The sequence below is a fragment of the Balearica regulorum genome, chromosome W (assembly GCF_011004875.1).
Source record: "Balearica regulorum gibbericeps isolate bBalReg1 chromosome W, bBalReg1.pri, whole genome shotgun sequence".
NCBI lineage: Eukaryota > Metazoa > Chordata > Aves > Gruiformes > Gruidae > Balearica > Balearica regulorum.
This window is the reverse complement of record NC_046219.1, coordinates 1-899,881: the sequence shown is the minus strand read 5'-3', so window position 1 is coordinate 899,881 and position 899,881 is coordinate 1. Positions and strand designations below refer to the sequence as shown.

Here is an 899,881-nt window from a genome sequence, read left to right as displayed (position 1 = left end):
ACAAGTCCTTCCCTGTCTGTGAGTATGAGATTCATCAATACAATGAACAATATAATGAACTGTTAAAGACTATCCTGAGAGCATTGTGCATCAGGGCATGGATGCACTGGGATATAAATTTAGCAGAAGCCACTTTGCTGGTTAACACCTGAGGATCAGATAACTGACCTGGCCCTGTCCCAAAAAATCCCCTAGGTACTGTGGAAGGAGATGAGGTCCCCATAGGGCATGTAGGGAACTGGCTGGGAAAGACAGCATGGGTTGCTCCTCCCTTGGGAAAAGGCAAACCCATTTGTGGGACTGCTTTTGTTCAAGGATCCAGGTGTACTTGGTGGGTAATGTGGAAGTATGGGGAAAACTGGTGTGTGCCTCAAGTAGATTTAACCATAGGGGAGAATAACCCATGATTTGAGTTAGATGTTATAGGAAGTACTACAGCAGGAATCACATGAACCAACAGATAACAACCCTTGCAAGAAGCTGGGCAAGTACAGCAGTGACTCAACCTGAGTTGGCTTTGGTGTGCAGTAGCTCAACACAACATACCATTTTTTTCTGTCCTGGGCAACCACCATAACAGATGGAACCCAAGTCATGGACTAAATGAGCTCGATGGAGATTTAGGGACATTTCATGGGAGTGACCCATAGACTAAGGGAATGATATCTGTGTATATAACAAAGGATGGGAAAGTGGCGGAGGTCTGGAGTGTGGGGTGGTGGTGGTTAATAAGGATGTATTGGATAGTGTAGGACCTGAGCATGATGTAAATGGTATGGAATAAGGGATGGAGATTGTACTGGGTTTGGTTAGGATGGAGTTAATTTTCTTCATAGCAGCTCATATGGTGTTGCATTTTGGATTTGTGACTAAAATAGTGTTGATAACACAGCAATGTTTTGACTGTTGTGTTTGCATAGTGTCAAGGCTTTTTCTGTTTCTCACTCTGCTCCCCCAGCAAGTATGTTGGGGGGTGTTCAAGAAGTTGGGAGGGGACACAACCAGGACAGCTGGCCTGAACTGACCAAAGGGATATTCCATGCCATATAACATCATGCTCAGCAATAAAAACTGAGGGAAAGGGGGTTTTGGTAGGTAGCCATTGCTCAGAGACTGACATTGGTCTTCTTGTGGAAGGTGGTAAGCGCATCAGTTGTTTTGTTGTTTCTTTCTTTCTTTCTTTCTTTCTTTCTTTGTCCTCTTTCCTTTGCTTATTAAATGATCTTTTTCTCGACCCATGAGTTTTCTTGCTTTTATTCTTCCTATTCTCTCCCCTGTCCCGCTGGTCAGGGGAGTGAGCAAGCAGCTGTGTGGTGCTTAGCTGCAGGCTGGGGATATGATGAAAAAAACATGCTCCATTTATGTTGGGGGATCAACTTTGCATGCAGGACTCTTTTGGATTGGAGACTGAGAGACTAACTTTGTGCTCAAGAAGAGGAGAGCTGAATAACCAGTCTAGAGGACTGTAATGGCTTACTTAAGGAGGCGCTGCTTTCAGCCCAGGCTGCTGGAGATACTGCCTACGAGGACACCAAAAAGTGGTGCAGCTGTCTGCCAAGAAACTGGCAGATTTCCAAGTGAGGCTCAAGGAGAGTGAAGAGCTGACATCAAAGTGGCTGAAGAAGATGCCCCTTTAACCCAAAGAAGATACCCCTTTAACCCAAACTAGGAAATGAAAAAGGAAAGCACTAGGATGATTAATGTGAATAGAAGGGTGGGCAGATGACAGTGATGGGGATCATACCAGTGTGTCCACCTCTGGGGGTCCACTGGAAGAAGATGAAGAAACTGAAATCATGCCATCTTTATATAGTGCTGAAATGTGAGACCTAAGGGTTTATCATAGATGGGGAGTTGAAGAAAACCTGCCAATCTGGCTATTACAGTTCTGGGATGCTGGCACCAACAGCTTGGAGCTAGATAACCAGGAGGTGTGGTGGATGGGATCTCCATCCAGTGACAGAGCCACTGACAGTGCAATCAGATCTTGTGGCGAAATGAATCTATAGCATAGACTCCTTGCCGGAGTGAGATGAATTCCTTCTGGATATATTTCCTTCTGGAAAATTAACTCTATCCCAACCAAAACCAGCACAACATACTGGAGAAAGTCCAGTGAAGGGCCATAGAGATGATTAAAGGACTAGAGTATCTCTCCTATGAGAAAAGGCTGAGAGCACTGGGAATGTTTAGCCTGGAGAAGAGAAGGCTCAGGGAGGATCTTATCAATGTATATTAATACCTGAAGGGAGAGTGTAAAGAAGATGGAGCCAGGCTCTTTTTCTGAGCACTGGAACAGGTTGCCCAGAGAGGCTGTGGAGTCTCCCTCCTTGGAGATATTCAAAAGCCATCTGGACGTGGTTCTGGGCAACCAGCTCTAGGTGGCGCTGCTTGAGCAGGGGAGTTGAACAAAACGACCTCCAGATGTCCCTTCCAACCTCAACCATTCTGTGATTCTGTGACAGTACAGATAATCTTAAATCCCTTCAAATGCTGGGAACCCTGAGCTGTGCAGCATTGAATGGGCATCCAATTAGGGTACAACATGCTGTGCAGATTCTGTCCATGGAAGGGTTATCCCATTTTGGTCATTTGAGCTGTTATATGATTTTATTACAATAAAACAACTTTATTCACTATTTCTACTGTCGAACAGAAGGGATGTCCACATGAGAACTTCTTGCTGCACATTCAGATAAAGACAAGGACACACAAGTGGAGCAACTAAGTGGGAGCTGCCTGTAGACTACTCTGTTAAAATGAGATGGCTGTGTTTGTCCTGTGGCCAAGGAATTTGTGCAGCAAAATACAGGCCTGAAGGCCATGCTGTATGCGCAGCATAGTGCAGCACAGCACAACACAGGCTTGGGTCTACTCAGGTTAACTGCTATGTGGATCACTCCTCAATGTTCAATGGTCTTCTGGTCAGGATCACTACATTGCACCCCTTGATCCACATATAGCTGAATTTTTTAAAAGATATTCTAAGCTGCAGTTTGTATCCGTAATCCTGGCTAAGGGCCAAACTCCCATGCAGCTGCTCTCACACTCTCCCTCCTCAATAGATCCAGAGGAGAAAATACAATTGAAAAAACTTGTGGGTTGAGATAAAGATAGGGAGATCACTTACCAATTACCATCATGGGCAAAACAGACTAGATTCGGTGAAAATTAATTTAATTTATTGCCAATTAAAATAGATTTGGGTAGTGAGAAACAAAGAAAAAAATTAAAACACCACCTTTCTCCCTCCTTCTTCCCCCTTCCCCCTTCTTGTTGCGCCTTCACTTGTTGGTGAAAACAAGGTCCAGCATGGCACCTCGTTGACTCCTCTATCACTTAGAGAAGGAAGTTATCATCAACGTATTCCAGAAACCTCCTGGATTGCTTATGCCCTGCTGTGTTGTCCCTCCAACAGATATCAGAATGATAGAAGTCCTCCATGAGGACTGGGACTTGTGAACGTGAGGCTACTCCTATCTGTCTATAGAGGGCTTCATCTGCTCGGTCTCCCTGGTTGGGTGGCCTGTATCAGAGTCCCACTATGATGTCCCCTGTCCCTGTGCTCCCTTTAATCCTGACCCATAAGCTCTCAGTCAGCTCCTCATCCATCCCCAGGTGGAGCTCCATGCACTCCAGCTGGTCACTGACATAGAGGGCGACACTCCCTCCTCATTTCCCCTGCCTGTCTTTCCTAAAGCGCCTGTATCCTTCCATTCCAACACTTCAGTCATAGAAGTCATCCCACCAGATCTCCATGATGTCGATGAGATCATAGCTCTGCAGGTGTGCGCATGTCTAACTCTTCTTGTTTACTTCTGTATTGGGTTTGCATGGTGACGTGATTTAGCCCCAGACGGCAGCTGAGCACCACGTGGCCGCTTGCTCACCCCTCCCCTGGCAGGCTGGGGAGGAGAATGGGAAAGACAAAGGCAAAACCTCATGGTGGGCTGGGATAAGGGCAGTTTACTGGGACAGCAAGGGAGAGGGAAACAACAACAGCAGTACTGATAATGGAATATTCACAATGGGTGATAACAAAAGGCAATTTACCAATCCTATGACCGACCAACTGGACGCCCAGCCCACACTCAGACTATCCCAGAGCCACACCAAACCCACACCTCCCCAGCTAGCCCCCTTTTATGGTGAGCATGACATCACATGGTATGGAATAGCCTCCTGGCCAGCTTAGCTCACCTGTCCTGGCTCCTTGTGAAAATTAACTCTATCCTAGCCAGAACCAGGACACATGGCAAGGTTTTTGTAGCAAGGGGGGGGCTATAGGGCTGGCTTCTGTGAGAAGCTGCTAGAAGCTTCCCCTGTGTCTGATAGAGCCAATGCCAGCTGGCTGCAAGACGGACCCGCTGCTGGCAAAGGCCAAGCCAATCAGCGACAGTGGTAGCGCCTCTGTGATTTATATTATTTATTTAAGAAGGGGAAAAAAAAAAAAAACCCTAGCAGGATCTTTTGCAGCCAGAGTGAGAAGATGTAAGAAACTTTGCAGACACCAAGGTCAGTGCAGAAGGAGGGGGAGGAGGTGCTCCAGGCGCCGGAGCAGAGATCCCCCTGCAGCCCGTGGTGAAGACCATGGTGAAGCAGGCTGTCCCCCTGCAGCCCATGGAGGAAGGATGAGGGGGTGTAGAGATTCCACCTGCAGCCCATGGAGGACCCCACGCCAGAGCAGGTGGAGACACCTGAAGGAGGCTGTGACCCCATGGGAAGCCCGTGCTGGAGCAAGCTCCTGGCAGGACCTGTGGACCCATGGAGAGAGGACCGCACACTGGAGCAGGTTTGCTGGCAGGACTTGTGACCCCATGGGGGATTCATGCTGGAGCAGTTTGCTCCTGAAGAGATGCACACTGGGGCAGTTCATGAAGAACTGTAGCCTGTGGGAAGGACTCACGTTGGAGAAGTTCATGGAGGACTGTCTCCCATGAGAGGGACCCCACACTGGAGCAGGGGAAGAGTGTGAGGAGTCCTCCCCCTGAAGAGGAAGGAGCAGCGGAAACAACATGTGATGAACTGACTGCAACCCCCACTCCCCATCCCCCTGTGCCGCTCAGGGGGAGGAGGTAGAAAATCGGGAGTAAAGTTAAGCCCAGGAAGAAGGGAGGGGTGGGGGAAGATGTTTTAAAATTTGGTTTTATTTCTCATGACTCTACTCTGTTTTGCTTGATAATAAATTGGAATCATTTTTCCTAAATCGAGTCTGTTTTGCCCATGACGGTAATTGGTGAACAATCTCTCCCTAGCCTTATCTCGACCCACGAGCCTCGTGTTATATTTTCTCTCCCCTGTCCAGTTGAGAAGGGGGAGTGATAGACTGGCTTTGGTGGGCACCTGGCCTCCAGCCAGGGTCAACCCACCACAATCCTTTTTGGCGCCCAACGTGGGGCACGACAATGGCAGTTCTGTATTAAGCGTGCTACAGCTAGAGTAGTTATTAAGTGGCAAGCTCCTGTGCAGGTCACATATTTTGTTAGCTGCACTGCTTGTCTCTATTTTGCTAAGCTTAGGAACATGCTAATACAAACAATGGTGTGGTGGGTTGACCCTGGCTGAGGGCCAGGTGCCCACCAGAGCCGCTCTATCACTCCCCTCTTTCATTAGACAGGGGAGAAAAGGTACAATGAAAAAAAGCTTGTGGGTCGAGATAAGGACAGGGAGAGATCATTCTCTAATTATCATCACGAGCAAAACAGACCGAACTTAGAGAGGGAATTCATCTTATTTATTACTAAGCAAAACAGAGTAGAGGAATGAGAAATAAAACCAAATCTTAAAAACACCTCCCCCCACCCCTCCCATCTTCCCGGGCTCAACTTCACTCCCGGGTTCAACCTCCGCCCCCCGCAGCGGCACAGGGGGACGGGGAGTGGGGGTTACGGTCAGTTCATCACGCGGTGTTTCTGCCGCTTCTTCATCCTCAGGGGGAGGACTCCTCTCATCATTCCCCTGCTCCAGCATGGAGTCCCTCTCACGGGAGACAGTCCTTCACAAACTTCTCCAACGTGAGTCTCCTCCATGGGGTGCAGACCTTCAGGAGCAAACTGCTCCAGCGTGGGTCCCCCACGGGGTCACAAGTCCTGTCAGCAAACCTGCCCTGGCGTGGGCTCCTCTCTCCACGGATCCACAGGTCCTGCCAGGAGCTTGCTCCAGCGCGGGCTTCCCAGGGGGTCACAGCCTCCTTCAGGTGCTTCCACCTGCTCCGGCGTGGGGTCCTCCACGGGCTGCAGGTGGAATCGCTACACCCCCTCATCCTCCCTCCATGGGCTGCAGGGGGACAGCCTGCTTCACCATGGTCTTCACCACGGGCTGCAGGGGAATCTCTGCTCCGGCGCCTGGAACACCTCCTCCCCCTCCTTCTGCACCGACCTTGGTGTCTGCAGAGTTTCTTACATCTTCTCACTCCTCTCTCTGGCTGCAAAAGCGCTCTCTAACTGTTTTTTCTCTTTCTTAACTATGTTATCCCAGAGGCGCTGATTGGCTTGGCCTTGGCCAGCGGCGGGTCCGTCTTGGAGCCGGCTGGCACTGGCTCTATCAGACACAGGGGAAGCTTCTAGCAGCTTCTCACAGAAGCCACCCCTGTAGCCCCCCCCCCCCCGCTACCAAAACCTTGCCATGCAAAACCAACACAAATGGTTATGTGCATGGCCCTGGCATTGATGTTATTGCTGTGCTGGGGGAGCTATCTTGTGGAGATGATGGGGGAATACATCTCCCTCTCCCTACCTAGGATTGCTGTGGATGGTTTCATTATGCAGGCTCCCAAGGTCCTTGTTCACCCTTATGTGAGCTCTTTAATATTACTAATTAATACTGCTGGCATATTACGGGTGTTGTGGAATTTGGTTTTGTCCTGGTTTAAAGGGAGGCAACTTTTGAGTGAGGCAATACTGAAACGTGCCCTGAGGAGGCCGGTCCCCGGGGTGGCAGGGTGTGTGGAAGGATTTGGGCAGGTTCCTAGGGCGATTATCACCTCCTATAGCCTGGGACTTCACACCTGAACAGGCAAGCAATCCCAGCAAACTGACACGCCACCTGATAGAAGGGTGCCTTGCCTACCCCAATGAAAACCAACAGCTTCTAGCACTGTCCTGGGGCCTGGCCTGTGCCTATCGAGCCACAGTGCAGAACTCTCAGAGGACTGTGGTTGAGGAAGGCACCCAAACTGCATTTGAAGACACTCTTGTTGAGATAGGGACCCAAACAACAACAACTACAGTAATTGCCCCAGTAGTAAAAAAGAAACAGTGGACCAGGAGGTCAACAGGTCCGTATCATCGATTAGTAAGGGAAGAGGAAGAAGAGGAGGAGAGGTTTGATCAGGAAGCCGGTCTTTCAGCAAAGAAGTGGGAGGAAGGAGTGAGAGAAATCAGACAGGAAGCAGAAACTACCCAGTCCCTGACCTCATCTGAACTTAGAGATATGAGGAAAGATTACAGCTGCCAGCCAGGTGAGCGGATGGCTGCCTGGCTGCTTTGATGCTGGGATAATGGGGCTGACAGTTGAGCAACTGGAAGGCAGGGAAGCCCAACAGCTGGGATCCCTTGCTAGAAACCGAGGAATTGAGAGGGGAATTGGAAAAGAGGCAGCAGTTTGCAGTCTCTGGAGACGGCTGCTCTCAAGTGTGAGGGCAGGATACCCATTCAAGGAAGATCTTGTGAACTCCCCAGAGGAAAGTGGACCACCACAGATGAAGGCATCCAGTACCTGAGAGAACTAGCAGTGCTGGAAGTCATCTATAGTGATCTAGATGATGAGGAGGTCTCCAAAGATCTAGAGGATGTCCTATGCATGCGGGCCATGTGGAGGAAGGTGATTCAAAGTGCCCCAGCGTCACATTCTAACAGCTTGGCAGCGATGTATTGCCCGGATACGGACACACCAACTGTGGAGGAGGTCTCTTCTTGGCTCCAAAACTTTGAAGAAAACCTCTGTACCTCCTCCTCCCTATGGGCCAGCACGTTGGCTGTCAGAGGTATCCCAAGAAATCAGTCATCTCCTGCTCTGGTCAGAGGGAAAGGGAGCCCCAGGCATATGCTGCGTGGTGCACTCTGGTTCTTCCTCTGTGACCAAGGGGAGGACATGAGGAAATGGGATGGTGAACCCACCTTTAAGTTGGAAGCCTGTGTACGTGAACTGAGAGGGAGGACAGCTGTTAAGAAGGGGTCACCCAAGAAGGCCGGAGACACAAGAAGGCAAACAGCAGTCTCCCAGATGTAAAACTAAAATCACCTCCCTTGATCCTGGTGAGGGGACTTCTGGTCTGTCACTCCGAGGGTCAGAGAGTGAATACTCTGACCAGGAACAGGAATAGAGGGTCCCTGCCTTCGGCCAGGAGGAGGAAAGGGATGACCGGGTATACTGGACTGTGTGGATTCGATGGCCTGGCACATCAGACCCACAGAAGTATAAGGCTTTGGTAGACACTGGTGCACAGTGTACACTGATACCATCAGGGTACAGGGGCACAGAACCCATCCGGATCTCTGGAGTGACAGGGGGATGCCAAGAACTGTCCGTATTGGAGGCTGAGGTGAGCTTAACAGGGGACAAGTGGGAGAAGCACCCCATTGTGACCGGCCCAGAGACCCCTTGTATCCTTGGCATAGACTACCTCAGGAGAGGGTACTTGAAGGACCCAAAGGGGTACTGATGGGCTTTTGGTGTAGCCACTGTGAATGCAGAGACGATCAAACAGTTATCTACCCTGTCTGGTCTCTCAGAAGATCCCTTTGTTGTGGGATTGCTGCAAGTTGAAGAACAACAGGTGCCAATTGCTACCGGGACAGTGCACCGGCGGCAATATCGCACAAATCAAGACTCCCTGGCTCCCACCCATGAGCTGATTCATCAACTAGAGAACCAGGGAGTCATCAGCAAGACTCACTTACCTTTTCATAGTCCCATATGGCCAGTGCAAAAGTCTGATGGAGGGTGGAGGTTAACGGTGGACTATCGTGGCCTGAACGAAGTGACACCACCACTGAGTGCTGCTGTACCAGACATGTTAGAGCTCCAATATGAACTGGAGTCAAAAGCAGCCAAGTGGTATGCTACAATTGACATTGTCAATGCATTCTTCTCAATTCCTTTGGCAGCTGAATGCAGGCCACAGTTTGCTTTCACTTGGAGAGGTGTCCAATACACCTGGAATCGACTGCCCCAGGGGTGGAAGCATAGTCCTACTATTTGTCATGGACTAATCCAAACTGCACTGGAAAAGGGTGGTGCACCTGGTGCTCCAGGTGAGGCATGCTATGTGCATTTGCACAGAGGCATTAAAGTTGGGCCCCCAATGAAGCTGACTTACTGACTGGAGCGGCTGGAATTCCTTTGAGGTACTTCCCCACTGTTTCCCTGTTGGCTCCTCAGGAGCCCCTGGCTCATCTCCGTTAGACTTCAAGTGTACTGCAGTGTATCCAGCATGTCTCTGAGCAACAGGCTGAGGGCCCTCACCAGCACCCCATCCCTCTAACCTTGGCCTGTCATCCCACAGCTTGTCACAGTCAAGCCTGATATTATTCCCCCTCCCTCTTCAAGTCTAATTTAAAGCTCTGTCAATGAGCCCCACTAGCTCCTGGGCAAAGACCCTTTTTCCCCTTTGAGAAAGGTGAATCCCATCTGACTCCAGGAAGCCTGGTGCTGTGTAGACCATCTCATTGTCGAAAAATCCAAAATTGTGATGGTGATACCAGCCACGGAGCCATGTATTCATAGACTGGGTCCATCTGTTTCTCCCAATGTCGCTGCCTGCAACTGGAAGGAGAGAGGAAAAAAACCTGTGCCCTAGATTCCCTCAGCAACCATCCCAAGGCCCTGCAGTCTCTTTTGATTGCCCTTGGACTATGCGTTGCAGCTTCATCGCCACCCACATGGAAGAGCAGTAGTGGGTAATAGTCTGAGGGCTGTACCAGGCTAGGAAGTTTCCTAGCAATGTCCTTAACACAGGACCCAAGGAGGCAGCAGACTTCCCTAAGAGGAGGGTCTTTCCAGCATATCAGACCCTCCGTACCCCTCAGAAGGGAGTTGCCTACAACTATAACCTCCCTTTTCTTCCTTGTGGAAGTGGTTGTAATATGGGGGGGGTGGGCCTTTCTGACCTTGGCAACACCTCTGGTTTTAGATGGACTGTCATCCATTGACTGGCCTTCTACAGCCAGAGCCTCATACCTGTTGTACAGAGGCACCTAGGAGGGCAAGGTGGGCAAGGAGTAGGTTCCCCTGCCACCCCTAGCATGGATTTGCTTCCATTCACTCCTTCCTTTTAAGCTACTGCCTTCATCCTGGCAGGGGAAGGATACAGGGTCCCCTTGATCTTGGGTTTTGCCTGGTGGCTGTCCCTGTTTCTGTCTCAGGGAGGGCAGAGCTTGACTCCACCAGTCTATCTCTTTCTCAGCCTCCCTGATGCACCTTAACCTTTCTACTTCCTCTCGTAGCTCTGCCACCAGGCTGAGCAGATCATCCATCTGGTCACACGTCACACAGCTGTTCTCACTACTGCCATTCGCTACCAGTGACAGGCTCTGGCACTCCCTGCAGCCTGAGACCTGGGTGGCTGCCTGTTTTTGTGGCAGCTCTGTCTGGTTTGCCACATCCATTCTGGTGAGCACAGAGGACAGAGCTTTCTGCTGGGTGGATACTATAGCTAAGCTCCTTCTGAGAGGATGATGACCACCAATGGAACTCACCTCCTGAGCTGGTAGGGTGACTAGGCCCTCCAGTAGTACTAGGTTGTATCATTGCGCAGGGTTTTACAGTATCTGTGAGGCTAAAGCCCCATTTGCTCTGAATGTCATGAGTCTATGTGTACTGAGCACATGCAGCAGATCACTGGAGAGACACCCTAGTGGGTGTATGATTCCTGAGCAACACAGGTGCTTTATGGATGCTGAACTACCTCCCACTGGTTTCCCAGGACCCAGGATTTCAGCCTCCACCTTGGTTAGCAGCCAGGAATGGGTTGTTACAGTCACTGCTGCTCTGAAGAAGAACAGGAAATCCAGCATATTATACTTTCCTGTAAGTTACCGATTCCCTCAGTGCCAGTCAGCATTAAACTCCGCTGGAGACTCAGTGAACATTCACATTCAGTCACAGCCAGCTCTCCTCTGCCTTTTCCTTTTGCAGGTGTCCTGGTTTCGGCTGAGATGATAGAATTAATTTTCTTTTTGGTAGCCAGTATACTGCTGTGTTTTGGATTTAGGATGAGAATAATGTTGATAACACACTGTAGTGTCTACACTAAGTCAAGGACTTTCTAGCTTCTCACACCCTGCCAGGTGCACAGGAAGCTGGGAGAGCACAGCCAGGACAGCTGACTGGCCAAAGGGATATTCCCTACCATATAACGTCATTCTCTGTACATAACTGGGGAGGCTACCCGGGAGGCAGAATTGCTGCTTGGAAACAGACTGGGCATTGGATTGTTTTTATTCCTTCCGCATGTGGTGAGCAATTGCATTTGTGTATCACTTTTTAAATAATAATAATAATATCATTATCATCATCTTCATTTTTTATCCTATTAAACTATTTTTATCTCAACCCACAGGGTTTTTTTTTTTTTCATTCTCCTCTCCATCCTCTTGGTGGGATGGGAGGGGTGAGCAAGCAGCTGTGTGGTGCTTAGTTATTGGCTGGGGTTAAACCACGACAGCAGGAATACCAAAAGTTTCAACTATCTCGGGATCTTGCTCTATCGGGCCTCTGGGTAGCTACTGTCCAGCTGCCTTGGATGCCTGTAAATTATGGCAGATATGAAACATTGACACCAGGGTCTTCTTCAACTACCTCAAACACCCAAGAGATCCCATTGCAAAGATGCAGCCCTCAAATGCACTGACAGGAGGACTTAAGACAGGAAGTTGTTGTGTCAGCTCAGAAATTCAATGATTGCCTTCCTGCCAGGACAGAGGTTGGCCAATGAGGGCTGAGACAAGGCTCATTCACCTGGGCTGACCCCTCATGCGATAATATCTGTCCATCCTTCCTAATCCAACAGTCCCAGTGCAGCAAAATTTGCTGCACAGAGCAGAGCCCAGAGCCAGTCATTGGGAAACTGCATTCATACTAACCTTCATGTCTAGGCGGAAACCATCCACAAATGATTTTTCTGCAGAATAACTGTTTAATTAATTACAATTTTAATTAATTACAATTCATAATTGTTGAATTTAGTTCTGTAGTGAGAAGCATTTCTGAGCCTCTCTTACCACTTTTGGAGTTGGGATCCCATATTCCTCAATGAATGATTAACTTTTGTTTGGTGAACTAAAGAAAAAATTCAGACTCTTGGATTACAAATATTTAGGAGGCTGTGTAAAACAATAAAAAAAAAGTTCTACCTATTCAGAAATATATTGACTTGGATTCACTCCTGTTTCTAAATAGGAGTTAATGTGGAAGTGGAAAACTGGATCCTGTGCTATGGCTTGTAGGGGGAAAGAAAGTATTATAACTGTGGATGTGCATCTGGGAAATGTCTCACTGGACTTGACAGTGGTGGCTACATAGCTGTTTGGAAGCCTTGTTCAGTGGAAATTGCTGGCACACTCCTGGAGGTTGCCTGAGTGAGGAAGTGTGGGGTGTGACCTTCTCTCCAGGGCTTGTTGCTGCTTTCTGTGCTTTGCTGTTTGTTTTTGGTTTTGTTTTTCTGTCTGATCAAACATTTCCTTTGTAAGCAGAGAAAGAGCTGGTTTAGTTCAGTAGATTTCTTAGAGGGAGGGGGTTACTAAGGTATTGTTTCTTGTTTTCAGCATCAAAATCAAAAACTTTAATCCAAATCCTGCAAGAAACAAAGACTGATTTCCCAGCTGATGATTTTAGACAGTTATCTGCCTATAATGCGCTCACATAAACATAAGTATAGATAGATAAGTCCCCTTCTTCTTGTTCAGTTGATAAGTATTGAAATTCACTAATGAAAGCACACATGCCCTCACTCTAGGTGCCCAAGCACATGCACATTCACAGATCCCTCAAGTATCAGAATGGCCCCTTTGTCCTTCTGATACCTCTGCCCAGATTCTGAGCCCTCTTACCCACTTCACCACGTGTCATGGTTTAACCTCAGCCAGCAACTAAGCACAACACAATCACTTGTTCACTCTCCCCAGTGGGATGGGGGAGAGAATCGGAAGGGTAAAAGTGAGAAAACTCATGGGTTGAGATAAAAACAGTTTAATAATTGAAATATTATATTATTAATATTAATATTAAAAATTGTAATGAAAAGGAAAAAAAAGACAGAGAGATAAATAAAACCCAAGAAAGACAAGTGATGCAAATGAAAACAATTGCTCACCACCAACTGACCGATGCCCAGCCAGTCCTGAGCAGTGGCCTCCCCACCAACCTCTCCCCTAGTTTTATTGCTTAGAAGATGTCATATGGTATAGAATATTCCTTTGGTGGAATATTCCTGAGGTGGGTTGACCCTGGCTGAAGGCCAGGTGCCCACCAGAGCTGCTCTATCACTCCCCTCCTTCTCTGGACAGGGGAGAAAAGGTATAACAAAAGCTCGTGGGTCGAGATAAGGACAGGGAGAGATCACTCACTAATTATCGTCACGAGCAAAACAAACTGAACCTAGAGAGGAAATTCATCTAATTTATTACTAAGCAAAACAGACTAGAGCAATGAGAAATAAAACCAAATCTTAAAACACCTCCCCCCCACCCCTCCCATCTTCCCGGGCTCAACTTCACTCCCGGCTTCAACCTCCGCCCCCCTCAGCGGCACAGGGGGACGGGGAGTGGGGGTTACGGTCAGTTCATCACACATTGTTTCTGCCGCTTCTTCCTTCTCAGGGGGAGGACTCCTCTCATCGTTCCCCTGCTCCAGCGTGGGGTCCCTCTCACAGGAGACAGTCCTTCACGACCTTCCCCAACGTGAGTCTCCTCCATGGGCTACAGTCCTTCAAGAACTGCTCCAGCGTGGGGTCCCCTATGGGGTCACAAGTCCTGTCGGCAAACCTGCTCTGGCGTGGGCTCCTCTCTCCACGGATCCACAGGTCCTGCCAGGAGCTTGCTCCAGCATGGGCTTCCCACGGGGTCACAGCCTCCTTCAGGTGCCTCCACCTGCTCCGGCGTGGGGTCCTCCACGGGCTGCAGGTGGAATCTCTACACCCCCTCATCCTTCCTCCATGGGCTGCAGGGGGACAGCCTGCTTCACCATGGTCTTCACCACAGGCTGCAGGGGGATCTCTGCTCCGGCGCCTGGAGCCCCTCCTCCCCCTCCTTCTGCACTGACCTTGGTGTCTGCAGATGTTCTTACATCTTCTCACTCCTCTCTCTGGCTGCAAAAGCACTCTCTGACTGTTTTTCTCTTAAATATGTTATCACAGAGGCGCTGATTGGCTTGGCCTTGGCCAGCGGCGGGTCCGTCTTGGAGCCTGCTGACATTGGCTCTATCAGACACAGGGGAAGCTTCTAGCAGCTTCTCACAGAAGCCACCCCTGTAGCCCCCCCCCCCCCCCCGCTACCAAAACCTTGCCACGCAAACCCAACACAGTCAGCTGGGGTCAGCTGTACTGGTTGTGTCCCCTACCAACTTGTTGTACACCCCCAGCCTACTCACTGGTGGGGCAGTATGAGGAGCAGAAAAGGCCTCATACTAGCTACTATGAAGAAAATTAAATCTATACCAGCCAAAGCCAGCACATTCTCCACCCCTTATTCCATATCATTTATGTCATGCTCAGGTCCCACACTGTCCAATACATCCTCATTAACCACCATCGCCCTACTCATCTCCATCCTTTGATATAATCCCTTCCTAGATGTCCTGATGTGTCATAGTCCCACTGAGCTATAAATAATTCACCCTTATGTTGCCAGTCCAGATCCACCTGAGCCACTTCAATCTTAGCAGCCTGATCCACCTGCTGATTGTTTTGATGTTCCTCAGTGGCCTGACTCTTGGGTACGTGGGCATCTATGCGACGTAACTTTACAAATAGCTTCTCTACTTGAGCAGCAATATCTTACCACAATGGGGCAGCCCAGATGGGTTTGCCTCTGCCCTGCCAGTTGCTCCACTTCCACTGCTGTAACCACCCGCACAGGGCATTGGTCACCATCCATGAGTCAGTATGGAGGCAGAGCACTGGCCATTTTTCTTCTTCAGTCATGTCTAAAGCCAGCTGGATAACTTTTCTGCAAACTGACTTGATTCACCTTGTCCTTCAGCAACTTCTGCAATTCGTCGTGTAGGACTCCATACAGAAGCTTTCCACTTGCGATGCTTTCCCCCAATGCAACAGGACCCATCAGTGAACAGGGCATACTGCTTCTCATCTTCTGTTTATTATACAGTGGGGCCTCTTCAGCATGTATCACATCCTCTGGTGACACTCTGAAGTTTTGGCCCTCTGGCCAGTCCATGATCACTTCCAGAATTCCTGGGCGGTCAGGGTTTCCCATACGAGCCCATGGTGTTATCAGTGCATCCCACTTCCTCCACATAGCATCAGTTGCATGATGTGTAGAGGGGACACTTCCTTTGAACATACAGCCCAGGACAGGCAATCAAGGTGCCAGGAGGAGCTGTGCTTCAGTACCAACTACTTCTGAAGCAGCTTGAATTCCTTCATATGTTGCTAGTATTTCTTTTTCAGTTGGAGTGTAACAGGCTTCAAATTGTCTAAATCCCCAGCTCCAAAACCCTAGAGGTCAACCTCGAGTCTCTCTGGGTGCTTTCTGCCAGAGGCTCCAGTTGGGGCCATTATCCCTGTCTGAGGTGTAAAGCATGTTTTTCACATTTTGTACTGTCTGGACTGGCCCAAGTGCTACTGAATGAACTATCTCCCATTTAATTTCTTCAAAGGATTCCTGCTGCTCAGGGTTCTCTTCAAAGTCATTCTTCTTCCAGGTCACTTGATAGAGAGGGCTTATGATGAGACTATAACCTGGAATATGCATTCTCCAGAAACTCATGATACCTAAGAAAGCTTGTGTTTCTTTTTTGTTAGTTGGTGGAGACATAGCTGTTCTTTTATTGATCACATCCATTGGGATATGATGATGCCCATCTTGCCATTTTATTCCTAAAATCTAGATCTCCTGTGCAGGTCCCTTGACCTTACTTCGTTTTATGGCAAAACTGGGTCTCAAAAGAATCTGGATTATTCTTCTCCCCTTCTCAAACACTTCCTCTGCTGTGTTGCCCCACACAATGATGTCATCAATATACTGCATGTGTTCGGGAGCTTCACCTTGTTTCAGTGCAGTCTATATCAATCCATGACAAATGATTGGGCTGTGTTACCACCCTTGGAGCAGTCCATTCCAGGTGTACTGGATGCCCCTCCACATGAAAGCAAACTGCAGTCTGCTGCCAAAGGGATTGAGAAAAATGCATTCACAGTATCAGTTGTGGCGTACCACTTGGCTGCCTTTGACTCCAGTTCATATTGAAGTTCTAGCATGTCTCATACAGCAGCACTCAGCAGTGGCGTGACTTCGTTCAGGCCTCGATAGTCTACCGTCAGCCTCCACTCGCCATTAGATTTTTGCACTGGCCATATGGGACTGTTAAAGGGTGAGTGGGTTCTGCTGATCACTCCTTGGCTCTCCAGTCGCTGGATCAGCTCATGGATGGGAACCAGGGAGTCTCAATTGGTGCGATATTGTTGCTGGTGCACTGTCATGGCAGCAATTGGAACCTGCTGTTCTTTAACTCACAGCAACCCCACCACGGATGGATCCTCTGAGACAGCAGGCAAGCTAGACAGCTGTTTAATCTTCTCCGTACTCAGGGCAGCTAAACCAAAAGCCCATCGGAACCCTTCTGGGTCCTTGAAGTACCCTCTCCCGAGGTAGTGTATGCCAAGGATACATGGACCAGTCACAATAGGATACCTTTGCCACTCATTCCCAGTAGGCTTACATTTGGCCTCTCTCATGGTTCTGGCTAGGATAGAGTTAATTTCCACAAGGAGCCAGGACAGGTGAGCCAAGCTGGCCAGGGGGCTATTCCATACCATGTGACGTCATGCTCACCATAAAAGGGGGCTAGTGGTGGGGGGGAGGGGGAAGTTCGGTTGGGCTCTGGGATGGTCTGAGCATGGGCCGGGCATCCAGTTGGTCGGTTGTAGGATCGGTAAATTGCCTTTTGTTATCACCCATTGTGAATATCTGTTATCAGTACTGCTGTTGTTGTTTCCCTCTCCCTTGCTGTCCCAGTAAACTGTCCTTATCCCAACCCACGAGGCTTTGCCTTTGTTTTTCCCATTCTCCTCCCCAGCCCACTAGTGGAGGTGTGAGCGAGCGGCTGCGTGATGCTCAGCTGCTGGCTGGGGCTAAACCACGTCAGTCCTTTTTGGCACCCACTGTGGGGCACGAAGGGTTGTGATAACGACAAGTCTGACCCGAGTGTGTTAAACCAAAAGTTGTTATAAGCATTTATAATGTTATTGAAACAGTCGCTGGTCATAATGATGTTCTGTTTGGTCACATGGCTCTGGTTTGTAAACCCGTGTTTACTCTATGTAATCCCTGCGGCGCTGTTTATCACCTCTGGGAGAGGGGTTTGTATTCTCATGTTGTTGTACTGTGTGATAACAACTTATGATATCATCAACAGTCATGAGTCTGAGCTGGTACTTGTATGTAGCATTTCTGTCATGCCCGTACCTTGGTCAACATCTCTCAGAATTGATTAATAACTGCACCCAATCTATGGGGAAGACAGGAGGGTATACCTTCTCCCACTCTTTCACCTCCCCTTTTCCCTTTTGGCTGGTTACAACAATTTTTGAGAATTTTGAATACCCTTGGAATGTTCAGGCCAGTATATTCCTATTGCTAGGTCTCCTGAATGTGTTTCAAGAATACCACCCAGGGATCTTCCCCGAGGCTGAATAGTCAGGGCTGACATAGCATGTGGGAGAATATGGGCGGGTATCTAGAGACCTTCTCACCCCCAATGGTTTGGAGCTTCACTCCCGAAAAACTGCAAGACCCTGATAAAGTGGTAGAATATTTGAAAGGAAAATGCTGTGGGTATTCCAAGGAGACACAACTTACTGCGCTGTGCTGGGCCCTGGCCATGATCTACCAAACACTGCTTGATAGTAGACAGCACCATCCGGGGGAAGAGAGGGAGAACAGACCCCCAGGCACTGCGGATACCCAAACTCCCACCAGAGGCACTGTAGCCAAGCCAAAAGACCAACCCGTAATGGTATCAGTCGCCCCTATACACAAAAAGAAATACACAAGGAAATCAGTTAGCTTAGTGAAAGATGATGATGAACAGGGACCATCACGAGAACAGGAGGAAGAGCGAGAATCAGAGATAATCACCCGATCCCTGTCCCTGAGTGACCTGCGAGATATGAAAAAAGATTCCAGCCACCATCCAGGAGAGCACATTTTTGCCTGGCTGCTCTGATGCTGGGATAACGGGGCCAGTAGCCTGGAATTAGAGGGTAGGGAGGCCAAGCAGCTGGGATCCCTGTCCAGGGAAGGGGGCACTGACAAGGCGATTGGGAAAAAGAAACAAGCTCTCAGCCTCTGGAGGCAAATTCTTTCAAGCATGAGGGGAAAGAGAGCCCTTCAAAGAAGATCTTTTATGTCATTCAGGCAAGTGGACCACCATGGAATGAGGTATCCAGTACCTGAGGGAATTAGCCATGCGGGAGATGGTTTATTATGACCTGGACAACACACAGTTATCCACAGATCTTGATGAAGTCAAATGTACCCAACCCACGTGGCAGACGTTTGTACAGAGCGCACCATCGTCGTACACCAACTCACTGGCAGTAATGGACTGGAAAAGCAAAGAGGCACCAACAGTGGATGAAGTGGCTGGCCGACTCCAGCAATATGAAGAGAGCCTTTCTTCCTCCCTCGTCTCGGCTGTGGAGAAACTGTCCCAGGACGTCCGGCAACTCAAAGAGGATATATCTTACTCCCCACCTGCACAGACCCGTATTTCAGCTGTTAGGAGTAAGGGTTCCTCTGCTCCAGAGAGAGGATATAGAGCATACACACCACGAGGTATCCTGTGGTTTTATCTGCGTGACCATGGAGAAGACAAGAGGAAATGGGATGGGAAGCCTACCTCGATCTTACAGGCATGAGTACATGAGCTGCAAGGCAAGACAGTCATAAAAAGGGATTCTTCAAGGAAAAATGACGCTCCAGTTTCCACCGGGCAGTCCCCCAGGCCAAGTGAGAAGCCTGGTCACACTTATGATCCCTTTGAAGGGACTTCTAAGTCATTTTTGCAAGAAGTGAGTAGCGAAAATGATGACCAGGATTAGAGGGACCCTGCCTCCAGCCAGGTGGAGGAAAGGGACAATCAGGTTTATTGGACTGTGTGGATCCGATGGCCTGGCACATGGGACCCACAGGAGTACAAGGCCCTAGTGGACACTGGTGCACAGTGTACCCTAATGCCATCGAACTATGAAGGGGTGGAACCGATATCTATTTCTGGTGTGACGGGGGGATCCCAACAGTTGACTCTGTTGGAGGCTGAAGTAAGTCTAACTGGGAATGAGTGGGAAAAGCACCCCATTGTGACTGGGCCGGAGGCTTCATGCATCCTGGGCATAGACTACGTCAGGAGAGGGTATTTCAAGGACCCAGAAAGGCTACCGGTGGGCTTTTGGAATAGCTATTTTGGAAGCAGAGGAAATTGAACCATTGTCTAGTCTGCCTGGTCTCTCGGAGGACCCTTCTGTTGTAGGGTTGCTGAAGGTTGAAGAGCAACAGGTGCCAATTGCTACCATAACCGTGCACCAGCAGCAATACGGCACTACCAGAGACTCCCTGGTTCCCATCCACAAGTTAATTCGTCAACCCCATTGTGACCAAGAGGATCTGTGTATCCTTGGCATAGACTACCTCTGGAGAGGGTATTTCAAAGACCCAAAAGAGTCCCGATGGGCTTTTGGAATAGCTGCCTTGGAGACAGAAGAAATTAAACAGCTGTCTACTTTGCCCGGTCTCTCAGAGATCCACTCTATTGAGTGGTTGCTGAGAGTTGAAGAACAACAGGTGCCAATTGCTACCACAATTGTGCACCGGCGGCAATACTGCACCAACCGAGATGCCCTAGTTCCCATCCATAAGCTGATTCGTCAACTGGAGGGTCAGGGAGTGATCGGCAGAACCCACTCACCCTTTAACAGTCCCATATGGCCAGTGCAGAAGTCCAATGGAGAGTGGAGGCTGACAGTAGACTATCGTGGCCTGAATGAAGTCACACCACCCATGAGTGCTGCCGTGCCAGACATGCTGGAACTTCAATATGAACTGGAGTCAAAGGCAGCCAAGTGGTACGCCACAAGTGATATAGCTAATGCCTTTTTCTCGGTCCCTTTGGCAGCAGAGTGCAGGCCACAGTTTGCCTTCACTTGGAGGGGCATCCACTATACCCGGAATCGACTGCCCCAGGGGTGGAAACAGAGCCCCACCATTTGCCATGGACTGATCCAGACTGCCCTGGAAAAGGGTGAAGCCCCAGAGCACCTGCAATACATTGATGACATCATCATATGGGGCAACTCAGCAGAGGAAGTTCCTGAAAAAGGGAAGAAAATAATCCAAATCCTGCTGAAAGCTGGTTTCACCATAAAACGAAGTAAGTTGAAGGGGCCTGCGCGGGAGATGCGGCTTTTAGGAATAAGGTGGCATGATGGGCGGTGTCAGATCCCTATGGATATTATCAACAAAATAGCACCCATGTCCCCACCAACCAAGAAAAAGGAGACACAGGCCTTACTAGGTGTTGTGGGTTTCTGGAGAATGCACATTCCGAATTACAGTTTGATAGTAAGCCCTCTCTACCATGTAACCCGGAAGAAGAATGATTTCAAATGGGGCCCTGAGCAACGACAAGCTTTTAAACAAATTAAACAAGAAATAGTTCATGCCGTAGCTCTTGGGCCAGTCCGGGCAGGACCAGATGTAAAAAATGTGCTGTACACCACAGCCGGGGAGAATGGCCCTACCTGGAGTCTCTGGCAGAAAGCACCAGGGGAGACTCGAGGTCGACCCCTGGGGTTTTGGAGTCGGGGATACAGAGGATCCGAGGCCCGCTACACTCTAACGGAAAAGGAGATATTGGCAGCCTACGAAGGGGTTCGAGCTGCTTCAGAGGTGATTGGCACTGACGCACAGCTCCTCTTGGCACCCCGACTGCCAGTGCTGGGCTGGATGTTCAAAGAGAGGGCTCCTTCTACACACCATGCAACCGATGCTACGTGGAGTAAGTGGGTTGCACTGATCACACAACGGGCTCGAACAGGAAGCCCCAGTCGTCCAGGAATTCTGGAAGTGATCACAGACTGGCCAGAAGGCAAAGATTTCGGAATGTCGCCAGAGGAGGAGGTGACACGTGCTGAAGAAGCCCCACCGTAGAATAAATTGCCAGAGAATGAGAAGCAATATACTCTGTTCACTGATGGGTCCTGTCGCATCGTGGGAAAGCATCGAAGGTGGAAGGCCACTGTATGGAGTCCTACACGGCGAGTTGCAGAAGCTGCTGAAGGAGAAGGCGAATTGAGCCAGTTTGCAGAGGTGAAAGCCATCCAGCTGGCTTTAGATATTGCTGAAAGAGAAAAGTGGCCAACGCTGTACCTCTGTACTGATTCATGGATGGTGGCCAATGCCCTGTGGGGGTGGTTACAGCAATGGAAGCAGAGCAACTGGCAGCGCAGAGGCAAACCCATCTGGGCTGCCCCATTGTGGCAAGACGTTGCTGCCCGGTGAGAAAAGCTGGTTGTAAAAGTGCGTCATGTAGGTGCCCATATACCCAAGAGTCGGGCTACTGAGGAACATCAAAAAAACCAGCAGGTGGATCAGGATGCTCAGATTCAAGTGGCTCAGGTGGATCTGGACTGGCAGCATAAGGGTGAATTATTTATAGCTCGGTGGACCCATGGCACCTCAGGTCATCAAGGAAGAGATGTGACATATAGATGGGCCCGTGATCGAGGGGTGGACTTGACCATGGATGCTATCTCACAGGTCATCCATCAATGTGAAACATGCGCCACAATCAAGCGAGCCAAGCGGGTAAAGCCTCTGTGGTATGGAGGCCGATGGTTGAAATATAAATATGGGGAAGCATGGCAAATCGACTACATCACGCTCCCACAAACCCGCCAAGGCAAGCGTTATGTTCTTACAATGGTGGAAGCAACCACTGGGTGGCTGGAAACATATTCTATGCCCCATGTCACTGCCCGGAACACTATCCTTGGCCTTGAAAAGCAAGTCCTGTGGCGACATGGCACCCCAGAGAGAATTGAGTCAGACAACGGGACTCATTTTTGGAACAACCTCACAGACAGCTGGGCCAAAGAGCATGGCATTGAGTGGGTGTATCACATCCCCTACCATGCACCAGCCTCTGGGAAAATCGAAAGGTACAATGGACCTGCTAAAAACTACACTGAGAGGAATGGGTGGTGGGACCCTGAAACACTGGGACACACATTTAGCAAAGGCCACCTGGTTAGTTAACGCTAGGGGATCTGCCAATCGAGCTGGCCCTGCCCAGTCAAAACTTCCACACCCAGCAGAAGGGGATAAAGTTCCTGTAGTGCACATGAAAAATATGTTGGGTAAAACAGTTTGGGTCACCCCTGCTTCAGGCAAAGGCAAGCCCATCTGCGGGATTGCTTTTGCTCAGGGACCAGGGTGCACTTGGTGGGTGATGAGAAAAGATGGGGAAGTCCGGTGTGTACCCCAAGGGGATTTGATTTTGGGTGAAAATAGCCAATAAATTAAATTGCATGATGTTAATAGCGATATACTGTATCAATGGTATGACCATAAGAATCATCCAAAACTAATGAAGGATGGACTTTGAAACTGAACAAAGTGCCACGTTGATGTAACTAGAACTGACTTCAACTGGTGCCCAGGAACTTTATTGAAAAATCACATCTTTGACATCCAGACTGTGAGCATGGACCATACCAGATACACTGGCTGTGAAAACTCCGGATGCAGCGTGCAACAATCCAGCAGCACGCACCATTGCTCCTGCTCTGAGAGGCTGTAATGGCAGATGGAACCCAAAGCCATGGACTAAATGAACTCGACAGACATTTTAGAGCAATAGCCCATAGAGTAAGGCAATGAGATCTGTAAAATAATCTGGGCATGACGTAGATGGTATGGAATAAGGGGTGGATAATGTCCTGGTTCTGGCAAGGATAGAGTTAATTTCCCAAGGAGCCAGGACAGGTGAGCCAAGCTGGCCGGGGGCTATTCCATACCATGTGACATCATGCTCACCATAAAAGGGGGGTAGTGGGGCAGGGGCGGGTTCGGCTGGCTCAGGTATGGGTAAATCATTCTCTGTTATCACCCATTGTGAATGTCTGTTATCAGCACTGTTGTTGATTGTTTTCCCTCTCCCTTGCTGTCCCAGTAAACTGCCCTTATCCCAACCCTCGAGGCTTTGCCGTTGTTTTTCCGTTCTCCTCCCCATCCCTCCGGGGGAGGGGTGAGCGAGCAGCGGGTGGCACTTAGCTACCGGCTGGGGCTAAACCACGTCAGAATATCAGCAGATTGCTCCAAAAGTAAGGATGTATGCCCTGGTCCTTGGCCCAGGATCTCAGCAGGGACCAGTGATCATTAATTTTCATCAGTCTATTTTTCAGTTATTGGGATATATCTCTGTTAATTAAAGTGACCTCAGCCCCTGTGTCCATTAAAGCCAACACCATTTATGATGGCTCAAAAATATTGTCAGGGGAATATAAGGTGTGTTATCTCCCCATGGGGCCTCAGCTATGCATTGCACCTTGGCAGGGGGGGATCCAAATCTAGTCAGCCCTTGTGGGTTTTGTATATTTTCCAGTGAGCCATCAAGGTGCCATCAGGGTAATTACTTGGTCCCAGCATACTCTCCCTTTCTTCACTGAAGGTGGGAGAGCAGAAGATGTAATAGGTCTATCCATCATTCTAATTTTGTTTTGTGATCTCTTTTTCCATTTCAATTGGTTATATTTTTCTGATAAATAGGGACTAGTTTTCCCATTGATTTTGTCTTTTGGGATTCCAGAATGGAGTAAAGATATGGACATTTCCTTTCAAGTAACTTTTTTCTTTTGCGGTTTATCCACAAAGCATAATCTGTGGTGGGTTGACTTTGGCTAGCTGCCAGATGCCCACAGAGACTCTTGCATTCCCCCTCCTCAACAGGACGGGGGAGAAAAGATGAAAAAGCCCATGGGTCAAGATAAAGACAGAGAGATCACTTACAAATTACTGTCATATGCAAAACAGACTCAGCTTGAGGAAAATTAATTTGATTTATTGCCAATTAAAAATAGAGTACAATGTTGAGAAAGACAGACAAAAACTAAACCAGCTTCCCTCCACCCCACCCCTTTTTCCTAGGCTCAGCTTCACTCCTTCATTCCTAACTCCTCTACCTTGTCCTTTCCCCCACCCAAGAGCGCAGAGGGGATGGGGAAATGGGGGGTCACAGTCACTTCATAACAGTTCATCTCTGCTGCTCCTTCATCCTCACACTTTGCCCCTGCTCCAGTGTGGATCCTTTCCACGGGCTGCAGTCCTTCAGGAAAAAAATCTGCTCCACTCTGGATCCTCCCCAGACTGCAGTTCCTGTCAGCACAAATACAGGCTGGGCAGAGAATGGATTGAGAGCAGCCCTGAGGAGAAGGACTTGAGGGTATTGATTGACAAAAAGCTCAACATGAGCCAGCAATGTGCTCTTGCAGCCCAGAAAGCCAACCGTGTCCTGGGCTGCATCAAGTGTCACCAGGAGATCAAGGGAGGTGATTCTCCCCCTCTACTCTGCTCTTGTGAGACCCCACCTGGAGTACTGCGTCCAGCTCTGGGGCCTCCAGCACGAGAAAGACATTGAGCTGTTGGAGTGAGTCCAGAGGAGGGCCACGAAGCTGATCAGACTGCTGGAGCAGCTCTCCTATGAAGACAGACTGAGAGAGTTGGGGTTGTTCAGCCTGGAGAAGAGAAGGCTCCGGGGAGACCTTATTGCAGCCTTCCAGTACCTGAAGGGGGCCTACAGGAAAGCTGGAGAGGGACTGTTTATCAGGGAGTGTAGTGACAGGACAAGGGGTAATGGGTTTAAGCTGAAAGAGGGTAGATTTAGATTAGATATTAGGAAGAAATTCTTCACTATGAGGGTGGTGAGATACCGGAACAGGCTTCCCAGAGAGGTTGTGGATGTCCCATCCCTGGAAGTGTTCAAGGTCAGGCTGGATGGGGCTTTGGGCAACCTGGTCTAGTGGAGGGGTGTCCCTGCGCATGGCAGGGGATTTGGAACTAGATCTTTAAGGTCCCTTCCAACCCAAACCATTCTATGATTCTATGAAAAATCTGCTCCTGGGTGGGCTTTCCATGGGCTGCAGGGGAATATGTACTCTGGCACCTAGAACGCCGCCTCCCTCTCCTTCTCTGACCTTGGATTTCAAAGGTTTTTTCTCACACTACTTTTTCTCACTCCTTGTACTGGGTCTGCCTAGGATGGAGTTAACTTTCTTCATAGCAGCTTCTATGGTGGTATGTTTTGTATTTGTGACCAAGATAGTGTTGATAACACCCTGATGTTTTAGTTATTCCTGAACAGTGTTTACACAGCATCAAGGTCGTCTGTTTCTCATGCTGCCCTGCCAGTAGGTAGGCTTGGGGTGCACAAGATAGTGTAGCCTCAGCTAACCTGCATTGATTTTAATACTAAAATGTACATCCCTTTGTGAATAATGAGCATGCTAATTAGGAGACCTCCTCAAATGTTTGAAACATTAAGTAAAATGCGTATGTATGATGAAGGCGGGTGAAAGGTGGATAAGTGGATAAGGTCGAAAAGTTTAAGAACACCAATCAGCTACATTTTATTACTATAAAAAAGGAATGTTTGATGCACTCGGTGTGCCAGCTGGTGTTAGATGCCCGGCACCTTACTCTGCAGACTAGAAATGAAAACAAATATCTTGACTTTGTGTGTTGATTGGCTCTTTGCACATCAAGTGAAGAACCCACATTTTGGGACAACACTGGCTGTGTCCCCTCCCAGCTTCTTGGGTGTCCCCCCCCTTCTCATTGGCAGGCCAGTATGAGAAGCTGAAAAGTCCTTGACTGCTTGGCAACAACTAAAACCATCAGTGTGTTATCAACATTATTCTCATTCTAAATGCAAAATCCATCACTATACCAGCTACTAGAAAGAATATTAAACTCTATCCCAGCTGAAACGAGGACAATTTAAAAAGTCCTTGACTGGATAACCTTAAAGAAGCAGATGCTCTCTCCTCCCACATACACTTTACAGTAAACACTTCAGGAAGTGACCATCTCTGAGATCTATGCTTGATGGTGTCTAGCACAGAGGGATCCTGGACAAGGACTGAAACACCCAGTATTAATGACTTCCTTTGCCGAAATGTATTCGGTCTGGCTGACATAGAGTTTAATTTAAGATGGAGTTTAATTATTTAATTAATACCTTGTCATATGGTATGGAATATACCTTTGGTCAGTTTGGGTCAGCTGTCCTTGGCTATGTCCCCTCCCAAGATCTTGCCCACCCCCAGCCTACTGGTGATGGAGGGGAAAGTGTTGGAGAGACAGCCTTGATGCTGTGCAAGCACTGCTCAGTAGTAGCCAAAACACTGGTGCGTTATCAACACCTTGCTAGCTCCTCAATCAACTAAGTGATGGCTGGGGTAAGGGGAGCCTTCACAGCTTGACGTTACTTCGGTAAAACTAAACAGACCACCGCTCCTCTGTACTGAACGCCTTTGTTCTCCACCGCTTCTCCCCCCCAGCCCCGATCAACTGCACAACAAGCCTTGTTAAGGGCCAATCGACACACAAGACCTGACTTAGTCCCACCTCACCAAAAGGATAAATCTGGCATTTAGAATCCTCTTTTTTGAGGATGAGAACTCCAACTATCCAGACGGGTCGACGAGCCTGGACCTCTCTCTCCCCCTCCTCCCCAAGCAGGGATGCCTCTCTGGTAAGACTTGCGCCTCCGATTATGTCGGATGTTACCCCGTGAAAAACTATCATTAACAAAAGCGCTGAACTATTAACTTGAGCTCAAAATTGTTGCAGTTAGTTAGTGCATTTATCAACGGCAATTCCGAACTTTTTATATGTCACCTCAATAAATTACCTATTTTTCTTTTCAACTTTGCGAAACTGTTTCAGTGAAAGTCCTTGGTGGGGCTCTGACAGGCAAACGTTGACTCTGATAAGTGGCTACACACATAATCCTTTAGACATGAACCGTTGACCAAGTCTGGGACTAAGGCTGGACCTAGCCGCACCTAGGCTCCTCTCTGAGAAGGAGTTTAGAAAGCAAGGGGGTCCTTTCTGAACCTCGTGACTCAACGGGAGGGCCTCCCTCAGCCACACATCAGACTTGTACCCTTTTACGCGACGGCATATACGACAAAAATAGGCATAAGAGTATTTTTTCCACTTGTACTATCGAGCGTTACCCTGTTTGTACAGAAATATTTATTTTGAACTAAAGAAATTTTAAACACTACTAACCATAATTAAATAGTACTATATTGATCTGAGAGTAAAGTATCGCCACTTTTCATGTATATATGAATATATATATAAAAAAATACACTAACCTAAAGTAGAAGTTTTGATTGCTTTAATGAATGATATTTACTTCTATTCTGTTTCAGATATAAAAGAGAACAGTTAAATAGAAAAATAAAAGTTGGGCCTGACATATTTAAGTAATTTGCATAATAAAGAGCTTTCTGAAGTAAAATTTAAATATCAAGTATATCTATCTAATACATTTCCATTTTCAAAATTTCAATCTGATAATTAAACTGAGAGTAAAAATTAACCTTCACATGAAAACATTGAGCAAGTGTAAAGTATCACCTTCATGTTAGAAACCTGGATTATTTGCATTTAAGTGCAAAATAGAAAATTAAGTTGTTAAACAGCAGCTAGGATGTGATTCAACTTGAATTTTTTTAATGTATACATTTTTTATTTCAAAACATTCTCTGAAAAGCACCACAAAAATTCAAATTGATTTTTTTTAAAACTACATTTCTAGTCATAACAATTATATTTTCTAAATAGTTTGTTTTGACAAAAGTTAGTTTTATACTAATAAAAAGGTAAACTCAAAATACATTCTACGAAATCACTAGCTAAAATTTTAGCTATATCTCTGATACTTCACAGTGATAGCCCAGAATTATTTTGAACTACATTTTTTTTTATTTTTTCATTTTTTTAACTGCCTTTTAAAATCAACTATTTTAATAGTATTGATTGAAACAGTTTTCCAGAGGAATTTCCAATGACCAAAGGCCAAAATTAAATTTATTTTAAGAACTCAGTAAAGAATATAATCCATCATATTAATGTACCTAGTATTATCTATGTGATTACTAAACTTCAAATATAAAATATTTAAGAAATCATTTTTGCACAGTCTTATGGATTATAATGAAATAATTTACCCTTTTCCCTGATGTATTTTTAAATAAGCAAAAAAAGTAGTGGTGAGTGAATGCATCTACTTTTCTCATCTTTTTACTAAGTCTTATCAACTCTGTTTCTTTAAGAGGAAAGTAACTGCTTAAATACAGTGGAGGGTTTCCAAAGTACACCTTTGTTTTGGAATTGTTAAATACAGGAGACAAAGGAGAAGTTTTCAACACCTGTTACCATTAAATTTAGCTGTAAAAACAGAAAATAAGAGTATTCCACTGTCTTGAAAAGGCAGAAGGAACAGATTGTAAAGTATATCCTACATTTCTTACTTAAAAGGAAAAATCCAGACCAAAGAACAAGAAAAAAAGTACTAGACAAACTTTTCTACTTTGTTTGCCATGCACAGGTGACATATTCTTAATACATAATAAACATATATAACCTTTATGTTGAATAGTAATGACAGAAAAATATCCAGATGACCAGCTAAAGAACTTAATCTTATAAACACTTTCATGTATAATATTTTACAAATAGATTTAAGCTTTGTGATACAAATCCAGTAAATGTTGTCTTGAAACAGTCAAATACTGTTGCTAGTTTCAATATTAGCTAAATTTATATGCAGTTTGTTTCAGTTTTGTCTGTATTATATGAGGGGAAAAAAGACTAATATATTGGTACACTGTGTTGGGGAATTTTTATTGTACCCCTTGAGGTGAATTAAACACAAATTTGTACTTAAATATTGAAAAAAAATTAAAATGAACAATGCATTAAGCAGAGTCCTACCGCCATAAACAGTTCTACAAGGAGTCTACAAATACGCGTCATGAGCAATTTCCCTATATACACTTGCACCAGCACCAATCCCATGAGCGGTTGCATGGGGCCCTTCAGCTGGCCTTGAGTCCATCCCCCAGCCCAGCTCTGCTGCCCAAAGTTAGCCCCTGAGCGCATGTATTCCAGGATGGCTGCAAGACACTGTTGCAGCTATTTCTTATCTCATCACCAAGGGAAACTTCACTCCCTTGCAAGGAGTCATTCTGTCTCTGGCATTCCTGCTTCCAGTCAGTTTAACCTTTTCTGCAGTTGGTCCTTCTTGCCCTCCATGCCAGATCGTTCCTCAGTCACAAATTACCACTGCTGAGCAGTTACAATTTGAATTTCCCCTTCATCAATCACAGCAGCAAGTTCCCTCTGCCCCATGATGGGGGTTCCTTCTCTAAGTGGAGCAGAGCTTTAACTTCAGCAGCAGAAGACATGCATACCCTTAAGCAAAGATTCAGATGGTCTGAGCCTCATTACTATTTAGTTGTTCTTAGTTAAGTTGTTAATATGCACAGTTTTTTCCATGCACAGCCTGCCTCAGCCTTCTGCCACAGGAGGATCAACTGAGAGACATGGTTAATGTTTTCCAGTTTTTCCTTTTTTAAAAACATTGTGACAGAAAAAGAACCAGGCAATACCTGCACATCTGCCCTTCCCATTTTTACCCAGTCACAATTCTACACTCTTTGGTGAATGTTTTTTACCTGGAAGACTGCTGAAAATAAAGCAGGTTTTGTAAGGCACAGAAACATGAAACAAGGAACATACCATGTCCAACTCCTTCATTCAAGACTGGGGAAATTGAGGTCTTTCAACATCATTACTACTCTCTTATTTTCATCTACTGTTTCTTTCAAACCATGTCCTGGTAATAAATGGCCGTGGGGCTGATTAGGACCTTTTGCAGGTTTCAGTTGATTTGGCAGAAGCCGGAGTTTGTTCGGACTGATAAGTTGCTAAGATGAAGGCTGAGAAGTAAGTAGTGAATGGATGTTGAGAGAAGGTGAAATACACTGAATCTTCATAGATTAAGCCTCTCTTCCTCTCACATTAAAAAATGAGATAATTTTCCCAACTTCATGCTGCTCTCAGCATTCTGAGCACAAGGAGGCTTAATTGATCCATATGCATTGCCTGGCACTGTGAGAATGCCAACTGCAAAAATTACTTTATTTTTGAGCTACATCTGTCTGGTTACACTCCTGAAAAAGCACTCCTACCTAGGAAAATACCTGCCATTTTACAAAAATGTAACATATTCAGTATCTCTAGCTCACTTTTGTATCACTTAGACCTTCAGAAGGGACAGTCAACACATTAGTAATGTGGCGGGTAGTTACTAACAGCACATATATGGTGGGAAGGTCATTTCTGAATGGTGGGTTGATTTAATGCCTAACCTTCCTGTGGGACTCCAAAATGCTGGGTATGTCTGCATATTTATTATCATTACTGTGATAGCATACTATCTATAGGAATTCTGGCATTTTTCAGCACTAATGTACGCATCAAAGCAAATGTTAAGCTATAAAATATATTTCGGTTTCAGATATATTCCTTATTTAAGTGCTGGTTGCTTCCTGTGAGGGACAGGGGTCAAGTTTGCTTCCTAAGATCAAAGTTAAGTAGATCACAGACATTCTTGCATTCCCCATACTTACAGATGACATATATCAGACTTTTATTTTGTTTTGAAGAAAAGGAAACGGGGCAATGACAAGAGGGGAAGATTTTCATCTAAACCATTTTCTGTCTGAAGAATTAAAATTCATTATGTCCTTTCATAAGGGATCCCCTCATCCCCTTAGAACCGGAGTGCAAATTAATCAACTGTTTTCAACCTCAATTTCTTTCAGGATGTGGATATACCATAAATATTCTATATCAAAGGTCTTAGAGGAACAGTGAACATGCTGATTTGTTGGTTCAGATGCAAAGGAAAGTTGGGCATATGCTAAGAGATAACTGCATAGAAACCTACGTAACAGAGTATTGGCATCTCTAGATACAGTTCTCTTTTATCTGACAGGGATATTGTGTGGATGTGGGTGTTCCTTTGAGGAGATGATGAGGACCCCTGAATTCCATTAATGACTGTAACACCACCACAGCACTTCTGTGGGAGGTGGGGATGGGCTAAAGGCATCTCTGAGCCAGGTGGATTGAACCTAAGGAGTCACCACCATGCATTGTGTGTTGAGTCTAGTCCAGAGCTTAGGAGGCTAATGGGCAGGAAGAGTACAGTGTGTAAAAGTCAGTTCTTTGCCAGCCAAGGAGGGAGACAAGAACATTTAGCATAGAATTACTAAGGGAATTTAGTCTCTCATATTAACAATGCACAAACCGATGCCCCAGCCTAATGCATGGAGGACCCTGATACTGAGGAAGGCAGGGTTTATATATGTTACAATACAGTTGTGTATACCAATCAGATTACTCACGTTGAGGAGTGGGCTACTCAGTTACTATTGCTCACATAATCGGTATGTAGTTGTACCATGCAGGATCAGTACAGGCTTGTTCTGTGCAGGTGGTGTGGACGTATGGTCGGTGGTGTGTTAATCTTCATTGTTCTAAACTGATGGCCCATGAAGGTGTGTATCTATGTGTGTGTCACTGCATGACTGGCCCCCATGACTGTACGCACCCATTCAGGTTTTTCTTGCTCTCTGCTATCCCTCTTCCAAAATGGCATTTCTTATCGAGATCCTGTCCATGATGCCAATTGTACTGCACCAGAGTGGGGAGCAGGGGGTGAGGTGAGAGAGAGTAATGGTGCAGGGTTCTTTCTGGATCTGAATAAGAAAGGCCCAACAAGAAATGGCTTAAAATAGCTGTTTTAATAAGACAGACTAAAGAGAGGAATATAGATAGAGAGTAAATCCCTTCAGATGCTGGGAACCTCGTGTTTGTGCAGCATCAGATGGACCCTGGATACATTTTTCTCCCATGGCATGCTGCACAGATCCTGTTTGTGGAGGGAAGCTCCTCCTTTTTGGTCATTTGAACTATTATGTAAGTTTCTTGCAAGATGACAACCCTATTTCTAAAGATGGTCACATGAGAACTTCCTGCTGCACTTTTAGTTAAAGACAAGTACACACAGGTGGCATAATTGCCGGTACCAAGTGGGAGCTGCCTGCAGGCTCCTCTGGTACAATGAGCTGACTGAGCTCGTCCTACGGCCAAGGGATTTGTGCGACACAAGACAGGCCTGATGGCCAAGCTGTATGTGCAGCACAGTACAGCACAGGCCTGGCCCTACTGAGGTTAACTGTTATGTGGATCACTAACTGATGGAGGCCTTCATGCTTCCCATGTGATACAGGGGATGCCTGCACCATGATGAAGGGGAAAGGGAGAGCATCCTCACCGTGTGCTAGAGTACTATGACACTGCCTCCATTGTTCATCTTCCTCTGAGGATTGACCAAGTGACTCTTTTACTTTTTAAAGTCAGAATCTAAATTATGATTACTGTATAGTGCACTGATTATTAAGAAATTGACCTGATTGGCAGTGGTCTAGGTGACTGAAAAGTCTAGGTAACTGAAATTTTAGCTAACAGGAAAGTATAACTTTACAGGAAAGTAACTCATTTAAGTTTTTCAAAAAAGGCAATCATCTGGTCCACATTCCATTGCAAGGGTTCACCTTGATCTTGATGCATACTGTTGAGGAGTGGCTTTGCTAATTCTCCAAAAGCAGCAATCCATGGTCTACAAAATCCTACAGTTCCTAAAAAGGCTTGCATCTGGGTTTTTTTTAGTTTGTGGCCGGGGTACAGTTTGGATTGCTTGGATGCCATCCAGAGATAAAAGTTGAGTTCCTTCTAAGATATATCCCAAATATTCCACTTTTGCTTTACAGAATTGGAGTTTATAAGGAGAAACTTTGTGACCTTTATCAGCCAATGCAGTCAATAGCACTAGAGTATCAATTTTGCCTGTGTGGGAGTCGGGACTAGTAAATCATCAACATATTGTATCAGTACAGATTGCCCTGGAAATTTTACATCCTGTAAATCTTTGACCAATATCCGAGAAAAAATAGTCAGCAATCCTGCGAATCCTTGAGGTAATCGGGTCCAAGGAAGTTTCCCCGACATCCATGTAAAGGCAAAAATATCTTGGGAATCCGGGTGAATGAGGGTGCTGAAAAATGCCCAGTCCTATGGCCATGCAGCACCATCTGAAGAAAATATTTCTTCACAAACTATGGAGAGTAGTTTCTAGTAGTGAAGCCTTTTGAATGATTTGTTTTGCATACTGTTGAATGTCAAGGCTGGCTGTGCCTTGATGGTGCAGTTCTTGATGGTACGCCTCCTGTTCCAGCCACAAGTTGCTTCCCATACTATCTGTTGTTCATGTAGTAGGTGGTCTCATGCAGCCCTTATAACATTGGGGGCATCCCAGACAATAGGATTTCACCTGATAACAGTGCTCTGCAATTTCTAGTTTTTGGTTTTATGTAGTCTCATTATTACAAAGGTTACATTTTACTTACACTCTGAATTTCCCACTCCAGAATTATTTACAGGAGTTTTAAAATTTTGTCTTCCGATTCTATCACAATCATAGATGCAATACACAAAGAACTGTTCTCATTGGTGATAACTACCATATGCTCCTGTAGTTTAGATAGATTTTAGGGTTTACTTCTTTATACACAAGGGAGTTTATATGTACAGTAGACCCATTACATACCCATTGGGTGGTATTCCTCTATTCACAACCTCGGTGACCAATAACCCTTCTATGATTGTTTACCTATTTACCCAGTTGATGTCTAGTTTACAAATTCCCTTTTATTCTTACAGGTGACATAGTGAAGGGGTAGATGAGATATTGCTTGAGCTTTTTATCAGATGGATAGGTTCCCACAGTGAGTTTAGTCTTCCACTGCTCTTGATGCAAAACCACAGAAAGCATCCACTCCCATGTTCTAGGACTGAGTCTCAACTAATCTGCAGACACTTCCTACCACTGATTTTAACCATTATGTTTTGGTTCTTATAGGACAGCAATATCCTTTGGGCTTTGCACTGTGATGCAAGACACAGGTGACTTTGTCCGCAAAAAAAGAAAATCAGAATAAAATGCCTACTTCAGAAGAACGTGTATTCTTCTGAAGGAAAAGCTCCAAATGGTTCCCTAAAAGACCCCGCAAACCACAAGAACCAGCCAATGGGCCCATGAATCAGAAATTATATTTTGATGTAAGTTTCACACAGAGAGGGCAGATAGTTGTGGGAACTCTCTTTGCCCATGGCTGTGGGGGAGCTCACAGCTACCTGTAGGACAATTAAGAGGTACAGGCTTATGCTATATATGTTTCCTTATCTTTAGATCAAACATTAAAAAAAACTATGTCTGACTGACCAAGGAGGGAGAAGACAGAAGTGTGCCACAATCTGCTCATGTTCCTGTGTGGGCCTGCAGCCTTCAAAGAAAGGAGAATGGACACAGAAGGGATAGCCACATTTGAGTAAAAAAGGTGACCAACAACCCTCATACCCTGCTAAAAGTTTCTCTGTGCATGAATTGAATTGATCGTTGATGTTTCATTTCTTACATGTATGTAGTAGTGGTGTGTTGGTAGACATGTCTACACCACGGCTTCTGTTAAAAGACATTTACTATGATCCTGGGGAGGTGGGAAGCTTTGGGGGTATAAATCCCCTCTTTGAAGCCACTAAAAGGTGAATTGCTAATCTGAACAGAAACCAAGTGGCAACCTGGCTTGCAAACCAAGACTCTTACAGCTTACACAAAGCAGCAAGAAAGCACTTTAAAAGCAACAAGGTGATTGTGGCAGAGGTGAATGCTCAATGCCAGGCAGACTTGCTGGAGCAACAGTTTTCCAAGCACAAGGATGGTGTTAAGTACATCTTAATGATGATAGATATATTATCCAAGCATGCCTGGATCATTCATCTAAAAGGAAAAATGGACTCTGAAATAGCCCAGGCTTTTAAAACCATTCTTAGTACAGGGCACATGCCTCAGACTGACTGGGGAAAAGAATTTATAAACCAGCCTTTAAACAAGCTTTTAAATCAGTATAGTGTTTACCATTTTGTTGCTAACAATGAAGTAAAAAACTCAGCTGTAGAGTGTTTTAACAGGATGCTCAAAACCAAGATGTGGACATACATTTGAATGTGCAATTGGTGTGTTATCAGAGTTTATATCAAGCTATAACCATAGCTTCCACAGAAATATCAGAGACAGATCTGTGGATGTGAATCGCTTAAACTCTGCAAGGGTTTGGAGAACTGTGTATGGGGATGTGTTTAAAATTAAAGAATCTGTGCGTGTGCTCAAAATGGGAGACCCCATCAGAATGTCTAGAACAAAAGAGAGATTTAAGAAAGGTGATGTTCATGGATGAGAATGCAGATGTTCATGGATGAGATTTTCATAGTAGCCTCCCAAGTCCAGAAGATCTAGCAACTAGGGTTGGAGTGGTAGGAAAGAGAAGGATGGCAGATGGAGGGTTCTACAGCACACTATCCAGCAATTCCAGTGGCAGAATTTTCCCATAAACCAGCAGCTTGAACTTTACCATACAGCTGGGAGGACCCTGGAGTGCTCAGGCAAGTGGGAGATGGGTCTGACAGAAATTCTCACATAGCTGGAATAATTTTAATGAAGACACCATCTTTGAAATAGCACTGATAGGTAAGGCACAGCAGTATACTTTGCAGAAAGGCTATTATCTGTCCTCCATGTTGATAGACCATATGAACCATCTTATTAACCCCCACAATAAAGCTTCACCTATTGACTATCCAGCAGTAGGCCTGGTCTACGATACTGTCATAATGAAAAGAAAGCTTAAAACAGAAGAAAATCCAAACGTTTTTTCTATAACTGGGCATGTAGAACATGTTTTGGGGGCTTCTATGGGGGTTGCTGCTAAGACATTTCCCTTTGAGGCATACATCACCAGAAGGTCAAACTTGCTCTACCTCTACACAGCAGAGGTATTTCCAGCCAGTGGAAATAATGAGCAGACCCCTACGCCAGAGAAACATTTGTAGGCATGTATCTAACTGAATGGCTCTCTAGGCCTCATGTTTCTCCAGGACCAGCAAACATGGTTGTGAATATGCATCCACATAACCAGCCTGGAGAGCATAGTCTAGCAATTGTCCTGGTGTATCAGAACTGCACAGTTTTTTGACTCATATGGCTACCCTGCTGCTGTGGTTTAAGCCCACCAGGCAGCAAAGCCTCACACAACTACTCACTCACTCCCTGCCAGTGGGATGGGGGAGAAAATCAGAAGGGTAAAGAAAGAGTGAGAAAACTCATGAGCTGAGATAAAGACAGTTTAATAGGTAAAGCAAAAGCTGCACGCACAAGCAAAGCAAGACAAGGAATTAATACACTGCTTCCTATCTGCAGGCAGTTATTCAGCCATTTCCAGGAAAGCAGGGTATCATGCGTAAAGGTTACTTGGAAAGACAGATGCCATAACTCTGAATGTCCTCACCTTCTTTCTCCTTCCCTCAGATTTTATTGCTGAGCGTGGCATCATATGGTATTGTATAGGGTTTACATGGCAAGGTTTTAGTAGCGGGGGGGGGGAGGGTGTGGGCTGCATGGATGGCTTCTGTGAGAAGATACCAGAAGCTGTCCCCATGTTGGACAGATCCAGTTCCAGCAAGCTCCAAGATGGACCCGCCACTGGCCAAAGCTGAGCCAATCAGTGACACTGGTGGTGCCTCTATGATAAAATATTTAAGAAAGTGTAAAAATCGCTGTGCAGCAGGTGTGGGAGACAGGAGTGAGAAAATGTGAAACAACTTTGCAGACACCAAGGTCAGTGAAAAAGGAGGAGGAGGTGCTCCAGGAACCAGAGCAGAGATTCCCCTGCAGCCCATGGTGAAGACCATGGTGATGCAGGTTGTCCCCTTGTAGCCCATGGAGAACCACGGTGGAGCAGATATCCACCCTGCATCCCATGAAGAACCCCACGTCAAAGCAGGTGGATGTGCCCTGAAGGAGACTGCGACCCTGTGGAAAGCCTGCGCTGGAGCAGGTTTTTTCTGGCAGGACCTGTGGCCCTGTGAGAGACCCACACTGGAGCAGTCTGCTCATGAAGGACTGTACCCCATGGAAAGGACTCATGTTGGAGCAGTTTGTGAAGAACTGCAACCTATGGGAAGGACTCATGTTGAAGTTGTTTGTGAAGGACTGTCTCCCATGGGTGGGACCCCATGCTGGGGCAGAGGAAGAGTGTGAGGAGGAAGGAGTAGCAGAGACAAAGCGTTATGAACTGAACTGCAACCCACATTCCCCATCCCTCCGCATTGCTCAGGGAGATGAGGTAGAAGTGTCAGGAGCGAAGCTGAACCTGTGAAGAAGGGAGAGGCAGGAGGAAGGTGGTTTTAGTTTTGTATTTATTTCTCATTATCCTACTCTGTTTAATTGGCAACAAATTAAATTAATCTTGCCCAAGTCAAGTCTGTTTTGCCGTAATCTCCCTGTCCCTATCTCGATTCACAAACTTTCTCACTGTATTTTTCTCCTCCTGTCCTGTTGAGGAGGGAGAGTGATAGAGCAGCTTGGTGGACACCTGGTGGCCAGCCAAGGTTAATCCACAAGAGGTATGAAATATCCCTTTGGCCAGTTGTGCTCAACTGTCCTGGCTGTGTTTCCTCCCAACTTCTTGTGCACCCCCAACCTACTCACTGGCAGGGCAGTATGAGAAACAGAACAGGCCTTGATGCTGTATAATTACTGTTCTGTAATTACTAATTAGGTGGTGGAGTTGCTCTTTATGTGAGAGACCAAATGGAATGCATCAAGCTCTGCCTAGGCATGGATGAAGAACGAGTAGAGAGCTTATGGGTAAGAATGAAGGGGCAAGCTAATATGGGTGACACTGTTGTGGGTGTTTACTACAGGCCACTTGATCAGGAAGAGGAAGTCGACGAGGCCTTCTACAGACAAGTGGAAGTAGCCTCACAATCACAGGCCCTGGTCCTCATGGGGGACTTGAACCACCCTGATATTTGCTGGAAAGGCAACACGGCCAGGCACGCGCAGTCCAGGAGGTTCCTGCAGAGCATTGATGATAACTTCTTGACACAGCTGGTGGAGGAGCCCACGAGGAGAGGGGTGCTGCTGGACCTTGTACTAACGAACAAAGAAGGACTGGTTGGGGATGTGAAGGTTGGGGACAGCCTTGGCTGCAGTGACCATGAGATGGTGGAGTTCAGGATCCTGCGTGGAAGGAACAGGGCAATGAGTAGGATTACAACCCTGGATTTCAGGAGTGCTAACTTTAGCCTTTTCAAAGAGAATCCCATGGGTTAGGGCACTAGAAGGTAAGGGGTTCCAAGAGAGCTGGTCAAGATTCAAGCACCACTTCCTCCAAGCTCAAGATCGGTGCATCCCGAAGAGCAAGAAATCAAGCAAAGGAGGCAGGAGACCTACATGGATGAGCAAAGAGCTTCTGGAAAAACTCAAAGGGAAATCATCTTTGAAAGGTCATGGAGAACAAGAGAGGTGCCTGAGGACTGGAGGAAAGCCAATTTCACTCCGGTCTTCAAAAAGGGCAAGAAGGAGCACCTGGGAAACTACAGGCCAGTCAGCCTCACCTCCATCCCTGGAAAGGTGATGGAACAGCTCATTCTGGGGGTTATCAATAAGCATGTGGAGGAGAAGGTGGTTATCGGGAGTGGTCAACATGGATTCACCAAGGGGAAATCATGCTTGACCAATCTGACAGCCTTCTATGATGGCATGACTGGCTGGGTAGATGAGGGGAGAGCAGTGGATGTTGTCTACCTTGACTTCAGCAAGGCTTTTGACACTGTCTCCCATAACATCCTCCTAGGCAAGCTTAGGAAGTGTGGGTTAGATGAGTGGACAGTCAGGTGGGTAGAGAACTGGCTGAATGGCAGGGCTCAGAGGGTTGTGATAAGCAGTGCAGAGTCTAGTTGGAGGTCTGTGGCTAGCAGTGGGGTCAGTACTGGGTCCAGTCTTGTTCAAAATATTCATCAGTGACCTGGATGAGGGGACAGAGTGTACCCTCAGCAAGTTTGCTGATGATACAAAACTGGGAGGAGTGGCTGATACACCAGAAGGCTGTGCTGCCATTCAGCAAGACCTGGACAGGCTAGAGAGTTGGGCGGAGAGGAACCTAATGAAGTTCAACAAAGGCAAGTATAGGGTCCTTCACCTAGGGAGGAATAACCCCATGCACCAGCACAGGTTAGGGGTTGACCTGCTGGGAAGCAGCTCTGCAGAGAAGGACCTGGGAGTCTTTTTTTTTTTTTTGCTTCACTAGCAGCTTCTTTCTTTTGAAGGACACACTTTTACTACTGAGGTTACTAATGACTGCAACCTCCTTTTTTAGCATGTGTATCTGGTGGGACATTAAAGGAATGGTCAACTTTAAGGTGTTCATGGCAGTTACAGAAATGGCCTTTACCAGATCATCGGAAGCAGAGTATTTCTTTCCTCTGCCAAAGATGGGGAAGGGATCAACAGTTCCAGTAGGGACAGGCTACTCTTCAGACTGTGGGGCATCATGCTCCCAAGTCTGCAATGATAGCAATACAGGCAATACAATACTCTCTATTGCCAAACACTGGTCGTCGTCTTTTTTTTCTCAATATGTAAATGGTCAGCCACTCTGGCTACTTCTTAGCCCAAAAACTTCTGGTGTAGAAGCATTTAAATTGACAGCCAGGGACCCATATAATGCCCTGACGTGATCTTCAAACACTTTGAAAAAGAACCAGGCTTTGCCAGCATGCATTTGTCTGTTAGGGATGTAACCTAGAGTTTACCTCAGAGGTTCTTAAATAACACCAGATATTTTATGTTGAGGGCAATGATGTGGCTCTTTTTACCCTGTGTTGGTTTTGCATGGCAAGGTTTTGGTAGCGGGGGGGCTACAGGGGTGGCTTCTGTGAGAAGCTGCTAGAAGCTACCCCTGTGTCTGATAGAGCCAATGCCAGCCGGCTCCAAGACGGACCTGCCGCTGGCCAAGGCCAAGCCAATCAGCGCCTCTGTGATAACATATTTAAGAAAGACAAAAACAGTTAGAGAGCGCTTTTGCAGCCAGAGAGAGGAGTGAGAAGATGTAAGAACATCTGCAGACACCAAGGTCAGTGAAGAAGGAGGGGGAGGAGGTGCTCCAGGCGCCGGAGCAAGATCCCCCTGCAGCCCGTGGTGAAGACCATGGTGAAGCAGGCTGTTCCCCTGCAGCCCATGGAGGGAGGATGAGGGGGTGTAGAGATTCCACCTGCAGCCCGTGGAGGACCCCACGCCGGAGCAGGTGGAGGCACCTGAAGGAGGCTGTGGCCCCGTGGGAAGCCCGCGCTGGAGCAAGCTCCTGGCAGGACCTGTGGATCCGTGGAGAGAGGAGCCCACGCCAGAGCAGGTTTGCTGACAGGACTTGTGACCCCGTGGGGGACCCACGCTGGAGCAGTTTGCTCCTGAAGGTCTGCACCCCGTGGAGGAGACTCACGTTGGAGAAGGCCGTGAAGGACTGTCTCCCGTGAGAGGGACTCCATGCTGGAGCGGGGGAACGATGAGAGGAGTCCTCCCCCTGAGGAAGACGAAGCGGCAGAAACACCGTGTGATGAACTGACCGTAACCCCCACTCCCCGTCCCCCTGTGCCGCTGGGGGGGGCGGAGGTTGAAGCCGGGAGTGAAGTTGAGCCCGGGAAGATGGGAGGGGTGGGGGGAGGTGTTTTTAAGATTTGGTTTTATTTCTCATTCCTCTACTCTGTTTTGCTTAGTAATAAATAAGATGAATTCCCTCTCTAAGTTCGGTCTGTTTTGCTCGTGATGATAATTAGAGAATGATCTCTCCCTGTCCTTATCTCGACCCACAAGCTTTTCGTTGTACCTTTTCTCCCCTGTCCAGAGAAGGAGGGGAGTGATAGAGCGGCTCTGGTGGGCACCTGGCCCTCAGCCAGGGTCAACCCACCACATACCCTGATAAAAAGATTCCGAACAATGCATAGGATGCAAAATTTCCTGTGATGCACATACTTAGTAATTTCTCAGTTCTATTTCTCTCACAAGCAGAATTCATGAAATCATCAATCACAACCATGTTTACTTCATTAGGAGGAAATAAATGGTTATCACAAAGACTTTGAGTTAAGTCCTCCACAAATTTGATAAAAGGATATTTACAGAGCAGTTCCCGATACAACGGTTGCCAACAACTGTAACATCATATGACATTATCAGGAATGATACAAAGCAAGCAGTTAGCTCTAATAAATAGGATTTTAAATTATGCTTTACAGAATCTGAGTACCTTTCTTACTGGAATCATTATGGACAAGCACCTCCTGGTGCAAAACAAATGCTCACCATTTTGTTACTAAAAATTATGTCATCATAGAGTGATCTTTATTAGAGCCAGCAGTATAAAGAAAGAGAATAGTATAGATAATCTTATGTCACTTTAGATGCTGGGAACTCTGAGCTGTGCAGCATCAAATGTGCCTCCAATCTACATGTAACACACTGTGCAGAATCCATCCATAGAAAGGTTTACTCCGTTTTGGTTATTCAAGTTCTTCTAGGATTTTCTTACAAGAAAACAACTCTATTCATCATTTCTACTGTCAAACAGAAAGGATGTTCTCATGAGAAATTCCTGCTGCACTTTTACTTAAAGACAAGGACACACATAGATGCCGGTACAGAGTGGGAGCTGCCTGTAGGCTCCTCTGGTACAATTAGCTGTCTGAGTTTATCCTGCATCCAAGTGATATGTGCAGCAGAAGACAGGCCTGAAGGCCAAGCTGTATGTGCAGCACAGTGCTTATTAGCTCTTATTAAAGAATGTTTTATTAATTTTATACCTATGTTTTTATGTGTATATATATTTAGTTTCTATAACTTTATAAATGTGTATATATATAAATATATACACATATATGCACATATAGCGGTATATATAAAAATAGCAAATATATAAATAAATAAAATACATATTTATACATATTTGTACACTCCTATTTACATATATGCATATATTGTATATAAAGGTATATATTTTTATATCTAGTCCAAAGGAATTGAGTATCCAATCACAGGGCTGCCTGAGAACACGTGAGTTTGACTGTGTCAAGAAATTACCATCAACCAATCACAGAGCAGTGTTACTTTTAACAAAATGGCAGCTCCCTGACAGTAAAATGTCGGCATCCTGTCATAAAATAGCAGCTGAAACAAAATGGCACCCCCCGTGTATGTAGGGGAAGGGCGTTCTGGGTCTGATGTAATTCCGGGTAAACTAGTAGAGGTGGCTGATCCTGCCAGTCATTCACAACAGACCACATGACTAGAAGAGGGGAGTGACTTCTGGGGCAAATGGCCCCTGAGGCTGCTGGGAGGGGAGCAGGATGGTCACCGGAAGCTTGGGGTGAGATATCTGTCACTTTTTATTTTGTATCTTAGTGGTACCAGCACTACAGGCATTGAGTACTTCTGCAGCTATTGGGACTGTTACATGAAGCACAGAGGAGGCAGAGTTTATGCCTCAGTAATCAATGGTCAGATGCTAAGACTCCTTGGGTTTACATACTGGCCAGACAGGGTTGTTAAAAGGGGACTGGGTGTGAACATCTACTCCTTGTTCTTCCAATTCTGTGATAAGGGAGATGATGGGTTTTTGGTCTTGTGGGTTCACAGGGAATTGTCATAAATTAACATGCATCATTGGAGGTAGGGAAGGTGCTTCTTGGAGTATTCGAACTAGCCATATGTTTGGTTCAGAAGTACCAAGAGATCATACCTTGAACATCATGGAAGGTTTGGCCTCTGAGTAGGTACATACCCAGGATGTTAGAATCTCCCAAAAATGCAGATCCTCAGGCTATTTGGGAAGTCACACTTGAATGTGACTACAAGGGAGAGTCCTGTATAAAGTGTATAAAAGTATAAACTATATACTCTAATGTATACACTAAATGCATACACCAAGTGCCAGAGCAGAGATTGCCCTGCAGTCCATGGAAGACACCATAGTGAAGCAGGTAGTCCCCTAGTAGCCTGTGAAGAGGACCATGCAGGAGCAGATATCCACACTGCAGTCTGGGGAGGACCCCATGCCAGAACAGTCTCTGGCAGGAACTTCAGCCCATGGAAAGGAGACCACGCAGGAGCAGATTTTTCCTGACAGGAACTGAAGCCTGTGGAGATGCCTACACAGGAGCAAGTTTATCCTGAAGGACTGCAGCCCATGGAGAAGACCCACACTGGAGGAGAAAAGTGTGAGGAGGAAGGAACAGCAGAGATGAACTGTTATGAACTGACTGCAGCCCCCCCATTCTCCATCCTCCCTGTGCCCCTGGGTGGGGGAGGAGGTAGAGGAATCACAGATTCACAGATTGGTAGGGGTTGGAAGGGACCTCTAGAGATCATGTAGTCCAACCTCCCTGCTAGAGCAGGATCATCTAGAGCATGTTGCACAGGATTGCATCCAGGTGGGTTTTAAATATCTCCAGGGAAGGAGGCTTCACAACCTCTCTGGGCAGCCTGTTCCAGTGCTCTGTCACCCTCACAGTAAAGAAATTTTTTCTCATGTTCAGATGGGACTTCCTGTGTTCCAGCTTGTGCCCATTGCCCCTTGTCCTGTCGCTGGGCACTACAGAGAAGAGTCTAGCCCCTTCCTCTAGACATCCACCCTTTAGATATTTATAAACATTGATAAAATCCCCTCTCAGTCTCCTCTTCTCCAGGCTAAACAGACCCAGCTCTCTCAGCCTTTCCTCGTAAGAGAGATGCTCCAGTCCCCTAATCATCTTTGTAGCCCTCCGCTGGACTCTCTCCAGTAGTTCCCTGTCCTTCTTGAACTGGGGATCCCAGAACTGGACACAATATTCCAGATGTGGCCTCACCAGGGCAGAGTAGAGGGGGAGGATAACCTCCTTAGACCTGCTGGCCACACTCTTCTTAATGCATCCTAGGATACCATTGGCCTTCTTGGCCACAAAGGCACACTGCTGGCTCATGCTTAACTTGTTGTCCACCAGGACTCCCAGGTCCTTCTCTGCAGAGCTGCTTCCCAGCAGGTCAACCCCTAACCTGTACTGGTGCCTGGGGTTGTCCTTCCCTAGGTGCAGGACCCTACACTTGCCCTTATTGAATTTCATATGGTTATGGTTCCTCTTTCCCCAATTCTCTAGTCTGTCAAGATCTCGCTGAATGGCAGTGCAGCCTTCTGGTGTGTCAGCCACTCCTCCCAGCTTAGTATCATCAGCAAATTTGCAGAGGGTACACTCTGTCCCTTCATCCAGGTCATTGATGAATATGTTGAACAAGACTGGACCCAGTACTGACCCCTGGGGCACACCACTAGATACAGGCCTCCAACTAGACTCTGCACCACAAATCACAACCCTCTGGGCCCTGCCATTCAGCCAGTTCTCTACCCACCTGACTGTCCACTCATCCAACCCACACTTCCTAAGCTTGCTAATGAAGATGTTATGGGAGACAGTGTCAAAAGCCTTGCTGAAGTCAAGGTAGACAACATCCACTGCTCTCCCTTCAGCCACCCAGCCAGTCATGCCATCATAGAAGGCTATCAGATTGGTCAAGCATGATTTCCCCTTGGTGAATCCATGTTGACCACTCCCGATAACCTCCTTCTCCTCCACATGCTTATTGATAACCCCCAGAATGAGCTGTTCCATCACCTTTCCAGGGATGGAGGTGAGGCTGACTGGCCTGTAGTTTCCCGGGTCCTCCTTTTTGCCCTTTTTGAAGACCGGAGTGACATTGGCTTTCCTCCAGTCCTCAGGCACCTCTCCTGTTCTCCATGAGCTTTCAAAGATGATGGAGAGCGGCCTAGCAATAACATCTGCCAGCTCCCTGAGCACTCGTGGGTGCATCCCATCGGGGCCCGTGGATTTGTGGATGTCGAGTTTGCCTAAATGTTCTCTAACCTGATCCTCCTCCACCAAGGGAAGGTCTTCCTTTCTCAAGACTTTCTCTCCTACCTCCAGGGCCTGGGTTTCCTGAGGGCCAGCCTTAGCAGTAAAGACTGAAGCAAAGGCAGCATTCAGTAACTTCTCTGTATCCTCCGTCACCAGGGCACCCACCTCATTCAGCAGCGGCCCCACATTTTCCCTAGTCTTCCTTTTGCTGCTGATGTACTTGAAGAAGCCCTCCTTCTTGTCCTTGACATCCCTTGCCAGATTTAATTCCAAGTGGGCCTCAGCCTCCCTTGTTTCCTCGCTGCATACACTGACAACATTCCTATATTCCTCCCAAGTGGCCAGTCCCTTTTTCCACATTCTGTAAACTTCCTTCTTCCCTTTGAGTTTTTCCAGAAGCTCTTTGCTCATCCATGTAGGTCTCCTGCCTCCTTTGCTTGATTTCTTGCTCTTCGGGATGCACCGATCTTGAGCTTGGAGGAAGTGGTGCTTGAATCTTGACCAGCTCTCTTGGAACCCCTTACCTTCTAGTGCCCTAACCCATGGGATTCTCTTTGAAAAGGCTAAAGTTAGCACTCCTGAAATCCAGGGTTGTAATCCTACTCATTGCCCTGTTCCTTCCACGCAGGATCCTGAACTCCACCATCTCATGGTCACTGCAGCCAAGGCTGTCCCCAACCTTCACATCCCCAACCAGTCCTTCTTTGTTCGTTAGTACAAGGTCCAGCAGCACCCCTCTCCTCGTGGGCTCCTCCACCAGCTGTGTCAAGAAGTTATCATCAATGCTCTGCAGGAACCTCCTGGACTGCGCGTGCCTGGCCGTGTTGCCTTTCCAGCAAATATCAGGGTGGTTCAAGTACCCATGAGGATCAGGGCCTGGGATCAGGAATGAAGGAGTGAAGTGGAGCCTGGGAAAAAGGGGTGGGGTGGAGGGAAGATGTTTTTAGGTTTTGTCTTTGCTTCTCACCATCATACTGTATTTTTAATTGGCAATACATTAAATTGGGCGACAAACAGGAGGACTTGAAAGCCATTGTGCAGCAGGAAAACTATCATATAGTTGCAATTATGGAAACATGGTGGGATGACTCACACAACTGGAGTGCTGCAAGGGATGGCTATAAACTCTTCAGAAGGGATAGGCTAGGAAGGAGAGGTGGTGGGGTGGCCCTGTATGTTAGGGAGTGTTTTGATTGTTTAGAGCTTAATGTTGGTGATGAAAGGGTTGAGTGTTTATGGGTAAGAATCAGGGGAAATGTCAACAAGGCAGATATCGTGGTGGGAGTCTGTTATAGACCACCCAACCAGGATGAAGAGGCAGATGAAATATTCTATAAGCAGCTGGGAGAAGTCTCACAATTGGTAACCTTTGTTCTCTTGGGGAATTCAACTTACCAAATGTCTGCTGGAAATACAATACAGTGGAGAGGAAACAGTCTCGGAGGTTTCTGGAGTGTGTGGAAGATAACTTCCTGACACAGTTGGTGAGGAAGCCAACTAGGGAAGGCACCCCGCTGGACCTGTTGTTTGCAAACAGAGAAGGACTTGTGGGTGATGTGATGATTGGAGGCCATCTTGGGCATAGCAATCATAAAATGATAGAGTTTTCAGTTCTTGGAGAAGTAAGGAGAGGGGTTAGCAGAACTGCTACCTTGGACATCCAGAAGGCAGACTTGGGTCTGTTTAGGGGCCTGGTTGACAGAGTGCCTTGGGAAGCAGTCCTGGAAGGCAAAGGATCCAGGAAGGCTGGACATTCTTCAAGAAGGAAATCTTAAAGGCACAGGAGCAGGGTCCCCATGTGCTGAACAACTAGCCAGCAGGGTAGAAGACTGGCCTGGCTGAACAGAGAGCTTTGGATGGAACTCAGGAAAAAAAAGACAGTTTATGACCTTTGGAAGAAGGGGCAGGCAACTCAGGAGGAGTACAAAGATGTCGTGAGCTTATGCAGGGAGAAAATTAGAAGGGCCAAAGCCCCACTAGAACTTAATTTGGCTACTGCCATAAAAGACAATAAGAAATGTTTCTATAAATACATTAACAACAGAAGGGGGGCTAAGGAGAATCCCCATCCTTTATTGGATGTGAGGGGAAACATAGAGACAAAGGTTGAGGAAAAGGCTGAGGTACTTAATGCTTTTGCCTCAGTCTTTAGCAGTAAGACCAGTTGTTCTCGGGGTACCCAGCCCCGAAACATCAGCATGGGTTTATGAAAGACAGGTCCTGCTTGACTAACCTGTCGCGTAAAGGATGAGAGTCTGATGTCTGGCTGAGGCCCTCCTGTTGAGTCACGAGGTTCAGAAAGGACCCTCTTGCTTTCTAAACGTCTTCTCAGAGTCTAGGTGCGACTAGGTCCAGTCTTAGTCTCAGACTCAGTCAACGATTTATGTATAAAGGATTACATATATAACCACATATCAGAGTCAACGTTTTCCTGTCAGAGCCCCCTAAAGGACTTCCACTGAGACAGTTTTGCAAAGTTGAAATTAATAGAAAGTTTATTACAGCGACAGATATAAAGAGTTCAGAATTGCCATTGATAAATGCACTTACTGCCATAGTGTCAATATATGACTATGATTATAATGCTAGCAAAATACTATCCTGGGTATTCTCACCAAAAAGGTGAAATTGCAATTGCTTTCCAAGAAGGTGTCCCTATGTTGGGTGGAGGAGAAGGAGTACAGCCCATCGACTGCCTCTTTGGGGTCTTCAATTTCTTCTCTCCCCCCTGAGGGTAACTTCCTCAATATCCTTTATACCCCAATCTTAGCTGTTCCCTCCCTGAGGTGACATTTAACATGATTTGGGTGGAGAGTCGAGTACTATAGTCATATATATTTAGCATGTACTCCTTTTAGCTCATGAGCATATTTAGGGGTGTCAACTTTAATATTCATTTCATGGATAATGAAGCAAAAGGTCTCACTCCAGGCACCATGGCCTTCAAGATTCTGTGTAAAAACCATCTATCTGTTTATTCCGAATTCTCTAGCCAAAACAGGGCTGTCTTGCCACCATAAGACTCCCTCCTTTGGCTGCTTCTCGTACCAACCTTGCAGATCTCCATCCACAATGTTTGCATAAGAGATAAGTGGACACCAGTGTTTTTAACCTCTTATGTGCAATTTTCACATTAAACACCTCATGACTATAGTCACTCGATTCGAGAGCCAGATCATGTTTGTATAAAGTCTCTCTTGGGGGTATCCCTTATGTTTGAAGTTTCTTTCTCTTTACTTGGGCATAGCTCCAATTTGGTCCACCCAGGCACCATGCATACTTGACAAATTAACACCCGGGTTAGCATGGATTTGACACAAGCTAATAATATACAAAACAGAATAACTACAATGATTACTATCAATATGAATTGCAGCAAAGCAGCAAGTCATCCTGATAGTGAGAATCCTAAACCATGTAAAAGTTTGTTCAACCATCCTACTTCCATGCTGCCTCTAAGGTCCCTACTTGCTATTGCTACACGCTTTATGTGGTCTAATTGTTCATTAAGGTTTTGTGTTACATGTGGTATGTGGATACAGCAAATGTTGTTGGCTAAGTTCAAGTATTCACACACTTCATTTTCATGCAATAACAACCAATCTAATGTCAGTCTGTTCTGTAATGCCATTTTCGATGTAGCCTGTAGTTGCATATTCAATTCTTCCAACCTGACGCGAGTTACATTAGCCAATGCTTCAATCTGTCCCGTGAGGTTATATGACATCATTTGATTCTGGAATGCCGTTATTTGAGGTGTGAAAATTGATTCCAGAACCCATCCAACCACAGTTCCTGTTGTCATGTGTTTCCAGGGGTCTTCCAATTGTCTTTTGATTCATCTCCACAGAGCTGGTACAAGTGGTTGCTTCCTCCAGAGGGGACAAAGTGTTAACAGTCCCAATGTGTGTTGGTGTCGCTGGCCCTCCACAGATAAGTCTGTGGTCCAAGTTCAATCTCTGGAAGGCCAAGCCCAGAGAGTAGTGGTGAATAGAGTTAAAACCTGTTGGCGGCCAGTCACAAGCAGTGTTCCCCAGGACTCAGTCTTGGGGCCGGTCTTGTTTAATATCTTCATCAATGATCTGGATGAGGGGATTGAGTACGCCCTCAGTAAGTTTGCGGATGATGCTAAGTTGGGGGTCGATCTGCTTGAGGGTAGGAATGCTCTGCAGAGGGATCTGGACAGGCTGGATCGATGGGCTGAGGTCAACTGTATGAGGTTTAACAAGGCCAAGTGCCGGGTCCTGTACTTCAGTCACAACAACCCCATGTAATGCTACAGGCTTGGGGCAGAGTGGCTGGAAAGCTGCCTGGAGGAAAAGGACCTGGGGGTGCTGGTTGACAGCTGGCTGAACATGAGCCAGCAGTGTGCTCAGGTGGCCAAGAAGGCCAACAGCATCCTGGCTTGCATCAGGAATAGTGTGGCCAGCAGGAGTAGGGAAGTGATCGTGCCCCTGTACTCGGCTCTGGTGAGGCCGCACCTCGAGCACTGTGTTGAGTTTTGGGCCCCTCAGTACAAGAAGGACATTGAGGTGCTGGAGCGTGTCCAGAGAAGGGCAACAAAGCTGGTGAAGGGTCTGGAGAACAAGTCTGATGAGGAGCAGCTGAGGGAACTGGGGTTGTTTAGCCTGGAGAAGAGGAGGCTGAGGGGAGACCTTAATACTCTCTCTACAACTCCCTGAAAGGAGGTTGTAGTGAGGTGGGTGTTGGTCTCTTCTCCCAAGCAACAAGCGATAGGACAAGAGGAAATGGCCTCAAATTGCTCCAGGGGAGGTTTAGGTTGGATATTAGGAAAAATTTCTTCACTGAAAGGGTGGTCAGACATTGGAACAGGCTCCCCAGAGAGGTGATAGAGTCACCATCCCTGGAGGTGTTCAAAAAGCATGTAGACATGCCACTTTGAGACATGGTCTAGTAGACATGGTGGTGTTAGGTTGATGGTTGGACTTGATGATCTTAGAGGTCTTTTCCAACCTTAAAGATTCTATGGTTCTATGATTATTCACCCACACAGTGTGTCCCATAGAGGGTATACTGAGTTTTGAACAAATTATATCAGAACGGGTATCATTGTTTGTCAAATAAGACCAAGTGTCATTGATTGAAGTGGTGTAATTACGACAAATACAACCTAATTGGAGGGATTGAGCTATCGGGCCCAATCTCTGAATTTCAACTTCTCAACTACTGCAATTATAACCTTTAGTACAATTCCAGTTATAGCGTTTTGGACTATCTAAGCGAAAAATATTAAGGTTTGCATATTGGACACCAACATGTATGGGATTGTCTGGTAATCCAGTGGCCCCATTCCAATCAATGCACCAGTCAGTAGTCTGCATATAATCCCAATCACCATGTTGGGATGCTCCCCACACCCTGGGTATATGCATTCCCCATGGTGTGTTGGTGCACTGGTCCCCAGAAGGATGATAGATTATCCCAGTTGTTTCACCACTAGTCTCAAAATGTAGTGGTGGTTTAGTAATATTGCAATTATCTGTGGTTCCATTTCCCTTAGGGGTCCATTGTAGGACATATTTCCCTTCTTCAGTGTGCCATGTTAGATTGGTATAGGGGAGTCCATGATCCCTGGTGCAATTTCCTGGCATTTGGAGTACCTGTGAACACAAAAGAAGTGCTCGATCTTGATTTGACCGGCAGATATTAGGTTAGAAGGTGAGTACTATCCATCTAGTACTGATTCGATGGAGTTTTCCGGAGCTATCTTTCACTTCCCAAGTTTGGGTTACTATTTCTGCAATGTTTGATACAGCTGCTGTTAAAGGTGCAGTATTGGTATTCAATTGCCTATAATCAAATGTGAGCTGCCACTGTCCGTTAGGCTTTTTTACCAGCCAGACAGGAGAATTACAGGGGGAGCGTGTGCAAGTGATAATACCTCTTTTTTCCAAATCTGTTATCACCCTGTCAATGCCCGAATGTGCGGCTGCTGGCAGGGAGTACTGCTTTACATTAGTAATTTTTGATGGGGGTAAAGGTATAGACATTTCTAATAAATATATAGCTTTAGGCTCATCCTCTTCAAGCCATGCTATTTCTCCATCACCTTGTCCAGCAAAACTCCAGATTGAACCATTGGGGAGTTTCTACACTCTGTCATGCAATACATCAAATCCCAATATGTTAGTACTAGCAGCACCGACCAATACTTCGGTTTGAACTCTAGTTTAAGCTTAGTGGTGTGGACCTGACAAACTCATCAAGGGGGTGGTTCTGGCGGTTTCCTGGAGGTCGGTTCGATCCAACCCATGCAGCACCCATAATTCACTATCTCTTGTACAAACTCATTCCAGGTGGGAATCGGCTGATCGCTATAGTTGGGTCTCCCTGCTTGGGGTGCACCATAAGGTCCAGCATTATTAGCCTCCTGAGTGGCTCTAATCCTGTCCTGGAAGTGTGATGTAGTCAATCTGCCAGGCCTCCCCATATTTATATTTCAGCCATCATCCTCCATACCACAGAGGCTTTAACTGCTTGGCTTGCTTGATTGCAGCGCACGTTTCACATTTATGGATAACCTGTGCAATAGTGTCCATGATCAAGTCCACCCCTCGGTCACGAGCCCATCTATATGTTGCATCCTTTCCTTGATGGCCTGAGGTGTCATGGGCCCAACAAGCTATAAACAATTCACCCTTACATTGCCAGTCCAGATCCACCTGAGCCACTTCAATCTTAGCAGCCTGATACATCTGCTCGTTGTTTTGATGTTTCTCAGTGGCCCAACTCTTGGATATGTGGACATCTACATGACGTACTTTTACAACCAGCTTCTCTAGCCGGGCAGCAATATCTTGCCACAATGCAGCAGCCCAGATGGGTTTGCCTCTACGCTGCCAGTTGCTCTGCTTCCACTGCTGTAACCATTTGCCACCATCCATGAATCAGTATAGAGGTAGAGCACTGGCCATTTTTCTCAATCAGCAATGTCTAAAGCCAGCTGGATGGCTTTCACTTCCGCAAACTGGCTCAATTCACCTTCTCCTTCAGCAGCTTCTGTGACTCATCATGTAGGACTCCATACAGCAGCCTTCCACCTTTGATGCTTTCCCACAATGCAACAGGACCCATCAGTGAACAGGGCATGCTGCTTCTCATTTTCTGGTAGTTTATTATACAGTGGGGCCTCTTCAGCATGCATCAGCTTGTCCTCCGGTGACATTCCAATACCTTTGCCTTCTGGCCAGTCCGTGATCACTTCCAGAATTTCTGAATGATTGGGGTTTCCTATTCGAGCCCGCTGTGTAATTAGTGTGACCCACTTCCTCCACGTAGCATCAGTTGCATGATGTGTAGAGAGGACCCTCTCTTTGAACATCCAGCCCAGCACTGGCAGTCGGGGTGCCAGGAGGAGCTGTGCTTCAGTACCAATCACCTCTGAAGCAGCTCGAACCCTTTCATATGCTGCCAATATCTCTTTTTCAGTTGGAGTACAGTGGGCTTCAGATCCTCTGTATCCCCGACTCTAAAACCCCAGGGGTTGACCTCGAGTCTCCCCTGGTGCTTTCTGCCAGAGACTCCAGGAAGGGCCATTCTCCTCAGCTGTGATGTAAAACACATTTTTATCATATGGACCTGCTCGGATTGGCCCTAGGGCTACTGCATGAACTATTTCCTGTTTGATTTGTTCAAAGGCTTGTCAATGCTCAAGGCCCCATTTGAAATCGTTCTTCTTCCAGGTCACCTGATAGAGAGGGCTTACAATCAGACTGTAATTTGGGATATGTGTTCTCCAGAAACCCATAATGCCTAAGAAAGCCTGTGTTTCCTTTTTGCTAGTTGGTGGAGATATAGCTGCTATTTTGTTGATCGCATCCATTGGGATCTGACGATGCCCATCTTGCCATTTTTTTCCTAAATACTGGTTCTCTTGTGCAGATCTCTCTACTTTTTTTTATGGCAAAACTGGCTCTCAGAAGGATTTTACTTATTTTCTTCCCTTTCTCATAGACTTCTCCTGCTCTGTTGCCCCACAGATGATATTGTCAATATACTACAGGTGCTCTGGAGCTTCACCCTGTTCCCATGCATTCTGGATCAGTCCATGGCAAATGGTGAGGCTGTGTTTCCACCCCTGGAGCAGTCAATTTCAGGTGTACTGGATGCTCCTCCAAGGGAAAGCAAACTGCGACCTGCACTCTGCTGCCAAAAGGACTGAAAAAAATGGATTCGCAATATCACTTGTGGCATACCACTTGGCTGCCTTTGACTCCAATTCGTATTGAATTTCTAGCATGGCCGGCATGGCAGCACTCAGCAGTGGCATGACTTCATTCAGGTCATGGTAGTCTACTGTCATTCTCCACTCTCCATTAGACTTTCCCACTTGACTGTTAAAGGGTGAGGCAGTTCAGCTGATCACTCCTTGGCTCTGCAGTCGACTAATCAGCTTATGGATGGGAATCAGGGAGTCTCGGTTGGTGCGATATTGCCACCAGTGCACCGTTGTGGTATCGATTGGCACCTGTTGTGCTTTGACCCTGAGCAACCACACAACAGAAGGGTCCTCCGTGAGACCAGGCAAAGTAGACAAGTCTTCAGTTTTCTCCATTTCCACATGTTGTGGTTATGCCCCAGCCGGCAACTAAGTACCACGCAGCCGCTTGCTCATTCCCCCCACAATGGGATGGGGGAGAGAATGGGAAGAGTGAAAGTGAGAACACTCATGAGTTGAGATAAAGACAGTTTAATAGGTAAAGGAAAAACTGCACATGCAAGCAAAGCAAAACAAGGAATTCATTCACCACTTCCCATTGGCAATCAGGTGTTCAGCCATCTCCAGGAAAGCAGGGCTCCATCATGCATAACAGTTACTTGGGAAGACAAACACCATAACTCCGAATGTCCCCCTCTTCCTTCTCCCCCCATCTTTATATGCTGAGCATGATGTCATATGGTACAGAATATCCCTTTGGTCAGTGTGGGTCAGCTGTCCTGTCTGTGTCTCCTCCCAACTTCTTGTGCACCCCCAGCCTACTCAGTGGTGGGGAGGTGTGAGAAGCAGAAAAGGCCTTGACTCTGTGTAAGCACTGCTCAGCAATAATGAAAACATCCACATATTATCAACACTGTTTCCAGCACAAATCCAAAACATAGCTTCATACTTGCTACTGTGAAGAAAATTAACTCTATCCCAGCCAAAACCAGCATACCGATGAAGGTATACAAAAGTTCATCAGTACCCTCTGGAGTCCTTGAAATATCCTCTCCAGAGACAGTCTATGCCAAGGATGCACGGAGCCTCTGGGCCAGTCACAATGAGGTGCTTTTCCCACTCATTCCCAGTTAGACTCACTTCGGCCTCCAGTACAGTCAACTGTTGGGATCCCCCTGTCACTCCAGAAATAGATATCGGTTCCACCCCTTCGTAGTTCGATGGCATTAAAGTACACTGTGCACCAGTGTCCACTAGGGCCTTGTACTCCTGTGGATCTGACGTGCCAGGCCATCGGATCCACACAGTCCAATAAACCCGATTGTCCCTTTCCTCCACCTGGCTGGAGGCAGGGCCTCTCTAATCCTGCTCATTGTATTCAATGTTCATGTACAAAAATGACTTAGAGGTCCCTTCAAGAGGATCATAAGTTCGAGTAGGCCTTCCACTCCGTCTAGAGGACTGCCCACTGGAAACTGGAGCAACATTTTTCCTGGAAGAATCCCCTTTTGTGATTGTTTTGCGTTGCAACTCATGTACTCGTGCCTCTAGGGTCAAGGTAGGTTTTCCATCCCCCTTCCTCATGTCCTCTCTGTGATCATGCAGGTAAAACCACAGGGTGTCTCATGATGTGTACCCTCTATATCCTCTCTCTTGAGCAGAGGAACACTTGCTCCTAATACTGGTCCGTACAGGTGGACAATAGGACATGTACTCCTTGAGTTGCTGGACCTCCTGGGACAGTTTCTCCATAGCCGAGACGAGGGAGGAAGAGAGACTTTCTTCATATTGCTGGAGTCGGCCAGCCACTTCATCCACTGTTGGTGCCTCTTTGCTTTTCCAGTCCATTACTGCCAGTGAGTTGGTGTACGACGATGGTGTACTCCGTACAAACGTCTGCCATGTGGGTTGGGTACATTGGACTTCATCAAGATCTGTGGATAACTGTGTGTTGTCCAGGTCATAATAAACCATCTCCCGCATGGCTGATTCCCTCAGGTACTGGATACCTCATTCCATGGTGGTCCACTTGCCTGGATGACATAAAAGATCTTCTTTGAAGGGCTCTCTTTCCCCTCATGCTTGAAAGAATTTGCCTCCAGAGGCTGAGAGCTTGTTTCTTTTTCCCAATCGCCTTGTCAGTGCCCCCTTCCCTGGACAGGGATCCCAGCTGCTTGGCTTCCCTACCCTCTAATTCCAGGCTACTGGCCCCGTTATCCCAGCATCAGAGCAGCCAGGCGACAATGTGCTCGCCTGGATGGTGGCTGAAATCTTTTTTCATATCTCGCAGCTCACTGAGGGACAGGGATCGAGTGATTACCTTTGGTTCTGCCTCTTCCTCCTGTTCTCATGATGGTCCCAGTTCATCATCATCCCTCACTAAGCTAACTGATTTTTTTTGTGTATTCCTTCCTGTGCGTAGGGGTGATTGACACCGGCATGTGTTGGGTTTTTTTGTTCAGCTGCACTGTCTATCACTGGGGTTTGAGTAGCCACAGTGCCTGTCGCTGTTTTCCCTCTCTTCCCCCGGATGGTGCTGTCTACTATCAAGCAGTGTTTGGTAGATAGTGGCCAGGGCCCAGCACAGGGCAGTAAGTTGTGCCTCTTTGGAATAGCCACAGCATTTTCCTCTTAAATATTCTACCACTTTATCAGGGTCCTGTAGTTGTTCAGGAGTGAAGCTCCAAACCATTGGAGTGTTTGACCAATAGTAGATGATGCGGTAATTAATAACCATTTAGCGTAAATTTAGGCGGGTTTTTCTAATCCTGTAACAAGATAAATATGTGGTAGATTCTGTGTGTGGTGTGCTAGCTTTGTGGAATTACCACCTAGCGCCCATCTCTGTGCAGATATGAAACAAATAAAATACCTCTGCTCTGTGTGTATATTGGCGTACTGCACACCGGGTAAATGATCCCACTTTTGGGACACACATGAAGGACTGTCTCCCGTGGGTGGGACCCCACGCTGTAGCAGAGGAAGAGTGTGAGGAGGAAAGAGCTGCAGAGATTAAGTGTTATGAACTGACTGCAACTCCCATTCCCCATCCCTCTGTGCCACTCAGGGAGAGGAGGAAGTAGGGAATGAAGCTGATCTTGGGAAGAAGGGAGGGGTGGGGGGGGAGATGGTTTTTTTAGATTTGTTCTAATTTCTCATTATCCTACTCTGATTTGATCTACAATAAATTAAATTAATTTCCCCAAGCTGAGTCTGTTTTGCCTGTGACCATAATTGCTGAATGATATCCCTGTCCGTATCTCAACCTATGAGCCTTTCATCATATTTTCTCCCCCTGTCCAGTTGAGAACAAGTAGTGACAGAATAGCTTGGTGGGAACCTGGCAGCAAGCCAAGGTCAACTCACCACAGTAGCCATTGCTTGAATATTGTCTGGGCATTGGTCTACTTGTGGGAGGGGGTGAGTGATTGCCTTTGTATCACTTAGTTTGCTTTTACTTTTATTTTTCCTTCACTTATTAAACTACTTTTATCTCGACCGATGAATTTTCTTGCTTTTTTTCTTCCTATTTTCTCATCTGTCCTGCTCAGCAGGGGCAAAGTGAGCAAGTGTCTTTGTGGTGCTTTGCTGCTGACTGAGGTTAACTCACAACACTGGGAGAGCTATGATAAAAGCACTGGCCTTGAGCCTAATCTGGTATTTGGCTTCTGCATTGCTGTGGTCCCAGTAATCTGGGAACCATCTAATGGAGACAAATAACAATTGCACCTTTCTTCTCTTCTCCAAAATCCACTTTTTGGGGAAAATGAAAAATGGCACCCCACCTTCTTCTCTTGTATGGTAGATGTTTCCAACCTTGTTTTAATGGCTCTTCAGTTTCTTGAACATCTCTGCATAGCCAGAATGCTCATATTGATGTGTGCCATGAGCCTGATTTTGGCTTTTCCTAAGGTTAACCAAACAGCTGGGAATGCCACACAGGGATGTTCCCTGAGGCAGTCGATTAATGGGTGGCAAGGCATGTGAGAGAACATGGACAAGTGCCTAGAGTAGTTTTCACCTCTGATGGTCTGGGACTTCATACCTATACAAGTGCAGAATCCTGTCCAAATGCCAGACTACTTGAAGAATGCCTTGCTTATACTGAAGAGAGAGAAATTCTAGCACTGTGTTGGGGTTTAGCCTACACCTACTGAGCCTGTGTCCAGCACCCTCAAGGAGCTTTGTTTCTTTACTCCTTTTGTTCCCTCTACAGACTTCACAGAACCTGTGGTGCTAGTGGAATAATCTATGCACTATACACAGTGAGACTTACTGTACAGGCCAGAATTTCAAATTGATCAAACTGGCATCTTTCAATATCACTGCAAGACATTCAAGTGATTTCAACACTTTTCAGCTATTGCTCATCATTTGTTTTACAAGGGTAGAGAAGCACTATCCCCCCTCTTTCATGGAGAGGAAAATGAGGTGCATAGTTTTGAGCAACAGAGCCTCAGTTCCTGGACATAGAGGTGGAAGTCTCTGCTAGCAGTCAGCTGTCAGCATACAATGCAGAACAGTTCCTCCTAGCAGCCCTGGTTCACCAAGACAGTAAAGTATGCCATAAGCACCCCAAGGAAATTAGTCCCTTAGCACAAGATGAAGGCTATGGACCAGTCACCATCTTGAAAGTAGCATTATTCTAACTTGTCCCATGCAACAGGTTGAACCAAGGAGGATATTCCATTTTCCTTTGTATTAATGAGATGTTACCAGAGTCTACAGGGCTTTGGGGATATGAATAACAATAAAATTAAAGACTGAAATGTTATAGTCTGGTGAACAAAAAACACTAAGTATCTGTGCTGGGTTGACCTTGGCTGGATGCCAGGTGTCCACCAAGCTGCTCTACCACTCCCATTCTCAGCAGGACAGGAAGGAGAGAAAAATAAGATGGAAAAAAACTTGTGGGTCAAGATAAAGGCAGTTTAATAAAGCAAAAGGCCGCGCGTGGAAGCAAAGGAAAACCAAATGATTTATTCTCTACTTCCCATCAGCAGGCGATGTCTGGCCACTTCCCGGGAAGCAGGGCTTCAGTACACATAGTGGTTGCTCCAGAAGACAAACGTCGTAAATAATGAATGCTCCCACTTCCTCTTCCTTTCTCTTAGCTTTTATTGCTGAGCAGATGTCATATGGTATGGAATCTCCCTGTGGTGGGTTGACCCTGGCTGGAGGCCAGGTGCCCACCAGAGCCACTCTATCACTCCCCCTCCTTCACTAGACAGGGGAGAAAAGGTATAACGAAATGCTTGTGGGTCAAGATAAGGACAGGGAGAGATCACTCACTAATTATCGTCACGAGCAAAACAGACTGAACCTAGAGAGGAAATTCATCTAATTTATTACCAAGCCAAACAGACTAGAGCAATGAGAAATAAAACCAAATCTTAAAACACCTCCCCCCACCCCTCCCATCTTCCCGGGCTCAACTTCATTACTGGTTTCAACCTCCGTCCCCCCTCAGCAGCACAGGGGACGGGGAATGGGGGTTACGGTCAGTTCATCATGCGGTGTTTCTGCCACTTCTTCATCCTCAGGGGGAGGACTCCTCTCATCGTTCCCCTGCTCCAGCATGGAGTCCCTCTCACGGGAGACAGTCCTTCACGGCCTTCTCCAACTTGAGTCTCTCCCACGGGGTGCAGACCTTCAGGAGCAAACTGCTCCAGCGTGGGTCCCCCACGGGGTCACAAGTCCTGTCAGCAAACCTGCTCTGGCGTGGGCTCCTCTCTCCATGGATCCACAGGTCCTGCCAGGAGCTTGCTCCAGCGCGGGCTTCCCACGGGGCCACAGCCTCCTTCAGGTGCCTCCACCTGCTCCGGCGTGGGGTCCTCCACGGGCTGCAGGTGGAATCTCTACACCCCCTCATCCTTCCTCCATGGGCTGCAGGGGGAACAGCCTGCCTCACCATGGTCTTCACCACGGGCTGCAGGGGGATCTCTGCTCCGGCGCCTGGAGCACCTCCTCCCCCTCCTTCTGCACTGACCTCGGTGTCTGCAGAGTTTCTTACATCTTCTCACTCCTCTCTCCAGCTGCAAAAGCTCTCCCTAAGTTGTTTTTTTTTCCCTTCTTAAATATGTTATCACAGAGGCGCTGATTGGCTTGGCCTTGGCCAGCGGCGGGTCCGTTTTGGAGCCGGCTGGCACTGGCTCTATCAGACACAGGGGAAGCTTCTAGCAGCTTCTCACAGAAGCCACCCCTATAGCCCCCCCCCAACCAAAACCTTGCCATGCAAACCCAATACACTCCCTTTGATCAGTTTGGGTCAGCTGTCCTGGCTATGTCCCCTCCCAAGATCTTGCCCACCCCCAGCCTACTGGTGAGGGAGGGGAAAATGTTGGAGAGACAGCCTTAATGCTGTGCCAGCACTGCTCAGTAATAGCCAAAACACTGGGGTTTTATCCACACCTTGCTAGCCACCAATACAAAGCACAGCACTATGAGGACTGCTATTGGGAAAATTAACTCCATCTCAGATCCAATACAGTAGCATTAGGGATTTAGGGATTAGGGATTTAGATGCTTATTTTGCAGTAAAATAAATGGGGAAGAAATATGTAATTCCAAGTGATCTGCTCTATATCTCAGCCACTCCCCACACATATCTATTATGATCCTTTAAACTCTGCCTTGTACCTCTGTTGAGCGTCAGTGTATTGTGCTTGTATATTCTGCACAATGCCATCACAAGACTATATCCTGATTTGCTGGCACTGCAGTGTCTCTTGGATAACACTTCACAGGTCATTTTTCTAGGAATGACAGCCAGTGATAGGAGCGCACTCAGTACAAGTGTGTAGGGCCAGTAACCTCCTGCAGAATGCTATTTATGGGAACTCCAAGTGTTATAAAATGTCATTTTGTAAATTTATGGATCATAGGATAATTCATGTTTGAAGTGATCTCAGGAGGTCTCTAGTCCAACCTCATGTTCAAAGCAGGGTCAACTATGAGGTCAGAGCAGGTTGCTCAGGGTTTTGAAGGGGAAAATCAAATTCTAACTAACTGCTCAACAATGGTATTTCATGATCAAGGAATGATCTAGCAAGGAGGGCAAGACAACCTAAATTGCTAGGGGGGAGGGGGGGAAGGGATATGAACCAAACACCAGATTAAGGCACCTGATGCCGAGGCTGCAATGATTGGTGCTGGTGCAAGTGTATAGAATGAATTGGCTTGTGCTGCATCTTTGCAGACTCCTTGTAGAACCACTTATGGTGGTAGGACTCTGTCCAATGCATTGTTCATTAAATCTTTCTATATTTAAGCACAAACATGTGTTCAATTTGCCTCAAGTGGTGCAATAAAAAATACCCAACAGTTTTATCTAGTCAGGGCTTGAAAACCTCTAAGAATAGAGATTGTACAATCTCTCTCGGCAACCTGTTCCACTATTCGACTGCCATCATGATGACAAAGGTTTTTTTATATCCAGTCTGAATGTCTCTTGTTATAATTTATGCCCATTGTCTCTCATCCTCCTTCCATGAACCACTGTGAAGAGCCTGGCTCCACCTTCTTGATGACCTCCTCATAGATATTCAAAGGCTGCTATTAGGTCTCCCCAAAGCCTTCTGTTCTCCAGGCTGAACAAGCCCAGTTTCCTCAGCCTCTCCTAATAGAGCATCTTTGGAGGACAAAATGATTGTCTTCTCTGAGAACTGCCTGACAGCTGAGCCCAGCGCAACAGGGAGAGGAATCTGCTCCCAAACAGGGACTCTCTTCAAGTTTCAATTCCAGTAGAGAACTTGTTGGGTCACTGTGACCGATCAATGTGCTGGTACAGTGGAAGAAGGTTCAGAGGAGATGAGCAAGAATGATGAGCTCAGGGAAGAATGTAAGGACTGACCACCAATTATCCTGAAGAAAGTTGAACTTACATCAACACAAGGAGGACTGGAGAGTAACCTTTGTTTTAGCTATACTGCTGTTATAGTGGGTCATCAGGTTGTGTAAACAGCTTTCCCTGAGATAATTAGTAGAAAGTAATGTCTTCCTGAGCTAGCCAGACAAGTATGGGGGTAGGAGGGAAGCATATATGTGGATCAGCCCAACATAAAGTGTAAAAATGGATGTACTGGTTTTGGCTGGGATAGAGTTCATTTTCTTCATCATAGCTCGTATGGGGCTATGTTTTGGATTTGTGAACAAACCAGTGTTGATAACACACCAATGTTTTAGCTATTGCTGAACAGTGCTTACACAGTGTCAAGGCTGCCTTCTGTTTCTCATGCTGCCCCTATCAGTGAGTAGGCTGGGGGGGTACAAGAAGTTGGGAGAGGACACAGTCGGGACAGCTGATCCAAACTGACCAAAGGGATATTCCGTACCATATGACATCATGCTCAGCAATAAAAGCTCATGGAAAGGAGGGGGAAGGGACACACACACATTCGGAGTCATGACATTTGTCTTCCCAAGTAACTGTTACATGTGCTGAAGCCCTGCTTTCCAGGAAAGTGGCTAAACATCTGCCTGCATCTGGGAAGTAGTGAATAAATTCCTTATTTTGCTTTGCTTGTGCATGCAGCTTTTGGTTTACCTATTAAACATTTTATCTCAACCCATGAGTTTACTTGCTTTTGCCCTTCCAATTGTCTTCCCACATCCCGCTAGGAGGAGTGAGCAAGCAACTGGGTAGAGGCTTACCTGCCAGCCAGGGTCAACCCACCACAGTCCTTTTTGGTACCCAATGTGGGGCACAAGCGGTGTGAGATAACAGATTTGATTGGAATGTGCCAGACTGAATTTATAGCTGTTATAGCTGTTTAGCTACTAATTGACAGGCTCCTGGGTTTGCCATGGGGCTTTCTTGCTTTGCTGTATATTAGAGTCTAGTACTTGTTAGTGGCTGCTTTTTGGTTTTGCTGTTTGCTGTACTGCTTATCATCTTACTGTGCTGTGCCTGGGAACATTTTGATAACAACAATGGCGATGTGCCTGGGCTGGCAGATGACCAGGGCATTGCTGCTCTTCATGTGCTGCTGTACTGGACAGGCTGGAACGCCAGTGTAAACTCAAGTTGAAGGGACTTTAGCCTGTGGATAAGCTAACACCAGAGCAGGTTGCTACAACACAAGAGATGATAGATGGATCAGCTCAATTGGCTGAGTTCCAAGCAGCAGTGTTAGCTGCTGAACAGGGCACCAACACAATATATACTGATTCCCATGAGGTATGGGTTGGGGTCGCTCAGTGGCTCCCATACTGGACAGCTGAAAGATGAAAAATTAAGGGAAGGTGCTTGATCATCTGGGTAATGAACATCTTGTTTCTGAGCTACCTAATATCCAAAAGGAAGGAAGCATTTTTTTTGTGTTTTCTTTCAGGTTAGCCTAACTGCAACATCAGTAACCAGAAACTCAGATTATCTTCCCTAGATTTTAGTCCTATCTTATTCAGCATGCTGATTGTTTGGCAATTTGACATGAAATGAAACAACGCTGTGAGCAATTTTCTTTTCTTCTTGTAATTGTTATTATATATACATAATCATTGGGTCATATGTAGTAATTACAATAATGCTTGTTCCCTTATCCCAGGGATGGAATAGCAATTACATTATTCAATTTATGAATGCAATTTCTCAAGTGAGTAATGAATTGAATTGTTGTTATTGCTTATACCACGCTAGATGCCAAGTTTTGATGGTTAGCAGAACCTATCCCAGAAGCATCTTGGTATCAACTTAATTTGGCATACTTACTTCCCAGCATCCCAGATTATTGACAACAACCTTTTGAAGCACATACATACAATAAGGTCCCATGGTGCATTATGATGACCCAAAGCACAAATTCAACTTGGGTGAGGAAGATAAGTAATTGTAATTACATTCTGCATTATAATCAAACCAAATCGTGGTTTCAATTTAACAGAATACAAGTTTGTATTGATTCTGACCTAAAAACCTCATGGACCTGTAATAATGAATCAGCAATTACAAACAAAGGTATTTTTATGGTTTGGAATGCTGGAATCTTATATGAAAAGTTAATAACATGAATTGCCAAAGATATTATAATTTCACCGGTCCTAATTCTACATGCTATAGTCTACAGAGTAATGGTTGGCTGAGTACTAACAATAATTGGGACACACACATCCCAAACAACATATCTGGCTGTATAGATTGCAACACCTTTCAAACAATTCAATTAAGCCAAACGTGCTTAATAAAATTCAATTGTCCTTCCAATCCATGGTATTCATTTTGCCAACATCACAATAACTCTGGTGGCCTACCATTTTAATACCTGAATGGTTCTGGCTTTGTGGCACTAATGCCTATAAGAGTCTACCACCACAATGGGCAGGCACTTGTACCATACCACATCTTGCTCCCTATGCATTTCCATCCAAAGATTTAATATTTAACTTTCTACACAACCATTATCCTGTACATAATAAGGATGGAGTGTCTAACCCCTTAGTAACAAGACTGACTATATTTCACAAGTTTTTATGAATGATGTGCACTGTTTCCAAACTTGGGTGTTGCTGAATTAGAACAAGCTATTGTTAACATTTCCGCTATACTTGAAATATTGCCCAAAATGCTACTATAGATGCTTTAAAGAATCTACAGTCTGAAATTAATTCGCTCTCACAATTAGCTATTCAAAATCGCTAGGCCTTAGACTATCTTTTAGCCTCACAAGGAGATGTTTGTTTGCTAAAAAATACTACCTTTTGTAGTATCTAAATCTAAAAAAAATCAAATACAATGTAAATATCGTTCAGCAACACGTCCATACCTTTCACCAAATAGCTTGAGAACAATCTCTGCTCGGAGGGGTCTGTCAGCTGACTGGTCATGGCTATGGTCTTGGCTACCAGACTTTGGAGCGTGGGCACAGCACATTTTAATTATATTAGCTCTAATTCTAGTTGTAGGATTTGGACTTTTCTGTATTGTGTCTTGTATCAAATCGCTGTGCATATCACTTTTATCTAAGCTGGTACTGTATACTCGTATCTCAAATGACAAACTCTCTCATGAGTTACAACAATGTTGGGCCTAATGCTAATATGTCTCCTCCACCTCACATATTAGGAGGCAAGAGAGATACATCAGATATGGTGTAGCCTGACTCCTAGTGATCCATAAGTGGTTGTAGGTGTAAGGGGTAGAGTGATGGGAGAAGCCATAAAGGCGACTTGGTTATAATGGGAAAAATACTGAACAGAAGAAGATGCCTGCTGAAATACTGACAGAGAAAATGTCTGCCAGCCTGGGAACTGCTAGCCTTAAAACCCAGTCTGGGAACCAGAAGCATCCCTGAGAAGCACAGATGACATCCTTGAGGTGCAGCTGGGTACCTAAAAATCGGTGACATCCTGACATAACCTTGATAAACACAAAACCAAGAAAGTGCAAGAACAAACTTATTGTCTGGAAAGGTGAAAAATAGTCAGGAAAGATGGAAAACATCCTGAGAAAGTAGGAATTAGTGACAGCTATTGGCTGTTTCAGCTGAAAGAACAGAAAAACCATTTGGAAAAGCAAAAATTGGTCTGAGTAAATAGAAAACTATCTATTGCCTATTCCAGGTGAAAAATAGAAGTTAGCAACATCTATTGGCTGCTCTGGGTGGTGGTGTCCTACATTCTCATATGTCTCTACCATATAAAAATGACTTGCTTTCTACCCAAAATGGAGCCTCTCTCCAAAAACTTCCCCTGTGTGAACTTCTCTCCACAATCTCTTGGACAGATTGGACCCTCACCAGGAACACCTGGCTGACTCCAAACTCTGTGATGCGGATCATCTTTGAAGTGAGACTTTGTCCATTGTCAAGTGGCCCCACTCTTGGGAGCAGTTTGATGAGCACTGTACTGGTAATACTTTGAATAATATATATATACATGCACATATAAGTAATTAATCATAAGTATATACTTGCTTTATTGTGGCAACTTGTAATATTTCGGTATTTCAATATATACTTGTTTTTCTGGTAGTAATTTTGTAGTAATTTGTAATATATACTTGCTTTACTACTCATAATTATACTTACTTTACTAATAATAATTTGTAGTAATTTGTAATAAAGACATTTAAGGAATAAACCCTCTGTGTACTTGTGTATTACAGAATCCTATGAGCCCACCATCACGATCTTTACCTGAGGGGTACGTACCCTTACAGATTGTGATACAGATGCACCCCAAAGGGATTAGTGGCCCATAAATAAGTTCATGTCAGAGCAGGTATGCCCCTGAAGTGACTGTGGCCCATGGATAAGCCCACAGTGGAGCAGGGGCAAGGGGTGGAGTTCATTGCAATGTTAAACTGCTCCAAAGGGACAAGGGGTGGAGACTGTAAATTATATACCTTAAAATTCTTGTAACTCATGATTTGAGTTGTATGTTATAGGAATTACTATAGCAGGAAATGCCTGAACCAATGGAGGACAAGCATTATAAGCAGCAGTGCAAGTGCAGCAGTGGACCTGACCTGAGCTGGCTTTGGTGCCCAGTAACTCCACGCAACACATTACCTCTCCTGTCCTGATTGACCACCATAAGAGATGGAGCCCAAAGTCATGGACTAAATGAACTCAATGGACATATTGCAGACATTTTATGGACATTTGTGGACATTTTACAAGGGTGGTCCATAGACTAAGGGAATGATATCTGCATATTATATCAAAGGACGGAAGGGGGGTGGTGGTTAATGAGGATGTATTGGATAGTGTGGGATCTGAGCATGAAATAAATGCTATGGAATAAGGGGTAGAGATTGTACTGGGTCTGGTTTTTTCACAGTAGCTCATATAGTGCTTTATTTTGGATTTGTGACCAAAACAGTGTTGATGATAACACACCAATGTTTTAAATACTGCCAAACAGTGTTTGCCCAAGTAACCAAAGGAATATTCCATACCATATGATATCATGCTCAACAATAAAAATTCAAGGAAAGGGATAGGAAGGGGGGCACATTTGTGATTATGGCGTTTGTCTTCCCAAGCAACCATTACATTACAATCCTGCTTTCCTGGAAAGTGGCTAAACATCTGTCTGCAGCTGGGAAGTAGTGAATGAAATCCTTATTTTGCTTTGCTTGCATGTGAACCTTTACTTCAGTTATTAAACTGTCTTTATCTCAACCCACAAGTTTTCTTGCTATTGCCCTTCTGATTCTCTCTCCAATCCCACTGTGGGGAGTAAGCAAGTGACTGGATGGGGCTTACCTGCCAGCACCCACCACAGGTACTCAGCATGTTCTGAACACCAGATTTTGCCAAAGTTGCTCCTTTGTTCCTGGGACAGATGGATTATTGGTCTATCTGGAATAATTATGCCTGGTGAAAGAAATGTCCCCATCCGCTCAACCATCAAGGTCAGACAAACAGGGAATTTTTACAAACCAAACATCCATGATTTCTCCTAACTTTGAGGACCCCAGGTCACCTAGTGCACCAGAGGTCCAGGTTCCTCTAAAACAAGTTGTAGTGGGACCCAGGCAGGTTCCCAGACATCTGACCTGAGGTTCTGTTCGTGTTCCTTTCAGCCCTAATGATTGAACTATTACAAGCAATTAGGACACTGGAAAAAGCTTACCCCTATAAACCCCGATTTTTTTCTTTGACACCACCAGCTATGCCCAGTTTAACCGTGACTCCTGGGTTCTAGCCCCGCACAAGGATATAATAATACCCAAGACTACTCAAGATTGACAGTTACTAGGAATCTATAATGCAGCAACCATGAGTAATGCCCACATGATTTAAAACACCGTAAAAACACAATGAGAACTCCAAGTGACCCTTAAAGTGTATGTGGGAGATTAGTTGTGCCTAGTAGATACAGGCGCTATGCATTCGACTCTAAACATACGACCATAAAACATTGACACAGTGGGACAAAAATATATCATGGGAATTGAAGGAAGTCCCCAACACATACCACTGTTAGAAGAGATGCCCCTTCAGGTAGGGCCCTTATCAGTTACACATTCCTTTATACTACTTGAAAACAGCCCAACAAATTTATTAGGGAGAGATTTACTCTGCAAATTGCAGGCAAATTTAAACTGCTCCCCCCAGGGCATGCGGCTCCAGACACCTATCAAGAATTTATCTAAATTAGTTGCTGCATTACAGGAAAAGCCCTAGAGACTTCACCCTACCAAAAGAACTGCAAAACCTCCCGCCCCATATCTGGGAGTGAGATCACACTGAAGTAGGGTCCCTAAAATCCACAAAACCTGTTATCCAATGAAATAAGAAGGGTCCTCCACCTTCACTCAAACAATACGCATTGCCTCATGAAGCCAGTGAAGGGGTATTACCCCTAATCCAAAGCTTTTTATGCCAAGGAATATTAAAAGAATGCCAATCACCATGTAACACCCCCATTCTACCCATTAAATAACCTAAACTAGGCCCAGAGGGGAAACCTCTCTACCAATTCGTACAGGATTAAAGAACCAGCAACAAGTGCGTAAAAATACGCCACCCAATAGTGCCCCATCCATCAACTATTATCACCTTAATCCCCTCAAATTCTAAATTTTATACTGGAATTGATTTATGCGCAGCATTTTCTAGCAACCCCATTCACCCGGATTCCCAAGATATTTTTGCCTTTACATGGATGTCGGGGAAACTTCCTTGGACCCGATTACCTCAAGGATTCGCAGGATTGCTGACTATTTTTTCTCGGATATTGGTCAAAGATTTACAGGATGTAAAACTTCCAGGGCAATCTGTACTGATACAGTATGTTGATGATTTACTAGTCCCGACTCCCACACAGGCAAAATTGATACTCTAGTGCTATTGACTGCATTGGCTGATAAAGGTCACAAAGTTTCTCCTTATAAACTCCAATTCTGTAAAGCAAAAGTGGAATATTTGGGATATATCTTAGAAGGAACTCAACTTTTATCTCTGGATGGCATCCAAGCAATCCAAACTGTACCCTGGCCACAAACTAAAAAAAACCCAGATGCAAGCCTTTTTAGGAACTGTAGGATTTTGTAGACCATGGATTGCTGCTTTTGGAGAATTAGCAAAGCCACTCCTCAACAGTATGCATCAAGATCAAGGTGAACCCTTGCAATGGAATGTGGACCAGATGATTGCCTTTTTTGAAAAACTTAAATGAGCCTTGTTTACGGCCCCCCCCACTTGGCCTTCCAAATGATGATAAACCTTTTACCTTATACGTACATGAAAGAGAAGGAACCGCCTCTGGGGTACTGACACAAGAATGGGGCAGGGGGTGTGTGCGTGCGCAACCAAGGCCTGTAGCATATTACTTTATGCAATCAGATCCAGTCATACAAGGATCTATCCCTTGCATGCGTGCCATGGCTGCCACCGCTACTTTAATAGACAAAGTGAAAAATATAGTCCTAGGACACCCCCTAGAAGTTCAAGTATGCCATGAAGTTGAAACAATCTTGACAAATCATGTGACTCAAGCCTTGTCCCCTCAACGCCTTCACAAATATGAAGCAACACCCTTAACAGTTGACAACATTACACTGAAGTGTTGCAACACTTTAAATCCAGCTTCCTTAATTCCACTACCCTATGAAGGACTTCCACATCATGACTGTACAGAAGTCATACATGAATCTGGAAAAATAAGAGAAGACCTCCAAGATACCCCTCTTTCAAATCCAGCTTTGATCCTATATGTTGATGGCTCTTCATGTTACCTAAATGGACATCGCATCACAGGCTTTGCAGTTACTACGGAAACCAAAGTGTTAAGAGGCGAGCCACTTTTAGCCCCAGACTAAGTGCACAAGCAGCTGAATTAATTGCCCTAACCTAAGCCTGTAAACTAAACAGAGATAAAACAGTTAACATCAACACAGACTCGCAATATGCCTTTGGAGTGTGCCACGCCACAGGAAAAATTTGGAAACAAAGTTGGTTTATAACCTCAGCGAGAACACATATTTCCAACAAAGATCAAATAAACGGACTCTTCAAGCCTATTATCTGGGGATGAAGAAGTAACACAATATATCCTAAATAGTCAACAAACTATAAACCAAAATCAGAATCAGGCCCAATTGGCACAGCCAGTACCGCTAGAGGAATCATTACATGCCTTTTCCCCAGAGGATAAATTATGGATAAAGGTACATAAACAGAAAAATGGATTGTCTCCAAAATGGGAAGAAACCTGTCTTGTATTACTGATCTCTTTTTCTGTTGTAAAGGTGGAGGGTAAAGGTTCCTGGATTCATCACTCCCATGTAAAAAGGGAACAGATGGCAAAAACTGATCCTACAACAGGAACATCCAGTTCGTAAAAATATACCTTCACAAATAGTTATTCAGAACCAATTGGCCTTAAATTACATTTTAGCAGCACAAGGCAGAGTATGTGCCCTAATTAATACTAGCTGCTGCTTTCCTGTCAATCAAAAATCAATGAATAAAGACAGATATTGAACAAATTAGAACTCATTTGCAAGTCCTACATGAAGTAGGATAAGAACAAACTTTTGATGCTTTGAATCGGCTAATGACATGGTTTCCTAACATTGCTCAAAGGGCACAAAAGCTTACAATGTTTTTAATAATAATATTCTTTGCTTTTTGTTGTCTTTTATGTGAGTATTAAATGTTGTCTTTCTCTTTGTAATACTATAACTCCCAAGTATTATATTAAGTAAATAGGTCCTGACGGACAAAAGAAGAGGAGGGACTGTGAAAGGCAAGGTGCTAACTGCAATACGACTTGCTTAGAAGAATGAACACGACGACGTGAGGCTATGAGCTTTTACCTCAGGGTTGACGTGACATGAAGACTCAACCTAAGCCAGCTCTAATTGGCTGAGAATGCCCCATACCAACGATAAAACAATAGATTTGCCTTTCAAAAAACCCAGGCATATAACCGCATCCAGAACAGCAATCAACTAGAATCCAGTATAACACTCCCACCCCCCACCCCCCCCCACACATATAAAGCCCGTTTTGCTCTGTATCGGGGTCCTCCATGCATTAGGCTGGGGCACCGCTATGCACAAAGAGCTAAAATAAGGGAATAAATTCCTTTGGTAATTCTATGATAAACGTCCTTGCCTGTCTCCTTGGCCTGTGAAGAACTTTTACATCCGCCAGGGCAGATCATTCCTTGGTCACAAATTACCATTGCTGAGAAGTTACAATTTGAATTTCCCCTTCAGTGTGTGTATATATACACACACACACACACACACACACACACTTATATATATATGTAGAGTATGTGTGCTTTGTGTGTGTACCTGCCTGGTGGGAATACATCTTCAGCCTCGCTACTGGTTGGACCTGGGGACATGGAGCGGAAGCTCCGTAATATGTTTTCCTCTAACATATTGGCTACTATGTTCCAGAATAAATTAATGCCATTGCTAGTTCTTTTCAATATTGTCACCCGACGCTACCTAATGCTACAGGGACAGGCAGGTTCTTTTAAGGATCCTTGGTAGAATGAGAACTGGCCACAGGGTTGTAGTTATACTTAAGATTTATTATATAAAGATTCTAGCAATCAGCATAGCTTATTGTTACACAGAATTTCTAGCAATTAGCATAGCTTTCCTGTTAGCTAAAATTTCAGTTACCTAGACTTTTCAGTCACCTAGACCACTGCCAATCAGGTCAATTTCTTAATAATCAGTGCACTATACAGTAATCATAATTTAGACTCTGACTTTAAAAAGTAAAAGAGTCACTTGGTCAATCCTCAGAGGAAGATGAACAATGGAGGCAGTGTCATAGTACTCTAGCACACGGTGAGGATGCTCTCCCTTTCCCCTTCATCATGGTGCAGGCATCCCCTGTATCACATGGGAAGCATGAAGGCCTCCATCAGTTAGTGATCCACATAACAGTTAACCTCAGTAGGGCCAGGCCTGTGCTGTACTGTGCTGCACATACAGCTTGGCCATCAGGCCTGTCTTGTGTCGCACAAATCCCTTGGCCGTAGGACGAGCTCAGTCAGCTCATTGTACCAGAGGAGCCTGCAGGCAGCTCCCACTTGGTACCGGCAATTATGCCACCTGTGTGTACTTGTCTTTAACTAAAAGTGCAGCAGGAAGTTCTCATGTGACCATCTTTAGAAATAGGGTTGTCATCTTGCAAGAAACTTACATAATAGTTCAAATGACCAAAAAGGAGGAGCTTCCCTCCACAAACAGGATCTGTGCAGCATGCCATGGGAGAAAAATGTATCCAGGGTCCATCTGATGCTGCACAAACACGAGGTTCCCAGCATCTGAAGGGATTTACTCTCTATCTATATTCCTCTCTTTAGTCTGTCTTATTAAAACAGCTATTTTAAGCCATTTCTTGTTGGGCCTTTCTTATTCAGATCCAGAAAGAACCCTGCACCATTACTCTCTCTCACCTCACCCCCTGCTCCCCACTCTGGTGCAGTACAATTGGCATCATGGACAGGATCTCGATAAGAAATGCCATTTTGGAAGAGGGATAGCAGAGAGCAAGAAAAACCTGAATGGGTGCGTACAGTCATGGGGGCCAGTCATGCAGTGACACACACATAGATACACACCTTCATGGGCCATCAGTTTAGAACAATGAAGATTAACACACCACCGACCATACGTCCACACCACCTGCACAGAACAAGCCTGTACTGATCCTGCATGGTACAACTACATACCGATTATGTGAGCAATAGTAACTGAGTAGCCCACTCCTCAACGTGAGTAATCTGATTGGTATACACAACTGTATTGTAACATATATAAACCCTGCCTTCCTCAGTATCAGGGTCCTCCATGCATTAGGCTGGGGCATCGGTTTGTGCATTGTTAATATGAGAGACTAAATTCCCTTAGTAATTCTATGCTAAATGTTCTTGTCTCCCTCCTTGGCTGGCAAAGAACTGACTTTTACACACTGTACTCTTCCTGCCCATTAGCCTCCTAAGCTCTGGACTAGACTCAACACACAATGCATGGTGGTGACTCCTTAGGTTCAATCCACCTGGCTCAGAGATGCCTTTAGCCCATCCCCACCTCCCACAGAAGTGCTGTGGTGGTGTTACAGTCATTAATGGAATTCAGGGGTCCTCATCATCTCCTCAAAGGAACACCCACATCCACACAATATCCCTGTCAGATAAAAGAGAACTGTATCTAGAGATGCCAATACTCTGTTACGTAGGTTTCTATGCAGTTATCTCTTAGCATATGCCCAACTTTCCTTTGCATCTGAACCAACAAATCAGCATGTTCACTGTTCCTCTAAGACCTTTGATATAGAATATTTATGGTATATCCACATCCTGAAAGAAATTGAGGTTGAAAACAGTTGATTAATTTGCACTCCGGTTCTAAGGGGATGAGGGGATCCCTTATGAAAGGACATAATGAATTTTAATTCTTCAGACAGAAAATGGTTTAGATGAAAATCTTCCCCTCTTGTCATTGCCCCGTTTCCTTTTCTTCAAAACAAAATAAAAGTCTGATATATGTCATCTGTAAGTATGGGGAATGCAAGAATGTCTGTGATCTACTTAACTTTGATCTTAGGAAGCAAACTTGACCCCTGTCCCTCACAGGAAGCAACCAGCACTTAAATAAGGAATATATCTGAAACCGAAATATATTTTATAGCTTAACATTTGCTTTGATGCGTACATTAGTGCTGAAAAATGCCAGAATTCCTATAGATAGTATGCTATCACAGTAATGATAATAAATATGCAGACATACCCAGCATTTTGGAGTCCCACAGGAAGGTTAGGCATTAAATCAACCCACCATTCAGAAATGACCTTCCCACCATATATGTGCTGTTAGTAACTACCCGCCACATTACTAATGTGTTGACTGTCCCTTCTGAAGGTCTAAGTGATACAAAAGTGAGCTAGAGATACTGAATATGTTACATTTTTGTAAAATGGCAGGTATTTTCCTAGGTAGGAGTGCTTTTTCAGGAGTGTAACCAGACAGATGTAGCTCAAAAATAAAGTAATTTTTGCAGTTGGCATTCTCACAGTGCCAGGCAATGCATATGGATCAATTAAGCCTCCTTGTGCTCAGAATGCTGAGAGCAGCATGAAGTTGGGAAAATTATCTCATTTTTTAATGTGAGAGGAAGAGAGGCTTAATCTATGAAGATTCAGTGTATTTCACCTTCTCTCAACATCCATTCACTACTTACTTCTCAGCCTTCATCTTAGCAACTTATCAGTCCGAACAAACTCCGGCTTCTGCCAAATCAACTGAAACCTGCAAAAGGTCCTAATCAGCCCCACGGCCATTTATTACCAGGACATGGTTTGAAAGAAACAGTAGATGAAAATAAGAGAGTAGTAATGATGTTGAAAGACCTCAATTTCCCCAGTCTTGAATGAAGGAGTTGGACATGGTATGTTCCTTGTTTCATGTTTCTGTGCCTTACAAAACCTGCTTTATTTTCAGCAGTCTTCCAGGTAAAAAACATTCACCAAAGAGTGTAGAATTGTGACTGGGTAAAAATGGGAAGGGCAGATGTGCAGGTATTGCCTGGTTCTTTTTCTGTCACAATGTTTTTAAAAAAGGAAAAACTGGAAAACATTAACCATGTCTCTCAGTTGATCCTCCTGTGGCAGAAGGCTGAGGCAGGCTGTGCATGGAAAAAACTGTGCATATTAACAACTTAACTAAGAACAACTAAATAGTAATGAGGCTCAGACCATCTGAATCTTTGCTTAAGGGTATGCATGTCTTCTGCTGCTGAAGTTAAAGCTCTGCTCCACTTAGAGAAGGAACCCCCATCATGGGGCAGAGGGAACTTGCTGCTGTGATTGATGAAGGGGAAATTCAAATTGTAACTGCTCAGCAGTGGTAATTTGTGACTGAGGAACGATCTGGCATGGAGGGCAAGAAGGACCAACTGCAGAAAAGGTTAAACTGACTGGAAGCAGGAATGCCAGAGACAGAATGACTCCTTGCAAGGGAGTGAAGTTTCCCTTGGTGATGAGATAAGAAATAGCTGCAACAGTGTCTTGCAGCCATCCTGGAATACATGCGCTCAGGGGCTAACTTTGGGCAGCAGAGCTGGGCTGGGGGATGGACTCAAGGCCAGCTGAAGGGCCCCATGCAACCGCTCATGGGATTGGTGCTGGTGCAAGTGTATATAGGGAAATTGCTCATGACGCGTATTTGTAGACTCCTTGTAGAACTGTTTATGGCGGTAGGACTCTGCTTAATGCATTGTTCATTTTAATTTTTTTTCAATATTTAAGTACAAATTTGTGTTTAATTCACCTCAAGGGGTACAATAAAAATTCCCCAACACAGTGTACCAATATATTAGTCTTTTTTCCCCTCATATAATACAGACAAAACTGAAACAAACTGCATATAAATTTAGCTAATATTGAAACTAGCAACAGTATTTGACTGTTTCAAGACAACATTTACTGGATTTGTATCACAAAGCTTAAATCTATTTGTAAAATATTATACATGAAAGTGTTTATAAGATTAAGTTCTTTAGCTGGTCATCTGGATATTTTTCTGTCATTACTATTCAACATAAAGGTTATATATGTTTATTATGTATTAAGAATATGTCACCTGTGCATGGCAAACAAAGTAGAAAAGTTTGTCTAGTACTTTTTTTCTTGTTCTTTGGTCTGGATTTTTCCTTTTAAGTAAGAAATGTAGGATATACTTTACAATCTGTTCCTTCTGCCTTTTCAAGACAGTGGAATACTCTTATTTTCTGTTTTTACAGCTAAATTTAATGGTAACAGGTGTTGAAAACTTCTCCTTTGTCTCCTGTATTTAACAATTCCAAAACAAAGGTGTACTTTGGAAACCCTCCACTGTATTTAAGCAGTTACTTTCCTCTTAAAGAAACAGAGTTGATAAGACTTAGTAAAAAGATGAGAAAAGTAGATGCATTCACTCACCACTACTTTTTTTGCTTATTTAAAAATACATCAGGGAAAAGGGTAAATTATTTCATTATAATCCATAAGACTGTGCAAAAATGATTTCTTAAATATTTTATATTTGAAGTTTAGTAATCACATAGATAATACTAGGTACATTAATATGATGGATTATATTCTTTACTGAGTTCTTAAAATAAATTTAATTTTGGCCTTTGGTCATTGGAAATTCCTCTGGAAAACTGTTTCAATCAATACTATTAAAATAGTTGATTTTAAAAGGCAGTTAAAAAAATGAAAAAATAAAAAAAAATGTAGTTCAAAATAATTCTGGGCTATCACTGTGAAGTATCAGAGATATAGCTAAAATTTTAGCTAGTGATTTCGTAGAATGTATTTTGAGTTTACCTTTTTATTAGTATAAAACTAACTTTTGTCAAAACAAACTATTTAGAAAATATAATTGTTATGACTAGAAATGTAGTTTTAAAAAAAATCAATTTGAATTTTTGTGGTGCTTTTCAGAGAATGTTTTGAAATAAAAAATGTATACATTAAAAAAATTCAAGTTGAATCACATCCTAGCTGCTGTTTAACAACTTAATTTTCTATTTTGCACTTAAATGCAAATAATCCAGGTTTCTAACATGAAGGTGATACTTTACACTTGCTCAATGTTTTCATGTGAAGGTTAATTTTTACTCTCAGTTTAATTATCAGATTGAAATTTTGAAAATGGAAATGTATTAGATAGATATACTTGATATTTAAATTTTACTTCAGAAAGCTCTTTATTATGCAAATTACTTAAATATGTCAGGCCCAACTTTTATTTTTCTATTTAACTGTTCTCTTTTATATCTGAAACAGAATAGAAGTAAATATCATTCATTAAAGCAATCAAAACTTCTACTTTAGGTTAGTGTATTTTTTTATATATATATTCATATATACATGAAAAGTGGCGATACTTTACTCTCAGATCAATATAGTACTATTTAATTATGGTTAGTAGTGTTTAAAATTTCTTTAGTTCAAAATAAATATTTCTGTACAAACAGGGTAACGCTCGATAGTACAAGTGGAAAAAATACTCTTATGCCTATTTTTGTCGTATATGCCGTCGCGTAAAAGGGTACAAGTCTGATGTGTGGCTGAGGGAGGCCCTCCCGTTGAGTCACGAGGTTCAGAAAGGACCCCCTTGCTTTCTAAACTCCTTCTCAGAGAGGAGCCTAGGTGCGGCTAGGTCCAGCCTTAGTCCCAGACTTGGTCAACGGTTCATGTCTAAAGGATTATGTGTGTAGCCACTTATCAGAGTCAACGTTTGCCTGTCAGAGCCCCACCAAGGACTTTCACTGAAACAGTTTCGCAAAGTTGAAAAGAAAAATAGGTAATTTATTGAGGTGACATATAAAAAGTTCGGAATTGCCGTTGATAAATGCACTAACTAACTGCAACAATTTTGAGCTCAAGTTAATAGTTCAGCGCTTTTGTTAATGATAGTTTTTCACGGGGTAACATCCGACATAATCGGAGGCGCAAGTCTTACCAGAGAGGCATCCCTGCTTGGGGAGGAGGGGGAGAGAGAGGTCCAGGCTCGTCGACCCGTCTGGATAGTTGGAGTTCTCATCCTCAAAAAAGAGGATTCTAAATGCCAGATTTATCCTTTTGGTGAGGTGGGACTAAGTCAGGTCTTGTGTGTCGATTGGCCCTTAACAAGGCTTGTTGTGCAGTTGATCGGGGCTGGGGGGGAGAAGCGGTGGAGAACAAAGGCGTTCAGTACAGAGGAGCGGTGGTCTGTTTAGTTTTACCGAAGTAACGTCAAGCTGTGAAGGCTCCCCTTACCCCAGCCATCACTTAGTTGATTGAGGAGCTAGCAAGGTGTTGATAACGCACCAGTGTTTTGGCTACTACTGAGCAGTGCTTGCACAGCATCAAGGCTGTCTCTCCAACACTTTCCCCTCCATCACCAGTAGGCTGGGGGTGGGCAAGATCTTGGGAGGGGACATAGCCAAGGACAGCTGACCCAAACTGACCAAAGGTATATTCCATACCATATGACAAGGTATTAATTAAATAATTAAACTCCATCTTAAATTAAACTCTATGTCAGCCAGACCGAATACATTTCGGCAAAGGAAGTCATTAATACTGGGTGTTTCAGTCCTTGTCCAGGATCCCTCTGTGCTAGACACCATCAAGCATAGATCTCAGAGATGGTCACTTCCTGAAGTGTTTACTGTAAAGTGTATGTGGGAGGAGAGAGCATCTGCTTCTTTAAGGTTATCCAGTCAAGGACTTTTTAAATTGTCCTCGTTTCAGCTGGGATAGAGTTTAATATTCTTTCTAGTAGCTGGTATAGTGATGGATTTTGCATTTAGAATGAGAATAATGTTGATAACACACTGATGGTTTTAGTTGTTGCCAAGCAGTCAAGGACTTTTCAGCTTCTCATACTGGCCTGCCAATGAGAAGGGGGGGGACACCCAAGAAGCTGGGAGGGGACACAGCCAGTGTTGTCCCAAAATGTGGGTTCTTCACTTGATGTGCAAAGAGCCAATCAACACACAAAGTCAAGATATTTGTTTTCATTTCTAGTCTGCAGAGTAAGGTGCCGGGCATCTAACACCAGCTGGCACACCGAGTGCATCAAACATTCCTTTTTTATAGTAATAAAATGTAGCTGATTGGTGTTCTTAAACTTTTCGACCTTATCCACTTATCCACCTTTCACCCGCCTTCATCATACATACGCATTTTACTTAATGTTTCAAACATTTGAGGAGGTCTCCTAATTAGCATGCTCATTATTCACAAAGGGATGTACATTTTAGTATTAAAATCAATGCAGGTTAGCTGAGGCTACACTATCTTGTGCACCCCAAGCCTACCTACTGGCAGGGCAGCATGAGAAACAGAGACGACCTTGATGCTGTGTAAACACTGTTCAGGAATAACTAAAACATCAGGGTGTTATCAACACTATCTTGGTCACAAATACAAAACATACCACCATAGAAGCTGCTATGAAGAAAGTTAACTCCATCCTAGGCAGACCCAGTACAAGGAGTGAGAAAAAGTAGTGTGAGAAAAAACCTTTGAAATCCAAGGTCAGAGAAGGAGAGGGAGGCGGCGTTCTAGGTGCCAGAGTACATATTCCCCTGCAGCCCATGGAAAGCCCACCCAGGAGCAGATTTTTCATAGAATCATAGAATGGTTTGGGTTGGAAGGGACCTTAAAGATCTAGTTCCAAATCCCCTGCCATGCGCAGGGACACCCCTCCACTAGACCAGGTTGCCCAAAGCCCCATCCAGCCTGACCTTGAACACTTCCAGGGATGGGACATCCACAACCTCTCTGGGAAGCCTGTTCCGGTATCTCACCACCCTCATAGTGAAGAATTTCTTCCTAATATCTAATCTAAATCTACCCTCTTTCAGTTTAAAGCCATTACCCCTCGTCCTATCACTACTTGCCCTTGTAAACAGTCCCTCTCCAGCTTTCCTGTAGGCCCCCTTCAGGTACTGGAAGGCTGCAATAAGGTCTCCCCGGAGCCTTCTCTTCTCCAGGCTGAACAACCCCAACTCTCTCAGTCTGTCTTCATAGGAGAGCTGCTCCAGCAGTCTGATCAGCTTCGTGGCCCTCCTCTGGACTCACTCCAACAGCTCAATGTCTTTCTCGTGCTGGAGGCCCCAGAGCTGGACGCAGTACTCCAGGTGGGGTCTCACAAGAGCAGAGTAGAGGGGGAGAATCACCTCCCTTGATCTCCTGGTGACACTTGATGCAGCCCAGGACACGGTTGGCTTTCTGGGCTGCAAGAGCACATTGCTGGCTCATGTTGAGCTTTTTGTCAATCAATACCCTCAAGTCCTTCTCCTCAGGGCTGCTCTCAATCCATTCTCTGCCCAGCCTGTATTTGTGCTGACAGGAACTGCAGTCTGGGGAGGATCCAGAGTGGAGCAGATTTTTTTCCTGAAGGACTGCAGCCCGTGGAAAGGATCCACACTGGAGCAGGGGCAAAGTGTGAGGATGAAGGAGCAGCAGAGATGAACTGTTATGAAGTGACTGTGACCCCCCATTTCCCCATCCCCTCTGCGCTCTTGGGTGGGGGAAAGGACAAGGTAGAGGAGTTAGGAATGAAGGAGTGAAGCTGAGCCTAGGAAAAAGGGGTGGGGTGGAGGGAAGCTGGTTTAGTTTTTGTCTGTCTTTCTCAACATTGTACTCTATTTTTAATTGGCAATAAATCAAATTAATTTTCCTCAAGCTGAGTCTGTTTTGCATATGACAGTAATTTGTAAGTGATCTCTCTGTCTTTATCTTGACCCATGGGCTTTTTCATCTTTTCTCCCCCGTCCTGTTGAGGAGGGGGAATGCAAGAGTCTCTGTGGGCATCTGGCAGCTAGCCAAAGTCAACCCACCACAGATTATGCTTTGTGGATAAACCGCAAAAGAAAAAAGTTACTTGAAAGGAAATGTCCATATCTTTACTCCATTCTGGAATCCCAAAAGACAAAATCAATGGGAAAACTAGTCCCTATTTATCAGAAAAATATAACCAATTGAAATGGAAAAAGAGATCACAAAACAAAATTAGAATGATGGATAGACCTATTACATCTTCTGCTCTCCCACCTTCAGTGAAGAAAGGGAGAGTATGCTGGGACCAAGTAATTACCCTGATGGCACCTTGATGGCTCACTGGAAAATATACAAAACCCACAAGGGCTGACTAGATTTGGATCCCCCCCTGCCAAGGTGCAATGCATAGCTGAGGCCCCATGGGGAGATAACACACCTTATATTCCCCTGACAATATTTTTGAGCCATCATAAATGGTGTTGGCTTTAATGGACACAGGGGCTGAGGTCACTTTAATTAACAGAGATATATCCCAATAACTGAAAAATAGACTGATGAAAATTAATGATCACTGGTCCCTGCTGAGATCCTGGGCCAAGGACCAGGGCATACATCCTTACTTTTGGAGCAATCTGCTGATATTCTGACGTGGTTTAGCCCCAGCCGGTAGCTAAGTGCCACCCGCTGCTCGCTCACCCCTCCCCCGGAGGGATGGGGAGGAGAACGGAAAAACAACGGCAAAGCCTCGAGGGTTGGGATAAGGGCAGTTTACTGGGACAGCAAGGGAGAGGGAAAACAATCAACAACAGTGCTGATAACAGACATTCACAATGGGTGATAACAGAGAATGATTTACCCATACCTGAGCCAGCCGAACCCGCCCCTGCCCCACTACCCCCCTTTTATGGTGAGCATGATGTCACATGGTATGGAATAGCCCCCGGCCAGCTTGGCTCACCTGTCCTGGCTCCTTGGGAAATTAACTCTATCCTTGCCAGAACCAGGACATTATCCACCCCTTATTCCATACCATCTACGTCATGCCCAGATTATTTTACAGATCTCATTGCCTTACTCTATGGGCTATTGCTCTAAAATGTCTGTCGAGTTCATTTAGTCCATGGCTTTGGGTTCCATCTGCCATTACAGCCTCTCAGAGCAGGAGCAATGGTGCGTGCTGCTGGATTGTTGCACGCTGCATCCGGAGTTTTCACAGCCAGTGTATCTGGTATGGTCCATGCTCACAGTCTGGATGTCAAAGATGTGATTTTTCAATAAAGTTCCTGGGCACCAGTTGAAGTCAGTTCTAGTTACATCAACGTGGCACTTTGTTCAGTTTCAAAGTCCATCCTTCATTAGTTTTGGATGATTCTTATGGTCATACCATTGATACAGTATATCGCTATTAACATCATGCAATTTAATTTATTGGCTATTTTCACCCAAAATCAAATCCCCTTGGGGTACACACCGGACTTCCCCATCTTTTCTCATCACCCACCAAGTGCACCCTGGTCCCTGAGCAAAAGCAATCCCGCAGATGGGCTTGCCTTTGCCTGAAGCAGGGATAAGCCAAACTGTTTTACCCAACATATTTTTCATGTGCACTACAGGAACTTTATCCCCTTCTGCTGGGTGTGGAAGTTTTGACTGGGCAGGGCCAGCTCGATTGGCAGATCCCCTAGCGTTAACTAACCAGGTGGCCTTTGCTAAATGTGTGTCCCAGTGTTTCAGGGTCCCACCACCCATTCCTCTCAGTGTAGTTTTTAGCAGGTCCATTGTACCTTTCGATTTTCCCAGAGGCTGGTGCATGGTAGGGGATGTGATACACCCACTCAATGCCATGCTCTTTGGCCCAGCTGTCTGTGAGGTTGTTCCAAAAATGAGTCCCATTGTCTGACTCAATTCTCTCTGGGGTGCCATGTCGCCACAGGACTTGCTTTTCAAGGCCAAGGATAGTGTTCCGGGCAGTGGCATGGGGCACAGGATATGTTTCCAGCCACCCAGTGGTTGCTTCCACCATTGTAAGAACATAACGCTTGCCTTGGCGGGTTTGTGGGAGCGTGATGTAGTCGATTTGCCATGCTTCCCCATATTTATATTTCAACCATCGGCCTCCATACCACAGAGGCTTTACCCGCTTGGCTTGCTTGATTGTGGCGCATGTTTCACATTGATGGATGACCTGTGAGATAGCATCCATGGTCAAGTCCACCCCTCGATCACGGGCCCATCTATATGTCACATCTCTTCCTTGATGACCTGAGGTGCCATGGGTCCACCGAGCTATAAATAATTCACCCTTATGCTGCCAGTCCAGATCCACCTGAGCCACTTGAATCTGAGCATCCTGATCCACCTGCTGGTTTTTTTGATGTTCCTCAGTAGCCCGACTCTTGGGTATATGGGCACCTACATGACGCACTTTTACAACCAGCTTTTCTCACCGGGCAGCAACGTCTTGCCACAATGGGGCAGCCCAGATGGGTTTGCCTCTGCGCTGCCAGTTGCTCTGCTTCCATTGCTGTAACCACCCCCACAGGGCATTGGCCACCATCCATGAGTCAGTGTAGAGGTACAGCGTTGGCCACTTTTCTCTTTCAGCAATATCTAAAGCCAGCTGGATGGCTTTCACCTCTGCAAACTGGCTCAATTCGCCTTCTCCTTCAGCAGCTTCTGCAACTCGCCATGTAGGACTCCATACAGCGGCCTTCCACCTTCGATGCTTTCCCACGATGCGACAGGACCCATCAGTGAACAGAGTATATTGCTTCTCATTCTCTGGCAATTTATTCTACGGTGGGGCTTCTTCAGCACGTGTCACCTCCTCCTCTGGCGACATTCCGAAATCTTTGCCTTCTGGCCAGTCTGTGATCACTTCCAGAATTCCTGGACGACTGGGGCTTCCTGTTCGAGCCCGTTGTGTGATCAGTGCAACCCACTTACTCCACGTAGCATCGGTTGCATGATGTGTAGAAGGAGCCCTCTCTTTGAACATCCAGCCCAGCACTGGCAGTCGGGGTGCCAAGAGGAGCTGTGCGTCAGTGCCAATCACCTCTGAAGCAGCTCGAACCCCTTCGTAGGCTGCCAATATCTCCTTTTCCGTTGGAGTGTAGTGGGCCTCGGATCCTCTGTATCCCCGACTCCAAAACCCCAGGGGTCGACCTCGAGTCTCCCCTGGTGCTTTCTGCCAGAGACTCCAGGTAGGGCCATTCTCCCCGGCTGTGGTGTACAGCACATTTTTTACATCTGGTCCTGCCCGGACTGGCCCAAGAGCTACGGCATGAACTATTTCTTGTTTAATTTGTTTAAAAGCTTGTCGTTGCTCAGGGCCCCATTTGAAATCATTCTTCTTCCGGGTTACATGGTAGAGAGGGCTTACTATCAAACTGTAATTCGGAATGTGCATTCTCCAGAAACCCACAACACCTAGTAAGGCCTGTGTCTCCTTTTTCTTGGTTGGTGGGGACATGGCTGCTATTTTGTTGATAATATCCATAGGGATCTGACGCCGCCCATCATGCCACCTTATTCCTAAAAATTGGATTTTCCTGCACAGGCCCATTCAACTTACTTCATTTTATGGCAAAGCCAGCCTGCAGCAGGATTTGGATTATTTTCTTCCCTTTCTCAGAAACTTCCTCTGCTGAGTTGCCCCATACAATGATGTCATCAATGTATTGCAGGTGCTCTGGGGCTTCACCCTGTTCCAGGGCAGTCTGGATGAGTCCATGGCAAATGGTGGGGCTCTGTTTCCACCCCTGGGGCAGTCGATTCCAGGTGTACTGGACGCCACTCCAAGTGAAGGCAAACTGTGGCCTGCACTCTGCTGCCAAAGGGATTGAGAAAAATGCATTAGCTATATCAGTTGTGGCATACCACTTGGCTGCCTTCTTTGACTCCAGTTCATATTGAAGTTCCAGCACGGCAGCACTCATGGGCAGTGTGACTTCATTCAGGCCACGACAGTCTACCGTCAGCCTCCGTTCTCCATTGGACTTCCGCACTGGCCATATGGGACTGTTAAAGGGTGAGTGGGTTCTGCCGATCACTCCCTGACCCTCCAGTTGACGAATTAGCTTGTGGATGGGAACCAGGGAGTCTCTGTTGGTGCGGTATTGCCGCCGGTGCACAGTTGTAGTAGCAATTGGCACCTGTTGCTCTTCAACCCTCAGCAACCTCACAACAGAAGGGTCCTCCGTGAGACCGGGCAAACTAGACAATGGTTCAATTTCCTCCGCTTCCAGGGCAGCTATTCCAAAAGCCCACCGGTAGCCTTTTGGATCTTTGAAATACCCTTTCCGGAGGTAGTCTATGCCCAGGATGCACGGAGCCTCCGGCCCAGTCACAATGGGGTGCTTTTCCCACTCATTCCCAGTTAGACTTACTTCAGCCTCCAACAGAGTCAACTGTTGGGATCCCCCCGTCACACCAGAAATAGATATCGGTTCCACCCCTTCATAGTTCGATGGCATTAGGGTACACTGTGCACCAGTGTCCACTAGGGCTTTGTACTCCTGTGGGTTCGATGTGCCAGGCCATCGGATCCACACAGTCTAATACACCCTATTGTCCCTCTATTCCACCTTTCTGGAGGCAGGGTCCCTCTAATCCTGCTCGTCATAGTCCCTACTCACCTCTTGCAAAAAGGACTGAGAAGTCCCTTCAAGAGGATCAGAAGTGCGATCAGGCCTTTCACTTGGTCTGGGGGGCTGCCCGGTGGAAACTGGAGCAGCATCCTTTCTGGAAGAGTCCCTTTTTACAGCTGTCTTGCCTTGTAGCTCATGTACGCGTGCCCGCAGGGTTGAGGTGGCCTTCCCATCCCATTTCCTCATGTCTTCTCCGTGGTCACGCAGGTAAAACCACAGGATACCTTGTGGTGTGTATGCTCTATATCCCCTCTCTGGAGCAGAAAAACACTTACGCCTAACAGCTGAAATGCAGGTCTGTACAGGTGGGGAGTAAGATATATCCTCTTTGAGTTGCCAGACATCCTAAGACAGTTTCTCCACAGCCGAGACGAGGGAGGAAGAAAGCCTCTCTTCATATTGCCGGAGTCGGCCAGCCACTTCGTCCACCATGGGTGCCTCTTCACTCTTCCAGTCAATTAGTGCCAGTGAGTTGGCGTACAATGATGGTGCACTTCGCACAAATTTTCGCCACATGGGTCGGGTACAGTGGACTTCATCGGGGTCTGTGGGCAACTGTGCGTTGTCCGGATCTTAATAAACCATCTCCCGCGCAGCTAATTCCCTCAGATATTGGATACCTCTCTCCATAGTGGTCCACTTGCCTGGCCGACATACGACATCTTCGCTGAAAGGATACCTCTCCCTCACACTTGACAGGAGTCGCCTCCAGAGGCTGAGGGCCTGCGCCTTCTTCCCAGTTGCCTTGTCAATGCCCCCTTCCCTAGAGAGGGATCCCAGCTGCTTGGCCTTCCTGCCCTCCAGTTCCAGGTTACTGGCCCCGTTATCCCAGCAGCGGAGCAGCCAGGTAATCATGTGCTCCCCTGGAAGGCAGCTGAAATCTTTCCGCATATCTCGCAGCTCACTCAGGGACAGGGATCAGGTGATCACTTCTGGTTCTGGCTCTTCTTCTTGTTTTCATGATGGCCCCGGTTCATCATCATCTTTCACTAAGTGAACCGATTTCCTTGTGTATTTCTTTTTGTGTATAGGGGTGACTGATACTGGTATGGGTTGATCTTTTACCTCGGCTACAGTGCCTGTTGCGGGGGCTTGGGCAGCTGCAGTGCCTGTTGCGGGGGCCTGGGCAGCTGCAGTGCCTGTGGGTCTGCTCTCTCCCTCTGGATGGTGCTGTCTACTATCAAGCAGTGTTTGATAGATTGTGGCCAGGGCCCAGCACAGCGCAGTAAGTTGTGTCTCCTTAGAATCCCCACAGCATTTTCCTTTCAAATATTCTACCATTTTATCAGGGTCTTGCAGTTGTTCGGGAGTGAAGCTCCAAACCATTGGGGGTGAGAAGGTCTCTAGATACCCGCCCATACTCTCCCACATGCCATGCCAGCCCTGACCATTCAGCCTTGGGGAAGATCCCTGGGTGGTACTCTTGAAACAATTTTTGCTAACCCTGAACAGGACTTGGAAAGCATGCAGGAGACCTAGCAATAGGAATATACTGGCCTGAACATTCCAAGGGTATTCAAAATTCTCAAAAATTGTTGTAACCAACCAAAAGGGAAAAGGGGAGGTGAAAGAGTGGGAGAAGGTATCCCCCCCTGTCTTCCCCATAGATTGGGTCCAATTATTAATCAATTCTGAAAGATATTGACTGATTTATGGGCCTGACCGAAATGCTACATACACGTACCAGCTCAGACTCATGACTGTCAATGATATCTTATCATAAGTCATTATCACACAATACAACAACATGAGAACACGAACCCCTCTCCCAGAGGTGATAAACAGCACCGCAGGGATTACATAGAGTAAACACGGGTTTACAAACCAGAGCCATGTGACCAAACAGAACATCATTATGACCAGCGACTGTTTCAATAACATTATAAATGCTTATCACAACTTTGTTTTAACACACTTGGGTCAGACTTATCGTTATCACAACCCCTCGAGCCCCACGTTGGGCGCCAAAAAGGACTGACGTGGTTTAACCCCAGCCGGTAGCTAAGTGCCACGCGCCGCTCACTCACTCCTTCCCCGGCGGGATGGGGAGGAGAATGGAAAAACAACGGCAAAGCCTCGTGGGTTGGGACAAGGACAGGTTACTGGGATAGCAAGGGAGAGGGAAACAACAGCAGTACTGATAACAGACATTCACAGACTGCTCAAGGGGTCGGAGCCACCCCGAACCCGCCCCTGCCCCACTAGCCCCCTTTTATGGTGAGCATGATGTCACATGGTATGGAATAGCCACAGGCCAGCTTGGCTCACCTGTCCTGGCTCCTTGGGAAATTAACTCTATCCTTGCCAGAACCAGGACATATTCCTAAATATGTTCTACAACATTTGATTTACAGAAAACAGTGATTTCAATTTGTTTTGCAGAATGTGGATATCCTACCTGATAAGCCTCACTGCTGCACTAGCCTGAAGCAACATCTGTCAACAACCCATAAGTCATACCAAAGTTCAAAGTCCCACCTGCCCAGAATACGATGGACTCTCTGGTAGGAACCGTAAGGCCAGTGTTTAAGTGGACATGGAATGGTGAATGGTGCCCAATGGCTGCTGGGGTCTGGAGGTCAAAGCTTACATTTGCATTGTGAAAGTGATGGACAACTGGGGACAAGGACCTTGCAGCAGGTAGAAGGTGATATCATTGCACTGGACAAATGATACCACAGCTATATCCGTGAACATGATAAAACTGAAATATCCATGCTCCATCAAAATAAACAAATTATACAAATGACCAAACATTTTGATAATGTTGCAAAAGCTGGATGGTGATATTTAAGGGAATAAGTCTAATGTTAATGCTGTTATTTGCTTGATCATGCATCCTATTACTGTACTGCTTGCAACTACTGTGTTGCTTACTACTGCTTAATATGCATAGCAAAATGGCTCTTCAATAGATAGCAGGCATGGCTGTGATCAAGACCAAAGGGTGGAGTGTATTGGGAGCCTTGCAGAAGACATTGTGTTCAAGGAGTTAGTGATCTTGAACAGGCCATGTCTGCTCTATTGGGCCTTGTACTTAGGGCTTGGGAAGCCCATATGTTATTCATATAATCTGTAACTTATAATATCTTTGGGAATGGTAAACTGTATGTGGATCAAGGGGTGGAATGTAGTGATCCTCACCGAGAGATCACTGTACAACGAGTTGCTGATCCACCTAATAGTTAACCTGGGTAGGCCCAGGACTGTGCTGAGCTGCAGAGATTCCTTGGCTGCAGGGTAAAGTTAACCAGCTCATTGTACCAGAGGAGCCTGCAGGCAGCTCCCACTCTGTAGAGCAATTATGCCACGGGCATGACCTGCCTTGCCTTTATCTAAAGGTGCAGCAAGAAGTTGTCATGTGAACATCCTTTAGGTACAGACTTGTTTTCTTGTAAGGCAATTATATAATAGCTCAAATGATCAAAAAGGACAGCTTCCCTCCACAGACATGACGTGCAGAAAGCAGACTCCACAACTTGTAAAGTAGGTATGTTTATTCAGCGCTGGGCAGCACCGGGAGTGACCCCACCACAATCGTGCGCCCGGTGCGGCAGCTCGCCCTGAATTTATACGTCATTGTAATTACATATTCACGAGGTTTCACAATACGCCTATACATATGCATGACTTATCCCCGCTGAACTCCTCCTTCCGGTGCTTGCGCAGTACTTCTTGGTGGTCGCGGGCTGGGGTCTCGAGGATGAAGTGAACTTCTGACCCTGCCTTCTGCGCAGGCTCAGTTACCTCTTGGCTCAGGTCCAAACTGCAGAGTTGGTTTCAGCCGGTTTCCTAAGGATGTTTCCTTTGTCTATCAAGGACTATCCTTAGCAAGCAATTTACCCTTGTTTACTTGCTCCCTTTTGTATTATACAATTGCAAGCTAGCCAGTAGAAACGAAATTCACAGTTCCCAGTTCCCCATCTCAGACAGGATCTGCACAGTGTACCGTGTGAAAAAAAGTCCATCTAAAGTCCATCTGATGCTGCATGAATGCGACGTACCCAACATTTGAAGGAACGTAAGATTTACTTGCTATCTATATTCCTCTTCTTATTCTGTCTTGTCAAAACAGCTATTTTATTAAGCCATTTGTTGTCGAGCCTTTCTTACTGAGATCCAGAAAGAATCCTACACCATTTCTCACCTCACCCCTTGCCCCCAGCTGTGGTACAGAACAACATCTTTATGACAGAATTTTAGTAGATATATTTAACCTGGAACATTACTTCACCAGTAGAGAGTAAACACTTTCACAGCAGAAATGCCACTGATCCTAGAGAAGCTCCCCCTTAAAACTATGTTTACATTTAGAAAACTAGGATCACAGAAATTACATCCATATTCAGCATATTTTTTTCACAATTTGTGTTCTAATGTGCAATACTGATAATTCCTAGAATTTCAATTTATATTTCAGAGCAGTTTTAGAAAGAGTAACCTGGATTGATTGGCATTCAATTGAATCAAGTGGATAAGAAAGTAGTATTGAAATATACAATTAAAAGCATACACAGAAGAGCATGTCTCATAGCCAGCTAATGATTAATTTTAGACTGAAGTTTACTGTTCAAGAGGGAATGGTTAATAATGGTGAGATACAGAGTGGACAGTGAACTATAAAGTGGGTGTAAAATTGGCTCGACTACCAGGCTCAAAGACCTGTGATCAGCAGTACAAAGCCCAAATGGTTGGTAGGTAATGGTGCTGTCCCTCAGGGTGAATGTAGGCGCTGATACTATTTAACATCTTTATTAATGATCTGGATTATGGGATGTGGTGTACACTCAGCAAATAAACTGATACCAAATGGGGAGGGGACAAGTGGCGAATTCAATAGAAGGCAGAAATAATATTAAGAGGGAACTCAACAGGCTGGGAAAATGGTCTGACAGGAACCTCGGAATCACAGGATAATTTAGGTTGGAAGGGAGTTTGAGAGGTCATCTAGTCAACCACCCTGCTCTAATTAGATCAGGTTGCTCAGGGTTATGTCAAGTCATTTGAATACCTCAAAGGATAGAAATCCCACAACCTCTCCAGGCAATCTGTTCCAATATTTCATAGAATCATAGAATGGTTTGGGTTGGAAGGGACCTCAAAGATAGGATAGGATAGGATAGGATAGGATAGAATAGAACAGAACAGAACAGAACAGAATAGAATAATTTCAGTCGGAAGGGACCTACAACAATCATATAGTCCAACTGCCTAGACCAATTCAGGGCTGACTAAAAGTTAGAGCATCTTATAAAGGGCATTGTTCCAATGCCTCTTAAACACTGAACGGCTTGGGACATCAACCACCGCCCTAGGAAGCCTGTTCCAGTGTTTGACCACCCTCTCAGTAAAGAAATGCTTCCTAATGTCCAGTCTTCCTAATATCTAATCTAAACATACCCTATTTTAGTTTAAAACTGTTACCCCTTATCCTATCTCTACACTCCCTGATAAAGAGTCCATCCCATCTTTCCTGTAGGCCCCTTTTAAGTACTGGAAGGTCACAATAAGGTCTCCCTGGAGCCTTCTTTTCTCTAGGCTAAACAATCCCACATCTCTCAGCCTTTCTTCATAGGGGAGGTGCTCCAGGCCCCCGATCATCTTCGTGACTGTATTGGGTTTGCGTGGCAAGGTTTTGGTAGTGGGGGGGGCTACAGGGGTGGCTTCTGCGAGAAGCTGCTAGAAGCTTCCCCTGTGTCTGATAGAGCCAATGCCAGCCAGCTCCAAGACGGACCCACTGCTGGCCAAGGCCAAGCCAATCAGCAACAGTGGTAGCGCCTCTGTGATAACATATTTAAAAAGGGGAAAAAAAACAACCTAGGGAGAGCTTTTGCAGCCAGAGCAAGGAGTGAGAAGATGTGAGAAACTCTGCAGACACCAAGGTCAGTGCAGAAGGAGGGGGAGGAGGTGCCAGAGCAGAGATCCCCCTGCAGCCTGTGGTGAAGACCATGGTGAAGCAGGCTGTCCCCCTGCAGCCCATGGAGGAAGGATGAGGGGGTGTAGAGATTCCACCTGCAGCCCCTGAAGGACCCAACACCAGAGCAGGTGGAGGCACCTGAAGGAGGCCGTGACCCCGTGGGAAGCCCGTGTTGGAGCAAGCTCCTGGCAAGACCTGTGGATCCGTGGAGAGAGGAGCCCACGTCAGAGCAGGTTTGCTGACAGGACTTGTGACCCCGTGGGGGACCCACGCTGGAGCAGACTGTTTCTGAAGGTCTGCACCCCATGGGAGAGACCCACACTGGAGCAGTTCATGAAGGACTGTCTCCCGTGAGAGGGACCCCACACTGGATCAGGGGAAGAGTATGAGGAGTCCTCCCCCTGAGGATGAAGAAGCAGCAGAAACACTGCGTGATGAACTGACCGTAACCCCCACTCCCTGTCCCCCTGTGCCGGTGAGGGGGGAGGAGGTTGAAGCCGGGAGTGAAGTTGAGCCCGGGAAGATGGGAGGGGTGGGGGGAGGTGTTTTAAGATTTGGTTTTATTTCTCATTCCTCTACTCTGTTTGGCTTGGTAATAAATTAGATGAATTTTTCTCTAAGTTCAGTCTGTTTTGCTCGTGACGATAATTAGTGAGTGATCTCTCCCTGTCCTTATCTAGAACCACAAGCCTTTTGTTATACTTTTTCTCCCCTGTCTAGTGAATGAGGGGGAGTGATAGAGCAGCTATGGTGGGCACCTGGCCTCCAGCCAGGGTCAACCCACCACAGTCCTTTTTGGTGGCTGAACAGGGACATGAGAAATTCAAGATACGGACAGTAATTGGAAGAGGTAATGAGCAAAACATGGACTGAACATACTTCGAGAGTGAAATAATTGTAGTGAAGGTGTCACCGAAATCCGGGAATAAACCTCGTAACACCAATGTAGTGTTAAAAGGCAGGCATTCTTTATTGCAGCGCTGGATGCACGGGGGATAGCTCCAGCCAACGTGCATGCCAGGTGATCACCAACACACAGGTTATATAGGATCAAAACATACATATTCATCATTTTTCTCAGAAAAGGCAGTCCTATGATAATCATTTCTTAGAATCCATTTCCATATTCTCCTCCCCGTCACGCATGCTCAGTGATTTGAGTCAGTGGTCCTCAAGGGTCTCTGGTGGTCGTCAGTGGTCTTGCACCCGTGTCCGCTGGGTGACCCTCTTCTTGCAGGCATGTGCAGTATCCTTGTTGTAGGTGCACCTGTCCATAGCAACTTACTTCATAAGATTAATATCTCCAAACCTATTGTTCAGTTTGGTAGGGACTGTACATGGAACAGAGCAGCATTGTACCTTGCCATGGTCAGTTAGCTTCATTACCTATTACCTTGGTTACAAACTAATTATCTCAACCTGATTCTATAGTTTCTGTTTCACGGCCCCTATCCCACGGTTACAAAGGGATGAGGGGTGGATTGTGTGTGTAAATTTTCCATTTTTGTTTAGTCTTGTGATGATGTTATTTTGATATTGGTGTGAGGAATTCTTTTTTTTTTCCATTTTCCTATTGATGCAATTTGGTGTTTGTGTGTGGTGAATGTGTATTTTAATGATAATTCTTAAATATGTGATTCACAGAGGCGAGGGGCGGAAGGGCTACATTTGAAGGCCCTCCTCTGGACTCGCTCCAACAGGTCCATGTCTTTCTTGTACTGGGGACCCCAGAATGGGATGCAGTACTCTGGGTGGGGGTCTCTCAAGAGCAAAATAGAGAGGGAGAATCACCTTCCTTGACCTGTTGGCCACACTTCTTTTGATGCAACCCAGGATGCCATTTGCTTTCTGGGCTGCAAGAGCACGTTGCATTCGATTTTTCATCCACCAATATCCCCAAGACCTTCCTTGGGTTGGAAGGAACCTCAAAGATCATCTAGTTCCAACCCCCCTGTCATGGGCAGGGACACCTTCCACTAGAACAGGTTGCCCAAAACCCCATCCAACCTGACTTTGAACACTTCCAGGGAGGGGGCCTCCAAAACTTCTCTGGGAAGCTGTCCTGGTTCTGGCAAGGATAGAGTTAATTCCACAAGGAGCCAGGACAGGTGAGCCAAGCTGGCCGGGGGCTATTCCATACCATGTGACATCATGCGGCTCATAAGGTAAATCGTTCTCTGTTATCACCCATTGTGAATATCTGTTATCAGTACTGTTGTTGATTGTTTTCCCTCTCCCTTGCTGTCCCAGTAAACTGCCCTTATCCCAACCCTCGAGGCTTTGCCGTTGTTTTACCTTTCTCCTCCCCATCCCGCCGGGGAAGGAGTGAGTGAGCGGCGCGTGGCACTTAGCTACCGGCTGGGGCTAAACCACGTCAGTCCTTTTTGGCGCCCAACGTGGGGCTCGAGGGGTTGTGATAACGATAAGTCTGACCCAAGTGTGTTAAAACAAAGTTGTGATAAGCATTTATAATGTTATTGAAACAGTCGCTGGTCATAATGATGTTCTGTTTGGTCACATGGCTCTGGTTTGTAAACCCGTGTTTACTCTATGTAATCCCTGCGGTGCTGTTTATCACCTCTGGGAGAGGGGTTCGTGTTCTCATGTTGTTGTATTGTGTGATAATGACTTATGATAAGATATCATTGACAGTCATGAGTCTGAGCTGGTACGTGTATGTAGCATTTCGGTCAGGCCCATAAATCAGTCAATATCTTTCAGAATTGATTAATAATTGGACCCAATCTATGGGGAAGACAGGGGGGGATACCTTCTCCCACTCTTTCACCTCCCCTTTTCCCTTTTGGTTGGTTACAACAATTTTTGAGAATTTTGAATACCCTTGGAATGTTCAGGCCAGTATATTCCTATTGCTAGGTCTCCTGCATGCTTTCCAAGTCCTGTTCAGGGTTAGCAAAAATTGTTTCAAGAGTACCACCCAGGGATCTTCCCCAAGGCTGAATGGTCAGGGCTGGCATGGCATGTGGGAGAGTATGGGCGGGTATCTAGAGACCTTCTCACCCCCAATGGTTTGGAGCTTCACTCCCGAACAACTGCAAGACCCTGATAAAATGGTAGAATATTTGAAAGGAAAATGCTGTGGGGATTCTAAGGAGACACAACTTACTGCGCTGTGCTGGGCCCTGGCCACAATCTATCAAACACTGCTTGATAGTAGACAGCACCATCCAGAGGGAGAGAGCAGACCCACAGGCACTGCAGCTGCCCAGGCCCCCGCAACAGGCACTGCAGCTGCCCAAGCCCCCGCAACAGGCACTGTAGCCGAGGTAAAAGATCAACCCATACCAGTATCAGTCACCCCTATACACAAAAAGAAATACACAAGGAAATCGGTTCGCTTAGTGAAAGATGATGATGAACCGGGGCCATCATGAAAACAAGAAGAAGAGCCAGAACCAGAAGTGATCACCTGATCCCTGTCCCTGAGTGAGCTGCGAGATATGCGGAAAGATTTCAGCTGCCTTCCAGGGGAGCACATGATTACCTGGCTGCTCCGCTGCTGGGATAACGGGGCCAGTAACCTGGAACTGGAGGGCAGGAAGGCCAAGCAGCTGGGATCCCTCTCTAGGGAAGGGGGCATTGACAAGGCAACTGGGAAGAAGGCGCAGGCCCTCAGCCTCTGGAGGCGACTCCTGTCAAGTGTGAGGGAGAGGTATCCTTTCAGCGAAGATGTCGTATGTCGGCCAGGCAAGTGGACCACTATGGAGAGAGGTATCCAATATCTGAGGGAATTAGCTGCGCGGGAGATGGTTTATTAAGATCCGGACAACGCACAGTTGCCCACAGACCCCGATGAAGTCCACTGTACCCGACCCATGTGGCGAAAATTTGTGCGAAGTGCACCATCATTGTACGCCAACTCACTGGCACTAATTGACTGGAAGAGTGAAGAGGCACCCATGGTGGACGAAGTGGCTGGCCGACTCCGGCAGTATGAAGAGAGGCTTTCTTCCTCCCTCGTCTCGGCTGTGGAGAAACTGTCTTAGGATGTCTGGCAACTCAAAGAGGATATATCTTACTCCCCACCTGTACAGACCTGCATTTCAGCTGTTAGGCGTAAGCGTTTTTCTGCTCCGGAGAGGGGATATAGAGCATACACACCACAAGGTATCCTGTAGTTTTACCTGCGTGACCACGGAGAAGACATGAGGAAATGGGATGGGAAGGCCACCTCAACCCTGCGGGCACGCGTACATGAGCTACAAGGCAAGACAGCTGTAAAAAGGGACTCTTCCAGAAAGGATGCTGCTCCAGTTTCCACCGGGCAGCCCCCCAGACCAAGTGAAAGGCCTGATCGCACTTCTGATCCTCTTGAAGGGACTTCTCAGTCCTTTTTGCAAGAGGTGAGTAGGGACTATGACGAGCAGGATTAGAGGGACCCTGCCTCCAGAAAGGTGGAATAGAGGGACAATAGGGTGTATTAGACTGTGTGGATCCGATGGCCTGGCACATCGAACCCACAGGAGTACAAAGCCCTAGTGGACACTGGTGCACAGTGTACCCTAATGCCATCGAACTATGAAGGGGTGGAACCGATATCTATTTCTGGTGTGACGGGGGGATCCCAACAGTTGACTCTGTTGGAGGCTGAAGTAAGTCTAACTGGGAATGAGTGGGAAAAGCACCCCATTGTGACTGGGCCGGAGGCTCCGTGCATCCTGGGCATAGACTACCTCCGGAAAGGGTATTTCAAAGATCCAAAAGGCTACCGGTGGGCTTTTGGAATAGCTGCCCTGGAAGCGGAGGAAATTGAACCATTGTCTAGTTTGCCCGGTCTCACGGAGGACCCTTCTGTTGTGAGGTTGCTGAGGGTTGAAGAGCAACAGGTGCCAATTGCTACTACAACTGTGCACCGGCGGCAATACCGCACCAACAGAGACTCCCTGGTTCCCATCCACAAGCTAATTCGTCAACTGGAGGGTCAGGGAGTGATCGGCAGAACCCACTCACCCTTTAACAGTCCCATATGGCCAGTGCGGAAGTCCAATGGAGAACGGAGGCTGACGGTAGACTGTCGTGGCCTGAATGAAGTCACACTGCCCATGAGTGCTGCCGTGCTGGAACTTCAATATGAACTGGAGTCAAAGAAGGCAGCCAAGTGGTATGCCACAACTGATATAGCTAATGCATTTTTCTCAATCCCTTTGGCAGCAGAGTGCAGGCCACAGTTTGCCTTCACTTGGAGGGGCGTCCAGTACACCTGGAATCGACTGCCCCAGGGGTGGAAACAGAGCCCCACCATTTGCCATGGACTCATCCAGACTGCACTGGAACAGGGTGAAGCCCCAGAGCACCTGCAATACATTGATGACATCATTGTATGGGGCAACTCAGCAGAGGAAGTTTCTGAGAAAGGGAAGAAAATAATCCAAATCCTGCTGCAGGCTGGCTTTGCCATAAAACCAGCTAAGGTGAAGGGGCCTGCGCGGGAAATCCGAATTTTAGGAATAAGGTGGCATGATGGGCGGCGTCAGATCCCTATGGATATTATCAACAAAATAGCAGCCATGTCCCCACCAACCAAGAAAAAGGAGACACAGGCCTTATTAGGTGTTGTGGGTTTCTGGAGAATGCACATTCCGAATTACAGTTTGATAGTAAGCCCTCTCTACCATGTAACCCGGAAGAAGAATGATTTCAAATGGGGCCCTGAGCAACGACAAGCTTTTAAACAAATTAAACAAGAAATAGTTCATGCCGTAGCTCTTGGGCCAGTCCGGGCAGGACCAGATGTAAAAAATGTGCTGTACACCGCAGCTGGGGAGAATGGCCCTACCTGGAGCCTCTGGCAGAAAGCACCAGGGGAGACTCGAGGTCGACCCCTGGGGTTTTGGAGTCGGGGATACAGAGGATCCGAGGCCCGCTACACTCCAACGGAAAAGGAGATATTGGCAGCCTACGAAGGGGTTCGAGCTGCTTCAGAGGTGATTGGCACTGAAGCACAGCTCCTCTTGGCACCCCGACTGCCAGTGCTGGGCTGGATGTTCAAAGAGAGGGCTCCTTCTACACATCATGCAACCGATGCTACGTGGAGTAAGTGGGTTGCACTGATCACACAACGGGCTCGAACAGGAAGCCCCAGTCGTCCAGGAATTCTGGAAGTGATCACAGACTGGCCAGAAGGCAAAGATTTCGGAATGTCGCCAGAGGAGGAGGTGACACGTGCTGAAGAAGCCCCACCGTAGAATAAATTGCCAGAGAATGAGAAGCAATATACTCTGTTCACTGATGGGTCCTGTCGCATCGTGGGAAAGCATCGAAGGTGGAAGGCCGCTGTATGGAGTCCTACACGGCGAGTCACAGAAGCTGCTGAAGGAGAAGGCGAATTGAGCCAGTTTGCAGAGGTGAAAGCCATCCAGCTGGCTTTAGATATTGCTGAAAGAGAAAAGTGGCCAACGCTGTACCTCTGTACTGATTCATGGATGGTGGCCAATGCCCTGTGGGGGTGGTTACAGCAATGGAAGCAGAGCAACTGGCAGCGCAGAGGCAAACCCATCTGGGCTGCCCCATTGTGGCAAGACGTTGCTGCCCGGTGAGAAAAGCTGGTTGTAAAAGTGCGTCATGTAGGTGCCCATATACCCAAGAGTCGGGCTACTGAGGAACATCATAACAACCAGCAGGTGGATCAGGCTGCTCAGATTCAAGTGGCTCAGGTGGGTTTGGACTGGCAGCATAAGGGTGAATTATTTATAGCTCGGTGGGCCCATGGCACCTCAGGTCATCAAGGAAGAGGTGCGACATATAGATGGGCCCGTGATCGAGGGGCGGAATTAACCATGGACACCATCTCACAGGTCATCCATCAATGTGAAACGTGCGCCACAATCAAGCAAGCCAAGCGGGTAAAGCCTCTGTGGTATGGAGGCCGATGGTTGAAATATAAATATGGGGAAGCATGGCAAATCGACTACATCACGCTCCCACAAACCCGCCAAGGCAAGCGTTATGTTCTTACAATGGTGGAAGCAACCACTGGGTGGCTGGAAACATATCCTGTGCCCCATGCCACTGCCCGGAACACTATCCTTGGCCTTGAAAAGCAAGTCCTGTGGCGACATGGCACCCCAGAGAGAATTGAGTCAGACAATGGGACTCATTTTTGGAACAACCTCATAGACACCTGGGCCAAAGAGCATGGCATTGAGTGGGTGTATCACATCCCCTACCATGCACCAGCCTCTGGGAAAATCGAAAGGTACAATGGACCTGCTAAAAACTACACTGAGAGGAATGGGTGGTGGGACCCTGAAACACTGGGACACACATTTAGCAAAGGCCACCTGGTTAGTTAACGCTAGGGGATCTGCCAATCGAGCTGGCCCTGCCCAGTCAAAACTTCCACACCCAGCAGAAGGGGATAAAGTTCCTGTAGTGCACATGAAAAATATGTTGGGTAAAACAGTTTGGCTTATCCCTGCTTCAGGCAAAGGCAAGCCCATCTGCGGGATTGCTTTTGCTCAGGGACCAGGGTGCACTTGGTGGGTGATGAGAAAAGATGGGGAAGTCCGGTGTGTACCCCAAGGGGATTTGATTTTGGGTGAAAATAGCCAATAAATTAAATTGCATGATGTTAATAGCGATATACTGTATCAATGGTATGACCATAAGAATCATCCAAAACTAATGAAGGATGGACTTTGAAACTGAACAAAGTGCCACGATGATGGAACTAGAACTGACTTCAACTGGTGCCCAGAAACTTTATCGAAAAATCACATCTTTGGCATCCAGACTGTGAGCATGGAACACACCAGATACACCGGCTGTGAAAACTCTGGATGCAGCGTGCAACAATCCAGCAGCACGCACCATTGCTCCTGCTCTGAGAGACTGTAATGGCAGATGGAACCCAAAGCCATGGACTAAATGAACTCGACAGACATTTTAGAGCGATAGCCCATAGAGTAAGGCAATGAGATCTGTAAAATAATCTGGGCATGACGTAGATGGTATGGAATAAGGGGTGGATAATGTCCTGGTTCTGGCAAGGATAGAGTTAATTTCCCAAGGAGCCAGGACAGGTGAGCCAAGCTGGCCGGGGGCTATTCCATACCATGTGACGTCATGCTCACCATAAAAGGGGGGCAGTGGGGCAGGGGCGGGCTCGGCGTGGCTCCAGGATGGGTCGAGCGTCCAGTCGGTATGTCGTCGGATCGGTAAATCATTCTCTGTTATCACCCATTGTGAATGTCTGTTATCAGCACTGTCGTTGATTGTTTTCCCTCTCCCTTGCTGTCCCAGTAAACTGCCCTTGTCCCAATCCACAAGGCTTTGCCCTTGTTTTTCCGTTCTCCTCGCCATCCCGCCGGGGGAGGGGTGAGCGAGCGGCGCGTGGCATTAGCTGCCGGCTGGGGCTAAACCACGTCAACCACCCAATGAAACCGTTGCATGGGTCCATCATTATTAATCACAGGAACCGAAAAGGCAAAATGAACACAATCTTCAGGATGTAAATGAATGGTAAAATGCAATCTTTTAATTCAATAACCTTCAAATGCCAATTGTCCGGAATCATAGTGGGATTAGTAGTTCCTGGTTGCAAGGCCCCCATAGGTGCCATCACTGCATTAATAGCTCGGAGGTCCTGCAACAATCTCCATTTGCCAGATTTTTTAGGAATAACAAATATAGGAGTATTCCGAGGGCTCGTGGAGGGAACAATATGGCCTAATTGTAGCTGCTCTTGCACCAATTCATGAGCCCTTTCTAGCTGCTCACCTTTCAAAGGCCACTGATCTACCCATACTGGCTTATCTGTTAACCAAGTCAGTTTGAATCGCGGCTAAATGTCAGTGGCCCGTGTTAAAAATGTGTCATTATTGTCATGTTCCATTGTTGCAAGAGATCGCGACCTCATAAAGTACATGGCACAGTTAAAACATATGGTTTTAAAACCGCTTGTTTGTTTTCAGGACCTTCCACGGACAAGGAATGCATACTCTGCCAAGGTATTTGTGTCCCTCCAGTTCCAGTAACAGCAGCAAATGCCTGTACTTCTTCTGTGTCCAAAAAATGCGAGGCAGACCTGTACTACCAAACCCAGAGGACCCCCTTTTGCCAACATGGGCGGAAATTTTAGTTTGAATTTGAGTGTTGGGCAGCAAAAGCAATTGTGCAATTCGCTCTCCAATAGGTATAGTACAAGGTGGCGCAGGGGTCCAAACCATAATTCTTATTTCCCCAGTATAATCGGAATCTATGACCCCAGGCAAAACAAATAAACCTGCTCTGGAAGTGGAGGAACGACCGAGCAATAAGGCACATAGACCCTTAAGCAAAGGTCCATACACTCCTGTCGGCACTAGATGTACTGACTGATCTCGAATTACTGTGGATTGACTGGTGGCCAGGTCCAACCCGGCGCTGCCTGCTGTGGCTGGTCTGAGAGACTCGACTGTAGTGGGTTGCCAGCGTTCATCTCGCTTATTTGTGCCGGCCATGTCAAGGACTGTGCTGGCAGGGGCGGGGGCTGGGTCCTGTTGTGTAGTCTCGGGGCACCAGAACTCGCGCCCCTCCTCCTGTTTCCCGAGGTATTCTCAGGGAGCTGATTGCCCTGTTTGTCAAACTTAGAATGACATTGATTACCCCAACGGTATCCCTTTTGACAACGAGGGCATAATTGAGCAAGTTCTCTTCCCTGCCCTCCTTGTCCTTGTCCTCCTCTTCTCGCTTTCGGACAATCTTTCTTCACATGCCCTTCCTGACCACAGGAGAAACATTTAGTAGCAGCTCGTGCAACTACCAACTGTTGAGCTAAGGCAGTGGCTAGCATATCTGCCTTATGTTGCTCAGAGCCCACGTTTTGGCATGCTCTAATAAGATCATTCAAAGTTTTTGCGTGATTACGAATAGGATCAATGGCTCGCCTGCAGTCTGTGTTTGCATTCTCAATAGCGAGCTGAAACAATAACAATTCTGCTGCTTCAGAAGACTCTGTCTGTCTTTGTATAGCAGTTTGTAAATGATCCAAAAATTGCACATATGGCTCCTGAGGTCCCTGAAGAATGGAAGCAAATGACGACTCTCGCTTGCCGAAATCCGGCACCCGTCGGAGTGCCCTCAAGGCTAACCCTGTGGCTTGGGCAAGAACATTCCGCGATAGTCCAGCTTGTGCTATCCCGGTAGCATAATGCCCTTCTCCCATTAATTTGTCAAGACCAATAGCAGTTCCTGCCGTTAAATTGTTCATCACCTGAACTTGCACCAGCTCACGGTATTCCGAAAACCACACAGAGTACTGTGCTGCAGACAACACAAGACGTAGGATGGATTTCCAATCTAAGGGTGTCAGTACGTAAGATTCTCTATAACCTGTAACAAGTTCATTGTGAATGATGCCTGCAAACCATATTCCTTTATCGATTTGCGCACCTCCTTTATCACATCATATGGTAAATGAACGTATTCAGGGGGTCTATTCGGTTGATACAGCACAGGCATGGCTTGAAGAAGCGATATGTCCCCTCTTTTTAGTGCCTCTGTCTGGCACTCGTCAAGTAGTCCACCCGAGATTTTAGACTGAACAGTTCCTTGTAATGGGTAACTCGGGAGGGGGGCGGGGGTGCAGAAGGGGGCGGGCGCGCGCCGAGTGGAGGGGGTGGGGGGTGGGCATCAGGGATATCTGTGAGAGAGTCTTTTGTCTCTGTTGTTGCAAAATCTCTTCTGCCATGGGGGCAGAAGCAGCCATCGCTTTTACAGGAGTAAGCGGAGGATATAAATCCGGCTCTCGTTCGGGATCAACGGGACCTGGATCAAAAGGATCCCCAGGGTGTGCTCCGCCCTCCGACAGCGGAGGTTCAGTCACCACCTCAGCATAGTCTGACTCCAACTCAGGATCCATTAATTCAAATGAACGAGATTCTTTTTTCGTATTTGTCTCAGCGGGTGGTAATACAGAGTCATTCACTTTCTGCAATACTGTTCAGCATGTAGCAGAGTCCTGAGAACAGCATAAACCACACGCCAAGTAATCAATATACCATCGGGGAGCTCCAACTGCAAAAGCTGCTTAGTTTGCAGCTCCTCTCCAACCTTCTGCCATTGAGTGAGATCATATGAGCCTTTAACAGGGAACCACGGACAATAGTCCCGAATCCATACAAGCAACCTCACCAAATGCAGCGGAGCGACCTTAAAGCCTAGTTCTCGTAAAATACGTTGTAAATTCTCTGTATGCAACTTCTGTTCTCGAGTTGCTGACTGGCCCATAATAAAAGAGAAAGAAAAGACAGTCTAAAAAACTTCCCCGCAGCTGCTCACCTGTTTCGTCCAGCGACCGGTGATGAATATGAGCGCTCGATGCAGTGCAATTTGCTCCGTCCAGCTACGCAGGGGTACACCACCGGTAATTTTCCGCACTGCTTTTCCTTCTTCTCTTTTCCAAGTCCTTCTTCTATTTTTCAAGTCCCAATTCGGGCGCCATTTGTGGTGTGTGATAGGCACAGACTCCGTAGGGTGCAAGTACAGAATCAACTTTATTACAGAATTTTCTGATTATATAGTATTTCTTGTTAAAAGGGGAGGCTCTTTTATTCCCCAATCATCACCCGATTCGTGTTCACCGCAAGATCTGTTATTCTGTTTTTCTCTTGCACCTGGCGGGCGCCTGGCTGTCTGTTCTCAGCTCCTTATCTCCTGGATTCGGCCAGTCACATGTTATTTACGAGCTACTGAAGAATGCAAGGTCTGTTTTGTGCATATCTTTTCTTTGAACCGCTGTTTTTCGCTGCTTTAGTGCACAGGTGGAAATCGCACATTTCCCACGCTGTCTTTATTCACTAAAGCGTTGTTCTCCACAAGCAACCTCACAACAGAAGGGTCCTCCGAGAGACGGGGCAGGCTAGACAATGGTTCAATTTCCTCCGCTTCCAAAACAGCTATTCCAAAAGCCCACCAGTACCCTTTTGGGTCCTTGAAATACCCTCTCCAGAGGTAGTCTATGCCCAGGATGCACGGAGCCTCTGGGCCAGTCACAATGGGGTGCTTTTCCCACTCATTCCCAGTTAGACTGACTTCAGCCTCCAGCAGAGTCAACTGTTGGGATCCCCCTGTCACTCCAGAAATACAGATGGGTTCCACCCCTTCATAGCTCGATGGCATTAGGGTACACTGTGCACCAGTGTCCACCAGGGCCTTGTACTCTTGTGGGTCCGATGTGCCAGGCCATCGGATCCACGCAGTCCAATAAACCCTATTGTCCCTCTCCTCCACCTGGCTGGAGGCAGGGCCCCTCTAATCCCGGTCATCATATTCGCTATTCACTTCTTGCAAAAATGACTTAGAGGTCCCTTCAAGAGGATCATAAGTGCGATCGGGCCTTTCACTTGGCCTGGGGGGCTGCCCGGTGGTAACTGGAGCGTCATTTTTCCTGGAAGAATCTCTTTTTACGACTGTCTTGTCTTGCAGCTCACGTACTCGTGCCCGTAGTGTTGAGGTAGGCTTCCTATCCCTTTTCCTCATGCCTTCCTGGACCTCCCAGGACAGTTTCTCCACAGCCGAGACAAGGGAGGAAGAAAGGCTCTCTTCATATTGCTGGAGTCGGCCAGCCACTTCATCCACTGTGGGTGCCTCTTCACTTTCCCAGTCCATTGCTGCTAATAAGTTGGCATACGATAATGGTGCGCTCTGTACAAATTTTCGCCACATGGGTCGGGTACATTGGACTTCATCGGGGTCTGTGGGCAACTGCGCATTGTCTGGATCAAAATAAACCATCTCCCGCACAGCTAATTCCTTCAGGTACTGGATACCTCGCTCCATGGTGGTCCACTTGCCTGGCCGACATGCGACATCTTCGCTGAAAGGATACCTCTCCCTCACACTTGACAGGAGTCGCCTCCAGAGGCTGAGGGCCTGCGCCTTTTTCCCGATCGCCTTGTCAATGCCCCCTTCCCTAGAGAGGGATCCCAGCTGCTTGGCCTCCCTGCCCTCCAGTTCCAGGCTACTGGCCCTGTTATCCCAGCAGCAGAGCAGCCGGGTAATGATGTGCTCCCCTGGAAGGCGGCTGAAATCTTTCCGCATATCTCGCAGGTCACTCAGGGACAGGGATCAGGTGATCACTTCTGGTTCTGGCTCTTCTTCCTGTTCTCGTGATGGTCCCGGTTCACCATCATCTCTCACTAAATGAACCGATTTCCTTGTGTATTTCTTTTTGTGTATAGGGGTGACTGATACTGGTACGAGTTGATCTTTTGGCTCGACTACAGTGCCTGTTGCGGGGGCTTGGGTATCCGCAGTGCCTGGGGGTCTGTTCTCTCTCTCTCCTCCCTGATGGTGCTGTCTACTATCAAGCAGTGTTTGATAGAGCGTGGCCAGGGCCCAGCACAGTGCGGTAAGTTGTGTCTCCTTGGAATACCCACAGCGTTTTTCTTTCAAATATTCTACCACTTTATCAGGGTCTTGCAGTTGTTCGGGAGTGAAGCTCCAAACCATTGGGGGTGAGAAGGTCTCTAGATACCCACCCATACTCTCCCACATGCCATGCCAGCCCTGACCATTCAGCCTTGGGGAAGATCCCTGGGTGGTACTCTTAAAACAATTTTTGCTAACCCTGAACAGGACTTGGAAAACATTCAGGAGACCTAGCAATAGGAATCTACTGGCCTGAACATTCCAAGGGTATTCAAAATTCTCAAACCAACCAAAAGGGAAAAGGGGAGGTGAAAGAGTGGGAGAAGGTATCCCCCCCCGTCTTCCCCATAGATTGGGTCCAATTATTAATCAATTCTGAGAGATGTTGACCAAGGTACGGGCATGACAGAAATGCTACGTACAAGTACCAGCTTAGACTCATGACCATCGATGATATCTTATCATAAGTAGTTATCACACAGTACAGCAATATGAGAGCAGGAACCCCTCTCCCAGAGGTGATAAAGAGCGCCACAGGGATTACATAGAGTAAACACGGGTTTACAAACCAGAGCCATGTGACCAAACAGAACATCATTATGACCAGCGACTGTTTCAATAACATTATAAATGCTTATAACAACTTTGTTTTAACACACTTGGGTCAGACTTGTCGTTATCACAACCCTTCGTGCCCCACGTTGGGCGCCAAAAAGGACTGACGTGGTTTAGCCCCAGCCGGCAGCTGAGCGCCACGCACTGCTCGCTCACCCCTCCCCCGGCGGGACGGGAAGGAGAATGGGAAAAACAAAGGCAAAGCCTCGTGGGTTGGGATAAGGACAGTTTACTGGGACAGCGAGGGAGAGGGAAACAACAACAACAGTACTGATAACAGACATTCACAATGGGTGACAACAGAAAGCAATTTACCAATCCCACCAACCAACCCAACGCTCAGACCATCCCAGAGCCACGCCGAGCCCGCCCCTCCCCGACTAGCCCCCTTTTATGGTGAGCATGACGTCACATGGTATGGAATAGCCTCCTGGGTAGCTTGGCTCACCTGTCCTGGCGCCTTGTGAAAATTAACTCTATCCTAGCCAGAACCACGACACTCACTTATCAGCTGTGTCAGGAAGTTATCTTCCACACACTCCAGGAACCGCCTAGACTGTTTCCTCTCTGCTGTGTTGTATTTCCAGCAGACATCTGGTAAGTTGAAGTCCCCCATGAGAACAAGGGCTAGTGATTGTGAGACTTCTGCCAGCCGCTTGCAGAATGCTTCATCTACCTCTTCATCCTCGTTGGGTGGTCTATAACAGACTCCCACCATGATATCTGCCTTGTTGGCCTTCCCCCTCATCCTTACCCATAAGCACTCGACCTTATGACAATCGTTAAGCTCTATACAATCAAAACACCCGCTGACATACAGAGCCACCCCACTGCCTCTCCTTCCTTGCCTATCCCTTCTGAAGAGCTTATAGCTGTCCATTGCAGCACTCCAGTAATGAGAGTTTCTATGTTGGTGACTATGTCATAGCTATCCTGCTGCACAATGGCTTCCAGTTCCTCCTGTTTGTTGCCCATGCTGCGCGCATTGGTGTAGTTTAAAGCCCTCTCAATGAGCCCCGTCAACTCATGAGCGAGAATCCTTTTCCCCCTTTGAGATAGCTGAACTCCATCAGTCGCCAGCAGGCCCGGTGCCGTGTAAACCTCCCCATGATTAAAAAACCCAAAATTCCACCAATGGCACCAGCCTCTGAGCCACATGTTAATCAGGTGAGTTTTCCTGTTCCTTTCAGTATTCTTCCCTGCCACTGATGGGATTGAGGAAAACACTACCTGTGCTCCTGATCCTTCAACCAATCACCCCAGTGCCCTGAAGTCCCTTTTGATCACTTTTGGACTTCTCTCCGCAACCTCATCACTGCCAACCTGCATAACCAATAGCGGGTAATAGTCCGAAGGCCGTACCAGACCAGGGAGTTGCCTGGTAACGTCTCTAACCCGGGTCTCAGGGAGGCAGCAGACTTCCCCATGGGATGGGTCTGGTTGGCATATTGGGCCCTCTGTTCCCCTCAGAAGGGAATTGCCTATGACAATTTTCCTCCTCTTTTTCATAGATGTGTTGCATCCACACATCGAGGTTTTCCAAATCCTGTGCAATGTTTTTCCACAAGTTAGCCATCCAAATAGACTTTCCCAGAAGATGTTGACTACTACTCAAGAATCAGTATACAGGTATAACTTCAGCCATTTCCTCTGTAATGCTACATCAATGGCTAGTCTTATGGCTTGGACTTACACAAATTGATTTGATTATCTTTCACCTTCATCTGGTTTTAATCACCTGTTAGATTTTCAAATGGCAGCTTTCTATCTTCTCCAATTACCAATACTCCGATAGGAACTGTCAGTGAACAGGGCATATTGTCAATCATCTTTGGATAGTTTGTCATGTTCCAGGGCTTCTTGAGCATATAGTAATACCTTGGGTGAGGCCTCCAAAAATCACAATTTTCAGGCCATTCCATCAACTCTTCTACCAGGCCTGGACATCCCTGTTTCCCCATTTGAGCCTGTTGGGTAATCAGAGCTGTCCATTTGCTCCAAGTACCCCTCGACTCATCACGTGAGAAGTGCATTTCTCCTTTCAGCATCCAGTGAAGTGCCAGGAGTTAGGGGTCAGCAGTTGTGATTCTGTTCCCACCACTTTAGATGCTTCCTGAATTCCCTCATAGGCAGCTAATATTTCCTTTTCTGTCAGGGTATAGTTCTCCTCAGATCCTCAGTAGCCTCAGCTCCAGAACCCAAGGGTTCTTCCTCTGGTCTCTCCTGGTGCTTTATGCCATAAACGTCTTTGGATTGATTGGTCCCCTGCTGATGCGTGTAGCATGTTTCAGACATTTGGACTAATTATGATGGGGCCCAGGGTAACTGCACATGCTACTTATTGTTTTACCTGGTCAAAGGCTTGTTGCTGCTCAGGTTCCCACTCATTTGAGTTCTTTTTCCTGTTAACTTGGTACAGGAGGTTCATGAGCTGACTGTATCTGGAAATGTGCATCTGCTAAAATCCCATCATTCCAAGAAAAACTTGTTTTTCCTTTTTATTGATCGGTGGTGCCATTGCCATGATCTTATCAGTCATCAGTAGGAACATGACAGTTCACATGATTCTATTTGACACTGAGAAACTGTGCAGATCCCTTCACCTTATTTCTCTTGGTTGCAAATCCAGCATTTAGTAAAAGTCTTATAATCTATTTGCTTTTCTTTTCCATCTCTTGAACAGTGTTTCCCCGTAAGTGATCTGTGGCATTGCCCTCCTCCAAAGCCCTTTGTAATCTCTTTGAGGTTTACCAAAGCCAGTTCTTCAAGGAGAGTGGCATAGTAGGAATTTTCTGCTGGTGGGGCTGATGGTGTTCCTCAGCCTACTGTGGCTTAAATGTCTGTCAGGGAGCAGCAGGGGCCAACTTCTCTGTAAGGGATGGGGAGCTGGGGGCCCAGCGTTATAACACAGCTGGCAGGGCAAGGGCCAGTTGGACTCGACGATCCTCATGGGTCCCTTCCAACTCAGGATATTCTATCATTCCATGTTCAGCTTAGGTGGGGGAGCCTGAATAATACCTTGCCCCGGACTAGTCCCGGGCCCATCACAGGAGAGCTATCAGCTCATCAGAGGCCTATCTCCACAAGCCCAGAGGAGTACAGAGGAACAATGGCAGGTGGGGAACCCAAATTACAGAATCAGAGGAAGTGACACCTTGTCTGAGTTCCTCCCAGGTCTGTCCCAGGACAGTGATCGGCCCCATTGTTCAGGCGTGAAACCCATCAAGCTGAGTCAACACTGGACCACCTTTTGGACTGAGGGGCGTTGCTGCCTAGGGGTATGGGACACATTATGGGATGGAGGGGAAGAGCATTTGGGGATTGCATGGGATTTACTATGGGATGTTTTGGGGAGAAACCAAAGGTGGGGAAAGGGAGGGATCGAAGTGGTTTGCAGAGGAACAAGTGTGGGAAAACAGAGGGAACAAAGGGATTAAAAAGGCCAGTCACACAAAAAGAGTTGCTGGTCAGTATACTTGTCTGGCCATGCCCCGTGCCTCATCAGCAGAGTCTGTCCAATCTTCTTACTTCATTTCATTTCTATCTATATTTCCCTAGGTAAGGGACTCTCTTCTGTGGCGTATGTGTGTATGGGGGCCTAAGTGTAAGCAACTGGAGTTAGACCATGGGTCACTGGGCCTCTATAGCTGATGCCATCAACTGGAGAGACTGCAGTGAATGGACTTAAGTGCCAGCAACTGGAGTGGGTTCCCTGTGACCATGGTGCCAGCAACTGGAGTGAGGGAGGATCTGAGTATCAGCAACTGGACTGGAACCGTGGGTCGGCAAGCCCATGTGTTCATGGTGGCAGCAATTGTAGGAAGTGCGAGAGAGTGTGTGATCACTAGCGAATATCAAGCCAGACTAGCCAGCAAGGAGGTGAAGTGGCCTGGGAGCCAGGTATGTATGTGCTTCTCTAAGGGTGAGACCACAGGAGGAGTTGGCTACTGGAGGGATGGGGGGGGGCAGGCAGGGCAGCCAGCTGCCAGAGGGACTATAGGGTCTGGGGGTCTCTGAGGGTGAGATCCGCTTATGTCCGTATGCCTCTAAGGGCAAGACTACAAGGCCTGGCTACCAGAGGGACACAGGAGATTGAGTGTCCACATTTTACATGGGTATATATTACTACTAATGGACCTTCATCCTGATCAGCCAGAGAGGGAAAAAGGATGAAGCCATTGGTGCTGCTTGCATTTGTGTGAGTTCTGAGCATGTTGATCTGTGTGGCCAACTGTGTGTGTGTGTGTGTGTATATATATATGTATATGTGGTGTATACATGTGCTCATGCATGTGCCTACTGGGAAGAAATGCTCAGCCTGGCTACTGCTTGGACATGGGAGTATGGAGCTGCAGCAGCTTCACCTCTGTCAGGCTACTGGATTCATCCTCCTCTAACATTCACCTCTGGGTGAACAGTATATAGTGAAGAGGTAGCTTTCCGGGATGCATCCATTCTCTTTCAAGTCACACACTGTCATGGCACGCTTGCTCTCAGAACCCTCTTAGATGGTGGTTTAAGCCAGCTCCATAAGTAATATCACATATAAGGGAGGCTCTGTATTCTGGATCTTCCAGAGGTTACAGTGAAGTTGATAAACAAGAGAAGAGTTAACCTCTAGTGAGTTGACCCTGACTGAGGGCCAGGTGCCCACCAGAGCCGCTCTATCACTCCCCTCTTTCATTAGACAGGGGAGAAAAGGTACAATGAAAGAAAACTTACGGGTCGAGATAAGGACAGGGAGAGATCGTTCTCTAATTATCATCACGAGCAAAACAGACCGAACTTAGAGAGGGAATTCATCTTATTTATTACTAAGCAAAACAGAGTAGAGGAATGAGAAATAAAACCAAATCTTAAAACACCTCCCCCCACCCCTCCTATCTTCCCGGGCTCAACTTCACTCCCGGCTTCAACCTCCGCGCCCCCCCCAGCGGCACAGGGGGACGGGGAGTGGGGGTTACGGTCAGTTCATCACACGGTGTTTCTGCCGCTTCTTCATCCTCAGGGGGAGGACTCCTCTCATCGTTCCCCTGCTCCAGCGTGGGGTCCCTCTCACGGGAGACAGTCCTTCACGACCTTCTCCAACGTGAGATTCCTCCACGGAGTGCAGACCTTCAGGAGCAAACTGCTCCAGCGTGGGTCCCCCACGGGGTCACAAGTCCTGTCAGCAAACCTGCTCTGGCGTGGGCTCCTCTCTCCACGGATCCACAGGTCCTGCCAGGAGCTTGCTCCAGCGCGGGCTTCCCACGGGGTCACAGCCTCCTTCAGGTGCCTCCACCTGCTCCGGCGTGGGGTCCTCCACGGGCTGCAGGTGGAATCGCTACACCCCCTCATCCTTCCTCCATGGGCTGCAGGGGGACAGCCTGCTTCACCATGGTCTTCACCACGGGCTGCAGGGGGATCTCTGCTCCAGCGCCTGGAGCACCTCCTCCCCCTCCTTCTGCACTGACCTTGGTGTCTGCAGATGTTCTTACATCTTCTCACTCCTCTCTCTGGCTGCAAAAGCGCTCTCTAACTGTTTTTTCTCTTTCTTAAATATGTTATCACAGAGGCGCTGATTGGCTTGGCCTTGGCCAGCGGCGGGTCCGTCTTGGAGCCGGCTGGCATTGGCTCTATCAGACACAGGGGAAGCTTCTAGCAGCTTCTCACAGAAGCCACCCCTGTAGCCCCCCCCGCTACCAAAACCTTGCCATGCAAAACCAACACAACAGGCAATAAGTACTGTGATGTGGACTTCATTTATGTCACAGATTAAGAAAATACATTCCTGGATCTCCAGTTCTTAGGTCTGGTTATTTCAGTATTTCAGTTTAATAGGCAAAGCAAAAGCTATGCACGCAAGCAAAGCAAAATAAGGAATTCATTCACTGCTTCCCATCAGCAGGCAGATGTTTAGCCATTTCCAGGAAAGCAGGGCTTCATCACACATAACCGTCACTTGGCAAGACAAATGCCATAACTCCAAATGTCTCCCCTCTCCCTCCTCCTTTCCCTTAGCTTTAATTGCCGAGCCTGACGTCATATGGTATAGAATATCCCTTTGGTCAGTTTGGGCCAGCTGTGCCCCCTCCCAACTTCCTGCACACCCCTAGACTACTCACTGTGGGGGCAGAGTGGGAAAAAGAAAAGGCCTTGATGCTGTGCAAAAACTTTTCAGCAATTGCTGTGTTATCAACAGTGTTTTGGTCACAAATCCAAAACATAGCACTATACTGGCTGCTATGAAGCATATTGACTGTGTCCAAGTCAGATCCAGTACAGAATGAAACACCTATTGAAGGAGTATGTAAGAGCTGTTTATTTTAGTCATATAAATCACCAGAGGTTTCTCTGGTGAGCATACTCGTTTTCACGTCAATAGCACCAGTCTGATCCATACATCTGGCATTTATTTCCAAAAGCCTGATTCTTAGGTCTGGTTATTTCAGTATCGTGGGTGCACTATTCCTAAGTTATCTCCTATGACCCCATAGGGGTAAGCTCTTTCCTTATCCCTAAATCTAGCTGGTTTTCTCCAGTAATGTCTTATCTTTGCTGAGCTGCAACCAGACAGCTTTAATTAATAATCTTCTAACAGAAGACAACAAAAAGCTCCCAACACTGGGGCATGACAACAGAAACAGACAGCCTTGGCAAAGCCTGATGGGGAGAGAGAAAGCCTCATGGGAGATGATAGTCAAGCCTCCTTACAGAGCAAAGGAAACAAGAATGGGCCTCTCCTTTTTGACCAGTAGCTACTGTAGCATCTGTTGGGGAATTTTATTGTACCTCTCAAGGTGAATTAAACACATGTTTGTGCTTAAATATAAAGAGATTTAACAGATAATGCATTGGACAGAGTCCTACCACCATAAGCAGTTCTACAAGGAGTCTGCAAATATGCAGCACAAGCCAATTCCTTATATACACTTACACCAGCACCAATCATAGGAGCATCGGCATCAGGAGCCTTAACTGGGCACTTGGTTCATCCTCCAGCACCAGTTCTGCTGACCAAAAGCATCCCCCTGAGCACTTGCTTTCCGTGATCCTTACAAGACAGCATTTCTTATCTTATCAGCAAGGGAATCTATGCTCCCTTGCAAAGAGTCCTTCTGTCTCTGGCATTCCCGTTTCTAGGCAATTTAACTAGTTCTGCAGTTAGGCCTTTTTACCCTCCACACCAGATCATTCCTCTGTCACAAATTACTGTTGCTGAGCAGTTACAATTTGAATTTCCCCTTCAGCTGAAATGGATCCTCTGGGCCCATGGGCAGAGGGTGTGGGTGGAGGCCCCAGGTGAGACTGGTCAGGGCTAGTAAGGCCTATTAGTGCACTCAGGGGTCTGACAAAGGCAGAAATGTCCTTCTTGTTCCTTGAGTTCATGTACTCAGGTGGCTAACTCCTTGGTGATTGCACTAGCTATGGCTCTGTCATTGGACAGAGACCCCAGCCACCGTGCCTCCTGGTCATCTAGCTCTAAGCTGCTGGTGCCCACACCCCAGCATCATAATAGGCTAGTAGGTTTTACTCTACTCATTTCAAATCAGTCTTTAGGTTGTGTGGTTTCGGTTTCTTAGATCATTAGGGGGTTTTTTTGTGACTGTTCTCAGCCCCTCTTCCGGGAAACGGCAGAAACCGTTGCAAGAAGCAACCTCTTCACATGGATGCCAGGAGAGGTCTTAAGATACGCTGCTCAGAGCACAGCTACACAACCTTGACTCCTGTTTCCTCCCGCTGCTCTTCAAGGAGTACACACTGTCTTGGCCCTTCTCCCTTCCAAGAAGTACAGTTTCATACCCAGGATGTTTTGGACAGTGCAGAAAGGATTTGCTGGACTATATACTGGGAGTTGCTGAGTGATTACAGAAGACACCAGGAAGGGGAAAGAGCTACATTTCATTTGTTACTGTTTTATGCTTAAACATGTTTCAAAATGTTAGTGCTATCTTATATACGCTATTAACATGCTATATAGAGTAGGAGGTAGTGGTATCTTATATACAGTATTGACACATTATATCAAGTAGAAGTTAGTGTTATCTTATATGTAAGGTAGTGTTATCCTATACGCACCATTAAAACACTACCTCGAGAAGGAGTACTAAGTGTGCTTCCCACCAGACTCCTACCCTGAGTGCCCATCCTCAGGTTCTGCAAAATTACACCTGGGCAAACTAATTCAGCAGCTGTAGGTCTCAGCCTTGTGGACATTCGTTGGACAGTACTACAGCTGTACAGTCCTCTTTTCACAGTCCAAAACCTCCTTCGGATCCCACTTATGACACCATTGATGTCGTGGTTTAGGTCAGCACAGACTAAATGTACATATTAATTACTATGCAATAATTCGATCTGTGTGACGGAGTTTAGATATTGCCTCTGTGAAAGAGTGATTAATAATGCAAAGAACACTACAAAGTTACAGAAAACTGGTTATCTCTACTTCCTTGTTCCTTGCTGACAGGAATGGCGGTTGTCAATAGTCAGGGTGCTGAGCATGATGGTTCCGGCCACACAAGCTTGGTCTCAGGCATCCCTGAAGGTTCTCCAGGGTCGGGCATCCCTAAAGGTATTGTGCCACTCCCCTTTGGGCTGAGGTGGATGAGTTTTATGAGGTGGAGAGACTCTTCCAGGTTGTTTTATTTTTACTGGTTGGTGGACCACTCTGAGCTGTTGCTTGTTGATTGATGTAGTGAGTTGCCAGGAAAACATTCTTCTATAAGTTTAGTTCTGCTATTTCTGCCAATTACACTTTTTTTTTTTTTCATAACACCTGTTTAATTCTGCTTTATTTAACAAAAGTTACATCCCTAACAACTACATAGCAACATAGTGAAGGTCAAACTGTGGGCCTCTGGCATCAGCCCAATTACTCCAGTGATGTTGCTGTCCCAAAACTTGGGGTTCGTTTAACTGGTGTGCAATACGCCAGTATACACACAGAGCAGAGGTATTTTATTTCTAATGTTGGGCACTGCTTGACTAATAAACAACACATTAAAAAGTTTAGAATTATTTCCGTCCTCGGTGTCCAGGTTAGTCCACTTCTGAGCCGCTTCACATAATCTTTCATAAAAGACAGATGGAAGTTCCTTATCTCCCTGTCATATTTCATACAATTTTGCCCAATTCTGCCATTTCTTGATTCTATACTGGATATCATACAGGATAAATTTTTGGTAGTCTCTTATTTTTTGTAACCCTCCACCAGTATTTGGATCCCACCTGGATCCCCTCTTGGGAGATAGATATCCATGTTAGGCCCTCCTCCATATTCCTGGGTTACTCCTTTAGCTTTTTCTACAACTGTTCTCTTTTCCTCTGTGCTAAACAAATATTCCAAAGGAGCTTGAATGTCACCCCAATTAGGATTATGAGTCATCATTACAGTTTTAATAGTGCTATACATCCCTTCCGGGTTGTCTTGATATGAGCCTACTGCTTTTTTCCAATTTAACAAATCCGAAGTGGTATACGGAAGATGCACATACACTGGACCTCCCTCTGGATCAACAGCTTGTCTAAGAGGGTCTTGTATGCTTGGTTTTTGACCCCTCATCCTTCCAGCTATTGGACTACCAATTTCATCTTCATCTGAACTTTCAGCTTCGGTTTTAAGAGGTGCAACTAACAACTGAACCTCTTCATAATTTTCCTCCGTACCATTCCTTTTTTACAGCTTGTATAACAAGAATTACTAACCTTTCTCTTGATCAAATAAATGCCATTTTGATCTTTAGAATCCACAAGTCCACATTTTTTTCTAACTTCCCAATCATTTCTTAGAGCAAAGAACAAATCCACATAAGGTATCTCATCCCATTTTTCAGTCCTTCGACAACATAACATTAATTGTAATATAGTATTGTACTTAACAGATCCATTTTCAGGCCATTTTTCACCATCATCTAATTTATACTGTGGCCACCGTTGATTACAATATTGTGTTAATTTATCTTTTCTCATGGGGTCCCCTCCAAACTTATTCCAATTTTTCAGGATGCATCCTAAGAGAGAACAAAGGGGAGTCTCCTGAGAAGTAGCATTGCCCATATTGATAAAGAATAACTTGAGTTTTCCTACACAATTCGCAAATTCAGAACAGAATGAGGGACGTCTCCCACCATTAATAACAGTGTGTACACAATTCACAGATTCAGAACAGAACGAGGGACATCTCCCATTGTTAAAAACAGTGTGTAGAAACAGTAGAATTATGAGCTCAGATGGGACAAAATGTCCCCAGATGTGTGCTACTTCCCCAAAAGACGTTTCCCTTTTCCCTTACTTTATCTATTAGAAAATACCTGTTTTTCCAATAGCATTGCACTGTTGTGTCGCTTAGTGCCCGACTGCAGGAGAGGAGCCAATGGAGTCCCTGATCAACAGGTGGGTGCACACTGGAGTCCAGTCCGGCCACTTCTCCCCATCAGGTACAGCAAGACAATCCAGGCAAGGCTGTCAGGGCGATCCTATCTGGTTTTCCAAAAACTGTTGTCCCAAAACTGGGGGTTTATTTCTCCGGTGTGCAATATGCCAATATACACACAGAGCAGAGGTATTCTATTGCATATTTGCACAGATATGGGTGTCTGTCCCAAGACAGTACACCAAAGCTCCAAATCAGTGGCTATTTATACATAAAACATTAACATATTCATCTCTCTAATGCACGTGCATTGTTATTCTAGTAAATGATTGGTTTAGATTTCTTCATCTAGCATGCAAACTAAAATGCATGCTCAGTTCTTTTCTCCACCTTTATCTTTTGAGTAGGTGGTTGTCCTGGTTCTGGCAAGGATAGAGTTAATTCCACAAGGAGCCAGGACAGGTGAGCCAAGCTGGCCGGGGGCTATTCCATACCATGTGACATCATGCGGCTCATAAGGTAAATCGTTCTCTGTTATCACCCATTGTGAATATCTGTTATCAGTACTGTTGTTGATTGTTTTCCCTCTCCCTTGCTGTCCCAGTAAACTGCCCTTATCCCAACCCTCGAGGCTTTGCCGTTGTTTTACCTTTCTCCTCCCCATCCCGCCGGGGAAGGAGTGAGTGAGCGGCGCGTGGCACTTAGCTACCGGCTGGGGCTAAACCACGTCAGTCCTTTTTGGCGCCCAACGTGGGGCTCGAGGGGTTGTGATAACGATAAGTCTGACCCAAGTGTGTTAAAACAAAGTTGTGATAAGCATTTATAATGTTATTGAAACAGTCGCTGGTCATAATGATGTTCTGTTTGGTCACATGGCTCTGGTTTGTAAACACGTGTTTACTCTATGTAATCCCTGCGGTGCTGTTTATCACCTCTGGGAGAGGGGTTCGTGTTCTCATGTTGTTGTATTGTGTGATAATGACTTATGATAAGATATCATTGACAGTCATGAGTCTGAGCTGGTACGTGTATGTAGCATTTCGGTCAGGCCCATAAATCAGTCAATATCTTTCAGAATTGATTAATAATTGGACCCAATCTATGGGGAAGACAGGGGGGGATACCTTCTCCCACTCTTTCACCTCCCCTTTTCCCTTTTGGTTGGTTACAACAATTTTTGAGAATTTTGAATACCCTTGGAATGTTCAGGCCAGTATATTCCTATTGCTAGGTCTCCTGCATGCTTTCCAAGTCCTGTTCAGGGTTAGCAAAAATTGTTTCAAGAGTACCACCCAGGGATCTTCCCCAAGGCTGAATGGTCAGGGCTGGCATGGCATGTGGGAGAGTATGGGCGGGTATCTAGAGACCTTCTCACCCCCAATGGTTTGGAGCTTCACTCTTGAACAATTGCAAGACCCTGATAAAATGGTAGAATATTTGAAAGGAAAATGCTGTCTCTAAGGAGACACAACTTACTGCGCTGTGCTGGGCCCTGGCCACAATCTATCAAACACTGCTTGATAGTAGACAGCACCATCCAGAGGGAGAGAGTGGACCCATAGGCACTGCAGCTGCCCAGGCCCCCGCAACAGGCACTGCAGCTGCCCAAACCCCCGCAACAGGCACTGTAGTCGAGCCAAAAGATCAACCCACACCAGTATCAGTCGCCCCTATACACAAAAAGAAATACACAAGGAAATCGGTTCACTTAGTGAAAGATGATGATGAACCGGGGCCATCACGAGAACAAGAAGAAGAGCCAGAACCAGAAGTGATTACTCGATCCCTGTCCCTGAGGGAGCTGCGAGGTATGCGGAAAGATTTCTGCCGGCTTCTAGGGGAGCATATTATTACCTGGCTGCTCCGCTGCTGGGATAACGGGGCCAGTAGCCTGGAACTGGAGAGCAGGGAGGCCAAGCAGCTAGGATCCTTGTCTAGGGAAGGGGGCATTGACAAAGAAATTGGGAAGAAGGCGCAGGCCCTCAGCCTCTGGAGGCGCCTCCTGTCAAGTGTGAGGGAGAGGTATCCTTTCAGCGAAGATGTCGTATGTCGGCCAGGCAAGTGGACCACTATGGAGAGAGGTATCCAATATCTGAGGGAATTAGCTGTGCGGGAGATGGTTTATTATGATCTGGACAACACACAGTTGCCCACAGACCCCAATGAAGTCCACTGTACCCGACCCATGTGGCGAAAATTTGTGCAAAGTGCACCATCATCGTACGCCAACTCACTGGCAGTAATCGACTGGAAGAGTGAAGAGGCACCCACGGTGGATGAAGTGGCTGGCCGACTCCGGCAGTATGAAGAGAGCCTTTCTTGCTCCCTAGTCTCGGCTGTGGAGAAACTGTCCCAGGACGTCTGGCAACTCAAAGAGGATATATCTTAGTCCCCACCTGTACAGACCCGCATTTCAGCTGTTAGGAGTAAGCGTTTTTCTGCTCCGGAGAGGGGATATAGAGCATACACACCACGAGGTATCCTGTGGTTTTACCTGTGTGACCATGGAGAAGACATGAGGAAATGGGATGGGAAGCCCACCTCAACCCTGCGGGCACGCATACATGAGCTACAAGGCAAGACAGCTGTAAAAAGGGACTCTTCCAGAAAGAATGCTGCTCCAGTTTCCACCGGGCAGCCCCCCAGACCAAGTGAAAGGCCCGATCGCACTTCTGATCCTCTTGAAGGGACTTCTCAGTCCTTTTTGCAAGAGGTGAGTAGGGACTATGACGAGCAGGATTAGAGGGACCCTGCCTCCAGCCAGGTGGAATAGAGGGACAATAGGGTTTATTGGACTGTGTGGATCCGATGGCCTGGCACATCGAACCCACAGGAGTACAAAGCCTTAGTGGACATTGCTGCACAGTGTACCCTAATGCCATCGAACTATGAAGGGGTGGAACCGATATCTATTTCTGGTGTGACGGGGGGATCCCAACAGTTGACTCTGTTGGAGGCTGAAGTAAGTCTAACTGGGAATGAGTGGGAAAAGCACCCCATTGTGACTGGGCCGGAGGCTCCGTGCATCCTGGGCATAGACTACCTCCGGAAAGGGTATTTCAAAGATCCAAAAGGCTACCGGTGGGCTTTTGGAATAGCTGCCCTGGAAGCGGAGGAAATTGAACCATTGTCTAGTTTGCCTGGTCTCTCGGAGGACCCTTCTGTTGTAGGGTTGCTGAGGGTTGAAGAGCAACAGGTGCCAATTGCTACTACAACTGTGCACCGGCGGCAATACCGCACCAACAGAGACTCCCTGGTTCCCATCCACAAGCTAATTCGTCAACTGGAGGGTCAGGGAGTGATCAGCAGAACCCACTCACCCTTTAACAGTCCCATATGGCCAGTGCGGAAGTCCAATGGTGAGTGGAGGCTGACGGTAGACTATCGTGGCCTGAATGAAGTCACACCGCCGATGAGTGCTGCTGTGCCGGATATGCTGGAACTTCAATATGAACTGGAGTCAAAGGCAGCCAAATGGTATGCCACAATTGATATCGCTAATGCATTTTTCTCGATCCCTTTGGCAGCAGAGTGCAGGCCACAGTTTGCCTTCACTTGGAGGGGCGTCCAGTACACCTGGAATCGACTGCCCCAGGGGTGGAAACACAGCCCCACCATCTGCCATGGACTGATCCAGACTGCACTGGAACAGGGTGAAGCCCCAGAGCACCTGCAATACATTGATGACATCATTGTATGGGGCAACTCAGCAGAGGAAGTTTCTGAGAAAGGGAAGAGAATAATCCAAATCCTGCTGCAGGCTGGCTTTGCCATAAAACGAAGTAAGGTGAAGGGGCCTGCGCAGGAAACCCAATTTTTAGGAATAAGGTGGCATGATGGGCAGCGTCAGATCCCTATGGATATTATCAACAAAATAGCAGCCATGTCCCCACCAACCAACAAAAAGGAGACACAGGCCTTCTTAGGTGTTGTGGGTTTCTGGAGAATGCACATTCCAAATTACAGTCTGATAGTAAGCCCTCTCTACCATGTAACCCGGAAGAAGAATGATTTCAAATGGGGCCCTGAGCAATGACAAGCCTTTTAACAAATTAAACAAGAAATAGTTCATGCCGTAGCTCTTGGGCCAGTCCGGGCAGGACCAGATGTAAAAAATGTGCTGTACACCACAGCCGGGGAGAATGGCCCTACCTGGAGCCTCTGGCAGAAAGCACCAGGGGAGACTCGAGGTCGACCCCTGGGGTTTTGGAGTCGGGGATACAGAGGATCCGAGGCCCACTACACTCCAACGGAAAAGGAGATATTGGCAGCCTACGAAGGGGTTCGAGCTGCTTCAGAGGTGATTGGCACTGAAGCACAGCTCCTCTTGGCACCCCGACTGCCAGTGCTGGGCTGGATGTTCAAAGAGAGGGCTCCTTCTACACATCATGCAACCGATGCTACGTGGAGTAAGTGGGTTGCACTGATCACACAACGGGCTAGAATAGGAAGCCCCAGTCGTCCAGGAATTCTGGAAGTGATCACAGACTGGCCAGAAGGGAAAGATTTTGGAATGTTGCCAGAGGAGGAGGTGACACGTGCTGAAGAAGCCCCACCGTAGAATAAACTAACAGAAGATGAGAAACCATATGCCCTCTTCACTGATGGGTCCTGTCGCATCGTGGGAAAGCATCGAAGGTGGAAGGCCACTGTATGGAGTCCTACATGGCGAGTTGCAGAAGCTGCTGAAGGAGAAGGTGAATTGAGCCAGTTTGCAGAGGTGAAAGCCATCCACCTGGCTTTAGATATTGCTGAAAGAGAAAAGTGGCCAACGCTGTACCTCTACACTGATTCATGGATGGTGGCCAATGCCCTGTGGGGGTGGTTACAGCAGTGGAAGCGGAGCAACTGGCAGCGTAGAGGCAAACCCATCTGGGCTGCCCCATTGTGGCAAGATATTGCTGCCCGGGTAGAGAAGGTGGTTGTAAAGGTACGTCATGTAGATGCCCATGTACCCAAGAGTCGGGCCACTGAGGAACATCAGAACAACCAGCAGGTAGATCAGGCTGCCAAGATTGAAGTGGCTCAGGTGAATCTGGACTGGCAGCGTAAGGGTGAATTCTTTGTAGCTCGGTGGGCCCATGGCACCTCAGGTCATCAAGGAAGAGATGCGACATATAGATGGGCCCGTGATCGAGGGGTGGACTTGAGCATGGATGCCATCTCACAGGTCATCCATCAATGTGAAACGTGTGCTGCAATCAAGCAAGCCAAGCGGGTAAAGCCTCTGTGGTATGGAGGCCGATGGTTGAAATATAAATATGGGGAAGCATGGCAAATTGACTACATCCCGCTCCCACAAACCCGCCAAGGCTGTAACCGATGTGGTTAACTTTTTAACCATGGTGATGGGATCAAGATGAGATTATTAGCAGTAATAAGGAATGAGAAAAACATTTTAGGAATGAGAACCTGAGAGGTTGGTATGTACCATGGAACTGATAAACTGCATGGTTGGTACATGAGCCAAATAATATTTCATTTTCTGTCAAAATCATGTCCTTTGAGTGAACTTTGTTCATTATAATCTCATTATAATACCAAAACACACCTCCATGCTAAAAACTACCCACCTCCAAGGTACGACCACCCCTCACTGGGCATGCTCTCTGAATTTCTTTAAGTATATAGCTTTAAAAGCAAAGCGAGAAAGTTTTACACCAATCATAATGAAGTAACTATGTAACTATGTGATGTAATTGTAACCATGTGTGTATTGAGAATATAAATATGTGCGTGTTCGTAGGCTAGGTATGCACGTTAGGTGGAACTATCCCCTGTGCATCCAGCGCTGCAATAAAGAATGCCTGCCTTTTAACACTACATTGGTGTTACGAGGTTTATTCCCGGATTTCGGTGACAGTTTCTGGCGACCCAGATGGGACCCTGCTTTTGAACCTCGACGGATCCGTGGGATCGCAGGATCTCCAGCCGGCACCGGGGAATTCTCGGGGAGAACCTCCGATCCCCGGACCGAAGAGCTCTGAGCAAGACCCCTGGGAGAGGTAAAGGCATTCTTATTTGATTTGAATATTGTTTTTTTGAATATTTGCTCTTACCATCGTGGCGGGACAGGCCCGCACCAAGAGCACAAGTTGAAGGCCTTATTCAAGGAGCCCCGTGGCTCACCGGGACAGGCCCACATTGGGACAGGCCCGCACCGGGACAGGCCCGCATTGGGACAGGCCCACACTAGGTTCAAGGAGCCCGTGGCTCTCCAGGACAGGCCCACATTGGGACAGGCCCGCACCGGGACAGGCCCGCATTGGGACAGGCCCACACTAGGAGCACGGGAGGCCCGCTCGTAAGGCGCGGTGAAAGCTGCGCAGAGTTGGGCTGAGGAGAAAGCTGCGCAGAGTTGGGCTGAGGAGACGTTTCAGGTAAAAGTCTCTGCTAGGCGAAAGCCTGTGGAGCAGGGCCCACTGGGGAGGGGAAGCCTCCAAGGTAGGGATTTCTGGTGGCAGCAGAAATCCCTGGGATTTCCGGTGGCAGGGGAAATCCCTGAGGGAGATCTAACATGGGTTGGAGTCCCTCTGACTAGTGCTTGTGATAGTGCACAATCACAACCACTGAGTCCTTGAGAGATGGGTACTTTTCCGAGTAAGAAATCAATCCCACGAAAAACACCACTGGGATGTATTTTGGAACATTGGAAAGATCTGGGAAACATTGATCCTTTGACTCGGAAACAGTTGATTGAATATTGTAATCACTGGTGGCCACTGTATATTTTAGAGAATGGGGAAAAGTGGCCGGAAAACGGGACGTTGCAGTATAACACAATTTTGCAACTAATGTTATTTTGTAAAGGGAAGGTAAATGAAATGAAATGGCATATGTGGATTTGTTTTTCACACTGCGAAATTATCCGGAATGGCAAAGGCAATGTGAATTGGTTCCATCTAGTTCTGCGATAATGGCATTAAAGGGGCAGGAACCCGGTAAAGATTTGAAAACAGGTTGCTCATCTTGTGATATTGGTAAACAATGTTTTAAATGTGAATTTGAAGATGATGATGTTGAATTATTGGTTGCACCTCGCAGGAGGTTAGGAAACGATCAAGGGGATCAAAATCTGGGGGCCAGTAATGCTTCCGCCCCTCCTGTGGAAGAGGAGGCGGAAGGATTTAGCCCAATTGCTGGGAGAACAAGAGGAAGAGGGGGAGGAAACGGATTAACTCCCCTCCAGGCCCCTCTTCGACAGGCTGTTGGCAACGAGGGTCCGGTAATGGTGAAAGTTCCCTTCTCCATAACCGATTTAAGAGCATGGAAAGAAACTGCAGGCACCTATCAGGATGACCCAGAAAGAGTTGCCAAAGTAATGGAAACAATAATTAGAACCCAAAATCCTGATTGGGAAGATTTGCAAGTAATATTGGATACATTATTGGAAGATACTGAAAAGAAAATGGTATTAAACACAGCCCGAAAACAAGTAGAAAGTGCCCATGCTAATGGAAATATACAAGGATCGGTGGACCAGAATTTTCCATCCACAAACCCTAAATGGGACCCTAATCAGCTGGGGCCCAGAAGAATGTTGACTAGGTACCAGAAGTGGATTTTGTTTGGCGTTAGACATGCAATGCCAAAAGCAATTAATTGGTCTAAATTATATGAAATAAGACAAGAATTAAATGAATCCCCTTCGGCCTTTATGGAAAGACTGAAGGTGACTGCTAGAAAATATACCAATCTGGACCCAGAGAAACCCGAGGAAGCTTTACAATTGGCCTCTATATTTATGGGACAATCAGCCCCAGACATAAGGAAAAACCCTCCAGAAACTGGAAGGGGCTGAGTTCAGAGACTTAGGTAAAATGCTTGAAGTAGCCTGGGCTGTGTATAACAACAGAGAAAAAGAAAAAGAAGTCAGACAAATGCAAAGGGATGGAAAATTCTGGCAATCTTGACCGAGAATAATAAACATGTAAAGCAAAACTCAGCTATAAATGAGCAGAGGATGTTGGTGCGACAGGGCGAAAAGAGAACTGGCCTTTCTTGAAACTGTTAAAATTTAAGCTGGGAAAACAGTGGGTAACACATCAATTTTTATATATGCCCGAATGTCCATTGCCTTTATTGGGATGAGATTTATTAAGCAAATTAGAGGCACAAATTATTTTTAAAGATGGAGAAATTAGATTACTAATACCAGAATCAAAAGCTATAGAGGCGAGAGTGTTTATGTTACAGGATTCCCCCAAGGAGGAACAGATTCCAGAAGTAGTGGACAATGCAGTCATCCCCCTGGTATGGGCAAGTGGAGTTCCGGGACGATGCAAACTGGCAGAACCGGTAAAGGTGACTTTAAAACCTGGAGCTAAGCCAGTAAGACAAAAACAGTACCCTCTCAAATGGGAAGCCCGAAAGGGGCTAGAGGAATTAATCACAGAATTTTTAGAATATGGGCTGTTAGTAGAATGTGAATCAGAATATAATACCCCTATATTACCAGTAAGGAAATCAGGAGGCAGGGAATATCGAATAGTTCAGGATTTAAGGGCCATAAATCAGATAGTTCAAGATACACACCCAGTAGTGGCCAATCCATATACCTTGCTGACATCTCTGAGGGAGGAACATAAATGGTTTACTGTGCTGGATTTAAAGGATGCCTTCTTTTGCATACCTCTGGATACGAAAAGTCAAGGCATATTTGCCTTTGAATGGGAGAGTCCCACTACAGGAAGGAAAACGCAATTAACATGGACTGTACTTCCACAAGGATTTAAAAATAGCCCTACAATATTTGGAAACCAATTGGCAAAGGAATTAGAAATGTGGAAGAAACAGAATCAAGGAGAAGGCATATTACTACAATATGTGGATGATATCCTGATAGCAGCAGAGAGTAAAGAAACATGTTTTGAAATGACTATCAGTTTATTGAATTTCCTGGGCCAGGGAGGATATAGAGTCTCCAGAAACAAGGCTCAGATAGGGAAAGAAGCAGTGATTTATTTGGGATTTGAGATATCGCAAGGACAAAGACAATTGGGAAACGAAAGGAAAGAAGCCATTTGTCAGATTCCCGAACCTAACAGCCCAAAGGAACTGAGAGCCTTTTTGGGAGTGATTGGATGGTGCCGACTCTGGATTTTAAATTATGGACTGTATGTGAAACCCCTATATGAAGCCCTGAAAGAATCTAAAGATCAATACCTGACTTGGACACCTGAATGCCATAAATCATTTAAAGAACTCAAAAAGGCATTAATGATGGCCCCTGCACTGGGTCTACCTGATCTAACCAAACCTTTTGAGCTGTTTGTACACGAAAGGCAACATCTGGCCCTTGGAGTGCTGGCGCAACGGCTGGGACCTTGGAAGCGACCGGTGGGGTACTTCTCCAAACAACTTGACACTGTGAGTAAAGGATGGCCGGGATGTTTGCGTGCCGTGGCAGCAACGGTGCTGCTGATTCAGGAAGCCCGAAAATTGACTATGGGCCAAAGAATAGTGGTATATGTACCGCATATGGTAATAACTGTCTTAGAACAAAAGGGGGGTCATTGGTTATCCCCTAGCAGAATGTTGAAATATCAGGTTGTCCTATTGGAACAAGATGATGTGGAATTAAAAACCACAGCAATTGTAAATCCAGCAATGTTCCTGTCAACAGAAAATCCTACCGAGAAATTGGAACATGACTGTCTGTTAACCATTGAACAAGTTTATTCCAGCAGACCGGACCTGAAGGACGAACCCTTGGAGAATCCTGATCTGGAACTGTTCACGGATGGAAGCAGTTTTGTGCAAGAAGGAAGGCAAATGGCCGGGTATGCTGTTGTTACCACCATCGACAAGATATTGGAGTCAGGGACACTACCTGCAAATACATCAGCACAGAAAGCAGAATTGGTGGCGCTGAAGCAGGCCTTACGAATGGCCGAAGGGAAAAGAGTAAACATATGGACTCATTCCAAATATGCATTTGGTGTGATCCATGCTCATGGAGCCATATGGAAAGAAAGAGGGCTGTTATCAGCCCAAGGATCACCGATAAGACATAAGGAGGAAATTCTTCAGCTCCTGCAAGATGTGCAAAAACCAAAGGAAGTGGCCGTAATGCATTGCAAAGCTCATCAATTTGGTCAGACGGCTGTCAATATAGGTAATCGGTTGGCGGATAAAGCTGCAAAAGAGGCTGCAGAACGAGGTATCCTTGCACTGGTACCAGTAAAACAGGTAAAAATTCCAAATGTAAAAGTAAGATATGGTAAATTAGACGAAAAATTGACAGAGCATTTAAAGGCATCCCAAAATGCAGAAGGATGGTGGGTAACACCAGAAAATCAGGTAATAGTGACCCCACAAATTATGTTGAAACTTACAAAAGAGCAACATGAGCAGACGCATTGGGGTGTAGATGCTATGGTTACAAATTTGAAAACATTTGTAGTGTGCGTAGGAATGACAGGAATAATTAAGTCAATAATAGCTAAGTGCCCGATCTGTCTTAAAAATAATCCTTTAAACCAGAGGAAAGCACCTTTAGGAGTAACAAAGCAGGGTAATTCCCCAGGAGATTATTGGCAAATCGATTTTTCTGAATTACCCAGACAAAATGGGTATAAATATTTGCTGGTACTGATTGATACGTTTTCTGGATGGCCGGAGGCTTTTCCTTGTCGCACCAACAAAGCGAGAGAAGTGGTTAAAATATTGTTAAAAGAGATAATACCAAGGTTTGGGGTACCATTGGGCATGTCTTCTGATAGAGGATCACATTTTGTAGCAGAAATAGTCCAACAAGTAAGTAAAATTCTGGGGATAAAATGGGACTTACACACTCCCTGGAGACCGCAATCAAGCGGGAAGATTGAAAGAATGAATCAGACCTTGAAAAGACAACTGAGTAAAATTTGCCAAGAAACATCTTTGAAATGGCCACAGGCTTTGCCATTAGCTCTGTTAAGAATAAGAATCCAACCAAGGTCTAAAGATGGTGTAAGTCCATATGAAATATTATATGGCAAACCCTACCAAACTCCTTTAATCCCAGGCGACATGAGGGTAACAGGGGAAACAGATTTGAAAACATATCTGATTTCTTTAGGAAAGACCCTCGAAGCGCTCAGAAGATATATTGTGCTGACCAGACTGCTTGCTCTTGATACGCCTGTACATCCATACCAGCCGGGTGACTTTGTGTATATAAGAACATGGAGTTCTGAACCACTCCAAGAAAAGTGGAAGGGACCCTTCCAGGTACTGTTGACAACTTATACCGCAGTTAAGGTAGAAGGAGTGGAGCCGTGGATTCATTATACTCGAGTAAAGAAGGCACCGTCAGAGCAGTGGACATCTATGCAAAAAGGACCTTTGATACTCAGACTGTGTAGAAAATTTGACAGGGAACTGGAAAGCTAAAAGAACTGGTTTTCAAAATGGAAAATTTATAAAGGGTTTGCATGTTATGTGTTGAACTATGAATATTATGAATTGTTTGATTGGGTTAATAACACTTTTTTGTGTTTTGTCGCTGATCTGTAGCCAAAGAAATACAGAATGGCCATGGTCCCAAGCTATGATGGGACCATATCTCAAAGACTGTTCCCCAAATTTAGCCACTGTGGTAATGCATGAATCTGAAGTTTACCACCCCCCTGAGTGGGAATGGGACAGAAAGGACTGGGTCTGTGTCTTAACAGGAACAATTGGAGAAAAAAATCCAAGTAGGATGCAGAAAGATGGAAGGATCTCTTCATGAGAAAGCTTCTTCAGTTACCATTACCGGAAATCTATTAGACCCTAGTTCTAATCTTACAACGAGACTCTGTCCCACCACAGAATGGAAATGTAACAAACAAGATTCTCTCATTACGTGTTGCCGCCAGCAGAATGTCGGTAATTACTCCTTAGACCCTAGTACCAATAATGTTGAAATCACCAAATTCTGTATTAAGGAACAAGGAGATTGTTGGCACAATTTTACTTTGACTAAGCCAGTTTATGTGATATGCAATTGGCGACCTAACCCATTGACAGGAGGATTACGAGGCCTTACATTCAAATTCAAGATAAATGTTGTAACTAAACCCCTAGTGATGCTTGTTGCAATAGTCACGCACGCTGGCACAGATACCCTTTTTACGTTAACTAGTAAAAGTGAAGTCACCCCCTCTTTTATGGTACCACAAGGGAATGACATCACAATAAGATGCAGATTAATCACTAAATCTCGCATTGAACCTATAAACAGTTATGAAAATGGATCACATGGCCCTATTTTGTGTAAAGATCAAAATTTAGACTGTTGGTTAAATTTGACTACTGTACAATACTCCCGTAAAGTGATATGTGGTAAAAATAACACCAAATACTGGGGAGAACTTAAAATAGACGTTATAATACCTACTACCCAACCAATTGTTGCGCTTAACCTGAAAATCTTTGAAATTGGACCATACGTGATCAGAAATACAGGCTTGCAACAAATGTTGTTTAACCCGGCATGGTCTCTCAAACAAGTTGAATTGTCAATGCAAAACAATGTTTCAGATATTCAACCAGCTTGTTCACCTTTCTTAAAAATCTCATATGAGGGGTGGACAACCTGGCTACAAAAACGAACTCTTACTACGAAAAGAACACAAAGAGACTTGACCGGTGTTTTGGGAACAGGATTGGGAGTTTTAAATAGCATTGATTCAGAAGTAATAATGAACAAATTGGCAGCCTCAATTAGTGATTTGGCTAGATTACAACAACCTTTACGATCCTCTTTACTGGCTTTAGGAACTAACCAGTGGCTATTGTCAAGTATATTACCCACATGGGAAAGAATAAATGTAAGGGACCACGAGTTAATTACGGACGCACTTGGGGTGATCCAAAATAACCTCTCCTTGGCTCTCAGTTGCATTCAGGCTCAATTATGGATGCAGTCGGTGGCTGCCTCAATTATAAGAGAAGGCGAAGAAGGCACTCTCCCTACTGAAATTAGGAAAATAATTTAGGACAGTGCTACTGATTTTGAGAAACAACTCCAGTCCTGGTGGAGCCTTGGTAAACTTTACTTATGACCCTGTTACAAACACAGCTACAACTTTTGTGCTCACTATATCTAATGCTACTAAATACTCAATTTATCCCATCATTGCATTAGGGATAAACCATAACGGAACTATACTCTATCCTTCCGAGCATAGAGTATGGGCCCGAAAGATGAATGAAAAATGGCAAACTGTTAATTTGGAATCTTGCATCGTATGAGAACAACAAGGATTTGTCTGTGAAGATAATGCAATTAAGGCACAAAATATTTGTTTGGACACTGAACAAAATATTTGCCATTTTGAGGTTCATCCTAACAAAAACCCTGAAACCATACTTATATATATTGGCAAGGGCTGTGTATGCTTGAGAACTGTTTGTGATTTTTTTATATGTAGATGAGGTAGTGGTAGAGATTAAAAATAATTCAAATTTTTGTATTTGTAATTTTACTAAGATTGATGGATGTGACTTTTCTTATTCGACCCCAGTCACATCGCACCAACTTTTGCGGTCTAACTACATGTTGATTCATAAATTATTACTTATCCCCATTGGAATGAATCTCACTTTAGTAAAACAGTTATTACGACACAAGGATTTGATTGAAATTCTGGAAAAAATTAAGGTAAACGGGCAGAAAACCCTAATAACTGTTCATCACAATGTGAAAGAAATACATCGAGTTTTTGAAAGAGTGCAGAGAGATGCAGAACTTAAATGGTGGGACACACTTTTTGGATGGTCGCCTACTGCTACAGGCATCCTAAACAAGTTGTGTCACCCCATCGTGATTCTTTTAACATTGGTTTTGATCAGTATGACCTTGTCAGTAATATTATATATCATAACTTGGAAAATGATGAATCGGTTAACACATCTGAAAAAAACAAATTATTCGTGAAACTTCTCTCACTCATATGATCATCCAAGCTGTTGTGAAACAGCAAAATAAACAAACAATCCCAGAGTTTCCTCCAACACATAGAAAATAATTAGTATAGTGGAAGTATTGAAAAGGTGATTATTTCAAAACTTCCAAAGGGGGGATTGTAACCGATGTGGTTAACTTTTTAACCATGGTGATGGGATCAAGATGAGATTATTAGCAGTAATAAGGAATGAGAAAAACATTTTAGGAATGAGAACCTGAGAGGTTGGTATGTACCATGGAACTGATAAACTGCCTTATTGGTACGTGAGCCAAATAATATTTCATTTTCTGTCAAAATCATGTCCTTTGAGTGAACTTTGTTCATTATAATCTCATTATAATACCAAAACACACCTCCATGCTAAAAAGTTACCCACCTCCAAGGTACGACCACCCCTCACTGGGCATGCTCTCTGAATTTCTTTAAGTATATAGCTTTAAAAGCAAAGCGAGAAAGTTTTACACCAATCATAATGAAGTACCTATGTAACTATGTGATGTAATTGTAACCATGTGTGTATTGAGAATATAAATATGTGCGTGTTCGTAGGCTAGGTATGCACGTTAGGTGGAACTATCCCCCGTGCATCCAGCGCTGCAATAAGGAATGCCTGCCTTTTAACACTACATTGGTGTTACGAGGTTTATTCCCGGATTTCGGTGACAAGGCAAGCGTTATGTTCTTACAATGGTGGAAGCAACCACTGGGTGGCTGGAAACATATCCTGTGCCCCATGCCACTGCCCGGAACACTATTCTGGGTCCTGAAAAGCGAGTCCTGTGGCGACATGGCACCCCAGAGAGAATTGAGTCAGACAACAGGACTCATTTTCGGAACAACCTCATAGACACCTGGGCCAAAGAGCATGGCATTGAGTAGGTGTATCACATGCCCTATCATGCACCAGCCTCTGGGAAAGTTGAAAGGTGCAATGGGCTGCTAAAAACCACCCTGAGGGCAATGGGTGGTGGGACCCTCAAACACTGGGACACACATTTAGCAAAGGCCACCTGGTTAGTTAACACTAGGGGATCTGCAATCGAGCTGGCCCTGCCCAGTCAAAATTTCCACGCCCAGTAGAAGGGGATAAAGTTCCTGTAGTGCACATGAAAAATATGTTGGGTAAAACAGTTTGGGTCACCCCTGCTTCAGGCAAAGGCAAGCCCATCTGCGGGATTGCTTTTGCTCAGGGACCAGGGTGCACTTGGTGGGTGATGAGAAAAGATGGGGAAGTCCGGTGTGTACCCCAAGGGGATTTGATTTTGGGTGAAAATAGCCAATAAATTAAATTGCATGATGTTAATAGCGATATACTGTATCAATGGTATGACCATAAGAATCAACCCAAATTAATGAAGGATGGACTTTGAAACTGAACAAAGTGCCACGATGATGGAACTAGAACTGACTTCAACTGGTGCCCAGAAACTTTATCGAAAAAAAATCACATCTTTGACATCCAGGCTGTGAGCATGGACCATACCAGATACACCAGCCCTGAAAACTCCGGATGCAGCGTGCAACAATCCAGCAGCACGCACCATTGCTCCTGCTCTGAGAGACTGTAATGGCAGATGGAACCCAAAGCCATGGACTAAATGAACTCGACAGACATTTTAGAGCGATAGCCCATAGAGTAAGGCAATGAGATCTGTAAAATAATCTGGGCATGACGTAGATGGTATGGAATAAGGGGTGGATAATGTCCTGGTTCTGGCAAGGATAGAGTTAATTTCCCAAGGAGCCAGGACAGGTGAGCCAAGCTGGCCGGGGGCTATTCCATACCATGTGACATCATGCTCACCATAAAAGGGGGCTAGTCGGGCAGGGGCGGGTTCGTTCGGCGTGCCTGCGTGGCTCCGGGACGGGTCGAGCGTCTGGTCGGTCGGTCGTCGGATCGGTAAAATCATTCTCTGTTATCACCCATTGTTACTATCTGTTATCAGCACTGTTGTTGATTGTTTCCCTCTCCCTTGCTGTCCCAGTAAACTGTCCTTATCCCAACCCTCGAGGCTTTGCCGTTGTTTTTCCGTTCTCCTCCCTGTCCCGCTGGGGAAGGAGTGAGTGAGCGGCGTGTGGCACTTAGCTACCGGCTGGGGCTAAACCACGTCAGTGGTATAATTGGGGTAGGTGGTCTGTGAGTCAGTGGTCGCAATTCCCCCTGCCAGAATTACCTTTCCCCTAGTTTCCCAGTACTTCTGGCAAGTCCAAATGGTTCTTCCTAGTTTACTGACTGAACTAGTAATATATCAGTTAAACTTCAGCTTTTAACAATCACAACCTACTTATCAGACAAAGGTACATTATTTAGATATTTCTTGTCTGGCCTTAGACCAGCAGGTGTAGGACTTTTGCAGCAGCATGACAACTTGATTCATATCACATTTTACATTTGATTTTTACTGTAACAATGTCAACTCTGTAGGCCAGGACACTTGCCCTTACCTCACTGTGGAGCTAAGCCATTTCGCAGCTTCACAAACCCCTCTGGACCACAAGTCTCAACTCCTGTTTGACTTTCAGATATCTCAGTAATAGACCCTTAGACTGGCTTTTGTCTAACACTTATTTCAGAGAAAGTCATCTGATCTGACATGGAAGACATAAAAAATTCCCACCATATCCTTTGAAAGCTTGTTTCAAAAGTGAACATGCTTTGTCTGCTAGAAATGAGATGCCTCACTCTTGTTTGTATCATTTGGTTTTGACATTTTTCTGGGTCTTTTTCAGCTTTTCTACCAAAGAGCTTCCTAGTATCTAGTATTTTCTCCAGTGCAGTGAAGGACTTACTTTGTACATTTATGAAATAACTTCTCAACCTCCTTTTTCTAAAGCTGAACAGATCAAGCTCTTGAAGTCTCTCACTGGGAAGAAATTTTCCTCAGATGTTTAGTTAGGAACAGAACTGAGATGTGATCAGAGGCAAAATTAATTCCTTGATAAATTCCATTGACTCCATTAATCTAATTTATTACCAAACAAAACAGAGTAGAGTAATGAGAAATAAAACCAAATCTTAAAATACCTTCCCCCCAACCCTCCCTTCTTCCCGGGCTTAACTTCACTCCTGGCTTATCTATCTCCTCCCCCCAAGTGGCACAGGGGGACAGGGAATGGGGGTTGCGGTCAATTCATCACACATTGTTTCTGCTGCTCCTTCCTCCTCAGGGGGAAGACTCCTCACACTCTTCCCCTGCTCCAGTGTGGGGTCCCTCTCATGGGAGATAGTCCTCCACAAACTTCTACAATGTAAGTCCTTCCCACGGGCTGCAGACCTTCAGGAACAGACTGCTCCAGCATGGGTCCCCCACAGGGTCACAAGTCCTGCCAGCAAACCTGCTCCGGCGTGGGCTCCTCTCTCCACGGGTCCACAGGTCCTGCCAGGAATTTGTTCCAGCACAGGCTTCCCACAGGGTCACAGCCTCCTTCAGGTGTCTCCACCTGCTCCAGCGTGGGGTCCTCCACGGGCTGCAGGTGGAATCTCTACTCCCCCTCATCCTTCCTCCATGGGCTGCAGGGGGACAGCCTGCTTCACCATGGTCTTCTCCACAGGCTGCAGGGGAATCTCTGCTCCGGCACCTGGAGCACCTCCTCCCCCTCCTTCTGCACTGACCTTGGTGTCTGCAAAGTTTCTTACATCTTCTCACTCCTCACTCTGGCTGCAAAAGCCACTGCTACTTGTTGTTTTTTTCCTTCTGAAATATGTTATCACAGAGGCGCTACTACCATTGCTGATTGGCTTGGCCTTGGCCAGCAGTGGGTCCGTCTCGGAGCTGGCTGGCATTGGCTCTGTCAGACACAGGGGAAGCTTCTAGCAATTTCTTGCAGAAGCCACCTCTGTATCCCCCTTGCTACCAAAACCTTGCCATGCAAACCCAAAACACTAGCCTTGGAATAGTATTAAGAAATAGTGTATCCTCAATGCACTTGTATTGATTTTAATACTAAAATGTACATCCATTTGTGAATAATGATGTGGTGGGTTTGACCTCCCCAAATGTTTGAAACATGAAGTAAAATGGATATGTATGTGAAGGCAGGTGAAAGGCGGTTAAGGAAGTTTAAGAACACCAATCAGCTACATCTTGTTATTATAAAAAAGGCACGCTTGATGTACTTGGTGTGCTGACTGGTGTTAGATACCTGGCATCCTATTCTGGCTAGAATTGAAATAAACAGATATCTCAACTCTGTGTGACTGGCTCTTTGCACACCGGGTAAAGAACCCAGATTTGGAACAACAATGGCGTTTGTCTTCCCAAGTAACCATTATGCATGACGGAGCCCTGCTTTCCTGGAGATGGCTGAACATCTGCCTGCCCATGGGAAGTAGTGAACGAATTCCTTATTCCTCAGCCTTTGTCACTATGTTTATTCCCTCATCAAATAAAGGATGGAGATTCTCCTTAGTCCTCCTTTTGTTGTTAATGTATTTATAAAATAATTTTTTTTTTTAATCTTTAACTGCAGTAGCCAAGTTAAGTTCAGGCTGGACTTTGGCTCTTCTAATTTTCTCCTTGCATAAGCTCATGACATCTTTGTACTCCTCCTGAGTTGCCTGCCTCTTCTTCCAAAGGCCATATACTCTCCTTTTTTTCCTGAGTTCCAGCCTGTGTTGGATTTGCGTGGCAAGGTTTTGGTAGCGGGGGGGCTACAGGGGTGGCTTCTGTGAGAAGCTGCTAGAAGCTTCCCCTGTGTCTGATAGAGGCAATGCCAGCCGGCTCCAAGACGGACCCGCCGCTGGCCAAGGCCAAGCCAGTCAGCGCCTCTGTGATAACATATTTAAGAAAGAGAAAAAACAGTTAGAGAGCGCTTTTGCAGCCAGAGAGAGGAGTGAGAAGATGTAAGAACATCTGCAGACACCAAGGTCAGTGCAGAAGGAGGGGGAGGAGGTGCTCCAGGCACCGGAGCAGAGATCCCCCTGCAGCCCGTGGTGAAGACCATGGTGAAGCAGGCTGTCCCCCTGCAGCCCATGGAGGAAGGATGAGGGGGTGTAGCGATTCCACCTGCAGCCCGTGGAGGACCCCACGCCGGAGCAGGTGGAGACACCTGAAGGAGGCTGTGACCCTGTGGGAAGCCTGTGCTGGAGCAAGCTCCTGGCAGGACCTGTGGACCCGTGGAGAGAGGATCCCATGCCAGAGCAGGTTTGCTGGCAGGACTTGTGACCCTGTGGGGGACCCACGCTGGAGCAGTCTGTTCCTGAAGGTCTGCACCCCATGGAGGAGACTCACGTTGGAGAAGGTCGTGAAGGACTGTCTCCCGTGAGAGGGACTCCATGCTGGAGCAGGGGAATGATGAGAGGAGTCCTCCCCCTGAGGATGAAGAAGCGGCAGAAACAACGTGTGATGAACTGACCGTAACCCCCATTCCCCATCCCCCTGTGCTGCTGAGGGGGGCGGAGGTTGAAACCAGTAATGAAGTTGAGCCCGGGAAGATGGGAGGGGTGGGGGGAGGTGTTTTAAGATTTGATTTTATTTCTCATTGCTCTGCTCTGTTTTGCTTGATAATAAATTAGATGAATTTCCTCTCTAAGTTCAGTCTGTTTTGCTCGTGATGATAATTAGTGAGTGATCTCTCCCTGTCCTTATCTTGACCCATAAGCTTCTCGTTATACTTTTTCTCCCCTGTCTAGTGAACAAGGGGAGTGATAGAGTGGCTCTGGTGGGTACCTGGCCCCCAGACAGGGTCAACCCGCCACACAGCCAAAACTCTCTGTTCAGCTAGGCCAGTCTTCTTCCCCACTGGCTTGTCTTTTGTCACATAGGGATGGCCTGCTCCTGCACCTTAAAGGTTTCCTTCTTGAGGAATGTCCAGTCTTCCTGGACTCCTTTGCCCTTCAGGACTGCCTCCCAAGGGACTCTGTCAGCCAGGCTCCTAAACAGGCCAAAGTCTGCCCTCCAGAAGTCCAAGGAAGCAGTTCTGCTGACCCCTCTCCTTACTTCTCTAAGAATCAAAAACTCTATCATTTCATGATCGCTATGCCCAAGACAGCCTCCAACCATCACATCACCAAGTCCTTCTCTGCAAGCAACAGGTTCAGCAGGGTGCCTTCCCTAGTTGGCTCACTCACCGGCTGTGTCAGGAAATTGTCTTTCACACATTCCAGGAAACTCCTGGACTGTTTCCTCTGCTGTACTGTATTTCCAGCAGACATCTGGCAAGTTGAAATCCCCCAGTATTCAATACCATATGATGTCATGCTCAGCATTAAAAGCTGGAGGAAAGCAGAAAGGGAGGACGTTCGGGGTTATGATGTTTGTCTTCCCAAGTAACCGTTATGCGTACTAAGGCCCTGCTTTCCAGGAAGTGGCTAAACATCTGTCTGCCAATAGGAAATAGTGAATTAATTCCTTATTTTGTTTTGCTTCCGTGTGCAGCTTCGCTTATTAAATTGTCTTTATCTTGACCCACGCCTTCTCTCACTTTTGCTCTTCTGATTGTCTCCCCAGTCCTGCTGGGGGAGAGTGAGCAAGCAACCGGGTGGGTGTTTAGTTGCTGGCCAGGGTCAACCCACCACACCTACACTGTTGGCAGTGATGGCTTCTGTCCTTTAAAACAGTTTTTAAAACATCTGATTTTATTTTTCCATGAAGCCTCAGCCTGTGAAAGGAACAATTGCTTATTTATGCAGCTGATATAGATGCACACACCTCGTATGTGAAGGATAAAGACAGACAATAAACTCTATTACTTGGAGAAAATATAGCAATAACATTCTGCCAATGCTATAGATGAAAATGTATCAATTTAGCTTGCCCTCTTCTCTCACTGTAACTATCTTTAGATCACTATGATTGATGGTCCCTCTGTTTCTAATCAAACGACCTTTTTTTTTTTTTTTACTAGCCTCCATCCTTTCCCTGTTAATTCCCTGTCCTTTGGGGAACATATATCAGTGTCTTCACCCAGATGAATATAAGTAAACAGTAGGAGGATTTAATTGCTGTGGTGAAACCTGTTGCAAGGAAAAAACGCTCAGTTCACATAGTTTAAATCAAATCAGTATAGAAGCAGTTTATTGATTTATTAACAGCACATAATTAACTGGCAATCAGTGAACTGTACATTCAGGATCAATATCAGTAATGCAACAGATAAAGCATAATACTATGCACAAAATGTTGATATACACCTACAAAGTTCTAAACACCTTTCTACAACTAGCCCCAAGAAGTTCTAATCCCCCAACACCCACACATATTCACAGTGTTACACGCACAGACCCCTCTCATGGGACATGCAGTTTATAAGTACTCCGCTTTCTGGGAGTGGGAGTTCTCCTATTTGCATACACCTGCTGTGGGAGATGTGGGTGCTCCAACTTTATGGTAACCCGTGTGTTTCCCTACAATTTTGTAAAGCACCCCTCAAGGTCACATATACACATGCAAGGTTTGGGTCCCTACTTGCTGCACCATATACTGTCAGCAGAAGTGTGGGGGAACTGTTTGCAGGGCAACATAGGTTGTACACTCTCCACCCTTGGAGGTTTTAAAGACTAAACTGGATAAACCCCAAATAACCTGGTTTAAACTCGTAGCTAACCCTGTTATGAGAAGGAGGTTTGACTAGAGACCTCCTAAGGTGCCTTATAACCTAAATTATCCTATGAACCTGTGATTTCTGGTAGTATCGAACCAGGTTTTGACTATTGCTGTTTCCTCTCCAAGTTCTCTCCCTAGTGTTATACATTTTCATGCTTCTTTTATACTTCTTCTCAGACTGACTCCTTTGTTTCAAAATTCTCCTTTAAATTGTCCAGTTACTTTTAATGTGGCTGATGGTTGTCTTCCTCTTTAACATGATCAGTTTTGGGCAAACACCTGTCACAACATATACAAGTTACCCAATCTGTGAGTCTGCAAAGATCACAATGGTGGGCTTATAGGATTCCATAATATACAAGGAAACAGAGGGCTTTGTTTCTTTTGAGATAATCTATTGGAAGTTCTTAAAAATTACTACTAGAAAACCAAGTATATACTTATGATTATTTACTTATATGCACATCTATAATATATATAAACTTTCTAAGTATTACCAGTATAGCACTTACAAAAGTGCTCCCAGGAGTGGGGCTAATTGACAACACTTCACAGAGTTCAGTCAGCCAGCCATCCCCAGAGAGGGTCCAGTCTGTCCAGGAGATCTTGCATAGAGCAGTTCTTCCAGGAGGACGTTTCAGAGAGAAGCTCCATTTTGGGTAGATAGTGAGTTATTTTTATGTTAGAGATATAAGGGGACATAGGTGGTGTGGTTTAACCCAGACCAGTAACTAAGCACCACACATCCCTCCACAGTGTGATGGGGGAGAGAATCAGAAGGGTAAAAGTGAGAAAACTCATGAATTGAGATAAAGACAGTTTAATAGCTAAGGCAAAAGCTGCACATGCAAGCAAAGCAAAATCAGGAATTCGTTCACTACTTCCCATGGGCAGGCAGGTGTTCAGCCATCTCCAGGAAAGCAGGGCTCCATCACGCATAACCGTTACTTGGGAAGACAAACACCATAACTCCGAATGTCCCCCTCTTCCTTCTTCCCCCAGCTTTATATGCTGAGCATGACATCATATGGTATGGAATATCCCTTTGGCTAGTTTGGGTCAGCTGTCCCAGCTGTGTCCCCTCCTAACTTCTTGTGCACCCCCAGCCATCCCGTTGGTGGGGCCATGCGAGAAGCAGAAAAGGCCTTGACTCCGTGTAAGCACTGCTCAACAACAACAGATCTATATAACAAAAACATCTCTATATTATCAACACTGTTTCCAGCACAAATCCAAAACATAGCCCCATACTAGCTACTATGAAGAAAAGTAAACCTCTCAGCTGAAACTAGGACACAGGCAAAGGAGACAGGGTGTTTTCCCTGAGTGTTCGACTCTTACTTGTTTCTCAGCACCCAAATCCATAATTATAAGTTAAACCAATCCACTGCATGCCAAAACTGGAATCAGAGGAACACATAGCACCTCTGCTAAAACATATGTTAGAAGGCAATAGCCGCTGGAGCAGAGAAGGAGGCACAAAAGGAGATACTGGAGGAGACATGAGGACACACAAAAGAAGACACAGGAGGAGGTATGCCTCTGAGGGGACTGCAGCCTGGCTCGTGGAGGAGCCCATGCCAGAGCAGTTGAAAAGAGTAAGAAACAAGGAGCAGCAAAAAAAGGAAACCACTATGCATTGACCTCAACCTCTTGCATCGCCTGTCATGTCACTGAAGGGACTGAATGTAACATGTGGCAAAAGGATTGGAGACTAGGAATGGGGGAAGGAGAAAATGTCTGGAGTGAAGTTGAGCCCAGCAAAGAGGAGGGAAAGATGTTTTACCTGAGTGTTTGCTTGACTGTTTGTCTTGTTTTTCAGTACCCAAATCCATAATTAAAAGTTGATGTAACTGGCAATCAATTAAATGCAATGAAATTCTCTGATTCAAGACTGGTTTGCCCACAGCAGTAATTGGTGGAGAATGAGGGCAACCCCCGGACCTGGCATAGCCTAGGATTGGAATAATGGTAGTGACTTTGAAACTCCAGAGGGAGCCTTGGTTCTGGTACTGGAAATTTGTGGTGTGTTGTGGTGGTAGTGGTGTATCCATTGCCTATGGAGTGGGTAGGTGCAAACAATGTGTAAACAGGGGAGAAACAAGGGAGAGTCAAGGAGGGGACCAGAGAGAGAGCTCCTGCCAGATGAGAAGGCAATTGGATGGGTCCCTCTCCAAGCCCATGTCCTGGTGGCCTGGAGCCTGGACCATCACCACGTGCAGGATCCAAAAGCATTAGCCTGAGAGCTGCAGAGGGACTGTGCTGAATGTGAGATGCCTGGAGAAAAGTGTGCTGCTCTGCTGTGGGGATGCGTCGGGGCTTGCCATGTGCTGTGAACTGGAAGCCCTTGGTCAGAAGTTAGTAACTACTAGCACTGAAATGGCCACGTGGAAAGCTGTGCACAGAACTGCCCAGGCTGCTGCAGGAGCAGCCAGAGAGCTTAAAGTGACTGCCCCAGAGTGGGACCCCAACACCTGGGATGGGGAAATTGAGGACTCTGATGGTGACTTAAAACCTGATCCCTTTCAGGCCACCCCAGTTACAGCAGACCTATGGAAATGGGAGCACTGCTCCCCGGAGTGGGACCATTCAGCAGTCCTTTACTCAGACCACCTACAGCTGCCACCCCAGGGAGGTGTTCCTGCAGTGGCTATGGTGTTGCTGGGAAACTGGAGACGCTGGGATACAGCTGATGGCTCAAGAGAGCATTGATTTGGGGAGTTTGGGGCCTATGCCACTTGTAAATGCTGCTCTGTGCAAGAGAGGAAGACTTTGGGATCAGCTGATGGAGGGATACATGGAGCAATAGCCGGCTCCTGCAAATGAGAGCCCTCCTGTGGAAGAACTGGGAAGGAGTTGCTTGGACTGCTGGAGTGTGTTTACAGGTAAGGGGGAAGGGACTCCCCAAAAAGGCAGTGACCACTAATGCCATGGCCCAGAAGCTCTGACAGCTAGGCAGTTACTAATACTCCTGTGGCATCACCTGGTGAGATGGTGGGACATCCTATTGATCAAGGAGGGACCTATATGTACTGTACCAGGGAAAACATGCTAGAAGGCAGGTGTAAGACTAGCAGCACATCCAAGGATATGCAGAGAGTCCAGTAGCATGGTGTGGGATGTCGGACTTGTCCGGGCTTGTTGGTGCAAATACAGGGTCACATACAGCAGAAAGTAGTGGGGTCCAACTTGAGCGAGAGCACAGATCGAGCAACGTGCTTATCTTGCACCGATAAGCACTGGACCTGAACAAAGGCAAAGGATGAGCAACTTGCTCATCTTGACAGATGTGGCGCCTGACAGTCTACCACTCAAATCAACTGAATGATGCCTGGGGTGAGGGGGAGGCTTCACAGACTGACGTTACTTCAGTAAAGCTAAACAGACCCCCACACATCTGTACCAAATACCTTTGTTCTCTGCTACTCCCCCCCACCTTGATCAACAACACAACAAGCCTTATTAAGAGCCAGTCAGCAGACGATAATTGACTTAGTCCCACCTCGCCAAAAGTATAAATCTGGCATTTAGAATCCTCTTTTCTGAGGACGAGAACTCCAACTATCCAGATGGGTCGACGGGCCTGGACCTCTCTCCTCCCCAAGCAGGGACAGCTCTTTGGTAAGACTTGCACCTCTGACTATGTCGGATGTTACCCCGAGAAAGTATCATTAACAAAAGCACTGAACTATTGACTCGAGCTCGATATCTGCAGTAAGTGTATTTATCAATGGCAATTCTGAACTTTTTATATCTGATGCCTAATAAATTACCTATCTTTTTCTACTTTGTGAAACCATCTCTGTGAAAGTCCTTGAGAGGGCTCTGACAGGCAAATGTTGACTCTGATAAGTGGCTACATACATAATCCCTTAAACATAAATCGTTGACCAATCTGGGACTAAGACTGGACCTAGCCACACCTAGACTCCTCTCTGAGAAGGCGTTTACAAAGCAAGAGGGTCCTTTCTGAACCTCGTGACTCAACGGGAGGGCCTCCCTCAACCACACGTCAGAGTCATACCTTTTTACGCAACACATGGGCAAACTCAAAAAAGGCACCAAGAAGGGTTGAAAATTTTCCATGTCCCCACTCTACATGCTGGGACTTACGGATGTTCCTGAAGGAAAAGGGGGAGGATATGATGAAGTGGGGCAGAAAGTCCTTCAGAGATCTCAAGTTGTGAGTTAGAAATTAGAGGTGCAGGGGAAAGGTCAGAGCTTAGTTAATGCTGTTAGAGGATGTGGAGCATGCTCTAGGAGATCAAAGCCATTTGGTGCATCATTTACTCCCCAAATAAGGAAATGCTCTCACTGTCATCAAGTGAAGACTCATCACTACCCATTTTGGGTCTGGATGGAGCTCTACAGCAATCAAAGTCATGAACCTATTGGCACCTCTAATGGTGGTGTTACCCATTGCTCATAGTATCTTAATCACTTGCTTGTAAGCTATAGTGAATATTCAAAGGGCTGTAATGTTCTTGGCTGTGTGTTTTGCAGGGACAAGGCCTGAAGTTTGTAATAAGAGTTCAGATTATTATGAAGTTAAACCCAGTAATCTAGTCTGTAGAGACAAGGGGTAGAGTTTACAATGGATATATGTTCAAAGTGTTGTAACCTTCTAGGTTTTTGTGTTTTGCAGGGGCAAGGGGTGGAGTTTTACTGAATGTACATACTGTGTTGGGTTAGCCTTGGCTAACAGCCAAACTCCCACCCAGCTGCATGCTCACTCCCCCTCCTCAGCAGAACAGGGGGAGAAAAAAGGAAAAAAACAGGAACAAGAAAGCTTGTGGGTTGAGATAAAGATAGGGAGATCTCTTACCAGTTACTATCACAGGCAAAACAAGCTCAACTTGGGGAAAATGAATTTAATTTACTGCCAATTAAAATAATTTGGATAATGAGAAATAAAGACAAAAAATTAAAACAACACTCCCCCCCGCCGCCTTTTTCCAATCTCAAACTTCACTCCTTCACTCCTGACTCCTCTACCCACCCTCAGAGTGGTTCAGGGGGGATGGGAAATGGGAGGGGTTACAATCAGTTCCTCTGTGCCTCTCCTTCCTCCTCACGCTTTTCCCCTGCTACAGCATTGGTCCTCTCCACGGCTGCAGTCCTTCAGGAAAAAATCTGCTCCAGGAGTGGATCCTCTCCATGGGCTGCAGTTCCTGTGAGGAACAATCTGCTTCAGTGTGGGTTCTCCATGGGCCACAATTCCTTCAGGAAACATCCAACTGCTCCAGCATGGGTCCTCAATGGGCTGCAGTGTGAATACCTGCTCCAGCATGATCTCTTCCACAGGCTGCAGGTCAACATCTGCTCTGATGCCTAGAGCACCTCCTCCTCCTCCTCCTCCTTCTCTGACCTTGGTGTTTGCACTGCTGTTTCTCACACTTTTTTTTTTTTCTTTCCTCCTCTGACTGTCTGGTGGTTTTACCCTTTCTTAAATATGTTCTCACAGAGGTGCCACCAGCTTTGACCATTGGCTCGGCATTGGCCTGTGGTGGGTCCACTGGCAAGCTGGATGGAACCAGCTGTGTCCGACACAGGGCAACCCCTGACCTCTTCTCACAGAGACCAGTCCTGCAGCCTCCCCGCCCGTGCTACAAAACACCTTGCCACCTACACCCAATACACTCCTTCACTGCAGACTCCTCTCCCATCACAGGGATGCGGGGGGTTGGTGGTCTATGATCAGTACATATCAATTTCTCTCTGCTGCTCCTTCCTTCTCACTCTTTTGTTCTGCTCTGGTGTATTGGTTTTGTGTGGCAAGGTTTTGGTAGTGGGGATGCTACAGGGGTGGCTTCTGTGAGATGCCAGAAGCTTCCCCCATGTTGGACACAGCCAGTTCCAGCCAGCTACAAGACAGATCCACCTCTGGCCAAAGCTGAGCCAATCAGTGACGGTGGTAGTGCCTCTGTGATAACATATTTAAGAAGGGGAAAAAACTGCTGCGCAACAGCAGCCGAGAGAGAGGAGTGAGAATATGTGAGAGAAACAACTCTGCAGACACCAAGGTCAGGGAAGAAGGAGGGGGAGGAGATGCTCCAGGCACCAGAGCACAGATTCCCCTGCAGCCCATAGAGGACTTCACACTGGAGCAGGTGGATGCACCTGAAGGAGGCTGTGACCTCATGGAGAGCCCACACTGGAGCAGGTTTTCTGGCAGGACCTCTGACCCCACAGGGGTCCCATGCTGGAGCAGTCTGGTCCTGAAGGATTGCATCCTGTGGAAAGGACCCATGCTGGAGTAGTTCATGAAGAACTGCAGCCTATGGGAAGGACCCACATTGGAGAAGTTCATGGAGGACTGTCTCCAGTGGGTGGGACCCCACGCTGGAGTAGGGGAAGAGTGTGAGGAGAAAGGAGCGGCAGAGACATGTGATAAACTGACCGTAAGCCCCATTCCCTGTCCCCCTTCGCTGCTCGGGAGGAGGAGGTAGAGAAGCCAGGAGTGAAGTTGAGCCCAAAAAGAAGGGAGTGGTGGGGCGAAGGTGTTTTAAGATTTGGTTTTATTTCTCATTATCCTACTCTGACTTTTGATTAGCAATAAATTAAATTAATTTCCCCCAGTCGAGTCTGTTTTGCCCATGATGGTTATTGCTGAGTGATCTCCCTGTCCTTATCTCGACCCACGAGACTTTCATTATACTTTCTCTCCCCTGTCCAGTTGAGGAGGTGGAGTGATAGAGTGGCTTGGTGGGCACCTGGCATCCAGCTAAGGTCAACCCACCACATCTGGCATGGGTTCTCCACAGGCTTCAGGCCTGTCAGGAAAATTTGCTCTTATGTGGGCTTTCCACTGGAAACAGTTCCTTTAGGAACATCCATCTGCTCTGGCATGGGTCCTCCAGTGGCTGCAGGGAATATCTGCTCAACCATGGAGCTCCTCCTCCTCCTCCTCCTCCTTCTCCTCCTCCTCCTCCTTTCTCTGACCTTGGTGTTCCCTCTATTGTTTCTCACTGGTTTTGTTCCCTCCTCCTCTCACCACCCAGCAGTTTTTTGCCCTTTCTTAAATGTTTTTGCAGACGCACCACCAACTTTGTTGATTGGCTCGGCTTTGGCCTGAGGTGGGTCCATTGCTGAGCTGGCTGAAACTGACTGTGTCCAGCACAGGGCAGTCCTTTACCTCTTCCCACAGAGGTCACCCCTGCAGCGCCCCCCTCTCCCCGCCCCCAGCTACCAAGCCTTGCCACATACACCCAATGCACATACACATTGTTACCATTGCAATCCTTATTGTCTAGGAAGAAGGGTAGAGTTTACAATGCATGCATATTAAGGTGTTTCGAAGAGGCAGAGTGGAGTGTATCGGGCATAACTCGCAAGGTATTGGGGGTGGGGGTTGCAAAGGAGATGTATGTGGGAGGAGGTCACGGACTGCCCTCTGCTGCCCACAGCTGGTTCCAGGCCAGCTCAGCAACAAATGACACCAACCCATTGATGCCAAAACTGGAACCAATAAGAGAAGCACATGGCATCTCTGCTAAAACTTATTTAAGAAAGGGTGATAGCCACTGGGAGCAGAGAAGGAGATACTGGAGGAGACACAGGCAGAGGCACAAAGAGGACTGCAGCCTGTGGAGGAATCCCCATTGGAACAGTTTAAAAGAGTAATAAACAAGGACTGACAAAAAAGGAAACCACTCCACACTGACCTCCAACCTCCTGTGCCTGCCCTCCACCTCACTGAAGGAACTGAGTTTAACATGCAGCAAAAGCAAGGGCATTGGAGACTGGGGGTGGAGAGGTGCCTGGAGCAAAGCTGAGACAGGCTGTTGTGGTTTAGCCCCAGCCGGCAGCTGAGCACCATGCAGCTGCTCGCTCACTCCCCACCCCCTTGGTGGGCTGGGGAGGAGAACAGGAAGGAAAAGGCAAGACCTCGTGGGTTGGTATAAGGACACTTTACTGGGATAGCAAAGGGAGAGGGGAAGAAAACAAAACAAAACAAAACAGTACTTAACAGAATATACAAAACTGGTGATACACAATGACCGTACAACTCAGACTGCATGCTCAGACCCATCCCGAAGCCGGATCGTCCCTGAGGCACGCGTCCTGGACCTGCTGTTGCCCCTCCCCGACTAGCCTCCCCTTTTCTACTGAGCATGATGTCATATGGTATGGAATACCCCCTTTGGCTAGTTTGGGTCAGCTGTCCTGGCTGTGTCCCCTCCCAACTTCTTGCGCACCCCCAGCCATCCTGCTGGCAGGGCGGTGCGAGAAGCAGAAAAGGCCTTGATTCTGTGTAAGCACTGCTCAACAACAACAGGTCCATATAACAAAAACATCTCTATATTATCAACACTGTTTCCAGCACAAGTCCAAAACATAGCCCCATACTAGCTACTATGAAGAAAATTAACCCTCTCAGCTGAAACTAGGACACAGGCAAAGGAGAAAGGGTGTTTTCCCAGAGTATTTGACTCTTACTTGTTTCTCAGTACCCAAATCATAGAATCATAGAATCATAGAATGGTTTGGGTTGGAAGGGACCTCGAAGATCATCTAGTTCCAACTCCCCCCCTGCCATGGGCAGGGACACCCTCCACTAGGCCACGTTGCCCAAAGCCTCATCCAACCTCCCTTGAACACTTCCAGGGATAGGCCCTCCACAACCTCTCTGGGCAACCTGTTCCAGTGCCTCACCACCCTCACAGGGAAGAATTTCTTTCTAACATCTCATCTAAATCGACCCTCCTTCAGCTTGAACCCATTACCCCTTGTCCTGTCACTACACTCCCTGATAAACAGTCCCTCTCCAGCTTTCCTGTAGGCCCCCTTCAGGTACTGCTAAGCCGCAATTAGATCTCCCCGGAGCCTTCTTTTCTCCAGGCTGAACAATCCCAACTCTCTCAGCCTGTCCTCAGAGGAGAGGTGCTCCAGCCCTCTGATCAGCTTCGTGGCCCTCCTCTGGACTCACTCCAACAGCTCCATGTCTCTCTCTCTTGTACTGGGGCCCCCAGAGCTAAGCGCAGTACTCCAGGTGGGGTCTCACCAGAGCAGAGTAGAGGGGCAGGATCACCTCCCTCGACCTGCTGGTCACACCTCTTTTGATGCAGCCCAGGACACGGTTGGCATTCTGGGCTGCAAGCGCACACTGCTGGCTCATGTTGAGCTTCTCATCAATCAATACCCCCAAGTCCTTCTCCTCAGGGCTGCTCTCAATCCATTCTCTGCCCAGCTTGTAGTTGTGCTTGGGATTGCGCCGACCCATGTGCAGGACCTTGCACTTGGCCTTGTTGGACTGCATGCAGTTCATACGGGCCCACCTCTCCAGCCTGTCAAGGCCCCTCTGGATGGCATCCCTTCCCTCCAGCGTGTCGACCACACCACACAGCTTGGTGTCATCGGCAAACTTGCTGAGGGTGCACTCGATCCCGCTGTCCATGTCGCCGACAAAGATGTTAAACACTGCCGGTCCCAGTACCGACCCCTGAGGAACGCCACTCGTCACCTTTCTCCACTTGGACATTGAGCTGTTGACCACAACTCTTTGAGTGTGACCATCCAGCCAATTCCTGATCCACGGAGTGGTCCATCCATCGAATCCATGTCTCTCCCATTTAGAGACAAGGATGTCGTGCGGGACAGTGTCAAATGCCTTGCACAAGGCCAGGTAGATGATGTCAGTTGCCCTTCCCTCATCCACCGACGCTGTCACCCCATCATAGAAGGCCACCAAATTCGTCAGGCAGGATTTGCCCTTAGTGAAGCCGTGTTGGCTGTCACCAATCACCTCTTTGTTTTCCATGTGCCTGAGCATAGTCTCCAGGAGGGTCTGCTCCATGACCTTGCCAGGCACAGAGGTGAGACTGACTGGCCTGTAGTTCCCTGGGTCTTCCTTTTTACCCTTCTTAAAAATGGGGGTTATGTACCCCCTTTTCCAGTCAGTGGGAACTTTGCCGGACTGCCAGGACTTCTCAAATACGATGGAGAGTGGCCTGGCCACTTCATCCGCCAGTTCCCTCAAGACCCGCAGATGCAACTCATCAGGTCCCATGGACTCCTGCACCTTCAGGTTCCTTAGATATTCTCGAACCTGATCTTCTCCTACAGTGGGCAGTTCTGCATTCTCCCAGTCCCTGCCTTCTGTGACCTGGGCAGTGTGGCTCAAGCACTTGCCAGTGAAGACTGAGGCAAAGAAGTCATTGAGTTCCTCAGCCTTCTCCATATTCTGGGTAACCATAATTATAAGTTGATGCAATCAGCAATAAATTCAGTTCAGTGAAATTCTTATCATTATTCCAACGCCCCTGTCATGAACAGGGACTCCCTCCACTAAACCAGGTTGCCCAAAGCCCCATCCAGCCTGACCTTGAACACTTCCAGGGAGGGGGCATCCTCAACCTCTATGGGCAACCTGTTCCAGTGTCTCACCACCCTCATAGTGAAGAATTTCTTAATATCTAATCTAAATCTACCCTCTTTCAGTTTAAAACCATTACCCCTCATCCTATCACTACATGCCCCTGTAAACAGTCCCTCTCCAGATTTCCTGTAGGCCCCCTTCAGGTACTGGAAGGTTGCAATATGGTCTCCCCAGAAAGTAGAGATGCCAGGAGGACCATCTACCTAGAGCACTCCATGCTCTGTTGAGAACACTTCCCAAGGCATGGCTTACCCTTCAAACCAAAACCTGAGAATAACACCCACTGCCATCACTGAAGCATTTCCCTCTTCCTGTTCTCTCCTATGCCTCAGAGCCAGCCATCCCCATGGACCATGCTCTGGCTTTTCTAATCACTTGACAAGTGTTGCCTTGGACATGGAGGCTGGATCTGCCGCCTCTTAAAGGATCAAGCAGTGTGATACAGTTATTATACATTTGACATACCACTCCCCACCTGCTGCAGCCTCAATATCCCACAGGACTGAAGAACTTGTAAGCCATGTTCAGACACAAATGACAAAAAAGGTGATTGGGAACAGTCAGCATGGATTTACCAAGGGCAAATCGTGCCTGACCAACCCAATTGCCTTCTACAATGAAAAGACTGACTCTGTGGGTGAGGGCACAGCAGTGGATGTGGTTTACCTTGACTTCAGCAAGACCTTTGTCACGGTCTCCCATAGAATCCTTATAGTCAAATTGGTGAAATATGGACTGGATAAGTGGACTACAAGATGGTGCAGCTGATTTTCTGTCTACTAGGCTCAAAGGGTTGCATTGCACAATACAAAATACAACTGTCAGCTGGTTACTACTGGCATTCCTTGGGGTCAACACTGTGAGGTAGCAGCAAGGGCCAGCTGTTCCCTAAGGGACAGTAGCCAGGAGCCAAGCATAATAACAAATCTGGCAAAGCAAGACCCTCGCCAGTCAGGGTCTAGTCCCACAGTACTGGGGCAAGGCAAGCAGGACAGACCTGGGTATGATAGCCAGGTTCAACCAAGAGTTCAAACCATCAGGCAAGTTAGTGGTGACGAGGCAAGTCCAAGGTTAAGCCAGGAAGTCAATCCTCAGGTCAGATCCAGCAACGGTAACCAGGGGCAGAAATAGACCAGGCAAATTCACAGCGACAAGACAGGTCCAAGATCAAACCGGGAAACCAGTCTGCAGATCAGGGTCCAGATCAACAAGGTCCATGTCCAAACACAGGCATAGTTGTGACAGCACCACAGACAAATGCACCTACAACATAGCTTAGAAACTGAAAGCCCAGGCCTGAGCTTAAACTGACCTCCTGGGCAGAAAGCAGAAGTGGAAGCTCCAGGGGAGGCTGGTCAGAGCAGTTCAGGCCTATTAATGCCTTCAGGGCACTGACAGCAGCCTCCCTCCCAGCAAGGTGTGTCCTCACACCTTACAGAGATCTGAGTTCAGAATGGACTTGCCGTAGAGTGATTTAATTGCTATGGGTTGTCATGGGACTGTTTCAGGGGACACAGAGCTAGGGCAGGGATAGGAAACTGGAAAAGGACATGGCATGGGAGATGCCCCTTGGGAGCCCTGGAGGCCAGGCAGGCTTGGGGGCCGGGGTGGTGAGGGGGTTGACCTTGGATTTAGTTTGTTCCCTTTATCTGATGCTCGCTGGGCTGCTAGTAGGACTGGTTGCTATCACCACCTTGCTCTACTCATCTGCCTCTGGTACTATGGGACTGCACCCTGTTGGTGAGGTTGTTGCCTGGTTGATATTGTGGCCACCCTTAACTTCCTGCTCACCTTCCCTTAGGAAACAGCCTCATTCTTGCTGCTCCCTTGCAATTAGCTCAGGCCATCTCAAGCCCTGAACTAAGTACTGGTAAAGCCTGGCCCTTAGGCTGTGCTGGAACTTGCCTTCACAGTCCCCATTTGACCTCCAAACCCTGTGGGAGGCTGTGGTCGCTATGCAGAGACAGATTACAGCCCTTGCAGGCTGCTTTAGCATCCTCTACACCCAGGGCACCCCCTGCCCCTCAGCTCCCTAAACTCTTCCGTGAAATTTGAGCAAGGGTATGGGAGTTTGTTAGTCAGATGCGGCCAATGGTGCTTATCCAGGGGCCTACCAAACAGGTATTAGCTGCTCAGCAGCAATTATCTCCCGACTTTCAGGAATGGCCCTAGACTGGATCACCCCCTATATAGAGCACAATGACCCCATGCTCCAGAACCCTGATGACCTAGTTGCTTTTCTGAAGTGTTGTTTTTTTTTTTTTTTTTCAGAGATAGCAATTGTGCAGCTGTGACTGAGGCTGCCTTACTGGAGCTCTGGCAGGGGAGCCAGCTGGCTGCTGACTACACAATTTGTGAAGTTGGCTGTGGAAACTGGGTAGAAAGAGTGAGTCCTTATGGCTTGCTATAGGTTAGGGCTGACTGAGGCCCTCAAAGATGAGATGGACCCACCCCAGAGGCTGGGGCAGCTCTCAGACCTGGGTATCACCCTGGAGAGGTGCCAGATGGCATGCCAGAGAGAGGATGCCTAGATCCTTGGGGGAGTTCAGACATGCTTTTCTCTGCCTCCCTTACCACTCTGTCATAGCTTAAGTTGTGAATGCTAACAGGCAGCAGATAATTGGGTGTATGTGTGGGTGAATGTCTGAAACTGAACTTTTGAACTCTCAAGTGGAAGCCTGCTACTTGCTAGCTGCAACTGGTATAGGCTGGTCAGAAACTTTGATAACACCTGGACTAAACAAAAGTGGCATAGCCTGCATTGTCCAATTAATAAAGAGACACAAGACAGAACCACTGATTAAGAGGCTGATATCACATTGTGCTTCTGCATATAGACTATTTAGATGGGGAAGAACAGGGCCTTGTGGTTCAGGAAAAACAAACTGGTGCCAAAAAGAAGGGTTCTTGAAAAGAAGTGGTCTCGAGGGGGAGGGAGAGGCATGGGGGGAAGGTGATTAAAGATCCTGGAAGTGGTGAAAGATCCTGGAGATTAGGGTGATGTGTGGAGACAAATGCTGGGAGGATCACAGAATGGTTGAGGTTGGAAGGGACCTCTGGAGGTCTTCTGGTCCAACCCCCCTGCTCAAGGAGGGCCACCGAGAGCCAGTTGCCCAGGACTATGTCCAGATGGCTTTTGCATTATCTCCAAGGAGGGAGACTCCACAACCTCTCTGGGCAACCTGTCCCAGTACTCAGTCACCCTCACAGTAAAGTGTTTCCTGATCAGGCAGAACCTCCTGTGTTTCACTTTGTGCCCATTGCCTCTTGTCCTGTCACTGGACACCACTGAAAAGAGCCTGGCTCTGTCATCTTTGCACCCTCCCTTCTGATATTTGTATACATTGATGAGATCCCCCCGAGCTTTCTCTTCTCTAGGCTGAACAGCCCCAGCTCTCTCAGCCTTTCCTCATATGTGAGATGCTCCAGTCCCTAAATGCCCAGGGACCTTGTCCAGTAATGCCTGAGACTGGTACCTGTGAGTAGCGGCACAGCAGGAACTGATCCAACTTTCCGCTCAATCTTCCTGGACCAATCTCCTTGATGGGAAGGGAAGTTAAGACCTGACCTAGTGAATGTAACACTGGGGGAGGAAGCAAGTGAATGTGCGAGTGTGTGAGATAATCAAGTAGGGAAAAAGCTCTAATCTTATTGGTTCTTAAATAACCCCCAGTATCCAGATCCACTATGGGCTGTCATTTACTCTGTCTCACCCGTGACACCCTGCCAGAGGATGAGCCTGTGGAAGCAGATGCCATCCAGCCACACCCCTCATCCCAAGAGTAAGAACACAGATGGAGGGAAGGGGTATGCTTTTACTGTGGTGAAAAAGGTCATAGAATCATAGAATCATTTTGCTTGGAAAAGACCTTTAAGATCATCAAGTCCAACCATTAACCTAACACTGCCAAGTCCAACCATTAAACCATGTCCCTAAGCACCACATCTACGCGTCTTTTAAATACCTCCAGGGATGGTGACTCAACCACTTCCCTGGGCAGCCTGTTCCAATGATTGATAACCCTTTCGGTGAAGAAATTTTTCCTAATATCCAATCTAAACCTCCCCTGGCGCAACTTGAGGCCATTTCCTCTTGTCCTATCGCTTGTTACATGGGAGAAGAGACCAACACCCACCTCACTACAACCTCCTTTCAGGGAGTTGTAGAGAGCAATAAGATCTCCCCTCAGCCTTCTTTTCTCCAGACTAAACAACTCCAGTTCCCTCGGCTGCTCCTCATAAGACTTGCTTTCTAGACCCTTCACGAGCTTCGTTGCCCTTCTTTGGACATGCTCCAGCACCTCAATGTCTTTCTAGTAGTGAGGGGCCCAAAACTGAACACAGTACTCGAGGTGCGGCCTCACCAGTGCTGAGTACAGGGGGACAATCACTTCCCTAGTCCTGTTGGCCACACTATCACATCCTGATACAAGCCAGGATGCTGTTGGCCTTCTTGGCCACCTGGGCACACTGCTGGCTTATATTCAGCTGGCTATTGACCAAACACTGTCGCCGTGTTGTCATTTACCCCAACAAACCTCCTACCCTGACCACCGCAAAAGCCTTTTATCCTTTTAGTTTTATTAGAATTGGTCAAAATTTTAGAGCTAAAGACAATCCCTGTAAAAAATATTCCATGGTTTCTTCTTTCCCCTCATATCCCACTACTGGCATCCAGGTTGCCACGAAACACAACAGAACAGGCAATTTTGGGGGAAGTTTCTTTTTTTCTCCCCTCACTCTCTTGCTTTTTTTTTTTTTTCGGGGTGGGGGGGGGGACAGGGACAATGACAAAAGTTTCTCAAGTGATATTTTTTCCTTTTTCCAATGTGGCACTCCTAAAAGTCTTCCTCAGTTCTGGAACCATCACTGAGTGACAAAAGAAGAATGGAAAATAAACCCAGATCTCACAAATGGTCAGAGGCTGAGAGAGCCCTTGAGAAAGTGTCATATAGGCTTGCTCTGTTCTTATCCCCTTCTTTTGACATCCACTTCTGGTTACTGTCAGTGAAAGGATACTACGTGGACCTTAGGTCTGACCCAGTATGGCTGTTGTTATGTTTTCAATCAGTGGAATAAATGGGGAAAGGGAAAAAGGAAGATGGGAATAGGGGAAAAATGTAAAAAGCAATTTTTGTAATTAATTTTGTATTCACTGTTATTTATAGAACAAAACTCCCTTCCATTTCAAAACCCATGGAACTCAAAAGCTTTGAGCATTTTCAAGGATTTTCTTTTTAATTCTGACTTGTTCTATCATAATTCTACTTGATTTATATAGTCACCAAAAATATGCTTAGCAGTCTGAAAATTTTCCTCTGTGGAAAAATAACTGACTTTGCATCAAAAAAGACAGAAAAAAAGCCTCTCTGATGAAAATGTGCTTGGTTGTTTCTTCTGTTTTGCTGTGCTTGGTGCTGTGCATGGAAAGAGTGAGCATGTCAATATCCTACAGTTAGTTATCTCCACATTACAGTTGGAGACCTGTTGAAATTCAGTGGGAGTACAGGGTAGGAATCACTTGTCCTATTTGCACAATAAAATGTAGGACATCTAGTCACCCCAAGCTCCTTTTCCAAGTCAATAGCACCCCCAGAGGGTGATGGATGACACAAGATGACTATCTAAGGTAGATTAGATGGCTCACCCTGTGGAGCAGCCCATTTCTCTCCAAGATGGCTAGCTCAGTGTTAGGGTTGCAGGCAAATGACTACACCTCCGACTAGTCCCTGGCCTGAGGTTAATCTAATTGAACAAGACGTGGAAAACTACTGGCCATGACATGAGAAATTGCTGGACTTGACAGAAAACTGTCAAACCGCTGAGTGCAATAACAGGCCTTCATTGCCCTGACCAACCTTACCTGGAACTCCCACTCACATACCCTCTGCTCACTGGTCCAGGAGCTCCATTTAAGCTCAGGCCCAGACTGCATGTCCTTGCCTGAGCTATGTTGTTGGTATATTTGTCTCCAGTCCTGTCCCTTGTCATTCCTGACATGTTGATTGGACTTCCCAGATTGACCTCAGACCTGACTTGTTACCTCACCTGTGTCTGATGATTGTTGGACTGTGGATGGAACCTGCTGCTATCACCACCCCTGCTCTGCTCACTCTGCTCAGATACTGTGGTGTTGTGTCCTTTTTGGTTAGGTGTCCTGGTTTCGGCAGGGATAGAGTTAATTTTCTTTCTGACAGCTGGTGTAGTGCTGTGTTTTGCATTTAGGATGAGAATAACGTTGATAACACACTGATGTTTTTAGTTGTTGCCAAGTAGTCAAGGACTTTTCAGCTTCTCATAGTGGCCTGCCAACGAGAAGGCGGGGGGCACCCAAGAAGCTGTGAGGGGACACAGCCAGGGCAGCTGACCCAAATTGACCAAAGGGATATTCCATACCATACAACGTCATGTCCTGTTTCTATCTGGTCAGCTGGGGACCTTGCGTGGTAGCTGGGGGTCTTGTGCAGCAGCCAGGGGTCTTGCGCAGCATCGACTTCGGTGTGATGGCATTTGTCTTCCCAAGTAACTGTTACATGTGATGGAACTCTGTTTTCCTGGAGATGGCTGAATACCTGCCTGCCCATGGGAAGTGGTGAATGAATTCCTTGTCTTGTTTTGCTTGTGCATATGGGCCGGGAGGCTGGGCAGCTGGGGGTCTTGCGTAGCATCAGCTTTGGGTGATAAGAAATTGTGCTGTTCATCACTTGTTTTGTATATATTATTATTATTATCTTCCCTTTTTTGTGTGTGTTCTATTAAACTGTTTTTATCTCAACCCATGAGTTCTCTCACTTTCACTCTTCTGATTCTCTTCCCCATCCTGCTGGGGGGGGGTGAGTGAGCAGCTGCGTGGTGCTTAGTTGCCAGCCGGGGCTAAACCACGACATTAGTTCAGTGCCCCTGACTGCACTGTGGTTGCCCTTGTGTCAGAGTCCAATACTCTCTGGACAGGTTCTTTTAGTTATTATATCTCCCCCACTGGGGTCCCCATATTTTTCAGCAAAAAGAATGATGGAGGTTTGTGCCCCTGCATAGAATACAAGGGTTGAATGATACAATGGTTAAAAACCATCACTCTTCCTCTCATCCTCAAGCTCTTGGTACGTCTGCAGTAGGCTTGTTGGTTCACAAAGCTGGAGCTGAGAGGGTCCTACAACTTGCTCGAAATCCAGCAGGGGGACAAGTGGAAAACTGCTTTCCACACCAGGTACAGCCACTATGAGTATCTTGTGATGCCATTTGGTCTCTGCGATGTTCCATCCACCTTCCAACATTTTATAAATTATGTCCTGAGGAACTTGCTTGATAACTCTGTCGTGGCATACCTGGATGACATCTTGACTTTTTCAACCACTCAAGAAGCTCACATAGACTACATGCAGGAAGTCTTGAGTGACTTGCAACAGAAGCATCTCTACGTCAAACTCAAGAAATGCTCCTTTAAGAAATTGAAATGGGCATTCACTACAGCTCCATTCCTAGACTACCCAGAATGGCCTTTCATTGTAGAAATCAATAATAATAACAACAACAATAATAATAATGATAAAAGAATATACAAAACAAGTGATTCACAGTACAATTGCTCGCCACCTGACGACCAATGCCCAGGCAGTTCCCAAGCTGCGGCCCTCCCTGGCCAACTCCCCCAAGCTTATATACTGAGCATGACGTCATATGGTATGGATTATCCTTTTTGTTACTTTGGGTCAGCTGTCCTGGCTATGTCTGCTCCCATCTTCTTCTGCATCCCCAGCCTCCTTGCTAGCAGGGCAGTATGAGAAGCTGAAAAGTCCTTGACTTAGTGTAAACACTGCTCAGCAACAACTAAAACATCAGTGTGTTATCAAGGTTATTCTCATCCTAAATCCAAAACACAGCACTATACCAGCTGCTAGGAAGAAACTTAACTCTATCCCAGCTGAAACCAGACAGAGCCATAGAGGTCATCCTCTCTCAGAAGGTCAGCCCTAAGTGGGAGCTCCACCCCTGTGCCTTTTTCTCTCACCAGCTTGCTCCCACTGAGATGAATTATAACACCTGGGACAAAGCAATCAAAGCTGCCTTTTGCCTCCTCAAGGGGGCAAAAGACCGAACAGTATTGCTGACTGACCATCATAGCCTGGAATACTACTGAGGGATGATGTGTCTCTCTCCCAGCCTTGCCCTCTAGGCCTCTTTCTTTTTCCACTTTCACTTCATTTTCACCTAATGTCCAGGGCAGTAGAATGGCAAAGCCGATGCCTTGTCATGGAAAGGGGACTCAGACACTTTGTCATCACCACAGCAGAGAATGCACTCAGTGCAGTGGTTAGAGAAACCACTGCAAATGGCGCACTTCTAGCAAAGCATTGTGCTGGCACAGCCTAACTTAGCCTGAAAAAAAGAACAGGACAGCTGCCTGTATTGGGGGAAGAAGCTGTATATCCTGGAGAGACTGCTACAAGCACAGATCCTCCATCAATGCCACCATGTACCTGCAAACAGATGCGTGGGCTGATGGAAGATACAACACCTGATTACCTGAACCTACTGGTGGCCCACAGTCCAGGCCCACAGTCCATGGACTTCATAGTAGACCTGCTGTCCTGAGTTTGGCTAGGACAGAGTTAATTTTTACCAGAAGCTGGGACAGGACACAGCCAGGACAGGTGACCCAAACCAGCCAAAGGGCTATTCCATACCATATGACGTCATCCTCAGTATAAAAGGGGGCTAGTCAGGGAGGGGTGGCGCGACACGTGGCTCAGGGACAGTCCAGTTTCGGAATGGGTCTGAGTGTGTGGTCTGAGTTATACGGTTGTTGGGTGAGAAACTGCACTGTGTATCACCCATTTTGGATATTCTAAGTACTGTTGTTGTTATCTTCCTCTCCCTTTGCTGTCCCAGTAAACTGTCCTCTGTCTTCCAATTCTCCAAACACTGCTCGATAGTAGGCAGCGCCATCAGGGGAAAGAGAGGGAAAACAGAGCAACAGGCATGGCAGCTACTCGAACTCCCGCAACAGGTGCTGTAGCCGAGCCAAAAAATCCAACCTGTATAAGTATCAGTCGCCCCTATACAAAAGAAATACACCAAGAAATCGGTTCGCTTAGTGAGGGATGAGGATGAACCGGGACCATCACAAGAACAGGAAGAAGAGCCAGAATCAGAGATAATCACCCCATCCCTGTCCCTGAGTGAGCTGCGAGATATGTGAAAAGATTTCAGATGCCTTCCAGGAGAGCACATTATTACCTGGAAGCTCCGATGCTGGGATAGCAGGGCCAGTAGCCTGGAATTAGAGGGTAGGGAGGCCAAGCAGCTGGGATCCCTGTCCAGGGAAGGGGCCATCTACAAGGTGATTGGGAAAAAGACACAAGCCCTCAGCCTCTGGAGGCAACTCCTGTCAAGTGTGGGGGAAAGGTATCCCTTCAGCGATGATGATGTATGTCGGCCAGGCAAGTGGACCACCATGGAGCGGGGTATCCAGTACCTGAGGGAATTAGCTGTGCGGGAGATGGTTTATTATGATCTGGACAATGCGCAGTTTCCCACAGATCCTGATGAAGTCCAATGTACCCGACTCATGTGGCAGAAGATCGTACAGAGTGCATCATCGTCATATGCCAATTCACTGGCAGTAATGGACTGGAAAGGCGAAGAGGCACCAACGGTAGATGAAGTGGCTGGCCGACTCTGCAATATGAAGAAAGTCTCTCTTCCTCCCTTGTCTCAGCTGTGGAGAAACTGTCCCGGGAGGTGCGGCAACTCAAAGTGGATATGTCTTACTCCCCACCTGTACGGACCAGTATCTAAGCTATTAGGAGTAAGTGTTCCTCTGCTCAAGAGAGAGGATATAGAAGGTACACACCACGAGGCACCCTGTGGTTTTACCTGCGTGAACACATGAGGAAGTGGGATGGAAAACCTACCTCGACCCTACGGGCACGAGTACGTGAGCTGCAAGGCAAAACAGTCATAAAAAGAGATTCTTCAAGGAAAAATGATGCTCCAGTTTCCAGCAGGCAGCGCCCTAGACCGAGTGAAAGGCCCGATCGCACTTATGATCCTCTTGAAGGGACCTCTAAGTCATTTTTGCAAGAAGTGAGTAGCGAATACAATGAGCAGGATTAGAGGGGCCCTGCCTCCAGCCAGGTGGAGGAGAGGGACAACCGGGTTTATTGGACTGCGTGGATCCGATGGCCTGGCACGTCAGATCCACAAGAGTACAAGGCTCTAGCGGACACTGGTGCACAGTGTACTTTAATGCCATCGAGCCATGAAGGGGCGGACCCCATCTCTATTTCTGGAGTGACAGGGGGATCCCAACAGTTGACTCTGCTGGAGGCTGAAGTCAGTCTAACTGGGAATGAGTGGGAAAAGCACCCCATTGTGACTGGCCCAGAGGCTCCGTGCATCCTGGGCATAGACTACCTCTGGAGAGGGTATTTCAAGGACCCAAAAGGGTACTGGTGGGCTTTTGGTATAGCTGCCTTGGAGACAGAGGAAATTGGAAAGTTGTCTACTTTGCCTGGTCTCTCGGGGCCTGTACACAGGGTACACACCTGTGGAGCTCCAGTAACAAGTGAATGTTCCAAACATCCATCTTAACACAAGCAAGAACAAACAAGCGGAGTCTGCGGAGGCAAGATAGCCACCGTGTGAACAGACAGGGACCATCTGTCTCTTGCGCATGCGTGCCCGTGAGGGGTCATCGCTTGGTTGGCCCCGAAGGGAGGGGGACTGTGGGACCCCCAGGATCCCCACAACCCACCAACTCATTTCTAGAACATTCCTGAGCACCTACTGTGCCTGCTCAGTGGTGACAAACCCCCGCCTATGGGGCAGGCACATTGGGTTATAAAAAGGGGAAGCATAAGTTGTCGGCACGCACACACCACTGGAGGATTACAACAACAAGCAGAAAACATCGCTGGATCCAAGGGTGGTGATATCTTTTTTTTCTTTTCTTCCCTTTCTTTCTTTCTCTCTCTCTCTTCCTCTCCGCCACTCTCTTTTTTTTCTAACTTCATTTTCGGCACATTAGGGTAACAATGTTACAATTATCATTACAAGTTTTGCTAAGCTCTTATCTTTCGTAGTTCCAATGAGTTTTAAGTTGTGATTTCTTTGAATCTCTCGAGTAATTGTTGTTACTCCTGACTACTGCACAGAGAATTAAAAAGTTAACCTCACCCTCACCCACCGAGCGGGACGGGACATTAAATCGGCGTCACGGACAGGATTCTCTGTGAAAAGCGGTAAAGAGGTTCCTTAAAAGGGGATATCAGCCAGAGTGCTGAAGAAAGGAGAAGTGATTTTCGGTTGAAGCCAAAATATCCGGCAGTAGGTCATGGTAACCCGGGTTAAGCCTGATCTTAACTGCTCACCGCTGTTGGATTTGTTGAAGAGCTATAAAGCTTGCCCGACCCCAAAAGGGCGTAACTGGGCTGAGGGACACTGGCATTCCCCGACAACTGTAGCGGAAGAGAGAAGAGACTTGGCAAAAGAAAATAAGTTTAGGCCTGGAAAGGGAAAGGTTGTTGTTTGCGGTGTCTTGGGAGAATGACAAATGTGTTGTCAAACAAGCTGAGCGGGAGGCAAATGAATCCCTTCAGAAACTGGTTAGAAAACTACAGGCAGAATTGGAAATGGAATGGGTGAAACAAAAATTAGTTGAGAAAGCATTAGCAGACGAGAAAAGAATCACAGAAAACTTGAAGGGTAGCCTGCGAGATGCTGTTGTGAGGGAAAGAGAGCTGAAGTTGCAACTCTCTGGCGACCTTGAGGGCGAACCAGGATTGTCTAGCTCATCAAAGGAAGCCGACCTCGTTGCGAGGGAGGTTGCCCCTCACTATCCATGGGAAGAGCTGGGGGCGGTGACGGAACCTGACCCTACTCCCAAGCTCCGGCCACTTATTAAAACTGAAGTCGTGTATGACAGCGAAGATGCGGAACCTGTCATTACCACTACAGAAATACCTTATACCATTACTGAATTGGCAAAACTGCAGGAAAAATATAGTAGGCAGGCTAAGGAAACTGAAATTGAATATGTGTGGAGGGTCTCCCTGACAGGCGGAGACAGAATAAGGCTTTCGGAGGAAGAGGGTCAGGGATATTGGGGTCCCGGTGTATTTTTGACCGTAGATGACGAGCGGGAACCTTGGTCCCTGACCCAGAGGGTGACGTATTGGGCCGGAGGGTTAGACCCCTTGGAGAGAGGAGATCCCATTGCCATCCCCACCCCTGGAGTAAGCCAGCTTACAGAGAGTGTACAGAAGGCGGCTTGCCTCCAATTGATGCACGATAGGCACCTAGTTCCCCGCCAACCTTCCACGATGTTGTTGTTTGCCAATCCGGATAGGATGACTCCCTTGATTAGAGGGTTACCCGACTCACTGAAGATTTATGCTGTGCAAATTCAAGACCAACTAAGAGCCACTGTAGCCATGGGACCCCAGGGCGGACCGGGTCTTACCTGGGGGGAAATTGCACGGGAATTGATTAATTATGGCCGGCGTGTGGGGGTGCGTCGGGAAGGAGGGGAAGGCACAAGCGGTGGTCCGTAGGGCCGAGACAGAGGAGAAAACGCTCCGCCCCCGAGGTAGGAGCCTTGGGGGGGTGGGGGGCCTCAAGAAATCAGTTGTGGAAGGAAGGTCTAGATAAGGGTATTCCCCGAGAATTCATGGATGGCCTACCCCACCCCAGTTTGCAGCTGCTGGTAAAAATGTGGAAACCGATAGATAGAGGCCGGCCCGGAAAGGAAAGCGTCCCCACGGCCCCTGTACCTCAGAGACTGGCGTCTCCCAAGGCTCCCGTGGGACAGCCCACCAACCCTCCAGGGTCAGAAAACTCCTTGCGCCGTCCCCAGTGAGCGAGCCGGGGGATGGTCAGTGGGTATATTTTAGAAGGCTCACTGAAAATGAGCAGGGGGACCTACTGGTAACCTTTCCCTTTGGTCCTTTTAAGACTCCGGTCACTTTTCTGGTAGACACAGGGGCCCAAATGTCTGCTTTAAATGCTGATACCGCAGGCCAGAGTGGGATCATCCCTGATAAAAAACAGATATGGGTTACCAATGTATTCGGATATTCCAAACCCCAACCCGCAGCCCGAGTAAAGTACTGGTTGCCAGGAGACACCACCCCCACCGAGACCACTATGGTATTGAGAATGCTCCCTACAATTATTCTGGGATTGGATTTATTGACAGGGAAGGCCTGGATGGACTCGGCAGGGAGGGAGTGGAAGTTCGGGTCTCCGGCAACCCTGATAAGGCTTTTGCAGACTGCCCCTACGCTCCCCCCCCATCCAAAATCGTGAATGTGAAACCCTATCCCTTACCGCTGGGACCGAGAGAGGGAATCCCTCCAGTGATAAGAGAGCTGCAGGAACAGGGGGTAATTATTCAAACTTACTCCCCTTATAACTCCCCAGTGTGGCCAGTTCACAACCAAATGGGAAGTGGTGGCTAACAATCGACTATCGGCGCTTAAACACAGGCACTAGTTCCCTGACAGCGGCCGTGCCTAATATAGCCGAACTTATTGCCACCATACAGGAACAGTCCCATAAAATTTAGCCACCATTGATGTAAAAGATATGGTTTTTATGGTTCCTCTACAGGAAGGCGACCGAGACAGATGTGCATTTACATGGGAAGGTATACAATATACCTTTACTCGTTTGCCCCAAGGATATCGGCATTCGCCTACCTTGGCGCATCACGCCCTGGCCCAAGCACTAGCAGAAATCACCCCCGAGGAGGGAGTTAAAACATACCAATATAGTGATGATATATTGGTGGGAGGGTCCAATGCCACTGCAGTGGGACAAACCCAAAAGAAAATAATTACTCACCTGGAAAGTTGAGAGCTTCAGGTTCCAGCAGAAAAGGTACAACTCCCCTCCCCTGAGGTAAAGTTCTTAGGTATATGGTGGAAAGGAGAAGCGGTGTGTATTCCCCCCGAAACCTTGGCTACCTTAGAACAGATAAAAATCCCAGAAAATAAAAAGGAGCTGCAACATATCCTAGGCCTGCTGGTATTCTGGAGGAAGCATATTCCAGATTTTTCTATCATAGCTCGTCCCCTGTACGATTTAACACGCAAAAAAGTTACCTGGGATTGGACCCCTATTCATGAGGAAGCCCTAAAATTACTAGGTTTTGAAGCAGGGGCATATCAAGCTTTGGGCCCAACACACCAAACAGATCCGCTCCAAATTGAATGGGGTTTTGCAATTCATGGGGCATCTATACACATGTGGCAGCGTGGACCGGAGAGTCCAACCCGCCCCATTGGGTTTTATTCACGCAGCTTTAAAGATGCAGAAAAGCGATACTCGGTCTAAGAGAACGGTCTTTTTTGTGGTCCGTCTAGCCTTGCAGGGGGCTGAAAGAATTATCGGGCAACAATCATTAATCCTATGAGGGCCCTTTAAGGTCCTGAAGCCTGTACTGGCAGGCACCCCACCCCCTGTGGGAATCGCACAATGGGAAATGGTTAGAAAGTGGTATGCCCAGCTAGAGCATTACAGTCACACATATCAAGTGGAGGAGGGAGCACCCAAGGTGCTCCAAATGCAGGAAAAAATCATCCACTCCCTCAGATGAGGAAACCCCTCCTTCCTACATAAAGGAAGCCCCTTCATTTGAATCCCACCTGAAAAATGTGTGGTTCACTGACGCCTCTTCGAGGAGGGAGGGGAAAATATGGAAGTACCGAGCAGTGGCTCTACACGTTGATTCCAGGGAGCAAATTATAACAGAAGGAGAAGGGAGCGCTCAGGTGGGGGGCAGTTTGGAGTGTGATAATGAGAGAGACAGAGAGTATTGAACCCGTGCACATCTACGCTGATTCTTATGCCATATTCAAGGGATGCACCGAGCGGCTCTCCTTTTGGGAACAAAATCAGTGGGAAGTAAACCGGGTGCCCGTATGGCAAAGGGAAAAGTGGGAGGAGATATTAAATGTGGCCAAGGAAAAATCCATACTGGTGGGGTGGGTAGCCGCCCACCAAGGGGGAGATCACCCAGCGCACTTTCTGAATAATCAGGTAGACTCACTCACCCGCTTGGCTATGCTGGCAGAAAAGAGAGAAGAGGAGAAATGGGAACACTTATTGGAGTGGCTACGCGTCAAACGTGGTCACTTGGGAGTCAAAGATCTTCTTAAGGAGACTGGGAGCAGAGGATGGCCCGTTACCCGAAAACTGTGTAGCACAGTAATTTCTGCCGTACTAGATTGGAAAAGCACCCCTTACAAGATCCCCCACTCCATCTGAGGGATGGAAAAGGACTATGGGAAACCTGGCAGGTGGATTACATAGGACCTTTCAAGAAATCAGAAGGAAAACTATATGTGCTTGTTGGGGTGGAAGTAATATTGGGACTCGTTCAGGCCAAAGCAGTAGCACGGGCAACCGGGGAAAATACAATAAAAGGGTTAAAGTTGTAGTTCAGCTTTTTACCTAAACCTAAATCGATTCAACCGGATAACGGCGGCCACTTTACTGCCTGGGTGGTCCAGGAGTGGGCAAAACCCGAGGGAATACAGTGGACATTCCATACCCCCTACTATCCCCAAGCTAACAGGATAGTAGAAAGAACCAATGGACTCCTAAAATGTATCCTGAGGCCTCACGACCCTGGGTGGTCCACAAGACTCCCAGATGCCATAGCCAGAGTAAATGGTCGGTGCGGGATAAATGGATGCCCTAAACTTACCGCTTTCTGTCCGACACTCCCCTCCTTGCTCTTTGGAAAGAGGGAGAAAAAGGACCCCGTAAAACCCTTACACTATCCAGGACGACCCGTTCTGGTGGACCTCCCAACAGTGGGGGAGGTGCCTCTGACCCTTAAAACCCCACTGAATGCCTATTCATGGGTGGCTGCTGATGCCCATGGAAAGGAACACAAGATTAATACCAGATGGATTGTCCCATCCTTTTAACTACCGATTTGAAAAGGATCGGGATCTTTTCCTTTGTTCTTTTTACAGGTCTAACTACTGGGAACATCCTCTACCTCAGAAAGCTGAAGCTGATGCTATTTTTGGGAATTTGTACTCCTAATCTGTCCGATACAGAGGGATACATAAACAAACCATGACTGTCGATTCTGCTCAACACCAGCAATTGTGGATCTGGTCCTATGTTCTTTGTCTCTCCCTATGCATTATAGGAACTACAAGCCACAATGCCTCAAATCTGGCTTCAGAATTAGTTCAAAGTTTTGTTAGAATGTGGGGTTACCAAAGTAAAGGTCTGTGTATTACCCTACCTAGATCAGTCGAAGAAGGCTTAAGGTTTTTTTATGTCACCTGTAAATCTGTCGTTTATCTTTAATATGACTAATGCCACCTCTGTAACATTCCTGTCACACAACTGGACCGTCAAGAATAACTGGGTGTATTTTCAGCAACAGCCAATGATAAGGTCTGATATATATGACATTTGGAGTAAACCTCCAAAACGAGCCAAAAATGCAAAGTCATATTCAACAGCGATGTGTAAAGCTACCAGCCCACCATTTAATGTCTCTATTCCTTCAAACCCCTTATTTACTAGCACCAAAGGGAACATACCTGCTGGGAATGTCACCTTTGACAAATACACCAGGACACACTCCTGTTATTATTATCCATGGGATCCTCTGTTTGATCCATTGGCAAAACCTGATTTCTATGAAGCAAACTATTCTATAGCATGGGACCCAGAATGGTGTATCCTACTCCCAAATAAGACCCATATAACCTCTCAAGATAGAGGTAACTTGATGTGAGCTTGATCAGGGAGCAAAGTGGGATGAGTTTTTATAGAGCCTAAGTTTGATCCACCTGTCAGGGAAGTTGAGAGCCCCCTTTTTAATTGTTCTAAAACCATCACTTGTGATTCAGGACCAGGAGATCCTCCCGAAACTTGGTTTATTGATAGTCTCAGAACCCTAATTCGAGATATGTGCACATGCTGGGGATATCCTTCAAAGGAATGGTGAAATAGCGACAAAACTTGTAACCTCACTCTTCCCAGAAGTCACAATCTTATTAGACAAAACCAGTGTGGAGTACCCTTCACTCATTATCCCCTACGAGGGACACCGTTAAACACCAAGCCTAATACCATGCTGGCCTGAGGTGTGGATTGGGTATCCCTTCTTTGTGTCCATCCCGTGTTTTTAATTTTACAGTACCTTCCTGGCGATCGCATAGAGAGGCGGGAAAGGATCCAAAGGCCTGCCCCGAATGGGCAATTAGTGGAGTCCAAACTCCCAACTATTATACTGCTGGACAACTAGCTGCGTTAATGTTTGAGAATATTTTTACCCCTTATGTAACCTTAAAACAGCACCAATTTGTCCTAGCAAATATTACCTGGCAGGTACATCTTTTAAGTAACTGGACACGATATGCCTTTGGACAATTAAATTTACAGGTCCAACAGGTATTGAAGATGACCCTTCAGAATTGTCTAGCCCTGGATATGATATTGCTTAAAGAACAAGGAGTGTGTGGGATGTTAAATCTCACCGACGGAGAACGTTGTATCACCATACACGACGCTACTACCTCAATAGAGTAGGCTTGAACAAAAATGAAGGAGATAACAGACCAGACGGTGGAACTTTTTCAATCCATGCAACAGAAAGACTGGTTTGATGACGAGACTCCGAGCTCTTGGTTACAACCCATCCTACGATCCATGGGACTCAAGGGATGGGGGACATGGTTAATGAAAATGGGAGTAACTAACATTAGTTGTCGGTTTCATATTTTTAATGATTGGCATAGCTGTTGTTCGCTGTATGATTACCCATGCCATCTCCTCCTTCTCTTCTCTCCTATCCCCCTCTGTTCACTATGTAAGAATCACCACCCTAGAAGATGACCTCCAGGAAGAAATCAAGACGCCTGAGCCACAGGGTGGTGTCGAGCACTGGTAACAAGTGAATGTTCCAAACATCCATCTTAACACAAGCAAGAACAAACAAGCGGAGTCTGCGGAGGCAAGATAGCCACCATGTGAACAGACAGGGACCATCTGTCTCCTGCGCATGCGCGTCCATGAGGGGTCATCGCTTGGTCGGCCCTGAAGGGAGGGGGACTGTGGGACCCCCAGGACCCCCACAACCCACCAACTCATTTCTAGAACATTCCTGAGAACCTACTGTGCCTGCTCAGTGGTGACAAACTCCCGCATAAGTTGTCGGCGCGCACCCACCACCGGAGGATTACAACAACAAGCAGAAAACATTGCTGGTTCCAAGGGTGGTGATATCTTTTTTCTTTTCTTCCCTTTCTTTCTTTCTTTCTTTCTCTCTCTCTCCCTTCCTCTCTGCCACTCTTTTTGTCTCTAAATTCATTTTCGGCACATTAGGGTAATATCGTTACAAGTTTTGCAAAGCTGTTATCTTTCATAGTTCTGCTGAGTTTTAAGTAAAGTTGTGATTTCTTTGAACTTCTCGAGTAATTGTCGTTACTCCTGAATACCATGCAGAGAATAAAAAATTAACCTCACCCACACCACCGAGTGGGACGGGACAACACCACGAGGCACCCTGTGGTTTTACCTGCATGAACACGTGAGGAAGTGGGATGGAAAACCTACCTCGACCCTATGGGCACGAGTACATGAGTTGCAAGGCAAAACAGTCATAAAAAGAGATTCTTCAAGGAAAAATGATGCTCCAGTTTCCAGCAGGCAGTGCCCTAGACCGAGTGAAAGGCCCGATCGCACTTATGATCCTCTTGAAGGGACCTCTAAGTCATTTTTGCAAGAAGTGAGTAGCGAATACAATGAGCAGGATTAGAGGGGCCCTGCCTCCAGCCAGGTGGAGGAGAGGGACAACTGGTTTTATTGGACTGCGTGGATCCGATGGCCTGGCACATCGGACCCACAGGAGTACAAGGCCCTGGTGGACACTGGTGCACAGTGTACCCTAATGCCATCGAGCTATGAAGGGGTGGAACCCATCTCTATTTCTGGAGTGACAGGGGGATCCCAACAGTTGACTCTGCTGGAGGCTGAAGTCAGTCTAACTGGGAATGAGTGGGAAAAGCACCCCATTGTGACTGGGCCAGAGGCTCCGTGCATCCTGGGCATAGACTACCTCTGGAGAGGGTATTTCAAGGACCCAAAAGGGTACTGGTGGGCTTTTGGTATAGCTGCCTTGGAGACAGAGGAAATTGGAAAGCTGTCTACTTTGTCCGGTCTCTCAGAGGACCCTCAGAGCACCAGGGGAGACTCGAGGCCGACCCCTGGCGTTTTGGAGTCGGGGATACAGAGGATCCGAGGCCCGCTACACTCCAACTGAAAAAGAGATATTGGCAGCCTATGAAGGGGTTCGAGCTGCTTCAGAAGTGATTGGTACTGAAGCACAGCTCCTCTTGGCACCCCGACTGCCGGTGCTGGGCTGGATGCTCAAAGAGAGGGCCCCTTCTACACACCATGCAACCGATGCTACGTGGAGTAAGTGGGTTGCACTGATTACACAGCAGGCTCAAATAGGAAGCCCCAGTCGTCCAGGAATTCTGGAAGTGATCACAGACTGGCCAGAAGGGAAAGATTTCAGAATGTTGCCAGAGGAGGAGGTGACACGTGCTGAAGAAGCCCCACCGTATAATAAACTAACAGAAGATGAGAAACCATGTGCCCTCTTCACTGATCGGTCCTGTCGCATCGTGGGAAAGCATCGGAGGTGGAAGGCCGCTGTATGGAGTCCTACACGGCGAGTTGCAGAAGATTCTGAAGGAGAAGGTGAATCGAGCCAGTTTGCAGAGGTGAAAGCCATCCAGCAAGCTCTAGACGTTTCTGAAAGAGAAAAGTGGCCAATGCTGTACCTCTATAGAGATTCATGGATGGTGGCCAATGCCCTGTGGGGGTGGTTACAGCAATGGAAGCAGAGCAACTGGCAGTGCAGAGGCAAACCCAGCTGGACTGCCCCATTGTGGCGAGATATTGCTGCCCGGTGAGAAAAGCTGGTTGTAAAAGTGATGTTCTGGACATCACGTAGATGCCCATGTACCCAAGAGTCGGGCTACTGAGGAACATCAGAACAACCAGCAGGTGGATCAGGCTGCTCAGATTGAAGTGGCTCAGGTGGGTTTGGACTGGCAGCGTAAAGGTGAATTCATTATAGCTTGCTGGGCCCATGACACCTCAGGCCATCAAGGAAGAGAAGCAACATATAGATGGGCCCGTGATCAAGGGGTGGACTTGACCATGGATGCTATCTCGCAGGTTATCCATGAATGTGAAACATACATTGCAATCGAGCAAGCCAAGCAGTTAAAGCCTCTGTGGTATGGAGGACGACGGCTGAAATATAAATACGGGGAGGCCTGGCAGATTGATTATATCACACTCCCACAAACCCGCCAAGGCAAGCGCTATGTACTTGCAATGGTGGAAGCAACCCCCGGATGGCTGGAAACATATCCCGTGCCCCATGCCGCCACCCAAAACACCATCCTGGGCCTTGAAAAGCAAGTAAGTCCTGTGGCGACATGGCACCACAGAGAGAATTGAGTCAGGCAACGGGACTCATTTCCAGAACAATCTCATAGACACCCGGGCCAAAGAGCATGGCATTGAGTTGTTGGTGTTGGTTTTGCATGGCAAGGTTTTGGTAGCGGGGGGGCTACAGGGGTGGCTTCTGTGAGAAGCTGCTAGAAGCTTCCCCTGTGTCTGACAGAGCCAAGGCCAGCCGGCTCCAAGACGGACCCGCCGCCGGCCAAGGCCAAGCCAATCAGCGCCTCTGTGATAACATATTTAAGAAAGAGAAAAACAGTTAGAGAGCGCTTTTGCAGCCAGAGAGAGGAGTGAGAAGATGTAAGAACATCTGCAGACACCAAGGTCAGTGAAGAAGGAGGGGGAGGAGGTGCTCCAGGCACCGGAGCAAGATTCCCCTGCAGCCCGTGGTGAAGACCATGGTGAAGCAGGCTGTCCCCCTGCAGCCCATGGAGGAAGGATGAGGGGGTGTAGCGATTCCACCTGCAGCCCGTGGAGGACCCCACGCCGGAGCAGGTGGAGGCACCTGAAGGAGGCTGTGGCCCCGTGGGAAGCCCGCGCTGGAGCAAGCTCCTGGCAGGACCTGTGGATCCGTGGAGAGAGGAGCCCACGCCAGGGCAGGTTTGCTGACAGGACTTGTGACCCCGTGGGGGACCCACGCTGGAGCAGTCTGCTCCTGAAGGTCTGCACCCCATGGAGGAGACTCACGTTGGAGAAGGTCGTGAAGGACTGTCTCCCGTGAGAGGGACCCCACGCTGGAGCGGGGGAACGATGAGTCCTCCCCCTGAGGATGAAGAAGCGGCAGAAACACCGCGTGAGGAACTGACCGTAACCCCCACTCCCCGTCCCCCTGTGCCGCTGAGGGGGGCGGAGGTTGAAGCCGGGAGTGAAGTTGAGCCCGGGAAGATGGGAGGGGTGGGAGGAGGTGTTTTAAAGATTTGGTTTTATTTCTCATTCCTCTACTCTGTTTTGCTTAGTAATAAATAAGATGAATTCCCTCTCTAAGTTCGGTCTGTTTTGCTCGTGATGATAATTAGAGAATGATCTCTCCCTGTCCTTATCTCGACCCGTAAGTTTTCTTTCATTGTACCTTTTCTCCCCTGTCTAATGAAAGAGGGGAGTGATAGAGCGGCTCTGGTGGGCACCTGGCCCTCAGCCAGGGTCAACCCACCACAGTGGGCGTATCACATCCCCTACCATGCACCAGCCTCTGGGAAAATTGAACGATACAATGGACCTGCTAAAGACTACCCTGAGAGCAATGGGTGGTGGGACCCTCAAACATTGGGGGACACATTTAGCAAAGGCCACCTGGTTAGTTAACTCTACCAATCATCTACCAATTGAGCTGGCCCTGCCCAATCAAAGCTTCCACGCCCAGTAGAAGGGGATAAAGTCCCCGTAGTGCGCATGAAGAATATGTCGGGGAAGTCAGTCTGGGTTATTCCTTCCTCTGGAAAAGGCAAACCCATCCGTGGGATTGCTGTTGCTCAGGGACCAGGGTGCACTTGGTGGGTGATGCAGAAGGATGGGGAAGTCTGATGTGTACCTCGAGGGGATTTGATTTTGGGTGAGAATAGCCAATAAACTAAACTGTATGATGTTAATTGCTAAATAACCCTGCCATTGTATGCCATCATTGCTACAATTGCTATATGCTGTATCTATGGTATTACCATAAGAATCACCCAAATTAATGAAGGATGGACTTTGATGAAACTGAGCCAAGTGCCGCGATGATGGAAATAGAACTGACTTCAGCAACCGGCGCCCAGCAACTTCCTTGAAATCAACATCTTCAACCCACAGACCGCAAGCATGGTCTACGCCAGATACACCAGCTGCGAGCTCCGGATGCAGCATGCAACAATCCAGCAGCACACACCATCTCTCCTGCCCTGAGGGACTGTTATGACAGATGGAGCCCAAAGTCATGGACTACATGAAGTCAAGGGACATTTTAGAGGGATGGCCTATAGACTAAGGGAATGATATCTCTATGTGTGTGTATGTGTATATCTCAAAGACAGGGAAAATTTTGGTGATTAATTGGGAAGTGTAGGATCTGGGCACGATGTAGACGGTATAGAATAAGGGGTGGATAATGTCCTGGTTTCAGCTAGGATAGAGTTAATCTTCACCAGAAGCTGGGATGGGACACAGCCAGGACAGGTGACCCAAACTAGCCAAAGGGGTACTCCATACCAGATGACGTCATCCTCAGCATAAAAGGGAGCTAGTCGGGGAGGAGCAGTGCGGCTCCAGGACTCACGGCTTGGGACGGTCCGGCTTCGGATGGGTCTGAGCGTGCGGTCTGAGTTGTACGGTCATTGGGTGAGAAACTGCATTGTGTGTCACCTGTTGTGTATATTCTAAGTACTGTTGCTGTTATTTCCCTCTGCTGTCCTAGTAAACTGTCTTTATCCCAACCCACGAGGTTTGCCTTTGTCTTCCCATTCTCCTCCCCATCCCGTGCGAGGGGGGGGGGAGCGAGCGGCCACGTGGTGCTCAGCTGCTGGCTGGGGCTAAACCACGACACCTGCCCACCCACCCCCCCCTCCTTGCAGAGCATACCTGTGTTCATACCAAAAGGCCTCAGTAAAAAACATCTCTCTCTTATCAACACTGTTTCCAACACAAATCCAAAACATAGCCCCGTACTAGCTACTATGAAGAAAATCAACTCTCTCTCAGCTGAAACCAGGACACAGGGCAACACAGCTGTCCTAGCAACCGTGGACCTAAGATGGCTCACATTGTCCCCCTCAGGAAATTGCCCACAGACTGCCTGACTTCCTACAGCACATTTTCTGATGCCATAGCCTTTCTCAGACAGCATCATTACTGGCCAGGGGAGGGGAGGGGAGCAGCAGTTTACAGCCAGATTTTGGAAGGAGCTTGTGGAGCTCTTCCCCATACAAACTTGCCTCTCGCCCTCTCACCACCCCCAGACCAATGAGCAGGCAGAGAGAGTGAATCAGATCCTGGAAGTATATCTCTGGCGTTACAATAATTTTCTCCAAGATGACTGGGTCACCCTCCTCCCATTGGTAGAGTTTGCTTACAACAATAACATCCTCTTTGCATCTGCAGAGCAGACCCCATTCTTTGCTAACCTTGATTTCCACCCCCAGAGTCATCCAACCACAGCAGCTGCTTCACACACACCTGCAACTGGTGACCTGCTTGTACAATTCCAGCAAATTCAGATCCTCCTCATAACCCAGCTGGACAAAGCCAAAAGTGCCTCCAAGAGGCAAGCAGGCAGATGGTGTTGCCTGGCCACAGCCTTTTCCATTGGTCACTGGGTTTGGCTTTCCAGCAAGCACATCCAGACTGCCTGACCATCTGCCAAGCTGGACCATCGTTATTTGGGACCTTTCACCATGGCTGACCAAATCAACTCAGTTACCTACTGCCTGGAGCTCCCATGATCCCGGAAGATTCACCCAGTTGTTCATGTCTCCCTCCTGAAGCCTCATCACACAGACCCCTGCCACTGCCAGCCTGTGATAGAACCTGTTGTTATCACCACTCCTGCTGCACTCACCCTCCTCATATACTGTGGGGATGTATCCTGGTTGGTTAGGTCATTGCCCCTGCCTTTTCTGTAATTGTCCTTTGTTTTTAACTCTTTTTTTCCCCTCATAGAGCAGTTCTGCTCTTGCTTCTCCTCATCAATAATAGTGTGAGAAGTTACAGGCAGTGCCACGAGGGATGGCTGGATTTCATATGGGGTTAAGGAGGAGACACCTATGGGGAGCATCGGGGGCCTTTTGGGGAGTGGAATCTTGCAAGGACAGCAGTGCTTGGGTAACTGTATCAGTAATAACATATATAGCCATGAATGCCTTGGAACTGGTATCAGAAATACCAAATTTGGGTACAGATGTAGTAAAACTGGGGCCAATGGGGAAAACATGATTGGGGTGGTTGTTTATATGGGAGGAGAGGGGCATTAAGTGGGGGAATCCACATGGCCATCTCTTGGCAAAATGGCTTGGACACCAACAGCTGATAAGAGAGGAATGTGAGTGCAAATAGTGTGCATGAATATAATACCCAAAACTGTTTGAGAGAGTGTTTGCCCAAAAGCTGATGAGGCTGAAGAGGAAGTTTGCTTAAGATGACCATGAGCCAATTAAGCAGTAACCAGTGAATTAGCAAGAGACTTTTGGGGAAAAAAAAGGCGTCCGTTCAAAAAGAAGTATAAAAGAAGCATGAAAATTTGTAACAGTGGGGAGAAAGAAGTGGGAACAAAGCAGGAATCAAAACCTGGTTTGGTACTGCCAGAAGTCACCCTGCAGACATCATGACCTCTGCCTAGTCCTGACAGAGCAGCGTCCCTGTGGGATGCTATGAGTAGCCTGCTAGCTAGTGCACTGATGGTACAGAGTGCATGCAGCAGGTAGGGACCCACACCTTCGGTGGGTGTGTATGTGACCTCATGGGGTGCTCTCTCACCAGGAATGTAGGGAGCAGCATGGCTTCACATAAAGCTGGATCACCCACATCTCCCACAGGAAGTGTATGCAAGTAGAGGTACCAGCATTCCCAGGAGAGGGTGTGCATATAACCGTGTGAAAGTGTGTGTGTAGGGGAGGGGATTAGAACTTCTTGGGGTTATAGAAGGGTGTTTAAAAATTTTTAAGTGTTTATTAATATTTTGTAAGTGTGTAGTATTGTGCTTTATCTGTCGAAGTCCTGATATTGATCCTGAATGTATAGCTCATTGATTGCTGGCTAATTATGTCATTAATAAATCAATAAACCAGTTGGATCCTGATTTGATTTAAACTACATGGGTTCACCAGATTTTTTCCTGCAACAGAAGTATGAGGGCAGCGAAAAGGAGGGTGAAGACGTGGGAAAAGGAGTAATTTATGCAAATCATGAGATCAGGGCTGTCTGGAGGGACCTGCTGGACAGCCCTGTGCTGGATCACTGCAGCTTAAACCAAGACGTTAAACAAAGCCTGTTGTTCTGACCATGCCATGCAAATCAAACCTCCTTCTGTGGTCAGGAGGACGGGAGGGAATGGGGGCTGCTTTCCCTAGCTAGCAGGAAAACACTCTGACAGGGATGGGTCAAGCATCCTGGTATCGCCATATCAGTGCCCGTTCTAGTCATGATGGCATTTTGCTAATCAGTGCCTAACATCTGACATAGTCTGCAGGATCCTGATCTGAAGTCAGCAGACTAAATGAGTATGTCTGGGAAGGAGGGTATGGTTATGTTTGGGGGAAGCAGATGGGTGCTTGGAATGGGTAGGGAAGTTGATGGAAAGGTACTTGCAGGAAGGGGGGGCGGCATGGAGAGATCCTGAGCCATGATCCTCCTGGATGAAATGAAGAAATTGGATGGGAAACATAGTCACTAACTACTCTAAGAATGAGAAATTATGTAAGGCCACCCCAGGATTTCTGCATCACTGCAGCCCCCCTAGTCCCACAGCCTGCAGCTCTGACTCCCTGGATTACTGATAGGACCTGTTGCTGTCACCACAATGCCTCTAGTGCTATGGGACTGTGCCCTGTTGGTGAGGCCTGTGTTGTAGCTGCCCTCAGCTTCTGGCTCGCCTTCCTTGAGGGGGCAGCCCTGCTCTTGCTGCTCCCTGATGGGTGTTTCAGTACCTAAGGCAGTCTCTTAAAGGTTAAAAAGTGACCCCACTTGACGAGAAGGTAGTCTAGATGATTGTTTTAAAGTAGGCAGGGCTTTAGCAATGATAAAGAATGCCCATTCATGTCATCATCACATACTAGCTTACATACATGACCAGTTCTGGTCCCTCTCATTTGTTAACTGAGAGAGGCTATGAAATTCTCAGGGAACAGTAAGAGTGACTGCTTTGTGAGGGAGGGCAAGCTGGGAGACAAGGGTGACAGCAAGGCAGGCCAGGGCAGTGACCTCACTTACAGAGCATGCAGTCCCACTCTCAGGGTACAGTGAGGGCTGGCTGCTCCCTAAGGGAAGAGGAGCCAGGAGCTGAGCATGATAACGAGGCCAGCAGAAGCAGTGATCTTGCCAGCAAGGGCCCAGTCCCATAGTACCCGAGTGACGCAAGCAGGGCAGGCTCGGGGATGGTAGCTGGATTCCACCAAGAGTCCCAATTGCCAGGCAAGTCTGTGTAGGTCCGAGGCCAGGCTGGGAAGTCTGTCCCCAGATCAGGGCCTGCATCAGTGGGGTTTATGGCCAAGTACAGGCATGGCTGTGGTGTAGTTGTAGCTTGGGTGGGGGATAACTGCTAGAGCCTCAGCTTAAAAGCAGCTTCCAAGGGAAGTAGGAGTGGGTCTGGCTGAGGCCTCCCAGCAGAGCTACCTGGGAGTGCTCTCCCCAAAGTCACCAGAGGGAAGGGCGGGAGGACTGCCCTCAGCTGTGCTATATCTAAGTTGGCCCTGAGCCCAGGCAGCCAAACCTCCAGGAGGAGGGGCTGCTCTCAGGGGCCCTTAAATCCACAGTACCTACCTGGGTGAGGAAAGTGGAGCAGGTCTGGTGACAGTAACCAGGGTCAGACAACAGTCCAGATGGCCAGGCAAGTTCATAGTGATGGACTGGCTCATTTTTGAAGTCTGAAATATTGCAGTGCTTTACTGAAGGCTGATTGTTAAGAAAAATTTCCAAACTATGAAAGCCAAATCATATCATCTCTCTATGTACAGAGGAAAGATCCCCAACAAAACCATACCAGGTGCTGGACAGTGCTGCAATGAACACAGGTTATCTATGTGAATGCAGAAGATTAGCCATTACAAGAGAAATTAGTGAAATGTCTTGGAATGCTTTATCACCTATAGACTGATGACAAAGGTTCCCTTTTCACACAAACCATGATTAGCAAGGGCTTGAATGAAAGCTGAGAGGCAGAGGCTCAACCCAAACAAGATGGCAGTGATTCTGGGAACAGCAACCTAGGTGGTAACAGGTATGATATCAATCCCTTCAACTGAGAAAGGCCTGGGGAAGACAGTGTTTTAAGAATGAACATTTGGGGCATGTGCGTGCATTTGAGAAGATGAGAAAACAAGAACACTATACATACTCAAAACCCTTCTTAAAATACCAAATTTCAAAACCACTTCCCGCTTCTTTCCCTAAATAGAACAAAGTACTCATTCTTCCTTCTACATTACATGTCAAGTAAAGTAACTTCTAAAAGAAAGCTATATCTTAGATTGCCAGAGCACGCCACCACCACCCAATAATTTTCCCCTCAACAGTGAGAAAATGTTTTCCACAGCCAGGGTGCTCTAACAACTAAATAGATATTTACTGCACTTTGCACACACTCACACAGAAAAAAAAAAAAAAAAAAAAAAAACCCAAACCAAAAGAAACAAACACTACTGTAGAACAAGCATAAGAGAGTTCAACCCAAAGCCATCAAAAGAAAAAAGCAATAGATAAACAAAAGCGGGAGGAAAGTAGCATCTCGACATCAGCATGTTCACATGAAGGGAGATTCACTAGAAAATTTTTAAGACGCTCCCTGACATTTTGCATTCTTGTTTGAAGAGGAGGGAGTGTAGTCAGAGCATCCTTCCATGGTTTTGCAGCATCATCCTTCTCTCCTCTCTTCCAGGTAAGACACTCCAAATCATCTCCTTAGAGTCACGCTGAAAACATTCCTAATCCTTCCCCAGTCAGGCTTCTGACCAGCATGTGGTTTGGGGCAGTTGCTCCCAGTAACTATTGCCAGATGACCACCTTGCTGAGGGATAGGGCAGGATGTCCAGACTCAGATCTGTGGCTCCCCTCTACATCTTGCATCTCATTCAGGTTTTCAGCTCTATGTTTAGCTGACATCATTCTATCTGAACTTCTGATATGAAGCAGATACCATATAAGAAGACCTGATGAGTGGTTTTCAAATGCAAGAATCTTGAGGGGGAAAAAAAAAACACCAAAACGACTTAAAACCTTTTTCTCAGAGAACATAGGTTAAAAAGATTATGTGTGCATGCAGGTTTCATTTTGCCAAGGTAATGCTGAGGGTGAAGAAAGGGGGGTATAAGCAGCATGAAAAGAAGAGCAAAAGATTTTTTTTAAAAAATAGCTCAGATTTTCCAAGGGTTTGTATGTTCAGTCATGCTTATTAGTACCCTGATAAAGCATTATTCTTCCCTTTCAGTGACAAAGCAATCATTCTTTTTAACACCATATAAATAAAACTTCTGACATAAAATTTTGGTCTCCCCAGCTGTCCCAAAGCACAACCCCCACATAAAGCAGGAAGAATACAAGAAAAGAAGCAGGCAATATGTTTTAAGTAATTTTATCCTGGAATGAAATAGCCCACAGCACAAACAACATATTTTTGAGTGTCTGTGATGCTACTTTAAGATAGGCATGAAAACATGTGTGTTGTAGCATCATTTCCAATATGGAAAAATAATGTAGACATAGTAGGGAAGTGTTAGGACATGGACTGAGCTAAAAAAATATAACTATCTATTCAACTACAAAGAGCAACTGAAGAGTTTTTAATATTGAATTCAAGTCACTTAGTTAACTATGTTTGCATTGTTGCTTTTAGACACAGGACAGCTACATTTTGCTGCATGTCATTGCATTTCACTGAATTGAGGCTGTACTGTACACCGAGTTGTCATTATCGTGTCTGTTATCAGTCATTTTAACTGAGACAGGATTACCAGACCTATCCTCACCATAAAAACTACAAGATGTTAGGCCTGAATTGCCTTTCAACTGCATACAGACAAATCCAGGGCATTTTCAGTAGTGTTTATACACTGATACCAACAGAAAAATCAGGACATGGGACGAGACGATGGTATATATGTGTGCATCTCCAGCTCTGTGTGTGCACATGTGTGAGTGTCTTCCTCTGTGCATCTGTGTATATGTATGCATCTGAGTGTCTCCTTCTGTGGGGGTGTACGCATGCATATCTCCCTGTGTGTGAACATGCATCAGTATCTGGGTATAGAATCATAGAATCATTAAGGTTGGAAAAGACCTCCAAGATCATCAAGTCCAACCGTCAACCCAACACCACCATGCCTACTAAACCATGTCCCGAAGCGCTATGTCAACATGTTTTTTGAACACCTCCAGGGATGGTGACTCCACCACCTCTCTGGGCAGCCTGTTCCAATGCTTGACCACTCTTTTGGTGAAGAAATTCTTCCTGATATCCAGCCTAAACCTCCCCTGATGCAACTTGAGGCCATTTCCTCTTGTCCTATCGCTAGTTACTTGGGAGAAGAGACCAACACCCACCTCACTACAACCTCCTTTCAGGTAGTTGTAGAGAGCGAGGAGGTCTCCCCTCAGCCTCCTCTTCTCCAGACTAAACAATCCCAGTTCCCTCAGCTGCTCCTCATAAGACTTGTTCTCCAGACCCTTCACCCGCTTTGTTGCCCTTCTCTGGACACGTTCCAGCAAAATCTACCACATCTACCAATGTGCATGTGTGTGCACGCACAAGTATCTCCATGTCCACGTGCATACACTCATGACTGTCGCCCTGTATGTTTATGTGCATGCCTCCCTCTGTGTGCACACATCTCCCTGTCTCCCTGTCTGTGTACATCTCCTTCTGCGTGTGCATCTCCCTGCGTATGTGTGCATCCGTGTCTCCCTCTGTGTGCATGCCCTGTGTGTGCGCATCTCCCCCTCTGAGTGTGTGCATCTCCCTTTGTGTCCATGTACGTCTGTGTCCTCTGTGTGCATGGGGGGGGGGGGGGGTGTGTGTGTCTCCCTCTATGTCTGTATGAATCTAAGCGTCTCTCTGTGTGTGCACACATCTGTCCCTCTGTGTGTGTGAGCATCTGTGTCTGTGCATGTGTCCGTGTGTGTCCCTCTGTGTGGGTGCATGCTAGTTTCTCCCGGTCACATGTGTGTCTCCCTTTGCGTGTCTCTGTACACGGGTGTCTCCCTGTGTCAGCCTCTGTGAGCGTGCATGCACAAGTGCCTCTGCATGTGTGAGGGCATGTTTCTCCCCTTGTATGTGCATGAGTGTCCTCCTCTCCTATTGCACGTGCATTTGCTCAGCGGATACGGGAAGAGCAGTGGATATCATCTACCTCAAATTTAGCAAGGCGTTTGACATGGTCTCCCACCCCATCCTTGTTGGCAAGTTGGTAAAATATGGACTGGATAGATGGACCACAAGATGGGTAGAAAACCAGCTAAACTGCTGAGCTGGAAATAGTCAAGACAGCTTGATGGGGTCCTGGATAACCTAATCTAAGACCCTGCTTTTAACAGAAGGTTGGACGAGATGATCTCCAGAGGTCCTTTCCAACCTAGCATTTTTTATGAGAGGGAGACACACATGCACATATGTGTGCAGAGAGAAACATTCATGCATACATGCTCGCTTGCTACAAACATACCTATAGAAGCCTTTCTTGTTATTCTTGACATCTCTTGCCAGTTTGAGCTCCAGCTGAGCTTTTGTCTTCCTAACTGCATCTCTGCATGCCCAAGCAATATTTCTATATCCTTTGGGAGTTTGTCCCCTTTTCCATCTCTCATATGCTTCCTTTTTTGCATTTGAGCTCTCTCAGTAACTCACTGTTTAACAAGGCTGGTTTCTTGTTATGTCTGCTCCTTTTCCTGCTTAGGAGGATGGACTGCTCTTGTGCTCTGAGGCGGCTGTCTCTGAAAATCTCCCAGGACTCCTGAGCTCCTTTGCCCTCCAAAGCAGACTTCCACGGGATCTCTCATAACAGTTCCCTAAACAAGTTGAAATCAGCTCTTCTGAAGTCCAAGGTCTTTATTCTGCTACTTGTCTTCCTCATGCCCCTTGGGATCTCAAACTCTGTGATGTTATGGTCACTGCAGCCAAGGCTGCCATTGACAGTCACATCTCCAAACAAATCTTCCTTATTTGTAAGCAGTAGGTCCAGAAGAGCACCACTCCTAGTCGGCACATCCAGCAATTGCATTAGGAAGTTGTCCTCAATGCATTCAAGAAATCTCTTAGAATGCTTGTTCACCACTGTGTTGCTTTCCCAACAAATACCAGGGTAGTTGAAGTCCCCCATAATAACCAGGGCCTGCAGACCTGAGGCTTAAGTTGTCCGAAGTTGTTATTCTGTTTGTGTGTATCTCCCTGTATGCACATACATCTCCTGTGTGCGTGAGCAACTCTCCCTGTGATTGTGTGCACAAGTGTCTCCCTGTGTGAGCACGCGAGCATTTCCCTCAGTGTGTACATGTGCACAAGTGTCCTCTGTGTGTGTGTACACGAGTGTCTGTGTGTGTGTCCACAGCTACCTGATTGGAGGATACAGAGAAGATGGAGTCATTCTCTTCTTGGAGGTGCGCAGCAATAGGAAGACAGGAAATGGACACAAGTTGGAACATGGGAAGTTCCAATTAGGAAAAAAAAATTTTACCATGAAGGTGGTCAAATACTGGAACAGGTTGCCCAAAGAGGTATCTCCATCCTTGGAGGTGTTCAAGGCCCTGAGCAACCTGATCTACTTAGACTTGTTCTGAGCAGGAGGTTGGACTAGATGACCTCTGGAGGTCCCTTTCAACCTACATTATTCTATGATTCTATGAGTGTGCATGTGTCTGTGCGTGTAAGTATGTCTCTGTGTCTATCTCTGTGGACACTGCTTGTAAAATATGTTTAGCTGTTACTGTTTAGTTACTCCCAAAATTTGAAGAGGGTTTAATAATATAGTCTTGATCTTGATATTTTACCTTTTGGCAAAAATGGAAAACTTGTTTTCAAGAATATGACTAACAGGATTTTCAGCAACATCAAAAAATTTCAACTTCCTGATTCCACAAATAGGTGTACAACTCATTCTCTGGTAGCAAATATTTAAATGCACTAAATAGATTTTCACGGATCCAAAAAAGGTCTTTTCCCAGGGTAGGGGGTGGGATAGGAATCATTTCTTCTCCCCCATCTACACACCACCTGATTTGGTCTGTAAAATATCTACCTTTTCTTAACACTAGAAGATTAATCGCAGATCATAATACGCATACACTTTATATAAGTTTGAAATTATAACAATGAATGTTCATCTGCTATGAGAATCCAAACACATTGTAAAACCTAACCATTTCATTTTGGTACCCAAAGGAGCTAAACTCTGAACAAACTGGTCCTCACTGTTTCAAGTGCCATAGTTGCAAACAAGCTTTTCTGACTGCAACATCATCTCTAACAGAGACTGCTCAAAAACTGAATATTTAGCACAGGATCTGCGTTAATGAAGACCAAAACTTTTGAACAACCCCCCAAAGCTCCATTGCTTTTCAGACAAAAGACAAGAAAGAAAGTGAACTCCCTCTAATCCAATGGGCAAGATATCTTGGTACACAGTTACCAGGACTGTGATGAACTGAACAAGCAATAAAGGTTCTATTTCTTTACTGTACCTAAGAGTTTCCAAGTCACAGGCAATGTAAAACCTTTTCTTTCACAGTAATACACTGAGTCAATTTTATTATGAGATTATCAGAAGTGTGGGAGAGCTAGGAGAGGATTTGGGATCAGACTTCAACCTGAGCTGTTCAACTACACCAAGAACGTCCAATTTCTAAACAGCAGAATTGAAATGAACTTTTGTGAAGTAAAACTTCCCTTCCTGAGATCACTTATATCTGGAGAAGATTTTTTTTCTCGGTTAAATATCATCTTTTGTGAAAGGCCCACATAACCACATAACTCGGGAGGAGCGATAGCTATATAAAAAGTGATCTCCAATACACATACACAGATATTTCTGCAATATATAAACCAATTCAAATGTAAAAATTAAAATTCTTTCTAAAATTTTAACATGGTATTCCTTTAAAACATTTCCAACCACAAATTCCAAGGGAAAGTAGTGAACCCTGTTGTGTATAAAATATATCTAATTTTAGAGTAAGATTTCTATTGGTGTAAACATCCATACTACAGACTTCCATAAATCATCTAAGTAACTCCCCAAGACATAAGCGCAGTTACAAATATATTCTAGGAAAGGACTAATTAGTCTATTTCTCCATGCTCCAATCCCAAAGAATGATCTCTCATTGTTTGCTGTGCTCCCTGCACCAATGCATAATTACTGACTTCATATATGGAGAACCTATGTTATAGATATGGTTATTATATGTAGTTATATAGTTATAGATAGAGATTTTTAATATATATATAAAATAGTGCTTATTGCCATGTGCAAACAATGGTGAAAAAAACATCTAAATCCCCAATCCTGAAAGTACGGTTGTGTTTAAAATTTAATCATGTGGGAAATCCCAATGCAGTCTAGAAGAGAACTCCCATGTTTAAAGATAAACACATAAACTTAAGTGTTAGGGTCTCAGTCTTGAAAACATCATCGCTCCAAAATAAAAGTGAATTGAGTGGTCAAAAGCTGTTCCTCAGAGGGATATCGTCATGTAACCATTTTTAACAGGAAATGAACCTGACACTTAAAAAGTCAGGAGTCAAATGGTCAATATACAGAGATTATTAGGAAGAAAGATAGGGTTTACATTAGATGATGTTTTCCCAGCATTTTGGAGTTACCAACATATACAAGAACTTAAGAAGCCATATCAGTCTTAATAATAGTTTCAAAAGACGCTGACGGTAAAGGAAAAAAAGTAGTCAACCAGCTAGGGGCTGCTTTGGATTTATATGCGCATGTAATTTTGGAACTGAATGCCACTCCTGAAGGACTGCAAGTTTCCCCACAAAATAAATATTCTAAAAATCAAACACTTGATGCTTACAAAAGTGTGTCAGTTCACTTTCCAATACCAATAAAGCCAAAGGACAGTAAGAAGGCAAGCAGCCAGCTACTCATTAAGGAAATTAAGTAAGAGTACATCACCCATACACTTATGCTATCTACTACATTTATCAACAGATTAGCTGTATTAGGGGGCTGTTTCTTTACCAGAGATCAGAGTTAACCATAGACAGTCACTGAATCTCACGTAATATTTTGTAGGATCAGCTAAACAGAGCAACTACAATCAAAGTTACACAGCCCTGGTATTATTCAGAATACAACAAAAGTTTATATGATAGTACAGACATATTTAAAGGCACAGTAAAAAAACCAGCAATCTCAAATTAGAAAAAAACATTATACCAACAGGCTCTAGGAAATACGAAGACAGCACGGATAGTGTATTAACAATGATTATACTAAGAACAAATGTGCCCTCTCATTTAATTACAGCATTTCTTCTCCAACAGCATAATTTATAATGCCACATCTGATGCTAAGAAAAAAAAATAAATATATATATATATATATATATATGAAAAGTCTCAAAGGATGGAGTAACTTTAAATGCTTCTATCCTAACACCCAACTCGGGCTCTGTGGCAAGACCCATGCACCCCTTTGAGCCACATGGAGCAAGAGAGTGCAGAAACTTTCTCCAGCAGTCCAGTCCACTCAACGATTCCAACACCAGAAATACAAGAAGAAAATACGCAGAGAAGGAAATGGCTTCTCAACACAGTCCTGAAGACTCCACAAACCCCCGGTCTTGGAGAGTCTGTTTCTCTTTCCCCCCGATACACTCCAAAGTTTCAGCTGTTCGCCAGGAGGGACAAAACTTGAACAAGAGCCCCAACAAGTTTATTTGTTTTGATATAACCCTAGCAGAGTTTTTGCTCAGTCCCTTTTCCGGGAGCCCCAACATCTCCCCAGTGTGCGCTACTGCTCTCATGTCACCCCCGGGAACTCAGCACCCTCCGGGCCGCGAGGCAACCACTCAAGAAGCTCACAAGCTCTGAGGGCAGAGACACCCCAAAGGAGATGGAGGGCGATACCACGACTCTGGTCTCTCCCCCATCCCCGCATGTTTTACCGCCTGGCGTCCAGACCCCCGTCGTGTCTCCCGTGGGGACACATACCCGGCGGGGCGGGCATAACTCCACTGAAGTGTTGCGGAGGGTGTCAACTTCTGAGACCTTTGGGGGAGAAGATGAACAAAGGGGTAGTGGGGGGGGGGGGGGAAGAGAATAGCCTTCCCCGCCCCAAAATACTTCCCCGCCTCACACACACCGCTTACCTGACACAGGGGCTCTGGTGCCCAGGGCGGCGATGCGTCTGCCTCTGCCCTGGCTTTGACTTCCTTGCTCCGGGAGGCTCGGCCTGTGTAGGGGTGGCGGCGGCTGCTGGCAGAGGGTGGGGGGAGGCGGCTGCTGGAAATGAGCGGCGCCCCCGTTCATGGTGAAGCTGAGGAAGCTGGAGTGGATTCGGAAGGGCTCCAAGAGGAGGAAGGGAGCTGGGGGGAAGGTGACGGCTGCGGCAGCGATGGGGGGGGAGGAGGAGGAGACGAAGACGAAGGCGGGGGGCGACAGCGCAGGAGGAGGGGGAAGGGAGACGGCGGAAGGAGCCACCAATCTACTGGAGAGCCCAACTCCCCTACCCGCTTCTCCCACCTGGCGAAGGGGATCCGATCGATATGCAACGCCGTCCTCCCCGGACTTTGCGGACTCCCGGTCGTGGTTCCGCAGGCAGGCGGAAGGAAAGAGGCGGGAGTCGGGCTGCACAGCGCAAGGTTGCGAGTTGGCGGCGATCGGCATCACTTCCCCCCGCCCGCCCCTAAGCAGTTGGCAACAGACGGGGTCCCAACTGTCCAGACAGCGCACGAAGGGTGGTGGGCACGGCAACAAACTTCCTTTCGGTCTCCCCTCCCCTGCAAAGTAGCAGCGGTGGGGCAAGGGGGCTGTCACCACTCGTTGTCCCCTGATACGGGCTCAGGGGCACTGGGCGGGGGTTGAGCCTACTAGCTCGGCAGGGGAGGCGATTGGCTGTGCCTCACGACTCAAAGGGCTAGGGCTCAGTGCAAGAGAGAAAACAAAGGCTGCGTAGAAGGCTATTATACCTCTCCCTCCCCCGCCTCCGCCCTGGAAACAATAACAGCACTGCGCCAGGGGAGCGAAAGAAAAGGGTATCCGAAACAGTGAAGTTCGTCCGTTCGTCCGTCCGTCCGTCCGTCCCCCTGCCCTTCCGTCTCGGGGACTTCCTCTGCCTTCTTGGCCCCCCTCGTACAAGACGGCAAGGTCCACATCTCAATCCAGCCCTGACCGGAAGAGGGGGGGTGATTCCCCGCGGGTGCCTGTTCATGTATTAGATCCGCCTTTGTGTGTGTGCTGGGCTCTGTTTTGGATTTGTGCTGGAAACAGTGTTGATAATGCAGAGATGTTTTCGTTATTGCTGAGCAGTGCTTACATAGACTCAAGGCCTTTTCTGCTTCTCACAACACCCCACCAGCGAGTAGGCTGGGGGTGCACAAGAAGTTGGGAGGGGACACAGCTGGGACAGCTGACCCCAACTGACCAAAGGGATATTCCATACCGTATGATGTCATGCTCAGCATATAAAGCTGGGGGAAGAAGAAGGAAGTGGGAGATGTTCCGAGTGATGGCATTTGTCTTCCCAAGTAACCGTTACGTGCGATGGAGCCCTGCTTTCCTGAAGATGGCTGAACATCTGCCTGCCCATGGGAAGTAGTGAATGAATTCCTTGGTTTGCTTTGCTTGTGCACGCGGCTTTTGCTTTACCTATTACAGTGTCTTTATCTTAACTGAATCAAAAAAATTCACTCCATAGCCAATGTGACTATTAAGCGGGTATCCTTTATTGCAGCGCTGGGAGTCGCACCGGGATATTTCCACGAACGTGCGTCTCCACGAGAAACAAATTGTACGTGATTTATATTACAAAAGACTTACATATTCATTAGGTTTCCAATAAATCTAATACATATTCATTATTATTCCGGGAACTCATGAATATATGCTAATGCCCTGATACGCCTGCGCAGTTTCTTTCTCAGGTGGTCGTCAGGGGTCGTCCTCCTCCTCAAATCTTCCTCTTTCTCCTCTTCTTCAGTGTACACAGCTGGGCGACCTCTTCTTCATGATCTCCGTTTTGCAAGCTCAGCAACCTTGTTATCCATCCTGCCCAGATGGTCCCAGGCTTGTTGGCATGTTGGGCCTCCCTTTATCAGGATGCCTCAAACTTTGTGTCTTTTTTCTAGTTCATACCCAAGGACTATTCCCTAATTTACGGCTTCTCTTATCCTGTTTCTACATTCCAACTATTTTACTAATTGTTTTCTTTCGTACTGGAGCATGAGACAGGCGAAGCCTGAGTTTGTGGGGCCTGACTCAAGTGTCGCCAAGTTATATATTCTGTTTTAAAATTATTCTACGCTAATTAGTTTCCTTTATTCATTCCCCCCCCCTTTTCATTAAAGTTGCAAATTCTTTCGCAAGAAGGCCTATAATACATTCTCTTTTTGCGGTGTTCTCTTAAAGTATTTCCCTGACTCTACTGCATGTCTTATCTTATTTCGTTTCCAGTTCTTATATTCTCCTGAAGTTCACCTGCTACACCAAAATGCACGTTGTATTAATATACAAGTCAGGATTATCATCAGTCCTATAAGCAGGACAAAAACAAATAGCTGCCAGAGCCAGGTCAAATTAGGTAGCCAGGAAGTTAATTTGTGCCAAATTTCTTCAAAACCCCATGAGGTAACGTCTTTAGTTATTTTATGCAATACTTTGCTTTGTTGTCTACGGATTTCGTCTAAATCTGTGGAGATTCTACCGCTTTGGTCTATGTACATACAACAGCTTATATTTATGGTTGCACAAACACCACCTTGTGAAGCTAGTAATAAATCAAGGGCCATTCGGTTTTGAATTACTTCTTTCGACAGACTAGTTATTTCAATTTGCAAGGCCCGTATTGCATCAATGGTTTTGTTCTCAGTGTTTTCTACTACAGCCGAAATGTTCACTATAGTTTTTTTCTAGTTCACTTACCCCTAGCCGTGGGAGAAGCCACCTCACAAAACTATGGAACCTAGTAAGCCTATCTGCTATAGCATTATGAGTTCTCTTTATCCTTTTGAGGGAAGTTGTTGTTCTTTCATCCTGTGGGTATAGTTTGTCAACGATAGTAATGGTAGGAACTAAAGCTCCAAGAGTACAAGCTCCTTTCCATCCTAGGGGTAATATCTTCAAAGCCAGCGTACCACATAGCCAATACCATCCCGTTCCTAATGGGACCGGGAGTCCAGTATAGTTCAATCTTTGACAAACAGGATCAATCGACGTCATATTTAAGGAAATGGACTTGTTACATTTTGAATATTCTCCTACAAAGGTGCCCTTTCCTGAACTTATCAAACAACTCTTACTTGAGGTATAATTTGCTATCACATTTACCTTCCATTCCTTGTTCCATTTGGATTGGGAATCTTTTCTAAGGGTGGTGTTGGCCTAATAAACCGGATTTGTCCAGGAGACATTAGATGGAAGCAGAACTCCTATCAAGGATATTCCGTGGCCGGAATATTTAGGCATCTGGGTGCAGAGCCAACAATCATTCTTAATATTTATCTGGCTCTAAATCAGAATTTGTAATTTGAAGTTTACCATCCGGAATTAAGGCTGCCATCACTTTACCTTTTTCTGCTGCTTTTCTAGTTTCTGAGTCTGCCAATTTATTGCCAATCTCTTGGTCGGTGTTATCTTTTTGGTGCCCTTTATAATGCATAATAGTTACTTTTTCTGGAAGATTTACGGCTTCTAGTAACTTTAGAATTTCTTTTGCATGTTTAATATATTTTCCTTGAGCAGTGAGAAGTCCTCTTTCCTTCCAGATAGCACCATGGGCATGTACAACCCCAAAGGCATACTTTGAATCTGTCCAGATATTAATCTTCTTCCCTCTTGCCAGCTCTAACACTCGGGTTAGGGCAATGATTTCAGCCTTTTGTGCTGGTGTCCCCGCAGGTAATGATTTTGCTTCGATTACCTTTTGGGTAGTGGTCACAGCATATCCCGCTTGACGTTCTCCTTGTTTCACAAAGCTGCTTCCGTCTGTATACCAGGAGTCCTCAGCATCGTGGAGCGGCTCCTCTTTTAGATCGGGGCGGCTGGAATATACTGCTTCCACCGTTTTTAAACAGTCGTGGACCACCGGCTCCAAGATTTCCCCGCTGAGGAAAGAAGCTGGGTTCACAATGTTAGTGGTGACTATAGTTATATCATCTTGTTCCACTAGTATCGCTTGGTATTTCAGAAATCTAGAGGGGGAAAGCCAGTGTCCTCCTTTTTGTTCTAACACGGCTGAAACTGTATGAGACACCATTAGTGTAATTTTCTGGCCCATTGTGAATTTGCATGCTTCCTGTACATTCAGGATAACTGCAGCTACTGCCCGTAGATATCCAGGCCATTCTTTGCTTACTTCATCCAATTGCTTGGAAAAGTAAGCTACTGCTCTTTTATAAGGGCCTAGTTGTTGGGCCAGCACCCCTAAGGCTATTCCTTGCCTCTCATGAGAAAATAGCCAGAAGGGTTTAGACACGTCAGGAAGACCTAGGGCCGGTGCTCTCATCAGTTCTGTTTTCAGTTGTTCAAAGGCTCTTTTTGCTTCTCCCATCCAGGTCAACTTTAACTGATTATCTTTTAGTAATTGATACAATGGTTTTATTAAGAGTCCATAATTGTATATCCATAATCTGCACCATCCTGTCATATCTAAAAAGGTCCTAAGTTCTTTCGCCGTTCTCGGCAATGGCGTGCGGCAAATAATAGCTTCTTTTTTAGCAACTATTTTACTAATTGTTTTCTTTCGTACTGGAGCATGAGACAGGCGAAGCCTGAGTTTGTGGGGCCTGACTCAAGTGTTGCCAAGTTATATATATTGTTTTTAAAATTATTCTACGCTAATTAGTTTCCCTTGTTCATAACCCACAATTTTTCTCACTTTCACTCTTCCAATTCTCTCCCCCATCCCACCGGGGGGGGGGAGGGGTGGTGAGCAAGCTGCTGTGTGGTGCTTAGTTGCCAGCTGGGGTTAAACCACAACTATGTGTGTGTGTGCTTTCCCCTCTCCCTGTGTAGGGAAGGGGCAAGTCCTCTATCCCCTAACGCTGGTCTGGCTGCTCTCAGGGAAAAAGTTGCTTCCTTCCTCCTCTGCCATCAGCCTCACCAGCCCAGCATAAATTATACATGGTGAGAAAGAAGAGTGCTCAGCTCACAGCCAGCCCTGCATCTTCCCACTTCCATACCAACTCTGTCCACTCGGATCCCAAGGCAGCAGAGGAGGCCAGTGCCTTTCTGGAACACCAGCTCCCACACAGGACAGAGCATGACAACCAGGGGAGGGCCTCATCCCCACCAGACACACAAACTTCTCTCTCCTTGTTTTCTTCTCCCCTCTCCTTCCTTTCGCCACTTCTTTTCCTTCCATCCCACTCCCGTTGCCAGCATTCAGCTGCACCAGCAGGTCTCAGCCCAAACACCTTGAGTATTCCTTGGCCATGCTTGAAGAGGAAAGCTGTTCTGCATCGTACAGCACTTGAGATGCTAGGGCACATCCCTCTCCCAGGCCTTGCTCCCTTCTTTCCCCAGACTCTACTTGCCCCCACTCCTAGTGTTACCGGAAAGCGGCAAAATAATTCACTCTCTCAGACTTATTTTGAAGTTTTAGAAAGCAGGCATTCTTTATTGCAGCGCTGGGTGCACGGGGGATAACTCCACCTAACGTGCACACCCAAAAGACAAAACCAGCAAGTATTTCTACTATGTTAATAGACACATTCAGTATATTTCCGAGTAGTGCTTATCACATTCATGGATTTTCCGGGAACTCGTTAGCATATGCTAATGTCTTTCGTGCATGTTTGTTGGCACCTCCGGGTGGTTGTCGGGGGTCTTCAGACTCAGTCCTGGTATCACCTATACCTTATCCCTCAAGGCTGGTTTTGGGATCACCTTGTAACTTTCTTATCTTTGCGCATCTGTTCTTCCAAGACCGAGCTGTTTAAAATGAGATTGTTCCAGAGCTTCTTATCTTACAACTCATTATTTTCTAAGTTACAATGGTTTCCCTTTTGTTTGATTACATCGATTGAGCAATGGCTCTAATTGCTTGAATTGATCTTAATATTTCAATATTCACAGGTATCACTAGCAGTGGCAGTGACAGTGACAGATGTCTCAGCACTGATCAGGAAACACTTCTTTACTGTGAGGACAGGTTGCCCAGAGAGGTTGTGGGGTCTCCCTCCTTGGAGATAATGCAAAAGCCATCTGGACATAGTCCTGGGCAACTGGCTCTCGGTGGCCCTCCTTGAGCAGGGGGGTTGGACCGGAAGACCTCCAGAGGTCCCTTCCAACCTCAACCATTCTGTGATTCTGTGTATGTGTGTGTGCGCACATGGCTATAAACTCAACAGGGAAGGCTTGAAAGGGTTTGGTAGAATTTTCCAGCCCTGGCTCCTTGCCATCCATGCACTTTCAATTAAATGAGCCTGGTTCCTGGGAGATCCAAATCCAAGGAGTCTCTGCCTGCAATAAATATGCAGCAATCGATCATGTTGGAAAGCCCTGAGCAGACCAGATGCACCGAACCTGCAATCGTCATTGTCCCCTTTGCGCTGCTTCATTGACTCAAGCATGTCCTTTATGCTCCAGCTACCACTAGCTTCTCCCATCACTCCAATTCAGAAGCACCTACAAGTGTCTCACCACATCTTCCCCCCCGCCCCCCTCCCCGCATGCAGTGAGTTAACAGGGAGCTGCAGGGAATGTCAGTAATTGCAAAGGCGTCTCCAGTAACAGGGCTGCCTTTGCAGCGATGTATTTCTCTCCCTTTCAGCCAAATGGTTTTCCGGGAGGGGCGAGGAGCGGGGTGGGGGTGGGAGAAGAGGGAACTGCTGCAATGGTTCGATTTGGCAGCCAGGTTATTGCACGGGGCTGTGCGCCAACTGCAGGCCCGGCTCCTCATCCATTACATGCAAGTGCTTGCTGCTGTTTGGGGAGAAGAGTTGAGCAGTTGGAAAGAGCAGGGCACGGTGGGGCGGGGACAGGAATCAATTATTTACAAAAACCAAAGGTAGCTTGGGCTCATGGCAAGGTTTCGGTAGCAAGGTTTTAGTAGCCGGGGGGGGGGAGGGGCGGTGCTGCAGAGGTGGCTCCTGTGAGAAGACACCAGAAGCTGCTCTCATGTCGGACAGAGCCAGTTTCGGCCAACTCCAAGACGGACACACCACTGGCCAAAGCTGAGACAATAAGCGATGTTGGGAGTGTCTCTGTGTCAGATGCCGGACTTGTCCAGGCTTGTTGGTGCCGAATACAGGGCCATTATGACCCAGCAGAAGGGGCCCTGGGGGAGTCCAGCTTGGGCGAGAGCAGGGATTGAGCAACTTGCTTATCTTGCACTGATAAGCACTGGACCTGAACAGGGGCAGGAGATGAGCAATTTGTTCATCTTCACAAGATGCAGCGCCTGACGGGTCTGCTCCTTAATCAACTAAGTGACGCCTGGGGTGAGGGGGAGCCTTCACAGCTTGACGTTACTTTGGTAAAACTAAACAGACCACCGCTCCTCTGTACTGAACGCCTTTGTTCTCTGCCACTTCCCCCCCCAGCCCCGATCAACTGCACAACAAGCCTTGTTAAGGGCCAATCGACACACAATACCTGACTTAGTCCCACCTCGCCAAAAGTATAAATCTGGCATTTAGAATCCTCTTTTTCTGAGGACGAGAACTCCAACTATCCGGACGGGTCGACGGGCCTGGACCTCTCTCCTCCCCAAGCAGGGACGCCTCTTTGGTAAGACTTGCGCCTCCGACTATGTCGGATGTTACCCCGGGAAAACTATCATTAACAAAAGCGCTGAACTATTAACTTGAGCTCAAAATTGTTGCAGTTAGTGCATTTATCAACGGCAATTCCAAACTTTTATATCTGTCGCTCCAATAAATTACCTATTTTTCTTTTCAACTTTGCAAAACTGTTTCAGTGAAAGTCCTTAGTGGGGCTCTGACAGGCAAACGTTGACTCTGATAAGTGGCTACACACACACTACTTTAGACATAAACCATTGACCAAGTCTGGGACTAAGACTGGACCTAGCCGCACCTAGGCTCCTCTCTGAGAAGGAGTTTAGAAAGCAAGGGGGTCCTTTCTGAACCTCGTGACTCAACGGGAGGGCCTCCCTCAGCCACACATCAGACTTGTACCCTTTCACGCGACACTCTGTGATAACACATTTAAGAAAGGATAAAAAATGCTGCGCAACAGCAGCTGGGAGAGAGGAGCGAGAATATGTGAGAGAAACAATTATGCAGACACCAAGGTCAGGGAAGAAGGAGGGAGAGGAGGTGCTCCAGGCACCGGAGCAGAGATATCCCTACAGCCCATGGTGAAAACCATGGTGACGACGCAGGTTGTCCCCCTGCAGCCTGTGGAGGACCACAGTGCAGCAGATATCCACTCTGCAGCCCGTGGAGGACCCCACGTCAGAGCAGGTGGAGATGCCTTGAAGGAAGCTGCAGCCCGTGGACAGGAGTCCATGCAGGAGCCAGTTTTCTGGCAGGACCTGTGGCACTTGGGGGACTCACATTGGAGCAGTCCATTCCTGAAGGACTGTACTCCGTGGAAAGGACCCATGCTGGAGCAGTTCGTGAAGAACTGCAGCCCATGGGAAGGACCCACGTTGGAGAAGTTCGTGAAGGACTGTATCCCATGGGAGGGACCCCATGCTGGAGCAGGGGAAGAGTGTGAAAAAGAAGGAATGGCAGAGATGAAGCATTATGAACTGCTCGCAACCCCCATTCCCCATCCCCCTGCACCGCTCAGTGGGAGGAGGTAGAAGAGTTGGGAGTGAAGTTGAGTCTAGAGAAGAAGGGAGGGGTGGGGGAAGGTGGTTTAATTTTTGCTTTATTTCTCACTATCCTGCTCTGTTACAATTAATGGACAATAAATTAAATTAATATCACCAAGTCAAGTCTGTTTTGCCCGTGGCAGTAATTGGTAAGTAATCTCCCTGTCCTTATCTCAACCCACGAGCTTTTCATCGCATTTTCTCCCCCTGCCCTGTTGATGGAGGAGGAGTGATAGAGCGGCTTGGTGGGCAGCTGGTGGCCAGCCAAGGTCAACCCACCACATCATCTTTTGTCAGGCATGTGCTTTTTCACCTCCTGCAGCTCCACCAGCCTCGCTCTCGTACACCCCTTGTGTGCACAGATTTCTTTCCCCAGTGCTCAATCCCCCCTTCACTTTCCTTCCACCCCTTTTCCCCAGGTCTCCCTGTATTTCACAGGCCCATCACAGGGAACAAATGCTGAAGTCTGTATCGTCAGCTTCCCCATTGCATGGAATGTGCAGAAAAGTCCCTGTCTTATTGATGGCATGGGGTTGGGAAGTAGGTATTACGGTGGCTATGGTGCAAGGCACATGTGTGCATTGCTCAGCCTGGCACCTTTAGAAACTTTTCCCTGGGCTTTATTTCCCCTCCTGACACTGTGAAGCAGGGATGCTATGGGCATAATTGGTTAGTAATTTGTGTCCATATTGCCTGACAGATAAATTACTTCCCTTCAAAGAAAGGGGAAAGCTCTCATACTTCGAGAATCCACTGAGACCTTCACGGCCTCCCAGGATTACATGCAACCAATGATGGCCCCTTGCATGAAGATTAATTATCATTTAAAAATTCTAGATATTTGATTAGTGTAGTGATGCCCAGTTCTACTGTCAAGATCAATCAGAAGAGGTGTCTGGCAAGATAAACATTTAATTTTAATTAGGAACAACAAATGTACAGATGTGGCAGGGTGACAGACTTTTCAGTTACTTCAATTTGCTTCAAAAATACTTCGGTTAGTATTTGAAGGGGTAAAATTTTCTAGACTGGTAGCTTGCAGTTTCTTGGTGCAAGAAATTGCACTGACCTTACCATTTTATATAGAGTTTGATATAGAAGTAAGATTAAATTTGGCACAACGACTACAGCATATTACTTTGGTAACATATCTGGTAAGCATTTTTAATTTCAACAATTTTACATTAAAAGATACTAAGAATGCAGCTAGGACATTTTCTCACAAGAATTAAAAATGTGTGTGTGTATTAAAATAAATACCTACATTTGTTAAAATAAATTGAGTTTTAGTTTTCCAGAAGAGTAGATAATGTGAAAATTGACATGTACATAACCAAAGAAAAAGTCTTTACTCTGCAAAATTTACTACCTAAAAGGTGACATGTGGTGTCACTTGTTGAAGAAGAATTATGTGAGCTTTAATGTATAGATGGAAAATTCATTTACTTCTAAATATCATAGCAGTGCCATGTTCTCCACACAACCCCAAATACAATTTAATTGATGGGAAAGGTTTCTTCTGTTTATTCTTTTACAACTGTAATAGTTAATGCCCATCCCCAAAGACAGTCCTTCACCACAGAAAGCTTTCCAGATTTCATGAGATTTTCAGTGTCACCTACCTGCATCACCCCTTTCCCTCATTCCTACATGCAGTTTGGCTTGGGTTTTCACCTAATGTAAGAAGAGGTCACCACGCCACCTCCAGAGAGGTGATAACCACTGGACCTTGCAGCCTTCTGCTGAAAATCATGGAATGTCTTCCAGTAATTATCTAAGGCTATTTCAGGCCTTTCTAGGTTAGTTTGCTACATTTCACAAACCTAAACACCCCACAGACTGCAAGTAATAACTTCTAGCTAGCCACCTTGTGGAATATAAGGATCAAAAGCACTTTTTCCTGCCATCCTGTGCTTTGCCTTTGTGAGGTACTCGCAACTTTTCACAGTCCCTATCGCCACTATATGGTAACCACACAGCTCTTTTCATACAGAAATTTCATACAGAAATGACAGAAACAGGATGATGTAGAAACCCACCATTGCTTTATGGTGATTCAGCCTTCATTCAGTTCCCGTGTGTAAGTTTCTTTAAAACTCTTCCTGTACTGACAATATTGTCCTCAGTACAGGAAAGACATGGACCTGTTGGAGCAGGTCCAGAGGAGGGCCACAAAAATGATCAGAGGGATAGAACACCTCTCCTATGAGGACAGGCTGAGACGTGGGGTTTTTCAGCCTGGAGAAGAGAAGGCTCTGGGTAGACCTTAGTGTGGCCTTTCACAGGGCTTATAAGAAAGATGGAGAGAGACTTTTTAACCAAGGCCTGTAGTGACAGGACAAGGGGCAACAATTTTAAACTGAAAGAGGGTAGATTTTGATTGGACATAGGGAAGAAAATTTTTTATGATGAGGGTGGTGAGACACTGGAACGGGTTGCCCAGAGAAGCTGTGGATGTCTGTCCTGGTTTCAGCTGAGATATAGAATTCATTTTTCTTCCTAGTAGCTGGTATAGTGCTGCGCTTTGGATTTAGTATGAGAATAATGTTGATAACACACTGATGGTTTTAGTTGTTGCCAGGTAGCGGTAGTGTCTACACTAAGTCAGGGACTTTTCAGCTTCTCACGCTCTGCCAGGTGCACAAGAAGCTGGGAGAGCACAGCCAGGACAGCTGACCCAGACTGGCCAAAGGGATATTCCCTACCACATAATGTCATGCTCCCTATACATATAACTGGGGAGGCTAGCCGGGAGGCAGATTGACTTCTCGGAAACAGACTGGGTGTCGGATTGCTTTATTTTCCTTTCACATATGGTGAGCAACTGTGTTTCTGCATCACTTGTATTATTAGTAGTAGTAGTGTTGTTGTTATCTTCCTTTGTTATCCTATTAAACTGTCTTTATCTCAACCCACGAGTTTGGGGTTTTTTTCCCCATTCTCCTCCCCATCCCCTTGGGGGGGGGGAGGGGAGGAGTGAGCAAGTGGCTGCGTGGTGTTCAGCTGCTGGCTGGGGCAAAACCACAACAATGTCCCATCATGGGAAGTGTTCAAGGCCAGGTTGGACAGGGCTTTGACCAACCTGATCTAGTGAAAGATGTCCCTGCCCATGGCAGGCAAGGGGCTTGGACTAGATGACCTTTAAAGGTCCCTATGAACCCAAACTATTCTATGATTCTATGATATTGCATAACATTGAGACATGGCACAGATTTACCTTTTCCCGAGTCCTTTGTACAGTTCAATTTTAGGGAATTTCTGGTTGAATGACAAGGTCTGAAAGCAAGATCATTGTCGTGGTTTTACCCCAGCCGGCAGCTGAGCACCACACAGCCACTCGCTCACTCCCCCCCCCCATCAGGATGGGGGAGAGAATTGGAAGAGTGAAAGTGAGAAAACTCATGGGTTGAGATAAAGACAGTTTAATAGGTAAAGCAAAAGCCATGTGCACAAGCGAAGCAAAACAAGGAATTCGTTCACTACTTCCCATTGGCAGGCAGATGTTCAGCCATCTCCAGGAAAGCAGGGCTCCATCACGCGTAACGGTTACTTGGGAAGACAAACGCCATCACTCCAAATGCCGCCGCCCCCCCCTCTTTCTCTTCCCCAAGCTCCTTATAAACAATGATGTCATCAATGTATTGCAGGTGCTCTGGGGCTTCACCCTTTTCCAGTGCAGTCTGAAACAGTCCATGGCAAATGGTGGGGCTGTGTTTCCACCCCTGGGGCAGTCGATTCCAGGTGTACTGGACGCCCCTCCAAGTGAAGGCAAACTGTGGCCTGCACTCTGCTGCCAAAGGCATTGAGAAAAATGCATTTGCAATATCACTTGTGGCATACCACTTGGCTGCCTTTCACTCCAATTCGTATTGAAGTTCCAGCATGCCTGGCACGGCAGCACTCATGGGTGGCGTGACTTCGCTCAGGCCACGATAGTCTACCGTCAGCCTCCACTCTCCATTGGAGTTCCACGCTGGCCATGTGGGACTGTTAAAGGGTGAGTGGGTTCTGCTGATCACTCCCTGACCCTCCAGTTGATGAATTAGCTTATGGATGGGAACCAGGGAGTCTCGGATGGTGCGATATTGTCACCGGTGCACGGTTGTGGTAGTGATTGGCACCTGTTCTTTAACCTTCAGAAACCTCACAACAGAAGGGTCCTCCGAGAGACCGGACAAAGTAGACAGCTTTCCAATTTCCTCTGTCTCCAAGGCAGCTATACCAAAAGCCCACCAGTACCCTTTTGGGTCCTTGAAATACCCTCTCCAGAGGTAGTCTATGCCCAGGATGCACGGAGCCTCTGGCCCAGTCACAATGGGGTGCTTTTCCCACTCATTCCCAGTTAGACTGACTTCAGCCTCCAGCAGAGTCAACTGTTGGGATCCCCCTGTCACTCCAGAAATAGAGATGGGTTCCACCCCTTCATAGCTCGATGGCATTAGGGTACACTGTGCACCAGTGTCCACCAGGGCCTTGTACTCCTGTGGGTCCGATGTGCCAGGCCATCGGATCCACGCAGTCCAATAAAACCAGTTGTCCCTCTCCTCCACCTGGCTGGAGGCAGGGCCCCTCTAATCCTGCTCATTGTATTCGCTACTCACTTCTTGCAAAAATGACTTAGAGGTCCCTTCAAGAGGATCATAAGTGCGATCGGGCCTTTCACTTGGCCTGGGGGACTGCCCGGTGGAAACTGGAGCGTCATTTTTCCTTGAAGAATCTCTTTTTATGACTGTTTTGCCTTGCAACTCATGTACTCGTGCCTGTAGGGTCGAGGTAGGCTTCCCATCCCATTTCCTCTTGTCTTCTCCGTGGTCGTGCAGATAAAACCACAGGATAACTCATGGTGTGTACGCTCTATATCCCTTCTCCGGAGCAGAGGAACCCTTACTCCTAACAGCTGAAATACGGGTCTGTGCAGGTGGGGAGTAAGATATATTCTCTTTGAGTTGCCGGACCTCCTGGGACAGTTTCTCCACAGCCGAGACGAGGGAGGAAGAAAGGCTCTCTTCATATTGCGGAGTCGGCCAGCCACTTCATCCACTGTGGGTGCCTCTTCACTTTTCCAGTCAATTACTGCCAGTGAGTTGGCAACAACTGTTGTTGTTATTTCCCTCTCCCTTTGCTGTCCCAGTAAACTGTCCTTGTCCCAACCCACGAGGTTTACCTTTGTCTTCCCAGTCTCCTCCCCATCCCGCCAGGGGAAGGGGTGAGCGAGGGGCCGCGTGGTGCTCAGCTGTCGGCTGGGGCTAAACCACGATAAGGGGAAAAAACTGCTGTGCCACAGCAGCCGGAAGAGAGAGGAGTGAGAATATGTGAGAGAAGCAATTGTGCAGACACGAAGGTCAGTGCAGAAGGAGGGGGAGGAGGTGCTTCAGGCGCTGGAGCAGATATTCCCCGGCAGCCCGTGGTGAAGACCATGGTGGAAGACCAGGTTGTCCCCATGCAGCCCATGGAGGGCCATGGTGGACCAGATATCCACCTGCAGCCCGTGGAGGACCCCACACCAGAGTAGGTGGATGTGCCCGAAGGAGGCTGTGACCTCGTGGAGAGCCCACGCTGGAGCAGGCTCCTGGCAGGACCTGTGGACCCGTGCAGAGAGAGGAGCCCACGCTGGAGCAGGTTTGCTGGCAGGACCGGTGACCCCGTGGGGGACCCACGCTGGAGCAGTCTGTTCCTGAAGGTCTGCACCCCGTGGAAAGGACCCATGCTGGAGCAGTTTGTAAAGAACTGTAGCCCGTGGGAAGGACCCACGTTGGATAAGTTCATGAAGGACTGTCGCCTGTGGGAGGGATCCCACACTGGAGCAGGGGAAGAGTGTGAGGAGTCCTCCCCCTGAGGAGAAACGAGCACCAGAGACAATGTGTGATGAACTGACCGCAACCCCCCATTCCCTGTCCCCCTGTGCCGCTGGGGGGGAGGAGGTAGATAAGCCAGGAATGAAGTTGAGCCCAGAAAGAGGGTAGGGGTGGGGGGAAGGTATTTTAAATTTGTTGTTTGGTGTTTTTTTTTTCTCATTACCCTACTCTGATTTGATTTGTAATAAATTAAATTAATTTCCCCAATTCGAGTCTGTTTTGCCCATGATGGTAATTGCTGAGTGATCTCCCTGTCCTTATCTCGACCCACAAGCTTTTAATTATATTTTCTCTCCTCTGTCTAGTTGATGAGGTGGAGTGATAGAGCGGCTTGGTGGTCATCTGGCATCCAGCCAAGGTTACTCCACCACAGGGGGACACCTGATATATGCTGGGCACGCAATATGACTGTGTGCAAGCAAGTTAGGAGATTGCTGGAGGGCGTTAATGACAATTTCTTGACACGGGTGATTGATGAACTGAGTAGGGTAGATGCTGAGCTGGACCTGTTACTTGAAAACAAAGAAGAATTAGCTGACAATGTAAAGGTCAAAAGCCTTGGTTGCAGTGATCATGAGATGGTGGAGTTTAATATCCTGAGAAAAGAGAGCAAAATGAATAGTAGAATTAAAACCCTGGACTTTGGGCAAGCAGATTTTTCAGGGATCTGCATCGCAGGATCCCATGGGAGGCTGCCCTGAAGTACAAAGAGGCCCAGGAGAACTGGGCGATCTTCAAGGACTACCTCTTCAAAGCACAAGAACAACCCATTCCACTGTGCGTAAAATTGAGCAACCTTGAAAGAAGAAGCAGGGCTCCATCATGCATAACGGTTACTTGGGAAGACAAATGCCATCACTGCGAATGCTGCCGCCACCATGCCCCTCCCCCCCCATTCTTTCCTCTTCCCCCAGTCCCTTATATGCTGAGCATGACATCATATGGTATGGAATATCCCTTTGGTTAGTTTGGGTCAGCTGTCCTGGCTGTGTCCCCTCCCAACCTCTTGTGCACCCCCAGCCATCCTGCTGGCGGGGTGGTGTGAGAAGCAGAAAAGGCCTTGACTCTATGTAAGCACTGCTCAGCAATAACAAAACACGTCTATATAACAAAAACATCTCTGCATTATCAACACTGTTTCCATCACAAATCCAAAGCATAGCCCCATGCTAGCTACTATGCAGAAAATTAACTCTCTCTCAGCTGAAACCAGGACATTATCCACTCAGTCCGTACCATTTATGTCATACTCAGGTTCCACACAATCCAACAGATCTTCATTAACTACCACCACTCTTCTCATCTTTTGATATGATATAATATAATATAATATGCTGATATCATTCCCTTATTCTATGAACCACCCTATCAAAATGTCAATAAAATGTCCACAAATGTCCACAAAATGTCTGTTGCATTCACTCAGCCCATAAGCTTGGGCTCCATCCGCCATGGTGGTCACTCAGGATAGGAGAGGTGGTGTGATGCATGGAGTTACTAGGCACCAAAGCCAGCTCAGGTTAGGTTCACTGCTGCACTTGTGCTGCTTCTTGTAAGGCTTGTCCTCCTTTGGTTCAGGTGGTTCCTGCTACAGTAATTCTTATAACATGTAACTCAAATCATGGGTTACATCAATTTAAAGGTATTTTCATTACACTATCCACCTGTCGTGGTTTTACCCCAGCGGGCAGCTGAGCACCACGCAGCCGCTCGCTCACTCCCCCCCATCAGGATGGGGAAGAGAATTAGAAAAGTTAAAGTGAGAAAACTCGTGGGTTGAGATAAAGACAGTTTAATAGGTAAAGCAAAAGCCACGCGCACAAGCAAAGCAAAGCAAGGAATTCATTCACCACTTCCCATGGGTAGGCAGGTGTTCAGCCATCTCCAGGAAAGCAGGGCTCCGTCACGCGTAACGGTTACTTGGGAAGACAAACGCCATCACTCCGAATGCCGCCGCCCCCCCCCCCCCCCCCCCTTCCCCCAAGCTCCTTATAAACTGAGCATGACGTCATATAGTATGGAATATCCCTTTGGTCAGTTTGGGTCACCTGTCCTGTCTGTGTCTCCTCCCAACTTCTTGTCCACCCCCAGCCATCCCGCTGGCAGGGCAGTGCAAGAAGCAGAAAAGGCCTTGGCCCCGTGTAAACACTGCTCAACAACAAGTCCATAGAACAAAAACATCTCTATATTATCAGTGCTGTCTCCAGCACAAATCCAAAACATATCCCCACACTAGCTACTATGAAGAAAATCAATCCTCTCAGCTGAAACCGGGACACCACCCCTTGTCCCTTTGGACCAGACAATCGGGTTTACCATTGCAATGAACACCTCCCCTTGCCTCTGCTCCAGCTTGGACTTATCCACAGACTGCAGTCCCTTAGGGGTATACCTGCTCCAAGTGGAGCCTTATCTATGAGCCACAGTCTCTCCAGGGGTACACCTGCTGCAGCATAGACTTATCCACAGCCACAGTCACTTCGAGGTGCACCTGTTCCAGTGTGGCCTTCTCCATGGGCCACAATGCCTTCATAGATATACCTGATCCAGCATGGCCTTAGCAGCAGCTACAGTCACTTCAGTCCCTTCAGAAATAAACCTGCCCTGTCGTGGGCTCATCCATCGCCACACACTTTGAGGTGCTCCAGCATGACCCATGCACAGCCACCGATGCTTCAAGGTGTACCTGCTGCAGCATGGACTTATCCTTGGCTCACAATCCCTCCAGAGGTATACCTGCTGCAGCACAGACATAACCATGGCCACAGATGCTTTGAGATATTCCTGCTCTGGGGTGGACTTATGCACAGCCACAGATGCTTTGGAGTATCCTGCTCCCACATGGACTCATCCACAGGTCACAGTCCCTTCGACTCGAGTGCACACAGGAGTTCCAGCCTGTCCAGTACAGCAGCACAGAAACAGCAGCGATGCCCTGGCGATCTGCCAGCCCAGGCGCATCGCCATTGCTGTTATCAAAATGTTCCCAGGCACAGCACAGTAAAATGATGAGCAGTACAGCACTACAGCGAGCAGCAAAAGCAAAAAGCAGCCACTAACGAGCACTAGACTACTATACAGTAAGGCAAGCAAGCCCCATGGCAAGCACAGGAGCCTGACAATTAATAGCTAAACAGTTTTTAATATTTTTTAATAATTACTTGAACATGGTACCAGTTAATGATGCTCACATATATGCTACTGGAAATGGATGTATATGTATTGTTTCCCTGTATCCAGTTTGGTAGGGATTGTATCAGAAAACTGAAACCCTTGTGGAAAAATCTATGTGCAATTTTTCTGATGTGTATAGATAAGAGGTGAAACATCTGCAATGTGCACACATGTCATGCATCAACTATAGTATAATCAGAGTAATATAACATACAAAAACACTATACTGGGATTAAGTCTGGGATCACTTGTAGTGTTCCTAACCCAGAGACTACTGTACATCGTGATCTACATAACAGTTAACCCGAGTAAACCCAGGCCCAGGCCTAAATTGTGCTGCACTTAAACAGCTTAGTGTGCTGTACTGTAAGTGTGCACTTATAGCTTAGTGTAGCCTGTGTTGTGCTGTACATATTCCTTGGCCACAGGATAAACTCAGCCAGCTAATTGTAATGGAGGAGCTTGTAGGCAGCTCCCGCTTGGCACCAGAGATTACAGCACCTGCATGTCCTTGTCTTTATCTTAAAGTATAGCAGCATGTTCTCATGTGAACATGTTTTTGCTTGACAGTAGAAATGATTAATAGAGTTGTTTTCTTGTAAGAAAATCCTATAAGAGCTCTAAAGACCAAAATTTTGGGGAACCTGTCCATGGACGGGATCTATGCAACATGCCATGCCCTGATTGGAGATCCATCTTATGCTCCACAACTCAGCATTCCCACCAACTGAAGGGACATATTCTCCTTATTCTCTTTGTCCTTCTAATGTTAGCTCCAATAAATGATATTTAATCAATACCTTACTGTGTTGGGTTTGGGTGGCAAGGTTTTGGTAGCGGGGTCGGGGGGGGCTACAGGGGTGGCTTCTGTGAGAAGCTGCTAGAAGCTTCCCCTGTGTCTGATAGAGCCAAGGCCAGCCGGCTCCAAGACGGACCCGCCGCCGGCCAAGGCCAAGCCAATCAGCGCCTCTGTGATAACATATTTAAGAAGGGAAAAAAACGGAGAGCGCTTTTGCAGCCAGAGAGAGGAGTGAGAAGATGTAAGAAGCTCTGCACACACCAAGGTCAGCGCAGAAGGAGGGGGAGGAGGTGCTCCAGGCGCCGGAGCAGAGATCCCCCTGCAGCCCGTGGTGAAGACCATGGTGAAGCAGGCTGTCCCCCTGCAGCCCATGGAGGGAGGATGAGGGGGTGCACAGATTCCACCTGCAGACCATGGAGGACCCCACGCCGGAGCAGGTGGAGGCACCTGAAGGAGGCTGTGACCCCGTGGGAAGCCCGCGCGGGAGCAAGCTCCTGGCAGGACCTGTGGATCCATGGAGAGAGGAGCCCACGCCAGGGCAGGTTTTCTGGCAGGACTTGTGACCCTGTGGGGGACCCACACTGGAGCAGTTTGCTCCTGAAGGTCTGCACCCCATGGAGAAGACTCACGTTGGAGAAGGTCGTGAAGGACTGTCTCCCGTGAGAGGGACCCCATGCTGGAGCAGGGGAATGATGAGAGGAGTCCTCCCCCTGAGGATGAAGAAGCGGCAGAAACAACGCGTGATGAACTGACCGTACCCCCCATTCCCCGTCCCCCTGTGCCGCTGGGGGGGGGCGGAGGTTGGTTTTATTTCTCATTCCTCTACTCTGTTTTGCTTGGTAATAAATTAGATGAATTTCCTCTCTAGGTTCAGTCTGTTTTGCTCGTGATGATAATTAGTGAGTGATCTCTCCCTGTCCTTATCTCGACCCATAAGCTTTTTGTTATACTTTTTCTCCCCTGTCTAGTGAACGAGGGGAGTGATAGAGCAGCTCTGGTGGGCACCTTGGATTTGTGCTGGAAACAGTGTTGATAATAGAGAGATGTGTTTGTTATATAGAGCTGCAGTGCTTACACAGAGTCAAGGCCTTTTCTGCTTCTCACATTGCCCTGCCAGCAAGTAGGCTGGGGGTATACAGGAAGTTGGGAGGGGACACAGCTGGGACAGCTGACCCCGAATGACTAAAGGGATATTCCATACCATATGATGTCATGCTCACTTTATAAGGAGCTTGGGGAAGAGGAAGAAGGGCCAGCGGCGGCATTCGGAGTGATGGCATTTGTCTTCCCAAGTAACCATTACACATGATGGAGCCCTGCTTTCCTGGAGATGGCTGAACACCTGCCTGCCCATGGGAAGTGGTGAATGAATTCCTTGTTTTGCTTCACTTGTGCACGTGGCTTTTGCTTTACCTATTAAACTGTCTTTATCTCAACCCAGGAGTTTTCTCTCTTTCACTCTTCCAATTCTCTCCCTCATCCCAACCGGGAGGAGTGAGCGAGCGGCTGCGTGGTGCTCAGCTACTGGCTGGGGTAAAACCACAACACAATGCCAGTAATATTGTGATATACTCTACACTGCTTTGCATGCCTTCATGCTATGAATAATTTGATTGAAGATCATAGATTGATTAAGAAAAAAAACCAAAAACACATTGGGATGTCCAGATGACCAATATACTGAGATGAATCACAATGAATCCATATACTAATATCATTCATTTCAATGTAGACATTCTCTGAACCAAGAGGGGGCTGTAGTTATTTGAAACAAAAATGTGAACATTGGTAGGAATGAAATATGAATGCAAATGTGTGTGAGTGTGAGAAAACACTGCAAGAAGCAGCAGAACAAGGGTTGAAAGAATAGCCTGTATGGATAATGAAGAACATGGTTCCCAGGGCACTGTTCTCAGACGTGAAACTCAAGAATGTGTTTCTGTCGCAACCAGAAGGCCTGCGCTCTGCTCAGATCACAGCACAGATGACTTGTCAGCAGAAGACCCTGCACTCTAAAAACAAGAAGATGACAACAAGCTTGAAGCATATCACATATTCCATTTCTTTTCCTGTTAGCCCAACAACAGACAATGAGCAGGTACCTTGCCTAAGACTGATGGAGACTGAAGTCCACACAATTCTGAAGTGAAAGACCACCCCATAACAACTGTTGACTCCTATAGGCTATAAAAGATCTGTCCAAAAATAGTACATTGTCACCAATCAAGAGGAACCCAAGATATGTAGTGAGGGCTTGATAGCCAGCATCCCTTGTCCTCAGTGTAGCACACAAGTGATCCTGGCCAGACCACTCAGATGTACATTTTGGTGGCTGTATGTGGGTGTGAGAGAGTGAGTGGGTAAAATAAACTTAGAGATTTAGTAAATAAATATCACCTTCCCCTTCCATAAGATCCTGCACTGAATTTTGTTACAGAAATTTCCCTACATGTATACTGTCCCATTAGGTAGTTGTAGGCAGCAATAAGATCTCCCCATAGCTTTCTGTTCTTAAGGCAGAAAAAAACCCACAACAAAAACATATGTCAGGTGTTCCAGCCCCCTAACCATCTTGGTGGCCTCTGCTGGACTCATTCCAGTATGTCAATGTCTGTCTTATACTGGGGAGCCCCAAACTGTACACAATACTCCAGATGTGGTCTCACCAGTGTTCTTGATCTTTCGCCATTAGGGTGGGTGGTCTCGAGGGGTCTTTTGGGTGGTCGTGAGCCCCTTCCTTAAATGAACTCTGTATGACCTTTGGCCATATATGGTGATCAGAATATGGAGCTGCACATCCTCCGACACGCCCTCCGCGCCCTGTGCTAACCAACTTTTCCTTTGTGGTTTATTATCCCAATGCAGACCGTAACTGTTTCCCGCCACAATGTTTGAGACATTAACACACATTAACCCTTTCAGTCTCTCACATGCAGGACTTTGCATTTGCCTTAGTTAATGTTTATGAGGTTCCTGTCAGCTCATATAGTCAGCTTATCAAGATCCTGTGAATAGCAGCCATGTCCTCCAGCATATCAGCCACTCCTCCCAATTTGGTGTCATCCACAAACTTGCCAAGGATACATTCTGTCCCATCGTCCAGGTCCTTAATAAAGATATTAAATAGTATTGGCCTCAGTATCAACAATTGAGGAACATCAGTAACTGGCTACCAGTAGGACTTTGTACACTCAGTCACAAACCTTTGAGCCCAACAGTTCAGGCAACTGTCCATCCACCTTATAGCCCACCTATCTAAACTATCTCTCTCCAGCTTGGCTATATGGATACTATGGGAGACAGTGTCAAAGGCTTTCCTTAAGTCAAGGGAAACTACATTCACTCTTCTCCCCATGTCCACAGAGCCAGTCATCCCATCATAGAAAGCTATCGAGTTCATCAGACACCATTTGCCCTTGTTAAAGCCATGCTGGTTGTTCCAAATCACATTTTCTTGTTGTTTATGTGCCTGGACATGGCCCTGAGGTAGTGAAACACTGGAACAGGTTGCCCAGAGAGGTGGCAGATGCCCCATCCCTGGAAACATTCAAGGTCAGGTTGAACAGGGCTCTGAGCAACCTGAGCTAGTTGAAGATGTCCCTGCTCATTGCAGGGGGGTTTAGACTAGATGACCTTTAAAGGTCCCTTCCAACCCAAACTGTTCTATGATTCTGTGATTCTATGATTTTCTCCATAACCCTCCTAGCAAAAGAGGTAAGGCTGACTGGGTTGCAGTTCCCCAGATCCTCCTTTGTGCTATCCTTGAAGATGGGTGTGACATTCGCCTTTCTCCAGTCATCCGGAACCTCTCCCAATTGCCATGACCTTTCAAAGATGATAGAGAGCTGCCTCACAATGACATTGGCCAGCTCCTTCAGCACTGTTGGATGCATCCCATCTGGTCCCATGGACTTGTGCATGTCTAAGTGGGTTAAGTGATCCCTAACTTGATATTCCTCTACTGTAGGTAATGCTTCTCTCTCACAGACTCTGACACTAGGCTCGGGCACCCGAAAGGCCTGAGGGCAGAGCTTACCAGTGAAATCAGAGATGGAAAAGACATTGAGTACCTCAGCCTTTTCCTTGTCCTTGGTCACTAGGTCCCCTGACCCATTGAACTGTGGGCCCGCATTTTCCTTAGCTTCCTTTTTGCTGCCCACATACCTGAAGAAGCCGTTCTTGTTGCCCTTCACGTCCCTCACTAGTTCCTATTCCAGCTGAGCTTTGGCTTTTCAAATTCTGTCCCTGCACACTTGGGTAATGTCTTTATATTCTGACTAGGTACTCCATTCCCATTTCCACCTTCTGCATACTTCCCATTTTATGCTTGACCTCAGTCAGTTCCCTGCTCATCCATGCTGTCCTTCTTCTTTCAAGGTTGCTCAATTTTACGCACAGTGGAATGGGTTGTTCTTGTGCTTTGAAGAGGTAGTCCTTGAAGATCGCCCAGTTCTCCTGGGCCTCTTTGTACTTCAGGGCAGCCTCCCATGGGATCCTGCGATGCAGATCCCTGAAAAATCTGCTTGCCCAAAGTCCAGGGTTTTAATTCTACTATTCATTTTGCTCTCTTTTCTCAGGATATTAAACTCCACCATCTCATGATCACTGCAACCAAGGCTTTTGACCTTTACATTGTCAGCTAATTCTTCTTTGTTTTCAAGTAACAGGTCCAGCTCAGCATCTACCCTACTCAGTTCATCAATCACCCGTGTCAAGAAATTGTCATTAACGCCCTCCAGCAATCTCCTAACTTGCTTGCACACAGTCATATTGCGTGCCCAGCATATATCAGGTGTCCCCCTGTGGTGGAGTAACCTTGGCTGGATGCCAGATGACCACCAAGCCGCTCTATCACTCCACCTCATCAACTAGACAGAGGAGAGAAAATATAATTAAAAGCTTGTGGGTCGAGATAAGGACAGGGAGATCACTCAGCAATTACCATCATGGGCAAAACAGACTCGAATTGGGGAAATTAATTTAATTTATTACAAATCAAATCAGAGTAGGGTAATGAGAAAAAAAAAACACCAAACAACAAATTTAAAATACCTTCCCCCCACCCCTACCCTCTTTCTGGGCTCAACTTCATTCCTGGCTTATCTACCTCCTCCCCCCCAGCGGCACAGGGGGACAGGGAATGGGGGGTTGCGGTCAGTTCATCACACATTGTCTCTGGTGCTCGTTTCTCCTCAGGGGGAGGACTCCTCACACTCTTCCCCTGCTCCAGTGTGGGATCCCTCCCACAGGCGACAGTCCTTCATGAACTTATCCAACGTGGGTCCTTCCCACGGGCTACAGTTCTTTACAAACTGCTCCAGCATGGGTCCTTTCCACGGGGTGCAGACCTTCAGGAACAGACTGCTCCAGCGTGGGTCCCCCACGGGGTCACCGGTCCTGCCAGCAAACCTGCTCCAGCGTGGGCTCCTCTCTCTGCACGGGTCCACAGGTCCTGCCAGGAGCCTGCTCCAGCGTGGGCTCTCCACGAGGTCACAGCCTCCTTCGGGCACATCCACCTACTCTGGTGTGGGGTCCTCCACGGGCTGCAGGTGGATATCTGGTCCACCATGGCCCTCCATGGGCTGCATGGGGACAACCTGGTCTTCCACCATGGTCTTCACCACGGGCTGCCGGGGAATATCTGCTCCAGCGCCTGAAGCACCTCCTCCCCCTCCTTCTGCACTGACCTTCGTGTCTGCACAATTGCTTCTCTCACATATTCTCACTCCTCTCTCTTCCGGCTGCTGTGGCACAGCAGTTTTTTCCCCTTATCGTGGTTTAGCCCCAGCCGACAGCTGAGCACCACGCGGCCCCTCGCTCACCCCTTCCCCTGGCGGGATGGGGAGGAGACTGGGAAGACAAAGGTAAACCTCGTGGGTTGGGACAAGGACAGTTTACTGGGACAGCAAAGGGAGAGGGAAATAACAACAACAGTTGTTGCCAACTCACTGGCAGTAATTGACTGGAAAAGTGAAGAGGCACCCACAGTGGATGAAGTGGCTGGCCGACTCCGCAATATGAAGAGAGCCTTTCTTCCTCCCTCGTCTCGGCTGTGGAGAAACTGTCCCAGGAGGTCCGGCAACTCAAAGAGAATATATCTTACTCCCCACCTGCACAGACCCGTATTTCAGCTGTTAGGAGTAAGGGTTCCTCTGCTCCGGAGAAGGGATATAGAGCGTACACACCATGAGTTATCCTGTGGTTTTATCTGCACGACCACGGAGAAGACAAGAGGAAATGGGATGGGAAGCCTACCTCGACCCTACAGGCACGAGTACATGAGTTGCAAGGCAAAACAGTCATAAAAAGAGATTCTTCAAGGAAAAATGACGCTCCAGTTTCCACCGGGCAGTCCCCCAGGCCAAGTGAAAGGCCCGATCGCACTTATGATCCTCTTGAAGGGACCTCTAAGTCATTTTTGCAAGAAGTGAGTAGCGAATACAATGAGCAGGATTAGAGGGGCCCTGCCTCCAGCCAGGTGGAGGAGAGGGACAACTGGTTTTATTGGACTGCGTGGATCCGATGGCCTGGCACATCGGACCCACAGGAGTACAAGGCCCTGGTGGACACTGGTGCACAGTGTACCCTAATGCCATCGAGCTATGAAGGGGTGGAACCCATCTCTATTTCTGGAGTGACAGGGGGATCCCAACAGTTGACTCTGCTGGAGGCTGAAGTCAGTCTAACTGGGAATGAGTGGGAAAAGCACCCCATTGTGACTGGGCCAGAGGCTCCGTGCATCCTGGGCATAGACTACCTCTGGAGAGGGTATTTCAAGGACCCAAAAGGGTACTGGTGGGCTTTTGGTATAGCTGCCTTGGAGACAGAGGAAATTGGAAAGCTGTCTACTTTGTCCGGTCTCTCGGAGGACCCTTCTGTTGTGAGGTTTCTGAAGGTTAAAGAACAGGTGCCAATCACTACCACAACCGTGCACCGGTGACAATATCGCACCATCCGAGACTCCCTGGTTCCCATCCATAAGCTAATTCATCAACTGGAGGGTCAGGGAGTGATCAGCAGAACCCACTCACCCTTTAACAGTCCCACATGGCCAGCGTGGAACTCCAATGGAGAGTGGAGGCTGACGGTAGACTATCGTGGCCTGAGCGAAGTCACGCCACCCATGAGTGCTGCCGTGCCAGGCATGCTGGAACTTCAATACGAATTGGAGTGAAAGGCAGCCAAGTGGTATGCCACAAGTGATATTGCAAATGCATTTTTCTCAATGCCTTTGGCAGCAGAGTGCAGGCCACAGTTTGCCTTCACTTGGAGGGGCGTCCAGTACACCTGGAATCGACTGCCCCAGGGGTGGAAACACAGCCCCACCATTTGCCATGGACTGTTTCAGACTGCACTGGAAAAGGGTGAAGCCCCAGAGCACCTGCAATACATTGATGACATCATTGTTTATAAGGAGCTTGGGGAAGAGAAAGAGGGGGGGGGCGGCGGCATTTGGAGTGATGGCGTTTGTCTTCCCAAGTAACCGTTACGCGTGATGGAGCCCTGCTTTCCTGGAGATGGCTGAACATCTGCCTGCCAATGGGAAGTAGTGAACGAATTCCTTGTTTTGCTTCGCTTGTGCACATGGCTTTTGCTTTACCTATTAAACTGTCTTTATCTCAACCCATGAGTTTTCTCACTTTCACTCTTCCAATTCTCTCCCCCATCCTGATGGGGGGGGGGAGTGAGCGAGTGGCTGTGTGGTGCTCAGCTGCCGGCTGGGGTAAAACCACGACAATGATCTTGCTTTCAGACCTTGTCATTCAACCAGAAATTCCCTAAAATTGAACTGTACAAAGGACTCGGGAAAAGGTAAATCTGTGCCATGTCTCAATGTTATGCAATATCATAGAATCATAGAATAGTTTGGGTTCATAGGGACCTTTAAAGGTCATCTAGTCCAAGCCCCTTGCCTGCCATGGGCAGGGACATCTTTCACTAGATCAGGTTGGTCAAAGCCCTGTCCAACCTGGCCTTGAACACTTCCCATGATGGGACATTGTTGTGGTTTTGCCCCAGCCAGCAGCTGAACACCACGCAGCCACTTGCTCACTCCTCCCCTCCCCCCCCCCAAGGGGATGGGGAGGAGAATGGGGAAAAAAACCCCAAACTCGTGGGTTGAGATAAAGACAGTTTAATAGGATAACAAAGGAAGATAACAACAACACTACTACTACTAATAATACAAGTGATGCAGAAACACAGTTGCTCACCATATGTGAAAGGAAAATAAAGCAATCCGACACCCAGTCTGTTTCCGAGAAGTCAATCTGCCTCCCGGCTAGCCTCCCCAGTTATATGTATAGGGAGCATGACATTATGTGGTAGGGAATATCCCTTTGGCCAGTCTGGGTCAGCTGTCCTGGCTGTGCTCTCCCAGCTTCTTGTGCACCTGGCAGAGCGTGAGAAGCTGAAAAGTCCCTGACTTAGTGTAGACACTACCGCTACCTGGCAACAACTAAAACCATCAGTGTGTTATCAACATTATTCTCATACTAAATCCAAAGCGCAGCACTATACCAGCTACTAGGAAGAAAAATGAATTCTATATCTCAGCTGAAACCAGGACAGACATCCACAGCTTCTCTGGGCAACCCGTTCCAGTGTCTCACCACCCTCATCATAAAAAATTTTCTTCCCTATGTCCAATCAAAATCTACCCTCTTTCAGTTTAAAATTGTTGCCCCTTGTCCTGTCACTACAGGCCTTGGTTAAAAAGTCTCTCTCCATCTTTCTTATAAGCCCTGTGAAAGGCCACACTAAGGTCTACCCAGAGCCTTCTCTTCTCCAGGCTGAAAAACCCCACGTCTCAGCCTGTCCTCATAGGAGAGGTGTTCTATCCCTCTGATCATTTTTGTGGCCCTCCTCTGGACCTGCTCCAACAGGTCCATGTCTTTCCTGTACTGAGGACAATATTGTCAGTACAGGAAGAGTTTTAAAGAAACTTACACACGGGAACTGAATGAAGGCTGAATCACCATAAAGCAATGGTGGGTTTCTACATCATCCTGTTTCTGTCATTTCTGTATGAAATTTCTGTATGAAAAGAGCTGTGTGGTTACCATATAGTGGCGATAGGGACTGTGAAAAGTTGCGAGTACCTCACAAAGGCAAAGCACAGGATGGCAGGAAAAAGTGCTTTTGATCCTTATATTCCACAAGGTGGCTAGCTAGAAGTTATTACTTGCAGTCTGTGGGGTGTTTAGGTTTGTGAAATGTAGCAAACTAACCTAGAAAGGCCTGAAATAGCCTTAGATAATTACTGGAAGACATTCCATGATTTTCAGCAGAAGGCTGCAAGGTCCAGTGGTTATCACCTCTCTGGAGGTGGCGTGGTGACCTCTTCTTACATTAGGTGAAAACCCAAGCCAAACTGCATGTAGGAATGAGGGAAAGGGGTGATGCAGGTAGGTGACACTGAAAATCTCATGAAATCTGGAAAGCTTTCTGTGGTGAAGGACTGTCTTTGGGGATGGGCATTAACTATTACAGTTGTAAAAGAATAAACAGAAGAAACCTTTCCCATCAATTAAATTGTATTTGGGGTTGTGTGGAGAACATGGCACTGCTATGATATTTAGAAGTAAATGAATTTTCCATCTATACATTAAAGCTCACATAATTCTTCTTCAACAAGTGACACCACATGTCACCTTTTAGGTAGTAAATTTTGCAGAGTAAAGACTTTTTCTTTGGTTATGTACATGTCAATTTTCACATTATCTACTCTTCTGGAAAACTAAAACTCAATTTATTTTAACAAATGTAGGTATTTATTTTAATACACACACACATTTTTAATTCTTGTGAGAAAATGTCCTAGCTGCATTCTTAGTATCTTTTAATGTAAAATTGTTGAAATTAAAAATGCTTACCAGATATGTTACCAAAGTAATATGCTGTAGTCGTTGTGCCAAATTTAATCTTACTTCTATATCAAACTCTATATAAAATGGTAAGGTCAGTGCAATTTCTTGCACCAAGAAACTGCAAGCTACCAGTCTAGAAAATTTTACCCCTTCAAATACTAACCGAAGTATTTTTGAAGCAAATTGAAGTAACTGAAAAGTCTGTCACCCTGCCACATCTGTACATTTGTTGTTCCTAATTAAAATTAAATGTTTATCTTGCCAGACACCTCTTCTGATTGATCTTGACAGTAGAACTGGGCATCACTACACTAATCAAATATCTAGAATTTTTAAATGATAATTAATCTTCATGCAAGGGGCCATCATTGGTTGCATGTAATCCTGGGAGGCCGTGAAGGTCTCAGTGGATTCTCGAAGTATGAGAGCTTTCCCCTTTCTTTGAAGGGAAGTAATTTATCTGTCAGGCAATATGGACACAAATTACTAACCAATTATGCCCATAGCATCCCTGCTTCACAGTGTCAGGAGGGGAAATAAAGCCCAGGGAAAAGTTTCTAAAGGTGCCAGGCTGAGCAATGCACACATGTGCCTTGCACCATAGCCACCGTAATACCTACTTCCCAACCCCATGCCATCAATAAGACAGGGACTTTTCTGCACATTCCATGCAATGGGGAAGCTGACGATACAGACTTCAGCATTTGTTCCCTGTGATGGGCCTGTGAAATACAGGGAGACCTGGGGAAAAGGGGTGGAAGGAAAGTGAAGGGGGGATTGAGCACTGGGGAAAGAAATCTGTGCACACAAGGGGTGTACGAGAGCGAGGCTGGTGGAGCTGCAGGAGGTGAAAAAGCACATGCCTGACAAAAGATGATGTGGTGGGTTGACCTTGGCTGGCCACCAGCTGCCCACCAAGCCGCTCTATCACTCCTCCTCCATCAACAGGGCAGGGGGAGAAAATGCGATGAAAAGCTCGTGGGTTGAGATAAGGACAGGGAGATTACTTACCAATTACTGCCACGGGCAAAACAGACTTGACTTGGTGATATTAATTTAATTTATTGTCCATTAATTGTAACAGAGCAGGATAGTGAGAAATAAAGCAAAAATTAAACCACCTTCCCCCACCCCTCCCTTCTTCTCTAGACTCAACTTCACTCCCAACTCTTCTACCTCCTCCCACTGAGCGGTGCAGGGGGATGGGGAATGGGGGTTGCGAGCAGTTCATAATGCTTCATCTCTGCCATTCCTTCTTTTTCACACTCTTCCCCTGCTCCAGCATGGGGTCCCTCCCATGGGATACAGTCCTTCACGAACTTCTCCAACGTGGGTCCTTCCCATGGGCTGCAGTTCTTCACGAACTGCTCCAGCATGGGTCCTTTCCACGGAGTACAGTCCTTCAGGAATGGACTGCTCCAATGTGAGTCCCCCAAGTGCCACAGGTCCTGCCAGAAAACTGGCTCCTGCATGGACTCCTGTCCACGGGCTGCAGCTTCCTTCAAGGCATCTCCACCTGCTCTGACGTGGGGTCCTCCACGGGCTGCAGAGTGGATATCTGCTGCACTGTGGTCCTCCACAGGCTGCAGGGGGACAACCTGCGTCGTCACCATGGTTTTCACCATGGGCTGTAGGGATATCTCTGCTCCGGTGCCTGGAGCACCTCCTCTCCCTCCTTCTTCCCTGACCTTGGTGTCTGCATAATTGTTTCTCTCACATATTCTCGCTCCTCTCTCCCAGCTGCTGTTGCGCAGCATTTTTTATCCTTTCTTAAATGTGTTATCACAGAGTGTCGCGTGAAAGGGTACAAGTCTGATGTGTGGCTGAGGGAGGCCCTCCCGTTGAGTCACGAGGTTCAGAAAGGACCCCCTTGCTTTCTAAACTCCTTCTCAGAGAGGAGCCTAGGTGCGGCTAGGTCCAGTCTTAGTCCCAGACTTGGTCAATGGTTTATGTCTAAAGTAGTGTGTGTGTAGCCACTTATCAGAGTCAACGTTTGCCTGTCAGAGCCCCACTAAGGACTTTCACTGAAACAGTTTTGCAAAGTTGAAAAGAAAAATAGGTAATTTATTGGAGCGACAGATATAAAAGTTTGGAATTGCCGTTGATAAATGCACTAACTGCAACAATTTTGAGCTCAAGTTAATAGTTCAGCGCTTTTGTTAATGATAGTTTTCCCGGGGTAACATCCGACATAGTCGGAGGCGCAAGTCTTACCAAAGAGGCGTCCCTGCTTGGGGAGGAGAGAGGTCCAGGCCCGTCGACCCGTCCGGATAGTTGGAGTTCTCGTCCTCAGAAAAAGAGGATTCTAAATGCCAGATTTATACTTTTGGCGAGGTGGGACTAAGTCAGGTATTGTGTGTCGATTGGCCCTTAACAAGGCTTGTTGTGCAGTTGATCGGGGCTGGGGGGGGAAGTGGCAGAGAACAAAGGCGTTCAGTACAGAGGAGCGGTGGTCTGTTTAGTTTTACCAAAGTAACGTCAAGCTGTGAAGGCTCCCCCTCACCCCAGGCGTCACTTAGTTGATTAAGGAGCAGACCCGTCAGGCGCTGCATCTTGTGAAGATGAACAAATTGCTCATCTCCTGCCCCTGTTCAGGTCCAGTGCTTATCAGTGCAAGATAAGCAAGTTGCTCAATCCCTGCTCTCGCCCAAGCTGGACTCCCCCAGGGCCCCTTCTGCTGGGTCATAATGGCCCTGTATTCGGCACCAACAAGCCTGGACAAGTCCGGCATCTGACACAGAGACACTCCCAACATCGCTTATTGTCTCAGCTTTGGCCAGTGGTGTGTCCGTCTTGGAGTTGGCCGAAACTGGCTCTGTCCGACATGAGAGCAGCTTCTGGTGTCTTCTCACAGGAGCCACCTCTGCAGCACCGCCCCTCCCCCCCCCCGGCTACTAAAACCTTGCTACCGAAACCTTGCCATGAGCCCAAGCTACCTTTGGTTTTTGTAAATAATTGATTCCTGTCCCCGCCCCACCGTGCCCTGCTCTTTCCAACTGCTCAACTCTTCTCCCCAAACAGCAGCAAGCACTTGCATGTAATGGATGAGGAGCCGGGCCTGCAGTTGGCGCACAGCCCCGTGCAATAACCTGGCTGCCAAATCGAACCATTGCAGCAGTTCCCTCTTCTCCCACCCCCACCCCGCTCCTCGCCCCTCCCGGAAAACCATTTGGCTGAAAGGGAGAGAAATACATCGCTGCAAAGGCAGCCCTGTTACTGGAGACGCCTTTGCAATTACTGACATTCCCTGCAGCTCCCTGTTAACTCACTGCATGCGGGGAGGGGGGCGGGGGGGAAGATGTGGTGAGACACTTGTAGGTGCTTCTGAATTGGAGTGATGGGAGAAGCTAGTGGTAGCTGGAGCATAAAGGACATGCTTGAGTCAATGAAGCAGCGCAAAGGGGACAATGACGATTGCAGGTTCGGTGCATCTGGTCTGCTCAGGGCTTTCCAACATGATCGATTGCTGCATATTTATTGCAGGCAGAGACTCCTTGGATTTGGATCTCCCAGGAACCAGGCTCATTTAATTGAAAGTGCATGGATGGCAAGGAGCCAGGGCTGGAAAATTCTACCAAACCCTTTCAAGCCTTCCCTGTTGAGTTTATAGCCATGTGCGCACACACACATACACAGAATCACAGAATGGTTGAGGTTGGAAGGGACCTCTGGAGGTCTTCCGGTCCAACCCCCCTGCTCAAGGAGGGCCACCGAGAGCCAGTTGCCCAGGACTATGTCCAGATGGCTTTTGCATTATCTCCAAGGAGGGAGACCCCACAACCTCTCTGGGCAACCTGTCCTCACAGTAAAGAAGTGTTTCCTGATCAGTGCTGAGACATCTGTCACTGTCACTGCCACTGCTAGTGATACCTGTGAATATTGAAATATTAAGATCAATTCAAGCAATTAGAGCCATTGCTCAATCGATGTAATCAAACAAAAGGGAAACCATTGTAACTTAGAAAATAATGAGTTGTAAGATAAGAAGCTCTGGAACAATCTCATTTTAAACAGCTCGGTCTTGGAAGAACAGATGCGCAAAGATAAGAAAGTTACAAGGTGATCCCAAAACCAGCCTTGAGGGATAAGGTATAGGTGATACCAGGACTGAGTCTGAAGACCCCCGACAACCACCCGGAGGTGCCAACAAACATGCACGAAAGACATTAGCATATGCTAACGAGTTCCCGGAAAATCCATGAATGTGATAAGCACTACTCGGAAATATACTGAATGTGTCTATTAACATAGTAGAAATACTTGCTGGTTTTGTCTTTTGGGTGTGCACGTTAGGTGGAGTTATCCCCCGTGCACCCAGCGCTGCAATAAAGAATGCCTGCTTTCTAAAACTTCAAAATAAGTCTGAGAGAGTGAATTATTTTGCCGCTTTCCGGTAACACTAGGAGTGGGGGCAAGTAGAGTCTGGGGAAAGAAGGGAGCAAGGCCTGGGAGAGGGATGTGCCCTAGCATCTCAAGTGCTGTACGATGCAGAACAGCTTTCCTCTTCAAGCATGGCCAAGGAATACTCAAGGTGTTTGGGCTGAGACCTGCTGGTGCAGCTGAATGCTGGCAACGGGAGTGGGATGGAAGGAAAAGAAGTGGCGAAAGGAAGGAGAGGGGAGAAGAAAACAAGGAGAGAGAAGTTTGTGTGTCTGGTGGGGATGAGGCCCTCCCCTGGTTGTCATGCTCTGTCCTGTGTGGGAGCTGGTGTTCCAGAAAGGCACTGGCCTCCTCTGCTGCCTTGGGATCCGAGTGGACAGAGTTGGTATGGAAGTGGGAAGATGCAGGGCTGGCTGTGAGCTGAGCACTCTTCTTTCTCACCATGTATAATTTATGCTGGGCTGGTGAGGCTGATGGCAGAGGAGGAAGGAAGCAACTTTTTCCCTGAGAGCAGCCAGACCAGCGTTAGGGGATAGAGGACTTGCCCCTTCCCTACACAGGGAGAGGGGAAAGCACACACACACATAGTTGTGGTTTAACCCCAGCTGGCAACTAAGCACCACACAGCAGCTTGCTCACCACCCCTCCCCCCCCCGGTGGGATGGGGGAGAGAATTGGAAGAGTGAAAGTGAGAAAAATTGTGGGTTATGAACAAGGGAAACTAATTAGCGTAGAATAATTTTAAAACAATATATATAACTTGGCAACACTTGAGTCAGGCCCCACAAACTCAGGCTTCGCCTGTCTCATGCTCCAGTACGAAAGAAAACAATTAGTAAAATAGTTGCTAAAAAAGAAGCTATTATTTGCCGCACGCCATTGCCGAGAACGGCGAAAGAACTTAGGACCTTTTTAGATATGACAGGATGGTGCAGATTATGGATATACAATTATGGACTCTTAATAAAACCATTGTATCAATTACTAAAAGATAATCAGTTAAAGTTGACCTGGATGGGAGAAGCAAAAAGAGCCTTTGAACAACTGAAAACAGAACTGATGAGAGCACCGGCCCTAGGTCTTCCTGACGTGTCTAAACCCTTCTGGCTATTTTCTCATGAGAGGCAAGGAATAGCCTTAGGGGTGCTGGCCCAACAACTAGGCCCTTATAAAAGAGCAGTAGCTTACTTTTCCAAGCAATTGGATGAAGTAAGCAAAGAATGGCCTGGATATCTACGGGCAGTAGCTGCAGTTATCCTGAATGTACAGGAAGCATGCAAATTCACAATGGGCCAGAAAATTACACTAATGGTGTCTCATACAGTTTCAGCCGTGTTAGAACAAAAAGGAGGACACTGGCTTTCCCCCTCTAGATTTCTGAAATACCAAGCGATACTAGTGGAACAAGATGATATAACTATAGTCACCACTAACATTGTGAACCCAGCTTCTTTCCTCAGCGGGGAAATCTTGGAGCCGGTGGTCCACGACTGTTTAAAAACGGTGGAAGCAGTATATTCCAGCCGCCCCGATCTAAAAGAGGAGCCGCTCCACGATGCTGAGGACTCCTGGTATACAGACGGAAGCAGCTTTGTGAAACAAGGAGAACGTCAAGCGGGATATGCTGTGACCACTACCCAAAAGGTAATCGAAGCAAAATCATTACCTGCGGGGACACCAGCACAAAAGGCTGAAATCATTGCCCTAACCCGAGTGTTAGAGCTGGCAAGAGGGAAGAAGATTAATATCTGGACAGATTCAAAGTATGCCTTTGGGGTTGTACATGCCCATGGTGCTATCTGGAAGGAAAGAGGACTTCTCACTGCTCAAGGAAAATATATTAAACATGCAAAAGAAATTCTAAAGTTACTAGAAGCCGTAAATCTTCCAGAAAAAGTAACTATTATGCATTATAAAGGGCACCAAAAAGATAACACCGACCAAGAGATTGGCAATAAATTGGCAGACTCAGAAACTAGAAAAGCAGCAGAAAAAGGTAAAGTGATGGCAGCCTTAATTCCGGATGGTAAACTTCAAATTACAAATTCTGATTTAGAGCCAGATAAATATTAAGAATGATTGTTGGCTCTGCACCCAGATGCCTAAATATTCCGGCCACGGAATATCCTTGATAGGAGTTCTGCTTCCATCTAATGTCTCCTGGACAAATCCGGTTTATTAGGCCAACACCACCCTTAGAAAAGATTCCCAATCCAAATGGAACAAGGAATGGAAGGTAAATGTGATAGCAAATTATACCTCAAGTAAGAGTTGTTTGATAAGTTCAGGAAAGGGCACCTTTGTAGGAGAATATTCAAAATGTAACAAGTCCATTTCCTTAAATATGACGTCGATTGATCCTGTTTGTCAAAGATTGAACTATACTGGACTCCCGGTCCCATTAGGAACGGGATGGTATTGGCTATGTGGTACGCTGGCTTTGAAGATATTACCCCTAGGATGGAAAGGAGCTTGTACTCTTGGAGCTTTAGTTCCTACCATTACTATCGTTGACAAACTATACCCACAGGATGAAAGAACAACAACTTCCCTCAAAAGGATAAAGAGAACTCATAATGCTATAGCAGATAGGCTTACTAGGTTCCATAGTTTTGTGAGGTGGCTTCTCCCACGGCTAGGGGTAAGTGAACTAGAAAAAAACTATAGTGAACATTTCGGCGGTAATAGAAAACATTGAGAACAAAACCATTGATACAATACAGGCCTTGCAAATTGAAATAACTAGTCTGTCGAAAGAAGTAATTCAAAACCGAATGGCCCTTGATTTATTACTAGCTTCACAAGGTGGTGTTTGTGCAACCATAAATATAAGCTGTTGTATGTACATAAACCAAAGCGGTAGAATCTCCACAGATTTAGACGAAATCCGTAGACAACAAAGCAAAGTATTGCATAAAATAACTAAAGACGTTACCTCATGGGGTTTTGAAGAAATTTGGCACAAATTAACTTCCTGGCTACCTAATTTGACCTGGCTCTGGCAGCTATTTGTTTTTGTCCTGCTTATAGGACTGATGATAATCCTGACTTGTATATTAATACAACGTGCATTTTGGTGTAGCAGGTGAACTTCAGGAGAATATAAGAACTGGAAACGAAATAAGATAAGACATGCAGTAGAGTCAGGGAAATACTTTAAGAGAACACCGCAAAAAGAGAATGTATTATAGGCCTTCTTGCGAAAGAATTTGCAACTTTAATGAAAAGGGGGGGGGAATGAATAAAGGAAACTAATTAGCGTAGAACAATTTTAAAACCAGAATATATAACTTGGCCACACTTGAGTCAGGCCCCACAAACTCAGGCTTCGCCTGTCTCAGGCTCCAGTACGAAAGAAAACAATTAGTAAAGTAGTTGGAATGTAGAAACAGGGTAAGAGAAGCCGTAAATTAGGGAACAGTCCTTGGGTATGAACTAGAAAAAAGACACAAAGTTTGAGGCATCCTGATAAAGGGAGGCCCAATATGCCAACAAGCCTGGGACCATCTGGGCAGGACGGATAACAAGGTTGCTGAGCTTGCAAAACGGAGATCATGAAGAAGAGGTCGCCCAGCTGTGTACACTGAAGAAGAGGAGAAAGAGGAAGATTTGAGGAGGACGACCCCTGACGACCACCTGAGAAAGAAACTGCGCAGGCGTATCAGGACATTAGCATATATTCATGAGTTCCCGGAATAATAATGAATATGTATTAGATTTATCGCAAACCTAATGAATATGTAACTCTTTTGTAATATAAATCACGTACAATTTGTTTCTCGTGGAGACGCACGTTCGTGGAAATATCCCGGTGCGACTCCCAGCGCTGCAATAAAGGATACCCGCTTCATAGTCACATTGGCTATTGAGTGAATTTTTTGATTCAGTTAAGATAAAGACACTGTAATAGGTAAAGCAAAAGCCGCGTGCACAAGCAAAGCAAACCAAGGAATTCATTCACTACTTCCCATGGGCAGGCAGATGTTCAGCCATCTTCAGGAAAGCAGGGCTCCATCGCACGTAACGGTTACTTGGGAAGACAAATGCCATCACTCGGAACATCTCCCACTTCCTTCTTCTTCCCCCAGCTTTATATGCTGAGCATGACATCATACGGTATGGAATATCCCTTTGGTCAGTTGGGGTCAGCTGTCCCAGCTGTGTCCCCTCCCAACTTCTTGTGCACCCCCAGCCTACTCGCTGGTGGGGTGTTGTGAGAAGCAGAAAAGGCCTTGAGTCTATGTAAGCACTGCTCAGCAATAACGAAAACATCTCTGCATTATCAACACTGTTTCCAGCACAAATCCAAAACAGAGCCCAGCACACACACAAAGGCGGATCTAATACATGAACAGGCACCCGCGGGGAATCACCCCCCTCTTCCGGTCAGGGCTGGATTGAGATGTGGACCTTGCCGTCTTGTACGAGGGGGGCCAAGAAGGCAGAGGAAGTCCCCGAGACGGAAGGGCAGGGGGACGGACGGACGGACGGACGAACGGACGAACTTCACTGTTTCGGATACCCTTTTCTTTCGCTCCCCTGGCGCAGTGCTGTTATTGTTTCCAGGGCGGAGGCGGGGGAGGGAGAGGTATAATAGCCTTCTACGCAGCCTTTGTTTTCTCTCTTGCACTGAGCCCTAGCCCTTTGAGTCGTGAGGCACAGCCAATCGCCTCCCCTGCCGAGCTAGTAGGCTCAACCCCCGCCCAGTGCCCCTGAGCCCGTATCAGGGGACAACGAGTGGTGACAGCCCCCTTGCCCCACCGCTGCTACTTTGCAGGGGAGGGGAGACCGAAAGGAAGTTTGTTGCCGTGCCCACCACCCTTCGTGCGCTGTCTGGACAGTTGGGACCCCGTCTGTTGCCAACTGCTTAGGGGCGGGCGGGGGGAAGTGATGCCGATCGCCGCCAACTCGCAACCTTGCGCTGTGCAGCCCGACTCCCGCCTCTTTCCTTCCGCCTGCCTGCGGAACCACGACCGGGAGTCCGCAAAGTCCGGGGAGGACGGCGTTGCATATCGATCGGATCCCCTTCGCCAGGTGGGAGAAGCGGGTAGGGGAGTTGGGCTCTCCAGTAGATTGGTGGCTCCTTCCGCCGTCTCCCTTCCCCCTCCTCCTGCGCTGTCGCCCCCCGCCTTCGTCTTCGTCTCCTCCTCCTCCCCCCCCATCGCTGCCGCAGCCGTCACCTTCCCCCCAGCTCCCTTCCTCCTCTTGGAGCCCTTCCGAATCCACTCCAGCTTCCTCAGCTTCACCATGAACGGGGGCGCCGCTCATTTCCAGCAGCCGCCTCCCCCCACCCTCTGCCAGCAGCCGCCGCCACCCCTACACAGGCCGAGCCTCCCGGAGCAAGGAAGTCAAAGCCAGGGCAGAGGCAGACGCATCGCCGCCCTGGGCACCAGAGCCCCTGTGTCAGGTAAGCGGTGTGTGTGAGGCGGGGAAGTATTTTGGGGCGGGGAAGGCTATTCTCTTCCCCCCCCCCCCGACTACCCCTTTGTTCATCTTCTCCCCCAAAGGTCTCAGAAGTTGACACCCTCCGCAACACTTCAGTGGAGTTATGCCCGCCCCGCCGGGTATGTGTCCCCACGGGAGACACGACGGGGGTCTGGACGCCAGGCGGTAAAACATGCGGGGATGGGGGAGAGACCAGAGTCGTGGTATCGCCCTCCATCTCCTTTGGGGTGTCTCTGCCCTCAGAGCTTGTGAGCTTCTTGAGTGGTTGCCTCGCGGCCCGGAGGGTGCTGAGTTCCCGGGGGTGACATGAGAGCAGTAGCGCACACTGGGGAGATGTTGGGGCTCCCGGAAAAGGGACTGAGCAAAAACTCTGCTAGGGTTATATCAAAACAAATAAACTTGTTGGGGCTCTTGTTCAAGTTTTGTCCCTCCTGGCGAACAGCTGAAACTTTGGAGTGTATCGGGGGGAAAGAGAAACAGACTCTCCAAGACCGGGGGTTTGTGGAGTCTTCAGGACTGTGTTGAGAAGCCATTTCCTTCTCTGCGTATTTTCTTCTTGTATTTCTGGTGTTGGAATCGTTGAGTGGACTGGACTGCTGGAGAAAGTTTCTGCACTCTCTTGCTCCATGTGGCTCAAAGGGGTGCATGGGTCTTGCCACAGAGCCCGAGTTGGGTGTTAGGATAGAAGCATTTAAAGTTACTCCATCCTTTGAGACTTTTCATATATATATATATATATATATATATTTATTTTTTTTCTTAGCATCAGATGTGGCATTATAAATTATGCTGTTGGAGAAGAAATGCTGTAATTAAATGAGAGGGCACATTTGTTCTTAGTATAATCATTGTTAATACACTATCCGTGCTGTCTTCGTATTTCCTAGAGCCTGTTGGTATAATGTTTTTTTCTAATTTGAGATTGCTGGTTTTTTTACTGTGCCTTTAAATATGTCTGTACTATCATATAAACTTTTGTTGTATTCTGAATAATACCAGGGCTGTGTAACTTTGATTGTAGTTGCTCTGTTTAGCTGATCCTACAAAATATTACGTGAGATTCAGTGACTGTCTATGGTTAACTCTGATCTCTGGTAAAGAAACAGCCCCCTAATACAGCTAATCTGTTGATAAATGTAGTAGATAGCATAAGTGTATGGGTGATGTACTCTTACTTAATTTCCTTAATGAGTAGCTGGCTGCTTGCCTTCTTACTGTCCTTTGGCTTTATTGGTATTGGAAAGTGAACTGACACACTTTTGTAAGCATCAAGTGTTTGATTTTTAGAATATTTATTTTGTGGGGAAACTTGCAGTCCTTCAGGAGTGGCATTCAGTTCCAAAATTACATGCGCATATAAATCCAAAGCAGCCCCTAGCTGGTTGACTACTTTTTTCCTTTACCGTCAGCGTCTTTTGAAACTATTATTAAGACTGATATGGCTTCTTAAGTTCTTGTATATGTTGGTAACTCCAAAATGCTGGGAAAACATCATCTAATGTAAACCCTATCTTTCTTCCTAATAATCTCTGTATATTGACCATTTGACTCCTGACTTTTTAAGTGTCAGGTTCATTTCCTGTTAAAAATGGTTACATGACGATATCCCTCTGAGGAACAGCTTTTGACCACTCAATTCACTTTTATTTTGGAGCGATGATGTTTTCAAGACTGAGACCCTAACACTTAAGTTTATGTGTTTATCTTTAAACATGGGAGTTCTCTTCTAGACTGCATTGGGATTTCCCACATGATTAAATTTTAAACACAACCGTACTTTCAGGATTGGGGATTTAGATGTTTTTTTCACCATTGTTTGCACATGGCAATAAGCACTATTTTATATATATATTAAAAATCTCTATCTATAACTATATAACTACATATAATAACCATATCTATAACATAGGTTCTCCATATATGAAGTCAGTAATTATGCATTGGTGCAGGGAGCACAGCAAACAATGAGAGATCATTCTTTGGGATTGGAGCATGGAGAAATAGACTAATTAGTCCTTTCCTAGAATATATTTGTAACTGCGCTTATGTCTTGGGGAGTTACTTAGATGATTTATGGAAGTCTGTAGTATGGATGTTTACACCAATAGAAATCTTACTCTAAAATTAGATATATTTTATACACAACAGGGTTCACTACTTTCCCTTGGAATTTGTGGTTGGAAATGTTTTAAAGGAATACCATGTTAAAATTTTAGAAAGAATTTTAATTTTTACATTTGAATTGGTTTATATATTGCAGAAATATCTGTGTATGTGTATTGGAGATCACTTTTTATATAGCTATCGCTCCTCCCGAGTTATGTGGTTATGTGGGCCTTTCACAAAAGATGATATTTAACCGAGAAAAAAAATCTTCTCCAGATATAAGTGATCTCAGGAAGGGAAGTTTTACTTCACAAAAGTTCATTTCAATTCTGCTGTTTAGAAATTGGACGTTCTTGGTGTAGTTGAACAGCTCAGGTTGAAGTCTGATCCCAAATCCTCTCCTAGCTCTCCCACACTTCTGATAATCTCATAATAAAATTGACTCAGTGTATTACTGTGAAAGAAAAGGTTTTACATTGCCTGTGACTTGGAAACTCTTAGGTACAGTAAAGAAATAGAACCTTTATTGCTTGTTCAGTTCATCACAGTCCTGGTAACTGTGTACCAAGATATCTTGCCCATTGGATTAGAGGGAGTTCACTTTCTTTCTTGTCTTTTGTCTGAAAAGCAATGGAGCTTTGGGGGGTTGTTCAAAAGTTTTGGTCTTCATTAACGCAGATCCTGTGCTAAATATTCAGTTTTTGAGCAGTCTCTGTTAGAGATGATGTTGCAGTCAGAAAAGCTTGTTTGCAACTATGGCACTTGAAACAGTGAGGACCAGTTTGTTCAGAGTTTAGCTCCTTTGGGTACCAAAATGAAATGGTTAGGTTTTACAATGTGTTTGGATTCTCATAGCAGATGAACATTCATTGTTATAATTTCAAACTTATATAAAGTGTATGCGTATTATGATCTGCGATTAATCTTCTAGTGTTAAGAAAAGGTAGATATTTTACAGACCAAATCAGGTGGTGTGTAGATGGGGGAGAAGAAATGATTCCTATCCCACCCCCTACCCTGGGAAAAGACCTTTTTTGGATCCGTGAAAATCTATTTAGTGCATTTAAATATTTGCTACCAGAGAATGAGTTGTACACCTATTTGTGGAATCAGGAAGTTGAAATTTTTTGATGTTGCTGAAAATCCTGTTAGTCATATTCTTGAAAACAAGTTTTCCATTTTTGCCAAAAGGTAAAATATCAAGATCAAGACTATATTATTAAACCCTCTTCAAATTTTGGGAGTAACTAAACAGTAACAGCTAAACATATTTTACAAGCAGTGTCCACAGAGATAGACACAGAGACATACTTACACGCACAGACACATGCACACTCATAGAATCATAGAATAATGTAGGTTGAAAGGGACCTCCAGAGGTCATCTAGTCCAACCTCCTGCTCAGAACAAGTCTAAGTAGATCAGGTTGCTCAGGGCCTTGAACACCTCCAAGGATGGAGATACCTCTTTGGGCAACCTGTTCCAGTATTTGACCACCTTCATGGTAAAATTTTTTTTTCCTAATTGGAACTTCCCATGTTCCAACTTGTGTCCATTTCCTGTCTTCCTATTGCTGCGCACCTCCAAGAAGAGAATGACTCCATCTTCTCTGTATCCTCCAATCAGGTAGCTGTGGACACACACACAGACACTCGTGTACACACACACAGAGGACACTTGTGCACATGTACACACTGAGGGAAATGCTCGCGTGCTCACACAGGGAGACACTTGTGCACACAATCACAGGGAGAGTTGCTCACGCACACAGGAGATGTATGTGCATACAGGGAGATACACACAAACAGAATAACAACTTCGGACAACTTAAGCCTCAGGTCTGCAGGCCCTGGTTATTATGGGGGACTTCAACTACCCTGGTATTTGTTGGGAAAGCAACACAGTGGTGAACAAGCATTCTAAGAGATTTCTTGAATGCATTGAGGACAACTTCCTAATGCAATTGCTGGATGTGCCGACTAGGAGTGGTGCTCTTCTGGACCTACTGCTTACAAATAAGGAAGATTTGTTTGGAGATGTGACTGTCAATGGCAGCCTTGGCTGCAGTGACCATAACATCACAGAGTTTGAGATCCCAAGGGGCATGAGGAAGACAAGTAGCAGAATAAAGACCTTGGACTTCAGAAGAGCTGATTTCAACTTGTTTAGGGAACTGTTATGAGAGATCCCGTGGAAGTCTGCTTTGGAGGGCAAAGGAGCTCAGGAGTCCTGGGAGATTTTCAGAGACAGCCGCCTCAGAGCACAAGAGCAGTCCATCCTCCTAAGCAGGAAAAGGAGCAGACATAACAAGAAACCAGCCTTGTTAAACAGTGAGTTACTGAGAGAGCTCAAATGCAAAAAAGGAAGCATATGAGAGATGGAAAAGGGGACAAACTCCCAAAGGATATAGAAATATTGCTTGGGCATGCAGAGATGCAGTTAGGAAGACAAAAGCTCAGCTGGAGCTCAAACTGGCAAGAGATGTCAAGAATAACAAGAAAGGCTTCTATAGGTATGTTTGTAGCAAGCGAGCATGTATGCATGAATGTTTCTCTCTGCACACATATGTGCATGTGTGTCTCCCTCTCATAAAAAATGCTAGGTTGGAAAGGACCTCTGGAGATCATCTCGTCCAACCTTCTGTTAAAAGCAGGGTCTTAGATTAGGTTATCCAGGACCCCATCAAGCTGTCTTGACTATTTCCAGCTCAGCAGTTTAGCTGGTTTTCTACCCATCTTGTGGTCCATCTATCCAGTCCATATTTTACCAACTTGCCAACAAGGATGGGGTGGGAGACCATGTCAAACGCCTTGCTAAATTTGAGGTAGATGATATCCACTGCTCTTCCCGTATCCGCTGAGCAAATGCACGTGCAATAGGAGAGGAGGACACTCATGCACATACAAGGGGAGAAACATGCCCTCACACATGCAGAGGCACTTGTGCATGCACGCTCACAGAGGCTGACACAGGGAGACACCCGTGTACAGAGACACGCAAAGGGAGACACACATGTGACCGGGAGAAACTAGCATGCACCCACACAGAGGGACACACACGGACACATGCACAGACACAGATGCTCACACACACAGAGGGACAGATGTGTGCACACACAGAGAGACGCTTAGATTCATACAGACATAGAGGGAGACACACACACCCCCCCCCCCCCCATGCACACAGAGGACACAGACGTACATGGACACAAAGGGAGATGCACACACTCAGAGGGGGAGATGCGCACACACAGGGCATGCACACAGAGGGAGACACGGATGCACACATACGCAGGGAGATGCACACGCAGAAGGAGATGTACACAGACAGGGAGACAGGGAGATGTGTGCACACAGAGGGAGGCATGCACATAAACATACAGGGCGACAGTCATGAGTGTATGCACGTGGACATGGAGATACTTGTGCGTGCACACACATGCACATTGGTAGATGTGGTAGATTTTGCTGGAACGTGTCCAGAGAAGGGCAACAAAGCGGGTGAAGGGTCTGGAGAACAAGTCTTATGAGGAGCAGCTGAGGGAACTGGGATTGTTTAGTCTGGAGAAGAGGAGGCTGAGGGGAGACCTCCTCGCTCTCTACAACTACCTGAAAGGAGGTTGTAGTGAGGTGGGTGTTGGTCTCTTCTCCCAAGTAACTAGCGATAGGACAAGAGGAAATGGCCTCAAGTTGCATCAGGGGAGGTTTAGGCTGGATATCAGGAAGAATTTCTTCACCAAAAGAGTGGTCAAGCATTGGAACAGGCTGCCCAGAGAGGTGGTGGAGTCACCATCCCTGGAGGTGTTCAAAAAACATGTTGACATAGCGCTTCGGGACATGGTTTAGTAGGCATGGTGGTGTTGGGTTGACGGTTGGACTTGATGATCTTGGAGGTCTTTTCCAACCTTAATGATTCTATGATTCTATACCCAGATACTGATGCATGTTCACACACAGGGAGATATGCATGCGTACACCCCCACAGAAGGAGACACTCAGATGCATACATATACACAGATGCACAGAGGAAGACACTCACACATGTGCACACACAGAGCTGGAGATGCACACATATATACCATCGTCTCGTCCCATGTCCTGATTTTTCTGTTGGTATCAGTGTATAAACACTACTGAAAATGCCCTGGATTTGTCTGTATGCAGTTGAAAGGCAATTCAGGCCTAACATCTTGTAGTTTTTATGGTGAGGATAGGTCTGGTAATCCTGTCTCAGTTAAAATGACTGATAACAGACACGATAATGACAACTCGGTGTACAGTACAGCCTCAATTCAGTGAAATGCAATGACATGCAGCAAAATGTAGCTGTCCTGTGTCTAAAAGCAACAATGCAAACATAGTTAACTAAGTGACTTGAATTCAATATTAAAAACTCTTCAGTTGCTCTTTGTAGTTGAATAGATAGTTATATTTTTTTTAGCTCAGTCCATGTCCTAACACTTCCCTACTATGTCTACATTATTTTTCCATATTGGAAATGATGCTACAACACACATGTTTTCATGCCTATCTTAAAGTAGCATCACAGACACTCAAAAATATGTTGTTTGTGCTGTGGGCTATTTCATTCCAGGATAAAATTACTTAAAACATATTGCCTGCTTCTTTTCTTGTATTCTTCCTGCTTTATGTGGGGGTTGTGCTTTGGGACAGCTGGGGAGACCAAAATTTTATGTCAGAAGTTTTATTTATATGGTGTTAAAAAGAATGATTGCTTTGTCACTGAAAGGGAAGAATAATGCTTTATCAGGGTACTAATAAGCATGACTGAACATACAAACCCTTGGAAAATCTGAGCTATTTTTTAAAAAAAATCTTTTGCTCTTCTTTTCATGCTGCTTATACCCCCCTTTCTTCACCCTCAGCATTACCTTGGCAAAATGAAACCTGCATGCACACATAATCTTTTTAACCTATGTTCTCTGAGAAAAAGGTTTTAAGTCGTTTTGGTGTTTTTTTTTTCCCCCTCAAGATTCTTGCATTTGAAAACCACTCATCAGGTCTTCTTATATGGTATCTGCTTCATATCAGAAGTTCAGATAGAATGATGTCAGCTAAACATAGAGCTGAAAACCTGAATGAGATGCAAGATGTAGAGGGGAGCCACAGATCTGAGTCTGGACATCCTGCCCTATCCCTCAGCAAGGTGGTCATCTGGCAATAGTTACTGGGAGCAACTGCCCCAAACCACATGCTGGTCAGAAGCCTGACTGGGGAAGGATTAGGAATGTTTTCAGCGTGACTCTAAGGAGATGATTTGGAGTGTCTTACCTGGAAGAGAGGAGAGAAGGATGATGCTGCAAAACCATGGAAGGATGCTCTGACTACACTCCCTCCTCTTCAAACAAGAATGCAAAATGTCAGGGAGCGTCTTAAAAATTTTCTAGTGAATCTCCCTTCATGTGAACATGCTGATGTCGAGATGCTACTTTCCTCCCGCTTTTGTTTATCTATTGCTTTTTTCTTTTGATGGCTTTGGGTTGAACTCTCTTATGCTTGTTCTACAGTAGTGTTTGTTTCTTTTGGTTTGGTTTTTTTTTTTTTTTTTTTTTTCTTCTGTGTGAGTGTGTGCAAAGTGCAGTAAATATCTATTTAGTTGTTAGAGCACCCTGGCTGTGGAAAACATTTTCTCACTGTTGAGGGGAAAATTATTGGGTGGTGGTGGCGTGCTCTGGCAATCTAAGATATAGCTTTCTTTTAGAAGTTACTTTACTTGACATGTAATGTAGAAGGAAGAATGAGTACTTTGTTCTATTTAGGGAAAGAAGCGGGAAGTGGTTTTGAAATTTGGTATTTTAAGAAGGGTTTTGAGTATGTATAGTGTTCTTGTTTTCTCATCTTCTCAAATGCACGCACATGCCCCAAATGTTCATTCTTAAAACACTGTCTTCCCCAGGCCTTTCTCAGTTGAAGGGATTGATATCATACCTGTTACCACCTAGGTTGCTGTTCCCAGAATCACTGCCATCTTGTTTGGGTTGAGCCTCTGCCTCTCAGCTTTCATTCAAGCCCTTGCTAATCATGGTTTGTGTGAAAAGGGAACCTTTGTCATCAGTCTATAGGTGATAAAGCATTCCAAGACATTTCACTAATTTCTCTTGTAATGGCTAATCTTCTGCATTCACATAGATAACCTGTGTTCATTGCAGCACTGTCCAGCACCTGGTATGGTTTTGTTGGGGATCTTTCCTCTGTACATAGAGAGATGATATGATTTGGCTTTCATAGTTTGGAAATTTTTCTTAACAATCAGCCTTCAGTAAAGCACTGCAATATTTCAGACTTCAAAAATGAGCCAGTCCATCACTATGAACTTGCCTGGCCATCTGGACTGTTGTCTGACCCTGGTTACTGTCACCAGACCTGCTCCACTTTCCTCACCCAGGTAGGTACTGTGGATTTAAGGGCCCCTGAGAGCAGCCCCTCCTCCTGGAGGTTTGGCTGCCTGGGCTCAGGGCCAACTTAGATATAGCACAGCTGAGGGCAGTCCTCCCGCCCTTCCCTCTGGTGACTTTGGGGAGAGCACTCCCAGGTAGCTCTGCTGGGAGGCCTCAGCCAGACCCACTCCTACTTCCCTTGGAAGCTGCTTTTAAGCTGAGGCTCTAGCAGTTATCCCCCACCCAAGCTACAACTACACCACAGCCATGCCTGTACTTGGCCATAAACCCCACTGATGCAGGCCCTGATCTGGGGACAGACTTCCCAGCCTGGCCTCGGACCTACACAGACTTGCCTGGCAATTGGGACTCTTGGTGGAATCCAGCTACCATCCCCGAGCCTGCCCTGCTTGCGTCACTCGGGTACTATGGGACTGGGCCCTTGCTGGCAAGATCACTGCTTCTGCTGGCCTCGTTATCATGCTCAGCTCCTGGCTCCTCTTCCCTTAGGGAGCAGCCAGCCCTCACTGTACCCTGAGAGTGGGACTGCATGCTCTGTAAGTGAGGTCACTGCCCTGGCCTGCCTTGCTGTCACCCTTGTCTCCCAGCTTGCCCTCCCTCACAAAGCAGTCACTCTTACTGTTCCCTGAGAATTTCATAGCCTCTCTCAGTTAACAAATGAGAGGGACCAGAACTGGTCATGTATGTAAGCTAGTATGTGATGATGACATGAATGGGCATTCTTTATCATTGCTAAAGCCCTGCCTACTTTAAAACAATCATCTAGACTACCTTCTCGTCAAGTGGGGTCACTTTTTAACCTTTAAGAGACTGCCTTAGGTACTGAAACACCCATCAGGGAGCAGCAAGAGCAGGGCTGCCCCCTCAAGGAAGGCGAGCCAGAAGCTGAGGGCAGCTACAACACAGGCCTCACCAACAGGGCACAGTCCCATAGCACTAGAGGCATTGTGGTGACAGCAACAGGTCCTATCAGTAATCCAGGGAGTCAGAGCTGCAGGCTGTGGGACTAGGGGGGCTGCAGTGATGCAGAAATCCTGGGGTGGCCTTACATAATTTCTCATTCTTAGAGTAGTTAGTGACTATGTTTCCCATCCAATTTCTTCATTTCATCCAGGAGGATCATGGCTCAGGATCTCTCCATGCCGCCCCCCCTTCCTGCAAGTACCTTTCCATCAACTTCCCTACCCATTCCAAGCACCCATCTGCTTCCCCCAAACATAACCATACCCTCCTTCCCAGACATACTCATTTAGTCTGCTGACTTCAGATCAGGATCCTGCAGACTATGTCAGATGTTAGGCACTGATTAGCAAAATGCCATCATGACTAGAACGGGCACTGATATGGCGATACCAGGATGCTTGACCCATCCCTGTCAGAGTGTTTTCCTGCTAGCTAGGGAAAGCAGCCCCCATTCCCTCCCGTCCTCCTGACCACAGAAGGAGGTTTGATTTGCATGGCATGGTCAGAACAACAGGCTTTGTTTAACGTCTTGGTTTAAGCTGCAGTGATCCAGCACAGGGCTGTCCAGCAGGTCCCTCCAGACAGCCCTGATCTCATGATTTGCATAAATTACTCCTTTTCCCACGTCTTCACCCTCCTTTTCGCTGCCCTCATACTTCTGTTGCAGGAAAAAATCTGGTGAACCCATGTAGTTTAAATCAAATCAGGATCCAACTGGTTTATTGATTTATTAATGACATAATTAGCCAGCAATCAATGAGCTATACATTCAGGATCAATATCAGGACTTCGACAGATAAAGCACAATACTACACACTTACAAAATATTAATAAACACTTAAAAATTTTTAAACACCCTTCTATAACCCCAAGAAGTTCTAATCCCCTCCCCTACACACACACTTTCACACGGTTATATGCACACCCTCTCCTGGGAATGCTGGTACCTCTACTTGCATACACTTCCTGTGGGAGATGTGGGTGATCCAGCTTTATGTGAAGCCATGCTGCTCCCTACATTCCTGGTGAGAGAGCACCCCATGAGGTCACATACACACCCACCGAAGGTGTGGGTCCCTACCTGCTGCATGCACTCTGTACCATCAGTGCACTAGCTAGCAGGCTACTCATAGCATCCCACAGGGACGCTGCTCTGTCAGGACTAGGCAGAGGTCATGATGTCTGCAGGGTGACTTCTGGCAGTACCAAACCAGGTTTTGATTCCTGCTTTGTTCCCACTTCTTTCTCCCCACTGTTACAAATTTTCATGCTTCTTTTATACTTCTTTTTGAACGGACGCCTTTTTTTCCCCAAAAGTCTCTTGCTAATTCACTGGTTACTGCTTAATTGGCTCATGGTCATCTTAAGCAAACTTCCTCTTCAGCCTCATCAGCTTTTGGGCAAACACTCTCTCAAACAGTTTTGGGTATTATATTCATGCACACTATTTGCACTCACATTCCTCTCTTATCAGCTGTTGGTGTCCAAGCCATTTTGCCAAGAGATGGCCATGTGGATTCCCCCACTTAATGCCCCTCTCCTCCCATATAAACAACCACCCCAATCATGTTTTCCCCATTGGCCCCAGTTTTACTACATCTGTACCCAAATTTGGTATTTCTGATACCAGTTCCAAGGCATTCATGGCTATATATGTTATTACTGATACAGTTACCCAAGCACTGCTGTCCTTGCAAGATTCCACTCCCCAAAAGGCCCCCGATGCTCCCCATAGGTGTCTCCTCCTTAACCCCATATGAAATCCAGCCATCCCTCGTGGCACTGCCTGTAACTTCTCACACTATTATTGATGAGGAGAAGCAAGAGCAGAACTGCTCTATGAGGGGAAAAAAAGAGTTAAAAACAAAGGACAATTACAGAAAAGGCAGGGGCAATGACCTAACCAACCAGGATACATCCCCACAGTATATGAGGAGGGTGAGTGCAGCAGGAGTGGTGATAACAACAGGTTCTATCACAGGCTGGCAGTGGCAGGGGTCTGTGTGATGAGGCTTCAGGAGGGAGACATGAACAACTGGGTGAATCTTCCGGGATCATGGGAGCTCCAGGCAGTAGGTAACTGAGTTGATTTGGTCAGCCATGGTGAAAGGTCCCAAATAACGATGGTCCAGCTTGGCAGATGGTCAGGCAGTCTGGATGTGCTTGCTGGAAAGCCAAACCCAGTGACCAATGGAAAAGGCTGTGGCCAGGCAACACCATCTGCCTGCTTGCCTCTTGGAGGCACTTTTGGCTTTGTCCAGCTGGGTTATGAGGAGGATCTGAATTTGCTGGAATTGTACAAGCAGGTCACCAGTTGCAGGTGTGTGTGAAGCAGCTGCTGTGGTTGGATGACTCTGGGGGTGGAAATCAAGGTTAGCAAAGAATGGGGTCTGCTCTGCAGATGCAAAGAGGATGTTATTGTTGTAAGCAAACTCTACCAATGGGAGGAGGGTGACCCAGTCATCTTGGAGAAAATTATTGTAACGCCAGAGATATACTTCCAGGATCTGATTCACTCTCTCTGCCTGCTCATTGGTCTGGGGGTGGTGAGAGGGCGAGAGGCAAGTTTGTATGGGGAAGAGCTCCACAAGCTCCTTCCAAAATCTGGCTGTAAACTGCTGCTCCCCTCCCCTCCCCTGGCCAGTAATGATGCTGTCTGAGAAAGGCTATGGCATCAGAAAATGTGCTGTAGGAAGTCAGGCAGTCTGTGGGCAATTTCCTGAGGGGGACAATGTGAGCCATCTTAGGTCCACGGTTGCTAGGACAGCTGTGTTGCCCTGTGTCCTGGTTTCAGCTGAGAGAGAGTTGATTTTCTTCATAGTAGCTAGTACGGGGCTATGTTTTGGATTTGTGTTGGAAACAGTGTTGATAAGAGAGAGATGTTTTTTACTGAGGCCTTTTGGTATGAACACAGGTATGCTCTGCAAGGAGGGGGGGGTGGGTGGGCAGGTGTCGTGGTTTAGCCCCAGCCAGCAGCTGAGCACCACGTGGCCGCTCGCTCCCCCCCCCTCGCACGGGATGGGGAGGAGAATGGGAAGACAAAGGCAAACCTCGTGGGTTGGGATAAAGACAGTTTACTAGGACAGCAGAGGGAAATAACAGCAACAGTACTTAGAATATACACAACAGGTGACACACAATGCAGTTTCTCACCCAATGACCGTACAACTCAGACCGCACGCTCAGACCCATCCGAAGCCGGACCGTCCCAAGCCGTGAGTCCTGGAGCCGCACTGCTCCTCCCCGACTAGCTCCCTTTTATGCTGAGGATGACGTCATCTGGTATGGAGTACCCCTTTGGCTAGTTTGGGTCACCTGTCCTGGCTGTGTCCCATCCCAGCTTCTGGTGAAGATTAACTCTATCCTAGCTGAAACCAGGACATTATCCACCCCTTATTCTATACCGTCTACATCGTGCCCAGATCCTACACTTCCCAATTAATCACCAAAATTTTCCCTGTCTTTGAGATATACACATACACACACATAGAGATATCATTCCCTTAGTCTATAGGCCATCCCTCTAAAATGTCCCTTGACTTCATGTAGTCCATGACTTTGGGCTCCATCTGTCATAACAGTCCCTCAGGGCAGGAGAGATGGTGTGTGCTGCTGGATTGTTGCATGCTGCATCCGGAGCTCGCAGCTGGTGTATCTGGCGTAGACCATGCTTGCGGTCTGTGGGTTGAAGATGTTGATTTCAAGGAAGTTGCTGGGCGCCGGTTGCTGAAGTCAGTTCTATTTCCATCATCGCGGCACTTGGCTCAGTTTCATCAAAGTCCATCCTTCATTAATTTGGGTGATTCTTATGGTAATACCATAGATACAGCATATAGCAATTGTAGCAATGATGGCATACAATGGCAGGGTTATTTAGCAATTAACATCATACAGTTTAGTTTATTGGCTATTCTCACCCAAAATCAAATCCCCTCGAGGTACACATCAGACTTCCCCATCCTTCTGCATCACCCACCAAGTGCACCCTGGTCCCTGAGCAACAGCAATCCCACGGATGGGTTTGCCTTTTCCAGAGGAAGGAATAACCCAGACTGACTTCCCCGACATATTCTTCATGCGCACTACGGGGACTTTATCCCCTTCTACTGGGCGTGGAAGCTTTGATTGGGCAGGGCCAGCTCAATTGGTAGATGATTGGTAGAGTTAACTAACCAGGTGGCCTTTGCTAAATGTGTCCCCCAATGTTTGAGGGTCCCACCACCCATTGCTCTCAGGGTAGTCTTTAGCAGGTCCATTGTATCGTTCAATTTTCCCAGAGGCTGGTGCATGGTAGGGGATGTGATACGCCCACTGTGGTGGGTTGACCCTGGCTGAGGGCCAGGTGCCCACCAGAGCCGCTCTATCACTCCCCTCTTTCATTAGACAGGGGAGAAAAGGTACAATGAAAGAAAACTTACGGGTCGAGATAAGGACAGGGAGAGATCATTCTCTAATTATCATCACGAGCAAAACAGACCGAACTTAGAGAGGGAATTCATCTTATTTATTACTAAGCAAAACAGAGTAGAGGAATGAGAAATAAAACCAAATCTTTAAAACACCTCCTCCCACCCCTCCCATCTTCCCGGGCTCAACTTCACTCCCGGCTTCAACCTCCGCCCCCCTCAGCGGCACAGGGGGACGGGGAGTGGGGGTTACGGTCAGTTCCTCACGCGGTGTTTCTGCCGCTTCTTCATCCTCAGGGGGAGGACTCATCGTTCCCCCGCTCCAGCGTGGGGTCCCTCTCACGGGAGACAGTCCTTCACGACCTTCTCCAACGTGAGTCTCCTCCATGGGGTGCAGACCTTCAGGAGCAGACTGCTCCAGCGTGGGTCCCCCACGGGGTCACAAGTCCTGTCAGCAAACCTGCCCTGGCGTGGGCTCCTCTCTCCACGGATCCACAGGTCCTGCCAGGAGCTTGCTCCAGCGCGGGCTTCCCACGGGGCCACAGCCTCCTTCAGGTGCCTCCACCTGCTCCGGCGTGGGGTCCTCCACGGGCTGCAGGTGGAATCGCTACACCCCCTCATCCTTCCTCCATGGGCTGCAGGGGGACAGCCTGCTTCACCATGGTCTTCACCACGGGCTGCAGGGGAATCTTGCTCCGGTGCCTGGAGCACCTCCTCCCCCTCCTTCTTCACTGACCTTGGTGTCTGCAGATGTTCTTACATCTTCTCACTCCTCTCTCTGGCTGCAAAAGCGCTCTCTAACTGTTTTTCTCTTTCTTAAATATGTTATCACAGAGGCGCTGATTGGCTTGGCCTTGGCCGGCGGCGGGTCCGTCTTGGAGCCGGCTGGCCTTGGCTCTGTCAGACACAGGGGAAGCTTCTAGCAGCTTCTCACAGAAGCCACCCCTGTAGCCCCCCCGCTACCAAAACCTTGCCATGCAAAACCAACACCAACAACTCAATGCCATGCTCTTTGGCCCGGGTGTCTATGAGATTGTTCTGGAAATGAGTCCCGTTGCCTGACTCAATTCTCTCTGGGGTGCCATGTCGCCACAGGACTTACTTGCTTTTCAAGGCCCAGGATGGTGTTTTGGGTGGCGGCATGGGGCACGGGATATGTTTCCAGCCATCCGGGGGTTGCTTCCACCATTGCAAGTACATAGCGCTTGCCTTGGCGGGTTTGTGGGAGTGTGATATAATCAATCTGCCAGGCCTCCCCGTATTTATATTTCAGCCGTCGTCCTCCATACCACAGAGGCTTTAACTGCTTGGCTTGCTCGATTGCAATGTATGTTTCACATTCATGGATAACCTGCGAGATAGCATCCATGGTCAAGTCCACCCCTTGATCACGGGCCCATCTATATGTTGCTTCTCTTCCTTGATGGCCTGAGGTGTCATGGGCCCAGCAAGCTATAATGAATTCACCTTTACGCTGCCAGTCCAAACCCACCTGAGCCACTTCAATCTGAGCAGCCTGATCCACCTGCTGGTTGTTCTGATGTTCCTCAGTAGCCCGACTCTTGGGTACATGGGCATCTACGTGATGTCCAGAACATCACTTTTACAACCAGCTTTTCTCACCGGGCAGCAATATCTCGCCACAATGGGGCAGTCCAGCTGGGTTTGCCTCTGCACTGCCAGTTGCTCTGCTTCCATTGCTGTAACCACCCCCACAGGGCATTGGCCACCATCCATGAATCAGTACAGAGGTAGAGCATTGGCCACTTTTCTCTTTCAGAAACGTCTAGAGCTTGCTGGATGGCTTTCACCTCTGCAAACTGGCTCGATTCACCTTCTCCTTCAGAATCTTCTGCAACTCGCCGTGTAGGACTCCATACAGCGGCCTTCCACCTCCGATGCTTTCCCACGATGCGACAGGACCGATCAGTGAAGAGGGCACATGGTTTCTCATCTTCTGTTAGTTTATTATACGGTGGGGCTTCTTCAGCACGTGTCACCTCCTCCTCTGGCAACATTCTGAAATCTTTCCCTTCTGGCCAGTCTGTGATCACTTCCAGAATTCCTGGACGACTGGGGCTTCCTATTTGAGCCTGCTGTGTAATCAGTGCAACCCACTTACTCCACGTAGCATCGGTTGCATGGTGTGTAGAAGGGGCCCTCTCTTTGAGCATCCAGCCCAGCACCGGCAGTCGGGGTGCCAAGAGGAGCTGTGCTTCAGTACCAATCACTTCTGAAGCAGCTCGAACCCCTTCATAGGCTGCCAATATCTCTTTTTCAGTTGGAGTGTAGCGGGCCTCGGATCCTCTGTATCCCCGACTCCAAAACCCCAGGGGTCGACCTCGAGTCTCCCCTGGTGCTTTCTGCCAGAGACTCCAGGTAGGGCCATTCTCCCCGGCTGTGGTGTACAGCACATTTTTCACATCTGGTCCTGCCCGGACTGGCCCAAGAGCTATGGGATGAACTATTTCTTGTTTAATTTGTTCAAAAGCTTGTCGTTGCTCAGGGCCTCATTTGAAATCGTTCTTCTTCCTAGTCATGTGGTAGAGAGGGCTTACTATCAGAATGTAATTCGGAATGTGCATTCTCCAGAAACCCACAACACCTAATAAGGCCTGTGTCTCCTTTTTCTTGGTTGGTGGGGACATGGCTGCTATTTTGTTGATAATATCCATAGGGATCTGACGCCGCCCATCATGCCATCTTATTCCTAAAAACTGAATCTCCTGCACAGGCCTGTGGTGTATGACAGGCACGGACTCCGTAGGGTGCAAGTACAGAATCAACTTTATTACAGAATTTCCCGATTATATAGTATTTCTTGTTAAAAGGGGAGGCTCTTTTATTCCCCAATCATCACCCGATTCGTGTTCCCCACAAGATCTGCTATTTGTTTTTCTCTTCCACCTGGCAGGCGCCTGGCTGTGTCTTCTCAGCTCCTTATCTCCTGGATTCGGCCACTCACATGTTATTTACGAGCTACTGAAGAATGCAAGGCCTGCTCTGTGCATATCTTTTCTTTGAACCACTGTTTTTTGCTGCTTCAGCGCACGGGTTGAAATCGCACGTTTCCCATACCGTCTTTATTAGCTAATGCATTGTTCTCCACATCTCCCCCTTTTTTGTTTATGACAACCCTGTTGAGCAACAGTGTGTCCCTAACATGTACCTCTATCTTCTGCACTCGTCGGATAGCTGACCATAGAATCTGTAAAAACACCAAGAACAAGGAAAACAATGCAGTGACTATGCCAATAAAAACCCACATTCGAAGATTTAAACCACTAAACCAAGTTTTCGGATTTAGCTGTGATAGGTTATTTTTTAATGTGTCGAATACACTTTGACTCGTTAGTTCCTGTAATTTTTTAATTTGGTCCCTCAATTGATCATGTAAAGATTGAATATTATGTTGAAGAGAGAAATCAAATGTCCCCTGTAAATGTTGTTTCACAAAATTCCAATCATGCTGAGTGTCATTCCATAGAAGAGGCGTGACACGCAAGGCCTTATGTTTATGTTCCCAGTCACGCTGCAAATTCACTCGTTGTTCTAAGATTCTAGCAAATCAGTCCAAACCATCTTCACCTTCCCACATAACTCAGCATGCCGCCAAAGAGGGAAAAGATAAGACTTATTTTGTAAATCGCTAAAAGTTTTACAGCTCCTAAAGTCTGGTGAAGACAGGGTAATACAAAAAGATCCATTACAGGATAGAATAGTAACATTGGAGGTTAGAGCAAAAGATAAGGATGGGTTGTGCAGACCATGGTTTCTGCTTCAGACAAAAGCATTACATTAGCCTTAGTTGCCTTCTCCGTCATTAGTACTTGATATAATTGTTGCCTAAAAAAGGGAAGGCCCATCCGCCAAATATTTGAATGAGCTGGGGAAAAAGATAAATCTGATGTGTTAAAACTATCATTATAATACATCTGCAATTCTATAGGCCACCATATCTTAATTTTGAGGTTGATCAATCCCAGATGCAACATCATCGTCCTGTTCATCTTCAGTATGCGTTTTCACTTGCACTGGCTTTACATTCCTTGCAGGGATCCAATAGGGACCTGAGGGAAGAGAAACACAAGCATATCCCTGTCCCCAGGTAAGCAAGGGGGGACCGGTCCTTCCCATTGACCAGATTCCACATTTTTATAAAACACCTGAGGCTTCACAGTAGAGGATTCCTCAGTTCTAAAATGTCTATCTACTGTGGAACTATATTGCTTAGATCCAGATAGATTAAGAAAATTTAAAACATAAGTAGCTTTGTCTAATATTTCCTGCGGTGTTGTCCCTACTGGATTCCCCCTTTTTTGTTTATCAATAATAGATTTCAAAGAGCAGTGGGCACATTCTATTATTGCTTGACCAGTAGGGGAACGTGGAATTCCAGTAATATGTTCAACTCCCCAGTCCTGTAAGAATAACAGAAAACGTCAAGAAACATAAGCTGGGCCATTGTCTGTTTTAACTTTCTGTGGGACCCCCATGGTCGCAAAGCATCTTAAAAAATGCTTCACAACGTCTCTGGCATGTTCTCCAGAATGGGCAGTGGCTACCAGAAAACCAGAGAAGGTGTCAATAGAAACATGAACATACTTAAGGCGTCCAGAAGAAGAAATATGTGTGACGTCTGATTGCCACAAATCATTAGCGTTTAAACCTCTGGGATTAGTCCCTGGCAAAACCGGCAAAGGGGACAGGCGCTGACAATCCGAGCATGCTCGAATTATATCTTGAGCTTGTGTGGTAGTTAAAGAGAAGTGCTTTCGTAATGAGTGTGCGTTTTGGTGGAAAAATTCATGAGCTAATTTTGCCTGATCAAAACGTCGAGGAAAAACTGCAGCCATTGTAAAATGGTCTGCTATTGTATTACCTTTGGCAAGGGGTCCTGGTAAGTTAGTGTGAGAGCGAATATGGACAATGAAATAAGAATGCTGTCTGATTTTTAAAAGCTGGGCTAGCTTTAACAATAAATCAAACAACTGTTTGTTGTCTACCTCTCGTATGAAAGCGGATTCTAAGCGCTGAACAATACCTGTAACATATGCAGAATCTGCAACGATATTAAGAGGTTCCTTAGAAAATAACTCAAAGGCACGGACCGCTGCAGCTAACTCTACAATCTGTGTCGATCCAGATAAGTGAGAAACATCTGAGGCCCACTCCTCGCAGTTTGCGTGACGCCATACAACTGCAGCCTTACCTGTTTTGCCAGAACCATCGACAAATACAGTACGAGCATTCTGTAGAGGAACAGAACTCAACAAAGACCGTGGTTGGAGAGGTAAACAGTGCAGAGAACCTAATAAACGATGGCGTGGCAAAGAATACATAGAAACATTAGTATAATCAGCCAGTGCAGCCTGAAAAGTCAAACTATTACACAATACAACATGAAATTCTTCTTTGGTTAATGGTAGATGAAGGAAGGTAGGATCTTGTCCTGTCAATTGTTGACATTTCAAACAACCCTGCGAAAGAAGTCTAGCAATCATTTCTAGGGCAGTGGGCAATGTTTTTGCAAAAGAATGTGGCAAAAATAACCACTCCAAAATGCGTAAAGCATGCTCTTCCTTCCGCACCTTCTCGTCCCACTGACCTAGGAGAGCATATGGTTGAAAGGAATGATAAATGATAAACAATCGAACTGGCAATTGCAGAGAAATTCGATGAGCAAACGTAAAATTAATTTTATCTATCACTGTCTGCAGTGCCGAATGGGCTGCTTCTGTCAATTGTCTAGGAGAAGTTAGTTCAGGATTCCCCTTCAACAACGAAAACAAGGGTGACAGTTCGTGTGTCGTTATTCCCAACAGTGGTCGAAGCCAGTTAATTGTCCCCAACAACTTCTGTAAGTCATTTAGAGTACTCACTGTAGTAGCAAGTCCTATAGACTGTGGATATAGATGCGAATCAAGGAGTTTCCAGCCGAGATACTTCCATGGAGGGAGTGACTGTACCTTTTCTGTCGCAATTTGGAGACCATATCGCTGAAGCTCAGCTACTAAACTGTCGAAAACTCGGGATAGAGGTGATTCAGTTTCCACAGCCAACAAAATATCGTCCACGTAATGATATAACATGATTGCATCATATGTTTTGCGAATATTTGACAAGGCCTCACTAACAACAATTTGACATATAGTCGGGCTATTTTTCATTCCTTGCGGTAAAACCACTGTCCTGGTTCTGGCAAGGATAGAGTTAATTTCACAAGGAGCCAGGACAGGTGAGCCAAGCTGGCCGGGGGCTATTCCATACCATGTGACGTCATGCTCACCATAAAAGGGGGGTAGTGGGGCAGGGGCAGGCTCGGCGTGGCTCCGGGACGGGTCGAGCGTCCGGTTGGTCGGTCATGGGATTGGTAAATTGCTTTCTGTTATCACCCATTGTTACTATCTGTTACTAGTACTGTCGCTGATTGTTTTCCCTCTCCCTTGCTGTCCCAGTAAACTGCCCTTGTCCCAACCCTCGAGGCTTTGCCCTTGTTTTTCCGTTCTCCTCGCCATCCTGTCGGGGGAGGGGTGAGCGAGCGGCGCGTGGCACTTAGCTACCGGCTGGGGCTAAACCACGTCAACCACCCAATGAAACCGTTGCGTGGGTCCATCATTATTAATCACAGGAACCGAAAAGGCAAAATGAACGCAATCTTCAGGATGTAAATGAATGGTAAAATGCAATCTTTTAATTCAATAACCTTCAAATGCCAATTGTCTGGAATCATAGTGAGATTAGGAGTTCCTGGTTGCAAGGCCCCCATAGGTGCCATCACTGCATTAATAGCTCGGAGGTCCTGCAACAATCTCCATTTGCCAGATTTTTTAGGAATAACAAATATAGGAGTATTCCGAGGGCTCGTGGAGGGAACAATATGGCCTAATTGTAGCTGCTCTTGCACCAATTCATGAGCCCTTTCTAGCCGCTCACCTTTCAAAGGCCACTGATCTACCCATACTGGCTTATCTGTTAACCAAGTCAGTTTGAATCGCGGCTGAACGTCAGTGGCCCGTGTTAAAAATGTGTCATTATTGTCATGTTCCATTGTTGCAAGAGATCGCGACCTCATAAAGTACATGGCACAGTTAAAACATATGGTTTTAAAACCGCTTGTTTGTTTTCAGGACCTTCCACGGACAAGGAATGCATACTCTGCCAAGGTATTTGTGTCCCTCCAATTCCAGTAACAGCAGCAAATGCCTGTACTTCTTCTGTGTCCAAAAAATGCGAGGCAGACCTGTACTACCAAACCCAGAGGACCCCCTTTCACCAACATGGGTGGAACTTTTAGTTTGAATTTGAGTGTTGGGCAGCAAAAGCAATTGTGCAATTCGCTCTCCAATAGGTATAGTACAAGGTGGCGCAGGGGTCCAAACCATAATTCTTATTTCCCCAGTATAATCGGAATCTATGACCCCAGGCAAAAAAAATAAACCTGCTCTGGAAGTGAAGGAACGACCGAGCAATAAGGCACATAACCCCTTGGGCAAAGGTCCACACACTCCTGTCGGCACTAGATGTACTGACTGATCTCGAATTACCGTGGATTGACTGGTGGCCAGGTCCAATCCGGCGCTGCCTGCTGTGGCTGGTCTGAGAGACTCGACTGTAGTGAGTTGCCAGCGTTCATCTCGCTTATTTGTGCCGGCCATGTCAAGGACTGTGCTGGCAGGGGCGGGGGCTGGGTCCTGTTGTGTAGTCTCGGGGCACCAGAACTCGCGCCCCTCCTCCCGTTTCCCGAGGTATTCTCAGGGAGCTGATTGCCCTGTTTGTCAAACTTAGAATGACATTGATTAACCCAACGGTATCCCTTTTGACAACGAGGGCATAATCGAGCAAGTTGTCTTCCCTGCCCTCCTTGTCCTCGTCCTCCTCTTCTCGCTTTCGGACAATCTTTCTTCACATGCCCTTCCTGACCACAGGAGAAACATTTAGTAGCAGCTCGTGCAACTGCCAACTGTTGAGCTAAGGCAGTGGCTAGCATATCTGCCTTATGTTGCTCAGAGCCCACATTTTGGCATGCTCTAATGAGATCATTCAAAGTTTTTGCGTGATTACGAATAGGATCAATGGCTCGCCTGCAGTCTGTGTTTGCATTCTCAATAGCGAGCTGAAACAATAACAATTCTGCTGCTTCAGAAGAGTCTATCTGTCTCTGTAGAGCAGTTTGTAAACGATCCAAAAATTGTATGTACGGCTCCTGGGGTCCCTGACGAATGGAAGCAAATGACGACTCTCGCTTGCCGAAATCCGGCACCCGTCGGAGTGCCCTCAAGGCTAACCCTGTGGCTTGGGCAAGAACATTCCGCGATAGTCCAGCCTGTGCTATCCCGGTAGCATAATGCCCTTCTCCCATTAATTCGTCAAGACTAATAGCAGTTCCTGCCGTTAAATTGTTCATCACCTGAACTTGCACCAGCTCACGGTATTCCGAAAACCACACAGAGTACTGTGCTGCAGACAACACAAGACGTAGGATGGATTTCCAATCTAAGGGTGTCAGTACGTAAGATTCTCTATAACCTGTAACAAGTTCATTGTGAATGATGCCTGCAAACCATACTCCTTTATCGATTTGCGCACCTCCTTTATCACATCATATGGTAAATGAACGTATTCAGGGGGTCTATTCGGTTGATACAGCACAGGCATGGCTTGAAGAAGCGATATGTCCCCTCTTTTTAGTGCCTCTGTCCGGCACTTGTCAAGTAGTCCACCCGAGATTTTAGACTGAACAGTTCCTTGTAATGGGTAACTCGGGAGGGGGGCGGGGGTGCAGAAGGGGGCGGGCGCACGCCGAGTGGAGGGGGTGGGGGGTGGGCGTCAGGGATATCTGTGAGAGAGTCTTTTGTCTCTGTTGTTGCAAAATCTCTTCTGCCATGGGGGCAGAAGCAGCCATCGCTTTTACAGGAGTAAGCGGAGGATATAAATCCGGCTCTCGTTCGGGATCAACGGGACCTGGATCAAAAGGATCCCCAGGGTGTGCTCCGCCCTCCGACAGCGGAGGTTCAGTCACCACCTCAGCATAGTCTGACTCCAACTCAGGATCTATTAATTCAAATGAACGAGATTCTTTTTTCACATTTGTCTCAGCGGGTGGTAATACGGAGTCATTCACTTTCTGCAATACTGTTCAGCAGGTAGCAGAGTCCTGAGAGCAGCATAAACCACACGCCAAGTAATCAATATATCATCGGGGAGCTCCAACTGCAAAAGCTGCTTAGCTCCTCTCCAACCTTCTGCCATTGAGTGAGATCATATGAGCCTTTAACAGGGAACCACGGACAATAGTCCCGAATCCATACAAGCAACCTCACCAAATGCAGCGGAGCGACCTTAAAGCCTAGTTCTCGTAAAATACGTTGTAAATTCTCTGTATGCAACTTCTGTTCTTGAGTTGCTGACTGTCCCATAATAAAAAAAAAGAAAAAAGACAGTCTAAAAAACTTCCCCGCAGCTGCTCACCTGTTTCGTCCAGCGACCGGTGATGAATATGAGCGCTCGATGCAGTGCAATTTCCTCCGTCCAGCTACGCAGGGGTACACCACCGGTAATTTTCCGCACTGCTTTTCCTTCTTCTCTTTTCCAAGTCCTTCTTCTATTTTTCAAGTCCCAATTCGGGCGCCATTTGTGGTGTGTGATAGGCACGGACTCCGTAGGGTGCAAGTACAGAATCAACTTTATTACAGAATTTTCTGATTATATAGTATTTCTTGTTAAAAGGGGAGGCTCTTTTATTCCCCAATCATCACCCGATTCGTGTTCGCCGCAAGATCTGTTATTCTGTTTTTCTCTTGCACCTGGCGGGCGCCTGGCTGTCTGTTCTCAGCTCCTTATCTCCTGGATTCGGCCAGTCACATGTTATTTACGAGCTACTGAAGAATGCAAGGTCTGTTTTGTGCATATCTTTTCTTTGAACCGCTGTTTTTCGCTGCTTTAGCGCACAGGTGGAAATCGCACATTTCCCACGCCGTCTTTATTCGCTAAAGCGTTGTTCTCCACAAGCAACCTCACAACAGAAGGGTCCTCCGAGAGACGGGGCAGGCTAGACAATGGTTCAATTTCCTCCGCTTCCAAAACAGCTATTCCAAAAGCCCACCAGTACCCTTTTGGGTCCTGGAAACACCCTCTCCAGAGTTAGTCTATGCTCAGGATGCACGGAGCCTCTGGGCCAGTCACAATGGGGTGCTTTTCCCACTCATTCCCAGTTAGACTGACTTCAGCCTCCAGCAGAGTCAACTGTTGGGATCCCCCTGTCACTCCAGAAATACAGATGGGTTCCACCCCTTCATAGCTCGATGGCATTAGGGTACACTGTGCACCAGTGTCCACCAGGGCCTTGTACTCTTGTGGGTCCGATGTGCCAGGCCATCGGATCCACGCAGTCCAATAAACCCTATTGTCCCTCTCCTCCACCTGGCTGGAGGCAGGGCCCCTCTAATCCCGGTCATCATATTCGCTATTCACTTCTTGCAAAAATGACTTAGAGGTCCCTTCAAGAGGATCATAAGTGCGATTGGGCCTTTCACTTGGCCTGGGGGGCTGCCCGGTGGTAACTGGAGCGTCATTTTTCCTGGAAGAATCTCTTTTTACGACTGTCTTGTCTTGCAGCTCACGTACTCGTGCCCGTAGTGTTGAGGTAGGCTTCCTATCCCTTTTCCTCATGCCTTCCTGGACCTCCCAGGACAGTTTCTCCACAGCCGAGACAAGGGAGGAAGAAAGGCTCTCTTCATATTGCTGGAGTCGGCCAGCCACTTCATCCACTGTGGGTGCCTCTTCACTTTCCCAGTCCATTGCTGCTAATAAGTTGGCATACGATAATGGTGCGCTCTGTACAAATTTTCGCCACATGGGTCGGGTACATTGGACTTCATCGGGGTCTGTGGGCAACTGCGCATTGTCTGGATCAAAATAAACCATCTCCCGCACAGCTAATTCCTTCAGGTACTGGATACCTCGCTCCATGGTGGTCCACTTGCCTGGCCGACATGCGACATCTTCGCTGAAAGGATACCTCTCCCTCACACTTGACAGGAGTCGCCTCCAGAGGCTGAGGGCCTGCGCCTTTTTCCCGATCGCCTTGTCAATGCCCCCTTCCCTGGACAGGGATCCCAGCTGCTTGGCCTCCCTGCCCTCCAGTTCCAGGCTACTGGCCCTGTTATCCCAGCAGCAGAGCAGCCGGGTAATGATGTGCTCCCCTGGAAGGCAGCTGAAATCTTTCCGCATATCTCGCAGGTCACTCAGGGACAGGGATCAGGTGATCACTTCTGGTTCTGGCTCTTCTTCCTGTTCTCGTGATGGTCCCGGTTCACCATCATCTCTCACTAAATGAACCGATTTCCTTGTGTATTTCTTTTTGTGTATAGGGGTGACTGATACTGGTACGAGTTGATCTTTTGGCTCGACTACAGTGCCTGTTGCGGGGGCTTGGGTATCCGCAGTGCCTGGGGGTCTGTTCTCTCTCTCTCCTCCCTGATGGTGCTGTCTACTATCAAGCAGTGTTTGATAGAGCGTGGCCAGGGCCCAGCACAGTGCGGTAAGTTGTGTCTCCTTGGAATACCCACAGCGTTTTTCTTTCAAATATTCTACCACTTTATCAGGGTCTTGCAGTTGTTCGGGAGTGAAGCTCCAAACCATTGGGGGTGAGAAGGTCTCTAGATACCCACCCATACTCTCCCACATGCCATGCCAGCCCTGACCATTCAGCCTTGGGGAAGATCCCTGGGTGGTACTCTTAAAACAATTTTTGCTAACCCTGAACAGGACTTGGAAAACATTCAGGAGACCTAGCAATAGGAATCTACTGGCCTGAACATTCCAAGGGTATTCAAAATTCTCAAACCAACCAAAAGGGAAAAGGGGAGGTGAAAGAGTGGGAGAAGGTATCCCCCCCCCGTCTTCCCCATAGATTGGGTCCAATTATTAATCAATTCTGAGAGATGTTGACCAAGGTACGGGCATGACAGAAATGCTACATACACGTACCAGCTTAGACTCATGACCATCGATGATATCTTATCATAAGTAGTTATCACACAGTACAGCAATATGAGAGCAGGAACCCCTCTCCCAGAGGTGATAAAGAGCGCCACAGGGATTACATAGAGTAAACACGGGTTTACAAACCAGAGCCATGTGACCAAACAGAACATCATTATGACCAGCGACTGTTTCAATAACATTATAAATGCTTATAACAACTTTGTTTTAACACACTTGGGTCAGACTTGTCGTTATCACAACCCTTCGTGCCCCACGTTGGGCGCCAAAAAGGACTGACGTGGTTTAGCCCCAGCCGGCAGCTGAGCGCCACGCACTGCTCGCTCACCCCTCCCCCGGCGGGACGGGAAGGAGAATGGGAAAAACAAAGGCAAAGCCTCGTGGGTTGGGATAAGGACAGTTTACTGGGACAGCGAGGGAGAGGGAAACAACAACAACAGTACTGATAACAGACATTCACAATGGGTGACAACAGAAAGCAATTTACCAATCCCACCAACCAACCCAACGCTCAGACCATCCCAGAGCCACGCCGAGCCCGCCCCTCCCCGACTAGCCCCCTTTTATGGTGAGCATGACGTCACATGGTATGGAATAGCCTCCTGGGTAGCTTGGCTCACCTGTCCTGGCGCCTTGTGAAAATTAACTCTATCCTAGCCAGAACCACGACACTCACTTATCAGCTGTGTCAGGAAGTTATCTTCCACACACTCCAGGAACCGCCTAGACTGTTTCCTCTCTGCTGTGTTGTATTTCCAGCAGACATCTGGTAAGTTGAAGTCCCCCATGAGAACAAGGGCTAGTGATTGTGAGACTTCTGCCAGCCGCTTGCAGAATGCTTCATCTACCTCTTCATCCTCGTTGGGTGGTCTATAACAGACTCCCACCATGATATCTGCCTTGTTGGCCTTCCCCCTCATCCTTACCCATAAGCACTCGACCTTATGACAATCGTTAAGCTCTATACAATCAAAACACCCGCTGACATACAGAGCCACCCCACTGCCTCTCCTTCCTTGCCTATCCCTTCTGAAGAGCTTATAGCTGTCCATTGCAGCACTCCAGTAATGAGAGTTTCTATGTTGGTGACTATGTCATAGCTATCCTGCTGCACAATGGCTTCCAGTTCCTCCTGTTTGTTGCCCATGCTGCGCGCATTGGTGTAGTTTAAAGCCCTCTCAATGAGCCCCGTCAACTCATGAGCGAGAATCCTTTTCCCCCTTTGAGATAGCTGAACTCCATCAGTCGCCAGCAGGCCCGGTGCCGTGTAAACCTCCCCATGATTAAAAAACCCAAAATTCCACCAATGGCACCAGCCTCTGAGCCACATGTTAATCAGGTGAGTTTTCCTGTTCCTTTCAGTATTCTTCCCTGCCACTGATGGGATTGAGGAAAACACTACCTGTGCTCCTGATCCTTCAACCAATCACCCCAGTGCCCTGAAGTCCCTTTTGATCACTTTTGGACTTCTCTCCGCAACCTCATCACTGCCAACCTGCATAACCAATAGCGGGTAATAGTCCGAAGGCCGTACCAGACCAGGGAGTTGCCTGGTAACGTCTCTAACCCGGGTCTCAGGGAGGCAGCAGACTTCCCCATGGGATGGGTCTGGTTGGCATATTGGGCCCTCTGTTCCCCTCAGAAGGGAATTGCCTATGACAATTTTCCTCCTCTTTTTCATAGATGTGTTGCATCCACACATCGAGGTTTTCCAAATCCTGTGCAATGTTTTTCCACAAGTTAGCCATCCAAATAGACTTTCCCAGAAGATGTTGACTACTACTCAAGAATCAGTATACAGGTATAACTTCAGCCATTTCCTCTGTAATGCTACATCAATGGCTAGTCTTATGGCTTGGACTTACACAAATTGATTTGATTATCTTTCACCTTCATCTGGTTTTAATCACCTGTTAGATTTTCAAATGGCAGCTTTCTATCTTCTCCAATTACCAATACTCCGATAGGAACTGTCAGTGAACAGGGCATATTGTCAATCATCTTTGGATAGTTTGTCATGTTCCAGGGCTTCTTGAGCATATAGTAATACCTTGGGTGAGGCCTCCAAAAATCACAATTTTCAGGCCATTCCATCAACTCTTCTACCAGGCCTGGACATCCCTGTTTCCCCATTTGAGCCTGTTGGGTAATCAGAGCTGTCCATTTGCTCCAAGTACCCCTCGACTCATCACGTGAGAAGTGCATTTCTCCTTTCAGCATCCAGTGAAGTGCCAGGAGTTAGGGGTCAGCAGTTGTGATTCTGTTCCCACCACTTTAGATGCTTCCTGAATTCCCTCATAGGCAGCTAATATTTCCTTTTCTGTCAGGGTATAGTTCTCCTCAGATCCTCAGTAGCCTCAGCTCCAGAACCCAAGGGTTCTTCCTCTGGTCTCTCCTGGTGCTTTATGCCATAAACGTCTTTGGATTGATTGGTCCCCTGCTGATGCGTGTAGCATGTTTCAGACATTTGGACTAATTATGATGGGGCCCAGGGTAACTGCACATGCTACTTATTGTTTTACCTGGTCAAAGGCTTGTTGCTGCTCAGGTTCCCACTCATTTGAGTTCTTTTTCCTGTTAACTTGGTACAGGAGGTTCATGAGCTGACTGTATCTGGAAATGTGCATCTGCTAAAATCCCATCATTCCAAGAAAAACTTGTTTTTCCTTTTTATTGATCGGTGGTGCCATTGCCATGATCTTATCAGTCATCAGTAGGAACATGACAGTTCACATGATTCTATTTGACACTGAGAAACTGTGCAGATCCCTTCACCTTATTTCTCTTGGTTGCAAATCCAGCATTTAGTAAAAGTCTTATAATCTATTTGCTTTTCTTTTCCATCTCTTGAACAGTGTTTCCCCGTAAGTGATCTGTGGCATTGCCCTCCTCCAAAGCCCTTTGTAATCTCTTTGAGGTTTACCAAAGCCAGTTCTTCAAGGAGAGTGGCATAGTAGGAATTTTCTGCTGGTGGGGCTGATGGTGTTCCTCAGCCTACTGTGGCTTAAATGTCTGTCAGGGAGCAGCAGGGGCCAACTTCTCTGTAAGGGATGGGGAGCTGGGGGCCCAGCGTTATAACACAGCTGGCAGGGCAAGGGCCAGTTGGACTCGACGATCCTCATGGGTCCCTTCCAACTCAGGATATTCTATCATTCCATGTTCAGCTTAGGTGGGGGAGCCTGAATAATACCTTGCCCCGGACTAGTCCCGGGCCCATCACAGGAGAGCTATCAGCTCATCAGAGGCCTATCTCCACAAGCCCAGAGGAGTACAGAGGAACAATGGCAGGTGGGGAACCCAAATTACAGAATCAGAGGAAGTGACACCTTGTCTGAGTTCCTCCCAGGTCTGTCCCAGGACAGTGATCGGCCCCATTGTTCAGGCGTGAAACCCATCAAGCTGAGTCAACACTGGACCACCTTTTGGACTGAGGGGCGTTGCTGCCTAGGGGTATGGGACACATTATGGGATGGAGGGGAAGAGCATTTGGGGATTGCATGGGATTTACTATGGGATGTTTTGGGGAGAAACCAAAGGTGGGGAAAGGGAGGGATCGAAGTGGTTTGCAGAGGAACAAGTGTGGGAAAACAGAGGGAACAAAGGGATTAAAAAGGCCAGTCACACAAAAAGAGTTGCTGGTCAGTATACTTGTCTGGCCATGCCCCGTGCCTCATCAGCAGAGTCTGTCCAATCTTCTTACTTCATTTCATTTCTATCTATATTTCCCTAGGTAAGGGACTCTCTTCTGTGGCGTATGTGTGTATGGGGGCCTAAGTGTAAGCAACTGGAGTTAGACCATGGGTCACTGGGCCTCTATAGCTGATGCCATCAACTGGAGAGACTGCAGTGAATGGACTTAAGTGCCAGCAACTGGAGTGGGTTCCCTGTGACCATGGTGCCAGCAACTGGAGTGAGGGAGGATCTGAGTATCAGCAACTGGACTGGAACCGTGGGTCGGCAAGCCCATGTGTTCATGGTGGCAGCAATTGTAGGAAGTGCGAGAGAGTGTGTGATCACTAGCGAATATCAAGCCAGACTAGCCAGCAAGGAGGTGAAGTGGCCTGGGAGCCAGGTATGTATGTGCTTCTCTAAGGGTGAGACCACAGGAGGAGTTGGCTACTGGAGGGATGGGGGGGGGCAGGCAGGGCAGCCAGCTGCCAGAGGGACTATAGGGTCTGGGGGTCTCTGAGGGTGAGATCCGCTTATGTCCGTATGCCTCTAAGGGCAAGACTACAAGGCCTGGCTACCAGAGGGACACAGGAGATTGAGTGTCCACATTTTACATGGGTATATATTACTACTAATGGACCTTCATCCTGATCAGCCAGAGAGGGAAAAAGGATGAAGCCATTGGTGCTGCTTGCATTTGTGTGAGTTCTGAGCATGTTGATCTGTGTGGCCAACTGTGTGTGTGTGTGTGTGTATATATATATGTATATGTGGTGTATACATGTGCTCATGCATGTGCCTACTGGGAAGAAATGCTCAGCCTGGCTACTGCTTGGACATGGGAGTATGGAGCTGCAGCAGCTTCACCTCTGTCAGGCTACTGGATTCATCCTCCTCTAACATTCACCTCTGGGTGAACAGTATATAGTGAAGAGGTAGCTTTCCGGGATGCATCCATTCTCTTTCAAGTCACACACTGTCATGGCACGCTTGCTCTCAGAACCCTCTTAGATGGTGGTTTAAGCCAGCTCCATAAGTAATATCACATATAAGGGAGGCTCTGTATTCTGGATCTTCCAGAGGTTACAGTGAAGTTGATAAACAAGAGAAGAGTTAACCTCTAGTGAGTTGACCCTGACTGAGGGCCAGGTGCCCACCAGAGCCGCTCTATCACTCCCCTCTTTCATTAGACAGGGGAGAAAAGGTACAATGAAAGAAAACTTACGGGTCGAGATAAGGACAGGGAGAGATCGTTCTCTAATTATCATCACGAGCAAAACAGACCGAACTTAGAGAGGGAATTCATCTTATTTATTACTAAGCAAAACAGAGTAGAGGAATGAGAAATAAAACCAAATCTTAAAACACCTCCCCCCACCCCTCCTATCTTCCCGGGCTCAACTTCACTCCCGGCTTCAACCTCCGCGCCCCCCCCAGCGGCACAGGGGGACGGGGAGTGGGGGTTACGGTCAGTTCATCACATGTTGTTTCTGCCGCTTCTTCATCCTCAGGGGGAGGACTCCTCTCATCGTTCCCCTGCTCCAGCGTGGGGTCCCTCTCACGGGAGACAGTCCTTCACGACCTTCTCCAACGTGAGATTCCTCCACGGAGTGCAGACCTTCAGGAGCAAACTGCTCCAGCGTGGGTCCCCCACGGGGTCACAAGTCCTGTCAGCAAACCTGCTCCAGCGTGGGCTCCTCTCTCCACGGATCCACAGGTCCTGCCAGGAGCTTGCTCCAGCGCGGGCTTCCCACGGGGTCACAGCCTCCTTCAGGTGCCTCCACCTGCTCCGGCGTGGGGTCCTCCACGGGCTGCAGGTGGAATCGCTACACCCCCTCATCCTTCCTCCATGGGCTGCAGGGGGACAGCCTGCTTCACCATGGTCTTCACCACGGGCTGCAGGGGGATCTCTGCTCCGGCGCCTGGAGCACCTCCTCCCCCTCCTTCTGCACTGACCTTGGTGTCTGCAGATGTTCTTACATCTTCTCACTCCTCTCTCTGGCTGCAAAAGCGCTCTCTAACTGTTTTTTCTCTTTCTTAAATATGTTATCACAGAGGCGCTGATTGGCTTGGCCTTGGCCAGCGGCGGGTCCGTCTTGGAGCCGGCTGGCCTTGGCTCTGTCAGACACAGGGGAAGCTTCTAGCAGCTTCTCACAGAAGCCACCCCTGTAGCCCCCCCCGCTACCAAAACCTTGCCATGCAAAACCAACACAACAGGCAATAAGTACTGTGATGTGGACTTCATTTATGTCACAGATTAAGAAAATACATTCCTGGATCTCCAGTTCTTAGGTCTGGTTATTTCAGTATTTCAGTTTAATAGGTAAAGCAAAAGCTATGCACGCAAGCAAAGCAAAATAAGGAATTCATTCACTGCTTCCCATCAGCAGGCAGATGTTTAGCCATTTCCAGGAAAGCAGGGCTTCATCACACATAACCGTCACTTGGCAAGACAAATGCCATAACTCCAAATGTCTCCCCTCTCCCTCCTCCTTTCCCTTAGCTTTAATTGCCGAGCCTGACGTCATATGGTATAGAATATCCCTTTGGTCAGTTTGGGCCAGCTGTGCCCCCTCCCAACTTCCTGCACACCCCTAGACTACTCACTGTGGGGGCAGAGTGGGAAAAAGAAAAGGCCTTGATGCTGTGCAAAAACTTTTCAGCAATTGCTGTGTTATCAACAGTGTTTTGGTCACAAATCCAAAACATAGCACTATACTGGCTGCTATGAAGCATATTGACTGTGTCCAAGTCAGATCCAGTACAGAATGAAACACCTATTGAAGGAGTATGTAAGAGCTGTTTATTTTAGTCATATAAATCACCAGAGGTTTCTCTGGTGAGCATACTCGTTTTCACGTCAATAGCACCAGTCTGATCCATACATCTGGCATTTATTTCCAAAAGCCTGATTCTTAGGTCTGGTTATTTCAGTATCGTGGGTGCACTATTCCTAAGTTATCTCCTATGACCCCATAGGGGTAAGCTCTTTCCTTATCCCTAAATCTAGCTGGTTTTCTCCAGTAATGTCTTATCTTTGCTGAGCTGCAACCAGACAGCTTTAATTAATAATCTTCTAACAGAAGACAACAAAAAGCTCCCAACACTGGGGCATGACAACAGAAACAGACAGCCTTGGCAAAGCCTGATGGGGAGAGAGAAAGCCTCATGGGAGATGATAGTCAAGCCTCCTTACAGAGCAAAGGAAACAAGAATGGGCCTCTCCTTTTTGACCAGTAGCTACTGTAGCATCTGTTGGGGAATTTTATTGTACCTCTCAAGGTGAATTAAACACATGTTTGTGCTTAAATATAAAGAGATTTAACAGATAATGCATTGGACAGAGTCCTACCACCATAAGCAGTTCTACAAGGAGTCTGCAAATATGCAGCACAAGCCAATTCCTTATATACACTTACACCAGCACCAATCATAGGAGCATCGGCATCAGGAGCCTTAACTGGGCACTTGGTTCATCCTCCAGCACCAGTTCTGCTGACCAAAAGCATCCCCCTGAGCACTTGCTTTCCGTGATCCTTACAAGACAGCATTTCTTATCTTATCAGCAAGGGAATCTATGCTCCCTTGCAAAGAGTCCTTCTGTCTCTGGCATTCCCGTTTCTAGGCAATTTAACTAGTTCTGCAGTTAGGCCTTTTTACCCTCCACACCAGATCATTCCTCTGTCACAAATTACTGTTGCTGAGCAGTTACAATTTGAATTTCCCCTTCAGCTGAAATGGATCCTCTGGGCCCATGGGCAGAGGGTGTGGGTGGAGGCCCCAGGTGAGACTGGTCAGGGCTAGTAAGGCCTATTAGTGCACTCAGGGGTCTGACAAAGGCAGAAATGTCCTTCTTGTTCCTTGAGTTCATGTACTCAGGTGGCTAACTCCTTGGTGATTGCACTAGCTATGGCTCTGTCATTGGACAGAGACCCCAGCCACCGTGCCTCCTGGTCATCTAGCTCTAAGCTGCTGGTGCCCACACCCCAGCATCATAATAGGCTAGTAGGTTTTACTCTACTCATTTCAAATCAGTCTTTAGGTTGTGTGGTTTCGGTTTCTTAGATCATTAGGGGGTTTTTTTGTGACTGTTCTCAGCCCCTCTTCCGGGAAACGGCAGAAACCGTTGCAAGAAGCAACCTCTTCACATGGATGCCAGGAGAGGTCTTAAGATACGCTGCTCAGAGCACAGCTACACAACCTTGACTCCTGTTTCCTCCCGCTGCTCTTCAAGGAGTACACACTGTCTTGGCCCTTCTCCCTTCCAAGAAGTACAGTTTCATACCCAGGATGTTTTGGACAGTGCAGAAAGGATTTGCTGGACTATATACTGGGAGTTGCTGAGTGATTACAGAAGACACCAGGAAGGGGAAAGAGCTACATTTCATTTGTTACTGTTTTATGCTTAAACATGTTTCAAAATGTTAGTGCTATCTTATATACGCTATTAACATGCTATATAGAGTAGGAGGTAGTGGTATCTTATATACAGTATTGACACATTATATCAAGTAGAAGTTAGTGTTATCTTATATGTAAGGTAGTGTTATCCTATACGCACCATTAAAACACTACCTCGAGAAGGAGTACTAAGTGTGCTTCCCACCAGACTCCTACCCTGAGTGCCCATCCTCAGGTTCTGCAAAATTACACCTGGGCAAACTAATTCAGCAGCTGTAGGTCTCAGCCTTGTGGACATTCGTTGGACAGTACTACAGCTGTACAGTCCTCTTTTCACAGTCCAAAACCTCCTTCGGATCCCACTTATGACACCATTGATGTCGTGGTTTAGGTCAGCACAGACTAAATGTACATATTAATTACTATGCAATAATTCGATCTGTGTGACGGAGTTTAGATATTGCCTCTGTGAAAGAGTGATTAATAATGCAAAGAACACTACAAAGTTACAGAAAACTGGTTATCTCTACTTCCTTGTTCCTTGCTGACAGGAATGGCGGTTGTCAATAGTCAGGGTGCTGAGCATGATGGTTCCGGCCACACAAGCTTGGTCTCAGGCATCCCTGAAGGTTCTCCAGGGTCGGGCATCCCTAAAGGTATTGTGCCACTCCCCTTTGGGCTGAGGTGGATGAGTTTTATGAGGTGGAGAGACTCTTCCAGGTTGTTTTATTTTTACTGGTTGGTGGACCACTCTGAGCTGTTGCTTGTTGATTGATGTAGTGAGTTGCCAGGAAAACATTCTTCTATAAGTTTAGTTCTGCTATTTCTGCCAATTACACTTTTTTTTTTTTTCATAACACCTGTTTAATTCTGCTTTATTTAACAAAAGTTACATCCCTAACAACTACATAGCAACATAGTGAAGGTCAAACTGTGGGCCTCTGGCATCAGCCCAATTACTCCAGTGATATCAGCTCTCTAGGCCAGGACAGGCATACTTCACACCACCACCACTCCAGTTGCTGGTACAGACTGCTTCACTCACAGGTGCACATGCGCACAGACACAGAAACACAGAAGCGCATTTAGAATAGAATAGAAAATAGCCCTACCATGTTTGGGGTGGGGAGAGTTTAAGCCAGTGGGATGTTCCTGAATGGGTGGGGAACATGAATAAGTTTGAATACATCTGTGGGACTAGGGACCAAACCTGGGAGGCTAACCAAGAAGCCCGCACATAACCCCCACCCTATGCGGAGACCAGTCCTGTGAGTCCAACCAAGAGGCCCTCTGTGGTGGGTTGACCTCATTTGGCAGCTAAGCACCACACAGCTGCTTGCTCACTCCCCCCTGCAGTGGGATGGAGGAGAGAACAGGAAAAGCAAAAACAAGAAAACTCATGGAACAAAATAAAGATAGTTTAATAAGCAAAAGAAAGAGGAAGAAGAAAGTGAAATAAAAAAGAAGTGATGCAAAGGCAGTCACTCAACATCTCCCACAAGTAGGCCAATGACGAGGCAGCCTCTGAGCAATGGCTACCTATCCAAGATCCTCCTCTCCATTTTTATTGCTGAGCATGATGTTATATGGCATGGAATATCCCTTTGGTCAATTCGGGTCAGCTGTCCCATAGTGGTGGGGGAGCTAGCAGCTACCTGCAAGACCATTATCCTTAGGTCAATTATGGTTTTCTAGCATGTTTTCAAAATCTCCGTCTGATTGACTGAACAGGTTGCTAATTTGGGGAGATGTCGCATAAAGGGTGTGAGTCTGATGTGTGGCTGAGGGAGGTCCTCCCATTGAGTCACGAGGTTCAGAAAGGACCCCCTTGCTTTCTAAACTTCTTAGAGAGGAGCGTAGGTGCAGCCAGGTCCAGTCTTAGTCCCAGACTTGGTCAACGGTTCATGTCTAAAGGATTATGTATAGCCACATATCAGAGTCAACGTTTTCCTGTCAGAGCCCCCTAAAGGACTTCCACTGGGACAGTTTCGCAAAGTTGAAACACATGGAAAGTTTATTACAGCGACAGATATAAAGAGTTCAGAATTGCCATTGATAAATGCACTTACTGCAATAGCGCTAATATATGATTAGAATGCCAGCAAAATGCTATCCTGGGTATTCTTTCCCAAAAGGTGAAGTCGCAATGCTTACCAAGAAGGTGTCCCTATGTTGGGTGGAGGAGAAGGAGTACAGCCCATCGACTGCCTCTTTGGGGTATTCAATTTCTTCTCTACCCCCATGGGGGTAACTTCCTCAATATGCGTTATACCCTAACCTTAGCTGTCCCCTCCCTGGGGTGACATTTAACATGATTTGGGTGGAGAGTTGAGTACTATAGTCATATATGTTTAGCATCTACTCCTTTTAGCTCATGAGCATATTTAGGGGTGTCAACTGTAATATTCATTTCATGGATCCTCCATCCACAATGTTTGTATAAGAGATAAGTGGACACTGGTGTTTTTAACCTCTTATGTGCAATTCCCACATCATCCACCCCATGACTATAGTCACTCAATTCAAGATCAAAATCATGTTTGTATAAAGTCAATGTTGGGGGTATCCATTATGTTTCGGGGTATCTCTTACATTTAAAGTTTCTCCCTCTTTACTCAGGTGTAGCTCCAATTCAATCCAGCCAGACACCATGTGTACTTGACGAATTATTACCCTGGTTAGCATGGATTTGCTGCAAGCTAATAATACAGAAAACAAAACAATTACAATGATTATTCACAGATTCACAGATTGGTAGGAGTTGGAAGGGACCTCTAGAGATCATCTAGTCCAACCCCCTTGCTAAAGCAGGATCACCTAGAGCAGATTGCACAGGATTGCATCCAGATCGGTTTTGAATCTCTCCAGAGAAGGAGACTCTACAACCTCACTGGGAAACCTGTTCCAGTGCTCGGTCACCCTCCAAGTGAAGAAGTTTTTCTTCATATTCAGATGGAACTTTCTGTTTTCCAGTTTGTGCCCATTGTCCCTTGCCCTGTCGCTGGGCACCACAGAGAAGAGTCTGGCCACTTCCTCTAGACATCCACCCTTTAGATATTTATAAGCATTAATAAGAATCAGTCTTCTCTTCTCCAGGCTAAACAGACGCAGCTCTCAGCCTTTCCTCTTACAAGAGATGCTCCAGTTCCCTAATCATCTTTGTTGCCCTCTGCTGGACTCTCTCCAGTAGTTCCCTGTCTTTCTTGAACTGGGGAGCCCAGAACTGGACACAATATTCCAGATGTGGCCTCACTAGGGCAGAGTAGAGGGGGAGGATAACCTCCTTAGACCTGCTGGCCACATTCTTCTTAATGGATCCCAGGCTACCATTGGCCATCTTGGCCACGAGGGCGCATTGCTGGCTCATGGTTAACTTGTCGACTAGGACTCCCAGGTTCTTCTCCGCAGAGCTGCTTCCCAGCAGGTCAACCCCTAACCTGTACTGGTGCATGGGGTTGTTCTTCCCTAGGTGCAGGACCCTACACTTGCCCTTATTGAATTTCATATGGTTCCTCTTTCCCCAATTCTCTAGTCTGTCAAGATCTCGCTGAATGGCAGTGCAGCCTTCTGGTGTGTCAGCCACTCCTCCCAGCTTAGTATTGTCAGCAAATTTGCTGAGGGTACACTCTGTACCCTCATCCGGGTCACTGATGAATATGTTGAATAAGACAAGGCCAAGCACTGACCCTTGGGGCACACCACTAGATACAGGCCTCCAACTAGACTCTGTGCTGCTTATCACAGCCCTCTGGGCTCTGCCATTCAGTCAGCTCTCAACCCACCTGACTGTCCACTCATCCAACCCACACTTCCTAAGCTTGCTAATGAAGATGTTATGGGAGATGGTATCAAAAGCCTTGCTGAAGTCAAGGTAGACAACATCCACTGCTCTCCCTTCAGCCACCCAGCCAGTCATGCCATCATAGAAGGCTATCAGATTGGTCAGGCATGATTTCCCCTTGGTGACTCCATGTTGACTACTCCCAATAACCTCCTTCTCCTCCACGTGCTTATTGATAACCCCCAGAATTATTATCAGTATGAATTGAAATAAAAAAGCAAGTCATCCTGATAGTGAGAATCCTAAACCATGTAAAAGTTTGTTCAACCATCCTACTTCCATGCTGCCTCTAAGGTCCCTACTTGCTATTGCTACACGCTTTATGTGAACGCTGAGGGGGGAGTAGGTTGAAGCCGGGAGTGAAGTTGAGCCCGGGAAGATGGGAGGGGTGGGGGGAGGTGTTTTAAGATTTGATTTTATTTCTCATTGCTCTACTCTGTTTTGCTTGATAATAAATTAGATGAATTCCCTCTCTAAGTTCGGTCTGTTTTGCTCGTGACGATAATTAGAGAATGATCTCTCCCTGTCCTTATCTCGACCCATGAGCTTTTCGTTGTACTTTTTCTCCCCTGTCTAATGAATGAGGGGAGTGATAGAGTGGCTCTGGTGGGTACCTGGCCCCCAGCCAGGGTCAACCCACCACACCAAGGCAGCCACCTACCATCACATCTCCCACGAGTCCTTCTCTATTCACAAACAACAAGTCTAGGAGGGTATCTTTCCTAGTTGGCTCACTGAGTACTTGTGACAAGAAATTATCTATCTTCCACAAACTTCAGGAATTTCCCAGACTTGCTTGTCACAGCAGTATGATATTCCCAGTTGATGTCTGGGAAGTTGAAATCTCCCATAAGGACAAGGTCTACCCATCTAGAGATTTCTCCTAATTGCCTGTAGAAGAACTCATCAGTGCTATCATCCTGACTGGGCAATCGGTAGTAGACACCCACTGCAACATCTCCTTTGTTTTCCATCCCCCTAATCCTCACCCAGAGGCTCTCAACCACATCACTGCTAACTGTAAGGGCTGTACAATCAAATCTCTCCCTTACATACAGAGTGCGACACCTACACCTCGCCTGCTCTGCCTATCCCTCCTGAACAGCCTGTAGCCCTCCATCCCAGCACTCCAGTCATGGGACTCATTCCACCAAGTCTCACTAATACCAATGATATCATAGTTCCGGGAACTAACCAATGCTTCCAGTTCATCCTATTTGTTTCTCATATTGCGTGCGTTGGTGTAGAAGCATTTCAGAGCCCTCTGTGTTTTCACTAGCATTGCCACCCTCAGGCAATGCCATGCCAACCCTTGGTTTGCCTTCAGCTCTCCTGATGGTATCCCCTCCCCCCATTGAGTCTAGTTTAAAGCCCTCTCAATCAGTTCTGCCAGCTTACATCCAAAGACACGTTTTCCCCATTGGGACAGGGAGCATTTACTATGCTCTTGGGGAGGTGGGAAGCTTTGGAGGGTATAAAACCTCTTTTTGAAGCCACTAAAAGGTGAATTGCTGATCGGAACAAAAGCCAAGTAGTAACCTGGCTTGCAAACCAGGATGCTTACAGCTTATACAAGGTGCCAAGACAGCATTTTAAAAGACACAAGGTGATTGTGGCAGAGGTGGATGCACAATGGCAGGCAGATTTGGTGAATACGCAACAGTTTTCCAAGCACAAGGATGGTGTTAATTACATCTAATACTGATAGACATATTACCAAAATATACCTGGGCTTTTGGTCTAAAAGGTAAAACAGGTTATGAAATAGCTTGGGCTTTTAAAAGCACTTTTACCAGGGGGCACATGCTTTGTAAATTACAGACTGACTGGGGAAAAGGATTTTTAAACCAACCTTTAAACAAATCGCTAAAGCAGTATAACATTCACCACTTTGTTACTAATAATAAAGTAAAAGTTTCCATCATACAGTATTTTAACAGGATTGTTGAAACCAAAATGTGGAGATATTTTACAGCATGCAACAACTTTTGTAGCTTCAATGTGTTATTGCAGTTTATGAAGAGTAATAACTACAGCTTCCACAGAACTATCAGAGCCAGGCCTGTGCACATGAACACTTTAAACTCTGTGAAGGTTTGCAAAACCATATATGGGGATTGGTTTTTAGTTAAAGAATCTGTGCCTCTGCTCGAATCATCAGGGTGTACAGAACAAAAGAGAAAATTCAGAAAGGTTATGAACAGATGTTCATGGATGAAATTTTCATAGTACCCGAAGTTGTGGGAAGGGGACAGATACCCATGTACCACTTAATAGACCATGGTCATGAAGCAATCAAGGGGATATTTTATCCTGAAAATCTTCAAAAAGTGAATCCTGATGAGGACAGAATCTACAAAACTGAGATCATCACTGCAAGAGGGAAAGAAAGAAAGAAACAGCTGCTCATGAAGAGGCATGGCTTGCCCCAGAAATTTAACAGCTGGATAGAAGCCTCCCAAGTCCAGGATGTCTAGTGACTGGGATAGGAGTGAGGGGAAAAGAAGGATTGCAGACAATTGTTTTTACATCATACTGCCCAGCAATGTCAGTGCCAGAAATTTCCCACAAAACACCAACTCGAACTTTACCTCACAGCTGGTGAGACCCCCGGAGCTCTCAGGCAAGTGGGAGGTGGGGCTTGCAGAAATACAGTACCCACCCATCTGGAATAGCATTGACAAAGACACCATCTTTAAAATAGCACTGCAAGACGTGGCAGTATACTTTGCGGAAAGGCTATTATCCAGCCCTCTCCATGTTGATGGAGATCAGTCTTATTATGAACAATCTTATTAACCTCCACAACAAAGCTTCAGCCATTGACTCTCCAGCCATAGACCTGGTTGTTGTGGTTTAACCCTGGTAAGCAGCTAAGCACCACACAGCCACTCACTCACTCCCCCCACAGTGGGATGGGATAAGAATTGGAAGGGTAAAAGTGCAAAAACTTGTGAATTGAGATAAAGACCATTTAATAAGTAAAAAAAACCCAAAAAACCAAAATGAAATACAACAAAGAAAAACAAACCCAACAAAAACAAGTGATGCAAAAAAAACCCCAACAATTGCTCACCACCAGCCAACTGATGCCCAGCCAGTCCCCAAGCAATGGCAAACTTCCCCCCTCCCAGTTTTTATTGCTGAGCATGACGTCATATAGTATGGAATATCCCTTTGGTCAGTTTGGGTCAGCTGTCCTGGCTGTGTCCCCTCCCAACTTCTTGCACGCCACCAGCCTACTCGCTGGCAGGGCAGTATGTAAAGCAGAAAATTCCTTGATGCTGTGTAAGCATTGTTCAGCAATAGCTAAAACATGGGTGTGTTATCAACACTGTTTTCATCACAAATCCAAAACATAGCACCATATGAGCTACAATGAAAAAAAATAACTCCATCCCAGCCAGACCCAGGACACTGGTCTACCATCCTGTCATAAGGAAAACAAAGCTTAGAATGAATGAAAATCCTTGACATTTTCCTTCAACTGCAGGAGAGCAGGGCTACAAAGATGATTAGGGAACTGGAGCATCTCTCATATGAGGAAAGGCTCAGAGATCTGGGTCTGGAGAAGACTGAGAGGGGATCTTATCAACGCTTATAAATATCTAAAGGGTGGATGCCTAGAGGAAGGGGCTAGACTCTTCTCTGTAGTGCCCAGCGACAGGACAAGGGGCAATGGGCACAAAGTGGAACACAGGAAGATCCATCTGAACATGAGAAAAAACTTCTTTACTCTGAGGGTGACTGAGCACTGGAACAGATTGCCCAGAGAGGTTGTGGAGCCTCCTTCTCTGGAGATATTAAAAAACCCGCCTGGATGCAATCCTGTGCAACCTGCTCTAGGTGATCATGCAGGGGGGTTGGACTAGATGATCTCCAGAGGTCCCTTCCAACCCCTACCATTCTGTGATTCTGTGATTACTGACACTATCCAATGTGCCTGCTTCCTGGTGCCTGGCTGTGTCTTTGTAGAAAAGCCTCATGGAGAAATGCATGGACAATGTGTCATGTCTGTAATGGAGAAGCAAGACAATTAAGGCAGGATAGGGATAGCAGTTGTTGCTCTGGCTTATTATTTGGTCCTGTGGCATAATGTCCAGCTGGCTGAAAATAGAGGCCAATGGGTAATTTGCCAATCCCATGATCTCTCCTCACCAGCACCAAAGTTGGACCCAACATCTTTTAAGAATTTGCAGCAAAGTATAGCAGAGTATTGTTCATATCTGTGTTATCTTTTCCATTCCTAGCTATGAAAAAGTCCAGAGGTGTAGGCTCCATGATAGCTAGAAGCGGGGACACTTCAAACCGAATTCAGATCTGATACGTTCTTCTGAGGAGCTGTGAATGAAAGGTATCCCTGTCAAAATATAGCTCCTTTTCTAGTAGTAGAATGGGCCCCCATTCTTTGGGTTTTCCATTTCTTTTGCACCGTTCAGCCTGTCTTGTTCTTTTTCTTCTTCCTGTCTTAGTCAGACTGATTCCTGGCACCACTCATCCTTTTTCTTTTAAGGGGCTGGGGTCAGCCTTCCCTCTGGGGACATGAAGCAGCTCATCAAGCCTCAAGACCTCCTGCTTTGCCAGTGTTTCTGGCTTGTCCAGGAGGTTCTTGTAAATGCATCCAAACGCATTTGTTGCAAGGTCTTGAATGATGCTTTTAACATGTGGATTAACAATTTCCAAGCCCCTTTTCCAAAGCAGAATGGCCTTTCTAAACATGACACTTAAAACATGAGACTTGCAAAAAACCTTAGGTGAAGAGAGTAGCATAAGGACAGCAATACTTTAGGTAATTAGTTATTTAATTTTAGTCTCATTCTAAGTATGAGAAACTGCTGTTTTTTCTTTTATACTGTGGTATAAACATAACAAATCTTATAAGGAGCAGTTGAGGGAACTGGGGTTGTTTAGTCTGGAGAAAAGGAGGCTCAGGGGAGACCTTATTGCTCTCTACAACTACCTGAAAGGAGGTGCCAAATAGGCAGTGGTAAAGAACTATGAGGAACTGGCTTTGTACATGAATTAATATGGAGCCCAGGTCAACAATGATCTCCCTGGTTTTCAAGGTGTTCATCTGATGTATGAGGTGGACACTGGAGGTATATTCCATAGCTTGTTTAGAAAGGCCGTTCTGTTTTGGAAAAGGGGCTTGGAAATTGTTAATCTGTTCCCTAATCATCTTTGTAGCCCTCTGCTGGACTCTCTCCAGTAGTTCCCTGTCCTTCTTGAACTGGGGAGCCCAGAACTGGACACAATATTCCAGATGTGGTCTCACCAGGGCAGAGTAGAGGGGGAGGATAACCTCCCTCGACCTGCTGGCCACACTCTTCTTGATGCACCCCAGGATACCATTGGCCTTCTTGGCCACAAGGGCACACTGCTGGCTCATGGTTAACTTGCTGTCCACCAGGACTCCCAGGTCCTTCTCTGCAGAGCTGCTTCCCAGCAGGTCAACCCCTAACCTGTACTGGTGCATGGGGTTGCTCTTCCCTAGGTGAAGGACCCTACACTTGCCCTTATTGAATTTCATATGGTTCCTCTTTCCCCAATTCTCTAGTCTGTCAAGATCTCGCTGAATGGCAGTGCAGCCTTCTGGTGTGTCAGCCACTCCTCCCAGTTTTGTATCATCAGCAAATTTGTTGAGGGTACACTCTGTCCCCTCGTCCAGGTCATTGATGAATATGTTGAACAAGACTGGACCCAGTACTGACCCCTGGGGCACACTGCTAGCCACAGGCCTCCAACTAGACTCTGCACCACAAATCACAACCCTCTGGGCCCTGCCATTCAGCCAGTTCTCTACCCACCTCACAGTCCACACTCATCTAACCCACACTTCCTAAGCTTGCCTATGAGGATATTATGGGAGACAGTGTCAAAAGCCTTGCTGAAGTCAAGGTAGACAACATCCACTGCTCTCCCTTCAGCCACCCAGCCAGTCATGCCATCATAGAAGGCTATCAGATTGGTCAGGCATGATTTCCCCTTGGTGACTCCATGTTGACTACTCCCAATAACCTCCTTCTCCTCCACGTGCTTATTGATAACCCCCAGAATTATTATCAGTATGAATTGAAATAAAAAAGCAAGTCATCCTGATAGTGAGAATCCTAAACCATGTAAAAATTTGTTCAACCATCCTACTTCCATGCTGCCTCTAAGGTCCCTACTTGCTATTGCTACACGCTTTATGTGGTCTAATTGTTCATTAAGGTTTTGTGTTACATGTGGTATGTGGATACAGCAAATGTTGTTGGCTAAGTTCAAGTATTCACACACTCCATTTTCATGCAATAACAACCAATCTAACGTCAGTCTGTTCTGTAATGCCATTTTCGATGTAGCCTGTAGTTGCATATTCAATTCTTCCAACCTGACGCGAGTTACATTAGCCAATGCTTCAATCTGTCCCGTGAGGTTATATGACATCATTTGATTCTGGAATGCCGTTATTTGAGGTGTGAAAATTGATTCCAGAACCCATCCAACCACAGTTCCTGTTGTCATGTGTTTCCAGGGGTCTTCCAATTGTCTTTTGATTCATCTCCACAGAGCTGGTACAAGTGGTTGCTTCCTCCAGAGGGGACAAAGTGTTAACAGTCTCGACTACTGCAATTATAGCCTTTAGTACAATTCCAGTTATAGCGTTTTGGACTATCTAAGCGAGACATATTAAGGTTTGCATATTGGACACCAACATGTATGGGATTGTCTGGTAATCCAGTGGCCCCATTCCAATCAATGCACCAGTCAGTAGTCTGCATATAATCCCAATCACCATGTTGGGATGCTCCCCACACCCTGGGTATATGCATTCCCCATGGTGTGTTGGTGCACTGGTCCCCAGAAGGATGATAGATTATCCCAGTTGTTTCACCACTAGTCTCAAAATGTAGTGGTGGTTTAGTAATATTGCAATTATCTGTGGTTCCATTTCCCTTAGGGGTCCATTGTAGGACATATTTCCCTTCTTCAGTGTGCCATGTTAGACTGGTATGATTTTGTGTTTCCCACATAGTCTTCCAAGTGTGGGTCAGACCCATGGTCAGTGCTCCCCAGGTTACTGGTGAAGAGGCAGACTGAGGAAAGAGTAGGCATGCTGTGATTCGACTAACATTATGCATGTGTCCAAAAGCTTGAATTAGTTGCAATATGAGATTCGGTGTTTCTGGTTCTCCACGTGAAGCTCTTGTTAACATGATCACAAGAATCCATGTGGCTGTCCTCATGTTAGAATTTTGGTTTCCAAATTATTATCAATATCAATAACACAATAATTCCAACCATAAAGATTAATAATCCTTGAGGACAGTCCAGCTCAGTGTAGGATAGCCCATCATCCCATGTACAATTTCTTGGTGTCAGCATTCCTGTAAGATATGAAGGAGAGGAAAAATGCTTGGCCATAAATATGACTGACAGATGTTAAGTTAAAAGGTGGGTACTATCCATCTAGTACTGATTTGATGGAGTTTTCCAGAACTATCTTTTACTTCCCAAGCATAAAGATTCTTTGGGGTTTTTAGTACCATTGCCACTGTCCCAATCTGGAGCATTTTAACCAGTACGGGTTGGCCTGCATAAAAGCCCATAGGGTCTTTTCCCAGTTTTACATTTGCTTTTGACATCAAAGTTGCGTTAGGAGTACAAAAAGCTTTCATCTTTGGACAATCGTCTCCACTCAATCTATTGTTTAATTGATAGATGGCATGGGGTAGTCCCAGATGCCACCCAGATTCATGGGTTTTAGCAAATCGCTTGACCAATCAATCCATTTGTTCGCTCAACAATACCATTAGCTTGGGGGTAGTAAGGAGTATGGAATACCCACCGGATCCCTTCTTCCTTTGCCCAGTTTTGTACTACTGTAGCTGAAAAATGTGATCCATTATTGCTTTGAATCTCTTCAGGAAGGGGAAGTGTACTAAACCACTCCTTCAGACTATGAACTGTATTTTCCCCAGTGTCACCTGTGACGACTGTAGCCATGGTAACTCCTGAAACAACTTCCACTCCCACCAGTATGTATTTTTTACCCCCTGAGGGTTGTAGTGGGCCTATATAGTCGATCTGCCAGGTGTACCACAGTGTTTTCTTGTCCCGGATATGTAGGGGAGGTGCCTTACTTGGATGGTCTTTGTTAAGTTGCAAATTGTGAGCAGGCAGTTACCACTTGCTCACACAGCTTTACTGATATGGGCCATCCTTGGGCTATACCTTCCTGATACAAATCAGCTCACCTGGTGTGGTCTTTATGTGCAACCATTCAAGTAAGCGTTCCCATTCATGGTCACTATTTACAACATCAATTTTCTCTAGTCAGGTGAGGCTATCGACTTGTTGATTGAACTGGGCAGCAATAGAAGCTGATCGATCATGTCCTTTCACCCATCCAATATGCAACACACTTTGTTCTCTTATTTCTAGCAATTGTTTCCAGCTGTCAGTTTGCCAGACTGGGACTTTATTTACTTGCCGGTCGTTGGCTGCCCAGTGACTCACCCACTCTGTGGCTCCTTTAAAAACAGCATATGAGTCGGTATAGATATGGCTGGCACCATGTCGGGCGGCTAGTAGGACTGCCCTAAACTCCCCTACTTGTGCACTTCCTTTACCTGTTTCACTGAACTTTTCCCCCGTGGCCGCTTCCAGTGCCACAGCCTTACAATTCCACTCATTGTTTTGCCTGTAAGATGATGCATCAGTGAACCATACCCCTTTAAGGTCACTGCCTTCCTTCAGAGGAGGTGCCTCCTGAATTGGAGATTGTTTGCTTGATGGAGTTTGGAATAACAATGTGCTGTCTATATCTTTCTGCAATTTAGATACTTTAATGCTGCCTTCCGTAATAGGCATGATGTCATTGATACTTTCCAGGTAGGCGTACCATTTACGGACTGTAGGCTTCTGGGCAATGCCTGCAGGTGGTGCCATACCCTTCCGAACTATATCCAGAAGACGGAAAGGTCCCCGAATGATCACACTCTGTCCTTTTCTTATCTGTTCCACTTTTTTCACTGCTCGCACTAAGGATAGCAAGCCTTTTTCAAGGTCTGAATATCTCATTTCGGTGTCATTAAAAGAATGGGAGCTAAACTCTAGCGGTCTCTCTGGCCCTTCTGGTCCCTTTTGCCATAGGTTACAATGGGAACCATGTTCACTGAATCCCCACTCTACGTGGATAGGGTCAGTCGGGTGTAAGGGGCCTAGCTGTTGAAATAGCCTCAGTTCTCTTATTAACAATTCTGACGCAGTCTCGTGCTGTTTAGTCCATTCCCATGATTTACCTTTCCTGAGCAGATTGTATAAGGGATGGGCAATAATAGAAAAACCAGGGATATGTTTGCGCCAATAGCCTAAGGTTCCCAGAACTTGCTGTAACTCCTTTATGCTAGATGGATTCTGCCCATGCTCTATTTTTTCCAGGGTGGCAGGGGGAATAGAGGCGGCTCCTTTGATCCACCAAACTCCCAGGAACTTAACTTCCTGGGCAGGTCCCTGACACTTGGATGGGGGAATGTCTAGTCCCAAAGTCATCAATTTTTCTTGTATACCTTCCATGGTATGCCCGACTTCCTCTGAGTTTCCTCTTCCTATCAGTATGTCATCAATATATGGATATATCATGACAACCAGTGGGCTGGAAATTTCCATTAAAACCTTTGCTAAGGCATTATGAGCAATGATGGGGGAGTGTTTATATCCCTGTGGTAGTCTGTTAAAAGTGTACTGTATCCCTTTCCAAGTAAAAGCGAATTGGGCTTTATCATGTTCCTGGAGTGGGATCATAAAGAACATATCTTTGACATCTAAAGTTGCCATCCATGGGTGTGATGCACCCTGAATTTGAGTTACTAATTCTACAATGTTTGGTACAGCTGCCGTTAAAGGTGCAGTATTGGCATTCAATCGCCTATAATCAATTGTAAGCCGCCACCGTCCATTTGGCTTTTTTTACTGGCCAGACAGCAGAATTATAGGGGGAGTGTGTGCGAATAACAATATCTTTTTTTTTTCGAAATCTGTTACCACTCTGTCAATGCCCAAATGCGCGGCTGCTGGCAGGAGGTACTGCTTTACATTAGTAATTTTTGATGGGGGTGTTTTGGGTTTGCATGGCAAGGTTTTGGTAGTGGAGGGGGCTACAGGGTGGGCTTCTGTGAGAAGCTGCTAGAAGCTTCCCCTGTGTCTGACAGAGCCAATGCCAGCTGGCTCCAAGATGGACCCACCCCTGGCCAAGGCCAAGCCAATCAGCAACAGTGGTAGCACCTCCGTGATAACACATTTAAGAAGGGGGGGAAAAACCAAACCAGGAACAATTTTGCAGCTGGAGAGAGGAGTGAGAATATGTGAGATAAACAACTCTGCAGACACCAAGGTCAGTGAAGAAGGAGGGGGAGGAGGTGCTCCAGGTGCCAAAGCAAAGATTCCCCCTGCAGCCTATGGAGAAGACCATGGTGAGGCAGGCTGTCCCCCTGCAGCCCATGGAGGATGATGGTGGAGCAGATATCCACCTGCAGCCCGTGGAGGACCCCACGCCGGAGCAGGTGGATGAGCCCGAAGGAGGCTGTGACCCCATGGGAAGCCCACACTGGAGCAAGCTCCTGGCAGGACCTGTGGACCTGTGGAGAGAGGAGCCCACGCCAGAGCAGGTTTGCTGGCAGGACTTGTGACCCCGTGGGGGACCCACGCTGGAGCAGTCTGTTCCTGAAGGTCTGCACCCCGTGGAAGAGACCCACGCTGGAGCAGTTCGTGAAGGACTGTAGCTCGTGGGAAGGACTCATGTTGGAGAAGTTTGTGGAGAACTGTCTCCCATGAGAGGGACCCCATGCTGGAGCAGAGGAGGAGTGTGAGGAGTCCTCCCCCTGAGGAGGGAAGAGCGGCAGAGATGTGTGATGAACTGACTGCAACCCCCATTCCCCATCCCCCTGTGCCGCTCGGGGGCAGGAGGTAGAAAGTCGGGAGTGAAGTTAAGCCTGGGAAGAAGGGAGGGGTGGTGGGAAGGTTTTTTTTAAGATTTGGGTTTATTTCTCATTGCTCTACTCTGTTTTGCTTGATAATAAATTAGATGAATTTTTTCTAAGTGGAGTCTGTTTTGCCCGTGATGGTAATTGGTGAACAATTTCTCCCTGTCCTTATCTCGACTCATGAGCCTCTCGTTATATTTTCTCTCCCCTGTCCATTTGAGAAGGGGGAGTGATAGAGTGGCTTTGGTGGGCACCTGGCCTCCAGCCAGGGTCACCCCACCACAGGGGGTAAAGGTATAGACATTTCTAATAAATTTATAGCTTTAGGCTCATCCTGTTCAAGCCATGCTATTTCTCCATCACCTCGTCTGGCAAAACTCCAGACTGACCCATCGGGGAGTTTCCACACTCTGCCATACAACACATCAAATCCCAATATGTTAGTACTAGCAGCACTGACCAATACTTCAGTTCTGGTCAATTTCTTTTTGCCTGGGAGCCACAGGACAATTTTTGCTGTGGGGCATTCCTTTATGATCTCATCAATCCCTGTATATTTTACCTTATGGCGACTGGGGTTTATGTTTAGGCATTCCACAGTCTCCTTGGTGATTACTGACATTTGAGTACCCATATCAATGAGGAAATTTGTAAAAATTCTCCTTGGTCCTACTGGAATAGCAGTGACAGGTTCATGATGATTATTAGAGAGCCATTGCATAGCTAGCACTCGCCAGGCAGGGTGGCTCACTGCCCTCCCTGGGGATGCAAGTTTTTTGTCGGAGTGGCAGGGGTATCTGTTAAATCAATTAAGTCCTGCTGTGGGGCTGAGGGCACAGATCTAGCAGGAACAGATTTCTTTCCTGTGGTCTGGCTACTCCCTGCTGAATCAATTCTTTGGCTTAGTGATTATACCAGAGTTCGGAGGTTGGCGGTGGATGTGCCATATAGTACCTGTTGTGGCACTCCCATCACCAGGGCTCTATGCCACAGATCGTTACGTATCTTATCAAACTTAGGTTTGCACTCTGGTTTAAGCTTAGTGCTATGAACCTGACAAACTCACCAAGGGAGTGGTTCTGGAAGTTTCCCGGTGGTCAGTTTGATCCAACCCATGCAGCACCCATAATTCACTCTCTTGTACAAACTCGCTCCAGGTGAGAATCGGCTGATCCCTATAGTTGTGTCTCCCTGCTCAGGGTGCACGGTAAGGTCCAGCATTATTAGCCTCCTGAGCAGCTCCAATCCTGTCCTGGACACTGGCTACATATGTCTTTAGACTATCCAGGAGGCCACAGATAAATGGAGTTAATTGTGCCGGATCAATAGGGGCTAGCATTGGGGATCTCCTTAACACATCCCTCTCATACATTGCTTGTATGCAGGCTGCCTTTTGTACAGACACAGCCAAGTCAGAGAATCCTGATGTTTTGATAACAAAGCGTTCTCCTCTGTCTTGCAGGTCTATGCCGCCGGCCCAATTAGCAGCCCATGTTGTTAATGAATAATTATGATTGCCCAGTGTAGTGGTTAAAAACACTCCAAGACTCCAATAGCCTCCTGCTTCTTCCTCGCTCAGTAAGATTTGATCCCCCTCCATAAGGGACACTCACCACACATATTCTGTCTCAGACTCCTCTGGATGCCTGGAATACTTTTCCTGCAACTTGGCCAATTCAGCAGGAGATCAGGGAATGGTACATACGGTAGTATGAACATCATCATCCCCCTCGTCTGTAGTTTCGGTTTTAATTAATGGCCGTATAGGCATGGATTCTGGGGTAAGATCGGAATCTGCCACCAATTCATCATCGTCATTATCATTCCAGATGTCTCCATCCCACGTCTCGGGGTCTGCACAGTGTATTAATTTGCAAACTTGTTTAGCCAAGACTGAGGATGGCATTTGATTTAGTAACCTTTCCTGCAACTGTTTTTCTCACCTTTCAAATGATGCTACTAGCAATTTAAGTTCTCTAATTTCTCTGTTTAAGTTTTGGTTGTCTGACATGAGAGAATCTACTTGTGTTCCCAATTTCTCACTGTTTTCTTTTTCCAAAGACAGTGATGTTTTCAATTTCTCATTTTCTTCCCTTTCTAAAGACAGTGATGTTTTCAATACTTCATTTTCTGACTTTAAAGAGCCATATTCTACATCTGCAATTGGTTCAGGGGAAAGGAACATTTTGATCTCTTTTTGCATGCAAGATAAGCCCTCGACACCGTACAAACAATTCCTTTGCCTTTACCTTCTTTGATCTTTTGCTCAATTCTGCACAGTTCTATCCACTCTACCACTTTGTCCTCATCTTTCCAATATTTTTGGGCTCGTTCTATTCCCACTTGGGATGGGGCATACATTTTCGCAGCATTATATCCATGGCAATTCAGCTGATTACGCCAATTTTCTGTCATATAAAAGGTAAAGTCTGATGCGTGGCTGAGGGAGGCCCTCCCGTTGAGTCATGAGGTTCAGAAAGGACCCCCTTGCTTTCTAAACTCCTTCTCAGAGAGGAGCCTAGGTGCAGCTAGGTCCAGTCTTAGTCCCAGACTTGGTCAACGGTTCATGTCTAAAGGAATATATATATATAGCTACTTATCAGAGTCAACATTTGCCTGTCAGAGCCCCCTAAAGGACTTCCACTGGGACAGTTTCGCAAAGTTGAAACTAATAGAAAGTTTATTAAAGTGACAGATATAAAGAGTTCAGAATTGCCATTGATAAATGCACTTACTGCAATAGCGCTAATATATGACTACAATTATAATTATAATGCCGGCAAAATACTATCCCAGGTATTCTCACCAAAAGGTGAAATTGCAATTGCTTTCCAAGAAGGTGTCCCTATGTTGGGTGGAGGAGAAGGAGTACAGTCCATCGACTGCCTCTTTGGGGTCTTCAATTTCTTCTCTCCCCCCTGAGGGTAACTTCCTCAATATGCGTTATACCCTAACCTTAGCTTTCCCCTCCCTGGGGTGATGTTTAACATGATTTGGGTGGAGAGTCGAGTACTATAGTCATATATGTTTAGCATGTACTCCTTTTAGCTCATGAGCATATTTAGGGGTGTCAACTTTAATATTCATTTCATGGATAATGAAGCAAAAGGTCTCACTCCGGGCACCCAGGCCTTCAAGATACTGTGTAGAAACCGTCTATCTGTTTATTCCACATTCTCTAGCCAAAACAGGGCTGTCTTGCCGCCATAAGACTCCCTCCTTTGGCTGCTTCTCATACCAACCTTGCAGATCTCCATCCACAATGTTTGCATAAGAGATAAGTGGACACCAGTGTTTTTAACCTCTTATGTGTAATTCCCATACCTTATCCTTCACCTTAATGGACAGCAGCAGGCACTCTCAAGTTTCTCTGAGGGTTCTCAGGAGCTTCCAGATCCCAGACAAAGTACCCAGAAATTCAAGATCTCAAGAAGACCTCAGAGAAGCAGAGCCCAGAAACTGATGCACAAACTGCTGCATCTGTTGGCTGCCTCTTTCTGCTGTGATCCACTCTAATCTTTTTTGACAATAAGGATGTGTTGCACAAACACTCATGGAGGGTGTTCATTTAAAAAAAAAACCAGCTAATTTATTGGGTTATTTTGCATAGGAAAATGTTATTGACGAATTGTATTGGGTGTACGTGGCAGGGGTGGGGTGAGGTGGGGGGCTGCAGGGGTGGCCTCTGTGAGAAGAGGTCAAAGGGTACCCTGTGCGAGACACAGCCAATTCCAGCCAGCTCCACAATGGACCAACTGCAGGGCAAAGCTGAGACAATCAGCAAAGTTGGTGGCACCTCTGTGAAAACATATTTAAGAAAGGGCAATACCACCAGACAGGCAGAGGAGGAGAGAAAAAAGAGTGAGAAACAGCAGAGGGAACACCAAGGTCAGAGACAAAGGAGGAGGGGAGGTGTTCCAGGTGCTAGAGCAGATATTCCCCTGCAGGCCACGGAAGAGACCATGCTGGAGCAGATATTCACTGCAGTCCATGGAGTACCCCGCACCAGAGCAGCTGGATATTTCCTGAAGGAGCTGCAGCCTGTGGAAAAGCCCACACTGGAACAGATTCTCCTGATAGGAATTATGGCCTTTGGAGAACCCACACTGGAGCAATTTTTTTTCCTGAAGGACTGCAGCCCATGGAGAGGACCCACGCTGGAACAGGGGAAAAGTGTAAGGATGAAGGAGCAGCAGAGAGGAACTGTTATGTACTGACTGTAACCTCCCCACCTCCCCAGTGCTGTTTGGGGTGTGGGGGTGGGGTGGGTGGGTAGAAGAGCCTGGAATGAAGGAATGAAGTTGAGCCTGGGAAAAGAGAGGGGAGAGGTGCTATTTTATTTTTTGTCTTTGTTTCTCAGTGCCCAAATCTCTTTTAACTGGCAATAAACTAAATTAATTTTCCCCAAGTTGAGTCTTTTTTGCCCATGACAGTAACTGGTAAGCAATCTCCCTGTCTTTACCTTGACCCATGAGGTTTTTCATCCCCTGTCTTGTTGCAGAGGAGTGAGTAGCTGGATGGGAACCTGGCTGCTGGCCAAGGTTAACCCACCACATGAATTAAATCTCTCTAACAGGCTGATTGATTGCTGTCTGGAGGGCAACAGAATTCTCCATTGTAAGGCTCCTTGTAACGATGTCTTCAGCTGGATAAGTTGAGACTCCCTGAACTATTTTTCTAGTGAATTCTTATAATCCAGATGGCTCCTCCTATGTGACCACTCCAATGCATGCATGAGCTGTTGTTATTGATTATCTCCTCTTAACTATGTACAAAAGACTGTCCTACGTGACCATTTCTGCATCTGCAGGAGCAGTTTCTACTATTTTCAAGTATCTTATCTATGTACAGTTAGAATCATAGAATCACAGAATCATAGAATGGTTAGGGTTGGAAGGGACCTCAAAAGATCATCTAGTTCCAACCCCCCCTGCCATGGGCAGGGACACCCTCCACTAGACCACGTTGCCCAAAGCCTCATCCAACCTGGTCTTAAACACTTCCAGGGATAGGGCCTCCACAGCCTCTCTGGGCAACCTGTTCCAGTGCCTCACCATCCTCACAGGGAAGAATTTCTTTCTAACATCTAATCTAAATCGACCCTCCTTCAGCTTGAACCCATTACCCCTTGTCCTGTCACTACACTCCCTGATAAACAGTCCCTCTCCAGCTTTCCTGTAGGCCCCCTTCAGGTACTGCTAAGCCGCAATTAGATCTCCCCGGAGCCTTCTCCTCTCCAGGCTGAACAATCCCAACTCTCTCAGCCTGTCCTCAGAGGAGAGGTGCTCCAGCCCTCTGATCAGCTTTGTGGCCCTCCTCTGGACTCGCTCCAACAGCTCCTTGTCTCTCCTGTCCTGGGGCCCCCAGAGCTGGACACAGTACTCCAGGTGGGGTCTCACCAGAGCAGAGTAGAGGGGCAGGATCACCTCCCTCGACCTGCTGGTCATGCCTCTTTTGATGCAGCCCAGGACACGGTTGGCTTTCTGGGCTGCAAGTGCACACTGCCGGCTCATGTTGAGCTTCCCATCAATCAATACCCCCAAGTCCTATTCCTCAGGGCTGCTCTCAATCCATTCCTCTCCCAGCCTACAGTTGTGCTTGGGATTGTGCCGACCCACGTGCAGGACCTTACACTTGGCCTTGTTGAACTTCATGCGGTTTGCACGGGCCCACCTCTCCAGCCTGTCCAGGTCCCTCTGGACGGCATCCCTTCCCTCCAGCGTGTCGACCAGCGTGTTAGGTCAATTCTACAGCAGGAACTGCTTTGAAGAGTCACTTGGACTGCCAGATTTTCCACCAAGGATCTTAATCAACATATTGAAGCATATAAGTAGTGCCTATCAATTGACCTTTGCACAGCAGGGGCAGCCTGTGGGAATCTCCCACTGGGAGAGGTCCTGTAACAATTAGTCAAATGCTTTGCTGTGAAGGGGCCAGGAGTTGTCAATCGCCTTGTCTCAAATCAGTCCATTGTCTCATGTAGCAGAGACTAAATGGGGAGCTCCTGGACTACCCAGGGAAATGATGGCTAGGCCCACTGGGTATATACACAAGCACAGCCCTGATATCCAGCTACATCACAATTATAACTATAATTTCCTCCTTATATAACAATAATAAATTAAATTCCATAGAATTTACCATAGGTGGCAGTAGGTTGTTTTAGTGGATTTTGCAATGTGCATGCATCTCCTCTAAGAGTTAAATGGAGGCTACTGCTTTTATTTTGTACTGGCCACACATGAATGATAATTATTTGAGTGTCTGTCAACCTAGTCTTGACAGAAATTACTGTACCCGAAGGTGAAAACTCTTCTGCCATTTCTAGTACCCTGAGCACATGATCCCATGTAAATAATGCCAGAAAGAATATTATGATAAATAATGACTGATGTTTGACTTAACAGTGAAACTTTCAAGATTTAAACCCAGATTTACATTAAAAAATGTGTTGTCCTAAATAAAACTATTCTTATTTCATCCTTACCACATAGACCAAAATAACAGCAATAAAAAACTCTGTGAAATTGTTTTTGGTTTATGTGGCAAGGTTTTGATAGTGGAAGGGGGAGGGGCTTCAAGGGGGGCTTCTGTGAGAAAAAATCGGGAGCTGCCCCCATGTTGGACAGAGCCAGTTCCAGCCAGCTCCAAGATGGACCCGTCACTGGCCAAAGCTGAACCGATGAATGATACTGATGGTGCCTCTGTGATAACATATTTAAGAAAGGGTAAAAAAAATGTGGCGCAGTAGCAGCTGGGAGAGAGGAATGGGAAAAATCTGAGAGAAACAACTTTGCAGACACTAAGGTCAGTGAAGAAGGAGGGGGAGGAGATGCTCCAGGTGCCAGAGCAGATTCCCCTGCAGTCCATGGTGAAGACCATGGTGAGGCAGGTTGTCCCCCTGAAGCCCATAGAGGTCTATGGTGGGGCACATATATGCACCCTGCAGCCTGTGGAAGACCCCATGCTGCAGCAGGTGGGTATGTCCTGAAGGAAGGTGCAGCCCATGGAGAGCTCACACCAGAGCAGGTTTTCTGGCAGGACCTGTGTGGTGGGTTGACCCTGGATGCAGGCCAGGTGCCCACCAGAGCCTCTCTATCACTCCCCCTCCTTAACTAGACAAGGGAGAAAAAGTATAATGAAAGGCTTGTGGGTCGAGATAAGGACAGGGAGAGATCACTCACCAATTATTGTCACGGGCAAAACAGACTGAACTTAGAGAAAAATTCATCTAATTTATTATCAAGCCAAACAGACTAGAGCAATGAGAAATAAACCCAAATCTTAAAAACACCCCTCCCTTCTTCCCCTTATCTTCACTCCCAATTTCTAACTACTCCCATGTCCTGGTTTCAGCTGAGAGGATTGATTTTTCTTCGTAGTAGCTAGTGTGGGGCTATGTTTTGGATTTGTGCTGGAGACAGCACTGATAATATAGAGATGTTTTTGTTCTATGGACCTGTTGTTGAGCAGTGTTTACGCGGGGCCAAGGCCTTTTCTGCTCCTCGCACTGCCCTGCCAGCGGGACGGCTGGGGGTGCACAAGGAGTTGGGAGGGGACATAGACAGTACAGGTGACCCAAACTAGCCAAAGGGGGTATTCCATACTATGTGACATCATGCTCAGCATAAAAGGGGGCTAGCCGGGGAGGGGCAGCAGCAGCTTCAGGACGCGTGGCTCGGGGACAGTCCGGTTTCGGGGCAGATCTGAGCGTGCGGTCTGAGTTGTACGGTCCTCGGGTGAGAAACTGCATTCTGTATCACCAGTTTCGTATACTCTGTTAAGTACTGTTTTGTTTTGTTTTGTCTTGTCTTCCCCTCTCCCTTTGCAATCCTAGTAAACTGTCCTTATACCAACCCACCAGGTCTTGTCTTTTTCCTTCCCATTCTCCTCCCCATCCCACTGAGTGGGGGGGGGGGGAAGTGAACAAGCGGCTGCGTGGTGCTCAGCTGCCGGCTGGGGTAAAACCACGACATCCCCCTGAGCGGCACAGGGGGACGGGAATTGGGGGTTGCAGTCAGTTCATCACAGGTTGTTTCTTCCGCTCCTTCCTCCTCAGGGGGAGGACTCCTCACACTCTTCCCCTGCTCCAGTGTGGGGTCCCTCTCATGGGAGACAGTCCTCCATGAATTTCTCCAACTTGAGTCCTTCCCACAGGCTACAGTTCTTCACGAACTGCTCCAGCGTGGGTCTCTCCCATGGAGTGCAGACCTTCAGGAAGAGACTGCTCCAGCATAGGTCCCCCACGGGGTCACAAATCCTGCCAGCAAACCTGCTCCGGCATGGGCGCCTCTCTCCACGGGTCCACAGGTCCTGCCAGGAGCTCGCTCTAGCACAGACTTCCAACAGGGTCACAGCCTCCTTCGGGTGTCTCCACCTGCTCCAGCGTGGGGTCCTCCACAGGCTGCAGGTGGAATCTCTACTCCCCCTCATCCGTCCTCCATGGGCTGCAGGGGGACAGCCTGCCTCACCATGGTCTTCACCACGGGCTGCAGGGGAATCTCTGCTCTGGTGCCTGGAGCACCTCCTCCCCCTCCTTCTTCACTGACCTTGGTGTCTGCAAAGTTTCTCACATCTTCTCATTCCTCTTTCTGGCTGCAAAACCTCCTACTAGGTTGTTTTTTTTCCTTCTTAAATATGTTATCACAGAGGCGCTACCACTGTCACTGATTGGCTCAGCCTTGGCCAGCAGTGGGTCCATCTTGGAGCTGGCTGGCATTGGCTCTGTCAGACACAGGAGAAGCTTCTAGCAGCTTCTTGCAGAAGCCACGTCTGTATCCCCCTTGCTACCAAAACCTTGCCATGCAAACCCAATACAACCTGTGACCCCATGGGGGAACCCACACTGGAGCATTTCTTAAAGAACTGCAGTGTATGGGAAGGACTGACATTGGAGAAGGTTGTGAAGAACTATCTCCTGTGGGAGGGACCCCACAGTGGAGCACAGAATGTGTGAAGAGGAAGGAGTGGCAGAGATTAATTGTAATGAACTGATTGCAACCCCCATTCCCTGTCCTCCTATGCTACTCAGGGTGGGGAGAGTAGATAGAAGTGTCAGGAGTGAAGTTGAGGCTGGGAAGAAGGGGGGTGGGAGGAAGGTGCTTTTATGTTTGGGGTTTTTTTTCCACTATCCTACTCTATTTTTATTTGGCAATGAATTAAATTAATTTCCCCAAGCTGAGTCTATTTTGCCCATGACGGGAATTGGTGAGCAATCTCCCTGTTCTCATCTTGACTCACGAGCTTCCCCTGTCTTGCTGAGGAGATGGAGTGAGAGAGCTGCTTGGTGGGCACCTGGCAGGCAGCCAATGTTAAACCACAACAGAAATCTAGATTCACTTCAAAGCCTGCTTGTGAGAAAAAATGCTAACAGCGTTAAATAAGCTGTGACATCCGGATTTTTGTAGTTTGCAATTGGTATCAATTTTTTAGGTTCAAGCCAAAAATCTATCTAAGTTTAATGGTCATTTATTACATTTATGTACTACTTTAGTCTGTAACAATTTAACAATTTCAGTGTAGTGTAAACATCTGTGAGGGGTGTTCAGACTAACAGGGAGATTCTACCAATTTTTTTGACTATTTTTTTCTTTCCTAAAATACAATTATGGGATTACTTGAGGAGGGAGTGCATAACCAAAATACATGCTCTTAAGTATGGAGGGATTAAAACTTTTCTAAAAAATTAACTTTGAACATCATGTCCTTGAACAAAATAAGTTTACAGCAAAGTGAATGTACTCACCAATTAATTGAAGCTCACATATGATTCTTGACTTTATACTTTAAAAGCAAGAAAAAAATATTGAAAGTAATTTTAAAGTCTGATAAATTTTTGTTTAACTAAAGTAATGATGGCAATAAGCAATGACACATTACATTTTTTTTTTCTCCAAATAACTGTGTTGGGAGAGGTGTCTAAGGAGACCTTGCACTAGTAATGATTTCTGCCTGTGCCTGGTCTGTATTTTGTCAAGCATTCTTACAAGATCTTTGATCAGTCCTCTTATGGTCCAAAGCAATGTGGACCACAAAGATGTATAAAAATGCTGTATGTGAAATTACAAAATAAAACTATCCACATTTCGAAATTTAAAAAACAGTGAGAAATTGTTAGGGAAAAGCTTTAGGTACATCTTCCACAAGAAAACCATGTAATAATGCAGCTTTACAAATGAGATTGTTTTTTCTACTTTTTTTTTTTTTAAGTGTCTTTGCTCAGTGGGAAGAGGGATACTTTTTTCCCACAGCATATAGGCTCTGTACATGTATTCATTTGCATATTAGTCAAAAGCTGTTCACAGTTTCTAATTATTTTGATTTAGTACAGCTTACTCCTTACTTAAGTTTACGCATATGTATTTTACTGCATATGTTTGTTTTGGATTGATGAACCAGTGCTAATTTTGTTATCTTTAAGCATTTAAAAAAATAATCTGTGTGAAGTTATTGCTGGCACACTGAAAAATGTCTCTCTGCTGCTTATTGTCTTGAATATAAGAGCTGTCTGATACAGATATTTGGCAAGTAAATATCTCTGCCGTGTAAAAATAGTTTCTGGCTGGTACAATTGTCTATGTTTTTTAGTGTTCATAGGAACTGGGTTTTCATTTTAATGAATTTTTTTCCTTCCCCTCCCTCATTTCTCTTATAGGTAGCATTGGCACTTCGTTTCAATGCCAGTCAATCCATCAAGATCACATTTGCAGCAATGACAGTGACAAGGTGAGGTTTGGATAAATGTTCCATTTACAAGGTGCATTTTTTTTTTATGAATCACATTGATTTTACTGTACTAATAGTGTTTGTTTTCCAAGCCCACTAGCTAACTTTCAGTGTTACACTTTGAAATCTCTCTGGCTTTTTAAGAAGTATATGTACTTACTTCACTGAAGACAATCTTTTTAGTTGATTAAAGAGATATATGTCCTGTAGCATATTTTTCTTCTTGATTGCATTCCTCTGCTATTCTAAATATTTGTGTTACTGACTCTCACAGGTAATAAAGGATGGTAATGTCATAGAATCATAGAATCATAGAATAGTTTGGTTTGGAAGGGACCTTTAAAGTTCATCTAGTCCAACTCCCCCTGCAGTGAGCAAGGAATGTCATTGTTAATACATTAGGCACAGTAACGCGTCTTTCTGCTATCACTTGTGTCTTCTGAGGTTTGAGCTAGTTAACAATGCTGAGAGGTTTTTTTTGCAATGGCTTGCTTTTCTATATTTGGAGATGGCAGCTCTAGGTTTTACAGACAGGAACCTATTGTTCATTACTGTAGCTTTAAAATATCATCCTATCTAGCACCATCCAAGTGTTTTCCTAATCTTTTAGCAAGGGATCATTCTTGCACACTGGATTCCTTTCAGTCTGTAGAGATATGCATTGGAATTTTGTTCAGTGACATATCAGTAATGTATATGTGGGCTATATGATATATCAGTAATATATGTGTGGAATACAGGAGGGAAGTTTTCAGGTTGAATTACTGTCAAGACCTGCTTTCATGTTTCTGTCCTTGTTTGTGGTTTTTTTTTTTTCCTTAACAGTTCCTCTCTTTAATAACACAAATTAATTAACATTAGTCCAATATGTAACGTGTTACATTATTTTCAAGTTTGACACTGTATAATAAGCTTTCTTGCTGCCTTGAGAAGCCTGGGAAAGGGCATGTATTAGTCAAATTTAATTAATTTTTCTCGGAAGTTGCAATGCTAGCTGCCTGTCCGTGCTCTGATAACCACACAAATCCTTGTGTTTTGAATTGGTGGAATAACTTAAGACTCAGTTTGTTTATAGCATTTTCAGCTCATTCCAAAACCAAGTTTCTTTTCAGAATGACTGCATTTTTTCATAATTTGGAAGTATGTCCAGATTTGGAGTCTGGTTATCTTTCAAATATTGGACAAACATGCTAGTTAAAACTTGGTAAAAAAGAATATTTAAAGTTTCCAGTTGATTTGGTGGTCATTGTCAGGGAGCAGCAAGAGTGGCTGCTCCACAAGAGCAGCAGAGCTGGGAGCTGAGGGTGACAGCAAGGCAGACAGAGACAATGGCCTCAACAACAAAGGGTGCAGTCTCGTAGCACCTGAACAAGGAGAGCAGAGCAGGTCTGATGTCAGTGACCATGGTCAGTTATGGTCCAGTGATAAGCAAGGCCATAGTGATAAGGCAGGTCCAAGGTCAAGCCAGGAAATCAAGTCAGCAAGGCAAGGACAGGATCAACAAGGTACATGGCCAGGTACAAGTGTACATAGCATACCTACAGTGTAGCTCAGTCAAGGACCAAGGTCCAATGGCCTGAACTTAAATGCAGCTCCTGAGTGAAAGGGAGCATTTATGCAGCTCCTGCATTGAGGCTTTTCCCAGCTCTTTCTCAGCAGTCTGATCCCAGGTTATACAACTGTGCTATGTCAGAGCTGGCCTTGAGTGCAGGCAGACAAACCCTTGGTGGGGAGGGGGAGAAGAAATTGCAGAGTCTGTTGGTGCACTCTGGACCCTGGCAGTCATACACTGTGGTAAAGACAGTTACTTTACCTTATGGTGTTTCCAAGGTCTGAAAAGCTTCTTTCTAACTATAAATGGAGGGGAAAAAAAAGTCCAATTACTTTAAACTATTTTCTTTTTCTATGATGTTGAATCTATTTTCAAGGAAAGTTAGGGATTATGTTGTAGCTTTGCCTTATGTAATGAACTTCTTCAATAGGAAACCTTTGCTGTTCATCTTGGAAACTTGACGGGGTTGAAGGTCACTTCTAGGTGATATATCAGAAGTGTGGAACAGATGGTGGAAATGTGGAAGAGAGAAAAGTATTAGAGCTGAAGATTCTGTGGTCAGGATTCAGTTGTACAGTCACTCTGTGCTGTTGCATATTCACACACTGAGTGTTATTTAAAGAAACTGATTTATTGCAGTCTTCTGCATAGGGTAATGCTCATTTGGGGAATCACTCAAACAGGATGGCCAGTTGTTGTCTGGATGTTGACAAGTATCTCAATTGCAAGAGTCCTTGTAATGTCATCTTCAGATGGATCAGATGAGATCCCTAAACCGTTGTTCTGTAAATTCTCATAATCTAGCTGGCTCCCGGTCCTACAATACCACTCTAGCATATGCATGATCAGTTTCTATTGAGTGGTTAAACTATCTTAACTATGTACATATTAATGATTGTCCTATCCAATAATATACATATCTAAACATACAAATAGCATCTATCAATTGGTCAGTTACTTTATCTGTGCAAAGCAGGAATTGCCTCTGGAGTTCTTGTCAATCTATTGATTATTTTATCAACATGAAGACAGGACTGCCTGGGAAGGGAGGTCCTTTATCAATTGGTCAATTATCTCATCTAGTGTCTGGGGGTTTCCTGTGAGTGTTCTATTGATGACTTATTGGGTAGAGTATGAACATAGCACAGGCTTTATACCCAGCTGCATTAATTACAATTGTAGTGTAAGTTTAAATTCCACAGGTTTTGCCACATCGCCAACACATCTGTTGGTAGTAAAGTTTGTAGAAAGCAGCAAAATGAAGATTCTTTAGATCCTTTTACATGTTGCATATTCATAAATTTCTTTTGTTCCTTGTGAGCTCTATTCCACTTGGATTCTTGGGGGAGAGGAGCAAGCAGTGGTAAATTCCTTTCAGAGCTACACTAATGTATCAACTTCCATATTGGAACTTCCTTCCTTTTTAACACTCCTCTCTTTCTGCCATTATGGTGAAGATCATCTTTTTATTAGTGGTTGGGTTAAGAAAAAATTCAGGGAAGATAATAATGTATGTTCAATTAAAAAAAACCTGTTTTAATTTCAGTTGAGAACTCCATTTTTGGCATGTCACAAAATTCTGGGATGGTGGGGGAAAACACAGCAGGTTTAAATTTCAGAAGACTACATAACTTTTTTTGAGTTGCATGGCATATAATCTGTTTCCATATTGATGGAACAAAGGGACTAAAACTTTTTTGGTTTTCATGTTTGTTGGAAGACAGGAGGGGGGAATCCACCTTTCTTATCGGTATTGATTCTGTATCAAATTAGAACACCAACTTGTAAAAGATGATAAAAGTAAAACTAGTCCAAAACACAGGAAGAATGCATCTTGGAAGCATTGCAGAGATATATGTGCTTTTGTCCCCAAATGTCAGTTTTATCTTTGATTTTTCTATGAGAAAATGTGAAACTGTCTTGCACTTTATAGGAGAATCTGATGATTCCCCAGTAAAATGACTGTTTCCTCTCAAGAATGTTCACAGTTCTACCAAACTTGAGCTATAATACTGTTTTCTAAAAGCAGTAGGTTGCAATAGTAGGGTATAATAGCAATCTTCTACCCTTCTCCCAATACTTCATGTGTGTCTATGCGAGTAAATTCTAGGGCCTTGGTTCACAGGCTAGCAAAACTGAAAACACTGTTACAAGAAATGAAGAATACTAATTAGGAAAACTAAATGAATTTTGCATCACTTCAAATGTCTTGTTGGCAAGGGGTTTACAGGGACCTCAAGGACCATAAAATGTAAACTGTTTTCCTGAACCTGATGGACCAGTGAATGTGTCCTACTAGGGCAGAAGATGAGGCCCTGGAAGTGACTTCCTGGTTACTGCAGCCCCCTGCAAAGCAAGAGGCTATGCCCCCACAAGTTCACAATGAGGACTGACTGGAGAGACCACCAGCAACACTCCCAAGCCCCTCAGGGGGCATCTGAAAGCCCAGCTTTACCCCTGCCCTCAAATGTAGCAGAGGAGGTGGAGGCAGTCCAACTTGTGGCTTCCATAGAGCATGTGAGGCAGTGGAAATGGCTGATCTAGAGGTTTGGGGCTAGGTGATGTGTAGAAAAATACAGTATTGTTAATTTATATCAGGTATCACTACATGAAGCTTATGAAACATTTGTTCAGGGGATAGAGCAAATTTTTGCTCCAGCTGTTTGAAACTGGCAATTATGCTCAGCTCTGTCTTGAAGCTGTCAGAGTGCACAACTTTATATTCTCCCTCTATTAATTTAAGAAATATGAATGCACACATTTTTTCAGATTCAGTCTGCACTCTCATACAAAGTAAGAGCGCTGTGTTTTGGTCAGACTGTCTGCCTGGCTATGATTATTGTAAAAGATGTTGGGGATGTGATGCACAGAACCCTACAGTCTATCCCCCATTCTAAAATAGATAAAAAGCGCTGCTATTTAATTGATCTAAATAACAACAACAATAATTTCTTTTTTGCTGGGAGTCTTGCAGTGCTTACAGCAGTGAGGGATCTAACAGATGCAGAACTGTTAATAGGTGCAAAATAGCTATAGGATAAACTGAGTATAAGAGTATGTGGAAGGAGAGTCCATCTGCTTCATTAAGGTTATCTGATCAAGGGCCTTTTCGATGCAAAAGTAGATAATAAGTAAAGGGGGAAGTGATTAACAAGAACACACAGAGACACAAAACTGGTAGACAAGGGATAACAGAGACAAGGCCAAGGACCAAAAGTCTCTGGTCACTAATTGATGGGCCATCAAGAAACTACAGGCATAGCTTTGGAGACGGCCACCTGGACATTGTAACTGATAAGAAGAGGGAAACAAGATGCATATGAGGAGTTGGGAAATTCAAGGGGCTCCTGTTCCAAAAATCTATCAGGGAATCATAGAATCATAGAATCATAGAATCACAGAATGGTTTGGGTTGGAAGGGACCTCAAAGATCATCTAGATCCAACACCCCTGCTGTGGGCAGGGACACCCTCCACTAGACCAGGTTGCCCAAAGCCTCATCCAACCTGGCCTTGAACACTTCCAGGGATGGGGCCTCCACAACCTCTCTGGGCAACCTGTTCCAGTGCCTCACCACCCTCACAGGGAAGAATTTCTTCCTAACATCTAATCTAAATCGACCCTCCTTCAGCTTAAACCCATTACCCCTTGTCCTGTCACTACACTCCCTGATAAACAGTCCCTCTCCAGCTTTCCTGTAGGCCCCCTTCAGGTACTGCTAAGCCGCAATTAGATCTCCCCGGAGCCTTCTCCTCTCCAGGCTGAACAATCCCAACTCTCTCAGCCTGTCCTCAGAGGAGAGGTGCTCCAGCCCTCTGATCAGCTTTGTGGCCCTCCTCTGGACTCCCTCCAACAGCTCCATGTCTCTCTTGTACTGGGTCCCCCAGAGCTGGACACAGTACTCCAGGTGGGGTCTCACCAGAGCAGAGTAGAGGGGCAGGATCACCTCCCTCGACCTGCTGGTCACGCCTCTTTTGATGCAGCCCAGGACACGGTTGGCATTCTGGGCTGCAAGCGCACACTGCTGGCTCATGTTGAGCTTCCCATCAATCAACACCCTCAAGTCTTTGCCTTTGGCCTTGTTGAACTTCATGCAGTTCATACGAGCCCACCTCTCCAGCCTGTCAAGGCCCCTCTGGATGGCATCCCTTCCCTCCAGCGTGTCGACCCCACCACACAGCTTGGTGTCGTCGGCAAACTTGCTGAGGGTGCACTCGATCCCGCTGTCCATGTCTCCGACAAAGATGTTGATGTCCCAGTACCGACCCCTGAGGAACGCCACTCGTCACCGTTCTCCACTTGGACATTGAGCCGTTGACCACAACTCTTTGAGTGTGACCCTCCAGCCAATTCCTTCTCCACCAAGTGGTCCATCCATCAAATCCATGTCTCTCCAACTTAGAGACAAGGATGTCATGCGGGACAGTGTCAAATGCCTTGCACAAGGCCAGGTAGATGATGTCAGTTGCCCTTCCCTCATCCACCAATGCTGTAACCCCATCATAGAAGGCCACCAAATGTCAGGCACAATTTGCCCCTAGTGAAGCCGTGTTGGCTGTCACCAATCACCTCCTTGTTTTCCATGTGCCTGAGCATAGTCTCCAGGAGGGTCTGCTCCATAATCTTGCTAGGCACGGAGGTGAGACTGCCATCAAGAGGGTAAGTTCACCTTGCAGCTTGAATACAGATGATAGTGAGTGGAAGAATTTTTTTTGGGCATTAAAAGAGGTGCGTTAGCGATGGGAGGAGGACTCAATATAGTGAAGGGATTGACCTTAGAAGAAAAGGATTGGCTGAAAACAGATGGAACTCATGGCCTCTTGAGAAAAAGGGCAGTACAATTATACCAATTAAACTGGCCTGAGATGACTGCTGTTGGAAATATAGACCAGCAGTGGCCCAAGATGGGCAGTCTGGATGGGGATAGACAGCAGTTTTTGCTTTACAATTAGAGGACCAATTCCCAGGACAGATGGATTATTGATGTATTTGGAATAATTACGCCTGGCGAAAATAATGCCCCTCTACACTCAACTGTCAAGGTCATGAGAATGGGGAGTTTTTACAAACTAAACCCCCTTGATTTTCCCTCAGCCCTAAGGACCCTGAATGTCCTAGTGCACCAGAGATTCAGGCTCCTCTAAAACATGTTGTAGTAGGGCCCAGATAGGTTCCCGGACATCTGATTTTAGGTACTGTTGACATTCCTTTCAGCCCTAATGATTTAGTCTTATGGCAACAACAGATGCCCAGGTTCAGAGACGACCCAAAAAAGGTAGTCCAGATCATTAGGGGTATCCTCAGAGCATATGATCCAACTTGGGCAGACAACCAACAATTATTTGAATCAATGTTTACCCCAGGTGAATGCATACAAATCCGGGAGCATAATCAGATATAGGCTGAAAAAGCCACTGGGAGGACACCATGGCCGATGGCTGACCCAGGGTGGGATCATAATACAGAAGCAGGGAGGACCACCTTAAGACAATGTAGAGACGGACTTTTAGAATCCCTGGAACGAGCAGGATGAAAAAAAACCAAACTGGAGTAAAGTGAGGGAGTGTTAGCAAAGGTCAACAGAGCACCCATCCCATTTCTATGCTCAGTTAGCTAAAAAAAAATGAGACTGTATGGAAGGATCAACACTGAAAATCCTGAAGATCGATCACTACTCGTTTCCCTTTTTGTTGACCAATCCACTTCTGACATCCGCAAATATTTTTCCAGACATGCTCCAGGATGGCAAGGGAAATGAATAGATGAAATTGTTAGTATAGCAACTTTTGTCTTTAATGGCAGGGAAGATAAACAGGAGAAATTGAGAGAAAAAAAACAACAAGAGGAAAAAATTTCCTTGCTCACCACAATCCTTAGGAGTCCAGGACCCTTTTTCCCTAGAGGGAGGGGCCAAGGACTGGGACATGGTAAACCACGAAGACTTTTTCCCCCTGAAATTGCCCGAGACAATTGCTGCAACTCTTGTGGGGGATTAGGACACTGGAAAAAAGATTGCCCCTATAAACCCCATTTTTCTCTGACACCACAAGCTATGTCCAGTTTAACCATGACTTCTAAATTCAATTCCCTTGCCCCCACACAAGAACATAATTGTAACCAAGATTGACAATTACTGGGAACCTATTATGCAGCAGCCATGAGTAATGCCCACATGATTTTAAATACTGTAAACCCACAACAAGAATTCAAACTGATCCTTAAATTGTCTGGGGGAAGGAGGGGAGAGGGGACTACTTGTGCCTAGTAAATACAGGCGCTATGCATTCGACTCTAAACAATTGACCACATTAACACAGTGGGACAAAAATATATCATGGGAATTGAAGGAAGCCGCCATGCAACACATACCCTTATTAGAAAAGACACCCCTCCAGGTAGGGGCTTTATCCATTCTTTTATACTACTTGAAAACAGCCCAACAAATTTATTAGGGAGAGATTTACTCTGCAAATTGCAGGCAAATTTAAACTGCTCCCCCCAGGGCATGCGGCTCCAGACACCTATCAAGAATTTATCTAAATTAGTTGCTGCATTACAGGAAAAGCCCTAGAGACTTCACCCTACCAAAAGAACTGCAAAACCTCCCGCCCCATATCTGGGAGTGAGATCACACTGAAGTAGGGTCCCTAAAATCCACAAAACCTGTTATCCAATGAAATAAGAAGGGTCCTCCACCTTCACTCAAACAATACGCATTGCCTCATGAAGCCAGTGAAGGGGTATTACCCCTAATCCAAAGCTTTTTATGCCAAGGAATATTAAAAGAATGCCAATCACCATGTAACACCCCCATTCTACCCATTAAATAACCTAAACTAGGCCCAGAGGGGAAACCTCTCTACCAATTCGTACAGGATTAAAGAACCAGCAACAAGTGCGTAAAAATACGCCACCCAATAGTGCCCCATCCATCAACTATTATCACCTTAATCCCCTCAAATTCTAAATTTTATACTGGAATTGATTTATGCGCAGCATTTTCTAGCAACCCCATTCACCCGGATTCCCAAGATATTTTTGCCTTTACATGGATGTCGGGGAAACTTCCTTGGACCCGATTACCTCAAGGATTCGCAGGATTGCTGACTATTTTTTCTCGGATATTGGTCAAAGATTTACAGGATGTAAAACTTCCAGGGCAATCTGTACTGATACAATATGTTGATGATTTACTAGTCCTGACTCCCACACAGGCAAAATTGATACTCTAGTGCTATTGACTGCATTGGCTGATAAAGGTCACAAAGTTTCTCCTTATAAACTCCAATTCTGTAAAGCAAAAGTGGAATATTTGGGATATATCTTAGAAGGAACTCAACTTTTATCTCTGGATGGCATCCAAGCAATCCAAACTGTACCCTGGCCACAAACTAAAAAAAACCCAGATGCAAGCCTTTTTAGGAACTGTAGGATTTTGTAGACCATGGATTGCTGCTTTTGGAGAATTAGCAAAGCCACTCCTCAACAGTATGCATCAAGATCAAGGTGAACCCTTGCAATGGAATGTGGACCAGATGATTGCCTTTTTTGAAAAACTTAAATGAGCCTTGTTTACGGCCCCCCCCACTTGGCCTTCCAAATGATGATAAACCTTTTACCTTATACGTACATGAAAGAGAAGGAACCGCCTCTGGGGTACTGACACAAGAATGGGGCAGGGGGTGTGTGCGTGCGCAACCAAGGCCTGTAGCATATTACTTTATGCAATCAGATCCAGTCATACAAGGATCTATCCCTTGCATGCGTGCCATGGCTGCCACCGCTACTTTAATAGACAAAGTGAAAAATATAGTCCTAGGACACCCCCTAGAAGTTCAAGTATGCCATGAAGTTGAAACAATCTTGACAAATCATGTGACTCAAGCCTTGTCCCCTCAACGCCTTCACAAATATGAAGCAACACCCTTAACAGTTGACAACATTACACTGAAGTGTTGCAACACTTTAAATCCAGCTTCCTTAATTCCACTACCCTATGAAGGACTTCCACATCATGACTGTACAGAAGTCATACATGAATCTGGAAAAATAAGAGAAGACCTCCAAGATACCCCTCTTTCAAATCCAGCTTTGATCCTATATGTTGATGGCTCTTCATGTTACCTAAATGGACATCGCATCACAGGCTTTGCAGTTACTACGGAAACCAAAGTGTTAAGAGGCGAGCCACTTTTAGCCCCAGACTAAGTGCACAAGCAGCTGAATTAATTGCCCTAACCTAAGCCTGTAAACTAAACAGAGATAAAACAGTTAACATCAACACAGACTCGCAATATGCCTTTGGAGTGTGCCACGCCACAGGAAAAATTTGGAAACAAAGTTGGTTTATAACCTCAGCGAGAACACATATTTCCAACAAAGATCAAATAAACGGACTCTTCAAGCCTATTATCTGGGGATGAAGAAGTAACACAATATATCCTAAATAGTCAACAAACTATAAACCAAAATCAGAATCAGGCCCAATTGGCACAGCCAGTACCGCTAGAGGAATCATTACATGCCTTTTCCCCAGAGGATAAATTATGGATAAAGGTACATAAACAGAAAAATGGATTGTCTCCAAAATGGGAAGAAACCTGTCTTGTATTACTGATCTCTTTTTCTGTTGTAAAGGTGGAGGGTAAAGGTTCCTGGATTCATCACTCCCATGTAAAAAGGGAACAGATGGCAAAAACTGATCCTACAACAGGAACATCCAGTTCGTAAAAATATACCTTCACAAATAGTTATTCAGAACCAATTGGCCTTAAATTACATTTTAGCAGCACAAGGCAGAGTATGTGCCCTAATTAATACTAGCTGCTGCTTTCCTGTCAATCAAAAATCAATGAATAAAGACAGATATTGAACAAATTAGAACTCATTTGCAAGTCCTACATGAAGTAGGATAAGAACAAACTTTTGATGCTTTGAATCGGCTAATGACATGGTTTCCTAACATTGCTCAAAGGGCACAAAAGCTTACAATGTTTTTAATAATAATATTCTTTGCTTTTTGTTGTCTTTTATGTGAGTATTAAATGTTGTCTTTCTCTTTGTAATACTATAACTCCCAAGTATTATATTAAGTAAATAGGTCCTGACGGACAAAAGAAGAGGAGGGACTGTGAAAGGCAAGGTGCTAACTGCAATACGACTTGCTTAGAAGAATGAACACGACGACGTGAGGCTATGAGCTTTTACCTCAGGGTTGACGTGACATGAAGACTCAACCTAAGCCAGCTCTAATTGGCTGAGAATGCCCCATACCAACGATAAAACAATAGATTTGCCTTTCAAAAAACCCAGGCATATAACCGCATCCAGAACAGCAATCAACTAGAATCCAGTATAACACTCCCACCCCCCACCCCCCCCCACACATATAAAGCCCGTTTTGCTCTGTATCGGGGTCCTCCATGCATTAGGCTGGGGCACCGCTATGCACAAAGAGCTAAAATAAGGGAATAAATTCCTTTGGTAATTCTATGATAAACGTCCTTGCCTGTCTCCTTGGCCTGTGAAGAACTTTTACATCCGCCAGGGCAGATCATTCCTTGGTCACAAATTACCATTGCTGAGAAGTTACAATTTGAATTTCCCCTTCAGTGTGTGTATATATACACACACACACACACACACACACACACTTATATATATATATGTAGAGTATGTGTGCTTTGTGTGTGTACCTGCCTGGTGGGAATACATCTTCAGCCTCGCTACTGGTTGGACCTGGGGACATGGAGCGGAAGCTCCGTAATATGTTTTCCTCTAACATATTGGCTACTATGTTCCAGAATAAATTAATGCCATTGCTAGTTCTTTTCAATATTGTCACCCGACGCTACCTAATGCTACAGGGACAGGCAGGTTCTTTTAAGGATCCTTGGTAGAATGAGAACTGGCCACAGGGTTGTAGTTATACTTAAGATTTATTATATAAAGATTCTAGCAATCAGCATAGCTTATTGTTACACAGAATTTCTAGCAATTAGCATAGCTTTCCTGTTAGCTAAAATTTCAGTTACCTAGACTTTTCAGTCACCTAGACCACTGCCAATCAGGTCAATTTCTTAATAATCAGTGCACTATACAGTAATCATAATTTAGATTCTGACTTTAAAAAGTAAAAGAGTCACTTGGTCAATCCTCAGAGGAAGATGAACAATGGAGGCAGTGTCATAGTACTCTAGCACACGGTGAGGATGCTCTCCCTTTCCCCTTCATCATGGTGCAGGCATCCCCTGTATCACATGGGAAGCATGAAGGCCTCCATCAGTTAGTGATCCACATAACAGTTAACCTCAGTAGGGCCAGGCCTGTGCTGTACTGTGCTGCACATACAGCTTGGCCATCAGGCCTGTCTTGTGTCGCACAAATCCCTTGGCCGTAGGACGAGCTCAGTCAGCTCATTGTACCAGAGGAGCCTGCAGGCAGCTCCCACTTGGTACCGGCAATTATGCCACCTGTGTGTACTTGTCTTTAACTAAAAGTGCAGCAGGAAGTTCTCATGTGACCATCTTTAGAAATAGGGTTGTCATCTTGCAAGAAACTTACATAATAGTTCAAATGACCAAAAAGGAGGAGCTTCCCTCCACAAACAGGATCTGTGCAGCATGCCATGGGAGAAAAATGTATCCAGGGTCCATCTGATGCTGCACAAACACGAGGTTCCCAGCATCTGAAGGGATTTACTCTCTATCTATATTCCTCTCTTTAGTCTGTCTTATTAAAACAGCTATTTTAAGCCATTTCTTGTTGGGCCTTTCTTATTCAGATCCAGAAAGAACCCTGCACCATTACTCTCTCTCACCTCACCCCCTGCTCCCCACTCTGGTGCAGTACAATTGGCATCATGGACAGGATCTCGATAAGAAATGCCATTTTGGAAGAGGGATAGCAGAGAGCAAGAAAAACCTGAATGGGTGCGTACAGTCATGGGGGCCAGTCATGCAGTGACACACACATAGATACACACCTTCATGGGCCATCAGTTTAGAACAATGAAGATTAACACACCACCGACCATACGTCCACACCACCTGCACAGAACAAGCCTGTACTGATCCTGCATGGTACAACTACATACCGATTATGTGAGCAATAGTAACTGAGTAGCCCACTCCTCAACGTGAGTAATCTGATTGGTATACACAACTGTATTGTAACATATATAAACCCTGCCTTCCTCAGTATCAGGGTCCTCCATGCATTAGGCTGGGGCATCGGTTTGTGCATTGTTAATATGAGAGACTAAATTCCCTTAGTAATTCTATGCTAAATGTTCTTGTCTCCCTCCTTGGCTGGCAAAGAACTGACTTTTACACACTGTACTCTTCCTGCCCATTAGCCTCCTAAGCTCTGGACTAGACTCAACACACAATGCATGGTGGTGACTCCTTAGGTTCAATCCACCTGGCTCAGAGATGCCTTTAGCCCATCCCCACCTCCCACAGAAGTGCTGTGGTGGTGTTACAGTCATTAATGGAATTCAGGGGTCCTCATCATCTCCTCAAAGGAACACCCACATCCACACAATATCCCTGTCAGATAAAAGAGAACTGTATCTAGAGATGCCAATACTCTGTTACGTAGGTTTCTATGCAGTTATCTCTTAGCATATGCCCAACTTTCCTTTGCATCTGAACCAACAAATCAGCATGTTCACTGTTCCTCTAAGACCTTTGATATAGAATATTTATGGTATATCCACATCCTGAAAGAAATTGAGGTTGAAAACAGTTGATTAATTTGCACTCCGGTTCTAAGGGGATGAGGGGATCCCTTATGAAAGGACATAATGAATTTTAATTCTTCAGACAGAAAATGGTTTAGATGAAAATCTTCCCCTCTTGTCATTGCCCCGTTTCCTTTTCTTCAAAACAAAATAAAAGTCTGATATATGTCATCTGTAAGTATGGGGAATGCAAGAATGTCTGTGATCTACTTAACTTTGATCTTAGGAAGCAAACTTGACCCCTGTCCCTCACAGGAAGCAACCAGCACTTAAATAAGGAATATATCTGAAACCGAAATATATTTTATAGCTTAACATTTGCTTTGATGCGTACATTAGTGCTGAAAAATGCCAGAATTCCTATAGATAGTATGCTATCACAGTAATGATAATAAATATGCAGACATACCCAGCATTTTGGAGTCCCACAGGAAGGTTAGGCATTAAATCAACCCACCATTCAGAAATGACCTTCCCACCATATATGTGCTGTTAGTAACTACCCGCCACATTACTAATGTGTTGACTGTCCCTTCTGAAGGTCTAAGTGATACAAAAGTGAGCTAGAGATACTGAATATGTTACATTTTTGTAAAATGGCAGGTATTTTCCTAGGTAGGAGTGCTTTTTCAGGAGTGTAACCAGACAGATGTAGCTCAAAAATAAAGTAATTTTTGCAGTTGGCATTCTCACAGTGCCAGGCAATGCATATGGATCAATTAAGCCTCCTTGTGCTCAGAATGCTGAGAGCAGCATGAAGTTGGGAAAATTATCTCATTTTTTAATGTGAGAGGAAGAGAGGCTTAATCTATGAAGATTCAGTGTATTTCACCTTCTCTCAACATCCATTCACTACTTACTTCTCAGCCTTCATCTTAGCAACTTATCAGTCCGAACAAACTCCGGCTTCTGCCAAATCAACTGAAACCTGCAAAAGGTCCTAATCAGCCCCACGGCCATTTATTACCAGGACATGGTTTGAAAGAAACAGTAGATGAAAATAAGAGAGTAGTAATGATGTTGAAAGACCTCAATTTCCCCAGTCTTGAATGAAGGAGTTGGACATGGTATGTTCCTTGTTTCATGTTTCTGTGCCTTACAAAACCTGCTTTATTTTCAGCAGTCTTCCAGGTAAAAAACATTCACCAAAGAGTGTAGAATTGTGACTGGGTAAAAATGGGAAGGGCAGATGTGCAGGTATTGCCTGGTTCTTTTTCTGTCACAATGTTTTTAAAAAAGGAAAAACTGGAAAACATTAACCATGTCTCTCAGTTGATCCTCCTGTGGCAGAAGGCTGAGGCAGGCTGTGCATGGAAAAAACTGTGCATATTAACAACTTAACTAAGAACAACTAAATAGTAATGAGGCTCAGACCATCTGAATCTTTGCTTAAGGGTATGCATGTCTTCTGCTGCTGAAGTTAAAGCTCTGCTCCACTTAGAGAAGGAACCCCCATCATGGGGCAGAGGGAACTTGCTGCTGTGATTGATGAAGGGGAAATTCAAATTGTAACTGCTCAGCAGTGGTAATTTGTGACTGAGGAACGATCTGGCATGGAGGGCAAGAAGGACCAACTGCAGAAAAGGTTAAACTGACTGGAAGCAGGAATGCCAGAGACAGAATGACTCCTTGCAAGGGAGTGAAGTTTCCCTTGGTGATGAGATAAGAAATAGCTGCAACAGTGTCTTGCAGCCATCCTGGAATACATGCGCTCAGGGGCTAACTTTGGGCAGCAGAGCTGGGCTGGGGGATGGACTCAAGGCCAGCTGAAGGGCCCCATGCAACCGCTCATGGGATTGGTGCTGGTGCAAGTGTATATAGGGAAATTGCTCATGACGCGTATTTGTAGACTCCTTGTAGAACTGTTTATGGCGGTAGGACTCTGCTTAATGCATTGTTCATTTTAATTTTTTTTCAATATTTAAGTACAAATTTGTGTTTAATTCACCTCAAGGGGTACAATAAAAATTCCCCAACACAGTGTACCAATATATTAGTCTTTTTTCCCCTCATATAATACAGACAAAACTGAAACAAACTGCATATAAATTTAGCTAATATTGAAACTAGCAACAGTATTTGACTGTTTCAAGACAACATTTACTGGATTTGTATCACAAAGCTTAAATCTATTTGTAAAATATTATACATGAAAGTGTTTATAAGATTAAGTTCTTTAGCTGGTCATCTGGATATTTTTCTGTCATTACTATTCAACATAAAGGTTATATATGTTTATTATGTATTAAGAATATGTCACCTGTGCATGGCAAACAAAGTAGAAAAGTTTGTCTAGTACTTTTTTTCTTGTTCTTTGGTCTGGATTTTTCCTTTTAAGTAAGAAATGTAGGATATACTTTACAATCTGTTCCTTCTGCCTTTTCAAGACAGTGGAATACTCTTATTTTCTGTTTTTACAGCTAAATTTAATGGTAACAGGTGTTGAAAACTTCTCCTTTGTCTCCTGTATTTAACAATTCCAAAACAAAGGTGTACTTTGGAAACCCTCCACTGTATTTAAGCAGTTACTTTCCTCTTAAAGAAACAGAGTTGATAAGACTTAGTAAAAAGATGAGAAAAGTAGATGCATTCACTCACCACTACTTTTTTTGCTTATTTAAAAATACATCAGGGAAAAGGGTAAATTATTTCATTATAATCCATAAGACTGTGCAAAAATGATTTCTTAAATATTTTATATTTGAAGTTTAGTAATCACATAGATAATACTAGGTACATTAATATGATGGATTATATTCTTTACTGAGTTCTTAAAATAAATTTAATTTTGGCCTTTGGTCATTGGAAATTCCTCTGGAAAACTGTTTCAATCAATACTATTAAAATAGTTGATTTTAAAAGGCAGTTAAAAAAATGAAAAAATAAAAAAAAATGTAGTTCAAAATAATTCTGGGCTATCACTGTGAAGTATCAGAGATATAGCTAAAATTTTAGCTAGTGATTTCGTAGAATGTATTTTGAGTTTACCTTTTTATTAGTATAAAACTAACTTTTGTCAAAACAAACTATTTAGAAAATATAATTGTTATGACTAGAAATGTAGTTTTAAAAAAAATCAATTTGAATTTTTGTGGTGCTTTTCAGAGAATGTTTTGAAATAAAAAATGTATACATTAAAAAAATTCAAGTTGAATCACATCCTAGCTGCTGTTTAACAACTTAATTTTCTATTTTGCACTTAAATGCAAATAATCCAGGTTTCTAACATGAAGGTGATACTTTACACTTGCTCAATGTTTTCATGTGAAGGTTAATTTTTACTCTCAGTTTAATTATCAGATTGAAATTTTGAAAATGGAAATGTATTAGATAGATATACTTGATATTTAAATTTTACTTCAGAAAGCTCTTTATTATGCAAATTACTTAAATATGTCAGGCCCAACTTTTATTTTTCTATTTAACTGTTCTCTTTTATATCTGAAACAGAATAGAAGTAAATATCATTCATTAAAGCAATCAAAACTTCTACTTTAGGTTAGTGTATTTTTTTATATATATATTCATATATACATGAAAAGTGGCGATACTTTACTCTCAGATCAATATAGTACTATTTAATTATGGTTAGTAGTGTTTAAAATTTCTTTAGTTCAAAATAAATATTTCTGTACAAACAGGGTAACGCTCGATAGTACAAGTGGAAAAAATACTCTTATGCCTATTTTTGTCGTATATGCCGTCGCGTAAAAGGGTACAAGTCTGATGTGTGGCTGAGGGAGGCCCTCCCGTTGAGTCACGAGGTTCAGAAAGGACCCCCTTGCTTTCTAAACTCCTTCTCAGAGAGGAGCCTAGGTGCGGCTAGGTCCAGCCTTAGTCCCAGACTTGGTCAACGGTTCATGTCTAAAGGATTATGTGTGTAGCCACTTATCAGAGTCAACGTTTGCCTGTCAGAGCCCCACCAAGGACTTTCACTGAAACAGTTTCGCAAAGTTGAAAAGAAAAATAGGTAATTTATTGAGGTGACATATAAAAAGTTCGGAATTGCCGTTGATAAATGCACTAACTAACTGCAACAATTTTGAGCTCAAGTTAATAGTTCAGCGCTTTTGTTAATGATAGTTTTTCACGGGGTAACATCCGACATAATCGGAGGCGCAAGTCTTACCAGAGAGGCATCCCTGCTTGGGGAGGAGGGGGAGAGAGAGGTCCAGGCTCGTCGACCCGTCTGGATAGTTGGAGTTCTCATCCTCAAAAAAGAGGATTCTAAATGCCAGATTTATCCTTTTGGTGAGGTGGGACTAAGTCAGGTCTTGTGTGTCGATTGGCCCTTAACAAGGCTTGTTGTGCAGTTGATCGGGGCTGGGGGGGAGAAGCGGTGGAGAACAAAGGCGTTCAGTACAGAGGAGCGGTGGTCTGTTTAGTTTTACCGAAGTAACGTCAAGCTGTGAAGGCTCCCCTTACCCCAGCCATCACTTAGTTGATTGAGGAGCTAGCAAGGTGTTGATAACGCACCAGTGTTTTGGCTACTACTGAGCAGTGCTTGCACAGCATCAAGGCTGTCTCTCCAACACTTTCCCCTCCATCACCAGTAGGCTGGGGGTGGGCAAGATCTTGGGAGGGGACATAGCCAAGGACAGCTGACCCAAACTGACCAAAGGTATATTCCATACCATATGACAAGGTATTAATTAAATAATTAAACTCCATCTTAAATTAAACTCTATGTCAGCCAGACCGAATACATTTTACTATTGAAGGCAAAGGAAGTCATTAATACTGGGTGTTTCAGTCCTTGTCCAGGATCCCTCTGTGCTAGACACCATCAAGCATAGATCTCAGAGATGGTCACTTCCTGAAGTGTTTACTGTAAAGTGTATGTGGGAGGAGAGAGCATCTGCTTCTTTAAGGTTATCCAGTCAAGGACTTTTTAAATTGTCCTCGTTTCAGCTGGGATAGAGTTTAATATTCTTTCTAGTAGCTGGTATAGTGATGGATTTTGCATTTAGAATGAGAATAATGTTGATAACACACTGATGGTTTTAGTTGTTGCCAAGCAGTCAAGGACTTTTCAGCTTCTCATACTGGCCTGCCAATGAGAAGGGGGGGGACACCCAAGAAGCTGGGAGGGGACACAGCCAGTGTTGTCCCAAAATGTGGGTTCTTCACTTGATGTGCAAAGAGCCAATCAACGCACAAAGTCAAGATATTTGTTTTCATTTCTAGTCTGCAGAGTAAGGTGCCGGGCATCTAACACCAGCTGGCACACCGAGTGCATCAAACATTCCTTTTTTATAGTAATAAAATGTAGCTGATTGGTGTTCTTAAACTTTTCGACCTTATCCACTTATCCACCTTTCACCCGCCTTCATCATACATACGCATTTTACTTAATGTTTCAAACATTTGAGGAGGTCTCCTAATTAGCATGCTCATTATTCACAAAGGGATGTACATTTTAGTATTAAAATCAATGCAGGTTAGCTGAGGCTACACTATTTCTCGACACTATTCCAAGGCTAGATATATTTTATATACACTTACAATAGGGAAAGAATACTTTGAAGGGTCCAATTATTCTGAATCCTTGGTCCATGGAGAACTCCTATCTTGGTTACTATAGTTTCAGAACATAGTGTCAAGGATACTTGAGGTGGCATATACTTTGTTCAGTCTTAACCCTTATTTTTCCTACATCAAATCCCCCCTTTGAGACTTATGAACATATTTTACATGCCCCATATATCTCACCCTGTACTTTCCAAAAAGTTTGTTCTCCAATTCGTTTTGTTCAATTTGCTTGGAGAATGGGTTGTCTTCCAATTTTTTCAGAATAATTTCTGACATGGGGTTTTATAGGTCTTAGTATAGTCTTATCTAAATCCGTACATATTGACAGGCATTGGATCATACAACTTAGCAGTAATGTGATCAGTCTGAGCATAGTGTGGTGGGTTGACCCTTGCTGGAGGCCAGGTGCCCACCAGAGCCGCTCTATCACTCCCCCTCCTCAACTAGACAGGGGAGAGAAATTATAATGAAAGGCTCATGGGTCGAGATAAGGACTGGGAGAGATCACTCACCAATTACCATCACGGGCAAAACAGACTCAACTTAGAAAAAAAATCATCTAATTTATTACCAAACAAAACAGAGTAATGAGAAATAAAACCAAATCTTAAAATACCTTCCCCAACCCTCCCTTCTTCCCGGGCTTAACTTCACTCCTGGCTTCAACCTCCGCGCCCCCCCAGCAGCACAGGGGGATAGGGAATGGGGGTTACGATCAGTTCATCACACGGTGTTTCTGCCGCTTCTTCCTCCTCAGGGGGAGGACTCCTCTCATCATTCCCCTGCTCCAGCATGGAGTCCCTCTCACGGGAGACAGTCCTTCACGACCTTCTCCAACGTGAGTCCTTCCCACAGGCTACAGTCCTTCATGAACTGCTCCTGTGTGGGTCTCTCCCACGGGGTGCAGACCTTCAGGAGCAAACTGCTCCAGCGTGGGTCCCCCACGGGGTCACAGGTCCTGCCAGCAAACCTGCTCCAACGTGGGCTCCTCTTTCCATGGGACCACAGGTCCTGCCAGGAGCTTGCTCCAGCACGGGCTTCCCACAGGGCCACAGCCTCCTTCAGGTGCCTCCACCTGCTCCAGCATGGGGTCCTCCATGGGCTGCAGGTGGATATCTGCTCCCCCATCATCCTCCATGGGCTGCAGGGGGACAGCTTGCCTCACCATGGTCTTCACCACGGGCTGCAGGGGAATCTCTGCTCTGGTGCCTGGAGCATCTCCTCCCCCTCCTTCTGCACTGACGTTGGAGTCTGCAGAGTTGTTTCACATCTTCTCACTCCTGTCTCCAGCTGCAAAAACTGCTCCTAGGGTTTTGTTTGTTTTTTTTTTTTTCCTTCTGAAATATGTTATCACAGAGGTGCTACCACCATCGCTGATTGACTTAGCCTTGGCCAGCAGTGGGTCCATCTTGGAGCCAGCTGGCATTGGCTCTGTTGGACATAGAGGAAGTTTCTAGCAGCTTCTTGCAGAAACCAGCTCTGTAGTCCCCCCTGCTACCAAAACCTTGCCATACAAACCCAGTACAACCCCTCCACATCTGCATGGGACATTGGTTTATAATAATGAAGATTAACACAACACTGACCATACATCCACACTGCCTGCATGGGACAAGCATGTACTGATCCTGCATAGGACAAATAGCATACCAATTACACGTGCAATAGTAACTGATTAGTCCACCCCTCAATGTGAGTAATTTATTGGTCTACACAACTGTATTGTAACATATATAAACCCTGCTTTCCTCTGTATCAGGGTCCTCCATGCATTAGGCTGGGGCACTGCTATGCACAAATAACTAAAATAAAAGAATGAATTCCCTAAGTAATTCTATGCTAAGCGTCCTTGCCTCCCTCCTTGGCCCATGAAGAACTGACTTTTACAAAATTTGGCTGGTAAATTTTCATCTTCCCTGATGATGTCAATCAGTTGTTTTTGCAAACTAGTTGGAAAGTGTTGCATTTTTATATTTTCAAGAAATGGGTTCAAAGCCCAATGAAACTCTTCATTGGGAAGATTTTTAAACTGGCTACAAAATTCTGTTTCCAAGTTTTGTAAGTGTACAGACATGACAGTTTTTATACGTGAAATGTGTCATTTTCAGCATTAAAGTAACATAATTTCCAAACAGCTGTTTTCCAAATGCTCTCTCCATAGCATGAGTTTCTTTTGAAAAGCATTTACTTACTTACTCTTTGTTAAAGTGTCACCTTCACCTTGAAGGGACACATAAAGTATGTTTATTTTTTCAAAAATATCTGGTAGGTAGCATACTAATGGCAGCCACTTATCATCACAGAAAAGGTCATCAAACTTGTAACACATGTTTTTTTGAAAAAGAAAAATGCGTAACATTTTTAAATTCAACAAGTCTTTTAAACACTTTGCTATGAGATAACCAGTGAACATCTGTGTGGTACAAAAGATTTCCATTGTCACTCCCCATCTCATTACAAAGTATTGTAAAGGTTCTACTATTTACAGATTTTTTTTTAATAAAATTAATTAACCATACTGATGACATTGTGTAGCACTTTGTGCTACATGCCTCTAAGCATGTGGAGGAAAAGAGGGTTATCAGGAGTGGTCAACATGGATTCGCCAAGGGGAAATCATGCTTGACCAATCTGATACCCTTCTGGCTGGGTGGATGAGGGGAGAGCAGTGGATGTTGTCTACCTTGACTTCAGCAAGGCTTTTGACACTGTCTCCCATAATATCCTCATAGGCAAGCTTAGGAAGTGTGGGTTAGATGAGTGTGGACTGTGAGGTGGGTAGAGAACTGGCTGAATGGCAGGGCCCAGAGGGTTGTGATTTGTGGTGCAGAGTCTAGTTGGAGGCCTGTGGCTAGCAGTGTGCCCCAGGGGTCAGTACTGGGTCCAGTCTTGTTCAACATATTCATCAATGACCTGGACGAGGGGACAGAGTGTACCCTCAACAAATTTGCTGATGATACAAAACTGGGAGGAGTGGCTGACACACCAGAAGGCTGCACTGCCATTCAGCGAGATCTTGACAGACTAGAGAATTGGGGAAAGAGGAACCATATGAAATTCAATAAGGGCAAGTGTAGGGTCCTTCACCTAGGGAAGAGCAACCCCATGCACCAGTACAGGTTAGGGGTTGACCTGCTGGGAAGCAGCTCTGCAGAGAAGGACCTGGGAGTCCTGGTGGACAGCAAGTTAACCATGAGCCAGCAGTGTGCCCTTGTGGCCAAGAAGGCCAATGGTATCCTGGGGTGCATCAAGAAGAGTGTGGCCAGCAGGTCGAGGGAGGTTATCCTCCCCCTCTACTCTGCCCTGGTGAGACCACATCTGGAATATTGTGTCCAGTTCTGGGCTCCCCAGTTCAAGAAGGACAGGGAACTACTGGAGAGAGTCCAGCAGAGGGCTACAAAGATGATTAGGGAACAGATTAACAATTTCCAAGCCCCTTTTCCAAAACAGAACGGCCTTTCTAAACAAGCTATGGAATATACCTCCAGTGTCCACCTCATACATCAGATGAACACCTTGAAAACCAGGGAGATCATTGTTGACCTGGGCTCCATATTAATTCATGTACAAAGCCAGTTCCTCATAGTTCTTTACCACTGCCTATTTGGCACCTCCTTTCAGGTAGTTGTAGAGAGCAATAAGGTCTCCCCTGAGCCTCCTTTTCTCCAGACTAAACAACCCCAGTTCCCTCAACTGCTCCTTATAAGATTTGTTATGTTTATACCACAGTATAAAAGAAAAAACAGCAGTTTCTCATACTTAGAATGAGACTAAAATTAAATAACTAATTACCTAAAGTATTGCTGTCCTTATGCTACTCTCTTCACCTAAGGTTTTTTGCAAGTCTCATGTTTTAAGTGTCATGTTTAGAAAGGCCATTCTGCTTTGGAAAAGGGGCTTGGAAATTGTTAATCCACATGTTAAAAGCATCATTCAAGACCTTGCAACAAATGCGTTTGGATGCATTTACAAGAACCTCCTGGACAAGCCAGAAACACTGGCAAAGCAGGAGGTCTTGAGGCTTGATGAGCTGCTTCATGTCCCCAGAGGGAAGGCTGACCCCAGCCCCTTAAAAGAAAAAGGATGAGTGGTGCCAGGAATCAGTCTGACTAAGACAGGAAGAAGAAAAAGAACAAGACAGGCTGAACGGTGCAAAAGAAATGGAAAACCCAAAGAATGGGGGCCCATTCTACTACTAGAAAAGGAGCTATATTTTGACAGGGATACCTTTCATTCACAGCTCCTCAGAAGAACGTATCAGATCTGAATTCGGTTTGAAGTGTCCCCGCTTCTAGCTATCATGGAGCCTACACCTCTGGACTTTTTCATAGCTAGGAATGGAAAAGATAACACAGATATGAACAATACTCTGCTATACTTTGCTGCAAATTCTTAAAAGATGTTGGGTCCAACTTTGGTGCTGGTGAGGAGAGATCATGGGATTGGCAAATTACCCATTGGCCTCTATTTTCAGCCAGCTGGACATTATGCCACAGGACCAAATAATAAGCCAGAGCAACAACTGCTATCCCTATCCTGCCTTAATTGTCTTGCTTCTCCATTACAGACATGACACATTGTCCATGCATTTCTCCATGAGGCTTTTCTACAAAGACACAGCCAGGCACCAGGAAGCAGGCACATTGGATAGTGTCAGTAATCACAGAATCACAGAATGGTAGGGGTTGGAAGGGACCTCTGGAGATCATCTAGTCCAACCCCCCTGCATGATCACCTAGAGCAGGTTGCACAGGATTGCATCCAGGCGGGTTTTTTAATATCTCCAGAGAAGGAGGCTCCACAACCTCTCTGGGCAATCTGTTCCAGTGCTCAGTCACCCTCAGAGTAAAGAAGTTTTTTCTCATGTTCAGATGGATCTTCCTGTGTTCCACTTTGTGCCCATTGCCCCTTGTCCTGTCGCTGGGCACTACAGAGAAGAGTCTAGCCCCTTCCTCTAGGCATCCACCCTTTAGATATTTATAAGCGTTGATAAGATCCCCTCTCAGTCTTCTCCAGACCCAGATCTCTGAGCCTTTCCTCATATGAGAGATGCTCCAGTTCCCTAATCATCTTTGTAGCCCTGCTCTCCTGCAGTTGAAGGAAAATGTCAAGGATTTTCATTCATTCTAAGCTTTGTTTTCCTTATGACAGGATGGTAGACCAGTGTCCTGGGTCTGGCTGGGATGGAGTTATTTTTTTTCATTGTAGCTCATATGGTGCTATGTTTTGGATTTGTGATGAAAACAGTGTTGATAACACACCCATGTTTTAGCTATTGCTGAACAATGCTTACACAGCATCAAGGAATTTTCTGCTTTACATACTGCCCTGCCAGCGAGTAGGCTGGTGGCGTGCAAGAAGTTGGGAGGGGACACAGCCAGGACAGCTGACCCAAACTGACCAAAGGGATATTCCATACTATATGACGTCATGCTCAGCAATAAAAACTGGGAGGGGGGAAGTTTGCCATTGCTTGGGGACTGGCTGGGCATCAGTTGGCTGGTGGTGAGCAATTGTTGGGGTTTTTTTTGCATCACTTGTTTTTGTTGGGTTTGTTTTTCTTTGTTGTATTTCATTTTGGTTTTTTGGGTTTTTTTTACTTATTAAATGGTCTTTATCTCAATTCACAAGTTTTTGCACTTTTACCCTTCCAATTCTTATCCCATCCCACTGTGGGGGGAGTGAGTGAGTGGCTGTGTGGTGCTTAGCTGCTTACCAGGGTTAAACCACAACAACCAGGTCTATGGCTGGAGAGTCAATGGCTGAAGCTTTGTTGTGGAGGTTAATAAGATTGTTCATAATAAGACTGATCTCCATCAACATGGAGAGGGCTGGATAATAGCCTTTCCGCAAAGTATACTGCCACGTCTTGCAGTGCTATTTTAAAGATGGTGTCTTTGTCAATGCTATTCCAGATGGGTGGGTACTGTATTTCTGCAAGCCCCACCTCCCACTTGCCTGAGAGCTCCGGGGGTCTCACCAGCTGTGAGGTAAAGTTCGAGTTGGTGTTTTGTGGGAAATTTCTGGCACTGACATTGCTGGGCAGTATGATGTAAAAACAATTGTCTGCAATCCTTCTTTTCCCCTCACTCCTATCCCAGTCACTAGACATCCTGGACTTGGGAGGCTTCTATCCAGCTGTTAAATTTCTGGGGCAAGCCATGCCTCTTCATGAGCAGCTGTTTCTTTCTTTCTTTCCCTCTTGCAGTGATGATCTCAGTTTTGTAGATTCTGTCCTCATCAGGATTCACTTTTTGAAGATTTTCAGGATAAAATATCCCCTTGATTGCTTCATGACCATGGTCTATTAAGTGGTACATGGGTATCTGTCCCCTTCCCACAACTTCGGGTACTATGAAAATTTCATCCGTGAACATCTGTTCATAACCTTTCTGAATTTTCTCTTTTGTTCTGTACACCCTGATGATTCGAGCAGAGGCACAGATTCTTTAACTAAAAACCAATCCCCATATATGGTTTTGCAAACCTTCACAGAGTTTAAAGTGTTCATGTGCACAGGCCTGGCTCTGATAGTTCTGTGGAAGCTGTAGTTATTACTCTTCATAAACTGCAATAACACATTGAAGCTACAAAAGTTGTTGCATGCTGTAAAATATCTCCACATTTTGGTTTCAACAATCCTGTTAAAATACTGTATGATGGAAACTTTTACTTTATTATTAGTAACAAAGTGGTGAATGTTATACTGCTTTAGCGATTTGTTTAAAGGTTGGTTTAAAAATCCTTTTCCCCAGTCAGTCTGTAATTTACAAAGCATGTGCCCCCTGGTAAAAGTGCTTTTAAAAGCCCAAGCTATTTCATAACCTGTTTTACCTTTTAGACCAAAAGCCCAGGTATATTTTGGTAATATGTCTATCAGTATTAGATGTAATTAACACCATCCTTGTGCTTGGAAAACTGTTGCGTATTCACCAAATCTGCCTGCCATTGTGCATCCACCTCTGCCACAATCACCTTGTGTCTTTTAAAATGCTGTCTTGGCACCTTGTATAAGCTGTAAGCATCCTGGTTTGCAAGCCAGGTTACTACTTGGCTTTTGTTCCGATCAGCAATTCACCTTTTAGTGGCTTCAAAAAGAGGTTTTATACCCTCCAAAGCTTCCCACCTCCCCAAGAGCATAGTAAATGCTCCCTGTCCCAATGGGGAAAACGTGTCTTTGGATGTAAGCTGGCAGAACTGATTGAGAGGGCTTTAAACTAGACTCAATGGGGGGAGGGGATACCATCAGGAGAGCTGAAGGCAAACCAAGGGTTGGCATGGCATTGCCTGAGGGTGGCAATGCTAGTGAAAACACAGAGGGCTCTGAAATGCTTCTACACCAACGCACGCAATATGAGAAACAAATAGGATGAACTGGAAGCATTGGTTAGTTCCCGGAACTATGATATCATTGGTATTAGTGAGACTTGGTGGAATGAGTCCCATGACTGGAGTGCTGGGATGGAGGGCTACAGGCTGTTCAGGAGGGATAGGCAGAGCAGGCGAGGTGTAGGTGTCGCACTCTGTATGTAAGGGAGAGATTTGATTGTACAGCCCTTACAGTTAGCAGTGATGTGGTTGAGAGCCTCTGGGTGAGGATTAGGGGGATGGAAAACAAAGGAGATGTTGCAGTGGGTGTCTACTACCGATTGCCCAGTCAGGATGATAGCACTGATGAGTTCTTCTACAGGCAATTAGGAGAAATCTCTAGATGGGTAGACCTTGTCCTTATGGGAGATTTCAACTTCCCAGACATCAACTGGGAATATCATACTGCTGTGACAAGCAAGTCTGGGAAATTCCTGAAGTTTGTGGAAGATAGATAATTTCTTGTCACAAGTACTCAGTGAGCCAACTAGGAAAGATACCCTCCTAGACTTGTTGTTTGTGAATAGAGAAGGACTCGTGGGAGATGTGATGGTAGGTGGCTGCCTTGGTGTGGTGGGTTGACCCTGGCTGGGGGCCAGGTACCCACCAGAGCCACTCTATCACTCCCCTCATTCATTAGACAGGGGAGAAAAAGTACAACGAAAAGCTCATGGGTCGAGATAAGGACAGGGAGAGATCACTCACTAATTATCGTCACGAGCAAAACAGACTGAACTTAGAGAGGGAATTCATCTAATTTATTATCAAGCAAAACAGAGTAGAGCAATGAGAAATAAAATCAAATCTTAAAACACCTCCCCCCACCCCTCCCATCTTCCCGGGCTCAACTTCACTCCCGGCTTCAACCTCCTCCCCCCTCAGCGGCACAGGGGTACGGGAAGTGGGAGTTACGGTCAGTTCATCACACGGTGTTTCTGCCGCTTCTTCATCCTCAGGGGGAGAACTCCTCTCATCGTTCCCCCGCTCCAGCATGGAGTCCCTCTCACGGGAGACAGTTCTTCACGACCTTCTCCAACGTGAGTCTCTCCCACGGGGTGCAGACCTTCAGGAGCAGACTGCTCCAGCGTGGGTCCCCCACGGGGTCACAAGTCCTGCCAGAAAACCTGCTCCAGCGTGGGCTCCTCTCTCCACGGATCCACAGGTCCTGCCAGGAGCTTGCTCCAGCATGGGCTTCCTGTGGGGCCACAGCCTCCTTCAGGTGTCTCAACCTGCTGCAGCGTGGGGTTCTCCACGGGCTGCAGGTGGAATCTCTACACCCCCTCATCCTCCCTCCATGGGCTGCAGGGGGACAGCCTGCCTCATCATGGTCTTCTCCACGGGCTGCAGGGGAATCTCTGCTCTGGTGCCTGGAGCCCCTCCTCCCCCTCCTTCTGCACTGACCTTGGTGTCTGCAGAGTTTCTTACATCTTCTCACTCCTCTCTCTGGCTGCAAAAGCGCTCTCCCTAACTGTTTTTTTCCCTTCTGAAATATGTTATCACAGAGGCGCTGATTGGCTTGGCCTTGGCCAGCGGCGGGTCCGTCTTGGAGCTGGCTGGCCTTGGCTCTATCAGACACAGGGGTAGCTTCTAGCAGCTTCTCACAGAAGCCACCCCTGTAGCCTCCCCCCGCTACCAAAACCTTGCCATACAAACCCAACACACTTGGCCACAGTGATCATGAAATGGTTGAGCTTAAAATTTTCAGTGTAATGAGAAAAAAGGTCAGCAGAGTTGCTACCCTGCATTTCAAGAGAGCAAACTTTAAGCTACTCAGGGAGCTACTTAGTAGTGTCCCCTGGGAATCTGCTTTTGAGGGCTTAGGGGTCCGTGAATGCTAGTCAGTTTTCAAGAACCACCTTTTAAAAGCACAGGAGCAGGCAATCCCATGATGTCACAATTCAAGCAAGCAGGGCAGAAGATGAGCTTGGCTGAACAGTGAACTCCTTGTGGAATTCAGGCAGAAAAAGAAATTGTATGATCTCTGGAAGCAAGGTCAGGCTTTGCAGGAAGATTACAGAGCCAAGGAAAAGACACGAAAGGCCAAAGCTCCATTAGAGTTGAAACCAGCCAGTGTTGTTTCAGACAACAAGAAAGGATTTTTTAAATATGCTAATAGCAAGAAGAGGTCTAAAGAAAACATTGGACCTATACTTGATGAAGATGGTCACCTGACTAATAGGGATGAAGAAAAAGTGGAGGCATTCAATACTTTTTTTGCCTCAGTCTTTAATAATACTGATAGACCTTGGGCTGCCCAGTCCCTTGAGTCAGAGGATGATGAGTGCAGGAACAGTGATTTTCCATTTGTGGACACTAAAATTGTAAGGGACCAGCTGTATCAGCTCAATGTTCACAAGTCCATGAGGCCTGAAGGGATTCATCCCAGAATACTGAAGGAGCTAGCAGATGTTACAGCAGGACCCCTCTCAATCATCTACCAAAGGTCTTGGGAGTCTGGGGAGGTCCCTGATGACTGGAAGCTAGCCAATATTATTCCAACTTACAAGAAGGGTGTGAGGGAAGACCCAGGAAACTACAGACCTTTTAGTCTAACCTCAGTACCTGGAAAAATTATGGAGAAGATCATGCTGGGTGCTACTGAAAAGCATTTAAAGAACAATGCAATCATCAGGCACAGCCAACATGGGTTCACAAAGGAAAAGTCCTGCTTAACCAATTCGATATCCTTCTATGATAAGGTGACCAACCTAGTGGATGAAAGGAAGGCGCCAGATGTAGTTTTTCTGGATATTAGTAAGGTATTTGATGCTGTCCCTGGCAGCATCCTTCTGGATAAGTTGTCCAACTGTGAGATGAGCAGGTACACGGTGCACTGGGTGAAGAACTGGATGAAGGGCAGGGCTCTAGGGGTTGCAGTGAATGGGGCTATATCTGGCTGGCAGTCAGTCACCAGCGGTGTTCCTCAGGGCTCACTTCTAGGGCCAGTTCAATATTTTTATCAATGATCTGGATGCACCCTTAGCAAGTTTGCTAATGATACCAAACTGGGAGGTGCTGTTGACTCTCTCGAGGGACAAGAGGCCTTGCAGGGGGATCTAGATAGATTGGCATGAAATTTAACAAGAACAAATGCTGGATTCTGCACCTGGGACAGAGTAACACCAGACACAAGTATGAATTGGGAGAAGACTGTCTGGAGAGCAGCCCTGCAGAAAAAGATCTGGGGATGCTGGTTGACTGTAGGCTCAATATGAGTCAGCAGTGTGCCCTGGCAGCCAAGAGGGTGAATCGCATCCTGGGGTGCATTAAACACAGCATAACCAGCCAGTCAAAAGAGGTGTTTATCCCGCTGTATTTAGCATTGGTTAGGCCTCACCTTGAGTATTGTGTGCAGTTCTGGGCCCCGCAATTTAAGAAGGATGTTAAAGTACTTGAATGCATCCAGAGGAGGGCAACAAAGCTGGTGAAAGGGCTGGCAGGCATGTCCTATGAGGAGCGGCTGAAGACACCGGGCTTGTCTAGTTTGGAGAGAAGGAGGCTGAGGGGCGGCCTCATTGCTCTCTCCAGCTTCCTGAGGAGGGGAAGTGGAGAGGGAGGTGCTGATCTCTTCTCCCTGGTATCCAGTGACAGGACACGTGGGAATGGCTCAAAGCTGCATCAGGGAAGGTTTAGACTGGACTTTAGGAAGCATTTCTTTACCGAGAGGGTGGTCAAACATGGGAATGGGCTTCCTAGAGAGGTGGTCAATGCCCCATGCCTGTCAGTGTTTAAGAGGCATTTGGACAATGCCCTTAATAAGATGCTTTAAGTTTTGGTCAGCCCTGAAGTGGTCAGTCAGTGGGACTACATGATCATTGTAGGTCACTTCCAACTGAAAATCTTCTCTTGTCTTGTCTTGTCTTCTGCTGGTCTGTACCAGCAACTGGAGTGGTGCTGCGGGCCTCAGGAGCTCACATGTCCAGGTGCCAAAAACTGGGGAGAGAGGGATCCAGGGGCTAGCTCCTGGGCAGACCAAGTGTCTGAGCCCATCTACTGGAGGGAGCCACATTGTACATGTGTGTGTGTATTTGCTATTAATGAACCTTAACCCTGATCAGCCAGAGAGGGGACCAGGATAAGGCCATTGGTGCTGTCTGTGTTTTTGTGAGCGCTGAGTGTGTCCATCTGTGTTGATCTGCATGGCTGGCCATGCATATATGTATATATTTCTGAGTATATGTGTATTTGTGTGTGTGCCTATTGGGAATACATTCTTAGCTTTGCTACTGGTTAGACCTGTGGGGCATGGAGCTGCAGTAGCCTTGTCTCTCTCAATGATGTCTGCCAATCACAGGGGAGTCTGAGAACACATGGGGTACGGTGGAATCAAAAATGTTGTCTCCCTGCAATAAAATGGTGGCTGAAACAAAATGGCAGCCCCTCTGCATGTAGTGGGAGAGATTGCTGGTTCTGACATTTTTCCAGGGGTGACTTGCTCTGCTGTCCAATCACAGAGCAGTCTGAGAACACATGGGTTATGACATTTTAAAAAATGCGAGCCTCTAGGGCAAAAAGAGGTGGGGTAAACTGACCTTGTGACTGGAACAGAGAAAAGACTAGGGCAAGTGGGACATGTGACTGTAAGTAGGGGCAGGGCTTCTACAGGTATTGGTAGGTGTGGCACCTGTTGCTTCTTGACTTTTATCAAAGTTGTACTTACATTACAGTAATGGAAATCTCTTGGCCTTGACCCAGCAACACGAGTGGTGGAACTCCAGGCACCCTTCAGGAAAACTGGGGCCATCTCCAGATATGACTATCATCTCTGCTCTACTGGGCAGCAGTTGGAGGTAGGAGGCTGCCTGGAGAAGTTGAAGTCTGTGGATAGATTTGCTAGTTCAGTCATGAGCACTCAGTAATGCTGAGGTAGTACAAAGGAACTGTAATCCAATTGTGACGTGGTAAGGAAGCAGGTTCCCAAATATTGGAGAATGCTTTCTTGGTCTATAAGGATGATTGTTGCACTAGTCAACTCTGGCCTTCCCTCCCTGTGTGTGAGGTATATCTAGAGGGTCTAATCATTTTATCAGAGGCACAGGGATCTGTAGGCTTGAGGTGGGGACCTGGGCTCAAGTCCTAGAGATACTGTCTGTAGAATATGCACTTATGGATCCTTTGAGGTTGAAGCAATAATTACAGGATATCACTCCTTGAGTCCTACATTACTGTAGAATAGTAAAATAATTCAGGTTGGAAGGAAGAACAGGAAGCCATCTAGTCTAACTCTCCACTCAGTGAAGGATGATCACAGAATCGTAGAATAATTTAGGTCAGAAGGAACATCTGTAAGTCATCTAGTCAAACCCCATGCTCAAAGCAGGATCAATTAGATCAGGTTGCTCGGGGACTTGTCCAGCTGAGTTCTGAATATCTCCAATATTATCCTGTGGTAGAGCGCAAACATAAAAAACCACTGAGGTGATCAACTAGCTTACAGAGTTATTTAGTAGTCTACGAGTACAATGTGCTTTGGACTTACAGCACATATGGTAATAGGCTGGGATGGTACGAGCGTGGTGGTATTGGTTGCTGTGATTGGTATCTACTGCGTCCTGTGAGTCTTCGAGGCATAAAAGGTGGGTAAGGCTGTAAAAAGGAAGAAAAACTTCAATATTTTCTTGTCTTATTTAATAATGAAATTAAATGAAAAGTGAATGTTGAAATACATTTTAAATAAGGCATTATCCAAAAAAATCCAGCCCTGTCCAAGCCAAAAAATACCAGCCTTTTCAAACAATTGTTTTGACCAACAAATCTCATCAGTAATATACAATTATACTATCCTGCAGGAAAAAAAGTAACAATGCTAACCAGAAGCCCTTGCAAGCTAGCTAATAAGCATTTTGTAAGGCTTAGCCTATATACAGGCTGGTTTGGACAGGCAGGACTTGAATTGGTGAACATGCTGCAAACCAAAAGCTGAGGGCTTTTGACCTGGCGCAATGCGCTGGCTGGTGCAGCTGATTGGGTAGGAATGAGAGTTTTAAACAACATATATACAGGAGTTCTTTCGCTGGTATAAGCCAAATATCCATTAGGGGGCACTGCCAGGATGCTCCACAGCAAAAGCACTTTAAATAAAGATCAAGGTTTAAAATTAATAAATAAAGAAATCACATTCAGAGTTGGGCTCAATTACATTCACTTTTGGGAGGAGGGGCTGAAGCCTTTCAACTCCATACAGATGTTCTGGTTTAGCCCCAGCCGGCAGCTAAGCACCACACGGCCGCTCACTCACTCCTCCTCCCCCTCCCCGCCTCCCCCCGCTCCCCGGGTACTTATAAAAGAATATACAAAGCGGGTGATACACAATGCAATTTGCTCACCGCCAGAACCTGATGCCTAGCTCGCCCTGAGCATGACATCATGATATTGAATATCCCTTTGGCTAGTATGGATCAGCTATCCTGGCTGTGTCCCCTCCCAGCTTCTTGTGAAAATTAACTCTATCCTAGCCGAAAACCAGGACAACAGATATAGTGCCTAAAGAGACATTCGAGTTTACAGCTTCAACACATTCTTTCCATAGGAGAAAAAGACTATTTTCCTGTTTCAATTTGCATGCAAAGCTCTTTAGTTCACTTACATAAGTCCTCAGTATGACTGTTTAAAACATCTTGCACTGTCCACTAAAATGGGAGCAGGTGAAGAATTGTAACTTAGACATAAATTGTATTTTTCTAAAAATACTCAATAGTGAAAAAAAAAGTTAGCAGATTTTTAGAACCAAAATTCACACACCACTACTGAAATGATATTCAGAGGCCTTGAGACATTTACTTTTCTGAAAAAAGATTGCTCAAAGATTTTGTTAGCATGTTTTCATTCTCCAAGTTTGAGCCCTCAGACTATATGAAGTAAGTCTAACCGTAAAAACCAACCACCCTGACTTTCCACAGCTGCAGCCACTAATGAAATTCAATTGCAAAAATGCCATTTTTCAATAATAATTTCAATAAAATGGTTATAACTTAGAGCAAAGACCAAGAACTTGAACTCAGCGTGCATGAGAATGTAGTACAAAAAGCAATACTTACAACTCCAAATGAAACCTCTTGGTGTAAAGGATCATGGGTTAAGAATTGGATAGGAGCTGAGGAAGTCAGTGTTGGTGGATGAGTTGATGGAGGGTAGGTAAAGTTTCCTATAGGAAGATGTTCTCCAAGCAGTTCTACTTCATTCTCTATCCTTTGAAGTGGCTAAAAGAAACACAGGGTTTGTTGTATAAATAGAAAACCAGTTATTTTAATTTATTTTTAATACCAAAAAAGCACAACTCCAATTATATGTTCTGAGGGGTTGTGGAAATTTTATGGAGTTGTACTGGGTATATGCGGCAAGGTTTGGCGGGGGAGTGCAGGGGTAGCCTCTCTGGGAAGAGGTAAGGGGCTGCTGCCTTATGCCAGACACAGCTGGTTCCAGCTGGCTCGGCAGTGGACCCACTGCAGGCCAAAGATGAGCCAATCAATCAGCAGTGTTTGTGGTGCCTCTGTGAAAAACTATTTAGGAAAGGGCAAAAAAAAAAGCTGGATGGAGAGTAGGAGGGAACAAAAAAGAGTGAGAAACAGCAGAGGGAACACCGAGGTCAGAGGAGGAGAAGGAGGAGGAGGAGGTGCTCCAGAGCAGATATTCCTTGCAGCCCGTGGAGGACCCACTCTGGAACAGATTGATATTTCCCAAAGGAACTGTGACCCACTGAGAACCCATGCCCGAGCAGATTTTCCTGATAGGACTGCAGCCCATGAAGAACCCACGCCAGAGCAGAGCAAAGGTGTGAAAAGGAAGGTGCAGCAGAGAATGACTGCTATATACTGACCACAACCCCCCACCCCTCCTCTGTCTTGTGCCGCTTGGGCAGGGAGAGGAATCTGGAGGAGAAGAACTACTAGCAGTGGATGAGGACTGAGTCAGGGATTGATTACTTGAGAGAACTTGACCCATACAAGTCCATGGGATCAGGTGGCCTACATCCAAGGGTGCTGAGAGAACTGGCCGATGTCCTTGCAAGGATGCTCTCTATCATCTTTAAAAGGTTGTGGAGATCAGGGGGAGATACCTGACAACTGGAGAATGGCAAACATTGCATTCATCAACAAAAAAAGGCCAAAAGCACAATCTGGGAAACTATAGGCCAGTCGACCTTACTTCAGTCCCTGGGAAGATCATGGAGTGAGTCCTCTTGGAACATATTTCTGGGCACATGGAAGAGGGAACAGTCAGCATGGCTATACCAAGGGAAAATCATGCCGGATCAAGCAGATCGTCTAGTATGATAAGGTGACTGGACTTGTGGATGAGGGGAGAGCAGTGGATGTCATTTACCTCAACTTTAGCAAGGCTTTTGACACTATCTCCCACAATATTCTTGTAACCAAGTTCGGATGTTACAATCTGGATGGGTGGACAACCAGATGGATAAACAAATTTTTGGATGATCATAGTGGTTAAAGGGTCATACTCTACCAAGATGTTGGTAACAAGTGGTATACCACAGGGACCTATCCTATTTACCAACATTACCAGTCACCTGGAAGAGACAGAGTACTTGCTCATGAAGTCTACAGCTGATATCAAATTGCAGAGAACAGTCCATACACTGGAAGGTAGGGCTGCCATACAGCAGGATGTGGACAGGCTGGAGAAATGGGCCAATAGGAACCTTATGATATTCAACAAGGACAAATGCCAAGTCCTGCACCTGGGAAGGAAGAACCCCTGGCAACAATACAGGCTGGGGAACGACTGGCTGTGAAGCAGCTCTGCTGAAAAGGCCCTGGGGCCCTTGGTAGGCAGCAAGCTGAACGTGAGACAACAGTGTGCCTTGGCAGCAAAGAAGGCTAGCAATATCTTGGGCTGTATTAACAAATGGAAGCATAGCCAGTAGATTGAGCGAAGTGATTATCCACCTTCTACTCAACACTTGTTAGACCTCATGTAGAATACTACATCCAGTTTTGGGCACCCAAATAGAAAAAAAAGGACATTGTTAAAGTAGAACAAGCTCAAAGGAGGGCCACCAAGATGGTCAGGGGACTGGAGCATTTGTCCTATTAGAAGAGCTTGAGGGAACCAGGCTTTTTCTGCCAGGAGAAGAAAAGGCTTGGGGGAGGGGAGAAGGACACCTAACAGTGGCCTTCCAATACCTGCAGAGATTTGATCAAGAAGATAGAGCCAGGCTCTTTACGGTGGTGCATGGTGGAAGGACAAGAGACAGTGGGCATAAGTCAAAACAAAAGAGGTTCCAGCTAAATACAAAGAGAAGCTTTTTCACCATGAGGACAGTCAAGCAGTGGAACAGGAGCCTAGAGAGTTTGTGTAGTCTCCATCCTTGGAGGTTTTCAAGACTCAACTGAAAAAAGCCCTGAGCACCCTCACCTGACCTCATAGCCGATCATGTTTTGAACAGAAGGTTGAACTAGAGACCTCCTGAGATGTCTTCCAACCTGATCCTGAGATCCCTTTCATCAGGCTGCATATATAAGGCAGCAACTGACTTCCTTAATAGAGACATGTTCTCAAACTGAAGAAAATAGTTCTACTTCACTACCATAAGGAATAATTGAATGAAATGAAATTAAGAAATGAAGAATTAAGAAGTTTCTTACAAAAACAACTCAGCATTTCCCTATGAAGCAAAGGAAAGATCAATTCAAATCTCAGCTCACTTTGGTCTCATTTTTCAGGAAAACCTTAACTCTACTAACTCTACTATTTTAGTAATTCACCCTTCTTTTCCCAGTACTGAATTCCACATGCTTCAAAACAGTCAGATATGAAAGTCATCTTGTGGAAGCAAAGGAAAAGGAAAATTGTTTCCCCATTCTGCTGAACAAACTTTAAATAGTCAGCATTTTTAAGGCAATAATTCTAGTAAGACTTGACAGCAAAAAATCAAGCTATCAAACAGAGCTAAAAGTTAACAAGGGAGCCTATTCCTGAAGCTAAATTAGCAATCTAAGTTAAGAAAGAAGCCCCAACATTTTCTGAGGGAAGACATCCTGATTACCAGAGAAAACTATGCAGAACCGTTCCCCCATGACTATAATGCAATTATTACAGTAGTGCCAACACCTGACATTTAACACAGCAGTATTTGTTACTGCTCAAAACAGTCTGAGCAGTATTTGTTAGTAAAGCTGAAATTATTTTGTATTTCTGTATTAATGAAATATTGGTAGAGCTCCAAAGAAACAGGCACAAAGGTGCCTGGCAGAAGATTAGTAAGTAGAAATTACAAAATGTAATTTTTTCTCTCATGTCCAAAATAGCATCTTCTCTCATGTTTGCATAAGCTCTATTATGAAGAAATTAACTTTTCAGTCAAGTTTGTTTAAGTGAAAAGAGTTGATAATTTCCATAAGCAGGGGAGAAAAAAGGTTCCAGTAGGCCGTAGAAAGTTAAAGTAATACTTTTCACACTAGTGTTTGGGGGAGGATACAGTGGTCACTTTAAATAAACTGTGAATTAATGTGGTAGAAGCATGCAATAGGAATAATGCTTTGTGCTTTCTGGTGTCGCTACAAAATTTTTTCTCTGAGACCACTGCTGCACTACACTTAGGTGTCTATATTCTCTTTTACTTTCTGGAAGACCACCACCTGCAGAAGCAGTACATGAAGCAAACTTATGTCAGACTGACAGGAGTACAGGCCTCCAGGAAAGTGGAGTGGGCAACAGCTGAGGAAATCTTAAGACAATCAAAATGAATTTCAAAACAATATTTATTTTTTTTTCCTTCAGACTAAGTCTTGCTCAGGTAGCACTACTGCAAAACCCTATTAATTACTCTAAATCAGATCCATTTGTTCTCTCAACCAGAGAAGGACAAGAAGCATTGTTTGTCCTTATTAGAAGGACAAGACCATTATTTCCTGATCAACCCCCAAATATTTTAGGAGAGGAGATAAGAAGCATTACTTACTGAACGTGATTGCTGTGCTTGGAAGGGAACAAATTGCCCTGGAGGTGGCAGGTGAGACGGGTGATGTGGAGAGAGGTGAGGAGGATGCAAAAGGAATGGGTCGTTAGAAATCAGAGGTGGGAACGCTGCATATGGTACTGGTAGATGTTGGACTGAGCATGCCTGAAGCATCTGAAAGAAAAATGAACATTTTTACATCTAGAGTGAAAGGAGATTATTAAAAGAAAGCAGTCCACTTACCCTTAGCTTACAAACACAACACACACAATAATTCATTCAGAAGCTCACTGAACAGTGATTCTAGTACAGAACAGGGTCTAAAAGCGTGATGCTACCAACTACACTTGCAAGGTGCAAAGGGCCTTTTACTTCAAATGAAGTCAATAGGAGTTGAGGGTGTTCACTTTGCATTATCAGCCACAGACTCCCAAGGGGGGGAGTAGGTTTACTTACCATAGTAGCTTCTATTCTTCCCATATATTACATGTACAGACACATGCCAAGAAAGCAAGCACTAGTTGGAACTGAAGGACTCCTAAATGCCAGATTGTGTCCTAAACAACTCTGTTGCCTGAATTTAGGCCCCTTCTCTTCCTTCCCCTCTTGCTGGTACCTGCTGTCCCTTTCTCCTCTGTCCTGGGACTTCAAGGTGATCTGCTGAAAGAAAATGGTGTCCATCTGCTGCAACTGCAAGGCTGTGGCTGTAACCCAAAGAGAAGCACTACAGCCTACCTATGCTGACATCTCCCCCCAGACAGACCTCCCAAGGATCGATATAGCTGTCCAGACCTCAGGCTGCACGGAGCTCCAGTATCTGGAAGTCCCCCTAGCATCTGAAGGCAGCAGTGGATGTTATAGCTGCACAAGTGTGCCCAGCTGGAAGAACTCTTCAGACAAGTAGCTCTGTAACAAGAGGAGCTCAACAGGCAGCGCAGTATCTGGGAATGCGAGCAGGAGATTGATGTGTGGTACTGTGCACTGTCCCGGTTGAGCGACAGCCCTGCCTTAAGGCTGTGCAAGGGGAAGATAAGCGGAGTGACTACATCAGTGGACAAGGGAAGAACTACAAATGTCATCTATCTGGACTTCGGTAAGGCCTTTGACACGGTCCCCCACAACATCCTTCTCTCTAAATTGGAGAGATATGGATTTGACAGATGGATAAGGAATTGTCTGGATGGTCACATCCAGAGAGTAGTGGTCAAGGGCTCAATGTCCGGATGGCGATCAGTGACGAGTGATGTCCCTCAGGGGTCCGTATTGGGACCAGTACTGTTGAATATCTTCATCAAAGACATAGACAGTGGGATCGAGTGTACCCTCAGCAAGTTTGCAGACGACACTGTGTTGGGTTTGCGTGGCAAGGTTTTGGTAGCGGGTGGGGGCTACAGGGGTGGCTTCTGTGAGAAGCTGCTAGAAGCTTCCCCTGTGTCTGATAGAGCCAATGCCAGCCAGCTCCAAGATGGGCCCGCCCCTGGCCAAGGCCAAGCCAATCAGCACCTCTGTGATAACATATTTAAGAAGGGGAAAAAAAAAACAACAGTTGGGGGAAGTTTTTGCAGCTGGAGAGAGAAGTGCAAAGATGTAAGAACATCTGCAGACACCAAGGTCAGTGAAGAAGGAGGGGGGAGGAGGTGCTCCAGGTGCCGGAGCAGAGATCCCCCTGCAGCCTGTGGAGAAGACCATGGTGAGGCAGGCTGTCCCCCTGCAGCCCATGGAGGAAGGATGAGGGGGTGTAGAGATTCCACCTGCAGCCCGTGGAGGACCCCACGCCAGAGCAGGTGGAGGCACCCAAAGGAGGCTGTGGCCTGTGGGAAGCCCAGGCTGGAGCAAGTCCCTGGCCGGACTGGTAGACCCGTGGAGAGGGGAGCTCATGCCAGGGCGGGTTTGCTGGCAGAACTTGTGACCCTGTGGGGGACCCAGGCTGGAGCAGTCTGCTCCTGAAGGTCTGCACCCCATGGAAGAGACCACGCTGGAGCAGTTCGTGAAGGACTGTAGCCTGTGGGAGAGACTCCATGTTGGAGCAGGGGAACGATGAGAGGAGTCCTCCCCCTGAGGACAAAGAAGCGGCAGAAACAACGTGCGCTGCACTGACCGCAACCCCCATTCCCCGTCCCCCCCCCGCCCCCCCCTGTGCCGCTGAGGGGGGAGGAGGTTGAAGCCGGGAGTGAAGTTGAGCCCGGGAAGATGGGAGGAGTGGGGGGAGGTGTTTTAAGACTTGATGTTATTTTCTCATTGCTCTACTTTGTTTTGTTTAGTAATAAATTAGATGAATCTCCTTTCTAAGTTCAGTCTGCTTTGCTCGTGACGATAATTAGTGAGTGAGCTCTCCCTGTCCTTATCTCGACCCAAGCCTTTTGTTATACTTCTCCTCCCCATCGTGCTGGGGGAGGGGTGAGCGAGCGGCCGCGTGGTACCTTGCCGCCGGCTGGGCCTAAACCACGACAGACACCAAGCTGAGCGGTGCAGTTGACACGACTGAGGGACGGGATGCCATTCAGAGGGACCTGGACAAGCTTGAAAAGTGGGCCCACATGAACGTCTTGAGGTTCAACAAGGCCAAGTGCAAGGTCCCTGCACCTGGGTCGGGGCGACCCCCGGTATCAATACAGGCTGAGGGATGAAGGGATTGAGAGCAGCCCTGAGGAGAACAACTTGGGGGTACTGGTGGATTAAAAGCTGGACATGAGCTGGCAACGTGCACTCGCAGCCCAGAAAGCCAACTGGATCCTGGGCTGCATAAAAAGCAGTGTGGCCAGCAGATCGAGGGAGGTGATTCTGCCCCTCTACTATGCTCTCATAAAACCCCACCTGGAGTACTGCATGCAGCTCTGGAGTCCCCAGTACAAGGCAGACATGGACCTGTTGGAGTGGGTCCAGAGGAGGGCCACAAAAGCGATCAGAGGTCTGGAACATGTCTCCTATGAGGAAAGGCTGAGAGAGTTGGGGTTGATCAGCCTGGAGAAGAGAAGGCTCCGGGGAGACCTTATTGCGGTCTTTCAATACTTAAAGGGGGCTTATAAGAAAGATGGTGTCCTGGTTTCGGCTGAGGGAGAGTTACTTTTCTTCATAGTAGCTAGTATGGGGCTATGTTTTGGATTTGTGCTGGAAACAGTGTTGATAATAGAGAGATGTTTTTGTTATAAAGATTTGTTGTTGTTGAGCAGTGCTTACACAGAGTCAAGGCCTTTTCTGCTTCTTGCACCGCCCCGCCAGCGGGATGGCTGGGGGTGCACAAGAAGTCGGGAGGGGACACAGCCAGGACAGGTGACCCAAACTGACCAAAGGGATATTCCATACCATATGATGTCATGCTCAGTTTATAAGAGCCTTGGGGAAGAGGAGGGACTGGGGCGGGGGGGGGGGGGGGCGGCGGCGGCGGCATTCGGAGTGATGGTGTTTGTCTTCCCAAGTAACCGTTATGCATGATGGAGCCCTGCTTTCCTGGAGATGGCTGAACACCTGCCTGCCCATGGGAAGTGGTGAATGAATTCCTTGTTTTGCTTTGCTTGTGCGCACGGCTTTTGCTTTACCTATTAAACTGTCTTTATCTCAACCCAGGAGTTTTCTCACTTCTTTAACTCTTCCAATTCTCTTCCCCATCCCGATGCGGGGGGAGTGAGCGAGCGGCTGCGTGGTGCTCAGCTGCCGGCTGGGGTAAAACCACAACAGATGGGGACAGGCTTTTTAGTAGGGCCTGTAGCGATAGGACAAGGGGTAATGGTTTTAAACTAAAAGAGGGTAGATTCAGATGAGATATAAGGAAGAAATTTTTTTACAATGAGGGTGGTGAGACACTGGAACAGGTTGCCCAGAGAGGTGGTAGATGCCCCATCCCTGGAAACATTCAAGGTAAGGTTGGAAGGGGCTCAGAGCAACCTGATCTAGTGGAGGGTGTCCCTGCTCATTGCAGGGGGGTTTAGACTAGATGACTTTTAAAGGTCCCTTCCAACACAAACTATTCTATGAAGATAAGCCTGAATTCAACCTCGAGCTGACTGACACAAGGAACTCACAAGATGAAGGAGACTGGACATTTGTCTCTGCTCGGGCTAGAAAGAAGAACCTTCCCCGATCCCCTGAAGTGCCTCTGTGTAACAGACACGATACTCTGGGGTTGAAGATTGAAGAGCACATAAGTAAATGGACAGGATCCAGGAGAAGCTGACCATGCAAAGTTGATCCAACCACCCACCCGCATTAGAACCAGTGCCACCAGAAAAGCACGTAAGTATTAGCAATTGGAGATTCCTTACTGCGAGGCGCTGAAGCACCCATTTGCCACCCAGACAATTTCTCTAAAGAAGTCTGCTGCCTACCAGGAGCTCGCATTCGTGACGTCCCTGAGAGGCTCCTGAGCCTGGTGAACCCTACAGATTATCATCCGCTCCTACTATTCCACATAGGGTCTAATGATACTGCGACAAGGCAACTTAGAACCATCAAAAGAGACTATATGACCCTCGGAACAATGTTAAAAGGAACTGGAGCACAAGTGCTGTTCTTCTCTATCCTTCCAGTCAGAGGAAGGGGTTCAGGAAGGAGGAGACAAATTGAAGAGGTGAATGCCTGGCTGTGTGGCTGGTGTCATACTCGAGGTTTTGGCTTCTATGATCATGGATCTACCTTTGAGAAGCCAGGTCTGCTGGGAGCTGATGGGATTCACCTGACCAAGTGGGGCAAGAGGGTCTTTGCCAACAAGCTGACTAGACTATAAGGAGAGCTTTCAACTAGATTTATCGGGGGAAGGGGATGGAGTTTTGAGAACAGAGAAGAGCCAGGGGCTGCTGATGCATTAGGAACCAACAGGGAAACACCTGAGAGATGCCGCGAAGGAATTAGAGCTTGTTCCTCTAAAAAGGTGACACGGTCAACAGCCCAACTGAAGTGCCTCTAAACCAGTGCATGCAGCATAGGTAACAAACAGGAGGAGTTGGAAGCTATTGTGCAACAAAGGAAACCTCGTGGCTGGTGTTTACTACAGGCTGCTCGATCAAGGGGAGCCTGTTGAAGAAGCATTCTTACTTCAACTATAGGAAGCATCAAGCTCGCAGGCTCTGATCCTGCTGGGGGACTTCAATCACCCTGACACCTCCTGGAAAAGCAGCACAGCAAGCTATTGGAGTGCACTGAGGAGAATTTCTTAATCCAGGTAATAGACAGCCCAACCAGTGGAGAAGTGTTACTAGACCTGTTGCTCACCAACACAGATGAACTAATTGGAGAGGTCAAGATCAGTGGCAGCCTGGGCTGCAGTGATGATGCCCTGGTGGAATTCATATTCTTGAGGGATATGGGCCAGGTGAAGAGTAAAATCAAGATCCTGAATTTTAAGAGAGTGAACTTTCAGTTGTTTAAGCAATTAGTGGATGAGACCCTCTGGGAAACTACCCTCAGGGATAAAGGCACTGAACAGAGCTGGCAGCTCTTTAAGGACATTTTTCTTAGAGCACAAGAGCTCTCAGTTCCCATGTGTAAGAAATCAGGCAAGGAAGGCAGGAGACCAGCATGGCTGAGTAAGGACCTCCTGATCAAACTAGACTGTAAGAAGGAAATGCACAGGCAGTGGAACCAGGGACATGTATCCTGGGAAGAATATAGGGATGCTGCCAGGGTATGTAGGGATGGTATCAGGAAAGCTAAGGCACAGCTGGAGCTGAATTTGGCAAGGGATGTGAAGAATAATAATAGGAAGGGCTTTTACAGATACGTTGGCCAGAAAAGGAAGAAAATGTACCCATTTTTAAAAAGGGTAATAAGGAGGACCCTGGGAACTACCGTCCAGTCAGCCTCACCTCTGTGCCCGCTAGATCATGGAACAGATCCTCCTGGAAGATATGTCGAAACATGTGGAAGACAGGGAGGTGATTAGAGACAGCCAACATGGCTTCACCAAGGGCAAGTCATGCCTGAATAATCTAGTGGCCTTCTACGATGGAGCGACTGCATTGGTGGACAAGGGAAGAGCTACAGATGTCATCTACCTGGATTTCTGTAAGGACTTTGATATGGTCCCCCACAACATTCTGGACTATAAATTGGAGAGAGATGGGTTTGACGGATGGACTGTTAGATGGATAAGGAATTGGCTGGATGGCAGCGTCCAAAGACTTCTAGTCAGTGGTTCAATGTCCAAGTGGAAACCAGTAACGAGTAGTGTCCCTCAAGTGTCCCCGAGTAGTGTCCGTACTTGAACCAGTACTATTTACTATCTTCATCACTGACATAGACAGCGGGATTGAGTGCACCCTCGGCAAGTTTGCAGATGACTCTAAGCCGAGTGGTGCAGTTGATTCGCTAGAGGGAAGGGATGCCATCCAGAGGGACTTTGACAGGCTTGGATATGAGCCGGCAATGTGCACTTGTAGCCCAGAAAGCCAATCGTATCCTGGACTACTTAAAAAGAAGTGTGGCAAGCAGGTTGAGGGAGGTGATTCTCCCCCTCTACTATGCTCTCATAAGACCCCACCTGGAGTACTGCATGCAGCTCTGGAGTCCCCAGTACAAGGCAGACATGGACCTGTTGGAGTGGGTCCAGAGGAGGGCCACAAAAGCGATCAGAGGTCTGGAACATGTCTCCTATGAGGAAAGGCTGAGAGAGTTGGGGTTGATCAGCCTGGAGAAGAGAAGGCTCTGGGGGACACCTGATTGCGGTCTTTCAATACTTAAAGGGGGCTTATAAGAAAGACAGAGAGACTTTTTGCCAGGGCCTGTAGTTACAGGACAAGGGGCAATGGTTTTAAACTGAAAGATGGTAGATTTAAATTGGACATAAGGAAGAAATTCTTTATGATGAGGGTGGTGAGACACTGGAACAGTTTGCCCAGAGAAGCTGTGGATGCCCCATCTTTGGAAGTGTTCAAAGTTAGGTTGGATGGGGCTTTGAGCAACCTGGTCTAGTAAAAAATGTCCCTGACCATGGCAGGGGGCTTGGACTAAATGGTCTTTGAAGGTCCTTTCCAGCTCAAACCATTCTATGACTCTATGATTCTAAAACAATGTTTTAGATTATTTATACATACACTTTTTTTGATATATATATTTATTTATATACACATATAAAGTTTATCTATGTATAAATTAACATATCTTTATACATATTAGTACACCCCTTTACATATATAATTATTTCTCACCCTCTTTTGAAATATATATATATATTTAAAAGTATATATATGTGTATACGAGATCTTCTTGGTTTAGAGGAAATGGGCAACCAAATAGGGAGCATACTGAGATCACATTGGGTATGATATTTTCAAAATGGTGCCCCTGTGCCATGAACAAAGTTGCAACTGCAACAAAATGTCAGATGCCCCATTGGGGTAGTGGGAGGAAGGTTCCTGGACTTAATATCCTTCCAGGGTAAGCAGGAAGGGGTAACTTGACTTGCCAGCCGATCATAGGGCAGTCTGAACATATAGGATATTATGGTGTCAAAAATGGCAGTCAGCCAATCACAAGGCAGTATGTAAATATGCAGAGAGTGTTGAGATTGTAAGAAAAGGCTGCTCTCAGCCATAAAATGGTGGCTGAAAGAAAATGGTAATGTCCCTGTATGTAGTGGGAGGGCTTGTTTCTGGATAAACAGGAAGGGGTGGCATGCCCTGCTATCCAATCATATGGCACTCTGAGAATATGAGTGGGTTTGTTCTTTAAAAAATAGCAGCCCTCAGGGGCAAAAAGACATGGGGAAACTGACTGTGTGACTGGAACTGGGGTGGGATTTCTGAGGCAAGTGGGACATGTGGCTGTATGCAGGGGCAGGGTTTCCATGGAAGTGGGGTGTATCGATTCTGCTACTTCTTGGATAAAGGTTGTATACTTATACTACTGATAGTCGCCTACGATGCTGATAGCAAAAGGCTAGCAATGTTTCTCTGATAACTGGTCATTAGCATGTAATTGTGGAAAATGTAGGTTTGGGTTTTGTTGACTTTTTTTTTATTTGCTCTTCTCGCTGCCTCTTACATATTAGGGGAATGAATGTGATTCTAGAGAGACCAGAGGTGTGAGCTGAACAGATATCAAAGGGAAGGTAATCATGGGGAACGGGGAAAAGAGTTTGTCTGGCTTTTGTGGTGGTTTGGTTTTGAGCTTTTCCTTAGTGAAAACTAATCCCAAAATTTTGTAATGTTATGGTGGGCAAAGGGATAATGTTGTACAACTCTTCCTAACTTGTGCAGACGTATTCATTAATGTTATGAAAATTGTTTCAGCGTGTGTATTTCACCTATAAAATCCTGTAGCAGCAAAAATGAGTTGCTGGAGGTTCCCAGCTCATATAGATTCAGTTGTCCGGGGCTTTCATTTTTGTTATTTTTAGGCTGACTTAGGACTTGCCAGTGAGTTTTTGAAGGTTTACCTCAGTTCACCTAGAGGTTTTTATCTTTTATTTAAAGAAAATAGAGCAATAACAGAAAATGTGTTTTTAAGCTCAAATTCTGTGACTCAGTTCTACCTATCTTAATACCACAAACTGATTAGATGAGTATGTAGAATGCAGGTTCAGTCCTTAGCTAGAACATCTAAATAGAGTATCTTACAGTTGTGTTTGGTTGGCTTTTTTTTAAAAAAAAAAAAAAACAGCTTGGGAATGATTTAGGAAAAACCCTGCAAAACACCTTTACTCCTACTAACTATGTAGGATATTTATTTTCCTCTCTACCATATCTAAACTGATTTTTCATGGAACTGCATGGATAAGAATGTGATGATTGAGGAGTAACATTTATCAATGTTTAAAGAACCTTGAGGGAAGAAAACATGACTGCCTTGAAAGAAATGATGGAAGATTTGTAGGCTCTGTCTGTAATAGTTAAGACATAAGGTGCCAGAAGCAACTGTCTTATTAAGTGTTCTGACACTTCAATACAATGTAGAGCTTAACTATTATTGTACCATAAAAAACCTTAGGGCTGTAAATGATAAGGCTGATTTGTGTATCGTTCTAAATTAAATAATTTACCTATGTCAAAGAGCCAGATTTCATTGACTTGTGCTTTGAAACTTGATGAAGTTGTAAAAGTATTGTTTAGCAGTGCTTCCCTAAAGTGGGAGGCATAGGAAATGATTTTATAGAGCTAGTGAAAATTGTAGGCTTTTCCATCAGACAGAAATATACTCAATATATTTGTTATCAGTAGATGTGCTGGGTATCTCCAGCAGCTCCTACTGAGATCCTACAGTTCCAAATTGGCTCCCAATGAAGATCAAGTCTGTAATGACTGACACTTGGGCTAAAAAAGAAGTGCTTACATTACAGATCTTCTGGTCCCACCTGGAGTAGAACTATTCTAATTGATGTTAGACCAGTTCCTCTTGCAATATTTAGATGGTAGGCAATGGACAAAATATTCCCTAGGATGCAGAGGCAGATCTAGAAGGGAATTGCAACTCTTTCCTACACTCGAGCATCAGATCAACTTGGTTCATTACTTGAGACTGACTGTTGCAGAAGCCTGAATCCTGACTGTTTTCATTTTCTCACAGCACTCAAGGACATATGGAGATAAGGCATCCCTCCTATGGAGTAAGTGCCTGAGGTTTAGTGTGGCTTTGCAACCAGCCCTTCTTGTTTAAGGGCAGTTGCTGGTACTGACTCAAAAACAAAAAGGAAAACCTCACATAAAGTGGCAGGGTAGGGCACATTTCCTGAGAGCATAACCACCTTTGAGGTGGGTCTTCCTCCAACAAGTTGGTTTTTTTACCACTCAGATCTACCTCAATATCAGGACTGGGTGCCCATGTGTTTCAAACTACAAGGGTGCTCGCCTTTCTGTAGTTGCCCTAGGGGGCTGTTACCCCTACACCTGTGTGCTGTGTCCTGGGAGGAAGACACCATGTTGCCGGTGCTTTTTCCCCCTTGAAACAGTCCCCGTGGAGCCAGTCCCCACCATCCTGCAGCAGCAGTTACACTGTTCCTGTGGCAGAGGAGGCTGGGGGTTCCCCCCCTCCCAGCTGCCCTTGTTGGGAGGAGTAAACTCTCATTGCCTGTAAAATCTGAGATGCGTAAATCTTGTCTGTGATATCCTTCTGCCACGAGGGCAAAGTTGGTTTTGATCACATCTTCATGGAGAAGTGGGCCCATGTGAACCTCATGAAGTTCAACAAGACCAAGTGCAAGGTCCTGCACCTGAGTCCAGGCAATCCTCAAAATCAGTACAGACTGAGGGATGAATGGATTGAGAGCAGCCCTGCAGAGAAGGACTTGGGGGCACTGGTGGATGAAAAATCCTGGGCTGTATAAAAAGGAGCATGGCCATCAGGCTGATTCTCCCCCTCTGCTCCACTCTCATGAGACCCCACCTGAGGTCCTGTGTTCAGTTCTGGGGCCTCAGTACAAGAAAGACATGGACCTGTTAGAGTGGGTCCAGAGGAGGGCCTCAAAAATGATCAGAGGGCTGGAGCACCTCTCCTGTGAAGAAAGGCTGAGAGAGTTGCGGTTGTCCAGCCTGGAGAAGAGAAGGCTACAGGGAGACCTTATTGCAGCTTTTCAATATATAAAGGGGGGCTCATAAGAAAGTCAAAGAGAGAGTTTTTGCCAGGGCCTGTAGTGACAGGACAAAGGGCAATGGTTTTAAACTGAAAGAGGGTAGATTTAGGTTGGATAAAAGGAAGAAATTATTTTACGATGATGGTGGTGAGTCACTGGAATGGGTTGCCCAGAGAAGTTGTGGATGCCCCATCATTGGAAGTGTTCAAGGTCAGGTCGGATGGGGCTTTGAGCAACCTGGTCTAGTGAAAGATGTCCCTGCCCATGGAGGGGGAGTTGGACCTTTGAAGGTCCTTTCCAACCCAAACCATTCTATGAGTCTATGATTCTAAATTATAACTAGCCTTAAAAGTTCTGCTCATTTCCATGTTTTGAGGGGAGCCTTATGCTCTGGAGTGAAAACTCTTCCTCTCACCCATGAAGGCATCACCCAGAGACAGAGTTTCCAATAAATGCAGACCTCTCCTCTGTGAAGTTACATGTCCAAAATATACTGTGAGTCACTAAAGTATGAACTCTCAGGAATCAAGGTGGTGGTAGGGAGAATAAAATCTCACTTCATGGAAGTGCTCAGTTTCACTTCACACATCCAGGAAGAAGACCCCAAATTTGCATTCTTTCAACTTGCTTTTTTAATGAGTCACTAGAATATCGGGCATTCCTTTTATGTTTCTCACCATTAAAAGTGCAACTCAAAATGAGCTTTTAAAAAATAAGCATCAGTTCTCTTATATAAACAAGGGTGTTTATTAGAGACAGTTTTCAAACATTAAACTTCACTGCTCCACTTCCGAAGTGAATCAAGCTTTTTCAAGAAATGCAGAAGAGTAGAGGACCCAGCTGTACTCTTTCTTACACAAAACACATTATGGTCAAAATGCATAATGACTGTAAAGATGGTAAGGAGATATAGTTTATGATCAGATTCCAGTAGCAAAAGTGCAGTCACAACCTCATTGACTGTGGTCATGACCCCAAATTGATCCTTACACCAAGCTGACACAGTTCAAGATTAATCTGATCTAAATACTGATTTTCCTCAAACAATCCTCTGAAATAAATAATAAATGTGGAGGTACAACACAACATCGTATTCTATAACACGCATAGGAGGTACTTTTGGAAATATTAAAACACAGTTCATCAGTTTATATAATAGCCAAGAATAAATAAAGGTTATTATAACTTTAACGTATTCCTCACACAGTATTACAATAAGAGGACATGTCAACCGAGTCTCCATTTTACAGTGTTATATTCTGAAACAGTTTTCAATTTCATTATTTTTAAGTAGAGCTAGAATGTGCAATGATCTCTGGTACTAAAAATAAGCAACCATTACAATTCTAGAAAGTCTTTTCAGAAGTTTATTGAAAAGTTTTCATTTTACAGGCTGACTTTTCCAGACCATGTCACGAAGAGAGACAGAGCGAGCGAGCGAGAGACAGACAGAAAGCAAGAGAAGGGCGGGGGGAGTGGAGCAAGGGAGAAAGCAAAAGAAAGATAGTTAGAATGAGAGAGAGGGGCAGAGAGAAAAAGAAAGCACAAGAGAGAGATAAAGAGAACAAGAGAGCAGGAAGAGACAGGAAGAAAGAGATAAAAAGAAAGGGTGGGGGAGAGAGAAGAGCGCTAACATGAGAGTGAGAGAGCGAGAGAGAAAGAAGAGAGGAAGAAAGAGAAATAGAATGATAAAGGAAGAAAAAGACAGAGAGAGCAGAAAGGAAGAGAAAGAGTGAGGGAGAAACAGCAAGAGAGAATGAGAGCAAGAAAGAGTGCAATCAAGAGAGAATGACACAGACAGTGTGAGAGAAAGTGAGTGTGCACAAAAGTGCAAGAGAGCAGAAGACAGGGGAGAAGAGAGAGCGAGAAAGAGACCAAAAGGCAGAATGAGAGAGCGAGCGAGCATCGGAGAGAGACAAGAGACAAAGAGAGAGACAGGAAATAGACAGGGGGAGGCACTGTGTGCAAATGCAGAGAGAGAGGAGTGTGCAGACAGAGGAAGAGACAAATACTTAAGCACACGCATAGATGTAGTGGAAGAGAGGCAGAGACACGCACACAGATGCACAGAGAGATAGACGCATGTACACACAGATGCAGAGAGATGTGCCTGCACACAGAGAAGGAGGAAAAGAGATGCGCACACAAACACTCTGTCTCTGTGCAGAGACAGAGGAAGAGAGATAGAGAGCCACATGCACACAAAGACACACGGCGGGGGAGTGGGGGGGAGAGACATGCATGCGCACACAGATGCAGAAGAAGAGAGACCGACAGATGCTTGCGCAGACAAATGCAGAGGAAGAGACAGATAAAGAGGGACAGAGAAGTGCGTGCACAGACACGGAGGAAGAGACAGAGACGCGTGCACACAGACACAGAGACAGACAGAAATCCGCATGCACACAGATGCAGAGAGAGAGAGAGAAAAATGGACAGATAGATGCGTGCATGCACAGATGCAGAGGAAGAGAAACATGTGAGAGAGAGGAGGAGAGACAGAGAGATGTGCGCACACATACACAGACTGGAACACACAGACGCAAAGAGAAACAGGGAGGCACACATGCAGAGGAATAGAGACAGATGTGCATGCACACAGATGTGAAGAGACATGCGCTCGTTCAAATGCGGAGAGACATGCACACACAGATGTCGAGGAAGAGATGTGGGTGTGCACAGACACAGAGACAGACAGGCAGAGAGAGAGACAGAGATGCACACAGACACAGAGGAAGAGAAACAAAGATGAAGGCATGCACAGACAGAAGAATAGAGACAGACATGCATGCACACACACAGATGCAGAAGAATAGAGACAGAGAGACAGGCGCATGCACAGACGCAGAGATAGGCAAAAAGAGAGAAAGATGCGCATGCACGGACAAATGCAGAGGAAGTGAGACAGAGTCACAGGCATGCACAGATACAGAGGCAGAGACAGGCAGAGAGGGAGAGAGAGAGACGAGCACAGACAGAGGCAGAGGAAGAGGAACAGAGATGTGCGTGCGTACAGATACAGAGGAAGAGATTGACAGAGAGTGAGACAGACATGCATGCACATAGACATAGACGGGTGCGCACAGATGTGGAGAGAAACAGAGACACATGCACACAGACGCAGAGGAAAATAGACGGGTGTACACACACAAAGATGTGGAGACGTATGCACGTTCAAATGCAGAGACTTGTGCACACAAAAATGCTGAGGAAGAGAGATGCCTGTGCACAGAGATGCGTACACACAGATGCAAAGGAGGAGAAACAGAAAGCACACACAGATGCAGAGAGAAACAGGGAGGTGTGCATACAGATGCGGAAAAAGAGAGACAGAAGTGCATGCACACAGACACAGAGAGAAGTGCGCATGTTCAGACACGGAGAGAAACAGAGAGGCGTACACATGCACAGACGTAGCAGAAGAGACACAGACACCTGCATATACATAGGTACAGAGAGGGGGGAGGGACAGAGAGAGAGAGAGAGAGAGAGAGTTAATTTTCACAAGAGGCTGGGAGGGGATACAACCAGGAGAGGTGACCCAAACAAGCCAAAGGGATATTCGATACCATGACGTCATGCTCAGTATATAAAGGGGGCTGGCTGGAGAGGACGAGCCACTGCTCAGGGACTGTCTGGGCATCAGGCTCTGGGTGGTGAGCAAATTGCATTGAGTATCACCTGCTTTGTATATTCTTTCATAAGTATTGCTGTTGTTATTTTCCTCTTCCTTTGCTGTCCTAGTAAACTGTCCTTATCCCAACCCACATGTTTTAACTTTTTGGCGCCCAGTGTGGGGCTCAAAGGGTTGAGATAACAACAGATTTGACCAGCGCATGTTAAAACAAAGTTGTTATATGCATTTATTATATTAGGTAAATAGTTACTGGTTACAATGGAGTTTTGTTTGTTCACACTGTCCTTACTTGCTGTTTGTATTCCCTGCAGTGCTGTTTATCACCTCTGGGAAAGGGATCGGGATTCTCATTTTGCTGTACTGTGCAATATCGACTTAATACCAGTGATGTCATATCACGAGGTTAAGCTGGTATTTGTATGTGCCATTCCTGTCATGCCCGTACCTCGGATGACATCTCTCGGAATTTATTATTAAACACACCGAATCTATGGGGAAGACGGGGGGATACTTTCTCCTGCTCTTTCACCTCCTCTTTCTCCTTCAGGCTAGTTACAACAGCTTTTGAGAAGTTTGAATACCCGTGGGATATTCAAGCCAGCATGCTCCTATTCCTATGTCTCCTGAATGTGTTCCAGGTCTTGTTTAGGGTTGCAAAAAATTGTTTTAAGAATACCACCCAGAGATCTGCCCCAAGGCTGGATAGTCATGGGTGGCATGGCATGTGGGAGAATATGGGCAGGTATCTGGAGAATGTCTCACCTCCAATGGTTTGGAACTTCATTCCTGAATCACTACAGGACCCTGATAAAGTGATAGAATATTTGAAAGGAAAACGCATCATACGCCAACTCATTAGCAGTAATGGACTGGAAAGGCGAAGCGGTACCAATGGTGGATGAAGTGGCTGTCCGCCTCCAGCAATACAAAGAAAGTCTCTCTTCCTCCCTCGGCTCAGCTGTGGAGAAACTGTCCCAGAAAGTCCAGCAACTCCAAGAGAATTATGTCCTATTCTCCACCTGTATGGATCAATATCTCAGCTGTTAGGAGTAAGTATTCCTCTGCTCAAGAGAGAGGATATAGAGGGTACACACCATGAGGCACCCTGTGGCTTTACCTACGTGACCATGGAGAAGACATGAGGAAATGTAATGGAAAACCTACCTCGACGCTAGAGGCACGAGTACGTGAGTTGCAAGGAAAAGCAATCACAAAAGGGGATTCTTCCAGGAAAAATGCTGCTATAACTTCCAGCGGGCAGTTCCCCAGACCAAGTGGAAGGCCTGATCATAATTCTGATCCTCTTGAAGGGACTTCTACGTCATTTTTACAAGAAGTGAGTAACGAATACTATGACCAGGATTAGAGAGGCCCTGCCTCCAGCCAGGTGAAGGAGAGGGGCAACCGGGTTTAATGGACTGTATGAATTCGATGGCCTGGCACGTCAGATCCACAAGAGTATAAGGCTCTAGTAGACATCGGTGCACAGTGTACCCTAATGCCATCAAGCTATGAAGAGGTGGAACCCATCTGTATTTCTGGAGCGACAGGGGGATCCTGACTGCTAACTGTACTGGAGGCCGAAGAAAGTGTAACGGGGAACGAACAGCAAAAACACTCCATTGTGACCGGCCCAGTGGCTCCGTGCATCCTTGGCACAGACTACCTCTGGAGAGGGTATTTCAAGGACCCAAAAGGGTACCGGTGGGCTTTTGGTATAGCTGCCTTGGAGACGGGGGAAATTGGAAAGCTGTCTACTTTTCCCGGTCTCTCGGAGGACCCTTTTGTTGTGGGGTTTCTGAGGGTCGAAGAACAACAGGTGCCAATCGATACCACAGCGGTGCACCAGTGGCAATATCACACCAACCGAGACTCCTTGATTCCTATCCATAAGCTGATTTGTCAACTGGAGAGCCAAGGAGTGATCAACAAGACTCGATCACCCTTTAACAGCCCCATATGGCCAGTGCGAAAGTCTAATGGAGAGTGGAGACTGACAACAGACTATCGTGGGCTGAATGAAGTCATGGTGCCACTGAGTGCTGCCATGCTAGACATGCTAGAACTTCAATGTGAACTGGAATCTAAGGCAGCCAAGTGGTATGCCACAACTGATATTGCTAATGCATTTTTCTCAATCCCTTTGTTGGTAGAGTGCAGGCCATCATTTGCTTTCTCTTGGAGAGTCGTCCAGTACATCTGGAATTGACTGCCCCAGGGGTGGAAACACAACCCCACCATTTGCTATGGACTGATCCAGACTGCACTGGAAAAGGGTGAAGCCCTAGAGCACCTGCAATACACTGATGACATCATCATATGGGGCAACACAGCAGAAGAAGCCTCTGAGAAAGGGAAGAACATAGTCCAAATCCTTCTGAAATCTGGTTTCGCCGTAAACCAAAGTAAGGTCAAGGGATCTGCACAGGAGATCCAGTTTTTAGGAATAAAACAGCAAGATGGATGCCATCAGATCCCAATGGATATGATCAACAAAATAGCAGCTATGTCTCAACCAACTAGCAAAAGGAAACACAATCTTTCTTAGATGTTGTGGGTTTCTGGTGAATGCATATCCCAAATTACAGTCTGATTATAATCCTTGTTTGTCAAGTGATGCGGAAGAAGAACAATTTCCAATGAGGCCCTGAGCAATCACAAGTCTTTGAACAAATCAAACAGGAAATAGTTCATGCAGTAGCCCTTGGGCCAGTCCGGGCAGGACCAGATGTAAAAAAATGTGCTCTACACCGCAGCCGGGGAGAATGGCCCTACCTGGAGCCTCTGGCAGAAAGCACCAGGGGAGACTCGAGGCCGACCCCTGGGGTTTTGGAGTCGGGGATACAGAGGATCTGAGGCCCGCTATACTCTAACTGAAAAAGAGATATTGGCAGCCTATGAAGGGGTTCAAGCTACTTCTGAGGTGGTTGGTACTGAAGCACAGCTCCTCCTGGCACCCCGACTGCCGGTGCTAGGCTAGATGTTCAGAGAGGGCCCCTTCTACACACCATGCAACCGATGCTACGTGGAGTAAGTGGGTTGCACTGATTACACAGCGGGCTCAAATAGGAAACCCCCGTTTCCCAGGAATTCTGGAAGTGATCATGGACTGGCCAGAAGGCAAAGATTTTGGAACGTCACGAGAGGAGGAGGTGACGCATGCTGAAAAGGCCTCACTATATAATAAACTACCAGAAAATGAGAAGCAATATGCCCTGTTTACTGATGGTTCCAGTCACATTGTGGGAAAGCAATGGAGGGGAAAGAATGTTATGACCGATGGAGCCCAAAGTCATGGATTAAATGGACTCAACGGACATTTTAGAGGGGTGGCCCATAGACTAAAGGAATGATACCTGTGCGCGCGCGCGCGTGTGTGTGTGTGTGTATCTCTCTCTCTCTCTTTCTCTCTCAAAGGCAGGAAGACTGGTGGTGATTAATTGGAAAGTGTAGTATCTGGGCATGACGTAGATGGTATAGAATAAGGGGTGGATAATGTCCTGTCCTGGTTTTCGACTGGCATAGAGTTATTTTTTACAAGAAGCTGGGAGGGGACACAGCCAGTATAGCTGACCTAAACTAGCCAAAGGGATATTTGAGACCATGACATCATACTCCGTATATAAAGGGGGCTGGCTAAGAAGGAGGAGCCTCTGCTTGAGGACGGGCTGGGCATCAGGCTCCAGGGCTGAGCAAATTGCATTGTGTATCACCCGCTTTGTATATTCTTGTGTTGGTTTTGCGTGGCAAGGTTTTGGTAGCGGGGGGGCTACAGGGGTGGCTTCTGTGAGAAGCTGCTAGAAGCTACCCCTGTGTCTGATAGAGTCAATGCCAGCCGGCTCCAAGACGGACCCGCCGCTGGCCAAGGCCAAGCCAATCAGCGCCTCTGTGATAACATATTTAAGAAAGAGAAAAACAGTTAGAGAGAGCTTTTGCAGCCAGAGAGAGGAGTGAGAAGATGTAAGAACATCTGCAGACACCAAGGTCAGTGCAGAAGGAGGGGGAGGAGGTGCTCCAGGCACCGGAGCAAGATTCCCCTGCAGCCCGTGGTGAAGACCATGGTGAAGCAGGCTGTCCCCCTGCAGCCCATGGAGGGAGGATGAGGGGGTGTAGCGATTCCACCTGCAGCCCGTGGAGGACCCCACGCCGGAGCAGGTGGAGACACCTGAAGGAGGCTGTGACCCCGTGGGAAGCCCGTGCTGGAGCAAGCTCCTGGCAGGACCTGTGGATCCGTGGAGAGAGGAGCCCACGCTGGAGCAGGTTTGCTGACAGGACTTGTGACCCTGTGGGGGACCCACGCTGGAGCAGTTTGCTCCTGAAGGTCTGCACCCCGTGGAGGAGACTCACGTTGGAGAAGGTCGTGAAGGACTGTCTCCCGTGAGAGGGACCCCACGCTGGAGCGGGGGAACGATGAGTCCTCCCCCTGAGGATGAAGAAGCAGCAGAAACAACGTGTGATGAACTGACCGTAACCCCCATTCCCCATCCCCCTGTGCCGCTGAGGGGGGCGGAGGTTGAAGCCGGGAGTGAAGTTGAGCCCGGGAAGATAGGAGGGGTGGGGGGAGGTGTTTTAAGATTTGGTTTTATTTCTCATTCCTCTGCTCTGTTTTGCTTAGTAATAAATAAGATGAATTCCCTCTCTAAGTTCGGTCTGTTTTGCTCATGATGATAATTAGGGAATGATCTCTCCCTGTTCTTATCTCGACCCGTAAGTTTTTTTTTCCATTGTACCTTTTCTCCCCTGTCTAATGAAAGAGGGGAGTGATAGAGCGGCTCTGGTGGGCACCTGGCCCCCAGCCAGGGTCAACTCATCACAATTCTTTTATAATATTGTTGTTCTTATTTTCCTCTTCCTTTGCTATCCTATTAAACTGTCCTTATCCCAACCCATGAGTTTTACCTTTTTCTTCCAATTCTCCTACCCATCCCACCAGGGATGAGGAGGAGTGAGCGACCAGCCACATGGTGCTTAGCTACTGGCTGAGGCTAAACCAGGACACTGGGTGATGCCCCTGAACATCTACAATACATCGATGACATCATCGTGTGGGACAGCAAAGCAGAAGAAGTGTTTGAGAAGGGAAAAAGAGTAATTCAGATTTTTCTGAAAGCTGGTTTTGCCATATAAAGAAGCAAGGTCAAGGGACCTGCACAGGAGATCCAGCTCTTGGGAGTAAAATGGCAGGATGGACATCATCATGTGCTTATGGATGTGGTGAACAAGACAGCAACTATGTCTCCAACAAGAAAGAAACTCAAGCTTTCCTGGGCCTTGTGGGATTCTGGAGAATTCATATTCCAGGTTATAGTCAGCTCGTGAGCCCTCTCTATCGACTAACCCAAAAGAAGAACTATTTTGAGTGGGGCCTTGAGCAACAACAAGCCTTTGAGCACATTGATGCACAGTGTACCTTAATGCCATCAAGCCATGAAGGGGCAGAACCCATATATATTTCTGGAGTGACGGGGATCCAGACAACTAACTGTACTGGAGGCCGAAGTGAGTCTAACTGGGAATGATTGGGAAAAGCACCCCATTGTGACTGGCCCAGAGGCTCTGTGTATCATGGGCATAGACTGCCTCAGGAGAGAGTGTTTCAAGGACCGAAAAGGGTACCAGTGGGCTTTTGGAATAGCTGCTTTGGAGACGGAAGAAACTGAACCGTTGTTTACCTTCCCTGGTCTCTTGGAGGACCCTTCTGTTGTGAGGTTGCTCAGGGTCTGTCACAGAACCTCACAAACTAGGCCAGTCCAGTTAACAAACTAAAAAAATGAGATTTATTTTACAAGATGGAAGGGAAAAAACTAAGTTTTGTTCTAACTGAAACCACTCTGGCTCCAACACACATTAACAATCCACAGGTTCAGGATGTCGGTTGGGATATTAATACTACACCACTGACTTAAGAGCTCCTAAGGTTTATGGTTGATGAGCCAAAATGCACAAAATCACTCACCCATGTAAGATGAGGTCTCTCGATCTGTACAGAAGATGAAGCATAGGTGGTGTCCCAACCCACAGGGAGAGCCTCTGACTGCATACCCGCTGCTCTGAGGGAGACTGACAAGATGGTCCTCTCGCGGGACTCCATTTATACCCAATTGAAATCTGACCTGTGGTCATATATGGTCACGTAGGTCCCTATTGGCTGAAGACCTCGACTTTGTCTCCCATCAACTGAAACTGCCACTGCCCTGTGGGCATAATTCAAACTGTGGTGGGAAGATTTTCCTGTGGGCTTTGTCGGGGCAGGTGCATCTGCCACACAATCCACCCTGTGACACCACGGTCATGATTTGATTGGTTTCCGTGGAGTGGTGGTAAAGTCACCTCTTCCCTCCAAAGTTAAAGGGGAGCGCAGTCTTGGTGAGTCTTAATGCTCATTGTGGATCATCGTTTCTCGATTGTTCTATGGCTATATTGGGATATCATTTGCATGAACAGGTTGTAAGGGAGTATATTTTACAACTAACACAGATCTTACTATCATGCACTTAATACAACTTATTATAATACAAATTACAACGATTATAACTACAATCGTTATCAAAGACTGAAGGAGACCGGTTAGCCATCCAGCAAGAGAAAATTCAAACATGTCAAAAACTTTCCCTAGCCAGTTCATTCCTAGTCCAGCAACAATTGCTTCTGAATCTTTGGCTACTTTCTTCATCTTGTTGATTTGGTCCTGAAGTGGTATTGATACATTTGGGATGTGGACACAACAGTCATCCATTGACATGTTCAGAACTCTGCATACGCCTTTCTTCTTTAACAGCATCAGGTCTAAACCAGCTCAGTTTTGAATGGTCATTTTACTGGCATGTTGTAGTTGATCATTTAAAAGCTTCAGACTGTCAGATGTGGCATTGGCTAAAGCTGATAGTTGTAGGCCTAGTTCCAAAATAGCTTGTCGGTTTTGTACTGGGGCAGTTCCTACTCCAAATAATGATTCCATCCACCACCCAATTCATGTTGGGGCTTCTTGCCATCCCTTCTGTACATCCCTTGGTCTACGGTCCCACCACTGGTGTGGGATTGGCCCTTCCCAATAAATGAGACAGAGGGAGAGCGCAGCCAGTGTACAGGCTAGCCCAAGAATAGTTGAATGTAGTCAGGAATATAGGTGACCGTCAGAGCATGCCTATATTAAGTTAGAGGGTGGAAGGATGGTGGATGTTTGGCATGAACCTGGTATGGTAGCAATAGGGGGACAATAGCCTTCCTTACTACAATCTAAGACAGAGGGTCGTGAGTAACTGGTATTACTGCACAAGCAGCCCTGTGTTAGAGCTCTCTAATTGGGAGAGTATAGCCATAGTAATGACATCTTATTGATATCTTTGCATCCAATTTCAACTCGGCAGTTCCAGAGAGGAGATTTCCTCGCTGGGGGTATCTTATCCTTGTTCCCATCCCAACTGGGCATATAGGTATGTCTAGCCCACGTGCAGTTGAGAGGACAGTCAAATGAGTTTTGATTACATGTGCTGGGACACTCATTGCTATCCCTTTCAGGGTGTTTAATGCACCATAGGGTGTTTAATGCACCATGAGGTGTTTAATGGTTTTGTATATTGTAAAGACTGATTGTCAGCACTTCATCGAATATTATATTCAGTAGCTCCCCATGAAATATAGGGACATGGTACAGTGCCATTCACACTCCACCCCGTGGCATCAATAGAGGGTTCGAGAATATAATTGCATTTTGCATCCCATACTGAGCTTGCATTTAACACACCTGGTGACCAGCTATAGACAACGTAAGTGTAACCTTTGCCTTCAGGCCTTTTGAAATACCAGCTATAATTGTTATATTGCTTCCATGTGAGCTCAAGAGCAAGTGATATGTTAATGTCTTGCACAAGAATCAGTAAGGGGTCTTCTGCTGATGTGGGGGTAGGTAGACAAAGCTGAATGATGAATCTGAGGTTAGATTCATCATTTGGGCAAACCCTATCATCATTTTCACTACCATGTTGTCATCTAGGTCTTCACTGTCCACATCAGCCAGTATCACTGTTGCTAATAGGAGCAGCAGGACAGCCCTCTTCTTCATTGTCCTGTAAGAAAGCACAAAAAAATCAAGCCTCGGTCCTTTGAACCAGGTTTCAGGGTTAAAAATCAGCGATTATCCATGGAATACTAATACGGTGGGTCTTTCCGCTCCCATCTAGGGCTTCCCAGGCATATAAGCCTCTTGGTTTTGCCAGGGTCATGGGTACAATGCCAATAGAAGGTAGTTTCACCATGACAGGTTGGCCTACGCATGTCCTCAGTGGGAACTGGTCCTTTTGATCATCAGGTATGGGAGCGTCACTCATCAATGGTTCCGTGGGACAAAATGCTCGAATCTTTGGGCTTCCATAATTTCCTCATCGGTTATTAACAGTGAAGACTGCTTGTGGCAATCGTATGTCCCAGTTATGGCATGAGACATCAGCATGTCTTTTAACCAAACCATTGGTTCGCTCAACTATCCCATTGGCCTGGGGATAATATGGTGTGTGAAACACCCATTTGATACCTTCTCTCCACATCCAGTCTTGTACCACTGTGGCTGTGAAATGTGACCCGTTGTCGCTCTGAATACATTCAGGAATGGGCAAAATACCACACCATTCTTGCAGCACTTGAACTGTCTGATCTCCTGTGGCTGTGCCAACAGCTGTGGCCATGGTTAATCCTGATACCACCTCTACTCCTATCAAAATATATCTCTTTCCATGTGAAGGTCTCAAGGGCCCAACATAATCAATTTGCCAGGTGCTCCAAAGAGCTTTGCCTAGTTTGATATGCTGGGCAGGGGCTTGATTTGGGTGGCTGGACTTGTGCTTTATTTGGCATTGTGGGTAGGCCGTAAGAATTGCTTCACATATTTTCATAGACACTGGCCACCCCCGAGACCGACATTCATAATAGAGATCTGTCTTTCCTGAATGGCCTCGCTTAATGTGTAGCCATTCAGCTAACTGTTTCCAATCCTTTTTGTTATCAATTACTCTGATTTGGGCTAGATGATCTACCTGTTGGTTCCATTTCGCAGCAGGGGTTCCATTCCTTGCATGGCCTTTCACCCATCCCACCTTTAGGGGTCATGATCTGCCTATTTCTAACAATCGTTGCCAGTCCCTAGTTATTTGTACGGCCCACTTCCCACCTATTGGATTCCCATTGGCATATCCACTCTGTGGCACCCTTATAGGTTGCATAAGAATCAGTATAGATGGTGGTGGCACCATTGTCCGCTGCCAGCAGGAGAATATGCAATTCTCCCACCTGTGCACTACCTTCTCCCTCCTCTGTAACTGTTTTCCCGGTACCAATTTCCAATGCTGCTGCTTTATATTGCCACTTTGATCCTGTTCGGCAGGCAGATGCATCAGTGAACCACACTCCCTGTGTATCCGAATTTGCAGATAGTTCAGGTGCCTCTTTGATCGGGGAAGGTTTATAAGGTTAGCCTAACAAGGCTGGATCTGGATTAACAGGTTGTTGGAACTTAGAGACTTTAACCGGGCCCTCTCTCAATTGCAGTAACTGACTAACTCCTTCTAGGTATGTTGTCCAAAAAGCGAATTCGTTATCTGGTACGCAGTAAGTCAATTCTCACACACACAAGAGACATACTGCTTTTTATTCAGGCCTGGGTGCTCAGTGGATTTCCACAAATCAAGCACACCTAATGCCAGTTTCTTCATTACATTTATACACAAATGTTACAAGATAGTACACTCCCAGTTACGATGACTGGTTTAGATTTCTTCGTCTAGCATGCAAACTAGAACGCATGCTCAGTTCTTTTCTCTGCCTTTATCTTTTGAGTAGGTGGTATAATTTGGGTAGGTGGTCCATGGGTCGGTGGTCGCGATTCCCCCTGCCGGAATTACCTTTCCCCTAGTTTCCTGGTACTTTTGGCAAGTCCAAATGGTTGTTCAAGGCTTGCTGGTCAAACTAGCAATTTATCACTTATGCTTCTACTTCTTCACAATCACATCTTAATTAGTACATTGTTTAGATAAACATTAACTAATACAGGGGTAGGACTACACAATGATTGCCCTTAGCAGCAATAGTCTTGGTTATATTTGATTTTACTGTAACAATTCCCCCCCTTTGAGACTTATAAAGCTTAAAGCACTTTTCAGTCTCACACTAGTCCGTACACCATTGTGTTGGGTTTGCATGGCAAGGTTTTGGTAGCGGGGGGGGGGCTACAGGGGTGGCTTCTGTGAGAAGCTGCTAGAAGCTTCCACTGTGTCTGACAGAGCCAAGGCCAGCCAGCTCCAAGACGGACCCGCCGCTGGCCAAGGCCAAGCCAATCAGCGCCTCTGTGATAACATTTAAGAAGGAAAAAAAAACATTTAGAGAGAGCGTTTTCAGCTGGAGAGAGGAGTGAGAAGATGTAAGAACATCTGCAGACACCAAGGTCAGTGCAGAAGGAGGGGGAGGAGGTGCTCCAGGCGCCGGAGCAGAGATCCCCCTGCAGCCCGTGGTGAAGACCATGATGAGGCAGGCTGTCCCCCTGCAGCCCATGGAGGGACGATGAGGGGGTGTAGCGATTCCACCTGCAGCCCGTGGAGGACCCCACGCCGGAGCAGGTAGAGACACCTGAAGGAGGCTGTGACCCCGTGGGAAGCCCGCGCTGGAGCAAGCTCCTGGCAGGACCTGTGGATCCGTGGAGAGAGGATCCCACGCCAGAGCAGGTTTGCTGACAGGACTTGTGACCCCGTGGGGGACCCACGCTGGAGCAGTTTGCTCCTGAAGGTCTGCACCCCGTGGGAGAGACTCACGTTGGAGAAAGTCGTGAAGGACTGTCTCCCGTGAGAGGGACCCCACGCTGGAGCAGGGGAATGATGAGAGGAGTCCTCCCCCTGAGGATGAAGAAGCGGCAGAAACAACGTGTGATGAACTGACCGTAACCCCCACTCCCCGTCCCCCTGTGCTGCTGAGGGGGGCGGAGGTTGAAGCCGGGAGTGAAGTTGAGCCTGGGAAGATGGGAGGGGTGGGGGGAGGTGTTTTAAGATTTGATTTTATTTCTCATTGCTCTACTCTGTTTTGCTTGATAATAAATTAGATGAATTCCCTCTCTAAGTTTGGTCTCTTTTGCTCGTGATGATAATTAGAGAATGATCTCTCCCTGTCCTTATCTCGACCCATGAGCTTTTCGTTGTACTTTTTCTCCCCTGCCTATTGAATGAGGGGAGTGATAGAGCGGCTTTGGTGGGTACCTGGCCCCCAGCCAGGGTCAACCCACCACAACCAGCAATACAAAAATATTATTCCTAGCAAAATTATAAGACAATACAAAAATATTTCTCCCTGGATACAGTCTAATTGGATAAATGATTCAGCACTACTCCAAGTACAATTCATCAAATGTGACTTAGACTTAGTTTCAAAGGTCCCTTTTGTACGGATGTCCACAGATGAGAAGGTATCTTTTTTATTCTACTATAATGGATCCATGATTCGATGCCCTTGAGCTTCACTGCAATATTTGTGGTTAGCAGCACCTGGTAGGGTCCTCTCCACCTTTCTACGAGTGATTCGTTTTTCCACGTCTGGAGGTATAGTGAGCCTCTGACCTGACATTATGTACTGGTGAATCCAAAGGCACAGGAGCTTTAACCTGGATGTGTCTGTGGAGAGAGTTAAGGACCTTGCCCAAAGATATCAAATAATCACTCAAAATTTGTTTTCCTTTCAGGTGCATCTGACTATCTTTTCCTGTCAAATTTGCAACATAAGGCTTTCCATATAATGTTTCAAATGGACTAACTTTCTCTTTTGTTCTAGGTGTTATTCTAATTCTAAGTCATGCCAGTGGTAAAACTTCAGTCCATTTCATCTGTGTGTCCTGACATAATTTCCTAATTTGCTGTTTGATTGTTTGATTCATTCTCTCTACTTTTCCACTAGACTGTGGTCTCCATGACATATGCAAACCCCATTTAATTTGTAAAAATATAGCAACTCCTGAATGATTTCTGCTGTAAAATGGGGTCCTCTATCTGATGAAAATCCTTCGGGGAGTCCAAATCTAGGTATTATTTTTTTTAAGAAGCATTTTTACTACTTCCCTGGCTTTGTTGGTGCGACACGGGAAAGCTTCTGGCCAGCCTGAAAAGGTATCAACAATTACTAATAAATATTTATACTCCTTACATTTTTGGTAACTCCGAAAAATCAATTTGCCAGTGATTTCCAGGCGTAGAGCCTCTCTTTACCTCTCCTGGTAAGGGTCTTTCCTGAACTTTGGGATTATTTCTCAAACAAATTTCACATCCTTGTGTAATACCTTTGGCGATCTTCAAAATATTGATGCCTATTGCATATGTTCTCACCATTTCCACTAAGGCTTCAGCTCCCATATGAGTAGTACCATGAGTTCGTTTCACGAGTTCCCTCATTATTGGAGGAGGGGTAACTATACATTGTCCACCTGGAGTTTTCCACCATCCTTCGGGGGTCTTTATACATTTTAGAAAGTCAGCCAGTTTATCTTCTTTCCCCGTATATTCAGGAACATTAATGTTAAAAGTTCTTTCAGGGACTAAGGCTGCTATGTTTGTGAATTTTGCTGTAACAGGTAGGCATACCCCTTCCATACTGTGGCCTTTTGGGCTACACCCTCAGGAGGAGGTGTTCCCTTAAGGATTGAATTTAGAAGAGGGAAAGGGCCTTGCACCATGATATCTTGTGAAGTACGCAATTTCTCTGCTTCCTTGACTGCCCTAGTGAGTGAAAGGAGTCCCTTCTCCCACTCGGAATACCGTTCATCAGTTTCTTTGAATGAGGTGGAAGAGAATAATAAAGATGTAGTTGGCCCTTGTGTTCCCTTTTGAAACACGTCGCAATAGGAAGCATGTTCTGCAAATCCCCACTCCACCTTTAGCGGATCTTGTGGGTGCAATGGACCTAGTCTCTGATAGGCTTTTAGTTCATCCTTCAACATGTTAATGGCTTCTGTATCCTGTGAAGTCCAATCCCATTCCCTATTTTTCCGGAGCAGGTCATACAAAGGGTGGGCAATCACTGAGCACCCAGATGTATGCTTCTTCCAATAGCCCAATGTACCTAGTAGTTGCTGTAATTCTGTCTTATTGCCTGGAGTTTGCCCCTTCTCAATAGCTGACAGTGTATCATCAGGTACTGCAACTGCACCAGCTATCCACCAAGCTCCTAGGAATTTAATCTCATGCCCAGGACCTTGGCATTTGGAAGGCGGGCATTTGTCTAGCCCATTCTTAGTTAGAAAATCCCAGATGACCTTAGCCACTCGCCCTACTTGTTCTTTGTTATCTCCACCAACTAGAATATCATCTATATATAGATATATGTGGATGTCTGATGGCACTTCTACAGTATCAAGAAGTTTGGCTAAGGCATTGTGAGCAATGGCAGGAGAGTGTTTATATCCTTAAGGCAGTCGGTTAAAGGTGTACTGTACTCCTTCCCAAGTGAAAGCAAACTGGGGTTTATCCTCTTCCCTCAGGGGTATTGTAAAGAACATGTCTTTAACATCTAAAGTGGCCATCCATGCGTGAGCGGCTGCCTGGATTGCCATCACCACTGTTGTTATGGTTGGGACAGCAGCAGTTAAGGGTAGAGTATTCCTATTCAATTTTCTGTAATCAATTGTTAGGTGACACCGTCCGCCAGGCTTATGGACTGGCCAAACTGGAGAATTGTATGGTGAGTGGGTGTGACTTCTGATTTGCCTTTTTTTGAGATCGTTAATTACATCTGTAATGCCCTGTTTTGCTGCAGTTGGCAAAGAGTATTGAGAAACACAGGTTAGTTTAGATTGTGGTAGTGCAGGTGCAAGTTGCAGGGTTCTAACATGGGCGGCTTTTGCCCATCGACTTCCAAAACTCCATATCTTGCCAGTAGGTAGGCACCACCGCCTCCCTGCTAGTACATCAAATTCCAATATATTTTCCTTATGAGGGCTTAGGGTCACTTCCACAGCTGTCATTCTTTTCTCCCCAGGTAGCCAAAGTTGAATCCGAGCCAAAGGACTTTTTTCTGCTGTACCTGTTGCACCTATTATATTTATAGATTTTCTTGAGGGTTTAATTCCCAATTTCTTAGCCTGTTGCTTATTCAAAATGCTAATTTGGGCTCCTGTATCAATTAAAAATTGTAAACTTAGCTGTCTTGGACCCACAGGAATATGGATGTAAGGTTCCCTGTCAGCAGACCATTGGCAGGAATTCACCATGCGGAGTGGGCGGCCCAAACTCAAAACCACGGCTTCTAGTTTTTTAACTCTTGCAACTCCTCTCGCAGAGGCGCGAAAGGGTTAAGGTTCCTTAACCTTAAGTGTTTGTGTTCTGAGGGTATTGCCGATTTTGCTCAATGGCTCTCTGAATCCTTTCTCTCAGGGATAGAACATGTATTTTCAAAGCGTCCAGCAGTCCCCTAATAAGAGGTCTAAGGTGGCTAGGGTCTACTGGTGCAGCCATCGGTATCCCTTGCTGCCCTCTTTCATACATTGCCTGAATACAAGCAGCTTTTTGTACTCCTTCAGCTAGCTCCGACAATCTCTTTATTATAATGGTTATAGGTTCTCCCCGCTCTTTGGTGTCCACACCCCCAGCCCAATAAGCCACTTGGGATGTTAATGGCTGGTTGCCCTGTGGTCCGTCACTCAGAAACACTCTCAGACCCCAAAACCCTCTTGCTTCATCACCGCTCAACAGTATCCGATCACCTCCCATTAGAGACTCTCCACAAATACTCCATTTCCATCTCTCCAGGTTTTCTCGAGAACTTTGCTTGCAATTCACTGAGCTCAGGTCCTGACCAGGGAATCATGTGGACTGTGGTTTGGGGGTTCCTGCCTCTGTTTTAATAAGAGGTCACACGTCCCTTTCCTCCAATTCCTTCATTTCATTGGAGCTATTTTCATCAGGGTCTCCCGAGATATCCCCATCCCAATCCTTGGGGTCTGCGCCCACAATTAATTTTTGGATTTGGAAAATACTGGGGGGGGTGTTTCCTTGTGCTAGCATTAGTTCAATTTTTCATTGCAACAGATATGTCTGCTCTCCTTCTCTTTGCAATTCTCCTTTCAAACAATCTATTTCTACTTGTTTCTTCAGATTGCCCGTGGCTAATCTTTTGCAATCATTATTTTGTTTCTGTGCTTGAATCAAGCAGGTGCCTAGGATGGCACACATAGTTCCTTCACTTTTGCCATTTCCAATATTTCCATGGCATTGTTCTATCCTCTCCACAACTGCTACTGGGTCAGACCACTTCTCCTTTGCCCAATCTAAACCTGTGGGAGAAGGATTGCAGCCCTGCTTCCGTAATAAGTCCTCTAGAGACATCCTGATGATTACGTCAATTTAAAATGTCACGGAATCTCCCAAACTAGGCCAGTCCAGTTAACAAACTAAACAAATGAGATTTATTTTACAAGATGGAAGGGAAAAAATGCTAAGTTTTGTTCTAACTGAAGCCACTCTGGCTCCAACAGACATTAACAATCCACAGGTTCAGGATGTCGGTTGGGATATTAATACTACACCACTGACTTAAGAGCTCCTAAGGTTTATGGTTGATGAGCCAAAATGCACAAAATCACTCACCCATGTAAGATGAGGTCTCTCGATCTGTACAGAAGATGAACCATAGGTGGCGTCCCAACCCACGGGGAGAGTCTCTGACTGCAGACTCACTGCTCTGAGGGAGACCGACTCAAAATGGCTCTCGTGGGACTCCATTTATACCCAATTCAAATCTGACCTGTGGTCATATATGGTCACGTAGGCCTCCTATTAGCCGAAGACCTCGACTTTGTCTCCCATCAACTGAAATGGCCACTGCCCTGTGGGCATAATTCAAACTGTGGCGGGAAGGTTTTCCTGCAGGCTTTGTCGGGGTGGGTGCATTGGCCACAGGGTCAAAGAACAACAGGTGCCAATCGCTACCACAACAGTGCACCGACGGCAATATCGCACCAACTGAGACTCCCTGATTCCTATCCATAACCTGATTCGTCAACTGGAGAAGGTGAATCAAGCCAGTTTGCGGAAGTCAAAGCCATCCAGGTAGCTTCAGACATTGCTGAATGAGAAAAATGGCCAGTGCTCTAATCTCTGTACTGACCTATGGATGGTGGCCAATGCCCTGTGTGGGCGGTTACAGCAATGGAAGCAGAGCAATTGGCAGTGCAGAGGCAAACCCATCTGGGCTGCCCCATTGTGGCAAGATAATGCTGCCCGGCTAGAGAAGCTAGTTGTGAAAGTACATCACGTAGATGCCCACGTACCCAAGAGTCAGGCCACTGCTGAGGAACATCAGAACAACCAGCAGGTGGATCAGGCTGCTAAGAGTGAAGTGGCTCAGATAGATCTGGACTGCCAACATAAGGGTGAATTATTTATAGTTCGTTGGGCTCATGATACCTCAGGCCATCAAGGAAGAGATGCAACATACAGATGGGCTCTTGACCATGGACGCCATCTCACAGGTCATCCATGAATGTGAAACATGCGCTGCAATCAAGCAAGCCAAGTGGCTAAAACCTGTCTGGTGTGGAGGACAATGGCTAAAATATAGATATGGGGAGGCCTGGCAGATTGATTACATCACACTCCCACAAACCCACCAAGGCAAGGGCTATATAGTTACAATGGTGGAAGCAACCCCCGGATGGCTGGAAACATATCCCGTGCCCCATGCCACTGCCCAGAACACTATCCTGGGCCTTAGTCTTATGGTGACATCGTACCTCAGAAAGAATTGAGTCAGACAACAGGACTCATTTTTGGAACAACCTCATAGACACCTGGGCCAAAGAGCATGGCATTGAGTGGGTGTATCACATCCCCTTTCACGTACCAGCCTCTGGGAAAATCAAACGATACAATGGACTGCTAAAGACTACCCTGAGAGCAATGGGTGGGGGGACCCTCAAACACTGGGGGACACATTTAGCAAAGGCCACCTGGTTAGTTAACACTTGGGGGTCTACCAATCAAGTTGGCCCTGCCCAATCAAATCTTCCATGTACTATAGAAGGGAATACAGTCCCTGTAGTGTGCGTGAAGAGTATGTCAGGGAAGACAGTCTGGATTACCCTTGCTTCAAGCAAAGGCAAACCCATCCATGGGATTGCTGTTGCTCAGGGACCTGGGTGCACTTGGTGGGTGATGCGGAAGGATGGGACAGTCCAATGTGTCCCTCAAGGGGATTTCATTTTGGGTGAGAATAACCAATAAATTAAACTGTATGATGTTAATTGCTAAATAACCCTGCCATTGTATGTCATCATTGCTACAATTGCTATATGCTGTATCTATGGTATTACCATAAGAATCACTCAACTTAATGAAGGCTGAACTTTGATGAAACGAAGCAAAGTGCCATGATGATGGAACTAGAACTGACTTCAGCAATCGGCGCCCAGCAACTTCCTTGAAATTGACACCTTCAACCTGCAGACTTTGGGCATGGACTGTGTCAGATACACCAGCCACTAACTCCGGATGCAGCATGCAACAATCTAGCAGCACACACCATCTCTCCTGCCCTGAGGGACTGTTATGACAGATGGAGCCCAAAGTCATGGACTACATGAAGTCAAGGGACATTTTAGAGGGATGGCCTATAGACTAAGGGAATGATATCTCTGTGTGTGTATATATATCTCAAAGGCAGGAAAGGTGGTGGTGATTAATTGGAAAGTGTAGTATCTGGGCATGACATAGATGGTATAGAATAAGGGGTGGATGATATCCTGTTTTTCGGCTGGGATAGAGTTAATTTTCACCAGAAGCTGGGAGGGGATACAGCCAGGATAGCTGACCCAAACTAACAAAAGGGGTATTCCATACCATATGACATCATGCTCCGTATATAAGGGGGGATCCAGCCCAGAGGGGGAAGAGGAGTCATCGCTGCTAGGGGACGGAGATGCATTGGGCTCCGAGGGTGAGCAAATTGCATTGTGTATCACTCGTTTTGTATATTGTTTTATAAGTATTGGGTTTTTTTATTTTCCTCTTCCTTTGCTATCCTAGTAAACTGTCCTTATCCCAACCCATGAGTTTTAACCTTTTTCTTCTGATTCTCCTCCCCATCTGTGCTGGTTTTGGCTGGGAAAGGGTTAATTTTCTTCATAGTAGCTAGTATAGGGGTAAGTTTTGAATTTGTGCAGAAAATAGCATTGATAATATAGAGATGCAAAAGTGTTGATAATATAGAGATGTTTTTTGTTATTGTTGTGCAGTGCTTATACAGAGTCAAGGCCTTTTATGGTTCTCACACCACCCCCCAGCAAGTAGGCTAGGGCTGCACAAGAAGCTGGGAGGGGACACAGCTGGGACAGCTGACCCCAACTGACCAAAGGGATATTCCGTACCATATGACATCATGCTCAGCATAAAAAGCTGGGGGAAAAAGAAGGAAGGGGAGGATATTCGAAGTGATGTCATTTCTGAGAAGATGCCAGGCTTGTCCCCATGTCAGACAGAGACAGTTCCAGTTGGCTCCAAAATGGCCCCACCACTGGCCAAAGCTGAGCCAATCAGTGAAGCTGGTGGCATGTCAGTGAAAACATATTTAATAAAGGGCAAAAAATGCTGCACAGCAAGGAGAGAAGAAAAAATGTGAGACAGACTTAGCAGTATGAATGCCAAGGTCAGTGAAAAAGGATGGGGAAGAGGTGCTCCAGGTGCTGGAGCAGAGATTCCCCTGCAGCCCATGAAAGAAACCATGGTGAAGCAGATATCTCCACTGTAGCCCATGGAGCCCATGCTGGAGCTGTTCATGAAGGACTGTGTCCCGTGGGAGGGTCCCGTGCTGGAGCAAGGATGTGAAGAGGGATGAGTGGCAGAGAGGAACTGTTATGAACTGAGTGCAAGCTCTCATTCCCCATCCTTTCCCTGTGCCACTCAGGATGCGGAGGAGAGAGAGAGCGCAGTCTGGAATGGAGGAGTGAAGTTGAGCTTAGGAAGAGGGGCAGGGGGAAGATGTTTTGATTTTGTCTTTATTTCTCACTATCCAAATCTATTTTAATTGGCAATAAATTAAATTAATCTTCCCCAAGTCGAGTCTGTTTTGCTTGTGATAGTAATTGATAAGTGATCTCCCTGTCTTTGTCTTGACCCGTAAGGTTTTTCATCTTAATTATACCCATGTCCTGTTGAGGAGGGGGAGTGAGAGAGCAGCTGGGTGGGTATCTGGCAGCCAGCCAAGATTAACCCACCACATCAGGATTTCATCTGAAATAGTATTTTCACAAAAGTAGTAGAAAATGGCAGTGCCACTAGGATTTGTCTGTCTCCCTGAAATATACATCCTAGTTGGAAGGTACGTGTTGCTTTCAGTAATACTTGGCAGTTTCAGGAGTAGTAACTGTTCTTCTGTACTGTGTCTTCTAAGACATGCCTAGCATTCGGTGGGGACAAACATCTGCTCCGGGGGGTACTCACCATCTTAAGAGTAACTACTAGAATTCTATGCAAAAATACTCAAAGTTGCTCTCTGCTCCAGACTTTTAAGTTCTTTCACAGGAAAATGCTCCTTGAAACTTTTTACTTTACATGCAGAGAAGACTTATTTACAAGCTTCCTTTGTGCTGTCTCACAATCCTTTTTTACCCACACTAATGACTGGCTTGTTTTGGCCTTCCTTACAGGTATCCAGAGTTTAAGGCAGCTCTCAGAGTTGGAGAGGTTAATTTTTTTCTATGTCAAATTTTCAGTAGCCCAAGTTCAAACTGTCTTCATGTTCCTTCATTGAGAAATACTGTTTCTATGCCTAGACAGCTAGATTTCCAAGACTTATCTGTCAAATATGAAATCAAGGCTTGACTCTAGGAGAGATGGTATGGTGTAATTCTGAATATCAATAGTATTGTTCTTAACAACCTGCCAGTTCTCTAGAGTTCCTTTGCCCTTTGGAGCTGCCTTCCATGGGATCCCACCAGGCCAGGATCTGTATTTTGTGACTTGGCTTCCTCACTCCCCTCAGGATCTTGAACTCTGCTATTTCATGGTCACTGCAGCCAAGGTTACCATTGATTATCATGTTCCCAACCAGTTCTTCCTTGCTGGTGAATAGCAGATTGAGCTGTGCATCACTTCATTCATCATCTACTTTATTCTCATTTGATGGTCTGTAGCAAGCTCCCAAACTCCCACCACAACGTCACCCTTCCTGATGTGTCCTCTGATCCTGACTCATAAGCTCTCACAGGGACTGTCATCAGTCCTATAGAAGAGCTCCATACATTAAAGATGTTCGTTCAGATACAGGGCATCCCCCCTTGCCCCCAAACACATGTGTATGCATGCACACGTGCGCACACGCACACACGCTTGTCTGCCCTGCCTGCGGTGTGTTTTTTGTTCTGTTTTTTGGGTGCTTTTTTTTTTTTTTGAAGAATTTATATCCACCATTGCAGCACTCCAGTTGTACAAACTGTACCACCATGTCTTCCATTCCAATGAGCTCCTGGCAAGCAATAAACATCCACAGACAATAATTCAGTTTGGCAGATGGAAGCCTCCATCTCTTGAAGGAGGGAGTCTCCCACCACTATCACCTGTTGCTTCTTCTTGGTGTTGATTTGTGGTTCAGGCTTGACTGGATCTGATGCCTCCTCAGACATGGCTTTCTCTTCCTTGTCTTCTACCAGGGCACTGAAATTCCACTGCTGCAGATGTGCAGGTAGAGAAGGAGCGGTCTTCCTGTTGCCAGAAGTCACAAGCCTGCAGCCTTCCCCATGATGGGAGTCTTCATATGTCCCACAACTGACTACAGTCTCTGGTTGCTCCTTCTGTGCAGTTGAGGATTCAGGCTCTCATCTCTGCAGGGTCTCTGTGAAAATTGCACCACTCTTCATCTTTCCTGATGCTGAAAAGTCTGCTTACAAATAATGCTTAATAGTTATATTTTTGTCATAAATGTTTCTTGATAAGATGTTTTGTTGTGGGCTCCAATTCTGAAAGTTGGAAAACTTTGTCTAATGAGATGTGTTAATTTTCAGAAAAGTAAATGTTTAACCCATGTAATATTTAGTATCAGTGTGTTAGTACTGCTCTTTCTCAGATTTTTCCACATCATGAGGTATCTTTCCTCCAGGTTATTTTCACAAGTCTTTGCTACTTTGCATCCTCCAAATTGAGTTTTATTCTTGAAGCTTATCTCCCTGTTTTTTCCACCTTCGATCATTCACAGCTCTTGGTAAAATAGAAATATCTGTGGGCATCATGACACATTTGATATTCTTAGATATGTCTTCTCCTCCAGATTCCTCTCCCTGCCCAAGCGGCACAAGACAGAGGAGGGGTGGGGGGTTGTGGTCAGTATATAGCAGTCATTCTCTGCTGCACCTTCCTTTTCACACCTTTGCTCTGCTCTGGCGTGGGTTCTTCATGGGCTGCAGTCCTATCAGGAAAATCTGCTCGGGCAGGGGTTCTCAGTGGGTCACAGTTCCTTTGGGAAATATCAATCTGTTCCAGAGTGGGTCCTCCACGGGCTGCAAGGAATATCTGCTCTGGAGCACCTCCTCCTCCTCCTTCTCCTCCTCTGACCTCGGTGTTCCCTCTGCTGTTTCTCACTCTTTTTTGTTCCCTCCTACTCTCCATCCAGATTTTTTTTTTTGCCCTTTCCTAAATAGTTTTTCACAGAGGCACCACAAACACTGCTGATTGATTGGCTCATCTTTGGCCTGCAGTGGGTCCACTGCCGAGCCAGCTGGAACCAGCTGTGTCTGGCATAAGGCAGCAGCCCCTTACCTCTTCCCACAGAGGCCACCCCTGCAGCCACTTCACTACCAAAACCTTGCCATGTACACCCAATACAGTAACAAACCATCATTTCAGTAGTAAGTTTCAATTAAACTATAATCCATATGAAATATACTTAAAAAAGGTGTGTTATGTTGGTTGGATGTACTTTTCTCTCCCCTTTGATATCCTGATGTGTTGAGATTTCATAGGACATAACATGAAGTAAGACTTTACGTCACGATATAAGTTTCTTTTACTAGTAAAAATCTTATGCCTTAATTTTAAAGCTATTGCCTTTAAGCGGGAAATATTTTGGTTTTGTTTAGTCTTGAATTAATATTTCAACTGATCTTTTTTTTCTCTTAAAAGCAAAAAAAGTGTAAAGGTCAGGTAGCTGCACCCCACAGAATGGTTGTTAGGAGTAGCACTAGTCCCAGAGAACTTGCTGAATGTTAGTATGATGTGGCTTAAGTGTTCTTTATATTTTGGGAGCAGTCACTGTTGTAACAGTTATATTCTATTGCACTTCTTACCTTATAAGAGCATAGGTCATAAAAATATACAGACTGTTGTTTATGTGATAAAACTAATCAGCACACCCACAAAGAAGTGCAGAGACACAATGGCGGGTGGAAGAACTTGAATAATACCTTGCCAAGCCCGTTACAGGAGATCCATCAGCCCATCAAAGGCCAACCTCCACAAGCCCAGAGGAGCGCAGGAGCACAATGGCAGGTAGGGAACCCAAATTCCAGATTCAAAGAAATGGGCCTGTCCAGGCCAATCTCAGGGCTGTCCCAGTTGAGTCATGATCTCGGTTGTCCAGGCATGAAACTCATCAAGATTGTCAACACCAGAGCACCCTTTGGACTGGTGTATGTGTGCGTGTTACTGCCTAGAGGTATTGGACACATTATGGGATGCAGGGGAAGAGCATTTTGGGATTGCACAGGATTTATTATGGGATGTTTAGGGGAGGAACCAAAGGCAGGGAAAGAAATGGATTTAGGTGATTTGGGGAGGAACAAGCATGGGAAAATAGTGGGATAAAGGGAATAAAAAGGGCCAGTTGCATGTAAAAAGCTCCTGTTCAGTATACTTGCCTGTCCATGCCCTGCACCTGATCATCTCTGTTTGTCCTGTCTCTTTATTAAGCTCTGCCTTCAACTATTTTCTGGTAAGTGGTTCTTTATTCCATGTGCATGTGTGTGTATGGGGGGTCTGTGGTGCTAGCAAGTGTAGGTGTGCAAGTGTGTGATTGTTAGTGAAGATCAAGCTGGACTCGCTGTTGAGTAGGTGAAGTGACCTGGGGGCCAGAGGTGTGTGTGGGTCTCTAAGGGCCAGATCTGGGTGTGAGAGCACCTGTGTGTTTCTAAGGCAAAGAGCATGCGGGACAGGGGGTTGGCTATAGGGGACCAGGGGTTTCCTGGCCAATACCGTGCATGTGTGTGTGCACATGTATGTGTGTGAGGCAGTCTATACCAGCGTCTGGAGTGGGGTTGTGCCTTTGGAGGCTCGTATGTTCAGGTGCCAGCAACTGGGGAGACTGGGATCCAGGGGCTAGCTACTGGGCAGACTGAATGTCTGAGGTTAACTGCTGGGGGGGCTCCACTTTGTACATATGTATATTTTCCCAGGTAGTACCTGAGGGAATTAGCTGTGCAGGAGATGGTTTATTATGACCTGGACAACACGCAGTTACCCACAGATCCAGATGAAATCCAAAGCACACGACCCATGTGGCAGAAGTTTGTACAGAACGCACCATCATCGTATGCCAACTCATTGGCAGTGATGAACTGGAAAGGCGAAGAGGTACACACAGTGAATAACTTGGCTAGCTGACTATTATCCACTGTTACTCTTTCATGTGGGCATGAATGACACTGCAAGCCAGAACCTGGGCAGAATCAAGGAAGACTATAAAGCCCTGGGGGTGCAAGTGAAAAACATTGGTGCCCAAGTTACCTTTTCCTCCATTCTACCAGTTGGAGGAAAGGGGGCAGCCAGAAATAGACGTATAATGCATATCAACGTGGCTGGTGCTGTCGTGAGGGTTTTGGCTTTTATGCTTTTATGAAAATGGGACATTCTTTGATGACTATAACCTGCTAGGGAGGGATGGGATCCGCCTGTCTAGAAGAGGCAAGGGAATCTTTGGCAGCAGGCTGGCCAACTTGGTGAAGCAGGCTTTAAACTGAAGGACTCAGGGGGTGGGGTCCAAAGTGGCAATGCTCATGCCATCGCATCCAACTGGGGAATAAGCCAGGCCAACCAGAGCAGCGACAAATGTTTCTTAGCTGCCTCCCAAGACAAGAACCAGAAAGCCAACCACCTCAAGGGTGTGTATGGCTACGGTGGACCTTCTTGCACCCCTCCAGGGAAACCTGCAGGCTCGATTACCTCTCTGAAATGCCTGTACACCAACACACGCAGCAGGGGGAATAAACAGGAAGAACTAGAGGCCTGTGTGCGGTCGCAGGGCCACGATCTCATTGCAATTACAGAGGCATGGTGGGATAGCTCGCATGACTGGAATGCTGTCATGGATGGCTACGTACTTTTTAGGAGAGACAGGCCAGCAAAGCAAGGTGGTGGAGTTGCTCTTTCTGTGAGAGAGCAACTGGAATGTATCGAGCTCTGCCTAGGCATGGATGAAGAACGAGTAGAGAGCTTATGGGTAAGAATGAAGGGGCAGGCTAATATGGGTGACACTGTTGTGGGTGTTTACTACAGGCCACCTGATCAGGAAGAGGAAGTCGACGAGGCCTTCTACAGACAAGTGGAAGTAGCCTCACGATCACAGGCCCTGGTCCTCATGGGGGACTTGAACCACCCTGATATTTGCTGGAAAGGCAACACGGCCAGGCATGCACAGTCCAGGAGGTTCCTGCAGAGCATTGATGATAACTTCTTGACACAGCTGGTGGAGGAGCCCACGAGGAGAGGGGTGCTGCTGGACCTTGTACTAACGAACAAAGAAGGACTGGTTGGGGATGTGAAGGTTGGGGGCAGCCTTGGCTGCAGTGACCATGAGATGGTGGAGTTCAGGATCCTGCATGGAAGGAGCAGGACAATGAGTAGGATTACAACCCTGGACTTCAGGAGAGCTAACTTTGGCCTCTTCAAAGACCTGCTTGGGAGAATCCCATGGGTTAGGGCTCTAGAAGGTAGGGAGGGTCCAAGAGAGTTGGTCGATATTCAAGCACCACTTCCTCCAAGCTCAATATTGATGCATCCCAAAGAGTAAGAAATGAAGCAAAGGAGGCAGGAGACCTGCATGGATGAGCAAGGAGCTTCTGGAAAAACTCAAAGGGAAGAAGGAAGTTTACAGAATGTGGAAAAAGGGACTGGCCACTTGGGAGGAATATAGGAATGTAGTCAGCGTGTGCAGCAATGCAACGAGGAAGGCTAAGGCCCACTTGCAATTAAATCTGGCAAGGGATGTCAAGGACAAGAAGGAGGGCTTCTTCAAGTACATCAGCAGAAAAAGGAAGATTAGGGAAAATGTGGGGCCGCTGCTGAATGAAGTGGGTGCCCTGGTGACGGAGGATACAGAGAAAGCAGAGTTATTGAATGCCTTCTTTCCTTCAGTCTTTACTGCTAAGGTCGGCCCTCAGGAATCCTAGACCCCGGAGGTAAAAGAGAAAGTCTGGAGAAAGGAAGACCTTCCCTTGGTGGAGGAGGATCGGGTTAGAGAACATTTAGGCAAACTCGACATCCACAAATCCATGGGCCCCGGTGGGATGCACCCACAAGTGCTCAGGGAGCTGGCAGATGTTATTGCTATGCCACTCTCCATCATCTTTGAAAGGTCACGGAGAACAGGAGAGGTGCCTGAGGACTGGAGGAAAGCCAATGTCACTCCGGTCTCCAAAAAGGGCAAGAAGGAGGACCCGGGAAACTACAGGCCAGTCAGCCTCACCTCCATCCCTGGAAAGGTGATGGAACAGCTCATTCTGGGGGTCATTGATAAGCACGTGGAGGAGAAGAAGGTTATTGGGAGTGGTCAGCATGGATTCACCAAGGGGAAATCATGCCTGACCAATCTGACAGCCTTCTATGATGGCATAACTGGCTGGGTGGATGAGGGGAGAGCAGTGGATGTTGTGCTGCCATCCTGAGGGACCTGGACAGGTTGGAGAAATGGGTTGACAGGAACTTCATGCAGTTCAACAAGTGCAAAATCCCGCACCTGGGGAGGAATAATCCCATCCACCAGTACATGCTGGGGGCTGCCCAACTGGAAAGCAGCTTGGCAGAAAAGGACCTGGGGATCCTGGTCGACACCAAGTTTAATATGAGCCAGCAATGTGCCTTTGTGGTAAAAAAGGCTAGTGGTATCCTGGGCTGCATGAGGAGTGTTGCCAGCAGGTCAAGGAAGGTGATCCTTCCCCTTTATTCAGCACTGGTGAGGCCAAACCTGGAGTCCTGTGTCCAGTTCTGGGCTCCCCAGTATAAGAGAGACATGGATATACTGGAGAGAGTCCAGTGAAGGGCCATTAAGATGATTATGGGACTGAAGCATCTCTCCTATGAGGAAGGGCTGAGAGATCTGTGGCTGTTCAGCCTAGAGAAGACAAGGCTCAGGGGTGATCTCATTATTAATGTATATAAATATCTGAAGGGAGACTGCAAAGAAGATGGAGACAGATTTTCTTCAGTGTTGCTCAGTAACAGGACGAGAGGCAATGAGCACAAAGTGAAACACAAGAGGTTCCGTCTGAACATTAGGAAGCACTTTTTTACTGTGAGGGTGACTGAGCACTCTAGTTGCCCAGAGACATTTTGGAGTATCTCTCCTTGGAGATATTAAAAAACTGTCTGGACATGGTTCTGGGCAACTGGTTCTAGTTGCTTGAGCAGAGGGGGTGGACTAGATGACCTCCAGAGGTCCCTTCCAACCTCAAGCATTCTGTGAAAAACAAACAAGATATTAAAATTTGGCATCCCCCAGGTATTGCATGGTTCTTTTCTTTTGATATCTCACCTTTTTCTCCTGCCTAATCATTACTAGGATTAGTAATGATAACTGCTTGAGTAAGGGTTTAGTAGGGGAAAAAACTCCAGCTTGTGGCATGTAACTTTAAAATAAGGGTCTGAAAAGAGGTGAAATATAGTCAGAAAGACTAAAATCAAGAGGGGAAAATACTTTTTTCTTCTCATATGTTGATATAGCTTAAGGATTAGAAAAAGAGTCTGCTTATACAGGTGTGAGCTGAAAAGAAAGCAAGAAAACAAGTTACCCAGCAAGCAGCAAGAGAAATAGGGCTTCTGTCTATAATCACTGAAAAGTCATGGAGATCAGGGGATGTCCCTGACAACTGGAAGAGGGCAAATGTCACACCCATTTACAAGAAGGGCCCAAAAGAGAACCCAGGAAACTACAGGACAATTAGCCTTACTTCAGGTCTGTGAGATGGGTAGGAAATTGGCAAAGGGTGGTTATCAATGGGTTTTACTCAGGCTGGCAGCTTGTCACAAGTGAGGTCCCCCAGGGATTGATACTGGGCCTCACGCTGTTCAACATCTTCATAAATGATCTGGATGATGGGACTGAAAGCACTCTCTCACCAAGTTTGGTGATGACACCAAACTGGGTGGTGAGGTGGACATGTCAGAAGGGAGAGACATCTTACAGAGAGACTTGGACAGGCTGGAAGAGTAAACTAGCAAGAACAATATGAAGTTTAGCAAAGACAAGTGCAAGGTCCTGCACCTGGGATGACATAATCAAAGAGCTCAGTACAGGCTAGGATCTGTGTGACTGGGGAGCAGCCTTGCTGAAAGGGGCCTGGTGGGCAAGAAGCTGAACATGAGTCAGCAGTGTGCTCCTGCAGCAACAAAGGAAAATCAGATCCTGGGTGTTGTGGTTTTACCCCCGCCGGCAGCTGAGCACCACGCAGCCGCTCGCTCACTCCTCCCGGTTGGGATGGGGGAGAGAATCGGAAAAGTGAAAGTGAGAAAACTCATGGGTTGAGATAAAGACAGTTTAATAAGCAAAGCAAAAGCCACATGTGCAAGCAAAGCAAGACAAGCAATTCATTAACCACTTCCCATGGGCAGGCAGGTGTTCAGCCATCTCCAGGAAAGCAGGGCTCCATCACGTGTAACAGTTACTTGGGAAGATAAACACCATCACTCCGAATGGTGCCGCCACCCCCCAGTCCCTCCTCTTCCCCAAGGCTCTTATAAACTGAGCATGACATCATATGGTATGGAATATCCCTTTGGTCAGTCGGGGTCAGCTGCCCTGGCTGTGTCCCCGCCCAGCTTCTTGTGCACCCCCAGCCATCCCACTGGCATGGCCATGTGAGAAGCAGAAAAGGCCTTGACTCTGTGTAAGCACTGCTCAACAATAACAAAAAACCACCTCTATATAACAAAAACATCTCTCTCTTATCAACACTGTTTCCAGCACAAATCCAAAACATATCCCCACACTAGCTACTATGAAGAAAAATCAATCCTCTCACCTGAAACCAGGACACTGGGCTGCATCTGCAGGGGCATTACAAGCAGAGATAGAAATGTGATCATCCTACTCTACTCAGTGCTTGTCAGGCCACACCTGGAGTACTGTGTCCAGTTCTGGTTCTCACAATTCAAGAAAGACATGGAGAGACTGGAGTAGGCCCAAAGGAGGGTCACGAAGATGATCAAAGGGCTAGAGAACCTGCCCTATGAGGAGAGACTGAAGGAGTTGGGTCTTTTCTCTCTGGAGAAGAGAAGGCTCAGGGGGGACATCATCACAGTATTGTAGTACTTAAAGGGCAGCTACAAAGAGGACAGAGGCCCTCTATTCACAAGGATCCACATGGAGAAGACAAGGGACAACAGGTCCAAGTTGTACTGGGAGGGGCTTCATCTTGATTTAGGAAAGAAATTTTTTACAGTGAGAACAATCATTCACTGAAACAACTTTCCCAGGGATGTAGTAGAGTCCCCCATCACTGAAGGTTTTCGAGATGTGATTGGACAGGGTGCTAGATAATCACATCTAGGCTCCCTTTCCCATGAAAGGTTGGACCAGATGATCTTTCAAAGTCCCTTCCAACCTTGGCTGTTAGATGATTCTATGAAATATTCCACTCAACAGATAGTGTTCACAAAGTGGAAATCAATCTCCTTTAAAGCTAAAAACTATAAGAGGGCCAATAAAATAGGAAGAAAATGAATATTTGGTAGACTGAGGAAAATTGTGAGGAATGAATAAGTGTAGAAAGGCTTTAAAACATGATAGTCTTTAAACATATGTGAAACAAAAGGCTTCTAACAGGGTTAGAGTGGGCAGTTCAAGATGACAGTTATTGTAGAGAAGCTCAGTTTTCTCTGCAAATGACTGCAAATATTTGGTTTCTTAAACTCATCACATCATATCTCTTAACTGAAATTACTATGGTGAAGAAGAGAGGTCTAGGTAACCATTTTAAGCAGGGACAAGCAGTGAAAAGGAGAGGTAACAATTCCTGTTCAGTTGTGGTGGGTTGACCCTGGATGGATGCCAGGTACCCATCAAAGCTGCTCTATCACTCCCTCTCCTCAGCTGCACAGGGGAGAGAAAATATAACAAAAGGCTTGTGGGTTGAGATAAAGACAGGGAGAGCTCATTCACCAATTACCGCCACGGGTAAAACAGACTCAACTTAGGAAAAGTTAATTTAATTTATTACCAATCAAATCAGAGTTGAATGAGAAGTAAAACGAAATCTTAAAAAAACTTCCCCCCACCCCTCCCTTCTTCCTGGGCTCAACTTTACTCCTGAATTCTCTACCTACTCCCCCTGAGTGGCATAGGGGGATGGGGAATGGGGGTTGCGGTCAGGTCATCACACATTGTCTCTACCACTCCTTCCTCCTCAAGGGAAGGACTCCTCACACTCTTTCCCTGATATTCCCATGGGTCCCTGCCACAGGAGACAGTCCTCTAGAACTTCTCCAATGTGAAGCCTTCCCATGGGCTATAGTTCTTCATGAACTGCTCCAGCGTGGGTCCTTTCCACGGGATGCAGTCCTTCAGGAACAGACTGCTACAGCATGGGTCCCCCACAGGGTCACAAGTCCTGCCAGAAGACCTGTTCCAGTGTGGGCTCCTCTCTCCACAGGTTCTGCCAGGAGCCTGCTCCAGCACGGGTTTCTCACGGGGTCACAGCCTCCTTCAGGTGTCTCCACCTGCTCCAGGATGGGGTCCTCCATGGGCTGCAGGTGGATATCTGCTCCACCTACAACCTCCATGGGCTGCAGGGGGACAGCCTGCTTCACCATGGCCTTCTCCACAGGCTACAGGGGGATCTCTGCTCTGGCACCTGGAGCACCTCCTCCCCCTCCTTCTGCACTGACCTTGGTGTCTGCAGAGTTGTTTCTCTCACATATTGTCACTCCTCTCTCTGGATACAATTGCCCTTGTTGGTTTTTTCCCTCTTAAATATGTTATCACAGAGGCACTACCACTGTCACTGATTGGCTCAGCCTTGGCCAGCAACGGTTCTGTCTTGGAGCCAGCTAGCATTGGCTCTATCGGACATGGGGGAAGCTTCTAGCAGCTTCTCGCAGAAGTCGCCTCTGTAGCCCCCCCCTCCACCAAAACCTCGCCACACAAACCCAACACAAGGACAAAATGTAAACTTGGAGGTGAATGATTTTCATATCACTAACACTGACAACTCTAGGAGCTACCTAGTCCAAGTAGAACTTCAGTAAAATACACAAACTTAAACCTAGTGTTTGCAATATGAAGGCAGTAGGTTCTACAGCTAATTATAGTTGTTTACCTTTATGGTGTTTTCATCTAGTCTGTTGACCTGGTTTAGCTCCAGCCGGCAGCTGAGCACCATGCAGCCGCTCGCTCACCCCTCCCCCGGCGGGATGGGGAGGAGAATGGAAAAACAAAGGCAAAGCCTCATGGGTTGGGATAAGGACAGTTTACTGGGACAGCAAGGGAGAGGGAAACAATCAACAACAGTGCTGATAACAGATAGTAACAATGGGTGATAACAGAAAGCAATTTACTGATCCCAAGACTGACCCACCGGACGCTCAGCCCCTCCCAGAGCCAAGCTGAACCTGCCCCTCCCCAACTAGCCCCCTTTTATGGTGAGCATGACATCACATGGTATGGAATAGCTCCCAGCCAGCTTGGCTCACCTGTCCTGGCTCCTTGTGTAATTAACTCTATCCTAGCCAGAACCAGGACATGTGTTAAGTCTCCCTCTCTAATGCTAGCTGGAGTAAATAATATTGGAGTTTCAATATGGGAAACAAATCACTCAGCTGAGGGTTTTTTTGTCTACATTGGCACAGAGTGAAGATAGTTCAAGTCCCAAGAGACAACGCCTTTCTCATTCAGTCTTTGACTATACAGCGGCATCACCAACTGCATCACCACCAATGCAACCATGGGAGATGGCATCAAATAGGCAACCTCCTTTGGCTCGATCCAACCAACATCACTATTCCGGGGAACGCTGCAGCACACCTGTGCGAAGTAGAAGGAGGTAAGTAAGCTATTTAGGTTAGGGACCAGTTTCTTATTCTCTCTATTGTTAACTCAGGGGAAGCCTATTTCAGGCAACACTGAATAGTATTTATTATATGATAAATATTCTAATGCTTCTTTTGATTTTTTTTTGGACTAAATTATAATAAGTGCAACAGAAAACTCTGTATTGAAAGTAATTTAAGTTCTTGCATCTTTCAATAATTTGTAAGAGTAGAGAGAAATTGGAGAAGAGAATGCTTATTAACATTTTCTGTTGTGAGCTGGATTCTTTCTCTCATTCTCTACTGGAGAAATAAGTATTTAAAAAAATGGGAAGAGGGGAATTGTCGTGGGTTGACCTTGGTTAGCTGCTAGTTGCCCACCAAGCCGCTCTATCACTCCACCTCCTCAATAGGACAGGGGGAGAAAAATATGACTAAAAGCTTGTGGGTCGAGATGAGGACAGGGAGATCATTCAGCAATTACAGTCACAGGCAAAACAAACTCAGCTTGCAGAAATTAATTTAATTTGTTGCCAATTAAACAGAGTAGGATAATGAGAAATAAGAACAAATCTGAAAATACCATCCCCCCACCTCTCCCATCTTCCCAGACTCAACTTCACTTATGACTCTTCTACCTCCTATTCCTGAGTGGCACAGGGTTATGGGGGATGGGGGTTGTGGTCAGTGTCTGCCGCTCCTTCCTCCTCATGCTCTTCCCCTGCTCTAGTCATGGAGTCTCTCCCATGAGAGACAGTCCTTCGTGAACTTCTCTAATATGGGTCCTTTCCACGGGCTGCAGTTCTTCAAGAACTGCTCCATCATGGCTTCTTTCCATGGGGTCACAGGTCCTGTCAAGAGTCTGCTCCTGTGTGGACTCTCTACGGGCTGCAGCTTCCTTCAGGACAAATCCACCTGCTGTGGCGTGAGGTCCTCCACAGGCTGCAGAGTGGATGTCTGCTCCACCATTATCCTCCACAGGCTGCAAGGGGGACAGCCTGCTTCACCATGGTCTTCACCACAGGCTGCAGGGGAATCTCTGCTCCAGCGCCTGGAGCACCTCCTCCCCCTCCTTCTGCACTGACCTTCGTGTTTGCAGGGTTGTTTCTCTCACATTCTCACTCCTGTCTCCCAGCTGCTGTTGTGCAGCATTTTTTACCCTTTCTTAAATATGTTTTCACAGAGGTGCTCCATTGCTGATTGGCTCAGCTTCGGCCAGCCTTGGAGCTGGCTAGAACTGGCTCTGTCCAGTATGGGGGTAACTTCTGGCATCTGCTCACAGAAGCCACCCCTGCAGCCACCCTGCTACTAAAACCTTGCCACATAAACCCAATACAAGAATAAAACCCTATTTATTGTCAGGGTGGAGTGAGCAAGTGGCTGTGTGGTGCTTAATTGCCAGCTGGGGTTAAACCACAAGTGTCCTTTGTTCCACTGCCTATGCATTTCCTGCTTACATTTTATTTTGACCAGGAGGTCCTTACTCAACCATGCTAGTCTCCTGCCGCCTTTGCCTGATTTCTTACACATGGAAATTGAGAGCTCTTGCGCTCTAAGAAAAATGTCCTTAAAGAGCTGCCAGCTCTGTTCAGCCCCTTTATCTCTGAGGGTAGTTTCCCAGGGGGTCCCATTCACTTAATTCCTTAAACAACTGAAAGTTTGCTCTCTTAAAATTCGGGGTCCTGATTCTACTCTTTGCCTGGCCTGTATCCCTCTGGATCATGAATTCCACCAGGGCATGATCACTGCAGCCCAGACTGCCACCAATCTTATTAATGTTTTAGTTTGAATCATTCAAAGCAAATTTCCTTATTGTTGCTGCTTATCATGAAATTGTTCCTATTGTGGAGTGATCTTGGACCTCACAAACTGGATTCTTTTCAGTTAAAGCTAAACTGGAAGATGTACTCCAGCTGTAAATGGGTATTCAGTGTTTGGGCTAGTTCTAGTTTCCTGAAATGCATATAGGGTGGATATTTGATACTCATTGCCAACTGGTTTGCTCTATAGATTCACTAAGATTGGTCCACACTTCTTGCTAATATAGACACAGCCTGCATCTTTGCCATGTTTTGCAGTGGATTTCTGTAGGATCTTTATTATCTGGAATTTTTTTTTTCTTATTATTTGGATTGCTGTTTATACTATAAGCTCTTTTGATCAGAGATTTCTGTACCATGCCTAGTAAAATGAGGCCCTATTTTCAATTGGGATTTTCAGATTCATGATAAGCAAATGCATATTGCATTAAGAAGATAGCCTTAATAGAGTTTTACATAATGCTTATGAGTGATGTCAAGTTGCCTTTCTTTTTGAGAATGTACATTCCAAGTCAGTTGTACATTCCAATGTCCAAGTTCGTTATCCATCACCACATCCATTCCTTGCCATAGGAAAAATTCTTTCGTTGCTCTGACTGGAGACTGTTCTGAATCCCTTTTGCTTTGGACAGCTGGCAAGTAAGTCTTATACTAAACACTAAACCCCAAAAACTTAAAGAGATTCTCTTTTGTTCTGCTTTTTATTTTGAATCTGTAGAAGATGCTTTCCCAATTTTATTGTCCTTTGATTCAGAAGTTTTTTGTATTGTAAGCACAACAGGTGCATGTGTGGAACTTTAAAGTACAACTCCACTATCTTTCTACCAATCACTGGAAAGTGGGGACTTCTGTCCCTTTGCTATGCTATGCTGCATTTTCTACTTGTTCTTCCTTTCTTCTTTGCCATAATAGTAATTTCAGTTCAAAAGAGTAAGGGCATTAAAAAAGTTGCTGCTTCAAAGAAATTACCTTAGAGGACATTGACATCGAGGCTCTTCAGTTCTGGACAGCTTGTGATGGCTGTTCCTGCCTAAAGATCATACTCACTATGTGTTCTTCTGTCTGCTTCCATCTGACCCACTTTAACTCAGCTGGACACATCATCTTTTTTAGACTGTAAATGATTTTGGGTTCCAGGGACTGTTTTTTTTACATCTAGCACAGTGTTTGGAAGAAAAAAGTTGAAGTGCAACTTCAATATAGGTATTTAATAATTTAGATGCAATTCTGACTACTCTTCCTGAATCATTCACAATAAATTAGAAATTTAGAAAGCTTTTAGAGCTGTGTATCTGGATACTCTGAGTTTTGATAAATGATTTTTTTTATAGCTCTACATAGTAAAATAATCTTTTGTTTCCAATTTTGCTGCTTTCAGAGAATTTTGTTCTGCCCAACTGGAGGAAAAAACCCACCCCAGAAGCAATGCCAAAACCCAACCCTACACCCTTCTACTTCTACCTCTCTCTTTCTAGAAGTAGTCTTAAAAGAAGCTGCTCTGAGGATCAGTGCTGATCATAATTAGGGAATTTGCTTATTTGTTCTTCGAAGCAATTAGGACTTTCGTTGGTAACTCTCCTTCCCTCCTACAATTCTTTTAAACATAAGTCCCTGCATATATGTTTTATATTAAAAGCATTTGGAGCATGTGTATGCATCGGAAGTTTTTGTTTGTTTGTTTAAGTAGGAAATAGCAGCTTTAAAGCCATAATTAGAATATTCCAAGGAAAAATGGATGTCTACTGCCTTAAGTATTATCTGCTCTAGGATTAGAATCACACAGAGGAAAGAAAATTGTCCTAATGCAAACCACCAAACAGGTAGATCATACTAATAATGCAGAGAGGGACAATGATACAGTCTATGACTATGAGTAATCTAAGGCAGACTATGATACAATCGCAATAGCATCTGAACAACTGTGGTAGTATCCTTCTCCTTCTCTTCCATCCCTTCAGTAGCGAAATTGGGTGCAGCTTGAAAAAATGTCAGGGTTATGTAGTGAGTTGCCAATATGTTTCAGGGTTGTTTGATGATAGCAAAAGGAATGATGAAAGCTGAGAATCTTGCATTCTGTTCCAGGCTGCATCGGAAAGGATGTGCTCTAGTGTTCACAGACCCCTTCTGTTTCTTTCCTGCAGTTTGACTCACTGAGCCTGTACCCAGGGTAGCACTAAATCCCATATAACTTGAATGATTCTACATGCAATGGATAATTTATTTATTTGTGGAGATTGGAAGGTATGTTGTGGAATCAAGCGGGGCCCTGTGGGATGGTCTCTACTTAGTTTGTTCTACTGCAAAATTTATGAGAAATACCATGTGAGTGACTTCATCCAAACTTTTTTTATGAATAAGTTATTAGTTGTGTGCCTCATGAGTACATTGTCAAATCCCAAGTCTCTAAATTGCTTACTCAAAATAAGCAGATGTGCTAGCTTCAGCTGGTTTAAATGTCAGTTACTCATTGTAAAATAGAAAATTATCACAGTTGCAACTCGTTAGGAGCCTCTAAAGATAATTTTTGTGAAGCACACAAGTCATGTAAATATGTGGAAGTCTACTGAAATTTGCATTCTTGGTTTTAGGGTTGCTGAACCCTAAACCAAGAGGTTTTAGGGTTACTGAACCTTTAGTACAACAATGGGAAGGGCAAAGTCCTGCACCTGGGGAGGAATAACCCCATGTCTGAATATATGCTGGGGGGCTGAATGGCTGGAAAGCAGCTCATCAGAAAAGGACCTGGGGGTCCTGATGGACACCAAGTTGAACATGAGCCAGCAATGCACCCTTGTGGTAAAGAAGACCAATAGTAACCTGGGTTGCATTAGGAGGAGTGTTGCTAGCAGGTTGTAGTCTGAACAGTAATGGAGTCTGACAACACATTATAAAAAAAAACTTTATTGAGGCAGTAGGAACCACTGTGGTGAATCAACCTTGACTGGCTGCCAGGTGCTCACCAAGCTGCTCTATCACTCACCTCCTCAGCGGGACAGGGACACAAGAAAATCAGATGAAAAACTTGTGAGTCAAGGTAAAGGCAGTTTAATAAAGAAATGCAAAGGCCATGCATGGAAGCAAAGGAAACAAACAAGCAAATTATTCTCTACTTCCTATCAGCAGGCAATGTCCAGCCACTTCCTGGGAAGTAGGGCCTCAGTACACATAGCAGTTGCTTTGGAAGACAAATGTCTTAATAACAAATGCTGCTCCCCCTCCTCCTCCTTTCTCTTAGTTTTTATTGCTGAGCACAATGTCATATGGTATGGAGTATCTCTTTGGTCAGTTTGGGTCAGCTGTCCTGCCTACCTCCAGCCTACTGACCTTTGGGGGGGACTAGGGTTGGAGACATGGCCTTGGTGCTGTGTGAGCACTGCTCAGCAGTAGCCAAAACACTGATATGTTATCAACACCTTTCTCACTACAAGTGAGGGCTGATGAAAGTTAACTCCATCCCAGCCAGACCCAATACAATGATGCACCCATATGGTGACCACCAGATCACCGATAGCAAACACACAATTATAAGTAATGCCATGGCTCTGGTGGACTGCCAGGAACATGTGATGTCCAGGTCATCTGGGAGCAACAGCCAACCATGCAAATGCCTTTTGAATGGGAGTGAGAGTCGCACCACCCCTTGGCTCCACCAATGGTAGTGTGATTTGAAAGATTCAAACTTTATATGGAATGTGGGTGGGACCCTGCCTATGCTATCAAAGTCAAGGGGCAGAGTGTCAGAATGCAGGATGTCGGCAGTCTGCCTAAGCCTACGATAACAGTCAAGTGGCAGAGTCTCACATGTTGATGGAGGTATCCTTCCCCTCTGCTCAGCACTGGTAAGGCCACACCTGGAGTCCTGTGTCCATTTCTGGGATCCCCAGTACAAGAGAGACATGGATATACTGGAGAGAGTTCAAAGAAGGGCCACAAGGATGGTTTTAAGGGAGTGGAGCATCCCTCCTATGAGGGAAGGCTGAGAGAGATGGAACTTTTTAGCCTGGAGAAGAGAAGGTTCAGGGGGCATCTTATCACTGTATATAAATATCTGAAGGGAGGCTGCAAAGAGGACAGAGCCAGGCTCTTTTCACTGGTGCCCAGTGGGAAGACAAGAGGCAATGAGCACAAAGTGAAACACAGGAAGGTCTGTCTGAACATCAGGAAACACTTTTTTACTGTGAGGGTGACCAAACATGGGAACAGGTTGCCCAGAGAGACTGTGGAGTCTCCCTCCCTGGAAATATTCAAAAGCCATCCTGACATGGTCCTGGGCAATCAACTTTTGGTGGCCCTGCTTGAGCAGGGGGGTTTGACTAGCTGACCTCCAGAGGACCTTTTCAACCTCAAACATTCTGTGATTCTGTGAATCTAGTGCTCAAAGGTCTTTTTAACAAGTTTTGTGAAGGTAATATTTCTATAAAAATGCTTCTTCTAGTTTCCTTTCTTGTATTAAGCTATGCTTAAGCACTCATGCTGAAATAAGCATCTATGCTAGGGCTTTCAGAAATTTTCTCAATGAGAGATTGTATGACAAGCTAACATACTTGGTCTAGCAAAACTTTCCGGTGTAAAAATATCCTTACTACTGAGTTCTTTGCGATTCTAGTTATAAGTGCACAAACCTTTCTTAATGTGATCTTTCATCTTTTTCTTTATGTGTTTTTAGTCCTCCTGTTCGCCGTCAGAGAGCAAGAAGGGATCGTCTGTCTCGACACAATTCTGTTAGCCAAGATGAAAACTATCACCATCTCTCCTATGGACAGCAGCAAGTAATAGAAGAGAGCCAAGCCTTTAACCCTTCAAATATATCCCATCGTATGTTGCACCCAGCTGCTCACCCGCCACAGCAGAACACGGTGATGGTTGACATTCATGATCAGGTAAGAGTGTGTTGAGAACATGGATGCAAATGTCTTAAACTCTGTGTATTCCTTTCCAAAGAGAAAAAATGAGTGAGCTCTCTTTGACAAATCAGTTGGCAATGGAGGTCACATAACATTAACTACTATTAGTCCTCCTGTAGAGTGGTTTTTTTCTTTTTTTCTTCTGAGTAGTATCAGTGTATAGAGAGCTGCAGCATTCAGTGAAAACATTGATACATTTTTTAATTAAGAAAAAAACAAAAATCTAGGCTCTATTAGAGAAGAGTGAAAGCCAGTCAGTGTGTGTTGGCACAGTTCTGAAGATCTCTGCATCCCACCTTTGAAATGTGACTCTTCTGCTTATGAAGTTGTGGTGGGTTGACCCTGGCTGAGGGCCAGGTGCCCACCAGAGCCGCTCTATCACTCCCCTCCTTCATTACACAGGGGAGAAAAGGCACAACGAAAAGCTTGTGGGTCGAGATAAGGACAGGGAGAGATCATTCTCTAATTATCGTCACGAGCAAAACAGACCGAACTTAGAGAGGGAATTCATCCAATTTATTACCAAGCAAAACAGAGTAGAGGAATGAGAAATAAAATCAAATCTTAAAACACCTCCCCCCACCCCTCCCATCTTCCCGGGCTCAACTTCACTCCCGGCTTCAACCTCCACCCCCCTCAGCAGCACAGGGGGACGGGGAGTGGGGGTTACAGTCAGTTCATCACACAATGTTTCTGCCGCTTCTTCATCCTCAGGGGGAGGACTCCTCTCATCATTCCCCTGCTCCAGCATGGAGTCCCTCTCACGGGAGACAGTCCTTCACGAACTTCTCCAACGTGAGTCCTTCCCACAGGCTACAGTCCTTCATGAACTGCTCCTGTGTGGGTCTCTCCCACGGGGTGCAGACCTTCAGGAGCAAACTGCTCCAGCATGGGTCCCCCACGGGGTCACAAGTCCTGCCAGCAAACCTGCTCCAACGTGGGCTCCTCTCTCCACGGGGCCACAGGTCCTGCCAGGAGCTTGCTCCAGCGCGGGCTTCCCACGGGGCCACAGCCTCCTTCAGGTGCCTCCACCTGCTCCAGCATGGGGTCCTCCACGGGCTGCAGGTGGAATCGCTACACCCCCTCATCCTTCCTCCATGGGCTGCAGGGGGACAGCCTGCCTCACCATGGTCTTCACCATGGGCTGCAGGGGAATCTTGCTCCGGCGCCTGGAGCACCTCCTCCCCCTCCTTCTTCACTGACCTTGGTGTCTGCAGATGTTCTTACATCTTCTCACTCCTCTCTCCAGCTGCAAAAGCCCTCTCTAACTGTTTTTCTCTTTCTTAAATATGTTATCACAGAGGTGCTGATTGGCTTGGCCTTGGCCAGTGGTGGGTCTGTCTTAGAGCCGGCTGGCATTGGCTCTATCAGACACAGGGGAAGCTTCTAGCAGCTCCTCACAGAAGCCACCCCTGTAGCCCCCCCGCTACCAAAACCTTGCCACGCAAACCCAACACAGAAGTTAATTTAGTTTAAGATAGGCTATGGTAATAATGTATTTTACTTCATTGCATATGAAGTACCTCTCCTTAGCTTAAAGTGCTTTACATAGTTTAAATATATTCTTTAAAAATAGAATTCACAATGCATGCAATTGCCTACATAACAGCAAAACTCATGATAATATCATCTCATCGCTAAATTACTCATTCTAGCCTCAACCAGCTCCTTAAATGGCATGAGAAAATGAGATTTGCAGTTAGTCCAGAAAAATAAGTTAGGTCTTCCCTCAGACAGAAGAGTAGGATTCCATAATAGAGGCTCTTTAAAGGAAATTGTCCTCTTGATATAGCCTTTTCGTGTTCAAATCAGCAGACTCCAGTCCAAGCGTGTTCATTGCTATGCAGTTACATTCATTAACTGGGGACTGAACTGGTCATTCTAGTGCAGTGTACAGTGGGGTTTCCTGAAACAGGGAAACCTCAGGGGCAGCCGAGAGATGTGACAGGAGCCCACTGCTCATGCGACAATGGCTGATGAGACCTGAGCAGGGCCAGGAGCAATGGCAGGAGATTTAAACACAGTGTAACCAAAATTAGCACTCAGTCGCCAGACGAGCAGCTCCAGTGCTGGCACGATCTGCAACAGAGCACTCTAGTGAGGTGTACAGTGGGGTTTACTGAACCAAGGAAACCTCAGGGGGAGCCAAGAGACCCACCAGGAGCCCACAGCTCATGCAACAGTGGCTGACAAGACCTGGGCAAGACCAGGAGCAATGGCGACAAAGCCCCGCCCCCCATGTATAAAAGAAGCCCCTACTGAGCACTAGTGATCAGGATGGGAAACAGGGCGTGGCACATCAGCAAGGGCGTCACGCAGCAGTTTGCACAGCAGTTTGGATGGAAGGGTGCAAATGGAAGGGCGCTGTAGCTCTGCCAGCTCGACCAGGGAGAAATGGTACCTACCTGGCAGAAGGCCATGGCCTTTCTAAACTCTCCACCTGCCATGGCTCTTACAGGCTCTTTAGGAAGGACAGGCAGGGCAGACAAGGAGGGGGTGTCACCCTCTATGTCAATGACCAGCTGGAGTGCATGGAACTCCACCTGGGGATGGATGAGGAGCCAACTGAGAGCTTATGGGTCAGGATTAAAGGGAGTGCTGGGGCAGGGGACATCATAGCAGGGGTCTGCTACAGGCCACCTGACCAGGGAGACCGAGCAGATGAAGCCCTCTATAGGCAGATAGGAGTAGCCTCACGTTCACAACCCCTGGTCCTTATGGGGGACTTCAACCACCCTGACATCTGCTGGAGGGACAACGCAGCAGAGCACAAGCAATCCAGGAAGTTCTTGGAATGCGTTGATGACAACTTTCTCCTCCAAGTGATAGAGGAGCCCACGAGGAGAGGTGCCATGCTGGACCTTATTCTCACCAATAAGGAGGGCCTGGTAGGGGATGTGAAGCTCAAGGGCAGCCTTGGATGCAGTGACCATGAAATGGTGGAGTTCAAGATCCTCAGGGCAGCGTGGAGGGCACGCAGCAAGCTCACTACCCTGGACTTCAGCAGAGCAGACTTTGGCCTCTTCAGGGACCTGCTTGGTAGAATGCCATGGAACAGAGCCCTGGAGGGAAGAGGGGCCCAAGACAGCTGGCTAATATTCAAGGGTCACCTCCTCCAAGCTCAGGAGCGATGCATCCCAGCAAAGAGGAAGTCAGGTAAATCCACCAAGAGGCCCCCATGGATGAACAAGGAGCTCCTGGGCAAAGTCAACCAAAACCAGGAAGCCTACAGAGGGTGGAAGCAAGGGCAGGTAGCCAGGGAGGAGTATAGAGAAACTGTCTGAGCAGCCAGGGATCAGGATAGGAAAGCCAAAGCCCTGATAGAATTAAATCTGGCCAGGGATGTTAAGAACAACAAGAAAAGTTTCTGTAGGTGTGTCAGTGATAAAAGGAGGACGAGGGAAAATGTGGGTCCCCTCCGGAATGAAACAGGCGACCTGGTTACCCAGGATATGGAGAAGGCAGAGGTACTCAATGACTTCTTTGCCTCAGTCTTCACTGGCAATAGCTTGAGCTACACTGCCCAGGTCGCAGAAGGCAAAGGCAGGGACTGGGAGAATGAAGAACTGCCCACTGTAGGAGAAGATCAGGTTCGAGAATATCTAAGGAACCTGAAGGTGCAGGAGTCCATGGGACCTGATGAGATGCATCTGCGGGTCTTGAGGGAACTGGCGGATGAAGTGGCCAGGCCACTCGCCATCATATCTGAGAAGTCCTGGCAGTCCGGCAAAGTTCCCACCGACTGGAAGAGGGGAAACATAACCCCCATTTTTAAGAAGGGAAAAAAGGAAGACCCCAGGGAACTACAGGCCAGTCAGTCTCACCTCTGTGCCTGGCAAGATCATGGAGCAGATCCTCCTGGATCACAGCATATGTTTCTGGCCACCCAGCCTGTCTCTGCCTCTCTCAGCGTCTGTGTACACACACAGCTCTCTGTGTGTGCACGTCTCTCTTCCTCTGCATCTGTGTGCAGAAGCATCTCTGCATCTGTGTGCACATGCGGCTCTGCTGCTCTTCCTCTGCATCTCTTTGCACATGTCCCCCTGTCTCTCCACCTGTGCATCTCTGTGCATGTGCGTCTCTCGGTCTCTCTTCCTCGGCAGCTGTGTGCGCGCGTGTCTCTCCATGTCTGTTTGTACATGCATCTGTCTGTGTCTCTTCTTATGCAGCTGTGTGCATGTGTGGTGGGTTGACACTGTCTGGCTGCCAGGTGCCCACCAAGCCACTCTCACTCCCCTCTCCTCAGCAGGACAACAGGAGAAAATAAGATGAAAGATGAAAAACTCATGGGTTGAGATAAAGGCAGTTGAATGAAAGAAAGCAAAGGCCATGCATGGAAGCAAAGCAAAAAAAAAAAAATTATTAAAATTATTCTATACTTCCCACCAGCAGGTGCTGTCCAGCCACTTGCTGGGAAGTAGGGCCTCAGTATGCATAGTGGTTGCTTTGGAAGACAAATGCCTTAATAACAAATGTCCCCTCTTCCTCCTTTCTATTAGCTTTTATTGCTTAGCATGACATAATAGCGTATGGAATATCCCTGTCCCAGCTATGTCCCCTCCCAATCTCTTGCCCACCCCCAGCCTTTGGGGGGGGGTGTGTGTGTGGAGAGACAGCCTTGATGTTGTGTGAGTGCTGCTCAGCAGTAGCCAAAACATTGGTATGTTATCAACATCATTCTACAAAGCACAGCATTATGAGGGCTACTATGGAGAAAGCTAACTCCATCCCAGCCAGACCCAGTACAATCTCCATCACTTATTCCATCCCATTTGCATCAGGCTCATTCCACATAATTTGAAACATTAACATATCTTCTGATCATCTCATTGTATCTATTTCACATTCCTGAAATCCCCTCCTGCCAACACTTGTAACTTATATGACAATTAAACCATTTTTACATCCAATATACAGATTTATACATTCTCATTAACTATTATCCCTTCTCCCTTAGATAGTTAGATATTATTTCCCCATTTCATTGGCCTCCACCACTTACCAAAATGTTCATAACAGGTTATTTGAGCCCCATCTGTCAAGGTGGTTGCTCAGGACAGGAAAAACAGCATAATCAATTGTTGGGCACCGACACCAGTTTGGTTTGGGTCATTGCTGCACTTGTTGGGTTACTTGCAAAGCTCACTCTTCGTCAGTTGAGGTAGTTCCTGCTACATTACTTCCTACAACATACAACTCACATCAAAGATTATCTTTCCCCAAAGGTTTAATCTCCTTGAGGCACACACTGGGTCTCCCCATATTTCTGCATTACCCGCCAAGTACACCCTGGTCCTGGAGCAAAGATAATCCCATAAACGGGTTTGCCCTTTCCCAAGGGAGGAGCAACCCACATTGTCTTCCCCAGTTAATTCCCTATGTACACTTTGGGGACCTTATCTCCTTCAACAGTATGTAGGGGCTTTGTTTGGGCAGGACCAGGATGGTAGCAGATCTTCTGTGGCTTCTGCTAAATTTATATCCCAGTGCTTCCATGCCCAATGCTCTCAGCATAGTCTTTAACAGTCCATTATATTGTTCTATCTTTACAGAGGCTTGTGGGTGACAGGGGATGTGATACACCCACTCAATGTCATGTTTCTTGGCCCAAGAGTTTATGAGGTTATTTCAGAAATTAGTCCCGTTGTCCGACTTTTAATTCTTTCTGGGGTACTGTGTCACCACAAAATTTGCCCTTCAAAGCCTAAGATGGTGTTTCAGGCAGTGGCATGGTTTACAGCATATGTTTCTAGCCACCCAGTAGTTGGTTCCACCATGGTGAGTATGTAGCACTTGCCTTGGCGTGTTCATGACAGTGGTCCAATAAAGTCAATTTCCCAGGCCTCGCCATATCAAAAACCCAGCCACTGCTCTCTATTCCAGGGAGATTTTACTCGTGGGGCTTGCTTGACTGCGGCACATGTTTCACGTTCATGGGTGACCTGTGTGATGGCCTCCATGATCAGGTCCACCCCTCCACCATGAGCCCATCTGTATGTTGCTTAGAATCATAGAATCATTTAGGTTGGAAAAGACCTTTAAGATCATGGAGTGCAACCGTAAACCTAACACTGCCAAGTCCACCACTAAATCATGTCCCTAAGTGTCACATCTGCACATTTTTTTTAAATACCTCCAGCGATGGTGACTCAACCACTTCCCTGGGCAGTCTGCTCCAATACTTGACAAACCTTTCAGTGAAGAAACTATTACTAATATCCAGTCTAAATCTCCCCTGGCATAACTTGAGGCCATTTCCTCTTGCCCTATCGCTCGTTACTTGGGAGAAGCGACCAACACCCACCTCTCTACAACCTCCTTCCAGGTAGCTGTAGAGCGCGATAAAGTCTTCCCTGAGCCTCCTTTTCTCCAGACTAAACAACCCCAGTTCTCTCAGCCACTCCTCATAAGACTTGTTCTCTAGACCCTTCACCAGCTTTGTTGCCCTTCTTTGAACATGCTCCAGCACCTCAATGTCTTTCTTGCATCTCTCCCTAGAAGTCCTGATGTTTCGTGGGCCCATTGAACTACAAATAGCTCACCCTTACCCTCCCAGTCCAGGTCCACCTGAGCCACTTCAATTTTGACAGCATTGTCTACCTGTTCTTTGTTTAGATGTTCTTCAGTGGCACAGTTCTTGGGCATGTGAGCATTGACGTGCTTAACCTTAGAGCAATGTTTTCTAACCAGGCAGCGATGCCTTCCAACAGTGCAGCAGCCAAAATGGGTTTACCTCCGCGCTGCCAGTTGATCTTCTTCCGCTGCTGTAGCCATCCACATAGGGCATTTGCTATCATCCAGGAGTCAGTATAGAGGTAGAGTACTGGCCACTTTTTTCATTCAGCAATCTCTAAGGTCAGCTGGATGTTTTTCACTTCTGCAAATTCGCCTTCACCTTTGACACCTTCAACAACTGTGTGTGAGACTCCACACAGCAGCTTTCCACTTCCAATGATTTCCTACAACACGACAGGATCCATCAGTAAACAGAGCATAATGCCTTTGATCTTCTGGTAACTCATTATGTAGTGGTGCCTCTTGGGCACGAGCTACCTCCTCAGGCAATGTTCCAAAATCTCTGCCTTCTGGCCAGTCCAGGATTCCTGGGTGGTTGGGTTTCCCCAGTCGAGCTCGTTGCATGATCAATGCTACTCATTTACTCCATGTAGCACTGCTTGTGTGATGTGTAGAGGGGATGTTTCCTTTGATTATCCAGTGTAGCACAGGTAATCATGGTGCCAAGAGGAGAGATGCTTCTGTACCAACAACTTCTGAAGTGACTCGATGACCTGTCCCACTCGGTGGGTGAGGGTGAGGTTAACTTTTTAATTCTCTGCACAGTAATCAGGAGTAACGACAATTACTCGAGAGGTTCAAACAAATCACAAATTTACTTAAAACTCAGCGGAACTACAAAAGATAGAGGCTTGGCAAAAGTTATTACAATATTTAAAACTTAGTGGAACTACGAATGATAATGGCTTAGCAAAACTTGTGACGATATTACCCTAATGTGCGGAAAATGAAGTTAGAGACAAAGAGAGTGGTGGAGAGAAAGAGAAAGAGAGAAAGAAAAGAAAAAGAAAAAAGATATCACCACCCTTGGATCCAGCGATGTTCTCTGCTCGTAGATGTAATCCTTCAGGTGGCAGATGTGGGCTGAAAATTTGTGGCCAGGCCACTCGCCATCATATTTGAGAAGTCCTGGCAGTCCGGCGAAGTTCCCACCGACTGGAAAAGGGGAAACATAACCCCCATTTTTGAGAAGGGAAAAAAGAAAGACCCAGGGAACTACAGGCCGGTCAGTCTCACCTCCGTGCCTGGCAAGATCATGGAGCAGACCCTCCTAGAGACTATGCTCAGGCACATGGAAAACAAGGAGGTGATTGGTGACAGCCAACACAGCTTCACTAGGGGCAAATCGTGCCTGACAAACTTGGTGGCCTTCTATGACGGGGTGACAGCGTCGGTGGATAAGGGAAGGGCAACTGACATCATCTACCTGGCCTTGTGCAAGGCATTTGACACTGTCCCGCACGACATCCTTGTCTCTAAATGGGAGAGACGTGTATTCGATGGATGGACCACTCGGTGGAGAAGGAATTGGCTGGATGGTCGCACTCAAAGAGTTGTGGTCAACGGCTCAATGTCCAAGTGGAGAACAGTGACGAGTGGCGTTCCTCAGGGGTCGGTACTGGGACCGGCACTGTTCAACATCTTTGTCGGCGACATGGACAGCGGGATCGAGGGCACCCTCAGCAAGTTTGCGGACGATACCAAGCTGCGTGGTGGGGTCGACACGCTGGAGGGAAGGGATGCCATCCAGAGGGACCTGGACAGGCTGGAGAGGTGGGCCCGTGCGAACTGCATGAAGTTCAACAAGGCCGAGTGTAAGGTCCTGTACGTGGGTCGGCGCAATCCCAAGCACGACTGTAGGCTGGGCGAGGAATGGATTGAGAGCAGCCCCGAGGAGAAGGACTTGGGTGTATTGATTGATGAGAAGCTCAACATGAGCCGGCAGTGTGCGCTTGCAGCCCAGAAAGCCAACCGTGTCCTGGGCTGCATCAAAAGAGGCGTGACCAGCAGGTCGAGGGAGGTGATCCTGCCCCTCTACTCCGCTCTTGTGAGACCCCACCTGGAGTAGTGCATCCAGCTCTGGGGGACCCAGTACAAGAGAGACATGGAGCTGTTGGAGTGAGTCCAGAGGAGGGCCACGAAGCTGATCAGAGGGCTGGAGCACCTCTCCTCTGAGGACAGGCTGAGAGAGTTGGGATTGTTCAGCCTGGAGAAAAGGTGGCTCCGGGGAGATCTAATTGCGGCTTAGCAGTACCTGAAGGGGGCCTACAGGAAAGCTGGAGAGGGACTGTTTATCAGGGAGTGTAGTGACAGGACAAGGGGTAATGGGTTTAAGCTGAAGGAGTGTCAATTTAGATTACATGTTAGAAAGAAATCCTTTACTGTGAGGGTGGTGAGGCACTGGAACAGGTTGCCCAGAGAGGTTGTGGAGGCCCCATCCCTGGAAGTGTTCCAGACCAGGTTGGATGGGGCTTTGGGCAACATGGTCTAGTGGAGGGTGTCCCTGCCCGTAGCAGGGGGGTTGGAACTAGATGATCTTTGAGGTCCCTTCCAACCCAATCCATTCTATGATTCTATGACTGATGCAGCTTTCTAGACAGAGCTCTGATGGGAACATGCTGACATCCAGGTGTCAGGCTGCAGGGTGTGCCCTACTCTTATACCAGTACTGGACGGCAGTAGTGAGCACACCTGTGGGAGGTGTGCCCAGCTAGAGGAACTCCTCCGCTTAGTGGCAGAGCTCTGGAAGGAGGTGAGTAGGTTGAGGAGTATCAGGGAGTCTGAGAGAGATATATAGATTACTGGAATTGCACCCTACCTTCATTGGCACAGGCCCAACAGACAGACAGGACGCACAGTATGGAGGATTCTCTATCCTCTCTCCACCTGGCTTAATGTGGTGACTTAAGGGATAGGGGGCAATGGTGAGAAGTTCCTGCCCAGCGCAGCAGGCACGCCTCCTCTGTGACTGCTCCACCTTCCCAGATGTCCTTGCATAATAAGTACGTGGCTCTGCAAGTGGAACCAAACAATGACAAGGACGATGGTTTATCTAGGTTGGTAGTATCGCCAAGGTTAAGTCAGCCTACGCTCTGCATCAAAACCACTTCCATTAAGAAAAAAGACAGGTCATTGTCATAGGATACTGTCTTCTGTGGGGAACAGAAGGCTCAGTTTGCCAACTGGACCCACTTCTTAGGGAAGTCTGCTGCCTCCCTGGGGCCCAGGTTAAAGATGTTACCAGAAAACTTTCCACCCTGGTACGGCCCTCAGATTATTATCCATTATTGATTTTTCAGGTAGGCAGCAATGAAGTTGAAGTCCAAGAGCAATCAAGAGACACATTAGGGTCTCGGGATGACTGGTTAAGGGATCAGGAGCACAAGTAGTGTTCTCCTCTATCCTTCCAGTTGCAGGGAATGATGAAGGAAGAAACAGGAAGACCCAGCAGATCAATACCTGGCTCCGAGCCTGGTGTCACTGGTAGAATTTGGGGGTTTTTAATCGTGGGTTGGTCTATGTGACACCAGGCCTGCTGCAGACAGATGGGGTAAACCTGTATCAAAGGGGGAAAAGGATCTTTGTGCAAGAGTTAGCAGGGCTCATTGAAAGAGCTTTAAACTAGATTTGAAGGGGGGAAGGGATAAAACCAGGCTCGCTAGAGATAAGCCCGAGGGTGGCACACCAGTGTTTGAGGGACAGTGTGCTAGCAAGGTCCTTCGGTCTGCCGTCTCGGTGGAGGTAGGAGATGGAGATCCACGTGGCAGCAAATATGAAAGGGTTATTGATGTGTTAGAAACCATGGAAGCACCTGAGAACAGTCACACAGGAATTAGGGCTTCTTCTCGAAAAAAGGTGGCAGGATCAATGGCCCAACCGAAGTGCATCTACACCAATGTACACAGCATGGGCAACAAACAGGAAGAGTTGGAAGCCATTGTGCAGCAGGAAAACTATGATAAAGTTGCCATCACGGAAACATGGTGGGATGACTCACACAACTGGAGTGCTGCAATGGATGGCTATAAACTCTTCAGAAGGGATAGGCAAGGAAGGAGAGGTGGTGGGGTAGCCCTGTATGTTAGGGAGTGTTTTGATTGTTTAGAGCTTGGCGATGGTGATGAAAGGGTTGAGTGTTTATGGGTAAGAATCAGGGGAAAGACCAACAAGGCAGATATCATGGTGGGAGTCTGTTATAGACCACCCAACCAGGATGAAGAGGCAAATGAAATATTCTATAAGCAGCTGGAAGAAGTCTCACAATCACTAGCCCTTGTTCTCATGGGGGATTTCAACTTACCAGATGTCTGCTGGAAATACAGTAGAGCAGAGAGGAAACAGTCTAGGAGGTTCCTGGAGTGTGTGGAAGGTAACTTCCTGACACAGCTGGTGTGGGAGCCAACTAGGGAAGGCACCCCACTGGGGCTATTGTTTGTAAACAGAGAAGGACTTGTGGGTGATATGGTGTTTGGAGGCTGTCTTGGGCATAGAGATCATGTAATGATAGAGTTTTCGATTCCCGGAGAAATAAGGAGGGGGGTTAGCAGAAGTGCTACCTTGGACTTCCAGAGGGCAGACTTGGGTCTGTTTAGGGGCCTGGTTGACAGAGTCCCTTGGGAGGCAGTCCTGAAGGGCAAAGGAGTCCAGGAAGGCTGGACATTCTTCAGGAAGGAAACCTTAAAGGCGCAGGATCAGGCTGTCCCCACGTGCCGAAAGACTAGCCAGCAGGGTAGAAGACTGGCCTGGCTGAAGAGAGTGCTTTGGCTGGAACTCAGGAAAAAAAGGAGAGTTTATGGCCTTTGGAAGAAGGGGCAGGCAACTCAGGAGGATCAAAAAGATGTCATGAGGTTATGCAGGGAGAAAATTAAAAGGGCCAAAGGTACCCAGCCCCGTGAGCTGGAAGACACGGACGGGGAGCAGAATGAAGCCCCCATAATTGAAGGGGAAATGGTTAGCACTGCTCAACAAAAAGGAAAACATCTCTATATTATCAACACTGTTTTCATCACAAATACAAAACATCGCCTCATACTAGCTACTATGTAGAAAATTAATTCTATCCCAGCCATGGGTACCTAATATGGGATTATGTATGGATTTGTGCTGAAAACAGTGTTGATAATGCAGAGGTGTTTTCATTATTGCTGATCAGTGCTTACACAAAGTCAAGGCCTTTTCTGCTTCTCACACTACCCTGCCAGTGACTAGGCTGGGGGTGCACAAGAATTTGGGAGGGGACACAGCTGGGACAGCTGACCCCAACTAACCAAAGGGATATTCCATACCATATGATGTCATGCTCAGCATATAAAGGTGGGGGAAGAAGAAAGAAGAGGGGGATATTCAGAGTGATGGCGTTTGTCTTCCCAAGTAACCATTACACATGATGGAGCCCTGTTTTCCTGGAGATGGCTGAACATCTGCCTGCAGATGGGAAGTAGTGAATGAATTCCTTGTTTTGCTTTGCTTGTGTATGCTGCTTTTGCTTTACCTATTAAACTGTCTTTATCTAAACCCATGAGTTTTCTCACTTTTCTGATTTTCTCCCTCATCCCACCAGGGGAGAGTGAGCGAGCAGCTGTGTGGTGTTTAGCTGCCGGCTGGGGTTAAACCACAACATGGGTTTAACATTGCAATGACCTCCTCCCCTTGCTCCTAGCCTGGCTAGCAACAAGGGGTTCCTGCTATAGTAATTCCTATAACATGCAACTCAAATCCCAGGTTCAAACAATTTGAAGGTATTATTTCCATTACAATCGCTACCCCTGGTCCCTTTGGACCAGACCATAGGGTTTAACATTGCAATGAACTCCTCCCCTTGCCCCTGTTCCGGCTTGGACTTATCCACAGATTGCCATCCCTCTGGGATGTACCTGCTCGAAGTGGAGCCTTATCTATGAGTCACAGTCTCTCCAGGGGTATACCTGCTGCGGCATAGACATCCACAGCCACAGTCGCTTTGAGATTGTCCCGTCCCACTCAATGGGTCAAGGTGAGGTTAGCTTTTTAATTCTCTGCACGGTAGTCAAGAGTAATGGCAATTACTTGAGAGGTTCAAACAAATCACAAATTTACTTAAAACTCAGCGGAAGTACAAAAGATAGAGGCTTGGCAAAAGTTATTACAATATTTAAAACTTACTGGAACGGCGAACGATAATGGCTTAGCAAAACTTGTAACGATATTACCCTAATGTGCCGAAAATGAAGTTAGAGACAAAGAGAGTGGCGGAGAGAAAGAGAAAGAGAGAAGAAGAGAAAGAAAGAGAAAGGAAGAGAAAGAAAGAAAGAAAGAGAGAAAGAGAGAGAGAAAGAGAGAGAGAAAGAAAAAAGATCCACCACCCTTGGATCCAGCGATGTTCTCTTTTTGTAGTTGTAATCCTTTAGGTGGCAGGTGCCCATAGGTGGGGTTTTGTCACCACCGAGCAGGCACAGTATGTGTTCAGGAATGTTCAGGAATGCTGAGGAATGTTCTGGAATGTTCAGGAATGTGTCGGTGGGTTGTGGGGGTCTTAGGGGTCTCACTGTTCCCCTCCCTTCGGTTGAAAAAGTTCCGACGTCTGGTCTGTTATCTCCTTCATTTTTGTTCAAGCCTACTCTATTGAGGTAGTAGCGTCGTGTATGGTGATACAACGTTCTCCATCGGTGAGATTTAACATCCCACACACTCCTTGTTCTTTAAGCAATATCATATCCAGGGCTAGACAATTCTGAAGGGTCATCTTCGATACCTGTTGGACCTGTAAATTTAATTGTCCAAAGGCATATCGTGTCCAGTTACTTAAAAGATGTACCTGCCAGGTAATATTTGCTAGGACAAATTGGTGCTGTTTTAAGGTTACATAAGGGGTAAAAATATTCTCAAACATTAACGCAGCTAGTTGTCCAGCAGTATAATAGTTGGGAGTTTGGACTCCACTAATTGCCCATTCGGGGCAGGCCTTTGGATCCTTTCCCGCCTCTCTATGCGATCGCCAGGAAGGTACTGTAAAATTAAAAACACGGGATGGACACAAAGAAGGGATACCCAATCCACACCTCAGGCCAGCATGGTATTAGGCTTGGTGTTTAACGGTGTCCCTCGTAGGGGATAATGAGTGAAGGGTACTCCACACTGGTTTTGTCTAATAAGATTGTGACTTCTGGGAAGAGTGAGGTTACAAGTTTTGTCGCTATTTCACCATTCCTTTGAAGGATATCCCCAGCATGTGCACATATCTCGAATTAGGGTTCTGAGACTATCAATAAACCAAGTTTCGGGAGGATCTCCTGGTCCTGAATCACAAGTGATGGTTTTAGAACAATTAAAAAGGGGGCTCTCAACTTCCCTGACAGGTGGATCAAACTTAGGCTCTATAAAAACTCATCCCACTTTGTTCCCTGATCAAGCTCACATCAAGTTACCTCTATCTTGAGAGGTTATATGGGTCTTATTTGGGAGTAGGATACACCATTCTGGGTCCCATGCTATAGAATAGTTTGCTTCATAGAAATCAGGTTTTGCCAATGGATCAAACAGAGGATCCCATGGATAATAACAACAGGAGTGTGTCCTGGTGTATTTGTCAAAGGTGACATTCCCAGCAGGTATGTTCCCTTTGGTGCTAGTAAATAAGGGGTTTGAAGGAACAGAGACATTAAATGGTGGGCTGGTAGCTTTACACATCGCTGTTGAATATGACTTTGCATTTTTGGCTCGTTTTGGAGGTTTACTCCAAATGTCATATATATCAGACCTTATCATTGGCTGTTGCTGAAAATACACCCAGTTATTCTTGACGGTCCAGTTGTGTGACAGGAATGTTACAGAGGTGGCATTAGTCATATTAAAGATAAACGACAGATTTACAGGTGACATAAAAAAACCTTAAGCCTTCTTCGACTGATCTAGGTAGGGTAATACACAGACCTTTACTTTGGTAACCCCACATTCTAACAAAACTTTGAACTAATTCTGAAGCCAGATTTGAGGCATTGTGGCTTGTAGTTCCTATAATGCATAGGGAGAGACAAAGAACATAGGACCAGATCCACAATTGCTGGTGTTGAGCAGAATCGACAATCATGGTTTGTTTATGTATCCCTCTGTATCGGACAGATTAGGAGTACAAATTCCCAAAAATAGCATCAGCTTCAGCTTTCTGAGGTAGAGGATGTTCCCAGTAGTTAGACCTGTAAAAAGAACAAAGGAAAAGATCCCGATCCTTTTCAAATCGGTAGTTAAAAGGATGGGACAATCCATCTGGTATTAATCTTGTGTTCCTTTCCATGGGCATCAGCAGCCACCCATGAATAGGCATTCAGTGGGGTTTTAAGGGTCAGAGGCACCTCCCCCACTGTTGGGAGGTCCACCAGAACGGGTTGTCCTGGATAGTGTAAGGGTTTTACGGGGTCCTTTTTCTCCCTCTTTCCAAAGAGCAAGGAGGGGAGTGTCGGACAGAAAGCGGTAAGTTTAGGGCATCCATTTATCCCGCACCGACCATTTACTCTGGCTATGGCATCTGGGAGTCTTGTGGACCACCCAGGGTCGTGAGGCCTCAGGATACATTTTAGGAGTCCATTGGTTCTTTCTACTATCCTGTTAGCTTGGGGATAGTAGGGGGTATGGAATGTCCACTGTATTCCCTCGGGTTTTGCCCACTCCTGGACCACCCAGGCAGTAAAGTGGCCGCCGTTATCCGGTTGAATCGATTTAGGTTTAGGTAAAAAGCTGAACTACAACTTTAACCCTTTTATTGTATTTTCCCCAGTTGCCCGTGCTACTGCTTTGGCCTGAACGAGTCCCAATATTACTTCCACCCCAACAAGCACATATAGTTTTCCTTCTGATTTCTTGAAAGGTCCTATGTAATCCACCTGCCAGGTTTCCCATAGTCCTTTTCCATCCCTCAGATGGAGTGGGGGATCTTGTAAGGGGTGCTTTTCCAATCTAGTACGGCAGAAATTACTGTGCTACACAGTTTTCGGGTAACGGGCCATCCTCTGCTCCCAGTCTCCTTAAGAAGATCTTTGACTCCCAAGTGACCACGTTTGACGCGTAGCCACTCCAATAAGTGTTCCCATTTCTCCTCTTCTCTCTTTTCTGCCAGCATAGCCAAGCGGGTGAGTGAGTCTACCTGATTATTCAGAAAGTGCGCTGGGTGATCTCCCCCTTGGTGGGCGGCTACCCACCCCACCAGTATGGATTTTTCCTTGGCCACATTTAATATCTCCTCCCACTTTTCCCTTTGCCATACGGGCACCCGGTTTACTTCCCACTGATTTTGTTCCCAAAAGGAGAGCCGCTCGGTGCATCCCTTGAATATGGCATAAGAATCAGCATAGATGTGCACGGGTTCAATACTCTCTGTCTCTCTCATTATCACACTCCAAACTGCCCCCCACCTGAGCGCTCCCTTCTCCTTCTGTTATAATTTGCTCCCTGGAATCAACGTGTAGAGCCACTGCTCGGTACTTCCATATTTTCCCCTCCCTCCTCGAAGAGGCGTCAGTGAACCACACATTTTTCAGGTGGGATTCAAATGAAGGGGCTTCCTTTATGTAGGAAGGAGGGGTTTCCTCATCTGAGGGAGTGGATGATTTTTTCCTGCATTTGGAGCACCTTGGGTGCTCCCTCCTCCACTTGATATGTGTGACTGTAATGCTCTAGCTGGGCATACCACTTTCTAACCATTTCCCATTGTGCGATTCCCACAGGGGGTGGGGTGCCTGCCAGTACAGGCTTCAGGACCTTAAAGGGCCCTCATAGGATTAATGATTGTTGCCCGATAATTCTTTCAGCCCCCTGCAAGGCTAGACGGACCACAAAAAAGACCGTTCTCTTAGACCGAGTATCGCTTTTCTGCATCTTTAAAGCTGCGTGAATAAAACCCAATGGGGCGGGTTGGACTCTCCGGTCCACGCTGCCACATGTGTATAGATGCCCCATGAATTGCAAAACCCCATTCAATTTGGAGCGGATCTGTTTGGTGTGTTGGGCCCAAAGCTTGATATGCCCCTGCTTCAAAACCTAGTAATTTTAGGGCTTCCTCATGAATAGGGGTCCAATCCCAGGTAACTTTTTTGCGTGTTAAATCGTACAGGGGACGAGCTATGATAGAAAAATCTGGAATATGCTTCCTCCAGAATACCAGCAGGCCTAGGGTATGTTGCAGCTCCTTTTTATTTTCTGGGATTTTTATCTGTTCTAAGGTAGCCAAGGTTTCGGGGGGAATACACACCGCTTCTCCTTTCCACCATATACCTAAGAACTTTACCTCAGGGGAGGGGAGTTGTACCTTTTCTGCTGGAACCTGAAGCTCTCAACTTTCCAGGTGAGTAATTATTTTCTTTTGGGTTTGTCCCACTGCAGTGGCATTGGACCCTCCCACCAATATATCATCACTATATTGGTATGTTTTAACTCCCTCCTCGGGGGTGATTTCTGCTAGTGCTTGGGCCAGGGCGTGATGCGCCAAGGTAGGCGAATGCCGATATCCTTGGGGCAAACGAGTAAAGGTATATTGTATACCTTCCCATGTAAATGCACATCTGTCTCGGTCGCCTTCCTGTAGAGGAACCATAAAAACCATATCTTTTACATCAATGGTGGCTAAATTTTATGGGACTGTTCCTGTATGGTGGCAATAAGTTCGGCTATATTAGGCACGGCCGCTGTCAGGGAACTAGTGCCTGTGTTTAAGCGCCGATAGTCGATTGTTAGCCACCACTTCCCATTTGGTTGTGAACTGGCCACACTGGGGAGTTATAAGGGGAGTAAGTTTGAATAATTACCCCCTGTTCCTGCAGCTCTCTTATCACTGGAGGGATTCCCTCTCTCGGTCCCAGCGGTAAGGGATAGGGTTTCACATTCACGATTTTGGATGGGGGGGGAGCGTAGGGGCAGTCTGCAAAAGCCTTATCAGGGTTGCCGGAGACCCGAACTTCCACTCCCTCCCTGCCGAGTCCATCCAGGCCTTCCCTGTCAATAAATCCAATCCCAGAATAATTGTAGGGAGCATTCTCAATACCATAGTGGTCTCGGTGGGGGTGGTGTCTCCTGGCAACCAGTACTTTACTCGGGCTGCGGGTTGGGGTTTGGAATATCCGAATACATTGGTAACCCATATCTGTTTTTTATCAGGGATGATCCCACTCTGGCCTGCGGTATCAGCATTTAAAGCAGACATTTGGGCCCCTGTGTCTACCAGAAAAGTGACCGGAGTCTTAAAAGGACCAAAGGGAAAGGTTACCAGTAGGTCCCCCTGCTCATTTTCAGTGAGCCTTCTAAAATATACCCACTGACCATCCCCCGGCTCGCTCACTGGGGACGGCGCAAGGAGTTTTCTGACCCTGGAGGGTTGGTGGGCTGTCCCACGGGAGCCTTGGGAGACGCCAGTCTCTGAGGTACAGGGGCCGTGGGGACGCTTTCCTTTCCGGGCCGGCCTCTATCTATCGGTTTCCACATTTTTACCAGCAGCTGCAAACTGGGGTGGGGTAGGCCATCCATGAATTCTCGGGGAATACCCTTATCTAGACCTTCCTTCCACAACTGATTTCTTGAGGCCCCCCACCCCCCCAAGGCTCCTACCTCGGGGGCGGAGCGTTTTCTCCTCTGTCTCGGCCCTACGGACCACCGCTTGTGCCTTCCCCTCCTTCCCGACGCACCCCCACACGCCGGCCATAATTAATCAATTCCCGTGCAATTTCCCCCCAGGTAAGACCCGGTCCGCCCTGGGGTCCCATGGCTACAGTGGCTCTTAGTTGGTCTTGAATTTGCACAGCATAAATCTTCAGTGAGTCGGGTAACCCTCTAATCAAGGGAGTCATCCTATCCGGATTGGCAAACAACAACATCGTGGAAGGTTGGCGGGGAACTAGGTGCCTATCGTGCATCAATTGGAGGCAAGCCGCCTTCTGTACACTCTCTGTAAGCTGGCTTACTCCAGGGGTGGGGATGGCAACGGGATCTCCTCTCTCCAAGGGGTCTAACCCTCCGGCCCAATACGTCACCCTCTGGGTCAGGGACCAAGGTTCCCGCTCGTCATCTACGGTCAAAAATACACCGGGACCCCAATATCCCTGACCCTCTTCCTCCGAAAGCCTTATTCTGTCTCCGCCTGTCAGGGAGACCCTCCACACATATTCAATTTCAGTTTCCTTAGCCTGCCTACTATATTTTTCCTGCAGTTTTGCCAATTCAGTAATGGTATAAGGTATTTCTGTAGTGGTAATGACAGGTTCCGCATCTTCGCTGTCATACACGACTTCAGTTTTAATAAGTGGCCGGAGCTTGGGAGTAGGGTCAGGTTCCGTCACCGCCCCCAGCTCTTCCCATGGATAGTGAGGGGCAACCTCCCTCGCAACGAGGTCGGCTTCCTTTGATGAGCTAGACAATCCTGGTTCGCCCTCAAGGTCGCCAGAGAGTTGCAACTTCAGCTCTCTTTCCCTCACAACAGCATCTCGCAGGCTACCCTTCAAGTTTTCTGTGATTCTTTTCTCGTCTGCTAATGCTTTCTCAACTAATTTTTGTTTCACCCATTCCATTTCCAATTCTGCCTGTAGTTTTCTAACCAGTTTCTGAAGGGATTCATTTGCCTCCCGCTCAGCTTGTTTGACAACACATTTGTCATTCTCCCAAGACACCGCAAACAACAACCTTTCCCTTTCCAGGCCTAAACTTATTTTCTTTTGCCAAGTCTCTTCTCTCTTCCGCTACAGTTGTCGGGGAATGCCAGTGTCCCTCAGCCCAGTTACGCCCTTTTGGGGTCGGGCAAGCTTTATAGCTCTTCAACAAATCCAACAGCGGTGAGCAGTTAAGATCAGGCTTAACCCGGGTTACCATGACCTACTGCCGGATATTTTGGCTTCAACCGAAAATCACTTCTCCTTTCTTCAGCACTCTGGCTGATATCCCCTTTTAAGGAACCTCTTTACCGCTTTTCACAGAGAATCCTGTCCGTGACGCCGATTTAATGTCCCGTCCCGCTCGGTGGGTGAGGGTGAGGTTAACTTTTTAATTCTCTGTGCAGTAGTCAGGAGTAACAACAATTACTCGAGAGATTCAAAGAAATCACAACTTAAAACTCATTGGAACTACGAAAGATAAGAGCTTAGCAAAACTTGTAATGATAATTGTAACATTGTTACCCTAATGTGCCGAAAATGAAGTTAGAAAAAAAAGAGAGTGGCGGAGAGGAAGAGAGAGAGAGAAAGAAAGAAAGGGAAGAAAAGAAAAAAAAGATATCACCACCCTTGGATCCAGCGATGTTTTCTGCTTGTTGTTGTAATCCTCCAGTGGTGTGTGCGTGCCGACAACTTATGCTTCCCCTTTTTATAACCCAATGTGCCTGCCCCATAGGCGGGGGTTTGTCACCACTGAGCAGGCACAGTAGGTGCTCAGGAATGTTCTAGAAATGAGTTGGTGGGTTGTGGGGATCCTGGGGGTCCCACAGTCCCCCTCCCTTCGGGGCCAACCAAGCGATGACCCCTCACGGGCACGCATGCGCAAGAGACAGATGGTCCCTGTCTGTTCACACGGTGGCTATCTTGCCTCCGCAGACTCCGCTTGTTTGTTCTTGCTTGTGTTAAGATGGATGTTTGGAACATTCACTTGTTACTGGAGCTCCACAGGTGTGTACCCTGTGTACAGGCCCCGAGAGACCAGGCAAAGTAGACAACTTTCCAATTTCCTCTGTCTCCAAGGCAGCTATACCAAAAGCCCACCAGTACCCTTTTGGGTCCTTGAAATACCCTCTCCAGAGGTAGTCTATGCCCAGGATGCACGGAGCCTCTGGGCCAGTCACAATGGGGTGCTTTTCCCACTCATTCCCAGTTAGACTGACTTCAGCCTCCAGCAGAGTCAACTGTTGGGATCCCCCTGTCACTCCAGAAATACAGATGGGGTCCGCCCCTTTATGGCTCGATGGCATTAAAGTACACTGTGCACCAGTGTCCGCTAGAGCCTTGTACTCTTGTGGATCTGACGTGCCAGGCCATCGGATCCACGCAGTCCAATAAAACCAGTTGTCCCTCTCCTCCACCTGGCTGGAGGCAGGGCCCCTCTAATCCTGCTCATTGTATTCGCTACTCACTTCTTGCAAAAATGACTTAGAGGTCCCTTCAAGAGGATCATAAGTGCGATCGGGCCTTTCACTCGGTCTAGGGCGCTGCCTGCTGGAAACTGGAGCATCATTTTTCCTTGAAGAATCTCTTTTTATGACTGTTTTGCCTTGCAACTCATGTACTCGTGCCCGTAGGGTCGAGGTAGGTTTTCCACCCCACTTCCTCATGTGTTCACGCAGGTAAAACCACAGGGTGCCTCGTGGTGTGTACCTTCTATATCCTCTCTCTTGAGCAGAGGAACACTTACTCCTAATAGCTTAGATACTGGTCCGTACAGGTGGGGAGTAAGACATATCCACTTTGAGTTGCCGCACCTCCCGGGACAGTTTCTCCACAGCTGAGACAAGGGAGGAAGAGAGACTTTCTTCATATTGCAGAGTCGGCCAGCCACTTCATCTACCGTTGGTGCCTCTTCGCCTTTCCAGTCCATTACTGCCAGTGAATTGGCATATGACGATGATGCACTCTGTACGATCTTCTGCCACATGAGTCGGGTACATTGGACTTCATCAGGATCTGTGGGAAACTGCGCATTGTCCAGATCATAATAAACCATCTCCCGCACAGCTAATTCCCTCAGGTACTGGATACCCCGCTCCATGGTGGTCCACTTGCCTGGCCGACATACATCATCATCGCTGAAGGGATACCTTTCCCCCACACTTGACAGGAGTTGCCTCCAGAGGCTGAGGGCTTGTGTCTTTTTCCCAATCACCTTGTAGATGGCCCCTTCCCTGGACAGGGATCCCAGCTGCTTGGCCTCCCTACCCTCTAATTCCAGGCTACTGGCCCTGCTATCCCAGCATCGGAGCTTCCAGGTAATAATGTGCTCTCCTGGAAGGCATCTGAAATCTTTTCACATATCTCGCAGCTCACTCAGGGACAGGGATGGGGTGATTATCTCTGATTCTGGCTCTTCTTCCTGTTCTTGTGATGGTCCCGGTTCATCCTCATCCCTCACTAAGCGAACCGATTTCTTGGTGTATTTCTTTTGTATAGGGGCGACTGATACTTATACAGGTTGGATTTTTTGGCTCGGCTACAGCACCTGTTGCGGGAGTTCGAGTAGCTGCCATGCCTGTTGCTCTGTTTTCCCTCTCTTTCCCCTGATGGCGCTGCCTACTATCGAGCAGTGTTTGGAGAATTGGAAGACAGAGGACAGTTTACTGGGACAGCAAAGGGAGAGGAAGATAACAACAACAGTACTTAGAATATCCAAAATGGGTGATACACAGTGCAGTTTCTCACCCGACAACCGTATAACTCAGACCACACACTCAGACCCATTCCGAAACTGGACTGTCCCTGAGCCACATGTCGTGCCACCCCTCCCTGACTAGCCCCCTTTTATACTGAGGATGACGTCATATGGTATGGAATAGCCCTTTGGCTGGTTTGGGTCACCTGTCCTGGCTGTGTCCTGTCCCAGCTTCTGGTAAAAATTAACTCTGTCCTAGCCAAACTCAGGACAGCAGGTCTACTATGAAGTCCATGGACTGTGGGCCTGGACTGTGGGCCACCAGTAGGTTCAGGTAATCAGGTGTTGTATCTTCCATCAGCCCACGCATCTGTTTGCAGGTACATGGTGGCATTGATGGAGGATCTGTGCTTGTAGCAGTCTCTCCAGGATATACAGCTTCTTCCCCCAATACAGGCAGCTGTCCTGTTCTTTTTTTCAGGCTAAGTTAGGCTGTGCCAGCACAATGCTTTGCTAGAAGTGCGCCATTTGCAGTGGTTTCTCTAACCACTGCACTGAGTGCATTCTCTGCTGTGGTGATGACAAAGTGTCTGAGTCCCCTTTCCATGACAAGGCATCGGCTTTGCCATTCTACTGCCCTGGACATTAGGTGAAAATGAAGTGAAAGTGGAAAAAGAAAGAGGCCTAGAGGGCAAGGCTGGGAGAGAGACACATCATCCCTCAGTAGTATTCCAGGCTATGATGGTCAGTCAGCAATACTGTTCGGTCTTTTGCCCCCTTGAGGAGGCAAAAGGCAGCTTTGATTGCTTTGTCCCAGGTGTTATAATTCATCTCAGTGGGAGCAAGCTGGTGAGAGAAAAAGGCACAGGGGTGGAGCTCCCACTTAGGGCTGACCTTCTGAGAGAGGATGACCTCTATGGCTCTGTCTGGTTTCAGCTGGGATAGAGTTAAGTTTCTTCCTAGCAGCTGGTATAGTGCTGTGTTTTGGATTTAGGATGAGAATAACCTTGATAACACACTGATGTTTTAGTTGTTGCTGAGCAGTGTTTACACTAAGTCAAGGACTTTTCAGCTTCTCATACTGCCCTGCTAGCAAGGAGGCTGGGGATGCAGAAGAAGATGGGAGCAGACATAGCCAGGACAGCTGACCCAAAGTAACAAAAAGGATAATCCATACCATATGACGTCATGCTCAGTATATAAGCTTGGGGGAGTTGGCCAGGGAGGGCCGCAGCTTGGGAACTGCCTGGGCATTGGTCGTCAGGTGGCGAGCAATTGTACTGTGAATCACTTGTTTTGTATATTCTTTTATCATTATTATTATTGTTGTTGTTATTATTATTGATTTCTACAATGAAAGGCCATTCTGGGTAGTCTAGGAATGGAGCTGTAGTGAATGCCCATTTCAATTTCTTAAAGGAGCATTTCTTGAGTTTGACGTAGAGATGCTTCTGTTGCAAGTCACTCAAGACTTCCTGCATGTAGTCTATGTGAGCTTCTTGAGTGGTTGAAAAAGTCAAGATGTCATCCAGGTATGCCACGACAGAGTTATCAAGCAAGTTCCTCAGGACATAATTTATAAAATGTTGGAAGGTGGATGGAACATCGCAGAGACCAAATGGCATCACAAGATACTCGTAGTGGCTGTACCTGGTGTGGAAAGCAGTTTTCCACTTGTCCCCCTGCTGGATTTCGAGCAAGTTGTAGGACCCTCTCAGCTCCAGCTTTGTGAACCAACAAGCCTACTGCAGACGTACCAAGAGCTTGAGGATGAGAGGAAGAGTGATGGTTTTTAACCATTGTATCATTCAACCCTTGTATTCTATGCAGGGGCACAAACCTCCATCATTCTTTTTGCTGAAAAATATGGGGACCCCAGTGGGGGAGATATAATAACTAAAAGAACCTGTCCAGAGAGTATTGGACTCTGACACAAGGGCAACCACAGTGCAGTCAGGGGCACTGAACTAATGTCGTGGTTTAGCCCCGGCTGGCAACTAAGCACCACGCAGCTGCTCACTCACCCCCCCCCAGCAGGATGGGGAAGAGAATCAGAAGAGTGAAAGTGAGAGAACTCATGGGTTGAGATAAAAACAGTTTAATAGAACACACACAAAAAAGGGAAGATAATAATAATAATATATACAAAACAAGTGATGAACAGCACAATTTCTTATCACCCAAAGCTGATGCTACGCAAGACCCCCAGCTGCCCAGCCTCCCGGCCCATATGCACAAGCAAAACAAGACAAGGAATTCATTCACCACTTCCCATGGGCAGGCAGGTATTCAGCCATCTCCAGGAAAACAGAGTTCCATCACATGTAACAGTTACTTGGGAAGACAAATGCCATCACACCGAAGTCGATGCTGCGCAAGACCCCTGGCTGCTGCACAAGACCCCCAGCTACCACGCAAGGTCCCCAGCTGACCAGATAGAAACAGGACATGACGTTGTATGGTATGGAATATCCCTTTGGTCAATTTGGGTCAGCTGCCCTGGCTGTGTCCCCTCGCAGCTTCTTGGGTGCCCCCCGCCTTCTCGTTGGCAGGCCACTATGAGAAGCTGAAAAGTCCTTGACTACTTGGCAACAACTAAAAACATCAGTGTGTTATCAACGTTATTCTCATCCTAAATGCAAAACACAGCACTACACCAGCTGTCAGAAAGAAAATTAACTCTATCCCTGCCGAAACCAGGACACCTAACCAAAAAGGACACAACACCACAGTATCTGAGCAGAGTGAGCAGAGCAGGGGTGGTGATAGCAGCAGGTTCCATCCACAGTCCAACAATCATCAGACACAGGTGAGGTAACAAGTCAGGTCTGAGGTCAATCTGGGAAGTCCAATCAACATGTCAGGAATGACAAGGGACAGGACTGGAGACAAATATACCAACAACATAGCTCAGGCAAGGACATGCAGTCTGGGCCTGAGCTTAAATGGAGCTCCTGGACCAGTGAGCAGAGGGTATGTGAGTGGGAGTTCCAGGTAAGGTTGGTCAGGGCAATGAAGGCCTGTTATTGCACTCAGCGGTTTGACAGTTTTCTGTCAAGTCCAGCAATTTCTCATGTCATGGCCAGTAGTTTTCCACGTCTTGTTCAATTAGATTAACCTCAGGCCAGGGACTAGTCGGAGGTGTAGTCATTTGCCTGCAACCCTAACACTGAGCTAGCCATCTTGGAGAGAAATGGGCTGCTCCACAGGGTGAGCCATCTAATCTACCTTAGATAGTCATCTTGTGTCATCCATCACCCTCTGGGGGTGCTATTGACTTGGAAAAGGAGCTTGGGGTGACTAGATGTCCTACATTTTATTGTGCAAATAGGACAAGTGATTCCTACCCTGTACTCCCACTGAATTTCAACAGGTCTCCAACTGTAATGTGGAGATAACTAACTGTAGGATATTGACATGCTCACTCTTTCCATGCACAGCACCAAGCACAGCAAAACAGAAGAAACAACCAAGCACATTTTCATCAGAGAGGCTTTTTTTCTGTCTTTTTTGATGCAAAGTCAGTTATTTTTCCACAGAGGAAAATTTTCAGACTGCTAAGCATATTTTTGGTGACTATATAAATCAAGTAGAATTATGATAGAACAAGTCAGAATTAAAAAGAAAATCCTTGAAAATGCTCAAAGCTTTTGAGTTCCATGGGTTTTGAAATGGAAGGGAGTTTTGTTCTATAAATAACAGTGAATACAAAATTAATTACAAAAATTGCTTTTTACATTTTTCCCCTATTCCCATCTTCCTTTTTCCCTTTCCCCATTTATTCCACTGATTGAAAACATAACAACAGCCATACTGGGTCAGACCTAAGGTCCACGTAGTATCCTTTCACTGACAGTAACCAGAAGTGGATGTCAAAAGAAGGGGATAAGAACAGAGCAAGCCTATATGACACTTTCTCAAGGGCTCTCTCAGCCTCTGACCATTTGTGAGATCTGGGTTTATTTTCCATTCTTCTTTTGTCACTCAGTGATGGTTCCAGAACTGAGGAAGACTTTTAGGAGTGCCACATTGGAAAAAGGAAAAAATATCACTTGAGAAACTTTTGTCATTGTCCCTGTCCCCCCCCCCCACCCCGAAAAAAAAAAAAAAGCAAGAGAGTGAGGGGAGAAAAAAAGAAACTTCCCCCAAAATTGCCTGTTCTGTTGTGTTTCGTGGCAACCTGGATGCCAGTAGTGGGATATGAGGGGAAAGAAGAAACCATGGAATATTTTTTACAGGGATTGTCTTTAGCTCTAAAATTTTGACCAATTCTAATAAAACTAAAAGGATAAAAGGCTTTTGCGGTGGTCAGGGTAGGAGGTTTGTTGGGGTAAATGACAACACGGCGACAGTGTTTGGTCAATAGCCAGCTGAATATAAGCCAGCAGTGTGCCCAGGTGGCCAAGAAGGCCAACAGCATCCTGGCTTGTATCAGGATGTGATAGTGTGGCCAACAGGACTAGGGAAGTGATTGTCCCCCTGTACTCAGCACTGGTGAGGCCGCACCTCGAGTACTGTGTTCAGTTTTGGGCCCCTCACTACTAGAAAGACATTGAGGTGCTGGAGCATGTCCAAAGAAGGGCAACGAAGCTCGTGAAGGGTCTAGAAAGCAAGTCTTATGAGGAGCAGCCGAGGGAACTGGAGTTGTTTAGTCTGGAGAAAAGAAGGCTGAGGGGAGATCTTATTGCTCTCTACAACTCCCTGAAAGGAGGTTGTAGTGAGGTGGGTGTTGGTCTCTTCTCCCATGTAACAAGCGATAGGACAAGAGGAAATGGCCTCAAGTTGCGCCAGGGGAGGTTTAGATTGGATATTAGGAAAAATTTCTTCACCGAAAGGGTTATCAATCATTGGAACAGGCTGCCCAGGGAAGTGGTTGAGTCACCATCCCTGGAGGTATTTAAAAGACGCGTAGATGTGGTGCTTAGGGACATGGTTTAATGGTTGGACTTGGCAGTGTTAGGTTAATGGTTGGACTTGATGATCTTAAAGGTCTTTTCCAAGCAAAATGATTCTATGATTCTATGACCTTTTTCACCACAGTAAAAGCATACCCCTTCCCTCCATCTGTGTTCTTACTCTTGGGATGAGGGGTGTGGCTGGATGGCATCTGCTTCCACAGGCTCATCCTCTGGCAGGGTGTCACGGGTGAGACAGAGTAAATGACAGCCCATAGTGGATCTGGATACTGGGGGTTATTTAAGAACCAATAAGATTAGAGCTTTTTCCCTACTTGATTATCTCACACACTCGCACATTCACTTGCTTCCTCCCCCAGTGTTACATTCACTAGGTCAGGTCTTAACTTCCCTTCCCATCAAGGAGATTGGTCCAGGAAGATTGAGCGGAAAGTTGGATCAGTTCCTGCTGTGCCGCTACTCACAGGTACCAGTCTCAGGCATTACTGGACAAGGTCCCTGGGCATTTAGGGACTGGAGCATCTCACATATGAGGAAAGGCTGAGAGAGCTGGGGCTGTTCAGCCTAGAGAAGAGAAAGCTCGGGGGGATCTCATCAATGTATACAAATATCAGAAGGGAGGGTGCAAAGATGACAGAGCCAGGCTCTTTTCAGTGGTGTCCAGTGACAGGACAAGAGGCAATGGGCACAAAGTGAAACACAGGAGGTTCTGCCTGATCAGGAAACACTTTACTGTGAGGGTGACTGAGTACTGGGACAGGTTGCCCAGAGAGGTTGTGGAGTCTCCCTCCTTGGAGATAATGCAAAAGCCATCTGGACATAGTCCTGGGCAACTGGCTCTCGGTGGCCCTCCTTGAGCAGGGGGGTTGGACCAGAAGACCTCCAGAGGTCCCTTCCAACCTCAACCATTCTGTGATCCTCCCAGCATTTGTCTCCACACATCACCCTAATCTCCAGGATCTTTCACCACTTCCAGGATCTTTAATCACCTTCCCCCCATGCCTCTCCCTCCCCCTCGAGACCACTTCTTTTCAAGAACCCTTCTTTTTGGCACCAGTTTGTTTTTCCTGAACCACAAGGCCCTGTTCTTCCCCATCTAAATAGTCTATATGCAGAAGCACAATGTGATATCAGCCTCTTAATCAGTGGTTCTGTCTTGTGTCTCTTTATTAATTGGACAATGCAGGCTATGCCACTTTTGTTTAGTCCAGGTGTTATCAAAGTTTCTGACCAGCCTATACCAGTTGCAGCTAGCAAGTAGCAGGCTTCCACTTGAGAGTTCAAAAGTTCAGTTTCAGACATTCACCCACACATACACCCAATTATCTGCTGCCTGTTAGCATTCACAACTTAAGCTATGACAGAGTGGTAAGGGAGGCAGAGAAAAGCATGTCTGAACTCCCCCAAGGATCTAGGCATCCTCTCTCTGGCATGCCATCTGGCACCTCTCCAGGGTGATACCCAGGTCTGAGAGCTGCCCCAGCCTCTGGGGTGGGTCCATCTCATCTTTGAGGGCCTCAGTCAGCCCTAACCTATAGCAAGCCATAAGGACTCACTCTTTCTACCCAGTTTCCACAGCCAACTTCACAAATTGTGTAGTCAGCAGCCAGCTGGCTCCCCTGCCAGAGCTCCAGTAAGGCAGCCTCAGTCACAGCTGCACAATTGCTATCTCTGAAAAAAAAAAAAAAAAACAACACTTCAGAAAAGCAACTAGGTCATCAGGGTTCTGGAGCATGGGGTCATTGTGCTCTATATAGGGGGTGATCCAGTCTAGGGCCATTCCTGAAAGTCGGGAGATAATTGCTGCTGAGCAGCTAATACCTGTTTGGTAGGCCCCTGGATAAGCACCATTGGCCGCATCTGACTAACAAACTCCCATACCCTTGCTCAAATTTCACGGAAGAGTTTAGGGAGCTGAGGGGCAGGGGGTGCCCTGGGTGTAGAGGATGCTAAAGCAGCCTGCAAGGGCTGTAATCTGTCTCTGCATAGCGACCACAGCCTCCCACAGGGTTTGGAGGTCAAATGGGGACTGTGAAGGCAAGTTCCAGCACAGCCTAAGGGCCAGGCTTTACCAGTACTTAGTTCAGGGCTTGAGATGGCCTGAGCTAATTGCAAGGGAGCAGCAAGAATGAGGCTGTTTCCTAAGGGAAGGTGAGCAGGAAGTTAAGGGTGGCCACAATATCAACCAGGCAACAACCTCACCAACAGGGTGCAGTCCCATAGTACCAGAGGCAGATGAGTAGAGCAAGGTGGTGATAGCAACCAGTCCTACTAGCAGCCCAGCGAGCATCAGATAAAGGGAACAAACTAAATCCAAGGTCAACCCCCTCACCACCCCGGCCCCCAAGCCTGCCTGGCCTCCAGGGCTCCCAAGGGGCATCTCCCATGCCATGTCCTTTTCCAGTTTCCTATCCCTGCCCTAGCTCTGTGTCCCCTGAAACAGTCCCATGACAACCCATAGCAATTAAATCACTCTACGGCAAGTCCATTCTGAACTCAGATCTCTGTAAGGTGTGAGGACACACCTTGCTGGGAGGGAGGCTGCTGTCAGTGCCCTGAAGGCATTAATAGGCCTGAACTGCTCTGACCAGCCTCCCCTGGAGCTTCCACTTCTGCTTTCTGCCCAGGAGGTCAGTTTAAGCTCAGGCCTGGGCTTTCAGTTTCTAAGCTATGTTGTAGGTGCATTTGTCTGTGGTGCTGTCACAACTATGCCTGTGTTTGGACATGGACCTTGTTGATCTGGACCCTGATCTGCAGACTGGTTTCCCGGTTTGATCTTGGACCTGTCTTGTCGCTGTGAATTTGCCTGGTCTATTTCTGCCCCTGGTTACCGTTGCTGGATCTGACCTGAGGATTGACTTCCTGGCTTAACCTTGGACTTGCCTCGTCACCACTAACTTGCCTGATGGTTTGAACTCTTGGTTGAACCTGGCTATCATACCCAGGTCTGTCCTGCTTGCCTTGCCCCAGTACTGTGGGACTAGACCCTGACTGGCGAGGGTCTTGCTTTGCCAGATTTGTTATTATGCTTGGCTCCTGGCTACTGTCCCTTAGGGAACAGCTGGCCCTTGCTGCTACCTCACAGTGTTGACCCCAAGGAATGCCAGTAGTAACCAGCTGACAGTTGTATTTTGTATTGTGCAATGCAACCCTTTGAGCCTAGTAGACAGAAAATCAGCTGCACCATCTTGTAGTCCACTTATCCAGTCCATATTTCACCAATTTGACTATAAGGATTCTATGGGAGACCGTGACAAAGGTCTTGCTGAAGTCAAGGTAAACCACATCCACTGCTGTGCCCTCACCCACAGAGTCAGTCTTTTCATTGTAGAAGGCAATTGGGTTGGTCAGGCACGATTTGCCCTTGGTAAATCCATGCTGACTGTTCCCAATCACCTTTTTTGTCATTTGTGTCTGAACATGGCTTACAAGTTCTTCAGTCCTGTGGGATATTGAGGCTGCAGCAGGTGGGGAGTGGTATGTCAAATGTATAATAACTGTATCACACTGCTTGATCCTTTAAGAGGCAGCAGATCCAGCCTCCATGTCCAAGGCAACACTTGTCAAGTGATTAGAAAAGCCAGAGCATGGTCCATGGGGATGGCTGGCTCTGAGGCATAGGAGAGAACAGGAAGAGGGAAATGCTTCAGTGATGGCAGTGGGTGTTATTCTCAGGTTTTGGTTTGAAGGGTAAGCCATGCCTTGGGAAGTGTTCTCAACAGAGCATGGAGTGCTCTAGGTAGATGGTCCTCCTGGCATCTCTACTTTCTGGGGAGACCATATTGCAACCTTCCAGTACCTGAAGGGGGCCTACAGGAAATCTGGAGAGGGACTGTTTACAGGGGCATGTAGTGATAGGATGAGGGGTAATGGTTTTAAACTGAAAGAGGGTAGATTTAGATTAGATATTAAGAAATTCTTCACTATGAGGGTGGTGAGACACTGGAACAGGTTGCCCATAGAGGTTGAGGATGCCCCCTCCCTGGAAGTGTTCAAGGCCAGGCTGGATGGGGCTTTGGGCAACCTGGTTTAGTGGAGGGAGTCCCTGTTCATGACAGGGGCGTTGGAATAATGATAAGAATTTCACTGAACTGAATTTATTGCTGATTGCATCAACTTATAATTATGGTTACCCAGAATATGGAGAAGGCTGAGGAACTCAATGACTTCTTTGCCTCAGTCTTCACTGGCAAGTGCTTGAGCCACACTGCCCAGGTCACAGAAGGCAGGGACTGGGAGAATGCAGAACTGCCCACTGTAGGAGAAGATCAGGTTCGAGAATATCTAAGGAACCTGAAGGTGCAGGAGTCCATGGGACCTGATGAGTTGCATCTGCGGGTCTTGAGGGAACTGGCGGATGAAGTGGCCAGGCCGCTCTCCATCATATTTGAGAAGTCCTGGCAGTCCGGCAAAGTTCCCACTGACTGGAAAAGGGGGTACATAACCCCCATTTTTAAGAAGGGTAAAAAGGAAGACCCAGGGAACTACAGGCCAGTCAGTCTCACCTCTGTGCCTGGCAAGATTATGGAGCAGACCCTCCCGGAGACTATGCTCAGGCACATGGAAAATAAGGAGGTGATTGGTGACAGCCAACAGGGCTTCACTAAGGGCAAATCCTGCCTGACGAATTTGGTGGCCTTCTATGATGGGGTGACAGCGTTGGTGGATGAGGGAAGGGCAACTGACATCATCTACCTGGCCTTGTGCAAGGCATTTGACACTGTCCCGCATGACATCCTTGTCTCTAAATGGGAGAGACATGGATTCGATGGATGGACCACTCAGTGGATCAGGAATTGGCTGGATGGTCACACTCAAAGAGTTGTGGTCAACAGCTCAATGTCCAAGTGGAGAACGGTGACGAGTGGCGTTCCTCAGGGGTCGGTACTGGGACCGGCACTGTTCAACATCTTTGTCGGTGACATGGACAGCGGGATCGAGTGCACCCTCAGCAAGTTTGCCGACGACACCAAGCTGTGTGGTGGGGTCGACACGCTGGAGGGAAGGGATGCCATCCAGAGGGGCCTTGACAGGCTGGAGAGGTGGGCCCATATGAACTGCATGAAGTCCAACAAGGCCAAGTGCAAGGTCCTGCACATGGGTCGGCGCAATCCCAAGCACAACTACAGGCTGGGCAGAGAATGGATTGAGAGCAGCCCTGAGGAGAAGGACTTGGGGGTATTGATTGATGAGAAGCTCAACATGAGCCAGCAGTGTGCGCTTGCAGCCCAGAATGCCAACCGTGTCCTGGGCTGCATCAAAAGAGGCGTGACCAGCAGGTCGAGGGAGGTGATCCTGCCCTTCTACTCTGCTCTGGTGAGACCCCACCTGGAGTACTGCGCTTAGCTCTGGGGGCCCCAGTACAAGAGAGAGAGACATGGAGCTGTTGGAGTGAGTCCAGAGGAGGGCCACGAAGCTGATCAGAGGGCTGGAGCACCTCTCCTCTGAGGACAGGCTGAGAGAGTTGGGATTGTTCAGCCTGGAGAAGAGAAGGCTCCGGGGAGATCTAATTGCGGCTTAGCAGTACCTGAAGGGAGCCTACAGGAAAGCTGGAGAGGGACTGTTTATCAGGGAGTGTAGTGACAGGACAAGGGGTAATGGGTTCAAGCTGAAGGAGGGTCGATTTAGATGAGATGTTAGAAAGAAATTCTTCCCTGTGAGGGTGGTGAGGCACTGGAACAGGTTGCCCAGAGAGGTTGTGGAGGGCCTATCCCTGGAAGTGTTCAAGGGAGGTTGGATGAGGCTTTGGGCAACGTGGCCTAGTGGAGGGTGTCCCTGCCCATGGCAGGGGGGGAGTTGGAACTAGATGATCTTCGAGGTCCCTTCCAACCCAAACCATTCTATGATTCTATGATTCTATGATTTGGGTACTGAGAAACAAGTAAGAGTCAAATACTCTGGGAAAACACCCTTTCTCCTTTGCCTGTGTCCTAGTTTCAGCTGAGAGGGTTAATTTTCTTCATAGTAGCTAGTATGGGGCTATGTTTTGGACTTGTGCTGGAAACAGTGTTGATAATATAGAGATGTTTTTGTTATATGGACCTGTTGTTGTTGAGCAGTGCTTACACAGAATCAAGGCCTTTTCTGCTTCTCGCACCGCCCTGCCAGCAGGATGGCTGGGGGTGCGCAAGAAGTTGGGAGGGGACACAGCCAGGACAGCTGACCCAAACTAGCTAAAGGGGGTATTCCATACCATATGACATCATGCTCAGTAGAAAAGGGGAGGCTAGTCGGGGAGGGGCAACAGCAGGTCCAGGACGCGTGCCTCAGGGACGATCCGGCTTCGGGGTGGGTCTGAGCATACAGTCTGAGTTGTACGGTCATTGTGTATCACCAGTTTTGTATATTCTGTTAAGTACTGGTTTTGTTTTGTTTTGTTTTCTTCCCCTCTCCCTTTGCTATCCCAGTAAAGTGTCCTTATACCAACCCACGAGGTCTTGCCTTTTCCTTCCTGTTCTCCTCCCCAGCCCACCAAGGGGGTGGGGAGTGAGCGAGCAGCTGCATGGTGCTCAGCTGCCGGCTGGGGCTAAACCACAACAGCCTGTCTCAGCTTTGCCCATGGACACCGCCCCCAGCTCCTCCCATGGACAGTGAGGGGCAACCTCCCTTGCAATGAGGTTAGCTTCTTTTGATAAGCTAGACCATCCTGGTTCGCCCTCAAGGTCCCCAGGGAGCTGCAACTTCAGCTCTCTTTCCCTCACAACAGCATCTCACAGGCTACCCTTCAAGTTTTCCGTGATTCTTTTCTCATCCGCTAATGTTTTCTCAGCTAGTTGCCATTTCACCCATTCTGTTTCCAGTTCTGCCTGTAGTTTTCTCATCAGCTCCTGGAGGGATTCATTTGCCTCCCACTCAGCTTGTTTAACAATGTATTTTTTCCTTCTGGTCAGCTATCAGTGAGGCTCAGCGGAAGTACAAAAGATAGAGGCTTGGCAAAAGTTATTACAATATTTAAAACTTACTGGAACCGCGAACGATAATGGCTTAGCAAAACTTGTAACGATATTACCCTAATGTGCCGAAAATGAAGTTAGAGACAAAGAGAGTGGCGGAGAGAAAGAGAGAAAGAGAGAAAGAAAAGAGAGAAAGAGAAGAAAAGAAAAAGAAAGAAAGAAAGAGAGAAAGAAAGAAGGAAAGAAAGAAAGAAAAGAAATGGAAGAAAGATATCACCATATCACCGCCTTTGGATCCAGTGATGTTCTCTGCTCGTAGCTGCAGTCCTCAGGTGCTGGGCGCACGCTGAAAATCTACATCTCCTCTTTTTATAACCCAATGTGCCCGTCCCATAGGAGGGAGTCTGTCATCACTGAGCAGGCGCAGTATGTGCTCAGAAATGGTCCAGAAATGAGTCGGTGGGTTGTGGGGGTCTTGGGGGTCTCACCATCCTCCCCCCTCCACTTTGGGGTTGACAGAGTGGTGGCCTTTCACAGACACGCATGCGCAGGAGACAGATGGTCTTTTGTCTACATGTTTCAGGAATAGGGGAATGGGCTCACAGGATGGTATCCTGCGTCTGCAGGTTCTGTCCTTGGTTGACACTCCCTCATTCAAGACGGTTGTTTGCAACATTGACTTGTTATCAGAATCTTACACTCGAACCCCCTCGTATGCTGCTGTGATGGGTTGACCCTGGCTGGGGGCCAGGTGCCCACCAGAGCCGCTCTATCACTCGCCTCCTCAGCAAGGCAGGGAGGGGAGAAAGGAAGATGGAGAAAAACAACCCCAAACTCGTGGGTCGAGATAAAGGCAGTTTAATGTAGCTAAAGCAAAAAAAGCCGTGCGCGGAAGCAAAGCAAAAAGCAAAGATTATTCTCTACTTCCCATCAGCAGGCGATGTCCGGCCACTTCCTGGGAAGCAGGGCTTCAGTATATGTGCCCCTTACTCCGGAAGACAAACATTGTAAAAAAAAAACCAACGAATGCCCCCGCCCTGTTCCTCCCCCTATTCTCAGTTTCTTACTGCTGAGCATGACGTCATATGGTATGGAATATCCCTTTGGTCAGTTTGGGTCAGCTGTCCTGGCTGTGTCCCCTCCCAAGATCTTGCCCACCCCCAGCCTGCTGCTGGGGAAAAGGAAATGTTGGAAAGACAGCCTTGATGTGTGCTGGCACTGCTCAGGAGTAGCCAAAACACTGGTGTGTTATCAACAGTTTGCTAGCTACCAATACACAGCACAGCACCATGAGGGCTGCTATGGGGAGAATTAACTCCATCTCAGCCAGACCCAATACAATCTCCACCCCTTATTCCATACCATTTGTGTCGTGCTCACGCTCCACACACTTTAATACATATATATATATATTTTATAACCGTTTCATTGTATTTACTTCTTATTAACTACTATCTCCAGTCCTTTAACAGACAGATGTTATTCTCCCATTCCATGAGCTTCCTCTGCTCCTCCAGATGTTCATGAACCGGCTATGACTTGGGCCCAATCTGTCAGGATGGGTGTTCAGGTTCAGTTGTTGGGCACCAACATCGGCTTGCTTTGGGCTGTTGTTGCATTCATCTGGCTCCTTGCGAAACTTGCTCTTTGTTGGTTTGGGTCATTCCTTCTACATTACTTCCTAGAAGGTACAACTCACATTACAGATTATTTTACCCCAAGGTTAAATCTCCTTGAAGCACACACCGGGTCTCCCCATCTTTCCGCATTACCCACCAAGTACACCCAGGTCCTTGAGCGAAGACAATCCCAGGAATGGGCTTGCCTTTTCCCAAGGGAGGAGCAATCCACACCGCCTTCCCCAGCCACTTTCCCATGTGTACTACAGGGACCTTGTCTCCTCCCACAGTATGCAGGGGTTTTGTTTGGGCAGGACCAGGACGGTTAGCAGATCCTCTGGTATTAATCAGCCAAGTGGCTTCTGCTAAATTTGTATCCCAGTGCTTCCATGCCCCATTACCTAATGCCCTCAACATAGTCTTTAACAGTCCATTATATCTCTCAGTCTTTCCAGAGGCTTGTGGGTGACAGGGGATGTGATACACCCATTCAATGCCGTGTTTCTTTGCCCAAGAGCTTATGACGTTATTTCGAAAATGAGTCCCATTTGATTCAATCCTTTCTGGGGTACCATGTCGCCATAAAATTTGCCTTTCAAGGCCTAGGATGGTGTTTCGGGCAGTGGCATGGTTTACAGGAAATGTCTCTAGCCAGCCAGTAGTTGCTTACACCATGGTGAGTATGTAGCGCTTGCCTTGGCGTGTTCGTGGCAGTGGCCCAATATAGTCAATCTGCCAGGCCTCGCCATATCGAAAACCCAGCCACCGCCCTCTATTCCAGGGAGATTTTACTCGTGTCGCTCGCTTGATTGCAGCACATATTTCACATTCATGAGTAACTTGTGTGATGGCCTCCATGGTCAGGTCCACCCCTCGATCACGAGCCCATCTGTATGTTGCATCTCTCCCTAGATGTCCTGATGTTTCATGGGCCCATCGAGCTACAGATAGCTCACCCTTATGCTCCCAGTCCTGGTCCACTTGAGCTACTTCAGTTTTGGCAGCCTTGTCTACCTGTTCATTGTTTTGATGTTCTTCAGTGGCACGGCTTTTGGGTATGCGAGCATCCACATGACGTACCTTCACAGCCATGTTTTCTACCCGGGCAGCGATGTCCTGCCACAATGCAGCAGCCCAGATGGGTTTACTCCTGCGCTGCCAATTGGTCTTCTTCCACTGCTGTAGCCACCCCCATAGGGCATTTGCCACCATCCAGGAGTCAGTATAGAGGTAGAGTACTGGCCACTTTTCTCGTTCAGCAATCTTTAGGGCTAACTGAATGGCTTTCACTTCTGCGAACTGACTTGACTCACCTTTTCCTTCAGTGGCCTCAACGACTTGTCGTGTGGGACTCCATACAGCAGCTTTCCACTTCCAATGATTTCCTACAACACGACAGGATCCATCAGTAAACAGAGCATAACGCCTTTCGTCTTCTGGTAACTCATTATATGGTGGTGCCTCTTGGGCACGAGCTACCTCCTCAGGCAGTGCTCCAAAATCTCTGCCTTCTGGCCAGTCCATAATCTCTTCCAGAATTCCTGGGTGGTTGGGTTTCCCCAGTCGAGCTCGCTGTGTGATTAGTGCTACCCACTTACTCCATGTAGTGCTAGTTGCGTGATGTGTAGAGGGAATGTTTCCTTTGAACATCCAGTGTAGCACAGGCAATCGCGGTGCCAAGAGAAGAGACGCTTCTGTACCAACAACTTCTGAAGCAGCTCGAATCCCTTCATATGCTGCTAGGATCTCTTTTTCAGTTGGGGTGTAGTGGGCTTCTGATCCTCGATACCCCCGGCTCCAAAACCCTAATGGTCGACCTCGGGTTTCTCCTGCTGTTTTCTGCCAGAGGCTCCAGGTGAGGCCATGCTCCCCAGCTGCAGAGTAGAGTACATTTTGTACAGCTGGTCCTGTCCGAACAGGTCCAAGAGCTACTGCACGAGCTATTTCCTGTTTGATATGCTCAAAGGCTTGTTGTTGCTCAAGGCCCCATTCAAAATAGTTCTTTTTCCAGGTTACTCGATAGAGAGGGCTCACAAGCTGACTATAACCTGGAATATGCATTCTCCAGAACCCTACAAGGCTCAGGAAGGCTTGTGTCTCCTTCTTGTTAGCTGGTGGAGACATAGCTGCTATCTTGTTAACCACATCCATAGGCACATGACGGCGTCCATCCTGCCATTTTATTCCCAAAAACTGGATCTCTTGTGCAGGTCCCTTGACCTTGCTTTTCTTTATGGCGAAACCAGCTTTCAGAAGAATCTGAATTACTCTTTTTCCCTTCTCGAATACTTCTTCTGCCTTATTGCCCCACACAATGATGTCATGGATGTATTGTAGATGTTCAGGGGCACCACCCTCTTCCAGTGCAGTTTGGATTAGTCCATGACAAATAGTAGGACTATGCTTCCACCCCTGGGGCAGTCGATTCCAGCTGTATTGAACACCTCTCCAAGTGAAAGCAAACTGTGGCCTGCATTCGGCTGCCAAAGGAATTGAGAAGAATGCATTAGCGATGTCATTTGTAGCATACCACTTGGCTGCTTTTGACTCCAATTCATATTGGAGCTCTAACATGTCTGGTACAGCAGCACTCAGTGGTGGCGTCACTTCGTTTAGGCCACGATAGTCCACCGTTAACCTCCACCCTCCATCAGACTTTTGCACTGGCCATATGGGACTATGAAAAGGTGAATGAGTCTTGCTGATGACTCCCTGGTTCTCCAGTTGATGAATCAGCTCATGGATGGGAGCCAGGGAGTCTCGATTTGTGCGATATTGCCGCTGGTGCACTGTCCTGGTAGCAATTGGCACCTGCTGTTCTTCAACTTGCAGCAATCCCATAACAAAGGGATCTTCCGAGAGACCAGACAGGGTAGATGATAACTGTTTGATCATCTCTGTGTTCACAGTGGCTACACTGAAAGCCCATCGGTACCCCTTTGGGTCCTTGAAGTACCCTCTCCTGAGGTAATCTATGCCAAGGATACAAGGGGCCTCTGGGCCGGTCACAATGGGGTGCTTCTCCCACTTGTCCCCTGTTAAGCTCACCTCAGCCTCCAATACGGACAGTTCTTGGCATCCCCCTGTCACTCCAGAGATCCGGATGGGTTCTGTGCCCCTGTACCCTGATGGTATCAGTGTACACTGTGCACCAGTGTCTACCAAAGCCTTATACTTCTGTGGGTCTGATGTGCCAGGCCATCGAATCCACACAGTCCAGTATACCCGGTCATCCCTTTCCTCCTCCTGGCCGAAGGCAGGGACCCTCTATTCCTGTTCCTGGTCAGAGTATTCACTCTCTGACCCTCGGAGTGACAGACCAGAAGTCCCCTCACCAGGATCAAGGGAGGTGATTTTAGTTTTACATCTGGGAGATTGCTGTTTGCCTTCTCGTGTCTCTGTAGCAACTACACTGACGGCCTTCTTGGGTGTCCCCTTCTTAACAGCTGTCTTCCCTCTTAGTTCACGAACATGGGCTTCCAACTTAAAGGTAGGTTCACCGTCCCACTTCCTCATGTCCTCCCCTTGGTCACGCAGGAAAAACCAGAGTGTACCACGTGGCATATGCCTGGGGCTCCCTTTCCCTCTGACTGGAGCAGGACATGACTGATTTCTTGGGGTACCTCTGACAGCCAATGTGCTGGCCCGTAGGGAGGAGGAGGTACAGAGGTTTTCTTCAAAGTTCTGAAGCCAAGCGGACACCTTCTCCACAGTTGGTGTGTCCATATCTGGGAAATACATTGCTGCCAAGCTGTTAGAATACGATGCTGGAGCACTTTGAATCACCTTCCTCCACATGGCCCGTGTGCACAGGACATCCTCTGGATCTTTGGAGACCTCCTCATCATCTAGATCACTATAGATGACTTCCAACACCGCTAGTTCTCTCAGGTACTGGATGCCTTCATCTGCGGTGGTCCACTTTCCCGGGGAGTTCACAAGATCTTCCTTGAATGGGTATCTTGCCCTCACACTTGAAAGCAGCTGTCTCCAGAGACTGCAAATTGCTGTCTCTTTTCCAATTCCCCTCTCAATTCCTCGGTTTCTAGCTAGGGATCCCAGCTGTTGGGCTTCCCTGCCTTCCAGTTGCTGACTGTCGGCCCCATTATCCCAACATCGAAGCAGCCAGGCAGCCATCCGCTCACCAGGCTGGCGGCTGTAATCTTTCCGCATATCTCGAAGTTCGGATGAGGTCAGAGACCGGGTAGTTTCTGCTTCTTGTCTTATTTCTCTCACTCCTTCCTCCCACTTCTTTGCTGAAGGACCAGCTTCCTGATCAAACCTCTCCTCCTCTTCTTCCTCTTCCCTTACTAATCGATGATACGGACCCGTTGACCTCCTGGTCCACTGTTTCTTTTTTACTACTGGGGCAATTACTGTAGTTGTTGTTGTTTGGGTCCCTATCTCAACAAGAGTGTCTTCAAATGCAGTTTGGGTGCCTTCCTCAACCACAGTCCTCTGAGAGTTCTGCACTGTGGCTCGATAGGCACAGGCCAGGCCCCAGGACAGTGCTAGAAGCTGTTGGTTTTCATTGGGGTAGGCAAGGCACCCTTCTATCAGGTGGCATGTCAGTTTGCTGGGATTGCTTGCCTGTTCAGGTGTGAAGTCCCAGGCTATAGGAGGTGATAATCGCCCTAGGAACCTGCCCAAATCCTTCCACACACCCTGCCACCCGGGGACTGGCTGCCTCAGGGCACGTTTCAGTATTGCCTCACTTAAAAGTTGTCTCCCCTTAAACGAGGACAAAACCAAACTCCACAACACCCGTAATATGCCAGCAGTATTAATTAGTAATATTAATGAGCTTACATAAGGGTGAACAAGGACCTTGGGAGCCTGCATAATGAAACCATCCACGTCAAAACCAGGTAGAGAGAGAGAGAGATGTATTCCCCCATCATCTCCACAAGATAGCTCCCCCAGCACAGCAATAACATCGATGCCAGGGCCATGCACATAACCATTGTTTGTACCAGCATGCTCCCAAGTTCCTTCATCCTCCCCACAAAATAGCTCCCCCAGCACAGCAAGATAGTCAACAACAGGCCAAAGCACAGAGCAGCCATTGTTTGTATCAGCATGTTCCTAAGTTTAGCGAAATAGAGATAAGCAGCACAGCTAACAAACCCCGTGACCTGCACAGGAGCTTGCAACTTAATAATTACTATAGCTGTAGCACCCTTAATACTAAACTGCCGTTGTCGAGCCCCACGTTGGGCACCAAAAAGGACTGTGATGGGTTGACCCTGGCTGGGGGCCAGGTGCCCACCAGAGCCGCTCTATCACTCCCCTCCTCAGCAAGGCAGGGAGGGGAGAAAGGAAGATGGAGAAAAACAACCCCAAACTCGTGGGTCGAGATAAAGGCAGTTTAATGTAGCTAAAGCAAAAAAAAGCCGCGCGCGGAAGCAAAGCAAAAAGCAAAGATTATTCTCTACTTCCCATCAGCAGGCGATGTCCGGCCACTTCCTGGGAAGCAGGGCTTCAGTATATGTGCCCCTTACTCCGGAAGACAAACATTGTAAAAAAAAACCAACGAATGCCCCCGCCCTGTTCCTCCCCCTATTCTCAGTTTCTTACTGCTGAGCATGATGTCATATGGTATGGAATATCCCTTTGGTCAGTTTGGGTCAGCTGTCCTGGCTGTGTCTCCTCCCAAGACCTTGCCCACCCCCAGCCTGCTTCTGGGGAAAAAGAAATGTTGGAAAGACAGCCTTGATGTGTGCTGGCACTGCTCAGCAGTAGCCAAAACACTGGTGTGTTATCAACACCTTGCTGGCTACCAATACACAGCACAGCACCATGAGGGCTGCTGTGGGGAGAATTAACTTTTTCCCCTCTCAAACACTTCTTCTGCTTTGCTGTCCCACACGATGATGTCATCGATGTATTGTAGATGTTCAGGGGCATCACCCAGTGTCCTGGTTTAGCCTCAGCCAGTAGCTAAGCACCATGTGGCTGGTCGCTCACTCCTCCTAATCCCTGGTGGGATGGGTAGGAGAATTGGAAGAAAAAGGTAAAACTCATGGGTTGGGATAAGGACAGTTTAATAGGATAGCAAAGGAAGAGGAAAATAAGAACAACAATATTATAAAAGAATTGTGATGGGTTGACCCTGGCTGGGGGCCAGGTGCCCACCATAGCCGCTCTATCACTCCCCTCTTTCATTAGACAGGGGAGAAAAGGTACAATGGAAAAAAAAAACTTACGGGTCGAGATAAGAACAGGGAGAGATCATTCCCTAATTATCATCACGAGAAAAACAGACCGAACTTAGAGAGGGAATTCATCTTATTTATTACTAAGCAAAACAGAGCAGAGGAATGAGAAATAAAACCAAATCTTAAAAACACCTCCCCCCACCCCTCCCATCTTCCCGGGCTCAACTTCACTCCCGGCTTCAACCTCCGCCCCCCCCAGCAGCACAGGGGGACAGGGAGTGGGGGTTACGGTCAGTTCATCACACGTTGTTTCTGCTGCTTCTTCATCCTCAGGGGGAGGACTCATCGTTCCCCCGCTCCAGCGTGGGGTCCCTCTCACGGGAGACAGTCCTTCACGACCTTCTCCAACGTGAGTCTCCTCCACGGGGTGCAGACCTTTAGGAGCAAACTGCTCCAGCGTGGGTCCCCCACAGGGTCACAAGTCCTGTCAGCAAACCTGCTCTGGCGTGGGCTCCTCTCTCCACGGATCCACAGGTCCTGCCAGGAGCTTGCTCCAGCGCGGGCTTCCCACGGGGTCACAGCCTCCTTCAGGTGCCTCCACCTGCTCCAGAGTGGGGTCCTCCACGGGCTGCAGGTGGAATCGCTACACCCCCTCATCCTCCCTCCATGGGCTGCAGGGGGACAGCCTGCTTCACCATGGTCTTCACCACGGGCTGCAGGGGAATCTTGCTCCGGCACCTGGAGCACCTCCTCCCCCTCCTTCTGCACTGACCTTGGTGTCTGCAGAGTTTCTTACATCTTCTCACTCCTCTCTCTGGCTGCAAAAGCTCTCTCTAACTGTTTTTCTCTTTCTTAAATATGTTATCACAGAGGCGCTGATTGGCTTGGCCTTGGCCAGCGGCGGGTCCGTCTTGGAGCCGGCTGGCATTGGCTCTATCAGACACAGGGGAAGCTTCTAGCAGCTTCTCACAGAAGCCACCCCTGTAGCCCCCCCGCTACCAAAACCTTGCCACGCAAAACCAACACAAGAATATACAAAGCGGGTGATACACAATGCAATTTGCTCAGCCCTGGAGCCTGATGCCCAGCCCGTCCTCAAGCAGAGGCTCCTCCTTCTTAGCCAGCCCCCTTTATATACGGAGTATGATGTCATGGTCTCAAATATCCCTTTGGCTAGTTTAGGTCAGCTATACTGGCTGTGTCCCCTCCCAGCTTCTTGTAAAAAATAACTCTATGCCAGTCGAAAACCAGGACAGGACATTATCCACCCCTTATTCTATACCATCTACGTCATGCCCAGATACTACACTTTCCAATTAATCACCACCAGTCTTCCTGCCTTTGAGAGAGAAAGAGAGAGAGAGATATACACACACACACACGCGCGCGCGCGCACAGGTATCATTCCTTTAGTCTATGGGCCACCCCTCTAAAATGTCCGTTGAGTCCATTTAATCCATGACTTTGGGCTCCATCGGTCATAACATTCTTTCCCCTCCATTGCTTTCCCACAATGTGACTGGAACCATCAGTAAACAGGGCATATTGCTTCTCATTTTCTGGTAGTTTATTATATAGTGAGGCCTTTTCAGCATGCGTCACCTCCTCCTCTCGTGACGTTCCAAAATCTTTGCCTTCTGGCCAGTCCATGATCACTTCCAGAATTCCTGGGAAACGGGGGTTTCCTATTTGAGCCCGCTGTGTAATCAGTGCAACCCACTTACTCCACGTAGCATCGGTTGCATGGTGTGTAGAAGGGGCCCTCTCTGAACATCTAGCCTAGCACCGGCAGTCGGGGTGCCAGGAGGAGCTGTGCTTCAGTACCAACCACCTCAGAAGTAGCTTGAACCCCTTCATAGGCTGCCAATATCTCTTTTTCAGTTAGAGTATAGCGGGCCTCAGATCCTCTGTATCCCCGACTCCAAAACCCCAGGGGTCGGCCTCGAGTCTCCCCTGGTGCTTTCTGCCAGAGGCTCCAGGTAGGGCCATTCTCCCCGGCTGCGGTGTAGAGCACATTTTTTTACATCTGGTCCTGCCCGGACTGGCCCAAGGGCTACTGCATGAACTATTTCCTGTTTGATTTGTTCAAAGACTTGTGATTGCTCAGGGCCTCATTGGAAATTGTTCTTCTTCCGCATCACTTGACAAACAAGGATTATAATCAGACTGTAATTTGGGATATGCATTCACCAGAAACCCACAACATCTAAGAAAGATTGTGTTTCCTTTTGCTAGTTGGTTGAGACATAGCTGCTATTTTGTTGATCATATCCATTGGGATCTGATGGCATCCATCTTGCTGTTTTATTCCTAAAAACTGGATCTCCTGTGCAGATCCCTTGACCTTACTTTGGTTTACGGCGAAACCAGATTTCAGAAGGATTTGGACTATGTTCTTCCCTTTCTCAGAGGCTTCTTCTGCTGTGTTGCCCCATATGATGATGTCATCAGTGTATTGCAGGTGCTCTAGGGCTTCACCCTTTTCCAGTGCAGTCTGGATCAGTCCATAGCAAATGGTGGGGTTGTGTTTCCACCCCTGGGGCAGTCAATTCCAGATGTACTGGACGACTCTCCAAGAGAAAGCAAATGATGGCCTGCACTCTACCAACAAAGGGATTGAGAAAAATGCATTAGCAATATCAGTTGTGGCATACCACTTGGCTGCCTTAGATTCCAGTTCACATTGAAGTTCTAGCATGTCTAGCATGGCAGCACTCAGTGGCACCATGACTTCATTCAGCCCACGATAGTCTGTTGTCAGTCTCCACTCTCCATTAGACTTTCGCACTGGCCATATGGGGCTGTTAAAGGGTGATCGAGTCTTGTTGATCACTCCTTGGCTCTCCAGTTGACAAATCAGCTTATGGATAGGAATCAAGGAGTCTCGGTTGGTGTGATATTGCCACTGGTGCACCGCTGTGGTATCGATTGGCACCTGTTGTTCTTCGACCCTCAGAAACCCCACAACAAAAGGGTCCTCCGAGAGACCGGGAAAAGTAGACAGCTTTCCAATTTCCCCCGTCTCCAAGGCAGCTATACCAAAAGCCCACCGGTACCCTTTTGGGTCCTTGAAATACCCTCTCCAGAGGTAGTCTGTGCCAAGGATGCACGGAGCCACTGGGCCGGTCACAATGGAGTGTTTTTGCTGTTCGTTCCCCGTTACACTTTCTTCGGCCTCCAGTACAGTTAGCAGTCAGGATCCCCCTGTCGCTCCAGAAATACAGATGGGTTCCACCTCTTCATAGCTTGATGGCATTAGGGTACACTGTGCACCGATGTCTACTAGAGCCTTATACTCTTGTGGATCTGACGTGCCAGGCCATCGAATTCATACAGTCCATTAAACCCGGTTGCCCCTCTCCTTCACCTGGCTGGAGGCAGGGCCTCTCTAATCCTGGTCATAGTATTCGTTACTCACTTCTTGTAAAAATGACGTAGAAGTCCCTTCAAGAGGATCAGAATTATGATCAGGCCTTCCACTTGGTCTGGGGAACTGCCCGCTGGAAGTTATAGCAGCATTTTTCCTGGAAGAATCCCCTTTTGTGATTGCTTTTCCTTGCAACTCACGTACTCGTGCCTCTAGCGTCGAGGTAGGTTTTCCATTACATTTCCTCATGTCTTCTCCATGGTCACGTAGGTAAAGCCACAGGGTGCCTCATGGTGTGTACCCTCTATATCCTCTCTCTTGAGCAGAGGAATACTTACTCCTAACAGCTGAGATATTGATCCATACAGGTGGAGAATAGGACATAATTCTCTTGGAGTTGCTGGACTTTCTGGGACAGTTTCTCCACAGCTGAGCCGAGGGAGGAAGAGAGACTTTCTTTGTATTGCTGGAGGCGGACAGCCACTTCATCCACCATTGGTACCGCTTCGCCTTTCCAGTCCATTACTGCTAATGAGTTGGCGTATGATGCGTTTTCCTTTCAAATATTCTATCACTTTATCAGGGTCCTGTAGTGATTCAGGAATGAAGTTCCAAACCATTGGAGGTGAGACATTCTCCAGATACCTGCCCATATTCTCCCACATGCCATGCCACCCATGACTATCCAGCCTTGGGGCAGATCTCTGGGTGGTATTCTTAAAACAATTTTTTGCAACCCTAAACAAGACCTGGAACACATTCAGGAGACATAGGAATAGGAGCATGCTGGCTTGAATATCCCACGGGTATTCAAACTTCTCAAAAGCTGTTGTAACTAGCCTGAAGGAGAAAGAGGAGGTGAAAGAGCAGGAGAAAGTATCCCCCCGTCTTCCCCATAGATTCGGTGTGTTTAATAATAAATTCCGAGAGATGTCATCCGAGGTACGGGCATGACAGGAATGGCACATACAAATACCAGCTTAACCTCGTGATATGACATCACTGGTATTAAGTCGATATTGCACAGTACAGCAAAATGAGAATCCCGATCCCTTTCCCAGAGGTGATAAACAGCACTGCAGGGAATACAAACAGCAAGTAAGGACAGTGTGAACAAACAAAACTCCATTGTAACCAGTAACTATTTACCTAATATAATAAATGCATATAACAACTTTGTTTTAACATGCGCTGGTCAAATCTGTTGTTATCTCAACCCTTTGAGCCCCACACTGGGCGCCAAAAAGTTAAAACATGTGGGTTGGGATAAGGACAGTTTACTAGGACAGCAAAGGAAGAGGAAAATAACAACAGCAATACTTATGAAAGAATATACAAAGCAGGTGATACTCAATGCAATTTGCTCACCACCCAGAGCCTGATGCCCAGACAGTCCCTGAGCAGTGGCTCGTCCTCTCCAGCCAGCCCCCTTTATATACTGAGCATGACGTCATGGTATCGAATATCCCTTTGGCTTGTTTGGGTCACCTCTCCTGGTTGTATCCCCTCCCAGCCTCTTGTGAAAATTAACTCTCTCTCTCTCTCTCTCTCTGTCCCTCCCCCCTCTCTGTACCTATGTATATGCAGGTGTCTGTGTCTCTTCTGCTACGTCTGTGCATGTGTACGCCTCTCTGTTTCTCTCTGTGTCTGAACATGCGCACTTCTCTCTGTGTCTGTGTGCATGCACTTCTGTCTCTCTTTTTCCGCATCTGTATGCACACCTCCCTGTTTCTCTCTGCATCTGTGTGTGCTTTCTGTTTCTCCTCCTTTGCATCTGTGTGTACGCATCTCTGTGCACAGGCATCTCTCTTCCTCAGCATTTTTGTGTGCACAAGTCTCTGCATTTGAACGTGCATACGTCTCCACATCTTTGTGTGTGTACACCCGTCTATTTTCCTCTGCGTCTGTGTGCATGTGTCTCTGTTTCTCTCCACATCTGTGCGCACCCGTCTATGTCTATGTGCATGCATGTCTGTCTCACTCTCTGTCAATCTCTTCCTCTGTATCTGTACGCACGCACATCTCTGTTCCTCTTCCTCTGCCTCTGTCTGTGCTCGTCTCTCTCTCTCCCTCTCTGCCTGTCTCTGCCTCTGTATCTGTGCATGCCTGTGACTCTGTCTCACTTCCTCTGCATTTGTCCGTGCATGCGCATCTTTCTCTCTTTTTGCCTATCTCTGCGTCTGTGCATGCGCCTGTCTCTCTGTCTCTATTCTTCTGCATCTGTGTGTGTGCATGCATGTCTGTCTCTATTCTTCTGTCTGTGCATGCCTTCATCTTTGTTTCTCTTCCTCTGTGTCTGTGTGCATCTCTGTCTCTCTCTCTGCCTGTCTGTCTCTGTGTCTGTGCACACCCACATCTCTTCCTCGACATCTGTGTGTGCATGTCTCTCCGCATTTGAACGAGCGCATGTCTCTTCACATCTGTGTGCATGCACATCTGTCTCTATTCCTCTGCATGTGTGCCTCCCTGTTTCTCTTTGCGTCTGTGTGTTCCAGTCTGTGTATGTGTGCGCACATCTCTCTGTCTCTCCTCCTCTCTCTCACATGTTTCTCTTCCTCTGCATCTGTGCATGCACGCATCTATCTGTCCATTTTTCTCTCTCTCTCTCTGCATCTGTGTGCATGCGGATTTCTGTCTGTCTCTGTGTCTGTGTGCACGCGTCTCTGTCTCTTCCTCCGTGTCTGTGCACGCACTTCTCTGTCCCTCTTTATCTGTCTCTTCCTCTGCATTTGTCTGCGCAAGCATCTGTCGGTCTCTCTTCTTCTGCATCTGTGTGCGCATGCATGTCTCTCCCCCCCACTCCCCCGCCGTGTGTCTTTGTGTGCATGTGGCTCTCTATCTCTCTTCCTCTGTCTCTGCACAGAGACAGAGTGTTTGTGTGCGCATCTCTTTTCCTCCTTCTCTGTGTGCAGGCACATCTCTCTGCATCTGTGTGTACATGCGTCTATCTCTCTGTGCATCTGTGTGCGTGTCTCTGCCTCTCTTCCACTACATCTATGCGTGTGCTTAAGTATTTGTCTCTTCCTCTGTCTGCACACTCCTCTCTCTCTGCATTTGCACACAGTGCCTCCCCCTGTCTATTTCCTGTCTCTCTCTTTGTCTCTTGTCTCTCTCCGATGCTCGCTCGCTCTCTCATTCTGCCTTTTGGTCTCTTTCTCGCTCTCTCTTCTCCCCTGTCTTCTGCTCTCTTGCACTTTTGTGCACACTCACTTTCTCTCACACTGTCTGTGTCATTCTCTCTTGATTGCACTCTTTCTTGCTCTCATTCTCTCTTGCTGTTTCTCCCTCACTCTTTCTCTTCCTTTCTGCTCTCTCTGTCTTTTTCTTCCTTTATCATTCTATTTCTCTTTCTTCCTCTCTTCTTTCTCTCTCGCTCTCTCACTCTCATGTTAGCGCTCTTCTCTCTCCCCCACCCTTTCTTTTTATCTCTTTCTTCCTGTCTCTTCCTGCTCTCTTGTTCTCTTTATCTCTCTCTTGTGCTTTCTTTTTCTCTCTGCCCCTCTCTCTCATTCTAACTATCTTTCTTTTGCTTTCTCCCTTGCTCCACTCCCCCCGCCCTTCTCTTGCTTTCTGTCTGTCTCTCGCTCGCTCGCTCTGTCTCTCTTCGTGACATGGTCTGGAAAAGTCAGCCTGTAAAATGAAAACTTTTCAATAAACTTCTGAAAAGACTTTCTAGAATTGTAATGGTTGCTTATTTTTAGTACCAGAGATCATTGCACATTCTAGCTCTACTTAAAAATAATGAAATTGAAAACTGTTTCAGAATATAACACTGTAAAATGGAGACTCGGTTGACATGTCCTCTTATTGTAATACTGTGTGAGGAATACGTTAAAGTTATAATAACCTTTATTTATTCTTGGCTATTATATAAACTGATGAACTGTGTTTTAATATTTCCAAAAGTACCTCCTATGCGTGTTATAGAATACGATGTTGTGTTGTACCTCCACATTTATTATTTATTTCAGAGGATTGTTTGAGGAAAATCAGTATTTAGATCAGATTAATCTTGAACTGTGTCAGCTTGGTGTAAGGATCAATTTGGGGTCATGACCACAGTCAATGAGGTTGTGACTGCACTTTTGCTACTGGAATCTGATCATAAACTATATCTCCTTACCATCTTTACAGTCATTATGCATTTTGACCATAATGTGTTTTGTGTAAGAAAGAGTACAGCTGGGTCCTCTACTCTTCTGCATTTCTTGAAAAAGCTTGATTCACTTCGGAAGTGGAGCAGTGAAGTTTAATGTTTGAAAACTGTCTCTAATAAACACCCTTGTTTATATAAGAGAACTGATGCTTATTTTTTAAAAGCTCATTTTGAGTTGCACTTTTAATGGTGAGAAACATAAAAGGAATGCCCGATATTCTAGTGACTCATTAAAAAAGCAAGTTGAAAGAATGCAAATTTGGGGTCTTCTTCCTGGATGTGTGAAGTGAAACTGAGCACTTCCATGAAGTGAGATTTTATTCTCCCTACCACCACCTTGATTCCTGAGAGTTCATACTTTAGTGACTCACAGTATATTTTGGACATGTAACTTCACAGAGGAGAGGTCTGCATTTATTGGAAACTCTGTCTCTGGGTGATGCCTTCATGGGTGAGAGGAAGAGTTTTCACTCCAGAGCATAAGGCTCCCCTCAAAACATGGAAATGAGCAGAACTTTTAAGGCTAGTTATAATTTAGAATCATAGACTCATAGAATGGTTTGGGTTGGAAAGGACCTTCAAAGGTCCAACTCCCCCTCCATGGGCAGGGACATCTTTCACTAGACCAGGTTGCTCAAAGCCCCATCCGACCTGACCTTGAACACTTCCAATGATGGGGCATCCACAACTTCTCTGGGCAACCCATTCCAGTGACTCACCACCATCATCGTAAAATAATTTCTTCCTTTTATCCAACCTAAATCTACCCTCTTTCAGTTTAAAACCATTGCCCTTTGTCCTGTCACTACAGGCCCTGGCAAAAACTCTCTCTTTGACTTTCTTATGAGCCCCCCTTTATATATTGAAAAGCTGCAATAAGGTCTCCCTGTAGCCTTCTCTTCTCCAGGCTGGACAACCGCAACTCTCTCAGCCTTTCTTCACAGGAGAGGTGCTCCAGCCCTCTGATCATTTTTGAGGCCCTCCTCTGGACCCACTCTAACAGGTCCATGTCTTTCTTGTACTGAGGCCCCAGAACTGAACACAGGACCTCAGGTGGGGTCTCATGAGAGTGGAGCAGAGGGGGAGAATCAGCCTGATGGCCATGCTCCTTTTTATACAGCCCAGGATTTTTCATCCACCAGTGCCCCCAAGTCCTTCTCTGCAGGGCTGCTCTCAATCCATTCATCCCTCAGTCTGTACTGATTTTGAGGATTGCCTGGACTCAGGTGCAGGACCTTGCACTTGGTCTTGTTGAACTTCATGAGGTTCACATGGGCCCACTTCTCCATGAAGATGTGATCAAAACCAACTTTGCCCTCGTGGCAGAAGGATATCACAGACAAGATTTACGCATCTCAGATTTTACAGGCAATGAGAGTTTACTCCTCCCAACAAGGGCAGCTGGGAGGGGGGGAACCCCCAGCCTCCTCTGCCACAGGAACAGTGTAACTGCTGCTGCAGGATGGTGGGGACTGGCTCCACGGGGACTGTTTCAAGGGGGAAAAAGCACCGGCAACATGGTGTCTTCCTCCCAGGACACAGCACACAGGTGTAGGGGTAACAGCCCCCTAGGGCAACTACAGAAAGGCGAGCACCCTTGTAGTTTGAAACACATGGGCACCCAGTCCTGATATTGAGGTAGATCTGAGTGGTAAAAAAACCAACTTGTTGGAGGAAGACCCACCTCAAAGGTGGTTATGCTCTCAGGAAATGTGCCCTACCCTGCCACTTTATGTGAGGTTTTCCTTTTTGTTTTTGAGTCAGTACCAGCAACTGCCCTTAAACAAGAAGGGCTGGTTGCAAAGCCACACTAAACCTCAGGCACTTACTCCATAGGAGGGATGCCTTATCTCCATATGTCCTTGAGTGCTGTGAGAAAATGAAAAAAGTCAGGATTCAGGCTTCTGCAACAGTCAGTCTCAAGTAATGAACCAAGTTGATCTGATGCTCGAGTGTAGGAAAGAGTTGCAATTCCCTTCTAGATCTGCCTCTGCATCCTAGGGAATATTTTGTCCATTGCCTACCATCTAAATATTGCAAGAGGAACTGGTCTAACATCAATTAGAATAGTTCTACTCCAGGTGGGACCAGAAGATCTGTAATGTAAGCACTTCTTTTTTAGCCCAAGTGTCAGTCATTACAGACTTGATCTTCATTGGGAGCCAATTTGGAACTGTAGGATCTCAGTAGGAGCTGCTGGAGATACCCAGCACATCTACTGATAACAAATATATTGAGTATATTTCTGTCTGATGGAAAAGCCTACAATTTTCACTAGCTCTATAAAATCATTTCCTATGCCTCCCACTTTAGGGAAGCACTGCTAAACAATACTTTTACAACTTCATCAAGTTTCAAAGCACAAGTCAATGAAATCTGGCTCTTTGACATAGGTAAATTATTTAATTTAGAACGATACACAAATCAGCCTTATCATTTACAGCCCTAAGGTTTTTTATGGTACAATAATAGTTAAGCTCTACATTGTATTGAAGTGTCAGAACACTTAATAAGACAGTTGCTTCTGGCACCTTATGTCTTAACTATTACAGACAGAGCCTACAAATCTTCCATCATTTCTTTCAAGGCAGTCATGTTTTCTTCCCTCAAGGTTCTTTAAACATTGATAAATGTTACTCCTCAATCATCACATTCTTATCCATGCAGTTCCATGAAAAATCAGTTTAGATATGGTAGAGAGGAAAATAAATATCCTACATAGTTAGTAGGAGTAAAGGTGTTTTGCAGGGTTTTTCCTAAATCATTCCCAAGCTGTTTTTTTTTTTTTTTTAAAAAAAAGCCAACCAAACACAACTGTAAGATACTCTATTTAGATGTTCTAGCTAAGGACTGAACCTGCATTCTACATACTCATCTAATCAGTTTGTGGTATTAAGATAGGTAGAACTGAGTCACAGAATTTGAGCTTAAAAACACATTTTCTGTTATTGCTCTATTTTCTTTAAATAAAAGATAAAAACCTCTAGGTGAACTGAGGTAAACCTTCAAAAACTCACTGGCAAGTCCTAAGTCAGCCTAAAAATAACAAAAATGAAAGCCCCGGACAACTGAATCTATATGAGCTGGGAACCTCCAGCAACTCATTTTTGCTGCTACAGGATTTTATAGGTGAAATACACACGCTGAAACAATTTTCATAACATTAATGAATACGTCTGCACAAGTTAGGAAGAGTTGTACAACATTATCCCTTTGCCCACCATAACATTACAAAATTTTGGGATTAGTTTTCACTAAGGAAAAGCTCAAAACCAAACCACCACAAAAGCCAGACAAACTCTTTTCCCCGTTCCCCATGATTACCTTCCCTTTGATATCTGTTCAGCTCACACCTCTGGTCTCTCTAGAATCACATTCATTCCCCTAATATGTAAGAGGCAGCGAGAAGAGCAAATAAAAAAAAAGTCAACAAAACCCAAACCTACATTTTCCACAATTACATGCTAATGACCAGTTATCAGAGAAACATTGCTAGCCTTTTGCTATCAGCATCGTAGGCGACTATCAGTAGTATAAGTATACAACCTTTATCCAAGAAGTAGCAGAATCGATACACCCCACTTCCATGGAAACCCTGCCCCTGCATACAGCCACATGTCCCACTTGCCTCAGAAATCCCACCCCAGTTCCAGTCACACAGTCAGTTTCCCCATGTCTTTTTGCCCCTGAGGGCTGCTATTTTTTAAAGAACAAACCCACTCATATTCTCAGAGTGCCATATGATTGGATAGCAGGGCATGCCACCCCTTCCTGTTTATCCAGAAACAAGCCCTCCCACTACATACAGGGACATTACCATTTTCTTTCAGCCACCATTTTATGGCTGAGAGCAGCCTTTTCTTACAATCTCAACACTCTCTGCATATTTACATACTGCCTTGTGATTGGCTGACTGCCATTTTTGACACCATAATATCCTATATGTTCAGACTGCCCTATGATCGGCTGGCAAGTCAAGTTACCCCTTCCTGCTTACCCTGGAAGGATATTAAGTCCAGGAACCTTCCTCCCACTACCCCAATGGGGCATCTGACATTTTGTTGCAGTTGCAACTTTGTTCATGGCACAGGGGCACCATTTTGAAAATATCATACCCAATGTGATCTCAGTATGCTCCCTATTTGGTTGCCCATTTCCTCTAAACCAAGAAGATCTCGTATACACATATATATACTTTTAAATATATATATATATTTCAAAAGAGGGTGAGAAATAATTATATATGTAAAGGGGTGTACTAATATGTATAAAGATATGTTAATTTATACATAGATAAACTTTATATGTGTATATAAATAAATATATATATCAAAAAAAGTGTATGTATAAATAATCTAAAACATTGTTTTAGAATCATAGAGTCATAGAATGGTTTGAGCTGGAAAGGACCTTCAAAGACCATTTAGTCCAAGCCCCCTGCCATGGTCAGGGACATTTTTTACTAGACCAGGTTGCTCAAAGCCCCATCCAACCTAACTTTGAACACTTCCAAAGATGGGGCATCCACAGCTTCTCTGGGCAAACTGTTCCAGTGTCTCACCACCCTCATCATAAAGAATTTCTTCCTTATGTCCAATTTAAATCTACCATCTTTCAGTTTAAAACCATTGCCCCTTGTCCTGTAACTACAGGCCCTGGCAAAAAGTCTCTCTGTCTTTCTTATAAGCCCCCTTTAAGTATTGAAAGACCGCAATCAGGTGTCCCCCAGAGCCTTCTCTTCTCCAGGCTGATCAACCCCAACTCTCTCAGCCTTTCCTCATAGGAGACATGTTCCAGACCTCTGATCGCTTTTGTGGCCCTCCTCTGGACCCACTCCAACAGGTCCATGTCTGCCTTGTACTGGGGACTCCAGAGCTGCATGCAGTACTCCAGGTGGGGTCTTATGAGAGCATAGTAGAGGGGGAGAATCACCTCCCTCAACCTGCTTGCCACACTTCTTTTTAAGTAGTCCAGGATACGATTGGCTTTCTGGGCTACAAGTGCACATTGCCGGCTCATATCCAAGCCTGTCAAAGTCCCTCTGGATGGCATCCCTTCCCTCTAGCGAATCAACTGCACCACTCGGCTTAGAGTCATCTGCAAACTTGCCGAGGGTGCACTCAATCCCGCTGTCTATGTCAGTGATGAAGATAGTAAATAGTACTGGTTCAAGTACGGACACTACTCGGGGACACTTGAGGGACACTACTCGTTACTGGTTTCCACTTGGACATTGAACCACTGACTAGAAGTCTTTGGACGCTGCCATCCAGCCAATTCCTTATCCATCTAACAGTCCATCCGTCAAACCCATCTCTCTCCAATTTATAGTCCAGAATGTTGTGGGGGACCATATCAAAGTCCTTACAGAAATCCAGGTAGATGACATCTGTAGCTCTTCCCTTGTCCACCAATGCAGTCGCTCCATCGTAGAAGGCCACTAGATTATTCAGGCATGACTTGCCCTTGGTGAAGCCATGTTGGCTGTCTCTAATCACCTCCCTGTCTTCCACATGTTTCGACATATCTTCCAGGAGGATCTGTTCCATGATCTAGCGGGCACAGAGGTGAGGCTGACTGGACGGTAGTTCCCAGGGTCCTCCTTATTACCCTTTTTAAAAATGGGTACATTTTCTTCCTTTTCTGGCCAACGTATCTGTAAAAGCCCTTCCTATTATTATTCTTCACATCCCTTGCCAAATTCAGCTCCAGCTGTGCCTTAGCTTTCCTGATACCATCCCTACATACCCTGGCAGCATCCCTATATTCTTCCCAGGATACATGTCCCTGGTTCCACTGCCTGTGCATTTCCTTCTTACAGTCTAGTTTGATCAGGAGGTCCTTACTCAGCCATGCTGGTCTCCTGCCTTCCTTGCCTGATTTCTTACACATGGGAACTGAGAGCTCTTGTGCTCTAAGAAAAATGTCCTTAAAGAGCTGCCAGCTCTGTTCAGTGCCTTTATCCCTGAGGGTAGTTTCCCAGAGGGTCTCATCCACTAATTGCTTAAACAACTGAAAGTTCACTCTCTTAAAATTCAGGATCTTGATTTTACTCTTCACCTGGCCCATATCCCTCAAGAATATGAATTCCACCAGGGCATCATCACTGCAGCCCAGGCTGCCACTGATCTTGACCTCTCCAATTAGTTCATCTGTGTTGGTGAGCAACAGGTCTAGTAACACTTCTCCACTGGTTGGGCTGTCTATTACCTGGATTAAGAAATTCTCCTCAGTGCACTCCAATAGCTTGCTGTGCTGCTTTTCCAGGAGGTGTCAGGGTGATTGAAGTCCCCCAGCAGGATCAGAGCCTGCGAGCTTGATGCTTCCTATAGTTGAAGTAAGAATGCTTCTTCAACAGGCTCCCCTTGATCGAGCAGCCTGTAGTAAACACCAGCCACGAGGTTTCCTTTGTTGCACAATAGCTTCCAACTCCTCCTGTTTGTTACCTATGCTGCATGCACTGGTTTAGAGGCACTTCAGTTGGGCTGTTGACCGTGTCACCTTTTTAGAGGAACAAGCTCTAATTCCTTCGCGGCATCTCTCAGGTGTTTCCCTGTTGGTTCCTAATGCATCAGCAGCCCCTGGCTCTTCTCTGTTCTCAAAACTCCATCCCCTTCCCCCGATAAATCTAGTTGAAAGCTCTCCTTATAGTCTAGTCAGCTTGTTGGCAAAGACCCTCTTGCCCCACTTGGTCAGGTGAATCCCATCAGCTCCCAGCAGACCTGGCTTCTCAAAGGTAGATCCATGATCATAGAAGCCAAAACCTCGAGTATGACACCAGCCACACAGCCAGGCATTCACCTCTTCAATTTGTCTCCTCCTTCCTGAACCCCTTCCTCTGACTGGAAGGATAGAGAAGAACAGCACTTGTGCTCCAGTTCCTTTTAACATTGTTCCGAGGGTCATATAGTCTCTTTTGATGGTTCTAAGTTGCCTTGTCGCAGTATCATTAGACCCTATGTGGAATAGTAGGAGCGGATGATAATCTGTAGGGTTCACCAGGCTCAGGAGCCTCTCAGGGACGTCACGAATGCGAGCTCCTGGTAGGCAGCAGACTTCTTTAGAGAAATTGTCTGGGTGGCAAATGGGTGCTTCAGTGCCTCGCAGTAAGGAATCTCCAATTGCTAATACTTACGTGCTTTTCTGGTGGCACTGGTTCTAATGCGGGTGGGTGGTTGGATCAACTTTGCATGGTCAGCTTCTCCTGGATCCTGTCCATTTACTTATGTGCTCTTCAATCTTCAACCCCAGAGTATCGTGTCTGTTACACAGAGGCACTTCAGGGGATCGGGGAAGGTTCTTCTTTCTAGCCCGAGCAGAGACAAATGTCCAGTCTCCTTCATCTTGTGAGTTCCTTGTGTCAGTCAGCTCGAGGTTGAATTCAGGCTTATCTTCATAGAATAGTTTGTGTTGGAAGGGACCTTTAAAAGTCATCTAGTCTAAACCCCCCTGCAATGAGCAGGGACACCCTCCACTAGATCAGGTTGCTCTGAGCCCCTTCCAACCTTACCTTGAATGTTTCCAGGGATGGGGCATCTACCACCTCTCTGGGCAACCTGTTCCAGTGTCTCACCACCCTCATTGTAAAAAAATTTCTTCCTTATATCTCATCTGAATCTACCCTCTTTTAGTTTAAAACCATTACCCCTTGTCCTATCGCTACAGGCCCTACTAAAAAGCCTGTCCCCATCTGTTGTGGTTTTACCCCAGCCGGCAGCTGAGCACCACGCAGCCGCTCGCTCACTCCCCCCGCATCGGGATGGGGAAGAGAATTGGAAGAGTTAAAGAAGTGAGAAAACTCCTGGGTTGAGATAAAGACAGTTTAATAGGTAAAGCAAAAGCCGTGCGCACAAGCAAAGCAAAACAAGGAATTCATTCACCACTTCCCATGGGCAGGCAGGTGTTCAGCCATCTCCAGGAAAGCAGGGCTCCATCATGCATAACGGTTACTTGGGAAGACAAACACCATCACTCCGAATGCCGCCGCCGCCGCCCCCCCCCCCCCCCGCCCCAGTCCCTCCTCTTCCCCAAGGCTCTTATAAACTGAGCATGACATCATATGGTATGGAATATCCCTTTGGTCAGTTTGGGTCACCTGTCCTGGCTGTGTCCCCTCCCGACTTCTTGTGCACCCCCAGCCATCCCGCTGGCGGGGCGGTGCAAGAAGCAGAAAAGGCCTTGACTCTGTGTAAGCACTGCTCAACAACAACAAATCTTTATAACAAAAACATCTCTCTATTATCAACACTGTTTCCAGCACAAATCCAAAACATAGCCCCATACTAGCTACTATGAAGAAAAGTAACTCTCCCTCAGCCGAAACCAGGACACCATCTTTCTTATAAGCCCCCTTTAAGTATTGAAAGACCGCAATAAGGTCTCCCCGGAGCCTTCTCTTCTCCAGGCTGATCAACCCCAACTCTCTCAGCCTTTCCTCATAGGAGACATGTTCCAGACCTCTGATCGCTTTTGTGGCCCTCCTCTGGACCCACTCCAACAGGTCCATGTCTGCCTTGTACTGGGGACTCCAGAGCTGCATGCAGTACTCCAGGTGGGGTTTTATGAGAGCATAGTAGAGGGGCAGAATCACCTCCCTCGATCTGCTGGCCACACTGCTTTTTATGCAGCCCAGGATCCAGTTGGCTTTCTGGGCTGCGAGTGCACGTTGCCAGCTCATGTCCAGCTTTTAATCCACCAGTACCCCCAAGTTGTTCTCCTCAGGGCTGCTCTCAATCCCTTCATCCCTCAGCCTGTATTGATACCGGGGGTCGCCCCGACCCAGGTGCAGGGACCTTGCACTTGGCCTTGTTGAACCTCAAGACGTTCATGTGGGCCCACTTTTCAAGCTTGTCCAGGTCCCTCTGAATGGCATCCCGTCCCTCAGTCGTGTCAACTGCACCGCTCAGCTTGGTGTCTGTCGTGGTTTAGGCCCAGCCGGCGGCAAGGTACCACGCGGCCGCTCGCTCACCCCTCCCCCAGCACGATGGGGAGGAGAAGTATAACAAAAGGCTTGGGTCGAGATAAGGACAGGGAGAGCTCACTCACTAATTATCGTCACGAGCAAAGCAGACTGAACTTAGAAAGGAGATTCATCTAATTTATTACTAAACAAAACAAAGTAGAGCAATGAGAAAATAACATCAAGTCTTAAAACACCTCCCCCCACTCCTCCCATCTTCCCGGGCTCAACTTCACTCCTGGCTTCAACCTCCTCCCCCCTCAGCGGCACAGGGGGGGGCGGGGGGGGGACGGGGAATGGGGGTTGCGGTCAGTGCAGCGCACGTTGTTTCTGCCGCTTCTTTGTCCTCAGGGGGAGGACTCCTCTCATCGTTCCCCTGCTCCAGCATGGAGTCTCTCCCACAGGCTACAGTCCTTCACGAACTGCTCCAGCGTGGTCTCTTCCATGGGGTGCAGACCTTCAGGAGCAGACTGCTCCAGCCTGGGTCCCCCACAGGGTCACAAGTTCTGCCAGCAAACCCGCCCTGGCATGGGCTCCCCTCTCCACGGGTCTACCAGTCCGGCCAGGGACTTGCTCCAGCCTGGGCTTCCCACAGGCCACAGCCTCCTTTGGGTGCCTCCACCTGCTCTGGCGTGGGGTCCTCCACGGGCTGCAGGTGGAATCTCTACACCCCCTCATCCTTCCTCCATGGGCTGCAGGGGGACAGCCTGCCTCACCATGGTCTTCTCCACAGGCTGCAGGGGGATCTCTGCTCCGGCACCTGGAGCACCTCCTCCCCCCTCCTTCTTCACTGACCTTGGTGTCTGCAGATGTTCTTACATCTTTGCACTTCTCTCTCCAGCTGCAAAAACTTCCCCCAACTGTTGTTTTTTTTTTCCCCTTCTTAAATATGTTATCACAGAGGTGCTGATTGGCTTGGCCTTGGCCAGGGGCGGGCCCATCTTGGAGCTGGCTGGCATTGGCTCTATCAGACACAGGGGAAGCTTCTAGCAGCTTCTCACAGAAGCCACCCCTGTAGCCCCCACCCGCTACCAAAACCTTGCCACGCAAACCCAACACAGTGTCGTCTGCAAACTTGCTGAGGGTACACTCGATCCCACTGTCTATGTCTTTGATGAAGATATTCAACAGTACTGGTCCCAATACGGACCCCTGAGGGACATCACTCGTCACTGATCGCCATCCGGACATTGAGCCCTTGACCACTACTCTCTGGATGTGACCATCCAGACAATTCCTTATCCATCTGTCAAATCCATATCTCTCCAATTTAGAGAGAAGGATGTTGTGGGGGACCGTGTCAAAGGCCTTACCGAAGTCCAGATAGATGACATTTGTAGTTCTTCCCTTGTCCACTGATGTAGTCACTCCGCTTATCTTCCCCTTGCACAGCCTTAAGGCAGGGCTGTCGCTCAACCGGGACAGTGCACAGTACCACACATCAATCTCCTGCTCGCATTCCCAGATACTGCGCTGCCTGTTGAGCTCCTCTTGTTACAGAGCTACTTGTCTGAAGAGTTCTTCCAGCTGGGCACACTTGTGCAGCTATAACATCCACTGCTGCCTTCAGATGCTAGGGGGACTTCCAGATACTGGAGCTCCGTGCAGCCTGAGGTCTGGACAGCTATATCGATCCTTGGGAGGTCTGTCTGGGGGGAGATGTCAGCATAGGTAGGCTGTAGTGCTTCTCTTTGGGTTACAGCCACAGCCTTGCAGTTGCAGCAGATGGACACCATTTTCTTTCAGCAGATCACCTTGAAGTCCCAGGACAGAGGAGAAAGGGACAGCAGGTACCAGCAAGAGGGGAAGGAAGAGAAGGGGCCTAAATTCAGGCAACAGAGTTGTTTAGGACACAATCTGGCATTTAGGAGTCCTTCAGTTCCAACTAGTGCTTGCTTTCTTGGCATGTGTCTGTACATGGGAAGAATAGAAGCTACTATGGTAAGTAAACCTACTCCCCCCCTTGGGAGTCTGTGGCTGATAATGCAAAGTGAACACCCTCAACTCCTATTGACTTCATTTGAAGTAAAAGGCCCTTTGCACCTTGCAAGTGTAGTTGGTAGCATCACGCTTTTAGACCCTGTTCTGTACTAGAATCACTGTTCAGTGAGCTTCTGAATGAATTATTGTGTGTGTTGTGTTTGTAAGCTAAGGGTAAGTGGACTGCTTTCTTTTAATAATCTCCTTTCACTCTAGATGTAAAAATGTTCATTTTTCTTTCAGATGCTTCAGGCATGCTCAGTCCAACATCTACCAGTACCATATGCAGCGTTCCCACCTCTGATTTCTAACGACCCATTCCTTTTGCATCCTCCTCACCTCTCTCCACATCACCCGTCTCACCTGCCACCTCCAGGGCAATTTGTTCCCTTCCAAGCACAGCAATCACGTTCAGTAAGTAATGCTTCTTATCTCCTCTCCTAAAATATTTGGGGGTTGATCAGGAAATAATGGTCTTGTCCTTCTAATAAGGACAAACAATGCTTCTTGTCCTTCTCTGGTTGAGAGAACAAATGGATCTGATTTAGAGTAATTAATAGGGTTTTGCAGTAGTGCTACCTGAGCAAGACTTAGTCTGAAGGAAAAAAAAATAAATATTGTTTTGAAATTCATTTTGATTGTCTTAAGATTTCCTCAGCTGTTGCCCACTCCACTTTCCTGGAGGCCTGTACTCCTGTCAGTCTGACATAAGTTTGCTTCATGTACTGCTTCTGCAGGTGGTGGTCTTCCAGAAAGTAAAAGAGAATATAGACACCTAAGTGTAGTGCAGCAGTGGTCTCAGAGAAAAAATTTTGTAGCGACACCAGAAAGCACAAAGCATTATTCCTATTGCATGCTTCTACCACATTAATTCACAGTTTATTTAAAGTGACCACTGTATCCTCCCCCAAACACTAGTGTGAAAAGTATTACTTTAACTTTCTACGGCCTACTGGAACCTTTTTTCTCCCCTGCTTATGGAAATTATCAACTCTTTTCACTTAAACAAACTTGACTGAAAAGTTAATTTCTTCATAATAGAGCTTATGCAAACATGAGAGAAGATGCTATTTTGGACATGAGAGAAAAAATTACATTTTGTAATTTCTACTTACTAATCTTCTGCCAGGCACCTTTGTGCCTGTTTCTTTGGAGCTCTACCAATATTTCATTAATACAGAAATACAAAATAATTTCAGCTTTACTAACAAATACTGCTCAGACTGTTTTGAGCAGTAACAAATACTGCTGTGTTAAATGTCAGGTGTTGGCACTACTGTAATAATTGCATTATAGTCATGGGGGAACGGTTCTGCATAGTTTTCTCTGGTAATCAGGATGTCTTCCCTCAGAAAATGTTGGGGCTTCTTTCTTAACTTAGATTGCTAATTTAGCTTCAGGAATAGGCTCCCTTGTTAACTTTTAGCTCTGTTTGATAGCTTGATTTTTTGCTGTCAAGTCTTACTAGAATTATTGCCTTAAAAATGCTGACTATTTAAAGTTTGTTCAGCAGAATGGGGAAACAATTTTCCTTTTCCTTTGCTTCCACAAGATGACTTTCATATCTGACTGTTTTGAAGCATGTGGAATTCAGTACTGGGAAAAGAAGGGTGAATTACTAAAATAGTAGAGTTAGTAGAGTTAAGGTTTTCCTGAAAAATGAGACCAAAGTGAGCTGAGATTTGAATTGATCTTTCCTTTGCTTCATAGGGAAATGCTGAGTTGTTTTTGTAAGAAACTTCTTAATTCTTCATTTCTTAATTTCATTTCATTCAATTATTCCTTATGGTAGTGAAGTAGAACTATTTTCTTCAGTTTGAGAACATGTCTCTATTAAGGAAGTCAGTTGCTGCCTTATATATGCAGCCTGATGAAAGGGATCTCAGGATCAGGTTGGAAGACATCTCAGGAGGTCTCTAGTTCAACCTTCTGTTCAAAACATGATCGGCTATGAGGTCAGGTGAGGGTGCTCAGGGCTTTTTTCAGTTGAGTCTTGAAAACCTCCAAGGATGGAGACTACACAAACTCTCTAGGCTCCTGTTCCACTGCTTGACTGTCCTCATGGTGAAAAAGCTTCTCTTTGTATTTAGCTGGAACCTCTTTTGTTTTGACTTATGCCCACTGTCTCTTGTCCTTCCACCATGCACCACCGTAAAGAGCCTGGCTCTATCTTCTTGATCAAATCTCTGCAGGTATTGGAAGGCCACTGTTAGGTGTCCTTCTCCCCTCCCCCAAGCCTTTTCTTCTCCTGGCAGAAAAAGCCTGGTTCCCTCAAGCTCTTCTAATAGGACAAATGCTCCAGTCCCCTGACCATCTTGGTGGCCCTCCTTTGAGCTTGTTCTACTTTAACAATGTCCTTTTTTTTCTATTTGGGTGCCCAAAACTGGATGTAGTATTCTACATGAGGTCTAACAAGTGTTGAGTAGAAGGTGGATAATCACTTCGCTCAATCTACTGGCTATGCTTCCATTTGTTAATACAGCCCAAGATATTGCTAGCCTTCTTTGCTGCCAAGGCACACTGTTGTCTCACGTTCAGCTTGCTGCCTACCAAGGGCCCCAGGGCCTTTTCAGCAGAGCTGCTTCACAGCCAGTCGTTCCCCAGCCTGTATTGTTGCCAGGGGTTCTTCCTTCCCAGGTGCAGGACTTGGCATTTGTCCTTGTTGAATATCATAAGGTTCCTATTGGCCCATTTCTCCAGCCTGTCCACATCCTGCTGTATGGCAGCCCTACCTTCCAGTGTATGGACTGTTCTCTGCAATTTGATATCAGCTGTAGACTTCATGAGCAAGTACTCTGTCTCTTCCAGGTGACTGGTAATGTTGGTAAATAGGATAGGTCCCTGTGGTATACCACTTGTTACCAACATCTTGGTAGAGTATGACCCTTTAACCACTATGATCATCCAAAAATTTGTTTATCCATCTGGTTGTCCACCCATCCAGATTGTAACATCCGAACTTGGTTACAAGAATATTGTGGGAGATAGTGTCAAAAGCCTTGCTAAAGTTGAGGTAAATGACATCCACTGCTCTCCCCTCATCCACAAGTCCAGTCACCTTATCATACTAGACGATCTGCTTGATCCGGCATGATTTTCCCTTGGTATAGCCATGCTGACTGTTCCCTCTTCCATGTGCCCAGAAATATGTTCCAAGAGGACTCACTCCATGATCTTCCCAGGGACTGAAGTAAGGTCGACTGGCCTATAGTTTCCCAGATTGTGCTTTTGGCCTTTTTTTGTTGATGAATGCAATGTTTGCCATTCTCCAGTTGTCAGGTATCTCCCCCTGATCTCCACAACCTTTTAAAGATGATAGAGAGCATCCTTGCAAGGACATCGGCCAGTTCTCTCAGCACCCTTGGATGTAGGCCACCTGATCCCATGGACTTGTATGGGTCAAGTTCTCTCAAGTAATCAATCCCTGACTCAGTCCTCATCCACTGCTAGTAGTTCTTCTCCTCCAGATTCCTCTCCCTGCCCAAGCGGCACAAGACAGAGGAGGGGTGGGGGGTTGTGGTCAGTATATAGCAGTCATTCTCTGCTGCACCTTCCTTTTCACACCTTTGCTCTGCTCTGGCGTGGGTTCTTCATGGGCTGCAGTCCTATCAGGAAAATCTGCTCGGGCAGGGGTTCTCAGTGGGTCACAGTTCCTTTGGGAAATATCAATCTGTTCCAGAGTGGGTCCTCCACGGGCTGCAAGGAATATCTGCTCTGGAGCACCTCCTCCTCCTCCTTCTCCTCCTCTGACCTCGGTGTTCCCTCTGCTGTTTCTCACTCTTTTTTGTTCCCTCTTACTCTCCATCCAGCTTTTTTTTTGCCCTTTCCTAAATAGTTTTTCACAGAGGCACCACAAACACTGCTGATTGATTGGCTCATCTTTGGCCTGCAGTGGGTCCACTGCCGAGCCAGCTGGAACCAGCTGTGTCTGGCATAAGGCAGCAGCCCCTTACCTCTTCCCACAGAGGCTACCCCTGCACTCCCCCGCCAAACCTTGCCGCATATACCCAGTACAACTCCATAAAATTTCCACAACCCCTCAGAACATATAATTGGAGTTGTGCTTTTTTGGTATTAAAAATAAATTAAAATAACTGGTTTTCTATTTATACAACAAACCCTGTGTTTCTTTTAGCCACTTCAAAGGATAGAGAATGAAGTAGAACTGCTTGGAGAACATCTTCCTATAGGAAACTTTACCTACCCTCCATCAACTCATCCACCAACACTGACTTCCTCAGCTCCTATCCAATTCTTAACCCATGATCCTTTACACCAAGAGGTTTCATTTGGAGTTGTAAGTATTGCTTTTTGTACTACATTCTCATGCACACTGAGTTCAAGTTCTTGGTCTTTGCTCTAAGTTATAACCATTTTATTGAAATTATTATTGAAAAATGGCATTTTTGCAATTGAATTTCATTAGTGGCTGCAGCTGTGGAAAGTCAGGGTGGTTGGTTTTTACGGTTAGACTTACTTCATATAGTCTGAGGGCTCAAACTTGGAGAATGAAAACATGCTAACAAAATCTTTGAGCAATCTTTTTTCAGAAAAGTAAATGTCTCAAGGCCTCTGAATATCATTTCAGTAGTGGTGTGTGAATTTTGGTTCTAAAAATCTGCTAACTTTTTTTTTCACTATTGAGTATTTTTAGAAAAATACAATTTATGTCTAAGTTACAATTCTTCACCTGCTCCCATTTTAGTGGACAGTGCAAGATGTTTTAAACAGTCATACTGAGGACTTATGTAAGTGAATGTGGTGGGTTGACCCTGGCTGGGGGCCAGGTGCCCACCAGAGCCGCTCTATCACTCCCCTCTTTCATTAGACAGGGGAGAAAAGGTACAATGAAAAAAAAACTTACGGGTCGAGATAAGGACAGGGAGAGATCATTCTCTAATTACCATCACGAGAAAAACAGACCGAACTTAGAGAGGGAATTCATCTTATTTATTACTAAGCAAAACAGAGTAGAGGAATGAGAAATAAAACCAAATCTTAAAAAACACCTCCCCCCACCCCTCCCATCTTCCCGGGCTCAACTTCACTCCCGGCTTCAACCTCCGCCCCCCTCAGCGGCACAGGGGGACGGGGAGTGGGGGTTACGGTCAGTTCATCACGCGGTGTTTCTGCCGCTTCTTCATCCTCAGGGGGAGGACTCATCGTTCCCCCGCTCCAGCGTGGGGTCCCTCTCACGGGAGACAGTCCTTCACGGCCTTCTCCAACGTGAGTCTCCTCCACGAGGTGCAGACCTTCAGGAGCAAACTGCTCCAGCGTGGGTCCCCCACGGGGTCACAAGTCCTGTCAGCAAACCTGCTCTGGCGTGGGCTCCTCTCTCCACGGATCCACAGGTCCTGCCAGGAGCTTGCTCCAGCGCGGGCTTCCCACGGGGCCACAGCCTCCTTCAGGTGTCTCCACCTGCTCCGGCGTGGGGTCCTCCACGGGCTGCAGGTGGAATCGCTACACCCCCTCATCCTCCCTCCATGGGCTGCAGGGGGACAGCCTGCTTCACCATGGTCTTCACCACAGGCTGCAGGGGAATCTTGCTCCGGCGCCTGGAGCACCTCCTCCCCCTCCTTCTTCACTGACCTTGGTGTCTGCAGATGTTCTTACATCTTCTCCCTCCTCTCTCTGGCTGCAAAAGCCCTCTCTAACTGTTTTTGTCTTTCTTAAATATGTTATCACAGAGGCGCTGATTGGCTTGGCCTTGGCCAGCGACGGGTCCGTCTAGGAGCTGGCTGGCATTGGCTCTATCATCAGACACAGGGGAAGCTTCTAGCAGCTTCTCACAGAAGCCACCCCTGTAGCCCCCCCCGCTACCAAAACCTTGCCACGCAAAACCAACACATTCCACCCCTCGCCTCTGTGAATCACATATTTAAGAATTATCATTAAAATATACATTCAACACAAAACTTCACAAACACTAATCACATCAACAAAGGAAAAGAAAAAAGAATTCCCCACACCAACATCAAAACAACACTATCACAACACCAAACAGGAGTGGACAATCTACACACAAAATCTACCTCTAGTCCCTTCACCACTATATCACTCTCAAGTTACGTTCAGTCAATGTTTTGCCCGTTACCTCTTCCAATTACTATCCTTATCTCGATTTTCTCGAGCCCCACGTTGGGCGCCAAAAAGGACTGTGGTGGGTTGACCCTGGCTGGGGGCCAGGTGCCCACCAGAGCTGCTCTATCACTCCCCTCTTTCATTAGACAGGGGAGAAAAGGTACAATGAAAAAAAAACTTACGGGTCGAGATAAGGACAGGGAGAGATCATTCTCTAATTATCATCACGAGCAAAACAGACCGAACTTAGAGAGGGAATTCATCTTATTTATTACTAAGCAAAACAGAGTAGAGGAATGAGAAATAAAACCAAATCTTAAAAACACCTCCCCCCACCCCTCCCATCTTCCTGGGCTCAACTTCACTCCTGGCTTCAACCTCCGCCCCCCCCAGTGGCACAGGGGGATGGGAAGTGGGGGTTACGGTCAGTTCCTCACGCGGTGTTTCTGCCGCTTCTTCATCCTCAGGGGGAGGACTCATCGTTCCCCCGCTCCAGCGTGGGGTCCCTCTCACGGGAGACAGTCCTTCACGGCCTTCTCCAACGTGAGTCTCCTCCACGGGGTGCAGACCTTCGGGAGCAAACTGCTCCAGCATGGGTCCCCCACGGGGTCACAAGTCCTGTCAGCAAACCTGCTCTGGCGTGGGCTCCTCTCTCCACGGATCCACAGGTCCTGCCAGGAGCTTGCTCCAGCGCGGGCTTCCCACGGGGCCACAGCCTCCTTCAGGTGTCTCCACCTGCTCCGGCGTGGGGTCCTCCACGGGCTGCAGGTGGAATCGCTACACCCCCTCATCCTCCCTCCATGGGCTGCAGGGGGACAGCCTGCTTCACCATGGTCTTCACCACGGTCTTCACCACGGGCTGCAGGGGAATCTTGCTCCGGCGCCTGGAGCACCTCCTCCCCCTCCTTCTTCACTGACCTTGGTGTCTGCAGATGTTCTTACATCTTCTCCCTCCTCTCTCTGGCTGCAAAAGCTCTCTCTAACTGTTTTTGTCTTTCTTAAATATGTTATCACAGAGGCGCTGATTGGCTTGGCCTTGGCCAGCGACGGGTCCGTCTAGGAGCCGGCTGGCATTGGCTCTGTCAGACACAGGGGAAGCTTCTAGCAGCTTCTCACAGAAGCCACCCCTGTAGCCCCCCCCCGCTACCAAAACCTTGCCACGCAAAACCAACACAGTGAACTAAAGAGCTTTGCATGCAAATTGAAACAGGAAAATAGTCTTTTTCTCCTATGGAAAGAATGTGTTGAAGCTGTAAACTCGAATGTCTCTTTAGGCACTATATCTGTTGTCCTGGTTTTCGGCTAGGATAGAGTTAATTTTCACAAGAAGCTGGGAGGGGACACAGCCAGGATAGCTGATCCATACTAGCCAAAGGGATATTCAATATCATGATGTCATGCTCAGGGCGAGCTAGGCATCAGGTTCTGGCGGTGAGCAAATTGCATTGTGTATCACCCGCTTTGTATATTCTTTTATAAGTACCCGGGGAGCGGGGGGAGGCGGGGAGGGGGAGGAGGAGTGAGTGAGCGGCCGTGTGGTGCTTAGCTGCCGGCTGGGGCTAAACCAGAACATCTGTATGGAGTTGAAAGGCTTCAGCCCCTCCTCCCAAAAGTGAATGTAATTGAGCCCAACTCTGAATGTGATTTCTTTATTTATTAATTTTAAACCTTGATCTTTATTTAAAGTGCTTTTGCTGTGGAGCATCCTGGCAGTGCCCCCTAATGGATATTTGGCTTATACCAGCGAAAGAACTCCTGTATATATGTTGTTTAAAACTCTCATTCCTACCCAATCAGCTGCACCAGCCAGCGCATTGCGCCAGGTCAAAAGCCCTCAGCTTTTGGTTTGCAGCATGTTCACCAATTCAAGTCCTGCCTGTCCAAACCAGCCTGTATATAGGCTAAGCCTTACAAAATGCTTATTAGCTAGCTTGCAAGGGCTTCTGGTTAGCATTGTTACTTTTTTTCCTGCAGGATAGTATAATTGTATATTACTGATGAGATTTGTTGGTCAAAACAATTGTTTGAAAAGGCTGGTATTTTTTGGCTTGGACAGGGCTGAATTTTTTTGGATAATGCCTTATTTAAAATGTATTTCAACATTCACTTTTCATTTAATTTCATTATTAAATAAGACAAGAAAATATTGAAGTTTTTCTTCCTTTTTACAGCCTTACCCACCTTTTATGCCTCGAAGACTCACAGGACGCAGTAGATACCAATCACAGCAACCAATACCACCACGCTCGTACCATCCCAGCCTATTACCATATGTGCTGTAAGTCCAAAGCACATTGTACTCGTAGACTACTAAATAACTCTGTAAGCTAGTTGATCACCTCAGTGGTTTTTTATGTTTGCGCTCTACCACAGGATACAGACAGTTCAGACAATACCAAGGAATAAGAAAACTTGTAGTTATATTTAACGTTTCCAGTGTATTTGAACAGCATACATACCTGAGCAAGGAAAAAACAAGTACAAGTGAACAGTTTGATGATAATGTAGTTTTGGGATCTGCTATGCCTCTTCTTTCTGTTGAAATCGCCTTAAAGATGTTCAGTGTTACACTTGATTCTTGGATAATAGTTATGAGTTATACCCATGTGTATTGAGTCTGGCTGAGATGGAGTTAATTTTCTGCACAGCAGCCATCATAGTGCTGTGCTGTGTATCGGTAGCAGCAAGGTGTTGATAACACACCAGTGTTTTGGCTACTACTGAGCAGTGCTGGCACAGCACCAAGGCTGTCTCTCCAACATTCCCCCCCCCCCCCGCCCCAGCAGTAGGCTGGGGGTGGGCAAGATCTTGGGAGGAGACACAGCCAGGACAGCTGACCCAAAGTGACCAAAGGGATATTCCATACCATATGATGTCTGTTCAGCAATAAGAAGCTGAGAGACAGGGGGAGGAACAGGGTGGGGGCATTCATTTTTTTTCCCAACATTTGTCTTCTGGAGTAACTGGTACGCGTTCTGAAGCCCTGCTTCCCAGGAAGTGGCCGGACATTGCCTGCTGATGGGAAGTAGAAAATAATCTTTTGCTTTTTGCTTTGCTTCCACATGCGGTCTTTTGCTTTTTCTGTATTAAACTGCCTTTTTCTTGACCCACAAGTTTGGGGTTGTTTTTTCCATCTTATTTTTCTCCCCTCCCTGCCTTGCTGAGGAGGGGAGTGATAGAGTGGCTTGGTGGACACCTGGCATCCAGCCAAGGATAAACCACCACACCATGGTTACATCCTAAAGTCTACTTATGTAGGATAAAGATCTAACAGTCCTTAAAAAAAAAACCAACAAAAAACCAGCAGGCAAATCAATTTACTCATAATTAATTACTGAAAGATAATGAGGGGAGCCTTCTGGGTGTGGGTGGTTTTTTTTTTGTTTGGGGGGCTTGCTTTCTTCTGAATTGATAATCTGTTACAGCTTTTGGAGTTCTGCATCTGATTAACCATTTCTGGAAGAGAAAGGATGAGAGAAGTAACATTAAGAGATTATCAGTAACCTTTTAAAGTAGATCCCATCTGCTGTAGTTTAGATGTATGACATGGAATTTATTGTTCTTTGTAGGTTCCGTTTTTGAAATTAATATAAAATGCTTAGAAAATGAGGATTTATTTTAAAGGTGTAATTGACAGGGAGACAATCCAACTTTGTCATTTGTTGTTTTGCCACAACATCTATAGTTTCTGACTGCAGTTTGACTTGCATCAAAATAGTACCAGGATATATGATTCAATGAAGTTGTTAAATTTTTCATTGTGCATTCTGACAAAGTCTGCTCTAATGTTATAGCTGCTTGCCTGTCTACTCAGGGACATTGTGTCACAATCATTCCTGATTAATTAGATAACATCTGGATTTTTTATTTCTATGGTTGTGCATTGAACTTTGACCCATATTACTATCTTGGGATGGAGATGCTTCTTTAACGTAAAAGAAAAACAGAAAAATGGCACGCTCTTGCCTTTATATCTGAAGAGGTTCTTCTCTGGCCAAATCCATGTTATATGGGAATGTATAGTTGAGTCTGCTGTCAATGTGGAAGTTGGCCCAGTACTATATTGTAATTATCTTTGTTATTTGTATTATCAAAAAGGAGGCTGAAGGGTGACCTCATTGCTCTCTGCAGCTTCCTGAGGAAGAGAAGTGGAGAGGGAGGTGCTGAGCTCTTCTCCCTGGTATCCAGTGACAGGACACGTGGGAATGCTGCATCAGGGGAGGTTCAGACTTGACATTAGGAAACATTTCTTTACCGAGAGGGTGGTCAAACATGGGAATGGGCTTCCTAGAGCGGTGGTTGATGCCCCATGCCTGTCAATGTTTAAGAGACATTTGGACAATGCCCTTAATAACATGCTTTAACCTTTGGTCAGCCCCGAAGTGGTCAGGCAGTTGGACTAGATGATTGTTGTAGGTCCCTTCCAACTGAACTATTCTATTCTATTCTATTCTATTCTATTCTATTCTATTCTAGTACTTGAATGCTTTTGTATTGGGGAGCTAAGTGAACTTGGGTTATTTATCTTTCTTGATATTCTATCTATGTAAATAAGTCAAATTTTAAACCAGAAACTCTGTTCAATATTAATATTAACTCTGTGATGCAAGCTATCAAGAGATTAATTTCTGTATTAACAATGAGCCTTACTGTAAGTATGAGTTGTCATAGCAATATACATGCAATTTAAAAATGCAATACAGTGAGTATCAAAAAGCATCACAATTAGCTTTCCTTTTACTCCTTTACTTTGAATTTCAATTCTTAATTTAAAATTTAACCTTTTTACTGATTTTTAGAATTTATTGATTTAAGAAGGATCAATAACATAACTCTACCTATACCATATGTTTGCATGCTTTCCTTCAGGAAGATGATGAGTCTTACTGCTGTTTGTTCTTCTGGCAGATCAGTGCTTCCAGTGCCACCTGCAGTTGGACCAGCTTTCAGTTTTGAGTTGGACGTGGAAGATGGAGAGGTGGAAAACTACGAGGTTGGTGTGTGAAGTACAAATTCACAAGGAGCAGAGGTTAACTCAATACATGAACTTAAATTGCTTTTCAAAGACAAAAATGGGATTAAATAAATGTAATGTTTATGAAGGCAGAATCTGGAAACATTTTTTCATAGTAGTTTCTAACACTCGATGTTAGAAACACTCTTATTTTGTATCTATTGCCTTTCCCTAGAATCTATCCTTTCAGATTAGCAATGGTTAAATTCCTCAACTTTCCATTCTAGGTGTAACTCTTCTTTTTGCATTTTGCTTGATTTTTAAATATCAAGCATAAATATCCTATTCTTTTGAATATGCTATAACTTAGTGCTTTTTATGTGCCTTGCTAACTTCACAGATTAGTGTTAACATTATAGGATGAATTCAGGTAAATGTGATGTTTGCAAGAATCTCTTAATACATATTTTCTCTTGACAATAAAAAGAGTACAGCGTCTTAGATAATTGAGAGCTGATCCCAACTCTTGTCCTTGCTGCTTCTCAGACTGTTGAATTCTCATCAGATTCTGTTCAGAAAACCTCAGCTGCTGCCTACCCCTCCTCATGTATCTATTTCTCCTTGCTTCTGCTCAGAGCTGTGTATTTACACAGTTACATAGCATTTTCAGTGTAATGACAAGCTCTCCTATAATGCTTCTTGTGCTAGTTAAAAGAAGTATCATATTGCAGCTGACATTTTGGGCTCCAGGTTTTGGGCTATTTGAGTATCTGTACTCTTTGCATCTTTCATCAGATCTCTTTTAACTTCTGTGCTTCGGTTCTCTATCAAGTTGATACTGCTGCTTTTCTGGAGCTCCTCATGAGGGAGCAGAAATTTACATGAGGAGCACTTAGGTACAGTGTTCTACCTGTATGAATGAGTACAAAATTTAATCAGAAAGTATCTCTGTTCAGTTTGATGTCATGGCTTTGTTTCCAAAGGTTCAGCATAAAATCTCCATGTCTCAATTCAGCTAGCCCAAGGAGTGGAATGGGAGTCAAAAGTTGCCCCTTTAAACTCTTGGCCACATAGAGCTAGGTTCATTGCATATTCCTAGAAAGCAAGTTTGTCAGCATTTTCTTCTGGTTACTCACACTACTGTGTGAGGGATGGGGAAAGGGGGTTCACTTCCAAAGCAAAACATGTATCAAGCTGTGAATACAGCTGCAGGAGTGATTAACATGGGTAAGTGAGGTCATGGGTATTTGGAAATCCCAAAGATACTATCTTATGCAGTTCAGAAGGATTCATCAATGATCAAACTTTGAAAGACATCTTTCCATAGTGCTTGCAGTTGGAGAGAGAGAGAAGCAAGACCAAACATGTCTTGATGGAGAGGTGGGTTGTGCTTCCTGGTGGGATAGTGACATGGCAGAAGAAATCACTTCTGGTAGAGCTGGAGCTTGTTTGAGCAATGAACGTTAAAAAGTCCAAATTCCTTGTTTCATAGGCACTGCTGAATTTGGCAGAACGTCTGGGAGAAGCCAAACCTCGAGGACTGACAAAAGCAGACATTGAACAGCTTCCATCTTACAGGTTCAATCCAAGCAATCATCAATCGGAACAGACATTGTAAGTACATCTAGCTCAAATTTACATACTTTACATGACTGTATTTCCATTCCTTTAGGCTGCAGCTTCAACTAGACAAATACTGTAACACAAGTGCTCTAAAAGCACTCAAATAAAAAAGATAAATTATCTTAAATGATTTTTCAAATCAGATATCATTTATCTTGGCTTTAAAATTCTGCATAGTCTCACTTCAGTTAAATGTTCAAATTTAGTTATTCAGTATTTTTAAAAAGTTTTCCAAATTTTTGTTTGGCATATTAGATATTAAATGGCCATTATCAACTTGGAATTCAGCCTATATTGAAATATTTTCCAATTACTAAAATTTCTAGTGCTCCTGGAAGAGCTTTTGACAGTCTTTGAGGTTTACAGTCATATTTTCTTATTTTTAAGACTAATTATGTTTGAAAGATTTACATAACAGAGAAATGACCTATAGGTGAGAGGCAGTGAAAGTGATATACAGTGCTGTCAAATGTTTGAAATTGAACAGAAGAGTTTTTTCCTCTGATCTTCCACTCAGAGCAATCTTCAATGTTATTTTTAACATAGTAGGGAATAAGAAAAACTAAAAGTACCAGAGAACTGAAGTTGATAATGTCCCTGGAGAAGAAATGTGTTTATAGAACATGTACAACAGAATATAGATGTAATTTAAGGAGAAATTTTGCATAGTAAAAATGTGTGTGAGATCTTTAATCAGTTATGGATTTGAGAAATACTCAAAGCAAGTTTTCTGATTTTTATTTTAATACAGATACAATTAAAGTTAAAACTGAAAAAAATATTCTATGGAGTTTGCACTACCTGCTTATATCAACAGGCATGAACTCCAGTATTGTGAATTATGGTAATACAATCTATTTACTGCTTGAGCCAGTGAACTCCCATGGGTATGAGTTCGAGCCCTTGTCTGCTTTGGGATTTGAAACCATGGTGAACAAAACAAAAGCAATTCTCATTTTGCACTGGTCCACTAGAGATCTGTACCCACTTATCACTGTAGATACTCCAGTGGTTTTAAAAAAAAAAATTTGCAGACACACCTTATAAGTTGCCTATAGAATATAAATTATTGTTTTTAAATAGGAAAATTTATAGATATTTTTTGTCTATTTTTTTAGGTGTGTAGTGTGTATGTGTGACTTTGAGGCAAGGCAGCTACTTAGAGTCCTACCCTGTAACCACGAGTTTCATGCCAAGTGTGTTGATAAATGGCTTAAGGTAAATAAAATCTGTGTTGGATGCAATTTATAATGTCATCAACTGTAGTTTCATTTTTTCTTTAGTTTTCTACTGCATTTCATCTCTTGTTTCTCATTTTTAATATTTAAGCTCTGAAGTAACAAAAAATGGCACAAGCTGAATTCATCATTTGTTGTCTCCTTACACTATAGAAATATTCTTTTTAAGTGATTAAAAAAAGATATGATAGGATTTTAAAAAAAAAAAGGAATCTGAATACAAATTTGTGTTAGAGTAACCAACATATTCTAAAGCTTTTATAGAATCTAGGACTGGTGTAAATGTTTCCACAACACTGCTTTGTTTTTTTCCAGTAGAACTTATTTGAATGAAATATGTGCTTGGGTTCAGAATACTGTAGGAGAACATGTCTGACAATCAACAAGATGACTGTAAACATCTAGTTGTTCTAGCTTGAAATATATTTTTTAAAGCATGTTAACAGAATCACAGAATCACAGAATGGTAGGGATTGGAAGGGACCTCTGGAGATCATCTCGTCCAATCTCCCTGCTAAAGCAGGATCACCTAGAGCAGGTTGCACAGGATCACATCCAGGTGGGTTTTGAATATCTCCAGAGAAGGAGACTCCACAAACTCTCTGGGCAATCTGTTCCAGTGCTCTGTTACCCTCAAAGTGAAGAAGTTTTTTCTCATATTCAAATGGAACTTCCTGTTTTCCAGTTTGTACCCATTGCCCTTTGTCCTGTTGCTGGGCACCACTGAAAAGAGGCTGGCCTCATCCTCTTGACATTCACCCTTTAGATATTTATAAGTGTTGATGAGATCCCCTCTCAGTCTTCTCTTCTCCGGGCTAAACAGACCCAGCTCTCTCAGCCTTTCCTCATTAGAGAGATGCTCCAGTCCCCTAATGTACTGGGTTTGCGTGGCAAGGTTTTGGTAGCGGGGGGGCTACAGAGGTGGCTTCTGTGAGAAGCTGCTAGAAGCTTCCCCTATGTCTGATAGAGCCAATGCCAGCCAGCTCCAAGATGGACCCGCTGCTGGCCAAGGCCAAGCCAATCAGTGATGGTGGTAGCGTCTCTGTGATAACATATTTCAGAAGGAAAAAAAACAAACCAAAAAACAACTAGGAGCAGTTTTTGCAGCCAGAGAGAGGAGTGAGAATATGTGAGAGAAACAACTCTGCAGACACCAAGGTCAATGAAGAATGAGGGGGGAGGAGGTGCTCCAGGCGCCGGATCAGAGATTGCCCTGCAGCCTGTGGAGAAGACCATGGTGAGGCAGACTATCCTCTTGCACCCAAAGGAGGCTGTGAGCCCCTGGGAAGCCTGCGCTGGAGCAGGCTCCTGGCAGAACCTGTGGACCCATGGAGAGAGGAACCCATGCTGGAGCAGGTTTGCTGGCAGGACTTGTGACCCCATGGGGGACCCACACTGGAGCAGTCTATTCCTGAAGGACTGCACCCCATGGGAGAGACTCATGTTGGAGCAGTTTGTGAAGAACTGCAGTCCGTGGGAAGGACTCACGTTGGAGAAGTTTGTGGAGGACTGTCTCCCGTGGGAGGGACCCCACGCTGGAGCAGGGAAAGAGTGTGAGGAGTCCTCCCCCTGAGGAGGAAGGAGCAGCAGAGACAACGTGTGTTGAACTGACTGCAACTCCCATTCCCCGTCCCCCTGTGCTGCTTGGGGGGAGGAGGTAGAAAAAACTGGGAGTAAAGTTAAGCCCAGGAAGAAGGGAGGGATGGTGGGAAGGTGTTTTAAGATTTAGCTTTTATTTCTCATTTCTCTGATTTGATTGGTTATGAATTAAATTAATTTTTCCTAAGTTCAGTCTGTTTTGCCTGTGATGATAATTGGTGAGTGATCTCTCCCTGTCCTTATCTCGACCCACGAGCCTTTTGTTATATTTTCTCTCCCCTGTTCTAGTTGAGGAGGGGGAGTGATAGAGCAGGTTTGGTGGGTTCCTGGCCTCCAGCCGGAGTCAACCCACCTGATGTGGTTTAGACCCAGGCGGCAGCTGAGCACCACTCGCCACTCACTCACCCCTCCCCTGGCGGGATGGGGAGGAGAATGGGGAAAAACAAAGGCAAAGCCTAGTGGGTTGGGATAAAGACAGTTTACTGGGATGGTGAGGGAGAGGGAAACAATCAACGACAGTACTGATAACAGACATTCACAATGGGTGAATAGAACAGAAAGCAATTTACAGATCCTACGACCCACCCACCTGACCGACCAACTGGCCGACTGGCCGCTCAGCCTGTCCGGGAGCCACGCCAAGCCTGCCCCTCCCTGACTAGCCCCCTTTTATGGTGAGCATGACATGGTATGGAATAGCCCCCTGGCCAGCTTGGCTCACCTGTCTTGGCTCCTTGTGAAATTAACTCTATCCTAGCCAGAACCAGGACACCACCACAGTCCTTTGTAGTCATCTTTGTAGCCCTCCACTGGAATCTCTCGACTAGTTGTCTGTCTGTCTTGAACTGCAGAGCCCAGAACTGGACACAGTACTCCAGATGTGGCCTCACCAGGGCAGAGTAGAGAGGGAGGATAACCTCCCTCGACCTGCTGGCCACATTCTTCTTAATGCACCCTAGGATATCATTGGCCTTCTTGGCCACGAGGGCACGTTACTGGCTCATGGAGAGCTTGTCCACAATGACTCCCATGTCCTTCTCTGCAGAGCTGCTTCCCAGCAGGTCAACCCCTAACTTGTACTGGTGCATGGGGTTATTCCTCCCTAGGTGCATGACCCTACACTTGCCCTTGTTGAATTTCATTAGGTTCCTCTCCACCCAACTCTCTAGTCTGTCCAGGTCTCACTGAATGGCAGCACAGCCTTCTGGTGTATCAGCGACTCTTCTCAGCTTTGTATCGTCAGCAAACTTGCTGAGGGTACACTCTGTCCCCTCGTCCAGGTCATTGATGAAAATGTTGAATAAGACTGGACCCAGTACTGATCCCTGGGGCACACCTCTAGCTACAGGCATCCAACTAGACTCTGCGCTGCTTATCACAACCCTTTGGGCTCTGCCATTCAGCCATTTCTCAACCCACCTCACTGTCCACTCATCTAACCCACACTTCCTAAGCTTACCTATGAGGATGTTATGGGAGACAGTGTCAAAAGCCTTGCTGAAGTCAAGGTAGACAACATCTACTGCTCTCCTCTCATGTATCCAGCCAGTCATGCCATCATAGAAAGCTCTCAAATTGGTCAGGCATGATTTCCCCTTGGAAATATAGATAAATAGATATTTATTTAGACTGTTTTATACAGTGATTGTATAACTCTAACATATATGCAAGTGTCAGTACAGAATATTTTCCAGTCCCCTGGTATTCATGTCTGTGGTCTAGGTCAAAGCTGAAGCATGTTTCCACACTGGACTTGTTAAACCATATAATTGCATAAAGCTTATTCATGTCAAGAGCAGTCAAGAGCAAGTGCAAGATTCTGCACCTGGGATGGGGTAATCCTGGTTATATGTACAAATTGGGGGATGAGAGGCTGGAAAGCAGCACCGCCGAAAGATATCTGGGGATTTGGGTGGATGACAAGTTGAACATGAGTCAACAGTGTGCCCTGGCAGCCAAAAGGGATAACCAGGTCCTGGGGTGCATCAAGCACAGCACAGCTAGCCAGTTGAGGGAAGTGATTGTCTCCCTCTGCACTGCACTGGTGTGGCCCCACCTTGAGTACTGTGTGCAGTTTTGGGCACCTCAATATAAGAAGGACATCAAACTACTAGAGTGTGTCCAGAGGAGGGTGACCAAGATGGTGAAAGGTCTCGAGGGCAAGACTTATGAATAGTGGCTGAGGTCACTTGGTTTGTTCAGCTTAGAGAAGAGAAGGCTGAGGGGGTGACCTCATCACAGTCTACAACTTCCTCAAGGGGGGCAGCAGAGGGGGGAGGTGCTGATCTCCTCTCTCTGGTGACCAGCGATAGGACACAAGGAAATGGAATGAATCTGCATCAGGGGCAGTTCAGATTGGACCTTAGGAAAAGGTTCTTCACTGAGAGGGCAATTGGTCACTGGAACAGGCCCCCCCAGGGCAGTGGTCATGGCACCAAGCCTGTCCAAGTTCAAGGAGCATCTGGATGACGCTCTTAGTCATATGGTTTTGTTTTAGGTAGTCCTGCGAGGAGTAGGGAGTTGGACTTAATGATCCTTACGGGTCCCTTCCAACTCAAGATATTCTATGATTCTATTGATTCTATGTGTAGCATGGAGAGAAGGTAAACAAGGAACAATAGCTGGCTCCCTCTTCTGAAATGAAAACTAGGACCATTGGGTGTCATACATCCCATGACATGGTGGATACTGAAATTCTGTGAAGGCTGATAAGGTTTTGAAAAAAGAATTCCTCCCAGGGTTGTTGATGCAAAGACATTGCATCTGGCTCAAAAAGCACTTGACCCACAGACTGCTGGAAGGTAGGGGAATGTATCAGGGGAATATCATGTATGCTCTTTCTTATGCACCTGCTGTTGGTCACTTCAATTCAGAGTATTTGGTTAAATGAAGCTTTGGTTGGACTCAGTATGGCAGTTCTTATGTTACATTAAGCACTTTCAATTGGCAATCAAAGGGTAGGGAAGATAGCCCTTAGAGATCAGTAAAATGGGGAAAAACCCAGTTTTGGGGCATTCTTTTTTTTAGTAATCTGAAATGAACTGTAGTATTTGTGAGGCAATTTTGTGCTGATGCTTCTAGCCAAGCTTAGAAATTGCTGACTTATAACACTAGTATTGGCTAAGGGATGACTGACTTTAGAAACAACACATCAGCATAACAGTGTCAACTTGGCAGGTTTCTCTTTAATTGAAAGATTTGGGTAATCTGATCCAAAAGGGAGTACAGTTACACTGTGTCAACACAAAGTTTTAGACTGTGTTTAGAGAGTGGGGTAAAAGAACTTTAAATTCACATCCCATGTTGATAAAATGTGCAAGGGAACATATTATCGTTGGTAAATTTTAGTAAAAATTGCTATTCCATTACAAGCTGATGATGCAACAATAGAAGACACCAAAGCAAACTTTGACTTGTCTACATATGAAATTTGGATTTTTGCCTGTCCTATAGTTCTAAAACCCTACATAGAAACACTTTTTCAGGCAATATGAGATATCCAGGGGGAAAACTATTTTATACTGAATTATGTGACTGTATATTAGACTACAGTGAGAAAATAATCCATGTTAAAAAAGGCTGAAGACTCATGAAAGAGAGGTTAAACAGTGAATGGGACAAGATTAACAAGAGAGAGATTATCCTTTTTGCTTGTCAGTCTTTTCAACTCTCAATTTTATCATGTTTCACAATGTCTGATTGTTTATTGATATCCTAACTCCTTGAGTCAAAGGAATACATGAGAAATCTTTTTTTTTTAAAGCAGGATTTAGTCATAGTTCCAAAGAAAAACTTTAAAACATGACCTATATTCACCCTGAATACAGCTCAGGCTGTAAATACTTTTCTTCTAAATGCAGTTCACTTCAGCTAGAAAATTTCTATTTAATGTTTCTTATGATAATTTCAGTTCATTGTGCAGCTCTTATGTTACAGAAAGTTAGCTCGCTTGAAGGAATAGCAAGTTAAGAGAGGATACACATTGCAGCCTATGATGCATTATGTGCACCTAATACATCTTTACACCAGTTATGTTAAGATGTGAAGGGGAATTAATTTCATGAAATACACAAGAACAAATAGTCAAACAGGGGTCCAGAGATGCTGTGCAGCCTCCATCCTGGATATTTTTGGGACCTAATGGGAGACACCCCTGAGTAACCTGGTCTGACCTTACAGCTGACCCTGCTTTGAGCAAGAGGCTGGACTAGACATCTCCTGAGGATCATTCCAACATGAATTGTTTTATGAATTGGTGTATTCTCAACAAGTTTTTCACTGAATGGCTAAACTTAAAATTTTTACACATGTTCAACTTTAGAGCTGTTTAGTCAGATTGTGTGTTGTGTCTGTTACTAAAAACCCTTCTCTTCCCCCCCCCCCGCCGCTCAGCTTTCAAGCTTTGGCCAAGCCTGCATGATAGACTTCTGCTCTTCAACTGGGATAAGTGGGTAGTGAGAGCCTAAAAAGCTGTGATTCATGACAAAGAGCTAGTAAGACTAGGATGCCCTAACATAGGGCACTTTTTTCCATCTCTGTCTGGCTTCTCTAGTGATGGTGGGTTTCTCTGCCCACTCTATTTTTCTTTTGAATTTAAAAAACTTTTAGGTCATTTTCACATATTCTAAAGTAACAGAAAATAGATGCATGCTGGGGTTTTTTTGTCCCTTTTGGGTACTCTTGATCACTGCGAGTGGCAATTTCATTTTGTTTCTGGATTGCAGAAACTGTTACCTTAATGAGCATATTTGTCAGTGCATTAATCTTTCTTTTATTTCTGGTTTTACAGGCAAATCGTACCTGCCCAATTTGCAGAGCTGATGCTTCAGAAGTGCATCGTGATTCAGAATGACTAATCTAAGAGCACAAATCTGGTTTGGGTTTTCCTGGTCACGTGTATATATGAACTATCCATTGAACTTGTCCATGTGGCTTCCAGCATTCCCTTTAAACAAAAGGGTCAATGGACATTTCTTTGCACTGTTCGACTTAATCAATTATAAAGCTTATAATTAGTCTTCACAGTTGTGGGATTGCTATACTGTGTGATTGGAACTCCAAATATGTTTTTTTAGCTTAATTTTGTGTGTGCACTAACTTTTGTGTGATCATTCTGAGTGTTGCTGCGAGATTACAGTGGACATGATCTTTTAGCATGTGCTTTTATAAAAAATGGTAGCTCCAAACAACATAGCAATCTACCTGCAGATACTGTGAGTGGACATGAATTGGGGGGGTTTGAGAGGATGTGTGAAGTGCACTTGTGACTGGGTGTGTGTATATGTGTTTGAGAACATATATACCAGCATGTACTAAGAATGTATATACGTAGTATTAATTATGCTGCAATGTATAATCTTATGTTATTTAAACAGTACTAGTACTAGTACTATACACTGTTTTCTTTCCTTGTGTTTGGAGGCATACACTGAATGCAGAGGGTGCTGCAATTACAGACATTTAATATTTCCTCCCCAATATACTTAATGATATAAAAAGACTTTTTTACTTGCTATTCAAACAGATGTTATGCTTCCCCTTTATTAGAGGCTTTTAAGTGTACCTCTAAAGAGTGTGTTCATTACTCAGTATGTGAGTAACCTTGTTTTTTTACACACAATAGGAAATCCAAATTCCAGTATGACAGGTTTACTGCTTATTTTATCAATATAAAGTTGCAATATTGAAAAACCCAGTTAAAAATATTAACACTTCCAATTAGTGACTTTAAAGTTGAAGCTTTTCTGTTCTCCTTCTCAGTTCTAGCTGAATTTTATTTACGTACAGTTCATTTCAAATTAGACTTGAGTTTTGAAGATACTGCACTTTGTGCTCCTCCTCCAAAAGGAAGGTGAAAAGGTGCTGAGGGTCTTGTGCAAAGTTTCTTCACTTTGACCATTATACTTGCTAAGTATGTACTCCTTTAATATCATAGAATCATAGAATGGCCTGGTTTGGAAGGGACCTTAAAGATCATCTAGTTCCAACCCCCCCTGCCATGGGCAGTGACACCTTCCACTAGACCAGGTTGCTCAAAGCCCCATCCAACCTGGCCTTGAACACTTCCAGGGATGGGGCATCCACAACCTCTCTGGGCAATCTGTTCCAGTGCCTCACCACCTTCATAGTAAAGAATTTTTTTCTTATATCTAATCAAAATCTACCCTCTCTCAGTTTAAAACCATTATCCCTCATCCTATCACTACATGCCCTTGTAAACAGTCCTTCTCCAGCTTTCTTTTTACTCCCTTTACATAGTGGAAGGCTACAACAAAGTCTCCCTGGAGCCGCCTTTTCTCCAGGCTGAACAATCCCAACTCTCTCAGCCTGTCCTCATAGGAGAGGTGCTCCAGCCCTCTGATCAGCTTCGTGGCCCTCCTCTGGACTCTCTCCAACAGCTCCATGTCTTTCCTGTACTGGGGCCCTCAGAGCTGGACGTAGTACTCCAGGTGGGGTCTCACCAGAGCAGAGTAGAGGGGCAGGATCACCTCCCTCCACCTGCTGGTCACACTTCTTTTGATGCAGCCCAGGACACGGTTGGCTTTCTGGGCTGCAAGCACACACTGCGGGCTCATGTTGAGCTTCTCATCAATCAATACCCGCAAGTCCTTCTCCTCAGGGCTGCTCTCAATCCATTCTCTGCCCAGCCTATAGTCGTGCTTGGGATTGCACCAACCCATGTGCAGGACCTTGCACTCCGCCTTGTTGAACTTCATGCAGTTCATACGGGCCCACCTCTCCAGCCTGTCAAGGTCCCTCTGGATGGCATCCCTTCCCTCCAGCATGTCGACCCCACCACGCAGCTTGGTGTCGTCGGCAAACTTGCTGAGGGTGCACTTGATCCCGCTGTCCATGTCGCCGACAAAGATGTTGAACATTGCTGGTCCCAGTACCGACCCCTGAGGAACGCCACTCGTCACCGTTCTCCACTTGGACATTGAGCCGTTGACCACAAGTCTTTGAGTGCGACCATCCAGCCAATTCCTTCTCCACCGAGTGGTCCATCCATCAAATTCATGTCTCCCCAATTTAGAGACAAGGATGTCGTGCGGGACAGTGTCAGATGCCTTGCACAAGTCCAGGTAGATGATGTCAGTTGCCCTTCCCTTGTCCACCAATGCTGTAACCCCATCATAGAAGGCCACCAAGTTTGTCAGGCACGATTTGCCCTTAGTGAAGCCGTGTTGGCTGTCACCAATCACCTCCTTATTTTCCATGTGCCTGAGCATAGTCTCCGGGAGGGTCTGCTCCATAATCTTGCCAGGCACAGAGGTGAGACTGACTGGCCTGTAGTTCCCTGGGTTTTCCTTTTTTCCCCTTCTTAAAAATGGGGGTTATGTTTCCCCTCTTCCAGTCAGTGGGAACTTCACCAGACTGCCAGGACTTCTCAGATATGATGGCGAGTGGCCTGGCCACTTCATCCGCCAGCTCCCTCAAGACCCACGGATGCAACTCATCAGGTCCCATGGACTTGTGCACCTTCAGGTTCCTTAGATATTCTCGAACCTGGTCTTCTCCTACAGTATGTTGTGTAAAAGGATACGAGTCTGATGTGTGGCTGAGGGAGGCCCTCCTGTTGAGTCACGAGGTTCAGAAAGGACCACCTTGCTTTCTGAACTCCTTCTCAGAGAGGAGCCCAGCTGCAGCTAGGTCCAGTCTAAGTCCCAGACTTGGTCAACGGTTTATGTCTAAAGGATTATGTGTGTAGCCACTTATCAGAGTCAACGTTTGCCTGTCAGAGCCCCACCAAGGACTTTCACTGAAACAGTTTTGCAAAGTTGAAAAGAGAAGCAATTTATTGAGGCGACAGATATAAAAAGTTCGGAATTGCCATTGATAAATACACTTACTGCAAAAATTTTGAGCTCAAGTTAATAGTTCAGCGCTTTTGTTAATGATAGCTTTCCCGGGGTAACATCCGACATAATCGGAGGCGCAAGTCTTACCAAAGAGGCGTCCCTGCTTGGGGAGGAGAGAGAGGTCCAGGCCCGTCAACTCGTCCGGATAGTTGGAGTTCTCGTCCTCAGAAAAGAGGATTCTAAATGCCAGATTTATCCTTTTGGCAAGGTGGGACTAAAAGTCAGGTATTGTGTGCCGATTGGCCCTTGACAAGGCTTGTTGCACAGTTGATCAGGGTGAGGGGAGTATCAGAGAACAAAAGTGTTCAGTACAGAGGTGTGGTGGTCTGTTCAGCTTTACCGAAGTAACGTCGGGCTGTGAAGGCTCCCCTCACCCCAGGTGTCGCTCAGTTGATTGAGGAGCAGACCATCAGGCACCTACATCTGTTAAGATAAGCAAGTTGCTCATCCGTTGCCTGTGTTCAGGTCAGGTGCTTATCAGCGCAAGATAAGCAAGCTGCTCAATCTGCACTCTCGCTCAAATCGGACACCCCACCCCATGACTTTAGTCACAGCTCGCCAAGAGGAACATCATATAATTTGGATTTACGCAAATTCTCCATATCCCAGGTAACCAGGTCTCTTGTATCATTCCAGAGGGGACCAACATTTCCCCTCATCTTCCTTTTATCATTGATGTACCTATAGAAGCTTTTCTTGTTGTCCTTGATGTCCCTGGCCAGATTTAATTCTATCAGGGTTTTAGCTTTCCGAACCTGATCCCTGGCTGCTCAGACAGTTTCTCTGTATTCTTCCCAGGCTACCTGCCCTTGCTTCCACCCTCTGTAGGCTTCCTGGTTTTGGTTTACTTTGCCCAGGAGCTCCTTGTTCATCCATGGGGGCCTCCTGGTGTTTTTGCCTGACTTCCTCTTTGCTGGGATGTATCGCTCCTGAGCTTGGAGGAGGTGACTCTTGAATACTAACGAGCTGTCTTGCGCCCCTCTTCCCTCCAGGGCTTTGTCCCATGGCATTCTACCAAGCAGGTCCCTGAAGAGGCCAAAGTCTGCTCTCCTGAAGTCCAGGGTAGTGAGCTTGCTGAGTGCTCTCCTCGCTGCCCTGAGGATCTTGAACTCCACCATTTCATGGTCACTGCATCCAAGGCTGCCCTTGAGCTTCACATCCCCTACCAGGCCCTCCTTGTTGGTGAGAATAAGGTCCAGCATGGCACCTCTCCTCATTGGCTCCTCTGTCACTTAGAGAAGCAAGTTATCATCAACACATTCCAGGAACTTCCTGGATTGCTTGTGCCCTGCTGTGTTGCCCCTCCAACAGGTATCAGGGTGGTTGAAGTCCCCCATAAGGACCAGGGGTTGTGAGCGTGAGGCTGCTCCTATCTGCCTATAGAGGGCTTCATCTGCTCGGTCCCCCTGGTCAGGTGGCCTGTAGCAGACCCCCACTATGATGTCCCCTGCCCCAGCACTCCCTTTAATCCTGACCCATAAGCTCTCAGTTGGCTCCTCATCCATCCCCAGGTGGAGTTCCATGCACTCCAGCTGGTCATTGACATAGAGGGTGACACTCCCTCCTCATTTTCCCTGCCTGTCCTTCCTAAAGAGCCTGTATCCTTCGATTCCAGCACTCTATGCATAGGAGCCATCCCACCACGTCTCGGTGAAGCAAATAAGAAAGCTCATAGCCCTGCAGGCATGCGCACGTCTTCAATGCCTCTTGTTTATTCCCCATGCTATGTGCATTTGCACAGAGGCATTTCAGTTGGGGCCCCTGATGAAGCTGACTTACTGACTGCAGTGGCTGGGATTCTTTTGAGGTACTTTACCAGTGTTTCCCTGTTGGTTCCTATTACCTCAGGAGCCCCTGGCTCATCTCCTCTAGACTTCAAATGTGCTCCAGTGTATCCAGCATGTCTCCAAGCAACAGGCTAAGGGCCCTCATTGGCACCCCATCCTAGAGGGATGTCATCTCACAGCTTGTCGCGGGCAAGCCTGATATTATGCCCCTCCCTCTTCAAGCTTAGTTTAAAGCTCTGACAATGAGCCCCACAAGCTCCTGGGCAAAGATCCTTTTTCCCCTTTAGGAAAGGTGAATCCCATCTGACACCAGCAAGCCTGGCGCTGTGTAGGCTATCCCATTATCAAAAAAAACAAAATTGTGGTGGTGATACCAGCCGCGGAGCCATGTATTGATAGACTGGGTCTGTCTGTTTCTCCCAGTGTCACTGCCCGCAACTGGAAGGAGAGAGGAAAAAATAACCTGTGCACCAGATTCCCTCAGCAACCATCCCAAGGCCCTGCAGTCTCTTTTGATTGCCCTTGGACTATGCGTTGCAGCTTCATCACCACTTACATGGAAGAGTAGTAGTGGGTAATAGTCAGAGGGCCGTACCAGGCTGGGAAGTTTCCTAGTGATGTCCTTAACCTTAACCTTCCTTAGTGATAGCCTTAACAGGCTCTGGCAATCCATGCAGCCGGAGATCTGGGTGGCTGCATGTTTTCGTGGGAGCTCTGTCTGGCTTGCCACATCCATTCTGGCGAGTGGAGAGGACAGAGCTTTCTGCCAAGTGTATACCATAGCTAAGCTCCTTCCGAGAGAGTGATGACCACCAATGGAACTCACCTCTTGAGCTGGTAGGGTGACTACATCCTTCCTGCATGCCCTTCATGCAACAATTGCCATGCAAACTTCCACATCATGCTCTGTTAGCAGCACTCTGGGTTGCTAGTGCTCCCTAAGCTGCTTTTTATAGGTGTGGGGGTGGCCACCATTACTCTGGCAATGCTCAGGCCTTGTCAGCATCTCTCCCAAGAGCTGACGGCTCCTGGTGGGTCTGTCCGCTCCCCTGGCATTTCCCTTCTTCAGGAACACTCCCCGTGTGCTAAGATCTGCTGCTCCACTGCAGGTTGTGCTGGCAGCAGAGCAACTCCCCTTGGCAACTGACTCCTGTTAGCTGATGGAGACATAGTTGCTATCGTGTTGACCACATCCATAGGCATATGACGGCGTCTATTCTGCCATTTATTTCCAAGAGCTGAATCTCCTGTGCAGGTCCCTTGACCTTGCTTTTTTTTATGGCGAAACCAGCTTTCAGAAGAATCTGAATTACTCTTTTTTCCCTTCTCGAATACTTCTTCTGCCTTATTGCCCCACACAATGATGTCATGGATGTATTGTAGATGTTCAGGGGCACCACCCTCTTCCAGTGCAGTTTGGATTAGTCCATGACAAATAGTAGGACTATGCTTCCACCCCTGGGGCAGTCAGTTCCAGGTGTATTGAACACCTCTCCAAGTGAAAGCAAACTGTGGCCTGCATTCGGCTGCCAAAGGAATTGAGAAGAATGCATTAGCGATGTCATTTGTAGCATACCACTTGGCTGCTTTTGACTCCAATTCATATTGGAGCTCTAACATGTCTGGTACAGCAGCACTCAGTGGTGGCGTCACTTCGTTTAGGCCACGATAGTCCACCGTTAACCTCCACCCTCCATCAGACTTTTGCACTGGCCATATGGGACTATGAAAAGGTGAATGAGTCTTGCTGATGACTCCCTGGTTCTCCAGTTGATGAATCAGCTCATGGATGGGAGCCAGGGAGTCTCGATTTGTGCGATATTGCCGCTGGTGCACTGTCCTGGTAGCAATTGGCACCTGCTGTTCTTCAACTTGCAGCAATCCCATAACAAAGGGATCTTCCGAGAGACCAGACAGGGTAGATGATAACTGTTTGATCGTCTCTGTGTTCACAGTGGCTACACTGAAAGCCCATCGGTACCCCTTTGGGTCCTTGAAGTACCCTCTCCTGAGGTAATCTATGCCAAGGATACAAGGGGCCTCTGGGCCGGTCACAATGGGGTGCTTCTCCCACTTGTCCCCTGTTAAGCTCACCTCAGCCTCCAATACGGACAGTTCTTGGCATCCCCCTGTCACTCCAGAGATCCGGATGGGTTCTGTGCCCCTGTACCCTGATGGTATCAGTGTACACTGTGCACCAGTGTCTACCAAAGCCTTATACTTCTGTGGGTCTGATGTGCCAGGCCATCGAATCCACACAGTCCAGTATACCCGGTCATCCCTTTCCTCCTCCTGGCCGAAGGCAGGGACCCTCTATTCCTGTTCCTGGTCAGAGTATTCACTCTCTGACCCTCGGAGTGACAGACCAGAAGTCCTCTCACCAGGATCAAGGGAGGTGATTTCAGTTCTTCTATGTCTGGGAGATCACTGGTTGCCGCCTTGTGTCTCCGTCACAACTATGCTTAACAGCTGTCTTTCTTACCTCTCAGTTCACGAACACGGGCTTCCAACTTAAAGGTGGGTTCACCATCCCATTTCCTCATGTCCTCCCCTTGGTCACACAGGAAGAACCAGAGTGCGCGACAAAGTATGTGCCTGGGGCTCCCTTTCCCTCTGACCGGAGCAGGACATGACTGATTCCTTGGGATGCCCCTGACAGCCAAGGCACTGGCCCGTAGGGATGAGGAGGTACAGAGATTTTCTTCAAAGTTCTGGAACCAAGAAGAGACCTTCTCCACAGTTGGTGTGTCCATATCTGGGCAATACATTGCTGCCAAGCTGTTAGAATATGACATTGGGGCACTTTGAATCACCTTCGTCCACATGGCCCATGTACATAGGACATCCTCTGGATCTTTGGAGACCTCCTCATCATCTAGATCACTGTAGATGACTTCCAGCACTGCTAGTTCTCTCAGGTACTGGATGCCTTCATCTGTGGTGGTCCACTTTCCCTGGGGAGTTCACAAGATCTTCCTTGAATGGATATCTTGCCCTCACACTGTAACCTGCTGTCACGTGAAAGGGTACAAGTCTGTTATGTGGCTGAGGGAGGCCCTCCCGTTGAGTCACGAGGTTCAGAAAGGACCCCCTTGCTTTCTAAACTCCTTCTCAGAGACGAGCCTAGGTGCGGCTAGGTCCAGTCTTAGTCCCAGACTTGGTCAACGGTTCATGTCTAAAGTATTGTGTGTGTAGCCACTTATCAGAGTCAACGTTTGCCTGTCAGAGCCCCACTAAGGACTTTCACTGAAACAGTTTCGCAAAGTTGAAAAGAAAAATAGGTAATTTATTGGAGCGACAGATATAAAAGTTCGGAATTGCTGTTGATAAATGCACTAACTGCAACAATTTTGAGCTCAAGTTAATAGTTCAGCGCTTTTGTTAATGATAGTTTTCCCGGGGTAACATCCGACATAGTTGGAGGCGCAAGTCTTACCAAAGAGGCGTCCCTGCTTGGGGAGGAGAGAGGTCCAGGCCCATCGACCCGTCCGGATAGTTGGAGTTCTCGTCCTCAGAAAAGAGGATTCTAAATGCCAGATTTATCCTTTTGGCGAGGTGGGACTAAGTCAGGTATTGTGCGCTGATTGGCCCTTAACAAGGCTTGTTGTGCAGTTGATCGGGGCTGGGGGGGGGGAAGTGGCGGAGAACAAAGGCGTTCAGTACAGAGGAGCGGTGGTCTGTTTAGTTTTACCAAAGTAACGTCAAGCTGTGAAGGCTCCCCCTCACCCCAGGCATCACTTAGTTGATTAAGGAGCAGACCCGTCAGGCGCTGCATCTTGTTAAGATGAACAAATTGTTCATCTCCTGCCCCTGTTCAGGTCCAGTGCTTATCAGTACAAGATAAGCAAGTTGCTCAATCCCTGCTCTCGCCCAAGCTGGACTCCCCCAGGGCCCCTTCTGCTGGGTCATAATGGCCCTGTATTCGGCACCAACAAGCCTGGACAAGTCCAGCATCCCACACCTGCACAGCAGCTTGCCACTTGATAACTATGTTTTGTATATTTTATTATTATAATCTTCCTTTCCTGTCCTATTAAACTATCTTTATCTCAACCCACAAGGGTTGTTTTTTTGTTTTTCATTTTCAATTCTCTCCTCCACCCCACTGGGGCTTGAAGGGTTGAGATAACAACAGATCTGACCAGAGCATGTTAAAACAAATTGGTTTTAAGCATTCATTATATTAGTTTATTAGTTGTTGAACACAGTGTTGTATTATTTGTTCACATGATCGTGTCATGTAGTCCTTACTTGTATTATGAATTCCCTATGGTGCTGTTTATCACCTCTGGGAGCTGGATGAGAATGTTACTTTTGCTGCACTATGTACTACTCGTTTATGATAACATTATTGGCCATGAGAATTGTTTGGTCTGTGTATTCAGCATTGCTGTCACTTCCGTACCTTGGGCGCTATCTCCTGGGAATTATTAGGAATCACACTCTCTACCTTTTTTCCACTGAGAACCAACCTATGGGGAAAACAGGAGGGAACACCTTCATCTTCCCTTTCTCCTTCAGGATAGTTATAACAGCTATTGAGAATTTTGAATATGCTTGGAATGTTCAGACCAGCATGCTTCTATTGCTAGGTCTCCTGAATGTGTTTCAGGTCTTGTTTAGGGCTAAACAACTATTTAAAAATATCACCCAGAGATCTGCTCCAAGGCTGGATAGGTATGAGTGGCAGGGTGGTGGGCATCTCCAGTGTTTTGGAACTTCACCTCTGAACAAGTGCAGAATCCTGAAAAGCTAGTAGAATATTTGGAAAAAGTATGCTGTAACCCTGGTAATTCCAGAGAGACACAAATCACTGCAACATGCTGGGGCCTGGCCCATGCCTACTGAGCTCTGTTCAATACTGTTCAGTACCCTCAAAGGGAAGAGAAGGTCTCTGGACTTGACAACAAAACAACAGGCACTGTGGCTACACTAACCGTCACAACAAGCACTGCAGCCACTCCAACCCCAGCAGCAGGCACCAGAGCCACTCCAACCTCAATGACAGGCACTGTGGCTGAACCAAAAAAACCAACCTGTGCCGATATCAGTCACCCCTATAAAGTAGTAATACAAAAAAAAATTCAGTTCACTTAGTAAGGGATGACTGTCTTCGGTTCAGCTAGGATAGAGTTAATTTTTACAAGAAGCTGGGAGGGGACACAGCTGGGACAGGTGATCCAAACTAGACAAAGGGATATTCCATACCATATGATGTCATGCTCAGCATAAAAGGGAGCTAGTCGAGGAGGGGCAGTGCAGCTCCAGGGTGCATGGCTCAGGAGGGTCCAGTTTTGGGATGGGTCTGAGTGTGCCATCTGAGTTGTTACACTGTCATTGGGTGAGAAACTGCACTGTGTATCACCCATTTTGCATATTCTATTTGCTTTTGTTATTTTCCTCTCCCTTTGCTGTCTCAGTAAAACTGTCCCAAACCACAAGCTTTACCTTTGTCTTCCTATTCTGCTCCCCATTCCGCCAGGGGGAAGGGGTGAGCGAGCGGCTGGTAAACAACAATGACAATGAACCCGGGTCATCACAAGAACAGGAGGAAGAGACAGAACCAGAGATAATCACCCAATCCCTGGCACATCAGATCCACAAGAGTATAAGTCTCTAGTGGACACCAGCGCAGAATGTACCCTAAGGCCATCAAGCTATGAAGGGGCTGAACCCATCTGTATTTCTGGACTGACAGGGGGATGCCGACAGCTAACTGTACTGGAGGCTGAAGTCAGTCTAACTGGGAATGAGTGGGAAAAGCACCCCATTGTGACTGGCCCAGAGGCTCTGTGCATCCTTGGCATAGACTATCTCCAGAGAGGGTATTTCAAGAACCCAAAAGGGTACACATGACCTTTTGGCATAGCTACCTTGGAGATGAAGGAAATATTGTAAAGTTGTCTACTTTGCCCAGTGTCACGTAAAGGGTGTGAGTTTGATGCGTGATTGAGGGAGGCCCTCCTGTTGAGTCATGAGGTTCAGAAAGGACCCCCTTGCTTTCTAAACTCCTTCTCAGAGAGGAGCCTAGGTGCAGCTACATCCATCCTTAGTCCCAGACTTGGTTAACAGTTTATGTCTAAAGGATTATATATAGCCACATATCAGAGTCAATGTCTGCCAGTTAGAGCCCACTAAAAGACTTTCACTGAGACAGTTTTGCAAAGTTGAAATTAACAGAAAGTTTATTAAAGTGACAGCAAAATGCTATCCCGGGTATTCTTCACCAAAAAGGTGAAGTCGCAATGCTTACCAAGAAGGCCTCTCTATCTTGGGTGGAGGAGAAGGAGCATAGCCCGTCGACTGCCTCTTTGGGGTCTTCAATTTCTTCTCTCCCATCATGGGAGTAACTTCCTCAATATCCTTTATACCCCAGTCTTAGCTGTCCCCTCCCTGGGGTGACATTTAACATGATTTGGGTGGAGAGTCGAGTACTATAGTCATATATGTTTAGCATCTACTCCTTATAGCTCATTATCATACTTAGGGGTGTCAACTTTAATATTCGTTTCATGGATAATGAAGCAAAAGTTCTCACTCCAGGCAAGTCAAGGCCTTTTCTCCTTCTCACACAGCCACGCCAGTGGGATGGCTGGGGGTGCACAAGAAGTTGGGAGGGGACGCAGACAGGACAGCTGACCCAAACTGACCAAAGGGATATTCCATACCATATGACATCATGCTCAGCATATAAGGGGCTGAAGAGGAAGGAGAGGGACAGTGTTCAGTGTGATGGCGTTTTACTTCCCAAGTAACCATTATGTGTGATGAAGGCCTACTTTCCTGGAGATGGCTGAACATCTGCCTGCCAATGGGAAGTGGTGAATGAATTCCTTGTTTTGCTTTGCTTGCGCAAGCGGCTTTTGTGTTACCTATTAAACTGTCTTTATGTTAACCCACGAGTTTTCTCACTTTTACCCTTCTGATTCTCTCCCTCATCCTGCTGGGCAGGGAGTGAGTGAGCCACTCCGTGGTGCTTAGGTGCCGGCTAGGGTAAAACCACGACAATATTGCACCAACAGAGACTCCCTGATTCCCATCCATAAGCTGATTCATCAACTGCAGAGATAAGGAGTGATCAGCAGAACCCGCTCACCCTTAAACAGTCCCATATGGCTAGTGCAAAAGTCTAATGGAGAGAGGAGACTGACAGTAGACAATTGTGGCCTGAGTGCTGCCGAGCCAGACATGCTAGAACTTCATAATGAACTGGAGTCAAAGGTAGCCAAGTGGTACGCCACAACTGATATTGTTAATACATTTTTCTCAATCTCTTTGGCAGCAGAGTGCAGGCTGCAGTTTGCTTTCACTTGGAGAGATGTCTGATAAACCTGGAATCGACTACCCCAGGGGTGGAAACAGAGCCCCACCATTTGCCATGGGCTGATCCAGAGTGCATTGGAAAAGGGTGAAGCTCCAGAACACCTGCAATACATTGATGACATCATCATATGGGGCAACACAGAAGCAGAAAGCTCTGAGAAAGGGAAGAAAATAATCCAAATTCTTCTGAAAGTCAGTTACACAATAAACCAAGGGTCAAGGGATCTGCTCAGGAGATCCAGTTTTTAGGAATAAAATGGCAAGATGGACGTCATCAGATCCCAATGGATGTGATTAACAAAATAGCAGCTATATCTCCACCAACCAGCAAAAAGGAAACACAAGCTTTCTTAGGCGTTGTGGGTTTCTGGAGAATGCATATCCCTGTATTGGATTTGCGTGGCAAGGTTTTGGTAGCAGGAGGTGGCTACAGGGGTAGCTTCTGTGAGAAGCTGATAGAAGCTTCCCCTGTGTTTGATAGAGCCAATGCCAGCCAGCTCCAAGATGGACCTGCTGCTGGCCAAGGCAGACCCAATCAGCGACAGTGGTAGCGCCTCTGTGATAACATATTTAAGAAGGAAAATAAAACAACTAGTGGGAGCTTTTTTGCAGCCAGAGAGAGGAATGAGAAGATGTGAGACTCTGCAGACACCAAGGTCAGTGAAGAAGGAGGGTGTATTGGGTTTGTGTGGCGAGTGTTTGGATGGGGAGGAGATGCTCCAGGCACTGGAGGAGAGATTCCCCTGCAGCCCATGGAAAAGACCATGGTGAGCCAAGCTGTCGCCCTGCAGCCCATGGAGGATGATGGAGAGCAGAGATTCTACCTGCAGCCCATGGAGGACCCCATGTCAGAGCAGGTGGAGGCACCTAAAGGAGACTGTGACCCTGTGGGAAGCCCGTGCTGGAGCAGGCTCCCGGCAGGACCTGTGGACCCGTGGAGAGAGGAGCCCACGCTGGAGCAGGTTTTCTGGCAGGACTTGTGACCCTGTGGGGGACCTACACTGCAGCAGTCTCTTCCTGAAGGTCTGTACCACATGGAAGAGACCCACGCTGGAGCAGTTCATGAACTGTAGCCCATGGGAAGGACTCATGTGGGAGAAGTTTGTGGAGGACTGTCTCCCGTGAGAGGGACCCCACGCTGGAGCAGGGGAAGAGTGTGAGGAGTCTTCCTCCTGAGGAGGAAGGAGCAGCAGAAACACCGCGTGATGAACTGACCGCAACCCACATTGCCCATCCCCCTGTGCCGCTCAGGGGGAGTAGGTAGAGAATTTGGGAGTAAAGGTGAGCCCAGGAAGAAGGAAACGGGTGAGGAGAGTTGTTTTAAGATTTCAGGTTTTTTTTAATTGCTCTACCCTGTTTTTTAGATTGATTTTTTCCTATGTTAAGTCTGTTTTGCCCGTGACGGTAGTTGGTGAACAATCTCTCCCTATCCTTATCTCGACCCATGAGCCTTTTGTTATATTTTCTCTCCCCTGTGCAGCTGAGGAGGGGGAGTGATAGACTGGCTTTGGTGAGCACCTGGCCTCCATCTATGATCAACCCACCACAATCCCAAATTACAGTTTGATTGTAAGCCCTCTCTATCAGGTGACCCGGAAGAAGAATGATTTCAAATGAGGCCCTGAGCATCGACAAGCCTTTGAACAAATTAAACAGGAAATAGTTCATGCAGTAGCCCGTGGGCCAGTCTGGGCAGGACAGGATTTTAAAAATGTGCTCTACACTGCAGCCAGGGAGAATGGTCCTGTGTGGAGTCTCTGGCAGAAAGCACCAGGGGAGACTCGAAGTCAACCCCTAGGGTTTTGGAGTCAGGGATCCAAGGCCTGCTATACCCCAACTGAAAAAGAGATATTGGCAGTTGTCTTGGTTTAACCCAGCAGGGAGATAAAACAACCACACAGCCATTCGCTCACTCCCACCTCCCAGTGGCATGGGGAGAGACTCAAAACTAGAAAGGGAAAAAACCATAAACTAGTAGGTTGAGAGAAAGACAGTTTAATAGGACAGAAAAGGAAAATACCAATACCAATACCGATACCGATACTGATAACAATAATAAAATATACAAAACAAGTAACGAACAGCACAATTTCTCACCACCCAAATTTGATGCTCTGCAAGACCTGGAGCTGCCTCTCCTCCAGGCAAACCCCCCAGTTATATAGGGAATATGACATCATATGGTATGGAATATCCCATTGGTCAGTTTGAGTTAGCCTGTCCTGCCTGTGTCACCTCCCAGCTTCTTGGGCTCCCCCGCCTTCTTGTTCACAGGCTAGTATGAGAAGCTGAAAAGTCCTTGACTGCTTGGCAACAACTAAAAACATCAGTGTGTTATCAATGTTATTCTCATCCTATATCCACACAGCACTATACCAGCTGCTAGGAAGAAAATTAACTCTATCCCTGCCGAAACCAGGACAGCAGCATATGAAGGATTTTGAGCTGCTTCAGAAGTGATTGCTCGTCCTGGCACCCTAACTGCCGGTGCTGGGCTGGATGTTCAAATGGAGGGTCCCCTCTACACATCATGAAATGCTATGTGGAGGAAGTGGGTCACATTAATCACACAGTGGGCTCGAATAGGAAACCCCAGTTGTTCAGGAATTCTGGAAGTGATCACAGACTGGCCAGAAGGGAAAGATTTCAGAATATTGCCAGAAGAAAAGATGACGTGTGCTGAAGAGGACACACCGTATAATAAACTACCAGAAAATGAGAAGCCATATGCCCTGTTCACTGATGGGTCCTGTTGCATTGTGGGAAAGCATCGAAGGTGGAAGGCCGCTGTATGGATTCCTACACCATGAGTCGCAGAAGCTGCTGAAGGAGAAGGTAATCAAGTCAGTTTGCAGAGATGAAAGCCATCCAGCTAGCTCTATACATTGCTGAAAGAGAAAAGTGGCTGATGCTCTACCTCTATACTGATTCATGGATGGTGGCCAATGCCCTGTGGGGGTGGTTACAGCAATGGAAGCAGAGCAACTGGCAGCGCTGAGGCCAACCCATCTTGGCTGCCCCATTGTGGCAAGATAATGCTGCCCAGCTAGAGAAGCTAGTTGTGAAAGTACATCATGTAGATGCCCACGTACCCAAGAGTTGGGCCACTGAAGAACATCAGAACAACCAGCAGGTAGATCAGGCTGCCAAGATTGAAGTGGCTCAGGTAGATCTGGACTGGCAACCTAAGGGTGAATTATTTACAGCTCAGTGGGCCCGTGACACCTCAGGCCATCAAGGAAGAGATGCGACATATAGATGGGCCCGTGATCAAGGGGTGGACTTGACCATGGACGCCATCTCACAGGTCATCCATGAATGTGAAACGTGTGCTGCAATCAAGCAAGCCAAGCGGATAAAGCCTCTGTGGTATGGAGGATGATGGCTGAAATATAAATATGGGGAGGCCTGGCAGATTGATTATATCACGCTCCCACAAACCTGCCAAGGCAAGTGCCATGTGCTTACAATGATGGGATACACATTTAGCAAAGGCCACCTGGTTAGTTAACACTAGGGGATCTACCAATTGCACTGGCCGTGCCCAATCAAAACTTTTACATACTGTAGAAGGAGATAAAGTCCCCATAGTGCACATGAAGAATATGTTGGGGAAGACATTCTGGGTTACTCCTGCTTTGGGCAAAGGCAAACCCATCCGTGGGTTTGCTTTTGCTCAAGGACCTGGGTGGACTTGGTGGGTAATGCAGAAAGATGGGACAGTCCAATGTGTCCCTCAAGGGGATTTCATTTGGGGTGAGAATAGCCAATTATTTAAATTGTATGATGTTGATTGCTACATAATATTGCATGTCATCATTATTATGATTGCTATATCCCATAGTAACAGTATTACAGTAAGAATTATCCACATTAATGAAGAATGAACTTTGATGAAACCAAGTAAGGTGCAGAGGTGATGAAACCAGAATTGGCTTCAGAAATGAGCACCCAGCAACTTCTTCGAGATTGACATCTTCAGCCTGCAGACCATGAGTATGAACCACGTCACATGCATCAGCTACGAGCTCTGGATGCAGCATGCATCAATCCACCATCACACACTATCTCCCCTGACCTGAGAGACTGTTATGACAAATGGAACCCAAAGTCATGGACTAAAGGAACTCAGTGGAGATTTTCTGAACATTTATGAACATTTTGCAGACATTTCACAGTGGTGGTCCATTGACTAAAGGACTGTGTGTATATATCAAAAGACTGGAAGAGTGGTGATAATTAATTGCAATGTATTGGAAAGTGTAGGACCTGGACATGATGTAGATGGTATAGAATAAGGGGTGGATACTGTCCTGGTTTCAGCAGGGATAGAGTTAATTTTCTTCCTAGCAGCTGGTATAGTGCTGGATTTTGGATTTAGAATGAGAATAATGTTGATAACACACTGATGGTTTTAGTTGTTGACAAGCAGTCAAGGACTTTTCAGCTTCTCATACTAGTCTGTGAACAAGAAGGTGGGGGGAGCCCAAGAAGTTGGGAGGGGACATAGGCAGGACATTTGATCCAAACTGACCAATGGGATATTCCATACCATATGACGTCATGCTCCATATATACCTGGGGAGTGGGCCGGGAGGCGGGGCAGCTCGGGATCTTGCGGAGCATCAACTTCGGGTGGTGAGAAATTGTGCTGTTCATCCCTTTGGGTTTTTTTATATTATTATTATTATTATTATTATCATCATCATCTTCTTTTTCTGTCCTATTAAACTGTCTTTATCTCAATCCACGAGTTTTACTTTTTTTTTTCATTTTCGATTCTTTCCTCATGCCACTGGGAGGGGAGGTGTGAGCGAATGGTTGTGTGGTTGTTTTAGTTGCCTGCCAGGTTAAACCATGACACAGACAGACTCAATACACTCAGAGTGGATTATGAAGTTTTACAGTTTGTATTGTAGCAGGGGAACGTTTTGTGTTCTCTTCTGGTATTTGTGCAACAGGAAGATCTTTGACAAAAATAGAAAACCAATCCCTAGGCAGCTTCCCTCTGCACCTTTCAGTGCAAATAAATGTAATATTCAACTTGACATCTGCAAGAGAGGTAAATAAGGTATATGTGGCAAGATTTTCATAGTGAGGGGAGGGGACTGGGACCTGCAGGGATGACCTTTGTAAGAAGAAACCAGGGGCTGCCCCATGCTGGACACAGCCAGCTCTAGTTGGCTTGGCAATGGGCCCACCAGAGTTTAAAGATGAGCAAATCAGCAAAGCTGGTGGCACCTCTGAAAACATATTTAGAAAGGGAAAAACACTGCATGGCCATGAGGAGCGAGGGGGAAAAAGTGTGAGAAACAATCCTGCAAACACCAAGGTCAGACAAGGAAAGGGAGTAGATGCTCCAGGAGCTGGAGCAGATATTCACCTGCAGCCTGTGGAAGTTTTGGAAGAGACCACAGTGGAGCAAGTATTTCCCTGTAGCCTGTGGAGAGGACCACATTGAAGCAGGTATTTCCTGCAGCCCATGGAGAAGACCATGCCAGAGCAAATATCTGCACTGTAGCCTGTGGAACACTCCATGTTGGAGCAGGTGGATATTTCCTGAAGGAACTCTGGCCCTTGGAGGGCCCACGCTGCAGAAAGTTCTCCTGTCAGGAGCTGCAGTCTGTGTCCACACCAGAGCAGGTTTAGCCTGAAGGACTGCAGCCCATGGAGATGACCCACAGTGGAGCAAGGGAAAAGTGTGAGGAGGAAGGAGAAGCAGAGAGGACCTGTTATGAACTGACCTTAACCCCTCCATTCCCCATCCTCTCTGTGCTGCTTGGGGCAGGGGGAGGAGGTAGAAGAGTTGGGAATGGAGTGAAGTTGAGCCTTGGAAGAAGGGGGTATAGGGCTTTAATTTTTTGTCTTTGTTTTTCAGTATCCAAATCTCTTTTAATTGTCAATAATTTAAATTAATTTTCCTTAAGTTGAGTGTGTGTTGCCCATGACAGTAATTGGTCAGCTTGTGTTGGCTTCAAGCCATGTATTCTTTCCTGGCAACTGGAGATGCACAGCATCAGGATGGTGAACATATAGATATCGGTGATGGGAATCATATTTGTATTGTGATTCAATGGTATATTGCAATTGCTATATTATGCTTGTATTAGGATTTCGGTATATTGTTGTATCACTCTGCTAAATAAAAATCCTGTGTAACATCAAATATCTTCAAATAAGCAAATTTGGTATTAAAATATTACAACCTCCTTGTGTGAAATATCTAAGAGAATCTGGTCAGAGAGTATTGGACTCTGGCACATGGGCCGCAGTTCCTGTCAGGAGAATCTGCTCCGGCATGGATTCTCCATGGACCACAGGGAAATACCTGCTTCATTGTGGTCTCTTCCACAAGATTCAGGGGAATATCTGCTTTGGTGCCTGGAGCATCTCCTCCACTTCCTTCTTCTCTGACTTTGGCGTTCACACTGTTGTTTTTCACACTTCCCCCCCCCCCCCGACTCCTCTCTGCTCTCTGGCATTTTTGCTCTCTGAGCCCTGTAGTCACTGTTGGTATGTTCAAGGTCTCCCTTTGGAGTTTAATTGATATTCACATGGATGAGTGACCACTTGGTGTTATTCCAACCACTAACACAGAATCACAGAATCACAGAATCATAGCGGTTGGAAGAGGCTGGTCTTGAGATCATCTAGTCCAGCACCCCTGCTCAAGCAGGAGCAGCTAGAGCAGGTTTCCTAGGCCTGCGTCCAGTTGGGTTTTGAAAATCTCCAGATTAAGATTTCACAACCTCTCTGGGCAACCTGTGCCAGTGTTTGACCACCCTCACAGTAAAAGTGTTTTCTTACGTTCAGATGGAATTTAATCTGTTTTAATTTGTGACCATTGCATCTTGTCCTGTCACTTGGCACTACTGAGAAGACTCTGGTTCCCTCTTCTTTATTCCTTCTCTTCAGTTTCGTAGCCAGCAGGATCTGGTTGAGTTGTGAGTACTCCCGAGATTACACATATATAACTCTTATGTGAGGGGGGGAACTGATCCTTTGCTAATGTGCCTACAGTGTTAAATTTGTAACCAACCTTCTAGAGCTTTATGTGGGCACCTAAACAGGCTCAAACTGCAGACTTAGTGATGGGGATTTGTAGTTTGGGGATGAAAAAAGAGGCTTACCAAAGTATGTACAAGACCTCCTGTAAGTAACAGATCACTTCCACCTATCAAATAATTAATGATATTTGCTAAAAAGCAGGAGGAAACCTGAAAGAATCAGGCTAAGGCTGAGCTCTCTACAAATTGAATTTCCAAATTTGTGAAGAATCAGGTAGAAAAGGGAAATGCACAGTTGCAATGGAAGAGCCTCATCTTACAGAGGTTTAAACCTGATGGAGCCAAGTATTAGACCTGAGTAGTGCAGAGGAAATTGATGACTTACAGAGGAACAAACATCACTCGACTCTGCAAATAATATACCTAGTGGAAACATAAATCCCTCATTAGACAAATGCATACCATCCTGCTTGTAAACAAGAGGTCACTGGACAGGACAACCCAGGGTCAGCCAGTCCGATTATCAGTGGCACAAGAGGTCCTTCTCTCCAAGGATGCTCAGATAAGTCCCTGATCCAAGGGGTGTCATGGTCCATTTGGATCTATCAGATTTACAGGACAATGTGCTCTGTGATTTAAACTTTATTTCATGAGTTCATTGAGAAATACGATAGACAAACAGGGCTCAGTCCCTTTTTGTCCAGACTAGTCTAGCATGTGGATTCACTTATTCACCATTCAAGTCATAAGGTTTCGTAACTTATAACCCATAACTCTTAATATTGTGCACCTATGAGAAAAAAAAAAAAAAGAATTAGTTACCTAGCCAACAGTGAGAGTGCTCATACTTCCTCCTTCATCACCGTGCAGGCGTCCCCTGTATCACACCAGGAAGCATGAAAGACTCAGCAGTCAAGCTGCTGTTGGATCCGCTTCAAAAGTTTTTTGAGTAAGCTGATGTTTTATACCCTCCAGCTTGGAGATTTGGTCTATACCATTTCCATAAGTTAGTGGATTCTGATGAAACTGCCAGACAAAAGATAATGATTGTCGGAGACAGCAATTTGCAGGTTGTCCTGGTTTTGGCTGAGATAGAGTTAATTTTCTTTCTGGCAGCTGGTATAGTGCTGTGTTTTAGATTTAGTATGAGAATAATGCTGATAACACACTGGTGTTTTTAGTTGTTGCCAAGCAGTCAAGGACTTTTCAGCTTCTCATGCTGGCCTGCCAAGTATTGGGGGTCTGGCAGGGGGCACCTAAGAAGCAGGGAGGGGGACACAGCCAGGACAGCTGACCCAAACTGGCTAAAGGGATATTCCATACCATATGATGTCATGCTCAGTATATAACTGGGGGGTGGGCCGGGAGGCAGTTCGGCTAGAGAACTAGCTGAGTATCGGCTTCGTTTGGTGAACAATTGTGCTGTGCATCACTTGTTTTGTATATTCTATTATTATTATTGGTGTTGTTATTGTTGCTATTATTATTGTTATTATTATTATCTTCCTTTTCTATCCTATTAAACTGTCTTTACCTCAACCCACAAGTTTTACGTTTTATTGCTTTTTGATTCTCTCCCCCATCCCCCTGTGAGGGCAGGTGAGCAAACAGCTGTGTGGTTGTTTTAGCTGCCTGCTGGGTTAAACCACAACACAGATGACAATGGCTGCATAATGGCCCTTTAGGTCTTTCTGGCCACCTGTCCTGCCTATGTGGTGCTCTCACTTTGACCTAATGTCACTGCTCCCAGCATACATCAGGCCTTAGCATGAGCTGTGTTAGCCAAAATCTAAGCAGGAGTTGAGTGAAATCACAAAGGGGTTATATGAATTTTTTCCTCCCCTAAGGAGCTAGAACCCTTCTAGGGGTCCTTAAAAGCATGTATTGGGTCTTGCTGGGATGGAGTTAACTTTCCCCATAGCAGCCCTCCTAGTGCTATTCTTTGTACTGGTAGACAAAGGGTGTTGATAACACGCCAATGTTTTGACTACTGCTGAGCAGCGCTCACACAGCATCAAGGCTCTCTCTCCAACCACCCAAAGGCCAGTAGGCCAGAGGTGGGCAAGAAATTGGGAGAACACATAGCCAGGACAGCTGACCCAAACTGACCAAAGAAATATTCCATACCATATGATGTGCTCAGCAATAAAAGCTAAGAGAAAGGTGGAGGAAGGGGGGGCATTTGTTATTAAGGCATTTGTCTTCCAAAGCAACCACTACATGTACTAAGGCCCTACTTCCCAGGAAGTGGCTGGAAATCACCTGTTGATGGGAAGTAGAGAATAAATCTTTTGTTTTTCCTTTGTGCGGTGGGTTGACCCTGGCTGGGGGCCAGGTACCCACCAGAGCCGCTCTATCACTCCCCTTGTTCACTAGACAGGGGAGAAAAAGTATAACAAAAAGCTTATGGGTTGAGATAAGGACAGGGAAAGATCACTCACTAATTATTGTCACAAGCAAAACAGACTGAACCTAGAGAGGGAATTCATCTAAGTTATTACTAAGCAAAGCAGAGTAGAGGAATGAGAAATAACATCAAGTCTTAAAACACCTCCCCCCACCCCTCCCATCTTCCCGGGCTCAACTTCACTCCTGGCTTCAACCTCCGCACCCCCACGGGAGACGGGGAATGGGGGTTATGGTCAGTTCATCACACGTTGTTTCTGCCGCTTCTTCCTCCTCTGGGGGAGGACTCCTCTCATCATTCCCCTGCTCCAGCATGGAGTCCCTCTCACGGGAGACAGTCCTTCACGAACTTCTCCAGCGTGAGTCCTTCCCACAGGCTACAGTCCTTCATGAACTGCTCCTGTGTGGGTCTCTTCCATGGGTTGCAGACCTTCAGGAGCAGACTGCTCCAGCGTGGGTCCCCCACGGGGTCACAAGTCCTGCCAGAAAACCTGCTCTGGCGTGGGCTCCTCTCTCCACGGATCCACAGGTCCTGCCAGGAGCTTGCTCCAGCGCAGGCTTCCCACAGGCCACAGCCTCCTTCAGGTGCCTCCACCTGCTCTGGAGTGGGGTCCTCCACGGGCTACAGGTGGAATCTCTACACCCCCTCATCCTTCCTCCATGGGCTGCAGGGGGACAGCCTGCTTCACCATGGTCTTCACCACGGGCTGCAGGGGGATCTTGCTCCGGCGCCTGGAGCACCTCCTCCCCCTCCTTCTGCACTGACCTTGGTGTCTGCAGAGTTTCTTACATCTTCTCACTCCTCTCTCCAGCTGCAAAAGCTCTCCCTCTAACAGTTTTTTTTCCTTCTTAAATATGTTATCACAGAGGCGTTGATTGGCTCGGCCTTGGCCAGCGGCAGGTCCATCTTAGAGCCGGCTGGCATTGGCTCTATCAGACACAGGGGAAGCTTCTGGCAGCTTCTCACAGAAACCACCCCTGTAGCCCCCCCGCTACCAAAACCTTGCCATGCAAACCCAACACACTTTGCTTCCATGCATGGCCTTTGCTTTTCTTTATTAAACTGCCTTTACCTCGATCCACAAGATTTTAATTTGATTTTCTCCCCCCGTCCTGCTGAGGAGGTGAGTGATAGAGTGGCTTGGTGGGCACCTGGCAGCCAGTCAAGGTTAACCCACCACAGAGCGACAATTCAGGCACAGGGACAGGTCAGGTGAGAGTTTCGTTGCTGTCCTTCAGGACACCCCCCCCACACACACCTTGAATGTAAGCGCTGAAGGAGGCTGCAGCGGCAGCACTCAGTGATGAAGGGGGTTCAGTGCAGGGGAAGGGGCTGAAATAACATTCAGATCCTCCTGATATCGGGCATTGAAGTTAAAAGCTAATCATGATTCTGTAGATAAGAAGTTACAGATAGTTTTTCATAGTTCCATAGTTAAGGATGTCACAGATTGTTTTGTAAATAGTTGCTAGGTACTGCTAAGGATGGCTGTTGTACAGTCCTACCATTATGTTAGTTAATATCTACCCAAACAATGTATCAATTAAGACGTGATTGTTAAGAGGTAGAAGCATAACCGATAAATCGTCAGTCTGATCAACAGACCCTGAAGAACCATTTGGGAGCGCCAGAAGTATTGAGAAACTAGGGGAAAGGTAATTTGGGCCAGGGTCTCCGCGATCACTGGCCCATGAGCCCCCTACCCAAATTGTACCACCTACTCAAAAGATAAAGGCGGAGAAAAGAACTGAGCATGCGTTCTAGTTTGCATACTAGGGGAAGAAATATGAACCAATCATTGTAACTGGGAGTGTACTATCTTGTAACATTTGTGTATAAATATAACAAAGAAACTGGCATTGGGTGTGCTTGATTTGTGGAAATCCACTGAGCACCCAGGCCTGAATAAAAAGCAGCATCTCTCCTGTGTGTGTGAGAATTGACTTATTGCACACCAGGCAACGAATCCACTTTTCGGACAACACTTCCACTGGGGAGTCAGAGCTCATTCAGCAAAGCAGCAGAAACTTTGCTTTTAATATTTCAGTTCATACTGAATATGCTCTAAATTAACTACTCAACCACCACCGGTGTTTAATATTTTATACCTTATTTGGTATTTAAGGATGAAGAAGGTGGGGCTAATCAACTGAAACAGAGACACCCCCTAACCCCATGCAGCTGCTGGGAAGGTGAGGTAACTCAAACTCCTGTGATGTGCCCAGGGATTTGTCCCTAGGAGATATTCCTGAGAAGATAGTAAAGGAGAGATAGGGAGACTCTCCTATTGCTTGAAAACATTCTCTCCCACCCTGGTTTCTCAGACTATAGTTCACTTAATCACTTCACATTAATTGTACTACAACTACCCAAGAGGTAGGAAATACCCTGCAGTGACCTCAGCTAGAGTTATTTACTCAGCTCCCTGCCAATTGCAGGCAAAATGGCTTTTGGAGTACAGCAAGAGTAAAAGATTTATATACCCTTGCTCATGTGGCCCATTCAGTGTCCCACACCAGCAAAGGAGGGATGATTCCAGCTATATAACAGGATTAATTTGCTCCAAATTTTTCTCATGCATGTATTTTTCAGTTATTTGTCTATTCTCAACATTATTTTGGAATGGGATGAGAGCAATGGAATGCTTTAGTGAAGTTACTGAGCTAATGACTACATCATTAAAATGTTAGTATATCTGAAGATAAATCTAATACTGAGAAAGAAAAATTAAAGAACTTTAAATGTGTTAATGAAATGTTTAAGGACTTTCCACACACAGATGAAAGAAGCTTTGCCAAATCCTCCACTGAAGTCTGTCACCCCTTGAAACCAGGAGACTGGGTCTGCATTAAGGTATACCAGTGAAAATATACACTTCAGCTGTGCTGGAAGGGACATTATCAGGTACTGGTAATTACTAATACTGCAGTAAAGTGTAAAGGCCTGCTCAACTGGATCCGTGCTTCCGAGTGTGAAAGGGTCACACCTCCTTCGGACGCAATGCAGAGTTTATTACCTGTCATAGCAGAGCTGAATGATCTGGATGAACTTCCCTTGATCAAATGTCAACAGAAGAACACCCTACAATCCTGCAAATAGTCTTTGATGACCCTACTGATATCACCAGAAACTGTCAATTGTTTTTGGAAATTATAGCTTTATTTGCTCTGGGATTTTGCATTTGGGTTTATATTATTACTGGTCATATACTAACCTATAAGAATTGTTATATGATAAGACCTTAGGGAATGAAGGATTACGAGGGGTATGTGGCTCTAAGGCCCAGAAGATAACACCTGTTAATTGGACTGGCACTTGTACATTAGGATGGGGTTTTTCCTCACATCAGACTGGGAATATGGGCACAACTTATCCCAATATACCAAACAAAGTACAAAATGCTCTGTGTGAAATCCACTTGTTATTCGATAAACTGGATTCCACCAGTTTGCACAAACATTCTTGTCCTGACTAGGAGTATCAGAATTAGAAAGGGTTATTGCAAATATATCTGCTGTAATAGAAGAGATGTTTAACAATATTTCAGCCTTACAGTTAGAGGTAAAACAAGCATCTCAGGTAGCCCTGCAAAACATAATGACATTAGATTATGTGCTTGTCATGCAAGGAAGATACATGTGTCTAAGTTAACACCACTTGCTGTACATATGCAGACCAAGATCAGAGAATAGAAATGGACATACATAAAATTCGAGTTAAACTTCAGATATTGCATGCAATACCTGGAGAACTCCCCACAAACACTTTTTGACTGGTGGGGATGACTCCCAGACATGGAAGGATGGTTAGAAAAAATTGCTTAAGACAGCACTGAAGTATATTTTGTTGGGATTATTAACTTCGGTGGTTGTGTATACATTGGTACAGTTGATCTTCAGTTGTAGCAAATTGATATGTAAAAGGATAGAACTGTAACCGATGTGTTTAACTTTTTTTTAACCATGGTGATGGGATAGGTTGTGTATAGTCTTTGTAACCAGGGTGATGGGATCAAGGTGATGAGATTATTAGCAATAGTAAGGTAATGGTCAAATGGTTGTGGTGTTAGTAACCAGTCTTGCTGCTATGGCCCCTGTACAGCCCCAACCTAACAGGTAACCAATAAGAAATTAGAAAAACATTTTAAGAATGAGAACCTGAGAGCTTGGTGGTCTCATGGAGCTGATAAATTGCATGGTTGGTACATGAGCCAAGTAATATTTCATTTTCTGTTAAAATCATGTCCTTTGAGTGAACTTTGTTCATTATAATCTAATTATAATACCAAAACACACCTCCATTCTAAAAGCTACCCACCTCCAAGGTATGACCAACCCCCACTGGGCATGCTCTCTGAATTTCTTTAAGTCTATAGCTTTGAAAGCAAAGCGAGAAAGTTTTACACCAATCATAACGAAGTAACTATGTGATGTAATTGTAACTATGTGTGTTTTGAGACTATAAATATGTGTATGTTTGTAGGCTAGGTGTGCATGTTAGGAGGAGAGATCCCCCATGCACCCCAGCGCTGAATAAACCAATGTTGGCTTTCTAAACTGTATTTCTGTTTGGAAAGTTTTTATTGCCATTTGAGTGGTAACAGTTTTGGTGACCTAGATGGGACCTGCTCTCTGAAGGCTCGGCAGAGTGGAGGAATCATCAGGGTTCCCAGTGCGCACACCGAAGTGATTTTCGGAGGGAGGCACGACCATTCCTCTTCTCGGGTGAGTCCCAGACAGCTTTCTGAGAACAACATTGGTTTCCAAAATCAATTGGTAACTGCTGGCTGCATTATGAGTATTGTACTTGCTTTGCTTGGTTTTGGTAATGCGCACTTTGGCAATCCGCACGCTACTACAGGGATACCCGGAGTTCGGATTTAGGTTGTGGGTTGGAGTCCTATCAGGAGGGTGAGAGTCCTGCCTGAATTACTGGTAATTTGGATGCTTGTACGGGGATGCCCAGAGTCCAAAATTTGGTTTTGGTTTATATTGGTAACTCGAATTAAAAAGGTATAGTAATAATGGGAATACAACAATCACTGGAGGGTGGGATCCCAAAATGTTCACCTCGAGGCTGTATTCTGAAACACTGGAATAAGTTTGGGGGAGATCCTCTAATTAGAAGAAAGTTTGTTGAATATTGTAGTCATTGGTAGCCATTGTATACTTTGGACGATCAGGAGAAATGGCTGAAAAAATGGTAGTTTAAATTATAATACTATATTGCAGCTAATGTTGTTTTGTAGAAGGGAAGGAAAGTGTGATGAAATACTGTATGACGATTTGCTTTTTGCTCTGAGAAATGATTGGCCAATCTGGCAAACATGCAGATTAAATAAGGATCAAGTCATGATGGTGGTACCAGGATCTGCTTGGTAGAATACCATGGGACAAAGCCCTGGAAGGAAGAGGGGCCCAAGACAGCTGGCTAATATTCAAGCATCACCTCCTCCAAGCTCAGGAGCGATGCATCCAACAAAGAGGAAGTCAAGCAAAAACACCAAAAGATCTGCATGCATGAACAAGAAATAAGAGACTTGGCAAAAGAAAATAAGTTTAAGCCTGGTTTGTGGTGTCTTGGGAGCCTCATTGGTAGCTGCCCAGAAGGACAAATATATTGTCACACAAGCTGAGCACAAGGCAAATGAATCCCTCCAGGAGCTGGTTAGAAAACTGCCATCTGTACACACTCTCTGTAAGCTGGCTTACTCCAGGGGTGGGGATGGCAACGGGATCTCCTCTCTCCAAGGGGTCTAACCCTCCAGCCCAATACGTCACCCTCTGGGTCAGGGACCAAGGTTCCCGCTCGTCATCTACGGTCAAAAATACACCGGGACCCCAATATCCCTGACCCTCTTCCTCCGAAAGCCTTATTCTGTCTCCGCCTGTCAGGGAGACCCTCCACACATATTCAATTTCAGTTTCCTTAGCCTGCCTACTATATTTTTCCTGCAGTTTTGCCAATTCAGTAATGGTATAAGGTATTTCTGTAGTGGTAATGACAGGTTCCGCATCTTTGCCATCATACACGACTTCAGTTTTAATAAGTGGCTGGAGCTTGGGGGTAGGGTCAGGTTCCATCACTGCCCCCAGCTCCTCCCATGGACAGTGAGGGGCAACCTCCCTTGCAATGAGGTTAGCTTCTTTTGATAAGCTAGACCATCCTGGTTCGCCCTCAAGGTCCCCAGGGAGCTGCAACTTCAGCTCTCTTTCCCTCACAACAGCATCTCACAGGCTACCCTTCAAGTTTTCCGTGATTCTTTTCTCATCCGCTAATGTTTTCTCAGCTAGTTGCCATTTCACCCATTCTGTTTCCAGTTCTGCCTGTAGTTTTCTCATCAGCTCCTGGAGGGATTCATTTGCCTCCCACTCAGCTTGTTTAACAATGTATTTTTTCCTTCTGGTCAGCTATCAGTGAGGCTCCCAAGACACCACGAGCCACAGCCTTTCCCTTTCCAGGCCTAAACTTATTTTCTTTTGCCAAGTCTCTTCTCTCTTCCGCTACAGTTGCTGGGGACTGTCAACGTCCCTCAGCCCAGCTACGCCCTTTCGGGGTCAGGTAGGCTTCATAGCTCTTTAACAAATCCAACAGTGGGGAGCAGTCAAAATCAGGCTTATCCCGGGTTGCCATGACCTACTGCCAGAGGTTTCAGCTTCAACCGAAAATCAGTTCTCCTTTCTTCAGCACTCTGGCTGATATCCCTTTTAAGGAACCTCTTTACCACTTTTCACAGAGTATCCTGTCCGTGACGCCAGTTTAATGTCCCGTCCCACTCAGGGGGTGAGGGTGAGGTTAACTTTTTAATTCTCTGCACGGTAATCAGGAGTAACGACAATTACTCTAGAGTTTCAAACAAATCACAAATTTACTTAAAACTCAGTGGAACCACAAAAGATAGAGTCTTGGCAAAAGTCATAACAATATTTAAAACTTAGCAGAACTACAAAAGGTAATGGCTTAGCAAAACTTGTAACGATATTACCTTAATGTGCCAAAAATGAAGTTAGAGACAAAGAGAGTGATAGAGAGGAAAAGAAAGAGAGAAAGAAAGAAAGAGAGAGAGAGAAAAAAGAGAAAAGATATCACCACCCTTGTATCCAGTGATGTTCCCTGCTTGTAGTTGTAGTCTTCAGGTGCTGGGCGCACGCCGAAAATTTATGTTTCCCCTTTTTATAACCCGATGTGCCCGCCCCATAGGCGGGGGTCTGTCATCACTGAGCAGGCACAGTAGGTGCTCAGGAATGTTCAGAAATGTTCTAGAAATGAGTCGGTGGGTTGTGGGGGTCTTGGGGGTCTCACTGTCCCCCCCGCCTTGAGGTTGACCAAGTGAGTGGTGAACTTTCACAGGCACATGGCGCACAGGAGACAGATGGTCTTTGTCTGCATGTTTCAGGAATAAAAGAGTAGGCTCACAAGACGTTATCCTGCATCAGCAGGTTCTGTTCTTGTTCAACACTCCCTGGTCATCATCAGCCCATCCCTGCCCATGTCAAGATGGGTGTTTGTGACATTCACTTGTTATCAGGGCCTTACAAAGGCCTGATGATACTTATGATCCTCTTGAAGGGACTTCTAAAGTCCTTTTTTCAAGAAGTGAGCAGTGAATACTTTGAGCAGGATTAGAGGAGCCTTGTGTCCAGTCAGGTGAAGGAAAGGGACAACTGGGTTTATTGGACTATGTGGATGCAATGGCCTGGCATATCAGGTCCACAAGAGTATAAGCCTCTAGTGGACACAGGTGCACAGTGTACCCTCGTGGTGGTTTAACCTTGGCTGGATGCCAGGTGTCCACCAAGCTGCTCTATCACTCCTCTCCTCAGCAGGACAGGGAGGGGAGAAAAATAAGATGGAAAAAACCAGCCCCAAAGTCGTGGGTCAAGATAAAGGCAGTTTAATACAGCAAAAACAAAAGGCTGCACACAGAAGAAAAGCAAAACCAAAAGATTTATTCTCTACTTCCCATATGCAGGCAATGTCCGGCCACTTCCTGGGAAGCAGGGCTTCAATAAGCATAGCGGTTGCTCCGGAAGACAAACGTAGAAAAATGAATGCCCCCAGTTCCTCCTCCTATCTCTCAGCTTCTTATTGCTGAGCAGACGTCATATGGTATGGAATGTCCCTTTCGTCAGTTTGGGTCAGCTGTCCTGGCTGTGTCCCCTCCCAAGATCTTGCCCATCCCCAGCCTACTGGACAGGGCAGGGAGAAATGTTGGAGAGACAGCCTCGATGTGTGCCAGCACTCCTCATTAATAGCCAAAATACTGGTGTGTTATCAACACCTTGCTGGCTACCAATACACAGCACAGCACTATGAGGGCTGCTGTGGGGAAAATTAACTCCATCTCAGCCAGACCCAATACAAGCTTAATGCCATCAAACCATGAAGGGGTCGAACCAATCTGTATTTCAGGAGTGACAGGGGCATCCCAACTGCTGACTATTGGAAACTGAAGTGTTAATTTTCACAAGAAGGTAGGAGGGGACACAGTCAGGAAAGATGCCCCAAATTAGCCAAAGGGGTATTCCATAACATATGATGTGATGCTCAGAATATAAAGGGGGCTGGTCAGAGAAGAGCAGTGGCTCAGGGACAGGCTTGTTTTCCAGTGAGCAAATTGCATTGTGTATCACGCACTTTGTATATTCTTAGTATTGCTGTTGTTATTTTACTCTTCCTTTGCAGTCCTAGTAAACTGTCTTTATCCCAATTCATGCGTTTTACCTTTTCTTCCTGTCGTGGTTTAGCCCAAGCCGGCAGCTCAGCACCACGCAGCTGCTTGCTCACACACCACCCCTCCGGTGGGACAGGGAGGAGTATGGGAAGAGAAAGGCAATAGCCTCCTGGGATGAGATAAGGACAGTTTTACTGGGACAGCAAAGGGAGAGGGAAATAACAACAATAGTACTTAACAGAATATACAAAACTGGTGATACACAATGCAGTTTCTCACCCAACAACTGTACAACTCAGACCGCACGCTCAGACCCGTCCCAAAGCCCGACTTTCCCTGAGCCACGTGTCCTGGAGCTGCGTCACCCCTCCCTGACTAGCCTCCCTTTTATGCTGAGCATGACATCACATAGTATGGGATACCCCCTTTGGCTAGTTTGGGTCACCTGTCCTGGCTGAGTCCCATCCCAGCTTCTGGTGAAAATTAACTCTATCCTAGCTGAACTCAGGACATTATGTACCCCTTATTCCATACCATCTACGTCATGCCCAGATCCTACACTTCCCAATTAATCACCACCATTTTCCCTGTGTTTGATATATATATATATGACGTGGTTTAGCCCCCGCTAGCTCAACCCTTCCCCAGCGGGATGGGGAGGAGAACGGAAAAACAATGGCAAAGCCTCGAGGGTTGGGATAAGGACAGTTTACTGGGACAGCAAGGGAGAGGGAAAATAATCAACAACAGTGCTGATAACAGATAGTAACAATGGGTGATAACAGAGAACGATTTACTGATCCCAGGACCGACCGACCGACCGGACGCTCGACCCGTCCTGGAGCCGCGCCAACACGCCGAACCCGCCTCTGCCCGACCAGCCCCCTTTTATGGTGAGCATGATGTCACATGGTATGGAATAGCCCCCGGCCAGCTTGGCTCACCTGTCCTGGCTCCTTGTGAAATTAACTCTATCCTTGCCAGAACCAGGACAATATATATATACACACACACAGATATCATTCCCTTAGTCTCTAGGCTATCCCTCTATGGTGTCCATTGAGTTCATTTAGGCTGTGACTTTGGGCTCCACCTGTCATAACAGTCTCTCAGGGCAGGAGTGATGACATGTGCTCTTGGATTCTTCCATGCTGCATCTGGAACTCGTGGCTGTATATCCGTCGTAGTCCATGCTCACGGTCTGCGGGTTGAAGAGGTTGATTTTCAAGGAAGTTGGTGGGTGCCAATTGCTAAGGCTAGTTCTAGTTCCATCATCATGGCATTCATCCCTCATTAATTTGGGTGATTCTTACTGTAATATTGTTGATACAGCAAAGAGTAATTGTGGCAATGATAATGTACAATCACAGGTTTATTTGGCAATTAACAACAGACAATTTAATTTATTGGCTATTCTCAGCCAAAATCAGATCCCCTTGAAGTACACCTCAGAATTCCCTATCCTTCCACATCACCCACCAAGTGCACTCAGGTCCTTGAGCAAAAGCAATCCAATTGATGGGTTTGTTTTTCTCTGAAGCAGGGATAACCCAGACTGTCTTCCCTAGCATATTCTTCATACATACTAAGGGGACTTTATCTCCTTCTACAGTGTATGAAAGTTTTGATTGGGCAGGGCCAGCTCGATTGGTAGACCCCCTAGTGTTAACTAACCAGGTGGCTTTTGCTAAATGTGTGTCCCAGTGTTTGAGGGTCCCACCACCCATTGCCCTCAGGGTAGTTTTTAGCAGCCCATTGCACCTTTCAACTTTCCCAGAGGCTGGTGCATGATAGGGGATGTGATACACCCACTCAATGCCATGCTCTTTGGCCCAGGTGTCTGTGAGGTTGTTCCGAAAATGAGTCTCGTTGTCTGACTCAATTCTCTCTGGGGTGCCATGTCGCCAGAGGACTTGCTTTTCAAGACCCAGGATTGTGTTCCGGGCAGTGGCATGGGGTACGGGATATGTGTCCAGCCACCCAGTGGTGGCTTCCACCATTGTAAGTACATAGCACTTGCCTTGGCCGGTTTGTGGGAGTGTGATGTAGTCAATCTGCCAGGCCTCCCCATATTTATATTCCAGCCATCGTCCTCCACACCAGACAGGCTTTAGCCACTTGGCTCGTTTGATTGCAGCGCATGTTTCACATTTATGGATGACCTGTGAGATAGTGTCTATGCTCAAGTCCACCCCTCGATCATGAGCCCATCTATATGTTGCTTCTCTTCCTTGATGACCTGAGGTATCACGAGCTCAATGAGCTATAAACATTTCACCCTTATGTTGCCAGTCCAGATCTACCTGAGTGTCGTGGTTTTACCCCAGCCGGCAGCTGAGCACCACACAGCTGCTCGCTCACTCCCCCCGCATCGGGATGGGGGAGAGGATTGGAAGAGTGAAAGTGAGAAAACTCGTGGGTTGAGATAAAGACAGTTTAATAGGTAAAGCAAAAGCCACGTGCACAAGCAAAGCAAAGCAAGGAATTCATTCACCACTTCCCATGGGCAGGCAGGTGTTCAGCCATCTCCAGGAGAGCAGGGCTCTGTCATGTGTAACGGTTACTTGGGAAGACAAACGCCATCACTCCGAATGCCACCGACGCCGCCCACCCCCACTTCCCCCAAGCTCCTTATAAACTGAGCATGACATATGGTATGGAATATCCCTTTGGTCAGTTTGGGTCACCTGTCCTGTCTGTGCCTCCTCCCAACTTCTTGTCCACCCCCAGCCATCCCGCTGGCAGGGCAGTGCAAGAAGCAGAAAAAGGCCTTGGCCCCGTGTAAACACTGCTCAACAATAAGTCCATAGAACAAAAACATCTCTCTATTATCAACACTGTTTCCAGCACAAATCCAAAACATATCCCCACACTAGCTACTATGAAGAAAATCAATTCTCTCAGCTGAAACCAGGACACTGAGCCACTTCACTCTTAGGAGCCTGATCCACCTGCTGGTTGTTTTGGTGTTCCTCAGTGGCCCGACTCTTGGGTATGTGGGCATATACATGTCATTCTTTTCAACCAGCTTGTCCAGCCAGGCAGCAATATCTTGCCACAGTGGGGCAGCCAAGATGGGTTTGCCTCTGCGCTGCCAGTTGCTCTGCTTCCACTGCTGTAACCACCCCCACAGGGCATTGGCCACCATCCATGAGTCAGTGCAGAGGTACAGCATTGGCCACTTCTCTCTTTCAGCAATATCTAAAGCCAACTGGATGGCTTTCACCTCTGCAAACTGGCTCGATTCACCTTCTCCTTCAGCAGCTTCTGCGACTCGTCATGTAGGACTCCATACAGCAGCCTCCAATGCTTTCCCACAAAACGACAGGACCCATCAGTGAAGAGGGCATATGGCTTCTCATTTTCTGGCAGTTTATTACATGGTGGGGCTTCTTCAGTATTTGTCACCTCCTCCTCTGGCAACATTCAAAAATTTTGCCTTCTGGCCAGTCTGTGATCACATTCAGAATTCTTGGATGATTTGGGTTTCCTATTCAAGCCCGCTGTGTGATAAGTGCAACCCACTTACTCCACGTAACATCAGTTGCATGATGTGTAGAGGGGGTTCTCTCTTTGAACATCCAGCCCAGCACCAGCAGCTGGACTGACGAGAGTTGTGCTTCAGTACCAATCACATCTGAAGCTGATCGAAACCCTTCATAGGCTGCCAATATCTCTTTTTCAGCCAGAGTGTAGTGGGCCTCAGATCCTCTGTATCCCTGACTCTAAAACCCCAGGGGTCGGCCTCGAGTCTCCCCTGGTGCTTTCTGCCAGAGACTCCAGGTTGGGCCATTCTCCCCGGCTGCGGTGTAGAGCACATTTTTCACATCTGGTCCTGCTTAGACTGGCCCAAGAGCTATGGCGTGAACTATTTCTTGTTTAATTTGTTCAAAAGCTTGTCGTTGCTCAGGGTCCCATTTGAAATCGTTCTTCTTCCAGGTCACCTGATAGAGAGGGCTTACAATGAGACTGTAATTTGAAATGTGCATTCTCCAGAAACCCACAACACCTAAGAAGGCCTGTGTCTCCTTTTTGTTGGTTGGTGGGGACATGGCTGCTATTTTGTTGATCACATCCATTGGGATCTGATGATGCCTGTCTTGCCATTTTATTCCTAGAAACTGGATCTCCTGTGCAGGTCCCTTGATCTTACTTTGTTTTATAGCGAAACCAGCTTTCAGCAGGATTTGGACTATGTTCTTCCCTTTCTCAGAGACTTCATCTGCTGAGTTGCCCCATACGATGATGTCATCAATGTATTGCAGGTGCTCTGGGGCTTCACCCTTTTCCAGGGCAGTCTGGATCAGTCCATGGCAGATGGTGGGGCTGTGTTTCCACCCCTGGGGCAGTCGATTCCAGGTGTACTGGACGTCCCTCCAAGTGAAGGCAAACTGTGGCCTGCATTCTGCTGCCAAAGGGATTGAGAAAAATGCATTTGCAATATCAATTGTGGCGTACCACTTGGCTGCCTTTGATTCCAGTTCATATTGAAGTTCCAGCATGTCCGGCACGGCAGCGCTCATTGGCAGCATGACTTCATTCAGGCCACGATAGTCTACTGTCAGCCTCCACTCTCCATTTGACTTCCGCACTGGCTATATGGGACTGTTAAAGGGTGAGCGGGTACTGCTGATCACTCCCTGGCTCTCCAGTTCATGAATCAGCTTATGGATGGGAACCAGGGAGTCTCGGTTGGTGCGATATAGCCACCGGGGCACCGTTGTGGTAGCAATTGGCACCTATTGTTCTTTGACCCTGAGTAAACCCACAACAGAAGGGTCCTCCAAGAGACCGGGCAAAGTAGACAATGGTACAATTTCCTCTGCTTCCAAGGCAGCTATACTAAAAGCCCACCGGTAGCCTTTTGGGTCCTTGAAATATACCCTCTCCTGACGTAGTCTATGCCCAGGATGCACGGAGCCTCTGGGCCAGTCACCATGGGGTGCTTTTCCCACTCATTCCCAGTTAGATTCACTTCAGCCTCCAACAGAGTTAACCATTGGGATCCCCCTGTCACTCCAGAAATAGACATGGTTTCCACCCTTTCATGGCTCGATGGCATTAGGGTACACTGTGCACCAGTGTCCAATAGAGCCTTATACTCTTGTGGATCTGACGTGCCAGGCCATCGGATCCATGCAGTCCAATAAACCCAGTTGTCCCTTTCCTCCACCTGGCTGGAGGCAGGGCCCCTCTAATCCTGCTCATTGTATTCACTACTCACTTCTTGCAAAAAGGCCTTAGAAGTCCCTTCAAGAGGATCATAAGTATGAGTAGGTCTTCCACTGTGTCTGGGGGACTGCCCACTGGAAACAGGAGCATCATTTTTCCTGGAAGAATCCCCTTCTGTTATTGTTTTTTCTTGCAACTCATATACTCGTGCCTGTAAGATCAAGGTAGGCTTTCCATCCCACTTCCTCATGTCCTCTCCATGTTCACGCAGGTAAAACCACAGGGTGCCTCGTGGTGTGTACCCTCTATATCCTCTCTCCTGAGCAGAGGAACGCTTATTCTGAATAGCTGAGATACTGCTCTGCACAGGTGGGGAGTAGGATATATCCTCTCTGCATTGCTGGAACTCCCGGGACAGTTTCTCCACAGCTGAGATGAGGGAGGAAGAGAGACTCTCTTCATATTGCCAGAGTCGGCCAGCCACTTCATCCACTGTTGGTGCCTCTTTGCCTTTCCAGTCCATTACTGCTAATAAGTTGGCATACAACAACGGTGCACTCCGTGGGTCATGTGCACTGGACTTCATCAGGATCTGTGGGTAACTGCACATTGTCTGGGTCATAATAAACCATCTCCCGCATGGGTAATTCACCCAGGTACTGGATACCTCCCTCCATGGTGGTCCACTTGCCTGGCCGACATACAACATCTTCGCTGAAAGGATACCTTTCCCTCACACTTGACAGGAGTCGCCTCCAGAGGCTGAGGGCCTGCGCCTTCTTCCCAATCACCTTGTCGATGCTCCCTTCCCTAGACAAGGATCCTAGCTGCTTGGCCTCCCTGCCCTCTAATTCCAGGCTACTGGCCCTGTTATCCCAGCATCGGAGCAGCCAGGTAATGTTATGCTCCCCTGGAAGGCAGCTGAAATCTTTTCTCATATCTCGCAGCTCACTCAGGGACAGGGATGGGGTGATTACCTCTGGTTCTGGCTCTTCTTCCTGTTCTTGTGATGGTCCCGGTTCATCATCATCCCTCACTAAGCAAACTGATTTCTTGGTGTATTTCTTCTTGTGTATAGGGGCAACTGATACTGGTATGGGTTGGTTTTTTGATTCACCTGCAGTCCCTGTCATGGGGGTTTGAGTGGCCACAGTGCCTATTGTGGGAGTTGGGCTAGCCGCCTTGCCTGCTGTGGGGGTTTGGGTAGCTGCCGTGCCTGTCGTGCCAGTGGGTCTGTTCTCCCTCCCTTCCCCCTCATGGAGCTGCCTACTACCGAGCAGTATATGGTAGATAGTGGCCAGGGCCCAGCACAGTGTGGTGAGTTGTGCCTCCTTGGAAGAGCCACAGTGTTTTCCTTTCAAATATTCTATCATTTCATCAGGGTCCTGTAGTTGTTCGGGGGTGAATTTCCAAAGCATTGGGGGTGAGAAGTTCTCTAGATACCTGCCCATACTGTCCTACATGCCATGCCAGCCCTGACTATTTGTCCTCGGGGAAGATCTCTGGGTGATATTCTTAAAACACTTTTTTGTAACCCTGAACAAGATTTGAAACATTCAGAAGACATAATAATAGGAACATGCTGGCTTGAACATCCCAAAGGTATTCAAAATTCTTTAAAGCTGCTGTGACTAGCCTGAACAGAAAAGGGGAGGTGAAAGAGTGTGGAGAAAGTATCTCCCCCCATCTTTTCCCTAGATTGGGTGTAATTACTAATCAATTCAAAAAGATGTTGGCCGAGGTACAGGCATGACAGCTGACGTGGTTTAGCCCCAGCCGGTAGCTAAGTGCCACGCACTGCTCGCTCACTCCTCCCACAGCGGGACGGGGAGGAGAACGGAAAAACAACGGCAAAGCCTCGAGGGTTGGGATAAGGACAGTTTACTGGGACAGCAAGGGAGAGGGAAAATAATCAACAACAGTGCTGATAACAGATAGTAACAATGGGTGATAACAGAGAACAATTTACCGATCCCATGACCGACCGACCGGCCGCTTGACCCGTCCCGGAGCCATGCCGACACGCCGAACCTGCCCCTGCCCGACTAGCCCCCTTTTATGGTGAGCATGATGTCACATGGTATGGAATAGCCCCCGGCCAGCTTGGCTCACCTGTCCTGGCTCCTTGTGAAATTAACTCTATCCTTGCCAGAACCAGGACATTATCCACCCCTTATTCCATACCATCTACGTCATGCCCAGATTATTTTACAGATCTCATTGCCTTACTCTATGGGCTATCGCTCTAAAATGTCTTGTCGAGTTCATTTAGTCCATGGTTTTGGGTTCCATCTGCCATTACAGTCTCTCAGAGCAGGAGCAATGGTGCGTGCTGCTGGATTGTTGCACGCTGCATCCGGAGTCTTCACAGCCGGTGTATCTGGTATGGTCCATGCTCACAGTCTGGATGCCAAAGATGTGATTTTTCAATAAAGTTTCTGGGCACCAGTTGAAGGCAGTTCTAGTTCCATCATCGTGGCACTTTGTTCAGTTTCAAAGTCCATCCTTCATTAGTTTTGGATGATTCTTATGGTCATACCATTGATACAGTGCATCGCTATTAACATCATGCAATTTAATTTATTGGCTATTTTCACCCAAAATCAAATCCCCTTGGGGTACACACCGGACTTCCCCATCTTTTCTCATCACCCACCAAGTGCACCCTGGTCCCTGAGCAAAAGCAATCCCACAGATGGGCTTGCCTTTGCCTGAAGCAGGGATAAGCCAAACTGTTTTACCCAACATATTTTTCATGTGCACTACAGGAACTTTATCCCCTTCTGCTGGGTGTGGAAGTTTTGACTGGGCAGGGCCAGCTCGATTGGCAGATCCCCTAGTGTTAAGTAACCAGGTGGCCTTTGCTAAATGTGTGTCCCAGTGTTTGAGGGTCCCACCACCCATTGCCCTCAGGGTAGTTTTTAGCAGCCCATTGCACCTTTCAACTTTCCCAGAGGCTGGTGCATGGTAGGGGATGTGATACACCCACTCAATACCATGCTCTTTGGCCCAGCTGTCTGTGAGGTTGTTCCGAAAATGAGTCCCGTTGTCTGACTCAATTCTCTCTGGGGTACCATGTCACCACAGGACTTGCTTTTCAAGACCCAAAATAGTGTTCCGGGCAGTGGCATGGGGCACAGGATATGTTTCCAGCCACCCAGTGGTTGCTTCCACCATTGTAAGAACATAACGCTTGCCTTGGCGGGTTTGTGGGAGCGTGATGTAGTCGATTTGCCATGCTTCCCCATATTTATATTTCAACCATCGGCCTCCATACCACAGAGGCTTTAACCATTTGGCTTGCTTGATTGCAGCGCCCGTTTCACATTCATGGATGACCTGTGAGATGGCATCCATGCTCAAGTCCACCCCTCGATCACGGGCCCATCTATATGTCGCGTCTCTTCCTTGATGACCTGAGGTGTCATGGGCCCACCGAGCTACAAAGAATTCACCCTTACGCTGCCAGTCCAAATCCACCTGAGCCACTTCAATCTTGGCAGCCTGATCTACCTGCTGGTTGTTCTGATGTTCCTCAGTGGCCCGACTCTTGGGCACGTGGCCATCTACATGACGTACCTTTACAACCAGCTTCTCTAGCCGGGCAGCAATATCTTGCCACAGTGGGGCAGCCCAGATGGGTTTACCTCTACGCTGCCAGTTGCTCTGCTTCCACTGCTGTAACCACCCCCACAGGGCATTGGCCACCATCCATGAGTCAGTGTAGAGGTACAGCGTTGGCCACTTTTCTCTTTCTGCAATATCTAAAGCCAGCTGGATGGCTTTCACCTCTGCAAACTGGCTCGATTCACTTTCTCCTTCAGCAGCTTCTGCAACTCGCCATGTAGGACTCCATACAGCATCCTTCCACCTTCAATGCTTTCCCACGATGCGACAGGACCCATCAGTGAAGAGGGCATATGGCTTCTCATCTTCTGGTAGTTTATTCTACGGTGGGGCTTCTTCAGCACGTGTCACCTCCTCCTCTGGCGACATTCCGAAATCTTTCCCTTCTGGCCAGTCTGTGATCACTTCCAGAATTCCTGGATGACTGGGGCTTCCTATTCGAGCCCGTTGTGTGATCAGTGCAACCCACTTACTCCACGTAGCATCGGTTGCATGATGTGTAGAAGGAGCCCTCTCTTTGAACATCCAACCCAGCACTGGCAGTCGGGGTGCCAGGAGGAGCTATGCTTCAGTGCCAGTCACCTCTGAAGCAGCTCGAACCCCTTCGTAGGCTGCCAATATCTCCTTTTCCGTTGGAGTGTAGCGGGCCTCGGATCCTCTCTATCCCTGACTCCAAAACCCCAGGGGTCGACCTCGAGTCTCCCCTGGTGCTTTCTGCCAGAGACTCCAGGTAGGGCCATTCTTCCCGGCTGCGGTGTACAGCACATTTTTTACATCTGGTCCTGCCCGGACTGGCCCAAGAGCTACGGCATGAACTATTTCTTGTTTAATTTGTTCAAAAGCTTGTCGTTGCTCAGGGTCCCATTTGAAATCGTTCTTCTTCCAGGTCACCTGATAGAGAGGGCTTACAATGAGACTGTAATTTGAAATGTGCATTCTCCAGAAACCCACAACACCTAAGAAGGCCTGTGTCTCCTTTTTGTTGGTTGGTGGGGACATGGCTGCTATTTTGTTGATAATATCCATAGGGATCTGACGCCGCCCATCATGCCACCTTATTCCTAAAAATTGGATTTCCTGCGCAGGCCCCTTCACCTTACTTCATTTTATGGCAAAGCCAGCCTGCAGCAGGATTTGGATTATTTTCTTCCCTTTTTCAGGAACTTCCTCTGCTGAGTTGCCCCATACAATGATGTCATCAATGTATTGCAGGTGCTCTGGGGCTTCACCCTTTTCCAGTGCAGTCTGGATCAGTCCATGGCAAATGGTGGGGCTGTGTTTCCACCTCTGAGGCAGTCGATTCCAGGTGTACTGGACGCCCCTCCAAGTGAAGGCAAACTGTGGCCTGCATTCTGCTGCCAAAGGGATGGAGAAAAATGCATTAGCGATATCAATTGTGGCGTACCACTTGGCTGCCTTTGACTCCAGTTCACATTGAAGTTCCAGCATATCCGGCACAGCAGCACTCATTGGCGGTGTGACTTCATTCAGGCCACGGTAGTCTACCGTCAGCCTCCACTCTCCATTGGACTTTCGCACTGGCCATATGGGACTGTTAAAGGGTGAGTGGGTTCTGCTGATCACTCCCTGACCCTCCAGTTGATGAATTAGCTTGTGGATGGGAACCAGGGAGTCTCTGTTGGTGCGGTATTGCCGCCGGTGCACAGTTGTAGTAGCAATCGGCACCTGTTGCTCTTCAACCCTCAGCAACCCTACAACAGAAGGGTCCTCCGAGAGACCAGGCAAACTAGACAATGGTTCAATTTCCTCCGCTTCTAAGGCAGCTATTCCAAAAGCCCACCGGTAGCCTTTTGGATCTTTGAAATACCCTTTCCGGAGGTAGTCTATGCCCAGGATGCATGGAGCCTCCGGCCCAGTCACAATGGGGTGCTTTTCCCAGTCATTCCCAGTTAGACTCACTTCAGCCTCCAGCAGAGTCAACTGTGGGGATCCCCCCGTCACACCAGAAATAGATATTGGTTCCACCCCTTCATAGTTCAATGGCATTAGGGTACACTGTGCACCCGTGTCCACTAGGGCCTTGTACTCTTGTGGGTTCGATGTGCCAGGCCATCGGATCCACACAGTCTAATACACCCTATTGTCCCTCTCCTCCACCTGGCTGGAGGCAGGGTCCCTCTAATCCTGCTCGTCATAGTCACTACTCACCTCTTGCAAAAAGGACTTAGAAGTCCCTTCAAGAGGATCAGAAGTGCGATCAGGCCTTTAACTTGGTCTGGGGGGCTGCCCGGTGGAAACTGGAGCAGCATTCTTTCTGGAAGTGTCCTTTTTCACAGCTGTCTTGCCTTGTAGCTCATGTATGCGTGCCCGCAGGGTTGAGGTGGGCTTCCCATCCCATTTCCTCATGTCTTCTCCGTGGTCACGCAGGAAAAACCACAGGATACCTTGTGGTGTGTATGCTCTATATCCCCTCTCTGGAGCAGAAAAACGCTTGCTCCTAACAGCTGAAATGCGGGTCTGTACAGGTGGGGACTAAGATATATCCTCTTTGAGTTGCCGGACGTCCTGGGACAGCTTCTCCACAGCCGAGATGAGGGAGGAAGAAAGGCTCTCTTCATATTGCCGGAGTCGGCCAGCCACTTCATCCACTGTGGGTGCCTCTTCACTTTTCCAGTCAATTACTGCCAGTGAGTTGGCGTACAATGATGGTGCACTTCGCACAAATTTTTGCCACATGGGTCAGGTACAGTGGACTTCATCGGGGTCTGTGGGCAACTGTGCGTTTTCCGGATCATAATAAACCATCTCCCGCGCAGCTAATTCCCTCAGATATTGGATACCTCTCTCCATAGTGGTCCACTTGCCTGGCCGACATACGACATCTTCGCTGAAAGGATACCTTTCCCTCACACTTGACAAGAGTCGACTCCAAAGACTAAGGGCCTGTGCCTTTTTCCCGATCGCCTTGTCAATGCCCCCTTCCCTAGACAAGGATCCCAGCTGCTTGGCCTCCCTGCCCTCCAGTTCCAGGCTACTGGCCCCATTATCCCAGCAGCGGAGCAGCCAGGTAATGATGTGCTCCCCTGGAAGGCGGCTGAAATCTTTCCGCATATCTCGCAGCTCACTCAGGGACAGGGATCAGGTGATCACTTCTGGTTCTGGCTCTTCTTCTTGTTCTCGTGATGGCCCCGGTTCATCATCATCTTTCACTAAGCGAACCGATTTCCTTGTGTATTTCTTTTTGTGTATAGGGGTGACTGATACTGGTGTGGGTTGATCTTTTGGCTCGACTACAGTGCCTGTTGCGGGGGTTTGGGTAGCTGCAGTGCCTGTTGCGGGGGCCTGGGCAGCTGCAGTGCCTGTGGGTCTGCTCTCTCCCTCTGGATGGTGCTGTCTACTATCAAGCAGTGTTTGATAGATTGTGGCGAGGGCCCAGCACAGCGCAGTAAGTTGTGTCTCCTTAGAGACAGCATTTTCCTTTCAAATATTCCACCATTTTATCAGGGTCTTGCAATTGTTCAGGAGTGAAGCTCCAAACCATTGGGGGTGAAAAGGTCTCTAGATACCCGCCCATACTCTCCCACATGCCATGCCAGCCCTGACCATTCAGCCTTGGGGAAGATCCCTGGGTGGTACTCTTGAAAAGATTTTTGCTAACCCTGAACAGGAGTGGGAAATCATTCAGGAGACCTAGCAATAGGAATATACTGGCCTGAACATTCCAAGGGTATTCAAAATTCTCAAAAATTGTTGTAACCAACCAAAAGGGAAAAGGGGAGGTGAAAGAGTGGGAGAAGGTATCCCCCCCTGTCTTCCCCATAGATTGGGTCCAATTATTAATCAATTCTGAAAGATATTGACCGAGGTACAGGCCTGACCGAAATGCTACATACACATACCAGCTCAGACCCATGACTGTCAATGATATCTTATCATCAGTCATTATCACACAATACAACAACATGAGAACACGAACCCCTCTCCCAGAGGTGATAAAGAGCGCCGCAGGGATTACATAGAGTAAACACGGGTTTACAAACCAGAGCCATGTGACCAAACAGAACATCATTATGACCAGCGACTGTTTCAGTAACATTATAAATGCTTATCACAACTTTGTTTTAACACACTTGGGTCAGACTTGTCGTTATCACAACCCCTCGAGCCCCACGTTGGGCGCCAAAAAGGACTGACGTGGTTTAACCCCAGCCGGTAGCTAAGTGCCACGCGCCGCTCGCTCACTCCTTCCCCAGCGGGATGGGGAGGAGAATGGAAAAACAACGGCAAAGCCTCGAGGGTTGGGATAAGGGCAGTTTACTGGGACAGCAAGGGAGAGGGAAAACAATCAACAACAGTACTGATAACAGATAGTCACAATGGGTGATAACAGAGAACAATTTACCGATCCCACGACCGACTGGACCGACTGACCACTGGACCGACTGACCGGACGCTCGACCCGTCCCGGAGCCACGCCGACACGCCGAACCTGCCTCTGCCTGACCAGCCCCCTTTTATGGTGAGCATGATGTCACATGGTATGGAATAGCCCCCGGCCAGCTTGGCTCACCTGTCCTGGCTCCTTGTGAAATTAACTCTATCCTTGCCAGAACCAGGACAACAGCAAAGCCCCATACAAATACCAACTTAAGCCCATAATCATTGATGTTATCTGAGCATGATGTCACATGGTATGGGATACCCCCTTTGGCTAGTTTGGGTCACCTGTCCTGGCTGTGTCCCATCCCAGCTTCTGGTGAAAATCAACTCTATCCTAGCCGAACCCAGGACAGTTTACAATCCTCCTCGCCATTCTTCTGTTATTTTCCCACACAGGCAGAGAGTCTGTGCTGAAATCCAAGGGATCAATAGGTGTGGGGGTGCTTGCAAGAGAAGTGCACGAGTGTATGCATCTGTTTGCTAGTGAGCATAAGCTATCCAGCGAGTGAGACCTGCATAATGGGTAAAGAGGGCCCAGGATCCAGGCATGGATATTATATGGGCTGAGGGCTCATCCTGATATTCGAGGGACCCATGAGTATGTGTATGCTTCTGAACTTAGAGAGTGAGGGCATGTGTGCTTTCATTCCTTCATCAATTTGCATAGTCCCACTGACACCCATCCCCACTCTGGAATATCCATGACCCTCAGGTCTATAAAGATATAGAAATTAACTCTAGGCTTGCCAGAACCAGGACAGGTGGGCAGGGTCTTCCTTTTCTGATGTCCTTCTGGGAAAACAGGAAGAGGTGGTTGGTCCTGCCAGCCAATTAGAGAGCAGTCTGTGAACGTGTGGGCGTATGCTATTTTACAAAATGGTGACTCCCAGGGGCAAAAGGAGGTGGAATAAGCAGACCACGTGATTGGAAGAAGGGAAGGACTTCTGGGGCGAGACATGTGTCTGCTGGTAGGGTCGGAGCTTCTGCCAGAAGTTGGGGAGTGTGGCAACTGTCACTTCTTATCTTGGATAAAAGATTTTCTTATTTTACTTGTACTTGTCTCTGGTCCTGTTTCCCGAACAGCCCTCAGACTTACATTGTAGGTAGCTTCTCACCTCAGTGGATCCCCTTGTATGTATGTTGTCGCTTGTCTCCAGTCTTGTCTCCTGTTCCTCACTGGACTCCTTGGATAGACCCTGGACCTGGTTCGTTGCTTTACCTTGTCCAGACTATAAATTGACCCAGCAACCAGCTCTGCATGCAATGTTCAGATATGTCCTGGTTCTAGCAAGGATAGAGTTAATTTCACAAGGAGCCAGGACAGGTGAGCCAAGCTGGCCGGGGGCTATTTCATACCACGTGACATCATGCTCACCATAAAAGGGGGCTAGTCGGGCAGGGGCGGGTCTGGCGTGGCTCCGGGACGGCCTGAGCGTCCGGTCGGCCATCGGATCGGTAAATTGTTTTCTATTATCACCCATTGTGAATATCTGTTATCAGCACTGTTGTTGATTGTTTCCCTCTCCCTTGCTGTCCCAGTAAACTGTCCTTATCCCAACCCTCGAGGCTTTGCCGTTGTTTTTCCATTCTCCTCCCCATCCCGCCGGGGAAGGGGTGAGCGAGCGGCACGTGGTGCTTGGCTGCCGGCTGCGGCTAAACCACGTCAAGATACTATGGGACTGTGCAACATCAGTGAGGGTGCTGCCTGCACTGGGGTCACCCTTGGTTCCTGGCTTGCCTTCCCGTAGGGAGTAGCTGGCTCTTGCTTCTTCTTGACATTGTCTTACTGCTTCCACAGTAATCATGACCCGAGAAGACAGTCTTGATTAAAAGTCTTCTGCTTCTTATTTGCAGTATTTACCAAAGGATGAAGAACCACATATAGTACAAGCCTTCGCCCCATAAGGGTCTTATAAGTATGCATTGGGTCTGACTGAGATGGAGTTAATTTTCCCCACAGCAGCCCTCATAGTGCTGTGCTGTGTATTGGTAGCCAGCAAGGTGTTGATAACACACCAGTATTTTGGCTATTAATGAGGAGTGCTGGCACACATCGAGGCTGTCTCTCCAACATTTCTCCCTGCCCTGTCCAGTAGGCTGGGGATGGGCAAGAACTTGGGAGGGGACACAGCCAGGACAGCTGACCCAAACTGACGAAAGGGACATTCCATACCATATGACGTCTGCTCAGCAATAAAAGCTAAAAGAAAGAGGGGAGAAAGGGGGAGCATTTGTTATTTATGAGGCTTGTCTTCTGGAGCAACCACTATGCGTACTGAAGCGCTGCTTCCTGGGAAGTGGCCGGACATTGCCTGCATATGGGAAGTAGAGAATAAATCTTTTGTTTTTCCCTTTGCTTCTGTGTTGGTTTTGCGTGGCAAGGTTTTGGTAGCGGGGGGGCTACAGGGGTGGCTTCTGTGAGAAGCTGCTAGAAGCTTCCCCTGTGTCTGATAGAGCCAATGCCAGCCGGCTCCAAGACGGACCCGCCGCTGGCCAAGGCCAAGCCAATCAGCGCCTCTGTGATAACATATTTAAGAAAGAGAAAAAACAGTTAGAGAGAGCTTTTGCAGCCAGAGAGAGGAGTGAGAAGATGTAAGAATATCTGCAAACACCAAGGTCAGTGAAGAAGGAGGGGGAGGAGGTGCTCCAGGCACCGGAGCAAGATTCCCCTGCAGCCCGTGGTGAAGACCATGGTGAAGCAGGCTGTCCCCCTGCAGCCCATGGAGGGAGGATGAGGGGGTGTAGAGATTCCACCTGCAGCCCGTGGAGGACCCCACGCCGGAGCAGGTGGAGACACCTGAAGGAGGCTGTGACCCCGTGGGAAGCCCACGCTGGAGCAAGCTCCTGGCAGGACCTGTGGATCCGTGGAGAGAGGAGCCCACGCCAGAGCAGGTTTGCTGGCAGGATTTCTGACCCCGTGGGGGACCCATGCTGGAGCAGTTTGCTCCTGAAGGTCTGCACCCCGTGGAGGAGACTCACGTTGGAGAAGGTCGTGAGGGACTGTCTCCCGTGAGAGGGACCCCACGCTGGAGCGGGGGAACGATGAGTCCTCCCCCTGAGGATGAAGAAGCGGCAGAAACACCGCGTGATGAACTGACCGTAACCCCCACTCCCCGTCCCCCTGTGCTGCTGGGGGGGGCGGAGGTTGAAGCCGGGAGTGAAGTTGAGCCCGGGAAGATGGGAGGGGTGGGGGGAGGTGTTTTTAAGATTTGGTTTTATTTCTCATTCCTCTACTCTGTTTTGCTTAGTAATAAATAAGATGAATTCCCTCTCTAAGTTCGGTCTGTTTTGCTCGTGACGATAATTAGAGAATGATCTCTCCCTGTCCTTATCTCGACCCATAAGCTTTTCGTTGTGCCTTTTCTCCCCTGTCTAGTGAATGAGGGGAGTGATAGAGCGGCTATGGTGGGCACCTGGCCCCCAGCCAGGGTCAACCCATCACAATTCTTTTATAATATTGTTGTTCTTATTTTCCTCTTCCTTTGCTATCCTATTAAACTGTCCTTATCCCAACCCATGAGTTTTACCTTTTTCTTCCAATTCTCCTACCCATCCCACCAGGGATGAGGAGGAGTGAGCGACCAGCCACATGGTGCTTAGCTACTGGCTGAGGCTAAACCAGGACACTGGGTGATGCCCCTGAACATCTACAATACATCGATGACATCATCGTGTGGGACAGCAAAGCAGAAGAAGTGTTTGAGAGGGGAAAAAGTTAATTCTCCCCACAGCAGCCCTCATGGTGCTGTGCTGTGTATTGGTAGCCAGCAAGGTGTTGATAACACACCAGTGTTTTGGCTACTGCTGAGCAGTGCCAGCACCTGGCCCTCAGCCAGGGTCAACCCACCACAGCTTCCGCATGCAACTTTGCTTTTGCTGTATTAAACTGCCTTTGTCTTGACCCATGAGGTTTTTTCCATGCTATTTTCTCCCCCCCCCCATCCTGCTAAGGACGGGAGTGCTAGAGTGGCTCGGTGGACACCTGGCATCCAGCCAAGGTTAAACCACCACAGTCCTTTTTGGCACCCAACGTGGGGCTCGACAATGGCAGTTTTGTATTAAGCATGCTACAGCTATAGTAGTTATTAAGTGGCAAGCTGCTGTGCAGGTCAAGGAGTTTGTTGGCTTCACTGCTTATCTCTATTTTGCTGAGCTTGGGAACATGCTAGTACAAACAATGGTTACGTGCATGGCCCTGGCATTGATGGCCTTTCTGTGCTGTGGGAGCTATCTTGTGGAGAAGATGAGGGAATACATCTCCCTCTCCCTACCTGGGATTGATGTGGATGGTTTCATTATGCAGGCTCCCAAGGTCCTTGTTCAATCTTATGTGAGCTGTTTAATACTACTAATTATTACTGTTGGCATATTACGGGTGTTGTGGAATCTGGTCTCGTCCTGGTTTAAGGGGAGACAACTTTTGAGTGAGGCAGTACTGAAACATGCCCTGAGGTGGCCGGTCCCTGGGTGGCAGGGTGTGTGGAAGGATTTGGGCAGGTTCCTAGGGCGATTATCACCTCCTATAGCCTGGGACTTCACACCTGAACAGGCAAGCAATCCCAGCAAACTGACATGCCACCTGATAGAAGGGTGCCTTGCCTACCCCAATGAAAACAAGCAGCTTCTAGCACTGTCCTGGGGCCTGGCCTGTGCCTATTGAGCCACAGTCCAGTATTCTCAGAGGACTGTGGTTGAGGAAGGCACCCAAACCCCATCTGAAGATACTCTGGTTGAGATAGGGACCCAAACAACAACAACTACAGTAATTTCCCCAGTAGTGAAAAAGAAACAGTGGACAAGGAGGTTAATGGGTCCATATAATCGATTAGTAAGGGAGGAAGAAGAGGAGGAGAGGTTTGATCAGGAAGCCGGTCCTTAGACAAAGAAATGGGAGGAAAGAGTGAGAGAATTCAGACAGGAAGTGGAAACTGACCCTCATCAGAACTTTGAGATATGCGGAAAGATTACAGCCGCCAGACAGGTGAGCGAATTGCTGCCTGGCTGCTCTGATGCTGGAATAACGGAGTCAACAGTCAGCAATTGGAAGGTAGGGAAGCCCAACAGCTGGGATCCCTTGCTAGAAACCAGGGAATTAGAGGAAATGGAAAAAAGGCAGCAATTTTCAGTCTCCATTGAAAAAATGGAGATGGTCCAGCAGAGGGCCACCAAGATGATCAGAGGGTTGGAGAAATTGGCATATGAATAAAGGTTGAAGGCACTGGGTTTCTTTATCCTAGAGAAGGCCTGAGAGGGCAGGGGTCTGGTATTGGGTTTACTGGTGGATATACTCTCTTCACAAGAAAGTACAGTTTCAGGACAAGAGGCACAAGTTGCTTCAGGGGAAATTCTGTCTGGGTATAAAAGAAAAATTCTCCACTGTGAGAACAATTAAACACTGGAATAGAATGCTCAATGAAGTGGTGGACACTCCCTCACTGAAAATATTCAAGACTCAGCTTGATGGGGCCCTAGATAAACCAATCTAAAGCCTTGCTTTCAACAGAAGGTTGGACCAGATGATCTCCAGAGGTCCCTTCCAGCCTAGACTTTTCCATGATTCTATGTGACAAAAGGGAAGCTGTAATAGGGTGGTCCCCATGGCCAGTGAGAGGAGCTACCTGTCTTGACACACTTCCAGGGTAAACAAGAAGGCATGTCTTCAGCTGCCATCCAATCATAGGGCATTCTGAGATCACATTCTAATCTCTCAGCTGTCAGCTGAAATCAGTCAGGTCTGACATTCTTGTCCGTAACTCAGAAATGGGAAGTGGATGACAGTGCTAATGAATTGTCATGTTACTGCCCTCCCACAGGAATTAGGAGTGAGTTTTTCACTTATGCATTCCTGTGACTGGGTAGATGTTATAGCATAAAAAATAAGATCTAGCACAACACCATCAAAAGCAGAGGTATTCCCCACACACATATTCTGAAAATGTGCATTGAACGAGAATGAAAAACTCCCCTCCACAACACTCAACTTCCAGTGACAACTGTTTTACTTCTCTCCCCACCCCCACTTCACCAACCATTTTCCGGTGGGAATGGGGAGGAGAATGGGAAGACAAAGGCAATAGCCTTGTGGGTTGGGATAAGAACAGTTTACTGGGACAGCAAAGGGAGAGGGAAATAACAACAACAGTACTTTACTTAACAGAATATACAAAACTGGTGATACACAATGCAGTTTCTCACCCAACAACCGTACAACTCAACCACATGCTCAGACCCATCCTGAAGCCGGACCGTCCCTGAGCCACGCGTCCTGGAGCTGTGCCACCCCTCCCCGACTAGCCCCCTTTTTATACTGAGCATGATGATGTCACATAGTATGGGATACCCCCTTTGGCTAGTTTAGGTCACCTGTCCTGGCTGTGTCCCATCCCAGCTTCTGGTGAAAATCAACTCTATCCTAGCCGAACCCAGGACACTTCCGATTCTCCTCCCCATCCCACCAGGGGTGAGGAGTGAGTGAGTGGCCTTGTGGTGCTTAGTTGTAAGCTAGGGCAAAACCATCACAGGAGCGGCTGAGGGAATTGGGATTGTTTAGTCTGGTGAAAAGGAGGGTCAGGGGAGACCTTATCGCTCTCTACAACTACTTGGAAGGAGGTTGTAGAGAGGTCGGTGTTGATCGCTTTTCCCAATAACAAGTGATAGGATGAGAGGAAAGAGCCTCAACTTGTGCCAAGGGTGGTTTAGATTGGATATTAGGAAAATTTCTTCACTGAAAGGGTTATCAAGCATTGGAACAAGCTGCCCAGGGAAGTGGTTCAGTCACCATTCTTGGAGGTATTTAAAAGATGTGTATACATGGTGCTTAGGGACACGGTTTAGTGGTGGACTTGGCTGTGTTAGGTTTATGGTTGGACTCATTGATCTTAAGGGTCTTTTCCAACCTAAATGATTCTATGATTCTAATTAATATAACAGCAACAATCAAATAGGTATATACTGCTACAGATTACTACAAACTTATAATTAGTGAAGCAAACTTATCAACAATATAACAGCAGATATTCTTATGATAGATTTCTTATATGGATATATTATACTGGTATCAAGTGAATTAGACAGATTTCAGAAGAGGCCAAGCCATCCCAAAGGGGAGGACAAACCGAACTGACCTCAAAGTGTGTCCAGAGGGGAACAATGAGATAACAGACAGAGTCTCACTTCAAAGATGATCTTTTTCATGCAGTCTGGAGTCAGCCAAGTATCCCAGATGAGAGTTCAAGATCTTGTAGAAAGTTCATGGGGAATTCAACCTGTTTAGGAAAGGAAAAGTACATGCAGCATGGGAAATTCTCAGACAGAGAAAAAGGCTCTATTTTGAATAAAAATTAAGTCCTTTTTTATATCATAGAGACATAAGACAGCAAAGGACACTGCCACTTCAAGCAGCCAATAGCTGCTGTTAATTTTTATTTTTTTACCTGTAACAGCCAATAGATGACAGTGCTTCCTGTTCTTTCAGATCAATTTTATTTTTCCACTTTTTCAGATGATAAGTGCTGTTACAATTTCTTGTATTTGTGCTTATTGATGGTATCTCAGGATGTCTCTGGTTTCTATGTACCCCAGCTGTACTTCAAAGAGGCCAGCTGCACTTTTCAAGGACGTTTCTGGTTCCCAGGCTGGCAGGAATTTTCTCCGTCAGTATTTTTCAGCAGACATTTTCTTCTGTTCAGTAATTTTCCCTTTCTAACCAGGCCACCTTTATGGCTGCTCACATCAACAGCTGACCCCAACTGACCAAAGGGATATTCCATACCATATGATGTTGTGCTCAGCAATAAAAGCTCAAGGAAAGGAGAAGGAAGGAGGGACATTAGTGATTCTGGCATTTGTCTTCCCAAGTAACCGTTATGCATGCTGAGCTTTCCAGGAACTGACTGGACATCTACCTGCCAATGGGAAGTAGTGAATGATCTCCTTGCTTCACTTTGCTTGCGCATGCAGCTTTGCTTTCCCTATTAGCCTGTCATTTTCTCGCTTTTGCTCTTCCAGTTTTCTCCCCATCCTGCTGGGGTTGGGGAGTGAGCAAGCAATTGGGTGGGTGCTTACTTGCTGACCAGGTGTATTGGGTGTACATTGCAAGGTTTTAGCAGTGGAGTGGGGCTGTAGGGGTAGCCTCTGTGAGAAGAGGTCAGAAGCTGCCCTGTGCCAGACACAGCTAGTTCCATCCAGCTCAGCAATAGACCCACCGCTGGCCAAAGCTGACCCAGCAAAGCTGGTGGCACCTCTCTGAAAACACGTTTAAGAAAGGGTAGAAAACACTGGACAGAAAGAGGCGGAGGGAACAAAAAGTGAGAAACAACAGAGGGAACACCAAGGTCAGGGGAGTTGCTCTAGGTGCCAGAGCAGGTATTTCCCTGCAGCCTGTGGAAGAGACCATGCTGGAGCAGATATCCACACTGCAGCCCATGGAGGACCCCACACCAGAGCAGGTAGATATTTCCTGAAGGAACGGTGGCTCATGGAGGAGCTCACGCATGAGCAGGTTCTCATGAGAGGAACCACATCCCATGGAGAACCTATGATGGAGCGGGGGAAATGTGTGAAGAGGAAGAAGTGGCAGAGAGGCATCTGGGCTTCACTGAATGACCTGCCAAGTCAGCTGGGCCTCACAGAAAAGGCTGTCAAGGTTTCTTGGCCATGCTGAATGGTGTGTGAAGAATTTTGAACATGTTGAAAGGCCTTCCAAGGGAGCTGAGCCTCACAGAAAGGCCTGCTGAGGAAGGTGGGCCACACCAAAAGGTCCACCAAGGCAGCTCAACCATGTTAAAAGGCCTGCCGAGGTAGCTGGGCCTCTCTGAAGAGTGCAGAGGCAGCTAGACTGCACTGAAAAGCATGCAAAAGCAGCTAAGCCATGACAAAAAGCCTGCTGAGACACTTTGACTGAAATTAACACCACACTGGGCCATCTGGGCCTCACCAAAATGCTTGCTGTGGCAGTTGGGCAACAACATCTGCATATAGAGGCAGCTGAGCATAGGCACAATGCTTGCTGAGGCACCCAGGCTGTGCTGAAAGGCCCGCCGAAGAAGCTGGGCTGCACTGAAAGGCCCACAATTGCAGCTGGACCTCACAGAAAAGCCTTCTGAGGCGCATGGTCCATGATGAAAAGCCTGTGTGGTGGGTTAATCCTGGCTGGCTGCCAGATGCCCACCACATAGCTCTCTCACTTCCCCTCCTCAGCAAGACAGAGAGAGAGTAAAATGCAAAAGCTCATGGGTCGAGATCATAGAATTGTAGAATAGTTTGGTTGGAAGGGATCTTTTAAAGATCATCTAGTCCAACCCTCCTGCCACGGACAGGGACATCTTTCACTAGATCAGATTGCTCAAAGCCTCCTCCAACTTGACCTTGAACAATTCGAGTGATGGGACATCCACAAAATCTCTGGGAAACCTGTTCCAGTGTTTCACCACACTCACAGTAAAGAATTTCTTCCTTATATCCAATCTAAATCTGCCCTCTTTCAGTTAAAAAATCATTGCCCCTTTTCCTGTTACTACAAGTCCTGGAAAAATGTCTCTCCAGATTTCTCATAAGTCCCCTTTAAGTATTGAAAGGCTGCTATAAGGTCTCCCCAGAGCCTTCTCTTCTCCAGGCTGAACAATCCCAACTCTCTCAGCCTGTCCTCAGAGGAGAGGTGCTCCAGCCCTCTGATCAGCTTCGTGGCCCTCCTCTGGACTCACTCCAACAGCTCCATGTCTCTCTCTTGTACTGGGGCCCCCAGAGCTGGATGCAGTACTGGAAGTGGGATCTCGCAAGAACGGAGTAGAGGGGGAGAGAAATCTAATAACAGGAACGATTTCACATGACACCCAGTGGGTCACATTCAAATATCATGTTCCATCCTGCTCTATGAAAACAAAATGTTTATTCATTATATATGAGTGTTACATCATTAATACAAAATAAATGGGTGATATGAATCATTCAGATTGTGACACACAAAGTGGCTCATAATCAACTCTATGTCAATGACCAGCTGGAGTGCATGGAGCTCCACCTGGGGATGGATGAGGAGCCCACCAAGAGCCTATGGGTCAGGATTAAAGGGAGGGCTGGGGCAGGGGACATCATAGTGGGGGTCTGCTACAGGCCACCTGACCAGGGGGACCGAGCAGATGAAGCCCTCTATAGGCAGATAGGAGCAGCCTCACGTTCACAAGCCCTGGTCTCAGCCTTTCCTCATAGGAGATGTGTTCCAGCCCTCTGATTGCTTTTGTGGCCCTCCTCTGGACCCACTCCAAGTCCATGTCTTGTATTGAGGACTCCAGAGCTGGATGCAGTACTCCAGGCCTGGTCTCATAAGAGCGGAACAGAGGGGCAGAATCACCTCCCTCGACCTGCTGGCCATGCTTCTTTTTATGCAGCCCAAGATATGATTTGCTTTCTGGGCTGCAAGTGCACATTGCTGGCTCATGTCCAGTTTTTCATCCACTATTATCCTCAATTCCTTCTCCACAGGGCAGCTCTCAATCCATTCATCCTCCAGTTCATACTGATATTTGGGATTGCCCTGACCCACTGAGGCAGCTAGGCTGTACTCAAATGTCCACTGATGGCACTGTGCAGAAAGGAACAATAAGGTACCAGGGCAGCACCAAAACACACAGAGGTACATGGGTTTCACAGAAAGGCATGTTAAGGCCTCTGAGCCGTGCCAAAAGGCATGCCAAGGCATATGGGAAGGGCCAATGCCCACTCTGAGCCACCTAGGGAGCACTGAAAGGCCCATCAAGGCAATCTGGCCTGAATGAAAGGAGCACCAAGGCAGCTATGCCTCACAGAAAGGCCCATTGAGGACACTCCACCAAAAAAACCCACTGAGGCACATGGAACACACTGAAAGACCCATTGAGGCACCAGTGCCACAACAAAAGGCACACCAAGGCAGCTAGACCTCACAGAAATGCTCACCAAGGAAGCTTGGCCATGCTGAAAGGCTGGCTGAGGTACCTGGCCTGTGCTGAAAGGTCTGCCAAGTGTCAGAGTTTAATACTCTGACCAGGTTCTTTTAGATATTGCACACAAGAAGAGTTTAATGTTTAATATAAAATTTATTTATTTGTAGATATTTGACATTACACAAGATTTTGATTTAGCAGAGTGATACAGCAATATACTGAAATCACAATACAAGCACAATATAGCAGTTCCAATGTACAGTTGGATCACAATATAAACATGATTCTCATCATCAGTTTCTTTATACTTACGGTCACAACACTGGCCATACCCATTCACCAAGAAGGAATATATTGGTTGAAGCCAGCTCAAGCCTATTGCTCTTTTCAAAGTTGTGTTGATTGTTCAGCTTTTATACTTTATATTGGGCTGACCCACGTATATACTTCCGCTCCCCGCCCCATGTTAGTCTGGCTAGCTCAGGAAGACATTACTCTCTACTGATGATCTCAGAGAAGGCTATTTACACAACCCCATGATCCAGTGGATACAGCTATATATCTAAAGCAAAGGTCACCCTCGAGTCCCTTGTGCTAAGTTCAGCTTTCTTCACAATAATTAGTGGCCATTCCTTACATTCTTCCCTGAGTTCATCATTCTTGTCCATCTCCTCTGAGCATTCCATTGTAGGGGTTTGTTGATTGGTCACACTGAGGAAGCTGAGTCTCACAGAAAGGCCAACTGAGGCATCCGGACTGCACCGAAAGGCCCACCAAGGCATCTGTGCCACAACAGAAGTCACACCAAGGAAGCTGGGCCTCACAGAAAGGCACCTGGGCCTTGTTGACAGACCTGCTGAGACTGCTGAGCCTCACCAAATAGCATTCCAAGGAAGCTGTGTCTCGTGTAAAGGCCCACCAAGGCAGCTCAGCCATGGAGAAAGGCCTGCTGAGGGAACTGGGCCCAAAGAAAGGCCTGACAAGGCATCTGGGCTGTACTGAAAGACCCACTGAGGCAGCTGGGCTGTACTAAAAGGTCTGTTGAGGCAGCAGGGCTGAAATGAATGGTACACTGAGGCATCTGGGCCTCACAGAAAGACCTGCTGAGACAGCTGGGCCATGCAGAAAGGCACACGGAACCACTTGGGCCATGCAGAAAAGAACAGTAAGGTGTCTGGGTGGCATGAAAAGGCACACCAAGGCACCTGCACTGCACTGAAAGGCACACAAAGGCCTCTGAGCCATACTGGAAGTCACACTGAGGCACCTGGGCCACATCAAAAAGTACATTGAAGAAATAGCCAAAATGCACACTGAGAGCCCTGGGAAGTTATAAAAGGAACGCAGAAGCACATAGGATACACAGAAAAGCATACTGAGGGAGCTGGGCCTCACAGAAAGTTCCACCAAGGCAGTTGGAGTGCACAGAAAGGAACACCAATGTACCTGAGTGGCACCAGAAGTCATACCAAGGCCTCTGAGTTGTGCCAAAAGGCACGCTGAGGAAACTGAGAAGGGCCAACGCACACCAAGCCACCTGGGCTGAACCAAAAGGCACACTAAAGCACCTAGAGAAGCCCAAGAGGAGCAATGTGGCATTGGACTGCACCGAAAGGTCTTGCTGAGGAACCTTGACCACACTGAAAGCCATATAGGTTCAGCGGAGTGGTGTCAAAAGGCCTACTGAGGCATCTGGACCATGCCAAAAGGCCCACTGAGACAGCTGGGTCTCACAGAAAGGCCCACTGAGGTTGCTCAGCTGCGCAGAAAGGAACACTGAGGTACCTGGGTTGCACCAAAAGGCACACCAAGGACCATGGGCAGCACCAAAAGGCCTGCCAAAGCTGTTGGGCCATGCTAAAAATGCCACCAAGGCAGCTGGGCTGCACATAAAGGAATGCTAAAGTACCTGGACTGCACCGAAGGGCCCACTGAGGCAGCTGGGGAAGCCAGAGAGACACACTGAGGCATTGGACCAAACTGAAAGGACTGCTGAGGCACCTGAGCCATGCCGATAGCCCTGTAGATGCAGCTGGGCCACACTGATAGGCCCACCAATTCAGCTGGACCATATGAAAAGACACACGGAGGCATGTCAGCTATACCAAAAGACACAAGGCATTTGGCCCACATTGAAAGCCACAATGCAAAACAGAGGCAGCTGGGCTGTGCTGAAAGGCCTGCCAAGGCAGCTGGGCCATGCTGAAAGCCCTCTAAATGTATCTGGGCAGGGCTGATAAGCCCACTGAAGCAGCTGAGCTTTGATAAAAGGTGCCCTGAGAGCCCTGGGGTGTTCCAAAAGGTATACTGAGGCACCTGGATTGCACCAAAAAGCAGGCCAAAATGCTAACCTGTGCCACACTGAAAGGCCTGCCATGGCAGCTAGGCAATGCTGAAAGCCCTTCTAAGGCAGCTGGTCTGCACATAATGGCCTGCCAAGGCATGTGGGCCATATCAATAGCCCGGGCAAGAGCTCTGTGCCATCCCAAAATGCAAACCCAGAGTCCTGGAGGATGTGAAAATGCACACATAAATATCTAGGTCATGTCAAAAGGCCCACCGAGGCAGCTGGGCTGCACTAAAAGGCACACTGAAAAAGAAACTAAAAGAAACCGAGGTACTGGACTGTGTCCAAGATGCACTGAGGGCAAAAATGGCACACGGAGGCTCCTGGGGCATCCTGAGATGCACACTGAGGAAGTTGGATAGTACAGAAATGAACACCAAGGAAACAGTGTGGCAATAAATATGCATGCTGTGAGTCCTTGGCAGTGATAAAAAGCATGCAGAGGCACAAAGGATATGCAGAAAAGCACACAGAGTCATCTGGACTGCACCAAAAGGCCGTCTGAGGTACCTCGGTGTAGTGATTCTGATTGTGAGACCACTGTACATCAATGAGTTAGCGATCCACATAACAGTTAACCTGAGTAGGCCCAGGCCTGTGCCACACTGCTCTATGCTGTACGTACAGCTTTGCCTTTAGACCTGTGTTGCACTGGACAGATTCTTCGGCCACAGGATAAACTTATCCAGCTCATTTTAACAGAAGAACATGCAGGCAGTTCCCACTTTGTATAGGTGATTATGCCACCTGCATGGCCTTGCCTTTATTATAAGTGCAGCAAGAAGTTTTCATGTGAACATCCTTTCTGTTTAACAGTAGAAATGATGAATAGAGTTGTTTCTTGTAAGAAAAAACTATAAGAGCTCAAATGACCAAAAAGAAGGAACCTTTCTCCATGGACAGGATCTGCACAGTGTGCCATGGGAAAATCCATCTGGGGTCTGTCCAATGCTGCATGAACACAGGGTTCCCAGCATCTGAATGGACATAAGATTTACTAGCAATCTATATTCTTCTTTTAATTCTATCTTATAAAAACAGCTATTTTACAAAGGCATTTGTTGTCGTGCCTTTCTTACTGAGATCCAGAAAGAACCCTGTACCATCTGTCTCTCCCTTCCCCCTCCTTCCCAATGCAGAATACTGAGCCACACCAAAAGGCCTGCCAAGACACTCGGGCCACACTGAAATGGACACTGAGGCATTGGGGCAACAAAGGAAGGTATGCCAAGGGCCCTGGGCCACACTGAAAGTGAGGTCCATGGTGCAGAGAGGTACTGAAAGACACACCAAGGCACATGGGGCTGTCCTGGTTCTGGCAAGGATAGAGTTAATTTCACAAGGAGCCAGGACAGATGAGCCAAGCTGGCCGGGGGCTATTCCATACCATGTGACATCATGCTCACCATAAAAGGGGGCTAGTGGGGCAGGGGCGGATCTGGCGTGGCTCCGGGACAGGGGTTGAGCATCAGGTCAGTTGGTCTTGGGATCAGTAAATCGTTCTCTGTTATCACCCATTGTTACTATCTGTTATCAGTACTGTTGTTGATTGTTTCCCTCTCCCTTGCTGTCCCAGTAAACTGCCCTTATCCCAACCCTCGAGGCTTTGCCGTTGTTTTTCCATTCTCCTCCCCATCCCGCCGGGGGAGGGGTGAGCGAGCGGAGTGGCACTTAGCTGCCGGCTGGGGCTAAATCACATCAGGGCATATTGAAATGCCCACTGAGGCAACTGAAACACACCGAAAGGCCTGCCAAGGCACCTGGGCTGCACTGAAATGCCTGCCAAGGGAGCTGGGCTGCAACAAACAGCACACCAAGGCATCTGAGCTGTGCCAAAAGGCCTGCCAAGGCATCCAGGCCACTCTGAATGGCCTGCTGAGGCAGTTGGGCCACACAGAAAGGAAAATTAAGGTACCTGAGCAGAATCAAAAGGCCCATAGATGCAGCTGGACCATGTGCTGATAGGCTTCCTGAGGCAGCTGGCCTCACTGAAAGGCACACAAAGCCATCTGGGTCACACAGAAAGGAACACTGATGTACCTGTGTTGCACCAAAAGACTCATTGAGGCACTTGAGCTGCACTGAAAAGCTTACCAAGGCACCTGAGGCAGCCCTAGAGGCATACTGAGGCACTTAGGCTGCACTGAAAATAATACCAAGGAAACAGCACAGCACCAAAATGTGCACTGAGAGCCCTGGACAGTGATAAAAGGCACGCAGAAGCACATAGGATACACAGAATCACAGAATCAAAGAATGGTTCAGGTTGGAAGAGACCTCTGGAGGTCATCTACTCCAACCCCTCTCTTCAAGCAGGGCCACCTACAGATGGTTGCCCAGGACCATGTTCAGATGGCTTTTCAATATCTCCAAGGAGGGAGACCCCACAACCCCTCTGGGCAACCTGTTCCAGTGCTTAGTCACCCTCACAGAAAAAAAGTCTTTCCTGATGTTCAGACAGAACCTCTTGTGTTTCAGCTTCTGCCCATTGCCTCTTGTCCTGTCACTGGGCACCATTGAAAAGAGCCTGGCTCCATCCTCTTTGCACACTCCCTTCAGATATTTATATGCATTGATGAGATCCCCTCCGAGCCTTCTCTTCTCTTCTCTTCTCTTCTCTTCTCTTCTCTTCTCTTCTCTTCTCTTCTCTTCTCTTCTCTTCTCTTCTCTTCTCTTCTCTTCTCTTCTCTAACAGTCTCAGCTGTCTCATTCTTTCCTCATAGGAGAGATGCTCCAGTCCCCTAATCATCTTAGTGGCCCTTTGCTGGATTGTCTGCAATTCCCCTTGTTGAACTGCATGAGGTTCCTGTCAGACCACTTCTCCAGCCTGTCCAGGTCACTCTGGATGGTAGCATGATCCTCTGTTGTATCAGCCACTCCTCCCAGTTTGTTGTTGTCTTCAAACTTACTGAGGGTATATCCTTCCCCATCATCCAGGCCATTAATGAAGATGTTGAACAGGACTGGACCCAGTATTGATCCCTAGGGTACACTACTAGTGACTGGCCTCCAAGTAGACTTTGTGCCACTGATCACCACCTCTGGGCCCAGCTGTTCAGCCAGGAAAAGCACACCAAGGCAGCTGGGTCATGTTGAAAGGCCCACTGAGGCAACCGGACCACCCAGAAAAGCCTGTTGAGGCACCTGGTTTGTGCCTAAAGGACTGCCAAGTCAGCTCAGCTGCAATGAATGGCTCACCAAGGCAACTAGGCCTTAAAGAAAGGCCTTCTGAGGCATGTGGACTCCACTGAAAGTCATGCCGATGAAGCTTAGACCTGCTGAAACCTCCACCGAGGCGAGGAAACAGGGAAGGGCCAAAAGGCACAGCGAGTAATCTGAGCTGCGCAGAAAAGCCTGCCAAGGCAGTTGAGCCATGCCAAAACTTACAGGAAAGCAGCTGGGCTGTGCATAAAGGAAAACTAAGGCATCTGGGTGACACAGAAAGGCACACCAAGACCTCTGAGCCACACTGAAAGTCACACCACGGAAATGGGGAAAGGCCAAAAGGCACACCGAGCCACCTGGATGGCACACTGAGGCATCTGGGCCATGTAGAAAAGCATGCCAAAGGCCTTGAGCAATGCTGAGATACACTTAGGGCCCTGGGGCACACCAAAAGGTACCTTCAGGGCCATGGGGGGAGCTGACAGATAGGCTGAGGTACCTGGGATGCACCCAAAGGTCCACCAAGGCACCTGAGCTGTGCTGAAAGGCCCACCAAGATACCTTGTCCCAGTGATGCAGCTGGGCTTTCTGAAGGCTGTTCAGGTGGACCACATAGAAAGGCCTGCCAAAACAGCTAGGCTGTGCTGAAAGGAGCAATGAAAACAAAAACTGAGGCATCTGGGCCACACCCAAGGCACATCCAGGCACCTGATCCTCACTAAAAGGCCTGCCAAGAGCACTGGCCTCTGCCAAAAGGCTCACAAAAGGCAAACTCAGAGCCCTGGAGGACATCAAAATGGACACGGAAATATCTGGCTGTCCTGGGTTTGGCTAGGATAGAGTTAATTTTTACCAGAAGCTGGGACAGGACAGCCAGGACAGGTGACCCAAACTAGCCAAAGGGGGTATTCCATACCATATGACATCATGCTCACTATAAAAGGGGGCTAGTCGGGGAGGGGCGGCACGGCTCCAGGATGCATGGCTCGGGGACAGTCTGGCTTTGGATGGGTGTGAGTGTGCGGTCTGTTATATGGTCATTGGGTGAGAAACTGCACTGTGTATCACCCATTTTGTATATTCTAAGTATTGTTGTTATTTCTCTCTCCCTTGCTGTCCCAGTAAACTGTCTTTATCCCAACCCACGAGGTTTTGCCTTTGTCTTCCCATTCTCCTCCCCATCCCATCTGGGGGGAGGGGTGAGTGAGCAGCTGCGTGGTGCTCAGCTGCCAGCTGAGGCTAAACCATGACACTGGCTTATGCTGAAAGGCCACTGAGATACCTAGGCTTCTCCATAAGGTTGACCAAGGCATCTGGGCCATTGTGAAGGTCCAAGGTAGCTGGGACACACACAATGGACCACCAAGGCAGCTTGGTCGTTCTGAAAGGCCCACTTAGGCAGCTGGGTAGCGCAGAAAGGCCCACTGATGCAGATGGGCCATGCCAAAAGGCACACTGAAACTTCTGGGCCACATAGCCATGCAAAGGACCCTGGGTAACAGTGAAAGGTACCTTCAGGGCCATGGGGGAAACCAACAGACTTGCCGATGTACATGGTTATAAGGCCCTGATAACAAGTTATTGTCGCAAACATCCGTCTTGACCCAAGTAGGGATAAACTGTTAACGTGGAAATCATAGAATCATAGAATCATAGAATGGTTTGGGTTGGAAGGGACCTTAAAGATCATCCAGTTCCAACCCCCCTGCCATGGGCAGGGACACCCTCCACTAGACCACATTGCCCAAAGCCTCATCCAACCTGGCCTTAAACACTTCCAGGGAGGGGGCCTCCACAACCTCTCTGGGCAACTTGGTCCAGTGCCTCACCACCCTCACAGGGAAGAATTTCTTTCTAACATCTAATCTAAATCGACCCTCCTTCAGCTTGAACCCATTACCCCTTGTCCTGTCACTACACTCCCTGATAAACAGTCCCTCTCCATCTTTCCTGTAGGCCCCCTTCAGGTACTGGAAGGCCACAATTAGATCTCCCCGGAGCCTTCTTTTCTCCAGGCTGAACAATCCCAACTCTCTCAGCCTGTCCTCAGAGGAGAGGTGCTCCAGCCCTCTGATCAGCTTCGTGGCCCTCCTCTGGACTCGCTCCAACAGCTCCTTGTCTCTCCTGTACTGGGGCCCCCAGAGCTGGATGCAGTACTCCAGGTGGGGTCTCACCAGAGCGGAGTAGAGGGGCAGGATCACCTCCCTCGACCTGCTGGTCACGCCTCTTTTGATGCAGCCCAGGACACGGTTGGCTTTCTGGGCTGCAAGCGCACACTGCCGGCTCATGTTGAGCTTCTCATCAATCAATACCCCCAAGTCCTTCTCCTCGGGGCTGCTCTCAATCCATTCCTCTCCCAGCCTACAGTCGTGCTTGGGATTGCGCCGACCCACGTACAGGACCTTGCACTTGGCCTTGTTGAACTTCATGCGGTTCATACAGGCCCACCTCTCCAGCCTGTCCAGGTCCCTCTGGATGACATCCCTTCCCTCCAGCGTGTCGACCACACCACACAGCTTGGTGTCATCGGCAAACTTGCTGAGGGTGCACTCGATCCCGCTGTCTATGTCGCTGACAAAGATGTTGAACAGTGTTGGTCCCAGTACCGACCCCTGAGGAATGCCACTCGTCACCGTTCTCCACTTGGACATTGAGCCGTTGACCACAAGTCTTTAAGTGCGACCATCCAGCCAATTCCTTATCCACCGAGTTGTCCATCTGTCAAATTCACGTCTCTCCCATTTAGAGACAAGGATGTCATGTGGGACAGTGTCAAATGCCTTGCACAAGTCCAGGTAGATGACATCTGTTGCTCTTCCCTTATCCACCAACGCTGTAACCCCATCATAGAAGGCCACCAAGTTTATCAAGCATGATTCACCCTTAGTGAAGCCACTTTAGAGACAAGGACATCATGTGGGACAGTGTCAAATGCTTTGTACTTCTCCGGACTGCCAGGACTTCTCAAATATGATGGCTAGTGGCTTAGCAACTTCATCTGCCAGTTCCCTCAGGACCCATGGATGCATCTCATCAGGTCCCATGGACTTGTGCACCTTCAGGTTCCTTAGATATTTTTGAACCTGATTTTCTCTTAAATTTGGTGGTTCTTCATTCTCTGAGTCCCTGCCTTTGCCTTCTGCAACTTGGTCGTGTGGCTAGAGCACTTGCCAGGGAAGACTGAGGCAAAAAATTGTCGTTGAGTACCTCAGCCTTCTCCATATCCCAGGTAACCAGGAGTCCCATATCATTCTCGACGGGGCCCACATTTTCCCTCGTCTTCCTTTTATCACTAATGTACCTATAGAAGCTTTTCTCTATCAGCCCACCTGCCTCAAGAGGCCTTTATGTGTAGCCCAGCTGCCATAGCTGGACCTTCAGAACAGCCTAGTTGCCTCAGCAGGCCTTTCGATGTGGCCCAGGTTCATCAGTGGGCCTTGTGGTTTGTCCCCGATGCTTTGATGTACATTTGTATTGAGTTTGGCTGAGATGGAGTTAATTTTCCCCACAGCAGCCCTCATAGTGCTGAGCTGTGTATTTGTAGCCGGCAAACTGTTGATAACACACCAGTGTTGTGGCTATTACTGAGCAGTGCTGGCACACATCAAGGCTGTCTCTCCAACATTTCTCCCTCCCTCAGCAGTAGGCTGGGGGTGGGCAAGAGGTTGGGAGAGGACATAGCCAGGACAGCTGATCCAAACTGACCAAAGGGATATTCCATACCATATGATGTCTGTTCAGCAATAAGAAGCTGAGAGATAGGGGGAGGAATGGGGCAGGGGCATTCGTTTTCACAATGTTTGTCTTCTGGAGCAACCACTACACGTACTGAAGCCCTGCTTCCCGGGAAGTGGCCGGACATTGCCTGCTGATGGGAAGTAGATAATAATCTTTTGCTTTTTGTTTGCTTCCACATGCGGTCTTTTGCTTTTTCTGTATTAAACTGCCTTTATCTTGATCCACGAGTTTGGGGTTGTTTTTTCCATCTTATTTTCTCCCCTCCCTGCCTTGTTGAGGAGGGGAGTGATAGAGTGGCTTGGTGGACACCTGGCATCCAGCCAAGGTTAAACCACAACATTTTAATGTCGTCCAGGGCCCTGCATTTCTCTTTTGGTGTCAGTGCTCTCCATGTGCTTTTCTGCACAGCCTAGCTGCCTCATCGGTCCTTTTGGCCTGACCAAGTGCCTCAGTGGGCCTTTGGCTGTGCCCCCAATGCCTCAATGTGCCTTTAAGCACAGCTGAGTTCACTTGCCATGACTTTTGGCATGGCCCAGCTGCTTCAGTGGACCTTTTGGCATGAACCAGATACTTCTGTTTGCATTTTGACATCCCCCCCCAGGCCCTGGATTTGACTTATGAGGTGGCAAAGTTTTGTTTGCAGGCTTTTCGGCATGGCCCAGCTGCCTTGGCGGGCCTCTTGGCTTGCCCCAGGTGCCTCAATAGGTCTTTGGGTGCATACCTGGTGCCTGAGCATGTCTTTCACTGCCTCCCAGGGCATTGGACCTGTCTTTCCATGTGGCCCAGAGTCCTGGGTGTACATTTCAGTGTCACCCAGGACCCTTGATGTGCTTTTCTATGTGTCCCTGACACCTCATGGTGCCTCTAAGCATGGCCCAGCTGCCTTGACAGGCCTTTCAGAACAATCAAGGTGTTTCAGCTGGCTTTTAAGTGGAGCCTAGCTGCCTTGGCAGGCCTTTCAGTGCAAGCTAGATACTTCTGTGTGCATCTTGATACCCTGGAATTGCCTATTGGGGCCGTCCAGTGCTCTTGGCCATTTAGCGTGGCCCAGCTACCTAAGCGGGCTTTTCAGTGTGGTCAGGGTGCCTTGACAGGTTTTTGGAGTGGCCTAGATACATTTGTGGTCCCTTCAGCATGGCCCAGATGCCTCTGTGGGTCTTTCTGCACTTCCCAGCTGCCCTTGATGGGCCTTTGGGTGCGCTGCTTGTATCCTGGCTTGTCTGTTGGTGCCTCTCCAGGGCCTTGGACATGTCTGTCACTGTGGTTCAGGACCCTAAGCGTACCTCTCAGTGTCACTCAGTGCCCTTAGCGTGCCTTCCTACATGTCCCAGAAGCCTCAGTGTGCCTTTCAGCACAGCCCAGTGGCTTCAGTGGGCCTTTCAGCATAAGCCAGATACTTCTGTGTCCATTTTGATATCCTCCATGGCCCTGGGTTTGCCTTTCGGTGTGGCCCAGCTTTCTTTGCAAGCCAGTGCTCTTGGTGGGCCTTTTGGTGTAGCCCAGCTTCCTTGGTGGGCATTTCTGTGTGTCCCAGCTGACTCGGCTTGACTTTCAGAACAGCCCAGCTGCCTTGGTGTGCCTTTCAGGATGCCCCAGGCCCAGGACCTGCATTTAAATTTTGCCCAGGGCCCTGAGTGTGCCTTTCTACATGGCCTCGAGGATTTGGTGTGCCCAGGTGTATTGGTGGGACTTTTAGTGTGACCCAGATGCTTTGCTGTGCATTTTGACTACCTTCAGGTCCCTGTGTTTGCTTTTGGTGTTTCCCATTGTTGTTGGTGTCCCTTTCTGTACAACCCAGTTGCCTCTGCAGGCCTTTTGGCACTGCTGAGGTGCCTCAGTGTCCCTTTCGTTGTAGCCCTGGTACCTTGGTGTGCATTTTGACACATCACAGGGCCCTTGGTGCTCCTTGGGTGCAGCCCAGATGCCTCTGTTTTTCAGTGTGCCCGGTGCTCTTGGTATGCCTTTCTGCCCAGCCTAGCTGTCTCAGCAGGCCTTTTGGTGTGCCCTGGCTGCCTTGGCAGGCCTTTCAGCACAGCCCAGGTGCCTCAGTGGGTGTTTTGGTGTGGCCCAGCTTCCACAGTGGGCCCTTGGGTGCACCCCAGGTACCTCAGTGTGTCTGTCAATGAAGTCCAGTTGCCTCAGCAGGCCTTTTTCCATGGCCCAGCTATCTTGGCAGGCCTTTCAACCTGGCCCAGGTGCCTCAGCATGTCTTTCTGCATGACCCAGCTGACTCAGTGAGCCTTTGGGTGAGCATCATTGTCCCATCCCACTCAGCGGGTTAGGATGAGGTTAAATTTTAAATTCTCTGTGCGGTTATCAGGAGTAACGACAATTACTCTAGAGGTTCAAACAAATCACAAATTTACTTAATACTCAGCAGAACTACAAAAGATCGTGGCTTGGCAAAAGTTATAACAATACTTAAAACTTAGCAGAACTACAAAAGGTAATGGCTTAGCAAAACTTGTGATGATATTATCTTAATATGCCGAAAATGAAGTTACAGATGGAGAGTGATAGAGAGGAAAAGAAAGAGAGAAAGAAAGAGAGAGAGAGAAAAGATATCACCACCCTTGGATCCAGCGATGTTCTCTGCTTGTAGTTGTAGTCCTCAGGTGGCGGGCACGCGCCAAGAGCTTGTGTTTCCCCTTTTTATAACCCAAAATGCTCTGCATAGGCGGGGGTCTGTCATCACTGAGCAGGCGCAGTATGTACTCAGGAATGTTCTAGAAATGAGTCGGTTGGTTGTGGGGGTCTTGGGGGTCAAGTAATTTTGCCATATTCCTGTTATAATATGCAGGATCATATCTTAACCAGGAAATTTTTTCTGACTTATTAAAAAGAAATTATCTTATATAATTAACTTTAGAGATGTATACATATCATGAATATTTAAAGTTACATTAGAATAATCATTAAACTTAAATGCATGTGTTTGTATATTTCCAGGGTGATGCTTTATGTTTTTCAAAACTCAGTTATGCGGTAGCTTGGTTCATCAGAGAATAAATGACAATATATATTTTTCTATCTGCCTTGAGGGCCCCACTATTAGCTGGAGAACAGGATGCTACAGATTACATTGTGAAGGGACTGCAGAAGAAATCCTTGATGTATAGCCACAGCTTTGTGACTGTGAAAGTGAAAATCTTCACAGAGAAGAATAAAAATATTTAAAATTAATTTTTATATCAACACTTCTGGAAGAAAAAAAAATCTACCTTCATTAGTTTTTTGCATGGCTCTTCCATCTGTGAAATATATATCTGTAGTGTTGGCCAAGCAGTACCTTGGTGTTCTGTAGAAAAGGAAATTAAGATCCATTGTCTTTATGAGTTCTCTGCAGTAAACTCTAAAAAGACAGTATCAGCCAGGATAGGAACAGCTTCTTACTATATGGTATGTTTAGTCTAGTCAATCCTGGTGTCAAATGGCCAGCTGGACTGCATGAGGCTAGTAAAATCAAAGTAAAAGTACAACTGATTTCTGTAATATCTTAAAAGACTAAACTAGTAACCGGACATGGGGAGAGGGGGGACCTCTTCAATGCCTTATGCTGACCTCTTGTAGTTGCTGCAGAGCAAAATGAATGGGTAGGTAACTAGGCCTGGAAAAATAAAAAAACCTAAAGCTGGACTCTTGCATTTATATGTGTATATATGAAATATTTTTGTCTACTTTCATTGAACCAAAAATGAACTGAGTTTAACTGGTTCAGTTGGAGGGAGTTATTAGCTAGCCATGTGTTGAGGGCGCCTTTTGGCCAACTCTAGTGTGGTTCTGTCTTGAACGTTATTAATCACTGTACTGTAATGAACCTAGTTGATCCCCTTCACTATTCCCATACTTTTTCTAAGGAGGTGGTTTTGGGTTTGTGTGTGAGTGAATCCTTTGAGGGAGGGGAACAGGAACACATTTCAGAAATATTTCACACAAGATATTTTCTTATGCAATATCTTAAAGTTAATAAGAATGTAATTTGACAATGCAGGCATTTAATAGCTTTTTAAAGTGAGCATACATACATATATTAATCATCAATGAATATTAAATTGCGGTAGATACGGTAAATATATTAAAGGGCTAGATGAGTTTACTCATAGCAATTAAAGTTGTAATCTTAATTTAAATATCAAAGAAGTCCACTCTTAGCTTTTTTGCTTCTACTGTCGTGGTTTTACCCCAGCCAACAACTAAGTGCCATGCAGCCGCTCGCTCACTCCCCCCACCCAGTGGAATGGGGGAGAGAATCAGAAGAGTGAAAGTGAGAAAACTCATGGGTTGAGATAAAGACAGTTTAATAGGTAAAGCAAAAGCCACATGTGCAAGCAAAGCAAGACAAGGAATTCATTAATCACTTTCCATGGGCAGGCAGGTGTTCAGCCATCTCCAGGAAAGCAGGGCTCCACCACACGTAACGATTACTTGGGGAAGACAAACGCCATCACTCTGAACGCCACCACCCCCTCCGTCTTTCCTCTTCCCCAAGTCCCTTATAAGATGAACATGATGTCATATGGTATGGAATATCCCTTTGGTCAGTTGGGTCAACTGTCCTGTCTGTGTCCCCTCCCAACTTCTTGTGCACCCCCAGCCTACTTGCCGGTGGGGTGATGTGAGAAGCAGAAAAGGCCTTGACTCTGTGTAAGCACTGCTCAGCAATAACAAAACACACCTCTATATAACAAAAACATCTCTGTGTTATCAACACTGTTTTCATTACAAATCCATAACAGAGCCCCATACTAGCTACTATGAAGAAAATTAACTCTCTCAGCTGAAACCAGGACAGTTAGTCTAGACTTTGAATTGGATTTTTGTAAATCAACAGTATGACTAAAAGGATGAGACTATAACTAAGTTGTCAATGCAAGATGTGTTCTTTCCCTCTCTGCTCCTTGTAGCTTGCTTTGCTACCTCGCTGAACTGGTTCTATGTGGGCTTTTATTTTATTTAAACTTTTTTTAAAAAAAAAAGCAAAACAACATGGAAAGCAAAGTTAAGGGAGAATCATAGAATCATAGAATCATAGAATCATAGAATGGTTTGGGTTGGAAGGGACCTTAAAGATCATCCAGTTCCAACCCCCCTGCCATGGGCAGGGACACCCTCCACTAGACCACGTCGCCCAAAGCCTCATCCAGCCTGGTGTTAAAAACTTCCAGGGAGGGGGCCTCCACAACCTCTCTGGGCAACCTGTTCCAGTGCCTCACCACTCTCATCATAAAGAATTTCTTCCTAACATCTAATCTAAATTGACCCTCCTTCAGCTTGAACCCATTACCCCTTGTCCTGTCACTACACTCCCTGATAAACAGTCCCTCTCCAGCTTTCCTGTAGGCCCCCTTCAGGTACTGGAAGGCCACAATTAGAACTCCCCGGAGCCTTCTCTTCTCCAGGCTGAACAATCCCAGCTCTCTCAGCCTGTCCTCATAGGAGAGGTGCTCCAGCCCTCTGATCAGCTTCGTGGCCCTCCTCTGGACTCACTCCAACAGCTCCATGTCTCTCTCTCCTGTACTGGGGCCCCCAGAGCTGGACACAGTACTCCAGGTGGGGTCTCACCAGAGCAGAGTAGAGGGGCAGGATCACCTCCCTCGAACTGCTGGTCACGCCTCTTTTGATGCAGCCCAGGACACGGTTGGCTTTCTGGGCTGCAAACGCACACTGCCAGCTCATGTTGAGCTTCTCATCAATCAATACCCCCAAGTCCTTCTCCTCAGGGCTGCTTTCAATCCATTCCTCGCCCAGCCTACAGTCGTGCTTGGGATTGCGCTGACCCACGTACAGGACCTTGCACTTGGCCTTGTTGGACTTCATGCAGTTCATACGGGCCCACCTCTCCAGCCTGTCAAGGTCCCTCTGGATGGCATCCCTTCCCTCCAGCGTGTTGACCCCACCACACAGCTTGGTGTCGTCGGCAAACTTGCTGAGGGTGCACTCGATCCCGCTGTCCATGTCACCGACAAAGATGTTGAACAGTGCTGGTCCCAGTACCGACCCCTGAGGAATGCCACTCGTCACTGTTCTCCACTTGGACATTGAGCCGTTGACCACAAGTCTTTGAGTGCGACCATCCAGCCAATTCCTTATCCACTGAGTGGTCCATCTGTCGAATCCATGCCTCTCCAATTTAGAGACAAGGATGTCATGCGGGACAGTGTCAAATGCCTTGCACAAGGCCAGGTAGATGATGTCAGTCACTCTTCCCTTGTCCACCAACTCTGTAACCCTGTCATAGAAGGCCACCAAGTTTGTCAGGCATGATTTGCCCCTAGTGAAGCCGTGTTGGCTGTCACCAATCACCTCCTTATTTTCCATGTGCCTGACCATAGTCTCCAGGAGGGTCTGCTCCATGATCTAGCCAGGCACGGAGGTGAGACTGACTGGCCTGTAGTTCCCTGGGGTCTTCCTTTTTCCCCTTCTTAAAAATGGGGGTTATGTTCCCCCTCTTCCAGTCGGCAGGAACTTCGCCAGACTGCCAGGACTTCTGAAATATGATGGCGAGTGGCCTGGCCACTTCATCCGCCAGTTCCCTCAACACCCGCGGATGCATCTCATCAGGTCCCATGGACTTGTGCACCTTCAGGTTCCTTAGATATTCTCGAACCTGATCTTCTCCTACAGTGGGCGGTTCTGCATTCTCCCGGTCCCTGCCTTCTGTGACCTGGGCAGTGTGGCTCGAGCACTTGCCAGTGAAGACTGAGGCAAAGAAGTCCTTGAGTACCTCAGCCTTCTCCATATCCGGGGTAACCAGGTCACCCATTTCATTCCGGAGGGGACCCACGTTTTCCCTTGTCCTCCTCTTATCACTAACATACCTATAGAAGCTTTTCTTGTTGTCCTTGACATCCCTGGCCAGATTTAATTCTATCAGGGCTTTGGCTTTCCTAACCTGATCCCTGGCTGCTCAGACAGTTTCTCTGTATTCTTCCCAGGCTACCTGCCCTTGCTTCCACCCTCTGTAGGCTTCCTGTTTTTGGTTGACTTTGCCCAGGAGCTCCTTGTTCATCCATGGGGGCCTCTTGGTGTTTTTGCCTGACTTCCTCTTTGCTGGGATGCATCGCTCCTGAGCTTGGAGGAGGTGACCCTTGAATATTAGCCAGCTGTCTTGGGCCCCTCTTCCCTCCAGGGCTCTGTCCCATGGTATTCTACCAAGCAGGTCCCTGAAGAGGCCAAAGTCTGCTCTGCTGAAGTCCAGGGTAGTGAGCTTGCTGTGTGCTCTCCTCGCTGCCTTGAGGCTCCTGAATTCCACCATTTCGTGGTCACTGCAGCCAAGGGTGCCCTTGAGCTTCACATCCCCTACCAGGCCCTCCTTGTTGGTGAGAATGAGAATGTCCAATAAGCCTTTTGTTCTTGCAATTATATGTATGTTGCACTTTTTTTTCCCTTTAGAATGGTTTGTTACCATGAATGAGTTTCTAATTGCAGGGCTAACTGTGTTGATATGGCATCTTTTAAAAGTTGGACAGTAATGTAAAAGCATAATCTGTAGCCTATTAGCAATAATGGTATGCATTTATAAAATCTATTCTTTTTCATCTTATTGAACAAAGCAATTAACTGACATTTGATACACACATGTGTAGTGTGTGTACATACCCTGGACCAAAATGCTTCACATTCCTAAATAGTTTTTGCCTTATGACACCACTGAACTTTGTTTTTGATGGGCATTTTCTATATGACCAAAGGCTTTTGGTGCATGTTCCATTCTTTTCCCGGGAATCAGGAGGAAACTTTCTTTTGAGGAAAGTTGCATACTTAAAGCCAGTCTAGTTATGGCCCAATAAAAAATAGCTGTAACCTACTATATGGAAACCAGAGTTAGTTCTGGATTTTTATTTAATCTCCTTCCTCCTCCATTTTATTGCAGGAAGCAAAACTCTGCTGAAGTAGAAGGACAGCAGAGATGTTCTTGGGTTATAGCTGAGAGGCATATGCTATGTCTTGTGAGGGGTGGACTGCACAACTTATCACCGCTGACCCTCATCACAGATGACCCCATTCCCAAAACACTTGCAAAAAGCAAAGAATCAGAGACCAAATTCCTGTATACTTTGCTCTGCTCTCTCTCCCCTCATCTTCGTCTCTTTCTCTCACTATTTTTCTCTCTCCTCTCCCTTTTTGTCTTTCACTATCTCTTCTTCAAGAGAGTTCAAACCATGGGAAGCTGCATATAACTGACCCCTAGGCATGCAAAGAGGGAGTGGTGTCTGTTGGGAGCAGCGTCTGCAGTTTGTGTGGCAGGGCATGCGAGAGGGCAGCTCACTCTTCTAGTTATCGGGCTGCTGCCTGCTCTGCTCACCTGAGGGCTTAGGCTGCAGTCACAACAGTCACCTCAAAAAACTAGTGGCTATGCAAGCCTACCCAGCAGCTTGAGGTCTCCAGGGAATTAGAAGGGTTTATTAGGCAGTGCTTTGAGGTTATTGGAAGCATGGTGGTAGAGATGAGGCAAGGGCTGTGCTCTGCAGCAGACAGAAATCAGCTACCTAGCCAGGCTAGCTTGGAATGAGTGGAGGCAGCCACCCAGACAGAGCTTCCTATCAGGGAAGCTGCTGTTCAGGTGGAGGGCTGCAAAGTCTGAACCCCACACTCCTGGGTGGATAAGGGTGCAAGCTCCACCTGTGCAAGGGATGCTCTGGTGGAGTCACTCAGGCAACAGGTGGAGGAGCAGAAGTCAGCAGGCTATGCTGTATTAAGGAGAGTGAACAAGAAATTGAGTATTATTTGAGACTTTGCAAGAAGAAATATTAGGGCCCTGTGGCACTGACCTCCAAGGACTACCAAAGAGCCTCAACAGTGAACAGACAGCACCTTGAAGAAGGAGGTGCCATGGTCTCTGGTCACCTGTAGGAACAGGATATCACTTCACTCCCCTTCCTCGTATGTACCAACCAGAAACAGATACAAAGTCTTGGCAGCAAAGCCAATGAGCAAGATTCACAGAGAGAAATCACACCAGCAGCACATACTAAAAGCTGCAAAAGAAAGCGGCGAGTGCTAGTAGTGGGTGACTCCCTGCTGAGAAGTGCTGAGGCACCCATGTGCTGGCCTGATATACAGTCAAGGGACGTTTGATGCTTGCCAGGACCCAAGATCCAGGAGGTCAGAGACTGCCACAACTGGTAATAACAGACTACTATCCCCTACTTCTTTTCCATGTGGGTACCAATGACATGGTAAAGCAAAACCTGATCAAGATCTAGCAGAACTTCAGAGCCCGGCGGACACAGGTGCCCAAATGATCTTCTCTGTTCTGCCAGTCAGAGATAGGAGTGCAGGCAGCAGTCAACGCATCATGCAGATCAACACCTGACTTCATGGCTGGTGTCATCGCCAGGGCTTTGGTTTCTGTGATCATGGGATGTTCTTTGACAAATACAGCCTACTGGGGAGAGATGGGATCCACCTATCTAGAAGAGGCAGCAGAATCTTTGCTAGCAGATTGGCTTAGTGAATCGTGCTTTAAACTAACAAACTTGGGGGGTAGTGTCCAAAGCTGTGACACTTGTATATTCAAAAGCAACACAGTAGATGAGCGCACCTACCAGAGTAGTGAGGAATGCTCACCAACTCTCTCCAAAGGCAAGAACCCTAACACCAGTCATCTCAAGTGCATGTATACCAACACGTCTAGTCTGGGCAATCCGAGAGTTATGATGTCATAGGAATCACAGAAACTTGGTGGGAAAACTCACATGACTGGAAGACCACAATGGATGGCTACAAGCTCTTTCGGAAAGATAGGAAGGGAAGAAGAGGAGGTAGAGTTGCACTTTATGTAAAAAAGGAATTTGAGTGTATGGAGATGAGCTATGGAGACCACAAAAGTTCTATCAAATACCTTTGGATCAAGATTAGAGGGATCATCACCAAGACAGATCTTACATTATGTTTCTGTTACCGACCTCCCAATCTGGATGATGAGGCTGGATAAACCTTACTTTGGCTCCTCAATGAAGTCTCAGGCCAACAAAACCTGGTCCTCATGAGCGACTTCAATTACCCAGACATTTGTTGGGAAAACAACACAGCAGTGCACAAGTCATTCATCAGGTTTCTGGAATGTATTGAGGACTGCTTACTGCTACAGATGCTGGACTAGGAACAGTACATTGCTAGATTTACTGCTCACTAACTGACAAGACTAACTTGACAGCATAACTAACAATGGTAGCCTTGGATACAGTGATTGTAACATTGTGCAGTTTATGATCCTGCTGAGCACACTGAAGATCAGTAGTAGGAAAAAGACCCTGGATTTTAGAAGAGCCAACTTCAAGATGCTTGGAGCCCAGCTGCGAGGGATTCCATGGGAAGCATCTGTGAAGGGCAAAGGAGCTTGTGAGTGCTGGGAGTTATTCAAGAACAGCCTCCTGGAAGCACAAGAACAGTCCCATCCCCTACAAAGGGAAAGGAAGAAGGCGAAACGAGTGAGCACCCTGGCTTAACAATAAGTGTTTGGGTGTGCTTAAAAGCAAAAAAAAAAAAAGCATACCAGCTATGGAAAGGCAGCCAAATACCCATCGATGACTACAAGAACCTTGTTAGGGCATGAAGAGATGCAGTCAGGAAGGCTAAGGCTCAGATGGAACTGATATAGACCAAAGATGTCAAGAACAAGAAAGGGTTATTCAGATATGTGAGCAGTAAGCAGAAGCACAGGGAAGACCTAAGTCCATTACTAAACAGGGCAGGGAAACTAGTCACTAATAATGCTGACAAGATGGATGTTCTCAATACCTTCTTTGTCTTTACCGGTTTAGCTGGACCCCAGATCATATGATCAAGTATCTATGACAACGCATGTGTTGACTCACCAGTAGTGGAGGAAGGGCTGGTCTGTGGCCCCTTGCAAGGGTTCAATCTATATAAATCTATAGGCCCAGGCAGAATCCATCGCAGGATGTTAAGAGAAGTGGCTGACATTGTTTCAAGGCCACTGCCTATAATCTTTGAAAAGTCATGGAGATCAGGGGATGTCCCTGATGACTGGAAGAGGGCAAATGTCACATCCATATACAAGAAGAGCCCAAAAGAGGACCCAGGAAACTACAGACCCATAAGCCATTAGCTTACTTCAGTCCCTGGGAAAGTAATGGAACGAGTCCTCCTAGAAACTATTACAAGCCAAATGAAGCAGGTGATTGGGAAAAGCCCGCACGGATTTACCAGGGGCAAATCATGCCAGACTAACCTGATCACCTTCTGCAACAAAATAGCATCTTCTGTCAACATGGGGAGAGCAGTGGATATTGTTTACCTGGATTTCAGCAAAGCGTTCGATACTGTTTCCCACAGCCTTCTACTGGACAAACTAGCGAGATATTAATTGGATGGGTGGTCAGTGAGATGGGTATAAAATTGGTACCAGGCTGCACTCAGAGGGTGATTATCAATGGTTTTTACTCACGCTGGCAACCTTTTAAAGTGAGAAGAATCATTCACTGGAACAATCTCCCCAGGGACATGGTAGAGATCTCATCACTGGAGGTTTTCAGGATGTGCCTGGACAGGGTGTGAGATAATCTCATCTAGGTTCCCTTTCCCATGAATAGAATAGAATAGAATATTTTTAGCTGGAAGGGACCTACAATGACCATCTAGTCCAACTGCTCAACTACTTCAGGGTGGACCAAAACATAAAGCATATTATTAAGGGGATTGTCCAAATGCTTCTCAAACACTGACAGGCATGCAGCATCGATCACCTCTCAAGGAAGCCTGTTCCAGTGTTTGACCAACCTCTTGGTAAAGAAATGTTTCCTAATGTCAAGTCTTAACCTCCTCTGGTGCAGCTTTGAACCATTGCCACACATCCTGTCACTAAATACCAGACAGAAGAGATCAACACCTCCCTGTCCACTTGCCCTCCTCAGGAAGCTGCAGAGAGCAATGAGATCGCCCCTCGACCTCCTTCTCTCCAAACGAGACAAATCCAGAGTCTTTAGCTGCACCTCATAGGACATGCCTTCCGGCTCTTTCACAGAATCACAGAATGGTAGGGATTGGAAGGGACCTCTGGAGATCATCTAGTCCAACCCCCCTGCTAAAGCAGGATCACCCAGAGCAGGTTGCACAGGATTGCATCCAGGAAGGTTGTGAATATCTCCAGAGAAGGAGACTCCACAAGCTCTCTGGGAAACCTGTTCCAATGCTCGGTCACCCTCAAAGTGAAGAAGTTTTTCTTCATATTCAGATGGAACTTCCTGTGTTCCAGTTTGTGCCTATCACCCCTTATCCTGTCACTGGGCACCACTGAAAAGAGTCTGGCCTCATCCTCTTGAACATCCACCCTTTAGATATTTATAAGCATTGATGGGATCCCCTCTCAGTCTCCTCTTCTCCAGGCTCAACAGACCCAGCTCTCTCACCCTTTTCTCATAGGAGAGATGCTCCAGTCCCCTAATCATTCTTGTAGCCCTCTGCTGGACTCTCTCCAGTAGTTCCCTGTCTTTCTTGAACTGGGGAGCCCAGAACTGGACACAATATTCCAGATGTGGCCTCACCAGGGCAGAGTAGAGGGGGAGGATGACCTCCCCTGACCTGCTGGCCACATTCTTCTAAATGGATCCCAGGCTACCATTGGCCATCTTGGCCACAAGGGCACATTGCTGGCTCATGGTTAACTTGTTGTCCACCAGGACTCCCAGGTCCTTCTCCACAGAGCTGCTTCCCAGCAGGTCAACCCCTAACCTGTGCTGGTGTCTGGGGTTATTCCTCCAAGGTGCAGGACCCTATACTTGCCTTTGTTGAACTTCATTAGGTTCCTCTCCGCCCAACTCTCCAGCCTGTCCAGGTCTTGCTGAATGACAGCATAGCCTTCTGGTGTGTTGGCCACTCCTCCCAGTTTTGTATTGTCAGCAAACTTGCTGAGGGTACACTCTGTCCCCTCATCCAGGTCATTGATGAATATGTTGAAATAGACCCCTGGGGAACACTGCAAGCTACAGGCCTCCAATTAGACTCTGTGCCACTTATCACAACACTCTGGGCTCTGCCATTCAGCCAATTCTCAACCCACCTCACTGTCCACTCATCTAACCCACACTTCCTAAGCTTGCCTAGGAGGATGTTATGGGAGACCATGTCAAAAGCCTTGCTGAAGTCAAGGTAGACAACATCCACTGCTCTCCCCTCATCCACCCAGCCAGAAGGGTATCAGATTGGTCAGGCATGATTTCCCCTTGGTGAATCCATGTTGACCACTCCCGATAACCTTCTTCTCCTCCACATGCTTAGAGATGACCCCCAGAATGAGCTGTTCTATCACCTTTCCAGGGATGGAGATGAGGCTGACTGGCCTGTAGTTTTCCAGGTCCTCCTTCTTGCCCTTTTTGGAGACCGGAGTGACATTGGCTTTCCTCCAGTCCTCAGGCACCTCTCCTGTTCTCCATGACCTTTCAAAGATGATGGAGAGTGGCATAGCAATAACATCTGCCAGCTCCCTGAGCACTCGTGGGTGCATCCCATCGGGGCCCATGGATTTGTGGATGTCGAGTTTGCCTAGATGTTCTCTAACCTGATCCTCCTCCACCAAGGGAAGGTCTTCCTTTCTCCAGACTTACTCTTTTACCTCCAGGGTCTGGGATTCCTGAGGGCCGACCTTAGCAGTAAAGACTGAAGGAAAGAAGGCATTCAATAACTCTGCTTTCTCTGTATCCTCCGTCACCAGGGCACCCACTTCATTCAGCAGCGGCCCCACATTTTCCCTAGTCTTCCTTTTTCTGCTGATGTACTTGAAGAAGCCCTCCTTCTTGTCCTTGACATCCCTTGCCAGATTTAATTCCAAGTGGGCCTTAACCTCCCTTGTTTCCTCGCTGCATACGCTGACAACATTCCTATATTCCTCCCAAGTGGCCAGTCCCTTTTTCCACATTCTGTAAACTTCCTTCTTCCCTTTGAGTTTTTCCAGAAGCTCCTTGCTCATCCATGCAGGTCTCCTGCCTCCTTTGCTTCATTTCCTATTCTTTGGGATGCATCAATATTGAGCTTGGAGGAAGTGGTGCTTGAATACTGACCAGCTCTCCTGGACCCCCCTACCTTCTAGAGTCCTAACCCATGGGATTGTCCCAAGCAGGTCTTTGAAGAGGCCAAAGTTAGCTCTCCTGAAGTCCAGGGTTGTAATCCTACCCATTGTCCTGCTCCTTCCACGCAGGATCCTGAACTCCACATTCTCATGGTCACTGCAGCCAAGCCTGCCCCCCAACCTTCACATCTCCAACCAGTCCTTCTTTGTTTGGTAGTACAAGGTCCAGCAGCACCCTTCTCCTCGTGGGCTCCTCCACCACCTGTGTCAAAAAGTTATCATCAGTGTTCTGCAGGAACCTCCTGGACTGTGTGTGCCTGGCCGTGTTGCCTTTTCAGCAAATATCAGGGTGGTTCAAGTCCCTCATGAGGACCAGGGCCTGTGATCATGAGGCTAATTCCAGCTGTCTGTAGGAGGCCTCATTGACTTCCTCTTCCTGATCAGGTGGCCTGTAGTAAACACCCACAACAGTGTCACCCATATTAGCTTGCCCCTTAATTCTTACCCATAAGCTTTTGACTTGTTCTTCATCCATGCATAGATGGATGTTTTGGTTCTGTGTGGCAAGGTTTTGGTAGTGGGAAGGTTACAGGGGTGGCTTCTGTGAGAAGTTGCTAGAAGCTTCCCCTGTGTCCAATAAAGCCAATGCCAGCCGACTCCAAGATGGACCTGTCATTGGCCAAGGCCAAGTCAATTAGCGATGGTAGTAGTGCCTCTGTGATAACATTGCAGCCTAATCCAGCCTTTAGGTGTTCTCAGGCTAGAAAGGACATGACTCTGAAGGACTCCTCAGACTAAATCAAGTAGGTTGGCCCCCTTGATATCTCCTTTGTATACAAAACTTCCCTGGTTGTCTCAAGAAGAAATATGCTTGTGTTGCCCTAGTTTACCTAGAAGCACTTATGCATTCTGCTGATATCGTGGATGCACATTATCCAGCACTTGCTGGACAATAGAGTCAGGGTCCTCAGGAGTCTTGAGGGGCTTTTCCACTTCTGTCTTGTTTTCTTCTGGAAAAACAAGAGTTATTTTCCCCCTTTCCTTATCTTTCTACTTCATAATTGCCAAGTACTTTTGAAGAGCAGCTGTATACACCTTTGCTTTCTCACAGGCCATCAAGTCTGGTTTCTGGAGAATGTCCCTCATTTCAGCATCAAAAGAGCAGACTGGTAGTGGCAGCACCCTTAGCTACTGCAGCTTATTTGCTGGCACCAGATGATACATTTTTTTCACATATTCCATCATGGCTTTACCAAAAGCCCCATATTGAGCAGAAGAGCAAAACTTAGAAGAGGACCAATAAATCCACTTGCTTGCTTCACCACTATCTTCTTTCTTTTGAAGGACACACTTTTACTGCTCAGGTTTTTAATGAATTTGTGGACCTTTTTCAATATCCGTGTCTGGTGGGGTGTAAATGGAATATTCCCCTTCAAGGTTTTCAGGGCAATTTCAGAAACGGCCTTTATCAGGTCATCAGAAGCAGTGCAGAGTATTGCTTTCCTCTGCTGGGGGGATGACTGGATGAACAGCTCCAGGAGGGACAGGTTACATTTCAGACACTGGGACATCATGTTCCAAAGTCTGCACTAGTATAAATCCAGTTCCTTTCCTTTTAATGTGTGGTGGGTTGACCCTGGCTGAGGGCCAGGTGCCCACCAAAGCCGCTCTATCACTCCCCTCTTTCATTAGACAGGGGAGAAAAGGTACAATGAAAAAAAAACTTATGGGTCGAGATAAGGACAGGGAGAGATCATTCTCTAATTATCATCATGAGCAAAACAGACCGAACTTAGAGAGGGAATTCATCTTATTTATTACTAAGCAAAACAGAGTAGAGGAATGAGAAATAAAACCAAATCTTAAAAACACCTCCCCCCACCCCTCCCATCTTCCCGGGCTCAACTTCACTCCCGGCTTCAACCTCCGCCTCCCTCAGCGGCACAGGGGGACGGGGAATGGGGGTTATGGTCAGTTCATCACACGGTGTTTCTGCCGCTTCTTCATCCTCAGGGGGAGGACTCCTCTCATCGTTCCCCTGCTCCAGCGTGGGGTCCCTCTCACGGGAGACAGTCCTTCACGACCTTCTCCAACGTGAGTCTCCTCCACGGGGTGCAGACCTTCAGGAGCAAACTGCTCCAGCGTGGGTCCCCCACAGGGTCACAAGTCCTGCCAGCAAACCTGCTCTGGCATGGGCTCCTCTCTCCACGGATCCACAGGTGCTGCCAGGAGCTTGCTCCAGCGCGGGCTTCCCAGGGGGTCACAGCCTCCTTCAGGTGCCTCCACCTGCTCCGGCGTGGGGTCCTCCACGGGCTGCAGGTGGAATCGCTACACCCCCTCATCCTTCCTCCATGGTCTGGAGGGGGACAACCTGCTTCACCATGGTCTTCACCACGGGCTGCAGGGGAATCTTGCTCCGGCGCCTGGAGCACCTCCTCCCCCTCCTTCTTCACTGACCTTGGTGTCTGCAGATGTTCTTACATCTTCTCACTCCTCTCTCTGGCTGCAAAAAAGTGCTCTCTAAGTGTTTTTCTCTTTCTTAAATATGTTATCACAGAGGCACTGATTGGCTTGGCCTTGGCCAGCGGCGGGTCCGTCTTGGAGCCGGCTGGCATTGGCTCTGTCAGACACAGGGGAAGCTTCTAGCAGCTTCTCACAGAAGCCACCCCTGTAGCCTCCCCCCGCTAACAAAACCTTGCCACGTAAAACCAACACATAATGTCAAACAGCAGTCTTTTTTTTTCTTTTTTTCTGGTATATAACTGGCTGGCCAGTCTGGTGGGAAAAGCAAAGCTCTTAGCCTAAAAGCCTCTGGGATAGAAATGTTTAAATCAACAAGCAGGTACCTACAGGGTACCTTCATAGCATATTCAAATGCTTCTAAAAAGAACCAGGCCTTGCCAGGATACATCTTCCTGGCTAGGAATGCAACCTGGAGCTTATCTATCTCAAGGGTTCTTAAATAGCACTATCTATTTTGTGTTGAGAGTGATGGTATGGCTCTTTTTACCCTGGCAAAGACATTCTGGACAATATATGAGATGCTAAGATTCCTGTGATGCTCTAAGTTAGTGAAAGTTTTCTCAGTTTCATCACTCTCACAAGAAGAGTTCATCAAATCACTGATCACAGCCATATTTACTTTATGAGGGGGAAATCAATGGTTATCACTGTAAGGGTATGTGGAAGGAGAGTGTCTGCTGCTTTAAGGATATCTAGTCAAGGACCTTTTTCAATGCAAGAAGGGATACTAAGAAATATGGTATGGAATATCCCTTTGGTCAGTTGGGGTGAGCTGTCCCAGCTGTGTCCCCTCCCAACTTCTTATACACCCCCAGCCTACTCACTGGCAGGGCAGCGTGAGAAGCAGAAAAGGCCTTGACTCTGTGTAAGCACTGCTCAGCAATAACTAAAACATCCTTGTATTATCAACACTGTTTCCAGCACAAATCCAAAACATAGCTTCATACTTGCTACTGTGAAGAAAATTAGCTCTACTCCAGGTAAAATCAGTACAGCTATAGAGAAGCTAGAGTTGCACTTCCAGGAAGATCAACTTAGACTTTGTAACTGATAAGACTGTAAACGAGGGGGGGAGACCTTGGACACTAGACTGGGAGGGAGTGAGGGAATCAATAGAAATATACAAATCCATGAAGGGACTTGCAAGGGGGAAGGGGGAACCAGGAGGAACAAAGACGAGACTAGACAGAAAGGAATATAAAATGCCTGTTGCAGATAAAATGGGACCAGTCAGTACGCTTGCCTGAAAGAATTGTACTTGATCACCACAGTCTGTCCGATCTTACAATCATAAAATCATAGAACGGTTTGGGTTGGAAGGGACCTCAAAGATCATCTAGTTCCAACCCCCCCGCTATGGGCAGGGACACCCTCCACTAGACCACATTGCCCAAAGCCTCATCCAACCTGGCCTTAAACACTTCCAGGGAGGGGGCCTCCACAACCTCTCTGGGCAACTTGGTCCAGTGTCTCACCATGCTCACAGGGAAGAATTTCTTTCTAACATCTAATCTAAATCGACCCTCCTTCAGCTTGAACCCATTACCCCTTGTCCTGTCACTACACTCCCTGATAAACAGTCCCTCACCAGCTTTCCTGTAGGCCCCTTTCAGGTACTGGAAGGCCACAACAAGGTCTCCCCAGAGCCTTCTCTTCTCCAGGCTGAACAATCCCAACTCTCTCAGCCTGTCCTCATAGGAGAGGTGCTCCAGCCCTCTGATCAGCTTCGTGGCCCTCCTCTGGACTCGCTCCAACAGCTCCTTGTCTCTCCTGTCCTGGGGCCCCCAGAGCTGGACACAGTACTCCAGGTGGGGTCTCACCAGAGCAGAGTAGAGGGGCAGGATCACCTCCCTCGACCTGCTGGTCACGCCTCTTTTGATGCAGCCCAGGACACGGTTGGCTTTCTGGGCTGCAAGCACACACTGCCGGCTCATGTTGAGCTTCTCATCAATCAATACCCCCAAGTCCTTCTCCTCAGGGCTGCTTTCAATCCATTCCTCGCCCAGCCTGTAGTCGTGCTTGGGATTGCGCCGACCCACGTACAGGACCTTGCACTTGGCCTTGTTGAACTTCATGCGGTTCATACGGGCCCACCTCTCCAGCCTGTCAAGGTCCCTCTGGATGGCATCCCTTCCCTCCAGTGTGTCGACCCCACCACACAGCTTGGTGTCATCGGCAAACTTGCTGAGGGTGCACTCGATCCCACTGTCCATGTCGCCGACAAAGATGTTGAACAGTGCCGGTCCCAGTACCGACCCCTGAGGAATGCCACTCGTCACCGTTCTCCACTTGGACATTGAGCCGTTGACCACTGTGGTGTATGATAGGCACGGACTCCGTAGGGTGCAAGTACAGAATCAACTTTATTACAGAATTTTCTGATTATATAGTATTTCTTGTTAAAAGGGGAGGCTCTTTTATTCCCCAGTCATCACCCAATTCGTGTTCCCCACATGATCTGCTATTCTGTTTTTCTCTTGCACCTGGCAGGTGCCTGTCTGTCTGTTCTCAGCTCCTTATCTCCTGGATTCGGCCACTCACATGTTATTTACGAGCTACTGAAGAATGCAAGGCCTGCTCTGTGCATATCTTTTCTTTGAACCGCTGTTTTTTGCTGCTTTAGCGCACAGGTGGAAATCGCACATTTCCCACGCCATCTTTATTCGCTAAAGCGTTGTTCTCCACGTCTCCCCCTTTTTTGTTCATGACAATCCTGTTGAGCAACAGTGTGTCCATAACACATGCCTCTATCTTCTGCACTCGTCAGATAGTCGACCATAGAATCTGTAAAAAAAACACCAAGAACAAGAAAAACAACACAGTGCCTATGCCAATAAAAACCCACATTTGAAGATTTAAACCCCTAAACCAAGTTTTCGTATTTAGCCATGATAGGTCATTTTTTAATGTGTCGAATATAGTTTGACTCATTAGTTCCTGTAATTTTTTAATTTGGTCCCTCAATTGATCATGTAAAGACTGAATATTATGTTGAAGAGATAAATCAAATATCCTTGTAAATGTTATTTCACTATTTTATAAATCGCTAAAAGTTATACAACTCCTAAAGTCTGGTGAAGACAGGGTAATACAAAAAGATCCATTACATGATAGAATAGTAGCATTGGAGGTTAGAGCAAAAGATAAGGATGGGTTGTGCAGACCATGATTTCTGCTTCAGACAAAAGCATTACATTAGCCTTTAGTTGTGTTCTCCGTCATTAGTACTTGATATAATTGTCGCTTAAAAATGGAAAGGCCCATCTGCCAAATATTTGAATGAGCCGGGAAAAAAGATAAATCTGATGTGTTAAAACTATCATTATAATACATCTGCAATTCTATAGGCCACCATATCTTAATTTTGAGGTTGATCAATCCCAGATGCAACATCATCTTGGTGTTTCTTATCGTCCTGTTCATCTTCAGTATGCGTTTTCACTTGTGCTGGCTTTACATTCCTTGCAGGGATCCAATAGGGACCTGAGGGAAGAGAAACACAAGCATATCCCCGTCCCCAGGTAAGCAAGGGGACCGGTCCTTCCCATTGACCAGATTCCAAATTTTTATAAAACACCTGAGGCTTCACGGTAGAGGATTCCTCAGTTCTAAAATGTCTATCATCTACTGCGGAACTATATTGCTTAGATCCAGATAGATTAAGAAAATTTAAAACATAAGTAGCTTTGTCTAGTATTTCCTGCGGTGTTGTCCCTACTGGATTCCCCCTTTTTTGTTTATCAATAATAGATTTCAAAGAGCGGTGGTCACGTTCTATTATTGCTTGACCAGTAGGGGAACGTGGAATTCCAGTAATATGTTCAACTCCCCAATCCTGTAAGAATAACAGAAAACGTCGAGAAACATAAGCTGGGCCATTGTCTGTTTTAACTTTCCGTGGGACCCCCATGGTCTCAAAACATCTTAAAAAAATGCTTCACAACGTCTCTGGCACGTTCTCCGGAATGGGCAGTGGCTACCAGAAAACCAGAGAAGGTGTCAATAGAAACATGAACATACTTAAGGCGTCCAAAAGAAGAAATATGTGTGACGTCTGATTGCCACAAATCATTAGCGTTTAAACCTCTGGGATTAGTCCCTGGCAAAACCGGCAAAGGGGACAGGCGCTGAAAATCCGAGCATGCTCGAATTATATCTTGAGCTTGTGCGGTAGTTAAAGAGACGTGCTTTCGTGATGAGCGTGCGTTTTGGTGGAAAAATTCATGAGCTAATTTTGCCTGATCAAAACCTCAAGGAAAAACCGCAGCCATTGTAAAATGGTCTGCTATTGTATTACCTTTGGCAAGGGGTCCTGGTAAGTTAGTGTGAGAGCGAATATGGACAATGAAATAAGAATGCTGTCTGATTTTTAAAAGCTGGGCTAGCTTTAACAATAAATCAAACAACTGTTTGTTGTCTACCTCTCGTATGAAAGCGGATTCTAAGCGCTGAACAATACCTGTAACATATGCAGAATCTGCAACGATATTAAGAAATATCCTTAGAAAATAACTCAAAGGCACGGACCGCTGCAGCTAACTCTACAATCTGTGTCGATCCAGATAAGTGAGAAACATCTGAGGCCCACTCCTCGCAGTTTGCGTGACGCCATACAACTGCAGCCTTACCTGTTTTGCCAGAACCATCGACAAATACAGTACGAGCATTCTGTAGAGGAACAGAACTCAACAAAGACCGTGGTTGAAGAGGTAAACAGTGCAAAGAACCTAATAAACGATGGCGTGGCAAAGAATACAAAATAACATTAGTATAATCAGCCAGTGCAGCCTGAAAAGTCAAACTATTACACAATACAACATGAAATTCTTCTTTGGTTAATGGTAGATGAAGGAAGGTAGGATCTTGTCCTGTCAATAGTTGACATTTCAAACAACCCTGCGAAAGAAGTCTAGGAATCATTTCTAGGGCAGTGGGCAATGTTTTTGCAAAAGAATGTGGCAAAAATAACCATTCCAAAATGCGTAAAGCATGCTCTTCCTTCTGCACCTTCTCATCCCACTGACCTAGGAGAGCATATGGTTGAAAGGAATGATAAATGATAAACAATCGAACTGGCAATTGCAGAGAAATTCGATGAGCAAACGTAAAATTAATTTTATCTATCACTCTCTGCAGCGCCGACTGGGCTGCTTCTGTCAATTGTCTAGGAGAAGTGAGTTCAGGATTCCCCTTCAACAACGAAAACAAGGGCGACAGTTCGTGTGTCGTTATTCCCAACAGTGGTCGAAGCCAGTTAATTGTCCCCAACAACTTCTGTAAGTCATTTAGAGTACTCACTGTAGTAGCAAGTCCTATAGACTGTGGATATACATGCGAATCAAGAAGTTTCCAGCCGAGATGATACCTCCATGGAGGGAGTGACTGTACCTTTTTCGTCACAATTTGGAGACCGTATCGCCGAAGCTCAGCTACGAAACTGTCAAAAACTTGGGAAAGAGATGATTCAGTTTCCACAGCCAACAAAATATCGTTCATATAATGATATAACATGATTGCATCATATGTTTTGCGAATATTTGACAAGGCCTCACTAACAACAATTTGACATATAGTCGGGCTATTTTTCATTCCTTGCGGTAAAACCACCCAATGAAAACATTGCATGGGTCCATCATTATTAATCACAGGAACCGAAAAGGCAAAATGAACACAATCTTCAGGATGTAAATGAATGGTAAAAAAGCAATCTTTTAATTCAATAACCTTCAAATGCCAATTGTCCGGAATCATAGTGGGATTAGGAGTTCCTAGTTGCAAGGCCCCCATAGGTGCCATCACTGCATTAATAGCTCGGAGGTCCTGCAACAATCTCTATTTACCAGACTTTTAAGGAATAACAAATATAGGAGTATTCCGAGGGCTCGTGGAGGGAACAATATGGCCTAATTGTAGCTGCTCTTGCACCAATTCATGAGCCCTTTCTAGCTGCTCACCTTTCAAAGGCCACTGATCTACCCATACTGGCTTATCTGTTAACCAAGTCAGTTTGGGTCGCGGCTGAACGTCAGTGGCCCGTGTTAAAAATGTGTCGTTATTGTCATGTTCCATTGTTGCAAGAGATCGCGACCCCATAAAGTACATGGCACAGTTAAAACATATGGTTTTAAAAACCACTTGTTTGTTTTCAGGACCTTCCACGGACAAGGAATGCATACTCTGCCAAGGTATTTGTGTCCCTCCAATTCCAGTAATAGCAGCAAACGCCTGTACTAATGGCCATTCCTGTGGCCAGTCCGATCGTTGAATAATAGAAACATCCGCTCCGGTGTCCACTAGGCCAGTGAACACCTGACCGTTTATTCTACAAGTCAACATCGGTTGTCCCATGGTAATCTTCTGTGTCCAAAAGATGTGAGGCAGACCTGTACTACCAAACCCAGAGGACCCCCTTTCACCAACATGGGCGGAAATTTTAGTTTGAATTTGAGTGTTGGGCAGCAAAAGCAATTGTGCAATTCGCTCTCCAATAGGTATAGTACAAGGTGGCGCAGGGGTCCAAACCATAATTCTTATTTCCCCAGTATAATCGGAATCTATGACCCCAGGCAAAACAAATAAACCTGCTCTGGAAGTGGAGGAACGACCGAGCAATAAGGCACATAGACCCTTAAGCAAAGGTCCATACACTCCTGTCGGCACTAGATGTACTGACTGATCTCGAATTACCGTGGATTGACTGGTGGCCAGGTCCAACCCGGCGCTGCCTGCTGTGGCTGGTCTGAGAGACTCGACTGTAGTGAGTTGCCAGCGTTCATCTCGCTTATTTGTGCCGGCCATGTCAAGGACTGTGCTGGCAGGGGCGGGGGCTGGGTCCTGTTGTGTAGTCTCAGGGCACCGGACCTCGCGCCCCTCCTCCCGTTTCCCGAGGTATTCTCAGGGAGCTGATTGCCCTGTTTGTCAAACTTAGAACAACATTGATTAACCCAACGGTATCCCTTTTCACAACGAGGGCATAATTGAGCAAGTTCTCTTCCCTGCCCTCCTTGTCCTCGTCCTCCTCTTCTCGCTTTCAGACAATCTTTCTTCACATGCCCTTCCTGACCACAGGAGAAACATTTAGTAGCAGCTTGTGCAACTGCCAACTGTTGAGCTAAGGCAGCAGCTAGCATATCTGCCTTATGTTGCTCAGAGCCCACGTTTTGGCATGCTCTAATAAGATCATTCAAAGTTTTTGCGTGATTACGAATAGGATCAATGGCTCGCCTGCAGTCTGTGTTTGCATTCTCAATAGCGAGCTGAAACAATAACAATTCTGCTGCTTCAGAAGAGTCTATCTGTCTCTGTAGAGCAGTTTGTAAACGATCCAAAAATTGTATGTACGGCTCCTGAGGTCCCTGACGAATGGAAGCAAATGACGACTCTCGCTTGCCGAAATCCGGCACCCGTCGGAGTGCCCTCAAGGCTAACCCTGTGGCTTGGGCAAGAACATTCCGCGATAGTCCAGCCTGTGCTATCCCGGTAGCATAATGCCCTTCTCCCATTAATTCGTCGAGACCAATAGCAGTTTTTGCCGTTAAATTGTTCATCACCTGAACTTGCACCAGCTCACGGTATTCCGAAAACCACACAGAGTACTGTGCTGCAGACAACACAAGACGTAGGATGGATTTCCAGTCTAAGGGTGTCAGTACGTAAGATTCTCCTATAACCTGTAACAAGTTCATTGTGAATGATGCCTGCAAACCATACTCCTTTATCGATTTGCGGACCTCCTTTATCACATCATATGGTAAATGAACGTATTCAGGGGGTCTATTCGGTTGATACAGCACAGGCATGGCTTGAAGAAGCGATATGTCCCCTCTTTTTAGTGCCTCTGTCCGGCACTCGTCAAGTAGTCCACCCGAGATTTTAGACTGAACAGTTCCTTGTAATGGGTAACTCGGGAGGGGGGCGGGGGTGCAGAAGGGGGCAGGCGCACGCTGAGTGGAGGGGGTGGGGGGGTGGGCATCAGGGATATCCGTTAGAGAGTCGTTTGTCTCTGTTGTTGCAAAATCTCTTCTGCCGTGGGGGCAGAAGCAGCCATCGCTTTTACAGGAGTAAGCGGAGGATATAAATCCAGCTCTCGTTCGGGATCAACAGGACCTGGATCAAAAGGATCCCCAGGGTCTGCTCCGCCCTCCGACAGCGGAGGTTCAGTCACCACCTCAGCACAGTCTGACTCCAACTCAGGATCTATTAATTCAAACGAACGAGATTCTTTTTTCGTATTTGTCTCAGCGGGTGGTAATACGGAGTCATTCACTTTCTGCAATACTGTTCAGCAGGTAGCAGAGTCCTGAGAGCAGTATAAACCACACGCCAGGTAATCAATATACCATCGGGGAGCTCCAACTGCAAAAGCTGCTTAGCTTGCAGCTCCTCTCCAACCTTCTGCCATTGAGTGAGATCATATGAGCCTTTAACAGGGAACCGCGGACAATAGTCCCGAATCCATACAAGCAACCTCACCAAATGCAGCGGAGCGACCTTAAAGCCTAGTTCTCGTAAAATACATTGTAAATTCTCTATATGCAATTTCTGTTCTCGAGTCGCTGACTGTCCCATAATAAAAAAAAACGACAGTCTAAAAAACTTCCCCGCGGCTGCTCACCTGTTTCGTCCAGCAACCGGTGATGAATATGAGTGCAGCGCAGTTTCCTCCGTCCAGCTATGCAGGGGTACACCACTGGTAATTATCCGCGCTGCTTTTCCTTCTTCTCTTTTCCAAGTCCTTCTTCTATTTTTCAAGTCCCGATTCGGGCACCATATGTCATGTATGACAGGCACAGACTCCGTAGGGTGCAAGTACAGAATCAACTTTATTACAGAATTTTCTGATTATATAGTATTTCTTGTTAAAAGGGGAGGCTCTTTTATTCCCCAAGCATCACCCGATTCGTGTTCGCCGCAAGATCTGTTATTCTGTTTTTCTCTTGCACCTGGCAGGCACCTGGCTGTCTGTTCTCAGCTCCTTATCTCCTGGATTCGGCCAGTCACATGTTTATTTACGAGCTACCGAAGAATGCAAGGCCTGCTCTGTGCATATCTTTTCTTTGAACCACTGTTTTTCGCTGCTTTAGCGCACAGGTCGAAATCGCACGTTTCCCACGCCGTCTTTATTTGCTAAAGCATTGTTCTCCACAGACCACAACTCTTTGAGTGCGACCATCCAGCTAATTCCTTATCCACCGAGTGGTCCATCCATCGAATCCATGCCTCTCCAATTTAGAGACAAGGATGTCATGCGAGACAGTGTCAAATGCCTTGCACAAGTCCAGGTAGATGATGTCAGTTGCCCTTCCCTTATCCACCAATGCTGTAACACCATCATAGAAGGCCACCAAGTTTGTCAGGCACGATTTTCCCTTAGTGAAGCTGTGTTGGCTGTCACCAATCACCTCCTTGTTTTCCATGTGCCTGAGCATAGTCTCCAGGAGGGTCTGCTCCATGATCTTGCCAGGCACGGAGATGAGACTGACTGGCCTGTAGTTCCCTGGGGTCTTCCTTTTTTCCCCTTCTTAAAAATGGGGGTTATGTTCCCCCTCTTCCAGTCGGCAGGAACTTCGCCAGACTGCCAGGACTTCTCAAATATGATGGCGAGTGGCCTGGCCACTTCATCCGCCAGTTCCCTCAACACCCGCGGATGCATCTCATCAGGTCTCATGGACTTGTGCACCTTCATGTTCCTTAGATATTCTCGAACCTGATCTCCTACAGTGGGCGGTTCTTCATTCTCCCAGTCCCTGCCTTCTGTGACCTGGGCAGTGTGGCTCGAGCACTTGCCAGTGAAGACTGAGGCAAAGAAGTCCTTGAGTACCTCAGCCTTCTCCATATCCTGGGTAACCAGATCACCTGTTTCATTCCGGAGGGGACCCACGTTTTCCCTTGTCCTCCTCTTATCACTAACATACCTATAGAAGCTTTTCTTGTTGTCCTTGACATCCCTGGCCAGATTTAATTCTATCAGGGCTTTGGCTTTCCTATCCTGATCCCTGGCTGCTCGGACAGTTTCTCTGTATTCTTCCCAGGCTACCTGCCCTTGCTTCCACCCTCTGTAGGCTTCCTGTTTTTGGTTGACTTTGCCCAGGAGCTCCTTGTTCATCCATGGGGGCCTCTTGGTGTTTTTGCCTGACTTCCTCTTTGCTGGGATGCATCGCTCCTGAGCTTGGAGGAAGTGATCCTTGAATATTAGCCAGCTGTCTTGGGCCCCTCTTCCCTCCAGGGCTTTGTCCCATGGTATTCTACCAAGCAGGTCCCTGAAGAGGCCAAAGTCTGCTCTCCTGAAGTCCAGGGTAGTGAGCTTGCTGCGTGCCCTCCTCGCTGCCCTGAGGCTCCTGAACTCCACCATTTCGTGGTCACTGCAGCCAAGGGTGCCCTTGAGCTTCACATCCCCTACCAGGCCCTCCTTATTGGTGAGAACAATGTCCAGCATGGCCCCTCTCCTTGTGGGCTCCTCTATCACTTGGAGGAGAAAGTTATCATCGACACATTCCAGGAACTTCCTGGATTGCTTGCGCTCAGCTGTGTTGTCCCTCCAGCAGATGTCAGGGTGGTTGAAGTCCCCCATAAGGACCAGGGCTTGTGAACGTGAGGCTGCTCCTATCTGCTTCATCTGCTCGGTCTCCCTGGTCAGGTGGCCTGTAGCAGACCTCCACTATGATGTCCCCTGCCCCAGCGCTCCCTTTAATCCTGACCCATAGGCTCTCAGTCAGCTCCTCGTCCATCCCCAGGTGGAGTTCCATGCACTCCAGCTGGTCATCGATGTAGAGGGCGACGCCCCCTCCTCGTCTGCCCTGCCTGTCCTTCCTAAAGAGCCTGTACCCTTCCATCCCAACACTCCAGTCATAGGAGCTATCCCACCACGTCTCTGTAATGCCAATAAGGTCATAGCCTTGCAGGTGCGCACACGTCTCCAACTCCTCTTGTTTATTCCCCATGCTCCGTGCATTCGCGTAGAGGCATTTCAGTTGTGCCCCCCCGATGAGGCTGACATTGGCTGGAGTGGCTGGGATTCTTTTGATGTATCTTCCCATTGCTACCCTGTTGGTTTCTGTTGCATCCGGATCCCCCGGCTCGTCTCCTCTAGGCTTCGAGCGTGCTGTAGTGCATCCAGCACGTCTCTGAGCAGTAGGCCGAGGGCCCTCGCCAGCGCACCGTCCCTCCAACCTGGGCACATCATCCCACAGCATGTTGCAGGCAAGCCTGATGTTATCCCCCTCCCCCTTTAAGCCTAGTTTAAAGCTCTGTCGATGAGCCCCGCTAGTTCCTGGGCAAAGATCCTCTTCCCCCTTTGAGAGAGGTGAATCCCATCAGAGTTCATCAGGCCCGGTGCCGTGTAGGCCATCCCATTGTCAAAGAACCCAAAGTTGTGGCGTTGACACCAGCCACGGAGCCATGTGTTTATGGACTGCATCCGCCTGTTCCACCCAACGTTGCTGCCCTCAACTGGAAGGAGGGAGGAGAATATTACCTGCGCTCCCGAATCCTTCAGTGACTGTCCTAAGAGCCTGAAGTCCCTTTTGATCGCTTTCATGGTGCATGTCTCTGCTTCATCCCCACCCACATGGAGGAGCAGCAGTGGGTAATAGTCAGAGGGCTGTACCAGGCTGGGGAGTTTCCTAGTGATGTCCTTGACATGGGCCCCAGGGAGGCAGCAGACTTCTCTGAGAGGAGGGTCTGCCCTGCATATCGGGCCCTCTGTACCCTTCAGAAGGGAGTCCCCTACAACTATAACTCTCCTTTTCTTCTTTGCTGGGGTGGTCACGACCTGAGGCATGGTCCTTTTGGGCCTAGGTGCTACCTCTGGAGTAGCTTGACTGTCATCCATATCCTCGCTCGAGTGGCATTCCACAGCCAGACCCTTGTACCTATTGCACAGGGGTACGTGGGATGGCGAGGTGGGTGTGGAGGAGAAGGTTCGCCGCCTGCCGCGCCATGCATGAACTTGTTTCCATTCGCTCCCGTCTTTGAGGCTGCTGCCTTCTGCCTGGCGAGGGGAGGTTACAGGGTCCCTTTCACTTTGGCTTTGGTCCATTGGCTGTCCCTGTTTCTGCGTCAGGGAGGGCAGAGCTTGGCTCCACCGGTCTATCTCTCTCTCAGCCTCTCTGATGCTCCTTAACCTCTCTACTTCCTCACGGAGTTCTGCCATCAGGCTGAGCAGGTCATCCACCTGGTCACACCTCAGGCAGCCAATCTTACTAGTGCCTTCCCCTGCCAGTGCCAAGCTCAGGCACTCCCAGCAGCCTGAGATCTGGGTGGCTGCATGCTTCTGCAGCAACTCTGCCTGTGTTGCCACATGCCTCCTGGCGAGCACAGAGCTTAGGGCTTTCTGCCTGCTGGGTGCCATGGCTGAGCTCCTTCTATGAGAGAGTGATGACCACCAGTGGACTCTCCTCTTGAGCAGGTAGACTGACTGGGCCTGAACTGCCACGCAAACTGCCGTGCCACACTCTTTGCCCTCTCTGTTTGCTGCGCTTCAGGTTGCTAGCGCTCCCTAGGCTGCTTCTTATAGGCGTCGGGGGGGTGGGCGCTGTCGCTTTGGCAACACCCAGGTCTCGTCAGCGGTTCCCACGAGAGCAGCCGGCTTGTGGCGGGTCTCTTCCATGTCCCTGGCGTTTCCCTGCCTCTGGAAAGTCAGGAAAAAAACCCTGTGCGCCTAGATCTGCCGCTCCGCTGCGGGTCGGGCCGGCACTGGAGCTGCACTCTTCGGTGACTGACTGCACATATATATATAAACTGGCAATAAATTAATTTAATTTCCCCAAGTTAAGTCTGTTTTGCCCACAATGGTAACTGGTCAGTTACTTCCCTGTCTTTATCACGAACCAAGAGCATTCTCACTCCTGTTCTTTCTATACTTTTGTTGGGGAATTTTTATTGTACTCCTTCAGGCGAATTAAACACATGTTTCTGCCTAAATATAAAAATATTTAATGAACAATGCATTGGACAGAGTCCTACCACCATAAGCAGTTCTACAAAGAGTCTGCAAAGATGCGCCATGAGCTGATTTGTTATATACACTTACACCTGCATCAATCATGTGACCATAAGAATCGGGTTCTTTAGCCCAGTGTTCGGCTCATCTCCCAGCACCAGTTCTGCTGACCAAAAGTGGCCCCTGAGTGCTTGCATTCCACAATTTCTACAAGGCAATACTGAGGCATTTCCTATCTCGTGACCAAGGGAAACTTCACTCCCTTACATGGAGTACTTCTATCTCTAGTATTCCTGCTTCCAGCCAGTTCAACTCCTTCCACAGTTAGTCCTTCTTGCACTCCATGCCAGTTCATTCCTTGGCCATGAATTAACATTGCTGAGCAGTTACAATTTGAATTTCCACTACATTCCCCTCTTTTGTGAGTAGTTATTACCCACACACATTTCTCAGGACAACCAGGTGATCAGGCCCAGTCAGCATGGGTTTATGAAAGGCAGGTCCTACTTTACTAACCTGATCTCCTTCTATGGTAGGGTGACCTGCTTAGTGGATGAGGAAAAGACTGTGCATGTTGTCTACCTGCTGAGTGGAGTTAAATCCAGTTGGCGGCCGGTCACAAGTGATGTTCCCTAGGGCTCAGTATTGGGGCCAGTTCTGTTTAATATCTTTATCTGGATGAGACGATCGAGTGCATCCTCAGTAAGTTTGCAGACGGCATCAAGTTGTGCGGGAGTGTTGATCTGCTTGAAGGTAGAAAGGCTCTACAGAAGGATCTGGACAGGCTGGATTGATGGGCTGAGGCCAATTGTATGAAGCTAAGTGCTGGACCCTCCACTTGGGTCACAACAACCCCATGCAATGCTACAGGCTTGGGGATGAGTGGCTGGAAAGCTGCCCAGCAGAAAAGCACTTGGGACTACTGGTTGACAGCCAGCTGAATATGAGCCAGCAGTGTGCCCAGGTGGCCAAGAAGGCCAACAGCATCCTGGCTTGTATCAGAAATAGTGTGTCCAGCAGGACTAGGGCAGTGATCGTCCACCCTGTACTCGGCACTGGAGAGATCGCACCTCGAATACTGTGTTTTGGGCCTCTCACTACAAGAAAGATATTAGAGCTGCTGGAGCATGTTGAAAGAAGACCAAGGAAGCTGATGAAGGGTCTAGAGAGCAAGTCTTATGAGGAGTGGCTGGGAGAACTGTTATTTTTAGTCTGGAAAAAAGGAGGCTGAAGGGAGACCTTATCACCTTCTACAACTACCTGAAATGAGGTTTGTGGTGGGTTGACCCTGGCTGGATGCCAGGTGTATTGTCCCAAAAGTGGGATCGTTTACTCGGTGTGCAGTACACCAATATACACACAGAGCAGAGGTATTTTATTTATTTCATGTCTGCGCAGAGATGGGTGCTAGGTGGTAATTCCACAAAGATAGCACACTACACACAGAATCTACAACATATTTATCTTGTTACAGGATTAGAAAAACCTGCCTAAATTTACACTAATTGGTTATTAATTACTGCATCATCTACTATTGGTCAAGCATATTTAAATTATCACGCATGCTCCTTGAGGGTGTGTGGGGGTAATTTGCATAGTCCTTTAATTGGGTGGAAAATTCTACTTTATAGATATCAGGTGCACACCAAGCTGCTCTATCGCTCTTCCTCCTCAACTGCAAATGGGAGAAATATACGACAAAAGGCTTGTGGATCAAGATAAGGACAGGGAGAGATCACTCAGCAATTACTGTCAAAGGCAAAACAGACTCAACTTGGGGAAAATTAATTTAATTCATTGCCAATCGAATCAGAGTAGGATAATGAGAAATAAAAGTAAATCTTAAAACACCTTCCCCCCAGCCTCTCCCTTCTTTCCGGGCTCAACTTTACTCCCGAATTCTCTACCGCGTCTGCCTGAGCAGGGCAGGGGTACAGGGAACGGGGGTTGTATTCAGTCCATAATCACACATTGTCTCTCTTCCTCCTCACACTCTTCCCCTGCTCCATCATAGGGGCCCTTCCATGGGAGACAGTCCTCCATGAACTTCTCCAACCTAAGTCCTTCCCACAGTCCGCAGTACTTCATTAAGCATGACACCATCCCTGCAGTGCCCCACACTACCAAAACCTTCCACATAAAACCAATACAGTGTTTGTCTTTGTCATGGTTTAACCCCAGCTGGCAACTAAGGAACACACAGCCGCTCGCTCACTCCCCCCCACAATGGGATGGGGGAGACATTCAGAAGGATAAAAGTGAGAAAACTCACGGGTTCAGATAGATAGTTTAATAGGTAAAGCAAAAGCCATGCATGCAAGCAAAGCAAAATAAGGAATTAATTCAGTACTTCCCATTGGCAGGCAGGCAGGTGTTCAGCCATCTCCAGGAATGCAGGGCTCCATCACGTGTAACAGTTACTTGGGAAGACAAAACGCTATAAAGTCCCCCTCTTCCTTCTTCTTCCCCCAGCTTTTTATTGCTGAGCATGACACCATATGGTATGGAATATCATAGAACCATAGAATCATAGAATCATAGAATGGTTTGGGTTGGAAGGGACCTTTAAAGGCCATCTAGTTTGTCCTGGTTCTGGCTAGGATAGAGTTAATTTTCACAAGGAGCCAGGAGAGGTGAGCCAAGCCAGCCAGGGGCTATTCCATACCATGTGACATCATGCTCACCATAAAAGGGGGCTAGTCGGGGAAGAGCGGGTTCAGCTCAGCGGGGCTCCAGGAAGGTCTGAGCATCCGGTCAGTGGTCGGTCGGTCCTCAGATCGGTAAATTGTTCTCTGTTATCACCCATTGTGAATATCTGTTATCAGCACTGTTGTTGATTGTTTCCCTCTCCCTTGCTGTCCCAGTAAACTGTCCTTATCCCAACCCTCGAGGCTTGGCCTTTGTTTTCCCATTCTCCTCCCCATCCCGCCGGGGGAGAGGTGAGCGAGTGGCGGCATGGTGCTCTGCTGCCGGCTGGGGCTAAACCACGTCAGTCCTTTTTTGGCGCCCAATGTGGGGCATGAAGGGTTGTGATAACGGCAAGTCTGACCCAAGTGTGTTAAAATAAAGTTGTTATAAGCATTTATAATGTTATTGAAACAGTCGCTGGTCATAATGATGTTCTGTTTGGTTACACGGCTCTGGTTTGTAAACCCGTTTTTACTCTATGTAATCCCTGCAGCGCTGTTTAACACCTCTGGGAGAGGGGTTCATGTTCTCATGTTGTTGTATTGTGTGATAACGACTTATGATATCATCGATGGTCATGAGTCTAAGCTGGTACTTGTACGTAGCATTTCTGTCATGCCCATACCTTGGTCAACGTCTCTCAGAATTGATTAATAACTGCACCCAATCTATGGGGAAGACAGGGGGGGACACCTTCTCCCACTCTTTCACCTCCCCTTTTCCCTTTTGGTTGGTTACAACAATTTTTGAGAATTTTGAATACCCTTGGAATGTTCAGGCCAGTATATTCCTATTGCTAGGTCTCCTGAATGTTTTCCAAGTCCTGTTCAGGATTAGCAAAAATTGTTTTAAGAATACGACCCAGGGATCTTCCCCGAGGTTGAATAGTCAGGGCTGGCATGGGATGTGGGAGAATGTCCAGAGGAGGGCCACGAAGCTGATCGGAGGGTTGGAACACCTCTCCTATGAGGACAGGCTGAGAGAGTTGGGATTGTTCAGCCTGGAGAAAAGAAGGCTCCGGGGAGATCTAATTGTGGCTTACCAGTACCTGAAGGGAGTCTACAGGGAAGCTGGAGACGGACTGTAGTGACAGGACAAGGGGTAATGGGTTCAAGCTGAAGCAAGGTCAATTTAGATGAGATGTTATAAAGAAATTCTTTATGATGAGAGTGGTGAGGCACTGGAACAGGTTGCCCAGAGAGGTTGTGGAGGCCCCATCCCTGGAAGTGTTTAAGGCCAGGTTGGATGAGGCTTTGGGCAATGTGGTCTAGTGGAGGGTGTCCCTGCCCATGGCAGGGGGGTTGGAACTAGATGATCTTTGAGGTCCCTTCCAACACAAATCATTCTATGATTCTATGATTCTATAATATGGGCAGGTATCTAGAGACCTTCTCACCCCCAATGGTTTGGAGCTTCACCCCCGAACAACTGCAAGACCCTGATAAAGTGGTAGAATATTTGAAAGGAAAATGCTGTGGGTATTGTAAGTAGAGGCAACTTACTGCACTGTGCTGGGCCCTGGCCACGATCTATCAAACACTGCTTGATAGTAGACAGCACCATCAGGGAGGAGAGAGAGAGAACAGACCCCCAGGCACTGCGGATACCCAAGCCCCTGCAACAGGCACTGTAGCCGAGCCAAAAGATCAACCCATACCAGTATCAGTCACCCCTACACACAAAAAGAAATACACAAGGAAATCAGTTCGCTTAGTGAAAGATGATGATGAACCGGGACCATCATGAGAACAGGAAGAAGAGCCAGAACCAGAGATAATCACCCAATCCCTGTCCCTGAGTGAGCTGCGAGGTATGTGGAAAGATTTCAGCTGCCTTCCAGGGGAGCACATGATTACCTGGCTGCTCCGATGCTGGGATAATGGGGCCGGTAGCCTGGAACTGGAGGGCAGGGAGGCCAAGCAGCTAGGATCCTTGTCTAGGGAAGGGGGCATTGACAAGGCAATTGGGAAGAAGGCGCAGGCCCTCAGCCTCTGGAGGCGACTCCTGTCAAGTGTGAGGGAGAGGTATCCCTTCAGTGAAGATGTCGTATGTCGGCCAGGCAAGTGGACCACTATGGAGAGAGGTATCCAATATCTGAGGGAATTAGCTGTGCGGGAGATGGTTTATTATGACCTGGACAATGCGCAGTTGCCCACAGACCCCGATGAAGTCCACTGTACCTGACCCATGTGGCAAAAATTTGTGCGAAGTGCACCATCATCGTATGCCAACTCGCTGGCAGTAATGGACTGGAAAAGCGAAGAGGCACCAACAGTGGACGAAGTGGCTGGCCGACTCCGGCAATATGAAGAGAGTTTCTCTTCCTCCCTCATCTCGGCTGTGGAGAAACTGTCCCAGGACGTCTGGCAACTCAAAGAGGATATATCTTACTCCCCACCTGTACAGACCCGCATTTCAGCTGTTAGGAATAAGTGTTCCTCTGCTCCGGAGAGGGGATATAGAGCATATAGAGGTATCCTGCAGTTTTATCTGTGTGACCACGGAGAAGACATGAGGAAACCTCAACCCTATGGGCACAAGTACGTGAGCTGCAAGACAAGACAGTCATAAAAAGGGATTCCTCCAGGAAAAATGCTGCTCCAGTTTCCAGCGGGCAAACCCCCAGACCAAGTGGAAGGCCAGATCACACTTATGATCCTCTTGAAGGGATCTCTAAGTCCTTTTTGCAAGAAGTGAATAGCAAATATGATGACCAGGATTAGAGGGGCCCTGCCTCCAGCCAGGTGGAGGAGAGGGACAATAGGGTTTATTGGACTGTGTGGATCCGATGGCCTGGCACATCAGATCCACAGGAGTACAAGGCCCTAGTGGACACTGGTGCACAGTGTACCCTAATGCCATCGAGCTATGAAGGGGTGGAACCCATCTCTATTTCTGGTGTGACGGGGCATCCCAACAGTTGACTCTGTTGGAGGCTGAAGTGAGTCTAACTGGGAATGACTGGGAAAAGCACCCCATTGTGACTGGGCCGGAGGCTCCATGCATCCTGGGCATAGACTACCTCTGGAGACAATATTTCAAGGACCCAAAAGGGTACTGGTGGGCTTTTGGAATAGCTGCCTTAGAAGCGGAGGAAATTGAACCATTGTCTAGTTTGCCTGGTCTCTCGGAGGACCCTTCTGTTGTAGGGTTGCTGAGGGTTGAAGAGCAACAGGTGCCGATTGCTACTACAACTGTGCACCGGCAGCAATACCGCACCAACAGAGACTCCCTGGTTCCCAACCACAAGCTAATTCATCAACTGGAGGGTCAGGAAGTGATCAGCAGAACCCACTCACCCTTTACCAGTCCCATATGGCCAGTGCGGAAGTCCAATGGAGAGTGGAGGCTGACAGTAGACTATCGTGGCCTGAATGAAGTCACACCGCCCATGAGTGCTGCTGTGCCGGATATGCTGGAACTTCAATATGAACTGGAGTCAAAGGCAGCCAAGTGGTACGCCACAAGTGATATCACTAATGCATTTTTCTCAATGCCTTTGGCAGCAGAGTGCAGGCCACAGTTTGCTTTCACTTGGAGGGGCATCCAGTACACCTGGAATCGACTGCCCCAGGGGTGGAAACACAGCCCTACCATTTGCCATGGACTGATCCAGACTGCCCTGGAAAAGGGTGAAGCCCCAGAGCACCCCAGAGATTGATGACATCATTGTATGGGGCAACTCAGCAGCAGAGGAAGTTTCTGAGAAAGGGAAGAAAATAATCCAAATCCTGCTGCAGGCTGGCTTTGCCATAAAATGAAGTAAGGTGAAGGGGCCTGCACAGGAAATCCAGTTTTTAGGAATAAGGTGGCATGATGGGCGGCATCAGATCCCTATGGATATTATCAACAAAATAGCAGCCATGTCCCCACCAACCAAGAAAAAGGAGACACAGGCCTTCTTAGGTGTTGTGGGTTTCTGGAGAATGCACATTCCAAATTACAGTCTGATAGTAAGCCCTCTCTATCAGGTGACCTGGAAGAAGAACGATTTCAAATGGGACCCTGAGCAACGACAAGCTTTTGAACAAATTAAACAAGAAATAGTTCATGCCGTAGCTCTTGGGCCAGTCCGGGCAGGACCAGATGTAAAAAATGTGCTGTACACCGCAGCCGGGAAGAATGGCCCTACCTGGAGTCTCTGGCAGAAAGCACCAGGGGAGACTCGAGGTCGACCCCTGGGGTTTTAGAGTTGGGGATACAGAGGATCCAAGGCCCGCTACACTCCAACGGAAAAGGAGATATTGGCAGCTTATGAAGGGGTTCGAGCTGCTTCAGAGGTGACTGGCACTGAAGCACAGCTCCTCTTGGCACCCCGACTGCCAGTGCTGGGCTGGATGTTCAAAGAGAGGGCTCCTTCTACACATCATGCAACCGATGCTACGTGGAGTAAGTGGGTTGCACTGATCACACAACGGGCTCGAACAGGAAGCCCCAGTCATCCAGGAATTCTGGAAGTGATCACAGACTGGCCAGAAGGGAAAGATTTCGGAATGTCGCCAGAGGAGGAGGTGACACATGCTGAAGAAGCCCCACTGTATAAAAAACTACCAGAAAATGAGAAGCCATATGCCCTGTTCACTCATGGGTCCTGTCGGATTGTGGGAAAACCTCAGAGGTGGAAGGCCGCTGTATGGAGTCCTACACAATGAGTCGCAGAAGCTGCTGAAAGAGAAGGTGAATCGTGCCAATTTGCAGAGGTGAAAGCCATCCACCTGGCTCTAGACATGGTTGAACGAGAAAAGTGGCCAATGCTGTACCTCTATACTGATTCATGGATGGTGGCCAATGCCCTGTGGGGGTGGTTACAGCAGTGGAAGCGGAGCAACTGGCAGCGCTTGAGGCAAACCCATCTTGGCTGCCCCATTGTGGCAAGGTATTGCTGCCCGACTAGAGAAGCTAGTTGTAAAGGTATGTCATGTAGATGCCCACATACCCAAGAGTCGGGCCACTGAGGAACATCAGAACAACCAGCAGGTAGATCAGGCTGCCAAGATTGAAGTGGCTCAGGTGGATCTGGACTGGCAGCGTAAGGGTGAATTCTTTGTAGCTCGGTGGGCCCATGACACCTCAGGTCATCAAGGAAGAGATGCAACATATAGATGGGCCCGTGATCAAGGGGTGGACTTGAGCATGGACGCTATCTCACAGGTCATCCATCAAGCAAGCCAAGCAGTTAAAGCCTCTGTGGTATGGAGGCCGATGGTTGAAATATAAATATGGGGAAGCACGGCAAATCGACTACATCACGCTCCCACAAACCCACCAAGGCAAGCGTTATGTTCTTACAATGGTGGAAGCAACCACTGGGTGGCTGGAAACATATTCTATGCCCCATGCCACTGCCCGGAACACTCTTCTGGGTCCTGAAAAGCAAGTCCTGTGGCCACATGGCACCCCAGAGAGAATTGAGTCAGACAACAGGACTCATTTTCGGAACAACCTCACAGACAGCTGGGCCAAAGAGCATGGGCATTGAGTGGGTGTATCACATCCCCTACCATGCACCAGCCTCTGGGAAAATGAAAAGGTACAATGGACTGCTAAATATTACCCTTAGAGCAATGGGTGGTGGGACCCTCAAACACTGGGACACACATTTAGCAAAGGCCACCTGGTTAGTTAACACTAGGGGATCTGGCAATCGAGCTGGCCCTGCCCAATCAAAATTTCCACGCCCAGTAGAAGGGGATAAAGTTCCTGTAGTGCACATGAAAAATATGTTGGGTAAAACAGTTTCGGTTTTCCCTGCTTCAGGCAAAGGCAAGCCCATCTGCGGGATTGCTTTTGCTCAGGGACCAGGGTGCACTTGGTGGGTGATGAGAAAAGATGGGGAAGTCCGGTGTGTACCCCAAGGGGATTTGATTTTGGGTGAAAATAGCCAATAAATTAAATTGCATGATGTTAATAGCGATGCACTGTATCAATGGTATGACCATAAGAATCACCCCAAACTAATGAAGGATGGACTTTGAAACTGAACAAAGTGCCACGATGATGGAACTAGAACTGACTTCAACTGGTGCCCAGAAACTTTATCGAAAAAAAATCACATCTTTGACATCCAGGCTGTGAGCATGGACCATACCAGATACACTGGCTGTGAAAACTCCGGATGCAACGTGCAACAATCCAGCAGCACGCACCATTGCTCCTGCTCTGAGAGACTGTAATGGCAGATGGAACCCAAAACCATGGACTAAATGAACTCGACAGACATTTTAGAGCGATGGCCCATAGAGTAAGGCAATGAGATCTGTAAAATAATCTGGGCATGACGTAGATGGTATGGAATAAGGGGTGGATAATGTCCTGGTTCTGGCAAGGATAGAGTTAATTTCCCAAGGAGCCAGGACAGGTGACCCAAGCTGGCTGGGGGCTATTCCATACCATGTGATGTCATGCTCACCATAAAAGGGGGCTAGTCGGGCAGGGGCAGGTTCGGCGTGTGGCTCCGGGACGGGCTGAGCATCCGGTCGGTCCCAGTCGGTCTGTCGTCGGATCGGTAAATCGTTCTCTGTTATCACCACGTCAGGAAAGCACAGGAGTCTTCTGATTAATAGCAGCTACTGCACCAGTCCTACCTCCTTGTGGCCAGGATGGCCAATGTTGTCCTGGGGTGCATTAAGAAGAGCATGGCCAGCAAGTCGAGGCAGGTTGTCATCCCCCTGTACTCTGCCCTGGTGAGGCCACATCTGGAGTACTATGTCCAGTTCTGGGCTCCCCAGTTCAAGAAAGACAGGGAACTACTGGAGAGAGTCCAGCAGGGGGCTACAAAGATGATTAGGGGACTGGAGCATCTCTCCTATGAGAAAAGGGTGAGAGAGCTGGGTCTGTTGAGCCTGGAGAAGAGGAGACTGAGAGGGGATCCCATCAATGCTTATAAATATCTAAAGGGTGGATGTTCAAGAGGATGAGGCCAGACTCTTTTCAGTGGTGCCCAGTGACAGGATAAGGGGCAATAGGCACAAACTGGAACACAGGAAGTTCCATTTGAATATGAGAAAAAACTTCTTCACTTTGAGGGTGACCGAGCATTGGAACAGGCTGCCCAGAGAGCTTGTGGAGTCTCCTTCTCTGGAGATATTCAAAACCTGCCTGGATGTGATCCTGTGCAACATGCTCTAGGTCATCCTGCTATGGCAGGGAGGTTGGACTAGATGATCTCCAGAGGTCCCTTCCAGAATTCTGTCCTTGATAAGTGAAAGCAAACAAAAACTGTGAATTGGGGCATATGGGAATAACTCTTGGCCTCCCAGTTCCCTTCACTATTTCTTTCTTATGTAGTTTATATTGTCCAGTTTTCTTATGATTCCTTCAAGGTCTTCAGATTATAATCCTCCAAGTCTGTATCTACTTGTAACCCTGCACCACATGGGGTATTAAGGTGTGGTGTCTGACATCATCACAGGACTGGGCTACAGGGGTAGGACTGGTGTAGTAGCACCAGGTGCTAAGCTTGGGTACAGTAATTTAGGTACTCCAGCTGAAATTTTAGATGGATTCTTATTTTCGTTTTCACCTAATCTTTTAAATTTGTCCTTTCATTTTTGCATTATTATCCTGTAAGCTGGATATAATACAATACAATATAATATAATATATTTCTGCTGGCACTGGTTTGCCTCCTTGTCCCATGAAAATCAAGCACTCATATGTTTCAGTTTATTATCCTTGAGTTAAATTAATTTATCCAGGTCAAAGGTTCTCTCGCCTGGAAACTGTAGTTCTGTTTTGGCACAGGTACAACCATTCCATTAGTGAGCAAGTTGGACCCATCTCTTGCCCCCATTTTTTCCCAATCATGCACCATAATTGTGGCACATGTAGCCTATTAGGATCCAGACAGGAGGAACTTTGACTCATTTACCCAATTTTTTCCTAGATTTCTCAGTGAGGGAGTACAAAGCTAAGGCCTATTCACAGTAAAGGGACAGAAAGAGAGTTTTGAGTGTCCCTGGAAGACAGAGCTTTGACTTTATCCCCTTAAAATCTGGACCCATACAAAAGGTGATGCACCGTCACCCAAGGAGATGACTCCAGAGCACGATTGGAGCTTTCAGCAATCTCAGACATTCTCAGAAATCAGAACACAAAACTTATCAGAATTCATTTTCAAACATTCATCCCCTTAATTTTGCTCCTTTATAGAATCATAGAATGGCTAGGGTTGGAAGGGACCTCAAAGATCATCTAGTTCCAACACCCCCCGCTACGGGCAGGGACAGCCTCCACTAGACCACGTTGCCTAAAGCCTCATCCAACCTGGCCTTGAACACTTCCAGGGAGGGGGCCTCCACAACCTCTCTGGGCAACTTGGTCCAGTGCCTCACCATGCTCACAGGGAAGAATTTCTTTCTAACATCTAATCTAAATCGACCCTCCTTCAGCTTGAACCCATTACCCCTTGTCCTGTCACTACACTCCCTGATAAACAGTCCCTCACCAGCTTTCCTGTAGGCCCCCTTCAGGTACTGGAAGGCCACAATTAGAACTCCCCGGAGCCTTCTCTTCTCCAGGCTGAACAATCCCAACTCTCTCAGCCTGTCCTCAGAGGAGAGGTGCTCCAGCCCTCTGATCAGCTTCGTGGCGCTCCTCTGGACTCCCTCCAACAGTTCCATGTCTCTCCTGTACTGGGGCCCCCAGAGCTGGACGCAGTACTCCAGGTGGGGTCTCACCAGAGCCGAGTAGAGGGGCAGGATCACCTGCCTCGAACTGCTGGTCACGCCTCTTTTGATGCAGCCCAGGACACGGTTGGCTTTCTGGGCTGCAAGCGCACACTGCCGGCTCATGTTGAGCTTCTCATCAATCAATACCCCCAAGTCCTTCTCCTCGGGGCTGCTCTCAATCCATTCCTCGCCCAGCCTATAGTCGTGCTTGGGATTGCCCCGACCCACGTGCAGGACCTTGCACTCCGCCTTGTTGAACTTCATGCAGTTCATACGGGCCCACCTCTCCAGCCTGTCAAGGTCCCTCTGGATGGCATCCCTTCCCTCCAGCGTGTCGACCCCACCACACAGCTTGGTGTCATCGGCAAACTTGCTGAGGGTGCACTCGATCCCGCTGTCCATGTCGCCGACAAAGATGTTGAACAGTGCCGGTCCCAGTACCGACCCCTGAGGAACGCCACTCATCACCGTTCTCCACTTGGACATTGAGCCGTTGACCACAAGTCTTTGAGTGCGACCATCCAGCCAATTCCTTATCCACCGAGTGGTCCATCCATCAAATACACGTCTCTCCAATTTAGAGACAAGGATGTCATGTGGGACAGTGTCAAATGCCTTGCACAAGGCCAGGTAGATGACGTATGTCACTCTTCCCTTATCCACCAACTCTGTAACCCTGTCATAGAAGGCCACCAAGTTTGTCAGGCACGATTTGCCCTTAGTGAAGCTGTGTTGGCTGTCACCAATCACCTCCTTGTTTTCCATGTGCCTGAGCATAGTCTCCAGGAGGGTCTGCTCCATGATCTTGCCAGGCACGGAGATGAGACTGACTGGCCTGTAGTTCCCTGGGGTCTTCCTTTTTCCCCTTCTTAAAAATGGGGGTTATGTTCCCCCTCTTCCAGTCGGTGGGAACTTCACCGGACTGCCAGGACTTCTCAGATATGATGGCGAGTGGCCTGGCCACTTCATCCGCCAGTTCCCTCAAGACATATTATAAGCACAAACTAAAATAACATTGACTTTGCTGACCACTGACATGATGGCCAGCCAGGAGAGACACAGTAGGGTAGAAGACCACATGCAAGTGGGATTTTGAAATTAGGATCTCTTGCCTCTTGTGGTGGTGCCACTTTGGGTATCCCCTATGATTCCAGTCTGATCGCTTCTGCCAGCGTGCAGCAATTCCATTCCTGATACAATTCCATTGCTCTCATTCCATTCCTAGTCTTCCTTTTGTCACCTAAATACTTGTAGAATTCTTTCTTGTTGCCTTTACCATCTCTTGCTAGATTCACTCCATGTAGGCCTTGGCTTTTCTAATCCCATCTCTGCATGATTGGGCAGCAACTCTATACTCCTCCTGAGTCACCTTCCCCTGCTTCCACCCCTTGTACACTTCCTTTTTATGTCAGAGTTCAGTTAGGAGATCCTTGCTCACCCATGCAGGCCTCCTGCCACGTTTGCTTGATTTCCTACTTGTCAGGATGGACCTTTCTTAAATTTGGAGGAGATGGTTCTTGAATATCAGACAGCTCTCCTGGACCCCTCTTCTCTCCAGGGTCGTGTCCCCTGGGATTCTCGCAAGCAGATCTCTGAAGAGGTTGAAGCCTGCTCTCCTGAAGTCCAGGTCCTGGGTCATGCTTTTTTCCCTGCTCCTTCCTCTTAGGATCCTGAACTCCACCATCTCATGGTCACTGCAGCCAAGGCTGACTCTAGCTTTCTCATCCCCAACCAGTTCTTCCTTGTTTGTAAGTGTCAGGTCCAGCAAAGCACCTTTCCTTGTTGGCCCCTCAATTACCTGTGTCAGGAAGTTGTCATCAGTGCACTCCAGAAATCTCCTAGATTGCTCAAGCCCTGCTGTATTGTCCTTCCAGTAGATATCAGGGTGGTTAAAGTTCCCCATGAGGGCCAGGGCTTGTAAATGTGAGGCTTCTTCCAGTTGTTTGAAGAAGGCCTCATCTACTACTTCTTTCTGATCAGGAAGTCTATAGCAGATACCCAGTACAACAGCACCCATGTTGGTCTGCCTGCTAATCTTTACCCATGAGCTCTCAACTGGCTCCTGACCCATTCCAAGACAGAGCTCCATGCATTCCATCTACTCTTTCACATAAAGGGCAACTCCCTTCTCCTTACCTTCCCAGCCTGTCCTTCCTGAAAAGTCTGTATCTCTTTATTGCAGCACTCCAGCCATGTGAACCATCCCATCACTTCTCTGTGATCCCAATGAGATCATAGCCCTGTAACTGCACAAAGACTTCTAACTCCTCCTATTTGTTCCCCATGCTTTATGTGTTAGTGTAGAGGTACTTCAGAGGGGCATCCTGGCAAGCTGATTTCCCACAACAGGCTTGAAAGTTCTCCCCTTAAAGTTGTTCTGCAGGCACTTCCTTTTTTACATTCCTATGCTCAAAGGGAGTCCACTTCAGTTCTGTTGTTTTGTTGATTTGTTATGTCCCTTCTCTTCCCATCACCCTGGGCCCTTTCCTTGTCTACCCTATCCCAAACTTCCTTGCTTGTTTGTTGAGGTAACCCTCTGTCCCCAACTGGAAAGGCCAGAAGATAATTAACTTCCTTCCTAAGAAAGTATGATATTTAAAATCTCATCCAGTTGGAGCTTCTGGGAACAGCCTTGCAGGGAAGATGATATAGATATCAATTACACATTAGTGATGGGCATTAGATGTTCTGAGCCACACTGTCCTAGAAAACGTCAAAATATCAAGATTATCATGACTGTCTTAATAATCTCCAAGGCAACATCAGTATCTTCTGTGTCTCCCAGATGAATCAGAGTCAGAAATGTATTAATCTTCACCAGTCTTCCCCCAAACCCACCTACAAGAGAACAGTACGATAAATAGCACTGGACAGCCTAGGGTAGAATCATAGATATTCTACTTGGTGGAGTAAAAGTTGTATTTTATTTTTATGATCTGCATAGGGCTAAAATGCATTTCATGTCTCACACAGTAAGTTAAAAATGTTTGTAATCAAGTATAGATTAGGGCCAGTCTATTCATGGTTTTTTAACACCTTGATGATGCACCAGACACAATTATTACTCATTAAAAAATGTTAGAGAATTAAAGACCATATCTAATTTTCTAAGAGGATGAGAGTGTTTTCCTTCTGTTACTATAACCCACTTTCACTCTGGATATTTTGGATTGGGTAATAACTGCATCATAATTTATATAGCTTCTATCTATATAAAATGAAGACATATATTATAGCAGTATGCAAATTAATACATAGCAATTGATTTACTCCATTAAGTTTTAGTTCACAGCTTACATGAAAAAACTCTGAACAAATAAAAATCAACCTCAACAAACAATATTAACTAAGGTAACAACAGTATGACATACAGAGAGACAAGTGCAAAGAATGGAAATATGAGATATACCTTTAGCTGTCAGAGAAGACAAAAAATGAGGGAAGGTGAAGTAGATCTAAGAAAACAATTCTGTTTCATCAAAGTAAAAAGCTTTTTTTACCTAAAGGTTTCTTAATAGTTTCAATTTGAGAGACAGTTATTGATGAATTAGAGTTTTGAAGTATTCAGAAAGACACTCTCCTTTTAACCTAATCCAAATATTTGTTGCTCACTTTGTTTTTTAGTTTACTGATTCATCAACATTTCTGACAGTTTAGTTTTTCTTTTCCTAGAAGATATAAATATTCTTTAAATTTCCAAAATTCATTAGATTTTCTATGATCGTGTTCAGTTAAGGTTTATCCATTTCTGTTGATCATATAATTACTGTAACAGATATATTCTATTTGTAGTAGAATAAAACATCTTAAATTATTTGCCCAATTTTGGTGTTTAATGTTAGCTGAACATATTCAGCTTCCAAAATGTATATATGAAAGCAGTTAATCTAATTAAGCAGCTTAAACGGCTCTGTGATAAAGACCTTAAAAGCTACCTTCATTAGTTCCAATATAGAAAGTCAATGATGTGATGGAAATATGTTGAAAAATATAGCTGAATAAATGACCCCATCTTTTAAAAACAAATGGGGTACACTTCATGTAAAGACCACTTTTTGAGAGGCCATGCAATAGTCCCTTCAAGCATCCCAGGGGAAGAGCCACATACTTTTTTCTATTCTAGTTCTGTATTCCATGCCCATCTATGTTAATACTTTCCTGAAATCCCAATCCGTCAAATTGATAATTCTCAGAAGATACCCATTGATTTTAATTGCAAATGTCAGCAAGAAGAATATAATTGAAAAGCATTTTCCAATCAAGTTCACCTCATTAAAGTCTATTTTATGCTATGCTATATTAGGCAGCTTTCTTGTGAAATGTCAAGAAACAACAAAAATGAGACAAATGATTTATAGTATACAGGAAAACTTTCATTGCTAATGTTCTACCAATAATCTTAAAAATCAATATTCTCTGCCTGCTTTTCTGTAACCAAATTCCTTCCATTTGCAGTGTCCATACACCCAGATGGTGCTTTGGAGAAACCAGTCTACCCTTGCAGATGGACACATTGAAATATATAGAATCATAGAATGGTTTGAGTTGAAAGGGACCTTTAAAGGCCATCTAGTTCCAACCCCCCTGCCATGGGCAGGGAAGGGACACCCTCCACTAGACCACATTGCTCAAAGTCCCATCCAACCTGGCCTTAAACACTTCCAGGGAGGGGGCCTCCACAACCTCTCTGGGCAACCTATTCCAGTGTCTCACCACTCTGATCATAAAGAATTTCTTTCTAACATCTCATCTAAATCGACCCTCCTTCAGATTAAACCCATTACCCCTTGTCCTATCACGACATGTCCTTGTAAACACTCCCTCTCCAGATTTCATATAGGCCCCTTTCAGATACTGGAAGGCCGCAATTACATCTCCCCGGAGCCTTCTCTTCTCCAGGCTGAACAATCCCAACTCTCTCAGCCTGTCCTCAGAGGAGAGGTGCTCCAGCCCTCTGATCAGCTTCGTGGCCCTCCTCTGGACTCACTCCAACAGCTCCATGTCTCTCTCTTGTACTGGGGCCCCCAGAGCTGGATGCAGTACTGGAAGTGGGATCTCGCAAGAACGGAGTAGAGGGGGAGAGAAATCTAATAACAGGAACGATTTCACATGACACCCAGTGGGTCACATTCAAATATCATGTTCCATCCTGCTCTATGAAAACAAAATGTTTATTCATTATATATGAGTGTTACATCATTAATACAAAATAAATGGGTGATATGAATCATTCAGATTGTGACACACAAAGTGGCTCATAATCAACTCTATGTCAATGACCAGCTGGAGTGCATGGAGCTCCATGGATGAGGAGCCCACCAAGAGCCTATGGGTCAGGATTAAAGGAAGGGCTGGGGCAGGGGACATCATAGTGGGGGTCTGCTACAGGCCACCTGACCAGGGGGACCGAGCAGATGAAGCCCTCTATAGGCAGATAGGAGCAGCCTCACGCTCACAAGCCCTGGTCCTTATGGGGGACTTCAACTACCCCGACATCTGCTGGAGGGACAACGCAGCAGGGCACAAGCAATCCAGGAAGTTCCTGAAATGCGTTGATGACAACTTTCTCCTCCAAGTGCTAGAGGAGCCCACAAGGAGAGGGGCCATGCTGGACCTTGTTCTCACCAACAAGGAGGGCCTGGTAGGGGATGTGAAGCTCAAGGGCACCCTTGGCTGCAGTGACCACAAAATGGTGGAATTCAGGAGCCTCAGGGCAGCGTGGAGGGCGCACAGCAAGCTCACTACCCTGGACTTCAGGAGAGCAGACTTTGGCCTCTTCAGGGACCTGCTTGGTAGAATACCATGGGACAAAGCCCTGGAGGGAAGAGGGGCCCAAGACAGCTGGCTAATATTCAAGCATCACCTCCTCCAAGCTCAGGAGCGATGCATCCCAGCAAAGATGAAGTCAGGCAAAAACACCAAGAGGCCCCCGTGGATGAACAAGGAGCTCCTGGGCAAAGTCAACCAAAAATAGGAAGCCTACAGAGGGTGGAAGCAAGGGCAGGTAGCCTGGGAGGAATACAGAGAAACTGTCTGAGCAGCCAGGGATCAGGTTGGGAAAGCCAAAGCCCTGATAGATATTAGTCTGGCCAGGGACGTCAAGGGCAACAAGAAAAGCTTCTATAGCTATGTTAGTGATAAAAGGAGGACGAGGGAAAACGTGGGTCCCCTCCGGAATGAAACAGGTGATCTGGTTACCCAGGATATGGAGAAGGCTGAGGTACTCAAGGACTTCTTTGCCTCAGTCTTCACTGGCAAGTGCTCGAGCCACACTGCCCAGGTCACAGAAGGCAGGGACCGGGAGAATGCAGAACCGCCCACTGTAGGAGAAGATCAGGTTCGAGAATATCTAAGGAACCTGAAGGTGCACAAGTCCATGAGACCTGATGAGATGCATCCGCGGGTGTTGAGGGAACTGGCGGATGAAGTGGCCAGGCCACTCGCCATCATATTTGAGAAGTCCTGGCAGTCTGGCAAAGTTCCCACTGACTGGAAGAGGGGGAACATAACCCCTATTTTTAAGAAGGGGAAAAAGGAAGACCCCAGGGAACTACAGGCCAGTCAGTCTCATCTCCGTGCCTGGCAAGATCATGGAGCAGACCCTCCTGGAGACTATGCTCAGGCACATGGAAAACAAGGAGGTGATTGGTGACAGCCAACACAGCTTCACTAAGGGCAAATCGTGCCTGACAAACTTGGTGGCCTTCTATGACAGGGTTACAGAGTTGGTGGACAAGGGAAGAGTGACTGACATCATCTACCTGGCCTTGTGCAAGGCATTTGACACTGTCCCGCATGACATCCTTGTCTCTAAATTGGAGAGACGTGTATTCAATGGATGGACCACTCGGTGGATAAGGAATTGGCTGGATGGTCGCACTCAAAGACTTGTGGTCAACAGCTCAATGTCCAAGTGGAGAACGGTGACGAGTGGCGTTCCTCAGGGGTCGGTACTGGGACCGGCACTGTTCAACATCTTTGTCGGCGACATGGACAGCGGGATCGAGTGCACCCTCAGCAAGTTTGCCGATGACACCAAGCTGTGTGGTGGGGTCGACACGCTGGAGGGAAGGGATGCCATCCAGAGGGACCTTGACAGGCTGGAGAGGTGGGCCCGTATGAACTGCATGAAGTTCAACAAGGCCAAGTGCAAGGTCCTGTACATGGGTTGGGGCAATCCCAAGCATGACTATAGGCTGGGCGAGGAATGGATTGAGAGCAGCCCCGAGGAGAAGGACTTGGGGGTATTGATTGATGAGAAGCTCAACATGAGCCGGCAGTGTGCGCTTGCAGCCCAGAAAGCCAACCGTGTCCTGCAACCGCTGCTATGTGGAGTAAATGAGTTGCACTGATTACACAGCGGGCCCAAATAGGAAGCCCCAGTCACCCAGGAATTCTGGAAGTGATCATGGACTGGCCAGAAGGGAAAGATTTCGGAATGTCACCAGAGGAGGAGGTGACACGTGCTGAAGAAGCCATACCGTATAATAAACTGCCAGAAAATGAGAAGCCATATGCCCTCTTCACTGATGGGTCCTGTCGCATTGTGGGAAAGCATCGGAGGTGGAAGGCCGCTGTATGGAGTCCTACATGGTGAATTCCAGAAGCTGCTGAAGGAGAAGGTGAATCGAGCCAGTTTGCAGAGGTGAAAGCCATCCACCTGGCTGTAGATATTGCTGAAAGAGAAAAGTGGCCAATGCTGTACCTCTATAGAGATTCATGGATGGTGGCCAATGCCCTGTGGGGGTGGTTACAGCAGTGGAAGCGGAGCAACTGGCAGTGCTTGAGGCAAACCCATCTTGGCTGCCCCATTGTGGCAAGATATTGCTGCCCGGCTAGAGAAGCTAGTTGTAAAGGTAAGTCATGTAGATGCCCACGTACCCAAGAGTTGGGCCACTGAGGAACATCAAAACAACCAGCAGGTGGATCAGGCTGCTAACGTCAAAGTGGCTCAGGTGGACTTGGATTTGATGGATGGACCAGTCAGTGGATAAGGAATTGGCTGGATGGTCACACTCAAAGAGTTGTGGTCAATGGCTCAATGTCCAAGTGGAGAACGGTGGCGTTCCTCAGGGGTCGGTACTGGGACCAGCACTGTTCAACATCTTTGTCGGCGACATGGACAGTGGGATCCAGTGCACCCTCAGCAAGTTTGCCAACGACACCAAGCTGTGTGGTGTGGTTGACACGCTGGAGGGAAGGGATGCCATCCAGAGGGACCTTGACAGGCTGGAGAGGTGGGCCCGTGCGAACCGCATGAAGTTCAACAAGGCGGAGTGCAAGGTCCTGCACGTGGGTCGGGGCAATCCCAAGCACGACTATAGGCTGGGCAGAGAATGGATTGAAAGCAGCCCCAAGGAGAAGGACTTGGGGGTATTGATTGATGAGAAGCTCAACATGGGACAGCAGTGTGCGCTTGCAGCCCAGAAAGCCAACCGTGTCCTGGGCTGCATCAAAAGAGGCGTGACCAGCAGGTCGAGGCAGGTGATCCTGCCCCTCTACTCGGCTCTGGTGAGACCCCACCTGGAGTACTGCGTCCAGCTCTGGGGGCCCCAGTACAGGAGAGACATGGAGCTGTTGGAGGGAGTCCAGAGGAGGGCCACGAAGCTGATCAGAGGGCTGGAGCACCTCTCCTCTGAGGACAGGCTGAGAGAGCTGGGATTGTTCAGCCTGGAGAAGAGAAGGCTCCGGGGAGTTCTAATTGTGGCCTTCCAGTACCTGAAGGGGGCCTACAGGACAGATGGTGAGGGACTGTTTATCAGGGAGTGTAGTGACAGGACAAGGGGTAATGGGTTTAATCTGAAGGAGGGTCGATTTAGATTACATGTTAGAAAGAAATTCTTTATGATCAGAGTGGTGAGACACTAGAACAGGTTGCCCAGAGAGGTTGTGGAGGCCCCCTCCCTGGAAGTGTTCAAGGCCAGGTTGGATGAGGCTTTAGGCAATGTGGTCTAGTGGAGGCTGTCCCTGCCCGTAGCGGGGGGGTTGGAACTAGATGGTCTTTGAGGTCCCTTCCAACCCTAGCCATTCTATGATTCTATGATTCTATGAACTTTAAATAATATTTCACAAGTAATGTATGCTTTGAAATCTGTTGTCCACTGCTATCATGCAACATGAACCAATGGGAAAACATACATAATTGCTATGCAGTTGGACTACTATACATTATGTTATTATTAGTTTTTCTTTCAAGTTTTTGACATGGAAACAATTAAAGTTAATAGAATACGTAGTAGTGCTTCCAGCAAAGAAAATGCATCAGTTGTTAGTTAATTAACTGTACTTTGTGACCTGAATATGTTTGAGGAAAGACACAGAGTGGGTAGAAAAACATATACCCACAGACCTCATTGTTCCTTTGCAGTTATGCCAAATTTTCTATATTGGGTTTGTGTGGCAAGTTTTTGTTAACAGGGAGGCTTCTGTGGGAAGCTGCTAGAAGCTTCCCCTATGTCCCATAAAGCCAATGCCAGTTGGCTCCAAGATGGACCTGCCGCTGGCCAAGGCCATGTCAATCAGAGATGGTGGTAGTGCCTCTGTGATAACATTTTTAAGAAGTGGTAAAATTGCTGTGCACATCAGCTGGAGGAGAAAAGTGAGTATATTCGAGAAAAACAACTATGCAGACACCAAGGTCAGTGAAGAAGGAGAGGGAGAAGGTGCTCCAGGTGCTGGAGAAAAGATTCCCCTGCAGCCTGTGGTGAAGAACGTGGTGATGCAGGTTGTCCCCCTGCGGCCCATGGAGGTCCACGGTGGAGCAGATATCCACCTGCAGCCCATGAAGGACCCCACACTGGAATAGATGGATATGCCCAAAGGAGACTGTGATCCTGTGGGAACATCTTCCTGGACCAGGCTCCTGGCAGGACCTGTGGAGCAGTGGGGGACCCACACTGGAGCAGTTTGTTTCTGAAGGACTGCATCCCATGGAAAAGGATACATGGAAAGCATCCATGCTGGAGTAGTTTGTGAAGAACTGCAGCCCGTGGGACAGACGCACTTTGGAGAAGTTCGTGGAGGACTGTGTACCATCGGTTGGACTCCACAATGCAGCAGGGAAAAAGAGTGAGGAGGAAGGAGCAGAACAGAAAATGTGTGATGAACTGAAAGCAACCCCCATTCCCCATCCCCCTGCACTGCTCAGGGGGAGGAGGGAGAGAAATCAGGAATGAAGTTGAGCCCAGGAAAAAGGAAGGGGTAAGGGGAAAATGTTTTAAAATTAGCTTTTATTTCTCATTTTCCTAATCTGATTTGACCGATAATAAATTAAATTAATCTCCCCAAGTTGAGTCTGTTTTGCCTGTGACAGTAATTGCTGAGTGATGTCCCTGTCCTTATCTCGGTCCATGAGCCTTTTGTTGTATTTTTTCTCCCCTGTCCAGATGAGGAGGGGGTGTGATAGAGCAGCTTAGTGGGAACCTGCCATCCAGCCAAGGTCAAGCCATGACATCTTCTATTGTGGTTTAGCCCCAGCCAGCAACTAGGCACCACACAGCCAATTGCACACCCCTCCCCATCCCAAGGGAAAAAAGAGAATGGAAAAAAAGGTCACAGGTTGAGATAAAGACAGTTTAATAGGATAACAAAGTCAGATGATGATGATAATGATAATAACAACAACAAATTATGCACAAATGCAATTGCTCACCACATGCAAAAGGAAAAAAAAAACAACCCGATGCACAGTCTGTTTCTGAGCAGTGATTCTTCCTTCTGACTAGGTGTGACAATTGCACATAAGAGATTAAAAACACTGGTGTCTTATGCAAACATTGTGGATGGAGATCTGCAAGGTTGGTATGAGAAGCAGCCGAAGGAGAGAGTCTTATGGTGGCAGGACAACCCTGTTTTGGCTACAGAATGTGGAATAAAGATAGACGGTTTCTACACAGAATCTGGAAGGCCATGGTGCCTGGAGTGAGACCTTTTGCTTCATTATCCATAAAATGAATATTAAAGTTGACATCCCTCTGTCCTGGTTTCAGCTGAGATAAAGTTAATTTTCTTCATAGTAGCTAGTATGGGGCTATGTTTTGGATTTGTGTTGGAAACAGTGTTGATAATATAGAGATGTTTTTGTTATAAAGATCTGTTGTTGTTGAGCAGTGCTTACACAGAGTCAGGGCCTTTTCTGCTTCTTGCACCGCCCTGCCAGCAGGATGGCTGGGGGTGCACAAGAAGTTGGGAGGGGACACAGCTGGGACAGGTGACCCAAACTGACCAAAGGGATATTCCATACCATATGATGTCATGCTCACTTTATAAGAGCCTTGGGGAAGAGGAAGAAGAGGGGGTGGAAGTGCTTGGAGTGATGGCGTTTGTCTTCCCAAGTAACCGTTACACGTGACGGAGCCCTGCTTTCCTGGAGATGGCTGAACACCTGCCTGCCCATGGGAAGTGGTGAATGAATTCCTTGTTTTACTTTGTTTGCGTGTGTGGCTTTTGCTTTACCTATTAAACTGTCTTTATCTCAACCCACGAGTTTTCTCACTTTTACTCTTCCAATTCTCTCCCCCATCCCGATGCGGGTGGAGTGAGCAAGCGGCTGCGTGGCGCTCAGCTGCCAGCTGGAGTGAAACCACGACGCAGTTATATATGGAGCATGATGTTATGTGGTATGGCATATCCCTTTGGTCAGTTTTGGTAAGCAATCCTGGCTGTGTCCCCTCCCAGCTTCCTGGGCACCCACTGCCTTCTTGTTGGCAGGCTAGCCTGAGAAGCTGAAAAGTCCTTGACTACTTGGAAACAACTAAAACCATCAGTGTGTTATTGACATTATTCTCATCCTAAATCCAAAACATAGCACTAACCAGCTGATAGGAAGAAAAATTAATTCTATCCCAACCAAAACAAGGACAATCCTGATGACAGGCATTGCAGCTGAACCAAAAAACCATCCCATGCGGGTATCAGTCGCCCCTATACACAAGAAGAAATACACAAAAAAATGAATTTGCTTTGTAAGGGATGATGATGAACCAGGACAATCACGAGAACAGCAAGAAGCACCAGAACCAGAGATAATCACCCAATCCCTGTCCCTGAGTGAGCTGCGAGATATGAGAAAAGATTTCAGCTGCCATCCAGGCAAGCATATCATTACCTGGCTGCTCCGATGCTGAGATAACAGGGCTGGTAGCTTGGAATTAGAGGGTAGGGAAGCCAAGCAGGTGGGATCCCTGCCTAGGTAAGGGGGCATTGACAATGCGATTGGAAAAAAGACACAAGCTCTCAGCCTCTGGAGGTGACTTGTCAGGTGTGAGGGAAAGGTATCCCTTCAGTGAAGATGTCGTATGTCAGCCAGGCAAGTGGACCACCATGGAGTGAGGTATCCAGTACCTGAGGAATTAGCCGTGTGAAAGGTGGTTTATTATGACCCAGACAATACGCAGTTACCCACAGACCCTGATGAAGTCTAGTGCACACAACCCATGTGGCGGAGGTTTGTACAGAGCACACCACCAGCATATGCCAAATCATTGGCAGTATAGGCATGGAAAGATGAAGAGGCACCAACAGTAGATGAAGTGGCTGCCCAACTCCAGCAATATGAAGAAAATCTCTCTTCCTCCCTACGGGCCTGTGTCAGTCGTGGAAAGACTGTCTGAAAAATCTGAAAACCTGTTTGAGAAACTGTCCTGGGAGGTCTGACAACTCAAAGAGAATATGTCCAATTCCCCACTTGTATGGACCAGTATCTCAGCTATTAGGAGTAACTGTTCCTCTGCTCAAGAGAGAGGACCCATCATGAGGCACCCTGTGTTTTTACCTGTGTGATCACGGAAAGGACATGAGGAAGTGGGATGGAAAACTTACCTCAACCTCAGAGGCACAAGTATGTGAATTGCAAAAAAAATCTCAAATGGGGATCCTTTCAGGAAAATTGCTCCTTCAGATCCAGTGGGCAGTTCCCCGGACAGAGCAGGAGGACTGATGTTAATTCCAATCTTATGGAAGAAGCTTCTGATTCGTATTGAGTATTCGTATTGAGTATTGAGAAGTGAGTAACAAGGATGAGCTTCAAATCCACATGAACCACATGAACCCATTCATTGGTAACTAATACTATGGCTAGGACTAGAGGGGCCCTGCCTTCAGCCAGGTGGAGGAAAGGGACAGCCAGGTTTACTGGACTGTGTGGATTTGATGGCCTGGCACATCAGATCCACAAGAGTATAAGGCTCTAGTGCACACAGGTGCACAGTGTACCCTAATGCCATCAAACTGTGAAGGGGCAGAACTCATCTGTATTTCTGGAGTGACAGGAGAATCCCAACACTTAACTGTACTGGAGGTCGAAGTAAGCCTAACTGGAATGAGTGGCAAAAGCACCCCATTGTGACTGGACCAGAGGCTCCGTGCATCCTGGGCATAGACTACCTCCGGAGAGGATATTTCAAGGATCCAAAAGGGTACCAATGGGATTTTTGGCAGAGCTTCCTTGGAGTCAGAGGAAGTTAAACAACTGTCTACTTTTCCCAGTCTCTCAGAGGACCCTTCTGTTGTGGGCTGTTGAGGGTCAAAGAACAACAGGTGTCAATCACTACCACAACAGTGCACTGATGGCAATATCACACCAACCGAGACTCTTTGATTCCCATCCATAAGCTGATTCATCAACTGGAGAGCCAAGGAGTGGCCTGAATGAAGTCACACCACCCATGAGTGCTGCCATGCCGGACATGCTAGAACTTCAATACAAACTGGAGTCAAAGGTAGCAAAGGGGCATGCCAAAAATGACATCGCTAATGCGTTTTTCTCAATCCCTTTGGTGGCAGAGTGCAGGCCACAGTTTGCATTCACTTGGAGGAGCATCCAGTACACCTGGAATCCACTACCCCAGTGGTGGAAACACAGCCCTACCATTTGCCATGGACAGATTCAGACTGCATTGTAACAGGGTGAAGCTCTGGAGCACCTGCAATACATTGATGACATCATCATATGGGGCAACTCAGCAGCAGAAGTCTCTGAGAAAGGGAAGAACATAGTCCAAATCCTTGTGAAAGACAGTTTTGCCATAAGACAAATAATGTCAAGGAACTTGCACAGGAAATACAATTTTTAGTTATAAAATGACAAGATGGATGCCATCATATCCCAATGAATGTGATCAATTAAATAACAGCAATGTCTCCACCAACTAGCAAAAAGAAGAACGATTTCAAATGGGGCCCTGAGCAACAAAAAGCCTTTGAACAAATTAAAAAAGAAATAGTTCATGCAGTAGCTCTTGGGCCAGTCTGGGCATGATCAGATGTAAAAAATGTATTCTACACTGCAGCTGGGGAGAATGGCCCTACCTGGAGTGACCTGCTTAGTGGATGAGGGAAAGGCTGTGGATGTTGTCTTCCTGGACTTTAGTAAAGCCTTTGACACAGTTTCCCACAGCATTCTCTTGGAGAAACTGGCTGCTCATGGCTTGGATAGGTCTACACTTCACTGTCTAAAAAACTGGCTGGATGGCCAGGCCCAAAGTTTTGTGGTGAATGCAGTTAAATCTAGTCGGTCACAAGTGGTGTTCCCCAGGGCTCAGTATTGGGGCCAGTTCTGTTTAATATCTTTATCTGGATGAGACGATCAAGTGCACCCTCAGTAAGTTTGCAGATCACACCAAGTGTTGTGAGAGTGTTGATCTGCTTGAGGGTAGAAAGGCTCTGCAGAGGGATCTGGACAGGCTGGATCGAGGGATCGAGGCCAATTGTGTGAGGTTCAACAAGGCTAAGTGTCAGGCCCTCTGCTTGGGTCATGGTGCTCCAGATACACCAGCATGAGGTCCGGATGCAGCATGCAACAATCCAACATCACACACCATCTCTCCTGCCCTGAGAGACTGTTATGACAGATGGAGCCCAAAATTCATGTACTAAATGAACTCAACGAACATTTTAGAGGGATGGTCCATAGACTAAGGGAATGATATCTGTGTGTACATATCAAAAGACAGGAAAAATCATGGTGATTAACTGGAATTTATTAGGAAGTATAGGATCTGGGCACAACATAGATGATATGGAATAAGAGGTGAATACTTTCCTGGTTTTGACTGAGATAGAGTTAATTTTCTTTCTAGTAACTGGCAAAGTGCTGTGTTTTTGATTTAGTATGAGAATAATGTTGATAACACATTGATTTTTTTTTAGTTGTTTCTAGGTAGTTGTAGTGTCCACACTAAGTCAAAGAGTTTTCATCTTCTCGTGCCCTGCCAGGTGCACAGAAATCTGAGAGAGCATAGCCAGGACAGCTGACCCAGACTGCCCAAAGGGATATCCCCTACCATATAACGTCATGCTCCATATATAACTGGGGAACCTACTGTCGCATAAAGGGTGTGAGTCTGATGTGTGGCTGAGGGAGGCCTTCCCACTGAGTCACGAGGTTTAGAAGGGACCTCCTTGCTTTCTAAACTCCTTCTCAGAGAGGACCATAGGTGCAGCTGGGTCTACTCTTAGTCCCAGACTTTAGACAGTTTATGTCTAAAGGATTATGTATAGCCACATATCAGAGTTAATTTTGCCTGTCAGAGCTCACTAAAGGACTTTCATTGAGACAGTTTAGCAAAGTTGAAATTAATAGAAAGTTTATTAAAGCAGCAGATATAAAGAGTTAAGAATTGCCATTGATAAATGCACTTAATGCAATAGCACTAATATATGATTATAATGCTAGCAAAATGCTATCCCAGGTATTCTTCACCAAAAAAGTGAAATCACAATGCTTACCAAGAAGGCGTCCCTATCTTGGGTGGAGGAGAAAGAGCACAGCCCATCAACTGCCTCTTCGGGGATATATCCTTTATACCCTAACCTTAGCTATCCCCTCCCTGGGGTGACATTTAACATGATTTGGGTGGAGAGTCGAGTACTAAAGTCATATATGTTTAGCACGTACTTCTTTCAGCTCATTATTATTGTCGTGGTTTTACCCCAGCTGGCAGCTGAGCACCACGCAGCCGCTTGCTCACTCCACCCGCATCGGGATGGGGGAGAGAATTGGAAGAGTAAAAGTGAGAAAACTCGTGGGTTGAGATAAAGACAGTTTAATAGGTAAAGCAAAAGCCACACACGCAAACAAAGTAAAACAAGGAATTCATTCACCACTTCCCATGGGCAGGCAGGTGTTCAGCCATCTCCAGGAAAGCAGGGCTCCGTCACGTGTAACGGTTACTTGGGAAGACAAACGCCATCACTCCAAGCACTTCCACCCCCTCTTCTTCCTCTTCCCCAAGGCTCTTATAAAGTGAGCATGACATCATATGGTATGGAATATCCCTTTGGTCAGTTTGGGTCACCTGTCCCAGCTGTGTCCCCTCCCAACTTCTTGTGCACCCCCAGCCATCCTGCTGGCAGGGCGGTGCAAGAAGCAGAAAAGGCCCTGACTCTGTGTAAGCACTGCTCAACAACAACAGATCTTTATAACAAAAACATCTCTATATTATCAACACTGTTTCCAACACAAATCCAAAACATAGCCCCATACTAGCTACTATGAAGAAAATTAACTTTATCTCAGCTGAAACCAGGTCAAACTGGGGGTTGGCCAGGAGGCAGGGCAGCTCAGGAACTGAGCATCAGCTTCAGGTGGTGAGAAATTGAACTGTTCATCACTTGTTTTGTATATTCATTATTATTATCTTCATTTTTTGTCCTATTAAATATTTTCAGTTCTCTCCTCCATCCCACTGGGAGGCGGGGGGAGTGAGCAAATAGCTGCATGGTTGTTTCAGCTGCTGAACCGGTTAAACCACGACAGGGTTTTGAGTAGCCTCAGTGCATGTGGCCAGGGTTGGAGTAGCTGCAGTGCCTGTCGCTCTGTTTTCCCTCTCTTCTCCCTGAGAGTGTTGCTTAATATCGAGCTGTGTTAAGTAGATACAGGCCAGGGCCCAGCACAGTGTGGTAAGTTGTGACTCTTTAGAATAGCCACAGCATTTCCCTTTCATATACTCTATCACTTCACAGGGTCCTGTAGTTGTTTGGGAGTGAAGTTCCAAACCATTGGAGGTGAGAAGTTCTTGAGATACCTGCTCATATTCTCCCACATGCCATGCCACCCATGACTATCCAGCCTAGGGGCAGATCTCTGGGTGGTATTCTTAAAACAATTTTTTGTAACCCTAAACAAGACCTGAAACACATTCAGGAGACATAGCAATAAGAGCATGCTGGCTTGAACATCACAAGGATATTCAAAATTCTCAAAAGCTGCTGTAACTAGCCTGAAGTAAAAAGATAGATTGAGTGTGATTATTAATAAATTCTGAGAGATGTCGTCAGAGGTACAGGCATGACAGCAATAACACATACAAATACCAGCTTAACCCCATGACCAGTGATGTTATCATATCATAAATTGTTATTACACAGGACAGCAAAATGAGAATCCAAATCCCTCTCCCAGAGGTGATAAACAGCACTGCAGGGAATACATACAGCAAGTAAGGATTTACATAACCCAACCATGTGAACAAACAAAACATCATTGTGACCAGCAACTATTTAACTAATATAATAAATGTGTATAACACATTTATTTTAACACGCTCTGATAGGATTTGTCATTATCATAACCCTTTGGGCCCCACATTGGGTGCCAAAAAAGGACTGTCGTGGTTTAGCCCCAGCCAACAGCTCAGCACCATGCAGCTGCTTGCTCACTCCTCCCTTCCCCAGTGGGATGGGGAGGAAAATCAGAAGAAGAAGGTAAAACTAGCGGGTTGGGATAAGGACAGTCTACTAGGACAGCAAAGAAAGATGAAAATAACAACAGCAATACTAATAAAAGAATATACAAAGCAGGTGATACACAATGCAATTTGCTCACTGCCCAGGAGTTGATGCTCAGCTCATCCTCCAGCTGGCCACTTACCCCCTTGTATACTGAGCATGATGTCATGGTATGGAATATCCCTTTGGATAGTTTGGGTCAGCTGTCCTGGCTCTGTCCCCTCTCAGCTTCTTGTGAAAATTAACTCTATCCCAGCCAAAAACCAAGAGAGTCCTTTATTGGAAGTTGTCTTACATAGCATCAGAAACAAAGTTTGCATATAGTTAGTTGGTAAAGCTCCTCTTTCTAGTCCTTTGTGTGGAAGGGTGATATATGTGCCTTTTTTTTTTTTTTTAAAGATACTTCAGTAACTTTTTACCATAATGCAGGCATTGTATTTTCCCAAAGAGGTGGTGAGAAGATCTCAGACTAACATCCAAAAAGTATGGGCAACTTTTTTACCCTAACAGTTGAAGTTCAGTGCCTTAAGGAAATTCCAGTTCAGCATGCTGAGTTTTCTGGATGGATATACCACTTCCTCAGCTAAGATTTTCTCCTATGATTAATTCTAATTAGTAATAGAGTGCTAGTATCTAGAAAGACACCTAATGCCCTAAAGTAGTCCTAAGATCATGATGTGAAGACTAACACTGTCCCAAAACGGGGTTCTTCACCCAGTGTGCAAAGAGCCAATTAACACACAGAGTCGATATATTTGTTTATTTCATGTCTGCGCAGAGATGGGTGCTAGGTGGTCACTCCACAAAGCTAACACCCCTTGGTTATCATACGGTAAGCATTTATACATTTCAAGCAACCATTATCAGCATTTTCACAACTACTTTTACATCTATGCTTAGTTCCCCTTGTTTTTATTGGTCGTTGCTGTGTCCCATCTCTGCTTAAAGCTACAGCATCCTATCTTTTTACTACGCATGCTCAGTGAAGGGTGGGTTTATGTTAGTAGGGGGCTTTTTCTCCTCTAGAGGTGTGGTTTTACTATGCTAATGGGGTTAGCTCATCTAAAGTTCGCTTTTGGGTAATTTGTAACCGCTATCCATGGTCAGCAGATGTTTCTCTTATTTCCTTACAGTGTTGTTTCTTCAAGGTTGTTGTGTTAGCTTTTAACCAGTCCTTTATCAGTTTCTGACATTCTTTCACAATCCTTCAGACATTTGTGATCACTGCGGCATCAGAAGTCAGGATTTCCTGATATTTTTTTTACTAATACTAGGCTTTCTAGACAGCTGCAACTAGAAGAGTATCAGGCAATGGAAGTCCCTGGTGTCAAAGGTACTAATCTGAACCTTGGCAAAAAGAAGTAGGAGAAACCAAACAACCCACCCCACCCCCCAAAAAAATCCCTCAACCCCACAACAAAATACACCATGCAAAAAACCCCACCAAACCCAAAATACCAAACAATGCAGTCAGGGCTTAAGTTATCTAAACTCTCTGCTGCATAACCCTTTCCTTAGGCTTTTAGATATTTTTATACAGGACAAAAGGATATGAGAAAACATTAAACTACCATTCCCCTGACATTGCTATTTACTGCTAAATGTTGTTGTGCATGTGTCTACAAATTTTCTCAAAAGTTACATGGTCAGAAATAAGGTAAGAATCATCATCTAGCAGAAAAAATTGAGCATGAACAAATAAGCAAACAAGTAAAGTTTTACAGCACTGGAATTAAGGTGAAGTCTATCTTACTGGAACCAGCTGCAAAATGGCCACCTAAGACCACAGCAGATGGACTCTCCTGGCTTTAAAGGACCAGGTACTTGAAGCTGGGAGTGTTTGAGAGGATTAATGAATACTAGAAAATCTTGTGGCAACCAGGCTATTGAAGGAAAATGATTCTGGGAGATGGGGTTGAATTATTTGAAGGCTAAGTTTTTCCATTTTCAGAGACCAAGTTTGGTGTGCAGGTTCTCCAGGACTGAGATCTTCACTTCCAACTGTTCTTTTAGAGAATTGAGTAAGGCTACTCTTCTTTTGGGTTGATGCAAGACAACAAATAGTACTTTCTTTTACTGCAACACATATTCAAGACAAAATTTGTCCAGAAAACCTCATTTCATATAGTTCTTTAGACACATGGGGTTCAAGTCTTCACATCTACTCTTAGATCACTCTGCCTACCACCAAGCTCCCAAGACACTACTGAAGATGAGCCAACATGCAAAGAAACAGAAGGCTAAAAATCGTGATCATAATATTTAAAAAATTGGACATTCTCCCTTGCTCCTAAACATTTTCAAATCAACTAGGAAGTGTGAGGTTAGCCACTTAACCTTGGCAGAACCCCATCAAAAGGAGAGTCTGAGTGTGAGATTTTGTGAACGAGTTTTCAAGCTAAATTCTGTTTTTTTTAAAAGACAATTATGATGCTGATATGTATATCAGAATGGTTAACACTTTTAAAAACAATCTAAATCATACCTCAATGTTTTCCTTAATTCTGCAGTATGTTTGTCTAAATATAGTAGCATCATGTGACAAATGCATATACACAGCAATGCAAAATCTCTGCACACTTCTTTAAAAATCAAAGTGAAGAGAAAGGGGAGATGGAAACAAAGTACCCAAAGCACAGTTTTCCAGGTCTCTTTCCCCGGCCTTCTCCCTCCTCCTCCCTCACTTTTTTCTTGGGTAAGCCTATGGTTGATTTCTCCTGAGAAAAGTAGAAGACATACATTGCACCAGAACAGTTAGAACTTTGTTTCTCTGGATCAGCGAAGCATAACTCAACATGGAAAAACCCAGCAGCTGTCTTAAAGGAACACAACCCATTACCTCTCTGAGGAAGTGATACACTGTCTTAATGTTATTGTACATTTGTAGATTCTAACAAAACATGCTCTAGAAGACTACAGCATCTGAAGAATGAATCTGCATTGGCCAGACAATCTGTTCAGACCTGTTTCATATCAACAGTAAGTTGGACTGTAAAAATTCTAAATTGATCCATTTCTGGACTATTATTAATAGTAATAAATTTGATACCTGCTACTTTTAATACTAAAATACAGTGTGATCTCTGAAGTTTCACATCAAGTTTAAGACATCGCAGACTTGGACCATCCAAAACTCAAATTATGAGAAAGCATCATACCACTCACCTTGGAAACTCACAAGTATTCTACAATCATTTTTGAAACAGGAACTTGACTGCAGTCTAGCCTGCATAAAAAATAACCAGCATAGAAACACAGGATGTATTTCCAAACAAGGGAAAAGAGCATTCAAAATAAAAAGGAACAACTAAGCTCCATCAGAAAAAGCATCTGAAACCTGTACTACAGTTCATATCAGTAATGTGTTTAAAAAAAAAAAAGCAAGCTCTAGAAGACCACAGCATCTGAAGAATGAATCTGACCAAAAAAAAAAAAATCACCCCCCAAAAAAAATCCACAAACCACAGACACAAAAACAACATAAGGAAACAACCTCAAATAAAAACATAATAAAAAGACCCAAAGCCCCCCCCCCAAAAAAAAACCCAAAACAGACACAAACACACAAAAAACGAAACAAAACCCACAAACAACCCCAAATCACTCACTCCCCTTCTTCTACTCTTCCTACTTCTCTGCTTCAGCGGACATCATGTCAAATTCACCATGTGGACTGAACAAAACACATATTTCATCATGCTCCATGACACACAGACCACAGGACAGTGGAAATTCAGGCATTGTAATACAGTACTAGGATTAAATGACACTTGTTCTTAAGCAAGGAAAGCACAACAGTGAACTTGGAAGAACATGTGCTTGCACACGAAACCGAGAAAGTTTAAGATACAGATTTATTATGCATTTGGAAGCTTATTAACTTAGAAACCAAAACACATAGTAAAAAGATTTGTTCTCTCTGCTCAATGTGGAACAAGTTTCAAAAATTTATTTTTAAAGTTTGTTCAACCAGTGCATGATCCTTTTTTAAAAAGCTGTATAGCTGTCAGTACCCTCATTACATTTATGAATATACACAACATCTCATCTGGAAAAATTAAAACTTCTTAGAAATATCTACATATACGGCTAACATATAAAACATTCAGAGGTATACTTCATTAAAGTCAGGTTTAACGGTCCATTTGCACTGCAGCAAAATACATATAAATCTGTATATTTTTCATAAAATGTCTTTAAAAAATAGCACATTTGCAGCCATGTGTAGCTTCTTTAAAGCATCTTTTAGAAAGTAAATTTGATATGAACATATCTATGAGATTAAGCAACTGAGAGTAATATGACAGTTAAATATGATTAATAACTGAACATTGAGTAGCAGTTAAGGCAGAGGTGAAAAGAACTAATATGAAAGATTTCATATGGCAGATAAAGTGACAAAATGCAATAAATATACATATTTCTTGATGTAAACTACTCCAGAATCCACTGTCTTTCCTACCACAGAAGTTGGGAGTGTTTATTTATGACTCTGTACATTATATCACTTAAATTCTATTTTCTATCAGCAAAACATTAATGTGACCAGTGCTCTCAGATGCCATCTGGATTTGCTTCAATTGCTCAGAACAGACTATTCTGGAATGTGAGTTTAAGACTTTGATATGGCCTTCATTTATGGGTAGAGATTGTGATGTGTTACCATTCACCTGAAATCATCTCAGTTTTATCAATGCCTTTTGGTAACTACTGGGCTTCATGACAGTAGTATTTGAGAATGTGTCTTCAGGAAATTTATTATGACCTTTATTGATAAACAGTATTTCAGATACCAGAACCATATAGATCAGTCCCTTTCATACCTATGAGGAAGGACTACGTGCAGGAGGACAAAAGGCACAAGAAATGCAAAACAGTGGTGGCAGAAACTATGTTCAGTCTCAAAGCTGATTATTTTGCATATGACTTTCAGAATTGAACATTAAAACTTAAAATTTTTCATTATGTCTGTACAGTCAGGATTTTACCCATTAATCAGGATTTGAAATAGCATTTGCATTTTCATATTGTGTACTGGAAATGGAATCACATCTAGTTGTGACCTACTATGGTAAACAGATGCTCCTGCAAGTGTGGTATCAGCCTCGAGTATGGATTTGCATATTCATCTAGCATGTGATCTTCCCTTGCACATGGCTACCTTCCTTTTGGAGGCCAGATACTCAACACATCCTACCCAACTTCCAGATCTGAAATTTAGCACACGAATTTGTTCCACAGTTTCTTCAGTAGTTAGCCTTCATATACTTCTATCTTGCAGCAGTGGTTCAATGTCCTCTTCACTACTTTTGTCTAAATGTTGCTCAGAGTACTGCTGATTTTACTGTACCCAGGAATAAATAAGGTTACTAGAAGAGCCAGATGAAGAATACATGCCCCAACCAGGAAGGGTGGGCCAGGAATGATTGCTGTCTGCAGTGAAATATGCATACCAGAAAAAAATAATGAAATTTAAGATACTGACTTCTGCATTAAGAACTATACTGTTAAGGCAACAGATAGTGGAAGACATATTGACATGGTCTACAAATTGCATACAGACAAGTTCACATGTTCACTGCAACAAGAATTTTGTGCATCTACAATTCCGAAGAATTCCTCACCTGATATGCATGCTGACCTGAAAAACACAGAAACATACACAAAACTATTAATTTATCCACATTTCATAACCATGATTAAAAACAAGAACTAGAAAGGTTTTAAGACTAATTTTAAACCAGATAAATTTGACTGCAAAGCTCTACAGAAGAAGTATCAGCAAATCTGCTATTTGATTAAAATCTTAAAATTTTAGAACTCTTTCCATCAGTGAACACAGAAGACTTGATATCCAAAATGTACAATACCACATTATGACAATTTTTACCTTTTACTAGTCAATTTAAACTTAACTGCTTTTTTAAAAAAGGAAGAGACAGGTTTTTCTCATCAGGGTAAAATGTATCAGAAGTTACACAAATTTACTCTTTTTATTAATAAAGTTTAACAATAGCTATATAAATAACCTACTTATGGTAATAACTAACTTAACCCATATCCTGTAGTTACAGTAACACCTAGTACTGCAGTAATGGAAACAAAGGAGGAAGGGCTGTTTAATTCACCTTCACAGCACACTGGGTTTAATCAACATTAAGGCCAGTGACTGTGCAGTTTCACTTGAGTTCTTGTAGATTTAGCTTTTGACAAGCAGGGGTAGAACATAGAATCATAGACTCATAGAACGGTTAGGGTTGGAAGGGACCTCAAAGATCATCTAGTTCCAACCCCCCCTGCTGTGGGCAGGGACACCCTCCACTAGACCACATTGCCTAAAGCCTCATCCAACATGGCCTTAAACACTTCCAGGGAGGGGGCCTCCACAACCTCTCTGGGCAACCTGTTCCAGTACCTCACCACCATTGCTGCCCTTAACTGGAAGGAGGGAGGAGAATATTACCTGCGCACCCGAATCCTTCAGTGACTGCCCTAAGAGCCTGAAGTCCCTTTTGATCACTTTTGTGCTACGTGTCTCTGCTTCATCCCCACCCACATGGAGGAGCAGCGGTGGATAATAGTCAGAGGGCCATACCAGGTTGGGTAGTTTCCTAGTGATGTCCTTGACATGGGCCCCAGGGAGGCAGCAGACTTCTCTGAGAGGAGGGTCTGCCCTGCATATCGGGCCCTCTGTACCCTTCAGAAGGGAGTCCCCTACAACTACAACTCTCCTTTTCTTCTTTGCTGGGGTGGTCACGACACGAGGCATGGGCCTTTTGGGCCTAGGTGCTACCTCTGGAGTAGCTTGACTGTCATCCATATCCTCACTCGAGTGGCCTTCCACAGCCAGAGCCTTGTACCTCGTACCTATTGCAACATGACTCAATTGTCAACAAAACACATTTAACAATGGTTTTTTTCAGTTTCTCACAGACTAACACATATTGGAGTGGCAGCAGCTGACATAAAGACATTCAATAATTTGTTAAAACAAGGTAACCAGACTATCTAAGCCTGTTATTAAAAACCTTCTTGGTGAAAAAAAAAAAGAGCATTTAATGAAATTGAGAGAACAGGTGCCCACCAGAGCCACTGTATCACTCCCCTCATTCACTAGACGGGAGGAAAAGTATAACGAAAAGCTTATGGGTTGAGATAAGGACAGGGAGAGATCATTCACTAATTATCATCACAAGCAAAACAGACTGAACTTAGAGAGGGAATTCATCTTATTTATTACTAAGCAAAACAGAGCAGAGGAATGAGAAATAAAATCAAATCTTAAAACACTTCCCCCCACCCCTCCCATCTTCCCGGGCTCAACTTCACTCCCGGCTTCAACCTCCTCCCTGCCACAGCGGCACAGGGGGACGGGGAATGGGGGTTATGGTCAGTTCATCACATGTTGTTTCTGCTGCTGCTTCATCCTCAGGGGGAGGACTCCTCTCATTGTTCCCCTGCTCCACCGTGGGGTACCTCTCACGGGAGACAGTCCTTCATGACCTTCTCCAACGTGAGTCTCTCCCACGGGGTGCAGACCTTCAGGAGCAAACTGCTCCAGTGTGGATCCCCCACGGGGTCACAAGTCCTGTCAGCAAACCTGCTCTGGCGTGGGCTCCTCTCTCCACGGATCCACAGGTCCTGCCAGGAGCTTGCTCCAGTGCGGGCTTCCCGTGGGGCCACAGCCTCCTTCAGGTGCCTCCACCCGCTCCGGCGTGGGGTCCTCCACGGGCTGCAGGTGGAATCTGTACACCCCCTCATCCTTCCTCCATGGGCTGCAGGGCACAGCCTGCCTCACCACGGGCTGCAGGGGGATCTCTGCTCCGGCGCCTGGAGCACCTCCTCCCCCCTCCTTCTGCACTGACCTTGGTGTCTGCAGAGTTTCTTACATCTTCTCCTCTGGCTGCAAAAGCTCGCTCTCTCTATCTGGGTTTTTTTCCTTCTTAAATATGTTATCCCAGAGGCGCTGATTGGCTTGGCCTTGGCCAGCGGCGGGTCCGTCTTGGAGCCGGCTGGCATTGGCTCTATCAGACACAGGGGAAGCTTCTAGCAGCTTCTCACAGAAGCCACCCCTGTAGCCCCCCCTGCTACCAAAACCTTGCCATGCAAACCCAACACATATATGTAAAGCAACTTCTAGTTATCAATTTTTAAAAAATAAATATCAAAAGACAGTTGGCTTGCATTCAGGTCTTGCAAATCCAAGGAACTACTACTGATGTTGTAAGCTATGCTTGTACACATTTGCTAGTTTTCTTATCTCATCTTGTTGCATTCCCTGACTTTCACTTTCACTCATCTTACTTGGAAGAATTTTTAAAGTGAACATATTATTTAAATGCTAGATTTCTTTCCCATACTGAAGCATAAGAATTAGTAGGAAAAAGTGTATCATTATTTTACTGAATGATAGTATAATGTTTTAGGTGCCTAGTAACTAATAACAGGGAGAGATGTAATTACAGATATTTAGTAAAGCTTATCAGTACATACATAGTTAAACATAAGAACTGTCCCAGTGAATTTAGAACATGAGCAATTTGAGTTATGCAAATAAGGTCTCCCTGGAGCACTCTCTTCTCTGGGCTGAACAATCCCAACTCTCTCAGCCTTTCTTCATAGGAGAGGTGCTCCAGCCCTCTGACCATTTTCACGGCCCTCCACTGGACCCGCTCTAACAGGTCCATGTCTTTCTTGTGCTGGGGACCCCAGAGCTGCACACAGTACTCCAGGTGGGGTCTCACAAGAGCAGAGTAAAATCACCTCCCTCAACCTGCTGGCCATGCTTCCTTTTATGTGGCCCAGGATATGGTTAGCTTTCTGGGTTGCAAGTGCACATTGGTGGCTCATGTCCAGTTTTTAATCCACCACTTGAGCTTTCAAGCTTAGTGACAAAGTCAGAGATTTAGCATTTCATTTATGGGCAAGTCTGCATAACAGTTCCTCAACCTTCACTCAAAGACTACAATAATCAAAGTAGAGGTTACATATGGTACTTGTCCATTTTATTTTCAAGTGAAAGTTAGACTAAAATATCTATGTATTAAGAAATATTACTGGCAAAATATGTCCAGACTGTAACAGTTGGCCTCCGTTCTCCAATCTAAAGCCTGGATTTGTTTAACTATCTGTCCTGGTTCTGGCTAGGATAGAGTTAATTTTCACAAGGAGCCAGGACAGGTGACCCAAACTGGCCAAGGGGATATTCTATACCATGTGACATCATGCTCACTATAAAAGGGGGCTAGTCGGGGAGGGGCGGGTCGGCGGGGCTCCGGGAAAGTCTGAGTGTGGGCTGAGTGTCTGGTGGGTTATTGGGTCGGTAAATTGCCTTGTGTTATCACCCGTTGTGTATATTCTTGTGGTGGTTTACCCTCGGCTGGACGCGAGGTGTCCACCAAGCCGTTCTATCGCACGGCAGGGAGGGGAGAAAATAAGATGGAAAAAACAACCCCAAACTCGTGGATCAAGATAAAGGCAGTTTAATGTAGCTAAAGCAAAAGGCCACGTGCGGAAGCAAAGCAAAAAGCAAAAGATTATTCTCTACTTCCCATCAGCAGGCAATGTCTGGCCACTTCCTGGGAAGCAGGGCTTCAGTATGTGTACTCCTTACTCCAGAAGACAAACATTGTAAAAAACAACGAATGCCCCCGCCCTGTTCCTCCCCCTATCTCTCAGTTTCTTATTGCTGAGCAGCTGTCATATGGTATGGAATATCCCTTTGGTCAGTTTGGGTCAGCTGTCCTGGCTGTGTCCCCTCCCAAAATCTTGCCCACCCCCAGCCTGCTGCTGACAGGGGGAAGAAATGTTGGAGAGACAGCCTTGATGTGTGCTGGCACTGCTCAGCAGTAGCCAAAACACCGGTGTGTTAACACCTTGCTAGCTACCAAGACACAGCACAGCACTATGAGGGCTGCTATGGGGAAAATTAACTCCATCTCAGCCAGACCCAATACAATCTCCACCCCTTATTCCATACCATTTGTGTCATGCTCACGCTCCACACACTTTAATACATATATGTATTTTATAACCATTTCATTGTATTTACTTCTTATTAACTACTATCTCCAGTCATTTAACAGAGAGATGTTACTTTCCCATTCCATGAGCAGAGCTTCCTCTGCTCCTCCAGATGTTCATGAACTGGCTATGACTTGGGCCCAATCTGTCAGGATGGGTGTTCTGGACAGGAGAAGCAGTATGTTCAGTTGTTGGGCACCAACACCGGCTTGCTTTGGGCTGCTGTTGCATTCATCTGGCTCCTTGCAAAACTCACTCTTCATTGGTTCAGGCCATTCCTTCTACATTACTTCCTAGAAGGTACAACTCACATTACAGATTATTTTACCCCCCAATGTTAAATCACTTTGAGGCACACACCGGGTGTCTCCATCCTTATGCATTACCCACCAAGTACACCCAGGTCCTTGAGCGAAGACAATCCCAGGAATGGGTTTGCCTTTTCCCATGGGAGGAGCAATCCACACCGCCTTCCCCAGCCACTTTCCCATGTGTACTACAGGGACCTTGTCTCCTCCCACAGTATGCAGGGGTTTTGTTTGGGCAGGACCAGGACGGTTAGCAGATCCTCTGGTATTAATCAGCCAAGTGGCTTCTGCTAAATTTGTGTCCCAGTGCTTCCATGCCCGATTACCTAATGCCCTCAACATAGTCTTTAACAGTCCATTATATCTCTAAGTCTTTCCAGAGGCTTGTGGGTGATAGGGGATGTGATACTGCCCTGTTTCTTTGCCCAGGAGATTATGACGTTATTTCGAAAATGAGTCCCATTGTCTGATTCAATCCTTTCTGGGGTACCATGTCGCCATAAAATTTGCCTTTCAAGGCCTAGGATGGTGTTTCGGGCAGTGCTGTTGTTATTTCCCTCTTCCTTTACTGTCCCAGTAAAGTCTCCCTATCCCAAACTACGAGTTTTGCGTTTGTCTTCCCGTTCTCCTCCCCCATCCCACTGGGAGAGGGGTGAGTGAGCGGCTGCTGAGCACCACTGCTGCCTGCGGCTAAACCAAGAAAGTATCAGACAACTTTTATTTGGAAGTGGTAATTACTGCAGTACTGCAGTAAATTTATACTACTAGACTGGCTGCAGTTTTAGATTAAAATATTAGAAAAGCTTGATTAATCAAAGGTTTCTGGTCGCATTTTTGCTTCAAGCTAATTAAGTGATTGTGATGACCATGTAAAAGGTACAGTATTTTGACTATCCTAACGATCAAGATCATAGAATCATAGAATGGTTTGGGTTGGAAGGGACCTTGAAGATCATCGAATTCCAACCCCCCTGATGCGGGCAGGGACAGCCTCCACAAGACCACATTGCCCAAAGCACCATCCAACCTGGCCTTAAACACTTCCAGGGAGGGGGCCTCCACAACCTCTCTGGGCAACCTGTTCCAGTGCCTCACCACCCTCACAGGGAAGGATTTCTTTTTAACATCTAATGTAAAAGGACAGGCAGGGCAGGCGAGGAGGGCGCATCGCCCTCTATGTCAATGACCAGCTGGAGTGCATGGAGCTCCACCTGGGGAAGGAGGGGGAGCCCACCGAGAGCCTATGGGTCAGGATTAAAGGGAGGGCTGGGGCAGGGGACATCATAGTGGAGGTCTGCTACAGGGCACCTGACCAGGGAGACCGAGCAGATGAAGCCCTCTATAGGCAGATAGGAGCAGCCTCACGTTCACAAGTGTGCTGGGTTTGTGTGGCAAGGTTTTGGTAGCGGGGGGGCTACAGGGGTGGCTTCTGTGAGAAGCTGCTAGAAGCTTCCCCTGTGTCTGATAGAGCCAATGCCAGCCGGCTCCAAGACAGACCCGCCGCTGGCCAAGGCCAAGCCAATCAGTGCCTCTGGGATAACATATTTAAGAAAGAGAAAAACAGTTAGAGAGCGCTTTTGCAGCCAGAGAGAGGAGTGAGAAGATGTAAGAACATCTGCAGACACCAAGGTCAGTGCAGAAGGAGAGGGAGGAGGTGCTCCAGGCGCCGGAGCAAGATTCCCCTGCAGCCCGTGGTGAAGACCATGGTGAAGCAGGCTGTCCCCCTGCAGCCCATGGAGGGAGGATGAGGGGGTGTAGCGATTCCACCCGCAGCCTGTGGAGGACCCCACGCCGGAACAGGTGGAGACACCTGAAGGAGGCTGTGGCCCCATGGGAAGCCCGTGCTGGAGCAAGCTCCTGGCAGGACCTGTGGATCCGTGGAGAGAGGAGCCCATGCCAGAGCAGGTTTGCTGACAGGACTTGTGACCCCGTGGGGGACCCACGCTGGAGCAGTTTGCTCCTGAAGGTCTGCACCCCATGGAGGAGACTCACGTTGGAGAAGGTCATGAAGGACTGTCTCCTGTGAGAGGGACCCCACGCTGGAGCAGGGGAACGATGAGAGGAGTCCTCCCCCTGAGGATGAAGCAGCAGCAGAAACAACATGTGATGAACTGACTGTAACCCCCATTCCCCGTCCCCCTGTGCTGCTGGGGGGGGCGGAGGTTGAAGCCGGGAGTGAAGTTGAGCCCGGAAAGATGGGAGGGGTGGGGGGAGGTGTTTTTAAGACTTGGTTTTATTTCTCATTCCTCTACTCTGTTTTGCTTAGTAATAACTTAGATGAATTCCCTCTCTAAGTTCAGTCTGTTTTGCTCGTGATGATAATTAGAGAATGATCTCTCCCTGTCCTTATCTCGACCCGTAAGTTTTTTTTTCATTGTACCTTTTCTCCCCTGTCTAATGAAAGAGGGGAGTGATAGAGCGGCTCTGGTGGGCACCTGGCCCTCAGCCAGGGTCAACCCACCACAACAAGCCCTGGTCCTTATGGGGGACTTAAACCACCCCGACATCTGCTGGAGGGACAACGCAGCAGAGCACAAGCAATCCAGGAAGTTCCTGGAATGTGTTGGTGACAACTTTCTCCTCCAAGTGCTAGAGGAGCCCACAAGGAGAGGGGCCATGCTGGACCTTATTCTCACCAACAAGGAGGGCCTGGTAGGGGATGTGAAGCTCAAGGGCACCCTTGGCTGCAGTGACCACAAAATGGTGGAATTCAGGAGCCTCAGGGCAGCGTGGAGGGCGCACAGCAAGCTCACTACCCTGGACTTCAGGAGAGCAGACTTTGGCCTCTTCAGGGACCTGCTTGGTAGAATGCCATGGGACAGAGCCCTGGAGGGAAGAGTGGCCCAAGACAGCTGGCTAATATTCAAGCATCACCTCCTCCAAGCTCAGGAGCGATGCATCCCAGCAAAGAGGAAGTCAAGCAAAAACACCAAGAGGCCCCCGTGGATGAACAAGGAGCTCCTGGGCAAAGTCAACCAAAAAAAGGAAGCCTACAGAGGGTGGAAGCAAGGGCAGGTAGCCTGGGAGGAATACAGAGAAACTGTCTGAGCAGCCAGGGATCAGGTTAGGAAAGCCAAAGCCCTGATAGATATTAGTCTGGCCAGGGATGTTCAGGACAACAAGAAAAGCTTCTATAGGTATGTCAGTGATAAAAGGAGGACGAGGGAAAATGTGGGTCCCCTCTGGAATGAAATGGGTGACCTGGTTACCCAGGATATGGAGAAGGCTAATTGTGGCTTACCAGTACCTGATTTAGATTAGATGTTAGAAAGAAATTTTTTACTGTTAGAGTGGTGAGACACTGGAATGGATTGCCCAGAGAGGTTGTGGAGGCCCCCTCCCTGGAAGTGTTTAAGGCCAGGTTGGATGAGGCTTTGGGCAATGTGGTCTTGTGAAGGGTGTCCCTGCCCGCATCAGGGGGGTTGGAACTCGATGATCTTCGAGGTCCCTTCCAACCCAAACCATTCTATGATTCTATGATAAATCGACCCTCCTTTAGCTTGAACCCATTACCCCTTGTCCTGTCACTACACTCCCTGATAAACAGTCCCTCTCCATCTTTCCTGTAGGCCCCCTTCAGGTACTGGCAATTAGATCTCCCCGGAGCCTTCTTTTCTCCAGGCTGAACAATCCCAGCTCTCTCAGCCTGTCCTCAGAGGAGAGGTGCTCCAGCCCTCTGATCATTTTCGTGGCCCTCCTCTGGACTCTCTCCAACAGCTCCATGTCTCTCTCTTGTACTGGGGCCCCCAGAGCTGGACATAGTACTCCAGGTGGGGTCTCACCAGAGTGGAGTAGAGGGGCAGGATCACCTCCCTCGACCTGCTGGTCACACTGTTTTTGATGCAGCCCAGGACACGGTTGGCTTTCTGGGCTGCAAGCGCACACTGCCGGCTCATGTTGAGCTTCTCATCAATCAATACCCCCAAGTCCTTCTCCTCAGGGCTGTGATGCAAGAGGACACTATCTTTATGATATTAGTAGTAACTCTTTTTTTTTTGTTGCAATAACTTGTAATAAAGAAGGAAAGCAAATAAGCCAAGGAAGCTGTCCACATTTTTTTCATGATAGGTTGACCTATAAACCTAAAACTTTTCCTGCCACTAGGTGGCAAAACTTCACTCTAGAAACTCCTGTATACTGGAGCTAACTGTAGTTTTTATCTCAGTGAAAGATCAACGACTTCTGTAAATTTGCTCTTAAGCTTTTCGTTTCATGACATGAGTACAAGATTGGTCTTTATTGTAAACAAAAAAAAGTTTCGGGGGGGACTGACAACGGACCAATCCATGTAAAATATTCCTTTGTATCTTTCAAACTGAACTCAGTCTGCCTCCTAGAAGTGAACTGCCTTTGTTTCTCCCATATAAACTTCAATTATCTATACTTCAAATTGTACAAAATTAAATCAAGACTGATATGTGTACAGGAATTTTAAGGGGAGCATTGCGGATTCAGTTATTACCTGCCAGTGTTAAGACTTAGTACTTTATGATTACTCCTTCCCTCACATACTTTTAAAGCAAGACAATATTTTTATATGTTTATTTCTCCTTCATATCAAGAACAATTACACATCATTTCTTCTCTTTTGTTTTTTGTTGGTGGTTTTTTTTGCTCATATCAGCTTTTTACTTAAGCTTCCTTTTCTGCTCCTTGGAATTTTCAAGTATTATAGCAAATAAGGCCATTGTTGTAACCTGAAAAAGGACCAAAAGACCACCCTCATTTAGGGTTCACTTTCAGAACTCCTCTTAACTAAAATAACTAAAGACAATAGAAATTATCTGATCAGGAGCACCTTCCTCCTCCCTTCTCAAAATTTACCCTGAGCTTGTTAAAACTAAAGTTTTTGATTCTATACTAGCTATTAAAATAGAGGAAAAGAAGGGAGTGCAAGTTAAATCCTGTACTGGCTTGCTCTCTACAAAGACTGTACAAAGGAAGTTTCAGAGGGTCTCCTAGTGTAGTTCTTCTCTAACTTATATAATGCACTAAGGAGCACTCTGACAAACATATATTCATCACTGTAGGACATAAAACTTTTTGTAAGGAAAAAGTTGTTCCAGCTTACTATTCTAGTTGAATTTATTTACAGATAATATACAGATTTTCCAATAAAGAAGCTCTATATAGTTTCCAAGACTAAACATAGTTACAGTAAGAGAATAATGACATGGTAGAAATAAAAAGTGGAGGTCCAGTAACTGATTGATAGAATGAATGGAATGGAATTACTGGAGAGAACATACTACTCACTAGTTTGTGAATTTGCAAAATAAAGTTTTAATGAAGACCTAAACCAAAACAATGTACTAAAATGGTGCAGAGTCCTTTTTCAAAAGGGCTATTACTCTACAATTTATGCTATATACCTGGAAAATTCTATTATTCCTACATTGGTAAGATACAGGCCAAGCTTTCACAGTATAATGTGGAGAACAATGTTTAATTCACAGAACACTTAAATACTCATGATAACAGAACGAAATGGTAGGAATTACATTTTCAGTTCCATAAGAGGTATGCATTGCACACTTACCAAGACTGAGATGCAAAACCATACCAAGCCAACAGAAGGATTTAAAAGCCAAGGCCAAGGAGAATTGCATTTTTGTTCCCTATTGATCCCATAAAGATATTGAGAAACACTGTCTGCAAGATAAATTATTTCATCCAGAAGTGGGTTTTTGTTGTTAAAAAAAAAAATTCATTAAAATAATTTCACCTTTTATGACCTTCCAACTGCTGAGGAAATTCACAACATTCATGCTGTTACTTTTCATGCATTAAATTCAAAATGTAGACAACATGTCAACATTTGATGTACGAACATCGTTAACTATTAATGGGTTTCCAGTTCTGCTTAAGGACTCCAGAAGTGTATGCATTGCCTTTTCTAGGCACATTATATCTAAGTGTCCATTTCTAATGTAAACAGGCTTCTGCTACCATCCCTACAATTCTATTTCCTCACAGAATTTGAAGTTCCACAATAAAAGGCTACATCATCTTAAGATAATATGGGTTGGACACAGGTTGAATTTAGCAGTATCTACAAATACTAGAGGAAAAGATTATCCAAATTTAAAATTAAAGTCAATGAGCAAACCCTGCTGCTTCCATTACTTCACCACATGCATCAAAGTTCAGCAAAAAACCCTTTTCTATGCATCTTTTAATGTATATTATACTTACTATTCACATAATTCATTTGCCCTTTGTATTTGCACATTGAAACAAATTCTGAAGAACAAACACTGTTAATCATCTCTTAGAAGGAGTGTTGCTACTAAGGGAGACGGAAGCCCAGATTCAGATACAAGAGCAATAGCCCCATGGAAAAAGGTAGACAGCTCCCAATAAGAAAAAGTCCACACAGACAGCCTCCCTCGGATAATAGCACACAGATTTTTCTTTAACATAATGTACTGGGTTTGGCTGGGATAAAGTTGATTTTCTTCATAGTAGCTTGTATGGGGCTATGCTTTGGAACTGTGATGAAAACAGTGCTGATAACTTAGGGATGTTTAGGTTATTGCTTGTCCTGGTTTTGGCTGTAATAGAGTTAAGTTTCTTTCTAGTAGCTGGTATAGTGCTGTGTTTTGGATTTAGTATGAGAATAATGTTGATAACACACTGATGGTTTTTATTTGTTGCTAGGTAGTTGTTTCTACACTAAGTCAAGGACTTTTCAGCTTCTCACGCTCTGCCAGATGCACAAGAAACTGGGAGACCATAGCCAGGACAGCTGACCCAGACTGGCCAAAGGGATATTCCCTACCACATAATGTCATGCTCCATATATAACTGGGGAAGCTGGCCAGGAGGCAGATTTGCTGCTTGGAAACAGACTGGATGCATGTGATGAGTAATTGCACTTGTGCATCAGTTTTATTATTGTTATTAGTGCTGTTATTATTATTCTTTTCCTTTGTTACCCTATTAAACTGTCTTTATCTCAACCCATGAGTTTTTTTTCATTCTCTTCCCCATCCCCTTTGGGGGGGGAGGGGGTGAGCGAATGGCTGCGTGGTGCTTAGTTACCTGCTGGGGTTAAACCACAACAGTCCTTTTTGGTGCCTAACAAGAGACACGAAGGGTTCAGATAATGACAGATCTGACCACAGCGTGTTAAAAAAATTTGTTATAAGCATTCAGTATATTAGTTTAATCATCACTGGTCTGCTGGTCACAATGTTGTTTTATTTGTTCTCAGAGTTGTGTTATGTAACACCTTACTTGATGTATATACTGGTTATCAGTGTTATGCATGGTTTGTCACCTCTGGGTGTTGGATTAAGGTTATCGCTCTGCTGTACGGTGTACGACTAGCTTATGATCTGATAAAATCATTGATAGTCAGACCAGTTTGGTATCTATTCAGTGGCAGTGGGTGGCATGCAGAGCGGAGTGACAGTGACGGTTTCACCTCCGTACTTCGGGAGCCATCTGTCAGAAGCTATTAATAATTACACTTTTTACTTTTTCTCCTCAGAGAGCAAATATGTGGGGGAGACACCTTCCTTCACCTTCCCCCTCTCCTCCAGGCTAATTACAGTAGCTCTTGAGAATGCTGAATATCCTTGGGATGTTCAGACGAGCATGCTTCCATTGCGAGGTTTCCAGAATGTGTTTCAGGTCTTGTTTAGTGTTAAACAACTATTTAAGAATACCATCCAGAGATCAATCCCTGCAACAGACACTGCAGCTACTCCAACCCATGCAAAAAGCACTGTGGCTACTCAAACCCCAACAATAGGCACTGCGGCTACTCAAACCCTGGCAATAAGCATTGCGACTGAACCAGAGAACCAACGCATACCAGTATCAGTCAGTAATGGAAAAGAAATGGACACAAAAGTCAACTTGTTTAGTAAAGGATGACGAAGCAGGGCCATCACGAGAACAGGAGGAAGAGGCAGAACCAGAGATAAACACCCAATCCCTATCCCTTAGTGAGCTGTGAGATATGCGAAAAGATTTCAGTCATTGATTAGATGAGCAACTGGTCACTTGACTGAAGGATAGTGGGGCCAGTAGCCTGGAATTAGAGGGTAGGGAAGTCAAGCAGCTGGGATCCCCGTCCAGGGAAGGGGTCAATGACATGGCAATTGCAAAAGGGACACAAGCCCTCAGCTTCTGGAGGCAACTCGTCAGGCATGAGGGAAGATGTTTTATGTCATCTAGGCAAGTGGACCACCATGGACACAGTTATCCAGTACCTGAGGGAATTAGCCGTGTGGGAGACGGTTTATTATCACCCGGACAAAGTACAATTACCCACAGATCCAGATGAAGTCCAATGTACCCGACCCATGTAGGTTTCAAGGAAGTTTCAGGGTGCTCATTGCTGAAGCCACTTCTGGGTTCATCACATCTTCACCTTCCACGGTTCCATCAAAGTTCATTCTTCAATAGCCTCAGTGATTCTTATTGTAATACCATTGTTAAGGCATATAGCAATCATAGCAGTGAATGGCATGCAATGTTATGTAACAATTAACATCAGAAAATTTAAATCATTGGCTATTATGACCCAAAATCAAATCCCCTTGAGGTACACATCAGACTACTGCATCCTTCCGCATCACCCATCAAGTGCACCCAGGTCCCTGAGCAAAAGCAATCCCACAGACAGTGTTACCTTTCCCAAGGCAGGAGTAATCTAGACTGTGTTCCCTAACATATTCTTCATGAGTACTAAAGGGACTTTATCCCCTTCTACAGTACATGGAATTTTATTGGGTAGGGCCAGCTCAATTGGTAGATTCCCCTAGTGTTAACTAACCAGGTGGCCTTTGCTAAATGTGTATCCCAGTGTTTGAGGGTCCCACCACCCATTGCCCTCAGGGTAGTCTTTAGCAGGTCCATTGTATCGTTCAATTTTCCCAGAGGCTGGTGCATGGTAGGGGATGCGATACACCCATGGTCTTTGGTCCAGGTGTCTATGAGGTTGTTGCGAAAATGAGTCCCATTGTCTGACTCAATTCTTTCTGGGGTGCCATGTCACCACAGGACTTGCTTTTCAAGACCCAAAATAGTGTTCTGGTCAGTGGCATGAAGCACGGGATATGTTTCCAGCCATCCGGTGGTTGCTTCCACTATTGTAAGTACATAGCACTTGCCTTGGCCGGTTTGTGGGAGTGTGATGTAGTCAATCTGACAGGCCTCCCCATATTTATATTTCAGCCATCGTCCTCCACACCAGAGAGCCTTTAACTGCTTGGCTTGCTCGATTGCAGCGCATATTTCACATTCATGGATAACCTGTGAGATAGCGTCCCTGGTCAAGTCCACTCCTTGATCATGAGCCCATCTATATGTTGCATCTCTTCCTTGATGGCCTGAGGTGTCATGGGCCCACCGAGCTATAAATAATTCACCCTTATGTTGCCAGTCCAGATCTACCTGAGCCACTTCAATCTTAGCAGCCCTATCCACCTGCTGGTTTTTTTGATGTTCCTCAGTAGCCCAACTCTTGGGTATATGGACATCTATGTGATGTACTTTTACAACCAGCTTCTCTAGCTGGGCAGAAATATCTTGCCACAATGGGGCAGCCCAGATGGGTTTGCCTCTGCACTGCCAGTTGCTCTGCTTCCATTGCTGTAACCACCCCCACAGGGAATTTGCCACCATCCATGAGTCAGTGTAGAGGTACAGCGTTGGCCACTTTTCTCTTTCTGCAATATCTAAAGCCAGCTGGATGGCTTTCACCTCTGCAAACTGGCTCGATTCACCTTTTCCTTCAGCAGCTTCTGCAACTCACTGTGTAGGACTCCATACAGCGGCCTTCCACCTCCGATGCTTTCCCACAATGAAACAGGATCCATCAGAGAATCAGCTTCTCATTTTCTGGTAGTTTATCATATGGTGGGGCTTCTTCAGAGCGTGTCACCTCCGCCTCTGGTGACATTCTGAAATCTTTGCGTTCTGGCCATTCCATGATCACTTCCAGAATTCCTGGGCGATTGGGGTTTCTTATTCCAGCCCGCTGTGTGATCAGTGCTACCCACTTACTCCACGGAGCATCAGCTGCATGGTGTGTAGAGTGGGCCCTCCTTTTGAACAGCACCAGTAGTCGGGGTGCCGGGAGGAGCTGTGCTTCAGTACCAATCACTTCTGAAGCAGCTCGAACCCCTTCATATGCTGCCAGTATCTCTTTTTCAGTCGGAGTATAGTGGGCCTCAGATCCTCTGTATCCCCAACTCCAAAACCCTAGGAGTATCCCCTGGTGGTTTCTGCCAGAGGCTCCAGGTAGGGCAATTACCTCTGGCTGGAGTGTAGAGCACATTTTTAACATCTGGTTCTGCCTGGACTGACCCAAGGGCTACTGCATGAACTATTTCCTTTTCAATTTGATCAATGGCTTTTTGTCACTCAGGGCCCCATGTGAATTTTTTCTTCTTTGTTTCTGATAGAGAGGGATTACAATCAGACTATTTTTTGGCTTATGCATTCTCCAGAAACCCATGATTCCTAAAAACCCTGTATTTCCTTTTTGTTGATTGGTGGAGACATAGCTGCTATTCTGTTGATCACATCCATTGGGATCTGATGGCATCCATCTTGCCATTTTATTCCTAAAAACTGGATCTCCTGTGCAGATCCCTTGACCTTACTTTGTTTTATGGCGAAACCGATGTTCAGGAGGATTTGGACTATTTCCTTCCCTTTATCAGAAACTTCTTCTGCTGTGTTGCCCCATACAATGATGTCATCAATGCATTGCAGGTGCTCTGGGGCTTCACCCTTTTCCAGTGCAGTCTGGATCAGTCCATGGCAAATGGTGGGGCTGTGTTTCCACCCCTGGGGCAGTCGATTCCAGGTGTACTGTTTGTTCCTCCAAGTGAAGGCAAACTGTGGCCTGCACTCTGCTGCCAAAGGGATCGAGAAAAATGCATTAGCTATATCAATCGTGGTGTACCACTTGGCTGCCTTTGACTCCAGTTCATATTGAAGTTCCAGCATATCTGGCACAGCAGCACTCATCGGCGGTGTGACTTCATTCAGGCCATGATAATCTACTATCAGTTTCCACTCTCCATTAAACTTTCGCACTGGCCTGAGTGAGTTCTGTTGATCACTCCTTGGCTCTCCAGTCAACAAATCAGTTTATGAATGGGAATCAGGGAGTTTCAGTTGGTGTGATATTGCCGCCGGTGCACCATTGTGGTAGCGATTAGTAGCTGTTGTTCTTTGACTCTGAGCAACCCCATAACAGAGGGGTCCTCTGAGAGACCAAGCAAGGTAGATAGCTGTTTAATTTCCTCTGACTCCAAGGCAGCTATGCCCGAAGCCCATTGATACCCTTTTGGGTCCTTAAAATACCCTCTCCTGACATAGTCTATGCCAAGAATGCATGGAGTCTCTGGCCCAGTCACAATGGGATGCTTTTGCCACTCATTCCCAGTTAGACTCACTTTGGCCTCCTGTAGAGTCAACTGTTAGGATCCCCCTGTCATTCCAGAAAAACATATGGGTTCTGCCCCTTCATAGCTTGATGGCATTAGGGTACACTGTGTCCACTAGAGCCTTATACTCTTGTGGATCTGACGTGCCAGGTCATCAGAACCACTTAGGCCAGTAAACTCAGTTGTCCCTCTCCTCCAACTAGCTGGAGGCAGGGCCCCTCTAATCCTGCTCATCGTATTTGTTACTCGCTGCTTGTAAAAATTATTTGGAAGTCCCTTGAAGAGGATCATAAGTACAATCAGGCCTTGGTCTGGGAAACTGCCTGTTCTAAACTGGAGTGGCATTTTTCCTGGAAGAATCCCCTTTTGTGATTTTTGGTTTTCCTTGCACCTCACGTACTCATGCCTGTAGGGTTAAGGTAGGTTTTTCATCCCACTTCTTCATGTCCTCTCCATGGTCACACAGGTAAAACCACAGGTTGCCTCATGGTATGTATCCTCTATATCCTCTCTCTTTAGCAGAGGAATGCTTACTCCTAATAGCTGAGATACTGATCTGTATAAGCAGGGACTAGGACATATTCTCTTTGAGTTGCTGGACCTTCTGGGACAGTTTCTTCACAGCTGAGATGAGGGAGGAAGAGAGTTGCCAGAGTCAGCCAGCCACTTCATCTACCATTGGTACTTCTTCACCTTTCCAGTCCATTAATGCAAATGAGTTGGTTTACGACGATAGTGAGCTTTATACAGACTTCCGTCACATGGGCCGTGTGCACTGGATTTCATCTGAATGTATGGGTACCTGCACATTGCCTGAGTCATATTAAACCATCTCCAACACGGCTAATTCCCTCAAGTACTGGATACTGCTCTCCATGGCGGTCCACTTGCTTGGATGACATACAACATCTTTAATGAAGTGATACCTTTCCATCACACCTGACAGAAGTCACCTCCAGAGGCTGAGGGCTTGTGTCTATTTTCCCAATTGCCTTATCGATGCCCTCTTCCCTAGACAGGAATCCCAGCTTCCTGGCTTCCCTACCCTCTATTTCCAAGCTCTCAGCCCAGTTAACCCAGCATTGGAGCAGCTCTGGTGCCGACCCAACCCACAGCGGAGTGGCAGATCTAGGCAAACAGAGGATTTTCCTGACTTTCCAGAGGCAGGGAAATAACAGGGAGGCGGAAGAGACCCACCACGATCCGGCTGCTCTCGTGGGAACCACTGATGACACCTGGGCATTGCCAAAGAAAAGGTGCCCACCCCAACACCTATAAAAAGAAACATAGGGAGCACTAGTGACCCGGAGCACGGCAGAGTGGGCAAACAGAGCATGGCACATCAGCCAGGGAATGACGCAGCAGTTCGTATGGCACTTTGCGCAGGCAGGGTGTGCGGGTAGGGCCTACTGAATCTACCTGCTCAAGAGGGGAGTACATTGGAGGTCATGTGCTGGACAAACTGCAGCACGCTCGAAGCCTAGAGGAGATGAGCCGGGGGCTCCAGACGCAACGGGAACCAACAGGGAAACACTGGGAGAATACATCAAAAGAATTCCAGCCACTCCAGCCAGTAAGTCAGCCTCATCGGGGGCACAACTGAAATGCCTCTACGCGAATGCACGTAGCATGGGGAATAAACAAGAGGAGTTGGAGACGTGTGCGCACCTGCACGGCTATGACCTTATTGGCATTACAGAGACGTGGTGGGATAGCTCCGATGACTGGAGTGTTGGGATGGAAGGGTACAGGCTCTTTAGGAAGGACAGGCAGGGCAGACGAGGAGGGGGCGTCGCCCTCTACATCGATGACCAGCTGGAGTGCATGGAACTCCACCTGGGGATGGACGAGGAGCTGACTGAGAGCTTATGTGTCAGGATTAAAGGGAGGGCTGGGGCAGGGGACATCATAGTGGAGGTCTGCTACAGGCCACCTGACCAGGGAGACCGAGCAGATGAAGCCCTCTATAGGCAGATAGGAGCAGCCTCACGCTCACAAGCCCTGGTCCTTATGGGGGACTTAAACCACCCCAACATCTGCTGGAGGGACAACGCAGCAGAGCACAAGCAATCCAGGAAGTTCCTGGAATGCGTTAATGACAACTTTCTCCTCCAAGTGCTAGAGGAGCCCACAAGGAGAGGGGCCATGCTGGACCTTGTTCTCACCAACAAGGAGGGCCTGGTAGGGGATGTGAAGCTCAAGGGCACCCTTGGCTGCAGTGACCACAAAATGGTGGAGTTCAAGATCCTCAGGACAGTGTGGAGGGCGCACAGCAAGCTCACTACCCTGGACTTCAGGAGAGCAGACTTTGGCCTCTTCAGGGACCTGCTTGGTAGAATGCCATGGGACAGAGCCCTGGAGGGAAGAGTGGCCCAAGACAGCTGGCTAATATTCAAGCATCACCTCCTCCAAGCTCAGGAGCGATGCATCCCAGCAAAGATGAAGTCAGGCAAAAACACCAAGAGGCCCCCGTGGATGAACAAGGAGCTCCTGGGCAAAGTCAACCAAAACCAGGAAGCCTACAGAGGGTGGAAGCAAGGGCAGGTAGCCTGGGAGGAATACAGAGAAACTGTCTGAGCAGCCAGGGATCAGGTTGGGAAAGCCAAAGCCCTGATAGATATTAGTCTGGCCAGGGACGTCAAGGGCAACAAGAAAAGCTTCTATAGGCATGTCAGTGATAAAAGGAGGACGAGGGAAAATGTGGGTCCCCTCTGGAATGAAATGGGTGACCTGGTTACCCAGGATATGGAGAAGGCTGAGGTACTCAAGGACTTCTTTGCCTCAGTCTTCACTGGCAAGTGCTTGAGCCACACTGCCCAGGTCACAGAAGGCAAAGACAGGGACCGGGAGAATGCAGAACCGCCCACTGTAGGAGAAGATCAGGTTCGAGAATATCTAAGGAACATGAAGGTGCACAAGTCCATGAGACCTGATGAGATGCATCCGCGGGTGTTGAGGGAACTGGCGGATGAAGTGGCCAGGCCACTCGCCATCATATTTGAGAAGTCCTGGCAGTCTGGCGAAGTTCCTGCCGACTGGAAGAGGGGGAACATAACCCCCATTTTTAAGAAGGGGAAAAAAGGAAGACCCCAGGGAACTACAGGCCAGTCAGTCTCACCTCCGTGCCTGGCAAGATCATGGAGCAGACCCTCCTGGAGACTATGCTCAGGCACATGGAAAACAAGGAGGTGATTGGTGACAGCCAACATGGCTTCACTAGGGGCAAATCGTGCCTGACAAACTTGGTGGCCTTCTATGATGGGGTTACAGCGTTGGTGGACAAGGGAAGGGCACCTGACATCATCTACCTGGCCTTGTGCAAGGCATCTGACACTGTCCCGCACGACATCCTTGTCTCTAAATGGGAGAGACATGAATTTGATGGATGGACCACTCGGTGGAGAAGGAATTGGCTGGATGGTCGCACTCAAAGACTTGTGGTCAACGGCTCAATGTCCAAGTGGAGAACGGTGACGAGTGCCGTTCCTCAGGGGTCGGTACTGGGACCGGCACTGTTCAACATCTTTGTCAGCGACATGGACAGCGGGATCGAGTGCACCCTCAGCAAGTTTGCCAACGACACCAAGCTGTCTGGTGTGGTCGACACGCTGGAGGGAAGGGATGCCACCCAGAGGGACCTTGACAGGCTGGAGAGGTGGCCCCCTGCAAACCACATGAAGTTCAACAAGGCCAAGTGGAAGATGCTGCACGTGGGTCGGCACAATCCCAAGCATGACTATAGGCTGGGCGAGGAATGGATTGAGAGCAGCCCCGAGGAGAAGGACTTGGGGGTATTGATTGATGAGAAGCTCAACATGAGCCGGCAGTGTGCGTTTGCAGCCCAGAAAGCCAACCGTGTCCTGGGCTGCATCAAAAGAGGCGTGACCAGCAGGTCGAGGGAGGTGATCCTGCCCCTCTACTCTGCTCTGGTGAGACCCCACCTGGAGTACTGCGTCCAGCTCTGGGGTCCCCAGTACAAGAGAGAGACATGGAGCTGTTGGAGGGAGTCCAGAGGAGGGCCACGAAGCTGATCAGAGGGCTGGAGCACCTCTCCTCTGAGGACAGGCTGAGAGAGCTGGGATTGTTCAGCCTGGAGAAGAGAAGGCTCCGGGGAGACCTAATTGCGGCTTACCAGTACCTGAAGGGAGCCTACAGGAAAGATGGTGAGGGACTGTTTATGAGGGAGTGTAGTGACAGGACAAGGGGTAATGGGTTTAAGCTGAAGCAGTGTCGATTTAGATGAGATGTTAGAAAGAAATTCTTTATGATGAGAGTGGTGAGGCACTGGAACAGGTTGCCCAGAGAGGTTGTGGAGGCCCCCTCCCTGGAAGTGTTTAAGGCCAGGTTGGATGAGGCTTTAGGCAATGTGGTCTAGTGGAGGGTGTCCCTGCCCGTAGCGGGGGGGTTGGAACTAGATGGTCTTTGAGGTCCCTTCCAACCCTAGCCATTCTATGATTCTATGATAGGCTCACCTGGACTGTGGCTGAAATATTTTTGTATAACTCAGCTCACTCTGGGACAAGGATTGGAACTCTGGTTCTGCCTCTTCCTCCTTTTCTTGACATGGTCCCGATTCATTTTCATCCCTTAGTAAGCAAACTGATTTTTTTTTTTGTGTGTATATCTTCTTCTGTATAGGGGCAAATGATACCATCATGGGCTGTTTTTTTGGTTCAGCTGCAGTGTCCATCGCTGGGGTTTGAGTAGCCACCATGCCTGTCACTGAGGTTTGAGTAGCCTCAGTGCATGTGGCCAGGGTTGGAGTAGCTGCAGTGCCTGTCACTCTGTTTTCCCTCTCTTCTCCCTGAGAGTGTTACTTAATATCGAGCTGTGTTAAGCAGATACAGGCCAGGGCCCAGCACAGTGTGGTAAGTTGTGACTCTTTAGAATAGCCACAGCATTTCCCTTTCATATACTCTATCACTTCACAGGGTCCTGTAGTTGTTTGGGAGTGAAGTTCCAAACCATTGGAGGTGAGAAGTTCTTGAGATACCTGCTCATATTCTCCCACATGCCATGCCACCCATGACTATCCAGCCTAGGGGCAGATCTCTGGGTGGTATTCTTAAAACAATTTTTTGTAACCCTAAACAAGACCTGAAACACATTCAGGAGACATAGCAATAAGTGCATAGTCTTGAACATCCTAATGATGTTGGAATGAAAGGATACAGGCTCTTTAGGAAGGACAGGCAGGGCAGGTGAGGAGGGAGTGTGGCTCTCTATGTCAATGACCAGCTGGAGTGCATGGAGCTCCACCTGGGGATGGATGAGGAGCTGACCAAGAACTTATGGGTCAGGATTAAAGGTAGCGCAGGGACAGGGCACATTATAGCAGGCATCTGCTACAAGCCGCCTGACCAGGGAGACCAAGCAGATGAGGCCCTCTATAGGCAGATAGGAGCAGCCTCACGCTCACAAGCCCTGGTCCTCATGGGAGACTTCAATCACCCCAATATCTGTTGGAGGGACAACACAGCAGAGCACAAGCAATCCAGGAAGTTCCTGGAATGCGTTGATGACAACTTTCTCCTCCAAGTGCTAGAGGAGCCCACGAGGAGAGGGGCCATGCTGGACCTTGTTCTCACCAACAAGGAGGGGCTAGTGGGGAATGTGAAGCTCAAGGGCTTCATTGGCTGCAGTGACCACAAAATGGTGGAGTTCAAGTTCTGTGATATTCAAAATTCTCAAAAGCTATTGTAACTACCCTGAAGGAAAAAGGAGAGGTGAAAGAGTGGGAGAAAGTATCCCCCCCATCTTCCCCATAGATTGGGTGCAATTATTAATAAATTCCGAGAGATGTCATCTGAGTTACGGACATTACAACAATACCACATACAAATACCAGCTGAACCTCAAGACCAGAGATGTTATCATCGGATATTATCGGATTGCGCCAACCCATGTGCAGGAACTTGCACTTGGCCTTGTTGAACTTCATGCGGTTCGCACGGGCCCACCTCTCCAGCCTGTCCAAGACCCTCTGGATGGCATCCCTTCCCTCCAGCGTGTCGACCACACCACGCAGCTTGGTGTCGTCGGCAAACTTGCTGAGGGTGCACTCGATCCCGCTGTCCATGTCACTGACAAAGATGTTGAACAGTGCCGGTCCCAGTACCGACCCCTTATCATATCATAAGTCAATATTACACAGGACAGCAAAATGAGAATCCTGACCCCTCCCCAAGAGGTGATAAACAGCACCGCAGGAAATACAAGCAGCAAGTAAGGATTTACATAACCCAACCATGTGAACAAATAAAACATCGTGACCAGCGACTCTTTAACTAATATAATAAATGTGTATAACAACTTTGTTTTAACATGCTTGGGTCAGATCTGTCATTATCATAACCCTTTGGACCCCACATTGGGTGCCAAAAAAGGACTGTCATGGGTTAGCCCCAGCCAACAGCTAAGCACCACATGGCCACTCACTCACTCCTCCCTTCCGCAGTGGTAGGGGGCAAAGAATCAGAAGAAAATGGTAAACCTCGTGGGTTGGGATAAGGACAGTTTACTAAGACAGAAAAGGAAGAGTAAAATAACAACAGTGCTTAGTATATACAAAGCGAATGATACACAATGAAATTTCTCACCAACCCGGAGCCACCACTCCTCCCTGACAAGCCCCCTTTATGTGCTGAGTATGTCATATGGTATGGAATACCCCTTTGGCTTGTTTGTGTCAGCTGAAAACCAGGATAGCATGACATAGATGGTATGGAATAATGGAATAATGCTCTCCTGGTTTTGGCTGAGATGACAGAATTCTTCCTAGTAGCTGGTATAGTGCTATGTTTTGGATTTAGTATGAGAATAATGTTGATAACACACTGATGATATTTGTTGTTGCTAGGCAGTTGTTGTGTCTACACTAAGTCAAGGACTTTTCAGCTTGTCAGGCCTTGCCAGGTACACAAGAAGCTGGGAGAGCATAGCCAGGACAGCTGACCCAGACTCGACAAAGCGATATTCCCTACCATATAACATCATGCTCCATATATAACTAGGGAAGCTAGTGGAGAGGAGGAACCCCTGGTCGGAAACAGACTGGGCATTGGAGGGGATTTCCACGTGTGGTAAGCAATTGCATTTATGCATCACTTGTTTTATATATTACAACAACGACGACAATAATAATAATAATAATTTTATTATTCCTTTGTTATCCTATTAATCTGTCTTTATCTCAACCCACAAGGCTTTTTTCCATTCTCCTCCCCATCCCCTTGAGGGGGAAGGGTGAGCGAGCAGCTGCATGTTGCTTAGTTACTGGCTGGGGTTAATCCATGACACTGCTGAGCAGTCCTTACACAGCATCAAGGCCTTATCTGCTTCTTACACTGCCCAACCAGCGAGTAGCCTGCGGGTACACAAGAAGTTGGGAGGGGACACAGACAAGACAGCTGACCCCAATCAACTAAAGGGATATTCCATACCATATGACGTCATGCTCAGCAAAAAAAGCTCAGAGGAAGAAGGAGGAAGGGGGGAAATTTGGAGTTAGAGCATTTGTCTTCCCAAGTAACAGTTACACATGATGAAGCCCTGCTTTCCTTTCTTTCTTGTTTGTTCCCATTCTTAAGTTTTAGACACAGCTAGTTTAAAAGCTAAATAGCAAAAAATAAAATAATTCTTTCTACATATTAGCAGTCCTTTCTGGAGACAGCCAACAAGCCCAGTTTTAAATCAACATTTATGAAGCAAAGCTTATTTTAATAATTTGCATACTTCAAAAAAATATACAGTTAAAAAACAAACAAACAATGCGGTTTCCTCCTTTTAATATTGAAAATTATGTAGCAGAACAGCATCCATTTTAGAGATTTTTAGCAACACTATTAAGATTGGTCTGAATAAGGTAGGACTGGAAAAATGCATATAAAAGCATCAGAACAAACAATAAAGCATGGTTTAAAAGAATTGCTTGTTAGATAATCAAGGACTCCTGACACCAGTAAAACAGTTAAACACTGAGGAATGTGTTGTTTACATCACAATAGTCAGACTTCCACTTGTAACCTTTGCAACAAGGTTACAGCACATTGCATGTGCCATGCCTCTTCCTGTTATCACAACAGGAAGAAAAACAGTAGCCATAAAGATACCCAAATGAGGAAATAGACACAACAGACAGCAAGATTTATGAGGATGAAGCAAATAAGGATAGAGAGAGGGAGAAAAAAAAAAAGTCACACTATAAAAACCATTGAACTTCTAAAAGGCATAGAAGACCTGTCCAACTGTTGTCAGTTAAGAGGAAAAATAGCAATATACCAAGGCCTTAAAGTTCTTCAGCCTCCATGTTGAGCCTAAGTAACCCTGGCCAGACCACATGGACAGGTGTCTTTGTTCACATGTAAGTTTTATGGCATGAGCCAATTAAATCTATGAGCGTAGATGCAAGTAGGATGAGTTTTATTTAAAATATCACGTCCTCCTTCCAGAAGGCCTTGCATTGAGCATGGTTAAAATAATTTCCTACACCACTTCAATCATTTGAAGGCAGAGTTTTCAGTAAATTTACTGATGCAAGTTTAGTGAATTTTAGTTTACTTCTTTTAATGCCTAGTTCCAGTATTTCTAAAGAAAATCTCTACCTAAAGGGAGAGGAATTTACTCAGAGAATCTGCATGAATATAATCTTTAGTGAATGGAAGATCTACTGGAATTTCAAAGTATGTAAGAAGTTTATACACAAGTGTGGTGGGTTGACCCTGGCTGGGGGCCAGGTGCCCACCAGAGCCGCTGTATCACTCCCCTCATTCACTAGACAGGGGAGAAAAATTATAACAAAAAGCTTGTGGGTCGAGATAAGGACAGGGAGAGATCACTCACTAATTATCGTCACGAGCAAAACAGACTGAACTTAGAGAGGGAATTCATGTAATTTATTACTAAGCAAAACAGAGTAGAGGAATGAGAAATAAAACCAAATCTTAAAACACTTCCCCCCCACCCCTCCCATCTTCCCGGGCTCAACTTCACTCCCGGCTTCAACCTCCACCCCCCTCAGCAGCACAGGGGGACGGGGAGTGGGGGTTACGGTCAGTTCATCACATGTTTCTGCCGCTTCTTCATCCTCAGGGGGAGGACTCCTCTCATCATTCCCCTGCTCCAGCATGGAGTCCCTCTCATGGGAGACAGTCCTTCACAAACTTCTCCAATGTGACTCTCTCCCACAGGCTACAGTCCTTCACGAACTGCTCCTGTGTGGGTCTCTTCCATGGGGTGCAGACCTTCAGGAGCAAACTGCTCCAGCGTGGATCCCCCACGGGGTCACAAGTCCTGTCAGCAAACCTGCTCTGGCGTGGGCTCCTCTCTCCACGGATCCACAGGTCCTGCCAGGAGCTTGCTCCAGCACGGGCTTCCCGTGGGGCCACAGCCTCCTTCAGGTGCCTCCACCTGCTCCAGCGTGGGGTCCTCCATGGTCTGCAGGTGGAATCTGTACACCCCCTCATCCTTCCTCCATGGGCTGCAGGGGGACAGCCTGCTTCACCATGGTCTTCACCACGGGCTGCAGGGGGATCTCTGCTCCAGCGCCTGGAGCACCTCCTCCCCCTCCTTCTGCACTGACCTTGGTGTCTGCAGAGTTTCTTACATCTTCTCACTCCTCTCTCCAGCTGCAAAAGCTCTCTCTCTAACTTTTTTTTTTTCCTTTCCTTCTTAAATATGTTATCACAGAGGCGCTGATTGGCTCGGCCTTGGCCAGCAGCGGGTCTGTCTTGGAGCCAGCTGGCATTGGCTCTATCAGACACAGGGGAAGCTTCTGGCAGCTTCTCACAGAAGCCACCCCTGTAGCCTCCCCCTCCCCCCGCCCCCCGCTACCAAAACCTTGCCACACAAATCCCACACAACAAGTTTTATACTCAGAAAAGAGTGTCTCAGCATCCAATTTTGTACTGATTAATAAAATGCTAAAAACAAAAAAATAAACTTACCTGAGCTTTTATAGACATAATTCCTACCACAGCTATAAATGCTGCAATTCTAACAGACCCAAAACCTATAATCTGAACAGAAAATGCATAAAACAAATGCCCAGTAGTCCAGAAGCATCACTAGCAAAAAAAAAAAAAATAGTAAAAGAAAATATCTCCTCTTAAAAGAAAATACTGATCCCTGCTTATAACCTGAATTCATGAAGAGAAATATTCATATGTTTGAGAATAACCCTTAACTTTATTATTTGCCAAGAAATCCACACAAGAGAAACAATCCTAAAAAAAGAGCCAGAGAAAGCCACATATCTGGAAATTGAAATTCTCTATCCCCTCCCACAGACAACACTAAATGGGACCAACAGATGCTTAAGATACAGAGCTACAGCAGGGTTCACACTTCCAAGTTTCCAGTTTCATTCAGTTCTTAGCTTAGCAAAGTATCTCAGCCTTTATTTTTTAAAGCTATGCTTTCCCAAAAAGCAGTTTTCTAAGCAGTCTTCATCAAGTCTTAGGGAATCCCTATTTAAACATTCTTATCAAGATATGAAATGACCAACAGTTATATGTTGCAAATATAGAAAAAAGCTAGAGTATTGGCCAGCCTCAAGCAGATAGCAGAAAAACACTGTAATACATCTCAGGAGAACCGTAGAATCTTTTTTAACCTTCCTAAGAGACTGTAAGACAAAGAAGTGAAACAAGAATTAAAACATGAATACAAAGCCTAATGAAACTATAAAGCAAGCAGAAGTTAGAAGGTTTTTTTAAATCTACTTTTACCCATGCATAATAGTAAAAAAAACTGAGGGGGAGGAAATCTTACAAGGAAATAGTTAAGACAAACATTAAGTTAAAACCAGCCATTTTTTCCATAAGATTCCTGATATTTCAGTCTTCTGTAGAGGCTCTCACTTTATTTTTGAAGCTGTAGTTCAGTGTCAAATTTTGAGTGTTCACTGAAAACAGTATCATATATTTAGGGAAATACATACTGTATTGGGTTTGCATGGCAAAGTTTTGGTAGCAGGAGGTGCTCCAGGCACCGGAGCAGAGATTTCCCTGCAGCCTGTGGAGAAGACCATGGTGAGGCAGGCTGTCCCCCTGCAGTCCATGGAGGTTGATGGTGGAGCAGATATCCACCTGCAGCCCTGGAGGACTCCACGTCAGAGCAGATGGAGACACCTGAAGGAGACTGTGACCCTGTGGGAAGCCCACACTGGAGCAGGCTCCTGGCAGGATCTGTGTACCCATGGAGAGAGAGAGAAGCCAATGCTGGAGTTGGTTTGCTGGCAGGACTTGTGACCCCATGGGAGGCACCACACTGTAGCACTCCGTTCCTGAAAGACTGCACCCAGTGGAAAGGACCCATGCTGGAGTAGTTTGTGAAGAACTGCAACCCATGGGAAGGACCGACATTGGAGAAGTTTGTGGAGGACTGTCTCCCGTGAGAGGGACCCCATGCTGGAGCAGAGAAAGAGAGCAAGGAGGAAGGAGCAGCAGAGACAACATGTGATGAGCTGACCACAACCCCCAATAAAGCTGAGCATGGGAAGAAGGGAGGTATGGGAGGAAGATGTTTTAAGATTTGCTTTTATTTCTCATTAACCTACTCTGATTTGATTTTAAATTTAATTTGAAATTAAATTAATTTCCCCATGTTTAGTCTGTTTTGCCTGTGATGGTAATTGGTGAGTGATCTCTTCTTGTCCTTATCTCAACCCATGAGCCTTTTGCCATATTTTTCTCCCCCTGTCCAGTTGAGGAGGGAGAGTGATAGAGTGGCTTGCTGTGCACCTGGCATCCAGCTTGGATCAACTCACCACAAGTATCTTCTAACTTATTTCCATAATAATCTGCCCTGAAAGATGCTATAAAATATTATAGCCTCATTGCTACTCTATATGTTCCTACTGTCAAATTGTGAGAGCATTTCTTAGTGTATATTTCTTATTCTTGTTCACTTTTAATACATACCATTTTGAGTAACAAATAAAATGTGGAAATCAAATTCTTTAGCTGCAATATTTCAAGCATGTCACTCATCTCAATGTTCACAACTAATTCCCAGTGGGTTGAGCTCATTAAGAGCAATTCATTCTCTCCTCTCAAGATATAAACGTATAACACATAAACACAAATAAGTTTCCGAAAGTAAAAGGAATGAAATTAGTATGGAAAAACCTTACATCAGGTTTTGGGGTCTGCAGCAACATAAGAATTCAGCATTTTTTTCTTACCATAAAAAACAAAGTAGGTTAGAAAAATAAAACATTTTCCCTTTGGATTTCTCACCAAAACTTGTTTTCATAGAATCATAGAATGGTTTGGGTTGGAAGTGACCTCAAAGATCATCTAGTTCCAACCCCCCTGCCATGGGCAGGGACACCCTCCACTAGACTAGGTTGCCCAAAGCCCGATCCAACCTGGCCTTGTACACTTCCAGGGAGGAGGCATCCACACCTTCTCTGGGCAACCTTTTCCAGTGTTTCACCACCCTCACAGTAAAGAATTTCTTTCTAACATCTAATCTAAATCGACCCTCTTTTAGTTTAAAACCATTACCCCTTCAAAACCATTACTTTCTTCAAAAACAGCAAGGCATAGGTAATAGCTTGCAGGATCCTGCTGCTGGGGAGCTCATGAAACAAAAGTTGTCTTTACTGCACATAAGCTTAATTTTTACATCCAGATCATTCAACAAAAGTCTGTCCTGAAAGAACAGATCGCTGTGGAGAGGGTCCAATAACTTGATCCTCCTACACTGGGCCATCAGAGCCAAATGTTGCCTAAACTCCTGATTGCCAGTGCCATCCAGCGTGAATGCTTCCTGCTGCCCAGTTGTGTCTTTTTAGAACAGCCCTGTGGAGAAGTGCATGGATAGCATATCACATCTGTAATTGTAAACTAAGTCAATGAAGGAACGGTAGTTGTAGCAGTTGTTATTCAGGCCCATAAGTCTATCTGCCAGTATAACATCCAGCTGACTGAAAAGAGAGGCCAATGGGTAATTCACGAGGCCCATGGCCTGACCATATTTGAGGTTCGACCCATCAACTTTTAAAATCTTGCAGCAAAGACACAGCAGCGTGTTGTTCAGATCTATGTCATCTTTCCCATTCCCAGGAAAGAAAAAGTCCAGAGGTGCAGACTATGCAAAAGCAGAAAGTGGAGGCATCTCAATAAACAGACTTTTATCAATGCTGGTTTGTGTTAGGGACACTTCAAAAAAAATCCAGTTATGATTTGTTACAGTCTTCTGAGCAGCAATAAACAAAAGTCATACCTTTGAAAATATTTTTCTTTTCTAGCTGTAGAATGGGTCCTCTTTCTCTGGTTTTCTGTTTCTTTTGCACCATTCAGCCTGGCTGCTGCTGCTGCTGCTTCTTCTGCTTCTTCTTCTTATTGTTGTTATTATTATTATTATTATTTTACTACTATTATTATTCTAAATCTTCTAAATCTTCTAAATCTTCTTGTTCTTTTTTTTTCTTCTTCTTCTTCCTATTATTATTCTCCCTCTTATTCATCTTAATCTTACTCTTTTTTTCTTCAAAATCTTTTTCTTCCTCTCAATTATTATCCCTTCTTCTCCTTCTTTTTCTTCTTAATTATTTTCTTTCTTCTTTGTCATCACATTATTATCGTTGTTGTTGTTATTATTCTAAATCTTCTAAATCTTTTAACTATTCTAGATCTTCTAAATCTTGTTCTTATTTCTTCTTCTTCTTCATTTTATTCTTCTTAATCTTCTTTTTTTCTTCATTATCTTAATCTTAATCTTCTGGTTTTTCTTCTTAATCTTTTTCTTAATATTATTATTAGTTTTATTATTATTCTGCTTCTGCTTCTTTTTCTTCTTCTCCTTTATTGTTGTTCTAATATTCTAAATATTCTTGTTCTTATTTCTTCCTGTTCTTCTTCTTCTTCTGCTTCTGCTTCTATTAATTCTTATTTTTATTTTCTTTTTATTCCTCTTCATCTCAGTCTTCTCTTTCTTCTTAATTATTATCATTATCATTATCATTATTATTATCTTATTATGATTCTTATTCCTATTCTTATTATGTCTATTCTTATTATTATTATTGTTATTGCTATTATGCTTCTTTTTCTTCTAATTCATATTCATATTCGTATTCTAATTTTTATTTTTATTCTTATTCTTAATATTATTATTCCTATTATTATTATTACTATTATTATGCTGTTGCTTTTTCCTCTCCTTCGTCTTCATCTTATTATTTTTTCATATTATAATTCTCCTTCTTAATTATTTTCTTTCTTTGTTGTTGTATTATTATTGTTATTATTTTTTATTATTATTATAAATATTCTAAATCTTTTAAATATTTCAAATCATATAAATCTTCTTGTTCTTATTATTTCTTCTTCTTCTTCATTATCTTTTTTCTTCTTCTTCTTTGTTGTGTTACTATTATTCTAAATATTCTAAATATTCTTGTTTATTTCTTCTTCTTCATTTTATTCTTCTTTTTAATCTTCTTAATCTTCTTCATCTCCTTTTTCTTCTTCTTTATATTCTTCTTCTTCTTTGTATTCTTCTTTTTCTCCTAATACACTCCACCCCTTGATCTTAATCATGACCATGCCTGCTATCTATTGAAGGATCATTTAATTGTGCATATTAACAAGCTGCTTAGCAATACAAATAATATGTATATACAGGGTAATTCCAATACCAAGCAATGCAGTAGTTGAAAGCAGAGCGATAGGGTGCATGATCAAATGTTAATCAATGCTATCATTAACAATCACTGCTATCATTAATCAGTGTTATCATCATAACAACATTAGCATTGGGACTTATTCCTTTAAAGATATTCCACCACCTAACCTTTGCAACATTATCTAAATTTTTGGGCATCTGTGTAATTTTTTTTACTTTGATGGAACATGGATATTTCAATTTTATCATGTTCATAATTTCCCTGCAATAGGAATTTTAAATTTAATTCTAAATTGTGTGTGGATTGGAAACACCCTTGTCTGGGTTTAGTACACAAAATACAAATTTAACTCAGGGAATTACAAGTATTGCAGGACTAGTTTAATGCTATCATAACTGACTGTGCCTAAGGGGGTACCGATATAGCTGTGGTATCATTTGTCCAGTGCAATATTATAACCATCTTCTACTTGCTATAAGGTCCATATCCTCAGTTCTCCATCACCTTCACAATGCAGGCATAAGCTTTGACCTGGAGCTCCTACCAGCCATTGGGCATGACTCACCATTCCATATCCACTGAAACAATTGCCTTTCAGTTCCTATGAGAGAGTACATCATTTGCCAGGCAAGTGGGGCTTTAAATTTCCATTGTAATTTACAGGTTATTGACAGACATTGCTTTGGGCTAGTGCTATGAGACTTATCAGGTAGGGTATCATTTTTTATTCTGAAAAAAAAGAAAAGTGAAAAAAAAGAAAAGTAAAAAAAAAAAGAATTCGCTATTTAGAATTCACTATTTTCTGTAAATCAAATGCTGTGGAACGTATTTAGGGATATCAGCAGTGTTCCAAGAATTTAAGAATGTAGCACCTGCCCCTTGGGTCAGGATCTCAGCAGGGACCAGTGATCAGAGCATCATCCACACAGTGAAACAATTTATAATGCAGTTGTCCAAATGCTGGGCTACCAGTCCATGGCAAACTGTGGGGCAGTGTAGATACCCTTGGGGAAGAACAGTGAAGTTATACTATTGACCCTCCCATGAGAATGCAAATTATCCTGTGATTCAATAGTAATCAGAATGCTAAAGGAAGCATTAGCTCAATCTAACAGAGTGTCATAGCCCAGCCTCAGATTTGATTTGCTCAAGGAGAGTGACAGCATCAGGCACTATGGCTGCAAGTGGAGGGTCAGCCTTATTTAACAATCAATAGTCAGTTGTTATTCTCCAGGAGAATAACTTTTTTTTTTTTTTCCAATTTTTTTTCTTTTTTTTTCCCCCCCTTCCTGGCCAAATGGGGCTATTGGAGGGGGGAATGAGCTCTCAAAATAATCCCAACCTCCAATAGCTGTTTAATTGTCTGGGTGATCTCTGCATAGATTTTGGGGAGCCTATACTATTTGGATGTACCTGCTTTGGAGGTAGGATCCAATACAACAGTAGCCATAACCACTTTTCCTACAATAATAGTATCAACTGCTCTTATGGTTTAGTGCCAGTAATCAGCTGAGCACCACACGGCCACTTGCTCAACGTCCTCATTCCCCTGGTGAGATGGGGAGGAGAATGGGAAAGACAAAGGGAAAAACTCCTGGGCTGGGATAAAGACAGTTTACTGGGACAGAAAAGGGAGAGGGAAATAACAACAACAGAACTTAACAGAATATACAAAACTGGTGATACACAATGCAGTTTCTCACCCAACGACCCTAAAACTCAGACCGAAAGCTCAGACCCATCCCAAGCATCCTGGACCACGCTGCCCCTCCCTGACTGCCCACTTTTACACTGAGCATAATGTCACATGGTATGGAATATCCCCTTTGGGTAGTTTGGGCCTCCACAACCTCTCTGGGCAACCTGTTCCAGTGGGTTGGAAGGGACCTCAAAGATCATCTAGTTCTAACCCCCCCTGCCATGGGCAGGGACACCCTCCACTAGACCACATTGCCTAAAGCCTCATCCAACCTGGCCTTAAACACTTCCAGGGAGGGGGCCTCCACAACCTCTCTGGGCAACCTGTTCCAGTGCCTCACCACTCTCATCATAAAGAATTTCTTTCTAACATCTCATCTAAATCAACCCTCCTTCAGCTTGAACCCATTACCCCTTGTCCTGTCACTACACTCCCTGATAAACAGTCCCTCACCATCTGTCCTGTAGGCCCCCTTCAGGTACTGGAAGGCCACAATTAGATCTCCCCGGAGCCTTCTTTTCTCCAGGCTGAACAATCCCAACTCTCTGAGCCTGTCCTCAGAGGAGAGGTGCTCCAGCCCTCTGATCAGCTTCGTGGCCCTCCTCTGGACTCCCTCCAACAGCTCCATGTCTCTCTCTTGTACTGGGGACCCCAGAGCTGGACGCAGTACTCCAGGTGGGGTCTCACCAGAGCAGAGTAGAGGGGCAGGATCACCTCCCTCGAACTGCTGGTCACGCCTCTTTTGATGCAGCCCAGGACACGGTTGGCTTTCTGGGCTGCAAACGCACACTGCCGGCTCATGTTGAGCTTCTCATCAATCAATACCCCCAAGTCCTTCTCCTCAGGGCTGCTCTCAATCCATTCCTCGCCCAGCCTACAGTTGTGCTTGGGATTGCGCCAACCCACATGCAGCATCTTCCACTTGGCCTTGTTGAACTTCATGTGGTTCATACGGGCCCACCTCTCCAGCCTGTCAAGGTCCTTCTGGATGGCATCCCTTCCCTCCAGCATGTCGACCACACCACACAGCTTGGTGTCGTCGTCAAACTTGCTGAGGGTGCACTCGATCCCGCTGTCCATGTCGCCGACAAAGATTTTGAACAGTGCCGACCCCTGAGGAACGCCACTCGTCACCGTTCTCCACTTGGACATTGAGATGTTGACCACAACCCTTTGAGTGCGACCATCCAGCCAATTCCTGATCCACCGCGTGGTCCATCCATCGAATACACGTCTCTCCAATTTAGAGACAAGGATGTCATGCGGGACAGCGTCAAATACCTTGCAGAGAAGTAAAACCTCTCACAGTTGCATCTGGTGTTTGCATCATGAGAGAAACCACTTTCACATTATTTCCTTCTCTTGGGTCATCTAAAGCATCATCGTGAAGAGGACTGGGAGAATTGGGATCAAGCAGATACCTCCTCACCATTCGTCATCCTCAGAATACATAGCAGTCATTACTTTAATGAAGTCTATTTGAGTAGACCATAATAGGTGATCGCTACGTATGTGGGCATTGGCTATGATATGGGGCTGCAATTTTGATTCTAAGAACCTATTCTAATTTTCTAGCTGTGTACATCATGTTTTATACATCATGTTACCTTTCTTAAATTGTTTTGTTCTCTGTCTCTAGCATGTTATTCTAACATGTCTCCTAACATCTCCACTACTGATCACAAGCAACTTCCTAACAGCCAGCACAACTCTGCTTTTTCCTTTCCTTTCTTCAAAATTTTAGAACCTTACAATTTCTCAAATTCATCCCAAATATTTATAGGATCAATGCAATGTTGTACTACCCATGAAAAAATCCCATGATGAGATTTGCACAAGGCCAGGTAGATGATGTCAGTTGCTCTTCCCTTGTCCACCAACGCTGTAACCCTGTCATAGAAAGACACCAAATTTGTCAGGCACGATTTGCCCTTAGTGAAGCCATGTTGGCTGTCACCAATCACCTCCTTGTTTTCCATGTGCCTGAGCATAGTCTCCGGGAGGGTCTGCTCCATGATCTTGCCAGGCACGGAGGTGAGACTGACTGGCCTGTAGTTCCCTGGGTCTTCCTTTTTCCCCTTCTTAAAAATGGGGGTTATGTTTACACTTTTCCAGTCAGTGGGAACTTTGCCAGACTGCCAGGACTTCTCAAAAATGATGGAGAATGGCCTGGCCACTTCCTCCGCCAGTTCCCTCAAGACCCACGGATGCAACTCATCAGGTCTCATGGACTTGTGCACCTTCATGTTCCTTAGATATTCTCGAACCTGATCTTCTCCTACAGTGGGCAGTTCTTCATTCTCCCAGTCCCTGCCTTTGCCTTCTGTGACCTGGGCAGTGTGGCTCAAGCACTTGCCAGTGAAGACTGAGGCAAAGAAGTCCTTGAGTACCTCAGCCTTCTCCATATCCTGGGTAACCAGGTCACCCGTTTCATTCTGGAGGGGACCCACTTTTTCCCTTGCCTTCCTTTTATCACTAACATACCTTTGGAAACTTTTCTTGTTGCCCTTGACATCCCTGGCCAGATTTAATTCTATCAGGGCTTTGGCTTTCCCAACCTCATCCCTGGCTGCTCAGACAATTTCTCTGTATTCCTCCCAGGCTACCTGCCCTTGCTTCCACCCTCTGTAGGCTTCCTTTTTTTGGTTGACTTTGCCCAGGAGCTCCTTGTTCATCCATGGGGGCCTCTTGGTGTTTTTGCCTGACTTCCTCTTTGCTGGGATGCATCGCTCCTGAGCTTGGAGGAGGTGACCTTGAATATTAGCCAGCTGTCTTGGGCCCCTCTTCCCTCCAGGGCTCTGTCCCATGGCATTCTACCAAGCAGGTCCCTGAAGAGGCCAAAGTCTGCTCTCCTGAAGTCCAGGGTAATGAGCTTGCTGTGCGCCCTCCACACTGCCCTGAGGCTCCTGAATTCCACCATTTCGTGGTCACTGCAGCCAAGGGTGCCCTTGAGCTTCACATCCCCTACCAGGCCCCTCCTTGTTGGTGAGAACAAGGTCCAGCATGGCCCCTCTCCTTGTGGGCTCCTCTAGCACTTGGAGGAGAAAGTTGTCATCAACGCATTCCAGGAACTTCCTGGATTGCTTGTGCTCTGCTGCGTTGTCCCTCCAGCAGATGTCGGGGTGGTTTAAGTCCCCCATAAGGACCAGGGCTTGTGAACGTGAGGCTGCTCCTATCTGCCTATAGAGGGCTTCATCTGCTCGGTCTCCCTGGTCAGGTGGCCTGTAGCAGACCCCTACTATGATGTCCCCTGCCCCAGCGCTCCCTTTAATCCTGACCCATAGGCTCTCAGTCAGCTCCTCGTCCATCCCCAGGTGGAGTTCCATGCACTCCAGCTGGTCATCGATGTAGAGGGCGACGCCCCCTCCTCGTCTGCCCTGCCTGTCCTTCCTAAAGAGCCTGTACCCTTCCATCCCAACACTCCAGTCATAGGAGCTATCCCACCACGTCTCTGTAATGCCAATAAGGTCATAGCCGTGCAGGTGCGCACACGTCTCCAACTCCTCTTGTTTATTCCCCATGCTACGTGCATTCGCGTAGAGGCATTTCAGTTGTGCCCCCGATGAGGCTGACTTATTGGCTGGGGTGGCTGGGATTCTTTTGATGTATTCTCCCAGTGTTTCCCTGTTGGTTCCCGTTGCGTCTGGAGCCCCCGGCTCATCTCCTCTAGGCTTTGAGCGTGCTGCAGTGCTTCCAGCGTGTCTCTGAGCAATAGGTTGAGGGCCCTCACCAGCACCCCATCCCTCCAACCTGGGCATGTTATCCCACAACATGTCGCAGGCAAGCCTGATGTTATCCCCCTCCCCCTTTAAGCCTAGTTTAAAGCTCTCTCGATGAGCTCCGCTAGTTCCTGGGCAAAGATCCTCTTCCCCCTTTGAGAGAGGTGAATCCCATCAGAGTTCATCAAGCCTGGTGCTGTGTAGGCCATCCCATTGTCAAAGAACCCAAAGTTGTGGCGTTGACACCAGCCACGGAGCCATGTGTTTATGGACTGCATCCGCCTGTTCCACCCAACGTTGCTGCCCTCAACTGGAAGGAGGGAGGAGAATATTACCTGCGCTCCCGAATCCTTCAGTGACTGCCCTAAGAGCCTGAAGTCCCTTTTGATCACTTCTGTGCTACATGTCTCTGCTTCATCCCCACCCACATGGAGGAGCAGTGGTGGATAATAGTCAGAGGGCCATACCAGGTTGGGTAGTTTCCTAGTGATGTCCTTGACATGGGCCCCAGGGAGGCAGCAGACTTCTCTGAGAGGAGGGTCTGCCCTGCATATCGGGCCCTCTGTACCCTTCAGAAGGGAGTCCCCTACAACTATAACTCTCCTTTTCTTCTTTGTTGGGATGGTCACGACACGAGCCATGGGCCTTTTGGGCCTAGGTGCTACCTCTGGAGTAGCTTGACTGTCATCCATATCCTTGCTCGAGTGGCCTTCCACAGCCAGAGCCTTGTACCTGTTGTACAGGGGTACATGGGAAGGCGAGGTGGGCACCTCCCCCAATATCATGCCCAGTAATATATTCAGGTACTCTAGTTACCCACACTTATGCCATAACAGGTGGGTAGGAATCCAATTGTAGTATCAGAGAGATTTCTTCGGCCTTGCCCAAAGGCATTAATTTTCATCCATCTGTTTTTATGATGGCTCCAATGCACTGTCAGGGGAATATAAGGTCTGTTATCTCCCCATGGGGCCTCAACCACCCGTCACACCCTGGGTGGGGGAGATTCAAATCTAGTCAGTCCATACGGGTTTTGTATGTTTTCCAGTGATCCATGATTGGGATTACTTGGTCCAGGCATACTCTCCCTTTCTTCACTAAGGAGGTAGGAGCAGAGGGTGTAATTGGTCTAACCATTGTCCTAATTTAATTTTGTGATCTATTTTTCCATTTCAATTGCTTATAGTTTCCCCATAAATAGGAGGTAGGTTTCCCATCAATTTTGCCTTTTGGGACTCCAGACTGGAGTAAAGTTACGAACATCTCCTTTCGGATAACTTTTTTCTTTTGTAGTGTATCCACAAAGAGTAGTCTCCTCTCTTCCCTTTGCACTTGATATTCTCCTAACTGCCCAAGAGCTAGAATTGCATCACTGACTGCTTTCCCCTGGACAGCTCCCAGGAGTGATATGATGGCCCCTTTAAGATAAAAAGGTGCTCCAGGTAACAGTCTGGATTGCATTCCTGAGGTGAATACCTCTTGAGTTGGGGCTAGTAAAAGTAGGGTTGTAAGTACCCTGTTGAATAGCCAATTGTCTCTAATACTGCCCCCCCCCCCCCCATCTATATACTTCTATGTCGGAGTTCTATCATTCCAATCAAATGGGAGAAACTGTAGCTTTACTGTGCCCTTCAACCATTCTCAAATAGCATACCATGCTTTTTAATCATTGCATCACCATTGGATTTTGGGAAACTGCTCCCAAATGTGTTACTTTTGGGGGGCTCAGTTGTACACTATCCCCTCCTGGGTCTCACGCACACAGTAACCACTGTCCTAATCTCTCCCCGGGCTTCTGCTGATACAAGTCTACCACATTCTGCAGCTCATTCTGAGTATAGTCTCACACCGATATTGTATGGTGTGTCACCCTGGGGGGGGTCCTTTAGCTTTTTTAATAACAAAAGGGTGCACAGAAATTGCCCTACCATTTTTGTCCTTGGACACTTCGGTCCACTCTTTGGCAGGGGAATCCCAGCCATCACCATCCCAATAATCACTGGGGTAAGTGACTGCTTGACCCCTATGCCTCTGTTGCCCAGTGTGGGCACTCTGCCCTTTCCGAACTGTGTGTACTTGGATTTCTGGCATGTCCCCCTGTACCTTGGGCTTCCAGTTTATCCATGTGCAAACAGGTCTCCAGACTTTCCAGTTGTGCTTGCAATTCCCTGGTTTTCTTTCACTCACTTTCTAGGGTCTCCCACAGTTGCCAAAGGCAAGTTAATGATAACCAGCTACTACTTAGATCTCATTGCCATCTGCCTTGTCCTACCCCTTGCTTCTCTAAACAGCTCTTAATATCCTCAGAGGTGGGGCACTGGGGTAATTCCTTGTCAGTTTCCCAGCTCACCAGGAGGGTCACAAGAGCTAAATGCTGTGCAACTGGCCCCCATACCTGTGTGTGGGGCCATCCTAGCACCCATTAGAGCTTTCCCTGTTTTCTGCTAATGGCATTCTTCCAAAATGGCATTTCTTATCAAGAACCTGTCTGTGATGCCAAGTATTCTGCACTGACGAGGGCGGGTGGTGGGGTGAGGTGAGGTGAGATGAGAGAGGTAGTGCATTTGTTTTCCTTATGACAGGGTCATAGACCTCATTAGTACATCAGCAGTGTCATTTAGCCCGTTGTCCATGAGTCGCAAGTTGCTCTTAAGGCAGCAGAAGATAGTCCATAAACTTTGCAATCCAAGAAATAGCAAGTACCACGAGGGAAAGTTAGGAGCCAGTTCATGATTGCTGCCAGTATCTTCTTGCATCCCAGCCTCTCTTGTGTTCTTTTATTGATATTCTATACTTAGTTGTTGCTAATTTGAAATAAAACACAATTTTATATAGCAATAACTTTTTATTTACATACATGACACGCAGCTGTGCTTGTCTCCCTTGCCTGCTGCTTAACAGTAGAGGCATGCAGCTGTGTGTATTCTAAAGAGGTTAGGTGGTCTATTGATTAAAACCATTGAAGAACACTGCTTTAAGGGAAGAAAATTAATATGATGTAGTTTGAGGTTCCCAGCTGTGCTTAATTAGATATTTGACCTTGTATAATTATGTTGATGTATTATTGTGCAACTCTCTAGTGCAACATGCTGCACTGAGTTGAAGCAGAGCATTTGCTGGTGCAAATTTCTCTAATCTAGACAAAGGTCTACTCTTCATGTCAGGCTTCTCAGGAAATGCATGTCAACAGAACTGCATATGCTTAAGTGAAGTAAACAATATGATTGTAAAGTGGAAACACACCATAGAAAACATCACACAGCAAAAGTTCACATTTTTTAATGATTTTGAAATAATTTGTAAGGTTCCTTAATGTTACCCCTGAATGATGCCATTGTCTTTACAGCCTCTTGCACAGGCTTTGCCCATATGGAGCCAATTAGTGCACTGGAGAAAAATACATTCTTAAAGAAAAATTGAATTTCTAATCTTAAAAAAAAAAAAAATCAGAACATTTTGCTGGTTCTAAGAAACCTAAAGCTATTTAGAGTATTAGGTAACCAAAATTTGCAGTGTTCCTATAAAGTCACTTAGTATTACTTCCTTTTTTAGAGATGAGGAGAGTGAGAAACAGAGCTATATTAGTGTTTTTACAAGTTTGTGGTTAGATAAGGCCTAGAAGCTTGGAGCCTTGATTCTAAGTACTCCCTCTGAGAAAAAAATTATTTGTCATCATAATATGTATTCTTGTAGAAAGAAGCATTGTAGTAAGTACATAAAGCTTGTGATTGTTTTAGCCTTTAAAAAATATTTTATTTTGTTGCTTGGAATTGGTTTCATGTGGTGCAGCCAGCAAACAAACAAAAAAAAAAACCATAAGAGCCAAACAGTTGCATGGCAGGGAGTCCTTAACCATGAGAGACATGTAGAAGGACTTTCCAGACAAGAGTTGACATAACTGTATTTTAAAATCATCCATCTTTGAGGCACATACTTATAAACTTTGTAACTTGCATATCAGTGTCCCATTTGGTCTATAGGAGTGATGTGGTTTAGCCCCAGCCAGCAGCTGAGCACCACACAGCTGCTCACTCCCCCCTCCCCCCGGCGGGATGGGGAGGAGAATGGGAAGACAAAGGCAAAACCTCGTGGGTTGGGATAAGGACAGTTTACTGGGACAGCAAAGGGAGAGGGAAACAACAACAACACTACTTAGAATATACACAAAGGTTGATAACACAAGGCAATTTACTGACCCAACAATCCACCGGAAGCTCAGCCCACACTCAGACTTTCCCAGAGCCGCAGGACCCACCCCCTCCCTGGCTAGCCCCCTTTTATGGCAAGCGTGATATCTCATGGTATGGAATAGCCCCCTGGCCAGTTTGGGTCACCTCGCCTGGCTCCTTGTGAAAATTAACTCTATCCTAGCCAAAACCAGGATATTATCCACTCCTTATTCTATATCATCTATGCCATGCCCAGATCATACACAGATATTATTCCCTTAGTCTATGGGTCATCACTCTAAAATGTCCATTGAGTTCATGTAGTCCATGACTTTGGGCTCCATCTGTCAGAATGGTCTCTCAGGGTAGGAGCGATGGTGTGTGCTCTTGGATTGTTGCATGCTGCATCTGGAGTTCACGACTGGTGTATCTGGTGTGGTCCATGCTCGCAGCCTGCACATTGAAGATGTCAATTTTCAAGGAAGTTGCTGGGCGCCAGTTGCTGAAGTCTGTTCTAGTTCCATAATCGCGGCACTTTGCTCAATTATTTCATCAAAGTCCATCCTTCAGTAATTTGGGTGATTCTTACTGTAATACTGTTGATACAGCATATAGCAATGGTAGCAATGATAATACAAAATGATGGGGTTATTAAGCAATTAACATCATACAATTTAGCTTATTGGCTAGTCTCACCCAAAATCGAATCCCCTTGAGGGACACATCAGACTTCCCCCATCCTTTCTCATTACCCACCAAGTGCACCCTGGTCCATCAGCAAAAGCAGTCCCACAGATGGGTTTGCGTTTGCTTGAAGCAAGGTTAACCCAGACTGTCTTCTCCAACATATTCTTCATGCACACTATGGGAACTTTATCCCTTTCTACAGAGCGTGGAAGTTTTAATTGTGCAGGGCCATCTCGACTGGTACACCCCCTAGAGTTAACTAACCAAGTGGTCGTTGCTAAATGTCTATCCCAGTGTTTGAAGGTCCCACTACTCATTGCTCTCAGGGTAGTCTTTAGCAGGTCCATTGTATCATTCGATTTTCCCAGAGGCTGGTGCATGACAGGGGATGCGATACACCCACTCAATGCCATACTCTTTGGCCCAGCTGTCTATGAGGTTGTTCTAGAAATGAGTCTCGTTGTCTGACTCAATTCTTTTGGGGTGCCATGTTGCCAGAGGACTTGCTTTTCGAGGCCCAGGATAGTGTTCCGGCCAGTGGCACAGGGCATGGGATATGTTTCCAGCCATTCGGTGGTTGTTTCCACCATTGTAAGTCCATAGCATTTGCCTTGGTGGGTTTGTGGGAGTGTGATGTAATAAATCCGCCAGGTCTTCTCATATTTATATTTCAGCCATCATCCTCCATACCAGAGAGGCTTTAACTGCTTGGCTTGCTTGATTGCAATAATTCACCCTTATGTTACCAGTCCAAATCCACCTGAGCCACTTCACTCTTAGCAGCCTGATCCACCTGACGGTTCTTTTGGTGTTCCTCAGTGGCCCGACTCTTGGGTACATGGGCATCTACATGATGTACTTTTACAACCAGCTTCTCTAGCCGAGCAGTAATATCTTGCCATAATTCGGCAGCCTAGATGGGTTTGCCTCTGCGCTGCCAGTTGCTCTGCTTCCATTGCTGTAACCACCCCCACGGGGCATTGGCCACCATCCATGAGGCACTACAGAGGCAGAGCACTGGTCACATTTCTCTTTCAGCAATGTCTAGAGCTAGCTGGATGGCTTTCACCCCTGCAAACTGGCTTGATTCACCTTCTCCTTCAGAATCTTCTGCATCTCATCGTGTAGGACTCCATACAGCAGCTTTCCACCTCCGACGCTTTCCACCAATGCGACAGGACCCATCAGTGAACAGGGCATATGGCTTCTCATTTTCTGGTAGTTTATTATAGGCTGGGACCTCTTCCGAAATCTTTGTCTTCTGGCCAGTCCCTGATCACTTCCAAAATTCCTGGGTGACTGGGGTTTCTTATTCGAGCCCGCTGTGTGATCGGTGTGACCGACTTACTCTACGTAGCATCAGTTGCATGGTGTGCAGAGGGAGCCCTCTTTAACATCCAGCCCAGCACCAGCAGTTTGGTTCCAGGAGGAGCTGTGCTTCAGTACCAATCACCCCTGAAACAGATCGAACCCTTTCATATGCTGCCAATATCTCTTTTTCCGTTGGAGTGTAGCGGGCCTCGGATCCTCTGTATCCCCGACTCCAAAACCCCAGGGGTTGACCGCAAGTCTCCCCTGGTGCTTCCTGTCAGAGACTCCAGGTAGGGCCATTCTCCCTGGCTGCAGGGTAGAGCACATTTTTAAGATCTGGTCCTGCCTAGACTGACCCAAGGGCTACCACATGAACTATTTCCTGTTTAATTTGTTCAAAAGCTTGTTGTTGTTCAGGGTCCAATTTGAAATCAGTCTTCTTCTGAGTTATGTGGCAGAGAGGGCTTACAATGAGACTATAATTTGGAATGTGCATTCGCCAGTGTGTTGAGTTTGCATAGCAAGGTTTTGATACCTGGGAGGGGCTACAGGGGTGGCTTCTGTGAGAAGCTGCTAGAAGCTTCCCCTGTGTCTGACAGAGCCAATGCCAGCCGGCTCCAAGACGGACCCGCCGCTGGCCAAGGCCGAGCCAATCAGCGCCTCTGTGATAACATATTTAAGAAAGAGAAAAACAGTTAGAGAGCGCTTTTGCAGCCGGAGAGAGGAGTGAGAAGATGTAAGAACATCTGCAGACACCAAGGTCAGTGAAGAAGGAGGGGGAGGAGGTGCTCCAGGCGCCGGAGCAAGATTCCCCTGCAGCCCGTGGTGAAGACCATGGTGAAGGAGGCTGTCCCACTGCAGCCCATGGAGGGGGGATGAGGGGGTGTAGCGATTCCACCTGCAGCCCGTGGAGAACCCCACGCTGGAGCAGGTGGAGGCACCTGAAGGAGGCTGTGGCCCCACAGGAAGCCTGCGCTGGAGCAAGCTCCTGGCAGGACCTGTGGATCCGTGGAGAGATGAGCCCATGCCAGAGCAGGTTTTCTGGCAGGACTTGTGACCCCATGGGGGACCCACGCTGGAGCAGTTTGCTCCCGAAGGTCTGCACCCCGTGGGAGAGACTCACATTGGAGAAGTTCTTGAAGGACTGTCTCCCGTGAGAGGGACTCCATGTTGGAGCAGGGGAATGATGAGAGGAGTCCTCCCCCTGAGGATGAAGAAGCAGCAGAAACAACGTGTGGTGAACTGACCGTAACCCCCATTCCCTGTCCCCCTGTGCCGCTGAGGGAGGGCGGAGGTTGAAGCCGGGAGTGAAGTTGAGCCCGGGAAGATGGGAGGGGTGGGGGGAGGTGTTTTAAGATTTGGTTTTATTTCTCATTCCTCTACTCTGTTTTGCTTAGTAATAAATTAGATTAATTTCCTCATCTGACGGTAATTAGTGAATGATCTCTCCCTGTCCTTATCTTGACCCATAAGCTTTTCGTTATACCTTTTCTCCCCTGTCTAGTGAATGAGGGGAGTGATAGAGTGGCTCTGGTGGGCACCCGGCCCCTAGCCAGGGTCAACCCACCACAGCCAGAAACCCACAATGTATAAAAAGCATGTATTTCCTTTTTGTTAGTCTGATGTGTGGCTGAGGGAGGCCCTCCCGTTGAGTCACGAGGTTCAGAAAGGACCCCCTTGCTTTCTAAACTCCTTCTCAGAGAGGAGCCTAGGTGCGGCTAGGTCCAGTCTTAGTCCCAGACTTGGTCAACGGTTCATGTCTAAAGGATTATGTGTGTAGCCACTTATCAGAGTCAACGTTTGCCTGTCAGAGCCCCACTAAGGACTTTCACTGAAACAGTTTTGCAAAGTTGAAAAGAGGTAATTTATTGAGGCGACAGATTTAAAAAGTTCGGAATTGTCGTTGATAAATACACTTACTGCATCAATTTTGAGCTCAAGTTAATAGTTCAGCGCTTTTGTTAATGATAGTTTTCCCGGGGTAACATCCGACATAATCGGAGGCGCAAGTCTTACCAAAGAGGCGTCCCTGCTTGGGGAGGAGAGAGGTCCAGGACCATTGACCCATCCGGATAGTTGGAGTTCTCGTCCTCAAAAAAGAGGATTCTAAATGCCAGATTTATCCTTTTGGCGAGGTGGGACTAAGTCAGGTATTGTGCGCTGATTGGCCCTTAACAAGGCTTGTTGTGCAGTTGATCGGGGCTGGGGGGGGGGAAGTGGCGGAGAACAAAGGCGTTCAGTACAGAGGAGCGGTGGTCTGTTTAGTTTTACCAAAGTAACGTCAAGCTGTGAAGGCTCCCCTCACCCCAGGCATCACTTAGTTGATTGAGGAGTAGACCCGTCAGGCGCTGCATCTTGTTAAGATGGATAAATTGTTCATCTCCTGCCCCTGTTCAGGTCCAGTGCTTATCAGTACAAGATAAGCAAGTTGCTCAATCCCTGCTCTCACCCAAGCCGGACTCCCCCAGGGCCCCTTCTGCTGGGTCATAATGGCCCTGTATTCGGCACCAACAAGCCTGGACAAGTCCGGCATCCCACACCACCCATTGGGGCAGTCGGTTCCAGGTGTACTGGACGCCCCTCCAAGTGAAGGCAAACAGTGACCTGCACTCTTCTGCCAAAGGGATTGAGAAAAATGCATTAGCAATATCACTTGTGGTGTACCACTTCGGTGCCTTTGACTCCAGTTCATATTGAAGTTCCAGCATATCCGACACAGCAGCACTCATTGGCGATGTGATTTCATTGAGGCCACGATAGTCTACTGTCAGCCTCCACTCTCCATTGGACTTCCACACTGGCCATATGGGACTGTTAAAGGGTGAGCGGGTACTGCTGATCACTCTCTGACTCTCCACTTGATGAATCAGCTTATGGATGGGTATCTGGTCATCTCGGTTGGTGCAGTATTGCCGCCAGGGCAGCACTGTGGTAGCGATTGGCACCTGTTGTTCTTCAACCCTCAGCAAGCCCATAACAGAGGGGTCCTCTGAGAGACTGGGCAAACTAGACAATGGTTCAATTTCCTCCGTCTCCAAGGCAGCTATACCAAAAGCCCACCAGTACCCTTTTGGGTCCTTGAAATACCCTCTCCGGAGGTAGTCTATGCCCAGGATGCACGGAGATTCACTTCAGCCTCCAACAGAGTCAATTGTTGGGATCCCCCTGTTACTCCAGAAATCTAGATGGTTTCCACCCCTTCATGGCTTGATGGCATTAGAATACACTGGTGTCCACTAGATCCTTATGCTCTTGTGGATCTGATGTGCCAGGCCATCGGATCCACACAGTCCAATAAACCCAGTTGTCCCTTTCCTCCACCTGGCTGGAGGCAGGGCCCATCTAATCCTGGTCATCATATTTGCTACTCACTTCTTGCAAAAATGACTTAGAGGTCCCTTCAAGAGGATCATAAGTATGAGTAGGCCTTCCACCGTGTCTAGGGGACTGCCCACTGGAAACTGGAGTGGCTTTTTTCCTGGAAGAATCCCCTTTTCTGAATGTCATGTCTTGCAACTCATGTACTCATGACCGTAGGATCGAGGTAGGCTTTCCATCCCACTTCCTCATGTCTTCTCCATGGTCATGCAGGTAAAACCACAAGGTGCCTCTTGGTATGTACCCTCTATATCCTCTCTCTTGAACGGAGGAATGTCTACGGGTCTGTACAGGTGGGGAGTAGGACAAATTCTCCTCAAGTTGCTGGAGTTTCCGGGACAGTTTCTCCACAGCCAAGATGAGGGAGGAAGAGAAATGTTTTTCATATTGCCAGAGTTGGCCAGCTACTTCATCCACTGTTGATGCCTCTTCGCTTTTCCAGTCCATTACTGCCAGTGAGTTGGCGTACAATGATGGTGCGCTCCCTACTAACTTCCGCCACATGAGTCGGGTACATTGGACTTCATCTGGATCTGTGGGAAACTGCACATTGTCTGGATCATAATAAACCATCTCCCGCACAGCTAATTCCCTCAGGTACTAGATACTTATTTCTGTGGTGGTTCACTTGCCTGGCCGACATACATCATCTTCACTGAAGGGATTCCTCTCCCTCACGCTTGAAAGAAGTCGCCTCCAGAGGCTGAGGGCTTGTGTCTTTTTCCCAATTGCCTTGTCAATGTCCCCTTCCTTAGACAGGGATCCCAGCTGCTTGGCCTCTTTGGAATAGCCACAGCATTTTCCTTTCAAATATTCTATCACTTCATCAGAGTCCTGTCATTCTTTGGGAGTGAAGTTCCAAACCATTGGGGGTGAGAAGGTCTCTAGATACCTGCCCATATTCTCCCACATGCCATGCCAGCCCTGACTGTTCAGGCTCGGGGCAGATCTCTGTGTGATATTCTTAAAACACTTTTTTGTAACCGTGAACAAGACTTGAAATACATTCAGGAAACATAACAATAGGAACATGCTGGCTTGAACATTCCAAGGATATTCAGACTTCTCAAAAGCTGTTGTAACCATTCAAGAGGGAAAAGGGGAGGTGAAAGAGTGGGAGGAGGTATCCCCATCATCTTCCCCATAGATTGGGTTCAATTATTAATCAATTCAAAAAGATGTCATCCAAGGTACAGGCATGACAGCAAGGCTCATTACAAATACCAACTTAAGCTCATGATCATTGATGTTATCATATCATAAGTCGATATCCGACAGTACAGCAAAATGAGAATCCGGACTCCTCTCCCAGAGGTGATAAACAGCATCGCAAGGAATACGTACAGCAAGTAAGGGTTTAGATACCACAGCCATGTGACCAAACAAAACATCATTGTGACCAGCAGCTGCTTAAAATAATGCAATAAATACTTATATAAACTTTATTTTAACACACTCGGGTCAGATCTGTTGTTATCTCAACCCTTCGTGCCTCACATTGGGCACCAAAAAGGACTACCGTGTTTTAGCCCCAGCTGGCAGCTGAGCATCACGTGGCCACTGTCTCACCCATCCCCCTCTGGCAGGATGAGGAGGAGAATGGGAAGGAAAAGGCAATAGCCTCGTGGGTTGGGATAAGGACAGTTTACTGAGACAGCAAAGGGAGAGGGAAATAACAACAACAGTACTTTACTTAACAGAATATACAAAACTGGTGATACACAATGCAGTTTCTCACCCAATGACCATACAACTCAGACTGCATGCTCAGACCCCTCCCGAAGTCGGACCGTCCCCGAGCCACATGTCCTGGTGCTGCGCTGCCCCTCCCCAACTAGCCCCCCTTTTATACTGAGCATGATGTCACATGGTATGAAATATCCCCTTTGGCTAGTTTGGGTCACCTGTCCTGGCTGTGTCCCATCCCAGCATCTGGTGAAAATTAACTCTACTATACAGTAAGGCAAGCAAGCCCCATGGCAAGCACAGAAGCCTGCTGATTAATAGTTAAACAGTAATAACAGCTATAAATTCAATCTAGCACATTCCAATCAAATCTATCATTATCTTGAACCCTTCAGGTCCCATGTTGGGTGCCAAAAAAGACTGTCGTGGTTTAACCCCAGCCGGCAACTAAGCACCACACAGCTGCTCATTCAGTCCCCTCGCAGTGGGATGGGGGAGAGAATCAGAAGATTGAAAGTGAGAAAACTTGTGGGTTGAGATAAAGACAGTTTAATAGGTAAAGCAAAAGCCACACACACAAGCAAAGCAAAACAAGGAATGCATTCACCACTTCCCAGAGGCAGGCAGGTGTTCAGCCATCTCCAGGAAAGCAGGGCTCCATCACATGTAGCAGTTACTTGGGAAGACAAACGCCATCACTCCAAACATTCCCCTCTTCCTTCTTCTTCCCCCAGCTTTACATGCTGAGCATGATATCATATGGTATGGAATAGCCCTTTGGTCAGTTTGGGTCACCTGTCCCAGCTGTGTCCCCTCCCAACTTCTTGTGCACCCCCAGCCTACAGCTGGCAGGGCGGTGCAAGAAGCAGAAAAGGCCTTGACTCTGTGTAAGCACTGCTCAACAACAACAGATCTATATAACAAAAACATCTCTATATTATCAGCACTGTTTTCAGCACAAATCCAAAACATAGCCCCATACTAGCTACTATGAAGAAAATTAACTCTATCCTAGCCAAAACAAGCAAAATGTTCAATCTATGCCTGCTTTTAATGATCTTGTGGCTGCATTGTCTCTCATTTGTCAATGCATGATGGACACCTGGGGGCAGCAGTAGTTTGGTTGTATATGGTAACAAATACATATTCTTCTTTTCTTAAGCATTACACTGGTATTAATTACACACCCCACCCTACCCTTTTCCGCCAGCTTAAATATACACATACATGACTATAATTTACATTATTTAACCAAAGGGCTTTAGAAGAGACTTGGACATATATTAATAGGATGAGATTGTGTCAGTCTCTATTTCTACGCATATCTTGACTCCTGCACTAAGACTGTTAAGATAAGCCTATTTTGAGGATAATTTTCTACTGTGAACAGAAGATAAACAATCGAGTATGTTTCATATAATGGTTTGCATTATAAAACTAAAAACTTGTGATCACTGCTAACGCAGGCAATTTAGACATAATGCAGGAAAGCAGGAGCAGACGTCTGTGTATTCTATTACAGCTCCCCTGATCTAGCTAGTTTCCAATAAGTTAGCATTCTGTTTTAAAAAAAAAAAAGTAAGTTTTTTTTGGATGGAGGTAACTCATGGTTTACGCGATTGATTGGTTTTGAATGTTTGAAGAAACTGCATGAAGGGAGGATATTCTAGCAAAATTGCTAAATTCCCACCTCCAGATCCTCAAATCATTTAAAATCTTATTACTGCCTTCAGAAATTCAGCTGCAGGTAAATTAATTTTTTCCCTGGAAAAATTGTGAAGTCATAAAATAAGCAAAATAATCTCTTGTGTGTTTGTATTTTGATATTGTCTATAATTTCATGGTTGCCTACTGTTTTTTTGGTTTGTTTTTTTCTTTTCTTTGCTTGTTTCAGTGCACAGTATAGACACTGTTCATCTCATGGAAAAAATGATAAATACCATTGCACAAGATTGTAATGACAACCATTCAGGTTATCAGTATACTTGGAATCTCAGCATTCTCTGCACAGACCTCTGTAATTGAATAAGTGTCTGACATTTTGCCAGCTTCTATTTGGATAAGCCCTAAACAAAGATGAGATGCTCCTGTATTTTTTGGCACCAAATAAATACCAAAGTTTGGGAACCTTGAGTTACACTGAGGTGTATTCTTCCTCTTCACAGCTGGGCTAGAAACTCAAAAGGTGAGGAAAGGGGAGATTAAGAGCACAGAAGAGATGTAACCGGGACAAGAATTTCTCTGGTTCCAATCTGTTCTCTGGAAATCCACAAAGGAACAGATTGACATGGTGAACATTGATGCATATGAGCTTGGAACACCAATCATGCGAATAACACATGAATAGCAGATGACTTTTCCAAGACTCATTTATCAAGGAACAAAGTTGTGGGTACAAGGAGTCTCATGCATACCTTTTCCATCTCATAATTTGACTACAAGCCAATCACTTTATTCCATAAGACAGCCTAAGTGAGCCGCCTTTGAGCTCTCCCTGCTAAGCAGCTGGCTGCATGGCAGTGATCTCAATTTGAGCTGGGACACCTCTCAAGGTTGCTCCCCGAGGCAGAGACACCTCTTACCAACTGCAGATCTTTGGTAAGTGACCGATATCACACATAACCTTGTATTATAGTGCACTAAGATTCTGCATTGGTAACTTTGATTTTTGTCTTGGTAATTTTGATTCTGTCTTAGTAGTTTTGAATAATTGTTATATCCTTTGTGCAGTAAGTAATAGAGTGAACCTTGCCATTGAACTTTGTTAAGTTGCACTTTTACTACATCATATTTCAATAAAACCACTTTTGCTGATACCTTTGACAGTGGTTCTTTAAGCAGTCTAAATCGCCCACTCACAACAAATTGGCTTAGTCAGCAGGATCCTAAATCAGGATTTGTGACAAATTGGCGTAGTCGGCAGGATGGCAAGTAGTATCAATGATTACTTATGGAAGCATGGAATAAGTCCGAGTCCCAAATTCTCAGAAGAATGGGCTCATGACCACTGGCATGACTGGGGTGCTATCAAAGAACAATTAAAATTATCAAGAGGAAATACTAAAGATGGTAAAGGAAAAGGAACTATTTGTAAGATGTTAGGTAGGCACCTGCCTAGAAGCCGCCTGTCAGGATAGGAAAAACCATAATAGAGAGAGTCAAGATCTGAGAGAAGAAATAGAAAGCAGGAAGGCAGATGAGTTATTAATGTCCCTGCAAATCAAACAGCTACAGAAGTAGCTACAGGAAGAAAAGGAGAAAAAAAAAAGTTGGAAGAAAAGATCGAGATGATGCTCATGCAGGCCCCACATCCCCCCTAACCCTGTGCAAATTAGGAAACTAATAGCGTCCCCAGAGGACCGGGATGGTGATATTTGGGTGATCCTGATGACAGTGATGAGGGAAGTGATGACTCCCTGTTCCCCTCAAATTCCTCTGAATATGAGGCTAGACTCATCATTAAAACTGAATACTCTGAAGGACCTTGGGGTGGTACTCCGCCAGGTGAAACTGAAACTGAATATTTGCGGCGTGTCTGCCTCAGTGGTGCCAACTGAATAATATTGAGTGGAGATGAAGCAAACGGTTATTGGTGTCCAGGAGTTTTCTTAAACCAAGGACTTGACCCGGTGAATGAAGCCCATTCTATCACCCGTATGGTAGCTTATTGGGCTAGGGGAATAGATGCCTTGGAATGAGGTGAACCTTGCATAATTCCCAGCCATTCCCTAAGCGAGCTCTCCACTGCTGTCATGAAAGCCACCTGCATACAAGTTATGCACACACAGGGAGAATCCTGTGATACCTCAATATCCGCCATGGTAGATTATACAATATTAAAGCCACTAAATGAAAGAAGCATTTACATCCTGATTCCAGTTGGTCCTCAATGACAACTGTTGAATTTCTAATAGATACAGGAGAACAAATTTCAGTAGTAACACAACAGGATGCCGAGTAGCTGGGTGTGCGACCCGGATGGCAAAGAGTTAAAGTCACCAGTATAAACAGAGCAAGTGTCATTTGTCAAACCATGAAAATTAATTTATGGCTCCCGGACAAGAAGCACATGTCATCTACTCACGTTACAGTTAAAAAGCACAATGAAAATATTTTGGGGTTCGATGTTTTGACTGGATGAAACTGGTGCTTGCCAGATGGCAGCATGTGGTCCTTCAGTTCAAGTACCAACCCTAACCCCAGTAGAAATTGAGAGGCTACAGTATGTGCATTCCGTGCAGCCTCTGCACTCCCTGATTCAAAATTACTAATGTACTACAGTAAATGATTTCTGCTGCTGCACGAAATAAAATTTCTGATGTAATAATAGACTTGGAAAAATGGCACATTATTTCCTGAACCCACTCCCCATACAATTCACCTGTCTGGTCAGTCGAAAAGCTGGATGGGAGATGGCACCTGATTATTGATTATTGGCACCTAAATGCCAACACAACTCCACTAATGGCTGCAGTACCTAATATTGCAACTATAACAGCCATGCTACAAGAAGCCACTCATCCATGGATGGCAGTGCTAGATGTCAGAGAGATGTTCTTTATGGTCCTCTTGCAGGAGGAGGATAAAGAGAAATTTGCTTTTACTTGGGAAGGTATTCAATATACCTTTAACAGACTCCCACAGGGGTATAAACATTCGCCTATGATTGCTCATGCTGCACTTGCTGAAATTTTACAGTTTCACTTCCTCAGGATGTGAAACTGTACCAATATATAGATGATATTCTGACTGGAGGGAAGCGGCAGCAGCTCACATTGTGTTTTCAGCACAAATCCAAAACATAGCCCCATACTAGCTACAATGAAGACATTAACTCTATCCCAGCCAAAACCAACATACACCTGGGCCAAAGAGCATGACATTGAGTGGGTATATCAAATCCCCTATCATGCACCAGTGTAAGGCTCTGATAACAAGTGAATGTCACAAACACCCATCTTGAATGAGGGAATGTTGACCAAGGACAGAACCTGCGAGACAGAGTGCCGTCTTGGGACCCCATCCCCCTATTCCTGAAACATGTGGACAAATACCATCTGTCTTCTGCGCGTGCGTGCCTGTGAGGGGTCATCGCTCAGTCGGCCCCAAAGGGAGGGGGACAGTGAGACCCCCAAGACCCCCACAACCCACCGACTCATTTCTAGAATATTCCTGAACATTCCTGAACACATATTGTGCCTGCTCAGTGGTGACAAAACCCCACCTATGGGAGGGGGGCACATTGGGTTATAAAAAGGGGAAGCATAATTTTTCGGTGCACACCCACCAACTAAAGGATTACAACTATGAGCAGAGAACACCGCTGGCTCCAAGGGTGGTGATATCTTTTTCTTTTCTTCTCTTTCTTTCTTTCTTTCTTTTTCTTTCTCTCTTTCTCTCTTTCTCTTCTTCTCTCTTTCTCTTTCTCTCCACCACTCTCTTTGACTTCATTTTTGGCACATTAGGGTAATATCGTTATAAGTGTTGCTAAGACGTTATCTTTCGCGGTTCCACTGAGTTTTAAGTATTGTTATAACTTTTGCCAAGCCATTATCTTTTGTAGTTCCGATGAGTTTACTTAAAACTTGTGATTTGTTTGAACCTCTCGAGCAATTGTCATTACTCCTGCCTACTGCGCAGAGAATTAAAAAGTTAACCTCACCCTCACCCACCAAGTGGGACAAGCAGCCTCTGGGAAAATCTAACAATACAATGGACTGTTAAAGACTACACTGAGAGCAATGGGTGGTGGGACCTTCAAACATTGGGATGCACATTTAGCAAAGACCATCGGGTTAGTCAACATTAGAGGATCTACCAATCGAGATGGCCCTGCCTGATCAAAACTTTTACACACTATAGAAGGGGATAAAGTCCCTGTAGTGCATGTAAAGAATATGTCAGGGTAAGACAGTCTGGGTTTCTCCTGCCTTGGGCAAAGGCAAAACTAACCGTGGGATTGCTTTGCTCAAGGACCTGGGTGCACTTGGTGGGTAATGCAGAAGGACGGGGAAGTCTGATGTGTACCTCAAGGGGATTTGATTTTGGGTGAGAATAGCCAATAAATTAAATTGTATGATGTCAATTGCTACATAATACTGCATGCCATTCACTCCTATGATTGCTATATGCCATAACAATGGTATTATAATAAGAATCAGTCAGACTAATGGTGAATGAACTTTGAGAAACCCAGCAAGGTGCAGAGGTGATAAAAACAGAACTGGCTTCAGTAACCAGCACCCAGCAACTTCCTTGAGATTGACATCTTCAACTTGCAGACTGTGAGCATGGACCGTGCCAGGTACATCAGCTACAAGCTCCAGATGCAGCATGCAACAATCCAATATCACACACTATCTCCCCTGCCCAGAGAAACTGTAATGACAGATGGAGCCCAAAGTCATGTACGCAATAAAGGAACTCAGTGGACATTTTGTGGACATTATAAAGACATTTCACAGGGATGGTCCATAGACAAAGGGAAGAGGGGGGCGGACATTCAGAGTGATGGTGTTTGTCTTCCAAAGTAACCTTTATGCATGATGGAGCCATGCTTTCCTGAGATGGCTGAACACCTGCCTGCAATGGGAAGTAGTGAATGAATTCCTTGTTTGGCTTTGTGACATGGTTTAGGCCCAGCCGGCAGCTGAGTGCCACGCGCCGTTCGCTCACTCCTCCCCCGGCGGGATGGGGAGGAGAACGGAAAAACAACGGCAAAGCCTCGAGGGTTGGGATAAGGGCAGTTTACTGGGACAACAAGGGAGAGGGAAAAACAATCAACAACAGTACTGATAACAGATATTCACAATGGATGATAACAGAGAACGATTTACCAATCCCACGACCTGACACTCAGCCCGTCCAGTCCCTGAGCCACACCGAGCCTGCCCCTGCCTGACTAGCCCCCTTTTATGGTGAGCATGACGTCACACTGTATGGAATAGCTGCCGGCCAGCTTGGCTCACCTGTCCTGGCTCCTTGTGAAAATAACTCTATCCTTGCCAGAACCAGGACACTTTGCTTGCATGCGTGGCTTTTGCTTTACTTCTTAAACTGTCTTTGTCTCAACCTGCAACTTTTCTCACTTTTACTTTTCCTATTCTGTCCCGCATCCCAACAGGGGGGAAGTGAATGAGCAGCTGCATGGTGTTTAGATGCAGGCTGGGGCAAAACCACCACAAGGTGTCTATGAGGTTGTTCTGGAAATGAGTCCCATTGTCTGACTTGGTTCTTTCTGGGGTGCCATGTTGCCATGGCACTTGTTTTTCAAGTCCCAGGATAGTGTTCTGGGTGGTGACATGGGGCACGGGATATGTTTTCAGTCATCCGGTAGTTGCTTCCACCATTGTATGTACATAGCACTTGCCTTGGTGGGTTTGTGGGAGTGTGATGTAATCAATGTCAGGTGTCCCCATATCTGTATTTTAGCCATCGTGCTCCATATCAGAGAGACTTTAAATGCTTGACTTGATTGCAGCTCATGATTCACATTCATGGATAACCTGTGCAACAGTGTCCAGGGTTAAGTCTACCCCTCGATCATGAGCCCATCTATATGTTGCATCTCTTCCTTGATGGCCTGAAGGTGTCATGGGCCCAACAAGCTATAGATAGTTCACCCTTATGTTGCCAGTCCAGATCCAGCTGAGTCACTTCAGTCTCAGCAGCCTGATCCACCTGCTGGTTGTTTTGATGTTCTTCAGTGGCCCAACTCTTGGGTACATGGGCATCTACGTGATGTACTTTCACAACTAGCTTCTCTAGCTGGGCAGCAATATCTTTCCAGAATGCAACAGCCCAGATGGGTTTGCCTCTGCGCTGCCAGTTGCTCTGCTTCCACTGCTGTAACCACCCCCACAGGGCATTTCTCATCATCCATGAATCAGTATAGAGGTAGAGTGTTGGCCACTTTTCTCATTCAGCAAGATCTAAAGCCAGCTGGATGGCTTTCACCTCTGCAAACTGGCTCGATTCACCTTCTCCTTTAGCAGCTCCTGTGACTTGTCATGTAGGACTCCATACAGCAGCCATCCATCTCCGATGCTTTCCCCCGATGCGACAGGACCCATCAGTGAACAGGGCATACTGCTTCTCATCTTCGGTTAGTTTATTATATGGTGGGGCCTCTTCAGTGCACGTCACCTCCTCCTCTGGCGACATTCCGAAATCTTCTGGACTTCTGGCCAGTCCGTGATCACTTCCAGAATTCCTGGACGATTGGAGTTTCCTATTTGAGCCCACTGTGTGATCAGTGCGACCCCCTTACTCCACGTAGCATCAGTTGCATGGTGTGCAGAGGGAGTCCTCTCTTTGAACATCCAACCCAGCACTGGCAGTCGGGGTGCCAAGAGGAGCTGTGCTTCAGTACCAATCACTTCCAAAGCAGCTCCAACCCCTTCATATGCTGTCACTATCTCTTTTTCCGTTGGAGTGTAGTGGGCCTCGGATCCTCTGTATCCCCGACTCCAAAACCCCAGGGGTCGACCTCGAGTCTCCCCTGGTGCTTTCTGCCAGAGGCTCCAGATAGGGCCTTTCTCACTGGCTGCGGTGTACAGCACATTCTTTACATCTGGTCTTGCCTGGATTGGCCCAAGGGCTACTGCATGAACTATTTCTTGTTTAATTTGTTCAATGGCTTGTCATTGCTCAGGGCCCCATTTGAAATCATTCTTCTTCCGGGTCACTTGATAGAGAGGGCTTACAATCAGACTGTAATTCGGGATATGCATTCTCCGAAAGCCCACAATGTCTAAGAACACCTGTGTTTCCTTTTTGTTGGTTGGTGGAGACATAGCTGCTATTTTGTTGATCACATCCATTGGGATCTGACAATTCCTGTCTTGCCATTTTATTCCTACAAACCGGATCTCCTGTGCAGGTCCCTTGACCTTACTTCGTTTTATGGAATAAATGGCTTTCAGAAGGATTTGGATAGATTTTTTTTGTGTGTGTATTTCTTCTTCTTTACAGGGGCAACTGATACTGGCACAGGTTGGTTCTCTGGTTCAACTGCAGTGCCTGTCATCGTGGTTGGAGTAGCCACAGTGCCTGTTGTCAGGGTTGGAATAGCTGCAGTGCCTGTTGATTTGTTTTCCCTTTCTTCTCCCTGAGGGTACTGCCCAATATCAAGGAGTGTTTGGTAGATACTGGCCAGGGTCTAGCACAGTGCAGTAAACCGTGCATCTTTGGAATAGCTACAGGATTTTCCTTTCAAATAATTTATCACTTTATCAGGGTCCTGTAGTTGTTCGGGAGTAAAGTTCCAAACCACTGAAGGTGCGGATCTGCCCATACTCTCCCACATGCCATGCCACCCATGACTATCCAGCTTCAGGGCAGATCTCTGGGTGGTATTCTTAAATAGTTGTTTAACTCTAAACAAGACCTGAAAAAACATTCAGGAGGCATAACAATAAGAGCATGCTGGTTTGAACACCACAAGGATATTCAAAATTCTCAAGAGCTGTTGTAACTAGCCTTAAGGAGAAAGGGAAGGCAATATGAAAGTATTCCCTCCTTTCTCCCCCATAGACTGGTTCTCCAAGTAAAAAAGATAGAGAGTGTGATTATTAATAATTACCAGGAGATAGCGCCCGAGATACAGAAATTACAGCAATGCTGAATACACAGACCAAATCATTCTCATGGTCAATAATGTTATCTTATCATAAGCAAGTAGTACACAGTGCAGCAAAAGGAACATTCTCATCCAGCTCCCAGAGAAGATAAACAGCACTGTAGGGAATACATAATGCAAGTAAGGAATTACTTTATGCAACCATGCGAACAAATCATACAACATTGTGAGCAGCAGCTATTAAACGAATATAATGAATGCTTACAATGAATTTATTTTAATACGCTCTGGTCAGATCTGTCATTATCTGAACCCTTCGTGCCCTATGTTGGGTGTCAAAAAGGACTGTCGTGGTTTAACCCCAGCAGGCAGCTAAAACAACCACAGAGCCATTCGCTCACCCCTCCAGTGGGATGGGAGAGAGAATTGAAAAAAAACAAAAAAAAGGTAAAACTTGTGAGTTGAGATAATAAGACAGAAAAGGAAGATAATAATAATAACAACAACAACAATAATACAAGTGATGCACAAATGCAATTGAGAAAGGAAAAGAAAACAATCTGATGCCCAGTCTGTTTCTGAGCAGCAAATCTGCCTCCTGGCTAGCTTCCTCTGTTATATATGGAGCATGACTTTATATGGTAGGGAATATCCCTTTAGCCAGTCTGGGTCAGCTGTCCTGGCTATGCTCTCTTAGCTTCTTGTGTACCTGGCAGGGCGTGAGAAGCTGAAAAGTCCTTGACTCAGTGTAAGCCTACAACTACCTAGCAACAACTAAAAACTTCAGTGTGTTATCAACATTATTCTCATACTAAATCCAAAACACAGCACTATACCAGCTACTAGAAAGAAAAATTAACTCTATCTCAGCCAAAACCAGGACAGCTATTCAGTTATTTCCCCTTTATAAAATGTCACCTGCAACACTGGATTGTGCTAACAGGCAGAGGAAAAAACTGCAGTCTTGTTAGCTACTGGTAAATCCACTATGGGTCCTGGTATCCCTCTGAGAGAAAATTTTTCTGCCTTCCAGAAGCCTCATATAAGAAAAGACTGTTCCCTACAAATCCAGAATTGAATTTTCCTTTTCCTTATGTTTCTTTACAGAAGGGCATGACCAAAATTACAGCTTTTCCACTTGATCATGAGCAGTAGTTCTCTAGTACTTGCAGAGTTTGGATGGAGGATGTCTGGATAGCAATGTATTATAATGTAACTCATTCTCCATGCTAATTGTTGTATCCAGATGTTTCACCTAAAAATTGATCTCCAGTTTGTCTGTAAGAGGTGATTCTCCACGATGAGGAAAGGCTAAAAGAACAGCAAAACATTCAGCAGCATGCTCAGCGATTGCTTTCTATTATGCAACAGTTTAAAGGAATGTCTAAGTCTTCTGAAAGCCTAAGTCGTGTGACCAAGATCATAGAAAAGAAACCAAACCTAAGAAAACAAGATTGGTCTTTACAGACAGTTTTTCTGTTCACAGTTGCAAGCTGTGAGAGCAAAGCTGTTGCCTACAATGCAGAGACTGCAGAGAAGCTAAGAATAGAATTTTAGCTTCATATAGAAAGGCCCAGATATGTATCACACTGAAATAACTTGGTAGCAGGTCAAAATTTTGTTTCTTTTGTGGATAGCAGTTGTCGCATGTTATTTTTTCACACTTGACTTGAGGAGTACAGTCATTTCAGTGATCTGCTTTTCTGTATTAAGGCATGTCTCCTTTTCACATTTAAATAGTCTACTTTATATCATCAGTTGTCAAGCTAGCCAACTCCCCATTGTTTTAAATCTGTCCTTAAAAATTTAATGGTGTGGTGTACCCCTATACTGTAAAAATATATTTTAGCAGGCAATTGTCAATTTTTGTAAAGGGGAAGTTATGTCATGTTTATTAATTAAATATTTTTATTGTTGTAATTTTTTTATATGTGTATTTTACAGTAGCATTTAAAAGAGATATGGACCAGGACCTGACTGTGGTAGAGGTTGTACAAAAATAGAACAAAAAGAGAGTGGCAGAAAGACAGTGAGGAACTTTCCTGGGCAGTGACAGATTAGGAACTAGGAACATGGAGATCAAATCTCCAAAAGATTGTGTCTTCTTGCTTCAGGCTGTGTTGTGTGAAAGGCAAGATGCTAACTGCAATATGACTTGCTTAGAAGAATGAACACTACGTGAGGGTATGAGCTTTTACCTTAGGATCTATATGACCCGAAGACCCAACCTAAGCCAGCTCTCACTGGCTGAGAACCTCCCATATCGACAATAAAACAATAGATTTCTCTTTCAAAAAACCCAGGCATATAACCACAGCCAGAACAGCAATTGACCAAAATCCAGTATAACCCCACCACCACCTGCACAGGACATCAGTTTAGAACAATGAAGATTAACACACCATTGACCATACGTCCATGCCATCTCCATGGGACAATCACATACTGATTACATGAGCAATAGTAACTGATTAGCCCACCCCTTAACATGAGTAATTTGATTGGTCTACACAACTGTATTGTAATATATATAAACCCTGCTTTCCTTTGCATTGGGGTCCTCTATGCAGTAGACTGGGGCACTGCTATGCATATAGCTAAAATAAGAGAATAAATTTCTTATGCTAAGCGTCCTTACCTCCCTCCTCTGCCAATGAAGAACTGACTTTTACAGTTGGCACCCCAGATGGGACACTGCTGACTTGCCTGATTCACCATGTTGCTATGTTCCCCTTTGATTCAATGTCCCGCTGCCAACAAGAAGGTGAGTTCACCTGGGAACTTGAATATAGGGGCTAGCGAGTGGAAGAATCCTTTTTGGGCATTAAAAGAGATGCATTAATGATGGGAAGAGGACTTAGTATGGTGAAAGGGTCAACCTTAGAAGTTCTAAAGGATTGGCTGAAAACAGATGGAACTCATGGCCTCGAGAGAAACAAAGGGCATTATGGTAATGCCAATTAAACTGCCCTGAGGTGACTTTTGTTGGAACTGCAGACCAACAGTGGCCCAAGATGGGCAATCTGGATGAGGATAGACAGCAGTTTTTGCATCTACAGTTAGAGAATCAATTCTCGGGACAAATGGATTATTGGTATATTTGGAATAATTACAAGTGGCAAAAGAAGCATCCCCCTCTGCTCAACTGTAAAGGTCAGGCAAATGGGGAGTTTTTCCAAACTAAACCCTCTTGATTTCCCCCCAGTCCTAAGGACTCTGAATTTCCTAGTGCACCTTTAAAACGCCTTTAAAAACAAGTTGAAATAGGACTGTTGTGGTTTAGCCCCAGCTGGCAGCTGAGCACCACGCTTGCTCACCCCTCCCCTGGTGGGATGGGGAGGAGAATGGGAAAGACAAAGGCAAAAACTGGTGGTTTGGGATAAGGACAGTTTACTGGGACAGCAAGGGAGAGGGAAATAACAACAACAGTACTGATAACGGAATATACACAACGGGTGATAACAGAAAGCAATTTACCGATCCCACTACTGGCCCACACTCAGACCTTCCTGGAGCCATGCTGAGCCACCCATCCCCAACTAGCCCCTTTTTATGGTGAGCATGATGTCACATGGTATGGAATAGCCCCCTGGCCAGCTTGGCTCACTTGTTCTGGCTCTTTGTGAAAATTAACTCTATCCTCGCCAAAACCAGGACAAGGACCCAGGCAGGTTACCGAACATTTGACTTTTGGAACTGTTCATGTTCCTTGTAGTGCTAATGATTTAGTCTTATGGCAACAGCAGATGCCCAGGCTCAGAGATGACCCAGAAAAAGTAGTCCAGACCATTCGGAGTATCCTCAGAGCATATGATCCAACTTGGACAGACACCCAACAGTTATTTGAATCAGTGTTTACCTCAGATGAGTGTATACGAATCTGGGAGCATAATCAGAGATAGGGTGAAGAAGCCACTGGGAGAACACCATGGCCTATGGCCAACCCAGGATGGGATCTGTGGTGAGTTGACCCTGGCTGGAGGCCAGGTGCCTGCCAAAGTCACTCTATCACTCCCCCTCCTCAGCTGGACAGGGAGGAGAAAATATAACAAAAGGCTCATGGGTCAAGATAAGGACAGGGAGAGGTGTTTGACCATCCTCTCAGTAAAGAAATGCTTACTAATGTCTAGTCTAAACCTCCTCTGATGCAGCTTTGGATCATTCCCACATATCCTGTCACTGGATACCAGGGAGAAGAGATCAGCAGCACCTCCCTCTCCACTTCCCCTCCTCAGGAAGCTGTAGAGAGCAATGAGGTCACCCCTCAGCCTCCTTCTCTCCAAACTAGACAAACGCAGAGTCCTTAGCCACTCCTCACAGGACATGCCTTCCATGCCTCTCACTAGCTTTGTTGCCCTCCTCTGGACACATTCAAGGACCTTAACATCCTTCTGTGGTGGGTTGACCCTGGCTGAGGGCCAGGTGCCCACCAAAGCCGCTCTATCACTCCCCTCTTTCATTAGACAGGGGAGAAAAGGTACAATGGAAAAAAAACTTACGGGTCGAGATAAGGACAGGGAGAGATCATTCTCTAATTATCATCACGAGCAAAACAGACTGAACTTAGAGAGGGAATTCATCTTATTTATTACTAAGCAAAACAGAGTAGAGGAATGAGAAATAAAACCAAATCTTAAAAAACACCTCCCCCCACCCCTCCCATCTTCCCGGGCTCAACTTCACTCCCGGCTTCAACCTCCGCCCCCCCCAGCAGCACAGGGGGACAGGGAGTGGGGGTTACGGTCAGTTCCTCACGCGGTGTTTCTGCCGCTTCTTCATCCTCAGGGGGAGGACTCATTGTTCCCCCGCTCCAGCGTGGGGTCCCTCTCACGGGAGACAGTCCTTCACGGCCTTCTCCAACGTGAGTCTCCTCCACGGGGTGCAGACCTTCAGGAGCAAACTGCTCCAGCGTGGGTCCCCCATGGGGTCACAAGTCCTGTCAGCAAACCTGCTCTGGCGTGGGCTCCTCTCTCCACGGATCCACAGGTCCTGCCAGGAGCTTGCTCCAGCGCGGGCTTCCCACGGGGTCACAGCCTCCTTCAGGTGTCTCCACCTGCTCCGGCGTGGGGTCCTCCACGGGCTGCAGGTGGAATCGCTACACCCCCTCATCCTCCCTCCATGGGCTGCAGGGGGACAGCCTGCCTCACCATGGTCTTCACCACGGGCTGCAGGGGAATCTTGCTCCGGCGCCTGGAGCACCTCCTCCCCCTCCTTCTTCACTGACCTTGGTGTCTGCAGATGTTCTTACATCTTCCCACTCCTCTCTCCGGCTGCAAAAGCGCTCTCTAACTGTTTTTGTCTTTCTTAAATATGTTATCACAGAGGCGCTGATTGGCTTGGCCTTGGCCAGCGGCGGGTCCGTCTTGGAGCCGGCTGGCATTGGCTCTGTCAGACACAGGGGAAGCTTCTAGCAGCTTCTCACAGAAGCCACCCCTGTAGCCCCCCCACTACCAAAACCTTGCCACGCAAAACCAACACACCTTCTTAAATTGTGGGGCCCAGAGCTGCACACAGCACTCAAGGTGAAGCCTCACCAATGAAAGATACAGAGGGATAATCACTTCTTTTGACTGGCTGGTTATGGTGTGTTTGATGCACTCCAGGATGCGTTTTTCCCTCTTGGCTGCCAGGGCACACTGCTGACTCATATTGAGCTTGCTGTCAACCAGCACTGCCAGATCCCTTTCTACAGGGCTGCTCTCCAGCTGCTCCTCTCCCAATTTATACTTGTGCCCAGTGTTACTCTGTCCCAGGTGCAGAATTCAGCATTTTTCTTGCTAAATTCCATGTCACTACTGATTGCCAAATGCTCCAATCCATCTAGATCCCTCTGCAAGTCCTCTCATCCCTTGAGAGAGTCAACAGCACCTCCCAGTTTAGTATCCTCAGCAAATTTGTTAATGGTGCATTCAACTTCTGCATCCATTTCATCATAGCCCCATTCACTACAACCCTTTGAGCCCTGCCGTTCATCCAGTTCTTCACCCAGCACACCATGTACCTGCTCATCTCACAGTTGGACAACTTTTCTAGAAGGATGCTATGAGGGACAGTATCAAAAGCCTTACTAAAATCCAGAAAAACTACATCTACCGCCTTCCCTTCATCCACTAGGCAGGTGACCTTATCATAGAAGGATATCAAATTAGCTAAACAGGACTTTCCCTTTGTGAACCTGTGCTGACTGTGTCTGACAATAAACCTTTCACCTTATACATACATGAAAGAGAAGGAAGCACCTCCGGGGTACTAACACAAGAATGGCAGGGGGCAACCAAGGCCTGTGGCGTATTAATCTATGCAATTAGTTCCAGTCATATGAGGATTTATCCCTTGCATGCATGCTGTGGCTGCTGCCACTAATTTAACAGACAAAGTGAAAAATATAGTCCTAGTACACCCCCTAGAAGTTCAAGTATGCCACGAAGTTGAAACAATCTTGACAAATCAGGACTCAAGCCTTGTCCCCTCAACACCTTCATAAATATGAAGCAACACTCTTAACAGCTGACAACATTACACTGAAACATTACAACACTTTAAATATAGCTCCCTTTTACTTCATTATATACCTTTTCCCCAAAGGATAAAGGTATATAAACAAAAAAATGCTTTGTCTCCAAAATGGAAAGAACTCTATCTTGTATTACTAACCTCTTTTTCTGTAATAAAAGTAGAGGATAGAGATTTCTGTATTCATCACTCCCATGTAAAAAAGAGATTCATTCACTACTTCCCATCAGCAGGCAGATGTTGAGCCATTTCCAGGAAAGCAGGGCCTCACCACACGTAACTGCTACTTGGGAAGACAAACTCCATAACTACAAATGCCTCTCCTTCCTCCTTCTTTCCCCCAGCTTTTATTGGGGGCTGGGATGGAGTTAATTTTCTTCATGGAGCCTTACTTTCCTGGAAATGGCTGAAAACCTGCCTACTAATTGAATTATTATGCTTTGCTTGCGCATACAGCTTTTGCTTTACCTATTAAACTGTCTTTATCTCAACCCAAGAGTTTTCTCATTTTTACCCTTCTGATTCTCTCCCCCATCCCACTGTGGGGGGGAGTGAGCGAGCAGCTGTGTGGTGCTTACCTGCTGGCCAGGGTTAAACTACAACAATAGCTAAGGATTTAACCTAACATATTACATATAAATTACTACTGTGTTTCTTAATTTCTCTGATGATGATGATATGTATCTGAAATATCAGCCACCAGATGGATGGTCAAGACTCCTTAAGTCAACGTCATTAGAATCAAAATAACCATGTAGCAAGGAATTTTGGTTTATATTTAAACCCAAAATCTCTTACTGGCTATTCCACATTCCTTTGGCTTTCAGATTTCTTTTATGTTGCTCCAACAACATTGTTTTCACATCAATTCATTGTATTAGAGCCACGTGACAGCATTCTCAGCCCAGGAGAGGAGGTTTTCAGGTAGTGATTTATCACTAGGCTGTTTCACAGCTTTCCTATGGACTTGGCTGATCACTGGCATCATTGTTAAAGTGCCCATGTGGGCCATATAAATCTGTGCCAGTTTGTCCCTACTTATCTAGGGAAGGCAGCATTACCCAGCGTTCCCACAAAGTCACTTATTTCTGATGCCCTTTCAAATTTCCCTGTCTGTATTAACCATATACAGCATTCCCCCAAAAAGCTAGGACACAATAATCATTCGCATAACTCACACCATGGGAAATCAGCTGTAGCAGGATTTATGAAGCTCATTACATGACTCCAAGCTTCATATTCACAAAAAAAAGGCATGGTAATGTAGACCCCGTTCTCAAACCAAACTGGAACTTAGGGTTTTTTTCCAAACCCAGATCCAACATGTTAAGAACTTCAATAATTTGGATATAATAAAAAATAAGAGATAAGGACAATTAGGTCTATTAGAGCTAATTTGAGAAAATAAAAATCTATGTTAACATTCTTCCTCAACGGACTATGTGTATATAGCAAGGAATTAGAAATCGCTGTGATGGGAGTGCATAGAAGATTGATACATCAGACCAGTTTTAAACTTCAAAAAAAATCTATACTAGACTGACATTCACTAACAATACACATTGCCAATGTGTATTGTAATTGTCCTAAATTAGCTATAAGTAAGGAGTTGATGCCATGTTATTAGTATTGATGGCTTGAATTTCTGATCAGCCACTTGGGTCAAAAGGTCACTGTGGTTAGAATTGCCATACATTTTCAGTTCTTGAGCAAGTAACATTTTCCTTTTACAGTCACACATTTTGTCTGAGATTACATTCTACATATCATAGAATCATAGAATGGTTTGGGTTGGAAGGGACCTCAAAGATCATCTAGTTCCAACACCCCTCCCATGGGCAGGGACCCCCTCCACTAGACCACATTGCCCAAAGCCTCATCCAACCTGGCCTTGAACACTTCCAGGGAGGGGGCCTCCACAACCTCTCTGGGCAACTTGGTCCAGTGCCTCACCACCCTCACAGTAAAGAATTTCTTTCTAACATCTCATCTAAATCGACCCTCCTTCAGCTTAAACCCATTACCCCTTGTCCTGTCACTACACTCCCTGATAAACAGTCCCTCACCATCTTTCCTGTAGGCTCCCTTCAGGTACTGGAAGGCTGCAATTAGATGTCCCCAGAGCCTTCTTTTCTCCAGGCTGAACAATCCCAACTCTCTCAGCCTGTCCTCAGAGGAGAGGTGCTCCAGCCCTCTGATCAGCTTCGTGGCCCTCCTCTGGACTCGCTCCAACAGCTCCATGTCTCTCCTGTACTGGGGCCCCCAGAGCTGGATGCAGTACTCCAGGTGGGGTCTCACCAGAGCGGAGTAGAGGGGCAGGATCTCCTCCCTCGACCTGCTGGTCACGCCTCTTTTGATGCAGCCCAGGACACGGTTGGCTTTCTGGGCTGCAAGTGCGCATTGCTGGCTCATGTTGAGCTTCTCATCAATCAACATCCCCAAGTCCTTCTCCTCGGGGCTGCTTTCAATCCATTCCTCGCCCAGCCTGTAGTCATGCTTGGGATTGTGCCGACCCATGTGCAGGACCTTGCACTTGGCCTTGTTGAATTTTATGAGTTTCACATGGGCCCACCTCTCCAGCCTGTCAAGGTCCCTCTGGATGACATCCCTTCCCTCCAGTGTGTTGACCCCACCACACAGCTTGGTGTTGTCAGCAAACTTGCTGAGGGAGCACTCAATCCCACTGTCCATGTCACCGACAAAGATGTTGAACAGTGCCGGTCCCAGTACCGACCCCTGAGGAACGCCACTTGTCACTGTTCTCCACTTGGACATTGAGCTGCTGACCACAACTCTTTGAGTGCGACCATCCAGCCAATTCCTGATCCACCGAGTGGTCCATCCATCGAATCCATGCCTCTCCAATTTAGAGACAAGGATGTCATGCGGGACAGTGTCAAATGCCTTGCACAAGGCCAGGTAGATGACGTCAGTTGCCCTTCCCTTATCCACAGACGCTGTAACCCTGTCATAGAAGGCCACCAAGTTTGTCAGGTCAGAAGAGTCTGACCCCTTCCTCTAGACATCCACCCTCTAGATATTTATAAGCATTGATGAGATCCCCTCTCAGTCTTCTCTTCTCCAGGCTCAACAGACCCAGCTCTCTCAGCCTTTCCTCATAAGGGGGATGCTCCAGTCCCCTAATCATCTTTGTAGCCCTCTGCTGGACTCTCTCCAGTAGTTCCCTGTCCTTCTTGAACTGCAGAGCCCAGAACTGGACACAGTACTCCAGATGTGGCCTCACCAGGGCAGAGTAGAGGGGGAGGATGACCTCCCTCGACTTGCTGGCCACGATCATCTTAATGCGCCCCAGGCTACCATTGGCCTTCTTGGTCACCAGGGCACATTGCTGGCTCATGGTTAACTTGTTGTCCACCAGGACTTCCAGGTCCTTCTCCGCAGAGCTGCTTCCCAGCAGGTCAACCCCTAACCTGTACTGGTGCTTGGGGTTATTCTTCCCTAGGTGCAGGACCCTACACTTGCCCTCGTTGAATTTCATATGGTTCCTCTTTGCCTAGTTCTCTAACCTGTCCAGGTCTCGCTGAATGGCAGCGCAGCCTTCTGGTGTGTCAGCCACTCCTCCCAGCTTAATATCATCAGCAAATTTGCAGAGGGTACACTCTGTCCCCTCGTCCACGTCATTGCTGAATATGTTGAATAAGACAAGGCCAAGCACTGTCCCTTGGGGAACACCACTAGCTACAGGCCTCCAACTAGACTCTGCACTGCTTATCACAATCCTCTGGGCTCTGCCATTCAGTCAGTTCTCAACCCACCTGACTGTCCATTCATCCAACCCACACTTCCTAAGCTTGCTAACGAGGATGTTATGAGAGACGGTGTCAAAAGACTTGCTGAAGTCAAGGTAGACAACATCCACTGCTCTCCCCTCATCCACACAGTATGTCATGTCATAGAAGGCTATCAGATTGGTCAGGCATGATTTCCCCTTGGTGAATCCATGTTGAACACTCCCAATAACCACCTTCTCCTCCTCGTGCTTATTCATAGCCCCCAGAATAAGTTGTTCCATCATCTTTCTAGGGATGGAGATGAGGCTGACTAGCCTGTAGTTTCCTGGGTCCTCCTTCTTGCCCTTTTTGAAGACCGGAGTGACATTGGCTTTCCTGCAGTCCTCAGGCACCTCTCCTGTTCTCCATGACCTTTCAAAGATGATTGAGAGTGGCCTAGCAATAATATCTGCCAGCTCCCTGAGCACTTCGTACTTTCATGTTTAATTTTTAAGACTTAAATTCTGACACTGAAGAAGCATAGGGGTAGGAAAAAACCTGTTGTGTGGAAGTAACTTTGACTCCACTTAACCACATCATTTTGGAAGCAAATATACTCTTGGGTGCCTGTTGGCAATTATATTAATTTATATTTTTTCCTTTAAAAATTGATATTTTTCATACTTTTACTGTAATGAGACACAGTCTTTACTGTCACAGGATTGATAGCTGTTATATATAAAGAAGCTGTTCCACTGAGCCATGCTGATTGCTCACACTGCACACTTGTTTTTCCCTGCCATATTCTCCTGGTCTTCTTTTATAAACCTGGATTGTTTCTATGTCCAGGAAGTGAGAATGGCATATTTATGATATAGCTTTGTCTGTATCCCTCATTTTTTTCAACTTTTCTTCCTTTCATTCTCCAGCATCCTCTTCCAAAATTTGTGGTTTATCAGTGTGATAATCTCATACCACACAAAAAGCATATAATTTTTGATAGGGCATAGTGGTCTCCGGCTTACTTTCTAAGCACCACAGATCTTATAAAAGTCACACACACTTACTAAGTGCAAATAGTGAAAGAGATGAGAAAAATATAAAAATGGAAATGAAAAAATAACAAATCCATCCATCTATTCAAGACACTATTAACCTCTGTGAGTTAGGAACCAGGCTTGTTTAATAAGCATTTTTTACTTCTGTTTAGGTTTTTCCTTATAACTAATAGATGCAACTTGTGAAATAATTTTTCAGCTAAGAAATGACTACTACTAACACGATCTTCTTGTTTAAAGAAAATCTACCAGATGTGAGTTACCCTAGGTTTGCTTTATTGCAGCGCTGGATGCACGGGGGAAACAGCTCCACCAAACGTGCATACCAGGTGATCACCAACACACAGGTTATATAGAATCAAAATATACATATTCATTATTTTTCCAAGAAAAGGCAGTCCTATGATAATAATTTCTTGGAATCCATTTCCATATTCTCCTCCCCGTCACGCATGCTCAGTGATTTGAGTTGGTGGTCTTCAAGGGGTCTCTGGTGGTCGTCAGTGGTCTCGCACCCGTGTTCGCCGGATGACCCTCTTCATCCAGGCATGAGCAGTATCCTTGCTGTGGATACACTTGTCCATAACAACTTGCTTCATAAGATTAATATTCCTGGGCCTATTGTCCGGTTGGGTAGGGACTGTACAAGGAATGTAGCAGCATTGTACATTGCCATGGTCAGTTAGCTTCATTACCTGTTACCTTGATTAGAAACCCCTTTCCCACGATTATAGGCTTTAAAACAGTTCTAGGCCTTAAGCAGCTTTCTAGTAAATGTAAGTTTTGTTCTAGCTAAGCTTCTATATTCTTTAATTCTTCTATATTCTTCTATATTCTTCTATATTCTTTATATTCTAAGCTTCTATATTTTTTACAATTCCCTCCTTTTGTTTTCATTGCATTCCTGCAATTATTTATATCTCCAAGCTCCTTGCAATTTTGCTATTATACTAGAAAAACAGGTTATGCAACATTGAAAATCACTATTATACATACAATCCCTATGATCACTAAGGCTGCTACAGCAAGCGCCTTTTTGAGCCACACAGATAAATCAGGAGCCCAGGAAGTCAACCACGACACAGTACCAGTAAAACCCCAAGATGTATCGTCTTTTTGTACTTGTCGCATTTGAGAACTATTCTCCCAGATTTTATGTACATCAGTCAATAATTCCCCTGAATGATCTACATACATGCAACAACTCATATTTAGCATTGTACAAACTCCGCCTTGTGATGCTAACATCATATCTAAGGCCATATGATTTTGTAGGGTAATTTTTGAAAGTTCTGCAATTTCAATTTGCAAAGTTGTTAACCCATGAGTGGTATAATTTGCCAATTTTTCAATTTCTCCTGATATGTTTAAAATCGCTTTTTCCAGTTCACTCACCCCTAAAGATGGCATGAACCATCAGAGAAAAGAGTGAAATCCTGAGGGTTTGTCTGTTAGTGGGTTATTGGTCCTTTTAACACGAGTTAAAAAGGTGAAATGCCAGATTGGAACATTTATAGTTTTAGGGAGAATTTGTAACTCCACAGTTACCAATCCTAGAGTGCAAATTCCTCCCCAGCGTGGTGGGAGTACTTTATAAGCTTTGTCACCACATAACCAAAATACTCCTAGTGCCTTTGGTGCCCTCCAAGCCCAGCTTAAGCGAGATTTAATATGATTAGTTGTGCTACATTTAGTCCAATTTCCCACAAAAGTGTGGTTAAGACAAAACTGCTGAGTCCAGTTCTCTGGGGGATAACATCTCTCTACACAGAGGATGTTATGATATTCGTCTAAAGGAGGAATTCTGATGGTTAATATTTGCTCCTCATATTTAGTCGTTATAGAGGTATTTCTCCAAAACTTTTCCCAAACTGAATCCTTTGGAACTGGAATACCAATTAAATCAAACCCTCGACCTACAGATTTTGGTAAAGATGCACAAAGTCAACATTCAGTATAATTCAGATTCTTCGCAAAGGACTTCATTAAGGAAACGTGAGTGTTATTTAACCAAAAAGTTTCCTCTTCATTTCCAACTAAACTTCATTTACTTAATCTAGATTTGGTCATTATTTTGTCAGTATTAAAAATGCCAGTTTGAAAACCCCATGGAAATTCATAATCATGTGCTACCGGAAAATTCCTAAACCCATCTTTGATAATGTAATACATTACAGAAAAGAATGGACTTGTCAGATTCAAATTGATACAACACCAATCATTGTGTTTACCCTCTGTCATTACCCATACGTGATGGTTGACACACCAGGTTCCTGTTTGCGGCTCATATATATATATGTGTGATATGGATACATATTCCATGTATAACTTCTTGATGATTCCGTTCCATTCTCAGGATCTCCCATCACAAATCTAACACAAAATTCTAGAAAAATGTTAGGATTAAAAAAAGGATTCCATACAATCTCAGTATTTCTACCCGCTACAATATTTTCCCCTTTTGCATTCTTAGTTCCCCAAACTTTACAAAAGGTTTGCTCCCAGAGACTAGTATTACTATATTGTATTATGGTTCCTTTTGTAATTGCATCTCGGTATCGTAGGATGAACTTTGTCCAAAAGGTATCAGTCTTACTCAAGAGAAAACAAATCAGCAAATACAGCAGTGCGCTGATTTTCATTCTGTCGCGGAATCTTTAAGCACATGTGAGTGATGGATCCATGTCTCTTTTCCTTGTACCTTTACAGCATAAAAGGAGGTTAATAACACCATGTAAGGTCCTTCCCATTTGGGCTCAAATCTATTTTTCCGTTTAAAATTCTTTATATACACTTTATCCCCTGGTTGAATATTGTGTACCTGAATTTCAGGTGTTATCCCTTGATACCAATAAGCATGATTTCGTAATTGCATAAAAGAATTTTGCAAGTACAATAAATATTGAGTTACCTGTTCATCTCCATCCAAAAGGCTTGTTTTTGCTGGAATATAAGTTCCAGATACTGCTAAAATTCTCCCAAATAAAACTTCTGCTGGGGATACACCTACTGGTTGCCTTGGTGTATTTCTAATGTCCCAAAGTACTAAATTTAATGGTTCTGGCCACTTCAAGCCAGTTTGTTTACAGATTTTAACTAATTTGTCTTTGATCGTCCTATTCATCCTTTCTACTTGTCCTGACGATTGTGGATGATAAGGTGTGTGCAATTGCATCTTGATATTTAATGAATGAGAAATTTGCACTAAAATAGCGGCAGAGAAATGTGCTCCCCTGTCCGAGTCAATTATTTCAGGAACTCCGTACCTAGGTATTACCTCTTTCAGCAGAGCTTTAACCACTGCTTTTGAGTCGTTCTTTCGAGTTGGGAAAGCCTCCACCCAGCCCGAAAGCTGATCAATGATCACAAGTAAATAAGCATATCCCATAGCCCTAGGCATCTCCGCGTAGTCAATTTGTAGTTTTTGAAAAGGATATGTTGCTGGAGGTCGCTTTCCTGCTGGTGCCTTGATTTTTAAAGAGGCATACTGTTTGCACAGTCGACACCCTTCGCAAACTCTCTTAATAGCAGCGTAAATCCCTGGTGCCGCCTATAGTCTCTGTACTCTCAAAGCTATATTCTCAGGTCCACCATGGGTTTTCTCATGGTGCCATCGCACGATCGGTATTAAATACCTTTTTGGGAGTAATGGTTTCCCCCCTAGAGTCCATTGTCCATTCTGCTGTTCAGCTCCCAGCTTCTCCCAGAGCTGTCTTTCTTCCTCAGGAAGTTCCTCATACAGCTTCTGCATGTCTCGCAATTCCCGGTCGAGCTCTCCTTGATGGGTCAGTGTCATTGCAAAGATGACTTGTTGGGCTGCCGCTTTTGCAGCCTGGTCCGCGAGCTCATTCCCTTTTGCCAATTGATTCTCTTGGTTGGTGTGTGCTTTAATATATATCACTGCTAGTTCAGATGGTAATTGGATCGCCTCCAAAAGTTCTTTAATCTGTTGTCCATGGGTGATGTGAGAAATCCCCTTTCTTTCCACAGCATTCCTGTAGCATGACAAACTCCGAACGCATACTTAGAGTCAGTATACAAATTAACCCGTATTCCGATCGCATATTGTGCAGCTTTCGTGAGGGCGACGATCTCTGCGCCTTGAGCACCTAGAGTGGGAGGCAAAGGTCCTGCTAACAATACCTTAGTTTCCGTGGTAACAGCAAACCCAGTACATTTCCATCCTTCTTCATAATAGGAGGAGCCATCGGTAAACAAGTTCCTATCTGGGTTATCCAAAGGTTGATCTCGCAAGTCGTCTCGTGGTTTGCTCGTCATTTTGATCACCTGTTCACAATCATGTTCATCCTTTTCTCCATCCGTGGGCAGTGGCATTAAGGTGGCAGGATTCAAAGTGTTACATCTTTCCAATCTTAAATTGTCAGCAAGCAAAAGTATTAGTTGATATTTATGTGCTCTTTGTGGAGAAAGTGCTTTCTCGGCATATTGTTTCAATAATATTTCAACTTCATGTGGCACACAGACTACTAGGGGATGTCCCAAGACTATGTTCCGGCTTTTTTCTACTAACTCAGCAGCAGTAGCCACAGCTCTTATGCAAAACGGAGTTCCTCTTGCTACTGAATCTAATGTGCAAGAATAATAGGCTATAGGTCTTTCATGTGGCCCTAAAGTTTGAACTAAAACTCCATTTGCTGTTCCTTTGTTTTCTGTGCAATAAAGTTTAAAGGGTTTAGAATAGTCTGGAAGCCCCAAAGCTGGAGCTTGCATTAATGCTCCCTTTAATGCACAAAAAGCTTTTTCTCGTTCAGGACCCCAAGCTATTGGTTCCACTTCCTCATTTTTCGTTGCCTCATTAAGAGGTTTCGCTATTTCACTGAATCCAGGAATCCATGGCCTACAATATCCTACTTGTCCTAAAAATCCCCTTAATTGTTTCTTTGTTACTGGTCTGGGAATTTCTTGTATAGCTCTTACCCGTTCTGGATCTACTTCTCTCCTCCCTGGTTTAAGAATAAACCCCAGATCCTTTACCTGTTGTTGACAGAGTTGCAGTTTGGATAGAGATGCACGGTGACCCTTTTTTGCAAGTTGGATGCACAAATATTCAGTATCCCGCATACAATCTTCAGCCGTATGGCTCGCTAGTAACAAATCATCAACATATTGAATCAAAACAGAACCCCCAGGAAATTTTAAGTCTCTTAGATTGTTTCTGAGAATTTGAGAAAAGATGGTTGGTGAACTAGTAAACCCTTGTGGCAAGCGTGTCCAAGTCAACTGTTTCCCTTGCCAAGTGAAGGCAAAAATCAATTGACTTTCTTCAGCAATAGGTATACTGAAAAATGCTCCTGTGAAATCCAAAACAGTAAAATATTGTGCCCATACAGGTATTTGGGTAAGAATTAATTTTGGGTCAGGGACAACAGGGTGTGGGGAAATTACATGCTCATTTACTGCACGGAGATCTTGAACAAATCTATATTCTGGATCCCCATCCTTATCTAATCGATGTTTACTTACTGGCAAGATTGGAGTATTATATGGACTTTGACATTCCTTGAGTATTCCTTTTTCTAAGAAAACTGCAATCTGTTTTTGAATACTTGGGATAGCCTCATCTGCAATCGGGTACTGTTTAATTGATGGAGGTGACCCTCCTTTTGTTTTAATTATTACCGGTTCTGCAGATAACAATAATCCTATATCATCACCAGAGCTGCTCCATAGTTCCCGGGGAACTGCTTCAAGTCCTTTTGGAATTTTAAAAGCCGATTCTTCTTCTTGTGGAATTTGCACAATTTCTGATCCCATGATTATTAACTTGATTCCAGCCGGAGCAAGGAGTATTTGAGTACCAAATTCCTGCAAAAGATCACGTCCTAGCAAAGACACAGGTGAATTTGGAGATATCACAAATCTTCCCCATACCATTTTCTCTGCAATGATAATTGGAAGTGGGGTTGAACTATATTTTATTTCTTGTCCAACAACCCCTCTTATAAGTACCTTCTCTTTAGAAATCAATGTTTGTGGGAGTGCATAATTCAAAAGGGACAAAGTTGCTCCTGTGTCTACTAAAAATTCAACAAAAAGTCCGTTTACCTTTGCAGTAATTTGTCCATACTCATTTACCTTCACTCCTTCATTCGACATTTTCGCAGTCCTTCGGTAAGCATGGAATTCAGCTCATTAATTTTCTATTGTGAATGAGGGCACGGTGGATATGGTGGATTTGATCCTTGTCCAGCACTTACTGGGCGGAGTGGGCGCTCCCGCTGGATATGTCCTATATTCCCACAATAAAAACACTCTAAAGTATTAGGATTAGATTGGTTAAGAGAAGAAAGAAAGGGAGCCCTTCCCCCACGTCCCCTTCCTCTTGGCGTTCCCCTTGAAATTCCTCTGCCCCTTCCTCTTGATTGATAATTCTGTGTAATTGCTGCAGCCAACAAACTAATTTCTCTCTCTTTTTCCTGTCGCTCTCATTTTCTTTCCTGTTTATTTCTCTCGTTCTCTCTCTTTTGTTTTTCTTCATCTCTACCATCAAAAACAAACGCAGCAATACTCAGTATTTTAGTCAGGGTTTCCCCTTGCCACCCAGGCATGTGCTTTTTAAAATACTTATTTATATCAGGAGAAGACTGCTCCACAAATACACTAATAGCCAATGGTTCTTGAAAATTTTCTCTAGTCGTTCCCCCGTATTTCAACAAGGTAGTTTTCAATCTTATCCAATAATCGCTGGGGTGTTCATCAGGTTTTTGTCTGCATTCAAGGACCTTTGTCCAATTTGTAACTCTTTCGCCACATTGCCGTATGGCCTCCAATAATTGTCCGATGGCTGCCCGATAAGCTTGCATTCCATCGGTTGTGGCTAAATTCCAATTAGGGTCCTCAGTGGGCCAGGGATTTAATCCTTGACCTCTCTGAGCAATTTCTCGGTCCTTTTGAAAAATTTTATCTTGCTCATCCATCTGGAATAGTTCTCTTAACAAAGTTTTCATGTCACTCCAATTAGGTGTATAATCAGTGACTATTCCAGATAGCATTTGCACACATTTTTCTGCATCATCTCTTAATCTTGGCATTTTGCTTTGCCACATAATCAAATCACCTTGTTTCCAAGGTTCGTGGCGCATCACAGCAGTCACTGCAGGAACTTCAGGAGGAGCTCCTGGTCCTGCTCTGGGATTTGGGATGTAATCCAATTTCATGGGAAACATCCCTGCTTGGGGAAGGTCACTTTCCTCGGCCTCAGGGGCAGAGGGAAGTGGGCTTACCCGTGGTTTAGATGGCTTACGTCTTTGACAAGACCAATCATACCAAATATACCAATAATCAATATTTTGACTTGCAGTATCTTCTAAAATAGTCCTTAAAAACTTTAACTTATGGGGCTTAAAAGTTCCTTTGGGAGGCCAAATATCCATAGGTCCTCCCCCTCGAGATCGAGTTAGGAATGGCCATTCCTCCTGACACAACACAATCAGTCTTTTCTTTTGCAAAGTCTGTGCCCCATAAACCTTATTCCAACTTTCCAAAACCTCAGCAAGGGGCGTCCCCCTTTCAATGCTGGGTGTATTTCCCATTTCTTACTTCTCTTCCTCTTACCAAATCTTTTAGCAAGTTTAAACACAAGAGTACTCCCAGTATCGTCTGGAAAGACCCGTGTCCAAGTCTCTTAGGTGAACTCACCTATTTTGCCGGCAATGAGCGTTGGTCACGGGTTTGTCCAGAGAATTAACTGGTGCTTCTTCCTCTTGCATCCTAGGGTCCCATCTGGGTCGCCATCTGTTAAAGAAAATCTACCAAACGTGAGTTACCCTAGGTATGCTTTATTGCAGCGCTGGATGCATGGGGGAAACAACTCCACCAAACATGCATGCCAGGTGATCACCAACACACAGGTTATATAGAATCAAAATATACATATTCATTATTTTTCCAAGAAAAGGCAGTCCTATGATAATAATTTCTTGGAATCCATTTCCATATTCTCCTCCCCGTCACGCATGCTCAGTGATTTGAGTTGGTGGTCTTCAAGGGTCTCTGGTGGTCGTCAGTGGTCTCGCACCTGTGTTCGCCGGATGACCCTCTTCTTCCAGGCATGCGCAGTATCCTCACTGTGGATACACTTGTCCATAACAACTTGCTTCATAAGATTAATATTCCTGGGCCTATTGTCCGGTTGGGTAGGGACTGTACAAGGAATGTAGCAGCATTGTACATTGCCATGGTCAGTTAGCTTCATTACCTGTTACCTTGATTAGAAACCCCTTTCCCACGATTATAGGCTTTAAAACAGTTCTAGGCCTTAAGCAGCTTTCTAGTAAATGTAAGTTTTCTTATAGCTAAGCTTCTATATTTTTTACACTTCTCATAGATGTAAACAAAAGAGAAACTTTTAGACTACTCTTGAATTTGGACAGTTCCTTGCATACTAATAATCAATTAGCCAAATTTAGTTTAACAACTTCTAGAATATGTTATACTTTTTAATGAATGCTTATTAATTCTGTATGAGATCATGAACCTGTTGTGTGCGTATGCTCATCATTGTTGTATGCACTACTTGGGAAATGCATCTGATTTTCCGTTCTTCCTTTCTTTTATGTTTCCAGGTTGTGCTGGTACTCAAGGGAGTAAAGACCCAGGGTAACAATAAAGAATCATTAAATAAGATGATTCTCTACTGCAAGAAGGATACTCTTAAGTGTCAGCTATCCTCTAGCTGGGACAACTGGTTTATCAGTGAAAGATCACCTAGCAACCAAGACACCAGGCAAGCAGTGATGCCAATCAAGTCATCCAAGCGCACTGTGGGGAGCTGTTACAGATGTCAGATAAAATGAGGGCAGTATGGAGTTCTCAGGTGTCTCTTCACTACACACTCAAGAAGGAATGTGAGCCAAAGTGAGGAACTCTTCAGATTACCGTCTGTTTTATAAGTAATCTATATTTAATTGTAATCTTGTAAGTAAAAGGCAATTGTCTTTGTAAAGCTTTGTAAAGCCTATTCCTGTTTTGGGATCTATGACTGTGATATGCTCCTGAAAAGATCAGAGTAGAAATCACAAGGTTTATACTTACAGAAAAATACTAAGATGGGAGAAAAATGCTATGGGAGAGAGCACTACCATCAAACAAATGGGTTAACTGTTGTTTCATACTAATTCTGCACTTGAAGTGTCTACTAAGTGGTCTAAACAAAGCCAAGACTTGATATGAGAATGCTGTCTAGCTCTACCAAGGTGAAAGCATACTGTATTTGACTTGAGAGTATCTAACAAGGAAAAAAAAAAAATCAAACAAAATGTTCCTGTTCTAGCATTTCTATGCTGGTGCCTGTATTCCCATTGTATTACTTAGGAAGTTTGCCACAGTGGAATTGAAATTTCATTTTTCCTGGTTTATGTGCCTTATATATGGATATTCATGCTTCCATCTCATTAGTCTCCTATCTTACTGCTTGACAAGACAGTGGATCTGGTCACCTTTTCTTCCTAATATTTCCTGGATCATTAGGAATTCTTGGGATTGAAGGAATCTGGAATCATTCCAGGAACTTAAATTCTCCTCTTAACCAAAGACTAAAGAACTTATTTTAAGGAATAGTAAATAATCTTAAATACAAATCACAGTATCACAGAATGGATGACGTTGGAAGGGGTGTCTGGAGGTCATCTGGTTCAATACATCTGCTCATGCAGGGCCAGCTTGAGCTGGTGGCCCAGGACCATGTCAATACACGGTCTGAATATCTCCTGGGAGGGAGACTCCACCACCTCTCTGGGCAACCTGTTCCAGTGCTCAGTCACCCTCACAGTAAAAAAAGTGTTTCCTGATGTTCAGATGGAACGTCCTGTGTTTCACTGTGTGCCCATTGCCTCTTGTCCTGTCACTGGGCATGACTGAAAAGAGCCTGGTTCCATCCTCTTTGCACCTACTCTTTAGGTATTAATATACATTAATAAGATTCCCCCGAGCCTTCTCTACGCTAAACATTCCCAGCTCTCTCAGCCTTTCCTCAGATGTGAGATGCTCTAGTCCCTTATATCAACTTCATGGCCCTTCACTTGGACTCTCTCCAGTATGTCCATGTCCTTGTATTGTGGAGCCCAGAACTGGACATGGTAGTCCAGGTGTGACCTCACCAGTGCTGAATATAAGGGAAGGATCACCTCCCTCAACCTGCTAACAACGCCTTGCCTAATACAGCCTGGGATACCGTTAGCCGCCTTTTCACAAGACCACATTACTGGCTCACGTTTGACTTGGTGTCCGCCAGGACCCCGGGTCCTTTTCTGCAAAGCTCCTTTCCAGATGGGTGTCCCCCAGAATGCACTGGTGCAAGGGGTTATTCCTCCCTATGTGTGGGAATTGCCATTTCCCCTTGTTGAACTGCATGAGGTTCCTGTCAGCCCTTTTCTCCAGCCCGTCCAGGTTCATAGAATCATAGAATGATTTGTGTTGGAAGTGACCTCAAAGATCATCTAGTTCCAAGACCCCTCCCATGGGCAGGGACCCCCTCCACTAGATCACGTTGCTCAAAGCCTCATCCAACCTGGCCTTAAACACTTCCAGGGAGGGGGCATCCACAACCTCTCTGGGCAACTTGGTCCAGTGTCTCATCACCCTCACAGTAAAGAATTTCTTCCTAATATCTAATCTAAATCTACTCTCTTTCAGTTTAAAGCCATTACCCCTTGACCTGTCACTACACTCCCTGATAAACAATCCCTCACCAGCTTTCCTGAAGGCCCCCTTCAGGTACTGGAAGGCCACAATTAGGTCTCCCCGGAGCCTTCTCCTCTCCAGGCTGAACAATCCCAGCTCTCTCAGCCTGTCCTCAGAGGAGAGGTGCTCCAGCCCTCTGATCAGCTTCGTGGCCCTCCTCTGGACTTGCTTCAACTGCTTCATGTCCTTCTTATGCTGGAGGCTCCAGAGCTGGATGCAGTACTCCAGGTGGGGTCTCATGAGAGCAGAGGGGCAGAATCACCTCCCTGGTCATGCTTCTTTTGATGCAGCCCAGGACACGGTTGGCTTTCTGGGCTGCAAGTGCGCATTGCTGGCTCATGTTGAGCTTCTCATCAGTCAACATCCCCAAGTCCTTCTCCTGAGGACTGCTCTCAATCCATTCCTTGCCCAGCCTGTAGTCATGCTTGGGATTGGCCTGACCCACATGGAGGACCTTGCACTTGGCCTTGTTGAATTGTATGAGTTTCACACGGGCCCACCTCTCCAGCCTGTCAAGGTCCCTCTGGATGGCATCCCTTCCCTCCAGGGTGTCGACCACACCACGCAGCTTGGTGTCGTCAGCAAACTTGCTGAGGGAGCACTCAATCCCACTGTCCATGTCACCGACAAAGATGTTGAACATTGCTGGTCCCAATACTGACCCCTGAGGAATGTCACTCGTCACCGTTCTCCACTTGGACATCAAGATGTTGACCACAACTCTTTGAGTGCGACCATCCAGCCAAGTCCTGATCCACCAAGTGGTCTCTCCATCGAATCCATGACTCCCCAATTTAGAGACAAGGATGTCATGTGGGACAGTGTCAAATGCTTTGCACAAGTCCAGGTAGATGACGTCAGTTGCCCTTCCCTTATCCACAGACGCTGTAACCCCATCATAGAAGGCCACCAAGTTTGTCGGGCACGGTTCGCCCTTAGTGAAGCCATATTGGCTGTCACCAATCACCTCCTTGTTTTCCATGTGCCTGAGCATAGTCTTCAGGAGGAAAAAATTGTTTGGAAAAAAACCCACATTGTTCTGTCTGCTTTCCTGATTCAGCTCTGATTATTCTGTCTGTTACCCTGCTCCCAGTATCAGGAAACTAACAGATGAGCTTCCAGCTTCTGGCCCAGGGATTTTCAATTACTTGTCCCAAGTGGCTGAAATTTCTTGGAATTAATATTAGTGAAAGCCCTAGTATATCATTAATAGTAAATGAGAAATATTCTTTCTTTTCTCATTGACATGGGAGCCTCAATATCAATGATTAAAGCTGAGGATGCCCCTGGATTAGTAAAGAAAACTTGAGAAAGGATCTGTATAAGAGGGATTGTGGGGAAAAGACAAGAGCTTCCTGTGGCCAGGATAAAATTGATTTTGCTCAATGGAAGAATACTGACACTTATAGTGGCAGTAGGACCCTTAAGTATATTAGGTATGAATATAGTAAAATCCCAGACTATTAAGATTCCTTTAGGCACTTTGGTGCCAAAACATCAAACTCAGAATTCTGTAATCTCTATGGATGGAATACCAGTTGAAGGGTCCAGCACTTCTCTATTACATGCTGTGCTCAAATTAGTTAAAAGTGCCTTAACTCATGTATGACAATATCGTATTAGCCCTGAAGCTTCGCAACTGCTCTTATTCAGGATTTAGAATAAAGGTGTATTCAGAAAACTCATTCCCCATGTAACTCCCCCATGTAAGCCTAATGGTACCTGGTGTTTAACAGTAGATTATTGTAAATAGAATGAAAATACTGGACACTTACATGCTGCTGTCCTTTCCATTACAAATCTTTTTGGTTTGCTTTAGAACAAACCAAAGATGGCTGTTTTGGATATAAAGGATATGTTTTTCATTGCCCCATTGCAACCTGAATATCAAGAGAGCTTTGCCTTTACCTGGGGTGGAATACAGTGCACTTTTACATGTTTACTTCAAGGATTCAAACATAGCCCTACATTGCCAGTTCAGGCTTTAGCTAAGGGATTAGAACAAGTCCCACAGGAACCAGGGATATCAATATATAGATGACATTCTAGTTGGAGGGGATTCCCCCAATAATGTCCAAATAATGAGTGATTACATTCTAGACCATCTGGAAAACAAGGAGATTATTATTCCTGAAGCAAAATGACAAGCACCTAGCCAAAAAGTTCAATTTTTAGGCATAACCTGGTAAGGTGGCAGACAGTGTATTCCCTCTGATACCTTACAGCAAATATCTGAAGAAGGAGCTCTGACAAGTCTTAGGAACTTTAGGATTCTGGCGAGCACATATTCCAGAATTTAGTATAATTGCTCAACCCTTATATAATTTGTTTAAAAAATGTGCTACCTGGGAATGGACAGTTATTCATGAAGAAGCATTTTGTTTATTAATATGCAACGTTTCAGAACATCATGCTATGGGCCCAGTAATACTGGGAGTCCCTTTTAGTCTACATATAGAACTCTCAGAAAAAGAATATCAATGAGGATTGTGTCAACGAGTTCCTGATAAAGCCCAATTAACTCCTATATGATTTGAATCAAAGGGGTAGCAAGGTTCCCAAGTGCAATATTCACCTTGGGAAAAATCATTACTGGCTACTTACACAGCCCTGTTAGATACTGAATCCATTACATTAGACACACCCTTAGAAATTCAAACCCCGTTCCCTATTCTTAAAGAAATTAGAGAATCTACTCCTGTTCCACAGGGAATTACACACTCCAGTACAATTCAGAAAATGGTAATGTACATAGCACATCATGACTGGGTTGAGTGGAAACCTGGTCTTACAGGGAAATTAACAATGGCAAGGGGATGCTGAACAACCCCTTGATATGCCACCCTCAGATATCCATTCAAGATATACCACCCCTACCTGATTTACACAAAGATCTGAGGGTTGATCTGATGTTTGGTTCACAGATGAATCAGCACAAAGCTTTAAAGGGAAATGGAATGGCAGAGCTGCCCTCTTGCCACATTCCGAGAGACCATCTGAAATACAGGAAACAGAGGGGTCAGCTCAGTTGGCTGAGCTCCAGGCAGCAGTGCTACCTGCCGAGCAGGGTGCCGGCACAATATATACTGGTTTCTATGTCATATGGGCTGGGGCCGTTCAGTGGCTCCTATACTGGGAAGCTGAAGGATGGAAAGCTAAAGAAAAAGAAGTTTGAGGAAAGGAACCATGGGGAACAAACTATATCTAATAGCTCAAGCAAAACCAGATAATGGGAATCCATTTAAACTAGGGCATGTATCAGCACTAGGGTACAGATTTAGGATCCAGACGGAATTCTGAAGCAGATATTTTATCTGAAGATCCTAAGAAAGGCAATTATATTGATCTTTTAAAAATATTTTTTTTTCTCTCCACTTCTGTATTGGGTTTACATGGCAAGATTTTGGTAGCGGGGTGGGGGGGGAGGGCTGCAGGGGTGGCTTCTGTGAGAAGATGCCAGAAGCTGCTCCCATGTCGTACGGAGCCAGTTGCAGCTGGCTCCAAGATGGACCCACCACTGGCCAAAGCTGAGCCAATCATCAGCAATGTTCGTAGTGCCTCTGTGTTTATTTAAGAAAGGGCAAAAAACAATGTGCAACAGCAGCTGCAAGAGAGGAGTAAGAATATGTGAGAGAACCAACTATGCAGATACCAAGGTCAGTGAAGGAGGAGCCGGAGCAAAAATTCCTGTGCAGCCCGTAGTGAAGACCATGGTGAGGCAGATTGTCCCCCTGCAGCCCATGGAGGGCCACAGGGGAGCAGATATCCACCCTGCAGCCCATGGAGGGCCCCACAATGGAGCAAGTGGATGTGCACTGAAGGAAGCTGTGACACCATGGCAAGTCTGCCCTGGAGCAGTCTCCTGGCAGGATCTATGGCCCATGAAGAGGAGCCCACACAGGACCAGGATTTCTGGCAGGACTTGTGACTCTGTTGGGGAGCCATGCTAGAGCAGTCCATTCCTGAAGGACTGCACCCTGTGGAAAGGACCCATGCTGGAGTAGTTCTTAAAGAACTGCAGCTTGTGGGAAGGACTGTATCTCATGAGAGGGACCCCATGCTGGAGCAGGGGAAGAGCATGAGGAGGAAGGAGCAGCAGAGAGAAAGTTTTATGTACTGTCACTGGACACCACTGAAAAGAGTCTGGCTCCATCTTTGTTCAGCAATTTTCCTCTTTTAACTAGTTGTGGTGGGTTGACCCTGGCTGAGGGCCAGGTGCCCACCAAAGCCACTCTATCACTCCCCTCTTTCATTAGACAGGGGAGAAAAGGTACAATGAAAAAAAAAACTTACGGGTCGAGATAAGGACAGGGAGAGATCATTCTCTAATTATCATCACGAGCAAAACAGACCGAACTTAGAGAGGGAATTCATCTTATTTATTACTAAGCAAAACAGAGTAGAGGAATGAGAAATAAAACCAAGTCTTAAAAACACCTCCCCCCACCCCTCCCATCTTCCCGGGCTCAACTTCACTCCCGGCTTCAACCTCCGCCCCCCTCAGCGGCACAGGGGGATGGGGAGTGGGGGTTACGGTCAGTTCATCACACGGTGTTTCTGCCGCTTCGTCATCCTCAGGGGGAGGACTCCTCTCATCATTCCCCTGCTCCAGCATGGAGTCCCTCTCACGGGAGACAGTCCTTCACGGCCTTCTCCAACGTGAGTCTCCTCCACGGGGTGCAGACCTTCAGGAGCAAACTGCTCCAGCGTGGGTCCCCCACGGGGTCACAAGTCCTGTCAGCAAACCTGCTCTGGCGTGGGCTCCTCTCTCCACAGGTCCACAGGTCCTGCCAGGAGCTTGCTCCAGCGCGGGCTTCCCACGGGGTCACAGCCTCCTTCAGGTGTCTCCACCTGCTCCGGCGTGGGGTCCTCCACGGGCTGCAGGTGGAATCGCTACACCCCCTCATCCTCCCTCCATGGGCTGCAGGGGAACAGCCTGCTTCACCATGGTCTTCACCACGGGCTGCAGGGGGATCTTGCTCCGGCGCCTGGAGCACCTCCTCCCCCTCCTTCTGCACCGACCTTGGTGTCTGCAGATGTTCTTACATCTTCTCACTCCTCTCTCTGGCTGCAAAAGCACTCTCTAACTGTTTTTCTCTTTCTTAAATATGTTATCACAGAGGCGCTGATTGGCTTGGCCTTGGCCAGCGGCGGGTCCGTCTTGGAGCCGGCTGGCATTGGCTCTGTCAGACACAGGGGAAGCTTCTAGCAGCTTCTCACAGAAGCCACCCCTGTAGCCCCCCCGCTGCCAAAACCTTGCCACACAAAACCAACACACTAGTCCACCTTTATGGTCCTCAAATCAACTGCTAAGCAAAGTGGACCACCACTGATGAAGGTGTCCAGTATCTGAGGGAATTAGCAGTGGTGGAGGTGGTCTACAGTGACCTGGACAACAACCAGGACTCCAATGATCCAGAAGACATCCAGTGCATGTGGTCTATGTGGTGGAAGTCTGTATGGAGCTCACTGTCATACCCCAACACCCTGGCGATAGCGGACTGGGCAGATATCAAGGCACCAACCATGAATAGACTGGCCTGACAGCTCTGACAATTCAAGGACAATCTCTCCCCTCTGCTCCTGCTATGGGCCTCTCAGCTGTGGAGAGACTGTCCCGCCAGTTACAGCAACTTAAAGAGAATGTGGAGAATATCTCTTCATCCATGCCCCTACAGGCCAGCATCTCAGCTATCAAGAGTGCCATATAGAGTTGGCCTTTCCCTGATCAAAGGAAAGGGAACTGTGGGCACATGCCACATACCACCATGTGGTTCTATCTGTGCAACCCTGAGGAGGACATGAGGAGGTGGGATGGTGCACCTACCTCGGACCTGGAAGACAATATATGTGAATTGTGAAGAAAAACAGATTAAAAATGGTCCATCCAGAAAGATTACTGCTCCAATTGCTATTGAGCTGGAACTCCAATATGAACTGGAGTCAAAGACAACCAAGTGGTATGCTACAATTGACATTGCCAATGCATTTTTCTCAATTCTTTTGCCAGTAGAGTGCAGGCCACAGTTTGCTTTCATGTGGAAGGCTGTCCAATACACCTGGAAACAACTGCCCCAGGGGTGGAAGCACAGTCCTACCATTTTCTATGGACTGATACAGACTGCACTGGAACAAGGCGAAGCCCCTGAATACCGGCAATACATTAATGACATCATTGTGTGTGGCAACACAGCATAGGAAGTCTTTGAGAAGGGAAAAAGGATAACTCAGATCCTTCTGAAAGCTGGTTTTGCCATTAAAACAAAAGCAAGGTCAAAGGACCTGCACAAAAGATCCAGTTCTTGGGAATAAAATGGCAAGGTGGGTGTCATCACACCCCTATGGATGTGATCAATAAGATAACAGCCATGTCCCCATGAGCTAACAAAAACAAAACACAAGCTTTTCTAGGCATTGTGGGATTCTGGAGAATGCATATTCCAGGTTACAGTTAGCTTGTGAGCCCTCTCTATTGAGTGACCCAAAAGAAGAACTATTTCAAGTTGGGTCCTGACCAGTGACAAGTCTTTGAACAGATCAAACAGGAGAGAGTTTGCGTGGTAGCCCTTGGGCCCATCTGTACAGGACCATCTGTGCAAAATGTGCTCTACGTTGCAGCCAGGGAGCATGGTCTCACCTGGAGCCTCTGGCAGAAAACATCTGGAGAGACTCAAAATCAACCTCTAGGGCTTTGGAGCTGGGAGTATAGAGGATCTGAGGCCTGCTACACTCTGACTGAAAAAAGAGTAGCAGCATATGAGGCGGTTCAAGCCACTTCAGAAGTTGTTGGTAGAGAAGCACAGCTCCTCTTGGCACCTTGATTGCCTGTGCTGCACTGGATGTTCAAAGGAAGGATCCTCTCTATTCATCATGCAACCAGAACTACATGGAGTAAGAGGGTAGTGTTGATCACACAACAGGCTCAAATGGGGAACCCCAATCGCCCAGGAGTCCTAGAAAAGATTATAGACTGGCCAGAAGGTAGAGATTTCAGAGTATCACCCGAGGAGATGACTCATGCCTGTCCCGATCCAATGTCAGGGAGGTTTCGATACGATCCCAAGAGCGAGATTAAGACACAAACAAGGTCAAATGCCGTATACCAGAAACAATTTTCTTATGAAAAGAGTAAAAAAAGAAAAGATAAAGGTAACCGATAAGAGCAATAGGACAGGGCAGAAAAGAAAGGCAGAAAACAAAGCAAGACTCCAGGATAGAACCGCAAGAATAGTCACCGCCACAGATCCATGGTGTCTCGGGGGGGGGGGGCAAATCTCTTGTTCTGTGACGGTGGACAAAGACGTGGGTCCACAGCATCTCGTGGACGAAGGCACCGGTCCACAGTGTCCCGTGGGCAAAGGTGTGGGTCGACAGCGTCTCGGGGGCCCATCTTGGGAGAGTCCAAATCTCTTGTTCTGCGGCAGTGGGCGAAGGTGCACCACCCTCATCTTGGCAGTCCCCTTTTATACTGGTGGCCATCTTCACAATGGCACGTATGACACGGCTCCACGTTCCTGCACATGCGTACACACTTCTTGCAGTTCCAGCCCCGTTCTTCACGTGACTGTTATCTGACTCGGTGGCTCATGACCCCGCAAGGTTGAAAGTCTCTACGACCCGACCCGGCAATAGTCCTTATGACCTGGCAATTGTCCTTACCACCTGCAATCACCCTTATCGTCCTTATCGCACTCAGTAGCTGGAGGGGTTTCCTGCTTGAGCAAAGCAATCTTTGAGACAAAAGTTCTTACAGACCCATTTCTCACAATGCCCAAGAGGCCCCACTGTATAAGAAGTTACCAGTAAATGAGAAAAAATATGCTCTGTTTACTGATGGGCCCTGTCATATTGTGGGAAACTGTTGGAGGTGGAAAACTGCTGTGTGGAGTCCCACAAGACAAATCGCAGAAACTGTTGGAGGAAAAGGCAAATTGAATTAGTTTGCAGAACTGAAAGCCATCCATCTCACCCAAGATATCGCAGTATGAGAAAAGTGGCCAGTTCTCTATCTCTATACTGACTCATGGATGGTGGTGAATACCTTGTGGGGGTGGGTACAGCAATGGAAAAAGGACCAATTGGCAACACAGAGGTAAACCCATCTGGGCTGCTGCACTGTGGCAAGGCATTGCTGCCCAAGTAGGAAACCATTTTTGTAAAGGTCCGCCATGCAGATGCTCACATGTCTAAGAGTCGTGCCACTGAAGAACATCAAAACAATTAGCAAGTAGACCAGGCTGCCAGAAATTAAGTGGCTCAGGTGGACCTGGACTGGGAATGTAAGGATTCATAGCTTGGTGAGCCCAAGAAATATTGGGACATCTAGAGATAGATACAACATACTGATGAGCTCATGATTGAGGGATGGACTTGACTATCCACATCATCACACAGATTATTCATGAATGCAAAACATGCCATAAGCAAGCCAAGTGGATAAAGCCTCTCTGGCATGGAAGATGGTGGCTGCGATATCAATATGAGAAGGATTGGCAGATCAATTATATCACACTGCTGCAAACCCACCAAGGCAAGTGTCATGTGCTTACCAGGGTGAAGGTGACCACTGGATGATTGGAAACATAACCTGGAAGTAATACCAACACCCAAAACAATATCCTGGGCATTGAAAACCAAGTTTGGTGGTGGGACAGTACCCCAGAAAGAACTGAGTCAGACAATGGGACTAATTTCCAAAACAACCTATAGACACATGGGCCAAGGAGCATGGAATTGACTGGGTGTACCACACGCCCTATAATTTACCAGCATCTAGGAAGATTGAACGATGTATTGGACTGTTAAAAAACATACTGAGAGAAATGTGCTGGGACATTCAAGCACTGGGAAGCAAATTTAGCAGAAGCTGCTTGGCTGGTTAATACTAGAGGCTCTGCTAACCCACCTGGCCTTGTCCAAACAGAACCCCTACATGCTGTAGAAGGAGATAAGGTCCGCATATTACACATAAAGAACTGTCTGGGAAAGACAGTCTCGATTATTCCTTCCTCGGGAAAAGGCAAACTCATTTGTGGGATTGCTTTCACTCAAGGACCTGGGTGTACTTGGTGGGTAATGCAGGAGGATGGGGAAATCCCATGTGTACCTCAGGGAGATTTAACCTTGAGGGAAAATAACCCATGATTTGAGTTATGTATTCTAGGAATTACTACAGCGGGAATCACCTGAACAAATGGAGGATTAGCCTCTCAAGAAGCTGGAAAAGTGCAGCAGTGATCTAACCTGAGCTGGCTTTGGCATTGGCACCCAGTAACTCAGCACAACATGCTGCCTCTCCTGTCCTGAGCGACCACCATAACAGATGGACTAAATGAACTCAATGGACATTTGATGGACATTTTATGGATGTTTTACAGGGGTGCCCATAGACTAAGGGAATGATATCTGTGTATAAGTCAAAGGACTGCAAGGAGGATGGCAGTTAATGAAGATGTATTAGATAGTGTAGGACCTGGGCATGACGCAAATGGTATGGAATAAGGGGCGGAGGCTATACTACGTCTGGCTGGGATGGAGTTAATTTTCTTCATCGCCTATATGGTACTGTGCTTCGTATTTGTGACTAAAACACCGGTGCTATTTTATTCTTGTCTTCAAAGGAAAGAGTAATCTTATCCCAAAATTTGGTCAACAATTCAAAAGAGGGAGTATTTGAATTTAAGTCTCTCTCTTCTTCATATTCCAGAATGCTGGAAAAGATGAGATGCAATTTACAAGTTGAAGATCCTAAAGTACATAGACAGCCTTCTATCTGTGCCCAGTAGGACCTCTTCCACTATTTTGCGCAAAGTAATTTTCCAGAAGACTCTTAACTCTGAAAACAGGCTGCTCCAGGGATGGATCTGGGACAAAGCCACAGGAACAGATTAATGCAAATGGGACACAGTGAAGAGACAGAAAGTCAGGCTCAGGATGCAAGGACCCGAAAGCTCTATAGGGCAGATTTGCTGTCAGCATATATAGGGAGTTAAGCTTTAAAGAAGCCTCAAACCCTAAGTTTTCAATACTCACAGTGAAACCACATCACAATCTGCATCTCAGATTAGCTGTGGCACAAATTCTTCTTCTAAAATGGATTTTTACCTGCTTGAAAACAAATAATAGACTTTGAATGGGATAGGACTCCCCAAGTACCACTGAGCGTTGAGATGAAGCCTTCCTTACATGTTGTTAATCACCTTGCAAAAAGGAAGCTACACATGGGACAGGACCAACCATAATCTGGCCCAGGGATTAAAGGATTATTGCTTCACAACTGAGCATTAATCTCTCCTTATAGCTATGGCAGAGAGCCTAGTAAAAAGCCATCAGTTAATTCATTTGCCATTATACCTTACTGGAGGCTGCTTTCTCACTGCTATCCCAATAGTGAGAAAGATCAAATAGTTTTTTGACATTTATTTCTGCTCATTTATCCTGTCAAGTAGCCATTCAAGATTAATGGCTAATCTCAGTCACCAAAAAACACAAATAAGATAGTTAAAAAAAATAAACTTGAAATCACATTGATTATTTCTAAAATGTTTATCAGAGATATAATCAGATAGCTTATGGAAAAGTGGAAATATATTTGAAAGCAGAATCCATGGGATTCAAATTTCTTTCTTTGTCAGCACTGTGCAGACTTTCCCTTGTTCATTATTGATCTCAGTGGAAAAAAGTCATCAGCACCATTTTGCTTTGCAGTTTGGATCCAGTACTGAATGCAGAGGTTTTTACTCTATAGAGCAACATCTCAACATAAAGTGGGAAGTGAAAGATATTTGAGGGAGATGACTGAATGCATCACAAATTTCCTACAGTGCATTTTTTAGCACTTATCATGAATTTTCCTTCCTTCCTTCCACACTACTATATTCTATAAATCTCAGGCAATTCAGATGTCCCTTTTCACACTCTTTCAGATTATCTGTAAGAGTGTAACTAACATTATTTTTGAACTGTAAAAATTCTGAAATTGGAGCACATGAGGTTAATTTAGGCCATTTGCCTACATAATTAGATTATTTTTTAAATATGAGACGTTCCATGTGTCAAACTAATTCTATGGAAGCCAAAATACTATGCATCTTCCTCCATATACACTCCTGTTTTTTTTAATATGAAATTAAGGACCAGCAGAATGTTGTTTGGATTTATAGCAGTAGAGATCATTGTTCATCCCAGGCAATAATTTGTTAAGGGCAGCCACAGCCTCCAGTAACTCCAGCCCAGGACTTCCTCCTTCCCAGTCACTGGGGCCCAGCCTGGTTCACCTGGGTTCTCTGCCCAAGCTGAGGGACATGACTGCTGCTTTCCCATTTGCAGGTTCAATCAGTAGCAAAGATGAACGCATATCCCAGAGGACACTGACACAGCCGGTTACACAGACTGCCACAGCCAAGGCACTGTCTTCAACAGCACCTACATACAGGACCCACATAAACCAAACATAGATAGCCAAGTCCCTTTCCTCCTCTTCGGCTGGTAGAGGTAGAAGGTCACTAGTGAAGGCACACACACAACACTCTATAGATTCACAAACGCATGCACATTCACAGATCCCTTGAGTATGGCACAACCCTCTCTGTCCATCCACTATCCTTGCCCAGATCCCAGGCCCTCTTCTGTTACCTACCTCACAGGTTCCTATTAAATGGCTAGTCCACCTTGAAGTTTGCTAGGGAATTACACACACCCACACACATCAGGTTTGGGGAAGATACACTCGACTCACACAGGCTCTGACTCACAGTCCTGCTCCAGCTGCTGGTGCTGAGCCCCTCATTCACCTCACTCATGCTGATCCTTCATAATGGCTGGTTTTTGGGGGACATCCCCCCCCCATTCCCACCCCAGTGACTGGAGATTAAAGACCCTCACTCACTCCAGTAGCTGGCCTTGAGACATTCACTCACTCCAGTAACTGGCACCACAGGCCAGGGGTGTCTACACCATGGCCTGACTCCAGTAGCTGGCATCCAGTCCACTTACACCAGTTGCCAAAGTAGTTGGCACCCCAGGTGCAAAGTCTGCAAGACCCTCCCAAGATCCAGAAAGCTATGGCCCATCAACTACTGATGCTAGGACCCTCACTTACTCCAGTAGCTGACACCACAGGTTGCAGGGGGCCTACATGCCCAGTCTGACTCCAGTAGCTGGCACAAAATTCCACTCACACACACAGAGGTCTCACCAGTAGCCGGCACTTAGTCCTTGCAGCACACATACACACAAGATAGAGAGTGAGATTGCACAGAGGGATAGTTAAGAAAAGATTTAATAAGATATAAGAAGATAGGACAGACTGCGGAGATCAGGCGCAGGGCTCAGCCAGATAAGCATGCTGACAGGCCCCACTTTACATGAGACCAGCCCCTTTTATACTCCTTTCTGTCTAGTCCCCCTTTGTTCCTGCTTGCTCCCCCTTTCCCCTGCATATTGCTTCATGGGTTTGTAGATTCCTGCACCCCTTCCCACCTGGATGTCCGGGATCCCCCCGATTTACAATATTATCAGTTGCAAAGTCCAGGTTGATCTTCTTGGAAATGGTACCTGTGGTTTCTTGGTAGGCCATCAATTAGTGTGACTGGTGAGGTTTGTTTCTTGTCATTGTCTCCATATTTGTTTTGTCAGGTCTGTGTCTCTGCATATTTTGTTTCTGATTTCCCCCTTTTTCTCTTAGGTTCCCAACTGAGAAGGTCCCCAATAAGATAACCTTAATGGAATAAACATTCTTACACTCTCACATGCCCTCATCAATTTTTGTGCCTGACCAGGTTTGGTTCTCATCACTGCCTCCCTTATCATTTGTCCTCAGGTTTCCATCCCTGGTATGTTCTTGTTTATGGCTTTCTCCTTTTCTTATTATTCCTTTTTGCATTGAAAAAGGTCACTGACCAGATACCCTTAAAGCAGACATTCCCTTCCACATAACCTTATATTATTAATCTTAGATTTTATTCTCTTTGGTAAAGTCTAAAGGCCTGTTTCTATTATGTAGTTAGCATTTCTTTCATTCTCTTGGAATTAGCTCTCATTCTCAGTTCCCAATTCAGTTGTTATTGGATCTATATATGTTTGTTTTCCTACCATCAGAAATTCTGAATCAACCAAGTTAGCTTTTCCATCTCAGTTTCTCAAAAAACTACATGATAATTCTCACTTTCTGTTTTATTCTTTCAACATGTCAGTAGACAATAAACTGAGCCTCTCTAACAAGAGAACTTTGAATGAGGCAGAGTGAATATTTTTTGAAAGCAGCAAATTTAGAATGGGTGTACAAAACCTGAGATTTGTGAGGATCCCCAGGAAGACAGTTTCATCTTTCTCCAATGAAATGTGTGGTAACGTAGCAAAAATAGTCACTTGCATAACTTGCTGTTGCCATCCTTCTTAACACTTTTGAGAATGATCTCTGAATCATATCATAGATTTGTTTTGTACTGCTTCTGCTATTAACATTGTTTGCTGTTATAGCTTAAAAGGTTGCTTTGTTTTCTAATTCATTAAATTCATAAGAATTTGTTAGATACCTGCTTTTCTAAGTTCAAAATGGCTAGAAGTCAGTACTGTAAACCCCAATTAATTAGAACTTCTATGGAAAACACAGCAAATCATTCCCAGCACATGATTCCATTTGTAGATCAAAATGTTCATAAGGATAATTTAAGAAGACATCCCACAGTCCAGTTCAAAGATGAGTATATACCACACGTAGATAGTTCCGCAGAACTAAAAATCAGCAGTCCAAACTCTTCTTGTGCAAAATGCATAAGGATCTTCTATTTCCTTTTATATATTTAAAGGATTAGATGCCCTTTCAGAGCTGTCTTCCACACAAATGTTATTAGACATTGTAAAAAATAAAACAGTCCTCTCCCCTCCCAAAATAGTGGCTGTCTATGTAAACTTCCATTGATTTAACTTGAATGTGCATTTAAAGTAGCGTAAAGTGTGCTTTAAGTTGTGGTGATTATCTTAATTTATTAACAAAAATATGCCTCTCAAATGTCAGGTCTAGGTGGAGCACAATAAAGAAAAAAACAAAAGAAGGTTGCTCAAATTGAAGTGCATAGATGTCAGTATTCATTACCAGAGTCGGCTTTGAACAGGGTAGTCTGGTGTAGAGACCTGAGTAACAGTGTGGCACCAGAAAGCATGGAGATGTTCAAAAAAGGACTTGTATTCAACAGAGTTGGACTTTCACAAGTAAATTTAAGGATTAATTGGAGAAAAAAAAAGCCAAAATATATAGGTATTTTAACTGGCAGACTACAAAAGCCGTTTACATTTTTTGTACAACTGAAGTTATGTAAATCATGACAATGATTTAAGAAAAGGGACATGCAGCAGTAATTAACATCCAAATAGAATAATAAAGTGTTACATATATACCAGCTTATTGATACTGGTGGGACCTCAGCTACATTATGTTGTACATATATTGCTGCTGTACTCCAAATTTGGAAGAAGAATTGAGGAATTCAGAGCAGTAAAATAGTAAAATGGGAAGAGTAAAGCCTGAAAGCTTAGAAGCCTGATAATTTTTTCCAGGTTGCCCTTCCTTAAAAACCACAGAATGGTTGAGGTTGGAAGGAACCATTTGGAAGTCATCTAGTCCACACACTCACCACCCCCCCACGCAGGGTCATCTGGAGCTGGTTGCCCAGGACCATGTCCAGACAGCTTTCCAAGGAGGGAGACTCCACAACCTCTCTGGGCAACCTGTTCCAGTGCTCAAGTCACCCTCACAGTAAAAAAAGGGTTTCTTGATGTTGAGCCAGAAACTCCTGTGTTTCACTTAGTGCTCATTGGCTTTTGACCTGTCACTGGACACTACTGAGAAGAGCCTGGCTCCCTCTTCTTCATTCTCTCCCATGAAGTATTTGTACATATTGATGAGAAACCCCTTCAAGTCTTCTCTTCCTCAGGCTAAACAGTCCCAACTCTTCTCAGTGTGACCAGTACCCCTTGCTCCTGACCCCTGGTAACATGGTTAGCACAACTAATGACATTTTATAAGGTAAACAGCCATTCTCTGTGACTGAGCTGGTCATGTATCAGTCCCCTTTCCCCTCCTCATCAGGCCTTGAAGGTCCTGCACACCAGGCTGATTTCTTCTCCCCTTCCCTATTGGCCTCCAGGTTTCTGGGCACCAGGCAGACTTCTTCCCTCCTTACTGGCCTTGAAGGTCCCAGGCACCTGGCCAACCAGGTTGTGATGATCCTAACACAGAACAGTATACCAGCACACAGAGCACTATCTATAAAATCAAGCAGTTACAAGTTAAGTCCCAAGTGGGACTTGGACTGGAACTGCTGATGGACAGCAAAACCTGTGATCCTCTGGTGATCAGGGATGCCTCCACTGTCATCTGCTTCTTCCGAGGATTGAGTGACTCATATTCTTTTACATATTTCAAGTCTAGATTATGATTGTTATATTGATATGGCAAGTCATGTATTAAGATTTGACCTGAACTGCAGAGAGTGCAGGTAATTAGAAACCATAAGCTAAGTTGTGCAATAAAATTCTATGCTATGCTACTTATAAAATTGTGCTACACTGATTCTGCTTATTAAAAATCCTGTGCTACTCTGATCATAAGATCCTATGCTAATCATAAAATTCTGCTAAAAAAATAAAGCTTTAATTGTAACTACAACTTAGTGTCATCATCATTCTGCCAAGGATCCCCAAAAGAACCTATCTGTCCCCATAGAGCCAGGTGACAGCCTCTCCTCATAGGAGAGAAGCTCCAGTCCTTTAATCATCTTCTTGGCCCTTCACTAGACTGTCTCCAGTATGTCCATGTCTCTCTTGTACTGGAGAGCCTAGAACTGGACATGGTACTTCAGATGCAGCCTCATCAATGCTGAATAAAGGGGAAGGATCACCTCTCTTGTCCTTCTGGCAACAATATCCTAATGCAGCCCAGGATACTGTTAGTCGCCTTTGCCACAAGGGCACATTTCTGGCTCATGTTCAGCCTGACATCCACCAGGACACCCTCCATTCCATCAGTCCTTTTCTGCAGAGCTACTTTCCAGCCAGTCAGCCCCCATCATGTACTGGTGCATGGGGTTGTTCCTTTGAACTTCCCCTTGTTGAACTTCATGAAGTTCCTATCAGTCCATTTCTCCAGCCTGTTGAGGTCCTTCTGGATTGCAGCAAAACCTTCTGGTGTATCAGCCACTCCTCCCAGTTTTGCATCATTTGTGAACTTGCTGAGGGTGCAGTCCTTTCCACTGTCCAGGGATGTTGGTAACTTGGTGCCAAAAATATATTTTGGGGTACCCATATAAGGTTTTCCCCTCTATAATCAGGGAAAAGGGAAGAATAAGGAAAATCTCATCATTTCAATATTCAAAGTCAGGCTTGGTAATTTACCTTTAACGACATAAAATAATTAAGTATTCATGCATTAGTATGAAGAACTTATGTGTCTTAAGGAAATTCACAGCATTGTGGTATTATTCTCTTCACTGCTCATCACCTCTAGGTTTAGATAAATTCTACTTATCTTTTTTTTTAATTTAGTAAGTAAAATAACATTCAAATTTTAGTTAAGCACATTAATTCAAAGCAGACAAATGTATCAACTAAACACTGACAAACACTTCTACTTTTCCCCTCTGCTGAACTACTGCTAACAGTGTGAGCTATAGCGTGTTCTGGAAATAAGAGGCTCCCTCATAGCATTGCATAAACCCCTGAGGAGGAATTTTTCTGCTTTTGGTGAAATACAATTTAAGCATTATGCTTTACCTCAGTCAAATTCCATCTTATTGACATTCTTTCTTACTTGGCAAGAAAAAGAAAAAAAGTTTTAACTTCACAAGCAAACTTATTTCATAGGGGAAAGTATTATACCAGCATACATGGCTCAACTTTAAAATACTAAGTCCTTTTTAATTAAAATACTGAAGAAACTGCTTCTTCACAGTCTGAAGTCACATCACTACATTTTGCTCATGAGAATAAAATTTACAGTCATGAATTGCACATAAAGGATTTATTTTAAATGTTTTAAGGATAGAGTTACATCATAATTATAAAAATTACTTACAGAATTAAGTAACAGATTTAAAGTGTTCATACTTCTAAATGCAGAGAAATAAAATAAAAATAATGAAATCGAGCTCTAAAGATGAAGTCATTACCTAATTTTAAAATGTGATCACGAAGACCTTTGAACTATACACATACCAAGAACCATCCAAATTGCACTAATGATGTAAAATACAAAAACCACAACATTTTCAAGGAACCAGAAACTGCTTTTACCATAATTCTTTTTCCCTGAAGCAACTGTAATCCATTTTATCTGAAGATAAGCCTCCATTTTTAAATAATTCATTTAAAGAAGGCTTATACCTATTGCAATAAATAGGTATAATAAATTTTCCCCAAAGTATTTCAGTCGTTATGTAGTCCAACTTAGTTTAAAGTTTGGCACTCAAAAGAAAAAAAAATGTAGTGTTTTACTTATCGATTCTGATTTTATTTATTCTTGAACAGAATACGTGGTCCCTTCAAATGCTGTATGACACATACAACTGGAAAATTACCTTCCGTTGGCACTATGTTCGCCTCACCAGTGCATTTAATCCTACTACCAACCATTCAAACAGCACAATAAGCAAATTCACAAAAAACTGAACACAAAATAAAAACAGAATGAAACCCAAACCTAAACATTATATCATGCAACTTCATTTTGTTACATTGAACATTCTAACCTTCTAAGCATGCAAAAAAGGATGGTCTGCATTTAAGTTTGTTTTTTTTTCTTTTTTTCCTTTTTAAAGGTTTTACATGGCAGCCTGACATCATGCACACACACAATATACAACAATACTACAGCAGGTAAATGAGAGAGGCCAATAACTTTTATACAAAGATCCATGGCTTGTGCCATCACACGCCCAATGATAAATTTGGAAAGCAATGTTGAACCCCTAGAACAAGGGACCAACATGTAGTTACTAGGGTAATGCAAGCACTGCATGCAGATCTGAAACATGAGCCTAAAACAAAGCCCAAAGCAGATGACAGGGAGTGGAATTAGTCTCAAGTCTCAAAAAGGTGGTTTAAGCTATTAAAAAAAACAATCACAAAACCACCCCTCCCCAATCTTAAGAAAAAAGATGAAAAGAAAAAACCCATGCAACAGACAACGGGGACATCTAAAAACAACCATCAATTTGACAATGTAGAGATTATATTCTAATTAGCAAAATATGTGGTGTTTTGAGTGGCTTGCATAAAACCCACAAATGCAAACCTAATGCTAAAAATGTTCCAGTAGACCTAAACCTCAAATATTTCAAAACAAATCTTGAATTCCTTAGATGTAAAGCCGCAAATTCATGTATTTTGTGTGTAATCAATACACTCATTCTTGTGCCACAAATATCAACTTGGGCTCATGGAGCCAGGCTCAGCTTTGAGATTTACATGCAGGACTCTTAAGAGTCAGTAGAAAGCACATAACAGATCTGCAGGATGAAAGCACTGTGTTGCAAATCTGCTCACTTTGTTCAAAACACAATGAAAATTTATTGACTCAGGTACTTAGTGCTTAAAGACTGGATTGAGAAACTGTGAACTGAAAGACAATAGCCTGCCTTTGGTTGCCAATGATGAAATACAGGACATAATGCAATATAGTAGCAAGGGACAAAGAATTAAGATACCATATTTATACAGTATTACCATTTAACAACATAATGAGGCACAAGCCTTAAGGCTAAAATATGAAATCAGGTCAAAACAAATGGACAGAAAGGGGCTTAAACCACTGAGTCTTTGATATCAAGAATACTCACAATAGAGGTCAGACCTCTGATCTCTGATTAACAGTACCTCTCCTGCATCCTTCCACTAACAGCATAAGGTTGGATATCTATGTATTCCTTCTTTCTATCTATCAATAGTGTTGACTATATTCACATTCTTCACATACTGTATTTCTGTGAAGCAGTGCTTTGAAGCTTGTAGCTCTGCTTTAACATGACAATTTTGTTGCTGTGCTGATCCTTGTTACAATTCTGATGCTTTTAAAAGTTGCTACACTTAAAAAACAACAAATACCCTAACCTTGATTTACAACTATCTTGCAAGATTAAAACTGTGAAAGGATTCTGCTGTTGTGGGCTGCTATTTACATCCACAATCTAATGCAGATGACTGAACCACTGAGACTGTCTATAGCTCCCATTAGATAGTACACCACTGGCATGCAGAACTCTAGTGTTCATAGAATGAAATTCATGTTAACAGCATACCTCAAAGCAAGAACACCACAAAAGGCAACAACAGGTTTAAACTGTAGATTTGTCTGGACACTCCTTACGTGGAAAAGCCAGAAAAAGAATACATTGAGAAGATGCCTTCTTGAACCAAAATGGTTAAAAACAATAGCAAAAACCAAAACAAAGCAAAGGAATACAGCAGACTGAGCAGAAGGCAACAAATGCTTCTCCTTGTCTAAAGGAGGTCTTCAGTGTAAAAGGACCCCCCACCTCCTTAAGATTGTATTTACCGTGTAAAAGATTAACTACTATTAGGTTTCTAAGTCCACACACAAACATCCAGGTTGCTAGGTTCTGATATTAAATGAGAGACTACTGATTGCCAATGTGTAGTCTAAAGTCTTCTTAAGTAGCATATATACTGTTAAACTTGTGGCACCAAGCACTTAGGTTCTGCTAAGAAATGTGTATAACAAAACAGAGTACAACATTTAGGATTAAAGGCAGCTTTGTTGTGTGTATTTTACTGGTTCCTACAACTTGCAAACACAGGTCCTTAACCTGCATTTTCTAATTAATTGGTTATACAGATTAAATATATTTTTATAGTTTAAAGCCTTTTCACTGAAAGGTGCATAAGTCAAACACTTGATATCCTACTGCCCTGTGACTAGTAAAAATGCAGAAGTGTTTCCATATACTGCAAGTTCTTAAAAAGCTTAATTTGAAATAAAGTGTAGAAACAGTAGATTGATGTTACTTGCATTAGGCACTCCTTACTGCTGCACAAACTGTTTAAACTTTTCAGAAGAGTCACCTCTGTCCCAACCCAGAAAACAAGGACTGTCAGTAGCCAAGAAATTAAATTTAATGTTACAAAAGAAGGCATATCTAAAATAGCAAACAATACTTGCATGTAGCAATTGAACAGGTGAGTGCAAGGTTGAAGAAAAAGTTAAAATCTATGAAAAAATCTAGATTACAATACTAGATTGACTTCACACAGCTTGAATTTGTAGCTGTTCTTTGCTTTTAACTCCCTCCCGCCCAAATATAACAACTTCCTTCAAGAAAAGGAGTTGTCTTATGCAAAATGTGTCACATTCACATAAATTTGTATTATTCAGAACAAAACAGTTTTGCTGGCAGAGATTGTGGGTTCGCAGGGACATTTAAGCTTTCATTTAACTGAAAAACAGTCAAGTCTTTGTGTCTACAAATTTTACATTTAATAGTTCCACAAATTTGGCAGAAGTTCATGATGACGTCTAGGATGTCTTCACCAAATCATAGACATAAATATGGAAATCATCATCAAACTTGATGAAATAGACAGATGGTTTGGCTTCAACTTGATGAATGACCATGCCAGTCCGTTTTGAGCCATCTTCTTTGGCATATTCCACTTGTTTGCCTACCAGGCTGTCCACAACTTCACCTGGTTCCCGTTCTGCAGGAGGTGAATCATCTGTAATATGAAAATACAATGTACTTTGGTCAGTATTTATGGATTTTTTTTCCAATATAAAAAACTGCAGAGCCTTCTTTAAAAGTTAAGAAACAATCACAAGTTTAAAATGCAGAATATGTCTAAAACAAATGGAGTTGTTCAGACAAGCACCTAACTATTGCCATGCTTCTAGAAAGTACAGTCAGAGAATTATTTTTTTTTTTTTTTGGTAATACTATCTTCAATTTTATGAAGTAAAAAATAGCACTTCAATTGGTTAGAAAAGTAAATCTTTTGACATGAAGGTTTATACACCAGTTACAGAACATGTTTGTAGACAATTCAAATTAAGCCCCCAGCAGAACAAGGCACTGAGTCTCTTTAACAGAAAGGCATGTGTGCTAGAACTCCCTCTCCCCATGTGCTTTATCCAAAATGTCAATGCAAACATGTCATTGCATCAAAACCACATCTTCCAAGCTAAGTGTAACCTCCTTAATCAATAATGCTGTTAAAAAGGGCTTTTGATTTCACACTAGAATGGATATTGTTGGGAAGTCTAACTATATTCTTTGCTTTTCTAGCAAAATCTACCCAGAAGTATCCTTAAGGACACAATTCACATTGTCTGTAAAAGAACCAGATTCAGGAAAGGTAGCTCATAGTTCAGAGTGTCTTAGAAACAGAGGTAAGTAGTAGATGGTCTCAGGAAAAAAAGAATGCATTAAAAACTTAATTCTTAAATATGGAAAGCATAAGCCTTTTAGCTTATTTTTCTAAGATGGAAGAAAGCAAAGCAGAATTTAAAAAGGAATTACAAGGTATTTGGAGGTGTCAACTCTGAAAGAACTTATTTTGTTTCTTTAGAAATAGGAAGGTCACTTTTTCCATGAACATTTGTGGCTCATTCTCTTCAAGCCACAGATATGTTGCTTTTTGTTAAGCTGGAAAAAATCTAAAAACATAGGATTACTACAGAGGTTATGCAAATAAGTGCCACTTGTTTACTCAGCCATCAGACTATTTGTTATCAGTGCTAGATCTGAAGAAAGACAGTCTCAGAAATTCAATGAATGAATTTTAAATAATATTTATGTAGTGCATTGCATAGCCAAACACTAGTTATCTAATTAATAATTTACTTTAAAGCCAAAATTGCCTCTCTGTCAGAGAAGGGCTTTTGAGGTGCAGGAGAGAAATGAGAGTACAATATTCTTGACAAATGTTTTTCTTTTTTTGTACTGGCTATCCAAATCTCTTGAACAATACTGATTCTGTGAAAATCCTTCTATATTTATAGGAAAAAACCCAATAACTTTCACTTCAAGAAAGGAAGAAAAAATATCCCTCCTAACCTATTGAAATTTTTTTCCTGCTTATGTGTTTAAACATGAGAGAAAATGAGTTTTCAAAAGATTAGTGCTTCTTTCCTCCAAGAAACTAATCAAAAGCTTTCCAAGCTGAAGATGCCTACCCAAACTAAATTAACCTATTTTAGTTAGCCCCAAAACATTATTCTTATAAGAACTGCTTCAGAAATACAGCTCCTTGAGATAGCTATTGATTTGTGACACTTCTTTAAGAAAATAACAGTGGAAGGCTTCTAGTTTGTCAGTTTCTGTTAAAAAAGTCTAAGTGTAATCTCTTCCACAATAGTATGTATATCTTTATCAGAATTAGGAATTATTGCAGAAAAGGATTTTCCCATATTTATTGCATATTTCACCACTGATTCAAGTAAAATATTTCAGAAGCTGTTTAATATAGATGTATTTTCTGTTGTACTGTAACTTTTGTTAGTTTTGATACTTAAAAAGATTGTTGTTTGTCAGCTCTCTTTTCCATACATAAACCATAAGCCGAACAATAAAACAAAGAGAGATTCCGCTTTCCAGAAGAAAAATGTAACTGGCCTACTTACTGGAATCAGGCATAATGCGAAGATCACCTTCTTTATAGTCATCTAAGAGTTGGTACATGTACAAGACAGGATCTTTCTCGTAGGTAATATAAAACCATGTGTTCATAATAGGAGCTCGAGCCAATATCATCCCCCTCCATTCATCTTTTGAGCCATCCTCTGTCTCAAACATGTGTTCCACAGCTTTGCCAATCATTGTATCTGCCAGGTGGGCATCGCTAATTCGAGATGAAGCTGAAATGGTAGCAGTTCATAAGTATGTCCATTCAAAAGTACAGAAATAAGTCTTTGTAAAAAATAATCTTTATCCAGATTCATGAATAAATTTGTTTGAAAGTTAGTCATTCACATACAAAACAAATACTATCCATTCCAGAGAGTTGAAGATCAAAGAACTGCAGAACTTGAAGAATTATTTTAACATGTTAACACTCTTATTGACATTTTCCATCATTGTACACCCCCCCCCAATTAATGAAACTATCATAATGCAAGGTAAAGGGAGACCAATATAGGCCACAGCAAAGAATAGTGTCTGTATTTTAAATATCTGTATTGTGGGGGGAGGGGAGGAAGAGAGGTTAAATCACAGAGCAGCTGTACAAAGTTATTAATGAAGGTGTTTGGTTTGGTTGCTCCTAACCCTGTTCTAGAGACTGCTACTGATCTCTTTGCAGTCAGGAAAACCAAGAACTTATTCCATTCAGAAATAAGTAATTACTAGGGTAAACTTTGAACTTTACAGTTTGGAAAAACCTGCAGTTTAACAATTCAGTGCTAATTATGAAAACCAATAAAGTCTTGTTACTAGTCAAGTTATTTCACTTAGAAAATGCTTTTTTTCCCCTCCATTTGTATTAATACCTAGGGAAAGTACATGAAAAAAACTCCAACTAAACAATTACTGTCAAACACACACAAGACAACATAGCCAGGACGTTTCTCAGCTGGCTCAGAGATTAAATTTTAATAGAAATATCAATGTTACATGTACATAAGCTTGTTAGGGATAAAACTCTAAACAAGAAAAAATACAGAATTTACTGCATACCATTTAAAGACAAAAAACAGCACTATGCTCTCTGGTATCATCAAATCTTTGTGAAATCAAGAAAAATTAAACAGAGCATTTAGATTATCTACCATATGATGAAAAGTAATTTAATAAAATTTAAATGTTTTGACAATACATGCGCATATAGGAAAAAACTTCTTACCAACTCTGTCTGGAAGGACTTCAAGTGCTGAAACTCTTTCATCTTTGTGCAGTTCTAGTCCATACACACAATCAAATCCATCATACTTTATAAGATAGAGGGAGGGATTTACAGGAACTTGATCAAGAACTGTGCCCTTCCACTGTGTTACAGGTCCGCTCCCTTCTTTCCAGCCATGCTGTATTCTGCAGCCTACAATGTTTCTTCGTGGCTGAGAAATAGGTTTGCTTGGTCCAACATTGTTTCTATGCTTTCTGTACACAGATACAAACATAACATTAAACAAGTACATACTCAAAATTCTACTTCAGACAAGAGTTGTATGCTTTAAGAAGGCAATATATTATTATATATTAATAAAGATACATTAAATTCTAACATGTACAGCTTAGTGCACCTTATTCAAATTAGAGTGTAAAGCATATTACATAGCACTGGAAAAAGAAAAAAAAAACACACTGAAAAGTAGTGGAACACTTTCAACATTTTGTATAAGGTTGCTTTCAGTTTCTAAAACTAGTTTGCTTAAGCCAAAATAACTATTTTAGCCATTGCTACATTGAACATCAAAAGTAAAACGCTTGTTAAAACCCTAAATCGGGTCTCAAAGAGCAATGTTACCTAACAGTATTATACTTTTGCTACTTTGTTGCTCTCTGCAGAACAGTAAACATAATTGGAAACATTAGTAGTGGTTAATTAAAATTCTTCAAAGCATTTGTTTTCCCTAACCTGTGTTGTCACCTGAAGGAAATTTCGCTTCCCTCAGCACTTACAGGTATCTTTGATTTCAAATGTTTTTAATGACACATGGTAGCGACAATATTCTTCTAACATTCCTTTTTAGTACAACACAAGAAAAATTATATGCAAAGGTCACAGCAATAGAAGAGAGACTCTTTAAAGCAAATAGATTAAATATACTTTTTACCCTTCCTCAGTTTTTTAATCCAACTTGCACTGTGAATATCAGTCATGTAGGCTATTTGACAGTTTCAACCCACTAAAACAGTTACACAACTTGTGAATACAGGTGAAGAAACATATGAACATTACAACAGTACGTTGATAATAAATGTATATTATCTTTATTTTAGCATGTTACAATATACATGTTCATTCCTAAAATGATATTTAGAAAGTTGTCTGATTAAAATTCTCATGAATGTTAGCTAATTTAAAAATAAATTTCTAGATTAGCTACCAGTTATAGTACACTTCATTTAAATGGCAATAAAATATACATATCACTAGCATGCTTAAAAACAACATGTAAAAAAAAAAAAAAAGAAAAATCAATTGCAGAAAACAACATCCATCCTTAGATTAGTGACACTGACCAAAGAGAAATGTCTCCAGGAACGATGAAAGCTCACAGAGCAACCCATGTATTTTAAAAAATATGATGGAAAACCCCTACATAATGAAGTTCAAATTGGTAACTACCTTTTAAAATGCAAAAAGCATTATAAATGCTGTTACACATCAAGCAGAAGCTAGGTATACTTGCAGTTCAAGTATTTCTTTGTCTGAAGGCTGTACTACTGGACTGCCACTCATTCTCATTTGTAGTGGTTCATATAGCAAGAAATATGATTTGCAAAAAAATAAATTGTGAAATAAAAACTATTTTTGCTTGCATCTGAACATGTAATAAGAAAAAACCCATAGGTTTCTAACTGACTACAAATAATAGTATCATAGAATGGTCAGCCTTTAAAGATCATCTAGTTCCAACCCTTCTACTGTGGGCAGGGACATCTTTCCTTAGACCAGATTGCTCAAAGCCCCATCCAACCTAACCTTGAACACTTCTCAATAATGGGGCATCCACAACTTCTCTGGGCAACCTGTTCCAGTGTTTCACCACCCTCATCATAAAAAATTTCTTCCTTATGTCCACTTTAAATCTACTCTCTTTCAGTTTAAAACCATTGCCCCATGTCCTATCACTACAGGCCCTGGTAAAAAGACTCTCTGTCTTTCTTATAAGCCCCCTTTATATATTAAAAAGCCGCAATAAGGTCTCCCCAGAGCCTTCTTTTCTCCAGGCTGAATAACCCCAAGTCTGTCAGCCTTTCTTCATAGGAGAGGTGCTCCAGCCCTCTGATCATTTTTGTGGCTTTCCTCTGGACCCACTCCAACAGGTCCATGTCTCTCCTGTACTGGGGGCCCCAAAAATGGACATAGGACTCCAGGTGGGGTCTCGCGAGAGCAGAGCAGAGGGGGAAAAATCACCTCCCTTGACCTGCTGGCCACACTTCCTTTTATGCAACCCAGGATACAATTTGCTTTCTGGGATACTAGCGCACATTGCTGGCTCATGTCCAATTTTTCATCAACCAGTATGCCCAAGTCCTTCTCTTCAGGGCTGCTCTCAATCCATTCATCCCCCAGTCTGTATTGATACCAGTGATTGCCCTGACGCAGGTGCAGGACCTTGTACTTGGCCTTGTTGAACTTCACGAGGCTCACATGCGCCCACTCCTCAAGCCTGTCAAGGTCCCTCTGAATGGCATCCCATCCCTCAGACGTGTCAGTCATACCACTCAGCTTGGTGTTGTCTGCAAAATTGCTGAGGGTGCACTCAATCCCACTATGTTGTTGATGAAGATATTGAACAGTAATGGTCCCAGTACAGACCCTTGAGGGACACCACTCATTACTGGTTTCCATTTGGAAATTGAGCCGTTGACTGAATGCAGCCATTAGCCAACTCTTTATTCATCTAACAGTTCATCTATGAAACCAGTCTCCAATTTAGAGGTAAGAATGTTGTGGGGGACCATATCAAAGGCCTTACAGAAGTCCAGGTAGATGACATTAGTAGCTCTTCCCTTATCCACTGATGCAGTCACTCCATCGTAGAAGGCTACTAAATTAGTCAGGCACAATTTACCCTTGGTGAAGCCATGTGGGCTGTGTCTAATTACCTCCCTGCCTTCCATATGTTTCGACATGTCTTCCCGGAGGATCTGCTCCATGATCTTACTGGGCACGGAGGTGAGGTTGACTGGTTGGTAGTTATGAGGTCCTCCTTATTACCCTTTATCAAAATGGATGTGATAATATAAAAATGGGTGTGTAATAATAGCTACCAGTATACTTTCATATAAGATAATTTCTTAAACCTCTTTTTATCTCAATAGTATGTTGTTTCTGTGATAAGCAGAGTAACACATAGGTACATAACCTTATGAGATGCTATAATGAGAAAGACCAAAATGTTTTGCTTCTGTTTTATTAGAATTATCTTTAAAAATCCACAAAATTTTGTTCTTAAAGGCTGGGATAACATTTCAATCCCCTAGACATTCAATATTTCAATTTCACTACATATATAAAACACACAGAGCCAGGAAAACCAGATAACACCAAGACCTAAAAATAGCTCCTGATACATCGGTATGCCCTTATTGTAAATAGCCCTTCAACTGCAGTAAGTTTCAGATCCTCTCATTTCACAGAAATAATAGAATCATTTAGGTTGGAAAAGACCTTTAAGACCATTGAGTCCAACCATAAACCTAACACTGCCAAGTCCACCACTAAACCATGTTCCTAAGCGCCACATCTACACGTCTTTTAAATATCTCCAGGGATGGTGACTCAACCACTTCCCTGGACAGCCTGTTCCAATGATTGATAATCCTTTTGGTAAAGAAATTTTTCCTAACATCCAATCTAAACCTTGGCGCAACTTGAGGCCGTTTCCTCTCGTCCTATCACTTCTTACCTGGGAAAAGAGACTGACACCCAAGTTGCAACAACCTCCTTTCAGGTAGTTGTAGAGAGCGATCAGCTCTCCCCTCAGTCTCCTTTTCCCCAAACTAAGCAACCGCAGTTCCCTCAGCCACTCCTCATAAGACTTGTTCTCTAGACCCTTCACCAGCTTTGTTGCCCTTCTTTGGACATACTCCAGCACCTCAATGTCTGTCTTGTAGTGAGGGGCCCAAAACAGAACACAGTATTTGAGGTGCAGCCTCACCAGCGCCGAGTACAGGAGGACAATCACTTCCCTAGTCCTGCTGGCCACACTATTCCTGATACAAGCCAGGATGCCATTGGCCTTCTTGGCCACCTGGGCACACTGCTGGCTCATATTCACCTGGATGTCAACCAACATCCCCTGGTCCTTTTCTGCCAGGCAGCCTTCCAGCTACTCTTCCCCAAGCCAGCATTTAGACTTGTCGAATCTCATACAGTTGGCCTCGGCCCATCGATCCAGCCTGTCCAGATCCCTCTGCAGAGCCTTTCTACCCTCAAGCAGATCAACACTCTCACAACACTTGGTGTGATCTGCAAACTTACTGAGGGCGTACTCAATCCCCTCTTCCAGATCATTGATAAAGATATTAAACAGAACTGGCCCCAATACTGAGCCCTGGGGAACACTGCTTGTGACTGGTCGCCAGCTGGATTTAACTGCATTCACCACAACTCTTTGGACCCGGCCATCCAGACAGTTTTTTACCCAGCAAAGAGTACACCCATCCAAGCCATGAGCAGCCAGTTTCTCCAGGAGAATGATGTGGGAAATGGTGTCAAAGGCTTTACCGAAGTCTAGGTAGGCAACATCCACAGCCTTTCCCTCATCCACTAAGCGGGTCACCTTGTCACAGAAGGAGATCAGGTTAGTCAAGCAGGACCTACTGTCCATAAACCCATGCTGACTGGGCCTGATCACCTGAGTGTCCTGTACGTGTTGCGTTATGGCACTCAAGATGATCTGCTCCATAACCTTCCCCGGCACCGAGGTCAGACTGACAGGCCTGTAGTTCCCCAGATCCTCCTTCCGGTCCTTCTTGTAGATGGGTGTTCCATTTGCTAACCTCCAGTCAACTGTACCCTCAGTACCCTTGGGTGGATCCCATCTGGCTCCATAGACCTGTGCGTGTCTCAGTTGTGTAGCAGGTTGCTAACCATTTCCCCTTGGATTATGGGGGCTTCATTCTGCTCCCTGTCTCTGTCTTCCAGCTCAGGGGGCTTGGCTCAGGGGGCATCCAATAAAGGATGGGGATTCTCCTTAGCCCTCCTTCTGTTGTTAATGTATTTATAGAAACATTTCTTATTGTCTTTTATGGCAGTAGCCAGGTTAAGTTCTAGTTGGGCTTTGGCCCTTCTAATTTTCTCCCTGCATAAGCTCACAACATCTTTGTAGTCCTCCTGAGTTGCCTGCCCCTTCTTCCAAAGACCATAAACTCTTTTTTTTCCTGAGTTCCAGCCAAAGCACTCTCTTCAGCCAGGCCAGTCGTCTTCCCCGCCGGCTCGTCTTTCAGCACATAGGGATGGCCTGCTCCTGAACCTTTAAGATTTCCTTCTTGAACAATGTCCAGCCTTCCTGGACTCCTTTGCCCTTCAGGACTGCCTCCCAAGGGACTCTGTCAACCAGGCCCCCAAACAGACCCAAGTCTGCCCTCCGGAAGTCCAAGGTAGCACTTCTGCTGACCACCCTCCTTACTTCCTTGAGAATCGAAAACTATCATTTTGTGATCGCTATGCCCAAGACAGCCTCCAATCATCACATCACCCACAAGTCCTTCTCTGTTTGCAAACAACAAGTCCAGCGGGGTGCCTTCCCTAGTTGGCTCACTCACCAGCTGTCTCAGGAAGTTATCTTCCACACACTCCAGGAATCGCCTAGACTGTTTCCTCTCCGCTGTATTGTATTTCCAGCAGATATCTGGTAAGTTGAAGTCCCCCATGAGAACAAGGGGGAGTTAGCGATCGTGAGATTTCTCCCAGCTGCTTATAGAATATTTCATCTGCCTCTTCATCCTGGTTGGGTGGTCTATAACAGACTCCCGCCACGATATCTGCCTTGTTGGTCTTTCCCCTGATTCTTACCCATAAACACTCAACCCTTTCATCACCATCATCAAGCTCTAAACAGTCAAAACACTCCCTAACATACAGGGCTACCCCACCGCCTCTCCTTCCTTGTCTATCCCTTCTGAAGAGTTTATAGCCGTCCATTGCAGCACTCCAGTTGTGTGAGTTGTCCCACCACGTTTCTGTGATGGCAACTATATCATAGTTTTCCAGCTGCACAATGGCTTCCAACTCCTCCTGTTTGTTGCCCATGTTGTGTACATTGGTGTAGATGCACTTCAGTTGGGCCATTGATCCTTCCACCTTTTTGGGTGGAGAAGCCCTAATTCCTATGTGACTGTTCTCAGGCGCTTCTGTGGTTTCTAACACATCAACAACCCTTGCGTCTTTGCTGCTGCATGGATCTCCATCCCTACCTCTACTGAGATCGCTAGGGTGCTGCGTGCATTAGTACAGGGAGATTTCAAATGTGCTCCAGTGAACTCAGCACATTGTGGAGTGGACCGAAGGACCTCGATAGCACACCGTCCCTCAAACATCGGCGTGCTGTCCTCAGGCTTATCTCTAGCGAGCCTGGTTTTATCCCTTTCCCCCTTCAAATCTAGTTTAAAGATCTTTCAATGAGCCCTGCTAACTCCTGTGCAAAGATCCTTTTCCCCCTTTGAGACAGGTGTACCCCATCTGTCGCCAGCAGGCCTGGTGTCATGTAGATTGACCCATGATCAAAAAAGCCAAAATTCTACCAGTGACACCAGGCTCGGAGCCAGGTATTGATCAGCTGGGTCTGCCTGTTTCTTCCCTCATCATTCTCTGCAACTGGAAGGATAGAGGAAAACACTACTTGTGCTCCTGATCTCTTAACCAGTCATCCCAAGGCCCTGAAGTCTCTCGATTGCCCTCGGACTTCTTGTTACAACTTCATTGCTGCCTACCTGAAAAATCAATAATGGATAATAATCCAAGGACCGTACCAGGGTAGGAAACTTTCTCTTCATATATTTTACCCAGGCCCCAGGGAGGCAGAAGACTTCCCTAAGAAGTGGGTCTGGTCTGCATATTGGGCCTTCTGTTCTCTTCAGAAGGGAGTCTCCTGTGACAATAACTCATCTTTTTTTCTTCATGGAGGTGGTTTTGACACAGTATATCAGCCAACTTAACCTTAGCGACACCTCCAACCTGGATGAACCGTCGTCCTCGTCATTGTTCAGTTCAACTTGCAGAGCCTCATAACTATTGTGCAAGGGCACCTGGGAAGGTGAGGTAGTCACAGAGGAGATGTGCCTGCTGCGCCAGGCAGGAACTTGTTGCCATTGCCCCCTATCCCTTAAGTCACCATGTTCAGCCAGGTGGAGAGAGGATAGGGAATCCTCCATATCGTGTCCTGTCTGCCTGAGAGGTCTCTCCCAGGGAAGGTAGGGCGCGGTTCCAGTAGTCTATCTCTCTCGCACTCCCTGATACTCCTCAACCTACTCATCTTTTCCCAGAGCTCTGTCACTAAACAGAGGAGTTCCTCTACCTGGGTGCACCTCCCACAGGTGTGCTCACTACTGCCATCCTGTACTGGCATAAGAGTAGAGCACACCCTGCAGCCTGATACCTGGATGTCAGCATGTTCCCATCAGAGCTCTGTCTGAGAAGTTGTGTCAGTCATCGTGGGTGCAGAGTTTAGAGTGCACATAGACTTCTGACGGGTGTATACCACTGTGTCCTGGTTGGGTCGGCAGTTACAGTGCCCTTCCTGCACATCCTTCTTGCGCTACGCCCTTGCTGATGCGCCATGCCATGTTTGCCCACCCTGGTCTCTAGCGCTCCCTAGGGGCTTCTTTTATAGGGGGGGTGGGGGCTTGGCCGGCATTGCTTCTGGCCCTGCCCAGGTCCTGTCAGTTGCTGTCCTGCAAGCTGCAGGCTCCTGGCGGCTCCCCCTGACGTTCCCCTGCTTCAGGAAACCCCGGCTGCGGATCATGCCGGCACCAGAGCCACTCGCCTTGGCAGCTGAGTGCTAGTTTCGGTTACACCATGTTTAAATCTCCTGCCATTGCTTCTGGCCCTGCCCAGGTCTCATCAGCTGCTGTCGTGGGAGCTGCAGGCTCCTGGCGGCTCTCGCGGCTCCCCAAGGCTCCCCTGGTTCAGGAACACCCCCTGTACACCTCAGCTGAGAGCTCTGCTGTGGATCGTGCCAGCACTGGAGCTGCTCGCCTCGGCGACTGAGTATTTATCTGGAAGGCATTAAGCTGATAAGTAAAATCTTGTTACATGAAAAAGTTTTATTAGCAGAACCAGATCATGGAAAGTTCAAGGAAATTTAAAAAATAGTACAAATGAAGCTGAGTAGCAATGGTCAGTACAATTTCTATATTTCATGGTGCCATGTAGAAAAGTTATTAAAAATAGAGCCCAAATTAGAATTTTGATCTTACTACAGACTGCCACTAGCAGGGGATCATATGATCACAGAATTGTTATAAACTATTTTTCCACAATATTCAGACTATATGAGGCACATTACTAGAGAGAAGTTTTGAAGTACTTTCTGTACTCCTTCAAAAGCCATCATTCAATTGTTAAATTTTCTTAGGATTACAAGTGCATTGGGTATATGTGGCAAGGTTTTGGTAGCGGACACACACAATCAGCGAGGCTAGTGGCACTTTTGTGAAAACAGAAAGGGCAAAAAAACACTGGACAGGCGGAGAAGGAGGGGGAAAAAAGTGGGGGAAAAAACAAAGTGTGAGAAACGGCAGAGGGAACGCCAAGTTCAGAAAAGGAGCTATTCCATGGTGCTAGAGCAGATATCCACACTGCAGCTTGTGTAGGATCCATGCTGGAGCAGTTAGATATTTCCTGAAGGAACTGTGGCCCATGGAGAACCCACAGAGAACACATGCCAGAGCATAGTTTTCCTAACAGGACTGTGTCCCCTGGAAGAGCCCATGCTGGAGCAGATTTTCCCGACAGGAACTGTAGCCTGTAGAGAACCCATGCCAGAGCAGGGGGAAAGTAAGTACAAGAGGGAAGGAGTGGTAGAGAGCAACCATTATGTACGGACTGTAAACTCCCTTCCCTGATTTCCCCTGCACCACCCTGGGGGGTGGGGGGTGGTAGAGGAGTCTGGAGTGAAGGAGTGAAGTTGAGCATAGGAAAGGGAGGAGGAAAGGTGTTGTTTTAATGTTTGTCTTCCTGTTTCTTACTACCTGAATCTATTTTAATTAATTGGCAATAAATTAATTTTTCCCAAGTTAAGTCTGTTTTGCCTGTGACAGTAACTGGTAAGCAATCTCCCTGTCTTTATCTTGACCCATGAGCTTTCTCATCCTATTTTCTCCCCCTGCCTCACAGAGGAGGAGGAGTGAGCAAGTGGATGGGAGCTTGGCCCATAGCCAAGTATAACCCACTGCAACAAGTTAGTTTAAAGTGTGATCAGAAATTCACAAGGGATAAGTACAGTGGATACAACCTCCACCTCGAAGTCCCTGAACTGCCAACTATGAGAAACCTGGAGAGCATAACTGTTTTGTGCACTCTTTCCTTACACACCAAGGGTAGAAAGGATGAGAGCCAAGAGACTACCAACTGATCTAACACAAATAGGGTCAGCTTCATATTCACAGAGATCATCACTACCCATTGACACTGACAGAGCACTCAGAACTGCCCTTTTGCAGCCGACCTATAACCGTGGGACCTCCTTCCAAAAGGGTCAGTGGTTAACTACCATTTTAGTTAAGAAGAGTTCAGAAGACTAATCCACACAGCTCATTTTATCACTTCCTGTTACTGGATCATGCCCTGTTCCATCCTATTGGCTCCTTCCTCCCCCATGAACTTCTCAACATAGTTTAGAATCTCCCCTATGGCCTTCAAGTGCCAGTAGACTTGTTCCTCTTTTTCTTTAAATGAGGAATGTAAAAGTCATCATAACTGAATCAATGACAAAGTATGCATTATTAATTCATGGTCTGCTGTAACAGCTCATAGTAGTAGCAGCATACATTTTTAAATAGTGATTCATTTCCCACTTGTTTGCTATAAACATGTCTACAGCACTACTTACTGTTCATTTCAAAAATGTAAGCAATGAATATCAAATAAAACCAACTCTATACTAGTCTCTGTCATTCTCAAAGAAGTCAGTGAGCAGCACACAAAGTCATCTTTGTTTGGTACAAAATAAAACCTTTACCAAACAATTCTTAAACGTTTAAACTAGGCTAAATTAACATAAAACTCAGTTGGGCACTTAAGTTAAATGCCTCAAAATCATGTGACTTAGGATCATGACTTATTATGCCCCATAAAAGTCTTTATGCTAAAAAATATAAACCTATTTAGTTATTTAAATAAGTGTATATCAACACAACAATAAAGACAAATCTAGCCACCCTCAAGTACAAAATGCAACCCACCTCTGATAGTCTTCCCATCATACACTCCTTTCTCTGAGCGGTTGAAAAAGAACAAGAGAAATTAAATTTTAACTCTACCTGTCTCTAGACAAATAAATGTTTATCTTTGCCTTGTAAGGAGATAGACAAGATTGAATAGTGAAGAGTTGGTGGAAGAAATTAGAGTAGTTTTACATCAGGTGTTGTGTCTGGGAAACAGTTAATACTAATTCAAATGTTAATCACAGAAGATATTTCTGACAAATTACTTTGGATTGATGCATGTTGTATATCACCACTATAGGATTTCATACCCAAAATATAACTAGCAGCATTTTAATAAATTTCACCTTTCCCCAGCTTATTTTAGAGTTCACCCACCAGAGATGCAGCCAGATGCAACATCTAGCTGTTAGACACTAAGGTCAACCATGTCTAAGCTATTACCTCTATCTTCTCACATTTACTCATAGCAGCATTTAGCTGCTACTATTTCAAAATGTAGTAGAGAGAATAATACATGCCATGAATGTATAGGATAAGCAAGTGTCCTTCACAGAAATAGCAGCTGCCTTATAGAAGTACTTCAGTATGTTCTTTATTTAAAGCAAAAAGGTGAAAAATCCTTTTCAAAAACTAAAGCTGTAATGAATTCTAGAGTACATATGCCCAATTTCTGGTTTGCATCCTCTTGTCTCTGAATTATAAATTACAGAATTGTCTTGACAGGATAATTTCTCTCAGAGTAACTTTCAAAATGATGTTTAGAACTCTGTCAATGATGCATTCTTTCCTGCTGTCCTCCCAAAAGAATTAAAGTCTGACTCTACACACATACACTGTCTGAATACTACTCCACATGATTTTCAAGAGCAAAATGACTGGAACAATACAGATACATTTCTAGAATGGTACTTCCTGTTATTGAGAACTATACTTTAGGAAAGATATTAGCAACTTACTTGTGGGAAGTTCTTTTCTTCATCATGTTCGCAGAGACTCCTGCATGACCTACAATATAAATGATGGAATTATTGAACAATAAAAGCATGTTTATATACAATGTCAAAAAGGTATCTTATAGAAAAGTTCTCTTTTTCAAGTAAAAAAAATTAAACACTTCATGTTGTGATTGATCATAGAGCTCCTACAATGGAAGGAGGCTCTGAGGAGACAGGCAAAGACTATGTACTCACGAAGCTAAAAGTGAAGTAGGGAGTGACTGATGACAGCTGTTACAAAAAGCCGAACTTATCTCAACACAAAGCAGATGGGAGGTAATCTTTGTTTTAGATAAATGGCTACAACAGTTGAGGGAATCAAATGGCTGTGTAACTGCCCTTGAGTTAATAATAATCATCGTCATCATCAAATACATACTTTTCTGAGTTAGCAAGGCCAGAATGGGAGGGTGTATATGTGGCTCAGACAAACTGAGTATAAAAACTCGGTATAGAGCCAAAATTGAGTATAAAGATTCAGTATAGCATATACAGTATAAAAACTGTACAACTAACAGAAAGAACTTTGACCAGAGCAACAGGCTTGAGCCTGTTTCAACCCACATATTCCTTCCCATTGACTAGGGATGCCCAGCACTGTGATGGAGATGGGTAATAAGACTCATATCTGAACTGTGATTTGACTGTATGTTGCAACTGCTATACTCTACTAAATGTAACTTGTACTTGTACTGTGATTTAAGTAAATTGCTGTATCATTCTGCTAAATCAAAGTCCCAAGTAATGTCAAATACCTTAAAAAGCCCTAAAAGTTGGTATTAAACATTAAACCCTCTACATATGGAATATCTAAAAGAACCCAGTCAGAGAGTGTTGGACACACATATGTTATCAATAAAAAAACCCCTCATGTATGTGTAGAAACATGTTCAGAATTTCATCTATGGATGTTTAAATTCACACCTACAGAGAAATACTTAACTGAGGTTTCTTTACAGATTGAAACAAATTCTTTAACTTTAAAATTATGTGCGTGTTCCCAGCATAGCTTTGGAATATGTATTTTGAAAATTAATTTTCATAATAGCAGTAGTGTCACACAAGCGTTACGTGCTGAAAGTGTGTGTTGGGTTTGCGTGGCAAGGTTTTGGTAGCGGGGGGGGGGGGGTCCTACAGGGATGGCTTCTGCAAGAAGTTGCTAGAAGCTTCCCCTATGTTCAATAGAGCCAATGACAGTCTGCTCTAAGATGGACTTGCAGCTGGCCAAGGCTGAGCCAATCAGCAACAGTGGTAGTGCCTTTGTGATAACATATTTAAGAAGGAAAAAAAATGATGCAGAACAAACAGCAGCCAGAGAGGAGTGAGAATATGTGAGAGAAACAACACTGCAGACACCAAGGTCAGTGCAGAAGGAGGGGCGGGAGGTGATCCAGGCACCGGAGCAGAGATCCCCCTGCAGCCCGTGGTGAAGACCATGGTGAGGCTGTACCCCCGCAGCCCATAGAGGATGATGGTGGAGCAGATATCCACCTGCAGGCCATGGAGGACCCCACACCGGAAGAGGTGGAGACACCTAAAGGAAGCTGTGACCCCGTGGGAAGCCTGCGCTGGAGAAAGCTCCTGGCATGACTTGTGGAGAGAGGAGCCCATGCCAGAGCAGGTTTGCTGGCAGGACTTGTGACCCAGTGGGGGACACACACTGGAACAGTCTGGTCCTGAAGGACTGCACCCTGTGGAAGGGACCCACGCTGGAGCAGTTTGTGAAGAAATGTACCCTGTGGGAAGGACTCACATTGGAGAAGTTTGTGGAGGCCTGTCTCCCATGGGAGGGACCTCATGCTGGAGCAGGGGAAGAGTGTGAGGAGTCCTCCCCCTGAGGAGGAAGGAGCAGCAGGGACAACGTGTGATGAACTGATTGCAACCCCCATTCCCCATCCCCCTGTGCCGCTGAGGGGGAGGAGGTAGAGAAACTGGGAGCAAAGTTAAGCCTGGGAAGAAAGGGGGGGGGAGGCATTTTAAGATTGGGTTTTATTTCTCATTACTCTGTTTTGCTTGGAAATAAATTAGACTAATTTTTTTCTAAGTTGAGTCTGTTTTGCCCATGATAATTGGTGAATGAGCTCTCCTTGTCCTTATCTTGACCCACGAGTCTTTTGTTATATTTTCTCTCCCCTGTCCAGTTGAGAAGGGGGAGTGATAGAGCAGCTTTGGTGATACCTGGCCTCTAGTCAGAGTCAACCCACCACAAACTGCAATTAACCTTAAAAGTTTTCATAAATATTTTAATCTTGGGATTTTCAGATGGAGAAATAAAGAGGACATATATCAAGTGACAGAAATAGCAGAATTAAAGTAAGACTACTGTGTTGGTTTTGCATCGCAAGGTTTTGGTAGCGGGGGGGCTACAGGGGTGGCTTCTGTGAGAAGCTGCTAGAAGCTTCCCCTGTGTCTGATAGAGCCAATGCCAGCCGGCTCCAAGGCCAAGCCAATCAGCACCTCTGTGATAACATATTTAAGAAAGAGAAAAACACTTAGAGAGCGCTTTTGCAGCCAGAGAGAGGAGTGAGAAGATGTAAGAACATCTGCAGACACCAAGGTCGGTGCAGAAGGAGGGGGAGGAGGTGCTCCAGGCGCCGGAGCAAGATTCCCCTGCAGCCCGTGGTGAAGACCATGGTGAAGCAGGCTGTCCCCCTGCAGCCCATGGAGGGAGGATGAGGGGGTGTAGCGATTCCACCTGCAGCCCGTGGAGGACCCCACGCCGGAGCAGGTGGAGACACCTGAAGGAGGCTGTGACCCCGTGGGAAGCCCACGCTGGAGCAAGCTCCTGGCAGGACCTGTGGATCCGTGGAGAGAGGAGCCCACGCCAGAGCAGGTTTGCTGACAGGACTTGTGACCCCGTGGGGGACCCACGCTGGAGCAGTCTGCTCCTGAAGGTCTGCACCCCGTGGAGGAGACTCACGTTGGAGAAGGTCGTGAAGGACTGTCTCCCGTGAGAGGGACCCCACGCTGGAACGGGGGAACGATGAGTCCTCCCCCTGAGGATGAAGAAGCGGCAGAAACACCGTGTGATGAACTGACCGTAACCCCCACTCCCCGTCCCCCTGTGCCGCTGGAGGGGGGGCGGAGGTTGAAGCCGGGAGTGAAGTTGAGCCCGGGAAGATGGGAGGGGTGGGGGGAGGTGTTTTTAAGATTTGGCTTTATTTCTCATTCCTCTACTCTGTTTTGCTTAGTAATAAATAAGATGAATTCCCTCTCTAAGTTCGGTCTGTTTTGCTCGTGATGATAATTAGAGAATGATCTCTCCCTGTCCTTATCTCGACCTGTAAGTTTTCTTTCATTGTACCTTTTCTCCCCTGTCTAATGAAAGAGGGGAGTGATAGAGCGGCTCTGGTGGGCACCTGGCCCTCAGCCAGGGTCAACCCACCACAACTACATACATCTTGTTTCCAATACTCAAACTTGTACTGAATCCATGGAAAGATGCATCTACAGTTTTAATAATAGCTGAAATTTTAAATTTTCAAAAATGAGGCCCTTCATGCAAATAGCTACAGTAAAGATCCTATTTGCAATTTTTGACTATTAAAAGACCAAGTAAATAGAACTACCCTTTGAACATGTTTATAAGAACTATCAGCTAGAAATTAAAATAGAATATATCACAAACAGTCTGAATAGAAACCCAAAATTTTGGGACTTGACTGCAACCACTAAATAAGCATTCTCATCATATAATTAGCCACCCCCCTAGTTATACAAGGAAAAAAGTTTAAAAACATACTTCTTCAAAAAAAAGAAGAAATCCGTTCTCACAAAGTAAAAGAACATGAACACACAGATGTCATGTTTTCAATTACTGGTTGATAAGACAAAGTCAGATTTAACTAAATCAGCTCAAGTAGTTAAAACACTATAGAAAAAACAAACATATATTCAGCAAGGTGTTTCAGCACAAAACTTGTTTTTTGTCCTCTGCTCAGAGACTCTGAATTTTATTATACAGTGCAATGCATTTAGCCTTCAAAAACAAAAGGAACTCTATAGGTACAGAGAAGGAAGATCTATTACAGAAACTGCAAAAACCACAAAGGAGAAGCTATGCACAGTACTGAGAATGAGAATCAGTAACTGCTCACCTTAGGCACCTCTTATTTTTGATAGGATTGAAGCTCTTCAGCCAGATATGTTTTCTCTCAAATTCACTTACATCCAAAATTTCTCAGCTATCCATACACAATTTCCATACATGAAATGACTAACAAATATTTACAACATTGAACTAAGAGTTTGAGAGATGTCCTGGTTTTCAGCTGGGATAGAGTTAATTTTCACCAGAAGCTGGGAAGGGACACAGCCAGGACAGGTGACCCAAACTAGCCAAAGGCGGTATTCTATACCATATAATGTCATGCTCAGCATATAAAGTAGACTAGCCGGGGAGGAGCAGTGGCTCCTGGTGGTTGGTGACCAAACTGAACTGTGTATCACCCACTTTGTATATTCTAAGTACTGTTGTTGTTCACTGTTGTGAACAGCACAATTTCTCACCACTCAAAGGTGATGCTCTGCAAGAACCCGAGCTGCCCCGCCTCCTGGCCAGCCCCCCAGTTATATATGGAACATGACGTCATATGGTATGGAATATCCCTTTGGTCAGTTTGGGTCAGCTGTCCTGGCTGTGTCCCCTCCCAGCTTCTTGGGCTCCCCCTGCCAAGCACCCAATACTTGGCAGGCCAGCATGAGAAGCTGAAAAGTCTTTGACTGCTTGGCAACAACTAAAACCACCACTGTGTTATCAGCATTATTCTCATCCTAAATCCAAAACACAGCACTATACCAGCTGCTAGGAAGAAAATTAACTCTGTCCCTGTTGAAACCAGGACACTAAAGTAGTTAAACATACAATATACCAAATGTCTCCATCTGATCCCCTTTCAGTCACAGGAAAACTGTCAGAGAATATCGGGACTCCAGGTACGTAATAATGCAAGTACAATTTAACACAGGTCAGACAGAAGCTTTATTAACTATTATCATAGTGAGAACATTCAGGCAGCATTTCCCCCTCTGCTCCCATGTTCTCTGCAGAGATGTCACTTATATACAGTTTCAAAGAAAGGAAGGATGTGAGGAAAATTGTTCTAATGTTAACAAAGTCAGGTGTGCATTCTTGGGAAGAATGGACTCCAGACAAACTTTTATATGTTAATAAGGCCTGGGAGGGAGGGACTCCTTAAGTAGCTTGTTAACTGCCACAATTGACACTATGGAGAGATGGCTCTTGGTGGAGCCTCTAGGAGTGGCACATCCAGTATTATCTTAGCTCAGAAATAGGGGTTGAAAACAATCACAGACTGCTAGCTTTTAGACGAAAGGAATTTCTCTTTTGTTAGGATATCTTAGCCAGACCTCTCAAATATTAAATATTAATAATTTTCCACCACACTAAGATGATGTCCGGGTAAAATGACCGTAGCATACCAGAGATGTCTCAAACTGCTTTTCCTCCTGTAAACATGGGATAGGGGCCGTGAAACAGAAACTATAGTATCAGGTTGAGATAATTAATTTGTAACCAAGGTATATAGGTAGTGAAGCTAATTGACCATGGCAATGTACAAGGCTGCTATGTTCCATGTACAGTCCCTACCAAACTGAACAATAGGCCCGGGAATATTAATCTTATGAAGTCGTTATGGACAGGTGCATCCACAACAATGATATTGCACATGTCTGTAAGAAGACGGTCATCCAGCGGACACGGGTGCGAGACCACTGATGACCACCAGAGACCCCTTGAAGACCACCGACTCAAATCACTGAGCATGTGTGACGGGGAGGAGAATATGGAAATGGATTCTAAGAAATGATTATCATAGGACTGCCTTTTCTGAGAAAGATGATGAATATGTATGTTTTGATCCTACATAACCTGTGTGTTGGTGATCACCTGGCATGCACTTTGGGTGGAGCTATCCCCCGTGCATCCAGCGCTGCAATAAAGAATGCCTGCCTTTTTTAACACTACATTGGTGTTATGAGGTTTATTCCTGGGTTTCAGTGATACTCCCATTCATTATTGTGGTGGGTTGACCTTGGCTGGAGGGCAGGTGCCCACCAAAGCCCCTCTATCACTCTCTCTCCTCAACTGGACAGGGGAGAGAAAATATAACAAAAGGCTCTTGGGTTGAGATAAGGACAGGGAGAGATCACTCAGCACTTAACATCAAGGGCAAAAGACTCAACTTGGGAAAATTAATTTAATTCATAACCAATCAAATCAGAGTAGAGTAATGAGAAATAAAACCTAAATCTTAAATCATCTTTCTCCTACTCCTCCTTTCTTCCCAGGCTTAACTTTACTCCCAGTTTTCTCTCCCTCGTCCCCCCAAGTGGCACAGGGGGATGGGGAATGGGGGTTGTGGTCAGTTCATCACACGTTGTTTCTGCCGCTCCTTCCTCCTCAGGGGGAGGACTCCTCACACTCTTCTCCTGCTCCAGCATGGGGTCCCTCCCACGGGAGACAGTCCCCCACGAACTTCTCCAATGTGATTCCTTCCCACAGGGTACAGTTTGTCACAAAATGCTCCAGTGTGGGTGTACTGGTTTCAGCTGAGAGAGAGCTAATTTTCTTTATAGTAGCTAGTATGGGGCTCTGTTTTAATTTGTGTTGGAAACAGTGTTGATAATATAGAGATGTTTTTGTTATATAGAGGTGCGTTTTGTTGTTGTTGAGCAGTGTTTACACAGAGTCAAGGCCTTTTCTGCTTCTCACACCGCCCTGCTAGTGGGATGACTGGGGGTGCACAAGAAGTTGGGAGGAGACACAGCCAGGACAGCTGACCCAAACTGACCAAAGGGATATTCCATACCATATGATGTCATGCTCAGCTTATAAGGGACTGGGGGAAGAGGAAGGACGGGGGGCAGCGGCATTCAGAGTGTCTTCCCACATTACGCGTGACAGAGCCCTGCTTTCCTGGAGATGGCTGAACACCTGCCTGCTGACAGGAAGTAGTGAATGAATTCCTTGTTTTGTTTTGCTTGTGTGCACGGCTTTTGCTTTACTTATTAAACTGTCTTCATCTCAACCAATGAGTTTTCTCACTTTCACTCTTCCGAGTAATGACAAGTGCTACTGTTCTAACTAGCACATTCCATGAAATTCCATGGTTTAGACATCATTCAAAATAAACTTTGTACAACTAAGTTGCCATGAATATAAAAACATTAGTTAATACTGAACAGAAAGAAAAAAACCCAAACAGATACACCAAGTGATTGGATTTGGTTTATGTTTCTTCGTAATAAGCAGCAAAGAGTTAAACTTTGATAGATCTGAGGAAGGATAAAATATTTATGGCTCAATGTCTTTTGACTACAAAATTAAATATTTTCCATAATAAACAGTCAACACAAACTCCCAAGTCCCATTCAAGAATGAAAGAATTAAGTATTTAATTGTCAGTTGGCCTGTGTTTTATGAGCCTGAATTAATTCTGCCTCATGTGTCCTTAAAATAGACTGTTAAATTCAACAGCAAAACTAGGAGCCATGTTTCTGAATTCTCACTTACTCTCACAGAGAAAGAAAAAGGGTAAGACAACACAGAAATAAAATAAACTTTCTTTGAGGGTTGTCCTGGTTTCGGCTGAGATACAGAGTTAATTTTCTTTCTAGTAGCTGGTATAGTGCTGTGTTTTGGATTTAGGATGAGAATAATGTTGATAACACACTGATGGTTTTAGTTGTTGCTAGGTAGTTGTTGTGTCTACACTAAGTTAAGGACTTTTCAGCTTCTCACGCCCTGCCAGGTACACAAGAAGCTGGGAGAGCATAGCCAGGACAGCTGACCCAGACTGGCCAAAGGGATATTCCCTACCATATAATGTCATGCTCCATATATAACAGAGGAAGCTAGCTGGGAGGCAGAATTGCTGCTCAGAAACAGACTGAGCATCGGATTTATTTTTTTTTCCTTCTGCATGTAGTAAGCAACTGCATTTGTGCATTACTTTTATTATTATTGTTGTTGTTATTCATTTCCTTTGTTATCCTATCAAACTGTCTTTATTTCAACCCACAAGGTTTTTTTTCAATTCTCTTCTTAATTCACAAGGGCAGTACATGTAACAGCTAGGAAGGACTGTAAAGGACCATGTCTTACACTTCTACAGCATAAAACAAGTGATCACTAGACTCAAAAAGACAAAATAATAAATGTAAACACAAGGGTAGTCACAACTTCTCTTACAGATAATTATATTAATGAAAAAAATTGGGCTTCACCTATATCGGGGAGAACTATGCACTAATTAGAAACACAGGCACAATGTCAAGCACAAAGCAGCTGGCTGATCTACTGAAACTATATCCTGGAAAGCTGTTCTAGAATTTAACAAAATCATTGAGGCTGCAGACACACACTCTACTGTTGTGAAAAAATAAGAAACAGATTTGGCTTCCATTTGTTTCTCAATCTCTGCGGTTATCCTTTATTTCTCAAGATAGAACTATTAAGTCTGTTTCCCAGTAGAGGTATAAAATCTGGATATAGTCAAATGTATTTTTCTCCTCTTTTAAATCTACTTTACAGCAAATCAAAGCCTTTCCTTTGTAGGCAGGCAGACAGGACTGAGGAAAAATAGCTTGTTCAAAGAAGCCACCACATCTAAGTCTTTACTACTGTTACAGCAAAATCAAATGTAACAAAGACTATTGCTGCTAAGGATGACCATTGTATAGTCCTACCCCTGTGTCAGTTAATGTATATCTAAACAATGTACTAATGAAGATGTGATTGTCAAGAGGTAGAAGCATAACTGATAAGTTGTTAGTTTGACCAGCAAGCCTTGAAGAATCATTAAGGATTGCCAAAAAAGAAAGAAACTAGGGGAAAGGTAATTCCAACAGGGGGAGATCACGACCACCGACCCATGGACCACCCACCCTAATTACACCACCTACTCAAAAGATAAAGGCGCAGAAAAGAACTGAGCATGCATTCTAATTTGCATGCTAGATGAAGAAATCTACACCAATCGTTTAATAGAATAACAATGCATATGTATTAGATTAATATGTTAATGTTTTATGTATAAATAACCACTGATTTGGAGCTTTGGGGTGCTGTCTTGGGACAGACACCCATATCTGCACACATATATAATAAAATACGAGGGGCAAATTGTGCCTGACAAACTTGGTGGCCTTCTATGACAGGGTGACAGCATTGGTGGATAAGGGAAGGGCAACTGATGTCATCTACCTGGCCTTGTGCAAGGCATTTGACACTGTCCCGCATGACATCCTTGTCTCTAAATGGGAGAGACATGGATTCGATGGATGGACAACTCGGTGGATCAGGAATTGGCTGGATGGTCGCACTCAAAGACTTGTGGTCAACGGCTCAATGTCCAAGTGGAGAACCGTGACGAGTGGTGTTCCTCAGGGGTCGGTACTGGGACCGGCACTGTTCAACATCTTTGTCGGCGACATGGACAGTGGGATTGAGTGCTCCCTCAGCAAGTTTGCCAACAACACCAAGCTGTGTGGTGCGGTCGACATGCTGGAAGGAAGGGATGCCACCCAGAGGGACCTTGACAGGCTGGAGAGGTGGCCCCCTGCAAACCACATGAAGTTCAACAAGGCCAAGTGGAAGATGCTGCACGTGGGTCGGCACAATCCCAAGCATGACTATAGGCTGGGCGAGGAATGGATTGAAAGCAGCCCTGAGGAGAAGGACTTGGGGGTATTGATTGATGAGAAGCTCAACATGAGCCGGCAGTGTGCGCTTGCAGCCCAGAAAGCCAACCGTGTCCTGGGCTGCATCAAAAGAGGCGTGACCAGCAGGTCGAGGGAGGTGATCCTGCCCCTCTACTCCGCTCTGGTGAGACCCCACCTGGAGTACTGCATCCAGCTCTGGGGGCCCCAGTACAAGAGAGACATGGAGCCGTTGGAGCGAGTCCAGAGGAGGGCCACGAAGCTGATCAGAGGGCTGGAGCACCTCTCCTCTGAGGACAGGCTGAGAGAGCTGGGATTGTTCAGCCTGGAGAAAAGAAGGCTCCAGGGAGATCTAATTGCAGCTTACCGGTACCTGAAGGGGCCTACAGGAAAGCTGGTGAGGGACTGTTTGTCAGGGAGTGTAGTGACAGGACAAGGGGTAATGGGTTCAAGCTGAAGCAGGGTCGATTTAGATTAGATGTTAGAAAGAAATTCTTTACTGTGAGAGTGGTGAGGCACTGGACCAAGTTGCCCAGAGAGGTTGTGGAAGCCCCATCCATGGAAGTGTTTAAGGCCAGGTTGGATGAGGCTTTGGGCAACGTGGCCTAGTGGAGGGTGTCCCTGCCCACAGCAGGGAGGTTGGAACTAGATGATCTTTGAGGTCCCTTCCAACCCAAACCGTTCTATGATTCTACGATTCTATAAAATACCTCTGCTCTGTGTGTATATTGACGTGTTGCACACTGGGTAAACAAACCCCCCAGGTTTGGGACAACAGTTTTTGGTGACCCAAATGGGACAGCGCCGACAGCCTTGCCCGGATTGTCTTGCTGTAGAGAAGTGGACCGACTGGACTCCAGCATGCATCGACCTGTTGATCGGGGACTCCATCGGCTCCTCTCCTGCGGTTGGGCGGTAAGTGACACAGTGGTGAAACACCACTCAAAAAGAGGTATTTCTTTAATAAGGGAAAAGTTCTAACCTCTGGGAAGTAGTTTGCATATGGGGGACGTAGGGTCCCATTTGAGCTCTGTATAAGACGCATCAATGGAAGATATGCAGCCGTAGCATAGTATCGTTTCCACACTTTGTTTTGGATAATGGAGACATCCCTCATTTTGGTATTTCTTTGTTAATGAAGGGAGACGTCCCTCATTTTGGTTAGTGTGTGAAACGTTGGATTAGGAAATTCTTTTTCGGTACCGAAATGGCCATTGCTACTTCCCAGGAGGCACTCCTTTGTTCTCCTTTAGGATGCATCCTGAAAAATTGGAATAAGTTTGAAGGGGACCTCATGACGAAAGAAAAATTTATACGGTATTGTAATCAATGCTGGCCACAGTATAAATTAGATGATGGTGAAAAATGGTCTGAAAATGGATCCATTAGGTATAATATCATATTATGATTAATGTTATTTTTTCAAAGGACTGAAAAATGGGATGAGATACTTTATGTGGATTTGTTCTTTGCTTTACAAAATGATTTGGAAGTTAGAAAAAATTGTGGACTTGTGGATTCTAAATATCAAAATGGCATTTGATTAAGAAAAAGGATAGTGATTCTTGTTGTACAAGTTGTAAAACAAAAAGAAAGGGATGTATAGCACTATTAAAACTGTAATGATTACTCATAATCCTAATTGGGGTGACATTCAAGCTCTTTTGGAATATTTGTTTAGTATAGAGGAAAGGAGAACAGCTGAAGAAAAAGCTAAAGGAGTAACCCAGGAAGATGGGGAAGTGTCTAACATGGATATCTATCTCCCAAGGGGGATCCCAGGTGGGATCCAAATATTGGTGGAGGGTTACAAAAAAAAAATAAGAGTACCAAAAATTTATCCTGTATGGTATCCAACATGGAATCCAGAAACTGCAGAATTGGGCAAGATTGTATGAAATACGACAGGGAGATAAGGAACCTCCATTTGTCTTTTATGAAAGATTATGTGAAGTAGCTCGGAAGTGGACTAACCTGGACCCTGAGGATGGAAATATTTCTAAACTTTTTAATGTATTGTTTATTGGTCAAGCAACATCCAACATTAGAAAGAAGTTACAGAAAATAGACAGTGTGGATGACATGACAATATCTCAATTGTTATCGATTGCTTATCGGGATTTAGAGGTAGAGGAGGAGGTCGTGGAAATACCGGAGAAAGCCTGTAGGAGTAAATTGGTGTGCCTATTTTAGACAAGAAGCGCACTGGAAAAAAGATTGTCCACAGAAAAAAGGAATGGAAACAGCTACCAGGGTATTGACAGAAAGAGGGCTAGATTGAAGGGGACCAGAGGAATCTATTAAAGTCTCCCCAGCCAATCCTCTGGTTCCAGTAAAGCTGGGGAATGAAATAATAGATTTTTTAATAGATAGTGGAGCAACTCACTCAGTACTTACTGATTGCAAGGGACCTTTAAGTAAAATTAAAACTAGTGTAATTGGTGCCACCGGGAAAAGATAATTTTTTACAACCGAGTGTACTATCGGAAACATTACGGTAACTCATTCATTTCTCTATATGCCTGAGTGCCACTTGCCACTGTTGGGATGAGATTTGTTATGTAAGTTAAATGCACAAATAACCTTTTCTGAAAATTTGGTACAGTTACAAATTCCCCCAGAAAACGCCTGGAAAGCACAGATGTGCCTGCTGACTCAAGGTGAAAAAGACAAAAATGCAGACATTCCTGAAGAAGTATTGGATGCTGCAATACCACTGCTATGGGCATCAGGGAAACCAGGAACTCCAATCAGAAATGAACTGAAATCTGGAGCCCAGCCGGTAAGAAGGAAACAATACCCTATCAAACTAGAGGCATGGAAGGGATTAGAATCACTCATTAATTCTTTTTTAGAATATGGACTATTAAAGGAGTGCCAATCAGAATTTAATACCCCCATTTTGCCAGTAAGAAAGCCTAACTCTCAAGAATATATATTGGTACAAGACTTGTGGGAAATGAATACTTGGACAATCGATGTCCACCCTGTGGTGCCAAACCCGTATATGTTACTTGCTTCCATCCCTGAAAGTAACATGTGTTTTACAGTTTTAGATTTAAAGGAAGCTTTCTTTTGCATTCTGTTGGATGAAATGAGTCAACTCATCTTTGCTTTTGAATGGGAAATCCCGACTACTGGTTGGACTGTATTCAAAAATAGCCTGATGTTATTTGGTAACGTATTGGCAAAAGAATTGGAACACTGGCAAAATAATAATGGGCATATAACTTTGTTGCAGTATGTTGATGACTTATTAATCGGCTCAAGTAATTACAGTGAATGTTTAGAAGCTACAATTAGTCTACTGATTTTTTTGGGACTTGCAGGATATCATGCTTCTAAGAAGAAAGCACAAATAGCAAAAGATAGAGTCTGATATCTGGGATTTGAAATTATGCAGGGACAGAGGAGACTGAGTGCAGAGGAAAAGGAAGCAGTTTGCAGAATTGCTGTACCAACATCAAAGAAACAACTAAGAGGATTCCTGGGTATGGCTGGATGGTATCGCTTGTGGATTCCTAATTTTGGATTGATTGCTAAGCCACTATATGCTGCCACCAAGGGTCCAGAAGGGCTATTGGAATGGACTACTGAATGCCAAAAAGGGTTTGATGAAATCAAGAAAAGGCTTATGGAAACTCCTGCATTAGGACTCCCAAATTTAGAAAAACCCTTTCAGTTATATGCACATGAAAGACAGCAAGTGGCCTTAGGAGTCCTAACTCAATTGCTGGGAACTTGGAAGAGGCCTGTGGGGTATTTCTCCAAACAGTTAGATGATGTCAGTAAAGGATGGCTTGCTTGCTTGAGAGCTGTTGCTGCAGCGGTGATTTTACTTGAAGAGGCCAGGAAACTGACTTTGGGACAACCTATGACTGTGTTCATACCCCATGCTGTGATCTCTTCCCTAGAAAACAAAGGACATCACTGGATTTCTCCTACTAGATTGGCCAAGTACCAGTCTGTGTTGCTTTAAATCCTGCAACTTTGTTGCCAATCTCAGAATAAAATGAATTACAACATGATTGCTTAACAACAATTGAGCAAGTTTATTCCAACCAACTGGATTTACAGGACACTCCTCTTACTGATTTTGACCTAGAATTATATAACGACATGTCTGGAGGAAGACGATGTGCTGGATATGCAGTAGTGAGCAGACACCACGTTCTGGAAGCTGAACCTTTCTCAAAATATGCATTTGGGGTTGCACATGCTCATGGAGCAATGTGGAAAGAAAGAGGAATTTGAATTCACAAGGAACTCCTGTTAAATATGGAACAGAGATCATGAAATTGCTACAAGCTGTGTTACAGCTGAAGAAATTGGCAATAATTCATTGTCAAGCACACCAAAAAGGGAGTAGCGATATAATCAAAGAAAATCTGAGAGCTGATACAGCTGCAAAGGAAGTAGCCCTGAAAAGACTGGATATGGAAGGAGCATTAATTCTGGAATGTCATCTGGATTTAACCCCCCCACAATATACGGAGAAGGAAGATCAATTAGCTGAACAATTAGATTGTACCAAAATTGAACAAGGATGGTGGGTGACACCTTTAAAGCAACTCCTAATTCCTGAAAGAACAATGGAATATGTGTTAAAGAAATTACACCAAGAAACACATATGGGCTCTGACGCATTAGTCCTGGCTGCTAAAAAAAAACATGTTACAGGGCCGAAAATGCAAAGTATTGCTGCTAATAATCCAAAGGTGGAGAAGAAAACAATAGGGGGAAATGTAAAACAAGGAATAACACCGGGGAATACTGGCAAATAGATTATTCAGAGTTACCTAGATGTAACTTGTTTGTTAATTTTAATAGATACCTTTTCTGGTTGGCCTGAAGCTTTCCCCTGTCACACCAATAAGGCAAGAGAAGTAATTAAGGTAAGGTTAAAAGAAATAATTCCTAGATTTGGTGTCCCAGAAGGAATATCTTCTGACAATGGCCAATTCATAGCAAGGAATATCAAAAACTTTGAAAATAAAACAAGATCTCCATGTTCCATGGAGACCTCAATCTAGTGGGAAAGTAGAAAGAATGAGTCAGATCAAATGCACCTTAAAGGACAGGAAATGATTAAAGAATACGTAATTTCTCTTTTGCAGATTTTATCTTCTTTACATAGGTATTTAAATCAGAGACCACCATTGCCGTTGGACACCCCTGTTCATCCCTTTCAGCCAGAAGACCTTATTTATATTTGGACTTGGAAGGAAAGAGTCTAATTACTAGTCAAATGACTCAATCTTATGTATTAGTTGTGCAAAATAGAAGTGAGACTTGTCAAAAAATTGGATTTTGGTAAGTCTCAAAGGGGGGAAATTGTTACAGCAAAATCAAATGTAACCAAGGCTATTGCTGCTAAGGATGACCATTGTATAGTCCTACACCTGTGTTAGTTAATGTATATCTAAACAATGTACTAATTAAGACGTGATTGTCAAGAAGTAGAAGTATAACTGATAAATTGTTCATTTGACCAACAAGTCTTGAAGAATCATTAAGGATTGCCAAAGAAGAAGGAAATTAGGGGAAAGGTAATTCCAACAGGGGGAGATGGCAAATTCTGACTCATGGACTACCCACCCTAATTACACCACCTACTCAAAAGATAAAGGCAGAGAAAAGAACTGAGCATGCATTCAAGCTCCTCAGGGCAGTGAGGAGGGCACACAGCAAGCTCACTACCCTGGACTTCAGGAGAGCAGACTTTGGCCTCTTCAGGGACCTGCTTGGTAGAATACCATGGGACAGAGCCCTGGAAGGAAAAGGGGCCCAAGATGGCTGGCTAATATTCAAGCATCACCTCCTCCAAGCTCAGGAGCAATGCATCCCAACAAAGAGGAAGTCAGGCAAAAACACCAAGAGGCCCCCATGGATGAACAAGGAGCTCCTGGGCAAAGTCAACCAAAAAAAGGAAGCCTACAGAGGGTGGAAGCAAGGGCAGGTAGCCTGGGAGGAATACAGAGAAACTGTCCGAGCAGCCAGGGATCAGGTTAGGAAAGCCAAAGCCCTGATAGAATTAAATCTGGCCAGGGATGTCAAGGACAACAAGAAAAGTTTCTATAGGTATTTTAGTGAGAAAAGGAGGACGAGGGAAAATGTGGGTCCCCTCCAGAATGAAACGGGTGACCTGGTTACCCAGGATATGGAGAAGGCTGAGGTACTCAAGGACTTCTTTGCCTCATTCTTCACTGGCAAATGCTCGAGCCACACTGCCCAGGTCACAGAAGGCAGGGACTGGGAGAATGCAGAACTGCCCACTGTAGGAGAAGATCAGGTTCGAGAATATCTAAGGAACCTGAAGGTGCACAAGTCCATGGGACCTGATGAGATGCATCCGCAGGTCTTGAGGGAACTGGTGGATGAAGCGGCCAGGCCACTGTCCATCATATTTGAGAAGTCCTGGCAGTCTGGCGAAGTTCCCACTGACTGGAAAAGGGAAAAAAGGAAGACCCAGGGACGTATATGTATTAGAAAGATGAATATGTTAATTGTTTATGTATAAATAACCACTGATTTGTAGCTTTCGGGTGCTGCCTTGGGACAGACACCCATATCTGTGCAAATATGCAATAAAATACCCCTGCTCTGTGTGTATATTGGCGTGTTGCACACCGGGTAAACAAACCCCCAGTTTTGGGACAACACTACTGATTTGGATTTCTAATTTCAGCTCCCTGTCACTTGACCTAATTATGTTTTTGATAGGTTTTTCTCTCCCAGATTTTCTTATTTTTTATTTTAATGAAATACAAGGAATTCACTATAATTTTAATTTATATCACTTTGCAAGGTCTTTCTTTGAGCCTTCAAAACCCTCACTATAAACTGATGAAATAAATTACTACTTTTGCTGTTCTTTTCAAAGAATTTGACCACAATCTGTGACACTACGATGATAAACAAGTGTTCTGTCTTTCCTGCTGTGTAGTTGTATGTTTAAAAAAAAAAACAAAACCAACAGACACACACACACACACAAACATTATAGAGTTGATTATGCAGTGGTTTAGCCCCAGCCAGCAGCTGAGCACCACGTGGCCGCTCGCTCACCCCTCCCCCGGCGGGATGGGAAGGAGAATGGAAAGACAAAGGTACAACTCGTGGTTTGGGATAAGGACAGTTTACCGGGACAGCAAAGGGAGAGGAAAATAACAACAACAGTACTTAAAATATACACAATGGGTGATAACACAAAGCAATTTACCCACCCAGAGGACCAAGCTCAGCCCACACTAAGACCGTCCCCTTTTATGGTGAGCAGGATGTCACATGGTATGGAATAGCCCCCTGGCCAGCTTGGCTCACCTGTCCTGGCTCCTTGGGAAATTAACTCTATCCTTGCCAGAACCAGGACATTATCCACCCCTTATTCTATACCATCTACATCATGCCCAGATCATACACAGATATCATTCCCTTAGTCTATGGACCATCCCTCTAAAATGTCCATTGAGTTCATGTAGTCCATGACTTTGGGCTCCATCTGTCATGACGGTCTCTCAGGGCAGGAGCAATGGTGCCTGCTGCTGCATTGTTGCGTGCTGCATCCGGAGTTCGCGACTGGTGTATCTCGCATGGTCCATTCTCGCAGTCTACGCGTTGAAGATGTGATTTTCAAGGAAGTTGCTCGGCACCAGTTGCTGAAGTCAGTTCTAGTTCCATCACTGCGGCACTTTGCTCAGTTTCATCAAAGTCCATCCTTCATTAATTTGGGTGATTCTTATGGTAATAGCATTGATACAGCATATAGCAATTGTAGCAATGATGACATACAATGGCAGGGTTATTTAGCAATTAACATCATACAGTTTAGTTTATTGGCTCTTCTCACCCAAAAAAACCAAATCCCCTTGAGGTACGCATCGGACTTCCCCATCCTTTCTCATCACCCACCAAGTGCACCCTGGTCCCTCAGCAAAAGTAATCCCACGGATGGGTTTGCCTTTGCCTGAAGCAGGGATAACCCAGACTGTCTTCCCCAACATATTTTTCATGCGCACTACGGGGACTTTATCCCCTCCTACAGGGCGTGGAAGTTTTGATTGGGCAGGGCCAGCACGACTGGCAGATCCCCTAGTGTTAACTAACCAGGTGGCCTTTGCTAAATGTGTCCCCCAATGTTTGAGGGTCCCACCATCCATTGCTCTCAGGGTAGTCTTTAGCAGTCCATTGTATCATTTGATTTTCCCAGAGGCTGGTGCATGGTAGGGGATGTGATACACCCACTCAATGCCATGCTCTTTGGCCCAGGTGTCTATAAGGTTGTTTTGGAAATGAGTCCCATTGTCTGACTCAATTCTCTCTGGGGTGTCATGTCGCTACAGGACTTGCTTTTCAAGGCCCAGGACAGTGTTCCGGGCAGTGGCATGGGGCGCAGGATATGTTTCCAGCCATCCAGTGGTTGCTTCCACCATTGTAAGTCCACATCACTTGCCTTGGCGGGTTTGTGGGAGTGTGATGTAGTCAATCTGACAGACCTCCCCATATTTATATTTCAACCATCGTCCTCCATACCACAGAGGCTTCAACCGCTCGGCTTGCTTGATTGCAGCGCATGTTTCACATTGATGGATGACCCGTGAGATAGCGTCCATGCTCAAGTCCACCCCTCGATCATGAGCCCATCTATATGTTGCATCTCTTACTTGATGGCCTGAGGTTTCATGGGCCCATGGAGCTATAAATAATTCACCCTTATGTTGCAAATCCAAGTCCACCTGAGCCACTTCAGTCTCAGCAGCCTGATCCACCTGCTGTTTGTTTTGATGCTCTTCAGTGGCCCGACTTGGGTATGTGGGCATCTACGTGACTCACTTTTACAATCAGATTCTCTAGCTGGGCAATAATATATTTCCAGAACGAGTCAGCCCAGATGGGTTTGCCTCTGCGCTGCCAGCAACTCTGCTTCTGTTGCTGGAACCCACCATGAGTCAGGTGCCAGGAGGAGCTGTGCTTCAGTACCAATCACTTCTGAAGCAGCTTGAACCCCTTCATATGCTGCCAATATCTCTTTTTCTGTTGGAGTGTAGTGGGCCTCAGATCCTCTGTATCCCTGACTCCAAAACCCCAGGGGTCGACCTTGAGTCTCCCCTGGTGCTTTCTGCCAGAGACTCCAGGTAGGGCCGTTCTCACCGGCTGCGGTGTACAGCACATTTTTCACATCTGTTCCTGCCCAGACTGGCCTAAGAGCTACTCCATGAACTATTTCCTGTTTAATTTGTTCAAAGGCTTGTCATTGCTCAGGGACCCACTTGAAATCATTCTTCTGGGTTATGTGATAGAGAGGACTTACAATCAGACTATAATTTGGAATATGCATTTGCCAGAAAACCACAACGCCTAAGAAAGCTTGTGTTTCTTTTTGTTGGTTGGTGGAGACATGGCTGCTATTTTGTTGATCACATCCATTGGGATCTGATGACATCCATCGTGCCATTTTATTCTTAAAAGTAAATCTCCTGTGCAGGTCCCTTGACCTTACTTTCACATTTTATGGTGAAACCAGTTTTCCACAGGATTTGGATTATTTTCTTCCCTTTCTCAGAAACTGCTTCTACTATGTTGCCCCATACCATAATGTCATCAATGTATTGCAGGTGCTCCAGGTCTTCACCCTTTTCCAGTGCAGTCTGGATCAGCCCATGGCAAATGGTGGGGTAGTTGATATCAGGTGTACTGCACGCTGAGGGAGGAAGAGAGATTTTCTTCATATTGCCAGAGTCGGCCAGCCACTTCATCCACTGTTGGCACCTCTTGGCTTTTCCAGTCCATTACTGCCAGCGAGTTGGCGTACTATGATGGTGCACTACGTACAAACTTCCACCACATGGGTCATGTGCACTGGACTCTATCAGGGTCTGTGGGTAACTCTGCATTTTCCGGGTCATAATCAACCATCTCCCGCACAGCTAATTCCCTCAGGTACTGGATCCCTCCCTCCATGGTGGTCCACTTGCCTGGCTGACATACAACATCTTCACTGAAGGGATACCTTTCCCTCTAGTTTGAATGAAGTCACCTCCAAAGGCTGAGGGCTTGTGTCTTTTTCCCAATTGCCTTGTCAATGCCCCCTTCCCTAGACAAGGATCCTAGCTGCTTGGCCTCCCTACCCTCTAATTCCAGGCTACTGGCCCCATTACCCCAGCATCAGAGCAGCCAGGTAGTAATGTGGTCCCCTGGAAGGCGGCTGAAATCTTTTCTCATATCTCACAGCTCACTCAGGGACAGGGATGGGGTGATTACCTCTGGTTCTGCCTCTTCTTCCTGTTCTTGTGATGGTCCCAGTACATCATCATCCTTCACTAAGCAAACTGATTTTTTTGTGTATTTCTTTTTGTGTATATGGGCAACTGATACTGGCACAAGTTGTTTTTTTGGTTCAGCTGCAGTGCCTGTCACCAGGGTTTGAGTAGCCGCAGTGCCTGTTGTGGGGGTTGGGGTAGCCCTAGCGCCTGTCAGTCTGTTTTCCCTCTCTTCCCCCTGTGGGCACTGCCTACTGTCGAGCAGTGGTAGATAGTGGCCAGGGCCAAGCACAGTGCAGAAAGTTGTGTCTCCTGGAATAGCTACAACATTTTCCTTTCAAATATTCTACCACTTTATCAGGGTCCTGTAGTTGTTCTGGAGTGAAGTTCCATACCACTGGGGGTGAGAATGTCTCTTAGATACCTGCTCATATTCTCCCACATGCCATGCCAGCCCTGACTGTTCAGCCTCGGAGCAGATCTCTGGGTGGTATTCTTAAACCAATTTTTTATTACCCTGAACAGGACTTGAAACACATTCATAGAATCATAGAATGGTTTGGGTTGGAAGGGACCTCAAAGATCATCTAGTTCCAACACCCCTCCCATGGGCAGGGACACCCTCCACTAGACCACATTGCCCAAAGCCTCATCCAACCTGGCCTTAAACACTTTCAGGGAGGGGGCCTCCACAACCTCTCTGGGCAACCTGGTCCAGTGCCTCACCACTCTCACAGTAAAGAATTTCTTTCTAACATCTAATCTAAATCGACCCTCCTTCAGCTTAAACCCATTACCCCTTGTCCTGTCACTACACTCCCTGATAAACAGTCCCTCACCAGCTTTCCTGTAGGCCCCCTTCAGGTACTGGAAGGCCGCAATTAGGTCTCCCCGGAGCTGCCTTTTCTCCAGGCTGAACAATCCCAGCTCTCTCAGCCTGTCCTCAGAGGAGAGGTGCTCCAGCCCTCTGATCAGCTTTGTGGACCTCCTCTGGACTTGCTCCAACAGCTCGATGTCTCTCTTGTACTGGGTCCCTCAGAGCTGGATGCAGTACTCCAGATGGGGTCTCACCAGAGCGGAGTAGAGGGGCAGGATCACCTCCCTCGACCTGCTGGTCACAAATTCAGGGACATAGCAACAGGAACATGCTGGCTTGAAAATCCCAAGGGTATTCAAAATTCTCAAAAGCTATTGTAACCAGCCAAAAGGGAAAAGGGGAGGTGAAAGAGTGGGAGAAAGTATCCCCCCCCCCGTCTTCCCCATCAGTTGAGTGCGATTATTAATCAGTTCTGAGAGATGTTGTCCAAGGTACGGACATGACAGAAATACTACATACAAATACCAGCTTATGCTCATGACCATGGATGTTATCTTATCATAAGTCAATATCACACAGTACAACAAAATGAGAATCCCGACCTCTCTCCCAGAGGTGATAAAAAGCACAGCAGGGATTACATACCACAGCCACGTAACCAAACAAAACATCATTGTGACCAGCGACTGTTTAAATAACATTATAAGTACTTATCACAACTTTGTTTTTAACATGCTCCTGTCAGATTTGTCATTATGGCAACCCTTCGTGCCCCACGTTGGGCACCAAAAAGGACTGTTGTGGTTTAGCCCCAGCCAGCAGCTGAGCACCACATAGCTGCTCACTCACCCCTCCCCTGGCGGGATGGGGAGGAGAATGGGAAAGACAAAGGCAAAACCTCGTGGGTTGGGATAAGGACAGTTTACTGGGATAGCAAAGGGAGAGGGAAATAACAACAGTACTTAGAATATACATAATGGGTGATAACACAAGGTAATACACCAACCCCACGACAGCCCAGACACTCAGTCCACACTCAGACCTTCCCAGAGCTATTCCAAGCTGCCTCTCCCCGACTTAGCCCCCTTTTATGCTGAGCATGATGTCACATGGTATGGAATACACCCTTGGCCAGTTGGGGTCACCTCTCCTGGCTCCTTGAGAAAATTAACTCTAGCCTAGCAGAAAACAGGACATGCAGTCTCCTAATAATGGCTACCTGGTACACTCCTTCCTAATATACATCTATAATTAGGAAACATACAGCAGACAATTCCATCACCACATAAGTTTTTTTTTTTCAAAAAGCAATAAAGGCCAATTAATCGCAGCCCATGAAATATGATCAGTAGAAGCAACAACAGTAATTTCAGAATATATATATTCAAGAATATATATCCAGATGTTGGAAGCTAAAAACACCCAAACCTAGACAATGACTATGTCAAGTGTTGAGACTGACCAAACATATACGACTTGGAGACGTGTATCAAAAAGACAGTGATACTACATTAATCAGAAATGAGGATTAATTAAGGACTCCTCAGTTAAGATTAAACAAACTTCATACAGAAAAATGTAAAGACCTAAGTATTAACTGATATGTAGGGATATTAAAAGGCCAAAATGGCATCTAAAGAAATCTGAGTGTGAATTATAATGATTTTGCATGGTGCAAAATGAAGGTGCCAATTACAGTATAAAATATAATAAAATAACAATGGAAAGTGTGACTATATAAAATAAGGGTTTTTTTAAATTAAGAATTAATATCTTTGATCTTGATATCACTAGATGTTTCAAATCAGAGACAGTAAACTAACATTAATGCAACCTAGTCACAAGTAAAAATGTTTTTGAAAGTCTGGTTTTAAAACCGAAAGGTTTCAAAGAAAACTTCCAGTATTAGTTGATTTGCTTCTGAATGAATTGGGTAAGTATTTAAAAGCACCATAATGGACGATCACTTAGGTATTTTAAAAATTAATTGAGTTTTCTCAAAACTGATTTGGTTTCATGAGTTTTTCTGGAAAGCACCAATAAACAATGGTCAGGGTTAGATGATATGCTGCACAATTTGTCTACAGTTTTTCACTGTGCAGGTCACTAGTGAGTTTTGCAGTACAAAATAGGAAGGGCATAATTTCTCCCTACCAAAGAACATGACGTAGTTCCAGAAGAGAGAAAACAACTACAAAGAAAGTTACATTACTCAGCTAAGTTCAACTAAAAAGCAAATAATTAAACAGAAGAATGAATGAACGGCAATCACTTTCAACATTGTGGTGGGTTGACCCTGGCTGGACACCAAGTGCCCACCAAAGCTACTCTATTACTCCCTCTCCTCAGCTGGACAGGAGAGGGAAAATATAACCAAAGGCTCATGGGTTAAGGACAGGGATATCACTCACCAATTACAGTCATGGGCAAAACAGACTCAACTTGGGAAAATTAATTTAGTTTATTACCAATCAAATCCAAGTAGGAGAATGAGAAATAAAAACTAAATCTTAAACCACCTTCTCCAAACCCCTCCCTTCTTCCTGGGCTTAACTTCATGCCCAATTTCTCTACCTCCTCCCCCTGCCAGCGGTGCAGGGGGACAGGGAATGGGGCTTGCGATCAGTTCATCACATGTTGTCTGTGGCGCTCCTTCCTCCTCAGAGGGAGTACTACTCACACTCTTTCCCTGCTCCAGCATGGTGTCTCTCCCATAGGAGATAGTCCTCCATGAACTTCTCCAATGTGAGTCCTTCCCACGAGCTACAGTCCTTCACGAACTGCTCCAGCATGGGCCCCTTCCATGAGGTGCAGTCCTTCAGGAACAGACTGCTCCAGCATGGGTTCCCAACGGGGTCACAAGTCCTGCCTGTAAACCTGCTCCAGCACGGGCTCCTCTCTCTCCACGGGTCCACAGGTCCTGCCAGGAGCTTGCTCCAGCGCAGGCTTCCCACGGAGTCACAGCCTCCTTCGGGCATCTACCTGCTCTGGTGTGGGGTCCTCCACAGGCTGCAGGTGGATATCTGCTTCACCATTAACCTCCATGGACTGCAGGGGGACAACCTGCATCACCATGGTCTTCTCCACTGGCTGCAGGGGAATCTCTGCTCCAGCACCTGAAGCACCGCCTCCTCCCTTCTTCATTGACCTGGGTGTCTGCAAAGTTGTTTCTCTCACATCTTCTCACTCCTCTCTGCTGCTATTGTTTCGTGCAGTTTTGTTTTTTTCTCCCCTCTTAAATATGTTATCACAGAGGTGCTACCATCGTTGCTGATTGGCTTGGCCTTGCCCAGTGGTGGGTCCATCTTGGAGCCGGCTGGCATTGGCTCTATTGGACATAGGGGAAGCTTCTAGAAACTTCTTGCAGAAGCCACCCCTGTAACCCCTCCCCGCTACCAAAACCTTGCCACGCAAACCCAATACAAACATTTTCATCCTCAATATGCTGGACTGTAGAATTTTTAACTTGTAATTAATAATTTCTAGTCCCTGTCCTGCACACTAGTCCAAACAGAAAACACAGCTAAAGCAGTCTGGCTTAGTTTATACAAGACCAAATACTAGCATACAGAACAATTCTTGACTGGCAACTTTATTTTTTGCTGTGTCATTGCTGATAATCCTTACTACAGAGTCCATGAGATTTACTGAGATTCATTAGTCTATTGGACTGCAAAACTTTGAATTAGCCTAACCAGTCATAAAAGGCTAAGTGGTTACTCATATTTTTAGTTTCTTCAAATAAAGAATTCTTTACAATACTTTGACTAATTATTTCAATTTACGAAACACACAATATAGCAATAATCTCTCTGTACATTTAGAAAAATCTTTCTGAAGTGTTTTTGAGACATTCTCTTTCACAATTACTGTCTGATCAATTTCTATAAAATCATTAAAAAATTTACAGGAAGTTATAAATATATGGTGAATACATTACTGTTTATTTTCCAGCACTTCTGTGATGAGTAAAAGAGAAATTTTCCCCTTAAAGTGCTAGTCTATGGTATGGAATATCCCTTTGGTCATTTAGGGTAAGGTGTCCTCAACTTCTTGTGTACCCCCAGCCTACTTGCTGGTGGGGGGGGGCAGCATAAGAAAGAGAGAAGACCTTGACACTGTGTAAGCACTGTTCAGCAACAACTAAAACATCAGTGTGTTATCATCAACACTGTTTTCAGCACAAATAAAAAACATAGTACCATGCAAGCTACTATGAATAAATTTAACTTCAGGCCAGCCAAAACCAGTACAACTTCTTATATGTAAGTCTGTACAGCTTAATTAAATTTATGTATATCCTTTCAATTCCAAAGTTTCTATAATGAAGCAATAATTCTTATCTTAAAAAAAAACCAACAAACAGAAAACAAAAAACCCCCACAACCACAAACAGTAATAGCTTCATATAGCCATGAGTAGATAAGAAAATATATAAAATAAGGACACTTTTTTACCCACTAAAACAACAAACCACCCCCCCAAATTCAGTAACACCTCACCTGCATCAGCTCTGGACCGCTGACCTGGTGATTTTCCAAATGGGGTCTTCATTCATCTGTGTTTAAGTGAGCAGCAAAGCTGCTAGACTAGGGTGAAAATCTGGTTCTTCCCAATTCCCCAAATATCTTCTTACTCTCGTAATATAACAGCTACTTATTAATCCACCATCCAATCACCAGTTTGTTCTTCCTCAAATATAGGAGAAGCACTTTCAATTATATCACTCTGAAAAACAAACCAGAAAACATAGTCTGATTTGAGACCTGGTTAAAATAAACATTGAAGTGAAACATAATATTTTTTTCTTTCATGCTCAATGAGAAGCCTCTTCATATTCTGTTATTTTGGATGCATTCAGTAAACAGAGGGCAGGTAGGTGAGACAGCCAAATATTAAGGCTTGTACTTTTCCTCGTATTCTCAATGCAAGTTCTGTATCAGATCAAAGTCATCCACAGACAGATACACATAGAAAAACCTAATTAAAAAACCCCACTGCTTAGTTTGGGAAGAATGACTACTACTTTAAAAACCCTGCCTGAAAGCAGAAGAAACTGCACTACCTTCACCAAAGGTAAAGCACAAACCAACTACTTCCATTTGTTAGAAAACAAACCAAAATGCTTCACATCCACATATCAGAATTCCTTCTCTACAGATACGTTAAAAAAACTGTAGAAAAAATCTTAACACTTAAAAGGCAAAACCCCCACTGATTCTATTGCAACACTCAAACTACTAATTTAAGTCATTAGTTTATAGAAGATCTGCAAAAATCATTGGTGATTCGCTACACCTAAATTCGGATTCCTGAAACATTTAATAATCACATTCCTCTAGATTAGGGAGATATGGGAGGACAATGCTTTAAAGTCTTTTCCCTTAAGATTTAAGTTACAGACACTTGTTATCACCTAAAATTTTGAAGAATTACAGATCAACTCTTTCAGACTAATGTTTCTGGACTGCAAATATTTCTCCTAATGAATCCATTCATTTCAATGCTGCACACGGCTAAAACAACAGGTTAGGTCAGATCACCCTTTTAGTGTACTTTCCTTAAGAAATGTGATTGTTATAATCATGTCTTCTGTAATCTGTCAATCATTGGTGGCCTTCTCCCTTTTACTTTTTTTCTTCCCAACAGCAGCTTTGGAATCTGCTGTTAATTTTGACAAAAGGGTAAAAAACAGAGGAATGCCCCTAACTAGTGACCCAGCTGTGGGAAAAGGTGTACCTTATGTTCGTGCCTTACTGAACAACTGAATATACAAGGATATGCCTTGAGGTATGGTACAAGTGCTATGCTGAAACTTGCATTTACATCTACTAACACTTTGCCAATTCTTCCATGAATCACGTCCACTTACTCCTAGGAATATTAGATCAATGCAGATGAATATTCCTAGGAATAAAGAGCAATAGAGACACAAACAAAATTAAATACTAGTTTCGGGTGTTTCTAGTTTAAGCAAGTATTTGGCAATTTGTAGTTTTTGGAAAGATCTGTGCTATATTTGGAAGAATTAACTTTTTAGACATTCAGTCAGGAAGCAATAAGAATTTGTGAAATTAAACTTAAATATCCATTTAAAGGAATTTATCAGTTTTTCCACATTTCATCTCTTCCTGAAATCTACCCATTATATACACAGTAATGCTGAACAGTACCAGAGGAACGATATTCAAGGTTTAAAACACATTTGAAGAAACAATAGGAAGCAATTAGCTTGCCTAGCTATTTTAGTAGAACACAAGAAATTTTTTCATACCAAAGACATAAAAAATATTTCACTATAGTTTAAAATATGCTTCCATATTCAGTCTTACAAGGACTGTGTACACATGCAAGAGAAATTAACTTTTTTCCTCCAGATGAGAGATTATGGTTTAGAGAGAATCAACTGTAATCTAGCATTATACTTTTATACTAAACAAACAACCCCCCCCAACCACACACACACGAAAAACATCAGCACTTACTTAAAATACCCTTTTCCAGTAAGCTGTTGATTTGTCATCCAGGAAGTTGCAAATATTTCATAACATCTGTATGCATTATATGTTTGGTTTTTTTTTTCCAGATTTCCAATCCATAGCTGCCAGAGTCCAATGTTTTCTGACCAGGCTCTTTTAGATATTCCACACACTATGGGTGTGATGTTTAATATCAAATTTACTTTTTTGAAGACAGTTGATGTTACATGGGATTTCTGATTTAGCAGAGTGATCCAACAATATACCCAAATCACAGTACAAGTGTAAGTTACGCTTAGCAAAATATATTGCAATACACAGTTCAATCACAATACCAATGTGATACTGTCTCTATACTATGCTCAACATCACGATGCTGGGCATCCCCAATCACCAGGAAGGAATATATGGGTTGAAGCCAGCTCAAACCTGTTGCTCTCTTCAAAATTCTTTTGTTAGATGTCTAGTTTATATACTCTATGTTGGACTGAGCCACCTATTCACTCCCCCATGCTGCTCTGGCTAACTCAGGGAGATATTCACACTCTTTTAATGAAATCTGGGAGAAACATTTATACTACCAGTTGATCCACTCAACTGTTATCTAAAAGTCAGCTTTCTTTGCAACAGCTGTGGTCAGTCGCACCCTGCATTATTCTCTGAGCTTCATGGGCACATCACTCTTGCCCTTGCCCATCTCCACTGAGCCTTCTTCCATTGTAGGTGTTTTTTGGTCAGTCACAATGGCAAACTGAAATTGTAAAATACTGTATAGACATTTTAATTTCATTTTTTTGTTAAATAGTTATATTTACAAAGAAAAATGAAACAATACACAAGTTTTGGCTTTCTACCAGTTAGTAAGCATTTTATTGGAATGATCTGTCCCTAATCACTACTATGCCAACAAAGACAAACCTCTTAGAAGGAAAAGGGTTTCCTAATCCTTTTAAAGTCACAGTGCATTTACTAACACTTAAAGCAGTGTTTCACTGTGCTCTCTGAACCTAAGGACATGACTGCTGAAGTGAAAAGCTGATTAAGCAATTCAAACATTTTCTATAAACTAAGCCAAGTAACTTCCATGAATTCAACACTTAATATTTTCACAGAAAGGAAATTAAACTTAAATTTTCCTAAAATTAGTATTCTGAATTCTTTACATGTCAGTTTCACACTGACAGTTCTAAAGGCATTAATAAGGAGGGATAAAATGAGATTTTTCTGAAGATAAATTTGTATACTTTGAGAACATCTTGAACTTTAAAGCATATGTAACAATTTTTGAAGTCTTGTCTTATTGAAATAAACCAGAAAAAGATATAACCTCTATATTTTTTGTAATAAAGTTTTGTAATAAAAGGTTTTGAATTTTGTGGGTTGATTTTTTTTTTCTTGATAATTTTCCATATTAAATGTAACTGTGGGATAGAGGCCGTGAAACAGAAACTATAGAATCAGTTTGAGATAATTAGTTTGTAACCAAGGTAATAGGTAATGAAGCTAACTGACCATGGCAAGGTACAATGCTGTTCTGTTACATGTACAGTCCCTACCAAACTGAACAATAGGCCCAGGAATATTAATCTTATGAAGTAAGTTGTTATGGACAGGTGCATCCACAGCAAGGATACTGGGCATGCCTGCAAGAAGAGGGTCATCCAGCTAACACGGGTGCGAGACCACTGACGACCACCAGAGACCCCTTGAAGACCACCAACTCAAATCACTGAGCATGCGTGACGGGGAGGAGAATATGGAAATGGATTCTAAGAAATGATTATCATAGGACTGCCTTTTCTGAGAAAAACGATGAATATGTATGTTTTGATCCTAAATAACCTGTGTGTTGGTGATCACCTGGCATGCACGTTAGGTGGAGCTATCCCCCGTGCATCCAGCGCTGCAATAAAGAATGCCTGCCTTTTAACACTACATTGGTGTTACGAGGTTTATTCCCGGGTTTCGGTGACATTAGAATTTGTAATATTTACATGATAGCATTGAATGTGCTGTTGTCATTCATACTATTTATAAGTCTAAGAATGCCATGTTCCACACAAAAGAAATTTGTAATGTGTTTCTGACATAATAAGTAACAATAAGCCATACTGTTAAGGAAGAATGGAAATTCCTTGTTAGAAGGATATACATAAGATGACTTACAAAACAATCAACTTTTGAGGGTAATTCTGTTGACAGCACTAGAGTTTAGTATTTGAGCTATTTAAAATGAGAAACTGCCAAGTCACTTCAAAATATTTCAGTATGACTTCTGAAAGTCAGTCTTTTTAATAAGTTTAGTGAACCAATTCTAAAACCACTACTTTGTTGTTATAGCAAATAAAACACAAATAGCTTTTTTGATCCAAACTGACACATCCAGAACACACTATAATAGCCTTTACAGACTACCAGTATCTTCTAGAAAAGCATCACAGCCTACCAGTTAGGCACTGATTGCCCCCACACCTGACTGCACAGGTCACCAATAGCTCAGTTGCAGGTTTCATTTAAAGAACATTCTTCTGTTTAGCCATCAGCAACAACTACTCACCAGCCCAAGTGTTTTGCTTAGGAAAAAAAAATACTCAGTGTGTTTTCTTTCTTAGGTCAGAACACAGTTATGCAAAACAATGTGCAAGTTAGATGAATACTTTGTATGATTCGGTTCTAATTATTTTGGAGTGTTTCACACAAGAAAGATTAAATGATGGATTAAAACCAGCAAGGCCTACAAATTGTCAGTCATCATACTAGTTTTAATGATAATAGTACAATCATGCTATCAGGGTAAGGAGGAAGACACACTATCAAGACAAGAAAATAGAGCTATATTTAATATTTTTTTTCAGCATAAAGGCAAAAGAAGGGAAAAAACAGCATGTACACTCAGAGCACAGATTATGCAGTTTTTCTCATGAACCAGTTTAATCCCCTCTGTAAACCCTTAATTGTAAACCACATGAGACTATTCCGTGAACAAAGTAATTCTGAAAGGAAATATGTCAGTTGAAGAGATTTCTTGGTATGTGTGATGGGTTGACCCTGGCTGGGGGCCAGGTGCCCACCAGAGCCGCTCTATCACTCGCCTCCTCAGCAAGGCAGGGAGGGGAGAAAGGAAGATGGAGAAAAACAACCCCAAACTCGTGGGTCGAGATAAAGGCAGTTTAATGTAGCTAAAGCAAAAAGCCGCGCGCGGAAGCAAAGCAAAAAGCAAAGATTATTCTCTACTTCCCATCAGCAGGCGATGTCCGGCCACTTCCTGGGAAGTAGGGCTTCAGTAAGCGTGCCCCTTACTCCGGAAGACAAACATTGTAAAAAAAAAAACCAACGAATGCCCCCACCCTGTTCCTCCCCCTATTCTCAGTTTCTTACTGCTGAGCATGACGTCATATGGTATGGAATATCCCTTTGGTCAGTTTGGGTCAGCTGTCCTGGCTGTGTCCCCTCCCAAGATCTTGCCCACCCCCAGCCTGCTGCTGGGGAAAAGGAAATGTTGGAAAGACAGCCTTGATGTGTGCTGGCACTGCTCAGGAGTAGCCAAAACACTGGTGTGTTATCAACACCTTGCTGGCTACCAATACACAGCACAGCACCATGAGGGCTGCTGTGGGGAGAATTAACTCCATCTCAGCCAGACCCAATACAATCTCCACCCCTTATTCCATACCATTTGTGTCGTGCTCACGCTCCACACACTTTAATACATATATATATATATTTTATAACCGTTTCATTGTATTTACTTCTTATTAACTACTATCTCCAGTCCTTTAACAGACAGATGTTATTCTCCCATTCCATGAGCTTCCTCTGCTCCTCCAGATGTTCATGAACCGGCTATGACTTGGGCCCAATCTGTCAGGATGGGTGTTCAGGTTCAGTTGTTGGGCACCAACATCGGCTTGCTTTGGGCTGTTGTTGCATTCATCTGGCTCCTTGCGAAACTTGCTCTTTGTTGGTTTGGGTCATTCCTTCTACATTACTTCCTAGAACGTACAACTCACATTACAGATTATTTTACCCCAAGGTTAAATCTCCTTGAGGCACACACCGGGTCTCCCCATCTTTCCGCATTACCCACCAAGTACACCCAGGTCCTTGAGCGAAGACAATCCCAGGAATGGGCTTGCCTTTTCCCAAGGGAGGAGCAATCCACACCGCCTTCCCCAGCCACTTTCCCATGTGTACTACAGGGACCTTGTCTCCTCCCACAGTATGCAGGGGTTTTGTTTGGGCAGGACCAGGACGGTTAGCAGATCCTCTGGTATTAATCAGCCAAGTGGCTTCTGCTAAATTTGTATCCCAGTGCTTCCATGCCCCATTACCTAATGCCCTCAACATAGTCTTTAACAGTCCATTATATCTCTCAGTCTTTCCAGAGGCTTGTGGGTGACAGGGGATGTGATACACCCATTCAATGCCGTGTTTCTTTGCCCAAGAGCTTATGACATTATTTCGAAAATGAGTCCCATTTGATTCAATCCTTTCTGGGGTACCATGTCGCCATAAAATTTGCCTTTCAAGGCCTAGGATGGTGTTTCGGGCAGTGGCATGGTTTACAGGAAATGTCTCTAGCCAGCCAGTAGTTGCTTTCACCATGGTGAGTACGTAGCGCTTGCCTTGGTGTGTTCGTGGCAGTGGCCCAATATAGTCAATCTGCCAGGCCTCGCCATATCGAAAACCCAGCCACCGCCCTCTATTCCAGGGAGATTTTACTCGTGTCGCTCGCTTGATTGCAGCACATATTTCACATTCATGAGTAACTTGTGTGATGGCCTCCATGGTCAGGTCCACCCCTCGATCATGAGCCCATCTGTATGTTGCATCTCTCCCTAGATGTCCTGATGTTTCATGGGCCCATCGAGCTACAGATAGCTCACCCTTACGCTCCCAGTCCAGGTCCACTTGAGCTACTTCAATTTTGGCAGCCTTGTCTACCTGTTCATTGTTTTGATGTTCTTCAGTGGCACGGCTTTTGGGTATGCGAGCATCCACATGACATACCTTCACAGCCATGTTTTCTACGCGGGCAGCGATGTCCTGCCACAATGCAGCAGCCCAGATGGGTTTACCCCTGCGCTGCCAATTGGTCTTCTTCCACTGCTGTAGCCACCCCCATAGGGCATTTGCCACCATCCAGGAGTCAGTATAGAGGTAGAGTACTGGCCACTTTTCTCATTCAGCAATCTTTAGGGCTAACTGAATGGCTTTCACTTCTGCGAACTGACTTGACTCACCTTCTCCTTCAGTGGCCTCAACGACTTGTCGAGTGGGACTCCATACAGCAGCTTTCCACTTCCGATGGTTTCCTACAACACGACAGGATCCATCAGTAAACAGAGCATAACGCCTTTCGTCTTCTGGTAACTCATTATATGGTGGTGCCTCTTGGGCACGAGCTACCTCCTCAGGCAGTGCTCCAAAATCTCTACCTTCTGGCCAGTCCATAATCTCTTCCAGAATTCCTGGGTGGTTGGGTTTCCCCAGTCGAGCTCGCTGCGTGATTAGTGCTACCCACTTACTTCATGTAGTGCTAGTTGTGTGATGTGTAGAGGGAATGTTTCCTTTGAACATCCAGTGTAGCACAGGCAATCGTGGTGCCAAGAGAAGAGACGCTTCTGTACCAACAACTTCTGAAGCAGCTCGAATCCCTTCATATGCTGCTAGGATCTCTTTTTCAGTTGGGGTGTAGTGGGCTTCTGATCCTCGATACCCCCGGCTCCAAAACCCTAATGGTCAACCTCGGGTTTCTCCTGCTGTTTTCTGCCAGAGGCTCCAGGTGAGGCCATGCTCCCCAGCTGCAGTGTAGAGTACATTTTGTACAGCTGGTCCTGTCCGGACAGGTCCAAGAGCTACTGCACGAGCTATTTCCTGTTTGATATGCTCAAAGGCTTGTTGTTGCTCAAGGCCCCATTCAAAATAGTTCTTTTTCCGGGTTACTCGATAGAGAGGGCTCACAAGCTGACTATAACCTGGAATATGCATTCTCCAGAACCCTACAAGGCCCAGGAAGGCTTGTGTCTCCTTCTTGTTAGCTGGTGGAGACATAGCTGCTATCTTGTTAACCACATCCATAGGCACAAGACGGCGTCCATCCTGCCATTTTATTCCCAAGAATTGGATCTCTTGTGCAGGTCCCTTGACCTTGCTTTTCTTTATGGCGAAACCAGCTTTCAGAAGAATCTGAATTACTCTTTTTCCCTTCTCGAATACTTCTTCTACTTTGTTGCCCCACACAATGATGTCATGGATGTATTGTAGATGTTCAGGGGCACCACCCTCTTCCAGTGCAGTTTGGATTAGTCCATGACAAATAGTAGGACTATGCTTCCACCCCTGGGGCAGTCGATTCCAGCTGTATTGAACACCTCTCCAAGTGAAAGCAAACTGTGGCCTGCATTCGGCTGCCAAAGGAATTGAGAAGAATGCATTAGCGATGTCATTTGTAGTGTACCACTTGGCTGCTTTTGACTCCAATTCATATTGGAGCTCTAACATGTCTGGTACAGCAGCACTCAGTGGTGGCGTCACTTCGTTTAGGCCACGATAGTCCACCGTTAACCTCCACCCTCCATCAGACTTTTGCACTGGCCATATGGGACTATGAAAAGGTGAATGAGTCTTGCTGATGACTCCCTGGTTCTCCAGTTGATGAATCAGCTCATGGATGGGAGCCAGGGAGTCTCGATTTGTGCGATATTGCTGCCAGTGCACTGTCCTGGTAGCAATTGGCACCTGCTGTTCTTCAACTTGCAGCAATCCCACAACAAAGGGATCTTCTGAGAGACCAGACAGGGTAGATAATAACTGTTTGATCGTCTCTGTGTTCACAGTGGCTACACCGAAAGCCCATCGGTACCCCTTTGGGTCCTTGAAGTACCCTCTCCTGAGGTAATCTATGCCAAGGATACAAGGGGCCTCTGGGCCGGTCACAATGGGGTGCTTCTCCCACTTGTCCCCTGTTAAGCTCACCTCAGCCTCCAATACGGACAGTTCTTGGCATCCCCCTGTCACTCCAGAGATCCGGATGGGTTCTGTGCCCCTGTACCCTGATGGTATCAGCATACACTCTGCACCAGTGTCTACCAAAGCCTTATACTTCTGTGGGTCTGATGTGCCAGGCCATCGAATCCACACAGTCCAGTATACCCGGTCATCCCTTTCCTCCTCCTGGCCGAAGGCAGGGACCCTCTATTCCTGTTCCTGGTCAGAGTATTCACTCTCTGACCCTCGGAGTGACAGACCAGAAGTCCCCTCACCAGGATCAAGGGAGGTGATTTTAGTTTTACATCTGGGAGACTGCTGTTTGCCTTCTCGTGTCTCTGTAGCAACTACGCTGACGGCCTTCTTGGGTGTCCCCTTCTTAACAGCTGTCTTCCCTCTTAGTTCACGAACACGGGCTTCCAACTTAAAGGTGGGTTCACCGTCCCACTTCCTCATGTCCTCCCCTTGGTCACGCAGGAAAAACCAGAGTGTACCATGTGGCATATGCCTGGGGCTCCCTTTCCCTCTGACCGGAGCAGGACATGACTGATTTCTTGGGGTACCTCTGACAGCCGACGTACTGGCCCGTAGGGAGGAGGAGGTACAGAGGTTTTCTTCAAAGTTCTGAAGCCAAGCGGACACCTTCTCCACAGTTGGTGTGTCCATATCTGGGAAATACATTGCTGCCAAGCTGTTAGAATACGATGCTGGGGCACTTTGAATCACCTTCCTCCACATGGCCCGTGTGCACAGGACATCCTCTGGATCTTTGGAGACCTCCTCATCATCTAGATCACTATAGATGACTTCCAACACCGCTAGTTCTCTCAGGTACTGGATGCCTTCATCTGCGGTGGTCCACTTTGCCGGGGAGTTCACAAGATCTTCCTTGAATGGGTATCTTGCCCTCACACTTGAAAGCAGCCGTCTCCAGAGACTGCAAATTGCTGTCTCTTTTCCAATTCCCGTCTCAATTCCTCGGTTTCTAGCTAGGGATCCCAGCTGTTGGGCTTCCCTGCCTTCCAATTGCTGACTGTCGGCCCCATTATCCCAACATCGAAGCAGCCAGGCAGCCATCCGCTCACCAGGCTGGCGGCTGTAATCTTTCCGCATATCTCGAAGTTCGGATGAGGTCAGAGACCGGGTAGTTTCTGCTTCTTGTCTTATTTCTCTCACTCCTTCCTCCCACTTCTTTGCTGAAGGACCAGCTTCCTGCTCAAACCTCTCCTCCTCTTCTTCCTCTTCCCTTACTAATCGATGATAGGGACCTGTTGACCTCCTGGTCCACTGTTTCTTTTTTACTACTGGGGCAATTACTGTAGTTGTTGTTGTTTGGGTCCCTATCTCAACAAGAGTGTCTTCAAATGCAGTTTGGGTGCCTTCCTCAACCACAGTCCTCTGAGAGTTCTGCACTGTGGCTCGATAGGCACAGGCCAGGCCCCAGGACAGTGCTAGAAGCTGTTGGTTTTCATTGGGGTAGGCAAGGCACCCTTCTATCAGGTGGCATGTCAGTTTGCTGGGATTGCTTGCCTGTTCAGGTGTGAAGTCCCAGGCTATAGGAGGTGATAATCGCCCTAGGAACCTGCCCAAATCCTTCCACGCACCCTGCCACCCGGGGACTGGCTGCCTCAGGGCACGTTTCAGTATTGCCTCACTCAAAAGTTGTCTCCCCTTAAACCAGGACAAAACCAAACTCCACAACACCCGTAATATGCCAGCAGTATTAATTAGTAATATTAATGAGCTTACATAAGGGTGAACAAGGACCTTGGGAGCCTGCATAATGAAACCATCCACGTCAAAACCAGGTAGAGAGAGAGAGAGATGTATTCCCCCATCATCTCCACAAGATAGCTCCCCCAGCACAGCAATAACATCGATGCCAGGGCCATGCACATAACCATTGTTTGTACCAGCATGCTCCCAAGTTCCTTCATCCTCCCCACAAAATAGCTCCCCCAGCACAGCAAGATAGTCAACAACAGGCCAAAGCACAGAGCAGCCATTGTTTGTATCAGCATGTTCCTAAGTTTAGCGAAATAGAGATAAGCAGCACAGCTAACAAACCCCGTGACCTGCACAGGAGCTTGCAACTTAATAACTACTATAGCTGTAGCACTCTTAATACTAAACTGCCGTTGTCAAGCCCCACGTTGGGCACCAAAAAGGACTGTGATGGGTTGACCCTGGCTGGGGGCCAGGTGCCCATCAGAGCCGCTCTATCACTCGCCTCCTCAGCAAGGCAGGGAGGGGAGAAAGGAAGATGGAGAAAAACAACCCCAAACTCGTGGGTCGAGATAAAGGCAGTTTAATGTAGCTAAAGCAAAAAGCCGCGCGCGGAAGCAAAGCAAAAAGCAAAGATTATTCTCTACTTCCCATCAGCAGGCGATGTCCGGCCACTTCCTGGGAAGTAGGGCTTCAGTAAGCGTGCCCCTTACTCCGGAAGACAAACATTGTAAAAAAAAAAACCAACGAATGCCCCCGCCCTGTTCCTCCCCCTATTCTCAGTTTCTTACTGCTGAGCAGACGTCATATGGTATGGAATATCCCTTTGGTCAGTTTGGGTCAGCTGTCCTGGCTGTGTCTCCTCCCAAGATCTTGCCCACCCCCAGCCTGCTGCTGGGGAAAAAGAAATGTTGGAAAGCCTTGATGTGTGCTGGCACTGCTCAGTAGTAGCCAAAACACTGGTGTGTTATCAACAGTTTGCTAGCTACCAATACGCAGCACAGCACCATGAGGGCTGCTGTGGGGACAATTAACTCCATCTCAGCCAGACCCAATACAGTACGTAATATTTTTATTTCCATAACTAAATTCAGAATTGCTGATATACATTTCAGCTGAAGTAGTATAATGGTTTTGGCACTAAGAAGTTGGATGAGGCAGGTCTGTTATTTAGATTCCCTAATTCTTATCGTATGAATAGAATGCGTGACCATATGCAAGTATTCTGTACACCCCCCTCCCCCCAAGAAAATCAGTGTTAAAATATCTCCTAAATAACAGAGGGGAATATAAAAAGATACACCTGCTTTTAGTTTGTGTTGGACATTTTCACTTTCCTGAGGTATGAAAATTCAGCCACTCAAATTCCAAATCTGCATGAAAGTATCCTACAGACTCATCTGGCACATCAATTATTAAGAACTTTTTTCCATAACACTAGGATTTAGCAGGAGTAGTAACATCTGACATCTGGGAAGAGAGATTATAGTAAACTAGGTCTGCAAACACAAAAATTCTTTACAGCTGACAACCACAAAGACCAATATATTTCAGTGATGGATTTATCAGTTGACATACCCCGAATCAAGCACTATTTTCCCTCCCCTCTGATATCCTCTACAGTTTTTCCTCTATCCATAGATTTATTGTTATTTGCCTAGAAGTGTACAGAAATATGCAGTACTGGTATACAATGTGCATGGGTGTGTGTGTATATATTTATATATAGAATAAAATTGCAAATTACATTTACTCTAAGATGCTATACTGATGTAACTGTAGCTTATTAAACAGAAGGTTGAAATAATCTGAAATTTGTATAAAACATCCCTTGTTGACAGGATGTCTATACAAGTGACTCTTGTTGACAATGGGACTATAAATGCTGTACCATTACTGCTAAAAGGAAAAAAAAAGTGTTACCTAAAGTTCATCTGATTTTCTTTCCCTTTTTAATATGAAAATATCTAGAAAAAAATGCACTGTATACAGATGTTTTCAGTAAAAGCCAGCATAATGAAATACATTCTACCACCACCACCACAGTTAAAACATTTTAAAAAGTGAAGCCAGAAGATAAACAGACCAGATTATATTCAGATAAATACATGCATATGCAGCACATGCATACACTCGATGAATTCTAGAAATCAGATTATATTTTATAATGATCCTGGAACTGAATGAAAAGGTTTTTAATCTTTTTGTAAACTTTTATCTTTCAACTTTGTTTCAACAACATTGAATGCAAGAGAAAGTACATTGCAGTTTAATTTTAATAACAATTTTAGCATAAGCAAATGGATAAATTAAATGAGGATTTTACCATATTGTAGAGCAAAAAATGTTTTTCTGAGAAGATCTAGAGAAAAAAACTCCCTATTATAGCATAAAACTATGGAAATTGATATAATCAAGGAGTTCTAAAAAATCAAAAAACATTGGAAGAGCAATTAACAGTAATATTCAATTGAGCAATTATCCCAACATTCCCCCCCCAGGCAATAATCCAAATGTTTTGGAACTAGGTAGGTAGCTTTACAAAGTATATTAACCTTTCAGAAGCCTTCTAAATGAGTCAATAGTTTGAACAAGTTTTGTCTTAACCACCTTTCAGCACATGTCCTTAGCTTAGCTCTGCTGAAGTTAGACATAGTATTTCAGGTGAAACGTGAGGTTCATGATCTTGAAGCATTAGTGTAGTTTTATGAGAATACATGTAAATGATAACCCTCAAAGACTGCATTTAAAGTTCATTTAAAAAAAAAAAAAGGACAGAGACAGAAATCCTGAAAGCACCATTTCCGATGTTTCCTGCCATACTTGTTCTTCCCCTTGAATTAGCAAGATATAGTTGTTACTGAGACAAGCAGTTTGTTCTCTGTTTCCACTGGATTTTCCTCATGACATACATTATTAAAGCACTCAGGCAGTCTCTCTTACTTCATTCAATTTAGCGTTTTAGAGGTCTTATTTCTGCAATAGATCTATTTTGAAATAATCACAGATGGAATGTATACTTAACTCAGGTAGCGGGAAAGGCAGCAGTAAGAACTTCATTAGAGTCAGCATTATAAAATAGTATTTTAATGAACTTGCTTAGTATTTTAAGTTTCAGGGGCTCAATGACCACACTCCTAACTTCTGAAGAGTATCATCTCACAAGACTAATTTTCAGAACTCACGTACATTTGAAAATTGTAATGGAAACACCAGTAGAGAGAGCATGAAAGCATAGGATTTTCACTCCCCAAGTCACAAAGATCCTATTTCTGTTTCAAAAATTTTATTGTAGTTAAATTACAAAACCCAAATTATTTCCTCAGAAAGATTATAAAATAGTTTTTAGCCTAGTCTGTAGCACCCTTATGCTTGCATAGATGGTTACTGTGGGAGATACAAGGCATGGAAGTTAAGCGTGTTCTTGTCTGCATTATAGCACCCATCTGTCAATAGACTTGAACAAAAAAGCCAAGTAGGATTTTTCCACCTTCTATAGAAGAAAAAACCGCAAACAAAAAACCCAAATGCAGTTATTACATTTGACACTGTGATCCTGGACAACTGCTCTAAATTATAGGAACGCCACACTATATCTAATTCAAGGACCAAGAGTTTGGAGATATTTCAATAATATCTGTACCTTCAAAAGCTTTTATTACTGGAAGAGAGATCAATTTTGAAGTTAATTCTAAGCACCCTACAATGAAGGGTAGAGTGTTTATCTCAAACATTCACAGAAGTATACATGGTGTTCTTAAAATAAATAAAATCCACATACAAAAATAACCATAAAATGTGAGATTTCCCAAATGTTTTCCAGCTCAAGAACACTAGTGTGACATCACTGAAATTGACTACCAAAGTTTAGCTCTAGAAATTAAGCACTGAAGGAGGTAATCTTTTCCCAGATATCAAGAACTACTTTTTTGAAAGTTTAGGTATCTAGAACTGAACTTCTACTTCTTAGAAGCATACCAAGAAGTAACTTTTTCATGCACTTCTAAAACCTACTGCAATCAAAGGATTATTTCAGACATTCTACAAATCTACAAATTAAGGCAATATGTCACCTAATCTACATCTGACTGGCTTGATATTTTGTTAGCCTTAAGAATACAGTGCAAATTCCATACCCAACACGAATGTGGGATTTTGTCCTTAAAAAATGGCAGCCTCCATAAGTGGAATACAATATATGCAATTCCAAGGGATTCCTAAGAACAGCACTGCATTTATACAAGTATCAAAGATTTCACTCAGTGGGCCACCAGTGGAAACAGAGAATAAACAATAAACTGTTGTATTGGGTTTAAGTGGCAAGGTTTTGGTAGTAGAGGAGCTGCAGGGGTAGCTTCTGTGAGAAGATGCCAGAAGCTGCCCCCATGTCAGACAGAGCCAGTTCCAGTTGACTCCAGGACAGACCCGCCACTGGCCAAAGCTGAGCCAATCAGCGATGTGGGTAGCACCTCTGTGACAACATATTTAAGAAAGGATAAAAGCCAGTGCACGACAGCAACTGGAAAAGTGAGACAATGTGAGAGAAACAGCCCTGCAGACACCAAGGTCAGTGAAGAAGGAGGGGGAGGAGGTGCTCCAGGCACCAAAGCAGAGATTCCCCTGCAGCCTGTGGTGAAGACCACGGTGCCTCACCTGCCACGGTGAGGCAGGCTGTCCCCCTGCAGTCCATGGAGGTCCACAGTGGAGCAGATATCCACCCTGCAGCCTGTGGAGGATCCAACACCAGAGCAGATAGATGTCACCAAGGTGAGCTGCTCTGGAGTGGGCCTGATCCACAGCGGCGTGGCAGATCTTGGCACACAGGGGGGTTCCTGAGGCAGGGAAATGCCAGGGCAGCGAGGAGACCCGCCAGAAGCCGGCAGCTCTGGTGGGAGACGCTGACGAGGCCTGGGTGCTGCCAGAGATCCGCGACCGCACTCACACGTATAAAAAGGAGGGAGCTAGGGATCGCTACCAACTAGGAGCACTGCGAACAGGGCAGGCAAACAGAGTGTGGCACATTGTGAGTGAATGGAGGCAAGTCCACACTCGGGGTGGCAGGCAAACCCCCTTCTTGCCCACCTCGCCTTCCCAGGTGCCTCTGTACAACAGGTATGAGGCTCTGGATGTGGAAGGCCAGTCAATGGATGATGTGGATGATGGTCCATATACACCAGAGGTGTTGTCAAGGTGAGAAAGGCCTACCCTCTTGACGAGGTTTAGCCGCAGCCAGCAGCTGAGCACCATGCAGCCGTTTGATCACCCCTCCCCCGGTGGGATGGGGAGGAGAATGGGAAAGAGAAAGGCAAAACCTCGTGGGTTGGGATAAGCACAGTTTACTGGGACAGCAAGGGAGAGGGAAACAACAACAGCAATGATAACTGATTATTCACAATGGGTGATAACAGAAAGCAATTTACCAATCCAACGACCTGAGGACCAGACTCTCAGCCCACACTCAGACCGTCCCGGAGCTGCGCCCGAACCCACCCCTCTCCGACTAGCCCCCTTTTATAGTGAGCATGATGTCACATGCCCAGCACAGTGCAGTAAGTTGTGTCTCCTTGGAATACCCACAGCATTTTCCTTTCGAATACTCTACCACTTTATCAGGGTCCTGCTGTTGTTCGGGAGTGAAGTTCTAAACCATTGGAGGTGAGAAGGTCTCTAGATACCCGCCTATATTCTCCCACATGCCATGCCAGCCCTGACTATTCAACCTCAGAGAAAATCCCTGGGTGGTATTCTTAAAACAATTTTTTGTAACCCTGAACAGGACTTAACCACATTCAGGAGACCTAGCAATAGGAACATGCTGGCCTGAACATTCCAAGGGTATTCAAAATTCTCAAAAGCTGCTGTAACCATCCAAAAGGGAAAAGGGGAGGTGAAAGGGTGGGAGAAGGTATCCCCCCCGTCTTCCCCATAGATTGGGTGCAATTATTAATCAATTCTGAGAGATGTTGTCCAAGGTACGGACATGACAGAAATGCTACATACAAATACCAGCTTAGGCTCATGACCATTGATGTTATCTTATCATAAGTCGATATCACACAGTACAACCATATGAGAACACGAACCCCTCTCCCAGAGGTGATAAACAGCGCTGCAGGGATTACATAGAGTCAATACATGTTTACATACCACAGCCATGTGACCAAACAAAACATCATTGTGACCAGCAACTGTTTAAATAACATTATAAGTACTTATCACAACTTTGTTTTCACATGCTCTGGTCAGATCTCTCGTTATCACAACCCTTCAAGCCCCACGTTGGGTGCCAAAATGGACTGATGTTTTAGCCCCTGGCCAGCTTGGCTCACCTGTCCTGGCTCTTTGTGAAAATTAACTCTAGCCTAGCCAAAATCAGGACACCTCTCTATCTCAGTCACCTCCACGAGGAAGAGAAGCCAGTTTATAGTTGTAGATGACTCCCTTCTGAGGGGAACAGAGGGTCCAATATGCCGGACAGACCCTCCTCTTAGGGAAATCTGCTGCCTCCCTGCGGCCCAGGTTAAGGACATCACTAGGAAACTTCCCAGCCTGGTATGGCACTTGGACTGTCACCAATTACTGCTCTTCCATATGGGTGGTGATGAAGCCGCAACACTTAGTCCAAGGGCAATCAAAAGAGACTTCAGGGCCTTGGGATGGTTGGTAAGGGAATCTAGAACATAGGTTATTTTTTCCTCTATCCTTCCAGTTGCGGGCAGTGACACTGGAAGAAACAGATGGACCCAGTCTATTAATACATGGCTCTGTGGCTGGTGTCACCACTACAATTTTGGGGTTTTTGATAATGGGATGGTCTACATGGCACCAGGCCTGCTGGTGTCAGATGGGATTCACCTTTCTCAAAGGGGGAAGAGGGTCTTTGCTCACAAGCTAGTGGGGCTCATTGACAGTGCTTTAAACTAGACTTGAAGGGGGGAGTGGGATAATATCAGGTTCTCCCGTGACAAGCTGTGGGATGACACGCCAAGGTTAGAGGGATGGGGTGCCAGTGAGGGCCCTCAGCCTGTTGCTCGGAGATGTGCTGGATACACCGCAGCACACTTGAAGTCTTACAGAGATGAGCCAGGGGGTCCTGAGGTAATAGGAGCCAACAGGGAAACACCAGTAAAATACCTCCAAGGAACTAAGGTATGTTCCTCTAAAAAGGTGACATGGCTGACAGCCCAGCTGAAGTGCCTCTACACCAGTGCACGCAGCATGGGCAACAAACAGGAGGAGTTGGAAGCCACTGTGCTGCTAGAAACTATGACCTAGTTGCCATTACTGAAACTTGGTGGGACGAATTCTATGACTGGAGTGTGGCTATCGATGGCTACAGGTTGTTCAGAAGGGACAGGCAAGGAAGGAGAGGCAGAGGGATTGCCCTCTACATCAAGAAATGGATTGATTGTGAAGAGCTGTCTCTGAAGAATAGCCACAAGCAGGTTGAAAGCTTATGGGGAAGAATTAGAGACCGAACCTACAAAGGGAACCTTGTGGTTGGTATCTACTACAGGCCGCCCAATCAAGGGGAACCTATTGACCAAGCCTTCTTACTCCAGCTACGGGAGGCATGCTTGCAAGCTCTCATCCTGCTGAGGGACTTCAACCACCATGACATCTGTTGGAAAAGTAGCATGATGAGCTGTAGGCAGTCCAAGAGACTCCTGGAGTGCATCAAGGATAACTTCTTAGGCCAGGTAATAGACAGCCCTACCAGAGGGGATGCATTATTGGACCTCTTGGGTCACCAACGCAAGTGAGCTAATGGGCGACGTCAAGATTGGAGGCAGCCTGGGATATAGTGATCATGCACTGGTGGAGTTTGCAGTCCTGAGGGATATGGGTCAGGTGAAGAGTAAAGTCAGGACCCTGAATTATAGGAAAGCAAACTTCCAGCTGTTCAAGGAGTTAGTCAATAGGACTCCCTGGGAAACTGCCCTCAGGGACAATGGAGCAGAACAGAGCTGGCAGATCTTTAAGGACACTTTCCATAGAGTGCAAGAGCTCTCAATCCCCAGGTGTAAGAAATCAGGAAAGGAAGGCAAGAGACCGGCATGGCTGAGTCGAGAACTGCTGGTCAAAATAAAGGGCAAGAAGGAAATGCACAGGCAGCGGAAGCAGGGACAGGGATGCTGAGAAGATGTGGTGGGTTGATCCTGGCTAGACGTCAAGTGTGCACCAAAGCCACTCTTTCTATCCCCCTCCTCAAATGGGCAGGGAGGAGAAAATATAACAAAAGGCTCATAGGTCAAGATAAGAACAGGGAGACATCATTCAGCAATTACCGTCACAGGCAAAATAGACTGAACTCGGGAAAATTAATTTAATTTATTACCAATCAAATCAGAGTAGGAGAATGAGAAATAAAACCAAATCTTAAAAATACATTCCCCCCACCCCTCCCTTCTTCCCAGGCTTAACTTTACTCCAAATTTTCTCTACCTCCTCCTCCCTAGCAGTGCAGGGGGCAGGGAATGGGGGTTGCAGTCGGTTCATCACATGTTGTCTCTGGCACTCCTTCCTCCTCAGAGGGAGTACTACTCACACTCTTCCCCTGCTCCAGCATGGTGTCTCTCCCATAGGAGATCGTCCTCCATGAACTTCTCCAACGTTGGTCCTTCCTACAGCCTGCAGTTCTTCACAAACTGCTCCAGCATGGGCCCCTTCCATGGGGTGCAGTCCTTCAGGAACAGACTGCTCCAGCATGGGTCCCCCATGGGGTCACAAGCCCTGCCAGCAAACCTGCTCTGGCGTGGGCTCCTCTCTCCATGGGTCCACAGGTCCTGCCAGGAGCCTGCTCCAGCGTGGGCTTCCCATGGGGTCACAGCCTCCTTCGGGCATCCACCTGCTCCAGTGTGGGGTCCTCCACAGGCTGCAGGTCTATATCTGCTGCACTGTGGACTTCCATGGGCTACAGGGGGACAGCCTGCCTCACCATGGTCTCCACAGGCTGCAGGGGAATCTCTGCTCTGGTGCCTGGAGCACTTCCTCCCCCTTCTTCTTCACTGACCTTGGTGTCTGCAGAGTTGTTTCACATATTCTCACTCCTCTCTCTGGTTGCAACTGCTGCTGTGGGGGTTGGTTTTTTTTTCCCCTTCTTAAGTAATTATCACGGAGGCACTACCACCATCACTGATTGGCTCGGCCTTGGCCAGTGGCAGGTCTGTCTTGGAGCCAGCTGGCATTGGCTCTATTGGACATAGGGGAAGCTTCTAGCAGCTTCTCGCAGAAGCAACCCCTGTAGCCCCCTCTACCAAAACCTTGCCATGCAAACCCAATACAGAAGAGTATAGGGATGCTCCCTGGTTGTGTAGGGATGGGGTCAGGAAGGACAAGGACCAGCTGGAGCTGACCTTGTCAAGAGATGCAAAGAATAATAAGAAGGGCTTCTACAGGTATGTCAGCCAGAAAAGGAAGATCAAAGAAAGCGTACCCCCCTGATGAACACAACTGGCAAACTGGTAACAACGGATGAGGAGAAGGCTGAGGTACTCAAAAAATTTTGCCTCAGTCTTTACTGGCAACCTCTCTTCCCACACCTCTCAAGTGGATGGACTGCAAGGTGGGAACTGGGGGATTAATGACCCTCCCACTGTAAGAGAAGATCAGGTTCGAGACCACCTGAGGAACCTAAACATACATAAGTCTATGGGACCTGACGACACACATCCCAGAGTCCTAAGGGAATAGGCTGATGTAGCTGCCAAGCCACTCTCCATGATATTTGAAAAGTCATGGCAGTCAGGTGAAGTCCCTGGTGACTGGAAAAAGAGAAACATTGCACCCATTTTTAAATAGGGTAGAAAGGAGGACCCTGGGAACTACTGACCTGTCAACCTCACCTCTGTGCCTGGGAAGATCATGGAACAGATCCTCCTAGAAGCTATGTTAAGGCACATAGAGGACAGGGAGGTGATTCGAGACAGCCAGCATGGCTTCACCAAGGGCAAGTCTTGCTTAACCAACCTAGTGGCCTTCTATAATGGAGTGACTACATCAGTGGACAAGGGAAGAACTACAAATGTCATCTATCTGGACTTATGTAAGGCATTTGACACAGTCCCCCACAACATCCTTCTCTCTAAATTAGAGAGATATGGATTTGATGGGTGGACTGTTCAGTGAATGAGGAATTGGATGGATGGTCGCATCCAGAGGGTAGTGGTCAAGGGCTCAATGTCCAGATGGAGACCGGTGATGAGTGGTGTCCCTCAGGGGTCCTTATTGGGACCAGTACTGTTTAATATCTTCATCAATGACATAGTGGGATTGAGTGCACCCTCAGCAAGTTTGCAGACGACAGCAAGCTGAGTGGTGCAGTTGACATGCCTGAGGGACGGGATGCCATCCAGAGGGACCTGGACAAGCTTGAGAAGTAGGCCCCTGTGAACCTCATGAGGTTCAACAAGGTCAAGTGCAAGGTCTTGCAACTGGGTCAGGGCAATCCCCAGTATCAATACCGGCTGAGGGATGAATGGATTGAAAGCAGCCCTGTGGAGAAGGACTTGGGGGTACTGGTGGACATGAGCTAGCAATGTACGCTCACAGCCCAGAAAGCCAACTGTATCCTGGGCTACATAAAAAGAAGCATGGCCAGCAAGTTGAGGGAGGTGATTCTCTTCCTCTACTCTGCTCTGGTGGGACCCCCACCTGGAGTACTGGATCCAGCTCTGGAGTCCTCAGCACAGGAAAGACATGGGTCTGTTAGAGCAGGTCCAGAGGAGGGCCACAAAAATGATCAGAGGGCTGGAACTCCTCTCCTATGAGGAAAGGCTGAGAGAGTTGGGGTTGATCAGCCTGGAGAAGAGAAGGCCCAGGGGATGACATCATTGCAGCCTTTCAATACCTGAAGGGGGCTTATAAGAAAGATGAGGACAGGCTATTTAATAGGGTCTGTAGCGATAGGACAAGGGGCAATGGTTTTAAACTAAAAGAGAGTAGATTCAGACTAGATGTAAGGAAGAATTTTTTTATGAGGGTGGTAAAACACTGGAACAGGTTGCCCAAAGAGGTTGCAGATGCCCCATCCCTGGAAAAATTAAAGGTCAGGTTGGATGGGGCGCTGAGCAATCTGATTTAGTTGAAGATGTCCCTGCTCATTACAGGGGAGGTTGGACTAGATGACCTTTAAAGGTCCCTTCAAACCAAACTATTCTATGATTCTATGATGTGCACTGAAGGAAGCTGTGACCCCATGGAGAGCTCATGCAGGAGCAAGCTCCTGGCAGGAACTGTGGCCTGTGGAGAGGAGCCCATGCTGGAGCAGGTTTTCTGGCAGGACCTGTGGCCCCGTATGGGACCCAGGCTGGAGCAGTCCATTCCTACACAACTACACTACGTAGAAAAGGACCGGTGCTGGAGCAATTCTTGAAGAACTGCAGCCCGTGGGAAGGACCCACGTTGGAGAAGTTATTGAAGGACTGTCTCCCATGGGAGGGACCCACATTGGAGCAGGGAAAGAGCATGAGGAGGAAGGAGTGGCAGAGACAACGTGTTATGAACTGATCACAACCCTCATTCCCTGTCCCCCTGGGCTGCTCGAGGGGAGGAGGTAGAGAAGTCAGGAGTGAAGTTGAGCCTGGGAAGAATGGAGGGGTGGGGAGAAGTTGTTTTTTAGATTTGTTCTTTTCATTATCCTACTCTGATTTGATTGGTAATAAATTAAATTAATTTCCCTGAGTTGAGTCTGTTTTGCCCATGACGCTGTGGTGAGTTGACCTTGGCTAGCCACCAGGTGTCCACCAAGCCGCTCTCCTCCTCCATCCACAACAGAGGGAGAAAAATATGACGGAAAGTTCGTGGGTTGAGATAAGGACAGGGAGATCACTCAACAATTACCATCTCTCTTCTGCTGGACTATCCAGGACGGGTCTCCCACGAAGTACAGGTCCAGCCAGAAAACCTGCTCCTGCATGGGCTCCTCTCCACGGGTCCACAGGTCCTGCCAGGAGCCTGCTCCAGCACAGTCTTACCACAGGGTCACAGCTTCCTTCAGGGCACATCCACTTGCTCCAGCGTGGGGTCCTCCAGAGCTGCAGGGTGGATATCTGTTCCACTGTGGACTTCCATGGGCTGCAGGGAGACAGACTGCCTCACCATGGTCTTCTCCACTGGCTGCAGGGGAATCTCTGCTCTGGTGCCCGGAGCTCCTCCTCCCCCTCCTTCTTCACTGACCTTGGTGTCTGCATAGCTGTTTCTCTCACATATTCTCACTCCTCTCTTCCAGTTGCTGTTGCGCAGCAGTTTTTACCCCTTAAATATGTTGTCACAGAGGCGCTACCAATGTCGGGTGCTTTGCTCAGCAATGGGTCTGTACTCGAGATGGCTGGAATTGGCTCTGTCAGACATGGGGGCAGCTTCTGGCATTGTCATGGTTTAGTCCCAGATGGCAGCTAAGCACCATGCAGTGGCTCACTCACTCCTCTCCCCCCCGGTTGGATGGGGAGGAGAATCAGAAGAAAAAGGTAAAACTTGTAGATTGGGATAAGGACAGTTTACTAGGACAGCAAAGAAAGAGGAAAATAACAAAATCACAAAATTTTTCTTCCAATAGGATCCTTGATGCTTTGCATGCACAATACATTATTATTTAATAAGAGTTAAACAAATATTAAAGGCAGTCTTGCACACGTTACATTTGCTTCACTCTAGTCATATACTGCTTTGAACTAATTATCTCCAATTTCTTTAGAGCTCTGCTCTTCTGAAAGTCCACAACATTTAAAATATCTGGATTTTAACTGTTTTAGAGGAGAGATAAGCCTTAATGAGTGCACAAAAATGTCCATTAATACTGCATACATAGTTTACATTCTAAATCTGTAAGAGTAATTAGCCTTCTGCAAATGTTCATCCCACAACACATCCAAGTGCTTCCATTGAGGATATCAGGTTAAGAAGTCCTTGCCACTGACTATCTAGTTTGCCTGGCTCTGCCCACATCTATTACACGTCAGTTTTCCTTTCAGATTGGCTAGGTCTCTTGAGCTACCAAAACCATTTGTCTTTAAACCATAGTTGTTAAAGCTACCTGCCACTTGAGAATACTGAGTTCAAACAAAACAAGAAATCTTTCATTTCTTCCTAAACTTGTTTTAAAGACCTTACTTTCCAAGCATTGCTTTACACAAATGTTCTTTCTGCATTATCCTTCTCCCCAGCTTCAGCTTCCATCCTTCCATCCAAGTCATTTTACCATCGCTTTATAGAAAAATTATTTCAGTCATCTGACAACAAGCAGTCCAATCACTTGCCTAACTTTTCTGCATGTCAGTTCCTCATAACAATACTCTTTCTGAGGATCACTGCAGCATTTCTTCCTGACCTAGCCTCTTTGCACAGCTAGCTGCAATACATGGCCTCTCTGTGGTTTCTGGTTTCTCACTGAGGGCTGCTTGTCACAAAGAACTTGTAGCTTTCACCTCTGAAAAACTGCATTTCAGTCAATACCCAAACCACATAAAGAGTGTAAAGCAGAACACAAGACAAACACAAAAAGTCTCTCTGGTCTTTAGGAGCACAACAAATGCCACACTTCCCAATTATGGTTGCAATTCTACCCACCCCACATAATGCTGGATAGAAAGAAAACAGACGTGTGGACTTCAGATAGCTTTGCTGCCAAACCCCAGTGAGACTTTGCTTAGCATGCGTGAACAGCAATTGTTCAGTGCTTATTTGTCCAGAGTTTATTTTTTTATTAGGAGTTCACTAGTTTTTCCATTAGGACAAGCTAAGTCCTTATCAAAAGTATATGTGCTCTAAAATTTCATCTCTCTGCTTTAAAAGTTAAGATATTAGATCCAGAAAGGCTACAGTTTCTTTCTTTGGCTGAAGTTTTTTTAGAATTTCACTCCAAGTAGCTTAAAGCATACATCTATAATGAGAAATACAAGTCTTAATGGATGATCTTGGGCATTTGAAAGCAATTGCAAACAAGGACTTCCAAATTTAAAAATTAAGTAGCTTCCAGCATAAACAGAGCCATGGACAGACTCACAGCACTATTTTTATTTTCTCCCAGTAGCAAAGGATTCTTCTATACCTTCTTTAGAATCATTTCCCACTTGCTATGTCATCTACCCTAGCATGCTGTATTAACTCTGAAATAAGAAGACATCATTTTTAATCCTTAACCATGGAGCACGCCAAATTTTTACCATCTCCTAGACACTGGTGTTTCCATTCTGTTAGAGGAAGCATATTTCTTCAAAGTTTTAGAATCAGCAGTCCCTTCCCTCCTTCCACCTGGTGATCTCTCATTTACAATTACATTTCCGAACTATTGCCAAACTATTTCATTTGTACTTTAAACCAGAGCAATTTTTTTCATTATGGTACATAAAACCCAACAGATCGTATTTGTTTGGGGTTTTTTTGTTGTTGTTGTTGTTTTTTAATCTTATATTACTAACCAGTTTTAAGAAAAAAAGAAAAGTCACTCAATATGAGAAATTTTTTTTTGTTTGGTTTAATTTTTAATTTGATTCCATTTTGAAATGAATAATTTTACCAACAAGTTCTGCAAATGGACTAAAATTAGTTAATACTGTTGAGAAGCTAAGTCCTGCCCAGTAACCTCAAAATCACTTTATAAGCCCTAACCCTGCCAGCCTTTCTCCCCTTGATAAGTGAATGTGCATCAGAAAACAGTTTTACTCACTGTTCAGCAGCCAACACTTATGAAGAGAATCAATGAAAACAAATACTGATCAGAATGAATTTTAAGCACATGTATCCTCCATGCATACACAACTGTTTACAGCACAAGAGAAAGAACTATACCAGTAATTCAGGTGAGCATTTTACCTTATGAATCTGAAAGGTGAAACACACTCTACAATCACAAAGAACTTTATCTAGTACAGCTGAAAACAAGTTAAAATATTAGTAACAAATATGACAGATAAGCACTTTATATACATTAAGCAATTGAGTTTCAAGGTATACAGAATGAATAGAATCACCAATATTTCTAGAGAAAGAGCAAAAAAGTTTTCCTATTTTATAGTTAAAGCCAGTAAATTAATTAAAACTGTCAGTTGTAGATTGCCAGAAAGGAAATCCATTCCTGTTCCAAGTACACAGTGATTTTTGAGTGAGGAGGAAAGGAACATAGACACTGTTTCCCTTCTACAGGGAGGCAATCATATAATATCCTTCTTTCAGACCTGCTTATCACTCGTTGCTTTGTTGAAACAGCATATATGTAAGCATATGACTACTAACTACACATTAGTTTCTTCCCTGTTCTCTGCAGCTGAAGTTTTCAGAGGAGAAATGGTTCCTTTAGTGTTTTCTCATTTCCAGTAGTATCTTTCTTCAAGTTTGAGACATGACTTTTTTTCCTCTACATAGCAGGCAACCTGCGACAACAAGAGCTACTGGTATTAAAAATGCTTCAGACATTGTCAATATCCTTCTAGAGGCAGAATATTCCAGTTGCAAACAATACACTGAACATCTGGCCAGATTTTCCAGAAACTCAATGTCTGCCTCTCATGCTGTTTTTTATAGGATCTAAGCATTTCAAAATTAATATCTCCAATTTCTCTACAAGCATAGCTATTTCTAGAAGATCTTCAGAAGCAGCACAAGTAGCTAGCTCCACTAACAATGCATTGTTTTTTTCTTTTTGAAAAAATGAAAAATTATTGTAATTCAGCCTTGGGCATGTGAGCTGCACCTCCTTGTAAAATAGTCAGACATAAGGTTGAATCTTGCCTGTCCTCTAAAACAGAAGCTAACTTTTCCACCTATTAATGTAAAAGCTGAAAAGTCCTCTGGAACATCTGTTTTAATACCTTGTGCAATCATATCTTTTAAGAACTAAAACTCCTAGTTTTTATCACATGTAAGATCTGTCCATCTGAAGAGCTTGAATCGAGTTCCATAACCAATGCAAATACTGGCTGAGTTTTCCTACTAATCTAGTATAATTGTTAAGCAGGAAAAGATAACACTGGGATTTAATGTAATCTTGTTTCTGTAAGAAGTGTTAAAGGGATGTTTGGGGGTTTTTATTTGTAAAGTTATAGATGAACTCAGCAAATGTCTCTCCTGTAGTGACATAAAAAAAGATTAACAAGATTTGGTAGAAAAGAAACCTCTCACTTCTATTCCCTTAATTTCCCAGGATATCGGCAATTAAGTTACGACTTCATTGACAAGTTGGTGAATTTTATTTCTTCCATTGGGAGCCTTAACACTTAATTCTGCTACTATGTAGACAGTCCAATCCCCTAATGAAGTATACTGATCCTGGCCCTCAGAAGCAAGAAGAATTTATCACACTATTCAATTATCTTCATACAGCTTAAGAAAAATGCTATCTAAGCTTTTTTTGAAGAATAGCGGAAGGAGAAAACTTTCCTCAGCAGTAAACAACATGATCCATACAACCCCAAATAATTTTTAAAAATTGGTTATGCAAAACAATATGTTTTAACTAAACTCTCAAGTATATTTGAGTTTTATCAGCGTTTTCTTTTACTAATATTTCTGGGAAAAAAGGTTACTAACTCATACAAAAAAGAAAGCAACAGTTTTCATAAAAATGTCTATATTATCAGTCTACAGCTTTTCCAATTATTCATGAATTATTCTGTATGCTGAAGGCTTCAGAGACAGATGCTAAGTGCATTCCCACTCTCTGTAATATGTATAATGAAATAGCATCATAGATAAGTAGGCCTGGAAGAGTCCTCAAAATTATCATCCACTTTAAGTGGTTTTCTTCACAGGTTAAGTTGATTATAGTTAAGCCACATTTTCCAAATCTTGTGTTTTCTGTTTACTATCTTTCTGTACTTTCCAATTATTTTTGAAGAAGTATGCAGCCCTGTCCTGGTTTTGGCAGAGATAGAGTTAAGTTTCTTATTAAAAGCTGGTATAGTGCTGTGTTTTGGATTTAGGATGAGAATAATGTTGATTATACACTGATGTTTTTGGTTGTTGCCAAGCAGTCAAGGACTTTTCAGCTTCTCATGCTGCCCTGCCAATGAGAAGGCAGGGGGGGCCCAAGAAGCTGGGAGAGGACACAGCCAGGACAGCTGACCCAAACTGACCAAAGGGATATTCCATACCATATGACGTCATGCTCTGTATATAAATGGGGGGTTGGCCAGGAGGTGGCACTGCTCGACAACTAGTTGTGCATTGGCTTCAGGTGGTGAGAAATTGTGCTGTTCATCACTTTTTTTGTATATTATTATTATTATCATCATCATGATCTTCCTTTTCTGTCCTGTTAAATTGCCTTTATCTCAACCCATGAGTTTTACTTTTTTTTTCTCTCTTCGATTCTCTCCCCCATCCCACTGAGGGGGGGAGTGAGCGAATGGCTCTGTGGTTGTTTTAGCTTCCAGACAGGTTAAACCACTAGCCCAAAATGTTTCTTTCAAATTTTGTAAGCATACCTATATTTTATCTTTCAAATCACTAATGGAATTTGAATGAAAACTAATCCAAGAACATGACAAGTATGGTTTATCAGAAGTCCCTAGAACACTGTGTAAGAAGTTCAGCTGTAGATTATTCTTTTATTCTTGTAGGTACAAGAAACTAACCTTCCTAATGAAAACTACCTCTCAGTGTACACCTATAATTTGCTTGTTTCTTATACTACAGCTTCCATAAATAAGTTAAAGTAAGCAATGTTTCTGATTTGAAGACGGGTAGCTGAACAAAGAACCAAAGGACTAAAGCTGAACAAAGAACCAAAGCACTGAAGTGTTTGATTTTAACTAATATTATTTACTCCTACATTAGCCCTGGCTCTCATGAAAGCCATACAACCCGTGTTTCTCTCTCAAATCTTGAGTTACAAAGAAATAACAAGAAAGGTGCATCAAGATTTTCAATTGCTACTTCAGCAGTCTGGACATTAGGTCAACTTAGCTTGGAAAAGGTAGTCTCTCCCATAATTATCCACACTGGAAGCAAATGATGGGTGGAGGGGTAGAGGAAAAATTAAAATGTTACCTGATCATTCTGGACTGAAACTGAGAAACAGAATATGAACCAGAATTTTGAATGGCAACTTGTGTGGCCATTGCAAATTTCCAGCCCCTGAAAAATATTTACATGATAACTAACCTCCAAATAAAAGATCGAAAGACTAATTTCAGTACAAGTGTATGTCCTGGTTTTCAGCTAGGATAGTTAATTTTCACAAGAACCTGGGAGGGGAAACAGCCAGGACAGGTGACCCAAATTAGCCATACCATATGACATCATGCTCAGTATATAAAGGGGGCTGGCTGGGGAGGAGCAGCGGCTCCATTTGTGAAGGAAATTGCATTGTGTATCACCCGCTTTGTATATTCTAAGTACTGTTGGTGTTATTTTCCTCTTCCTTTACTGTCCTAGTAAACCGTCCTTATCCTAACCCATCTTTTTCTTCCAATTCTCCTCCCCATCCTGCTGGGGGGAAGAGGAATGAACAAGTGGCCATGTGGTGCTTAGCTACCAGCTGGGGCTAAACCACGACAGATCTTTTTGGCACCCAAAAGGTTGAGATAACAACAGATCTGACTAGAGTGTGTTAAAACAAAGTTGTTATATGCATTTATTATATTAGGTAAACAGTCGGTGGTCACAATGGTGTTTTCTTTGTTCAAATGGTTGTGTTCTGTAAACCCTTACTTGCTGTATGTATTCCCTGCAGTGCTGCTTATCACCTCTGGGAGAGGGGTCAGGATTCTCATTTTGCTGTCCTGTGTAATATCGACTTATGATAACATCACTGGTCATGAGCTTAAGCTGGTCTTTGTATGCTGCATTGCTGTCACGTTTGTAACTTGGATGACATCTCTTGGAATTTATTAATTAATAATTGCTGGCAATCTATGAGGAAGATGGGGGGGATACTTTCTCCTGCTATTTAACCTCCCCTTTTTCCTTCAGGCTGGTTACAAAAACTTTTGAGAATTTTGAATACCCTTGGGATGTTCAAGCCAGCATGTTCCTATTGCTATGTCTCCTGAATGTGTTTCAAGTCCTGTTCAGGGTTACAAAAAATTTTTTTAAGAATAGCACCCAGAGATCTGCCCCTAGGCTGGATAGTCATGGGTGACACAGAATGTGGGAGAATATAGGTGGATACGTAAAGAACTCACCTCCAATGCTTTGGAAATTCACTCTCGAATCACTACAGGACCCTGATAAAATGATAGAGTATTTGTAAGGGAAATGCTGTGGCTATTCCAAAGAGTCACAACTTACAGCACCGTGCTCGGCCCTGGCCAGTATCTACCAAGCACTACTCAATATTAGACAGTACCCTCAGGGGGAAGAGAGGGAAAACAGAGCGACAGGGATGGCAGCTACACAAACCCCAGTGACAGGCATTGCAGCTGAACCAAAAAACTAACCCATGCCGGTATCAGTTGCCCCTATACAAAAGAAAAAAAAACCCACAAAAAAATCAGTTCGCTTAGCAAGGGATGACGTGAACCAGGACCATCACGAGAACAGGAAGAAGAGCCAGAACCAGAGGTAATCACCCGAATCCTGTCCCTGAGTGAGCTGTGAGATATGAGAAAAGATTTCAGTCGCCTTCCAGGGGACCACATTACTACCTGGCTGCTCTGATGCTGGGGTAATGGGGCCAGTAGCCTGGAATTAGAGGGTAGGGAGGCCAAGCAGCTAGGATCCCTGTCCAGGGAAGGGGGCATTGACAAGGCAATTGGGAAAAAGACACAAGCCCTCAGCCTCTGGAGGTGACTTCATTCAAACTAGAGGGAAAGGTATCCCTTCAGTGAAGATGTTGTATGTCAGCCAGGCAAGTGGACCACCATGGAGGGAGGGATCCAGTACCTGAGGGAATTAGCTGTGCGGGAGATGGTTGATTATGACCCGGAAAATGCAGAGTTACCCACAGACCCTGATAGAGTCCAGTGCACATGACCCATGTGGTGGAAGTTTGTACGTAGTGCACCATCATAGTACGCCAACTCGCTGGCAGTAATGGACTGGAAAGGCAAAGAGGCACCAACAGTGGATGAAGTGGCTGGCCGACTCTGGCAACATGAAGAAATTCTCTCTTCCTCTCTCATCTCGAGTATGGAAAAACTGTCCCGAAAGGTCCAACAACTTGAAGAGGATATGTCCTACTCCCCAACTGTATGGACCAGTATCTCACCTATTAGGAGTAAGCATTCCTCCACTCAAGAGAGAGGATATAGAGGGTACACACCATGAGGCACCCTGTGGTTTTACCTGCGTGACCATGGAGAGGACATGAGGAAGTGGGATGGAAAACCTACCTTGACCCTACAGGCATGAGTATGTGAGGTGCAAGGAAAAGCAAAGACAAAAGGAGATTCTTCCAGGAAAATTGCCACTCCAGTTTCCAGTGGGCAGTTCCCTAGACACAGTGGAAGACCTACTGTCCTGGTTCTGGCAAGGATAGAGTTAATTTCCCAAGGAGCCAGGACAGGTGAGCCAAGCTGGCTGGGGGCTATTCCATACCATGTGACATCATGCTCACCATAAAAGGGGGCTAGTCGGGCAGGGGCCGGTTCAGCATGTCGGCGTGGCTCCGGGAGGGGTCGAAAGTCCGGTCGTTCCTGGGATCGGTAAATCGTTCTCTGTTATCACCCATTGTTACTATCTCTAATCAGCACTGTTGTTGATTGTTTTTCCTCTCCCTTGCTGTCCCAGTAAACTGCCCTTATCCCAACCCTCGAGGCTTTGCCATTGTTTTTCCATTCTCCTCCACATCCCGCCGGGGGAGGGGTGAGCGAGCGGCGCGTGGCACTTAGCTACCGGCTGGGGCTAAACCACGTCAGTCCTTTTTGGCGCCCAACGTGGGGCTCGAGGGGTTGTGATAACGACAAGTCTGACCCAAGTGTGTTAAAACAAAGTTGTTATAAGCATTTATAATGTTATTGAAACAGTCGCTGGTCATAATGATGTTCTGTTTGGTCACATGGCTCTGGTTTGTAAACCCGTGTTTACTCTATGCAATCCCTGCGGCGCTGTTTATCACCTTTGGGAGAGGGGTTCGTGTTCTCATGTTGTTGTATTGTGTGATAATGACTTATGATAAGATATCATTAACAGTCATGAGTCTAAGCTGGTACTTGTATGTAGCATTTCGGTCAGGCCCGTACCTCGGTCAATATCTCTCAGAATTGATTAATAATTGCACCCAATCTATGGGGAGGATGGGGGGGGGATACCTTATCCCACTCTTTCACCTCCCCTTTTCCCTTTTGGTTGGTTACAACAATTTTTGAGAATTTTGAATACCCTTGGAATGTTCAGGCCAGTATATTCCTATTGCTAGGTCTCCTGAATGATTTCCCACTCATGTTCAGGGTTAGCAAAAATCTTTTCAAGAGTACCACCCAGGGATCTTCCCCAAGGCTGAATGGTCAGGGCTGGCATGGCATGTGGGAGAGTATGGGCGGGTATCTAGAGACCTTCTCACCCCCAATGGTTTGGAGCTTCACTCCTGAACAATTGCAAGACCCTGATAAAATGGTAGAATATTTGAAAGGAAAATGCTGTCTCTAAGGAGACACAACTTACTGCGCTGTGCTGGGCCCTGGCCACAATCTATCAAACACTGCTTGATAGTAGACAGCACCATCCAGAGGGAGAGAGCAGACCCACAGGCACTGCAGCTGCCCAGGCCCCTGCAACAGGCACTGCAGCTACCCAAACCCCCGCAACAGGCACTGTAGTCGAGCCAAAAGATCAACCCACACCAGTATCAGTCGCCCCTATACACAAAAAGAAATACACAAGGAAATCGGTTCGCTTAGTGAAAGATGATGATGAACCGGGGCCATCACGAGAACAAGAAGAAGAGCCAGAACCAGAAGTGATCACTCGATCCCTGTCCCTGAGTGAGCTGCGAGATATGTGGAAAGATTTCAGCCGCCTTCCAGGGGAGCACATTATTACCTGGCTGCTCCACTGCTGGGATAACGGGGCCAGTAGCCTGGAAGTGGAGGGCAGGGAGGCCAAGCAGCTAGGATCCTTGTCTAGGGAAGGGGGCATTGAAAAAGCAATTGGGAAGAAGGCACAGGCCCTTAGCCTCTGGAGGCGACTCCTGTCAAGTGTGAGGGAAAGGTATCCTTTCAGCGAAGATGTCGTATGTCGGCCAGGCAAGTGGACCACCATGGAGCGAGGTATCCAATACCTGAGGGAATTAGCTGTGCGGGAGAGGGTTTATTATGATCCGGACAACGCACAGTTGCCCACAGACCCCGATGAAGTCCAGTGTACCCGACCCATGTGGCGAAAATTTGTGCGAAGTGCACCATCATCGTACGCCAACTCACTGGCACTAATCGACTGGAAGAGTGAAGAGGCACCCACGGTGGACGAAGTGGCTGGCCGACTCCAGCAATATGAAGAGAGCCTTTCTTGCTCCCTCGTCTCGGCTGTGGAGAAACTGTCCCAGGATGTCCGGCAACTCAAAGAGGATATATCTTACTCCCCACCTGTACAGACCCACATTTCAGCTGTTAGGAGTAAGCGTTTTTCTGCTCCAGAGAGGGGATATAAAGCATACACACCACGAGGTATCCTGTGGTTTTTCCTGCGTGACCACGGAGAAGACATGAGGAAATGGGATGGGAAGCCCACCTCAACCCTGTGCGCACATGTACATGAGCTACAAGGCAAGACAGCTGTAAAAAGGGACTCTTCCAGAAAGAATGCTGCTCCAGTTTCCACCGGGCAGCCCCCCAGACCAAGTGAAAGGCCAGATCGCACTTCTGATCCTCTTGAAGGGACTTCTAAGTCCTTTTTGCAAAAGGTGAGTAGGGACTATGACGAGCAGGATTAGAGGGGCCCTGCCTCCAGCCAGGTGGAGGAAAGGGACAATAGGGTTTATTGGACTGTGTGGATCCGATGGCCTGGCACATCGAACCCACAAGAGTACAAGGCCCTAGTGGACACGGGTGCACAGTGTACCCTAATGCCATCAAGCTATGAAAGGGTGGAACCAATATCTATTTCTGGTGTGACGGGGGGATCCCAACAGTTGACTCTGTTGGAGGCTGAAGTAAATCTAACTGGGAATGACTGGGAAAAGCACCCCATTGTGACTGGGCCGGAGGCTCCGTGCATCCTGGGCATAGACTACCTCTGGAAAGGGTATTTCAAAGACCCAAAAGGTTACAGGTGGGCTTTTGGAATAGCTGCCTTAGAAGCGGAGGAAATTGAACCATTGTCTAGTTTGCCTGGTCTCTCGGAGGACCCTTCTGTTGTAGGGTTGCTGAAGGTTGAAGAGCAACAGGTGCCGATTGCTACTACAACTGTGCACCGGCGGCAATACCGCACCAACAGAGACTCCCTGGTTCCCATCCACAAGCTAATTCATCAACTGGAGGGTCAGGGAGTGATCAGCAGAACCCACTCACCCTTTAACAGTCCCATATGGCCAGTGCGGAAGTCCAATGGAGAGTGGAGGCTGACGGTAGACTACCGTGGCCTGAATAAAGTCACACCGCCCATGAGTGCTGCTGTGCCGGATATGCTGGAACTTCAATATGAACTGGAGTCAAAGGCAGCCAAGTGGTACGCCACAAGTGATATCACTAATGCATTTTTCTCGATCCCTTTGGCAGCAGAGTGCAGGCCACAGTTTGCCTTCACTTGGAGGGGCGTCCAGTACACCTGGAATCGACTGCCCCAGGGGTGGAAACACAGCCCCACCATCTGCCATGGACTGATCCAGACTGCCCTGGAAAAGGGTGAAGCCCCAGAGCACCTGCAATACATTGATGACATCATTGTATGGGGCAACTCAGCAGCAGAGGAAGTTTCTGAGAAAGGGAAGAAAATAATCCAAATCCTGCTGCAGGCTGGCTTTGCCATAAAACGAAGTAAGGTGAAGGGGCCTGCGCAGGAAATCCAGTTTTTAGGAATAAGGTGGCATGATGGGCGGCGTCAGATCCCTATGGATATTATCAACAAAATAGCAGCCATGTCCCCACCAACCAACAAAAAGGAGACACAGGCCTTCTTAGGTGTTGTGGGTTTCTGGAGAATGCACATTCCAAATTACAGTCTGATAGTAAGCCCTCTCTACCATGTAACCTGGAAGAAGAATGATTTCAAATGGGGCCCTGAGCAATGACAAGCTTTCGAACAAATTAAACAGGAAATAGTTCATGCCGTAGCTCTTGGGCCAGTCCGGGCAGGACCAGATGTAAAAAATGTGCTGTACACCGCAGCTGGGAAGAATGGCCCTACCTGGAGTCTCTGGCAGAAAGCACCAGGGGAGACTCGAGGTCGACCCCTGGGGTTTTGGAGTCAGGGATACAGAGGATCCGAGGCCCGCTACACTCCAACGGAAAAGGAGATATTGGCAGTCTATGAAGGGGTTCGAGCTGCTTCAGAGGTGACTGGCACTGAAGCACAGCTCCTCTTGGCACCCTGACTGCCAGTGCTGGGCTGGATGTTCAAAGAGAGGGCTCCTTCTACACATCATGCAACCGATGCTACGTGGAGTAAGTGGGTTGCACTGATCACACAACGGGCTCGAATAGGAAGCCCCAGTCGTCCAGGAATTCTGGAAGTGATCGCAGACTGGCCAGAAGGGAAAGATTTCGGAATGTCGCCAGAGGAGGAGGTAACACGTGCTGAAGAAGGCCCACTGTATAATAAACTAACAGAGGATGAGAAGCCATATGCCCTCTTCACTGATGGGTCCTGTCGCATCGTGGGAAAGCATCGGAGGTGGAAGGCCGCTGTATGGAGTCCTACACGATGAGTTGCGGAAGCTGCTGAAGGAGAAGGTGAATCAAGGCAGTTTGCAGAGGTGAAAGCCATCCAGCTGGCTTTAGATATTGCTGAAAGAGAAAAGTGGCCAACGCTGTACCTCTACACTGACTCATGGATGGTGGCCAATGCCCTGTGGGGGTGGTTACAGCAGTGGAAGCGGAGCAACTGGCAATGCAGAGGCAAACCCATCCGGGCTGCCCCACTGTGGCAAGATATTGCTGCCCGACTAGAGAAGCTGGTTGTAAAGGTACGTCATGTAGATGGCCACGTGCCCAAGAGTCGGGCCACTGAGGAACATCAGAACAACCAGCAGGTGGATCAGGCTGCCAAGACTGAAGTGGCTCAGGTGGATTTGGACTGGCAGCGTAAGGGTGAATTATTTCTAGCTCGGTGGGCCCATGACACCTCAGGTCATCAAGGAAGAGATGCGACATATAGATGGGCCCGTGATCGAGGGGTGGACTTGAGCATGGACGCCATCTCACAGGTCATCCATCAAGCAAGCCAAGCAGTTAAAGCCTCTGTGGTATGGAGGCCGATGGTTGAAATATAAATATGGGGAAGCATGGCAAATCGACTACATCACGCTCCCACAAACCCGCCAAGGCAAGCGTTACGTTCTTACAATGGTGGAAGCAACCACTGGGTGGCTGGAAACATATCCTGTGCCCCATGCCACTGCCCGGAACACTATCCTGGGTCTTGAAAGGCAAGTCCTGTGGTGACATGGCACCCCAGAGAGAATTGAGTCAGACAATGGGACTCATTTTCGGAACAACCTTATAGACACCTGGGCCAAAGAGCATGGCATTGAGTGGGTGTATCACATCCCCTACCATGCACCAGCCTCTGGGAAAGTTGAAAGGTGCAATGGGCTGCTAAAAACCACCCTGAGGGCAATGGGTGGTGGGACCCTCAAACACTGGGACACACATTTAGCAAAGGCCACCTGGTTAGTTAACACTAGGGGATCTGCCAATCGAGCTGGCCCTGCCCAGTCAAAATTTCCACGCCCAGTAGAAGGGGATAAAGTTCCTGTAGTGCACATGAAAAATATGTTGGGTAAAACAGTTTGGGTTATCCCTGCTTCAGGCAAAGGCAAGCCCATCTGCGGGATTGCTTTTGCTCAGGGACCAGGGTGCACTTGGTGGGTGATGAGAAAAGATGGGGAAGTCCGGTGTGTACCCCAAGGGGATTTGATTTTGGGTGAAAATAGCCAATAAATTAAATTGCATGATGTTAATAGCGATATACTGTATCAATGGTATGACCATAAGAATCAACCCAAATTAATGAAGGATGGACTTTGAAACTGAACAAAGTGCCACGATGATGGAACTAGAACTGACTTCAACTGGTGCCCAGAAACTTTATCGAAAAAAAATCACATCTTTGACATCCAGGCTGTGAGCATGGACCATACCAGATACACCAGCCCTGAAAACTCCGGATGCAGCGTGCAACAATCCAGCAGCACGCACCATTGCTCCTGCTCTGAGAGACTGTAATGGCAGATGGAACCCAAAGCCATGGACTAAATGAACTCGACAGACATTTTAGAGCGATAGCCCATAGAGTAAGGCAATGAGATCTGTAAAATAATCTGGGCATGACGTAGATGGTATGGAATAAGGGGTGGATAATGTCCTGGTTCTGGCAAGGATAGAGTTAATTTCCCAAGGAGCCAGGACAGGTGAGCCAAGCTGGCTGGGGGCTATTCCATACCATGTGACATCATGCTCACCATAAAAGGGGGCTAGTCGGGCAGGGGCGGGTTCAGTGTGTCAGCGTGGCTCCGGGATGGGTGGAACGTCCGGGGTCGGGGGGGGGGGGGGGGGGGGGGGGGGGGGGGGGGGGTCGGGGGTCGTTGGTCGTGAGATCGGTAAATCGTTCTCTGTTATCACCCATTGTTACTATCTGTTATCAGCACTGTTGTTGATTGTTTTCCCTCTCCCTTGCTGTCCCAGTAAACTGCCCTTATCCCAACCCTCGAGGCTTTGCCATTGTTTTTCCGTTCTCCTCCCTGTCCCGCTGGGGAAGGAGCGAGTGAGCGGCGCGTGGCACTTAGCTACCGGCTGGGGCTAAACCATGTCACCTACTCATACTTATGATCCTCTTGAAGGGATCTCTAAGTCATTTTTGCAAGAAGTGAGTAGTGAATAGGATGAGCAGGATAAGAGGGGCCTTGACTCCAGCCAGGTGGAGGAGAGGGAACACCAGGATTATTGGACTGTGTGGATTAAATGGCCTGGCACATCAGATCCACAAGAGTACAAGGCCCTAGTGGACACCGGTGCACAGTATACTTTAATGCCATCGAGCTATAAAGGGGCAGAACCCATCTCTCTTTCTGGAGTGACAGGGGGATCCCAACAGTTGACTCTGCTGGAGGCTGAACTGAGTCTAACTGGGAATGAGTGGGAAAAGCACCCCATTGTGACTGGCCCAGAGGCTACATGCATCCTTGGCATAGACTACCTCCGGAGATGGTGTTTCAAGGACCCAAAAGGGTACTGGTGGGCTTTTGGTATAGCTGCCTTGGAGACGGGGGAAATTCAACTATTGTCTAGTCTACCCGGTCTCTCGGAGGACTCTTCTGTTGTGGGGTTGCTCAGGGTCAAAGAACAGATGTTCACTGCTATCAGAACCGTACACTGATGGCAACATCGTACCAACCGAAACTCCCTGATTCCCATCCATAAGCTGATTGGTTCACTGGAGCGTCAAGGAGTGATCAACAGAACTCGCTCACCATTTACCAGTCCCATATGGTCAGTGCAAAAATCTAATGGAGAGTGGAGACTGAGTGTAGACTCTCATGGCCTGAAGTCACGCCGCCAATGACTGCTGCCATGCCAGATATGCTAGAACTTCAATATGAATTAAAAGTCAAAGGCAGGCATGTGGTATGCCACAATTGATATCAATAATGTGTTTTTCTCAATCCCTTTGGCAGCAGAGTGCAGGCCCCAGTTTGCTTTCACTTGGAGGGGCATCCAGTACACCTGGAACCAACTGCACCAGGGTTGGAAACACAGCCCCACCATTTGCTATGGACTGATCCAGACTGCAATGGAACAGGGTGAAGCTACAGAACACCTGCAATATATTAACAACAATATCCTATGGGGCAACACAGCAGAAGTCATCTCTGAGAAAGGTAGGAAAATAGTTCAAATACTTCTGTGAGCGATTTTTTCCATAAAACAAAGTAAGGTCAAGGGGCTTGCTTGCACAGGAGATCGAGTTTTTAGGAATAATATGGCATCATGGGCGTTGTCAGATCCCAATGGATATGATCAACAAAATAGCAGCTATGTCTCCACCAACAAACAAAAAGGAAAAACAAGCTTTCTTAGGCATTGTAGGGTTTTGGAGGATGCATATTCCAAATTACAGTCTGAGTGTAAGCCCTCTCTATCAGGAATTTTGATGAAACCGAGCAAAGTGCCGCAATGATGGAACTAGAACTGTCTTCAGCAACTGGTGGTCAGCAACTTCCTCAAAATCGACATCTTCAACCCGGAGACTGTTGGAATGTACCGTGCCAGATACACCAGCTGTGAGCTCTGGATACAGCATGCAACAGTCCAACAGTACCCACCAGCTCTCCTGCCCGGAAAGACTGTTATGACAGATAGAAACCAAAGTCATGGATTAAATGAACTCAACGGACTTTTTGGAGAGATGGCACATAGACTAAGGGAATATCTGAGTGTGTGTGTGTATATATATATATGTATGTATCAAAGACAGGAAAAGTGGTGGTGATTAATTGGAAAGTGTAGGATCTGGGAATGACATAGATGGTATAGAATAAGGGCTGGATAATGTCCTAGTTTTTGGCTAGGTTAGAGTTAATTTTCACCAGAAGCTGGGAGGGGACACAGCTGGATAGCTGACCCAAAGTAACAAAAGGGATATTCCATACCATATGATGTCATGCTCAGCATAGAATTGGGATTGCTGCTCAGGCATGGGCTAGGCATCGAGCTTCAGGACAGCGAGTAAATTGCATTGTGTATCACCCCCTTTGAATATTCTAAAGTATTGTTGTTATTTCCCTCTCTCTTTGCTGTGCTATTAAACCAGCCTTCTCCCAACCCATGAGTTTCACCTTTTTCTTCTGATTCTCCTCCCCATCCCACAGAGGGGAGGGGTCAGTGAGCAGCTATATGGTACTTAGTTGCCAGCTTGGTCTAAACCAGGATAGCACACTATTCCTGATACAAGCCAGGATGCCATTGGCCTTCTTGGCCACCTGGGCACACTGCTGGCTCATATTCACCTGGATGTCAACCAACATCCCCTGGTCCTTTTCTGCCAGGCAGCCTTCCAGCTACTCTTCCCCAAGCCAGCATTTAGACTTGTCGAATCTCATACAGTTGGCCTCGGCCCATCGATCCAGCCTGTCCAGATCCCTCTGCAGAGCCTTTCTACCCTCAAGCAGATCAACACTCTCACAACACTTGGTGTGATCTGCAAACTTACTGAGGGCGTACTCAATCCCCTCTTCCAGATCATTGATAAAGATATTAAACAGAACTGGCCCCAATACTGAGCCCTGGGGAACACTGCTTGTGACTGGTCGCCAGCTGGATTTAACTGCATTCACCACAACTCTTTGGACCCGGCCATCCAGACAGTTTTTTACCCAGCAAAGAGTACACCCATCCAAGCCATGAGCAGCCAGTTTCTCCAGGAGAATGATGTGGGAAATGGTGTCAAAGGCTTTACCGAAGTCTAGGTAGGCAACATCCACAGCCTTTCCCTCATCCACTAAGCGGGTCACCTTGTCACAGAAGGAGATCAGGTTAGTCAAGCAGGACCTACTGTCCATAAACCCATGCTGACTGGGCCTGATCACCTGAGTGTCCTGTACGTGTTGCGTTATGGCACTCAAGATGATCTGCTCCATAACCTTCCCCGGCACCGAGGTCAGACTGACAGGCCTGTAGTTCCCCAGATCCTCCTTCCGGTCCTTCTTGTAGATGGGTGTTCCATTTGCTAACCTCCAGTCAACTGTACCCTCAGTACCCTTGGGTGGATCCCATCTGGCTCCATAGACCTGTGCGTGTCTCAGTTGTGTAGCAGGTTGCTAACCATTTCCCCTTGGATTATGGGGGCTTCATTCTGCTCCCTGTCTCTGTCTTCCAGCTCAGGGGGCTTGGCTCAGGGGGCATCCAATAAAGGATGGGGATTCTCCTTAGCCCTCCTTCTGTTGTTAATGTATTTATAGAAACATTTCTTATTGTCTTTTATGGCAGTAGCCAGGTTAAGTTCTAGTTGGGCTTTGGCCCTTCTAATTTTCTCCCTGCATAAGCTCACAACATCTTTGTAGTCCTCCTGAGTTGCCTGCCCCTTCTTCCAAAGACCATAAACTCTTTTTTTTCCTGAGTTCCAGCCAAAGCACTCTCTTCAGCCAGGCCAGTCGTCTTCCCCGCCGGCTCGTCTTTCAGCACATAGGGATGGCCTGCTCCTGAACCTTTAAGATTTCCTTCTTGAACAATGTCCAGCCTTCCTGGACTCCTTTGCCCTTCAGGACTGCCTCCCAAGGGACTCTGTCAACCAGGCCCCCAAACAGACCCAAGTCTGCCCTCCGGAAGTCCAAGGTAGCACTTCTGCTGACCACCCTCCTTACTTCCTTGAGAATCGAAAACTATCATTTTGTGATCGCTATGCCCAAGACAGCCTCCAATCATCACATCACCCACAAGTCCTTCTCTGTTTGCAAACAACAAGTCCAGCGGGGTGCCTTCCCTAGTTGGCTCACTCACCAGCTGTCTCAGGAAGTTATCTTCCACACACTCCAGGAATCGCCTAGACTGTTTCCTCTCCGCTGTATTGTATTTCCAGCAGATATCTGGTAAGTTGAAGTCCCCCATGAGAACAAGGGGGAGTTAGCGATCGTGAGATTTCTCCCAGCTGCTTATAGAATATTTCATCTGCCTCTTCATCCTGGTTGGGTGGTCTATAACAGACTCCCGCCACGATATCTGCCTTGTTGGTCTTTCCCCTGATTCTTACCCATAAACACTCAACCCTTTCATCACCATCATCAAGCTCTAAACAGTCAAAACACTCCCTAACATACAGGGCTACCCCACCGCCTCTCCTTCCTTGTCTATCCCTTCTGAAGAGTTTATAGCCGTCCATTGCAGCACTCCAGTTGTGTGAGTTGTCCCACCACGTTTCTGTGATGGCAACTATATCATAGTTTTCCAGCTGCACAATGGCTTCCAACTCCTCCTGTTTGTTGCCCATGTTGTGTACATTGGTGTAGATGCACTTCAGTTGGGCCATTGATCCTTCCACCTTTTTGGGTGGAGAAGCCCTAATTCCTATGTGACTGTTCTCAGGCGCTTCTGTGGTTTCTAACACATCAACAACCCTTGCGTCTTTGCTGCTGCATGGATCTCCATCCCTACCTCTACTGAGATCGCTAGGGTGCTGCGTGCATTAGTACAGGGAGATTTCAAATGTGCTCCAGTGAACTCAGCACATTGTGGAGTGGACCGAAGGACCTCGATAGCACACCGTCCCTCAAACATCGGCGTGCTGTCCTCAGGCTTATCTCTAGCGAGCCTGGTTTTATCCCTTTCCCCCTTCAAATCTAGTTTAAAGATCTTTCAATGAGCCCTGCTAACTCCTGTGCAAAGATCCTTTTCCCCCTTTGAGACAGGTGTACCCCATCTGTCGCCAGCAGGCCTGGTGTCATGTAGATTGACCCATGATCAAAAAAGCCAAAATTCTACCAGTGACACCAGGCTCGGAGCCAGGTATTGATCAGCTGGGTCTGCCTGTTTCTTCCCTCATCATTCTCTGCAACTGGAAGGATAGAGGAAAACACTACTTGTGCTCCTGATCTCTTAACCAGTCATCCCAAGGCCCTGAAGTCTCTCGATTGCCCTCGGACTTCTTGTTACAACTTCATTGCTGCCTACCTGAAAAATCAATAATGGATAATAATCCAAGGACCGTACCAGGGTAGGAAACTTTCTCTTCATATATTTTACCCAGGCCCCAGGGAGGCAGAAGACTTCCCTAAGAAGTGGGTCTGGTCTGCATATTGGGCCTTCTGTTCTCTTCAGAAGGGAGTCTCCTGTGACAATAACTCATCTTTTTTTCTTCATGGAGGTGGTTTTGACACAGTATATCAGCCAACTTAACCTTAGCGACACCTCCAACCTGGATGAACCATCGTCCTCGTCATTGTTCAGTTCAACTTGCAGAGCCTCATAACTATTGTGCAAGGGCACCTGGGAAGGTGAGGTAGTCACAGAGGAGATGTGCCTGCTGCGCCAGGCAGGAACTTGTTGCCATTGCCCCCTATCCCTTAAGTCACCATGTTCAGCCAGGTGGAGAGAGGATAGGGAATCCTCCATATCATGTGTCCTGTCTGCCTGAGAGGTCTCTCCCAGGGAAGGTAGGGCGCGGTTCCAGTAGTCTATCTCTCTCGCACTCCCTGATACTCCTCAACCTACTCATCTTTTCCCAGAGCTCTGTCACTAAACAGAGGAGTTCCTCTACCTGGGTGCACCTCCCACAGGTGTGCTCACTACTGCCATCCTGTACTGGCATAAGAGTAGAGCACACCCTGCAGCCTGATACCTGGATGTCAGCATGTTCCCATCAGAGCTCTGTCTGAGAAGTTGTGTCAGTCATCGTGGGTGCAGAGTTTAGAGTGCACATAGACTTCTGACGGGTGTATACCACTGTGTCCTGGTTGGGTCGGCAGTTACAGTGCCCTTCCTGCACATCCTTCTTGCGCTACGCCCTTGCTGATGCGCCATGCCATGTTTGCCCACCCTGGTCTCTAGCGCTCCCTAGGGGCTTCTTTTATAGGGGGGGTGGGGGCTTGGCCGGCATTGCTTCTGGCCCTGCCCAGGTCCTGTCAGTTGCTGTCCTGCAAGCTGCAGGCTCCTGGCGGCTCCCCCTGACGTTCCCCTGCTTCAGGAAACCCCGGCTGCGGATCATGCCGGCACCAGAGCCACTCGCCTTGGCAGCTGAGTGCTAGTTTCGGTTACACCATGTTTAAATCTCCTGCCATTGCTTCTGGCCCTGCCCAGGTCTCATCAGCTGCTGTCGTGGGAGCTGCAGGCTCCTGGCGGCTCTCGCGGCTCCCCAAGGCTCCCCTGGTTCAGGAACACCCCCTGTACACCTCAGCTGAGAGCTCTGCTGTGGATCGTGCCAGCACTGGAGCTGCTCGCCTCGGCGACTGAGTATTTATCTGGAAGGCATTAAGCTGATAAGTAAAATCTTGTTACATGAAAAAGTTTTATTAGCAGAACCAGATCATGGAAAGTTCAAGGAAATTTAAAAAATAGTACAAATGAAGCTGAGTAGCAATGGTCAGTACAATTTCTATATTTCATGGTGCCATGTAGAAAAGTTATTAAAAATAGAGCCCAAATTAGAATTTTGATCTTACTACAGACTGCCACTAGCAGGGGATCATATGATCACAGAATTGTTATAAACTATTTTTCCACAATATTCAGACTATGAGGCACATTACTAGAGAGAAGTTTTGAAGTACTTTCTGTACTCCTTCAAAAGCCATCATTCAATTGTTAAATTTTCTTAGGATTACAAGTGCATTGGGTATATGTGGCAAGGTTTTGGTAGCGGACACACACAATCAGCGAGGCTAGTGGCACTTTTGTGAAAACAGAAAGGGCAAAAAAACACTGGACAGGCGGAGAAGGAGGGGGAAAAAAGTGGGGGAAAAAACAAAGTGTGAGAAACGGCAGAGGGAACGCCAAGTTCAGAAAAGGAGCTATTCCATGGTGCTAGAGCAGATATCCACACTGCAGCTTGTGTAGGATCCATGCTGGAGCAGTTAGATATTTCCTGAAGGAACTGTGGCCCATGGAGAACCCACAGAGAACACATGCCAGAGCATAGTTTTCCTAACAGGACTGTGTCCCCTGGAAGAGCCCATGCTGGAGCAGATTTTCCCGACAGGAACTGTAGCCTGTAGAGAACCCATGCCAGAGCAGGGGGAAAGTAAGTACAAGAGGGAAGGAGTGGTAGAGAGCAACCATTATGTACGGACTGTAAACTCCCTTCCCTGATTTCCCCTGCACCACCCTGGGGGGTGGGGGGTGGTAGAGGAGTCTGGAGTGAAGGAGTGAAGTTGAGCATAGGAAAGGGAGGAGGAAAGGTGTTGTTTTAATGTTTGTCTTCCTGTTTCTTACTACCTGAATCTATTTTAATTAATTGGCAATAAATTAATTTTTCCCAAGTTAAGTCTGTTTTGCCTGTGACAGTAACTGGTAAGCAATCTCCCTGTCTTTATCTTGACCCATGAGCTTTCTCATCCTATTTTCTCCCCCTGCCTCACAGAGGAGGAGGAGTGAGCAAGTGGATGGGAGCTTGGCCCATAGCCAAGTATAACCCACTGCAACAAGTTAGTTTAAAGTGTGATCAGAAATTCACAAGGGATAAGTACAGTGGATACAACCTCCACCTCGAAGTCCCTGAACTGCCAACTATGAGAAACCTGGAGAGCATAACTGTTTTGTGCACTCTTTCCTTACACACCAAGGGTAGAAAGGATGAGAGCCAAGAGACTACCAACTGATCTAACACAAATAGGGTCAGCTTCATATTCACAGAGATCATCACTACCCATTGACACTGACAGAGCACTCAGAACTGCCCTTTTGCAGCCGACCTATAACCGTGGGACCTCCTTCCAAAAGGGTCAGTGGTTAACTACCATTTTAGTTAAGAAGAGTTCAGAAGACTAATCCACACAGCTCATTTTATCACTTCCTGTTACTGGATCATGCCCTGTTCCATCCAGTTCCCCTGGTTCAGGAAAAACCCCTGTACATCTCAGCTGAGAGGTGTGCTCACTAATGCCATCCGATACTGGCATAAAGAGTAGGGCACACCCTGCAGCTTGACACCTGGGTAGCAGCATGTTTCCATCGGAGCTCTGTCTGGGAAGCTGCATCAGTTGCAGTTGGTGCAGAGTTTAGAGAGGACATAGCCTTCTGCTGGGTAGACACCATTGCTTCCTGGTCAGGCTGGCAGTTACAGAGCCCTTCCTGCATGCCCTTCCGTGCCAACTGCTGCACCACACCTTTGCCTATGTGCCATGCTGTGTTTGCCCACTCCTGGTCTCTAGCTCCCTAGGGGGCTTCATTTACATGTGTGGGGGTGTGGCTGAGGTTGCTCCAGGCCCTGTCCAGGTCGTCAGCCGCTGTCAGGCAAGCTGTGGGCTCCTGGCTGGTCTCTCTGCTCCCCTGAGGTTCCCCCAGTTCAAGAAACCTCCCTGTACACCATGCTGGAGCGCTCTGCTGCAGATCATGTCTCGGCAACTGAGATAAACACAGGCATTTTAAAAATCGGAGGTTTTAAATTTTTGGATTTTATACAAAATAGCAACAAAAATATATATTGGCAGATTTTGCAGGGAACTGTAGATGACTAGCCATATGCAATTGCTAGCCACCTGTTCTGATAAAATTCCCCGACATCTTGCTCTATTTAAGAAAAACACTTTTATTCTAATAGGTAACATGTTTTCCTTCCCGAAATTTAGAAAAGCTTTTGTTACCATTGTGGCCAATCTGTATGAAACAGTAAAAGTTAAAATAACAATGATGGGGTAATGATAAACTTCCAAAAAGAGATTTTGGTACGCAACACCTGAGAAATCACTACATATTAAGTGTCTGTAAGTATACCTCAACACAGCTAAAGAATATATTTAACACAATTAATTTCAATAGCAAGAACTCATCTCTTTTGCCCTCACAAGCTTTCAATAGCAGGAGTTGATTGGAGGGACACCTCTCACCCTCAAACAGGCAGCAATGAAATATGGTTCGTTAATTCTAAGGAGCAAAACAATCCAAAATGTGGGACAATTCACTATCAATTTTCAAAATCTGCTCTGTATGTCCCTGCAATTCTTTAGAGAAAGGAAAAAAGACTAAGCAAATCCTATAACCCACTACTGAAGGAACCATACCAGTTGTTATGGAATTTAAACACTAAACCTGAAGATACGTGGGCTAATTATAAGATAAATGACAATGATAACACTACATGTTCACTAAACCAGACAAGCTATCAATACATCAACTGATAGTTACAATTAGCTTAAGAGATCTACTATTTATTCAAACCCAATAAACCATTACCCATATGCTTTCACTCAAATATAAAAACTCCAAAATAGAAAGGTACTCTTAATTCACCCCTAATTGTCCACTCTACTTCAAGTTACCTAGCATTTAACAGCAGGGAAAGAACATGCACAGACAGCAGGGTAACAATCTGTCACAGGATAGTGTAATTGCCTTAATTTGCACATTTTTGCATCATGGCAAATATGAAGTAGCTTAACTTCTCATTAATAACAGGTAACCATCCTCCTCTTCCCCTGAACCCAACAACATGTGCACAAAGATAACCACTACCCAGGATACGATAGCAGCAGCTTATTACTATACAACCTATGTGTTTGCTACCATTCTGTGGTAATGTGTTGGGTCTGGCTGGGATGGAGTTAACTTTGCCCATAGCAGCCCTCATAACGCTGTGCTAGCAAGGTGTTGATAACACACCAGTGTTTTGGCTATTACTGAGCAGTGCTGGCACACATCAAGGCTGTCTCTCCAACGTTTGCCCCCTCCACCAGTAGGCTGGGGGTGGGCAAGATCTTGGGAGGGGACACAGCCAGGACAGCTGACCCAAACTGACCAAAGGGATATTCCATACCATATGACATCTGCTCAGCAGTAAAGGAGGAGAAAGGAGGAGGAAGTGGGGGGCATTCGTTATTTATGACATTTGTATTCCAGAGTAACCGCTACACTTACTGAAGCCCTGCTTCCCAGGAAGTGGCTGGACATCACCTGCTGATGGGAAGTAGAGAATAAATCTTTTGGGTTTTCTCCTTCATTTCCATGCACGGCTTTATGCTTTTGCTTTATTAAACTACCTTTATCCTGACCCACGAGTTTTTTCCATCTTATTTTTCTCCCCTCCCTGTCCTGCTGAGGAGGAGTGATAGAGCAGCTTGGTGGACACATGGCAGCCAAGGTCAACCCACCTCAGTCCTTTTTGACACCCAATGTGGGGCGTGAAACAATGGAAGTTTTGAATTGAGCGTGCTATAGTTATAGTGGTTATTAAGTGGCAAGCTTCTGTGCAGGTCACGAAGTTGCTATCTGTACTGCTTATCTCTTTATTTTGCTGAGCTTGGGAATATGTTAATGGCTATGTGCCTGGCCCTGGCATTGATGCCTTACTGTGCTGGGGGAGCTATCCTGTAGAGAGGATGAGGGAAAACACCTCCTTCTCATCTAGGATTGATGTGGGTGGTTTTATTGTGCAGGCTCCCTTTTTATTGTGCAAGGTCCTTGCTCACCCTTACGTGAGCTGTTTAATACTACTAATTAATACTGTTAGCATATTATGGGGTTTGTGGAATTTGGTGTCGTCCTGGTGTAAGAGAAGAAAATGTTTGGGTAAAGAGACACTGAAATGTACCCTGAGGCGGTCAGTCTCTGGGTGGCAGGATGTGTGGAAGGATTTGGGCAGATTCCTAGGGCAGTTATCATCTCCCATAGCCTGGGACTTTACACCTGAACAGGCAAGTAACCCTGGTAAAGTGACACACCTTGCCTACCCCAATGAAAACAAGCAGCTTCTAGCACTGTACTGGGGATTGGCCTGTGCCTATCGAGCCACAGTGCAGTACTCTCAGAGGACTGTGGTTGAGGAAGGCACCCAAAGTGCAGCTGAGGACACCGTGGCTGAGACTGGGATCCAAATCATATCTAAGAAGACAATAGTTGAGACAGGGACTCAAACCTCATCTGAGGACACCCGGGTTGAGATAGGGACCCAAACAACAACTACAGTAATTGCACCAATAGTGAAAAAGAAACAGTGGACAAGGAAAACAATGGGTCCATATCATCAATTAGTAAGGGAGAAGGAGGAGGAGGAAGGGTTTGATCAGAAAGCCGATCCTTCAGCAAAGAAACGGGAGGAAGTGAGAGAAATCAGACAAGAAGCAGAAACTACCCGGTCCCTGACCTTGAAAAAACTTTGAGACATGCAGAAAGATTACAGCCACCAGCCAGGTGAGCAGATTGCTGCCTGGCTGCTCCAATGCTGGGATAGCAGGGCCAACAGTCAGCAATCAGAAGGTAAGGAAGCCCAAAAGCTAGCATCCCTTGCTAGGGACCAGGGAATTGGCAGAGGAATTGGAAAAGAGGCAGCAATTTGCAGTCTCAGGAGGCGCCTCCTCTCCAGTGCAAGGGCAAGATATCCATTCAAAGAAGTTCTTATGATCTACCAAGGAAAGTGGACTACTGCAGACAAAGGCAGTACCTGAGAGACTTAGTGGTGCTAGAAGTCATCTACAATGACATAGATGACAATGATGTCTCAAAAGACCTGGATGACATCCTGTGTATGCAGGCCATGTTGAGAAAGGTGGTCCAAAATGCAACAGTGTAATTCTAACAGCTTGGCAACAATGTATTGCCTAGATTTGGATACACCAAATGTGGAGAGAGTGTCAAACATCGAAGAAAATTTCTCTCCCTCCTTGTTCACACAGGCCAACATTTCAGCTGTCATAGGTGCACCATGGAGCCAGTCCCCTCCCACCCTGTTTAGAGGGAAAGGGAGCCCCAAGCGCATGCCACGTGGCATGCTAAGGTTCTGTACTGGTTTTGGCTGGGATAAAGTTAATTTTCTTCATAGTAGCGTGTAAGGTGCTATATTTTGGATTTGTGCTAAAAACAGCGTTGATAACACACTGATGTTTTCATTATTGATGATCAGTGCTTGCACAAAGTCAAGGCCTTTTCTGCTTCTCACATTGCCCCATCAGTAAGCAGGCTGGTGTGTTGGTTTTGCGTGGCAAGGTTTTGGTAGCGGGGGGGCTACAGGGGTGGCTTCTGTGAGAAGCTGCTAGAAGCTTCCCCTGTGTCTGATAGAGCCAATGCCAGCCGGCTCCAAGACGGACCCGCCGCTGGCCAAGGCCAAGCCAATCAGCGCCTCTGTGATAACATATTTAAGAAAGAGAAAAACAGTTAGAGAGCGCTTTTGCAGCCAGAGAGAGGAGGGAGAAGATGTAAGAACATCTGCAGACACCAAGGTCAGTGAAGAAGGAGGGGGAGGAGGTGCTCCAGGCGCCGGAGCAAGATCCCCCTGCAGCCCGTGGTGAAGACCATGGTGAAGCAGGCTGTTCCCCTGCAGCCCATGGAGGGAGGATGAGGGGGTGTAGCGATTCCACCTGCAGCCCGTGGAGGACCCCACGCCGGAGCAGGTGGAGGCACCTGAAGGAGGCTGTGACCCCGTGGGAAGCCCGCGCTGGAGCAAGCTCCTGGCAGGACCTGTGGAGCCGTGGAGAGAGGAGCCCACGCCAGGGCAGGTTTGCTGACAGGACTTGTGACCCCGTGGGGGACCCACGCTGGAGCAGTTTGCTCCCGAAGGTCTGCACCCCGTGGAGGAGACTCACGTTGGAGAAGGCCGTGAAGGACTGTCTCCCGTGAGAGGGACTCCATGCTGGAGCAGGGGAATGATGAGAGGAGTCCTCCCCCTGAGGATGACAAAGCGGCAGAAACACCGCATGATGAACTGACCGTAACCCCCACTCCCCGTCCCCCTGTGCCGCTGGGGGGGGCGGAGGTTGAAGCCGGGAGTGAAGTTGAGCCCGGGAAGATGGGAGGGGTGGGGGGAGGTGTTTTAAGATTTGGTTTTATTTCTCATTCCTCTACTCTGTTTTGCTTAGTAATAAATAAGATGAATTCCCTCTCTAAGTTCGGTCTGTTTTGCTCATGATGATAATTAGAGAATGATCTCTCCCTGTCCTTATCTCGACCCGTAAGTTTTTTTTTTTTCATTGTACCTTTTCTCCCCTGTCTAATGAAAGAGGGGAGTGATAGAGCGGCTCTGGTGGGCACCTGGCCCTCAGCCAGGGTCAACCCACCACAGTTCTTTTTGGCGCCCAACGTGGGGCACGAGAAAATCGAGATAAGGATAGTAATGGGAAGAGGTAACGGGCAAAACATTGACTGAACGTAACTTGAGAGTGATATAGTGGTGAAGGGACTAGAGGTAGATTTTGTGTGTAGATTGTCCACTCTGGTGTTGTGATAGTGTTGTTTTGATGTTGGTGTGGAGAATTCTTTTTCTTTTTCTTTGTTGATGTGATTAGTGTTTGTGAAGTTTTGTGTTGAATGTATATTTTAATGATAATTCTTAAATATGTGATTCACAGAGGCGAGGGGTGGAATGTGTTGGTTTTGCGTGGCAAGGTTTTGGTAGCGGGGGGGCTACAGGGGTGGCTTCTGTGAGAAGCTGCTAGAAGCTTCCCCTGTGTCTGATAGAGCCAATGCCAGCCGGCTCCAAGACGGACCCGCCGCTGGCCAAGGCCAAGCCAATCAGCGCCTCTGTGATAACATATTTAAGAAAGAGAAAAACAGTTAGAGAGCGCTTTTGCAGCCAGAGAGAGGAGGGAGAAGATGTAAGAACATCTGCAGACACCAAGGTCAGTGAAGAAGGAGGGGGAGGAGGTGCTCCAGGCGCCGGAGCAAGATCCCCCTGCAGCCCGTGGTGAAGACCATGGTGAAGCAGGCTGTTCCCCTGCAGCCCATGGAGGGAGGATGAGGGGGTGTAGCGATTCCACCTGCAGCCCGTGGAGGACCCCACGCCGGAGCAGGTGGAGGCACCTGAAGGAGGCTGTGACCCCGTGGGAAGCCCGCGCTGGAGCAAGCTCCTGGCAGGACCTGTGGAGCCGTGGAGAGAGGAGCCCACGCCAGGGCAGGTTTGCTGACAGGACTTGTGACCCCGTGGGGGACCCACGCTGGAGCAGTTTGCTCCCGAAGGTCTGCACCCCGTGGAGGAGACTCACGTTGGAGAAGGCCGTGAAGGACTGTCTCCCGTGAGAGGGACTCCATGCTGGAGCAGGGGAATGATGAGAGGAGTCCTCCCCCTGAGGATGACAAAGCGGCAGAAACACCGCATGATGAACTGACCGTAACCCCCACTCCCCGTCCCCCTGTGCCGCTGGGGGGGGCGGAGGTTGAAGCCGGGAGTGAAGTTGAGCCCGGGAAGATGGGAGGGGTGGGGGGAGGTGTTTTAAGATTTGGTTTTATTTCTCATTCCTCTACTCTGTTTTGCTTAGTAATAAATAAGATGAATTCCCTCTCTAAGTTCGGTCTGTTTTGCTCATGATGATAATTAGAGAATGATCTCTCCCTGTCCTTATCTCGACCCGTAAGTTTTTTTTTTTCATTGTACCTTTTCTCCCCTGTCTAATGAAAGAGGGGAGTGATAGAGCGGCTCTGGTGGGCACCTGGCCCTCAGCCAGGGTCAACCCACCACAGCTGGGCATGAAAAAGTTGGGAGGGGACACAGCCAGGACAGCTGACCCCAACTGACCAAAGGGATATTCCATACCATATGATGTCATGCTCAGCAGTAAAACTGGGGGGTGGAGATTGGCTACAGCTGCCATTGTTCAGGGACTGGTTAGGCATCACTTGGTTGCTGGTGAGCAACTGTGGTGGTTGTTTTTTTTCTTCTATCACTTGTTTTTCTTGGGTTTGTGTTTTGGGCTTTTTCCCTCCTCTTTGTTGTTTTATTTTTTATCTTTTTTATTTTTTTTTTTTTTAATTATTGAACTGTCTTTATCTCAAACTCTGTGTTTTCTCACTTTTACCCTTCTGATTCTCTTCCCCGTCACCCTGGGATGGGAGAGTGAGCGAGGGGCTGTGTGCTGATTAGCTGCCTACTGGGGTTAAATCATGACAGGTGCTTCCTGCGTGACCAGGGGGAGGACATGAGGAAGTGCTGCAGGTCGAAGAACAGCAGGTGCCTGTTGCTACCATGACAGTACACCGGCAACAATATTGCAAAAACCAAGACTCCATGGACCCCATGGATAAGCTGATTCATCAATTGGAGAACCAAGGAGTGATCAGCAAGACTCGCTCGCCCTTTAATAGTCCCATATGGTCAATGCAAAAGCCTGACGGAATTAGACTATCATGGCATGAACAAAGTCACACCACCACTTAATACTGCCGTACCAGACATGCTAGAGATCCAATATAAACTGGAGTCAAAGGCAGCCAAATGGTATACTATAATTTGCAATACCAATGTGGGTTTTTTTCTCAACTCCTTTAGCAGCAGAGTACAGGCCACAGTTTACTTTCACGTGGAGGAGTATCGAATACACCTGGAATCAACTGCCCCAGAGATGGAAGCACAGCCCCACCATTTGGACTAATTCAAACTGCACTGGAACAGGGTGATGCCCCTGAACATCTACAATACATCGGTGAAATCAGCATGTGGGGCAATAAAGCAGAAGTGTTTTAAGAAGGGAAAAAAAATAATTCAGATTCTTCTAAAAGGTAGTTTTCCCATTAAAAAAAAAAAAAAAGCCAAGTCAAAGGACCTGCACAGAAAATCCAGTTCTTGGAAGTAAAATGGCAGGATGGACGTTGTCACATCCCTATGGATGTGATCAATAAAATAGCAACTATATCCCCATCAGCTAACAAGAAGGAAACACAAGCCTTCCTAGGCCTTGTGGGATTCTAGAGAATGCATATTCCAGGTTATAGTCATCTTACGAGTCCCCTCTATCAAGTAACCAAAAAGAACAACTATTTTTAGTGGGACTGTCGTGATTTAACCCTAGACGGCAACTAAGCACCACACAGCTGCTCACTCACTCACCCCCAGTGGGATAGGGGAGAGAATTAGAAGCGTAAAAGTGAGAAAACTTGTGGGTTGAGATAAAGACAGTTAAATAACTGAAATAAAATAAAATAATAATTAATAATAATAATAAAAAATGTAATGAAAAGGAAAACAACAAAGAGAGAGAAATAAAATCCAAGACAGACAAGTGATGCAAATGAAAACAATTGCTCACCACCAACTGACCAATGCCCAGCCAGTCCCCCAGCAGCAGCTCCCCCACCAACCTCCTCCCTAGTTTTAGTGCTGAACACAGTGTCATATGGTATGGAATATCCCTTTGGTCAGTTGGGGTCAGCTGTCCCGGCTGTGTCGTCCCCCCAACTTCTTGTGCACCCCCAGCCTACTCACTGGCGGGGTGGTGTGAGAAGCAAAAAAGGCCTTGACTTTGTGTAAGCACTGATCAGCAATAATGAAAACATCTCTGCATTATCAACACTGTTTTCAGCACAAATCCAAAACATGGCCCCATACTAGCTACTATGAAGAAAATTAACTCTATCCCAGCAAAACCCATCACATTCTCCACCCCTTATTCCATACCATCTACATCATGCTCAAGTCCCATACTATCCAATACACCCTCATTAACCACCACCCCCCTTCCCATCCTTTACTATAATACACAGATATCATTCCCTTAGTCTATGGACCACCCCCCTGTAAAATGTCTATAAAATGTCCACAAATGTCCACAAAATATCCACAGAGTTCATTTAGTCCATGACTTTGGGCTCCATCTCTTATGGTGGTCACTCAGGACAGGACAATTGGTGCGTTGCATGGATTTACTGGGCACCAAAGCCAGCTCAGATCGGGTCACTGCTGTACTTGCACTGCTTCCTGTAAGGCTTGTCCTCCACTGGTTCAGGTGGTTCCTGCTATGGTAATTCCTATAACATGCAACTCAAATCATGAGTTACAAGAATTTAAAGATTTATCCATTACAATCTCCATCCCTGGTCCCTTTGGACTAAGCCTTAAGCTTTAACATTGCAATGAGTTCCTCCTTTTGCCTCTAGCTTGGCTAGCAGCGAGAGGTTCCTTTATAATACCTTTGATATATGGCAGCCGCAGCAGTAGTGACATACAGCATCATGTAATACTGCCATCATGCAACTCCAATCATGGATTATTTTCAATCGAAATCAAATCCCCTTGAGGTACACATCAGACTCCTCCATCCTTCTGCGTTACCCACCAAGTGCACCCAGGTCCTTGAGGAAAAACAGTCCCATGAATAGGTTTACCCTTTCCTGAGGAAGCAATAACCCAGACTGTTTTTCCCAACAAGTTCCTTATATGTACAACAATGATCTTCACTCCTTCCACAGTGTGCAGGGGTTTTCATTGGGCAAGGCCAGGTTGACTGGCAAATCCTCTAGGGTTAACTAGCCACGTGGCTTCTGCTAAATCTATATCCCAATGCTTGAACATCCCAGCACCCATTCCTCTCAATGTTGTTTTTAATAGTCCATTGTATTGTTCAATTTTCCCAGAGGCTGGTGCACGATAGGGGATGTGATATACTCACTCAATGCCATTCTCCTTGGCCCAGGTGTCTATGAGGTTATTTTGGAAATAAATCCCATTGTCAGATTCAACTCTTTCAGGGATGCCATGTCGCCATAAACCTTGCTGTTCAAGGCCCAAGACAGTGTTCCAGGCAGTCACATGAGACACAGAATATGTTTCCAACCATCCAGTAGTCACGTCAACCATTGTAAGAACATGGTGCTTGCCTTGGCAGGTTTGTGGGAGTGCGATATAATCAATCTACCAGGCTTCCCCATATTGATATTTCAGCCATCATCTTCTATACCAAAAAGGCTTTAGCCGCTTAGCTTGTAGGATTATGGCGCATGCTTTAAATTCATGGATAACCTGTGCAATAGCATCGATTGTTAAGTCCACTCTCGATCACGAGCCATTTGTATGTTGCATCCCTTCCTAGACATCCTCATGTGTCGTGGGCCCACCGAGCTATAAATAATTCACCCTTATGTTGGCAGTCCAAATCCACCCCAGTCACTTCAATCTTAGCAGCCTGATCTACCTGCTGGTTGCTTTGATGTTCCTCAGTGACTCAACTCTTAGGTTCGTGGCCATCTACGTGATGTACTTCTACAACCAGCTTCTCTAGCCAGGCAGCAATATCTTCCCACGATATGGCAGCCCAAATGGGTTTGCCTCTGCACTGCCAGTTGCTCTGCTTCCATTGCTGTAGACACTCCCACAGGGCATTTGCCACCATCCATGAGTCAGTATGGAGATAGTGGCATTTTTCTTGTTGTGGTGGGTTGACCCTGGCTGGACATCAGGTGCCCACCAAAGCTGCTCTGTGACTCCCCCTACTCAACTGCACAGGGGAGAGAAAATATAACAAAAGGCTCGTAGGTTGAGATAAGGACAGGGAGAGATCACTCAGCAATTATCGTCACAGGCAAAACAGACTCAACTTAGAAAAAAATCATCTAATTTATTACCAAGCAAAACAGAGTAGAGTAATGAGAAATAAAATCAAATCTTAAAACATCTTCCACCCACCCCTCCCTTCTTCCTGGGCTTAACTTTACTCTATGGGCTGCAGGAGAATCTCTGCTCCGGCACCTGGAGCATCTCATCCCCCTCCTTCTGCACTGACCTTGGTGTCTGCAGAGTTGTTTCTCTCACATATTCTCACTCCTCTCTAGCTGCAAAAGCTCCCGCTCCTTTTTTTTTTTTTTTTCTTCTGAACTCTGCTATCACAGAGGCTCTACCACTGCCACTGATTGACTTGGCCTTGGCCAGTGGCAGGTCTGTCTTAGAGCCGGCTGGCATTGGCTCTATTGGACATAGGGGAAGCTTCTAGCAGCTTCTCGCAGAAGCCACCCCTGTAGCCCCCCCCCCATCAAAACCTTGCCACACAAACCCAATACAGAAGAGCATAGGGATGCTGCCTGGTTGTGTAGGGATGGGGTCAGGAAGGACAAGGACCAGCCAGAGCTGACCTTGTCAAGGGATGCAAAGAATAATAAGGGCCCCGCTACCACAACTTTGCCATGCAAACGTGTGTTGGTTTTGCGTGGCAAGGTTTTGGTAGCGGGGGGGGCTACAGGGGTGGCTTCTGTGAGAAGCTGCTAGAAGCTTCCCCTGTGTCTGATAGAGCCAATGCCAGCCGGCTCCAAGGCCAAGCCAATCAGCACCTCTGTGATAACATATTTAAGAAAGACAAAAACACTTAGAGAGCGCTTTTGCAGCCAGAGAGAGGAGTGAGAAGATGTGAGAAACTCTGCAAACACCAAGGTCGGTGCAGAAGGAGGGGGAGGAGGTGCTCCAGGCGCCGGAGCAAGATTCCCCTGCAGCCCGTGGTGAAGACCATGGTGAAGCAGGCTGTCCCCCTGCAGCCCATGGAGGGAGGATGAGGGGGTGTAGAGATTCCACCTGCAGCCCGTGGAGGACCCCACGTTGGAGCAGGTGGAGGCACCTGAAGGAGGCTGTGGCCCCCTGGGAAGCCCGCGCTGGAGCAAGCTCCTGGCAGGACCTGTGGACCTGTGGAGAGAGGAGCCCACGCCAGAGCAGGTTTGCTGACAGGACTTGTGACCCCGTGGGGGACCCACGCTGGAGCAGTTTGCTCCTGAAGGTCTGCACCCCGTGGAGGAGACTCACGTTGGAGAAGGCCGTGAAGGACTGTCTCCCGTGAGAGGGACCCCACGCTGGAACGGGGGAACGATGAGTCCTCCCCCTGAGGATGAAGAAGCGGCAGAAACACCGTGTGATGAACTGACCGTAACCCCCACTCCCCGTCCCCCTGTGCCGCTGCGGGGGGCGGAGGTTGAAGCCGGGAGTGAAGTTGAGCCCGGGAAGATGGGAGGGGTGGGGGGAGGTGTTTTAAGAGTTGGGTTTATTTCTCATTACTCTGTTTTGCTTAGTAATAAATAAGATGAATTCCCTCTCTAAGTTCGGTCTGTTTTGCTCGTGATGGTAATTAGAGAATGATCTCTCCCTGTCCTTATCTCGACCCGTAAGTTTTTTTTTCATTGTACCTTTTCTCCCCTGTCTAATGAAAGAGGGGAGTGATAGAGCGGCTCTGGTGGGCACCTAGCCCTCAGCCAGGGTCAACCCACCACAAAATGCAATACACTTGTTCAGCAATGTCTAAAGCCAGCTGGATGGCTTTCATCTCTGGAAACTGACTCGATTCACCTTCTCCTTCAGCAGCTTCTGCAACTTGTCATGTAGAAATCCACACAGCAGCTTTCCACCTCTGATGCTTCCCCACAATGCAACAGGACCCATCAATGAACAGGGCATATTGCTTCCCATTTTCTGGTAGTTTATTATATGGTGGGGCCTCTTCAGCATGAGTCAGTCACCTCCTCTGGCAACACTCTGACATTTCAGCCCTCTGGCCAGTTGTCCTGGTTTCAGCTGAGAGTGAGTTAATTTTCTTCATAGTAGCTAGCATGGGGCTCTGTTTTAATTTGTGTTGGAAACAGTGTTGATAATATAGAGATGTTTTTGTTATATAGAGGTGTGTTTTGTTGTTGTTGAGCAGTGCTTACAGAGTCAAGGCCTTTTCTGCTTCTTGCACTGCCCTGCCAGTGGGATGGCTGGGGGTGCACAAGAAGTTGGGAGGGGACACAGATAGGACAGCTGACCCAAACTGACCAAAGGGATATTCCATACCATATGACATCATGCTCACTTTATAAGGGAGACCTAGGGAAGAGGAAGGGGGTGTGGGGGGGTGACAGCAGCAGCATTCAGATTGATGGTATTTGTCTTCCCAAGTAACCATTAAGCATGACAGAACCCTGCTTTCCTGGAGATGGCTGAACACCTGCCTACCCCTGGGAAGTGGTGAATGAATTCCTTGTTTTGCTTTGCTTGTGTGCATGGCTTTTTTGCTTTACCTATTAAACTGTCTTTTTTATTAAACCCATGAGTTTTCTCACTTTCACTCTTCCAATTCTCTCCTCCATCCCAATGGGGGGATTGAGTGAGCAGCTGCATGGTACTCAGCTGCTGGCTGGGGTAAAACCACGACACCAGTCCATGATCACTTACAGAATTCCTGAGCAGTCAGGGTTTACCATTCGAGCCCATTGCATTATCAGTGCGACCCACTTATTCTATATAAAGTCAGTTGCATGATGTGTAGAGGGGACTCTCCCTTTGAACATCCAGCCCAGCACAGGCAATCAAGGTATCAAATGGAGCTAGTGCTTCTCTACCAACAACTTCTGAAGTAGCTTGAACCCCTTCATATGCTGTTAATATTTCTTTTTTAGTTGGAGTGTAACAAGCTTTGGATCGTTTATATCCCCAGCTCCAAATCCCTAGAGGTCAACTTCAAGTCTCTCCCTATGGCTGAGGTGTAAAGCATATTTTTCACATCATGTTCTGTCTGGACTGGCCCAAGAGCTATTGAAAGAACTATCTCCAGTTTAGTTTGTTCAAAGGCTTGTCATTGCTCAGGGCCCAATTCAGAGTTGTCCTTCTTCCACATTACTCAATAGGGAGGGCTTACAATGAGACTATAACCTGGAATATGCATCCTCCAAAATCCCACGAAACCTAAGAAAGCCTGTGTTTCTTTTTTTGTTATTTGGTAAAGAAATAGCTGTTATTTTGTTGATCACATCCATCGGGATACAGTGATGCCCATCTTGCCATTTTATTCCTAAAAACTGATTTCCTGTGCAGTTCCTTTGACCTTTCTTTTGAAGGCTGGTTTTGCCATAAAACAAAGTATCTGGATTATTCTTCTCCCCTTCTCAAACACTTTCTATGCTGTGTTGCCCCACACAATGATGTCATTAATATATTGCAGGTGTTCAGGAGCTTCGGCTTGTTCCAGTGCAGTCTATATCAATCCAGTGCAGTCTGTATCAATCCATGACAAAGGGTAGGGCTGTATTTCCACCCCTGGGGCAGTTGATTCCAAGTGTACTGCATGCCAAGTGAAAGCAAACAGTGGCCTGCATGCTACTGCTAAAGGGATTGAGAAAAACACGTTAGCGATATCAACTGTGGCATACCATTTGGTGAGCTTTGATTCCAGTTCATATTGGAGTTCTAGTATATCTAGTACAGCAGCACTCAGTGGCAGCATGACTTTGTTCAGGCCGTGATAGTCCACTGTTAGCCTCCATTCTCCATTAGATTTTCATGCTGACCATATGAGACTATTAAAGGGTGAATGAGTCTTACTCGTCACTCCTTGACTCTCCAGTTGCCAGATCACCTTATGGATGGGAACCAGGGAGTCTCAATTGGTGCGATATTGTCACCAGTGCACTATCATGGCAGTGACTGGCACCTGCTGTTCTTTAACTCACAGCAACCCCACCACAGAAGGGTCCTCTCAGAGACTGGGCAAGGTAGACAGCTGTTTAATCTTCTCCGTGCTCAAGGCAGCTATACCAAAAGCCCGCCCTTTTGGGTCCCTGAAGTAGCCTCTTCTGAGGTAGTCTATGCCAAGGATACATGGAGCCTCCAGACCAGTCACAATGGGGTGCTTTTGCCACTCATTCCCAGTTAGGCTTACCTCAGCCTCCAACACAGACAGTTCTTGGGATCCTCTCGTTGCTCCAGAAACACAGGTGGATTCTGCCCCTTTGTAATCTGATGGTATTAGAGTACACTGTACACCAGTGTCCACTAGAGCTTTATACTCCCATAGGGCCCCAGTTGTCTCTTTCCTCCACCTGGCCAAAGGCAGGGCCCCTCTATTCCTGGTTGGAGTCTTCATTACTTGATTTTTGTAACTGCAAAATAGAAGTCCCTTCATCAGTGTCAAAAGTACAATTAGCCCTTCTACTCTGCCCAATAGACACTGGAGCAGTCATTTTCCTGGATGGATGCCTTTTGGCTGTTGTTTTTCCTTGTGTTTCCTGTACTTGAGCTTCTAGTCTCCAGGTAGGTTCACCATCCCACTTCCTCATGTCCTCTCACTGGTCACACAGGAAGAAACACAGGGTTGCACATGGTGTGCGCCACCAGTACCCTCTCCCTTGAACAGAAAAAGGCTGACTCTTAAGAGCTGAGACCTTGGTTGGACTGCGTGAGGAAGATCTATCTTTCTTGGCGTACTCGGACATTTTTGGGGTCAGTTCCTTAACAGCAAAGACACAGGCCAACATACAGGAAGTAAGATTATCTTTGTATTTTGGGAGTTGTCTGGCCAGTTCATCTACAGTTGGTGCCTCTCTGTCTGTCCAGCTCATTATCGCCAGGGTGTTGGCGTATGACGTTGGTGCATTTTGTATAAACTTTTGCCACATGGACCCAGGCACCAGATTTCATCTGGGTCTTTAGATATCTGGTCATCATCCAGGTTGTTATAGATCACCTTCACCTTGGCTAATTTTGTCAGATACTGAATCCCTCCCTCAGTGGTGGTCCATTTGCTTCAGGAATTTGCAAGTTCTTCCTTGAAGAAGGTCCTTCGCACCTGACTGGAATCACCGCCAAAAACTGAGGACTCCTACCCTTTTTCCAATCCCTTTGTCAATGGCCTTATCCCTAGCAAGGGATCCCAGCTGCCAGGCTTCCTTACTCTCTAATTCCTGACTACTGGCCCCAATATCCCAGCACTGGAGTAACCAGCTGAGAATTAGCTTACCTGGTAGACTGCTAAAATCTTGTAACATATCTTGCAGCTCAGAGATATAGATTGGGTGGTTTCTGTCTCATTTATTATTTCAGTCTCTTCCTCCTCCTGTTCCTGTGACTGCTCTGCTACAGAACAGACTGCCTCTTCTGATTCTTTCTCCTGCTCCCTCATCCCTTACTGAATGAGTTGACTTCCACTTCTATTGTTTCTTTTTAGTTAAAGGGGGGACTGATACAGCATCTGGTTTAGCCATAGTGTCTGTGGGCATGTTTCCCCTCTCCTCTTGAGGGTGCTGCATAATATTGAGCAGTGTTTCACTGATGCTGGCCAGGCCCCAGCAGAGTATGGTAAGTTGTGCCTCTTTGGAATAGCCATGGCATTTTTTTTTTATTTTTTTTCCCCAAACATTCTATCACTTCATCAGAATCCTGCACTTGTTTGGGAGTGAAGTTCCAGACCACCAGAGGTGAGGAGTTCTCTAGGTAACTGCCCATATTCTCCCACGTGCCTTGCCACTCATGACCATCCTGTTGTAGAGCCTGGGTCATATTCTTAAATTGCTTGTTAACCTTACACAAAACCAAAGCAATATTCCTAAGAAATACCAATAGAAGTATTTTAACTACCCAAGGATATTCAAGATGTTACAATAACTTCTCAATGAGAGAGAAACCTTCACAGAAAGTGGTGAAGATGCCATTCTGTATTTCCTCCACAAAAAAACCTCTCAGAAGAATAAATACAAATGTCAATGACAATGAGATGGAACCCGAAGAACAATAATGGCTTCAGTACAGAGCCCAAACACCAGATTAAGCTCAAGGTCAGTGTTTTAATAACAAATCTCCCAGGCAAAACATCACTAATCATGACAGAGCATAGAAATGTGTAAAAGCCAACACCAATCTTTAAAATGTAGAGCAAAAAAAGAGCATGGCGCCGATCAGATAAACTAATATTGAGAACAGATTAATCGATATCATGACCCACAACTGTTAACAGATATAAAACCCTTCTAATATGCTCTGGTTAAATCTGTTGTTATTTCAAACCCTTCAAGCCCCACATTGGACAAAGAGGACTGTCATGGTTTAAACCCAGCCACCGATTAAGCACCAAGCTTAGGGTAATCACCCGAATCCTGTCCCCGAGTGAGCTGAGAGATACGCAAAAAGATTTCAGCTGCCATCCAGGCAAGAAAAATCATTGCCTGGCTGCTCCAATGCTGGGATAACAGAGCCAGTAGCCTAGAATAGGAGAGTAGGGAAGCCAAGCAGCTGGGATCCCTGTCTAGGGAAGGGGGCATTGACAAGGTGATGAGGGAAAAAGACACAAGCCCTCAGCCTCTGGAGGTGACTTCATTCAAACTTGAGGGAAAGGTATCCCTTCAAAGAAGATGTTCTATGTCATCCAGACAAGTGGACCACCATGGAGGGAGGGATCCAGTACCTGAGGGAATTAGTCATGTGGGAGATGGTTTATTACGACCCGGACAATGCCCAGTTACCCACAGATCCAGATGAGGTCCAATGCACGTGACTCATGTGGTGGAAGTTTGTAGGGAGCGCACCAATGGCGTATGCCAACTCATTGGCAGTACTGGAGTACTGGCCTTTGTAAGATGAACAGGTACCAACAGTGAATGAAGCAGCTGGCCGACTCTGGCAATACAAAGAAAGTCTCTCTAGTCTCGGCTGTGGAGAAACTGTCCTGGAAGGTCCAGCAACTCAAAGAGAATATGTCCAATTCCCTGCTTGTACGGACCAGTATCTCAGCTATTAGGAGTAAGCGTTCTTCTATATCCTCTGTCTTGAGCAGAAGGTACACACCACGAGGCACCCTGTGGTTTTACCTGCACAACCACAGAGAGGACATGAGGAAGCGAGATGGAAAAATCTACCTCAACCCTACAGGCATGAGTATGTGAGGTGCAAGGAAAAACAATTACAAAAGGGGATTCTTCCAGGAAAAATGCCACTCCAGTTTCCAGAGGGCAGTTCCCTAGACACAGTGGAATACCTACTCATACTTATGATCCTCTTGAAGGGATCTCTATGTCATTTTTGCAAGAAGTGAGCAGTGAATACAATGAGCAGGATTAGAGGAGCCCTTCCTCCAGCCAGGTGGAGGAGAGGGACAACCAGGTTTATTGGACTGTGTGGATTAGATGGCCTGGCACATCAGACCCACAAGAGTATAAGGCTCTAGTGGACACCAGTGCACAGTGTACCCTAATGCCATCAAGCTATAAAGGGGCAGAACCCATATATATTTTTTGGAGTGACAGGAGGATCTCAACCGCTGACTGTATTGGAAACTGAAGTGAGTCTAACTGGGAACGAGTGGCAAAATCACCCCATTGTGACTGGCCCAGAGGCTCCATGCATCCTTGGAATAGACTTCCTCTGGAGAGGGTATTTCAAGGACCCAAAAGGCTACCGGTGGGCTTTTGGCATAGCTACCTTGGAGATGGAGGAAATTAAACAGCTATCTACCTTTCCTGGTCTCTCTGAGGATCCTTCTGTTGTGGGGTTGCTCAGGGTCAAAGAACAACAGGTGCCAATTGCTACCACGACAGTGCTCTAGCAGCAATATCTCACCAACCGAGATTCCTTGATTCCCATCCATAAGCTGATTTGTCAAGTGGAGAGTCAGGGAGCGATCAGCAGAATTCACTCACCTTTTAACAGTCCCATATGGCCAGTGCAGAAGTCCAATGGAGAGTGGAGGCTGACAGTAGACTATCGTGGCCTGAATGATGTCACGCCACCCATGAGTGCTGCTGTACCAGACATGCTAGAACTTTAATATGAACTGGAGTCAAAGTGATATCGCTATGCATTTTTCTCAATCCCTTTGGCGGCAGAGTGCAGGCCACAGTTTGCTTTCACTTAGAGGGGCGTCCAGTACACCTGGAATTGACTGCCCCAGGGCTGGAAAGACAGCCCTACCATTTGCCATGGACTGATCCAGACTGCACTGGAACAGGGTGAAGCTCCAGAACACCTGCAATACCTTGACGACATCATCATATGGGGCAACACAGCAGCATGCGCTCACCTGGACTGTATCTAAAATTCTTTTGCACATCTCACAGCTCACTCAGGGACAGGGATGGGGTGATTACCTCTGGTTCTGCCTCTTCCTCCTGTTCTTGTGATGGTCCCGGTTCATTGTCATCCCTTACTAAGCAAGCTGATTTCTTTGTGTATTTTTTCTTCTGTATAGGGGTGACTGATACTGGCATGGGTTCTGTTTTTTTTGGTTCAGCTACAGTGCCTGTCACACTGTTTTCCCTTGCTTCCCCTTGATGGCGCTGCCTAATATCGAGCAGTGCTTGGTAGATACTGGCCAGGGCCCAGCACAGTGCAGCAAGTTGTGCCTCTTTCGAATAGCCACAGCATTTTCCTTTCAAGTATTCTATCACTTTATCAGGGTCCTATAGTGATTCGAGAGTGAATTTCCAAACCATTGGAGATGAGAAGTTCTCTAGATAGCTGCCTATATTCTCCCACATACGATGTCACCCATGACTATCCAGCCTCCAGGCAGGTCTCTGGGAGGTATTCTTAAAACATTTGTTTGTAACCCTAAACAAGACCTGGAACACATTCAGTAGACATAGCAATAAGAGCATTCTGGCTTGAACATCCCAAGGGTATTCAAAATTCTGTAACCAGCCAGAAGTGAAAACGGGAGGTGAAAGGGTGGGAGAAGGTATCCCCCCTGTCTTCCCCATAGATTGGGTGCAATTATTAATCAATTCTGAGAGATGTTGTCCAAGGTACGGACATGACAGAAATGCTACATACAAATACCAGCTTAAACCTCATGACCACTGATGTTATCATATCATCAGTTGATATTACACAGTACAGCAAAATGAGAATCCTGATCCCTCTCCCTGAGGTGATAAGCAGCACCGCAGGGAATACATACAGCAAGTAAGGATTTAAATAACCCAATCATGTGAACAAAAAAAACCACCATTGTGACCAGTGAATATTTACCTAATATAATAAATATGTATAACAACTTTGTTTTCACACGCTCTGGTCAGATCTATCTTTATCTTAACCCTTTGTGCCTCATGATAGGCACCAAAAAGGACTGTCATGGTCTCACCCCAGCTAGCAGCTGAGCACCACATGGCTGCTCGCTCGCTCCTTCCCCTCCCCCCCCGTGGGATGGGGAGGAGAATCAGAAGATGACAAAGGTATACCTCATGGGTTGGGATAAGGACAGTTTACTAGGACAGTAAAGGAAGAGAAAGATAACAACAGTACTTACAAGAGAATATACAAAGAGGGTGATATACAATGCAATTTCTCATCCAAGGACATGACCCAAGTCATGACTGCACAGGACCGCACACTCAGCCATCCTGGAGCCGCAGCTCCTCCTCTACGAGCTCTTTTTTATGCTGAGCATGGTCATATGGTATGGAATACCCCCTTTGGCTAGTTTGAGGTCACCTATCCTGGCTGTGCCCTGTCCTAGCTTCTTCTGAAAATTAACTCTATCCTAGCAAAATACCAGGACAAGATCAAAGGCATTATGCTTTGTTTGCTGATAGATCCTGTTGTGTTATAACAAACTACTGGAAGTGGAAATCTGCTGTGTGGAATCCCATATGACAAGTTGCCAAAGCCACTGAAAGAGAACATGAGTTGAGACTGTTTGCAGAAACAAAAGCCAGCCAGCCAGTCCTAGAGATTGCTGAACAAGAAAAGCAGCCAGTACTCTATCTCTATACTGACTCCTGGATGGTGGCTAATGCCCTATGGGAGTGGCTTAAGCAGTGGAAGACGACCAATTGGCAGCAGCACAGAGATAAACTTATCTGGGCAGCTGCATTGTGTGATTGCTCACTCAACTCCTGCTCAGTTTTTGGCTAACGCAGCTAATGCTCAAGGCCTGATGTATGTTGGGAACAGTGCCATTGGGTCAAAGCAAGAGCACCACTTAGGTGGGACATGTGGCCAGAAAGAGCTAAAAGGCCATTATATAGCCATTATCACCTGCAGATTGCTGTCATCTGCAGCCATCATCATTGCATATTAAGTATCTGGCAGTTTCATCAGAATCTGCTAGCCCATAGAAATGGTATAGACACAAGCTCCAAGTTAGAAGGTATAAAAACATCAGCTTACCCAAAAAGATTTTGAAGTGGATCCAACAGCAGCTAGACTGCTCAGGCTTTCATGCTTCCTAGTGTGATACAGGGGATGCTGTCATGGCTTTGCCCCAGGCAGCAGCTAAGCACCACACAGCCGCACACTCACTCCTCTCCTGCACACTCACTCCTCTCCCAGCAGGATTGGGGAGAGAATCAGAAGAGTAAAAGTGAAAAAAACCTCATGGACTGAGATAAAGACAGTTTAATAGGTAAAGCAAAAGCCATGCACACAAGCAAAGCAAAACAAGGAATTCATTCACTGCTTCCCATCAGCAGGCAGGTGTTCAGCCATCTCCAGGAAAGCAGGGCTCCGTTGACATGTAACAGTTACTTGGGAAGACAAACACCATAACTCTGAATGTCACCCCTCCCCTTCCTTTTTCTTCCCCTAGCTGTATATGCTGAGCATGATGTCATATGTTATGGAAGATACCTTTGGTCAATTGGGGTCAGCTGTCCCGGCTGTGTCCCCTCTCAACTTCTTGTGCGCCCCCAGCCTACTCACTGGTGGGGTGGTGTGCAGAAAAGGCCTTGACTCTGTATAAGCACTGCTCAGCAACAATAATGAAAACATCCCTGGATTATCAACACTGTTTTCAGCACAAATCCAAAACAGTCCCATACCAGCTACTATGAAGAAAATTAACTCTATCCCAGCCAAAACCAGCACAAATGGCCGCACTGTGACAGAAGAGGAAGAATGAGCACTCTCACCATCGGCTAGGTAACTATTTTGCTCATAGGTGCACAAGTGTTATGGGTAATAAGTTATTAAACCTCGTGACTTATATGGTGAATAAGTGAATTCATGTGATAGACTAGTCTGTGCAAATGGGACTGAGCCCTTGTTTGTCATGTTTGTTTGTTCCATTTCTTATACGAGCTCATAAAATAAAGTTTGATTCACAGAGTACACTGTCCTGTAAATTTGAGAGATCCAAAGGGACCATGACACACTGTGGCAAGACGTGGCTGCCCAGGTAGAAAATATCACTGTGAAAGTACAGCATGTAGATGGTCACATACCCAAGAACCATGCCACTGAAGAACATCAAAACAATAAACAGGTACACAAGGATGCCAAAATTGGAGTGGCTCAGGTAGACCTGGACTGGGAGTGTAAGGGTGAGATATTTGTAGCTCAATGGGCCCCACAAAACATCAGGGCATCTAGGGAGAGATACGACATACAGATGGGAGAGGGGTGGACCTTACCATGGAGACAAACAAGCAGGTCACCCATGAATGTGAAACATGAGTAAAGTCTCCCTGGAATAAAGGGCAGCAGCTAGGTTTTAGATATGGCAAGGCCTGACAAATTGACTATATTGGACCACTGCCATGAACACGCCAAGGCAAGCACTACATACTCACCATGGTGGAAGCAAATACCAGGTGGCTAAAAACATACCATGTAAACCATGCCACTGCCCAAAACACCATCCTAGGCCTTGAAAAGCAAGTTCTGTGGCAACATGCTACCTCAGAAAGAATTGTCAGACAGTGGGACTCATTTCTGAAATACTATCATAAACTCCCGGGCCAAGAAACACAGCATTAAGTGGGTATATCACATGCCCTATCACCCACAAGCCTCCAGAAAGATTGAGAGATAATGGACTGTTAAAGACTATACTGAGAGTGTTGGGCACTGGGATATAAATTTAGCAGAAGCTAGATAAGTGGCTGGGGAAGGCAGTGTGGATTGCTCCTCCTTTAGGAAAAGGCAAGCTCATTCACAGGATTGTCTCTGCTCGAGGACCTGGGTGTACTTGGTGGGTAATGCGGAAGGATGGGGAGACCTAATGTGTGCCTCAAGGAGATTTAACCTTGGGGGGGGAATAGTCTTTGATGTGAGTTGTATGTTGTAGGAAGTAATGTAGCAGGGACTACCGAAACCAATGAAGAGTGAGCTTCACAAGCAATCAAATGAGTGCAGCGATGACCCAAATAAAGCTGGTGTTTGCACCCAACGATTGAAGATGCTGCTTCTCCTGTCCTAAGAGATCACCTTGACAGATGGGGCCCAAGTCATAGCCTGTTCTTATGAACATTTGGGGGAATGGTAGAAGCCCGTGGAATAGGAAAATAATATCTATCAGTTAAGGGACAGGGGATTAATGAGTTCATGAGAATGTATAAATCTGTATGTTGAGTAAAAAGATGGCTTAAGTATATAGTATAAATTGGAAGTATTAGTCAGAGGGGATTTCCGGAATGAGAAATAGATAGAAGGGGATTGCCAGAAGATATGTAAACATATCAAATTATATAGGACCTAAGCATGACACAATCGGTATGGAATAGAGGGGTGGAGATTCTGTTGGGTCTGCCTAGGATGAAGTTAACTTTGCCCATAGCAGCCCTCATAGTTCTGTGCTCTGCATTTGTAGCTGACCACAGCATTAAGGCTTTCTCTCTAACTCCCCTCACTCATGCAAACGGTCAGGACAGCTGACCCAAACTGACTAAAGGGGTATTCCATACTATATGACATCCTGCTAGAAATAAAACTAAGAGAAAAGGAGGGCAGGGGGAAGTAACATTATTTATTAGGGCACTTTTCTCTAAAGCAACCACTACACATATTGGGGCCCTATTTCCAACCCAATTGGACCTACAACGATCATTTAGTCCAACTGCCTGACCACTTCAGGGCTGACCAAAACATAAAGCATGTTATTAAGGGCATTGTCCAAATGCCTCTTAAACACTGACAGGCATGGGGCATTGACCACCTCTCTAGGAAGCCTGTTCCAGTGTTTGACCACCCTCTCGGTAAAGAAATGCTTACTAATGGCTAGTCTAAACCTCCTCTGATGGAATGTCGAGCCGCTCCCATCCGTCCTGTCACTGGATACCAGGGAGAAGAGATCAGCAGCACCTCCCTCTCCACTTCCCCTCCTCAGGAAGCTGTAGAGAGCAATGAGGTCACCCCTCAGCCTCCTTCTCTCCAAACTAGACAAACGCAGAGTCCTTAGCCACTCCTCACAGGACATGCCTTCCATGCCTCTCACTAGCTTTGTTGCCCTCCTCTGGACACATTCAAGGACCTTAACATCCTTCTTAAATTGTGGGGCCCAGAGCTGCACACAGCACTCAAGGTGAAGCCTCACCAACGAAAGATACAGAGGGATAATCACTTCTTTTGACTGGCTGGTTATGGTGTGTTTGATGCACTCCAGGATGCAGTTTGCCCTCTTGGCTACCATGGCACACTACTGACTCATATTGAGCTTGCTGTCAACCAGCACTGCCAGATCCCTTTCTACAGGGCTGCTCTCCAGCAACTCCTGTTCCAGTCTATATTTGTGTTCAGCATTACTCCATCCCAGGTGCAGAATCACAGAATCATAGAATGGTTTGGGTTGGAAGGGACCTCAAAGATCATCTAGTTCCAAGCCCCCTGCCATGGGCAGGGACACCCTCCAGGCTGAACAATCCCAACTCTCTCAGCCTGTCCTTACAGGAGAGGTGCTCCAGCCCTCTGATCAGCTTCGTGGCCCTCCTCTGGGCTCACTCCAACAGCTCCATGGCTCTCCTGTACTGGGGCCCCCAGAGCTGGATGCAGTACTCCAGGTGGGGTGGAGTAGAGAGGCAGGATCATCTCCCTCGACCTGCTGGTCACGCCTCTTTTGATGCAGCCCAGGACACGGTTGGCTTTCCGGGCTGCAAGCGCACACTGCTGGCTCATGTTGAGCTTCTCATCAATCAATACCCCCAAGTCCTTCTCCTCAGGGCTGCTCTCAATCCACTCCTTGCCCAGCCTATAGTCATGCTTGGGATTGCCCTGACCCACGTGCAGGACCTTGCACTTGGCCTTGTTGAACTTCATGCAGTGTGCACAGGCCCACCTCTCCAGCCTGTCAAGGTCCCTCTGGATGGCATCCCTTCCCTCCAGCGTGTCGACCACACCAGACAGCTTGGTGTCATCGGCAAACTTGCTGAGGGTGCACTCGATCCCGCTGTCCATGTCGCCGACAAAGATGTTGAACAGTGCTGGTCCCAGTACCGACCCCTGAGGAACGCCACTCGTCACCGTTCTCCACTTGGACATTGAGCCGTTGACCACAAGTCTTTGAGTGCGACCATCCAGCCAATTCCTTATCCACCGAGTGGTCCATCCATCGAATCCATGTCTCTCCCATTTAGAGACAAGGATGTCATGCGGGACAGTGTCAAATGCCTTGCACAAGGCCAGGTAGATGACATCAGTTGCCCTTCCCTTATCCACCAATGCTGTAACCCTGTCATAGAAGGCCACCAAATTTATCAGGCATGATTTGCCCTTAGTGAAGCCATGTTGGCTGTCACCAATCACCTCATTTTCCTCGTGCCTGAGCATAGTCTCCAGGAGGGTCTGCTCCATAATCTTGCCAGGCACGGAGGTGAGACTGACTGGCCTGTAGTTCCCTGGGTCTTCCTTTTTTCCCCTTCTTAAAAATGGGGGTTATGTTCCCCCTCTTCCAGTCAGTGGGAACTTTGCCAGACTGCCAGGACTTCTCAAATATGATGGAGAGTGGCCTGGCCACTTCATCCACCAGTTCCCTCAAGACCTGTGGATGCATCTCATCAGGTCCCATGGACTTGTGCACCTTCAGGTTCCTTAGATATTCTCGAATGTGATCTTCTACAGTGGGCGGTTCTTCTTTCTCCCAGTCCCTGCCTTTGCCTTCTGTGACCTGGGCAGTGTGGCTCGAGTACTTGTCAGTGAAGACTGAGGCAACGAAGTCCTTGAGTACCTCAGCCTTCTCCATATCCTTGTGTCCTGGTTCTGGCTAGGACAGAGTTAATTTTCACAAGGAGCCAGGAGAGGTGAGCCAGGCTGGCCAGGGGCTATTCCATACCATGTGACGTCATGCTCACCATAAAAGGGGGGGCTAGTCCCGGAGGGGTGGGTTCAGAGTGGCTCCAGGACATGCTGAGGGTCCAGTGATCAGGTAGGTCGGATCGGTAAATTGCTTTCTGTTATCACCCATTGTGAATATCTGTTATCAGTACTGTTGTTGATTGTTTCCCTCTTCCTTGCCGTCCCAGTAAACTGTCCTTATCCCAACCCATGAGGCTTTGCCTTTGTTTTTCCATTCTCCCCCCCATCGTGCCGGGGGAGGGGTGAGTGAGTGGCTGCATGGTGCTCAGCTGCTGGCTGGGGCTAAACCATGTCACCTGGGTAACCAGGTCACCTGTTTCATTCCAGAGGGGGCCCACATTTTCCCTAGCCTTCCTTTTATCACTAACATACCTATAGAAACTTTTCTTGTTGTCCTTGACATCCCTGGCCAGATTTAATTCTATCAGGGCTTTGGCTTTCCTAACCTGATCCCTGGCTGCTTGGACAATTTCTCTGTATTCCTCCCAGGCTACCTGCCCTTGCTTCCACCCTCTGTAGGCTTCCTTTTTTTGTTTGACTTCACCCAGGAGCTCCTTGTTCATCCACGGGCGCCTCTTGGTGTTTTTGCTTGACTTCCTCTTTGTTGGGATGCATTGCTCCTGAGCTTGGAGGAGGTGATGCTTGAATATTAGCCAGCTGTCTTGGGCCCCTCTTCCTTCCAGGGCTTTGTCCCATAGTATTCTACCAAGCAGGTCCCCAAAGAGGCCAAAGTCTGCTCTCCATCCGGCATTTGTTCTTGTTAAATTTCATGGTATTGATGGTTGTCAAATGCTCCAATCTATCCAGATCCCTCTGCAAGGCTTCTTGTCCATGAAGATTCAACAGCACCTCCCAGTTTGGTATCATCTACAGACTTGCTAAGGGTGCATTCAACTTTTGCATCCAGATCGTTGATAAAAATATTGAACAGAACTGGCCCTATAATCATAGAATCATTTAGGTTGGAAAAGATCCTTAAGATCATCACGTCCAACCATTAACCTAGCACTACCAAGTCCACCACTAAACCATGACCCTAAATACATCTACACGTCTTTTAAATACCTCCAGGGATGGTGACTCAACCACTTCCCTGGGTAGCCTGCTCCAATGATTGATAACCTTTTTGGTGAAGAAATTTTTCCTAACATCCAGTCTAAACCTCCCCTGGGGCAGCTTGCGGTCATTTTCTCTTGTCTTATCGCTTGTTATTTGGAAGAAGAGATCAACACCCACAGAATCACAGAACAGTAGAGGTTGGAAGGGACCTCTGGAGATCATCTAGTCCAACCTCCCTGCTAAAGCAGGTTCACCTAGAGCAGGTTGCACAGGATCGTGTCCAGGTGGATTTTGAATACCTCCAGAGAAGGAGACTCCACAAACTCTCTGGGAAACCTGTTCCAGTGATCTGTCACCCTCCAAGTGAAGAAGTTTTTCCTCATATGCAGAGGGAACTTCCTGTGTTCCAGTTTGTGCCCGTTGTCCCTTGTCCTGTCACTGGGCACCATTGAGAAGAGTCTGGCCCCATCCTCTAGACATCTACCCTTTAGATACAAGATAAGATCCCCTCTCAGTCTTCTCTTCTCCAGGCTCAGACCCAGCTCTCTCAGCCTTTCCTCATAAGGGGGATGCTCCAGTCCCCTAATCATCTTTGTAGCCCTCCGCTGGAATCTCTCCAGTAGTTCCCTGTCCTTCTTGAACTGCAGAGCCCAGAACTGGACACAGTACTCCAGATGTGGCCTCACCAGGGCAGAGTAGAGGGGGAGGATAACCTCCCTCGACTTGCTGGCCACGATCATCTTAATGCGCCCCAGGCTACCATTGGCCTTCTTGGTCACCAGGGCACACTGCTGGCTCATGGTTAACTTCTTGTCCACCAGGACTCCCAGGTCCTTCTCCATAGTACTGCTTCCCAGCAGGTCAACCCCTAACCTGTACTGGTGCTTGGGGTTATTCTTCCCTAGGTGCAGGACCCTACACTCGATACAACCCACGCACTTCGCTACAACCTCCTTTCAGGTAGTTGTAGACAGCAATAAGGTCTCCCCCGAGCCTCCTTTTCTCCTGACTAAACAACCCCAGTTCCCTCGGCTACTCCTCATAAGACCTGTTCGAGATCCTTCACCAGCTAGAATTGAGCCCTGAGGAACACTGCTGGTGACTGGTTGCCAGCCAGATGTAGCCCCATTCACTACAAGGCTTTGAGCCCTGCCATTCAGCCAGTTCTTCACCCAGCACACTGTGTACCTGCTCATCTCACAGTTGGACAACTTGTCCAGAAGGATGCTGTGAGGGACAGTATGAAAAGCCTTACTAAAATCCAGAAAAAACTACATCCACCACCTTCCCTTCATCCACTAGGCAGGTGATCTTATTGTAGAAGGATATCAGATTAGTTAGACAGGACTTCCCAGGAAGTTGCTGGACATCACCTGCTGATGGGAAATAGAAAATAAATATTTTTGCTTTTTTGCTTCTGTGCATAGCCTTTGCTTTTCTTCATTAAATTGCCTTTATCTCACCCCATGATTTTTTCATCTTATTTTCTCCCTGTCCTGTTGACAAGGGGGAGTGATGGAACAGCTTGGTGGGTACCTGGCAGCCAGTCAAGGTCAACTCACCATAGGTAGATGCAAGTGAACTTCAAGTAATTGAATGCAAGTATTTTGTCCTTACTCATTCTCTTACAAATGAAGTTGACCCAAATAATTTATTGTAGTTGTGAGCAAGTTTACAGAGGTTGGTTTCATTAACAGTGATGAAGACAGTTCTCTGGAAAACAGATGGGGGAAACATCTATTGTAATATTTTCTGTTCTTTATCTAAGAGTCTCCTCATACATGATATTAAGGTCATTAACCTTTGTGTGAAGACTGAATTTAATTGCTGTTATCTAAGTCTGAGAAACATCATTCCAAAGAGACTCATCCAATCGTTCTGAAGGAAAATGCCCAGTGCGAATGTACATGTCCCTGCTGTTAAAAGTGGTAGCAGAATAGGAAGTTACTACCACTTAGCTAGAAGTCTTATTTTAATTAATCATTGTACATCAAACTCAATGTTTTGAGTGCCAAACAGCATTTGACAGCCTGTTTTCAACTATCCAGGTTAGCAGACACCGATATACAGATACCTACCAACTCTAAGGCAATATTAATTTTGATATTATATTTTAAAGGGGGGGGGAAATATCTGCCATTTGACAGGCCACTTTCAAGCTTTTTGGCTCACCAGTGGCCTTTGGACCATAAGTAACAAGTTATTTTAGAACATGCATTTTCAGACCTTAAAAGTTCAATACACTGAGAAGATATCACTGCAACACTAAACTGAAAATAAGTTTGGCTTAGGAAAGTATTTTAATTACACTTAAGAATTTGTGAGGTCATTTATTTTCACAAGAGCAAAATGTCTTGCTGACATACTTGAAACAAAATTTCTTCTAATGTAGAAGCCTGCTACAACTTCATTCATGAAGGACCATGTTGTGGTTTAACCCCAGCCAGCAACTAAGCACCACACAGCCGCTTGCTCATTCTGCCTTGGTGGGATGGGGGAGAGAATCAGAAGAGCGAAAGTAAGAAAACTCATGCGTCAAGATAAAGACAGTTCAAAAGGTAAAGCAAAAGCCATGCACACAAGCAAAGCAAAACAAGGAATTCATTCACCGCTTCCCATCGGCGGGCAGGTGTTCAGCCAACTCCAGGAAAGCAGGGCTCCATCACACATAACAGTTACTTAGGAAGACAAATGCCATCACTCGGAACATCCCCCTTCTTCCTTCTTCTTCCCCCATCTTTATATGCTGAGCATGACATCATATGGTATGGAATATTCCTTTGGTCAGTTGGGGTCAGCTGTCCTGGCTGTGTCATCCCCCCAACTTTTTGTGCACCCCCAGCCTACTGACTGGCAGGTCAGTGTGAGAAGCAGAAGAGGCCTTGACACTGTGTAAGCACTGCTCAGCAATAACAAAAACATCCACATATTATCAACACTGTTTTCAGCACAAATCCAAAACATAGTCCCATACCAGCTACTATGAAGAAAGTTAACTCTGTCCCAGCCAAAACCAGCACAGGCCACAATAAAGAACATTTTTTGTTTCCTGCATTCAGAAGTGGCACAGTTTGTGCTTTAGGAACCCTTGATTCTTAGGGTCTACACCCAATTACTGCAGCTGCTTTATAACTTACTTGCAACATAATCACTATTTGTCTTTAAAGGTAAGCAGTGGCAGGCCACCAAGCTGGAGAAGAGAGACAGAAATCTGTCAGAAGATATAAAAAATGGTGTATTATACATTAATATTTGTGCTACAGCAACCGATTTTGAAAGTAGATAAAATTCATAAGCATTCAAAACGCTTATAATGACAAGCTATTATATATTATAGCATCTGATTGATCTGAAAATGAATCTAAGTAGCCAATAAGGATAATGAAAAATAAGAAGCTATTTGACACTTAAAAAAATAAAAAGCCACAAAACATTTAATGGAGGGACCAGTTCAGAAAAAGGAATTACACATTAGCTCTGTATCCAACCAAAAAGATGACATGCTGTTCTATAAATCCATTTATTCATTGAGACACACATGCCTAAACTCCTGTAGTCAACATCACAGTAACTACAATCATGGCAGACAGTATTGAGCTTATTACAGACATTAACTTGGATCTCCATCCTACCCAAATGCTGACTACAAAAAAAATACCAACCAATTTAATTCTCTTAAGTCAGCTAACGGGATTGGGGAGAGGGGGGAGGAATTACATTGTTGGGTAAATTAGGATTGAAGAAGCCTCCTCTAGTCACAAGAAAATGGATAATTTCATTAGAAATTACTAGCAGTGAAAGAGTAAACATTAGTATTTTGCATAGCGATGCACAACACACCAATACAAAGATCATAAGCTCCTACCCAAAGCACAGAGAAGTTATCAATTCTCCCTAGGAGATTAAGGAATTTAAATCAGTGGCAAGTTTCATTGTCTTTAAGCTAAAGTGACTGATTTCTTTATTGTGCAGAAAAAAGCAGTTCTCATGTAAATGCAAGTAAATCACTCAAGTGAAAGCATTTGCTGTTAAACACAAGTCTTGCCATGGGTACTACCCAATAACATGATTTTTTTATTTCCAGACCAATAGCAGAATATTCACTCAGTGCCTACGATGTTAATACAAATCTCAGCCTAAAGAGATTGTCAACTTTAAATAGTGAATAGCTGCATTAGCTGTCAAAGTTCTAAAATGTAGTAACAGCAAGGCACTGAGAAAATTCAGCATTATATTTGGAGCTCTAACTACAGCTAACTACTCTATATATTTATAAATTTGAAAGGTCAGTGAAAAATAGTTATTTAAAGTGAAGAGTGTTGCTTGTAGAAGAGTAATATAGCTGTAGAGAAGAAGTCAGAGCCCTGTAATACTGATAAATTAAATACTGTAGTCAACACCAAAATCATCAGCAAAGGCAAATGAAAAGAACTTAAACTGCTTACTGTACTGTTGTGTTGTAGGTTTGGGTTTTTCTCCTACAAAAGATTAAACCCCTCAGCATCATATGTATGTTAATTTCTGTTTATGTACAGGTCTTTCAGATTTTTGGTGGAAAACAAGTAACATCCTGCATAAGGAAAAAAAAAAAGGTTAAAGTTGTAAAACTGACAGCCCTTCCCAGAAGGAGAGGAAAAGGCAGAGAACAGTGATCATGATACTGCTGGTGCTTTTTAAGAAGCAGAGGAGAAACGCACAAAGAACTGGCTCTGAAACTAATGCATGTTTGCATATCCATGAAAATGAACAAGCAGCAGGTGATCTTAAAGAAGTATTTAACTTGAAACAGTTATTTGTCCCCTTATTTAGTGAAAAGTTATTTACTGGACTATGGAAAAAAATGTACTTTCAGAGAACACCTGCATGAGTTTGTGAGTATATGAACAGATTTTGCTCAGAAATTAGCAAAACTGGTTTAAAGCCAAGGAATTTCTTTTAACTGAGTTTTCAAAACCAACCTGTAGCTCAAGAATTCACAATGCTCACTCCCCCTTGCTAGAATGTTTTTTCAGAATGCAAGATACTTAGCATCTTAAAACAACACTCCCCTTGTGAACTGAAGCAGTATTGGATAGCATTTACTAACACCTAGAAGTAATTTACAGATGTGAGAATTCAGCAGAGAAAGAAGATAATTTCATTATGTTATAGATTATGTTATATTTAGATTATATAACTGGAAGGACTGCCTGTGAATAGGCTTTGGCTTTAAGGAATTGCCTCTACAGACAAGCAAAATGCATGCCTCAAACCTTTAATTCCTCTTGTCCTGTATTAGCAGAGGTGAAAAATTATGGCAAGAAATCATTCAAGACTAAGAATGAAGACGATCTTGGAATCTTTTTTTCCCCCACCATACCTTGCTTGTCTTACAGAAAATGTACATTCATTTCTTACTTTGATAAACTTATTAAAAAAATCCTGCTTCTAAATTATTTTATTTATTGTACATGCAGCACAAATGGAAAAGAAATGGGAACGTGCATTCATCAAGATAGGACTTCAGAGCAAGAACTTTTAGCAAGGACAAGAGGTAGATCCTCCTCCTCTTAGCTTGAAAGTCTTTGCAGAAAGCTTTATGTTTTACCTGAACTAGATTCAGCAACATAAACAATTATATCTTCTATTTCCTGAGATTTTGCATAAATACAGGTATTGCTAACAACAACAAAGTCTTTTTTCTTTCAGAAATACACATACTTATTTAGAGAGAGACAGATTGAATAACCTTATTTGAAGTACTAGAGTCTACTGAAGTACAGAGAAAGGGAGAAAACAGAAACCCAGAAAGGGATAAAGTCAGGATCTCAGAAAGCAGGGTATCCCTCCCCTTATAAACAGGTGAGGCTTTCTGGAAATCTACCCTACAGATAAACAGAGCACACACAAGAACAGACACCTCTGCCTTTCATGGTGCACTGGATGTATGTGGCAAGAGGTCAGGGACTGCCCTGTGCCTGTCACAGCCAGTTCCAGCCTGCTCAGTAACAGATCCACCACAGGCCAAAGCTGAGCCAGTCAGCAAAGCCAGTGGCATCTCTGTGAAAGCATATTTTAAAAATATAAAGATGCCAGAGGGAAAGAGGAGAAGGGAATAAAAAGAAGTGAAAAACAGAGGGAACACCGAGGTCAGAATAGAAAAAGCTCCATGGCAGAGCAAGTATTCCTGAAGGAACTACAGTCTGTAGATGACCCATGCCAGAACAGATAAAAAGTGAGAAGGAATGAGCAGCAGAGAGAAGCTGCTATATGCTGACCATAACAACCCACACACACACTGCATCACTGAAGGGACTGAGTGTAACTTGCAGACATAACAAGGGGCATGAGGAAGAGCATGGAGTACAGCTGAGTCTGGGAAAAGGGGGAGGAAAAGTGTTTTCCCTGTGTTCTCCATAAGTCTTTTAATATTTGTTTTGTTTCTGTTTCCCAATACTTGAATCAGTAATTTTGATATATATATATAAAAATTTGCAATAAATTAAATTCCCCAAGTTAAGTCTGTTTTGCCTGCAACAGTTAATTGGCAAGTGATCTCCCTGTCTTTATCTTGACCCGTAAGCTTTCTTGCTCCTGTTCTTCCTATTTTCTCCCTCCATCCTGCTGGGGGAGGGGGTGAAAGAGCAACTGGGTGAGATCTTGGTTGGCAACCCACCACATCCCTGCTTCACATTTAACCTTGCTCCACCTCCACCCAAACACTCAGTCTCCCAAAATTGTGGTTAAAGGCCTCAGCATGACTGACAACTAGGATGTTTATTCACAGCAAAGAATCCTGTCCCAAGTAATTACCATTTAAAAATGTACTTTTCATCCAATATTGATACAGCTACATCTCTAGTCATATGAAATAAGTTTGCCTCATCATCCTCTCCATATAAGCCAACACTGCTATAACTGAGGGTAGGAGTAAATCCCCTCCCCACTTTCAACAAGTGGACTGTTAGGACAGCACATAAACCAGAAGAGAGGTTGCTTGCCTTCTGTCTTATGGCTGACACCTAACAGTAAAGTATGTTTATACTGATAAAATGGGGGGGGGGGGGGGAGAGAAGAACAAGAGAAATGTTATTAGCATTTGTGAATAACAACAAAAAAGACAGCAGTCACCTGAGGTGCCCTCAGCAGTCAATGGACCAAGAGAGATTTCTATCTTGATTCACTTCTAGAAAAAGCCTTTTCCTCAGTAGACTCAGATCCCAGAGGGTCGTGAGTAACCTTTGTGAATGCTCCCCCTCATTCCTCAGATGTGAGATGCTCTAGTCCCTTATATCAACTTCATGGCCCTTCACTTGGACTCTCTCCAGTATGTCCATGCCTCTCTTGTATCGTGGAGCCCAGAACTGGACATGATAGTCCAGGTGTGACCTCACCAGTGCTGAATATAAGGGAAGGATCACCTCCCTCAACCTGCTAACAACGCCTTGCCTAATGCAGCCCAGGATACCGTTAGCCGCCTTTGCCACAAGGCCACATTACTGGCTCACGTTCAACTTGGTGTCCACCAGGACCCCGGGTCCTTTTCTGCAAAGCTCCTTTTCAGATGGGTGGCCCCCAGCATGCACTGGTGCATGGAGTTGTTCCTCGTCATGTGCAGGAATTGTCATTTCCCCTTGTTGAACTGCATGAGGTTCCTGTCAGCCCTTTTCTCCAGCCTGTCCAGGCCCCTCTGGGTGGCAGCAGTCACTCCTCCCTTCTTCCTGAGGGTATGCTCTTCGTTAATGACCTGGATGATGGGGCAGATGTTGAACAGAACTGGACCCAGTATCGACCCCTGGGGTACACCACTAGTTACTGGCCTCCAACTAGACTTTTTGCCACTGATCACCACCCTCTGGGCTCAGCCATTCAGCCAGTTTTTCAATCCACCTCATCATCCCTTGTGTCTGCAAAACCTCTCCTTCCCCCTGTTCATTCTCCAATCCCATCACCACACATAAAACAGTCTCTTAGATGGCGCAACAAGCGGTGCAGGAGACTGGGGTCAGTGTGCGGTGGTTCTTCTACTGACAGCAGTCCCTTTAGTCAGATCTCTTGGCCCCTGCTCTAGGCTACACCACTCAGGCTCCTGCTCCAGCATGGTCTTCTGTTTTCTCTTTCCTCTGCTTTGGTGTTATTTCTTTTCTTCCTTTTTTCAGCATTTACCACCCTTTCTTAGTTTTGTTTTCACAGAGGCACCACAAAGTTCACCAATTGGCCCATCTTTGATCTGCAAGGGAATTGTTGCTGAGCTGGCTGGAATCAACTGTAACCAGTACAGGGCAGTCAACAACTTTCTCCCACAGAGGTCACTCCTGCAGCCATGCCATGCCCCCCCCTCCCCAACCTTGCCAATTATGCCCAATACAAAATGTCACAAGGGAACTATATTCCAGAACATGGTGCTGGGAACTTCCAGATTTAAAAATCTCAACAGCATACATGAAATTATATAGTGGAGTTAAGCTACCTTTTTTGAACACGCTAGGAAAGAATTTTTCATCAAGAAAATACATACTAAAGTAGGAAAATTTTTTTTGCAACAGAAATAGTTATTTGATCTTAACACATACCAGAAGTCTGATGTCCGATATGTCTTTCAGTTGTGCTTCTTAGGGTAAAAGGTCATGATCTAGTAAAGTTCATTTTTACATTTAAATGTGATTAATACAGGTTCAGAAAAAAAGTCATATTTTTTGAAAGTAGGGTCAAGTTAAGGTATAGATAGGTGAATTTTTTACAGAAATCAGCATAATGGCAGTTTAGTATGCTTTAGAACAAGTCAATGAACGTTACTGAAAAAGTCAAGCTTACTTCTTCATTTTACAAGTGACTGACAACATCTGAGCAAAATAATATCAGTGTAAGAAGCAGCACCAGTGGTAAACATCAATTTGCTAGGTAACGTTATCTTTTACAACCTAGTCAGCATAGTAATCTGAAGAGAAAACAGAATAGTTACCCGTGTTCCCTATATTCATTACTTGTTCTGACCTAATAGTATTGACTGATGAGAAGCTCAACATGAGCCGGCAGTGTGCGCTTGCAGCCCAGAAAGCCAACCGTGTCCTGGGCTGCATCAAAAGAGGCGTGACCAGCAGGTCGAGGGAGGTGATCCTGCCCCTCTACTCCACTCTGGTGAGACCCCACCTGGAGTACTGCATCCAGCTCTGGGGGCCCCAGTACAGGAGAGACATGGAGCTGTTGGAGTGAGTCCAGAGGAGGGCCACGAAGCTGATCAGAGGGCTGGAGCACCTCTCCTATGAGGACAGGCTGAGAGAGTTGGGATTGTTCAGCCTGGAGAAGAGAAGGCTCCGGGGAGATTTAATTGCAGCTTACCAGTACCTGAAGGGGGCCCACAGGAAAGCTGGAGAGGGACTGTTTATCAGGGAGTGTAGTGACAGGACAAGGGGTAATGGGTTTAAGCTGAAGGAGGGTCGATTTAGACTAGATGTGAGGAAGAAATTCTTCCCTGTGAGGGTGGTGAGGCACTGGACCAAGTTGCCCAGAGAGGTTGTGGAGGCCCCCTCCCTGGAAGTGTTTAAGGCCAGGTTGGATGAGGCTTTGGGCAATGTGGTCTAGTGGAGGGTGTCCCTGCCCATGGGAGGGGTGTTGGAACTAGATGATCTTTGAGGTCCCTTCCAACCCAAACCATTCTATGATTGTAATTGGGGGAAAACAAAAAAACTCACAAAGCAATACGGTGGAATTAAAAAGCCTTTGAGGTACACATTCAGAGGATATTGTCATTTTAGTAGGCTATACCCAAAGTTACCCTGCGGTTCAGGACTACCTCTTAACCACTAGGAAGACTCTGAAAACAGGATGAGAGATCAACCAGTGACCTTAACATAGCAACACATTTTATTAGAGCACTTTCATCCTACAGCATTTCTAAACTTGCAGATACAAGCAGTCACACTTAAGCAGACAGATAGGCTCCCCAGAACCCTGACACTAAATCAAACAAACCAAAAACTCCAAAAAGGAGCATTAAGACTAGCCAGGTTACCACACACTACTGATTGCTCCCAGGAAATGGAACTGCAGAAATTGAATCCAAGGCACTTCAATTAAAGTAGCTGGCATTGTTAGTACAAGGGGACTATCAGCTACAACATGGTCAAAGAATAGGATCTGCATACAGCTATGCCAGAAGAAGTGACAGTGAAAATAAAGAAATTACTTCAAAGATGGCAAGTGGACTCAACAATTGGTCACAATGATAAAAATGTTCTCACAATAAATGGCTACTCTAAGTCATCCATATAAAACCAACTGGAATATTATTAGTAAACAAAGAGATAAAGTTCTCCTCTGTTCAAGCTATCACCTGCAATTGAAGGTCTAAAGTTCAGCAGCTCATCTGCATGTTAAGCATTGTTGAAATCCATAGAGCTATTCTTAAAATTAAGATCTACTCTCGCCACTATTTGGAGGTGCAGACCTTGAATAGCACATAAGAGCATTCAGCAATAACAAAAAAAACCCCACGCAAACAAACAAACAAACAAGACACTAAAAGCTAACCTTAGCAAAAAAGGCTATAAAAATCTACCTGGAAGTGTTTACAGTATACTGTCAGTAACTCCCATTTTACAGATACATCTCCAAGAAAATGCCATCATAAAAGATAATTTAACAACACAACTACCTTGTAATAACTGCAAATACTAGAATGCAATAGGTAACATTTAAATCTAATATAGTCACCACAGTTAATGACAACAATTTGTAATGGTTCCACAACCCGCTGAAATACATACAATAAAATTTCCAAGTAAGCAAGTCAAACAATACCTTGCATAGCATGGATTTACAGTTTTATAACATACATTACACAAAATTAATAGAAAAAGGCAATCTCCAATTTTTAGAAACATTCTCAACCTCTGATAGCCAAATCAATTCACCTCCTAAATTCTGCATGCCATCACCAAATTCACATTTTAGATTAAGACAGAAAGTTAAATCCAACCACTGTCACATGGTTGTGTTGGTTTTGCGTGGCAAGGTTTTGGTAGCGGGGGGGCTACAGGGGTGGCTTCTGTGAGAAGCTGCTAGAAGCTTCCCCTGTGTCTGATAGAGCCAATGCCAGCCGGCTCCAAGACGGACCCGCCGCTGGCCAAGGCCAAGCCAATCAGCGCCTCTGTGATAACATATTTAAGAAAGACAAAAACAGTTAGAGAGCGCTTTTGCAGCCAGAGAGAGGAGTGAGAAGATGTAAGAACATCTGCAGACACCAAGGTCAGTGAAGAAGGAGGGGGAGGAGGTGCTCCAGGCACCGGAGCAAGATTCCCCTGCAGCCCGTGGTGAAGACCATGGTGAAGCAGGCTGTCCCCCTGCAGCCCATGGAGGAAGGATGAGGGGGTGTAGCGATTCCACCTGCAGCCCGTGGAGAACCCCACGCCGGAGCAGGTGGAGACACCTGAAGGAGGCTGTGACCCCGTGGGAAGCCCACGCTGGAGCAAGCTCCTGGCAGGACCTGTGGATCCGTGGAGAGAGGAGCCCACGCCAGAGCAGGTTTTCTGGCAGGACTTGTGACCCCGTGGGGGACCCACGCTGGAGCAGTTTGCTCCTGAAGGTCTGCACCCCGTGGAGGAGACTCACGTTGGAGAAGGCCGTGAAGGACTGTCTCCCGTGAGAGGGACCCCACGCTGGAGCGGGGGAACAATGAGTCCTCCCCCTGAGGATGAAGAAGCGGCAGAAACACCATGTGATGAACTGACCGTAACCCCCACTCCCCGTCCCCCTGTGCCGCTGGGGGGGGCGGAGGTTGAAGCTGGGAGTGAAGTTGAGCCCGGGAAGATGGGAGGGGTGTGGGGAGGTGTTTTTAAGATTTAGGCTTTATTTCTCATTCCTCTACTCTGTTTTGCTTAGTAATAAATAAGATGAATTCCCTCTCTAAGTTCGGTCTGTTTTGCTCGTGATGATAATTAGAGAATGATCTCTCCCTGTCCTTATCTCGACCTGTAAGTTTTTTTCATTGTACTTTTTCTCCCCTGTCTAATGAAAGAGGGGAGTGATAGAGCGGCTCTGGTGGGCACCTGGCCCTCAGCCAGGGTCAACCCACCACAATGGTGAAAATAGTTTTCAATTAAATAATTTCACCATTACTTGAAAATTACTTCAGTGATCTCAGGCCCATTTTTCACTATTCACAGATAAAATACAAATTAGTTAACCGATTTGTTAATTAGTTAACAATAGTTAAGAGTAACTGAGTGCTGCACAAATCCACTTGACATATCAAGTTACAGACTTTTGCTCAGACTTTTCCATCTAGAAGTATTACAGTTGGCTTGGGAGCCATGACACGAATACACATTCCAAAATGCAATTTGGATGACTCCACTCAAGTTTTACATTGTAGTAAATGCAATACTATAATTTATTTTCTCCCCCAGTTAATCAACACTTGTTAATGGGGATGGAAAAAGTAGGAGAAAAAACAAATCTAGATTAAAGAAATTATTACTATATGATACTTAATTCTAGCATTAAAATGCAGTAACTACTTCTATCTTAATAAAAACTATGATTATGCTATGCCAGTGCTTCTCCACTAGAAGCTTCCAAAGAAAAGTAGCCAAGGTAAAGAGTCAGGACATTACTTGAAAAATTAAACATTTACTATGAGTTACAGTAACCCATATGTTTAGAAAGCATCACATCCTTTGCACCTTGAGCATTCATCCTTAAATTAAAACCTAGATATGCTGCTCCCCAGAAGATCATTTTAGATATGCCCAAGAATTCAAACGTTATTTTTTTTAAAAAAACAATAAACTATAAGTTATTTTCAGTGAAGCCAGAAGGGGGTACTCTGAATAACTTAGGTTGGGAGGTGCTGAACATTTACCTTGTGTTAGGAGAGGTCATAAACATGCTGTCTTGTAGTTCACTATCACACTTCAGTTCACAATGCCATACCTTTTTTAAGAAAAAGTGCTCCTTTTAACAACAACAACAACCTTCCGTTTGTGCTATTGCCATCACAAGGGCAAATTAATCTGTGACAGAAAACCAGCAACACAAATTCAGCAAGTGTTAATTCCAGTTTTAAATAGCTCGCAGATCATAGGATATAAGATACTGACAAGGAGATACAGAGAAAGCCAAGAAACCCCCAAAACCCTGTACTGTTTTTTTACTAGACAATATCTATTTTAACATAACTAGTTCAGGTCTTTTTAATAAGACTGTGCCCAGTTGATACCTTATATTGAACTACATCCTAAACTGAAAGAAATGGCACTAGATCATTTCGCAAGCACAATACAGTATTTCATCTCCACCAGCACTTTGGTGCACCAGCCGCCCCCCTCCCCGAGGGATACACGCATTCCAATCACGCCTCTCTCAGCGGGACTCAGCCAATTCTCCCCCTCCCTCCCGGCTTTGCTAGGTTCCCAAATCCTCTTTGATTTTAGGTTTCATTTTGTTGTAAACAGCAAAACGAAAGGAGAAAGCCTCCAAAGCGAGGATCCTTACCCTTGAAATTCCACCATGCGCGCAATAAGGAGGGTAATATTTTTTTTTAGTGGGAGATGAAGAGGAAGAAACAAAAGCCTGAATGGAGGAGAGGCTAAGCGGCGGAGACAAGAGAAAGAGAAGAGCCTGGTGAAGGAGCAGGGCGTGCGTCAGCCATGTTGTGTGTGTTGGTTCAGTATTTACAAACCCGCAGCTGCGGCGGCGTTTTGAGTCTGGGAGAGAGGGGAAAGAAGGGAGGGGGAAAGAAAGGAGAGGAGAGAGAGGGAACCGAAGGAGGAGGGGAAAGTGGTGGCGGCAGCAGCAGACAAAGAAACCCAGCAGAGCGCGCACATACACACACACTCTGGGTGCCCCAGACAGCGGCAGTAGCGTGTGCAACCCCAGCACTGCCAGCCCAGCGCGTTAACAACTCTCCCAGCTCCAGCTTTTGGCTACTGCGGCGCGGCCGAGCCCCACCACCACCCTCACATCCCCTTCGCCCCATTTTCGGGGGGGGGGGGGGCGGACGCGTACGGACAGATAACAGGGCAGAGGCATACCTCCCTCCACTTCCCCCAACGTGTACTATCGACGGAGAGGCTTATCTGCCGGGAGGTCCTCGGCGGGCCCCAGCCCACAGTACAATAGCTCCACAGAGAGGAATGGGGGTATGTGCAGCTGCGACCCCTCCTCTCCAACAAGGGACGGTGGGGGTGGGGATACCGAGAGGGGCCGTGCCAGAGGAAGGCAGCAGTCCCCCGGAGCCCAGAAGAGAGTGGGGGTTGTCAAGGAGCCGGGGCGCTACGTGGAAAGGGAAGATAGAAACGGCAACGCGAGCCCAAGGGCCCCCACTCTCACCCGCCTCCCGCAGCTTCCGGGCGGGCCACTGAGGCGGGCAGCGAAGAAGAAAGGGTAACAGAGACGGAACGCCGCAAGTATATAAATAACGTCAGCCTCAAGGGAGGAGAGGGAAAGCTAGGAGCAGCGGCTCCCTCCGGCTCTGCCCGGTACTAGGCTAGGCTAAGCCAGGCCAGGCCAAGGGCAGCATGACGGGCTGCGCTTTCGCGCTTCCCCCTCCCCCCCCCGTATTCGCTACTCACCTGCTGGGGGGATGGGTGCCTGCGAGTGCCAAGAGGACGGCCTAGGAGCGTTAGCGCTACAGCAGTTCTCCTATCTCACTAGGCCACTCAGATTCTTTACAGCAATAGTAGGGACAGCTACTCCCCTTGTCTCATTTGTCCCCCTCCGCCGTCACTACTACTGCCTCCTGTTCGCCTCTGCAACATTTGGATTCTCCTCTCCGTACACGAGCTCCACCGCTAGGATAGAGGCCTCCTCACCTTCCTGCCAAATAGTGAGCTACCCGCATCGAGACGTTCAAAACACAGGGCCGGACACCGCCCTCCTCTCTTCCGCTAACGCGCAGGCGCGCTGTAAATTCCGAACTGCGACAGGAGCGCAGGAAGCAATCCTCCACCCAGTCTACCACTACTCGCTAGCACGCAGTCGCGCCTGTAGCTGCTGCCGCTCCTCCTTCACTGCTGTCTCCCGGCTCTCCCAGCGGTCGTTAGCGGAGGGTGGTGTGTGCTCGTCTGCAAGTGGTTGTCTGTTGGCCCTTCTCCAAACGCAGGCCTCTAGGCCCTGGGGCAGTGAACGTCTGCCTTTCCCCTCCTGTCTGCCCGCCTACCGCGGTGGGTCCAGTGCTGCCTCGCGAGGTGGCCACAGTGCTTTATGGCAGCAGTACCGCTTCCCTAAACAGGCCTTGGGAACCAGCGGCTCTCCGCTGCCCCCTCGCCATCATAGGAAGTGAAATGTGTAAGCCGTCATAAGAAAAAAAGAAAAATCAGCTATGGATATCCTGTGTTACAAATTCGGCCTGTGCCGACTGAGGAGAGAGGCTAGGACGCAAAATATAGAATTACAAAGGTAAATATTAATGTGCATGAGATGTCTCAGTCAAACTGGGCACACCCAAGAGATTTTTCTTTAGGGGTTGTATACCTTATGCTACAAGGGTATGATATGAATCATCCAATTACCTACTAATGCATATTTCTAATTATCTAAACATAAATGTGTTACAGCATAGCAACATACATTGCAAATATATATTTTGTAGGTCTTGCAGCATCATTGTCTGTCAGCATCCTTTTGGTTTATCTGTTAATCCAGATGTTTCTGTCATCAACTTCTGCAAAGTTGTTAGGCATCAGCAATTCATGTTTCTCTTAGATATGGATCATTCAGTTATTTTTTGTGAAAACAGAGGTTTTCTTATCTTAGTCAATTGCTTGTCCTTAGTAGCAGTCTTGGGTCTCTAGATAATGGCGCAGCAATTATACGCTAATAATGTTCCTAGCTCTTAATGAATGTATAGTCTCAATGATTTATATCGCACCTACTAGAAATGAAAATAAAGATTTAGACAAAATGATAAAAGATGCGCTGTCACCAAATCATAGTTTCTACATTATTCAAGGATATACCTTCAAGAGCTGTTCAAAGCTTTAGATTGACAAAGAACAAAATGGAAAACATCAATAAGTAAGAGTACGTTCTTCTCTGTCAAATCAAGTAATTGCCTCAAAAATCAAACAGATGAACAGCTGAGGCACAGTCTGCTTTAACAAATCTAATGGGTATTTTTTTCAAAGTAGACCTTGGCAGGTATAGCATGACATGATATGACATTTTTCTGTTACAACATCATAAGTTAAAGAAACTTCAGTGCATGAAGACAGCCATGAAGAGTTGTTTATTTGAGTCAAAAAGAGTTTGATTGAAGGCCATCATATTGTGAAACCAAAATGCAACTTAAAAAAAAAAAATTTCAGGATATTATTAATTAGGTTAAGTGTTGTTGTCACCTGATGCTACAGGGACAGATAGGTTCTTTTAGGGATCCTTGTCAGAATGATGACAACACAGTTGTAGTTTCAATCAAAGCTTTATTTTTTAACAGAATTTTATGATTAGCATAGCATAGGATCTTATGATCAGAGTAGCACAGGATTTTTAATAAGCAGAATCAGTGTAGCACAATTTTATAAGTAGCATAGCACAGAATTTTATAGCACAGCTTAGCTTACAGTTTCTAATCACCTGGACCCTCTGCAGTTCAGGTCAAATCTTAATACATGACTTGTCATATCAATATAACAATCATTATCTAGCCTTGAAATATGTAAATGAATACGAGTCACTCAATCCTTGGAAGAAGCAGACGATGGGGGAGGCATCCCTGACCACTGGGGGAGTCGTGGGTTTTGCCGTCCAGCAGCAGTTCCAGTCCAAGTAGACTTGTAACTGCTTGATTTTACAGACAGTGCTCTGTGTGCTGCTATGCTTCCCTGTTCTGTGTCAGGGTCACCACCACCTGGTTGGCCAGGTGCCTGGGACCTTCAAGGCCAATAAGGAGGGGAGTAGTCAGCCTTGTGCCCAGAAACTTGGAGGCCAATAGGGAAGAGGAAAAGAAGTCTGCCCAGTGTGCAGGACTTTCAAGGCCTGATGAGGAGGGGAAAGGGGACTGATACATGACCAGCTCAGTCACAGAGAATTGCTGTTTACCTTATAAAATGGCATTAGTTGTGCTAACCATATTACCAGGGGTCAGGAGCAGGGGGTACAGGTTACAGCTGTACATAAACCTCCTAGTCTTTTTGGATGCTTTGAAGTACCACCTAGTTTGGTTAGGTAGAGAATGGCTGAACTCTTCCAGAAGCTTTGAATGCTATTGAGTAGCTTTGGGTGAGAACCAGGTTCCCTCTGGTCCCAGAAAATTTTGCTTTCTTGATATCCTCCCAGCCTAAAGAGAAGCAGCCTTAACTACTGAAAAAAAATCACAGCCCTCTTGATTTGATGGTAGAATCAAGAACTCTTAGAATTCAAGTGGCCAGGTCTTTGCTTTGATCTCAATTTGGAGGAATGATATCTTGCTTCTGAGCTTGATATTCAATTAATATATTTAAATGTTGGGATCAATTGGCCACCTTTGCTTTAATTTAACCTTAAAGGAGCAGTTATCCATTTGAGATAACTATCTGGCTACCTGGTGTGTTGGTTTTGCGTGGCAAGGTTTTGGTAGCGGGGGGGCTACAGGGGTGGCTTCTGTGAGAAGCTGCTAGAAGCTTCCCCTGTGTCTGATAGAGCCAATGCCAGCCGGCTCCAAGACGGACCCGCCGCTGGCCAAGGCCAAGCCAATCAGCACCTCTGTGATAACATATTTAAGAAAGACAAAAACAGTTAGAGAGCGCTTTTGCAGCCAGAGAGAGGAGTGAGAAGATGTAAGAACATCTGCAGACACCAAGGTCAGTGAAGAAGGAGGGGGAGGAGGTGCTCCAGGTGCCGGAGCAAGATTCCCCTGCAGCCCGTGGTGAAGACCATGGTGAAGCAGGCTGTCCCCCTGCAGCCCATGGAGGGAGGATGAGGGGGTGTAGCGATTCCACCTGCAGCCCGTGGAGGACCCCACGTTGGAGCAGGTGGAGGCACCTGAAGGAGGCTGTGGCCCCCTGGGAAGCCCGCGCTGGAGCAAGCTCCTGGCAGGACCTGTGGATCCGTGGAGAGAGGAGCCCACGCCAGAGCAGGTTTGCTGACAGGACTTGTGACCCCGTGGGGGGACCCACGCTGGAGCAGTCTGCTCCTGAAGGTCTGCACCCCATGGAGGAGACTCACGTTGGAGAAGTTCGTGAAGGACTGTCTCCCGTGAGAGGGACCCCACGCTGGAACGGGGGAACGATGAGTCCTCCCCCTGAGGATGAAGAAGCGGCAGAAACACCGTGTGATGAACTGACCATAACCCCCACTCCCCGTCCCCCTGTGCCGCTGAGGGAGGCGGAGGTTGAAGCCGGGAGTGAAGTTGAGCCCGGGAAGATGGGAGGGGTGGGGGGAGGTGTTTTAAGATTTGGTTTTATTTCTCATTCCTCTACTCTGTTTTGCTTAGTAATAAATAAGATGAATTCCCTCTCTAAGTTCGGTCTGTTTTGCTCGTGATGGTAATTAGAGAATGATCTCTCCCTGTCCTTATCTCGACCCGTAAGTTTTTTTTTCATTGTACCTTTTCTCCCCTGTCTAATGAAAGAGGGGAGTGATAGAGCGGCTCTGGTGGGCACCTGGCCCTCAGCCAGGGTCAACCCACCACACCTGGCTAATTTGTCTTGTCCAAGCAAGCTACTATAAAGCTATCATCACAGGAATTATTTAAAGTCAGCAGAAACAGAGGCCTCCTTCTAATGTGTTTGCTCTCTGACGTGGTTACAACATTAATGAAATTTATCATGCCATCAAGAACCAACCATCTATCTTTTAGCAACTTGAATAAAACAGCAATGAGTTTCAAATTCAGGTGATGTAAATTAAATAAATAGAATAGTTCCAGTTGGAAGGGACCTACAATGATCATCTAGTCCAACTGTGTGATCACTTCAGGAAAATTTGCCGCCTTTAAGCAAATTCTTGCATACTACAGGAAGTGGTGAATAATGCCCAGATTTTAAGAGAAATGCTCCAATTACTACTAAATTAAAACTCAGCTGTATCAGATATTACTTCCTTCTGCCAGCAGTGACTTCTGAACAACATATTTTACTTCTAGGAACAGGCTTGTAACAGATCAGCTTTATTTAGAATTGGAAAACATGTAAAAAAAAATTGAAAAACATATTTAAAAGATTTAAGAGGTTGAATGAGTTCAACCTCCAGTTTATTGGGCTAGATGAATTCAACTCAGTAAAAAGGTTTTCAAAAAGCAATGACTAATACTAGAGAGCTGGTGGATTTGCTATAAAAATATATAGAATATAGGTCAAGATTTTAATCCTCAAGATTTGGTCTATATGGGAACGTTTTAGTGCCTCCCCATCCCAAATTTCAGTATCAATCCATGATGATTAGATTTTTTCTTTATATCAACAAAATTCTTCACTTTTACCAGTGTAGTTACATTACTTTTGTAAATAAATGATCCCTACTATGTCTCAAAGAATGATAAACCACTGAAGGGGAAAAAGAGAGTCTAATAAATGTGCCTGGAGAGAAAAGTCACTGATATTAGACATCCCTTTAAAACAGATATGACTTACTGTCATGTAAGATGAGACCATTCTTCAACAGACTGTCTTTGGTCCCAGCTTGACAATACCAAATGAATCATACTATTATTGCAGAAATTTAAACCCTTCTCCTTCCACTCCTCACATGTATCTTCATTTCTCCCTTACACACACGCAGTACTCCTCAGGCTTTTGGTAGACAAAAAGTATAGCATTTTTTCCCCTAGATAACTTCCATGTAGGTAGAGAAAAACTCTATGATAGTCAAAGAAGTCCAAAATATACCTCTTATTTCCTCTTTATTTTCTTTATATGGACTTTGAAACATAAAAGGCTTGATAAGCAACTTAATTTGCAAATACCGTTAAGGGATGTTAGGAGTGTGGCCACCTCTTCCAGCCACTCCAGCCCAGGACTCCCTCCTGACCAGCTGCTTGAGCCCAGACCAGTACCCTGGGCACCTGGAGTCTCTACCCAGGCTGAGGGACTCAGCTGCCACTTATCTGTTTGCAGGTTCAACCAGTAGCAAAGCTAAGCACGTATCCCAGAGACACACAAAGAGGACACTGATATGACTGGTTACACAGACTGCCACAGACAAGGCGCTGCCTTCAACAGCATCTACATATAGGACTCACATAAAACATAAAAACAGAAAGCCAAGTCCCCTTCCTCCTCTTTGGCTGGTGGAGATAGATAGAAAGTCACTGGTGAAAGCACACACACATTCGAGGATCCCTTGAGTACCAGCGTGGACCCTCTGTCCACCTGGTACCCCTGCCTAGATCCCAGGCCCTTTTACCCACTTCATGGGTGTCCTTCTGTCCTGGTTTTCATCTGGGATAGAGTTAATTTTCACAAGAAGCTGGGAGGGGACACAGCCAGGATAGCTGACACAAACCATATGACCTCATGCTCAGTATATAAAGGAGACTGGCCAGGGAGGAAGGGTTGCTGCTCTGGGACGGGCTGGGCATCGGGCTCCTGGCAGTGAGCAAACGACATTGTGTATCACCTGCTTTGTATATTCTAAGTACTGTTGTTGTTATTTTCTTCTTCCTTTGCTGTCCTAGTAAACTGTCTTTATCCCAAAGCATGAGTTTTATCTTTTTTTTCTGATTCTCCTCCCCATCCCACTGAGGGGGAGGAATGAGCGAGTGGCCACATGGTGCTTAGCTGCTGGCTGGGGCTAAACCACGACAGTCCTTTTTTGGCACTCAATGTGGGGCCTGAAGGGTTGAGATAATGACAGATATGACTACAGCATGTTAAAACAAATTTGTTATACACATTTATTATATTAATTAAACAGTCGCTGGTCACAATGGTGTTTTGTTTGTTCTCATGTTTGTGTTATGTAAATCCTTACTTGCTGTATGTATTCCCTGCGATGCGCTTAATCACCTCTGGGAGAGGGATCAGGATTCTCATTTTGCTGTACTGTGTAATATCGACTTATGATATTGTTGTCTGAAATACAAAAGAAGGAGTTAACATTTGGACTGTGTATTCTGAGCTGTGTATTCATTATTGTTTATTGCTTGAGAATAAGATAACTAGGGATTTGAGAACAGGAGGACCATCCTTGGAACCTTCAAATGTATTTAATTAGAATGAGGTATACTTAGATAAGATGTAGCAAAGGAATCCTGAACAGAGGAACACTTGTTAAAGACAAGGAGATGTACATCTTTGAGAGCCAAAAGTCAGCAAAAGTCCTCTAATTGGTGTCCTTAGAGTGAACTGTCTCATTATAATATGAAAACCACACCTCCAGTGCTAAAAACACCCCCTTCCAGATTAAGACCTCTACTCAATGAACATGTGGAGTCAATTTAGAAAGTACTATGTCTTTAAATCGAAGTGAGCAAAGAGTTAACCAATTGTAGTTTAGAAGGTGTGAACAGTAGGCAGAACTAACACCCTGGACTGTATAAATATACAATGTAACTGTAACTGGTATGCTAGATTTGTGGAAAAATATCTAGCACCCATCTTTGCGCAAATATGGAATAAACAATATCTTGTCTCTGTGTGTAAGACTGGCTTATTGCACACTGGGCTAACGAACCCAACTTAAAGGAACAACAATATGATAACATCACTGGTCATGAGGTTAAGCTGGTCTTTGTAAGTTGCATTGCTGTCATGCCTGTACCTCTGATGACATCTCTCAGAATTGATTAATAATTGCACCCAATCTATGGGGAAGACAGGGGGGAATATTTCTCCCACTCTTTTACCTCCCGTTTTCCCTTCTGGCTAGTTACAAAAGCTATTGAGAATTCTGAATACCCTTGGGATGTTCAAGCCAGAATGCTCTTATTGCTATGTCTACTGAATGTGTTCCAGGTCTTGTTTAGGGTTACAAACAAATGTTTTAAGAATACCTCCCAGAGACCTGCCTGGAGGCTGGATAGTCATGGGTGACATCGTATGTGGGAGAATATAGGCAGCTATCTAGAGAACTTCTCATCTCCAATGGTTTGGAAATTCACTCTCGAATCACTATAGGACCCTGATAAAGTGATAGAATACTTGAAAGGAAAATGCTGTGGCTATTCGAAAGAGGCACAACTTGCTGCACTGTGCTAGGCCCTGGCCAGTATCTACCAAGCACTGCTCGATATTAGGCAGCGCCATCAAGGGGAAGCAAGGAAAACAGACAGGCACTGTGGCTACTCCAACTCCAGTGACAGGCACTGCAGCTGAACCAAAAAAACAACTTGTGCCAGTATCAGTTGCTCCTATACACAAAAAGAAATACACAAAAAAAAATCAGTTCACTTAGTGAAGGATGATGATGTACTGGGACCATCACAAGAACAGGAAGAAGAGGCAGAACCAGAGGTAATCACCCCATCCCTGTCCCTGAGCTGAGATATGCAAAAAGATTTCAGCCGCCATCCAGGCGAGCACATTGTCACCTAGCTACTCCGATACTGGGATAACGGTGCCAGTAGCCTGGAATTAGAGGGTAGGGAAGCCAAGCAGCTGGGATCCCTGTCTAGGGAAGGGGGCGTTGACAAGGCGATGAGGGAAAAAGACACAAGCCCTCAGCCTCTGGAGGTGACTTCATTCAAACTTGAGGGAAAGGTATCCCTTCAAAGAAGATGTCCTATGTCATCCAGACAAGTGGACCACCATGGAGGGAGATATACAGTACCTGAGGGAATTAGTCATGTGGGAGATGGTTTATTACGACCCGGACAATGCCCAGTTACCCACAGATCCAGATGAGGTCCAATGCACGTGACTCGTGGTGGAAGTTTGTAGGGAGCGCACCACTGTCGTATGCCTACTTATTGGCAGTAATGAACTGGAAAGGCAAATTGACACCAATGATGGATGAAGTGGCTGGCCATCTCCAGCAATACAGAGAAAGTCTCTCTTCCTCCCTCATCTTGGCTGTGGAGAAACTATCCCGGGAGGTCCAGCAACTCAAAGAGAATATGTCCTATTCCCCACCTGTATGGACCAGTATCTCATCTATTAGGAGTAAGAGTTCCTCCACTCAGGAGAGAGGATATAGAGGGTACACACCACAAGGCACCCTGTGGTTTTACCTGTGTGACCATGGAGAGGACATGAGGAAGTAGGATGGAAAAATCTACCTCGACCCTACAGGCATGAGTATGTGAGATGCAAGGAAAAACAATCACAAAAGGGGATTCTTCCAGGAAAAATACCACTCCAGTTTCCAGAGAGCAGTTCCCCAGACTGAGTGGAAGGCATTTTCGTACATATGATGCTCTTGAAGGGACCCCTAAGTCATTTTTCAAGAAGTGTGTAACAAATCCCCAGGTAGGGATGTGAAGCTCAAGGGCAGCCTTGGCTGCAGTGACCATGAAATTGTAGATTTCAAGCTCCTCAGGGCAGCGAGGAGGGCACACAGCAAGCTCACTACCCTGGACTTCAGGAGAGCAGACTTTGGCCTCTTCAGGGACCTGCTTGGTAGAATACTATGGGACAAAGCCCTGGAGGGAAGAGGGGCCCAAGACAGCTGGCTAATATTCAAGCATCACCTCCTCCAAGCTCAGGAGCAATGCATCCCAACAAAGAGGAAGTCAAGCAAAAACACCAAGAGACGCCCGTGGATGAACAAGGAGCTCCTGGGTGAAGTCAAATAAAACCAGGAAGCCTACAGAGGGTGGAAGCAAGGGCAAGTAGCCTGGGAGGAATACAGAGAAATTGTCCAAGCAGCCAGGGATCAGGTTAGGAAAGCCAAAGCCCTGATAGAATTAAATCTGGCCAGGGATGTCAAGGACAACAAGAAAAGTTTCTATAGGTATGTTAGTGATAAAAGGAAGGCTAGGGAAAATGTGGGCCCCCTCTGGAATGAAACAGGTGACCTGGTTACCCAGGTGACATGGTTTAGCCCCAGCCAGCAGCTGAGCACCATGCAGCCACTCACTCACCCCTCCCCCGGCACGATGGGGGGGAGAATGGAAAAACAAAGGCAAAGCCTCATGGGTTGGGATAAGGACAGTTTACTGGGACGGCAAGGAAGAGGGAAACAATCAACAACAGTACTGATAACAGATATTCACAATGGGTGATAACAGAAAGCAATTTACCGATCCGACCTACCTGATCACTGGACCCTCAGCATGTCCTGGAGCCACTCTGAACCCACCCCTCCGGGACTAGCCCCCCCTTTTATGGTGAGCATGACGTCACATGGTATGGAATAGCCCCTGGCCAGCCTGGCTCACCTCTCCTGGCTCCTTGTGAAAATTAACTCTGTCCTAGCCAGAACCAGGACACAAGGATATGGAGAAGGCTGAGGTACTCAAGGACTTCGTTGCCTCAGTCTTCACTGACAAGTACTCGAGCCACACTGCCCAGGTCACAGAAGGCAAAGGCAGGGACTGGGAGAAAGAAGAACCGCCCACTGTAGAAGATCACGTTCGAGAATATCTAAGGAACCTGAAGGTGCACAAGTCCATGGGACCTGATGAGATGCATCCACAGGTCTTGAGGGAACTGGTGGATGAAGTGGCCAGGCCACTCTCCATCATATTTGAGAAGTCCTGGCAGTCTGGCAAAGTTCCCACTGACTGGAAGAGGGGGAACATAACCCCCATTTTTAAGAAGGGGAAAAAAGGAAGACCCAGGGAACTACAGGCCAGTCAGTCTCACCTCCGTGCCTGGCAAGATTATGGAGCAGACCCTCCTGGAGACTATGCTCAGGCACGAGGAAAATGAGGTGATTGGTGACAGCCAACATGGCTTCACTAAGGGCAAATCATGCCTGATAAATTTGGTGGCCTTCTATGACAGGGTTACAGCATTGGTGGATAAGGGAAGGGCAACTGATGTCATCTACCTGGCCTTGTGCAAGGCATTTGACACTGTCCCGCATGACATCCTTGTCTCTAAATGGGAGAGACATGGATTCGATGGATGGACCACTCGGTGGATAAGGAATTGGCTGGATGGTCGCACTCAAAGACTTGTGGTCAACGGCTCAATGTCCAAGTGGAGAACGGTGACGAGTGGCGTTCCTCAGGGGTCGGTACTGGGACCAGCACTGTTCAACATCTTTGTCGGCGACATGGACAGCGGGATCGAGTGCACCCTCAGCAAGTTTGCCGATGACACCAAGCTGTCTGGTGTGGTCGACACGCTGGAGGGAAGGGATGCCATCCAGAGGGACCTTGACAGGCTGGAGAGGTGGGCCTGTGCACACTGCATGAAGTTCAACAAGGCCAAGTGCAAGGTCCTGCACGTGGGTCAGGGCAATCCCAAGCATGACTATAGGCTGGGCAAGGAGTGGATTGAGAGCAGCCCTGAGGAGAAGGACTTGGGGGTATTGATTGATGAGAAGCTCAACATGAGCCGGCAGTGTGCGCTTGCAGCCCGGAAAGCCAACCGTGTCCTGGGCTGCATCAAAAGAGGCGTGACCAGCAGGTCGAGGGAGATGATCCTGCCTCTCTACTCCACCCCACCTGGAGTACTGCATCCAGCTCTGGGGGCCCCAGTACAGGAGAGCCATGGAGCTGTTGGAGTGAGCCCAGAGGAGGGCCACGAAGCTGATCAGAGGGCTGGAGCACCTTTCCTCTGAGGACAGGCTGAGAGAGCTGGGATTGTTCAGCCTGGAGAAAAGAAGGCTCCGGGGAGACCTAATTGCGGCTTACCAGTACCTGAAGGGGGCCTACAGGAAAGCTGGAGAGGGACTGTTTATCAGGGAGTGTAGTGACAGGACAAGGGGTAATGGGTTTAAGCTGAAGGAGGGTCGATTTAGATTAGATGTTAGAAAGAAATTTACTGTGAGAGTGGTGAGGCACTGGAACAGGTTGCCCAGAGAGGTTGTGGAGGCCCCATCCCTGGAAGTGTTTAAGGCCAGGTTGGATGAGGCTTTGGGCAATGTGGTCTAGTGGAGGGTGTCCCTGCCCATGGGAGGGGTGTTGGAACTAGATGATCTTTGAGGTCTCTTCCAACCCAAACCATTCTATGATTCTATGATATTGCTGCCAGAGCACTATCACCAACCGAGACTCCTTGATTCCCATCATAAGCTGATTTGTCAAGTGGAGTGCCAAGGAGTGCCAAGGAGTGATCAGCAGAACTCACTCACCCTGTAACTGTCCCGTACGGCAAGTGCAAAAGTCCAACGGAGAGTGGAGGCTGACAGGAAACTATCGTGGCCTGAATGAAGTCACACTGCCCATGAGTGCTGCTATGCTGGACATGCTAGAACTTCAATACAAACTGGAGTCAAAGGTAGCAAAGGGGCATGCCACAACTGATATTGCTAATGCATTTTTCTCAGTCCCTTTGGCGGCAGAGTGCAGGCCACAGTTTGCCTTCACTTGGAGGGGCGTCCAGTACACCTGGAATCGACTGCCCCAGGGGTGGAAACACAGCCCCACCATCTGCCATGGACTGATCCAGACTGCAATGGAACAGGGTGAAGCTCCAGAACACCTGCAATACATTGATGATATAATCATATGGGGCAATACAGCAGAAGAAGTTTTTGAGAAAAGGAATAAAATAGTCCAAATCCTTCTGAAAGCTGGTTTTGCCATAAAACGAAGTAAGGTCAAGGGACCTTACTTGCTGGCTAGTCCAGCTTGATGCTTGATAGCACACACGCATACACTTACAAGCTCATCCCACAGGCACTCCACGTTCACAAGTCCCCCTGGGCATACCAGCATTGACCCTTGCCTGCCTGATACCCCAGCCTGGACTTGAGGCCCCCCCTGCTACTTGCTGGCAAGTACAGCTTGAAGTTTGCTAGTGAATACATGTGCACACCCACACTCACACACCAGGTTTGGGGAAGATACAGATACTCGACTCCAACCCTAGCTGCCAGCACCAGGCACACAAGCTGTGACCTGCAGTTTTGCTCCAGCCACCAGTATTGAGCCTGTCGCTTACCTCACTCATGCTGTTTCCCCCCAGTAGCTGGTTTTCAGGACACGCACTGTTCCCACTCCAGTGGCTGAATGTAGAAGGCCCCCAGTCGCTCCAGTAACTGACGTTGAACCCCCCCACTTACTCCAGTAGCTGACACTACAGGCTGCAGGGCGCCTACACCCCCCAGTCTGACTCTAGTAGCTGGTACCAAATTTCACTCTCACACACACAGGTCTCACCAGTAGCTGGCACTGAGACCCCTGCCACTTGCTCCAGTAGCTGACACCACAGGCCAGGGGCTCCTACAGCCCCGGTTTGACTCCAGTACCTGGCACCAAATCCACTCACACTGATCCTCCCAGTAACTAGCACCTAGTCCTTTCAGATCACATACACTCACACACACATACACGCACATATGCCCGAAGTCATGCCAGTCACCCCAGTAGCTGGTTTTCAGGACACACACTGTTCTCACCCCAGTAACTGGAGGTTAAAGACCTGTGTTGGTTTTGCGTGGCAAGGTTTTGGTAGCGGGGGGGCTACAGGGGTGGCTTCTGTGAGAAGCTGCTAGAAGCTTCCCCTGTGTCTGATAGAGCCAATGCCAGCCGGCTCCAAGACGGACCCGCCACTGGCCAAGGCCAAGCCAATCAGCGCCTCTGTGATAACATATTTAAGAAAGAGAAAAACAGTTAGAGAGCGCTTTTGCAGCCAGAGAGAGGAGTGGGAAGATGTAAGAACATCTGCAGACACCAAGGTCAGTGAAGAAGGAGGGGGAGGAGGTGCTCCAGGCGCCGGAGCAAGATTCCCCTGCAGCCCGTGGTGAAGACCATGGTGAAGCAGGCTGTCCCCATGCAGCCCATGGAGGAAGGATGAGGGGGTGTAGCGATTCCACATGCAGCCCGTGGAGGACCCCACGCCGGAGCAGGTGGAGGCACCTGAAGGAGGCTGTGACCCCGTGGGAAGCCCGCGCTGGAGCAAGCTCCTGGCAGGACCTGTGGACCTGTGGAGAGAGGAGCCCACGCCAGAGCAGGTTTGCTGACAGGACTTGTGACCCCGTGGGGGACCCACGCTGGAGCAGTCTGCTCCTGAAGGTCTGCACCCCGTGGAGGAGACTCACGTTGGAGAAGTTCGTGAAGGACTGTCTCCCGTGAGAGGGACCCCACGCTGGAACGGGGGAACGATGAGAGGAGTCCTCCCCCTGAGGATGAAGAAGCGGCAGAAACACCGTGTGATGAACTGACCGTAACCCCCACTCCCCGTCCCCCTGTGCCGCTGGAGGGGGGGCAGAGGTTGAAGCCGGGAGTGAAGTTGAGCCCGGGAAGATGGGAGGGGTGGGGGGAGGTGTTTTTAAGATTTGGTTTTATTTCTCATTCCTCTACTCTGTTTTGCTTAGTAATAAATAAGATGAATTCCCTCTCTAAGTTCAGTCTGTTTTGCTCGTGATGATAATTAGAGAACGATCTCTCCCTGTCCTTATCTCGACCCGTAAGTTTTCTTTCATTGTACCTTTTCTCCCCCGTCTAATGAAAGAGGGGAGTGATAGAGCGGCTCTGGTGGGCACCTGGCCCTCAGCCAGGGTCAACCCAAGACAAGACCCTGCTCACACAAGTAGCTGGCACCACAGGCCAGGGGTGCTTACACTGCCAGTCTGACTCCAGTAGCTGTGTGCTGGTTTTGACTGGGATAGAGTTAATTTTCTTCATAGTAGCTGGTATGGGGCTCTGTTTTGGATTTGTGTTGAAAACAGTGTTGATAATCCAGGGATGTTTTCATTATTGTTGCTGAGCAGTGCTTACACAGAGTCAAGGCCTTTTCTGCTTCTCACACCACCCTGCCAGTGAGTAGGCTGGGGGTGCACAAGAAGTTGGGAGGGGACACAGATAGGACAGCTGACCCAAACTGACCAAAGGGATATTCCATACCATATGATGTCATGCTCAGCATATAAAGCTGGGGGAAGAAGAAGAAAGTGGGGGATGTTCAGAGTTATGGCGTTTGTCTTCCCAAGTAACTGTTACACATGATAGAGCCCTGGTTTCCTGGAGATGACTGAACACCTGCCCGCCGATGGGAAGCGGTGAATGAATTCCTTGTTTTGCTTTGCTTGTGTGCTCGGCTTTTGCTTTACTTATTAAACTGTCTTTATCTCAACCCACAAGTTTTCTTACTTTCGCTCTTCTGATTCTCTCCTCCATCCCAACCTGGGGGAGTGAGCGAGAGGCTGTGTGGTGCTTAGTTACTGGCTGGGGTTAAACCATGACAAGCTGTCACCAAATTCACTCACACCAGTCACCCCAGTAGCTGGCACTCCAGACTTAAAATCTGCAGGACTCTCCCTGTATCCAGAAAGCTATGGCCCCTCCAACTACTGATGCTAGGACCCCCAATTGCTCCAGTAGCTGACACCACAGGTTGCAGGGGGCCTACATCCTCAGTCTGACTCCAGTAGCTGGCACAAAATTCCACTCACACACACAGAGGTCTCACCAGTAGCTGGCACTTAGTCCTTGCAGCACACATGCACACAGGATAGAGAGTGAGATTGCACAGAGGGATAGTTAAGAAAAGGTTTAATAAGAAGATATAAGAAGATAGGGCAGACTCTGGTGATCAGGCGCAGGGCTCAGCCAGGCAAGCCTACTGACTGACACCATTTTACATGCAACTGGACTTTCTGTCTACTCCCCTCTTCATAGAATCATAGAATGTCCTGAGTTGGAAGGGACCCACGAGGATCATCGAGGATATGTTGGCCAGATCATACAGATCTGTTGGCCAGAAAAGGAAGATTAAAGAAAATGTACCCCCCCAGTAAATAAGACAGGAGAACTGGTGACAACCGACATGGAGAAGGCTGAGGTACTCTCTCGAGTCCCTGAACCTCAGGACAGGGACTGGGGGAATGAAGCCCCTCCCATCGTAGGAGAAGATCTGGTTCGAGATCACCTGAGGAACCTGAACATACACAAGTCCATGGGACCCGACAAGATGCATCCCAGGGTCCTGAGGGAATTAGCTGATGTAGATGCCAAGTAACTCTCCACCATATTTTGAAAGTCATGGCAGTCAGGAAAAGTCCCCAGTGACTGGAAAAAGGGAAACATCATGTCCATTTTTAAAAAGGGTAAAAAGCAGGACCCTGGGAACTACCAACCAGCCAGCCTCACCTCCCTACCCGGTAAGATCATAGAACAGATATTCCTGGAAGACACATCAAAACATGTTGAAGACAGGGAGGTGATTAGAGATAGCCAACATGGCTTCACCAAGGGTGTGACGGTGTGCTCCCGCCCCCTCAACCTGACCTTTATTTCCCATAACCCTGCTCAAATGATAACCACCAGTGGCGGTGGTAATGTATGCATCTGGTCATGATGGCTGCATCCCTCTCAAAGTGGATTCGTAGGCAGATAATGACACAATAGCCAAGGACTTATTTGAGCAATGCACCCACCTAAGCACAGTGCTGGTCAATGTCCAACTCAAGCCAAATTTGGAAGAAACTGACGTCTGTGATTGATTGGTATGTAAATATGACTATTAGTCAATCATCTTACCTCCATAAATAGTGAGCAGCCCAAGAGCCCTTTGAGCTCTCCCGCACAGCAGCAGGCTGCATGCCAGGATCTCCCCTGGAGTAGGGATGCCCCTCAAGGTTACTTCTCAAGGTTGAGAGAATCCTTATCACGACAGATAGTTGGTAAGTGAATTGGGAATAAGCATGCTGAAACTTTGAAAATCTTAGCTAAGTGATATAAAGGATTGATTGTGCACATATAATCCTTCAGACATAAACCGTTGACCAAGTCTGGGACTACGATTGGATCCAGCCACACCTAAACTCCTCTGAGAAGGAGTTTTGAAAGCAAGGGGGTCCTCTCTGAACCTCATGACTCAACAGGAGGGTCTCCCTGACAGTTTTGTCCGACTTTATCCTCTATGCAGTAAATAATCAAGTGTACCTTGCCATCAAATCTTGTTAAACCACTGTTGCATTTACCATTGAATTTTGTTAACTCACTTTGTTATTAAAAAAATACATTGCTGCTTCTCCCTTCCGAGTGAAGTGCATCTCTATCACTCCATCTGCAACTGATGTCATCTACCTGGACTTCTGTAAGGCCTTTTGATATGGTCCCCCACAACGTTGTTACCTGTAAATTGGACAGAGATGGGTTTGACAGATGGACTGTCCAATGGATAAGGAATTGGCTAATGGCTACATCAAAAGAGTTATAGTCAACGACTCAATGTCCAAGTGGAAACTAGTAATGAGTGGTTGTGTTGGTTTTGCGTGGCAAGGTTTTGGTAGCGGGGGGGCTACAGGGGTGGCTTCTGTGAGAAGCTGCTAGAAGCTTCCCCTGTGTCTGATAGAGCCAATGCCAGCCGGCTCCAAGACGGACCCGCCACTGGCCAAGGCCAAGCCAATCAGCGCCTCTGTGATAACATATTTAAGAAAGAGAAAAAACAGTTAGAGAGGGCTTTTGCAGCCAGAGAGAGGAGTGAGAAGATGTAAGAACATCTGCAGACACCAAGGTCAGTGAAGAAGGAGGGGGAGGAGGTGCTCCAGGCGCCGGAGCAAGATTCCCCTGCAGCCTGTGGTGAAGACCATGGTGAAGCAGGCTGTCCCCCTGCAGCCCATGGAGGGAGGATGAGGGGGTGTAGCGATTCCACCTGCAGCCCGTGGAGGACCCCACGCCGGAGCAGGTGGAGGCACCTGAAGGAGGCTGTGACCCCGTGGGAAGCCCGCGCTGGAGCAAGCTCCTGGCAGGACCTGTGGACCTGTGGAGAGAGGAGCCCACGCCAGAGCAGGTTTGCTGACAGGACTTGTGACCCCGTGGGGGACCCACGCTGGAGCAGTCTGCTCCTGAAGGTCTGCACCCCGTGGAGGAGACTCACGTTGGAGAAGTTCGTGAAGGACTGTCTCCCGTGAGAGGGACCCCACGCTGGAGCAGGGGAACGATGAGTCCTCCCCCTGAGGATGAAGAAGCGGCAGAAACACCATGTGATGAACTGACCGTAACCCCCACTCCCTGTCCCCCTGTGCCGCTGGGGGAGGCGGAGGTTGAAGCCGGGAGTGAAGTTGAGCCCGGGAAGATGGGAGGGGTGGGGGGAGGTGTTTTTAAGATTTGGTTTTATTTCTCATTCCTCTACTCTGTTTTGCTTAGTAATAAATTAGATGAATTTCCTCTCTATGTTCAGTCTGTTTTGCTCGTGATGGTAATTAGAGAATGATCTCTCCCTGTCCTTATCTCGACCCGTAAGTTTTTTTCATTGTACCTTTTCTCCCCTGTCTAATGAAAGAGGGGAGTGATAGAGCGGCTCTGGTGGGCACCTGGCCCTCAGCCAGGGTCAACCCACCACAGTGGTGTCCCTCAAGGGTTTGTACTGAGGCCAATACTATTTAATATGTTCATCAACAACATAGACACTGGGATTAGGTGCACCCTCAGCAAGTTTGCAGATGACACCAAGCAGAGTGGTGCAGCTGACACGCCTGAGGGACGGGATGCCATTCAGAGTGACCTGGACAAGCTCAAGAAGTGGGCCCGTGTGAGCCTCATGAAGTTCAACAAGGCCAATTACAAGATCCTGCACCTGGGTCAGGGCAATCCCTGGTATCAATACCGGCTGAGGGATGAAGGGATTGAGACCAGCCCTGCAGAGAAGGACTTGGTGGTGGATATAAAATTGGACATGAGCCAGCAATGTGCACTTGCAGCCCAGAATTGTATCCTGGGCTACATAAAAAGAAGTATGGCCAGCAGGTCGAGGGAGGTGATAGGTGATTCTCCCCCTCTACTCTGCTCTTGTGAGACCCCCACCTGGAATACTGTGTGCAGCTCTGGGGCCCCCAGTACAAGAAAGACATGGGTCTGTTAGAGGGGGTCCAGAGGAGGACCATGAAAATGATCAGAGGGCTGGAACACCTCTCCTATGAAGAAAGGCTGAGAGAGTTGCAGTTGTTTAGCCTGGAGAAAAGAAAGCTTCGGGGAGACCTCATTGTGGCCTTTCAATATATAAAGGGGGCTTATATGAAAGAGAGAGAGAGACTTTTTACCAGGGCCTGTAGTCCCCTAAGACAAGGGACAATCATTTTAAATTGAAAGAGGGTAGGTTTAGATTGGACATAAGGAAGAAATACTTTATGATGAGGGTGGTGAGACACTGGAATAGGTTGCCCAGAGAAGTTGCGGATGCCCCATCATTGGGAAGTGTTTAAGGCCAGGTTGGATGGGGCTTTGGGCAACCTGATCAAGTGAAAGATGTCCCTTCCCATGTCAGGGGGGTTGGAACTAGATGATCCTTAAGGTGCCTTCCAACCCAAACCATTCTATGATTCTAACCAAGTTTATAATGAATGCTTAAGTTCAGCAGAAAGTTAAACATCACTTTCTCTAAAGTTATTCATAAAAGAAAATGGAAATTTAGTCCTTTTAAAAAATAGTCCATTTAATGTAGAAATACCACAGAGTAGCTAAAGGAGCACACTAAATGGGTTAAGGTGAAAAATTCCTATATCAAATATTAACCAGAAATAATCAAATTCCTTTAAATACAGAAAAAGAAAAGAGCAGATCAGGCAGAAATGGAAAAGTTTTGTTGATACTTTAAACAATGCCTGGCAGCATGGGAAAGATTCCTCCACTAAACTTTAGCATCAGAGTGCTATGCTTGGTTCTGACTATAAACCTTTTCCTTAAATAAGCAGTTAAGAGTGGGATCAGATGACCAGCCACAGATGTATCAATAATTAATTTTTTTAGAGTAGAGCCATAGTACGTATGTTTTGTAACACGCAGTTCTCTCAGTTCTTCACTTTCTTAGAAATCTACAGAATAAAAGATATGTTTATTGGGAAGAAAATTTTGAACTCATTAGGGGAATGAATCATGCCATACTCTGTTCTAGTGAAGAGGGATCTCAAATGTGAGGCACAAGAAAACTAAAGCACAAAGCAATAGCTTTAAATAGATGCCAGGATCCAGTGCAATGTGCTAAAATAGTTGAAGCCCTTCCCAGAGGGAAAATCCCATTGAATAAGGATGGGAAACTGTATATCCTATTCTCCTCATTTCTATTACCTGGTGTTACAGGCAAAAAGCAGGTGCAGATCCCTCAGGGATGAGGCACAACAGTCAGCGAATGAAAGCTTCGGCTTTATTGAAAGCATAGCGTTTCCACAGTGGGATCCCCATGACACCGATGCTAGTAAAATGGGGACCTGATGCAGCAGAGCCCTGCTTGGGGGTGAGGCTCAAGGGAAAGCACCACAGGGGTGGACAATAAAACTTGTGCTGATTAACATATCATACATATGCAATTTCTTGTTTTGCTCATTAGCAAACTCGCTGATGTAATGCAGGTCCTGTTGTCCGAACTTCGAATCTGCAACTGGCTGTCATGTTGGCCCCTGTGCAAGGGTATGTGCAGATGGGGGGAAGCAAATTATCCTGGGTTACTATGAGAACAAGATAAGATGTGCTTTGGACTCTACATACTTGGATGGGTGAGGCAAACTATCCTGGGTTACTGTGACAGTCTTCTCGTGCCCTACAGCTGGTTAGCTAGGAAACTCTCTTCCTGGTAAATGATGGCATAGTCTCATCATATTAATGACCTCACTATCTTTCAGTTGAACTACAGCAACTCAATATACCTAGGCATGATGTCATTAGTGCTTAGGAAACTCCAGCTAGTACAGAGCAGCTGCCATAGTCCAATACTCTCTGACCAGGCTCTTTTATTTATTCCACCCATGGAGGGTGTGATGTTTAATATAAAATTTACTTATCTGAAGACAGTTGATGTTGATTTCTGATTTAGCAGAGTGATCCAGCAATATACTGAAATCACAATACAAGTGTAAGTTACACTTAGCAAAATATAGCAGTTGCAATACACAGTTCAATCACACCACTAATGTGATTCCCGTTACCGATCTCTATAATATGCTCACCTTCACGATGCTGGATGTCCCCAATCGCTGGGATGGAATATGTGGGTTGAAGCCAGCTCAAGCTCTCTTTGAAATTATTTTGTTAGTTGTCTAGTTTTTATACTCTATGTTGGGCTGAAACAAATACTCACTCCCCCCCATACTGCTCTGGCTAACTCAGGGAGATATTCACACTCTTTTAATGAAACCAGGGAGAAACATTTACACCACCAGTTGATCCACTCAACTGTCATAACAGTTTATCTAAAACAAAGGCCACCCTCGTGTTCCCTTTACGTTGAGATAAAGTCAGCTTTCTTGGCAACAGCTATGGTCAGTCACATTATACATTAATCCCTGAGCTTTATGGGCACATCACCCTTGCCCATCTCCTCTGAGCCTTCTTCCATTGTAGGGGTTTATTGGTCAGTCACAGCAGTATGCACTGTTTCCTCAGCAACAGCATATCAAGGCCAATTTTTTAACACCTGCACTGTTTTCCCATAGGATTCCAAATCCAATTCAAAGACCCAGACCTTTTCTTCAGGTCCTCCACTGCCTAAGCCCAGGACACTCAAAGGACTATGAAAAACACCATGGTGAAAATCATGTCCAAGTTTAACTCTTCTGGCATAGTGATATACAAGAAAGATGAAGCTCATCTAAACCTACTTGGCATTTGGCTTGTCACTGTGAAATTAATTTCCTAGGAATCTAAGGATCATCACAAACTTACTGCTTTCCAGGCCTACTCTTAAAATATAAACTCCTTCCTTTCCTCACTCACCCTCTCAAATAAGAATAGAAACATGACTAAAAGTCATTAATTGACCATTTCTCTTTCCTTGGGAAGATGGAAGAACAAGCAACACATGATAGCTTTTGGTCACATCACTTTCATGGATCTGTGTGCTAATGGGACATGCTTTAATTAGAGTACTCAGCTCAGCATTAAAACCCTATATCGAATTTAACAAGTTCTGAGAGTCCATTTTTAGGTGGACTAAAACTGTGCAAATATCTTTTGTTTTTCCATGTCCTTCTAGTGTGAAGAATGGAAAATTTAGTCTATAAGGAGATCCATCTGTAAGTTTAGTCTTGATGTTGAGACAGGAGAATCTGAATTACTTTCTTTTCAATCCAGTTATGTACTTCTCTTTTAAAACCTGTTTAGAATTTTAGATTGCTCCTATTTGTTTCACTGATACTACAGCTGCTCTGGCTTTTTATGTGATATATACATGCTCTTGAACAGAATAATTTTGCCAATGCTAACTTTAACTTTAGTTACTGCTGTTACGGTTCTTTTAAATGAGAAGAGTTTGAGTGTACCCCATCACTAACTCCAAAGTTATGTCTTGGGCTTGTGTAGAAATTGAACCTAACAAAAGAGCCATCCTCATAAATGAAAGTAAGGCACAGAACTTAGCTGGAAAAATGCTGAGGACATTTTGTTTGAAATATGCTGAAAGTAATAGACATTTCAAGTTTGTGAAAAATCAAAAGATGTTTCAGATGCTTTTGAATGCCCATCAGAAGAGCACAAAGGGCTGCACCTCACAAGTACTCTATTTTCAACCTGGTGAAATAATGTTCAAATTTCTCTCTATATATATGTGCACACAATTGCATGCTAGCTACTTAGATGAATAAAATGTAATTCAGATACGAGCTTATATAGAGATATATGTCATGAAAACAACACAGGAAAAAAAGAGAGATGATATAATACTATATATACTGCAGAAAGAAGTCAACCTGATTTGCTGAGAAAAACCCTGGCTCCATTTCAGACTTGGGAGTTTTGCCAAAACCTTTAATAGGGACGGAATGTCATTATTTGCACTCTATGATAGAAGAAAAAGGGAAAGTTTAAATGTAAAAAAAAAAAGAGGGAAAGAAAATTCGTACTCATATTCACTATAAATATAAATTCACAAGTTATGGATTTCATATATAATGACAAGTATAAGTGCTTGTCAGTGTTTTAATATTCGCAACAAAATCTTAAAATTACGCCTATTTTGTAGATGAATCAAGGTACACTGAGATTACTGATTTTTCTATGACAGCACTTTGTTTCAAGTGTGGTGGGAGACTCTGGAGATTGAAGAAAAATTGTTATTGAAAGAATAATATACTCTGCTCTTCTGCCCCTCTACTCCCCTCTCGTAAGACCTCACCTGGAGTACTGCATCCAGCTCTTGGGCCTCCAACATAAGAAGACATGGGGCTGTTGGAGCGAGTCCAGAGGAGGGCCACGAAGCTGATCAGAGGGCTGGAGCACCTCTCCTATAAGGACAGGCTGAGTTGGGGTTGTTTAGCCTGGAGAAGAAAGGCTCCGGGGAGACCTTAGAGCAGCCTTCCAGTACCTAAAGGGGGCCTACAAGAAAGCTGGAGAGGGACTGTTTACATGGGCATGAAGTGTCAGGACAATGTGATCCTCAGTGGGATCAAGTGCACCCTTACGGGATCGAGTGCACCCTCAGCAAGTTTGCCGATGACACCAAGCTGCGTGGTGTGGTCGACACCCTGGAGGGAAGGGATGCCATCCAGAGGGACCTTGACAGGCTGGAGAGGTGGGCCCGTGTGAAACTCATACAATTCAACAAGGCCAAGTGCAAGGTCCTCCATGTGGGTCAGGCCAATCCCAAGCATGACTACAGGCTGGGCAAGGAATGGATTGAGAGCAGTCCTCAGGAGAAGGACTTGGGGATGTTGACTGATGAGAAGCTCAACATGAGCCAGCAATGCGCACTTGCAGCCCAGAAAGCCAACCGTGTCCTGGGCTGCATCAAAAGAAGCATGACCAGGGAGGTGATTCTGCCCCTCTGCTCTCATGAGACCCCACCTGGAGTACTGCATCCAGCTCTGGAGCCTCCAGCATAAGAAGGACATGAAGCAGTTGAAGCAAGTCCAGAGGAGGGCCACGAAGCTGATCAGAGGGCTGGAGCACCTCTCCTCTGAGGACAGGCTGAGAGAGCTGGGATTGTTCAGCCTGGAGAGGAGAAGGCTCCGGGGAGACCTTATTGCAGCCTTCCAGTACCTGAAGGGGGCCTTCAGGAAAGCTGGTGAGGGATTGTTTATCAGGGAGTGTAGTGACAGGTCAAGGGGTAATGGCTTTAAACTGAAAGAGAGTAGATTTAGATTAGATATTAGGAAGAAATTCTTTACTGTGAGGGTGATGAGACACTGGACCAAGTTGCCCAGAGAGGTTGTGGATGCCCCCTCCCTGGAAGTGTTTAAGGCCAGGTTGGATGAGGCTTTGAGCAACGTGATCTAGTGGAGGGGGTCCCTGCCCATGGGAGGGGTCTTGGAACTAGATGATCTTTGAGGTCACTTCCAACACAAATCATTCTATGATTCTATGAACCTGGACGGGCTGGAGAAAAGGGCTGACAGGAACCTCATGCAGTTCAACAAGGGGAAATGGCAATTCCCACACATAGGGAGGAATAACCCCTTGCACCAGTGCATTCTGGGGGACACCCATCTGGAAAGGAGCTTTGCAGAAAAGGACCCGGGGTCCTGGCGGACACCAAGTCAAACGTGAGCCAGTAATGTGGTCTTGTGAAAAGGCGGCTAACGGTATCCCAGGCTGTATTAGGCAAGGCGTTGTTAGCAGGTTGAGGGAGGTGATCCTTCCCTTATATTCAGCACTGGTGAGGTCACACCTGGACTACCATGTCCAGTTCTGGGCTCCACAATACAAGGACATGGACATACTGGAGAGAGTCCAAGTGAAGGGCCATGAAGTTGATATAAGGGACTAGAGCATCTCACATCTGAGGAAAGGCTGAGAGAGCTGGGAATGTTTAGCGTAGAGAAGGCTCGGGGGAATCTTATTAATGTATATTAATACCTAAAGAGTAGGTGCAAAGAGGATGGAACCAGGCTCTTTTCAGTCATGCCCAGTGACAGGACAAGAGGCAATGGGCACACAGTGAAACACAGGACGTTCCATCTGAACATCAGGAAACACTTTTTTTACTGTGAGGGTGACTGAGCACTGGAACAGGTTGCCCAGAGAGGTGGTGGAGTCTCCCTCCCAGGAGATATTCAGACCGTGTATTGACATGGTCCTGGGCCACCAGCTCAAGCTGGCCCTGCATGAGCAGATGTATTGAACCAGATGACCTCCAGACACCCCTTCCAACGTCATCCATTCTGTGATACTGTGATTTGTATTTAAGATTATTTACTATTCCTTAAAATAAGTTCTTTAGTCTTTGGTTAAGAGGAGAATTTAAGTTCCTGGAATGATTCCAGATTCCTTCAATCCCAAGAATTCCTAATGATCCAGGAAATATTAGGAAGAAAAGGTGACCAGATCCACTGTCTTGTCAAGCAGTAAGATAGGAGACTAATGAGATGGAAGCATGAATATCCATATATAAGGCACATAAACCAGGAAAAATGAAATTTCAATTCCACTGTGGCAAACTTCCTAAGTAATACAATGGGAATACAGGCACCAGCATAGAAATGCTAGAACAGGAACATTTTGTTTGATTTTTTTTTTTTCCTTGTTAGATACTCTCAAGTCAAATACAGTATGCTTTCACCTTGGTAGAGCTAGACAGCATTCTCATATCAAGTCTTGGCTTTGTTTAGACCACTTAGTAGACACTTCAAGTGCAGAATTAGTATGAAACAACAGTTAACCCATTTGTTTGATGGTAGTGCTCTCTCCCATAGCATTTTTCTCCCATCTTAGTATTTTTCTGTAAGTATAAACCTTGTGATTTCTACTCTGATCTTTTCAGGAGCATATCACAGTCATAGATCCCAAAACAGGAATAGGCTTTACAAAGCTTTACAAAGACAATTGCCTTTTACTTACAAGATTACAATTAAATATAGATTACTTATAAAACAGACGGTAATCTGAAGAGTTCCTCACTTTGGCTCACATTCCTTCTTGAGTGTGTAGTGAAGAGACACCTGAGAACTCCATACTGCCCTCATTTTATCTGACATCTGTAACAGCTCCCCACAGTGCGCTTGGATGACTTGATTGGCATCACTGCTTGCCTGGTGTCTTGGTTGCTAGGTGATCTTTCACTGATAAACCAGTTGTCCCAGCTAGAGGATAGCTGACACTTAAGAGTATCCTTCTTGCAGTAGAGAATCATCTTATTTAATGATTCTTTATTGTTACCCTGGGTCTTTACTCCCTTGAGTACCAGCACAACCTGGAAACATAAAAGAAAGGAAGAACGGAAAATCAGATGCATTTCCCAAGTAGTGCATACAACAATGATGAGCATACGCACACAACAGGTTCATGATCTCATACAGAATTAATAAGCATTCATTAAAAAGTATAACATATTCTAGAAGTTGTTAAACTAAATTTGGCTAATTGATTATTAGTATGCAAGGAACTGTCCAAACTCAAGAGTAGTCTGTTTAAAAGTTTCTCTTATCTTTTGTTTACATCTATGAGAAGATCGTGTTAGTAGTAGTCATTTCTTAGCTGAAAAATTATTTCACAAGTTGCATCTATTAGTTATAAGGAAAAACCTAAACAGAAGTAAAAAATGCTTATTAAACAAGCCTGGTTCCTAACTCACAGAGGTTAATAGTGTCTTGAATAGATGCATGGATTTGTTATTTTTTCATTTCCATTTTTATATTTTTCTCATCTCTTTCACTATTTGCACTTAGTAAGTGTGTGTGACTTTTATAAGATCTGTGGTGCTTAGAAAGTAAGCCAGAGACCACTATGCCCTATCAAAAATTATATGCTTTTTGTGTGGTATGAGATTATCACACTGATAAACCACAAATTTTGGAAGAGGATGCTGGAGAATGAAAGGAAGAAAAGTTGAAAAAAATGAGGGATACAGACAAAGCTATATCATAAATATGCCATTCTCACTTCCTGGACATAGAAACAATCCAGGTTTATAAAAGAAGACCAGGAGAATATGGCAGGGAAAAACAAGTGTGCAGTGTGAGCAATCAGCATGGCTCAGTGGAACAGCTTCTTTATATATAACAGCTATCAATCCTGTGACAGTAAAGACTGTGTCTCATTACAGTAAAAGTATGAAAAATATCAATTTTTAAAGGAAAAAATATAAATTAATATAATTGCCAACAGGCACCCAAGAGTATATTTGCTTCCAAAATGATGTGGTTAAGTGGAGTCAAAGTTACTTCCACACAACAGGTTTTTTCCTACCCCTATGCTTCTTCAGTGTCAGAATTTAAGTCTTAAAAATTAAACATGAAAGTACGAAGTGCTCAGGGAGCTGGCAGATATTATTGCTAGGCCACTCTCAATCATCTTTGAAAGGTCATGGAGAACAGGAGAGGTGCCTGAGGACTGCAGGAAAGCCAATGTCACTCCGGTCTTCAAAAAGGGCAAGAAGGAGGACCCAGGAAACTACAGGCTAGTCAGCCTCATGTCCATCCCTAGAAAGATGATGGAACAACTTATTCTGGGGGCTATGAATAAGCACGAGGAGGAGAAGGTGGTTATTGGGAGTGTTCAACATGGATTCACCAAGGGGAAATCATGCCTGACCAATCTGATAGCCTTCTATGACATGACATACTGTGTGGATGAGGGGAGAGCAGTGGATGTTGTCTACCTTGACTTCAGCAAGTCTTTTGACACCGTCTCTCATAACATCCTCGTTAGCAAGCTTAGGAAGTGTGGGTTGGATGAATGGACAGTCAGGTGGGTTGAGAACTGACTGAATGGCAGAGCCCAGAGGATTGTGATAAGCAGTGCAGAGTCTAGTTGGAGGCCTGTAGCTAGTGGTGTTCCCCAAGGGACAGTGCTTGGCCTTGTCTTATTCAACATATTCAGCAATGACGTGGACGAGGGGACAGAGTGTACCCTCTGCAAATTTGCTGATGATATTAAGCTGGGAGGAGTGGCTGACACACCAGAAGGCTGCGCTGCCATTCAGCGAGACCTGGACAGGTTAGAGAACTAGGCAAAGAGGAACCATATGAAATTCAACGAGGGCAAGTGTAGGGTCCTGCACCTAGGGAAGAATAACCCCAAGCACCAGTACAGGTTAGGGGTTGACCTGCTGGGAAGCAGCTCTGCGGAGAAGGACCTGGAAGTCCTGGTGGACAACAAGTTAACCATGAGCCAGCAATGTGCCCTGGTGACCAAGAAGGCCAATGGTAGCCTGGGGCGCATTAAGATGATCGTGGCCAGCAAGTCGAGGGAGGTCATCCTCCCCCTCTACTCTGCCCTGGTGAGGCCACATCTGGAGTACTGTGTCCAGTTCTGGGCTCTGCAGTTCAAGAAGGACAGGGAACTACTGGAGAGAGTCCAGCAGAGGGCTACAAAGATGATTAGGGGACTGGAGCATCCCCCTTATGAGGAAAGGCTGAGAGAGCTGGGTCTGTTGAGCCTGGAGAAGAGAAGACTGAGAGGGGATCTCATCAATGCTTATAAATATCTAGAGGGTGGATGTCTAGAGGAAGGGGTCAGACTCTTCTCAATGGTGCCCAGTGACAGGACAAGGGGCAATGGGCACAAACTGGAACACAGGAAGTTCCCTCTGCATATGAGGAAAAACTTCTTCACTTGGAGGGTGACAGATCACTGGAACAGGTTTCCCAGAGAGTTTGTGGAGTCTCCTTCTCTGGAGATATTCAAAACCCGCCTGGATGTGATCCTGTGCAACATGCTCTAGGTGATCCTGCTCTAGCAGGGGGGTTGGACTAGATGATCTCTAGAGGTCCCTTCCAACCCCTACCGCTCTGTGAATCTGTGAAGAAAAACAGTGTCACTTTTGCAAGAGCATGGCAGTGACATTCAGCAACAAATCCCTTTGCAAGAATGTTGCAGTACTGTGAACAAAGAAACCTCGGAAATGAAAAAGTGTAATGTGATATCACTGACTCTCACAACTGCACCTATGCCAAAAAACTCTTTAATCTTGGATATGAAGGTATAACAAGATTCTATGATTCTATGAATATTGTCCAGGAATTTCTCAACATCTATGCCACTATCCCTTTCACAATTATCCCACAATCTGCATAAGAAAAATGTGGGCATCCCATCTAATTGACCTAGTCTAAAACCTATTCCTAGCAAGACACCCCCATAAGCATCTCTGTTCTCTCTCTGATTTATGAGGGGATCTTTTTATATCAGATATATTAACTTCCACAGGGAATTTTGAAACATTTTGTCTCCTCTTATAATTTCCCTTTGGTGTTTGGGCAACCCTGATCCATCCTTCCCTGTTCCAGTCATATCAGGGGTGTCTCCCATAAAGGCAGTCCAACTCTGCAACCCCTGAGTCATTATAGTGTTCCAATCAGCATCCCCAATGTGTACCATTAAGGTTAGACTGCATTTTGCAATAGTCTTACTTTCCCTGCCTCTGTTGCTTTCATGGACATCATGTCCTGTGGTATAGTACTGCATGCATTAATGACATCTCAAGCAGCTCACTCAGAAAACCCTTCAGAAGTATACTAAGGAGGATAGAGTTATTTGTTTCCAGAAGCTGGGACAGCACACAGCCAGGACAGGTGACCCAAACTAGCCAAAGGGGGTATTCCATACCATATGACATCATGCTCAGCATAAAATGGGGCTAACTGAGGAGGGGCAGCGCGGCTCCAGGACGCACGGCTCGGGGATGATCCAGCTTTGGGATAGGTCTGAGTGTGCGGTCTGAGTTGTATGGTTGTTGGGTGAGAAACTGCATTGTGTATCACTCATTTTGTATGTTCTAAGTACTGTTGTTATTTATGTTCAATGTTGGGGAATCCACCACTTCCCTGGGGAGATTATTCCAATGGCTGATTGTTCTCATTGTGAAAAATTTTTCTCTTGTGTTCAATTGGAATCTCCCTAGGAGTAACTTGTACCCATTACCCCTCATCTTTTCCATACGAGTCCTTGTAAAAAAAGAGTCTCCATCATCTTTGTAGCCATCCTTTAAATATTGGAACATGGTGATAAGGTGTCCCCTAAGCCTTCTTTTCTCAAGGCTGAACAAACCCAGTTCTCTCAACCTTTCCTCATATGGCAGGCTTCCCAGTCCTTTGATCATCTTTGTGACCCTTCTCTTGACCCTCTCCAGCCTTTCCACATCTTTTTGTATAGCAGGGATAAAAACTGAACACAGTATTCCAGGTATGGCCTGACAAGCACTGAGTGGAATAATGACTTCTTTATCTCTGCTGGTGATGCTCTTGTTGATGCAATCCAGCATCCTGTTGGCTTTCTTTGCTGCAGCAACATGCTGTTCACTCATATTGAGCTTGTTGTCCACCAGGACCCCCAGGTCCCTTTCCACAGAGCTGCTCCCCAGATGGGTAGATCCCAGGCTGTGCTGCACTCCTGGATTATGTTTTCCAGGTGCAAGACCTTACATTTGTCTTTGTTGCACTTCATAATGTTTTGTTAGCCCATTCTTCCAGCCTATCCAGGGCTTCCTGCACAGTGGATCTCCCTTCCGAAGTGTCCACTTCCCCACTCAGTTTGGTATCATCGGCAAACTTCATCAGGGTGCACTTGATCCCATCATCCAGATCACTTATGAAGATATTAAAAAGTATTGGGGCCAGTATCAATCCCTGGGGGGACCCCACTTGTGACAGGTTGCCAGTTTGAAAAGGAGCTATTTACCACCACCCTGTGGGTGTGGCCTGTCAGCCAGTTCCCTATGTTCAGGCAATATCTCTCTGTTCTTCCCAGGTTACCCATCCTTGCTTCCACCCTCTGTATGCTTCAGTTTTCTGTTTGAGTTTGGCCAGGAGCTCCTTGTTCATCCACGCAGATCTCCTGGCATTTTTACCTGACCTCCTGCTCATTGGGATGGAGATGGGAGGAGATGATCCTTGAATATTAACCAGCTCTCTTAGGCCCATCTTCCCTCCAGGGCCAAGCAGATCCCTGAAGAGGCCGGAATCTGCTCTCCTCAAGTTCAGAGTTGTGAGTTTACTTTTTACCCTCCTCTTTAAGATCCTTAACTCCACTGTCTCATGGTCACTGCAGCCAAGACTGCCTTTTGCCCTCATATCCCAGATGAACCCCTCCTTGTTGGTGAATATGAGGTCCAGCAGAGCACCTCTCCTCATTGGCTCCTGTATCATTTGGGTGAGGAAGCTGTTGTTGATGCTCTCCAGGAACCTTCTGGATTGTTTATGCCTTTGTGGTGGGTTGACTTCAGATGGATGCCAGGTGCCCACCAAGCTGCTCTATCACTCCCCCTCCTCAATTGGACAGGGGGAGAAAAATATGACAAAAGGCTCATGGGTCGAGATAAGGACAGGGAGATCACTCACCAATTACTGTCATGGGCAAAAAAACTGACTCGACTTGAGGAAATTAATTTAATTTATTACGAATCAAATCAGAGTAGGGTAATGAGAAATAAAAACTAAATCTTAAAAACACCTTCCCCCCACCCTTCCCTTCTTCCCAGGTGGCACTTCACACCCAATTTTCTCTTTTCCCCCCGAGTGCCATAGGTGGATGGGGAACGGAGGTTGCAGTCAGTTCATCACATGTCGTCTCTGCCGCTCCTTCCTCCTCATGCTCTTCCCCTGCTCCAGCATGGGATCCATCCCATTAGAGACAGTCCTCCACTGTCCTGGTTTCAGCTGAGAGAGTTGATTTTCTTCATAGTGATATCCATAAAGTAGAATTTTCCACTTTACAGGGACAGAAATGTGTTTGGGTTGGTGCTTAGACACTGTTTAATTTAGGGTTCAATGCACTACTTGCTTTGCTGACGACTATACCTTTGAAGAAGAGCCGAAAGACTGATAAAAAGCATTCTTTGCTAAAGAGTATCCTTGAAGGAGAGCTGGAAAACTGACAAAAAGGAAACATCCTGCCCCAGAAGGCGCCCAGAGCTGGGTGATTGCCAGAGAGGCCTGAAGTCAACAAGAATCACCAGTAACCAGGGGAAGGGAAAGATGGCTGGGGGGGCTGGCCACCACCTGCCCAGTTAAAGGACGATGCAAATTACACCCCCCACATCCTCAAGGAGCATGCGTGCTAATTTAAAGATGCTTGACCAATAGTAGATGATGCAGTAATTAATAACCAATTAGCATAAATTTAGGTGGGTTTTTCTAATCCTGTAACAAGATAAATATGTGGTAGAATCTGTGTGTAGCATGCTAACTTTGTGGAATTACCCCCTAGCACCCATCTCTGCACAGACATGAAATAAATAAAATACCTCTGCTCTGTGTGTATATTGGTGTACTGCACACCGAGTAAACGATCCCACTTTTGGGACAATAGTAGCTAGTATGGGGCTATGTTTTGGATTTGTGCTGGAAACAGTGTTGATAATATGTGGATGTTTTTGTTATACAGACATTTTTGTTGTTGTTGAGCAGTGCTTACACAGAGTCAAGGCCTTTTCTGCTTCTTGCACTGCCCCGCCAGCTGGATGGCTGGGTGTGCGCGAGAAGCTGGGAGGAGACACAGCCAGGACAGCTGACCCCAACTGACCAAAGGGATATTCCATACCGTATGACATCATGCTCAGCTTATAAGGGGCCTGGGGAAGAGGAAGGACGGGGGACAGGCAGTGGCATTTGGAGTGATGGTGTTTGTTTTCCCAAGTAACTGTTACGTGCGATGGAGCCCTGCTTTCCTGGAGATGGCTGAACACCTGCCTGCTGATGGGAAGTGGTGAATGAATTCCTTGTTTTGTTTTGCTTGTGCACGCGGCTTTTGCTTTGCTTATTAAACTGTCTTTATCTCAATCCAGGAGTTTTCTCACTTTCGTTCTTCCGATTCTCTTCCCCATCCTGCTGGGGGGGAGCGAGCTGCGTGGTGCTCAGCTGCCGGCTGGGGTAAAATCATGACATCCACGAACTTCTCCAACATGGATCCTTCCCATGGGATGCAGTTCTTCACAAACTGATCTAGCATAGGTCCTTTCCACAGGTGCAGTCCTTCTGGAACATGCTGCTCCAGTGTGGGTCCCCCATGGGGTCACAAGTCCTGCCAGCAAACCTGCTCCAGCATGGGCTCCTCTCTCCATGGGGTCACAGATCCTGCTAGGAACCTGTTCCAGCACAGGTTTCCCACAGGGTCACAGCCTCCTTCGGGTATCCACCTGCTCCAGTGTGGGATCCTCCACGGGCTGCAGGTGGATATCTGCTGCATTGTGGACCTCCAAGTGCTGCAAGGGGAGAACCTGCTTCACCGTGGTCTTCACCACGGGCTGCATGGGGATCTTAGCTGCGGCTCCTGGAGCATGTCCTCCCCATCCTTCTTCACTGACCTTGGTGTCTGCATAGTTGTTTCTCTCACATATTCTCATTCCTCTCTTGTGACTGCTGTTGCACGGGATTTTTTATTTTTTTTCCCCCTTAAATATTTTTTCCATAGGCGCTACTACCACTGCTGATTGGCTCGGCCTTGGCCAGTGGTGGGTCTGTCTTGGAGGCAGCTGACACTGGCTCTATAGGACATGGGAGAAGCTTCTGGCATCTTCTTGCAGAAGCCACACCTGTAGCCCACCTGCTACCAAAACCTTGCCATGCAAACCAAATACAGCCCTGCTGTGTTGTCCCTTCAGAAGATATTGGTGTGGTTGAAGTCCCTCATGAGGGCCAGGGCCTGTGAATGTGAGGCTACTCCTATCTGTCTGTCAAAGACCTCATTTGCTTTTTCTTCCTGATCAGGCAGCCTATAGCAGACACCTGCAACATCATCACCCTTACCTGTCTTCTCTTTAATCTTTACCCATAAGCTCTCAGTTGGCTCATCAACCATCACCAAGCAGAGCTACATGTATTACAGCTGCTCTCTCACGTAAAGGGGCTCATCCTCCTCATCTCAGCCAGTTCTTCCTAAAGAGCCTGTATCCCTCAATTGCAATGCTCCAGTCATGGGAACCATCCCACCACATCTCTGTGATCTCTACAAGATAGTAACCCTGTGTCCTGGTTTCAGCTAAGATAGAGTTAATTTTCTTTCTAGTACCCGGTATAGTGCTGTGGTTTGGATTTAGTATGAGAATAATGCTGATAACACACTGATGGTTTTAGTTGTTGCTAGGTAGTTGTTGTGTCTACACTAAGTTAAGGACTTTTCAGCTTCTCACCCCCTGCCAAGTGCACAAGAAGGTGGGAGAGCATAGCCAGGACAGCTGACCCAGACTGGCCAAAGGGATATTCCCTACCATATAATGTCATGCTCCATATATAACTGGGGAAGCTTGCTGGGAGGCAGAATTGCTGCTCAGAAACAGACTTGGCATCGAGTTTTGTTCTTTTTTCTGCATGTGATGAGTAACTGCATTTGTGCATCACTTCTTTTATTATTATTATTATTGTTCTTATGATTATTTTTATTATTATTACTATTATTACTCTCTTCCTTTGTTATCCTATTAAACTGTCTTTATCTCAACCCACAAGCTGAGTCACCTTGCAACTACACACATCTCTCTGATTCCTCATGTTTATTCCCCATGTTGCATGCTTTAGTGTACAGGCACTTCACAGAGGAAATCCAACATGTTAAATTCTTGGAGATGATTTGGAGGATTTCTCCATAATGGTGTCTTATAGGCACTTCCTTGCTTACATGCAAATGCTAGAGGTGGCCCCACTTGGTCTCACTTCATTGATTCTGTGATCCCTTCTTGTCACATCAACCCAGGCTCTTTGCTTGTTGACCCTGTCCATCACTCCCTTACAGGACTGCTGGTTACTCTCTCCCTCCTCCCCACATTCTTAGTTTAAAGCCCTCTGTGGTGGGTTGACCCTGGCTGAGGGCCAGGTGCCCACCAGAGCCGCTCTATCACTCCCCTCTTTCATTAGACAGGGGAGAAAAGGTACAATGAAAAAAAAACTTACGGGTCGAGATAAGGACAGGGAGAGATCATTCTCTAATTATCATCACGAGCAAAACAGACCGAACTTAGAGAGGGAATTCATCTTATTTATTACTAAGCAAAACAGAGTAGAGGAATGAGAAATAAAGCCAAATCTTAAAAACACCTCCCCCCCACCCCTCCCATCTTCCCGGGCTCAACTTCACTCCCGGCTTCAACCTCCGCCCCCCCCAGCGGCACGGGGGGACGGGGAGTGGGGGTTACGGTCAGTTCATCACGCGGTGTTTCTGCCGCTTTCTTCATCCTCAGGGGGAGGACTCATTGTTCCCCCGCTCCAGCGTGGGGTCCCTCTCACGGGAGACAGTCCTTCACGGCCTTCTCCAACGTGAGTCTCCTCCACGGGGTGCAGACCTTCAGGAGCAAACTGCTCCAGCGTGGGTCCCCCACGGGGTCACAAGTCCTGTCAGCAAACCTGCTCTGGCGTGGGCTCCTCTCTCCACGGATCCACAGGTCCTGCCAGGAGCTTGCTCCAGCGCGGGCTTCCCACGGGGCCACAGCCTCCTTCAGGTGTCTCCACCTGCTCCAGCGTGGGGTCCTCCACGGGCTGCAGGTGGAATCGCTACACCCCCTCATCCTTCCTCCATGGGCTGCAGGGGGACAGCCTGCTTCACCATGGTCTTCACCACGGGCTGCAGGGGAATCTTGCTCCGGCGCCTGGAGCACCTCCTCCCCCTCCTTCTTCACTGACCTTGGTGTCTGCAGATGTTCTTACATCTTCTCCCTCCTCTCTCTGGCTGCAAAAGCTCTCTCTAACTGTTTTCGTCTTTCTTAAATATGTTATCACAGAGGCGCTGATTGGCTTGGCCTTGGCCAGCGGCGGGTCCGTCTAGGAGCCGGCTGGCATTGGCTCTGTCAGACACAGGGGAAGCTTCTAGCAGCTTCTCACAGAAGCCACCCCTGTAGCCCCCCCGCTACCAAAACCTTGCCACGCAAAACCAACACATTCCACCCCTCGCCTCTGTGAATCACATATTTAAGAATTACCATTAAAATATACATTCAACACAAAACTTCACAAACACTAATCACATCAACAGAGAAAAAGAAAAAAAAAAAAAAAGAATTCCCCACACCAACATCAAAACAACACTATCACAACACCAAACAAGAGTGGACAATCTACACACAAAATCTATCTCTAGTCCCTTCACAAATATATCACTCTCAAGTTACGTTCAGTCAATGTTTTGCCCGTTACCTCTTCCAATTACTATCCTTATCTCGAGTCTCTCGTGCCCCACGTTGGGCGCCAAAAAAGACTGTGGTGGGTTGACCCTGGCTGAGGGCCAGGTGCCCACCAGAGCCGCTCTATCACTCCCCTCTTTCATTAGACAGGGGAGAAAAGGTACAATGAAAAAAAAACTTACGGGTCGAGATAAGGACAGGGAGAGATCATTCTCTAATTATCATCACGAGCAAAACAGACCGAACTTAGAGAGGGAATTCATCTTATTTATTACTAAGCAAAACAGAGTAGAGGAATGAGAAATAAAGCCAAATCTTAAAAACACCTCCCCCCCACCCCTCCCATCTTCCCGGGCTCAACTTCACTCCCGGCTTCAACCTCCGCCCCCCCCAGCGGCACGGGGGGACGGGGAGTGGGGGTTACGGTCAGTTCATCACGCGGTGTTTCTGCCGCTTTCTTCATCCTCAGGGGGAGGACTCATTGTTCCCCCGCTCCAGCGTGGGGTCCCTCTCACGGGAGACAGTCCTTCACGGCCTTCTCCAACGTGAGTCTCCTCCACGGGGTGCAGACCTTCAGGAGCAAACTGCTCCAGCGTGGGTCCCCCACGGGGTCACAAGTCCTGTCAGCAAACCTGCTCTGGCGTGGGCTCCTCTCTCCACGGATCCACAGGTCCTGCCAGGAGCTTGCTCCAGCGCGGGCTTCCCACGGGGCCACAGCCTCCTTCAGGTGTCTCCACCTGCTCCAGCGTGGGGTCCTCCACGGGCTGCAGGTGGAATCGCTACACCCCCTCATCCTTCCTCCATGGGCTGCAGGGGGACAGCCTGCTTCACCATGGTCTTCACCACGGGCTGCAGGGGAATCTTGCTCCGGCGCCTGGAGCACCTCCTCCCCCTCCTTCTTCACTGACCTTGGTGTCTGCAGATGTTCTTACATCTTCTCCCTCCTCTCTCTGGCTGCAAAAGCTCTCTCTAACTGTTTTCGTCTTTCTTAAATATGTTATCACAGAGGCGCTGATTGGCTTGGCCTTGGCCAGCGGCGGGTCCGTCTAGGAGCCGGCTGGCATTGGCTCTGTCAGACACAGGGGAAGCTTCTAGCAGCTTCTCACAGAAGCCACCCCTGTAGCCCCCCCGCTACCAAAACCTTGCCACGCAAAACCAACACACCCTCCTAATGAGGTCAGTCATCCTACTGGCAAAAATACCTTTGCCCCACTTAGCAAGGTGATCCCATCTCTCCCAAGCAGATGCTGATCCACAAACAGGGTCCCATGGTCATAGAACCCAGAACCCTGTTGCCAGCACCAGTTCCACAGCCAGTTATTGATCCACATTATCAGTGCCCTCTTCCTCCCACCTTTTCCCCTTACTTGGAGAATTGAGAACACCACCTGGGCCCCCATGCTCTTGACTACTGCCCCCAGAGCTCTGTAGTCACTTTTGATCCTCTCAAGGTTACTGCTAGCAGTATCATTGGTACCCACATGGAAGAACAGCAGGGGTAGTAGTCAGAAGGTCAGACAAGCTTCAGCAGTCCCTCCACAACATCCCAAACCCAGGCCCCTGACAGGCAAAAAACCTCTTTAGATGATTGAGCAGGTCAACAGATGGGAGCCTCTGTCCCCCACAGCAGGGAGTCACCTATTATGATAGCTTGACATTTCTTCCTGGTAGTCTTGCATGGTTTAGGGTCAGGTGGCCCAAATGCTTTGCTTGAAGGTACATCTGGCTCCTCTTCAACTTTGAGGGCAGTGAACGTATTTTGCAGTTGTAAGCCTTTAGGTGGGGCAGGAGCTTTCCTCTTGGTGCCAGAAGTCACCAGCTTCCATTCTTCAATTTCTCCAGAGGATGCACTTACCTTAATACTAAGGGTGGACATTGCCTACTTCTCTATTGCAGTTGGGATATGGGGCTCTTCAAGCTACTATATTTCAGAAGATCCTGTCTATCTCCCTTTCATCTCTGATGCTGTGCAGCCTGCTCACTTCCTCCCATAACTCCTCCACTTGGCAGAACACATCCTGCAGGACAGAGAGTCGTGTCTCTTGGCATCAGAGGGAGGCTCCAGACACTCCCTGCAGCCTGGGAATTGGAGGACTGCATCCACCATCTGAAGCTCTGTTGGCATTGAAGCCTCTACTGTAGCAACTTCTACCCTTCTCCAACACCTGCTGTGGTAAATATCCCATGGTGTATCACCACCATACCTAAACTTGTTAGCACTGGTACAAATTCAGATGAGGGTCTCTTCTTCCTATGTCACTGTATAAACTGCTGTATCTGTTAGCTGTACTCTAGGAGATATGCTCTACACCTGACATATAGGCTTCTCCTGAGCACTGACCAAAAGGGTACTTGACTGTCTCTAATCAGTGGGCAACTGTAACAAAGGCTTCAGATCATGGACATCTCATCGTAGATTTTAGAAGCTACTAGAGCACTCTCAGGCCCGCACCCTTGTGACTCCCCTTACCTTGTTCTTACCTGGCAGTAGCAGACACCTTCATGTTTCTTAGAGGGTTTCCAGGTGTTCCCTGATGATCTTGGACCTTGTCCCCAGAAGGTCCAGAAGCTCCCAAAGCAGAACCCAGAGACAGCTTTGTAAACTTCTGTGTCTGTTGGCTGCCCTTGTTAGCTGCACTTTTAGTGAAGTAACTGAGCTAATGAATAAATCATTAAAACGTTGATATATCTGAAGATACAGCTAATACTGAAAAAGGAAAGTTGATCACTTCAATATATAATTTTCCTCTTTTTTTAATACTCCACATAGATTTAGGGTTTGTATAATTTATACAAAATTTTATTTATTCAAATAATTGTGTAGCTTGAATGACCAGGAAGGGGATTTCATTTTGTCAGAAATTAAGGTGTAAAGGATTAAAGTGTGTTAGTAAAGTTCTGTTCTAATTGTGGAATCTTCATATTGTTAGGACACTTTTTCAACACAATAATATAGGACAGCAGGAGAAGACAAGTATATCTGCACCCCCTAAACAGTGGCGACCATTTGTAAATTTGCAAATTTTCTTTATTCAAATGCCAAAGTGTTGTAATTTTGAATATGTCCTTGTCATTTTAGATATGTTCTCAGGATGGGTAGAGGCCTATCCTTGTAAACACGCAGATGCACCGACTGTTTAAAAAAAAAAAAAGTTGAGAGAACTAATTCCTCAGTTTGGCATTCCTCTAATACTAGATAGTGATAGGGGGACCCAATTTAATGGACAAATAATGCATAAAATTTGTGCAGCCCTAAAAATAGAACCAAAGTGTCATTGTGCCTATTGTCCCCAATCCAGTGGGGCTATTGAGAGGTAAAACTCCAATTTGGAAACCAAATTGGCAAAGATTAATGCAGAAACTGGCCTGAAATGTCTGAATGTGTTACCTCTCCCACTGATGTATATAAGAAGTACTGCGAATAGAAAACATGGGCTGTCACCTCATGAGATTTTAATGGGCAGACATGCCTTACACAACACCCTTAACTCCCATACAGGCAAACTTACAATTCAGATGTGATATTCTTCTAAAATATTGTCATAACAATAATTGTATAACAATCTGTGCTGGTTTTGGCTGGGATAGACTTCTTCACAGTATCTAGTATGGGGTTATATTTGGATTTGTGCTGAAAACACTATAGATAATATAGAGATGTTTTTGTTATTGTTGAGCAGTGCTTACACAAAGTAAATGCCTTTTTTTGCTTCTCACACCACCCTACCAGCAAGTAGGCTGGGGGTGCACAAGAAGTTGGGAGGGGACACAGCTGGGACAGCTGACCTCAACTGACCAAAGGGATGTTTCATACCATATGATGTCATGCTCAGCAATAAAAAGCTGGTGGAAGAAGAAGGAATGGGGGGACATTCGTAGTTATAGTGTTTTGTCTTCCCAAGTAACCGTTATGTGTGGTGGAGCCCTGCTTTCCTGGAGATGGCTGAATACTTGCCTGCCAATGGGAAGTAGGGAATGAATTCCTTACTTTGCTTTGCTTGTGTGCTCAGCTTTTGCTTTACCTATTAAACTGTCTTTATCTTGACCCATGAGTTTTCTCACTTTTACCCTTCCGATTTGCTCTCCCATCCCACTCAGTGGGGGGGAGGTGAGCGAGCAGCTGTGTGGTGCTTACTTGCCAGTTGGGGTTAAACCACGACACAACCAATGGCCAATTAAACATATTCAAATAAAATTAAATGCCAAATGCTCCATACAATACTCGTTCTCTGACAAACTGGCTTCCACCAATTTGCATGAGCATTCCTCCCCTGACTAGGAGTATCAGAATTAGAAAGAACTATCACAAATAAATCTGTTGGAGTAGAAAAGATGAGTAATGCTATAGTTGATGCTATTTCAGCCTTACAATTAGTAGTAAAACAAGCATTTTGAGTGGACCTGCAGACAGAATGGCATTAGATTATATGCTCACTGCTCAAGGAGTTATATGTATACTGGTTAACACCACTTGCTATATACATGCAGACCAAGATCAGAGAATAGAAATGGACCTACATAAAATTTGAGGTAAACTTCAGATGCATGAACTACCTGGAGAAAAACCTTCTGACTGCTGAGGATGGCTCCCAGACATGAGAGGATGGTTAGATTTCCTGGTTTCAGCTGAGAGGGTTAATTTTCTTCATAGTAGCTAGTATGGGGCTCTGTTTTGGATTTGTGCTGAAAACAGTGTTGATAACATAGGGATGTTTTAGTTATATAGAGATGTTTTTGTTGTTGTTGAGTAGTGCTTACACAGAGTCAAGGCCTTTTCTGCTTCTCACACCACCCTGTCAGCAGGATGGCTGAGGATGCACGAGAAGTTGGGAGGAGACACAGCCAGGACAGCTGACCCCAACTGACCAAAGGGATATTCCATACCGTATGACATCATGCTCAGCTTATAAGGGGCCTGGGGAAGAGGAAGGACGAAGGAGGGACGTTTGGAGTGATGGTGTTTGTCTTCCCAAGTAACCGTTATGCGTGATGAAGCCCTGCTTTCCTGGAGATGGCTGAACACCTGCCTGCTGATGGGAAGTGGTGAATGAATTCCTTGTTTTGTTTTGCTTGCGCACGCAGCTTTTGCTTTGCTTATTAAACTGTCTTTATCTCAATCCAGGAGTTTTCTCACTTTCACTCTTCTGATTCTTTTCCCCATCCCACTGGGTGGGGGGAGTGAGCGAGCAGCTGCATGGTGCTTAGCTGCCAGCTGGAGTTAAACCACAATATTAGGAAAACTGCTTGGGACAGCACTGAGGTATATTTTTGTTGGGATTATTAACTTTGGTGGTTGCATATGTATTGGTTCAGCTGATCTTATGCTGTGGCAAATTGGTGTGTGAGGGGATGAAATGAGGCATGGCTCAAGTGGAGGCCAGAGTAATAATGCTGAGTGTGTTAGGGGATGTGGAAGAAGAGAAGGAAGTGCTTGGACTAATGAATTGTCCTGGTTTTGACTGGGATAGAGTTAATTTTCTTTCTAGTAGCAGGTATAGTGCTGTGTTTTGGATTTAGGATGAGAATAATATTGATAACACACTGATATTTTGGTTGTTGTTAGGCAATGTTTACACTAAGTCAAGGACTTTTCAGCTTCTCATACTGTCCTGCCAGTGAGGAGGCTGGTGGTGCAGAAGAAGCCTGGAGGGGACATGGCCAGGACAGCTGACCCAAACTAGCCAAAGGGATATTCCATACCATATGATGTCATGCTCAGTATATAACTTGGGGGAAGCTGGCCGGAGGTTTAGACTATGGCTCAGGAACTAGCTGGGCATTGGTAGTCTGTGGGTGGTGAGCAATTGTGCTGTGCATCACTTGTTTTGTATATTCTGTCATTATGATTATTATTATCATCATCATCTTCTTCCTTTTTGTCGTGGTTTTACCCCAGCCAGCAGCTGAGTACCACGCAGCCGCTCGTTCACTCCCCCCCATCGGGATGGGAAAGAGAATCAGAAGAGTTAAAGTGAGAAAACTCGTGGGTTGAGATAAAGACAGTTTAATAGGTAAAGCAAAAGCCGCGCGCACAAGCAAAGCAAAGCAAGGAATTCATTCACCACTTCCCATGGGCAGGCAGGTGTTCAGCCATCTCCAGGAAAGCAGGGCTCTGTCACGCGTAACGGTTACTTGGGAAGACAAACGCCATTGCTCCGAACGCCGCCGCCCCCCCTCTCTCTTCCCCCAAGCTCCTTATAAACTGAGCATGACGTCATATAGTATGGAATACCCCTTTGGTCAGTTTGGGTCACCTGTCCTGTCCGTGTCTCCTCCCAACTTCTTGTCCACCCCCAGCCATCCCACTGGCAGGGCAGTGCAAGAAGCAGAAAAGGCCTTGGCCTCGTGTAAACACTGCTCAACAATAAGTCCATAGAACAAAAACATCTCTATATTATCAATGCTGTCTCCAGCACAAATCCAAAACGTATCACCACACTAGCTACTATGAAGAAAAATCAATCCTCTCAGCTGAAACCAGGACATTATCCACCCCTTATTCCATACTATTTACGTCATGCTCAGGTCCCACACAATTCAATACATCCTCATTAAGCACCACCACCCTTTTCATCCCTTGATATAATATGCTGATATCATTCCCTTAGTCTGTGGACCACCCTTTTAAAATGTCCATAAATGTCCACAAAATGTCCATTGGGTTCACTTGGTCCACAACCTTGGGCTCCATCCACCATGGTGGTCACTCAGGACAGGAGAGGTGGTTGACGTGGAGTTACTGGGCACCAAAACCAGCTCAGGTCAGGTCCACTGCTGCACTTGCGCTGCCCCCTGTAAGGCTTGTTCTCCATTGGTTCAGGTGATTTCTGCTACAATAATTCCTGTAACATGCAACTCAAATCATGGGTTACGACAATTTAAAGGTATTTCCATTACAATCTCCACCCCTGGTCCCTTCGAGTCAGACCATCAAGTTTACCATTGCAATGAACACCTCCCCTTGCCCCTGCTCCGGCTTGAACTTATCCTCAGACTGCAGTCCCTTAGGGGTCTACCTGCTCCAAGCGGAGCCTTATCCATGAGCCACAGTTTCTCCAGGGTTACACCTGCTGTGGCATAGACTTATCCACAGCCACAGTCACTTCGAGGTGCACCTGTTCCAGCATGGCCTTCTCCATGGGCCACAATGCCTTCATAGATACACTTGCTCCAGTGTGGCCTTGCCCACAGTCACAGTCGCTTCAGTCCTCTCAGAAATAAACCTGCCCTATCATGGGCTCGTCCATGGCCACACACTTTGAAATGTTCCAGCATGACCCATGCACAGCCACTGATGCTCCAAGGTGTACCTGCTGTAGCATGGACTTATCCTTGCCACAGATGCTCCGAGGTGTACCCTCTCCAGCATGGACTCATCCTTGGCTCACAGTCCTTCCAGAGGTATACCTGCTGCGGCACAAACGCAACCACGGCCCCAGACACTTCGAGATATACCTGCTGCGGCACAGACGCAACCACGGCCCCAGACACTTCGAGATATACCTGCTGCGGCACAGACGCAACCACGGCCCCAGACGCTTCGAGATATACCTGCTGCGGCACAGACGCAACCACGGCCCCAGACACTTCGAGATATACCTGCTGCGGCACAGACGCAACCACGGCCCCAGACACTTCGAGATATACCTGCTGCGGCACAGACGCAACCACGGCCCCAGACACTTCGAGATATACCTGCTGCGGCACAGATGCAACCACAGCCACAGACACTTTGGGGTGTCCTGCTCCAACGTGGAATCATCCACAGGTCACAGTCCCTTCGACTCGAGTGCACACAGGAGTTCCAGCCTGTCCAGTACAGCAGCACAAAAACAGCAGCGATGCCCTGGCCACCTGCCAGCCCAGGCGCATCGCCATTGCTGTTATCAAAATGTTCCCAGGCACAGCACAGTAAAATGATAAGAAGTACAGCAGTACAGTGAGCAGCGAAAGCACAAAGCAGCCACTAACGAGCACTAGACTCTAATAGATAGTAAGGCAAGCAAGCCCCATGGCAAGCACAGGAGCCTGCCAATTAATAACTAAACAGCTAATACTAAATAGCTAATAGCAGCTATAAATTCAATCTAGCACATTCCGATCAAATCTGTCATTATCTCGAACCCTTCGAGCCCCACGTTGGGCGCCAAAAAGACTGTCGTGGTTTTACCCCAGCCAGCAGCTGAGTACCACGCAGCCGCTCGTTCACTCCCCCCCCATCGGGATGGGAAAGAGAATCAGAAGAGTTAAAGTGAGAAAACTCGTGGGTTGAGATAAAGACAGTTTAATAGGTAAAGCAAAAGCCGCGCGCACAAGCAAAGCAAAGCAAGGAATTCATTCACCACTTCCCATGGGCAGGCAGGTGTTCAGCCATCTCCAGGAAAGCAGGGCTCTGTCACGCGTAACGGTTACTTGGGAAGACAAACGCCATTGCTCCGAACGCCGCCGCCCCCCCTCTCTCTTCCCCCAAGCTCCTTATAAACTGAGCATGACGTCATATAGTATGGAATACCCCTTTGGTCAGTTTGGGTCACCTGTCCTGTCCGTGTCTCCTCCCAACTTCTTGTCCACCCCCAGCCATCCCACTGGCAGGGCAGTGCAAGAAGCAGAAAAGGCCTTGGCCTCGTGTAAACACTGCTCAACAATAAGTCCATAGAACAAAAACATCTCTATATTATCAATGCTGTCTCCAGCACAAATCCAAAACGTATCACCACACTAGCTACTATGAAGAAAAATCAATCCTCTCAGCTGAAACCAGGACACTTTTCTGTCATATTAAACTGTCTTTATCTCAACCCATGAATTTTACGTTCTTTTTTTTCCGATTGTCTCCCCCATCCCACTGGGGAGTGGCGGAGTGAGCAAACAGCTGTGTGGCTGTTTTAGCTGCCTGCCAGGTTAAACCACAACATGAATATAAAGGATTATGAAGTCTAGAGGCAAGAAGAGATGATGGGACAGCACGGCTCATGCAATGATTGATCCTGGGCTGCCAGGAGTCATTAGCAGGGCGCTTATGGCCCTTCTACTGTATTCTAGATCTTTAAAAGTATGGTGGTCTCAAAGGGGGAAATGTGGAAGTAAAATAGTTAATATTTCATAGGCCTTCATAGGCCTCACTAGTTAAGAAATACAAGCAGTTACTCAGACATATACAGGTCTATGGGGCTGGATGAGAACCACCCAAGGGTACTGAGGGAGCTGGCAGAAGTGCTCAGCAAGCCTTTTTCAATCATTTATCAGCAATCCTGGCTAACGAGGGAGGTTCCAGTTGACTGGAGGTTAGCAAATGGAACGCCCATCTACAAGAAGGGCCATAAGGAGGATCCAGGGAATTACAGGCCTGTCAGTCTGACCTCGGTGCCGGGGAAGGTTATGGAGCAGATCATCTTGAGTGCCATCACATGGCACATGCAGGACTCCCAGGTAATCAGGCCCAGTAAGCATGGGTATATGAAAGGCAAGTCCTGCTTGACTAACCTGATCTCCTTCTATGCTAAGTGCCGGGTCCTGCACTTAGGTCACAACAACCCCATGCAATGCTACAGGCTTCGGGAAGTCTGGCTTGAAAGCTGCCTGGCAGAAAAGGACCTGGGGGTATTGGTCGACAGCCATCTGAATATGAGCCAGTAGTGTGCCCAGGTGGCCAAGAAGGCCAATGGCATCCTGGCTTGTATCAGGAATAGTGTGGCCAGCAGGACTAGGGAAGTGATTGTCCTCCTGTACTTGGCACTGGTGAAGCTGCACCTCGAGTTCTGTGTTCAGTTTTTGGCCCCTCACTACAAGAAAGACATTGAGGTTGTTGTCCCAAAAGTAGGATTGTTTACTGGGTGTGCAGTACGCCAATATACACACAGAGCAGAGGTATTTTATTTATTTCATGTCTGTGCAGAGATGGGTGCTAGGGGGTAATTCCACAAAGTTAGCATGCTACACACAGACTCTACCACATATTTATCTTGTTACAGGATTAGAAAAACCCACCTAAATTTATGCTAATTGGTTATTAATTACTGCATCATCTACTATTGGTCAAGCATCTTTAAATTAGCACGCATGCTCCTTGAGGATGTGGGGGGTGTAATTTGCATCGTCCTTTAACTGGGCAGGTGGTGGCCAGCCCCCCCAGCCATCTTTCCCTTCCCCTGGTTACTGGTGATTCTTGTTGACTTCAGGCCTCTCTGGCAATCACCCAGCTCTGGGCGCCTTCTGGGGCAGGATGTTTCCTTTTTGTCAGTTTTCCAGCTCTCCTTCAAGGATACTCTTTAGCAAAGAATGCTTTTTATCAGTCTTTCGGCTCTTCTTCAAAGGTATAGTCGTCAGCAAAGCAAGTAGTGCATTGAACCCTAAATTAAACAGTGTCTAAGCACCAACCCAAACACATTTCTGTCCCTGTAAAGTGGAAAATTCTACTTTATGGATATCAATGCTGGAGCGCGTCCAAAGAAGGGCAATGAAGCTGGTGAAGGGTCTAGAGAGCAAGTCTAAGGGAGACCTTATCACTCTACAACTACCTGAAAAGAGGTTGTAGCAAGGTGGGTGTCAATCTCTTCTCCCAAGTAAGAAGTGATAGGACAAGAGGAAATGGCCTCAAGTTGTGCCTGGGGAGGTTTAGATTGGATGTTAGGAAAAATTTCTTTACCAAAATGATTGTCAATCTTTGGAACAGACTGCCCAGGGAAGTGGTTGAGTCACCATCCCTGGAGATATTTAAAAGATCTGTAGATGTGGTGTTTAGGGACATAGTTTATTGTTTTGACTTGACAGTGTTAGGTTACCAGTTGGACTTGATGATCTTAAAGATCTTTTCCTACCAAAACAATTCTATGATTCTATGATTCTTTGTCAGCATGACCTAATGGCCTCACTGATTCAGCACGATTTATTTGAGTGAAATATTTTCAGAAAAGGAGGTACTGTCTAGAGCTTCCTTATCTGACTTTCCAGAGCTTCCCTACATGAAGTAATCCATGTTACCACTCTTTGTTGCAATTTACTATAGTTCTGCTTATCTGACATGGTTTGATGAAGAACAAATTGTATAACCGAGAAGTATATAAACTCTCTAACTGCTCCATTTGGGCAGAGAACAAATCAGCAAAGTCTGTCACTCTGTTCTCTCCTATAGCTATAATAATAAACTGCTTCCGTTCTGACCTGATCAAAATTGCATTCTGGGTATTTCCACAACAAGGTCGAGAGCACAGGAGGGTCAACTATTGGGACCAGAGGAGCGTTGGACAGCTCTGCGTGTGTGTGTGAGTGTGTGTGAGCAAGATGGACTGTATCAGCAACTGGAGTAGGACTGAAATGGCTGATTGAAGAACAAAGTGCGGAGGGCTATGAAGACTTGAATTTGAAGGTGTTTTTCTTAGATATCTAGATATAACAATAAAGCACTGCATGGACATCGTCAAGAAATTTGATTCAAATGAACTGGTAGTCTGTCTTCAGAGATGCTGGTGAATGTCTGTAAACAATAGACCAGACAGATGTATTTGCTAAACCTAACTTTCATGCTGAGTAGATAATTTAATCCTTAGTGAGAACATAATTGTAGGTCTTTTCCAACCAAAACAATTCTATGATTCTGGGATTCTATGATATGGTGATAAACTAAAATGCATTCCTTAGTCAGCAAATACCATTGGAAGACGTATAAAAAGCATTGCTGAGGATTTGAAGAAACAAATATTAGAACCAATTATGCAGTGTGGAAGGTTTGCTATGCAGTTGGATGAAAGTACAGATGTTTCTAACATGACTCAGCTTATGGTATTTGCTAGATTCTGTTTCATGAATGAAATATATGAAGAACTACTTTTTTGTGAGCCACTAAAGGAAAGATATACCAGAGAAGATATATTCTCAACAGTAAATGACTTCTTTAATAAAAACAATGCTTTATGGAAAAAACTGTGTAAGTGTAACCAGTGATGGAGTGGCTGCTTTGACTGGAATAAAAAAAGGATTCCAGGGTAAGGCCACAGATATTATACCACATGTGAAATTAATTCACTGAATCTGTATTGGATTTATTTGGCAAGGTTTTGGTAGCAGGAGGGGCACAGCCAGTTCCAGCCAGTTTGGCAATGGATCAACTGCAGGCCAAAGCTAAGCCAATCAGAGAAACTGGTGGCACCTCTGTGAAAACATTTAAGAAAGGGCAAAATGCTGTATGACTGTATGAGGAGTGAGGAAAAAAGAAGTGTGAGAAACAATCCTGCAGATACTAAGGTCAGAGAAAAAGGAGAGGGAGGACATGCTCCTGGTAATGGCAGAGGTGGATATTCCCTGAAGGAAGCTGCAGCCTGTGGATAGCCCATGCTGGAGCAGACTCTCCTGACAGGAACTGTGGCATGTAAAGGAGCCCACACTGGAGCTAGATAATCCTGAAGGACTGCAGTATGTGGAGGGGATCCATGCTGGAGCAGAGGAAAAGTGTGAGGCAGAAGAAGTAGCAGAGACAAACTGTTATGAACTCACTGCAACCCTCATTCCCCATCCCTCCTGCGCTGCTCAGTGTGGGAGGAGGAGGTAGAGGAGTTGGGAATGAAGGAGTGAAATTGAGTCAGGAAAGAAGGGAGGGGAAGGGTGGAAGACGTTTTTGTTATCTTTGTTTCTCAGCAACCTACTCTCTTTTTAATTGGCAATAAATTAATTTTCTCCAAGTCAAGTCTGTTTTGCCTGTGATGGTAATTCATAAGTGATCTCCCTGTCTTTTCCTTGACCTATGGGCTTTTCCATGAAATTTTCTCCCCCTGTCCTGTTGAGGAGGGGGAGTGAGAGAGCTGCTGGGTGTCGGTCTGGCAGCTGGCCAAGGTCAACCCACCACAGCATCATTCATAGGCAAGTTATTGCAGAAAAAAAGTTGGAACCATGTCTCAGATCATGGTATTTGTTAAATTCTGTTTCAGTAAGTGTAGAAAATATAGAAGCTTAGCTATAAGAAAACTTATGCTAATCAGAAAGCTACTCAAGGCCTGGAAGGAAAACTTCCAAAGGGGGAAATGTAATCGTGGGATAGAGGCCGTGAGACAGAAACTATAGAATGATTAGCTTGGAATAATTAGCTTGTGATCAAGGTAATAGGTAATGAAGCTAACTGACCATGGCAATGTACAATGCTGCTATGTTCCATGTACAGTCCCTACCCAACCGGACAATAGGCCCGGGAATATTAATCTTATGAAGTAAGTTGTTATGGACAGGTGTATCCACAGCGAGGATACTGCGCATGCCTGCAAGAAGAGGGTCATCCAGCGCACACAGGTGTGCGACCACTGACGACCACCAGAGACCCCTTGAGGACCATCGACTCAAATCATTGAGCATGCGTGATGGGGAGGAGAATATGGAAATGGATTCTAAGAAATGATTATCATAGGACTGCCTTTTCTGAGAAAAATGATGAATATGCATGTTTTGATTCTATATAACCTGTATGTTGGTGATCACCTGGCACGCACTTTTGATGGAGCTGTTTCCCCCGTGCATCCAGCACTGCAATAAAGCAAACCTAGGGTAACTCACGTCTGGTAGATTTCTTTTACACCCCCAAAGGATGGTGGAAAACTCCAGATGGACAATGTATAGTTATCCCTCAAATAATGAAGGAACTCATGAAATGAACTCATGGTACTACTCATATGGGAGCTGAAGCCTTAGTGGAAATTATGAGAACATATGCAATAGGCATCAATATGTTGAAGATCGCCAAAGGTATTACACAAGGATGTGAAATTTGTTTGAGAAATAATCCTAAAGTTCAGAGAAGGCCCTTACCAGGAGAGGTAAAAAGGCTCTACGCCTGGGAATCACTGGCAAATTGATTTTTCAGAGTTATCAAAATGTAAGGGGTATAAATATTTATTAGCCCTTTTTGGGCTGGCCAGAAGCCTTTCTGTGTCGCACCAATAAAGCCAGGGAAGTAGTAAATGTACTTCTAAAAGAAATAATATCTGAAGGATTTTCATTAGATAGAGGACCCCATTTTATAGCAGAAATCATTCAGGGAGTTGCTAAATTTTTGCAAATTCAATGGGATTTGCATAATCCATGGAGACCACAGTCTAGTGGAAAGGTAGAGAGAATGAATCAAACAATTAAACAGCACATTAGGAAATTATGTCAGGACACACAGATGAAATGGACTGAAGTTTTACCACTGGCACTACTTAGAATTAGAATAACTCCTAGAACAAAAAAGAAAGTTAGTCCATTTGAAATATTATATGGAATGTTTCAAATTCGACAGGAAAAGATAGTCAGATGCACCTGAAAGGAAAACAAATTTTGAGTGATTATTTGATATCTTTGGGCAAGGTCCTTAACTCTCTCCACAGACACATCCAGGTTAAAGCTCCTGTGCCTTTGGATTCACCAGTACATACCTTCAGGCCCAGAGACTCAGTATACCTCCGGACGTGGAAAGACAAACCACTCGTGGAAAGGTGGAGAGGACCCCACCAGGTGCTGCTAACCACAAATATTGCAGTGAAGCTCAAGGGCATCGAATCATGGATCCATTTGTCGCGTGAAAGGGTACAAGTCTGATATGTGGCTGAGGGAGGCCCTCCCGTTGAGTCACGAGGTTCAGAAAGGACCCCCTTGCTTTCTAAACTCCTTCTCAGAGAGGAGCCTAGGTGCGGCTAGGTCCAGTCTTAGTCCCAGACTTGGTCAACGGTTTATGTCTAAAGGGTTATGTGTGTAGCCACTTATCAGAGTCAACGTTTGCCTGTCAGAGCCCCACCAAGGACTTTCACTGAAACAGTTTCACAAAGTTGAAAAGAAAAATAGGTAATTTATTGGAGCGACAGATATAAAAGTTCGGAATTGCCGTTGATAAATGCACTAACTAACTGCAACGATTTTGAGCTCAAGTTAATAGTTCAGCGCTTTTGTTAATGATAGTTTTCCCGGGGTAACATCCGACATAGTCGGAGGCGCAAGTCTTACCAAAGAGGCGTCCCTGCTTGGGGAGGAGAGAGGTCCAGGCCCGTCGACCCGTCCGGATAGTTGGAGTTCTCGTCCTCAGAAAAGAGGATTCTAAATGCCAGATTTATACTTTTGGCGAGGTGGGACTAAGTCAGGTATTGTGTGTCGATTGGCCCTTAACAAGGCTTGTTGTGCAGTTGATCGGGGCTGGGGGGGGAAGTGGCAGAGAACAAAGGCGTTCAGTACAGAGGAGCGGTGGTCTGTTTAGTTTTACCAAAGTAACGTCAAGCTGTGAAGGCTCCCCCTCACCCCAGGCGTCACTTAGTTGATTAAAGAGCAGACCCGTCAGGCGCCGCATCTTGTTAAGATGAACAAATTGCTCATCTCCTGCCCCTGTTCAGGTCCAGTGCTTATCAGTGCAAGATAAGCAAGTTGCTCAATCCCTGCTCTCGCCCAAGCTGGACTCCCCCAGGGCCCCTTCTGCTGGGTCATAACGGCCCTGTATTCGGCACCAACAAGCCTGGATAAGTCTGGCACCCCACATTATCCACCCCGTGACTTTAGTCACAACTCGCCAAGAGGAACATCATATAATTTGGATTTAGGCAGGTTGAGGGATCCATCTCTCTCTCCCGTGTTTTCATTCTCATAATTTTCAATAGGGGATGGTATTAAAGGGACATATTCAGTATCACAGACTTGAAGCATCCTGGCTTGTGTAGTTACAGCTCTAGTTATCATAGTTTTCACACATGACAATCTGTGTTGGTTTTGTGTGGCAAGGTTTTGGTAGCGGGGGGGCTACAGGGGTGGCTTCTGTGAGAAGCTGCTAGAAGCTTCCCCTGTGTCTGATAGAGCCAATGCCAGCCGGCTCCAAGACGGACCCGCCGCTGGCCAAGGCCAAGCCAATCAGCGCCTCTGTGATAACATATTTAAGAAAGACAAAAACAGTTAGAGAGCGCTTTTGCAGCCAGAGAGAGGAGTGAGAAGATGTAAGAACATCTGCAGACACCAAGGTCAGTGCAGAAGGAGGGGGAGGAGGTGCTCCAGGCGCCGGAGCAAGATTCCCCTGCAGCCCGTGGTGAAGACCATGGTGAAGCAGGCTGCCCCCTGCAGCCCATGGAGGGAGGATGAGGGGGTGTAGCGATTCCACCTGCAGCCCGTGGAGGACCCCACGGCAGAGCAGGTGGAGGCACCTGAAGGAGGCTGTGGCCCCGTGGGAAGCCCGCGCTGGAGCAAGCTCCTGGCAGGACCTGTGGATCCGTGGAGAGAGGAGCCCACGCCAGAGCAGGTTTGCTGACAGGACTTGTGACCCCGTGGGGGACCCACGCTGGAGCAGTTTGCTCCTGAAGGTCTGCACCCCGTGGAGGAGACTCACGTTGGAGAAGGCCGTGAAGGACTGTCTCCCGTGAGAGGGACCCCACGCTGGAGCAGGGGAACAATGAGTCCTCCCCCTGAGGATAAAGAAGTGGCAGAAACACCGCGTGAGGAACTGACCGTAACCCCCACTCCCCGTCCCCTTGTGCCGCTGGGAGGGGCAGAGGTTGAAGCCGGGAGTGAAGTTGAGCCCGGGAAGATGGGAGGGGTGGGGGGAGGTGTTTTAAGATTTTGGTTTTATTCCTCATTCCTCTGCTCTGTTTTGCTTAGTAATAAATAAGATGAATTCCCTCTCTAAGTTCGGTCTGTTTTGCTCGTGATGATAATTAGAGAATGATCTCTCCCTGTCCTTATCTCGACCCGTAAGTTTTTTTTCATTGTACTTTTTCTCCCCTGTCTAATGAAAGAGGGGAGTGATAGAGCGGCTCTGGTGGGCACCTGGCCCTCAGCCAGGGTCAACCCACCACACAATCCAATTCCAACAATAACAATCATTATGATAACCATTAATGCATACTGGATTAGATTCTGAATCCATCCACTCACTTTTAATCCAAACCAACTGAAAACTTTTGAAATCCACCCAGTCCACTGCCAGTCTCCTGGTTTCATTTTCTCACGGAGTTCGCGGGTCTGGTCTGCAATTTTTCTCATCTCATCCATCGCTTCGTGCAAGGTAACAGACACATTTGGGATTGAAACACAACAAGTTTCATCGGGATAGGTGTTATTTAGCCACCCACAAACGCCGTTCTCCTTCAGTAGTAGTATATCCAAGGCCAATCGATTTTGTAAGGTCATCTGTGAGGTTGCTTGTAGCTGGGTGTTGCTAGCCTCGATGGCAGTTCGTGTCCAATTAGCAAGAGTCTCTACTTGCCACGTTAGATTTTCTATATAAAGTCGATTGTTAACTATTACTGTCCAGTGACCCCAGAATTCTTTCATGGCTAAATTTATCCTCATTCCCGGTGTATAATAACTTGGCCATGACGTGGGGGGTAATACGTTTCTCTTTGTTCTGTACCCTCTTACTTTTGTCAATGATTGAGTGTAATTAAAAGCTATTGTAGGACATAAACTTGGAAGTCCTAAAGTGCATTCCAACCCATCCCAATAGGGTTGAATGTAATCCGATATCAGTCCATCAGAACATACCCATATGGTCTCAGGTGGTGCAGGTAACATTAGAGTGGTACATGTACTGTTTTCTACTACGCTACGCGTGGAGTGTCCATTCCTATAATGTCTCGTAGGGATTCTACATTTACCAGAATTGTACACTGACCAGACAGTGATGTTTCCAGGCGTCACCTCCTTTTTACAGTCTGGTGCTGGCCCAGGGATTGGAGCACTATAATTATGACACAGACATATACTTCGTAAGGCATGATAGAGGTCTGAGGCAAACCATACCCATAGATAATCATCAATATTGGAGCAATTTATTTTGTTGGTACAATTCCATAACCTGTCTGGTCCCAATGGCGTGGTATATTGGGGTCTCCTCACCCATTGTTCAAAACGTTTTTTGTGATCAGTGGTGGTCCATATGCAAGATAAATTATTAGATTGTGGGCCACAGTCAGATCCATACTTAGAAGGAAACTCAATACACCATTCAGCTTCTACTGGGACATTATATTGGAATGTAATAGGCAAACCCCAGAACGGCCGAGGAGGCTGATTAAGCCAAGGTACCTCAGTGCAACTGATATTTGCAGGTACATTGTTGTTATCAGCTGCTCTGCGTGGGTTTATCCAAGGATTCTGTGGCCAATATTGCATAGTGCAATTGGTATCCCATATATTGCTAAGGTTAAGGCCCAAGGGATATGTATAGTTTAAAGAAGTAGTATTTTCTACATTCATCCATGTTAAGTCTTGTATTAGAGTGTCATTTCTTTTCCACAGATCAGACAGTGCTCCACTTAGGTCAAGAGGAATCACCATAAAAGGGAGTCCCTCCGCAGGGGTTGTTGGCATCATTAAGCAAGTAGTACCCTGAGTCCACTCCATCATCCTAAAAAATCCTTGCATTAGCTTAAAAGCAGTGTTGTCCTGTAACATCTCTAAGGTTCTTTTACTTCTTCGATCATAGTCTCTATGGATCACACACACAATTACTATACCTAACACGTATATATATATTAAACTTATCCTAAAACTACTTACACATAATAGGCTCATAATCAAAACTTTGGTTACTACTTAACAGTAAATAGTACAAACAGAACAGCAGTAATGATAAACACAGTTGAGCCTGGAATATATTCCAAACCAACATTTTACTAAACACACAAATTATTTCAACTATGGCCTCAAACAATATCACAGTTTTGTTAACCATGGCCATATTAAAACTTTGGTTTCCAGATAAGTATGAGAATTACGCAACAAATAAAAATCAGTAGCCCTTGGGGGCACTCTAGATTGGTGTAGGGGAGTCCGTGATCCCAGGTGCAATTTCCTGTCATTCGGACTACCTGTGAACACAAAAGAAGTGCTCGGTCTTGATTTGACCGGCAGATATTAGGTTAGAAGGTGGGTACTATCCACCTAGTGCTGATTCGATGGAGTTTTCCAGAACTGTCTTTCGCTTCCCAAGCATAAAGATTCTTTGGAGTTGTTAGTACCATTGCCACTGGCCCAATGTGAGGCATTTTAACCAGCACAGGCTGGCCTGCATAAAAGCCCATAGGGTATTCCCCAGGTTTTACATCTGCCTTTGGCACTAAAGTTGTGGCAGAAGCACAAAAAGCTTTCATCTTTGGGCAACCGTCTCCACTCCATCTATTGTTTAATTGATAGATGGCACTGGACAGTCATAGATGCCATCCAGATTCACGAGTTTTAGCAAATCGCTTGACCAAGCCATTTGTTCGCTCCACAATACCATTGGCTTGGGGGTAGTAAGGAGTATGGAATACCCACCGGATGCCTTCTTCCTTTGCCCAGTCTTGTACTACTGTAGCTGAAAAATGTGACCCGTTATCACTTTGAATCTCTTCAGGAAGGGGAAGTGTACTAAACCATTCCTTCAGACTATGGACTGTGTTTTCACCAGTGGCAGCTGCGACAGCTGTAGCCATGGTAACTCCTGAAATGACTTCCACTCCCACCAGTATGTACTTTTTACCCCCTGAGGGTCGTAGTGGGCCAATGTAGTCAATCTGCCAGGTGTGCCACAGCGTTTTCTTGTCCCAGATATGCAGGGGAGGTGCTTTACTTGGATGATCTTTGTTAAGTCGCAGACGACATTGTGAACAGGCAGTTACTACTTGCTCACACAGCTTTACTGATATGGGCCATCCTCGGGCTATACCTTCTCGATACAAATCGGCTCGCCCAGTGTGGCCTCGTTTTATGTGCAACCATTCAAGCAAGCGTTCCCATTCATGCTCATTACTCACGACATCAATTTTCTGTAGTCGTGTGAGGCTATCGACTTGTTGATTGAACTGGGCAGCAATAGAAGCTGATCGATCATGTCCTTTCACCCATCCAATATGCAACACACTTTGTTCTCCTATTTCTAGCAATTGTTTCCAGCTATCAGTTTGCCAGATTGGGACTCTGTTTACCTGCCAGTCATTGACTGCCCAGTGGCCTACCCACTCTGTGGCTCCTTTAAAAACAGCATATGAGTCGGTGTAGATATGGCTGGCACCATGTCGGGCGGCTAGTAGGACTGCCCTAAGCTCCCCTACTTGTGCACTTCCTTTACCTGTTTCGCTTAACTTTTCCCCTGTGGCCACTTCCAGCGCCACAGCCTTATAATTCCACTCATTGTTTTGCCTGTAAGATGACGCATCAGTGAACCATACCCCTTTAAGGTCACTGCCTTCCTTCAGAGCAGGTGCCTCCTGAATTGGAGATTGTTTGCTTGATGGAGTTTGGAATAACAATGTGCTGTCTATATCTTTCTGCAATTTAGATACTTTAATGCTGCCTTCCGTAATAGGCATGATGTCATTGATACTTTCCAGGTAGGCGTACCATTTACGGACTGTAGGCTTCTGGGCAATGCCTGCAGGTGGTGCCGTACCCTTCCGAACTATATCCAGAAGACGGAAAGGTCCCCGAATGATCACACTCTGTCCTTTTCTTATCTGTTCCACTTTTTTCACTGCTCGCACTAAGGATAGCAAGCCTTTTTCAAGGTCTGAATATCTCATTTCAGTGTCATTGAAAGAATGGGAGCTAAACTCTAGCGGTCTCTCTGGCCCTTCTGGTCCCTTTTGCCATAGGTTACAATGGGAACCATGTTCACTGAATCCCCACTCTACGTGGATAGGGTCAGTCGGGTGTAAGGGGCCTAGCTGTTGAAATAGCCTCAGTTCTCTTATTAACAATTCTAACACAGTCTCGTGCTGTTTAGTCCATTCCCATGATTTACCTTTCCTGAGCAGATTGTATAAGGGACGAGCAATAATAGAAAAACCAGGGATATGTTTGTGCCAATAGCCTAAGGTTCCCAGAACTTGCTGTAACTCCTTTATGCTAGATGGATTCTGCCCATGCTCTATTTTTTCCAGGGTGTCAGGGGGAACAGAGGCGGCTCCTTTAATCCACCAAACTCCCAGGAACTTAACCTCCTGGGCAGGTCCCTGACACTTGGATGGGGGAATGTCTAGTCCCAAAGTCACCAATTTTTCTTGTATACCTTCCATGGTATGCCCGACTTCCTCTGAGTTTTCTCCTCCTATCAGTATGTCATCAATATATTGATATATCGTGACACCCTGTGGGCTGGGAATTTCTGATAAAACCTTCGCCAAAGCATTGTGAGCAATGGTGGGAGAGTGTTTATATCCCTGAGGCAGCCTATTAAAGGTGTACTGTACCCCTTTCCAGGTAAAAGCGAATTGGGCTTTATCGTGTTCCTGGAGTGGGATCATAAAGAACATATCTTTGACATCTAAAGTTGCCATCCATGGGTGCGATGCTCCTTGAATTTGGGTTACTAATTCTGCAATGTTTGGTACGGCTGCTGTTAAAGGTGCAGTATTGGCATTCAATCGCCTATAATCAATCGTAAGCCGCCACTGTCCATTTGGCTTTTTTACTGGCCAGACAGGAGAATTATAGGGGGAGTGTGTGCGAGTGATAATACCTCTTTTTTCTAAATCTGTTACCACCCCGTCAATGCCCGAATGTGCAGTTGCTGGCAGGGGGTACTGCTTTACATTAGTAATTCTTGATGGGGGTAGAGGTATAGACATCTCTAATAAGTTTATAGCTTTAGTTTCATCCTCTTCAAGCCATGCTATTTCTCCATCACCTCGTCCGGCGAAACTCCAGACTGACCCATCGGGGAGTTTCCACACTCTGCCATACAACACATCAAATCCCAATATGTTGGTGTTTGCAGCACCGACCAGTACTTCAGTGCGGGTCAATTTGCTCTCGCCTGGGAGCCACAAGGCAATTTTTGCTGTGGGGCATTCCTTTACGATCCCATCAATCCCTGTAAATTTTACCTTACGGCGACCGGGTTTCACATTTAGGCATTCCATGGTGTCCTTGGTGATTACTGACATTTGAGCACCTGTATCAATGAGGAAATATGTAAAAATTCTCCTTGGTCCTACTGGAATAGCAATGACAGGTTCATGGTGTTTATCAAAGAGCCATTGTATAGTTAGCACTTGCTGGGCAGGGTGGCTCACTGTCCTCCCCGGGGATGCAAGTTTTTTGTTTGAGTATCTACTAAATCAATCAGCTCCTGCTGTGGGGCTGAGGGCAAGGATCTAACAGGAATTGATTTATTTCCAGCCGTCTGACTTCCCCCCACTGAATCAATTCTTTGGCTTAGTGATTGTACCAGAGCTCGGAGATCAGCAGTGGATGTGCTGTATAGTAACTGTCGTGGCACTCCCATCGCCAAGGCTCTGCGCCACAGATCATTACGTTCCTTATCAAACTTTAGTTTGAACTCTGATTTAGGCTTAGTGGTGTGGACCTGACGAACTCGTCGAGGGGGTGGTTCTGGCGGTTTCCCAGTGGTCGGTCCAATCCAACCCATGCGGCGCCCATAATTCACTATCATCTCTTGTACAAACTCGCTCCAGGTGGGAATTGACTGATCCCTGTGTCTCCCAACTCGGGGTGCACGGTAAGGTACAGCATTAGCCTCCCCGGTGGCTCTGATCCTATCCTGGACATTAGCTACATATGTCTTTAAGCTGTCCGGGAGGCCACGGATGAGGGGAGTTAGTTAACCTTGCTGGGTCAATAGGGGCTAGCATTGGGGATTTCCTTAACACATCCCTCTCATACATTGCTTGTATGCAGGCTGCCTTTTGTACAGACACAGCCAAGTCAGAGAATCCTGATGTTTTGATAACAAGGGGATCTCCTCTTTCTTGCGGGTCTATGCCGCCAGCCCAATAGGCAGCCCGTGTCGTTAATGAATAATTATGATTGCCTGGTGTAGTGGTTAAAAACACTCCAGGGCCCCAATAGCCTCCTGCTTCTTCCTCGCTTAGTAAAATTCGGTCCCCCCCCGTAAGGGAGACTCGCCACACGTATTCCGTCTCAGACTCCTCCGGGTTCCTGGAATACTTTTCCTGCAACTTTGCTAATTCAGCAGGAGACCAGGGAATAGTGCGTACAGTAGTACGAACATCATCATCCCCCTCATTTGTAGTTTCAGTTTTAATCAGTGGTCGTATAGGCACAGGTTCTGGGGTAAGATCAAAATCTTCCACCGGTTCATCATTATCGTTATCATACCAGATGTCTCCATCCCATGTCTCGGGATCTGCACAGTGTATTAATTTGCGGATCTGTTTAGCCAAGACCGAGGATGGCATTTGATTCAGTAAAAGATTTAACTTTTCCTGCAGTTGTTTTCCTCGCCTTTCCGCTGAGGCTAATAGCATTTTAAGTTCCCTATTTTCTGTTTCTAAGCTTTGGTTTTCAATCACGAGGGCATCTACTCGTGTTCCAAATTTCTCACCTTTTTCCTTTTCAAAGGTTAATGAAGTTTTCAATACTTCATTTTCTGATTTCAGAGAGGCGTATTCTACATCTGCAATTCGTTCGGGGGGAGGGGACTCTTTAATTTCCCTTTGTGCACAGGATAAACAAGCCCCCAACACTGCACAAACAATTCCTTTGCCTTTACCTTTTTTAATCTTTTGCTCACTTCTACACTGTTCTATCCTCTCTATCACTTTATCCTCATCTTTCCAAAATTTTTGGGCCCATTCTATTCCCGCTTGGGATGGTGCACACTTATATTTTTGCAGCAGTTTATCCATGGCAATCCTGTCCGTGACGCCAATTTTACTGTCGCGTGAAAGGGTACAAGTCTGATATGTGGCTGAGGGAGGCCCTCCCGTTGAGTCTCGAGGTTCAGAAAGGACCCCCTTGCTTTCTAAACTCCTTCTCAGAGAGGAGCCTAGGTGCGGCTAGGTCCAGTCTTAGTCCCAGACTTGGTCAACGGTTTATGTCTAAAGGGTTATGTGTGTAGCCACTTATCAGAGTCAACGTTTGCCTGTCAGAGCCCCACCAAGGACTTTCACTGAAACAGTTTCACAAAGTTGAAAAGAAAAATAGGTAATTTATTGGAGCGACAGATATAAAAGTTCGGAATTGCCGTTGATAAATGCACTAACTAACTGCAACGATTTTGAGCTCAAGTTAATAGTTCAGCGCTTTTGTTAATGATAGTTTTCCCGGGGTAACATCCGACATAATCGGAGGCGCAAGTCTTACCAAAGAGGCGTCCCTGCTTGGGGAGGAGAGAGGTCCAGGCCCGTCGACCCGTCCGGATAGTTGGAGTTCTCGTCCTCAGAAAAGAGGATTCTAAATGCCAGATTTATACTTTTGGCGAGGTGGGACTAAGTCAGGTATTGTGTGTCGATTGGCCCTTAACAAGGCTTGTTGTGCAGTTGATCGGGGCTGGGGGGGGAAGTGGCAGAGAACAAAGGCGTTCAGTACAGAGGAGCGGTGGTCTGTTTAGTTTTACCAAAGTAACGTCAAGCTGTGAAGGCTCCCCCTCACCCCAGGCGTCACTTAGTTGATTAAAGAGCAGACCCGTCAGGCGCCGCATCTTGTTAAGATGAACAAATTGCTCATCTCCTGCCCCTGTTCAGGTCCAGTGCTTATCAGTGCAAGATAAGCAAGTTGCTCAATCCCTGCTCTCGCCCAAGCTGGACTCCCCCAGGGCCCCTTCTGCTGGGTCATAACGGCCCTGTATTCGGCACCAACAAGCCTGGATAAGTCTGGCACCCCACACCATTATACTAGAATAAAGAAGACACCTTCTCATCTGTGGACATCCATACAAAAGGGACCTTTGAAATTGAGAGTCGCATGCGCTCAGCTGCATGGTGCTCAGCTTCCGGCTGGGGCTAAACCACAACAGTCACTTTGCAGCACTTTTGAGGGAAAGGAATATGGGAAATGTGCATGCTGTTGGAGTGAAATTAATCATTACTGAGGCTTGCATACGATCCAAGACCTAAGTCTTCTTTCCCTCTCCCTAGGAACTGTTGAACTCCTGGACGAATAAGTGAAAAGCTGCCGTTCAACCTGTATATTACAGAAAGTATCCATCTAGAAAGTACAGTAATACTCTCTATGATAAAGTGCTATCACTGGAAAGAATGTTAACATCTAAAAAGACAGGAATCTTCATGTATTGGATAAGTCTGATCCTTGTGTTGGGGAATCTGGCATTCTATTACCTCAATGAAGATGCACAATGCAATTATCAAGGAAATCCATAGAAGTTGGAAACTTCTACCTTAACATGGACAGTGAGGACCAACGTATCCAAAACCCACCAGTGGGGCAGCAAGAACGAAGGTATCCACCTGACCATGCACACCAACCTTATCTTTTGCTTAAGTGCTAGTATTCTGTATCCAGGAATCTGGACTTGCGTTGGAGAGACTAATACTAGCATTATAGATAGGAGCGCTGCCCTACAATATGATCAAGATACCACTACAGAACCTATTAAGTTTGTCTTTTAAAAATTGCACACATGAAATAAAGTTTAACCAACAGAGTACATTGCCCTGTAAATTTGAGAGATCTGAATGGACTTTGACGCTGGTTTTAAATTTTTTTTTCTCCTGTTGGTCTGCAATTTAGAATCATAGAATCATAGAATGGTTTGGGTTGGAAGGGACCTCAAAGATCATCTAGTTCCAACCTCCCTGCCATGGGCAGGGACACCCTCCACTAGACCAGGTTGCCCAAAGCCCCATCCAACCTGGCCTTAAACACTTCCAGGGAGGGGGCCTCCACAACCTCTCTGGGCAACCTGTTCCAGTGCCTCACCACTCTCATCATAAAGAATTTCTTTCTAACATCTCATCTAAATCAACCCTCCTTCAGCTTGAACCCATTACCCCTTGTCCTGGCACTACACTCCCTCATAAACAGTCCCTCACCATCCTTCCTGTAGGCCCCCTTCAGGTACTGGAAGGCCATAATTACATCTCCCCGGAGCCTTCTCTTCTCCAGGCTGAACAATCCCAGCTCTCTCAGCCTTTCCTCATAGGAGAGGTACTCCAGCCCTCTGATCAGCTTCGTGGCCCTCCTCTGGACTCACTCCAACAGCTCCATGTCTCTCTTGTACTGGGGACCTCAGAGTTAGATGAAGTTATCCAGGCGGGGTCTCACGAGAGCGGAGTAGAGGGGCAGGATCATCTCCCTCGACCTGCTGGTCACGCCTCTTTTGATGCAGCCCAGGACACGGTTGGCTTTCCGGGCTGCAAGCGCACACTGCCGGCTCACGTTGAGCTTCTCATCAATCAATAACCCCAAGTCCTTCTCCTCGGGGCTCCTTTCAATCCATTCTCTGCCCAGCCTGTAGTTGTGCTTGGGATTGCGCCGACCCACGTGCAGGACCTTGCACTTGGCCTTGTTGAACTTCATGCGGTTTGCACAGGCCCACCTCTCCAGCCTGTCAAGGTCCCTCTGGATGGCATCCCTTCCCTCCAGCGTGTCGACCCCACCACGCAGCTTGGTGTCGTCCGCAAACTTGCTGAGGGTGCACTCGATCCCGCTGTCCATGTCGCCGACAAAGATGTTGAACAGTGCCGGTCCCAGTACCGACCCCTGAGGAACGCCACTCGTCACCGTTCTCCACTTGGACATTGAGCTGTTGACCACAACTCTTTGAGTGCGACCATCCAGCCGATTCCTTATCCACCGAGTGGTCCATCCATCGAATCCATGCCTCTCCAATTTAGAGACAAGGATGTCGTGCGGGACAGTGTCAAATGCTTTGCACAAGTCCAGATAGATAATGTTAGTTGCTCTTCCCTTGTCCACCAACGCTGTAACCCTGTCATAGAAGGCCACCAAATTTATCAGGCACGATTTGGCCTTAGTGAAGCCATGTTGGCTGTCACCAATCACCTCCTTGTTTTCCATGTGCCTGAGCATAGTCTCCAGGAGGGTCTGCTCCGTGATCTTGCCAGGCACAGAAGTCAGACTGACTGGCCTGTATATCCCCAGGTAACATGCTGGTTTGTACATCCCAAGGCTATTCAACATTCTGAAGAGCTATTGTAGTTTGCCTGGAGAAGAAGGGGAAGCTGAAGGAAGGTGTCTCCCCCACATATGGGCTCCCTGAGGAGAAAAAGTAAAAAACGTAATTATTAATAGCTTCTGACAGTTGGCTCCCGAAGTGTGGAGATGAAGCTGTCGCTGTTGCTCCGCTGTCGCCGAATACAGATTCAACTGTTGCTGAATACAAATACAAAACTGGTCTGACTATCAATGATTTTATCATACCATAAACCAGTAGAACAGTGTATAAAAGAGTGATAACCTTAATCCAACACCCAGATGTGATAAACCACGCAAAGACACTGATAACCAGTATATACGGTAAGTAAGGTGTTACATAACACAACTATGTCAGCTGAAACCAGGACACATGGTTAACCTCCATGGCCTACAGGGGGACAATCTGCCTCACCACGATCTTCACCATGGGCTGCAGCGGCATCTCTGCTCTGATATCTGGAGCACCTCCTCCCCCTCCTTCTTCAGTGACCTTGGTGTCTGCATAGTTGTTTTTCTCACATATTCTCACTCCTCTCTCTGGTTGCAATTGCTGTTGCACAGTAACTTTTTCCCCTTCTTATATATGTTATCACAGAAGCGCTACCACTGTCACTGATTGGCTTGGCCTTGACCTACAGCAGGTCCGTCTTGGAGTCGACTGGCATTGGCTCTATCTGATATAGGTGAAACTTCTAGCAGCTTCTCACAGAATCCACTCCTGTAGCGCCCCCCCCCCCCTTCCAAAACTTTGCCACACAATCCAAATACAGTCTACTTATACATCTATACCAAAAAGGTATAAAAAGTAACTCACTTCCTACCCAAAATGAGCTTCTTTGCAAGAGCAGCTCTGCAAGAGCTTCTCTGCAAAGGAGATCTCCGGGACAGACCAGACCAGACCCATGCCAGAACCAATACCGACTTAAATTAAGTGCAAAGTCTGTATTTATAATTCTTTCCTCTCTCTAGTTAACCTAAAGGCACAGAGTTAATTTCTGTGCTGGTTTTGGCTGGGAAAGAGTTAATTTTCTTCATAGTAGCTTTTATGGGGCTATGTTTCAGATTTGTGCTGTAAACAGTGTTGATAATATAGAGGTGTTTTCATTATTGCTGAGCAGTGCTTACACAGTGTCAAGGCCTTTTCTGTTTCTCAGACTGCCCCGCCAGTGAATAGGCTGGGGGTGCACAAGAACTTGGGAGGGGACACAGCTGAGACAGCTGACCCCAACTGACCAAAGGGATATTCCATACCATATGATGTCGTGGTGAGCAATTGTTTTCTTTTGCATTGCTTATTTTTCTTAGGTCTTATTTTCCTCTTTGTTGTTTGCAGGGTTTTTTCCTTACATTTTTTTTTAATTATTAAACTGTCTTTATCTCAACCCATGAGTTTTCTAGCTTTTACCCTTCCGATTCTCCCCCTCCATCCCACTAGGTGGGGGAGTGAGTGAGCAGCTGTGTGGTGTTAAGTTGCTGGCTGGGGTTAAACCACAACACTTTCCTTACTGGAAAGCTTGTCTGAACAGCTCTTTCCCTTCAAGGTTGTTCTCTCCCCTTCCCCTGTCTCTGCTCCAGCTTTTTCCTGCCAGTTCCTCCGTGGCAAGGGGAGCCTGTTCTGCACTGTGGGAAATGATGTGGAGCTGTGCACATAGGGTTGATCTGCCCTCAGAAATACCAAAAGAACTAAAAAGGCAGTGTCCTGACTGAATCATCTGATTTCAGCCCTTCTCCATGCATCCACTTGAGGCTAAGTGCTGCTGACATGAAGAAAGCAGACAGAGGGAACCTTCTTCCTTGCTCCAGACTGTATTCTCCGTGCCCATTCTGAGATCTCAGGATAAGCCCCATTGTGCGCTATCTATCTCGGATACAAGTACAGTGATTTGGGCATCAGGCAGTCTGGCCTCACCTGGACCATCTGCTGCCTGAATTTTCTACCAGAATGACTCAGCAGGAACTGTGGCCAGAATGGAGAATACTGACCAAAGCCAATCATCTCTAGATCCTATAAATAGCAATCCAAAAGTGAGACCTTTTGAGCTCTCTGGGACCGCAGCAGGCTGTGTGACCCAGTATCTCCCCTGAGCTGGGACGCCTTTCAGGGTAGATTTCATGAGGATTCAAAGATCGTCCGTTGACAATTTCGTGAGGACTCAAAGGCCTGATTTTGCGAGGTTTGTTGTCCCAAAACTGGGGGTTCATTTACCCAGTGTGCAACACACCAATATACACACAGAGTAGAGGTATTTTATTGCATATTTGCGCAGATATGGGTGTCTGTCCCAAGACAGCACCCCAAAGCTCCAAATCAGTGGCTATTTTTACACACAGCATTAACATATTCATCTTTCTAAGACATGTGCATGATTATTCTATTAAATGATTGGTTTAGACTTGTTCGTCTAGCATGCAAACTAGAACGCATGCTCAGTTCTTTTCTCTGCCTTTATCTTTTGAGTAGGTGGTATAATTAGGGTGGGTGGTCCATGGGTCGGTGGTCGCAATTCCCCCTGTCAGAATTACCTTTCCTCTAGTTTCCTAGTACTTTTCGCAAGTCCAAATGGTTCTTCAAGGCTTGTTGGTCAAGCTAACAATTTATCAGTTATGCTTCTACTTCTGACAATCACATCTTAATTAGTACATTGTTTGGGTAAACATTAACTAACACAGGGGTAGGACTATACAATGGTCATCCTTAGCAGCAATAGCCTTGGTTACATTTGATTTTGCTGTAACAATTTCCCCCCTTTGAGACTTACCAAAATCCAATTTTTCGACAAGTCTCACTTCTATTTTGCACAACTAATACATAAGATTGAGTCATTTGACTAGTAATTAGACTCTTTCCTTCCAAGTCCAAATATAAATAAGGTCTTCTGGCTGAAAGGGATGAACAGGGGTGTCCAACGGCAATGGTGGTCTCTGATTTAAATACCTATGTAAAGAAGATAAAATCTGCAAAAGAGAAATTACGTATTCTTTAATCATTTCCTGTCCTTTAAGGTGCATTTGATCTGACTCATTCTTTCTACTTTCCCACTAGATTGAGGTCTCCATGGAACATGGAGATCTTGTTTTATTTTCAAAGTTTTTGATATTCCTTGCTATGAATTGGCCATTGTCAGAAGATATTCCTTCTGGGACACCAAATCTAGGAATTATTTCTTTTAACCTTACCTTAATTACTTCTCTTGCCTTATTGGTGTGACAGGGGAAAGCTTCAGGCCAACCAGAAAAGGTATCTATTAAAATTAACAAACAAGTTACATCTAGGTAACTCTGAATAATCTATTTGCCAGTATTCCCCGGTGTTATTCCTTGTTTTACATTTCCCCCTATTGTTTTCTTCTCCACCTTTGGATTATTAGCAGCAATACTTTGCATTTTCGGCCCTGTAACATGTTTTTTTTTAGCAGCCAGGACTAATGCGTCAGAGCCCATATGTGTTTCTTGGTGTAATTTCTTTAACACATATTCCATTGTTCTTTCAGGAATTAGGAGTTGCTTTAAAGGTGTCACCCACCATCCTTGTTCAATTTTGGTACAATCTAATTGTTCAGCTAATTGATCTTCCTTCTCCGTATATTGTGGGGGGGTTAAATCCAGATGACATTCCAGAATTAATGCTCCTTCCATATCCAGTCTTTTCAGGGCTACTTCCTTTGCAGCTGTATCAGCTCTCAGATTTTCTTTGATTATATCGCTACTCCCTTTTTGGTGTGCTTGACAATGAATTATTGCCAATTTCTTCAGCTGTAACACAGCTTGTAGCAATTTCATGATCTCTGTTCCATATTTAACAGGAGTTCCTTGTGAATTCAAATTCCTCTTTCTTTCCACATTGCTCCATGAGCATGTGCAACCCCAAATGCATATTTTGAGAAAGGTTCAGCTTCCAGAACGTGGTGTCTGCTCACTACTGCATATCCAGCACATCGTCTTCCTCCAGACATGTCGTTATATAATTCTAGGTCAAAATCAGTAAGAGGAGTGTCCTGTAAATCCAGTTGGTTGGAATAAACTTGCTCAATTGTTGTTAAGCAATCATGTTGTAATTCATTTTATTCTGAGATTGGCAACAAAGTTGCAGGATTTAAAGCAACACAGACTGGTACTTGGCCAATCTAGTAGGAGAAATCCAGTGATGTCCTTTGTTTTCTAGGGAAGAGATCACAGCATGGGGTATGAACACAGTCATAGGTTGTCCCAAAGTCAGTTTCCTGGCCTCTTCAAGTAAAATCACCGCTGCAGCAACAGCTCTCAAGCAAGCAAGCCATCCTTTACTGACATCATCTAACTGTTTGGAGAAATACCCCACAGGCCTCTTCCAAGTTCCCAGCAATTGAGTTAGGACTCCTAAGGCCACTTGCTGTCTTTCATGTGCATATAACTGAAAGGGTTTTTCTAAATTTGGGAGTCCTAATGCAGGAGTTTCCATAAGCCTTTTCTTGATTTCATCAAACCCTTTTTGGCATTCAGTAGTCCATTCCAATAGCCCTTCTGGACCCTTGGTGGCAGCGTATAGTGGCTTAGCAATCAATCCAAAATTAGGAATCCACAAGCGATACCATCCAGCCATACCCAGGAATCCTCTTAGTTGTTTCTTTGATGTTGGTACAGCAATTCTGCAAACTGCTTCCTTTTCCTCTGCACTCAGTCTCCTCTGTCCCTGCATAATTTCAAATCCCAGATATCAGACTCTATCTTTTGCTATTTGTGCTTTCTTCTTAGAAGCATGATATCCTGCAAGTCCCAAAAAAATCAGTAGACTAATTGTAGCTTCTAAACATTCACTGTAATTACTTGAGCCGATTAATAAGTCATCAACATACTGCAACAAAGTTATATGCCCATTATTATTTTGCCAGTGTTCCAATTCTTTTGCCAATACGTTACCAAATAATGGCGGGCTATTTTTGAATCCTTGTGCTGTTGCACAGCAGTTTTTTTCCCTTCTTAAATATTTTATCACAGAGCTACTACCAACATCACTGATTTGCTCAGCTTTGGCCAGTGGGGGGTCCATCTTGGAGCTGGCTGGAACTGGCTTTGTCGGACACAGGGTCAGCTGTTGTCCGAAAAGCGGATTCGTTGCCTGGTGTGCGATAAGTCAATTCTCACACACACAGGAGAGATATTGCTTTTTATTCAGGCCTGGGTGCTCAGTGGATTTCCACAAATCAAGCACACCTAACGCCGGTTCTTTTGTCATATTTATGCACAAAAGTTATAAATTAGTACACTCCCAGTTACAATGATTGGTTCATATTTCTTCCCCTAGTATGCAAACTAGAACGCATGCTCAGTTCTTTTCTCCGCCTTTATCTTTTGGGTAGGTGGTATAATTTGGGTAGGGGGCTGATGGGTCGGTGGTCGCGGAGACCCTGGCCCAAATTACCTTTCCCCTAGTTTCTCAGTACTTCTGGCACTTCCGAATGGTTCTTCAGGGTCTGTTGATCAGACGAACGATTTATCGGTTATGCTTCTACCTCTTGACAATCACGTCTTAATTGATACATTGTTTGGGTGAATATTAACTAACATAATGGTAGGACTGTACAATAACCATCCTTAGCAGTACCTAGCAACTATTTGCAAAATTATCTGTGACATTCCTAACTATGGAACTATGAAGAACTATCTGTAACTTCTTAGCTACAGAATCATGATTAACTCTTAACTTCGATGCCGGATATCACGCTTCTGGTGTTCTTTCACAGAAGGCACGCTTGTAGCCCCCCTGCTACATAAACCTTGCTACGTAGACTAAATACATTTGTTTTGTATTAAGGAATAGATACAAATCTTAGAAGTTGTGAATACCTTTGTGCGGTTTCTTCTTTCTTTCCACTATGCCTGTGTAGGCTGAGAGATTTTCTACCTTCCTTTGATTGTAGCCCTGTCTTTGTTTAGGCAGTTCCTTTGTATGATTAATCTTTTACTTCCTTCATCTGCTTTCCATTCTCCTGCCTGCAGCCTAAGGCAATTACCTCAACCCAGGTGGGATAAAGAAAGGAGAGTTTCTTATTTAACCAAGAGAATTGCTTAGTAATGATCACATTTCTTCCAAAATAAATGACTGTATAATATTAACCCTTCAGGCCATAAATTAGGGTTGGATAGTGCAGAAAATGACCTTAGTTAAAAAAAAAATGGTTTGTAGTCTGTTTAATAAACAACAGGGTATCCAAATATTTATACATTGATTATTATGTTGCTTTTCATATTGAAGATCTTCAAAGGTTAGAAGTTAGGCTCAATTTAGTGAAATGACGACATAAAATTAAGGGGCTAAGAAATCTTGTTACTATATATAGATATTACTGTAACAACACAGATCTTTCATGGCCATTGGGAAAAAAGGTATATCAGTGTATTGGGTTTGCCTGGCAAGGTTTTGGTAGCAGGAGGCTACAGGGGTGGCTTCTGTGAGAAACTGCTAGAAGCTTCCCCTGTGTCCGATAGAGCCAATGCTCTGAGATGGACCCACTGCTGGCCAAGGCCAAGCCAATCAGCGACGGTGGTAGCGCCTCTGTGATAACATATTTAAGAAGGGGAAAACCCACCTGCGCAACACTAAGAGCAATTGTAGCCAGAGAGAGGAGTGAGAATATGTGAGAGAAACAACACTGCACACACCAAGGTCAGTGCAGAAGGAGGGGGAGGAGGTGCTCCAGGCGCCAGAGCAGAGATTCCCCTGCAGCCCATGGTGAAGACCATGGTGAAGCAGGCAGTCCCCCTGCAGCCCATGGAGGACCCCACGCTGGAGCAGGTGGCTGCTCCTGAAGGAAGCCATGATCCCATGGGAAGCCTGCCCTGTAGCAGGCTCCTGGACAGACCTGTGGATCTGTGGAGAGGAGTACACGCTGGAGCAGGTTTGCTGGCAGGACTCGTGACCCCATGGGGGACCCACACTGGAGCAGTCTGCTCCTGAAGGACTGCACCACGTGGAAGGGACCCACACTGGAGCAGTGCATGAAGAACTGTAGCCCATGGGAAGGACTCATGTTGGAGAAGTTCATGGAGGACTGTCTCTCGTGAGAGGGACCCCATGCTGGAGCAGGGGAAAAGTGTGAGGAGTCCTCCCCATGAGGAGGAAGGAGCGGCAGAAACAATGTGTGATGAACTGACCGTAACCCCCATTCCCCATCCCCCTGTGCTGCTGAGGGGGAGGAGGTAGAGAAAATCGGGAGCAAAGATAAGCCCGGGAAGAAGGGAAGGGTGGGGGGAATGTGTTTTTAAGATTTGGTTTTATTTCTCATTAGTTGACTCTGATTTGATTGGTAATAAATTAAATTAATTTTCCCGAGTTCAGTTTGTTTTGCCCATTATGGTAATAGGTGAGTGATCTCTCCCTATCCTTATCTCAACCCACGAGCCTTTCATTATATTTTCTCTCCCCTGTTCAGCTGAGGAGAGGGAGTGATAGAGCGGCTTTGGTGGGCATCTGGCATCCAGCCAAGGTCAGCCCACCAGACACCCATAGAAGAGAAGTCCAAGGAAGAGTCTAATTGTTGTCTTCCACTACCTAAATGGGAGTATAGAGAAGATGGAGCTAGACTTTTTGGAGGTACACAGGGGAAGTTCAAGAGGTAATAGTCACAAGTTTCAGCAAGGAAAATTGCTATTAGATTTTTAAAAAGTTTTTCACAGAGAGATTGCTCAAACATGAGAACAGTTTTCCCAGAGAGGTTGTGGTATTTCCGTCCTTGGAGCTGGACAAGGACAGAGACCATCTCATCTGGACAATGTTCTGAGTAACCTGATTTAACTTTGAATTTGGCCCTGTTTTAAGCAGGGAGTTGGACTTCAACCTCTAGAGGTCCCTTCCAACCTAAATTATTCTATGATTCTATGAAGACATATTTTGTTTTGTTGTATAGGACAGTTTTTGAAAGAACTGTTGTGGTTTAACCCAGCAGGCATCTAAAACAACCACACAGCTGTTCGCTCACTCGCCCTCTGCAGTAGAGGAGAGAAACGGGGGGGAAAAAAAAAGGTAAAACTCATGGGTTGAGATAAAGATAGGTTAATATGACAGAAAAGGAAGATAATAACAATAACGATAATGATAACAATATCAATAACAAACTACAAAACAGGTGATGCACAGCACAATTGCTCACCACTCGCAGACCACTGGTCCCCAGCTAATTCCCGAGCCATGGTCTAATCCTCCAGTCGACTTCCCCCAAGTTATATACTGAGCATGATGATACTAAACTGGGAGGAGTAGTCGATACAGCAGAAGGCTGTGCTGCCATTCAGTGAGACCTGGACAGGCTAGAGAGTTGGGTGGAGAGGAACCATATGAAATTCAACGAGGGCAAGTGTAGGGTCCTGCACCTAGGGAAGAATAACCCCAAGCACCAGTACAAGTTAGGGGTTGACCTGCTGGGAAGCAGCTCTGCAGAGAAGGACCTGGAAGTCCTGGTGGACAACAAGTTAACCATGAGCCAGCAATGTGCCCTCGTGACCAAGAAGGCCAATGGTAGCCTGGGGTGCATTAAGATGATCGTGGCCAGCAGGTCGAGGGAGGTCATCCTCCCCCTCTACTCTGCCCTGGTGAGGCCACATCTGGAGTACTGTGTCCAGTTCTGGGCTCTGCAGTTCAAGAAGGACAGGGAACTACTGGAGAGAGTCCAGCAGAGGGCTACAAAGATGATTAGGGGACTGGAGCATCCCCCTTATGAGGAAAGGCTGAGAGAGCTGGGTCTGTTGAGCCTGGAGAAGAGAAGACTGAGAGGGGATCTCATCAATGTTTATAAATATCTAAAGTGTGGATGTCTAGAGGAATGGGTCAGACTCTTCTCAATGGTGCCCAGTGACAGGACAAGGGACAACGGGCACAAACTGGAACACAGGAAGTTCCCTCTGCATATGAGGAAAAACTTCTTCACTTGGAGGGTGACCAAGCATTGGAACAGGTTTCCCAGAGAGTTTGTGGAGTCTCCTTCTCTGGAGATATTCAAAACCCGCCTGGATGTGATCCCGTGCAACATGCTCTAGGTGATCCTGCTCTAGCAGGGGGGTTGGACTAGATGATCTCTAGAGGTCCCTTCCAATCCCTACTGTTCTGTGATTCTGTGATTCTGTGATGTCATATGATATGGAATATCCCTTTGGCCAGTTTGGGTCAACTGTCCTGTCTGTGGCCCCTCCCAGCTTCATGTGCACCAGCCTCCTCGCTGTCAGGGCAGTATGAGAAGCTGAAAAGTCCTTGACTTAGTGTAAACATTGCCCAGAAACAACCAAAATATCAGTGTGTTATCAACTTTATTCTCATGCTAAATCCAAAACAGCATGATACTGTCTTCTAGGAAGAAAATTATCCCAGCCGAAACTAGGACAAAACAGAATGCTAAATTGATTTATGACCTTTTTTTCTGTGACACTAATTCATATAGATCCCCCAAATGTTGCAGAAAGAGCATATTCAGTGGCTTTCATACTGCTAAAATAACCCTTAATACTTTAACACACCATGCCTCAAGGCTAAGAATTGTTTCCTTGATCCTTCTTTTGTAATTAAAGCTGTGTGTAGTCTGGTTATGAAGACTACTTCCTACCTAGGTTCAACATTTTGTTCCTTTAATTATAAATAACTGAGAGAAAGTGAAAGCGCTTTTCTTAAAAAAAAACCCAACACCCACACAATTTTTCATTCAGATTGCAACTCAAAGTTAAAATATACTAAAATATACTACCTACAAAGGCCTAGAAAGTGCCAAGAACAGCCTGAAATATACATTTCTAAAATAATCTGCACTGAAAGGAAAGTACAAAATCCACTTCAGAGTAAATTCTGATAAAGGCAACGTGTTTCATGAGCTCTTCAATAACTAAGCTGAGAAATATAAATGATGTTGTCATGGTTTCTTTTCCTCACAGTTCACCCATCCACATTCTTGGAAATATTTAATGAATGAACTGGGAACCAGTCGAGACTCTTGCTTCCTTTTCAGTGGTAAATTGGATGCATTAGAGACTTTTTCCTAAATATGAGCGGCTGGTGTACTAGCTCTGAAGTGACTGTAATGAATAATTATTTCTCAAAAGGTGAAAATGAGGTCAAGTCTTGGGACTACTCATATGACTAAGTCTAATGGGCTACCTCTTAGTGCTTATCTCTGCGACTCCCCCGAAGCGCAGCCGGTCTGGGGCTCTTTGCGAGCTCCCCCAGGCATGGCTGGCCTGGGGCTCCATGCCAGCCCCCCAAAGTGCAGCCCACCTGGGGCTCCTTGCCAGCCCCGCAAAGCGTGGCCGGTCTGGGGCTCTTTACGAGCTCCCCCAGGCACGGCTGGCCCGGGGCTATTTGCGAGTAGTCCGAAGCTGGCCAGCCCAGGGATCCTTGCGAGCCCCCCGAAGCGCGGCCGGCCCGGAGCTCCATGCCAGCCCCCCAAAGTGCGGCCCGCCTGGGGCTCCTTGCCAGCCCTGCAAAGCACGGCCGGTCTGGGGCTCATTGCGAGCTTCCCCAGGCATGGCTGGCCGGGGGCTCTTTACGAGCTCCCCCAGGCACGGCCGGCCTGGGGCTATTTGCGAGTAGTCCGAAGCTGGCCAGCCCAGGGATCCTTGCGAGCCCCCCGAAGCGCAGCTGGCCCGGGGATTTTTGCGAGCCCCCTGAAGCACGGCTGGCCCGGGGCTCCTTGTGAATGCCCGGAAGCGCAGCTGGCCTGGGGCTCCTTGACACCCCCCCGAAGTGTGGCCAGCCCGGGGCTCTTTGCCAACCTCATGAAGCGTGGTCGGCCCAGGGCTTTTGCGAACCCTGTGAAGCACGACCGGCACAGGGCTCTTTGTGAGCCATGTGAAGAGTAGCCTGCCCGGGGCTCTTTGCGAGCCCCCCGAAGCTTGGCCAGTCCGGGGCTCCTTGTGAGCCCCACAAAGCACGGCCGGCCCGGGGCTATTTGCAAACTCCCTGAAGCGTGGCAGGCCTGGGGCTCCATGCCAGCCCCCCGAAGCCAGCGAGCCTGGGGCTCCTTGCGAGCCCCCAGAAGCGCAGCTGGCCCAGGGCTCCTTGCAAGACCCCCCCCAAGCACAGCCGGCCTGGGGCTCCTTGCAAGCCTACCCGAAGCGTGGTCGGCCCAGGGATCTTTGTCAGTTCTCCAAAGCGCGGCCGGGCCAGTGCTCCTTGCGAGCTCCCCCAAGCACAGCCGGCCAAGGGCTCTTTGTCAGCTCTCCGAAGCGCGGCTGGCCCAGGGTAATTTGTGAGCCCCCAAAGTGCGGCACGCCCAGGTCTCTTTGCGAGCCCTCCTGAAGCGAGGCCGACCCGGGGCTCCTTGCAAGCCCACCCAAAGCGCGGCAGGCCGGGGTCTCCTTGTGAGCCCACCCGAAGCGCAGCAGGCCGGGGTCTCCTTGCGAGCCGTCCCGAAGCATGGCTGGCCCAGGGCTCTTTGCAACACCCATGAAGCATGGCCGTCCCGGGGCTCCTTGAGAAACCTCCGAAGCACGGCCGGCCTGGGGATCTTTGGAAGCCTCGCGAAGCGCGGCCGGCCCGGGTCTCCTTGCGAGCCCTCCCGAAGCGTGGCTGGCCCGGGTCTCTTTGCCAACCCCACGAAGCACGGCCAGAACGGGTCTCCTTGTGAGCCCTCAAGAGCGCATCCAGGACGGGGCTCCTTGCGATGCCCCCGAAGCGCAGCTGGCCCAGGGCTCCTTGCGAGCCCCCCCAAGCGCGGCCGACCCAGGGCTCCTTGGAGCTCCCTCAAGCGCGGCCGGCCCGGGGCTCTTTGCGAGCGCCCCCCAGCGCAGCCGGCCCGGGGCTCCTTGTGAGCCCCTTGTTGTGTGGCTGGCGCGCAGCTCCTTGTGCTTTCCGTGAAGCGCGGCCAGCCCAGGGCTCTTTGCAAGCCTCCCAAAGTGCAGCCGACCTGGGGCTCTTTGGCAGCCCTCTGAAGCACGGCCGGGCCGCTGCTCCTTGCGAGCTCCCCAAAGCGCTGCCGGCCCGGGGCTCCTTGCGAGACCCCCCAAGCATGGCCGGCCCGGGGATCTTTGTAAGCCCTCCCAAACGTGGCTGGCCTGTGGCTCTTTGCGAGCCCCCACAAGCATGGCCAGCCCGGGTCTCCTTGCGAGCCCTCCCGAAGCACGGCTGGCCTGGGTCTCTTTGCCAACCCCACGAAGCACGGCCAGCACGGGTCTCCTTGCGAGCCCTCAAGAGCATTTCCAGGACAGGGCTCCTTGCGAACCAACCGGAGCGCGGCCAACCTGGGGCTCCTTGTGAACTCCCTCAAGCGTGGCTGGCCTCGGGCTCTTTGCAAGCCCTCAGAAGTGTGGTCTGCCCGGGCTCCTTGTGAGCCCCTTGTTGTGTGGCTGGCGCGCGGCTCCTTGCACTTTCCGTGAAGTGCGGCCAGCATGGGGCTATTTCCGAGCCTCCCAAAGTGCAGCCCGGGGCTCTTTGTCAGCCCTCCGAAGCACAGCCAGGCCACTGCTCCTTGCGAGCTCCCCGAAGCACTGCCGGACCAGGGCTCCTTGTGAGCCTACTCGAAGCATAGCTGAGCCGGTGCTCCTTGCAAGCTCCCCAAAGTGCAGCCGGCCCAGGGCTCCGTGCCAGCCCCCCGAAGCACGGTCGGCCCGGGGCTCTTTGCCAGCCCCCCGAAACGCGCCCAGACAGGGGCTTTTTGAGAGCCCTCCAAAGCATGGCTGTCCCGGGGCTCTCTGCCAACCCTCCAAAGCACATACGCCCCGGGGCTTCTTGTGAGCCCCGTGAAGCGCGGCTGGCCTGGGGTTCCTTGCAAGCCCCCCAAAGGGCGACCAGCCTGGGGCTCCTTGCCAGGCCCCCGAAGCACGGCTGGCCCAGGGCTCTTTGCGAGCCCCCACAAGTATGGCCGGCCTGGGGCTGCTTGTGAGGTCACCGAAGCGCAGCTGGCCCAAGGCTCTTTGTCAGTCCACTGAAGCGCAGCCGGGCCAGTGCTCCTTGCGCGCTCCCCAAATCTCGGCCGCCCCAGGGCTCTTTGTCAGCCCTCTGACGCATGGCCGGGCCGGGGGTCATTGCGAGCCCTCAAGAGCGCGTCCAGCCCACGGCTATTTGCGAGCACCCCCAAGCATGGCTGGTCTGGGTCTCCTTGTGAGCCCCTTGTTGTTTGGCCGGTGCTCGGCTCCTTGCGCTTTCCGTGAAGCGCGGCCGGCCTGGGGCTCCTTGCGAGACTCCCCCAAGCACGGCCGGGCCAGGGCTCCTTGCGAGCCTACCTGAAGCGCGGCCTGCCCAGGTCTCGTTGTGAGCCCTCCCGAAGCGCAGCCGGCCCGGGTGTCTTTGCCAACCCCGCGAAGCGCGGCCCGCATGGGTCTCTTGCAAGCCCTCAAGAGCGTGGCTGGCCAGGGGCTCCTTGCCAGCCCCGCAAAGCGCAGCCGGTTCTGGGCTCCTTGCGAGCCCCCCCAAGCGCGGCTGGCCCAGGGCTCCTTGCGAGCCCCACAAAGCACAGCCGGCTCGGGGCTCCTTGTGATACCCCCGAAGCGCAGCTGGCCTCGAGCTCCTTGCAAGCCCACCCGAAGCATGGCCCGCCTGGGGCTCCTTGCGATCCCCTCCAAGCGCAGCCAGTGTGGGGCTCCTTGCACTTTCCGTGAAGTGCGGCTGGCCAGGGCTCTTTGTGAGCCCCTGGAAATATGGCCGGCCCAGGGCTCTTTGGAAGCCCCCGGCAGCGGGGCCAGCCCAGGGCGCCTTGCGAGCCCTCCGAAGCCTGTCCGGCCCGGGGCTCCTTGCCAACCCCTCACTGTGAGCCTCCCGAAGCGCGGCTGCCTAGGGCTCATTGCGAACCCTCCCAAGCGTGTCCGGCCCAAGGTTCCTTGCAAGCCCGAACACGGCGTGGCCGGCCCGTGTCTCCTTGCGAACCCTTCCGAAGTGTGGCCAGCCCAGGTCTCTTTGCGATCCCCCCAAAGTGCAGTCGGCCCAGGGCTCCTTACGAGCCCTCCCAAGTGTGTCCGGCCCAAGGCTCCTTGCAAGCCCTCCCGAAGTGCAGCTGGCCCAGGGCTCCTTGCGAGCTCCCCCAAGCGTGTCCAGCCTGTAACCGTGGGATAGGGACCGTGAAACAGAAACTATAGAATCAGTTTGAGATAATTAGTTTGTAACCAAGGTAATAGGTAATGAAGCTAACTGACCATGGCAAGGTACAATGCTGCTCTGTTACATGTACAGTCCCTACCAAACTGAACAATAGGTTCGGAGATATTAATCTTATGAAGTTGTTATGGACAGGTGCATCCACAGCAAGGATACTGGGCACGCCCACAAGAAGAGGGTCACCCAGCGAACATGGGTGCGAGACCACTGACGACCACCAGAGACCCTTGAGGACCACCAACTCAAATCACTGAGCATGCGTGACAGGGAGGAGAATATGGAAATGAATTCCAAGAAATGATTATCATAGGACTGCCTTTTCTGAGAAAAACGATGAATATGTATGTTTTGATCCTACATAACCTGTGTGTTGGTGATCACCTGGCATGCACGTTGGGTGGAGCTATCCCCCGTGCATCCAGCGCTGCAATAAAGAATGCCTGCCTTTTAACACTACATTGGTGTTACGAGGTTTATTCCCGGGTTTTGGTGACAGTTTTTGGCGACCCAGATGGGACCCTGCTTTTGAACCTCGACGGATCCGTGGGATCGCAGGACCTCCAGCCGGCACCAGGGAATTCTCCAGGAGAACCTCCGATCCCCGGACAGAAGAGCTCTGAGCAAGACCCCTGGGAGAGGTAAAGGCATTCTTATTTGATTTGAATATTTGCTCTTTTGAATATTTGCTCTTACCACCATGGTGGGACAGGCCCGCACCAGGAGCACGGGAGGCCTGCTCGTAAGGCACGGTGAAAGCTGCACAGAGTTGGGCTAGGGAGACGTCTCAGGTAAAAGTCTCTGCTAGGCGAAAGCCTGTGGAGCAGGGCCCACAGGGGAGGGGAAGCCTCCAAGGTTGGGATTTCTCTTACCACCGTGGTGGGACAGGCCCGCACCGAGAGAAATCCCTGAGGGAGCTCTAACGCGGGTTGGGGTCCCTCTGACTAGTGCTTGTGATAGTGCACAATCACAACCACTAAGTCCCTGGGAGACGGGTACTTCTCCAAGTAAGAAACCAATCCCACGAAAAACACCACTGGGATGTACTTTGGAACATTGGAAAGATCTGGGAAGAATTGATCCTTTGACTCAGAAACAATTGGTTGAATATTGTAATCACTGGTGGCCACTGTATACTTTAGAGAGTGGGGAAAAGTGGCCGGAAAATGGGACATTGCAGTATAACACAATTTTGCAATTGATGCTATTTTGTAAAAGGGAAGGTAAATGGAATGAAATGGCATATGTGGATTTGTTTTTCACATTGCGAAATCATCCGGAATGGCAAAGGCAATGTGAATTGGTTTCACCTAGTTCTGCGGTAATGGCATTAAAGGGGCAGGAACCTGATAAAAATTTGGAAAAGGTTGCTCAGCTTGTAATATCAGTAAACGTTGTTTTAAATGTGAATTTGAAGATGATGATGTTGAATTATTGGTTGCACCTCGCAGAAGGCTAGGAAATGATCAAGGGGATCAAAATCTGGGGGCCAATAATGCTTCCGCCCCTCCTGTGGAAGAGGAGACGGAAGGATTCAGCTCGATTGCTGGGAGGACAAGGGGAAGAGGGGGAGGAGATGGATTAACTCCCCTCCAGGCCCCTCTTCGACAGGCAGTTGGTAATGAGGGTCCGGTAATGGTAAAAGTTCCCTTCTCAATAACTGATTTAAGAGCATGGAAAGAAAACGCGGGCACTTATCGGGATGATCCCGAAAGGGTTGCCAAAGTAGTTGAAACAATAATCAGAACCCAAAACCCCAATTGGGAGGATTTTCAAGTAATATTGGATACTTTGTTGGAAGACACTGAAAAGAAAATGGTATTAAATACGGCCAGAAAACAAGTGGAAGGAGCTCATGCTAATGGGATTATACAAGGGACAGTGGACCAGAATTTTCCATCCACAAATCCTGAGTGGGACCCTAATCAACCAGGATCCAGAGGGATGTTGACTAGATATCAGAAGTGGATTTTGTCTGGTGTTAGACATGCAATGCCAAAAGCAATTAATTGGTCTAAACTTTATGAAGTGAGACAAGAATTAAATGAGTCCCCTTCAGCCTTTATGGAAAGACTGAAGGTGACTGCTAGAAAATATACTAATTTGGACCCAGAGAAGAAAAAAAAAACACAAACAAAACCACAAGCAAACAAACAAAAAAACCACCACGGAAGAAGCTATACAATTGGCCTCTATATTTATAGGACAATCAGCCCTAGAAAAAAACTCCAGAAACTGGAAGGGGCTGAGTCCAGAGACTTAGGTAAAATGCTTGAAGTAGCCTGGACTGTGTATAACAACAGAGAAAAAGAAAAAGAAGTCAGACAAATGCAAAGGGATGGAAAATTCTGGCAATCTTGACCGAGAATAATAAACATGTAAAGCAAAACTCAGCTATAAATCAGCAGAGGGAGTTGGTGCGACGGGGCGAAAAGAGAACTGGCCTTTCTTGAAACCGTTAAAATTTAAGCTGGCAAAACAGTGGGTAACACATCAATTTTTGTACATGCCCGAATGTCCGTTGCCCTTATTGGGATGAGATTTATTAAGCAAATTAGATGCACAATTAATTTTTAAAGATGGAGAAATTAGATTACTAATACCAGAATCAAAAGCCATAGAGGCGAGAGTTTATGTTACAGGATTCCTCCAAGGAGGAACAGATTCCAGAAGTGGTGGACAATGCAGTAACTCCTTTGGTATGGGCAAGTGAAGTTCCAGGACGATCCAAACTGGCAGAACCGGCAAAGGTGACTTTAAAACCTGGAGCCAAGCCGGTAAGACAAAAACAGTATCCTATTAAGTGGGAGGCTTGAAAGGGATTAGAGGAATTAATCACAAAATTTTTAGAATATGGGCTGTTAGCAGAATGTGAATCAGAATATAATACCCCTATATTACCAGTAAGGAAATCAGGAGGCAAGGAATATCGATTACTTCAGGATCTGAGGGCCATAAATCAAATAGTTCAAGACATACGCCCAGTAGTGGCCAATCCATACACTTTACTGACATCTTTGAAAAAGGAACATAAATGGTTTACTGTGCTGGATTTAAAGCATGCCTTCTTTTGCATACCTCTGGATACAAAAAGTCAAAGCATATTTGCTTTTGAGTGGGAAAGTCTTGCTACAGGATGAAAAACGCAACTAACATGGACTGTACTTCCCCAAGGATTTAAAAATAGCCCCACAATATTTGGAAATCAATTGGCAAAAGAGTTAGAAATATGGAAGAAACAGAATCAAGGAGAAGGTATATTATTACAGTATGTGGATGACATCCTGATAGCAGCAGAAAGCAAAGAAACATGTTTTGAAATGACCATCAGTTTATTGAATTTCCTGGGCCAAGGGGGATACAGAGTTTCTAGAAACAAGGCCCAGATAGGGAAAGAAGCAGTGATTTATTTGGGATTTGAGATATCTCAAGGACAGAGACAATTGGGAAATGAAAGAAAAGAAGCCATTTGTCAGATCCCCGAACCTAACAGTCCAAAGGAACTGAGAGCCTTTCTGGGAATGATTGGGTGGTGTCGACTCTGGATTCTAAATTATGGACTGTATGTGAAACCCCTATATGAAGCCCTGAAGGAATCCAAAGACCAATACTTGGCTTGGACACCTGAATGCCAAAAATCATTTAAAGAACTCAAAAAGGCAATGATGATGGCCTCTGCATTGGGTTTTCCTGCTCTAACCAAACCTTTTGAGCTGTTTGTGCATGAAAGGCAACGTCTGGCCCTTGGAGTGCTGGCGCAACGGCTGGGATCCTGGAAGTGGCTGATGGGGTACTTCTCCAAACAACCTGACAATGTGAGTAAGGGATGGCGGGGATGTTTGTGTGCCGTGGCAGCAACGGTGCTGCTGATTCAGGAAGCTGGAAAATTGACTATGGGCCAAAAGATAGCGGTATACGTACCGCATATGGTAATAACTGTCTTAGAACAAAAGGGGGGTCACTGGCTATCCCCTAGCAGAATGTTGAAATACCAGGTTGTCCTATTGGAACAAGATGATGTGGAATTAAAACCACAGCAATCCACCAATGTTCCTGTCAACAGAAAAATCCTACCGAGAAATTGGAACATGATTGCCTGCTAACCATTGAACAAGTTTATTCCAGCAGACCGGACCTGAAGGACGAACCTTTGAGGGATCCTGATCTGGAGCTGTTTATGGATGGAAGCAGTTTTGTGCAAGAATGACGTGGTTTAGCCCCAGCCAGTAGCTAAGTGCCACGCGCCACTCGCTCACCCCTCCCCCGGCGGGATGGGGAGGAGAACGGAAAAACAACGGCAAAGCCTCGAGGGTTGGGATAAGGACAGTTTACTGGGACAGCAAGGGAGAGGGAAGACAATCAACAACAGTGCTGATAACAGATATTCACAATGGGTGATAACAGAGAATGATTTACCGATCCGAGGACTGACTGACCAGATGTTCGACCCGTCCCGGAGCCACGCCGACACGCCGAACCTGCCCCTGCCCGACTAGCCCCCTTTTACGGTGAGCATGATGTCACATGGTATGGAATAGCCCCCTGCCAGCTTGGCTCACCTGTCCTGGCTCCTTGGGAAATTAACTCTATCCTTGCCAGAACCAGGACATTATCCACCCCTTATTCCATACCATCTACGTCATGCCCAGATTATTTTACAGATCTCATTGCCTTACTCTATGGGCTATCGCTCTAAAATGTCTGTTGAGTTCATTTAGTCCATGGTTTTGGGTTCCATCTGCCATTACAGTCTCTCAGAGCAGGAGCAATGGTGCGTGCTGCTGGATTGTTGCACGTTGCATCCGGAGTTTTCACAGCCAGTGTATCTGGTATGGTCCATGCTCACAGCCTGGATGTCAAAGATGTGATTTTTTTTCGATAAAGTTTCTGGGCACCAGCTGTTGAAGTCAGTTCTAGTTCCATCATCGTGGCACTTTGTTCAGTTTCAAAGTCCATCCTTCATTAGTTTGGGGTGATTCTTATGGTCATACCATTGATACAGTATATCGCTATTAACATCATGCAATTTAATTTATTGGCTATTTTCACCCAAAATCAAATCCCCTTGGGGTACACACCGGACTTCCCCATCTTTTCTCATCACCCACCAAGTGCACCCTGGTCCCTGAGCAAAAGCAATCCCGCAGATGGGCTTGCCTTTGCCTGAAGCAGGGATAACCCAAACTGTTTTACCCAACATATTTTTCATGTGCACTACAGGAACTTTATCCCCTTCTACTGGGCGTGGAAGTTTTGACTGGGCAGGGCCAGCTCGATTGCCAGATCCCCTAGTGTTAAGTAACCAGGTGGCCTTTGCTAAATGTGTGTCCCAGTGTTTGAGGGTCCCACCACCCATTGCTCTAAGGGTAATCTTTAGCAGGCCATTGTACCTTTCAACTTTCCCAGAGGCTGGTGCATGGTAGGGGATGTGATACACCCACTCAATGCCATGCTCTTTGGCCCAGGTGTCTATAAGGTTGTTCCGAAAATGAGTCCCGTTGTCTGACTCAATTCTCTCTGGGGTGCCATGTCGCCACAGGACTTGCTTTTCAAGACCCAGGACAGTGTTCCTGGTGGTGGCATGGGGCACAGGATATGTTTCCAGCCACCCAGTAATTGCTTCCACCATTGTAAGAACATAACGCTTGCCTTGGCGGGTTTGTGGGAGCGTGATGTAGTCGATTTGCCATGCTTCCCCATAATTATATTTCAACCATCGGCCTCATTACCACAGAGGCTTTAACCGCTTGGCTTGCTTGATTGCAGCGCATGTTTCACATTGATGGATGACCTGTGAGATGGCGTCCATGCTCAAGTCCACCCCTCGATCATGGGCCCATCTATATGTCGCATCTCTTCCTTGATGGCCTGAGGTGTCATGGGCCCACCGAGCTAGAAATAATTCACCCTTACGCTGCCAGTCCAAATCCACCTGAGCCACTTCAATCTTGGCAGCCTGATCTACCTGCTGGTTGTTCTGATGTTCCTCAGTGGCCCGACTCTTGGGTACATGGGCATCTACATGACGTACCTTTACAACCAGCTTCTCTAGTCGGGCAGCAATATCTTGCCACAGTGGGGCAGCCCGGATGGGTTTGCCTCTGCATTGCCAGTTGCTCCGCTTCCACTGCTGTAACCACCCCCACAGGGCATTGGCCACCATCCATGAGTCAGTGTAGAGGTACAGCGTTGGCCACTTTTCTCTTTCAGCAATATCTAAAGCCAGCTGGATGGCTTTCACCTCTGCAAACTGCCTTGATTCACCTTCTCCTTCAGCAGCTTCCGCAACTCATCGTGTAGGACTCCATACAGCGGCCTTCCACCTCCGATGCTTTCCCACGATGCGACAGGACCCATCAGTGAAGAGGGCATATGGCTTCTCATCCTCTGTTAGTTTATTATACAGTGGGCCTTCTTCAGCACGTGTCACCTCCTCCTCTGGCGACATTCCGAAATCTTTCCCTTCTGGCCAGTCTGTGATCACTTCGAGAATCCCTGGACGACTGGGGCTTCCTATTCTAGCCCGTTGTGTGATCAGTGCAACCCACTTACTCCACGTAGCATCGGTTGCATGGTGTGTAGAAGGAGCCCTCTCTTTGAACATCCAACCCAGCCCTGGCAGTTGGGGTGCCAAGAGGAGCTGTGCTTCAGTGCCAGTCACCTCTGAAGCAGCTCGAACCCCTTCGTAGGCTGCCAATATCTCCTTTTCCGTTGGAGTGTAGCGGGCCTCGGATCCTCTGTATCCCTGACTCCAAAACCCCAGGGGTCGACCTCGAGTCTCCCCTGGTGCTTTCTGCCAGAGACTCCAGGTAGGGCCATTCTCCCCAGCTGCGGTGTACAGCACATTTTTTACATCTGGTCCTGCCCGGACTGGCCCAAGAGCTACGGCATGAACTATTTCTTGTTTAATTTGTTCAAAAGCTTGTCGTTGTTCAGGGCCCCATTTGAAATCATTCTTCTTCCAGGTTACATGGTAGAGAGGGCTTACTATCAAACTGTAATTTGGAATGTGCATTCTCCAGAAACCCACAACACCTAAGAAGGCCTGTGTCTCCTTTTTGTTGGTTGGTGGGGACATGGCTGCTATTTTGTTGATAATATCCATAGGGATCTGACGCCGCCCATCATGCCACCTTATTCCTAAAAACTGGATTTCCTGCGCAGGCCCCTTCACCTTACTTTGTTTTATGGCAAAGCCAGCCTGCAGCAGGATTTGGATTATTTTCTTCCCTTTCTCAGAAACTTCCTCTGCTGCTGAGTTGCCCCATACAATGATGTCATCAATGTATTGCAGGTGCTCTGGGGCTTCACCCTGTTCCAGTGGAGTCTGGATCAGTCCATGGCAGATGGTGGGGCTGTGTTTCCACCCCTGGGGCAGTCGATTCCAGGTGTACTGGACGCCCCTCCAAGTGAAGGCAAACTGTGGCCTGCACTCTGCTGCCAAAGGGATCGAGAAAAATGCATTAGCTATATCAATTGTGGCGTACCACTTGGCTGCCTTTGACTCCAGTTCACATTGAAGTTCCAGCATATCCGGCACAGCAGCACTCACGGGCAGTGTGACTTCATTCAGGCCACGATAGTCTACTGTCAGCCTCCACTCTCCATTGGACTTTCGCACTGGCCATATGGGACTGTTAAAGGGTGAGTGGGTTCTGCTGATCACTCCCTGACCCTCCAGTTGATGAATTAGCTTGTGGATGGGAACCAGGGAGTCTCTGTTGGTGCGGTATTGCTGCCGGTGCACAGTTGTAGTAGCAATCGGCACCTGTTGCTCTTCAACCCTCAGCAACCCTACAACAGAAGGGTCCTCCGAGAGACCAGGCAAACTAGACAATGGTTCAATTTCCTCCGCTCCCAAGGTAGCTATTCCAAAAGCCCACCGGTAGCCTTTTGGGTCTTTGAAATACCCTTTCCGGAGGTAGTCTATGCCCAGGATGCATGGAGCCTCCGGCCCAGTCACAATGGGGTGCTTTTGCCACTCATTCCCAGTTAGACTTCAGCCTCCAGCAGAGTCAACTGTTGGGATCCCCCCATCACACCAGAAATAGATATTGGTTCCACCCCTTCATAGTTCAATGGCATTAGGGTACACTGTGCACCAGTGTCCACTAGGGCCTTGTACTCCTGTGGGTTCGATGTGCCAGGCCATCGGATCCACACAGTCCAATAAACCCTGTTGTCCCTTTCCTCCACCTGGCTGGAGGCAGGGTCCCTCTAATCCTGCTCGTCATAGTCCCTACTCACCTTTTGCAAAAAGGACTTAGAAGTCCCTTCAAGAGGATCAGAAGTGCGATCTGGCCTTTAACTTGGTCTGGGGGGCTGCCCGGTGGAAACTGGAGCAGCATTCTTTCTGGAAGAGTCCTTTTTTACAGCTGTCTTGCCTTGTAGCTCATGTACGCGTGCCCGCAGGGTTGAGGTGGGCTTCCCATCCCATTTCCTCATGTCTTCTCCGTGGTCACGCAGGTAAAACCACAGGATACCTCATGGTGTGTATGCTTTATATCCCCTCTCTGGAGCAGAAAAACGCTTACTCCTAACAGCTGAAATGTGGGTCTGTACAGGTGGGGACTAAGATATATCCTCTTTGAGTTGCCGGACATCCTGAGACAGTTTCTCCACAGCCGAGACGAGGGAGGAAGAAAGGCTCTCTTCATACTGCCAGAGTCGGCCAGCCATTTCATCCACCGTGGGTGCCTCTTCACTCTTCCAGTCAATTACTGCCAGTGAGCTGGCGTACGATGATGGTGCACTTCGCACAAATTTTCGCCACATGGGTCGGGTACAGTGGACTTCATCGGGGTCTGTGGGCAACTGTGCGTTTTCCGGATCATAATAAACCATTTCCCGCACAGCTAATTCCCTCAGATATTGGATACCTCTCTCCATAGTGGTCCACTTGCCTGGCCGACATATGACATCTTCGCTGAAAGGATACCTTTCCCTCACACTTGACAGGAGTCGCCTCCAAGAGGCTGAGGGCTTGTGCCTTCTTCCCAATTGCCTTGTCAATGCCCCCTTCCCTAGACAGGGATCCTAGCTGCTTGGCCTCCCTGCCCTCCACTTCCAGGCTACTGGCCCTGTTATCCCAGCAGCGGAGCAGCCAGGTAATAATGCGCTCCCCTGGAAGGTGGCTGAAATCTTTCCGCATATCTCACAGATCACTCAGGGACAGGGATCGAGTGATCACTTCTGGTTCTGGCTCTTCTTCTTGTTCTCGTGATGGCCCCGGTTCATCATCATCTTTCACTAAGCGAACCGATTTCCTTGTGTATTTCTTTTTGTGTATAGGGGCGACTGATACTGGTGTGGGTTGATCTTTTGGCTCGACTACAGTGCCTGTTGCGGGGGTTTGGGTAGCTGCAGTGCCTGTTGCAGGGGCTTGGGCAGCTGCAGTGCCTATGGGTCCACTCTCTCCCTCTGGATGGTGCTGTCTACTATCAAGCAGTGTTTGATAGATCGTGGCCAGGGCCCAGCACAGCGCAGTAAGTTGTGTCTCCTTAGAGACAGCATTTTCCTTTCAAATATTCTACCATTTTATCAGGGTCTTGCAATTGTTCAGGAGTGAAGCTCCAAACCATTGGGGGTGAGAAGGTCTCTAGATACCCGCCCATACTCTCCCACATGCCATGCCAGCCCTGACCATTCAGTCTTGGGGAAGATCCCTGGGTGGTACTCTTGAAAAGATTTTTGCTAACCCTGAACAGGAGTGGGAAAGCATTCAGGAGACCTAGCAATAGGAATATACTGGCATGAACATTCCAAGGGTATTCAAAATTCTCAAAAATTGTTGTAACCAACCAAAAGGGAAAAGGGGAGGTGAAAGAGTGGGAGAAGGTATTCCCCCTGTCTTCCCCATAGATTGGGTCCAATTATTAATCAATTCTGAAAGATATTGACTGATTTATGGGCCTGACCTAAATGCTACATACACATACCAGCTCAGACCCATGACTGTCAATGATATCTTATCATAAGTCAATATCACACAATACAACAACATGAGAACACGAACCCCTCTCCCAGAGGTGATGAACAGCACCGCAGGGATTACATACAGTAAACACGGGTTTACAAACCAGAGCCATGTGACCAAACAGAACATCATTATGACCAGCGACTGTTTCAATAACATTATAAATGCTTATAACAACTTTGTTTTAACACACTTGGGTCAGACTTGTCGTTATCACAACCCCTCGAGCCCCACGTTGGGCGCCAAAAAGGACTGACGTGGTTTAGCCCCAGCCGGTAGCTAAGTGCCACGCGCCACTCGCTCACCCCTCCCCCGGCGGGATGTGGAGGAGAACGGAAAAACAACGGCAAAGCCTCGAGGGTTGGGATAAGGGCAGTTTACTGGGACAGCAAGGGAGAGGGAAAACAATCAACAACAGTGCTGATAACAGATATTCACAATGGGTGATAACAGAGAACGATTTACCGATCCGAAGACCAACCGACCGGATGTTCGACCCGTCCCGGAGCCACGCCGACACACCGAACCTGCCCCTGCCCGACTAGCCCCCTTTTACGGTGAGCATGATGTCACATGGTATGGAATAGCCCCCCGGCCAGCTTGGCTCACCTGTCCTGGCTCCTTGGGAAATTAACTCTATCCTTGCCAGAACCAGGACAAAGAAGGAAGGCGAATAGCCAGATATGCTGTTGTCACCACCGCCGAGATATTGGAGTCAGGGACACTACCTGCAAATACATCAGCGCAGAAAGCAGAATTGGTGGCGTTAAAGCAGGCTTTACGGATGGCAGAAGAGAAAAGGGTAAACATATGGATGGATTCCAAATATGCATTTGGTGTGATCCACGCTCATGGAGCTATCTGGAAAGAAAGAGGACTCTTATCAGCCCAAGGATCACCAATAAGACATAAGGAGGAAGTTCTTCAACTCCTACAAGATGTACAAAATCCGAAGGAAGTGGCTGTAATGCATTGCAAGGCTCATCAATTTGGTCAGACGGCTGTAAATGTAGGTAATCAGTTGGCGGATAAAGCTGCAAAGGAGGCTGCAGAACAAGGTATCCTTGCACTAGTACCCATAAAACAGATGAAAATCCCAAATTTAACAGCAAGGTACAGTAAACTAGATGAACAATTGGCAGAGCACTTAAAGGAATCTCAGAATACAGAAGGATGGTGGGTAACACCAGAAAATCAGGTAACAGTGACCCCACAAGTTATGATAGAACTTGCAAAAGAAAAACATGAGCAGACACATTGGGGTGTAGATGCTATGGTTACAAGTTTAAGAACATCTGTAATGTGTCTAGGATAGGAAAATATGAGTGGAAGTATTGAAAAGTTATTATTTCAAAACTTCCAAAGGGGGGAAATGTAACCATGGGATAGGGGCCGTGAAACAGAAACTGTAGAACCAGGTTGAGCTAATTAGTTTGTAACCAAGGTAATAGGTAATGAAGCTAACTGACCATGGCAAGGTACAATGCTGCTCTGTTACATGTACAGTCCCTACCAAACTGAACAATAGGTTCGGAGATATTAATCTTATGAAGTTGTTATGGACAGGTGCATCCACAGCAAGGATACTGGGCACGCCCACAAGAAGAGGGTCACCCAGCGAACATGGGTGCGAGACCACTGACGACCACCAGAGACCCTTGAGGACCACTGACTCAAATCATTGAGCATGCGTGATGGGGAGGAGAATATGGAAATGGATTCTAAGAAATTATTATCATAGGACTGCCTTTTCTGAGAAAAACGATGAATATGTATATTTTGATCCTATATAACCTGTGTGTTGGTGATCACCTGGCATGCACGTTGGGTGGAGCTATCCCCCGTGCATCCAGCGCTGCAATAAAGAATGCCTGCCTTTTAACACTACATTGGTGTTACGAGGTTTATTCCCGGGTTTCGGTGAGAAGCCCAGGCCTCCTTGCTAGCCCTCGGAAGCGTGGCTGGCCGGGGGCTCTTTGCAAACCCTGCGAAGCGCAGCCGGCCCTGAGCTCTTTGCAAGCGCCCCCCAGTGCGGCCGGCCTGGGTGTCCTTGCGAGTCCCAGAAAGCGCGGCCAGCCCAGGGCCACTTGCGAACCCCTGGAAGCTTGGCTGGCCCGGGGCTCCTTGCGAGTCGTCCAAAGCGCAGCTGGCCCAGGGCTCTTTGCCAGCCCTCCGAAGCATGGCCTGCCTGGGGCTCTTTGCGAACCCTGCGAAGCACGGCCGGCCCAGGCCTTTTTGCGATCCCCCTGAAGTGCCACCAACCAGGGCTCCTTGTGACTCCCCTGAAGCGCGGCTGGCCCAGAGCTCTTTGCGAGTCCCCCTCAAAGTGAAGCGCAGCTGGCCCGGGGCTTTGTTGATGCACTTTATCAATTTTGTATTTTCTGGAAGTTTATAGCAGTCTTTGATAGTTGCACCAGCTCCTTGGACTACTGCATCACCACTTGCATTTTTTGAGCCATTCACTGTATTGTTCTTTTGCAGTCATCACTGTTGTTTTTTTTTGTCAGGTCTCCAGTCTGGATCTTTGTAGGAGCCCTCCATCTCCTGCGTGTGTTCGAGGTCTCCATTCACTGCTCTCCTGGAGGTCTCCAGAGTTGAACTTTTTATAGAGCTCTTCAGCATTCTGGGTTTTTTTGCGCCTTTACAGTGTGTCTTTCTTATGGAACACTACAACACCCGGTCCTTTTGGAACGCATCACCACTCGGACCTGGAGGAGTGCTTTACTGGGTTTTTTTGTAAGCCCTTTATGGTTTTACTGTAGTATGGAATACTACAGCACTTCACTTTTTTGAAAAAGGATCGCAGCACTGCCCTGGAGAAATGTATCACCATTTGGTTTTTTGGAACTGTTTACTGTGACCCTGGAGGAGTGTGTCGCCGCTGTGCTGCCCTGGAGGCGTACGTTCCTCTTTGGTGTTTTGTGCCATTCTCTGTGTTGCTTTTTGGGAGTCATCACCGTTTGGATTTTTGGCTGCTCTGCACCCTGGGTATTTTCTTGAAGCTCTCCATCTCCTGGGTGTTTTTAAGCTCTGTATCCCAGGGCTTTTTGGGAGCTGTGCACCCCGGAGCTTTTTGTCAACCCTTGATCCTTGGCTTTTTTAGGGAAGTCTCCAGCCTGAGGCTTTGTTGGAGCTCTTCACCATATTGGTGTTTTGGAGGCCTTTACAGTTTTTGTGTGGAATACTACAACACTCGATATTTTTGGTGTTTCTTTTTCCTGTTTGATTTCTTTGGGAGCTGTTTACCATGTTGGTTTTTTTGGAGTTGTCACCATTTGTCTGTTTGGGTTTTTTTGGCAGATCTCCACCCCAGACCTTTATTGGAGCCCTCCATCTCCTGGGTGTTTTTGAGCTCTCTGTCCTGGGGTTTGGTGGGTTTTTTTTTTTTTTTGAGCGCTTCATGGTTTGGATATTTTGGAGCTTGCCAGCCCTGGGACTTTTTTGGCAGCCCTTCACTGTTTGGGTATTTTGGAGTGCTTCACTCTGGTGCTTTTTAAGATTGCTCCATGCCAGGGCTTTTTCAGCAGCCTCTATCACTTGGGGTTTCGGGGAACACTCTACCCTGGGTCTGTTTGGGAGCTCTGCACCCTGGGGCTGCTTGGAGCACTTCACCATTTTGTTTTTGGTGCCCTTTGCAGTTTTGCTATTTTCTGGAATGCTGCGATGCCCTGTGGCCCTGGAGGAGCTCTTCACATTTAGATCTTTTAGAGCGCTCCATTCCCTGGCTGTTATTAGCATTCATCACTGTGCGGCCCTCAGAGCGCATCTCTGTGTGGGCTTTTTGGCTCTTTTAAATCAGTTTTAGTAAAAGGTCTCTTAGATTGGCAAATGATTAGGAAGTACATCTATTGCATGATACAAATGGAGTGGTCAGAAATGTTCTGACTTCACTGTTGTTGACGTGTGAAATTGTTTGAGAATGCAAAATTGAATGGTATGGGGAAATAAGATGGGAAAGAAGTGTTGGGGTTTTTCTTGCTTAAGAGTAGTAGTGCTGTGTGAAGTTTTAAGGACCGTTTCATACTGAAGTGCCTAAGAGCACTTTAAAAGCCCACTGTCAATTTTTGTGGTTTGGATTTGTCTTTTATCTTTGCTTTTCTCTCTTGAGCTGCAGAGTTGTTTAGGACACTTAAAGGAATAGATGTAAATTGTTCTGGCTCATTCTTTTGTGTGATTCCTTTTGTAAGGTATTATGCTTCCTTGTTACAAGTACAGTAAAGTTGTACTCCATACAAAGTGTCAGTGTTTAGAAACTTTCTAAATAAACATTGGCTGTTCTAATTCTTTCTAATGCATCTTCCTGCATGTACTAGACTTCAGCAACTCCAGCTGAAATTCTCCGCATCGGCTATCTGTTGCAGCCAAAAGCTTTTCAGCCATATTGGCCAAGTGTGTCAGGAGTTGAGCTCCCCATCACTGCTCTAGTTTCTTTTCCTCTGACCTTTAGCCTCCTGTATTTCAGCTCATTTATTTCCTTACGCACGCGCGCGCACACACACCCACACCCACCCACCCCCCACTGGCTTCACACACAATAAATGCAAGCGGGTGATGGGCCAGGCAGGGACAGTTTTGACAGCAGAGTGAAGAAGAGCCTTCTGCTCCAAGATTCTGTGCAGTGGCCCTGTAGGCAGAAGGGACAATGACAAAGGGCTGCCGCTTCTGAAGCCCTGGGCTGTGGCTCAGCTGCTTGTGCTGGGGCTGTGCTGCAGAACAGCTGGAGCAGGTATTCCCTGAAGGGCACCTGCAGACAATATGTAGTCACCCAGCTGAAAAGCCTGAGTGTATCTGGATGCCCCTTTTCCACCATCATTGGGCAGATGGTCACAGGTGAGCCAGAGCCCCACGAGAATTTCAGGACTGTGTCCACCCAAAGTGCCAAATTCACATGGCTCCAGGCATCTGCCCACAAACACAATAAACTATTTTACCTCAAAGCAGACCAAATTACTGGAAAGCTCAGGAAAGTTGTGAACACGCTGAAGGCAAGATCTTCCAACAAAGCCCTTAGAAATCACAAGTTACAAGTTTTTCCCCACAGTCTGTTACAGATTTCATGGTGCAAAACCAGTGGCATCAAGGTTTCAGCTTTGTTGTGAACTGAACACAATTACAGTCATGTACAGTCATGTAAAGAGGTACTACTGGAATTAGAGCAAAATACTAAAGACTTCCCTAATGCCGTTATTTGTTCCAAGCCCCGGAAGATGAAGCATTAACAATCTTTACAAGTGTAGCGCAAACGATGAGACACCAATAGCGCTGGAAAAGAAGTAGCTGAGAAACTTCTAAAAGAGCCCTGCGTCAGTTGCCGCAGAATATAATCCCAGCAATCCATCCTCTGGCCCCATCACGTGTGACAACAAACACAAAACCCCCACCAAAACAATACATATGGACAAGAAAGGCACTGCTGAATCCCCTCACCCCCTTTACAATCTTCCTCTAGTTGCTGAGGCAAACACAGTTTTCAAAGCAATTTCTCTCCGTGCGCATCCATGTTTTAACACAGCCAGGTCAGGCCTTTGTAGTGTTGTTCCGTGCAGCTCCTTTTTGGGCTTAACAAATCTACACTGTCCTTGCAAAAGTGTTTTGACATCATTATCCTTGTCTGCTGAACTTGGTTCCCAGTCAGAGTCTTCATCAGTAGGCTCGCACTCCTCATCATCTATCAAGCTGTCATTAAGGTTGTATTCAGTGGGTTCATGTCATGATCATTGTCACCACCTTTCTCCACAGCCCTTTTGTCCTTTGTAGGGACAAAACTGTCATCTAGTTGTGAATCATAAATGCAGAACAAGAGAGACCTCCCAGAGACCATCGAGTTGGTCTCTCCTCAAGAGGAAAGAGAATCAACTGCAGCACCCAACCCAATGCTGACAATTTGGGGGTTGATGTTCAAGACTCTCATGAAAAGCTGTGCCATCTCTCGCTGACCCCTATGGCAGCACTTACCCGCCAGATGACTCAGAAAGTTTTCCTTCCTGCCCCTTAATCCCAGGCCCTTGTTACCGAGGAGCCAGAAGGTCACTACCTGCCTCTCTGCAGCACCTTTTCTTTCTTTCCTCTTGCTCCCCACATTTTCTCTAGCCTAGACTGGGCTGGTCCCGCAACAGCCGGTTGGCTGAGTTGGACAGATACAGAGGCCGGGGTGGAGGCAGGCGGACCGGGCTGGCGTCTGGGCTGGCAGGGGCCGGTCCCCCCCCCCAATGCTCCATGGCTGGCGGGCCGCTTCTCCAGGCGATGGCTGCTGGTGTCTGGTCTGGCTCTCAGGGTTGCTGAGGGGGGTGGTCTGGCTGTCCAGGTGTGAGGGGTAGCTGTTGGTGTTGGGCCAGGCTCATGAAGCTGCAGCGAGGCGCCTGCGGAGACAGGAGGCTGCTGAGGCCCTGCTGCGGTGCTGGGCAGGTGCGAGGGTGTGGGGTAGCGCTGGGCGCGCTGTGGGGTGGGGGCACTCGGCTGCATGTGGGAGTTGTGGGCACAGAGAGCTCTGTGCAGAAAATGGGGCGCTCTGAACCCCATCGGCCTGGGCTCTGCTTGCCTGCCCGTGGCTCATCTCCTCTCAGCCCTGACCATCCTGACCTGCCTGCACTGCACATGCCGGAAGGAGACCTGACCCCCAACAGACCAAAGCTGGGCACAGCCCCTTTCTCAGCGTGCCCGGCAGAGACCAGCACTTGGCTCCCCTGACCAGATGAGGGGACAGCCTCATCCGCTCTTTGGAATACCTATCAAAAGAGATGTGGACGCCTGCACAGACAAAAACCCCTGGCTGTGCTGAGAACACGCACGCTGGTGGTGTTGGGGTGCAGCTGGGACAGCCTGACTCCTCTCGTTCTCCAAAGCAAGGCCGGTAGCTGGGAAGGCTTTTGACCAAGGTCTGAGTTGCTGGGACTCCTTGGCTGAGGCAAACATCTGGAATTTATGGCATCGCCTAAAATGGGGATTTCTGCTTGTAAAAATATAGAAGCTTAGCTATAAGAAAACTTATATTAACTAGAAAGCTGCTTAAGGCCTAGAACTGTTTTAAAGCCTATAATCGTGGGAAAGGGGTTTGTAATCAAGGTAATAGCTAACTGACCATGGCAATGTACAATGCTGCTACATTCCTTGTACAGTCTCTACCCAGCCGCACAATAGGCCCGGGAATATTAATCTTATGAAGTAAGTTGTAAGGGACAAGTGTATCCACAGCAAGGATACTGGGCATGCCTGCAAGAAGAGGGTCATCCAGCGAACACGGGTGTGAGACCACTGACGACCACCAGAGACCCCTGAGGACCACCAACTCAAATCACTGAGCATGCGTGATGGGGAGGAGAATATGGAAATGGATTCTAAGAAATGATTATCATAGGACTGCCTTTTCTCGGAAAAATAATGAATATGTATATTTTGATTCTATATAACCTGTGTGTTGGTGATCACCTGGCATGCACGTTTGGTGGAGCTATTTCCCCCGTGCATCCAGCGCTGCAATAAAGCAAACCTAGGGAAACTCACGTCTGGTAGAATTTTTCTTTAACATGCTGGTAGGTTCACTGGTAGGGAGATGTCACTGTTGCGCTTCTCACTTCCTATGGCAATGTCATCTATTGTTGTTCTTCTTCCTGACCTTGCTCTGCCTACGTCTGTTACTGGTCTGCTCTTGTTGAGGCAGGGTCACTTGTAACTAAGACTTGCAACAGTAAGAAGGGGTTTCTGAAAAGAGTGGGCAGGTATTGAGAGGCCAGTTCAAGCATCTCACACCAGAAATCTCAGTAGAGTTTGGCCAGTAACTAACGCGGCACTCCAGAATACCCTACCTCCAAATGCTTCATGGCTAATAGCAGCCATCTAATATAGAAGTTTGGCAGTCCACCTCTCCCCCCAACAACTCACCGTCTTCTCTTCCTCCACACATAGATGCCACAACACAATACCATCCCAAGCAGCATGGAGCCCAGGATTGCCACGGCGCCTTCTATGCACTACTTCTGGAAATCATCAGGAGCCATAACATTTGCATTTCTTTTGCCATCCACACCTGGAGGAACCATTCTGTATGTTAGCGTGTCCTGCACACCCCTGGTAATCTCACAGGAGGCCCGATGTTGCCAGGAAATGTTCTTTCTCACTTTCTTAGGATCCCTGAAGCAGTGGACATCCTGGGGCTGCAACGTTTCCTTGGTTTCAGTAGAAGCAAAGGAAACTCCCAAAGCCGTTGCAAATCAATGCAGTCTGGAGCCTCTCTTTCTCCTCTCAGCTTTGCTTACCCTCTGGGGTGGCCATAATCCAGTTTTCCCAGTGCTGCAGCTTTGCTACCCCTTCCTGTTGAGCCTTCACATTTGCACACAAATTCTTTTGCGCTCGCCCACCTTCGCTCTCCGAGGCGTGCTAGTGCTGCTGACTGGAGGCTCTCTCTGACCCTTTGGGACAAATTGTCCCACTGAACAGACCTCATGAGGCCAGATGGAGAGCACGTGGGGGAGCGCAGCTGTTTGACCAATTGCCCCTTTGAGACAGAAAGACCAAAACCATCCCTGTGTCAGGGAGTGCCACCCCCAGCTCTCCCTCCCCAGCCCAGCACCCACCCCCTGAGGGGATGGAGTCAGGCCCTCTGGGGAAGAGACCTGAACCGCACTCTCCCTCTGCCTTTTCTCCAGCATGGGCACTGCTTGCATGCCACCAGTTTCCAGGACTTGCTCCCACTTATGGCCCTCTGCAAGACTGCTCAGTACCTGTATTTGTTCAAAAAAATTCATAGATGCCGGCATGGTGGTCTTCCCTGAGGTTGGACAGCGCTGCTAAGAATCAGAGAAACGTAAAACCTCAGCGTGGCTCAGGCACAGAGGATGTCGGAGGACAGTGCAGTTTCCCCTCTAAGGCCGTGCCCGATCTGTCAGTGCATCCCTTTGGACCTCAGCTCACAGGAGGAAGCCCGCCCAGCTCTGTTGTGCCTAGGAGGACTCATGGCAAGCTCTGGGATGCAAGTATTGCGGGAGGCACATTCGATTGAGTCGTATGTCCCATCATCTGCTGAGCATGGTTCAAGTGGCCTCGTTCCCAAAACGGTAAAGTTCTGAAAATCCTGTGAACTGGGTGTGGTGAGTGGTGAGCATCTCGCTGCATCCACAGAGGGTTACGAGTGTCTTTCTCTCTCTCTCTCTGGCACACTGATGGCAATAACCTCCGCACCCCAGAGAGGACAGTCGTCCGCAGAGAGCCACTCCCGGCTTCTTTCAGAACACTCGCTCTGTACTAATAGTTTGGCTGCTGACATGATGTGCAGTAGCGGGCACTAGGGCATGAGCCTGCAGGCACACGGTGATTTTGATTTATGACACTGGCTGACCAAAGGACAGCAATTACCTGGCATGCCTGTTGATTGAATTGCCCCCTTTTTTTAATCAGAGACTGGCACTGCCTGGTTGCCTCCTTCCTGAAGCGCCTCCTTCTCCACAGTCTCACGGTCCAGCTCTTTAGAAAGAAAGTGGGTCAGTTTCACTAGATGCAACTGTGCCTCATCAGGAACAGAGTATCTTCAGGAGGCAATACTTCTCCAAATACATTAGAAACAAAGCCTGGGCATTTGGCGGTGCACCTAGTTGCTGGTTCAAATGATGTGTCATTCATGGAGAAAAAAATTAAACGCTAGGCACTTTGCAGTTTACCAGCAGACAGCAAATCCTGACCTGCAGAGAGACTAGGGGATTGCATGTGATCTTCTTGTTTGCATTCCACTTAGTGCATTTTTGGAAAACTGCAAAATGATGGTAAATTACTTCCTTCAGAGAGGACAGGAAGACGCTGTAGCCAGTTCAGCTGGGGAAAGAGCCCTTCTGAGCAGCACTTCCCATCATGCCAACTCCATCACACGGTCATGGTGACAGACATGCGCAGTGGACTAAACTGCAAGCTCTTGCAAACATATTCTGGGCACTTTCACAAGTGGCAGTGAAGAGCCCACAGTCCCCCAAAAGAAGAGGAAAACCACAACCAAGTTATCTGAAACACAACTAGAAACAGACAGCTAACCCACTCGAGCCTGAATTAACAGCCCTTTGCTTTAGCTGCCTTCAAGTTAGGTGTGCGGCCTCAAGCTGGGTGTCCAGCTTCCACCTGTCCCTGACCCTGAGGTGTCACCAACAGACCTCAGACCTCAAGGGGAACAATGGGGCTGGACCAGGCTGTGAAGCTGCGGCTGCTCCAATCCTGGCCAGGGCATGCCTGCAGCCCAGGCAAAGTCTCAGGGACACCAAGCTGCCTGCGCATCCTGCTTGTCCGTACATACATCTAAAACCTCCTCTGCCCACATCTTCTGGTTCAGAGTGATAGATACCTGCCATATGCTGCTTTGTCCAATTCCTTCACGTTATCCTTTAGGTCTTCTGATGACTGCCGGGAAGGTTTTCCTGTTTCAGCTTTATACTTTGCTCTTTGAAGACCTTAATGGAAAGCATAAAGTTAAAGTTCTCACGACTAAAATATTGAAAACGAGTGGTTTGTCTAAGTCAGTCAAGACTGACTACTGGGATGCCAGGTGACCTCCAGTGCAGGATCCAGCCGTGGAGCTGGAAAAGCTCTCCCTCTACCCACATCTACAACCAAACACCCACGAGAAGTTTCCATTGTACACTGTGATATACACCGTCATAACTGAATTGCAGAACATATAAAGGGATCACATAGCGACAGGGCACACACGATGCAGGTCTATATTCTCACACCTGCTGCAAGAGATCCCTCACTCATGTTTGGGCTTTGAGCTGGCAGCTCTCAAAGGAAGTAAAAAGCCATGACGTACCCATGAGATCTCCCTGTGCATCAGCCATGTCTGTAAACAAACCAAAAAGAGAAGCGCCCATGAAATCTTTGAATATACTTCTTCAGATCTGAATGGCAGTGAACGCAGTTGAAATGCAGGATTGCTCCACGTCGCTCGTCTCTCCTTTCTGCTCAGGAGCATTGTGCCACCTGGCGTGCCACCATCTTCTTGCTCTTCCTGGGTGGCATGTTGTCCTGCGGGGAGGTCTCTTGCATCATGGGGGTGCCGGCTGGTGCGGGGCATTGGCCTTCTTGCCACCTGCCTCTCCTGATCTGGGCACTGCATGGCCCGAGATGATGCCTGGCGGCAGTGGCA

General features: G+C 46.2%; 2 protein-coding genes and 5 long non-coding RNA genes across 14 annotated transcripts; 3 read left to right on the top strand and 4 right to left on the bottom strand.

Moving 5' to 3' along the window:
* Positions 1-34,630: 34,630 nt before the first annotated feature.
* On the top strand, positions 34,631-68,272 carry LOC142599236 (uncharacterized). 4 transcript variants are annotated; one of them, XR_012832862.1, is made up of 5 exons: positions 34,631-34,774; positions 56,692-56,808; positions 65,108-65,232; positions 65,489-65,526; positions 65,771-68,272. It is a non-coding gene; the product is annotated as an uncharacterized LOC142599236 (long non-coding RNA). The 4 variants fall into 4 exon arrangements; XR_012832860.1 differs by lacking the exon at positions 56,692-56,808; XR_012832859.1 differs by lacking the exons at positions 34,631-34,774; positions 56,692-56,808 and adding an exon at positions 42,578-42,691.
* Positions 68,273-196,140: 127,868 nt separating this feature from the next.
* On the top strand, positions 196,141-872,054 carry LOC142599267 (uncharacterized). Its single transcript, XR_012832897.1, has 2 exons — positions 196,141-196,491; positions 871,961-872,054. It is a non-coding gene; the product is annotated as an uncharacterized LOC142599267 (long non-coding RNA).
* On the top strand, positions 218,540-450,199 carry LOC142599172 (E3 ubiquitin-protein ligase RNF38-like). Its single transcript, XM_075738987.1, has 11 exons — positions 218,540-220,016; positions 279,486-279,556; positions 361,863-362,056; positions 368,529-368,742; positions 428,934-429,104; positions 432,826-432,987; positions 436,943-437,049; positions 439,680-439,764; positions 441,218-441,339; positions 442,467-442,566; positions 448,975-450,199. Exons 1-11 carry the CDS (start codon positions 219,500-219,502, stop codon positions 449,035-449,037), a joined length of 1,806 nt encoding a protein of 601 aa, XP_075595102.1. The 5' UTR covers positions 218,540-219,499; the 3' UTR covers positions 449,038-450,199.
* On the bottom strand, positions 311,203-318,002 carry LOC142599130 (uncharacterized). Its single transcript, XR_012832809.1, has 3 exons — positions 316,673-318,002; positions 312,789-312,950; positions 311,203-311,337 (listed from the first exon to the last, which is right to left on the bottom strand). It is a non-coding gene; the product is annotated as an uncharacterized LOC142599130 (long non-coding RNA).
* LOC142599196 (spindlin-Z-like) lies at positions 672,693-803,055 on the bottom strand. 5 transcript variants are annotated; one of them, XM_075739097.1, is made up of 7 exons: positions 802,583-803,051; positions 791,168-791,220; positions 716,124-716,349; positions 690,823-690,871; positions 679,647-679,900; positions 678,430-678,663; positions 672,693-676,526 (listed from the first exon to the last, which is right to left on the bottom strand). In XM_075739097.1, exons 3-7 carry the CDS (start codon positions 716,173-716,175, stop codon positions 676,327-676,329), a joined length of 789 nt encoding a protein of 262 aa, XP_075595212.1. In that variant the 5' UTR covers positions 716,176-716,349; positions 791,168-791,220; positions 802,583-803,051; the 3' UTR covers positions 672,693-676,326. The 5 variants fall into 5 exon arrangements, with proteins under 5 accessions (XP_075595212.1, XP_075595211.1, XP_075595213.1 ...); XM_075739096.1 differs by lacking the exon at positions 791,168-791,220; XM_075739098.1 differs by lacking the exon at positions 791,168-791,220 and having other exon boundaries at positions 802,823-803,051.
* A 22,810-nt stretch (positions 872,055-894,864) lies between the features above and the next one.
* On the bottom strand, positions 894,865-898,213 carry LOC142599135 (uncharacterized). Its single transcript, XR_012832814.1, has 4 exons — positions 898,111-898,213; positions 897,480-897,542; positions 896,641-896,785; positions 894,865-895,121 (listed from the first exon to the last, which is right to left on the bottom strand). It is a non-coding gene; the product is annotated as an uncharacterized LOC142599135 (long non-coding RNA).
* A 914-nt stretch (positions 898,214-899,127) lies between these two features.
* Positions 899,128-899,574, bottom strand: LOC142599129 (uncharacterized). The gene is made up of 3 exons (XR_012832808.1): positions 899,546-899,574; positions 899,268-899,339; positions 899,128-899,186 (listed from the first exon to the last, which is right to left on the bottom strand). It is a non-coding gene; the product is annotated as an uncharacterized LOC142599129 (long non-coding RNA).
* Positions 899,575-899,881: the final 307 nt, after the last annotated feature.

Bases quoted from the DNA above. Each gene is read 5' to 3' on its own strand.
- LOC142599172 (XM_075738987.1), top strand. From the start codon at position 219,500: ATGCCGATCGCCGCCAACTCGCAACCTTGCGCTGTGCAGCCCGACTCC. The intron at 279,557-361,862 runs GTGAGGTTTGGA...ACATTGGCACAG, and splicing joins GCAGCAATGACAGTGACAAG to AGTGAAGATAGTTCAAGTCC. The intron at 441,340-442,466 runs GTAAGTACATCT...CTATTTTTTTAG, and splicing joins CATCAATCGGAACAGACATT to GTGTGTAGTGTGTATGTGTG.
- LOC142599196 (XM_075739097.1), bottom strand. From the start codon at position 716,175: ATGAAGACCCCATTTGGAAAATCACCAGGTCAGCGGTCCAGAGCTGAT. The intron at 679,901-690,822 runs GTAAGTTGCTAA...ATCTGTGTACAG, and splicing joins AAGAAAAGAACTTCCCACAA to AAAGCATAGAAACAATGTTG. The intron at 678,664-679,646 runs GTAAGAAGTTTT...CTACCATTTCAG, and splicing joins AGTCCTTCCAGACAGAGTTG to CTTCATCTCGAATTAGCGAT.